Source organism: Lepidochelys kempii, chromosome 5 (genome assembly GCF_965140265.1).
Source record: "Lepidochelys kempii isolate rLepKem1 chromosome 5, rLepKem1.hap2, whole genome shotgun sequence".
In the NCBI taxonomy this organism is placed as follows: Eukaryota; Metazoa; Chordata; order Testudines; family Cheloniidae; genus Lepidochelys; species Lepidochelys kempii.
In genome coordinates, this window is record NC_133260.1 from 98,988,878 (window position 1) to 100,071,360 (window position 1,082,483).

The 1,082,483-nt window shown below is 41.1% G+C and overlaps 5 protein-coding genes across 18 annotated transcripts; 2 read left to right on the forward strand and 3 right to left on the reverse strand.

Annotated features, from left to right (window-relative positions):
- The first annotated feature begins 56,017 nt into the window (after positions 1 to 56,017).
- TRPM3 (transient receptor potential cation channel subfamily M member 3) lies at positions 56,018 to 692,054 on the forward strand. 5 transcript variants are annotated; one of them, XM_073345156.1, is made up of 26 exons: positions 56,018 to 56,194; positions 491,791 to 491,870; positions 492,627 to 492,831; positions 505,938 to 506,151; positions 509,782 to 509,906; positions 522,241 to 522,412; positions 546,456 to 546,630; positions 563,923 to 564,046; positions 586,655 to 586,727; positions 606,422 to 606,522; positions 607,914 to 608,048; positions 610,357 to 610,407; positions 622,444 to 622,479; positions 622,629 to 622,769; positions 624,987 to 625,016; positions 627,311 to 627,600; positions 628,415 to 628,643; positions 631,289 to 631,456; positions 649,559 to 649,699; positions 654,664 to 654,792; positions 656,956 to 657,207; positions 662,437 to 662,611; positions 674,238 to 674,388; positions 675,662 to 675,861; positions 676,625 to 676,757; positions 684,740 to 692,054. In XM_073345156.1, exons 1-26 carry the CDS (start codon positions 56,018 to 56,020, stop codon positions 686,184 to 686,186), a joined length of 5,154 nt encoding a protein of 1,717 aa, XP_073201257.1. In that variant the 3' UTR covers positions 686,187 to 692,054. The 5 variants fall into 5 exon arrangements, with proteins under 5 accessions (XP_073201257.1, XP_073201261.1, XP_073201258.1 ...); XM_073345158.1 differs by lacking the exon at positions 56,018 to 56,194 and adding an exon at positions 252,693 to 252,941; XM_073345160.1 differs by lacking the exon at positions 654,664 to 654,792.
- A 54,453-nt stretch (positions 692,055 to 746,507) lies between these two features.
- KLF9 (KLF transcription factor 9) lies at positions 746,508 to 777,759 on the forward strand. 4 transcript variants are annotated; one of them, XR_012159076.1, is made up of 3 exons: positions 746,508 to 747,708; positions 774,105 to 774,872; positions 777,377 to 777,727. XR_012159076.1 is itself a non-coding variant. In XM_073345161.1 (2 exons), exons 1-2 carry the CDS (start codon positions 747,207 to 747,209, stop codon positions 774,332 to 774,334), a joined length of 732 nt encoding a protein of 243 aa, XP_073201262.1. In that variant the 5' UTR covers positions 746,508 to 747,206; the 3' UTR covers positions 774,335 to 777,759. The 4 variants fall into 4 exon arrangements, 2 of the variants coding, with proteins under 2 accessions (XP_073201262.1, XP_073201263.1); XM_073345161.1 differs by having other exon boundaries at positions 774,105 to 777,759; XM_073345162.1 differs by lacking the exons at positions 774,105 to 774,872; positions 777,377 to 777,727 and adding an exon at positions 759,389 to 760,012.
- A 13,057-nt stretch (positions 777,760 to 790,816) lies between these two features.
- On the reverse strand, positions 790,817 to 865,712 carry SMC5 (structural maintenance of chromosomes 5). 6 transcript variants are annotated; one of them, XM_073345165.1, is made up of 24 exons: positions 865,638 to 865,712; positions 863,109 to 863,250; positions 860,967 to 861,019; positions 850,651 to 850,813; positions 849,335 to 849,469; positions 847,699 to 847,839; positions 842,556 to 842,717; positions 830,641 to 830,712; positions 829,234 to 829,489; positions 827,396 to 827,550; positions 825,765 to 825,878; positions 824,662 to 824,756; positions 824,298 to 824,430; positions 821,045 to 821,218; positions 820,720 to 820,889; positions 817,646 to 817,769; positions 814,826 to 814,948; positions 809,233 to 809,358; positions 806,383 to 806,478; positions 805,882 to 805,986; positions 803,221 to 803,340; positions 794,970 to 795,149; positions 794,778 to 794,873; positions 790,817 to 792,848 (listed from the first exon to the last, which is right to left on the reverse strand). In XM_073345165.1, exons 1-24 carry the CDS (start codon positions 865,655 to 865,657, stop codon positions 792,711 to 792,713), a joined length of 3,093 nt encoding a protein of 1,030 aa, XP_073201266.1. In that variant the 5' UTR covers positions 865,658 to 865,712; the 3' UTR covers positions 790,817 to 792,710. The 6 variants fall into 6 exon arrangements, 5 of the variants coding, with proteins under 5 accessions (XP_073201266.1, XP_073201265.1, XP_073201267.1 ...); XM_073345164.1 differs by lacking the exon at positions 865,638 to 865,712 and adding an exon at positions 865,358 to 865,614; XM_073345166.1 differs by lacking the exon at positions 865,638 to 865,712 and adding an exon at positions 864,685 to 864,701.
- Positions 865,713 to 869,950: 4,238 nt separating this feature from the next.
- Positions 869,951 to 970,782, reverse strand: MAMDC2 (MAM domain containing 2). Of its 2 annotated transcripts, XM_073345169.1 has the most exons (14): positions 970,559 to 970,782; positions 970,046 to 970,159; positions 925,541 to 925,812; positions 922,531 to 922,615; positions 921,113 to 921,250; positions 915,886 to 916,142; positions 914,171 to 914,264; positions 910,027 to 910,173; positions 907,587 to 907,852; positions 884,095 to 884,188; positions 882,564 to 882,716; positions 874,038 to 874,297; positions 871,232 to 871,316; positions 869,951 to 870,902 (listed from the first exon to the last, which is right to left on the reverse strand). In XM_073345169.1, the coding sequence occupies exons 1-14, from the start codon at positions 970,587 to 970,589 to the stop codon at positions 870,838 to 870,840; spliced, it is 2,061 nt and encodes a 686-aa protein (XP_073201270.1). In that variant the 5' UTR covers positions 970,590 to 970,782; the 3' UTR covers positions 869,951 to 870,837. The 2 variants fall into 2 exon arrangements, with proteins under 2 accessions (XP_073201270.1, XP_073201271.1); XM_073345170.1 differs by lacking the exons at positions 869,951 to 870,902; positions 871,232 to 871,316 and having other exon boundaries at positions 874,195 to 874,297; positions 882,568 to 882,716.
- A 51,108-nt stretch (positions 970,783 to 1,021,890) lies between these two features.
- Positions 1,021,891 to 1,075,971, reverse strand: CFAP95 (cilia and flagella associated protein 95). The gene is made up of 6 exons (XM_073346245.1): positions 1,075,798 to 1,075,971; positions 1,060,124 to 1,060,232; positions 1,052,368 to 1,052,489; positions 1,051,268 to 1,051,336; positions 1,040,928 to 1,040,985; positions 1,021,891 to 1,022,089 (listed from the first exon to the last, which is right to left on the reverse strand). The coding sequence occupies exons 1-6, from the start codon at positions 1,075,893 to 1,075,895 to the stop codon at positions 1,021,892 to 1,021,894; spliced, it is 654 nt and encodes a 217-aa protein (XP_073202346.1). The 5' UTR covers positions 1,075,896 to 1,075,971; the 3' UTR covers position 1,021,891.
- Between the last annotated feature and the right edge of the window lie 6,512 nt (positions 1,075,972 to 1,082,483).

Below are 1,082,483 nucleotides of genomic sequence, written 5' to 3' on the forward strand. Positions count from 1 at the left end.
TTGTTAAAAATTTGGATCAAACATCAAATAATAGCCACCCAATTTATTATCATCACAGTCTGAGTTAGACCCTATCTCTTGAAAAGCAACGTTTCCAGTACAGCGTGAATTTCTGAGCTGGCATTGCCTTGTTAGGTGTATGTTCTGAGAAGTAAAAGTTAACAGAACAGTCACATGAAATGGAGATTGGATCGTTTAAGCGTTACCCAAGAGACTGTGAAATAAGCATTTTTCTTGCCTAAATAAATGAAATGTTCAGAAGTGCTGTTTTTTTTCTTCTTATAGGGAAAAAAATATGTAAAGCTATAGTTAACAGCAGACAGGAACTATTCAAAATGACCAATGTTTGTTGCTTCTTGAGTATTTTGGTGTGAAAGAGTAAAATTCCTATGAACATTCAAATATGTTATTCATCTTTTCTGCCAGCAAACTTAGTGAAATTTTGATATGGGCAAGTGCAAAATTGGCTTTGAAATGAAATTAGGCCATTTGTACCAAGAACTTGGTGTTTCATCATGTACAAAATAATAGTTTTACTTTGGGGAAAAATTGTTCCTGGTTATTCATGGAAACCTATGGAAAAGGAAAATCTACAGGTGAATGGGCAAAATGTTTAATATTTTTGGAAAAGTGTGATTTCTCTCCCAAGCTCCCTCCAGTGCTCTGGTTTTGCTACTAGTGAGAATATTTTTGCATGCATGCCTCTACAACAGCCCACAGGAGGGGGATGGAGGGTGTGCAGGGGGTTGGTATGATAGTAACACAGTGGAAAGATCAGTTGGTCAGGGAAAAGCAACCTTCCTAAATGATGGACTCTTTTCAGCTATTATTTGTCAGAACATAGAACTACTTGCTGAATTGCTAGTTGACTTACACTTCAGTTTTAGGAAATATAAAGCAAAAAAGATCAGTACATTTCAGAACGGTATGTTGTCAGGGTTTTGGATTTTTTTAAACCATGAAAATCCTGGTGTTATAGATACTTATGAACATGCTTAATTTGAATATCAACGTAATCTTCTCATTGAAGTAATTTGGGACCTAAAGTTTACCACACACACACACGCTAGTGTTTGCAGGATAGGGGTCTAATATTGCTTTACTGCTATATAATTAATAGTGATGTGTAAGAGTGATCAACTTAAACTTTCAAAAGCCTTTTGAAATTCAAATCCATTGGGTAAGAGGCTTTTTCTTGATGAAACATGGCTAAAACAAGAAACAAAGAAAGAATAAATGATCAATTTTCTCCCCAGCCCATGCCCCATTCCATGCTTGTTACCATGGTACCTCAGAACCTAAGCACTTCCCCAAGTCTCCATCATTTCAACATCCCTGCATAATTGCTATCTCTCTGCACCCACGTTCAAGCACCCTTGCCACGCTGCATCCCTTCTGCAGCCCAACAACACTCTTTCCCCTACTTTCCCCACCTCCCTCCGCCATGCCCTGTGTCCTTGGATTAGGAACAATTAAGGTGACCTGGTTTCTGCTTCTCTATCTCTAAACATCCTATTCTCCCCTAGGATGTTGCCTGCTTTGATGATGGCAGGGCCAATTTTCAATCAAGGAAGGACTAGATGACACAGAACTCCCAACTGGTCAATTGGGAAGTGCCTCAGAAATTGAATCAGCCATCCTACCCCCTCTCTGCACCCCATCTTCAATTCCACCTCTGCACCTCAGCCACCCACTGAGTCCAACAAACAAATCCTCATTGGCAGCTTTAGGCATAGGGGCAGCAATGGCTCTTCCTGAAGTGTAGTACCCTAGGTAGCTACTTGGCTTGTGAGTAAAGCTGCCAATGGCCAGAAATACTTTGCTTTAAAGGAAATATTAATGGGTGTGATCTACTGCCATTGGAAGACACCAATTCATTGATGTGATGTCACTTCTAGGTGTTGAAAGTGCATCCAAAAATGATGACAAAAGTTCTATTTAGAATAATTACTACAAACAAACACAGCATTATTCTTGTATGATAAATTATTGTATTATAAAACATATTTATTAAATGCAAAATAATTTTTATTAATTTAGATTAAAAATGCCAGAAGATGAGAAATTACTTTTAAAAAATTGACAAATGAGTGTCTATGAAATATAGCAAAGAAAGGCAACTGAGCGTCATCAAAACTCAGAAATACATCCATTTCCTGTCCCTATCATTTATTAATATGATACTATATATTTCATACTATGCAAACTTGCATTCCTGAGATTTGTACTGAAGGAGTTTTTGCTTCCAGGGGCATACATATTTATTCAGGGAATAGTGCATGTGTCCAATGAAAATAATGCTGGCATAAGTGAAGCTAACGAGGACTAACCCTGAGGCAGTTTCTGTCTATTTCTATTGCATTAAAAGGATGCCTACACTCAAAATAGTGAAGGTCAAGTCAGTTATAATCCAGTTTTGGGGTGTAATTTAGGAGTTTGCTCAAGAGTTGTCCCACTTGCCACAGTGTTTCTGAAGGAGCAGGGAGGATGAAGAAAGCACACTGGCTGATGAAGAGAGAAACTCAGTCTAATTTAATTAATAAGAAATGGGCAGGATCATGCATTCCACCCCCAAAGCCCTGCAGTAATGATGAGGAGAGGCAGGATGGGTAGGACAGACACGAGCAATATCAATGAAACATGAGCCACCATTGGGGTCACGAGAGCTGCAATTAGATCTCAGGACTAGTAACATTTCTGACAGAGACAATGAAGCGTACAGAGATGTAAATTACCCTCTGTTAATTTAGTGAATATTTCTCAAGATTAAATAATGATTAAAGTTTTAAAATAAAAATCTGTTCCAAAGTCTTGCTAAATTCACTATACATTTCTATTCCAAAGGCCAAAATCGGTTTGTCTGTAGTGGATAAAGAGACTTAAAATATATCTACTAAAACATTAATGTGCATATCTATAATAAAATGTATTATAAATACCTAAATGAACACATAGAGGAGTTATTACCAAGAAAATCTATTATATGACTTATGGTTAGTTTTCAGTCCATGTAAAAATCACTTATTGTTTGAGTAATATTCCTGAATACATAAAGAATAGACACCTTGTGCCCACCCAGTTTCCCAGGAGTGCTTGCTGAAGTAAAAGCATTAGTATATTTCCACATATGGTATTTTTGTAGGGCTTGAATCTATAGTCCTTTCATCATCCCTATTGGAATCAATGATCTATACTAGAACTGGTGGAAATTTTTTCATCAAAAAATGGCTTTTTGACTCAAATGAAAATTTTCAAATTTTTTTTCCATTTTGGTTGAAATTTTCCAATGTACTTAAAAAAAGAAAGAAAAAAGGTTTTGGTTGTTGAAAAATTGATTTTTTTCCCAAGTTTTTGTTTTATTTTGTTTCTGTCTTACTCTCCCAGTATTATTCCCCTCCCCCAGGCAAAAAATGGAAGAAAGAAGGGAAAAAACTCTAAATTTTTTTTTTCATTTTTCTGAAAGCAAAATAAGTTTTTTGCTTTGTCAAAATTTTGCAACGAGTTTAAAACAATACATCATTTTTTTAGTTTGAAAATTTTCATTGAAAATGTACAGTATTTTTTACCCAGCTCTAACTTAGATGTTACTAGATAAAATTGTTTTTCTTAATACTGATACTTAGCAAACTTTTGCTGGTTCAACACAGTGTTGTACTTATTTTAAACAGATGTTGTCATGTTAAAAAGGGATAGGATATTTGTTTGATATAGAAATGTATGTATTTATCTTTCAGCTATCACATTTGCTAAAGGTGAATTTAGGTATAAATGCTTTAGATTCTCTCCCCTTTCCCCCAACCAAATAAAAATGCTTTCAGTAACTTGTTTGAGCATAATGTCATATTTTAAGCAGGAGTAGGCAGCACAGGTGGTATGTGGCAGGAGATGAGGTTTATAGTTCAGTCTCAAGAATGGGTTCAGATTCAGAGGTGCCCAAGTCTCAAACCATTCTTCCAAGATAATGGATGAAATCCCAGCCCCATTCCAATTAAAGACAAAACTCCCACTGGCTTAAATGGGATCAGAATGTCTCCTTTTTTGGCTGTATGAGAAATGGAAAACAGGCTATTTCCAGTCTTAGATCTAAGCTGAAACCAATACCATATGGTTGGTGTTGGATCCAGGTATTCAAATGTGAACCTTCCCTCATTCCCCAACAAAATTCCAAGAGAGATTTGTGTATCAGTTTGGCCCCCTCCAGTTTATAAAGCACCTAAATCTATTCTGCTAATTTGGTAACAACTCACAAGAGCACTCTGCTATTAAAACAAGCCAGGCATGAATGTGATTATGAATTTATTGATGGTAGCATCCACAATGTGTTAAGTACATTCCAAACAGGAAAGAAGTCTTGGCTCCTGCCCTAAGGAACTCACAATTTTCAGACAGGGTAAGTGGAAGGGATAATATGAAACAGCAGTCTGTATGAGATGGTGATTGGCCAGGTCATACCAATGTAAGGTTAAGTTAACATCTTTTTCAAATATAAATTACCTATGGAAATGATTCCTAACTACTTTTTAAACTACTCCACATCAGATAGTTTTCCCCCTAGACCATATAGCAGAATTGTCTTTAATTGGGGTGTGGCTCTGGAGAGGGTAGTGGCCTTATGGAATGAGAAAGAAGGGTTTTCTATGTATTAGAAGGCAGTGTGGAAAGAGGTGTTAAAACGTTTGTGCAAGAAGCTGGTAAGTGGGTGGATGAGGCTTGCATCACTGGTGGAACAGAGGAGGCATGGGCTGACATGAAACAAAACAAGGAGGGAAAGTAAGGAGGGACAGAGTAGTGCAGTGTGCTCAAAATGGTGACAAGAAGCTTGTCTTTATATAGTGGAGCCATTGGAGAGATTCAAAACTGCAGGGGTGGGATGGGCAGGAAGATTTTGGTGGATTTAGTAGAGGCTAATGTGGATGTGGGGTGGCTGGTAGGGAGGAATGATCAAGACTGGGGATAGTGACGGCCTTATCAAGAATTTTAGTTGTAGGGATAGAGGGAAAAGGACACATCTTAGAGATGTGGAAGGGGAAGATGCAGCAGAATTCTGGACAGGGGTTGGTGTCCATGCCATTTAGATTAATCTAACAATGACTGGTACAAGCAGAATCAGCGGATAAAGAGTGTGTGATGGCATTGGAGAGATGCAGATATATATGCAAGCATTGGGGTAGACAGGGAGAAAGGAGGAGATTCTGGGAGTAAGAGGATTTCCTCCCAAATACATATTACTGTTTCTTTAAGGTCCTGGGGCAAGGATCCCCTCTCCCTCAACCAAATAGGGATTAGCTTGGAGAAGATGAACAGCATAAATACCACCTCTTCTCTCAGAGCACAGCAGACACCAGAAGATACCGGCAGGGAAAGGCTAACCTTCTGAACACCTTGCAGGCTAATTAAGGAAGGGGACTCTGGCTAAATAGGGAAGCTGCAGACACAGCCGATTTGGTCAATTTAATGTATCCTCTCTACAAACATGCATATCCTACATCATTTGAAAGCTTATTATGTCTACTCTAACATGAGGTATGATGTGGAGCTGTCAAGTGGTGCTGTTTCAATAATACCATCAGCATGTTAAAATGGCTACTTTGAAATATTTGCATTCATTTCTGTTAGTTTAATGACAATGTAATATTTCAAGACACAAAATTGGGTTTCTTGATGCTTTGAGGTCATAATAACAAACTAAAGGGCAAAACAAAATCTAATAATACATTTTTAATAGCACTGGTGACATTTCTAGTCAACATCATTATCATTATCTTGCTCATCACTATGATCTCTGTCAAGTGTGTGTGGGTTACCACAGTCTTCACTGCCTTGGCACATACACAGTTCTATGCAGGGAAGATTGTTCTGACTACAGACACAGTTGATTGTGCAGTGTCCCTCACTAGTAAAGGCACAAATAAGGTCTTGAAGAAGCTCAGATGCCACTGGGCCCATGAAGAATATAGAAAGTAGTTCGTCGTGCACATTTTTCCATCAATGTTGCAATGGTGATCCAATACCTGGTTTACCTGTGGGTGAAGACATCCAAATCTTTGTTTCCTAAAATGTTCTTTTAGCATACTCTTCAAAACTGTCCTCACGTGGTGGGAGTACAGTAGCTTGTTCTGTTTGCACTTCTATCTAGCTGTCAAAAAGTTCAGGTCCCTATGGGTCTCCTTTTCTTTCTCACTCTGGTGAGACAGCACTGCTATCAACTTCCTTGCAGCATAAATGACAGCTTGTCTATCATTCTTTCCCAATTTGGTAAGATTTTGGAAGAAGTAAGGTCCCTTTGTTCTGACAACATTAAACAGCAGAAAGTATGTTGCTGAAATCAGGAGTGACTGCATCACAAATTGCATGCACAGGTATGAAGTGGCACTTGTGAGTTGTGCTGATAACGGTACCTGTTTCAATCCACATGTTATCAACATTTTCCATTTTTGGAAAGTAGTGAACAGCAAGAATCAAAAAATCTGTATCCAGTGACCTAATTACTGATTCCTTTGACACCAAGAGAACCAAAAGCCATATTGACACATACAGCATGGAGAAGCATCCTTGTGTCTATTTTCTCTTGTACAAGTCTTGAGATTCTTCAAGATCTCTACTGGTGATAGATCTTGCTGGAGGCTTTTCCAATGGTGAAGTAGCAAAGAGGAGTGTTTGTGCTGGATATGCTCCTACAGTCTCAGGTGCATTTTGAACCATATATTCACAGAGGAACTTTACAAGTTACTGCTTGTTTGGTATCACATTTAGAAACTTTTTCCATGGAGGGACAGGGCATCCACCAATCATCTGGTATTTCCTGCATCCCAGCTTCGTTTCTGTCTGTCACTTCTGCAGTTTTCACAGCATTACTGTTGTCCCGCCTGTCAGGTACTTTGATTACAGAATTAGCTTTGAGTTAAATCCTTTCAGGACTTGCTAAATACTCAGAGCCAATGTTTCTAATGCATAGAATTTATCTCCTGCCATCATTTGTATGACAGCCATGGCATCTCTGATGTATCCTGTGGTTTCTTTGTTGCATGATCCTAGATCATGGATTCTTTCAGCCTGAGCATCCAGTTGATGCCCTAATTCAGCTTTGTCTGTTCTTCTCATAGTTCCATCAGCATGGAAGAGGGACATAGGCACAGGTCCTATTCGGTGACTAAGAACACTTGCCACTGAAACATCATCTCTGCATGTTGTGAAGGATAGTTTCCAGACTGACACCTGCTGGGATTGTCCCTCCCTTGCCAGACCTAAATTTTGTCATCTTGGCCGTGTCAGCAAATATTTTGATTCCAGATTTCTTGATTGGGCCGGAGAAGCTATGTGTCCCATCAGAATCAAGTACATGTCTCACAAATCTCTCCATTTGTTCTTCACTAACAGCTGCTATATTCAGTAGAGACTCCTGTACATCTGAGGTTTTGTGCAGTACAGTAGATATGTTGATAAGCATCTCTGGATGTGATTCAGGGTCAAATGGGTTTGTCATATGGTTGATGACTTGGCTGGTAAGAGCTTAACATGCTTTTCATCCCTCTTCAGTTCAGAGGCAAGGACTTTTTTGTGGACTCTGTCTTCACGGCTTCTCGTTAGGCCACTTCTTTCTCTCATAGCTTTTTCATATACATAATATGGATCAATGTATTGTCATCTCTGACACTAATTTGACCTGTGCATACTTGTCACTGAATTAAGAAGCTGGTTTCTAGAATATTTAAAAGGCTAGTGGTGCATGCAAAGGCAATTACAAATTAAAAGCTTCAGCCAGGCAGACTAGATGCTACATTGCATGTGCAAAGTCTTACAGATGGAGAAGCACTATGTTAGGAATTTGTGTACATTTCTGTCTATCCACTATGTAGTACAAACTGTGGGCACACTACTGCAACTTGTGCACAATCTCCAGTGTGAGACAGATCAGGTCTGCAAATTTAAATTGAAAATATGAAAAACTGCTTTGAAAGATACTTTGAAATTTAAGAATATGAGATGTGAAAACATTTCATATTAACATATTACAAAATATTGATATTCATCATTTTGGTCACATGCTAAACAGTTTCATCATTTCTGGGGGAAAAAAAAACCCTTGCCCATGTAATATCAATAGAAATTTTTTAATACATTATCATTTGGTAGCTTTGACCAATAACTTCAATACCTTATCATGGTTAATTTAAACAGTAAAAACTGTAGTCGTGTTGCAGTGTTTGTAGAAATGTGCGAAAAATGACACACTCATTTTTGGTACCATTGTTTCAACTCACTTGCAGGCCTACATCACTGCTTGACAGCTCCACATCATACCTTATCTAAATGTACATAAAATAAGCTTTCAAATGATATATGATATTGGTGTCAGGTTTACATTCAATTTAAAAAAATGGCCTTTTTTGGAGAATTGCCACATGTCTTTAAGGAGGGACTGAAAGGAATAACCTAGAGAAGGACCTATGAAGAGTTCCAGAAACAGAGGCTGTTTGCAGATTCAGGAAGGAGAAGTCTCCTGAAAGAAGGCATCAGAGACCACTGGTTGGACTAAGCCCAAACAAATGAAAGTCCCCAGGTGTATGTGGGTAAATTCTTACTCATGCTTATGGCTCTTGCTAATAAATGAGACCCTTGGAAAAGGGTGTGCTTTTGGGGGGAAACTTTAGGGGGAAACTTTGAGAGTTTGTTTATAACCTGGGTGAAGGGAAGTGAGGCAGGGCTCAGCAGTGACACCATGCCTGACTGAAATGGGTTACACAAGCATGACCTCCACACCAGCAGGTGCCCTCCTTTTTTCCCCTCTACTGTTTGTTCCATGTTTTACTTGCTGCTGTACAAATCCAGCACCCAGCGTTCTGAGCACCCTGCAGACTAATTAAGGATAATTATTGCAGCTATGCATTTATTATTTTTAGCAATTTACATGGCAGTGTTCATTATAATCTTTCCACAGCAACTGACTTTAAAAACATTTGAGATCTAAGTACTTGCAATAAAAATGCATTTGCAGAAAACCTGTGTGCAACATTTTCTGAGTCAGGTGTTCAATTATATTTGTGTTTAATTAAGGATTGGAGTTTATTTAGCTTGCAATAATGATCTACCAAACCCTTATCAGAGAAACATGATTTCAAGTGTCTCCCTTAGCATTACAGACACACTTTCAAATCTTTTTGCCTTGAAAGTGTTTTTAATTTTTGCTCATTTTTGTGTTTTACATTTCAACTGAAAAGCTTTTAATACACCACATTGAAATAATACACCACATTGAAAACTCCAAGAGGGGATTTTAAATTCAAATATAAAGGGCTCTACTTGCATTGCCCAATGCATGCTATCTTTAGTAATACTGGTTGCAGAGTTTAATTAAAGTATTATAGTCAGGCAAAAAGCAATCAAATGAGTAATTTACAAAATTACTTACTTAATTTTGTCTGAGCTAACTATGCTGCCACTACAAGGTAACCAGAATATTAGCTGCATTGTGATCACAATGGCCTTGATCCTGCAAGGTTTTGGTTTTGGAGAACCAGGTATTGTTCAAATCCAGCTTCAGTTGAAGTTCAAGGGAGAAACAGTTTACATAAAAAGCTTTTGCTTCAGCCTCTCTTCAGTTAAAATTAAATATAGAACAAATTTTCTTGAGTTCCAATAAGTTTTTATATGCAACTGACATGTTGACTTAAAAGGTTCCATGTGAATAAGATGGACTTAAATGAAAATAAATGCAAAGTTTTCAAGTTGAAACTTAACAGTGATAAAACTTGAGTGTCATTTTAGTATTGAGCCTCTCTCTGCACTTACTTTTTGATCCCGAAAGATCCCATTCATGCTCTATTAATAATTTCAAATACTTCTATATTCAGCATATTTACTAGTTTTTTGCATAATATTTCCATGTTATATTCTAGTTGCAACTGTTCTGAAAATAGGGTTTGATATTGTCAGTCTTCCAGCAAAATTTAGTAAAGCTGAACAAATCGGTCTTTCAGGCATGTGCACAATATGATTTGTCTGATTTACAATAAAACAGCTTAAAAAAACCCAAAGCTGTCTTGTAACTTCAGAGGGTCTCTGGCATACATTTTGAATTGGCACTTACTAACAGATTTTAGAGAATTAAATCTTTTGTGACTCATTCACCTTCTACACAAATCTTTGATACAATAAGGTAACTTTAAACAAATGTAAACCATTTTTCTTTAGGTGAAATCTATGTGAAGAACTGAATTTGAAATTTGAAAAATGTGAAAAACTGAAAAAATAAGTCTCTGGCAAAATAGAACTTCTTTAATTAAAAAAGTCAGATGGACAGAAGAGGTCAAGGACTTAAATATTGAGGAAGCTTGGAATTTCTTCAACACAGCTATACAAAAACTATCTGAAAACTTGTCAGGTTTTGAAGCGCAATCCAGACCAGTAAGGGGTTGTATCACCTCCTGCTTTGTAACTTTGGGTGTTTTAAAATGCTCTGCTGCTGTAGCTCCCTGTCTTTATGCTCCCAAGTCCTGGTTCAGCAACTCTGACTCCAGCAGCTCGCTTGTTATACCACACCCACAGTCTGGTCTCCTCCAGCCTTGGATACTACTAGCCAAGTGACCCCAACACACCTCAAGACCCGAGTTTCCTCAAAACAGTGTGCCCAGAATTGTCCATCCCCCTCCTGGACCACTCAGAGAAATAATAATGTTAGTTTGTCCCTTTAAAGACACAATACCCAGTAGCTTGCCATATTAACTAGAGTTAACAATTACTTTTTCAATGAGATATTACATGACACCTTTTAGATATAGATTATGACAACAGTGTGTTAAGTGTTGTGAGTATGTCAGGCCTGATAAGAATTGCTGACACAGAGTAGTGAACCACCAGTGGGCCTCTGTGTCACAAAGTTGCAGCCCACAAAGGGAAAGAAACTTGTAGGGAAAGGCTCCCGATGAAAAACTACCTCAAAAAAATTATTGGGAATAAGCAGAAAGCCTACAGGGAATGAAAAAAGGGGGTTGATCAGCTTTGTGGAGGTTAGAAAATGTAGGAATAAAGTGAGAAAGCAAAAAGTCAAGTGGAGTTAGCTCTTGCCAAGGAAAATAAAATAAAAAAAGGGTTTTTTAGTTAAATAAATAAAAAGAGAATAAGGAAGGATGAGGCTGGGCCACTATGCAGTGTGGATGAGAAGGAGATTAAAGATAATCCATGTATGGCCAAAAAACTAAATGAATACTTTGCTTCAGTTTTCAGTTATGATGATGATATGAAGGCAGTTGATAGAACTCAATGTGCTCAAATTGGGGGGACCGGATAACTTCTACTGAGGAATATTGAAAAAACTGGCACGTGAGATTGCTCGTCAAGGAGCAAGGATTTTTAGTAAATCTGTCTATTTGGGAGTAGTACCATATGACTGGAGAATAGCTAACATTGTACCTAGATTTAAGAAGAGGGGGAAAAAACTGATCCAGGCTATTACAGACCTGCTAGTCTGATGTCAGTGGTATGCAAGGTTTTAGAACAAATCGTGAAGGAAAGGATAATTATATTCATAGGGTTAAATGGTAAAGGGGATGCAATGCAACATGCATTTACCAAAGATAGTTCGTGCCAGACTAACCTGATTTCCTTCTTTGAGAAAATAACTGATTGTCTAGCTAAGGGAAATGCAGTAGATCTAATATACTTGGACTTCAGGAAAGCATTTGACATTGCTCCACATGGGAAAATATTACCGTATTTAAATTAGGTTTATGGGGATCAGTACAAGCATTGTCAGGTTGATAAGGAATTGCTAAAGAGGAGAATGCAACAGGTTGTGCTGAAATGTGAATTGTAGGACTGGAGGGAGGTTACTAGTGCAGTCCCTCAAGGATCAGACTTGGGACAAATTTTATTCAATATTTTTATTGATGACCTTGGCACAAAAAGTAGGAATGTGCTGATGAGAGGCATCATCAAGAGGAGGTTCGGAACATTATACAGAAATATCTGGATGACTTGAAGACTGCAGTGATAGAAATGGGATGAAATTCAATAGTACAACGTGCAAAATCATGCACCTAGGGTCTAATAATAATTTCTGCTACAAGCTGGGGGCTCATCAGTTGGAAGTGACAGCAGGGGGAAAATGTGGTTATGTGGATTGCTCAGAGGATGACTCTGAGCCACTAATGTGATGTGGCTTTGAAAAGGCAAATGTAATCTTAGAATGTATTAGCTGTGGCATTTCCAGTAAATACAGAGAAGCATTAATGTGATTATACGAGGCACTGGTAAGCCCTTACTTGGAAAACTGTGTGCAATTCTGTTCACCCATGTTCAAGAAAGATCAATTTAAGCTGGAAAAGGCTCAGAGAAGAGTTACTAGGGTGAGCAGGGGAATGAAGGGCCTGTCTTATGAGAGGAAGTGGCAGAGCTTGGGTTCTTTAGTCTAGCAAAACAAAGGCTGAGAGGCTCTATGATCGTTCTTTATAAATACATTGGAGGTGGAGGATCAACACCAGGGAGGGTGAAGAGCTATTTAAGCTAAAGGACAATGTTGGCACAAGAACAAATGGATATAAACTGGCCAAGAACAAATTCAGGCTGGAAATTAGAAGGTTTCTAACCGTCAGAGGGTTGAGGTTCTGGAATAGCCTCTACATCGGAGTTGTGAGGAGAAATAACTTAATTAGTTTTAAGAGACAGCTAGACAAATTTACAAGAGCATTTGTATGATGGGGTTGTTTGTGATAGTAGGGGGGCAGGGCTCAAGAGCCCTGCGGCTCACTTCTGGTTTATGTCTTATGTTCCTAAAGCTCATGCTTCAGGGTTTCAGCTGGACATCGGTGGGTCAGGAAGGGATTCATCTCTATCTCCCCCATGCCCCCGCAGTGTATTCTGGGAGATTTTTAATCTCCTCCTCTGAAGCATTAGGGATGGCTAAGGCTTGAGATGGGACACTGAGCTGGGTGGGCCAGAGCTCTGAAGTGGCACAGAGCATTCTCTCTCTCAAGTACTTGGTTGGCTGGTTCTTGCTTACTTGTGCAGGGTCTAACTGATCGCCATATGTGGGGTTGGGAAGGAATTTCCCCCCAGGTCAGATTGGCAGTGACATTGGATTTTTTTTGTTTTGTTTTGTTTTGCCTTGGTTTTTGCCTTCCTCTGCAGCACATGAATGTGGATCACTTGCTAGGATTTCCTGTGTATACCTCACTTAATCATTTCCCTGGCGTTACAGGGGTCTCAAGTGTCTCAGTCTCTCCTGTTCTTTGCCTCTGGCACATAATAGTCTAGTCTCCTGTGGGTTGTAGTATTTTGGTCTCATTTCAATTGTTGGGTTAGTCAGTGTGTGGGTGCTAGCTGACGTTGGTGGCCTGTGATACACCCAAGGTCAGAGTAGATGATGTAGTGGTCCCTTCTGGCTTTAAACTCTATGTATGCTGTTAATGATACACGTTCATACTGCAAATTGGTAAGTGTCTGCTTAGCTGCTGTATATTTATAAAATATCTAAAAGTATCCAGATGACTGGATTACAGATTAGTCCTTCTTTTGAAGTGCACTGACATCTAGTCATTAAAACTCAAATGGAAGAGGAATGGCTATATGATGTAAATCCATATTACAGAAGCTACATGTGCTGTATGCACTAATTAGTGTTAATTATTCCAATCAAAAGTTTTAGCTGAGGTGTCATGAAGTTACATAATAATAATAACCTTGCAAATGAGGTTTCAGTATCTCCATGGCAACAAATTTTGAGTTTAAAGTTGTAAGCTTTCCATGACTTGGGTAGAGAGGAGACCTAAAATAAAATGCATTGGAACCCTGATAAAGAGAAACTTTTTCAAAATTACCTGTTGATTGGGATAGCCACTTCCCTCCACTTATATACCTGTACTTCTACAGAGATTGCCATTGTAAATCATAATGGAAACATGTTTTTATTTAACCCTTAGGATAGGGTGATTTTTAAGAGAGCGAGACTGAGTCCTTCAAAGCATTTGCTTGTAGGTACATTTCCAGATTCTCTTAATTCTAATGAAAGGTATTCAGTCTGTTTACAACAAGTCCCAGTTTATCAGCAGGTGACTTTCCAGATTATTTTACAGAAAAATATTCATTCCAAAACTTTTGGAGCTATATTTTATTCAGGACTCTGAACTGTCCCGGCACTAACAAAAGCTCATGTCAACTCTGTCTGGACTATCCAATTCAGGTGACACTTGGACAGTTTTCCAAAATATGGAAGTGTTGATACATTTTTACTGAGCCTATGATAATGACAATGTACGTGAAAATGCTTTAGGCACTCACTGTGTGATATATAGTCTGAGTATTTCTCTGTTTTCATTTCTCTGTTTTAATCCTCATTGCCTAATTTAATTACAGAGCAGGTAATGTGGAACTGGATAGTATTTAATATGATTTTAATTTAGAATCCATATAGAGTACTCGTATACAGGCTATGAGCACCCTGCTGATTATTTAAAATTAGAACAAAATGCAATACAAAGAGCTCAACCTTTCCACTCATGGCATAATACCAACAACCCACACGCATCAGCATATACTGTAATATCCTTACCTCTCATCAAAAGTCAGATGAAACTACCGTGCCCTGAAGGTCAGCAAAACCAAGCTATTTTGGGCCAGAGTAGGAGGGCATTCTGGAACCTCAGGACTCTTACACAGAATGCCCTGCCAGCCACCCCCTCTCTTATACCCCAAAGGTATATGCCCACATTGCAGCAATGTATCACAAAGAGAGAGGTAGGTCTGTCCTAGACCATTTAGGGCTTTATAGGTCAAAACCAATGCCTTCAAAACCAGCAATTATTAAGTGTAACAGTTAGTTAGGATTCAAAGTAGCAGCCGTGTTAGTCTGTATCCGCAAAAAGAAAAGGAGGACTTGTGGCACCTTAGAGACTAACAAATTTATTTGAGCATAAGCTTTCGTGAGCTACAGCTCACTTCATCGAATGCATCTGATGAAGTGAGCTGTAGCTCATAAAAGCTTATGCTCAAATAAATTTGTTAGTCTCTAAGGTGCCACAAGTCCTCCTTTTCTTTTTTTAGTTAGTTAGGATGTAATTTCCAGTTCAGGTAGAAGCCATAACCACACTAGCTCTGATCAAGCTAGCATGCTAAAAATAGATGTTTAGATGTGGTAGCACGAGCAGTGGGATGGGCTAGATAACATGAGCACAAGCTCCTCTGAAAACCTAGGTATATACTCAGGCAGCTAGTCCATCTCACTGCTCATGCCACTGTGGCTACATATTGTTTTTAGCACACTACCTTGATCAAAGCTAGCATAGATATGGCTATTTGAGCTGGAAATTCCGTCTCCAGCTGCAATGTAAACATATCCTTAGAGTATATGTATACTGACCCCAAGTCACATTACAGGGCTCTGATCTTTGAAGTCTTGACTCTGGCCATGTGATTGATGCCAGGGTAATAATTGTGCTTGCCAGCACTCCTGTGGGTCAGACCCTGATTTCACCAGTCACTTCAGAATTTCCAATTTCTAGTCTCCCCACGCTCTTCCTCATAGGTGAGCCTCTGTGCTGGGCCCTTGTATACTGCTGCAGTCCACCACTTACTAGGCCATTTGTAATGGAGTTTGAACTGTTCCAACCACTAGTCTTTTGAGTTCCTCTGTGGGTCAGGGCATGCAAGAATGAGTAAGAGATTACAGGTATTGTCTGGTATAATAGCATGGAAAATGAGAGTACAGGTCACTGCACCAGGTGCACTGAGGTAGATGTTGAGAAAGGGTACTTGCAATCTCCTTCTCCAGCACTTGTATACCCATGAAAGGCAGGGCAAAATCTGTCTCTTACCTTTTCTATGCCACCACCAGGAATAATAATTACATACCTCATAGTTAGGTATAGAGCTAAATTCATTGTTTGTTAGAATGCTTTGGGACCCTCAGCTAGAAGGCACCATAGAAGCACAATATTATTACTATTACACTCTGTAAAGGTAGGACCCATTGATGGAGTTCTTTTTTCTCTCCCACCCTAACTTTTTATGTGTGACCACCTGCATTAGCCAAGTTGCTGAGGGAGGATTGGTTATCAGAACCCAAACAAGTTCAGTGGGACTCCTCAGGGTAATGGATGAAACACTAAACTCCTTTATGTATTTGGACACATGTGCCTCAGCTCCTCACTTGTACCTCATGTCACCTGAAGAGAGACTCACTGGGAGATAAAAGCGTGAGCAGAGTTGAGGAAAAAATGCAGTGAGGGAGTCCTTATGGCCACTGAGATAAACTGGGTTCAAAACACCCAATTGTTGATGCTGGGGGGAATCAGAACATAAGCACGGCCATCCTGGGGCAGACCAAAGGTCCATCTAGCCCAGGATCCTGTCTTCCAACAGTGGCCAATGTCAGGTGCCCCAGAGGGAATGAACAGAACAGGGAATCAACAAGTGTTCCATTCCCTGTCTCCCAGTCCCAGCTTCTGGTAACTGAGGCTAGGGACACCATCCCTGCCCATCCAGTCTAATAGCCATTGACAGACCCATCCTCCATGAATTTATCTCGTTCTCTTTTGAACCCTGTTATAGTCTTGGCCTTCAATCCTCTGGCAAAGAATTCCACAGATTGACTGTACATTGTGTGAATAAACACTTCCTTTTGTTTGTTTTAAATCTTCTGCCTATTAATTTCATATGGCGCCCCTAGTTCTTGTGTTATGAGAAGGAGTAAATAACACTTCCTTATTTACTTTCTCCACACCAGACATGATTTTATAGACTGCTATCATATCTCTCTCTCCCCACCCACTTAGTCGTCTCTTTTCCAAGCTAAAAAGTCCCAGTATTATTAATCTCTCCACATTTGGCAGCTGTTCCATATCCCTAATAATTTTTGTTGCCCTTTTCTAGAACCATTTCCAATTCCAATATATCTTTTTTGAGATGGGATGACCACATCTGCATGCAGTCTTCAAGCTGTGGGCGTACCATGGATTTATATAGAGGCAATATGATATTTTCTGTCTTATTATCTATCCATTTCTTAATGATTCCCAAGATTCTGTTCGCTTTTTTGACTGCTGCTGCATATTGAGTGGGTGTTTTCAAAGAACTATACACAACGACACCAAGATCTCTTTCTTGAGTGGTAACAGTTAATTTAGACCCCATCATTTTATATGTATAGTTGGGATTATGTTTTCCAATGTGCATTGCCTTGCATTTATCAACATTGAATTTCATGTGCCATTTTGTTGCTCAGTTCTGAGAGATCCTTTTGTAGCTCTTCGCAGTCTGCCTGGGACTTAACTATGCTGAGTAGCTTTGTATCATCTGCAAACTTTGCCACCTCACTGTTTACCCCTTTTTCCAGATCATTTATGAATATGTTGAATAGCACTGGGCCCAGGACAGACCCACTATTTACCTTTTTCCATTCTGATATAGCTGTTAGTACCACCCAGGAAGGAGTGGAAGTAGAATCCATGGGAAAGAGAACAACCTTCAGTGGGCTGAGATTTGCTTGTGGGTAGGTACAGGCTGAGTATGAGCCTTCTTCAAGGTCCTTTTATCAAGAGAAAGATATTTCAGTCACTTATGCCAGCAAGGCCAGATCTATGGAGGGAGCTGAACTACAAGGAGGATCACCCACACTCCCCATCTGCTATGTCTAGAAAAGGTGTTTCTGTCAGCAGAAGAAGTCTCTGTATGGGAAGAGGTTAAAGGTCTGTCAGGATAACTAGCTAAAAGGATAGCTGAATATTTGTCTGCTACCAGCCAAGAAAAGAACCAAGAGCTGCAGCTGATGAAGAGAGAGAGAGATGGGCAGACTCAAGCAGGGCATCCAGGATCGGGATCAGGATCAGAGCCAGAAAAGATCCCGCCTGTTTTCTGGTCTAGAACATACAAAGACAGGAGATGTTAAACGGAAGCTGTCGGTGCCAGACAAAGAGAGGGTGATTGAATATAAGAAGTATATATTTGAAGAAAAATGTGTCTGTTTAACAGATAATTTTTAGTAACATGATGTTTGTTTTTATTTCTCTCCTCGTTGACTGGTTCAATGAATTCCAGGGTTGGAAGCAGAGTGGGTGTCAGAGAAAGAACAATTACTTGGTGTAGGGGAAGGTTAGGGCACCCATACTGACTCACCTGCTATAACTAGATGTTTATAGAGGAGGAAAGCATCTGTTTTATTAATCTTTGCTATAATCATCAGCTTTCTAATATTACATGGGCTCCAGCTTATTTTGGAATAACTGAAGGAATACTAAATTGCCATTTTGCCAGTATCTTGAAGTCTATAAAACTTGTGCTTTACTATGAAATTAATACAATAGGTATGAATGCTCCATAAAGATGGTAAAATCAGAACATATCATGTTCAGGGGATGCACAGGATGACTTCATTCTTACCCTTCAATTACTTTCTGTAATGGAGTTCAAGTTCCAAACATGGATTTTCCCCAGCCACTGTCTCCTCTCTCCCCACCTTCCAATACCTAAGTACTGTAGCAACCTGTTATCCTGCTGTTACACTACTGAGATAAGGGCACAGGACTGGGGGTCAGCCAACCTAATTTCTGTCCTTTGTTGTGTCACTGAATTTCGGTGACACCTTCGACAAGTCACATATGACATCTCTCAGCTCCATTTATTATACCACTGAGATTGGCAAAATTTCCTTTTTCTAAACTAATGTGTATTAACGCTGGTGCTGCTTTGGGACACACAGTCAAGGGTTCTGTGATTTTTTGCAGGGACCCCCAACAGGTGTAGACGTCCTGGATAGAGCTGCACTGGGTTGACACCACTGTGAATTTTTTTCAGATCAATAGTTTTTCAACTCTCTTACAGCCTCCAGGTGTAGGGAGCGTGAGAATCTATATAGAACAGCACAGAGGGACATGCACACATGCAGCTCAGTTGTCGGCAGGCAGCACTGCACAACATGGAGCCCAACTCAGACAGCAGGGCTCCCAGGTAGTCTGAAAGCTGTCAACCGGTAGGTCTAATTTAACCCCACCTCTCCACAGAGGAGTGCAACTCTGGCTCACAGGACTATGACCAGATGCCTGTTGCCCACTGCAGTTCCTCACAACACTGGGGAACTGGAATGCAGCAGAGCAGACTGGTGGAAGACTAAATTCCCCATTCACACAAACCCTTGAGAGCCCAGCCCTGGGAAGCAGGAGGAGTCAATGGCCTAAATCCTGCCCCTACCTATGTTTCTGGGAGTCCAATTTTGGGGAATGAGGATGCAGCAGGAGTCTGGCAGTAGCCCAGGTTACAGATCAACATTCCCCCCTCCATGCTGGTCCTCTGCAGCTCTTTCCTATGGTCTTGCATCCCATTGCACCTCACTAAGATTGGTAGCTCCAAAATGATCTCCTCTTTATGGAATATTCCCATATTCAATGTCTGCAATACTGTCCCATCAGTCTCAGATTAAAGAAACTTGTTTGGCACCAGCATTGGGTCTTTTGTGATGCACACAAATATAAATTGAGTTCACTTCTAATCAGAGATTCATACAGACACATTAGAGGCTTTTTTTCAAGATAGCCAGCAATGCATTCTCTTGAGCCTCTGTTTAGAACCAAGCTCAATCTAAAAAATTAACATGTACTGCAGCTAAAGACCATCTTGTCAAATGCAACTGTCACTCATTATACTGTAGGTGCCAGAACTACTCAGCTTTGCAGGCTTCACAAATAAAATGCTTCCACAGTACAATACTTTTGTAAGACTTGCAACTATGGCACATAGTAATTAGCATTTTGCCTTTTTTCAGTTTCCTTTCCCTTACCTGTTTGTTTGTTTTTTAACAATTTTCAAAATCTTTCCCTTGCCAATTCGCAGCAAAGAAAAAAATTACCTAAATACATATGTTCTGGATCATTAGTCTTTTTATTAATACAGTTCTATTTCTAATTTTTAATGAGCTGACTCACTGTTTACGTGCCAGGGACTCCTGCTAAAGAAGAAACTGTTTTTCTCATGTGCTGTAGCCTTCCTTAAAGCCATTATATCTATTAATTTCTGCATTAGCACAGAAGTTAAACTGCTCACCAAAACAGCCAATAATCCGGAGCCCTGTTCCTTTCCACGGAAGAACACTCCTCCACTTCCACCAACAGGTTTAACTAAGAAGGTTATCTCCTGGATGTGACACAGTCACATAGACTGGTGTGTGGTAAAGGTTATATTTGCCATATCATGTTCTGTGTCAGCAAGAAAAAGAGCAAGGGAAGCAGAGCTTGATGGTAAAGGTCCCACTTCATTCAGCGCAGAAGGATGCTAGTATTGATATCCATTCTTTAAAATCTAAAGAACTAAAAATGCCTTGAGCAAATGCCATCTCCCTGTAACAGGGTACTGGGCCTTGGGGTGTATGTGTGCATCTGTTACAGCCCTTGAGCCTTTAAAACTGGGAGCTGTAGATCAGGGTGTAGCTGTGTGAGTGAGCCAATGACTTCATGGGGAGTGAGGGGGTAATGCTGCAGGGAGGTAGGGAAGGCTCTAGTGATTAGTATGAATGGATCTCCATGGCTAGAACTAGATTTGCCAAGGGCTATACTGGCCACCCTCTTTGCCTTCTCTCTATAGTAAACATTTCCTTTGAAGAGCGAATCTGTTGGATTCTTTATATGGTTGATACACTGAACTCTTGGCATTTTTTCCCCTCCTCCCAAGTTTTTTTCTATGGGGAAGCAGATATAGGCTAGCATGTGAATTTTTGAATGTGCAGACTGAATTTTTCCATCTCTTCTCCAAATGTGAACAGTATTTTTGTTGCAGGAAACATGGGAGAAAGCAAAACTTCTACTTAAAAAATGAAATAAAAATCCATGCTCCTGCAAAGATTAAAAATATACTATAAAGAAATGTCTGTGCAGCTGCAAGTGGCTGGAAGTCAGTTCATCCATAAACAACTACCTAACATGGGATGGCTACCCAAGACATCTTAGCCCTGGTCTACACTAGGACTTTAGGTCGAATTTAGCAGCGTTAAATCGATGTAAAGCTGCACCCGTCCACACAATGAAGCCCTTTATTTCGACTTAAAGGGCTCTTAAAATCGATTTCCTTACTCCACCCCTGACAAGTGGATTAGCGCTTAAATCGACGTTGCCGGCTTGAATTTGGGGTACTGTGGACACAATTCGATGGTATTGGCCTCCGGGAGCTATCCCAGAGTGCTCCATTATGACTGCTCAGCACTCTCAACTCAGATGCACTGGCCAGGTAGACAGGAAAAGAACGGCGAACTTTTGAATCTCATTTCCTGTTTGGCCAGCGTGGAAAGCTGCAGGTGACCATGCAGAGCTCATCAGCACAGGTGACCATGATGGAGTCCCAGAATCGCAAAAGAGCTCCAGCATGGACCGAACGGGAGGTACGGGATCTGATCGCTGTTTGGGGAGAGGAATCCGCGCTATCAGAACTCCGTTCCAGTTTTCGAAATGCCAAAACCTTTGTGAAAATCTCCCAGGGCATGAAGGACAGAGGCCATAACAGGGACCCGAAGCAGTGCCGCGTGAAAATGAAGGAGCTGAGGCAAGCCTACCAGAAAACCAGAGAGGCGAACAGCCACTCCGGGTCAGACCCCCAAACATGCTGCTTCTATGATGAGCTGCATGCCATTTTAGGGGGTTCAGCCACCACTACCCCAGCCGTGTTGTTTGACTCCTTCAATGGAGATGGAGGCAATATGGAAGCGGGTTTTGGGGATGAAGAAGATGATGATGAGGAGGAGGTTGTAGATAGCTCACAGCAAGCAAGTGGAGAAACCGGTTTTCCCGACAGCCAGGAACTGTTTCTCACCCTAGACCTGGAGCCAGTACCCCCTGAACCCACCCAAGGCTGCCTCCTGGACCCAGCAGGCGGAGAAGGGACCTCTGGTGAGTGTACCTTTTAAAATACTATACATGGTTTAAAAGCAAGCATGTGAAAGGATTACTTTGCCCTGGCATTTGCGGTTCTCCTAGATGTAGTCCTAAAGCCTTTGCAAAAGGTTTCTGGGGAGGGCAGCCTTATTGCGTCCTTCATGGTAGGACACTTTACCACTCCAGGCCAGTAACACGTACTCGGGAATCATTGTAGAACAAAGCATTGCAGTGTATGTTTGCTGGCATTCAAACAACATCCGTTCTTTATCTCTCTGTGTTATCCTCAGGAGAGTGAGATATAATTCATGGTCGCCTGGTTGAAATAGAGTGCTTTTCTTCAGGGGACACTCAGAGGAGCCCATTCCTGCTGGGCTGTTTGCCTGTGGCTAAACAGAAATGTTCCCCGCTGTTAGCCACAGGGAGGGGGGAAGGTTGAGGGGGTAGTCACGCGGTGGGAGGAGGCAAAATGCGACCTTGTAACGAAAGCACATGTGCTATGTATGTAATGTTAACAGCAAGGTTTACCCTGAAAGAGTGTAGCCACTGTTTTATAAAATGTGTCTTTTTAAATACCGCTGTCCCTTTTTTTTTCTCCACCAGCTGCATGTGTTTCAATGATCACAGGATCTTCTCCTTCCCAGAGGCTAGTGAAGCTTAGAAAGAAAAAAAAATGCACTCGCGATGAAATGTTCTCCGAGCTCATGCTGTCCTCCCACACTGACAGAGCACAGACGAATGCGTGGAGGCAAATAATGTCAGAGTGCAGGAAAGCACAAAATGACCGGGAGGAGAGGTGGCGGGCTGAAGAGAGTAAGTGGCGGGCTGAAGACAGGGCTGAAGCTCAAATGTGGCGGCAGCGTGATGAGAGGAGGCAGGATTCAATGCTGAGGCTGCTGGAGGACCAAACCAGTATGCTCCAGCGTATGGTTGAGCTGCAGCAAAGGCAGCTGGAGCACAGACTGCCACTGCAGCCCCTCTGTAACCAACTGCCCTCCTCCCCAAGTTCCATAGCCTCCACACCCAGACGCCCAAGAACGCGGTGGGGGGGGGGGGCTCCGGCCAACCAGCCACTCCACCACAGAGGATTGCCCCAAAAAAAGAAGGCTGTCATTCAATAAATTTTAAAGTTGTAAACTTTTAAAGTGCTGTGTGGCATTTTCCTTCCCTCCTCCACCACCCCTCCTGGGCTACCTTGGTAGTCATCCCCCTATATGTGTGATGAATGAATAAAGAATGCACGAATGTGAAGCAACAATGACTTTATTGCCTCTGCAAGCGGTGATTGAAGGGAGGAGGGGCGGGTGGTTAGCTTACAGGGAAGTAGAGTGAACCAAGGGGCAGGGGGTTTCATCAAGGAGAAACAAACAGAACTTTCACACCGTAGCCTGGCCAGTCATGAAACTGGTTTTCAAAGCTTCTCTGATGCGTACCGCGCCCTCCTGTGCTCTTCTAACCACCCTGGTGTCTGGCTGCGCGTAACCAGCAGCCAGGCGATTTGCCTCAACCTCCCACCCCGCCATAAACGTCTCCCCCTTACTCTCACAGATATTGTGGAGCACACAGCAAGCAGTAATAACAGTGGGAATATTGGTTTCGCTGAGGTCTAAGCGAGTCAGTAAACTGCGCCAGCGCGCCTTTAAACGTCCAAATGCACATTCTACCACCATTCTGCACTTGCTCAGCCTGTAGTTGAACAGCTCCTGACTACTGTCCAGGCTGCCTGTGTACGGCTTCATGAGCCATGGCATTAAGGGGTAGGCTGGGTCCCCAAGGATAACCATAGGCATTTCAACATCCCTAACCGTTATTTTCTGGTCTGGGAATAAAGTCCCTTCCTGCAGCTTTTGAAACAGACCAGAGTTCCTGAAGATGCGAGCATCATGCACCTTTCCCGGCCATCCCACGTTGATGTTGGTGAAACGTCCCTTGTGATCCACCAGAGCTTGCAGCACTATCGAAAAGTACCCTTTGCTGTTTATGTATTCGGCGGCTTGGTGCTCCGGTGCCAAGATAGGGATATGGGTTCCGTCTATAGCCCCACCACAGTTAGGGAATCCCATTGCAGCAAAGCCATCCACTATGACCTGCACATTTCCCAGGGTCACTACCCTTGATATCAGCAGATCTTTGATTGCGTGGGCTACTTGCATCACAGCAGCCCCCACAGTAGATTTGCCCACTCCAAATTGATTCCCAACTGACCGGTAGCTGTCTGGCGTTGCAAGCTTCCACAGGGCTATCGCCACTCGCTTCTCAACTGTGAGGGCTGCTCTCATCTTGGTATTCATGCGCCTCAGGGCAGGGGAAAGCAAGTCACAAAGTTCCATGAAAGTGCCCTTACGCATGCGAAAGTTTCGCAGCCACTGGGAATCGTCCCAGACCTGCAACACTATGCGGTCCCACCAGTCTGTGCTTGTTTCCCGAGCCCAGAATCGGCGTTCCACAGCATGAACCTGCCCCATTAGCACCATGATGCATGCATTGGCAGGGCCCATGCTTTCAGAGAAATCTGTGTCCATGTCCTGATCACTCACGTGACCGCGCTGACGTCGCCTCCTCACCCGGTATCGCTTTGCCAGGTTCTGGTGCTGCATATACTGCTGGATAATGCGTGTGGTGTTTAATGTGCTCCTAATTGCCAAAGTGAGCTGAGCGGCCTCCATGCTTGCCTTGGTATGGCGTCCGCACAGAAAAAAGGCGCGGAACAATTGTCTGCCGTTGCTCTGATGGAGGGAGGGGTGACTGACGACACGGCTTACAGGGTTGGCTTCAGGGAGCTAAAATCAACAAAGGGGGTGGCTTTACATCAAGAAGTATTTCAGGCAGGACTTCACGGAGGGTTCCAATAAGAAATGGTGCACCTAAGTTATCGTTCTTATTGGAACAAGGAGGTTAGCCTGGCCTCTGATACATGGCTAGATTTACCTCGCTGCACCTTCTCTGTGAGTGACTGCAGTGTGACCTAGAGGAATGAGTCCCCTAGACAGGGGAGGAGGCAAATGAGTACAAAACAAATCTGGTCTATTTCTTGTTTTGACCCACTCCATCTATCTTTTACATCTTTGGCTGGCAGCAGACGGTGCAGAAGGACTGCATGCCATCCACATCTCATGGCTGCTCGGCAGAAGATGGTACAGTACGACTGCTAGCAGTCCGTATCGCCTGCCCGCTCACCATAAGACGGTTCAATAGGACTGACTGCAGGACTAAAGAGAATGACCTGGTCAAGTCACTCCAAATTTAGTCCCTGCGCCCATGTCTGCCCAGGCGCTCCCAGCCGACATGGCCAGGAGCACCTCGGACATGACGATGACGGCTACCAGTCGTACTGTACCGTCTGCTGCCAGAAGGCAAGGGGTTGCTGCTACTGTGTAGCAATGCCGTACCGCGTCTGACAGCACCCAGGAGACATAGGGTGACGGTTACCTGAGCGGGCTCCATGCTTGCAGTGGTATGGCGTCTGCACAGGTAACTCAGGAAAAAAGGCACGAAACGATTGTCTGCCCTTGCTTTCACAGAGGGAGGGAGGGAACGGGGGCCTGACGATATGTACCCAGAACCACCCGCGACAATATTTTAGCCCCATCAGGCATTGGGATCTCAACCCAGAATTCCAATGGGCAGCGGAGACTGCGGGAACTGTGGGATAGCTACCCACAGTGCAATGCTCCGGAAGTCGACTCTAGCCTCGGTACTGTGGAAGCACTCCGCCGAGTTAATGCACTTAATGCACTTAGAGCATTTTCTGTGGGGACACACACACTCGAATATATAAAACCGATTTCTAAAAAACCGACTTCTATAAATTCGACCTTATTCCGTAGTGTAGACATACCCTTAGTATGAATGGCAAGGAGTGATTTGGATAAAATTGTGCAATGTATCAATAGTATTATGGTGCAGCCTACACTGTAACAACATAAAAAGACCCCATAGCATTTAATCAAATCACACTTAAGAAATGTTGGCATTTTTTGCTGGATTTTAAACAAAGGAATGTTTTGCTTATCAAATATTCTTGCATAATGTTGTCAGTTTCCACTAGATGCATAGACTTTTCTTCATTCTTACAAAAAGAAAAGGAGTACTCGTGGCACCTTAGAGACTAACCAATTTATTTGAGCATGAGCTTTCATGAGCTACAGCTCACTTCATTGGATGCATTCAGTGGAAAGTAGCTCACGAAAGCTTATGCTCAAATAAATTGGTTAGTCTCTAAGGTGACACTAGTACTCCTTTTCTTTCATTCTTACAGATGCTAAATTTGCATAAGTAGGAAATATTTATTGGACTTCCCTGTTCTCTGGGCTAATTAAATTCACAGACCTCAAGGATTTTCAGGGTCTGTAGAAAAGAAATGCATAATCCATTTCATTCTGTATTGGGCATGGTAAGGGTATTTTGGTTCACATTGTTGAGACTGCAATGATGTTATGTGATCTCTATTGTTTGTGTACCGTTTTATTTCTCATCAGTATTTGTTGAATCTAAACGTTCAAACCCACATGTTTTATAAAGATTGTCATTCTCTTACCATTAATTTGATGCTGCTTTACTCTTTCTTTAAGAAATACATATTTGAAGTTAAGGTACAGTGGAGACCTATAATAATATGTGATCTAATTCCAGACATATCTAGCTTAATTAAACTTTTTAATGTCTACCCCATCTCCATCTAATTTTCTTTGTTAATATGATTCTGATGAAGAATATATAACCCAACTCAGGACCTTCCAAGCCACTTTGAATATATTTTAAACTAGAGTGGTGGTACCCAATATTATTCATTACCTCTGATGGGCATTTCTAGGCAGCTTTCTGTCTTGCATTTTGAGAAGTTGCCAGCTAAAATTAAAAATTCCCTTAGTTTAGTATCAGAGAATTTCCCTCAGTTTGAGTATTAAGAGCTGGCTGAATCTGGCAGGTAGGGAAATTTAAGAAGCAAACTCTTCCAATTTACATCTACATTTTTTTCCACCAGAGAAATGTTGGACATTCATTTTTGCCTTCTGTGCTGTTAAAATGTACGGTCTGATCCTGTTCCTGTTGAATTTAAGAGACAATGCCTACTGATTTCAATAGAAACAGAATTAAACCCCTTATTTTGAACTACTGTTTAAAGGAAAAAATATGTCTGTGCACTATAAGGACAGAAAACTACATCCTATTTAGTTCTGTTTGTTATGGCAGTTGTCTCACAGATCTGACTGTGGGCAAAGTGTCCATGTCTGTGCTTCTGCTAAATATTGACAGAATCCAATCTATCTATCCAATCCACTCTATCTTTGCTTATGAGTGTCTATATGTGTACAATTTAAGAGAAATCTTGGCCCCTTTGAAGTCAATGGTGGAACTCCTGTAGACTGTCTATTTGTCTCCTATGGCAGTAGCTCTAGTCAGGATTACCTTCTGAGTTCCAAGCCTTTTCTTTACCAGAAAAACATTTACACAGCAGAAAGGCTTGTCCCAGTCACTATGTGAGAAGTACAAAACTTCAGCTATAGTAGGTGTCCGTGGATGTTCTGGATTGTGTCATTCCTTTTATTACAGTAAGGTGTGCCATGTATGTCTAAAGGATGCAATCTCTTTGCCCATTTTTATAAGCATTTTCTGTTAATCTTTGTCCCCACATATTTTCTGTTCTGAAATAAACAAAATGAATAGCCAATTTTCAGTAAATTGTACTTTGACGTATTAAGTGAAGACTATTCATAATCTGAGCTATTTTTTTCCCAGGAAAGATTTCAAACAGATTAATTCAAATATTTTTATGGGAAAATCTGGAAAAAAAATTTCTTTTGTTTAGGTTTAAATCTGGCAGCACAGGGGAGCAAGCACCCTTCACAAAACCAGAGGAGGAGCAGCAGCAGTAGCAAGTAGTGGTATAATTATTTGTATAAAAGGGAATAGCTTCAACATGAAAGAGAGCCCCCACACAGAATATAACCCACATTGCCTGCAATGTGGCAGACCCAAGTCAAAATGTGGCAGACCCTGTTTCAAATCCAGCAGAGAGGGATCTTGAACCCAGGATCCCACATCTTGATCAAGTCTTTAATAATTGGGCTAGCAGGGGAAATCTCCACTTCCTCCTACTGCACTCTTGTGAATAATGCCTAAGTCTCCTTATGGATCTAGCCATTTTTTTTGGATGAAACTATCTGGTGATTTTGTATTGTATTCATAAATAGTTCAGTCAACCTGAAACTGCATTTTTCAGCAAATACACTTGGTCTGAAAAATTTCACCCAGATGTACTGCCAACATCTACAATTCAGTATATCCAAAACTGAATTTCTTATCTCTCCTCCCAAACTTGTTCTCATCCTCGCCTTGAAGGCTCGGCCTTCTACTGAATTCTCTGCTCTCATCTTTGCTCTTGTCCTGCTATTCTCTGCTTCACCCCTTCCATTCTACTCTCAACACTTGGAACAGGCTTCCAGTCCGAGTATGCCAAGCACTTTCCCACTCCAGGAAATTCCTACACCAAGTCTGCTATTCTCATAAAGCTTTCTAATGTTAATCTCTTCTCAGATGAGACATATGCGCACACACGATTGTTCTATCTTAGGTGTTTCTAAGGTAACTATCCCCATCGTATCTAAGCACCAATATGTGCATTGCATAAGTTGGCTTGAAAGCTTCTCTGTCATTCCAAGGTGCTGTTTATTCTGTAGTACTCTATAAATAACACACCCTTTCCAAAACAGCTCTACTGTTAATACACTGAAAATTTGCAAAAGAAGCTGAATATAGTTTGACGTCTTTGAAAAACATGCCATTTAGTATCTTATATAATGATTAAAAGGACATTTGTCAAACATAAGCAAATTAGGGTATATGGGTATTTGTAGCATTATAGTACTGTATTGTGATAGTATGGGTAGGTATACATGAGTTGTTTGTTCAGTAAATAACATAAGTGATTAGCATCTTTCTAGATTAGTGTAGTGTTGAGGTTGGTTTTCATTGTCTAAAGCACAACTCTTCAGGTCTTGGAACTGTCTCATCCAAGCTATTGTCTGCTTTTCTCTGAATAAATATTTTTCTCTATTCTGTAGAAAAGGGAGCATGTCTCCCAGAACATAATACATCTAGGCTTTTATCAAAGGTGGATGTGGAACAATTATTTAGTTCTCTAATATGTCCTCATAGTATTTATAATATATTTTATGAAGGGTAAGTAAAAAGTATTTTACTCACACTCTTTGAACATCTGCATATTTTTGGCTATTACATGTGAGCTTAACCTGTGCAACTGATCTCTGGAAAAAAATACGTTGGGTTTACTTTATTTTTTTTAATGAACACACAAAGTAAAACTTGATCAAAAAAAAGAGGCCCTGGTTTTCTTTGAGAATTTCAGAAACGTCTGGGAGTACGTTAATGATTTGTTACGTGTGACTGCTTGGGATCAAAAAAGGCCAAACCAAGCCATTTGCTTGTCACATGGTAATCACTCCCTACAGTAATTCTGAATAATTGTTTATCTGCAAAAGGTAGATTAAAAGCAAAACAGAACTATATATCTATGTGCAACCCATCAGCAGTGTGTGTGAAGTACTAGTGGGTATTGAAATCTTGTAAGATATTAGCAATGTGTGAAGATAAATAACTTTAAAATATGTACTATAGTTTTGGTGTATAATTTATGTATACAAATTATATACAACTTTATTAATTTCTGTAATTAAGAAAAGAGTATGCGGATCTGGCACATGAAGAGGAAGCTGCTTTAAATTATGCCAGCTGTCAACACCCGAGGAGCAGCAGGGTGTAGGGAAGTCCCAGCCAGAACTCTTTCTTTATGGCAGCAGGGAGAGATAACAGTGTAGAAGTCAGTGTCAGTCCCATACCACCAAAGGAGCCCCCTATATGTGCGCACCTACTTGGGATATAGGACTATACTCTACCAGTGGTGTGGCATAAAGCAACTTACAGGATCTGGGCCCCATACTCTAAATATTTTCCATTAGTAAAGTGAATCTTCCATATCCTGCTTGATATTCAGGCCTTTTCTTCAGAAATGTTGTCTGCAGTGTCAAAAATTCCTTTCTTAAAGGGGGCAACTTCCTTTCTCCTTGTCTGTGTGATGAAAACATAATGGAAATAGAAAATCTCGGATTCTCCAAAATGAATCCTCTGCAAATTTTTTGCTGGAACTGCTTTTGCATAACACTCATTCTCCCTATCATATACACATTTTTCTCATCCCCAAATGATTTTCAGGAGGCTGTTCTAAAATACCACTCTATATACAGTAGGGTCTTATTGAATATTAACAGCTAGTAGATCAGACATAATATTAGATCTACGGTCAGCTGGACTGAAACATTCAGACCCTTAAGCTAACCCTTACAAAATCTTTATTTTTACTTCTCATTTTTTTCTTTTAAGATGTGTACCTTTTTTTTCAAAGACTCCACAACTTGTAAACATCATAATTAATGTCCTATTCTCCATATGCCCCATTTTTCACTTTGTGATACACTCCCGCACCAACTTAAAACCAAAAAACACAGGCATGAAACTATTGTGTACAATGTGAAAATAAGTAATTTTATGAGAACCTCTGCCACATTCCTGTTCTTCCGTAGCTCATCTGAAACCTCTCTCCCTGTCATATTGTACCTCACCTAGGGCCAGCTCCTGCCACCATTACTTATGATGAGTAGTACTTTACTCCATGAACAGTTCCACTGAAGTTCCATGGCAGAGTAAGGTACTCCTCAATGTGAGTAAGAAAGGCAGACTCCAACCCCTGCATTGGAAGATCATGGAGCTGGTTCTGTGTCTTATTTACCTGGCACTGAATCCAAAACCTTCTACTAATTTCATTGGGCTAGGATCATGACCCCATGAAGCACTCCGTGCACTTGTTTATATTCTGAATAGCCATCAACATGTAAAATGCTTTCCAAATAAAACATATCTAAAATGTCACCACATTCCCTTTTCCATTTGGGTATTTTAGTCCTAAATAATACGTAAATAAAAACATTGATCTTTCACCTATTATTTTTTTTTAATGTATTCCAATGATAAGGCAGGGTGTCACTTTGACGGAGAGGGGAATTGTAGGCATAAGCCAGCATTCTTTATCAGTCATTTTAAAGAAGCGATCACATTAGACGACAACAGTAATGGCCCTGAGAAAGTATTAGCCTTCTAAAAGAACTTAGGGCACCATGGTAACTATTATTTCCAGCATTCACAAGATATGAGTTAATAAGATGTCTATCACTATTTATGGAAAATATCTTACACAGATAAAGGAACTAGAAATCTATTGCTTTATTCTCAGGCTCAATCTTGGGCAAATCCTTTTCTTTAAAGGTGTTTGAATTTAAAAATATAAAATGAAAGAGGCTTTTCTTTCTGTAATCTTATCCAAAGAAAAGGCTAAGCAACTTGTGATTGCAGGATAATGTTTGATAGTGTAACTCTATGAAACACGGCTGTTACTCTAAATTGGTTAGTCGCTAAGGTGCCACAAGTACGCCTTTTCTTCTATGAAACAGGAAATGAATTATAAAACACCCCATGGAGCTTCTTTTGTCCTCTGAAAAACTGATACAATAAAATATTTATCATTGTCACTGATATCCATCAGGTAAATTCCTAGCGAAGTGAATTGAATTTAATAGTTAAGATTATAGACTTATATTTGTATAATAATAAATTTAGCTGTTAAAGGTCCTGATCTTGGAAAGACTTAAGCATATGCTTAAGTTTATATATGAGTTGTGCCATAAGTGGGACTAATCATATTCACATAAATCTTTGTTGGGCAGGGCTACTTTATTAATGTTATGTTTAATGCACAAACAATTTGTTTCAGTGCACTTAGCACCATATTTAAAATAAACAAAGAGTGCAATATTTAGGCCTGAATTCTCAGTTCCATTGAGGCCTCTTTAAACTGGTAGGATGGTGTAAAGGGGCCTCAGTGGAACTGAGAATAAGGTCCTTACTGTTTTAGGCAATAATCTAGCAACGCACTCAAGCATGTATTTAATTTCAAAACCATGGGTAGTCCCACTGAAGTCATCCTTAAAGAGAAATATGTGCTTAAGTGCTTTCCTGGACTGAGGTCTAAATTTACACAAGATGAAATTTCATGATATCAGCCAGGGGTAGCACCAGCCTCTTCCCTGTGGGATGGGGCTGAGATGGAGTAGGCAGAAAACTGTGGGGGCTGTGCCTCTCTCTGGCCCTGCCCACTGCCCAGACTTGCTGCTGGTGGCAGCACTGCCTTCAGAGCTGGGCGCCCGGCCAGTAGCTAGCGCTCTCTCTGCTCTGCCTTCAGAGCTGGGCAACGAGAGAGTGGTGGCTGCTACAGAGTGCCTACAAGGACGCTAAGGCAAATTTTGCCGTGGCTATAGCCCCCGTAAGCCTCCCCAGCACTGCCCCTGATTATTAGCATAATTAAAGCATGAACTTTAATCTAAAATAACATGAATTCCTTAGATCCCTTTGTATGTCTAATCCTTCTGCCAGGTGCAGTCATCTGCAACCAGGACCACATTCAAATAACTAAGGGTCCCTCTTAAAATGAACATTACCAGCTCTAGCCACCACTCTGCATTTCTGGCATTACTAAATACCTTTCCTGGGCATCTTTAATAGGCAATACTTCCCCACCCCCAAGCACTGAGGGTGTATGAAAAGTGTTATTAGAGGAGGGAAAGTGTTGTTAGAGGAAAAAGAACAGTGCATCATCTTGGGGGAACAGAGCAATACTATAGCTATATGAATAAGTAAAATACTCCCCCATGGTACCATAAGCAGTAATCTGTTACTTGGTGTCCAGTAGGCAAGTGTCCCTTTACCACATCATGTCTCCCTCCCCCATCCACTAGACCCAACTCACAGTTTGGTATCATTGGGTAGCATAGTCCCAGAGTCCCGACATGTCACGCCTTTTAAACTCTTTTATTCAGAAAGGTATTAATTAAAGTTTAGGGACTTGCATTGAAAAGCAAGCTAGAAATTTGTTCCTGTCAGAATCAGAAGCTGTTTTATTTCATTGTTCACTTGTTGAATGATACTGGGCAGATGGTGGGGTTTAGCCCTCATGTTTTTACCAAACCATGGATAGTTACCTCACTTATCTGTGCTTTGAAGACTTACCTTTTATCAGATACAAAAATGTTAAGTGAACACATATCTTACTGAAAGTACATAATGTATTAAAACATGCTGTTATTGTCACTCACCTGAAGCTATATGATGATATAGAGATTGTCATTTTGTATTTTCTGTCAGCTGAATATAGTTATTTTCAAGTACTAAATAATAATAATAATGTGAACTCATAGCACAGAACTTTTATATGGCTGAAGGAGAATTATAAAAAAAATTAATTCTATCATTGACAGTGATGCCCAATAACATGGGCTGATTACCCCAGACATGAATGTAATAGATTTCCCTGTGCTCATAGATCAGACACAGTCAATATTATATAGTTCTTCTGGTTAAACATACCACAGTTCTATAGTGCAGTAAGAAAATGATGCAGTCATGGAAAAAGAGTTTCTAAACTACCTGTGATCTTTCAACCATACTTAAAAAGACAGCATAGATATTAATTAAAAAAAAAAGTAGTGACAAGAAAATTTGTTTAAGTAGATTGGTCCACCATCAAAAATGTCAGCAAAATAATATTCAACTGTCTGTATTTATAGGCAGAATTCATTAAAAATATTGCCTAACAGAGGCAATGATGGGGCTGTCCCAACATTTTTGGAGGACAATACCTAATTTGACATTTTGAGGATGCCCCTCTCAAAAGGAGACAAGTTGTTTTTTTTGTTTGTTTTTAATTTAAAATAGAATTTTAGTATTTCTCTTTCTTGAGGGTGGGATAGGAAGGCCTCTTCTTCCAACAGGGTGACTCCACAGCAAGTCGATACTCCACGCTTCTTATGAAAACGCCCGGGAAGACATTTGGAAAGCATGATTTGCTTCTGATCAAGGCCTGCAAGATTAGGTCACGAATAATGAAAAATCATTAAATGATTGAATTAAACTAAGCCTACCTAAAAGCAAGTCCTACCTGTTGTTTGTCTGTTGTCAGAAAATGCTTTAAAAAAATGTCTACGTGTTAAGTCTTTATTACGAGCGAGTTGAGTGTATTATAGGAAGCACAGGTCGTGACACCGTTAGTGGAGGTTGTCTAATACTTCACAATATAAGATCATGTTTTTAGTTGCTTGTAACCTTACCAAACTTCAGCTGTTCAGGTTTACATTTTCTATGATGAGTGTCTGCATTGGGATTAATTTAAAAAAAAAAATCAAATAAAAATTGTTCAGCTGTTTTTGAAAAAATATGATGGTCAAAAGCTGGGGAGTAGATAGGAGTCATGGAAGATAGTGACAGGCTGCAGACACAGAATCTATAATCACTAGAGAAAATGCTCCTCCAGAATTGAACCCAGGAGTCCTGAGTCTCGCTCTTCCTGTGCTGTTAGTGAATATCTGTGAAACCTTCTGGCAAAGTGCACGTTTCAGCCCCTCTTTAGTGGCTGGTTTACTCAGAGGATAACAACCAGCTACTTCTATCAGGTACTGTACTAACTCAAGTGATAGAGGTCTAACCTGTGGATTTAAAGATCCATATCCTGCTGATGATGCAAGCTGCGATGAGTATGTTTCCACATGGTAGAATTTCTGTTTTTTATTTAAATTAGGAAACTAAATCCTAAAAGCTGGTTAAAATAACATTAACCTTTCAAAATCAAACACACAAGCACAAAGCTTGTTTGGGGAAGAAAGAGCATGTGAACTTGTAATTAAATAATTTTTAAAAATTAGATTACCATAATACATACACAGAAGAGGGGAAAACTGAGGTTTCACAGGCAGTCTTAATTCTGCCACTTCCTAGCTTTTGAATGTTTGACTTCTCAATCTTTATGTTCTTTTAACTTAGTTTTTTGGATATTATATATATATATATATATATATATATATATAGCATGTGTAAATGTGTATGTGTGAAAGAGAAAACGTGCAAATTTTTCATCTATCCTGAAGTCTGCTCTATGTGGACTAAGGTGACATTCACTCCATTTTGCTAAAGCCAGAGTAGTTGGGCTCCATGTGGATGGAATGGAAAGAGGTGACATTTATTCCCCCATCCAGGCCTGCCATAAAGCTTCTTCACACCCTACAGCTCTAACTCCAATCTCTGAGCTGGAATAGTGACCTCTACCCATCTGGCCTGCTTGCACAGAGTCCTGGATCTGCATAAATGGGTATCAGCAGTGCCTCATCCATTCCCAAAGTGACCATGCGTTGGTTTAGAGACCAGGTCTCTAAGGGCTGCCTGTACTCTTCCATGCAATTTCATTTACAGCTTCTATGTGGTGTTTAAATAGTGCTCGTGCTAGTCCTCCATATCATGGGTGAATTTCATCTTTGGAGCACGTTGTGTATTGTTCAAACATCCTCTGAATACTGTCTTAGCAAGAATGGAATCTGAGAAATGTTCTTACTATAATTAATGAAGCTTATTAAATATGCTGGAAATGGATTCTAGTTCAAGCTATTTAGTTTTGTAGTTCTGTTGTAAATTTGCTGCCTGTTCTTATACCAGATAAAATACAAGAGCCTTAATAAACTATCCTGTACAACTTGTTCATGCTTACTAGCTACACTCCTGAGAGACCTTGCAAGTATTCCTGACAATGTCACAGTGGAGGATTATGACCCTTGACTATGAAAAGAAGGAAGAAGAGAAAATTAGATATAATTAAGATGTAAATATTCAGAGCTTGATCCTGCAGTCTGTACTCAATTCTCATAGACTTCAGTGAATAAACACTATATGCTAGGGCGTCTAGGAAGTAGAATAAACATATTTCATAATCTGATTTTTTCTAGAGTTGCGTTTACTTTGTTTTAGAGCTGAGCATACTTTTAAAAATGTGTAATACAATTAATTATAAATGTTTATTATTCTGTATATTTCCAGTAATTGAGTGATGGTATAACCTACCTATTCATGGTTTACCTGCATTGTGCTAGTGGTGAGGAAGAACGGTCTAATGGATTGGGTACTAGTGTGGGACAAAAAAAATCTGCATTCAATCCCTCGCTCAGTTGTAGACATCCTGTGTGACCTTGTGCAGGTCACTTGATTTATTCTGTGTCTCAGTTCCCCATCAGTAAAATAGGAACAGCTCTTTCCTACCTCACAGAGGTGTTGTGAGAATAAATTCCACTTACGGTTGTAAAGTGCTCAGATACTGTTGTAATAATGACAGTAGGGATTTTAAAAAGGAGATAAAAGATGAGGTAGTGGAATTTGATATAGTGCATCTTTAGACAAAGGTGATTACTTTAAAATGTGGAGCCTGCATCTGCACCCATTGAAGTCAATGGCAAAACCCGATTGACTTCTGTGAGAGTAGGACTGGGCCTTCAGCATTCTGAACAGTATTTAGGACAAGCAGCAGACACCACTGATTTGGTCAACTTAATGTACCCCCTTTCTACACATGCACATCATACATCATTTGAAAGCTTATTATGTCTTCTTTAAGATGAGGCATAATGTGGAGCTATCAAGTGGTGCTGTTACCATAGAAATGGGGATAAACAAGACACTGTCAACACATTAAAATGCCCACTTTGAAATATTTGCATTTACCTGCTAGTTTAATGACTGTGTATTATTTCAAGACACACAATTGGATTTTTTTGTGACCTCAAAGCATCACAACAACAAACTAAAGGGCAAAACAAAACCTAGAAATAAATTTGTACAGGTATCATTGAAATGTAATAATGATGTGTGGTCTGAGGCCGTTTTGCAGTAAGGAACAGGAGCCGCAGCCATTAGCTAAAAGTGGGGAGTCGCATCCCATCTAAACTGTATAAAACAATAGAATATCTGGTTGTTAAGAAAGCTTTCCTGCCCTAAGGAAGTATAAGAACCAAGACTGACCAGATCAGCAGACAGACCTTAAGATGAGAAAAGAAAACTTTGCAAGATAATACTGTCTGGCAAAATCCATTTTGGTTGAGAAGATCTATACTTCCCTTTTTGTTTCTTTGGTTGCTTCTGTTTGTTCTTTAATTGCTTAATCGGTCAATTGTGCAAGTGATTTCTCAAAATTTAAATTAATTCTTGTATGTAAAAGGTGGTGGGCTAGGATTGGTGAAAAATACTGTTTTGTAATATTTTAGTTTAAAATTATTGGTTAAGGTATAGCTAAGTAGGAACCGAGTTTTAACTATATAAACTGAGCTCCAAGAAGGAATTCTTTGGAACCTAACTCCAGAACACAGCCCAGGATCAGAGCTGCCAGACCTCAACACCCTGCCGAGATACTGTGCAGAAACCAGAGTCCCAGACGATCTAAATCTTGATTTGGCCATCAAGAAAAGTTTGTCTGCTTTATTGGGAGAGCTGAGCATTGTATACTTAGTGTGTGTATTCTGTTGATTAACTGTTAATAAATATTGGTTAAGGATATTACTGTGTAAGGCTCTTTCACTGGGAAGAGGTCCCGCAGACCCATAGAGCCCTGAGTTCACTGGAAAGGGGTGTTAGCCCTAAGCCCAGGAAGAGGTAAAGTTGGGTCCCTTACTTCCTGAGTACCCAAAAGAGAAGGTAGGAGGCTGAGAATCCTAAATTATGCAGGTAACAGATGGTGACATTTCTAGTCACCATCATTATCATCATCTTGTTCATAATTATGATCTCTGTTGAGAATGTGTGGGTTACGACAGTCTTCATTGCCTTGGCAGGTACACTGTTCTTTGCAGGGAAGACTAATCTGACTACAGACATAATTGTTACCCCTATTGGTATAGGCACAGATAAGGTCTTGTAGAAGTTGAGATGCCATTGGGCCCTTGAAGAATACAGGAAGTAGTTTATCATCCACATTTTTCCATCTATGTTGTAGTCGTGATCCAGTATCTGGTTTACCTATGAACAATAATATCCAAATCTTTGTTTGCCAAGCTGCTCTTTTGACATTCTCTTAAAAACTGTCCTCACATTGTGGGACCTTGACCAGTGACTTGTTCTTTTTGATGGCTAGATTAAGGTGAAAGCAATTCAGGTCTCTGTGGGTCTCTTTTTCTTCTTTGCTCTGCAACTTTTCTGTCACTCTCTCCCAATTTGGCAAGATCTCTCAAGCAATAAGCCCCCTTTGTTTTGACATTAAACACAGATCTCTTTCCCCCTCCCCCCCATACCAAGTAGGGATGACATATAGTCACATCCTGTTAAATCATATACAGCAGGAAGTATGTTGCAGAAGGCAGGAGTGACAGCTTCACAAATTGCATGCACAGGTATGAAGTGACACTTGTCAGTTGTGCTGCAAATGGTGCCTGTTTCAATCCACATGTTATTGACGTGTTCCATTTTTGGAAAGTATTGAACAGCAAGATCCAAAATGTCTGTATCCGCTGACCTGATTCCTCTGACACCAAGAGACCCAAAAGCCATACTGGCACATACAGCATGCAGAAGCATCCTAGTGTCTAATTACTCTTGAGTACTGTTCAAGTCTTAGACTTCTTCACCATCTATATTGGTGATAGACGTTGCTATTTCACCATTGGAAAAGCCTCCAGCAAAGAGGAGTGTTTGTGCTGGATATGCTCCTACACTCTCAGGTGCATTTTGAACCGTATATTCACAGAGGAATTTCACAAATGACTAAATGTTGGATGTCACATTTAGAAACTTTTTCCATGGAGGGACAGGGCAGCCACCAATCACCTGGTATTTCCTGCATCCCACCTTTGTTCCTATCCGTCACTTCTGCAGTTTTCACAGCATTACTGTTGCCCTGTCTGTCAAATACTTTGATTACAGAATTAGCTTTGGCAAGTCCTGAAAGGATTGGACTGAAATACTCAGCAGCCATTTTTTCAAATGCATGGAATTTATCTCAGCCATCATTTGTATGACAGCCATGGCATCTCTGATGTATCCTGTGGTTTCTTTGTTGCATGATCTTAGATCATGGATTCTTTCAGCCTGAGCATCCAGCTGATGCCCTAATTCAGCTTTGTCTGTTCTTCTCATAGTTCCATCAGCATGGAAGAGGGACATAGGCACAGGTCCTATTCGGTGACTAAGAACACTTGCCACTGAAACATCATCTCTGCATGTTGTGAAGGACAATTTCCAGACTGATACCTGCTGGGATTGTCCCTCCCTTGCTAGACCTAAATTTTGTCATCTTGGCCGTGTCAGCAAATATTTTGATTCCAGATTTCTTGATTGGGCTGGAGAAGCTATGTGTCCCATCAGAATCAAGTGCATGTCTCACAAAACACTCCATTTGTTCTTCACTAACAGCTGCTATATTAAGTAGAGACTCGTGACATTAAGACTGTGCAATGTGAAAACATTTCATGATGCTATATTGCAAAATGCTGTTTGCCATTTTTGCCAGATGCTCAATATTTCTTTAAAAAAAAATCATGTCCACACAAAACCAATAAACATCTTTTAATGCATTTTTGGTCAGAGCTACCAGATGACAATTTCAGCCCCTTAATGTGGTGTTAACTTAAAAGGTTAAAACTGTAGTCGTCATCATGTTGCAGTGTTTCTGGAACTGTGCAAAGAAAATGACATTTTCTGATTTTGGGTACTCTTGTTATACCTCACCTACAGCACCACTTGCCAGCTCCACATTGTACCTCATCTAAACATAGATCCAAACAAGATTTCAAATGATATATGAGGTGGGTGTATGTAAAACAGCTACATTAAACTCCACATATGTGGTCCTTTTTGGAGATTTGCCATACACCTAATTTAATATAAAGCTTAATCCATAACATTTTGATCGCAAAACCTGCTACAGCTTCATGTTGACTACTATCAAGATTTTCTTAGTGTATGGTTTCTTTTGTAAAGTAAAATTTACTGTTGTTACTTTCAGGGATTTTTTTAATTGATTACGTTTTGGCAATTGCCTGAATTCTGATATTCTAGAGACTTTTAAATGAGCCAGTTCAGGGTGTTTTTTGGTTCTGTTTTGTTTAGTTTTTCCAAATTGTTTAATTTACTGAAAAGTGAATGATCATCCTCTGTAAAAACAACTCAAGATTATTCACTTTTATTTTTCAAAATTAAGGCAGTCTTGATATTTTTGATGCTCAGTATCAGTAGCAGATACTGTGTTTTGAAGTAAAAAAAAACATTCTGCATATAGCAGATACCAATATATAGTGTTTGGACATGATTTAATTAAATTAAACTGTTTAATGGGATAATTTATTTTTATAGATGTACAACAAAATGTCTTTATTGCATTAGGAAATCTGGAAAGTTCTCTCTTAAGTATTTCTGATTCTGATCCTGATCATGTGAGAGAGTTTAACTTCCATAATTAAACCCCAGTGAAAAAGAGGATGAAGGAGGGTCCCTTATGATACTAATATTAGATTCATACAAACATGTTTTCCTCCTATTTCAACAAGATTTTTATGCAGGAAGGAAAGTGTATAATGTTAGTAATTTTCTCATTAGGCATGTTCTGATCTTAATAGCAACAGTGAAAATTCACAACAGCTCTCAAAGGATTTCTTTTTAAAGAATAAAATTTTTGAGAGATATTGAGCTTTTTTTAAAAAGAAAAACATTTCTATGTTGGAATTAATAAGAAAAATGGATAGGAAAATTTGCCTGAGAAAACTTGTCTTTTCACAGTGTGCCTTGCAACGTCAAGTAATTCTCTCTTCACCTCTCCCCCCATTTGCAGTTGTGTAATATCCCTGTAGCAATTGCATTCATGAAAAACTAATATAGGTAAAATATTTAATCTATGTTTGTATGTCATTCATGTGAGTTAGCAGCTGGAAAATAAGAGGAGAACCAGTACCTACTACGTCTCAAGCCACCGCTCACAAGTAGCAAGTATTCTCCAGACTACAGTTTGAGAACCACTGACTTATAAGATATGTAAGAAGGAAGGAATATAAATATTTCAGAGTGAGTTTTACCAAAATGCACCATAGGATATTGATGTGGACACAGGGGCAAAATGAGGACAGGCACATGCATGGAATTATATGGCAGGCCATAACTTTTATTAAACTTTAACAAAGGAGAAGGGCACTATCTGCCCATCACCCTATTCCCCTCTACCAAACATTTAATTCGTTCCAGTGCAGGGGTTACAGAGCTTCTTACCATATAACCCATAACGCAGGGTAAGCTCTCCTCAGCCTACCCACCAGGACTCAGCTTTCTCTTGGTCCTAGCACCTCCCCCCCGAGAGGGTGCAGCCAGGTGGGGAGCTTCGTCCCCGAGAGTCACAAGGTCTGAGGTTATCAGTGAGCCCAAGGCCCAACACCAAAATCCCAGGTCTTTTCCTCTGGGAACCATTCATTTTAGTCTCGTAACCACATTGGAAACTGGCTGTAAATTGCGAGGAATAAACAATTCCTTCCCAGTACTTGAGTTAGATACTAAGCCCCTTTCTTCTCAACCCACTGTGGTCTGAAGGTGCTGTGAGGAAGGCAAAAGACTACCTACTCCTCTGCTAATTGTCCTATGGGAGAAAAAAATTCCTCCTGACCCTCTAAACAGGTGATCGGCTAGACATGCAGCATCTGTCAAACTGGGTTCCCATTGCTAGATTGGTGAGTAGGGTGGGCTGCTGGAACAGAGCTGAAAGAGGCTCCACATGGCCCCTGTACTGGCTAAATCCTGGGAGCTAGAAACTGCTGGCCAATCAGCTTCTCTCTCCCTCAGCTGTCTAATGGGTGCCAGAGAATCCCAGGTGAGGAGCTACTCTATTGTCCCTTGGTGAGTGTCTCCCTCCCTTGCCATTGGGACTGTCCCCCTTTCACTGCTAGCCCCATCAAATTCCCCCACCTGTAAATGTGGGTGGGTAGCATATGTCTTCATGTGGTGCAAATTTTCAAAGCTCCCTCACTGAGAGAAGTTCCACACAATGCATGTGAAGTCATAACTTATATTTTTATTTTCCTGCACACAGAATTGCTTTTGTGTATGCAGCCTGGATAATTGTATATTCCAACAGTCTTGGCAACCTCAGCATCCATGTGGACAATGATTCTTCTGAGTTCAGGATTTCAAGGTCACCATAATGGCCATGGGCCTATCCCAAGTGGCTCTTGGCCCAGCTGATCACATTCTTGATCCAGTATTTGGGCTGGGATCGGACATAGGAAAGGGGGTATAGGCCCCAGTCTTACAAACACTTAGTCACATATTTAAAATTAAGCATGTAAGCATTTGTAAACCAGCACTAAACATGCGCAGATTCAACTCTACTATTACACTCTGGGCACATGCCTGCCTGCTGCTCCTGAATTTGTTTTGCTGCAGTTGTTACTAGTGGGAGGAGGGAAAGTGCATAGTGAATTATCCCAGAGAACTACATGAGTGTGGCATCATTATGCTAGTAGTAGGAAACACGTGGAGTAATGCACTACTGATAAAACGATGTAATGGGCTAGACACAAAGTGCTGTCAAATGCTCAGTGACAACCTGATAAATAAACATTTTTCCATCTAATCTATTTGTTATAGTAACTTCAAGGGTTAATTATAACAATAGTAGGTGTAGAATTTGCACCTGGAAATATGATTTTTCAGGTTGACTATTCCTTTTATGTAGCGTATTTCACTGGCAGCATGTGACATCAGCAATCAGTGATCTGTGCTGGCTCTTATTGGTTTCTGTGTAGGGTTTAAGGTGTTGGTATTACTTATAAAAAACCCTAAATGGGTTGGACAGTCTCTCTTCCTGCCCAAGGACACTCAAGCTGGAGTCACTTCAAATTTAAAAGAGTGGGCCTGTCATTAGGGTATCTTTCAACCAGGGCCTTTAACTTTAGAATGTACTCTTCCTCACACATGTTTTGAAATACCCAAAGTTGTTGACCTTCAAAGTGCCTTAGAAAGTCATCTAGCTTTTGGGGCAGGGAGGCTTATGATGGAGGCTATGCAGTGTTTGAATATGCATATTTTTTTTGCATATTGTGGGTAAGGAGAAGCTGCTTGGTATAATCTTGTTCACACAATTATATTTATAAAATACATAAAAAATCATAGAGTCTTTGCTAGATGATATTGTTAGAAAACCAAAATCAATCATGCAATAAAATCCATTACCCAAAGTACTTCTGCAGTGATGTTTTGTGCAAACGAGTATATGTACATTTTGAGCAGCTCTCTCATTGTACAAAGCTCTGAAAATTTTCCCAGAAAGAACTAGTGTCATGATAGTTCTGGCTTAATGTCCAGACCAAGGAATCCACTAAGCACCTGAATATTAAAATATTTATCTGAAATTCCAAATGGTTTAAGAGTCATGCCTCATCAATATTTAAACATATTTTGTAGACTTCATCTCAGTTTTTCATTTTATTTGTAAGCAACAACAGATGATGGTCTTAGCAGAGATTATGAAATATTTGCATTACTTTGTGTATATAATGAAGCCTGAAGCAGAAGTTTACCGTAACAGATGCCATAGTTTGAGTACAAGCTTAGATGAAGCTCTTGATATTAGTAAAGTGACTGAAGGTTTTAAGACCTCAGCATTTTAGAAAATGTATTAATTTGAATACTCTACAAGACATTCTATAATGCAGCAAAACTAAGAATGCATAAATAAAACATTACCAAACACAGTAGTAAGGAAAATAGTATAGCCTACTGTTATTTACCCAAGTAAAATGTATTATATCCAGACTTCTGTGTTCCTCTCCTAGTAATAGTGTATGGACATGGGAAAATCAGTGCAGTGCCACGTAAATGTGGTGTACATATTGTGCAGAGGGGAAAGATGGCTATACAGTTATATTCTCTCTTGGGAGTATTTCCTTTAGACTCTTAAGGGTCCCAGAGTTTGGGGTCCAGCTCATGCCTGAAGGTCTACATCACAATTAAATAGCCCTTAAAACCAAGCCTTGCGAGCCCCAGGCAGCTGATATGGGCCAGCCGCAGGTGTTTAATTGCAGTGTAGACACCCTCTGTGGCTGCAATGTGTGCCCAAAAGCAACAGTGTTCATGGTGGAGGAACTGAGGAACAGTCACTCAGCACAGCATGTTCCTATCTAAAAGTGGCATAACATTCCTTTCCTGGCTCGGACCCTATGAACAGAGAGAGAAACATGCTGCTGTTGGGGGCCCAGTCAATGGCAGGATGGCATGTGCTTGTTAGCCAAGTCTGGAGGAAGGGACAGGAGGAGCATGGAGCACGTCAACTGGAGTGAAGATGGCCTGAGAACTATCAGGTTTTTCACAGCTAACTGCATGAGAATAGTTGGCTTCTTTGAGAATTAATGTCCAGGGCCTTCAAGCAGAGAATTGCACAGAGGCTGGTTTGACTGCAAGAGGGAAGGAGACAGTGAAGTGGAACTAGCCCAGCAGGTCCTCCCCTTTTCTTTTGTTCTGTGGAGTATATGGGTCTGTTAAGAAACTCGCTCAAAATCAGACTGATTCAGTCACATCAACAGTCTTCAGAAATGCTGGAGTTTGAACAGTCTGTGAATGTTTTTATATTTAATATAAACACTATTACTGCAAAGGAAATATTTACCCATGTTATGAGTAATTAATCATATAATATATTTATAGTAAGAAATAACTATGAGGTGTGTATTATTTTACTATAAACACAATATCTAGACAAAGTACCTATTTTTAATAATAGCAGGACCCAATTCAGGACAACATTTAAGAACATGCTTAAGTCCAGGTATAGTCAATAAAGCATTACTGAATGTGTAGGACTTATGTATATATTTAAACACCCTGTTTTAATGGGGATACCTTCCTGAATTAGGATAATAGAAATTGCACCATGAATAGAAAAACAAAATGTGCTATCTTTTTGCATATGTATATATTTTTCAGCATATTATGAATGTATCTAATAGAATATTTGTATTTTTATTATTGTATCAATTGTGACCCACATACTCATAGAAAGGGAAAAGGGGAGAACCATGGTCACCATGACCATGGCCAGTGTAGTGACAGATCGAAATCATCCTAAATCTCAGCTACTCTTTTAGGAAAGCAAAACCATAAAGATGTCAAAAAAAAATGGCTTAAATGTGCAAATTATAACCTTTTGTAAAGAGAAAATGTAGTGTTTTTCTAAAGCCTTGCTTATACGTTACTTCCTATTAGATGTAAGCATTGAATCATTGATACACTTTAGCCCCTTCATTAAATGTATATCTTCCACATACAAATGCTAAGGGAGATCCACAAAGGGATTTAGGTGCCTAACTGCCACTTCAGGTGCACATATCCAAAACTTAGATCCTCAAAACCACCACTCAGCTGCCACCTAAATCTGTAGGTACCTAAATTTCTATTGATAAAGTCCCCTAGGTGCCTAAAAATGTGCTAATGAGCATGCACACAACTGCCTCAGTCTAGGCACCTAATTCACATCTAAGTCCCAGCAGCATCCTCAAACTAGACATTCCCCACCTATCTTCCCTGCAGGGCCCAATTTGGTAGGTGGCTTCTGTTACCTCAGTGCCCCCAAAAACCAACCCAGGGTCACACTTGTATTAGTTTTATTACGATGCCACTGTTGGGTCAGATAGAAAAGAGATGGCACTTATCCACACATGCACACACTCACCACATTCATACCCTCATGCACCCACACACTTACACAGGCAGAGAGTTACCGGAGACAGCATGGAAGCCAAGAAGCCGAAGCATGGTAGATCTGGTGTGTCCACCTACGGTCATGAATCCAGGCTGGTGAGCAGGTCAAGGAGCAGCAGCTTGTGTGCATGCCTTCTTCCTTTTTCTGGAACGGAGTGGCTCCTGTCACGTACACTGAGTTTTCCTTCTGTGTCCGTCACTGAGAAGCATCCCCAGACCAGTTTTTTTCATGCATACCAGGTTCTTCTTTTCTTTACAGCACCCCATGATTGCCTTCTCGGGGCAGATTACATCATACACACCTGGCTCCTGTGGGTTCCGGGCTCTATTCTCCTTGCAGTTCCTCTCCACCCAGGCCCATATACACTCCCTTGTTCACACTCCCTCGTTCACACTCTCTCTGCTTATGTGATGGGATATTACAAAGCTTGGAAGTTCATACAAGTGATAACTTTAAAAGGTTACAGAGCTTGCAAAGGTTACAAAACTTAAAAGGCGATGTTAACAATAACTGAAGTTACAAAGTCTGCAAAAAGGTTGCATAACTTAATGATACAAGTCACAGATCTTACAACTGCATTTGAGCAGAGGCTTTACATAACAGCTGCTGTGGCTGCCTACTTGATTGTGTCCCACACAAAACAATGGGGAAGGAGATGGTGGGGCCTCCCTCCTGTCTTATAACTTTTAGCCCAGTGGTTAGAGCACTCACCCAGAATGTAGCAGACTCAGGTTTAATTCCCCCCTCCACCAGATCTGTGGCAGGGATTTGAATTTAGATTTCCCCCATGCTAGGAGTAGGTCCTAAACCACTAGGTTACAGGAAATTCTGGGGCATTAATTTCTCAATCTCTCCAGTTGAAACTGTGCCACTGTGTACAAATAATTAAATAGTAATTGGGCCAGAGAGTAAGTGAGAATGACTCTATGGCCCAGTGGTTAGCACACTCCCCACTCTGATGTGAACAACCCAAGGTCAAGTCCCCCGGCTCAAATGCATATTTAAATTTTTAGATACAGTGGAACAGCTCCAACAGGAGAAACTGAGAAAACCCTTCTCCAGAATATCCCATAGCCCAGCGGTTTGGACACCTGCTAGGAGATGGTGGAGTCAAGTCCTTTCTCCACATTAAGCAGAGGAGGGAATTGAATCCAGGTCTCCCATGTCTTAATGAGTGCTCTAACCATTGTGTTAAAAGTTATAAGAAGGTGTATTTTCCTCCTCAGCTTTCTGTGAGAAAAGGCAAAGGCACCTAACTGGGCAACAAAATGGCAGATGAAATTCAGTGTTGATAAATGCAAACTAATGCACATTAAAAAAACATAATCCAAACAATACACATAAAATGATGGGGTCTAAATTAGCTGTTACCACTCAAGAAAGAGATCTTGGAGTCATTGTGGATAGTCCCCTGAAAACATCCACTCAATATGAAGTGGCAGTCAAAAAAGCGAACAGAATGTTGGGAGTCATTAAGAAAGGAATAGATAAGACAAAAAATATCATATTGCCTCTATATAAATCCATGATATGCCCACATCTTGAATACTGCATGCAGATCTGGCCACCTCATCTCAAAAAAGTTATATTGGAATTGGAAAAGGTTCAGAAGAGGGCAACAAAAATGATTAGAGGTATGGAACAGTTTCTGTATGAGGAGAGATTAATAAGATTGGGACTTTTCAGCTTGGAAAAGAGATGACTAAGGGGGGATATGATAGAGGTCTATAAAGTCATGACTGGTGTGGAGAAAGTAAGTATGGAAGTGTTATTTACTCCTTCTCATAACATAAGAACTAGGGATCACCAAATGAAATTAATAGGCAGCAGGTTTAAAACAAACAAAAGGAAGTATTTCTTCACACAATGCACAGTCAATCTGTGGAATTCTTTGCCGGAGGATGTTGTGAAGGCCAAGACTATAACAGGGTTCAAAAAAGAACTAGATAAGTTCATGGAGGATAGGTCCATCAATGGCTATTAGCTAGGATGTGCAGGGATGGTGTCCCTAGCCTCTGTTTGCCAGAAGCTGGGAATGGGCGACAGGGAATGGATCACTTGATGATTACCTGTTTTGTTCATTCCCTCTGGGGCACCTGGCATTGGCCACTATTGGAAGACAGGATCCTGGGCTAGATGGACCTTTGGTCTGACCCAGTATGGCCATTCTTATGTTCTTACTACAGGAGAGGGTGCACAACTGTGAATTCCAAGTAGAGGATGGTGCCTCCCTCCACTCCCGATTTAGGCACTGAAGTCCCTTTGAGAGGCATGGCATAGGACCCACCCTTCTCCTCAGAATTTCATATTAGTTAGTTTAGGCAGCTCCCTGATCAGCTTGCTGGCTTTTGTGGATTACATTCTTAGGTGTCCCAACTCTTCCCATGCATTGTATAGGGAGCCTAGCTTGGGGCTTTGGATTCACTAGGCAGCAGGATACCTAAAAATTAGGCATTGAAAATGCTATGTATATGTCCCTCTTGTGAATTTAACCTTTTGTGCTTTCATATAAAGGTACAGTAAATACCTTTCACTTCACTGTTCAATTACCATGAAAAATGTGATGTTTTAGTAACAGTGACATGTAAGCAATTTTCAGTGCATGCAAAGACTTCCACATAATAAGAGTCACAGGTGTAGCACTGATGCCTTTGACATTAGTATAGGAGCATTTTTGATAGATGGTGACAAAGTTTTATATAGGGCCAAATTTATCTCTCATGTAGTTTCATTTATGTTAATGGTTACACCTAAGATTAATGTGGTGGTCCGTTATCTTTCATCTACCTAGTGTTGTATTTTAAAAAAAACCAAAACATAATTATATATATGTATACATATTATGAAAGCAATCAAGGAAAGATAGACATTAACTTAAAAACTTTTAGTACTATCATAGAAGAGTCCTTTCTCCACTTGGAGTAATATTACAAGAAAAGATGTTATATTTCTTGTCACTGTTTAAAAAAGTCAATATTTACCACCCGGTGTCATTAGAAATACTGTAGTACTGTGCTTAGCATAGGAGGTAGTTGCTGTAACTTAGATACCATAATTTTGATAAATTCTCACTTCTTCACAATGACCAGTGTATCTAATTCAAAGTGCACAATTTTCTGGACAATTTTTTATTGTATTGTCTATTAACTGGTCTTGTTCTGTGTCCTCTGACTGAGCTAACCGTTGTGATGGTTTTCAAGACAATGAAAAATCTAAGGCTACCCTAATAGCTTAGTGACAGACTTGACTTTGATTTCCAGTTCCTTGCTTCTCAGGCAAGAAGTGATTGGAAGTGTTGGGAAGAGATTGCATTCAGTCTTTTGGATCAGTGAACAGTGGAACATCTGGCAAGAAAAGCTCTCATATGCTTAGGGAATAGCAGCTAATCTTCCTCAAATGGAAAAATGATGGCAGTGAGATTAAGGTCTTGAAAGAGGAGGTTTAAGATAAAACTATGGAAAAACTTCAGCACCCTTATGGCAACCTTTCATCAATGAACGGGAAAAATAAAAAAATCAGTTGTTTCTCTTTTAGTTTTCTCTTTTAACAGAGTAATATTTTCTGCAGTACACTTGAGTGTGCATATTACATCTGTCCACCATTTCTGGCAACACTGCAAAAATCAATTCATTTTTAAAGCTTCTTGGAGGAAAAAGAGAAGAGATTTACAGGCAGTACAGTCAATGGGAGTATCAGTTCTGAGCCTCAAAGTAGGTTTTGTATTGAGCCAGAAACTCAAAAATACATACCAATTTAAGCTAAAATTCACCAGCTTCCAGACTCTGTTAGCGAATTATACACTTTTAGTAATGGTGACATTTCCAGCTTTCTAGCCCCTTGCTATTTGTTTATGTGGCAGTGTGTGTCAGACAGAATGTGCTCGTTTCTCCACTGCCTTGGATCTTGTGTAGTCATTTACACCTGATAGACAGTGGAGAAACATAACCTACAAAGAAAGAGATGTGTAGGGTAAGTCAGAAGTGCTATAAAACTCCACCATGCTTTGCTATAGATTCTATTTTATAATGAAAAGTAAAAAATTCCCATAAGATGAAGCAAATGAAATCTGTAATATGCATTAAATATGAAAGGCACTAGCTAAACTGTTGTTTCCTATCTAATTACTTCCATTTCATTTAACATAGTAGTTTTGGGGTGGGGGGGAAAGCATAATTAAACTTAGACAGCTTCCTTCTCTTCAATGTGGTTTGTTTATATCTACATAGGAATGATTTTTACAGGGATTCTGTATAATGAAGGGAAAAGGTCAGCTGTATGAAGTTGTTCTTTGCAACTTGAATATGGGAATAATAGATTCCTTGAACAATATAGTTAATTCCTGGTTACGTTAAAATTGCACGAGACGTTCTAGTCTTGCAGTTTAGTTTTATATAGTGCCTTCCATATTCTGGGCACTACTAACCACTTTGCTCCTGGCAAAGGATTAAAAGAGTTGTAAAACTTACAGTGCTTGGCATAATCAAGTATTATTAGGACGATGAAGTGGGAATTGGATTGGTATTTGATGTATACCTGAACTACAAGAGTTTAGGTATTTGTGTACTGTCCTGGCAAGGAAAAGTGAAACAGAGGATAATTTGTGATAGAGGGAGTAGTGGTTGTGGCAGATTAGGAGAAACACAGGCAGGTATGGAAACAAAAGTGTAGTGAGTCTTGAATTGTAATTGACTGTTGTAATATAACATGGTCAAAACAAACCTTCTGACAGTTGGAGATTTAAATTAAGAGTTCCAAAGTCTTCCTAACTAACATGGAGTAAAAGTATATGTAACTTATGTGAATATAATGTAAGTGGCATATGAATATGCTACCACTGCTGTTCCCCAGGGGAAGTAGGCCCAACCACTACTTGATGCCTAGTTGGTGTCCTCTTCACCACTCATTTTTTCTTTCTCCTCCTGACATTCTCCATAGTGGCAGGATGAAAGTGAGTACAGGAGAGGAGACAATAATGAATAAAGTGAGTATGGAATGAAGAAATAGATGGAATGAGAGAGGAGACTGAGTAAAGAGTTTAGATTAGTGGTAGAGAAGAATCAGATCAACAATGTGCTGAGGTAATTATCTAACTTGCTGCAGCCCAGTTTAACCATATCTCTTTCATGGACAGATTTCTTGACAATTCCTGCACTTAGGGCACGCAGATGTGGTCTTTCCTCTGCTCAGGAAAAGAGTGTTGACCCTCTTACTACAACACATATTCTATATATTCTGTCACAGCGATGCCTATAAAAATAATAAATTGAGTATATTAATCTAGAATGTATATGTGGTTCACATTGCAAATGTTGAAAATGAATTGTATGTAGAGGTTATTATTTAACACTTGTATCTTAAGACCACAACCAAGTTGGCCCCTATTATACAATGCATTGTACAAAACATATAATAAATGATGGTCTATCTATGCTCCAAAGAGCTTACAATTTAAAGACTGATTTTGGAGGATATGGGGAAGAATATAAGAGCAAAGGTGAGGTTGTCCATTGTACTTTGAGGCTGCTTTAATATACACTGAGATTTTTTAAAGTGTAATCTTAACTTTCAATGTCCTGCCACTCAATTATTTTTGAAATAAAATAAACAAACTACTGCATTATATTACACTTTTCCTTTGTTAATGATACATATTTACAACCTTAACTCCAACCTTCATGATTTTGTTTGGGAATAAAAGGTTCTATTCTGATTGAATGCAACAGAGGCCATACAGTTGATTTTTGACAGGGAAGTTATTACATAATTATATAACATAGTTATAACAATTACATAGTTATATAACATAATTTAGTAGCTTTATCTAAAAGGTATATGCAGGGGTAGAAAAAGACAAGATAATATCAATTAAATAAAAGATCCCAAATATGATGGTTGTCTAACAATTCCCATTATAACCTGTTATCTTCTGTTGCTTATATTTTTGTTAATTTTAATTGTTTGAGCTGAAATTATCTAGATATGGTCTTGCCCTGTTTTAATGTTTATTTTTTAAGTTTTAGCAAAAAATTATGCAGCACTTTCTGACAATGAGTGAAGTGAAAACTAGGTAGTTTTAACAATCTTAACCAATCTTTCCAGTTTTTTTAAGAGTTCTAGCTCATTAAGGGTTTTCAGGGAAACTTGAAATGTGTCAGACAGTTCAGTGGCGAGAGAGGTGGTTTTTGTTGTCCCTGTGAAAATTCAACCAGATTTTGCTAAATTATAAGCTTCAGAAAACCACTGTTTGTGCATGTGTAATAGAGCTTGTTAAATTCTCTTAACATTCTGTCTGCACTGCACAGCCTTCTCAGTCCTAATGAGTCTCTTACATCACTCTGAAGCAGCCATGTAGACAAAAATGCTTCTGATCTAGGGGAAGATGAACTGGGCTGGGACCCAGCAAGACAGTAGGTTTTCGACTCTGCTTTCCTGCTGACTGATGTTAATAATTCTATATCCTTAGTACTAAGCCAAGCCTCAGCCCCCTGATTAAAGAAGGAACCTGACTCAGCCCTTCTTACTCTCCATTTCACCGTAAACACTATTCCATACACTGAATGAAGCAGGGGTCCTGTGGAAAAAATAGAATGTGATTATATAATTAAAGGCAGTACCATAATGCATATACACAAGGGAGCTGAATTATGGTCACAAAGGCAATTTTAGTATTTTCTTTTTAGTGCTTGACTTTGCATCCTTAATAAGAGCTGAAGAGAAATCAACACCAGTTTAAGTATTTGTATGTATATATAAATTAGACTTTGGCCATTCACAAAATCGTACCTTCTGATGCCATTATCCTTTTGACTCACTCCACATATTACGTGCACAATGAAACATATATTCTACTTGGCTTATGGTAAAGGCTACAGTTTTAGTTATGGGTATTTTTAGTACAACTCATGGACAGGTCACCAGCACTAAACAAAACTTCATGGCCTGTGACCTGTCCATTATTTGTATTATAAATACCCCTGACTAAATCTTGGGGGGTGGGGAAGGAGAGTGAGGGGGTGTCCTGGCTGCTTGTGGGGGGTGGTTTGGGGATGCCACAGGTGCTGAGGGTGGGGGAAGCCTGGGGGGCACTGTGGGTGCTTGGGGGGGGGAATCAGCCCAGGAACCCTGCTGGTGCTTTGGGGGTGGGGGGCAGTAGGCAACCATGTGTGCCCTGGGACCCCCGCTGGGGATGGGGATGGGGGTGTTAACAGGGTTAGGAAGCTCCCTATTTGACTCCTTGTGGCTCCCCAGAAGCGACGACATGTCCCTCCCTCAGCTCCTAGCTCCTGGATCCGCAGCTCCCATTGGCTGGGAACCACGACCAATGGGAGCTGGGGGGTGGGGGAGAAGGCGCGGTGCCTGCGGGTGGAGGCAGCACGTGGAGTTAGGAGCTGGGGGAGGGGGATGTTGCCACTTCCAGGGAGCCACCCAGAGCCCTCACTCCCTCTCCATGCACCCAAATTCTTGCTGCTGGTGGTGGGAGGGCCGTGGTGGCCCAAGACTGCCCCAGCAACGGCCAGTGTGGCTGGCCCAGTGGCTGCCTGAGCAAAAGTCACAGAAAGTCATGTAGTCCATGACTTCTGTGACAAATTTGCAGCTTTACTTATGGTTCAGTTCTTTTATAGCTTGGAGTTTTGATTTTAATCTTTATGCCAAAGACCACAAAATCTGTCGCCATCTTGTAAGTCAGCCTGTCAATGCCACTACTCCAAGTCAGAACATTCACCCTCTCTTAAACCAAGCTACACTACACTAAATAAACGTCTCTGTCTGTCTGGGTAACAAAACTGGTGAAAGAACCTAATTTGCTCTTTCAAGCTCTGAAGGACTGTCTTCTCAACTGCCTATAGTTTAGAGTTCTGGTTATTGAAGTACTTCTGTATCCAGAAATCCTGTCATAGACTCTTATTCCACCTCCTCCTCCGCACAAGAGAGAGAGAGAGGATGCCAACTTCCTTCAGTCCGATCTTGTGCAGTAGTTTTCTGTCTTGCTTAACCCTGTGACCAGAGACAGTCCCACATTTCTTTGTGGGTTCTAAGATGGTTAGGATAGAATGGACAAATTCACTTGTGAATTAATGTGAATAAAAACCATCCCCAACATATAAGAAGGTTTTAGATCTTCCAGTGGCCAACTATATTCCCTGATTTTGGTAATTTGCTTTCTAATAGCTATGGCCAAAGGTTCAGAAGCCAGAGGAAATATCACAGAAGATTAAATGTAGACCTGTCTTGAAAAAGATAAAATATTAATTTAACTTTTTACAATATTATGTATGGTTATTGCAAGCATATAAGATTATGTATTTGCTTATTATGACATCTCTAAATTGGCCAACCCTACTGACTTGAGTGCTGATGCATTTCACTAGAGGGTCACTGAAGCTACTCAAGAAGAAATATAATTCAGAGGAATTGAACCCAATTTCTAGGTAACTAAATCTTGGAATATTTGCCGCTCTTGGGAAGAGAAATGGCCCCTCAAATTATCTACTTATATCTTTCACTTTTTGAAACCAACTTCATCAGATTGTATAACAGGGCATTAGGCTTCCTAAGCCCATAAAAAGTATTTAGCCTTTAGCTCCCAATCTACATTTAATAGAGATATTAGCATTATTTTGCATTTGCTGACCTAGCCTTCCTAATATTATCATGGCATTAAATATGCTGTGCAGCAACTTTCCACTTTCATGAATGGCATTAAATAACCTGGACATAAATGGGAATAATGTTGCATCAGGCTATACAGAATGGATCTGATTTGGTTTAGATATTTTATTTAGATGAGGAATATGCACGAGTATAATAAACTACTTTCCATTCAAACATTTCCTCAGGAATTTCTGTAAGGAAGGTTAACTGATAAGTGCAAATCAAAGGTTTTAATGGTCTCCTACGTACTCCTTTCAGAGTAACAGCTGTGTTAGTCTGTATTTTTTCATGCTTTGTGTGTATATAAAAAGATCTTCTACACTTTCCACAGTATGCATCCGATGAAGTGAGCTGTAGCTCACGAAAGCTTATGCTCAGATAAATTGGTCAAGTACTCCTTGACATGCTTGTTATACCTTGTCACCCTAGACTTGAAAAAGTGGGTCATCAAGGGATTCTTTTTAAACGTTCCCTTTTTATCCATGGAACAGTACTACATGAATGTGTGCTCAAAGTCACGGATTTATTATGCTGCTCCTTGAGACATCTATGAAGCACCTTAGTCAGTATTCTACATTTTGATGCAGAGACAAGAGCATTACAGTGCACTAATCGTTCCCGAAGTGCTTTGAGACTTTAGGATGTGAGCCACTTTATTATTGCAAAATACTGTTTTGTAAACCGAAGGATACAAGAACTCTCCAGCTCCATTAATAACTCCACTCGCAGTGGCTGTATCCCAAACCGTGGATGATTTTATGTTGTATATGGCGCCTGCTGCCTAAACACAATGGACATGTTCCAACAGGGAAAGACAATTTACCTCCCCCTAATTCCCCCAAATATATTTCCTTGCTTGCAGAGGTTCAGGTAAGAACTGTATGCTTAATTCCCTGGTTCCTAGATTGCAACTTTAATACACTTGGTTGTAAAATATCTAACAGCTTAATTGTCTCCTCTCCGCTCTTGCTTATGTAGAATGAAACTTGCCCTTTAATATCACAGTGGCTTCAGATCAAATTTAGCAGGTTAATCTACGGCAGCTTCTTCATTGGTCTTCGCCCCCGGGGGGATCAAGACTATTAAACCAAATAAACTCACTAGCTCCTGGGGGGGTGAAGAGAAGAATCTCGCATGTGTCTTAACAGATGCTGCTGCAACAATCAACCTGCAATTCATCTGATGAGTTTCACCTGCTGCCGCCACCTCTCACCAAACCCTTGTCGGTGGGGGTTGTTTTTTGCCCACGGGGGTGCATCCCGGTAGATTAGTGCCAGGAAAAGTGAGGAAAACACTGGCAGGTTCCCCTGCGGTTGGCACCACCTACCATCTTGGGCAAGACCAAGGCAAGGTGAAGCTTTTCTCTTTTCGAGACAGGGGAAAGTGCTAGGAGAGTGTCAAGTTGTGTGTCCCTGGGCTGGTCCCTATTAGCTGTCAACTGCACGTTCCTCCTTCGCCAGGTAGGACAACGTGACTAGAGACTAGCAGGTGAGGGGGGCAGGGCTGCGTTATCTTCCCCCCCCGCCACAAGCTGGGGAAGAAGTGGGCAAGGGGAGCAGAGAAGGAGGGAAGAGCGGCTTGTTCTGAGCCAGCTGCTACCCCTGGTCTCTTGGCAACGTAATTACCAGCGCAACCTGTGCTGCTGTGGTAGCCGTCGTGCTGCCGGAAGGCCGAGCGGGGAACGGCCTCCAGCAGACCCCGCCGCCGCGGAGCCTGGGAGCTGCAGCTCCGCGCCTCCAGGGGAGCGTCCCGGGAAAGGCGGGCGCGGAGAGAGCGCGCACACGCGCGCGAGCAGCCGAGCCGCAAGTGAGAGGACCGCGCCCCAGCCCAGCCGCGCCGGGAGAGCAAACTTGGCTGGAAGATGGGGAAGAAGTGGAGGAGCCCGAGCGAGGTGGAGAAAGGCTGCTCAGAGCAGGCGGAAGCGAGCAGGAGACGGAGCAGGAGCGCCAGCCGGGGGAGGTTTGCGGATTCCTGGAAAAGGTTAAGCTCGAGGCAGGGTTCCACCAAGCGGGCTGGGCTCGCCTCCCAGCAGGCGCCGGTAAGTGCGCAAGGCTCCTTCCCTGTTCGCCTCAAAGCGCCTGAACTTGTTGGGGCCCCGAGCCGGGAATTCTCCCCCGCTCGCGGGCCTGCCCTCGGCATAGTTCGCAGCCTCTCTGGGGGGTGGGAGCGGCTTTTCGTTGGGGGAGCGGAGTCGGACTAAGGCAAAGCGGCTGAGGTGTGGCACCCGTCTAGTTACCCGGCCTCGTTGGAGAGCTGCTCACACGAGTGCTGGGTCCTGGCTCTTCGCAGCCCTGGCTGGGAAAGCAGGCAAGGGAGCGCGTCTCACTCTCACTGGGGCGGGGAGGAAAACTCCCGAGTGTCTTACAGGGAACGTTGTGGTTTGACTCTTGTAATGGCTAAACCCAGTGGCTTGTGAACCTTCCTTCCCCTGTGCATCCGCGGGAACATTGCGGCTGCCTGGCGGGCGGTGCTCCTAGCCACACTGTGAAACCCCATCTCGTGTGTGTGTACGAACTCCTCTCCCTCCTCTCACTTGTTGCAACAGAAGCTTTCTGAATATTATTATCGGCCCTGCGTAGGGCAGTGTCTCAGTCGTTGCCTTGTTGAAATGACCAGATACCCCTACCAATTGATGAGGAAGAAAACTGTTGCATCTTAGAGAAAAAATGTCCTGAATCTGACTAGAGATTGGGACAAGAAAATCTCCTGCTGCTTGTACCAGCCTGAATAACTGAAAAAAAAAATAAGGTTTGTCATTTACTAAAAGTCAAAATGCTTGCCCTGGTTATATTGGTGATGGAACGGATTTATAGACGTCTGAATAATCAAGTAGAACCACCATCAACTATGTATCTCTTACCTACTGGCATTTTCACATTACACTTAGACTTTCAATTTCATAATGTTCTGTAACTGCTGTAAGGACCATCACAGCATCCCTCCTTTTGTGATGATGTTTCTTCTGACAGCCCATTAACATGCTTCTGAAAGTTTGTTCTTTAAAATAATTTTAAATCCTCTTTAGAAGCAATGCATTGTGAATGTATGAACTGTTGAACCATAAGAAGGAAAACTGCATTTAACCAGTGTTTTAAATATTAACTTTTATTTTTCCCAAATATGAGACTTTAATACAGATATAGTGTTTTTTTAAAAAAGCTTTTATTTCTTGTTTAATAACACTGGGAGGTTGCATTAGGAATTTGTAAGTGTTGACAGACCTATTTATGAATATACACGTTGTATTTGAAAGTATATATAAGATGTTAATTTTGCTGACAAAATACATAAGAAAATTGAGGGGACAGTATAAATCTCTCATTTTACTTTGCATATTACTGTCATCTTCATTTGCTTAGGAAAAACACCATATGTTCTTAGCAAAAAACCTGTTGCTTCAGTTCTCAGGTTGTATATTTGATGGATTGAGTGATTTATTTCAAATGTATATGCAGACTTGTTAGCTGTCAAGTTGGAAGGAAAATATCCACAGGTTGAATACCTATGGGGGAAGAACATAAGGGTGAAAAGACCTATGATAGGAGGAGTGCTATGACAACCTGAAGACATATGGAGAAGCAATATTATTCTGATCTATGGAGAAAAGAGATGCAGTCATTTGTGCCACTTGTAGATAACCTGTTGTTCATTTTTTGTGTTTTGTTTTTTTTAAAATGAAATTGTGGTACTGCCTTAAGCTATTTTTTTTTCACAGCAGATTTTCAACTGAGAATTCTATCATCAATATTTCAGAAAAAAATTATTTTGGAGTCTTGTTTTAATTGTCTGTCTTATACATATTTTACAAAATATTTTGTGTGGCTTATAACTAAGATTGATTCTTTGAATTAGATTCAAGTTACAAACAAAATGTCATAACACAGGTTGAAACCATAGTAGAGTGTTAGCTAATTTATGCACAATAACAAGGGGGCAGGGGAAGGGAAGGAAACTTTTTTTTTTTTCCTTTACAGTCTTTATAAACAGATTATCAATTTCCCCTTCCTCTTCTCTTCCTTAAAATGGCATTAAGGTGGCTTTACTTCCTACTTCCAAGGTAATACAAGCACACCATAGTTTCAGCTCCAGAATCTCTGGGGAGGGAAATGAGTGAATGTGAGACTGATTCTATAAATCTTTGTTGCTACCCACAAAATGAACAGGGCACGTTAGTGGCTGTTTTTACAACACATCTCCCTATTATGTGATGCTCTATCTGAATATTAGCATATAATCTCAGAAAATCTATTTGAGAATGTTAACCTTCTACAGACTGTGTTTAGAGCAAGCAAGAATAGGGTATATTCTCCACTGTTTTGGGAACATATTATTCAACACATTTGTTCTTTTTCTGAAATTATAGATCAATGGAATTTGGGTTTTTGTGTTTGTTTCTTTAAACAGGGGCACAAACCAAAATCCTGTATTTTTCTTAAAGTTCGGATCCCTTATCAGACTGGAACTTTGACTTGGGCTCATCTATATTTCAAAACTTCTCTCATCTCTGGCTTTGTTCTCAACTGCCTTGGCTTTTGCATAGTCATTATATTTGTTCAACAGGAGTGTAATTCTAATTTGGTGTAAAAAGACTAGGTGCAAAGCAGTGGAGATTAAACTCTAAAACTTTATCAGTAATCTGCTACCTACTAAGGATTTTTATGGTCCTTCATTATGATACTATTCGTATGTATAGTTACAGTGCAGGAAGAACAAATAATGGAGAGCATATTTTATGTAGATTTTTAAAGGGTTAAATGGTTGAGGTAATTTGGAAGGGAAATCTACTATACGTTCTGATGCAAACATGGGAAGCCTCAATCCTGGCAATATTTAATGTAAAGGAAAAGCTTTAACTCAGACTGCTGCCTTATGCTAAAAATTAGTCTTCTACACTAAATCTGCTGTTCAGCACAAACACCTTTAGATATGTGGTATTTGCCCTGGCCTCCTCACTTGCACAATATAAATCAACTCATGATGATTGTGGAAGTCAATCTCATATCTTTAAGGTGGTCATTTCAAATATTTAGTAAATAGTATAGGTAAGGAGTACAGCTTTGGCATCCCATTTTACATCAAGAAATATTGGCAAAAGGAGGGATGCTTCCATTAACCACTTGTACCTTACATTGCTTGAAGTGTTTGTCATGGGTACACCAGTAAGAATAAATAGCTCTTTATATGAATTTGTTTTTATTCTAATGGAAGGGGTCTTGGCTTTTTGCCCAGAAACGTCAGAACATGCCACTAACTCTCTCTCAAGAAGAGAGACGGTTCCGTTGGGTATCAGTGTTAAGGGAGCAAGATGACATCTGCCACACCCATCAGGCGCCTGCCTACTTACTGAGTAAAAACTTTCTGTTCTGAAATTCCGAGTTCACTGTTTGAGTAGCACTCATAGAAAATGCTCCCAATGATGGCAAGCTTTTTTGTTTTTGTTTTACTTCTCTTTACCTACAGGTACAGCCAAAGCTTAAAAGACCCAATCTTTGACTTTCTAATTGTTACAGGAAAAGCCAATTATAGCCAAGTTTTAGACATTGTACAAGGTATATTTCTAGTTCCTTTATTGGATGCTCTAAGGTTGAAACATGGAGGAAAACCACCCATTAAATTTGTGCTGAAGCTTCTGAGATGATAGGTCTATAGTACAGTATCTTTCAAGGTCTTTAATATTTTTCTGCTGGAAATAGCTGAGAGAAAATAACTCAGCAGCATAATACGCAGTTACTGTCTGAGTCCATTAACTTCACTTCCCACCTTCCAGCAACAATAGACTCTATCATGACTACCCCTACTAGAAAAATTGTTTTTTAATAAATCAACAAAAAACACCTTTACCATCATACTGGGGACATAAGTGCTTATACCAGTTTGCTCTTTTTAGATCATGCATGTTACTTGCAGCTGCAGTTTCATATAGCTCCAGAATACTTTATGTAGAAGAATATTTGCCTAAAATAAAAGTTGTCATTCATTCTTGAGGAGGGGGCTATTTTCTTTAGAAGCTTATCTGAAAGATAATGTCTTCTTCAGTATATACGTGAGATCTGTGTTTTAAATCTTATTTATAATGTAGGCAGTTGCCTGACTTGGGTTTATTTGGGTTTCAGTATCACATTGAAACTGTCTTAAATAAAATTACAGATGAGGATGCAATGATAGCCAATTCTATTATCTTAATTTTAGAAATTGATTACTTTCAGTAATGCTGTATAGTACATGGGCTAACATTCTCACTTAGATGGGTTAGACCTGCAGGCTTGAGTTCAACTAGTACCTTTTGACAACAAACCCTCTCTCAGAACTATTTTTTTCCCTTTTTTTTTAAAGCCTCTGTTTCTTAAGCATTAGAACCCCCAGACCTGACTCCATCCCCACCATCCCCGTATCATGTTTTTCTCTCAACAACCTCCATCTCTCTTGTACAACTTACTTTAAAATAACCATACTTCTCAGAATATGCAGCCTCATGGTACAGATGACTTGTATAGTTTTGCTTAGGTCAGTAGTGTAGAAGATACTTTTATGTGGATTTCTTTGCTCTTGTATCTATTGTCAAGTATGCATTCTTTACTGAGCTGGCCTTGCCTGTCCCTCTCATTCTTTGTTCTGGAACAACTGTGGTACCCTTTAAGGTCCGCCGCCTTTTTCATCATTTCAGTATAACCCTTTGTCGTCCACACCTCAGCCAACTCCATCTCCTCCTTTTGTCTTTAAGCTTCTTCCCTGTGTTAGCTTGTTACAAGCTTCTTGCAATATACCTTAATGGGAGAGGACACTGCTGTCCGTGCCCCTTTTACCTAAGACTTTAAGTAGGGTGGTGGTTAGGCTCCAGAAATACCTTATGTCTTGGCAACCTTCCTCAGAAGTTGAAGAATTCATATCTATGTAGGGCCATCTAAGTGAAGGTACCCACATCAGAGTAATCTTAAAAATAAGATTTATTTAAAATAGAGAAAATAAAAGTTGGTGGGGGGTTTTTTGTGAATATTTTTTGGGTGTGTTTTGCATAATATCCTATCTGAATATTTTAGAAAGCCCAGTTAAATAGGCTTCCTTATGTTGGTTACAGAGGGGAGTGAGGGAAAAATTGTGCATCTCTACAAATCAGGGCTGTTCAGAGGGAACTACCACCCACCTGACCTGTTTATGTGGTCCCAGGTGTTATACTGCCTGATCATATCAGGGTGCAGTTGCATCAACAGATCCACCAGGTGTTTGGTCAGGAGCATTGCCTGGAGAAAATAACAAAAATCTGTGTTGCCCATTGAAGGGTTCATGTAGCGTTCATGCACCTGGAAACATTCAGGGCATACCCTGACTGTTGTGTAGGAGTGATGCACACACTGCTCCGTCAAAGGACATGAACAGTGGGAAGCTTCCTTGGACTGGGCTCAAGGCCTGAGAACAAGGATTATAGTAGATAAAGGCTAGTAAATAAGAATATTAATCAAAGTCATATTATTTCCTTTGTTGATGCTTTCTGCGGTCGGAGTATGTAATGCGCAGGGGGGAGAGAAATAAGAGAGGTGGAAAAGCTGACGGGGCAATCCCATCAGCAGACCAGCCTGCTTGCTTGCCTAAAGCTGTGTCCTGTCTTGTATTGAACCGCCACAACTGGCACCCAAACGTGGGGCCCTCAGCACTCACCTCACCCGGCAGGGGTTTCAGATGTGTCACTCATCCGCTTCGCGGATCCCGGTGAGTATTTTTTATTGTGGTAAGTATGGGAAGCTCCCTCTCTGCTTTGCAAGTGCAACACCGCAGTGAGCTACAATATTTGCTGCATAAGGGTCAGCATGACTGCCCCACTGGAGAACTCACTCTCCTGCTACAGGAGGTGAGTGCCCAATGCCCGTGGTACCCTGAAGCTGGAACCCGTAAGCTAGCGGACTGGGAGCGGTTGGGCCAGACATTGCACAAGGAGCCTCAGGTGCCTGTGCAGGCTTTACGTGCCTGGCACCTCTGCCGCGACGGGATACAGCGTGTCGCCTCAGAAAGACCCTCTTCCACACCCACAGAGGGGCTGCCGATCTCGCCACCCCCGTCTGCTCCTGCAATGATTCCTCCCCCTGCTTCGCCCGCAGTGCCTCTATTACCACCGCCTCCCTGGCCTTCCCCACCGGAGCCGGTGTGTGATCACCCTCCCCCCGTGGGGCCCCATGCTAACCCTAACCCATGCTCCGGGGCCCCCCGGAGGGTCGTCCGCGTCTGCTCAGGGTCTTTCGCTGGTGCAACAAATGGTTCACGCAGCGAAGACTTGCTCAGATCTTACAGCAGAGGAGCTGGCTGAGCTGGTCTCAGTCTGTCCGGTGACCTGGCAGGATGATGGCCAGGGCAACCAGGTTGCAAACTGGGTCAGTTTGCCTTACTCGGTGATCAGAGAGGTAAAGAAAGCGATTCGCGAGTTCGACCTGACTAGCACGTATGTGCGTGGTCTCATTGAAGGGCTAGGTTCTGGGTATTCCCTGGTCCCTGAAGACTGGAAGGCGCTGTTGCGCATGATGCTGACGCCCAGTCAGTATGTTATTTGGCTTAGTGAGTATCGGCAGATGGCAGAATGCCAAGCCCAGGTATATAGAGAGCAAGGTATCATTTATGAGCACTTGGCAGGGGAGAGGCCAGTTTGCTACTGTCCAGCTGCAGTCTCAAATCCCTCAGGCCGTCTTCCCCATTATTTCCACCTGCGCCCAGCATGCTTTCTGGAAGGTCCCAGATTTGGGCAAGCCTACCAAAAGCTTTGCCAGTATCCGTCGGTGCATCAGAGTCCTTTATGGATTTTACCAACAGATTGCAGGAGGCTATCCTCCGAGAGGTGGATAGCCCTGCAGCAGCTCAGGAGATCCTGTTAAAAATGGCAGTTGAAAATGCGAATGAGGATTGCCGCCGTACTCTCCAGGCGGCACAAGCCTCTGGAATTCTAGAGCTGTTGGACATGCTGCGGGCGTGCCAAAACATCGGCACTCAAGCCCATAAAGCTGGAGTTCTGGCTGCCGCCCTGAGAAAAAGCGGAAAGGAGGGGAAGCGTTGTTACCGCTGTGGTAAGTAGGGTCATTTTCAGCGGGAGCGCCGCTCATCAACGGTGCCCGCTCACCCCTCAAAGAAGTGCCCCAAGTATCGGAAGGGCTATCACTGGGCTAATCAGTGTCATAGCGGGTCGGGAAACCGCATGACGGGTCCCCCCCGAACCCAGGGCCAAACGGGGGTGTTTCCCACTCAGACAACTGTTCCTCTGCTTTAAAACCCATAGACTCCATGAAGGCGGCGACTGCCGGAAGTGCAGGGCTTGATTTGATTATGCAGGAGGACGCTGACTTTCGGTTGCCGGGGGAGGTTTGCGCCATACCGACCCAGGTGACGGGACCTCTCCCTGCCGGATTTGTGGGTCTGGTTCTCCCTCGCTCACACGCTGGGAAACAGGAGGGTTTTTTTGTCATCCCAGGGGTCATTGATGCCGACTACACCGGCGTTATTAAGGTTCAGGTATGGACCCATCTTCCACAGTCGCTCCCGTGTGGACGGTCAATTGCGCAATTGATTTTAGTCCCCTATCAGGTGTCAGCTGCAGAGGATCGAGCCCGGGGCGGAGGCGGCTTTGGATCGACGCTGGCTCAGTCGCCATCTCACAACACGTCCTCTCCACTTGTTGCTCTAACAATGTCGGTCCGCCCCTCGAAACCTCAGTTAACACTTGTCTTAAATAATGTTCCTTTTACAGGGCTGGTGGACACTGGAGCTGACGTTACGGTGATTTGTGATCCGGAGTGGCCGGTCAGTTGGCCTACAGTTCCTTGTAAAGAGTTGTGGGGGATTGGGGGTAGTAAACCCGGGCGCCAAAGTTTGTCTTGGGTCACGGTCTCTAAACCAGGAGGCCGTGCCCTTGCTACAATCCGCCCTTTTGTGCTCCCTGTCCACCTCAATATTTGGGGCCGTGATTTACTTACAAAGCTGGACACCACCCTCGATATTAATATCTAATGGCCCAAAACCCTCCCGCACCCACCTTGCCCTCCGCATTACCCTTGGTGTGGCAATCCTTAGAGCCCGTATGGATTGACCAGTGGCCTCTCCCTCTGGAGAAGTTGAAAGCACTTCATTTGCTTGTGCAACAACATTTGCATGCACAGTGCTTGGAACGCTCCACTAGTCCCTGGAACACCCCGGTGTTCGTTATTAAGAAAAATCGGGTGCTTGGCGGCTGTTACATGATTTAAGGGAAATAAACGCATGCAACCCATGGGCCCCTTACAATTTGGCTTACCGAACCCAAATTTAATTCCTCAAACCGATCAGCTTTGTGTGTTAGATTTAAAAGATTGTTTCTTCACCATCCCCCTTTGCCCCCAAGATCATGAAAAATTCGTGTTTACGGTGCCACAATATAATAATCAGCAACCCTCTCATAGGTATCAGTAGAAGGTCTTGCCCCAGGGAATGCAAAATAGTCCAACCTTATGTCAACTTTTTGTGGATCGGGCCCTCGCCCCTTTTCATGCCCAATACCCCCACACTAAAGGTTTACCATTATATGGATGACATTTTGCTTAGTGGTCCCCAAGTCACAGCAGAACAGCTTGAATCTCTCTGTCCCAGATTCTCGGCCAAAATGGCCTATTGGTGGCACCAGAAAAAATCCAACGCTCTTATCCCTACCACTACCTCGGGCATAAGGTTTTACAAACCTATGCCACCCCTGTTCACCCGGAATTGGTTCTACCTCAACCCCTAACCGTTGTTAAATTACAACAGGTTTTGGGCCATTTAAATTGGATTCGACCCTACTTCCGTCTCCCCACATCAATGCTGCAGCCGTTGTTCGAGCTCCTATGTGGAGCTCGGGCACCGGGCGCAGTTATTGCCATCACTGAGGAGCACATTGCCTGCATTCGACAGATCAATGCAGTGTTGAGGTCAGCAGTTTGTGGATAGACTCACTGAGGTCCATCCCCTGCGGTTGGTTCTCTTGCCACCCCTCATACGCCCACTGCGGCTCTGTTTGTACCTCGTACGGACACAGCCGTCTTTATCATAGAGTGGATATATTTGTCATCCACTTCTCCTCGGAACATTTATCCTTATTTAGATGCCCTGTCCGATCTTGTTCGTAAAGCCCGCCACCGTGCAGTACAACTCACAGGCACTGATTTAATTGCTATTGTGTTCCCCTTGTCCCGTAGTGAATTTGATTCCTTGTACCACACCTCCTTGGCCTGGCAGGTTGCTCTTTGTGATTATGTGGGAGAGATCTCTTATAATCCCCCAAAAGATCCCCGATTGGTGATTACCGAAAAGGTACCCCTCATCGTACATCGTCTTAGCCGCTCTCAACCCATTGTTTCAGCTGTCACTCTTTTTACTGATGGCTCACCACGTCGAGGTGTTGTCACCTGTCAATTTGGTGACCCCCCTCGTTGGCATTCTCGTTTTACGCTGCCTCAAGGTTCCGCGCAGCGCTCAGAACTGGCTGCTGTTGTTTCGGCCTTTCAACTTTTTGCTGATTGTCCCTTTTAATTTGATTGTGGACACCCATTATGTTTATCAGGTAATTGATCATTTACCCCTAGCCCTCATTACCCCTCAGGTCGATGCAGACCTCCTTCGCCTGTTTTTGTCTTTACAGTATCTCATCACCACTCGTAATTTCCCTTATTTTGTTGCTCATATTCGCAGTCATACCCCTCTGCCTGGGCTACTCACTTAGGGCAATGCGCGCACTGATCGCGCGTTACGTGGTCAGGTAAATTCCCTTTTTTCTGACCCCATTGAAAGCCATTCCTTTTTTCATCAGTCTGCCTCTGTTTTGGCCCGGCAGTTTCACATTCCTGCTGATCACGCACGTTCTATTGTTCGTTCCTGCCCCCACTGTGCCGCTGCTGCCCCTACCTTTTCTTGTGCCGTTAACCCCAGAGGTATCGCAGCGAATCAGCTCTGGCAAATGGATGTCACTCACGTGCCACAATTCCGCTCCTATTCGTTTTTACATGTTTCCATTGATACCTATTCGGTATTCCTCTGGGCGACCCCACAGCGTGGAGAAGCCGCTCCCAAAGTTATTCACCATTTGCTAGCCTGTTTTGCTGTTATGGGTCGCCCGAGCCAGATAAAAACGGATAATGCCCCAGCCTATTGCTCCACAGCCCTCTCCACTTTTTGTGCCTGATGGGACTCCGTCTAAACCACGGGATCCCTTATAATTCCACAGGCCAAGCTATTGTTGAACGTGCAAATCGCACGCTGAAAACCTTGCTTGATAAACAATTAAAACAAGGGGAGGAGCGTCTCCGAACCTTAGGAGACATTCAGCAACAATTGCTTATCCTTTTGTTTACTTTAAATAATTTAACGCTGAACGCAGATCAGCAGACCCCCGTGGATCGGCATTTTCATAAATCCAAGGTACTAGAAAGACCACGTGTCTATTACCATCAGCTGCCCGACCTACAATGGCTGGGCCCAGTACCTCTAATCACTTGGGGTCAGGGATATGCTGCTGTGTCTCTCCCTGCAGGACTGTTGTGGGTTCCGGCCCGGTGTGTACGACCGGCACTGAAGCAGCATGGTGTGGCGCCAGGGACTATCAAACCCCATATCGGAGTTTCAGCTGACCCTGGAGGAGAGTGCGGTGCCTCCCGGGTCGACATCGACGGGACGGAAATGGAGGAGGAGTAGCGTCCCAAGTCAGCCCGTGACATGGGGAGCGGTAAAAGCATTGGTCGCCGCGGCTCAACAAAGACTGGCGGCAAACCAACAGCCTGAGACTCCTGAGACCTTGTTTGTGGCAATTCTCGCCCAAATTATACTGCTAATTCTGTATTGATTGTATGCCTTTTGTGCTTGATATTTCCTGTAGGGGTTGGCTCGGAAGCGCTTCCTCTGTTACGGGCCCGAATGATACATAACCTATGGGAAAGATTGGCTTCAATAGCAAATGTTACCCACTTTTGTTTATCTGATTCTGTAGCAGCCGGAGAACTGTTAGGTACATGCCTTATTGCAGTATGTCATGACCCTGAGGAAATAGGGAATGAGGCGATGCTCGCTGCTTACGCGAATCTCTCTTCCCAGTACTCTGGCATGGCTAATTGGGGCCCAGCCAACTATACTTTGCCTCACACGGCCATATCCCTCCACACACCGTATCCGGCCGGGGCCAACAATGTCACCTGTGCGCGTGTGGTCAACTGCACTAGTACGAAGGTGCCCTTAGGCTGTCGGCAAATTTCTCAACCCTTTTTAAATTGTTCCCACGCCGTGAATGTTTCGTACAATTATGGCCATATCATCCTACCATCCGGGTGGTTTTTTACCTGCGGCTCATGCACCTTTAGTTATATTCCCGCAAATTTAAGTGATGGCACCCTTTGTTGCCTCAGTAGAATGACACTCCTTTTGCTTTTTGCCGGCCAAAAGCGCAGTAAAAGAAGTATACCCCTTTCAGAAGATTGTGTTGCAGATGTCGATCTTTTCAGCTGCTCTGAGTATACCACCTTAGCAGCCTCTATTGTTGGGGTCCCCGGGCTTGTCACTTATACAGCCAGAACTTTGAATGCCCTGGCGTGTTTTACGGCAAAGGCAATTAATACAACATCCCAAGCAATTGCCCTACTTAACACAGAGCAACACGAATTAAGGGTTGCAATTTTGGATAACAGAGCAGCCATTGATTTTCTGCTCTTGAAACATCATCTAGGCTGTTCCACGTTTCGGCATATGTGTTGTTTTAATTTAACTGATAATAGTTGCTCCATAGAAACTAGACTGGCCGAATTGGCCAATCTTACAGCACACATACGCCAAGATCTGGGGTTTGAGGGCTTTTGGAATTGGCTTACAGGTTGGCTGCCCTCTCTAGGATGGCTGCAACAACTTTTCGGTTATGCTGTGTTTGTGATTGTTGGGCTTATTTTTTGCTGCTGCTGTATACAATGTATTCCCTCTTTGCTAAGGCTTTGTAGAGACCCGCCCTGGCAGGCTCCCCGAGTTATGTCCTTGTCTGTCTGGGAGTTAAATCGCTTGCAAAAGCAAATTGATGGCTACCGTGAGATGGCCGAGCACAAATAAACAAAAAAAGGGGGGATGAAGGGTTCATGTAGTGTTCATGCACCTGAAAACATTCAGGGCACACCCTGACTGTTGTGTAGGAGCGATGCACACACTGCTCCGTCAAAGGGCATGAACCGTGGGAAGCTTCCTTGGCCTGGGCTCAAGGCCTGAGAACAAGGATTGTAGTAGATAAAGGCTGGTAAATAAGTATATTAATCAGTCATATTATTTCCTTTGTTGACGCTTTTTGCGGTCGGAGTATGTAATGCGCAGGGGGGAGAGAAATAAGAGAGGTGGAAAAGCTGACGGGCAATCCTGTCAGCAGACCAGCCTGCTTGCTTGCCTAAAGCCGTGTCCTGTCTTGTATTGAACCGCCACAGCCCATACAAGGTTATTGTCCCCTTAATGAGAGATTTCAAAGTCCAGCATATTAAAGTCAACTTTCCATCATGCTACTGTAGAGTCTCTTCACCAGTCAGTCAAGGTGACTTGCATGACTGTGATTCTTGGTTCTAGGTGTTAAATCATGCTGTGTATTTTTCTATCTTTGCTGATCACAGGGAGCCTGGATTTTTTTTCTCTCATGACAAAGATGACAAGCAAAGCATTGATGGGTATTATGGATAGTATAACTCCCAGTTTTCTTCATACAAGTATTGCATAATGCCTAAATAGAACTGCAGCTCTCCAGTGTCTGCCTAAACTTAGATTCTGACATCTCGTTAGTTAAAATGCAGCAGGCTGTATCTTTAGTCTCTAACTATTCTCTTCGTTGCATGGCTGTAGAGTTCACTGACTAAGTATGAAACTTCAAATCATGAAGTAAAAAGTAACAATTAATTCTGTACCTGAGCTTTAATTTTGTTAGTCCTTTCTCTTTGGATAGCAGCCTGTAATCTTTTTGCTTTGTGTAGGTGGAGTTTTGTCAGGGTTTTGATGGTTTTTGGTTTGGCCTATATTTATTTTGGTGTTTAGATTGTGAGGAAGAGTGAATGGGCCAGTGTTGATTTAGGGGGAGTGGGGTGTTGAGGTGGGGAAAACTTTCCTAATATTGGCAGCTTATAATAGTAAACAGTGCATAGACCACAGAAAGACACAAGCAGCATGATCTAAACAAAACTCAATATTGTAATCAAAACTGACAGCTGTAGTAAAGATGAGAAAATGCTGTCAATGTTGGTATAAAATTTATGGGTGGGATTTGAAGAATGTAATGGAAAGGCCACAGCTTAAGTGTAGGAAAGTTTGACTATCTTTTTCCTCTCTCCATCCTCCTTTAATTAGCTGTGGATGAAATCCTGACCCTACTGAAATCAATGGGAGCCTTGTCATTTTGCTATTAACTTAGTGGGGCTACGATTTCATCCTATATTGTTAAACTCTAGCTATAAGTGGTGCAGCTGGCCTCCTATCACCAAAGTCAGTCTCTGTAATAGGTGTTTCCTTTGTCTTGTGTAGTTATTTTAACCCATTGTGGTTTTCCGAGTGGGTTAGTTTTACAATAGAGAAGCTAAATAACTGTACAACCACTCACTTTTGATGTAATACTTTTCTTTAAAAATGATTTCTTTTGAACTGAAACTAAAGTAATATGAAAGATATGTCTTCCCCCTGGTTATATACAGCATCACTGAGTTGAAAAGAAAATATTGGTGAGAAATATATAAGCACATAAAGTATTTCTATTTGGGTGGGGAACAAATCCTTTTAAATTCTGAGCAGTGTCTTTGGTCCTCCATTGGAATCTTCTGACACAATCTCTCACTTGCACTCTGTCACTCGCAGGTATTGAATGTATCTGTTAGCTAGCTCATGGCATAGCTAAATTGTGGGCATATAGTCTGTGGTTAGGGGATGAATAGGGTAGTTGAAGCAGTCATGCAGTGGATAGTACATTGAACTAAAACTTGGGAATAGAACACTCACTTGGCTGACTTTCAATAAGTCACTTCTACTCTTAGTAGCCTTAGGATCCTCACATGTAAAACAGGGATAACAATACTTGCTGCCTGTGTAAAGTGTTTTTGAGATCTATGGATGAGAAATGCTAAATAAGACAAAGGTATTGTAATCTTTTCTATACTACGTAAATGTGAGGAATTAACAATGGTCATTTAAAGATGGCAATTTTTTTTTTAATGCAAGAATAGCAGTGCTAGCCTAGGTGTCAATCTGGCAGAAAGGATTGAACTATTTTAATCAAAAATAGGTTTTCATCAAACTTTGCAGAAAGTGTTCATTTTTACTTCATTTTCCAAAGGGGTCTCCCCCCATCTTAAAAAAAATTGTGCCTGAAAATAACATTTTTGCTCTTTAAAGTCTGTCTTTCAACATGTAAGTGTGAAGTGTGGGGGAGGGAGAAGAACTTTCCTATATTTTTGACGAGTTCCCTGTGAAACTAGAATTTCTAGAGGGGGAAAACTTTGAAAGGGAATTCTTGTGGGGAAATTGTTTTCCAGCCAGCTCTATCTAGGTATCTTATTCAGGTTGGAATTTGGACAATTATGTTCCGCTTGCCTAATTTTTCTCTTTAGAGCTTCAAATGTATGTAGTATGCTTCACTTCAGTTCATATCCTAAACAGTTACTTGTAAGCAAGTGTTTGTTTGTATTCCACTGCGGAGTTGGTTGACTTGAGTGATGGGTGGAGTAACTTCTGCATACTCATAATGTGCTTTAGAATCCTTTTGGATGAAATGTTCTGTAAAATATGTAGGACTTTATCAGTTTCAGGTTATGAGCAGGTGTTTGCAGTCAGTAGAATGTTACTTAATGTAACAGAAATATATAGGGAAAAAGCAGTAGTGCATATATTCAATACTTGTGTCAAATACCCCTCCTCCATAACTATGGAGGACCCAGACCCAGCAGAACAGGGGCGCTGGTGTTGCAGAATGGAGTGGGAGATGGATACACCTGTTTCGTGTGGTGAAAGCTCTTTCTGTACTGTTTTTTTTGTGCTCAAGCAGTTTGGGGGAGTTGTGGAGGGACCCACTCCACAAACTGTGGTGGAGGAGGGGAGAGATTCCTGTTCCTTCCTTCAGTCTCAAATTCCTGCAAGAGAGCCCCTTGACTGCAGCCTGGACACTTGTCCTATATGGTGGATTACAGTATTTGGCCCAAACAGGGTAGTACAAAGCTTTTTTTGTTTGTTTGGATTGGTGTTTTTCCCCCATTTTTATTCAGGATATTAGTTATTCAGGACACAATCTTCACTTTCTGCATATTGAAGTAATCAGAAATGCAGTACAGCCTCTGCCAGCAAGACAGTTGGTTTTGACTAGGGAGGAAAGGTGAGAGCTAATGCGTGTAATATAGAAGACTTGTGAGAATCGGACATCTGGTGGATCAGACACTGACACACAGTTCCCACTTAGTAAGATTAACTTTGGTTTTGAAATGCTTAGCCTTGCTGTCCAGAATATTTATTGCTTTGTCATCATACCCTAATAATAGTTTTTACTGGTGGTGACTCTCTTGCTGAAAGTGGAAGCAATCCCTTGCAGAGGGAGCCGACGGTATTAACAAGCAGGTTGAACTTTGTTGACTACTACTCTTGTCATTCATTGGTTTCAGAGTAACAGCCGTGTTAGTCTGTATTCGCAAAAAGAAAAGGAGGACTTGTGGCACCTTAGAGACTAACCAATTTATTTGAGCATTCATTGTCTGTCTTTATCTAGATTTTACACACTTTTTTAAATAACCAATATTCTGTTTCTTAAAACTGTACATTTCATCATGTTACCAAATGATTAAAATAACATAAAGCATTTAGAAAATTGTTGACTTGGGTTTTTTAAAAAAATCCTGTTTCACTAAAACCTATTTTTTGTTAATCTAACATTTTTAGTTTTGTATGTATCCTGTTTGAACTCCATTCAATAGCAATTATCTAAAGTTCTGAAAGGTTTTAAACACATTTTTTTGTGTGGATAAGGAGGAATGGGATTTGGTGGGTAGTACATACTTCACAATTTAGGCACTCTTGCCTAAATTTCTTATAACCTACAGTGTTGAATGTTGCAATATATAAATTTCTGCTTTGAAATAGATGGAGAAAAATTTTCCCTTAATCTCTTATTTGTATGGATTGGTAATGAAGCCAAAGGCGATGCTTGTCGGTATTTAAGCATAAATATTGACCTACTGTTTCTTAACATAGGAGCACTAAAATTTTGTTCAACATATTTCACTTGGAGGAGAGGAAGGTGATCAGGAGCAGTCAACATGAATTCACCAAGGGCAATTCATGCCTGACCAACCTGATTGCCTTCTATGGTGAGATAACTGGCTCTGTGGATATGGGGAAAGCAATGGATGTGATATATCTTGACTTTAGCAAAGCTTTTGATACAGTCTCCCACAGTATTCTTGCCAGCAAGTTACAGTAGTATGGATTGGATGAACGCACTATAAGGTAGACAAAAGCTGGTTAGATGATCGGGCTCAACCGGTCGTGATCAACAGCTCAATGTCTAGTTGACAGCCAGTATCAAGTGGAGTGCCCCAGGGACCGGTCCTGGGGCCAGTGTTGTTCAACATCTTCATTAATGATCTGGATGATGGATTGGATTGCACTCTCAGCAAGTTCACAAATGACACTAAGATGGGGGGAGAGGTAGATATGCTGAACGGTAGGGATAGGGTCCAGAGTGACCTAGACAAATTGGAGGATTGGGCCAAAATAAATCTGAGGTTCAACAAGGACAAGTGCAGAGTCTTGCACTTAGGATGGAAGAATCCCATGCACTGCTACAGGCTGGGGACCGACTGGTTAAGCGGTAGTTCTGCAGAAAAGGACCTAGAGATTACAGTGGACGAGAAGCTGGATATGAGTCAACAGTGTGCCCTTGTTGCCAAGAAGGCTAACGGCATATTGGGTTGAATAAGTAGAAGCATTGCCAGCAGATCAAGGGAAGTGATTATTCCCCTCTATTCAGCACTGGTGAGCCCACATGTGGAGTACTGTGTCCAGTTTTGGGCCCCCACAACAAAAAGGATGTGGACAAATTTGGAGAGAGTCCAGCGGAGCGCAACTAAAATGATTAGGGGGCTGAGACACATGATTTATGAGGAGAAGCTGAGGGAACTGGTCATCTTTAGTCTGCAGAAGAGAAGAGTGAGGGGGGTTTTGATGGCAGCCTTCAACTACCTGAAGGAGGGGTTCCAAAGAGGATGGAGCTTAGCTCCTCTTAGTGGTGTTGGATGACAGAACAAGGAACAGTGATCTCAAATTGCAGTGGGGGAGGTCTAGGTTGGATATTAGGAAAAACTATTTCACTAGGAGTGTGGTGAAGCACTGGAAGGGTAAGGCCCGATTTGACAAAGCCCTGGCTGGAATGATTTATTTGGGATTGGTCCCGCTTTGAGCAGGCGGTTAGACTAGATGACCTCCCGAGGTCTCTTCCAACCCCAATCTTCTGTGATTACCTATTCAGCATTTAGTACGTTCATCACTAAACCTCATTTCTAAGTAAACAAGTCATATTGGTGTGTATTGGCTTCCAGTAAACAAACCTGTATATGAACTAATCCATGACAGAGTTTCCTATAATCGGTCTGTGTGCAAGTCACAGCATTGGGTCAAACTTTTGTTTTAATATTAGTATAAGCATAAATGAAGCTGCAGATGAATTTTAAATATTGCTGCTTTGCAGTGTCAAAATAAGTCTTTTTTAGGTGGCTGTTCTGACAGTGTTCCCTATTTTTTAAAAATGACTTTCACAGTGAAACTTGAAGCAGAAGAATTTATACATGCACACTTAGCCATTTTTAGTCTCTTTACAGTTGTTGTAAAGATGTGTATAAATGCCTTCTCTCTCCCATGCTGTCTTTACTTCAGTTTGATTCTAGAATAGTCATCCTGTGCTACTGATGAACTAATCTGAAATGACTCTGAAGTTACAGTTTCAGATTATTCCACACAATTCTATGCTGATATGTTCACTCACCAACCCTTTTGAAGTTAATGGGTTAGATACTGAACTGAATAACTCTGAAGTTTATTCATTTATTTCAATTGAGAGTGCCACTGAGAGCAGAATTTTAAAGACCTCAGTGGGTTATATGGGATGTAAGTCATTACAGAATCCAGCCTTATGGCTTCTATGCAGGATCAAAAGACAAGGAGAGAGGGAGGACAACTTTGTTTTAACACATAGCTTTAGTAACTTAACCAACATGGTAAGAAAGATAATGAAGTTTTAATTCCAGCATTTTTGAAAATTTTCCCCAGTGTGTCAGTACCTCTTGACTAGGTCTTCAGGATTTTTTGTTTTTTTGAACAGTGAGACTTAGTTTAGTTGTCTAAGAGAAATGACTCCACATTTTGTTAATTCTGCAATAAGTTGGGCAAATACTGAAGTGTCCCATTTTGTTTGCTGAGATGGGGTGTGTGTGTGTGTGTGTGTGTGTGTAGTCTCTTCTCAAGTTCTCAAATTAAAGCTGAAATTAAAGCAAGTGCCTTATATTAGATGTATTGCATCAAAAGGAGATGGAATTTTCTTTTAAGTGGGATAATCGTGTTTAATGCAATGGACAAGACTTCAAAAAGTGATTAGAGATATTTGGATGGCTTAGGTTTTAAGCAGGTGACATTTTAAGGGGGTGCATTTTTTTTGGAGGATGGATGAATGTGTGCTCTTTTATAAAGGTCTTAGTCTGAGAATTCAAAATCAATAGATGCTCTTGAAATCTTGGCCCTTCATTTGGTTGAGTCCCTATGTCTGTATATAGTGGGGAGACAGAGGCTTTGGGTTAATGCCCACAGAACTAGTGCATTAGTTGGACTGGAAGTCTCCCTTACATAATAATTGTGTATTCAGACCTATTATCTGTTCTGTAATCCATTCATCATAATTTCCTTGAAGGTGTATGTTAGGTGACACTTTAAAAACAAAAACACTTCTTGTTTCTGTTACTTTAGAAACTTCAGGAATTTGAAGGGACAGAGAAGAGCACCAAGGAGGAATAGATTTAAAAAAAACCCCTGATTTGCCAAGCTACAAAAGCCAAGTCATTTTTCTACATTTGGATGCATTCTTCCACTTTCCCTCCCACCTGTCTGTCCCATCCCCTCTGGAACCTTATTCTCAAACAAGGACTGTGTGATTAAAATGCAAAAAAAAAGTCCTGTCTTGAATGTTGGAACTGCAGTAAAAGACGTTTCCCCCCTCTTAAGTTTAAAGAAAACTATTTTAACTTTCTTCAGCAGTCTAGGCAACAAGTTGAGACACATTTCTCACCCTGCAAGATGTAAATTGCACGTAAGGTCTCATTTTTAATTACAGCTGGTTTTTTTCAGTCTAATACTGGAAGGAGATACCTTGCTTGAAAGTGATATAACTTTTGTGTTACTGGAAACATGGGAGCCCAATCCCAGTAATTGTAACTGGAAGTGACTCATTGGAGCCGTAATAGAGATTCAGATTACTTGGACCAAGAGGAAATGGTGTCTTAACCAAAACAGTGTTCTAAAAGACTTCATTGTATGATGGGACTGCTGGAGTTTATTAATTGTAACTATAGAACATAGGAGTAACAAATATTGAAACAGTTTTGTTTGATTCACATTATTAAGACATAAACTCGCTAACAGAATAGGAATTAAGACGAGCAGCAGGAACGAAGCCCTATATCAGGGGTCAGCAACCTTTCAGAAGTGGTGTGCCGAGTCTTCATTTATTCACTCTAATTTAAGGTTTTGTGTGCCAGTAATACATTTTAACGTTTTTAGAAGGTCTCTTTCTAGAAGTCTATAATATATAACTATTGTTGTATGTAAAGTAAATAAGGTTTTTAAAATGTTTACGAAGCTTCATTTAAAATTAAATTAAAATGTAGAGCCCCCCAGACTGGTGGCCAGGACCCAGGCAGTGTGAATGCCACTGAAAATCGGCACGCTTGCTGTAGGTTGCCTACCCCTGCCCTATATCCTATTCACTACTGTCTACAACAGTGTTTCCCAAAACTTTGGACGCTGCTTGTTCAGAGAAAGCCCTTGGCAGGCCTGGCCAGTTGTTTACCTGCCGCGTCTGCAGGTTCGGATGATCGCAGTTCCCACTGGCCGCGGTTTGCTGTGCCCGGTCAATGGGGGCTGCGGGAAGCGGCGGCCAGTACGTCCCTCGGCCTGCGCCACTTCTCGCAGCCCCCATTGGCCAGGCACAGCGAACTGCAGCCAGTGGGAGCCTCAGTAGGCCGAACCTGCAGACGCGGCAGGTAAACAAACTGGCCGGGCCTGCCAGGGGCTTTCCCTGAACAAGCAGCGTCCCAAGTTTTGGGAAACACTGGTCTACAACAAAACAATATGACAATATGGTCCAGTGACAGTAGTGTATAAAACACATGAGATTATTCAATCCACTAGTATTTGTGTTTCTTCTTTCTCCTCTCCCCCTGCCCAGAGCCATGAAATTCACTCCTACAAGAATTTAGATGATTCCCTCTCCCCCCGCCCCGCAAAAACAAACAAACGTGTTTTATTTACTAGTCTCTGTATAGACATGTCTGGGGAAAGAATTTCAAAGGTCATCGGTAAATAAACAAGCAAAGGAAACCACAGTGCCAATGACTGACAGTGATGCAAGTGTGTTTGAGTGCTTGTTTGTGGGAAATAATGTGTAATGAGGAAGAATACCATGTAGTAACTTAGTAATGTGGTAACTTATTATGGATGTTTACTTCACGTTACTTCCACTGAATGATAATGACATGGTATTTACTGTGATTATTTTTTCTGCATTTTTATATGATTGTTTAATCTTATTATGATTGCACATGTATGTGTAGTTTTATTTTTAGTAGCTGATTGGGTTGAAAACTATGGGACAAATTTAAACTTGTGCAAACTGTGAAACTGAACTGAAATCAGTGTAGTTAGACCAGCGCTGAATTTGGCTCAGAATGTCTATTTCCTTTTAAGCCAATGTACTTCTAAAACTAAATCAGACAAACTCCAAGATATGTGCTTTTTCCTTTTCAAGGGAAAATTTAATAAGTAAATATATTCCACATAAGACAGCAATTTAGACCTGGAACTGACTCTCTCATTGCAAATTTCTCATTTGGAAAAAATTACGCAAAGCATCGTATCAAAAAATGTACTGCACCATTCTGCACACTGAAGTATTAACTAGAAAGTCCAAAGAAGGGTTGAGTGTGTGTGTGTCTGTGTGACACACAAGAAATGGCTTAAATTCACCTACAGGACCAAATTCTTTATTGACTGACTTAAACTGGAGGTGTATGGGTGTATGCGCATTAAAAAGCAGAGGGATGGTGATGCTGCTTAAGTGGCTATGCATAGATGCTTAAAAGCTAGTTGTGTAGTTGGGTGACATTATCTCACACAGTCAGGAATTCCTGGAAGACCGTATTGCTTGAGTTCTTAATTAGAGGTGGGCCTAGCTGAGGCACATCACAGTAAGGTGCATGTGGCATATTCAGCAGAGCACCCTGGAAACGTGTAGAAGAAGCCACATGCCGGAGAAGGTGAGTGTGAATGCATGTTTTGAGACATTGTGGGACTGGAAAGAAGTTACCATTTGGGTCTAGAAGAGCCAACAGCGAGAGAAATGATCTGGAGACAATGAGAAAATTGATAAGGGTACTCTGGGAGAAAAGCCAAGAGCTGCTGGAGATGGCAAGGTAGGCAAGAAAGGTAGCCTTGTTGAAGAGGGATGAAAATGATGGTGTATATAGGAATATATGTATAATCATAGAAATGTAGGGCTGGAATGGACCTTGAAAGGTCATCTACTGCAGTCCATTTCCCCCTGCTCTGAGGCAGGATTTAGAGATATCTAGACTATCTCTGACAGGTGTATATCTAACCTGTTCTTAAAAACTTTCAAGGACTGGAATTCCATAACCTTCCTAGTTAACCTGTACCAACGCTTAACTATCCTTAGAGTTAGTTTTCTCTAATATCTAACCTAAATTTCCTTTGCTGCAAGCTAAGCCAATGAAGAATTACTACCCACGTAGGTAAGAATACTTGGTCTTCCATTGTGGTAGAACTATTTCAATAACAATAGGACTGAACTTTGTTTTAAGGACAGGAGAAAAAGCTTGTGCCTTCAGCTGCAAAGTTTGAATCAAGGTTGAAACTTTTTCTAACAGAGGTCTTAAGTTTTGGTTCAAACCCATTTCTAGTTTAAAACTTCTTGTGGCAGTGAAGTTATTAGGATAAATGTTGCACGGATCTGTGGCCCAAATAACTAACTGGAATGGGCTGAAGAAAAGCCTTTCCTATTTGAAAGTACAATTCTAGTAGTTTTGAGCTATCATTGTTAACTAACAGAATAGTAGGATGAGGAGTCAATCTCCTCACAATAGGCTAAACTAATTTCTGATCTAACTCAGTTGAAGTTAGAGTTACAATTTGTTCTAGTGTCCTCAGGTGTTGCAGAACAACCAGGCTATATAAGAACTTTGGAGAATGTGAAAGGGTATAATTCAAAATTTAGGGATACTAGCAGGGTTAAAAGGGGATTAATTTAAAATCAATTAAAATACAGTCCATGACAAACTTTAATCACCACATCCCACTGTCAACAAGCTTTTTATAAATGCTGTTAACCTTATTCCCCCTTTTCAAAATGTCCCAGAAGGTACTTGGAATCCTGAGTTGTATGGATTTCATACCAACACATTTATATTGCCACATTTATGAGACTATCTTGTAAGGATTCAGATACAGTGATAACAATTCACCTCAATATACATTTGTTTCAGAAGATCAATTACACATGTCTAATTAGATTCACAGTAGGGTTACTGTATGTAGATCTTACTACTTAATGGGAGAAGTGTCAAGTACTGGAGTCAGTTCAGTGTGGGGCAACAGTGGAATTGAAATATATATATCCAGTATTTTGGTTAAAGGCTTTTAGCTGGTATCTATTTGCCATTTTATGTACCACACATGCTTCTGATGGTATATCTGTATTGTCTTAATTTAAGCAGAGTACACTGATATGACCCTCTATTTAAATAAAGATGCCAAAGCCCATGAAGATATTTATTTTATTTTTTGATTTAGTGTCAATACTATGTAATGAGCATGATATGGAATACAAATTTGCAGTCAACCCACCTAACTACAGGCCACACACTCTTATTGCACGATCAGCAATTTGCTACAGTATATTAGGCAGGGGAACACACATCTGTTGCTCAGCAAGAATGTGTTGGTTTAAAGCAATGTGTTTGGCTTTCAAGAAATTAATGCAGTGGTTAATGGTTGGAGGAATCTTTAATAGAAAAGTTTTAAAATACTGCAGTGGTCATACGATGACTTCTCTGGCTTGAGAATATAATTAAAGTGGCATATTCTTCTTGATGCATGCAGAACGGACAATGTGTGCATCTTGTGTGCATCCAGACTTGATTTATTCTCTAAATACTTGATATAAAACAAACAATTTCATGCTGCAAATACAAGCTGCAGGAGTTCAATACAACATAAAGGAGTCTGCTTCTAGGCCACTTCCCTCTCTGCCCCCTCTACTGGGTGCCTAGTGAGCAATTTGAGCATTGTAATAGAGGATGGATAAGCCATTTTGACACCTGAGCTTCAGATTCGCATAGTGTTGGTCTCTCAGCTCACACTGTAACTATAACGTCAATGTTTTCATTGTCAGCTTAATATTAAACTTGATCATCTTCTCCAGAGATACAATCACAGAGGAACAATCTGTTGCAAATGTGGATTTGTGTAGGTATACACCACTTACACAACCGTAACATTTTTTTACTTTCCTGGAGGCAGTATTTCTTACAGTATACAGTTGAATGATTTTCAAATTATGCAGTTTATTAATACAAGATTAGAAAGCTAAAGCTAATTGCACATGCTATAGTAACTATCATACTGTGCGTAGGTGTCATAGCCACCGAGGGAGATCATAGCATACTGCTAGTAGCATATATGTACACTTCCAGTTGCCAGCTACATGTCACACTTCAGAATATGTTCTTCTGCATGAGATGCCTCTAGTCAAATTCAGAAAGTTCAGACTATTTAACCGTTCAAGTTATCTGGATGAACATCCTATTGAGCTTTATGATCAGATTTAGTAGGTTAGGAATGTTCACTGTCTGAATATCCCGAAGTGCTTCCTAATTTAATTCATGTCAGAATTTCAACTACTGTAAATGCCAGGTCTCTGTGTCTTGATGTTGAAGGTAGGAAGCTATTGCTGTTCTGCTATAGATATGGGGGAGAGAGTATCTGTCTCAAAAGATGCCGTTTATCTGTGGGAAGATGACATAAAGTGAGATGTACAACTAATCTTGTCTGTTAGTTACTTAACCTGCCAAAGTAGTAATTGGTTCCAACTAGTTAGGCTACTGGTGCTGCAGCTGTGTATAACAAAAATAAATTGCTTATATTTATTGCTTAAGAATTAGCTTATTAGTAATCACTTTTTTTGCATAATAGTAGAATAAATTTAATGGAGATTAATTTCTTGTGCTGTTAGGCCATAAATTCAAATTGGCTTAATGGATTCCCTGTGCATTTGTTACGGCTTTCAAGATCAAATGAGGGATCCTGATACTCCAACATTGTTACGGTGTTCAGACAAGCCCTTACATCAATGAGTAGCATTGGTAGAACTCTATTGTTTAACTTCTTAGCGCTAATCTTTTTATTAATACATGTTGCCAAAAGTAACATTGCAAAATGTTTAGAACAAGAGAATGTAACTCGTTTTGAGATGTGCTGTTCATGTCCAATGTACAAAAGAGATTTTTCTAAAATTTAATTTTAATTTGTCAGATTTTGGATATTAAATTCTGCAGAGCTCAGGTAATCTTTGAGGTAAAATATATATTTTTCTCAAAGTAAAGTTTCCTTAGATGCAGCAAAATATCTGATGGAGATCAAAGCCTATTTGAATGAGAGAAAAGAAAAAAGTCATCTGGAATCTAAAAAAGATTATAATTCAACCCTGATTAACTGCCCTTTTTTCTCCTTTCACATTTATCCCTCATTTCAAAATCAAAATGTTGTCAACTTTATTTGTACACCAGAGGGGAGAATATGGGAGAGGCATGGGACTAAGAAATATATGAAATTGTTTTCACACTGAAACAGAATGCTATTGCTAAAGAAGGAAGGAGGGCAATGCCATTTTCCAAGGGTACCTTTAAATATCGATTTACTGCCATTAGCCTACTTCAAATGATTACAATGGTACATATGCTAAATCCCACTCTAATTACAGGAAATAATCAAAATACCATATTTGCCCTGGAGCACCCACAGAGTTCACTCTCAGTCATAGGCGCCAAGTTCCCTTTAAGCTGCGCAGCCGCACAGCAGCCTACTTAGCACCACGCAGGCGCTCGGGGAACCCATCCAGGGACCAGCTGGCGGAAGGGCACCCCTCTCCTAGCCCCCAACCAATCCCGGCACCCAACTTGCCAGGGCAGTCCAGACCTGCTGTGGCTGAGGCACCCTTCTGCGGGCCCAACTCTGCTGCAGCCCAGACCTGCTGGGGAAGGGGCGCCTATCTTGCAACCCCAGCCCTGGAGCTGCTGTGGTGGGGAGAGGCTCCTCTTCTCTCCCGCAACGCCCTCAAGCCCAGGTGCTGCTGCAGGGAGAGAGGTGAGGGGAGTCCTATCTCCCCACCATAGCCCTGGAGCACTCTCCCGCGCCCTGAGCCCCCTCCCACACTCCAAACCCCTCGGCCTCACCCCACCACATGCATTTTGTTCTGTGCACCTATATGGAGGTGATGTGTCAATTCAAGATTTAAGGTTTGAATATCTTTCAGTTACCAAAAAATGGTAGAAAAGCGTGTTTATATAGCCATCCTGTCTCTTTGAATAATGACATTTTAAATCCCCTAATGTAGCACTATGAGAGGTCAGAGATTATGACCTCCTAGTTTTCTTTGTTTCAACACTGCAGAGACCAGGAATGTAAAATCAGTCAGTCAAAGGGAGGACATATGATATAACTGTGCTGAATAAAAGCAATGCTTAATATATAGCTTAACAGTTATGCAAATTAAATTCAAAACCGTTTCCTCCATTGGAATATTGAACTAATACATAATGGAAGGCAATGGAATGAAATGGTGGATGGTAAGAGAGTCAAGGTGAGGTAATATCTTTTACTGGACCAATTTCTCTTGTTGAGGGAGACAGAAGCTGTCAAGTTTACACAGTGCTCTTCTTCACGTCATGAATGGAAAATGAATCAAAGCTAATCACTGCAAAAGGAGAACAATATTGGAGTGGATTTTTGCAAATGAGGTTAACTTGCTGCTATGAAAATACATTTTAAAGTTGAAAATTTGACATAAAATACATTTAAATATGGAATAAAACGAGTGATCTATTTTCTCCTATGTTGCAGTTTTAACACTTTACTCAAATAGCATTTTAAAAAGTTTATTATAGAATTCTTAAAAAAAAAAACCTGTTAACAAATGCCAACAACACACCACCCCAATAAATCAGCTCTCAATAAATAAATAATTTTTAAAAGGGCAGATTCAGCTATACCTTTTGGAAAGAAAGGGAACATTAAAAATTTATCTATTTGAAGGGCACATCTATGTACCATGACCTGCTTCTTGTAAGCAGACAACAACTTGTATTTTTTTAAATATAGTCATCCATGTGATAGTTAAACCAGAAGGCATCTTTTTTGGAAAATCTTAAGGAAAAATCAAAGGTTTATAATTATGGAAAAATGCAATCAAGATTTTTGAAAAAAATCTGTTCAAATGTTTTTATGTACCACTGGGGTTTCTCCACACAATTAGTATAATATGTTTTTTCCCTCACTGAATATTGTGTAAGCTCCAGAATTCTCTAACTTTTCTACTCTGGGGCATGAATAATGTATACTCTGCAAGGTATAATTATATGTGGCCAGTCCCAAAGGGTAAAGGCAAATCTAAATGATGGTTTTACATAATAGTGTCAAAAATACAATAGTTCTGTTCAAGTATAATTAGTGTAGTGGTATGGCCAAGCAGATGGACCGATAAATATACAAACACAAATAACGTGATTTAGAGCCTCTGGCTATTAATGTACAATAACGAATCTGAAATGAAATGGTAATTGTTGCTTTGCAAATAAGTTGTGATTGAGTGGGAGCGGGGAGACCCAGTTGGTTGGATGGTGTAAGGCTAAATAGGTAACTGGCATTCATTTTTCTGTATATTCTAAGGGAAACAAGAAGGTGGGAGCCAACTGCATGGTGTGCTCTGAAGGGTTGGATTCTCCTTCTGCGTGCGCCCCCCATTTCGCCCCTGGTGTTAATAAATTTACCTTTTGGGAGAACTGTACTGGTGGTGAAGTTAACCTGGAATTAAGTGTCTTTTGCTAGCTGGGATACTCTACTCTGAGTCTGATGGTGAAGGATGATAGGGTGTGCAGTAAAGCCTGCTTCAGTCTTGAAAGATTAACTTAGTTTAGGCTAAAAGAAAAGGAGTACTTGTGGCACCTTAGAGCCTAACAAATTTATTTGAGCATAAGCTTTTGTGTAGCTCATGAAAGCTTATGCTCAAATAAATTTGTTAGTCTCTAAGGTGCTACAAGTACTCCTTTTCTTTTTGCGAATACAGATTAACACGGCTGCTACTCTGAAACCTGTCCTTAGTTTAGGCACAGGCCTGTTCTAGCTGTGGAAGGCTGAGATTTAAGCTTGGCAGCCCCAGAAAAGCTGCATGCTGCTCCTTTTTTGAAAAAGCCTAGCCAAAGGTTTCTTCTAGCTGGAAACTCTATTGTTAGTTGCTAGAGAAATTTTGTAACTTAATTTCATTTCCTTCGGGACCTGACACTTTCTTAAAAAGTAGATTTTTTTTTTCTCTATATTTGCAACACTCCTGAATCTGTTTGCTTTTTTCCCTTCTGTGTTTTCCAAATCTGACCGACAGTTGACACGTCAGAACCAGGGGCAGCTCTACCAATTTTGCCACCCCAAGCAGTCGCTGCTGAATTGTCGCCGCCATGGCGGGAAGAACGGCAGAGCTGCTACCGAATTGCCTCCGTGGGACGCAGACTGCCGCCCCATTCTGAATGCTGCCCCAAGCACTTGCTTGGAAAGCTGGTGCGTGGAGCCAGCCCTGGTCAGATCACTGTATGTCAGTCTTTCCAGTCCACCATGAAAGCTGAAGGCCCTCATGTCTTGCGCACAGCAATCCCTCCTGAAACTGAGCATCCCCGAACTGAATGAATGTTCTTTCAGTCCATTCCTTGTGGAGGGAATCTGGCACTCTGAAGGTGATGCTCAACACTTGTGCCCCACCACACATGCGCACACCAGTTCCTGTATCACAACTGATAACCCCCAGCCTGTTGTCATTCTGAGCTCTGAGTCTGTGGCCATGGAGCTGAAAGCTCCCAACAGTAATGTGATTATTCAGCCTACAACAAATCATGAAACGACTCTGACCTGAAGCCTTAATACTGGTAATAAATATGGCTGCCCTTATTCTGCTCCATTATCACTGTTGGCACTATTAGCCTGTTACATGCTGTCCAAATGCCTCAAACTCTTTCATCAAGAGATTGCAAAATGTTTGCAGTCTGCCTGCTCATCCTTCCCTACAGCTAGCAATTGGGGAGGTGCATGTGGTACACTTCTAAACCTGAACTAGGAAGACTTTTAACCACACCATGTTGGCACGGGGGTGGTTCTGCCTCAGCTGCCAAACATTCCATTTAACTTTGACCTTCAAATCATCTGTTGCAGAGTGAACTCGTTCTTTACAAGAGTTAAGTGCTCAACTGCACCTTTGCCAGATCTGGCCCACCTCCCTTGTTGGAGGCAATAAGTGACGTCATTTGACAAGGGGTCAGCTGGCTAGGGACTGGGTCTTCTGGGAGACAACCAAGAAGACCGGGGAGAGACTCCAGAAGGTGGAGGGGGAGAGAGAGGGAGAGTGTGAGTGTAAAATAGGTGCTTTATAAAAGAGCAGAAGGTCAGCCAGGAAGGGATTGGTCATGCGGAGGAGAAGCAGGGCACTCTGTGCTTGCAGGGGGTAGACAGACCTGTTTAGGATTCCCAGGGCCAACACCCTGCACATAATGGGAAGGAAGACTGATTAGAATCTAGGGCAGCTGAGTCCAGTGAGAATCAGGTGAAGATGAGGGAAGAGAAGACAAATCCTCAAGAAGGAAGGGCTATGCCCTGAGAGAGATTTGTGTGTTTATCTTTGGACTTCGATACCCCAGAAGGGGTGGACTTTTGTGACTTAGCTGAATGGCTAAGTTACCTCTGCAACCAGACCATGCTGAATGATCAAGAGAACCAATCTGTGTGAAGGGAAACTGAAGGAGATGATGGGCCTGGAGCCAAATTGGACTTCATTGTCAGACATCAGATCATTCTTGCAGATCCCCGTTGTCCAACCACAGCATGCTGCTTAGCTAACGTTTCCATATCTGCCCAATCAAATTTGGGAGGCATGACTTCCTGCTGTAACTCTTGAGCCTGGCTCCTTCTGCACTTTGGAGCCCGATGGAAACCTATGCCAGCAAATCCACATTCTCAAAGAGAAGGTGAGGCGATGGAGTGATTATAAGCCTTAACATGAGAAGAAAAATAGGTTACTAAGTTCCCGAGAGAGCTTAAAATCCTGGTGGTATCCTGTGACATTATTGACTTGAACTGGGACCATATAGAACATCGTTGCAACCAAGGTCTTGTAGTGACACCAAATCTTGTATAAAGGGGGTCAAATAAGGTGTCTAAGATGAGGTTATGGTTTGCTGGTTATGATTATGCTATCCGTTTGGATGTATCATTTTTGTATCTAAAGATATAAGTATTGGCTCTATTGTCTGTATTTCAAACTTATGCTATGCTATGCTTCTGGGTGACACCCCAGACAAGTTGGTGTCAGCTCTGGTTAGCCTGCTTGATGGCCCATTAAGGACCATCAGCTATACAATTGACCCATTGAGAGAAGGCAAACACGTCTTGGGACTCAGCAAGGTATGCGGGGACCTGCCTGTGGACAGAACTCTGAGGTTTTTCCAGGCCATGTGATGGACAGCTTGTTCTTTGGAACAAAGAAAGAAAGACCACATGGCAAGAGAATATAAAAAGCTGCTGCAGCTCCTCCATCTTACCTCTGGAGGAACTTTGCTACACTGAAGCTTTGAACAAAGGACTGATGTCCCATTCCAGCTGTGGATGTACTCCAGAGTCTTGATTTGAACCTGCAGTTTATTCTATCACTGCTTCAAGCCTGAACCAAGAACTTTGCCATTACTGTATGTAATTGATTCCATTTAACCAATTCTAGCTCTCATTTATATTTCTTTCCTTCTATGAATAAACCTTTAGATTTTTAGATTCTAAAGGATTGGCAACAGCGTGTCTTTTGGGTAAGATCTGATTTGTATATTGACCTGGGTCTGGGGCTTGGCCCTTTGGGATCAGGAGAACCTTTTTTCTTTTACTAGGGTATTGGTTTTCATAACCACTTATCCCCATAACGAGTGACACTGGTAGTGGTTCTGAGAAACTGGAGGGTCTAAGGGAATTGCTTGTGTGACTTGTGATTAGCAAGTGGGGTAAAACCAAAGTCTTCTCTGTTTGGCTGGTTTGGTTTGCCTTGGTGTGCATAGAAACCCCAGCCTTGGGCTGTAACTGCCCTGCTTTAAGCAATTTGTCCTGAATTGGCACTCTCAGTTGGGTCCCACCAGAACCAGCCTCGTTACATATCCAAACACAGGATTGGAAGAGTAATGAGTGCTACATTTAAATTTCCAAGCACTTGTGGTTGAGTTGGCCTCAGTGATACCACAAACCTGGTGTGTGCACATGTCCACCTTGATTCCTGTATAGGGAATGGATGTCATTCTAGGCAAAAGGAGATGGTCTTGCAAGGTGGATAAGTGCACAAGCTATCATTCAGCTATCTGGTCCATTTATAAAAAGTACTTTACCACTTTCCAGGAGAACATAATAACATTTCCCAGAGAAGTGACCAGTGACAAGCAATTGTGCTGTCTGCTTTTTTTGTGGGGCCCACAGGTCAGACTATTTTGATCAGTTCCAAATGCAAGAAAACAAGGAAACCAATTGAATTATCAAATCTCTCAATCAGTCTGGGCTAGATCTACTGAGCATCCCTCAAAGATCCTTAGAGACAAATTATTGCTGGTTCTGAACTGCTTTGTGAAAAATAGGGGATGGAGGGAGAGTAACAAGAGAAGCAAAGGCTAATTACCTATTTGTACTCTAATAATAATGAAGTGCCAATCAAAGCGCTAACAGAAGAAAGTTAAGAGCCTGTCCTGCACCGTGAAATCAGCATTTCTTATTTCAGTGAGCTGTATCTCACGAAAACTTATGCTCAAATAAATTTGTTAGGCTCTTAGGTGCCACAAGTCCTCCTTTTCTTTTTTGCTGATACAGACTAACATGGCTGCTACTCTGAAACCGAGATTCTAATGTATTTTGTTGATTGCCATTTGTATTAAAGTGCCTTCATGCTTCTACATGCTATGTTATATTAACTTCTTTCCTGACTGGATGAAAGAAAATTAGATTTCTAAACATATTCTTGAAGCCAGAATTATTTTGGTGTCTGTAAAAGCAGCATCTTTTTAAATGCCAGCTTCTAGGTATATGCAGACTAATTCTTGTTTCTGGTAAGCAGCCTGTGACATCTTGTTTGAACCTTCCTTGCTGTCTCATGCAGCCAAACTGAAACTAAGATCAATAGTAACAATTTCTGTTAGTGAGACCATTAATATGCTTGGCACCCACAAACATAGAGCCCATCCTGTATTTTGGGGCAGATTCAGTTTTCCCCCTCACCTCTCTGCTCAGAACCCAATGACACCACCACTAATTTGATTCTGCGATGAGTGTGTAGAGTGAGGGGGGCAGACTGTAGGGGCAGACCTGAATTTTTTTTTTTTCCCTGAGGTGACATGGTGATTTTAAACTTCAGGATTTTGACCTATTAAAGCCTTAAATGCTTTGGGATCTTGTCTACTTGAAAGATGGCCCCTATCCTCCTTTGAAATACAGCCTCTGTTGTAACAGGATGGGAGCTGACAGACATTCTTTATGAGTGGCTATTTTCTCTGGAATTTCCTAACCTGGCTGCTACTCTGAAACCTGTCTTCTTGCCTTGGTTCACAAGAGCCTGGTTTGGGTTACCTTCAAGACGTGATTCAGGACTCTATCTTTGCCCAAGCTTATCCTGGAAAAGAATCTGGGAAATTATAATGGCAGTATTGAAGCAAGAAACCTTTTTTTTATTTTTATTTTTTTAAAAGGAGTATTTAAAACTCAGTGCATATACTTTAATTTGAAGTATGAGGAGGTTTTTCAGTGAAGCAGAAATGGGATGGGGGAATAAAATTTAACACCCCAACTTACGTATTGACTATTCATATATTTTTTTAAATTCAATAAAGGAATAATGGTGTCCTACAATTCTGGTGTTCAGAGAGAGAAGATAAACTTAGAAATCATGGTTAGGACATGACATGACTAATACGATCCACAGCTTTTTTTTCACTCTGCCAATAATTCACAGACCAGAAAAAAGACTAGGTTAATTGAATAAATTATTCACTGTTATTTACTTAGCTCTGATAGTCATACTGGAAGCTAAATCTTTGTATAGCATTCTGTGCAGGAGATGGCCAGAAGGAATATTGCTTGCATGCTTATAATTATTGGTACTGTAACCCGGTTCCTTAGGGCAGAAAGTCCCCGTGGAGCCCCATAGATAGGAAGAACTCTCTTGTCAATGAGTGCTGCAGTTTCATCTAGCAAACTATCTGTATTACCTTGGCATTGCATATAATATTCAGCAAACTGTGGTAGATGTCAAGAAGTACAGCTGTTAAGATGAAGTACTTAAAATAATCAAAGGAAGACAAACTATTCTTTTGTGTAAAGAATGAAAAGCAAAGATTGAGGAAGCCAGTTTTATTTAAAGGCAGTTTTGCAAGAAAGTGTTCCAGTATTGCAAACGATATTAGAAAGCTATTCAGGTGGATCTCCTGTAACTATATCCTACCATCCTTTTGAAAATATCCTCTGAAAAGGCTGTTACAAAGGTCTGGGGCACACGCTCAGGCACACGGTACAGGAGTTGCAGTTAGAAAAATGGCAGTGTAAAACAGACACTATTTTTTTTATTATGCCAGCTGGAATTTTTTGCAAGCATTTAGTGTAAATGCATCATAACAATGCTGTAATAATGCTGCAGTTCCTTAATATACATTTTTTTAAACATCAAATCCAGCTATTGGAAATAAAATCAATTTTGCTTTTCAACACATATGAAACTTTTTTCTTTCTTTCCATAACAAATTGAGCAAAGATCAGGCAAACATTTAAACATTGGCACTGCACCAGGAGCAATTAGTATCTTGATCTGGAGCAGATGCTTTGATTAATTTGTTCCTACATAATTGCAGACTTCTTTGTTTTGTCTTATTTTTTAAAGTATGTTATACACTCTGATGCTCATAGTGATTTGGCATATGCCTTGCAGGCAAGTTTTCTCCTTTTAAAAAAAATTTTTTTTTTTAGCGTTTGATATTTATATCCAAAAAAGTAAAAAGGAGTTGGATGTACACAAATATAACAATATGCATGGGACCAATATTTTAGGAGAGTTTTGTGCATCTGGATTTTGGCCCTGAATATGGGTTAAATTGTCAAATGTGACTAGTGTTTTGCTTTTTCTTTTGTTTTCCCAACTTAAACTACTCTCTCTGCTCTAATCCTCTGGCCTGGTTGACCTGTGTTCCGTGCATGACTTAAGCAAGGTGGCAGAATACATCCGATGAAGTGAGCTGTAGCTCACGAAAGCTTATGCTCAAATAAATTTGTTAGTCTTTAAGGTGCCACAAGTATTCCTTTTCTTTTTGCGGATACAAACTAACATGGCTGCTACTCTGAAACCTGTCAGTATGCCTTAAGACACTTCTGAAGGTCTTTTGCTTACTAGCACAGATACATAAGTTTAGACTGTCCTGTGCTATCTGTCATTCGTTCATGGTGTATCTGCGCAAATAGAGTGGCTTGCATCGCAATAGATAGCGGGATGAATTGCAGACCATGTTTCGATGGATGTAACTCCATTCTGAAGATGTGCAGGCATGTAATTGAGTAGGTTAGGTACACATCCTAACTGATGGTCTGAATTGCACCTCTCTGCATCAAGGAACGGGCCTGCACCGAGAAGCTTTATCTGCTGATAAATCAGTGGGCTCTCCTAAGAGGCTGCAGCTGGTATCTAGATTGATTGATGTGCTTTCCCTGTGGCATAATCATGATTGGTGTAAATCAGTGGCTCTCAATCTCTTCTATGCTGGGATATCCCTGAATGTGAATGCCGCTTAACAATATGGAAAGGGCAGGGTGGTTACAAACCACAGGCTGAGAGTCCTTGGGGTGAGATTCTGTGCTGTCTGTAAGAGGTGCTGTGGCTCTGCCCCAACATGCTCTCTCTGCCCCCAGAATGTCCCCCTAAAGCAGGGCTTGCAAGGAGGTACTGAGAGGCAGTTTTAGAGCTGTCTTCTGCAGTGCTTGTGTAACCCACACACCACCTGGGTGTGGTGTTCTGTCCCATTTAGTGGCACTGAGACCACTTAGCTAAGACTGTAGAGCAGACTCATTTAACTCTAAGAGCCAGTTGGCTTTTAGCTCATGCTATAGAACAGGGGTCAGCAGCCTATGGCATGCGTGCCAAAGACGACACACGAGCCAATTTTTAATGGCATGCTGCTGCCTGCCGGGTCCCAGGCGCCGGCCCTGCTCAGCCCGCTGCCGAACCCAGGCCGGGACCCCAGCAGGCAGCAGTGTGCCACTAAAAATCCTGTCCGCCCCCCATGGGGGCAGGGTGAAGAAGCCTGGTCCTGCCTCTGCAGAGCATGCAAGGTCCTCTCCCCCGCTGTGCAGTAGTATTGCCACACGTATTTACCAGGACCATAATCAGCAAATTGAGTTTTAAATGAGTTTTAAACATCTTACAAGATAGTTTGTACAAAATTTATCATAGTCTTGACAAAGTGGTGAACGTAGGGTTACAGACTGTCACAAGGGGATTTTGCCTCCTGTTAGTTTGTGTGCGCGCGCATATATATATATAGGGGGTGTGTGTGTATAATATACATTTTTTTGATGGTTTGGTTAACTCCAGTGGTGGTGCTTTACAGGAGAGGGTTTTAAATGTCCACAAAGAGGAATGAAAGGTTTTATGGCTTCTCCATAAAACTGGGAATTGGTCCTGCTTCGAGCAGGGGGTTGGACTAGATGACCTTCAGGGGTCCCTTCCAACCCTGATATTCTATGATTCTATTCCATTTTTAAAGATCTGTATTGTAGTGTCTGCTAATCCAGCTCTCTGACAACTGCCACTACATTTGCCCAAAGTTTTTTATATTAACCCCCAGATCTAGGTCTGGGGTGATTCTAAACTGATCCCTTATCTACCTGAATTAATTGAAAGCTCTGTGAATGTCAAAGCGTGGTCAAATGGCAGCTGAAAGTACCAATGGTATCCAGAGGAGCAGTGATGTTGAAAACCTATAGGTTACCCCAATAAATACACTGGAGATTGGTCTCCATGACAGACCTGTTTTGTGTCTGGGGGATAGAGTAATGCTTACAAGGCCTCCTTTTAAAAATCAATTGGATCATTTCAGCTGAATGGCTCTGTCAGATCACGTTTCTCCCCCCCCCCACCTCCCACCCCCCAAATTCCTCATTGCCATTCAATACGATGTCTTACTACTAAAAATCCATAGTCTATTTCCATAGACGTATTCTAAAAGCACCTCTCTTGGAAAGCTCTGTGGAATGAAGAATTTCTCTGGGAAGATGGTGATGTCTACTTCTTTAACTAAACACCAAAATGCCCCCTGACTAGCTGTAAAATGCACAATAAATGGTGAGGCAAAAGAGGAAACTTTCTGGATATGGTAGACCCAATAATGTGTCCAGATAAAATTTACAGTCTGTCTGGAAACATTGATTTACAGGAAGCTTTTTACACGCTTGCAAAGAAACAAGTGTCTGAAAATTTATTCTAGCTGCCAGAGGCAAGAAGTGGCCAAATCTTCAAATTGAGCTGAAGCATTGTTTTAAATATATTTTATTAAAACACTTTTTTTCTTCAATAGTATTTTAGTGACCTCTTGTTTTCTGTTCATTCCATATGTTACATGCAGAGTTTAGAATTCAAAATCCATGTCTCTGCTACTAATGGGACATTCAATCAAAAGACTGACTTATGCAACTAAAAATACAGTAAAAATACTTATCAGCATCACATGAATTTATGATACTGGGAAGGTTGAGGTTGCACCTTTGTTCCCATAAGATTATAACTATTTCATTTAATCGTGAGTTTTCTTGTATATTAAAAATTTGAGGGAGCATAGTATTTCTGGAGAGGAGGAGGAGAAGAAAGCTTTATGATGGGATTTTTAGTAAGTGGAGTTCATGAGCAGTTATGGATAACTGTTAAGTAATAAAATTTCCCTTGGTTGGCTATTAAAATTTGGGAAGTTTAGAGAAAGCATGTATATTACATTATATACATCAGAGATTGGTTTCTAGGATAGCTCTGTGGATCTCCCCCTTGCTTATGCATTGTGAATAGTCCAAAGTATAAATATGTATTGTACAAATGGATGATGTCCTTTTGTACGATTCTGCTTCGAGAGGATTTACAGAACTCTGATCTCTCATTTTCTACTCGTCTCACATTTTGCTTCAGCTCATTGGTCTAGAATAGCAAGATTACAAGATAAACTGCTCTTTTCCCCAGCTGTCCTTGAATGTTTTCTTTAACACTGACCCCAAACCTTGCATGAACCTATAGGAAAAAAATGGAATTTTTACCTGGTCAGTGCATGGGTGGTTCATGGAATACCGCTCAAACATGGTTTATCCGGAGAGAATGAGAAATTTAAGAACAAGTTTAGCATTGTTAGTAAACAACCTGACCTCAACCTACATCAGAAATTAGCATAAAAAACTCACATAAACACAGGTTTAACACCAGCCTGTTTCCCAATCCTCCTCAATAGTTCCCAGGCATAAATCCACTTTCTAAGCCCTGGTCTACACTGGGGCAGGGGGGATCGATCTAAGTTACACAACTTCAGGTACATGACTAACGTAGCTGAAGTCGACGTACTTAGACCTACTCACTGTGGTATCTGCACTACAGTGAGTCAACTGCTGCCACTCCCCCATCAACTCTGCCTGCGCCTCTTGTGGCGGTGGAGTACAGGAGTCAACGGATCAATTTATCACGTCTAGACTAGACGCGATAAATTGACCCCCACTGGATCGATCGCTGCCTATCAATCCTTAGTCTTTGAAAATTCAATTCAAAAGCAAACTCCAAGTGGCTGTTTAAGACCTTTTTGAGAGCTCTTTAAGCATGCTGCAACACATTTTCTCTGGTACCTAAACAGAGCAGTTGAGTGCATCTCAGAAAGGTGGTATGAAAGCGACTCTTCACATCGGAACTTTTGATGAGAAATGTTCTTATCTCTGAACAAAGGCACAAAAGCCTCAAGCTGATTTAGAACAAACACAATCCAGTATCCAATCTGCAAATCCAGTAAGATTTAAAACTCCTGAGTGAGGAAAACATTTCTCCCTTACTAAAAAAGCATGTGCAGCACTTTTATCCAGACACTATTTTAACCAGTAAAGCTGAATGAACAATAAGAAAAATCATTTGTGACCATTTTTGCAACATATATCTTTTATTAAAACTTTGTATATCACGCTCTATATTTTGGGCAGTGATAGTTTCCTTTTGTTTTTAACTTTCTCTGTGTTTATACAGCATTTAGCGCAAGGGTGTCGTGGTCAATATGGGGGAGGGATAGCTCAGTGGTTTGAACATTGGCCTGCTAAACCCAGGGTTGTGAGTTCAATCCTTGAGGGGCCCATTTAGGGATCTGGGGCAAAAATTGGGGATTGGCCCTGCTTTGAGCAGGGGGTTGGACTAGATGACCTCCTGAGGTCCCTTCCAACCCTGATATTCTGTGACTGGAGCTCCTAAATGCTATCACAATACAAGTAATAAATAGTCCTTTGTGTGAAAATCCATAGGAGGGAAGTTATGTTCATATGACTCTTCAGAGAAAACTAATTTTGAGTCTCTGTAGCCAAAATTTCATTTGTCTTCGGTAAAGTAGAAGTGGTTTATAAAGGTTGGGTCATCCAATCAGAAAGTAGAAACAATACCCAGTGACTAATCTCACAGTCAGAGTAAAGAAAAATCTCTAAAACACAATGAACAGTTCACTCACAATCAATAGGCTAAAGTTGGTTCCTATTTAATGTCTATTAAACACACTGGCGAAAAAACAAACAATAAGAATAATCTGTTTACAGAATATTGTCAGAGAAGGGTGGGGGTGGAGAATAAATTCACTATGAATAATTCAACTGGTTCTTAATCATTTTCTTCAGGCTCCACAGCCAGCCTTTTTGTTTACAGGTCCCCCTGGAGCATTGTACAACACATGAATTTTTTATAGATAAACAAATCCCAAATAGTTTGAGGATTTAAATATTTTTTGACAGAGTTAAATATTTGTCATAACAGAAAAGCTGCTTCAGACTGCACAACTACTGTTACCTATTTGATTGTAAGTTGCTAAAATGTGTTTGTACTTGCAAGTAGTTCAAGTCTATATTTGGCAAAATTGCCACTTCAGATTTTAATCCTCCTCCTTTTAATTAACTTTAGATTGATCTAATGTCTTATGTAATCCAGATGCAGAGGGTTGCTGAATGCCTTGTAATAATCTAGAACTCTCCATTAAAGTCACTGTGAGTTGTAGATGGTCTGACCCTTTTCAGGATGGGGATCTATATATGTGTATAGTAGTATCAAGAGAAGGCCTCAATTTCGGGGATTGAGAGCTCCTTCCACTCTAACTTCCATCTGCTCAACAAAGACATTGAAATCTGAACGACCTTGCCAAAAGGCTCCTGGTTATGGAAAACCACCAGATGGATCAATTCTACGTGTGTTTCCAAAACCAACAGTGTGCCATTTTAAAATACATGCATAAGAACTCTGTGAAATCACTGGGGAAGAGGGCCATCCTCGAATGTTGTGGTGCTGCTGCTGTTTGTCAAATGTTCAGAGATCATGTTAAATCTCTGCCTGAGGCAAAGGTGCACAGACTTTTATTCTGTGGTTAAGGGAAAATTACATTTCACCTAGGGCCTATGCGTGTACTTGCCTTGTACTCAGTACAATGTTTGATGCTTTGCTTTGTTTCTTTTTGACTTGGGAGGCTATAGGAACTTTTTTCCAACAGGTCCAGAAGACTATTGTCTTTATGTTCTGCTGTGTCTTCCTTTTTGTGCATCCTCTGTCTAGCTCCTCTCCTTTTTCATCATCACACTCTCTACTGTTCTGTTGTGTACTCTGCCCAGTCATGCCATTTCACACTGAAGTCCTCTGTTAATACAGCTTCTTGATTCACTGCATTTTGAAGGATCAGAATGTTGGTCGGCCCACAACCATTTGACAGCCTCTGGCTGGAGCTTCTGAGAGAAACTGTTTTTTCCTAAAGTCCACTTGTCTTATTTTCTAGTGTTGGACCAGGGTATGTTCGTTCTTTCTCTCTCTCTCTTGCAGGGTAGCATTGTTGCCTCAGGAAGACGTGTTCTCAGCTCTACTGATGACAGCAGCTTGTGCAGCTTTCCTCAAGACTTAATATTTTACCAATAAAAGACATGAGTTTGATTCTACCTTAGCCAGACAAATTGTCACATCCCTAGACATAATGTATCAAGTTTGTGTTTGTCCCTAGATATTTCTAGAAAAGGTGAATGTGGTGTCTGTTCATCAGTGGCTGCTAGAGTTCTGCAGGTATCAACCAAGCGATTCACAAAGCTTTGAGAACTGTAAACATTACATATTCTTGTCATAATTTAATCCATGTTTCTCCCAAGCAGAATGAATCTTCTGAAATAGAATATCTCAACATTTCTCAATTTAACATAAATAACACTGGAATTAACTTATAATTGAGGACAATGACTAAGATTTGACAGAGCAGAGTTTTCTGAAGCTCATTGCCCATCTACAGTATGAGTGTGATCATGGATTGAATAAGCAATTCTAAATTGATTTAATATTTATAAGAACAGTAGACAATTACTGGATCTACGTTATGCCTGGCTCTTAGGTTTTCCTGTTAAAATGGAATGCTCCACAGAGGAAAAAAATCAATTGGCCATGCTGTTAGCCAGAGGCCTCCTAGAGCTATTGCAGTCAAGGTTACCAGACTAGATGCATTAAGTCTAATTGAGTTAATTTTATTGCAGATACTTTACTTAACAGAGACAGAAGGAGAATCTTACCCATAGGGGAGTTTGAAGATTGAGCTAATATGTCTAATACATACAGGAACACAGCCATGGGCAATATCCAGTACCTGACAATAGTCACCTATCTGAAAGATTTGGCTGGAGGACTGAATATTTCTCTAAAGCTCTCCTTTGAGATGATTTATCTAAGACACCCTCAAACAGGCTAAAGACTCCAGAAAAATGCTAATTTGTTTGCTTTAATCATAGTTCCTACAATTTATATAGGACTGAGCGGATAACTGTTTTGATTTATCTTAGTCTGTAATCTAGAAGAAATTTCATAACACTGAACAATTTCAATATTCCAGTATCATAAGAAAACAAAAGGTTTTCCTAGATCTGTCAGGAGAAATAAATAAGCAGTGGATTGGTCTGTTTGTTAACAATCTCCTGTGTATCAGAAATAGTGCTGTATACCTGGATTTAAAACCAATATCCTTGTTTTTGTGAACAAATGGAAGTATTATTGGCTGATCTCTGCTGAAAACAAGGCTGAAGATTCCTGTTATGTTGGTAATGAGTTAGAAGATGCCAGTTCTTAAATGTAGGTATTTGAATAAAGGAATATGTGGAGTAGGCTGGGTGAATGGGGTCAGGAGTAGACACTGTAGTGAATGTTTCCTTATGAGATTGCCGCATATCAGTTATTGGAGTATAGGTGAGTCAGAAGAGGGGCTAGTAGATGTGTAACTTGATGGATCCATGGGCCTTTCTCCTACTGGTCCCTGGGGCTACTGTAACCTTGAAGAGATAGTAGCAGCCAGAGTGGCTTTGCTGTTTGTGGGCAGAAGGATTTATTGGTAAAAATACTCAGGACTGAAGGAAGCCTGAAAGAAGGAGGAAAATAATACTGCAGAGAACTCAGTACTGCTGGTTATGCAGTGTGTTATGTCCATACACAGTTAAAATGAAAACTTGCTTTGCAAGGAGTTGTACGATTGTGCTTAGACAGTACTTAGGTTGCCTACCCCTGATGTAGCCTATGGCACGCGAGCTGATTTTCAGTAGCACTCATACTGCCCGGGTTCTGGCCACCGGTCCAGGGGGCTCTGCAATTTAATTTTAAATGAAGCTTCTTAAACATTTTAAAAACCTTTATTTACTTTACATACAGCAATAGTTTAGTTATATATTATGGACTTATAGAAAGATACCTTCTAAAAATGTTAAAATATATTACTGGCATGCAAAACCTTAGAGTGAATAAATGAAGACTCGGCACACTATTTCTGAAAGTTGCTGACCCCTGGGCTATATTACACTCAGAGAAATATCTCCTTTCCTTCAAAAAAGCATGCATCTCTCTTGCTCTGACACCTGGCAGCGTGAATGTTGGTGTTTATAATTTGAGCCTATTTCATTTAAAGGTTATGCCTGGAGCCTCATGTCCAATAACACAGTGGGTATGAATCATAATACCATAGTTCACATCATGTCATATCTTATTACTCAATTAAGTAAAAGCAGAAATCAGTTAGCATAAACACATGTGCATATTAACTGAAGCACAGAAAGCTTTGTCGAAGAGCCTTGAAACATGTTCTTCTATAACATAGTTATGGCTGCTGGTGCCATCTTCTGAAGGCAGTAATGTTGTTGAATGTTCTTTGGTTTTTATATTTAAATCAGAGTTGGCTGTATGAAAAAAGTCTAATCTCTGATTCTCAGCATTATTAGTTATAAAATATAGAGGAGATAATGAAAATATTTTGCACTTCTACAGCACATTTCATCTGAGGATCTCAAAGTGCTTTACAAGCTTTAGCTGATTATTCCTCAACTCCCATATAAAGTAGGTAGGGGATTTAATATTCTGTTATACAGATGGGAAAACTTTGTGGCATAGAGTGGCTAAATGGCTTGCATGGGTTCATGTAATGAGCCAGTAGCAGGAGAATGGAATTCTTTAATCTCTCTAAATGTTGTGGATGAAAAAGCAATGTGATCTGGACATCATCTCCAACTCCTCCTCATATAGATTATTTCCAGGTTATGGGCTTCTGACACCATGGGAGAGGGAATGAAAAAGATCCATATGCAGTCCTGATTAAACTCTCCTATTCACAGAAAGGGCTGTTGACTTGCTCTTCACCAATCGCTGTCCAGGTGTGCATGCGCTCTCTGTAGCTGAGTTCCCCTTCTGACTATCTGCTGATTTCTCAACATCTCTCCTCAGTGCCTTGTCATTCAGCCTTTCCATAATTTCCAATCCATAGGCATCAATGACTTCTCATCTGTTTTCAGCCCTCTTTCCCCTGACCTCCTCTTTCTTCCATCAGTATGGTTGAGTCTCTCCATTCCTCACTCACCTAACCCCTTGACTCTTGTACCTCTTTCTCCCATTGCAAGGTCTGCCCTGCCACCCTCAGTCCTGGCTCATCCCCAGCAACTGCATTCTCTGCTCTTGCACTGTGGAGCACTTCTGACAGAAATCCCCATCACCAGGCTAACTTCCTCTGCTACACATTTGTTCTTTCCTCTTTCAGTTTTGTCTTCCTAGCTAAACAACTCTACTTCTCCAACTCAATTGAATCTCACACTTGCAATTCTATCCACCTTTTTGTCACCTTTGACTCATTCCTCAAATAATTCACCTCCATTATGCTCTCTGCATGGGATCTTGCTGATTTTTGTTCAACAGAAGATTGTAAAAATACATTGTGCCCTTCCCTTCCTCCCACTACAACTCTTTCCTCCTCCTTCCTGGTCATAGACAAAGAAGTTTGTCATCTGCTCTTCTCCTTTGGCCCCTTAGTGACTCATCTCCTGATCACCTTCATGCACATTCTCATTCCCTTCCTTAACTTCTCACTCTCCTCTGGCTCTTCCACTCTCAATACATACGTGCTTTAGTTTCTCCTATTGACCCTACTTGCCTCTCAAACTACCACCACTATCTTTCATTTCCAAACTCATTAAATGTGATGCTTATCATTGCTGTGTAGAGTTATTCTCCAATTTCATCCTAGAATCTCCAGTCAGGCTTCCACTCCTTGCATTCAACTGAAACCACTCTCACTAAAGTCTGGAATGACCTCTTCTTATCCTAATCTCCGAGCCAGTACTCCATCCTCTTCCTCCTTGACTTGTCAGCTGCCTTCAGCACAGTTGACCATGATCCTTTTCTTGAAATCTGGTCTTCCCCGAGCTTCCATGACTGTCCTCTAATTGCTCCTTCAGATGATCCTCATTTTCCCCACCTCTCCCCATTTCCAGCTTTCTGTGCTGTTTCCACAGGGCTCTATTCTTGGTTCCCTTCTATTCTTCTCTGGGTAATCTCATCCACAAACTTAACTACTATTTCTATGCAGACAGCACATAGATCTACCTGTTCTCCCCACAACTGAAGTTCTCCCCGCTACCTCCTTTTTCAATCGTTGTGGACAACACCACTGTCCTTTACGTCACTCAGGCCCATAAACTGGGTGTCGTCTTTGACTCAGACCTCTCTTTCCCCGAGCACTTAAAACAAAGCCACACTGTTTTAGGTAAAATATAAAATTTATTAACTACAAAAAAATTAAGTAATTATAAGTAGCAGGCCTAGAGATCAAAGTTAGTCTAAATTGTAACTTTTACAAACTAAATAAGATTTGAATCAAATAGACTCTCACCCCTCAGGAAGTTAGACATCTTGCAGTTCTCAATACTCGGAACGAATTCTCTTCCAGCCTGGGACCAATCTCCTAAATTCAAAGTCTTTGTCTTCCAGACAGTCTTCCAGGTGTTCAGATGTGGGGTAGGGAGGATATGAAATTTAACTATGTGAACACAGTCAATTTGGCTAAAGGTGTCATCTAGGTGTTCCCCTAAAAGTATACTTGGCTTAATTCTGAGATGGTTGGTGGTAATCTTGGAAAAAGTAAAATACTCTACTAAGGAATCCTGTTTCTTCTGACTCCTCTATAAGCAGTGGGTGACAATGTACCTTAGTTGAAATGAGAGGAATAGGTGACTGCGCATTTTCACCAAGGGAAATAATATCTGGTATTTTGCCTCTCTCACTTTCATCATGAATCTGTTAAGTGAGGCATCTAGAATGATGACTTTATATGTATATATCGAGCCTTGGTTTGGCTGGGTTATTGAGGTAATAAGTACAGCTCCTGTTCATTACCTTTTACTTTTGGGTGTTTTAGAACATTTCAAAATAGAAAATTGATGTTTGTTTTAATAAAAGAAAACTGTCGACCCCACTTTTTTGAAAATATAATCTAAATCCCTTTGGTTAAAATAACAGGCTATTGTTGCTGTTACAACAATTCATGACACAGTTCAAAGTCCTGGTATAATGCTGCTAACTTTTTTCTCTCTCAGGTTTATAACTTGAGGAGGTCATCTTTGAGTTCTCATTCTCTTGTCCCACATGCTCAAACCATATCCAAATTTTGCTGCTTATTCCTCTAAAATATTTGTACAATCCATAATTTTCTTTCTATTTTAACAGCTTAAATGCTCATTCAGCTGCTCATCTCCTGTCTCAGATTACTTTAACTACCACCTCTCTGCCCTCCTTAACATCCGCATCACTTCAGTCCATGCAAAACAGCCGCTAAAATAATCTTACCTCTCAATCTGACTACATCAGCTCCTTCTTTAAATATCTCCCACTGGCTCTCCCTCCTTCACCTCATTAAATTCAAGCTTTATGTTCTTGCTTTCAGGCTAGGGCCCTGCATGCTTTTCTCTTTCCTATTTATCTGATCTTCTTTTACATCACCCATGTCCACATCTCACTGCACCATCAATAATGCTTTGACATATTGTCTGCTTCTCCCAGAAATATCATCTTGTTCTCTTCCATGCCGGAGTCTCTCCACAAGGCTATCCTTCCTGCTTTCAAATCCCCCTCAGTGAACCTTCTCTTTTAAGACTAGAGCTGTGTGACTGACTTTTTTTCAGTTTGGAGGGGTGAATCTAATAATAATCATTTCAGGTCAACCGGAAACTAAATATTTTTGAATTTTTGGTGAAATAAAGTTGAGAAATTCATTTTGGGTTGAACAAAAATTTAAGTTTTGTTTAAAGTTTTTTTTAACTGTTTTTAAAAATGAAATGGAAGTAAAATTTTAAACAAAGTTGAATCAAAATCAAATGTTTAGTTTCAACTTTTAAAAGGGAACATTCAGATTTTTTCCAGATTATTTTTGTATTTTTTAATTGAAGCAATTTAGCAAATTTAACGTGACTTACTACAATATTTGATCCAAATCTGCATTTTTCAGGGAAGAGAAAAAGTTTTGTCCAAAATACTTTTCCCAGCTCTAAGTATGATGTTGCTCAGTGAGTACTAATAAGGTATCCCTGAGTACCCTACAATCTTGCCATAATTATCTTTTTAAAACAAACCACCAAATTCCCCTTTACTCCCTGTGAGTGTGTGGTTTTTTAAATATAAGATCTTGGGGGCAGAAAACATGTCTTTGGGCATTTCAGGACACAAGCAGATACATTTGATAAATGCTGAGTATTGTGCATCTTCCTACATGTGGACATAGTGCCCTGAGAGCTCACAGTTTAATTAGGTCCTTTGCACATTTAATATCATACTTGTAAGGAGCACAGAGATTCAGCAAAGTAGTTAAATAGAAATGGCATAGCTGGGATATAACAGTGGCAGTTACTGAGCTTATAAAGAAGTACTATTAAACAATGTGTTGCAATGTAAGAAAAACTTACTTAGGCGGCATGCTTCACTGCACCTGTATAGTCTGTGAGCCAGATTCTGATCTCAGTTACACTGTTGTAAAATCTAGATTTCACTAAAGTTGCTCTGGATTTACAGCTATGTCTGAAAGGACAATTTGGCCCTGTGACTCAGAAATTCTGAAAAGTTTTTTAAGGGTTTAAAAGCTTCAAAATTCACTATTTGAAGGAAAAAAATACTCCATTGAGCTCCAGCTTTGGAAGCTTCTAGAGCCTGAGAAAAGCAGGCAAAAATACAGGCTTAACAACTGGATTCTCTAAACAGCTTCTGCCCCCTTTGGACTACACAGGAGACGAAAAGAGGCTAGAAACTGACTGCAGCCTGCCAGCAGAGAATTTCCTGCTAGGAGAGAGATCCCTACTGGCACAGATGTGTGAGCTCCAGGTTTTGCACCTTTCCTCTCTGCATAGGGTCGTGGGGAGGGAAAGGAGGAGGGATGGGCAGGGGGCATGGCTGAACTGCAATCCTGGGCAGGCACAGGGTTCCTTAAGAACTGTGGCAGTAGCGATAGGTGATTGGTTTAATCCTGGGATGGCCCTGAGAATTGTCAAGTTTAGCTTGGCAGAGAAGAGAATCTAGCCTTAATTCTTCATGAACTGCATTTGGGACCCTTTGAAAATGCCTGCTTCTGTATGATCTTGTCAAATGCTATTTGTGACTAAAAGTCAGTGAAACCTCTGTTGAGCAGGGTTTTGGTTAATTTCATCAAAGAAAAGATCAATATTGAGCCATTCAATTTGTGTAATATTAGTTTGAATAATATAATATTGAACACTGCTCAGCAGTTTTTAGATAAATGCAGAATATTTTGGCTAATTTCAGCAGGAAAAAAGTGGTGTTTGATTTTGACCTTTGCTGCTAAAATAGGAAGTTAGGAAAGTTAGGAATAATAATGAAACCTGCTGTGAATGCTTGTGCTATGTATTACCTTATAGTTATCAAAAATATAGACTTCAAAATTAATGACTATATCCAGGTGCATTAATCAATGTGTTCCTACCTTAATGCACTTTTCCAATAGTGGAAAGTGCATTAAGGTAGGAACACATTTTGATTAATGCACCTGGATATAGTCATTTCCATATGTTTTTAGAAACCTAATAGAAACACTGAAGGATGAATGAAGGAGACCTGAGAATCCTTTTCCATGAAATCCCTTTTAGCCCTGAATTTTAGGAGATGTACTGGGGAGTCTCTCTATTCATTGATGTGAATTTTTAACCTACTGTTTAAATGTCACTGATGGATTGAAGTTGCATGCAGCCATAAAGGCAGGAGCAATGTCTATTTTCAGCTCTTCAGGAGCAATAATTAATGGTATGATGACTCAGAATACTCTGCTGTTTGAAATCAGTCAGGCGTAGCAATTTAAATGGCAGAAGAATTGCGTTCAAACTGAGTATTTTGTAAAGTAAGAAAACACTAGTCTAATAAAAATGTAGTGCAGGGGCTCTCAGCTTTTCCGTAATGTGGATTTTGGAGTGTTTCCTGTGAACCTTTCCTACCCTTTCATGGTTTTGCAAACCACCTCTTTCTCCCTTTCATGATGACTTAACATCCCTGTGACAACTACAGCAATTATTTACATGGAAACAAATAACTAAGTATTTACCTGAGTTTAATACTCCTCAGAAATTGGAAACAAGGAGAAGAAGCCAGCACCACTTAACCAGTAATGTAGGAGTTCAGTCTAGGTGACTGTAAAAATCTGTTCTGGTCTTCTATCTGGAATCTATGAATAATCAGTCAGCTCAACATGGCCCACAAGCAAGTGTTCTGTGGACCACGACAGTTTGGAAGTTTCTGGGGTAATGCATTTACTCTGATTAACCATTTCATGTGACTCGTAAATTGGTTTGGAAGGTGGGATGTTGGTATGAAGAATGGTATCTTGGGTGAACCACAGGCCCCTGAGTCAGGATCCCTGGGGTCTATTCTTAGCTCTCCAACAGACTTCCTTTCTGCCTTTTGGGGGTGATATTTCCTTACCCACGAGACTCTTGAGAAGCTTAATTTCTGATGTTTGTCAGAGTACTTTAGAGTCATGGATGGGAAATGTTATGTAAGTATAGATGATGATGGACCCTTTATAGCAGCAAATTCAATGTCTTCAGTAGGCAAGACCATTCAAGATAAACTGACATATTTAACCCTTCTGCCCGTCAGAGTTGGCAGCAACAAGGGCCAGGTTCAGCATCTAGGGGTCCCATTCCATTAATACAATGCAAAACCGGCTCGAGCCCCCACCCAGTGATCTGGGACAAATATACACCACGCCCGCTGGGCACCTCCAAGAGGCAATACTTCCCCTCTTGCAAGCACAGGGTCTGAGTGTAGCAAAAAGCCTTTTAATAACAGAGAGAAACAATGTGGCATTATGTTGGGGAAACACCACCAACCAGATTCATAACACAACCCATGAGCAAAAAACCCACCCCAAGCAAATTGGTCTTTCCCTTTGGTCCTTGAGTCCAGCAACCCAAAGTCCCAAAAGTCTCTATCCCTGGTCAGGGAAGTCCCAGAATTCAAAAGTTTATCTGCAGAGTTTTACCTCCCAACCTGGGTGGAGATGGGGGTCCAAAGCTGATTGCTTCACCTCTCCATGGGGCTCCGCTTTGCCAGCCGCCCCCATGAGCTGCTCCAGGCATCCAACAAACTGCTCTGCCAGCCATCCCACAAACTGCTTCGCAATATATCTTCAGGCTCCCCCACTATTTAACACAACACTCAGTGATTTCAGCTCTTAGTAAGTTTAGCTTTTTTGTGATTTCAGCTTGTAATAGGGGAGCCTCAGTGCTGGTGCACCATTAGCCCAAAGTGAATTCAGCTCAGCAGCCTGTAACTAGACTCCTAATAGAATCAAAATTAGCTCTGATATTCCACAGTGGAGAGAGGAGGAAGTGCAATTAGCATAGGGCCCATACCACCAAGTATTAATACCTGTCCCCAGGTATTCATTGGGTTTTGGAACCCATGACCCTTGCCTAGTGAGTGCTGCTTAGTTGATGGTGAGTCCCTCCATCATAACAAAAGGCCAAGTACAGTTCCACTGTCCTTGATTCACATAATTAGGATAATAACAGTTTATTCCTCTCCCAATAACAGAGAAACTGGGGCTCCTGCAGCAGCCAAAGTGACCACCTAGGCAGAGTGGGTGTGCCTATGCAAATGAGATTAGCCCCTGAAGAAGTTTTCCACAACCCACCATGACTCGCCACCAGATGTCAGGGTAGAGCTCATCCTGACTCTGCTTACACATATAAATATCCTACAGGTAATGTTTGCCTTCCCGGATATCAGAGTGTTTAAAATAAACAAACCAGTGTGTTTTCTTAATCCTGTGATTTAGTTGTCTCTTAGTTTAACTCCAATTTAAATTTGAGAGTTCATTTTATACTTTTAAGATTAGAATAGATCCCTATTGATTATTTGTGTGTGCTGTGAAAATGAGGCCAGCCTGGAACATTTTTCAGAGATAACATGACTAAAAAAGAGTCCATGGGTTTATTGAGGAAACAGGTATAGAAACTTTCACTTGAAAGAGTATTATTTGAACAGTTGTTACTGCTTGAATAGATATTAAAATGTGATTAAAGTTAGTTTAGCCAATTTATAAAAATAAGACATTTAGAGTCAAGATCCTATCCAGCTGCAGGAAGAGACTAGATATATAAATCTGTACATAAAATGTGCATCAGATATGTATGGTGTCTTTTGCTTAAGGAAGTCATTTATAGTAGGCTTTATTGTGTATCTCTGGAAGCTAATTCACAATGAGCCTAGAAAGTTGAGAAGTTCTGATAAAAAAAGAAACACAACTATCCTAGACATACTCTGGTTATCCCTTTGATTTAACACTTGAGACCTTTTATTGAAAGGGATGCATGGTCCTTTCTATGACAAATCAGTGTGGTAGTTAATATGTCATACCTAGAAGCTAACAGACATTAAATATAATAGAAAGTGTACAGTTACTTTAAATATTCATACTATCTTGACTTTTTTAACCATGATGATTTTAATTTACATATCTGATTTTTATAAATGACTTTCTACAGGCAAATGGAATGTATATTCTGTACTGTATGGACAATACCTAGTACTATACAGTATTTTATTTGGATCTAATTACAGGTAGAACAGGATACACACAAATTATTAAGCAGAGAAATATTAAATCTAGTATTTCACTGTTAACTTTTCTTTCCCTTCATTTTATTTTTCCTGATGAGAATATTCCAATACAGCTATCTTAGACGCAAGGGATGGTTTCTGGCCCTGACTCTTGGACAGGCAGAAGAGCTAATGATAGAACTTCAAAGTTTTACTATCTTCTTCCCACCTCACATTTAGAGTGCCTGCTCCCAGTGTTGATTCTCCATCTGCTGACCACATAAAAACATGTTCTGGGAAATATCAAAGAAATTCCCCTTCCAGTTACAGCCACAGTAGATCAAAGATATTCTCTGGATTACCCAGGAGCAAGCAAGTGCTCACCTCTTGCATGGGTGCTTTTGTGTTCTTGAGGTTAATAGAGATCCTGGGAAGATCCTAGTGGTGGTGTTGGATAAGTGGAAATCTTCGGTCTACCCATCTGCAGCTGCTCTCTATTAATAGGAAGAATGGCAGTTGGTGGGAGTCCATCTGTGTATGTACTACATTACTTTGTTAGGGTACCTTGGTAGCTTCCAGGTACTACAACTGCCTAAACCATGCAGTAGGCATAGCGGAAAAGAGCAAATGGCACTTGCTGCTCTAAGGAAAGCATTAAACACTGAAGTTGGAGCCAGGAACATTACATAACAAAATGCAGTGACAATGTAATAGACTAAAACATAGTACTTATTGTAATGATTTATGACCAGTCGTTATAGGGCATTTCATCAGTTCAGCTAATGGTGGCAACTTATAGATACGGATACAATTTTTGTCATGGTAAAATTAAGAAAAGTTCACAGAACAGTCACGGTAAAAATGTACAAAATCAGGATATGGCCCTGGGGAGGGGATGCTGACAGCTGCAGCCGAAGAATTCACTGACGTCTGAAATCACAGAATCTGTGACCAAATCATATCTTTATAGACATTAAAATAAACATAACTACTACTTACTACAACAAAGGCTTATGTTTAAAAAACACTTACATTTACATAAGAACGTTCACCCATTAACATTATTATATTAACAAACTCAACCCCTTCCAAAATCTGCACACTACTATAGTTTTAAAATCCCAGATACTTTCTTGCGATGGCAAAGTTGTTAAATGGGAGTTCAAGGGCAGCGCTAGGTATCTCTGAATTAGCAGAGGCAGCCTAAGAAATAGAAGTGAGATACTGTTTGCACAGAGCAGATTAAAATAGATACAGTGGTAGTTGGTAATGATCATGGTTATAAAACAGCCACCAATTCAAACTTCAAAAACAGACTCCAACAAGAGACTGCTGAATTGGAATTAATTTGCAAACTGGATACAATTAATTTAGGCTTGAATAAAGACTGGGAGTGGATGGGTCATTGCACAAAGTAAAACTACTTCCCCATGCTTATTTCCCCCCACCCCCTTCCTCACACGTTCTTGTCAACTGCTGGAAATGGCCCAACTTGATTATCCCTACAAAAGGTTCCCCCCGTCCCCATCCACTCTCCTGCTGGTAATAGCTCACCTTACCTGATCACTCTCGTTAGTGTGTATGGTAACACCCATTGTTTCATGTTCTCTATGTATATAAAATCTCCACACTGTATTTTCCACTACATGCATCCGATACCGTGAGCTGTAGCTCATGAAAACTTATGCTCAAATAAATTTGTTAGTCTCTAAGGTGCCATACGTCCTCCTTTTCTTTTTGCGGATACAGACTAACGTGGCTGCTACTCTGAAAGAACTCTAAACAGGTAATCTCTTTTCTTACATGCTCCCTGGTCTTCACCTCCACTAGCATGAGATGAGACACTGTCCCTAGCATAAGGAATTTCATGCCAGACCCCCATGAGGATCAACAGGGTGTCCTCAAAGAAGCAGGATAGTCTTTGTGCTTGTGAGCACAGCTCAGCATCTGCCAGTACAACCTGTGCTTTCTGGCCGTGGCTTTCAGTGGCTGGCTGCTGAGGAGGAGTAAATATGCTGGAAGCTGGTGTTAGCAGGTGTGGCACAGCCTTAATATTAGTCCACATAGTCTCAGCAGGGATAGCTTGACAGTGGAGTCTCCCAAATCTCTCGATCTAAGCACAGGCAACTGCTACCAGCTCCTATCTCACTGGTCACCTAAACCTGGTAATGTAGCACTAAAGTGTGCTCAAAGAATCATGGGGATATTTGAATGTAAATGACCCTTAATTACTGATGTCCACTCATAGGCATCAACCTGTATCTGAAGTTCAGTACAGAGGATAGAAAAATTCTTTTAAAAAAATTGTTAGCTAATATAATATTTAACACTCTGTAACACCTATGCCCTGTCTACACAAATAGAAAATGTGCTTTTTAAAAATCAAATCAACTCAATTGAGTTGTCTTAACATGATTGCAAAGCCCCTTCACCCCCTTAACACTCACATAGACAGTCTAATATCTTTACAATAATGTTTGCTAGTGATGTTGTCACCTAGGGAACATTCCGAAATGGTTGTAAAGGTTTTTAATGCATCAACAATAGGTATTAAGGGGTGTTGAGAATCATGTTCGCTAACTGATTGTTTTTCTTCAGATCCTGTGACAGGCCAGACGTTTGAAAGATAATTTCTGCAGTTTCTTATGATTGAGATTTGACCTGAGTAGGAGTAAACTTTCTAAGACTGAATACAGGCATGAAGGAGGTGATGCTAGTGAGCCAGGAATGGAGGAGAAGAGTGGAGGGAGAGGAATGGAGAAGAAATTGTTTTTCATGTGCTGTGCTGTGCCACCCTTTCACAATACGTTTGCAGTGTCACTCTCCACTGCTTTGGATATAGCAGCTATGACTAGAGTTGTACAAATAGTTTTTTCACTTGATTGACAATTCTGAAAAAAAAATTAGAATATTTGAGGCTCATAACCAATTTTTTTAAACATTTTGCCACATTGAACCCCCCCGCCTCTCCAAAATGGATTATGGGTGAACCAATGTTTCATTTCAATTCTGAACGCTATTGTTAATGTTATTCCTTAATATAAGGAAGTCAGTCTGTGTATGCATGGCTAGAAAGCATGCTGCAGTGTCTCTGTAAATAGTTCTCCTTACTAAGAGAAGGTTAATTTTAGAAACATGGAGTCATCTTGTGTTATTACCCGGCACTCAGTACATGAAACAAATCCCTCTCGCAGTTTCAACTGTATGCAGTAATCCTCTTCATTTCTTTCCTAAGCCTTTGTGTATAACTGGCACAGATTTTAATACCAGGAGGTGGCTGAATTTCAGTGTTGAATGGAGTGATTCGTATTCTTGTCAGAGGTGATGAGGCTTAATTAGTGAGTGTTTGTGAAAAGTGCTTTGAAAGTCTCAGATGGAAGTAGAACACATTAATTAATAAGAACAATATTGTGAATTTTCCACATCTGAGACATAGTGGAGTTTTATACTGCATACACTTGTGTGCATGTTTAAGTGTTACATTAAATGAAACACCTGTGCCCTCAAAAACCCAAACGATTTATTGCCATTAAAACTAAGCAGCTTGGGAGGAGTATCTTTGGTTTACCAATTAACCACACTTACTGTCACCTTGTGAGCTAAGTTTTCCAGGAAATGAACAAGTAGCTGATCTCCATTTCTTGTTCATTTACAAGTTATATATGTCTGTCTGTTCTGTAGAAGAAGGCTTTAATGTCCACACGTGTGTGGTTTTTGTTGTTGTTTTTTAAGACTCATTTGGTTTCTTTTTAACTATTTGGATCTTTGCCCTTGCAGTTTTTGTCTCTTGCAGTTCATTGTCCTGATAAATGGGTTTTAAAATTGAAAATGCAAATTAAGTACTTATAATTCATATAGTTTATGGACTAATTGGTACTGAAATTATTGGCTGTATTTTTAGGTAGGTTGACTAACTAAGAGAATAAGATGGAGAATATCTTATTGCCCTTATATAAATCCATGGTACGCCCACATCTTGAATACTGAGTATAGATGTGGTCCCCTCATCTCAAAAAAAGATATACTGGCATTAGAAAAGGTTCAGAAAAGGGCAACTAAAATGATTAAGAATGGGTCCCATATGAGGAGAAATTAGAGGCTAGGACTTTTCGGCTTGAAAAAGAGGAGACTAAAGTGGGATATGATAGAGGTATATAAAATCATGAGTGGTGTGGAGAAAGTGAATAAGGAAAAGTTATTTACTTGTTCCCATAATATAAGAACTAGGGGCCACCAAATGAAATTAATGGGTAGCAGGTTTAAAACAAATAAAAGGAAGAAGTTCTTCACTCAGCGCACAGTCAACCTGTGGAACTCCTTGCCTGAGGAAGTTGTGAAGGCTAGGACTATAATAGGGTTTAGAAGAGAACTGGATAAATTCATGGAGGTTAAGTCCATTAATGGCTATTGGCCAGGATGGGTAAGGAATGGTGTCCCTAGCCTCTGTTTGTCAGAGGGTGGAGATGGATGGCAGGAGAGAGATCACTTGATCATTACCTGTTCGGTTCACGCCCTGTGGGGCACCTGGCATTGGCTACTGTCGGTAGACAGGATATTGGGCTGGATGGACCTTTGTTCTGACCCAGTATAGCCATTCTTATGTTCTAACTTAATGCTTAAAACTCAAGCTATTTTTAAAGAAAAGGAAAAGGTATTTTGTTTCAAGACTGAGTTGCCACTTCTTGTCTAGAGAAACAGTCTGTATTTTGAGGCTTATATCACTGGGTTTTGTAAATATGTTTGATCTTTCAGTCAGCAATATTTTTTTAAATCATGGGAGAAGCTCTTGTTCAGAAAATAAAAGGATTAAACAGATAGTTAAATGATCCATCTGCCTACACCAAGCAGTAGTTTGTAGAGAAACTAAATAGCGTGTTATCTACCTAGTTTTCTTATTTTTCATGGCAGCTAGTCTACAATTCATCAGACATACATATATTGCAATCTTCTGGTCAGTGGTACTGAGTTACTAATGTCCTAAAAATGAATTTTGGTAATTGGATACCAGTGAAGAGGTTTTTTTTCAGTTATGAGTGTACTGGAAAGCACTGTCCATGTTCCACCTAGCAAGAGGGAGCCCTAATTCTAACTGGCTGTCTTGGAGCCACTGTTATATAAATGATCAATTCAGACAAAAGCCAAATATTTTTTACCACTCAAGTTTGTTTCTTTCGTGAAGTTATGTTTCAATATTGTCCCAAATGAGGATGAAGTGAACATCGTGGGAACAAATTTCTTTCCCCAACCTTTTCTGCACCAAAAACCACAGAGCATGTACATAAAAAAAAATGCATGGGGTTTGTGTATATTAACAATAACAAAATTCAGCTCAATCCTTCTTCCCCAGGCGTGACTGCTGGTAGGCTTCCTGGGTCTGAATTGCCTACCTCAAACTCTCTCAAATTTTTGGGTCCAGAGATCTGTTAGGACACCTATCTGCCACTCCATCAGGCCTACTCTCTATTTTTCTCTTCCTTGAGCAAACACTATTGTGATTGCCTGAAGACCTGCTGTTAATGACCTCTCCTGTCCCACAGTCACAAATTAGTTTCACATGACCCACTGAGTGAGCCTGGAAATGTATTCAGTCTTATCCCACAATAACAGGCCAAGGCAACAAGCAACAGCAAATGAATAGTCCCAACAAGATACCAAAGGATGCCTGCCACCTCCAGTAGTGTGCACCTTTTTAGTGGAAGGAGCAGAAGAAACAAGGGAGAGGAACAAAAAACATGAAAAAATGCGCGCGCGCACACACACACAAAGTTGAAATGGATTGAAAGCAAAATGAGAAGCAAAAAGAGAGAGGTCAGAAAATAGTTGAGATGTGTTTACTGTACTAGAGAGTGGTGGTGGTATGAGATGGGGAAGTACAAATCTTCAGTCAACCTGTTGCAAGGAAAGCAGCAACAACAGCATGGAAGCCACAGAAGTATTGCATGCAAAGTCAGACTGTATCCTTAATCAAATAATACATAGCTGACTTTGACCACCTTCCACTGAATAATCTAAACCAAAGAGCAGAATCCCAGTCCCTTGTGCAATTGAAAAATATTTTAAGTAGAGATCAATGGAATTGAAATTAGCATCTCAGCCTTGGGCTGTGCCTCACTCCCAAACTCCATAAAAGCAGGGAAAGAATCACACAAGATTAGGGTTGAAGAGACCTCAGGAAGTCATCTACTCCAACCCCCTGCTCAAAGCAGGACCAACCCCAACTAAATCATCCCAGCCAGGGCTTTGTCAAGCTGGCCTTAAAAACCTCTCAGGATGGAGATTTTGCCACCTCCGTAGACAACCCATTCCAGTGCTTCACCACCCTCCTAATGAAACAGTTTTTCCTAATATCCAAGCGAGACCTCCCACACTGAATCTTGAGGACATTGCTCCTTGTTCTGTCATCTGCCACCACTGACAACAGCCTAGCTCCATCCTCTTTGGAACCCCCTTTCAGGTAGTTGAAGGCTGATATCAAATCCCCCCTCACTCTTCTCTTCTGCAGACTAAATAACCCCAGTTCTGTTTGAGACTAAGCCTCAGTAAAAGCTACACAGATGGCTGAAGTTAGCTCCAGTCCTCCGGATGCATTATTGTTTCGGATCTGCTGCTTTCATTGTCCTACTGTAAATGATAGGTGAATGGGTTATGGTGATATTGGAGGAGCTACACTGTCTGTGTAATCTGCCAAGGACAGCAGGGATTACAATAAATCTGGGCATACTTCACTTATGGTAGACAGCCAAATACATCATCATACATTTAGCATGAGATTATCCTGATTTCAGGTTAGAGTTCCTTACTGGTTTATATTCTTATAACTAATTACAAGGAAATAGTGAAGATGGAAAGTCATGACAGTGAGAATTCCCTAAGGAAAGTCAGTGTGCTCTGAGCTTTTCCAATGGAAAGGGCTATATAAATATTGGGCTTTTAATTTAAAAAAAAAGTCTTGATAAAGTTCAGGCTTCAGTTACATAAATCTACCATACACCCTTAAGTTATGATTATACGTATCTATTTGTTGCTAGATATTAAAATTTACTTGTACAAGTTACTTTTGCCAAGCAAGACTTCACTAGTGTAATTTTTCTTCCTACGCCAGTTTCACAGATATAGCCTGTCTATTTACTGGGAAGAACTTTAAAGTGGAAACCCTACACAAGTGTAAAAGAAATACATGTTTAAAAATTGGATTTAAGAGCATAGAGTTTGTGATGAAACTGAGGAGCTCCTAACCCATCCCCAACAGGAGAAGGTAAGGTTGATTTGTGAAAGAAAGCCACTGAGGGCATTTTGAGTCTGGACTACAAAGCTGTTAATTTCTTCCCTAAACTCCACTGCATCCTAAACTGGGATGGGAAGCAAATTTATTCTTTATTGCTGTATGAAGTATTTGAGTTCAGTTGAATCAGGAATAACTGTCCATAGGGAAAGAGGAGCTCATTAGCACAAACTCTTCACTTTGTCAGGTCCTTCTGCTGCCTGGAGCCATGAAAATAAAACAACTAGAAAATAACCGTTTTTTCAGTTGGCCAGGTGTGGAGGCGTTGAGAGCTGCAGCAGTCTACACCAAACAAGCTGACAGAAGTCTGTAAAAGATCTAATCTTATTGAACCCACATGAGTCATTCTGTACATGTAATTATTTCTCAAAATCCATTGGTCTTAGAGAAGAGTAAAATACTCATCGCTGCTTGGTATCTGAATTTTGAGGAAAAACAATTTTCTTTGCAGAGGAGTCATGGCAGAGCTCCAGCAGAAGAGAGATTGCTTTAATGCAGTAAACCACTGTTGTGTAACACCACACCAAAAAGAAATATTAAAAATTAGAGGTGAATTTAAAGACATTTTTTCCCCCATTGTGAATATGATGGGATACAATTTTTTTACTTCAGTGAAGGCCAAAATACTATATCTTTTAAATGCTAGCTATTTAGGCAGTGTGCTGTCTTGAAATATTTTCACATAGTAATGTCCATTACTAGGAAATCATAGAAGTTTTATGTGCATCAAACAGAACACTTCAACACTAAATCTGTAAAATCGGTGGGCCTTTTTGTAATTTTTCAATTATGTCTGTCTTGTTTAATCTTTCCAAAAATTCTGAAATCTATGACATCATTGACTGATTATAGAATCTGCAGTGCTCATTCACAATGCTTTTCCGTAATAGGCAGAGAATTTTTAAAAAAATATTGAAACCTAAAATGATTCATGTGTTAAGTCTTTTAATGTCAAGATCTAGTGCCTGTCAACTATGTACAGCAGGTGATGAATAGTCATAAACACTGGAAGGGATATGTCAGAATTATTAATTTCAGAAAACATAAATCATACTAAGAAAGAGAGGAATAAGAGTGATAGATTCTTATCCAAAGTTGTCTAAGACCGCAAACCTATTTTTGAATCGTGATCAGAAAGCAGAAGTCACTGAATGTTGTATAAAGAAAAAGGAGTACTTGTGGCACCTGAGAGACTAACAAATTTATTTGAGTATAAGCTTTCGTGAGCTACAGCTCAGCTCATGAAAGCTTATGCTCAAATAAATTGGTTAGTCTCTAAGGTGCCACAAGTACTCCTTTTCTTTTTGCGAATACAGACTAACATGGCTGCTACTCTGAAACCTGAATGTTGTGTATATATATTGAGGACACTGTTCAACAGCTAATCAGAATTTTTTTTCTTCTTGGGGTAAATGTCTTTTTTTAAAAAAAAAATGTGTGGGGGGGCGGGGAATTTTGTTTAGTGCTTCTACTTACCATCCTGCAGGGGGACAAAAAACATATGGACAAAAAATATCCAGGTCTCCCTCAAATCTATTTATTTAGTTATTTATGTATTTGGAGGGGGGGGGGGTGGAATGGAAGTTCACAGAACCTTGGGCTGATAAATCAGGAGACTTAAGGAACAGCATTCTGACTGGAATCGATCTGGAACAGTAGTATACGCAGTTTCCATGCCAAGGCTTGCTAACATACCTCCATCTAGAGCAGGCCAAAACTTGCATTTTTTGGTTAGTGAGAAGTTTTTGATTTACAAAATTTGATTTGTTCCTCATCAGAATGAAACCAAATTTTCCAGTGTTTCTCAGCAAATCAAACATTTTGATTCTGAAATATGGTGTTTCCAACATAGTATGTGAAACTGACATTCAGTTTCACCACTGCTATTTGCTGTTTTACCCTTTTCACACTTTTCCAGTGGGAGTAAAGGGGGGGTGGAATTTAAGTGAAAGAGAGAGTGGGTTTCTGATTTATTTTGCTACTTTCCCCTGAAAAGGTGCATAATTTTTATTAAAGAAGTGAATGTTACTTTTTTATATTAAATAATTGTTTCCTAGAGGAGTGGGAAAGGAGGCAGAAAAGTGAATGGTCTTCATTTTATTTTTGTTTACTTCCTCTAATTTTTGTACCATTTTCCCTCATTTCTCCCTTGGGGGAATAAAGGGATGGAAGTAAACAAAAAAACAATTGTGTTATCCTAATGTCTTGAAAAAGAAATAAGATATCCTTTTACTAAAAAGTTTAGTTTTCAATCACTGTCTCCCCCCCCCCCATTTTTTTAATTGAGATGACGTTTTGCATTAATTATCACTTAAAACCAAACCAGAATAATAAAGCCTGTTTGATTCCAGTTCAGATTAACCACGTTCCTCGCTAACCCCAACCTGCTTATGTATGATGACTTTATTGCAGTGGGAGAAAGATACTTAATGAGAGAGATTTTATAAGGGAAGAATGGTTCACTGGTTATGGTACCACTTTGGGAGACAGAAGCAGTGTTTTCCCCAGGATTTGAAATTAGAGGGGGTTAATGGGGATTGGGGGTGGGGAAGAGTTGAAAATAACTAAATTGGCAACACTGTGTAACTAGTTGACCACTGAGAAGATGGGTGAATTCAGTGGGGGGAGAGGGTGTACACCCAAGAGGTGGGTGTAGGGGAAATCCCTGCTCGGCAGACCTGTGTTCAGCTCCCTGATCTGCTACAGACCTCCTGGGTGACCTTGGGCAAGTCAGTTTCTCTTAGCCTTTGTTGCCCATCTTAAAATGGGAATAAGAATACTTTCCTACCTTTTATGGGGATATTCTGAGGGTAAATAAATTAAGATGGAGACTATGGTAATAGAGTTCATACAATAAAGGTAGGTCTGGCCTTAGGAGTTCTCAAGCAAACAGTGAGCTAAAGACCTTGATTTTGTGCGCCCCCTTATAGTAAAACAGCTCTTTCTCTGGAAGCCATACACACATGAGATTCCATGCACAAAGAATACAGGACAGGCTGTTTATATGATGAATTTTACAACTGTCTCACTCAAAGAACTGAACAACTCATCCTTGCTAATGTAAAGAGCAGGAGCTTGATCTTTTATGATACATTGAAAATTGGTGCCTATATTCATCGAAAGAAAAGAGGGCAAGTGATAGCACAATCCAAACAACCATTGTTTTAGGGATGCAAAAGAATGTTTGCAATGGAAGACGGTTTTATAGAAGAGAAACTGCCAGGTTTTTCTTCAGACATTAGCTACAAGAAATAATGCCTTGAGTGCACTCAGTACAAGAGCATAATATATGCAAACAGTACCTTTTATTTTACTACCAACCTGTAGTTTTGCCTGCATTGTATCATAGCTAGTCTAGAAAGAGCAGCAAGCCCTGTTTTGAGTTAGCGACTTGCAGTGTTAACCTTTTATCAAAGTGTGCAACATGTGTTTAGAACCAGACCCCCCCCCCATAGGCTTGAGTATCTAGCAGTATTAAAATGAATATCTAAATTTTGAGGAATATGGAGATAGAATCTAGATATTCCCTTGAATACTTGCAGATAGATATATAAAGCTTCTCTTTTTGCATAAGGTTGCAGGCAGAGCACTTCTGTTTTCCATAATAATCTTTGATTACATATCTGAAAGGTTTTTATATACAGTTCAAAAGGCTTGTCCCCACGGATGGTGGTAGAGAGTGAACTGGCCATTCTACAAGGACAGACACTTAGGCAATGTAAAATGAAGGGGTATTTGGTTTTTGTTTTGTTTTGAAAGATTAAGATGTAGAACGGAGGGCTCACTGAGTGGTGAGTAAGTGCAAAATGACTGCAAAAACTGTTTGGGTTTGGCTGGTCTGATGGCGCAAGAGGTCCTATAACTGCATGTTTTAATGTGACTGCATTATATATGGCAATCCTTAAAGTCCTGTAGGCATTTGTTATAGTCTGCACAAACTACACAGTAGAATTTTGGCAGTTCAACATTTGCTAATTTGTGGATGATAATGGTAGTGTCTGTCTTCTCTGTAAAGATGTAATAGCAGATACTGTAATGTCTATTGTTTGTAAGACTGTTTTACAAAAAGACTACGGTAAGTTTACTAGCTGCACAATAAGTGCAGTTTATAAAAGAGGTAAACCTAACTATAAATGACCATGTCTGTATATCTCTGGTTTCAGAGTAGCAGCTGTGTTAGTCTGTATCCACAAAAAGAAAAGGAGGACTTGTGGCACCTTAGAGACTAACAAATTTATTTGAGCATAAGCTTTCGTGAGCTACAGCTCACTTCATCGGATGCATGCAGTGGAACCTATCTTTACAACAAAGCCCGTTACCAACTCGGTCCACATATCTGTTCAGGGGACACCATTGCATTAGCAACATTATCAGAGGCTCGTTCCCCTGCGCATCTTCCAATGTGATATATGCCATCATGCGCCAGCAATGCCCCTCTGCCATGTACATTGGTCAAACTCGACAGTCTCTATGTCAAAGAACAAATGGACACAAATCAGACGTCAAGAATTATAACATTCAAAAACCAGTCGGAGAACACTTCAGGCTCTTTGGTCACTCGATTACAGACCTAAAAGTGGCAGGTCAACAAAAAACTTCAAAAACAGACTCCCACGAGAGACTGCTGAATTGGAATTAATTTACAAACTGGATACAATTAACTTAGGCTTGAATAAAGACTGGGAGTGGATTGGTCATTGCACAAAGTAAAACTATTTCCCCATGTTTATTCCCCCCCCTCCGTTCTCACACGTTCTTGTCAACTGCTGGAAATGGCCCACCTTGATTACTACTACAAATGGTTCCCACCCACCCCCCGCTCTCCTGCTGGGAATAGCTCACCTTACCTGATCACTCTCGTTACAGTGTATATGGTAACACCCATTATTTCATGTTACCTGTGTGTATAAATCTCCCCACTGTATTTTCCACTGAATGCATCCGATGAAGTGAGCTGTAGCTCACGAAAGCTTATGCTCAAATAAATTTGTTAGTCTCTAAGGTGCCACAAGTCCTCCCTTTCTTTTTTCTGTATATATCTGTATTCTTAACAGATGAAAGACTGTTTTATAAGAAAAATGATACAAAGCCATAATCCTAATCCTCTTTAAGGAATATTTTAAAATTTGCCCATGTTTTATGATCAAAAACTCAGAGGAAACAAAGAAAAAGGAAAAAAGAAATAAGCCACAGGTGACAAAGGAAAGAGGGCCTCAGAACATAACACATCAGAGGGAAAAAATTCCATGCCAAGACCAAAAATTGTCCTTCGTACAGCCATGTCATCAATTTAAACGGTTTCTAGTATGCTTTCACTACTCTCATTATCAATGCTTCCTGAATAAATCCCCATATCATAATTGTCAACCAATTAACCTGAAAATAAAAAGTGGCATATTTTACATGATTATGGCTACTTTTAGTTCATTTATTACTTGCTAATTCACAAATTTTAGCAATTTTGCAATAGTCTCATAACCGTTAGCGTAAATTACTGAGGTTCTACTATGTTTTTTCTTTTAAATGGAACTTTTTACAAAATGTTTCATTTAGTTTTCTACTGTATAAATTGCTTAGACATTTTTCAGTTCACTGTGAAATGAACTGAGTCCCTGCTGTAGGTTTTAAAGAGCTGTCAGTTTTGTGTACACTGTCCAAAACTTTGGTTTGTTCACAATGACAAACTCTCACAGTAACAAGTGTTCAGGATCAAATTATATAGTGAATGACCAAGGCTAAAGGGAGATGACAGCCATAGTCTCAAACAATCATCGGTTGTAACTAAACTATCAAGGATTATTAAAATGTATGGCTTTTAGTAGGGGTAGGTCAATTGAAACTAAATTTGTCCAATAGCAATATGAATACTATTCAGAGAACCAACTAATGTCTAACAGCCCACAGATATCTGCCCACTGTGATCTGCTTCACACAGAAGCACACATGCAAGGCTCTAAACTTCCCCCTCCTGCACAGATCTGTAGCCTGTCCCTCTTTCTTCTGTTCTCAATGGATGGGGGATGAACACCCCCTCCCCAAGTGCCCTTCTTCCCTAGACTCAGCTTTGCCTACTGGCTCAGTTTACGCTGCCCCACTATAGTAAATTAGCCCATGAAGTTACATCTTAACCAGAACTTAAATTCTCACTGAATATTCTCTGGGGTCTCGGGGCTTCAGATATTTACTGGAGCTTTGCTCTGGGTGGCTCTGGTTGAATTTAAGACCTAATCTTAACACTTCTTTAAGTGCTAACAAATGTTAGTTGCTCACCAGGCCATGAAAACAGAGGTACATGCCTGTCAAATCTGAGACTTAAACTGGGTTTGTCACTCAGCTATTGCTGACTCAGATGCTCTCAAATGCATCTTCTCATGGACTTTCAGTCTCTTATTATTGCTTGTCAGTCTGTTTAAAACCATGCCAACAGTTTTCTTCACTGATTGAGGGGTATGAGTGCTAAGAACTGATATACCACTCTTAGACTAAATAATGCAGTTTTTGGGTCATGGAGAGTTGCCTTATGAGCTGGGATCATTGTCTTTTGGCATGTGTCCACAGTCTGGATGGAGCGAATATTGTCTGAGGAATTGACTTGATCCATGAAATTTGTCCCCTAAGAGCGGAGAGGCTGAACCTGCATCTTCAAAAGAGCCTTGAAGTTTTCCTTTTATATAATCTTGCCTTCATTGTCTGGATACGACTTCATGTCAGAACAACTTTCCTATGACTGAGAACATTATAATCTGAGCATTTATTACAGTTCACTTAATGCTGTTTGTGATTACTCAGCAGGAGTTAAGGTCTTGAAGTGTCCATTCTCTCGTTGTCCAGCACTTATAATGCTGTTTCTTCCTTTGGAGGAGGTAGAAAAATGCTGTTTATAACTTTGTATCTGCTCTGCCATTATTAAGTGGCAAATTCAGGCCATTTCAAATCAGGAAGTGCTATGCTTACTTGGAAGGATAGGGCTATATAAGAGTCCAACATGATGCTGCCTGACCAACAAATGGAAGTACTGCCAAACGTAGAAGACAAACCAAATTGAACGCATTTGTCAGGGTTCCCTCTCCACTCTGAACTCTAGGATATAGACATGGGGATCTGCATGAAAGACCCCCCTAAGCTTATTTCTACCAGTTTAGGTTAAAAACTCCCCAAGGCTCAAATTCTCCCTTGTACCTTGGACTAGGTTATGCTGCCACCACCAAGTGATTTAGACAAACTCAGGGAAAGGACCACTTGGAGTTCCTGCCCCCCCTAATATCCCCCCAAGCCCCCACATCCTCTTTCCTGGGGAGGCTTGAGGCTAAACAAGATGAGCACAGACCAACCTTGGGGTTTTTTAGGACACTTAAAATCAGTTTCTAAAAGAAACAGAACATTATTAGAAAGGAAAAAAGGTAAAAGAAGCACCTCTGTAAAATTAGAATGGAAGATAATCTTACAGGGCAATCAGATAAAAAACAGAGGATTTCCCTCTGGGCCAAACTTTCAAGTTACAAAAAGAAAACCAGGAATACACCGCCTCAGCACAGAGAAAACCACAAGCCAAAACAAAAATAAACTAACGCATTCCCTTGCTAGTACTTACTAATTCTAATGGAGTTGGATTGCTTGCTTCCTTGATCTGTGTCCAGCAGGCACACAGACCAGACAGACCAAAAACCTCGCCGCTTCCCCTCCGCCCCACCAAATTTGAAAGTATCTTGTCCCCTTATTGGTCCTTTTGGTCAGGTGCCATCCAGGTTACCTGAGCTTCTTAACCCTTTACAGGTAAAAGGATGTTGTGCTTCTGGCCAGGAGGGATTTTATAGTACTGTATACAGGAAGGTTGTTACCCTTCCCTTTATATTTATGACAGCATGGGATTAGGATTGCCAATCCCAAGAATTCAAAAACCATAAATCAGGCCCACTAAAACTCAGGAGATTCACTTTCATATACTGACATTAGCTACATGATAAATTATTTGCCTTCTAGTTTATGAACTTTTAGGCTTCAGTCAGACAATTTTCAAATTTTCTACCCAACCGTTAGGGATAGAAACTTTTCACAAGACTCATGATTAAAAATCAAGAGTTGCCATAATTGTGAGATTCACTGCTAACCTGAAATGTTCACACAACTCATAGCTAGGGGAACTGTCCACTAATGTTTACATACTTTTATGAAACCATGACATCACTATTAGTATTGACCTGAAAACATGTAGGATGACATCCTGGCCTCACTGAAGTCAATAGCAAAACTCTCATTGACTTCAACAGAAAGCTCCAGGATTTCACCCCTACTGTCTACATATGAACCAGACTGTTAAGACTTGTCAATCACAAGCATAGCTGTTAATGACAGAAATCTCACATTTTCAGGGCTCGGGGTGCTGCCTTTATAGGACATCCAGCCTCTCTTTGCTTGGGGAGCAAAACACTGATTCTGAAAGTCAGATATGAAGTTCAGTTTGTTAGCCTATTGTACTAATCCTTGTCCTGTATCAGCCATTTAGAAAGGGCTTCATTCTTGTGAACAAACTTTTCAGAGATCTATTGTATATTGCACTCTTTTTTTATAAAAAAAAAAAAAAAAAGTGGGGGGGAGGGTTTGACTACAGCAGGCTTCTTTCTGCAATGTGACCCACTACATGGTTGTCTCCAAAGTTGCTTCAGGGCTGATTTTTGCTTTATCAGCTCCTCCTGTTGACACTGTTTTTAAAAAAAAAAAATTAAATTCTTATGTGTGAATTGTACTGTTCTTCTACATCAGGTCTAATAGAATCAACTTGATATTAAATCCTGTTATATTAAAGGGTGATGTCTATATTAAAGTCTAATAATGTAATCCATCTGAATTAGAATTAAATATTTTTCACAAAGCATAGGGTATAATTCCCTTGTGTAAAATTACTGCTTATGTATAGAGGAGACCTGCAAATCGTTTCACAAACTTGCATCAAGCATATGAAATATGTGTTTAGTCCCATAGGAATCCATATCTTTCAAATGCCCCTCATTCTGAGGGATGTCATTCACTTTATTCTGAGTTAACTGGGTTTTATTGTTGACTAAAAAATAATTGATGAAACTGAGGCTGTAGGAATAGCTGTTTTTTAAAAAAGCAACATTTTTGCCAAAAAATAAAATCCATCCCAATTTTTTCACTGAAATTTCAAGCAGTCCTGTTAACACTAAATGAAGGATTCCCACAGAATTTTAAATTTCTTGTATGAATAATTTTTTTTGATGGGCCTTGGCTTGGGTGGTTGTCACATTTTATAGCCCATTGTCTGCCTCCTGTGGCCACTATTTTGGCCAGTTTGGAGGATGCCAATTTTGGTATTGTGCTTGATATTGTATTGAGGCCTGCAAATCATTTCAAAAAATGCACCAAGTCAATGAAATATTTGCTTAGTACCATAATAGGCAGATGAGCATCCGTATTCAAATGCCCTTCATTTTGAGTGATGTCTTTCACTTTAGTCCAAAAGTTAAAGCCTGCCATCATCAGTGCCCAGAACTCTGCCCTGCCCCCAGCCCCCCCTTATATTTTGTTGTAGTTGCTGTGACTGGGTTTTCAGATTAGTAAGGAATTTTTCCCTTCAGGCACAATTGCTTATTTGTCTTTTTCCTTTCCTCACAGTATCCTAAAGACCTGGTTGATTAGGATAAAAAGGAGGCTATAAACTAGGAATAGAATTATTTCTCTCCCCCCCTCCCAAAAAAAAAAAAGACTAGAGGGAGGGAGATATGACTGAAGTATGTGGCTGGTATCCAGTGCAGGCAAGAGAAGTTGAAGAGCTTGTCTTCTCTGGCAAGTTAACTTAAGTTATAACTCATGTTACCCTTCGCTTAAGTCCCTGTTGAGTGCAAAGAGAAGCAACAATCATTACCTCAGTTTTAAATGAAGCTAACGCTTACCCACCTGATTAAAAAAGAAATAAAGTTTCAAATATTTTTTTCCTTGTGTTTGAGCTGCAAATCAACAAGTGTGCTAAAGACCAAAAAAGGGAACAAATTGTTATAGGAGATTTATTCACAGTATGCAGGCAGACAACTCTCCTATTCCAGCTTTTCCAGCCAAAAGACCTCGAGTAAAGGTAAAGGCTTCTTGACCAGAATACTGGAAAGAAGAATTATTTGGCTGTATATTTTGAATAAATATATCAAGTCTCCAAGTAACAATGATTGATGGTTAAATGCTCCTGGGTTTTTCCATAGCATGCAAGTATTTGAATACATGCAATGTTAGGTGGCACCAGTTATTTTACTGCCCCCTCACCCATCCCAGGGTTGCTTCTGCTGCTCTAGGCCGGGGAGCCTCCTCATGTATCTGCAAAAAGTGGGAAGTCCTACAAGAACTTTCCCATTGTCCATCTTTTGTAGTCCTTATAGTGCAGATCAGAGGGAATCAAATGCTTCTATTTGCCACCGGGCCCCTTTGGGGTGGTGGTGTGGCAGGTGCGGGGTGAGGAAGGGGGTGAAGTGTGTCCAAACATGTACACATTATCCCCTATTTAAATTCATACAAAATGCAGCCACTTGCCTTCTTCCCGACCTGTCACTTTATATCATGTTTCCCCCTACTTTGTATCCCTCTACTGGTATCCCATCCATGATTAAATCAAATTTAAGCTCTTGACATCACTTTAAAAATTCCATATAACTCTGCCCCTCACTACTTTCCTTGCTTGTCTAGCTCCACAGGGTCCCCGTCCTCTCTGCTCCACCCGTGTTTCCAGTCTTCTCTCTGTCTGTCTCTGTCACCTTCCAATACAATCACTTCTGTGTGTTCTTTCACATTGCCTCCTACATGTGGTACAACCCCTCAGATCTAGGGACAAAGCTATTATCCTGCCTATATTTAAGTACCTCTTCAAGATCCATATCTGCCATGCTGCTTACGGGCAACTGAATTGGCTTGTATGCAGATTGGCTTATTGATCCCCTTCTCTCTAACATCTGTCTGTTCTAAAGATAAGCACCCAAGGTCATCCTTCTTGAGCAGGAGTAGTCAATAGATGGATCATGGGCCAAATCCGGACCACCAGATGCTTTTGAATGGACCCCGAAATCTTTTTATCGTTGTTGTGGGTTTTTTAATTTATTTTCTCTGGAGTCTGGACCTTGAATATACCTTGACCAAGACATGTGATCCCTGACGAAAAAATAGACTACTTCTGTTCTGGAGTCTTTTGAAAGCATATAACACATAGGTGGCCCTACTATAAATTTATTAACAACTTCGTAGTCTATCTTACAGGGAGGGAGGAGGCTGTTCCTGAAGGCTAATGTGAAGCTAAATCCTAGAGGGGCATGAAGTTAAACTGGAAGTTCAATTAGTAGAGGTTAAATGTTCCACCCGAGCTTCTACTTGGCAGCACCCACCTGTTGGTAAGGGTGGGATGGGGGGTGGGGGGGGTCTTGACTGACTTGATTTTTCCTGTTCAAGCAGGTTTCCACTCCCTCCCAATGCCATTGGTCATCACTTGCACCAAAGCCAGTTCCTCCCTAAAGCTATCTGAGCAGCAGCAAATCTTCATTCTCCCAGCATCAACATCAACCCATTTTGCTTTCCTTCCTCATTGGCCATTTCCCCTATCCTTCCCTGCCCCCCAGTGCAGCTCTGAATCCATCCCAACTTGTGTGTTTGTCAAACATTCTGCTTAGATCTGTGTAAAGAGTGTAATACAAAGCCTAGGTATGACTCATTGTTAGCTCTGTAAATGATAATGTGTGAAGTCTCTGTGGGCAATTCAGATGACATCAAGTTCTCATTATATTCAAATATAAAATCTGCTGACCTATATCTGATGAAAACTTCTATAGATGTTAGTATATAAAATCCCCTTTAAGTTGCCACTGCTTGGGAAATTAAGTAGGAGGATTTGAAACATAATTAAAAAAAATATTTCTGTGCTAACATTTCATTCCATTCTTTATGTTTATGTGTGTGTGTATGTGTATATATATATATATATAGAGAGAGAGAGAGAGAGAGAGAGAGAGACAACAAAGACAGTTTTTACATTAAGTAAACTTATGGCATAACCCTGAAATAAGACACTAACATGCTAATTTCTCATGTTGCCAAGCCTGAAATTTGAACTTTAAATGCTAGCAGACCTTTCTTGCTCTAGTTGAAGTCAATGGGAATTTTGCTATTGACTTCAGTGCAAATAGGATGAATCTATGGGAAAGAAACAAACAAAATTAACTGGTTTTACTACAACAGAGGAATAGATTATCTTGCTGAGAACTGAGCTACCACAGCAAAGAAAACCTTTACACAGACATCTGCCTAGGAGGAAAATCAATTGTATCATCTGTCCACAGTAAAATCTTTCCTATCAGCTTGTTCTAGTACAGCCTGGATGATTCATCTTTGAAAGAATTACTTCATAAGAAAAAAGAAAAGGAGTACTAGTGTCACCTTAGAGACTAACCAATTTGAGCATAAGCTTTCGTGAGCTACAGCTCACTTCATCGGATGCTTATGCTCAAATAAATTGGTTAGTGACTAGGTACCACTAGTACTCCTTTTCTTTTTGCGAATACAGACTAACATGGCTGCTACTCTGAAACCTGTCACTTAAGGTGAGCTATTACCAGCAGGAGAGCAGGGGGAGGGAACCTTTTGTAATGATGCTCAAGGTGGGCCATTTCCAGCAGTTGACCAGAATGTCTCTGAGGAACAGTGGGGGTACTCCTTTTCTTTTTGTGAATACAGACTAACACGGCTGCTACTCTGAAACCGTTCATAAGAAAAGGTCATTTTATTAGAGCCTGCCTTACTTGGAACTTTTAGTTCATGGATGATCAGCAGGAAGAGAACAGAAAAAGTTTCTTATTTCAGTGCAATGTAACACAAGCAGGCCATGATTCTCTATGGGCTGAGTGGAGGTCACAATCAAGTGTGGCTTCAAATATCTTATTTTGTTTTTGAATAAATGTTTTCATCCCAGCAGTACTGGGAAGGGGTAGAAGTAACATTTGAATACAGTGAATGGGAATTTTGCCTGAAATCACAGCTTCAGATTTTTGCCCATAAAACCCATGATCCAGCAAGATATTAAGCAATGCACAACTTAAATATATGAATTTGATTATAAGTTCCAAGTTTGATGGGACTACTCTCATGCTTGAAGTTCTACATATGCTTAAATGTTTGTTCCAATGTTGTTAGACATTTTGGTCCTGCAAAATGGGCTCTTCATTTTTGAATATATTATATTTTTCTGCCATTTGTTCATCACTTTGAGTCAAAATGTTTTGACTTCTGAGAGGATAGTAGTTTCTATAGCAACCAGTTGTGGTATCCCAAACAGAACAATTTATACCAGATTGTCCAGATACTTGTATACACCTATTTGTTTGCACCTGGATGTGTGAAAATACCTGATGGGTGCATGTCAATTAATTGGTTAATCAGTTTTGTACACCCTGAACTGCTTCACTTTAAAGTTTTATGTGCTTTGGATTTCAAGTGAAGAACAAACAATTGCAACAAAAGGAACCTTTAAAAAAAAAAAAAGAGGCAGAATCCTGTTTTAATGCCGTATCTGTAGAAATAAAACAGAGGAGAATAAATGCATGTAAGCCTCGGTAAACAGAAATGTCTCTAAATAGAAGATAAGATGGAATTTGCTCTGAATTTTCTAAGCTGTGAGCTGGTCTTCTAAACTACTGGTAAATCCTATTTCATAGATTAGAGTGGCAGCCACTTTATATTTAAGACTGCAATTGACTTTCTATCATAAAGTGGTTGTTGCCTGCTCCTCCCCCCTTTAAAACTAAAAAGAAAGCAAAGTCAGATTCCAGACTTGTAGGTTAGGTCTGAGAAGGAAGTACAATTTTTCTGTCAAATTGTGATGTGAACCAAAGATTTCTGAATTGGCACACCCTAACAACACGTACTAGGGTTCTAAAAGTGTTTTTTCTTTTCTTTTTCCACTCTGTAACAAAAAGAGAGAGAACATAAAACTTGATTTACTGGGCCTTGAGCTGTAGCTCATGAAAGCTTATGTTCAAATAAATTGGTTAGTCTCTAAGGTGCCACAAGTACTCCTTTTCTTTTTGCGAATACAGACTAACATGGCTGCTACTCTGAAATAGGCCTACCTAGTTGATCTCCAGTGCTCTGGTCCTGGCATAAATGTTAGGGACAGTCTCCTGTCCCTAAACGTTCCTGAGTATCTGATAAATTTAAATGTCTCCTCTTCTTCTCACCCACTTATGGAAACCCTGATGTTCCTTTTTGTGTAGCTGGCTGTATGAAACTGAAAGCATTTCAAAGCAACCTCTCATAGGCTCAGGTTTCTAGCAATCTAAATTTTGCTACACCTATGTCACTGTACCAGTTTGTAACACACATGCAGGCTCCTTCCAATCACTCATTAGAAGTACAGTGAATTCAGGAACTCCTGGGTAAAAATCTTTAGACATATCGTAGTTACTCAAATTAAAAAAATTGGCAATACAGATAAAATTTACAAGCAGCCTAAACATTTGAAAATGTATAAATACACAACTAAGGTACCCTAATAAACTTAATTCTGGCAACATAAAGATGTATTAGTCGGAATCTCTGACTACAGTATTCTATTCATCTGTGAAACAATTCTATTGTAACATTGATCTTAAACCAGGGGTAGTCAATAGGTGGACCATGGGCCAAATCTAGACCACCAGATGATTTTGAATGGACCCCAAAATCTCTTTATTTTTATTATTCATTTTTAATTTTTTTTCTTTGGAGTGTGGACCTTGACTGTATGTACCTTGACCAAGAAATTTGGACCTTGACAAAAAACAATTGACTACCCAGCCTTAAAACTTTAATCATAACATGACTAGGCTGAATCCAGCCTCTTTACCATCATACATACACCACAGGGGATACGTGCTCTTCGAATGGTTGATTACACAAATTGCAGACTAAAAGAAATCATTCACAATTTCTTAAGGCCCAGAACTACAAGCACTTGAAGGCACTCTTCCTTTTGTAGGATCAGGACCTATGATTCTATGTGCCAATCAATGATCAAAGTGTTGTTATACCCAGAGCCAATGTGTCTACGATGAAATAATGAAATCAATTATACACCAATTGCTCTAGAGTGTATTTATGGTACTTCATCTGTCAGCTTTACAAGTACAATGGTTGTTCAAAATTTAGTCAATAAAGAAATGTGTTAAACCAGGGGGAAAAACCTCTTACAAAGGAACCCTCTTGTAAAAAGGAACCAAAAACGTAGGATGGGAGGTTGGGAATCACTGAGGGACAGAGCTAGGATTATTTGGTACCACCTTAAATGTGTATGTTCATTCCTACAAATGTTTGCTTTTCTTGCAAGTTTAGTCTTAGGTCTGCATTATCTGACTCTCTTTATGGTTGTTCTTTTGCTAACTATGTTCATGTAAGGACTTTTCTGGTATATATTCTCAAACTTAACTTCACCACTGTGAAATTTGTCCCTAGTGAAAGAGTGTATGCCTATTTCATCGGCTAATATATTTTTCAGGACATTGCTTGATGATCGTTAATACTACAGTACGAAAAGAGTAAACAATTCTAACTGGGTATTAAGACCTCTCAGCTGATTATTTGATTTTTTTCCAGTTTCAAAACTTTGTTAATAAGTGTTCTGATCCTTCTTGAAAGATATCACTTCATCAGTGTGATTACACATGCAAATAATTTCAAGCTAATAGCAGCTGGAAATTTCCTCTTTTATAAATTTCCTCTTCTATAAATGCTTGATACTGTACTATAGATGGGGCATTTGCTGTCTTATAAACAAGTGTTAGTGTAATCCTTGTTTCATGATAAGTTTCACAAGGAGTTTTGATCTAACACCCAATATATTTGCAGTGACCTGGCTAGGCTATACTCTCTTTCAGGAGAGACAGAGGCAAACTAAGGTAAGAGATAATTTTACATCTTTAGAAGTTTATAAGGGAAAACCCGCAAAATTTTACGAGGAGCATAAATAATATAGAACATTATCAAGTATTTACTACTTATAATAATAAACTATAGGTTACCAACACATTGACCTTTGCAAGCTTGTACACACTACTCTTTCTTATTCTGTACAGTTAATACCAAATGCATTATTACCAAAAAAAATTACTCAATAATATACTGTCACTTCAGAGAAGAACCAACTTTTCCTCTCCTTGGCTGTAAGTCCAGCTCTGCCCTTGCTGTCCTGTTTGCTTGTTTTTGGCTTGAAGCAATCCTTTGATTTGATGTTCCTGTGGCTGTACCTCTTTGCATCGAATTTATTCACAAGCGGGATCTCTTCACCTAATGGCCCACGCTTGTCACTTAAGCACCTGTGAACTCTATTCCATCAATAGATGTTCTCACAGTCATTCTCTCTGTTCATAAACCTTAGTGGGTGGGCTTCTTGTTTACTGCTTTCAGGATCTATTTTAATTTAACACACTTTTTTGATCAATTTCCTTTTTCACCAGTTCTATTTCCTTTCAGTTTTTTCCCATGATACTCTCTCTGGAATGTCTGTAGATTTTTATTTCCCTCTACTTCCCTTCTCTAATACCCAGGTCTAGTGTTTTCTGTTTCTACTGACCTGAAACCTTTCCTAACTTCCTTCTTTCCTCTTCAGTTCCAAGTCCTCTACTTTTATTGTACTCTTATTTTATCCCCAGCTCCAGATCATCCAGCTCATTATCTAGCGAACCCCTGCCATTTTGCTTCTGGACACTTTCTGATTTGTTGATCCTCCACTTCTGGCTAAACAGGATCCACTTCTAGGTCATGGTCTTCAGCCAGAAGTGGCAACACCTCATGAGGAAAAGAAGGAAATGAAGTCAAGCTTATGTAATAAGCTTCCTTTCACCTACTACTCCAGCCTACCTTAGCACTGTTTTCCCCAAGTCTCAAATAAAGTTTCCATTATTAAATTTCTCCCCAGGAGACCTCTTGATCTTAAAATGGAGAAAGAGTGTATCAACACTTTACATCACCACTCTCAAGGCTACTGTTGATCCTCACAAACTTGAACTGCAACAACTCACTCTAATTGATGCCCCTAGGCTGTAAATGTGTTTAGGACACCTGTTCTGTATGGCCTTCCACAAATTCAATGGTAAGCCAGGAACTGTGCAATAGCTGGAGAAAACCTGGTTTAGCTGGGCTGAAAGGTACATAGTTATTGTCACCCCACAGTTAGTGTGATGCATTCTCAGATACCACATTGAAGTAGGGCTGAATGAAACACTGGCTTCTGCACCACTACTGCTACACATTGGTCCTGGCCCGAGATTCCTGAAAGAAAGGATTGCTCTGCATGCTGTTTCACCATTTCATTTCAGGACTGGTGTACATGTGCAAATAAATCAAGTTAAACTTTAAATGTGCCCAGACTACACATCACTAACTTCTCCTCCTCTCGGAAGCTGACGTGAAAGATATCCTAGATATCTTCTACCACTTAGCAGGTGAATGACACTGTTGTCAGACTGGGACACTGATGCTGGAAGAAAGGGCAACGATATTTCCATGTGTAAAATGAGGATGTAAGGGAAGTTATGAATGGTATACATTACTTCCATATTGTAGAAATGTTTGCTTTTGGGAAACTATTGATCCAAGTGTTCTTGTTCAATGAAATCTGAAGCTTTTATTCAAATAACTAATTTTTATTGGATTTTTAGGGAATTTACTATTCCAATGAAAAACGACATGTATCTTAATATTTTATCACCTTTAAGCCATATATTCATATAGGTGCATATTAGTTCATTGACACATAAGACAACAAAAATCCCTGTCCAAAAAGGCTTACAATCTAAACTGTAAATTTTAAACACTAATGAGCAGTCATATGTGCATTGGGGAGAGTGGTTTTATGTTGATTCTGATTGCATTGTATAACATGCCTGATGTGTTTAGCATGCATCTATGCTAAATTGTTACGTATTCTGGATTAGATTATGCTTGGATTTTCTACTAGAATAACTGAGGCACAGCTACAATGACATTTTTGGAGTTGCAATGAATTTATATTGGGTAACTTAAGTATAGTTTGGCTCTGGATCATCAACAGCTAGTGACTGTTATTGAATGGAGGCTAATTTTTATATTCACTCTCAAGGCTATTTTAGTTGGTAGGATGATGGTCCTCACAAACTGGAACTGCAACCGCTCACTCTAATTGATGCTCCTACACTGTAAACCTGTTCAGGACACCTGTTATTCTGTATGGCTTTCTATTTTTATGTTCTATTTTTATTAGAACTCAGGAAATTTTTAAAATGAAAATAGGGACAATTTTTTTGTGAATATTTTCCCCATTTCTCTACCAGCTCAACTCTTGATTATTTTTAGCATAGCAGGAGTAATCTTTCTTCAGTATTATTTTTTTTTCATTAGAGCTGGTCAAAAATGCCTTTTCACAAAATTTTGAAATAGTTTTCATTTTGAAGTATTGGAAATGCAAACTTTTTTTAAAACTTTTATTTAAAAGAACTGAAAATGATTTTGGAAAAGTTATCAAATTTTTTTTACCAAAAATATGTATTTGGTAAGTAATTTTTCCTTTACCAAAAATCTGTTTTTGGCAAACTAAAAATTGATAAGTTTCAAAAACATATATCTCCATAAAAATTTTGGGGGTGGGATGGATACTGAAAGGCACTGAAATTTTCTATTTTTTGTCAAATATATTGATTTTTTTTTGTTAAATCATTTTTTGAAAAAAGAATCCTTCGATATTGTTTTGAAAATTTTTTGTCCATCTCTATATTTTATGCGATGGTATCTGTTCTATTCCGTTGTAAAGTGCTTTGACCCATGCGCATGTGTGTTTGGAAAGGAATAAAAACCCTCATGATCTCTTAAACCAGACTTTAACTGACAGAATTAGGAAGAAACTTTCTCTATAGTCAAGTTATTCCATTACTGATTATTTCTTGTTCTGAAGCATTTGGTAGTAGCCACTGTTGGAAACAGGACATTGGAGTAGATGGATCATTCATCTGATCTGATATCGCAACTTTTAAGTTTCTATGTAAATAATTTTAATGTTGAATTGACTGAGACTTCAAAAGATTTGACCGTTTGTCCCTATGCATATTAATTCAGAGTTAAAACTTGAACTTGTAGGGTATGTAAGAGAAGTATAATCTCACTTGAGTTGGGAGCTCCTGAAATGCTTAAGGGCCCGATCCTCAGAAATATTTGCTTTCTTAGTGATTCAATCCTAATAATAATTGTTTAGGAAAGCAGATGTGATAAAATATATTTTAAGCAATTTAATTTGGCATAGTTTATACAATGGGTTAATACTAACTTCGTCTATTTTTCTTGAAAGGGTGACAGTGACATGGCTACACTTAACTGCAACATTTACTTGTCATGGAATTGATCAAATTTGAAAGTCTTTCCTTTCTTTCACAAGCTAGTGGGTTTAGACGATCAAGTATTTAATAAGCATGATCAACACTGTAGCAGCTAAAATTTTCTGAGTGTTTTGCGTAATAAAGTGTTTTTTTCTGGTCCAAGTCCCCCAAACAACTTAATGAGTGTTCTGCAGCCTTTCAAAATTAAATAAGCATAATTAGTGACTTAGAAACTACTGTATAATTTCTTTATAATTTTTCCCCCTATTGAAACCACGTAGGTTGCTGAACTATCTGAGTAACCTCCCCATACAATATATGGACACTGCTAATCAAGACTGAAAAGGCAATTTGTTAAATAGTATAAGTAGTCCTACTTCCTTTCAAGTCCTGCTTATTTCATAAGCTTTTAGTCTGAGAACCCTCATACCTATCACAATATAAATGTAATGTGACAGCTATGAATTGATTTTTGGTTGGAACTGTTCATCCCTGACATCTTTGAAAAATAAATGACAAGATCTCCAAAGAATCAAAGGGAATTTAGGTTACATGTAGAATCTAAGTTTCATACTTACAAAATATAAATTTTCTTGAATAATTTTGCTAAGGAAATTAGTATTGTGTTTCTAAGTAATTGTATTTTCTCTCTTGTGGGGAGGATGGGGATGGGGGGGAAGACCAGACCAATCTTCCTTTGTAGCTCATGTAGAAAGTCAGGAAATACTCAGTCTCTTTTACCCAGGCAATATTTTTCACGCATCACAAGTGGTTTTACTTATGACTTAAAGCCATACATTTCTGTGCAGCAGTGGACAGATGTAGAAAATGTCAAAACATTTAAGTGTGATTTTGATGCAAGTGTAACGCAACACCCTGCTTAAAACTTTTGAGCTAATAGGCAAACTTCTTAGTTCAGGCAATAAAGATCTAAACCATTAGCCTCAAGGTCTCCGATTCAACCCCTGCTGACTAGGCAACTAGGGCAAGAGTCGCACATTTTCTATCTAACAACCGTTTTAACAGTAAATTACCAAATAAACTTAAGTTTTCATTAAATGTCTGCCTTTCGATATTTTTCATCAAAAATTCAAATGCCCCCAAACTGAAATATTTTGTTTACGTCAGCACAGTGCCTCCTGTGCTGTAGCTCAGTTGTCTTGTATCCCCACTGTCCTCTTTGGACTACGTTCCCCAGCTGGATTTAATCTCCCATGATGCATTGTTTCTGGACCCCAAGAGGGGAGATCATGGTGCATGATGACTGATGTAGTCTGTCCAGGGAACCCATTGCATCAAGGAAAATGGGATCATAAGGCATCTAAACTACAACTTCCATGAGGCACTATGGTGGCATTTTTGAATAAAAATATGTTGATATTTTGGAAAAGCTGAAATGTTCTGCTGGGGAAAACAAAATTCAGACCAGCTCTATTGACAACTCATCCAGGGGTGTTGCATTACAAGTGGTGACCTCTGCATGGACTTGAACTGCGGTGGAATTCAGTAGCTTCACTGACCAGGAGGAATTACAGTGACCAGACAGCGAGTGTGAAAAATCGGGGAAGGGGGTGGGGGTAGTAGGCGCCTATATAAGATAAAGTCCCAAATATCGGGACTGTCCCTATAAAATCAGGACATCTGGTCACCCTAGGAGGAATGGAGTTATTCAGACCCTACATGAGTCTTTCAGCCATTTTCTCTTTATGTCCAATGACACATACAAAACAGCTGTGTTGTCTTGATCTCTTTTGGCCATGCCTATGGATACCATTTTGTCATGGTAAAATTAAGCAAACGTTATGAGGAGAAATGTAAAAATCATGGTATGGTCACAGTGGGGCTGAAGCTGAAGCCGGAGCCCTGCCACCTGGGGCTGACAGTCATAGCCAAAGAAGTAAAAGAGATCTGTTAGTCACAGAATCCGTGACCTCCATGACCATCATATGTTTAGCAAAGCCCCAACCTTGGCTTAGTCCCTATCTACAAAATTCAAAGACAATATAGGTGGGGGATGATTATGAAAGAGGATTACATGAGCATTCAGTGAAAAGTTAAAAAGAGAGGGCTAACATTCTCATCAAGGTGTAATAGAAGGACAACTAGCACAGGATGCACTGAATTTTACTTAGTTGTATTTTCGTAGAATTTCTCTCTCCAGAATTGTAGCAGCTTACTTTTAAAAAAGAAAAGTGGTCCATGAGCTTGCAGTCTGTGGCCAGATCCCTGCAGTGGATGCAAGTACAAGATGTAGGTCCTATGCTTCAGATTCATATAGTTGAAAACACTTTATGTTGAATATAAAAAAAAGATGCCATCATAAAAAAAGTTTTCCAGCTATTGTATTCATTTAGGAACTGTAGGAAATTAACCCAAAATTTCACTATAAATGTTAATACTATGAATGGAAGCATGTATTGAAATTTTCCATAAACACTTTACATTTTTAGATATCCAATACTTTCAGATGGGAATGATAGTTTTCTTTCAGTCCTACTCTGCATCATCAAATTGGAACCTTGCTTTCTAATGGCAAAATAGCTAAGATACTGATCTAGATAGTTATATTGCATGTGTCCTCTCTTTTGGGTGGTGTATGTGCACGTGTGTGTGTGCGCACACTAATAATTGTGTTTAAATTTGGGATTATTTTAGTAAAAGCATGAGCCTCTACATTTTTGCTGAAAGCCAGCTGATAGCTGCAGCAGGCTCATTAATTTCTAAGGGGTTAGCCATTTGAGGGGAGGAAAGAGACACCCCCTCGCCTGGTGTGGTTTGCATATTCCCCATTGCTATGAAACAAATGAATATAGACTGTATCTATTTGCATGTGCAACCATTGTACCTGAATGTATATACATATGTGCACTAGGAGTCTCTGACTGAAAATATGACCCTTTAATAGCTACCAACTTTTGTGAAGCTCTTTGTCTAATATTTTATGCAAATTATTTTAAAATATGTAAATTGGCTCATTGAATTTTTATAGTTGCACATTTATGTAGGACATTAAACTTCAGATTAAGTTTAATGCACTCTCCTCTGACCAGTGATGAAAGGGCAGAAGATGAAACTACATAAAACTTGGCAGCTGGGTGGAGGCTAAAGGGTGTCTGGGGAGTAGGTGGTCGAGTGGGAGATATCAGGAGAGGGGAAATGAAGCAGCTGGGTTTGTGGAGGTTTCTGGTTGGAAGATAGCCCCCATCATCCTAATAGGCTGAGTGGATGGAAGGGACTAAGGGAAGTCCAACAGTAACTAAGAGAAATTGGGTTTGTGAGGGTACCTATGTGGAAGATAGGGATAGTTATGAGATACTGGGGAAGGGGGCTGGAGAAAGCTGAGGGAAGCTGGATTTGCAAGGGTGTCCAGAGATGTAGCTATGGGGAGAAACTGGGTTTGTGAGATGTCTGGAAGGGTTCATTGGGGGACCTGGGGTTGTGTGGGGCAAAATGGTGGCTGACGGCTGGGTGGAAGCTGGGACCCATTGTTGTGGGAACTGAGAGAGGATTGAGCTGGCTGGTCATTGGGGTAGGGGGCAGCCTAGAACTAATACTATTCCTGCTTATGCTTGCCTGTTTCTTCTAGTTTGTTCCTTCCCTGCTCAGGTCTAGGAGGGAGACTGAGACAGAGACTGCCTGAATGTATGCTCAGCATACTGTACAGAGGCCTCTGCCAGTTGGGAGCAGCAGCTGAAAATCATTCCTGTGGCGCAGCTGCTTGTGTGACATTCATTCTGGGCAGTGGGAATGAGTGATGATTAGCAGATCAGTAGAAGTCCAAATCCAACATAATTTACTGTACCTTTGCTATATTATCACTATAAATATATAGTCAAAATGTTTGTGTGAAGTTTTACTGGGAAGATAGCATTAAATGCTATAGAGAAGATAGACGTGGTCGGAGCACTGATCTTGGAGCTAGAAACTCCTGGATTCTAATCCTAGCTCAGTGATTTTACTAAGAACAGCGAGGAGTCCGTGTGGCACCTTAAAGACTAACACATTTATTTGGGCATAAGCTTTCATGGGCTACAACCCACTTCATCAGATGCATGGAGTGGAAAATACAGGAGCAGGTATAAATAAATGAAAAGATGGGGGTTGCTTTACCAAGTGGGAGGTCAGTCTAAGGAGGCAATTCAATTGACAGCAGGATACCAAGAAAGGAAAAATAACTTTTGAAGTGGTAATGAGAGTGGCCCACTTCAGACAGTTGACAAGAAGGTGTGAGTAACAGTAGGGGGAAATTAGGTTTTATAATGACCTAACCACTCCCAGTCTTTATTCAGGCCTAATCTGATGGTGTCCAGTTTGCAAATTAATTCCAGTTCTGCAGTTTCACGTTGGAGTCCGTTTTTGAAGTTTTTGTTGTTGTTGAAGAATTGCCACTTTTAGGTCTGTTATTGAGTGACCAGGGAGTTTGAAGTGGTGTTCTACTGGTTTTTGAATGTTATGATTCCTGATGTCAGATTTGTGTCCATTTATTCTTTTGCATAGAGACTGCCTGGTTTGGCCAATGTACATGGCAGAGGGGCATTGCTGGCACATGGCATATATCACATTGGTAGATGTGCAGGTGAACGAGACCCTGATGGTGTGGCTGATTGGTTAGGTCCTATGATGGTGTCCCTTGAATAGATATGTGGACAGGGTTGGCACCAAGGCTTGTTGCAGGGTTTGGTTCCTGGGTTGGTGTTTTTGTTGTGTGGTGTGTAGCTGCTGGTGAGTATTTGCTTCAGGTTGGGGGGCTGTCTGTAAGCAAGGGCTGGCCTGTCCCTCAAGGTCTGTGAGAGTGTTTCATCTATAAAATGGAGATAACAGGTATCTAGTTTGAGGATAGTATGTGTAGTATGCTTTGAAGATTAAAAGATCTATGTAAGTACATGGAATATTTCTCATGTTTCAGAGTAGCAGCCGTGTTAGTCTGTATCCGCAGAAAGAAAAGAAGGACTTGTGGCACCTTAGAGACTAACACATTTATTTGAGCATAAGCTTTCGTGAGCTACAGCTCACTTCATCGGATGCATTCAGTGGAAAATACAGTGGGGAGATTTATACACACAGAGAACATGAAACAATGGGTGTTACCATACACACTGTAATGAGAGTGATCAGGTAAGGTGAGCTATTACCAGCAGGAGAGCGGGGGGAAGGAGGAGAACCTTTTGTAGTGATGATCAAGGTGGGCCTGTAAGGTGCCACAAGTCCTCCTTTTCTTATTTCTCATGTGTCTTTTTACATAAGCCCTGCCCTGTACTTCTGTCTACCCATCTACCATATGTGTTCAGCGCCCAGTGTATTTCACAATGAGCAGAATTTGCTGCAGAATGCACTCCTTGCCATGGAATTATGCTTCAGAACCAAAATATGATTTTAAAAAAAATTGTTTCTAGCTTGTAAGGTTGTGGGAGGAAGGGGGCAAATAAACACTTAAAATCATGAACAGAACCAATGCATTGTTACCTTGCCAAGTCTGCTGCCAGTCTGACACAATAGCTCTGAGAGGTGTGAGCTGTTTTGTTCAGATCTTGAAACCTACAGATGACTATTTAAATGTCAGCTTTTTCCCAAAGCTGATTAATTTTATATCCAGCTAATGTTTATCCAACAATCCCAAAGCACATTTTGAGCTTCCCCAGCTGCAAAAAGTCCTCAGCTGCCAAAACCTCTTGTTCTCTTACCACTATTATAATTAGTTAGGAGTTTATTAATTTAAAAATCTTTGCAGTAAAAACATAAAATGTGGAGAAAGCATAAAAAATGTAATGTCAAAATAAACAAAGCATTCATATTGTTCATTTTCATATTTAACCAAAAACCTCCATTGCTTAACTTGAATAAGGCTGCCACAGAATTTCTAGCCTTCTGCACCAGAGTACCACAGAATGCAAGACTCTTGCTGCTGAATTTAAGTCTAACTTGCTACAGAGCAGGGGTTCTCAAGTTGTGGTCCACGAGCTCCATTCAGGTGGTCCGCGGATAGTTCCCGCTACAGTGTGCACCTGGGCAGCTGCGCAAGAGAGAATGAAGGGCCACCCACCTAATTACTGGAGCCACGCAGGACTGGCTCCACTAATTAGGTGCCTGGACCCTGGAGAAGACTCACATGTAAGGTGAGGTGGTGGTCTTGGGGGGGGAAACGGGGTAGGTGGGAGAGGGGGGTGGGGGAAATTGGGGATGTGCAAGGCTGCGGCGGCCAGAGAAAGAGGAGACTTCCCCCAGCTCCAGGGCTGCAGCTGCCAGGGAGAGATGGCCTTCCTTCCCAGCTCCAGCTCGGGTGGGGGAGACCCCCCTCCTTCCCAGCCCCAGCTCGGCAGCTGCCGTGGTGGGGGAGGGGAGAGCACATCTGTCGCGTTAGAAAGGTAAGACTACTGATATTAAAATATGAGTTGTGTGCTTTTATTTGTAGAACAAAACTTTTTTTTATATAGCGCTTTTATCCAAATTTTTTACAATAGTTGGCTAACAGTACAAACAACATTTGGAAAGATCATTAAGTGGTCCGCTGAGACCCTCTGCAATTTTTGAGTGGTCCACGGGAGAAGAAAAAAGTTTGAGAACCACTGCTGTAGAGTACACAAAGCCTTGAACACCTTTCTAAGATGTCCATTATTACTACCATCATTATTATTTCAGTTATAAGGCACCAGTGTATTAGGTACTGTACAAATAGGTATGAGGACAAGGTACCAGAAGTCTTTAATTGGTAAAACAGTCCATTCTTCAAATGTCATTAAGAACAAGAAGCTGTAGATTAAACAACTTAGTTGTTTAAGCCCCTAACAATATTTTCCTGGCATCATTCTTTTATGACTTTGTTGAATTCTAGGATGTATACCATTTTATCTGAGGATTTTTGCAGACTTAATAAATTCATTTGTTAAGCAATTATTTTAAGTCAATAAACTGAACAAAGTACAACAGGCTTTAAGTGTGGCTATATTTGATGGAGTTTAATTCTAATCATAGTTTGAGAGCTACAGCTGCTGCATATTTGTATAATTAATAGAGATGAGTAGCTAATTAATGAAAATATGTCACAGGTGGAATGCCGCGTATTAGCAGAAAAATCTGCTTCCTCCCTCTCCTGTTCTCCCCTCCAACCCCCTCAGTCTAATAGAACCCCACAACATTCTGACCTAATCGGATACACAGAATTTTATTTTGTCTGGAAAATGGATTTATGCACATTATTCCTTGGTCATAGGGTGCATTTTGGTGGGGAATGTATTGTGGGGAGTGTCTTAACTTCAAAGAAAAACCCATAGTGCAGATTCTCAGAGCCTGGGTCAAGTGGCTTGGGCTTGTGGGACTTGGGCTAAAAACAGTGTTGATGTTCCTTCTTGGGCCAGAGCCTGAGCTCTGAAACCTGGGGAGGGTCTCAGGCTCCATCTTAAGCAGAAATGCCTACGCTGCTAGTTTTAGCCCCACAGCACAAGCCCTAGTCAATTGACCTGGGCTCTGAGATTGGTGGAGAGAATTTTTTTTGCAGTGTAGACATAGTTCCTGCCTCAACGCATAGAGGATATCTCTTTGTTAATATGTTGGCATAGTGCCTAGTGCAGTCTGGCTGGGGTCTCTACTTACTACCGCAATACAAATAATAAGGTTTTGAAAAGTAGCCTCTGGGCCAATTTGCAAGTAGACAATGAAAATAAACAAGAATCTTGTGTAGAGGAGTTATAATCTACCTCTCAATATGGCACTGGTGCAACCGTTACTGGAATTCTGTGCCTACTTCTTGTCCATAATTCAAGAAGGATGCTGATAATTTGGAGAGCATTCAGAGAACAAGAATGATTAAAGGATTGGAAAACATGTCTTATAGTGGTACACTAAACAGATTAAGCACCTTTAGCTTAACAAAGGAGAAGGCTTAAGGGTGACTTAATCATAATCTATAAGTACTATTTGGAGAACAGAAATTTCATAACAGGGTTCTTCAGTCTTGCAAACCAAGATATAACCAGATCCAATGGCTGAAGTTGAAGTTAGAGAAATAAATTGTTTTTTAACAGTAAGGTCAATTACCTATTGGGACAATTTAGCAAGGGTTGCGGTGGAAGGGTTCATCATCATTGGAAATTTTTAAATCAAGATTGGATATTTATCGAAGAGTTATTTGAATGTTAACGTGCTGCTGTCACTCATTTTGTGAATCTTTTCAAAGATAGTCAAACTGATAAATTGGGGAAAATATTAATCAAACTGTAACAAGCATCTCATTAAAATATATTGAAACCGTTTCTAACGGAACCCAGAAGATGTTTTGAAAATTAACTTGGCAAAAAACAAACTAGCTAACAAAAACAAAACATGATCTTGAAATCAGATCATGGTTCCCAAACAGAAAAGTGACTATAGACATATTCTAAATACCGGAAACCTTCTGGGCTTATACCTGGCAGCTAAAATGGGTGCTCAAGCCAAACTATTACATGTATGTTACAGAGCAACAATTTTCAAATTAATGATTGTTTTAAAATGGTCTTGGCCCTTTGGAGTTTGTTGTGTTGTAGCAGGTAAGGGGTGCTTTATAACTGACTAGTACACATTTTGAGTGGATTGATGTACATTGACTGTAGATTGGTCATTGTTTACATCCCAGCCCAAATAAGACTTGAAATTTCATCATGTCTTTAGTGCAAAGATTGTATCTTCACCCTTTCTTTGTAGACTTATTGTAATAGAAATGAGGAAAAACTCTTTCTTGTAGTTATCCTAAAATAAACATATTCCTGGTGAATTAGGAGCAGTTGCCTGGACCTTGTTAAATCCCAAGGAATCAATTATCTCATCACAACCATAAATTATGTTGCTCCTCTATGTTCAATCTCTGGGGAATTTTTTAAATTGAACTTTGCTACATTGTTTTCAGCTCCTGCCTCACATGTCATTTTGTTAGTTTCATTTACAAAGCACAGCAATACTATTCGTGTCAAAGCACTCCATTATTTTGGTTGCTGAAGTGTAAAGTAATTTACAATCGGAGTAAGAGCACAACACATAGCCCTAGTTGGGACAAGAAAAGAAAATTGTTTTATGTTTTCAATTAAATGTTACAGTCAATATAAGCACCTTAATTTTAAGTTAATGAATAAGGAATTGTCTGTTTAATGACATGACACATCAAGACTTATGGCTACTGTCTATAATAGATGCATGCTGGTTAAATGCTTATTACACCTTAAATGTTTTCACCATCAATTGGAATTTAAATAATACGCCATAATGATTCTATTAATTTTCATTTTTTTGTGCCACCTGTGTTCATGCTAAGTATATATTTACTTTCTGGTGCAAACACACTTACATGTATGTTACATACCCTTGCTTTATCCTCTCTGTGGTTACTGTATGACAAATGGTAAATTGATTATTAAATTTCAATAATTTAATAATCTGAACCTCAGGAAGCAAATGCATTTCTTTAGGATTGGAGGGGGAAAATAAACAATTGCTCAGGTACTTGCAATTTCTTAAGGTAGAAATAGAATTAGGTGCTTGACCTTTAGTAATGCTTCCACTGAGTTTAATAGATACCTGAATCTGGAGTTGGGGAAAGAATTTCTCATCAGGACACACATTATCAGGTACCAGATGTTTTTATCTTCCTCTACAAAATTAGGCAGAGATAATTTGTTTGCATCAGGAGGTCATATCTCATAGGAGCACTTTTCTGCATGAACAAGGATTGACAGGCATTGGAGCTCCTTTCAAGTCTCTTTTATTAAACATTTTGAATACACTAATGCATTGCAGCAGTTATTTTCCTGTTAAGTAGCTTTTATTCCTCGGGATTGTTTTAATTCTTGAAATAGGCAGTGTTTCGGTCAGGGTGGAAAGATATTGCATAATTACGGACGTCTAACTGTATTTTCCCTCAGATGTAAGTTCCCTGCACTCTTATTATAGGTGACAGATTTGCGTAATCAATAATAACCTATATGAGTTTCTGTATTATGACTGCTAGTAGCTGTCAGCCAATCAGATACCAGGAATTTACATAATTGCCCTGTTAGAATCCCTCTGTTTTAGTGCTTGCCCTCAGAATTTGTTTTATATAAATGCCTATGTCAGAATTTACTCAGGCCGGAGACAGTGTTCTGGTCAATTATCTTCAACTTTTCATAGTAGCAACTTTTTCTTTTAGCATATAAAACATTTAAATCTTTAATGAATGCTTGAACACTCAAGATCTCATTTTTCAGTGTCACCTCAAAATCCTTTATTTCTATTTTCTCATTTATGTTAGAACTGGGAATTAATTAAACTCAATTTCCATAAAAAATTAAGGCCAGATCCACAAAGGCATCTAAAGCCCAGACTTCAGTGCATGAGTCCCCATTGTACGCATCACTGTGATCCACAAAAGTCCTGTTTTGACTGTCACCTAACTCTGTAGGTGCCGACACTTGGTGCCTAAATTTTCAGTGTAAAAGTTCTCTGAGCACCTACATTTCTTCTTTTGGCTGTGCACAGTGCTGCCTCCTCTAGGCATTCAGATGCTGTCTCCCACCTAAGCTCTGGTGCAATCCACAAACTGGATAAAGATAGTGGAGGAGCACCTATATCACTTATGACCTGATCTAATAGGCATGCTCAAAAGTCGCCTGCCAAATTAGGTCCCATTCAAAATGTGGGTCATCGTTAGCACCAGATACATTTTGAATGGGACCCAATTCGGTAGTTGGTCTCTGAGCATGCCTATTAGATCAGGCCACACAGATGAGATTCCTCCTCTGCCTTCCGGCAGATAGAATGTGATCAGGGGATACGCACTTCTCCGGAGAGTTCTCTAATCACTGAACTACGGGATAGTCTGATGTTCAGATCCCTCAGTCCCTGTGGGTGTGTGTTTTTTTTGCAGTGTAGACATAACCTTTGCGGATCCAGAGCTTAGTGAACACTGTGTACCTGCTGCTGAAGCCAAATATCAACAAAGAAGGAAGAGTTGAATCAGCATTCCCTGGGATGAACATGAAATAATGAATTCCTTTTATGCTACCAACTTTACTGAGGACTTAAACTATGGCTTGGAAAAAAAACTAACATATCTGTTTATGTTGCAGCAGTAGATTTTAAACTCCCATATATTCCTTTCTGAAGAGAATTGGAACTCTATTGGATCTCAATTGGAACGAATGACCTTACTTATTGTTTTTAAATCCCTCTTAGGGTATGTCTACACTACGGAATAAGGTCGAATTTATAGAAGTCGGTTTTTTAGAAATCGGTTTTATATATTGGAGTGTGTGTGTCCCCACAGAAAATGCTCTAAGTGCATTAAGTTCATTAACTCGGCGGAGTGCTTCCACAGTACCGAGGCTAAAGTCGACTTCCGGAGCATTGCACTGTGGATAGCTATCCCACAGTTCCCACAGTCTCCGCTGCCCATTGGAATTCTGGGTTGAGATCCCAATGTCTGATGGGGCTAAAACATTGTCGCGGGTGGTTCTGGGTACATATCGTCAGGCCCCCGTTCCCTCCCTCCCTCCGTGAAAGCAAGGGCAGACAATCGTTTCGCGCCTTTTTTCCTGAGTTACCTGTGCAGATGCCATACCACGGCAAGCATGGAGCCCGCTCAGGTAACCGTCACCGTATCTCTCCTGGGTGCTGGCAGATGCGGTACGGCATTGCTACACAGTAGCAGCAACCCATTGCCTTCTGGCAGCAGACGGGGCAGTACGACTGGTAGCCGTCCTCGTCATGTCCGAGGTGCTCCTGGCCACGTCGGCTGGGAGCACCTGGGCAGACATGGGTGCAGGGACAAAATTTGGAGTGACTTGACCAGGTCATTCTCTTTAGTCGTGCAGTCAGTCCTATTGAACCGTCTTATGGTGAGCAGGCAGGCGATACGGATTGCTAGCAGTTGTACTGTACCATCTTCTGCTGGGCAGGCAAGAGATGAGGATGGCTAGCAGTCATACTGTACCATCTTCTGCCGAGCAGCCATGAGATATGGATGGCATGCAGTCCTTCTGCACTGTCTGCTGCCAGCCAAAGATGTAAAAGATAGATGGAGTGGATCAAAACAAGAAATAGACCAGATTTGTTTTGTACTCATTTGCCTCCTCCCCTGTCTAGGGGACTCATTCCTCTAGGTCACACTGCAGTCACTCACAGAGAAGGTGCAGCAAGGTAAATCTAGCCATGTATCAATCAGAGGCCAGGCTAACCTCCTTGTTCCAATAAGAACAATAACTTAGGTGCACCATTTCTTATTGGAACCCTCCGTGAAGTCCTGTCTGAAATACTCCTTGATGTAAAGCCACCCCCTTTGTTGATTCTAGCTCCCTGAAGCCAACCCTGTAAGCCGTGTCTTCAGTCGCCCCTCCCTCCGTCAGAGCAACGGCAGACAATCCTTCCGCGTCTTTCTTCTGTGCGGACGCCATACCAAGGCAAGCATGGAGGCCGCTCAGCTCACTTTGGCAATTAGGAGCACATTAAACACCACACACATTATCCAGCAGTATATGCAGCACCAGAACCTGGCAAAGCGATACCGGGTGAGGAGGCGACGTCAGCGCGGTCACGTGAGTGATCAGGACATGGACACAGATTTCTCTGAAAGCATGGGCCCTGCCAATGCATACATCATGGTGCTAATGGGGCAGGTTCATGCTGTGGAACGCCCATTCTGGGCTCGGGAAACAAGCACAGACTGGTGGGACTGCATAGTGTTGCAGGTCTGGGACGATTCCCAGTGGCTGCGAAACTTTCGCATGCATAAGGGCACTTTCATGGAACTTTGTGACTTGCTTTCCCCTGCCCTGAGGCGCATGAATACCAAGATGAGAGCAGCCCTCACAGTTGAGAAGCGAGTGGCGATAGCCCTGTGGAAGCTTGCAATGCCAGACAGCTACCGGTCAGTTGGGAATCAATTTGGAGTGGGCAAATCTCCTGTTGGGGCTGCTGTGATGCAAGTAGCCCACGCAATCAAAGATCTGCTGATATCAAGGGTAGTGACCCTGGGAAATGTGCAGGTCATAGTGGATGGCTTTGCTGCAATGGGATTCCCTAACTGTGGTGGGGCCATAGACGGAACCCATATCCCTATCTTGGCACCGGAGCACCAAGCCGCCAAGTACATAAACCGCAAGGGGTACTTTTCAATAGTGCTGCAAGCTCTGGTGGATCACAAGGGACGTTTCACCAACATCAACGTGGGATGGCCGGGAAAGGTGCATGACGCTCGCATCTTCAGGAACTCTGATCTGTTTCAAAAGCTGCAGGAAGGGACTTTATTCCCAGACCAGAAAATAACTGTTGGGGATGTTGAAGTGCCTATATGTATCCTTGGGGACCCAGCCTACCCCTTAATTACGGCTCATGAAGCCGTACACAGGCAGCCTGGACAGTAGTCAGGGGCTGTTCAATTACAGGCTGAGCAAGTGCAGAATGGTGGTAGAATGTGCATTTGGACATTTAAAGGCGCGCTGGCGCAGTTTACTGACTCACTTAGACCTCAGCGAAACCAATATTCCCACTGTTATTACTGCTTGCTGTGTGCTCCAGAATATCTGTGAGAGTAAGGGGGAGACGTTTATGGTGGGGTGGGAGGTTGAGGCAAATTGCCTGGCTGCTGGTTACATGCAGCCAGACACCAGGGCGGTTAGAAGAGCACAGGAGGGCACAGTACGCATCAGAGAAGCTTTGAAAACCAGTTTCATGACTGGCCAGGCTACGGTGTGAAAGTTCTGTTTGTTTCTCCTTGATGAAACTCCCCGCCCCTTGGTTCACTCTACTTCCCTGTAAGCTAACCACCCTTCCCTCCTCCCTTCAATCACCGCTTGCAGAGGCAATAAAGTCATTGTTGCTTCACATTCATGCATTCTTCATTCATTCATCACACAAATAGGGGGATGACTACCAAGGTAGCCCAGGAGGGGTGGTGGAGGAGAGAAGGAAAATGCCACACAGCACTTTAAAAGTTTACAACTTTAAAATTTATTGAATGCCAGCCCTCTGTTTTTTCGACAATCCTCTGTGGCGGAGTGGGCTTGGGCGTCTGAGTGTGGAGGCTATGGAACTTGGGGAGGAGGGCGGTTGGTTACACAGGGGCTGTAGTGGCAGTCTGTGCTCCAGCTGCCTTTGCTGCAGCTCAGCCATACACTGGAGCATACTGGTTTGGTCCTCCAGCAGCCTCAGCATTGAATCCTGCCTCCTCTCATCACGCTGCCACCACCTTTCAGCTTCAGCCCTCTCTTCAGGCCGCCACCTCTCCTCCCGGTCATTTTGTGCTTCCTGCACTCTGACATTATTTGCCTCCACGCATTCGTCTGTGCTCTGTCAGTGTGGGAGGACAGCATGAGCTCAGAGAACATTTCATCTCGAGTGCGTTTTTTTTTCTTTCTAAGCTTCACTAGCCTCTGGGAAGGAGAAGATCCTGTGATCATTGAAACACATGCAGCTGGTGGAGAAAAAAAAAGGGACAGCGGTATTTAAAAAGGCACATTTTATAAAACAGTGGCTACACTCTTTCAGGGTAAACCTTGCTGTTAACATTACATACATAGCACATGTGCTTTCGTTACAAGGTCGCATTTTGCCTCCCCCCACCGCGTGGCTACCCCCTCAACCTTCCCCCCTCCCTGTGGCTAACAGCGGGGAACATTTCTGTTTAGCCACAGGCAAACAGCCCAGCAGGAATGGGCTCCTCTGCCTCCTGGACCCAGCAGGTGGAGAAGGGACCTCCGGTGAGTGTACCTTTTAAAATACTATGCATGGTTTAAAAGCAAGCATGTGAAAGGATTACTTTGCCCTGGCATTCGTGGCTCTCCTGGATGTACTCCCAAAGCCTTTGCAAAATGTTTCTGGGGAGGGCAGCCTTATTGCGTCCTTCATGGTAGGACACTTTACCACTCCAGGCCAGTAACACGTACTCGGGAATCATTGTACAACAAAGCATTGCAGTGTATGTTTGCTGGCGTTCAAACAACATCTGTTCTTTATCTCTCTGTGTTATCCTCAGGAGAGTGAGATATCATTCATGGTCACCTGGTTGAAATAGAGTGCTTTTCTTCAGGGGACACTCAGCCTTGGGTGGGTTCGGGGGGTACTGGCTCCAGGTCCAGGGTGAGAAACAGTTCCTGGCTGTCGGGAAAACCGGTTTCTCCGCTTGCTTGCTGCGAGCTATCTACAACCTCATCATCATCTTCTTCGTCCCCAAAACCTGCTTCCGTATTGCCTCCATCTCCATGGAAGGAGTCAAACAACACGGCTGGGGTAGTGGTGGCTGAACCCCCTAAAATGGCATGCAGCTCATCATAGAAGCAGCATGTTTGGGGCTCTGACCCGGAGCGGCTGTTCGCCTCTCTGGTTTTCTGGTAGGCTTGCCTCAGCTCCTTCAGTTTCACGCGGCACTGCTTCGGGTCCCTGTTATGGCCTCTGTCCTTCATGCCCTGGGAGATTTTGACAAAGGTTTTGGCATTTCGAAAACTGGAACGGAGTTCTGATAGCACGGATTCCTCTCCCCATACAGCGATCAGATCCCGTACCTCCTGTTCAGTCCATGCTGGAGCTCTGTTGCGATTCTGGGACTCCATCATGGTCACCTCTGCTGATGAGCTCTGCATGGTCGCCTGCAACTTGCCACGCTGGCCAAACAGGAAATGAGATTCAAAAGTTCGCCGTTCTTTTCCTGTCTACCTGGCCAGTGCATCTGAGTTGAGAGTGCTGTCCAGAATGGTCACAATGGAGCACTCTGGGATAGCTCCCAGAGGCCAATACCATCGAATTGTGTCCACAGTACCCCAAATTCGAGCCGGCAAGGCCGATTTAAGCGCTAATCCACTTGTCAGGGGTGGAGTAAGGAAATCGATTTTAAGAGCCCTTTAAGTCGAAATAAAGGGCTTCATCGTGTGGACGGGTGCAGGTTTACTTTGATTTAATGCTGCTAAATTCGACCTAAAGTCCTAGAGTAGACCAGGGTTTAGATATCTAAATATTTTAAATTTCACTTTTTCCAGATCTTTGTGGTGGTCTTCCAGAAAGGGTTAGATTTAAAAAAATCAGTGTCACTTCTCAGTCCTTGTTTCGTAACAATGATACTCATCCTGCCTGTTCTATGTGCTTTAAAGTGCCTGTATGTGCCTGATATGCCCTGCTACAGGTTGGCTGTAATGTAAGCTTTTACAGATGTGCTGGAGGTGTGCTGCCAGGAGCCAGCGGATTAGAGATTAATTCCCTGCCTTTGATACTATTGCCCTCTGTCTGCATACTGCTAACTCATCCATGCCAAAGATGAATTATCACTGGGGCTCCTGAATTTAGTGAGAACAATTTTTTGCTTTTTGGAAACATTTCCAATAATTTTTTCAAAAGGAAGACAACACTGTGATGCCCTCAAAATTCTTAAATCTATTCCTACATTTGAAATTGAGTGTTACCTCTATCTTTGGCTGTGGTTATTTGATGGTGTTTTTGCTTAATAGGAAACCAGATTTCCTCATTCCCTCTGTACATCTGCAACCCTGACAAAACAAGGGACCTGTCACAAGCAAAGGGGGGAGTTTTTTCAGAGCAGCATATCCTAATATAATCTGTACTTGACTGTAAAGCTTACTAGGAAATTTGTAACTGCACTGTTGAATATTATATGCATATATGGAACTGCCAGCGGCTTCAATAGTATTAACAATTGTGTGGAACTTGGAACTTTATACATAAGTTCATTAGGCAAATATGCATGGATATTTGCAAAGTTTACTGTAAATGTTAGATTTTTTTTTAATCACCTTTCATCCAATGATCAAGGCACTATACAGATCTTAGCTATCAGAATATCCGTGAGAGACAGGTAGAAATAATCTAATTCTACAGATGGGGAAACTGAAATCAGAAGAAATTATTTAAAAAGTGGTATTCTTTGTATTACAGTAACAATTTATTTTCCCTTTGTTTAGTAATCCACTCTAAATCAGATCAGCAACTGTGCTCAAGTATTTTACTAGAGAGACCTTCATATCCTTCAGTAAAAATTATGCTAAGATTATTGGGCCAGAATCTGTTGTCAATTACACAATGCAGACCTATTGCACAAGTGTAACCGTGAGCAGAATTTGAACCCTTTCCATTATCACTACAGCTCTTGTTTGTCACTAGAATGCTTTTATTGTTACATGTTTCAGAGTAACAGCCATGTTAGTCTGTTTTCGCAAAAAGAAAAGGAGTACTTTGTGGCACCTTAGAGACTAACCAATTTATTTGAGCATAAGCTTTCATGAGCTACAGCTCACTTCATTGGATGCATACTGTGGAAAGTACGGAAGATCTTTTTATACACACAAACCATGAAAAAATGGGTGTTTACCACTACAAAAGGTTTTCTCTCCCTCCACCCCACTCTCCTGCTGGTAATAGCTTATCTAAAGTGATCATTGGTCAAACTGGACAGTCTCTACGTAAAAGAATAAATGGACACAAATCAGATGTCAAGAATTATAACATTCATAAACCAGTTGGGGAACACTTCAATCTCTCTGGTCACGCGATTACAGACATGAAAGTTGCGATATTACTAAAAAAACTTCAAAACCAGACTCCAGCGAGAGACTGTTGAATTGAAATTCATTTGCAAATTGGATACAATTAACTTAGGCTTGAATAGAGACTGGGAGTGGCTAAGTCATTATGCAAGGTAACCTATTTCCCCTTGTTTTTTCCTACCCCCCCCCCCCCAGACGTTCTTGTTAAACCCTGGATTTGTGCTGGAAATGGCCCACCTTGATTATCATACACATTGTAAGGAGAGTGATCACTTTAGATAAGCTATTACCAGCAGGAGAGTGGGGTGGGGGGAGAGAAACCTTTTGTAGTGGTAAACACCCATTTTTCATGGTTTGTGTGTATAAAAAGATCTTCTGTACTTTCCACAGTATGCATCCGATGAAGTGAGCTGTAGCTCACGAAAGCTTATGCTCAAATAAATTGGTTAGTCTCTAAGGTGCCACAAGTACTCCTTTTCTTTTATTGTTACATGTATATCAATATGTGTCCTGCAGAAAGGAAAGGTTATACCCAAGATAGATGAGGATAATAATAGCCAATAATGGATAATGAGTTTGAACAATAAGGACTACTAACCCTTAAATGTTGTTGAAGTCTCATGGGCTAATTGGCATGTAAGACTCAAAAAAAAATATAGAATAGCAAGCCAGAAGGCTTACAAAGGCCTACACCTTTAAACAGCAACTTCCATTTGGAACTGAGAAATCAAAATTTGCTTAAGTGAAACGTGAGCAATAATTATTAACAGTGAACAAATACAGAACAAGATACAAGCAAGCTGACATTCTGAATTTGTTAGACAATTCTTTTCAGACACAAATATCTGATAGTGATCACAGTCAGAGGTTTGGTAAGCAAGGATAGAACCTGGGGCCTTCAAACTCAAAAGAATAAGCTCATTTTCTCTTGAGAGAAAGGATCAACTCCCTTAGCTTTGAGCAAGTAGCAGACTTTTATCTTCTAGATCAGATGGCCCTTATGGGGAGATATGACCACACAAGGACCAGTGTGTTAAACATGCGCTGTTAGTAAATTAAATTTTTTTTTTACACTATGGTGCAATATATTCTGGTGAGAATTTTTTCATTGGTAAAATGGACACCACAAACTCAGATTTCATGAAGAAATTGTGAATATGTTGCCCACACGCCTTTTGCCCCTGACACAATTGTGGCATCTTTAATTTTTAGCTGACTTTCATGTGTGATTGTTTTCCTAGTGTCCAACAATATAATTTTTAGTGGTGCTTATAGATATGTACTGGTACTTCAACAATGCTGCTTGAAATATTCAGTATATGGTTGTTTTTATTAATTACATTTATGGTGTTCAGACAAAAGTTTTCAAAACCTAAACTTCTGCTCTTCCCAGAGAGTTAATATGTAGCTGAGTGGATCTGGAAAATTTTCACTTGGATTTTATTAGTACTGTCACTGCTTCTAGAATTCAAGGGATTGGAAGGACCCTTTTTATTTCTTTTTCATCACTTTGTCACAAAGCGGCACCTAAAAATGATGAAAGGTTGACTGAAGAGAGAAAAGGCACTGCTACATTGTTGCAGCTCAGCTATGATGTTTGTTTCTGCTGGATGCCTGAAGGCAGTTGATAGAAACAATCCGATCCTTAAGAAGCTTAGAGCGACAAATAGTCTGAAATGAGAATGGGAAAATAAGTTCAAAAATATCTGAATGGAAAAGCTCATTTGAGATTTAAATGATTGTGTTGCAGTGAGCAATTTGTATAGCAATAATTAATTTAAAAGAATGCATTCAAAATACTGGACCTCTAGAATACTTCTGTTAGTAGGTGTTCATGTTAACAACTGAACTTAAAAAACAATTTAAAGAATGAAGAATGAACTCTGCACCATCTTGTAATTACAGTTTGGCTGATTCTGTATTTATTTTGCTTCAAAAGCCAACATTTTTTGCAACAGGATCAAGGTTTTTTCAAAGTTAATCCTCCTCCTCTGAAACAATTTTTTTTCGAAACAGCACAGGTTTTTTTGGTTCTATCCTGATGGCAGTAAAATAAGACAACCTGACAATATGTAGTTTTCCCTAAAAAGCAAACTGAAAAGCATCCTGCAGGGCTTCTTTGAAGTGTACATTGAAAGAAGCCTTCATTTTCTTAAATATTAAAAATTCTATTAAGTAGATAAGTAACAATGTTGTGTGAGTGCAGAGTAAATATTTCAGATGTTTACTGTACAACTGAAATGTCCCAAAAGGCAGAACTCTCAAGTGTACCAGGATTGTGGAACCATTCTTCAGGTCTGCCAAATCCAGCTGGATGTTCCACTCTACCACCATGTCCGACAATGCTCTGTAGATGATAGACAGGTCCACAATACCCTGAGACTTGAGAGCAGGTGCACTGAGGTGGGAGCACAGGAGTTCTGGTTTTATCCCTGCTGACTGGTGTTTATATTTCTGTGCATTTGAAACCCTATGTTACTGAGCAAAGCACCATGTCATACTCTACAAGGTAGTCAAGTATGATTCCTCTATTTTACAAGTTTCTTAACTGAGAAGTTGTATGAAGTCACTTCTAGCAGCTCTGGGAATAGACCCCAGGTCTGTAGTATGACAAACTCTTCTTATTGCACTCATCTACTTTGCCTCTCATAATATTGTGACAAAGCTCTGTCCTTGCCTCTGTGGGTCCCATGTTTCCTGGCGGATTTCGCTAGCCTCAGAGGCTCACTGTGACCCTCCACGTAACCCTTCTCTCTCTAGGAACAAGGGTCACAGTCTACTGAGCCATTTTCATCATAAGCCAGCAAGGGGGGTGAGGAGAGGTTATCCTTCCTTGCACAGTCTCTGTTGTCTCCCAGTCTCGGTGATTAATCAGGGGGCAAAGATTGGGGGGGAAGCCTGGGCCCACCCTCTACTCCGGGCTCCAGCCCAGGGACCCTAATAGTATCAGCTATGGTAGCTGACCTTTTAGAAACATGATATATAATTCCCTGGGCTACTTCCCCCACAGCAGCCCTCACTTCCTCAAGCTCCACTTCACCCTTACCTCAGGGCCTCCTTCCTTGTGCCTGATCTGGTGTGTACTACTCAGTCTCTCCAACAGCACAACTTCCTCCCACAGCTCCTGACATGCACATCCACCTGACTGACTGGGAGGCTTTTAACTAGTTTCAGCCAGCCCCTGATTGGCTTCAGGTGTCCCAATCAACCTAGCCTTCTCCCTGCCTTCTGGAAAGTTCTTAATTGGCCCCAGACCTGGAGCAGCTGCCATTTCACTTATCCTGGTACCAGGGATTTGTTTAGCCTGGAGCTAATATATCTATCTCCCACTACTTTTCTATAGCCATCTGGCCTTGCCCTGTCACAATATATATACCTCATCTATGGATATTATGTGTCTAGCCATGAAAGACTTCTCTCTCAGATTCAAGAACAGACCCCAGAATTCCTGATCTGTGACATTCTACTATTGTTTAGCAAATAGTTGTGTAACCCACTGCAGGATTAAATGTCAAGTCCCCTTCTTCTAGCTGCTTCATATAGAGAATGGTACTCTTTCAGTTAAAATGGTAAAGATCTGGCCTGGGGACCTGATGGCCCAGGGTTCAAATTCTGCAGATGACCTATGCAGATGGGCCTTATGGCTGCATGTGCTGGAATTTTTTTTCCAGTTTTCTCATTTTAAAAAAAAATTAATTCACAACTTTAAAAAACATTACAATCGGTCAATTATGGCACGATATATATCCGCTTAAAACATAGGTGTTCCACACTGAATCAGTTTGTGTCACACTTTGCTTGTGTGCAGACTGACAGTTCAGTGGTATGCTAAAGTGAAAATAGCAATAATTGAGGATAATTACCAGTGGGCTTACAGGGACACCATCATAGGGCCTAATCACATCAGCCACTCTATCAGAGGCTCATTCACCCGCACATCTTCCAATATGATATATGCCATCATGTGCCAGCAATGCCCCTCTGCCATGTACATTGGCCAAAATGAACAGTCTCTACATAAAAGAATAAATGGACATAAATCAGACGTCAAGAATCATAACATTCAAAAACCAGTTGGAGAACACTTCAGTCTCTTTGGTCACTTGATTACAGACCTAAAAGTGGCAATTCTTCAGCAAAAAAACTTCAAAAACAGACTCCAACGAGAGACTGCTGAATTGGAATTAATTTGCAAACTGGATACAATTAACTTAGGCTTGAATAAAGACTGGGAGTGGATTGGTCATTGCACAAAGTAAAACTATTTCCCCATATTTATTCCCCCCCTCCCCCGCTATTCCTCAGACATTCTTGTCAACTGCTAGAAATGGCCCACCTTGATTATCACTACATAAGGTTCCCCCCCACTCCGCTCTCCTGCTGGTAATAGCTCACCTTACCTGATCACTCTCATTACAGTGTGTATGGTAACACCCATTGTTTCATGTTCTCTGTGTGTATACATCTCCCCACTGTATTTTCCACTGAATGCATCCGATGAAGTGAGCTGTAGCTCACGAAAGCTTATGCTCAGATAAATTTGTTAGTCTCTAAGGTGCCACAAGTCCTCCTTTTCTTTTTGAGTACTATGGTGCTCTTGCCAGAATACCTGAGTGTTTCACACACATTGAGTTTATCTCCACAGTTCTCATGTGTGAATGTGTGGTGGTATTTCCATTTTACGCTAGGAAAACCGAAGCACAGAAATATTAAGGCAATAGTTGTCAAGTGTCTCTGAATTGTGGGTGCCAAATTGAAACACCAAGAGCCTGTTTTTTCCCAGAGTATTTAGCATTTTGATAACATTTTATATTTATAGCTCAGATTCTTAGTTAAAAGCTCAGTCTTTCTGGAAATCTGGTCCCAGGTGTCTCATGCTGGGCACACAGAAAATAAGAAACACACACAGTTCCCAATTATGAACATTTTGTCTTATTTCCTTGACCATGAGACCATCCTTTCTCTTTCTGCAATCCCCTGCCTCATTCACTACACAACTTCCAACTTTTGCAACAAATGAGGCTGGGTCCTACAGACAACAGCCTCCTTCACTCCAACACCGTGATTCATTCCCAAGAGCAAATTCATCTGGTGCATGGAATGAGGCAGGAGTACTATGGAAAAAATAGTATGTGATCATGAGCGTAAAAATTATATTATAATGCATACAAATAGGGAAACAGGGATGAATTTAGCTTGCACAGGGAACCTTAATACTGGCATTTCCTAACTTTTGAGTGCTTGGTTTTGCAATCTTAATGTTTTTTTTTTAAAGTAGTGTTTTTTTAATTTAATTTCCTAACTTTTTAAAAATAGCAAACTGGAAAAGCAGAAATTCTATCCTGTGGCACCACAAAGTTCAGATCTTTAGATCCACCACACAGACCTCTTCCACTTGAGAATAATTGGTAGCAGTAATAGGCTTTATCCTCCATATGGACTTGTCACGAGAGGGAGATGTGACACTAGTAGGTTTCACAGTTATAACTGATAGCAGAGGAATGTGGAGATTACGGACTCCAGAGTTAAATTCCAGGTTCTAGAGCAGGGCGTGCTCTAGTGGTCATAGACCCTTCTTTCTCTGTGCCATCAGCCTGTCTGTCCCCCTCTGTTCTTATCAGTTCCACCCTGGCTCCAGTTCTTCTCCTCCCCCTTTCACCTCCCCACCACATTGCTCTAGTACCCCTCCCTCCCGCCAACACCTATCCACCCTGACCTCTCCCCACCCAAACAAGCTCAAATGAGAGACAGAATTGTTTGAGTGAGAATATTTTATGGAGAACAACAAAGATCAAAGACAACATTTCACAGAGCCCATAGCACACACCTTTTTCATCTGAAATTGCTGGGTGCTGCCTGACAATAGAATAAAGGAATATAAGTTAAGACCAAATTTACCTGAAAGTACAAAATATCAGCAGGCAATACACAATTGTTTTATTCTTCCCCTTATTTATTGTGTTTTACAGGTTATCAGAAACATGGCAAAGTCCATGTTGTTAAGCTTAACTTTTTTGTTAGCTTTTAGAACAAGATGACTTTAAATTATTCTTGAAACTAGTCTGTCTTCAAGAAGTTTTAATATACACAAGAGCTTTCCTTTAACCCTGGCTTTTTTTTTCTTGCTCTATTCTTGCAAGTGCTCAATGTATTGCTTTTCCCCGCCCCCGAAGTTCTGTAAAGGGAAGAAAAATCTTCTCTCATTATTCATGTCTTCCCCAAAACCAAACGTTAACCCCTAATTAACTCATACCACATTCCCCCACACAGAAGATACTTTCTGTAATGTTGAATCTCAGTTAATTTGAATCCAAGGGTCAAATCTCTATTATTGTTAGGAGATAGTATATTTTCATAGTGCTGCTGCTGAGTGAAGTCTGTGTTGATAAACTAAGTTCCTATGCATTTCTTTTTGTTTTATAAAAGCAACTTCATGCTGGAGATGCGCTGAATGTAAAGTTTGGATTTGGGATTTGCTCCCCATAGAAAAACTGCTCCTAAACTTAATCCCCCATGTCTGTATTTACTTTTCATTATACGTTTTGCTGGGCTGGAGAGGGGACAATATGCAGGTGTGTTGTCCTGGCCATCCCTCTCCTGCCCCATCTCCAAAGGGTATGGTGAGAATATGAATCAATAGATTCATATTGTCCCCAAATCACTATCACTATTGGTCCCTTCCAGTGCCTCCCACAAAACTGATTTAAACCTGAAAAAAAATGGATGCATGTTGCTTAGGTGCCCACATTTGTGAATGCAGATTAGGTAACTGTATACCCAAGTGCCCATTTTTCATAGTCAACTTCCTGTTTGCATGCTTAAATGTAGGTTTTGAGAATGCAAAACTTGTATGTGCTGATATGAATACCAGTGTAGCTCAAAGGTACATTACATACTTTCTAAGTTCTCATTTTTTATTTTTTTTTGTAATTTTGAATAACAGGGAAAAAAGCAGTGTATTGCCTTGTACAAACTAGGATAGGATAAACCAGTTTGGATGTGGACTTGCTTATACTTTTATCTGTTTCTGAATTATTACTAGAGCTTGTTGGAAATTTTCCAACAAAACATTTTTCTGTCAGAAAATGCCAATTCACTTAAAGCTAAACATTTAATCAAAAATCTATTCTGAGTAACTTTTGTTTTTAAAAAAACTCAGAATGGAGTATTCTGATAAAGTCAAAATGGAACATTTGTTATGATTTTCTGTTTTGAAAAATGTTATATAATATAAAATGAAAAATCAAAATTGGAATTAAATATTTCAATTTCCTCACAAATTAAAATTTGTTTCATCGGAAATTTCAATTTTTTTGGCTTTTGTTCTGTTGTGGAATGAGAAAAGTTTTGAAATAGTAAAATTTCCTGCAAAATGAAAGTTCTAGTTCCAGCCCAACTCTAATCATTACCTTGTAATATTCAAGGTAAAATATATTCAAGGAAAAATTCTCCCCTTCTTTTTACAGGCTGACAACATACATATGTACTGACACAAATTCTTAAGCAATGGAACTCTGGATAGCAAATATGTAAACAGTGTAAGAAAGACTTTTCCCACGCTGTCTCCAGCAAATTGCGCTGCGCTAGACATGAATGAATTACTGTCAAATAACCTCATCAGTGCTAAAACAATGATGGAGCATAGAGTTCAACAGCCAGATTTGTGTGTGTACATTTGGGGAAGGAGGGGTGTTGGCATCTACTAGTAAATATGCCAGTGTAAATGTAATGAGCCATATGCTGTGCTGTGATTTAAGCTATGCAGTTAAATGACTGTTCATTTTTTCAGTTGAATAGCTAATGTGTATCACACTGACTATTTAGGCAAAATATCCTTTTTTTAATTCAAATTATACATAAAGGATTTATTTATAAAACAGTATTTCTGATAATACCATCATCACTACATAATTTATGTTGGAATAATGTACACTGAGTAAGAAATTACTGATGGAACTGTGCTAATTTCTCACACACTGCCCAGTTTAGCATCCTCTTAACAAAGTTATTTAGAATGGAATCACTAGCCATACTGGTGCATGAAATAACCTTAATTTGGTAATAAAGTTAAATAGCCTAATTCTGGCCATATATCATTCTCAGATCTGATGGAGAAGAGCATATTATATACAACCTTCAGGACTGAGATGGCAGATAGTCATATTACCTTAGGTATCTGGAGGACATGTGATAGATGAAGAGAGATGCATCCCAGGATGCAAGCTGTCTGAAGCGAAGTTGTCTTAAAGACAATCTACAGGTGTGCATGAATAATGATGCTACCTGACAAGGCCTCGTTATCACTTCTGGTTAATTCATGGAGCAGTAAGTGTTAGTACATAGACATTTTTGTCCAAAGTACTGCCTAGATGTCAGCATTAAATAGACATTTCTTGTTATCTTTAAGTTTTTCTTTGTTTGCTCCTAAATATTTCTTGCATGCATGCAGAAATTAGGGGCTTTAATGATTGAGGTCTTCATTTCTGATCCTTTTCAAAGGGAGATCAACATGAGGTAAGGAGATTTCCTGTTCACAGAGAAGAGCACTTAAGCTATGTCTGCACTACTAGTTAGGTGTGTGACTCCCAGCTTGAATAGACACGCTCATTTTAGCTCTGATCTGAAGTAGCACGCTAAAAATAGTAGTGTAGCTGGGGTAACAGTGGCAGCAGCAGCATGGACTAAAGGTGCCAAGCATGGACCCACAGGTTTCAGGCTGGTTTGTACTGACAAGGCTAGTCCCATGCCACCACTGCCCATGCTACTCCAGCTACGCTATTTTCAGTATGCTGGCTCAGATGAGAGCCAGCACGAGTAGCTCTGTGCAAGATGGGAATCGCACCCCTAGCTCATAGTGTGGACATAGCCTAAATGTGGAATATTCATTCCCCTTCCCTCCAGGGAAGAGGAGCAGCACCTGGAGCGTAACACCCTCTGACACCCACTGTGGGAGAAGGGGAGGAGCTGAGTGAGACTGCCAGTTGAAGAGGCACTGATGATTTGTGCTTCTTCTCCTCTGTACATGCCTGGGGTTGGTTGGTTTGTTGTCCTGAGGAGCTTCATCTTGAAGCATAACTTTTATGCCTTAAGAATATGGGTTTATAATGGCAGTGTTAAAGAAGCCTCAAATGCAGCACAGCATTGCGTGAGCACAATGGAATTAGTTGTAGCAAGCAAACCACACTTTCTTAATGAGGATATACAATGTGTGTTAGACAACCGAATTTCATCAGGATTACTTACATAGACACACACAGAGATGGAATTGTGTGAACTAGGAAAGCAGTGTTGGTGCTCACGTATTGTATGTTTCAAAATTTCTACAGGGTTCTGCCTTTCAGTCATGGCCTTGACAGAGGATTAACAATGATCTGCTTATTTATCTTATTCACATTTGATCTGATTTTTCCTCCAAAGGGCATTTTCTAGTTATTATTGCCCAATTACTCAGTGCTGTTGATGGTTACATTATGCCATAGCAGCAAGATACTATATACCACTGCTGTTCTGAAGGAGGATTTTTTAAACTTTGTTTTTGTTTATATGTAATATAAACACATAATGAAACAAAACATATATAAATACGTGCGCAAGATGAAAATACCATATAAATAACAAAATTCACTGTTCATTATTTGTAAAACCGGAAAAAACAAAATAAACAACCAGAAAACTTGAATCTGTAGAGGTCATGCAGGACATCAATTATTGAAGTGACTAAAAATAGATAAATAAGTGAGAACTTAACCCATGAGTATTGAGGACTAATATAGACTAAACCTCAAAAGCATGAAATAGTCTCATGTGAATGAGGATATTTGAGATGCTTTATATGGTTACCACATGACATTGGTTAAAAAGGGTCTACTAATAAAATAAGAGAGGGGAGGCAGCACCTTATATTAGCAAAATCTGTTTTGCATAATTTGTCACAATTTAATGCAATTAAGTAGTCTCTGCTTAAGTGATATTGGGGTAGACTGGAGAGAGACCTGCAATTGCACATTCTCTTTAAGCTCCACTGGCTAAAAAAAAAAAAAAAAAAAGGGATGAAAATTTAGAAATGGGAAACTGTCCATCCCTGATATACCTTCAATTTTAAAATTTACCTTCATCCAATTTTCCTGATTTTTTTCACCATAACCCTATCAGCAAATCTGAGTGGCCCTCTGGAACGCACTTGTTGTATCTGCTTCAATAACCTTCCCTGAAAATTGATTCAGATTTTCATTTTACTTTGCATGAAATGGTTCTACAATTCTCCCACATCATTCTGCAGCTGTTTGGGTCAGCTATTTCATTATATACTTGATAAATTTCCAAACAGATTGTGGCAAAAGTTTGGTGCTGAGGCCTCTTCTTCCTTTTTATAGCCCAATTCTTGCTCTTCCTTGCTTTGGAGTGAGTTGCGAGAGCAGCTTCTGCTTCTTCATGCCTGAAAGAAATGACAAAAGATTTACACACCATCAGTCACAAGACTTCTAAACCAAGGAAGTGGGAAGAGAGCAAGATTCAGACTCTTACTTTTCATTATTTGCAGTGTCTTCATGTTTCAAGTGAGTGTCAAGGAAAGTTTCTGACTTCTGTGTTTTGTAAAGAACTTCCCTGTATTGTAGGACCAAGCAGTTTTAAATTAAGCTTTCCATTTAGCCTGTTAACTCATGGAAAATCTCCATTATTGCTGAAGAAAAGAGAGAGTGACTACCAAATCCAGCAGTGGTTGCTATATGAAGGGAGACGGAGCGCCTGGACTGCTGGTGTATTGGATGAGTTCTTTCTCCTATTTACGATAGCAAAGAAACAGGTCTGCTGTCAGGGCCAGCCACTAGATAGTGGAATCTAATTACTGAATGGATGGCTAATAAATTTGTTAGTCTCTAAGGTGCCACAAGTACTCCTTTTCTTTTAACTTGTAGTGCAATTCCCACTGTGAAATGGAGCCTCCTATCCTCAGTGTTCCAAACCTGGGGCCTACATTGGGTCACCCTTATTTAGATCTCTTTGCGTTCTCTTTGAATGCTACACTGCCCAAGTAGTGTAATTTGAAAAAGAGATGCTGGAGAGCCCTAGGTGTCAACATATTTATAATTTCTTTGAATTATTTAGTACTCCTGATTTCTTCATCTTTACAATGGATAGAATTTATTTCTATCCACTTTAGCAGTCCCAGTCATAACTTTGAGTTGTCTATTCCATGACTCAATTTCCTTCATCTCAATGAGAATAAAACATAACACTTCTTTGTACCTTTAGATTTTTGAGATCTGGCATTGTCTTATACTAGCAATTATATTCTTTCTGTGACATGACAACTGGTTCTGAACACAGTATTCCAAATCTGAATACCAGTGATGCTAGTATCACCTCTTCCTTTCATGGAAGTTACTTTAGAATTATAGGATAGGGCATTTCATTTTTATTTTAAATTATGTAGCAAGACAATTATGCTACATTACTTCCTAATATTTACAGACAAGTAATTTTTCATAGTAATAGAATGTAATTCATTTTATATGTTAAATTGTACATATGTCTTTATAATGAATGCAGCCAGGGACATCTAGTGGCTTAAAGGGAACAATGTAGCTAATTTTATACATATTCTGAAGCCTACAGGAGTATAGTCAGTGGTGAGCTGGAGCCGGTTTGCACCGGTTCACTAGAACCGGTTGTTAAATTTAGAAGCCCTTTTAGAGCCAGTTATTCCGCGAGGGACAACCGGTTTTAAAAGGGCTTCTAAATTTAATCACACAAAAGTGGTGCCTTAGGTGCCGACTCCATGGGTGCTCCAGCCCTGGAGCACCCAAGGGGAAAATTTGGTGGGTGCAGAGCACCCACCGGCAGCTCCCGGCCCCAGCTCACCTCTGCTCCGCCTCTGCCTCCTCCCCTGAATGTCCTGCTCTCCCTCTCTCCCCCTCCCCCCCCCCCCGGCTTCCCATGAATCAGCTGTTCGCGTGGGAAGCTGGGGCGGGCTGAGAAGCAGGTGGTGGCTTTGCACTCAGGCCCAGGGAGGCGGAGGTGAGCTGGGGTGGGGGGGGGCGCGAGGAGGGCCACCCACGCCACAGCAGGTAACCTAGGGTGGGGCGCAGGGGAACCGCTCCCCGCCCCAGCTCACCTCCACCACCCTTGGCCTGAGCAGAAAGCCGCTGCCTGCTTCTCAGTCCTCCCAGGCTTCCTGCTGAACAGCCAGCCCCGGAGCACCCAGGGAGTCGGCGCCTAAGGCGCCACTTTTGATGTGATCAGTGGGGGAGCGGCTGCTCCCTCTGCTCCCCCCCCAGCTATGCTCCCCTGCCCCTAGGAGCCAGAGGGACCTGCCAGATGCTTCCTGGGAGCTGCTCCAGGTAAGCACTGCTAGGACTTCCCACCTCACCCCCCGGCAGGTCCCTCTGGCTCTTAGGGGTGGGGTGGACACCCACTATGGTGGCCCACGAGACCCTCCTTCCTGGTTCTGGGGGCAGTCAGGGGACAGGGGAGGGGGGTGGAGGGGGCAGAGGTCTTGGGGGGGCATCAAGGAACGTGGGGGGTTGGATGGGGTGGGAGTCCCAGGGTGCGGGGGTGGGCAACAACCTCGTGGGGTGAGGAGGGAAGCGGTTGTTAAGATTTTGGCAGCTTATCACTGAGTATAGTTTATAAAGCCTTAATAGTCAGAACTACATTTTATTCTTCAAGCACCTCTAATCGCAAATATTGATTCTGTGGATAATTCAAAAGATTATGTTGATCCTGAATATAATGGTGTCTTGATCTTTTGAGCTGGAAATGTGGAAGAATTGGAAGAAATGCCAGAGGAAGAACCTGAAATTATCAAAAGCATCTCTTATCAGGCACCTGGTTAAATAGCACACAAAGTCTGAACTCAGACCTTTGCTCCTACTGCTAGACATAAGGACATATGACTTGTCATAGTGGATCAGACAAGTGGTTCATCTAGCCCACTTTCCTATCTCTGACAGTGGTGAAAAATAGATACTTCAGAGGATGGCATAAGAGCCCTGTAAGGTGTATGGGTAGTTTAAATTTTCCCTTATAATATACATTACTTCGCATTTATTGACACAGAATTCCATTTGCCATCGTGTTGCCCATTAGCTTAGCTTGTTTAGGTTAGTCAAGACCAGAGAAGACTGAGGAACTTCAGAGAAACCTAAATAATGTTGTCATCTTCAAATTTTGCTAACTTACTACTTGCCCTTATTCTAAATCATTAATGAATACATTAACATGGGACCTGGTACAGAACACAAAGGCACCATGCTGCTAACCTTTTGCCCTGTGGTGACTGATGTTTTAATTTTACTCTTACCTTTCTCTCTCCTGACAGAACTTTGCCTCTAACCCCATGACTACTTCGCTTTTCTTGTAGCCTCTTCTGCAGGACCTTGTCAAAGGCTTTTTGGAAGGCTAACTACATTGTCATTTGGTTCTCCTTTATTCACTACTTCGTTGACATGTTGGAGGGAGACCAGATTACATGGTCTGTGACTCATTTTTCATGGCTGTGAATTTGTCAGGGCCCTAATCATGATCTTCCAGAGGTTTTGTCATTATATTTAATTATTAATGTTACTAATTTTCCCAATACAAATGTATGGCTTACAGGTCTATAATTCTACAGATCACCCATAGGGTCTCAGGCTCTCTCTCTGAAGCAGAGAAGCTCCACTAACCCCACCTTGCTCTAGGCTGGCTTTTTGTAGACTGACTTTTGAGGAGCCAGATGGTCCACTTTCTTAGAGCCCTCTAGACTGCAAGCAGGAATAGAAAACCCTTTAGAATTTAATGACAGCCTGTAATTTTAACAGTTTTCAATACACCACAATTAGTAGCTTAACCACTTCATACCTGAGCTTGTTCAGGACTCTTTGTATCCATCTGGGCCTGGTGACTTACTACTTTTAAATGTATTAGTTTACTCCATCATCACTTCTTCTGTCCCCTCATTCTCTGAGAGTACCTTGTTACCAGGAATGACAAGGTCCAGGGTAGGAATAGCCCCAATATTCTTGTTTGTGAAGGCTAATGCAAAGAAATAATCATTTCGTTTATCAGCAATGTCTTTATCTTCCTGATTTGTTCTCTTTAATTGATGGTGGTTCAGTGGACCCTCCAATATTTGCACACGCTCCCTGCCTCTGATATACTTAAAGAATCTTTTTTGTTTTTACATCGTTAGCTATTTGCTCTTTGACCTCATTTTGGTGCTTCTAATTTTTATCTTAATGTCTGCTGTATCTACTTGAGCCCTGTATTTCTGAGCCTTATGACGCTTTAAAATCTTTCTGATATTACCAGACTTTTCATAAGGAAGCTTTGTCATACACATCCACAGGGACAGTCCAGACCTAAGGCTTACTTCTATAACCAAATTGATTTGTGGTATGCCTTGTGTGCTTTATTACTTATTGTTGTTTATTTAATTGTGGTAGTGGCCAAACTGTGCTTCCCCAACACAAAGCAAAAAATCATTGCTACCCCAGAGAGCATACAATATAAAAAGATGGTGCCATACAGAAAATTATTACTTATGGATAGTTTCTGGACTACATTTGGCTACACTTTGGCTTCTCCAACATTTTTCCTGTTTCTTCTGCTGTCTGCATCCCCTGGGAAAAATCAGTCTTCTGGCTTTGCAATTATCTCTGTACGTTCTGTTCCCTGGAAAAACTCTGCTTTACGAAAAACCCACTGAACACTTAAAATAGACCTTGGGGTGAAAATAAAAAACACAGTATTCATGGATTTTTAAGGCTAGAAGGGACCATTATGATGATCTAGTCTGACCTCTTGCACAACAGTCCATAGAATTTCACTTTATTCCTGTATGGAATCCTTAATGTCTGGTTCAAGTGATGGAGAATCTATTGTGTCCCTTGATAAATTGTTCTAGTGGTTCATTACCCTAACTTTAAAAACTTTTATGCTTTATTCCTAGTCTGAATTTGTTTTGCTTTTGCTTCCAGCCATTGGATCTCATATCTTTGCTAAATTAAAGAGCCCTTCTACTGTCAGAATGTTTCTCCCATGTATCTATATACACTGTGATCATCAAGTCACCTCTTGACCTTTGCATTAAAGCTTGCTGTTGACAATGGAGTTTAAACCATATTTTTTCCTATTATTATAGTAATGTAGTGGTATTTAAGATGCTGGTGATACTGCAACAGCAACCCCCAAAATATGGATTTATTTGTAATATTTAATTCCAGCACAGATGGTGCAACAGATGTCTCTTGCCAACAAACTTCTACAATCCTAACTCCACTTTGAAGTTTTGTACATATGTATATAAATCAGCAAATAGCTTTGTAATTATTTGGAGCAACTTGCATTGGGGAGAGACACTGATCTGTACAGTAAAGATGGAAGTTACTTTTTCATGGTAAATCTAATTTTGCCATTCCTTTGCACCTCACATCTAATTTGTCAAAAATTCAGTCAATCTGTCTGAAATTTCACTTGAATTGTTCAATGCCAGGGCAGAATTTTTCAGGGAAGTTTCAAGGCAAGTCAGGCAAAATATTTGTGAGAGGTGAGACTAGAGGGGAAAATGGTGGCTTTTTGTCTAGTGTTCAAGCATAAAAAGAAAGCGAGACAAGACAGTGCAACATTCAAGCTGCATTCCTACTTCCATATATGCTGTTCTCGCTCATCAAGCACTTCTGAAAGTACAGTTATGTATGTTCCTATACATAATCATACAGTAGTGCATACTGTATACAGTATTCCCCTATTGGATAGCAATTTCTCATAACACTTTCACTTTTGGGAAAGTTTCCTTAATACAGTATATTTTTCCTTAGAAAATCTCTTGATCAGATTAGTCTAGAAACTCCAAATATATTTTAATCTGATGCTTCATGAGACTACTGAAATGCTTAAAGTTAAGCACCTGCATAACTCTTTTCAGGATCAGGACCTTAACTGACTAATCCTCATTAGCTAATTTAATTTTTTTTGTTGCAATACCTCTTAGTAGCCTCAGTCATAAACCAAGACTCCATTGTTCTAGGCACTGTATAAACATAGAACAAAAAGACAATCCATGCCCTTGAAGTATTTACAGTCTGAGGATGTGTCAACACTGCATTCAAAGGTGTGACTGCAGCACATGTAGACACACTCAAGCTAGCTTAGATCTAGCTAGCTTGAATAACAGTAGCCGTGAACCCACAGAAGTACAGGCTAGCAGCTTGAGTATAAACCCAGGTTCACAGATGGGCTTGGAGAGGCCATACTTCCATGTGTTCACTGCTATTTTTATTTGAGATAGCTAGATCAAAGCTAGTTCAGGAATGCCGACATGTACTGCAGTCACAACTCTAAGTGTAAGATAAGAGACAACAGGTGGATGCAGACAGTTGAGGGAGTGTAAAGAAACAATTAAACAATACTGGTCATCATAATGTGTGGAAATCACTGCCTACCAGCTGTAGAACTGTTGTCACGTTTTTGGTAGGATATCATGTTTTCTAGACATTTTATAATTTTTGTTGCTGTCCTCCGGACTTTCTCCAATTTGTCTACATTTTCCCCAAAGTGTGGTGCTCTGAAGTGGACACAGTACTTCAGTTGAGCCGTTATCAGTGCTGAGTAGAGTGGCAGAAATACTACTTGTCTTTCTTACAACGTTGCTGCTATGTCCCAGAATGATATTTAATTTTTTTGCAACAGTATTATATTGTTGGGCCATATTTAGTTTGTGATCCATATAACCCAGATCCTTTTTTGTGGTACTCCTTCCTAGGCAGTCATTTCCCATTTTGTATTTGTGCAGTTGATTATTTCTTCCCTAACATGGTAGTTTGCATTTATCCTTATTGAATTTCATCTTATTTATTTCAGCCCATTTCTCCAGTTTGTGAAGATCATTTTGAATTCTGATTCTGTCCTCCAAAGCGGTTGTAACCCCTCCCGGCTTGGTATGGGCAAATTTTATAAGTGTACTCTCTATGCCATTATCCAAATCATTTATAAAGACATTGAATTGAACCAGATCCAGGACAGATCCCTGTGGGACCCCACTTAATATACCCTTCCAGCTTGATTGTGAATAATTGATAACTATTCTCTGAGTGTGATTTTCCAATCAGTTGTGCTCCAACCTTATAGTAGGTTTGTCTAGGCTATATTTTTCTAGTTTATGAGAAGGTCATGTGAGATGGTATCAAAAGCCTTACTAATGTTGAGATAGATCACATCTACTAAAAAAGCCAAGGAGTCCTTGTGTCACCTTAGAGACTAACAAATTTATTTGGGCATAAGCTTTCATGGACTATAACCCACTTCATCAGATGCATGGAGTGAAAAATACAGTAGACAAGTATAAATATACAGCACATGAAAAGACGGGAGTTGTCTTACCAAGTCAGTGCTAACAAAGCCAATTCAATTATGGTGGATGTGGCCCATTCCCAACAGTTGGGAAGAAGGGGTGAATATCATCAACTCCCATCTTTTCATGTGCTGTTTACTAATACCTGCCTCTTGTATTTTTCACTCCATGCATCTGATGAAGTGGGTTAAAACCCTCAAAAGCTTAGAGACTAACAAATTTATTTGGGCATAAGCTTTTGAGGGTTATAACCCACTTCATCAGATGCATGGAGTGAAAAATACAAGAGGCAGGTATTAGTAAACAGCACATGAAAAGATGGGAGTTGATGATATTCACCCCTTCTTCCCAACTGTTGGGAATGGGCCACATCCACCATAATTGAATTGGCTTTGTTAGCACTGACTTGGTAAGACAACTCCCGTCTTTTCATGTGCTGTATATTTATACTTGTCTACTGTATTTTTCACTCCATGCATCTGATGAAGTGGGTTATAGTCCATGAAAGCTTATGCCCAAATAAATTTGTTAGTCTCTAAGGTGACACAAGGACTCCTCGTTGTTTTTGCTGATACCAACTAACATGGCTACCCCCTCTGAAACCTATAACATCTACTGCTCACTCCACCTTCCCCATCCACAAGGCTTGTTACCCTGTCAAGAGGATATTAGATTAGTTTGACAAAACAAAGAATGATTTGTTCTTGACAAATGATTGTTCTCTCAACAGTTGTCTGGGTAGTTGAAGTCCCCCATAATCATAGATTCTTGTGTTTTGGATGATTTTGTAGTTGCTTTTTTTAAAAAAAAGCCTCATCCACTTTTTCTTCCTGTTTTGTGATATATATTAGACCCCATGGTTTTTACTTTTTATCCTTATCCAGAGACTTTCAACAAGTCTGCCTCCCTCTTCTATCTCAACCTCAATGCAAGTGTGTACATCTTTGATATACAAGGCAACACCTGTCTGCCCTTCCTGATCAAGTTGTTCCTTTCTATACCGGTATTCCACTCATGAATTATCCCCCAAATGTCTGTGATGCAATTATGTTGTCATTATTATTCATTAGTATTTATAGGTCTTCCTATTTATTCCCCATATATCTTGCATTAATATACAGACCTCTAAGATGTTCATTAGGTTTCCCCTCTATATTCCCTCTTGTCTCTCCTTTGTTCCTGTTATGATTGCCCAGATTCTGACCGATCACCTAGGTCTCCATGTTTTAGACTTACCTGTGGGTTTTTGTCTCCTGCTCCCATTGAACTTAGTTTTAAAACCAACCTCACTTGGTTAGCCAATCTGTATCAAAAGATAGTCTTCTCCTTCCTTGATAGGTGGACCCTATCTCTGCTCAGCAGTCCTTCTTGGCACAGCATTCCATTGATAAAGATGCCAAAGCTGTCCTGATGACACCATCACCTCAGCCATCCATTCTCCTCCAGGATGTGCCTGTCTCTGCCCAGGCCTCTACCCTTGACTGGAGGGATTGATGAGAACACTACCTGCCCTCAACTGCATCACCTACACTGTGAGAGCGCTATAGATGCTTCTGATCTGGGCAGGGTCATACCTCACAGTATCATTATTAATACATCAGTATACTACTCAGAAATGACCTACTCTTACAATATTATACAGGCCTGAATTATAATTATTCAGGCCTGAATTAGAGGGGAGTGGTTCTGTGCCAGTAAGATCTGTTCTAACACAGGTAGTATGGCCATAGTTACTGTGCAGTGTAACTCACAGGGTCATAACTTTTGATGTTAAGGCAGCTGACAGAAATGGAATTAACATATGTCTCATGAAGGCAGATTACATCTTAGAATATCAGGTTTGGAAGGGACCTCAGGAGGTCATCTTGTCCAATCCCCTACTCAAAGCAGGGCCAATCCCCAATTTTTGCCCCAGATCCCTAAATGGCCCCCTCAAGGATTGAACTCACAACCCTGGGTTTAGCAGGCCAATGCTCAAACCACTGAGCTATCCCTCTTTGTCAGGTTTAGAGGCAAGAGGTTGGAGCATTTGGTAGCTGAGACACCTTCAGCATTTAGCTGAAAGATTGAAAGGGTTGGACAAATATACAAGGTTTCTTGACCATAGTTAAGATCACTGAGATTGCTTGAAAGTCTGTGCTGGCCAGGATCCGAAGGATTTGGCCTGCTAGTTCCATCTTTGGTTTTCCCTGCTGAAGCAAGGTACTTATGGGGTTTACATTGGGATCACAGTTGGATTAAACCTCATGTGAACATCAATAAGCAATACTAATGCAATGTGGGTCAAGAACCAATTTTTCTAATATTCATCAAATGTAGTAAAGAATAAACTTGATTGTATGCTACAATACAATAATCAATAATTATGTTAATTTGATAAATAGTATTCAGCATGATATGAATATAAAATACATTTTCCATGGAATATTGCAAAATTATTTAATTATGTATTTGATTATAAGTATTTGGCCTATTACAAAAAAATAGGCAGCAGAACCTGGACCTTGATGTATTCAATGATTGTCCTCAGTGTGTATATAGGTCCCAATCCTGCAAAGATGTAAGCATGTGTTTAAAAAACTGTCATCCCATTGAAGTTGTGTACATAATGTACATAATTTATATAGTGCAGTAGCAAGTTAAGCCATTAAAATACATGAACCAATAAATAAAAGTATGTACAAAATATGTAGCCCTGTGCAACTTGACATTCAAATATAAAATTTCATATACTTGCCCTAAACATGCTTGGATAATCCTGCCTTCCCAACCTCTGTAGTAATTCTTATGAGATAATCACAGATTGTAAAAGGAAGGATTGTTTTCCTCCGGTTAAAATGACAGTAATAGTCCTGGCAACAACAAAGAAACAAATACCTAAAAACTAGGTCTGAGGCAGGTAATATTTTTTATGGATAGATAAACATTAAATGTAAGAGCCTTGGAGAATAATATTTCCTCCTAACTCCATTTGTTTCCTTGCTGCAGTGGGAAACTTTCTACTACCAGAAGTGAAGGAACTTGAAATGCAGCCTTGCATAGCATTAGCCATGCACAGAAGAAAAAGGGCATTACTATGCAGTATCCAGTAAAAAAATTCAATAAGACCACTGTTATGGATTCTTATTTTCTTGATTTGAATCATGCTTCTGCATAAGCACTTTGAGTAAGACAAAGGTGAGCAGAAAAAGGCACGCAAGCCTCACTGACCTGTTCAGATGAATACACGTGATGCAAACCTACAGTAAAATATGGCCAGATTAAAAATAAGCCAGTTGGCAGGAATGATTTTTTTCTCCCAGAATAAAAACAAACACTTTTTCATTAGCAATAAAAAAGATGCCATATTAACAGAAGTGTTCTGTCTAGGACATGTGTTTAGTTGTTGGTAACTATTTTGAGCAACTTGGCATTTAATTTTTTTTGCTACAGACTGTTTCTCATTTCTGACATGTATGAAAGAAACTAAATTATAAAATTATTTTGCAAGTACATTATTTTAACTTTACAATCATATTCATTTTTTTCTGTCTATTCATAATAGTGTCACACAGTACTTTAAATTATTTAGGTAGTTTTTTCATTGTGGTGATGATGGTGGGCAAAATAATCATACTGTGGATTTGGGTAAACAGATATTCTGGAAATATTTGAATATTGGGCCACAGACAAAAACATCAAAATTTTTAGAGCTCTGATTAGAAAAATATTACAACAGGTAACTCTAATTTAAAACCATATCCACACATAGATAGTTCTTGACTTGAAGCAAGATCCAGTTTATCATGAAAGTTGCTATCAGTTTGCACAAGAAAAGTCCAACCTCTGAAATTTCTGAGGGCACGGTGAAGTTCACTGACTAATTCAAAGAACAGGGAGAAAATAATGAAAGCATCTTGAAATGACATAATATAACTGGAAGATATGACATGCTGATTTTTTCATAACTCAGGTGCAGCATCTCAACAGCACAGAAGAGAACTGATTAGTATTTAAAATTAACTTACTTGGGTGGGCATCAATCAATTCTATACCTCTCAAAACTGAATGAATAAATTCCAGTTCCTCTATTTATTCTCTATTATTTCCTCTGTTATTCATCTTTCAAAGGTATTGAACAACTTTGTCTTTTATTTTAACTTTGTGATTAATAATCTATAATGTGAGTATTTGAACTGTGTTAGTTTAGTTTGTGTTTGGTCAGGTAAACGTTGTATGGGTTCCGTTCCCTACATGGATGATCATATAAGCACTTCCGATTCAAATGTAAAAGTTAGTTTCCATGGAAAAGAAAACCCTTTCTGTATGTCACTGAAATGTCCTTCTATTGACATTTGTGCCAGTAAAACTTTTTAATCAATACGTTCGTATTAAGTTTGTGAACATGGCCATGGCAAATTAATTGAAAAAAACTCAAATATTTGTGGAAAGTATTTTTGGCAGTGTTTGAGCAACTCCAATAGTCAGTGTCTTTGTGTATTGCTCAAGAATGAAACTGTCTTCTGTTGTACTAACTCTTTCAAACACTTCTTGAAAGAGGTTGAAGATGGGGTTGGGGGAACAGTGAAGTGGCCCCTAACTGACCCAGATCTCATAAGGTGCCCTAGTGTTGTTTGTGAATGCTAATTCCTTTTTATACTTTGTGTCATGCCTCTTCCTCCCTTGCTGCTGGTTTGAGACAAATTGAGACTATTGGTCCTTACTGGATGGAAGATATAATGCCCAGAGAAATGGGTTCCCTGGGAAAAGAAAAGTGAAGAAAAGTCAATAATATTAGTGTGTTCAATTTTTGACCTCGCTGACTTAGTGATGCCAATCAAGCTGATTGGCACATGTCAAAACCAGTAGTAGGACCCAGAAGTGTTCATTCAAAACAACGTGATAATTTTGACTTAGTATCCAACATGCACTAGGGGATTCTTGTAAATGACAGGAAATTATTCTTGAACTAACTACCGTAAATAATTCCATGTGTGTGCGGGGGGAGGGGGGAATGTCGCCTCTGATTGCATGTTTGAATGTGGTCTTATAAAATTTTTAATAATAATAATTTGAACTTCCATAGCACCTTTCATCTGAGGATCTCAAAGTACTTAAATATCTTCCAAGTGTACAGGTCTCATATTCCCTGTGAGATAGGTAAAGATTATATAGGGATCATTTGCGGGGGAGGGATAGCTCAGTGGTTTGAGCACTGGCCTGCTAAAGCCAGGGTTGCAAGTTCAATCTTGAGGGGGCCATTTAGGGATCTGGGGCAAAAATTGGGGATTGGTTCTGCTTTGAGCAGGGGGTTGGGCTAGATGACCTCCTGAGGTCCCTTCCAACCCTGATATTCTATGATCCACCACTGCAATGCTACCACCTGTTCAGTGGAAAGCAGTGGCTATTTAGCATCACTGTACAATAGTTTAAGAAATAGATTTTTTTAACACATAACTGGCTAGTCAGAATGCATTTCCTTAGATAATTCTTACTCTTATAAAAAGTGCAGCTAATTGATTATGCTGAAGATCAGGCCTTTCTGTATTATATTAAATGTGAGGCCATTCTGCTTTCACAAAGAATGAGTTAGGTGAGTCCACTGGAAATGGAATCAGTGTAGCTGTCATAAGGCAAAACCAGTCAAGTGTAAGATTTGAATGTTCTTGTCTGTGTCAATATTATCCTGAGCAGTCTATGTCTAAATACTATAATTGTACGTTGAACGTTCCCTAAACTGAAAATTTCATTGTATCCTGAGAACTATTTACACATGAAACAACTTAAATCAGGGGGTTTTTTTGTTTTGTTTTTTTTATGTTAAGATAGTTTTAACTTAGTGTTTGCTTTGAATCACTCTCTGATAATACAGTGCTACAATAATATTAATCTTCCTAAAGGTATTATTCCATGCAAATAATTGCTGTTTCATTCGGAGCCTGCACCTAAGAGTTAAGCACTATTTGATGGTATGTATTTCAGCTTATTATTAAAACTGCAGTTTTTAATTAAAAGGTAACATAGGGCAATGATTATTTTCCCAGAGTACATACTAATGGGATTTTAGTTTTTAGTTTACCGTCTTTTACTCTTACTACTTTACCACAACATCTTGGTAGGGTGACCATATTTCCCAAAGGGAAAATGGGAAATCCCCAGACCCCCTTCTGCCTATGGCTGTCGCTGGAACCCTGCCTCCCCCCGTGCGAGGCTGTCGTCTCCGCTTGCTGTCCTCCGCCCCCTGCACATTCCTCTGCACCCCACTTTTTGATAAAAGTGGGCATTTGTCCCATTTGCTCTTTGCCAACTGAGCAAGTTGGAAAGAGTAAATGGGACAAGTGCCCATTTTTGCGCACCAAAAAAAATAATGGTCAGAATGGTTGGGACAGAGCTTAAAAAAGAGACTGTCCTGGCCAAAATGGGACGTGTGGTCACCCTACATTTTGGAAACATTTTTACTGATTCCTTTTAGTATGCAGGAAAGAGTGTTCAAAAAAATCACACGGTAGAAAAATTAATGTATATTACATTTTATTTTAAAAGTTACAGTAATATAGAAACAAAAAATTATTGAAATTAGAGATATAATCTTTTCTATTTTCTATATGAAGAAAATTCAAAGTCACCTTTTCCCTAATTCATACTGCAGTAATATCAGCTTTACATTTTCATCTGAGAGATTTAAGTGGGTGTTTCACATTAGCCAGAGGGAACAACTTGTTTGTTATCAGGCAGATTGAATTTTGCTCTTCATCAAAATGCTTCACAACCAGATTTTATCTGTCTATTCTAGGCATGGGTAAGAAAAGTGACACCCACACTCTGCTAAAATTCTTGAGAGAATTTTATGATATTTAATCTTTTTTTTTAACCTAAAGGTTATTCTGTGTTACACCGTGAGACAAAAATATCTTTGTTTGGTAATGAAATCCAGGTAGTTAGTTAGTAACACACTGAAGACTAGAGGATTTTAAGGTGCACCTAATATTTAATTACAGAAAATTATATAAGTATTATGACTGAGGGATAGTTTATTAATAGGTCTAAATGGTGTGGGAGCATTACTGTACTTTTAAAATTATTTTTTTTACCTGCAAAATACACTGCTGTGACTCTCTGGGAGTCCCTCATTGCCAATTGGGAGAAACCCCTGCCCCCCCCCCCCCCAATAACTCACACCAGACTTGATACTCATTGCCCCAACATATTGTTGTCCTAATGTGTTTCAAAGGGGTTATATAAGCTATCGTATGTAAACTGCTGACATGCTAGTCCCAAAAGTCATTGTGTGATGTGTGAACAGGTTGTGTACAAAGTTATACATGTGCTCTGGAAATATGTTATTAAAATGTGTTTTCAGATGCAGTGTGTGAACCCAGCCTGCCTTAGAAAAAGGAATGTGCATTTCCCTGTCTGACTGGCTTGGCTAGGGATGGAGGACAATTCAAGTGCAATTACATATAAGGGAAACATAGCCATCAAGCTAAACTAACTGGGGAGATAATTTAACAGTCACACCAGAGGACAGAATCTGCACCCCTCCCTGGCTCTTGAGGCAGAGATAATAGACTGGATAATATGAGAGTAAAAAAGACCTTTTAGTTGTTTATCACTGAGGGGACATAGGATAAAGCACCCTTCGAAGCTGTGAAAGTTAGATCCCCTAGTCTGGAGGGCGAGGGATGCTGGTAATTTGATGCAAGTATGAAAAGTAAGTAGGCTAAGATTGTAACGTGCTAAAATTAAGTTTGTCGCTAGAAAGTGTTTTGTTTTGTTTGTAACCATCCTTATGTCTGCTCTTGCTTAGTTTCACCTGAATCTCTCTTCTTCTTCTTCTTCTTCTTCTTGCTTTATAACAAAGCCATCCCAGTGCTGTGTATTGAAGTGAAGCGTGGGTCTTCAGCTAACTTAACACATGGATGTGTGCTCTGTCTCTTTGGACGCAAAGAACATAATTTCTGTGTATGTCCAGTGAGAGGGACTAGATACTGCAGGGAGATGATTCTGGGGAACTCAGGAACTGGGGTTTACTAATTTGTTACTTGCAAAGCAAGGTTTAGACTGGCAGAGTCTTGAAGAGTTTGCTGGCCAGGCAGATATGCTGGTGTGTCAGAAAACTGACACAAAATTTAGCAGAAGCAAAGCTCTTGCTCTTTTTAAGGCAGAGTAGTAACTCAATAGCTCACAGTTCTGGGTATCCTGGGCACAACACCATAACTGCTGCTACACTATAAGCTTATTGTATTTATCAGATGGAACATTATTTCAGATCTAATGTAGTCTGACTCCCAGCTGAACTGGACCTACTGTGTCTGATCCTGTGAAGTGTTCGGTATCCTCAACTCTCTTTGGTTTCAGGAGTTGAACCACACAAGTAAATAAAGCTGATCAGAAAAACTTTGGCACTATTTTCCATAGGAAAGAGGTTGAAAATATGGTTGAAATCAAAACACTTTGTGAAATCTTCAAGAAAATTTTGTTTTAGAGAAAAGTCAGAAAAAAATTGACAATGTTGAAACATCCCATTTCAACATTTTCTGAATAATTTTTTTCATTTGAAAAGACATTTCATTTTGAAACTTTGTTTTGGATTATAATATAAATTTCTAAGAAATATCAAAGCAAAACATTTCAGTTGGTCTGAAATGAATATTTTTCTGAATTTTCTTTTGTAAAGGATTTAGCAATTTTCTGATTTTATTCTAAACTGGAATTAACACATTTTGAAGTCTCTAAATCCCTTGTGAAATGGAGTGTCCGTCCTCCATTCAGTCCTACTTAGCAACACTCAAGGAGGACTGGGTCTTTGTACCAGGGTGGTTTGCCCTTTTAAGAGCCATCACTGTTCAATTATAAGACTCAGCTGTGAAGGGACAGGCGATTCCTATAAAGTGCAGAGAGAGCTCAATTGAAGAGGAGAGTTATAGAAAGAAAAGGTTGGTATGGGGGAAGAGATCCAGAGGAAAGGTTTCTAGGCGCCTACAGCCTGATTTGGTCAGGGGAGTAACTTTATTGTTTTATGAATTTTATATTTGAAGCATAAAACTGTTTCCTGAAGGAAAGACTTGAACAGACTTTTGGATATGGTGTTAGTCTTTCCTGGGCTGGGGAGACAGGCCAGAAGCCTACATATGGTGGATAATGTAGACAGGTGATTGATCTCTGAAACTGAGGAGAAATTGAAGCAACAACAGAAAAGACCAGACAAAAGTGCTTACTGGTTGGGTTTCTTCTCTCTTACTTTTTAGGGAAAAGACAAAGGGAAGGGATGGAGGTCACTTCCATCTGCTGGTCAAACTGCAGCAGCAGACATGGGTGCTTCTCCTACAGAGTCAACAGGAGCAGCAGGAGGCAGAGTGTGCTAATCAATAGCAGTGACACAAGGCCCAACACCAGCAACAGGAGAGTTTTCTGAAAAACCTAATGGTGAAGTGGGCTCTTGGGAGTCTTAGTGAACCTGGAGAGGGTAGCTCAGGCCTAGTCCAGGGTTGTCAAATTTGGGACCAGAAGATGATGCTGAGGTCTTTCTCCACCTCTTTGAGTGAGTGACCAGTGCTGCCAGCTTGACTTGGGTGGAACTATTTTTGATGGGAGTGGCTCAGGCAGCACACCGATCCTTGAGCAGCAAGCAGTGTGGCTCTATGCTGAGGTAAAAGCTGTCATTTTAGACACAACTGGGACTGATTCCAGAGGCACATCACCACCAGTTCTGGGTAGAACCATTTCCATGGCGAGCATACCAATATCTAGTAGCCCAGCAGGATCTCACTATGCATTCGTTATGCCCAGCTCTGTGGAGAGAGTGGTAGTTCTGGAACAATTCTTGCTGGTCCTACATGTGGGAGCCCAAAACCTAGGAAAGGCATTTTTTGGCCATCTGTTGGTGAGAGCGTGGAGGCCTACTTGGAAGCTGAGGAAGCTAAGCAGTGTGCCAGACCAAGACTGTATTACTGCAAAAGGCAAGAAAAAGAAGAAAAGCCCTGTCTGTGGAGACTGTGGGGAGGCTGTCAAGAAGAGTCAGTCCTGGGTAGCCCCAGACATAGGGTTTCATAAGAGTTACCCCCAATCACTCCTGCAACCTAGGGATGTTTCCCTGGGCATTGCCAGGAAATCATGGTGGTACGTTTCCAATGCATCAAACCTGGGCACACTGAGAGAGTGCCCATTAATGGAATGCAACTACGTGGCATTCTATTTTAGTCAAATGGGGAGGCTGGGGTCCCCTCCTAAGAGACTATCCGCTTAAAAACTGCATGTAAGGCATGTCAGCCTGTGACAGAAAGACACTTCAGAGGGGTGCTGCAGATGTGGGATGGTGAGACGTATATTAAAGGCAAACCCTTTTGATGACTGGGACCTTGGAAGTAAGTGAGTGGCGCTGTGAATGAATAGGAATGGTCTCCAGGATAGAATCAAAGTGGAGAAGAAGCATGTATACTCCATTAACACTAGTGTGTGAGTCCCAGGCACCTGAAGTGCAGCAGGAGGGGAAAGGGAATCAGTCCCAGCTCAGGGATATTGAGGAAGGGTTTGACCCCTTGAGCAATATACCCACAGAGGTGGAGTGCAGGGCAGATATTGCAGTAGTAGCAGCAGCTGCTACAGCTACCCCACAGACTGCTGCAGGAGTGAATAAGAGAGAGCTGCAGGAGAAGGTTTGTGTGGCTGATGAGAATAGGGTGGAGGTTTTTGCCCAACCTAGCAGCCCTCAGACTCATATGGCAAAATGCTTGTGGGAACAGGAGTTGGATGCATCCCAGGCTGAGTTGTGTGTCACATAACAGAACCTTGAATTTGAGACTGAATGGTGTATGGTGGGAACTCAGACATTGCCCCACAGGGAAACGCAGAGTGTGTTGGCAACTTCAGCCCTCCCCTCATCATTATACATGAGAGCAACTGGCAGAAGAATATTGGGGAACTCTGATGGGGGAAGAGCCATCTACTCTTGATTGTCAATAAGCTTGAAGAGGAACTGGGGCATCTGGATGCACAGACCCCAAGGCAGAAAACATGTGTCTTTGTCCACTGACCTGTTCGGTATAAAAATGTTTAAAATCTTTTCTGATTTAGTGTTACAGCGACTGATTATACCAGTATATATTTCACAATATATACTTTATATTTAAAAAGATTTTTGCGTTAGCCTTTCCATTATTCTTTTCTAGATTACATTCTGCGTGCTACACATTCTCTGAGGTACCCTGGGATAGGATTACAGAATTGTAAAAGAACTCACCAAAACACAGTTTCAGGAGTAAATTTAAGAGCAGATAATATCCCTCCATACCCTTCATACTGGAATTTTAGCAACTGGATCTACCTAAACACTCCATCTTGGCCTGCTAGCAACTGGTTTACTGGTGCCAAGACTCCTCAATTGTACACAGGGATATGGAAGCTTTCTCAATACGACTCCTTCTACTTGTCTGCTCTTTTTCAGTGATGTTTTAGCTCCATTTGTATTGCACTCCCATACTATTGCTCTCACTGAGGTTAGAAGAGATAAAAATAGGGATCATGAATCGCCAATTTTTCCTTGAGTCAAAATGGTGCAACTAGTTACTAAATGATCAATTTAGTGAGGAATAGGAAAATAACTTCTAAATTTCAGCAGGTGCATTGAGTGGTATTAATAATCCTTTGCTAATGTGAACAATTACGTTTGATTGCCTTTTGTATCTCCAGTTGCCTACTTCAGATTAATAAACCATATTGTGGTTTTTTTCCATTAAGCAACATGGGTATATAATACATTTTAAATCATCCTCCTTTGAGCTAATTAAGCAGCAAGACGTACCAATTGGTGTAATATTGAAATGCCCTTAGCTTTATCAAGAGTTAAGGAAAAATTCTGCTACCAGTTTTCAGCTCTGATATTCTGCTCTCTTTTGGATGTTGTTCAGTCAGTTCTGAATGGGCTACTCAAAGCCCTCCACCCCACAAAGTGATAGAGACTATATTTTGTCATCAAAAGGTTTTTTTTCTTTAGTAACATACATAAAAAAGTATGATTTATTAATCCAAAATAGTCATCTGCAGATACATTAAAAGACAATCAATGTAAGTGTTCAGCTCAGAAAAGGTTTATCAGCTTTTGCTAATAATACTGAGTGCCCAAGATGAAACTCAGAAATTATTTTCCTCTTCACTGGATTTAATAATTTTTAAACCTCTCTCCTAATTGTTACTCAAATAATATTTCCTGACTCACAAGCCTTATCATTCTTTATCTATCACGGTACTTGATTTTATTTTAGAATCTTGTATAGTTTGCTTAATGTTGGTGGCATTTAATACGAAGTAATATAGATTATCCTAGATCTGTTTGCTAGATAATTTCTCTCTATCATTTAGTCTCCCCACAACTCTCCCTGTTGTTTTTTTTTCAGATCATTTCTTCTTTCTGTATTTTTCTTCTCAAAGAGATTTCTGAATATGATTTGCCTGAAACCTGCAGTAGCTACGTTGTATTGAGCCTTTTTTAATTTACTTTCAAGTAAAGGCTTTTTTTCAGAGGACAAAGGATATGTCAGTGAAAAGCACCCACTGTTTAGAGTGTAATCCATAAAGAGTAGTCCCAAGCAATAATAAGAAAGTGCTACAGTCAAAATTGCATGTGATCTGAGTTCATGGCATCTGAATACAGTCCATTGCAAGTAGCATGTAGTAGATATCTCTTTCATATTTTATTTTTATTTTATATTATTAGCACACTACAGAAAGTCTGATGCCAAAATCCTGGGGAAATAATTTTTTTCCCTTCCGTTGAATTGTACTCTTTGGGCCTGCCTTAACAAAAAATATCCTGCAGAATTCAATAGGAAGTAAACCAATAGAGTTAAATAAAAATGTAATGGGTTTCTATAGAAATACCTCTGAAATCTAAATATTTTAATAGAGAATGGTATCTTTTCTTTAAAGATTTTTGAAGCCCTCTATGGCAAGAATTCAGTTTTTTCTACTGAAGTCTATAGAACTTCATTAATCTTGTAATTAGCTTTAAATTACATATGTATAGGATGTGTAAGAAACGTGATGTTAACCAGAATATTGGTACTATGCGGTAACAAAATCAGCACAGTATTTTAAAATTGCTATTTTGTTTAAAGTATAATATAGTAAAGTTTCATTTTAAAACCGATAATATATCAGATATGCACAGTTAAGACAACAGTGGTAATTTGTGAATAATATTGGAGTTCTTTTGAATTACGACTGATGTCTTCTCTGCCTCTTAATTTAAAAACATGGTATAAGAGGGAACTGAATTATTTAAATGTATCTATGAAAGAATACAGGGGATTAATTTCGACAGGAGTCTAAAAATTAAAATTCATAATGTCCAATTATAACATAAATATTATTTGGAACACCCTCTTGGACTAGTTTTACAAGCTTTTTCTAAAGGTTTGCTGATTTTCACCACTAGATGGTATTGTAGTTAATATAAAATTGGGGAGATGATTCAGCTCTCTACTATCTTCAGCCACTTGATGGCATCTTTCTATTGTTTTCAAGAGGAGGTTTTTCTAAAAAGAAGCTGACCTATACAACATATTCCTTTAATGCTTCATTGCCTTCAGTGTATCTTCTGCTAAAAGCCTTTTTTCTAAATGCAGGCAAATACTAATGTGTTACATGGATGGCTCTGTGTTAGTTTTTTAATGAAGGCTGAAAACTAAGATGACTTATAGAGGACAAACACTTCAGTTACATAACTGCCTTATTTAAATTGAGGCTTCTTTCAATGTGATAGAAGGTTAGAGGAAATGTAACCTACAGGATCCTTTAAATCTGTGGTAGATCAGAGAAACATCAAAGAAGAAAATGTCATTTTTAAGGTTATAAAAGGAAATGTTTGCATGGTTTATTGTGGTGATATTTGTGCTCAGTATGACATTAAAAAGCAGCTGCGTACACGGTAGCTGTGTATTTACCCAACATGTTTAGTAGAATAAAATCCCTTTGAATATCCCAGTACCTATATAATTAAACGTGTATAGATTATTTTCAGAGACGGTATCACCTCACAATACATAATATAACATTAAGGATTTGGAGTGTCATCACATCAGAAACAGGCATCATATGTGCTTGTTTAAAAAAACAAATTCAGATGTTTTGAATTTGAATGGTCCCCCTCTTTTTATAATCTGCTTTCAGATTGTTACCCAAATCTTCAGTAAAAGGATTTATTTGAATGTATGATTATATTGTTAGAATTTTCTGCTAGAGGTAAACTGGTGTGGGTGCCAAGAGGGGGAGATCAAGTGTTGCTAGTACCCTGTCATACTCCTCACAAGCCATTGGTGGAGTCCTGTATTAACCCTTCATCCTACCACTCACAGCTACTCTGGTGTAGGGGAGGCAGGAGTCTATTCCTTGCATTCCTCATTTGGGGGAATGAATCTGGAAGGATTGTCAGGAGGGAGGTGGGGAGAGATCCTGGCAGACATGGTTGTTGGAAGCATTGAGGGCCTGGGGTGCTTGGTGTGGGGGAACCTAGGATAGCCTTTCTTCTCCTCCTTTCCCTATAACCTTCGCAGAACTGTCCACTTGTCTTGTCCTCTTCTGTCCTCTGCCCCACAAACTTCTCTGTCTGCATTCTGTCTCTGCCAGTTGCTCACTTCATTTTATCAGCTGCTGTCCATGCCAGCTCAGCCTCCTGCCTGGGAGTTTTCACTCTAGCTTGGCACCAGCAAAGGGAACACAGGGGTGAGGTAAAGAGGTTGATTGACTGCCTGTAACCTGCCCCATACTGGCCCCTGACAGTCTAGGGATGGGCTGTCTCTTCCTGCCTGAAGCCCAGCTGAACGCATGAAATCTCAGCTGGGCTGTGGGCAGGCATGACAGCGCTGCCAACTGTGTGTCAGGTGAGATGAATGGCAGTTGGCAGCCCTGACAGTCACAAGCAAAGCCCATCTGTGCTGGGGTGGGAGGGGGGGAGGAGGGTTGGGGTTTAATCACATTTCCTCATTACTCCACAATGAGGAACATGTTACATTCGTGTGCTGTGATTCCACACCTCACTAAGCTGTTCTGTGTTCAGCTGCAGATTTTTATGTTCTTAGAGCCAAATCCTTACTGCTGTTCATGGCCTGTCATAAATATAAAGGGAAGGGTAAACCCCTTTGAAATCCCTCCTGGCCAGGGGAAAGCTCCTCTCACCTGTAAAGGGTTAAGAAGCTAAAGGTAACCTCGCTGGCACCTGACCAAAATGACCAATGAGGAGACAAGATACTTTCAAAAGCTGGGAGGAGGGAGAGAAACAAAGGGTTTGTGTGTCTGTCTGTAGTCGTCTTGGCCAGGGACAGAACAGGAATGGAGCCTTAGAACTTTTAGTAAGTAATCTAGCTAGGTATGTGTTAGATTATGATTTCTTTAAATGGCTGAGAAAAGAATTGTGCTGAATAGAATAACTATTTCTGTCTGTGTATCTTTTTTGTAACTTAAGGTTTTGCCTAGAGGGGTTCTCTATGTTTTTGAATCTAATTACCCTGTAAGATATCTACCATCCTGATTTTACAGGGGGGATTTCTTTATTTCTATTTACTTCTATTTTTTATTAAAAGTCTTCTTGTAAAACACTGAATGCTTTTTCTTTGTTCTCAGATCCAAGGGTTTGGGTCTGTGGTCACCTATGCAAATTGGTGAGGCTTTTTATCCAACATTTCCCAGGAAAGGGGGAGTGCAAGTGTTGGGAGGATTGTTCATTGTTCTTAAGATCCAAGGGTCTGGGTCTGTAGTCACCTAGGCGAATTGGTGAGGCTTTTTACCAAACCTTGTCCAGGAAGTAGGGTGCAAGGTTTTGGGAAGTATTTTGGGGGGAAGGACGCGTCCAAACAGCTCTTCCCCAGTAACCAGTATTAGTTTGGTGGTGGTAGCGGCCATTCCAAGGATAACGGGGGTAATATTTTGTACCTTGGGGAAGTTTTGACCTAAGCTGGTAAAGATAAGCTTAGGAGGTTTTTCATGCAGGTCCCCACATCTGTACCCTAGAGTTCAGAGTGGGGGAGGAACCTTGACATGGTGGCACAGTGGTGGGATTAACCTGAAATCATTTTGAGATCCAGTTGAGATTTTTTTGAACTAGAAATACAGATTTTAAAAAGGAATTTTTAGGAAGTCCAGAAGGCAGCTTTGAAACTGAAAGCAGCTTGGTTTCTCTCTGCTTTGTGGCCAAGCAGAGACAAAAGGGGATTATCTTGTGAATTGCAGGTTTCATTTGCCTGGAGGCAGGGTACTTAACTCCTGCAGGGAAATTCACAGTCTTCCAACCCAGAGGTTTGTGTTTTTTTTTTTCTTTTCTTCCTAAAAGTAAATAGGGGGTGTGTGCTCTACCCATTTGCCTGGAGACAAAAGTGGCAGGGTTTTTTTTTAGGATTTTGATTTTTTTTTTTTTTTTGTTTTACAAGGAGCACAGGTTTGAAAAGAAATTTTTTTTTTTCTTCGTTGGGCTGGGTAAGCAGGTTTCCAAGTAGTTGGAGGTTTTTTGCTTTAATTTGGGCCCAGAGCAGAGACAAGGGAATTGTCTTTTTCTGTAGGCTGACAATCACTATCAGAGAATAGGTATTCTATTCCAGCACAGCAAAATTTTACAGCCAAGTTTTGTTTGTTTATTTCTAAACCTCAGGTGTAAAGTTAGTTAAAAACAGAGAGGTTAGAATGACCAAATCCTCAGCTCGACTACAGCTGGAATTAGCCAAATTTCAGGCTGAGGAAAAACAAAGGGAACATGAAAGACAGATAGAACTCATGCGGCTGGAGAAGGAGGTACAGGAGGCTGCCCACAAGAGGGAAATGGAGGCAAGGAAGCATGTGGAGGAGATGGAGAGGATAAAGGCCCAGCAGAATATACCAACAAACCCTAGCAATCCTTCTCCAGGTACCACTTCCCATCCCAGAAAGTTCCCCACCTACAAGGCAGGTGATGATACTGAGGCCTTCTTAGAAAACTTCGAAAGGGCCTGCCTTGGGTACAACATCTCTACTGACCAATACATGGTAGAGCTGAGGCCGCAGCTCAGTGGACCCTTAGCTGAGGTGGCAGCTGAAATGCCTAAAGAACATATGAACAAGTATGAACTGTTTAAATCCAAGGCGAGAGTCAGAATGGGGATAACACCCGAGCAGTCTCGTCGGAGGTTCCGAGCCCTAAGGTGGAAACCAGACATGTCATTTACCCGACATGCCTACCACATTGTGAAACATTGGGATGCCTGGATATCAGGAGCAAGTGTTGAATCTCCAGTAAATTTGCCCTTCCTAATGCAAATGGAACAATTCTTAGAGGGTGTTCCTGAGGAAATAGAAAGATACATCCTAGATGGGAAACCCAAAACTGTAATCGAGGCAGGAGAGATTGGAGCCAGATGGGTGGAGGTGGCAGAGAAGAAGAAAACTGGTCGCAGTTGGAGCGGAGACCAGAAGGGACCACCCCAGACCACACCCTATTACCGGGGGCCGCCCAAAGCCCCACCTACCTCCCAAAGAACCCTCCAGACCCCTTATCGTCCCACCACCCCATTCTCCAGCAACCCTCCTCGTCCCAGTGACCCGTCAGCTGGACGATGTTTTAAGTGTAACGAGCTGGGGCATGTAAAGGCCAACTGCCCCAAGAACCCCAACAGATTACAGTTCATTGCACCGGAATCACACCAGAGGTCCACAGGCCCAGATACCTCCCAGATACCCTTGGAGCGGAGGGAAACTGTGAGTGTGGGCGGGAAGAAGGTCACCGCGTGGAGGGACACCGGAGCACAAGTGTCAGCTATCCATGCTTCCTTAGTGGACCCCAATTTAATCAACCCAGAGATCCAAGTGACGATTCAACCCTTCAAGTCCAACTCTTTCAATTTGCCTACAGCCAAGTTGCCTGTCCAGTACAAGGGCTGGTCAGGAATGTGGACTTTTGCAGTCTATGATGATTATCCCATCCCCATGCTGTTGGGGGAAGACTTGGCCAATCATGTGAAGCAGGCCAAGAGGGTGGGAATGGTCACCCGCAACCAGGCTAAACAAGCCGTGAGGCCTAGCTCTGTTCCGGAAACTTCTATCAGGACCCAGTCAGAGGTGATGGACCTGGACCCCAGGCCAATGTCTGCAACAGCAGTAGTGGATCCAGTCCCAGAGACCCAGACGGAACCAGTCCCAGAACCGGAACCAGCCGAACAACCAACACCAGACCCCGTGTCAGCACTGAATCCAGTACTTGCAACCTCAACACCAGAGGGCCCCACCGAACCTGAACTGGCAGCAGCCGATAACCCTACACAAGAGGCTCAGCCGGAGCCTGAATCCCAACATAGTGCACCAGCGGAGAGCAGTTCACAGTCAACAGAAACAGCTCCATCCCCTATATCGCTTCCAGAGGGACCAAGCCTAGGTCCACAATCCCATGAGGAACTGATGTCTCCAGCATCAAGGGAACAGTTCCAGACCGAACAGGAAGCAGATGAAAGCCTCCAGAGAGCTTGGACGGCGGCACGGAGCAACCCACCGCCTCTCAGCTCTTCTAATCGATCCAGGTTTGTTGTAGAAAGAGGACTTTTATACCAGGAAACTCTTTCTGGGGGACACCAGGAAGACTGGCATCCTCAGAGACAGTTGGTAGTTCCAACTAAATACCGGGCCAAGCTCTTGAGCTTAGCCCATGATCACCCTAGTGGCCATGCTGGGGTGAACAGGACCAAAGACCGTTTGGGGGGGTCATTCCACTGGGAGGGAATGGGCAAGGATGTTTCTACCTATGTCCAGTCTTGTGAGGTGTGCCAAAGAGTGGGAAAACCCCAAGACCAGGTCAAAGCTCCTCTCCAGCCACTCCCCATCATTGAAGTTCCATTTCAGCGAGTAGCTGTGGATATTCTGGGTCCTTTTCCGAAAAAGACACCCAGAGGAAAGCAGTACATACTGACTTTCATGGATTTTGCCACCCGATGGCCGGAAGCAGTAGCTCTAAGCAACACCAGGGCTAAAAGTGTGTGCCAGGCACTAGCAGACATTTTTGCCAGGGTAGGTTGGCCCTCCGACATCCTCACAGATGCAGGGACTAATTTCCTGGCAGGAACTATGAAAAACCTTTGGGAAGCTCATGGGGTAAATCACTTGGTTGCCACTCCTTACCATCATCAAACAAATGGCATGGTGGAGAAGTTTAATGGAACTTTGGGGGCCATGATACGTAAATTCGTAAATGAGCACTCCAATGATTGGGACCTAGTATTGCAGCAGTTGCTCTTTGCCTACAGAGCTGTACCACATCCCAGTTTAGGGTTTTCCCCATTTGAACTTGTATATGGCCGTGAGGTTAAGGGGCCATTGCAGTTGGTGAAGCAGCAATGGGAGGGATTTACACCTTCTCCAGGAACTAACATTCTGGACTTTGTAACCAACCTACAAAACACCCTCCGAACCTCTTTAGCCCTTGCTAGAGAAAACTTACAGGATGCTCAAAAAGAGCAAAAAGCCTGGTATGATAAACATGCCAGAGAGCGTTCCTTCAAAGTAGGAGACCAGGTCATGGTCTTAAAGGCGCTCCAGGCCCATAAAATGGAAGCATCGTGGGAAGGGCCATTCGTGGTCCAGGAGCGCCTGGGAGCTGTTAATTATCTCATAGCATTCCCCACCTCCAACCGAAAGCCTAAGGTGTACCATATTAATTCTCTAAAGCCCTTTTATTCCAGAGAATTAAAGGTTTGTCAGTTTACAGCCCAGGGAGGAGACGACGCTGAGTGGCCTGAAGGTGTTTACTACGAAGGGAAATGTGCTGGTGGTGTGGAAGAGGTGAACCTCTCCATGACCCTTGGGCGTATGCAGCGACAGCAGATCCAGGAGCTGTGCACTAGCTACGCGCCAACGTTCTCAGCCACCCCAGGACTGACTGAACGGGCATACCACTCCATTGACACAGGTAATGCTCACCCAATTAGGGTCCACCCTTACCGGGTGTCTCCTCAAGCTAAAACTGCTATAGAACGGGAGATCCAGGATATGTTACAGATGGGTGTAATCCGCCCCTCTGAAAGTGCATGGGCATCTCCAGTGGTTCTAGTTCCCAAACCAGATGGGGAAATACGTTTTTGCGTGGACTACCGTAAGCTAAATGCTGTAACTCGCCCAGACAACTATCCCATGCCACGCACAGATGAACTATTAGAGAAACTGGGAAGGGCCCAGTTCATCTCTACCTTGGACTTAACCAAGGGGTACTGGCAGGTACCGCTAGATGAATCTGCCAAGGAAAGGTCAGCCTTCATCACACATCTCGGGCTGTATGAATTTAATGTACTCCCTTTCGGGCTGCGAAATGCACCCGCCACTTTCCAAAGACTTGTAGATGGTCTCCTAGCGGGATTAGGAGAATATGCAGTCGCCTACCTTGACGATGTGGCCATATTTTCGGATTCCTGGGCAGACCACCTGGAACATCTACAAAAAGTCCTTGAGCGCATAAGGGAGGCAGGACTAACTGTTAAGGCTAAGAAGTGTCAAATAGGCCTAAACAGAGTGACTTACCTTGGACACCAGGTGGGTCAAGGAACTATCAGCCCCCTACAGGCCAAAGTGGATGCTATCCAAAAGTGGCCTGTCCCAAAGTCAAAGAAACAGGTTCAATCCTTCTTAGGCTTGGCCGGTTATTACAGACGATTTGTACCGCACTACAGCCAAATCGCTGCCCCACTGACAGACCTAACCAAAAAGAAACAGCCAAATGCTGTTCAGTGGACCGGAAGGTGTCAGAAGGCCTTTAACAAGCTTAAAGCGACACTCATGTCTGACCCTGTACTAAGGGCCCCAGACTTTGACAAACCGTTCCTAGTAACCACAGATGCATCCGAGCGTGGTGTGGGAGCAGTTTTAATGCAGAAAGGACCTGATCAAGAATTCCACCCTGTAGTGTTTCTCAGCAAAAAACTGTCTGAGAGGGAAAGCAACTGGTCAGTCACTGAAAAAGAATGTTATGCCATTGTCTACGCTCTGGAAAAGCTACGCCCATATGTTTGGGGACGGCGTTTCCACCTGCAAACCGACCATGCTGCACTAAAGTGGCTTCACACCGTCAAAGAAACTAACAGAAAACTTCTTCGGTGGAGTTTAGCTCTCCAAGATTTTGATTTCGACATCCAACACATCTCAGGAGCTTCTAACAAAGTGGCTGATGCACTCTCCCGTGAAAGTTTCCCAGAATCAACTGGTTAAAATCGTCCTTGAGATGTGGAAAATATTGTTAGTCTTTATGTACTTGGTAGTATATTTAGAGATGCATGTGTCTTATTAACTCTGTTTTCCTAGAGCTCCAGGAAGAAATCCCAGCCAGTGTTTCACCCTAGCTGAGATTTGGGGGGCGTGTCATAAATATAAAGGGAAGGGTAAACCCCTTTGAAATCCCTCCTGGCCAGGGGAAAGCTCCTCTCACCTGTAAAGGGTTAAGAAGCTAAAGGTAACCTCGCTGGCACCTGACCAAAATGACCAATGAGGAGACAAGATACTTTCAAAAGCTGGGAGGAGGGAGAGAAACAAAGGGTTTGTGTGTCTGTCTGTAGTCGTCTTGGCCAGGGACAGAACAGGAATGGAGCCTTAGAACTTTTAGTAAGTAATCTAGCTAGGTATGTGTTAGATTATGATTTCTTTAAATGGCTGAGAAAAGAATTGTGCTGAATAGAATAACTATTTCTGTCTGTGTATCTTTTTTGTAACTTAAGGTTTTGCCTAGAGGGGTTCTCTATGTTTTTGAATCTAATTACCCTGTAAGATATCTACCATCCTGATTTTACAGGGGGGATTTCTTTATTTCTATTTACTTCTATTTTTTATTAAAAGTCTTCTTGTAAAACACTGAATGCTTTTTCTTTGTTCTCAGATCCAAGGGTTTGGGTCTGTGGTCACCTATGCAAATTGGTGAGGCTTTTTATCCAACATTTCCCAGGAAAGGGGGAGTGCAAGTGTTGGGAGGATTGTTCATTGTTCTTAAGATCCAAGGGTCTGGGTCTGTAGTCACCTAGGCGAATTGGTGAGGCTTTTTACCAAACCTTGTCCAGGAAGTAGGGTGCAAGGTTTTGGGAAGTATTTTGGGGGGAAGGACGCGTCCAAACAGCTCTTCCCCAGTAACCAGTATTAGTTTGGTGGTGGTAGCGGCCATTCCAAGGATAACGGGGGTAATATTTTGTACCTTGGGGAAGTTTTGACCTAAGCTGGTAAAGATAAGCTTAGGAGGTTTTTCATGCAGGTCCCCACATCTGTACCCTAGAGTTCAGAGTGGGGGAGGAACCTTGACATGGCCCAAGCAGCCAAGCTGGGTGGAAGGGAGGTGTGCTAGGACCCTTGCAGAAGGGATCCTTTCCTTCTCCTGGCTGTGCTGTTGATCAGCAGCATTTCCTTTCTGTCCCCTACAGAGGAGGGAATTGGACAGTGTATCCAGCTCAATCCCATCTCCTATTGTATGGTGCACAGCAAGTCCCCATCCATCTGTATTTCATGGTGTACAAGAGGGGTTGTATCCTCTACATGGGTATCTCCAGACTTGGCTCTTTCATTGAATCTTCACTTGTTCTGCTTCACACTGTGCCCTCCATTCCTCCTGAGGGGATTGCTAGCAGGATCAATTCCTTAATATTGATTTACAGGTGTGTGATTTACGGAAATGTCAATGAGCCAATTTCTACTGTATTTGATCTGTTGTTCAATTATCCAAAGTGCAAATGAAACCAGTGAGCATTATAGACTCCTTTTATCCAGGTACATGTATTAAACATTAATTACTGCATGATAAATCATAGCCACTCCGGAAGCCCCTGGAGGGACAAAAAACCTTTTATGTCTTGGTCTATGTGCATATCTGTTTTTATAAATAACAAAACCTCCTACACATTGCAGAGGTGCAGAATTCCATGCAACTCCAAAAAATGCAGTACTTTCTGTTTAGAGGCTTCAATTTATCTGTGGTTATTGTTATGCTTTTTGGGGGGTACCCAGGGCTGTGAGCCACTTGTGAGATCACTTGTTCTTACTATGAGGAAGCCTTGACTGTGCCTGGGCTCACTGACTGCGCCAGCCCCAGGCACCAGAAGCGCTCTGCTCTCCCTCTGCAGGCAAGCAGTAAGTACCCTACACCCCCGAGCCCTTAGAGTCTCCAGCCCCTGATCCACTGGGCTCTTACAGAATTCGCCCATCTGCTATTCCCAAAGGAACACTATACACCAGCTTACCAGTTTCACCTCCATATCGTCGCTCCACTCAACTCACAGCAGTTAGATTTGTTGAGTGAAAACACGTAGAAGTAGAATTAATGGAAACAAATGGTTACACAAAAACGATTATAAAATGATTTCTAGAGCCTAAACACAATTAACACAACATTCTCCTGTCTCGTAACGGGTAGCTCACCCAAAATTTCTTTCCCAGCATTAAATAGCTAGGCAGTCTGTGATCCTCTCTTCATAAAACAAGCCAGTTGGAAGATTTCCCCCTAGGTGAAGGATACCTTGGTTTACCTCTAAACCCCCATATGTAGTTACAACCATTAATTGTCTTAATTTGTAAGCAGGTTATCCCTTGCTTCTTGTTTTTTTATTTTTTTTTCTTATACGGTTTCTCCCCAGGAGACTTTGCAATCACTTAATAAGCGTTTTGCTCAGACTGTACATGGGTGCCAATTGTGCAACATATAATAGGTTACATTTAGTCAGACAAGTAGATAAGCGTCTCCTGCCTGAAACAAACTGTCACCTTTGGTAACCAGCCCCAAATCACAGACTTTAAGAACATAATTTTCAGTATATGTACATAACTCTTTACATATTATCCATACATATGTTTCACAATGATGATGATCAGTGTGACACAAGCTTTCAGAAGAGACCTTACATGACATCCGTTGAAGTATTGTGGAGAGCCCAGACCTAGGGGATCCCTATAACCCTTATGCCCTCTGATAGTTGGCACCAAGAAGTCCTGGGATCACAGTTATACATGAGGGTTCTTCATGTTATGTCATTTAGTTCAGTATGCTTTAGAAGTAAAATATAAAATCTGATTCAGTGGTGGGATTCACATATGTATTTCTTTTATTATGCACATTAAAATCATCCTGCTCTATTTATTCATGAATAGGGCTCTACCAATTTCATGGCCGTGAAAAACATGTCACAGACCATGAAATAAGCCCTTCCCTGTGAAATCTGATCTCCTCGAAATCAGCTGGGCTGGGGAGGGACAGGATTTGTCTTTCCCCTGCACGGCTGTTATGTGGGAAGTTCAGATCCACCTCCACAGGCAGTGCAGAAGTGAGGGTGGGAAGCTCCCAGCAGCACTGAAGAGCTAGGACCTACCTCTACCTCTGGGACACTCCTCCAGCTGCACGAAATTCCGCAGCTGCTGCCTTCAGAACGCAGCTCTGAAGGCAGCACAGAAATGAGTATGACAATCCTGCAACCCCCTACAACAGCTTTGGGACACCCCCTCCCCTGCCCAACGATCCCCTTTTGGATCAGGACCCCCACAATTACAACACCACAAAATTTTAGAAGTAAATATCTGAAATCATGAAATTGACCAATTTTAAGACCCTGTGGCCTTCAAATTGACCAAAGTGAACCGTGAATTTGGTAGGGCCTTACTCATGAATCAATATAAGCTGAGCGAAAGAAAAAAAAATAACTTCAAACCCTTAAAAGAGAGGTGGGTTTGAAGTGAAGGACATCCAGAAACTGAGTGGCAGCTATAAGCTGTCTGTGAAACACTGGATCCCTTCTGTGCTGGCTACTGGTGTAAATGTTCTAAACCATACCAGCATAGCATTAAGGCACCCGACATTATAAGGAAGGCGGTGAGAGCCCCTGTCTGCTCTGGGTGATTTCCTGCCCCCCACCCAGGCCCCGAAAAAAATCACAGTTCACTACCTATAAAATACAAATGAAATGTATCCCTACACTTAATATGAGGGGTACGAAAGAAGCACATCTTTGGATGTGTTTGGATAGTTTAAATATCTTGTACTCTGAGGAATAACATTAAGTTTTAATTGAATATGTTTCTGAAGAAAGTGTTTCAATAGGTTTACTCTGTATTAATTAACAGATCAAGTACTATAGCAGATTAAACCAACAGGGTAAGAAGTCATTCATCCTTATGGTGACAATGTCAGGTTTGGACTGTACCAAGTTGATCCATTTTAATAATTGTAATAATGCTTAACACACCCAGTGCTTTAGATCTTCAAATAGCTGGACAAACAGTAATCAGTCTAATCTAATATTGCAGCTATTTGGGGTTGGGTTTTTTTTTTTTATTTGAAGCTTGACTGGTTTTTATTATGCAGTGTTTCATGCTGAGTCCTCTTAGGTTTCTCCTGTGGGGTGGGAGGAGGCTTTCTCCACATGCCCACCAGGAACCCCATGCAGCTGCAGCTTTTGGGGGGCAGGCGGGGGCTGTAACTGGACAGATATATGCAGAGGCCAAGTTGGATGCCCCTGGCTGTTGAATCACAGTGCTTTTGTTCTCCTCATTACTTCTTCCTTGTTTGACCATCACCTCTTTATTATCTGTATTGTAGAAGCATGTAGAGATCCTAGCCCCACTATGCTAGGTGCTCTGCAAACACATGAACAAAAAGACAATCATTGCCCCAAAGAGCTTACAAAATATGCTTCACTCAACCTCAACTAAAATATGCTTCACTCAACCTCCACGAATGGTTGCAGTTGCAAGATCTCACAGTTCAGGTACATTTTTCAATAGCTGCCACAACCTTCTTGTTTCCTACCACACTGATTCCTCTTAAGTACCAATAATTCCAAACCCCTAATTTTTATTCAAAAATTAAAAATATCAAGACCAAAAGGGTTAATTGGGTACAAATAGGCTAATCCACACTAACAATATGTTGAATAGATCTCGTCATTTTAAAAAAATTCCTATGAAACACTTTTTCATCAGAATTTGCTGATTAGTTGAAATGAAAACATTTTGTGGAGACAGTTTGATTCTGATGAAGTTCTGATGGAACCCAGGCCAGAGTGAAACAGGTCATTGCCTCCATAAAGGATTCCATTGGAAACCTGCTAGGTTTCCTGACATCTCACATGCTCAGCTCTTTGGCAGCTTACCTGGCAGACTGCTGGGAACACCAGAGCATCCAGAATCCACAGTTTTGGTACAATCCTCCAGGCAGACTGTCTCAAAGCTGCGGTCCCATTCCCTTTTGCGGAGCATTTCAAAATATTTGCTTTTTAATTTTGTTCTGATTCAAAATTAATTTCAAAATATCAAAATCCTCCATGAAACAGAATGCGTTTCTCCAACCAGCTTGAATGTTGTTTTTTTGTTTTTGTTTTTTGAACAAAGTACAGCAGTAATAGCAACTCAGACATTCAGGGTAAAATACTGGCCCCACTGAATTCAATGGCAACATTCTAATTGACTTCAATGGGCCAAAATTTCACCCTTGATATTTTATATCTACCAGATAGTGAATAAACTGTTCAGCACAGTAGAAAACCATGAGTTTGGGCCTCAAACCTACTCTGGATTTGGCCCTCGTGTAAGCGGGGGAATAGTCCCACTATTGTGGGGAACTTTCCTGGCTTCTGCACTACCCCGGTGAAGTGGGCTAGCGAAAGGATCTAAGTCCTCACTCCCACTTCCTTTACTCAGTGGCCTCCCTGCCCTTGACGACTCCCCTTCCACTCTCCTGTCTGGCAGAGTCCTCGTAACCCCAACAAGGCTGGGCCCAGGATTCCTGGGGGGCTCGACCCCCCCCAACCCTGCTGTGGTCACCAAGACAGGGGCTACGGTGTCCCCACTCCGAGATACTCTCTCTGCACTGGGCACTTCTCTGACTCATTGATCATTACATAAATTTGAAGCAAATGCAAGTTGTTTAATCAACAATCAATTTTAAAAAGAATAAGGAAAAATGGGAAAGGTTAAAGGAAACACATCAACCGGCTCTGTGGCAGGGAACATCACAAACAGTGTCTCTGGAATGTCAGGGCAGTTCACAGTCTGTTCCTTGTAAGTCCCAGGCCGCCTTCTCAGGCCCTGGCTGTGCTGCAGGGATGCTGTGGGTTGGACACTTGCTCTGGTGGTGGCCACACACTCTCACGCTCTAAGTGGTAGGACTCGTCTTCCCAGTGTCGCCCCTGCCCTGTCGGGGTTATGATCCAAGCCTGGCCTGCAGAGCCTCCTGGCTGAGGCGTCTCCCTGTGCTGGGCCTGCTGCCCAGGGTCCCCCTCGCTCTCGTCAGCTGCTCACTGCACCCAGCTCTCTGCTCCAGCCCTAGCTGCACCACTCTGTCTCTGCGCTGCTGCTGCTCTGCCTCCAGCTGTCTAGGCTGCTTCTTTGGCCTCTCTGCCTCTGGTTGCTACAGCTCTGTTCTCAGGACAGGTCTGCTCTGCAGGCTGCTTCTGTGACTCTGCTCCCAGTACTGACCTGCTTCCAGGGCTGCTTTTCTGGCCCCTCTGGCTCTGGTTGCTGCAACTCTCCTCCCAGGGCAAATCTACTCTCTCTGGGCTGTGCCTCTGGCTTTGGGGTTGCAGCTCTGCTCCCAGGACAGGGTCTGCTCTCTCTGGGCTGCTTTTCTATTCCCTCTGGATCTGGCACAACTCTGCTCCCCAGCTCGGCCCCACTCTGTCTGACCCAGGCAAATGCAGCTCACACAAAGGACGGTACCTCCCTGGCCTCCTGACTCCCTGATTAGCGTGGCTGACCTGGAGTATTGGCCTCTCCCCATTGTTCCTGGGGACTATCAGTCTCAGGGTCCTGGTCTCCCATAGACCCTTCCCCTTTTAGTACTGGGAGCTAGCCAACCAAAACACCCACATTGAATGTTCGTAAGGGAGCAACAGTCCCCTTACACTCGGTTACTTCCCATTTGTCAATGAACAAGATTCTTTGCTGTCCAAAATTTCTTTGCAACTAGTTTCTGGTCTGGTCTGGAGAGTAATTCAAAGTTACAAAATAATAAAAAATATATACAAAACTCTTAATAAAAGAAAAGCAGCATTTTTAAAAATGGATTTTTTTTTCAGACCCTAAATCTCTATATAGCAAACTTGTATATTAAAAACACACCCTTATTTGTATTGCATCAAAAAACTCTAGGTAAATTGAATCTGGTTCCACTGCAATGCAGGGCCAGTAAGCATAAGAAACATTAACGCAATCTGACTAGTGAAAGGATGAATAATAAGAAATGTATAAAGAAAAAAACTGAACATTTAACTTTGATTTAGACCAGTGAATTTACATTTTTTAAAGGAAATCTAGGTCAATAATTACATTTTGTTTTACACACATATATCAACCTTTTGTTCAAGAAATCACTTTATTCTAGCAGGGTTGTTTTCTGTAACTAGTATTGTCAATTATTACAGTGATGTTTGGCAAGTCTCCCATATGACTGCACCAAACCAACATCACGCTGAACATACTGTATTGCCCTACTGCAGTAAACTGCTGCATACTGCAGAGATAAGGAGCTTTCAAGTCACATTTACTGTTCTGCCATATTCTTGTGCACTAATGCTTAACAAAGCACTCAGAATATGTCACATTTGATCTGATAGTATTTAAGTTTTTTAGCCCTGAAAGCATTAAACTTTCCTCCTGTCAGCTATAAAACCTACTTCCGGGTTGTAAGCGACAGGGTTGCTGCCTTCTCACTGTCACCCAAAAGGGGTTTTTTGGCATGCACACAGATCAGAATGCAGATGTATTGGCAGTTAGTGTTTGGTGACGGTATTTATATTTTTAAAAAAATTCTTAGAAACACTTTTTCATTGGAATTTGCTGATTAGTCGAAATGAAAACATTTTGTGGAAACAATTTGGTTCTGGTGGAATCTAGGCCGGAGTCCAACAGATTCATAATGTAAAAATGGTTCTTATATGAGACCATATCAAGGTGTTTGTGGCCTGGTATATTGTGGTATATTCAAAAATGAAATTTCATATTTGCTAAGCCCTATCCAATGATAGAATCAAAGGGTTTTTAAAAAATTTGCATGGGAGGATACTTTTTTTTAATTTCCGCTCCTGTTTTAGGATACAATCAAACTTATAAATGAATACCCAATGGAGTTAAAAAAAAAAGTTTAAAGATAGTTTGTTTCCACTATTTATTCACGCATGGCATGTTATGTGTTTGTGTACACCTTTTCAATAAATACCAGACAACAGAACAACACCTTTCAAATGAATGACTCTTGAAACTTCTATGTAGTGGGTATTATGACTAAATCTGCAAGGTGTCCCCAGCTAATGTCAGTTACTCAGTTATAAATACAATGAAATCAATTTTTAAGCGAAGATCTATGGAAGACTTAAATATACTAGTCACTGATCCATCTAACATGTACATGTGTTTATGCATGTGAATAGTCCTATTGAAGTCAAAGGGATTATGCAGATTCATAAAGTTATTCACATGCATAAGTATTTGCAGGATTAGGGCCTAAGACTGGCAGTTCTCAGGGTACCCTGGGCGTGTCACCCTTGTTACCTTCCTTCCCCTAGCAAGATGGAGACTTGTTTGTGCTTAACTGAGTGTCAGCTCCCTGACACCATCAACCTATAAGTCGCACAAACAATCTCCTCTGGGCTATGGCAGCCCTTATTTTTGCCTTGTAGGTCAACAATAGTTGTACCCTAGCCTGTAAGTCCCTTTGTGTTTCCCTGTAGCATACAGCCCCTTATCCGCCGAATGCTCACAGAAATACCAAGTCTGCTGTCCCCAAGGGAACAGTGTACATACCAACTTGCATGATTGAACTCAGGATCAGCACCTAGCTTAATATCACTTAGCTATATTTATAGTGAAATCAAAGATAAGTTACCAAAAAAATCGAGAAAGAGTGAGTAAGGATAATGGAAACAAAAGGTTACATATAAAACAAAATCATCACTTTTCTAGAAATTATACTTTAACTGGTTAACATTCTGTCTAAAGAAGTTTTATCTCACCCAAAGTCTTCTGCATCATTTTCAGCCAAGGCTGGTTGTGATCCTGTTTTTTCATGAATGTAAACAAACTGCCTATTTACTTCTTAGGTCCAGGATGATGAATGTATCTTCTTTGTTTTCCAGATATAGTCCAGCAAACCTTTGAAGTTTATATCCAGATAAGGTTCTATACCTGTTAGTTCCTTTCTGAAATTCTTACAGTCCTTCATCTGCCTCAGCTTAGATGGCCGATGGGAGACCCATTGTGACTGTGACAATGCTTAATTTACATTTCAAAAGAGAGACCAGTGAATAAACTTCCCATGTTCGACAAAACTTGATTATCACCTCTGCCTTTATATAGAATTTAAAACATTTTCAGTATGTGTATATAACTCCTTACATAGTATCTGAACATACATTGCCCAACAATATTAAGGACCAGCGTGACTCAAGTTTTTCATTTAGGACCTCATATGACATTCTTTGGTGAACTAGATTGTACATACCAGAAGCAGGACATTCACATGCGGAAGTATTTGCAAGATAAGGATCTAAAACTGTGAATGTCCTCAACAGATGAAATGATTGGTGTTACTATTTGATGATGATGCTTTATTAATTGTATTTGTGTAGTAGTGCCCGAAGTTCCAAAGTCAGAATTAGGGCCTCAATATGCTAGGCTCTGTACAATTACATAGAAAGACATAATCCCTGTCCAGAAGAATTTATACTCTAACTTTGGAGACCTTGTTGTAGTGAACTGTACAGTCTATGCAAAACCACAGATGCCTTGAACAGCTGATTTTTAGAAAATTATGGAATCTATATTGACTCTTAATATATTATCCTTTATAGTTTTTTCTCTTTTTTTTTTTTAGTAATGACATTATCAATCGCATATATTTCTACTATATCTAAAGTAATCACTGTATTATGCATTGTGGTACAGTATTGGAAAGGTGGAGTTTGATGCTTCTAGGATATGCATTGAAGTTTTCATTTCAGTATTGGTAACTGTCAGTAAAAGCTTTCAAAGCCAATGTCGGGATTATTTCACATACGCTGTTTTGAATAGTAGCTCTCATGAGACTGGGTAAACGTCTGTTTCAATTGAGCATTTAGCTTGCTGATTCCTTAATTTAACTGCAGTGCAGGTTTTATGCATTTATAATGTAGTTAAAAATAGAGGCACGAAGAGTAATGTTTTAAGGATGATATATACATACATACATACAAACACATCTCAACTATAGAATGTCAGAAATAGATATTGTTGATAGAGGGTTGGTTGTTTTTTTGTTTTGTTTTTTGTTTTTTAAATACCACTAGAAAAATCTCAGATTTTGAAATTAAAGCAAAAGAATGAATTGAAACTAAAGGTATACTGTCAAAATACATTATCCTGTCTTATCTATTTATAAAAATATACTGACGTTAGAAATAATGCATTTCCACCTAAAACAAATGCTACAAGTGCTCTTTTTAAAAATATCAAAATAAAAATATCTGTGCCCATAGACTAGCTATCATGAGCAATGCAATAACAAGACAATGTGGGCACATATGGTGAAATTCACGCACAGGCATAGGGCTCACAGAAGCCCTATGCTGTGGACTTAACTAGTATTGGGGGACGCCGGGATGCAGAAATGGTAGAATTGTCAATAATAATTGAAGAGATAAAATAGTTAGATAAATATTTCTGTTCTGTATTTGGGGAAAAAGCCAGCTGATGTAGTTATACCATATGATGATATACTTTCCATTCCATAAATATGATTGATAGAGAGCAGTGTGCATGTAATAAACTTAAACTTAAATCTGACATGTTGATTCTGAAACTGGAATGATACAAAATCATCATGGCACACATTAAATGGTTTAAAAACAGGTTAAATTGGAGGTCTCAAAGTATAATAATTGGACAGGTGTGTTTCTAGTGAAGTCCTGCAGGGGCAGGTTCTTGACCTTACACTATTTAATATTTTTTATTAAAGGAAGGAATCAAAAATATTACTGATAAATTTATAGATGACACAAGCATTGGTGGTGTGGTAAATAGTGGGGAGGACAGGTCACTGAGAACAGAGATCTGGATTGATTGGTAAGATGGGTGCAGGCAAAACAATACAGCTAAATGTGAAGTCATACACCTAGCAACAAAGATTGCAGGCTGTATTTACAGGATGGGGGATTTATCCTTGGGAAACAGTGAAAATGAAAGAGACTTAGGGCTTTTGATGGATAATCAAATGAACATGACGGCCTGCTGTGATCCTTGGATATATCAATGTGGGAATATCAAGTAGGAGTAGAGAGGTTATATCACCACTGTATTTGGCATTAGTGCAACTCCTTCTGGAATATTGTATCCAGTTCTGGTGTCCACATTTCAAGAAGGATGTTGAAAAATTGGAGAGCGTTCAGAGAAGAGCCGCAAGGATGATTAAAAGATTGGAAAACGTGCCTCAAAGAGCTTATTCTATGAAAAAAAGAGGTTAAGGGGTGACATGATTAATAGATGGGGAACAGAAATGTGATGATAAAAGGCTCTTCAAACTAGCAGACAATGGTATGACAAGATCCAATGGCTGGAAGTTGAAGTTTAGAGAAATTCAGACTAGAATTAAGGCACACAATTTAACAGTGAGTTCATTAATTGGAGCAACTGATTACAGGTTGTGTTGGATTCTCCTTCACTAGAAACTTTTAAATTATGACTGGCTGTTTTTCTAAAGAGAGATGCTCTAGTTCAAATAGGAATTAATTAAGTGAAGGCCTATGACCTGTGTTATGCAGAGGTCATATTAGATGATCATGATGATTCATTCTGGCCTTAAAACCTATGAGTCCTAAGGTAGTTCTGCAATGCCAGTCTCTGTAGCCTGGCTACATTTAAACTCACTATGTCACTACTTGCTTCCCCCTCTGTAGCTGAGGTTACAGCCTTGCCACTGTTGCTGCTTATTCCCCAAAACCTTGGGTTGTGTCATCTCCTCTCTTCTCTGTGTGTGGGTGTGGAGAACGGGATTTGACTAATCATATAGAGGGAAATCAGAGGTATCTTCAGGAGGCCCACTGCACAATTAAACCAGTTCCAGCTCTTAGCGAGCGGTGCTGAGCATTCTCCATTACAATTCAAGTCAAATTCAGCACTAGGTAAGCTGTACTCAGCACAGTGCTAGCTAAGGCCCTGTGGGCATAGGCACATTTTCATGTGCAAGACAGACAATTGCACTTATATGCACAATTACCCACTTTGCATGTACAAATACCCTATTTGCATACGTGCAAAAATGTCAATGCCACAAGAGCACGCTGCTCTTTTGCAGGTGCAATTTAGGTACACACATTTGAAAACGGGATGCATTTGGCTATGAATTCCCATTGATTTCAGCTGCACTTTTTCTGAGGGCAGAATAGAGTCCTTAAGCATCTGTAATACAATTTTTTTCACGCAAATGAAAATGTAAGGCAAGAGTTTCTTCATATATTGAATTACCCCTCTCAAAAATATACACCATTAATTACAGGGAATCTCTATAATAAGGTTTGCCATACAAGATACAGTATATATTTTGCATATAGAATACATCCACTTTATTGTTTGCGTAGCTCCATTTTCAGACTGTTGTCATAAAGGCTGTTGGTAAAAGCTTGGAACATTGATCCAATAATACAAATGTTTCTGTTCTGACTCATTTATGCTGACTGTCAGGAGGTCAAATGCTGTAAGAAGATAATGAAAGAAGTGGACTTCTATCTTATAGATTCATAGATTCATAGAAGGTTAGGATTGGAAGGGACCTTAGGAGGTCATCTAGTCCAACCCCCTGCTTGAAGCAGGACCAATCCCCAATTTTTGCCCCAGATCCCTAAATGGCCCCCTCAAGGATTGAACTCACAAATGGCCCCCTCAAGGATTGAACTCACAACCCTGGGTTTAGCAGGCCCATGGTCAAACCACTGAGCTATGCTGAACAGTCTTTGAATTTGACCTTCTCCTGTTGAACTAAGGCAAGAAGCAGATTTTCAGTTTAGGTTTTTGTTTTTTGAGGGGTAAGGAAACTTTATCAAGGCCCAGGAGAGAGAATCAAAGCTGATCAGAGTGTACAAAGGATTTTCTTAAAAAGGTTGGCACAGATACTTACAAATGTATATTACTACCTGTTCAGCATTGTAGATTGGTCTCTGTGAGTCTCACAACTAAGAAAACAAACAGTTTTTACTGGCAGTTTCCAGTGATTTAAAGTAATTTACTGAAATTATTTATTTATACACAAAACTGACAGAATTGTCCTATTAGCGATAAGGAACTCCACGAAAGCATTTATGTGAAATAATCTGATATTTGTGCCTGAAGTCTCAAATGCTTGAGGAATGTGGTTATTTCATGGAATTAACGGTACCTGTTTTGCCTCATTACCTTGTTTTGTGAGCATTTGCTCTGTTTTGGCGCGATAACAACTAAGGCCATTAGTCCTGACAAGGGAGAAATAAGCCTTTCAGCTATGGAATGCAGATGAAAGTCATGTTATAGGAATGCAATTCTGTCTACCCTAGTGTTGCCAGTTTTGGTTGGACATATTCCTGGAGGTTTCATCATATGACAATCTTTAATTAAAGACTAATCTTTAATTACTGGAGACTCCAGGACTATCCTGAAGGGTTGGCAACCATAAAGCATCCCACAGAGTTTGGTCACTAGGCCACAAACCCATCCAGCTTCATAACTTACCCTTACTGGACTGCTACAAACAGTGCTGTATTAAAGAATTTTGGTGCTCTGTGCACTATGAAAATTGGGGATCCCCACACATACTCAAATTTGTCCCAGTTGCCTCGTGTCATGACAGAGGGGCACCTGGGCCACATCTGAGTGGTGTTGTAACCCTGTTCTAGCTCTTCCAGCTGCTGCCTGCATGATATGAACAGGCCACTCAGAACTATGTCTCCACCCCACACACACACCCCCAAATTCTCCTCCAACCGCACAACCACCTACCAGCTCCCACTTATCCTGGCAATCCCCTCACACCCAGCAGCCCTAACCTACATCCCACTGGCCACAGCCCCCAAGACCACAGCCCACACAACTCACCCCATTCCTCCCCACCACTCTCTTTTCACCCCATAGCCACCAACAACTTACTCCCAGCCCCTCACCCACTGCTCCAAGACCTTCCCAGTCTCTGGTGCACTTCCTGTATTCTGCCCACTGTTCCACCAGGCTAAAATGACTTCTTCCTGTCCCAGCCACACAGTGGCTCGACTCACTCCCATCAGCCACCCCATGCTCAGCGGCATGAGTCAAATTTGAGTGAGTGGCATGGCAACCTGGTGTCCTAGATCATAGTACCACTCAGGTTTGTCTTATTGCAACACCGCTCATCCAAATCCGGTGTTCAGGGGACATCTCAGATGGGGACTCTGTGCAAGACCACCAAGTGCACATTGGTTAACGCTGGCTGCAAAGGTGGGTTGGCATTACTCAAGTCTGTCAAGTTCCAACCCTTTGCTCTATAGTACTGCTATGAGACCAAGATTTGGCCTTTAAGAAGTCAGTGGCAAAACTCCCACTGACTTCAAGTTGAACCACAATTTGGCCCTTTCTTCTCAAAGTCTGATTTTTCAGAAGTGTTCAGTACCTTGAAGTCCAGCTGAATGCAGTAGGAGCTTCTGATTAGTCAGCACGTCTGAAAATAGTCTTTAATAACACAAGAAACTAGTGAGAGAATCAAGAATATTTATTTTCCCTCTGGTCAGGTGCTTGTTGATACCTGATACATCTTCAGTTTGATCCTGAATACTCTCACTAGTAAGGGGCTTGTTCAGAGGTTGAGCTAGGCCATCCCTGATTCTGGGATCCGAGGGGGACTCCCCTGTCACAAAATCAGTCCTCAGAGGCTACTAAGTTGGTTTTCCAGCTGCTTTGCACTGCTGATTGCTGCAAAATGGTAACAGTGAATCCAAGGATCTGGCCCCATTCCTTGCATATCTTCATTGGAATCAAACTCATTTTAGCAGTAACCACATTTAAACATAGTTATAGCGATAGCAAGAAGGGTATTTCAGTGTCCCTGACAAGTGTAGAACGTCCCCCCTCTCCTGAACCATGTTACCCAAACTGTGCTATAGATATATATAATATATAGAACAAAGTCATATATTACAGTTTTCAGGGGGGGAAAGCTGTGCACAAACTATGATCAAACTCTGCTCGTGACAACCAGGCTTAAATTTGTTTGTCTAGCAAGCCTCCCAGTATGGACAAGGTCTTTCATTCTCCCTGATTCCATGAGCAGATGTATGAGCTCTAGCATAAGATTTGTTATTACTAGTTTCTCCTATATGTTGATAATGATGCAACATGTTGAAAGCCCAATAAACATGTAATTTTAGAGGACTCTCTTGCACCTAACACTGAAAATAATTTTTAAAGAACACTGTACCTACTGCTGACATAGTGTTTTACTGCAGTGTGCCCTCCCCCCCACCCCACCCCACTGGATGTTTGCCTAGTTCTTGTTAGGACTACATGCTCTAGGAAGGAAATGAAACCATTTTCTAGTGTACTGCCTACCAAATGTATTGGGTAATTATAAGTTTCATTCACCAGTACAATGGCCCAGTGTAATTGCTCTGTGATCTAGAGGATCATGCTCTGTCGTGCATGGCGACTGAGTTATCTGTAAACTATACTGTATCTTTTTCAAATAAAAATTGGAAAACGAGATCATGTATACATGCCTTGTAGTCTCAAAAAGCATTTTGAACGTGAACTGGTCCCGTACTAGATATTGTCTAGGTCTGAGGCTAATTTAAAACAAAATCAAAGAAGAAATGACTACTAAAGTTTCATGAGCAAATAAACTCTATTTACCACTTCAGTACCCTGGTATGTCAGATTCACTGGTTTTTACCACTGTACAGCTATAGAAATTGGTTATGGCCATCCCAGCTGCCATTCATTTTTTATTTTCAGAATGAAAACACATTTCTGCTCCAAAAATTTGTCACATCATAAATTGTGCAATTTTACACATTCACACAAAATACTTCAATGATAAAATGTCAGCTAACTGCTTAGGTACATGCATTATAGACCTAAACCTATTTTCAATTTGAAATACTGCATTTCTGACCTAGGATTTGAGGTTGGTGTCTTTGAAATTCTGAAAAGCATGCAGATTTCAAGCATTCAGATTTCGTATTAATATGGAGAATGAAATATTTTAGAAGCTGGTCTGTGGCAATGGTTCTTGTGTAAAATACAGAATGCAAATGTTTTAAAATCAGTATAATTTCTAGCAACTCTTACAGCCTGGCAAGATGATTTGCAATATTAGTTTCTAGCTGCTATAAAGCACATTGTTAAGGAACAGGCATACAATTTTAATCAAATCATTTTCCTTGAGAAATGGACACACATTACTGGGGGTTGTTTGAGTAGGGAAGATATCTTATGATGTTAAAGGTTCTTCATAGCTATGTCTAATAGTGGATGCTGATTTGTCTTTTTGATTTTCCTTTTTGAACAGCATATTTGATGGCTGCTTGCATCCAGCACAAGAGTTAGATGATGCTGAGTATAAAAAGTCTTAAGATCCCTCAACTGTCATAGTTTTATGAACAATGTGACGGATGAACCCATGGATGTTATAAATAAGGAATTGGTTATAAAACTGCAGAACAATTCTCCATAATGTGTACAAATCAGATGAATCTTACTCAGTCTGCTAAACAGTTGAGAGTGAATGCTTAGCTGTATATGATTATACCATCGAGGCAAAATTAAAAATATTTTTAGTGAGAAATTGAGACACTATAAGTCATGCAAAGTACAAGTTCTCTTTTAAAAAAAACTAAAATTGTTTTCTATGGTTTTTATGTGACTTGGTGCTTACTGATCTTGACATTTTTAATAATAAGTAATACCTGATTTTACCTTGTGAATATATGTCTTATATCCAGAGATTTTTGTTGCAAATAGTTCAAATTTAAATAAAATACAAATAGAGTACAATTCCAAAAACTAAGGTGTCGTCTTTTATTCAAATAAACTTTAGTAGATGAATGCCACTTCTATTATATGTTTAGCACTTTTATTGTTAGTGGAACATTAAAAATAGGGAAGAGTGAGACTATGAAATGTCTTGGTAACTTTTTTATTAGCGTGGTGGGGGGAGGGATTTCTACCATTGTTTCATCTCTCAATAAGTATGGGCATAAGATATGTAGTAGTAGCAGGTTTGTGGCATGCTCTCCCTTTTTCTTGGTTTTTGGGAGAACCTTTCCAAGGGTCCACCAGGCTTGGCCAGATGGGTCAAGAAAGGACACTCTCCACAACATTTCTCCCTTTCAAATCATGTGGAACACCCCTCCACACTCCAAGATAATGCTAAGCCAGTGTTACACAGTAACCCAGTGCACTGAAGCAAACACCTCTAGAGGGATGGTGTTGAGGAGCCTCTGTTCCAGGGCCTGTACAGGAGGACTAAAAGGGAAATAATGTGTTGAAATATTTATTATCAGTGTGCTCTTGCCATATTGATCATTGTTGTATCTCTCTCACATAATAAAGGGCAACGTGTAGCAATAGGGAGGGTTGACAGCTAGGATACTGTTAGTGTAAACTGCTTGGAAACCCAAGATTTTGTTTTCTAATATTTGTCACTTAGCCAAAACCACATCACCTTTAAGTTGCTGCCATGATTTTGTTGCAAATTTTCAATTTTCTGAGTTTATTACCAAGTGAAATAGGTGTGGGAATGGATGGCAGGAATGGTTAATATGATATGGATATTTTTTTTAACTTCTAGGTCACTAGTACAAATCCAGCCTAGGTTGGTCGTAGCAGAAGGTCATTTGCTTGACTCTATGGTAGTCTGTGGCATGAGTTTGTGGTCCTAATCCACATTATTCATTCTTTCCAAGAATATTAGGCCTAATGGAAAGTACATAGGACAACAGAACAAATATTTTTAACAGAAATAGATCCCTGAAGATTTATATGCAAAGATATTTAATTATGCTCTTTTATTAGCAATAGGAGCTAGTGGTAGAATAAGAAGAGAAGAATCTGCTACTGACAGTGAAATGTGAAGTACCCAAAGTGTTTGAGTTTAAACCTGAATGAAAAAAACAAACACAAAACCCCATAGATTGGCAGAGTCTTGGAAGAAGGAAAAGATGTTCCATAATTTACAGGGCTTTCTCCCTTCCACCACCACCACCATCACCTCCAAACCTCAATTCTAGTACCTGAAGTCAGAACTGGACTATGCTTTTGTTCAAACAAACTTTCCAGTAAATGAGTTTTGAACTAGCTAAGTTACGTGGCTAGAGAGTAGAGTGACTCTGATCTTGGGTTTGGACATATATGCAGGCAACTGAGGATTTCTTAGAGCTGACCAAGAAAGTACAATAGATGAGGATTTAGATTCTGGCTCACATAAGTGTAATATGTCATGCTTAGTTGTAAACAGTAAGCAGATTGATGTGGTGTTTGTAGCCTATAATAATCTTGTTTTTCTAATTGTTTAAGTGGATAGAGAGCTTGATATTTCAAGATTGACAGCCTACGCTCTCTGACCTAGATGATGCATTTCACACACTATCCTATAAGGTCAAGCATCAGAGGGGTAGCTGTGTTAGTCTGGATCTGTAAAAGCGGCAGAGAGTCCTGTGGCACCTTATAGACTAATAGACTATGAGGGATAGTGCAGAGCCGCTCCTGGGAATGCTTAATGATGTACGTGGAGTAGTTCCAGTGCGGAGATGGGAGGAGCTGTTGCCCAATTCCTCTTTGCCCTTCTCTGCCTCGTTTTGGGCGATATGCTTAGCAGGCAGGAGTCAGGAGGCATCAGACAGACCCAAGTCACAGTCTCTTCTACAGTGATTGGCCCTTTTGAAGGCTCAGAGGCATCTTGTATGCACCCACTTCTGACCCCCACTATCACGCCAGTGTGCCTTTGCCAGGAATGCTCACAATCTCTCTCTGTTAATGTGGAACATGCTATGTAGAAACACATATATGGCTTTTCAGTTAGAGCTCCCTTTACTCATTCTGCAGTCTGGAATGAAGTGATAGAAATGATCCATTCTTGACCCTTAGATTTAAAGGCCACAGCTATCTCTATCTTATCACTGAGACTCAAGTCTCCTTTCCCCAGTCTAATTTCTCTGCGGATGTGCTTTTCATAGCTCTGGGATTGTGTACTATCTAATTATGAATTGGTTTTGCCAATGATCTAAGAGTTATTTGGATTGCAGATGCCTTCTTAATTGGCCCTATCCATCTCTGCTGAATTGCTTCTCTCCTTAGTTCCAGTGAAGAACGTTATAAAGCAAGAAACTTGTGATTTATGCAGTGCTCAGATTAGAAAAATAAAATGGCCGGTGTGTGCCTCCTTTCCCCACAGAGTCATGCAGCATAAAAATTAACACTCCCTATCCCCCTGGAACATATTTAGACTCTTCCCTTGCTTTCAACTCCTTTTTTCTGCCAGAGATTTTAAATCAAATGTAGAAATACAGAAAAGTAAAGTTGCATATGCTTTTCCTTGCTTTTGTCCTCTCCTTTCCTATTTCTTCATTACCTTCTCTCTTTCTCATCCATTTCTTGGTTTCATCTTTTCCCTCTATTTCCATGATGCTTTTCCTTCTTTTTGCTTGGCATTTTCAATCAGCTCTTCTGTTCCTCTCTCACTGAAATTGGTATTGAGGTAGTGTCTAGAGGCCTCAGTCATGTATTTCAAGGCCTCAGCTAGGCACTATACTAAACAAATAATAAAAACAGCTTGTATGGAATAAGAGACAACAGATGGCACAACAAACAGACAAAGGGAAGTTTAAAGTAACAATGGTCGGCATAACAAGAACACTGGTCATAGCAGACATCATGGCAGAGGTGTATTTTAAAGGGGGGATTTGATGGAGGACAATGAGGTGTTTTTTGTGAATGTTATTAGGTAGCTTCTCCCATGCCTGACGGGCAGCATCGGAGAAAGCAGGCAGATCCTTGTTTGAAAATTTAACAAATGGGCAATGAAGGCTGGTGTAATTGGCTGAGGCAAGGGCTGAGATTTCAATAATTTGTGAGAGGTAACTTGGGAAACGGTAGGCCATAAAGGCCTTAAAAGCGATGGCAACTACTTTGTGTTTGATGTGGAGGAGATATTCTAGATGTACTTTACACCTTGGAAAAATAACTCTCCCTTTCTCCTTCCTCTCTGCACCCATAAAAGTCGTGCTGGGTTATTTTACTGTTTTTGTTAGCACTGAGAGTTCCTTTACTTTTGAAAGTATAGTTCGACATACTAGCAGCAAACATTGTTTATTGGGCAGCTGTGGTACAAAACCTGATTGCAAGGTTTTTCATCATTTCCTATTGAGCTGAAAGTTTCTGTGTAGATTTCAGAAAGAAAAAAGGTTCATATTTATTGTTATTCCCAAAAGCCCATTTTAATTAGTTGGGAGGCAAGTAGAACACATTTCTTCAAGTGTCACCCGATAGTGAGTGAAATTTCAATTTAGATCAAAACTATAGTCAATTTTTATTGTAGGAAAAAGCCTTTTCTGTTTGGGGGAAAAAAAGGAGCAGGTATCTGAAACAGCAGCAGTAGACGTATGAAAATGCCCATGTAGTAGAAATACAACATAATCTGTTAAAATGGACAGATTGTGTGACCAATTAACAAGCCATACAAAAATCACTTTCCCAAACCGACCACCTTGTCATATAACCTAGGTTGCTGTTCTTGTGGATGTTTTCGGTATCCTTTGTAGCTTCCTTCCCTTTGTTGCCATCAACTACCCTCCACAACCATGGAAAATTTGAGTTCTCCCTTAAAATGGATAATTTAGGATTTGCACAATGAGACCATCTGTATTAGCTTGTACTGTAAAATCATTGATATGAGAGAGAAACATACCCTGTAGAGTTGCATAAATGTGGTTAATTTATGTAGAAAGATATTGGAGAGTATCCCAATTACTGGATTTCCCTTTGTTCTGGCCCTGGTTCTAGTTGGTGATCTATTCAAGCTATCTGATACTTATTTTTTAAATGTATTGTCTTGTATTATTTCATTGTACAACACTTAGGTGCTTTACAAATGTAATCAAATAAATCTTGTGAGATTACCACAGCAATCTAACCAGAGAGGTGATTCTTATGCATGATATAGCCCTCTAACTACAAAGCAAAAGAAATAAAATACAAACATTGAACTTAAAATATGGTCTGAAGTCTGGATTCAGTTTACAACAATAAAGAGGCTCAGGATTAAACCTCAGGTGCTGCAAAGAGCATTGGTTTCAAGAGGAGTTCAGTGTCACACAGTAGTGAATCCCTTTGCAAGATTTGGGCCTAAGATCCAAACCATTTTCTAGCAGAATTAATAAAAGTAGGGTTACCATATTTGAACATTCAAAAAAGAGAACACTCCACAGGGGAGGGGGGTATTTGATTGCATCCCCCAGCCCCACCCCAACTCCCCCCCCCCAATTCTGCCCTCTCCCCACCCCATTGGACCCCTTCCCCAAATCCCCGCCTTGGCCCCACCTCCTCCCCTGAGAGCGCTGCATTCCCCCTCCTCCCCTCTCCCTCCCAGCCTAACGAAACAGCTGTTTTGCGGCACAAGCACTGGGAGCTAGGGGGGAAAAAGCGGGCACTCTCTCAAGTGATCAGCATTCACTTTCTTTCTCGAATGATCAGCATTCACTCTCTTTATTGAATGATCAGTTCTTCTTTGGGGAAAAATAATAATGGCAAAATCCCGGACGTTTTTAGATATTTAAAAATTCCTCCCTCACGGTGATTTAAGAAAAAGATGGACATGTCAGGGAAAATACGGACGTATGGTAACTCTACATAAAAGTCTTGCAAATGACACTTTAAAATTACCAGAATTTAAACCAAAAAAAAAAAAAAGAGGGCAGAAGAAAATGACAAGGAATTCTGCTGGAAAGTGTAAAAGCAACCTCATTTTTGCCTGGTTATTCAAAATTTTGAAGACATTTTGAGGTTTTTCTTTATTCTGGAATGAATCTGATTCAAAACACTCCTACAGTAATAACATTGTAGTTGGCAATAATTATGAGGGTGCCTACTGTCCACTAATATGAGGTGTCAAATTCTCTGCAGACAACTAAATGCTGTGTATTTTTAGGGTACCTATTTTTTGTGTGGTGGTGGTGGTTTCTCTTTCGCTTTTCGAAATCATGTCCTTGATTAAAAATGGGGAAAGCAAAAACTGTAAAAGAAATTAATTGTTCTTTCCACATTACTGTGAAGTAAACTCCTTTATGACCAAAGTACTGAGGCATATAGGCATATGTGCTCATCTTTTTAATTCAGCTGCTTATTCCATTGCTTTTAGCAGTGAACCACTTATTCAGAGTTCTCAATAGCTAATCAAGTCAGCGTTCAGGCGCTAAGGAAGGCGTTTTGTGGAAGAACTGTCTGATACAGCTTCAGGTCAATCAGTTCTCCTTTTTGTAGGAAACAGATAATGTGGGAAGGTACCCCAACATTGTTACTGTCTTGCAAAGTATTTACATATCTAAAGCTTCTTTTTTTTACTGATGAAACCTCTCTTTATGCAATCTTTAGTCTCTCCTCCTTTTCTGATCCCTGAGTAATTTTCTTTACATGATAGCAAAACTTTGCTTCACATTTACTCTTCTCTTGAGATGGCATTAGAGTGCTCTTTCTTGAATGTTCACAAAAAAAGTAGTGTCTGAGTAACTGCATTTTATATATAACTTATGAAAGAGTTATAGCAGACAGTTGTGTTGCACATTCAAATTGCAATTTAACATCTGGGATTTATGCTGATCCTTGTGATCTAATCAGATACTTATTACTGTTAGAGTGGAAGCCTTAGAACTGCTAGCTAGTTATCAATAGTATTTCAATACTTATCTATATGTTAGTGGTATTCATATAGCACCACTGATCATGGTCCCTAGGCACTGAAATATAGCATTAGTGGATTTATAATTTAAAATAATTACAATTAGAGGATTTATAATGCTGAGTTTTCACAATGTGGATTAATATATGCAAAATATAAACCCCATAATTATTGCTCCTACATCAATTCATTAAAATTTTTTTTTGTCCCCCAGTGATTTGCAGTGGCCCCGTGGTACAGTCTGCAGAAGCTGTAGTGTGCTATGCAAATACAAAGTATTATGTGCTGATAGTACATGTTAATCCTTGACTCCTTTAAAAGAGCAGCAATAGCAAACGGCTCTTCAAGAGACAGTTCCACACATTTGCTTAATTTTGGTCTCGGTAATCTCTTGAGAGAGAAGGCTTAGAAGTAAGCATTAGCCAATGTACTGCCCCAAAACCCAGTTGTAAATTTTAAATTACAAAAAGTGTAGATAAAATTACAATACTATATACATGCAATTGTATCTGACAGCAAGAATTTCTTCCACGGAGTGTGCCCATTTTCTTCACCCTTCCAAAAATAAGATGTGATTTTGTTTAATATATGAACAGATGGGCAAAATCAGGGTTGGTTTTGCAAAAACTTAGGTTTTAGTTTTAAATTTCCCATTTCACCATAATTCTTCCCTTAGCCAAAGTTTGGGAACAGATTGTGCAGCTAAATATGTCCATTTTTTTCCCCTCATTTCTCCTTCAGATAGAGATGGGACTAAAGAGGTGTGTATTCTGTGTCTGTGAAACCTAGTTGATCAGAGTTTTGCTTTTTAAAACCACAACCAAGGGTGGTTCAGATCCAGTCTTATTTTATTTGAACTGTGAAAGATCAGAAGTTCAGATATATGACATTTCTGGTTCATCTCCACCCTGAAGAGCTTTTAGGGAGAAGTTTGAACATGTAAAATGTTTAATAATGTACATTTAAAATGTTTGTTCTGATATTATTCCCAACCAAATTAAAAGTCTGAGGAGTCCAGAGAAAGAAGCAAGCTCTTTAGACCTTTGAGAGAACCCTTCAGGGCAGGGGCGGGCAAACTTTTTGGCCCGAGGGCCACATCTGGGTGTGGAAATTGTGTGACAGGCCATGAATGCTCACAAAATTGGGGTGTGTGAGGGGGTGAAGGCTCTGGCTGGGGGTGCGGACTCTGGGGTGGGGCCAGAAATTAGGAGTTCAGGGTGCGGGATGGGGCTCCAGGCTGGGACAGGGGGATGGGGTGTTGGTGGGGGCGAGGGCTCCGGCTGGCGGTGCGGGCTCTCAGCTGGAGGAGGGAAGGACTGAGGGATTAGAAGGCAGGAGGGGGATCAGGTCTGGGGCAGGGGGTTGGGGTGCTGGAGGGGGTCAGGGGTGCAGGCCTGGGGAGGCGCTTACCTCAAGCAGCTCCAGGAAGCAGTAGCATGTCCCCCCTCCAGCTCCTACATGGAGGCGTGGCCAGGCGCTTCTGCGTGCTGCCCCATCCGCAGGTGCCACCCCTGCAGCTCCCATTGGCCGCAGTTTGCCTACCAGCCACTGGGGAAGTAGCACTATCAGAGCAGGGCCAGAGAAGAATGCCTGAGACTATTTGTGTGGAAGGACTTTGGATAGCCCTTGGAAGGGGAAACCATATAGTGACTAGAGGGCCGAGTCACAAAGTCACGAGGCTGCGGTTCCTGGAGCAAGAAGGGTCTGCAAGTGAAAGGACAATGGGTAGGGACCATAGGAGGGCAGCACCTGGCAGAGCTAATCCTGGCCAGGAGGAGGCACCACTAGCAGTGAGTGGACCCCGTGACCCCTGTTAAAACAAAGAAAAAATTGAACTCCGTACAAAATTTCAGATAATATCCTGAATTACTGATTTGCAGGAAACAAAGATGTGAATGAAAAATAGTTCTTGGAGTTTGGCACTAAACTGCACTTATGGAAGACAAACAAGACCAACAGTAGTCCTGGATTTCAGATCCCATAACCCAGAGAGAGAATGAGAGCGCCAGCCACTGATGTCCTTATTTTCAGAGGAGCAAGCACCTGCAGTTCCTCCAATGATTTAAGTTGTAGATGTGGGTGTACAGCATAGCGGGAAAACAGACTATAAATGAACTGCAGAAACCAAAGGGGGAATAATGTTCATAAGCAAGGTTTGTTAGTGTTAGTGGACGTTTATATTGTGCCACTAATATTTTAACGCCTACGGCTTTTATTAGCATCATTTCCTAAGGCCTCCTGTTCAAATATGTATTTTTATTACATTTACGTAAAGGCAGAAAATAATGGTTTTTTCTCAATCAGAAGTTGAAAAAGCTACTATGTGATCCGATGAAGTGAACTGTAGCTCACGAAAGCTTATGCTCTAATAAATTGGTTAGTCTCTAAGGTGCCACAAGTCCTCCTTTTCTTTTTGCGAATACAGACTAACACGGCTGCTACTCTGAAACCTGTCACTATGTGAGAGTAGCAAATGTCTTTTGAAAGCTGAAAAAAAACTTTAGTATAAGTGTTAGGGATGTGTGATAGATGTTTCTATTAAATGGTCTAAATTCGGTGAATGGCACTAGCTCACTGGTAATCCAGGGCAGTGAAGAAAGATGTGCTTTTTGTATGTGTTAATATTACATGAACTAAGCTGGAAGCTTTGTGTTTGTAAATGACATTTCAGGAACAGCAGGTGTTGGGAATGTATGCGAATGAACATAGACTTTTTAAAATTAAAATAATTATTTGTCTAACAATATTCATCTTATAAATATTTTTCAGCATCTACAATAGCACACATCAAATGCAAATATTTTCAAAATATCTTTGTTAATGGAATCACACCACACAGAGGCAACTCTTGTTTAATTGGTGCTTTCAACAAAGGCAATGGCTGACAATAACCGTATGAAAGATAAATAGAGCATTCCCTTACTTTTATATGGATTGCATCTTCTCTTTGACATAAAGAACCACGAGGAAGTGTTAACCCCCTGAAACATTCAGAAAATGAAAAACTATTTGAAGATATGGACAGACGTAAGGTAAATGGTCTACCATTTTGCCTGCTGATCTAGCTCCTTGTGTTAATCCAGGTAGTATCTCCTAAAGAAGAAACCTGAGAATGAGTACAGAATTTTTAGCTTTGGGAATCTTTGCCTGGGTTTCTCTGAGAGTACAAATGATGAGGCATTAGGAGTATATTATAATGATTTCAAAATGGAGGAACATCTTTAAAATGAACACATTTATATTTAAGGAGATGGGAGGGGGAGAGAGAGAAAGAGAGAGCATGAATGGAACAGTATTGTGAGCTAGCCCATGACAGAGAAGTCCTTGATGCAATGGAATTTCATGCCATAAAGGGACTGCTGAAAACAGATGACTTTGTAATAATGCCAGGTTAATTTGTGCTTGCAAAAGTGTTGCTAAAGCAGTCATGGGACCTTCATAAATATATGTGCAGTGTAATGAAGCTTGCATAGTGCTGCTGACATGCTGCATGAAAATGTCATGGAATTGATAGAGTGCTGCTGGGATTTATTTAATCCAAAGTAGTGCTGAAAAGGAAAATCTGACATCTGTGTGACTCAAACTTGACAAGTTGCTTGGCAGCTGACTGCAATAATTTTTGTGTCTTACATTAGGGGCCTACTAATGTGATACCATTGCAGATAGCCAGTGATTTTTCTTCTGCAGTTATAGTGGTAGAACTAGTATGTTCTAGATAAAAGCAGTTTTGCATCATATTACAATAGCAGCAGATTCTTAACAGATTGAAAATCCATTTATTAGATTAAATTGATTGATTTAATTTCACGGCTAAATTACAAGGGGGATTCAAGACATGCTCAAAAGGGGAATGCTTGTTAGCTGTTAAGGAAGTTATAAGGAGATGCTGCATGCAGTGTTGTTGTAGTGCTGAACAATTTTGGGACTTCTAGGTTTTCAGTATTTTGCATCTTCAGTGACATAGCTGGAAATCTCATGTTACTCTTCTTGATTTCATAGGGACTGATTATAAGAACATAAGAATGGCCCTACTGGCTCAGACCAAAGGTCCATCTAGCCCAGTATCCTGTCTTCTGACAGTGGCCAGAGCCAGGTGCCCCAGAGGGAATGAACAGAACAGGTAATCATCAAATGATCCATCCCCTGTCGCTCATTCCCAGCTTCTGGCAAATAGAAGCTAGGGACACCATTCCTATCCATCCCTGCTAATAGCCATTGATGGACCTATCCTCCATGAATTTATCTAGGTTTTTTTTAATCCTGTTATACTCTTGGCCTTCACAGCATCCTCTGGCAAGGAGTTCCACAGGTTGACTGTGTGTTGTGTGAAGAAATACTTCCTTTTATTTGTTTCAACCCTGCTGCCTATTAATTTTGTTTGGTGACCCCTAGTTCTTGTGTTATGAGAAGTAATAAACAACACTTCCTTATCTACTTTCTCTACACCAGTCATGATCTTATAGACCTCAATCATATCTCCCCTTAGCCATCTGTTTTCCAAGCTGGAAAGTCCCAGTCTTATTAATCTCTCCTCATATGGCAGCCATTCCATACCCCTAATCATTTTTGCTGCCCTTTTCTGAACCTTTTCCAATTCCAATGTAATAGGGTATTATTTTCAGTGACTGAAAATGTGGCCCTCTCTACAGTCCCTCTTGGAGTAGCATTGTAATCTTGGGCTTCGGTGACTAACCTGAATTGTGGCTGTAGCCAATATATGACTGCAAAAATGATACATTCTTAGGGATGGTCTACCAAATTGTAAATTGATCTAATGGTGATCAAATGGTAAATTGATCTAACTTATTCAACTTCAATTATGTGAATAATGTAACTGAAGTCGACGTAGTTAGAGCCACCTACCACCGTGGCTACGCTGCGCTGTGTCGATGGGAGAGCGCTTCCCGTCAACTTCCCTTATGCTTTTGGGGGAGGTGGAGTACACAAATCGATGGGAGAGTGCTCTCCCATCAATTTAGTTTGTCTTCACCAGACCTGCTAAATTGACTCTCACGGCATCGATTGCAGCAGTGCCGATCTACTGGCAAGTGTAGACATGCCCTTAGACAACACACCTAAGTGTTTTGCTACTGTGAGCACTGCAGAGCCAATATCATGACGGGAAAATGGCCCGGATTTAGTCTGCCTCATGCATCCTCAACAAAATTTGTCAGTTAATTCTGACTGAGGAATTCTCATTACTAGTGCATGTGAGGGGTGGGGAAGCCTGAATTTGTTACTGCTCTGGCTGTCAGAAAAATAATCTTTTTACTCACAAAATGAGCAAATTAGATATGGGAGTTGTTGAGAGACCATACATTTCTTACAATAGCTTCTCATACTATAACAGCATTTTGAAAAGCACTGCAACTGTGCCATTGAGAGAATTCCTGAGGGGAAGCAAACCATGTACTATTTAACCATTTTAGACTGTTTGCATGATGTGATGAAGAACTTCCTACTCTATTACCTCCCCCCCCCCCACCCTGAAGAGACATTAGACTTTGAATATAGTAGCAATGTACAGATAAATTAACATTTGGAAAAAATCTATAAATATCAAGCATTAATAGAAGAGGCTAGGGAAGCCCCAATACTCTGGGGTAGTGTGGATTACTGCTAGATTATTGTATTGGGCAAAAAGAAAAGGAGTACCTGTGGCACCTTAGAGACTAACCAATTGATTTTAGCATAAGCTTTCATGAGCTACAGCTCACTTCATCGGATGCACACTGTGGAAAGTACAGAAGATCTTTTTATACACACAAACTATGAAAAAATGGGTGTTTACCACTACAAAAGGTTTTTTCTCCCCCCACCCCACTCTCCTGCTGGTAATAGCAGTGATCACTCTCCTTACAGTGTGTCTGATAATCAAGGTGGGCCATTTCCAGCACAAATCCAGGGTTTAACAAGAAGGTCGGGGGGAGGGGTGGGTAGGAAAAAACAAGGGGAAATAGGTTACCTTGCATAATGACTTAGCCACTCCCAGTCTCTATTCAAGCCTAAGTTAACTGTATCCAATTTGCAAATGAATTCCAATTCAACAGTCTCTCGCTGGAGTCTGGATTGGAAGTTTTTCTGTTGTAATATCGCAACTTTCATGTCTGTAATCGCGTGACCAGAGAGATTGAAGTGTTTTCCGACTGGTTTATGAATGTTGTTATTCTTGACATCTGATTTGTGTCCATTTATTCTTTTACTTAGAGACTGTCCAGTTTGACCAATGTACATGGCATAGGGGCATTGCTGGCACATGATGGCATATATCATATTGGTAGATGTGCAGGTGAACGAGCCTCTGATAGTGTGGCTGATGTTATTAGGCCCTGTGCTGGTATCCCCTCAATAGATACTTGGGCACAGTTGGCAACGGGCTTTGTTGCAAGGATAGGTTCCTGGGTTAGTGGTTCTGTTGTGTGGTATGTGGTTGCTGGTGAATATTTGCTTCAGGTTGGGGGGCTATCTATAGGCAAGGACTGGCCTGTCTCCCAAAATTTGAGAGAGTATTGGGTCATCCTTCAGGATAGGTTGTAGATCCTTAATAATGCGTTGGAGGGGTTTTAGTTGGGGGCTGAAGGTGACGGCTAGTGGCGTTCTGTTATTTTCTTTGTTAGGCCTGTCCTGTAGTAGGTGACTTCTGGGAACTCTTCTGGCTCTATCAATCTGTTTCTTCACTTCTGCAGGTGGGTATTGTAGTTGTAAGAATGCTTGATAGAGATCTTGTAGGTGTTTGTCTCTGTCTGAGGGGTTGGAGCAAATGCGGTTGTATCACAGAGCTTGGCTGTAGACAATGGATCGTGTGGTGTGGTCAGGGTGAAAGCTAGAGGCACGTAGGTAGGAATAGCAGTCAGTAGTAGTAGTCAACCTATCCTGAAGGATGACCCAACACTCTCACAAATCTTGGGAGACAGGCCAGTCCTTGCCTACAGACAGCCTACAGACAGCCCCCCAACCTGAAGCAAATACTCACCAGCAACCACATACCACACAACAGAACCACTAACCCAGGAACCTATCCTTGCAACAAAGCCCGTTGCCAACTGTGCCCACATATCTATTCAGGGGACACCAGCACAGGGCCTAATAACATCAGCCACACTTTCAGAGGCTCGTTCACCTGCACATCTACCAATGTGATATATGCCATCATGTGCCAGCAATGCCCCTATGCCATGTACATTGGTCAAACTGGACAGTCTCTAAGTAAAAGAATAAATGGACACAAATCAGATGTCAAGAATAACAACATTCATAAACCAGTCGGAGAACACTTCAATCTCTCTGGTCACGCGATTACAGACATGAAAGTTGCGATATTACAACAGAAAAACTTCCAATCCAGACTCCAGCGAGAGACTGTTGAATTGGAATTCGTTTGCAAATTGGATACAATTAACTTAGGCTTGAATACAGACTGGGAGTGGCTAAGTCATTATGCAAGGTAACCTATTTCCCCTTGTTTCCCCCCCCCCCCCGCCAGACGTTCTTGTTAAACCCTGGATTTGTGCTGGAAATGGCCCACCTTGATTATCAGACACACTGTAAGGAGAGTGATCACTGCTATTACCAGCAGGAAAGTGGGGTGGGGGGAGAGAAAACCTTTTGTAGTGGTAAACACCCATTTTTTCATGGTTTGTGTGTATAAAAAGATCTTCTGTACTTTCCACAGTATGCATCCAATGAAGTGAGCTGTAGCTCACGAAAGCTTATGCTCAAATAAATTGGTTAGTCTCTAAGGTGCCACAAGTACTCCTTTTCTTTTTGTGAATACAGACTAATACGGCTGTTACTCTAAAACCTGTATTGGGCAAGACTGTCTGAATACCACAGACATGAAAGCACTAAAGCAAGTTCAAACAGGGAATTTTTAGCTAAATTTTCATTCTTTCTCTGTCATGTGCCAATAATTTTTAATGTTGTAATCTCTGAAATTCTGTAGAATCAAGGAATGCAAAGTTATTGTTGCAGCAATGGTAATTAATAAAGAGGAACTTGTTGACTACAGAAACCCCCAAACCAGAACTTATTTCTAATATATATAAAGAGAGAAGTTGTATCCATATTCACTTGCTGATATTTCACATGCAAAAACTGCCATTCTGTAGTAGCAATTATTTGGGTGTGGAGGCAATGTCCAGAGATTTTTAAGAGCAGTTCAGGATTCATTTTTAGAATCATCTGTGTCAGTATTGTGGTTCAATCAAATAACACTTCAGGGAGGTAGTTGGGTCATTAAAAAAAATACTGTTTGGATTTGTATATACTTTCAATATTAAGGCCAGGTCTAAACTACCACTTACTTCAGTATAATTTATGTTGCTTAGGGGTGTGAATAAGCCACTCCCCAAGCGGACATAAGTTACATCGACCTAAGAACTGGTGTGTACAGCACTATGTCAGCAGGGGAGCTTCTCCCACCGACATAGATACCACCTCTCGCAGAGGTGGATTTATTATGCCAACCAGAGAGAACTCTCTCATCGATGTAGAGCGTCTTCACCAGATGCGCAGCTGCCTTGGTACAGCCACGCCAATGTAGCACTTCTAGTGTAGACTAGTCCTAAGTTGTCCAGGCTAGCATCCCATGAAAGTATAAGATTGTTTCCCGTAAAACACTTCCTAACTCTCCTCCCACCCAGTTGAGTTTAAATGTTCCAAATGATGTTGCTCCTGCCACTTACTTAGGAAGTAGTAATCCAACAAATCACTGGTACAAATCACTGTCAGGAAGTTTTCCATGAACCCCATTGGGGCAGGGACTTTCTTTTTATTCAGTGTATACAGTGCCTAGCGTAGTGGAGTTCTGGTCTCTGAGTAGGGCCCTTCGGTATCTTGGATATACAAGTAATAATAATAAAATTAGGCTGATTATTTTCTTTTTCTTAACTTCATCCCATTACTAGCGTGAACCACCCAAAATAATTGTTTTTCTTCTTGGTATTTATACACATTTGAAATATTTTTATGTTATTGACGTCTTTCCGTCCCCACGAAAAACAAGATGTGGGGACATTGAATTGAAATTAAATTGATCCTCAAATCATACAACTGCAGAATTACCCCCAGATTCTATCCACTATGGCCCCAGTCCAGCAAACACACAAGAGTGACTTTATATATGCAGTGTTATTGTTACTGAGTGAAATGCACTCTGTCACAGCAACAGACTGTGACACTGAGTGTTTTTCCCAGACCTGAAGAGGAGTCCTGTGTAAACTCCATAGCTTGTCTGTCTCACCAACAGAAGTTGGTGCAATAAAAGATATTCCCTCATCCACCTTAAGTTTCTAACATATGTAAGGAGTCCCACTGAATTTATTGGGACTATTTATATGACTAAAACTACTCAGATACATAAAGTGTTTGCAAGATGGGGGCCTACATATGCTCCTTGACGTAAACAATCATTCAAACAGCTATTATTTCAGTTTAATGAAAGCTTATGCTTCCCTTTAAATGGTTAAAAGAGAGAAGTTTGAAGATAAAAACTCATTTCTGCTACCCACACATAACTGCTTCAGGCAACTCATTGGGGGAATAAAATAGATGAATTACCTTGACTTTACAGCAGGAAATCCTCTGAAGTAACTGAACAGTCTGATTGTAAGTAGAATTTCTCGGGGAAAGAGAGGAATTTTTAACAGCAGTTTCAGTTAGTAGGAATATATTGTGTGATCATTTGGGTATTTTAGTTACACATTCTAGTAGTATTCATTATCTATATCAATGTTGAAAATTGGTCTTTGAAATGTAAAAAAAATTAGCAATACTACAAAGTTGTTAAAAATATGTGGACATTTTTTTACATGCCACTTCTGTCTGGCAGGGATAGCTGAAGTCATCTTTGCATGTCAGTCAACAAATTTTCAAATAGGAGTTTTACTAATTATATCTATAAATTTCAATTTTTCATCCCAAGTCAGGATAGGAAAAATATTGAACTCTTTAAAATATTATTTTTTCCAACCCAGCGCAGCTCTACATGTTATGCACTATAATACCTGACATCATGCAATAATGTAAAAATAATTTAAAGTGGGGAAAAAAAGTTTTAAATGAAAATTTCATTTTGAAACCAAATTTGAAATGTTTCTGAAATATAATTCTTGAAAATGAAATTTTTTCATTTAAAAACATATTTTGCAGGGAAACTTTGTTGTTTGAAAGCCCTGTTGTACTACAAAGTGAGGAAGGAGAGAATTTAAAGGTCTGTTTAACTGGTATGATATCTCACCTGGCTTGCTCACAGAAGATGTTTGGTATAGAAAGGTTTAGAGTATATCAGGAGGATCTGTTGCTGCACAGAGAAAACCTAAAAGGACTTGTGGAGATTACCCTTTACCAGCTACTGCGCACCTATCCATTTGTCTGCTTGTTGCTCATTCCTCTCCCTTCCACCCACTCATTCGCCAACCGATGATGGGAACAATACCGTGTAGGGAGATAGCCACCTGCCCACATGGGAGAATAGCAGGTAATACTAGGCACTCTTTCCAACTGCAAGTGGATGTGGTTAGTCATCAGAAATTTGGAAGGAAGGAAGAAAGAGGCAGAACATCCAGAAACTTGAAAGAAGTAAAGAGAATGGAAGACCCAGAGTAAGGAGAAATAATGTGTGGTTTGGGATGGACATACTGGGTGGGTGGATGGCAGATGTGGCAGGGCATGGAAAGGGAGAGTACTTCTAAGTTTCTAGGGGGGTAACGTTGAATTTGTCTTTGTGGAAGGGCATCTGAATATTATTATACCTTGAAGTGAAGTATTTTTGTCATCTTGTTGGGTTTTCCTCTTGTGTTGTGTTTGAGCAAAATTTATTTCCCAGAGGGCACATTTAGCCAACATTCATTCTCTGTGTGTGTCTCTCTCTCTCTTGCTGAACCTTAAGGGTCTGGCTTGAGAGAATGTTGATCATTAGAATTTTCCAGGAGGTTCGGAAATGCAGAGCTCTGATTGGCCGCTGAGGAGTTAATGCTTTCAAAATTCTCTAAAGAACCTTGTAGTGTTAAGGGGACATCTGCTTCCAACAACCAGTTAGTATTTGAGCAGGGGGGCAGGGTAGAAGTCTCCACGGAAGGTGCATTATGGAGATTTCCTCTGAAGATTTGTACCATTGACTGGATGCCAGTTGAAGGTTTACTTTCAAGTCACTGAAGGATTTCCCCCCTTCAAATAAAATCCCATTTTCAGAATTTATTTTGCTATTTAGTTAAATTGGCTCAATACTCTAAGACGTATTAAAACAAAATTAAATCAGATTTAGCCAACAGGAAGAAAACAAGTTTTTTTTTTAAGAAATCTATTCCAGAGAGAATGAAATTTTCAGCAATATCAAAAGGGTATTCTAATTAATATTTTAAAAAGCCTGAACTGTTCAGGTCTCATGGTCTTTGCCAGATATATAGCCTCTGAACATATTTTTTTCTGTTGCATAGAAACAAAGTATTTTAAAGATTTGTATATTGTTAGTAGCTGTTCTTGCAAAATAAAACCACCTTGAAAAGTTAACTGACATTAAGGGCTTCACTACTAATTGTACTCCAGATAAGCAGGGCTCTTGCTGACCTGATGGTACAGTAGCAATAGTTTATATTCTAGCAGGCAGGCTACCAAAGATGAGTTTGTGGGTAATCCTGTTTATCAGGGACTGCACAATTTTCCCCAAATGGGCCAAACTCAATGTTAGAGTAAGCAGATGCAATTCAGTTCATTTTAATGGACATGCGTCTCCTCAAACAAGGGCTGAATTTGACCCAGTTCTTTTGGTTTCCATAGGGAAAGTGCATCTCAGTCCATTCCATCAGCAGCCAGAAGAAAACTATGGAAGAATGAAGGGGAGGGGAAGTTTCAAATTAAGGAGAAAGGAAGTAATATACCGTATGCATTATTGCGAAAGCCAATATAAAGGAAATGAAAGGGGGAAAAACTAATTATAGCTCATATTGTATATAAATAATAATCCTTGGGGAAATCATCTGTTTGCTCTTATTGTCACCATTTTTCAAGTAACAATTCTTTGGAGGACCCTTAATTACCTTAACTGAGATTAGGCATATCTATTTTATTCTGATCAATTGATTGAACAATATAGTGTATCTAACGAATGTTTACTTTCACTTCTCTATAGCCAGTTTTTTACTAAGCAGTCCGTGCCACTGGTGTAGTATTAGTCATGGGAATTTACTAGCAGACTAGATCATGCAGTCATTGCATTAACTGTAATCTGCCTTACTTTCAGTGTTCAGAGGGAAAATATCAGTATATTAGACCTGTTAGCAACTCTGGAGAATAATAAAATTGTATCTAATTATGCAGTTGCAAATTAAAATACCTGACACATTTATATTTGACATTACAAGAAGTGTGGTGTAATCGCTAAAATAAAGGGTAAGAGATAATGTTTAAATTCCTAAATCCAATATTTACTGCTGTTCATAATGAGATTTCAGCACAGAATTCAAATCAAAATTGCATTCACCACAGAAGTTAAATTGAAGGAATTTGGGAAATGTTAAAAAGCATATGGGTTATGACTTAGTCCTCCAATAATACACAAAGCTTCTTATTTCTTACGTTAGACTTGGAAATATTTTCCTGCGTGAGGACCCAATCCTACCTTCTTGATTTTTCCATTTACTTCAGTGATACTAAGATGAGGATCTAAATTGAGAAAAATTCACTGAAGATGATTTTTTTCTTTTTTTGAGTATACACAATGTCAAAAACTATTTTAGCTCTTCAAACTGAAACCTAAAACCTAATCAACTGATTAGCTGCAGTACACAGAAACGAATGCTTGCATTGCTCTTTAGTAAGTCCTGCAATGGGAGTGAGGAATGGAATTAACAGCTTTCTAATACAAGTGCTTCCAAGAAATAAATTGTACAGAGGCACTACCTAGAGCAAATGTTTGTTTAAGTAGCAAACATGAAACCATCCCTGAAAAGGCCATGTGATAGTTTTCAGGCTTAATTTTGGATGTCTGTTGTAAAAAATTTTCTTCTCATCTGAGACTGACAATAACAGTCCTAAATAAATAAATTAAAATGTGAACGTGCATTTATTTTCAGCTCCAGCAAAAGAAATCTCTGCAGACAGTTGGCATTACATTTCTCATCATGATGTTGCCCTCCCTGTTACAGTATATGTATTTATCTTTAACATTTCATTTTGTATAGCTTCTTCCCCCCTCAGAGAAGAAACTAGTATCTTATTGGATTTTATCTTTTCAAAATGAATGTATCACTCTGTTTATAATGCCAACAAGTAGTCCAGTGGCACCTTTAAGACTTTAAGATTTATTTGGTCATAAGCTTTTGTGGATAAAAACCCTACTTCCTCAGATCCAAGAAATGTTTATAATGCCAACAAGTAGTCCAGTGGCACCTTTAAGACTTTAAGATTTATTTGGTCATAAGCTTTTGTGGATAAAAACCCTACTTCCTCAGATCCAAGAAATGTTTTTTTTACCCACAAAAGCTTATGCCCAAATAAATGTTAGTCTTTAAGGTGCCAACAGACTCCTTGTTGTTTTTCTGGGTACAGACTAACACAGCTACCCCCTGATACTTGTTTATAATGCTGCATTGATAAGTCTGTCAGAATTATTCTTATTAGTCCTGTTTTCAGAGTTGGTAACTTGGCTACAAAAACCTGCTTGAAAACTAAAACTCGTTGTGCCATGCTTCAAGTGGTTGCTTCAACTGTTTTTCAGAATATGGAGAGAAAAAATGACTAAATGTTCACCCTAATTCCTAAGCTTATTTTTAAGGTGGCATGCAGAAGACATACAGTGCATTAGCAAAAAAAAAAAAAAAAAAAAGTGCTAATTTTAATGTTATGACCTGTCTACTTCCAGACATTGTAAAAAGGGGTGGGAAGTGACAAGCTCTAACTCTGATGCACAAATAGTCTTCCAAAATGTTTGTACATGCAACGTCAATTCCGGCACAATAATTTAAATCTTTGAAATCCACACTATTCAAATTTCTTTCTTCTGATAGTAGGAGGAATTGCTACATGTCCTATAAGCCGTACTGTCATAAATATAAAGAGAAAGGTAAACACCTTTAAATCCCTCCTGGCCAGAGGAAAAACCCTTTCACCTGTAAAGGGTTAAGAAGCTAAGACAACCTTGCTGGCACCTGACCAAAATGACCAATGAGGAGACAAGATACTTTCAAAGGGGAAAGGGGGGAAAACAAAGGGTTCTCTCTGTCTGTGTGTTGTTTTTGCCTGGACCAGAGCAGGAAATCAGGTCAGAACTCCTGTAAAAAGTCAGTAAGCAATCTAGTTAGATATGTGTTAGATTCTGTTTTGTTTAAATGTGCTGAATGGAATGTATATTCCTGTTTTTGTGTCTTTTTGTAACTTAAGGTTTTGCCTAGAGGATTTTCTATGTTTTGAATCTGATTACCCTGTAAGGTATTTACCACCCTGATTTTACAGAGGTGATTCTTACACTTTTTCTTTAATTAAAATTCTTCTTTTAAGAACCTGATTGCTTTTTCATTGTTCTTAAGATCCAAGGGTTTGGGTCTGTGTTCACCTGTGCAAATTGGTGAGGATTTTTATCAAGCCTTCCCCAGGAAAGGGGGTGTAGGGCTTGGGGGGATTTGGGGGATAAAGATGTTTCCAAGTGGGCTCTTTCCCTGTTATATTTGTTAGACGCTTGGTGGTGGCAGCAAAAAAGTCCAGGGACAAAAGGTAAAATAGTTTATACCTTGGGGAAGTTTTAACCTAAGCTGGTAAAAATAAGTTTAAGGGGTTTTTCATGCAGGTCCCCACATCTGTACCCTAGAGTTCAGAGTGGGGAAGGAACCTTGACACGTACACAGACAGAAATAGTCGTGAAGCTAAAAATAATTCATACACTTGAGAAATTCCTGCAGAATCTAATTCATGTCTGACCTGTAACCATAGTGTTTATAGCTCAGAAATGACTTGCTAGCCATGCAAAGTAGTACTTGCTTCAGTGTCTGCTGCTAGTACAGTTTGAGTATAGCAGGGAAGAAGCCTTCCTCTGAGTTATGGATTAGATTACCAGAACAGTACAAGGCTGTTCACTCTTTAATGTAAGAATACCCAACAGTCGCACACTGTTCTATATTGATCCTCTTTCCCCACGCACACTGTTGTACAATAAACCTCTTCATTTTGAGGCTGCATTTTTTAATTCTGCGTGGCTCATTCATCTTCCTTCTTTGTGTAACCTTGATCCACTCAGGCTGCTGCAAGTGTTGTTCAGTTAGTGAGTAGTTACTGAAGCCTTGTTGGCATGGGAAAGTTGTAACGATATAACTTAAGGTGTGAATTTAAACTAAAAATAGTTGAATTCATGCAAAATTTTGTGTGGACATTTTTTATTTTGGTATGAGTGACTTAATTTTGTTTAGGTTAAGCTAATTAGGAAAAGATTTAACTAAACTGAAGTAAACCACTATTATGCATATGAATAATCTCCCAGCCTTTTGCACAGGTTTCACTATAACAATTGAAAACTATTTTAAGTTATGCTGGTACAACTTTCTCCCACAGAGAGGCCCTGAATGCTCAGTGAATGAATGGAGCTGCTCGAATTGCATCTGCAGTTCATCTGATAGCCATGGAGCAAGATATGGAACTCACTAAATGAATGTCCCTGCAAGGTGTTTCTGTTGAACAGTTGGAGATTTTATTTAAGACTTAATTTTAATGCCTTGAAAAATATTATTGTAACATTTTGCTGTATCACTGGAGTGCACAGAACACGTATGGTTAAACTGCCATTTAGGTCTTCATGAGGAAATAATGGATGCCTATGTTTCACTCCGTTGCCTAGTATCAAAGCACCACTGTCTCTGCTTATACTCTAACTATTCTGGCAATTCTGACTGTATTCAGTGTACCATTAAAAAGGTAAAGAAGATACCTTAAAAATCTAATTACCACTATAATGTCTATTGTAGAGAGGATAACAAGATTGTCAAGTTTTATGTGAATGAAATATTCAAGTACAAGCTGCTTATTACATAAGTAATCATATCACATAATGAAAAAAATTAAGAACTAAGATTTATATTCTCAAAAAATAAAAGAATTTATGAAGTATCTTTTTCCCCTCTGTTAAAAAATTAATCCACCTTCCCAATCTACGTTGTTATCTAGCTACGATTTTTGGCTTTCATGTTTTCATTTGGTATCACTCTTTGATAATACCAAAATGAATAAATGGACATCCATCCAAAAGGCCAAATTAAGGTGGCTAGATGTAGAGGCATGCTGGGATGGATGGGATGTGGTGTAACAGCTGTGGTGTCTGTGTAGGTGGGCATTATACCTTTGTGGCATGGGAGTGTAATGCTTCAGGTGCACTGAAGGGAGTGCATTCCTGTGCAGGCTTTGCTACTGCTTGGAAAAATCCTGTGCTTTCTACCCCAGCACAGCCAATTGTTATTTGAAGTGCAAGGGGTGGAGTAATGCCCACATCCCACACCACACTAACATATCCTCCATCTGGGCCATTGGACAATGATGGCAGTACTAGACCCACTATCTGAAACAAGGATGTGTAGTTTTCCTAACGATCTGTATAGTAAAGTTGCCATTCATTCTGCTGTATGATTATATCTGCTAAGTAGAGTTGATGATGGAGTATAGCTGCGCAAATAACTAATTTTTTGGTTTGGTAGCTGAACCAAAAAGTAAAATAATTTTTGTTTATGATCAAACAAAATGTTTCATTTGATCTGAAATGAAATGTTTGGGATTTTCTGAACTGTTTTAAATGAAGTAAATTTCTAAAAATAAGTAGTTTCAAATAGAAAAAAGTAAATCTTGTATTTCAAAATGTCAATAAAAATGTTTCAATATTTTCAGAATTTATTTTGACTGACACAATTCACCAAACATTTCAGTTGAACTAAATGTGCATTTTTCAGCAAAAAAGTTTCAGCTGAAAAATGTTGTCTAGCTATAGACTGAGAGTCATTAAACCCAGGAACAAGGTGCATAAAAGTAATTTGATAAAGTCTTTGGTAGGGTGAAATTGTACTGCTGGTAATATTGATGATTAATTAGTTCACCATTGTTATAGTTATAGGGCTGCATTAGTAGGAGCTTGATGGCGTATTGGACTGCATTAGTAGGAGCATTGCCAGCAGATTAAAGGAAGATAAGAACAATGGGCCATGATTACTGCAATCATACCCTGAATCCCGATTATGCGGGAGATTCTGTTTCTCTCCAACATTAGTGAAGGATTTGGAGATGGCCCAGAGCTCTGCCTTTAATTTTATCCCAACAATCTGTCATATATTCTGAACAGCACAAATAGAATTTTACTTCTGCTATCAGATTCTGCATTCTCCATGAAGAACTGCCTAAAGTTCATTATTTCTTTAGAGATTTTATTTCTTACAGATGTTATTCAAAAAGTTCAGCTTTGAATAGATTTCATGCCATGGATCCACTGTGTTCCATCCATCCTTTTTGTTTCCCATCAATCATATGAACAACTTGTATAATCAGGGAAATGAAATCAAAGTTGCAAAGGCTCAGTATTTGAAAAGCCTTATTAAATATAATACACTGCCATATGCTGAAATCCAAAAGATGCTCTTACTGATGGGCAGTTCTAAATAGTTTTCAATTAAATGTCCATTATTTAATTGTGGCACCTTAGAGACTAACCAATTTATTTGAGGAAGTGAGCTGTAGCTCATGAAAGCTTATATTCAGATAAATTGGTTAGTCTCTAAGGTGCCACAAGTACTCCTTTTCTTTTTGCAAATACAGACTAACACAGCTGTTACTCTGAAACCTGTCATTTAATGTAATCCCATGTACTCTGTGAGCCACAAAAGTGCCGTGTTTTATAGAGTCCTTCCAAATATGATATTGCAGTTTTTCCAAAGAAAGGGAGGTTAAACATATGAATTATTAAATACTTTCAGATGTACATTTCATAAAAAATTAAAAGATTGAGTAAAATAAAAACCAACATGAACTTTCACCCAAAATGCAAACTGAATTTAAAGAAATTTTCGCTCATGGATATTTGTGTCATGTTAAAGAAAATAAGTCATGTTTATGCACACCCCATTTCTCAGAACCAGTCCAGAACAGTTGTGCTGTTTATAATAGTTGGCATCTATTGGTTATGGGCCCATGAAAGGAGCACCCAAATGATCTGTAGATTTATTGAAATGAAGACCTTCCCATAAGCAATCATTTCTTAAAGGGAATACGCGATCAAGCCAGACATTTCTTAAATTCCTCTTACCCCTATGTATGAAAATTTTCAGAAAGTCAAAGTTGTAAAATTATCTACAGAGAATCTCCCCTTTGTTTTGATTTCCTCAAAATTAGGGCAGTTCTCCTTTGTTATAATTAGCTGTTGTCCATGTGGGCCAAGTCCTGGGGCACAATATGCAGAGGTCAGAAGAAAGAGGGACAAGGGATACAGTAATATTTCAGATAAATTTTGTTAGTGTTTTAAATTGAAAAGAATAGTTATTTTAGAAGGAGAATGATTCAGAGCATGCTAAACTCACTTTCTGTCATGCTAGTTCAAGTAGTTATTGCAATGAAATTTGATTGGAAATGGATTCATTTTCTGTTACAAAGCACAGAAGAAACCAGAACAAGAGGTGAACTTATCATTCATTTGTTCTTAATTTATGTGTATGTTGCCAAAAGTGGGCTAGGGATTTAGGAAGCAAGGAAGGAGTGACCGTCTGTATTTTATCTTCAAGACAAAGGAAGAGGGAGGGTCCAGTAAAAGCAAGTAATTGAGAGGTGCTATTTAGATAGGCCTTGATACTTCCACTTTTATTTAATTTTCTTCTATCCACTTATTTTGACAACTCTTTCTGGAGGGAAATCTGAGGATTGTAGGCCTGTGAAAGAAATGTGTTTTAATGGAGGAGTCCGGAGTAGAATCATAGAGACTGCATCTGGGAACGGGTGATAAGTGCAGAGGGTTTCTTAGTAGCAAACAAGAAGGCACGTGTAGGAGGACACAAAGGAGATGTTAGTCATCCAGTTTGAATTGAAATGTGAAGCGGATAGAAAGTTAACAGGATTAAAGACAAAATAATGTGAATGCTTGATAATGCAGCTCTCAATTAATACAATTTCTTTGACATAATCTGTTATGCAAGTTTTCATTATATTGGTTGTATACTATACAAACATGTTTTAGCCATTAATTTATTACATGTCTAAATATGATTCAGCTAATGGGGAAAACTGGTTGATCCAGTATTCCACTCTCCATCTTGCATATGCATGACATTCCAGACTACAATCCAGATGAGTGAGAGACTGTGTCATCACCTGTCCTGGGTATCTTACAATGGTTCGCTGCTGCAAGTCCAAACCTAGGCCCCTCTCAAACAGCAGGCAAGTCACACCCTAAGTGTCTGTGTATAGCTGCAGCCTGCCAGTTACATGCCAGCTTCCACCAGCCTGGGTTGTTATTTGCAGAGTGACCCCAACATACTCCCAGTCCCAGATTTTCCTCCAAAAAGGTGTGTTCTGCACTGTCCAGCTCTCTCCTGGACAGTCCATATATTGGAGGTCCATTGCCCATGTAAAGGGTCAATGTACAACAGTTTGCTACTTTAAATGGAGTTACCCCCACAGTTCAGTTTAAAGACAACACTGAATTAGTTTACTTAACTACAAGGGGATAGGTTTTAAGCAAGTACAAGTATAAGGCAGTAAAGTCAGAAATGATTATAAGAGAAATGAAGATAAAATGATTTCTAGTAACTAAACTTAACAAACTAGACTTGGCTCAAAGGTAAAATTCTCATCACAGGTTCCCAGTAACATTGCGGCCCAAATTTTCAAGTCAGGATCTGCCCTCAAAGTCCAAAGGGCTTGTTTCTTCTCTCTTCTTTGATGAAAGAGAGAGATGGATAGGGAGAGAGACCTTGGGGTGTTCCCTTTCAAATGCACTTTCCTGAGGGTTACCCTTAGACAAAGTTCATTCCCGCTGTGAGGATGGAGACAAGGAGTCTTTCATGCTGTTGTTTGCTAAAATGCAGATCAGTCTGTTCCAGCCCCTTTGCTGTCTGAAAGACCTTGTTTACTACTTACATGTAAATTGAAGTAAGCACATGTTCCTTTGTTTGATAGACCTGCTTAACCACTCCTGCCTAATTGGCGCTCTGTGGGTTTGAACATATACTACCAACATCATTCAGAGGGAATTCATAACTTTACATATAATGTTGCTACATAAAGTATACCATGATATTATTGACCAATGAGGTATTACAGGGGTGCATTCAGTCGCAATATGTAGTTGCTAATAAATATTACAAATGGATATGTGATAAACTTCAATGTTGACAGCTTCAGTGGTTAGGAAAAAGTTGTCACTTTTTACTTTGGGAGATTTCTGCCAAAATTTTTTATTTAAAAGTTAAATTAGAATTAGTGAACTCACATAGTCTGGGATTTACAAAGGAGCCCAAGAGAGTTAAGCACCCAATCATACAGTGGGATTTGGGTGCCTAGCTTCCATAGTCTCCTTTGAAAATCCCAGCCAATGGGAATATTGTTTTGATCATTTTTCAAGAACCTGTTAGTATATGCTGTACAGTTTTCCATTTTTCATTAACCTTATTGACGTACACAGTTGTAACACTGGCTAGATAGAAAATTGGACCTTTCTCTGAACACTCTGCTGGTGTTGTAATTACATGGCTGTCTCAATCTCCTGTGAATATTAAGAACTATCTACACTGTTGGAAGTATTATTTATCAGTTATTGAAATGTTGAAAGCAGATTTAACTGCATCAGTTTCTGGCCTTGTCCAGAATGTTAATTAGCATAAGCCCAATAAAATTATTTTTCTGCTGAAGCCTCCTGTTTGGCGCAAACATATCTATCAGAAAGTCAAATAACCTTTTTCACTCCAGAAGGAATTCTGAATAGTTTTACAGAACATATTGAGGGATCTGCCTGGAACAGTTCTGAATTGAAGTTCCCCTTATGCACTTGATTGTGTAAGCATGTATGGAATGAATTTACTCCATTGTCAGATACTATATTTATAGATTCAGGACTAATTTTATGTCCGTGCAACTTCAGTAAAATCATTGGAGAGAGTTGCAGTAGTCTAACACAATGAAGAATCAATCCTACAGTAATAAACTTGTAATTTATAAAGCAAATATAGTTTGTATTTGACAAATTGAATATGAGTCAACAAGATGATGCAGTTGCAAAACAGGCTAATATCATTCTGGGAAGTATTAACCTGAGTGTTATATGTCCGACATGGGAGGTAATTATCCTGCTATACTTGGCACTTAAGAGACCTCAACTGGAGTAGTGTGTCCAGTTTTGGGTGCCATGCTTTAGGAAATGTGTGGGCAAATTGGAGAGTCCACAGGAGAGGAACAAAAATGATAAAAGTTTTGGAAAGCGTGACCTATGAAGAAATGTTAAAAAAATAAAATTGGGCATGTTATTATTCTTGAGAAAAGACGACCCGGGGGGACCTGATAACAGTCTTCAAATCTGGAAACAGCTGTTCTAAAGAGGATTGTGATGAGTTGCTCTCCATGTCCATTGAAGGTAGGAAAAACATATAATGGGCTTTTAATCTGCAGCATAGGAGATTTGGAAAGTTTGGAATAACTTTCTAACTATAATGGCAGTTAAGATTTGGAACAGGTTTCTAGGGAGGTTGTGGAATCCCTATCATCTGAGGTTTTTAAGAACAGATTGGACAAACATCTGTCAGGAAGTGTCTAGGTTTACTTGGTCCTGCCTTAGCACAGTGGGCTGGACTTGATTCCCTTCCAGGCCTGCATTTCTATGATTTTATAAGATGCCTTTGGGCCTGACCCTGCAGTCCTTACTCAGCGAGGAATTTTTTGTTTGGATTTCAGTCTTATAGAAACTGCACACCAAAGGCTACCCTCCAAACCTATAGGAGCAGTTCATGAATATTTAAAAACAAGAGAACATACGTGATAAAAGTAAAAATGAACTAAAGGAGCAGCACTTCTTCCTACCACATCATTTTCATTAGGCATGTGACTAACACAGCTTAAAACTCCCTGAAAAAATTCCTACACCCAGTTGCTTCAGCCAACATCCACTCACAGTGTTACACTTTGCCATGTGCCCCAAAGGTCAACAAATTCAGGTTATTTTGGATCCTAGGGAAGCAGAGTATTTCAAAAGAAGGAACCCTTCACAGAGACCACTCAGCTAGCAGTTTCCTTTATAATGATGGGGAATCATACACAAGGACTGATATGACTATGACAGAATGTCATGGAGAGAGAGAAGCAGTCTCTTAAATCTCAAACTATCCAAGGCCTTATAGGTCAAAAAAAGCCCTTTTAAACTCTAGAAACCAGTGGGCAGCCAGTGAAGATCACAGAGCAGAGATAATATGTGCTGTCATTGAGAGTCACCATTTAGCACAAGGGCTGCCATATTCTGCATCAACCAAAGCATCAGTAGATTTAATTTATTGCCCCATGTAGAGCACTCTGCAGTAATCCAGTCTCAAGGTGGCAAAGGCATGGATCATGGTACTAAGAACAGCATCTGGAAGAATCAGTCACAATGTTCTGGCTAGGGACTGATGGTTATAAAAAAAAGCATTCATGGACCCTGACATACAACACATTTTATTTTATCTGCGGTACATTTTCACTAAATAATCTGAGTTTTTTAAAGTGATCACGTTCATTTTAATAATGCAATACTATGACAGTTGTCTGGGAGTTTAACCTGAAAAAGGACTTCAGGAGTGAGATATGAAAAAGTATGCAGTGTTGTGTTTGTGCAATGACAATTGCATTGTTGATGTAATAATCTCCATAAACTCTAATGCCCCAGCGGACTAAAAACAATACTCACTGAAATATTAGTGGCTTAGATGCCATGCTGATGGGTGTGGTATAAAAACATAAATAAATTACACAATGAGAATGAAATATGAGGTGCTTAGCTGGAATAGAACAAATTCAAAATGTGCTCTCCTTTCCGTATGTAAATGGTTATGAAAATATAACCAAGTACTTTCTGGATTGTGCTACTCCTTTGAACTCTGATTTAATTCCCATTTAAATTGGTGGAAGTACTCCCACTGATTTCAATTAGTTTTGGATTTGGCCTGTGGTTATCTTCTTTTCTATTGTATTTTGAAAGCATATATGCAGTGGTGGGATGTAGGATGAGCTACTATAAATTTTCACTTATTGCATTTTTTGAAAGAAAATAGTCCCTTTGCAGAGCTTCCAGTTCACTATGTCTCTCATTAGTTGCTGCAAATGTTTTGTGCACTTCATGTGTCTTTTTAGATACCACTATTGGTTAGAGTTACTCATCAGTAACCCTGATTCTGTGCTGAAAATTCAAAAAACACCATTTGCATTGTGTGCCACTTAGTATTAAGATATATCTTCCAAAACTGCTTATGCTTGTTTTGTTTTGTTTTTTCTTCAAAGGTATTCAGTTTTTGTGATACAAAGTTTGTGTCATTCGAAGGTGACTAAACTACACAGCTAGAGTGCATAGGCAGCTACATAAACAGCCCCTATAATATTGAGATATCCTTGGAGATCTGCATAGATATATAAATATATTGTAACATCTGTGTGATTTGATAAGTGATACTTAAATGATAATTCACAATTCAGGGCTAATGAAAAGATTCATCCTTTCTATTGACCAGAAAATAAATTTCTTTAAGGTTAATGTATTCTATGTCACAATGATCCCAAAAATGTTTTGAAGTTTGTGGACTGAACATTCTTATTACCATTAATTACAGATACATTTTCAAAATATAGCATAGGAAGAAAATAATGCCTAGTCTTATATAGATGGATGCCATTTATTCTGCATATTAAGTTTTGTGTACTTCACCCTTTCACATTATTTTGACAATTTATCTTCTGATGGTCTCTGTCAGTAACTTTACAAAATTAATTAACTGGACTCTTTGCCTTTATTAGACAACAATACAATGTGTTATCACAGAAAGGGGGAAACAAATGTTATACATGCAAGTATGTGTAGAAGTAGAGCTTATTATCAGTGCACTGAATTTTGAGATGTGTTTTGAAAGCTACAACACTACATCCTCTGGAGATAAGCAGAAGGCAAAATAAAGATTAAATTCTTTATTACCGAGCCTGTTGAATTTTCACAAAAGTTGCAGGTGTTAGCTCTGGTTTCCTACACACATTCTTATGAATTTGGCAATCACATTCAGCTTATTTCAGTTGATTGGTAATTTCTTGTCTCCCCTATTGTTCTCTTCCTGGCAGAAACTGTTTTTCTGTATTGTTGTGCACTGTTAGCTACGTTGTTTTGCACCAAGACGTCGCTGCATTTCAGTTTTGGGTTAAGTGATCCTTTTATAGTCTGTAGATTAAAGGCTGCTATCCTTTCATTTGCATTTGTGCAACCCTCAATAATTTATGTGGGAGGTGCATACACACAACTGACATGATCAGCAGGCCCCAGTTTTAGGCCTTGATCCTTATCAGTATGTACTAACACAACTCTCTAGTTGCTTGGAGCCCCATTAACATCAATCTCATTGTTGCTATTCTGTATGATCAGTTCTACATTTCAGACTAGATGGATATTATCCATAATGCTTTGTAATGAGAAAATTACTTAGATTTTAAATGGGCTATTGACTCCAGATTGAGTTTTACATTTATCACACAGTCTCATTTCTGACTGTCTCAGACTGGTGGTGAAAGTGGGATTTTCACATATATGTAGCCACTTTCCCAAGTTGTGGCTTAATCCTCCTCCCATTTCTCTCTCTGGTGCTTACTACCACTAGAATCTGGAGCAGCTTCTCCCCGTCCATGTGTGGGTCTGGTCCTGAGTTCTTTTTCTTAGCACCTACATGCCTCCACTCAAAGTGACTCCTCATTGTGCATGATACACAGGGGAGCTGTCCCTTGAGAAATCACTTACAATACTACTAGCTGGCAAGGAGTGTAAACCCTGTACACACATGACAATAAGGTAAACAAAACAAACATCATCAAATGCATGGCACAACAATAATAACAGCACAACAGAGGACAGACTTGATTGGGCACAGGGAAGGAAAGGGTAAAGGTTAACCAGTAATTAACAAACATCAGTAAATAAACCAGTTCCCTGACTCCTAAAACTCTCAAACTCCTCCAACTGCTCCACCCTCCCTGGCATGTTGTGCCACCTGAGCCCCTCAAAATCTCAGAACAATGCAAAAAACTCCCTTTGCGGGAAAGGAGAATTCAGCAGAGACTCTGAGCCATGCTTGCTCTCTCAGCTTCCAAACTTACCCAAAGAAAAGGAGAGGGGGGTAAAGCCAGACTGTCTCTTCCCCAGTTAACTTGCTGGAGTCTGTGCAGCCAGGTCTGTTGTTGGTCCAGTGCACTGCTTGTCCAGATCACCACATGCTGGTGCTCATCATGTGGCTACTCCACAGTCTTGTATGTCTTTTTCTCTTAAATATTGGTACTAATATGTTCTTTTTCTAGGCATCATCTTCAGTCCTCCTGATGAAAGTAAACAATTATTTCAATATGTACATGTTTGTTTGCCCCAGGTTTTCCATATTTCTGCTGGTATGCCATTGGGACCAAGAGCTTTCTTTCTTTTCATGTTGCTCAAGGCTTCTCTAACTTCTAGGACTGGTACCACCAGACCCGTGTTTGGTTTTTATCATACATCATGGTTTCCTGGGATTCTTTTCATTCATAATGACAGGTTTCAGAGTAACAGCCGTGTTAATCTGTATTCGCAAAAAGAAAAGGAGTACTTGTGGCACCTTAGAGACTAACCAATTTATTTGAGCATGAGCTTTCGTGAGCTACAGCTCACTTCATCGGATGCATACTGTGGAAACTGCAGAAGATATTATATATACAGAGACCATGAAACAATACCTCCTCCCACCCCACTCTCCTGCTGGTAATAGCTTATCTAAAGTGATCATCAAGTTGGGCCATTTCCAGCACAAATCCAGGTTTTCTCACCCTCCCCCCCCACACACACACACAAACTCACTCTCCTGCTGGTAATAGCCCATCCAAAGTGACCACTCTCTTTAAAATGTGTATGATAATCAAGGTGGACCATTTCCAGCACAAATCCAGGTTTTCTCACCCCCCCACCCCCACCCCTTTTTTTTTTCCCCAAAAAAACACACACACAAAAACTCACTCTCCTGCTGGTAATAGCTTATCCAAAGCGACCACTCTCCCTACAATGTGCATGATAATCAAGGTGGGCCATTTCCAGCACAAATCCAGGTTTTCTCACCCCCCCACCCCCATACACACTTTCAGAGTAACTTCTCCACTGTTTCGTAATCTGGTTCTCATGATTAACATGCTTCCACTTTCACCTTTAATTACTTTGATTTCATCAGTGTCTTTAGTTCTCTGGTCATGGGTGTTTGCCAGTCCATATATTTTTTTTTCCTCACCCTTCTTCATTTCAAGATTGGAATATAAATCTGGGAAAATACATACGTGATTCAGCATATACACTAAAATGCTTGAAGAGCTCTCCTGCTCTGATCATAAAAAGCTTGCAGAAAGGGCTCTCCAAAAGTTCGGAGTGGAGTTGGTAGAGCAGAAAAACAGCACCCAACTCTCCTCCTCAACTCATAGTTTATCTGACATGTCCCCAGAAGCATCATCTAGGCGAAATTGGGTCCGACAAGTGTACACACGTACTAGTGAAACTCATTTGCTTTGTAGATTTCCTCAGCCTTCGTGGCAGATCATGTGATGTTATCTATTCCTGCTTGATAAGGATTAATAGAGATTAGTAATAATTTATGGTGCATTTTTGGAGACTATAATTTTCAAAAGAAATTGGATGGTTTTTCTTCTTTTGAGAAAATATTAGCAGAAAGCGGTTTCTAGTTTTTCATCTGGTAAACCCAGACACCTCATGCTGGCACAAAAAACAAAAACAAACTTTATCAGTATCTTAATGTTGATGCAAAACACAGGGTCTCCCCTCCCCCCAATTCATCCACTAGTATTGTTTTTCCCACACCACCTCTTTTATTTAATCCACATCACAGAAATACTCAAACAAGCAAGCTTTAAGTGTTTAAGTTCTTAAATTTACATTTTATACCAAATATTACTCAGCATCACACTGCTGAGATATAGCATCTGGTTTAAATATCAACTCATATTAACTCAACAAATACTAACTCATGGTGACTGGCTGAATATCAAACAGTTATTATCTATACCTAAAGTATGTAAGTAATGTCATGTTGTCATGTGGGTCTGAACCATATTGGGAATTGCATAATGAGGTGACGCATCAATTTCTGCTTGAAAGTACATGGTACAAATGCACATCCGTGGAATCATTTGTTCAGACTGCTAAATTAACCCTATCATCTAGAATAGTGAGCAAAATATTCTATACTCTTAAAATAAAAAGTTAGTTATTGATTGTGAATCTCCCCTCTACCATGATGCCTATAAAGCACTTGATAATGGCGAGGCAGCTGGCATGGTGTGATTCCTTATTACACTTATTTTTCAGCACTGTTACCATATTCTTTTATTGTAAGATGTTGGAGGAGGTACTGTCTTTCTGTTATATGTGTATAGTGCCAAGCCCAATGTGGGTTAGGGCCTCTGTGTTACTGCAGTAGAAATATTTAATAATATTCAGACCAGTTATTTTAATTAGGGTTACATTTTATCCTCATATGAGAGTTGCAGTCATCCATTCACTCAGGGGCCTTCAGTTATATTTCAGGTAGGCCATTATGCTATTTCCTTGTGAGACTCCACATAGGAGTTAAGGATCTGGACTGGGGCCTAAAACAGTCAATGCAGTTCAGAACAGTTTCCGTAGTTGTTAGCAACCTATGTGTTACTAGCTTGAGGATGCTCCCTCCTCCCTGCACTCAATAAATAAATAAAAATAGATGGCAGGCTGTTCCAGGAATAGACAATGATGGGAGAACTGTGCTTCTGTCCTATCACTTCTATGGTGTTGTCCCTCTCTCTTTCTAAGAAAGGGGATAACTTTATTCCATAATAAAGGTCAAGGGAAAGCTTTATTTTGACATTTCAGTTTGAAACTTGCATGAGGTATGCTCATTCGCTCAGTTTTATAGTTCCAGTAGTTTATATAGTTTATAGTTTATATTCCATGGTTCAGTATGTTATTGACAACACATTGTGCTTTTTTAATTTCATTGTAGAGAGCAGTTATGCATAACAGAGACTGGAATTTTAGTGGTACCCAGCCTGGTGAAACCAGGCCCCTCTCTCTAAGGGATTTAAAGATGAGTTGGCTGTGCACAAAGCACTCCAGATGGAATCCCATTAGGAAAAACAGTAGCATAAATGATAGGAACCTTATTTATTTCATGCAATGGATGTTTCTAATTTCTATCAGTGCTTTTGTTACAGTCACAACTGTGACTTACTGATACTGAATGACTGAATCATTTGGAAAAATAAAAGGAGGACTTGTGGCACCTTAGAGACTAACCAATTTATTTGAGCATAAGCTTTCGTGGGCTACAGCCCCCTTCATCGGAGTTCAGTCCCCACTGTACTTTAACAGAGTTAAAATCCTGTACATTATCTTATTGAAGAAAATGTTTTCCTTCTGATAGGATTAGTTTCAAACCATTACACACACTTTTTCCCTGTATTTTGAATATTGTAGAAATATTACATATTATGCCAAATAAAACACCTGGGATAGCAAACCATCTTATTTTGTTACTTCCTTTACAGTAATTTATGTAAAATGTAGTGAAACTACTATATGGAGCTCAAAATATAAATTTGGGTTGTCATGGATACACACATGAGGAGGCTTTTTTTTATAAATTTATTATGAGTCTGACAATTTATTTTTAGTACATAACAGTAGTTTCTCCCAAAGAGAGAGATGATGTAACGAGTTTCATTATTGTTACTCTTATTAAAGCTAATTACGTTGCCCTTTTCTTTTTTCTGCTCACAATCCAAAGATATTTTATAGCCTACAGGCGCACTGTATTGTTTGATGTCAAAATGGCTGATCAGGGCTCAAGGGTTTTCTTTCACTCACTTGACTCCTTGTGTGCCAATAAGCCAAAGATGCTTAAAGTGTAAATTGTATATTGTTTACAAACAGTTACAGGTTAAACTGCTACTGTAAAATAATCAAACAGGAAAAGGCTCGCTTTTGGATTTGCAAATGTTCCAACTGCTGTTTGCTGCCTTAGTAATTAAATTAGATGAGGTATACAACATAAAGCTGCATGAGCTAAATGATTTATGGAACTTTCTCCTGTTAGTAAATAACTTCTCGTGCTGTGTGTTGTACTTGGTTATAGTGTCTACTTTGCATATTCAATGAAGTACAACATGCACTTTGTTCAATATGCTGTTCTTTTATTTCTGAAAAATATTGGTTAATCAAATAACAGGAATCTTGAGGAGGGATTATTATATCAGAGAGAAAATGGGAGAATAAAAAGAGGAATTCAATAAGGATAATTCATGATAATAAAAAGAAAAGTAAATTAAGCAAAAACATGACTTCTTTAAAATTTACCTCTTTCAAAACACAAAATGGAATTACAGCTTACTTAGTAAGTGGCCTCTTTTGTGGGTATTTAAGTGTCAGAATAAAACAAAATTCTTAAAAAAGAAAGGAAGGAATTGAGCAACATTGTTTAGAAATCAGTGAGCAGCTACACAAGTAGCAGAAAGACAAATACACACCCAAAAATCAGACTGGTTATTTGGGTTTCGTTTTAAATACAGAAGTAATTTTTAAAACAAATATTAAATGTTTTTATGCAACTACATTGCATCAGGATTTATTCACTGTCATTTTCCTGATTTTCCCCTCTTTCCTCCTGCCCTTTCCTACCCCAGTATTCTAAGTCATTCTCAAAAACAAATAAAATAAAAATTGATAATTAACTTACATGCTATGGCATAATGGCGCACACAGAAGAATGACCCTCTGTTCCATTAAAAAATCACTAGAGCTATTTTCTCTAATTCTAAAAAGTAAAGTATGTGTTCTATTGATAACAGGAACTTTAAGCATAACAGGATAGGGGGTGTAAAGCATGGTGTCAACAAAACCAGCAGAATCAGTTCATTTTCCTGGAAGTGGGCACATAAATCACAAAGGAGAGAGATTCTGTCCTAGGGTATTAAGTAGCGCTAAAAGCATTTAAGTAGGGAACCAAACCTCACACTCATGGGGGAATCTGTCCTGGTAGGCATAATGCACTGTTTACTTTATATAGCCGTTTGTTAACAGAATATAAAATGGGATTCACAGAAATAAGAATTCATTTGTCCCTAAAAATTCAGAGTCATGGTGATAATAGAGGAAGGGTTTGAATTTACAGGCTAGTTAGAAGAGGATTCTTTGCTCAGAGAGCAGCCCCAATGACTACACTGTAAATACTCAATAAGGACTACTCTCATGAATAGGAGTTTCAAGGTCAAGCCCATAGGATTGTCACGGCATGAAACCTTCAAAACCTGCAACAAATGTTCTCATTTTTCTCCATGAGATAGAAAGCATTAGTAGTTTTTAATACTCTAATTATGGAGGCATCTGTTGTGGATCCAAAGTTAAGATTTAATTGAGTTTTGCACTTAAAGCAGGGATTCAGCATCTTACGTATGGAAAAATAGACTCTTCATCTCAAAATTAGAGCACTTAATCTTAGAGTGTAGAATGAATTTTCCGAAACTTTTCAAGTAAATTATGTATTAGTTTAGTAGTTAATATTAATTATAAAATAGATCATTTAAGAAATGTATTGGAGAGAGTCAGAGAGAGGTTTTATAACAGCGGTAAGACTTAGGCATAGTGATATAGTAGAAATCATATTTTTAGGATGTTTGCAAAAAGCAATAGAGTAAGTGAAATTACATTTTTCCCCCCAACTGATCTACACCAATTTCCTTTTCTTTTGCCCTGTTTTCTTTCCTTTATTTTTTTTTTTCAGTTTGGTTGCTACAGCTAAACAGTCTGTCCTCTCATTAGAGAAGCAAACAAGCACTGTGTGGACTAATATGCATCAAGGTTGGTGGCATGTCTGTTTTAAATCAGTGAATTTATTTAGTCAATGAGAAACAGCATTATAGCACTATTGTTGTTCCATAAGCTAAATTAGAAAGGTAATTTGAGAGTTTATTTTGCAAAGAAATGTTACACCACATTTTGTTTGATTTCTGATTTAAAAAATTAAAACCTTATTAACATGGAATTATTACTACCCTCCACACATTGCAGAGGATCACATGCAGAAGCACTTAGTAAATAGGCCCCATAAGTAATACATTTCAAAAGAAGGCTTTGGGAATATGACTAATAGCTCTTAAAACAGACTAGTTTTATTAAAGTTTTAAAATATGAAATTTACATGTTATAGTATAAAAGATCATTTCTGAGTTTAATTGCTGATCCCTTGACTTCCATGGCTTGGCTCCTGCAAACAACTAAACTATACTAGCTACAGATAGATTTTTAGAAGAAAAATTGTTCAAATCCTTAAAAAGCAAATTTCTCATAGAAAACCACCATTAATGGGGCCTCTTTTGCCTTTACTAATAGGAAATGCTGCTGTTACTGGAAAATTAGACATGCTATTGATCCACTGTTCAATTCCAAATAGGGTGTTACTGTCTCAGTGGGAATTACACAGACACAAGCAAGCATGGATCTTTCAAGGATCTTGTTGTGTGTTGTACCAACTGTTATGTAAACAGCACACAAACAGATAAATTGCAAGGTCACAGTCTTTTACTTCTTAAAATCCAGAACCACAGCCCACATGAACCAAAAACAGAGAGTGAGTAAGCTAGCTGTTCTATAAGACAGAGAGGCACAACTCACCACACTATGCTTTAGGCTGACTCTTTGCAGATTGATTCCTGAAAGACCCAGATCACATGCTTCCATACAGGGCCCCTTGCCTGCAAGCGAGACTAGGAATCCTCCCTGACCCCTGAAATGGAAAGTGATATTTTATCATTTTAACTCAGTTTTCAATACGCTATACAAAATGGAATTAGAAATAGTTTGTGGTGTAAGGCAGTGTGGTTGATTTCTGTGTTTCCAGTTCTCTATGTGACTAATATGTTTTGTGTAGGGTTGGGAAGACTTCTGGTAATTCAATGCACACAGCTTGTCTCATCTTGTACCTCCATCTCCCATCATGCCTACAGCACCCTGTCATCTGACAATGGTTAAGCACGTGGCAAGCTGAGACTACTGCTTATTATGCAAAAACATGCTTGCTTTACTGTTGTTTCATCCCATTCCCATCCACCTAGTTCTTCTGTTTCATGTGCCTGTTGTGTCTTGGTGTAAACATAGATAATTAGTTTTCTGGTGCAGGGACTGTGTTTTTACTACTATGGTGTTAGGCCTAAAGGGGTGCTGATCCTTGATTTGGGTCCCCTAGCTGCTACTGTAATACACAGAAATAATGATTGAAAAAGTAATTGCAGAAACATTTTCCAAGGTAGAAAAGGGACTTTCTTGTTATGGTTTTCTGTGATATCCAGAATTTGTGTCACTATCCAAGTGTTTATAGTTTTTTTTAATGAAAAGACATATATTTCTCAAGTGTGCACAAGTGGAGGATGTAGGGAAACATATATTAGTGTTGGATGTGCCTAACAAATTGTAAAATTTTGAATATGGAATTGGTTACATATGTAAAGTTGAAGTCCATAGGACTCAATAAGGCTTCATAATAGTTCAAAAAGAGAAAAAGTATCTTTTTAAATTACAATGGTCTTATTTCATAATTTAGTTAACTCTCTTTTTTTTTTTTTTGTATTTTCCTTTTGTTTATTTTATGGAGCTTTCTGATCTGAATCTCACTTTTAGTTCTTTGATGTTTTGCAAAGAAAAAATATCAACTGCTACAGCTGGGCCACTTCTTGCTGAGGAGAATCAACTATTTCACAGGCCAAGCTTCTTTGTACTAGTTGACAACAGTCACTAGTGCTCAAAATGCCCACGGAGTGTAATGATGGAATGTTAGTAACAGTAACTCTTGAGTGGATTTTATTTTTCAGTCATTGACATCTGTGAAAACTGACGTCTGTCTGAAACATCCATAAAAAGGGTTTTAGTGGTGCTTCCAAATACATAGTATTCCAGGACATCTTTGTAATTAATATTAACATCTTTCTGAAGACTACTTGTTGCTATATTGGTTGTTAGCAATATAACTTTGGGTGAAAGACTGATATTGACAAACTCTCTTCACCTACTCCTAAGTTACATTTGCTTATTATGTGCAATCCATCACTGTAGACATTTCCTCTTAAGCACAGAGTTGTTCCTTTTTGTTTCTTCTCTTTGGTGATGGTTTTATTTACTGGAACAGACCCTTAGGTATATGTATTCTCTGGCAGTATTAATTAATGGAGCACACACAAACGCTGTTACACAGCTAACTGAATAACTGCAGAACAAACTAGAGGCACTCCTGGGTCAGCTGCCTGCCCTGCTGAATATTGGAGACAGCAAGATGTTAACAGAGATGTGTATCCTCAGGTAGATGAATATTGTGACAGTCAAGGGGAGCAGCAGGGTTCTCCCACCTCCCAGCCAAATGAGTCTGGGCTGAGTGATAACAGGAGAACAGTCAGCTGAGATAACCACTCTGGTATAAGACACCTTATGTTGGCCTTGTAATGTCGATAGCATGGTGTGTGCGCAGTTATGGACAAAGAGCAGGTGCCAAATGACCTTCTGGACAGGTACTGCTAGATATAGTATAAAGGGAGACTGTGAGGATATGTGTACTGTTTAAATCTCAAACAAGAAGTCAGGTAGCACAGAGCTTGGTAAATTTCTAGGCAGAAGCTCTACAAGGAAGTAGAGAGACAGAACAAGCTTTAGAGATGGATATTACTGTTTTCCTTATTCTACTAAAGTTCCTTGTTTAGTGTTAAAAGAAAATGTAACATTAGTGTTTGTAATTCTTTGCCATTGTCATGTGGCACAGGACTCCATTAGAACTAAATGTGACTGTATACATTTAAATTACTGAAAGGAGTGAGGTATATGTTGCAGAAAGTTGTCACTCTGTATCTGTCCACTGTCCTTTAAATGCAGAGGAGCTCCTTGCCTAGTGCAAGGCTGTTGCCATTTTTTTTCTCACCTCATATGCATAACAGCACAGGGCAAATCACTGTTTCTCTCTCTCTCTCTCTCTCTCGTATGCAAACTTTATATTTGTTTTGCTTTCTTTATTATGACCTAAGTCATCTAGACTAAAAAAGTTCACTCTTTTTTGACTGGGAAACATGGTAACCTGATGGTTAGAATAAGGAACTGGAAATTAAGTTTACTAGGCTCCATTCCGTGCTTTGCTTATTAATTTTCTGTGTCAATATAGACAATTCACTTTGATACTCTCTTGCTCTCTCTATCTTTCAATTTACTCATCTTGGAAATTAGGTACTAGATGATCTAACATAAATGATTCACTGGGGAACTTTGTGACTTAGTTAAGTGATAAAGAACATTTCAATAGTTAGATGAAATGGGACAAGTAAGTACAAAGTACTAAATAATAAAAATGAGAGTATATAATTGCATGAGAATACAAAATGTAACAGACAAGAAATATAAAAATATCACATGACTGTATGCAACAAAAGTCAGAAAAATACTGTAGTACTCGGGTAAGGACTTAGACTTATGGCTCATTATTATCAATAATGGAAAGGAAATCTAGTTGAGAGGGAAGGGCAAAAACACAACTTTCTGGGGATGCAAAAACATTAGAAAAAGTTAGAACACAACTTTCTGGGGATGCAAAAACATGCAAAACAAAGTGGGAAAATATGATTAGCACTGAACTTTGTGAATTTAAATTTAAAGGTAGTGAACAAAGATGGTTATTATACCATATTTGTGAACAATAGCTACTACTTATATACTGCAGGGGTGACCACCCTGTAATGCTGGAGGACAATGTTGTCAATAAGAGAACTTGTATTTGATTATGAATTGAAAATGTTTCCTAAACCTAAACCCTGTGACTTTTAAACTCAAGCTTCTGAGTCAATCCCATGACTAAAGGGAGGTGGGCGGGGGGGGCCTCAGGAGTTACTCTCTTGCGAGCAGCAAGCTTTGAGCAGCTGCTGTCTCTTCTCTTTGGGCATAAGCATTCGTGGGCTAAAATTTGTTAGCCTCTAAGGTGTCACAAGTACTCGTTGATTTTGTTGATGCAGACTAACACGGCTACCACTCTGAAACCTGTATCTTCTGTGTATCTGCTGCTCAGCAGCTCCCCTGCTGACCATGTGCTGCATTACAGGGGAGGGAGAAGTGAGTTGCTTGGATTGTCTGCTTGGCTGTTGGACTATGAGAGCCCCAGGGAGAGCAGGATAGGATAGGAGCTTGAATGGCTCTGCCTGAGCTTACGGGAGTGCCTATTAGCAAAAGATACTGCAGGAATATCCAGGAGAAGGGGGAAAGAGGTGAAGCACAGAAACAACAGCCAGTTACACTTCCTTGATTAAGCAGGCAGAGTGCTCTGTCTTGTGCTAGCTGGAAACCTTTCCCTAGGGACCATACGTCAACTGGGGATAGATAGCCAGAGTACAATGCACATCCTTCTCACTCCTGATAGACACCTCTCTCTATGCAGCTCCTGGTGCACGGCGTAAGAGCCAGTTATGCTAACTTGATGTCTGCTGGAAATTTTCCCATGCTTAGAGAGAACTTGATAATAGTGAGGCAGCTGGTGTGCAGAGACTGCTGCCTGTCATGCTGACCAGTACTGTCATGTTTCCTTTTGCTCTCCTGTCTGTCTGCATCCACCTGTTGTCTCTCATCTTGTACTTGGATTGTAAACTCTTTAGGGTAGAGACAGTCTTTGTTCTGTTTGTACAGAGCCTAGCACAGTGGGGTCCAGATCTGTGACAGTACCGACTAGACACTCCCTAAGTGCAAAAAAATAATAGGGGAATCTTGAGCAGGGGGCATGCTACTGGCTTCCATTCCCTTTGTGCTGACTGAGTGATGCCAAGAGAACAAGAAACAGGACAGTTTGCTCTTAAATATTTGTTAGCAGCAGCCCTTTGATCTTGTTGTTATATATTTGCCCCCAGGCTAAAATGGTTGGGCACAACCAATATACTGTAACTAGTTTGGATTTTATGGAATGTCAACCATTCTTTCATTTTTTTAGTATTCTTATATGTGCTGCTTTCATGTATTGTACGTAGGGATATGGGCTATGGTAGATGTTTATGAACACAGGATTGTTATGTGAGATTATGGAAATTGGCAAGAAGAGCTTTTAAAAATACTTTCTTTAGGTACCATGGCAATCTTTCTTGTCAGCTGGCAGCAACGGAACTTGCCTTAAATTGTTATGATTTTTGTTTGGCACTTGACAAAGTAATAGGTCTCACTGTAATGGTAGTGCAGTAACTGTGTCGGAAAGGGGGAACACTTTAATATGAACAATGGCAACGCTAACATTTAGTGCTGCTATGTTATAACAGCATTTAATAGGAGGATAAAGTCTGACGTGATTCTTGCACCTCCATAATCTTCTGACGTAGAGACAAGGAGCCTGGTTTTCAAAAGAGCTGATCACCGACCATTGCAACAGAATTCAATGACAGCTGCAGGTGCGCAGCAGTACCGCTGGTTGAAAATCTTCAATTTGACAATTTTTCATTACAGTTTTGACCAAAAAATGGATTAAAATTCATGAGTACTTACATGAAAATGGTGTCCCATTTTTCGACCAGCTCTTCTCAACACCTCTGAAAATCATGCCTTTGGAGCTTGAATCTTCACTGCCACTCCCTTAGATTACTTACAGCTATTCAATGTGTGAGTTAGTTACTATTCTGATTGGTAGCAACTATCGGTCTATTTGTATGCCCCTCATCACTGTTATATCTGGGTGCCTTACAGTCACTAATCTATTTATCTTCATGTGTGAGATAGGGGAAGTCCTATCCCCATGTTGCAGTTGGGGAACTGAGCCATAGAGCAGATTTAAGTGATTTGCTCAAGGTGACACAGAACCGGGAGCTGACTCTAGATCTTTTGAGTTCTATTCCCATGCTCTATTCACTACACCATCCTTTCTACCCTATCTGGAAGTTAGTAGGTAGTATTTTTTACACACACACACTCTTTCTACAGGTCTAAATGACTAGTCAAGAGGCCAGGCAGTGAAGAAGCAGGCCCATGAAAACAAATGGATGCATACTAAACACTGCACTATATAAAAGCGATGGCTTCTAAGCCACTGTGTGTAGCAGAGGGGCATTTACAGAGCTCTATCTCAAGCATTTAAAATGCAGTGGAAGCTAAGATGCATTGGACTTACTATTTTTAGTTTATTAAAACAATCTGTTATATTTTTATAGTGTCTTCTGCTCCCTAACCTTTTTAGAGGTTTGTTATCCTACTTTCTTACACAGTGACAAGAAAGGCAGAGTTCTACCATTTTCCAGTTTCCCTATCTCTAGTGCAATCTGTCCACTTTCTTTTTCAGCAGGTGCCCAATGAATAAGCAGATGTTGGGAGGGTTTACGGTGGTGATGGGGTATGTGTCTTACCAATGAGCCTTCCTGCAGCCTTTTGGAGAAAAAGGTGGGTTATTCAAGGCTGCAGTTTTTCTGCTTTCTTTCCATGGCAAACTCCTCGTCCCTCAGTTTAACCATTTGACAGCACTCATCTACTCCTACTTTCCTAACCCAGCCAAAATGATCATGCTGTGCTCCTTTTAAGTACTATGGTATTTAATGTCAAGATTTAGATATGTTCTATCTGCCTGGTTTCTCCTTTGCCTCTTTTAATGAGCCCTGTCAAGGTTCCTTCCCCACTCTGAACTCTAGGGTACAGATGTGGGGACCTGCATGAAAACCCCCCTAAGCTTATTTTTACCAGCTTAGGTTAAAACTTCCCCAAGGTACAAACTATTTTACCTTTTGTCCCTGGACCTTATTGCTGCCACCACCAAGCGTCTAACAAAAATAACAGGGAAAGAGCCCACTTGGAAAGTCTTTCCCCCAAGCCCTACACCCCCTTTCCTGGGGAAGGCTTGATAAAAATCCTCACCAATTTGCACAGGTGAACACAGACCCAAATCCTTGGATCTTAAGAACAATGAAAAAGCAATCAGATTCTTAAAAGAAGAATTTTAATTGAAGAAAAAAGTAAAAGAATCACCTCTGTAAAATCAGGATGGTAAATACCTAACAGGGTAATCAGATTCAAAACAAAGAGAATCCCTCTAGGCAAAACCTTAAGTTACAAAAAGACACACAAACAGGAATATACATTCCATTCAGCATAGCTTATTTTATCAGCCATTTAAACAAAACAGAATCTAACGCACATCTAACTAGATTGCTTACTGACTTTTTACAGGAGTTCTGACCTGCATTCCTGCTCTGGTCCCAGCAAAAACAACACACACAGACAGAGAGAACCCTTTGTTCCCCCCCCCCCCAGCTTTGAAAGTATCTTGTCTCCTCATTGGTCATTTTGGTCAGGTGCCAGCAGGGTTGTCTTAGCTTCTTAACCCTTTGCAGGTGAAAGGGTTTTTCCTCTGGCCAGGAGGGATTTAAAGGTGTTTACCCTTCCCTTTATATTTATGACAAGCCCTTATAAGAGTGTCAGGAAATGTTATTGGAGTCACACTGTAACTCATCAATGGTAGATGTTTACTACTTTTATATGTTATGTTTATAGTTCAACTGAAAAAGTAAAGTGTGTGACATTGAAACCTGTGCAACATGGGCAAAGGGGGCTTGATCACACCCCTTTTCCTTTTCCCTCTGTGGAGGGGGTAAAAAAAAGCAAATGTCAGATACTTTGGGCCAAATTTAGTTAGGAGGAAGGACGTTTGAGCTTCAGGTCCTTTATCTTGATAACTCCTCAATCTCTGCATGTTTAGAACTCTGCAGTTTTAGGATTACAGGTGAGATTTGGGCAGAGCTGTTCTGCTGAATAATTCTTCCACAAGCCTTGTCTTATTTCAGAATCTGCTCTCAACTTCCCCCTGAATGTGAGTTTTTGGTTGGTAAACAGTTAGAAAACCAACCGGGGTTCAGTTCCTCAGGGAGCCCAACCAATATGAAGGGTTGGGGAGGGGGTCAGGAAGGAGCACAGAGGTACTTGGCTTCTGCATCAGGCCACCAGTTTTCTACAGATGTCCCCAGATTTGTAGGCTTTACTGAGGGATCTTGAGACATACACAGGAACGAGGGCCATCCATGCCCCACAAAAGCGGGAGGGTGGGGTAAACTCTATCCTTGCATCATGTCTTAGAGAGGATAATTCAGAGGATGCTCATTGGGAGTCTGATTCAAATACCATGGAACTCAGTGAAAAGAGTCCCATTGTCTTCAACTGGCTTTGGATCAGGTCCTGAGTTTTCAACTCGCTCAAAGGCTTATCCATTTAAGACTGATTTGCGACCACAAATATTGGTTTGCTCTTATTAGTGTGACTCTCAGGAACCCATTGTAAACCATTATAGACATATAGATATGTACAAAATAGAGAGCTATAAAAGGTGACTATTAGCATAGCCTCACAAAAACAATGTTAATTGAACTGTGCCAAATCCTTAAGGGGTCATTGCAATATTTGTGTTCCTTTTGCTTGTTTCTCTCTTTTGGAGACTGTCAGCTTAACTGTGGAATATGGGAATGATAGTTTTAGATAATTATGAATAGAGAAACAGTGTCTTTAATAAGGAGAGCTACCTGTGTAAAATGGAACATGAAAATGCCTTGTTTGTCACATGTCCCCAAATTGAATAAATATGATCTACTGTGAGCCTTAGGAGAGAAGAGAGTGAAGATGTTGCTGTTAAAAAAGGAGTTGATTATCCCCTTCCGTATTCTGATTAAAAGTAACTGGTTATTCCTGTCACACTGGAAAATTCCAACTACCAGAGCCCAAATTGCTGTAAACCTTTATCATTTTAACTAGTCACCAGTGTAACCTTTGTTAAAATAAAATAAAATCAAGGGTACTTCACCTTCTGTATTGCAAAAGCTAAAGCACATTTTAAGTGTTATTAACTGGGCAAGCCATTAATTATCTCAAATGGGATTCTATCTTACTATAAGCGTTCCAGCATTATACATCTCTTGTATCTGTAAATTATAAAGTAAAAGCAAAATACCCTTCTGGGTAATCAATTATTTTTTGTCAAGATCCAAATTTATTGGTCAAGGTATACTCAAAGTACAGACTCCAGAAGAAATAATAAAAAATGATGATAATAGGTAAAACAATTTTGGGGGTCTGTTCAAAAGTGTCTGGTGGTCTGGATTTGGCCTGTAGTCTGCCTACCTGTGCCCTTAAGTATTTTCCTCAGAGGAGTTATCTCTCAACAGACCCTTAATTTTTAAAAAGTGCATTATATCAGGACATAACCCCGCTCATTTGCTGATGATTTTCTGCAATATGACAGAGCAATAAAATTGATCCGTTTCACAATCTCTCTCAATTCATTATGCCAGATAAATCAAGGAAGATATAGTTTTTGTCTTATCAGGCAGAGCCATCTCTCTTCTATCTGAATGTCGGCCCCTCCCCTCATGCTGGTTTATCTCTCCTCAAAATGCTTTGTGAAAGAAAGTGGAAGTACCCTGTCGCTTGCTTTATTTATATTCTTTCATTCCATTCTGCCTTCTCTCCCACAAAAAAAAAAGGAAAGAAAGAAAAAAAATCTGAGGAAAAGCAAATGGCTCGGATTCCCTTAATGTCTAGCCTGCCTATACTCTGAACAGTGTGAGAAAGCGAGCAAGCAGCTCTTACTGCAGGGTTTTATTCATGCAGGCTTTCCCTTTCCTTTAAAACCGTGCAGCCCTCCTCTGAGCAGCAGGCTGATTGCTTCCATTCAGCCACATTTGGTATGCATGAGCACTACTGCTCCAAGACAGGAGGTTGCTTTCTTAAGGAGGATCAGTGGCTAAGGCAAATCCACTTTGCCAGCCTTCCAACCAAGTTCCAGGAAGCATCTGTCCTACGGAATTGCAGGTGTGGAAATGATGAACGTGGGATGTCAAAACTGTGGAGGACCATTTGTTTTGTAGGCATTATAAGGTTTGCAGTTCACTTTCAAGTGGAATTTTTAGAGGGTCATGAGTCAAACTGATGCTCCCCGACCACTAAACTGGACCATTCGGAAGCTATGCCATGCTGCTTTTCTCCCATCTGTCAGACTTCTTAAGGTATTGTAAAATGGTCATTTTAATATAAAACACTTATTTTCATCCTTTATTCAGAATGTTTCAGATTTTGTTACTGGAGTGAATCCAGAAACTTTGCTTTGAATTATTTTTCCTGTTATCTTAGTGCATAAAGATAGCAAAACTCTGTCTTTACGTATATGGTATGTTTAGCAGAAGTAGAGAGGTCCGAGAGACATCTAACAATGTGAGGTTGGAATAAGAGATGATTGATTCAGTTTCTGCTCCAATTCACCATTTGTTAGGAAAAAATAACTATATGAACTTCTAGGGAAGGAAAAAATCAATTTAAGGGTGTATGTGTGTGTATACTGTGAGAAGTCTTCGAAGCAGATATTAATTATATGATGTTGGTTAGTCCCCAGGGACACCTATGGGTAGAGTACCACAGAGAACGAACTGTTACATTGATCCTGTGTGAGTGAACAAATATTATCATGGCTTTTTAAAGCTGTACATAATGGTCAGTGGTCAGCCTATGGCTAATTGATAATGCAGATTTCCTGACTGTAATTTTCTGCTAATCCTTTGTTCTTAAACCAAGTGTTACGCTTTGTTTTCATAAGGAGTTTTAAAGATACTTACCTAAATAATAATTATACTATATAGTACATGATGGATGGGTATGAAACTCAGATATTTGCTTCCGTACCTGAAGTACCACTACTACAGTACATCCCAATTTAGCCTTCTAGAGACATATATCAAAACCAAAAGTCAAACGCTTCAGAAGAAAATAAAGTTTGTATTGAGCTGAAAAGTGTCGTTTGTTCTTGGGAAAGCTGATCACTTGATTTGTTTGAATGTGCTGTGCACATTTTAAACCCCATAATAATCAGGAATCTGAAACTATTCTCTTTGGCTTTTACACCTGTAATATCTCTTTTGATCAAGTGCATCTGTAACCTTAATGTTTTATAGGCTGGCCCTGAAGTGAACATTTAATCAGCTGTCATATGAGTATTCTAGTTTAATGTCTTTGAATATAAAATGTGATGTACCCATTGATTTCATATGGCTAATTGGCATTGTGAAAATGAAGTCATTTATTAGAAAGAGAATCTTTAAATGTACTATTGAGTATATAATAGCTTACTTTTTATTAGTTTTCCAGTTAAGTACTGTATGTATAATAATTGCAGTGTATGCATTGAACAAACTACTACAGTAGCATCATGGCAGGCATTTGATGGATCTTAATTTGACAGAAAGGGGCTATCCTAGGAACAATTGCTTTTCTCAGCCTAGGTGGTATGTGCTGAAGAAAACACAGTGAGCAGTACAGTTGAGTAGATACAGAATATGAATTTATATGTATGAGTAAATGAAAATGCAACAGAAGTAGATCCTACAACAAATGTGGTATATGTGTTTATTTTAATGAGAAAAGCAATTACATGAAGAGCACAAGCTAGAATAAGCAACACATTACTATCAAAATTCACTTAGGAGACTATAATTTCCCAGAGAGGTGGGGGGAGAGACCTCGATGTGGTGGTTTATTAGCACTCCCATTATCATGAAAATTATTTTGTTATCTTTTTGACAGATAAACATTGTGTAGTTTTTCATCACTGCACATGTTTTAAGGGTAAATGTCACTGATTATTTATTAAACAGCACAAGCTAACTATAATCTTTTTCTTGCTACAACAACAATCCTTTAGGGCTAGATGATGGCTAGTCCCTACACAGGTGAACAAGCATTGGAAGAATTCACATACAGGAGCTAGGGACAACACAGTCCTTGTGCACAGGGGTATGCAAGCATTGTGGAAGGCTTTGCACTGGTAGGAACCCTAATCATACCAGAGACGATGGATAGGAGGTGGGGCCTTGGCACTATCCCAGTCCTTCTGCACTGGCGGCTGGCTATGGAAGAAAGCACATGTAGTACCATCTTAAAGGGACACTATCAACTCAAAAATCACACCTTCTAAAACCTTCACCGATTTTTACCATTAGTTTTGAATATTTACAGAGCAGTATCCCCCAAAGGATCCAGACAGGAGCAGGGCCCCAGAGGGCTAGCTACTGTACTGACACATACAAAGACACAATGCCTGCCCCCCAAAGAACTCACTTGTTATAATTAGGTTCTATGCTTGGATTAGAACACCTAAGATTACTCGAACTAGGAGAGAGAAGATTGAGAAAATTTTCCTTCATTTTTTCCTGTGCATTTGACAGTAATTTGTTTATAAACAAATTCACTTTCCCCCCTAGGTACTCAGTTTCCTTATTCTGTGTCTTTCTCACAGCAATAAAGGAGAGAGAATCTTTTTTTCTTTTTTCCCCTAAAGAGAAGAATCTGACTATAAATCCACAAACTTTGACAAGGGGATTCAGGGACAGGTGTAGTACCTGAAACTAATTTGAACTCATTTTAAAAAATTGCCTAAATTTTAAGTTGATAGCATCCGTTTAAAAGGTAATGCAGTGGCTGTGTCATGATAAATAAATGGCGCAATAGTTTCCTTTATTCTTGTATTTGCTTATATAGCTTTATTTTTGTTATGTTGTACTGATTTCTCTTAAGTTAATACCATTTGTGAAAATGCTGGACACAGAACAAGTATATTCTTATCACCTGTTATATTTATAGAGTTGGATCCCAAAGTCCTTACTCAGTTTCTTCTATCGAAGTTGACGGGAATTTGCCTGTATAATGATGTCAGCCAGCCCTTTCTGTTTAATTTCTCTTTTGCCTAATATACTGTATTACTAAATGGGATTAGCTTCTTGCACAATGAGTGTGCTCAGTAAAAGGATTATCTTTGCTACAACTGATGTTTCTATCCATGTAGCATCCATTTTATCATCATTATGTACTTTATCTGATGTTGCCAAACTCTATTTCAATATATTTCATACAGCTGTACTGGTGGGCAACCTGCAGCCCATGGGCTGCGCACAGCCCATCAGGGTAATCCGCTGGCAAGCCGTGAGACAGTTTGTTTACACTGACTGTCCACAGGCACAGCTGCCTGCAGCTCCCAGTGGCCACGGCTCACCGATCCCGGCCAATCGGAGCTGTGGGAAGCAGCAGCCTGCACGTCCTGCGGGGGCTGTGCCTGTGGACGGTCAATGTAAACAAACGGTCTCGCAGCCCGGCAGCACATTACCCTGATGGGCTGTGGGCCACAGGTTGCTCACCACTGATGGTATAGTCTTTTATTTAGTCTTCAAAGAATAAAAATTTACAATGACACTAAATCATTCTCATCTCTGTACTTTATTTTATACAATCAGAACAAAATAACAAAACATTTTAAAATTGAAAGCTGACATATATGCTCAAACTGTAAGAGTAGTAACAAACTCTAGGGACTTAGAATAATTTTCCATAGTGACCTCTGATGTAGTACTCAGTATTAAACAATGTAACCCCCATCTTCATCTGTCTATACTGTATGTTAAACTAGTCTCTTTAACAAGGAGCTGTCTTCTCCCTTCACTCTGTCAGTTCAATTTTAGTTGTAGTGATCTATTAATTTTAAGATACAACAGTAGCAGCCAGGACTGGCTAATAGCTTCCCTTTACACTATTCTGTGCTGATAAGCCTGTGGGATGCACTTGAAATGACTGATTTTAAATTACTAACATAATTCTGCTTTTCAACAGGTAACCCAGATTCATTATCCTAGTGTTGTGTTGAATTGGCATGGCCTTCTCTGTTACATGGATTGACAGTAGATGTAGTGTGGGACATAGTGGCCTGATTTGATTTAGCTAAACTAGGATCATTCACAGATGCTGACAGGCTGGACACCATCCAACTCTATTTCTTATGCTTGTCTTCCAGGCATGCATATCTGTTTTAACCTATTTTAGTAATACCCTCATGTTTAGAAATGGTTTTATAATCCTATTTTCTTAGTTTTTCATTTTCTAACAGAGAAACAGAATATTAAAGAACTAGGAAGCTATTACATTTGAAGCATGAATTAAACCAAATTACTGTTTGGCATTTTTACAATTGGTGCTTCATTGGATTGGGTTTCTTTATTTTTCTTTTTTCCCTATAACATATAGAGCATTCTTGCAGCAAATACTATGTGGCTTTTTTACATGCTACACAAGCACTCAGTATCACTGCTTCAAATATAAAATAAGAATACTAAGATGAACATAGCTTGGAAATCCTTGTGCAGACAGAGCAATTTTGTGTTGTAGAGAAAAATTGTCATTTCCCCCCCAGATGGTCATCGAAAAGAGAAGAGCTATCTTCCAAAGAGGGCTTTCCATCTGTGACAGCTTAGCTTCAATTTCTCTGCTTTAGCTCTGTTTGCTTGTTTGCATGTTGAGACAGGACCTTGTTATATTGATTTTTCTTTGAATCTTTAAATTAGGAGAGTTGATTTTAATGGCATAATATTAATTGTGCAAGGAATTTCATATGATATGTATACAGTCTCAATTCATCCAAGTATTATGCATTTAAAAGCTGTTCTATTTTGAGAAGATATGGGGAAATAAACTCCATTTAGCTCAATGATATTGGCTGAAGAGGAGATGCTTGGGAGTGAATGCAGCAGCAGAGAAAATAAAGATGGGAGGATTTAGAGTAAATATACATTTCTGAGCAGGTCTGTGTGTTGATGAAAAATTGATCAATAACATCACTAGCAAGGCTTCACTTTAAAGACCGTATGCCTCTAGGAGTGTCTGCAGATGTTAAACCTCTGGTTAAGGCAGATATGAGGATGACACATACCATGGAGGTAGGAGATGGAATAATGCATAGAAAATCCAGGGCAGGGCTTGGATAGTAAGGGGGTACAAAGGAAAATTCGTTTGATGTTCAGTAAGGTCAGTTTTACCGATTTAGAGGCATGCTCATATGGAAATACTGTATATCAACCTTTGCATAACTTGTAAGCAATGATTTTACTTCACCTACTTCTGCACAATAGGGCTACTGGGATGATTTTACAATGAGTCTGGAATTTACTTTCTATAAACATACAGCTCTAGGTTTGCCCAAGTCATAAGAAAAGGAAAAAGTCAGAAGAAACAATGGAAAAAATAAATTAGCTATTTCTTAACCACATGGTTCAGTGGGAAGTGTCCATTTGACTATATCAATTAACTACAGAAGAAACCTACTCAGTTCGGGGACAATCTGATTCATCTTAGTGATTGCCATGTGCTGTCCATCAAATGCTTTTTGGTGATTTAAAGGCATCAGATGCTAATTTCTGATCAAAATAGAAACCAGTTAAAATCTTTTAAAGTTGCATTACACAGGAAAGTGTATGTAAGGAAATTGAGAGGGCAAGCACTTAAGGGGCTGAAAAAAAGAGGGTGTTGGAATATGGCATGGTGTCTTTTAAAGTACAAAAAATATATGCATTGGGTGAAATCCTGAACTCATTAAAATGACTGGAAAGTTGTGCCAAATGTCTAGAGATGTGCCAGGATAGCTAAGTGTGAAGATTAACATTTCTTAATACTGTACCATCTTTTGTAACCTGATTTGACACTCTCATTTCAGCATAATTATTCTCTTTTAAATTCATCCGTAGAAAACTGGTCACACTTCAGGGATTTGTGTGCAGTTGTGTACACTACATAGGTGGCGAGTTGTATGGGCCCGTGGTGTCCATGCTCCACCAATGTTCAGGATCGTCAGCCCGACTTCACCAATGTTTGGGGCTCCGTGGTCAGCCCTGAGACCAGGGTCCTGGCTGCCACCTGGGGCTCTGCTGCCGGCCCCGTGCCCAGGGACACCAAATTTGTGTGGAACATGGTAGGGGAGGGTTTGGGGATTTAAATGAGAGAAGCTAAGAGGTAGACACAGAACAAATAGGAACCTGAAGACATAGATCTTGCTGAGGAGCCTGACCTTGCTCCCATTGTAGTTAGTGGGAGTTTTCCCATTGTGCTCAAAGGGAGAGGAACTGAGCCCAAACTGTGATTTAAACTGTGTTTTAAAACCTGATGAAAGTCACTTTGCACAACAGTTAACAGATTTCCAGCTGCACATTGGAAATTAGAAGGCACTGCTAAACAGGACAGCTATACGGGAAATAACAGAGTGTCAAACGTAATAGCAGAAGCATACAAAAAATAAAATGGAAACGTTTGTTAAAACAACCACCTTTCCTGTATATTAAACAGATAAGACCTCTTCCCTATGGTCTAGTGGGGATTTAAGAAACAGATGTTCCTTGGGGGGAAAATTCTTCAGGGCAGGTTAGAGAATGGAAACATTGGAGCAATGAAGTAACAAAACCAAGAAACAGCTTAATGTGCTGTACCAGAGACACACAAACATCTAGACACATTAATTCAGACATTTGAAGAGTTCAGCTAAATTAATCAATAAACGGATTGGAATAATGAACTAGATCCTAAACAGGTGTAAATTGGCATAGCATCATTAACTTTGATGGAGCACCATTGATTTATATCAGCTGAGGATCTGACCCAATAAGCAGAATGTAACATTTTAAAATTGATATGTTAGGGTGAAAGTTTATATATATATAAAATCGGCTTACAAGGCACGGGTGGGGGCAGGACTTGGACCTGTTCTGGGCACCACCAAAAATTATACAAACTTGGTGCCCATAGTACACTATGAAATATAGATGATTGCATAAGAGTATGTATGATCCCTATGTAGAGCAACCTGGTATAATGAATCGATAAAGTTCTGTTTTCTCATCTGAATTGTCAGTTAAGTAAGTTTACAATAGACTTTAAACATTTTGTCTCTGAGTTTCAGCTGTGTTGGGGGCACTTTGCATTGCATTCCCAGCACATAATGGCTCTAAATCCAGCTTAGCTGGCCACTGTTCAAGAACCACATTGTAGAGAGACAGGTATAGTGGCTCCTGTACCACCCCTCATCTGACATGAGGCATAGGGTTGAAGCTAGGAGAGAGATAATATGGCCAGGATATTCTTGGGCCATGACATTCCCTTGCTGTTTTAACAGGGGACAGGTCTAAAGCCCAGTAAACCACCTTTGCATTTCCCTAAGCTTGGGGCTACTAGGCACTGAGGTGATCCCCCTTATATGGCAGCTGGGGATACTCATATTTGGTGAGCTTTGAGCTGATTCAGTTGAATCAGTTCTCCTGAAGGAGCAAAATCCAGTGTTTTATATTGATAAGTCATTTTAAGTGTGGGTAATTATACTGCAAAGGTATAGGTGTTCATTTTTTAACTATATAAATATCAATGAGAAATATATTAGCAAATTGAGCCTACATTATGGATTTCAGAGTAGCAGCCATGTTAGTCTGTATCAGCAAAAAGAAAAGGAGTACTTGTGGCACCTTAGAGGCTAACAAATTTATTAGAGCATAAGCTTTCATGAGCTACATGCATCCGATGAAGTGAGCTGTAGCTCATGAAAGCTTATGCTCTAATAAATTTGTTAGTCTCTAAGGTGCCACAAGTACTCCTTTTCTTTTATTACATTATAGATGTAATTCTTAGCAGCAGTGACCATTTGCTTGAAAATGATGCAGAAGCAAATCTATTTTGGCAAATAGAAAAATAAAGTTAAAGGCCGGGGGAGTCTGGATCAGTTTCCTGTACGGTACATAATAACAGGTTTCAGAGTAGCAGCCGTGTTAGTCTGTATTCGCAAAAAGAAAAGGAGTACTTGTGACACCTTAGAGACTGACCAATTTATCTGAGCATAAGCTTTCGTGAGCTACAGCTCACTTCATCGGATGCAACCGATGAAGTTTGCTGTAGCTCACGAAAGCTTATGCTCAAATAAATTGGTTAGTCTCTAAGGTGCCACAAGTACTCCTATTCTTGGTACATAATAAGACACTCACATATGATGCTTTTTCAAGAATAATATCTACATTAGTAGATTCATGGGAACCAAAAATGCATCAGATTTTCAGGTGCAGTTGCAAGTGATGTAAGTTTATTGTGTATACATGGAGCTATTTTTTTTAACGACCTCTAACTTTTCAGCTGCACTTTTGCACATGCAACCAGCTGTAACTTTAATGACAGAATTTTGCCATCTACATATCTAATTGCACTCAACTATCAGATAGTTTTGATGTCTGAATGCTATCATTGATGCTTACAATTGATTTTGCTTTCAATTTTCCTGGGATTGTGAATGTAAGGTAAGAGTCTAGATTAAAGCCCTTTAAAACTATGTGATAACTTCTTATTAGGATAATATATTATTAGCCAATAGGAGCTGAGGACGCACAGCACCTTGCAATATTCTTTGTATATTGCACAACACACTAGCATTGTACGATACATATACAAACATTGCAAATGTAATAAAATTGCAGCTCTCCTCTTTGCTGACTCTCCATGAAGTGTCTTATTTGCATTTGTCTTTGTAAGAGAAGTTTAGACGTAAAAATAAGAAAGATAAAATAGCAGTTACTACTTCCATCAAAAAAAAAAGTCTAATATAAAACAGTGACTATATTTTGGAGCAAGAATTGTAAAATGTTGCTCTTAACAGAAACACTTGAAACAGAAGGGTACAGATGCAATACCATTTAATATGTTAATGATTTTGGTTAATAGCATAAGATTTAATATTGTTCGGTGGGGTTATTTCTTTGTTTGAGAGGGTGCCATGTGAGCAGTTCAGGCCATTGGACTATGAACTAAAGCTGTGCAGTTTTATTCCACCTGAGCTGCTAAGAAAACTATGTATGCTACAGTGCAAAAAGAGAAACCCTTGAGGCTTTGTGGAAATTTATGTCAAAGCCAGTAATAAACCATGAAATAAAATAATTTAATCAAAAATATCTCTCATCCTTTAAATACAACGGTGACATGAAATAATCTGACAAATGGCTTTTTGAAAGGCCAGGTAACCTACAGAATAAAAACAGGCTTCAGATTATTTAATTAAAATGATAACCAGGTTTTTGTCCTTCAGTGATAGCGTGATGCCGGAAAACATTCCATAACCTCTACCTTGAGAGAGTTCTGCAGAATCCTCCTCCTTCCTCTGACCCTTGGCTTCATAGCTGCAGTGGGGAAACATAATTTATAAGCCATTACATTTAAGAATTCTTTTGTCCTTCTTGAGGATGCACCACATTAGGTACTCTGCATTGGAGGGATGTCTTTCTCAGCTGGGTACAAAATTGTTGCATGATAACTTTGTGGCATTATTTTGTCAGTTGCAATGCAACCTCATGCCGCAGGGTCACAATGTGATGACTTACTTATTTTGGACTATTTAAATATTCTTTTATAATACTGGACAGATAGATCAAAACTGGGACAGCCCTAAGCTTTTATAGCACCTTTAGTCCAAGGATTTTAATATGCTGTACAAATAATTGGACCTCACTTTTGAGGGAAGTATTGTTGTCTTCATTTTACAGATAGAGAAGCTCAGGCCCAGAGAGGTTAAGTGCCTTGTCCAAGCTCAGACAGCAAATAAGTAGTATAAGCAGGAATGAAAAACTGTACTGTCTGGCTCCCCATTCTGTACTTTAATCACTAGTACATGTTTACACTAGCACAATGTTCACAGCTCTACAATGCCCTCAGTTCCCAAAACTAGTACAATGCCCTCAATCTTCATAGAGTCCATAGGTCTATCTGCCTCTCTCATATGACAAACAGGAGACTGCGAATGGCATCACAGGGACTCCACTGAGTTATCTTAATGTGTGTCTACTCCGCAATTAAAAACCTGTCGCAGGCCCATGCCAGATGACTCTGGCTCAGGCTAAAGGGCTGTTTAATTGCATTGCAGACGCTCGGGCTGGAGCCAGGGGTCTAGGATCCTGCAAGGTGGGAAGATCCCAGATCTTGGGCTGCAGCCTGAGTCCAAACATCTACACCACAATTAAACAGCACCTGGAGCCAGAGCCAGAGTCGGCTGGCACGAGCCAGCACCTGGAGTCTAACTGCAGTTTATACATACCCTCAGAGACCAAGGTATTCTATGTTTTTTAATTTACTTTCAGTACTCAGACAAATCAGTTTGAAAACTGAACATATGGGGATAATCAAAAGGGGAACTGCTATTATTAAAACATTTGACTTTAAATAGATGTGCTGCTCAAATTGCTTAAAAATAATATGAATGAAGGAATTTATTTATTGAATGTGTATCTCTAATATAAAGTATACTTTAACAACCCATGTAACATTTGAAACCAAAAATTTCATTTTTCATAAGTATTTTGGTGGAGAATTGAATGCACACTCCTTATTTCACTCTAGGATAAATAACATTTTCAAAATAAACTTGTTTTAAAGATAAATGTCTCTAATCTATTACATCCAAATTTCCTGTGCAGCTGCTGGTCAGTGGAGACTTTGGGAGTTGTAACCTATTCTGAGGTAGAAGTAATGAACTATTCTGCAGGTTGCTTCCTTAGAAGCAGCTGTGTAATGCCAGTTTTAATCTCACATAGCTAACATCCCAAGATGGGTTTTCTTTTTTCTTCTTCGTTTACTCCTGTTTCAAAACTAGTCAAAGGAACATTTTTCCAGTTTGCTGTTTGCGCAATTTTTTAGAATTGCTAAAAAGTCATTTGATGGGATGTAAGTCTAGTAAAGTTGGAACAAATAATAGGAAATGCTTATTCACAATGTGTTGCAGTCTGTGGAAAGTCTATCACAGAACATCATTAAGTTAAATACTTGAGCTGAGTGAATTATTTGTATCAGATTAAAATTAAAAAACATTTTTCTGGTCATACAATGTTCTTGAGCAGATAGTTTTTATTAATTTATTCATTTAAGGCTCACCCACAGCCCACTGACGTCAATGGAAAGACTTTTTCATTGACTTATGGGCATGATCCAGATTTGTCAGGTAAGATTTTGCTGCAGATTCTGTTAATAGTTCTGGATAGTTACAAGTGGCATGATGCTATATTTGCTCCATTCTCGGCTAGGTGAGCAGACCCTTCTTCTGCAAGTACTCACTCACATGACTAATGATAGAGTTCTGCAAACTCTTGGACATACAGCCTTGAAAGTCACTGTCCTCAAAAAGTACACTCGGACGGACATGCACATTTTCACAGAAATCAAATTCAAAAGGGGAGGGAGCAAGCTGGAAGTAAAAGAATTAAATCAAATATTTGAGTGAATAGTTGCTGGAAACATTTTTCTGCATTCGTCCATTTTTAAGAAATAGTATGGCTTTTAATTGTTTTTAGAAAAACTAAATAAATTTTACAATATTTATAAATTACTCTTACCTTAGCACACTGAATCAAATGTCATGCTATACGTCATAAGCTGGTTATTACAGGAGTCAGGAAGGATTTCTCCACCATATATAACATTGCAGATTTGGCTTAGATGTGTAGGAAAGGGTTCCCTCTTCTGAAGAATCAAGTACTAACCACTGCCAGAGGCTGAATACCACATATACAGCCTAGTCCAATATGGTAAATCCTGTGGCCTAAATATTTGAGTGACTACTGATCTTGGTTTGTATGCAGTGTAGTTGTAGCTGTGTCGGTCCCAGAATATTAGACACACAAGGTAGGTGAGGTAATATATTTTATTGGTTAAGCCTGGGAGCTTAAATTCATTACTCTGCTAGACACAAAAAATCATGGACTGAACAGAGACACTGGATTTATGGCTAATTAAAACAGTGCTATTTTAATAATTACACTAACCCCCTCTTTTTGTCCTTTGACTGCAGAAGCGTAAACAGGCCTTGAATTCTCCGTTACAATTGGTGCCATCTACTTACGCTAAACAGTCTGTTTCACCTTGTACTTTGCTGTGATGCTCCTCTCACAGACCTGAAGAAGAAGAGCACTATGTAGCTCGAAAGGTTCTCTCTCTCACCAACAGAAGTTCTTCCAATAAAAGATATTACCTCACCCGCCTTGTTTCTCTGTCTATCTTGGGTGTTTTTTACTTTGGGGTGCCCAACTTTAGAGCCTTTAAAGGAGTCCAATTTTCAGAAAGTTCTGAGCACCTATTCTCTGAAAATCAGGCTCCTTTAAGGCCTCTCATGTTGTGCACCCCAAAATTGAAGTACTCAGAACCAACAGTCATTTTTGAAAAATTAGGTTTGTTTCTTAATTCAAGCTGAAAAAGAATACGTGTGCTCCCTTGAATTTTTAGCTCTCCCATGATTTTCTCTTAAGTGTTTCCATGATGCAATAGTATATGACAGGTTTCAGAGTAACAGCCGTGTTAGTCTGTATTCGCAAAAAGAAAAGGAGTACTTGTGGCACCTTAGAGACTAACCAATTTATTTGAGCATGAGCTTTCGTGAGCTACAGCTCACTTCATCGGATGCATACCATTGAAACTGCAGCAGACTTTATATATACACAGAGAATATGAAACAATACCTCCTCCCACCCCACTGTCCTGCTGGTAATAGTGCATTTCAGATTTAAGTGTTTCATCTGAAAATTCGAGTGAGCTGTCATTAAAAAAACATTGCTTCCCGCTGTGAAGGATTTTCAGGCTCACAGGGAGGCCACAAACAATATAACATAATGCATTAGTTTTAGCTCAATGAAGAAACATTAATTAAGGGATGAAATACCCACAATTAATGCAGGTAGCTGCTGTGTGATCTGACTATACTGGGAATACATAAATGCTATATCACATGTTTATGCTCACAAGTGATTATTATTCCCCAATTTTTTGAATTACTTTCCGATAAGGAGTTTAAAGGCAGAAAATACTGACAAGTGGGGATTACAAAATCAGGTTTATACAAAAATAAAACACACAAAAATATATTGAAGATTTAGCTTGTTACTGTGAATCAGTACAGTTTCAAAGAATGTCACATACAGGATAAAGTGACATGTTTTAGAATGTCAAATTGCTAACATTGATCAGTTTATTTTCTGAATGTTAATCTTTTTCTTGTAGCTAGGAGACTCAGACCTTGACCAAAATAGTCGTAGTTCAGGTTTTCCTCACAAAAACTACTGTAGGCTATCTTCATTCATGGAGCTTATGTCAGAGGTTACAGATCTGTATCAAGACTGCTTATTGTATTCAAGAGGAAAGCTGAACGGTCTGAAAAACGCTTCTTGGCATTTAAAAAGAGGTAGGCTAGAATGATGCATAGGGAAAGGAAAGTATGTGGTAGAAAGAACTCCATTTGGGATTTTGCTTCTGTTTATAGCATACCTTCTGTTTGAGGAAAATAAATGTATTTTTATATAGAAAGTATTTCAACAAAAAGCTGGGGCTGTTGGACAATTGGGTTTGTATGGTCTTTGTTGACTAATGACTCCACAACATCCTGAAGGGAGGGTGGAAGAAAGTAGAAGAGGGTTAATTTTCTATGTAAACATCCTTGGTTTTACAATGGCCTCTTTTGGTTTGACTGTGGGCAGTGATCCATCTTTTACAACACATTGAATCTTCCTAATCCATGCAGGAGCATTCTAGCTGCAAGTCACTCATGGTAGGTATTCCTTGAATTAACGTCATCAGGGGAGTTCCCTAATGTTATATCTAAATGCTGTATGAAGACTGGAGATACAGGAAGATCCAAAATATCAAGAGACAAAAGTATACAATGAGTAAACCCTGTGAGGCATTTTGTGGATGGAGGCCACAATGTTTTCTGGGACATACATTAGATTGCAATTAAATTCTGAGATTGTTTTGCTGTAGAGGCTCTATAATTCAGTTCCCACATACATTTGATTTTTGTTTGTATGTTTTTGGCTGGATAGGACATGACAATTTCAGCCACCCTGACAATTTCCCCTTCTGCTTCTCTGTGACCCTGTAATAGTCCATAGATGTGCTACTAATTATGTATGCTACTTGCAGCCTAGCACTGGGTTATCTGTGGTCTCTGATTCACTTCAGGTTGAAGATTGGGCAGCAATACATACATCAGGTGGTGGGCAACAAGTCTGGCATCATCGTTGCAGAAGATTTCTTTATGCCTCTTTGGTGTGTGAGGGGAGAGAAGCAACAATATCTGCAGCAACAGCAAATATTCTTTAGGGAAACACTCCGGATTTCCTCAGTTAGTTTGTTTGAACATGTTCAGCCAATCTCTCTCTCTGAATGTGCTACTGGCCACTCAACATCTAAAAGGCAAAGAACCATACATGGGTGGCTCAGCATAAACATTCACTCTCCTCTTGGTGTGAGGCAGATATTTAGACTTGCCATGACCCTTGTACAGCAGGGTAGGAGAGAGATGTTTAGGAGTGGGAAGAGAAGTGACCCATTGAGGAGAGAGTCAGAGGAAGAGACATGAAAGAAAAACGGAGGAAAACAGAGAAAAGAGAATTGAGAAGGAGAATGAATAAGGGGAAGAGAACTGTGGAGAGATAAAAGGGAAGAGAAAGAGGAGTAGGCTTATTGGAAAGACTTGCATTCAGATACCGTGGTGATGATGGATATCTTTTTTTTCTTTTTTTTTTTTTGGCCTGGGGTTCGAGGATAGTGGTAACAGGTGCAGGCTACCAGTGGCATTTTCCTGCCACTAATATAATCTCCCTTCCCAAAAACACATTGTTACATAATATTTAAAAAATAATAAATTGCTAGGAAAGAATGCTCTTAGATTTCTCTGCTAGCAGTTTATTCTCTCTCTCTCTCATTTAGTTCATAAACTGCAGTGGATGAAGGGTAGAGAGGTGATAAAACTTGCTGACTACAAATTTGGCCACAGCCATACCACAAGTCTGGAATATAACATCCAGGCAAAGATTCATAAGTACCTCTGCTATCCTGGGCTTCATGCCTGTATCTCTATCCAGCTTCCAATTTCTGCCCTACACAACAGACTTCCCCACCTTTTAGTAATTTGGTTGATGTGTCACTCTGCTCTTAAATGATACAGCCAGGAGCCTCCACAGTCTCTTCTCAGGACAGATCTTCAAGGAAGTAATCCCCTTGTGGATCTCTCTTAGGATCTTTAGGAGGCAAGAGGGATTATCATAGGGGCTTGGGTGAGCTTTTTCCCTCTTCATCATACATAAAAGATAAGTGGAAGACTTGTGCAGCCCACTTGCTTTCTCCACCTCACTCTCATAAGGCACATCTGGGACAGAGTGTGGCAAAGAACTAGATGGTCCTCTTGAAAATCTGGCCACTTATTTTGGTACCCAAGTGGGATCTGAACTCTTTGGAAAATCTGGCCTTTAATGTTTAATGTCCTCTGCTTTTGTTTTTGTGTTGTCAATAACCCCAACCAATGACATATTTTAACCAAATATTATAATCTTAAAGGAGAACACCTGTTCAATCTCATTGAAGTCAATGCTGTTGCACAGGCAAAGCTAAGGAATGACATCTTAAGTTCTATATAAGACATTACAGTAGAAATACTCAGAAATGATCCTTGTTTCCTCAAGACTGAAGCTTGATTAGGATTCTTTCTCAGTAGGAAGTGGGGAGAAGAGCATGCTGCAATTAATTGAAAGTTATTTCCCTCCTCCATCTTTCAAGTCAATAACAAATAGTCATTTGATGCAAACCAGGGGAGGGAAAGGTTTGGCTTTTGGTTTTCGTTTATGGTAAGCCATAATTACGTGATCAATTACACTGCAATAGACTGCATTTCTAATATAGTTCCTGTCAGGTGGGGGAAAATGTGACTGCGTACTTTTACTTTAGATGCTATTTATATTAGTCAGTATGTTTCAAATATTTTACGTTCTGTTCTATCGTAAGTTATCTCAGAACTGGATCCAAATTAATGTTCACTCTTAAGTTCAAGAAAAATAATATGCAGTTGTCTGGAAGACTTTAAGAACATGTTGTTCATTTTGCTTGGAGTTTGTCATCAGCAAATAGAAAAGGACGCTGCAGCCATACCATCTCAGGTTGTGATCTTCTCAGATTTCATAAGTCAAGCAGGGTGAACCTAATTATTGGTTGACTGGGAAAGGAAAATTTAGGATGCTTCTGAAATTGCAATTGTTGTTTCTGAGTTAGTGTACTGAACAAATACTCAAGTGTAATATTAGATGGTACTGTGCTGTTGGAGGTGCTGCCATTCAGATGAGATGTAAAATTAAGGTCCTGATTGGTCATAATTATTAAAGAACCACACTTTGTCCTTGCAAGGTGTCCTGGGTACATCTCAACTTTTACATAAATTTTCCCTATAGTTTCAACTGGATCATTATTTGATGTGATCAGACAATCATGTACTCCAATATTACAGTGCCCTTTGTCATATTCCAGCCCAACAGTAATAGTATTTTCAAGGGACAGATGACATAACTATTGCATAGATACTGGTATTGTGTGTAAAGTGCTTTGGGATCCTTCAAGATGAAAGACAGTAAATGTAAGTTCTTTCCATGAGTTTGCAGAATTAATATATAAATACTAGATTCAAGAAATGTAATTCTCTCCAAGGAACTGAGGAATTTTTTTAATAATGTCACCTTACAAAATTAGATCTCACAAAAATATGAAAATTAGTCACACACTTCTACATCCTACATTAAATTAAAATTGCCACCAGAATGTAAGAACAGCAGGGATAAGAATTTATTTTTAATCTTTGTAATAGTCACACGAAAATACATATAATTAAACTGACTGAAAAAAGATCTCTTGTTTCCTATGCTTCATATATGAATCTAGGTACACAAACTGAAGGAAATACATAAGATATTGAATCACTCCCAGAATCAGGATAATGCAAGCTCCAGTCTTTAACAGATGGTTACCTACCCAACGATCATCTGCATAAGAAAGAATGGAAAAAGACACAATGACCTACCACTAAGACAAAAATGAAATTGTCCATGTCAAGGTTCCTTCCCCACTCTGAATTCTAGGGTACAGATGTGGGGACCTACATGAAAACCCCCTAAGCTTATTTTACCAGCTTAGGTTAAAACTTCCCCAAGGTACAAACTATTTTACCTTTTGCCCTTGGACTTTATTGCTGCCACCACCAAGGGTCTAACAAATATATAACAGGGAAAGAGCCCGCTTGGAAACGTCTTTCCCCCCAAAATCCTCCCCAAACTCTAAACCCCCTTCCCTGGGGAAGACTTAATAAAAATCCTCACCAATTTGCATAGGTGAACACAGACCCAAACCCTTGGATCTTAAGAACAATGAAAAAGCAATCAGGTCCTTAAAAGAAGAATTTTAATTGAAGAAAAAAGTAAAAGAATCACCTCTGTAAAATTAGGATGGTAAATACCGTACAGGGTAATCAGATTCAAAACATAGAGAATCCCTCTAGGCAAAACCTTAAGTTACAAAAAGACACACAAACAGGAATATCCATTCCATTCAGCACAGCTTATTTTATCAGCCATTTAAACAAAACAGAATCTAACGCATATCTAGCTAGATTACTTACTAAGTTTAAGACTCCATTCCTTTTCTGTTCACGGCAAAAGCATCACACAGCCAGAGAGAGCCTTTGTTTCTCCCCCCCTCCAGCTCTGAAAGTATCTTGTCTCCTCATTGGTCATTTTGGTCAGGTGCCAGAGAGGTTATCCTAGCTTCTTAACCCTTTACAGGTAAAAGGGATTTTCCTCTGGCCAGGAGGGATTTTAAAGGTGTTTACCCTTCCCTTTATATTTATGACAGTCCTACAGACTGTTAACTAAAACTTGACAAGAACAAATTATATGGCAGTCAAACAAATGACACCAAATAAGTATCCAAGTATCGAAAAAGTGCCTACAGACACATTTACCTGTATGTCCTCAGTGTACCAAACTAGCAATAATATATACCTGTGAGCACATCATAGGTATGTCCAAGCTGCAGAGGTCAGACCTTGAGCCTAACTTTCCTCACATTAGGGGACATCTAGATCTAGAATTTTGGTTTAGTCAATAAGAGATTCGATTAGCTGTGAAGTTCAGTTCAGATGTGGATGCAAATTTCCTTAAAGTTTGGGGGAATTCTTTTTATCACGATTGTTCATGCTTGTGTATTATATATGTAAACATAAATAGTTTAAAGTGTGTGGGGAAAGCTAAAATGAATGATATTATTCATTAAGGTTTTATAACAAAATTTTCCACTGGGGTCATTTTTTTTAAGTGTCAATGCTCTTACGAACATAGTTATCATACCACTAATTTTATATAGACTATTGTAGCATATAAGAAATTATATATTATATAATATCTCTCCTTGTGCATATATTTGGTTGTTTTTGTTTTATTTTTATTTGATTTTTGCTACAGCAGCTCTCTTTAGGATTTTTTTAAAGCTTCTGCACTTTCCAGACATTCCAGGAAACTATCAAATGTTTCATTATGTTCTTGATGTGGTGTTGTTGCAAACACAAGAATGTCATCACTGTAGTTCCGCGCATTCTTCACAGGACTGATTTGTCTGATGTCTTCAAACACTGCTGACTCTGAGGAAATTCCAAATCACAATCACTGCATTGTGGGATGGGATCAATGGAAAAAGTGATTGTATCTAATCTATGTTAAGACAGATTTTGAATTGATATTAAAGTTTTGGCCCCTTTATTTTTGAGATGTATGCAGTCAGGTGTGGTATACTCCCTGGAGTTTGTGAATGAAATGTTTTAATTTATTATTTTACATTGGATAACATGCCCACACAGTTTCATATCACACATTTGGCTTTTTGAGTAATGCTACAGGTCCATGGACTTGCTCAAAGATGATTTGTCCTGTTAGTTTGCATTTTTCTATTAGTTCTCTTGGCCTACTGATATAAATGCCTCAACTATGAACCTGGCAGACCTCTATTTTACCAGTAAATATGGCAGCATATTCTGCTAGTAGTTTCTTAATGCTGTTATTCACTTTGGGGGCAGGAGGGGTAATTGTAAATTGTGGTATGCCAAGTAATTTTATTTTAAACAGTATTAAAAATATTTAGTCCAGAGAAACAAGAAAAGTTAGGTCAGGTCTTACTAATTCTTTTTTAATTAATAATAACCAGACAGTTTGTAATTGGGCAAAGTAATCAATCTTAACTAAATCCTATGAAATTGAAGAAAATATTTAAATCAGTTACTTAGAAGAAGCCATTTAAGGAAGTGTCTTAAAACAGGTCAATTACAAATATTAAGAATCTTAAATCCCACTTTTTATTTGTTTACCAGTGATTAGCCTCAGTGTCTTCTCCAAGAATACATGGTCTAACCATTTGGTAATTAACAGAACTGTTAATATAAATTACAACAGCATTTCTGTAATCCAACAAAATTATTACAAGAATTTTTACACCTCATCTCTTGGCAACGTCTTGGTTAACTTTCTCTTACCAATCCATGTTGAAGTTCTGGGGAGGTTCTCCTTGGGTTGATTTCTTTTTTGTGCATTCTCTGTTCTTAGCTGTTATCATAGCTTGCTTGTAGAGATGATGGACAGGATAAATTGTAGAGTGCTGGAGTATTCACTTCTAAGGATTTTTTAATACTCCCTTCCTTTCTATTTCTATGAAATTAAGCAAACCCCTTCTGCTTCTGAATATGCTATTTAATTAATATGAAACCATTCTAATTGCCTTTGTTACTTGTGGCAGGAAAAGTCTCTGATAACCTTTTGAAGTTAGCTTACCTCTTATTTTTCGTTTTATTCAGATCATTTTCTGAGATATTCCTTCAATTTTAATAAAGTTCAACTTGAACTTAAATTCTGTTTTAAAAAGTCCAAACACTCCTACCCTTTATTTAAAAGGTTTTAGTTTTTAAAATCTTTTAATATCAAATAATTATGCGAGTGTCTTTAGTTTAAATAGTTATTAAAGTTGTTGATTCTACATGACAATTTTTAGAAAGTTGATTCTTCTTGCGTTTCTGAGTTGGTTCAGCACTGCTAATAATTAATTTCCCATTAATATAAATATTCTATACTTAGATGGCTTCTTGTATTAGTCATCAGTTTACCAAGGTCAGCCTTACTTATTTTTGGAAATTCAGTCTACTACTTTATCAGCAACTGATGTGTCTTAATCAGACTCGGTCAGTCTCTGTTCAGTGAACCTTTTTTGAAAAAAAATTTTTTTTTCCCACTGTGTCTAATATAAAACCATAGATTTTGAAGATTTGTGATGATGTGAAGTGTCACATGGTTTCCTACTTTGACACACCAAGGCAGATTAATCTCTCCACAAATGCCACAGGTTTTCCTTTTTGTGGGACATTCTCTTTTCTGAGGATATGGTTGACTAAACTTACAGCAAGTCTTTTCTGACTGAATGACTTGTCTTTTCTAGTTATGTGCACTTTGTTGCACACTTGCAGCTTCATTTATTTATTTATTTATTTATTTATAGGCCTGTAGAGGAGACATTTCCAGTCCTCCGCCATGTAGAGAGAGATCCATGAAAGGGATTTCAGTCCTTGGCACGTCTTCATATTTTATGTGTGCTGGAAATTTATTTATTGCTTCAGATCATCATTTTTGTTCAGGGGATTTGTATATTTGGCTAGTGTCCCCAGGTGTTTAATGTTCATCTGTTGATTGAGCATTGTGTTGCTTTGTGGACATATGTTGGGTATCATGAGTGGCATTGTGGTGTAAAATCCTTGGCGAGCACTTCTCCACATTGAGCATATGTGCCATATGTGTCTTCTGGCATTTATTGATTTTGACTTATTCCTATCATATATACTTCATATCGCTATAGTCCTATGTTTAATATCAGCAAACTCTGATTTTTTACTGTCCAAGATGTGTTTTGTGGTGTCAGTAGCTTCTAAGTATTGGCCATATTTTCTGTACCATTTGCATCATGATTAATCTGTTTGGTGCATCCACATGAGTAAATGGTGGTATTAATTACATTTGGGGATTGTAATGTCTGGTTTCTGGTTTTTCTCATTTTCAGTGTTTATTTCTGGCTGATTTAGTGTCTTGTAACTTTTCAAACAAATCAATTATTTTTGTGGTACTTCGTAAGCTCTACAGTTCAGGGGCCGTCTTTTTGATATGTATTTGTACAGTGCCTAGCACAGTGGGGCCATAATCCATGATTAGGGGCCTTAGGTGCTACCCCAATACTTATAAGCTATTGTTATATTGGAATTGTATCTGCATAAAGATGAGCAGAAATCAGTTGTTTGTTAGAAATAAAATAACACAAGTGTTTTTAAACAAATACTCTTTGGAGCTTTTTAAAACAGCATTTTTTGTTTGCATTCTTCATTTCCACATTGTTTGTGGAATAAACTTCCACTTAACTTACTGCTGTTGGTTGCATCCTAAAACTGGAACACACAGCATGGACAGAAGTAATATAAATTTTAATTGACAGAAGACAGTGTGATCCGAAATTGAATTTCATTGAAAGTCCCATTTCAGGAACCTTGCCATTTTCTGTTTGTTTCCCTCCCAAGTCTATACTTTTTAAAAGCAATTTAAAAAAAAATAATAGCAGCTGTTTTATTGATTATTTTTAGTTTAATCAAAGGAATCCCTAGTTGTGATATGTTAATATTTTTTGCTTTCAAATCCTGTTTTCATTCATGTTTTTGCGTGTGAAAGGAAAAAAAAATTACATTTACAACAACTGAATGCCATGTTTTGATCTGATGTGTTGTCAGTAAATGTTCAGTGTACTTGCAGTATTAACTTATCACCTCTTGTCAAGACCACGAGGTGGCACAGTCACAATTTATTTTTTTTCTAGGAGTACCTCTGGGAAATAGTATAGAAATATATATAACACGGCTGCTACTCTGAAACCTGTTATTTTGTGCTCTCCCTCTCTGTTTTGTAGCTACCTATTGTCTTTTTATCCCCCCTCACAGAACCTCTGCCTCACAGTCCATCATGGGCACTGAATCCCTAGTAATGAATAAAGGTAGTGTAGGGAATGAGGCTATTCTGTGTGGACCCCTGCTTCTTTATTGCAGAAGTTGGAAGCTTTGTGGTGAATGTGGCAGGAGAGTGCTGTAAAAGAAAGAATGGTCTTATGGTTAAGATTGTTGAGTACTACCCTGGAGATCTGGCTTTTATCTCTGTCTCTGCCACAAAGTTTTATGTGATGCTGGGCAAGTCATTTAAATGAAACTTTTCATAGGTGGCCACTACGTTTTTCATTTTCTGGATGCCAAATTTAAGGTGTCTGGGGCCAGATTTGCACATATGCTCACAAATTGCCCATCTTTAAAAAAGGGAAGGAGGAGGATCTGGAGAACTACAGGCCAGTCAGCCTCACCTCAGTCCCTGGAAAAATCATGGAGCAGGTCCTCAAGGAATCAATTCTGAAGCACTTAGAGGAGAGGAAAGTGTTCAGGAACAGTCAGCATGGATTCACCAAGGGCAAGTCATGCCTGACTAACCTAATTGCCTTCTATGAAAAGATAACTGGCTCTGTGGATGAGGGGAAAGCAGTGGACGTGTTATTCCTTGACTTTCGCAAAGCTTTTGATATGATCTCCCACCGTATTCCTGCCAGCAAGTTAAAGAAGTATGGGCTGGATGAATGGACTATAAGGTGGATAGAAAGCTGGCTAGATCATCAGGCTCAATGGGTAGTGATCAATGGCTCCACGTCAAGTTGGCAGCCAGTATCAAGCAGAGTGCCCCAGGGTTGGTCCTGGGGCTGGTTTTGTTCAATATCTTCATTAATGATCTGGAGGATGGTGTGGATTGCACTCTCAGCAAGTTTGCTGATGACACTAAACTGGGAGGAGTGGTAGATATGATGGAAGGTAGGGATAGGATACAGAGGGACCTAGACAAATTAGAGGATTGGGCTAAAAGAAATCTGATGAGGTTCAAGAAGGACAAGTGCAGAGTCCTGCACTTAGGATGGAAGAATCCCATGTACTGCTACAGACTAGGGACCGAATGGCTCGGCAGCAGTTCTGCAGAAAAGGACCTAGGGGTTACAGTGGACGAGAAGCTGGATGAGAGTCAACAGTGTGCCCTTGTTGCTAAGAAGGCTAACAGCATTTTGGGCTGTATAAGTAGAAGCATTGCCAGCAGATCAAGGGATGTGATCATTCCCCTCTATTCAGCATTGGGGAGGCCTCATCTGGAGTACTGTGTCCAGTTTTGGGCCCCACACTACAAGAAGGATGTGGCAAAATTGGAAAGAGTCCAGCAAAGGGCAACAAAAATGATTAGGGGGCTGGAGCACATGATTTATGAGGAGAGGCTGAGGGAACTGGGATTGTTTAGTCTGCACAAGAGGAGAATGAGGGGGGATTTGATAGCTGCTTTCAACTACCTGAAAGGGGGTTCCAAAGGCCAGAGGTGGGCAAACTGTGGCCCACGGGCCACATCTGGCCCACAGGACCGTCCTGCCTGGCTCCTGAGCTCCCAGCAGGGGAGGCTTGCCCTTAGCCCCTCCCCCGCTGTCCCTCCTCCCCCACAACCACAGAAGCAGCGCAGCTTGCGACCACCCACCTCCCAGGCTTTCCAACAAGCCTGTCCTGGTGCTCTGAGCAGCATGGTAAGGCGGGGGCAGAAGGTCCTGAGGAAAGTGGGCGGTCAGATGGGGCGGAGGTTCGGGGAGGGAGGGTGGGCAGGAGACAGGCAGCAGGGGGGGTTGGATAGGGGGTGGGATCTTGGGGGGGGCAGTTAGGGATGGGGTCCCAGGAGGAGGCAGTCAGGGGACAAGAAGTGGGGGGACGGGTCAGGGGTCCCTGGGGGGTCTGTTAGGAGGCAGGGGTGTGCATAGGGGTCGGGGCGGTCAGGGGACAAGGAGCAGGGGGCTTAGATAGAGGGTGGGGTCCCGGGAGGGGGTGGTCAGGGGACAAGGAACAGGGGGGTTGGATGAGTGGGGGGTTCTGAGAGGGGCAGTCAGGGGGCAGGAAGTGGGAGGGGGCAGATAGGGGGCGGGGGCCAGGCTGTTTGGGGAAGCACAGCCTTCCCTACCTGGCCCTCCATACCATTTCGCAACCCCGATGTGGTCCTCTAGCCAAAAAGTTTGCCCACCCCTGATCTAGGCTTTTCTCAGTGGTACCAGATGATAGAATGAGGAGTAATGGTCTCAAGTTGCAGTGAGGGGGGGGGTTAGGTTGGATATTAGGAAAATCTTTTCCCCTAGGAGGGTGGTGAAGCACTGGAATGGGTTACCTAGGAAATGGTGGTTTCTCCTTCCTCAGAGGTTTTTAAGGTCAGGCTTGACAAAGCCCTGGCTGGGATGATTTAGTTGGGGATTGGTCCTACTTTGAGCAGGGGGTTGGACTAGATGACTTCCTGAGGTCCCTTCCAACCCCGATATTCTATGATTCTATGAAATGCAACTGAGGAATTCAATGGGTGCTTTGCTCTGATCATATGAAGTGCTATAAAATTCTAAATTACTCTGAAAAATCAGGCCTGAAGCTTCTCATCTTGGGCACTCAATATTAGCAAGTGCTTTTGACACTTTAATCTTTGTGTCTCAGTTCCCCATTTGTGGAATAGGAAAAACTAATACAACCTGACTTCTGAGTGTTGTGATGATAAACTCATTCAGGTTTATAAAAAGCTAATATACTATGTTGAGAGCACCATAGAAAATTTCACAAGGAAATTGAAATTTCTGTATTCAGTGCAGGGGTTTAAACCGTGTACAGTAAATGAAGCATGGAGCCACATATTGAATGATGAATACAAAAATAAATGTTGAATACCACCCATTCAAAAATCACAGTCCATTCTGCGCACTAAATGAGGCAAGGGTCCTTTGGAAAGGAAAGCGTGTGATCATGTAATCAATGACTCTCTCATAATTCATATGCAGAAAACAGCTGAACTAAAATTATACAAGCAACCTTAATTCTGGCATTGATGTATAGTACAGTGTGTATGTATGTGTACGTAACTGTTTTATACCGTATATATTTTAACAGCATTGAAAATGTTATTACCAGTGAGACTGGATGAATGATGGAAAAGCAGATGCTTTTCTCTGTCTCTCAGATCATCTTAAGGTGTCACATACAGGACAGTCAATGGTAGTGCCATTAAAAATAGTAAGCATGAGACCGATGTTGCCATGTTTTCATTCAAATAGATAATACTAAGACATCAAACTCTTAAAAGATCCCAAATACTAATAGTGATCATTTCAGAGGGGGAGAGAGAGAGAGTAAAACATGTTTGAAATAAGGATCTTATTTCCATATGTTCCACATTTTCTTTTTTAATAGGAATCCTTGTATTTCTTTAAGATACTAAGCAACTACCGTTATAACAAATCTCTCTCAAATCTATGTGAATATGCTGTACAAAATGTACACATACAGACAGCATTTATCCACTGGTCTGTAGTAATACATGTAATTTTCTTTACATGTGCTGTTGCCAAAAGAGCATATTCCAAGGAGCACGGAGGGCCCAGACTCCCACAGAGGGAAGACCTGGGGTGGCTTGGCCAAGCCTCATGATAATCAGGCAGTTGTTGTATGTTGTCATATTCATGGGGTGAAGACAGTCTCTATGTAAAAGAATAAATGGACACACAATCCATTGTCTACAGCCAAGCTCTACAATGCAACCGCATTTGCTCCAACACCTCAGACGGAGACAAACACCTACAAGATCTCTATCAAGCGTTATTACAACTACAATACCCACCTGCTGAAGTGAAGAAACAGATGGACAGAGCCCGGAGAGTACCCAGAAGTCACCTACTACAGGACAGGACCAACAAAGAAAATAACAGAACGCCACTAGCCATCACCTTCAGCCCCCAACTAAAACCTCTCCAACTCATCATCAAGGATCTACAACCTATCCTGAAGGACGACCCATCACTCTCACAGATCTTGGGAGACAGGCCAGTCCTTGCTTACAGACAGCCCCCCAACCTGAAGCAAATACTCACCAGCAACCACACACCGCACAACAAAACCACTAACCCAGGAACCTATCCTTGCAACAAAGCCCGTTGCAAACTGTGTCCACATATCTATTCAGGGGACACCAACATAGGACCCAACCACATCAGCCACATCTTCAAGGGCTTATTCCCCTGCACATCTACCAATGTGAGATATGCCATCATGTGCCAGCAATGCCGCTCTGCCATGTACATTGGCCAAACTGGACAGTCTCTACATAAAAGAATAAATGGACACAAATCAGACATCAAGAATTATAACATTCAAAAACCAGTCAGAGAACACTTCAGTCTCTCTGGTCACTTGATTACAGACCTAAAAGTTGCAATATTACACCAAAAAAGCTTCAAAAACAGACTCCAATGAGAGACTGCTGAATTGGAATTAATTTGCAAACTGGACACCATTAATTTAGGCTTGAATAAAGATTGGGAGTGGATGTGTCATTATACAAAGTAAAACTATTTCCCCATGTTTATTTCCCCACCACCACCACCTACCGTTCCTCAGACGTTCTTGTCAACTGCTGGAAATGGCCCACCTTGATTATCACTACAAAAGGTGGGGGTTTTTTTGTTTGTTTTTTTCTCTTTTTCTCTCCTGCTGTTAATAGCTTATCTTACCTGATCATTCTCATTACAGTGTGTGTGGTAACACCCATTGTTTCATGTTCTCTATGTATATAAATCTCCCCACTGTATTTTCCACTGAATGCATCCGATGAAGTGAGCTGTAGCTCACGAAAGCTTATGCTCAAATAAATTTGTTAGTCTCTAAGGTGCCACAAGTCCTCTTTTTCTTTTTACTGTATCTTGTGTGCTGGAATATGTCATAGGGAAGAGAATAGGGACAAAGGAATAAATTATATCTGAAAGGAGTCCATGTGCCCAGGCAGACCTAAATCTTCTGGGGGGAAAATGTGCGTGCATGAGTGTGTGTGCGCGTACTGCTTACTGTGAAGCACTAAGAGGGGAGAGGGAATTGACAAGGCAGTTCTGTTTCCCCTGGATTTTGGCTAGAAGGAAAGCCAATGACGGCATCTCCCTTTTGCCCTGGAAGAAACAGAGTTGGAGACAGGAAACTCTTTCATTTGTGTTCCCCTGGAGAAGTGGGGGAACCAGCAGGGGAAAGATCTTCCTGTAAAAGAAAGGAGGTCCTGTGGAAAATACAGCATGAGGTCATGCCATTAAGTATGGTATCATAATACATATCTACAAGGGGACAGAATTAAGGTTTCACAGGCAATCCTAATTGTGCCATTTACTGCCTTTTAAGGGCTTGACTTTGCAAACTTAATGTTCTTTTAATGTAGTTTTTTTGTGTATAATTTAACAAATATAGTGCAGTAGCTCATGAAGGCTATAGCCAGATTGGGTTCTGTTATGCCAGGCACTGTACAAACATAAAATAGAGGCCCTTACAGAGAGCTTACAGTTAAAAAGACAAAACACAACAGGGGGATGAGACAGACAAGTGGGTTGGGGGAATCAGTGTAACACATAGTAAGCTCTGCACAATTTGTAGCCATTCAGTAGACTTGGTGATAACTCACCACCTGCTTCTCCTGGCTAATGAGTCGTCATTTACAGACTCTGCCACTGAGGGAAAGGGTCGGGCTGTGTGGCTTCTGAGAAGAGAGATGTGCCTTGTCTCCTTTCCTCAACAACCTACTAGTGCTTGCAAACACCAGAGCCTGGCTGAGGAGCAGAGCTGTGTCCATGTACCTTGCCCTTAAAGTGCTTATACTAAGGATTAGGTCCAAGGTGAAGAAATTTCACACTGCTCTTAATATGTTAAGACTTTAATTTTATTTTAAACCTCACAATAGAAAAGTCATTGCAGCTTTTACTATAGCATGTCACCTACAAGTATTACTGTCCTGATGTGAAAATTCCCTTCTTATATGTATATATAAAAATGTGTGGTAGTGTCTACTTTGTAAAGCTTGGTGACATTTTTTGGGCAAAACTTTTTCACTAAAAATATATATATATTTGGATTGATCAAAACATTTTTTCAGATTCATGTCAAATTTGCTGAATTGTTTTGGCCAACTCTCCAAAAGAAAATTCCACATAAGTCACAATATTTCATTTCAACATTTTCAAAAGGAAAAGTTTACTGATTCAAAATCACAGTAGATTCTGAATTTTGCTTTAATTTTTTTTTAAGGGAAAAAACCCTGAAATGAAATAAACAGTTTCTAATTTTTCACTTCAGCCACTGAGCCAAAAAATCAGTTCTTCACATAGCTCTGCAACTATGTCTAGACACTTTCAAGACAGTAAAGGACAGTCCCTGCTCTGAAGAGTTCAGTGAAGAAGTACAGTCATAATCTTGCTCTCCCTTATGTGCAATTACCTTGAGGACCCTCTAATGCAACTCCTCCTCCACAGGGCAATAATAACTTTAGGGGACACTGTATTATTTGACTATTCTCAAATGTTTTTAGTCTAGTTTCTTTTTTAAATAAATTTTGCTGCCTCTTTGGTGCTTCTCTGGCCAATGAAACAAAGGCAATAGCTCGCAGAACTGCTTGATATGCTATACCTTGGTGGATTTTTTGTTTGTGGTGGTGTTTTGCTTGCTTGTTCTGATAATAGCAATCTGTGTTTTATTGAAACTCTGTACAATGGAACTGAAACTCTTCTTCATGAGTCTGATTCTCTTTGGTTATGCAGTTTGTCTTTGTTGTAGGACCTTGTTTTTTCAATATGAATAGAAAATCTTGTAAACTGAAACAAAGGATGCTGAGGGAGTTGCTAAACAGACCGGCTTTTTTATTTTTATTTCATGGGCAGCTACTCATTACCGCAGTTGTAATATGGATTTCCAATTGGCCTGCATTTTATAGTAAACATCAAAACTTAAATTTATGGAACTATAATGCATACCAGTTTCCTCCCCATTAAACATGCATATATCCTTCCCTAAGGATCATGTTAGACTTACTTTTACACAATGCATCCCCTTTCTGCTTTTCTAGTTTGATGATTAATGAAAACCTATATTTGCCTCTATATAGCATTCCTGGCCAAATATAGAGGAGAAAAGAATGAACAATACATTTTACTAATAAAACATAATGTCCTTTTTTGTGATTATCTACACAGGGGTGTTAATCCGCATTGAGTTAAAAGAATACTGAGTAATAGCATGGGCACAGGACAGCTGTGCCATCTTTCAGTTCACAACATTGTATACACATGGCAGGGACTTGCTTAGTACTAAGCACGTGACATTCTCAAAGGGTGTATCCCAGGGTTTTTTGCTTCTCTGCTGAGCATTGTGCATTCTGGGATTTTTCTCGCTGTGTATTTGAACCAGGCAGGTTCAAATTTTAAAAATCCCATGATTCCTCCCTCTCTATTCCAGGCTTCCTTTTTGGGTGGGCTAGTGCCATTTTCAGATTGCTGACAGGCACCAAAGACCCAACAATGCTTCATGCCCCTGTGGTGGAAGAGGCTACTTGGGCTGTATTTCCGCTCTTGAAGCCAGGTGGCTTCAGTTTTGGACTTCTCCCACTGCACCACTGAGTGAATGATGTGGTTGTAGCAGTAGCTGCTTCAGCAGTGGTGGAGGAAGCAGGATGAGGAAGAAGAGGGCAACACCGAGCAACTGCTACTACAGAAGCTGTTCCTGAAGCAGCTTCACATGGTGCAAAGCCATTTCTAGGGTCGGGAACCCAGCATGGATTGGTAGGAAAGGATTGTTCTGTCGACCTGGGGTGACCGAGTAATGGTGAGAGAATTTCAGGATGGTGAAGGCAACCTTTTTTTAAATATGTGCTGAACTAGCCCTGGAGCTTCAGTGGCATAACATCAACATACAGTGCCCCTTACTTGGGAAGAGTTGGTCACCATTACCATCTTGAAGCTGGCCACCCCTGAATGTGACTGGTCTGTAGCCGCCCAATTCAGCATAAAGAGAGTGTTGGGGTCATTGTCATGCAGGTATGTGATGCAATGCATAAGGTACTGTTGCACTGGGTCATAAAGCTCAGTAATGCACAAGAGATTATTGGTGGCTTTGCATGCTTTGGGTTCCCAAACTGATGGGACCCATGTGCCAGTTATTTCCTCACCGCCATCAAGGCTTAGAATTTATAAATGGCAGGGAGGATATATGGTACTCATGAAGACGATGGCTGCCTAGGACTTCCTCACTCCCCATATATCAATTCTTCTCCAACAATTACTTTCCTAGAAAATTGGCAATATGTTTCTGTCATAAAAGTTCAAATTAATCCCCTGGATAACTTCAAACTGTTGAATATGGATTCCAATGGGAAAATGAGAGGCAACAAAAGACTTAAGCCTGAATCACCTAAGCAGCTGAAGTGGGAGAGCACAAGGCCACAGGAGAAACTAGCCCATATTCAACAGGATATCGTGGCACTGAAAGAATTCCTCATAGACCAACTGGATTCAACCTCAAAAGGTACTTATGACCTCTCTAAACGTGTATGTGATGTAAAATCTCAAACGCCTCACTTGGAAAATGAGCTACAAAAGAGTGCCATTGAAACCAGTGAAATTAAAGAAAAAACTGCCTCCCTAAAGCTTAGACTAGACAAATTGGAAGAAAAACAGGATGACTTAGAAAACATCTCAAAGAAACACCCTTCACCCCTTGGGCATTGCTGAGGGTCTAGAGCAGGGGTCTCAAACTCAAATGACCATGAGGGCCGCATGAGAACTAGTGCATTGGCCTGAGGTCCGCATCACTGACATCCACACCTTGCTGCCCCCAGCCCCACCCCCACTCCACCCCTTCCATGAGGTGCTGCCCCTGCCCTGCCTCTTCCCGCCGCTTTCCTGCCCCCATTCCAACCCCTTCCCTGAAGTCCTCACCCCAACTCTGCCCCTCCCTGCTCCCAGGGGATGCAGGAGGGATGCAGGATGTGGCAGGGGCTCAGAGAAGGGAGTTGAGGTGCAGGAGGTGTGCAGGGTACGGAAGGTGGCTCAGGGCAGGGAATTGTGGTGTGGGGTGGAGGACGGCTGAGGGGTGCGGCAGGGGGCTCAGGGCAGGGAGTGCAGGAGGTGTGCAGGGTATGGCAGGGGGCTCAGGGCAGAGAGTTGGGGTGTGGGGTGTAGGAGGGGTGAGGGGTGCAGCAGGGGGTTTTGGTGCAGGATGTGGCAGGGGGCTCAGGGCAGGGAGTTGGGATGCGGGAGGGGTGCGGGATGTGGCAGGGGGCTCTGGACAAGGGGTTGGGGTGCAGGAGGGGTGCGGGCTCCGGCCCAGCGCTGCTTATCTAGAGAATCTCCGGGGTGGCAGCACTCCGCTCTGCTCCGCTCCACTCCAGGAAGCAGCCGGAGTCCCGGGGGGGGGAATGGTGCCATGTGCTGCTCTTGCTGCTCCCCCAAAGCTCCCATTGGCCGCGGTTCCCCGTTCCTGGCCAATGGGAGCTGCGGGGGGGGAGGTGCCTAGAAGCGAGAGCACAGAGCCCTCTACTCCCCCTCCCCTGCCCCCCCCCACTGCCCAGGGTTGTAGGGACATAGTTCCAGCCGCTTCAGGGAACGGGGCTCGCGGTGCCATGGGGTAGGCATAGGGGCACGGGGAGCTTGGTGGACCTCACGAAAGAACCCCACGGGCCGCATGCAGCCTGCTGGCTGCGTGTTTCAGACCCCTGTGCTAAACAATCTGTTCCATCTTGTATTTAGCTGTGACACTCTGAGGCTATGGCTACACTAGAGAATGTAGCATAGCCACTCTAAACCAATGGGAGAGAACTATCCTGTCGATTTAATTAATCCATGCCCAATGAGTGGTGGTAGCTATGTTGGCGGGAGATGCTCTCCCACCAACGTATCATTGTCCACACCGGCGCTTAGGTAGGTGTAACTTAAGTTGCTAGGGAGAGTGGCTTATTCGTACCCCTGAGCGACATAAGTTATATGGTCCTAAGTGGTAGTGTAGACATAGCCTGAGTAAGTTTCCCAGACATGAAGAACAGCTCTGTGTACCTCGAAAGCTTGTCTCTCTCACCAACAGAAGTAGGTCCAATAAAGATATTGCCTCACTCGCCTTGTCTCTCTAATATCCTGGGACTGACAGAGCTACAACAACACTGTACACATCTGATCATGTTATGGTACCCACAATTCCCTTGGCACAGTCAATACTCCTGACGTGGAGTAGACTATAAACCTTAAATAGTACTAGTTATTCAATTTGTGCAGGGTGAATATGAATTTTTATATTGTATTTTTCATATTTAGATTTTGTACTAATTTATATTTGATTTACCAAATCATTTGTAAATTTACATGTATACTCTGTATATATGCATATACATATGTGTGGGTATGTATACATAAAGACTTTTGTAGGTAGGAATATATTATACAAATTCTGTAATACCCAATGGTATTTACAGGGTAATACCTGATTTAAAATATATTTGCATTTAGAGATTTTTTAGACTATTATTCGATAGTACAGGCAGGGAGGAATGGATGGAACTGAAACCCTCAAGGATCTCATCATGCCCATGCTGGCTTTTACATCTGTTAGTTTTGTTTTGTTTTGTTTTCTGTTACAAGTATACTTTGAAGGTGCACAGCATTTAACTATGCATCTTTTTGTATACCTGACATCCTTAAAGCCTCTATTGAAGGCATAAATTCTTTCAGAACTAACCAGTATCTAATATGTATAAATACAGACCATATCCTAGAGATGTGGTTTTACAATATCAACAGGGAAATATGTATCTTTAGAATAAGGTTAAGTTCTTAATATATCTTTTAAAATTTTGCCATGAATTTTCTTAGTGTACTCCTGGAATGTGAGGAGATTTAATCAACCTTCCAAAAGAATTAAAATCCTGAGACACCTCAGATCTAAAAAGTGGCTCTGCATTGCCTCCAGGAGTTGCCCCTGCAGCTCCCTGTCTTTCTTCAGTGTGTTTTGCCATGGCAACGCTGTTTCTGGCCACTGTGACGCTGTCTGTGGATACTTCAACGATGTCTCCGGATAGCCCATTTCTTTTTCCCCCTCCAACCACAAGTACAACTGCCAACCCTCCTTTGTTTTTGGGTTTTGGGGAGAGATTCCAATGAGGGCTGTGAATGTCATCCCAATTTTTTGTCCCTCCTCTACACTCAGCCAGCCCCTGTACTTGAGCATCCAGCTGCTGTTTTGAGGCTGTGGAAGAAGGAAACAAAACCACAAATGGTTATTCTTCATAGTCCAGAGAAGCTGTGATAGCATTTTTTAAAAGTATGCATTTCTGATTTCCCCTCCTGAGATTCTTCCCAGTCATGGCAGAACCTCAGAGATGGTAAGTGGTATGGATGAGGAGAGCTATACTGGGATTTTTGACTATGCAGTATATGATGGCTCAGGATGCGAAGAGGGAATTGGAATTACATTCCTGGTTTGGCTTTTGCAGTTTTGCTGCGCCTTGGAGGTGCTTATATGGTATTGAAAGGAGTTAGCGGGGGCATCTGAGACTGAGCTAGAAGGTATCCCTTCTGCATCCCCATTAGGTTTTCCTCATTCTCGGTGCCAATACATTGAGATGGAAGATTAAGAAACAGAAAATGGCCTTATTTGAAAAGGCAAAGGACAGACCACAGAGATACATCGTAATGTTTTTCACCAAGATGGTGCCCCCAGAAGAGCTGCAGGAATGAAAGGGAGTTGCAAGCTATACCAAGGCAATAACCGTGCAGCTATCACACAATGTCCAAACAAAAACTGAGCAATTTCTGTTTTAGATTCTGCTTTATCTCCCCTGAAGACATAGTGAACGTGCAGAGAAAAATAGATAGGGTTCTGTACTGATTGTCTGAAGCACTCACAGTTCCCAGCCTTTCTGAATGTAAACCTGTGAAGAGACATTAAGAGCTTTGCTATCCCTGAGGGAAAGCACTTTTCCTGTAAGAATGAGTGTTAGAGCATTTATTCCTCAGCGGGGAGCTGTAGTCTTTGTACCTTTACAGGAATGCAATGCCTGTGTCTATCTCATGAAAATAGAGAATACTAACCACTGTCTCAATAAACTGTGGAATTTTGCATAATTCAATATTTTCATTATTTTAATATGTCATGGGAGGGGATATGGCACAATGGTTGTAGTTGCACCATGCTGCAGCTGTCATTTTGGCTTTGGGGGCATTCACCAGGCAGGACAGATGTAGGATGAAGAAAGTAAAAACCCATGGCTTGGGTTTAAAAACAGTTGATAGTGGGGGTTTTAGCATGAGACAGAAGCTGATTGCCCAGCTGGAGCAGCTGACATTTTGAAAACATGTATCACAGGGCTGAGCAGACACTGTGGGCCAAGGAGAAGGAGGCAGAGGCTGGAGACTCAAAAAGGCTCCTAGCTCACATCTGATGAAAATGGCTGTAGCCCTGGGGCACCCAGAGCAGAAGCTACCACAGCAATATATCATAATAATAAATTGCAAAGATAGATACTTATGTGCCAAAGTTCCCGCAATGGCCTATGCCTCCTCAGTCCTAGTTTGGGTTTCTGGTTAGGAAACTGGCTTGGTTCCTGAACAGCAGGAGTACAGCTTGGTTCCTACATAGTCAGCATAAGAATCCTGTGTCCTGAAGAGATCCTGGTTTTCCAGGGACAGCTCTTCATTTGCTTCCAGGTGAATTCGTCCTCCAATGACTCTTGCTGTTCGTCCAGGGGGAAGCAGGATCTGGAACCTTCTTGGGTTCAGTAGTGGAGTAATTTCTCAAAATCTTGCCCTAATTGTTCAACATCTGTGTCTAGCATATGGAATACAGACAGGATGGTGTTAGATTCTTCTGGAGACTCTAATTCTGGAGACTTAGATGTAGATCGAAAACATTGTAAGGAACACCATGGAAACTATCCCTCCTTGATCCATATACAGTACAAAATATGTTTTGCTTTTCTGACATAAGGTTTTGAGAATGGTTCATTGTGTACATATATCTATCTCCTCTTATTTCTTTAAACTGATGGAATGAATAAAATATACTATTTTTGATACAGCACTGTTGAATAACACATCAATGTTTCTTTCACAATTATCAGTGATGACCCATTAATCCTTTGACAGTGCTTGTGATCAGATATGTCAAAGATTTCAGGCACAGTATCTGCAAATACAGGGATACCTTTTAATCTAGGAGTCAAGGAGATATTTTGTTACCCATCCTCTTACAACTTCACAAATGAATGATACTGTAGTCTATGTTTCAGAGTAGCAGCTGTGTTACTCTGTGTCTGCAAAAAAGAAAAGGAGGACTTGTGGCACCTTAGAGACTAACAAATTTATTTCAGCATAAGCTTTCGTGAGCTAACTGTAGCTCACGAAAGCTTATGCTGAAATAAATTTGTTAGTCTCTAAGGTGCCACAAGTCCTCCTTTTCTTTTTACTGTAATCTGTGCTGTTCAGACTCATTTTGAGCAATACAGGGTTCCCATTGCTACTTAACATTTTATAGTTGTTTTTAAGATGATACTTCTGCATATTCTTTAGCATGAAAGCAGAGTGCAAAGGGTGTTTCTGTGAGTAAAGGGCATATTGCCTGCATATCAGTATTTGTGACACTCTGATACTGAAACTACCAGGAAGCACATTTTAGTGTTCAGGAGTGGGAGGGGGATGTATGCTGCTAGTACCAATGGGCTTATTTTGACAAAAAGGGAGCAAAGTGGATTTGAAAGAAAGATCTCCGTTTATAAAAATGCATCTCTACCAAATTCCCTCTTTGTGGAAATGAAAAGTCATAGATTCAAGGTGAACTAATTACTATTTAGACAATGTACTACAGAAGAACAGTTTTCATTTTAGAGTGCAGGAGGAATGGAATTACCACACTGGAATTTTCGGCCAGGAGTCAAGGATTCACACCCCTATTCTTACAGAAACTGCTACAGAGTCTTTGATGACCAAATATAGTCAACGCATTGGGTTTTCCATCTTTTCTGCAAGATGGCATCTCCACTAGTACAGTGTCCCCTAGCACAGCAGCACTCTGGGCATTGATTCATTTTGAACAAAAGAAGTGCTGCCTACTAAGGGCGTAATACAAATCTCATTTAAGTGAATGGACCGTCTCCCATTGTCAGCAGTGTGCTTTGAATCCGACACTAAATCACCAACACGACTCTCTGAAGTGTTTTTTTCTTACTTAACTATTTTCTGTTGGATTCTGTATATGCTACCCGGTGAAAACTCAGCACCACAAAAAGCTACATTATTCAAGAATGTATAAGTTCTGTATTAGCTTACCTACAGAATACAATAAACTGGTTTTGTTTATATTTGTTTCATTATGTGAGTCACATAATAGAATTTAGAGTTCAGCTTCATACAGTAGCTAAGCTTCAGCTCTAAAGTATGAGAGTAGAGTAGTCAATTGAATCTGATGAAGTTATGCTCGGTAAGATGTTCTTTTCAGTCTGTTCAACCTAAGGTATTCTTTTAAAGTGAAAGAGAGAAACCCTTGCTGCTCCTTGCCTATGTCTTCACACACCAGGGACCAAATTTCTAAATTTATGTACATAAGAAGATCCAAAGGTGCTGTTACTGAGCAGGAACTGAAAGCTTAACAACTCAGGTTTGTAACAGTTGTACTCTGATCCTTGTTCTGCTAAGCCCCTAGACTCAGCGGAGTTAGTGATGCTACTCATAGCAGGGAGCACTACCCATATTGCAGGACCACACCCATATTGAGTTCACATCATGCATGCTGCAGAACAGTCATTGAATACAGCAGGCTCTTTGGATAAAACATTGTGGATAAAACAGTGATTATTTTTACAATACATTGTAATAAATGGCAAACCCTTCCTCCCTGATATGATATTAGGTGGAATAACACCAAGTGTTGAATTATGGTGGTTATTAATGATGACTGTAATTCAGCATGGCATGCATGTGGACTTACAGCACACAAGTCAAAAAAAGGAATATAGTTTTTCTCAACTGATGGAAACAAAAACTTTGTGCAGGAAATAGATGTAGACGACAATGAGCAGAGCTTTCCTGTATTGTACAGTAAATAGTTTGTCTCCCATCAGTCAGTGTTTCTGAGGTTATGCTGGGACTGGTGTATGTAGGGTGGGAGGTAATGCCAGACTAGTCTGGAAGAAAGCGTTTTGGGCACAGGTGAGGCCCAATGTGGGTGGAGTGACACTCAATCCAATCTGTCCTCATAAATGTCGTGCAAATGTGATGTCTTTTTGTAAAGATTAAGGAGTAAGTAACTCCTTGAATGCTGCCTAGTACCTTCCACTTTGCTTCTACAGTATCTGCTGATGCAGCCAACCATGGTAGCAGCTCACTTGTACAGGGCTGTAGACTCACACAGCAGCCCACAGGCACAAGCATCTCTTGCTAATTTCAGTGGGAGTTACTTGTGCTTCTTGGGAGACAATTAGGCCCCTGGTGAGTAGATAAAATCAGGAAAGGGATCCAACAGAAGAAGGGGAAGTGATCAAACAATGGGAAAAAATAGAAGAGAATATTTGAGAGAGAGAGAAAAAAGGAAAAACAAGAAAGAAAAAAATGGGGGGCGAGTGAGTGACACTGTGTGTGCATGTCTCGCTGCATAGTGTGGGTACAGAAAAAGGTAGAGGTGGCAGTCTGTGCCAAGGAATTCCATGAAAGGACAGGAGGAGTGAAGGGCCCTATCTTCCTGTTTATTATAAGGAGGTTTCAACATCAACAAAAGGTTGGAAATCACTTTTAGATACCATGCTTTTTTTCCAGGTTTTCCTGAATCCTTTTATCAAAATTCAAAGAAAATCCTAATTATTTATGATTTTCATTAAACACTGTGTTAGTTGCAGGGCTGATGATCAAACCACTGAACTTTGATACCAAACTGATATCTTTATGCCAGAGGTGGTTCTTGATCCCAAAGACACAGAACTAGTTAGACCAATTCTTCAGATAAGGAATATTTTTCCCTAAAGAGTAATTTACAGATGTTACTGAACTGGGAGATGTTGTGAACATCAGTTAATGTTAGTTAGAGCTTGATACAAAACCCACTAAGTCAATAGAAACAGTACTATTGGACTCAGGATAAGGCCCTTAATGAGCCTAACTGTGTGCTTGCTTTATTACCTGCACAAACTTATTGAATTGAATAAGATTGCATGGGTATAACTGGAAGCAAAATTTGACCCACAGTTTTTAAAATCCTTTGTAAAGCACTAGATGATGTTGTATTTGTTATTTCTAAAGGATCTAACAAATAGAAATATGGTCAGGAAGAAACAATGAGATTAACCTCAACGGTGCAAATAATATACAAGTTAATTATCCAGCAGACACACATCAAGTTAGAGGGAGAAATTTGGCAATGCCAAGACATGGCTCTAGACAACTGGAGATTTGAGGGAGCTGTAGAGATTGCATTAATAAATAAGGGAAACACTGAGTTTGAAACCAAAGATTGCTTATTACACTTTATTAAGTGTCCAAATTTAGTCATAGTACAAAACCACTAATTGAAGCATTACTTTTAAAAACATGATAAAAAAAAAAGATAACAAATCTGAAAAAGTTCCCATGATCTTCACCCTGGGTTTCCTGTAATGAGTTATTGTGCAACATTTGTAAGCTTTAAGTTGTCAGTTTGGTCCTTGTATACACGTGAAATCATACACTAGCTCAACTGTGACTGTCTCATTCTGAATCAAAACCATAGTTTAATACAACATAGAACACTGAAACTACACTCACTTGTGGCACTGGTTGCCAGTCCCACCAACATAATTTTTATCAACCTTCCCCCTTTGGAAAACAGCTGATGTTTAATTGGCTAAGCAAACTGAGATTTCTGAACTGACTTCCGTGATTTTACTGTAAACTGACATTTGGCTTGCAGTAGAAGAAGCTCATTAATCAGCTGAGCATGGTTGAAATCAGAACCAATCACCATCACAACTTGTGTTTCTGTTTGAAATTCTTATGAGAGTTTCAGGATTTTTGAATAATTTTGTATTGTCTGCAAATCTTGATTTAGTATTGGACATTGTAAAATCAATTACTTCAGAGTAAATGTCCTTATAAAATTCCTTTACTGAATTTAGGTAGCTGGATTCACTTTCCCTATTTGCATTTTCTTGGCAACTTTTCTTTTTCTTGGAAGCTTAGGCATACAGACATTTTCCAACTTTAAACTTTTCTAGTGGATTTGTTCCCACAATAAGTTTTTTTTCATCTGACTGGATGAGATTAAGAGGATTAAGTGCCATTTTCATAAAAGAATAGACTTCTGTTGCTAAAATATCTGACCCTTGCAGAGTTTTGGACAGAGTGTTTACCTTGTTTATGACTTTTTGACCTTGTTCAGTGAAAAAGAGGAAGTTAAACTTTTCCATTTGAGCTGCTATGCCACCAATTTGAGCTATCATTTCAGGATCTTTCATTGCATCCTTTGTAACCTCCTAAATTGCATACAATCCAAGGTAGTTCTCAGAAATTGAAAATAAAGTGTCTGCACAGTCTATGTAGTAGGACAGAGGACAGAATGCCTGGTGTTGTATTTAATACTTTGTATTTTATGTCCACATAAGGGCATATTTTTAGCTTGTTCAGTATAATGGATTTGCAGTGTCAGTCCTCATTTGACAAGATAATGTATACTACTAAGTATTTTCATTAGGATCTTCCTGTTTTCTTCTTTCTTTCTGACAGTACAGAAACTGTAGCATATCACCCACATTTTTGTGGCTTTTTGAGAAATAACAACGCGTCATCATAACAACAACAAGAAAATTGGTGCAGCTTAAATTTTTCTCAAGCTTTTTTCCGGTTAGAGAATACAGAACATGTGAAAACTTCATCTAGTTAAAAGTAGTTTGTGCTTAAAAGCTAAACAGTAAAAAATAAGGTATGGCTGTCACTTTGTTTTTGTACTTCACTCAGTCACTACTCGTTTTGGGGGAATAGTATAGGATTGTTACATTAAAAAAACCACACAATACTCTGGTAGAATGAAACATGTACCTGGTCTCTTGGTTTTATGCAGTCATAGTGTTCTTTGTGGAACAGTCTAGAATGTGCCAAAATGAAAAAAGGGAACAGTCTGCACCCGATCTGTTGATTACACTGGCAAACAGCTGCTCTTATATTTTGCTTATGTACCCACCCTGAGTTCCTATCCCACCAAGACACTCTGACAAGGAACAGACTACAAGTAACATGACAGCTGTAGGTCCTTTGCCTCCAGGAATGATGGGACTGCAGTTAAAGAATGCCAAAGGACAGCAAAAGAACCATCGGCTCCCTCCCTCCCTTAGTGAAAAGAGAACGCAGAACCCATGTAGAGAATGGGAGGGAAGAAAAGAAGAGAAGAGCCAATCAGGAGGCTCTGGTAGTCTGCCCCAAAGGAATGGCAGCTCACTGGACCAGGTCTCCGTAGGGACAGGGGATCAGAAGTCCTCTTGCACACAGAGTGAGAAAGCAAGCATCAATAGTAGCCTTCGCTGAGAGAAGGAGGGAAACAGCCTGCCTGCCTGCTGAAAGAGTGAGAGAAGCACAGCTGGGAGCCTTATCCAGGCAAAAGGAGTTCCCCTTCACAAGAAGTGAAGCGTCTCAAAGATGTTTGGAAATAGGCAGTACATTAAACATGCTTGTTCCATCAGTGCAAAATAAATGCAGAAAAAACGTAAAAATAAAATCCATCTAGAAAGGAAGAATTCATTGCCAGTAACTGAATAATGCAAAAAGTGACCACCTTGTAGGTCTGTGTGTCTTCCATGATCCATTGTAATGTGCAAAGGGTGAAGGAACCAACACTACATAAACAAGTCCACAAGTCAATTTACTTTATTTCTGCTGATCTCAATTATTGTTCTTTTCTTGCTGAAGAAACAAATGTCTTGTGTAAATGCTGCATCTACATGTTTTTTCTAGCACTTGGAAAGCTGTTACACAAAGATTTTGTGGACTCTGGCAAAACAAAAACCAGAAATCCCCCCCTCCCCCTTTTTTCCCCAGACAAGGGGAAGACCCTTTGTATCATTTATCATTTTGGACTCCAAACAGCCAAATTCTATTTCTGTATGAGTGAATGCAATGGATTCAGAGCCATGTGTCCCTCTTTGTGTACAGAATTTTCCCCACACTTACTTGCTAACAACCTACAGTCGGAGAGCCATGCAACAGTTGCAGCTTTTGTTTAATGTGTAGTCTTGATATTTCAAATAAAATAGTCAATAAAATAGAGGTAACACTCAACATGTAAAGACTAGTGGCCACAGCTCATTGTGTGTGTGTGAATGCGTGTCTGTATTTATGTAGAAGAGGGCTGTTGGTGAGACAACTATTATTTCATACTGCAGAGGGAGCTCATGGAGGATTTCTGGTTGAACCAGGCACAACTCCTCCTGTCAGTCCAGGGGAGCACATGCTGGAGTAGGATCTCCATCACTCCTTTGAAGTTACATAGGAGGGGAAGGCATTGACCCCATTTTCACCCTTCCCTTTTGGAGAGCCTAGCACCAGATGCAATACAAGCCTTATATAAGGTCCACGTTCTACACCGACATTGTGGCTGGCCCCTGCACAGGCATCCTAAGGGACAAGGAGGCTGTTTGTGTCTTCTCCCTCTTGCATAGCCACAAGGGCCAGCCTCAAATGAAATCAGGGGAATGTACTTGATAATTAATTGTCTGTGAACACAATGACATAGGAGATTGGCATATAAACAAATATTCTCAGGCCAAAAAAATCTTCTACTGAGTTCTTAAGGAATCTCTCTTTTCTGTGTATTGTGAAGGGAATTTAAACAGGTAACTGCCATTGTTGGTAATAGGAGGTAAATTACACATTCTTGAATGCATCAGTGGGAAAGATGACCCCTCAGTGTGCAAATAATTTTTCTTCTGAGGAGGATTGTTTTACATATTCCATGTTTTGACTTTTTACTCCTGTTCATCAAGAATTTTATCCAATGGGAGTGCCATCTGGTTAACTGCACACCATGGCAATTGGAGAAATGGATGTGGAAGTGTAGCAGGAATAGCAGAGTATTTATGCCCTCAGCTGAAGTGGTTTGTACAGTGTCAAGCTTCTGAGAGCTCTTGCATTAGTGCTGTTAGGTCTAAAATTTTCAGCAGAGCTAATGCATGACTTCTTTTTTTATGGTCGCAGCTTGTACCTGTAAAATTTGTACCCAAAATTCAGCATGAATTGAAGATGTAAATAACAGTACCTGCATTTGTCACTCTTTGTTTTGCACATGTAATTGGATAGATTAAGATAGCAATGTAATTTGATAGCAAGATACAATAGATATTGCTGTATAGAATCAAACCAGTGGTCCATCTAGTTCATAATCAATCTTTGACAGCGGCTAGCACCAGAGGCTTCAGAGAAAGGTTAAAAGAACCCTGTATTGGACATTTATGGAATAATCTGTCCATAGGAGTAGTTCACACATGGAAACATGAGGCTGTATATACTATATTAAAATATTTATCCTATCTAATGTACCGTAGATGTTCTCCATATTCATAAAATTGTTTAATGCTATTTTGAATCCTAGCTTCTGTCATAGACTCAAACAAATGTAGGGTTGGAAGAGACCATGAGAGATCATCTAGTCCAGCCCTCTCTGCTGAGGCAGGACCAAATATACCTATTGCAGATTAAACTCATCCCAGAGATCATTATAGCAGAGATTATGGGGTCAATTCACTAAGGGTCTAAACCTCTGTGGTACTTGTGAATTTCCTGCAAAGTGCTGACACTCTCTCAGTTTCCTGATATGTCCTCTTCCTTGCTTGTCTTACAGGATGCATTGTGAGGATTAGTTAATAGTGCTGATTTACTGCCATGGGGACAAGGGGTGTGTGCACATTTCACCACCCATCCATCACCCCATGCCCTGAAGTAGGGCTGTGTTGTCACTATGGCAGCACTCCCCTAGTTTCCTCCTGGGGAGAACAGCTCTAACTCTTCATGGAGCTCCAGAGGAGCCCCACAGTGGAGGCTGCTCAGGAGAGGATTCCCTAGTTAGGCTGTCCTCATCTGGGTCTGAATGCTTTTGCAGCTATGCTGTCTGGCTCCGTGCCCCCTGGCAGAGCAAAGTATGGCTTGTGAGAGGCCTTGTGCAGCTGCATCCCTGCCCCCAGCAGAGTTTCTGCTGCTGGGGGTCCAGTGCTGAGCTTCTGCCAATCGAGTTAATCAGGACTAATATCTATATATTGGGTTGTTTTTTTGTTTAGAGGTAATGTGTGAATGTAGAATCTTATGAGTATTGTTGTTCGCTTGTACTGCTCAAGTAACCTCTGCCCATATAGTCGTTGTTTATCTCCATAAAAAGGAGACCATGAGGACATTATCACAGGCTGTATTGGCGATACAACTCTTGAATCGGTCACTTTTTGTGCCAGGGAAAGCTACATTAAAGAGGCAGGTCAGAGGAGAGCTAGCTCTACGAATTAGTTTGTAACACTTGGTTGCCTCATAAAAGGGGAATTTTCTTCACTGCAAGATCTCACCTTATCAATATTATATTGCCTTCATTCTCTCTGGATAGGCAGAGTAAGCATTGTACATCTCTACCCGTCTGCTCAAGGAAACAGACTTCACTACAGCGCATCAGAGATTGTTAATGTCATCATATTGGCTACAGTGGTACTGGCACTGAAAAGGTTTTAGAAGTGGTTTCTCCTGTAGCTTTTTTTAATATGCGTGCAGTGGCAAGAACAATTGCAATTAGCAACAGATAATATAAAGTGGAAAGGAAAGACTGCTTTGCTTCATTTCCTTGTAATAACTGAAAGGTTGTTTTTTTTAAAATAAGACAAAACATATGCAACTGAACAGCATTATAAAAGGCTACAAAACTTAAGTACTTCAGGATCACATTTTTATAGTTCTAATTCTAGTATGTTGTTCTAGACAGATGGATTCAAATATATAGTATTGTCTATTTTTCTTTAAATCATTGCATGAGATAAAGAATACACCACTGCTGCTAACCAAGTAATACCAGAGACTGCATGGGTTTGTTTTATACTCATGTGTATTCATATGAAGCCAGTGTACATATTTAAAATTTTGCTTCATTTGGTCTTCACTACAGTTTTTAAGACCCAGATAGATAGCAGATAGTATGTCTCATTGGATTCCTTGTTTCTTTGACAGCAGAAATGAGTACAATGACATTGAAGAGCCAGGTTACTCATACAAATACTGTAATCAGCTTTGCTGTTATAGTCCTTTCAAAAATTGGTTTTGCTTCCTATCTCGGGAGCAGGGGATGGAGCGAAACTGATATTTTATCTGAGAAATTGTTCAGAATCAAAATATCTCACTATCCAAACCAAAATATAAGCTGTAGATATTGCCATTTAGCTGCAAATATTTCAGTCTGTGTTCGGCTCCTAAATGATTTTACCTGGGTTGCAGCCTTCTAGGGTTGGAGCAGATATTGGTTTGATAGCATTCCTTAACCCTGCCACAGGATGAAAAAGAACTAAAAACAAAAACCAACAGGAAATCAAGAGTGGCTTTAGCAGGGGTTCCTGGGTTTGATTGCACCTGCTGAAATCATGAAACAAAGGATGCAAAACACACCCTGCAGAGGGGACAAGGATCCATGTTTGCTCCTTTGCACAAGAAGCCATGCCCAGCACCACAGCTCGGCCCCACATCATGCTGGCACTGTTCCCAGCCACATCATTGTGCGATGATGTCAGAGTCATGCACTGCTGTGTAGGCCCAAAGGGCAAAATCTGCCAGATGGAGTGCTGGGGAGGAGGCAGGGGGAAGCAATGTCCCCATGTGTCCCATTCTCTAGGCAGTAGGATTTCAGGGGCAGGACAGGGCTCATAGCTGAGCCTCTTCATGAGTGGAGCTGCCTCCCCTGAAACATCTCAGACAGGGTCTCTCTCTCACACTACACTGAGGCCAGTGTATTTTGTGTTTTGTCTCATGTTGTGATTACTCTAGAATTTAGTATAGTTCACCCATTGAATCAGGAGGCTACATCTGCTACTGCAGGAAATTTTGCCTAAAGGAACAATCCTTAAATGTGTGTCTGGTATGGGGGCGAGGGGTAGGAACTTTGCTGTTATGGGACCCCTCGGTGGTATGCTAGTGGATTCAGCTAGCATTTTTTCTGCGGTTCCTTGGGAACACTCTGCCACTGTTTAAATGGGCCCGGCGTGAACTTGTGCTTGGCCAGCTCCTGCCCCTTCAGAAAGCCCAGTGGTGGTGCTAAGGTAGCCAGTCTAACCCTTAGTGTATAGAATACAAAGGCCATAGGGTTTACTTGGTAAATACAATGTAACTGTTTAAGACTACAGCTTTTTAGTGACAAGTTTTTCATGGATAATCAAATAATTTAGTGGTTAAGGAGTTATGTAGCTCTCAATATATCTGTATGAGGCTAGCCCCTGCAGGAGACTCCTTCCCCTCATAAGAATGTGCTGTTCCAGGGAGTGGCAGTTCTCTGCCGGGAAGGAGAACTCATGCAATACTGCTCCACAATTTCCTCAGCTCAGCTAATCTGTATTCTCGGCCTGTTCCTCTACCCACCGTTGGCATCATGTAGCCCAGAGGTAACAGCACAGTCCTCTGTGCGTTGATGATACAGATTTACTAGAACCTAAGGCTATTTATTGACTTTTCATTTTCTTTTAATCAGTCTGCAGTGCATGTGTAGGGAGGGAACGGGGGTCCCTACCAGATGAGTTGGGGTTGGTGTGGGAGGATTTCTGCCCATTTTGCCAGTATGATAATAGCAGTTGATCCCCCTCCAGCTGAGAGAAGTTTGGACTCCCCACAGATGGGAATTTCTTTGAGGGCAGAGGGGATCAAAGTGACTATTGAACACAATGGATCACTTGCAGCTACTACATTATCTGACAAGTAAACCTTACCTTTAAAAATGTTCTTTATCTGATTATCAATAACTTGGTTGAGAAAGAACCAACCCCTTCACTTCCTCTCCTCCTCCATATGCCCTGCTTTATACAGCCCTCATCATTATTCCCATGAGTAGAATTGTCATATATGGCAACCCAGGTGGTTGAAGTCTCTTAGTGTGCTCCTAGGAATTGTACAATCATTGGTTTCTGTGCAGTATCTACTAGTCCGGGGTGGCCAAACTGCAGCTTGTGAGTTGCATGCAGCTCTTTTACAATTAAAGTGCGGCTCTCAGTGCCCTGCACACCCCACCATTTTCTGCCTACCTGACTGGGGGGCAGGGAAGTGCAGGGCTTCTGCCCTGTGACAGGATGGTGGGGCTAGGGACTTCTGCTAGAGATGACTGCTGCCTGCTAAGAGCGGGGGAGCAAAATTTAAAGGTTCAGCTCTCCCAAGAGCTTGAGTCACACATCCCCAGACACGCTCCCCCTCTTTCCCTCAGCGGCCCCTCCCTTCAGCTCCTAGGTGTTAGTTCTGCATGGAGAGGCAGTGGAAATAGCTGGGAGCTACAGGGAGGGGCCTCTGCTTTAGCTCCTTAGGGAGAGGTAGCAGCAAAAGCAGCTGAAGCCCCGAGCCGGGCACGCTCCTCCTGCAGGGCTAAAGCCCCAAGCCCCAGGATATGTGTCTCAGCTCTTGAACTTCTGAATATTGTCATATACGGCTCGGAGGCTCAGGAAGTTTGGCCTCCCCTTTACTAGTCCCTCAGAAACAGGCTCTATGGCTGCCTAAGCTAAGAAACTTGCATCACGTCTGTGGGCCAGCATCTGTAAAGGCTGTTTTGCTTCCATGTAGAGATTGGTAAAAACATAGTCTTCCTGATTGATTAATCGGTATTGGTAATTTAAAACTGGTAGGTTCCCAATGATACATAAATACCTAGCAATCTGTGCAATACTTCCAGGGACAACTGTCCAGTAATGGCAGCTTAGCTGGCTCACATGTATAGTACCATTGGCCTACCCATGAAATGGTGTAAGAAAGTGTCTTCTATGATTAAATGGACACTGTCACATAATACGAAGATGACCAGATAGTGCTCCATCAAATTTGTTTCAATCACAGATAACTCCATTTACTTCCACAAAGATACTTTGGATTTGCATAATACATATGAGTGCAGAAGTGGCCCATTGCTCTTCATAATCATAGAATCATAGAAGATTAGGGTTGGAGAGACCTCAGGAGGTCATCTAGTCCAACCCCCTGGTCAAAGCAGGGCCAATCCCCACTAAATCATCCCAGCCAGGGCTTTGTCAAGCCAACCTTAAAAACCCCTAAGGATGGAGATTCCACCACCTCCCTAGGTAACCCATTCCAGTGCTTCACCACTCTCCTAGTGAAATAGTGTTTCCTAATATCCAACCTATACTGCCCCCACTACAACTTGAGACCATTACTCCTTGTTCTGTCATCTGCCACCATTGAGAACAGCCAAGCTCCATCGTCTTTGGAACCCCCCTTCAGGTAGTTGAAGGCTGCTATCAAATCCCCCCTTCTGCAGACTAAATAAGCCCAGTTCCCTCAGCCTCTCTGAATAAGTCATGTGCCCCAACTCCCTGACCATTTTCGTTGCCCTCTGCTGGACTCTCTCCAATTTGTCCACATCCTTTCTGTAGTGTGGGGCCCAAAACTGGATGCAGTACTCCAGACGTGGCCTCAACAGTGCTGAATTGAGGGGAATAATCACTTCCCTCAATCTGCTGGCAAAGCTCCTATTAATTCAGCCCAATATGCCATTAGCCTTCTTGGCAACAAGGGCACACTGCTGACTCATATCCAGCTTCTCATCCACTGTAATCCCCAGGTCCTTTTCTACAGAACTGCTGCTTAGCCAGTCAGTCCCCAGCCTGTAGCGGTGCATGGGATTCTTTCATCCTAAGTGCAGGACTCTGCACTTGTCCTTGTTGAACCTCATCACATTTCTTTTGGCCCAATCCTCCAGTTTGTCTAGGTCACTCTGGACTCTACCCTCCAGCATATCTACCTCTCCCCACAGCTTAGTGTCATCTATGAACTTGCCGAGGGTGCAATCCATCCCATCATCCAGATCATTAATAAACATGTTGAACAAAACCAGCCCCAGAACCAACCCCTGGGGTACTCCGCTTGATACTGGCTGCTAACTAGACTTCAAGCCATTGATGCCATTGAGCCCGACAATCTAGCCAGCTTTCTATCCACGTTACAGTCCATTCATCCAGCCCATACTTCTTTAACTTGCTGGCAGGAATACTGTGGGAGATCATATCAAAAGCTTTGCGAAAGTCAAGGAATAACACGTCCACTGCTTTCCCCTCATCCACAGAGCCAGTTATCTTGTCATAGAAGGCAATTATGTTAGTCAGGCATGACTTGCCCTTGGTGAATCCATGTTAACTGTTCCTGATCAACTTCCTCTTCTCCAAGTGCTTCAAAATGGTTTCCCTGAGGATCTACTCCATGGTTTTTCCAGGGACTGATGAGAGGCTGACCAGTCTGTAGTTCCCCGGGTTCTCCTTCCCCTTTTTAAAGGTGGGCACTATATTTTCCTTTTTCCAATTGTCCGGGACCTCCCCCAATCACCAAGAGTTTTCAAAGATAATGGCCAATGGCTCTGCAATCACATCAGCCAATTCCTCAGCACCCTCGGATGCATTAGATCTGGACCCATGGACTTGTGCATGTCGAGCTTTTATAAATAGTCCTTAACCTGTTCTTTCACCACTGAGGGCTGCTCACCTCCTCCCCATGCTGTGCTGCCCAGGACAGCAGTGTGGGAGCTGACCTTGTCTGTGAAGACTGAGGCAAAAAAAGCATTGAGTACTTCAGCTTTTTCCACAACATCTGTCACTAGTTGCCGCCCCCATTCAGTAAGGGTCCCACTCTTTCCCTGACCTTTTTCTTGTTGCTAACATACCTGTAGAAACCCTTCTTGTTATCCTTCACACCCCTTGCTAGCTGCAACTCCAGTTGTGTTTGGCCTTCTGGATTACACTAATTATAATACTGTGCCTTAGCTTGTAGTTATAATACTAGATTTTAGTCTTGCAACAATTTCTATCACATAATACAAGGAAGGAAGAGGTAATTCTTTTGTGTTTTTCATACGATCCTCATCATTTTTCCAGGCCCAGGGACACATATCACGCCATTAATAAAGAGACAAATGGTCGTTAGAGTGAAGCTGGTAGCAGTGCAAGAACAGAAGTAGAAATAACAGGAAAAACAGCCTGGACCTCTGATACAGCTTTGGTGGGTGTTATAGAACTTTCCTAAATTGAGAGACAGAATTTATAATAGCTGTTATGGCCAACTTTCTCCTTTTTTTTCCTCTTTTTCATTACATTTGCAACTCAGCTTGGAACCAGAGCCTTTAGTAGTGATCTGGACAAATGAGTAGCCTTTAGCAGTGATCTGGACAAATGAGATTTCAGTGCAACATAGAACAAAATGGAGATATACCTATCTCATAGGACTGGAAGGTACATTGAAAGGTCATTGAGTCAAGTCCAGTCCCCTGCCTTCACAGCAGGACCAAGTACTGTCCCTTATTTTTTCCCCAGATCCCTAAAAGGCCCCCTCAAGGATTGAACTCACAACCCTGGGTTTAGCAGGCCAATGCTCAAACCACTGAGCCATCCCTCTCCCCCCAAAAATTATAAAAATAAATATAAATTAAATTAAATATAAAAATAAAACTAGCATAAACATTGCAATGAATAGATTGTGGTAATGACTTGGGATATAAGTAAAATGGCAGTGACAAAATGAATATTTTTGCCTCCCTTATCTACATTAGCTAAGGTTGACAGGTGAATGGATGGACTTGTAGCTACAGAAAATGAATGAAAGTCATGAATTCTTGGTTCTGTTGCTGGTCTTTTCAGACTTCATCTGTGTTCTTGGGAAAACGATTTAACCACTCTGTGTCATCTTGGGAATAATATGTTCATTTAGAGATTGCTGTAAGGCATAATTCATTAAAGTTCATAATTAATGTAGGTTGTGAAATATACATGTAGAAACCATTCTAGAATAGAATGCAAAATATTATTGGTTGGGGTACTGCAACTTCCGCATACAACACTTTATCCATCCCTTCTCTCCTTACCCTTCACAAAAAATCCTTAAAAGGTGACCTGCAAATTGTGTTTCAAAAAGTCTCTCATCTTTAGCAATGCATGACGAATGCCCAAAATAGCCTGATTGAAAGGGGGAGCTCAGTTCACAATTTACTTCCCTCCCCACCCCCTAATTTTTAAACAAACAGTGAACAGACTGTCCTGTTTAGCCTGACTGTTGTACCACATATTGCTACTGCTGAAGGAATTTGTGATCACAAATCTTAGGTCACTTTTAATCATAAATTACAGTCCTACGTGGGTTAGTTGGTGGACTGTTTAATACAATAGTGCAGACTGGAAGAAAATAAGCTTTGTGAGGTTGGAAGTCTCCCACATTGGGCTCAGTTCTCCAAGGGTAATGTTTCGTATTTGATTCACACCGGTGTAAAAGTACAAGATACTGAGACAATGTACTCAGTGCTGTACAAGACCTAAAAACATAGTCTTTTCCCCAAAAAGTTTATACTCTAACAAGACATGTAGAATAGACAGGATGTACAGACAGCCCAGAGCAGTAGATAACTAGGATTTTAACTTCACAGTTAATATCACTGATTCACTACTTGTGGGTTAAGTTGAAATGATCTTGACTGTAGCTTCTATGGGGTAAGAATCCACTTTCTGAACTGTGGCACTTAACGTAGGACACTGATTTTATTGTGGCATTCATCAGAAACTCATGTAGTACATTATCATCTTCTGTTTGTTTTATTTAGGTAAGCTTTTCAGCAGTGCAAAATGAAAAAAGAGGTGGGCTAATGTATTGGGATTGTTAGGAACTTGATCATTTGTTATATGATGCAACTCTATGGTACCTTCTGGTTGCTTGATTCCCTATCACACTTATCTTGTGTTTTACATGTTCCATGAATGGGACAGTCAATTAGCTCTGTTTGTGCATTTTCCCCCAGGCTCTCAGTATATAGCAGTTCCTGCAGCTCTAGTTCTGTTGAAAGCAACAGAATGAAATTGTCCAGTCTTTCTAATAAATTGAGTATTTGTAGTCCAGTTCATCTGGGAATGAAGTGCTCACCGGCATGGCAGTGGCTTTATCTAGGTTTTGTTTAAATAAGTATAGCTACTTCAATGTAATATTTTGTTGGCTTGTGTGGGTATAACTAGAGTTGGTCACAAAACTTTTGATGAAAAGGTTTTTTTGTCAGAAAATGCTGATTCATTGAAACCCAGACTTTTTACAGGAATGTACCCTTTTCAATGAAACTGTCATTGGGAAATGTTTCTCAGGTCTAGGATGGAATTTCTGGAGGGAGGGAGAGACCGTAGAATAACCAATAGCCCAGTAGTTATAGCATTCACTTGGGTTGTGCTATTTATGACTAAGATCAAAGGATTAGTCTGGTATATCAGGTACTGTAAATAAACATGCAGCATCTCCTACTGAGGAGGCAAGTTGACAGCTTGACTTGTCTCATGATCAGATCACAGCCAACCTGGCTGTAAATCACTGTAAGAACTTTGGGTAAACATTGCTCTATAAGACATAAAAGTATCTAGTTAAATAAGTATAGGTTCTAGAATGTGTGTTGTGATTTTATTTTATATATAACCTTTCATTTCCAATACATCTGCTTGCTCTTATTAGAAACATTATCCTTAAATAAACTTATACTTGTTTTCACTATAAACATATCTAAGTGCTGTATGTTACAGGGAGCAGTGATCTAAGCTTTAACTGGTGAGCTGGGGGGGGTACTGTCCCTTTGGGAGCAGAAAATCTGTGAATTTGGTGAGTGTCAAGTGGAACAGGGATTGGACACTCCAAGGAGACTCGGAGGGCTCGGGGGTTGCAGTGTGCTTATCGCTAATCTGTGAAGAGACAGCAAGGTCTGTGTAGTCCAGGAAGGGAGTGCTTGCGTTGCCTGTGGCTGGTGAAGTTGGGGAGTTGACTCTCAGCAGACATAGACAAGGCATCCTCATACAAAGGGAAGGTGTCTCACAGCCCTGTGTACCCCAGGACCATGTCACAACAGGCTATTGGCTATTCTGCGGTGGGTGTGTCTTTTTTTTCCCCCTGAAAAACTTCCAAAGGTCTTGGTTTTATCCCTGTACAAACCAGGAAAAATTTTGAAATCTCAAAATTTTGCTGGACAGGAAAACCACTTCCCACCCAGTTCTAGATATAACCTATGGGAAGTGCCTACACTTACGAAAATTATTCTGAGTCAAACATTCAGGTAGAAAACATGGCATTGATGATGTGCTCACGTTCTAAAAATAACTGCATCACAACTGTGAACATGCATTTCTCCGAGAGCTAAACTGCTTATACATTCAGATAAATAGCACTTGTATTTGGATAATAATACCATTCCAATAGTATTCTACCTATGGACTGTGATAATTTAACTGGTAACCAAAGAGAGATTCTAAATTATGTATTGTGAGTGACATTATACATTGTATAGATCTGTGAGAATGAATGAACCCTGCTAGGCTATTCTTATTATTTTTAAATGGCATTTTTTCCTCCCTCTCACTGCTTTTTATTCATCACGCTGTGCATTAGGGCAACCACAGGCACCAAATAGCTTGATTTTGTATCATCTAGAATTCCCATAGTTCAGCCAGACAGTTGTTGTCCATTTAGAACAGGTTCTCCCAACAGGTTCAGTGTGATAGATGGCAGAATATTCAGCTAGTTTAGTATTGACTGGTTCCCCAGAATTATCATGTGCTCTTCAATGACTGCTCTTGTTCTCCAGTCTTCATATCTAGCCTCCTTTGAGGCCTGATCCAACTTCCATTGAAATCAATGAGAGACTAGTATTAATTTTAACAGGAGATGTATCAGGCCCTTCAATATCCCTATGTAACCTTCAAACTCAGGCAGAATTCCCATTGACGTCAGATTTAATTTTGTGTCTGTGCTACACCCCTACAGCGGCACAGCTATGATGCTGCAGCTGGGACACTGTAGTGAAAATGCTTCCTACACTGACAGAAAGGGTTTTTCTATCAATGTAGGTAATCTGGTAGCTTGTTCAGTGGTATCTTCCATTGACTTAGCTGCATCTACAGTGGTGGTGAAGTCAACTTAACTATGTTGCCTGGGGTGAAGAATTGTTCATAGCCCTCAGTGATGTAGCCAGCTCAACTTAAGTTTTAGGGTTAGGCCAGGCCTTTCCTGAGATACAAGTCTTGAATAGGTGCAGTAAGTAAGCATTTTTCTTGAGCAGTAGGTAGCTGTTCACTTCTCACCCCTCTCTCTCTGTCTCAGTATCTGGTGGCAGAATTTGATCTGTATTTCATGTTTAGTAATTTAATCAGAAAGTACCTTACACATTTTAAGTTAGTACTAATCACTAAGTGAGATGTTTTCACTCTTAAGCAGAGGGAACGCCAGCCCCATCCTCCACAATTCAGCAACTCCCAAACAATAGACCTGGGGCTTGATCCTGCACCCATTCAAGTCAATGACAAAGCTCCCATTGATTCAGAGGTGCAGGTTCAGGCCATTAGGGTAGCTTTGCAGAACAAGAAGGAGTGGAGGAAGCCAAGGACTCATGAAGGGGAGTGCACATACCCCTCGCATGGCTCAGACCCTCGGCCCACGTAAACTTTCTGCACAGCTGCAGAAGGCAGAGGTGGGTGGGAACTAGGAAGTCTAATTCTGCCATTGGGCTGGAGTGGCCTTCATAGAGCAGCTCAATTGCCAAGGCTGAAAGATTCCATCCCTTTTTTCTGTGCATCTATCCAGCGCCTGGCCTAGTTGCTTTGTTCGGGCCCTACAGGGATACAGTAGGACATGTTAACATGCATTCATTTAATTTGTTCTAGTGTTATGATCTCCTTTTTATATGCTTTCTGATTCTTCTGTATATCCCTACTGGAATAATCATACAGTGTTTGCAGTACAAACAATATTACTGGAATAACTATCTGAAATCAGTCTGATATACATACACAATAGCTGTTGAAAATAAGACCTAGCTCTTCTATAGTGTTCATTGTGGTTCTTATTTGTGTATTTCCAGCTTCAAGACATTTCATTTCAACAGGGTTTTCTTTGGAACTAGATATGCGGGTTTAGTCAGATAAACATGGGACTGCTTTTAGCACGTAACTTCTTCAAGGGCCATTACATCTGCTTCTGTTACATAGCTATCGGTACTGCTATATGGTTGGAACCTTACATGTGATACACCAGAGAGAGATTATGGCCACTGAGGTATGACTGAATTGCCCAAGCTCTGGCAGAATCAAAGCATGCTGCTTGCTACTGAATAATAAAGTTGAGTAGGACAAGTGACGATACCTGTAGTTTGTAAAGTACTTTGGAATTGCCATACAAATCAAATCAGTGGTCCAGCTAATCTGTTATCTTATCTTTGACAGTGATCAGCACCAGATGCTTGAGAAGAAGGTGCATGAAACATGCAGAAGACAAGTTGTAAAATAACTTGGACATAAAGGAAGTTTTTTCCTATCCCCCATCACCTGCTGGTTGGCTTCTATCCTGAAACTTGAGGGTTTATATCCCTTCCAAAATATAGAATTGTTTTAGTAGAGAAACAGTTTGTGATTATGTAATTAGACTATCAAATGCATATGCAAAATAAGGCAAAGTTAAGTGTGTGTATAGAACCATAATGCTGGCTGTCACAGTTTCAGGGTAACTGCAATTGTATTTCACCCTCAGGAATGCACTCCAGAAGTACCCAGGTCAGGTCTCGTGCTGTGACCTGTCTCTTGGTATGGACCCAGTCCCACTCCCTTCTGACTGAGGGTTTTAAGGCTGCACAGCTCCCTGCCTTATACTAGAATATCTGCAGTAAACTAGTTTGTCTAAAGCCCAGTGCCTGTGCTTTGCTTTCTCTTTGAGGCTTTTGAACAGCGTATTGCCAGAAGTTACAAGTTACCACACAGTGCTTTCTAAGTAAGCACGTTTATTCTTAAAGTAAAAGCATTATAGAGAAAACATTTAAAAAAAACAATAAATATATTAAAATACACATGAAATATATCAGGATTCACCCATCAGTCTTATGGGCAGGACCCTCCCAAATTCACAGCCGTGAAAAACTCGTCACAGACCATGAAATCTGGTCTCCACCGTGAAATCTAGTCTTTTGTGTACTTTAACCCTAGACTGTACAGTTTTCACAGGGGAGACCAGCATTTCTCAAACAGGGGGTTGCAAGGTTATTGTAGATGGGACATGGTATTGCCACCCTTACTCCTGCGCTGCCTTCAGAGCCGGCTGGAAAGCAGTGGCTGCTGGCTAAACGCCCAGCTAGGAAGGTAGCACTGCCAGCGGCAGCATAGAAGTAATGGTGCAATGGTCGGCTGGAGAGTGGTGGCTTCTGTCTGAGGGCCCAGCTCTGAAGGCAGCAGGACAGAAGTAAGGGTAGCAGTACAATGCCAGGCCATCCTTAGTTCTGTGCTGCAGCTGTCAGTGGCGCTGCCTCCAGCAGCTGCCACTGTCAGGCCGCCCAGCTCTGAAGGCAGCGCTGCCGCCAGCAGCAGCAGCGCAGAAATAAGGGTGGAATACCACAACCCTTCTACAATAACCTTGAGACCCGCCCCCTTTACCTCCTTTTGGGTCAGGACCCCTACAGTTACCCCTACCATTGAATTTCAGATTTAAATATCTGAAATCATGAAATTTGAGATTTTAAAAATCCTATGACCATGTAATTAACCAAAATGGACCATGAATTTGGTAGGGCCCTACTTACGGGGCTGTAGCAGGCCAAAGTCTTTCTAACCCTCAAGGATTAAGGCCTTGCTTGGAGGGAAGGTCCTATCTGTTTGCTGGATCAAAAAGAAGGCCCCAAAGTCCATTCAAAGCCAACTTTCTTACGTCAAAAGCCCTTTCTTTGATTGATGATTTATAGGGTGGGGAGAACAGTTTGAAGCAGTATATGCAAGCCTTTCCAAGCCTATTTGGAGATGTATATAACCTAAGAGGTTCGATTTAATCACCCTCAACTGTTTTTTAATGGTTGGCAGAGCCTCCATCCTTGGAGTTGTATACAATCCCTAGCCACAGTGTTACATAAACTATTCAACACAACACAAATATTGCATACATTGCTATATCTGTAATGCTGGCATTTCCTGAATTTTTAGTGCTTAATTGTGCAAACTGAAATTTCTTTTAAGATAGGCCCTGATCCTGTGGAGACCTTCACCTGAGAGTTGTCATCATTTGGACTATTCTCACGCATAAAGTTAAGCAAACACAAACGTTTGTGTAGGGCCCATACTTATTTTTATCATATAATATGAGATGTATTCTCCCGGTAGAGGAAAATATTTGATTTATTTTGTACAAAATGATTTTATAAGGAAAAAAATACTAAGATTCACTTTTGTCATGATGCCTACAAAACCCTGGATTTTGATTATAGCTAGATGAATGAGGCCAGGTTTCTGTGGGGAAAAATGTAATCATGTACTTGTATCATAATGGATACATACAAGAGGGACAAATTAAGGTTGCACAAGCAATGCTGATTCTGCAATTTCCTAGCTTTTCAGTGCTTGACTTTGCAACCTTAATGTACCTTTAATAGATTCTTATTCGAGTGCTTGCTCATATCAATTCCAGTTAGGTGTGTGCGGCACTGCGTGCATGGATGTTGGACACTTTTCCCTCGCAGCTACCTGTCGGGCTGGCTGTGGAGCCCCCTGGAGTGGTGCCGATATGGCCCTTTATATACGACCCTGCCGGCCCAACCCCCCTTCAGTTCCTTCTTACCACCAGTCATGGTTGTTGGAACAGTGGTCTCTTGTTCACAAGTGCTTCACTACTCCCTAGCTACTCTACTTACCTTTATTGCTAGTCAAATGTCTGTTATCTGTTATCTTTAGTGTTAAGTGTTGTCATTAACACTTGAGGGGTTTCCCCTCAATGAGTGCCCTTCAGAGCCCCGGGGCATGCCGTCCCAGGGCTTCAAACTTTGTGGCTCCTGCTGCAAGTCCATGCCCACGGGTGATCCCCACGACTCCTGCCTCCGGTGTCTGGGAGAATCCCATCAGGCGGATAAGTGCAAGATTTGCAAAGCCTTTAAACCTCGCACTAGAAAGGAGAGGGACATTAGACTTAGACAACTCCTCATGGAGTCTGCTCTCCATCTGCCTCAATGCTCGACCCCAAGTGCCTCGGTGCGGAGCGCACCTCCAGCGGTGCTGTCTTCACTGCCAAAGAAGGACTCGGCATGCCTCTCTAGGGCCCAGCGGTCCCCTGGGTCCCAAAAGCGCCCCTTCTCCCCACCGCATGGTTCTCACTCCTTGGCCACTCGCAAGAAGTAGGCCACAGAGAAGTTAGCGCAAAGGCCCAAGGCTGTAATCGCACTCCCGTCAGAACATGGTGTGGACCAGAGGAATAAGGCATACAGCCCTCCCAGTAGGCCTCGTCCTCCATGGACCCCTGCCTCCCTGGGAAGCCCTGTACTGCCAGACTCCCTGCAGCTGCAGGTTGAGGAGGTCACGCTGCCTTCCACACCCGACACCACTGAGGCCACCAGAGGCCTCATTGATATGGCGGCGCCTAAGTCTCTGGTCTCGAGGCCCACATTATCTCGAGCCCTGGCACCGTCAAGGGGCAAACCGGCAATCTTTGGGCCGCCTGCCCCCAGACCAGCTCCACTGCGCCGCTCTGAGTCCCGGCACCGCCATACTCTGCGCCAGTCTGACTTGCGGCTCTGGTCTCGCAGCCCCATCCTCGGACCTGCTCCAGCTCGAGGTGGTCATCAGCTGACAGGTTGTGGTCCCACTCGAGGTCTAAGTCAAGGTCTGAGGCCTCGTGGCACCGCTCATAGAGACACGTTCCGCGCAGTGGCACCGCTCCCCATTGCGGTACCGCACTTTTCTGCGCCACCACTCTCCATCGCGGCACCGGTCCCCGGCACAGCACCGCGCTCCATCATAGCACCATTCTCCATCGTTGCACCGCTCTCCGGCATGGCACTGTTCCCCGGCACGGCATCGGTCGCGGTCACACTCCCGTGGTCACTCCCCATGGAGAAGTTCAACATCTCTGCACCAGTCGACCTCTCGGTACCACTCCCCACAATGGCACCGTCGATCACTGTCTGGGTCCCTCAACTCTGCAGGGTACCCATCCTGCCCGTCAGGGGATGCAGAACCCGCCCCCTTGCGCAGCGTACCACTCCTCCTTGGCCATCCTGCTCCCAGTCACCCTGTCCCAGGTTGGGCAGGGCATCGGGAGCATCAGCGGCACCCCAATCAGGTCCAGGAAGTCTCGGATGGGACGTTTCGGCACCCCACTGGCAAACCCAGTGGCAGTTCTGTACTCCCTGGGTGTACCACCAAGCCCAGGGTGCCCCTACAGGTGTCCATCTGGCATCACATTCTGGGTTGCATGTTCCCAAGGCAACCATCAGTCACCATCCTCCGGACCCCGCAAAAACCCTGGATCCAGCCCCATCCCCGGTGGAGGCTACACCCGGTGCCCAGGAAGAACTGGAATCAGTGGACCAAGGAGCTGTCTCGGACCCAATCCTGCCGGTTGCCGCCTCCTCGTCTTCACCTGATGCAGCGGTGGCGGGCACCTCCACATCTGGCCGAACACCCATGGACTATCGGGCCCTACAGGAACTTCTATGGAGAGTGGCCGTAAACATGAATCTCCAGGTGGAGGAGGTCATAGAGGAAGAAGACTCCATGGTGGACATTCTGACACCAAAAGGGCCCTCTAGGGTGGCACTGCCCCTTATGAAGACTATTCAGTCTAATGCCAAAACAATCTGGGAAACTCCGGCCTCCATTCCCTCCACAGCCAAAGGGGCCGAAAGAAAGTACTTTGTCCCCACTAAGGGGTACGAATGCCTGTTTACCATCCCCCCCATGGTCCCTGGTGGTGGATGTGTTAAATGAAAAAGAAAGACAGGGTCAGTAGGGGCCCGCCCCAGAGTCAAAAGATGCAAAATGCCTGGACCTCTTTGGGAGGAAGGGTTTAATTCTACCAGTGGCCTCTCCCTGCAGATCGCTAATCAGCTCGTAATCCTTAGCAGATACAGCTACAACTCCTGGTCTGCTATTCAAAAGTTCAAGGAGCTCCTCCCATCTGAGTCTTGGCAGGAGCTGGGTGTCATTGCTGAGGAGGGCAGACTAGTGGCCCGAACTGCTCTTCAGGGCTCCCTGTATGCTGCTGATGTGGCAGCACGTACACTGGCATCTGGTGTCGCCATGCGGCGTAACGCCTGACTTCAGCCCTCGGGTCTCCCGCCAGAAGTACAGCAAACCATCCAAGACCTTCCGTTTGATGGTCAGGGGCTCTTCGCTGAACAGACCAACTCTAGGTTGCATAGCCTGAAAGATTCAAGGAACACAATTAAGTCTCTAGGCATGCATACCCCGGCGACTCAAAGAAAGCCATTTAAGCCCCAGCCCACCCAGCAGCGGTCTTTCCCGCTAGACCCAGGCAGGACTTCTCCCGCAGGAGAAGTAGATACACCAGGCACAGACCATCATGCTCTCCATCTGGACAGGGCCAGGGGCAGTCCAAGCCCACCCCAGGCTCTAAGTGCCCATTTTAAAGATGAGCACGAGAACGGACTACCAGTCCATATCTCGGCCAGTTATCCTCCCTTCCTGAACCATCTATCCCGCTTCTACCATGCATGGTTCTTTATTACATCGGACCAGTGGGTCCTCCACATGGTAGAGGTGGGCTATTCTATCCTCTTCTGCTCATTCCCACCTTCCCACCCCCCTTGCCGGTCCCTCTTCAGGGACCCCTCTCACGAGCAACTCCTTATCCAGGAGGTATAATCCCTCCTTGCCCTAGGGGCTGTGGAGGAGGTGCCTCAGGAGCTCAGGGGCAAGGGTTTTTACTCACGTTACTTCCTTGTTCCCAAGACAAAAGGAGGTCTACGGCCCATTTTGGACCTCAGGGAGCTCAACTGGAAGTTCCACACGGTCTCCTTGGGCATGATAATTCCCTCACTGGATCTGGGAGAATGGTATACTGCCCTCGATATGAAGGACGCTTATTTTCACATCACATTTCGTGGTGAACAAGATGCATTATCAGTTCACAGCCCTCCTGATCGGCCTGTGCACGGCTCCCCGCGTCTTCACCAAATGCATAGTGGTTGTTGCAGCCTTCCTTCGCCACCACCACATGCACATCTACCCGTACCTAGACGACTGGCTCATACGAGGCCGGTGCCACCAGCATGTGGAATCACAGGTGCAATTGGTCAGGGACACTTTCGACTGCTTGGGCATCATTCTCAATGTCAACAAGTCAGTTCTCGCCCCGACCCAAACAACAGAATTCTCGGAGTGGTTCTGGATGCAAATCAAGCGAGAGCTTTTCTCCCAGAGGCTAGATGCCTAGCCATTGCACATATAATCGCCAGTCTTCGCAACTTCCCCACTACCACAGCGAGGCAGTGCCTCAGGTTGTTGGGCCACATGGCGTCCTGCACTTACATGATGCAGCATGTCAGATTGTGGCTCAGACCCCTACAGGCGTGGCTGGCGTCCATATATCTCCCGGGTCGTGACGGGTGCTCACCGTCCCAGGACACATCCTCAATTCCCTGCATTGGTGGCTGGACCCCCTCATGGTGGGCGCCGGGGTCCCATTTCGCCCTCCCCAGCCCACTCTGACCCTGGTAACGGGTGCATCCATGCTGGGCTGGAGAGCACATCTCGGAAGCCTGACAACTCAAGGTCTATGGCAAGTAAAGGAACTGGCCCCACGTATCAATATCAAAGAACTCAGAGCTATCCGTCTCGCATGCCAAGCGTTTCTGTCCCGCTTGTGGGGCCATTGTGTAGTGATGCTGACTGACAACACCACGGCCATGTTTTATTTAAACAAACAAGGTGGAGCCCGGTCACCTCCTCTATGTCAGGAAGCCTCCTACTATGGGAATTCTGTCTAGCCCATTCCATCTTTCTCCAGGCTTCATACCTGCTGGGCGTTCAGAACATACTGGCAGACAGCTTGAGCAGACGCTTCCTTACTCATGAGTGGTCGATCTGCCCAGATGTTATCTACTCTGTCTTCTGCAGCTGGGGGTTTCCCCAAATTGATCTGTTCACCACACAGGTCAACAGATAGTGCCCAACTTTCTGCTCCTTTTGGGGTCAAAGTCCGGGATTGATCGCAGATGCCTTTCTGATCCCTTGGTCCGGCCAGTTACTATACGCCTTCCCGCCATTCCCCCTGGTCCACAAGGTCCTTCTCAAGGTCCGCAGGGACAAGGCGGACATCATACTGGTGGCCCCAGCTTGGCCTCACCAGTGCTGGCACCCCACTCTCTTGGATCTGTTGATCCGGGCCCCGCTGCGTCTACCTCTCACTCCCGACCTCATCTCACAGAATCACGGTTGTTTCCTCCATCCGGACCTACAGTCTCTCCACCTCATTGCCTGGAGGATCCGTGGTTGAACCAGGCTGAGCTCACCTGTTCAGACTTGGTGAGACAGGTGCTCCTGGAGAGCCAAAAGCCTTCTACCAGGATGATGTACAAAGCAAAGTACAAAAGGTTTTCCATTTGGTGTGCCCAATGGCAGGTGCTTCCACTTCAGACCTGAATTCCATGCATCCTAGATTACCTAGTGCACTTGAAAGACCAAATCTGGCCTTCAGTTCTCTTAAGGTCCACCTCATGGCTATCTCAGCATTCCACCCAGGAGCTGCTGGGCATTCCCTGTTTGCACACCCCATCGTGGGACGTTTCCTAAAAGGGCTGGAAAAGATCCATCCTCCGATGAAGCCCCCTGTGCCGGCCTGGGACCTTAACTTAGTCCTATCCTGCCTCACGGGTCCCCCTTTCAAGCCGCTAGCTTCCTGTTCACTCCTTTACCTCTCCTGGAAGGTTGCCTTCCTAGTGGCCATCACCTCAGCATGATGTGTTTCTGAGCTACGGGCCCTCACGTGTGAGCCACTGTATACTATCTTCCATAAAGACAAAGTTCAGCTTATGCTTCATCCAGCTTTCCTGCTGAAAGTTGTATCCTGTTTCCATGTCAGCCAGGATATTTTCCTGCCAGTTTTCTATCCAAAGCCGCATGCCAATCTTTGAGAGCAGCAGCTGCATTCACTAGATGTCAGGAGGGTGCTTGCCTTCTACGTAGATTGGACAAAGACCTTTCACAAGACGACCCAGTTGTTCATTGCTATAGCGGAACAAATGAAAGGTTCTCCTGTTTCTTCCCAGCGGATATCTTCATGGATCACCACGTGTATTTGCACCTATTATAACCTGGCAAACCTTCCTCCGCCTGTTGTTATGGCTCATTCCACAAGAGCTCAAGCGTCCTCTGCAGCCTTCCTGGCGCACGTATCTCTTCAGGAAATCTGCAGGGCTGCCACTTGGCCTTCGGTGCACACCTTAACGTTGCACTACGCCAGGGGTCGGTGACCTTTTAGAAGTGGTGTGCCGAGTCTTCATTTATTCACTTTAATTTAAGGTTTTGCATGCCAATAATAAATTTTAACGTTTTTTAAGAAGGTCTTTCTCTATTAGTCTATATATTATATAACTAAACTATTGTCATATGTAAACAAGGTTTTCAAAATGTTTAAGAAGCTTCATTTAAAATTAAATTAAATTAAAATGCTGATCTTACACCACCGGCCCATTCAGACCGCTGCCGGCCTGGGATTCCGTTCACCTAGGCCAGCAATGGGCTGAGTGGAGCCTGCGGCCGACAGCCAGAACTCCAGACTGGCAGTGGGCTGAGCGGGGCCGGTGGCTGGGACCCCAGACCAGCAGTGGGCTAAGCAGCTCAGCCTGCTGCCAGTCTGGGGTTCCATCCGCCGGCTCCTGCCAGCCAGAGTCCCGGCTGCTGGCCCCGCTCAGCCCGCTGCCTGTCTGGGGTCCCAGCCCTGTCCACATAGAGTAGCTACCTACCTTCTCCCTGGTTCTAGCCATTCTCTTCCTCTCTCTGCACTGAAATGAGGGTGGGAGTGCGCTGAGAACAGGGCTGGGGTGAAGGAGCAGGCTGGGGGTTGGGGTGCAGGGTCTGGCTAGGAGCTAGAATGAGGGAGGGGGCTCAAGGTTGGGGCAGGAGGTTTGGGTGTGGAGCACTTACCTGGGCAGCTCCCATTTGGTGCGAGGGGTGCAGGTGGGAATGTGACAGGGGGTGTGCAGGAGCTCCCGTTTGCTGCTCAGGGTGGGGGTGGGGATGTGGGGGGTGCAAGAGTCAGGACATGGGGTGTGGGGCGTGCCGGAGTCAGGGCTGGGGTTGTGGGGGGATGCAGGGGTCAGGGCATGGGGCTGGGGTGTGTGGGGGGAGGTGCAGGGGTGAGGGCAGAGGGCTGGAGGGTATGCGGGGTTCAGGGGTCAGGGCAGAGGGCTGGAGGTGTGGGCTGGGGTTGTGGGGGTGCTCCCAGCCCTCTGCCCTGAGCGGCTCATGGGAGGGCGCTGGAGGGGATATGCCGATTCCTTCCCCAAGGTCCCCGGAGCAGAGAGCGCGCTGCGGTTCCGCTTTTCCCTCTACCGCTCCGTAGCAATGGCCGTCAGCTGATCGGCCGCAGGGAGGGAGAGGAGGAGGGGCAGGAACCCTGCACACGGGGGGAAGAGGTGTGGGGAGGGGGAAGCTTGCCAGCCCTGCAAGGAGAGAGCGGTGGGCGGAGAAGAGCGGGCCGGGCCGGGCAGGATTTTTAATGGCATGCTGCTGTCTGCCGGGCTCCCCGGCAGACAGCAGTGTGCCATAAAAAATTGGCTTGCGTGCCGTCTTTGGCACGCGTGCCATAGGTTGCCAACCCCTGCACTACGCCATCGTCCATCAATCTCGCGATGATGCAGCCTTCGGCAGGGCGATTCTTCAGTCTGCAATACCTTGACTCTTTCCCCACCTCCAAGGTAAGGCTTGGGAGTTACCTAACTGGAATTGATATGAGCAAGCACTCGAAGAAGAAAAAACAGTTACTCACCTTTTTTGTAACTGTTGTTCTTCGAGATGTGTTGCTCATATCTATTCCATTCCCCACCCCCCACCTTCCCCTCTGTTGGAGTTGCCAGCAAGAAGGAACCGAAGCGGGGTCGGGCCGGCAGGGTCGTATAGAGAGCGACGGGTAGCTGCTAGGGAAAAGTTTCCGACATCCGTGCACGCGGTGCACGCACACACCTAACTGGAATAGATATGAGCAACATATCTCGAAGAACAACAGTTACAAAAAAGGTGAGTAACCATTTTTGTGTGTGTTTGACATAGATTTGTGTGTGAAATTATTTGTAGCTATAGAATGTCACACAGCTCTTTACAAAAAAAAAAGATACAAAAGTGCACAATCTAAATCAGACATTGAATAACTATTTTCCATTTTAACTCTTTTTGAGGGATACACAGTGTATTAATGCCTTTTACACTAGAGGGATGTGAAATCAGTTTAGACAATAAACCACTATATATATTTCTTTTCCATCAACTTTTAAATCAACATAATGTTTCCTTTCACAAAGGTAGCCGTTTAACTAATCTGTATTATGCAAGTCTAAAGGTACCTACTTACATCTGATTGTGAATCACTAATTCAGCCCATAAGTAAAAACAAAATAGTCATGTAGTAACAGGGCTCAAACTGACAGGGTCTTGGGAGAAGGGCAATACAGTGTTCCTGTTAAAGTAATACACTGAATGTACACGTAGAGAGGGTAGAAAGGAATACAAATTCCTCTTGATAAATGCTTATTATTCAAACCCTGTGGAGAAAGTTTGATTCAATATTTCTACTAAAAAGAATTTATATCTGTTACCTAGTCAAGATGTGTTCAAGTACCTTAAGGGTGAACTTCAAAAACATTTAAAATTCAAATCACATTAAATGTATATGCTGAACATCACTAAAGAAGCAGGATTAGAGAGGCTTTCATCATATTGTTAATGTTAAACTTCTTTTTATTCCTGATGGATCAAGGCCTGATCAAAAGCTCATTGAAGTCAATGGAGTCTTTCCACTGACTTCAATACGCGTTGGATCAGGTGCTTACTGAAGATTGGATTGTTTGTTTTTGTTCTGTGAGGTGCAACAGCAAAGGGATATAAAATATTTTTAAAAAAATCTGCAGAAGTGTGAAATATTGTTAAAATCCACCATGGTGTTCCTTACCCCATAGACTGGATCCAGTCTGCAGTGGAGTTCTTCTGTGGGTGTGGCGTCATCAGTGTAAGCACATTACAATGAACAGGCACTGACTTTCTGCAGCTGAGCCTACATGTTGACCTAGAAATGTGAATTTTAAATTAGTAATGTGCTGAGCGACTCAGTTCCTTGGGTTACTGAGAAACATTCAGCACATATTGAAATGTTGCATGGAACCCTTGTTAAAGTAGGTCACTTTCAAAACTTGGTTGATCAGGCTCAGATCCAGTCAGCTAAGAAACTTAGAAACAATGTTTCCTTTTCTTGCATGATTTGTTTTCTGTTTGGCAAACATGGGCCCTGATCCTGCAAACTTTTACACATATGAGTAACTTTATGCACATGAATGTTATGAAATCTGAAAATACCTCCACTCAATGTGCAGCAGCAGTCAAAAAAGCAAACAGAATGTTGGGAATCATTAAGGAAAGGATAGATGATAAAACAGAAAATATCATATTGCCTCTATATAAATCCTAAAATACTGTGTGCAGATGTGGTCGCCCCATCTCAAAGAAGATGTATTAGAATTGGAAAAGGTTCAGAAAAGGGCGACAAAAATTATTCGAGGTATGGAACAGCTTCCATTTGAGGAGAGATTAATAAGACTGGGAATTTTCAGCTTGGAAAAGAGATGACTAAAATGAGGGATATGACAGAGGTCTATAAAATCACGACTGGTGTGGAGAAAGTGAATAAGGAAGTGATATTTATTCCTTCTCATAACACAAGAACTAGGGGTCACCAAATGAAATTAATAGGCAGCAGATTTAAAACAAACAAAAGGAAGTACTTCTTCATACAACGCCCAGCCAACCTGTGGAACTCCTTGCCAGAAGATGTTGTGAAGACCAAAACTATAACAGGGTTCAAAAAAGAACTAAATAAGTTCATGGAGGATAGGTCCATCAATGGCTATTAGCCAGGATGGACGGGTAGGGTGTCTCTAGCCTCTGTTTGCCAGAAGCTGGGAATGGGCGATGAGATGGATTACTTGATGATTACCTCTTCTGTTCATTCCCTCTGGGGCACCTGGCATAGGCTATTGTTGGAAGATAGGACACTGGGTTAGATGGACCTTTGGTTTGACTCAGTATGGTCATTCTTATGTTGTTCCCAGTGAACTCAGTGAGACTACTCATGTGAATCAAATTATTCACATGCGTAAGTATCATACAGGATCTAGGCTTTAGATTTTATTTTCCTCAGTGTTTTCATGGAGCTTCCACCATCCTACCAGTCAAACAGAACTCATCAGAACTCTCTTCTCATCACTTCAAGGTTCTTATCAGCCTGCAGCTTGCTGTTATATGGTATTCTCAGCATCTGAAAAATTCTGGTTTTTGGATGCCATTTTCCATGTATGATCTAAGCCCAAAGATGAATTTGTTTGAAAAGGTTGAGTAAAATCCGTTAATCAATATTATGTTATGAAAGAGAGGAGAACGTAAATATACACAGAGTGCTGTAAACAGTATTTGTGCACACCACTCAAAAATGGTAGTATGTTAGAAGCTGAAACTTCCCAAGAGGCTATTGCTTGCTGCAGGTTAGTCACCAAGCTACTTCACAATATTACAAAAAATAAAATATGAATTTATTTTCGGAGTGAGGTACTGGAAGGGGACCACAGTATCTCCTCAGAAAAGTATCTTTTGTTCTCCTCACTTACTGCTCTGTTTTGGGGCTTTAGCTGCACAATTGTGAAACTGATGTAACCTCTCTGGAACAGCTGCTACCCTCGCCCATGGCAGAACTACCTTCTCTGGCTTCCCTGGTACCATGTAAAAGCAGCAAAGAGCTTTGGAGCCTCTCTGCCCCTGCAGCCTCATGTGGGGCTGTAGGCAGTTGACTTGAAAGAGGCTGCTACCCACCAGGGTCCATAGGAGAGTGCACTCATGGGAGTGCACACCCTTCAGCCTCAGAGCCATCAGAAATCTACAGAAGCAGGGATTTCTTTCTTCAAGACCTCTTCTAAATAAAGGCATGGGGTGGGAAGCATAGGGAGGCAGTTTCCAAAGGGAGATGGGAAAGTAAGTGGTAAGGAGAGACAAGAAGGGAGCAACTGACAAGTGATTAGAGAGGTTCAGGCCAGATAGACTCACCCAGTGCAGAACTCAACTTCGGGGAGTCTCAGAATTGGAATGGAGAGGTTATTAGGCATGGAGGGCTAGATTGGGTAGCATAGATTGTGTCAAGGTTAAAGGAAAATTCTTACGGTGTCAACAACAATCTTTTAAGCGGGAGTTGCACAGAGAAGTATCTGAGAAGCTTATAGGGCAAATTTTGCTCCACAGTGACATCTGTGTGGCCTTCATTAGCACTTTGGAAATCCCATTTAATTCACATGGCAGTGTTTAGCTCCCTGTCTGGAGCAAAACTTAGCCTTGGAGCCCACATATTCTACTTGTCCTGCAGAGGGGCGGGAGAGGCGTGTTGTATGTGCGTGTTTTTTCACGAAAACCCAGTGTGTTATCCTTTGGCATTCACCCTGTGGTACAGGAAATCCCCTGCAGGAAAGTTGTTTCAGTGCTCCAGAAAACTAAATGCAGTGTGCCCAAACTAAGGTGACTGGCATCCTTATCTTTTCTACTCTGACATATAGGTGTTGTATCCCTAGCATTATACTAATATAGATTTTGTTTTAATATTATCCTTTTTTAATGTTTAACATGGAGCTGACTGCCATAATCACCTTTTCCTTAGAGCAATAGTTAGCTATCATCAGGCATGTATATTTTAATAGTTAATATTCTTAAGGACAAATGAAACCACCAACAAATGAGGTGAGAAATTAATGGAGCACTAAGGAAAACAATGAATGATCTTTTCTCTATAAACAACATTACAAATTACCTTTCAAAATTAAAATTACAAAAACACAGATTGAAAAAGATGACATTATCAACCCATTCACTGTTCACATGAAATAATCTACAACTATTATACACAGTACATGGCCATTCTCCATTAAATATGATTAATGTTGCTTATACCTTATAATGCCATAATCTAATTAATTTATTTTTATGAGCTGAACTAACAGGATATGGTTGTCTATTTTGTTCCCTGGAAAGTCAATGTTCATGAGCTAGGTATTATGCTCTATGAGCTTGCCACTTTTTTATATTTTTTCATGCTCATGATTTAAAAAATGTTAAGCACAAATGTAAAATCAATATATTCCATTTACAAAGTAGCAAGGAAAAGCATGTGATTTGCCAAATACCATCATGCATGTATAGTACCAGAAGGTGTAACTTAAATCATCTCCTATAGCCAATATAGTCATTTTGAAAGCTAGTTCAGTAGTTTTGTTCATGTAACTTCTCCCTATTGCTTCTAATTTAACATCTTATGGGGCTTTCTGATGATCTGTTCATGATTTTTCATTTTTCCCAATTGTTAAGTGCATAATATCTTTTTAAATAAACTTTTGTGATGCCAACCACAACCATTAGGCTTATAGGGCTCAATTTATCACAAATTACAGCTCCTCTTCAGTCAGGTAGAGATTAGGAATATAAAATCATAGAGCCCTGGAAATGTAGGGATGGAAGGGACCTCATGAGTTCCAAGAGTCCAGCCTCCCTAGACCATGAGAAATGTTTGTCTAACCAGCTCTTAAAAACCTCCAAGGATGAGGGTTCCCCAGCCTCCTTTGGAAGCCTGTTCCAGTATGCAACTATCCATATAGACAGTTTTGCTAATACCTAACCTAAATCTCCCTTGCTGTAGATTAAGCCAATTACTTCTTTTCCTACCTTCTGTGGACATAGAGAACAATTGATGACCATCTGTTTTAAAACAACCCTTAACATATTTGAAGATTTACATATTATCAAGTTCCCTCTTCAGTCTTTTTGTCTCAAAACTAAACATGCCCAGTTTTTTTAAACTTTCCTCATAGATCAGGTTTTCTAAACCTTTTATCATTTTTGTAGCTGTCCTATGGACACTCTTCAGTTTGTCCACAACTTTCTTAAAGTGTTGCACCCAGAACTAGAGACACAACTCCAGCTCAGGTGTCACCAGTGCTGAGTATAGTGGGACAGTTGACCTCTCCCCCCACCCCTCCGGCGTTTTGTACATTACATTCCGGTTAATAAAACCCAGAATATTAGGCTTTTTCACAAATGAATCACATTGTTGATTCATATACAATTTGTGATCCACTATAACTCTCAAATGCTTTTCAGTAGTACTACCCCATTATTTCCCATTTTGTGGTTGTGCATTTGATTTTTCCTTTCTAAACACAGTACTTTGCACTTGTCTTTATTGAATTTCATTGATTTCAGACCAATCATCCAATTTGTCAAGGTTGTTTTGAATTCTAATCCTGTCCTCCAAAGTGCTTGCAACCATTCCCAGCTTGATGTCCTCCACAAATTTTATATGCATACCATCCACTCCATTATCCAAGTCACTAATGAATATATTGAATAGTATCAGAACCAGGATGCACCCCTGTGGGAGCCCACTACATATGTTCTTCCAGTTTGACAGCAAACCATAGATAACTACTCTTTAAGTATGGTTTTTCAACAAGTTTTTCACCCATTTTATGGTAATTTCATCTAGATCACATTTCCCTAGTTTGCTTATGAGAATGTTATGTGGGGCTGTGTCAAAAGCCTTATTAAAATAAAGATATATCCCATCTATTGCTTTCCTCTGATCTACTGAGCTATTAACCCTGTCAAAGAAGGATATTAGGTTTATTTGGCATAACTTGTTCTTGACTGTTACTTATTATCCTATTATTTTCTAGGTGCTTACAAATTGATTGTTTAATAATTTGTAGGATTATTGGTCTATAATTCTCCAGGTCTTTTTTGTTCCCCTTTTTAAAGCTAGGTACTATGTTAGCCCTTCTCTAGGCCTCTATGACCTCACCCATCCTCCATGATTTCTCAAAGATAATCATTAATGGTTCTGAGGTAGCTTTAGCTTGTTCCTTACATACTCTAGGATGAATTTCAGCAGCCCTGCCAACTTGGATACATTAACTTTTCTAAATATTCAAGAACCTGTTCTTTCCCTATTCTGGACTGCGTTCCTTCCCCCTTGTTGTTAATATTAATTATATTAAGTATCTGGTCACTATTAACCTTTTCAGTGAGGACCAAAGCAAAATAAGCATTAAACACCTCAGCCTTCTTCATGTCATCTGTTAGTAGCTTTCCTGCCCCACTAAATAGTGGACGTACACTTTCCTTCATCTTTCTCATGGCCTGAATTGTGGCCATCCCTAGCCATTTGAGTGCCCTATGCAGCCCCCAGGCCTCTCTTCCCCCCACCAGGGTCTGGGAGGAAGGAGCTGTGGTGGGGCACAGAGTGGCCTGGGGGATTAGCTGGGGGCCAGGAGCAGCCCGCTCCGCTTCCCTCACCCCAGCCCCAGCTGTGTCGCTCGGGGAGGGGACTTGGGGGAGGGTCCCAGCCAGTTCTACTCCACCAGCTCCCAGCTGCAGCGCTCTGCTTCCCGTCGCCGGCGAGAGCAAGGGGCGGTCCTTTCCCCAACCCGAGCAACATGGCTGGGGCTGGGGCTGGGGCAAGGGTAGCGGAGTGGACTGGGGCCGCGGCGCTCCTCTTCCCGCCACCGGTGAGTGTGGGGAGGTTGGGAAAGGATGCCCCCCACACTCACCGGCGGTGGGAAGCGGAGCGACGTGGCTGGGAGCTGGCGGAGTGGCTTCCCGCTGCTGCCGGTGAGTGCGGGGTCACTGGAGGAAGAGGTGGAATGGGGCGGGCTGGGGGCAGAGCAGGGGGGAAGGGTAAGAGGTGGGGCGGAGGGAGTTGTCCGGGGCCCTACACCCCCCTAGGGACGGCCCTGCCCCTTGCAGTGGGCACAGCCCGCAGGGGGGCCGGCTGAGGGATAGGGCTGGTCCTGCCATGTATGCAAATTTGGTCCCCCACGCAGCTGCATATGCTGTGTATGCCTAAGGACAGCCCTAGTCTGAATGTATTTATAGAATCTCTTCTTACTGTTTTTATGTCACTTGCTAGGTGTAACTCATTTTTCACCCTAGGCTTTCTGATTTTGTCCCAACATCCTTGCATTAATCATTTGTACTCATCTTTAGTAATCTATCCAACTTTCCACTTTTTGTAGGATTCCTTTTTTATTTTCAGGCCATTAAAGAGCTCCTGATGGAACCATATTGGCCTCTTACTATTCTTCCCATCTTTCCTTCACATTGGGGTAGTTTGTAGGAATATGGCTAATAAATATAAAATGGCACAGCGTGGTATTTGGATATTTGTGTTTTTGGGAGACATTTTGGTGAAATATATATTTTTTTACTTTCGGTGGAAATGGGGAGGATATTTAGTACTTATACAGAATATCACTTTACATTTTCACAACTCTGTATAGCATTAATTAATTACCTCACAGCCATTTGTGTGAGGTAGTAAACTATTCCCTGAAAAAATGGAGATGGAGGGCTAGATGTACAAAGGATTTAGGCACCTAACTGCCACTTAAAGTGCCTAATTCCAAAATTCAGATCCCTAAAACTGCTGCTTAGCTGTTGCCTAACCCTGTAGGCACCTGTATGATTCTGTGCCTTCTTCGATGGCAAGGGCTCTGGCCCTCTGACTCATGTACCACAAGTGCATCCTTTTAGTCAGGCAGATGGCAACCACTAGAAGCCAAAGATTTTCCTACTATCTAGCTGACATCACTTCTTCCCTCTGTCCTCAATGCGGGTTTGTTTCCTGCCCATGTGAGAAACTGTCAGATGGAGGCAGGTCCCTCTTCTGTGTTCATTGCTCTACTTGCTGCTGAGACCTTATTCCACTGGTTTGCACCTGGTTTGGCAATGTGGTCCTCTGTCTCCAATTATTAGCATCTCAAAGGAGACAGAAAACAAAAAGAAGAGGAAAGGAGTACTTGTGGCACCTTAGAGACTAACCAATTTATTTGAGCATGAGCTCAATTGGTTAGTCTCTAAGGTGCCACAAGTACTCCTTTTCTTTTTGCGAATACAGACTAACACGGCTGTTACTCTGAAACCTGTCAAAAAGAAGAGGCTGTATCCACACTGTGTGGCAGTACTCTGAAGGACTTTATTCTTATCTCCTTTAATGCTAATATGAAATGTATACTGTTTTTGAAACCCTGGTGCTACCAAATATGAATAGTATTCCCCAAGGAATAAATATGTGACTGCCAGGATCTATGCACATCTGTAGTGGACACACATGCATTTATGTGCAATCTATACTGTGCAATGGGGAGGAAAAGCTGTCTTTCCTCTGGCTAACTTCAGGAAAACCAATTGCTTGAGTTATGTCCCTGACTAGTGCCTAGAAAGCTATGTTGTCAGCAAACAATTTATTCAACAATTTTTGCCCTGTTTTTCTGTGTGTGTATTTTTCACAAACAAGACTCCTTCTTGTAAATAAAGTTCAACAAATGCATTATACAAAACCTATTTCAGTTTGTGGCTTGCTCGCCATACAGTCTCCACCGTGTGTTCTCTATACGATGTCTCTCTATGACTGTTCACTTCAGGGTATTGTTTCTGCTGTCTGACTATGAGTGTGTCAGTGTAATCAAGAGTGGAAAGGGAGGTTCAGATCACTGGGCCTTTGATTCAGGGAGGGAGCGGGATCAGTTTGGGTAGGACATTTTGTACCTTTTTCTTTAAGGTCTACTTCCCCTGAGGAGTTCTTGCTACAAAAATAAGGCTATTTTATATTACAAATTGGAGACTGATTTAAACTGATTTTTCCCTTGGCATGTTCACACAAAGTAACTATGCGGTGTGCACATTTGTATGTCAATTCAGTCATGAAGGGTGTAGCCAGTTCTACATGCCTTAACTGCAGCTGTATTATGCTTCTAACTAGTGTTTGCATGGTCCCAGTGGTTATGGCTGTGGTCACATACCCTTATCTATCTTGGGGTACATCTACATTGCAAAAAAAAAAAAAGACCCGCAGCAGCGAGTCTCTGAGCCCAGGTCAACTGACTCAGACTCTCAGGGCTCATGCTACAGGACTAAAAATAGCAGTGTAGACATTCAGGCTCAGGCTGGAGCTTGGGCTCTGAAACCGACTTAAAGGAGGTGGGTCTCAGAGTCGGGTTCCAGCCTGAGCCCAAACATCTACACTGCTATTTTTATTCCCACAGCGGGAGCCCAGTACAGTTGACTCAGGCTCTGGGACTTGCTGCTGTGGGTCTTTTTCAATGTAGAATACCCTTTTTAACTACATCAATATTGCTAGGGCTCTGGCCTCAGGCAGTGATTGAGCCAGGTTTTGCAACTGAGGTAGGGGTGAAGTTGGAGGGAATGATGGACCATTGATAATACCTCTCTATTCAATGGACCCACTCCTTCTCCACCAGCCCCCGGGGAGGTGGCTGAAGAGCAAGTCCACCCTGCACTCAACTGGCAGCAGTGAACCCTGTCCTGTAAGACTGGGCCTAGCTTCCCATTCCAACCATTGTGACCTGGTGCACAGGGTTGCAGCACCATTTGGATTTGTCCTGGCTAGCCAGGCCAAAAGTTTCATAGATCTAAGACCAGAAGGGATCATTGTGATCATCTAGTCTGACCTCCTGTGTAACACAGGCCATAGAACTTCCCCAAAATACTTCCTAGAGCAGACCTTTTAGAAAAACCTCCAACCTGGACCTAAAAATTGTCAGTGATGAAGAATCAGCACAACCCTTGGGAAATTGTTCCAGTAGTTAATAACCCTCACTGTTCAAAATGTATGCCATATTTCCAGTCTCAATTTGTCTAATTTCAATGTCCAGCCATTGGATTGTGTAATATCTTTCCCTGTTAGAATGAAGATCCCATTATTAAATACTTGCTCCCCATACAGATACTTATTACATCTGAGTGAGCAGCATTGCGACATGATGCATAGGGTTGCAGCACTACACAACCCTGTGTGCCATACCGCAACACTGGAAGCAGCGAGCTGGTCCCAGCCCAGACGGGCAAGACAGGAGCTGCCACTGCTGGGTGAGTGTGGGGTGGGCTTGCTCTCCAGAATCTCATACATTGGCTTTAGTCAGTGGCGTAATATCCTTGCAGAGGCACTATACATATGCCTAGAGGCTGTTGGAGGGTAATTGTCCCCCTCGACAGTCTATTAGCTCTGCCATTGGCCCAGGTTTCTGGGAGTGCCGTCAGTCACTGGGGGGAGGGGGATAACTACCGTACAGCAATAAGTGAAGAAGTAGGTCTGCCAAAAAAGACACTGACACCATGCAAATGCCAGGGGATGGTACTAGCTACTAGAAGTCTCGCTAGCACCAATATTACAGCCTCATCTCTGCAGCCTGGCACTTCTGTTAGTGTTAGATAATGGCCGTCTGTACTTTTTTGCGGAGATCACACATAGGAAGCCACAACTTGTGTTTTTCAGTAGTTCTAGACTTCTCCATTTGTTCATTGATGGTATTGCTAGGTACAGGCTTTTCCCGGGTCTTGGGCAACCCTTTTAATAGATTTTGATGCTTTAAGGACAGATATTGTGCGCAACTCCTGAAATGCATTCAAAAACTCTTTACATTTATTATTTTGCCACTGGTATACATGAAAGAGAGTCAGAGAATTTGTGTTCTCCTCAACCTGTTTTTCCAGAACCAGGAGCTAAATTGGGTCTCTTTGAGTTTTAATTTTCTTTTAAAAACAAAGGTCCAAACTCACGATGGACATAAATGGATACAATTCTGGACAAATCAATCAAATTGCTTGTGTTTATGCCAGCAGTGACTTTGGACTAAAATCTCTTCACACTGCCCTAACTACTGCTGGCACTAGTTCCCTTAGTCTGTTGCTACACTGTACTGAAATGGAACTGGCAGAAATATAATAGGAATATTTAAACAAATTAGAACAAGAAAGTCAAAACAAAGTACTCCATTTCAAATTTGAATCATTTCAGAAATTTCATTGAAATAGGCATATTTCAATTAAATATTTCCATTTTGATGGAACAGCATTTTCTGACGGAAAATGTTCCATTGAAAGTTTTTTGACCAGTTCTAATTTTTATGGGTATTGCTCTTACCTGAGGAATTTCAAATATACCTGTCATTAGGGTACGCAGTAATGATGCCCAGAACTTCATAGTACTTTACATCTTAAGTCTTATGTAGTTACTAACTGAATGACTAATCTTCACAACCTCCTTTTGAGGGAGCTTTGGTATTCTTGCCATTTTGCAGATGGGGAAACTGAGACAGAGAGCAGAAATGACTTGCCCTAGACTATAGAGCAAATCAGTGGCAGAACCAATGTTAGAATTTGGTACGTCATGACTTCTGACACTTTACTAATTTATCTCCAGACCATTCCATTCTTCCTCCTGAATATAGTATGGAGAGAGTTTTAACTCTCCTGCCCACCCTCCTCCCCCCTAAAAAAAAACTACCCCTTTCCTTCTGCCAGAAACACATTTTTGATATAACCGAATATAAATCAAGACTGACATTCAGCAGACAGACCTGTTTTATTTCCAAAGACTGTCTTTCCTCTCTGTGACTCAATATAGGTGAAGTAGTTGCAACTAAATACATATTTGATTAATTTAGCCCCTTTTCAGTTTGTGAATTATCTATGAACAGACTTTGATTTTCAAAAAATAATTTGTTTGACGTTATTTAATGGGTTTATGTTCATGACTGCATTTCAGCCTCTGGATTGTTTCCAAATTATTTGCCACAATTATTGTTTTAAGTGTTCACTATTGAAAATTGACTGATTATAGTCTGTGATTGGGCGTGTAGGCCTCATGATATTTTCTCAGTTCCTTTATTGGATGACTCTCAGACCCATCAAAAGCTTTAAAGACAGCTGTGTGAACACTCCACACACTACTCATACCAATCCATATTTGAAACACTTTCTTTTTCCTGGACCATTTTTATGAACAAAAATTCACTTGAATCTGGTATGAATATGATCAGAAAGTTAATATGAATACCATTGAAGCAAATTTGTGGCTTTTATTCCACCAACTGTTTAGTGAATACTCTTCTTCGCTATTAATAGTCAATGAAGAATCCCTTATCAGAATGACAATTTCTGCATAGATCACACAGTGGACTGTAGCTGCTTAGAAAATATGATTTGGGAAAAAACATCTGATTGATGTGGCTTTACACCATAGTAATATTCTCTTATTTGTGGCCTACAAATTGACTACTGAAAACAAGTGTGGAAACTCAGCAATGGACTGGGTAGGGTTGCTTGCAGGAAATAAAATTCAGATAATTTTTATAGTGAGTGGAGTTGACATGAAATTTACTCTAAAGAATTTGGAAATGGAACATATCAGAGTCAATATGTCATCTGATCTCTTTGAGTCTTAATCTATCCAGCTGTATAAAAATGAGGAAAAGAAGAACTTTAGTGAAAAACAAATCCAGTATCAGAACAGTGATCGCAGACAGAAACAATGGTATTGAGGAATGTAAATTAACAAAGATTAATTAACACTCCCTCACTATTCAGCCATCCTCTCCATCCATGTCCATTCCTAGTCTGTCATCTTGCAAACCTCCTTTGGACAAACACCCAGCTAGCTGAAAATCAGTTCTTCCCCCCCTCATCACTCCTGAGAGCCATAAAGGCTGCTCCTGTTCCTCACCCTCACTCCCTCCATCCAGGTTGCCTGAATGAACAGCCAGCTGACAATGTCTTGTACTACTGGAAACAACTTTCTCTGTCCTAGTTCATCTCTGAAACAAGGGTTTTGTTTTAGCTGGTTAAGACCATATCATGAGGCACATGATTACAGATATCCTTGCTTTGGGCTTTCTGTTATTAAGCTGCTTTGAAAAAGATTGTCAACAATTCTGGCTTCCAGTTTCACTAAAGTTAATTCGACTATAATTTCATCTCTTATAACCCTTCAATAAAATTCAAATCTCTCTCTCCTCCTCCAAAAAAAAAGTGACTTCTGAAAATAGCCGTGTTGAGAAGTTGCGCTGATATTTTTTTTTCTTTGCAGAATGCCAGGAAATGTTTTGGGGTTTATATGTGAGAAGAACCAGCCTTGCTAACAGTGGATTTCTAGTTTCCTAACTCTCAGTGGAATCATCAATTTACATAAATGGGGGGGGGGAGTGACAAGAGTATTAGAGTCAACCTGTATTATGCAACTAGGAGACTGCTGCATAAATTACTAGAACTGTTACGATGAGTGTCAGTGAAAGCATTCTGTGTAGTGATAGGACTCTACGCTGAATGCAAACTGCACTATGAGTTTACATTTTCATGATCAGGCATCTTCTAAATTTGAGACTAGAAGAAATGAAAGGGGAGCACAGTTAGTTGTTAAGAGGTTAGTGACATGCTTTTATATTTTAGCAAACAAGAAAAATATTGCTTTGGGCCCTGACTTTGGTAAAATATTGCTCAAAGGCTTGGGTGGATGCCTATGATTTTCCCAGGCAAAAATTTATTCTTTTGAAGTCTGATCTAGTTTATATAACCTATGTGATTTAACCAAATATTTGCACCAGCTAATTAATTCCTCCACACAAAACAGGAAAATCTGATGTAAACAGTTGCATGAATAGTTAAGTTCACCATTCAAACCAGTTACATGCAAGCTGATTTCAATAAACTGATTCTAAATAATGGGAGACAAGGATGGGGGGGAGAATTAGCTCTCAAAAAGTCCTGCGTGGGTATGGTCTTGGCAGCTGAGAAAAAGCGCTAGGTAGCGTTTATCTCTGACATAAAGATTAATGGGTTGCCATGTCCATTTCCCTGTAGTTGTTTTATATGGACACACAAGCAATGAGAAGATAGAACATGCAAAATATCATAAAGAGAATGTTCTCATTCCATGGTGATATTGCATGCAGATTTGACACGTTACATTTAATTTATAAATGTGTGTCACCAAACAAAGGTCCTGTATCATTTTCTACATAGTCCATTCAGCTCTACCTAAATGGCTATGTTTGAAGCAAATGGCTAGGCTGGTGAATCTCTGGATACTATATTGTCAATGCTTTATTCTCATTCTCCTCACTGTTCTTGTTTACAAGTGTAACTATTTCTATGGATGGCATTCAGCCTTACAACAGGAGGAATCAAGTATTAGTGTGAAAGACTACTTCTCATTACGCAATGTACGGATAAGACTAGATCCTCAGCAGGTGTAAATTGTGTAGCTTTGTTGAAGCCAATGTAACGATGCCAATTTACACCAGTTGAGGATTTGACTCATAATGTTTATTAAGCAACCAGTAATCTGGTTTGGCAAGGAAATGCACAAACATTCATTTCAGTCTGACTCCGCCTATGTTTTTTTGAACTTGTTTATCCTGGGCATTCTCAGAGGTTTAGCACAGAGGATAAGCAAAGTCTTTATCATTCTTGTAACCTGATGGAATCCATTGTTATCTTAACATCAAAGAACTGCTGTATGTATTTCCATCATCAGTTTCTTTACTAATCACTTGCCCTTCTTTTCTTTGAAAGTAAACCCATTCTCCTTTTTTCATGTGACTGCATGGTGTTTTCCGGCATCTGTTCCAGAGACTTCCTTAAGGTGTGTTGTGACCTGTCTGTGCATGTAAAGGAACTGTCGAGCTACCACAGCCAGGTTCAAATGAGTGTCGGGTTACTCATTAGAGAGGGAATGAAAATCCAATATTGAGGACAAAAGTAGGAAACTTTTCATGAAATTAAATAGAGCAATTAAGGGACAAAGAAGGAAGTATGGAACATTGATGCTGAAAAGTAAATGGCAAATACTGGGCTATCTTCCATATTTAGCAAAACTAGTTGAAATTTCTTGAACTTCAATATAAAAAGCAATCAAAGTTTCAATTTTAAAACATGAAAAATATTTCAACTAAATGTTCTGAATATTTTAAGCTTTCCCAAAGTCATTCTCAGAACCAGTCTGACGAAGTAGAGATAACAGCTTGGAAAGAGTTAACAGTTCTCTGCTTTATCACATGGTTGGACATGGTATATAAGGAAGAGGAACATAAAGGTTTAGTCTTCATCCACATATAATATATGATTTGGGATTGAAAAATATGTATGTAGATACAATATTGTATTTGGTCTGCATTGTATATGTCTATTTTAGATTTGATCCTTGGAGCAGGAACTAAATCTTATGTATTTTGTTTTGCACTGAAAACACAGTGGACATTCATTAATAATTATATTGATATACTAACTTAGAAGAGCAAGATAGGAAACTAAAATAATTGATCTGAAGCATCTGTTATCAAGAATCTGATTCTACAAGAGGAAAATAACTGAAAACTTTTAGAAACCTCGAAACACTATTGAAAATAACATTTCTTCAGATCAAAGGTTGTAATTTCAAGGTCCAATATCTTGAAACTTGCTAAGGCTATAACAAGTGCAGTATTCCACTGGGAAGAATATATTAATTCCTACTACTTCAATAGGACACAGGACTGTTTTTTAAACCTGGTGGTTCACATGCTACTGAACCTTAAACCTATCAGGAGTGAGTATTTTCTCAATCTGCACCTTTAGCTAGTGTAATTTAGAAAAGGTCTGGGATATTTCACATTTGGAAGAGGAAAGGAAATTTCTATAGTAGGTTGGGTTTTTTAAAAATAAATACACAAACACTCTGTCTCACTCTCATTCTCACCCTGACTCTCTCACCAACCAACCAACGAAAAGGCAGATGTCTTACTGCTTGCTTAGGGGTGGGAGTGTTTCAGTAACAGTCTTACCAGAGATGGATTAATACTTGACTAGACTTGGATAAAAAGTGTATTTTAAAAACACATTACCTTCTTGTTCTGTAGGCATGACAAGTTGTATTTTAACACATTTTAGCAGGGGGAGGTGAACCCTAGTGGGGAGCTTGGGGTTCACCTCTTCCTGCTACTGTGTTAAAAATCAACTTGCCCGGTCTATTGTGGGGTTTAAAATATGCTAGTATTAGCCAGCACATTTTAAATAAACACCTTTACTCTAGTCTAGACATACAAGGTCAAACGTGAAAGATAAATGCCATTTATTGCATGGGTCTGAAATTTGTTTCTACATGTTTTGGTGGTGATACACATGTATTAGAGTGTGAATGTGTGTCTGTATATTCCTCAGATAAAACACACACTCATGCACTCATCCTTTTAAATAATTCTTCAAATTGCTTACATAAAAGAAATAGCAAAAATAACTTAAAACATGACCCTGAAAAACATAATATTTTGTCTAAATTCAGGATTTTTTTTTACTGCAGATAAACCTACTTTCCACCATTACTGCCTATACTTTGTGATATAACTAATTCATTAATTAACAGGTGATTTCACTTGTCACCTCATACAAATTAATCATCTACCCGCATTTCAAAATGAATAACCCCATCTAGCTAAAAATAATGCATTCTGCTCTTGTCATGTCATTAATTTTATTAGTTAATTAAAAGTTATGCTGCATAGTTCAGGAAATTTGACATTTTAACAGTGAATACCATGCCACTGCTCAATCTGTATGGAAATATTAATTTACTGAGAGATGCTAGTCACGGAGTTGAAATTTTGTAATTGTGCCACTACATGTGTAGGAATTTAATATTCTAGTAATAGGTTAAAATTATCAGCACACTTGTTCATCTTATTTTAATACTATAGTCAGCAGTAGATAAGAACTAAGTCTCTGGATCTGATTCCCCCAAACTATGAGCAAATTTGGGTCCATGCTTTGAGGCTCAGACCCATCTCCAATTGTAAAAAATATTTAACAGTTTAAATAGAAAGTAGTGAAACCCCCCACCCCCCTAGTTTGGATACAACACCTGCAGGGTGCTGTAGGGGTAATGTTGCTAAAGACTCAAGCCCTGATTCAGCAAAGGACTTAAGCACATGCCTAATTTTAAGCATGTATTTGTGTTCATCCCTGTTCAGCAAGGCACTTGCTTAAGCATTTTGCTGAATTGGAACCTAAGTGATAATCGTTCCACTGAGTCAATATTAAAACAGTGTGTTCAGTGTAATGTTAGAGGCTGCTGTGCTATTGAAGGTGTCTCTCTCAAATCCAAAATGCTTTTTCTATTATTAGGATTTTCAAATTATTTGTGCTGTTTTATCTTTACATACTTTACACACTTATTTTATCAAAACTCATAAGAAACAGAATATGAGAAATTCAATGTTGTGTGTTTCTAAAGTCTTCTACACACACAACACTTTTGCATTATGGGTGCAGTGACAGCTGCCATTAACCCCTTCATTCATGAATTGAAATATACAAATAATCCTAGGGGTTTCAGTGGTGGTGGGGATTAGTGAATTAAATGGAAATATTCCATTCAATTTAATGGGAGCAAAATCTGGCCCTTGAGTGAGAAGGTAGATATACAATTATTCTCAGGTTAAAAACTCTCTGAATCACATGCATTTGGTATCAGTAAATTCCTCAAGTCATTGCTCCTTCATCCCAAAGGAGAAACTTTTCTGAGCCACTGCACCTCAGCCCTTTCACACAGTTTAATTCTCCTAATGGTTGTTCCGGAGGTTTTGAGGTCATTTCAACATCTACTTCTGCACTTTACTGTAAGAGAGAAGCAATTTATCTACAGTGGCCTCAAAGCCAGTAAGCAGTTCTTGACACATTATTAGCCTTTTTATTTTTTCAAACACTTCATCAGTGAGAAGGTGTATGAACTATGAAAAAAGTAATCAATTGACCTAGATGACTTTTCTGTTTGGTAATGCATCTTACATTACCTGAGGGGCATTATATTCATGCTAGGTGTAAATGGATTGCCCACTTCTTAGAGGATGACAAGAGAAAAACAGGGTTGTCTATGCAGTGGCTCCTGGTGGTCCTGCATGACAAATGAGCAGTACAGACATATGTAGGGAACTAGATGAATAAATTCAGCTGGAGAGAACCATCTTTTCTCCACTCCCTTTTCCCCTCCACAACATTCTAGATTACAGAAATATTCATGTATCTTGCTGTTGCCTGGAATTGTGCCATTGAAGAATGCAATATTTTACTGACCTTTTAAAAATCCTATAGTTTCTCTTTTTTCTGAATAGTAAGTATTTTGTCAGGCTTAAATGGGACATGTTTTCCTCACTGGTATCAAAATAAGTTATACGGATGCAAGATACTTTTTTCTAGTCTGTCTTGCTTACTGTGACCCTAAGTACCCCTCAAAATAATTGGCAAAGGGTCTGTAACAGCATCTCCTTTCAGGCCTGAAAAACTCACTACACCTAGCATACTGATTTTATAGTATTTGTATATAAAGAATGTTGTGTGAGGTTTCAAATGAAAGCTCATATCATGCTGGCTGTCATAAGCACTGAGAGATATATGTAGAATCAGTGTCTGTGAAGTTATGTGTACCTTACCAAAAATATGTTCAAACTGTATAAACAGGCAGAGTTGACAAACAGGATTTTTCCAGGCAGGAGATAAGATGTATATCTCTCTGTCATGAGTAAATTAAACATGGTAAAGCCAACACACTGGAAGCCCCATTTGCAAGTGAAGTCAAAGGGGAAAACAGGTTGATGCGGGGGATGTGAAATCAACATGAGGGTGCACACCGGAGAACAAGCAACAGGGAAGAAGAGTCTTATCTGGGGGGGGGGGGGGGGGAACTTCAAAATGGGCATTTTAAAGATTTATTAGAGTAGAAGAGGAAGGAAAAAAAGATACCTTTCTTATCCATTTACTGAGAAGCCCCTTGTAGTGCTCAGGGATGAAAACTTGGATCCTGGTTGTGACTAAAAAACAGCAGCTCCATCAAACTCTGAATCCTTGAGAGAAAATCTACTTTATTAAAGAGAAAATGTAACCATTAATAAGTGTAGAGCTAGGACTGTGTTTGTTTTGTATTATTTGTAACCTGTTGTTCCTTGCTCACTATCTCTTAAATCCTTGCTCTTTGCCAATAAACGTATTAGTGTTCACTATAAATAAGTCACAGTGCTACGCTGTTATAAAGGATCTGATCCTGAATTGTTCCACTCAAGCTGTGTGTCCACAGAAAGATTTTATTCTTTTACCTAGGGCCCCAAGTAGTTGTGCTGTTTTTAAATTTCTCCATCTCAACATCTCATTGTTTGTAGTTTTGGTTATCCAGCTAATTTTTAACTTTCTTCTATAACACCAAAACTTAAATGTTCTGAGTCATCTCTCAGCATTCTTTTAAGTGTCCAGCTCTCACATCTATAGAGAAGGGTTGACCATATGTATTATTTCAGCAGTTTAGTGTGGATATGCAGTTTTAATTTGTGACAGTTCAGAAGTCTTTGGAAGTTGTTGAATACATTTTTGAAAGCTGTATCCTTCTCTTCATTTTTTAGTCAATCTTCCATCTGATACTAATAGATGGCTTAGGTAGGGAAAACTGTTGACTTGTTCCACCACTTGACCTTCAAGGTATAGGTGTTGCCTACCTTATGTGTTACTGTGTTTACGTATTCTAGGGATCACTTTGCCTTGGCATACACACTTGTCCACACTTTAGTCCATACCAGTTTTTTGGAGGTTGTCCTACTAAGAATGAAGAAAACTATTGTGAGTTCAAAAAACTATTAGAGTTCAGTGACCCTATTACACAAAGTTCCAGACCTACCTCTGCAGTTGTCATCTATTTGTTGCCTAACTGCCTTTAATGTCTAAACTATGAATCAATGGAAGGATCTCTGGAATGATTTCCATATTCAAAACCTCTGCTGGCAGGTCCATAACAAATAATCCTCTCTGACTTGATAAATGCATTTCATTACTCCATTCTCCATAACAATATAATAATAAGAGACACTTATATAATTTCTTCTATCTGAGGATCTCCTAGTTCTGCTTAAACATTAAAAACGAGATTCTGCTGTGACAGATTTTCATTACCAATCTTCCTGGGGCCATAGTTGATCAGGCTGGGGCCACAGGATCTTTTTGGGGAGGAGATGATGAGGCACACCAAGTGTTTAAGTTTTAAAGCTTTATTAATGAAATAATAAAATAACAGCAGAGAGTGTTGGGAACGCTCCCACATCACTCAGAGGAAGAAAGAAAGTGTTAATGTCCCAAGCCCTAACCCACTTTCATACTCACACACGCACGACCCAGACTGGCCAAGTCTGGGTGTAACGTAAGAAGAAGGGGGGAGCGGGGTGGAAGGGAGTGCTGTCCTGGGCCCAGGCCATCCAAGGATCTGCTATACTCTCTGAGTTGCTCCAGCTCACAGGAGGGTTTTAGGTGCTGGGCTCCTTGGGGGGCGGTATTCCACTCAGGGACCTCTGCTTCTGGTGCTCTTTGTGCCAGTCCAAACAGGCTTGCTGTGGCCTCCTCGGTTTCCCAAAACATCCTGGCTCTGGAGACTTTGTTTTTCCTTCTATTGGCCTTCGCTGCCGCCGTCTCATTTGCTCTCACTGTTTTCGCTGCTATCTCTGCAGCTCTACTCAGCTTAGTTCTTCTCTTCTCACGGCTGGGCAGCTGCTGATTCTGGCCAAGCCCATGACCTTGGGCCAGGGCCAGTGTCTTATCTTCACACGGAGCTAGCTGAAGTGTTGCGTTAACCCATTCTCTGCTCTTCTTCTTTCTCTCCCCCTGGCCTCTCGTATTCTGCAAAGAAAACTTCCACTCTCCACTCACACATCTTTGACCCTCCCCAAAATGCTTTGCAATGCTTGCAACAGTGTTAGCCACATACAACGCTGATCTGCCTTCCCAGGGGAACTCCTGAGGTTGTGATACTGCCACCCTCATCCACACCAAGTAGTAGCCTCCTCCTTAGTCCAGTCGAAATCAGTCGTCCCTTGAGGAACAAGGTAGTATTCAAGGGCGTAACCTGGCCCTAACTGTGATTAGTAGCACTAACAAACAATATAATCCCCATTTTTTGGGTACAGAGATAGAGGAACAGATGTAATGTGACTTGTTGAAAAAGAAAGTCAATGTCAGAGCTGGAATTAGAACCCAGGTCTCTTGATTTCTCTTTCTGTGCTATAACTACTAGACCAAGCTACAGTAAGGGGAAGGGAGTTAATTTGAGGGCCAGAGATAAGCCAGAGTTCTACATATTTTGAATCAAATAAAAATACTGGGTGAAATCTTGAGTCCATTGAAGACAATGAGGCTAGAATTTCACCCATTTATCATGTTAGAGAGACAGGTGATACCTACTGATAACATTTCAGAAATAAATGCAGAAGTGATGTGTGAGATGCTTGGTACAGAAGATTAATGCTTGATAATGTATTTCCTGTGGCGCTCTGTTGTCAGCTTCATCTCATGTTTTATTATTTCACCACATACCATTATAGCCAAGAAATCCCAGGCAGCACCTGCTCATCAATCTGACACATGAATGTTTGATATAAAACAAAATGTAACAAGAACAAAGTAGAATTAGAATATCTGTTCATATTTAGTATTAATAATATTTTACACTGAAATATTTAGCTCATCAACTGACAGGGGATGACAGAAAGGTAGGAGTGTTTCCAAAAGGTTAGAATGTAACTTTTAATGAAGAGAGCAGCAATGTAAAATTTAGGCAGGTCTCTCTTTAAATGTCATCACAACAAACCAGTTTTCAGAGGTTTTACAGAGATTCATTTAATCTCCCTTATAAAGCTTTGAAGTTCTAGGTGTTTGCTAGTACACCTCATAACAGCACCGCCTGCTTCCTGTAAATGCACAACCAATTTCTGAGCGGCAGCTTTTGTATATACTCAAGAAAATTCTTTAGTACATTTGTTCATATTTATAAATAATGCATTTTATTTTTATGGTGCTAATCTACCCTAGCATACTTAAGGTGCCTTGCAAGAGGAAAAAGAGGGCCTGCTCCTGCTCCTATTCCCATTGATTTTAATGGGAGTAGCGGGCCCACCGACAGGGGGAGGGGAAAAGGGGCAATCGCCAGGCAGGCCACAGGGCTCCTAGGCTTACGCAGGGTGATACCGGTGGCAGCAATCCCTTTCTAGGGGTCCCATTGACTATTCTGCCTTGGGGTCTGGAATTGCTGTCAGCGGGCCTGGGGAGCAGATGGTGCCCATAACAGGGCCAGATTATGGCACAGACCCTTTAAGCACATGCTTAGAGCCCCAGCAGCTGGAGTCACATGATGGGAATCAGAATATCAGCTTTCATTATTTACAATTGTTTCTACCACTCATAGTTGTAAAGAAAAGCCTGAAAAATCCACAAGTGTAACTGATGAAGGGGTTTGTGCCTATACCTGGAGTTAGCTCTGAAAAGGGCAAACTACCTCATTTATCTTCATGGGTTAGTAACTCTGAAACGTATCACTTCAGGCATCAACATTAACCCATCAGACTGTGGCCCTTGCTGTCATCACTCCATCTTGACTGTGAGGATGGTGTCAGAAGAGGATTTCCCCTCTGCTCCCCAAGAGTCCTCTGGTTGTTGGATGGGGGATGAGTTCTCCCCTTTCCAGAGCAGACCACAATTCACCTGAAGACAGGAAACAGCAAAGAGGAGTGGTGGCAGCACTCATCAACCCAACAGATGGCTCTTCAGTGTGTTGTCCCTACCACTTTCACCCCAAATAGCATTTTTCAGGGCAGAGCCATACTTTAAAGTAACTCCTCTGACAATTTCTTGGTGCTTAAAACTATAAACACTGCCAACCAGAAGTCAGTCATTTTATGCAAAGTGTTTCTTCTCCACTCACTCCACATGAGAAACTCACATTCCTTGAAAAATTTAGTAGGATTAGCAAATTATACGTTATCTAGGATGGTAGCACCCTTCACATGTTTCTATTTCAATTCAGTTTACAGCAGAACAAGTGCTGGACTTTTCCATTGGTGGACATACTATGATAACAACCTTCCCCAAAAGTTCTAAGTATTTAAAGCGGTCCACTTTGAAATAATGATCGAGCTCTTTTTGGTTGTGTTTTGTTCAAGCATTTTATTGAACATTTTTACAAAGAAAAAGAAACAGACAATTAAAATCATCGTCAGAAGAAAATACATTAATATGAAACTACAAATGAGAAAGAGTACATCATTGTGAAATAGAGCCTAAGCAAATACACATTATAGTCAATAAATGGGACAGAACACTTGTACTCCTCAATAATGAATTCAAGGGGTAAGATTATATGACTTTGAGTTGAGATTTTCCCCTTACTGTGAAACATTACATGTCAGAGCTGAAATAATGGGTAATTATTAATCTGTTTTGTGTGTCTGATTTTAGTGTAACACTTACCCATTCAAAAACTGAAACAACTGAGTTTGATGGTGCTTTGAAGTGTAAAAATAAATAAAAATCCACAAACATAAGATTGATTTTAGAACTGTATAAACTAAAATATCAGTTCACCTTTTCGTATTATTTCCATAGTTGTCTGATAGACCTGATGATTTCATCACTATAATACTGTGGTTTGTTTAAATAAGTATTTGTCCCTTTTAAGAAGGCCAGGGTCATGATCTCTCATTTGTGCTTTATGTGTGGTTTTTGGTTTAGATGCTGACTTCTCTTCCACTCTTCAAGCTGTTGTCACCTCAAGAGTAGAGTCCAGGTGTACACATTTACATGGGACTACACTTTAAGTCAATCAGAAATTTAAGCTGGTGAAGAAAGCAACTGCTCACTCATTAATGGTGCTTCATGCATATACACCACTATGCTGGTGCTCTCCGGGTTCTGCACTGGTCTCTGACTACTTTTTGGATGGAATGTAAGGTATTGGTTTTGATCTGTAAATCACTAAATGGTTTGAGTCCTGGGTACTTGAGACTGCCTCTTTCCTCATATGATTTTTCTGCAGTTGCAATCAGCAGAGATGTTAAGCCGTTTGTCCGCCGTTTGAAAGAGAAGGGACTGTGGCAGGTCATTGAGAACACCTTTGACTCTGGAACTTGATCTCCACCGCACTCCTTAGTTCACCAGAACCCCAAATTTAATATCAAGGCACTTAGCAAAGCTCATCCATTTTCTATGTTTTTATAGGAGGGATTTGAGGTGGTTGCTTGTGGGTAGTTGTTATTCATGGTGACTTCCTAATTGGTCCTGTATGTGGATTGATTGTGCTATTAAGTGGGCTTGCTGAAAAGTGCCCTGAGCAGCAGAGTCCTTTGTACAATCAGTATTTAACTTTTGTTGTCTTTCTAATACTCATATAGGCGCCTAGAGCTTGGACAGGAATTTTTTAATACATTTAAATGTGCTGCTGGGAAGCTGGAAGGGCAGCAGGTGTCACAGAGCCAATGTAGAAACACATGGATAATCCTGTAATGTAGCGGATTCTTAGCTATCTGTGGGATTGTCTGTATTTTGTGGGTGGAACTGGTACTGCCACATGGAGTGAGGGTTGGCTGATGTTTTCCATTATAATATCCTGTTTTCAGTTGCTTACAACTTTCCCAAACTTTACCCATTTGGGCTGACGTTTTCCATGCCAAGGTGTCTGCTCAGTTATATATTTTTGGGAAGTTTCCACTAAAATGCTTTAGTGAGAACAAGATCAGGGCAAAATCTGGTGTTTTGCTCAGGTTACAAATATTCTTACAACCATTTACCTTCCAAAGGTTATCCATGCAAAATAGTATGCGATCATGTAATTAAAGACACCATCATAATGCATATGCACCAGGAGGCCAAATTAAGGTTTCACAGGAAGGCCTAGTTTCCAGCAGTCCACCAGGTGAGCTGGCAGGAAACCAGGCAGAAGTTTGTCAAAACCAAATAGTTTCTGCAAAACATTTTTGTTCTAACAAATCAGCATTTTCCAGTGAAAACCATGCTGTCCAAAAATTTCCAACCAACTCTACTCCAAAGTTTTCTTTCTTAGTGGGGGAATAGTGGTCATTCATAGGCTTCTTCGCCTCCTCCCCACCTCCAAGGGTTCTTTCTCATCTGGGCCCAGGATGGTGTAAAACCACTTGTTCTAATCTGTTGTCTCCGGTGCTGTTCAGGTGCATGAAAGCCAGGTGGGAGACATGGTGAGCCCAGAGGAGCAGCAGGAACCTTTTTTAAGTCACCTCTCTTACTTACACACAGACACACACACATACACACACACTCTCTCTCTCAGATGCTGTTGAGATCCTGCCCACTTTCATTCCTGGTTAAGTGGGACTGGAAGGGGTGAGATGCTCTATTTCTTCTGAGAGAGGAAGGTGAGAGTGACCACACCCATTCAGCAGAAAAATGTGAGGGAAATTCTGTAAATGGAACCCCATTTAAGATTATCACCATCCCACCCTACATTTATAAACACTTTAAATCATCAGGGGCTGGCATCTACTGTGAGTTTGTGCACCAAACACAGCGGGGTTTCTGATCCTGATCTGGGGTTGCTGTTGTAGAAATAGTTTATTAAACTTTTCCAGCGAGCACAGTTCCCTTTAGTTTGGATTCAGGCTGCTGCAGAGCCTTTAACCTTTGTAGCTTGCAGAGGCCAGAACTATAATGTGTTTTCCTGTGCTCTCAGTCAAACCAGTTGAAATCAGGAGTAACTCCATCAAAATTAGTGAAATTGTAAGTGAGATCAGAAACAGGCCCTTAGAATTACATCTTCCTCTTGACTTGACAGTAAGGAAGATGCTTGGCTTTCAGTCAAGCATTTTTTAAAGGATCAAGTAGGTCCAAAGAACTTAAGAGATGGAAAAGAAGATCAAGGTTTAGAAGGTTTCTCAGTGTATGTGGAGATATTCCCTTTACCTGGAAGGCAGGAATTTTTAAAGTATTATTTTTGTATTCTGTGCTCAAGCTTGAGTCTCAATTTGCAGCTATGCAGGGGAAATATTCCAAACCTGTTGTAGAACAGCTATGCTTGCTGAAAAATTCAGGGCATGTCCATGATGTGAGTTGAGTATCTCTCAAGTTTATCAGCTATTGGAGTCTGCAACATGAACAAGAAAAACATATTTTAAAAGCTCTCCAGCAAGCTAGCCAGGAACAACTTTAAGATTTTGGGAGGGCCAGCAATACAATTCTTAGGGTCCCCAAAGTTTTTGAATTTGATGGATTGTAGGTTATTTTTTTTAGGCCAAAATTTTAAAATTAGGCTTCTAGATCCACATTTGAGCTCCTAAACAAAAGTGGCCTAATATCACTTTGGACACCCAGGTTTTAAAATTTTGGCCTCAGTCTTTCTCTCTCCAATAATTGAACTATAAAATCCAAAATAGTTAATAAACGTCAATGCCCCAGGTAGATATCTCACCCCATCCCCAACATGTTCTGAGATAATGAATGTCTGCCAGGTAATAGCAAAACAATGAACATAAATAAAAATGTGCCATCCTAAAAGTTGTCTTGCTTTCCTCCTTTTTAAATTTCTTCATTCCTTTCTTTTTCTCATTGTTAAAACTTTCTGTTCATCCCATACTTTTTTCTCTCGCAATTTCTGTCATTGTTCTGTCTCCTTTCTCCCTTCTTATCTTCTTTTTCCTTTCCTTGTACAGAAAAAAATCCATCTTTCCTTTCTTTTTAGAGACATCTGGGGGTCCCCTTCTCTTCCCTTGTGGTGGCTCCTCTGTTAACCTTTCTTCCCCTTTGATCAAACTTCATATGGGTAGCTCGGGGGAGTAGCTACCCCATGCGCAGACAGCCAACTAGGATGGAGCTTGTGGCAACTCAAGTTACTGAAAGGCCCATGTAAGCATGAAAGGGGGTCAATTTAAGAATTTGCCAGGATGCTAGTTAGATTGTAAAGCTGAAATTTAAGAAACTAGGTTTGCCAATATATTAAAATCCAATAGGATCACCCCTTTTATTGAGTCCAGAGAGCATTAGCTTTCTATTTCAGTGCCAAGTTCTTTTCAGGTCAGCTCTTAATTTGAACAGTATTTCTCAAATCAGGACACTTGCTTATTTTTAACCAACCAACAATTTATTAATTCACCCAGAACCACATTAATATATAATTAACAGTTCACCGCTCAAATGTGGACACAACCAATTCTGTGTGCTACACACACAATACAGTCCTGCAGACTATCACAGACTAGAGTTGAGGTTCAGTAGTTATATCAAAGCACAATGCAAATTACCAAGATTTCCTATTGAATTTATTTATGATCAACAATTTTCAGTTCTTTAGTACCTTATCACACTTCCAAGTGTGCACTTGTCTTTAAGGCACATTGAAGAGTGTGGTTACTTCTCTTTGACTAGATTGGTCCAAAGGAGACAAATTTAGAATATTAAAGGCAATTGCTCAAAACAATTCTTTTCAATATCCCTTAGGCCAATTTGCTTGGACTTATAAAGGAGTTAAAATATAAAATATGGTTACTTAAAATCTTGCTACAGAGTGTGGACTCAACAAGATAACCCATAGTTATTTGTATTAAAGAATAGAAGGGGAAATACAATCTTTTAAATAGAAAAGGAGTACTTGTGGCACCTTAGAGACTAACCAATTTATTTGAGCATGAGCTTTCGTGAGCTACAGCTCACTTCATCAGATGTTTACCGTGGAAACTGCAGCAGACTTTATATACATATACATATAAAGTCTGCTGCAGTTTCCACGGTAAACATCTGATGAAGTGAGCTGTAGCTCACGAAAGCTCATGCTCAAATAAATTGGTTAGTCTCTAAGGTGCCACAAGTACTCCTTTTCTTTTTGCGAATACAGACTAACACGGCTGTTCCTCTGAAATCTTTTAAATGAAATTTCACCACTTCTTATCCTCTTAACCCTGGAAGGGGTGGAACTACTTTCCACACAGCTGGTCCAGGCGTAGGTCACCTTAGTTTCTTGTGTTGGGTTCAGGGAACTTTTCTGAGCACATGGTGACCTCTGGTTTACATACCCTAGTTTCAGGACTTGTTGAAGGGGACAACCCTCTGATTCCTATTGGACACATGCCAAGTGAAGCCTCAGATTTCAGCTCTTAGTTTCTCTGATACTTCCATTGGTATCCAGGGGACGGCATTAGTGTATATCAAATTTCCTTAATCCTTTTCTTATCGGAGGTGTTTTAAGTTTAATTCATCTCAAGGACAGTATTTCATTATTTGCCCCCACAATCAACTGTGATCCCCCCTGCTTTAAGCAATTTCTGTTAATATCCCACAATTATATCCTGGTTTCTATTTTTTAAAATTTCTCCTTTCTTGTGCCAGACTATTTCTGTTACTTCTAGAGTGCAACAATTATTTACAATGAAAATCAACAAAATCCTTATAGTCTTCTAAATATAGAAGACATATGCTGTACATGCTTTGGTTATACTAAGAATTTCACATTATTTGGGACTTACAATAGAAGAAGAGACATTTTCCACATATAGCGGATATAGATCTGACTCACAGGGAAACAAATATGCACGTTACAATTTGGAGTAAAGAGAGATTATTCATGGTATATGTGATTTACAAGGAAACGATGCATAGTTTATAATTTGGGGTTTTATGAAGAGCAGGATGGTGTGCATGTAATTACAACCAGAGCTCAAAAACACATGCACACCATCCTGCTCTTCATAAAACCTTTGCTGGCCTAATATATCCAACTGTCCAAACTAAAAATATTTTCTAGATGGAACTAATAACTATTGGTTTGCTTTAGAGAATAAATTTTTAATAAGAACACAGTTCAAATATGTGAACAAAGTGCCACAGTAAGTTAGTTAATCTATGAATTGTGAGTTGGGAGCCTGATTCTGCTTCCATTGAGGTCAATGGTGAAGGCCATTAAATGGATGTCTAAAGTTAGGCTGTTTAGTCTATATTTGAGCACTTAAATTACCAGTTTTGTACAAGTGCCAAGGATACAGTAGCTCCCACTGACTTCACCAAAACGCCCAGTCCTGCACCACTGATCTTCCAGTTCCCATATATGTTGTACCAATAAAATAAAAACCAGCAGGATCTTATTAAAGGGAAAAAGGCAAAATACCACATTTATTGTGAATACAGAAAGAATCCTAGTAAGCAGTTCGTTATAGCTATAACATTCCATTCAATCTCATATTTATTCACACATTCATTCATACAAACACACACACACACATACACACCCACTCACACAGGTTCTGCAAGGTTGTTATCATAGTTACCAGCCTTAGAGTTGCTCATGCCAAGCCACTGGCCAGGTGGCCTGGACATGAGGAGGGAGCAGGGCCTTGTCAGATGCTCATCTGATGTTCCTGGAAGTTGGTTTGCAGAATCAGACCCCCAAAGTTCTCACTTTTTAGAGTCTATTTTTATAGGAATTTCTTCCTATGCCAGTCTATGGGAATTGCTTCATCATGCTGTTGCTGAATCAATCAGCAGATAGCACATTCCTGACGGCTCCAAGATGTTATCTTGTTCTTTGGTTCTCCCATTCTTGAGGCTGTTGGGTGGATTCCAGTCTGCCCTCCGGGTGGGGTCCTCTGGTTATTTCCACTTGACACCTTCTTCAGCCGATGGACACTGGATTCTTAGGCTGGCACCTCCCTGATCATTCAGTTATTATCCACACCAAGCATCCATCCACATACATCCTCTATCTCTATTTTAATCACAATGGTTAATACAACAAAAGGGTGGGGAGTCTCTGGGTGCTGTTTCTGTTGTTAGAGTATTGCTTTGAGTCTCTCTCTCTTGTGAATTGCTTTGAGAACAGACTCTGTCTTAGAATGTACTAACACAGTTAGCAGCTTGCAAGTTTCACACATAGAGGGAGAGAAACAGTACCAAAAACCAAGAGACCTCTTAATTAGTAATACCCTGGAATTTAAACTCTGGGGAATCAAACTCATTTGTGATTTTAATACAGAACTTCTTTAATATGATCCAACATAATCCCCCTTTTGACACTAAGATTTATAATCGTCAGTGTCACTTTCTATGTAGCCTATTCAAGAGAAAGTACTGTGAGGCAATTTGAGTTTGTGATTCCAATTCATGCCACATACATGATCCTGGTGATGTATCTTTACTACAAGGTTCTGGGGCAACAGGCAAGGTGAGGCACACCCACTTTTGAGGAGTCCATTCGGTACAACCTCTAGTGTCCAATAGCTTCCCTCCCTCCCCAGCCCACTGGCTCAAGGTCCAGGGTAGCCAAAAGGATCCCATGTGTAATATGGGGAGTGGGTTAACCTTCAATACCTTTGCCTCCAGGGACTGTTGGTGTGCAATTTTGACAACAATTTCTCCCATTAACAAGTCTGGTTTACAATAGTGGAAACATATTGCATCCATTCATATTGATAAGTGTCAAACAATGATCTCTTTCTTTTTTAACAAATGCATCAAACCCTTAATATTTCCCAATATGACCCAGAACATTTTGTGTTCCAAAGTAGCTAGTGCAAGTATCTGCATTTCAGTGCATCCCATAGTTATGGCTGTGTAGTTTCCTATTTCTAATATTTTTTTTTTCTTATGGATAAGCCATGTGGTAGTATTAAGCCATTACTAAAGATTCCATTGGCCTTTTAGGTTACCCAGACCAATTTGGACCAAGTCTACATTGGCATGTACTTGTCTTTGTATCAGGCTGTCCTGTAGCTGGGACAGAAAGCTTAATTTATTTTTAAGTTCCTGCAGGTCTTCAGTATTTTTTTTTTAAACACACAACAGTGCGAGCAACAACACAAAACACAAGACAAAACATAGAACACAGAACACAATTTCTATTGTGACAGTAGATTCATGGTATTGGGTTGCTTTTCAGCTGGCAGCTTTTCCTGATTTTCTGAAAGACAAAAAGAACATGTTTCTACCCCTTTTGGGGTGGCAGATTATTGCTTAAAATATTTCTTTTACAAATACCCGTGCTGATTGCAGGCAAAACAGAGAAATTGCCCCCATATTTTCCTGTTTTTGTTCTATAGGCAGGCCAGGTTTCAAAGGCTTTTATCTTTTAAGGGTTATGGGGAAATTATCCCACTGTTTAGTCATTAAATCCCTGAGTTTTCCTTCTTATACAGCAGACCAAGTTTATAATGTTTTTCCTGCTGTGTTAAGCTTTAAGTTTTATTTACAGGTAATAACTGAGAAGCATCATTACCACACGACCTTAAAGGATTTTTCCAAAAATCATACACACTATACGTTGTTACAGGGATACTTATTATCATTAAATTTATTAAAATTATCTTGTTATCCCATGCCTTTTATTTAGATAATTTGTTTGCTGACCAGGTATGTCCTTTATCTGCAGCTCCTTTGTGCTGCTAGTTCTTTCCTTCCTTTATCATTTAGGTAATTTGCATTTTCACAGAAACTTCCTGCTTTTGGATTTAAAGCCATCAGCAGCTCAGAGACTCTGTCTTAGGGACACAATCAACTTTCACCAGAGTTTTGATTACTTTTAACTTCTGCTTCCAAAACACACAGCAATCTGAAAAAGAAAACCCAACCTATTGTGGCTCCCTTTGGAGCCCTAATAGCATTTTAATTAAGTAGCATGGTATGTTTGCATTTCTTTTGCCCCTTCTACAATATACCCTGCACATGTTCTGGGGCAAATGCACATTTCTTCCATAGTTTAACTTCTATAACATTATCCAGATCCATTTTTACATAAGGTGTCACTATTTCTTTTTTTGCTTACAGAGTTTTCATGTACCTTTATCAAAGTGACAGTCTGATTACTCAGAGCCATTTTAAGACTCAGTGTTTCTAACATTGCTTCTTTTTGTTTTGTGCACCTCACCCCTGCTGTTGCTTCAGAGAGGCACTGTCTTTTTTTAATTTTTTTTTTTTACTACAACTCTCATCTGCTATTTTGTTACAAAAACAAACAAACAAAAAACAAACAAAAAGAATCCAAAACAATTTTTTTTATATTCTCCTGATTTTGACTGCCCTGCTGCAGCCACAACTTAAAAACATTTTAAATTTTGTAAAGCATTGAGTTACCTTTTAAGGGTTAAATGCCAAATCCCAAAGCCAAACAACACTAATTACCTGTGTCTAGCAAAAAGGTCTGTCAGTTTTGCAACTTTGAATTAAAGAGTCAAATGGATTTTTAGTGGCATTATTTAAAACAAAAACAAAACTAACTGGTCCTTAGAACTTTACATATTTACACACACACAGACAGATACATACACATTTTCTTTTCCTTAACATCCCTTCCACACTGCTCTGTTTTTTACATCTTACATTCCCTTTATACATTTGAGGCAGTTAAGTTCCAATAGAACCCTCTTATGTTCTTTTAGCAAATTTGACTAAATTGTCCAGTCAAATGATTTTAATCAGATAGTTTATTTTTGCCTGGCTAATTTACGGACATTCCTTTGGAAAAGGGCCCATTTTTCTTTCAGAATGGCTGCAAAGAAACCAAGAATGCTCTAACACTTTTCCTTTTTAACATTTTCGGTTAAAAGTTGTTTGGGTGAAATACAAAGTTTAACTGCTTAATTCCCTCCAGCCTCTGCAGAGTTAACTTTTTTTTTTTTTTTTACTCTCTTTTCTCTTTGTAATTATGCCTGGGGGTGCCGTACATAGGACCTTCTCCCCCTTTACCTGCCTCCCTCCAGCCTCTGCAGAGTTAACTTTTTCACTCTTTTTGTATTCCTGGAGTGCCTCTTTCACTATTTTCAGCTGGCTTTGGGTATTTGTAGCCAGCACCTTCCAATTGTCTGCTCCCTTTTCCATTTGTGCCTTTTCCTCTTTACATGAAGACAAGCGGAGGGAAGAATCCTTACATGCCTCCCACAACAACCAAATTGCTGCTGCATCTCTTTTGGCAGCACTAGAAGGTTTGTATATGAGGATATACTGAGCCAATCTATCCTCTAGGTCCGAAATAGTGCAGACATCAGCTAGGGCTTGTTTAGTCCAAGGACTGTGCCCAAATTTTTGAAGGATTTGTTTAAAAGGTGTAATTTCTTTAACAAAAGGTGAGGTTGGAGTTCCTTCTGACTCCATTCCTCCCTCTAGTACTGGCTTACCCTGTTTTCTTTTAAACATCTTAACATGGATATTTCAATCTCTTTGTCACTGCTGGTATTACTTAGCAAGTGACACAGCCTAGATTCTGAAATCATAGCTTAATCTATGCGTTTTTCCCCTGCTACCTTCCCGGAGGCCAGCAGGTCCCCTGCTACCCTCCCAGAGGCCAGCAGGTCCAGTTAACCTATTTCTCCCTGCTACCTTCTCGGAGGCCAGCAGGTCTGGTTAACCTGTTTCTCCCTGCTACCTTCTCGGAGGCCAGCAGGTCCGGTTAACCTGTTCTTCCCTGCTACCTTCTCGGAGGCCAGCAGGTCCGGTTAGCCTGTTCTTCCCTGCTACCTTCTCGGAGGCCAGCAGGTCCCCTGCTACCTTCTCGGAGGCCAGCAGGTCTGGTTTAATCTGTTTTCCCTACTACCTTCTCGGAGGCCAGCAGGTCCCCTGCTACCTTCTCAGAGGCCAGCAGGTCTGGTTTAATCTGTTTTTCCTGCTACCTTCTCGGAGGCCAGCAGGTCCCCTGCTACCTTCTCGGAGGCCAGCAGGTCTGGTTTAATCTGTTTTCCCTGCTACCTTCTCGGAGGCCAGCAGGTCCCCTGCTACCTTCTCGGAGGCCAGCAGGTCTGGTTAACCTAATAGAAATGCCTAGCTCACTAGAGCTGGCGGTGTGCACACCAATATTTACAATAACTGAGGTTTTTTACCAATATTCCCCCTTTCGCAATTCTCCACCAAAATCTCATATTTATTCACACATGCATTCATACAAACACACACACACAGGTTCTGCAAGGTTGTTATCATAGTTACCAGCCTTAGAGTTGCTCATGCCAAGCCACTGGCCAGGTGGCCTGGACATGAGGAGGGAGCAGGGCCTTGTCAGATGCTCATCTGATGCTCCTGGAAGTTGGTTTGCAGAATCAGACCCCAAAGTTCTCACTTTTTAGAGTCTATTTTTATAGGAATTTCTTCCTATGCCAGTCTATGGGAATTGCTTCATCATGCTGTTGCTGAATCAATCAGCAGATAGCACATTCCTGACGGCTCCAAGATGTTATCTTGTTCTTTGGTTCTCCCATTCTTGAGGCTGTTGGGTGGATTCCAGTCTGCCCTCCGGGTGGGGTCCTCTGGTTATTTCCACTTGACACCTTCTTCAGCCGATGGACACTGGATTCTTAGGCTGGCACCTCCCTGATCATTCAGTTATTATCCACACCAAGCATCCATCCACATACATCCTCTATCTCTATTTTAATCACAATGGTTAATACAACAAAAGGGTGGGGAGTCTCTGGGTGCTGTTTCTGTTGTTAGAGTATTGCTTTGAGTCTCTCTCTCTTGTGAATTGCTTTGAGAACAGACTCTGTCTTAGAATGTACTAACACAGTTAGCAGCTTGCAAGTTTCACACATAGAGGGAGAGAAACAGTACCAAAAACCAAGAGACCTCTTAATTAGTAATACCCTGGAATTTAAACTCTGGGGAATCAAACTCATTTGTGATTTTAATACAGAACTTCTTTAATATGATCCAACATATATTCATATCACAAAACCATTACAGAGTATTGAAGAAATCAGCAGACTCAGCAGTATTTGCTGAGGAGAAGCCCCATAACTAGAACTGGCGGTCCCAACTAGTGACTTGGCAGAGCTATGCAGGAACTTGCATAGCATCTGCTTGTACAATGCTTGGTTATAGTCACAGTTATTAGTTCTCCCCTTTCATGAGCACTGAATTCACTCTCAGATTTTAATATTTTTATTTTTCTAAAATGTCAGAGCAGCCAGATGTTGTATCACAAATTTGACAATGTATTGCAGTCAATAATTTCATTTATTTTAAAAAGAAATACTACATTTCATTAGATCATGCAAATCATTTCATACCTGAATAACATTCTGTATTTGAGTAGTCCCACTGCATTCACTCTAATTGGACCTTCCACTTGTAAGTTTTTTGCATTATCAAAGCCATAACTTGCATTATCTTAAAAAAATAAAAATACTGTGATCCATTGTGAGTGATGGCCCATATTATCATATATCTTCCTTTTTCAAAAAATTAAGAGGCAAAATGTGAAGCAGCTTGCAAATTTTATAGGTAGCATTATCTCTTATCAAAAGTCAGAAAATCTTTACTACTTGGCCTTAGTTTTTTATTTTAGTTTGATTTTTTATTTTTTTCCTTCCAACCCCCTCTGTTTCTCTTGAACTCAATATCCGATTACAGAATTTGTAATCAGCATATTGTTTTAATCTCCCTGACTTTAGTGTCTGGCCTGAAACACAATTCGCACACAAAGGAGTAAGATTACTTTTTCTTTCTGTTGATAGAGGATTATGTAACTTAACCAATATGGTCAATTTACTTTAAAGATGGGTAAATTCCATTGTTTGGTCACTAACTCTAACAGACAAGCTCAATGACTTTTTAAACACAAACGCAAAACTCAAAGCTTCATTCAAGCTTGAACAGAACTATTGAACATTTCTCTATCATTAATAATTTCCTTTTATTTTTATTTTTGTTTATTGATGGCATTGTGTTAAACAAACTGACTTTGTCTGTGACCTGACTGGTCTCCTGCAAGTAGAACTGCAGTGTTTTATTTGATACACTAACAAATCTCTTACTGGGTGACACATTTAAAGGAATTAAAAGAAATTAAAAAAAAATAAAATAGGGGAGGACTTCCAAAGCCCCAGCTATAGCATTGAAACCAAGTATCATCTCTGCAGTTCTGTCAGACAAGATCCTCGGGCTTTGAACTATAAAAGAGTTACGTCTATCTTGATCTTTGATACAGGAGATCAGCCAAGACAAACATGTAGATGTTGCATTCACTGACCTGAGTTGAAAGTAAAATGCTTAATAACTCCTAATGGACAGAAACTGGATTTGGAGCAGTTCCCCCGGTATCCTCTTTCTTTTGCTGTTTCTCATGATTTCCCTGTCAGAAGGGAGGCAGTCACTTCACTAAAATCCCTTTGTAGGAAACTCATACAATCTATATAAGTGAGATCAGAAAATGGTGAGGGAAATTACCATATCTGATGCTGAAATGCTCTGTGAAATACTAAATTTAAAAGCAATACAGTATTTAAAGAAAATGACTTTACTAAAGCCAAAACTAAATAATCTCTTCTAGATATGCAGAACAATAGCTACTGTTTGTTTCTTTTGGAAACCGTGGAAATGCTATCCTACCTTTTAGGCCTCTTCTGCAGAGAAAAAATATCTGGAATTAAAGGATTATATAGAACTATAGCTACCTCACTGAAATGTTTTCATTAGATCATAATGTAGGATAAAAATAAACCAAGATCAACATGGAAGTCAAATGTATTTTATATAAGGAGAAAGGAACAAAGACTTACAATAGCAGCCTACCAGAAATAGTGTGTAATTAACAAAAAGAAAAGGAGTACTTGTGGCACCTTAGAGACTAACCAATTTATTTGAGCATAAGCTTTCATGAGCTACAGCTCACTTCATCGGATGCATACTGTGGAAAATACAGAAGATTTTTTATACACACAAACCATGAAAAAATGGGTGTTTATCACTACAAAAGGTTTTCTCCCCCCACACACACACACACAAACCCACTCTCCTGTTGGTAATAGCTTATCTAAAGTGATCACTCTCCTTACAATGTGTATGATAATCAAGGTGGGCTATTTCCAGCACAAATCCAGGGTCTAACAAGAACGTCTGAGGAACAGTGGGGGCGGAGGGGGAGGAATAAACAAGGGGAAATAGGTTACTTTTTATAATGACTCAACCATTCCCAGTCTCTATTCAAGCCTAAGTTAATTGTATCCAATTTGCAAATGAATTCCAATTCAACAGTCTCTCACTGGAGTCTGGATTGGAAGTTTTTTTGTTGAAGGATAGTCACTTTGAGATCAGAAATCGAGTGACCAGAGAGATTGAAGTGTTCTCCGACTGGTTTATGAATGTTATAATTCTTGACATCTGATTTGTGTCAATTTATCCTTTTACGTAGAGACCGTCCAGTTTGACCAATGTACATGGCCCAGGGGCATTGCTGGCACATGATGGCATATATCTCATTGATGGATGTGCAGGTGAACAAGCCTTTGATAGTGTGGCTGATGTTATTAGGCCCTGTGATGGTGTCCCCTGAATAGAGATATGGGCACAGTTGGCAATGGGCTTTGTTGCAAGGTTAGGTTCCTGGGTTAGTGGTTCTGTTGTGTGGTATGTGGTTGCTGGTGAGTATTCGCTTCAGGTTGGGGGGCTGTCTGTAGGCAAGGACTGGCCTGTCTCCCAAGATTTGTGAGAGTGTTGGGTCATCCTTCAGGATAGGTTGTAGATCCTTGATAATGCGTTGGAGGGGTTTTAGTTGTGGGGGCTGAAGGTGACGGCTAGTGGCGTTCTGTTATTTTCTTTGTTAGGCCCGTCCTTTAGTAGGTGTCTTCTGGGAACTCTTCTGGCTCTATCAATCTGTTTCTTCACTTCCGCAGGTGGGTATTGTAATTGTAAGAATGCTTGATAGAGATCTTGTAGGTGTTTGTCTCTGTCTGAGAGGTTGGAGCAAATGCGGTTGTATCGCAGAGCTTGGCTTTAGACAATGGATCGTGTGGTGTGGTCAGGGTGAAAGCTGGAGGCATGTAGGTAGGAATAGTGGTCAGTAGGTTTCCGGTATAGGGTGGTGTTTATGTGACCATCGTTTATTAGCACTGTAGTGTCCAGGAAGTGGATCTCTTGTGTGGACTGGACCAGGCTGAGGTTGATGGTGGGATGGAAATTGTTGAAATCATGGTGGAATTCCTCAAGGACTTCTTTTCCATGTCAGATGAAGATGTCATCAATATAGCGCAAGTAGAGTAGGGGCGTTAGGGGACGAGAGCTGAGGAAGCGTTGTTCTAAGTCAGCCATAAAAATGTTGGCATACTGTGGGGCCATGCGGGTACCCATAGCAGTGCCGCTGATTTGAAGGTATACATTGTCCCCAAATGTAAAATAGTTATGGGTAAGGACAAAGTCACAAAGTTCAGCCACCAGGTTATCCGTGACATTATCGGGGATAGTGTTCTTGACGGCTTGTAGTCCATCTTTGTGTGGAATGTTGGTGTAGAGGGCTTCTACATCCATAGTGGCCAGGATGGTGTCATCAGGAAGATCACCGATGGATTGTAGTTTCCTCAGGAAGTCAGTGGTGTCTCGAAGGTAGCTGGGAGTGCTGATAGCGTAGGGCCTGAGGAGGGAGTCTACATAGCCAGACAATCCTGCTGTCAGGGTGCCAATGCCTGAGATGATGGGGCGCTCAGGATTTCCAGGTTTATGGATCTTGGGTAGTAGATAGAAAATCCCAGGTTGGGGTTCCAGGGGTGTGTCTGTGCGGATTTGATCTTGTGCTTTTTCAGGGAGTATCTTGAGCAAATGCTGTAGTTTCTTTTGGTAACCCTCAGTGGGATCAGAGGGTAATGGTTTGTAGAAAGTGGTGTTGGAGAGCTGCCAAGCAGCCTCTTGTTCATATTCCTACCTATTCATGATGACAACAGCACCTTCTTTGTCAGCCTTTTTGATTGTGATGTCAGAGTTGTTTCTGAGGCTGTGGATGGCATTGTGTTCTGCACGGCTGAGGTTGTAGGGCAAGTGATGCTGCTTTTCCACAATTTCAGCCTGTGCACGTCGGCGGAAGCACTCTGTAGAAGTCCAGTCTGTAAGGAGAGTGATCACTTTAGATAAGCTATTACCAACAGGAGAGTGGGTTTGTTTGTTTTTTTGAGACGGGGGGGGGGGGAAGAAAACCTGGATTTGTGCTGGAAATGGCCCACCTTGATTATCATACACATTGTAAGGAGAGTGATCACTTTAGATAAGCTATTACCAACAGGAGAGTGGGTTTGGGGGGGGGGAGAAAACCTTTTGTAGTGATAAACACCCATTTTTTCATGGTTTGTATATATAAAAAATCTTCTGTATTTTCCACAGTATGCATCCGATGAAGAAAGCTGTAGCTCACGAAAGCTTATGCTCAAATAAATTGGTTAGTCTCTGAGGTGCCACAAGTCCTCCTTTTCTTTTTGCGAATACAGACTAACACAGCTGTTACTCTGAAGTGTGTAATTAAGACATTTTAATTTTTGACACTCTCCTTGGGATCCACACATTTTAAATAACGAAGAAGTTTTGTTGTACAAGGAGTTGTTATAATAGTTTCATGCCATTAAGAGCTAAAGGATAGGAGGATTATATGGGCAGAGTGTTTATTTATTTATTTATATATATATAAACTTCTTCTAAAGAGGGTGAGATGTGTTGGAAAATATTCTGTAGAAGAAATTATCTCGGTACGGATAGCGAATTTTATGGGTGAAGTGGAGAACTCTGCTCTGATTGCCTTAATCTTCTTAGAAATTTTCTATATATAGTCCAGTATTGCAAGAAGGACAATTCAACCAGAAAGGAAAATCTTTTCCAACTGGTAAAAAAGAGTGTAATCCTGAGTCCTTACACTAACAGTCCCATTGAAGTGAGTGGGCCTACTGCTATGAATATAGACTATAAAATTGGGCCCTAAAATGGCATTATATGTGGGAATTTAGTAATAACCATTATTATTTTTCAACATCTTTATTTGAGGCATGTGTCCGTGAATCATATTATATTTAGATGAGACAGAATATTTAAATATCTATTTTTTGTTAAGATCCAAACAGATACACAATGTGAGGGTAAGCATCAGTTATTTTAAACTTATAGAATCATAGAACTGGAAGGGACCTTGAGAGGTCCTCTTGTCCAGTTCCCTGCACTCAAGGCAGGACTAAGTATTATCCATACCCATCCTGACAGGTGTTTGTCCAACCTACTCTTAAAAATCCCCAGTGATGGAGATTCCACAACCTCCCTAGGCAATTTATTCCAGTGCTTAACCGCTCTGTCAGTTAGGAAGTTTTCCCTAATGTCCCACTGTAGCGGGGTGGTCACCCACTCCGGGCCTGAAAGGGTTGCAGCCAGCCCTGGGAGAGGGCTGGGGCTGGAGCCAAAAGCTAGGCTGAGGGGGAAGGCAGCCACAGCTGGGGCCACACCCCAATCAGGCCACAGCTGGTTTTATAAAAGGCTGTGAACCAGGAGCTTAGTCAGTCTCTCTCTAGTTGTGGAGAGAGATGGGCCTTGCCTCTTGGGAAGCTTATTAGGCTACCCAGAGTGAAGCAGGGCTGCGGAAAGGCCAGAGGAGCTGGGGCACTCCAGGCTGGAAAACTCCCAGCCTGCAGGCTTTGCTGAAGGCCTAAAGCAGGTACTGGGGTTGCAGAGGGGTAGCCCAAGGTTAGGCAAAGGCAGCAGGTCCAAACTTTCCTTGCCGATGACGAGTGGTACAGACTGCAGTCTGCCGTAGGGTGCGGGGGCTAGAGGAGGGCTGGCAGTAGCCGCTGAGGCAAGGTGGGGATAGAGGTGGGGATTCCCTGGGGCAGGGAGACCCAGAGACTGTGGGTGGACTGCAGAGGGCAGAACCCCGAGGGAAGGAGCACCGGGGTCCAGGAGGGACATGAGGTCCTGCGGCAAGCAGGACACTGGCCTTCAGAGGGCGCTCCAGAGGCTGGAGAGCTAATTCCTAGGATGATCAGCGGAAGGTGCCACACTGGGGAGTCGGGTCTTGCTACACCCACCTAAACCACCCTTGCTGCAATTTAAGCCCATTGCTCCTTGTCCTATTCTCTGAGGATAAGAAGAACAATTTTTCTCCCTCCTCCTTGTAACAACCTTTTACGTACTTGAAAACTGTTATCATGTCCCCGCTCAGTCTTCTCTTCTCCAGACTAAACAAACCCTTTTTTTTTTTCAATCTTCCCTCATAGGGCATGTTTTCTAGACCTTTAATCATTTTTGTTGCTCTTCTCTGGACTTTTTCCAATTTGTCCATATCGTTCCTGAAATGTGGTGCCCAGAATTGGACCCAATACTCCAGCTGAGGCCTAATCACTGTGGAGTAGAGCGCAAAAATTACTTCTCGTGTCTTGCTTACAATACTCCTACAGGAGTATAATACTCCTCTAAAACTTAGATAACAATAAACATGCCCAAATAAGTTATAGAGCTTATTGAAGTCTGGAATCTTTCTGGATAAAAGATGTGCTGTGTGAGGATGCTGGTAGTAGTGCATTATATTTTAAACCTAGAAACACTTTTTAAAGAATACAAATTTACTATTGGTCAAATCCTACTGTCTTTCTTACTGTTCTCAAAACTACTGCTTCTCAATATTTCTGTTGATTTCTGCAGGACTTCTGTCTGTGTTAAAGACTGTCGGATTTGGCACTCTACTAGCTGTAATTCACGATTGCTGCTTCTTTGGAATATTATTTCCCTGCTGTTAAAATTAAGCTAAAGACCAAAGAAAGCAAAAGTAAACCAAAATTATTGGAATGCTTTTTGCTGTTATAATTTATTTTGCTTTTGTTCTTTTGGGTTTATTTTGAAGTCAGCATTATGAAGTCATTATAAAACATTTATTTAGATCTTCAGGTTTCGCTGACAGGTTTGAATATTTTAGACAATTGATAGTTAATTAAACTGATTTTATTTTTTGCTTTTTATATATTGCTGGTTTATTCCCATAGCTATGCTTTAATGGGGTCTGCTGCAATAATGTGAAATGTCAGAATGCCCAACAAATATCTTTCCCAATTGTCACCAGGATGCTGTCTGCCCAGTATGACAAATGTCAACACTTCAGTCAGATGAATAAATGGCTGTGGCCTGCTAGACACAGCCATTGAACTAATGAGGTGGGTTTCTGTGTGTGTGTTTTGTTTTGTTTTTTTTTTAAACAATTCTGCTGGCAAGGCTCCTTGAATAACCAATGTTTAAAATAGCAAGTGGATCTTGCTAATTGCTTTAACAGTGTTAATCTGAAGATATCTAGACGACTAAATTACTTTTAAAAGTTGGCAGGATAGCATTTTAAGTTTATACACACATTTGGCGCGATTAAAAACCTTTCCTGAAACAACACTGAGGTGCCAAACCTGCTGTGAGCTCTGTGTGGGTACACCCTTGTTCATCCAGACCTCTTTGCAGGAGTGGGGATTAAAGGCTCTGTAGTGGGGTGGTCACCTGCTCTGGCCCTGAAGGGGTTAAAACAGCCCTGGGAAAGGGCTGCCTGTGGGAGCCAATAGGCTAGGCTGATTGGGGAAGCAGCTGCAGCTGGGGCAATGCCCCAATCAGGCCACAGCTGGCCCTATAAAAGGGCTGTGAGCCAGGAGCTCAAAAAGAACTCTCTCTCTCTCCAGCTGTAGAGAGAAGGGCCAGGGAGCTGAGCAGGGTATTTAGAGTGGAGCAGGGCTGGGGGAAGGCTAGAGGAGCTTGGTAGCTCCAGCCTGAAAAACCCCCAGGCTGCAGGCCTTGCTAAAGGCTAGGAAAGGTACTTGAGCTACAGAGGGGTAGCCTGGGAATAGGCAGAGGCAGCTGGTCCAACTACCCCACCTGCCCCGGCCGATGATGACTGATTTACAGACTGCAGTCTGCCCCAGTGAGCGGGGACTAGATGGTGACTGGCAGTAGCCATTGAGGCAAGGTGGGGATAGAGGGTTGGGGGTTCCCTGGGAAGGGGAGACCCAGAGACTGCAGGGGTACTTCAGGGGCAGCACCCCAAGGTAAAGGGGCACCAGGGTCTGGGAGGGACACGGGGGGCCAGCAGCAGGTGAGACACTGGTCTGCAGAGGGCGCTTCTTAGGATGGAGAGCTAATTCCTGAGATGACCAGCAGGAGGCGCCGAGCTGGTGAGTCATCGCCTCAGTACAGGCCCTATCATGGAAGGTTCTCAGTGTCCTCAAATCTTATTAGACTTTAACACTGTACAGGAAGTTGAGGGACTGAGAATCTTCATACAACTGGGCCCCTAGTTTGTCATTTTGGAGAGTCTCTCATAATAGTAATGATTTTATATATAGCATCACAGCTCATCTCAGTGCTGTACAGTGTATTCACAAGACAGGGGTCCTGCCCCAAATAGCTTACTGTCTAATTTAGGCTGATATGCTCCAGGATGACAGTTCATTTAGTAGCAGGTGCAGAGACAATGCTGCTGAGGATATCGATGCAGGAAGGTTTTTATGACAGTGTATTGTTAAGGGGGGATTTGGACTTTGTTCTGATCCCATACTTCATTTATTTCCCTAAAAACTCGTCATGAGTTATAGTTTGTATACTTTAATGTTTGTAGTGTTTGAATTGTATGTGTAGTCATTGAAATAAATGACTTTCAAGACCAATTATATGAAATCGTTATGAGCTACCTCAAGCAGAGGCTGGAAAATGTACCAAACTTTTCATAAATATTATTAATGAAAATCCTTCAGATAAGGCCATTGGATCTCACTGCTCACTCATTACTTCCAGTATGCAGTGTAGTTGTAGCTGTGCTGGTCCCAGAACATCAGAAAGACAAGGTGGGTAAGGTAGTAATTTTTTATGGAACCAACTTCTGTTGGTGAGAGACAAGCTTTCCAGCCACACAGTGCTCTTCTTCAGGTCTGGGAAAGGTATTCCTGGCATCACATAAAAATGCAAGGTGGAACAGATTGTTTAGCATCAGCAGTTAGCACTTACTGTAAGGGATCATTCAAGGTAGAGTAGTCTGTTAACACCCCTGCAGCTATAGGACAAAAAGAAGGGGTTAGTGGGTTACAGTGTTGTGATAGATTTAGTGTCTCTGCTCAATCCAGGATTTTGTTAGTGTCTAGCAGAGTAATTAAGAGCTCCCAGGCTCATCTTTGGAAAGTGTTGTGCAAGTTTCCTTTTGAGGATATGGACTGATAAGTCAGATATAAAGTGATTGCTTTGTGAAAAGTGTTCACCTGCAGGCAATAGGGTGTTCTTGTTGTACCATTTTCCTGTGAGTTCATTGGGCAGTTATTTCTGGTGTCACTTTCAGCCACTTAAGACAGAATGGGACAATGAATTGACTTCAATTATAAACACTGGGAAAACTATTAGAGCCTGATTCTATAGCTTCTAGCTCTTGTGTTTAGTCCTATTAAAATAGAGACCGATAACAGGAAAACTGCTCTCTCTAATGCTCCCAAAAGTCTCATCAATCTTTGTGCTTTATCCCAGAATTAAATGTCTTTTCTTTCTTTTCTCGTCCTAGTCTCTTAAGGTTCAATCTTTTGCCTATTCAGGCTAAAAATCAGGCTCTCTTCTCTTCCATACTTTACAACCACCATAAAATAATATTAGAAACTGGACTGGAACCATTAAACTCATTTCAGATGTTGTAGGTATAGCTGGTCATAAATTATCCAACAAAACACTTTTCTGACAGAAAATGTGTTCGTCAAAAACAAAATGAAATTAACACTTTTTAAAAACAATAATTTATTGAAAAGAAAGGGGAATCTAAATGGAACACATCAGCCTCTTCAGAATGGAATGTTGCAATTTTTCATTTTGAAATTATTTTTTCTTTCAGCTTTTTATATTTTCTATTATGATAAAAATAGTCAATATTGGAACCATGTGCCAATTTGGAAACAAATTTTTATGGAATCTTGTTTTATGGGAAACTTCCAAAATTTTTTGTTTTGAGTCCACTGCAGAACAGAACAAAATTTAAAATCCTCAAATTTCCTGGAAAATGTCCCCACTGTATCTTAGGCAGCGGGTCCATTGTCCAGTTGGATGGAAGAGAAGGGGTTTTCCCCTTTAACTGCCTGTGTTCAGGACCTTGTCCAGCAGGCTGGAATGAAAGGGGTCATTGCCCCTTCGAGGGCCCACTCTCCAGCTCGCAGCACAGGGGGCAAAAGTGGAAGAACAGTTTACCTGTCCTGAGCTGGAAGGAGGAAGCTGCGCAGAAAAGGTGTGTGGGGGGGGACCTCTCTCTTCTCCCCCCCCCCCCAGCTGACTGGAAGAGAGTGGGGGGGTACTTATACCCCATGCAGTTCCTGTAAAGCTCTTTTCTGCTTTGACTGAAAGCAGTTAAAGGGCAAGATTTTGTCATAATTCACTATGGTCGTTTCACTTAATCACCCCTTTTCTTGGGGGCCTGGAAGGATTTTTTTTCTTTTTTTTTGGCCAACCTGGTGGAGAGCAATGTGGGATTTATTTTTTTTCACCTTTCCCGCAACAGGATTTGGACCTGATGAGGTGGGGCAAGCTCCCATGGGCCGGGAATGGAGAACCGCAGGCAGCTATGCCTGCGGATGGTCAATATAAACAAACTGTCTTGTGGCCTGCCAGCAGATTACCATGATGGGCTGCAGGTTGCCCACCACTGGGCAAGATGGTTAAGCAATCAGTCACAACTTATGACATAAAACATGTGTCAGGTGTCCAGTGCCGGTACTTGTTGTGGAATGGACATGGTGATCAGATAAGATTGATTTGTAAAAGATATAAAGGAGTGTCCTTTAAAAGTAGCCAAAGAAGGGGGTTTGGGGCTCTTACATCTGTTATGGCAGGGAGTCAGCCCACCTCCTTTCTAGCCCCTTTACCCTCATGTGAAGGGAGGATGGAGGGGTCAACAGTGAGATGGCTGGGCCAGGGTGCAAGGCAGGAGGGTTGATGGCAGCATCCCAAGTACATGGAAAGCATTATGGAAATGATGGTGACCTGCACTGTTCAATTTATTTACTGGGTACTCCCAGATATTTAAGAGAATAAAGTTGTGGCGTAATCAAGCCACATCCACTGCATGCTGTCATCCTCCTGGCATATCTGGACAGTCAGATTCCTGCCCAGGTCTAATTTAGGTCACCAAACAGCCGCTAAGGGCTTGGCTGCACTTACGTTTTGTAGTGCTCTAACTTGCTGGCTCAGGGGTGGGAAAATCCCCCCCCGAGCGCAGCAAGTTCAGAGCGCTTTAGAATGCTAGAGTAAACAGGCGCCGAGCACTAGGAACTCATCCCCTCATGGAGGTGGATTACCAGGCGCGCTGGGAGAGCTCTCTCCCAGCGCTCGAGTGCAACCACACTTGCACTTCAAAGCACAGCTGCGGGAGCACTCCCACAACAACACTTTGAAGTTTCCAGTGTAGCCATGCCCTTAGGGATAACAACTTTTGGTGACTCTTTTAAATTGGATGGGATTTGCAGTGGTGACATGTAGAGGTGGAAGGGCTCTATATATCTTTGGTACTTATATGTACAATTTCCTGAACAAACTGCTAATATGAAGTTTTTCCTGGATGTTCAAATCAGTTAATGTATTAACATGGCTTTACAATTTCTCATGTGTATCTGATGGTTGTGCATATTTGATATACTTACATACACATTGGATAGCTTTGGGGATTAGTAATGGTATGTGGCAAACCTTTAAATGAAGCACTTCCCCAGGAATAAGTCCCATAAATAAGATATGAAGCAAAGAAATACACTCAGCCTGTATTCTGAGGGAATGCAGATAGAAAAGATAATAATTTTAAATCTCAATTAAGATATCGAGCTCAATTAAGAATATTTAAACAACATACACAATAGATGGAGCTATCTTGACAAACTTGATTTTTTTTATTTTCTTTTTTTTAAAAAAACCTGACTTGTATAACTTGCAGATCAGGAGGTGGATTGCAATGGTGTTCTCTCTTCATAGAGTAGGACTGGTAATTGAAAAGTCAGATTTCTTACAATATTTATAACTCTCTGCAGAGCAACATCAAGAAAGGCCGGCCCTTTGCAGATGCAATTTCTCAGTGTGATTATCTCAGAGTTAAGTGTTGACTATAATATAGTCAAACAGAGTTTGCACTAAGGATGAATTTCCTGAATGCCTACTTTTTTTTTTTTTTTTGCTCAGTTTTGTCTCCTTATGACTAGTCATAGCTCCTTGATCTACCATAAACAATTCTCCCTTCCTAGTGTTTGCTCCAAAATATATTTTGGTGCAAGTGTGTATATTCTGACACATTTGTAACTGTTTTGACAATTTATCACTTGCTTAAGCTTTTCAAAAATACAGTTAGTCATGTGAATGTAAATTTTGTGGTAATAAAAAACTGAGCTGTTGTGCTTCCATACACAAAGCAAGGTATGTACTTCATTATTGATTACTTGTTCTAAATTAAACAAAACTAAAAACAAGAAGGAGCAAAAGTAAAGCTTGCACTTGAGTACTGTCTCATTCTGACGGGCTAAAAACAAGTCTGAGAACAAAATGGCTGCTGTACTGTACACATACAGAGAAATTTAAAGTCACGGTAATTAAAAAATGAAAAGCACTCTAGTTCCATAGCTACATACATTTCATGAATAACTTTCATATTGATAACAAACATGTATTCTGAGGACAACCCAGTGATTTAGAAAGAATCATAGAATATCAGGGTTGGAAGGGACCTCAGGAGGTCATCTAGTCCAACCCCCTGTTCAAAAGCAGGACCCATCCCCAATTAAATCATCCCAGCCAGGGCTTTGTCAAGCCTGACTTTAAAAACTTCTAAGGAAGGAGATTCCACCACCTCCCTAGGCAACGCATTCCAGTGTTTCACCACCCTCCTAGTGAAAAAGTTTTTCCTAATATCCAACCTAAACCTCCCCCACTGCAACTTGAGACCATTACTCCTTGTCCTGTCCTCTTCCACCACTGAGAATAGTCTAGAACCATCCTCTCTGGAACTACCTCTCAGGTAGTTGAAAGCAGCTATCAAATCCCCCCTCATTCTTCTCTTCTGCAGACTAAACAATCCCAGTTCCCTCAGCCTCTCCTCATAAGTCATGTGTTCCAGACCCCTAATCATTTTTGTTGCCCTTCGCTGGACTCTCTCCAATTTATCCACATCCTTCTTGTAGTGTGGGGCCCAAAATCCCCACACTACAAGAAGGGGGGCATCTTCTCATAGCACAAGCATCCTCATATAAAAAGAGCCCTGACCAGTTAATCTTCTGAAATCTCCATAGGTTTCAGGAAGCCACTATGAAATTTTTAATACACAGATCATCAAAAGTGTAATGGAGCGTACAGGTCCTGTGGGTCAAAGACATCCTGTGTCTCTTTAGTAAATGCATTCCCTAAGGTGGGGAAAGGAAGCAACCAGGTGGTGTTAGTAAATGCATTCCCTAAGGGGGGGGGGAAGGAAGCAACCAGGTGGTGGTAATTACTTCCTTCCCTCTGCTCTGTGAATGGGACAATGGGGAGGGCAGCTGTTGTTGGCCCAGGACTCAGTCAGGGAAAACAGGTGGGTCTTACACTCATAATGAAAGACTTTTCTCAGAAGGAAGAGAGACTCAGAGGAAATACTTACCTGGCTGGTGACTTCAAGATTTAGGGCAAGTACTCTATTATGTATATCTAGTCTGGATTATTGTCTGGGGTGGGAGGGGAAATGCAAATCTTCTTTAGAAAACAGAAATATCCTCCCCTACCACCCACAGGCTCAAAATAGGCTGTTTTCTTTGTGACCAAAAAAGACTGGTGTGGTTGTCTCAAAGTTTGAGGCCAGCCCAAATCTTAGGCCTCCTATAAAACTTATTTACTGGGAGTATTAAAAAAAAAAAAAGCTTCTTTGGTGAATATTTTTTCCCTCATGCTGCAAAACTTTTGTGGCCTAAGGAAAATCATAAATACTCCTCATGCATGCAGATGCTCAAGCAAAGTTGCTTAGATTGGGACTCTTGTGTAATTTTGTACATTTGGAGCCTCTGTGAATCATAGAATTTCAGGATTGGAACAGACCTCAGGAGGTCATCTAGTCCAACCACCTGTTCAAAGCAGGACCAATTTTTGCCCCAGATCCCTAAATGGCCCCCTCAAGGATTGAACTCACAACCCTGGGTTTAGCAGGCCAATCGCTCAAACCACTGAGCTCTCTTTTCTTCTCTCCCCCCCTCCCCCCCCAATGTTTTCAGAATCTCAATCCAGACCATTTGTGATACCTGGGTTTCTTTTGGTATTGAATTGTAAATTTGTGGCACATTGATTCTCCTTTTTCATTTCTCATTCAGGTGCTCTCCTCTCTTGGTCTGAAACTGTCTAAGTCTTTGAGTTTGTCTTCCAAATCAGACTTGAAACTACTTCTCTGCTACTAGATACATTTTCTGCATGAGCCTTTACCCTCTCTCCTTCCTCCCACAACCCCCTTGCAAAATATTTGACCTCACAAGTACTTTGACCATGCTGTTGTGGGTTGGTTGATTATTTCCTTCACCACTGCTCAGTTATACTATCTGTGCTCTGTTTGGCCCCATCTAACTTACAGAGTGTGGTGTGTTTGTAATATCAATTCTTCAAAATTTGTTTCTAATGGCTCCAGTTAACATGTTTCTGATGGTAGGGTGGATGGAGTCTGAGGCCATGATCCTGCAATAATTGTGTGGATGGATCCTTCTGCCTAAGCAGAGCTGCACTGAAGTCAATGGGCTTTGCACAAACAGGTCTGCCAGTGCACAATGCATGACAGGATGGGAGTCTTAGACTGTCTTTTTTGGAAGTCTGTAGAGAGCAGGAAAAAAAATCAAATTTATATGTATGGTTATAGTAGACAAATGAAACATGTTTAAATTATTTACAGTTGTAGACCTATATAATCACCTACATAAGATTTTGATTGTTTCACCATCTAATTTCAATCAGGTTACTACAGTATTAAGAATGCTTTCAGGCTTACATCACAAATTCAAATCCAGCCCAGGTAAATTGTGACTCATTAACATCTGATATTGCTGGCTATTGTGTATTGAATAAGTAGTTTCTTCATCTTTCTAATGGCTAAGCCTCTGTCTTTGATGCCTCTGAAAAATCACACAATTCCCCTTGAGAGTAGTTGGAACTGTGTATGTTCAGTATTTCTGAAAATCAGACCCCGAGTCTGTCAGGAAACAACTAAAAGTGGCCATGTTTGGCAGAGGCCAAGGACTGAATGCCTATTGATGCCAAGCTACCCTCTGAACACCTGAGGTCTCCCACCAGGACAGGCTTCTGCACCTTTACAGGGCAGTGTGGAGAAGTTTGCACTACTCCTGTGTGTTCTGCACCTTTTCTGTAGTGAGAGGTCTGTCTCTACTGCTGTTCAACCCCTACTTTTCCACATGAACTAAATTCACTTAATCTCCCCCACTACACACACATATTTATTCTGTATGTTGTCTCATCTTACTCTGAGCATTACTCACTTAGTTCTCAGGGTGGTAGCCGTGTTAGTCTGTATCAGCAATAATAAGAGTCCTTGTAGCACCTTAGAGACAAATTGGTTAGTCTCTAAGATGCCACAAGGACTCCATTTTTTTTTTCACTTTAGTTCTGGTGTTTGAGACATCAGAATGAAGGAGAGTGACAACATGAGCATTGTTCATGATGATAAAAGTAAACGCATCAATCCTCAGAGGATTTTTCAAACCTCTAACACAGGAATGGCCAAACTGCTTGACCCTCTGAGCCGCATACGATAATCTTAAGAAGCCCAAGAGTCAGGGCATGCCTACCAGGGATCAGGTCTTCAGCCCCGCAGCTGGGCAGAAGCCAGAGGGCCCAGCTCAGTCACATGGTGCTGCCAGGGCAGCTGCTGGAGCTGGCAAGCTGGGAGCTGCAGGGAGAGCTGGTGCTTTTGCTGCTACCCCCTCCCCAAGGAGCAAAAGCAGTGGTCCCTCCCTGCAGTTCCCAGCTGTTCGCTGCTGCCTCTCCATAAGGCACTAACACCTGGGAGCTGAAGGGAAGAGCTGCTGGGGGTGGGGGAGGATGTGACCAGGGCTGTCCTTACCCATATGCAAAGTACACAGTTGCATAGGGCACGAGGAAATTTGGGCTGCATGCTGCTCCAGTGGCCAGCCCAATCAGTCAGCTGGCTGAGCTGCCCAGGAAAGCTGCTCCCATCTCTGCTCTACCTCTTCCCCATGGCTCCTGCCCCAGCCCCGCCTCTTCTCTTTTGGGTGGTCTTATACCTTTATTTCCCTAATTTTTTCCTCCTGTTTTCTCCATGGATGTTAGTTCAGTTGTGATTTGGAACATGAGCTTTTAAATTAAGGAGAGTGTTTGCTGACCGAGCAGATTTTACCTAAGCTTCGTGGGCAGTTTTGGCAGAAAGTCCATTATAAATCTCAGCTTGGCCCTGAACTTGACCTCACGGCAGAGTTACAATTGTGTAACTACATTACAGATATCCCACATCTTATTTACACCAAGGTAAGCAAGATCATAAACAATTCCCTAAAATTTGGGTTAGTTCAGATTTGCATCCACAGCTGTCCCTGAGAAGGGAGTGCAGGAAGGGGAGCCAGGGCTAAAGGTGGAAGGGAAATAGACCAAGGAAGGAGATGAAAGAAAATAGTACTCATGATATACCATAGAGAGATGCTAAAGAAGTGAGTGATACAAAACTGTGAAGAATTTTTTTTTCATTTACTTTTGATTGATGTATGAATTGAGAAGCTTGGACAAGATATAAGGGAACAATTAAAAAACATTGGGGGGGCAGGGAGAGGGTTGGCAGGAAAATGCTTCCAGATTGAGTTTACTTAGTGAAGAGCCCAGAGCAACCCCCACCTTCCATTTGGAATTCATAACCTCCAGCATACTCAGCTTTCTTTGGCATCTGTCTCTTTCGCCCTCCCATTTGAATGAGAGATTAGATATCGAGTACAGAGAGGGAAACACCAGCTTCCTTCCTAGCCCCCAGAGTGGCAGCTGGCTGTGTTGCACTGAATCAAGGTTGGAATCTGTATATGCCTCTCTAGCAAACATTTTGGGTGCACCCTTGAAGTTTCGTCATGCAAATCTCTTGGAGAAGCCTAGACTAGAGCTTTTGATTCTTCTTACACCCTTATGGAAGAAATGGCTTTAACATTAATCAAGTGACATTTTAGTAAAATTGAATCCCTGTCTAGTAATTTTAGGAGAGTTCATTGTCATTACACTTCAAGGGTAATGCAGAGACATACTGGACCTGATTTTGATCACGCACTGTTTTAAATCCAGTGTAATTCTATTAAAGTCAATGGAGTTAGGATGAAGTAAAACCAGTGTCACTGAGATAAGAATCAGGTCCATTTTGCTTGGATAATTCTGCATATACTGCAAAGTATGTTATTATATGTGTACTACCTCTAAAAGGAGAAATTTTTACCTTTCAAATTGTTTTTTAAAAAGATCTTTAATTTAAACTTCTAGTAAAATTGCCACTGCATGTGGGCAGTAGAGGGGGATAGTAAAAGGCATTTTTTTCTCCTAAGAGGCATAATTCAGGCTGCTGTTGCAGAGTTATCTCTCAGAATTAACTTCAATTTTAAGGGATTTATAACTGCTATAAAAATGTGCTCTAGGCTGAAGTTAGACCAAAGCAATATTGTTGCTGCTGATGTTGCACTGAAAGAACTACTTAGTGCCTTAAAGTTTGAAGGCAAAGCTGTGGTGAACAGTACAGACTTAATGGATTGCCAACAATGCTTACCTGCTACTGTGCAGCCATGACTTCCCCAGTGACTTCCTGGACTTCAGGAAAGCAGACTTCGACTCCCTCAGGGAATGGATGGCCAGGATCCCCTGGGAGACTAACTTGAAGGGGAAAGGAGTCCAGGAGAGCTGGCTGTATTTCAAGGAATCCCTGTTGAGGTTACAGGGACAAACCATCCCGATGAGTCGAAAGAATAGTAAATATGGCAGGCGACCAGCTTGGCTTAATGGTGAAATCCTAGCGGATCTTAAACATAAAAAAGAAGTTTACAAGAAGTGGAAGGTTGGACATATGACCAGGGAAGAGTATAAAAATATTGCTCGGGCATGTAGGAATGTTATCAGGAGGGCCAAATCGCACCTGGAGCTGCAGCTAGCCAGAGATGTCAAGAGTAACAAGAAGGGTTTCTTCAGGTATGTTGGCAACAAGAAGAAAGCCAAGGAATGTGTGGGCCCCTTACTGAATGAGGGAGGCAACCTAGTGACAGAGGATGTGGAAAAAGCTAATGTACTCAATGCTTTTTTTGCCTCTGTTTTCACTAACAAGGTCAGCTCCCAGACTGCTGCGCTGGGCATCACAAAATGCGGAAGAGATGGCCAGCCCTTTGTGGAGATAGAGGTGGTTAGGGACTATTTAGAAAAGCTGGACGTGCACAAGTCCATGGGGCCGGACGAGTTGCATCCGAGAGTGCTGAAGGAATTGGCGGCTGTGATTGCAGAGCCACTGGCCATTATCTTTGAAAACTCGTGGCGAACCGGGGAAGTCCCGGATGACTGGAAAAAGGGTAATGTAGTGCCAATCTTTAAAAAAGGGAAGAAGGAAGATCCTGGGAACTACAGGCCAGTCAGCCTCACCTCAGTCCCTGGAAAAATCATGGAGCAGGTCCTCAAAGAATCAATCCTGAAGCACTTGCATGAGAGGAAAGTGATCAGGAACAGCCAGCATGGATTCACCAAGGGAAGGTCATGCCTGACTAATCTAATCGCCTTTTATGATGAGATTACTGGTTCTGTGGATGAAGGGAAAGCAGTGGATGTATTGTTTCTTGACTTTAGCAAAGCTTTTGACATGGTCTCCCATAGTATTCTTGTCAGCAAGTTAAGGAAGTATGGGCTGGATGAATGCACTATAAGGTGGGTAGAAAGCTGGCTAGATTGTCGGGCTCAACGGGTAGTGATCAATGGCTCCATGTCTAGTTGGCAGCCGGTATCAAGTGGAGTGCCCCAAGGGTCAGTCCTGGGGCCGGTTTTATTCAATATCTTCATAAATGATCTGGAGGATGGTGTGGATTGCACTCTCAGCAAATTTGCGGATGATACTAAACTGGGAGGAGTGGTAGATACGCTGGAGGGGAGGGATAGGATACAGAAGGACCTAGACCAATTGGAAGATTGGGCCAAAAGGAATCTGATGAGGTTCAATAAGGATAAGTGCAGGGTCCTGCCCTTAGGACGGAAGAACCCAATGCACAGCTACAGACTAGGGACCGAATGGCTAGGCAGCAGTTCTGCGGAAAAGGACCTAGGGGTGACAGTGGACGAGAAGCTGGATATGAGTCAGCAGTGTGCCCTTGTTGCCAAGAAGGCCAATGGCATTTTGGGATGTATAAGTAGGGGCATAGCCAGCAGATCGAGGGATGTGATCGTTCCCCTCTATTCGACATTGGTGAGGCCTCATCTGGAGTACTGTGTCCAGTTTTGGGCCCCACACTTCAAGAAGGATGTGGATAAATTGGAGAGTCCAGCGAAGGGCAACAAAAATGATTAGGGGACTGGAACACATGACTTATGAGGAGAGGCTGAGGGAGCTGGGATTGTTTAGCCTGCAGAAGAGAAGAATGAGGGGGGATTTGATAGCTGCTTTCAACTACCTGAAAGGGGGTTCCAAAGAGGATGGCTCTAGACTGTTCTCAATGGTAGCAGATGACAGAACGAGGAGTAATGGTCTCAAGTTGCAGTGGGGGAGGTTTAGATTGGATATTAGGAAAAACTTTTTCACTAGGAGGGTGGTGAAGCACTGGAATGCGTTGCCTAGGGAGGTGGTGGAATCTCCTTCCTTAGAGGTTTTTAAGGTCAGGCTTGACAAAGCCCTGGCTGGGATGATTTAACTGGGAATTGGTCCTGCTTTGAGCAGGGGGTTGGACTAGATGACCTTCTGGGGTCCCTTCCAACCCTGATATTCTATGATTCTATGATCTCAGACCCTTTTCTCTGCAGGGGTGGTGCTCAAGCCACTTGTACAAGTGTCTCCTGATGCCTGATTCAGAGAGCACCTTTGGAAGAAAACTGCTCATCTGCACCCTTCTTCTCGGAGAAGTTGGTTTACCATCTATTTGTTAATTTAGAATAATGGCAAAACTATTAAAACAGACTCAAGCAGTGGTTCTCAAACTTTTTTTTTGTGGACCACTTGAAAATTGCTGAGGGTCTTGGCAGAGCACTTAATGATCTTTCCAAATGTTGTTTGTACCATTAGCTACCTATTGTAAAGCGCTTTGATAAAAGCGCTATATTACAAAAAACTTAATAATAATTAGTTTTTTGTTCTATAAATAAAAGTGCACAACTCCTATTTTAATATCAGTAGTCTTACCTTTCTAATGCGATGGATGTGCCCTCTCTCCCTCACAGCAGCCCCCAAGCTGGGGCTGGGAAGGAAGGCTGTTTCTCTGTGGCAGCCGCAACCCTGGAGCTGGGGAAAGTTGCCTCTTTTTGCATGTCTCCCCAAATTCCCCCTCCCACCTACCTTCTGTTCCTGGCCCTCCTCCTCCTCCCCCCCCCCCCGGCTAGCACCTCACCTTACATGTGCATCTTCTCCAGGGTCCAGGCACCTAATTAGTGGAGCCATGCCTGTGTGGCTCCACTAATTAGGTGGGTGGCCCTTCATTCTCTTGTGTGCGGCCGCTGAAGTCCACACCTTAGAGGGAACTATCCGTAGATCACCTGAATGGAGCTCGCAGACCACTGGTGGCCTACGGACCACAGTTTGAGAATCTCTGGACTAGACTGTTTGTGCTACTGGTGAATGGCGCTTCTACAGAAAAAGGGATTTTTTTTTTTTTTTTGTGGAGGGACAAAAGTCATGTTTAAATGGTATTTTTAGTGCACTCATGAGTCATTTTCCTTTCACTAATTGTCCTTTCACTGTCACTAGTGTAACTCTATTGAAATCCATTGATTTCACAGGTCTGAAACAGGAGTGAGAGCAGAATCAATTAAAACTATTACTTATTAAAGCTTGTATCTGGGAGATAATTAGAGCTAGTAAAAAAAAAAGTGGTGACTATAGTATAGCTCATGAACATTTTTGGAAAAACTTAAAATGTTGATGTAAAAAAAACCAAGTGATTCTTTTCTTCCCCCTCCCCCCCCCTTTTTTTTTTCTATTTTGCCACTGAAATGGGGGTGGAGGGCAGGGAAGGAAAACAGGAAGAGAAAGAGGAAGACAAGTGAAAATCCAGTGAACAATTTTTAGTTTTGAAACTTGAAAATGAAGTTTTCATTTTTCCCCAGTCTTTTTCATTAAAGAATCTACAACTTTCTGTGGAAATTTTTATCTTTTAAAAGGCTACTTTTTTGAACAAATTCTTTTTCAATGTACATCTTAACCAGTTCCAGAAGTAATTTAACCACAAACTAACTTTACTGGACCACATTGTTGCAAGAAATATTATGAGGAGCTAATAAAAACAATTTTTCTTCTGCACTAGTTCTAAAATTGCTCCTTTTCTTTCCATTTCTATTGCTAAAGCCTTTGCCCACACTATAGGTATTCTCACCTGGACTCCTTAACACCTTGAGTGAACTTGCTTAATTTAGTCCATGGTTTCTACCTTTGTACCTTTCTCCTACTCACATTGTCACCTTCCCCTTGTCTGTCCTCTGCCCTACACCTACTTCTCACCTCCCTCCCCGGACCAATTATATCCCTCCATAAAACACATTATAATCAATGTTTGGTTGTGTATTACACTGTTCTGACTGTGGCAACGTTAGGTTATCTGCAAAGAAAAATATATAGCAATGTACATCTTAAAACTTTAGAAAAGATACAAAAAAAATATTACCTTTAGTACATATGTACCATCTGTTCAGTACAGAGAACGGTGTACATTTTTGTCCATCTAATGCCCCTTGTAATAGTACTCAGAGGGCATGCTCCAGAAGTCATGGTATTGTGAGCTGTATGCAGGCATTTTAAGAAGTAAAAATATATTTCAGAGAAATATCCCTCTCTTTATCTAGATAAAGAGATGTTTCTTTGTGGTTGGGAAATGGAACAAGAGCTTGGGTTGCTTTGGATTTTCTTGGGTAACCTTCATGCTGTAGGTTAGAGAAACATAAATCCACTGGTTCTTTTTCAAGCTCTTGAAGAGTAAAATATGAAAAACCCCAAATGACTGTTTCACTGGAAATGTAAATTAAGAGCACTATGTTTGTTCAACTTGAAAAAAATGTTTACACAGGTTGTCAGGGTTCCCTCCCCACTCTGAACTCTAGGGTACAGATGTGGGAACCCACATGAAAGACCCCCCCCTAAACTTATTTCTACCAGCTTAGAGTAAAACTTCCCCAAGGCACAAACTCTTTGCCCTTGGAGGGTCTGCTGCCACCACCACCAAGTGATTTAATGAAGAATCAGGGAAAGGACCACTTGGCATTCCTATTCCCCCAAGCCCTTACACCCCATTTCCTGGGGAGGCTTGAGAATAATTTCCTAACCAATTGGTTACAAAATGATCACAGATCCAAACCCCTGGGTCTTAGGACAATAGAGAAATCAGTCAGGCTCTTAAAAGAAACACCTCTTATTAGAAGAAAAAAGGTAAAAGAAGCACCTCTCTAAAATTAGAAGGGAAGCTAATCTCACAGGGCAGTCAGATTTAAAACACAGAGGATTTCCCTCTGTGCAAAAACTTTCAAGTTACAAAAAAGAAAACCAGGAATACACCTTCCTCTCGGCACAGAGAAAATCAAAAGCCAAAACAAAAGTAAACTAATGCATTTCCTTGCTAGTACTTACTAATTCTAATGGAGTTGGATTGCTTGCTTTCTTGATCTCTCTCTCCGGCAAGCACACAGAACAGACAGATAAAAGCCTTTCCCCCGCCACTCCACCACCTAGATTTGAAAGTATCTTGTCCCCTTATTGGTCCTTTTGGTAAGGTGCCAGCCAGGTTACCTGAGCTTCTTAACCTTTTACAGGTAAAAGGATATTGTGCCTCTGGCCAGAAGGGATTTTATAGTACTGTATACAGGAAGGTTGTTACTCTTCCCTTTATATTTATGACACAGGTTGTGGAGCATTATTTAGTAGTAAATTACATTTCTGCTGTGCCTACATATTCTTATTTGTCAGCTTTTCTCTCTAGATCTCTGCATTTCATTAAAAGTTCAAAGGTCCAGATTCTTCAAAGGAATAGCCTAGGCTTTGCATACTGGACAAACAATAATACAAGGAATAAAGGATGAAAAAGGAAAACCCTTGTAATGATGCTGGCTTTTGTGGGACCCAACTGAGAGTACCAATTCAGGACAAATTGCTTGAAGTTACAGCCCAAAGCTAGGGTTCCTTTGCACACTAAGGCAAACCAAACCAGCCAAACAGAGAAGACTTCGGGTTTTACCCCACTGGCTAGCTAGAAGTCACACAAGCAATTTCCTTAGACACTCCAGTTTTCCAGTATCACCACCAGTGCCACTAGTTATGGGGACAAATGGTTATGAAAACCAATACCTCAGTAAAAGAAAAAAGGTTCTCCTGATCCCAAAGGACCAAGCCCCAGACCCAAATCAATGTACAAATCAGATCTTACCCTCAAATCACGCTGTTGCCAATCCTTTCAGAATCTAAAACTACAGGCTTATTTATAAAAAGGAAGAAATATAGATGAGAGCTAGAACTGGTTAAATGGAATCATTTATGTACAGTAATGGCAAAGTTCTTGGTTCAGGCTTGTAGCAGTGATAGAATAAACTGCAGGTTTAAATGAAGTCTCTGGAGTACATCCACAGCTGGGATGGTTCAGAGCTTCAGTTTGTAGCAAAGTCCCTCCAGAGGCAAGAAGCAGGATTGAAGACAAAATGGAGGAGATGCAGTTGCCCTTTATAGTCTCTTCCAGGTGGAAGGACACCCTTTTTGTTCTTTCTGTGGGAAAATTACAGCAGCAAGATGGAGCTTGCATCTCCTCCATTTTTGTCTTCAATCCTGCTTCTTGCCTCTGGAGGGACTTCATTTAAACCTGCAGTTTGAATGTTCCCAGGAAAGCTCAGATGTGGATTGGCATCTCCCAAAGTCCATTGTCAGCTAAGTGTTCCTTGATTGAGCACTTATTGAGAATAGTCCCTTTTCAAGAAGCTGACCAAATGCTTCACTGAGGCTACTTAGAATCAAAACACATTGATATACAAGTACATAGCTGATATTCATAACTTCAACTACAAAAATGATACACACATACAGATAGCATAATCATAATCCGCAAATCATAACCTCTCCATAGACACCTTTTGTACAGTATTTGCTGCAAATATATAGTGGTTTCAACAATGATCAATACGGCCACAGGTTATGTCAATAACATCACAACCCTCTAGGATTTTTTTTTTTAATTTGGGTTCTTGTGCTTCAAAATGCCATTCTAGTCTTGCTTACACCAGTCTAGGTCCATTGACTTCAATAGAGTTAGTCCTGATTTACATTGGCGTAAGTGAGAGCAGAATCAGGCCATATTTCATTCATCAGTAGCTCTCTCAGTTAAATTCATAACATTTAAACAGATTAAACTCTTATTTCATAGAAACATCTAGGAATCATGTAACTATAAACAGACTCTTTTGTCATCCAAAAGAAGGTAGGCCTTTGTTTAGCTTTGCATGAATTGATGTGTAAGGCAGTGAGACTACGATTTGGCACTTTGAGTTACCAATGAAACTGTTGCTTTCCCTCAGTTTAGACAAATTTGGGATGGAGGAATTTCCAACTGCTATTTAGGAGTTCTGGTCTCAGGGGTCATTAAGATCTGCATCAAGGTTCATTTAAATAACACTAATAGCAGTAGTTGGCTTTCTAATCCTGAGGTTGTTTACAAAGCCAGTCAGGTATTGTTGAGATCCAATAGGATGCTTCTGATTGAGTGATGCTCACATACCTAATTATGATAGGCTATCATAGTTGGCTAATGACATTGGTATCTATTTTGATAGACTCTAGTGTATGAGATAGACCTGTAGGTATTTGAAAACATTTTCACAAGACACAAGGATATATAATCTAGAAATCTGTATAAATAGATGTGGGTAAAATCCAACTAGGAGACCCAACATAAAACTGGTTTTAACTGTTGGGGTGAAGAAGCCAGTTAATATGCAATGTTTTTTGTTTGCATTGTAAGGTTTGAATTACACTTTCTTTCTCATCTGCTTTGTTGTTTTTTATCCTTATGATGATCTCCATGGCAGCAAATGCTTCATAGCATTTATCTTGTTTAAGGGTTTTGTTGAGATTTTTTTTTCTGGTGTGTTCAGTTTTTTTGCTGTTTATGCACTATTTTCCTCTTGCTTAAAATCATTGAAATCATTGTGAATTTTGTGCCTGCTAAAGAGGGGGCAGGGACAATGCTGTGGAATGGCCAAAATTGTGCCTTTGGTCAGGAGTATTCAGTACACTCGCAGCCTTTTAAAAATGGCCAAACTCATTTATTTGCAAATTTAAAAATCCATTAAAAAGTGTTTGTATGTGTGACATTGCACCCCATAAGGCTTTATGGAAATATGCTTATGAATGTATATATGACATAACTGGAATATGTTTTATGCTACATATGCCATGTAACGTATCTCTGTAAAGGTTATGATCTACTGAATCTATTCCTCCTATTTGTATGCATGTATCATTTTTGTGTTTGAAGTTATCGATATGGGCTGTATACTTGCTTGATTTCTAAGTAGTCTTAGTTAAGCGTTTGGTCAGCTTCTTGAGAAAGGAATGTGCAAGTTAAGTGCCCAATCAAACACTTAATGGACAATGGCTCTTGGAAGGCTCCAATCCACATAAGAAGTCTACTTGAGGACGTTCAAAGTAGCATGTGAACCATGGCTGCTACCTGTAAGTTCTGAGTCATGCATGGACATCTCACTTGTCCATGTGACTCCAAAACTCCATCTTGGAGCTGGACTTTGCATAGGAGAGAGGAGGGGGTCTCCACCCACAAGAGTCTATTTAAACCCCTAGGAAACCCCTCTATTTTGTCTTCGGCTGGCTGAAGAGAGAGCCTCTCCACCCCCAAAGGATACCTGAAAGAAACTGGAACAAACGACAGTAGCCACAGGAGGTGTGAGTGATTGCTGGACCCAGACTAGAAGGAGACTAGTCTGTAAAAGGAAGCTTATTGGAACACCTCTGAGGGTGAGGTTTTATCTGTATTCGGTTTTCTTACTGTATTAGGCATAGACTTGCATGTTCTATTTTATTTTGCTTGGTAATTCACTTTGTTCTGTCTGTTACTACTTGGAACCACTTAAATCCTACTTTCTGTATTAAATAATAGGTAAAAAGTGACTTTATTAAACCCAGAGAATGTATTAATACCTGGTCGGGGGGGGGGAGGGAAAACAGCTGTGCATATCTATCAGTGTTATAGAGAGCAAACTATTTGAGTTTACCCTGTATAAGCTTTATACAGGTAAAACAGATTTATTTGGGGTTTGGACCCCATTGGGGTTGGGCATCTGAGTGTTAAAGACAGGAATACTTCTTAAGCTGCTTTCAGTTAAGTTTGCTGTTTGTGAGATATGGTTCAGACCTGGGTCTGTGTTTGTGGCCAGAAAGTGTGTCTGGCACAACTAGGCAGGGCTCTGGAGTCCCAAGCTGGCAGGGAAAGCAGAGGTAATCTTGGCACATCAGTTGGCAGCCCCAAGGGGATTTCTGTGATCCAACCTGTCACACTATGATCCACATTTGTAAGCAAAGTTTCAGTTCAGAGTGCATTTTAAGATTCAATTATATAACCCTCTCAAAAAGAGAGTTTTGGGGTAAAAATGCTCACAGACCTTTAACCCAAGAAGCAGGAACAGTACCACTATAATAATGTACAACATTACAAACAATCAAAAAGCAGTGGGAGAGGGTAATCTTGAAGATAAGGAGCCTGATCTTCCTAGGTGCTGAACACTTCATTGAAGCTGTTTAGGACTTCTGTATGAAGTGAGCACATCCCAGGATAGAATCCAAAGCATTGTGAGAATTCAGCAATAACTGACCTTGCATCTGGCTTACACAAATGATGTTTTTGGAGTTAGCAATCAGGATTGTATGTAGGATCACAAAGTGGGAAAAACTGAAAAAAGTTTCCTGAGGTTAGATTGAAAATTGAATACAAAACAAAGCATATCCATCTGATTCTGGTCTTTTTAGTACAGCAATGTCAGATACTCTACAGTACAATGCCACACTACTATAATATTATCCCTCGTGCCAAAGTATCCCAGGGAGCCTGATGGATGGGTGGGGGGAGAGGCAAGGGAAGCTTCTTTCTTGAGGTTCAATGGTTAATGGAATATGCAGAGTGTAGGAATCTGTTTAAGCAATGGCTGTTCTGAGTCGGGGGAAATTGGGGTGGGTGGGTGTGTGTGTGTGTGAGAGAGAAAGAGAGAGGTTTCAAGTGGGTGTAGAAGCATTTGGAGATGCTGTCAGGGAGTTACAGGTGGGAAGACAGGCTGGAATTGGCTGAGACAATATAAAGAACTTTATCTGTTGGAAACTATTTTCTGCATGTGGCTGAAGTAACGTTAAATTTGTTTTTAAAAAATTGGACTTTTCTCTACATTGCCCAGAGCATTGCGTTTCAGTGCATTCCACTATTAAGCTATCCCAAGAAGTGCATACAAATTTTATATATATACGTCTTGTGATAGCTTAATAGTGGGATATAATAAAAATGTTAACAGTGCTTTGTGGTACCATGTGAGAGAGACCAGTTTAATTTCTGAGCCCAATATCCCTTCTGGGGCATCAGAGCACTGAGAAAAGAGATCAGTCACCACCAGGAAGAAGGACTTGCTCTCCAGCAATCCTTTAGGCTGAGTAAGGAGCAGAATGGGTAGGGTCTGAAAATCCCTATCTAGTCTTGCTCAGTTTATTGGGCTCTTGGGAGAACTGGGAAGGGTAACATTTCCAGTGAGGACCAGGTGAAGAAGAGGTCTCTGTTGGGGAGAGGGTGGTAACAATCAATGCCTATCCTGATATTTTTGGAAATCTTCACTTGATTTCTTGACTTTCTGTGGCTTGTGTCACCAGAATCTGTTGCAATCCAATCTTTTAAGTGGATTAGAAGCACACATTGGGTCTCTTTCACTGTTGTCTCACATCATGTGTAGCCATTTTTATCAGTGCAAAGTGGACATAAAACACTACTAAATCAGAAAAGTCTCATTTGACATGCAATTTGCACCAGTGAAATAATTACACAAGGTGCAGGGCAATGGTGAAATAGGCCCATTCCCTTTGCACAGTTTTAATGTTTTATCTTTCCTTGGGGAAACTGCCAGCAGATTCCACTTCCTACATTTACTGCTGAGAGACAGTGCTTTGGCTATGAAGAGAAAGTTTTGTAGGATGTCTCTGGCCTCTCACCCAGGACTACTGTTATCATGGAAAGCACATCCGGCAAGTAATGTAGTTTTTCTTATCTCTACAGCAGATTTTCTTGCTCTTTTGACAGTGTATTTGATGGTGGTTCTGGGAGAGGAGACTGAGGAAAGAAGACTTACAGTACTTCCACTGGCAATGTTCAGGAGTGTGGTGTGTTTTGTCAAGTTTGGCAGCTGGCATTGTGATGTTTATTGTGCCTTTTATACTCAGAGGCAACAATATTCTGTATTTTTGTGAGCACTTATTTCTGATTACAAAAACTGGCAATTGGGGAAAAATGCAATTTCTTAAGAGGAAAAGTGCAGTCTGGCTCTCCCTCTTGCACATCCATTTTTAACTCATGTCAACTCCACAGGGAGCTCTCTCTTAACAGGCACTGCCGTTGCAGACTTACCGGGAGGACTATTTCACATTTAAGGCTGATGTGCCTAGACAAGAGAAGCACAGCATCTCTGTAAGCTTGCCTACACATAAGTATTTGTTGGATGAATAGAAACCAGAGAAGGCAGTCAGCAAAGGTGACAGCATGAACAAAAGCAGAGGTGGTAACAGATTCTTCAAATTTGGCTTGGGTTGATGAACTAGAAGAATCTCCAGAAGTTATCAGAGTTGCATCCAGATTAGGAGTTCTAGTAATTAACTTCCCTGTAGTGATTTTTCCCCCCTTTTTGAGTTTGTTTGAGATTCAGAATCAAATTTGTTACACACAATTATCTCTACAGCCTACTTCAGTAGATTCAAACTACACTGAGATACATAACAGAGAGGAAAAATGGGAGGGAAAGTGGTGAAATGCAAGTCTTTTCACTTTAAATATATTGGTATATATCAAAGCATAGTATCTGAAGTATAGTACAGATTAACACATCCACAATGATTTTTATTTATTTTCTTGTTTACTATATTCAAGACCTTTAATCTCAGTGCAGTTAAAATGAAATTGGAAGCTATATCCAGCATGCCAAGCAAACCTGCACAGACATCTCAGAATTTCTAAGTATTTAAAAATAAAAAAGGAAACACTTAAGTCATCCAGTCCATCTCTATAGGGCTACAGCAACTTTTCCATACAAAACATTTTTAGTATTTTGTCCATTCTAGTTTTAAAACTCCCAGGAGAATGGGACCTTATCCCATGACTGCTTACTTTGCTGAAGAGCCTTTGGTGAAGGACTTTGTCAAAGGCTTTCTGAAAGCCCAAGTATGTTATATCCACTGGATCACCCTTGTCCACCTGTGTTTTGATCCCCTCGAAGAATTCTAATATATTGGTGATGCATGATTTCTCTTTACAAAAGCTGTGTTGACTCATCTCTAACATATTGTGTTCATCCATGTGTCTGATAAATCTATTCTTTACTATAGTTTCAACCAATTTTCCTGGAACTGAAATTAGGCTTACTGGCCTATAATTACCAGGATCACCTCTGCATCCTTTTAAAAAAAAAAACCAGCATCACATTAGCTTTCTGTCAGTTATCTGGTACAGAGTCTGATTTAAGTGATGGGCTCCTGGGTCAGTAAGAACATAAGCAGCTAGATACAATGTTGGTCACCACAGTGTGCAATCAAACCATAGGCAAATTACTGTAGTTAGAAAATAGGAAGACCTTTTGTTTCATAAATTTTAGCAATAATTCACAAAGAAATGACATGTATAGAATCTTTCATTTACACACACATACACACACACACACCCCAGTAGAAAATAAATAAGAAATTCAAAGAAATTGAGGCTCTAAGGCTAAGAAAGATTAGAAGATGTAAATATGTATAGTTTCACTGAGCATAAACTTCTAAGAGGCTGAATAGGGGGAGTCTGGGCAAGCTGCTGCCTTGAGGAGGAGAGACCCTAGTCCCAGCCAAGGAAGCGAAGGTCCTCTCATGGATCAATAACTGGCTAAAAGATAGGAAACAAAGGGTAGTAATAAATGGTCAGTTTTCACAGTGGAGAAAAGTAAATAGTGGAGTCCCCCAATAATCTGTATTGGAACCAGTGCTTTTCAGCATATTCATATGATCTGGAAAAAGGCGTAAGGAGTGAAGTGGCAAAGTTTGCAGCTGATGCTAAATTACTCAAAATAGTTAAGTCCAAAGCTGACTACAAAATGGTATAAAGGGATCTCACAAAACTGGGTGCCTGGGCAAGAAAATGACAGATGAGATTGGGTGTCGATAAATGCAGAAGTAGTGCACATTGGAAACAAAATGATGGGGTCTAAATTAGCAGTTCCCACTCAAGAAAGAGATCTTGCAGTCATCGTGGATAGTTCTCTGGAGCCATCAGTTAGCTGTGCAATGACAGCCAAAAAAGCTAACAATGTCAAGAACCACTAGGAAATGGATAGATAAAACAGAAAATATCATAATGCCACTATATAAATCCACAATACACCCACACCTTGAATACTGTGTGCAGTTCTGGTTGCTCATCTCAAAAAAGATACATTAGAATTGGAAAAATACAGAGAAGGGCAACAAAAATGTTTAGGTGTATGGAATAGTTCCCATGTGATGAGAGATTAAAAAGACTGAGACTGTTCAGCTTTGAAAAGAGAAGACTGAGGTGAGACATGATAGAGGTCTGTAAAAATTAGGAATGGTGTGGAGAAAGTAAGGAAGGAAGTGTTATTTTACCTCTTCACATAACACACAAACTAGGGGTCACACAATGAAATTAATAGGCAGTAGGTTTAAAACAAACACAAGGAAGTAATTCTTCACAGAACACACAGTCAACCTGTGGAACTCATTGCCAGGGGATGTTGTAAAGTCCAAAAGTGTAAATGGGTTAAAAAAGAATTAGATAAATTCAAAAAGAATACATTCATCAGTGGCTGCAAGGAACTTTGGGCCTAGGTGGTCTGGCTGGGGTCTGCAAACTAGGGTTGGTAGTCACCCAGTAGGAGTTGGAGGAATCACAAGAGCCAGGGTCTGTAAGCAAGAGGCAGGGTCAGAGGCAGGTTGGACTCAGAGACTAAAGATCAAGAGATCAAGCAAAGTCTATGTGGTTGCCAAGACAACTTCCTAGGGCAACCCCTAGGGTTAAATATGGTGCTTGGCCAATCGGAGGGCTTCAGGGTACCGGCACTATGGATCTCTTGCTTGGTACTTCCTGCATTGCCCTATTGTTCATAGCACTTCCTGGCTGTTCCTCTTGGTGGCACTCTGGGAATGTCAGCTGTCCAAGGCTCTGCAAATTCAGGTTCTAGTCCTTGGGTCCTTATATCTGCTGTTAGCCGAGATGGTGTCCCTAAATCTCTGATTGCCGGAAGCTGGAACTAGATGACAGGATGGATCACTCAATAAATTGCTAGATGACAGGATGGATCACTCAATAAATTGTCCTGTTCTGTTCATTCCCTCTGAAGCATCTGGCACTGGTCATGGTCTGAAGATGGGATACTGGGCTAGATGGAAGTATCTATTTGAAATTCTATAAACCATTGAAAATCCATAGCATGAGTTGCAAGCCTCAGATGTGTGCCTCTTGAATATTAATACATTGTGCTATGGATACACCTGTAGTTAGCTCAGTTGATTTTTTTGTAAAAACATGTAATGTGCTTTATTAAAGAAGACAATGAATAAATTTGAAATAAATTTGGAAGAAATACTACATTTTATTAAGCTAAATGTGATTCTTGGAAATCTGTTCTCTTTCAAGTTCTTTATATTGAGAGCAGAGAGATTTCTGTATTTTTAGAAGACAACTTGAGGTTCGTTAGTCACTTACTCTTTTCACAAATATTGACTCTTGCGCTGTTTGGCGAAGAGCTCTTTTGCAAATCCAGTTGGAAAGCATTTACTTTCAAAATATGACATTGCATTGTTTTAAACGAAGATTTTTACATATAAAGAAAATATTTTGAAATCTTTTCCTGAAGTGAGGCTATCTGTGTCAGTTGTGATGTTAGTGTACAGTATGTAAATGTGGAATTTGATCTAATGCCTCTTTTTACATGAAAAAATTTAATCTCATTTTATTTTGCCTCAGACTCTGTGTGTGTGTGGTGGGGGAGGAGGTTATTGTTTTGTGAAAAATTATCTATTCAATCCCAAATGTATGCAATATATTCTGGATAACATTTACATTTCTGTTGTTCACTTACACAGGGTAAACACATTTAAATAGTGTGAAAAATATCCGACAGCTCTGGAAAGAGAACTGCACATTTTAAACCACATAACAGGTACAAAACAGAATGGTCAGTGATAACACAGTGATAACCCATTCCACTTCAGCAATGTGCCCCAACTAATTTAAGATAGTTCATTCTCCATGGCCATTCAGCCTTTGTTTCTAATGTAAAGGTTGCCAATAAGGATGCCAGTTAGTACCAATCATACTTATAGCTTTCTGTGCTGTGACTATCCATCGGTTAGGAACTGGACTAAGCACACCCACTCATTTCAAATTAGTGTTGTTTTTGGCATCAATAATACAAATATTGTAAAAGCTGATATATAAAACAGCATATTTGTATTTTTTAGAATTCATGTACGGAAATATAACCAATGAACGGCACATGAATTAAGAGGTATAGTGAGCTAGCTGTTGCTAAATCTGTCTGATTTTATGACATTCTACATTTCACATAGGTACCAAACAGCCACAGATGTGGTCATGCTGACCTTAGGCTTCATGATATAGTGCATGGATACATTTTGCATTTTCAGGGGGCGTACAGAGTGAGCTGGATTTTGAACCACACTAGGTATTGATTTGGTAGGAAATTCATTAAACCAGTCTACAGAGCTTCATACTGAGTTTGATAGGCAGATCTGACACCAGAGGTTCCTATAATTAAAAGAGTCTCAGTAAAGCACTCTTTGAACCACAGTTAATACCCTGACCTGTATTTTTTTTTCTTTGAGGAAAGTTATATAGTTCTTGCTATTCGACCTGTTTAATAAGAGGGCCAATGTAGCAGTAGAGATTTTCTTATAATTTAAATAGTACAGGGAGCACCACAATTTAGCGTAACTCAGTTTAGGAGACAGGTCATGGCTGCTTAGGAAATGTTTACAAATACACAAATAATTTTAACTAGTTAGCAAACAGGTCATCAGCCATTCTGAAGCAAGTTGCATTAGTATAGTTCCAGGGGACAATGTCATAGCTCCTGAGATTTACAATTTGCAAAGGTATTGTAGAATATGTAGGCATAGTAGAGAACTAGATTCTTTTTAGTCTAGGCAGAAACTCCAGTGAGGTATTTACCCATGACTGTCACAAGTGAGCAGTGTTTGTTCACAAAGTCAGCACAAATATCAGGCAGATATTCCAGATGACTCCCTCCATTTTTTTGTTCCTTTGTGATCATTCATTAAAGAATACCTGTCACCTGTGACAGTCACAGGTATCCCAGATAGGATTTTCTCCATTTTTTCATTCCTAGGGAGTGAGGTTGAGCTAGTCAAAGCAGGAGGCTTGGTGACAGGGGAGACAGAAGAGAATCAGAAGAGAGCAAGTCTGTCAAACTCACTTTCTCATGGATTTTACTGGTGCATTTTCCTTCCAGATTTTTTATAAAGTTGAACAGAGCTTCTGTGACCTGCCAGGCATATAGGCTGAGGGGTTTACTTTTCACCTTTGAATCAATCACCCTTCTCTCTATCTCTCTCTCCTATCTCATCTAGCTTGACTATTGTGGCATTTATATGGCACTTATCACAGCTAAATTTCAATTTCCAGCTCAGTATGGAATATAAAGACATGGGAAATGAGATGGAAAGCGGACCTTTGGGCTGTACCTGAATTCCAAAGCATCTCAGACAGAAAGAGTGCCTTTATCTGCTCCTTCCCAGTGTCTTCATCTTGAGCCAGTGTCATTTTCATCAAGATAACAGTGCTGTGAAATATGCAAATTGCTCTCTCTAAGCAAAAAAAATCTTGATTTGTGTGACAGCCTAGTCTCTTGTCAGCCCATTTAAATAAACACACACTCATAAAATCTAGGGAAGAATGACCAGAATCAGAGGAGTTCAAGGTGGAGTTTTGGAAACTGTTTAGGTTCAAGGGTTGGTGACATGAGTTCCTGGTCCTGAAGAATAGATGGGTATCATCAGATCAAGAAATTTGCCTTTTAGACTTTTACTGATGGTGGGTTTCGGCCATTTGATCTTTTTTTCAGGAACTGAATCTTGCATGGAGTTGGGTTGTAAGGCTGCCCAGAAGAGCCATTAATACTGGAATAGTCTACGATTGATTTCTCCCCCCTGCCCCTCCCCCCACACACACACATTCCTGTGGGAAAGCAGACCATGATGCTGGTAGGTTCTTACAAAATCTTTGCAGGCAATTCCAGGGAGCAATTGGGACTTACAAGTTTCATGCACAAGTGTGAAGCTGAATACAGCTTAAGTTGAACAAGTGAAACGTCACTGAATCCTGTAGACTGCTCTGCCCATGTGTCTGAGAGGCTTCAACCCTAACCCCCACATGGTCCCTCTTCCACTCATGTCCCTCCAGGGAACACTGGCCCTCATGACCAATGGAATTGGAATAGATACATCTTCCCTATTTTATAAAGATTTTAATATAAATATTAAAAACAATTGATGCCTAGTCTCCCACCCCATATCCTTTTGGCTAGAGGCTGCTAACACATAGAACATTGGAGTCTCATCTTTACAACAGACTCAGCTGATTACAAAGCCTTTTGAGATATTTTGGTCTTCTCGATAGGAAACCATACCAGTAATGACCTCTCTGTCTCCGTGTCCCCTGTCTCTGAGTCTAGCAAAAACTCTCTCTGTGTAAAGTCTCCCTCCCTCCCTGTGGGACTGGCCTCCAGATGGTTCTTTCTATCTGTGTTCTGTTATGCTCTCTGTAGGCTCCCTCTGAGTGTTGAGTCTGCTGGCTTGTAAGTGCCTCGTGTCTCTTCAGTTCATTTGACCCTCTTATGTAGTCGTCACATATGACCTGGATGCCACTGCACCCCTCACAACTCCTTTAGTCCACTCCTCTTGTGTGTGTAATGGCTGGATCCTCTCAGGAGTGCCTCTCTCCAGAGCCAGTAGGTCCTTGATTGACCTGTCATACTCCAGTGTCTTCTTTTTTTGATTGCTGGGCATCTACTGTCAGTAGTAAAAGGTCTCCCCTCATTGGTAGCAGGGTTTTGACCCCATCAGTGCCCACATCTGATTTTTGGCACCCCTGTGATAGGGTATTCCTGTGTGACAAAAATGCTAACAAGGGGTCTGAACCAGAAGAAATAGCCTTGCATAACAGTCTCTTATCTGTGTTCACAGCTAATTCCACATTACCATTACTCTGTGGGTATGCCGGAGAGGAAGTATGGGGTCAAACTCCCATTTGTATACACATTCCTTGAATTTTTCTGTGGCAAATGGGGGTCCATTGGTGGTGAATCTGGAGTCTGGAATGCCATATCTCACAAAGTGGACATATAGCTTGCCAATCACTGACCTGCTTCTGGTATCAGGCAGGGCATCAACCACCCAAAAAATTGAATAGTAGTCCATTGCAATGAAAAACAGTACTTGATTAAAGGTAAATAGGCCCACTCCCACCTTTTCCCATCGTCAGTGGGCAGCTCATGTTGTAAGTGTCTCCTTCTGCTGGCAATTATAACATGAGCAGCAGGTGTCATACCTTTCTATCAAGGAGTGGAGTTGTGTATTCATTTCCAGCCAGTAAACAGGTGAGCCCATCTAAGACCGCTCTCAATGCCCAGATGTAAAGCATGTGTTTTTTGCATGTCGTCCTTAGGTAATGATAGGGTGACCAGACCACAAATGTGAAAAATCGGGATGGGGGTGGGGAGGTAATAGGAGCCTATATAAGAAAAAGACCCTAAAATCGGGACATCTGGTCACCTATATAATGAGATGGGGACAATATGAAAATATGGTTCTACTCCTACTGGTAGTTGACTTTTGTGTTCTTGACACCCTGCTAGTATCAGTGTCTTGACTTCCTGTAGTTGGATGTCCTTTACCATAGCCTCTGCTTCACTGTTGAAACTGGGAGATAGTGCAGCATGTTAATGGATTCGGTGTCCTGATCCCATTCCTACAACTCACTGATGTAGCAACCAAATGGTGTTGCAAAGGTTGTCAGCATGCTGCACACTTCATCCTGGCCTTTATACCAAAACCCATTCCTCACAGCACAGGCTATAAAGATTCTGGCTTTGGAAAGTTTGGGCAAGATGTCATCAACTGTGGGTAGTGGATAGTGGTATCTTCTCAGTGCCTGGTTCAGTGGCTTTGGGTCCATGAAAATGCAATTTGCTTCATAGTTTATCTATCACCACCATGCTGATTACCCAGCCTGGATTGGCATCTATAGGTGCTATGATACCTCACAACTCTGCAGACTTTTGAGCTCCTAGCATACTGGATTGTGTAGAACCACTGGAATTTTCCGTTGTTGTAAGCACACAGGTACAACTGTGGGGTCTACTTCCAGTCTCAACTTTCTTCATGGTATCTGTCCCCTTTGCAAACATCCCCATATGCTTTTGAAATTGTATCCGCTGTTCATAGGACTCTCCTTTTTCCTTATTGCATTGCAGTTATAAAATTCTGAAGCTGTACCCTGATCAGATCCATGGCTTGTATGGCTGTATATCCCAAGAGGGGTCAGTGGTGCAAGTGGAATCCATTTCTTACCAGTATGGTGGTGGAGGGATCGTGACCTCCTCACATGACTCTCCAAGTGACTCCTCCTCACCCCACCCCCAACCTATGGCCCCTATGCTCTCCCCATCGGCTCTGTCCTCCTCCTGCTGCGCTGGAGACTTCGGAACTGCAACAGCGAAAGGAGCAGAACATGCGGCCGCTGGGTGGCCCCATGCCCACAGCTCCTCTGGTGCTGCTGTACCATCCCAACCCTTCCATGCAGGGTCTCCTCCATGAGGCTGAGCTATTCGAAGCTACAACCGCAGCATGGAAAGGAGCAGAACGCCAGCAGCTCCTCTGGGGTTGCCGTACTGCCCCAGCCCCACCCCTCCAGCCCTGTCCTCCAGTGGGGCTGCTGCTCTACAGACGGAGCCAGAGGAGAGAAAGCTCCGTGGAAGGGCAGGGGACAGGGCTGGGGGTTCTGCTTCTTTCCTTGCTGCGGTTCCCAGGAGAGTCCTGAATCGCAGGGTTCTCCCGGGAACTTCAGCAGGGAAAGGAACAGATCATGGGACCACCAGGCGGCCCCGCACCAGCAGCTCCTCCAGGCGGCTGTACCACCTCCAGCCGTCTCCTCCAGCAGGGCTGCTGTCAGATGGAGGAGACCCTGTGTGGAAGGGCGGGGGGCGGTACAGCTGCGCTGGAGGTGTTGCTGGTGTGGGGCCGCCCAGTGGCCTCAAGTTCTGTTCTTCCTGTGTCTTTCCAGTACACCATACCAGCTATAAATAACTTGCTGGTATGACAAATTGGACTGTCGTAAACATAAAGAGAAGGGTAAACACCTTTAAAATCCCTCCTGGCCAGAGGAAAAACCCTTTTACCTATAAAGGGTTAAGAAGCTAGGATAACCTCGCTGGCACCTGACCAAAATAACCAATGAGGAGACGAGATACTTTCAAAGCTGGAGGGGGGGAGAAACAAAGGCTCTCTGTCTGTGTGATGCTTTTGCCGGGAACGGAAAAGAAATGGAGTCTTAGAACTTAGTAAGTTATCTAGCTAGATATACGTTAGATTCTGTTTTGTTTAAATGGCTGATAAAATAAGCTGTGCTGAATGGAATGTATATTCCTGTTTTTGTGTCTTTTTGTAACTTAAGGTGTTGCCTAGAGGGATTCTCTATGTTTTGAATCTGATTACGCTGTAAGGTATTTACCATCCTGATTTTACAGAGGTGATTCTTTTACTTTTTTTCTTCAATTAAAATTTTTCTTTTAAGAACCTGATTGCTTTTTTATTGTTCTTAAGATCCAAGGTTTGCGTCTGTGTTCACTTATGCAAATGGTGAGGATTTTTATCAAGTCTTCGCCAGGAAAGGGGGTGTAGGTTTGGGGAGGATTTTGGGGGGAAAGACGTTTCCAAGCGGATTCTTTCCCTGTTATTTTTGTTAGCCGCTTGGTGGTGGCAGCAATAAAGTCCAAGAGCGAAAGGTAAAATAGTTTGTACCTTGGGGAAGTTTTAACCTAAGCTGGTAAAAATAAGCTTCAGGGGTTTTCATGCAGGTCCCCACATCTGTACCCTAGAGTTCAGAGTGAGGAAGGAACCTTAACACGGACTGTACCATCCCACTTGCACTGCTGGTTGTCTCTCTGCCTGCACTTCTGGAGGTATTATGTCTCCTAGGCTTTTCACTCTCTCTTGAGACTTCTCCTGCATACCCAATGTCTAAACATGTGTCTAATGTAGTAAGATTGCATTCCCAAAGCAACCACTAGGTGGTGATCCCAAGTGCTGCAGACCATCCTGTCCCAAATCAGTGTGTCTGTCAAGTCCCCAACATTGCATGTAGCAGGCAGCGTGCATAAGGCTGTATCACCTATTAATACACTATTTCATCTTTAAGTGTAAGAATAATTGCACTATTAAGGGATAATTGCATGCCTGTTTGCTTAACTAATCATTTTCTGTCAAATAAAAGTTTGATTTGATCATTTAAAGTGTTGCCTACAGGTCCTCTACTAAATAAGTTTTCTGTAACTGACCTAAAGGCTCAAACGTAAAAAAAACTAGGTTGGGTTTTATTGCACCATTATTTTTAACAACCTCACATTAATTAAAAACGTTTCAACTTAAAGGTTAGAAAAGCTTACACAGCTGCTGCACTGCAGAGAACTGACCTCTCAGACACTGCCAGCATTTTTCATTCACAAAGTGTGAAGTGGAATGCAATTTAAAATGAGAAATTTTATTAAACCCTGTGGACTGCGCTGTCCATGTTGTTGAGTTGCTTCCGGCCTAACTGCCTGCATTCCCTGTTCCACTGGAGTTCTATCAATAACAGTCCCTTCAGGGAACTTTGACACCGGTTCCACTGATCATGATACATGGAATGCCTACCTAAAAGATCCTTTCAGGTAGCTCTGATAGGGTAGTGGGCCGTTGACTGGTCCTTTTCTGCTTGTCCCTCTCCAGAACATGACTATGTTTTCAAGTCCCTGTAATGCTCAGTCCACTATGCTGCTGCCTTTTCTAGTTCCTTTTAGGAGGTAACTTGAGAGAATCATCCTTCATCCCATCCGTCTCACCCCAAGGTAATAAGACATAAATTGGATGCTGGATTCCCTGCTATATCCCCCTACATCTGCATTCTGGGTGCAAAGTAGGAATAGATTCTGGAGGAAAGAGGCTGTTATCTGTGAAACCTATCCAAGCATTGCTGTGATTCACACATCATAAAACATTTTGAATGTTTACCTCCGTCCAACTTCTTATTTTTTATGGACCAAATTCTTGCTCCTATGAGGTGAGTGGCCAAAGACTGCCTCTGTTATGTGTCTGCTTGTCCAACTACCCCAGGAGGAATAATGTCAAAGGACAATAACTTCAAACTTTAAGTGTTTTAAGAGTAAGGTTTCCTGTAATTACCTGTTGATTTGGGGACAGTACGGGGGACTCTTACAGCAAACATAGGGAAAAGCTTTTTCCTCCCTAGGAAGCAGCATGTACTGATCCAGCTGTCTTTCTCTGTGCTGCTGCTAGTGCCTTGTCATTTTTGTCTTGCTTCATGTCCCAAGAAGAAATACTAACCCCTTCCACAAAATCAGTGGAACAAAATAAGCTTATGTGGCATTACTTCCTTCAAGCATTCCCCACAGCCTCTCTCTCTGCTGGTATTATCTTGCCTTTCTGCAGTCTCAGTAACTGTTCAGTGCGAGTAGAATCACCATGGAGCCCAAAGGGTTCATGTTCTGAAGTATCTCAGAATAATCCTATTGTACTTTTTCTTAGTGTCACTTTAACCTGCTGATGGAGCTCTGAATTGTTTCAAGTTCACTTTTTTAAAAAAGGGGGGAGAGCAGTGGGGAGAGAAACTCTTATTGAGCTGCATGCCCGCCAGGAGCATGTAACAGAGTTCTTCATGAATTAGGAAAATGCTTTTTTTTTTTTTTGGAGGAAGTGAGCACCAAATCAAACTGAAGTGAATGTTTTGTTTTAGGATCATTCTGTGTTTCTGCTTCTGAGTGGTGAAGATTTCAGTGTGAAAGGTCAGACTGTCCAGAAGTACAAATCTCTGATATGAGTCTAAGCAATATTTTACTGAGGATGCTGTAGAAAAATCAGTCTGTTTGCTCTGGCTATGCTCTAAAATTTGCAGAAAGACCTTATGAATACATATTCTATTTTCCTCTAGACAAAATATGTAGTACTGTAGGGCAGTGGTTTTCAAACTTTTTTTCTGGCAACCCAGTTGAAGAAAATTGTTGATGCCCGCAACCCAGCGGAGCCAGGGATGAAGGATTTGGAGTGTGGGAGGGGCTAAGAGGTGGGGCGGGGGATTGTTGTGCAGGGGTTAGGGCTGCAGGGTGGGGCCAGGAATGAGGGGTTCTGGGTGTGGGAGGGGGCTCAGGGCTGTGGCAGGGGGTTGGGGTGGGTGAGGGGATCAGGGCCCTGGGCTGGGGATGAAGGGTTTGGGGTACAGGAAGGGGCTTCAGGTTTGGGGGGGGGCTTAGGGCTGGGGCGCGGGCTTACCTCAGGCAGCTCCCAGGCAGTGGCACAGCGGGGGTGCAGAGGCAGGCTTCCTGCCTTTCCTGGCACCATGGACCGTGCTGTGCCCCAGAAGCAGCCAGCAGCAGGTACCCCCTAGGCAGAGGCATGCAAGCGGCTCTGCGTGGCTCTCGCCCACAGGCACCGCCCCCCCCATCAAGCTCTCATTAGCCGGGAACCGGCCAATGGGAGTGTGGAGCCAGTGCTCGGGGCACAGGCAGTGTGTGGAACCCCCCGTCCCCTCCCCACCTAGGAGCCGGACCTGCTGGCCACTTCCGGGGCGCAGCACGGTGTCAGGTAGTGACGAGCCTGCCTTAGCTCTGCAGCACCGCCGATGGGACTTTTAACGGCCCAGTGGTGCTGACCAGAGGTGCCGCGACCCAGTGCCTACCATTCTGCAACCTAGTTCTGGGTCGCAACCCATGGTTTGAAAAACAGTGTAGTAGGGGATTACAGAGGGAGGAAGGGGGCAAAACTCCAGCATGTGATACCTGTGCCTATTTGAAGTGAAATGTTATCTCATGAATTAATAATTTGAGGGAGCTGTCAACCTCTTTGAGCCCTGTACTGTTTTTAGCCATATATTGTCTTCTGTCTCAAAGTGAAACTTTCACTGATGTTAGCTGAAGTTCTGTGTCTGGACTGAGCACAATAATAAAGCTCATGAGATTCCATATCTGCTAATACAAATGCAAAAACTTTGCTAAAAGATGCCACACAGAACCCATAGCCTGAAGGGAGGAAAGGGGAAGTTAAGGTAGTTTTAAACCACCTTTAACAATTTAACAAGTGCCAACTTGTTGGTGAAGAAGTTTCTGTTTTAGGTACACCAAGCTTGGAAACACAAGTTACCCCAGAGCTGGCGTACAGAGAACATTTTTTGCTGGTTTATCCCAGATTGACCAGCAATGAAAGGCCTTTTTTTAGGTTCCACAGTCCCAAAATACAGAAGAATTATACTATCTGGTTTGCCCAAGGCTGGCATCTCCTGTGCTTTGTGTTTACCACACCTTGTTGTCAGTGAAAATGGATGCTCGCCGGCTGTGTTTTAAAGGGGCAGTCCTAATTGGAATGCATCTCTTTTTATAGCCAGCAGGTCTGCAAAACCAGCCAGCATCCTCTAAAATTGCAGTCTTCTGAGACTGTCAGAAAATTGTTCTACTGCCCCTGATAAGTGTTTGTGTGTGAGAACTAATAAGTAATTTTAAGTGGATTTGTTTGGGTGATTTTAGAGCAGTGTTCCAAAATTCTCTGAGAACAGTTTCATTTAATTGGGTTGCAGATGATGCTGAGTGTGTGCAAATTTTCTTTCTTGGTTTAGTAGAGAGAGACTTTGCTAGCCAATTAGCTGCTTTTATATTAATTTCATGTTAATTCCACTTTTTCCACTGGTGTTTTTATTTGTTTTTAAAGAGTTTCTAATGTGTTCCATCCACATGGAACAACATGCAGTTCTGGGGGCTTAAAATCTAATCATGTATGTGTGCTAATATGTTTAAAAGGTGAACTATTTTGTGCTTATTTATATAAATCAACATTTTAGTTACACAAACTGACATAATTGGAGCAATCAAATCTCTGTCTTTAAGGCATAAATTGATCATCTGCACTGTCAGGAAAGAATTTTGCCTCCATACCACACATGTGAAAGTGTCTCCCTTTTGTGGTTATATCTGAATGAACTCAAGAGGACATACCAGTCATCTGGGCCTTAAAAGTCCATTTTTAAGACAAGTGAAGTAAAGTAGCAGAATAAAATACTTGCATCTGTCAGTAGTTTAGTCTACCCTAAATCCAGCAGGTTTTTCTCTTTACAACATACAGTATCTGCAAAGAAGGGTCATTTTTGAGCTATTAGTGGGAATGCTGCTGTTTGTTGTGGTCTGGGGACGACTTTGTTCCCCTTCCCCCCACATTTAACATCTAATAAAATATTGTTGATAGGCAGTCTTCAAGTATTGGAGATTAGGGCTGTGTCAAAAAATACATCATTTTACCTGATCTTTTAACCAAGCACATTTTATTCTTAAAGTAAAAGCGTTTAATAGAAAACATATTAAATCAATAAAAGAAACCTACACAGATGCTAAAACAGTTAACAGAGGTCACATCCAATTCCAACCTAGGGCTCTGGTAGGTTTTAGTCCTTCAAAATCCATGACTGGTTTATCCCAGTGATTACAAGTTTATCCGTCTCAGATCCAGAACAGAGACTGGGCAGCTCGGGTCTTTGATCTTCGCCTTTTGTAATAGGTAAACAAGAGCAGACAATGACCCTCTCCTCAGAACATAGCTTCAAAAGGCAATGAAGCTGTGCATTTGTAGCTTGGCCTCAGGAGAAAGGGTGCACTGAGGCACTCTGTCCTGTTGTATTTGACCTATTTAAATATCTTCTGCTAGTTTACCTTGAAACTGTCCCTCTCACCTCAGTTATAAACTGTCCAGCATGGAGGAGATCATCATTCACAATCTACACTGTTTTAGTTGTAGGCCTGTCTAGTCTCCCCATTTTATTGCTTTATGTAGACTGATGTGCAGTTAAAGCCAGCTGAATAATTTACATACAATAATACCAAAGAGTAAGCATTGCAGCCATCTGAGGAAAGCCCTGGGGCCCATATGCAATCAGCATTAGTTACATTTGGAATCTTTGATCATGTGGAATATACTTATGAAATGTCAAGAGAGAGTCAATATATAAAGCAAATGTAGTTCTTCAGACCAGAATTTCAAATGGACATAGCCACAGGGGGGATATGCACCCCGTACAGCATATTAATGATTTAATTAATACTTATGGTCTTGTACTTGGTGTTAGCTGCCCTACACTTATGGCCATGTTCTGGCTTTTGGGTATAAATAGAAACCATGCACACGTATACAAAACCAGAATGTGGCCTTTGGAAAGTGCAGTGGTATTTTATACATGCTTCACTTTGTTGATAGTTCACTCCAATAAATTTAAGAAATAGAAGTAAAGTAATGGAAGGTAATGTCCCATCTTAATAGAGTGTGATTGTATTCCTTGTACAAATTTGAAAAGCTGGCCATTTTGTTATGTATTATTAGAATAAAAGATGTTATATGCTGGTGAGGGGAATATTCAGAAAGCACCTTTTGCTTCTAGATAGGGACATATTCCTATCCTGCCTTGAATCTAATACCAAGAGGTGCTTTGGTTGAATGAATTTGCACAAGGTGCATTAGGTAATCAGAGTAGTTGAAATAGCATTATATGGATATATGCACTGAATTGTCGCACTGTCTGTTAATCATCAAAACCACTTTTAACTAGAACTGGTTGAACTTTGGAACTGATTGAAAAACGAATGGATGACTTTTCACAAAAAGTTTCTTTTCCACTTTTCCAGCTGCTATAGAGCTGGTAAAAACAAGATTTTGAATTTTGACCTAAACCCTCTAAATTTTTCATGAAAAACTTTGTGAAAAAGTGTTCCCATTATTCAAATTTTTACAAAATATACTGGTGTAAATTCTTTATGTAGAAGTGCAACATACAGAAGGGAAATGCTATTATGAGATACAGTGATTGCCTTTAAAAATTCAACATTTACCAATAATTGTCAGCCGTAAAGACATTACAGCTATTCTAAGTGTAAAGAAATGCTCTGGTATTTTATATACCTGTGTGGGATAGCTGTTGACTTTTTAAATGGACACCACTCTGCCATCATACATCTGTGCACACCTGAGGCCATGTCTTTTAAAACTACCTTGTGAAAAATCTGTGGCTATATACATGCCAATTTATTTATCATCTGAACTGCACACAGGCAGCATGGAGCAGAGACATCAGGATGAAATCCTTCCACATTGAAGTCAATGGCAAACCTTCCATTGACTTCAGTGAAGCCAGGATTTCACCCCAGGTCTCTATCATCTGAGCTTGCAGAAGATTTCCATTAGCAGTGCAGTAGTAGAATGCTTATGTTTTTATAAGCCACCTACTTAACACAAAATCATTATGATGGGTAGATTGTGTTTGGCCTTTACATGCATTCACAGGAAGGATGCTTTAAGTGTATGTGCATACATACACCTCACAGTGCCCATTACCCTTTCTGAACAAGAGTAGTACAGCCTGCATGCCACACCCTCCTCTCTCCCACCTCCTGCAGGCCCAGTTCCTCTCAGTGCTCCCTCTGGGCTGATACTGTTCCACATCACCATTTACACAGGGTTGGGTGTTAAAACACATAGTCTAGCCTAACAAAATGTTGCCCCATCTGTAAGGGGCTGAATATCCTCAACTAGGAAAAGGCCCAGTGTGTGTCAAATAATAAAAGACAAAATCTATTGAAAAGTTGTTTTTTAATCTTCCTAACCCTATGTAGGAAGATTCTGGAGTACCGAATAACTGTTATAAGGGTTCCTAGCCCAAACACACACTTCTGGCTGGTGCAGGGGCATGTGATTGAGGGCAAAGGATATTGCCAGGGCATCCCTGGATTCAAGCAGTCTCTGGGGCTATTGCTGGTTGGTGTGAGTTTGGGTAGCTTTCAGGAAACAGTTCCACAAAATGCAGCCCTATGACTGGGGAATGCAAATATGGCTTAAATCCACCATTGTCCTCTACCCCACCCCCACCTGCAGTGAGTAATATTCCTCATTCACAGCTGAGGATCTGTCCCTGTGTGTTTTATCAGTAATGTTGATTTAATATTAAAGATTAGAAATCTCTGTATGCAAGGCCAGGCACATATCTGGTAAATACTCCCAAACGTATTTCATCATGAATCATCTCATTTAAAGTTTTTTTTAACTACAGGTTTTCTTATTAATCTTCAGCAGGTAGTGCTACTTGATTGAAACTAAAATAAAATGTTGACGAATCTTTTTTTCCAGCTACACTCATCTACTTAGGATATGTTCCTTTTTTGGCTTGCAGCAATTTTTGTCTAAAACATACCCTATAATTTATAAACCACATTAGCTTCTGTTCTGAAGTGTTTAATACTTATTGAAAGCAAGAGATAAAATGCTGAACTGAAAATGGATGGTTGAACTTCTTCTCCGTTATCTGGGGCACTTGGGATTCCAAGTGATTTTGACAGAATATGTCCTGTTGGTATCCAGTGGCTTTGCCCGCCCACTACTAAAGGACCTCCCCCAGCCTAAGGGAAGGATCCACAGGTCCGGGATTCCAAATAATTGCAGGGGACAACTAATGAGATAACAGGAACGGGAGTGAGGTCATAGGGCTAAATGAAGGGAACCAGATGGGGACACTGAGCAGAGAACCCCAGACAGCGCCCACTGCTCCTTGAAGGTGTTAAGGAAGCCAGCGAGAGGAACTCTGCCCGGATACGTGAATGGACTGAGGAGCAGAAATAGGCCCCACAGTTGCAGGAAACCCCATCGGCCAATGTCCTCTCCCTGGTTTTGTAGATGACCATTTTGGCCAGGGCCAGAAGGTTGACAAGGAGGTCCCACGACTTTGTGGGGCCACGAATGGGGAGTGCGTAGATGCACAGGTGAGGGGAAAAGTGCAACCAAAAACATAATAGTATAGCCAAGAGGAGCCAGAATAGGGGCTGCAACCTGGCACACTCCAGGTACATGTGTGCCAGGGTCTCTCTCATGCCGCAAAAGGGACAGGTGTCTGGGAGGGGAATGAACCGCTCCAAGTAAATGCCCTTGCTCACAGCTCCATGAAGGATCCGCCAGCTGACATCCCCGGTGGGCCTCGGGACCAGGGTAGAATATAGACTGGTCCACCGGGGCTCCTCACCCTCCAGAGGTGGCAAGAAGTCCCACCACTTCATGTTGGGGCAGGACGCGAGGGTGAGGACGTAAAGAGTGTGGAGTACGAGCATGCACAGATGTTTTCTTGGCACGGTCCAGAACCGAACCAGCTGCAAGTCGTGCAGCTGGCTTGCGGTAAAGGGGTGGGATGGCCTGGCAGGTCCACGGGGCAGGGGTCCGACAAAAAGGTCCGGAGGGCCTGGGGTGGAGGGTGGGCATGGCGTGCCCTCTCGCAGGACCCGATGTTAGGGTAGTGAACTGTTCTTTGATGGTTGTTTTTGTTTGTTTTGAGACGTTGAACCTGGAAGTTAGCTGAAATCCTCAGAACACACTGGCCAATTAATCTAACCAAACCAGATTTCATCAGGCTTTCCCCCAAATTGTGAAGTCTGATCGGTAACATGAGGCAGAAAATGAACAGAAGGAAAGATTCAGGGATTATGAAAAAAATGTGGAAAAGCAGGGTTTCCTCTTTAGGTTCATAACCTCTAACGACACATTACCCAACAGACTCTTCCATACCCTCAATAAAATATGTTGATACAGTTTTAAAAGTTATATAATGTGAGCAATGCAATCAGCCAGAAAGTTTCTCCACATGTGCATCCATGTGGCCTCAGCACATTGCAAATGGCAAAACTGGAAAAACAGGCATGGAGGCAGATAACAATAGAAAACAGCAACTTTTCCCCTTAGCAGAAATTGTGATCTTCTCTCCAATACTAAGGGAACCCTAAAAAACCTATTAGGTTGGAACTTCTGGTGCCTTATTACAAGTTATGTACAAGGGCACCATATATGGGCAGCTCTCCAACTCCTTGTTTCACATAGCCCAATGTATTGTGAAGTTTTTTCCCCCCTGAGCCACCATATCCTTCATAAATAAATAAGCAAACATACTATACAGTGCCTGTTACCTTACTCTTGTTTTACCTTTCTTTTTACAGCCAACCTACTGTACCATACAGTGGCATTAAGTACAATATCTAGCCTCCAGTGCTAGCCAGTATTGTTGCCACAGAGGAAGATAACAATAATGCCCCCTCTCTCCCCAGCCAACTGGGTAGACCTCCTCACAGAAGAAAATATTCCTACCTAACACCTGCAGGTGATCAGTTTGCATCTTGATGCATGAAATCTGATTACCTTTAATTTTAGCTACCAATGTTTTAAAAGTTCGTAAAATTAAACAGCCTTTTTAAAAAAATCCAGTCAGTTCTCTGATGACTGACAGAAAATTCTGCAAGTTGGCTATATATTGTGTAGAGTAACAGTTCCTCGTGATTGTGCTGAATTGATCAGTTTTTAAATTTGAGTCTTGTATTATGGGATAGGGCAAAAGGCAGAGAGACTATATTTTTATTCTATTATACATTTTTAATTATTTTGAATACTTCAAACATATCTCCTCTAACACAGCTCTTAGCTTGGCTAAATAGTCTTAATTCTTGTGCTTTCTTGTCATATATAACTCAGTATCCCTAAACTATTGTCCCTTTCTGGACCTTTTCAATCTCAACTGCATTTTTCCTAACTGAAACAATGAAAATAAGATGGTTCCACTGAAGAGTCCTAGGTGTAGAACCCACTTCTGCCACCTCTTATCCTGTGCTTTAATCGCAAGACTCTCCTTCCTCCCTGTATTTATGAAGACGTTCTCCATAACTTTTTTCACGTATACTATAAAATAAACCTTCTGGTCTTACATTTCTATGATTTTGTGAGTATGACCCAATGGTACTGTAGAGCAGTTGCTATTATCCGGTACACAGAATATGGCTAACAGTATATTTATTTATTACTGCTATAACAATCCTCGGATCAGTTTCATAGGCACCAACTCTGTCAGTGCTCCAGTCCTGGAGCACCCACAGGAAAAAAAGAGTGGTACCCAGCACCTACCGGCAGCCCCCTTGGATCAGCGCCTCACCCCCACCCCCGTGACTCCCACCCGCCACAATCAGCTGTTCAGCAGCATGCAGGAGGTGCTGTAGGGAGGAGCAGAGGAGGAAGAAGTGGCAGAGGGGTGGGAAGAACCAGGGTGAGGGTGGGGACTTGGAGGAGGGAGTGGAGTGGGGACGGGGCCTGGGGCGGAGTGGAGGTCGAGCACCCCCTGGGATCTGAGCAAGTCAGCGCCTATGATCAGTTCTGTACCCTTGGTACAAAGGGAACTATCTTTTCAGATATAGAGTACTTGTGGCACCTTAGAGACTAACCAATTTATTTGAGCATAAGCTTTCGTGAGCTACAGCTCACTTCATCGGATGCATACTGTGGAAACTGCAGCAGACTTTATATATACACAGAGAATATGAAACAATACCTCCTCCCACCCCACTGTCCTGCTGGTAATAGCAGCTGTAGCTCACGAAAGCTTATGCTCAAATAAATTGGTTAGTCTCTAAGGTGCCACAAGTACTCCTTTTCTTTTTGCGAATACAGACTAACACGGCTGTTACTCTGAAACTTTTCAGATATGTCATCCTTTGGGAGGGAGCTGAGAGGGCAGATATACCCTTTGGAGTTAATTTCCTAAAAAGGTTCTAATGTTTGTAAAGCCTCAGGCAGCTCATAGGGAAAACGTCTGCCTTGTAAAAGACAAGGGGCACTGGTGAATTGTGCACCTTTGTCTCAATGCCTGCAGTTTTGTATACTCCTGAGATTTTGGCCTCTTTGCATAAAGACTGATAGGGGCTCTACTACTGCTAATTTTTTAGTAGTGGCAATAGCACTAGTACCTAATCTCTAGTATTGTACCAGGATTTAGAGGAAACTTTCTGGTATATTTTGGTTACTTCTAAATTTTGCTCTGGGGTATAAGGCATAAAAGTTTAATCTAGCCAGCTTGGTGATGGGTGGGGGTCCCTAAATCCTAGTTTACTTGTTAAATGTTTACTGATTCTTGGAAATGTGGTCAAACCAGACTGCGGTAATAAAGAGAGGATCTTTTCCTTTTCCTGTTCCCTTCCTCCTTATCTTTCACCTCAGATACCTTAAAAGCAACCGCTAACAACAGCCATTTACCCTAACGTAGCTGTGCCAATTTTTCACTATATTAATTTGCTTGTCTGTTGTATCCATATCCTTTGTCTTTAGACTGTAGGTCCTCCGGGTAGGGATTGTCTCTTTTCTGTGTTTATATGTTCCCTGACCCCAGTTGGGGCCGTTGGATACTACTATTACATAAATATTCATTATTGATAAGACACTAAAACCTGGGGATTCCCTTGGTATAGTGAGAATACTCAGGGGACAGTGTAGCATATTTATTCTGATCTCTCACTATTCTGCCACTCCAGTGCAGATGATATTCCCAGGAAAAGGGGGTTTGCTTTATCACTTTTTCATCTTTTACAAAATATTGTGTCTTAATAGTCGTGAGATCAATTCCCTGTACAGCTTTTTCTGAAGGTAACTTTTTGAAAATGTAATGATTTATGTCTGCCTTGAGATGTTGTTTTATTATCTGTTCTAAGAATTTTATGAGGTTACAGAGGTGTGATTTTCCCGTGTAGAACCCATGCTGGTTTTTGAACTTTCTTGTCCAGCCGTAGTATTATTTCATCCTTAATTAGCTTCCCTTGATCTATACTTACTGCTTCTCTCTTCTGTAGGAGCCTATCAATAAGAGAGCAATCACCACAACAGATTTTTGTAACTCCTATGGCCCTCTCTTTGTGATTCATTGATCATCTCTGATATCCATAAAAAATAGAAATCAGGCTCAGAGCCAAAAAATATTTTTGTAGCTTGTTCACAACTTTTAGATGCTCCTTCATTCAGAAAGGATAGAGCTACACACACAGCAGACTTGTACATATGGGAGAATGGCTGCCATATTTGGTAAATGGCCACCTTCTTTGTAAGTAGATAGGGCAACAAGTCCAGGACACACTGCATCTGTTTTTGACAGCGTCGGTGCAGTGCGGTGAATGACTAGCTGCTTGGTAATCTTAGTATCACTGAGCAGGTATTCTAAGGGGCTGCATTTTAAGTAAGTGTCATGCAAATCTTGGTTAAGTGATTTTTTTTTCTTTCTCTCTGTGCATGCATGGGGAGCTATTTTTGTACTTTGGTAAATGTTAAAGCGAGAAGGGACTGTTATGACAATCTAATCTGATGTCCTGCATAACACAAGCCATGGTACTTTACCAAGTAAAGTCCCCAAGTCCAGTTAGTTAAGCTGTTGTATCTTTTTTCTCACGCACAGTGTCTTTAGTGCAGTTATACTACTATGGAGTACAATTTAATTGGCTATAATAAAATGCAGACAAATATGGGGGGAGGAATAGCTCAGTGATTTGAGCATTAGCCTGCTAAACCCAGGGTTGTGAGTTCAATCCTTGAGGGGGCCATTTAGGGATCTGGGGCAAAAAATGGGGATTGGTCCTGCTTTGAGCAGGGGGTTGGACTAGATGACCTCCTGAAGTCCCTTCGAACCCTGATATTCTATGATTCTATGTTGCACAGTGCTTAACAGTGTTTAAATGGTATAATTTACAAAATAGTATACATGTAACATCTGTAGATAATTACAAAGGCTTTGCACTTAGACATTGTGCCTAGATAGTGGTTTTCATCCAGAGCACCTTACAGAAGCTAGGGGCAAATGTAAATAGCTGCAATGTCAAGTTTCAGAGAGAGGTAATCTTTTTAAATAGCATAGAAATGAAAGGTTTCAGAGTAACAGCCGTGTTAGTCTGTATTCGCAAAAAGAAAAGGAGTACTTGTGGCACCTTAGAGACTAACCAATTTATTTGAGCATAAGCTTTCGTGAGCTACAGCTCACTTCATCGGATGCATACCGTGGAAACTGCAGCAGACTTTATATATACACAGAGAATATGAAACAATACCTCCTCCCACCCCACTGTCCTGCTGGTAATAGCTTATCTAAAGTGATCATCAGGTGGGCCATTTCCAGCACAAATCCAGGTTTTCTCACCCTCCACCCCCCCCCACAAATTCAGCAGGAGAGTGAATTTGTGGATGGGCTATCACCAGCAGGAGAGTGAATTTGTGTGGGGGGCTGGAGGGTGAGAAAACCTGGATTTGTGCTGGAAATGGCCCACCTGATGATCACTTTAGATAAGCTATTACCAGCAGGACAGTGGGGTGGGAGGAGGTATTGTTTCATATTCTCTGTGTATATATAAAGTCTGCTGCAGTTTCCACGGTATGCATCAGATGAAGTGAGCTGTAGCTCACGAAAGCTTATGCTCAAATAAATTGGTTAGTCTCTAAGGTGCCACAAGTACTCCTTTTCTTTTATAGAAATGAAAGGAATCTTTTATTTCTTTTAAAAAATAATTTGGTTTAATGTATATCTGTATCTTCAGTTGTGCTAAAATGCAAGGCAAAGCTGCTGCGCATTTTGAATCTGGGGCTGATACCAAAGGCAAGTAGATCTGAATCTAGGCACAAAGGAAGAATAGGGGGGCTATTTTGTGGTGGAGCAAGGAGACTTGAAGGAGAAAGGCACTTGTAATTGGGGGGAAAGGCACCCCATAGTCTATATTTTTAACCCTGTCTTTCAAGTTTCAGTTTGGAGATTGTAACAATGGCTGAGTGAGCAATAAACTTCTGGAGATTAATAGTGAAAATTCTGTCAGGTGCCTAAATGAATTGGCACAAACAGAACCACCTGAACAATTACTGTAGCTCAACTAATTTAGTATATATGGTGTTTTTTAATTAATACACTTATATTTATACCCTTAATTCAGAAAGTTGGCATCAGAGATATTTATACTGTATGCAAGAGATTTAAGTAAGATGCACTTGCATTGACTTCTCCTTACTGAAGACATTATATAATGCTGGTCTTTTATAACATAACTCCTACGCTCCAACTACTATTACAGCAGCTATTCATTTAGCACTACTAACAATGGGTCATTTTTTAACCTAAGTCTCAACAAAAAGCCTTTGCCTGCAGTAACTAAACACATTTCAGGGACTCTCTAAGTGCATTACTAATGATTTGTTTTGAAATACTTCTGTGTATTAGCGAAGAGTGAACATCAAAAGGATTTAGAGGTTTCATTCAGCTAGGGAAAAATTTGAAGGATCCTCCTTGGCCTCAGCAAAATTTAAACCACCACTGAGGGGGAAGAGATGGGAAAGACTCATATTTAAGGCTATGATTTAGTCATGGGTATTTTTAGTAAAAGTCAGGGACAGGTCATGGGCAATAAACAAAATTGCATGGCCCCTGACCTGTCCATGACTTTACCCCTGACTAAATCTTCACTGCTCCTGGGATGTTGCTGCTCTGGAGGGCCTCAGGGGGCTGCTACTCTGCGGGGAGGGGGAGCGGTGTTCCGGCAATGGGGGTTGACTGCCCCCAGCTGCTTGCTGCTCCAGCCATCTCTGGGACCATTGCTGCTGGGCAGTTCCTGGGCCGCGGACCTCTGCGTGGTCAGTCCCTGGAGCCAGCCACACCAGCAGCTGCTCGGGCGGTCCCCAGGATCAGGCGCCCGGGGCTGCCTGAGCAGCTGCTAGTGTGACTGGTCCTGAGGACTGCCTGAACGACTGGACACTGCCACTGCAGAAGTCATGGAGGTCTCGGAAAATCATGGAATCCTCCGTGACAGACTCGCAGCCTTACTCATATTTAGTGCATCAAACCTAGTCAATACAAATTTTAAATAGGGAAACATTTAAATAGATTGACAGCAGGGTGATGGAAAGAAAGGGTGGTCTTGTCATAAATGATCATCTCAATAGAATCGGTGTTTTCTCTAAGATTCCTAAGCAATTATACCTATCAGTCTGGCTAGGGTTTTTTTTTTTTCTTCAACACACGAGTTCTCTCATTATTTTTCACATATCATGAAATCTGTCCATCACAGAATAGACAATGCACACACAAATAATCATAATAATGTAGAGATGTGATTAGTGACAGGCTACTTTGGCCAGAGTCTTATTTCTAACACCCAGTCTAAATAACAGTTGAGTACTAGTGTGATGAGGTGGCCACTTCACACAGGTTTGGAAGGGGTTAAGATGGCTAGGCAGGCCAATTAACTCCACAGGCTGCACCTGGAGGAGGAGCCAGGGAGCAGGGAACTACTTGAAAGCAGGCTCAGCTGTGCAGGAACAAGCAGGGCCTATATAAAATGAGGTAGTAAGCAACAGATAGGGTCTGCTGGGAAAGGCTGCAGGCAGCAAGCAGTCACTCCCTAGAAAGAGGGAGGAAGGTTTTGGAGCTGGTACACCCAGAGGGAGAAGGGGAACCAAGTATAGTAGGAAGCAGTCAAGGGACCAGTGGTGGCTGGGAGAGGAAAGCCCAGAACTGCTGAGCTGAGGGTCCCTGGACTGGAACCTGGAGCAGAGGGCCAGCCCAGGTTCCCCTACCAGACACTGGGGGAGTAGCACCAGAGGCAGTGAGTGGGAAGACTGCCTGGACTGCAAGGGAAAAGTGACTTTGATACCCAGGAAGGGGGGGGGGGGGGAACACTGAGTGACCTGGCTGGAGGGCTAAGTCACAAAGAGGACGCTGCGATTCCTGGAGTGAGAGAGGGGCTGCAGACAGCGAGAAAGACGAAGCGACAGCGTGCAAACAACAGAAGAGGGCACTGAACTCAAGAGCTAATCCCCAGAGTGACCAGAAGGAGGCGTCAGACCAGTGGTGAGTGGTGCACCTTGTGACAGCTAGTCAGGACCCTATATGGAAAGAAGGAAAAAATCCTCCCTCACTGGCTGACACTCCTCCCAAGTAGTGTTTGCAGATCTAGTGCCCTTTCCCTCTCCTACCTCTTCTGTAGAGTGGGCAAAGACTAGAGGATTTGCCTAGTGGTGGATCCTGTGGCCCTATCCACAACAGTGCACAAAGGTATACCCTCAGCACTGTGTGGACTCACCAAATCCTGTCTTCCCTGTATAATAGACTACCATGAATTCCATGCCTTCAGGAGAGCAATTTTTTCCTCTTATGTCTTCCAATACTACTGAAACATTCAATCAACATACAAAGGTTATCAGTCACATCTTTACAGTTTTCCCTTTTATATAATTAACATATTATATAAATAATACTGCATGTTACATGGTAACATTAATTTTTAGCAGTCAACCATGGTAAAGAGTCTAATGGCAACTACTGCACTCCTCTCAATCCTACAGTGTGTAAAAGCTTGCAATGATCTCTAAAAGCCTGGTGACCCTTACAATGTCTATAGCAATTTACTGGAATGTTTTTATTTTTACCTTGTATTCCATGTTTGTTTTGAGTCAAAGCAAGAGTCTATCGAAAATATATATAAAATGGTTATTTGAAAGCACTTATTCTGTCACTACCTGTACCATGCACGAATTCTGTATGCTATCTGTACTAGTGAGATATTGCTGCAGACACTACATGGTCCATGTAACAGGACGGGCTGGACAGCCTGGGGCTAAGCCAGCCTGATTGCAGAATGAGCCCTATCTGAGGGAAATCCAGGAGCAAATTTTGGCCGTAGTGAATGAGTCAGGCTTAAATGATAAAGCCCAGCTGGAGAGAGAGAGCCAGGTAAAAAGCTCAGAGTAAGGAAAACTCTCCAGCTGGGACTCTGACCAAACAGGGAAGAGACTGGGAAAAGCTCTCCAGGCAGGGAGGCCTGGGAGAGATTCTGACAAAGCAGGGAAGAGACAGACCCCCTCAGAGGAAAACTTAAGAGGCTGATAGGGAGTAGCCCAGGGAAAACTGCAGCACCAGTAAAGGAGCAGACCTAGCTGGTCAGTACAGGCCCCCAGACTGGAACCCAAAGTAGTGGGTGGGACTGAGTTCCCCTACCAGTCCCAGAGAAGGGCTCACACAAGCCCACTACAAAGGTTATTGAGCCCAGCAAGGAGGCTTACTGGCTGAACTGAAGACAGGCTGAGGAAAATCCCTAGGGAGGAAGAATGATTTTTGTTTGTGTTAGACTTCTGGAGGATTTTCAATTCAGACGATAGTGGCCCCAGAAGGGGTGGACTTAACATAGTGACACCAATCACTGGAAGAGGAACTACCATAGCAACCATTAGTACAGGATGCTAGCCCAGCGAGGGAACAGCTATGCCGTGCCTAGCCATGAGGTGGAACGTAGCAGAGAGTGGATTCTGTTAAAGTCCAATACATTCAAAGCTCTGTGTATAAATATTCTGCTTCCCTATTGCAGAGAGTTCAAATTAAATTGAAAAATATATCATTATTTTCTTCTTTGCTGCTGGTGGAAGTTCAGGTAATGGTTAAAGAAGTTAGTCTAACATCTTGGTCTGAAGTGATGAAGTCTATGGTCATTTTTACCTTCCCCAGAAGGGAGCTCCATAGTCTCATGCCCATTGCTGAGACTGCTATCACTTGTTTGACCTTTGAGCTTGATAGTTTCATAATACCTGTGAAACACAACCATCTAGGGAGGTCATAGTCCCTTAGTGAGAGTCACACTTTTTGTTGGTCCAGTGTCATGGAGGGACATTTTGGGGACCACCCATGCTGGTAAGGGGTTCTTTCACCACCTACCCTGTAACTTTGGGGGCCTTAATGCTGTGTAGCTGTGGTTCAGATCCCTGACACTAGTAGCCAGCCCACAAGCATAAGGTGTGACTCTGGCTTTCACCAGCCCAGTTACACTTTGCAGGGGATACCAATAGGCCATCCAGTCCTGAGTCTCCCCAAATTCATTATCAGTGAGTTCTTAAATACCAGACACTCAGACCATTCCCCTCTAGTTTGTCACCCCCAAAGGCATGAAATCAGACCCCCAGTTATCAGCTCCCTTCGGCATATGCACTCCACACAGTTTGCACGCCAGAGACCTGCTTGGAATAAAAATAAACGAAGTTTATTTAATAGAAAAACCACCAATTCAAAGATTAAATAATAAGGGAAAGCAGAAAAAAAGCAGAAAATCAAAATGAAGACACAACCTCCAGCTTTACACTTTCATATTATATAACATTCCTTTCCTAATGAATTGCCTGTTGCCTTAAAACCGTGCCCCACCATACCCCCTAAATATGCGAGGGAGCCAGTGTTCATGGACAACCTCCTGTCTTGAGACTGTCCCCCGTGTTCTGGATTAAAAAAATCTCAGTCCCAAACTTGCTTTTAAAAGCCTTCTCTCTCTTTCTGTCTCTCTCTGTCTCCACCATGACTCCTGATTTGAAGTTTGGGAACCGAGATGTTCTTCTCTATTTTGAGTTGTCAATGTTTTTCCATTAACTCTAATGGTCCAACAATGTCCTTTCCTGGGCTGTGGACAATGGAAGCCAGTTTTATGTAAACAACTGGTTTTGGAGATGCCCCTGCCTGACTGACTTCTCACACCCTACTGTGAGGTGGAGTTGAAGATGCAGCACAGATTATGAGCACTGTTTTCTATATACTCAAATTGACAGCCACAGGCTGTATACATAACTCATAATGATTGCGTTTAGAACACTATAAGTTTCCATAAAAGACCTTACTAGAGAGGACGCATGCTTGGAATTACTATACTGGCTGCTCATAAAAGATTGTGTTGTGTGTAGCAGTGGGATGAGCAGTGTTGTTCAGGAGGAAAGTTAATACACTTTAGATCAGTTGGGGCTTTTCTTAAGGGGTTGGCACAGCATCCCAAAGTATGCAAGTTGCCATAATGGAGCCTAGAAAAGGCATGGATCACTGTGGCAAGAATCATCCAACAGTGTGGGGCACAACCTTCTTTCCAGGGGCAGATTAAAGAAAATGTTACGGACAGCTGTAGCTATGCTGCCAAGTCCTGTGACCCCTTAGAACCACACTGTGTGTTTTGCCTTGCTGTTCACGTTAACTTCCTTCAGCACTCTATATATCTGGCACATTGCATTATTTTTTATTTTCACCATTTCATGTTTTCCTCCTCTTTTGCATTCTTTTCAAATCTGAATTTTTGAGGGGATAAAAATAGAGCTTTAAAAATGTATTAAGTGCTCATCTTCCATTGAATATATATGATGTTTTACAGAAGAACTCAAAACAAAATGAATACCAAAACTGGCCCAGAAACAGCCAGCCACCATAGTAAAAGCATCCCAATGAAGAGCTGGCAAAAAAGGGGAGGCAAAAACAGTCATTGATGCACTTGAACTAAGCTCTGTGGAGAGCCACTGAAAGGTTCCAAGGGACATTCTGTGGGAGACAGTTCCAGAGAAGGGTGGTCACTAAACTGAGAATGCCCTGCTCCCAGCCCTATTCTGGTGAAATCTCAGGCTGGAGAACAAAGATACTCAGGCTGATTTCAGTTGCCTTGGTGGAACATAAAGTTGCTCAAGCACCATCTGGTCTGCAGTATTAAAGAGTTTGTACAGTTACATTCATATCTGGAATTGAATCTGTTGATATACTGGCAAATAGTACCCATTGTGAAGGGCTGAAGCTGTAGATTCCGTTGTCCTTGTGCTTTACAAAGGAGCAAAAGGGCATCTATGTTCTGCAATATATGTCGTATCTGGATGAATTTGAAGGTGGGGATTAGTTAAGCACAAATAAATGTCCAGCTTGGAAGTGCTGAAGCTTTGTTTAAGCCTACTACTATCCAAATCAGAAAGAAAAGGGTTAACTTTCCAGGAACTGAAAGATGGTTATAGCCAATACATTGAACTATTGCTCTGAGCGCTTTCATGCTGAGAACACTCCTGAGTGACATTCATTCATTCTCTCTCTCTCTCCTCCCCCTCTTCCCACCGGTACTTACTTTCTTCTCCTGCCATTAAAATCCCTTCCCCCTCCCCCCCATCATTATGTGCACACCAAGAGATGCCAACATAGTAATCATGTTATGGCCCGTTTTATGTTCTTGGGCCTTTAAAGTATATGTTAATACAGAAAACAAATATTTCTCTTGGAATATTCACAAGATTACCATGGGGAAACGCAGAGATTTAAAAAACCCTACTTCTTCATTACTTAATGTAATTAAAAAAAGATAATGTTTTAGTACATGCTGTTGTAGCCCTAAGTTATGCAAGCGATTAACTAAGTCATTAATTAGTGATTAACGATCATTAAAAAATTACAGATAACCAGAGGATCAGTACAGAATAGTGCTATGTCACTTGTCTTTAGTCATGTTATGCTTCTCCTTATGTTAAGTGAATTAATAGACTTGAGTGATGTATTCTGTATCACTAGAATTGTCTGAATTATTCATCAGCCACTTCTAGAAAATTCCAAACTGAAGCTTTTATGACCCTTGAAATAATCTACCTAGCTTGAATCTTTTTCAAGTTAATACAGAAATATATGGAACCATATTCTGCCATCAGCTAACTGCAGTGCAAGAGTTGTGGAAAGAGTTGTCACTTTGGATGGGCTATCACCAGCAGGAGAGTGAATTTGTGTGGGGGGGTGGAGGGTGAGAAAACCTGGATTTGTGCTGGAAATGGCCCACCTGATGATCACTTTAGATAAGCTATTACCAGCAGGACAGTGGGGTGGGAGGAGGTATTGTTTCATATTCTCTGTGTATATATAAAGTCTGCTGCAGTTTCCACGATATGCATCTGATGAAGTGAGCTGTAGCTCACGAAAGCTTATGCTCTAATAAATTGGTTAGTCTCTAAGGTGCCACAAGTACTCCTTTTCTTTTTGCAGTGCAACTGATTTCCATGAGAGGCAGCGTAATAGCATGGCAGATTCTAACAGACCCCGAATGTAATGACTCAAGGCTCCTCCATAAAGTCATTGTGATGTCAGGCATATGAACTTTGTAGGAAGACGCAGGATAATTACAGCGGAGTCATAGGAACATCTTGTTCCCTTCAATAAGGAATATAGGAGGGGATGATGTGTGTCTTTGAGAAGCGAAGGGAGCTGGGATAGAGAAAGTCCTACAGGCAAATTCTAGGAAGTCAATTTTGGAGGGGAAAGCATCTCCTCAGGGGTTTATGTTCTTACATAGTTATATGAATTAGCCGCTGAGAAAAACTCCAGGAAAGGGGAATGTTTGAACTATCTAGAATGTGTATGGCTTTGTTCAGAGATAGGTGTGAACTCAGCCTGCTTACAGGAAATGACAATGTAGCTGATTGATTTGAATTTTCTGACTGAAGCATGTGTTGAGGTTTGAGTAATGTTAGCAACACTTGGTTGATTTAAATTCTAGTTACCTAGTATCTGGCCAGGGCCGTGTGTATATTATGGTTAGGTGGCTATGCAAATTGGTACATAATTGTCATTTCATATTTGCAGCATCGTTCTGCTCTAGGGGGTCATGTGACGTTGAGGAAGAAAGCTGTCTGATTCTGAGCACGCTGTGGTCATCCATTCTCTCCTCTTCCTCTGAGTTTAAGTCTAATGAGCTCAGACAGGGCCTTGTATGTGGCAGGCTTTTACTTGGTGGGGGAAGACTTAAAGCCATGCCATTATAATATTAATACAAAGTGCCACTTACCCAAGTTCCTTTGGGTTGATTCCATGCTTCTGCAGAATTTACAGCAGCTAAGCTAACCCAATAAGGTGTTGTAAATGGAGCTGGTGTGGGTGTGAAAGGGTGTGTGTGTGTGTGTGTGTATATATGTGTATATATAAAAAATAGAATGTTGAGTGCCAAGTCACTTTGTCCCCAAAGTAGTAAATTATAGTCTGGAAAAACAAACGCCTTGTGAGGTAAATTAATGGTTTTTCATGATTTAACATCGGGGTATAATTCCACTATCTGTCGCAAAGGTTTTTTTAAATACTTTATGGGACTTCATGACTCTCACAGGCAAAAGCACTCAATTATGAATGATGTAGAATGTATTCCACAAAGAAGATAGTAATCAGAAGGGCAATCAGTGAAAAAGGTGTTCATTCACTTGCAACCTGCTTTCTAATGCATCTCACGTGGAGATTACATCTCCTAGAAGAACAAGACTGATTTCCTATAGTGGGCACTGTTCTCGGAGCAAGCTGAAACAGAAGTTAGGTGAATCTTGTCCAAAGGTGGTTTTGGTTCTAAAAGTAAGTGATTTTACGCTTGTATTATTACCAACTTCTTCTTGGGGAAATTCAGTAATTGGAGGATTGCTTTAATTCATTTATTTCAAGAAGCAGCTCAACAAGTATTTGTTTTAGATTTCCATGTTTCTTTAAACCCACCTGCTCACTGAAAGAGCAGTCTGAAATAAGCAGCTGAGCAAAACCAGCATCCATCCAGAATTTAGCTCAAGAAATTATTAATAAAAGTGGGCTCTCAATAACATTTCAGTAGCCTCAGTTAAACTACATTTTTGCAATAAAGTCCTCCAAACCCTGGGCAATGCTTATGCAGCTCTTCAGTCTTGCCAACTGAAGTTTACTGCTAGTGAGATACTGACTGAAAGATTCTTCAGAAATTAGCTTCATTTCTTGTGTCTTGTGCTTTTTTAGTTGCTGAGGAGCTGCTGTATAATAGTCTGTGACTCTGTCAGAAGGACAGTAAGCTTCTTTCTCCCTGGCTCAAGCTTCATGAATTTCAGGAGGCTTTCACACACCAGATGTGCCTATACCAGCATTTTTCTGCATCATTGCAGCTCCATCAGAAGTAGCAATAATGACAGCTGTAGTGTAGCTGGAGCCCAGGAGTTTTTACAACCCTATAACTCTGCTTGACTCAGTGGCTTAAAAAATGCTGGTGAATTTTCCTAGTGTAAAAAAAGCCATTGAATTCCTTGAAATCTAAACACGTCTCTGGGGATTGTTTTGATTCAGGTCTGAGTACCTGTTATATCCTCAGTTAGCTCATTTACATGTGGGCTGGTCTTGGTTGCTGCTTCAGCTGATGCACATGGAGGTAGAATAATAAGTCTTAAATTCCTATTTATTTATTAAATCCTCTTTATCACCTTCTGTCCTGACAGAGATGATTCTTTGTTGTTCCCTTTAAACCTCTTTCTCACTTCATTTTGTGGAATCATTCCAGTTCCACAAATACTTAAATACTTGAGCCCTTTTTAATTAAAAAGTCTGCATCAAAGTGGTATAGTATGCCACACAATTAATTAGTTCCCCAATTAAAATATTATGTATATGTAGTCATGCAGGTTCTCAAGATTACACAAACATTAATCTCTAACAAAGTATTTGGTTCCGTGTTTGTACTTAATATACCTCATGGTTCATATTAAAACTGAATTAAGAAAAATCATGATTAAACATAACAATTTCTTTAGATGTTTTTATACTATAACCATTTTATGTCTTGGTTGCCTCGAAAGTAAATTATATATCAGTCTAACTCAATCAGTGTATGAGAGATCAGAATCAGCATGTATAATTCTATCATTCTTAGCACTCATTAAAGACAGACTTCAATCTTCAGATTGCATCAGTCACCCAAAGAATAAATGCAGCAACTGAGTCAATTTTGAAGGTTTCAGTCTGACACAGGAATAAGTCTGACTTTGAGACCTAATTTTATTTTAAAAGTATGTTTAGCATTATGTTTTTGTTGTTGTTGTCTTTCTGAATACCCCTCTGCCCTTTGGTTTTTGAGCTATATATCATGTAACTTTACAATTAGATTTTTTTAAAAAATATTTTGAAGGTCATTCATAGTTTCTCCCTATAAGAGAACCTTATAAACAACAACTAATAAACCTTCAGTCAGTTAAGTACATCATAGCAGATAACAGAGCAGTGGCTTCTGAACAGAGGAATTAGGAAACAGTAGGTAAAAGTAGCTATTTTTAGCATTTTAAGGGTATAGGATTTGAAAGGAAAAGGTTTTCAGGTGCTAGAGGGAAAATGCAGAACACAGAGAATTCTCTTTTTAAGAGGAAAGTATCAGACTGGATACTGAAACATAGGGCAAAACAACAAGAGCTCTTAGACATGAAAACAAAAAGGAAAATGTCCTGAAATTTGGAAAAAGAAAGAGGTAGAACCTTAGAAATAGACAGCAAGACAGTTGTGAAGATAGAATTTCAAGCAAAAGAACATAATAAAATAAGAACATAAGAATGGCCATGCTGGGTCAGACCAAAGGTCTGTCCAGCCCAGTATCCTGTCTTCTGACAGTGGCCAATGCCAGGTGCCCCAGAGGGAGTGAACATAACAGGTAATGATCTAGTGATCTCTCTCCTGCCATCCATCTCCACCCTCTGACAAACAGAGGCTAGGGACACCATTCCTTACCCATCCTGGCTAATAGCCATTAATGGACTTAACCTCCATGAATTTATCCAGTTCTCTTTTAAACCCTGTTATAGTCCTAGCCTTCTCAACCTCCTCAGGCAAGGAGTTCCACAGATTGACTGTACGCTGAGTGAAGAACTTGCTACCCATTAATTTCATTTGGTGGCCCCTACTTCTTATATTATGGTAACAAGTAAATAACTTTTCCTTATTCACTTTCTCCACACCACTCATGATTTTATATAAGTCTATCATATCCCTCCTTAGTTTCCTCTTTTCCAAGCTGAAAAGTCCTAGCCTCTTTAATCTCTCCTCATATGGGACCAGTTCCAAATCCCTAATCATTTTAGTTGCCCTTTTCTGAACCTTTGGTTCTGGAGTGCCAAAGAGTCTTAAGGTTATCTGGTCTTTTTGGCCCAAACACTACATCTTTATAGCAAAAAGAAAAGGAGTACTTGTGGCACCTTGGAGACTAACCAATTTATTTGAGCATAAGCTTTCGTGAGCTACAGCTCACTTCATCGGATGCATACTGTGGAAAGCTGTAGCTCATGAAAGCTTATGCTCAAATAAATTGGTTAGTCTCCAAGGTGCCACAAGTACTCCTTTTCTTTTTGCGAATACAGACTAACACGGCTGTTACTCTGAAACCTATCTTTATAGCAGTGACATGACCATATTTAGAGACACTACTGTAGATAAGTCATTTTTTTTAAAATTTATTTAGTAAAGCGTACTTTATTGTTTTTGGAGGACTTCTCCTTCAAAATGTATGGTAATAACTCATTAAGCACTAAAGGACTTCAAATGTCCATATTTCCTCCTCTTCTGTTTCTACATAATACTGCAGCTCTGAAGCAGTCATGTACACTGGAAAATCTACACTGTGTTTATATATGTGTTTTGTGCTGCTAATCATAAAAATGTGAAATTACATTACTAAGCCAATATTATAATATGTACAGATCATTAGGTCTTAATTTAATTGCAAATAGTGTTTAAAATATATAATTACATTAGGAAATGTGTGTTTAATGATTAACACATGTTCCCACTTCCTGATTTCCTTATTAGTTTATTATCTTAATTTTCACTCTTGTTTTAATTGGCACTCTCTCCTTTCTTTTTCCCTTTTCCCCTCAGTTATTTATATATAATATTTTTGGTCCCCCAATCTCTCCTTCTTAGCACTGGGTTTCCTTTATCCAACAAAAACACTGACTAATTATACCCTTAGTAGTACTTGAAACCTCCTCACATACTAAGAGGATCTTCAGGCCTAGTTGTTTAGGGTATAAAATCTGAGACAAGAAGGGAACTGGGCTGAAAGTGACATGTCATTAAAAGCTAGTTTTTATGTACTTGTGTTTACAGTCCTTTTCACTGTATGTTTGCCTCATTTAATTATAATTACAAGTTTAATTATAAAAAGAAAAGGAGTACTTGTGGCACCTTAGAGACTAACCAATTTATTTGAGCATAAGCATCCTATGAAGTGAGCTGTAGCTCACGAAAGCTTATGCTCAAATAAATTTGTTAGTCTGTATCCACAAAAAGAAAAGGAGTATTTGTGGCACCTTAGAGACTAACACGGCTGCTACTCTGAAGTTTAATTATGATATTTTTGCAACATGTTCATGACACGTTCATCTGGCCAGGTTGCTATAAACAAGGGTGAGTTGTGGCCACATAGAAACTTATTCCACATCACAGCCAAGTGTCAACTGTGAGTGTCATAGCTAACATATCACCTAACCATGTTTGTATCCATGCATTCTGGGAAAATCTGGGCCATCGTCTCTACAGAAAGAGAGAGATCTCTACAGAAAGAGAGAGTGCATGAAGACGTGTAATGAGTTGCACCAGCACTTTAGGGGTGTGTTGTCACACACAGCTGGGAGAAAGGAGGCTTGGTCAAAGCAGGTTTTGCAGGCATGGTTAGAAGGTCCCATATACATGTTCCATGTGCTGAACAAGTTACAGGAAGACACTTGTGCGCCAGCCAAGGTCTCTAGGAAGGGCGGATCATGGTAACTGCAATGGGTTGGAGTATTGTGTGTGTTTGGTTAAAAGCACATTTGGAACCAAGGTCAACTACTGGTTATAAACTCTGCTTAAAGCTGTATTTTAGATAGGGCTGCCAACTTTATAATTGCACAAAATTGAATACCCTTGCCCTACCCTTCCCCAAGGCCCCACCCCTGCCCTACCCCCTCTCCAAAGCCCCTCCCTCACTCACTCCATCCCTCCTTCCCCTCTGTTGCTTGCACTCCCCTCACCCTCACTCACTGGGCTAGGACAGGGTGTTGGGATGCAGGAGTTCTCCAGCTGGGAGTGTGGCTCCAGGATGGGGCCAGAAATAAGGGGTTCAGGGTGTGGGAGAGGGATCCAGCCTGGGGTAGGGGGTTGGGGTGTGGGAGAGGTGAGGGCTCTGGCTGGGGGTGCGGGCTCTGGGGTGGGGCTTTGGATGAGGGGTTTGGGATGCAGGAGGGGGCTCTGAGGTGGAGCCGAGGGGTTTGGAGTGTGGGAGCAAGCTCAGGGCTGGGGCACAGGGTTGGAGTGCTGGAGGGGATGCAAAGTGCAGGCTCTGGGGGGGAGTTTCGGTGCAGAAGGGGGCTCAGGGCTGGGGCGTGGGAGGGGGCGAGGGGTGCAGGCTCTGGGAGCGTGCTCAGGGCTGGGGCAGGGGGTTGGAGTGAGGGCTCTGGGAGGGAGTTAGGGTGCAGGAGGGGGTTCCAACCTGGGGCAGAGGGTTGGGGCCTGGGAGAGGGTTTGGGTTCCAGATGGGTGGTGCTTATCTCAGGGGGTTCCCAGTCAGCGGTGCCGTGGGGTTAAAGCAGGCTCCCTGTGGCTCCAGGAAGTGGCCGGCATGTCCAGCTTCTAGGCACAGGGGCGCCAGGTGGCTCTGGGCCACAGGCACTCACTCCCTCCCCCCCCCCCCCGTGGTTCCCGTTGGCTGTGGTTTCTGGCCAGTGGGAGCTGTGGAGCCAGCGCTTGGGGCAGGGGCAGCGCACAGAGCCTCCCTCACTGCCCCTGCACTTAGGGGCCACAGGGACATGCTGGCCACTTCTGGGAGCTGCACAGAGCCAGGGCAGGTAGCCTGCCTTAGCCCTGCTAGACCACTAACCAGACTTCTAATGGCCTGGTCAGCGATGCTGTCCGGAGCCATCAGGGTCCCTTTTCACCTGGGCGTTCCGGTCAAAATCTGGATATCTGGCAACCCGAATTTTAGAGTCTACACCTTTTGCAGCATATGTACTGTAGCAGTATCGGCACGACTCTCTAGGCTAACAGGGCTAAACCGTAGATCTGAACCCATTTGCAGCTGTTGCTCAATGTTTACAGATATAAACATATTGTTTTTAAAACAAATTTTAATTACGTGTATGAATAACAGTATATTCTGGAATGGAAGCATAGCTAATTTCTAAAATAGCCAATAGAAATATTGGATGCATTAAATTTTGTAAATTAGTAGCTTTTAAAAAGTGTGACTATACATGACAAAACATAAATGTATTTTAATGTTTATCATGCTGTTTCATGGTTTACTGGTTATAAATCTGGAGTATATGTTGAAAAAAAATATTAGTCCTAATGAGATTTCATTGCTGTTGAATATTTACTGGAAAAAATGGAGATGACCCTTTTCTTTTGGGTGCAAATTATGGAGTGTGTGGATTTCCTAAGTGATATAATTTTGAAGACTTCAGCTAATGGCGTGTTTGCACAGGGAGGTAGTGCACAGCAAGCACAGTGTTAATCTACAGCACATTAACTGCCCATGTAGACAAGTCAAGTATTTGTTGTGTGGCTATTGTAATAGCAGCAACTACTGGAAAGCTAATACCGTCAAACAATGATCATTCATCTGCCTGGGCACTATAACAGGGTAAAAGTATCTGGGTTTTGGCCAAACACGCTTAGTGGTACACTTAGTCAAATCTATTTGTTAATATCTTCACTTTGAGTATAAATTTAGACATCTCTCTCAAATGATCCAGGTAACAGGATCCATAGATGTCTGTGTCCTACCTATGTTATGTCTGAGTATCTGCTTATTGTGGTGCTAACAGGTCATAATTCAGTCAGTCTGTACTACTGCACCTTCTAGTATTATAGAAATAATATTTAATTTTAACCACACTTTTGGTTTTGAGGGCAGATGCCATAAGAAGTCAAAAGCACAACTCTCTTTTTAACTTAAACATGGGCAGGCCTTTGGTGCAAATGTATGAGAATTTGCCCTGGCAGAAACACAGGAAATACAGTATATCACATTTATTACAGTAGTGCCTAAGGCCAAGTAAGATTAGCTGACAGTTACTGCCCCAAAGAGTGTATAATCTACATAGATCAGGCAGACAGAGGTGGGGAAAAGGGTGCAATACACAAGCAGAGCGAACAATGTCATGGTGGCAAATATCAGCAATTTTTGCAGGACAGGGGTTAATTAGGAGGGGATCAGCTAAATTGGAATAACGGGTAAGCAAAGAGGGTGGGAGGGCAGGGGAGAAGAGCGTAAAAGTGACAGGTGCAAAGTAAAGCTGAGGTGAAGAGACTGAGGAAGAGTGGGAGGGTTGGAGCAATCAGTGCAGGGCTGAGAAAGTCCGACACCATTCTACAGTTTTGACTGGAATGTGTATAGGTGCAAAAGGTCTCTGGCTTTGGCTGCTTCTGTTCCTACAGGCTAGAGTCTCTGGCTGGCTCCTTAGTTCTCCCCCAAGGCCACGTGGTTGGAGGGAGAGGAAATACCCCTGGGATCCTAGTGCCCTGGAGTTAGGAGATCTCCCTAGCACAATTCTGAGTCTAGGGGTTGCTGGGGAAAATTGTTCAGGAAATTGACAGTATGGGTACTGCCCATCTTAGGTAACACAGAAGACTGTATTTTTATATACCCATCAGGGTTGCATAGTTGCTTGAAAATTCATTTAGTGGTAGCCTTACAGATGTCAACTGCCCCTTTCTACTAGTAAGTTTGGAACTGCATCTTTATGCCAAATGCTTTTTCTTTTTTAGCGTCTGAACATGGTCCATGATGTTTTATAAGTCTTACAAATGGGTGGCTAATAAATTTTCTTAAGGAAAATAAAGGAAAGGTGGACTTCCTTTACATCAGATATCACTTAAAAATGGCATATGCTTATTTGAAGGACCCTACTGCAAATTTACCAAGTATCCTTAATATCCCTAATAGTGCAGCTGAAAAATTACTGATTTGGGCCCATAATCTTCCAATGTGCTGTGTGAGAGACTGACATGAGAACTGAGTGTACTCTGTAGTTTGTGGAATTGGACCCTTTCACTACTTAATGTATTGTATATGTAATAATTGAGATACTAAAGAATTAACAATGTGTTCTTAGCCCAAATGTGCCCTCATCCCATCTCAGAAGCAGAAATGCAATCCTCCTAAATCAATGGGTGGGGGAATTAAATGGGGGCCAGCAATGAAAGGGGGACAGGGACCCCTAACAAGGGAAGGAGACACTTGCCAAGGGACAATAGGTAACTCCTCCCCCTGGGAGTCTGACACCCATTGCCCAGCTGGGGAGGAGAGATGCTAACTGGCTGGCATGCCTCAACTCCCAGGATTTAGCCCAGTGCAGGCATCATGTGGAGCTTCTTTCAGCTCTGCTCCAGCAACCCACAGTACCCACCTGAGCTAAGAATAAGAACCTGGCCTCAGGGGATCAGGAAGGATTTTTTTTTTCTCCCATGGGCCAGTTGGCAGAGGACCATAGAGTTTTGTCTTCCTCACAGCCCCTTCAAGCCACAGAGGGTTGAGTAGGAACATCCTTAGTACCTAACTGAGGTACTGGGGTGGAGTTGTTTGTTTGTCTCAACTTGTGGCCAGTTTCCAGTGCGGTTAAGAGAATAAAATGAACAGTTCCCTGAGGAAAAAACTTGGGATTTTGGTGTTGGGCCTTGGGCTCATATCATAGGGTGCGAACCTCGTGGCCCTCACAGGCCAAGATCTCTACCCTGCTGCTCCCTCTATCCCCCTTGTGGGGCGGCCAGGGTGCTAGGACTCAGAGATAGCTGAGACCTGGGGAGTCAAGTGAGGAAAGCCTACCCTGCGTTAGGGGTTATATGGTAAGAAGACCTGTAACTCTGGCATCAGTTACATATTATATGGGGGGAATTATTAGTTAAATTGGATAAGATGGGGATCAATAGGAAAATTGAAAGGTGGATAAGGAATTGTTAAAGGGGAGACTACAACGGGTCCTACTGAAAGGTGAACTGTCAGGCTGGAGGGAGGTTACCAGTGGAGTTCCTCAAGGATCGGTTTTGGGACCAACCTTATTTAATCTTTTTATTACTGACCTTGGCACAAAAAGTGGGAGTGTGCTAATAAAGTTTGCAGATGATACAAGGCTGGGAGGTATTGCCAATTTAGAGAAGGACAGGGATATCCTACAGGAGGATCTGGATGACCTTGTAAACTGGAGTAATAGTAATAGGATGAAATTTAATAGTGAGAAGTGTAAGGTCATGCATTTAGGGATTAATAACAAGAATTTTAGTTATAAGCTAGGGACGCATCAATTAGAAGTAGTGGAGGAGGAAAAGGACCTTGGAGTATTGGTTGATCATAGGATGACTATGAACCACCAATGTGATATGGCTGTGAAAAAAGCTAATGCGGTCTTGGGATGCATCAGGAGAGGTATTTCCAGTAGGGATAAGGAGGTTTTAGTACCATTATACAAGGCACTGGTGAGACCTCACCTGGAATACTGTGTGCAGTTCTGGTCTCCCATGTTTAAGAAGGATGAATTCACACTGGAACACGTACAGAGAAGGGCTACTAGGATGATCCGAGGAATGGAAAACTTGTCTTATGAAAGGAGACTCAAGGAGCTTGGCTCGTTTAGCCTAACTAGAAGAAGGTTGAGGGGAGATATGATTGCTCTCTATAAATATATCAGAGGGATAAATACCAGAGAGAGAGAGAGGAATTATTTAAGCTCAGTACCAAAGTGGACAACAAGAACAAATGGATATAAACTGGCCACCAGGAAATTTAGACTAGAAATTAGACGAAGGTTTCTAACCATCAGAGGAGTGAAGTTTTGGAATAGTCTTCCAAGGGAAGCAGTGGGGGCAAAGATCTATCTGGCTTTAAGATTAAACTCAATAAGTTTATGGAGGAGATAGTATGATGGGATAACATGGTTTTGGTAATTAAATATTCATGGTAAATAGGTCCAATGGCCTGTGATGGGATATTAGATGGGGTGGGATCCAAGTTACCCAGGAAAGAATTTTCTGTAGTATCTGGCTGATGAATCTTGCCCATATGCTCAGGGTTTAGCTGATCGCCATATTTGGGGTCGGGAAGGAATTTTCCTCCAGGGCAGATTAGAAGAGGCCCTGGAGGTTTTTCGCCTTCCTCTGTAGCATGGGGCATGGGTCACTTGCTGGAGGATTCTCTGCTCCTTGAAGTCTTTAAACTGTGATTTGAGGACTTCAATAGCACAGATATAGGTGTGAGGTTTTTCGTAGGAGTGGTGGGTGAAATTCTGTGGCCTGCGTTGTGCAGGAGGTCAGAGTAGATGATCATAATGGTCCCTTCTGACCTAAATATCTATGAATCTATAAACCCCTGCACTGGAACCAATTAAATGCTGGTATAGGAGAGTGTGGGTGATGGATTGATAGCGCTCCTCCTCTTTGCTAAAATTTAATAAGTTATAGCCTGATGTTTATTCCATGCTTGTCTGTCCTCATTTTGCCGTTGTGTCCACATCAATATCTGTCTGCTCGGTAGTGTGAGCGGACATTAAACAAACTGTGCTCTGTTACTTTGTGAGGAGCAGAGGAGATGTTTCACACAGTGACAGAAAAGCAGAGAACACATTAAAAATTAAAATCCAGCAAAACATTGAGTGAGAGTGGATGGGATGTGACTTTGATAGCTAAGGAGAACTGCATATTTACAGACTAACAGCTCACTCTGAAAATTATAAAATGAAATGTGACTCAGTTTTGCTTCAAACCAGTGAATAGGATTACCAACGTTATATAGATATGGCTGTGGATATTGTGTATCAGTGTGTAACAATAGTCTGAAAAGAGTGACAAGACATCTGGTGTCAAAGCATACACTTTCATAGTCTAAACTGATTCCTTTGTCAGAGCATTTAAGCAAAAGAACTTTTTTAAAAAAATACATTACTCCTTTGGTAATTTGGTGTGTTTCTGATCTCTGTATTCTACCTTACAATTCATTCTCCTACTCTAACATTTTAAATTATTTTTCCTGGGGCTCTCCCTGGAAGGGAATCCAGGATGTTTTGGGGTCACAGTGGGGAGTGGATGGACAGAGTAAGGGACTGGCTGTCTCCACTGCACTGTCCATTTCAGAGCCATACGATTTCTGTGCAGAAACTATTCAATATTTTATACATATTGGAGCTGTATTCATTCTCTTTGAGTACCGTATGACTCTGCTTCTGCAAAGCCACAGAAAGCTGCAACCAATAGCAGCATAACTCCTGCAGGAGCCTTGTTGCCATCAATGGGGCACACAAGTGAAGCCATGTGAAGAAACAAACTACCCCCTCCCAACAGATGCTACCTCTGTGGATCTAGGGGTTCCCTTCCCTGTGAATTCCAGGAAGTTTTTGGAAAGCATAGGGGACAATTTCCTGGTGCAAGTGCCAGAGGAGCCAACTAGGGGGGGGAGCTTTTCTTGACCTGCTGCTCACAAACAGGGAAGAATTAGTGGGGGAAGCAAAAGTGGACGGGAATCTGGGAGGCAGTGACCATGAGTTGGTTGAGTTCAGGATCCTGACACAGGGAAGAAAGGTAAGCAGCAGGATACGGACCCTGGACTTCAGGAAAGCAGACTTCGACTCCCTCAGGGAATGGATGGGTAGGATCCCCTGGGGGCTAACATGAAGGGGAAAGGAGTCCAGGAGAGCTGGCTGTATTTCAAGGAATTCCTGTTGAGGTTACAGGGACAAACCATCCCGATGAGTCGAAAGAATAGTAAATATGGCAGGCGACCAGCTTGGCTTAACGGTGAAATCCTAGCAGATCTTAAACATAAAAAAGAAGCTCACAAGAAGTGGAAGGTTGGACATATGACCAGGGAAGAGTATAAAAATATTGCTCGGGCATGTAGGAATGAAATCAGGAGGGCCAAATAGCACCTGGAGCTGCAGCTAGCAAGAGATGTCAAGAGTAACAAGAAGGGTTTCTTTAGGTATGTTGGCAACAAGAAGAAAGCCAAGGGAAGTGTGGGCCCCTTACTGAATGAGGGAGGCAACCTAGTGACAGAGGATGTGGAAAAAGCTAATGTACTCAACGCTTTTTTTGCCTCTGTCTTCACTAACAAGGACAGCTCCCAGACTGCTGCGCTGGGCATCACAACATGGGGAGTAGATGGCCAGCCCTCTGTGGAGAAAGAGGTGGTTAGGGACTATTTAGAAAAGCTGGACGTGCACAAATCCATGGGGCCGAACGAGTTGCATCCGAGAGTGCTAAAGGAATTGGCGGCTGTGATTGCAGAGCCATTGGCCATTATCTTTGAAAACTCGTGGTGAACGGGGGAAGTCCCAGATGACTGGAAAAAGGGTAATGTACTGCCAATCTTTAAAAAAGGGAAGAAGGAGGATCCTGGGAACTACAGGCCAGTCAGCCTCACCTCAGTCCCCGGAAAAATCATGGAGCAGGTCCTCAAAGAATCAATCCTGAAGCACTTACATGAGAGGAAAGTGATCAGGAACAGTCAGCATGGATTCACCAAGGGAAGGTCATGCCTGACTAATCTAATCGCCTTCTATGATAAGATTACTGGTTCTGTGGATGAAGGGAAAGCAATGGATGTATTGTTTCTTGACTTTAGCAAAGCTTTTGACATGGTCTCCCACAGTATTCTTGTCAGCAAGTTAAAGTAGTACGGGCTGGATGAATGCACTAAAAGGTGGGTAGAAAGTTGGCTAGATTGTCGGGCTCAATGGGTAGTGATCAATGGCTCCATGTCTAGTTGGCAGCCGGTGTCAAGTGGAGTGCCCCAGGGGTCAGTCCTGGGGCCGGTTTTGTTCAATATCTTCATAAATGATCTGGAGGATGGTGTGGATTGCACTCTCAGCAAATTTGCGGATGATACTAAACTGGGAGGAGTGGTGGATACGCTGGAGGGCAGGGATAGGATACAGAGGGACCTAGACAAATTGGAGGATTGGGCCAAAAGAAATCTGATGAGGTTCAATAAGGATAAGTGCAGGGTCCTGCACTTAGGATGGAAGAACCCAATGCACAGCTACAGACTAGGGACCGAATGGCTAGGCAGCAGTTCTGCGGAAAAGGACCTAGGGGTGACAGTGGACGAGAAGCTGGATATGAGTCAGCAGTGTGCCCTTGTTGCCAAGAAGGCCAATGGCATTTTGGGATGTATAAGTAGGGGCATAGCCAGCAGATCGAGGGACGTGATCGTCCCCCTCTATTCGACATTGGTGAGGCCTCATCTGGAGTACTGTGTCCAGTTTTGGGCCCCACACTACAAGAAGGATGTGGATAAATGGAGAGAGTCCAGCGAAGGGCAACAAAAATGATTAGGGATCTGGAACACATGACTTATGAGGAGAGGCTGAGGGAACTGGGATTGTTTAGTCTGCAGAAGAGAAGAATGAGAGGGGATTTGATAGCTGCTTTCAACTACCTGAGAGGTGGTTCCAGAGAGGATGGTTCTAGACTATTCTCAGTGGTAGAAGAGGACAGGACAAGGAGTAATGGTCTCAAGTTGCAGTGGGGGAGGTTTAGGTTGGATATTAGGAAAAACTTTTTCACTAGGAGGATGGTGAAACACTGGAATGCATTACCTAGGGAGGTGGTAGAATCTCCTTCCTTAGAAGTTTTTAAGGTCAGGCTTGACAAAGCCCTGGCTGGGTTGATTTAATTGGGGATTGGTCCTGCTTTGAGCAGGGGGTTGGAGTAGATGACCTCCTGAGGTCCCTTCCAACCCTGATATTCTATAATTCTAATTCCTATGATCTGCTGGGTTAGAGGCCTTCATCTTCAGTAAACTCTGGGAACCTCAAAAACCATCTCTTTGGTGAAGAGCTTTACTGTAAATTCAGCAAGGATTACCTTGCTGTGTAGTTCCTGCCTATCTGCCTCATCGTTTAAAGTTTCAGTTCTTTCATAGGAACATACGATTTACCATGCCATATAAGATCCATCTAATCTGATACACTGCCCATGGCAGTGGACAATACCTAATGCTACTGCGAAAGGCAAAACCGCTTTCCATATAATGCATGATAATACCACATTAAAAATAAAACAATAACAGAAGAACACAAGAATTTATTTGTGTATTTAATTAGAAAGGGGCAAGTCACCATGTGGAGGTGAACTCTCCACACGGACACCCCTGCTTCTACATGAAAAAAATTCATCTGCCTCCACAGCATCATCCCCTTTTTCCAGGCCCCACGGAGAGCTCTATGCTTAACAAAGCAGGGGAGCTGAGTTCCAAAGAGGAAAAATAAACACTCTGCTAGAACCCTACCACAGAGGTAATTGAACAAGCAGAATTAAGGTTTTGACTGCCTTCTTCACATCTCCCTTTTCTGAGGAGGATAAGTGTCCCTGAGAGATTCAGAGCCCTTCAAGTCACCTTTCTATCTATCAGTTAACGCCTCTATTCAGGGAACAGACACAATATCATGTGATTTATGCAACAAATCACAGCTAACTGACAGAGATCAAGTATCTAATACTCACAGAGAACTGTTTCTGACTAATCCTTCTATTAAAAATTGAGTAAATTTGAATTTTGAGTGAATTAGACAAAAATCACAATCTGTTCTCGGCCACACTGGGAACACAGTCTACATTAATTATGTAAATTATTCATGATGAATTATTTGCTCATTTATGAGAAGTTAGTACCATCAGTAAAACCATAAGCAACAAAACCAATAGCATTTGTGCTGTGTGAGAGTCTTGTAATGAATACTGGAATGACAGCGAAAAGCTGTAATCACTGGAGGGTAAATTTAAAATGTAATAAGCATAAATGTGACTTACTGTATATGTACTAAGATTACAACTTTTAACAAAGCTAGAAACCATTCTTCATGGCTGAGAGAGTTCATAAGCTGTACCTTGATAATATGAAAATTAGTCAAATAGTTTGCAAAGCATTCAAACAGAGGGATTTGCTGTAATTTCCAGAAAAAGCACAGACAAACTGGTACAGAGGACCTGAGATGAAAGTATTCCACAGTCAAGTCTGAAACCTGACTAAACTAATGATCATACCAGAAGGAAGCAAAGATGCTATTCTGCAGTAGCCAAGATAAGATGGCCAAATATGGGGGAGAGGAGGATCCTGTTATCTGCTTTCTGTCCTTTGCCACATAATGTCAGTGAACACAGACAAAGATGTCCAAACTGCAGCATATGAAACATGAAGTGCTGTAAATATTTTCTGTGATACAAGTCATGACTATTCATGAGTAAAATAAAGGGTAAATTCTTAGGAAAGATTTCTGAGAACTCAAACCTTGTTCCTCATTTAGGATATGTCTACACTACCACTTATGTTGCTTGGGGTAAGCCACCCTGCTGAGCAACATAAGTTACACCAACCTTGCCACAGGAGTTTTTTGTTGTTGGCATAGCTACCGCTGCTTGTTGGAATGGATTGAGTCGATGGGAGCATAGGCACTGACTCCAGTGGGTGCTCTGGGGCTCAAGAACCCATGGAAAATTAGGGGTTTCTCAGCACCCACCAGCCACAGTAGTTCCGCCCCAGGGCTGGCCGCCTGATCAGTTGTTTGGTGGGCCCCCAGGGCTGGCAGGCGAAGCAGGGGTGGGAAGAGGCAGAGCAAAGGTGGGGCCTGCGGGGACAAGACCAAGAGGGGCCTCAGGGCAGAGCAGCTGGAGCACCTCCCAGTAAAAATAAGTCAGCGCCTGTGGATGGGAGAGCGCTCTCCTGTTGGCTTAGAGCGACTCCACTAGAGAGCTTACAGCAGCACCTCTGTAGCATTAGGGTTTGGTCCAAAGCCCATGGAAACCATGGAGACACGCCCACTGACTGCAATGGTTTTAGTTCATGCCTCCCTCTGAGAAGGGCAAGCCCATGTCTGAAATCATCAGCCCCATGTTTGATGAAAATATTGTACAACCTCTCCAATACCGTCTACAGGCCTGAGTCTCCAGTGCCTTGCACGTTGAGTAGTTAGTTTGGACAGGTATGAATGTGGAAAATCAGGTTACACAGATTTACCCACAAAACTATAATTGACCTTCATGGCAACTGGATGGCTAAAATCCACAGAACACTTTCAAAATGTGTGGTATTATGTTTAAAGGAAAATTGAATAATATCTATACAGAAATTAAATGAGTCAAACTGGAAAGAAGGGAAGTCGTGGGGGCAAAACATCTAAATGGCTTCAAGACTAAGCTTGATACGTTTATGGAGGGGATGGTCTGCTGAGACTGCCTACAATGGCATGTAGCCAATTTGCAACTGCCAGCAAATATCTTCAATGGCCAGTGATGGGACACTAGATGGGGAGGGCTCTGATTTATATAGAGAATTATTTCTCAGGTGTCTAGCTGGTGGGTCTTGCCTAGATGCTCAGGGTCTAACTGATCACCATATTTGGAGTCGGGAAGGAATTTTCCTTCTGGTCAGATTGGTAGAGACCCTAGGGTTTTTTGGGTTTTTTTTTTTTTTTTTTTTTACCTTCCTCTGCAGCATGGGTCATGGGTCACTTGCAAGTTTAAAGTAATAGGTGATTCTCTGTAACATGGAAGTCCCCATGATTTAAAGACTTCCAAACTCAGAAGGAGGTTATCATGTGTTACAAGAGTGACTGGGCAAGGTTCTGTGGCTTGCAATGTGCAGGAGGTCAGATTAGATTATCATGATGGTCTTTTCTGGATTTAAGTCTATGCATTCATGAGTCTGAGAAATTACATGAGTCAAATGGGAAAACTTTCTTGTACTGAGTACTGGATAGCACAAACATAAAAATCAATTTCTTCTAGTTGAATGTGGATCCAGATAAATATGATGATGTAAAGCAATTGGGGGAATTATGTTCTTGACAGAAGTGACATTTGTTCATGAATCTATTATATTGCAAAATAAATTAAACCTTTGAGAGCTTGGATCTATATATCTTTGGAAGCCTTCCATGAAGATAAAGGAAAAAGGAACAACAAAGCTGGATCTAGACCTTTGGAAAATATTACAATATTTTGAAAACTAAGCTTCTTCTGAACTAAAAAGAATTTTAATCGGTGTATTCCATGTATTGATGATCAAGATTTAGACAAGATGTAAATAGATTTTTAAAACAGGACACCATGCATGAGTTTGTCCATATTTAAAGATGGAGCAAACAGATAAAAAACAAAATAATATTTATAACTGATACTTATTAAATGAAAAACACTGTTAAAATTAAGATCAAAATTATGCCTCCTAAGAAATAAATTAGATTCCATTGCCGCCCCATATATAAAAAGGGGGAAATGAGCATTATTAAACAAGACGTATGAATTTGTTTGTAATTTCTTTAGACTTTCTTGGTCATCATCATAGATGGAGAGCGAGAAATCTCCATAGAAACGGAAGTCTTCAAAGCTTATTGTCTGTCTTCACTGTTTTAAAATTATGTTGTGAGCTACAGTGAGGCTTTACAATGGATTTGAACATTTTTCCACAACCAATTAGTAAAAAGTTATTTGTTTTAGAAAAGAAAAATTAATTAATGTATCAGAGTTCTGCTATCCTCTTCTATTCCCCAGTCTCCAATGGCTGTTTTGCTTTTGAGACATCTGTTCAATTTCTTAATGATGGTGTTGATAAGGTCAGTGCCTAATTTAATGTAGTCACACTAACATTTATGCTTTTGAAGCTACAAAGGTGTCACAGAAGTTGTGATATATGTATTTCTAACTCAGCCCTTGACCTACTTTCCTTTGATCAGGAGACATCCTATTCACTATATTTTTTTTTTTCTTGAGTGGCATATAACTTAAAATTTTTAGCTTCTCTTCCATTTCATCCAAGGAGACTGCTATGCCTGATTTGGAAATAAGAAAGTGAACAAGTTTGCAAACTATCAGCATGTTTCTAATTTTCTTTCTTTTAATGAAGTTTTTTGATGAAGATCATAGCAATTCAGCTGCCACCATAACGTTGATTTGAGTCAGCTCTCAAAAAACTTTGTGACTCAGTCTTGTTACAACAGTAAGGCCTCCTTCATCTGAATTTGCAACAGTATGCTGAGAGCTGTAGAACAGTAGTTCTCAAACTTTTGTACTGGTGACCCCTTTCACAGGTGACCCCTTTCACATAGCAAGCCTCTGAGTGCAATCCCCCCCCCCTTCTAAATTAAAAACACTTTTGTATATATTTAACACCATTATAAATGCTGGATGCAAAGTGGGGTTTGGGGTGGAGGCTGACAGCTTGTGACCCCCGCCCCCCACGTCCCGACTCCCAGTTTGAGAACCCCTGCTGTAGATTTAGAGTGATATTCTTTGCTGCTGCTGTTAGAGCTTTCAATGGTTTTGACACTGGAGATTACAGTATAGTTTTGGTGAATCATTTACAGAAACTTGGCATATCTCTTGGAGCTTCCCTAAAATGGTTTTTCATGGGTCTTTCCCTGTGCTTTAGTTTATAACCCATGGCAAATTGCTATTCCAACATTTGTTAAGAGAGCTGTTTGAAAATTGGAATTTCCATTCCATTGGAAATTAAAGGTACTTTAACATTTGGTTTTGGCCTGAATTGCGGGTGGGGAGAATCATTTTGTTTCTGCTTACTTCAACATTGAACTGCGTTTCTCTGAGCTGTCACAGCACCTCATGAGAGTTGTGGCTTGGATGCCTCAAGCCCCTGTTCTTTGGGGTCCCCAGCCAGACTACATCTCCTATGATGAACCACAAACATGGCACTTCCCATACTGCACTGTAAAGGTTCAATAAAAGGGCATCACAACGCATCTTGGGAGATGTAGTCCAGGTGCCTCATTCTCTCCACATCCTGCTCTATGTGCTGGGCTGCATGGCTGGACTACAACTCCCATGAGACATTGCAGCAACTCAGGAAGACATAGTTCAACTGACTCAAAATGAATCATTTCAGGAAGGTTCAACAAACCAAAAGTGTTTAAATTTGGGTTGACCAAAATACTTCACTTTGATATTCCTTCCTCACAGACAATAGGAAAAAATTGAGCAAAATGAAAATCTTCCGCAGAAAAATTTATGTATATAAATACTTTTGTTTTACTTACATCAATAAATCTGAGATCTTTAGATGGCACTTACTATAGAAATGTAAACTTGCAACACCATGGAGACAGGTATATCCTCATCCCCATTTTTCTGGTGGAAAAACTGAGCCATAGAGATTTTTGTGAACCACTTTGACAACAGTGTCCCTGATATCCTCAATTAAGAGAATGATTTTAGGCTTTGGCAGTCTCCAGAATGCTTCCCAAAACCAATCAGCATTTTGTCTCTTATCCAAATTGGCCTTCAGCCAGCATATCTAGGAATAAAAAATACTTTGTTTTCTGAACTCTTGTCCACCTTTTAATGATTGGGAATCCTACAAGACTGCATAACATTCTCTACCAGATGGATGAGGAATTATTCACACGACAGCAGCTGAAAACTGTGGTGAACTTTTACCAAATTTTTAATTTAACAAAGCAGGTCCCATTTTCAAACAAGTTCCTAAGATCTCCTATTCCTTCCACATTTGGGCACTAAAATCAGGTCTTAGGCATACAAATATTCATTTTAGGTCCTCCAGTGCCAATTTTGTGCACTCATGTAGAATTGGGTGCCAGAATTTAGGCACTTCTTAAAACTGAGTTGAAACGTCTTAAAACTTCTTAAACTGAGTTGATTCATGCACTCTACTAAAAGTTGGAGCAGTAACTGGAGAAGAAGTGCCGCTGCCACTTTGAATGATCATGTACCTGCTTTTTACTTTATTTTTTTGCATGTATGCCAAGGGCACTGGAACACTCGTTCAGGACTCTGGGGTGCAGCTCTCAATTTAAATTAATAAAATAAGTGGTACTTTGGGCTATCCAAACCCACTAGAATGGTTTGAACTTTAGGGTCTCCATCAAACATTTTTGAAATACACAACAGTTATCCTTAATTTAAATCGTTGCTTTTCAAGATAAATATAATTATTGTATTTTTAATTAAATGGAAGCCTGTGCCATACAAATATTTGATTCTTGCCAGAAAATGTTTCATGACCTTGTCCTACAAATTTCTGAAACATGCCTAGCCATCAGTTCAAGCTCAACTTGTCTAAAACAGAGCTTTTAATCTTCTTCCCCCAGCTCCCCTTGCTATCTCCTTTCTCTTTCACTGGACCTGTCACTCAGGCATACAGGTGTCACCTTCAATTCTGACCTCTCTCTATGTCCTCAAATCCAGGCTACATCAAAGTCTTGCAGATACTTTTTGCTTAACATCTCTAAGAAACATCATTTTCTATCCACCCACACAGGCAAAACCCTCATAGTCTTCTGTCTAGATTATTGCAACATCCTTTTTTCTGGCCTTGACAAATGCAACCTTTCTCTGCTCCTATCCATTCAGAATACTTGCTGCAAAGATCATTTTCCTAGCCCTTTCCCTCTGGGGCAGGCCCATGCTGCACCACACAGCCCCCAAGCTTTGACCATGTATCACTCTTGTTGTCTCCCTCCACTGATTCCTTCTGCTTTATTGCATCAAACATAAGCTACGCAGGTGAAAACTTCAAAACTAATTATCCTCCTTCAAATCCTTCCTTAAAACTCTCCTCAGCTGCATTGCCTACAAAAAAACCTTGACAATGGTTAGGCTGCTGGTGTTCTGAGATGCTATCACGCTAACCAATGCTATCCCATTGTTTCCTTGTACTCCCCTTTCAGTGTGTCTGGATCCATCTGTTGTCTCTTGCCTTATTAGTAGATTGTAAGCCCTTTGGGGCAATAGGGACCAGAGTGTAGGCAGCCATGCCCAATGGTTAGTCAGGAGCCTGTAACCAGAGCCAGGGTCAATGTCAGGTGCCAAGCAGGTCAGAGCTGGAGAGAGAGCCAGGTGTCAAGCTAAGGGTCGAAGCCAAAATCAGTGTTGGGGTCAAGTGTAGGAGCAGGGACCTGGAGTGAGGCAAGAAAGCCAGAACCGGGAGCAGACAGAGATCGGGGATAAAAAGGACAGGCACAGGGTGGGAGGCAAGGCTCAGAAATCAGACAAATAGGCTCAGGGTCCATAGTAGCTGCCAGACAGGGATTCCTCTTTAGTTACTCCAACTTCCTGTGACTCTCTTTGGTTTAAGTAGAGTTTCCCAGCTAGTCAGTCAGGCTGGTTATCTCTCCCAATCAGGATCTTTTTGTGCATGGCCCTTTGAAAGCTTCACTAGTCCCCTTCTCCAGGGCTGGATTAACCTTTTGTGGGCCCGGCACCAAACATATTTGTGGGCCCCCCTGGAGGCAATGGAGCATGGCGCCAGCCAGGGGCAATGGGGCATGGCATGGCAGAGGTGGTCCCACTCCACTCATCCCAGTGAGAGGGCACTATTTACAAAGCAGCAGTTGCTAGACGGACAGTGGCATGGCCTGCCCGGCCCTGTGCTGCCAGCATGCCCCTTTCCCTCTGGGGCGGGCCCATGCTGCACGACACAGCCCCCAAGCCCAACACCCTCTGACTCCCTATGCCCAGAGTCCCTCCCGGACCCCCACACACACAAATGCACAGTGCCCTGCACACCACTCATGCCCAGTGCCCCCCTGCCCACAGCCCCACCACAACTACCCAGCACTCCCCAAAGAACCCCCACTTGCTAGTACCCCAACACACACACCCCAGAGACCCACTCCCCCAAGCCCTGTCTCCTGGCTGCACTCACCAGCACTGCTGGGAGGCGACTGTGTCTGCCAGGCTGAGCTGGCTGTGCAGCCAGAGCCGGGAATCACTCCGTCCCTTCAGGAATGGCGCGATCAGCCAGGCCAGGGCCTGCCCCGGCTAGGTTCCCTCAAGACGCCTTGCCTGGAGGGGCCCAGCCAGGTCCCCCACACTGTCTCGTCCCCCCGACCTGGCTGAGACTGGCCAGGCTTCTGCACCGGTCCCAGGTGCTTCAGCTCTGGGAGACAGGTGGGGCCCCACAGGTGCTGGGAAGCAGAGACTGCCTGGAGCTAGAGGCGCACTGCGGTCCGGCCAGGGGGCAGAGAGGAGCCGGAAGGTGAAGCCGGCTGGCGGAGAGGAGCCCTCGGTTAACGGGTAGGCAGGCCGAGAGGAGCAAGTGGTGGGCAGGGGGAGCCTGCCAGCAGAGTAGGCCGTGGCCCCTTTTGAGCATGGGCCCAGCTCCATGGAGCCACTGGCACTATTTTAAACCCAGCACTGCCTTTCTCCAGTTGTTCACGTGAGGTGCTGGGTGGCAGCCCTGGTCTGAGCACTGCCTGGGGACACGTGCCTGGCTCTGAGGCCCATCTTTCCTCACAAGGGCAAGGACTGTCTTTGTTCTGTGTTTGCATAGGGCCTAGCACATGACTATCTCCTGGTTACACTGAGGTGAGAGAAGAGTCAGGTTCTATACAATGCCCTATTGTGAAATCAATGAACTAAGTTCCTGGTCCTACAAGGTGCTGAATGCTTTGAATTCCCATTGACCTCAGTGGGTGTTAGTGCCCTTTGCACCTTTCTTATATTCCATGGAGCTTCCTGGCTGATCAGGACCTAAGATTGGTCAAATCAGAAACAATTTATGCTATTTTCATCTACTTTTTCTCTTAATTCCAGGTATATGCTAAAATAGATTTGTTCAGTACTTCTTTGTTGGCGTGTAACAAAAGTTATTCCACTGTTATCAGTGTTCTGGTAAATACCTACCAGTATTCAGAACATGGGAGTTATGGTGTTCTTGCTATGTATTTTTCAGTAGGTTTATATAGTACAGCATATTCACTCTGAGTTGTCAGTCTGGTGTGACTTGTTTATGAATATTAATGTCTGCTGCCTTTTACAATTCAAAAGCTACCAATGTCTACAACAGAAACTTTGTTTAGTAACCTTGAGTGAGTGAGTCATCCTTGCTCAAACAACATTATGAAGTTGAAATCAGTTATGAAACTATACAGAAATGGGGAGAAACTTTCTATTCTTCCTCATTCTCCTAGGAGTTCTACTCATTGTGAACTGTTGTCTAACAAATTAAAATACTGGTACTACAGTAAAAAGAAAAGGAGTACTTGTGGCACCTTCACTGAATGCATCCGATGAAGTGAGCTGTAGCTCACAAAAGCTTGTGCTCAAATAAATTTGTTCGTCTCTAAGGTGCCACAAGTACTCCTTTTCTTTTTGCGAATACAGACTAACACGGCTGCTACTCTGAAACCTGGTACTACAGTGCCATCTGCTGAAAAGTAGCCGGGACCCACCAGAATGTTGTCAGGCACTCCCATGCAACCCCTTCAGTTTCAGTGGGTAAATTGCTCGTTCCCACAACTTTTCAGTGATGATTACCTGTTAGATTTTAGTGGATTATACAATTTCCCTTTGTCAGTTCTAAGAAACATCCAGTATTTCCATGACACTATTCACAGAATTTAAACAGACACAAAGCTATGTATGTAACTTCAGCCATTAATTTGAGGGCCCTCCGAGAATGCCTTGGAAACAAAAAGGGAAGTTAGGGACAATGGTGTCCTCTGGTTTTTCAGCACCCTTGCTTTTGTTGTTTTTGTATCACTAATGTTGTATATGAATTCACTTTCAAAATCCATGTTAACTTTTGTCTCCTAAGCTAGTCAAAGACATCAGCTAGCCCACATGAGGGGCCTAGTTGCTTCCAGGGGCCCAGATTATGGCTGACCCATTCACCCCTGCAATCTGTTGAGCTGCAAAGGAGAGGGCACAAAGAGATTCACCCATGTCCTTCACAGAGGGTGGCCAGAACTGCAGTTCCTTTGCTAAAGGAATCTAAGTGCAAGAACTGCATCCTGCTTGCACCACCTCACCACACAAACCACTCTAAAAGAGGAGATGATGGGTAGCAGAGACATGGCCCCAGATCAACCCTCCTACTGGCTAATGCACCTAGTCAGTCACAGAGGTGAGCACACACTGTGCTACAAGTACTGGCATAGTAGGCAGGCTTTCTATATGCCAGGAAGCTCCAGGAGGCAGACCTATTAGAAACAATAACTCTCAAATTTCCTCCTTGGGCATGCTCTAGTTCCTAACCCCTCTTACCGAGGGGGGGATGTTTTGAGGGCGCAGTCTGGCACAGAACTCCAGTTCTAAAACTAAAGCAGCTTTTAAGCTGTGAGAAAAAAGTCTGAAATTGCTAACTTTTGGGTACTTCTATAACTGAAGACTAGTCAAAACATTCTCCCTCCCCCTAAATTTCATACAGAGTTGCTCTCTGAGCAAGATTATTTTAAGCAAAGTTTGTTTTTTTTCCCATGAAACAACTTGGAGAAGTAACATGCTAAGTGCTGAAATGTTATGGGCATAGAAAAGAAAAACTGACTATGCCTTAACATTATAGCAGTGCAAATGTAGCCAGTGTAACAAAACAGCTGTAAAGGTTTGGGCCAAGATTTTAAAGCGTGCCCAAAGTTTGAAGCCAATATGAGCTTTAGCACCTTTGAAAATCAGGCCATTTATTTAGGTGACTAAATATGGTTTAGAAGACTCATTTTATGCACTTTTTCCCCTCTAAAATCTTTACCATAGTGAATGACCTATTCTATATTGGCAGTTTTTGTCCATTACTAGATAGACCTCTCTTAGCCCTAGTCTGCACTACGAGTTTAGGTCGAATTTAGCAGTGTTAGATCGACTTAACCCTGCACCCGTCCACAAGACGAATCCATTTGTGTCAACTTAATGGGCTCTTAAAATCGATTTCTGTACTCCTCCCCGACGAGGGGATTAGTGCTCAAATCGACATCGCTGGGTCGAATTTGGGTTAGCGTGGACACAAATTGACGGTATTGGCCTCCAGGAGCTATCCCACAGTGCTCAATTATGACCACTCTGGACAGTACTCTCAACTTGAATGCACTGGCCGGGTAAACAGGAAAAGCCCCGCGAACTTATGAATTTCATTTTCTGTTTGGCCAGCGTGGCAAGCTGATCAGCACAGGTGACTGTGCAGATCTCATCAGCAGAAGTGACCATGGAGTCCTAGAATCACAAAAGAGCTCCAGCATGGACTGAATGGGAGGTACTGGATCTGATCGCTGTATGGGAAGATGAATCTATGTTATCAGAACTCCGTTCCAAAAGACGAAATGCCAAAATAACTGAAAAAATCTCCAAGGGCATGAAGGACAGAGGCTATCACAGGGACCCGCAGCAGTACCATGTGAAACTTAAGGAGCTCGGGGTCAGAGCCCCAGACATGCCGCTTCTATGATGAGCTGCATGCAATTCTTGGGGGTGCCCCTACCACTGCCCCACCCCTGTATGTGGACTCCTGCAAGGGAGGGGGGGGGACACACATCAGGGATGAGGATTTTGAGGATGAGGAAGATGACAGCGCACACCAGGCAAGCGGAGAAACCTTTCTCCCCAACAGCCGGAAACTGTTTTTATCACCATGTATCCAATACCCTCCCAACCTGGGCTCCTGGACCTTGAAGGCAGAGAAGGCAGCTCTGGTGAGTGTACCTTTGTAAATATAATACACTGTTTAAAAGCGAGCGTGTTTAAGGATTACTTTGCCTTGAAGTTTTGGGTACAGCTACTGGAAAAGTGTGTTAACATATCTGGGGTTGGGGTGGAAATCCTCCAGGGACAGCTCAATGAAGCCTTGAAGTCCTGGAGGTACTCCCAAACCCTTTGCAAGAGGTTTCTGGGGAGGGCAGCCTTATTGCTTCCTCCATGGTAGGACACTTTACCACAGCAGGCCAGTAGCACATAGTCTGGAATTATTGCATAAGAAAGCATGGCAGCGTGTGGTCCTGGTGTTTGTTGACATTCAAGCAACATCCGTTCTTTATCTCTCCGTGTTATGCTCAGGAGAGTGATATCATTCATGGTCACCTGGTTGAAACAGGGGAATTTTATTCAGGGGACATTCAGAGGTGGACATTCCTGCAGGGTTGTTTGCCTACGGCTGAAAAGAAATCATCCCCGCTGTTAGCCACGCGGTGGCAGGAGGGGTGAAGCAATCATCTCAGAGAATTGGGTATGTGCATGGTGGGAGGGGGGGTTAGTTGGGTTTGTGGTGCGCATTAACCCAAAAACATCAGCCCCTCCTTTTAAATGGTCAATGTGTATTTTTCAATTTTAATCTCCCTTTTTTCCTCCCACAGCTGCAAATGTTTTAACTCTGCGACTAGCATCTCCGTTTCAGAGGCTAGCACAGATAAGAAGGCAAAAAAAACGCACTCCGATGAAATGTTCTCTGAGCTCATGCAGTCCGCCCAAACTGAAAGAGCCCAGCAGAATGCATGGAGGCAGCCAATGACAGAGTCCAGGAAAGCACAAAATGAATGCGAGGAGAGGTGGCGGGGTCAGGAGGAAAGGTGGCGGCAGCATGATGAGAGGAGGCAGGATACAATGCTGAGGCTACTAGAGGATCAAACTGATATGCTCCGGTGTATGGTTGAGGTGCGGGAAAGGCACAGACTGCCACTGCAGCCCCTGTGTAATCAACCACCCTTCTCCCCAAGTTCCATAGCCTCCTCACCCAGATGCCCAAGAACACAGGGGGTGAGGGGCTCCAGGCACCCAACCACTCCACCCCAGAGGACTGCCCAAGCAACAGAAGGCCGGCATTCAATAAGTTTTGAAGTGCCGTGTGGCCTTGTCCTTCCCTCCTGGGCTACATTGGCAGTTATTCCCCTATTTGTGTGATGAATTAATAAAGAATGCATGACTTTGAAACAACAGTGACTTTATTGCCTCTGCGAGCAATGATCGAAGGGGGAAGGGGAGGGCCGTTGGCTTATAGGGAAGTAGAGTGAACCAAGGGGATGGGTTTTCATCAAAGAGAAACAAACAAAACTGTCACACCGTAGCCTGCTCAGCCATGAAACTGGTTTTCAAAGCTTCTTTGATGCGCAGCATGCCCTGCTGTGTTCTTCTAACCACCCTGGTGTCTGGCTGCATGTAATCAGTGGCCAGGCGATTTGCCTCAATTTTCCACCCCACCATAAACATGTCCCCCTTACTCTCACAGATAGTGTGGAGCACACAGCAAGCAGTAATAACAATGGGAATATTGGTTTCGCTGAGATCTAACCGAGTCAGTAAACTGCACCACCGTGCTTTTAAACATCTGAATGCACATTCTATCATCATTCTGCACTTGCTCAGCCTATAGTTGAACAGCTCCTGACTACTGTCCAGGCTGCCTGTGTACGGCTTCATGAGCCATGGCATTAAAGGGGTAGGCTGGTCACCAAGGATAACTATAGGCATTTCAACGTCCCCAATGGTTATTTTCTGGTCTGGGAATAAAGTCCCTTCCTGCAGCTTTTGAAACAGATCAGAGTTCCTGAAGATGCGAGCGTCATGTACCTTTCCTGACCATCCCACATTGATGTTGGTGAAAAGTCCCTTGTGATCCACCAGTGCTTGCAGCACTATTGAAAAGTACCCCTTGCAGTTTATGTACTCACCGGCTTGGTGCTCCGATGCCAAGATAGGGATATGTGTTCCGTCTATGGCCCCACCACAGTTAGGGAATCCCATTGCAGCAAAGCCATCCACTATAACGTGCACATTTCCCAGAGTCACTACCCTTGATAGCAGCAGCTCAGTGATTGCGTTGGCTACTTGGATCACAGCAACCCCCACAGTAGATTTGCCCACTCCAAATTGATTCCCGACTGACCGGTAGCTGTCTGGCATTGCAAGCTTCCAGGGGGCTATCACCACTCGCTTGTGAACTGTGAGGGCTGCTCACATCTTGGTATTCTTGTGCTTCAGGGCAGGGGAAAGCAAGTCTCAAAGTTCCATGAAAATGCCCTTACGGATGCGAAAGTTTCGCAGCCACTGGGAATCATCCCAGACCCGCAACACTATGCGGTCCTACCAGTCTGTGTTTGTTTCACGGGCATAGAATTGGAGTTCCAAAGCCTGCCCCATTGCCACCAGGATGGCCAAATTGCCAGGGCCCATGCTTTGAGAGAAGTCTGTGTCCATGTCCTCATCACCGCACTGCCATCGCCTTCTCACCTGCTTTTGCAGGTTCTGGTTCCGCATATACTGCATGATAATGCACGAGGTGTTTACAATGCTCATAACTGCCGTGGTGGTCTGAGTGAGCTCCATGCTTGCTGTGGTAATGGCATCTGCAGGAGAGCAGAGTGGCAGCGGAAGCATCATTCAATGACAGTGGTTTGCAGACCTACTGCACCGTCTGCTGCCAGGACACAATAGCTGAGTGGGTCGCACGCTTGCCGTGTTACGGCGAGACAAGAGCAGCCGAGCAGAGTTGCAGCAGAAGCGGCCTTGTGAGACCACCGGGAGAGCAGAGTGGCAGCGGAAGCGGTGGCTGCCGACTTGCGAGGTGGATTCAGGAGAGCAGAGTTGCAGCGGAAGCAGGAGCCCATGAGAGACAACATGGAGAAATTTGCAATCGAGATGAGAGCAGAGGTAGCGTAAGTGGTGGTTCAATGACAATGGTAAGCAGTCCTACTGCACCGTCTGCTGAAAACAGTATGACGCCTGCACAGAAAAAAAGCGTGAAATGATTGTGTGCCGTTGCTTTCACAGAGGGAGGGGCGACTGACGACATGTACCCAAAACCACCCACAACAATGTTTTTGCCCCATCAGGCATTGGGAGCTTAACCCAGAATTCCAATGGGTGGCGGAGACTGTGTGAACTGTGGGATAGCTACTCACAGTGCAATGCTCCGAAAGTTGACGCTAGCCGCGGTACTGTGGACGCACTCCGCCGACTTAATGCGCTTAGTGGGGACACACCCAATCGACTGTATAAAATCGCTTTCTAAAAATTGACTTCTATAAATTCGACCTAATTTCGTAGTGTAGACACGCACTTCTTGGTGTTCATTGTGTAATACAGCAAACTCAATGGTTAGTCCCTAAAAACAAGATTATAGAGTCCAATATGCACCTATAACGTAGTGCTGAAAGGTAGGTTTGAGTCATCATGAGTTCAAAAATTAATGTTCCTCAAAAAAAAATAAAAATTCAGACTCTTGCCATTCACTCTTCGTGTGGCTCTATCCTTTGATTTGTCCTAATGGCTTCATTTCTGTTTGCATAAGTTCAAGCAAATACATGTTTGATTTAGTTTTAAGAGAAGTAGTTTTCTTGAGCTGCTCTTGATGGAGAACATAAAGCCATGTCATTTTCATTTTACTGGGAAAAATAAATTTGCAGGTTTTTTATGTTAAGCAAACAAACCCACACATCTTCTAAAATGAAGTATGCAAATTCTCTCTGAATAAAAAGAACACTGCCATAGCCATGTATAAATCTTAACTAAAAATATTGATATGGAATATAGTGTCAGTTTAAAAAAAAAAAACACGTTCAGTAGGTATTCCAACCACATCCCATTATTTCTATTCCAAGATACAAAAAAGAAATTAGTTTATGAAAATTCTGTTTCACAGAGTAATACTGTTCATGAGAGAGGTAAATATTTTGTTGGACTTCTTCTCTGGTGTAGAGGGCATGAGCAAGGTCCTCTGTAGACATTATACCTTTCCTAGCGTCTGAATGCAGACCACAGGTAGAGTGGCTTTAGAGGGCTCTTCGTTCACCACCTTCATGTAGCAGAAAGTGTCTCCTTATCAGGCCTGTTGAAAGCTGGAGTTAGGTTAGGGTGGGGCTGCCCGTCTCCCTTTATGCAGCTCCCCTGGTCCCAATATTTCACAGAACTGTTATGGAAGGACTGCCGCCACTGTTTAGCCAATAGCCCCAGGCTGTGGGGGCATAGATTTCACCTCTCCAGCTTCTCTGTACTCCCCCTGCGTAGAGCCCACACATGCCATATCTCTGTGAGTGGAATTAGTTTCACCTTTAGGTGTTATAAAAAGCTGTTTTAGTATTGAAGATTATTATAATGTCAGCTGAGGGACACTGTCAACTTCAATGCTTTTACTATCTATTATTCATAGCCATCTCTTAAAGCTTAAAATAATGTCTTGCCCTGCTGTTCATCTGTTTGCACCTGGAAAATACTGCATTTTTATGTGTGCTATAAGAATGTCTCTGTGGGCAGTTGTAGCGGGGTAGACTCCCGCTCCTGCCCTGAGGGGCTTAGAACAGCCGAGGGAAGGGCTGGGGCTGGGGCAAGCAGCCCAGGCTGAGGAGGGAAGTAGTCTCAGCTGGCCTTATAAGTAGGCCATGAGCCAGGAGCTGACACGCACTCTCTCTCTAGCCTTTGGAGAGGGAGGGACCTGGCGGCAGGGAGCAGAGAGTACCTAGATTGGAGCAGGGCTGGGGAAAGGCCAAGGGAGCTGGGCTCCAGCCTGGAAAATCCCAGGCTCTGACCTAGTAGAAGGGGTTGCAAAGGGGGCAGCCCATGGGTAGGCTGAGGCAGCAGGTCCAAACCCCTCCTTGCCAGTGATGAGTGGCTTTTACACTGCAGTCTGCCCCCGATACAAGGGGCTAGTTGGTGACTGGCACTAGCCTTACACTGAGGGAAGGTGGGGATAGTGGGTGGGGAGTGTGGTCTTCTGGGATTGGCTCCCCTTTGCTTTCTTCTCTGTGCACCGCAATCATTCCTGGTATACATTAGGGCTGTTGATGGATTGCTGTTAACTCATGCGATTAAAAAAAATTAATCATGATTAATTGCAGTTTTAATTGCACTGTTAAACAATAGAATACCAATTGAAATTTATTAAATATTTTGGATGTTTTTCTACATTTTCATATATATTGTATTGTGTTGTAACTGAAATCCAAAGTGTATATATTTTTATTATAAATATTTGCACTGTAAAAATGATAAAAGAAATAGTGTTTTTCAGTTTACAAGTACTGTAGTGCAATCTTTATCATGAAGTGCAACTTACAAATGTAGATTTTTATTTTGTTACATAACTGCACTCAAAAACAAAACAGTGTAAAACTTCAGAGCCTACAAGCCCACTCAGTCTTACTTCTTGTTCAGCCAATCGCTAAGACAAACAAGTTTGTTTACATTTACAGGAGAAAATGCTGCCCTCTTCTTATTTATAGTGTCACCAGAAAGTGAGAACAGGCATTTGCATGGCACTTTTATAGCCAGCATTGCAAGGTATTTACATGCCAGATATACTAAACATTTGTATGCCCCTTCATGCTTCGGCCACCGTTTCAGAAGACGCTCATTTAAAAAAAACTAATGCGTTAATTAAATTTGTGACTGAACTCCTTGGGGGAGAACTGTATGTCACCTGCTCTGTTTTACCCATATTCTGCCATATATTTCATGTTCTAGCAGTCTCAGATGATGACCCAGTATGTTCTTTGTTTTAAGAACACTTTCACTGCAGATTTGACAAAACGCAAAGAAGGTACCAATGTGAGATTTCTAAAGATAGCTACAGCACTCGACCCAGAGCTTAAAAATCTGAAGTGCCTTCCAAAATCTGAGAGGGACGAGGTGTGAAGCATGCTTTCAGAAGTTTTAAAAGAGCAACACTCTGATGCAGAAACTACAGAACCCAAACCACCAAAATCAACCTTCTGCTGGTGGCATCTGACTCAGATAATGAAAATGAACATGCATTGGTCTGCACTGCTTTCAATTTGTCATTGAGCAGAACCCGTAATCAGCATGGACGTATGTCCTCTGGAACGGTGGTTGAAGCATGAAGGGACACGTGAATCTTAAGTGCATCTGGCATGTAAATGTCTTGTAATGCCAACTACAACCGTGTCATGCGAACACCTGTTCTCGCTTTCAGGTGACATTGTAAACAAGAAGTGGGCAGTATTATCTCCTGCAAATGTAAACAAATTTGTTTGAGCGATTGGCTGAACAAGAAATAGGACTGAGTGGACTTGCAGGCTCTAAAATTTTACATTGTTTTATTTTTGAATGCAGTTATTTTCTGTACATAATTCTCCATTTGTAAGTTCAATTTTCATGATAGAGATTGCACTACAGTACTTGTATTAGGTGAATTGAAAAATCCTTTTTTTGCAGTGCAAATACTTGTAATCAAAAATAAATATAACATATATTTGAAAATATAGAAAACATCCAAAATATTTAAATAAATGGGTTTATTATTGTTTAACAGTGCGATTAATTGCAATTTTTTTAATTGCTTGACAGCCCTAAATAAATATGAAAGGACACATCTCTGGCAATAGCATTACTTTGAAGATGATGTAATACATATTGCTCTGACGCATCTGAATGATTGATTACTGCTGGGATTTTTACTATTTATTTCTAAAACAGGATTTGGGATTTTAAAAAGGCTAGATTCTGGATGATTTTGCTCGCAACTATATTAGGTATTCTAGGTCCCGTTTGAGACACTTGGACTTAATTGAAGGTTTGAATTTCCTTCTAAAAATTCTGTCTTCCGATACACGTACACTGCTCTCAGTGAAGTCAGTGGGAGCTTTTCCTGTGCATCCAAGAGGATAATATGATTCTCAGTAGTGGTAAATTGAATTAAAAGGGTGCCTATATTCTCTAATTTGAGATGCCAGCTTTGAAAGAATCTCTGTTTTAGCTGTTTGTTTCTGACAGGTAATCTCAGTTGAACTAGAAACAAACCTGATGTGCTGTCCATTTCAAATCTAATACATGAAAGCCAAGCCAATCATTATCTTGGGAGAGCTGGAAATCCCGATTGAATAAGAATAGCAGCAATTGAGTGACAATGAATGGATCGTTAATTTTTGTGCCAGGTTTTTTATTCAATTATTAATTTATTGAATGTTGCTGTACAACTAGCAGTAAATCCCAATAATTTCACCAATGTTAGAATGCTGTAGTCAAAAATAATACCAGAACCAGCTCTGGTACTTTAAGGTGAGGATTCCATATGCAGTTTTACGTACGCTGTCTCTTTCTCACTCGCTCCATGATTACAACACGATGCACAGAAAGGGACTAGTGATGTTGAGGATAGATCTTCAAAATTATCTTTGGTATCTTCCCAAATGTTTGGATAGTCCTTAGTCCATACCACCACATTGAGGTAGGCAGATAAGTATTAAGGGGAGATTAAGTCAAAGAGATTAAGGTGAAAATTCACATAATTGCTTGTTTAAAAGCTGGGAACTTATTAAATGGCTTGATTTAAGAAAAAGCTGAGAATTAGCAGCTTCCATTGACCTCATTGGAAGCTGCAGGGCACAGTGCCTTTGAAAATCAGACTATTAGGTGCCTCTCTCTGAACACCCACATATGAAAAGTTTTTGGTCTGTGTGATTTGGCCGACGCCCAGTACAGAGCCGCTGTCCAAGCTGGGATTAGAGTTCACAAGTTCCTTGCTTCCAGACCCAGGCTTAATCCATCAACTGCTTCTCACGCTACCTCTTGCACTACCTCCTTTTTTTGTCAGAAGACATATTGACTGCTCAGCGGAAGAGTTATCTGGCAGCAGGCAGGTGGCTGGCAGCCAGAAGGGAACTTGTGGTGGTTCTGATGCTAGGCAGGCAGCTCAGATAGCCCTTGCACCCTGTAACAGGATGTCACGCTTTCAGAACCCTGCTATCCTGCTAGCTATACTGGCAAGTAAACCAGGTAGGGCTCATTCGCTCCCATCCAGGCTATCAACGTATTTATGTGCCTCTCTGAGGCAGAAGAGGGAACTAAGAGCAGGGAGAAATTCTGGGAACAAATCAAGCTTGGGAGAAAACTTAAGAGTGAGGTTCATGTTGTGTTATTTAAGTTAACAATAAAGGCAAACCACAGGCAGGGGTAAGTTTTAGACACTAAGCCACGGTGGTGCTGGAACAGTTGTATAGTAGGGGTGCTGAAAGCCTTTGAATCAAACTGGAAACCCAGTATGTGACGGAAACTACTTAAAGCGGCAGCACCTATGCTAACCCTGGGCAGGCGTGTTCTGCATTGAATAGGGTATAAGTACTCTACCCATTCACACTTTAACCAAAACTCCAAAATGGTCTGTCACTGCCTTTCCTCTTCCCAAATGGAGGAAACTGCAGCTATAGGTTTTCACGAGACACAGAGGCCAGCCTTGAGTAATGTGAAGAAGAATACATGAATTTCTAGAATAATCAGAATAATAAATTATCGACTCTAAAAGTCCACTTATGTTTTCCAGTCTTCCCCCACACTGAAAAAGGCTGGCAGTTTACTATTTTCCAATGAAACCTAAAATTAGTCTTTGACATTGATAGGCTGTCAGAAGTATTGATGAGGGGCCTTCAGCCACAGGCATTATGGGGCCCTAAAGACTGGCTCAGCAGCTACAGCAGTATATATCTGTTTAAATGTAAGTACAGAAAGGGAGAAAAAGATTTTCTCTCTGTGTAATGTACAGTTTGAGGGGTTTTTTATTATAAACTAAAACAAGACCCACATTTTTTGTCAGTATTCAGTGAACTGAAATAATAATTTATGACACTTATAACTTCCATAGTGCTTTTCGTCTTCACAGGTGGGCTGCTACAGAGTCAAGGGGAAGAGGAGAACAAAGCTATGGCTTGCGTTCCCTCCCACCTATCCATTTGGGACCTGCTGGGTTTTATTTCCTTAGACATTGGAGGTGGAGGGGGATAACTTTGCCCTGAACTGTCTCATATTTAGAACATAAAACTCTTTGGGGCAGAAACTGTGTGCGCGCATGCATACAGTGCCAAGCACAGGCAGTCCCTGATCCTTGATTGGAGCCTCTAGATGCTAACACAATGTAAGTGAATAATAATAATCTATTACTTAGGGGTGTAAAAGAGGCTTGGTAAAGTACATAGAAATGGAAATAGAAATCAAAATATTGCCATAGTTTTTTTTTTTCATTTTACTGTAGAGTGAGAAAATTGTGTAACTAGTATTGAATTGAATTATCTCAAAAACTGAATGTAGTTTAACAATCAAAGGTGGAGGGGGGAATGTGCTTATAATTATTTATAACATCAGCACTTAAATTGAGTTCCTGAATGCTTCTAGCGCCACAGAAATGCCGTCTGGCTTTTATTTTGGTCTGGTGCCATCTCTAAATTGCTACTAATATAGTAGATTAACATTTTTAAAATGTGGTTTCTGACAGTAATCCTATCAATGGTTCTTGTTAACAATCCTTTTAAATGTTCACAACTATTAATTATTTAGATAATGTAAGGGTAAGATAAGATACTATTGTCTGAAAAAGGAAGAGACTAGCACATGTTAGTGACCTGAACTGATCAGAGTCCGGCTCTTTCAGACTTTTGAATGGCCTCCTGGTTGTACTTTTGTTTTTGTAATGGTGCTGATTTGTCACGTACGTACAATGGCTGTAATCCCCACAACCAAACTTGTCTGTCATTTTCTGCTGAATAATACACTGAGAATTAAAAAAGTCTGATGATGAGTAGGATCTCATTTAAACCACAAAGAAAACTCAGATAATTGTTTCAAGTGCAAAGCCCTGCTGCAGAGCAGACTGCATCCAGGCCCTCCACATTGTCCAGGCTCAGTGACCTGGAAATCAGAACTACAGTACCAGCCCAGGGACTCAAAGCATTAGGATTTTCAATACAGGAAATGGAACGGAATAGCAGCAAAGGATCTCTGGATGTCTAGGATGAGACTTCTGATCGGTTTCTTGCAAAAGATTCTAACCAAAAGTTATTTTCCTCAGATTGTTAAGGAGCACAGCCTGCTGGGTAACCATTTTATTTTGTTAGATTAAACAGTTATTAAATTAACTGGGTGGAACATAGATAAATTCCTTGCCCTGATGACAATTGCCACATTTTCCCTGTAGTCAGAGATGAAAGTGCCAAGAGAGAAGGTTCAAGGAGTTTAAGTACTTAGTGATCTGAACTTATATGGGTTCTGCAACATACTCATTGCAGTATAGATTTTTTCAGAGGAGTAGAGTACTGCCTATCAAGGGGCAATGGATAGTCGGTGAAAAACCAGGTCACTTCCTTCCAGTGATATGGAAAGTAAATAGATGCATAACAAACAATTCTGGCACTTGTCCCAGTCCCCATATGTTGCTGTGACAGCATATTGGAACCATTTAGGGGGGGAAATTCCCCTGCTGCAGGAGCTGCACATGCATTCCTGTGTTGACTCCCCGGAGTCCCCAGCATAGAGGTTGGAGGGGTCATGGCTATAGTGAATAGTATTATGCGTTTTCTGGACTGCAGGATAACTCTAGGAAGGCTGCTATACAGCCACTGGTGCATGCAGAGGCTGGCCCGGGTGGTGCAATTGTGGCTTACAGCCCCCTCCAACCTCAACTCCCCACCCCTAACCTGTACCTTTATAAACTGCATCTTCCAGGAGTCACAGCAGACTAGCCCCCTACTATGTGGTCAGCTGATTGGCTCACAAATAGTCTCCTCAAGGATCTCTTTCACCTCACACACTTCTCACATCTTCATGGATACTCAGAAAATATGTATTTATTTTAACAGTTCTGGGTCTCTTAGTGTAAAATTAAGTTTTCCACATTATTTTCTATTTTCACCTGACAACCCACAGCTTCCATCATCCGAATGTACGCGACTCCATTAAACCACTTTGACATTGATCAAATTTAGACTTACAAACCGCAGGCCAAAGTGTGCCCTGATCTATACATAGGGCAACCAGCCCAGTAAACTGTTTCTGCTGCATTTTTTATATCCCTTGTGGTTTTGATTTTTTCTTCTAGCTTCTGATGGGCAATGTGCCTGCAATTCGTGCCAGTTTACCTATCACAGCGCTTTTCCTAACACAGCATGTGAGTAGATTTCCCATCTGATGGAACTGTGCACTATTGAAGAAACAATTAAAAGGCCACCAAAAGATGTCACATGCCATACTTACTAGCACAGGTGCTCGCTGATTTTCTTTTAGTAAAGCCTATAAATTCACTTCCAGGATATGGCTATGGCTCTTATTGGCTTTTGCATCCATACAGAGTCGTACTAACCTAGGAGGAATAAGACAGGTAAATAGTAATAACTGACAATATTTTACATTTAGATAATTAAACTGCTTTTTAGGATTGCGTTTCCTTAGAGAGAAGACTCTTTGAGCTCTGCCTCTGTTTCATTTTCTTTTAAGCATTGAAATGTACAATCTAAATATTCCTAAGAATGTAAAGCATTTATAACAAAATGTGCAATCCTCAAAAATAGAGTGGATGTCCCAAATTCATCTCTAGTGTAACGCTATTTAAGTCACACTTGTATTTAAGTCAATGGAGTTATATAGGGATGGATTTGTCCAAAGATATTTTTGATGGTTACTTAATGTGCTAGAACTGTTCTGAAATACAGCATTTCTGTAATTAATTCCAAGGTACTTCTACATTACTGTGCATGTCACTATCCAAAATATATCCATAAATATTGGAATAAATCTTTACAACACATTAGCTGACACATTTAAAATACAGCTTTACTATGGGGAATGATAGAGAAAAATGTCTAAAACTAAATAAGACAACACCATTAATGCCTGAAGTTGTGTGTTCCTCGATATAAGAAAAATGTGAAGAAATTGCAGATCAGATAGGAATTAAAATGATTAATAGTCAGAAGTATAAACATGAGGTAGGGGACCATACAGTGTCCTCAATCTACATGTGCAACATCTATTGATAGCAATGGGCATTCCTTTGCAGACTCAAGGATAGCATTTGGTCCTTGCTATGTATAGCCTTGATTAACTCCACAGATGGGAGGAGATATGATAATCACATATTTGTTCTCTCTCCTCAATGCCCATGCTCTTGAAGCACTATCATTTTGGTGGTCCATATTGTATGACAACAGGTGTAGATATTTGACAATATTCTTAAATTTGTTAATTTTCCTTGAACATTTATATGAATGGCTTTTGTTTGCAACAATGTCTCATCAGTGGAAGACTCATGAATACTTGTACAAATAAGTGCTTGCATGGCCATCTTCAAATCTCTTTTATTTTATTTTCTCTTGCTTATGAAAATTTGTCAGTCAATATATGAGTAGAATCAGTACCATGTAGTGCAGATGACCCATAATGCTCCACAAATATTTACCAAGTAGTCAGTCTTTGTTGAACCAAATTATTGGCAGCTGAAGCAAACAGTTTGCGAGCAACCCAACTGAGACAGAAAATCCATAATGTTTAATGAACAATATCAGAACAAACATGTAAAAATCAGTTTGTAACTAATTCATGAGCAGAAAAATTAGTTAAGTTCATTGATTCAATTATTCACTCTAAATTGTTTGACTAGTTTTAACCCAGAATAAAGGTACAAAATGTAGAAAAAAGGAAACTAAAGTTAGACACTAAGAAAAAAATTCTCAACATATTGTAATAGACTATGGAATATTCTGAAGAGAAGACGACAACCCACGATGTGATTAATTCAAAATGCAAATAAACAAAACACCGAGGAATATACCACAGGAAATGTTTCTTATTTGGAATCACATTGAACTGATAACAGAACTTTTCCTTGCCTACTCCTTTAAATCTCTGATAATTAGGTGGCAGATCATTATAATTTCCTGTTAGTGGAATCAATGTGGTCCAGTGGTAGGACACTAGTTTGGGATTCAGGAGACCTAGGTTTATTTCTGGCTCTGCTCTTGTCCTGTTGCGTGACATTGGGCCAATCATTTCCACATTCTGTGCCTTTTTCTCCTCCCTTCCTTTTTCTGTCTTGTCTATTTAGACTGTAAGTTCTTTGAAGCTGGGACGGTCTCTTATTGTTCTTTATGAAGAATAATGTAGTCAATATTAAAAAAAAAAATTTCTTAGCATTAGAATTTTCCATTGGGGAAAATATTGTTCAGACAGTTTCCATAGTTCCCTCCAATTACAGCCAACAGAAAATATCATTTAACCAAATGTCTCATTTTATCTCCCTCAAATTTCAGGGTTGTCCTCGTATGCTGTTATTTCCATTGGATTCTTTCAATTTTAGGGAACTTACAAACAAGATACTGGATAGTTTCACTCCATCAGGTTTGCTTGTACGCTTCCTTAAAGCACATGCCCTCTATTGACATATAGTCATTCCAGTACCTGTAGAGCCTATGTACAGAGACAGTTAGGGGCAAAACTGAAGCCTTCTCAGGTCTGCTTGAGTGCACCGCAGGGAAGGAAGAAAAGGCATGTGTATATTAAGTTCCCATGTTCTGAGCTTGTGAGTACATACTTACCTGTTTTCCTAGTGCTTTTTAATATATATTACAAACTAGAAAATGGAAGTAAGAGAAATGAGAAACTATTTATATACAGTGAGTCAGAGTAACATTTTAATTCTTCCCAGTTTCATGGTCCAAGTCAAATGTAATCAGTCATCAGAAAATAAAAGCTTCAGAATTCTACTGAGAGGTGCTGTGGGTTGGACACTCTGCACTGCATTGATTTTTTTACAAAAACCTCACAATTTTGAGATGCAAAGGAAATAAATGGAATCGGGAAACTACCGGTATGTATTTCTATTAACAAGGAGGAGGCAATGGAGGACATTCCAGTTCTGCTAAGAATTGATGATAAACTTTCTGGTACAAGCAGAACTTGTTCAGGTAGGGATTTCAAGTGAAGAACAGCAAACGCAAGGGACATCCGAAAGGGGTAGAATCTATGCAGGAGACAAAGGAAGGAAATTCTTCCAGTATGTCTTTGTGTTAAGCAAGCTCTGCTCTCTGCCACTCCACACTGTGACTATAGTAGAAGACTCACAGAAATGTAAGGCCTGTGTATGTCAAAGTCCTGGTGGTGATTTGCCCCACCTCCAGTTGAAATGTGGGCTCCCATAATTTATTTTTTGCTATCAATCACAAATAAATAAAAGTTCTTCCTGGTTGAGATTCCAGGCTCTGTACTAAAATAGTTACAATCAGCAATGGAACATGGGGACCAGGAGAGGGAAATCTCTCTCTCCTCATTTTCAGATTTTTCTTTTTCTTTTACATACCTCTCACTCATTCAACCCCTTCCGTTCCTGCTACCTTCAAAGCTTAGTCTCTGAATTGGAGTTGGCTGAATCAGAGAGCTTCCTAAGGGAAGAATGGGAGGACACCATTTTGAGCAGGATAAGTTAAGTGTAAGAATGAAAGCAACTGGAGCTGAGAGTGGGCCTGGCAACATGCAGAGGAAGAATACTTTGCAGAAGAGAAAGCAAGCTTGGTATTTGAGTGTATAATTTATGAATGAAAATGTCTGAAAACAGAGGATGAAATTGTCGCTAAACAGATAAGACCATTCTAGTAACAAGTGTGCTGGATTATTTTTTTAGTTGTATTTGATATAGCAAATCAGAAGATGCAAACTAAACTATTCAGTCTGAGAGACTGCCTACGTGCTACAGTGGATTAAGATGTTAGTCTTTCAAACCTGGAAATTTGAGCTAAATTTTAGAATATTTTCACAAGTACAGTAACTTTTGGTGGTCTAAACATAGCTAAATATGTTTTGGTTCGGCATGGTTTGTAATCTCTATTCAACCAAAATCTCAGGCTGGAATTGCAAGTGATGGTAGGTCAGCACTGAGGTGCTCAAAAATTGTAAAAAGCTATATGGAAAAACTAGGACTTGTCTAGCCTGAAATAAGCTTGCCTTTTGCTCATTTTAACATTCTCCAAATATTGTTGTTAAGAGAAACTCATTTATGTAAATTGTTTCTCAAGTTTCCTAGAGCATAACATATTTAGTGTGTGCTACAGTGATGGCATGCTGAAGCAGCATTTTCCCCTGTAGGGACTTCAACTCCCTGATCGTTTTTGACTCTCTTCAGTGTATAATTGCCATCTTATGGGAATTTTTTTCCCAGTGTGCCTTCCTGGGGTCTATCTAACCCTTCTGGGCTGCAGCAATCTGCAGCAAGAACTTGCTTCTGCCAGTTCTAAAGTGGCCATTTTATAACTAACCACGTCGTCTTTCTCTCTTCCAGCAGGTTAGTATTCTTAAATTTTTATTGTGTCTTCCTTTTCTAATTCCTGAGGAGATGGCACAATACCGTTTTCAAGAAAACCTCACAAATTTTCTTAGCTCTGGCTCCCATATCCTACATAAATAAATTACCTAACAGTGTGTGTAAGGTACACAAACTGAGTTTTATTCTTTTTTAAAAAATATTTATCCCAGTATTTAATTTCCCCTTTTCAATCCTTTTTGCATTTTTCCTATTCTCTCTCTCCTCTCCTCTCTCCTCTCCCCCACCCCCTTGTGAAGTCTTCCTTTTCAAGATTTTAAACTTCTGTCAGTTTGGATTTGTGGCGGGGGTTTCTTCGTATTAGTTTTCTCCTCTGAGAGAATATTACTTTGTATAACTGCTATTTAAGTCCATTACATGTCTTTGGATATTTTCTATTGATTTTCTATAAGTTTAATTGCTCTGTTCAACTGAATGTGCTGGTAATGCATGTATCCGTATTTTAAAAGAATTTTTCACTTTTCCTATCTATATATTCATATAAGAATTATAATGTTTTCACATTTGAGTAATCCTCATTGTAGTGTGACCAATTCCACATTGCGACCCCCATCCCCTCCAAAATTACATAAAATACATATAATGGAACAGAAACCAAAATATATCAACACAAAAATTCAGTTATCTGATATCATGGACAATATTTATTACATATACTAAAAAAGCAGTGAATGAAAATGTTTGATTATACACAGTAAAAAAAGTAAAGGTCACTATTCACGAGAGAGCCAATATTTGTCAACAGTTACCATAATTATTTCCCATTACAAGTACCGGGGGAAAGTATGATATCTCAAATACCTCTGAAATTGATGCTGACCTTTTCCATTACAACTGCTGTACCTTTGCATGACTTAAAATAAATGAAAAATGTATTTTAAATAAATCAGCTGTAGATTTTGTTACTTCAGAAAACATTTGGACATAGAGGTGTGCTTTATGACTTATACATAGTTACCTACTAACTATACCAATATTGGCTACAGTTTCATCACCTGAATACCTACTAATTTCCTACATTATCATTTTATTTCTAGACGTTCCCCCTCTGAAGGTAGAAAAGTGTCACAATACCAGAGTTCACATTTTCAATACTTCTTAACTGTACCACAATTTAAGAACATAGCACTTTTATGAACCACACAAGAAATGCAATATTTTCCTTTTACACAAGAATAAAAACTGGGTGTGGGGGATCTGTATATAGTCCCTTTGCTTCTCTATTCTTCTAGCCCAATCATGCTTTGACATAGCATCGCCTCTGTTTAAAGGCCCAGGGATGTAGACACTTACACACTTGAGTAGCTGAACACACATGCATAGTCCCATGGATTTATTGACTTCAGTGGGATTATTCACCTGAATACAGAATGACATGTCGAGGTGTTTTCAAACTCTGGCTTTAATACTGTAAAATGACAACGTTTTTTTTCTAGGTAAGTTAAGTGATCATTCAAATTAAGTATACAAATGAAAAATAATTTTAATGAAATAAAAGCAAATTTGTAGTTGAAGTGTGTGTGATAAACTTTTAATAGCCAATTAAAATTATAAAGTTTAGTCAAACAGTTACATTGAAACTACCCAACAATTACCTCCTTTTAATGTTTCTCCACAAAATGACAGAAATTCTTATCGCTCTTCCTTAGCCTATTTTACGATTTCATTTTTATGACACCCTTCACAGTGGTATCAGAGTATAAATTTTCTCTTATCCTCATCAGCCCTTTGACTTTTCATTCAGACTGTGCTCCAGGTTTTATTCTTGTTCGTTTTTTTTCCAATTACTCATACTTGAATCTGTCCCTATAGTTTAATCCTTTGTTCTTCTCGTGTAGATATGACCCTCTCCATCTAATTTATCTTAACTAATTTTCTCAGCTACTCCTCTGAGTGATTGTATTCTAAAAGAAAAACATGGAGGGAGTCAGACCTGTCTTTAATAGAAAATATAAGTACAAAACTTCTTTCACTCAGTACTTTTTTTCATTTTTATATACCCTAACAGTGTTTCTAGGGACATGTTAGTAGGAAATGCTTCTAAGAATTTTCCATCTCTATAATATTCCTCACTATCAAGGACATCTGCTCTTAAATTAAATTAGTCTGCAGGCTTGGGGTCCTTTGGACTCCACAGTGCTATTGGATGTCCAAACAGCCATGGCAGCAGAAAGCATCCACTTCCATCTGCAACTATGCAGAAGTTTTGCATGCCATCCTATCAGATAAGGATTTAGCAACCTATTCATGACCTCCAGGCTTGACTATTACAACTCATATATAGGAATAAAGTCTGAAAAAGCTCCGACTGGTGCAAAATGCATAAGCCTGCCTACCTACTTCTCAACACGGGTCAGCCCCAAGCATAAGAAATCCATCACTTTCATCACCGGTTTCGAGCTCCAGATGGATAGGATCATTTAGTTTGCTTCAGTACCTCAGTGGATGCTTCCATTTGATGTAAATTAACTAGTTCCAGTGGAGAAGGCTGCCTCACTTACAAATCTAAGTGGACAAATGCATATATCTGTTCCTTAAAAGGGTGTTGAGGCATCTGTCACAGCCCTTTGCCTTATTCTGTTATCGCTGCTGCTTCTGCTGGCAATGCTAAGCATATTCTCTAGACAGTAATTCAGAGTCCGTATCGTGGGCCTTTCTGATCCAGGCTTTATTTGAGGGTACTGAACTATTTGGGGAAATCATGGACGGAATCATGAAAACCCATGGATCATTCCTACTAATTCTGAAGCACAGTTAAGGACGATCAGCCCACCTTATCCCAGCATCTGAGCAGCCTGGTATTGTGGTGATTGGGGGGTTTTTCTGACAATATTGCCCAGTTTCACCATGAAAAATGGGCGCTGAAAATCATGAAACACGATAAATCGACCTCTTGAGCAGCATTGATCTCCCTGTAGTGAAGACGAGCCCTGTGTATGGATGGTTGGCTACTACAGGGTCAAATTCTTTTCTGTATGACTACCATTGTTCTCAGTGGGAGAGATGTATACTTTGGAGGGCAGAGTTTAGTTCACCATAACTGCTTTGAACGGTGCTGGTTCATTCAAGCTTGTTTTGGTGTTTTAGCCAAGACACTTGTGTTATAGAGTACCAAAGATTTTCAGTTATCTTTTTGGGGGGAGGGAACTTTTTAAATTATGCTTTTTACAGAATACTGTCGAAATTTTTATTAATTTTTGAATTAATGTTGAAAAAGCCAATAGTATTGCTCTTGTGCCAGTTAATTTTTTTCATGAAAATAGAATGCCCAGTCTCCTTCTGCACATTAGAAGAGAGAAGAACAAATAATGCAGATGGAAAGGATCACCTTGGCAGAAAAAAAAAACCAAGACAACCCTCCCACGTACACCGCGTGCAGATTACCAGATTAAAAGTCTGTAATTAAAGAATGAGAGCAGGTGAATAGATGATTATTTTTAAAGGATTGCTTTAAAGGAAAGCTTTGTCTCAAAGGACTTTTATTCTCAAATAACTCGGGGTGCCAAAACAAGTAATGTAAAGCATTCAAAGCATCCCAGAGTTATTAAAACCCAGCTAAATTATGGTAATACAAAACATGGCTGTGAATATACATTCGAAAATAGAAGTTCTAATTTACAGTTTCTCATTCTTTAGTTATAAATTTTAATGTGTTAAACAATACGTTATATCCTGTGAATTTTAATCTCTGATATAAAACTATAAAATAGAATACAGGAAAAAGATGGGAGAGATTCTACATGAAGTTCTGATGTAGGAAAAATAAACTGAGTATAAGGTATATAGAATCATAGAATATCAGGGTTGGAAGGGACCTCAGGAGGTCATCTAGTCCAACCCCCTGCTCAAAGCAGGATCAGTCCCCAATTTTTGCCCCAGATCCCTAAATGGTCCCCTCAAGGATTGAGCTCACAGCCCTGGGTTTAGCAGGCGAATGCTCAAACCACTGAGCTATCCCTGCCCCCTAAAAAATAAAAAATATATATATATAATCGCTATAAACAAATTATAGAAAATAATCCATCAGAAACAATTGAAACTTTGTTCACAGTAAGCTGTGATCAGATTTTCCAGGTGGAAAATATTTAACCCAAGGAGACATTCCTATCTCAGTACTGCAGTCAGAATGTCCTAGCAAGAATCTCAAGCGGAAATCATTCATGAGTTTTGGGTTCTGACTTGAGAATATTGTACACTTAGCCGTACACATTAACCCACTCCAGCCAAATAATTTAAAATTCACTTGACATCTAACTACTCTACCAGCAGAACATAAAAGTGAAGCAATGCAAGCATGGGCATAAGCTGTTTTCAATGCTATAACAAAGTTTTCTTTGCTGAGGAAATCAGATTCTTGACATGCTATTTGCAGGTTTTAACTTATTTATATAGCTTTTTGAACTCTGCAAAAAAAAGTGTGGCAAAGGAAGGTTAAGAAAGACAATTTGATTATTGTAGATTAAAACAGATGATTCAGCAACTGATAAAATAAATATGTTGCAGTGGGATATTAACTTTCCTTTTCTCTTACCAGACTAGATTCCAGCAAATGTCTCTCAATTGTCCTGCACAAGAGAAAGAAAACAGTAATTAAAGTTAATCTTTGTGCTAATCTTAAAATTAGTTTGTAATAAGGAATCTCTCTGTTTTAAGGGATTTTGCTCTTGCGCTCTGTGTGTGTGTGTGTGTGTGTTTGTTTTCATGAGCATGGGGGGGTTTAGAACCAGGATCAGAACTGGACTTTGGAGAAGTTTGAATATTGCTGTCTGTTCACTCCTGTAACTGGCTAAGACAAAATCCTTAATGTGAAACTCTACTCTCCATCTTTGAATTATTGGCCTATTTGGGTCTGAATTTGTTCCTTTAGCCCTCTCTCTGGTTTTTACCAATTCTCACCCTCCCTTCCTGTCCCGTACAAACTAACTTGTTTCTTTATAGTCTCATGTATTCTACTTTTGCCCCTAATAAGAGTTCTGGGAATATCAAGTGTCTGTGAAACTTTCCTTAACCATATAGAAAGCTCTTCTGTAGATGGCTGAAGTTAATGGACTTGTAGAGGAAGAGAAAAATCTACTGAATTTCTCTCACTCATGTGTGTCTTTGACTTCTCTTGCTTCAGTAAGTAAATTTGTATAGACTTGATCCTGCAGTCCTGATTCTTGTGTAACTCCTGATGAAGTTGACGTGACTCTTGCCTGTATGAGGACTTCAGTTTAAGGCCATAAATAAGTAAAGGTCAGAATAATTAGGGGCTATAAGAAGAAAGGCATGGTCTTCTGCCAAGTAAGAAATGGTAATTATTAGTGTAACGTTGCCTTAACTACAAAAGTCTGGCTTATTTCTTTGGGTGAAAGGGGTAGATGAGAAAGAGAATGGGAAATATGAATGTGGTTGGATTGGCCCAACTTCTGTGAAACGTTTTCCAGAGCAATAACTCCATTGCCTATGGACATTAATGTGGCAGTACTTGCTGGTTTGGGGTTTAGGCAGTGCTATCTTGTTGCTGCACATCACCTACTTTGGGATTTGATTTTATTCACCCTTCATAAACATGATCCCCAACATTGCTCTGAGTAGCTACACCAGCTATACCATTTCCTATGATGCCAACTGGATGCTGCTGATAATGGGTTTGATGATACAGTTCCCTCAGATGATGTTCCTCTTTTATACTCCTCCACCAGGCGGGCAGAGTGGGGTAAAAGAGCACCCATTTTTCTGGGCCCCCCAATTGGCCAGGCCCTTGGCACAAGCCTAGTTGGCCCAGTGACTAATCGGCCACCGACTGTGATCATCCCCCCCCAAATAACCTTGAGACCCCCCTGCAACTCCATTTTGGTTCAGGACCCCCATTTTCAGAAACAGCGGTCTTCCCCCGTGAACTCTGAATAGTATAAAGTAAAAGCACAGAAAAGACCAGCTTTCATGGTCCAGGACACGTTTTTCATGGCTGTGAATTTGATAGGGCCCTAATTATATTCCTTAGTAAAATATTGCCTTAAAGGGGCTAATCAATCTGCTGTGTTGTGGATCATTTAATCATTTCTACACCTTCCTTTTATAGTGGTGCAGAAAGCTGGATCTTCATCCCCCCTGGATGAATTTCTGTTACCATGATAACAACTTGCAATTTTATACTTGAAATGGAATGCTTTGTGTTTGGTTTTGCATGAAAAGCAATATACTGGGGAGCAGTTATATTAAGTGTGTGGTGGAATCTGCCTTTTTGTTCTCTTGAGTGAATTTAATGCTTGTATAAGCATTCAAATCAGCAACTCTGGAATTGAAGTTACCTATTTATCCATAGAACTGAAACAGCATGGGCAGCAGCAAGCTTCTGCAAACCATCCCACGCTCTGCCTTTTTCTTCCAACCCTGGAACCGCATCTAGGGAAGATGGGGTATATGAATTTCTATGCTAAGTCCATCCTTGGTCTCCTGGCTGAGTGTCAGTTGTGATGGTGGTTTTTGAGGATGATGTGGATACTTTTCCTTTGAGAACTGGTGATGACTTTCAGTCATTGTCCCCCAGAACTATGTTTGAGCTGGAGACCAAAAGATGAACATGTTGTTATCCGATTACCAGTTCCCTGAGACATCCAGGGTTTGAGTTTCACCTCTCCATTTTAACCACCTGATTAAATTGATGGATTGTACTGAACCGTGTCTCTTCAAGTTCCCAGGCTGGACATTTGACAGAAATGATGCCTTTTATCTTATGACACCAGCAAATTTATCTTTAAAGCCCCAATCCAACTCCAGGCTCTGTCAGCATAGACCAGTGTAAGCACCAAGGGTGCTAAGCTGACTGCAGTCCTTGTCCGTTTTCACTGCTCCTATGCAGAACACTGACCTGATTTTTGTCAGTTTCACAATCTTCCCACAGTTTCATTCTGTTGACGCTCAAGAAAGCTCTTATCCTGTCTGCGTCCACTGCAGCTAGCTGCTCACAGGAGAGGACCATGTGAAAATAGAGGCTGTGAAAGTGCTAGATGAGCTAAGAACATAAGAACGGCCATACTGGACCAAAGGTCCATCTAGACAGTATCCTGTCTTCTGACAGTGGCCAATGCCAGGGGCTTTGGAGGGAATGAACTGAACTGGTAATCGTCAGTTGATCCATCTCCTGTCTGTCTAGCAGAAATATATCATGGCCTTCGCAGGAGCCAGAAAGCTAATGAAAGGGGTAGAGTAGAAGGGGGTGGAAGGCAGGGAAAGAGGTAGAGAATTTTTTTCACCTTCCAGCAGCTGGTGGAGGAGGCTTCATGTGTATCAGAGGCTGTTAAGCAGGGCTCAGAGAGAGCACTCTTCTTGTTCTTACACCCACCCCACACATCAACCCTCTGAACTATGGGGGCAGGGAAGGTTTGGCTTTTCACCTGGGCATTGCCCCTGGCCAGTAACTCCTTCCCTCCTCCCTTTCCTCCTTTGTTTCAGTTGTTAGCTAGTAGTTTATTTTAGAGGATGTTAAGTGTCTGATAAAATTTCCAAACTAAGCTACTACCTTAAGACCAAAAGGATGAAGGGACATCAGTATCTAGGGGGAAATGCCCAGATAAGTGTGAGTGAGTGTGTGGACTGATGTTGGGTGAGAGAGATTGATGTGATACGCTAGAAAAGAGAAGTACTGTTTTGAGAGAGAGCGGGCTTTTGTGGGAAAAGATAGGAATGAAAATATTTAGAAGAGCCAGTAGAGAACACAAAACAAAAGAGAGAGCCTAGGGAGTGGAGTAAAAGAGAAAACAGTGAAAATCATTCAGGAAAATATGCATTATAATCTATTATAGGGAAATAGAGGAAAAAGTCACTAAAGCCAGGATGGGAAAGAAGTTATAATGCAAGAAAGAGAAAAATCGTAAGTTACATTTCTTGAAATGTATTAAAGAGAACGTTGACTGACCGTATGTTACATTTAAATAGAGTATATAAAAAGTATGCAACTCACTCCTTTCCATTTTAAGGACATGGTCTTTTGGGGAGCATAGCAGCATTGGTAATTTTCACCTGGCTGCAAGGCTAGTAGGTGTTGTGACACCGTGGGAAAACCTGTAACCCACCGCACCCTCCAGATATTGGTTCCTTATGTTTATGGTCATTATTTTCATAATAGCCAATTAAACCTTAATTGCTTAATATATAGAAATGATTGTTTTCCATTCCTGTTAAATGATGTTAACATATTTAGGATTCTACTGTATGGGAAAAACACATACTACTTTCTCTCTGTAGGTGATACTTTTCCTCTCCTAGGATAATTAGCTGCTTCCAGGTCAGCAGGTAAAAGACTGAAATAAATTGTAGAATCCAGGATTCTGTTTGTTTTTTTAACTACTCTGTCTTTGGCAAACTGAGGCCTCAATTTAGAAAAACATCTCTATTCAGGGAAGCACTTATGTGTTTAAATCCCATTGAGGCAATGAGACTTAAGCATCTGCTTAACTGCTGTTCTGAACAGAGATGAGCTTAAGAGCATATTTAAATGCTTTCCTGAATTGGAGCCTGAAAGAAAAAACTTTGAGAATTCTATTTGATTCATTATAAAAGGTTAAGGGAGGCCCCCCACCACCACGGTAACCACGCCTTAAAAGGCAAATTGTATTTGCAGATTGTAAGCCATGTTTTTTACCAAAGATAAAATTGTATGGTATGTGTGGAATTGTATTGTATGTGTCCCTCACATCACCACTAAGCATATATGCAAGTAAACATCAAATTCTGCCTTCCGATATTCCAACACAACTCCTATACACTTTAATGGAGTTACAAATGTTTGTCTGATGGGAGAATTTGATCCAGTGTTTTCATGCTTACCTCTCTGTTGGACAATAAAAGTCACCGTTAAAGGGCCTTATCCTGTGAGGTGCTGACTGCCTGCACCTTCCATTGACATCAACAGGAGTTGAGGAGGCTCAGCATTTTCAAGATCAGGAGATGCTGAGACAGAAAAACAGTGACCTTCCAATGAATCTGCAGTATTACTTAGTTCTTGCTGTGCATTAAATGCTCCGTAAAAGTAACCCAAATATTTGTGAAACATCATAATTACTACTATTTTGTTATAGCAAAATACAATTAATATTCTTGGTTTTGGCTTAATGGAGCTTGCTGAAGTCTGTGCCAGAGGTAATTAATGAATGGTTCAAATGGCAGTCTGCAAGGCTTTGAAGATATCGGTGGGAAATAGGCTGTTCCGTTGTTCTTTACTACCATTATGTATTAGAAGTGACATTACTAAAAACAAGCTCGTTTCTCTGGTCCAGTAGACCAATTAAGGCATTCACATTTGTCATCCCATGACTGCACAACTGTTAGCACTACTTTTATTCTTATAATGGCTTCAGGGAAAGATCCATAATTTTATGTGAAATCTTTTGATATCTGTTCTTCGGGGGGGGGGGGGAGGAATCTATAAGAAAGAGAATAAAATCCTGTTGGGGGGGAGTGAAGAGTAAAAACAGATTTTTTTTTAAATGTTTGACAGGCAAAAAGGACAAATGTAATTTTCATGTGCTGCTTAGTCTGAGTAAGTTAAACTACGGGCTGGTCTACATTGACATTTTACGTCGGCATAGCTACATCCCTCGGGGTGTGAAAAATCCTGAGACATATAGCTATGCCAGCCTAACCTGGGTGTAGACATTGGTAGGTCAACAGAAGAATTCTTCCCTTGACCTAGCTACTGCCTTTCCGGGAGGTAGATTAACTACAGCAATGGAAGAACCCCCTCCCACCTCTGTAGAGTGTGTCTATGCTGAAGCGCTACAGAGGTGCAGCTGCCATTATGTCACGGTAGCAGTTTAAGTGTAGACATACCCTGAGGCTATGTCTACATGGCTGTGCAGGCTTTGGGGTGTCTGAATTGCAGGGCATACCAAAATGGTACACTCTAACTGCCCAGTGTGGACACTGCTTGAGCAAACTGAAAAGTAGCCAGTTCATGTTAACAGACTACATTGTCACAAGTAAGTACTTCTTAGTTCATGCCAACAGAGTCTACATGGGTAGTTAGAGCGGAACATTTTGGTGCACTCTGCAGTTCACAGCCCCATAGACTGCACTATGGCTTAGTATAGACAAGCCCTAAATAAAGAGGATTAGATGTGGTCAAAAAATGCCTGCAGTAGTAACAAAATAGTTGATTTTTGCAGTTCTTCTTGATTTCTGTTAAACGTAAAGGGTCAAATTCTGAAGTCTTTACTCAGTCTTTTGACTGACTAAGGGCTTAAGGACTTAGCTCATGCATAGTCGTAGATGTGAAGGCCTTTACTTAATCACAGATCCCATAAACAAAAGAATTTTTCCACTGCAAATCTCATCTAGCCATTATACGTTCATATTTAATCATGAATCAGACAGAAAAAGCAAGATGTTTAGTAATTGCTTTAAATTATTTTGCTTTAATATTTACAAAAAATACTTCTATAACAAATCAGTTTTAGGATAAATTATTCAAAAGTGCCAAAGTCCCATTTTCAAAAGCGAGAGGCTCCTAGGTGGCTGTCACATTTGAAAATAGGACTTAGGCTGCTAGGTCACTTGGGGTATGCCTATACTGCAATTACAGGGTGTGACTGCAGCTCAAGTAGACTTACCTGAGAGAGCTTTAATCTAGCTCGCTCAGGTACCAGAGCAGTGAAGCCATGGCAGTGTGGGCTGGACAAACCTGCCAGGAACTCTGGGTAAATATTCATAAGACTAGACCCACACTGAAGCATGAATTGCTACTACTCCATTACTCAAGCTAGATAGATGAAAGTTAGCTTGGATATATCTACTTGAGCTGCAATCATTCCCACCATGTGATTGCAATATAGATATACCCTTAGGCACTTTTGAAATGTTATCTATAGATGCATTTTGTTCTGTCCCTGTTTAATTAGGCACTGCTGTCACATGCATCAGACCCTAAGACTGTAATGTAACTAACAGTCTGAGGACCCCTAATGAATGCAATGGGAGCTGGACTGGGAATACATAAGAATGGTATTGTAAAGTCATTTGGGGTGTATATAGCACTTGCTCCATGCTATTTGTGGTAAGCAGTGCAACCAGAACCATAATTAGACTAGAAGCAGCATAAACAAAATAATCTGAATGTTACAGAAGAATCTTTTACAAGCTTCAAGATATGATTATACACAGTACAGAAACTGTCCTGCAATATGGCATTGCCATTTCTTTTTGCGAAAATATTAGTATAATTATTTGACAGCTAAAGAGAACACAGGTTTTATTTTAACCTGTTTCCGTTTTCAGAAGGCCAGCACTCCTGATAGGTACAGTAAATTGTTACTCTTTGTGATGAAAATGTCAGCTGTCAATGTATGAGCCAAAAGGAGCTACGCCATGGCGTGTTTTGTTGTTTTTGGTTTTCAGGCATGTAGCTGAGATTGTTAGGTTAAGGTAAATAGTTGGCCTGTGTTGTATAACATGTAGCTGAGGGCATAAGGCAATGATGGTAAAATGGAAACAAGCTAATTGCAGTAAATTATGGAAATTGTTAAGCACATAACACTTTAATTGCTAAAAGTGGGCTGCTTCTGTAGAGTTGCCTCTAAGGTTTCAGTAGGGATCTTAAAGAAACAGGTTCTGTCACTGCAATTTAATTACTGTTTTTAGAAAATCATGTGAGGTATTATTCATTTTTATTAAAGGAAAGGCAATAAAATTAATGTTACCTAGTGGGCTTGGGGGAGGTTGTTCGTTTTTTGTTCTGAGGGTTTGCTTATATTAAAATTTTGTTAGAAACAAAAACAGTAAACAAAACAAAAAAGCAAGGAGCATGTCTTTAGCTATCATCAGAAGATACGCTTTTAGTTAAAGTTAATGCCTTAGCTGGTAGGTGGATGTTTGTTTCCTCGCTTATTCTCTGTACCCAGGTGTGTCAAGAATCTTAGTAATACTCAGTAGTGTAATGACAGCTGAGTGTGGTCTGTCTAAATTTATACTTGCAAATTTCAAGTGTGGGAAAAGTTGAACACTTTTGTTTAATTTGTTAAATAACTGTAAGACTTACATGGACAGACAGTGTTGCATGGTTGTTATAACCTAGCCCATTACCACTCTGAACAGTCACCAGTTGGTTAATGCTCTCTTGTGCAGTTTTTCTCCCTATTCCCTTTAGGGACTTGAGCACCCTTTCACTGTGTTGTGGCCAATTGTTCTATTGACTAATGTGGAACCTGTGTCAGGTAATGACTGTCACTGGGAAATAGGATCAGTCTTTAATTGAATGGTGTGACTAGTGAGCCAGAAATGTACCCCAAACTTAAATAAGTAATTAGGGATAAAAAAAATTACATTTAACTCCTGTTTCCTCTTAGTCTCCTCTGCCTCAAATATCAAGGAACTCTGTTCAGGCCTCTGATGCTAGCCATGTTTAGAACTTTCTCAGAATAAACACACTGCACAATTCTCCAGACAGAATACCTGAAAACCCTGTGTAAAGGCCATATAAATCATTCATGCTGTAACTAGGGCCTGAAAGATTTAATGTGGCAAGAACACTGTAGATTTGATTGCATTGAAAATTAATTTTGCAGGCTATTAAGTCTGCCTGGGCAAACAGTTATTCTCTTGTCATCTTTGGGCCAAAGTCCATAGAGTTTAAGGCTGAATTCAATCCTGTTTCAATTTAGATATTAATCTTTTATAAGATAAATCAGAAAGAAAATTCTATTACTGCTGAAGGCTAAGGATACATTTTTCTGTCTTTTGACTGGCTTTTATTTCAAAGGTGATTTTTTAAGCAGTTGGAATATATAAAAGAAGGGGAATAAAAACTGAGTCCAGTCCTATGTGTGCTCTGCATAGAGGATTCTAACTGAAGAGCTGGGTGCTCAGTCTTCAAATTTTCAGTGGATCAGGATCTGTGATAATTTTATAAGATTGTTTATCTTTTTCACAGTGCTGAGTATGCTTCAGTCATTGCTTTAAATGTTTTAAGAATGTATTGGAATGGATCATTCTTAAAGCCTAACTGCTACAGAACACACACTGTTATGAATCATAGAATATTAGGGTTGGAAGAGACCTCGGGAAGTCATCTAGTCCAATCCCCTGCTCAAAGCAGGACCAGCACCAACTAAATCATCCCAGCCAGGGCTTTGTCAAGCCAGGCCTTAAAAACCTCTAAGGATGGAGATTCCACCACCTCCATAGGTAACCCATTCCAGTGCTTCACCACCCTTCTAGTGAAATAGTGTTTCCTAATATCCAACCGAGATCTACCACACTGCAACTTGAGACCATTGCAATTATACATTGTCTGGAGACTGGGGCTTTCCCTATTAAACTAAACATACAGTATTTATTTAGTAGTTAAACATATTCTGGGTCAGGCATACTGAAACTAGTAAAACTAAACTGATGGACTGACCACAAAATATACTGCTTATCTATCAGTGCAGTCCTCATGGTCTATCTCGCGTGTGCGCTCATGCTCTCTCTCACCCCACTCCCACCCCCCCGCACTGTGTGGCCTCACCAAATCTTTCTTTTTAATATGTGCTCAATAGGTGTTTTCACGTATTTACCTGTTTTACGACTTAGCCCTGCCTTCCTTGTGCATTTGGTTCAGTGCAATTTAGGAGCATGCAAGAAATTCAGGAATGAGGCCTCAGTGGCAAACTATGAGGGAAATTTAAAAATAAATATATCCAAGGTATCCAGGTGGTTAGACAAAATTTCAACTGCTTGTGTGGCTGTGCAGTTAGTATGCTGACAGACAGGTAAAATTTGATTATTAGCTGTGTTGCTGTTTGTTCCTGCTCCATTTCCCATTCAGACTCGCTCTTAGGGCTTAATTCTGCAGTTGTTGAGTGCTCCTGTGAGGAAGAGCATAGTTTATCACCCTCTTTGAAGTCACTGAGAGCTAAGAACACTCAACAGCTTGCAGACTGAGCTCCTATTGATAAACCATTTGTCATCTTCACCTTGGAATTCCCATTCACCCTCCCTGACCTGTTTGTAACTTGACACAATCCTTCAGAAAATGTAGGGAATTTAGAAAGTAACAAAAAAAATACCCCTAACATGCTCAAATATTTATTCATAAAAATGTATAGGGCCTCATTCTAATCTCTCTGACATTGACGTAATTCCGTTGACTTCCATATAGTTACTCCTGATGTAGGAAGATCAAGATCAGGACTACAGAGCTTGATTTAACATCGAGTGTGCCAATTCCATCAGGTATTGCAGCAGATCTATGGCAGGATATCAGCAGTCATCCAGTAAATAACTGTTGGGAGCTATTGTGTGACAAATTATTATGGCTCAGATCCAGGACTCATTTTGGTCCCAATCTGTTTGGTAAATGCAGATGTTATTTTTAAGTTTTACTTCGACTTTAAATTCAGAATTGGTTTCTTTGATATTCATTCTGCTAAATCCTTCCTAATTCTTTGCATCAAAGTCAATGGGAGTCTGCCTGAGTTAGAGCTTAGTACAAACTCAGGACTGAGGGCCAGGTGTTTAATAGATATTTAGGCACTTAAGGATGGAGATAGGTGCCTCGTGGGATTTTTAAGTGTCTTCAAAAATCTGACCTTGAGTCCTGAACCTACTGAAGTCAGTAACAAAAATACTATTAGGAGCAACATCAAATCCTGAGCCTTAATCCCCCCTTAAATAGCAGGAGTCTTCATCAGAGCTGTACAAAATGACTCCTTTTATTTTTGTGAGTGTTCAGGGTGAAGACGACATTGCTATTTCTGCCAGCAAACTTCATGGTGGATGTTTATAAGGTCCCAGACTCTTTGCTTTTGCAAAGTAAACAAGTTTTTCTGGAAGAATACATCTCTTCTGCCACACAATATCCAGGGAAAACTCCAATTTGTTTTTGCCAAAATAAATGAAACTCTGTGGAATGATTTTTTTTTAATAACAAATCCATGAAATTGAATTTTTTCTGTTTTTGGCTCTTCTCTAATCAGCAGAAACAGGTGAATATTTTTGTCTAATTTTAGCCGACTCAAACATTATGGATTCAGAAGCTTGACTCAGACATTGAGTTTATATTCACAGAGAATGTGAAATAAGGATAAACTGTGACTACTTCATAAAATTCCAGTGAATTATTGACTGCAAGTACAACTGCACTACAGCTAGGACTTCAAAGTGATGAATATCAAATGTATGAAGGCAGATTTTCCACTTATTACAGAGTGCTGATATGTATATGTAATCATACCAGTACTCCATCTTGCCTTTGTTTTGAAAGGATTGTCCGGAAGCTAGGAGCACCTTGAACAAACCCTCCCTGCACTGCTGTGCCAATGATTCTTGTTTCCACTGCTAGAGATAGAAAAACAATTTAACTTTATAGGAAACTAAGGGAGAAATGTACATAACGCTTACTTAAAGTGAGCCATAGGGGACAATTATTATTATGAAAACTCATAGCTCACAATAGAGGAAACTGGCTAAACTTGTTTTCATAACAAATATATGAAGTCCAGCACTTTATATAAAAAAAATTGAGTGCATTTCTAAATAATTGTGATGGGTGTACAAAAGTCCTCATTGGCTTAAGGTGGGAAGAGATTAATGGTCTGCTTAGGAGACAGATTTAAATCTTCCTGTTTCCACAACATTGGCCAGAAGTGTCAAGCCTATGGTATTGTAGTTCAGGAAGAAGAGGACATAAGGGTGAGGAGGGAAGTTTACACCAAGGCTTGAGGCTTAGGGTATGTATACACTTTGAATTGAAGGTGTAAATCCAGCTCAAGGAGACATTGCCTGCTCTAGTTCTGATTGAGCCGGCATGCTAAAAATAGAAATGTAGCCATGGGGCCCTGAGTAGTGGGAGGGGTTTGGTGCTCCAAATGTGTACTTATGGTCTCAGAGAGGATTGTACTGGGGTGGTTACTCCCTCTTGCTGCTCATGCTACTACTAGCTCAATCAGAGCTAGCACAGGTATGTCTCCTTCAACTGGAATTTACACCTTCCAACTCTAGTGTAGATATACCCTTCATGACGCAAGAATCTTCCCTGAGGAAGAGAGTGACTATGCAGTGGGTGACACCAACTGACCCATCACTCTCTAAGAAAAGAGAAGACTTGGATAAAAAGTAGATATAAGTTGGGAAATAGATAGTTTTCCCTCTGGAACTGACCCCATCCCATCCCTGACTGAGGTGAACATACTTTTTTGTGGAACATTGTGCTTGCTTTGCTTAAACAGGATTTTTCCCCCAAAACCACCCAAAGGCATGTTTAGTGACCTGACTCTTGCACAGTAACCAAAGTGGATATTTTTTAGATTGTGAAAGAACAACACCCTTAAAAGGGGGTGTGTGTGTGGAGAAAGACTGACTTATGCACATGCACAAACATATCTATACGTATGCATGTATTACATCACTGTTTGTGTTATTCAAAAACTCTAATAACCAGTGGATGGAACATATATTGCTAGTTCCTTCTCAGAAGCCACTGTCACATGGGAAGTTTCAATTCAGTTTTTGTGGTGATGAGCTTTAAAAATGTCAAAGCTGGTCTGATGGCTGCTGTGGCTGCTTTTTCTTATTTTTAAGTCTTCATCTCAGCTAGCTGGAATTTTAATATTACTGTGTGGTTCATGGCCAAAGCTTTAGGATTTCATTAAAAATATAAATTGAATGCAAATTGTTCTCATTACCAGTGAGTACCAGAATAACAAGTTTCCTCGGTACAATTCTTTATGTAAAATACCTTTTTCCCTCCCCAGACTTTATACTTTCCTACAGCACTTGAAAGGCTATTCAAGTTGAAGTCTCTGAGCCACTAACAAGAAAGCTTTGGAGGGAATTGCAGTAACAACAATCTGAATCAGATGTTCAAAAATATGTTTAGATATTTTTTTTAAAATTTTCTCCTTCCTGTAATCTTACCTCATTTTTATTCCACCCTAAGGGTAGATCACTCTTTTTTTTTTTTAAAGAAAATGGTTTGCATTTTATAGCCAAACATTCTGCATTCTGAACATAGTGTAATATACACAGTGTAATGTCCCTCTCTAGGGATAGGTCCACATAGAGGATAAGATTCTACTTTTACCAGCTGACGATGAGAAACTGGGGACATCTTCTATGTTTACTGCAGTTAATAGGTACCAAGTCTATCAAGTGTTGGTCAGATCCCCAAACAGCTGGGGAATTCCCCCAGTATAGGAAAATCCCCAGGTAACACAGCCAGCCCTGCGAGCGGTATGGTTGGGAGAGAAGAGATGTGTTTAGAGGGCTGCTGTGCTCCCATCAGCCTCAGTCATTGCAATATCCTATTCATTGAGGATTCCCAGTGCACACTCCCAGCCCACTATGTATCCACCCCACTGCATTGCCGCAGATACGGTAATGCAGACTACATCTTCACAGTATACAGCTGCACAGCAGAACCACAATTCCATTGCCTGCAGGGAGAGAATTGCCCTTTAATAAACTTTTAGTGGTATAACTAATGCTTTATGTAAAAAAGGAATCTGTCTGTGAGAGAGAGAGAGAGATGCCTGTGGTTTCTCGGTACTACACTTTTTTGAGTTTGGTAGGAGTTCTTCCTGTGTGCAGACACAGCTTCTGTTTTGTTACCGAACTACTGCAGCCTGTATAGAAAAGATAGTGGTTTCTCTTGGACGCTTAAATTCATTTTTATTGGTATTTCCCTTTTGTCTAACATAAGCCTGATAAAGAATATGATTGCTCTTTTTATGTGGGGGGAAAAATAGAAGAATCCTCAAAGTTTATAGCAGTTGTCAGTCACAGCGAAAGGGCCGGGGATGGGGGCAGATGATGTGATAGTTTCCCTGTACTATTTTTTTTAGATTGAATCTTAAATTCTTTCCCTTAAGAATATTAGTAGACTTTATGCAGCAATGAGGCAGAACATTTTGTTTTCTTGCACATGACCTTTAGGTAATCTAAAGGTATGACTATTATAGTAGGGTTTAATGAGTGAGAAATGAAATCTTGGCCTAGGCTTCTGTAACATAAGTAATATAGCATCCTACCTACAGCAGAATTACCATTTTTAAACTTATTTTTAGATTATGTACAGACAACTTTAAAAATTGTTAAAAATACTTTCTGATGAGAGTGAACAATACCTTGAGCACAATTATTAATCATATAATTAGCAAGGTATTCCTGGTAGTGAACTTCAAGTGTTCTATTTAAAAGCTAAACCTGTTGGGGATGCCATTAGCGACAGCTTAGTATCAAAGTTTATTGAAACATATGAACAACTGTAAAATAGAAAATTGCTGGAAATATTGAAGCCATGAGCACTATAGTAATGTCACCCCTTAGTAACCCATTGGGGAAAAGTAATTACTTTGTTCAACCTTTATTTTCTGTGAGAGAGCAACAAATTAAACCAACTAATCCACTTCACTGAACAGTACTTAACGAAGCTCAGACACTTCAATTAACCACAGTTTATTAAAAGTATTAATCTGTATTAAATGAAATCCTTCAAGAAGTCATATTGAAACAATGCGTAAGTAATAATCAGCAAGTCCTGATACAGGAGCCTGCTGTGGCAGGTAACTGGAATGCACCGTATAATCAAATTCCACAAGATTTAAACCAAACAAAAATCAGAAAAGGCCCAAGCCTTTTAAGTACCAACTTTGTTTTCCATAGCTAAATTCTTACACCTAGCATATTCAAAATTACATATTTTTAAAAATGCAATTAAAATCAGTATTAGAAACTCAAGTCAAAACAAGAAAGTAAATTAAAACTGCTTAAATACCCCTACTATGAATGACCTCCATCATACCGCTTTGATCTCTTGGGTTGCTTTTCATGTTTCTATCGCATTTATATTCACTTTATCCAGAAGTTGTAATAAGCAGTGTATGGTTAATTCCTTTTCATAACCATCTGTCACATGGGAAACGTCAATTTACTTAGAGTGCAAAGATCTCCAAAGACTTTGTTTAAAGTCTAGTGCAAGAAAGATAGGGTATAAAATGAAACTTAGTTAAGCAACTGCATAACTGATTACCCATACCAACTTTTTAGGGTTCTTTTAATTTTGGTTGCTTAACTAAAGTAAAAGGACTCAAGATGAATTTGGTTTTATAGAGCTTTATTCAATATCCTTAACACAAGCTAATGATATAGGATATAAGAAGGCAAAAATGGTATTGGACTAAGATTTGGCTAAAACTAACTAGAAAATTGGTCAATACAACCATTCAGGTTTTCAGAATCTTATCCCATAACCACAATAGTAATTGAGTATAAGTATTATTTTCTATCTTGGGAAGGTATCTTTGATTAGATTTTTGACTGAGTCCCTCAGAATACGGCCTCACTTGTGCCAATTAGTTATTAGCTCCTGCAGTCCTGTATTGTTAACACACCAGAGGAAAAACAATCGCAAACTGGTTCACAAGAAAATTTGATCTATTCTTCCTGATAGATCTATAGTAGTCAACCCTTACTATTATCTGTTTCCCATTGAATGATACTAGCCCCAGGATTTGGCTAACACTTCTAATGTCTAACAAACTCCTACATTTATGACAGATTGTACAGACTAGGTGCAGTTCAAAAAGCTGGCACACTTTTCTCTGTCTACACCTAGAATGATCTGTAATCTTTAACCACAGTGATTTGTTCTGTGTTAAGACTACTTGGCAGCAGTCTCGTTTGAGACCTGTTAGAAAACAAAGATCCACCGTAATTCTGTGACAGTCTTTAAAACACATTCACAAGCATATACACTTCCTTACTAAATAGGTACACCGTTTCAGAAAGTGGTCAACTGACTGATTTGGGTCAGTGGGTTGCCATCCAAGTGAAAGTTTGTGTGTTATTTATCTACAGATCTTTGCAAAGCCATCAGCTTTCAGCTCAGTTATCATGACGCTGCAAACGCAGGTGGAGCGAAGGACAGACATGACTGTATGCAGTGTTGTTGCAGCCTTGTCAGTTCCAGGATATTAGAGAGAGGTAGAGTGAGTGAGTTAGTATCTTCTATTGGACCAGTTTATACCACTGCAGGCCTCTACATGGTAAAAAGGCCACCCACCGCAGCACATGGCACCCCCAACCCTTACCCTCTCAAAGTGCCAAGAGCCAGCCAGCAGATTCCTATAAGTGAGCAGATTGGCTGGCGACAAGGTACCACTCAGAACAGAGCTCGGGACCTGCCATCCTTGGGTGGAACCCTTACCACTTGACGCTTGCCCTTCCCTGGGTTTGAATTCTCCTTTAGTCCTTTCTCCTATAAACTCCAAGTTTATAGTGGTCTTGCAAATCACCCAGTGAGTATGTTGCCACTGTGTGACAAACTATTGTTGTCTAAGGCAGTCTCAATTTGCAATATTTTTATTGATGTATTTTAGACCTCTCTAGAGTTTCCTCTAATTCACTCAAGTTTCCAGTTTACACCTTCTAATCTGGTTCTCTCCATCACCCCGTATCATAGATGTTTTGAATTATTTCATTTCAGGAGTTTACACTGATATGAAGCTATACCACAGAGGTATTATTCTCTTCCACAGTGCTACCATGGTTACACTGCTATTTACACTCTCACTAGCTTGATGAGAGCTAGCACAAATATGTGCCCTCTGACACGGAATCATACCCCTAACTTGTGTAGATATAGCCTTAGTGAAACAGGGCAGTTCAGTAGAGCTGGGTGGGAAATGGTTATTCACATCCCCTGTAAATTTTTGAGATTTAAAAAATATTTCCCATCCCAAACAGGGACAGAAAGTCTATCTTGAAAATATTAATGAACCAAAAGTCTGGAAAAAAATTCAGAACTGTTTTCCTTTTTTGTTTTTAAGTTTAAAAAAAATGTTAATTACTCTTTCCTGTGAGAAATTTTGGTTTCAGCGACTGCCATTTTCAACCAAAAAACATGTCATTCAAGGATTCTTGACCACTTCAGATGATTACAGCATCCTATCTTACTAATTCTCTTCTCATACTACTATGGCATACCTGTATCTCAGGATCAAGGCCAACTCCATGTTTAAGACCATTTGGATAGAAAAAAGATTAACAAAAATTAAAGATATAATGCAAGATCATAAACTGACCTGCTTCGATTACATGTGTAACAAATATCAGCTACCGCTGTCTTCACAGTTCCTTCTTTCAGCAGTCATGCTCAAGGATTCATGCAAGGATAGCGGATACTTGGTCTGTTTCGACTCTGTCACCTTTAGACCAACATGCTAAGGAAACAAAAGGTCACTTTGTAGGAATTACTTATAGGGGGCTTAATGCTTTCCCATTATCCTTAAAATCTGAATCTCAAAAGAAAATGGGAAGAACTCAGCCCTCACTGTCACAACAGAAACCTGGGAAGATATCTGGCTTAATGTGAAAGATACTTCAAGTTCTTTATCCTTGCGATTTCTTCCAGAACAAGATATTGAACAGGTATTACTGGACTCCAGAACATTTGGTTTTGAGGCTAGATTGGAAACACACACTGAATGTTGGAGATCCAAACAGCCACATGCCAATCTTTCACACATCTTCCATATCTGTCCAAAAAGGCATGTGTTCTGGAACACTGTATTCCATGCTCTCTCAAATTTTAAGTGTTGCTATCTTTCCTTCTGCAAGCTTGTGTTTTAGGGGTGCTGGATTAGTTAGTATTCTCAGTTAACATTAAGAAGTGGCCAAAGTTGAGAAAATAGAAATCTGCAGTTCCTGTCTCATACACAGACTGGCTTAGTGAGCTGTCTTAGAACTGCATTAATGGAAAAATCTGCTCTAATAGAAACACTTGGGGAAAATATGAGGATGTCTGGTCACACATGCAACTATTGCATGCTTTTGCAGTTTAGTATCTATTAGTCCCTGATGCTCAGAGGTTATATTTACACATCACTTTAATAATTGATGCCCTACATGATCTCTATGGGTTAAGGGTTTGTTCTGTTCTGATCCAGGTTTTACAAATAATGACACTGGATTTTGTTATTTATATAATATTTACATCTTGTGCATGTATTTATATATATTTTGCTTTGTTATGTTTATATTTTATATAAAAACAATAAAAATACAGTTAAAAAAATCTTGGCCAGCTCTAGCTTCAGTCTTTTGTCCTGTATTGACTCATAAAACATAGGAGCATATAGCTCTAAGACATGAAAGCATATGTGACTATTCTGCCACAGATGTTTCCAGTGTTAGGCCTCAATCCTGCAAGCTGCTCCAGTCAGGCAGACCCTCTGAAGTCAGTGGCCTCCAAAAGGGGCAGAGGGTCACCCAAGCAGACCAGCTTGCAGGGTCTGAGCCTTATTGATAGCTACCTGTGTACATTGATGGTAGCGTAGATTCTGTTAAGTTGTAAATCTAGTATTAATTCAAAAAGTAAAAATAAGCAAAGTCTACCATGTGAGCTGAAAGAGGGACTTCCCTAGGTTAGTCAACACAGATCTTACTCATATAGCTATTACTGTGTAAAGCTGAATCCTTAAAATAAAAATATACAAGAGAAGCCAAAAAATTAAATAGATTCTCTTTTTTCAGTATATATAGCTGAGAGTCTGGCTGATTTTTTTTAAATGTTAATACATAAAATTGCATATAAATTTGAAATTTCAGAATGGTACTGCTAACACAAGATAGTAACATTAACATTTTACATTAGTTTTATTTCATACCATTTTATTGTTTGAGTGTCAACAGTTTTCCATGTTCATATAACTGAACATATCATTGGTTTAAAGTTCTCATGGTCAATATAATCATCAATTTTTCATTCAGTACCTGTGCATTGAAACTTTCATTCTGGATCAAATGAGGACAAGTGAGAATGGCTATTTATTTTTCAAGTGGCTTTATTTTTATTTCTCTTGCTATATGCTTTAATGAGTTTGTTGTCTCCAAATTTCCCCTTCTGCTTTGACGCTACTGTAAAGTTATAATCTTTTATTTATGAACTCATAATTTGTCTATTTTTATATTAAAAGTTATTTCACTCCAGAATAAGGCCCTAATTCAAGAAAGCAGGTTCAACTTTAAACATATGCTTAGGTCACATTAACTTCAATTGGAATTAAGCATGTGCTTAAGTGCTTTCCTGAATTGGGACCTAGCATAGAGGAGCAAATGGGGAATAGAGTAATGAAATCTTGTTTGCAAATATTAGCAAAATTATTAAAATTATATTAAATAAAAACATGTGTGATGAGAGTCACACTTCTGTCACAACTTTTTCCCTAAAAGGGAAAGGATGCAAAAAGGCTGACTGGTTTAAGGATACATGCACTCTTCTAAAATGTAAAAGATATGGTATATGTAGGTGTAAATTTAAGTAAGCTACAGTACTGTGGTTTTCCCGATGGAAAATTCCTCTCTTTAAGGGAACACTGTTAAGCTTTTTGGATTTCAAATTTTGACCCTTTTCTTTCTGACATTTATGAAGGACTTTTTGTCAAAGTCAATGTAATTTTTAAAATGTATGTGAAATAGATGGATAAATGAAGATTTTTGAAAGACAGAATTAATACATTAATGTATCATTGCCAGGAGGAACAAAGTAATAGTAAACAACCATACATAATAAATAACTCAACACATACACTGGATGGAAAATATTCAGTAAGAAAACAGATTTCAATTTCAGGCTCCCAGGATGTGATTATGATTCTAACCAAGAGTCAGTCAATGAAATATTTTATAACTGTATATTCCCTGGCAGTAGGAACACCCCTCCTCCCCGTTGTATATCTCTCTTTTGCATCTTATCCTGACAGACATAAGCATGAAATAGAATTCAAATCAAACAGGAAAAAATACTAATTTATAAATACGCTACTAATATTCAAAAGATGAATTTATGTAGTGATGGTTAAGCGGGGGGAGGAGAGAAGGTGCTTGCAGAAATATGTTTTTATCGGACCAATTCCAAGAACATCTGAATTACATAATGCCCTAATTATTAATTTGAAAAAAAAGGATCTAAAAATAGAAAGGCACAGATTCAGTGTAAGTTCTAATTAAGACATTGTGTACACCATTTACAAACACAGAATTGCTGAACCATAACAGTATTAAATGTGGCACTTGGATCACTACACAATTAGACATGCTTCCCACATGACAATACTGTACCTGCAAAGCATAAGGAAAGTGTAATAAAAGCAGTTTGTATTATTCTCAAAATCCAAATCAAGTTTAATCTGAACAGTTGGAAATTACTCATCCATTCTAATTAATGTTCATATTCTCTATACAGTTCTTCATCTATTTTGTTCGCAGCTAGGCAAAAATACTGTAGACACTAGCAAGAGATTATTTTTTAGAGGTTGATTTTAAAAACCTGTAATATCCAGAGGAATTCAGTAGTCATGCTGTTAGTTGTGGTTGTCACCACAGTTTTACTCTAAATCTCACTTGTTTTGCATTTACTACAACACCTTTAAAAAAGTGCACCAGGCAGAAACTTGGTCTGCAGATTCTCGCCCAAAAGTGATATTTTTTCTTTTGCAAATTATATATTAAAAAAATTAGATGTTATTAAAATGTATGTATTCCATTACAGCCTAATCTGTTCATTGTAAGAGAAAAGTAGTATCACTAACCATTCCTCTTAAATCTAGTTAGTCTTCCATCTCTTCCTACTGTAGCATGATTAGCCTATTGTCTGTATAAAGCCTCTTCTGGTTTCTAAAGATCTCCTTCAACTTTGTTTGCTTTCGTGCACTTTGATTCAGAAAGCACTTGTGATTGTGCTTAACTTTAATCGCCTGCATAAATCCATCCCTGTTCAGCAAAGTGTTTAAACCCCACTGAAGTCAACAGGAATTAAACACATGATGGTGTTTTTTTGTGAATAAGAATAGATTTAAGCATATGCTTAGAATTAAGAATATGCTAAAGTGCTTTCCTGTATTGCTGCCAGAGTTAGGGTTTGTTCTTTCCAGGATACATCTTAAGTCCACCATCTTAGTGAATTTGTATGGTTCTGCTTCATATATCATGGCTCACTTTGACAATATATGTGATGCTTCTTTAGTTTTCTGCCAACATTTACAAGATATGTTTGTGCTCACAAGAACATTTGTTGAAATCTGGCTTGAGCAATCACTGGAGCATTATGTTCATTTATGTTAGCACAAGATAGAACATATTTTGGGTAAATATATTAAATTTTAAACATGGCTTACTTCATTCACACTAACTCTTCAAGAAATGTCATAATGATTTTTCCTTATCATGCTTTTGTTGTATGCACCATATAATAAAGGTGTCAAAACCCTGTGTATTTGCAAAACAGAATAAGGGCAGTCTTTGATATACTTAGGAAAGGCAGTAGTGGTGATATTTCAAATTGTCCACAGCTCTGTGACCTCTGGACTAATAATCAAAATGTGGAGGGATAAAATGGAGGTTTATCAGCCTTAATTCTACTTTGTTTGAATTTAGGGTGTTAAAATAGACCTTTCACATGAATTTTGAGTTTGCTTTTTGTTTGTGTGAATTGCATTGAAAATATTTAAAGTGATGATAAAAACCTTTGATATTCCTTTACTCTTAACACAAAGGGGAACAAAAATAATGAATGGCCCCAGCGTGAATATTAGGCTGATGATTTGCTAATGCCAAAAAAACGGTAGATAGCTGCTAGAGCTATTTATAAATGGCTTCGGCATTTGAGAGTGAATTAAACCTACAGTAGATCTTCCCTCCAAAACCATATGTTCTGTTTTATAACATTACGTTTTATTTTTCTTTGAAGTTTAAAGATCTGTAATTTTTGTATTATAATATGTCAGTTGGGTATGAACCCTGGTAATAGACAATTAATTGAATCTGTATGAAATCTATTGAATAACAATGGCTAGGCAGGTGGCAAACTAAGACTATTGCTTTATGATGCAAAGCATGCTTGTCTTACTGTTACCTCATTCTTCATCCCCCTTTCTCCACATTTGTCTGTTTCGTGCATCTCCTCATATGTCTACATTGTGAGCTCTGTGAGATAGAAGACTGTCGTTTCTTTTGTTTGTGTATCATTTAGCACAATGCTGCTTTGATCCTGATTTGGGTTCTTAGGCTTTACTCTTAATACAAGGGACAGATTTTCAAAAGAGCTCAGCTCCCATTTAGGCACCTAAAATTAAGTGGCCAGATTTTTTTAGTTTCTACTGAGAACAGTGAAGAATGTTGGGTTCTGACCACTTCAGAAATCTGATTACTTCACATATGTCTATGTGGGAGCTGATCACTTCTGAAAATCCAGTCTTAATTGTGGCCACCACGTACTTTTGAAAATCTGGCCCCAAATAAATCATAATAGTAACTACAGATTACTCTTCAAATCAGTGGCATGATCGAATATGTATACAAATGGGCAATCAATAGCAAATATGCCTTTTACCATAGTACTAAATTGTTTCTAATTACATAAAAATGATTATTGATAACGTCATAGTTATTAGGGAGGAGGAGAGATTCTAAACTTTGTTTAATAAATCTAGCTGATGTTCTTCTCTAAAAATCTGTTTCTAAGAGCTTGTTTTTAGGAATACATTTTTAGATCTGCATGCTGGGTATTATATGACAGTATTCCTTCTAAAGCAGTGGTTTTCAACCTTTTTTCATTTGCAGACCCTAAAAAATTTCAACTGGAGGTGCAGACCCCTTTTGAAATCTTAGATATAGTCTGCGGACCCCAAGGAGTCCTTGGGCCACAGGTTGAAAACCACTATTCTAAAGGATAGTTTTGAAGGGTAACTCTGCCACAGGCACTTTTGGAGGAAAAGTGAAAAATAGATTGGTCTGCCAAAAATATAAGAATTTGCTGGGGATAGGTCTGTCAGAGCTTCAGATTTTTCTCATGGTGGACGTTTTCTATCACTTCATATCATACAAGCAGTAACTGGGGATGGGTATAGGAGAAGAATGTAGGAATTGGTGCATTTATTATTTATTTTATTTTATTTGTATAGTGTCATAAATGTGCAATGGAGATAAGAGTTCAAGTATCTCAATTCATTCCCAAGCCTACCCAAAATAGACAATGATCGACATTGCAGAAGAAAAGGTGTCCGTTATGGCTGTCAGAGCCATTGACTTGGCGGGAGTGGCTGTGGAGTAGCACCATTCCACTGGAGGCATTCTGACTGTGGAGCACGAGTGCCAGCAGATTGTCTTCTGCTGCAGTGCCGGGGGTGCACTGAAGAGTGGTGCTTACAATTTCTTTTTGAATATGCAACTTCTCCCTATGTCAATGGCAGTCCGGGGAAGGTGCAAACATGAAGGGGTTGAGGGTTAAGGTCATGGCCCTCCTCCCTCTTTTGGAGCATATTGCCCCCCTGACCTTGCACAAGGACAGCACAAGCGCTGGGTTAATGGCTGCCCCCTGCATGGGTGCTCAACATGCTGAAAGCCTGTCCCGCCCAGCCAATTTGCACACCTGCTCAGAGGCAGCCATAGTCTGTGTCAAAATGTCCATTTCTGACCCTGTTTGTTGAGACACTTCCTAGTTATACCCATGTGATTTTAGCACTGTGTTCCTAATTTTCTCTAACGTAATACAGCATTTAATAGTACTGTATGCCCTTAGTAGTGTCCTATATACTATTTCCTTTATACTTTGCCTAACCTGTCTACCATTAATATTTTTGCTAATATAATACATTTGGCTCACTGTACACATGATTTTTGTTGCAAGTGCCACTCGGATAAAAGGTCATTTCATTTGTGCTGTCCTGGGAGCCTAGACTCTCAGAGCCTTGGCTCGTGCTGGGGCTTTCAGGTTCCCAACTCTGCAGTAGGGAGCCTGGAAACATTGGAAGCTGTTGCATCGTAGGTCTGCCGTGGGACCACAGACCCTGGAAATCCAGGATCCCTGACCCCTTGACGGTCCACGTGGTGGGGCTGCTGTGGGCCTGGACAGTACCCTGAACTGCAGACTGTGGAAACCCAGAGTCCCCAGCAGCCTGCCAGGTGAGCTGGCAGGGAACCAAGAAGGTTTCCACTGGAAACCTTCCTGTGGTTGGACAAAATTTCATCAAACCCAAACTGTTTTTAAGAGATACTTTGGGTTTGTTGCAAAATATCCAGCCAGATCTTCTGACCTCAGTCTGTACTACCTACTGTTCTCAAAATTGTGGAGCTGTCTACTGACCAGCTGTTGCAGTGGGAGTAATACGTTGTCCAGGAATCAGATGGCAGATTTACCTGCAGAAAGAGGACATGTTCATGAATTTTGTGGGTGGAATTTTAAGAGTGCTGAAAATTTGGCCCTCATATTTTTTTTTTTTAAATTTTTGCATCAAAGCTAAAGTTATTTTGTGACATAAGTGTCTCCTGGTCAACCTCAGGTTTCCATTGTAAGCCTGAGCTTCAGTGCCTTACAAATTCCCTTTTGCAATCACACCCCATTTCTGTAGTAATCACCCCCAAAAGCAATGGACCCTTAACGCCTGGACATAGCTGTAAATCTTATACCCTGGATTAAGAAAATTTCAATAAATAGTAATTCTGATTTAAGATGGGTAACAAAAGGCCTTTAAAAAATAAATGTATGGGTCTTTTTTAATAAATAAAAGGAAAATGGGGGGAAGAAATGTCTCATTTCTGGGATTATCAACTTTGAGAGCTGTTCTAAGCTTTTAGTTTCTAGTGTAATTTGATTTCTCATGAATTTGTTAGTCATAGCCTAGTCTGTAAAATCTTGGAGCATTTGATCTAGAAACTCTTTTCTGCAATATCTTTCTGTAATTTCCTTCTCTTGTAGAAATCTCTCTACTGCTGTTTCTGCAGTGAAGGCCCATTAATGTGCCAAGTCACACATTAAGGCAAAAATGAGTGACTTTGGCAAGCAGTTCAAATCTGTGTCTAATAACCTGCAATACCCCAAGTAATGTCAAATTAGTCCTGCATATCTCACAGAAAACTTATGGTGATGGCTTTGTTTTCTCGTTAGCAATCAGGCCACATCATTAAGGTTCTCTTTGAAAACGAAGAAAAATGAATATGAAACTAAAATATTTCCATAATGTTTAATCTTAATACTTTATTCCTTCATTGTACTAGATGGTTATGTAGATATTTTTACTTTTATGCTGCTTGAAATATGTGCTTGCAACTTGCCCCCATTAGTAAAATGAATTTGAATTATTCTCTTAGTACCGTAACACTACCCATATATCAGATCATGCTACATACAAATAGAAGATAGTCTTACATTTTTCCTATTGCTGGAATGTTCTTAATTTACTGTATGTGGACAAAGAGGTCCGACCATAAACTCTTCTCTCCAAATCTCTCAGTTGCGGGCACTATACTATATCTCAAGATGGATGATAGGTTTAGCAAGAAGTAGAAATCCTTTCTATGCTATTTAAAACCAATGGTGTTTTCAATATCAATAGACAAAAATTTGAACCATGCCTATGTACTTGGTGATATGCAAAGTAATAAATAATAATAAATCATAGAACACATTTCATCCCAAAAACTTGGAACATATTTTATAAGATAAACAAACTGGTAGAATACACTTGTACATTGTTAGTCTTTTCTTCTGTGAAATGCAGCCACCTGTAGGATGGAATGCAGCAGTTGCATGTCAACATAATTCCTTAGGTTGTGAAGAAGAATATTGTATGTTTGAAGCATCTGTTGTTGTTATGTATTGTATTGCACGTGGCCAGAGAATTCAGAGGGTCATCCTTTGCATTTGAAACTGCAAGCACAAGTTGGGCAAACAGAATGTGATTATTGGAGGTATAAAATCCACTAGTTTTGAGTTCACTTGGTGTCAGCATGGTGACGCTTTTGAGTTTGAGTGGCACTAGAAGCCTGCCACTAGAAGCCATTACCGAAAATACTTTGCAACAGCATGGCTATCTGCTCTTTCTGCCTGCAACTGGCTACTCCTTTCCTCACTCTGTCTACAGCCTGTCTCCATGCACAGTGAAGAGTCAGCAGCAACAGCTGCAGAGAATGTTGGGAGAGGCAGTATCAGACAACCTCTAGTTTTGGTGGGGTTTGAGGTGCTTTCAAGTGAGATACACTCCGGGGCTGGGAGCAGACCCTAGGTGCATGGGAGAGAATGGAAGGAAGAAAACCTCAGGTGAGAGAGAGGCTGGAGCTTACCACATGTGTTTTGCCACATGGATGGAACCCCAGGAAGGAGTTAAGGGAAAGAAATATTATGAGGATTTCTTTGCATTTCCTCCACATCATCCCATCAGTTGATCGCCACAGGGACTGAACTGCTTGTTTGCCCCCAAATCCTATAGATCCTGGTGGAGGGAGGGTGTCCATGGAACACCAGGCCTCTGCACCAATTCTAGGACCTTGGTACATGTCTGCCTGTGCGCTCCCCACCCCACATCTCTCTCTCTCTGTCTCACACACACACACACTTGGGGCAGGTCTCATAGGGTATGTCTACACTGTAATTCAACATCTGCGGCTGGCACGTGTCAGCTGACTCTGGCTCATGGGGCTTGGGCCAAGGAGCTGTTTAATTGTGGTGTAGATGTTTGGGCCCCGGGCTCTGGGACCTCTCCCCCACCCCCCTTTGGATGCCAGGCTCCAGCCCAAGCCCAAACATCTACACCACAATTAAACAGCTCCTTTGCCCGAGCCCTGCGAGTTCAAGTCAGCTGACAGATGCCAGCACACGTTTTTAATTGCAGCGTAGACATGCCCTTAATCACTCTGCCTCCATTTACTCTTCTGTAAAATGGGGCTAATAATACTAAGTCACAGGGATGCTGAGGACTAATTAGTTCATATTTGTATAATACTTCAAAAATACAATGGACAATAAAAATACTAAGTAGTATTACATGGCACCAATAATTAAAACTGTAATATTTTTCCATTACTTTGTGACAAGAACTCTGTGGGATATGGTGGTGTTTACAACTGCAAACTGTTGAAGAAAATATATTTTTTCAGATTCTTCTTACATTGCATTTGGAAGAAATGTAGTAATGTAAAAGTTACTTTGGGAAACTTGTGATGATAAATGGCCACATTTTTGCCCTCCTCCTGTGTGCTGAATACAGCTTGATTTTCATGACAATTGAAGATTGTTCTTGGAACAACTGCGATGATAAAGTTTTCATGGTTTCACATAGAAAAGGAACAGAGTACAGAAAGTAAGCTACAGTAAGTGCAGGTTTAATGTCTTGGCCTCTACAGTACTGCCAGTGTCAAGGTTCCTCCCCCACTCTGAACTCTAGGGTACAGATGTGGGGACCTGCATGAAAAACCTCCTAAGCTTATCTTTACCAGCTTAGGTCAAAACTTCCCCAAGGTACAAAATATTCCACCCGTTGTCCTTGGACTGGCCGCTACCACCACCAAACTAATACTGGTTACTGGGGAAGAGCTGTTTGGACGCGTCCTTCCCCCCAAAATACTTCCCAAAACCTTGCACCCCACTTCCTGGACAAGGTTTGGTAAAAAGCCTCACCAATTTGCCTAGGTGACTACAGACCCAGACCCTTGGATCTTAAGAACAATGAACAATCCTCCCAACACTTGCACCCCCCCTTTCCTGGGAAATGTTGGAATAAAAGCCTCACCAATTTGCATAGGTGACCACAGACCCAAACCCTTGGATCTGAGAACAATGAAAAAGCATTCAGTTTTCTTACAAGAAGACTTTTAATAAAAATAGAAGTAAATAGAAATAAAGAAATCCCCCCCTGTAAAATCAGGATGGTAGATATCTTACAGGGTAATTAGATTCAAAAACATAGAGAACCCCTCTAGGCAAAACCTTAAGTTACAAAAAAGATACACAGACAGAAATAGTTATTCTATTCAGCACAATTCTTTTCTCAGCCATTTAAAGAAATCATAATCTAACACATACCTAGCTAGATTACTTACTAAAAGTTCTAAGACTCCATTCCTGGTCTATCCCCGGTAAAGACCAGCATATAGACAGACACAGACCCTTTGTTTCTCTCCCTCCTCCCAGCTTTTGAAAGTATCTTGTCTCCTCATTGGTCATTTTGGTCAGGTGCCAGTGAGGTTACCTTTAGCTTCTTAACCCTTTACGGGTGAGAGGAGCTTTCCCCTGGCCAGGAGGGATTTCAAAGGGGTTTACCCTTCCCTTTATATTTATGACAGCCAGTAACAAGTGTCCCGTAAAAGTCAGAGGAATATTGCAATAGTCATTTTGGGGCAGACTAATGTTCCAGTTAGTGAAATATCCTGTTTCCAACAGTAGCCAATGCCCAGTGTTTCAGGGAAGACACAAACACATCATAATGCACTTAATTGTGCAATGGGGAAAGAGAAATTTAACCTGACTACAACTAGTGATAAACTTATTCCCTGAAACATCTGAATTGCTATAGTTGGTAATTTTACCTGAGCTAACCTAACTGCAAATACTGTTCTTATTCATGCTGAGTGGGGTTTTCAAAAGCATCTAAGGATATGTCTATACTACCAAGGTTTGAACTCTCACTCAAGCCTAATCCCCCTCCCATCTACACACAGATTGTATTAACCCAGGGTTTGGACTCTGGGTCATAGGACCCCACGGGGTCAAGGTTCTGAGTCAAGATGGGATCTAGAGTTCAAGCCTAGTGCTTTGGAGTGTATACACGCCCCACTGGACCTGTGCTGTAGGAGTCCATCAAAAGTATTCCAGAATCCCACAGGCTCTCTTTGCCCTCTGGACAGTCAAATTTTTCCACACTGTACCAAGAATGAAAGGCTCTAGGAAGTCTGAGAGATTGGTCCAGTCCAATGACTCAGGCCTGTGTAATGCAGTGCAGATGTTGGATCCCCAAGTTGGGACCCAGGCTTCAACAATTCATAACCTGGGGTTACAAATGAATGTAGACACTCAAGCTGTATATTAACAAACCTGGGGTCTGCTAACTCAGATTCTACTGCTTGCATTGCAGTGTAGACATATGCTTAGTGACTTCGGATCACCAATCTCATTGGCTTTCGATGAGACTGGTGTTCCCAAGTCACTTAGTTGCTTTTGAAAATCTCACTTGTAAATATCTGACCCATTTTTTTAAACATGCAAAGTTATTTACTTTAGAAATATTCTGGTGTTTGTCCAGCTGCATTAGCCCATTGTAGAGCAGATGACACTTCTTTTTCAGCACTGCTTCTGCCCTGCTGAAGGTTTTTGTTACCATTGTCCAGGGGAGATTAGTGAGGTTGTGACACTTTGAGCTAAGGCTGTCTCCCCGTTGGTTTTACCAGCAAAGCTGAATTTACCAGAAATAATCCTCTTTAATAGTGCTGCTTATTGGTTCCATGTTAATTATTTGAGCTAGTCTGAACTTCCAATTCTTAGATCAGCAGTTAAACATCATTGGTACCTAGTAGGTTACCTTCTAATGGAACTTATTGTCCTGAAAGATTTCTGCTGCTGACTGTTTTTAATAATCATTGTCATCTCCCTTGAGAGATTGATATTCAGCTCATTACTGTTCCTGATTTTAGGAGTACCAATTTCACTTCATTAACGGTGAGCTGGGTTTTAAATTCTAATAGCATTTATGTTGTAGGTTTCTAAATGAGCAGTGTCAGCCTTTTAAAAAGCATTGATCAAGAGAATAGAGTGCTATTCCATTGTGTAATTTACACAATATAAAACAAAGAACATAGGTCTCTCTGCTGTGAATTTATGGACTATTCTCTTTATTACTACTCATAGGAACAGCAACAGTATTGGTAGTTTATGACCTCATGATGTGATAATGTTAAAGCATCTCCATAAGAGCTCCCACAGATAGAGCTGCTGTTCTCTGTTGAATCAGTGGCATTTGCAGAAACTTTCCAATGCAACATCTTGTGAAAAATTCCCCACAATGTCACAGGTTGACACCAGGAGTAGTTAATGCATATTGTAGTTTATACTGATGGTTTATTATTTCTGTCACTACCCAAAGGTGTGATATGCACCTCTCAAAATATGACTTCTGCCCCAAGACGTTTACAAAGGCCTAGATCCAGCAACGTTTAAAATATGAATAGCCCTATGAAATCAACAGGACTACATGTGCTTACAGTGCCTGGCTGGAACCTGGGCCTAAATTAGAAAACAATGCAGAGCGGATGGGGGAGTGAAGACAGGGCACGTCTGTGGTAAATGCAGCCTGGGCACTGAAGTCAAAAGGACCCCAATGAAAGTTTGGAGCTTGGTCTTTCAACGTCTTGATGAGCATTCTGACTCTGATCCAGCAAAGTATTTAAGCACGTGTTCCATTTCAAAGTGAAGTTTGGATGCTTATGCAGTCATCCAAATCTTCTGATGCCTGTCTTGTCCCTCTCACTTCTTTGTTCCAGTCTTTTTTCCCTTTCTCCTCTTTGCCAAATCAAATCCCTCTCTTTAAATCCCCAAATCATCTTTCTCCTTTTCCGATTCTTAAACCTCACTCTTTAACCCCCAACAGGCTCTCATTTGACAGCTGTTTTCCTGACACTGGCCACCTATTCTCCATAGGCCCTCACCTGTGTTGGTATCACACTGAAAAGATCTCTCCATGTTCCACACAGTCTATTTCACTCTGGCTAAGTCCTCTGGTCAAATCTTACATGCAATAGAGATTCCCCTGGTAACAGTAACCCCAGAATGTAGTGCTCATTTTGTCCATCGGAGGCCTCTGGATACTATAACACTTTGTGAGAAATTTCAGGTGTCACCCAACCTTCCAGAGATTACCAGACCCTAGTAGAGTTTAGTAAGTTTGGAAGGTCTATCTGGGACAAGAATAGTGTGTGTGTCTGTGTGTGGAGGGAGAGAAACTCATCCAAACTTTAAAAAATCTAAATAAAAAGTTTAAATTTGGGTTGAGGTTTGGGCTCATTCTTATTTATTTCTCAAAACTAGTCACCCATTCTAAATGTATAATTGCTTTCTTTCTGAAATATTCAAATGTAAAATGATGGTTTATAAAGTTCTCCTTCTGCCTTAATGCCAGATCATTGGAATCATGTTTTGATCCTCAAATTTGTAGTCACCCAAGTCAAATATAAATCACTGACTTTTAACTAACACAAGCATATTCAGCTGTCCCTGTGTTTGAAATTCAAACATTCAGGTTTATGGAATGATAAATTTGTGACAGTTGAGCAAGAAACTGTTGCAAAACCTAGGTTCCTTGGATAAATGCCATTGTTGATTAATTTTAATATATTTACATTTTATGTAGATTCTTAGCTGTTGGCTAATATATATTCTAGTTTCATTCTTTAGAGATTAACAATATCTCTTGTGTGGTCAGTTTCCAGTTTAGTGCACTGTTTCTTTTGAAGGATTTGTTTTCCTGAGTTCAACTTTCAGAATCACACTTTCACAAGCCGCCTTTCTGAAAATAAAATACAATTTAAAAAAGAGCCTGTCAGGGCTTGTGCCAGTTAAATCCAAGCTCTCAGAGGATTTGTTTTTCTTTTGGCGTCAGATTAGATGTTCAAATCAAGCAGTGTTTCTGGGCTGCGGATGAATGTCTATAGAACTCTTAATGAGGCTAATCCCACAGCAGCACATTCCAAGTAGCTAATGGGCGCAAGTTCATTGCTTACTTTAACATCTCTTGGGTCAGAATGGAGTGAATGCCTTGCTTAGTGGGCAGTCATGAGTGCATTATTAGCAGAATGACCAGCAGCAGTGAAACGTGGACAACATAATATGCTCTGGTACTGCCTTAGACACCACCCAAGTTTGATGTTCAGGTAAAAAAATATATATACTATATATATTAATATATATACACACTAGCCTTGATCTGTTTTGTTGTTGTTAGTTTTGGGGTTTTTTTTATTTTTTATAGGAGAGTAATATTGACTCCAAGGAACTAAACTAAAAACAAACTAAGTCTGAGGATAAAAGATGAAAGGTAATTTATTAATTGAACCCATTGAATTAATTTTTGGTTTGCTAATTAGCATCAAGAGACCGTGTTTGTGGTATAATGAAAAGCAAAGACAAGCTGTATCGTTTGCTATTTTATTAATTCATATAGCACATCATAATTCATGTAAAGTTTATAAACTGTTCATATCTGACTTGCATAACAATATTAAAGTTCATCTAGTCACTTATCTCTGCCTTTGACTCTAAGGTGAACACCATGTTGCAAGTAATTTTATTATCCTTTTTCATTTCTGAGAATGAATGAATATAGATATACTATTTTTATTGCAAATTATCTATCTCAGGAAGTTGTTGGTTCAGTGCAATACAACTGGATGCTGTCTTTTTGGGATGGAAGGTGACAGTGAATTATGAAAAGATAAACCATAATATTTGGCAGGCAGGGTAATAGATCTTTTAAGATCTAAAAGGTAGAAATCTTTCTTCTGATGGAGTGAAAACAAGCTTTTATTTTAATTTGCTTTTTTAACAATTTTCCAAACATTCTTTGTTTTTTAATGTAAAACAGAGAAACTCAAGGGCATATTATTATATTTAACACATCTCATTTTTCTTTTGTCTTCAAAATCTCAATTGGAGTTACGAATTGGCAAATAAATACTGTAATTTCTAATACATAAAATTTTGCCTACTATTTAAACCTTTTTTAAATATGTGCCTCCCCACTTATTAAAAAAATAACGAAGTATTGTTCTATGAAGTCTCTTTTGTTCATTTTCTATTTGATTTTTTGTTTAGATCAATTCAGTTCCTGAACTATCTTTAAAGAAGGTACTTTGGGCATATTTTTAATGAGTGAATTCTCCGAAGTCTACTGTAAATTGTTTTTGTGGATTTCCATAAAATTTCAGAAGTATATGAAAAAGGCAAAGTTCTAGGGAGCCCTGCCATGTTACTGAGGTAGAACTTTGTGGAGGTGTTTTGTACTAGGAAATTACTTAGGAAGTCATCCAGAAATGTGGCATGTAACAGCTATTTTATGCTTTCCAGAAAGACGATAGATGTGCCAGGCACTTACTTTAATGTTAAAATAAATAAGTAAACTTAGCATAACTGAATTTCCCTTACTTTGAGAAATGTTAACATGTATAACAAAAAAGTGATTCATAAATCCGCTTCTACTTATATTGACAAATACTTTTCTAAGGCAATAGTACAAAGTGATATCTGAATAATAAGTGTGGCTTTGTAATTGTAATGTTTTAGTAAAACAAAACAATGTCCTGCCCCAAAATTTTGAAGTTCCTTTCTCATTGTCCCAAGTTGTATATTCTTTGGATTTCAATGGCTACAAGTATTCACTGTAGGTAAATATTCAATTGAAGTTTTTTTTAAAAAAAAAGTTCACTTTAAAATGCATTAAAACCCTAGTTGGCTAATAAGGAAATGGCTCATTACGTGTGAAAAGTCCATTAAATTACTAAACTGAAAATTGGCCAATTTAATATTGACTAACAGGATAATACGGCATGCAAAAATATGGTTCCTATGCATTTTCGTACTTATTTTGATTGTGTTTCAGAGCCTTTCAAGTAGCTACCAGAATTCATAACAGAGAGAGAGAGAGAGAGAATAAAGTCTATTAAAAATTGTACACTTTTCTTAGACTTCCAGGATCTCTATTATACTTTTTCTCTGTATATTAAATATGCACACCTTGCCCCAGGGCTCCATATCCTAGCAGCCCTCGTTCCACCCAGGGGGAAAAGAGTGTCTACCATGGCTCCATCTAGAGTTCCTTAAAGCCTCTCTGAATCCTGGCTAGTGGTAGTCACTTGGAATGCCTTCTACTCTTTATGATGCCTCCTTCTGTAATGTAAAAATCCTGACTTTTGTAAAAGTGTAATCTGGTAGATTGGTTTCAGACTAAAAATAACAAGAGTAAAATGTGTAACTCCCTCAGCTAAATAGTCAATGATTAAGAACAAGGAATCAGTTCCGAGTGGAAAAATGCAGAGAACAGTTTTTATTTAAAAGCTTAGCTGAGGTGATTTTACACTATTGCAGAGATGTAACATTGTTTTTAAAGTCTGCACATGTGAAAATTCATGTAGTCTGAAGGATTTTCTCTGATTTGCACACATCCAAGAAACGTGGGCCTCAGGGATCAAAAATAAGTTGCAGAAATTTTGTGTTGCAATAAGGTTGACAGTAAGTGGAATATCAAGCAATGATGAGGTCTCTCATCCTATCTATGTCACACTTAATTTCCTAAAGGCAGATTTTCTTTTTTTTTCCCACTCTTTTATATAGGCATTATCACATTGCTTAAATTTGTCTGAAACTCACTTCATGTTCCTTAAACTTCACCCACTTTGGTATAGTATGTTTCATAATTCATTGCTCTCTTTCACCTGTTTGTGATTAGTATTAACAATATCCCTGTTTCTGTTGTGTGACTGTAAAAATACTATTTTATTCTTTGCATATACTTTATAAGATGTACCTGTTTGTGCTGAATATTTTGAGATTTTCCTTCAATCACCTGAATATTAAATGGAAATAATTACGTTCTATCTGCAGGAATCCACTGGGTAATTTACCAGGACACTCACTCACTTGATTCATCAAGAACTACCCAGATAATTAAAAGGAGTTCAGAAACTCTGAAGATAGGTTTCTCTTTTGTTCAAAAAACAAACCACCACACCTCTTCATTCTTGTCTGGAAATAAGATCATACTGAGAGAAAATCTTTTGCATTACTGAGTACATTTTTGGCTATAGGCTCAGATAGTATAAAGCAGCATAGCTTAATTTAATTTGATGGAGCTACATTAATTTATACCATATAAAGATCTGTCCCTTTATATTTCAAGTTTCAAAGTAGCAGGCATGTTAGTCTGTATCCGCAAAAAGAACAGGAGTACTTGTGGCACCTTAGAGACTAACAAATTTATTTCTACAGCTCACTTCATCGGATGCATAGAATGGAACATATAGTAAGATACACACACACACACACACACACACACACACACACACTTATTTATTTTTATATATATATATATATATACACACACACAGAGAGATAAGTTGGAAGTTACCATACAAACTGAGAGTTTTTTTCTCCTGCTGATAATAGCTCATCTTAACTAATTAGCCTCCTACAGTTTGTATGGTAACTTCCAACTTATCTGTATATATATGCTCTAATAAATTTGTTAGTCTCTAAGGTGCCACAAGTACTCATGTTCTTTTTATGTTTCAAAGCTTCCCTTGTTTCACATGTATCATTTCCTGCTTTGTATGTGCTCTTTCCTCCAAGACACTTTAAGTGACATTGCGATATGCTGTTTAACTGCAGTTTCTACAAAATGTTGCAGAGGATTAATAGTGGATTGCCATTAATTTATATTTTAGTGGGGGGAGGGGTTAATGTCTAAAAATTTTACTATACATCCAACATAGCCACATTAGTTAACGTAACAGAGTACTTTAAAAAATTGTTTCTAAATTGAGGACATGTTGTTTTCTTACCACTTAGAAAACTTTGATCAATTATTTGTTTTAATTTGTTTTGCTTTCATGGTTTCTGTCATGTGAATGTAGGCACAAGTATTAAATTTATCTGGCCAATAAACATGAACATATTATAAATTTAAGTATATTGAACTTTTTATTGCTATGCTCTTGAAATGCACCCAAATTCTGATGGAAAATGTTTACTGATACAGCATGTTTGCAAGGTCAATAATTAAAGATTCTCTCCATGTTTGAGTTATCTTTTCATTTATGCTTGAAATCTTGAAATTGTATTTAATGAACAAATACAGTTTATGGGATTTTTTTACACTCTCTCTTTCAGGCTCAGAAATCATGGATAGAGAGAGCATTTTACAAGAGAGAATGTGTTCATATCATACCCAGCACCAAAGACCCCCATAGGTAATTGTATTGCTATATGCTACAGATTGTATAGTATTGTATTGCTACATACTATGAAAATGAAACTATATAGTTACAAGAAAACAACTGCGTAGATGATAATTTTTTCCAAATCTCTGAGTATTCTATACAAAGACTGGCTTGTATTTTGGAACCATTCGAGATGGATTTCCGTGAGGCATGGCACCAATACTTTATACACCCCAGAAAGTGTCAATTGAAAAACAAAACCTGAATTTATATCAGTGTTTCATTTGTAACTTAGTCATCTTCTTGGTGATGTATTCCAGTCCCCTGAATATTTGTACTCTATATTAGAGACACAGCAGCTAGTATTGTAAGGGACTGATAGACATGAGCTTCATGTGTGACTAAAATATGTTGATGTCCATGTGAAAAAGTTTTATTTAGCTTAATGTAGTCTGTGGGAACGTATAGAATGTATTGGGGGGGGAGTGGGAATCTTTGCTTTTTTTTATATTTAGAACAAAGCACTTTTTTATTTAGTTTTACACAAAAATGACATCACAAAGGAGAATCACAAGTCAAAAAAAGTCATATCTATATTGTAACGGTCTGTTTCCTAGGCATGTCAATGTATTTGCTACAAGACAGGACTTCTGACAACTCTGTAAAATCACTTCAGCCTGAAAGTGACTTTCTAAGACTTTGCAGTGCATGCAAGAAGTTTCTTTAAACATAGCCTGATGCATTTTTAGGCCAATAAATGCAACTAATTTTTCCTTACTGCCATAGGTGTTGCTGTGGGCGTCTAATAGGTCAACATGTTGGACTGACTCCAAGTATCTCCATTATTCAGAATGAGAAAAATGAAAGCAGACTAACTCGAAATGACAATCAGTCAGAGAAGTGGTCCATCAGCAAGCATACTCAGCTCAGCCCAACTGATGCCTTTGGAACCATTGAGTTTCAAGGAGGGGGTCACTCCAATAAAGCCATGGTAATCAAAACCCTTTCTTAGTATACTAACTAATGCTACTAACCACAAAAGGCATTCACGCAGTATCTTCCTTCTTACTTAATTCATTTAACAGTTTTACCTGCTGTAAAGCCATATGTTTTCTAAGTTTCATGGGTCATGGAAGGAAGAAGATAGTTGGACTATAACTTAAAATCAACTACAAAAGATACAATGCTCCAGGAAAGGGCCTACTGGTTATGATGATAGAGGCACTATCATTGAGTTGTTAGAGTAAGGGACAGGATGTCTGGACTATCTGGATTAGGTTCCTGACACTGACCTACTGAGTGATTAAGGGCAAGTCCATTAATATTTCAGGGAAAGTTATATTATATGCTATATGGTTTCTTCCAATTCACACCTAAAGTTCTATGGATATTTTTCATGGGGAGGTGAATAGTGAAGTAGACCAGTGTCCCGGGGTAACAAAGCTGTTTTTTCTACAGTGTTACCCAGATTGGGAGTGGGGCTACATCTAATTCTTTATCCTGTGCTTGGCTGTATCTTCCAGAAATTATGTGCATATCCTCTGGCAGTACCTATTCTGCCAGTGCAACACCAGTTGTTCAGGTGTGTTTACAGGTGCATTAGTAAATGTCTTGAATTCCTAGTTCCCTTTGTCGCGGTTAACTCACACGATTAAATCAAAAAACTTAATCACGATTGATCGCAGTTTTAATTGTACTGTTAAACAATAGAATACCAATTGAAATGTATTAAATATTTTGGATGTTTTTCTACATTTTCATATATATTGTATTCTGTGTTGTAATTGAAATCAAAGTGTATATTATTTTCTATTATACATATTTGCACTATAAAAATGATAAAAGAAATAGTATTTTTCAATTTACCTCATACGAATACTGTAGTGCAATCTCTTTGTTGTGAAAGTGCAACTTACAAATGTACATTTTTTTTGTTACCTAACTGCACTCAAAAACAAAACAATGTAAAACTTCAGCGCCTACAAGTCCCCTCAGTCCTACTTGTTCAGCCAATGGCTAAGACAAACAAGTTTGTTTACATTTACAGGAGAGAATGCTGCCTCCTTCTTATTTACAGTGTCACCAGAAAGTGAGAACAGGCATTTGCATGGCACTTTTGTAGCCAGCATTGTAAGGTATTTACATGCCAGATATGCTAAACGTTCATATGCTCCTTCATGCTTCAGCCACCATTCCAGAGGACATGCTTCCATGCTGATGATGCTCTTTAAAAAAAAAAAAAAAAAAAAAAAGATTAATTAAATTTGTGACTGAACTCCTTGGGGGAGAATTGTATGTCCCCTGCTCTGTTTTACCTGCATTCTTCCATATATTTCATGTTATAGCTGTCTTGGATGATGACCCAACACATGTTGGTCGTTTTAAAAACACTTTCACTGCAGATTTGACAAAACGCAAAGAAGGTACCAATGTGAGATTTCTAAAGATAGCTACAGTATTCGACCCAAGGTTTAAGAATCTGAAATGCCTTCCAAAATCTGAGAGGGATGAGGTGTGGAGCATGCTTTCAGTAGTCTTAAAAGAGCAACACTCCAATGCAGAAACTACAGAACCCTAACCACCAAAAAAGAAAATCAATCTTCTGCTGGTGGCATCTGACTCAGATAATGAAAATGAACATGCGTCGGTCCGCATTGCTTTTGATTGTCATTGAGGAGAACCCGTAATCAGCATGGACGTATGTCCTCTGGAAGGGTGGTTGAAGCATGAAGGGACATGTGAATCTTAAGTGCATCTGGCATGTAAATGTCTTGCAATGCCGGCTACAACCATGCCATGCGAATGCCTGTTCTCACTTTCAGGTGACATTGTAAACAAGAAGCGGGCAGTATTATCTCCTGCAAATGTAAACAAATTTGATTGGCTGAACAAGAAGTAGGACTGAGTAGACTTGTAGGCTCTAATAAAGTTTTACATTGTTTTATTTTTGAATGCAGTTATTTTCTGTACATAATTCTCCATTTGTAAGTTCAACTTTCATGATAAGGAGATTGCACTACAGTACTTGTGTTAGGTGAATTGAAAAATACTATTTCTTTTATTTTTTTACAGTGCAAATATTTGTAAATCAAAAATAAATATAGTGATCACTGTATACTTTGTATTCTGTGTTCTAATTGAAATCAATATATTTGAAAATGTGGAAAACATCCAAAAATATTTAAATATTAACAGATATTATTGTGATTAATTTTTTTAATTGCTTGACAGCTCTAACTATAACTTCTTTATTCTCAATTAATTCTTGCTTCCTCCTCTTTTTCCCTCTCTTTGACAGCCATCTCCCACAGTTCCTGGCTAATTCATAACATTGTTAGAATCCTGGTAAATTGCAGTCTGTCACTGTCTGGCATGTTTGGTAAACTTTAAATATATTTTATTTCTCTCACATATTGGACAGCATGCCTGTCAGAGTCAGTAAATCAACATGTGGGAGGATTACAAAGGATTTGAAGGTTTGAAAGTCAGTGGGAGTTAGGCATATAACTGTGATTTGTGCCTTTGAAAATCTCCACCTGTATCTGTTTCTGAAGTAGTAATTCTGTGAAGTATCAGAACACAGTGTCACCCATGATGAGTAGATATAGAAGCAGCTAGAAAATTAGTGTTTCCCTGAGGGTCTAACGATCCCCTAATGCCTATTCAGTGGCACCTGAAAATTGATAAAGCGAATCAACTCTCATTCACTCTAACAGAAAAGAGTGTACAAATATGTCTAGTTTAGTAAAATGAAATAGGATTTATCTAAAGGGAATAAATCAAGCCACCCATTTCACAGTGCTGTATATCACATTCAGTGGAAGCAAGACGCTTCTCACCAAACCTGTGCAATTCAAGGACAGCACTGTAAAATATGGCAAGGAACAAAAAATTGTACTCATCAGTTGTAAAGTAGAAAGATTATTTCCAAGGAAATGAAATGTAATGGGAAGCAGGAAGTTACATCCACTTCTTCTATTCTCCAATCATGATTAGTGAGGGGCTAACATTAACCGTTCGTAAGGTGCTTGTTTACATTTTACATAAACTTCTGAACCTTTTGAGAGCTTCTTCCCTCAGAATCCCCAAATAGCAACCGACTCTCTTTATCTTGGTCATTCTCTGTAACTATTTGGCAGGCATCAGTGTTTCTCTGCTTTTAAATTTGGGGCCACCCTGTTTTACCATAGAATAAATGAACTAGAATAAATAAAGTGCTTTTGGAACCTCACTCCTTTCTATGTGAGATATTAAGCCTGAGGGAGAGGGAAAGCGTTTTATGTAATCAGAAGTTCCTAGGGGGACACCATTCACTATGGGATAGAACTCAAGGGAAGCTTGAAAGCAATGCTAAATTTGAAACAATCGGTATTGGAGCCCAGCAATCCTGCCACCACATCCCAAAGCAATAGAAGGATAGTTTGGATGAACTATGGAGGGGTCACTAAAAGAAAGGAAATCTAATCTGTTAGTCAAAGTTAGTGTTCATTTCAAAGGATGGGTGAAAATTCAGGCTGATTTTTATATTGATTTAATCTCCTCTACGTATAACTGCTGCTCCATCAAGAGAAATCTTACAGTACTGGACTGGAATACTAAAAAAAGAGAATACAGAGATGATTTTCATATATAGAATTCTAAGGGTTACAGTCCAAAGTATGTGGGCCAAATTCTGCTCTGAGGTATAGATGTGCAATTCCCACTGAAGTCTGTTATCACATTTTAACAAACACTAGAGCACCAATACTATAGCATCTAATGGTAACTTTTGACTTAGTATATGTGTGGAAAATGAGTGCATATTATTATGGATAATAGTATCTGTGACATGCTGGTGTTCTATTATAAAACTGCTGTTGGAGGAACTCTGGACTTATTTTAACAGTACCAGAGAATAGGAAGAACCAGGAAGACATTTGCATCCTGCCAACCATTCAAAGTCATTAAATCACATCAGAAGGGAAAGAGAACAAACAAGTTCTGAATGGATGAAAAGCTTCCATAAAGCCGCCAGACATTCAGAAAGTCTATTGATGGGGAAAATGCCTTCAAATCATAGCTTCTCTGAATAGCTGAGCTTCTTTCACGCTATTGTACATAAAAGGATACAAAGCTCAACATGCATATGACCACAGTAAGGTGACAACCATGAAAGCAGGTCTGCAGAACTGTAACGGTGACTGGTTTTTTTTTTTTATGATAAACTAAAGAGCTAATGAGATAAGTGTCTCCCTTAAAGGCCACCCTTACGGTGCCTGACAGCCATAGCACTGTGGGCAGGAGAGTGTAGTGTGAGAGCTGGGTAAGTACATAAGCTTAGTTGTTGTGGTTCTAATTATGAAAAGAATTAAACCTATACAGTACCCGAATATGCATCTGAATTTACCTTCCGCAAGGCTCTCATTTTGCAAGACAAACCAGATGGCCATTTTTGCCAGTGATTAAGTGAGAAAAATGAACAGCCTCCAGAACCTTGAGAAATAAGACCTAGATAAAGAGACTAATGTATATCAAGCCTTGGGGCCTTGCATATTTTCAGGAGACTTAACACTTACTCTCACATCAAATGCAATATATAAGTGTAGCATAAAGTTACTCCAGTTAATTTCCTAAGTACAGATAAAATCTGTTGTGTCTCATTTACCACTGTATGGTAATTCTTTGCATATGCTGAGTGTTAGTGGCAACCATTATAGATAAATATTATACCCACTTTAAAAATGGATAAAACTGCAAAACAGCAAGGTTAAGTGATTTGTTGAAGATCACCCCAATAGTCAATGGAAGAATTTGGAATAAAAATCAGAAGATTTGAGCCATTGTACCTTGTAGAACATGCTCTGAGGCCTAAAGATTGATGGTATTCAGCAAGATAAAACAAAATCGAGTAACATCATCCAGATCCATGGTAATCACAAAACTATAAAATCTTGAGGGACGAAGAGCAGTGAGGATGTCAGGTATTTAATTAACAGAAAGACAAATGAAAATTTCCACCATGCGCAGGTTATCCATGGAGAAAATTTGATCTCTGTTTATATTTAAATAAAAGGGTTTCAAGCATCTGATAAATAAGGTAACTGTTTCCCCTTTTCAGGTTTCAGAGTAACAGCCGTGTTAGTCTGTATTCGCAAAAAGAAAAGGAGTACTTGTGGCACCTTAGAGACTAACCATTTTCTGCTGCAGTTTCCACGGTATGCATCCGATGAAGTGAGCTGTAGCTCACGAAAGCTCATGCTCAAATAAATTGGTTAGTCTCTAAGGTGCCACAAGTACTCCTTTTCTTTTTGTTTCCCCTTTTGTAAGTATATTATTTTCAGTTGAAATACAGTTAAGTTACCATTAATACAGAGTGACAGGGAACGTACAAGTACTTTGTAAATGAGTTTACTAGTGAGCATCATTATATCCCTTTTTAAATTGTAGCGAAAATCAAGAACAAAGCTACAATAAGGCCGTAATAACCAAAAAAAAAAATCAATACAGAACAGTAACAGAGGAGAACATAATAGACTGAACATCCTCAACAAAATTGGGCCATACCATTCCTTTTAATGGTTCAAACTTCATTTTTTCCTCCAGAAATGTAAAACAAAAATTCCCAAAAGACATTAATTTTGCTAATATCCTATTTGTGAAAAACTGAACTCTATGGGGCTGCTAAATGGACTTCACTGGGTATGTCCTGACATAACTGAGGACATTATTTGGCCTCATGCTCATTGTAAGAATTTCTGCCATATTTGTACAAATAATTAAGTGTGATGCCAACACTGTTCTCAGTTTTCTTTTTAAAAAGTTGTTTTTCTTAGGGTAGACATAATGAATCACCTTCTAAGAATTTGTCAATGTTGTTGTAGCCATGCTGGTCCCAGTATATTAGAGAGGCAAGGTGAGTGAGGTAATATCTTTTATTGGACCAACTTCTGTTGGTGAGAGAGACAAGCTTACACAGTCCTGAAGAGCTTTGTGTAAGCTCAAAAATTTCTTTCACTAATGGAAGTTGGTCCAATAAACATTGTACCTTACCCACCTTGTCCTTCTGAGAATTTGAGAGACATACCATATGAAATCATCAGCGAAAGCCTGTGTAGTGGTATTCTATCCCATATTTCATCAATGTTATGTATTTGCCTACAGCATTACTAATTCAGAGTATCTACTTTCTATCCACATCTCCAGCATATGTGCAATGGTGATACATTTTTAGTAACATTTAAATTAGTTTTCCTGTGCCTATTGTGGAATTAAATTTACCATACTCTTTTCCACTTATCCTTTTAATGTTTTAGGTGAATCATGTGGATAAATTAACTCTCTTATGGCAGAGTATATTTGAGATTAGATTATAGTGGTTGTTAAGATCAGTTAATAAAGTGGTGTTTCCTCATTTCTTGTAACAGTTGAGTGTCCTATAATAACTACACCCACGTTTCTAGATCTGCAATTAGTAAAAATTTTCTTTGGTTTTATAAAATGGTTAATCCTGTTAATACTCAGCAAATGCATTACAAAATTTCTCCCTTCAAGGGTATATACAATATTTGTGGTGCGGCCGGTATTAGCACAGCTAGACAGAAAATAACAGGTTTTTCAAATTTAAGCAAAATCTTCTTTATAAACATTTTCTTGAACTCAATATTTAAGTTAAGGAAAATCTTTAGAGTTTCAGGTTTAATTTCCATGTGTTTTTCCCCCTCTTGCAATCAAAATAAAACACACATGCACACACACAAAAGAAGGGACTCTATTAATGTTAATTATTTTTATTGTAATTAAGCACTTGTGCTCAGCACAGTACCAGACATAAAAATACAGACAATTTTACCCACAAAGAGCTCACTGTCTAGCCATAACAGAGACACAATAAACAAGATATACTGGAAAGCCCAGAAGAGGAAATAAGTAGGATTTTGTTTTAATAAAATAAAATTGTATATAAACCTACAACAAAAAATCAAAACTCGGGATTTGCAGGACAGAGCTTGTAGCACAGCTCATTAGGATATAGTTACCCAGCCTCTATGTATTAATCTCTCATCTATTTGTTGGCACCAACCTTCTGCTGTTTCATCAAATTCTTTATATATCTTTTAAATTGTTTTATTACCAAAGGCTTTTGGGCACTAAATACAAATCTTCCCCCACCCAAAAACTAGCAACATGGCTGAATCAATAAATTCTCCAAAATGTTCGGGGGTTTTATTTGCCAAGGACCACCACTTTGCCACATTGCTATGGTCCTCTGCACACGTTCTGCTCCTTAAAAAGACCTCCATCACACAAAGGAGCAGTAAAGAGCTGGGAAAGAGGCTGAGAACTGCTAATTCCATGATCTTTTGAAAGAGGTCAAGGGCTAGCGGAAGAATGGAGACAGGAAAATTAAGTCAATGTCATCAACAGATCTCCTCCTGGGTGGAGAGATACCATCCAACAGATCTGTCAGCGAGATTTGAGAGATGCAGTAAAATGTTTTAAGGCACCTGTTTGAAAAGCTTGAGAATCCCTCTTTAATGAATAAGAGTTACCTGGTTTACTAAAAAAGAAAAGGAGTACTTGTGGCACCTTAGAGACTAACCAATTTATTTGAGCATGAGCTTTCGTGAGCTGTAGCTCACGAAAGCTCATGCTCAAATAAATTGGTTAGTCTCTAAGGTGCCACAAGTACTCCTTTTCTTTTTGCGAATACAGACTAACACGGCTGTTCCTCTGAAACCTGGTTTACTAAGTAAGTCATTATTGGATTTAGGTGGGCTTCTAGTGAATTATAAAACAGTACATGATATGCCATCAGGTTTTATATCAACCCCAACCCCAAGAATACATGCATGCAAAATATAGCTTGACTGTCAACTTCTAATTAAACCAAAATATGAAAAATTAATTGACTGAACAGAGATTTGGGGGGTCTGGACCTTGGTAGACCAGGTGGGAACAATCATGCATTGTTGCACTGTGCATTGAATTTAAAGGACCAAATTAAACTGCTGTGTTGAATTTATCCTCCTCTTTTTAACACACAAATAATTCTGGAACCCCTTTCATTAATTGGGACATTTGAATCCTATACAGATTTCTAATTAACTCTGCTTTGCTGAACTAAAGTTGCTTTGATCATGGTTATACAAGGTTGGATGGCTGATGGCTGCTTGAAAGGTTCACAGTGAATTAAATACATTTAGTTCTGTTTTTAATAATTTCCTGCTAATCCAAAGCGTTCAAATGATACTTTTAACATGCTCATTGAGTGGCTGGCATATGTTTGCAACTTCAGAAGACAGAAAGTATATTACTGTGGAAAAGGCTTAGTGTCCCTTACATTGTTCTTTCATGTTGAAATGCATCATTGTGGCTATGAGGCAGGTAAATAGATTTGCCAGATATAGTTTCTCATATATAGCTTCAATGTGTTGTATTTTATTAAAGTGTCTTGGAAATCAGCCACACCTAAAAATGCATTTGCGGTTTTAAAAAGTACAGATTTGACAAAACTGCACAGGAAAGATTTTAAAAAGCCATTAGTGCAAGGAGAGAGAAACAAGGGGGGATAATCTATAATCCTTTGACATTAAACCATGAAAAAGACAATGGGTTTTATTTTTTGACATAGCAAATTATTAATATTCAAAATAAATTTACAGCATTTGAAATAATAAGGGTTCTGGAGAAAAAAGTGAATGAAATACACAAAGGACTAGATCAAGGGTAGACAAACTACAGGCCGCATCCAGCCCATCAGACCTTTTAATCTGGTCCTCGAGCTCCCGACAGGGAGCGGGGTTGGGAGCTTGCCTTGCTCTGCTCCACAGGTGCAACAGCTCCACATGGTTCCTAGAAGCCGGAGCAGCCAGGGGGCTCTGCACTCTGCCCCCACCCCAAGCGCCAGCTCTGCAGATCCCATTGGCCGGAACCGTGGCCAATGGGGGAGTGGGGGCAGTGCATGCGGACAGGGCAGCGCGCAGAGCAGCATGGCCCTGCTCCCAAACGGGGGACGGGCCACTGTTTCCAGGAGCTGCTTCAGGTAAGCGCCGCCCAGATCCTGCATCCAAGCGCGCTTCCCCCCCCCCCACGCCCCAACCCCAGCCCTGATCACCCTCCAAACCCTTTGATCTCAGCCCAGAGCACCCTCCTGCACCCCAAATCCTCATCCCCAACCCCACACACACACACCCGTGCCCCAATCCCCTGCCCAGCCAAGAGCCCCCTCCCGCCCTCCAAACCCCTCCATCCCAGCCCGGAGCACTCTCCTGCACCCCAAACCCATCATCCCCAGCCCCACCCCAGAATCTGCACCCCCCAGCCAGAGCCCTCATCCTCCCCCGGCCATGTGCCCCAATCCCCTATCCCAGCCAGCCCTATATACAATTTCCATACTGAGATGTGACCCTCAGGCCAAAAAGTTTGGCCACCCCTGACCTAGATCCAAAGCCCATTGAAATCAATGAGTGCTTCCATTAACTTTCTTTGGATTTGAATAAGGCCCTAAAATATTAAAAGAATATTAATAAAGATCCTATTCTGCTTCTGTTAGCTAATGAGAGTTTTGCTCTTGTTTATAATGGGAGCCGGATCAGGCCTTTTGCTGTGAGGCACAAACAGCAAAAGATTCAGAGATTCAGCTTAGTTTAGAAAAGCATCTGAAACTTTGGACAGTTAATTGAGGTAGGTAAAATGGTCATGTCATCATCCAGTTGCCACTAGTGAGAAAATACAGGGATTTTCCAGTTGCCACTAGTGAGAAAATACAGATTGCGTTGCAGAAGGCAAAGTATTAGGCAGTATGTTAATCGAGGGAAAATTCAGAAATACTTAAGTGTCATGTCTGTCAACAGCAGAATGAGTCTGTGCAGTGAGTTTGTAAGTGTCTCCCTCAAATTATCATTATCAGCAATCAGCCAGGTACAATGCACACTGCAGTTTAATTATATGTACTCTAATAGAGGCATTGTGGTTGGAGAACTGTATGGCTCAGGATATGAAAAATTTTACAACTAGATTACCACTGTAGTTCAATTCTAACCTAGGTTGGGCTATTTTGCAGCCATCTGGCTGTTTATTGGTCAATGAGAAATGAGTCTGAGTTTCTGGCTAATCCCTTGATATGAAAATAAAGCATCATAATCACAGCTAGTATTAAGTGACATTTTTGTTGAGTCTAATCGTCAAGCTATAGATTAAATGGACATGGGAACTTGAACTAATCTTTCATCCTATGGTGTGGCCCATCTAAACTAGTTCAGTGGTGAGCCAAAGCACTTTGGCAGGTTGCTGTGGTGAAGCTTCTCCTTCTGCTTCCTATATTGTACCTGTTCTGTTGATAAATAGCAATGCTGTCAGTTTGGCTTCTTTCACAAGTGTCAAATTCTCCTCTATAAAAATATAATCACTTATGGAGCTGAAAGGTAGATATCAGCCAAAGAGATATGGGGAGACTGATGGAACTGAGCAGCGATTTGGCTCAAGTTCATAGTTACATTTAAAAATCTTTCCGAGCAAGTGGCGTTGAAGGAAGCCAGTAATGGCAGCAGAATCTAAACAGAAAAGGGAAAAGGTCAAATGTTCTACTACAAAATAGAGAGAGATAAATTATTAATATGATCAAAAATGGTTTTAAAAGCACTTATTCATAATTTAGTGGGTGCCTTGGAAGTGATGACAAAAGAATGATCCTATACACATTAAATTACATCTGAAGTGATTACAAAAGAATTATCCAAGGCACACCAAACTGAAAATGCCCCCCACAAGAGCTAAAAGGAATAAGATAATCACAAAATTGAAGTCTAGACATTTCTTCTCACGAAAAGAAAATCCAATATTTTAGCCCCTTGACCTTTTCTCAGAGGAGTTTCTAAGATTTAAATTTCCTTTGCATTGCTGGTTCTTGTAGTTGAGAAGACCCACTCAGATTTGTTTACTCACATTTCTTCATATGATAAAATTTCATTTCACATTAAGAGTATAGTCCTTTTTCTCGCCTAAATAAGAACAAATGGTGATTTGAAATTAGTGATAATTTTCAGATAAATAAAAGAAAATATTTCTTCAATATCTTGTAGTCAGCTTATGGAATTTGTTACTGCTGGAAGTTATAGAAGTGGCTGAATAAGGAGTTAATATTTTTACCAGTTGGTAGTTATGCAAGCTAAACTGGGGTTAATGAAATCATGTGTTTTATGGAATAAACCGATTGCTACAAGGGTCAGAAGGAAACCTCCTCACCCCCAGTCACGCTTTTGCAAGATGGTTGATGTGCATCCTACGCAATTTTTGTCTTCATTTTAAACATTTGGTGTCTGTCATGAGTGGTGGCAGGATACAGGATTTGATCTGAGCAGGAGTGGCACATGGGATGGTCCTACAACCTCTGCTTGTAACAAATATATATGAACATCATCAGTTAAAATGCATATATTCATCATGGGAGACTGAACACATCAACTCTCATTGCCAACAAAACCGAAATATAATACTCAGACCAACAGAAAATCTTCCCTTTTTTAACTATTCAGAGGGTTCAGCATTTTAAGATGTTGAGTACCCTCAATAATAGTTACAATATGTGGCTGCTAACCCCTGCCATGTAATAGTGGTATAACCTTTTGTAACCCCAACTTCTGTCTGTGACAGGGAGAAAGAAATAAAGATTAGTGTCTTACCAACATTCCTGTTGTCACAAGTCCATGATATCCTCAATTCTTAGTGAAGCCCAGAAGTTATGGGCTTCATGCAGGAATTACTGGATGGAATTCTTAGTGAAATCTATTATCTTCAGCATTCAGCCAGTGCACTCAAATGCCTAGCAGAGTTTGCCTTTCAATTTCAGCAATCCAGCCATTAAAGCCATTACACACATACTTGATAGTACAGTACATGCTCACCAGATATACACTACATATGGCCTTTTGCCTCCTAATAGTAAAAAGACTTAGCAGATGTTGGGAGGATTATTATAACTGTAGAGTGAATCAATATTTTTTAACTCTGGTGTGCTTTTCAGTTGGACCAAGTTCTTATTCGTTTGTTTTCTCATGATCATTTGTGCAAATGGGGCTCTGCTTGCAGGAATGTTGAGAAAGGCCATTTGTCATTGAATACCCATATTTGCATGCAACCACAGATATTAGCATTCATGCCAGAAATACTCCATCTGAAGTTTCACATCCACTCAGGAAGCAGAAACAGTACCATGAGACTTACTGTAGGTGACCAATCACAGACCACAAAAAAGGAATAGACATAGTAAAAATGAACAAAATGTTCATGAAATATGTCAGCATAATATGTTCTTTGAAATGTACTACTGTTCTAAAACCAGATATGCTTATTCTGAAGTCTGTGCTGTGGATCTGAAGGTTATGCTGATAAACCAAGAGGGGTGGGGGAAAGAAATATATTAGTGGAAGGTTCCAGAATAATTGTATGTACTCTAGTTCAACCTGAAGTTATGGTCTTGATGCAGGAACTACTGGGTGAAATTCTATGGTTTGTCTTCTGCAAAAGTTTAGTGTAAATGAACCTAATGGTCCCTTCTGGCCTTTAAAACATATTCTCAGTCGGGGTAATAATTTATTCTTTATTAAATCCACACAAGTGAAGCAAGTTGAAAGGGGAACCTTAATTCAGCCATTTCCTAACTTCTGAGTGCTCGACTTTGCAACCTTAACCTTAAATGCAGGCATGTCCACTATTACATATTTTGTAGATGTTTTTCAATACATTTGTCTAGAATAAAGAGAGTTCTAAATGGAGGTATGATACCAACTGCCCCTATGGCCTTGGGCAAATCACTTAACCTCTCTGCCTTAATTTCCTCATCTGTAAATTGAGGATAATGTTTATCTATTAGCTCCTGACAGGTGTTGTGAGGATTGATTGATTAATTATTGCAAAGAGCTTTGGAGAGAGTAAACTCTGTGAAATGGCTACCTATAATTGTCATAGTCTGTAGTTTCATAAATTGCTTTTTAAACCATCAAAGTTACAATTAATTAGTTTTTTGTTGCAAAAGTTGTATGTTTTAAAAATATTTTCTTGGTGTTACACATCATGAGTCATAACCAACCTTTTTCTTTATCAATGCCCTTAATTCTGCAGTATGTACGTGTGTCTTTTGACACAAAGCCTGATCTTCTTCTACACCTAATGACAAAAGAATGGCAGCTTGAGCTTCCCAAGCTTCTCATCTCTGTGCATGGAGGCCTTCAGAATTTTGAACTTCAGCCAAAACTCAAGCAAGTCTTTGGGAAAGGTCTGATTAAAGCTGCCATGACAACTGGAGCATGGATATTCACTGGAGGAGTAAACACAGGTAACAAGCAACATTAAAATAAGAGCTTTGTGGCATCAGGGAGGCTTTCATCATTTTAACATCATGATTTAGAATCAGTCCAGATTCTAAAGAGAGGCTGAGCCATTTTATGGTAACTTTTTCTTTTTATTGTACATTAGCAAGAAAATGCCAGAATAATATGTATTGAACAGCTCTCCAAGAATAAAAGGTTTATTAAAGCATGAAAGACAGATTGTAAAGTGCAAAAAATAAATCCTGCTGTGAGACCATCTGAAGTGTTTTGTCAGAGGGGACTTCATGAGACTAACATCAATGGGTCCAGGTACCGTTTATGGAATGGAGTGATCTGCAGCTAGCAGCCTGAAAGGGTAGCTAGTTTGTAGGTATTACAAACAAGAAACTTTCCACTTCATTAAAGGAAAATATTTTCATCCAAAAAAAAGGCAACTTTTATCTTTCACTTATAAGAACAAGTTAGATGTGACAGAGAAAAGAGTTTTTCTATTTTATGTGCCTGAAAAAATAAAAGCCTTTAATCTGAATAAAAGTCATTTTTCCCCCCTCTCTGTGGATTAGGAGTCATTCTCTCCCCCCCCCCCTCCCGGTTTTTTTTCCCAATTGTCCTTGCAGAAACAGAGGTAACATGTTTCAATTTGTATGCAAAGTTGAACACATCCAAATTTTAGAACCCTGACATGGAAGTTATTTTCTACCTGTCCACATGCGTTTTATAGTCATGGAGAGACTGAAATGATGGGGAGGCGGGGAAATGAGGCAAGGCAAAGCATTCTACATATGGGGAATGATAATATGTAAAATTAAAGTATGCACACGTGAATTTTTGTGGCACATTATCTCTACCTGAGTCAGCACAGCTACATTACATCAATATTTCAGCATTATTTAATCCTTTCAGTGCCTATGGAGAGTAGCATATTCGTTCTACCATATTGATAATACAGGCCTGATACAAAGCTCATTGAATCTTTGCATTAATTTAAGTGGGATTTGGATTAGGCATCACATATTTTGAAGCTCAGTTCAGAACATGCCTAATGAGATTGTTTGTTTGTTTGTTTGTTTTTTGTTTTTGTTTTTGTTTTTGTTTTTTTAATATATATTGAATTAAAGATGACTACAGTAATTGTTAGCCCAGTTTCCTTTGTTTCTTAGCTGTCTGGGAAGTTTGTCATCTTCTCAGCTTTCCCATACCTACAACAGAAACAGGAGCAGGTGGAATCTCTTGGTATTTTTTTAAACATCCCCAATGCCGCAGTTGGAGGAGGAAGGAAACTAGAACAAGGGTTGGCCTGTAAATTGGGGTGGTGATAATTTTGTTAGATGTTCAGATCGTGTGGCGTTGAGTGTGGCAGATATAGATAGAAAATCCTAATTAAAAATGCATCCATCTGTGGACCTTTTAACCATACTGCAATAGGCTCGCCAACTCAGCATTTCAAACCAAGCTGCGAAGATGTCTTCAGAGGACTGAATATGAAGTTGTGCTTTGTAGAATAAGACTGGAGTTAAGAGAAAAAGCTCTATGTCCATTATAGTAGTTTGCAAAGTGTCATAATTGTAGCTGACAAAAAAAAATCCCAAATTGATATGAACAGGTATTTTTTTCTGTGCCAAAAAATTATTCATAGTCAAATAAGACTGTGAGAACAACCATTGTTGTGTATGATCCTAAAATCAATCCTGAATATTCAATTACTTCTATTTACAACATAAAGTATACAGAGTAAAGCAGAAGAGAGCTCTGGGGTCAGATTTTTAAACAAGTTGGGTACACAGTTGTGAACCTAATCTCTTCTTGCAGTTTCCATAGTTGCATGCACAACTCAAAAATTCTGCACATAAACCACTCATTTGCACGTACAACTATAAAATTTGTTTTGCATAATTGTGATAACTGTGCACTTAAATTGGGTGTCCAATTGTACATGTAAATTTGGTACCTAATTTGTTTGTAAATCTCACCCATTGTTTTGGATAAAAATTCTTTCCAGCATTTCCTTTCTGAAGAATATTAATAATATTAGATGCAAGGTGTGACTATTGACCTGAAGTGTGTATATACATTAGCTGCTGTCACTCACAATGCACCCATAATATGGTAATATACACACATTACGTGGAATGCAACTAATGTAGTAGTTAGACAGGGAGCTAGCTGTATGTTGTTAAAAGGCATAATAGAAAACCCCCTAAAATGTTGCCCTCTGAGTAGTCATATTCACGACATAACATAAATAGCATATGCCTGACTCACCCCATATCTTCTTATAAACAAATTGCTTCAATATCCATCTGGAATCAGAAGCTGTATTTCCTAGAAAGCAATAGCTTTCGTAGACAGAGAAGACCTGCTATGCACCATCAGGATGTGGGATCACAGATTCATTTGGCTGAGATGTGTGCATTTTGCCCTCATCTGCCAGACAATGTGGTGGCAGCCAGGAAGATTAGAAGATTAGATGTCAGGTTTTTTCACTGTTGATTTTAAATGGGTATAAGAGGGTAGTAGCTATGGGGAAACTTGTGGTTATTGTCTGACTGTTGTAATCTGTCAATGTCACTTTAGGATTCATGGAACCAGAGCAGGGAAACAGTAAAGAAAACTGGTTTAAAAAAAAATCAATCTAAGAATGTAATTTGGAACCAATTATCCCCTCAGTGAGCACAAGTAGATTTTAAATGCATTTTATGCAAAGCTGTCAGCAAAGAAGAGCAAGTGACATTAAATTCCACGTGCTGCTGTGCTACTGTTAGCTGCAGTCAGGTGATGAAAGTAGCTCTTGATACAAGCTGTGTCAAAACTGTTAGGAAAGTGAGCCTGGAAAGCAGAAAAGAAAGCCTGAGTCCAAAAGCAACTGTCCAGCCTGGCACAGTAACCTGTACATGTGCACTGTACAGACGTTAGCATAGGAATGTAATTAAAGTAACCAGAAGTTGCTTTAGACAGTGCAAGCAGTAATCAGAGTATGGCAAGCCATGGGGCAGTCATTTTGTGTGCACCAGTCTCTACTTTCTTGCACTTCCTGCCGGCTTTTCCCTGGTGACTGGGTTTGTGATTTGATGGGATGGTGCCACTGCTGTCTACAGCTGTGTGTAATGGTGCTTTCACAACATTTCCATCAGTATTTCAACCGCCTTATTTGTGGGTTATATGCCTGAGAGGTTTCAAAATTTGAGGGGACAATCATACATGCTACACATTTTCCCCCCTTTTCTGTGCATTTCTGCGTACTTGGAGAGGATTGAAGATATACACACTACACATATTAGAGTGTGTATGTATCTGGATACAGATGAGAAAAAGCAAAGTTATGATGATCAGTGTCTTCATTTTCATTGTTAGAGTTGTGGAATTTGTTGTTTACATTAATTTATTCAGTAAGGTTGTATGTAAAATACACTGAACTAGTAAGGCACTGTATATATCAATCTAAATTATTTTATTATGGCCCCAGTTCTGCAAAACACTTAAGGAAATACTTAACTTTAAGCGCATGCTTAAGCACTGTGCTGAATAGGGATGTGATTAGGAAAGCATACACTTAAGTGGTTGGCTGATTCCAGACCAACGTGACCAAAAATGCTGTGCTTTGAATTTTTGATTATGAGCCTGTTTCTTTTTTTCAGGAGTCATTCGGCATGTTGGAGATGCATTAAAGGATCATGCCTCAAAATCCCGAGGGAAGATCTGTACCATTGGTATAGCCCCCTGGGGAATTGTAGAGAACCAAGAGGACCTGATTGGCAAAGATGTAAGTCTTAGGGGATCTGTGTCATCTACAACATACCTGTATATTCTGGGTTATTTTGTCCTTTACTTTTTCTCAGTGCTTCTCAGATAGAAGTGGTATTTGTAGTCAAGCTGCTTGGTAAAAGGCAAATACTCAGGCATTTTCAGGCATGTTCTTAAATTTATATTTTGTGGGAGCATAGCAAGATTAGAACAGGAAATCCATCCTGTAGATTATCTAAGGCTCATGAAATAAGGCATTCCAGTTTTTTCTAATATATTTTGTATGCTTTCTTCTTTTTTAAAATAAGACAAGGAATTTCCATTGAAAATCTACATTAAAAGCTTGTTAAAGTTTCACAGTAAATCACTAAATGTCAGAGAATGCCAAAGCTAAGGTTTCATGCACAACTTGAACTCTGCCCTCTTTTTTGCAAATGTACTGTGTTGCGGTCTTGAATTCCATAATTACATACTGTTTCCCAATTAATATATAATTATTCCACAACCTTGGAAAGCTCATATTATATGAATTCTTCATTCATGAGCCAGGACTCCACAGAAACCCTGCCCCACATATCTTCTAAGGGGTGCGGGTAACATTTACCATGCATCTTTCTTCATGTCATCCTCTTTACGGCTAGATCTCTCTCTATCCCTCCCACCTCAGGATCTCCCTCTCTCATTGTACATAATGTAATAACTTTATAATCTGCCTGCTTTCTTGATTTTGCCTTGTTTGAAATTTTCCTACCCCTTTTTCCTGAGAATTTTGAATGAGAACTTGTGTTTGACATTTTGGGTAGATGTTGGAAATCCCAGTCTATATTCTACTAGAATTGGTTTATATATTTATAACAAAGGTAATATAGAATACAGTTTTTATCTGAATTACTTTAAATCTGTGTCCTCCCACCTGGATTTATTCATTTGCACTCAGTATAGAATGGGGAAAGGCATTCACTTATGAGTTAAGTTGAAAGGAATTACAATAAGAGTAAAAAGGAGTGGATCCAACTGGAATTTATCGTAATTCACTGAACATGTAACCACAAGAGGGGGAGAGAATTGTGGGGTACAACTTTGTACTGTCTATTCAGTCTCTGGCCTTTACATGATACAATACTAAGGCTCAATCCGCCAAGATATTGAGGGTGCTCAGAACCTGGATGGAGATGGTCACCAAGGAGAGGGCTCTGTGGAAATAATTTAGAATCCTATTGTGACATAATTGGGGATTCACTTAAAAACTAAGCCAAAAACCATAACAACCACAGGAATAAAATATTCCTGGTGATTTTAAGTGCAAGGCTGACATAAATGCTGGACTTCAAACAGTCTTGACTTAAATTGTGTGAAATGAGTGGCAAAGTATTGCTTTGGAATTTAGGGATGAGCCAAGAGAGTAGTAATACTTCAAAAATCAAAAATGTCAAAATGTTTGAGAATTGTAGGCTGGCGCAGTTATTCTAAGCTATTTGGAAAATTTTAAAAGGATACCATTGTCTGAATGACAAACAAGAGGGTTTTTTGCTGAACTCTGCCAAAAGTTACAACCATGCAACTCCACTGAAGTCAGTAGGGTTGAGACAAGATAGGTGAGGTAATATCTTTTATCGGACCAATTTCTGTTGGCATGTGCAAGCTTTCGAGCCTCACAGAGCTAAAATATTTGACCTTTGAAGTGTATGTATAACAGACAAATTGTAACTGAACCCTTCTGTCTCCAAACTTTGATAGTTTAGAGAAAATGGAAACTGGATTGACCAAGGAGAGAGTGCAAAATTAGATCATTTCTGTTTCTACCCATCCCTAAAGTATAATATTATCTGTATTGAAAGGTTCGTAGAAGTTCTTGCTCTTTACATTTTTCTGAGTGTGTCTCACACACACACACAAAATGTAGATTTAAGGAAACAAAGATTCAGGCAAGGAGAATGACCTATAATACATAAACCATTATCTGTATATTTAAAAAATATGGTGAATGCCATAAAACTTACTGAAAAGGAAAAATATCATGAAGAAAAAACAAGAGAAGAATAATGTACACCTTGGTCCATGATTATGTAAAATAAATCCTAGTAAAGCAAGTAAAAAATGAAAAATGAGTATCACAAATATATACATAAAACAATCTCAGAACAAATCAACCAACAGTAGAAGACTTATTAAATTCCAGTATATATTGTGGCTCTGTGTATGTGCATTATGTCTAGTTAAATTAGTATCAAAACTGAAAAAATTGTCAAAACATCCCTTCATTGGGTGGAGCAGGAGATACCATCATAGAATCATAGAATATCAGGGTTGGAAGGGACCTCAGGAGGTCATCAAGTCCAACCCCCTGCTCAAAGCAGGACTAATCCCCAATTAAATCATCCCAGCCAGGGCTTTGTCAAGACTTACCTTAAAAACTTCTAAGGAAGGAGATTCTACCACCTCCCTAGGTAACGCATTCCAGTGTTTCACCACCCTCCTAGTGAAAAAGTTTTTCCTAATATCCAACCTAAACCTCCCCCATCAGCAGCATTGGAGACAGAAAATTTGCTTCTGCATGTGATATTTACAAGGGTGAGAATCTCAATCTCTCTCTCTCACGCTACATTTGACTTGCTCAGCAAGTGTTTTCAAAATTGTGTAACACGCCTGCCAACACTCCCAGCCATTGTTTGGGCTGGAGGTTTGTCATGATGGATTTATGGAGAGTCAGACTCATTACTGCAACTATGTCAGAAGTCTCATACTGTAAATTTTTTTTTGAAATTTTACACATTAGCCTAGGCCCCTATGAATTCATTTGTCTTTTCTCCTTTTGATGCCTACAGTAGGCTCTGCTCCTTTCAGCCTTAAATAAATTAATGTCATAGGAAGAGTCATTGTTTAAAAAAACTGTCACAAAAGCTATGAGCCACAAGCTACTCAGCTAAAAAGCCCCATTGATTTCAATGGGAGTTTTGTGTGAGTTCAGACTTAAGTAACCTCTTGCTTTAGGGGGCAGACTCCACCTTTTGGTCTGCCCTCCAGCTTCCCCTGCTGTTTCTCCTGCTTTCTTAACAGGTTGCCAGGATGGGCAGGGTCAGGGTCTGAGATGACTTCCTTCCTCCTTTTCCCTGCCCACTCCTCACTAGCCTCCCTACTCCTTTCCTCTACTCCAGTTAGAGAGACAGCAGAAGCTGAGGCAGGAGCCCAGAGCAGGAAGTGCTAAACAGATGTCAGGGAAGGAAAGAGTCCCAGTAGCAATAGGAGTGCAGCCTGAGTGTGACATGCTAGGAGAATGAAGAGGACTCGTGGGGGGGATGGAGAGAACTGGCGGGAAATGTTTTGGAAAGTTCAGTGTAGGTTTGGAAAGTTTTACACTAGATCAGCCATTTTTAATTGTCTGAATGTTAAAAGGTGTTCTTCATTGAATATGGGGTTTTAAACACGCAAGTAATTAAAATGAATTTTATTAAAGTACAAATGTGGTATATATGTAATACTGAAGGAGAAATACGTGCTTTGCCTTGTGCAAAGAAATATGATTTGGAAATAATAAAGCTCTGGGTGTTTAAAAGAACATTCTGAACTTTCACAGCACATCAATTGCCTTAACTTTGGGGACTCACTGTATGGGATGGTGCACAGATTCTTCACACTGGAGGGAGGGAGAGGAGCTCTTCTTACTTCTTTTAAACCACATGTATATAGCCAAAACCCCACATATTCTGCAGCGATGGGCCTAATTCAGCTGTTAGGTTTCCAGATTCTTTGACACAGTCGTGCACCAGACTAAAAATTCTCTGGCAGTTTCATTTAAATGTAAAGAAGTTTTTAATTAATATTAAAATGAACAATACAGTCAGTACAGTGGCACCCATGTTCTGTTAATATTAAATCCCACTTATCATACACTGCCCCCATATTTTCAGTTTTTGGTACGTATCAGAATTTTGCCTTAAAGCACAACTCAATCATTGAGGTTGTCAGAGGGGAGGCTGGAGCTTTTGCCAGTGGGCAGGAGGAAGCTGGTGCTTTGTTCTCCTGTGAAGCTTTAGGAGGCAGTTTGGGATTGCAGGATAAGCACATAAAATGAATGTTTCTGCTAAAATGGGCAGCAGTTAAATAATTAAATAGTGTTGACATTTAAATTACATGTCCTGAGGTTTCAGACTTAACAACCTTCTGAGATGAAAGTACCTGTTCACACCCCCAAAACCATTTTTCAGCCTGTCAGCAGACTCTGTAAGGCGGCAAAGCATCAGTTTACACTTGAAAACATGAAGTTAGGACTAGAAACACATTTTTAAAAATGAAAGCTGATATTCTGGAGCACAATTCTGTGGCAAGTTCTGCAGTCATGATATACACAGCTCTGTATACTCTCAGGAATAATGTTGGGCTACCAGGCAACCTATCAACTTGTGTGAGGCTAGTGACAATCTTGTTCAAAATGTAATGGCGGATTCTCCTCTGGTGTGATTCTTGGTATTATTATTATTTATTAATTCAGGTGTAATTCCTATTGATTTCAATGGGAGTTCTGGGTGATTAAGGAATGAATAATGACTTAAGGATTTTCCCCTTTGGCCTTGGAAGTCCATTAAAATACACATTTTAGACCAAGGAAAGTTAGTATTAAATTTGTGTATTTTAATTCAAAATTTTTATTGTATAGCTCTGGGCTTACCTATACAGGGATACTCAGGAAAATTATATGATTAACTAAAGGTCTGGATTTAAAGTGCATCAGTTGAACCGCCTTAAGCCTCTGTGTGGACACTCTCTTATTCAGAAGTAAAGTGGCCTTCATTTGAATTAGCTTAATTTACTGTTACTGAATAAGTGTCAACACAGGGATTTAATGTGGTTTAAACAGCGTTAACAATTAATTTGGATTTAAATTTCCCAAATATCCCTGTGTAGACAACCCCTGAATAAATTGATATCTCCAACATCCTATGGTGTGGCAAAAGGAGTATCAGGAGTACATGGACTGGAATATTTTGTGGAAATTTTAATTTCACAAAACTTACTCTTTGAAGCAATTAAACTCAGAATTCAAGTTGAGCTCCGGTCCTGTTGTGCTAAATCACTGAAGTCTGGTTATAGGTTTGTAATCCCATACTGTTCCATGACTGCACTGAAACACTGCTAGATGTAGGCACAGCAGGGAGGAAGGGTTCCAGCGTTCTCTCTGCATTTTCTTGCTTGTATTGGTTTCATCCAGAACCTTAATATAGTCTTTTTCTAAAAGTTTTTTTCACCCCCATATTTAATTAATCTCTGATTTGCACTCAGCAACTGTTCTGTGGTCAGAAAAGAAGCACAGCAGAAATTCTAGAGAACACAGAGCAATTATTATTTTAGACAAGGGATGTTACCCAGTAAAGAGGAGACAATAGTGGTTGGATTTATTATTTAGTACTAACACCAGAACAGGCAAGTCCACAGTATAAACCTTAACTGAATCTAGGGCCATTCACACATGTAAGAATCATCACATGAAATAAGAAATATAACCACAAAGCTACAGTTCAAAATTCTTCACGAACAACTATAAGAATTTTTTTCTTACCAAGTATTTTATGTTCACAAACTAACCATGTTCTGAATTCTGAAACCCCAGGTGCTGAAAACAGGATGGCTGCAGCTTGCAAGCATTTTCAGTAGTATATGCTCTGCATGGGCCTGACAGTGCCAGAAATCTACTGTTTTATATTGTTCATGGCATTTAAAACAGACAGTGGCTGAACAAAACTAAAGGCTCTAAACAGATGACTGCACTGTACTTGAAGTTGAATTGCACCATAAATATTCTGTGTGATGATGCTAGAGATGAGCTGAAACTGGAACCTTTTATCCAGCCCGTAAATTTAGGTAGGTTGGATTAAATGGAAAATGAATCCAAACCATCCCTAGTTTTCATTTTACAAAAATAAATCCTGGCTCATATCTAGCTAATATCCCTGGGTTTAAGGGTTTTTAAAGACTACAATGTCACGTGAACTATTATTTTTATTTGGGTTGCTTCAGTGATGGATTCTGTTACCTCACTTCCAGTGCTTCTTTGAGAACTAGTTGGGAATCCTGCCTATGTGTGCAAGGGGAGGGAAGAGGTACCTTGCGGCTCCTTCTTGAACTGCCAGCATATTCATGCATCTCAGGGTTATACGCGGAGCCATTGGGTCAAATTCTAATCTCAGCTATGTATGTGCAACTTCAGTGGGAGTTGTGTTAGATCTCTGAGGAAGACAATGGCGCGTTCGAGTTTGTAATCCCCAATCAGAATTTCTGTCTTCACTTGTACTTTGTGGACTATTTTCTTAATTCAAGGAGAATCATATGTTTGATAAGATTAGGAGACAGACCAAATTGCCTCTAATTTTTAATGTATTTATTTGTTTTTATTTTTATTTATTTGTAAGCTAAGGCAGCTTTAACATTCAGGAAGAGTAAATGAGATTTTGCAGTTTGTATACTAGGAACCAAAGTCAGAACATAAAAAGAGAAGAAAAATCTCATCTGTTTGCAAATTACAAACCATGTTTTTTCCCTTTCTCTGCCTTTTTGTCTCTATTTAGAAATCAAGAATATACACTTCTAAAGTAAATTATTGCAGCAGTTTTCATAACAAGAGAAAAAGGAAATAGATATTGATCAGCACGTCATTCAGAATATATTACTTTGCAATACTGTATAGTATCCATTGCCATCAAATTGTCACCTATTATCCTTTTGTTTAAGATTTTCTGGTATATTTTGTTAATATAAAAGCAAATGTCCACCAGGAATATGTTGCACCTAAGCTTGAACTTCAGTCATTGGAAAATAGATGAAAATAAGCATAGTTAAAGTCTCACTGAGACCTTGTTCAATATATTGGGTGAGATTTGAGCTGTAGCTCACGAAAGCTCATGCTCAAATAAATTGGTTAGTCTCTAAGGTGCCACAAGTACTCCTTTTCTTTTTGCGAATACAGACTAACACGGCTGTTCCTCTGAAACATCCCCACTTTGGCTCTCCTACCGAGGATAAAGGGCTGGAGCAATGTAAAGGGGGCTTTAAATTCCCGCTTTTAGCCAAGGGGAATTCCCCTAGTGCAAGACCTGAGGGAGGCTGCCTTTAGAGGACCCCCTAACAAGCCCTGGCCTGACAGGCATGAGCATGAGGTAGGAGGGGCATATTAGCAGTGAGGTTACAGCAATGAAGCACTGCAGAGATTTGGGGCACTAACACACCCAGGGCTATCTAAATTACACCAGGAACTGCTCCAGCCCCCAGAGTAGCCCAGGATCAGGAGGGCGGAAAGGTGGCTTAAAGCTACCTTTCCATGCCTCCCACCCCATGCTTCACTTAGAGCTGTGCCATTAATTGTAAACTATTGAATCTCACTCATTTTATCTTGGAATGCAACAAGTTTGGGCTAGATGATGTACCCTCCCCTGGTATGTGTAGATACATAATGTGCAGTGTTGTAGCCATGTCGGTTCCAGAATATTAGAGAGACAAAGTGGATGAGGGAATATCTTTTATTGGACCAACTTCTGTTTGTGAGAGAGACGAGCTTTCAAGCTACACATCATTTTCCCATGTGAGTTCATTCAAGACAAAAACACTGTATGACCTGTGGGTGAACACTTTTCACAAAGCGATCACTCTATATCTGATCTATCAGCCCTCATTCTCAAAGGAAACCTGCACAACACTTTCAAGAGATGAGCTTGGGAGTTTAAATTCATAGCTTTGCTAGACACTAAAAGTCATGGTCTTAATAAAGACACTGGATGTATAACTCGTTACTACAATCTGTAACCCACTACCCCCACTTTTTGTCCTATGACTACAGAGGTGTTAATGGGACACTTCACCTGGAATGGTCCCTTAGAATGTGTGCTAACTACTTATGCTAAACTATCTGTTTGATCTTGTATTTAGCTGTGACACCCTCAATACCTTTTCCCCACCTAAAGAAGAGCTCTGTGTAACTCAGTGGTTCTCAAACTTTTGTACTGGTGACCCCTTTCATATAGCAAGCCTCTGTGTGAGACCCCCCTTATATATTAAAAACACTTTTTTACATATTTAACACCATTATAAATGCTGGCAGCAAAGCGGGGTTTGGGGTAGAGGCTGACAGCTTGTGACCCCCAATGTAATAACCTCATGACCCCCTGAGGGGTCCTAACCCCCAGTTTGAGAACCTCTGGTGTAACTCAAAAAGTATGTCTCTCACCAAGAGAAGTTGGTCCAAAAACTCAACTTAACTCTGCCATAAAGACAAAGCCTATCAAAAGGTTTTATTTCATTTTCGTAATACTATCTTTTAACTTGCCCAGGAAGCATGAAGGATTGGAAAGAACAAAAGAAATGGAAATCAGTAAGGATGATAAATTGAAACCTTGTGGTCTTGATGCAGAGCTGTGCTTCCCCAAGGAATATTCACAGAGCATGGAGTTTTGCTGTCTTCATGTAGAATTTTTCTTAACCTTCAAAGAGGATTGGAGTATCACTGTGTAGTCTCTGATCTTTATTGTAACAAGAAGCATCACAGATAGTGAACAGGTTTCAGTGGGTAGCCGTGTTAGTCTGTATCAGCAAAAACAACAAGGAGTCCTTGTGGCACCTTAGAGACAAACAAATTTATTTGGGCATAAGCTTTCATGGGCTATAATCCACTTCATCAGATGCATGGAATGAAAAATACAGTAGGCATGTACAAATATACAGCACATGAAAAGTTGGGAGTTGCCTTACCAAGTGGGGGGGTCAGTGCTAATGAGTCCAATTCAATCAGGATAGATGTGGCCCATTCCCAACAGTTGACAAAAAGGGGTGAGTATCAACAGAGGGAAAATAACTTTTTGTAGTGACCCAGCCACTCCCAGTCTTTATTCAGGCCTAATTTGATGGTGTCAAATTAATTTCAGTTCTGCAGTTTCTCGTTGAAGTCTGTTTTTGAAGGTTTTTTTTGTTGAAGAATGACCATTTTTAAGTCTGTTATTGAGTGTCCAGGGAGACTGAAATGCTTTTCTACTGGTTTTTTGAATGTTACAATTCTTGATGTCTGATTTGTGTCCATTTATTCTTTTGCATAGAGACTGTCTGGTTTGGCCAATGTACATGACGGAGGGGCATTGCTAGCACATGATGGCATATATCACATTGGTAGATATGCAGGTGAATGAGCACGTGATGGTGTGGCTGATGTGGTTAGGTCCTATGATGGTGTCCCTTGAATAGATATGTGGACAGAGTTGGCAACGGGGTTTGTTGCAAGGATTGGTTCCTGGGTTAGTGTTTCTGTTGTGTGGTGTGTAGTTGCTGGTGAGTATTTGCTTCAGGTTTGGGGGCTGTCTGTAAGCGAGGACTGGCCTGTCTCCAAAGGTCTGTGAGAGTGAGGGATCATCCTCCAGGACAGGTTGTAGATCCTTGATGATGCGCTGGAGAGGTTTTAGATGGGGGCTGAATGTGATGGCTAGTGGCGTTCTGTTACTTTCTTTGTTGTGCCTGTCCTGTAGTAGGTGACTTCTGGGTACCCTTCTGGCTGTCAATTTGTTTCTTCAGTTCCCCAGGTGGGCATTGTAGTTTTCAGAATGCTTGTTAGAGATCCTGTAGGTGTTTGTCTCTGTCTGAGGGATTGGAGCAAATGCGGTTGTATCCTAGGGCTCGGCAGTAGACAGTGGATCGTGTGATGTGGTCTGGATGAAAGCTGGAGGTATGTAGGTAAGTATAGCCAACAGTCGGTTTCCAGTATAAGGTGGTGTTTGTGACCATTGCTTATTTGCACTGTAGTATCCAGGAAGTGGATCTCTTGTGTGGACTGGTCCAGGCTGAGGTTGACGGTGAGGTGGAAATTGTTGAAATCCCCGTGGAATTCCTCAAGGGCCTCCTTCCCATGGAGCCAGATGATGAAGATGTTATCAATGTAGCGCAAGTAGAGTAGGGGCGCTAGGGGACGAGAGCTGAGGAAGTGTTGTTCTAAGTCAGCCATAAAAATGTTGGCATACTGTGGGGCCATGCGGGTACCCATAGCAGTGCTGTTGACTTGAAGGTATAAAATTGTCCCCAAATCTGACATAGTTGTGGGTGAGGACAAAGTCACAAAGCTCAGCCACCAGGTCTGCCATGATATTATCGGGGATACTGTTCCTGACGGCTTGTAGTCCATCTTTGGGTGTAGAGAACTTCTACATCCATAGTGGCTAAGGTGGTGTTTTCTGGAACATCACCAATGGATTGTAGTTTCCTCAGGAAGTCAGTGGTGTCTCGATGATAGCTGGGAGTGCTGATAGCATAGGGCCTGAGGAGAGAGTCCGCATAGCCAGATAGTGAACTAACTGCTCATGCTTTGTGCAATCTCACTGTCAGGGATCTCCTTATTTACTCTTTTCTTATTTTGATTAATATTATGATTCAAGTTCTTGTATATCCAGATCTTTTGGTTTAACAGCAGACATGAAACCAGAACATTTCCTTCTCATCTGCATCTAAGCATCTTTACTGAATCTGTACAGTACTATACCCAGACCACCTTTTGAACTGCAACTCATTATCCCTCTATGTCAGACCATTACTATCTGAAGATGCTTAACAGTTGCAGAAATCATTGTATCTTATTTTGAGGTGCAAAGTACAGGTCTGAGCAGCAAAATTTCATTTGCCAGTGGGCTGAATTTTTCCCTTCTTTATAATCATGCAGTAGGTAGGCAAACTTCTTGCCCATCTTCTCAGAATTACTGTACTTTCTTTGCCCTAATTTTCTGTTATATAGCTCATGAGATGCTGCTGCAAGACAGCAGATAATAGTAACCAAACTCTGTGAGGTTTCTTTGGTTTGCGGCAAAGGATGCATGATCACTTTACTAATATAAGAAAAACTAGCTGATGAGTCTATTTTAACAAAGCATTAATATTTATTAACATTTACTCCTCTGTGGAATAATTTCTATATGACTGAGGGGATTAAAAGGAAAAAATATAAAGAAACTACAGCCAAAATCAATCTCCTATTCCAGTACAGGGAGGAACTGCACGACATTGGCAAGCCACCCTCGTGGTCTTTTCTCTCTCCCTGGCAAATGCCTAACTGAATACTGCTCTGTGTGATACTTTATAACAATTACAGCAGTTTGCAGGCTTTCATTTGTCTTCAGAGGACTAACAAAAGTACTGTAAGCACTGACATTTTAAGAACATAAAAAGAGCCCTTTGGCCAGGGACTTTCAATCAAGTACTATTCTTTATAAACCTCTACTTTTCCATCATAAATCTTTTTCAATAACAAGAGAAAGGGGGACTTCAGATTCTTTCTTAACGCTTGTCTACATGGAGAAGCTATTGCAAAATAAACTAGGGTGTGAATTTAAAATACAAATAGCTATTCTGCACGAGGTCCCCATGTGGACAGTTCTTCTACACTGAGTGCCTTTTTGTGGATTAGCTTAATCCACTTCCAAAATGGAAATTTAACTGCAAAAAGGCACTCTTTGTGAGGAATAAGCATGCCCACTTCAGAAGCTAGTGTGGAGTAACTATTGCCTGGCTATTTCCCCAGGTAGACAAGCCCTTCGTTAATAGCAGACTTTTGCTGCCCGTAGTTGTCCTAGATGCAGCACAGAAAACACACTGAAGACAAGCCTAATCCCAAGAGCTCACCAGCTATTGTTATCCACCATGTCTTACACTATTATTTGATTGTCCCTCCTACTGCACTGTATCATGTCATGTTAATAAAGCAATAAGTCATGCCTGACAGCATTATCTTTTAAAATGATAAATAATCTACCATCAAAGTTGTATGTTATCCATTAAATTGAATTTTTTCCAAATATTTTCCTTTTTCTATACAGCTGAGTAATTGTACACATGTTTAAAGTACAGCACTAGTGGAATAACCACGTTACTTGTGGTATAATTTGCAAGATTGTATATATTAAGTATTATCTTTAAGTATTATCTTTGCTGATTGACCTGGGATGACATAGATTACAAGTATTATTCTTCTGAGGGTGAAATTCACCAATGTGCAGAGGCTCTAAAATTCTTTAAGGTGCCTGAAAAGTAACTGTATTCAGACTACCAGTCCCATTGAAAGAGAATATCCTAGAGTTCTTTTTAACAGTGGTAGGCTTAGTAAGTCAATATTTACCAAAAGATACCACACCATTATAAGTGCCACGTTATTTCCTATGTGATGTATACATGGAAACTGCAATATCTAAAATACTATAAAGTAGTAACTATTGGCAAACAATTACTTTTTAATTGTGACCTATCTACAACTCAGCATAAATATTTTGTACCTCATGATTTACTTTAATCAGAGGGTGTTTGCTGTCTTGTCGTATTGAGCACTTTCTGTCTCTATAATGCAGGTGGTCCGACCATACCAGACAATGTCCAATCCTATGAGTAAACTGACAGTACTCAATAGTATGCACTCCCATTTTATTCTGGCTGACAATGGGACTACCGGCAAATATGGGGCAGAAGTGAAACTTCGTAGACAGCTGGAAAAGCACATCTCACTTCAGAAGATAAACACAAGTGAGTAACATCTTTTCTCTATTATTGTATAAATTACAATTATAGGAAGGACACTGAGAATCTAAGTAGTTCATCTACAAAGGGCATGGGATTTTTTAGTAACATAGTAAACATGAGTTACTGTATGTTAAAGTAAACAAAAATCACATTTTAGGTGCACAAATGTACAAGTAGTCAAATAACATAGGTTGAATTAGTTTCTGGAAGTTTATGACCATAGTGGCCAAAGCTATTAGGGTTCATTCCATGGCAAAGTTAGAATGAATCCAAAAATTTTCTGTCATGGTACTTGTATTTCTATATCCTTTAGACAACAATGCAATTCTTCCAAAGACAAAATCAAAACTAAGAAAATGTAGGAAAATGTTCCATTTAGCAAGCAGGGAAGAAAACCAGTTGAACAGCAATTGAATCCACAGCCTCTTTGCTGAGAACTTTCAACAAAGGTGCATTTTAGAGCCAACTGTGGTGGCAGCTTTTATGATATGGATACCTGAAATTGGAATGACACCACAAAACTCATTTAACCAAACAGCCATTACATTGTAATAGAGTGTGTTGAAAATTTTTTGAGGCATTGTATTTTCATTAAAAAATGGCCCATTTGTCAAAACTGAAACTGTTTGCAAAACAGAATTGGGTTCAACAAATTTCCCAACTCAAAAAAATGCCAAGAAAAAATTTCAAAATTGTCAAAATGTTTTATTTTGGAATTTTCTAAACAAAAAATTATGAAATTTAAACTGATTAGACTGAAAAAAAAGTTTCAATTTCTATCTGTTTTAAAATAAGCATTTTTGGTTGACGCCCCAAAAATTTAAAAATCTTTTTCATTTCATTAATATTTTTGCAATTTTGACGTTTCATGGGACAGGATAACCATTTCCTGCCCAACTCTAAATAGTAGTGACTTTCATACATTATCAATTGGTGCTGAATTCAAACCAGCCACTTTGGGGTGAAGGTCTCTATATCAAGAGGACCTTCCATGTTAAAGTTGAAATTCTTGTACATTTATAGGGACATTACAAACTAGATAACAAATGTTATTTAGCAGTTCAATATAGCAACTTATGGAGAATGAAGTATGCCTCGAAGCTTCCAACTTCACTGCAAGATCCAACTGTTTTCATGCCAAAAAAGCCAAAATGGGAAGCATTTTCTAGATTATTGTTGTTTCCAGGCTTACAATTTTCATCCATCAGTGGGCATCTCTCTCCTTCTGAGGGGGCAGTATGTACATATCCTCAGCAAATAGGCACAACATGATCTAAACTTAAGTTAACCAGCAGCAAAGCATCATGTTCAACAATGGTACAAACAATGTAATCTGACTATATCAAGCTGTGGCATAAATAATTACTTTGAGGACTTTTGAGGAGATTCAATCTATAGTACAACAATCACATGTTAGGGAATCTTCGTGTAAAAATGACTTTATTGGAATTGTTGATCTCTTTTCACTTAGATATTTACCTTAGCTTGTTTTAGGCAAAAGAATAAATTTACTGAAAGGCATTATTAGTATAGATGAATTAACCTTAAAAGCTTCGGCCGTTCAAGTCAGATACTTACCTGACTGTTACTAGAATCTCCTAAACTATGGAGGACCTCTCTCCTTGACCCCCCTGCTGGAGCCAGCCCATCCAAAACTGTAACCCTTCCTCCCTCCTCTTCCATTCTTGTCCACACGTTGGCTGACCTTCCATTGTGCCCTCAACTCATCTCTCCCTATGACTATTGCCCCTCAGTTGATCTTCCATTCTACCACTACTTCATATATACACCTTCATATTCCGCTGTCTTCATATACACACACCTTTAAAGATAAAATATAAAGATGACTTGGCCCTGGAATGTCTACTTGAACTTTCAGCTCTGACTCATAATGCAATTCGGAGCACACTAAACTCTGCTGCCAGCCAGATTTTGCAAGGTTTCAAAGTGGAAGCGTCAGAGCCTCAAATAAAAACATTTTGGCCTCACAATATATCTTCAGTGGTAGGGGGAGGAGGTGTTGTTAAGAAGACAGAAAATTGGGAAGAACTGGTGGATGGGAAGGCTGCTTAGTGGAAGTTCACAGGTCATGGTGCAATGAAGTCTGGAAAGTTGGTGGCTTTAAAAGAGGAGATGTAGGACTTGGAAATAACCTTCAGCCAAACAAAACAAAACATAATGTACTTGAGTTTGTTTCAAAAAGAATTCTGAGGTTTGCCAAGCTTAATTATTAAGGTTACCATATGGATGAGATAAAATAAAGAACACCTGCACAATTGGGTCAGTCAAACAGATGGCTGCTCTCTGATGCCTTTCCCTTATACTTCTAGTGGAAAAAGCAGAATAGTGGACATCCTTGCTGCTTGCCCCAGAATCCATAGTGGCACTGCTATGAAGGGACTTAAATCTGAACCAGTGTGTGCGCAATTGTGCACGTATGCCCATATTTACAGTTTTAAATAATCAGCAGCCTGAAGTGGAAAATGCTCCTTGACAGTATCAAGCTCCAATCCTCAGAGACAGAAAAGTCAGAAAAAGGCATGTTTTTGACCTAATCTCAAATCCAAAGAGCAAAGGGCGAGGCAACAGCACAGATTCAGGAACTAATGAACAGTTGGCAAGCCGTCTCATCCACAGACAGCAGGATTGTCGTTTTATTCAAAACGTGTTATAAAAACTCTTGATCTTTCCCATCCCATACGAGATCTACATTCTGCTTTTTTTAAAATCATTTTTACCTTGATTCTAGGTCATTTTTCAATGTATTGAACAGTATTTTAGAGGCTCAGTATTGTAGACCCCATCCAAACAAAGGCTTTTAGGTGGCATGACCTCTGAAATTAGCTGAAAACTAGATCATAAACAAATATATTAGCCAAGTCAAAGGGGAGTAGAAATGAGTCATCTTATTCAAATGTAAGAATAGAGAAGGCCTCTAAGGGTGCCAGATAATTCTGAAAATATAAACTAGTTCTCTCATTAAAGTAACATTATTCTTGATCACTCATCAGTGGCTAATATGCCTGAATTGAATGTAAAGCACTGTGCTTCGTTTAGGTTCTGCATAAATGTATGAAGCACAATTAAGGAAATATCCTCAAGGAATATTTTCTTTGGAAATCAGTAATTAGTACTGTTCCTGAGATTTAGAAAGCCTTGTCCACCATCCCAACCTTTCCCTCACCCCACTTCTTACCTCTCTCATTGCCTCAATTCTGGATTTCAGTATTTGGCTCCATTAATGGTTTAAAAATTAGAATAATATTTTCAGACATGGGGAAAGTTATCCAAAGTTGGTGTCAGTTGTTCTGCAGCTTATGGCCCAGCACTCAGGATCATATACTAGCTATGTCAAAGTGAATTATGCATGGAGTCAGAGATCAATATATGAGCCTGAAAATGTGCTTAGAGCAAATCTTCCCCCTCCTCCCTCCCCTTCCCCCCCCCCATGGTGAAAAAATAATTTAAACATAGCCAAGTTACCTGGTTCTGCACTGAGCAGATCCCTGAGGACAGTTGTCACTGGAGTCAATCAAAGTGGAGGCTACTGATCACCACTCCATACCTGAGAGCTGTGGAGCTCTTTCAGGAAGGAGACAAAGGGAATAGAACTGTGCCTTTATTGTTTTGGGGGAAAAGTTGGCGGGATCGGTTGGACAGAAGGTGAGGAGGGGAGCTGTCTTCCTTCCCTTTGTCCATGCATTCCCCAGTTACTGGGAATAGGTTATTTTCATTCCTGCGGGGTCCCATCTTCTCACAGACACATCCATTTTTTAAGCTTCCATCTAGGAACTCTCTCTCTTGGGACATGCTGAGGTACTGCATCTCCCCAGCTTCCAGTCAGTTGGAGAAGACCGACCCCACTTCCATCTCTGTGCAGAGTTGGGAGGATATTGTGTATATTCATGGTTTCCTTGACCTCATCCTTGATTGTATATAGGTTGGTGATCACTCCACTCCTTAACCAGAGGAAAAGGGTTAAGACTGAGTTTGACCACTGCATGGCGGCCTCTGTGCAGAATTCTCTCCTCAGATTGAGTAGGTCTCTCTGAGCCCCCTGCTAAACTTATAACCTATTCATACAGCATTACAAAGACAATTTGTCACAAAATAGAAGAGATGACTTATACCCAATTTAAATGCAGAATAGAAACAGTATTTTTCCATTATATTTTAAGAACATTTTATAAATGGATTGTAAAATTATATTAATAGCTTCCATGAGAAATGTTTAGAGACCAAAGTTTCCCTACTCAAAGGGTAAAAGGCTTCATGGACCTATAACTAGTTATCTTCGAGTTAACGTATCTTCGAGCTGTGATGCTATGAGTAGACTATTTCTATAATAGAGCAGGCATTTAGGTTCCTTAACAGCCAGAACTAACACAGGCAAGTCAGAAAATTTCTGATTCAGTGTTGTTATCCCTCACCACTACTACTTAACTGATTTCTGGTTCAGTGCTTCTAAAAATGCACTTAATGCTGAAATATCTCCCATTACAGTATATGCATCACAGATATTATCTGACTAAATCAAAATACTGCAAGTTTTGACTCTGAACATTAGGATAACCTATAGCGTGGGGGTTATTGCCAAGAGATAACATGGTACCGCTGCAGTTAAATTATGGCAAGCTAAATAGAAATGCTTGAGTTCCACTCCTTTGAAAATCAAGCCAGTGACTCAGGTGTGAAAATAAGGATTTAGGTGCTTAAAATATGCTGAGAAATATGGCTAACTCCACTATTCAACAGGTTGGAATTACACAGGCACTGGTACCTGAAATATATATCACTACAGTGTGGAAGCTATCTTGATTACTACTCTTCTGAAATTCTCATGCATGCCTCCGTCTCCTCTTGGCTACTGTAATTCCATTTTTAAAATCCATCTAAATCTAAACTTTCAGTGCTTCCTTTTGTTCATATGGAGGGTCACATCAGCTCCATCTTCCAAAATTTTAATAATTTCTTAACCATTTCAGAATCCATTACAAAATCTTCCCTCTAGTCTTCAATATCCTTTGTGGATTTTCTTTCCTTGTCTCTCCCTCACTTTTTCTCTCTCCAGCCCATCCCTCTCCAAATACCAGACCCACTCTTCTTTCACATTTTCCTGTAGACGATACAGCCTTATAGCAAACAGACCTTCACCTTTGGAAATTGTCTCGCTGTGTCTTGACGTAGGTTCCGTTCCTGGTTCTGTCAGACTTCATGTGTGGCCATTGGCAAGTCACTTAACCTCTCCATTCTTTAATTTCCCTATATGTAAAATTTGAATAATAATACTAATCCAAAGGAGTGTTTTGAGGCTTAATATGTCAATGTTTACAAAATACTTTGAGGTATTTGGATAGAAGACAAAGAAGTGCCAGATATTAACTTCTTATTATACATCAAGATCCACATCTTCCCTGGTATATGATTCAACTTCCTCTTTGCTTAAGACAATAAAATCTCAGTAACTGAGCCCATTCTGCTTTTCCCATGCTTAGTTATTCTCCCCAACACTTGAGCATTTTACCTCTCCTCATCTTTGTCTTTCAACTCGTGTAGAAGCTACTGTACCTCTGTGATATGTTATAATCTGCTGTGAATAGTTGGCTTGTTTATATGTATTTGGCTGCGGAATGTTGTGTGACATTTTAATGATGCTATCCAGAATAGTTTGTGTTGCATGAGAGAACATGGATCATGTCTGAATGGTGGAGAGAAGTAAGTTTCAAAGGTGCCAGTTTAAAAAAACAAATCAGTTGAAACAGATGGGTTAATTCTCTTTTCCTTCCCCCCCCCCCCCGCCATGTGATTTTGTTAACAAGCATCAGAGTAGAGATTGGTAAAAATTACATGATCCTGCAGAAGTAAGAGCACAGCCAGGCCTTTGTTCCTGTGCTGGGAAAATATTAAGGGACAGCATGGAAGGAGAGCTCAGTCCATCATCTGACTCAAATGAACAGACAGTGGAGTGCAGTGAAGCATCTAATTACTTAAAACAGCCTATTGCAAATTATCCAATTATAACATTCCCAGACATTAATGAAGCATTTCTATTAAATACTGGTGTGTCAGATATTACTGATGGTGCATTACTACCTCAAGTTTCAAAATGGCATTGGAAATCTAGCTGCATTTATCAGTCATGCCTGAAAATTACTAAGTAGTGGTTGTAGACCTAAAAAAAAAGTTGTCACCCACAGTGCATTAAAAATGTCAGGCACTAAATTATTCACATTTGCTATCGTCACAAATAATAAGTTTTCTATTGGTTTGCGATTACTACAAGTCTAACACAATGCAACTGGTAGGTGTTGTCCATAGACTGTTCAAGCTTTGTTGGGGAAAAAATCATCCCAATTGGTTGTCACTCTTTAGTGTACACATGTTGTTACAGAAAGAAGTTCTCTGGCTAAGTAAAAGAACGCTTCAGTAATACTCCATATTTTAAATAAATGTTACCCAATATTTACAAAGTCTCGTGCCAGATATTCCTAGCTCTTTTTCCACCTCATATCTTTCTTGGCATATTTATTATTTGTAATCACTATTGTTGTGATCTTATTGGTTACTTAAGTCATGAGGTATTGCTATTGCTCCCTAGTTGGGTGGCTCTCAAACCCATCAAGAGTTTTCAAGATGGCTGTCGATCACCTCAAAATTGTATACAGTACTTTTCCTGTCCTTGAATGTTCTTGTGGGAAGGAAAGGGGAAAATTCACTTGTACAAGGGCCTGATCCTCAGACAGTGTAAATATGGGGCAGAACTCCAGAAAATCTGTCCTACAGATATTTATGGGAAATGAATAAAAGGTGTTGTGACTACAGTAGGAGCAAAATTTCAGTTTTTATTTGAATGGATGTGCTTAAATACTTTGTCACCAGCTCTAGTTAATATTCTTATTAACTGATACCCTCCCCTGGGTTTCAGAACCTGGAAACATAGCACAGAAAAATGTATGTTTAATTATAGAATATCCTCACATACACAAGTATTCCAGCAAGCAGACAATTATTGTCCATGCTTTGAACATGTTCACATATATTTGCTTCTGGTAAGAAACTCAATATGGCAAGTATGGTGACAAGCCCATATAAATACCATTCTTACCAGCTATATTTCTTTTTACAGTTAATATTTTTAAAATCTAAAAGGAACCCTTAGAAGCAGAAAGGGCGTACAGATTTATGGAGCATGTCTTCATTTTGTATCCGTACCTATGAGAACTGAATAGTCACTTCATCCTATCTTTTGTTTCCTGTGAGTGTAGTGTCTTATTTGGAAGCAAGAAAAAACTCCACATGAGCAGAGCATACATGGCAGCTACAGCCAGATAGTGTGTGTTAAAGATCAAATCATTCAGGCATTTTGAGATGCAGTTTGCTATCCAATTCCACAGGTTGTGCTCAACAAAAGGGAAATGAGCATTTTCAATACCAAGTAATTGGGTTTTTATAATTGGAAAAGGCAAGTAAATATAACAAATACTCCAGCGCTGCATGAAAGCACCAACTCTGCCAATTTTGTGCTCTGTTCTATCACCAAATGTTTGGACTTAATTCCCAGGGAACATTTTTTATTTAGTTTTGCATTCAGTGTGCTTTATCAGAGGGATAATTGACCCTCATGGTTGCGATAAGTGCAGAAAAAGGGGCTTGTAAGACATTTGTAAACCTGATTTGTGGCCCTAAAGACTCTCCATTAGCTTTGGAAATAGATTTAAAAATCTTTGCTTACATTTACTTCATTTCCCTTTTCAGTATAAAGTGTAACTTTGGAGTGGGGGGGCTTCACCTTCAAAAGAGATGAAGGATATATAAATAAGTATAAAGCCTGGGCCCTAATCTGGTCATAATAGATAAAACAAACAAAGAAAGCCACACATGCAGTTTTCTTTTATTAAAGTTCTTTTCTTTCAGTAAGAGTAGCTATTCTGTTTCTCTTCAGGAAAAGCTGATGGAGCATTTTATATCTGCTGGGAAAATAGATTTTTTTTAAAAAACCAAAAAGTTGAGCTCTGTTTAAAGTTTTTTTATTTCTCTAGAAGTCTGTGAAATACAATAAAAATAAAGAACCAAAGAAGCCAGTTAATACACTGGAAGATGTATTTGAAACATTTGCATTAAGGTAGTGGAAATAAAATCAAAGCATGCTATATTCTGTGTGGGTTTTCCTAAAATCAGTTAAAATGTTTTAGTTAATACATTTGTATAGCAACTTTCACAAACCTAAATGTGCTTTGTGGAATTGGACAAAATGTTTCTGTTTTCAAAACCAGAATAGAGCAGTAGAATGGAAGAAGTCTAATTGTGTGTGGTAGGTCCTTTAGCCATTTTCCCCAAGCAGGCAGGCCAACTCAGGAGACTTTGGAGAACATGGTCTGCAGTGCACTTAATTGTTGCACCAATTTCAGTATATGTGCAAAGGAGGCTGGGTCACACTCCTGAGCCAGCAGACCAGATCCTGTAAAGGAAGTAGGGCCCCAGCGAGTACGCTCGATGTTCTCCCAGCTTGGTGTTCAATGTAAAAGATAGGACAGGTTCCTAGCCAAGTGTTGCACTGTGGAGTTGCTAGGCATCATTGCCCCCATTTTTACAGAGGGTGAAAATGAAACAGAGAGATTAAATGACTTGTCCAAGTTCACGTGACAAATCATTGTCAGAATGAATGGAACCCCCAGGTCTCTTGAGTTCCAGTCTTGTGGTATTGCTACTGCACCATGGTGGCTCCTTTTAAAACTTGGCTGTTTTCAGATATTGTTGCTTTTGTAACACAGGCATAAGCATCTCTTCAGGCTAGAGATGGCAACAAAATACAATCCAAATCTGAACTTTTCCTGAGAATAGGGTTGTTCTGATCCAGCTTTTATTTTGTTGCCTTATAAGATAGGGGTCAGACACAACATTCAGCTCCAATTCACAGTTTGAAGGTGTTCAGCTCCAAAGTTTTGATCTGTATCTTTACTTCATACTATCAATGAGCTAAGTAACAAGGACTGTGTTAGAGTGTTAAGCAAGGGCATCAGTCTTTCTTGTTTAATAATTTATTCTGTATGTAGTAGGGTAGATTATTCCTCAACAGGCAGACTGACGGAACTAAACAGCAAGGCTGGGGTGGTTCTGGTTGTGTGGAGAAGGGAATTCCGACAATGTAACATGTCTACAGTATCTATTCATGTGACCCGTGGACTTCCCTTTGTCATCCTATGCCTGAGAATATATGAAGGGGGCTGGGAAGGCAAAGGGACGTTCAACTGTCATCACTGGCATCTTTTTTGACCATTGTACCATCATCAAATGCATTGGAATGCTCATTTACGTCAGATTTTCCTTTCACATTCTGTGCAGCTCTTGATGCATTTCCATATGTGTGTAGTTAGAGGTACACACAGATTTATTTTTAACAGATGGACCAACTGTAAATTGGAGCTGTCTGAAATGTTCCCAACAAAACTCAGAACCATCTGAAATTGCCTGGTTTCAGGTTTCATTACAGCCTGGAAGCTCGAGCCATGGTCATCAGAGAATTCACCATGGTTTGTGAATCCGGCAGTGGGAGCTGATGACATATGAGAGAGGGTAGAGAAAATGGATTTGGAAAGGTGTATTCACTTAGTGAATACAGGTAAAGATCATAGTGTATGCCAGTCAAAAGAGGGCAGGCATTGTCTACCATAACTACCTAGAGAAGCCTTCATCAGAACGTGGGTTCAACTTTGAGCAGAGACAGCCTGATTTATAGTTTTGACAGAGTGTACAAAATGTGTAGTTGTGCATAATTTGGTTATGAAACAGGAGGAACTAAGTAATTTCAACTCTGTTGCTTTGAAATTTCAGGTTTGCTCAAAGTAACCTAATTAGTGGGCTACATTCTGTGACGGGGTTCGGTGTTAGAAGGAGGTTTTAGTACCGTTATATAAGGCACTGGTGAGACCTCACCTGGAATACTGTGTGCAGTTCTGGTCTCCCATGTTTAAGAAGGATGAATTCAAACTGGAACAGGTACAGAGAAGGGCTACTAGGATGATCCGAGGAATGGAAAACTTGTCTTATGAAAGGAGACTCAGGGAGCTTGGCTTGTTTAGCCTAACTAAAAGAAGGTTGAGGGGAGATATGATTACTCTCTATAAATATATCAGAGGGATAAATACCAGAGAGGGAGAGGAATTATTTAAACTCAGTACCAATGTGGACACAAGAACAAATGGATATAAACTGGCCACTAGGAAATTTAGATTAGAAATTAGACGAAGGTTTCTAACCATCAGAGGAGTGAAGTTTTGGAATAGCCTTCCGAGGGAAGTAGTGGGGGCAAAAGATCTATCTTGCTTTAAGATTAAACTCGATAAGTTTATGGAGGAGATGGTATGATGGGATAACATGGTTTTGGTAATTAAATATTCATGGTAAATAGGCCCAACGGCCTGTGATGGGTTTTTAGATGGGGTAAGATCCAAGTTACCCGGGAAAGAATTTTCTGTAGTATCTGGCTGATGAATCTTGCCCATATGCTCAGGGTTTAGCTGATCGCCATATTTGGGGTCGGGAAGGAATTTTCCTCCAGGGCAGATTGGAAGGCCCTGGAGGTTTTTCGCCTTCCTCTGTAGCATGGGGCACGGGTCACTTGCTGGAGGATTCTCTGCTCCTTGAGGTCTTCAAACTACAATTTGAGGACTTCAGTAGCACAGATATAGGTGTGAGGTCTTTTTTAGGAGTGGTGGGTGAAATTCTGTGGCCTGCATTGTGCAGGAGGTCAGACTAGATGATCATAATGGTCCCTTCTGACCTAAATATCTATGAATCTATGAATCTAAACTATTGAGGGAAAACTAACTTGAATTTTGCTCTGAAGTGGGAGTGAACATTCTTATGTTAATGAAAGGTGTAGTCTTTGTCAAGCTCCTGTCAAAGTTCTGTCTCCTGAGCTCACAAATCTTCCCCTTTTGGTCAATAATTTAATTGTTCTGGTGGAAGGTGATGGTAGCAGAAGGAGAGGCAATCTCTCAGGCTACTAGAGCCTATCCCATGGAGGGCTTTAAATATTGAGGGAGATCTTGAAACTGGGCTCTGTATTCATTGGACAGCCAGTGCAGAAAGCAGAGCACTGGGCTGGAGCACTCACAGTGACCTTTGTTACTAAGCAGATTGACTATGTTTTATGTGTTTTTTCAGGATGTGAGACTTCATTCTTGAAAGACATAATGAGCTGTAGTATTCAAGCCTGGAAGTCACGGACGGTTGATCATTGTGGCCAGATCTGTGTCTCATAGGAGGGAATACAATCTCCCTACTATTTGTAGATGAAAGTGGACTTCCTTTGTTGCCATAGGTATTTGGACTTCAAGTAGCCGTGAAGTGTCCTAAAGGAATTTAAGGTTACAGACCAACTTGACAATCTGAAGGGCAAATGCCCTCATTATGGAAGCTGTTATGGAGGGATTTGTTCAACAACTTGGTTCCTTCTTCCCACCAGCGTTACCACTGACTTTCCTGGGTTCAGCTCTAGGCAGTTGCTCTGCGTCTAGGTCATAATCTGAATTGAGCATTGAGAAAGCTTGGGAAATGCTGTTTAACGTTGACATAAAGGTGTGTGTTATCTGTATGCTTCTGGCACCACGACCCATGTGGTCCAAAACAGCTTCATATAGCCATTGCATAGTATCAGGCAGAGGATTGAGACTTGGGGGTTTCTAGAGGGCTCCAAAGATGGAAAAATGGTTTCCTATAATAACCTTTTAGATTTAATGAAGGACCTAAGCCATTTCAGGGTTTTCTCCTTGCAGCCTCTTTGAGGTGGTACAGGAATATCTGGTGGTAAGTGGATCAAACAGCACTGTGGCCCAACAGGATGAGTGTGGATGCATTTGCTTTTTCTGTGGACTGGTTTCTGTCTAAATCTGTTGCTCTGTTTAAGGGTACTGTGAGAATATCTTTTTGCCATAGTCTCTCTCTAGAGAAAGAGGGAAAGGAGTTCATAATGTGTTGCTGCAGGGCAAAGGAGTTCAGAAAGTGAAAATTCCTGTCTCAGGCTTTTTGATTTCATGTTAGGTGTGGACTTTTGTTTCATATGATATAAATGCTGCCCCAAGGCACACAAGAACATTTTTACCTGTTTATTGTTTCTGTTAAAGTACCTCTCACTGTGGTATATGAGTACTGCACAAAATTAAAGAGCACAAATGCCCAGAACAAAAGCAGTGGTTTCAAAAGTCACAAAACACATTTATGCAGTCTGTTTGTGTCAGCCTATTGAAGCATGCTGCTGAATATTGTACTAGTGTAACACTGACAGACCCTGGTTGTCAGCGGGTGAACCAGGGATCTCTGGAGCTTAGTGCATGAGCCACTACAGCATGAGCTAAAAGCCATATGCTGTTAGCTAAGGCTGTAGAGCAGACTCATTATTCTCTCTCTCTGTGGTCTCAGCTCCACTAGATGGGACAGGACACCACACCCAGAAGGTGTGTGGGTTACACTAGCTCCAGTGCTTTTACAGTGGTTGCATCCAATCCCCACTAATAAAGTAATTCAGGCCTAGTGGTTGGCCTACACTGGGAAAACATTATTACATCTGCTAACTAGAGCTGTACAAATATCTGCTGTTACAATTCACAGGGATTAACTAGAGCATTCAGATCGTATAAATCTTTCGCCTTTTACCAAACATTTCAGTTTGGGTTCCCATGGGTCCCATAGCCCCAAAGTTCTACCTTGAGTTTCAGGCTAGAAAAATCCCAAAATCCTAGTGTGACCAAGTTATGTTTGAGCTCAGACCAGGTTTGATCAAAAGCCAGTCCATACTTGTAAAAGCTTTGAAAAATGGGTGAATTTTTTGATGAACCTTGATTGATCTTTCCTAATGACAGCTAAGGGGGATTCTCCTTTAGTGCAAATGGGAAGGGGCCACTGGAGCAAAAGGTCCTGAATTCTAACCTTCTGTATTGGATAAATGCTTTGACTGACAAACATAATGGCTATATGAATGCAGAAATAGATTTGTTATTCTAACACATATGAAATCACCGCTAAGATAAAGACCCAGATATGTTTTTAAAAGAAGTCATTCTGGCATTTGCACATGCAAATTGCAACTGCCATGCACATTTTTATGATATTATATTTATTTATTTCACTTTTAAAGAAAATATGTACCCGCCTTATAATCTGGGTACTTTTAAATACATTACAGACTTACAAAAAATTAACCTAAAACAACCAACCTAAAAACCTAATACTTACTCTCCACAGTCCGCCAAATCAAATGTGGATATCCAAAGATGCATTTGTAATGCAGTTACTACAACTGCATGAACCCAATTTGTTTATTTATGGAGGGAGAGATTAAAATAAATTTCTCCTCCTAAACGTCACCTAATCTAGCATCAAATTTACTATGTTATATTGCTGTATTTATGTCATTTCCCCTTCTGAGCCTCAGTAAACATTTATAACAGTGGTTTATTGATGACTCATGTAGTTATGTAGAACTGCCATTTTCAGAGGGTAGTATTCTGTTTTATAAGAAAAAAATAGTATATGTTAAAAACAAACTCAGTTCTGCTTGTTGTCCGTCTCTGCTTATTGCCTGGGGACTATACAAACCTGTTAACTGCAGACTAAGCTGCAGACAACATTGCAATTAGCTTGCTCTACAGAGCAATATAGGTACTTGCTGCATACCTGAGAATTTGGGTATGTTAAGAAGGCAGGAAGCAGCAGTACTAAGATTGGTCTGAAATGACTCTCTGGTGGCACAGGAGAGTACATTCTCCCTGAGCTATGGGTATCAAAGTTCTGGAACAGTGTGTGCAAAGGCAACTTCTGCATAGATTAACAGATAGACATTTAAGTGAAATCAGCAATCTAGTGAATAGGTGATGCATCTGAAGAAGTGGGTTTTTTACCCATGAAAGCTTGTGCCCAAATAACTCTGTTAGTCTTTAAGGTGCCACCGGATTCCCTGTTGTTTTTCCAGTGAACAGGAGCAGCTAACAGGAGTTTTGCAAGGGAATTTACAGGGGAAGAGTGGGGGGTGGGGCTACATACACTTAACATTCCTTAAACTTCTTTAACGTTAAACCAAAAAACACCCCCTGATAAAAACAAAACAACAACAAGGAACGAGCTGCAGGAGTAAAAAGAGAATGCAGGCAGAAGTCCTGCAACAGAGTGGGGGCTACTCAGTTTATTGCACCCAATGCAGTATGTATGGTTACCTGCCCTTTGGGCAGGTGGCATATGTGTGCATTTGATGCAAGGAGCTCCTGGCCCTCAAAGACTGTGTATGGGCTTTGGAGACCGGGTGGCTGAGCTGGAGGAGCTAAGGGAGACACAGAGATACAGAGATGAGACTTTCAGGGCACAGTAGAACAGTCCCACCCCTGGACTGACAGCCTCTGTGCTGTTAAAAAGGATGAAAGTTTCAGGGAAGGAGAACATCCAACTGGAGCAGAGAGAAACAATCCCATAGTTGGACCCTCATTCCAGATGATGATGTGGTATCTTCTCGCACTGAGGATACCTCTCCGTGGGAGGGAACTCCAGTTATTAGGAAGAAACAGGTATCAGTGATTGGTGATTTGAGCATTAGAAACATAGATAGCTGGGTATGCAATGACCGGAAGATCCTCATGGTCACATGCCTGCCTGGTGCAATGGCTGCGGATCTCTCGAGACATCTAGATAGACTTATGTGTAGTGCTGGGGAGGAGCCGGTGGTGATGGTACATGTAGGTACCTTTAATGTTGCATAATGAAAGCAAAGAAAGCCTATTCAAAAATTCGTAAAGCAAGTGGATTAGATATTTAGTGCCAGATTTAGAGGCCTCAGGCTCCACTTGTGCATGCTCTTTAAAAAGTCTAAAACCTGGGAGCATATTAGCTTTTCTACTTGTAAAAATCATTAGGGTCAATGGATTTTGCAGGTAGAAATGCTACTACTTACTTACATGGTCCCAAGTGTTAGACTGTTAAAGGGTTAATTTAAATGTTAGTGTGCATACAACTGTTCGTACCTGGACAGTGCAGGCAAAAGTATGTGTGTGCACCATTTTGTGCATACACAGGGAGAGACTGGGTAGAGAGTCCCGACTGAAAAGGTACCCTTAATATCCTTTAAAGTACATTTGTAGAGTGAGTTTTCTTAAAATCAAAGATTGGTTTAACTGAAATATTTTCCTTTTACATAAAGTTTTATACAATGAGGTTCTTTGTTTAATGAACTCATTTATTCCAGAATTTCCTACCTTCCTATGCTACTTTTACAGAGAATATTTAAGGTTGTTCCATCTAATAGTGAAATGTAACTCACCAGGATTTTTCAATAATATTAAGGAAACTTATTTTGGGACTTTAAGAACATAACAGCCATACTGGGTCAGACCAAAGGTCTATCTAGCCCAGTATCCTGTCTTCCAACAGTGGCCAATGACAGGTGCCCCAGAGGGAATGAACAGAACAGGTAATCATCAAGAGATCCATCCCCTGTCACCCATTCCCAGCTTCTGACAGAGGCGAGGGACACCATCCCTGCCCAACCTGGCGAATAGCCATTGATGGACCTATCCTCCATGAATGTATCTGGTTGTTGTTTTTTTAATCCTGTTATAGTCTTGTCTTTCACAACATCCTCTGGCAAGGAGTTCCACAGGTTGACTGCCTTGTGTGAAAAATACTTCCTTTTGTTTGTTTTAAACCTGCTGCCTATTAATTTCATTTGGTGAGCCCTAGATCTTGTGTTATGAGAAGGAGTAAATAAGACTTCCTTATTTACTTTCTCCACACCAGTCATGATTTTATAGACCTCCATTGTATCCCCCCTTAGTCGTCTCTTTTCCAAGCAGAAAAATCCCAGTCTTATTAGTCTCTCCTTATATGGAAGCCGTTTCATACCTCCAGTCATTTTTGTTGCTCTTTTCTGAACTTTTTCCAATTCCAATATAACTTTTTTTTTTTAGATGGGGCTACCACATCTGCATGCAGTATTCAAGATGTAGTCGTACCATGGATTTATATAGAGGCAATATGATATTTTCTGTATATGGAAGCCATTCCATACCGCCAATCATTTTTGTTGCCCTCTTCTGAACTTTTCCCAATTCCAATATATCTTTTTTTGAGATGGGGCGACCACATCTGCATGCAGTATTCAAGATGTGGTCATGCCATGGATTTATATAGAGGAAATATATTTTCTGTCTTATTCTCTATCTCTTTCTTAATGATTCCCAACATTCTGTTCACTTTTTTGACTGCTGCTGCACATTGAGTGGATGTTTTCAGAGAACTGTCCACAATGACTCAAAGATCTCTTTCTTGAGTAGTAACAGCTAATTTAGAGCTCCTCATTTTATACGTGTAGTTGGAATTATGTTTTCCAATATGCATTACTTGCATTTATCAACAAGGAATTTCATCTGCCATTTTGTTGCCCAGTCACCCAGTTTTGAGCGATCCTTTTGTAGTTCTTCAGTCTGCCTGGGACTTAACTATCTTGAGTAGTTTTGTATTGTCTGCAAATTTTGCCACCTCACTATTTACCCCTTTTTTCATTAAATATTAGATACCACCTCCTTTCTCCTGCCTTTTGTTGTCTGAATATAAGAAGATAAGAATGGCCATTTCAGATCAGACCAATGGTCCATCTGGCCCAGTATCCTGTCATCTGACAATGACCAATGCCAGATGCTTCAGAGGTAGTGAAAAGAACGGCAATTATTGAGTGAGCCACCTCCTGTCATGCAGTCCCTGGTTCTAGCAGTCAGAGGTTTAGAGACACCCAGAGCATGGGGTTGCATTAGGATTGCCAGATGTCCAGTTTTCAGTGTTAACCAGGCCTCTAAAAGTCCAGTTGGCTGCAGCAGCTGGCTCCTCATGGCTCCCAGAAGCAGCGGCATGTCCCTCTGGCTCCTTGGCGCAAATGTGGCCAGTACATGGAGACCCCTGGCCACCCCTGCGGCTAGGAGCTAGCAGGACAAGCCGGCCACTTCTGGGAACTGCATGAGGTAAGCACTGCCCAGAGCCTGCGCCCCTCACCCGCTCCTGCACCCCAACCCTTTGCCCCAGCCATAAGCCCCCTCCCGCACCCAAACTCCCCCCCCAGCCCACACCCCCTCCTACACCCCAACCCCCTGTCCCAACCCTGAGCCTCCTTCCGTACTCTGAACCCCTTGGCCCCAGCCCAGAGTCCCCTCCTGCACCCCAAACCCCTCATCCCTGACCCTACCCCAAAGCTCACACCCCCAGCCAGAGCCCTTACCCCCTCCAGCAGCCCAACCCCCAGCCCAGTGAAAATGAGCAAGTGAGCGAGGGTGGGGGACAGTGAGCAACAGAGGGAGGGGGATGGAGTGAGTAGGGGCGGGGCCTCAGAGAAGGAGTGGGGCAGAGGTGGACCTCAGGGAAGGGGCAGGGCAGGGGTATTAAGTTTTTTGCAGTCAGAAAGTTGGCAACCCTAGGTTGCGTCCCTGATCATCTTGGCTAATAGCCGTTGATAGACCTCTCCATGAACTAATTCTTTTTTTATTCCAGTTTTAGTTTTGGGTTTCACAATATCCCCTGGTAATGAGTTCTGCAGTTTGACTAGATGTTGTGAGAAGAAGTACTTCATTATGTTTGTTCTAAATCTGCTGCCTATTAATTTCATTGGGGGACCCCTGGTTCTTGTGTTATGTGACGGGGTAAATAACACTTTCTCCACACCATTCATGATTTTACAGACATCTATCATATCTCCCTTCAGTCATCTTTTTACCAAGCTTAGCAGTCTGAGTCTTTTTAATCTCTCTCTTCATATGGAAGCTGTTCCATTCCCCTAATTATTTTTGTTGCCCTTCTCTGTACTTTCTCAGATTCTAATGTATCAATTTTTAAGATGGGACAATCAGAACTGCATGCAGTATTCAAGGTGTGGGTGTAGAATGGATTTACATGTATATAGTTGCGTTATAATACTTTCTATCTCATTACCAATCCCTTTCCTAATGGTTCCTAACATTCTATTAGTTTTTTTACTGAATTGGAAGCATAATTAGACCTGCCAGTAATCCCCATTGTGATGAACTCAATGATTGTTCAGAATATTGACTATTTAGGCTATGAACATAAGAACATAAGAATGGCCATGCTGGGTAAGACCAAAGGTCAATCCAGCCCAGTATCCTGTCTACCGACAGTGGCCAATGCCAGATGCCCCAGAGGGAGTGAACTTAACAGGTAATGATCTAGTGATCTCTCTCCTGCCATCCATCTCCACCCTCTGACAAACACAAGCTAGGGACACCATTCCTTACCCATCCCGGCTAATAGCCATTAATGGATTTAACCTCCATGAATTTAACCAGTTCTCTGCAGATACTGCTAGATGAGAAAGTAACTATGACATCTCTTTCTTCAAAGAAGAGTCTTTAAGAATTCAGAGGCACACAAGAAGAGAAGAATTTGTTGAAAAGAGTGCTTGTTGGAAAATGGTGAAAAAATATATTTTGTTGAAATTTTGAATCATCCAGAAAGTTTCAACCAGCTCTGAGGTGGCTGCAAAGCACCAAAATGAGTTTAAAAAAAATATTTTGCTGAAAATTCAAAATGCATTTACCAACTCTATCTGAAACCAAGGGAAGACAGGATATTCATGACACAGGAGATAACTGAAGGAAAAATACCTGGTTTACTGCAGCCAAAATAATTCACGAACACCAAAACAAACAAAAAAATACTGATCTTTGGAAGTGAAAGGCTCTCTTTACATCATGATCTCTAGTGTTTCCTCTAAAAGCTCTGTGCCAGTATTGGAGGATCAAGTAATAGGGTGCCCACCCACAAAGGGCTTGTTTGCAGCTTGAGGATTGTGTTAAATAGTTCAATGTTCAACATGTCTTTTCAATAAACCCACGACCATCTGACACAAAGCTGAACACAATGTGTCCCTGCAAAGTCATATTTAAATCGTTCTATTAGTTAACACAACTTGTCAAGATCATGTTCTGATATTTCCCAATTTGCCTGGGTCTTGGAATCTTGACCTTGAAATGCATTGTTCATAAGGAAAGAATGACAGCCATGTAAAGGATAGCTAGCAATCTCTGGTATACAAGGTGGTTATGAAATGGTGCATTGATCTCTTTAGGAAATTATTGTTCCTAAACAAACTCTCTCCTACACTATGACATTTTTCACTATAGTCTCTCTATTTGTTAGCAATTCCCAAATAGTTAAAGGCTAAAATGAATCCAAGGTTTCCTTGGATTATATAATCTAATGAAATCAGCCTGTGGCTTGTCAACCTGTACTTGAAAGGAAAATCTCCTTCATAAGGGCAGCTAAATTATTATGTTAATGAACAAGTGAAATGGAATACAGTAAAACAAATAACTAAAGTGCTGTAGAGGGCATCATGGAGGAAATGAGAATGCACTGCTTTCCACTGATAATACAGTCTTGTCTACTGAATTTCTTAGACTGTAAAATGTTCAGGGCAGGAATAGACTTTCTGTATATGTGGAAAGTCCCTACCACATTATGGGTGGTACTCTAATGCAGATAATTATTAATAATAATGAGAAACCCATAGAGCTAGGTTTCAGAGAAATGGAGCTCAGAAATCTAACTCAGCTCAGTAATCCTTTCCAAAGATTGCTATGCTATTGGATCCGAAGAAATGTCAATTGGAGTTTTTTAGAATAAATTGGTTTTAAAATGAGATTCTTCCCCCAAAGGATTACATTATTTTATCCCTGCAGCAAGTGCCAAATGTATTGCTCCCCAAACTCAAGAAGTCTGTGTCACTTTTCAAACTATTTGCAGTTTATGGAGAATGAAGAAACCTACCAAGAAAAGTAATTCCTCTCTTTGATAAAGCAAAAGCAGAATTTATAAAACATCCATAATAAAGCCCACAAAAAACAGGTTTGTGTTTAAATCTTTTCCTAGATGCAGGATGTTGCACAAAGGAACCTGCAGGGTCAATTGTGAAAGTTAGGTTTTAATCTCTCATTCATTCATATTTGGTATAGGACAGAATTAAAGTTAAACAGGAAAGTCTAAAATGTATGAGTCTCATCTCTTTAAATGCCAAAGGAAAGGAAACAATAATATCACCTAGATTACTACTTTAATTAGGAATGTTGGGTTTTTTAACCTAAAGTTGTTTAATCGTATATTCTTGCTGGAGGTGTTTTCACAATCAGGGGAAAGTAAACCATGCCATCTGACTAATCACAGTGAAACCCAGCTTGGACACTTGCAGAAAACTGTTGTACATCAGTCAATAGAGATTTAAAGAAATACACATTTGCTGAATACTTTTGAATAACAAACTCATGAGCCAAAAAGAGATTAAGTTCTTCAGATAAACTATTTGTTGAAAATTATTTGCTCAACTGTAAATAATAATCATCATAATTCAAAAGGTTAAAATTAGCAGATTGATGGATATCCAGAATAACCCACCAAAACTGATCAATCCTTCCTGCAGGGTGAAGGAAGATGCACAAATCTGTTTGAAGGCTTTATTGTCTAGTGTTCCTCCTAACCAAATTGTGAACTTTTGCTTTCTTTCACATTTGAGAAAATACGTTTTCCTCCTGTGGAATCCAACCTCAGAGTGAAAGCAGTGTTGTTCCAATGTTACTGCATTCTAATTGGATACAGGAGGAATGAATAGCTCAGTGGTTTGAGCATTGGCCTGCTAAACCCAGGGTTGTGAGTTCAATCCTTGAGGGGGCCATTTAGGGATCTGGGGCAAAAATTGGGGATTGGTCCCGCTTTGAGCAGGGGCTTGGACTAGATGACCTCCTGAGGTCCCTTCCAACCCTGAAATTCTATGATTCTATGATACAATAAGCATTTGATTCAAAAGGCTGGTATATGTTTGAGTATTGTTACACAGCCACTATAAGAAATGTCTCCTAGTTCACATTATGCACTCCTTAAAATGCATCATATTGACCCCATTCAGTGAAAGAGATCAGTTAAATATTCTCCTCATGCATACTCTGCTGTTCAGAATGATATGTTTCCATTTATATGCAACTGTCCTGAGCCACATGAAATGTTCCTTTGCAGTGTACATAATTACCACAAATAATAATTACCACAAATGTTGTTCCTTTGCAGTGTTCATAGTTGTAGTAACTCTGATTTCTCTGGAATTATCCATCCTTTAAGGTACTACTCAACATTAGTAAGTAAGAGGTCTTTAGATATCTACTGTACCTTTTCTCCATGACTGGAAGGTCATTTTCCAGCTGGAGAGGTCTATGCTCCAGAAAAAGAATGTTGGTGCAAGATTCCAATAAATTATTTACACGTTGATCATGATTTTTTTATATCTGCCTTGTCATTCACATCTAGAGCAAAAAGGAATGAGGAAAAGGCAGCTGAGGTGGATTCTTGCTCAAGAATCAAGGAATTAATTTCTTGAGGAAGTAATTGTAGAGGAAGGAATACATAAAACATTAACCCATATACTGTACTATAAGAAGAAAATGATGTAAATAAGCAGAAGAGAACACTGATCCTTTCGACTTTCAGAAAGCTTGACATTGCTCTATTAATTGGAAGTCTAGAAGTTGAATCCAAAAACAGTAGCATTAACAACCTTCCTTTTAATTTGGTGAGAGAATTTTAACAAGGTTCTCTAATAGCACCTGTGAAGATGTCCAGTGATTAAGTGGGGATGCTGTTCAGTGGGAAATATACTGTGCAGTGTGCCTTCTTATTGGTGCTGTTTTGTTGGCAGTCAATTGCTGTAGTACATGAACAATTTTCTTGAATTAGAAATCACTTGTAAATAATATGTCTGTTGTCATCTAGTAGCAATAAAGAATTAGGAATGCTTAGTTAGCCCGTCTTCTGATGTCAGATGTATACTATTAAATGTATCAAGGTTCCACCAATTCCTCAGCAAGAAAAAATTTCTTCTTTTAGCAGTTTATATTAAAAATGTGTTTTATTCTTAATTTTTAAATTTACTTTTAAGTGGTTTAATATTATGCATGATAAAAATAATTGTATTTTTCCAACCATGTGAAAGGCTGTCAAAAATATATTCATTCGTGAATGGATGTACACTAGGCATAATTTAGTCCATCATACTTGTCTTTTTTTTATTCAAGGTTCTTAATCATCCTCTGACATTCAAATATCATTCTGTTGACTTGCCTCTATAGCCTTACTTACAAGAAATTAACCAACTAATAATGATTATGGTAGAGAAGCAATTGGGGATAGTTTATAACGTACAAAGCAGATGTGGAGCTATTTAGCTGTGTGCTAATCATACTGTTAATCACTTTGCTTGTATATTATACCTTTTCACCCATGCTTCATCATTTGGCCTGTTTGTCATTTTAGACTCTAAGTGTTTCAAGGGAGGGACTGGGTCTTCCTGTATGGCAGGCACAGCACCTACTGTGTTTTGGGTGCTGCTGTAATATAAATAAAACAGTAATAATAATTTCAAGCAAGTTTTTATTTATAACTATATTATATCTACTTAAATAGTTATAAAGCATAATAAGCATGACATCTCCTTTAAATGATAAATGTTAGTAATAATAAGGCGCATGGATTGACAGTGGATTATGGCTTTAGTTAAGTACACTGAAGATGTCCTCAGGGATGGTAGGACAGCATTTGTGTTTGCTGAAATAGATAAAGGTAAAGTCAGATAAAGTTTTAGTCTGCATTTATGCATGTAAAGTGGCTGGGCTCCGTGGTCAGACTACTTCTCCCATGATTCACCATGGTCTCTACTCTAGGAGGTGGGACGTGATGCATCATGGGGTTCCCTGGCCATCATGGGAGTCCCTGGCCTTGGTGCATCATAGGAAAGGTAATCTGGCAAGGGAGCCTGGCCAGTCGAAGAAAAAGGGGTCATGAGTCAACTGAACTACAACTCTCCTGGTGCTCTGTGGAAGTATTTCCCGATCGAAATATTTCAGTTTGTGGGCATTTGGTTTTTTGATTAAAAATCCAAATTTTCCACAGAAAGAGAACACTTTTCAAAAAAAAAATCTCCCTGGTTTTTCATCAAAAAGCAGTTTTGACAGGAAATTTTCAACCCTCTATTATATACCCCATTTCAGATATCACCAGCCTCCACTGGTTAAGAAGGCACAAGCAGTACAAGTTGTACAAATAAAGAACCCTTTGTTAATGATATAACACACACAACTATTTTTTCACTCAGGTGAGTCTGGTCAAACCACATCAGTCTCCTGACTGATTATAAATGTTGCCTCTTTTGCAGAGGAATCCTATCTAATTGCATTACAAATGTTGAGAATGAGGTCATATTACTTCTGTATTTGGTTGACTGCTACTGGAGTATTGTTTCCAGGTATGGTGTCCACACTTCAAGAAGGACATTGAAAAATGGCAGGGGGCTCAAAGAAGAGACAGGAGAATGATTAAAGGATCGGAAAGCATGCTTGGCAGTGAGAGACTCAAGTTGCTCAATCTGTTTAGTTTAGCAAAGAGAAGGTTGTGGGGTGACTTGATCATAGTCTGTAAGTACCTACATGGGAAACAGGAATTTGATAAAAGAGGGTTCATCAGTCTAGCAGACAAAGGTATCAGAAGATCCTTTAAGCTGGAAGTTGAAACTAGAAAAATTCTGACTAGAAATAAGGTACCTTCTTTTTTTTCTTCTTTTTTTTTTTTTTTAACAGTGAGAGTCATTAACCATTGGAACAACTTGTGGTAGATTCTCCATCAGTGGGAATATTTAATCAAAGATTAGATGATTTTCGAAAACATCTGTTCTAGTTCAAACTGGAATTAACTCAGGGAAATCCTATGGCACATATTATACAGCCCGTCAGAGTAGATGATCACAGTGGTCCCTCCTGGCCTTAAAATCTAATGAACCTATGAATCTCTTAACACCATTTCTTGTAAGAGACCAATATATAGTTAGTATGCAGTAATTTCAGCTTGTTTTTTTCTTTCTTTTGTTGTTGTTTTTATTTGGTTTGCTGGCTTTGCGGTTTTGTTTGTTTTTGGTTTTGGGGGTTTTTTCTTTTCTTTTTTTCCCCTTTTCTTTCTTTTACTCCAGGAATTGGGCAAGGGGTTCCAGTGGTGGCACTTATTGTGGAAGGAGGGCCCAATGTTATCTCTATTGTCTTGGAGTACCTACGAGACACTCCGCCTGTTCCTGTTGTGGTATGTGATGGCAGCGGCAGGGCGTCTGACATCCTTGCATTTGGTCACAAATATTCAGAAGAAGGAGGGTGAGTCATTTGCTAGGAAACATTCATGAAACAAAATAATTCTTAATGTGCATGGCAATTTTTTTTGGTGCTAATATGGAGGCTGGGAAACTATTAGCAACATAACAGTACCGAATACTTCCTCAAGTCACACTTTCTAGCACTGATTAGAGTACTGCTTAAAGATATTGAGATATTCAGTGCAAAAGCTGTCTGGCTCCTAGATGGGGAAAACTGATGCAAGATGGTAGAAACCCTGAAGAATTAATTGTATTGGCAGGTCTACCACTGGGATAAATCCTAGTTATATAACATGAGCAGCTGTATATAGGCATACACACTATAATGAAAGTCTGGCATCAGCAACATCTTACCATTGCAGGTCAGGATGTCAAACAAGGGACTGGCTCAGTGGGCACCATGAAATATATGCTCACTGCAATCAGAGCTGTCTTATGCATACTATAAATGGTGGTATGCTGTCTACTAACTCTAGCTTTTGGCACAGCCCTGCCCTTTAAATAATCATAATTGTTCACATTGGCCAAGTGTATCTGCTTCTTTCTGTACTCTGTAAAGGAATTCCATCTGTCCACCTGTATTCATGCACTGCTGCTTTTGCAATGGTTTTAGCATGTCTTCCACCTTTTCTTGCGCTAACTTGAGGCGAGGCAAGAACAGTATTTAGATCATGGTGTAGATATTGTAAACATATTTTTGGCTGAATTGGGATCTACGTGTGCTTTTATTAATCCCAAGTGTGTCTAATGATTAAGTGCATACATTTTTAATGTGTTCTTTTCCTCTAATGGTGACTAATCTGTATGAAATCATATTGGCAAAATTAAGTCTGAGGACTTAATGCCTAGCAATAAAAACACCCTCTCATTGTAAAACTTAAAGGGCTAATTCATGGTTTTCCTCTACAGTTCCTTTATACTGTTTTAAGGTGGTTCAGATCCGGGGTTCTTCTTGGGCTGGTGTGTGTGTATATGTATGTGTGAAAAATGCACATCAGTAACAGATTTATAAAATGAGAGAATATGTATAAATAATACACACTGTAGACTTTAAACACATGTAAAATGTGCTTTAATAGTAAATATAATTATCAGGAACTTTTTTTTTTACGTTTAAAAATGTTCTAATGGGGAATGAAGGATCAAAGAATGAGTGACATTTTTATTAGTCTATTTTCATTACAAATGTTGAACAATTTCTATCACGGTCATTTAAATTCAGACTTAATTTGATGTGGTCATGTCCTAGTACCAAAAAGTGTCCCTTCTGCACCAGTTTAAAGCAACAATATTCAGTGATCAGTTCTGTTTTGTTTTATTTTGAGGGGGGGTTAATCTTCAAATTGTGATAATTCTACTGTATGTTCAAAATAATATGGATATGCAAGATTTTAAATTGGCTAGAATTATTTGTTTAATTTTTCTTTTGGTTGTGTTTCATAATGAGGCGCACCCTAAGAATACAGGTGCTAGAGAAAGTAGATCAGGCAGGTATTTTCAAAAGCATTCAGAGTTGGCCTATCTCTGTTCCCTCAAAGCCATGTTAAAACTTCCACTGGAGCTCAATGGAAGCAAATTCAGTCCAGTGCAGAGGACTTTTGAAAATCCCACCTAAGTCATTATTATTAATGATTATGATGCCCTTTTTTAAAGGCTGGTGAAATTCCCTGTGCCACATTTAAAAGCTATTGATCACAGAAACATGTGTTAGCAAAGTTCTAGAAATTACAGATGGAAAAGACCAATCAGACCATCTACTCCAGGGGCAGGCAACCTATGGCACGCTTGCTGAAGGCGGCATGCAAGCCGATTTTCAGTGGCACTCACATTGCCTGGGTCCTGGCCACTGGTCCGGTGGGGGGGCTCTGCATTTTAATTTAATTTTTTAAATGAAGCTTCTTAAACATTTTAAAAACCTTATTTACTTTACATAGAACAAGAGTTTAGTTATATATTATAGACTTATAGAAAGAGATCTTTAAAAACGTTAAAATGTATTACTGGCATGTGAAACCTTAAATTAGAGTGTTTATTGCAGCCTCGCATGGTGCACAGTTGAAAGACTGTGACATGATTTACTGTAGAGTATATTATCCTGTCTGACATTTGGGCATGGTTCAAAAGAGATTGTCATGTGAGGCAGAAGTAAGCCAAAGCCTCTCATCTGTCTCCATTGGGTCAGCCAGAGCAAAGAAAGGAGCTGTTCTTTGAGAATTATTTTCCAGGGTATTATAGGAATAATTAAAATGCAGATTGCTAAAGGCAATTAAAGTTAAGCATTTTAATTGTTTCAGGTGCCTTGTCTAGATGGATCCAATACATCTTATGATCATCATCTTTCCTGGGGGAATATATACATAAAGCTCAGGCTCCTGCTTGCTACTGATGCCTATTTCATGTCTACTAGGGTTGCCAATCCTCCAGGAGTGTCCTGGAGTATCCAGGAATTAAAGATTAAGCTAATTAAAGATTGTCATGTGATGAAACCTCCAGGAATATATCCAACCAGAACTGGCAACCCTATATCTGACAAATTTAGGTGGGAATGGTATTAGGCTTAATGTCCTTTAGGAATCATGCAGACAAAAGATTAATGTATGTTTCATCCTAAACTTGGGTGAAGGTTTACTTCATGCTGGAACTATATATGGATGTGCACCATGGGAGTTAGGCACCTAAATATCTTTGAGAATCTGGGTCTCGTTGCCTTATCCTGAAGTCAAATGGGGTGGAGAATAAAATGGAATGGAAAACCGGACCCTTGATCTATGCTGGAATATGGTTTGAATGAAACACTTTGTTTAGCTAGAATCAATCAGAACACTTTGTTTAGCCATATGCAATACTTTGTGAATAAAAAATATTTTTCTTATGCAGATCATTGCCATGATGAATAAGATATATGTAATTCACATTATGTCTTACACTTTTGGGATGAAATTTCCCCTCATGTGGAGGATCAGCACAAGACCAATGTACTATACAAGTCCCACTTAAGCACTCCAACTAGGACTTACATTTTGCATATATCTTGTGTTGGCCCTCTGCATAGGAGTGAATCTGATCCTTTATTGATACCAAAATATTGTCTATTGTCAAACTTGACAGAGACTTTTAATGAAATCATTTCTTCCAGTCTCTCATTTTTACTACTAGCTCTATTATTACTATTTTTAAAAATTAGTTGAAGAGTTCAGTTGTTTAGCAGGGAGTGCATTGAACCTCACAGAAGTCTTGAACACAGGAGTAAGATCAGGTTTCATTTCCATGAGATGATGCATTTAGCAGCATTCTGGGTATGATACTTATAATCTGTATATGGAATATCAGTAAATGCTATATGAGGTTTTCCTGGTAATAGCAATAGAGAATCATAACTACAACAATTGTGACTCACCTTCACCTTTTTTATACTGCTATTAGATCAAAATTGTCCCTAAGGCAGAGTCCACCCCACATCCACAAAATAGGAAAAAATAAGTGGTACCAGGTAGAACTTTGTGTAATGTGATGTTCTAGGACACGATATCATGTACTGAACACATTAATTTCCTACAGTGAAATCCTAGCCCCACTGAAGATAATGGGGAAACTCCCATTCACTTCAGTAGGGCATGATTTCACTCTAAGTGAAAGTTCCAAAACCTGATGACAGTTATTTGATGACCTGGTGAAGATGAAATATCTTCTATTGATATATTTATGAAAGTATCAGTATTAACCTTGCTCCAAGAAAGGTCTGTTTAGGAACATTGAGGCAACTTGCATCTTGTTTTAAAATTGATATTGTAATACAGTACTTTGTTATATAGTTATTATGTGAACTAGTCCCTTCTAGTTAAGTCAAATAAATTAGGCTTGGAAGGATTTGATTTTTTTTTTTAAATCTGTAAATGTTGGTAAACTTCCATTTCACCATACACGTTAAAAACCAATGAGAAAATATTTCTATTGATCAAAATTGACAGGCAAAGTCAGAAGAATGCTGCTTGAGAACTTAGTTTGATTTTAGGATATTTACTTTCTATATTTTGACAAGTGATGTCGACAGTTTGTGTTTTAATGGTTATATAGTTTTAATTTTTTTGAATTTCAACATCTACTGTCACTAATTAATTATTGTCTGACATGCACCCCCATTATATCCCAAAACAGTGATAGTTTAAATTTAAAAATGCTGAACACCTGTAATTTTTCACAACTCTGAAAATTTAAAGCAATAAAAAAATTTAAGAGTTTAAAAGTAAACATTGATATTATTCATCAAAAATATAAATAAGTAAAATTAGAATTCTTCCAGACCGGTATATAATTTCCAAAGACATGAAGCAATAACCAGTAAGCTCTGGATAAAAATACATTAATTTAAGCTGCTGTAGAGAATTATTTTTCTTATTTTTTAAATCTTACTACTGTATAATATTACCAGTGCTTTCCAGGTCAATAGCATTTTACATCTTACTCTCTGCTGTAGTAGTAGCTGGGTGAAATTTTTCATCTAAAACTGGTTTTCACCAAACAATGCAAATTTGGGGTGACGGAAATATTCATGGATAGTTTCAATTAAAAAAATCAAAAATCTTTGATTTTTTTATTCAAAATGATTTATTGCCAAATTTACTTCACTTTTATTTTGTGTAAAAAATTAACATAAAATACTCAAACATCATGAAATATTTTATTTCAGTTAGAACAAAACATTTTGGTTGACCTCAAATGATTTTTTTATTTCAATTTTTTTATATTACCAGTAATCAAAAAATGAATTATTTGCACATCTCTCAATTGCCATGGCCATGTGATATGTTAGAAAATTAACCGTTTTCATAATAATCAGTATGTATTTGAAAGTACTAACTGATATCTTGGAAAAAAGTCATATAATGCTCAGCAAATGATACCTTGCTACTTTTATATTTGGTTATCTGTTGGCATTCACAGGGGAAAGAAAATGTAACGGTGTTGGAGAGAAAATTAGGCTACCTTACAAAAAAGAAGCGCCACAAAATGTTGGGTTTATTTTACCTTGGCTCTTATTCTTCTCCCATTAGCATGATTTCTCAGCACTTGGTTCCTATATTTTTTTTAAAATGTACAGAAGTGAACTTTGTCAGTCATATAATGTAAACTCTTTAAGAAATATCACACATATTAGACATTTCCTTCCAATGAAGGAGATAGATATGTATAATTGCTGGGATGGAGGATTTCAGTGTTATCCTAGATTCATTGGAAGGTAATGTTTAATGTGTGTGGTGTTTCTTAGAGTTTACATTATATATTACATCTATTAAAATCTGTCATTTTGAACACATTTGTTCTTAGAGTTTGGAAAGAGAACGAGTGTTATTGCATGATTGCTCTCTTCATCAAATGACTAGATCTCGGTTGTAAAGAACTATAGAATGGCAACATCTGTGTGCCTTATAACCACCATGCCACACAGAAGGAAATTGTGCAACTTGAACAAAGCTAACATTGAAAGGAGACTGGGCTTTCAATCTAAATTAATCTAATGCATCTTGACAGGGTTCCCATTTGTAAATTCTTGCCATGAAGAACCATCATTTCTGATTTGTTAAGTGTTTAAAATACTAACATGGACTTGTTAAGGTACTATAAAAATGTTAAAATAGGAACATTGATGAATTTTAGCCCTATTAACCTTAAGATTCCAGTGCATTATAGAATTAAATATAGGGATGGCACATACCTATTTGGATCATCTAGCTTAACCCACCAAACAAGAAGGAACCTATACTACTTTTTCTCTGTAATCTAACATTCCCTTAAAGATACTTAGTGATCATGCCATAATTACTGAACATCACAAGACAAACAGGTCCCTTATCTGGTTGACCTGACCATCAAAATAGTTTTCCTAATACTGAAATTAAATGTATCTTTTTTTTTAATGTGATCCTCCTAGCTGTTATAACACTAGTGTCCAGTGAGAATAATTCTTTTCACTGTCCTTTATATCCTTCATTTATACTTATCATATCGCCTCTAAGACCTTGAACTTTTAAAAAACGACACTTACATTTTTCAGTCTCTCTTTGTGAGCAGTGGAGTCATTTGCAGCAAGGAATGGACAGGGGGATGGATAAACAGGCATTGCCTCCTGCCTCAGGTTTGGACTTGTCCTTGCTTCCCAGAAAGCAATCTTTCAAAAGCATTCTGCTAATTTAAGGTGGAACTAGAAGACCTTAAATATCAAATGATACAACAAATTGAATTTTCCAGATCTGACAGTATTGCAGTAACTTTGAAAACCAACTTCAGCTTGTTTACAGCTACATGATAATCATTCCACTTTCAGCATTTGTCCCTAGAACTGTTTTCCAGTCAGAGATGCCAGATCCCAGGCTTCTTGAATCTATTTATTTCATGAGGGGTGATATCTACCTTTCTATCTGTCAGTCTGAGGTTTTTCCATAGCTCCATGGTATCTAAGCAATATTTACTTTTGCAGTTGAAAAGAGTGCTTAAAATGAAACTGTTCAGAAACCCAACAATACCACAGGAAACCAGGTCTTGCTATTACCTTCCTCTTTCCCCAGTTTTTCTGAAATGGCACAGCTGAATTTTTTGGTGGCTTGCTTGTTTTAGTGCAGTATTGGCGGTGGGAAGGCAAGAAAAGTAAATACAAAAAATACATTAAAATAATATTAATGGTTTGAGTTAAGGCAGTCACTTTTATCTTTCACTTGTGATGCAACACATTGCACTTTAAAGAACTAAAGTATATATGAATGGGAAGTTCACCTACTGTGGTAATGTCTAGGTAAGCCTAACATAATCGGAGGACAGTCTTAACTCAGTTTCTATGCTTTTGTTGCTTAGTCAAACCTTTAAATTTGTTTAAATGTTGCTTTTTTTATTTGATTGCCTAACAGTAATAAGATTATTTCAAATGGGGTGTTAGAGAGCTTATTCCTTCACTCTCCCACTTCCCTGGTCCTTCTTGCATGAACAGAGAGCAACAATACCCGATGTCCAAAGGTGCAAACAATTCGATGTTTATTGGGGTGAACTTCCAGCAAGCTTAAATACAAGTTCCTTTTTCCTTATTTTCGAATCCCAATTTACTTCCTGTTTGCCCCTAATTTATATAGTAATATTCTTAGCTATACCTTAACCAATCATTCTACTGAAATTTAACTAACCAATCCTAACATATTGTAACATGATTAGCTAACCAATTATATCCCACCACCTTAATTAGTTTACACCCAGCAAAATTAATTGTACAGCAGACAGAAACAATCACAGAACCAGACAGAGACCATGCCAATAAACAATAGCAAAGTGGGAACTATAATGACAAAACAATACAGAAGTGAGGATTTCACATCCCAGCTATTGATAAGTGAGTTCTTGCCAGACAGGATGCTATCAAACTAAGTTTCCTTTTACATTTTCTAGGCACTTCCCTTTCTCTGGAGGTGATAGGAATACAATCCTGTCCTGATAGTGCCTGACAGCCCAATAGCACCTTATTTCAATGTGACTAGTTTGGAATGTGAGGATGTGACTGTTCGCTTCCTAGCTTATGGCTGCTTCTGCTGCTTAGCCAAAGGCCTTAGCCTAAGAACAGGGCCTCAAACTGTCACAGTAAGAGAAGGCCCTTACACCAGCAGACAGTGATTTTGATTCTTTCTTTTATACCTCTAGAACTAGCCAAGTGATAAGAATACCCCTAAATTCTTAAAGTACAGGCCTTTGCAGACAGGCCTGAATATCTATATCCTAACATGGGTTTTTTTCATATATTGATTATTGAATTATTTGTGCACATAGAATTAAAATTAACCAGAAATAAATGAAATAACAGAATCCTCAATGATCAATAAAAACAAAACAAAAGACAGACTTTTCCTTAGCAAGGACAGAATAGATAATGAGGTATCTACTAATAATGCTTTGCTCCCAGTTGATTGATTATACATTAATAGAATCTGGGAATTCATCTGTTTAACACATAAAACCCCCCAAAACACCACTCTCAGGTAGAGTAAATGATCAAACCAAAAGAGAGAGGGTAGGAATCCTAAAGAAAATTAGACACAGAAAAGAGTAAAAGGTCAACAAAGCTGTTCTATGCCTTGTCCCTGAGGCATCATGCAACAACATGACAGATTCTTCAGGGTTCAAACAGGTTGTGAGGAGGCAGTAGGAATATCCATCGAAGATAAGAATCCAGATGATTTAGGGTAAAGACTCAGGTTTGTCCTGCAAGTTATGGGCTGGATTCCCCAATAAGCAGTGCAAAGTGGCATTACACCACTCCTCTAGCCTAGCGTATAAGAAAGACAGGCTTGTCAGGGAAGGGCAGGGGGAGGGCCATGACAGAGCTGTCCTCCAGGCACATAAGATCCCAGCCCTAACATGTGCCAGGATCAGGCAGCCCTGAATCAGAGAAACTCAGACAGAGTAGATAATCAAGGCCTAAATATCAACCATACAAGACCAACCATGGTTCCTTAACCATATTTTGCAGGGATAGTGGTGGCAGCAGGTCCTCCTTTTGGCAAGTTTTTAGATATTTGGTCCATAGGAGATAATCTATTAGAGACCCAAAACTCCCATAGGACAACAAAGTATGAACAATTGGGAACAGAGTCAGAGAATATTAACCCATGACAGCACAGAGAGGCTTAAATTAAATTAATGCCTCTTAAGCTTCCACATGGAGGGCTGTATTTTTAGAAGAGGATGCTAATTTGAATATGTGAAACATGCAGTTGTTTGCACTAAGCCCGTAATTCTGCATGCATAATTTCCTGTGATTTTGTTGCAGATGCCAGTATAATTACCTGTTTTGTACATGCTATTTTTAGCATGTGCATCATAGGTATATATTTTTTTTTAAAAATTAACTGATTGTTAATTGTGCAATTCAGTTGTGTCCAGTACAATCAAGGATCCTTGATTTGGGCAGCTGCTAGCACTTCTAGGGTCATAAGAAGGAAATAAGGTTTAGACTTGAACCAAATTATTTCACATTTAACACAAAGCTTATCTGACATTGCTATGTATGCTTTATTAGAAAGAGACAGTTACTAACCCTGCTATTTGATTCTATTTCTGATATAATTATTTCCAGTTTGCTGCATCACCAAGGCACTGAATAGAAAAATATTGAGACTGACCTTAGGCCTACAAACCTCTCTGATATAAATAGTACATTTATAAGCATGGAAAATTAAGTGACAGATCACATGATAAATGATACAACCAAGCAGTTTGCAAACTGTCATGCTGCAGGAAGACTTGCCTCTCGGTAATTAGACAGCCATCTCATGCCACTGATTTTTAAAAAGAACTCCCATTAGTTTAATTCAGAAGTTTGCTTTTAAAAAAAAAATTATGGCATGATATGTTCTGGATAACTTTAATATAGGAAAGACAAATGAAGGCTACTTTGAAAAATTATGGACCCTACCCTGAGAGCCTTATCCTGTTTTCACTCAATGCTTACTGAGGCAAATTCCTATTGACTTCAAGGAGTTTGCCTGACAGAAAGTGGTCTACATTCTGAGTAAAAACTTCAGGATTTGTATTTAATTATTTTTGGAAATTGATCATGGTTGGAGTAGAGACTAAAAGAGTTTTAGAAAGGTATGCTATATAAGTCCATAGGCCACAGCATCTTATTACAGCTTCTAAATTGTTTCACATACTTCACATCTTTCCCAGTAGGGGTGCCAGATTTTTTAAATCTCTTTAAGGGGTGTTTTGAGCAATATCCACTACACTTTACTACACATTTTTCTCATTATAGGATGGAATAACATGTTTACTAACCCAGCTGAGTTCTGAAATACATTATTAGAATATTAGCCCCTTTCCACACCATTTTAGAGCATAAGACCCTTGTTTTTATTCAGTTTTTACAAAGGCAAAATTCCCTTTGATTTTTGAAAATAGTTTTGCCTGAATAGGGGCTTCAGGGTTTGGGCCTGTATATTTAAGCCACATACTAACTTGCAACAAAAGAACTATGTTCGGCTGTGAACAAAAAGATGTGCTTCAGTGTACTGGAGATTAGCTGGTTTCAGTGGGTACGTAATGAAATGACAGCTGTGCGCTAACAGCAGTGATGCATTGGTTGCAACTCAGACCACCAGGAATGCAGAAAAGTTGCCTCACATTTCCATATGTGGTGGCACTTTACCTCAGATGCTTCCATGCAATGGCCCAGATTGTGCCTCCAAGATCCTCATGTATACGGAACCCTCAGTGTAACGTGCAGCTTTCACTTTTCCCATGTGGAAGGAGGTTCACCTGCCTCCCCAGCATTATCTCCATCCCCCTTCTTGTGCGGCACCCTTCAGATGGTGCTCCATGGGATTTGGATCTGCATAGAGGGACTAGGCAGGCTGGTATCAGGAATGAGTGGCCACAGAGTGGGTGCAATATAGGTTCACTATATGTAGAGAACAGTTGATATTCCAGTGGTTTGGGCACTTGATCCTGGGTCTCCCACATCCCTGCTAAGTACTTGATTCAGACCAGAGATTTGACCGTGGGTCACCCATGTCCTAGGTGAGTGCCCTAAGCTTTGGGCTATTGGCTGTTCTGGGGTGACACTTTCTTTCTCTCTGGCTTTGATGAGAAATTCCATCTGAGACCTCAGAAACCTTCCTGATGCGAGTTTTGGTTTTGACAAATCAACATTTTGCACATAAAAAACACTTTATGGAAAAATTTCCAACCAGCTCTAATGATGAGATGATTCAAACTCCATTTTGCAGTGATTATTTGCAGCTCCTATTCATTTCTGCACCTCTTTACTCCAGGGGGGAGAATGTGATGCTACAACTTTGCATGACGCTCACAAGCCACATGAAATGGGTTTCAGTGTTTGTATATCCCAAACCAATTACCTTAAGCCAGCTTTGACTATTATATACTCTGCTACCTGACTACAATTGCTGCACGGGTTTAAAATCATAAAGCTTTGGTTTTATCTAATATAATATGGGAGCTGTGAAGATTTTCTGGTTCAGTACTCTGTATTTGATTAACATTGACTTTTACTGAAAATATTCTGACTCATCTAATAAGCTAAAAAAAAACCTAACATTTTAAATGAGCAAACTCCTTTTAGTATAGAGTCTTTCAGATTTCAAAAGATACATTTTTCTAAATTACTGAACCCACTAATTTGTAAGGTATTTAAGAATAACTATGTTGCATCCAGAACAAATAATTAATGGTTTCAATTATCAGGCTCTCTGCTGTCAAGAACCTTGGTTGATGTGGCATGCAATATTATTTCATTTTGATGTTAAGGCATTATTTAAGTATTAACATTTGCACTAAGTTAAAAATGGTTCCTTTAAATTTCTAAAAGCTTCAACTTGCCAAAAGCAAATCTTGTATATGGCTTCTTGGTTAGATTCAGTCAATGCGGAGTGTTCTTTGAATCTTCCCTTCCTTATTCAGTGACTGTCTACTTCTGGAAAGAATCTGCAAGCAGAGTGTGGGATATAAACAGTTAAACACAATATAAAATGTATTTGAGCATAAGCTTTCATGAGCTACCGCTCACTTCATCGGATACTGCATGCATCCAATGAAGTGAGCTGTAGCTCACAAAAGCTTTTGCTCAAATAAATTTGTTAATCTCTAAGGTGCCACAAGTCCTCCTGTTCTTTTTGCAGATACAGACTAACACGGCTACTACTCTGAAACCTGGAATTAAGACATTTGGTATTTGTTTATTTTTAATCTACGAAAGTTCCCAGATGTTATGGTTCTGATTTCTTTTGGAATAAACAAATACCTCTAAATGTAAATTTGTTAACATTTATTAATAATTACTGATACGATGGCATTTACTTTCGCACCATCAGCATAAGCATGTGCAACAATGATGAGGTCACTGATTGTTAATGTGGTACTACTGAATCCTCTCAATAAAGATTCGTAGGGCCAAATCCCACAGTCCTTATTTACTTCTGATTTCAGTAGGACTTTTGTATAAGTAAAGACTAAGTTTTCCAGATATAGTCCATAGGCAATATACTGTGATACAATTAATCATCAGTTGAAACTGTTAGTTAGTTATGACATTTTAGTAATGAATGAATTATATTATTCCAATTTGTAAAAGCAGCCTATAGTACTGAGGTAAGTGGAAGACTTGCTGAAGTCAGGACTGCTGTAATAGACTATATTTTTCAGGTGCCAGCTGAGAAATTAACAAATTCAGAAGATGTCAAGATATTCTGTGGTAGTCATCATATCTGAAACCACAGCTTTGATGGCCTAGATAAAATAAGCATGATTATCCGATAACGTAATAGAAGGTACCAAGTAATTCTAGATAATACAAATTTTACATAATTGCATGAACTTTGAATGTATTGGTAATATATTCATATTGGAAGAAATGGATCTTCAGATAGTAGTTGTCCTCCTCATGGAGATTAAATTTTGGAGAACAATAGGGGCAACACATTAGGCCACTTTGGTTATTTAGAAAAACAGTCTTATGAACACATTTTACATCAACAGGTTTCAGAGTAGCAGCCATGTTAGTCTGTATCTGCAAAAAAAAAGGAGTACTTGTGGCACCTTAGAGACTAACAAATTTATTTGAGCATAAGCTTTCGTGACCTACAGCTCACTTCATCGGATGCATGCAGTGGAAAATACAGTAGGACGATTTTATATACACGAAGAACATGAAACAATGGGTGTTACCATGCACACTATAATGAGAGTGATCAGTTAAGGTGAGCTGTTACCAGCAGGAGAGAAAAAAAACCTTTTGCAGTGATAATCAAGATGGACCATTTCCAGCAGTTGATAAGAACAGTGTGAGGAACAGTAGGGGGAACAAATAAACATGGGGAAATAGTTTTACTTTGTGTAATGACACATCCACTCCCAGGCTTTAGTCAAGTCTAAGTTAATGGTATCCAGTTTGCAAATTAATTCCAATTCAGCAGTCTCTCGTTGGAGTCTGTTTTTTGAAGTTCTTTTGTTGTCATATTGCGACTTTTAAGTCTGTAATCGCAGAATCATAGAATATCAGGGTTGGAAGGGACCTCAGGAGGTCATCTAGTCCAACCCCCTGCTCAGAGCAGGACCAATCCCCAACTAAATCATCCCAGCCAGGGCTTTATCAAGCCTGACCTTACAAATATCTAAGGAAGGATATTCCACCACCTCCCTAGGTAACGCATTCCAGTGTTTCACCACCCTCCTAGTGAAAGTTTTTCCTAATATCCAACCTAAACCTCCCCCACTGCAACTTGAGACCATTACTCCTTGTTCTGTCATCAGCTACCACTGAGAACAATCTAGATTCATCCTCTTTGCTGCTTTCAACTACCCTTTCAGGTAGTTGAAAGCAGCTATCAAATCCCCCCTCATTCTTCTCTTCTGCAGACTAAACAATCCCAGTTCCCTCAGCCTCTCCTCATAAGTCATGTGTTCAAGTCCGCTAATCATTTTTGTTGCCCTCCGCTGGACTCTTTCCAATTTTTCCACATCCTTTTTGTAGTGTGGGGCCCAAAACTGGACACAGTACTCCAGATGAGGCCTCACCAATGTCGAATAGAGGAGAATAATCACGTCCCTCAACCTGCTGGCATATACATATACATCCCAAAATGCCATTGGCCTTCTTGGCAACAAGGGCACACTGTTGACTCCTATCCAGCTTCTGATCCACTGTAACCCCAAGGTCCTTTTCTGCAGAACTGCTGCTGAGCCATTCGGTCCCTAGTCTGTAGCGGTGTATGGGATACTTCCTTCCTAAGTGCAAGGCTCTGCACTTGTCCTTGTTGAACCTCATCAGATTTCTTTTGGCCCAATCCTCTAATTTCTCTAGGGGCCTCTGTATCCTATCCCTACCCTCCAGCATATCTACCTCTCCTCCCAAATTTAGTGTCATCTGCAAACTTGTTGAGGGTGCAATCCACACCATCCTCCAGATCATTTGTGAAGATATTGAACAAAACCGGCCAGAGGACCGACCCTTGGGGCACTCCACTTAACACCAGCTGCCACTAGACATGGAGCCATTGATCACTACCCGTTGAGCCCGACTATCTAGCCAACTTTCTATCCACCTTATAGTCCATTCATCCAGCCCACGCTTCTTTAACTTGCTGGCAAGAATACTGTGGGAGACCGTATCAAAAGCTTTGCTAAAGTCAAGGAACAACACGTCCACCGCTTTCCCCTCATCCACAGAGCCAGTTATCTCGTCATAGAAGGCAATTAGATTAGTCAGGCATGACTTGCCCTTGGTGAATCCATGCTGACTGTTCCTGATCACTTTCCTCTTCTCTAAGTGCTTCAGAATTGATTCCTTGAGGACCTGCTCCATGATTTTTCCAGGGACTGAGGTGAGGCTGACTGGCCTGTAGTTCTCCAGATCCTCCTCCTTCCCTTTTTTAAAGATGGGCACTACATTAGCCTTTTTCCAGTCTCCTGGGACTTCCCCAGATAGCTGAGTTTTCAAAGATAATGGCCAATGGCTCTGCAATCACATCTGCCATCTCCTTTAGCACTCTCAGATGCAGCGCATCTGGCCCCATGGACTTGTGCTCGTCCAGTTTTTCTAAATAGTCCCGAACCACTTCTTTCTCCACAGGGGGCTGGTCACCTCCTCCCCATGCTGTGCTGCCCAGTGCAGTAGTCTGGGAGCTGACCATGTTTGTGAAGACAGAGGCAAAAAAAGCATTGAGTACATTATCTTTTTCCACATCCTCTGTCACTAGGTTGCCTCCCTCATTCAGTAAGGGTCCCACACTTTCCTTGACTTTCTTCTTGTTGCCAACATACCTGAAGAAACCCTTCTTGTTACTCTTAACATCTCTTGCTAGCTGCAACTCCAGGTGTGATTTGGCCTTCCTGATTCCACTCCTGCATGCCTGAGCAATATTTTTATACTCTTCCCTGGTCATTTGTCCAATCTTCCACTTGTTGATCAGCAAGGATTTCACTGTTAAGCCAAGCTGGTCGCCTGCCATATTTACTATTCTTTCTACAATCGAGTGACCAGAGAGATTGAAGTGTTCTCCAACTGGTTTTTAAATGTTAAATTCTTGACATCTGAATTGTGTCCATTTATTCTTTTACGTAGAGACTGTCCTGTTTGGCCAATGTACATGGCAGAGGGGCATTGCTGGCACATGATGGCATATATCACATTGGTAGATGTGCAGGTGAACGAGCCTCTGATAGTGTGGCTGATGTGACTAGGCCCTATGATGGTGTCCCCTGAATAGATATGTGGACACAGTTGGCAACGGCCTTTGTTGCAAGGATAGGTTCCTGGGTTAGTGTTTTTGTTGGGTGGTGTGTGGTTGCTGGTGAGTATTTGCTTCAGGTTGGGGGGCTGTCTGTAAGCAAGGACTGGCCTGTCTCCCAAGATCTGTGAGAGTGATGGGTCGTCCTTCAGGATAGTTTGTAGATCCTTGATGATGCACTGGAGAGGTTTGAGTTGGGGGCTGAAGGTGATGGCTAGTGGCATTCTGTTACTTTCTTTGTTGGGCCTGTCCTGTAGTAGGTAACTTCTGGGTACTCTTCTGGCTCTGTCAATCTGTTTCTTCACTTCAGCAGGTGGGTATTGTAGTTGTAAGAACACTTGATAGAGATCTTGTAGGTGTTTGTCTCCATCTGAGGGGTTGGAGCAAATGCGGTTGTATCGTAGAGCTTGGCTGTAGACAATGGATCGTGTGGTGTGGTCTGGTCTGGATGAAAGCTGGAGGCATGTAGATAACTAGAGCGGTCAGTAGGTTTCCAGTGTAGGGTGGTGTTTTAAGTCTTCCATACAGATGATTTACCGTGCCTTTATCTGCCATACAGCAAGTCCTCACTGTGGCTTGATGGTAATTCATTAAAATCCCAGTTAAATGGGTAAATTTTACACTGCACCTTTAAGCCACTCTATCTCAGAGGATTCCAAAGCACTTTGTAAACCTTACACACAGGATACACATGAATTACTCCCTCAGCTACTGAAATGTAAACACCTCCAGTGTAGAATGTGGCTTCTCTTTTAACAGTGAAAGATCCATGCTCTACAAAACACAGTTTAAGACAGGAAGAGAAAAGGAATGCAATTGAATTTGCAAATGGAATGGAGGTAGACATTAGAACTTGGTAAACAGTGGAATCAACACCTTTACTCTGGCAAAAAATGCCAGGAGGATATCCAGTGAAAACAAGTAGTCAATTCAGTTTTAAATTTCATCTGAAAGGTGGAGCCTTCAGCAGGAGAATTGACAAATGGTGTTTAAGGATAAACATTTCAGAAGTGTCCCACTGGGACTCCTAAGTCACTTAAGGTTATGTCTATATAGCAATAAAAAAAACCTATGGCACTGTATCTCCAAGCCCACATGTGTTGGCTCAGGCTGCAGGGTTAAGAACAGCAGTGTAAACGTTCAGGCTCAGACTGGAGCTCTAAGACCCTCCCCCCTTGTATCTCACAGCCGGGGCACCAGCCAAAGCCCAAACATCTACACTGCAATTTTATAGCCCTAAACCAGCTGACCAGGGCCACCCATGAGCCATGCTATGGGTCTTTTATTGTAGCATAGATATACCCTTAGGCACTTTGAAAATTTTACCCTTATCCTTCGCTTATTGTGACTACTTACTTGTCTCATTACCATGCTCATTTTGGTTTCATAGATGACAGACTTAACCAGAGCAAAAAAATGGCATTCAATATAATAACCTATAAAAACTTACCTTTTAAAATACTGGTTGTAAAATATTAATATTGGGAATTATGGTAGCTGTTTTGGTGTAATTGTATATGGTATGGTATGATTCATTAAATACAACAAAAATATTCACTAAAAACAAAAAATTGGCAAAAAAGAAAGTCCCCAAAGCGCCACCAGCTGAACCCTTCATTGAACTCTGCGAGCCCATTGGTAGAACTGTGTGTTCAGCTCATCCTGACATCCCAGTCTGCATCAAAGCCAGGCTGTCATCTTGCTTTCATTAAGAAATCCCCCACAGCTGGTAGCCTTGAGTGACTTTCTGTTCAGGCGATATCTGGGAATTGAAATCAAATCTCAGAAGTGAGGGACCACTTCACTGTGTTCAGGGCAGCATGTTTTCTCAGCATAACATTGTATGACTCTTTAATAAATCTTTGTCTTTCAGTTCTGTGCAAAAAGATCAAACTTTTAACGCACTTTTGTTTTCTCACTCTTACCTCTTTTGCCATTCATTTGACATTGCAATCCTTTTCAATGCAAGTTTTAATGACACGCTTCTGCATTTTCTCTGCTCTTCTGAATTTCAGACTTATCAATGAGTCTCTGAGGGACCAGTTACTAGTTACTATCCAGAAGACTTTTACCTACACTCGAACCCAGGCACAGCACCTCTTCATAATCCTCATGGAGTGCATGAAGAAGAAGGAGCTGGTATGTGAATGGTTTTCTAGATCTGAAATCAGGGACCTGAATGCAGTTCCTCATCATGACTGACATTTTCAAATGTCGCTCAGGGAACTGGGTGTGCAAATCCCCAAGCAGCTTTGAAAAATCTCTCCCCGTGCATTCATTACCCTTTGATTCCTAGAATACTTTCTATTGCTCTCTAGTCTTATTTACTCATCAACTTAGGTGCTGTATTTACATCATGCATTTTATCCGTTGTATGGGCGCTGAAGTGGCTTCTCTGTTTTTGCTTTGTGAATGGTGTTATGCATATTATCTGATGTCCATAATGTGACTGAAAAAAACGACAAGATGAGCCTGCCAATGTCTTTAATAGATCTTAATCAGAAGAGCACTTGTTGGTGCTGTCTTGCCATCCACACCATCTGTACACATTCATGCTGATGAGAGCTCTGTTCCCATTAAGGCAGCAAGCTTGAGCTTTTAGCATTTATTCTTGTTGCAAGTCATAACCAAGCAGCAAAGAATTCATACATTCCGTGCCATATATTTCACGCCATGTGGACGGTAATGGGTAAGAGTAACCTGCAGCAAACAACAAATGGTGCTGGTATTTGGAATCAGTAGCAATGTAGGGCCAATTCCTGCCTTCATTTACACCTGTACAATCCCAATGAAGTCAGTGTCTTTACAGAATGGGCCAAATTATACCCCAACCTTAAACAGTTCACAAAAATGTGTAATGGAAGTGTTGGGTAATCATAAATACAATCACAATAATATTGTGGATGATTTGGTTTGAACGTTACTGATTTAAAGAAGTGACTGTGTTTAAAAATGCACATTCCTAACCCAGCAAATTTGTGTATATTCTACCCCTGGCGGAGCCTAACACAGCTAAAAAGATACCAATGTTACCCCATTTCATGTATCATCAGCCATATAGTTTATTAAATTCCTACCAGTTACACCTGTGCAAACCCACTGAAGAGAAGCACTGCCCAACTGTCAATAAGAGCACAATTTGAAGACATGGGATTGCACAAGGGCCACTACAGGCTTAATTCAGCCTGTAGAACCTTTATTACAGGTGGTGATGTGTGAGAAGGAGAGAACAGAGCTTGATTCTGAGACCCCAGCTTGAGTGTATAGGGCTGTCCCTTAGAAAAATATTTTTACTTATAAACTGAGCACATTTCATATGGAAATCATTGAGAGACCATAAACATTGGACCCCGTAAGACCACTTTTACAAAGTAACTTTTCAGAGTAGAACCACGCTTTAAATACTGGGTAAGTTACTAGCCTAAAAACTGCTAAAAACTTGGACGCAGTGTGGTCTAGTAGATTGAGCACTGGACAGGGACTCAGAGGTCTTGAGCTCTGTTCCCAGCTCTGCCCCAGACCTGTTGGGAAAGTCAGTTTATTGCTCTCTGTCTTGGTTTCTCCATCGTAAAATGGAGCTAAAGATGCTTATCTCCTTTGTAAAGTGCTTTCAGATCTACGGATGGAAAGTGAAATATTAGAACTAGGTATTATTATTAGGCATTTAAATGGACTGCATGTACTAAACTCTATTAGCCTTGATTTTTGACAGGCTGGCTGAACTGAGACTTTCATTTTATAACTCAATCCTTCCTCTAAAATCCATTATAGATTCACATCAGTCCGAATGTATAAATTCCTGCAATTTCAGGTTGCAGACAGTTTGCAATACTTTGCTCAAATCAGCACTTTTGAAAAAGACGGGTACAGTTTGATTTTAAAAAAAAAAAATTATTTTTCTGTAGTTACTAGCAGCTTCATACCCTGCTGAGCCTGCTTATTTCCATTTGAAAGTCCAAGCAGGAGTGCTGCCTATGAATACCCATGTAGCAGTGGTTTGCAATTGTGCTGTATGACGTTTGTGCTTGTCATCTCATCATTACATTATTGTAGATACTGTACATAAGCTACAACCTTGATGATTAAAGTGTCAGTATTCCACAAATACTTGCCCCCCATTCCCTCCTATATATGGTTGCCAAGCATTTACCTGCATGCCAAGCAGAGTTGTCCCATTCCTACAGCAAAACTACAGAGATGCCAACTATAATACACGTAAGTGGAATTGCCAGATCTATCACTGCCTTATTCTGCTGCCCTTTTACTACTGCATCTCCACTTCTGCGAGTAGCACCACTTGCCAATCACTGGCAGAAACAGCTTCCTTAGGAAGACCCAGATCAACTTTGCAGAGCACAAAACCTACAGGCAAGCAGATAATGAAGCTTCTCTGGCAGAAATACTTTAACTCTAACTCGGTGAGGACCAGTTTTTCCCTGTTGGATCAAAACAGAGCTCTCACTGAAAACATCTATTTTTTAGAGGGAACCATTTGACCTAAAAAACAAGCAATACTGCACTCTCACACACACACACACACACACACACCAAAAAGGAGAAAGATCACAAAATGAAACAGAATATCAGTGAAGGAGGAAAAAAAAATAGGTCAGAAGGAAAAGGGAAAGGCAAGGTCAAAGAGAAGAGAAAGAAGAGACAGGAAAGCCCAAGAAAAGGCAGCATAGATGGTATGAGAGAAGCCTGCCATAGAAAGAATGGATATAATGTACAGACAGAGAGTAAAAGAGGAGATTTAACACACACACATTCTGAAGAATGATGTACATTTTATGGTATTTCAATTCCTCCTGTATTTTACAGCAGAAGCAAATTTTTGAGTATCCTTTAACAAGTTTATTTTGTGCATTTTACTATGCCTGTGAGAAATGCAGAGATTAAAAGAATCTTCAAACATGAATTAATATAAGGGAATTAGAATTTTTAAAAAATCCCTTAATCCCGGTCACATTGTTTGATGTTAAGTCGCACAGTTTTTATACTGTTTTCTTTCTCATCAACCTAGCAGGCATGGCTTTTCTTTATCAGTATGGGATAATTCCAGAGGCCAAAAGAGGCTGCTGCGCATAAAGGCTGCCCCATAGAGCCCTGCTGTAGCTAAGGGCTGTCCTAGACCACACGATGGAGAATTAGGCAACGATGTGTTAGGAAAATATCCATCTTTGCATGCCCATGAATACTGGGATACTTCTTTACATCTCTGGGGCCATTTGTAGCACATAACTGCTTAAATCCTGTCTGCAAGCACTATAAAGGTCATCACACACCTCACAACAGTAGAGACATCCCTGGAATTCTTTGGTGCCTAGCCTTCACGCTGTATTCCCCTCAACTCCTGGTTACCCAAATAGCATGAGGGGACAGATAATCAGGAGTTCGGATTATCAAGAGGGCAGGAGCCATTCAGCAGCAGAGTGGCCTACCCTGCAACTGTGGGCTTGTCGTCATAATCCTTGCAGTCCTGGCTGAGGGTCTCTGCTTTGCTCCACTCAAACACTTCCGTGATAACAGGGCTGCAGAGGGCTCCCTCTGCTGCTGCAGGGCTGGTGACACCCGATCCTTGTAGGCACAGAGGGCAGGCTGCAGTCCTGGTGGGGCAGAGCAGAGACCCCCTCTCCTCCAGCCAGGGCTCTGTTCTGCCCTGCTGGGACCATAGGGCTAGGGTCTCGCTGGCCCTGCATCATAGAGCTCTCTGCAGCACTGCTGTCATGGCCCCACTTGCTCACTCCTGTGACAGTGCAGCTGCAGAGGGCTCCCTGCCATGCTGCAGGATGGCCTCCCCTGCGGTTGGAGGCTAGTCCTCCACCGCCTCCTCGTCTCTGCTCTATTATCTGAACCTCTGCATTAGCCAAATCCGCTGCAGTGGGCATGTATCTCATGCTGAGAGACAAGGAAGGGATTCAGTAATGAGGAGGTTCAGATAATAGGGTTTCAGGTAAATGGGAATATACTGTACTCAGTATTAATACATAGATAAATGAGATTAGCAGGAACCCTGAGAACAGCCAGATAGAAAATATGCATAACACATACATAGAAGGAATAAGAAAAGGGGCTACTCCATTACTGTGATACTCAGTGTACCCTTCAGACACTTGTATGTGGCGTTTGTTGGTATGCTAAGAACTTCTCTAGCTCTGCCTAGCCTCATGCAAGTCTAGAGTCTCTCAACACTCCTATTGAGGCATCTGTCATAATAGAGAGCAGCCTACTGAGTTTTTGAAATCCTCCTAACTAATGTACATACATCACCAAATTCTCACTCCCCACCCCTTGCTTATATTATAATAATACTTTTATTACAGTTTATATTATAATAATACTAGTGTGCATTTACAGAAGAGTGGGCATGAACCAGCGTTCTGGATCCAAATTCACAATTCAATCTTAATTCTAGTAAAAATGATGGAATCTAAATACTCAGGACTTTGGGAAGGTTCAGATTCAGATCTGGATTTCATACCCTCAAGTATTCAGATCCTGGGTTTTGATAAGACCAAACAGACCATTACAGAGCTAACTATGAAGTTTGGATTCAGGCACTAAATCTGGGATTTTTGCTCAGATCCAATTCTGATTCCCATCACAGATTTCCTTACAGCTATATATACCTATGCCACCTCTGAAATGCTGCAACTGCCTCTCTGGCATGGGAGACAGTTGGAGGCAGGGAGACAGTTGGCACACAGAGAGATGTTATGATCTTGATTTCAAAACATTGCCATAGTCACTATAAAACTATACATAACATGCAGTCAAATGCAGTGTAAACAAACTGGAGAAAAATAGATTAACTTTTGTGTCTAATCTTTCAGTTATAGTAATCTAGGGTGTTGCTTTTAACAACGATAGGTTTAAAAAATCTTCAGACAAAATTTTGATTTTTAAGTTAATGACTTCCTTTTAAGACTCTCAGTGTGTCGCACTTTTGCAGAATAATATTGACAGAGGTGTTGAATGACTTCAACAATATAGTCCCTTGAGTGGGTGGAGACCTCACCAACCTTGCACAGCCAGCTTTCTCCCCTGCTGCTCCCCATTTCCACATATGCTTAAGACAAAACATTGCCTGATAAACTGATTTTAGGTTGGTACTCAAATATTTGTCCAGAACAAACAGCAGGAAGCTATAAGGGCTTGTCCCTTTCAGTGGAGCTCACAAGTAGCATAAACAGATCAGTTCCTTTTTTTCACCATTTTTCACTAGGCTAGATGATGTGATGCTTTCTCAGGATGTCCAGGACTAAGAGTCCTCTTGTTACTCCCATGCCTCCAGCCAGAGAGAGACTTGCTAGTGCTTAACTAGGTGCTAGCTCCCCAACACTGCCAGTCTGTTAGCTACCCAAGAGATCTCATCTGGGCAAGGATAGCCCTCACTTTGTGTTGCAGGTTAACAGCAGGTTCACCTCAGTCTCAGACCCCTTTTGGAGTTTCCCTCTGATATCCAGCCCCTGTTACTGGCTACTGAGAGAAGTACCATGTTTGCCATCCCAAATGGCACAGTGTACATAGCAACTTGTTTGATTTAACTGAGGATCAGCTCTTGTATAACATCGCAGCTCTGAGATATATTTACAGTGAAATCAGTCATGAGTGTATTATCAAAGGGTAAGATTTAAGAGAGAATGTGTAAGGACAATAATGGAAATAGAAAGGTTATGTATAAAACAAAAACATAACACACTTTCTAGAAACCAAACTTAACATTAACAGGCTAAGCAACAATCTAGAAGCTGTCCGTTCTCACCCAAAGCCTTCCTGCAGCATTTCCAGCCAAGGCTCGTTGGGATCGCATTTTCAAGAATGTAATCACACTGCCTGATTATGTCCCCAAGTGCCAGATAAAGAAGTGTCCTTTTGCCTTCTCCTTACATATCCCCAAATCCACTTTGTGTCCCTGGAGTCAGGATGACTCTCGATTTATGCTCTGGTGTGGTAACTTCATATGGAAATATGGGGCTTCTATTGTGTTGGCTTATGATGCTTAATTTACATTTGAACTGAGGCAGACTGACAAAAATACATCCTTTGTCTGTCAGCAACCTGTTTGTCAACCCTGCCTGGAGTCACACTTCAGGAACATATTTTCTTTATAGGTTTTTACATGATATCTGTACATACATTTCACAACAATATTTATAATCATTGTGATGCTGGCTTTCATTTAACAGCTTACATGATATTCTTTATGGATAAACACTATGAAAGCAGTGGACTAGGCAGTGAGATTCTCAGGCCTGTCAGACGTTACTATTACAGACCAGGGAACTCCCTTGCCACTGGGCATTGAGAGGTTCTTAAGGTCATAGATGCACTTTGTGTTTGCTGAATTCATAAGGAGCAAACGGTAGGGCTCTGAAGAGGCTCATTTCAGTATAGTGAGCATGCAAGCAAACAGACACACAAATGGGCACAGGCAGGAATATATGCTGTAGCACTGAGAAAGTCACAGACACAGCTGAAGTACAGATGGAGAGAGACAATAGAAAAAAAGAAAAACAAACAAGCTTCTGCCATTTAAACCCACCAAAAACAAAAAAAAAATGTTTCACTTTCAAAAGCCTGTCTTTTCCAATGCATATGCTCTTAAAAAAAACAAAACTGTATTAACAGGAGAATAGTTCAGTCTCAGCAAAAGTTTCCTAACCCCACAGGGAATGAGACTTTCACTTTGGCTGTTTTGCACTACACTTCTAACCAGACGCCTCTGCTGCCTTATGCACTCAGAATGTGCCATTACAAAATGAGTGATTACATGTGCAATTACATGTTCATTTGGTAATAAGTAATTTCATTTACCGAGGACATGCTTGGGAGCAGAGTGATCTATTTAAATGTGTACATGCACTTTCAAAGTGGAGAACAAATTTTACTTTTCTGATCTGCAGGTTTTGTTGAACTGGAAGCTTAGGTGAGCGTGACTCCATGTACCAGAGCATTTTCAGAAGTGCGATTAAATTGCACTAGTGTAGAATAAAAGTATAATAAAGTGGCTGGAAATATTTTCTAGAAATTCAGCAACTACACACTTAGCATGAAATCTGAAAAATCCAGCTCTGGGGTTCCCAAAGCATTGCAATAAGGAGAGTTGACCAGAGCAGGGTCTGAAAATAGTGATACAGTCTGAGTGCCAAAAAGCACCATTAGCCAGTAATCTTCTAACTTTTTATGACTCTATGTCAAGTAGATAAGGTCAGACACTTTTCTTAATGACTGTTAGTCAACTCCTTCGCAAGGTTTTTCTAGGATAGATTTTGTCACAAAACTATTTAGTTAAGTTTGTAAAGCAGTTTGAGGATTTACCTAATCCTATTCTGTTGAAGTCAGGGGGAGTTTTTCCATTGATTTAAATGGCAACAGGCTTTGGCCCATAGAGCACAATTGGCCTGGTCCCGTGCCTATTGAAACCAACACAAAAAGAGTCCCACTGACTTCAGTGGGCCTTGGATTGGGCCCTCTATGCTGAAATATAGGCATACAGGGTAGGTCTCCACTGCAATATAAACCCGGCTTTTGAATTCAGGCTCAAGCCTAATCTCCCTTCATCTACACACAAATGCCACTAACCCAGAGCTCAGACCCAGGATCCCAAGGGGTGGAGGGTTTGAGCCTGAGTCAAACTGGGACCCAAAGTTCAAGTCCTATTGCTTTGCAGTATAGACGCTGCCCCACTGGACTCGTGCTCCGGGAGTCCACAATTCCACAGTCTGACTTTCTTTGTCCTCTGGACAGTCAAGTTTTCCTACCCTGCACCATGAACAAAGGGCTAGAACAGCCATATTATGGAAGGGGGCTAGGAAACTTAGGATATGGGTGGTTGGACTCAAGCCCCCATAATGCAGTGCAGATGCTGGAGCCCAGGCTGGGACCCAGGGTTCAACAATTCTTAATGTAGAGCTACAAATAAGCATAGATGCTCAAACCCTAGGTTAACAAATCCAGGGTCTGCAAACTCAAATTCTACTAGCTCTAAGCTTACATTGCAGTGTAGACATACCCACAGATCCTGTGGCGACAAGTAACATAGAAATGCACGCACATGAATGCTGGTAAAGGTTAAATGTTATTACTACTACCAAGGACATTTTATGGCTGACGTAAAACCCCTGAGTATTTCAAGTGGCATTTTTTAAAATGCTGACAGTGCCTTAGCTGAGTGAATGGCACCACTGTAATATTACTCCATTATAAAAAGAGTTCATGTAAGGAAGAAATTATAGATAGTGGATGCAAGCCAGTGCCTACTAAGAAGAAACTGACTTGTGAATCGCAGGAGTGCGTTTCCAAGTTAAGGAGCCACAGGATAAGATTTAATTAGTCTCTTGCCAAAGGGAAACAAGAGAATCCCATCTCTATTTGACATCCATGAATAATGAAATTTTTTTTCTCCTCTTGCCTGTCATGTTTTCATTTACTTTAGTGGTAACCGCTGTGCTACTATAATAAAGACTGGAGCTAGGTTGCCATTATAATCCCCCTTATTTTCATTGTGTATAATCTGACAATAAAAGTTCATTCCAAACTGACACTTGGCACACAAGGTGGTTGTGCCATTTGTTCTTCTAACATTAACAAATCAGTGCATCATGCTGGAAATACCCAGGCACAATGAGCTGAGTTCAGAACAGAGGTTCACTCTGTACTGTGATTTTACTGGCTGTTTGTTGGCTTTTCTCTCAACCGGAGATGGATCCAAACTTTTCCAAAACTCAGAAATGTAAAGATTTAGAGTACTGGTCTCTTGTTGTAAAATTCACATTCATACCCAGATCCAAATTTTTCTACAGATCCAGGATTTAGGTGCAGCCCATCTGTTATTTACATAACTCAGATGCCAGTGAGTGATGTAGCTCATTCTTTTCTATTCAGACCATGGAAAAGATCTAATTTATTTCCTTCATAATTGTTGCATGAATGGAGACCTTTGGGGATCTTTGGAGATTTCCATTTTGTCAGACCAAGAAGGAAATCTTTCTTGGTAGGATAGATTACGCAATGAAACAGTACAAGCTATGATGCAGGTAGCCACCATCATGGAAAAGCTGAGGGAGTATCGAATGAGATAGTTGAGTCATTTGAGACAATGAAATGTGGGATCTGTTTCAGATAAAACAAGAGCTAATAGTGATGGGACAAGAAGACCCAGAAAGACGATAGATGGAAATAAAGAAGGCTGTTGTCATCTTGGAAAACATACTTAAGAAAGAACATTTGGAGATGAAGTGCCTCCCTCTGGCACTTTCCCCAAAGGTTGAAATATATATTTAGTTACAGTTGTTTTAAAAAAAAATCAGATTTCAAAAACAAGTTAATGAATAAATTATCTCAGCTAAAATTCTTGATAGCTGATGGCATTTTTTTGTACTGGAGCAGAAAGAGGAGGTACCATATTTATGAACTGTAAAATCTGATTTTCGGGAGGATTATGGCGGCTCCATTGAGCATATAATTTGGCAATGAAGATCTGAAGAAGGAAAGCAGCTATTCTAGGCAGCTAGTAGTTTACTGGTTGCTAGAACAACTGGCCTTTAGTCCATCAAAACATTCTGTGAGATTTCTAACATGAAATTAATTGATTCTGAATTAATTTTCTGCGTCTAATGTGAGGGAACTAATCTGTGAGGTGATGAGCACTGCAACTCCCATTAACTTTAATGCAAGTTGAGGATGCTCAGCACTTTGCAGAAATTAGATCTTAGGTACAGGCATGTAGCTAAATCTATCCCCATTCAAGGAAACACTGAAGCATGTGCCCAAGTCCCACTGATTTCAATGAGATTTATTGCCTGTTCCTGCTGCCTGTACTCACATAAGCAGGTTTTCTTTACACCAGTTGCCATACTGATTTCACTATTCTAATAAGTAAGGACTACCTGTGTAAATAAGGGGTGCAGGATCTGACTAATAGTGGTTTTCAATATGTTTTATTTCCTGCCAGTCTTATTTGGTTCTTTTTTCTCCTGGAGACATACTTATTTTACTTGTTCAAAATTGTAGGCTAGTTGTAGGTCTGGGCCTGTTTTCATTAAAATCAATTTGGCTGTGCCATAGACGTCAATGAGGGCAGAATTAGAATACTAGGTCTTTAAGAAACAGTTTGTTGCAATTTTAGTTATTTTCATTTAATAAATTCCGATAAGTTTTGTGAGTGAAACTATGTGCATTGAAAAAAGAAAAAAGCAGCCATTCAATTTGCAAGGTAATCACTGTATTTTTATTACAGCAGTTGCTTGGCAACTTGAAAAAAGGGAGAGGGGAGAGAGATTCCTATGTGCAAAAGGTACAAGAATGTCAACCTGCAGTATATGTTAGGGTATGAAATTATGATGGTCTCATGAACCTCTGTTACCCCATCCCATTACTGCTGCCCCACTATTAATATTTAAAGACCAATAACAGATACTCCTTGTTAACTCAAGAAATTTTGAAGTGCTAAGTAAAATCTCTGACCCATTAATTACATTCAGTATGTCCCTTTCGTTTTATCTGATATGCATTGCTCATACATTTAGTTCAAATGATGTTAGCTCATAAGTGGTTTTGATCTAGTAGAAACCATGTTCTTTTTTCCCCCACATACTCTGTGACAAAAATTACAATTGAGAAAATTAAACTAAACAGTTTCTGTTGCCACTTAAAGTACAGATTTGCTAATACACCCTATTTCTCTTGAGCATTAGCAAACATTTCAGGAGAGACCATTTTCTATTATTTATCTTGTTTATCTGAACTTCAATAATGAAAACTTAGGAAAACTGCTACTGTGTGTGGGTAGGGGGGAATGTTTTACATGAGGTGATGCAGAAACTGGCCAGTTATTGAAATTATAGATCTGGGAGAGTTTGGGACATTGTTGAGTTAATATAATGTGTGTTCATTGTTTATATATGTGCCCAGGCCTTTTATGGGTGCATCTTAAATAAATAATTATTCCAGACACCTTCTCTTTACCTCTTCCAGCTCCCTCATAAAAACCCAACACTTCAAGCAATCCCTTCTTCTCCTTTCCTCTACTTATCAGTAATCCTCTCATCCTCACCATTTCTGTCCTGATCTGTTTTCCTCTGTTTGTCTTTCGTATGTAGACTATAAGATCTTTAGGGCAGGTAATATCTCTTATCTATAGCCCAGAGAGACTGCTGCACCTGCACAAAGCCCTATTGTTTACTACTTTTTATTTGTATTGCAATAGCATCTAGGAGACCTAATCATGGACCAGCTCCTGTTAAACTAGGCATTGTGCAAGCACTTTAGGCAGGGCTGTGCATGGACATAGCAGTCTATTCCCATGCTGTGTGCTGCAGGAGTGAGTCCAGTGCTTGTAAAGTGCAATATAAATTTCAACACCATAAATGTATTATAATAATTATTAACTAGTCTCTTCCAATTGCTAACTGATTAGTAGTTCAAAGGACTGCTAAGCAGCTTGGAAGGTAATAATTGATAGCTATTTTGGGGGTAATGTTCCTTCCTCGGCCAGTCTGATTTCATTATCAGTCAAAATATGGAGTATATACAGTCACATTTTGTGATGCAAAATAATCTGCATACCCATGGAATACAAGGGTTTATTGGTGATATTTTAAAAAGCAAGAGCAGAGTCTGAAGTCTGTGGCAGAGCAAGGGAATAGATTCTGGATCTTCTGAATGTCAGGATAATGCCCTAACACCTGAACCCTCCATCCTCTCCTGCTTCTGAAGCTAGTGTTTTCAGTTTCAGTTAAAAGCAGAGACATAGCTGCTGACTGGGTCAATTTCAAAGCAGTGCATGGGAGGAATGCAGACAAAATTCTTTAAAATAATGACATTCAAACAATATATCTCCAGTACCTACAGCTATGGGCATTTACTTCGCAGAGTCTTACTCCCTTAAAGCACCAGAACTTCAATTCTAGATCTCTTTGACTAACCCTTAATCCTGCTCATGGCTTCCATATTTAAAGCCTGCTCCAAAACCAGTCCAATTTTACAGTTCTTTAACAGGTGTGTGAAAGACATTATGGGCCAAGACTCTTCCAATGAAAGCCCAGTGTGGAGCTAACTTGCTTGACTTGTTTTTACAGATACATATAAAGATTTTTTCTTGCTCAAGATTGATCAGCAAATGTACCACAGACTCAAAGTGAGGTAAAAACAGGAGTATATTTATTCAGGTATAACCCTCAGAGAAATAAACTACTCAAGAATATGCTGCCAGAGGGTGGCATACAAGAAGATCACAGAGCGCTCAGGTTCTAAAAGATACAGATATCTCAAACAGTACACAAATGGGCCATCACTACAATAAAGTCTTAGCAGCTGAACCTAAATATCTCCATCCATGGAAGAGAGGCCTGTTGCTTCATTGTCCTCTGAACCTTTCCAAAGAATGCACCAACCTAACAGGACAATTTCTGTGCACACTTTCTCCTGTAAATAAGTTCTATAGAAGGCTTCTTCCAAACATGTCCTGGAAGCAATGCCTGACTTTTCTAGAATAAGTGGGACAGTGTGTGAGAATAGTAACCTTCTAGTTTCCATTGGGGTTAGTAATCTGCAATATGTCTGTTCTAAACCCATCAAAATGTCTGTTATTTAGAATTCAGACTAGCTTCCAAGAGTTAAAGCTTCAATATTTTATTCACTATGCCACTCAATTCCCATTTTACCATTAACCTATTTAAGTCACTTTTTGTTTGTAGAAAAATATGTGAAGGAAGCTTGATTTGGTATATAGTCAGGGCATCTAAAGAACGCTCCTTCTCTCTAAAGCATAAGAAATAATGGATGTTCCTTTAGCATTTTAAAAATTAAACAAGATCATATTTGTTTGACATTCTGTCCCTGAGTCAATGTGATGAAAGAGGTCAGGAATTACTGTGCAGTTTTAAATGAATATTAGTGTCTCTTCACCTTACTTCCCCGGCCCTCCACATACAATTTCTGAAATTCTCAGCTCTCTGTGGAAGCGCATTCCTTGTGTTTGTATTCATAAACTGTTGATTTAAAAACATGGCTTAAAGAATAGGAGATGGAGTCAGGATGTCCTAGATTCTATTCCTCTGCTCTGCCACTCCCTTGTTATGTGTTCACCTTTCCTGATCTATTTAAAAAAAAAAAAAGAAAGGAGACAACACTATGTACAACCTCACAAAGAAATTATGAGACCTAATTCATTAAGGTTGGTAAAATGCTCTGAGAGCCTCGTATGGAAGGTGCTATAGAACTGTAAAGGATTGCTGTAGGTGTTATTTTCACCACTGGTTTGTCCATATGTTCAGGTCAAAAGGGTGTGTGACAGACCCAGACCAGTGGGGTACAGGAGTCTGGTAGAAGGCAAATATACTGGCCACGGGATAAACAGTTTTCTGTTCCCTGAGTGAACAGAGCAGGGGCTGCCCTGGAGCAATCAGGAACCTGCTAGAACTAATTAAGACAGGCGAGCTAATCAAGACTCCTGGAGCCAATTAAGAACTTTCTAGGATCAGTTATAGCAGGCAGGCTAATCTGGGCACCTGGTTTAAAAAGGACCTCCCATCAGTTAGTAGGGAAGTGTGCAAGGAGCAGGGAGTGAGAAGGTGTGCTGCTGGAGGACTGAAGAGTTCAAGTGTGAAGATAAAGAAGGTGCTGGGGGAAGGCCATGGGGAAGTAGCCCAGGGAGTTGTAGCTGTCACACAGCTGATACAGGGAATATTGTAGACAGCTGCTATCCACAGGACGCTGGGCTGGAACCCGGTGTAGAGGGTGGGCTCAGGTTCCATCCATCCCCCAACTCCTGATCGGACACAGGAGGAGTTGACCTGGTCTGTGAGAAACACCAGAAGGGAAGGACTAAATAGGAAAGGGATCTGGCCTGTCCCTGACCCACTAGGTGGGACACAGAGACTGCAGGGATTGTTCTCTGTTTCCCCCATGCTGGCCAGTGACGAGGTTAGCTGAGCGGACGGCAGGTTTGAGCCACTAGCAAAAGTGGCCAACCTGAAGGCTGCCGTGAATCTCTGAGGCAAGCAAATCTGCTAATAAGTGCTGGACCCCCCAAGGCAGAGGAGGAACTTTGTCACAGGTGGTAGCACTGGAGGGGTTAAAATGAGAAATACAAAGTTTGGTGATCTAAATTTGGACACAAATGTGTTGGGTTGAAGCGCTTGATGGCAGAAGTATAAGTTCCAGACACAGAGATGTAGCTGTAGGAGTGTTTCACACACACCCAGTCATAGGGTTGTTGATGTATCTGTGACTGTGCTGATCCACAGAGAAAACCCTCTGATTACAGAGAGAACAAAGCAAACATTCATACTTCTGTATGTTTCAGAATTTTGACTAGATCTGTATGTGTTGTGCTTTGAAGAACCATTGCCCTACATACATGAATTAGGACTTTGTTGCTGTTGTTTGTGCTCCTGCTTTTCTCCACATCAGTCTGATGACACACACAAACTTTCAGATCAAGGAAGAAAATGCAAAGAGTTCTCATGCTGTCAGGTAGAGGAAGGAATTGTAAATTTAGAACTTTTACAACTAACGTTCCAACATACTCCCCTTGCTCCTCAGCCTCTTGTCCTCCCCTCCTCTTTTGACCTGCAACCCTGCATCATTTCACTCACCAAAAATGGCTGTTGACTTGATATGATTTTCTCTAAACACTTTACTCTCTTTCCATTGGTGAATTCTCCATTGCTGAATTCTTGTCTCCTGCAGCATCACCCACCTGCTCACCCACTCACAGCATGTTGATCTTAGCTGTACCTCTGTCCCAGACAGTTTTATGCCCCCATTACATAGGATTATTAATTGCCACAATTCTCAGACTTTGCATAGCTGATCACCTTAAATGGCTTGTTTAATTAAACTCTGATTCTGCTCTAACTGTCAGGGGAATAATCAGGCAGAATTAGCTGAATTATAAATGCTAAAATGTACTGGAGTGATTTGACTATTTTATAGCACCTCTTCTAGCATGAGAAACATCAGAGTTTCAGAATACATTAATAACCCTGCCTGCTCCGCTACAAACAGTGCTGACTTTTCTTTCAGATGTATGTAACGATATGACACTGACATACAGTTCGTGTGTTGACGAGAGGTGAGAGAAGGCACTGGCAATATATTCAAAGACAGAGGGAACAGGAACATCGTTTTAAATTAATGTTGGCTCACTATATGTTCTCTCCCCCTCACTAGCCATACTAAAATGATGGTGGAAAAATCTGAGCTCTGTCCAAAAAGATGAATAACCTGTCGTGCCTTAATATGTTGTAATATGATTACAGCCTATGGAAGGAGTACTACGGGCTTCTCTCCCTGTGCTTGTCGCTGCTACTGCAGCTTAGCCTGTATCCTCAACTGTCCCTAGGTCTGACAGCAGGCACCATAAATCCAAGACGTAAAGAATACATTTTCTCCTGTGCTTCCGGGCTCTCGAGAGAAACAGAGTACAATGTGTTTCATTTGCTCTGCTCATACGTTATCATTTCCTCTCTTTTCAAATTGACATCAGCTAGAAATCTGAGTTGATTTCAGTCCTTCCCTCTCCTCATTGGGTAGCTGCGATTTACCACATCAGCGAAAAAAGAGTTAAAATATATATTGTGAAAATTGGGCTGCACTGCCACGCCAGGGACACCCATTCATTCCCAAGCTCCTCGTGCTGGCAGGTGCTGCAGGCATAGCAGAAGTGTGCACTCAGGTCCTGGGGGGAAGCAGCCCTTTGCTTTGTTCTTGAGCCACTCCTAGGGTTGCCAGCAGCCTAAGTTGTCCCAGGATCATCCCTTTTTGGAGGTAGCTGTCCCAGGAAATCTGTAAGGGTGCTCAGTCAGCACTGCCAGCTGTCCAGTTTTATGGCGTCAGGATCATCCCAGATGTCCCATTTGTGTGTTTTGTATCTCAGAGGCGGCAACCCTAGCCACCCCTGTGACAGATGTTTGGAATAGTTACAACAGGTTCCAGAAGTCCTGTGATGAGAAGGAGGGTCACTGTGATGTGGTTAGGGAAGGGATTAAATGAGTCGTGGCCCAAAGAACCTTTGCTTCTTAACATTTTACTAAAAACAAATCTATTCACGTTCCATGCTCCTGAGATGCAGAAGTTGGTAGAGGGCTATGGCTGCTACACCTAACTACTGCCGCTTCTGCTCCCTCTAGAGGTGAAATACACTCCACCCACATAAACCACATAAACTCTCAGGTTCTGGAACAGCTGGGGAAGGGGGATTAGGCTGGAATAGTGGCTGCACTCCCTCTGTGCCAATTGTACATGGGTACTGGGGCTAGTGGACCCACATAAACATGGCTCTACAGTCCATGCCCTTGCCTATCCCCACTATGGGCTTCTGCTCCCTGCTATGCAGAGTCTGTCCAGACACCTTTATGCAGCTCTTACTGCGCCTTTTTGTGGCTGCTCAGTCAACAGACACCTGCACAGCTCCTTAGCATTGGCCTTCTACATCCAGAAAAATGTTACTCTGTACAAATGGAAGTCAGTGCGGGCAGAGGGGTCTGCTCCATCCATCACGTTGCAAGGTTGGGGCCTAGTGGCATGTGAAATCTTTGCAACAAAACTGGAACCCAGAGGGGTGGGTTTTGTTTTGGTTTTTTTGAGGTGTGGTGTTTTTTTTTGTGCATTTTGTCATGAACTCAGAAATAGATCCTTCTTTCACAAAATGAAATCACTAAGACAGAGATACTTACATCGAGGCTCACATGCCTTGGGTGGCTCTTTAATGTATCTCCTGCAGCTGTTCGCAGCACATGATATTCAAGCACTGGGTGATTTAATTTTTAATCTATATAAGTTATTAATCAATCGGGATGCATCTACTTTGTCATTAGTCAATTGTAGTTGGTAAAATAATAATACTTGGTCAGTCATTTTGGCTGGGGGAATAATATTTTATAAATATTTCCCCTGTCATACTGTTTAAATATGAAAATATAGCACTATAGTAAATGAAACAATGAATTCACACTACTGTGGCTCTTTTGGGTAATGCTGATTGCTAATTTAGCTCCTGAATAACTGAGGTCTGAGTACCACAGCACTAAGGTATAGCATTTCTTAGGAAGTGCTGTAGGAAGGATGTGCCTATATTGAGCAACAAAATGTTTGCATCAAAAACATGAGAAATTTTTCTGTATGTATCTGCAAGTTTTCCTTGAAAAAATACCCATTTTATTGACCTTTCACTTAAAGTAAAATTGTGTGAATGAAACATTCCTTTCCTACAACATACATTTGTTGTGTATATATGTAACAAAAATTATCAGTTTGGAGTGCTTTTTGTTATGTAATATGCCTGTGTTCTATAGTAAAAATCCAGAATATTCCAGCAACACTGTTGTAAACTGAAATGTTTTAGATACTTAACCCAAATTGTTAAAAGTCCCCATACTATGCAAGTCTGGTCTGTGTGCCTTGCACACAGGCACTGCAAAACAGCAAGTATGTGTTGTACGCACACACATAATCTGGGAACTGCTGTATATTTAACTCCTGATGTAGCACGCATTCTTTTGGGGATGTAAGTCATTTTTTGAATGTTTCCTATTTGCTAGGATGCCCTCAGCTGAAACAAAACAACCTACTGTATTTTGCAGAATTGCAATGCAGCATCACAGTGAAGGCTGCTAACCAATGGGGCACATCATATTAGATAATACCTACCATGATGAGGCAGAACCACACAGAGAAGGGGAAGAAAAAGGGAATCAGTCAAGGAAGAAAGGGGTTCTCACTAGGGAGAAAACAGTGCTGATTTAAAATGAGTGCTTTGGCTAAGAATTCTGGAGTCAGGGCAGTTTTTGTTCTTAACTGCTTTCTATCCTGCCCTTTCCTCTGTCCCCTTTTTACTTGGTTTCTGCCTGCCTTGCCTGAAAATGAGTTTACTATCCTGCTGGACTATAATTACAGCTGGCAAGTATCACAGTGTGCTGCGATCATTGTGCTTGTAGTGACAGTCTGGTTTGGCTCAGTGACTTCCCAGCACTCTTTCCTCAGAAGGATTAGAACACAGCTAGCTGTCTCTAGAGGTTAATCCTGGTCACATTAACGTGCATTCAGTAAAATCCACGTTAGGGGGGAAAGGGACCTTCGCAGGACTTTTCTTTTCCTAATATTTCTAGGGGTGAATCCTGGTCCATGTACATGGTAGGTTTTGTGGGAGCAAAGAGGGGAGAATCCTGTCTGGCACTGCATTTATTCTCTGGCTGCTATTGTGTCCTTCCCCATCAAGCTCATATAGGAATTTGGCTAGTGGATCCACACTGTATGACGTCCCATTGTTCGCCCCTTCCCTTGCCCCATGGCAGCATGAAAGGATCCCTGCAAAACTGGGTTCCGTGCTGCACATGGGACCTTCCTGCACCTTCCTCCTGCTTCCTCACCTAAAGAACATCACTGTTGATCCTACACAATGAGAGGTACTCTGCTTTCTCTCTTATAGAGATTGGATGTTTATTCCTTCACTAAAGAATACATGTTTTGCTCTTTATGTAGAGAAAAACAAGGATGCAGCAAGGGGACTATGCATAGAGCTAGACTCAGCAATCATCCAGGTGCACATTACTACTGTACTATTTTGCAGCACTATTTTGCAGCATGTTAGTGCCACCCATTGTAGGAAATGGGGAGGCTTTGCTCCTGTTTCCAGGTGTCAGATAGGATTTGGTCCAGAAACTCTTAACTGCATTATTGGGCAGCCCTCCTCTTAAGGTGTTTTTCTCAAATAGGCTATTTGCTTTTGTGAAGACAAGAAAAAATTATTTAAAAAGAGAAAACAAACCCTCATTCACTTAACAAAGGCTTGTGCTGTGATTGTAACTTGCACTTGTTCTCTAGCCTCAACCTAGTTCCCGGAAGAGTCATGGCATGTTAATAAACAGTATCAGCATTTCCAGAAGATGGAAACAGCCAGCAGCAACAACAAAAGACAGCAAAAATCATTTTTTCTTAAAAAGAACTCAGGTTAACAGAGACTCAAACAGCCACCTACAAATGAAAATAATGTGGCTCAATCTAGAGGGAAAATGGAGATTTTTTTTTCTCTTTCTACCAGAAAAATAACATGATTTTTCAGGGCCAAAAGAAACAATTGAGTAGATAAAACAGAAGTTCTCTCTAATACAGTTTCAGCCATGCTTGGAAGAATGGAAAACTGTTTAAAGATGAGGTTCAAGCCAGGTCAGCATAATGTGAAATCCTGAGTCTAGACTAGTAATTTGCTTTTTCCAGTTAGCAGATGAATGGCAATACCAGACTGTATAATACTATAAATCTTTCCCTTTTTTCCTCTTAACAAATTAAAAATAATGCAGTCTCAAGTACAGGCACATAGTACTTTCTTGAAATATAATTTAATATATATTTATTTCATTTAGCTCTGTAAGTAAATGCTTTAGAACAGTGGTTCCCAAACTAGGGGCGCTGCTTGTTCAGGGAAAGCCCCTGGAGGGCCGGGCCAGTTTGTTTACCTGCCACATCTGCAGGTTCGGCCGATCGCAGCTCACTGGCCGCGGTTCACTGCTCCAGGCCAATGGGGGCTGCGGGAAGGGCGGCCAGCACGTCCCTCGGCCTGCACCACTTCCCGCAGCCCCCATTGACCGAGAATGGCAAACCACAGCCACTGGAAGCTGCAATCGGCCGAACCTGTGGGCATGGCAGGCAAACTGGCCTGGCCCTCCAGGAGCTTTCCCTGAACAAGCAGCGCCCCTAGTTTGGGAACCACTGCTTTAGAATGTATGTTTCTTGTTTTTAGGGATGTTCGATTGCTCTCTCTTCATTCTGGTAGGACAGAATTCAAGGCTATTTGTTTTCTGTAGTAGGCTTTAAAAAAGAAAAGGCAAAGGGTAAAATCATCATAAGCCTAAGCGCCATTGAAAGGGAAAGATACGAAGACTCTTAAATCACTTTAAGCCCTTTTGATAATTTTACCCTAAAACTTTGCTAGCACCATTTCTGAGGAACTAGTAAACATTTTGGTAAGAGTTTTGGTCAGCACCAGGAAAGTTGTCAGATGGTAACTCTTAACAGGTTAATTGACAGGTCTCCATTAGACTGGTCATGCAAAACAAGCAAAAGCCACAACAGTATCATGGGGAAGTGTGTGCTCCTCAAATGACCTTTACATGCGGTTGCTCTTTAATAACATTTGACAGGTCTTTTAAAGACGATTCCTAGTCAATGGCCTGTTTCAGAAAGGTGCTCAACAAGAGTAACTCAGATTTATTTCAGTCTGTGTTATAGGGGCTTTGCACCTCTCAGGCTCAGTGAGAGTTTTGCCTGAGTAAGGATTTCAGGATTTGGCCCTACATGCTCATCCCTGTGAGTGTGGGAATTGATGTACATCTAAACAATCCATAGCCCTGCAAAGCATATGTAAAAATCCCTAATTTATGACTACTCTCTCTTCACAGCCACTCTAAACAAATATAAACCTGGAAACAACAGTGCAGTTCATCTTTGACAACCTCATCCTTTATCTCTGAGAAGGTGAAAACAGCCCTTAGTCATGGGTATTAGGGCAACTCCTGATTCCCACCCAGGCATGCCTCCCTTACCTCTCGCCTCCCTGTCTTTTCCAGGAATTATTTTGTGTGGCTTCGTTATCCTTTTTGTTGTATCTCTGAGAGAGGTGATAAAAAACAAAGGAGTGACAGGTGCAGATGTATTCCAAATAAAAGCTGACAGGAACATGCAGCCCTGTTCTTTAATTAACAGCCTAAGAATTACAGCAGCTCAACAGAAATCACACTACAGCAGGGTACAAAAGTCATCTGTGCTACTGACAGTTTTTCACATATTGCTGGTCTATTTTTCAATATAGATGTATAAAATATTGCTCCAAACCAAAAGCTTTTTTCTTCAAACCTATAATTATTACCTCAGGAAAAATTTAATCTGAAGCCACCTGGTTTGATGACGACAAACCGCTGACATTGGTTTAAAAAAAGTCGTCTTGGTTCTGTAATGACTCTACACATAGTAGCCCAGCTTTCTGACATTTAATTCCGTCAGAGTCACAACTATTCAAACGTTATCCTTTGGCCACTTTAAAACAAATGGTCAGCAAGGACAGACCTGAGTTTAAACACTTCTTAAGACACCCATCAAAGGACATAATTGTTGTCAATTTGGCAAAAGTAGTTGGGAATTCAGGACTGGAATAACAGAAGTGAGATGCATAGACAGAACTGCTTGAGGAAGCTTTCACAGTGTCTGCCCACAATACAGCCCTATTTTAACTCCTCTCTTTATATGAGAGCAATAGTCACTCTCAAGAATTAAGAGGCAAATTTATACCACTAGCTTTCATATTGTAGGCACTGAACCTAGAGCTACACAGATGCATAAGAGATTTCAGGATCAATTATCGCAGTTAGCAAGAGCCCACAGTTAAATTTGGACTGTTTATTAGGGACCCTTAACAGGGGGTGAGCTATCAGGAACTGTCATGGGAGTTGTCAGTGAGCTGTAACAGGGAGACAAGGTGACACTGAGGCTATGTCTACACTACACAGCTTTTAGCAACATGGCTGTGTCATTACAGCTGTGCCGCTAAAAGTCATGCAGTGTAGCCGCTGTTTATTTGCTCTCCTGCCGACAAAAAACTTCCACCCCCTACAAACGCATTTGCAGCGCTTTCCTGCTGACAACGCAGCAAAACTTTTTGTCTTTTGCGGGGAAGGGGTTTTAACACCTCTGACAGACAAAAGTTTTGTTGTTCAGTGTAGATAGGGAAGAGAGGGAGAGGTTGAGAGATTTAGTTTGGATCAGTGTCGCAACACAATATGGACCCTTCAAGGGAACTGAGTGATGACAAATGAACAGCTTTTTGGAGGAGGTACCCAATGTCAGTTGCTACAGGGGATTGGAAAAAGTTGACATAAAACTGATGCTATGACATCTAATGTGTTAGTAGATAAATGGCACACAAGATGAAGTGCTTGTTGCTGCTCTTACCACAACTGGCGGAGGGGGGAGCGTTTTACTTTTCCTAGCAAGGAGAGAGCAAGAGAGTTTACATTTGTAAATGTTTAACCCAAGTCTTAACTAGGACTTAATTGGCCTAAAAGAAGGGTCCAGCTCTATCACTATTCAGTGATGGAATTGCATTAGTTCATTACAAGATATTAATGCCTCGTCACCAGCAGCCACTCAGTCTCATATCCACTTGAGAAGTTTCCATATTTTATGGCTGGGATAGTGAAAGCACATGACCAAGCCTACCTCAGAACTCATTCTAAATCTTATTTGTGCTTTATAATGTGTAATCTGGAGTATATGTAACTAATTTGCTGCAGTCTGAAATCATGGTGCTGAGTAGGATTGTGGTTTGAATGGTAAACATCAAGGGTCATTCTCCATCAATTCTGTCCTCTGCTGATAAGCCTACTGGACCAAATTCATCCCTGATTAACTCCAGTTCAGTAATAAATTTGACAAATTAAATCTAATTTGAATTTAACAGAAGGATATAATTTCCTCCTTAATTTTGGCCCTGTAGTTCTTGCTCAAAAGATTCTGGCTAGGTTCTGCTGTATGGTCATTAATGCCATTTACTGTGGTGAATTATATGGCACAGAAATCCTATTCGTGTTAATGCCATCTAATATACTTACTGCTGTATGACTATGGTTAGATAATCACTTTGCAGCCATAGTGGTCTTTTGAGATCAAATGTTGCTGCACTGATTTAATTTCTATGTGAGCAAAAACTGAACAAGTTTCTGACAGTGGCATTGTCTTCTAAAATTACAGATTACAGTATTTCGAATGGGATCAGAAGGACACCAGGACATTGATTTAGCTATCCTGACAGCATTACTAAAAGGTAATAGAGTTTCACTGCACAGTGAGTCCATGAAAAATCCAAATGGTTTAACTCTGTCTCTGATGTACTGCAACCCTGCATTTATTGACAGCGTATAAAGTATCTAAATGGTAAATTACAGGAGGAAACAATAAGTACTTGATGCTTCAACTATTTCTCAGACTGCACAATCCAATGCATGCATTAACATTTAAAAACATCCCATTTCTTCTCCTTGATTCCTTAATTTTAACCAACAGTACTGTGTCAGAAGAAACATCAGTGTGCAAGGAAACAGAGACCTAAAGAAACTTAGGGTATGTCTACACTTCGAAATTAGGTTGAATTTATAGAAGTCGGTTTCGTAGAAAGCGTTTTTATACAGTCGATTGTGTGTGTCCCCACACAAATGCTCTAAGTGCATGTAGTCGGCGGAGTGTGTCCACAGTACCGAGGCAACCATTGACTTCCGGAGCGTTGCACTGTGGGTAGCTATCCCGCAGTCTCTGATGCCCATTTGAATTCTGGGTAGAAATCCCAGTGCCTGATGGGGCTAAAACATTGTCGCGGGTGGTTCTGGGTACATATCGTCAGGCCCCCCTTCCCTCCCTCCTTCCGTGAAAGCAAGGGCAGACAATCATTTTGCGCCCTTTTTCTTGAGTTACCTGTGCAGACGCCATACCACGGCAAGCATGGAGCCTGCTCAGCTAACCGTCACCGTATGTCTCCTGGGTGCTGGCAGATGCGGCACTGTATTGCTACACAGCAGCAGTTTATTGCCTTTTGGCAGCAGACAGTGCAGTATGACTGATAGCCGTTGTCAACATAGTCCAAGGTGCTCTTTTAACCGACCTCGATGAGGTCAGGGGCACCTGGGCAAACATGGGAGTGACTCAGCCAGGTCATTTCCCCTTTAAGTTTCATCTCATGGCGATTGAGTCCTACTGCCAGTGCACTGTCTTTTAATCAGCAGCCAGCAGAAGACGGTGGCCAGCAGTCATACTGCACCATCTTCTGCCGAGCACCCAGGAGATGATGATGGCTAGCGGTCATACTGCACAGTCTGCTGCCAGCAAGATGTATAAAGATAGATGAAGTGGCTCAAAACAAGAAATAGACCAGATTTGTTTTGTATTCATTTTCTCCTCCCTCCCTCCGTGAAATCAATGGCCTGCTAAACCCAGTTTTGAGTTCTATCCTTGAGGGAGCCATTCTGTTTCTCGCAAAGCTACCCCCTTTGTTGATTTTAATTCCCTGTAAGCCAACCCGTAAGCCATGTCATCAGTTGCTCCTCCCTCCATCAGGGCAACTGCAGACAATCGTTCCGTGCCTTTTTTCTGTGCAGACGCCATGCCACGGCAAGCATGGAGCCCGCTCAGATCACTTTGGCAATTAGGAGCACATTAAACGCCACACGCATTATCCAGCAGTATATGCAGCACCAGAACCTGGCAAAGCGAAACCGGGCAAGTAGGCAACGTCAGCACAATGATGAGAGTGATGAGGACATGGACACAGACTTCTCATAAAGCATGGGCCCTGGCAATGCGGGCATCATGGTGCTAATGGGGCAGGTTCATGTGGTGGAATGCTGATTCTGGGCTTGGGAAGCAAGCACAGACTGGTGGGACCGCATAGTGTTGCAGGTCTGGGACGATTCCCAGTGGCTGCAAAACTTTCGCATGCGTAAGGGCACTTTCATGGAACCTTGTGACTTGCTTTCCCCTGCCCTAAGGCACATGAATACCAAGATGAGAGCAGCCCTCGCAGTTGAGAAGCGAGTGGCAATAGCCCTGTGGAAGCTTGCAATGCCAGACAGCTACCGGTCAGTCGGGAGTCAATTTGGAGTGGGCAAATCTACTGTGGGGGCTGCTGTGATGCAAGTAGCCAACGCAATCAAAGATCTGCTGATATCAAGGGTAGTGACCCTGGGAAATGTGCAGGTCATAGTGGATGGCTTTGCTGCAATGGAATTCCCTAACTGTGGTGGGGCCATAGACAGAACCCATATCCCTATCTCAGCACCGGAGCACCAAGCTGGCGAGTACATAAATGCAAGGGGTACTTTTCAATAGTGCTGCAAGCACTGGTGGATCACAAGGGACATTTCACCAACATCAACGTGGGATGGCCGGGAAAGGTACATGACGCTCGCATCTTCAGGAACTCTGGTCTGTTTCAAAAGCTGCAGGAAGGGACTTTATTCCCAGACCAGAAAATAACCGCTGGGGATGTTGAAATGCCTATATGTATCCTTGGGGACCCAGCCTACCCCTTAATGCCATGGCTCATGAAGCCGTACACAGGCAGCCTGGACAGTAGTCAGGAGCTGTTCAACGACAGGCTGAGCAAGTGCAGAATGGTGGTAGAATGTGCATTTGGACGTTTAAAGGCGCGCTGGTGCAGTTTACTGACTCACTTAGACCTCAGCGAAACCAATATTCCCACTGTTATTACTGCTTGCTGTGTGCTCCACAATATCTGTGAGAGTAAGGGGGAGACGTTTATGGCGGGGTGGGAGGTTGAGGCAAATCGCCTGGCTGCTGGTTACGCGCAGTCAGACACCAGGGCAGTTAGAAGAGCACAGGAGGGCACGGTGCGCATCAGAGAAGCTTTGAAAACCAGTTTCATGACTGGCCAGGCTACAGTGTGAAAGTTCTGTTTGTTTCTCCTTGATGAAACCCCCCGCCCCTGGGTTCACTCTACTTCCCTGTAAGCTAACCACCCTCTCCTCCTCCCTTCGATCACCGCTTGCAGAGGCAATAAAGTCATTGTTGCTTCACATTCATGCATTCTTTATTAATTCATCACACAAATAGGGGGATAACTGCCAAGGTAGCGCAGGAGGGGTGGGGGAGAAGGGAAGGACAAGGCCACACAGCACTTTAAAACTTTAAAACTTATTGAATGCCAGCCTTCTATTGCTTGGGCAATCCTCTGGGGTGGAGTGGCTGGGTGGCCGGATGCCCCCCCACCGCGTTCTTGGGTGTCTGGGTGAGGAGGCTATGGAACTTGGGGAGGAGGGCGGTTGGTTACACAGGGGCTGTAGCGGCGGTCTGTGCTCCTGCTGCCTTTCCTGCAGCTCAACCATACGCTGGAGCATATTAGTTTGATCCTCCAGCAGCCTCAGCATTGAATCCTGCCTCCTCTCATCACGCTGCCACCACCTTTCAGCTTCAGCCCTGTCTTCAGCCCGCCACTTACTCTCTTCAGCCCACCACCTCTCCTTCTGGTCACTTTGTGCTTTCCTGCACTCTGACATTGTCCGCCTCCACGCATTCGTCTGTGCTCTGTCAGTGTGGGAGGACAGCATGAGCTCAGAGAACATTTCATTGCGAGTGCGGTTTTTTTGCCTTCTAATCTTCGCTAGCCTCTGGGAAGGAGAAGATCCTGTGATCCTTGAAACACATGCAGCTGGTAGAGGAAAAAAAAGGGACAGTGGTATTTAAAAAGACACATTTTATAGAACAATGGGTACACTCTTTCAGGGTAAACCTTGCTGTTAACATTACATACATAGCACATGTGCTTTCATTACAAAGTCGCATTTTGCCTCCCCCAGCGCGTGGCTAGCCCCTCCCCCCTCCCCATGGCTAACAGCAGGGAACATTTCTGTTCAGCCACAGGCAAACAGCCCAGCAGGAATGGGCACCTCTGAATGTCCCCTTAAGAAAAGCACCCTATTTCAACCAGGTGACCATGAATGATATCACTCTCCTGAGGATAACACAGAGAGATAAAGAACGGATGTTGTTTGAACGCCAGCAAACATACACTGCAATGCTTTGTTCTACAGTGATTCCCAAGTACGTGCTACTGGCCTGGAGTGGTAAAGTGTCCTACCAGGGTGGATGGAATAAGGCTGCCCTCCCCAGAAACCTTTTGCAAAGGCTTTGGGAGTACATCCAAGAGAGCCGCAAATGCCAGAGCAAATTAATCATTAAACATGCTTGCTTTTAAACCATGTATAGTATTTAAAAGGGTACATCACCAGAGGTCCCTTCTCTGCCTGTCAGGTCCAGGAGGCAGCCTTGGATGGGTTCGGGGGGTACTGGGTCCAGGGTGAGAAACCGTTCCAGGCTGTCGGGAAAACCGGTTTCTCCGCTTGCTTGCTGTGAGCTATCTACAACCTCATCATCATCATCTTCCTCATCCCCAAAACCTGCTTCCGTGTTGCCTCCGTCTCCATTGAAGGAGTCAAACAATATAGCTGCGGTAGTGGTGGCTGAACCCCCTAAAATGGCATGCACCTCATCATAGAAGCGGCATGTTTTGGGTTCTGACCCGGAGTGGCCGTTCGCCTCTCTGGTTTTCTGGTAGACTTGCCTCAGCTCCTTAAGTTTCACGCGGCACTGCTTTGGGTCCCTGTTATGGCCTCTGTCCTTCATGCCCTGGGAAATTTTGACAAATGTTTTGGCATTTCGAAAACTGGAACGTAGTTCTGATATCACGGATTCCTCTCCCCATACAGCGATCAGATCCCGTACCTCCCGTTTGGTCCATGCTGGAGCTCTTTTGCGATTCTGGGACTCCATCATGGTCACCTCTGCTGATGAGCTCTGCATGGTCACCTGCAGCTTGCCACGCTGGCCAAACAGGAAATTGAAATTCAAAAGTTCGCGGGCCTTTTCTGTCTACCTGGCCAGTGCATCTGAGTTGAGAGTGCTGTCCAGAGCGGTCACAATGGAGCACTCTGGGATAGCTCCTGGAGGCCAATACCGTCTAATTGCATCCACAGTACCCCAAATTCGACCCGGCAAGGCTGATTTCAGTGCTAATCCCCTTGTCGGGGGTGGAGTAAGGAAATCGATTTTAAGAGTCCTTTAAGTTGAAAAAAAGGGCTTCGTCGTGTGGATGGGTGCAGGGTTAAATCGATCTAACACTGCTAAATTCAACCTAAACTCGTAGTGTAGACCAGGACTTAAAGAGAGACTATTTAAGGTCACTTACAATGCAGGCATTTCCATGCTCTGTAAAACATACTTGATAATTTGTCTCAATTTATAATGGTCTGTTGTAAATTAGTGTTTGTAATTCATTCTTAAACAATAGCTGATTGGCCCAAAAAAAAGTAGACCCAAACAATTTTAACAAAAAAGAATTTGTGGTGCATTGTTATACAATTATAGGTGAGATGTACTGTATGGTTGTGTATGCTTCTTTATTATATTATGATGAATCACCAAGTAATTCATCAAATGACATAGTCATAGAATCATAGAATATCAGAGTTGGAAGGGACCCCAGAAGGTCATCTAGTCCAACCCCCTGCTCAAAGCAGGACCAATTCCCAGTTAAATCATCCCAGCCAGGGCTTTGTCAAGCCTGACCTTAAAAACCTCTAAGGAAGGAGATTCTACCACCTCCCTAGGTAACGCATTCCAGTGTTTCACCACCCTCTTAGTGAAAAAGTTTTTCCTAATATCCAATCTAAACCTCCCCCACTGCAACTTGAGACCATTACTCCTCGTTCTGTCATCTGCTACCATTGAGAACAGTCTAGAGCCATCCTCTTTGGAACCCCCTTTCAGGTAGTTGAAAGCAGCTATCAAATCCCCCCTCATTCTTCTCTTCTGCAGGCTAAACAATCCCAGCTCCCTCAGCCTCTCCTCATAAGTCATGTGTTCCAGTCCCCTAATCATTTTTGTTGCCCTTCGCTGGACTCTCTCCAATTTATCCACATCCTTCTTGAAGTGTGGGGCCCAAAACTGGACACAGTACTCCAGATGAGGCCTCACCAATGTCGAATAGAGGGGAACGATCACGTCCCTCGATCTGCTCGCTATGCCCCTACTTATACATCCCAAAATGCCATTGGCCTTCTTGGCAACAAGGGCACACTGCTGACTCATATCCAGCTTCTCGTCCACTGTCACCCCTAGGTCCTTTTCCGCAGAACTGCTGCCTAGCCATTCGGTCCCTAGTCTGTAGCTGTGCATTGGGTTCTTCCGTCCTAAGGGCAGGACCCTGCACTTATCCTTATTGAACCTCATCAGATTTCTTTTGGCCCAATCCTCCAATTTGTCTAGGTCTTTCTGTATCCTATCCCTCCCCTCCAGCGTATCTACCACTCCTCCCAGTTTAGTATCATCCGCAAATTTGCTGAGAGTGCAATCCACACCATCCTCCAGATCATTTATGAAGATATTGAACAAAATCGGCCCCAGGACCGACCCTTGGGGTACTCCACTTGATACCGGCTGCCAACTAGATATGGAGCCATTGATCACTACCCGTTGAGCCCGACAATCTAGCCAGCTTTCTACCCACCTTGTAGTGCATTCATCCAGCCCATACTTCCTTAACTTGCTGACAAGAATACTGTGGGAGACCGTGTCAAAAGCTTTGCTAAAGTCAAGAAACAATACATCCACTGCTTTCCCTTCATCCACAGAACCAGTAATCTCATCATAAAAGGCGATTAGATTAGTCAGGCATGACCTTCCCTTGGTGAATCCATGCTGGCTGTTCCTGATCACTTTCCTCTCATGCAAGTGCTTCAGGATTGATTCTTTGAGGACCTGCTCCATGATTTTTCCAGGGACTGAAGTGAGGTTGACTGGCCTGTAGTTCCCAGGATCCTCCTTCTTCCCTTTTTTAAAGATTGGCACTACATTAGTCTCTCTATCAAAAGTTCTCAAAGATCAGTCTGCAAGCAGCCATCTGTCTTTTGTGTGTGTTATTCATGCACTCTGGGGAACCAGCAGAATGATGGACTGGATGACATGCTATAATACAGTGGTGACCCTTAAAATCTTACCGGTTACTTTTGATAACAGTCAGTGTTAAGGGTACATAGCCATAGTATTTGCAGTATTCAGAGTCTTCCTTATAATTAAGGCTAAGATTTTGTCAAGGTTATTTTTAGCAAAAGTCACAGACAGATCACAGGCAATAAACAAATACTCATGGAAGCCGTGACTTGTGTGTGTCTTTTGCTGCTGCGGCTCCATGGTTTACCCCACCACCGTGGTGGCTGGGAGCTGCAGGGTTCTCTTCCCCCTCTCCCCCCTGCAAGGCTGTCTCCAGTCGCTGGAACCCTGAGTAGGGCCCCCTGAGGAGCCTGTCTGTCCCTGGACCCCCACCCCTGCAGGGGGACCCCTGTTGCTGAAACAAAAACCCTGCTGGGGCCCTGCTGACTGCCAGCTCTGGTCCCGCAGCGCCAGGGGCTAAAGCAGAAAATGTCAGGGAGGTCTCTGGAAGTTACGGATTCAGTGACCTCTGTGACATAACCGTAGCCTTACTTATAATTTAGTAGCAAGGAGTACAAGTGGATACTACAAATAAAGGTAACCTCATATGCTTATCTTAGGTAAAATTGGGAATATTTTAAGAAGAAACTACTCTACATCTTTATCTCTAACTTTGGTGATCTTCTGAAGGGAAATAAGATACAGCAGGGAGATACTGGGCTAGATTCTTAGTGGAATTACTCCCAACTGAGACAAGTGTAAGTGAGATCTGGGCTACTTATATAGGTAAAGATCATGTACTTGGAAAACTCCACAATTTGCTTAATCTGTCTGTAGCCCCATAATAATCTAAGTCTGTTCTTCTATTCAGTAATCTTAAAAGATTGCATTATGACAAATCAGCTTTTTATTTGCTTTTAAAATCTTTTCACATTTTGATTTACTTTGGATCCATTCTTACAGACTGTCATAAATATAAAGGGAAGGGTAACCACCTTTCTGTATACAGTGCTATAAAATCCCTCCTGGCCGGAGGCAAAACCCTTTCACCTGTAAAGGGTTAAGAAGCTAAGGTAACCTTGCTGACACCTGATCCAAAATGACCGATAAGGGGACAAGATACTTTCAAATCTGGAGTGGGGGGGAGGGGACGAAGGGTTTTGTCTGTCTGTGTGATGCTTTTGCTGGGAACAGATCAGGAATGAAAGCTTTACAACTCCTGTAAAGTTAGTAAGTAAACTAGCTAGAAAATGCGTTAGATTTTCTTTTGTTTAATGGCTTGTAAAATAAGCTGTGCTGGAGGGAATGTGTATTCCTGTTTTTGTGTCTTTTTGTAACTTAAGGTTTTACCGAGAGGGATTCTCTATGTTTTGAATCTGATTACCCTGGAAGGTATTTACCATCCAGATTTTATAGAGGTGTTTTTTTACCTTTTCTTTAATTAAAATTCTTATTTTAAGAACCTGATTGCTTTTTCATTGTTCTTAAGATCCAAGGGTTTGGGTCTGTGTTCACCTGTACCAATTGGTGAGGATTATTATCAAGCCTTCCCCAGGAAAGAGGATGTAGGGCTTGGGGGGGGTATTTTGGGGGAAGATGTCTCCAAGTGGTCTCTTTCCCTATTCTTTGTTTAAAACGCTTGGTGGTGGCAGCATACTGTTCAAGGACAAGGCAAAGTTTGTACTTTGGGGAAGTTTTTAACCTAAGCTTGTAAGAATAAGCTTGGGGGTCTTTCATGCAGATCCCCACATCTGTACCCTAGAGTTCAGAGTGGGGAAGGAACCTTGACACAGACACTCATACAATTAGTCCTAACTCACATGAGTCATTCTACAGATTTCAAGGTATGATGCATCCAAAAGGTACAGGTAGATTGCTACTGAGTAAGATCTGCTTGCAGACACAAAACTAATTTAACCAAACTGGAATTCTGTGGCAAAATAGAATTACTTGCATGATTAAGTGTTATTCACCTGAACTTGTGTTTGCGGAATTCAGCTCTCTGTTTACAAATATCCCATTTTTTGTAAAAAATAGGGAGTACAAATAAGTATCTACAACTGTTGTCACTCAATTCTTTATTACAAACTGTATTGGCTGAAAAATGGAATAATATTTTTAAACATCAAGCAGTTATTTTAAGAATAGTCCTAGAAATATTTATGGCATGAACTGTGACTGCCATATATAAACAGCACACAGGGTATTACCGTGTTCCCCAGTACCAGCATTTCATAGAATCATAGAATATCAGGGTTGGAAGGGATGTCAGGAGGTCATCTAGTCCTGCTCAAAGCAGGACCAATCCCCAACTAAATCATCCCAGCCAGGGGTTTGTCAAGCCTGACCTTAAAAACCTCAAAGGAAGGAGATTCCACCACCTCCCTAGGTAATGCATTCCAGTGCTTCACCACCCTCCTAGTGAAAAAGTTCTTCCTAATATCCAACCTAAACCTCCCGCACTGCAACTTGAGACCATTACTCCTTGTTCTGTCATCTGCTACCACTGAGAACAGTCTAGATCCATCCATTTCTGCCATCTCACTTGCTACAAACTTCAAATATACAAGTCAACTTCTGAGTCCGTTGTGAAGAGGGTCCATGTTTCTCTCTCTCTCACACACCATATGAGCTGTCATTTATATAGCATTAAAATTCAAGGAGCCTAATAAAAGATGTATGTGCATATGGTGTGCAGGATGGGGTGCATATGTTATACAGCCCTAGTGTGTTATACAGTCCTAGTACGCAGATAATAATGAACCTTTCCCAATGTTTTTCTGTTCCTATCAGAAATGGTTTGAAAAAACAATGAAATGTGATAACATCTTTTTTATGGTCTTATGTTTGCTTGGAGTCCTAGCAATGTGTTCCCCCTTAACAGATAACGAGGCCAGTTAAATCACTGTGCTGAATTAAGGACCGGAAGGTTAGATGGTATTTTGGCAGTGCCATTCTGCTGCCTAGGAAAGTTTTCTACAATTGTCAGCAAGCTGCTCCCACCCCTATTTTCTGGATTTGGCAGAGTGCACTGCCATGTGGGAGACTTGGATGTGTTGGACTAACAAAGTGCAGCTTTCATTTAAGTTAATGGGAATTGTGTCTGCTTATTCCAGGGCTGAGTTTCCCCCGGTCTCTTGCCCTGCAGGCTGAAAGAATATGGGCTTGTGGGGAAAGAAGAACACTCAGCCCCACCAGGGAGATGAATGCCTTATATGATCAATAGCTCCTCCTTTGGTTGATGGACTGGCATATTGTGAGAATCAAAAGATGAAGAATAGTGACTGTGACATAGGTTATAAAGCAGAGAGAAGTATGGGGAGATCCTCCCCCTCAATGCCAGTACCAGCCTCCCCCTCAATGCCAGTACCAGCCTCAGCATAGGCATGAGCCTTACTGTAGGCGAGGCAGGTCTAGGCCCAAGACCTGCGCAGGCTCAACAAATTCCTGGTCAAGGACCAGTTCCACATGGTTTCTCTGGGCACCATCATCCCTTCTCTGAATCCAGGGGATTGGTACGCCACCCTAGACATGAAGGATGCGTACTTTCATATCGTCATTTTCCCAGCACATCGGTGGTTCCTATGCTTCACTGTGGGCCGAGAACATTATCAGTTTGCAGTTATCCCGTTTGGTCTAGCCGTGGCCCCAAGGGTGTTCATGAAGTGCATGGTGTTGGTGGCGGCCTTCTTACAGAGGCAGAGAATCCGGGTGTACCCGTACCTCAGCGACTGGCTCCTGGTGGATCCGATCCGAGGCAGAGGTGCGGGGCCATGTGGAGGTGGCCCTGAGATTGTTCCACAAGCTGGGGCTCCTGGTCAACATCCCCAAGTCCATGCTCGTCCGCACGCGGAGAGTGGAATTCATTGGGGCGGTCCTGGACACGGTGTAGACCAGGGCAAGCCTTCCGGTATCCCGATTCCGGGCTATCCAACAAGCAGTGGCCTCCCTGTGCCAGTTTCCAATAACAATGGCCAGGTGCTGCCTGCGGTTGCTGGGCCACATGGCAGCATGCACGCACGTGGTCAGGCATGCCAGACTGAGACTCAGGACTCTGCAGGCGTGGCTCACTCGTGTGTACCGCCCAGGCAGGGACCTCCTGGACTTGGTAGTGACAGCCCCAAGGGATGTGCTGGACTCCCTGCTGTGGTGGCAGTCCCAGCCTGTGGTTTGCGAAGGCATCCCCTTTGCCGCCCTACTTCCGGACCTGACGCTGGTGACGGACGCGTCAGACCACGGATGGAGAGCTCACCTGGGGGACCTCATGATGCAGGGGTTGTGGTCCAAGGCAGAGTGGTCGCTCCATATCAACGTGAAGGAGCTCAGGGCGGTTCGTCTCGCCTACCAGACCTTTCACGCCACTCTGAGCGTGACAGTTCTGACAGACAACACTACTGCCATGTTTTATATAAACAAGCAGGGCGGGGTTCGTTCCTTGCCACTCTGTCGCGAGGCTCTCCTCCTCTGGGACCTTTGCATAGGATGCCTCGAGGTGAATCACATGAGCTATCTCCTGGGGGTGCGGAACGAGCTGGCGGACTCCCTCAGTAGATCGTACCGTATGCATGAGTGGACGCTCAGGGCAGACGTCGTGCTTTCGCTCTTCCACAGGTGGGGGTTTCCATGGGTAGATCTGTTTGCCACCAGTGCCAACGCCCAGTGCCCGCGGTTCTGTTCATTCCAGAGCCGCAGCCCGGGCTCACTCGCGGAAACGTTTGCAATCCCATGGAGAGGGGGCTTGATGTATGCCTACCCCCCACTCACCTTGGTGCACAAGGTCCTGCTCAAGGTGCGCAGGGACAGGGCAGCAGTGATCCTCATCGCCCCAGCCTGGGCCCGCCAACACTGGTACACATCGCTCCCCCCGTTTGAACTTAGTGTCAAGTGGAAAAGGTTCTTGTGTTGGTGTGAACCCCTACAGGTGCAGCCGGGCCAGGCCCCGGTGCAGGCCATTCTGGAGTACCTCCTGCTCAAGCAGCAAGGGCTAGCCCCATCCTCACTCAGAGTGCACCTGGCGGCCATCTCCGCCTTCCATCCGGGGTTCTCGGGGGGCTCGGTGTTTTCCCATCCAATGGTGGGGCAGTTCCTTAAAGGGTTGGACGCCCCCCAGTCCCTCCATGGAACCTTAACCTGGTCCTTTCTAAACTCATGGGACCCCCATTCAAGCCCCTCGCTACCTATTCTCTCCTCCACCTTTCCTGGAAGGTGGCATTTCTGGTTGCCATTACCTCGGCCAGAAGGGTATCCAAACTGAGGGCCCTCACCTCTGAGCCACCATACACAGTATTTCACAAGGACAAGGTGCAGCTCCGGCCACACCCCAAGTTCCTCCCTAAGGTGGTGTCCCAATTCCATCTGGGCCAGGACATTTATCTGCCGGTGTTCTTCCCGAAACCCCATACGGACCCGAGTCACCGCAGCTTTGCACGCCTTGGATGTGCGTCGAGCGCTAGCGTTCTATTTGGAGCTCACCAAGCCCTTTTGCAAATCCACGCAGCTGTTTGTGGCTGTGGCCGAGAGGTTAAAAGGCCTCCCAGTGTCGGCGCAGCAGATTTTGTCTTGGATTACAAGCTGCATCCGGGAGTGCTATGAGCTCGCAGGCATTCCGGCCCCCGCGGTCACGGCCCACTCAACCAGGGCGCAAGCGACTTCCGCGGCGTTCCTGGCACAGGTCCCGATCCAGAAGATCTGCAAAGCAGCCACCTGGTCCTCGGTGCACACCTTCACGACCTACTATGAGGTCAACCAGCAGGCCAGAGAGGACGCGGCAGTTGGCAGAGCAGTCCTCCGAGCAGTTGTTCTGTGACTCTTACCCTCCACCAGAGGTAAGCTTGTAAATCACCTAATGTGGAATGGACGTGAACAAGCACTCAAAGAAGAAAAAATGGTTACTTGCTTTCTCATAACTGTTGTTCTTCGAGATGTGTTGTTCACGTCCATTCCACCACCCACCCTCCTACCCCTCTGTCAGAGTCGCAGGCAAGAAGGAACTGGAGGGGGTCAGGCCGGCAGGGGTATATATGTGGGGCGCAGGGGTGCCACTCGGGGGGCCCGCCGGCCCACCGGGAGCTGCTAAGGGAAAAAGTTTCCGACACTCGAGCACGCGGCGTGCGCACACCTAATGTGGAATGGACGTTCACAACATATCTCGAAGAACAACAGTTACGAGAAAGTAAGTAACCGTTTTTTCCTTCCAAACGTGTAAGAAAAGTCTGCACAGAACAGTAAACTAGCAATGTTCTGTTTAAATAATTTTACTATTTAAACACCAGAGCACTGAGCACGTGCAAATGTGTGACTGTAAAATACTACTCTGGGTTGGTGACTGCCGACCAAGAAAATGAGCAGACATTTTCTTATGACAGTGGTAGATTTTTCTTTTATGTTTAAAAAAAAAAAAATAGAAGCCACCAACCAAAAGCTTTTCTAATAACATTTCTGTATCTCTCTTTATTTTTAACACAGATGCCATTTGGTTTGTGGTTAACATGAATGTTTTGCTGCTACTCCATAGTAATAAGTGTAGTTAAAACCTCAAGGCATTATGGACATTTTCACACAGAATTAAGGAAAAGAAGTTGGTCCAAAGAAACCAAAAATCATCCCTTGCTTAAATAAATAAAAATCCCAAACCCAGGAAATACATGATTTCAAAATTTTATTCTGTTCTTAATGATTTTAACAGGATCCTTCCACTATACTCTGCCTAAAGTGTGAAAACTTGACATTTGCTATTAAGGCAATCACAGAAACTGCAGTTCTTCATCCCTGTTTGTTAGTAGGTCACAAATCAGCTCCTTAAACTTGACATTCTGCTTTTTTCAGGTATTTTTCCAAGGTTTGAATCCCAACATGTATTCCCCAAAGACTTCAACCTCCTACAATGTAATTCTCTATGCAGCCAAAGAGGATGATTTATTAGCCAGGGAAGGGTCATTCTCTATTTTAAAAGTTATTTGCAGTACCAGCTCCTGCTGTAATACTAAGTTTGTGATCAGGATGTATACCCTGCAGGGGTCCTGTCTGGTCCAGAATATCATTTTTGCAAGTATCATCTATTCATATCTTCTCCTTTCTCAGTAAATGTAAAGGTGTTGCCTCTTTGTCCATATTGGTAGTATAAGACAGCATTTTCCTCGAAGTGATTTTCTGTTATCTCAAAAGGAGGTTGATCCTCTGAGGATAATTTATTTTCATAGAATCATAGGACAGAAGAACCCAATGTACAGCTACAGACTAGGGACCGAATGGCTAGGCAGCAGTTCTGCGGAAAAGGACCTAGGGGTGACAGTGGACAAGAAGCTGGATATGAGTCAGCAGTGTGCCCTTGTTGCCAAGAAGGCCAATGGCATTTTGGGATGTATAAGTAGGGGCATAGCGAGCAGATCGAGGGACGTGATCGTCCCCCTCTATTCGACATTGGTGAGGCCTCATCTGGAGTACTGTGTCCAGTTTTGGGGACCACACTACAAAAAGGATGTGGATAAATTGGAGAGAGTCCAGCAAAGGGCAACAAAAATGATTAGGGGTCTGGAACCACATGACTTATGAGGAGAGGCTGAGGGAACTGGGATTGTTTAGTCTGCAGAAGAGAAGAATGAGGGGGGATTTGATAGCTGCTTTCAACTACCTGAGAGGTGGTTCCAGAGAGGATGGTTCTAGACTATTCTCAGTGGTAGAAGAGGACAGGACAAGGAGTAATGGTCTCAAGTTGCAGTGGGGGAGGTTTAGGTTGGATATTAGGAAAAACTTTTTCACTAGGAGGGTGGTGAAACACTGGAATGCGTTACCTAGGGAGGTGGTAGAATCTCCTTCCTTAGAAGGTTTTAAGGTCAGGCTTGCCAAAGCCCTGGCTGGGGTGATTTAATTGGGGATTGGTCCTGCTTTGAGCAGGGGGTTGGACTAGATGACCTCCTGAGGTCCCTTCCAACCCTGATATTCTATGATTCTATGAAGAGTATGAAAGAAGAGACATTTTCTGGATTCTACTTTATATCACATATCTTCTTGTTAACATCAAGTTTTTTTGATCGTAAAGGAGAACTGGAAAATGTAGGGAATGTGTGACTTTTTTAAAATCAATGTGTTCAGCTAAGTAAAATCTCCAAGTCTAAAATAATTTTCAATTGTCTAAGATTGGACCTGAATTATCCTGAAATTCAAGGATGTTTGGATACAGAGTTGTAGTTGTGGCCCATCTTTACAGCTATGTCAAGAAAGCAAAAAAAGGAAGGGAGAGCGATTACTGGCTGATTTGTCACAGTATCATTGAGAAGGATTTTGTAACCCTTGCCCACCACTGGTTCAGTGCTATATAAATGCTAATTAATAGTCCCACCACGCACAATGAGGAGTTCATAGGGAATGGTAGAAGGTAGGAGGGTTGGAGGCAGAGCAGCATCAATTCTTGCCTATAGTGAGTCTTGCTACCAGCTCATTGCCTTTTAAGACGGAGTCAGATACATTTCCTTATAGTGCAGAAACTCTCTTGCCTCAAACATTTCACATAGTAAAAGCTTGTACAGTGTTTGAGAGATTGTTTCCTTGTTTGTTCTAAAGAGCCATGAAAGACCTGCACTTTGCTTAATCATGTCTTCAGCCTCACCTTGCTTTAAGGTGATCTCCTATAAGGCAGAGAACGGTATCCAGACCAGTTTTCAGGTTATATTGCCCAGGCGCTACAACAACACATTGTTCCAAGAGCCACTTGAACATGTGGGAAGTAGATTTGCAGTTGTATGATTTTTTGGTAAGTAATTTTCTTGCTACAGGTCATGCAGTCTACATTTGCCTACCTTTAACAACAGTGGCAATTGATTTTGTGCTCTTAGAGCTGCTTTTTCCAGGAAGAAAGTATGACAGGAAAGTTAAAGGCAACATCCTGTGATTAGTACTACAAATGCCTGGTTTTTGTGTGTATCAAATATCCTCAGTTCATAATACACTATAAGGGAAAGGCTGGGTCCTGCAGGATCACAAGGCTGTTGCAACGCCTGAAGAACGTTGACAACACAGTCATGTTTCCATCCAATGGACACATAGGGCTGCCCAAGTCCTTTCAACGCCTGAACTGTTAATATTTTGAAAGAGGCACACTGTATGGTATATGCTTATTATGACATTACTGCCACATAATTCACTGATATGTTCACTGAACCATTTGCTAGGCTAATGCAAACCTGGAGCCTGTGCACTCCTTCCAGCTTGTGAATAAGTCATGATTCCTGCTTACAGAGCATCCATAGTGTAGCATATGATTGTCCTGGAAGGCACAGTGTGATGGGTCTGTCAGCCATGAAATCACTGCACAGTTGACACAAAAGGACATGGCATTAGCTCAGTACATTATGTTTCAAAGATAGGCGGGAGTCTGTTAACTGCTCCCCTACTTATTAATATAATTGTTATTGTTAATTTTTTTTAAGTGTCAGTAATTTTCTTTGAGCTGTGCAAAATACAAATGCACTAGAAGATACGGAGGAGTTAATGTGGATTGTTTTTCTAATCTAACACCCTTCAATTCTAATGAAATGATGGAACAGAGAGAATGTTTTACATGAAGTTGTGCTGAAAAGCATGAGGGAAGAAGTGAGGATTCTTTTTCTTTTTCCAATTCTTTTTGGATTCTCCTTCAGACATGGTTATCTGGACAATGCAATGTCTCGGGGGCACCCCCTCTAGATTCTTGATGATGAACATAAAAAAAAAAAGAGAGAGAGACTATCCCAGAGAATCCATCACAGGTTTTACACTGAGCACTGTGTCTCTAGGAAATTCCAGCTAGTACAGGATGCTGCAGTGTGTCTCCTCAGCAACACAAGCTACCATAAGCACATCAAAGGAGTCCTCTGCTTTCTCTACTGACTTCTCATAGATCATCAAGTCAAGTTCAAGGTCTCAGTCCTTATTTTCAAGGTACTCAGTTGCCCACACCCAGGATATCTAAAAGATAACCTAAAGCTCCGGGATGAGGACTGTGGTTTACAACTCTACTCCCTGGGCACAATGGAATTTTCTACCATAAAGGTAAAGCTCATCTGTGCTGGAGACAGAGCTTTCCAAGGGGCCAGTCTAGGACTGTGGAATTAACTCCCATGGAAATTAAGGACCATCATAGACCTCACCACCTTCCACTTCTTCCCCTCTTCTACTATAAACCCACAGCAGTGTGTACATTAAAAAACAAAAACCCTTCCGAAACAGAACATCACACTGCAAAGATAATTTTCCCTGTGAGCAGAGGATGAGAGGGAGAATGAACCACACATGATAGATGTTAGTCATGTGTCACTACTGGGAGCCCTGGGCCCTTTTAAATCACCTGTGAGGGCCTCAGGGCTCCTAGGCGTGTGCGGGGTGGTACCAGCAGCAGCGAAGGCAGCCAAGCAGGCATGGGGGGAGACCCTGGCCATGCCGGAAGAGCGCTCTGGGCAGCACAGCTGTCCTGGGGCCCGGAATTGCTCTCAGAGGGTCTGTTTGGGAATATAGGGTCTTGTCCTGCAAACTCTTCCATGTGTGGAGCTTGGCTTCAATAAAACTATTCTCAGTAGTGTTTGTTGTAACAGGTCCTTGGTGAGTACTTTGCAGAGATACCCATACAATGTGGTTTGCACCAGGAAGTTCACAGATAAACTTGTTACTGAGAAATGTAAGTACTCTGATTTAAGGAGAATGCTAATAATCCAGGACACAATATTCACCAGTCAGGCAAATTACTACCAAGTAATAGCCACAAATGTTGCTATTCTCTGGATTACCATTGTATGCATGGGTCTGTGTTTTCCTTTACGTGCTGCTGACACTCTTGATTCTGAGCTCCAAGGAGTGGCCCCCTTTTCTAGAGTGGGCTGAATTCAAAGTTTTGCCTTCCTTTGGGGTCTGTCAGTGGCACTGCATAAAAGCAGAAGCAGCAGGGAATAGAAATGCTAGTACCTCACCACAGATAGCATCAAAACGAGTGATACCTTTAGTGTCCAGACTAGCAGATGAATGAGAGGTGTGGATACTGTGTTTACTGTGCCCTATTTTTGCATTTCCAATTTATTCTTTGACATTGATTTCTTTATGCTGCAGCAACACATGAGAATGAGGGAATCCTACCTATAGAATCAGTCTTGGGAGTAGGCAAACTGGTTAATTTTTAAATTTTTCACACAGCGCACAGTCTGTGGAACTCCTTGCCAGAGGATGTTGTGAAGGCCAAGACTATAACAGGGTTCAAAAAAGAACTAGATAAGTTCATGGAGAATAGTTCCATAAATGACTATTAGCCAGGATGGGTAGGGATGGTGTCCCTAGCCTCTGTTTGCCAGAAGATGGGAATGGGTGACAGGGCCTGGATCACTTGATGATTACCTGTTCTGTTCATTCCCTCTTGGGCACCTGGCATTGACCACTGGTGGAAGACAGGATATTGGGCGAGATGGACCTTTAGTCTGACCCAGTATGGCCGTTCTTAGTTTTCTAGAGTACCAAAACCAGATGGCATCTATTGGAGTTATAGGTGAATCTGTATCCACAATTGCAGTGGCTTTTCTAAAATATTTGCTTGGTTTTGCCCATTTCATACATGTTGGAAAGGATGTTTCTTACTCCAGTGGACATTTTTGTTTCTTGTTCTTAGTGCTGTTTGGAATTTAATCTTAAATTGTTTGAATTTTCTTTATCTATTAAAAGTAATCAGTGCATCATGGAAAAATATGGACTAAACTGCATCCATAGCCCATATGCTATTTTGTATAAATGTTCTACACCTTTGATTTTGTTTTCCTTTGATCTATTAGCAGCATAATCTAAACAATCACACACTGAAGAAGGCAGCCCTCTGATGTGGACAGACAAATGAAGGGGTTTCCTAGCAACAAGAACCATATGATGGCTCTCAGAGCAACTCCTCTGCCTGGGTCAGGTTTCCTTCCACATTCATGGCTCTCATGAAAGACAGGGAATCAAGATGCCTGTGCCCAGTTGGTTTACTAACTGACGGACTGATTTTGATGTAAAGTAAGAACACCCTGGAGAGACCATCTGTTTCATTCAAGTATCACATCCTGGTGTTCAGCACATTTGCCAGATAATAAAATGAACCAATACAGTAATTAACCCATATAGAAAAATGCTGCCTCATCGAGGCCCTGCCTACCAGCAAAATCAAAGGGCTCTTATTTATTTTGCTGATCAGTTCATTAATACTAATTCTCATTGTGACTACTGAAGTTCAGATATTGTTTTTGGTTGCAAATCCGCTCAATAACCCTGAAATCCTTAGCAGAACATTGTTTTTAAAAAAAAAAAAGGGGGGGGGCAGATCAGGAGTGTCCCACAAAATCAGTTAAAACTGAAGTGAAGAACTCTGCCTTTCCAAAAACAACAACCCTCTCATAAGCCTTAGCTGCATACTCTCTTACTTAAAGAAAGTAATATTACACTTCATTATCAGCTATATGTCATGCTTGCTCATATGAATTTCTCTGCTATGGGACTTGCTGTTCATCCATACTGGTAAAAGAAGGCATAATGCCAGTGTTTTCTTTGTGGGTAATACAAATCCTTCTTATAATACAGAACCCTCAGGTATCCAGCACTATTATGCATAGAAAGTGGAGGCTTCTTCATACGTAATCAGTCAAGGCAGGTACAAGATTGACATGTTTGTAGATTGGGCACATGCCCCTGCGTATATGATCTTGCAATTGGAGCAGGAGACAGTCAGGACAACTGGGTTCTATTTCTGGTCCCTATTTGAGTGGATATTGTACTTGTATTTCACAAGGGTGCTGAGGCATAATTTATTAATCTTTGCAAAGGTGAAAAGTGCTATATAAGTATTTTATTGCAGGAGCACAGGGGAAGGGTTGTATCTGATAATATAGGGCCCAGTTCTGAAGCTCTTACTCAGGAACAATTGCCGTTGACATTGGTGGGAGTTCTGACTAAGTGAAGAGACTTCATATTCTAGTGTTGGGCCATTGACCGGGTCTAAAATGTGCCTTTTTTTTTTTCTCCCTGTCTGTTTATATATAGGAGCTAATGCGTCTGCTCCAGACCAACTGAGCCTAGCTTTGGCCTGGAACAGAGTAGACATCGCTCGCAGTCAGATCTTTATTTATGGGCAACAGTGGCCGGTACAGTATATACCATCGTCTGCAGAAAACGCTTAAAATCTGATATGAAAGGGAATGCATTTTTTTTTAAAAACAGACTAATATGGGGTTTACAACATACTGAGACATGTTCAAGTCCATCTCAAGTTTCCCTGGTCAGAGCTACTGAAGGCAGGATAGATCACAAAAGTGCCCTGCTCTTCTTAAAGGAAATGATGCCATTTAGTGATGCATCTAGATCATCGCATCCACTGGCCACACCTTCCATGAGATAAACAACAAAAACTAAGCTATATTAAAATTTGTTCTACAAACTACCAGTGAGTGTCTGCTGCATACCTTTTGTATGCCAAAAAAAAAAAACATTAAAATGTAGTTATGGGGAAAGTGAGATTTTTTTTTAAACTTTTCTAAACATCCACATGACATTGTATGCTAATACTTATGATAATCTGTCATGTTGTAGTACATGATGTAGTAAATTTAAGTTAGATACCTATCAGGTGTCATCAGACACAAACTATCACAATGTGAGACCCCCCAGAGCAATTGTATCAAAGAAAATTGCCTATGTTTAAATACATTTGTTGAATTTTTATTTTAAATGTATTCTCCAGTTCTTGCTACTCACAAAGTTGGGATTTGCAAAGGAGCCTTGTTAGTCAGTTTTTCAGTTAACCAGAATATTTCTCTTGCATTCTCTATTGGAAATGAGCATGCAAAACACATGCAGCAGAGATTTAAGAGGGAAACCTGGATTAGGTGATTCCAAACAGCTACTGATGTCTCTCTCCATCACAAAATCACAGTGGCAATCTGTGTAAAATCTATTGTGTAAATTCAGTTCACAAGCTAAAAGCTGTAGGTACAAAGTACCTCCACAGAACAGAAGAAAGCCTGGACTGTGTGTAAAATGGATGTGATCTATCTGTTGCATTTGGCCCTTGTTGGAAATGCTGTTTAAATATTTCTGCTTCCCTGGTTTCAAACTCTTTTTGGCTGCTTGTGCGACAATATTCACTTAGTAGGAGGTAGGACTGAATGAGTACAAAGTGCAAAATCAAAAGAAACAAAATGTTTGTCAAGAGAGTGAAACTAATAATGAAAAGCTGACGAGGGTAGTGACTTGGTCACTGGCTACCTGAGAACTGAACCTTTCAGCTTATAGGTCTTGATCCAAATTTATCAGACTGTATTGATCTTAGCATACTGATCTTTTCATTTTTAGCATACTGATACTTTGAAACAGGGAAACCAAAATAGTTTTGAAAATGTGATGATCCCCTTCTAAGCTTAGCAAGCTAAGGGAATTCTGTCAAAACACCAAACCCTCCCCATGCTAGAGTGACAGTAGCATCTAAAGGCTGTCCTTTAAACCCAGGAACAAGCTGAATGAATCCTTTCCTTTGTAGGTGGGATCCCTTGAGCAGGCAATGCTGGATGCCCTGGTGTTGGACAGAGTGGATTTTGTGAAATTGCTCATTGAGAATGGAGTAAGCATGCATCGGTTTCTCACCCTCTCCCGACTAGAGGAACTGTACAATACGGTAGGGCCAAGCTAAGGCAAATTTTCTATCTGTTTGTTCTTGTGTTTCACCATCTGCCTATCCTAGAATGACCCAGTGGTGCACAGCACAGTCTACGCCTTCTCCACAAATGAGTTGTCATTTCCTTACATCACAAGCCAACATTGTTTTCTTGGGTTTGACTCTTATCATGAGAATTCACTATTGCTTCCTGCTTACTCTGTCTAAACACACATTATGAAGTGTGGTTAAATAAAGGTCACTGAAGTTGCAGACGGCACTAGGTGGTTGCTGGGAGTTGTAGTTCAGTATGATAGACCTTGGGCTTAGACAGGCCATTGGCAGGGGAGTCATGGGCAAGGTAGGACCTGAAGGATAGTGCCACATGACTCCAGCACATGCCAGATTCCTGGAGAAGATAGAATGTTTTAAAAAACCAATGTTTGAGTTTTCCAGTGTTGCCAGCTCTTGTAATTTTTAGCAAGGTTAGCAATATTTGGTGTTTTTCTTAATCTGTTCAGCAGTTGCAGCTTTATTATCTGAGAATGAGAGCTTTTATTAGAAAAACAAAGTTTCCAGCCCTTATGGTTGCAGAGAAAAGCTTTGAAATATGTACTCTTAAATATTCCAACACCAGAAAGCTTATAAAAAGAACCCTACGTATATTGTTTTGTAAATCTTCTGATTTTTAAGAAAAATCTCATGGGGTAGAGGCTGGCTCATGGTTTTTGAAAGCTTGGAGTTGGTAATATCATCATGCAAAATTTCACCATTTTTGCAATCCCAAAATTAAGAGTTTTTACTTAGAAATTTTGGAAATAAAATGTGTAATTCTCCAAAAAGCAAAAGTCCTTAAAGCAAATGTGTGAGTATTGCACTGCTCTAGTTGCTTACAGCACTTCCTACACCAACGCTCACCTCTGTCACCCTCATCATAACAGCATGCCAAAAATATATTTGGGTGCTGTTGGGGAAAACTCCCAATTCACATCAGTGCCTGGTTCTGATAATTTCTGTTTCAGCCCAACTGAAAGGAGCTGTGATATGATACATGGATACAAGGCTTTGTTCTGCCTGTACATTTTAAATCCATGCCCTCATTGGGTATGTCACAGGGTTCAGCCATCACCGCCAGACTGGCACCTGTTCCTGGTCGTGTTGGGGATTAGCTCGAGGCTGACACCCAGGTCTGTGGTCTCCACACTGGCACTCTGTTTCTGCTCCCACCTACAGCTCCTCTCTCAGCTCCTAGAACCACAGCATCCTCTTTGCAACTCAGCCCTATGGCTAGGTCATCATCTGTGTTTCCCTCTTCCGGGGGGGCATATCTCCGTCCAACTGTCCAGCCTCTTCTCCAGTAGCAAGTTGGGGGGGACACGGTCCCACCCACTACTCCAGACCCAAACCCAGGGACTCTGTAAATAACAGCCTCCTGCTTCTCCCCTGTAACCTCCATCAATGCTACTCTATTTCCCTGGGCCACTTCCCCATGGCCACACACCTTCTTTGCCCTCACATCCGGGCACTCTGCAGCTCAGTCCTAGCAGCAAGCCAGGAGCTCCCTCTCACTCCCCCGTCCCTAGCAGCTGTTCTGTCCAAGGTACTTAGAGTTCTCTCAGCCCTTCAGGGACACTGGCTTTATTCCATGGGCTCCCAGCAGCCACTGACCCTACTCTGTCTTGCTGGTCTCTTTTATTTGAGCCAGTTGGGCCTGGATTGGTTGCTCCCTGCAACTCCTCCCTGATTGGCTGTGCTTCATGCAGCCTCTCTGGGCTGCTCAGAGGACTCACCTCCATTGCTCCTTCTGGGGCAGGGCATGATTAACCCCTTGTATGCCTGTGTGGATTAGGTACCCCATCACAGGCTGTCACATTATGGGCCTCAGGGGCATATATTACAAAATTTACTTGTGGCCAGAAGTTAAAGTGTCTCCAAATATCAAACCCTAAAAGATTTGACTCAGCTCATACACGTAATAGAAAAACTAGTATCTATTGCTGCCCTTAAGCCAAAGGTACAGACCTGCTCTTTGACTGGCTTGTTCTTTGACTGTCTAACCTGGGACATGTCTATTAACTGAGAAGAGAGAGCCTGAGAATTTTCTGAAGGATGTTGGACAAAGCTATGCTGTTGTAGTTTATTTGAAAAGAATGGATAAATTTGTGTGACTGAAGTGCTACTGATTATTCGAGGAGTGCATATGTATGTTTGGTTGACTGGTTAACCAGGAAAACTACATGAATGGAGCATATTCCAGATTTTACATTTGATCTCCTACGTGGCTTCCGTATAAGGAAAAAATATTTGCTTCTTTATCTGTCATTTACAGAGACATGGACCATCCAACACTTTGTATCATCTAGTGAGGGATGTCAAAAAGGTAAGAGTCCAATAGACGGTAGGTTGGAGGTAATGTCATGATTGCTTCTCGTAATTAGAAACAGTCTCTGTTTTGCATGAGCTTTCAGAGCATTCTCTTGTTCCTTCCCCTCTCCCCATCTGTCCACCATGCCATTTCAGACTGCATTGTTTGTTTGTATTGAATCTGAAACTCTTGCACACAATGCACAATTAACAAGTTACTGGGCTTGCTGTCTCAGTGGTTTTAGATGCTTTGGATACAGCGCTTTTGCTAGTGGAATTATAGGCTTTTTCATGCCATGTGGATTTATGCTGTTATCTGTATTTTTCCAGACCCACGACTATTTTGGAAGCTAATGTCCATGTTGTCAGTCAATCCCTGAGACTGTAATAGATCTATATATATTTTTTCTGCTCAATCCTAGTCCACTGCAACATTTCCAGTTTCATCTTCTATGATATACTATAAAAGCTGTAAAGTCCTCCATCACAAACAGCATAGAAAAAGGAATAGTGCAATAAAGCAAGAAGACAGCTTGTCTCTCCCCCATTATCAGAATTTCAAGTGAGTTTCAGGCATCTTGAAATATAAAGGTCCCAATGGGGTGAAACCAATCCACTTTCTTTAGCAGTATCTTTGGGGGGGAAATTGTTATGCACCAGAAATAAATGAAAAACCAGTATCTTCTATGCAGATGATTCAAGCAGGGCATTGTGACCCTGTGCTGACCCCATCACCTTTAATTTTCTTTCAAAGGGTGTGTGAACTGCAGACATTCTCAGTGTACACTGGGGTGTCTACATTTCTTGTGCCTCCAGAAGGTATATGCTTTCAAGGGGACTTTCTGTGTACAGATTAACTAGTTAAATAATAGAGGGAAGAAGGAGGGAGAATTTTTGTCAGAGCACAAATCAAATTTGTGGTGTTCCTTTCATCAGTGAAAGCTAGACGGGGTTAATAGGGTTCTGGTACAACAGACATTTAGGGACTTCTAAACATCACAGTGTAACTAACGGCTGATGTTTGATGCAATGCTACTATATTAAATAATGTTATTTAATAATTATATTAAAAATATTTTGGGTGGGCAGGCCACAGCCCCATTGGTTCTACCACACCCAGATAAAAGCAGCTAATGGGTCTGTATGCAATTGTATTAAAGGATCAAAGCAGTGAAACCATCCCACCCCAGAATCTGATCTTACTTACCCCATTTTAGCCCCATTCATTTCAGTGGTGTTACATAGGAATTACAGTGGTGTAATGGAAAGCAATCAGAGACCTTCCAACCCTTCCCCCCCTTTATTTAAATTATTCATGATGCCCCTTCTCCACCTCTTTCCTCCCACCCCTTGGTCTTTGGCTATAAATGTAATGGTAAAAGGGTCATTTGTATATGAGGCAGAAGAAGGGCTAGTTGCAGTGTCCTGCATTGCTTTCTGAAGGAGCTGAATAAAAGTGGACCTTAGGGGCTATTGCCTTTCATGGAGGTACGATGCTTCGTTTCTGGAGGGAACCTCTTTTCAGTCACCCAATGGAGCTGTGATAGCAATAGCAGCAGCCTGGGAAAAAGCCTCACAGGTCATCTCTTCTGCTTCATACAGGTGTAACAATGTCTGGCACTGAGTGGGAAGGCAGAATTAGGATTGAAATAACAGACAGGCATGGACAGTACATAATAAACAAGTTGGCAAGAGTCTATTACTGGGGTTTCCCAACATAGAAACAAAAGAAAGCAAAAGCTTGAAAATTGATTAGAAATATTTGAAGAGGTTTGGGTCATTTTAGTTTTGTTGAGAAGGGGTCTACAGTATCATCTGTAGAATAGACAGCATTAACTAATATACAAGTGTCAATGAGAAAATAGGAAATGCCTGCAACATAATTGGAATTGTTCGCATGCATAAATCCCTTGGATGGAGCACCGTACTCCGGTAAAGCCTGAGTGCAACGAGGCTGCCTGCTTCTCTGTACTTTCTCTGTGGGGCACAAGCCAGTGGTACATTTTTGTTAGTAGACATGTGATCCTTTTTGTGTCTTTAAATGTTTGGCATGATTATCATCTGTCTTTTAGATTAAACAGATTCCATTTCAAGTTCCTGGGTCTCCTCTTTCTAACATCCTTCTTCAGAAGGAAAGCATTTCAAGTGTCAAAAGGTTGCGTTATAATAAGGGTAATTAGAACATTGTTTACCATGGTTTCCCAGGGCCTCCAGTCCGAGAGGCGTTTTTAAAGGAGTCTTATAGTGAAAAATTAAGTGTTTCGTAAGCACTTTATATAAACGGAAGACTTTTTCATAAAGCAGTAAGAAACTAAAAGATTTTTAATATATTTTAACAATATGTATCCCTGGTGATTAACAAAATTTGCAAGGTATTGGAATTTTTCCTAAAATGTATCCTGTTGAGGTTTATGTTGTTTTGTTTTTCCTCGTGTAGAATCTTTCTTTCTTTCTTTAACACCTGTCTTTACGTTGAGAAAATGTATGCTCTAACTGGAATACAGCTAATGGCTTAGAATACAAACAGTCCATCAGCAACCATCCGCTAGTGCTCATCAGAAATATGCCCCATTATGGCCTATTCTTTTCATTTTGTCAATGATGAAAAATACCTATGCCATGCTGACTGATATCTGACATTGTACCACAGTCCTGCACCTGAGCAATCAAATCCCTTACTAGTCAATCGATCAGTCAGGAGATTTGACACGAATTTCAGTGCAAACACATTCTTGAAAAAAGCCTCTCAGTGGAACATAGCATTATTTGATAGTGAAATGGTTCACTATGCATGACAGAGGCAGATTGGTGTGTTGAAGCTAGTCTTTTAGTTGAGATAAATTTTGAAGCCAGATAGTTAAACTTTCCATCGTAATGGCAGTCTCTAAAAATATAAACACCAAAGAGATTTAAAATCGGTCACCTCATCCTGGTACTTCCAGGACTAGCACAAAATATATGCATTTTATTTCATAGATAGAATAATTTGTAAATGTTCTACTGTAAAATGTGAATTGTTTACCATCTTCTGTATCTTGGCAAATTACAGAATAAAAATAACTGCTTGAAAAAGGAAACATGAAAACAATGCTGAAATTGCCATAGTATATTAAAATGTATCGCCCTAAATCTCTAAGGTTTTTCCTTTGATTTAAGAGATATTCATGGTTTACAGGAGTTCTCATAGTACTATTGGGATTCCCTTTAGAGCAAACTATTATGCACTGGGAAGTTACATTGCCACAGTCTTATTTATGGAAGCTTGTATTTGTTTTGTGCATTCTGATTCACATTCTCCTGAGAGTTTCCAAATATTGTTGTGGAGATTGTTACCTCAATATAGCTGTTTACAGTGTAGCCCTAAGAAAAAAAGCTAAACGAATTACAGCCGCACTCAGGGTTTGAATTCTAAATGTATCAATTAACAAAGAGAATACTCTCTCCTTTCTAATTACTGTGGGTTATGGAGAACTGTGTCCCACTCCCACTTTTGATCCCCTTAGTTCAGCCACTACGAGTAAAGCTAATTCTGTTTGCCTTATTCACATACACAGCCTCACTGATGTCAAAGAGACCTCTGTAAAGGCGAACAGAATTTGTCCCACAGTGGTTACTTTCATCACACTGTTCAGATGATACTCTTAAAATAAACAGCCGGAAAAAATGGAGTTGAATGTGTCTTGACATTATTTTTGTGGGCAGAGATTGCCCTCTACTGGTCACTTTTTAAAAAAAATAAATAAGATTCTGCCCTACCTTTGGACCCTATTCGTGCAAAGTCCTGCAGATCAGCAGGTCCGTATTTTTCATTTGTTTATTCTTAATTAATAGATGTTCATCCTGCTCATTAGTTATATATACATTCAAATTTCACTGCTCTTAGTTCTAGAGACAGTTTCTGGATTCCTGTGTTACAGGGAACTGTGAAGCATAGTTTTTTCACCAGTCAGTATTTGTGAAATACTATTGAACTCTTAGTATAGAAAATGAGAACTGGTCATTATTTGTTACAAATAAAAACAGTTCTGAAATAGTGAAAGGAATGCCACTGATACGTTAGAATTTGAGAGGGGAAGAATAGTGCATTCGTGTCATAAAACTTACTTCAGGATCATTGCAGACTATTCGTACCATTGGCTCAAACTGTCCTCTCTCATACCTGTGCTGTGTAGGTAGGTTCCATGCTGTCTGAGGATCAAGGGTTGTGGGCAGCTTGCATCATTCTGCTGCCACTACAGCCAGACTTGGGGTATGAACTGAGCCTTATTATTAATCAGTTTATTTGCTGCAGCTTCTGCTACAATAGTCACGAGCACTGACTTAAGCATAATGTGTAGTTGACAATGTAAATAATTATAATACATCCTAGAATATTTACAATAGCTTAATGAAACCTAATATTGCCCATTACAGTTAAAAACAGGGAGCTGTTTCATATCTACTACAGAATGGACATATTTGCTATGTGGGCCTGATCCTACAAACACTCTGGCACATGGGTAACTTTTCTTTCCCATTGACTTCAATGAGACTATTCGCTACATAAAATTATTCCCATGCTTTACAGGATTGAGCCCTGTGTATGTATTATAGAATGTGTGCTTTTGCTATTGTTTTACAAGGTTTCTTCAGCAAAGTGTCCATTGATAATTAAATTGACTGAAATTTTCAAAACTGTCTAAGGGGATTTAGGCACATCTTCCATTAAAGTACAGGTAAATGTATTGGAAGATGTCTAAATCCTGTAGGTTGCTTTGAAAATCTGTATTATATGATAAAGTATTTAGTTCAACATTGTAATATAAATATTTATATATTATATAAATATATGCTATTGGATATTATATATTGTGTTTATTTAAATTGCATCGAGATAACTAATATTTACCACTTAACATGTTTCTATGGCAGAACATTCATTTATTGAGGTGTCCAAAACTGCTCCCATTGAAGTCAATGGGAGATGGGTAAAGAGATGCAATTCTCATTAACTTCAATAATAGTTGCTCCCATTTCTGCAAGGGAATGAATTTGAACCTTTCCCTTTAGAACGGTCATAAAGCGGCTCTACATAAGTCTCCTATATGGCACTTTGTCATTGGTTCCTGCTCACATGTGATCACAAAGAGAAGGCTAGAGCCTGCAGTCCTTACTCAGGTAAAACTCACATTGGCTCAAACATTCTGGACCGAGAGAACCATTTTTAAAAAGCCAATAATTTTAATTTTTCTTCTTTTAATGAGACAATGTTCATTTTCATTAGAATACTCAGAACACAAACATGTTACCGGTTATGATCACATGGATAGATCATGCCTTTCGTAAGGAGCAGTGCAGAGCCACTGTGTAGTTTCTGTTATCAGTGCTGACCCCTTAAGACTTCCTTCTGGTGTAAACACACCGTTTCCCAGACCTCCAGCCATGCTGGACATTCTGGTCACAATTTAACTTTCAGAGCAAATGGTAGGTGTAGCACAGAACACAGACAGACATTGCACCAAATTCTAACACATTATTGATCTTTCTTTAACAGCATGAGAAATACACAGATCTATACAAAAATAATAAACCCTACATGCATTTCCCTACCTCAGTTTTCTCATCACCTCAGAGCATTCTTTGGCCTGAGGTCAGGGCTGTCTGGAGCCATCCAGGATCTTTCATAATCACAGTGCATGGCTTAGATTATGAAACATGGAGCCTTCTCTCCGACACTTGCCTCCTCAGATCTTGGATGATCCATTTACTTCCCCTCTCCTGCCCAAACTTCCTGCAACTGTCTTTCTGAGGGTTTTTCCCCCCTGTGAACCGTTTTACAACCTTCCAGTCCTTCTGTCAGGTGACTCCTGGATCAGCCTCCTTAGGTGACCCCAGACTCCTACCAGGTGACCTCGTTGCCAGGCAGCCTCTCCCCTGAGCCTCTCCTCCTCTTCTGTGTGGGAGCCTGCCTATTATCTACGATGTTTATATTTGAATGGAGGCTCATCTTAAGTTAATGACCCTCTATTGTCCGTCCTGTATCACTACACCTTGGAATTTCAGTCCAACATGGAGGCAGAGAGACCATGGAGAAGGCAACTAGTCCTCATTTTTAAAATAGAGTTGGTAGTTTGGCAAAGATACATAGAGTTCAGAATCTCACAAGAATTTATAAATTGTACACAAAGATTCTTAAAATCATCACAATCTGTCCCGCGGAGTGTTTTATAATGTATGCTTTATTAATCTAAATCAAATAAATACATCTGCACAGAAGTCAGGCAGATGTACAGAACCTCTACAGACCTGTCTGCAGAAAATTCCCAAAGCAAAAAAGGAGGAGTATTCATAAAATTAATTATTTTGAATTAATAACCCAGGTGTAATAGTACTAAGAAAAGTACAGATTAACTACAGTCCATGCTGTGTATCATTATAGCAAACATGATGGTTTTACTTGACAGGTTTCAGAGTAACAGCCGTGTTAGTCTGTATTCGCAAAAAGAAAAGGAGTACTTGTTGCACCTTAGAGACTAACCAATTTATTTGGGCATAAGCTTTCGTGAGCTACAGCTCACTTCATCGGATGCATACTGTGGAAAGTGTAGAAGATCTTTTTATACACACAAAGCATGAAAAAATACCTCCCCCCCACCCCACTCTCCTGCTGGTAATAGCTTATCTAAAGTGATCACTCTCCTTACAATGTGTATGATAATCAAGTTGGGCCATTTCCAGCACAAATCTAGGTTTTCTGCTCCCCCCCCCCCACACACACACACACAAACCCACTTTCCTGTTGGTAATAGCTTATCTAAAGTGATCACTCTCCTTACAATGTGTATGATAATCAAGGTGGGCCATTTCCAGCACAAATCCAGGGTTTAACAAGAACGTCTGGGGGGGATGGGGGAGGTGTAAGGAAAAAACAAGGAGAAATAGGTTACCTTGCATAATGACTTAGCCACTCCCAGTCTCTATTCAAGCCTAAGTTAATTGTATCCAATTTGCAAATGAATTCCAATTCAACAGTCTCTCGCTGGAGTCTGGTTCTGAAGTTTTTTTGTTGTGATATCGCAACTTTCACGTCTGTAATCGCGTAACCAGAGAGATTGAAGTGTTCTCTGACTGGTTTATGAATGTTCTAATTCTTGACATCTGATTTGTGTCCATTTATTCTTTTATGTAGAGACTGTCCAGTTTGACCAATGTACATGGCAGAGGGGCATTGCTGGCACATGATGGCATATATCACATTGGTGGATGTGCAGGTGAACAAGCCTCTGACTCGTTGTGGCTCGATAGTGTGGCTGACGTTATTAGGCCCTGTGATGGTGTCCCCTGAATAGATATGTGGGCACGGTTGGCAACGGGCTTTGTTGCAAAGATAGGTTCCCGGGTTAGTGATTCTTTTGTTGTGTGGTATGTGGTTGCTGGTGAGTATTTGCTTCAGGTTGGGGGGCTGTCTGTAGGCAAGGACTGGCCTGTCTCCCAAGATTTGTGAGATTGTTGAGTCATCCTTCAGGATAGGTTGTAGATCCTTAATAATGCGTTGGAGGGGTTTTAGTTGGGGGCTGAAGGTGACGGCTAGTGGCGTTCTGTTATTTTCTTTGTTAGGCCCGTCCTGTAGTAGGTGACTTCTGGGAACTCTTCTGGCTCTATCAATCTGTTTCTTCACTTCCGCAGGTGGGTATTGTAGTTGTAAGAATGCTTGATAGAGATCTTGTAGGTGTTTGTCTCTGTCTGAGGGGTTGGAGCAAATGCGGTTGTATCGCAGAGCTTGGCTGTAGACAATGGATCGTGTGGTGTGGTCAGGGTGAAAGCTGGAGGCATGTAGGTAGGAATAGCGGTCAGTAGGTTTCCGGTATAGGGTGGTGTTTATGTGACCATCGTTTATTAGCACTGTAGTGTCCAGGAAGTGGATCTCTTGTGTGGACTGGACCAGGCTGAGGTTGATGGTGGGATGGAAATAGTTGAAATCATGGTGGAATTCCTCAAGGGCTCCTTTTCCATGGGTCCAGATGATGATGTCATCCATATAGCACAAGTAGAGTAGGGGCGTTAGGGGACGAGAGCTGAGGAAGCGTTGTTCTAAGTCAGCCATAAAAATGTTGGCATACTGTGGGGCCATGCGGGTACCCATAGCAGTGCCGCTGATTTGAAGGTATACATTGTCCCCAAATGTAAAATAGTTATGGGTAAGGACAAAGTCACAAAGTTCAGCCACCAGGTTATCCGTGATATTATTGGGGATAGTGTTCTTGATGGCTTGTAGTCCATCTTTGTGTGGAATGTTGGTGTAGAGGGCTTCTACATCTATAGTGGCCAGGATGGTGTTATCAGGAAGATCACCAATGGATTGTAGTTTCCTCAGGAAGTCAGTGGTGTCTCGAAGGTAGCTGGGAGGGCTGGTAGCGTAGGGCCTGAGGAGGGAGTCTACATAGCCAGACAATCCTGCAGTCAGGGTGCCAATGCCTGAGATGATGGGGTGCCCAGGATTTCCAGGTTTATGGATCTTGGGTAGTAGACAGAATATCCAAGGTCGGGGTTCCAGGGGTGTGTGTGTGCGGATTTGATCTTGTGCTTTTTCAGGGAGTTTCTTGAGCAAATGCTGTAGTTTCTTTTGGTAACTCTCAGTGGGATCAGAGGGTAATGGCTTGTAGAAAGTGGTGTTGGAGAGCTGCCGAGCAGCCTCTTGTTCATATTCTGACCTATTCATGATGGCAACAGCACCTCCTTTGTCAGCCTTTTTGATTATGATGTCAGAGTTGTTTCTGAGGCTGTGGATGGCATTGTGTTCTGCACGGCTGACGTTGTGGGGCAAGTGATGCTGCTTTTCCACAATTTCAGCCCGTGCATGTCGGCGGAAGCACTCTATGTAGAAGTCCAGTCTGCTGTCTCGACCTTCAGGAGGAGTCCACCTAGAATCCTTCTTTTTGTAGTGTTGGTAGGGAAGTCTCTGTGGGTTAGGTCCTGGACACCACAGTGCTAATAAACAATGGTCACATAAACACCACCCTATACCGGAAACCTACTGACCGTTATTCCTACCTACATGCCTCCAGCTTTCACCCTGACCACACCACACGATCCATTGTCTACAGCCAAGCTCTGCGATACAACCGCATTTGCTCCAACCCCTCAGACAGAGACAAACACCTACAAGATCTCTATCAAGCATTCTTACAACTACAGTACCCACCTGCGGAAGTGAAGAAACAGAATGATAGAGCCAGAAGAGTTCCCAGAAGTCACCTACGGACAGGCCTAACAAAGAAAATAACAGAACGCCACTAGCCGTCACCTTCAGCCCCCAACTAAAACCCCTCCAACGCATTATTAAGGATCTACAACCTATCCTGAAGGATGACCCAACACTCTCACAAATCTTGGGAGACAGGCCAGTCCTTGCCTACAGACAACCCCCCAACCTGAAGCAAATACTCACCAGCAACCACATACCACACAACAGAACCACTAACCCAGGAACCTATCTTTGCAACAAAACCCATTGCCAACTGTGCCCATATATTCAGGGGACACCATCACAGGACCTAATAACATCAGCCACACTATCAGAGGCTAGTTCACCTGCACATCCACCAATGTGATATATGCCATCATGTGCCAGCAATGCCCCTCTGCCATGTACGTTGGTCAAACTGGACAGTCTCTAAGTAAAAGAATAAATGGACACAAATCAGATGTCAAGAATTATAACATTCATAAACCAGTCGGAGAACACTTCAATCTCTCTGACCACACGATTAGAGACATGAAAGTTGCAATATTACAAAAAAAAACTTCAAAACCAGACTCCAGCGAGAGACTGTTGAATTGGAATTCATTTGCAAATTGGATACAATTAACTTAGGCTTGAATAGAGACTGGGAGTGGCTAAGTCATTATGCAAGGTAAACTATTTCCCCTTGTTTTTTCCTACCCCGCCCCCCAGACGTTCTTGTTAAACCCTGGATTTGTGCTGGAAATGGCCCACCTTGATTATCATACACATTGTAAGGAGAGTGATCACTTTAGATAAGCTATTACCAGCAGGAGAGTGAGGTGAGGAGAGGTATTTTTTCATGCTTTGTGTGTATAAAAAGATCTTCTACACTTTCCACAGTATGCATCCGATGAAGTGAGCTGTAGCTCACGAAAGCTTATGCTCAAATAAATTGGTTAGTCTCTAAGGTGCCACAAGTACTCCTTTTGGTTTTACTTGAGTACATTAAATAGTAGTATTAAGGTAACAATTGCAATTTTGCTGCCTGATTTTAGTTTTACTATAAAAGCTCTCATTGTATTATAGCATATTTTTTCTCCTGGGATACCGTGCTATTTTTATGGATTGGCTAATTGATCTCTTAGGCTTAATTCCATGTCCAATTAACCCAGAATTGTCATGTTTCCTATGAGATACAGACAGACTGTAGCTAATCTGGAGTTTTCTTAATATTATCATCAGAGTTGGGCAAATTATTCATAATGACAAATTTTATGAATTATGCCCCTTTTCTGTTTGTGAATTGTTCACAGGAAGAGGTCTGTATAAAAAAGCCAAATATTTTTGCGTGGAGGTATCCCTTACTTAGTCCCTGACTGCCCCTCTACTCTGTGAGTGCACCAAAGCTTTGTCTTCAGAGTTCCCCTATGGAGACAGAGAAAGGCCAAATGCCAGCTTTGTGGGACTGTCCTTCCATCTCTGGAATTTTCCAAGAACTCTTGCATGGGAGAACTGTGAGGGCACTGATCTGTGGGATTTTGATGGTGGGGTCTAGTGAACAAAGGTGTGGAAGAGAGGACCTGTCGTTCTCCATGCCATTGTTCTGTTCTGTTCTAATCTATGTATACTCTTATACCATGCTCATCACAGTAGTATCTGAGTGGAGCTCACTTTACATGCAGAGCAGAGAGAACTGTTTTAAGGTCTGATTTCACAGCTTCACATGCAGTAAGCTGCATGGAACTCATGACCTTCAGGTCATTATTAGCAGCATTGATAATAGGGAGTAGAAGGGAATGGACCAGGGAGCACACAAAGTTGGAGCCATAAATATTCTGTATATTTGTTGTCGCCCTTTTCCATTTAAACTTAAAGGTGCTTGATGATGGCATGGGAAATTAATATGAATTTATTCCAGTACCAGGAAGGGTAAGAAACAGTGGAGCAATGGGTCAGAACTGGTTTTTCAGCTCAACAGCACCCAGAGTCCCAGAGGTTATCTAGGACATCAAGGGGTCATTTTTCAAAGCAGTGTATGACAAAGGAGCTGAGTCGCCCATATTGGCATTAATGAGAGTTGTGTAGCAATAACCCTGTGCTGAAAACTTACACTTTAAACTATCTTAAAATAAAATGCATCAAGTCCACAAGAGGGCAGTGTGTTAAAATCATTGGGCTTATATATTTGCTCCTAAAACTCAAGATAAAACAGAACTAGATAAGGATCAGAATTACTTGATGCTCACCACATTCCTGGCCTATGTATGTAAAGCAAAGAAAATAGGCACTTTATGAGCCAGTTTAATGTTTTCTACAAAGCAGATGATGACATACCTCCTTGGCTCCAAAAAGTTTTTTAAAAGACTCTTTTCAAGCAAAAGAGATTTAAGTCGACATTTAAGTGGACACACCTTGCTAATGAAACTTTTTTCCCCTTCCTTTTATTTGATGAGTACTATCTATTAAATAATGCAATGTAGGGAAGAAACATGCTTCTAGGAAATAGAGATCACAACTGAGGAGCTGCAAAACCTCTGTTTGCAAATGATATAGAGCTGCCTTCAAAATGGACTGACAGAGAAGGCAGCCCAAATGGTGCCAGTGCAAACATATTCAGCCAAAGATGTTGTGAGCAGATTGTGTGGAAAACATGCCTCACAGAGGGACTAGAGTTCAGCAAGTGTGCTTGACTTTAGGAAAATGATTGGGCCTCACACTTTTTGTTCTGCAGTGGTGTTTCTTGTTTCCCCCAGCAGAAGAAATTGAGTACTGTTTTCTGACATTATTATCTTCTGTTACTACCAAGGATTACTGCACATTCTTATTTACTTATGTCTTCTTTCCAAGCGAGAATATCCAGGTTTCGGTTGGATCTATTTTAAGGTGAATTAATTAACCAGCATAATACATTCCTATGTTTCTTAACTAATTGTGTTTGTTTTACTCTAATATAGTTAGAGGAAACATTGAATGGTATCTGTACTAATCAGCTTTGTCTCTTTGTTTCTTTTCCTTTTTCTTTAATTGGATAGGGTAACCTACCTCCGGATTACAGGATAAGTCTGATTGATATTGGCCTGGTGATTGAGTATCTGATGGGAGGAGCTTATCGCTGCAACTACACCCGAAAACGGTTCAGAACCCTCTACCACAACTTGTTTGGACCCAAGAGGGTAAGGACTTGGTATTTTTTTACCAGGAGTACTGCGATTCTGACGTCAGGCCCACCAAGAGCGATTCCGGGCCCCAGGGTAGAACAGTCAATGGGCCCCCATGGACATGGTCCGCTTGACATTTTTGCGGTGCTGTGCCTGTGCTGGCTGATGCCCAGCGAGCTGCCAGCTGCACTGGTGGTGCCTAGCAAGCTGGTGGGAGTGCTCTTCCGGCATGGCCAGGGCTTCCACATGCCCGCCAAGTAGGGTTGCCAACTGTCTAATCACACAACCCCAAAGACCCATGCCCCGCTCCACTCCTTACCTGAGACCACGCCCCTGTCCTGCCCCTTCTCTGAGGCCCCGCCCCCTGCTCACTCCATTCTCCTCCCTCCCCCACCCTCACTCACTTTCACCAGACTGGGGCAAGTGGTTGCAGTGTGGGAGGGGGTGCAGGGTGCGGGCTCTGGGAGGGAGTTTGGGTGCAGGAGAGGGTGTGGGGTGCGGGAGGGGGTCAGGGGGTCAGTGCTTACCTCTGGCGGCTCCCAAAACCAACCAGCACACCCCTCTGGCTGTGGCTTCTAGGTGGGGGACCCAGGGGGTCTCTGCATGCCACAGCCCGCAGGTACCTTCCCCGCAGCTCCCATTGGCCGCAGTTGCTGGCCAATGGGACATGCGGAGTCCGCACTCGGGACGGGGGCAGCGTGTGGAGACCCTCTTCCGAGGGGTCGCAGGGACGTGCCAGCTGCTTCTGGGAGTGGCACAGAGCAAGGCCAGGTAGGAAGCCTGCCTTAGTCCAACTGCACTGCTGGCAGCAGCCAGGGGCCCTGGGCCCCTTTAAATTGCCCGGGCCCCTAGGCAATTGCCCCTTTTGGTTCCCCCTGTCAACGGGCCTGTCTGATGTGGTAACAACAAAAAGGTGCTGGGAGTCAATTCAGTGAGGTGCTGAATTTTGGTAGTTTTCTTCACATCGTAGAAGCTATCAGAAGAATCAATACATGGCATGTCATTTGCTGCTAAGATCCAGCTGGTGTTGGCCTGAGTTTAGGATAAAGATTGTTACTGGGTTCTAGTTTTTTAAAAAGCAACAAATCTCTCTACTGATCAGCAGTTCATTATGATCAGGGTTTTGTGCATAGCAGAGCAGCTTCCTCACTGCGACCTAGTGAAAGTCAGCTCTTGACACAAGCTATTTTATGGGCTGGATGCAGAAATTATTAGGTGAGGTTCTTTGGCCTGTGTTTTGCAGTAGGGCAGACTAGATGATCATCATGGTCCCTTCTGACCCTAAAATCTATGAATATGAATCTGGGAATGGTTCTGATACAAAGCCTTATGAAGGCAATGAGTGTCTTTCCATTGACTTTCATGGGCTTTGGATCAGCCCCTGTAATAGGTAGTATGCTGGAGTTAGACTGAAAAAAAAATTGAATTGAGAGAGAGAGAGAGAAATTTCCCTGGTATGTGCTGAACCCTTTGTAAGTGGCATGGAGATTTTAGAGCAGGAAAAATCATAACTCGAAATGGGCTTTCATGGGCTTAATCCTGTACCCCTTGAGGCAAGGAGTGCAGGTTCAAGGCACAATTTTGTATTTTTTGATGTTATACTGCTGTGAATCTGGAGTAATTCTTCAGTCTTTATAAACAAAATGTTGTTTATTCTTGTATGTATTTTTTGTATTTTTTTTTTTTTTTGGCCAATTCCACCCTGGGTATGGCTGTTCTGTCATTTTATTTTATTTATTTATTTTTAAAGTAGCAAAATGCACTCTTTTGTCTGCAGAGAAATGCTCCCTTCTCTCAGCCACTCAGTAGAAGAACTGTATAAATTAAGGTCTTTTAAACCTTGGGCTAGATCCTTGGTCCCTTTGAATTGCTGAAGCAGTGCAAAAAAGGGCCGTATATCGCTCTATGAGGAGATGGGAGAATCCCTGAGAGATATGCAGGGCCAGCAGTATGCCCTCTCTTTTGCAACTTCTTGTTAGGGGGGTTGTCAGGTGAAAGGTACATGTCCAGAATGCTAATGAACTCCAAAGATCGTCAACGGATGGAATGGCCTCTTAGTGTCTGTTGCCATCCAGCACAAATTAGAGCTGCTGTAACTTATGGTAGGGGCCAAACTTATGCCAGGAATCTTGGGGGAGGGGGGATAACTAGGATTATATAATTTTGTTTAAAATGTTATTGGTATGGATAGGTTATATAATGGTTTTTTTTTTAAACTCTTTTTTTGTACAGCCAAAAGCCCTGAAACTTCTGGGAATGGAGGTAGGTGACATGTGATAAATCTTAATGTTAAATTCTCTTCCCTTTCTCACCAAACAAGTTCATCAGCATTATACTATGTGAGACTTGTAATTAATATATTTTAAAAGTTCCACAGATTTAGAATGAGAAGTTAATCACACACAAGGCTGTACGTTCTACCAAGGTAAATTGTTTATATAAACGCAAATAGAAAATCAGTTTCTCAGTATGCTTCCCCATAGACAAACTAAAAAAAAAAAAAGTGTCGGGGGGGAGTAAATCCTGCTATACTCCAGGTCTCTGTTGGTGAAATCAGTACATATAGTTTGAAATAGTACAGTCTATTTGAAACCAGTATCCCAATCCAGCAACTATAAAAATAAAAAGCTGTCAGAGAGGGCAAACAAATATAGTATATGATGCCCAATTCCCATTGACGTGGCTGAGGCTTTTGACTTTTTCTTTTCCCTTTGTAGAAAAGGTTAGGGGCAATTGTTTGGGGTGCAGGGAAGCACAAAATCCTACTTTGCCACTCCAGAATCTATAAATAGCAACTATATGCCTCGCTGTCCTCAGCCAAATACCTGCTACCACATCCGACGGCAATGGACAGATTATCACATTACATGAATGTTTCTGCTAAAATAGGGTCAGATGCACATACTGTTACTCATACTGAGTAGTGCCTTGCTCCACAAATAGTCCTGTTTACTTCAGTGGAACTAAATGGGGGAGAAGGTACTACTTAATGTGAGTGAGGGTATCAGAATCCGGCCCATGCCCATCAGGGAATTTGTTAACAATTAGATTGTTGTTTTAAAGTTTCAGAGTGTGCACAATACTTAGTTGAATGTGAGTGGTTTGCACTTCTCAGAGCAGTTGTTTCAGGCTGTCTGCAGACTCAGAAAACCATCACTGCACTGTTTCATGTTTTTCTCATATATTGAAGGTTTTCTTTGCAACTATATGGGATAGAAGCCTCTCTCTTTTTTTTTTTAATTAAAACTTCAATTCTGGGGCATAATTCTGTGTCAAGTAGTTGATTTCTGTAGCAATTTCTGTGGCAACCTAATCATGGAAAATATGGAGCACTGAGTATAGTTTTAAAAAATTATTTTACATGCTATTTAGTCTGTGATTTTCAAAAACCCTCCACTTTGTCCTGTCCGCACTCCCAATGACATCCATGGGAGCACTTTCACAAATCCCAGCCTTAATTATTTTGTAAATATCATTGGTTTATAATTGTCACTGTTATGATCACTTTTTAACTATATTTAATTGTAAACAATATTAAAATAAAGATTTTTCAGAAGTAAAATATCTTTACTTCGGAACCTGAGCTGAGATAAAATGGAGGGCATTAGTGTAGCAAAATGTCAGTGTTTTATCCAGTCTTCAATAACCCTCTAATGCTGTGCACTGGAACTTCAGAGAGCTGAGATTTTGTATAAGTTTCACTTTGCTGCTCATACAAGGATCAAAGTTCAGCGCATGCAGTCTGGGAACAGAAGAACAAAGGAAAGTTATAGGACAAGATGAGAGGAAGGAAATAAACAGGAGAGACAAGCAAGAAGGAATAACATGGAATTGGAGGGGAAAAGGGGAGAAGAAAGGACACAGAATTGAGGGAGTGGGATAGTATGTGAGGAGAGATAGGTTAACCCACTGGTAAGATCAGGATGGAAGATCACTAAGAATGAGACAGAAGTGGGGAAAGGACAAAACAATACCATGCTACCATCTTTTGATGAAGCATCCTCCAGCCTCTCTCTTGTCGTCCTCTCTAATGTAGTTAGAATGGAAAGAGGTGAATGTATCCACCCCAATGAGATTTAAAAAACTCAGAGGTAAATGAACAAACCAAACGCTTTAATGTAAGGGTGGCTTTCCCAGGAGTGACCTGGGCATGTTCTGATAGTGCTTTGCAGTGCCACAGGGAGAGGGCCAGGTTAGATTGACATTCCCAGACTCCCATTTCCCACCAGGCAGGAGCTGGGAGTGTTGAATCATTGTTTCATATGCATCACATTTATTCTGTGAATTATTTTTTTCAGTGAATGTGAAATTAGTTATGTAAGTTTGCGTAAGGAGGAGGAGTGGGAAGCAGCAGAAATTCTCCTCCTAGAAACTCAGAACGTGGGCTGGTCACAGTGAATAATTGGTCAGTCTAATTAGCAATTAAAAGAAAGTAAGTTACATGAACATGTGTGTGGCTTTGGTGAGGGAGTCAGCTTTCTCGTGTCGTGTCTCCTGTATTCAGTGTAAACGATTCACATTATTCCCTAGAACCACACTTTCTCCTTGTTTGGCAGGATGATGTCCCTTTGCGAAGAGGAAGGAAGACCACAAAGAAACGAGAAGAAGAAGTGGACATTGATTTGGACGATCCTGAGATTAACCATTTCCCTTTCCCCTTCCATGAGCTGATGGTGTGGGCTGTGCTGATGAAGCGTCAGAAGATGGCCCTCTTCTTCTGGCAGCATGGGGAGGAGGCTATGGCTAAGGCTCTGGTGGCCTGTAAACTCTGCAAAGCCATGGCCCACGAGGCATCAGAAAATGACATGGTGGATGACATATCCCAGGAGCTGAACCACAACTCCAGGTTGATTGCCTTTCATGCATACTTTCTGGAGAGTAGCAAAGAGAGGCTGCTGAAACTGCCAGTAATCAGCTTAGGAGTGGCTTGCTTTAACTGCTAAAGATGTAGGGAAAATGCTGTCCCCTCAAAGCCAAAGGAGTGGCTTTTGGGGCGCACCTGTGCTAACAGAGCCCTTCTAAAAACTGTGCTAACAGTGCAACTTCTGAAATGGATAGAACAGGAGCCAAAAAGGTGAATGAAGCCTCTATACTGACTCTATGCTTTCCTCCATCTTGAGGCCACCAAAGCCTGAATGTGATTCTTCTGAGTCACTTTTCCCATCCCAATGAAATACAGTTCAAAATCTACTGAAGTAGTATCCAGGTGCAGGAAGTAACTAATCAGGAGATCAGACTAGATCATCATCATAATCCCTTCTGGTCTTAATCAAAGACCAACAGGAATTTGAACAATTTTTGGACACTGGTTAATAAAGTCTCCCCTTCAAGGGTACTTGACCATGAGTTCATGAACAAGCAATGGGGGCCTGGACTGCCTAACAGCAGATAGACAATGGGCTTCAAAGAGACAACAGCAAGCAGGCAGGCAGGTGGGAGCAGATGTCTGGGAGTGGAGGGTACTCAGTACTTCTAAATCAGGATATTTATTTAAGTGCCTAAGTTTAGGCGCTCAGGTTTGAAAACGTGGGCCTCCATGTTCAGCCAGCATTGCAACTGCATTTCATGGAGTGTGATGCAGCTCTTGCAGGAGCTGTCATTAACAGTGTACTTTCCGCAAAGCAGACACTGCTGGCTAATGAGAGTGCCCTCTGTTGCAGGGATTTCGGCCAGCTAGCGGTGGAGCTGTTGGACCAATCATATAAGCAGGATGAGCAGCTGGCAATGAAACTGCTGACCTATGAGCTGAAGAACTGGAGTAACGCCACGTGCCTGCAGCTCGCGGTGGCAGCCAAGCACCGAGATTTCATTGCTCACACTTGCAGCCAAATGCTGCTCACAGACATGTGGATGGGCCGGCTCCGGATGCGCAAAAATTCAGGTCTAAAGGTCAGCACTGCCTTCGTATCAATTAAGAGCAAGAGCTCTGAGGGATGGCGATGGGGCTGACACCAACTCAGCAACAGCTAGATGTACTAATAAACTAATTGCATGGTCCTGTGTTATTTATAGCGACATGACACAGTGTTCATCCCTGCTGGCCCAAATCCTGAGCACCTTACTCAGCCCTTTGTCAAAACTCTCTCCAAGATCAGCAGGACAGTTACTGGCATAGAGACTGAGCAAGGACTTCAGGATGTCTCTCTAACTGCAGGCTTCGGGATTTGGCCGTATTTTAAAAAAAAATCAATTAATAAATTAAAAGGGGGCGTGAGTGAATTTATTACTAATGAAAGGTGCTGAACTGACAACCCTGGAGAATGATCCTCAGAACAAGCAAATGGAGCAGCAGTGCAAATACCCCTGCAGTCCCGTGTCAAGCTGCCTCCTACCTGACCTGGACAGACCACCCCTAGGGGATGTGGGGGATAATTCAGTCAAGCCCATTTCACATTTAATTTCTCTAGTAAGACAGCCAGGGAGAGTGGGGTTTTCTGACAGGCATTTCTGTCCAAGAGGAACTGAGCTATAGTGCATTCACCTTCACCACAGTATTCACTAGTCAGACCAAGAATTGCCATTTTTAATTGTGTTTTGTGGTGATATTCCCTGACAGGGGCATTCCCTTGCCTGTATCAGGTTTACATGTGAAAATCGACACTTGTTCTGGCTGTTCTATTATGCTGCAAAAGCATGTGTCTGAGAAAATAATTATGAACAGCACAGATATAAATATATCATTATCCCACTGGAGCTAATGCACTATCAGTAAGAAATGAGTGTCAGTGGCTAATAAGATTCTTATCTCACTTGTGTCAGCTCTGCATGAGTACCTTTCTTTTTAAAACTAGGACTGTTCTTACATTTTGGAAACTCCTTTCTCTTAGCCATATGTTTTCTGAATCTATCTGTGCCCTGATCCCCTTGCTCTCCCTGGGGGGCCTGACCCTCTTGCAAACCTGACTTCTGAGATGTTCCAGTTGTTCATTACTCAGTAGATCTTGCTTACTGTAGTGTAGTGGATCTATCCATTTTCCCCCTCTATGCCTTGTCCTTTACAGCACGTATCTCTTCAGTCACACAGCAGACTCCTGGCCGTATCCTTTGCATGATAAGTACCTCAAGGTGATAAATTCCATTTTCCTTTCAGTTTGTCCCAACAGCAGCTCCTCCCAACTGTCCACACTCAGTTTATTGTTCACTCTATTCTGCTTTATTCCATAAACCTTTATCCTTTAACTCTCCCTCCCTGAAGCAACTCTCTTTAGGCAAAAGAGAGAACAGCATAGACTTTTTATGCACCTTAATGGATTATATGGCAGTGGGGGGGGGGGGGGGGTTGTACTTTAAAAGCAGGGCAGCTCCAGTCCAGAGACCTGGAATGACCTCTGCAATGCACTAGTAGGCACCAGTAGACAAAGCAGGAATGTTCTCCCTCATGGGATGGAAATATACACTCCCCACATATGCCAACAGGCCTACTGAATAATGTCATTGGCATTACTGAAGTTAAATTCATTGGAGATATGTATACAATGATTTTTCCATGAAATGCTGGCAAAAATCAAGCTTTGGTGTGTGTGTGTATGTGGTTACAAATGGGCCTAAACCATGGTGGGCTTGATTCCACACAACCCAGGTATAGAGTGATGCATGTATAAGCAGAAGGTAAAATTGATGTGAATCACAAGACAGCGAATACAGGAGAATATGACCTCACATTGACAGGAGCAGTGCTGCAGGGCTGCTAAGTTACAGGAGTGAATACCTAAGCACATAAGTTGCTTACTTTTAAGTCTGTCTCCTCAGACTCACTCATGCCATTGTCCTGACCTATTCTACCCTATTCTACTTGCAAGTAAGGGAGCACAGGGAACTTACTAAACCCTGATCTACATAACTACATTTCGTTGACCTAGCTGTGTCAAAAATATCACACCCCTTCCCCACATAGCTAAGTCAACAACCTCCCTAGTGTAGATGTAACTATGCCAACAGAAGAATGCTTTCGTTGGCATAGCTAATGTCTTTTGGGGAGGCAGAATTACCATCCTGGCTAAACTCCTTCTGTTGGTTTATGCTGTGTCTCCACTAGTGGGCTCTGCCAGCACAGGCTCTGTACTGTAGACACTGCCTAACACTTACTGCAGGGGACTATGTCTATTGCCTAATGTTTCTTGTGTGTCACATGAACACTGGAACACTCTACTGTGCAATGTGCAAGACTTTTCAGGTTCAAGGTTCAATGCTTTTGTGGGTCCGCCTACTACGTAGTATGGTAATATTTTGTAGTGTTCTAGCTTGTAACAATATGTATGAGATGAGCAGTTTAGGGATAAATAAATTATTCAGTACAATGAGTTAGCCATATAACTTCTATTAACATTGCAAGTCATGCTATGCTTAGTTTCCCCACAGTCCTCTGAAAACATAATTTCAAATGACAGATTTCCAGGTGCCATTGAAACTTACACACTGGAATGTTTGATTTCCAGATTCCCCAAGGGGCTTGTTCCATTTGATACTAAGATACCACCATAATCATAACCTGTTAATTGAGATTATTATTATTATTATCATTATTATTGCTTTAGGTAATTCTAGGAATTCTACTTCCTCCTTCAATTCTCAGCTTGGAGTTCAAGAACAAAGACGACATGCCTTACATGTCTCAGGCCCATGAGATCCATCTACAAGAGAAGGAGCCAGAGGAACCAGAAAAACCAGTAAAGGAAAAGGAAGAGGAGGACATGGAACTCACAGTAAGAGCAAACAATACAAAAGCCAGCCTAAATGCTGTCAATTTACTATTCCCACCTCTACAGGGACTGCAGACTAGAATGTCCAAGTTTAGTGAATAAACGCTTCCAAAAATCCTCTTTCCTCAGCGGGACTCAGTACTTATGTTACAATGCTGAATCACCAAATTTGCCTCTTTGAGTTCTGGTGTTGCCTCAGTGCATGACAATACTGCATCATCACGTTGTGATGTGACGTCATGTATTGACCAACGGCAACGTGGCATTGTCTGAAATAAATGTAACAGACTTGCAGGATTCAGAACACACCCAAGAATGTCAGGATGAGTGGCCTGGATGAGACTGAGCACTTGTCTTTCGTGTGTTCAGAAGGCAGGGAGAATGGAAGTTCCCAAAGCTTGGATGGAGACTGGAGGTTTTTTCCTTTTTATCTGTTCTCATTCAGCAGAAATTAGTGTGCTGGTATGTCTACTGCTATGATATGGAAATCTGTCTAATCAGAATTTCACCTCTTTGAATCCCTCACTCAACCCTTTCTCACATTGGTAATTACTTACTAGTATACATGTGGAAGTACTTAGAAAGGATTGCACATTCTAGCCCTGAGTAATAACAGGAGTTCGGTGGGGAGGTTACATTTGATTGTGTTCTTCTGTTTTTTTTATAATGAATATTTTATTTGCTTCATTTAAAATGTTAGAATTGCACAATGTAACCCTGAATGAATAATTTATACCACAAAAGGACCCAAACAGTTGAAATTCCGATGATTAGACAAATCTCCACAGTTTCTTGTTTGTATCAAGCTTCATGAGCATTTTTTATTTGGCCAAGGTAGGGGGAAAATTGCAAATCCCATCATCAGAGAGCTTTGAAGGGCTTTAAACCCACCCTAGTCCTCCAGGGCCAAGATGCAACTGAGACACATCAGTAAAAAAAGAAAAGGGTTCTTTCTGGTTAATTTTTTTAAAAAACAGCCTATTTCCCACAGGCAAACAGCAGGCGCTGCCCCCAGGACCCAGTCTGCAGGCAGGCAGAAGGACCTGCCTACAGGACCCAATATGCAGGCAAGCGGAAGAACCGGTCCACAAGACCTGCCTACAGGACCTATTTGCAGGCAAGAACCTGGCCATTGGAAAAGACCAGATGCCAGCATAGCATTTGATGGGCTGTTTTCCACTCATTAGCTATTAATTACAATTAATTATTGCTGGCTTCTGCTCAATTCATGAAGTGCTTATTCAAATCCAATAAGCGCTTCACACAGTGCCATGTTGATGGCATTGGGTAAAAATATGGCGATGAGGTAAATACCATGATCTCTCTGTGAACATCCCGGCTCTCTGTTTCTTGTCTCCAATACTACATTTCCCTTTAAAAACCTTCTGATTCCCACTACAAAAGCACTATATGCTGAATGATATATTCTTGTTTCCAGGCCTTAGGATTTAAGCTTTCCTTCCTCTCTCCTCTCAGCCTTCTGATAGTCCTATGGCTCTCTCCTTTGACTGACCCCGCCCCCCTACTCCCTGATATGCAGCACACACACCACTGATAACCCAGTTCAGGGAGAATGACTACAGCCTTCTCTACAAAAAGCAGGAGCAGGGGGACCTAGCTGATCGCATGGAGTCCAGCAGCTCTTGTAATATGGTCTTGGGCCCTCTGCTGCGGAATTCAAATGTTTTTTATATGTCCTTGAGTTGTGAGCTATAGAACACCCAACTAATTAATTTTGCATCAGTCAACAGCAGGGAAGCTGCTGGGCCCCACAGTGGAGATGTAGGAGATTTGCAGAGAATGGGACCTTTCTGGATAATAGTTTCAGAAGAAAGACGACATCCGTGTCATGAGGCTGTTATAGTTAGTCCTTTCCCAGGCTTGACAAGAAGTGACATTTTTTAATTATAAAAAATAGTTTGGTTTCAATTTTGGGTGAAAGTTATGCATTGGTTCTTATTTTATCTGAACTGCTTAACCCCTGGGACAGGAGGACCCCAGAAAGATTACTCAAAAAGCTCTTTCATGAAGACCTTTTTTTGATCACACTTGATATTTAGGGTACATTTTAAACAGTCTGAGAGTTAATAAATTATTAATAGATGTTTTCATAAACCGGTTAATTGTTATAGAGACCAACAATTTGCTTGTAACCATAATTTGTAACCATCTACAGTCTTATCACTGTCCATAACACACACTACTCAGGTTTGTAGAGTGCTTATAATGTCTATTAATTCTTTATAAGTGTATCTTGAATATAAAGTTGCCCTCCTTTTTTTAAATGGCTAGTAGTCCAACTCTGTGAATTGATTATTATAGAATAGGGTGTGTTCTATGTTTTCTGTGCTGCCCCAGAAGACGGGGGGGACTTTACCACCACCCTGTGGTGCACGAAAAGGATTGTGTTACAGCCTTGGCTTACACTTATGCAAAATGGGTGTAAATCGCTACCATTCTGATCTGATAGCATTTTCCACCCAATTTGCACTCGTTCTGCACAAGAGTAAATGACCACACAAAGTGCAAAAGCAGGGAAATAAAGCCAATGTGTGTGACTCGGCATGTGTTTACACTGCTTTTTAACAGCTTTTTGTTTGGTAGTACCCAGAGGGACAGTTATATCAGGAGAGGGGAATTGAGGGCTTGTCCACATGGTGCAGCAGTGCACAATACAGGAGTGTTATTTCTAAAGTACACTAATGTGTTGCACCCTGCTGGTGTGCACTAAAGGTTCCCTACTGTGCTTTAATGTAGTGTCATTTGAAATAGTATTTCATTAGGGAACCTTTAGTATGCATCTGCAGGGTCCACACAGATCAATTAATGTGCCTAAGAAATCACACCCTCATAGTGTCCATTACCCTAGCCAATAGACAAGCCCTAAGTTATCACCCATAGTATGCTGAATTTATACATTGTAAATTACTTGTTACTCACTTTTGCTTTTTAAATTTCTAACAGGTGCATGGGAGTGCCAGGCACAAACCCCATTAACACTTTGGTGATAGGCAACAGGATTTCCTGATATAACATGCCCACAAGAACACATTTGCTAGAGCTCCTCTTTCATCATTGCAACCCCAGCACCAAAAGGGTTAACAAGTTGTCACGGTTCCTCCCCCACTCTGAACTCTAGGGTACAGATGTGGGGACCTGCATGAAAAACCTCCTAAGCTTATCTTTACCAGCTTAGGTCAAAACTTCCCCAAGGTACAAAATATTACCCCCGTTATCCTTGGACTGGCCGCTACCACCACCAAACTAATACTGGTTACTGGGGAAGAGCTGTTTGGACGCGTCCTTCCCCCCAAAATACTTCCCAAAACCTTGCACCCCACTTCCTGGACAAGGTTTGGTAAAAAGCCTCACCAATTTGCCTAGGTGACTACAGACCCAGACCCTTGGATCTTAAGAACAATGAACAATCCTCCCAACACTTGCACCCCCCCTTTCCTGGGAAATGTTGGATAAAAAGCCTCACCAATTTGCATAGGTGACCACAGACCCAAACCCTTGGATCTGAGAACAATGAAAAAGCATTCAGTGTTTTACAAGAAGACTTTTAATAAAAAATAGAAGTAAATAGAAATAAAGAAATCCCCCCTGTAAAATCAGGATGGTAGATATCTTACAGGGTAATTAGATTCAAAAACATAGAGAACCCCTCTAGGCAAAACCTTAAGTTACAAAAAAGATACACAGACAGAAATAGTTATTCTATTCAGCACAATTCTTTTCTCAGCCATTTAAAGAAATCATAATCTAACACATACCTAGCTAGATTACTTACTAAAAGTTCTAAGACTCCATTCCTGTTCTGTCCCCGGCCAAGACGACTACAGACAGACACACAAACCCCTTTGTTTCTCTCCCTCCTCCCAGCTTTTGAAAGTATCTTGTCTCCTCATTGGTCATTTTGGTCAGGTGCCAGCGAGGTTACCTTTAGCTTCTTAACCCTTTACAGGTGAGAGGAGCTTTCCCCTGGCCAGGAGGGATTTCAAAGGGGTTTACCCTTCCCTTTATATTTATGACACGCCCCCCAAATCTCAGCTAGGGTGAAACACTGGCTGGGATTTCTTCCTGGAGCTCTAGGAAAACAGAGTTAATAAGACACATGCATCTCTAAATATACTACCAAGTACATAAAGACTAACAATATTTTCCACATCTCAAGGACGATTTTAACCAGTTGATTCTGGGAAACTTTCACGGGAGAGTGCATCAGCCACTTTGTTAGAAGCTCCTGAGATGTGTTGGATGTCGAAATCAAAATCTTGGAGAGCTAAACTCCACCGAAGAAGTTTTCTGTTAGTTTCTTTGACGGTGTGAAGCCACTTTAGTGCAGCATGGTCGGTTTGCAGGTGGAAACGCCGTCCCCAAACATATGGGCGTAGCTTTTCCAGAGCGTAGACAATGGCATAACATTCTTTTTCAGTGACTGACCAGTTGCTTTCCCTCTCAGACAGTTTTTTGCTGAGAAACACTACAGGGTGGAATTCTTGATCAGGTCCTTTCTGCATTAAAACTGCTCCCACACCACACTCGGATGCATCTGTGGTTACTAGGAACGGTTTGTCAAAGTCTGGGGCCCTTAGTACAGGGTGAGACATGAGTGTCGCTTTAAGCTTGTTAAAGGCCTTCTGACACTTTCCGGTCCACTGAACAGCATTTGGCTGTTTCTTTTTGGTTAGGTCTGTCAGTGGGGCAGCGATTTGGCTGTAGTGCGGTACAAATCGTCTGTAATAACCGGCCAAGCCTAAGAAGGATTGAACCTGTTTCTTTGACTTTGGGACAGGCCACTTTTGGATAGCATCCACTTTGGCCTGTAGGGGGCTGATAGTTCCTTGACCCACCTGGTGTCCAAGGTAAGTCACTCTGTTTAGGCCTATTTGACACTTCTTAGCCTTAACAGTTAGTCCTGCCTCCCTTATGCGCTCAAGGACTTTTTGTAGATGTTCCAGGTGGTCTGCCCAGGAATCCGAAAATATGGCCACATCGTCAAGGTAGGCGACTGCATATTCTCCTAATCCCGCTAGGAGACCATCTACAAGTCTTTGGAAAGTGGCGGGTGCATTTCGCAGCCCGAAAGGGAGTACATTAAATTCATACAGCCCGAGATGTGTGATGAAGGCTGACCTTTCCTTGGCAGATTCATCTAGCGGTACCTGCCAGTACCCCTTGGTTAAGTCCAAGGTAGAGATGAACTGGGCCCTTCCCAGTTTCTCTAATAGTTCATCTGTGCGTGGCATGGGATAGTTGTCTGGGCGAGTTACAGCATTTAGCTTATGGTAGTCCACGCAAAAACGTATTTCCCCATCTGGTTTGGGAACTAGAACCACTGGAGATGCCCATGCACTTTCAGAGGGGCGGATTACACCCATCTGTAACATATCCTGGATCTCCCGTTCTATAGCAGTTTTAGCTTGAGGAGACACCCGGTAAGGTTGGACCCTAATTGGGTGAGCATTACCTGTGTCAATGGAGTGGTATGCCCGTTCAGTCAGTCCTGGGGTGGCTGAGAACGTTGGCGCGTAGCTAGTGCACAGCTCCTGGATCTGCTGTCGCTGCATACGCCCAAGGGTCATGGAGAGGTTCACCTCTTCCACACCACCAGCACATTTCCCTTCGTAGTAGACACCTTCAGGCCACTCAGCGTCGTCTCCTCCCTGGGCTGTAAACTGACAAACCTTTAATTCTCTGGAATAAAAGGGCTTTAGAGAATTAATATGATACACCTTAGGCTTTCGGTTGGAGGTGGGGAATGCTATGAGATAATTAACAGCTCCCAGGCGCTCCTGGACCACGAATGGCCCTTCCCACGATGCTTCCATTTTATGGGCCTGGAGCGCCTTTAAGACCATGACCTGGTCTCCTACTTTGAAGGAACGCTCTCTGGCATGTTTATCATACCAGGCTTTTTGCTCTTTTTGAGCATCCTGTAAGTTTTCTCTAGCAAGGGCTAAAGAGGTTCGGAGGGTGGTTTGTAGGTTGGTTACAAAGTCCAGAATGTTAGTTCCTGGAGAAGGTGTAAATCCCCCCCATTGCTGCTTCACCAACTGCAATGGCCCCTTAACCTCACGGCCATATACAAGTTCAAATGGGGAAAACCCTAAACTGGGATGTGGTACAGCTCTGTAGGCAAAGAGCAACTGCTGCAATACTAGGTCCCAATCATTGGAGTGCTCATTTACGAATTTACGTATCATGGCCCCCAAAGTTCCATTAAACTTCTCCACCATGCCATTTGTTTGATGATGATAAGGAGTGGCAACCAAGTGATTTACCCCATGAGCTTCCCAAAGGTTTTTCATAGTTCCTGCCAGGAAATTAGTCCCTGCATCTGTGAGGATGTCGGAGGGCCAACCTACCCTGGCAAAAATGTCTGCTAGTGCCTGGCACACACTTTTAGCCCTGGTGTTGCTTAGAGCTACTGCTTCCGGCCATCGGGTGGCAAAATCCATGAAAGTCAGTATGTACTGCTTTCCTCTGGGTGTCTTTTTCGGAAAAGGACCCAGAATATCCACAGCTACTCGCTGAAATGGAACTTCAATGATGGGGAGTGGCTGGAGAGGAGCTTTGACCTGGTCTTGGGGTTTTCCCACTCTTTGGCACACCTCACAAGACTGGACATAGGTAGAAACATCCTTGCCCATTCCCTCCCAGTGGAATGACCCCCCCAAACGGTCTTTGGTCCTGTTCACCCCAGCATGGCCACTAGGGTGATCATGGGCTAAGCTCAAGAGCTTGGCCCGGTATTTAGTTGGAACTACCAACTGTCTCTGAGGATGCCAGTCTTCCTGGTGTCCCCCAGAAAGAGTTTCCTTGTATAAAAGTCCTCTTTCTACAACAAACCTGGATCGATTAGAAGAGCTGAGAGGCGGTGGGTTGCTCCGTGCCGCCGTCCACGCTCTCTGGAGGCTTTCATCTGCTTCCTGTTCGGTCTGGAACTGTTCCCTTGATGCTGGAGACATCAGTTCCTCATTGGATTGGGGACATAGGCTTGGTCCCTCTGGAAGCGATATAGGGGATGGAGCTGTTTCTGTTGACTGTGAACCGCTCTCCGCTGGTGCACTATGTTGGGATTCAGGCTCCGGCTGAGCCTCTTGCGTAGGGTTATCGGCTGCTGCCAGTTCAGGTTCGGTGGGGCCCTCTGGTGTTGAGGTTGCAAGTACTGGATTCAGTGCTGACACGGGGTCTGGTGTTGGTTGTTCGGCTGGTTCCGGTTCTGGGACTGGTTCCGTCTGGGTCTCTGGGACTGGATCCACTACTGCTGTTGCAGACATTGGCCTGGGGTCCAGGTCCATCACCTCTGACTGGGTCCTGATAGAAGTTTCCGGAACAGAGCTAGGCCTCACGGCTTGTTTAGCCTGGTTGCGGGTGACCATTCCCACCCTCTTGGCCTGCTTCACATGATTGGCCAAGTCTTCCCCCAACAGCATGGGGATGGGATAATTATCATAGACTGCAAAAGTCCACATTCCTGACCAGCCCTTGTACTGGACAGGCAACTTGGCTGTAGGCAAATTGAAAGAGTTGGACTTGAAGGGTTGAATCGTCACTTGGATCTCTGGGTTGATTAAATTGGGGTCCACTAAGGAAGCATGGATAGCTGACACTTGTGCTCCGGTGTCCCTCCACGCGGTGACCTTCTTCCCACCCACACTCACAGTTTCCCTCCGCTCCAAGGGTATCTGGGAGGTATCTGGGCCTGTGGACCTCTGGTGTGATTCCGGTGCAATGAACTGTAATCTGTTGGGGTTCTTGGGGCAGTTGGCCTTTACATGCCCCAGCTCGTTACATTTAAAACATCGTCCAGCTGACGGGTCACCGGGGCGAGGTGGGTTGCTGGAGAACGGGGTGGTGGGACGATAAGGGGTCTGGAGGGTTCTTTGGGAGGTAGGTGGGGCTTTGGGCGGCCCCCGGTAATAGGGTGTGGTCTGGGGTGGTCCCTTCTGGTCTCCGCTCCAACTGCGACCAGTTTTCTTCTTCTCTGCCACCTCCACCCATCTGGCTCCAATCTCTCCTGCCTCGATTACAGTTTTGGGTTTCCCATCTAGGATGTATCTTTCTATTTCCTCAGGAACACCCTCTAAGAATTGTTCCATTTGCATTAGGAAGGGCAAATTTACTGGAGATTCAACACTTGCTCCTGATATCCAGGCATCCCAATGTTTCACAATGTGGTAGGCATGTCGGGTAAATGACATGTCTGGTTTCCACCTTAGGGCTCGGAACCTCCGACGAGACTGCTCGGGTGTTATCCCCATTCTGACTCTCGCCTTGGATTTAAACAGTTCATACTTGTTCATATGTTCTTTAGGCATTTCAGCTGCCACCTCAGCTAAGGGTCCACTGAGCTGCGGCCTCAGCTCTACCATGTATTGGTCAGTAGAGATGTTGTACCCAAGGCAGGCCCTTTCGAAGTTTTCTAAGAAGGCCTCAGTATCATCACCTGCCTGGTAGGTGGGGAACTTTCTGGGATGGGAAGTGGTACCTGGAGAAGGATTGCTAGGGTTTGTTGGTATATTCTGCTGGGCCTTTATCCTCTCCATCTCCTCCACATGCTTCCTTGCCTCCATTTCCCTCTTGTGGGCAGCCTCCTGTACCTCCTTCTCCAGCCGCATGAGTTCTATCTGTCTTTCATGTTCCCTTTGTTTTTCCTCAGCCTGAAATTTGGCTAATTCCAGCTGTAGTCGAGCTGAGGATTTGGCCATTCTAACCTCTCTGTTTTTAACTAACTTTACACCCGAGGTTTAGAAATAAACAAACAAAACTTGGCTGTAAAATTTTGCTGTGCTGGAATAGAATACCTATTCTCTGATAGTGATTGTCAGCCTACAGAAAAAGACAATTCCCTTGTCTCTGCTCTGGGCCCAAATTAAAGCAAAAACCCTCCAACTACTTGGAAACCTGCTTACCCAGCCCAAAGAAGAAGAAAAAATTTCTTTTCAAACCTGTGCTCCTTGTAAAACAAAAAAAAAAAATCAAAATCCTAAAAAAAAACCTGCCACTTTTGTCTCCAGGCAAATGGGTAGAGCACACACCCCCTATTTACTTTTAGGAAGAAAAGAAAAAAAAAAAACCTCTGGGTTGGAAGACTGTGAATTTCCCTGCAGGAGTTAAGTACCCTGCCTCCAGGCAAAGAAAACCTGCAATTCACAAGATAATCCCCTTTTGTCTCTGCTTGGCCACAAAGCAGAGAGAAACCAAGCTGCTTTCAGTTTCAAAGCTGCCTTCTGGACTTCCTAAAAATTCCTTTTTAAAATCTGTATTTCTAGTTCAAAAAATCTCAACTGGATCTCAAAATGATTTCAGGTTAATCCCACCACTGTGCCACCATGTCACGGTTCCTCCCCCACTCTGAACTCTAGGGTACAGATGTGGGGACCTGCATGAAAAACCTCCTAAGCTTATCTTTACCAGCTTAGGTCAAAACTTCCCCAAGGTACAAAATATTACCCCCGTTATCCTTGGACTGGCCGCTACCACCACCAAACTAATACTGGTTACTGGGGAAGAGCTGTTTGGACGCGTCCTTCCCCCCAAAATACTTCCCAAAACCTTGCACCCCACTTCCTGGACAAGGTTTGGTAAAAAGCCTCACCAATTTGCCTAGGTGACTACAGACCCAGACCCTTGGATCTTAAGAACAATGAACAATCCTCCCAACACTTGCACCCCCCCTTTCCTGGGAAATGTTGGATAAAAAGCCTCACCAATTTGCATAGGTGACCACAGACCCAAACCCTTGGATCTGAGAACAATGAAAAAGCATTCAGTGTTTTACAAGAAGACTTTTAATAAAAAATAGAAGTAAATAGAAATAAAGAAATCCCCCCTGTAAAATCAGGATGGTAGATATCTTACAGGGTAATTAGATTCAAAAACATAGAGAACCCCTCTAGGCAAAACCTTAAGTTACAAAAAAGATACACAGACAGAAATAGTTATTCTATTCAGCACAATTCTTTTCTCAGCCATTTAAAGAAATCATAATCTAACACATACCTAGCTAGATTACTTACTAAAAGTTCTAAGACTCCATTCCTGTTCTGTCCCCGGCCAAGACGACTACAGACAGACACACAAACCCCTTTGTTTCTCTCCCTCCTCCCAGCTTTTGAAAGTATCTTGTCTCCTCATTGGTCATTTTGGTCAGGTGCCAGCGAGGTTACCTTTAGCTTCTTAACCCTTTACAGGTGAGAGGAGCTTTCCCCTGGCCAGGAGGGATTTCAAAGGGGTTTACCCTTCCCTTTATATTTATGACACAAGTCATAGGATTTGTGCATGGAACTTTCACTCACTAATCCTTAATACTTAAATTTGAAGAATTACGGGATGGGGGGAGGAGTGGCAGGAAACTAAAATCTACAGGAGTCTAACTCTTCCACGGACAATCTTATTTCTGGAACCAGATCACAGTCATTTATTCAGTATTTTCTTTGTTTAGTTCTAATTTTCCCCATCAAATAAAGAGGCTGCCCTTCTACAAGTAGTAAGAGTGCAAATAAAAGAAACACATTTGGGCTTAGGACATTCCCCACTTCAAAAAATCTCAAGTAGGTTAATTTTTTGGATATGAAATGATTCCGGCTCTTTCTGGAATTAAAAAAAAATACAATAAAACCAATACAGACTGAAACCCTAAAGCTACAAAAATTAGCTTTGAAAATTAGCTTCTCCGTGGGGTCAGCGCTGCAGTGGTACAGATGAGAGCTGTGAGATAGCAGGGCTGTTTGCCTGGTTTTTTTTTTTCTTATTCATGATAAAGACCAAGTGAACTGGGGGAAAAGAGCACAGTTGTCGAGGAAAGGTTGGCCAAAAAATGGTTCCCTCTTCATGCCAGGAAACACTGAATGGCTGTCTGTGAGGGAGATTGTTTTCCCACAACCCCTGGTCATGTTTCTGTGTCAGTGTCTGTCCTCCCTGCTGTCAGCAACTCTTAATCTGACTTGAGTAAGCTGCTGGTACTGGCCAGCAATAGGAGCAGCTGAAAATGCTAAAGGGGGCCACTGAGCTGAACTTAACACCTTTGTCTTGGCTGTGCCTTAACTCACCCCCACTCACACACTTCTGCTCACTCCCCATGACTCAGTTCAGGGTGAATATATAGGCTTGCTCACATTGCTAAACACTATGGGTGAAATTTGGCCTGGTGCAGAGAACCAGCACAAGGGATATGCATCACTTATGTCTCATGTAAAAGCCATAATTTGGGGACTTAAGTAGTGCATTAGCCGTGCTGGTCCCTTGCACAGAGCTGAATTTCACCCTAACTGCTGTACATTTCTGCACAGTGGGTGGAAACCTCTCCGTACAACTGCTGAGCAGACACTAAGGGTAAATCTTACGCAGCATTTTGGAGCGAACCTCGTAGGCCAAGTCAAAAGATGGGCTGGCGGGGATCACACTAGTGTGCCAAGAATAGCTGTGTAGGCAGAGCTTTGGAGTTTCGGCTTGGGCTTTGAAGCCCACCCCTCCCAATAAGCTCCTGCCCAAGCCACAGCTTCAAAGTGCTGTCTGCACAGTTCTTTTTAGAGTGCTAATGCAAGCCCGACTAGCCCATCACTCACCATTTTTTACATCACGCTCGCATGTTTTTCTAGAAGATCTGTTCTAGGAAGAGCTTTCCCCAAATGATATGTATGGTCTATGTTATACAAAGGTCAGACTACATAATCAGAATGGTCCCTTCAGGCCTTAAAATCTATACCTCGGTTGACTTAGGCTGGGGGGCTTGCTCCAGAATGCTGTGTAGACATATGCCCAGCACTAGTGCTTTGGCTCTGCTTATTTCTTTCAACAGTGTTCAGCAGATGCTCCAGAATTGAGCACGTAGAGCTGCAGTTAATATATATCAGTGTCTAGAAAACTGTTCTAAGTGTTCAGAAAAAGGAACTCTTGGGCACATGCAAAAGCTGGTTTTTACATGCTTACATCTCTGGGGTTTTTAGCTATTTTTGTCCTAGAAACAATGGAAGTATCCATTCCTTAGCAAGGAATAGCCACCCAATACCGTTATCACATGGCCATCATTTCCCTCTGTATTGTGGGGATGGTTGTGTATTGTGTGTGTGCACGCACACGCATGCGTGTAGGTGGATATTCAGCAAGCTATGTTCCATTTTTCCTCACTAGTTTGTAGGTACTAAAGTTTGTAAGTAGCGTGTGCGTTTCACTAAAGATGAGTTCTGAAAAGCCGAAGCTCATATTCAGTGGGATCAAAATTCTTGTTATAAAACAAATATACAGTATATACTGCTACTACTAAAAAACATATTTTAATTTGTAAGTGCACAACCCAAATGTATCTTGTTGCCGGAACAACCCTAAACATAATTACAAGGAAATAAAGCCACATGCCTAAAAATATCCCCGAACCCTGCTCACAAAATCCCCATGTCGCACTCAATAATGTACATGTAGCACACAACATAAAACTGCAAGCCAAAGGGAAAGCAAGTAATGAGGATGCTGCAGATACACTGCACTGTGCATGTTGCCCTGAAGTCAGGATTACCCTGACTGACTCATGGCAAATCACAGGCAAAGTTTTACATTAGAAAATGAGATGCCAGTTACACCAAACAGTCTCAGTGTAGTCTCACTGCTTCTCCTAGCTTCTACTTTCCCTTAGAAATAGACACACATGTTTGTTCACATTCACTGCTTGCAACAACACCGTGCATACTGTCCATTGACTCAGGCTTTTTTTATAATATTTTTAATGGGAAGGCTTTTCAGATTTGTTAATAACATCATGAAATTAACATCCTGGGACATTAGATTAAGCTTAATCCTGAGCAGTTTTAAAGCTGTTCGCCATCTGCAAGGTCGGGGAGGGTGGCTCTGTGGTCGATGGTTATTTTGAAATGACTGTAACATGTTTAACCTCAACATCACTATCCACAAGAATAACTAGGCAATAAAGCAGCAATAGTGAAAGAAGAAATGAACCTAAAGCAAGGTACTGAACAGGACCTTATCACATTGACTGCTGTGGGAGTACAGGAGCATTTACAGTCACATGTTTATGAAACTGTGAAGGGTTTAGAATCTGTTAAACAGTCACCCGCCCTGAAACACTGCCCGGTGCCTTAGTTAAATCTGCCAACGCCCATTTTCACCTCTCCCTCAGAACTCTTGAGCACAAGCAGGCAACAGAGCTAAAAGCCCCAGGATAGGCACTGCAGATTTGTGTAGTATCAGATATCAGTTTTCCCCTTAAGCACTCAGGAGGCAGAGGGAAGTAAGCAGACAAATGATTTTCTCAGGCAGGAAGAGCAGAAATTGTTCAGAATATCTCAAATCACATGCAAAAAGCCATCCTCTCTCGTGACCTGGGAAATAACTCTGTCCCTCAGGCAAGTTGCCTTTGGTAATGGGAAGGGTTAACAGTTTCTATTAATATTATTACATTCACTGAGTGTTTGTTGGAGATAGAGTCTGCAAGGAGTGAGTCAGTCTGCTTAGCTAAAGTGAATCCTGCTACCATTTCCCTTTGGGCACTATCCACTTCCTCCTTTTATTCTGATACTGTGTCTCACCCAAACTTCTTGTGACTTATTTTTTGGGTCTAAGTTGGGTGCCCTGTGTTAATATTTAATACCAGTTGTTTTAAACACATTTGGTAATGCCCCTAGTGTCTGGGATAGACACAATGAGCTAATGGATAAATAACTCTTCTAAGATGAGGAGGACTTGTGGCACCTTAGAGACTAACCAATTTATTTGAGCATAAGCTTTCGTGAGCTACAGCTCACTTCATCGGATGGACTGCAGTTTTAGGAGGGGGAGAAAAGACTCAGCTTCTCTCTATCCTTGAGTCCTAGATCTTTGTTCTTTTTCTATAGAGACTTACAGTTAGCAGGTATTCAGTCAAATACAAGAAACTGAGCAACCACATGGCAAATAGCAATAACTTTGAGAAAACTAACATGAATCAAATAAAGTGTAAACACTAGAAATGGCAGCAAAAACGTAGATACCTTAACAATAAGTACCCTATAAATATCTAGACAGACAGAAATAAATACATAGGTTCATGCCTTGATTGAATTGTTATTTATTCTTTAATGAGGCCAAAACATGCAGGAAAGGCTTCCCAGAAGATGTAGCCAGGTACAGTTCCTGCCCTTAAGAACTTGCATTCTAAATTATAGATATGACACCATAATGTGGGGTGTCAAACAGTCTGAAGAGTATGGGAAGAGAAAGGGTTAGGGCTGTCAATTAATTGCAGTTAATTCATGCAATTACTCAAAAAAAATTAATGGCAATTGAAAAAATTTATCGCATTTAATCACAGGTTTAATCGCACTGTTAAACAGTAGAATGCCAATTGAAATTTATTAAATATTTTGGATGTTTTTCCACATTTTCAAATATATTGATTTCAATTACAACACAGATTACAAAGTATACAGTCCTCTATATTATTTTTATTGCAAATATTTGCACTGTAAAAATGATAAAAGAAATAGTATTTTTGAATTCATCTCATACAAGTACCGAGGTGCAATCTCTTTATCGTGAAAGTGCAATTTACAAATGTAGATTTTTTTTGTTACATGACTTCACTCAAAAACAAAACAATGTCAAACTTTAGAGCCTACAAGTCCACTCAGTCCTACTTCTTGTTCAGCTAATCGCTAAAATATAAACAAACTTGTTTTGTCTATATTTATGGGAGATACTGCTGCCTGCTTCTTATTTGCAATGTTACCTGAAAGTGAGAACAGACGTTCGCATTGCACTTTTGTAGTCATCATTGTAAGGTATTTATGTGCCAGATATGCTAAACGTTTGTATGCCCCTTCATGCTTTGGCCACCATTCCAGAGGACATGCTTCCATGCTGATGACGCTCGTTTAAAAAAAACTAATGCGTTAATTAAATTTGTGACTGAACTCCTTGTGACTGAACTCCTGCTCTGTGTTTAACCTGCATTCTGCCATATATTTCATGTTATAGCTGTCTCGGATGATAACCCAGCATGTTCGTTTTAAGAACACTTTTTCACTGCAGATTTGACAAAACACAAAGAAGGTACCAATGTGAGATTTCTAAAGAAAGCTACAGCACTCGACCCAAAATTTAAGAATCTGAAGTGCCTTCCAAGTCTGATCGGGAGCATGCTTTCAGAAGTCTTAAAAGAGCAACACTCTGATGCGGAAACTACAGAACCCGAACCACCAAAAAAGAAAATCAACTTTCTGCTGGTGGCATCTGACTCAGATGATGAAAATTAACATGCATTAGTCTGCACTGCTTTGGATCATTATCAAGCAGAACCCATCATCAGCATGGATGCATGTCCTCTGGAATGGTGGTTGAAGCATGAAGAGACATATGAATCTTTAGGACATCTGGCATGTAAATATCTTGCTACACTGGCTACAACAGTGCCATGCGAATGCCTGTTCTCACTTTCAGGTGACGTAAACAAGAAGCGGGCAGCATTATTTCCTTCAAATGTAAACAAACTTTTTGTCTGAGCAACTGGTTGAACAAGAAATAGGACTGAGTGGACTGGTAGGCTCTAAAGTTTTACATTGTTTTATTTCTGTATGCAGTTATTTTTGTACATAATTCTACATTTGTAAGTTCAACTTTCATAAGAGATTGCACTACAGTACTTGTATTAAGTGTATTGAAAAATACTATTCTTTTATTTTTACAGTGCAAATATTTATAATAAAAAATAAATATAAAGTGAGCACTGTATACTTCATGTTGTGTTGTAATTGAAATCAATATGTTTGAAAATGCAAAAAACATCCAAAAATATTTATATAAATAGTATTCTATTGTTAACAGTGCGATTCATCGCGATTAATTTTTTTACTTGCTTGACAGCCCTAGAAAGGACAAAGGTGTTACAGCAATATAATGGTTATTCAGGGAGACAGAATGTAAGAACATGAATGTTATGAATTAATATTATTATAGATTAAGGAAAGTCATCAAGAGGTTATTTAATATAGTACTGCCCCAGCAAACATCAGATATGATATATCATAAAGTTTAGGGGATTCATCCTTAGTTTACCTGCATCTTCCCAAAAGTACCTTCAAAATTTTCAGCACCAGGAAGAATGGCACAGAACTGTAATGTCATTATCCTCAGAAATACAACCTCCCATTGCAGAAAGTAAAATTCATTTTTTGACTTGACCTTCCTCGATTAGTCTACGTACACCACAAATAAACAAGAGATTGTAATGTTTGTTTTTAAATATTTAGGAATCGCTTAGCTATTATGGTGATGGGCCATATCACATTTCCAGCAAGGCACTTTAAGCACATAAATAATCCCACTAAGTCAACTAATTACGTACACGATTAAATGCCTTGATGAATCAGGATGCATGAATGAAGGAAGGACAGTGTCGTTAAAGTACAAATGCCGGGTTTGGAGAAATCATCTCTGCCATGACATCCTGTGTGACTTTAGACAAGTCACTTGACCTCTCTCTGTCTTAGTTTCCTCCTTTGTAAAATGGGGATAATAGCAATACTTGCAAGGGTGTTATAAGGCTGCATTAATTATTGTGTAAATAGTAAAATGCTTTGAAATCTTCAGAAGGAAAGTGTTATAGAAACATTAACTAAAAGCAGCAGGGCAGCACCAGCACACTTAAGTAAGGCAATAGGTATTAAAATACTTGACTTGTAGATGTCACTACATGGAGAAGTACCAAAATCTGTGCCTGTCACAACAAATTTAGGAGTGGGAACTTGCTCGCAGCATGAAAACTCTCATAAAATTCCATCTACCCTGAGCCTTTTATTCAGAGAGGAGTGAAAACAACAGAGCAGTTCTACAGTCAGTATTACAAATACAGCAGGACAGTTCTCTTTGGGTTTTTTTGGCGTTATTTCTTTAAGGAAAACAATGCCATTCTTCAGAGGTTATAAAATCATTTAAGATTCAGTGAATAGTATTTATTGTAATTATTTTCTCTCTCTAAGGTTGAGCGTGAATTTCAGACTAGCTCTGCATGTAGACAACATCTGTTGTTGTTTAGTCACCATTAGTATTGTATTTATTTCTACTGGCAGATCCTCAGCTAGTGGAAATTGTAATAGTGCCAAAGAAATCAAGTCATTGAAGTCAATGGAGCTATGGCAATTTACACTATGTGGTAGATCCTCAGCTAAAGTGTGTTCAGCATTCTGGAAAATAACCATGGAAGAAGATGCAATCCCTATAGCAAGGAGCTTACAGTCTAAAGCTGTAGAGGGGGAGGGATAGCTCAGTGGTTTGAGCATTGGCCTGCTAAACCCAGGATTGTGAGTTCAATCCTTGAGGGAGCCATTTAGGGATCTGGAACAAAAGTAAGGGACAGTACTTGGTCCTCCTGTGAAGGCAGGGGACTGGACCTTTCAAGTCCCTTCCAGTTCTATGAGGATAGGTATATCTCCATATTATAAAGCCTCATTCCTGCAATGGACTCCAATGGGCAGGCCTCTGAATCCATATTGAGATCACTGCAGGATTGTGGCCTAAGTGGGATACAGTGAACAACAGCCAGCTTCATTATTTCTAATCCAGTAACCTTCAACATCTGCTTTCCTCCTTCCTGCGTTTCCCTTCCAGTATCAACTCTCTGATCGTTTTCCTATAACAACTTATTTTCTAACCTTCTCTGCTTTGCACATAGCTACATAATAGGAAGTGACTGTCAGGAGAAGAGACGAGAAATCAATGTAGCAAAAAGCAGAAATGTCTCTCACATCTTATTCTTGTCCCAGAACCAACATATGAATGGAGCTCAGTAGTCACATTGCTATTGACAGTTCTGCTGAAGCGTGTGGCTCCTTCAGCTTATAAGGAAACAATTGGTATGATCTGAACTGGAGCTTCCCGTCCAAAAGCAGTTGTTTGCAAACAAAGTAGTTCGAATCCTGCAGCTACATGGGCCCAACAGGGATGGGTCATCTGATCCGGTCCTCATGTTCAGATGAAGATATCAGTGAATCAGTTAATGTGGCTCCTTTTGACACTTTCAAAAATAACAGTCCCCCTTGTGGGATCCAATTAAGGTGTAGTTCATAGTTCACAAGGAAATAACTACAATAGTGGCCTTTCTTGTTACAGGCAATGTTGGGCCGAGGGAATGGAGAATCATCAAGAAAGAAGGAGGAGGAAGAAGTTCACAGCGGACACAGACTGATCCCTCTCGGAAGAAAGATATACGAGTTCTACAATGCACCCATAGTTAAGTTTTGGTTCTACACGGTAAGCTATCTTTCTCATAATACAGACACTTGTAAAGAAGTCAGTGTCACTCTGTTCCGTGTATCTGTTTGTACTGGCACAAATTTTCAGAGGACCTCCATTAATACATTCACAAATGCCATTTGGGGAAGCAGACTGACATTTGCAAGTCCAACCACAGTATTTGCATACACAAATGCTGATTTACATGGACAAATGGGTGAGCCTGTAAATGTTGTAGACATATTTTTGGAAATATCTGTCTCTGAGTACTACAATAATAGAGCCAAATTCTGAAATCCACCATCAGGCGGTACTCCTATTGAATTTGTTGTTGGACTCAGTGGGAGCTTTGCCTGAGTAAGGACTCCATAACTGGCTCACAATTAATTAAAGTAGGTATCACCTACTACAGCAATGTACTTTCTTAGCTCATTTTTGTTTTGTTCGGCTAATTTTCATGATCTACCTTCTGCTGAACCCAACCCCAATTTCAGCAAATCACAAAAAAGAACTCCCTGTTTCTGGAGATGACTTTAAAAAAAAATCATGCTTTCCTGCTGAGACCTTAATGATACATATATAAGCAACACAAACAGCTCCCTGTCAACAGAGATCAAGCCATGGTGGGTAGCATATGCTAGTAACTTACTCCAACCTGGCAAGTGTCATCCGAACAAGATACTACCGAACCGTAGCTAATAGATGTTAATCAAGCTGATGAATCTAAAAACTGCTCATCAGCAGTCCAGTATCATTATGAGTATCAATGTGCATTATGCCTACCAAGAAAATTCTTTCCACTGCAAGCAAAATGAGTGTCCTGGCTTGCACTACTGTTTCAATCCTGAAATGGAAGAGGGAGATCAATACTGCATTTTCATTTAGACCTGTTTCTACTATTTTAAGTCCTGAGGGAGGTCAGGGTCACTTATTAATGGGTCTTGGCTAGATTCATCTTCCAGAGCAAAGTAAGGCTGTGAGGCCTGGCTGATTGGACTTGAATGAGAAATGCTTCAAAATGAAAAAGTGAGGGTTAGACTCACTCTGAAATTAGTCTGGCTCATTTTTTAAAAAAGTATAGCCTAAAAACTATTCAAAAGAAATCCCCAAAATCTTTGTATCCAAGGTTCAACAGGCGAGGAAAGTGTCCATGTAAACTACAATTGTCAATATGAATGGCATATAAAACTATTCCATTATTCTGTGCCCTCCTCTAATACCGTCATTCTTAATGTATATTGGAGTGGGCTAAATTCAGCATGTTGTGATTGTTACTATTGAAATGGATCTTGTATTTTTACAACACTAATGTCCACTCATTCAGTAAAGGGTCCCAATTCAACTTGGATTGGTGGGATTAGTTGCCAAGAACAGGCAAAAATCTATCTAATTGGTACATTTTAACTGAAAAAGGACATCAAGAGGATTTCAAAGGTACTGTCCCTATGTTATTTTGCGTGGAGAATAGGCCCATCCTATTTTGGAGCTGTTCTTTCAATTAGGTAGCAACATTTTCAGTCCAGCCAGTCCCACTCATCTTAGTCTTCTGTTGACTCAAAAGGACTAGACCCCAGAATAAGTCAACCTGGCTCTCCCTTTCCTTCAAACATGCTGAGAAGATCAGGTTAACTCTCGAGAAACAATCCAATCACCAAATACAGATCTGAAAGAAGGGATGAGTCCATTTCCTCCTCCTGTTTTAAGTAGAAGGGGTAGATCTTAACTGTAGTCATAATTCTGGTCAATTTAAAGAATTTATCTAGGTGGTTTCCAAGCCAGTAACTGAAAATAAAGCCAGCACTAAGTGCTGCAAGCTTTATGCTTTCACACACTTCAACAAATTGTTTGTGTGAACTAATTGAACCGAGCAGAACTATGGACTCAATTCTCTGAGGTGCTTATCACTGGCTACCACCACTGAAGTCACCCTGTCCAAAATCCATAGCCCCACTACGTTGCTTCCTTTTGACCTTGTTACAGCATAGGCAATAGACCTAGAGTAATACACAAGAAAAAGAAACCTACTTCTTAAAGTACAAACACTTGTAATAAAATGTCAGCGTTAACAGAACACATGCCTAAATCTCTACGCCTGGCACTGAAGATTTTCTCTGAAGAGTTTGACTTAAAATATTCTATATCATAGAGCTGTTGCTTGAAAAGTGAGGTACTCACAGGAAAAAGAGAAGGGAACTGAGCACTCCAAAGTCTGACCAGAGTCAAATATCCCTGCCACAGAATTATTCCACAGTGACTCCATGTCACTCGCCAAAGTTCCCTCACCAAAGGCTCTTAAGCAAAGCAAGCATTCATGGGATAAGAGGGAAGGTCTTCTCATGGATCATAATTGTTCAAAGACAGGAAACAAAGGGTAGGAATAAATGTTCAGTTTTCACATTGAAGAGCAGTATATAGCAGGTCCCCCAAGAGTCTCTACTGGGACCAGTGCTATTCAACATATTCATAAATGGTCAGGAAAAAGCAGTAAACAGTGAGGTGACAAGGCTTGCAGATGATACAAAATTATTCAAGAAGGTTAAGTCCAAAGCAGACTGAAGAGTTACAAAACTTGGCAGCTGGGCAACAAATTGGAGATGAAATTCAAAGTTGATAAATGCAAAATGACTGACATTGGAAAACCTAATCCCAATGATACACACAAAATGATAGCATCTAAATTAGCTATTACCATTCTAGAAAGAGATTGTGGAGTCATTGTGGATAGTTCTCTGAAAACATCTGTTCAATGTGCAACAGCAGCCAAAAAAGCTAACAATGTTAGGAACCATTAGGAAAGGGATAGATAATAAGACAGAAAAATATCATAATTAAACTATATAAATCCATGATATGCCCACACCTTGAATACTTCATGTAGTTCTGGTTGTCCCATCTCTAAAAGACATATGAGAAATAGAAAAAGTACAGAGAAGGGCAACAAAAATGAATAGGTGTATGGAGCAGCCTCCATGAGAAAAGACTAAAAAGACTGGGACTGGTCAATTTAGAAAAGAGATGCTGAAGGGGTGATATAAGATAGAGGTCTATAAAATCATGACTGGTGTGGAGAAAGGGAATAGGGAAGTGTTCTTTACCCCCTTCACATAATGCAAGAACCAGGGGTCACCCAATGAAATTAATAGGCAGCAGGTTTAAAAATAACATAGGGAAGTACTTCTTCCCACAATACATAGTCAACTTGTGGAAAGTGTTGCCATGGGGTGTTGGGAAGGCCAAAAGTATAACTGGGTTCAAAAAATAATTGGATACGTTCATGGAGGATAGGTCCACTAATGGCTGTTAGCCATGATGGTCAGGGGCGCAACCCCATGCTCTGGATGTCCTTAATCCTCTGGCTGCCAGAAGCTGGGACTGATCTACAGGGATCGATCAGTCGATAATTGCCCTGTTCTGTTCATTCCTTCTGAAGCATCTGGCACCAGCCACTGTTGGAAGACAGGATACTGGGTTAGATGGACTATTGGCTTAACGCAGTAGAGCCATTCTTATGTTCATGGCTTCTCCTAATTGGCTGATCAGAAGTGCTTCATTTATTTTATTTCTTTGTTTTTTATAAACGGCCTATGTCCCAAAGTACTAAAAGAAAACCCACCATCTTTTTCAACCCCTACAGGTGTTAGGGCAGATGGCAGGAATATGAAGGGAGAGGACCAGAGCAGTTGTGCTGTGAAGCTTGGAAGGAAGTGAGGGGAGGTGGGTGAGCAACAGCAGCAGTGGGGCCAGAGAAGTAAGGAGATAGATGGTCAAGGTGGTAGAAATAGTATGCATCATGACCAGGCTAGATGGAGTATTACTCTGAGTCAGGGCAGGTAGTAGTGGTCACAGTTCAGGGTAACTTCACCTGTATTCCCCATTGTGGTCCACCAAGAGCACCCACTCTAGGCTTCCGACTCCTCAGCTGTCACCTCTTTTGGGCACAGATGCACATCTCTTCCCCCTCCTCAAGGATTTTTCCAGGTTGCACAGTTCCTTGCCTATACTATGATATCCCCGGACTACCTAAGAAACCAGTGTTTGTGCTTTCCTTTCTCCCCAGAGGCTATGCTCAGTGTATTGCCCACAGTTATAAGTTACCACACAGCTCTTTATAAGCAAGCACATTTATTCCTAAGGTGAAAGCACTACAGAGAAGACATTAAAAAATTAAAATAACCTATGCACATGCTAAAAAAGCTTACTAGAGGTTGCACCAACTCCAATCTTAGTCTCCGATAGGTGTCACTCCTCCAAAACACACAACTGGGTTTTCCCTTTGATTATAAGCACTTAACTGTCTCGGATTCAGAACCAGAACACCAGCTGGATAGATCAGCCTGTTTCTTTAAACAGTTCAAGTCTTTGATCTCTAAATCCTGGAAACAGGTAACCAGCAGACAGTCACCCTCTCCTGGAGAATGTAGCTTCAAAAGGCTGGGTTTTTGCATAACTGGAGGTGAGGAATTTGCATTAGCCTCTCCCTAGGCATTTTCCAGGAAATCTACTTCACATTTATTGCCCCAAAAAGTCCATTCTTGTCTGGCACAATTTCATTATATTCCTTTAAACTCAACACTTCACGTTACATCTTTCCCCTAAAGAGGTTGCATACAACTCCAGCCCATACTAGGTGATTTAGGAAGTCTAGGTTTGATAGTGGCCTCATGGAGGATATAGAACCATGACTGATCCCATCTGGCATAGTGAAGATCCAAGTGGGTTGTGTTAACAATGATGGGAGTGATTATACTTCTGAAGCAGCAGTAGCAAGGGAGAGGAGACCCCCAAGCATTTATTTTAGAGCTTCCACTTGGTATGCAGATTCAATTTGCATAGTTGCTGCTGCTGTTCTCCTCTCTGTTTACAGATAGAAGATCTTTGCAAACTGAAATTAGGGTTCTAAAGCCACTTCAGAGGATCTGACTATGCTGTACAAACATTAGTTAATGGTTACTGATGTCGAGAAATTCTTTGTTTCCTTACAGTTGGCATACATCGGGTACCTGATGCTGTTCAACTACATTGTGCTAGTGAAGATGGATCGTTGGCCTTCTACACAGGAATGGATAGTTATCTCCTATATTTTCACATTGGGAATAGAGAAGATGAGAGAGGTAACACTATCCTGGAAGAGCCAGAAACAGAAAAGAAACACAAATACTTTTCACATTTTTTTTGTTTTAATTATTTTTCTCTGAGTATTTTGTTAGGTAGACTTACCACAAAGTTTCTTTTTTTCCAGGAAAGCAGAAGGGATGTTGAAAGTTCTATTGCTACATTTATCCATTTTACTGCTTTTAAAAGCAACACACTCGTACAACCCCTTGGAACTTCCAAGTTCAGATTTCTACACAAAGTCTAATGAAATTGTCAGAGGCTGAGTTTTCTTCAAACATAGTCCCACTTTCCATGGGATTTCTTAGGGCTCTTCACAATGTTCCTCATAGGCATGGCCACTGAAGTATAATTGTGGGGCTTGTTTACTTTTAGGTGTGTGTGTGGAGGGGGTTAGAGAGAGGATTCCAACCAGAGCCCCACATCTAAATACCCCCAAACTGTCCGAAACCTTGGCTCTGCATTCAATATTTGCAACTGTCCTATGTCTCCATAATGTGCTGAACCAAGACTCTGGATCCAAACGTCCTGAGCTCTGGGACCATTCAGACTCATAACCAAACACTGTGACCCATTTCGGGGGGGTGAGGGGGGAGGGTTCTCCTTCTTTATGTAAATGTTTGTTCACTAATTACATTAACTGATGACAGGCGTCTCCCAAAAGATTTGAAAGCACTTAGAGAAAAAAGATGAACATCATTCATGAGTGCATTCAAAATTCTATAGTTATATGAGAAGCAGAATTGTTTTTTCCTCTTCTGTCCCCTGTCCCCCTGCAGCTACAGCTGTGCCCTTTTCACGTGGCCGAATAAGGGTTTATTTCTGCAGTGAGAGCACAGGCCAAATTCAGCCCTGATGGGAGCAGGTATATCTCCCATTGACTGCATTTGTGCCCCCGGGCTGAATTTGATCTTGTCCTCAGATTCTGCCATCCATGTTTGCATTTTCTACCAACAAACCTATTTAAGTGCCTTTGAGGACTAGTGAAAAATTCATCCTAAAACAGTTACTTAAAAGCACAATGCAGGTTCCAAAAATTTGGGCTTTAGTTTTAAATCAAATGAATAGAGTTACAACATGGTGGAATAGGACAGTGATTTTGTGGGCATGCACCCCATCAATCAACCACAAGGGGGCTCTGCAGCACAGATAAAAAGTTGCAGAGAATTCAGTGGATGAAAACAAATGCTGTTAAATATTTTCTGTGAATATTTGTTCCATTTTTATAATCATTCACTTCAACTGTGTGTGTACTTTCCACAAACATTTTAGAATGTTTATGGAAAAAGAGTTCTAAGTGGAGGTTGGAGATTATTCACAGAAAACTAGACTACAATTTGTCTAAGAATTGTGTTCACCAGGTCAGGGAACAAAAACAGACCATATGACTGTGCTCAAACATACTCAAATTCCAAATGTAGAATACTCAAAACAAACTACTTGCAAACAAGCTAAAGGCAAGTAATTATTAATGGAAATTGTTTGTTGAATAGTTTCAAATGACAAACAAATTCAGAGAAATTGTAAACTCCTCACAGATGATTTTGCAAACAGAAAAGAAGCTAAATTCACAGAATAAGTTATTTTTAGGCATTATTTTCCCAACTGTGGAACTCAGTCTCCCAAAGCTATGTTCAAGTAGTAACATCAGTGTTTTGGATGAAATATACAACCACAGCCCTTATGGTCATTAAAGACCCCTGGCTCTTTTATGTGTAGTTTGGGAACACTTTTCTGTAGTTTCTTTAAATGAGAATTTTGTTATTAAACACCTTTCTACCTCTCTTCCTTTGCCCTTTAGTTCAAAATTGGATCATTCAGTTTGGGAAATAGAAAGTGAACAGTGAATTTTTTTTTTGACACTTATAGGGGATTTTAGAAAGATGTGTTTGATTTTGTTTTACAAATGAATAACTCTTGATTATTTTTTTTTAAAATAGCACATTGTGAATATATCTCAGATGGAGTTTGATTGGCTAGACCACAGGGTATCTAAAGATGGGTCAGAAGCATGTGCGGTATTCATGAAGGATGTCGTAGCAGGGACTTCATCAGATTTGCTTTTGGTCTTTATAAAATATGAATGTTTGCCATGTGTTTTCTGTAGGGCCTAAAGTAAAGATAACATAGATCCCCTTCTATCCCTCTTTCATGCCCTTCAGATATTGATGTCAGAGCCTGGGAAGCTGTTACAGAAGGTAAAAGTGTGGCTCCAAGAGTACTGGAATGTTACAGACCTCATAGCCATTCTCCTGTTCTCTGTCGGAATGATACTTCGTCTGCAGGATCAGCCATTCAGGAGTGATGGGCGAGTCATATACTGTGTTAACATAATTTACTGGTATATACGTTTGTTAGACATCTTCGGCGTGAACAAGTATTTGGGACCATATGTTATGATGATTGGGAAAATGGTAAGAGAAGTTTCCTCATTCTTTCCATACTTTCTTAGCATTTGCTTGATTTTATTTGTTTGGGTTGGCAGAATTAAATCACTACAAATCACTAGTATTTTCCTGTAATCCTAGCAATCAGTGCCTTTATCTAATGTCAGCATCATGGCAAACCCACATCCTCCAGATTGGCCTCCTATATAAGAGATGAGCATCAAGCTCTTCTCCAGGCTTCTACAGATTTTTATATGGGAGTCTTATATTTTGCTTGGCAACCTCAGAAACACCTTTTCAACAGCAAAGTTCTCTCACTAGTTTCTGTGCCTCAGTTTACCCATGTATAAAGTGAGGGATAATAATTCTCACCTACCTTGAAGACATGCTTTGAGGTCTATTTAATTAACTAATATTTTTTGGAAATGCTTTCAGATCCTTACAAGAAGGATGCTATAATAAGGGTGGTGTGTTCATATATTGTTAATATTTATTATAATAGTGGTCTTGCTATAGCTTGCTGCCCCATAGCTTCATTTCCTTTTGTCTCCCATCCCATGGGCATCCTGCTGACTAAAGGCCTCCTTAGTTCTTGCCCAACTGCACCTCTGCCATACTACCTCTCACTTTCTTCTACTAGGATCACTTCCTATCTTCCCCATCTTAGGCCTCACATTTGTGTTGCCTTGATTTTCTTCTGTTCCTTCCGAGAGATGTCCCCAGTTGCTGCTGAAGAGCTTTGTCAGGGTCATGTCACGTTTTATCTCTGGGGAAGCACCAAAAGGAACCCTCTCTGTGAGAGCTGAAAATCCATTCATGTGACCACAGGAGTAGGGTTGCCAACTTTCTGACCGAACAAAACCGAACACCCTTGCCCTGCCCCTTCTGCAAGGCCCGACCCCACTCCCTCCCTCCATCACTCGCTCACTCCCACCCTCACTCACTCGCTCATTTTCACCGGGCTGGGGAGGGTCCCTTTTTGACCAGGTGTTTGGTTGAAAACTGGACACCTGGCAACCCGAGCATCTGTAATGCAGTCACATTGCATGTACATATTAATGTTAACAAGTTATATCTAATACAACACATAGTCAAGTGTACTGAGTTAGAAATGCTGTGAGATCCACAGCTTTGAATTTCCTCCTTTTTCTTGGTTTAAAGTTTCAGCTGTAACATTGCATTAATGTTGGATTTTTTGCATCTAAAGCCAGATTCTCAAAAGATAGAAGAAGGTCAAGTCCACATACTAAAAGGCACCTTCAGTAGGTGTCCAAGTAAAATAACTGCACGTAAATGCCCATTCGTACTGTATGAGTATGTATGTGACTAACTAGCCTCTTAAGTGCACATATATCTGATTTACATGCTCATGTTTTGTGTAGACCTCTGGTTTCCATTTTTCAAAATTAGGCCCCATTATGTGTTTCAAATGTTTAGACTATATGTTTAAAAATCAATATTAAAATATCACTTACACATAGCAGAGATGGGTCAATTGAATATTAAATTTACCAAATAACACAAATATTAATATTGCCTGATTAATATGAGGGCAATACTCAGTAACCCTAATAACATCCACATTATGGTTCAGAAGTAGTCTTTTGCCTATTGAATCTGCCATGGAGAACACTTTATACTTTCAGCAGCAGACCCCGTCTGTAAACTACAGTATAACGTCCATCTCTCCTTGTACCGACGGGGACAATACCTGCCCTCTCCTCTGTGCAGCTAAGAGTGAGACTCACTCCTGGGCCTTAGATTAGGGGAAGCACGTAGAACCCTGTACTTCAAGGCAATGAGTGCCAGAGACCCCTAGACTTAGGATACACCAGTGCAAAATACTGGCGCTCTTCCTCCCAGAGTCACCAAAATAACCAATTCACCCTCTCGTTAGTGTGTTAGCTTGTTAGGGTCTGAACTGATAGCAAAGAATCAAAGGGAAAGGCCCATTTTAAGGAAAAAAGAGAGACCATAACAGAAACTGTTGAAAAGTAGTTTTTCCTGCAGAAAGGCCTTAGCGAGTCTATGGAATCCTTCAAGGGAGCCAAGGGAACCGTGATTACAGGACAGTGAATGGAGAGACCTCCCAGAACTGCAAAGTCGAAATAGAAAACGCTCAAGATATCAGCAACTGCTGCTGCAGATTACTGAAAGGAGAAAACAGGCTTCCAGACAGAGAGGAGAGAGGAAAAGATCAGACAGAAACCATTGCAATAGCTCCTGCCCACCTCAGTCTAGTTTGTCCCAGACTGTAATCCCTCCTTGTGATGATCTATACTGGCATTGCAGCTCAAACTGCCTGTCTCATATGAAACTACAAAAGAATGTCAAAACAGCCATGTATTCCTCTGGTTGTCACTGGTACCATACACAGCCACATTTTTTTACCCATCTGCTGAGCAAAGGCAGCTTGGAGACCAATTTGCTACTGGACAAATTGCCAGACCCCTACTAGCTGAGGCAGTGGCAGTCAGCATTATGATGAATTGACATTAAGGTCACTGAGTCCAATTCAGCAGTGACATGAATGGTGACGTATGTTGCACCTTGGGGGTAGCAGGGCCTGCAAATGGGTGTATGTAGCAAAATAATGTAATTTGCACCTCTGTGATATCCCTGCATGTGCACAAGGAGTGTAACCTCCCACTGCTTTGGTATTCTGTGAGGCCAAATTCATCCCTGCCATAAATGGATTCGACACCCATTGCAGGCATTGGGAGTTGTGCCCACTTAGCCCTTGGAGCACTGGGGAAGGCATTAAGTTAAAGTCGGGGGACTGGTTTATCTTATGCCCTTCTGCTATTTGATTTTTATACTTTATCCCTGTTTCCATGCACTCAGCATTTTTGACCATTTTGCCCATACAATGAACGCCCAATTGGTGTGAGTTGCACAAATTTGCCACTCTCACCCATTTTCTGGCCACCTTATACCCAGTGTGTAACTGACAGCCCCATTTATATCACGCATATACTTACGTGCAGTTGCTTGCTCCAGGCTGTATTTGGTTCACTGACTACATTTTTATTTAAATCACATTTCATTTTCGTTCTCTAGGTTCTATCTAATCTCCTCTTTCATTTCATGTGCTTGGGAAGTACAGCAAAGCATGTGAAGGATCTACATGATTAAACATGTCTCTACCAAGCAAGCCTAATCACAGCTACTGTATTTTCCAAAAGGCCTATACGTCGTATAAGCTGTACCATCATCCTATTAATATTTATGTGGAATTTTAAATCATAAGCAAGGTTTTAGACTCTTCAGACAAGGGGCAAGTCTTTGACCTTACTCCCTCAAGTATTTCATTAATTTCAATGCATCAGAGTAAGGCACCGATCGCCACTGGGGCCTTTAGGTGCTGCCATAGGATAAATGGTGATGTGTTGCCACTAGATTCATTAAAAACAGTGCATAAATCTGTGCATGCTGAAATTAAATCAGGAATGGAAGGGGGCACTAGAGGTATTAAAACAAAGAGGATGGTGCCTTTGAAATGTCTGGATTTGCCATTACCTTCTTATTTCAGTGACTGAATGTGCACATTAAAATCTAGCTCTTTGATTTTTATATTATGATATAATTATGTACTTTTCATTTGCAGGTAGGATGAAATGTCTCTAACATGGTGTCACGAGATTAAGAAGTGTATCAGACACTTTTCCATACACACACTAACATCCAAACTGTATTTCATTTTTCAGCAAGTTAGAAATTGCTGTGGGGCTAAACTTTTATATATTTATAAATCTATTAAATAAATATATTGATACAGGAACAATTCACGTTTTGTCAGCTAACTAAGCTTTTTCAGCTAGACAATTAAACCGTTACTATGAGTGAACAATCAAGTTAAACTAGCAATTGTAATTTGGCACATCAGGCAAACACACCCTAATCCAATCCCCAGTAAAAGAAAGACTCCTATCAACTTCTTTGAGTTTTAGATCACGCAGATTGAGAGGGCTGAGCCTACAGATGAGATATCATCTTGCTTGTGGATGAGACAAAAACAATTGAACTCTTATTTCTAGCAACAAGAGCCCCAAACATCATGATTGCTGGTAAACAATATATCAGAAGGTTAAAAGGTTCTCTTATGGTAACATCAAAGATAATTGTCAACGTTATTTGGTTACTTCCCTGACATTTTGGTACATCTGCCTGAAATCAGTGCTTGAGTTGGAGGGGACAAGGGATGGCATGCTCCAGCTTGGTCTCCATGTGTTTTCTCTCTGCAGCAGTTTCCCCGTATTTTTCATACCACAATATGTTGTTAGTTAATTTATTATATTTATTTATTTTTTCAGTTTACATAACACCTTAGTCTAGGCATTCGCAAGGGTTACTCTTCCTTTAATATCCTTTCTTGGGGTTCTCATCCCTACTGCTAGTGCAACATCTGTCCCCAACCTCATGCCTAAGATCCTATCCAGTATCTCCTGGGCCTGATGTGTGGGTTTTGGGGCACTGAGGATATCCCTTTTTCCTAAGCATTTCCCTGAATGCACAGATATTATAATCATGTAGTATTGAGCGATTTGCGTATGCTAATGAGACACTGCAGAGGGGAGATGTATAGGGCTGAGCCCCCTAGGATATTTGCCTGTTATCTTTTGAAAATTCACCCTCCCCTGAGTCCTCTGACCTCGGCTGGTCACCTCCAAACATGCTGCTCTAGTCCTTCCAGTGTCACAGACTTCCTATCTCATTGGTCACCACTGTGCCTGTCCATTATGTTGCAATAATGAGCTGTTCTGCCGCTCACTACTCCTGTGTGACCAAGAGAGGTTGAATCCTTACGGTAGCTGCAGCCTCACTTCCTTTCCCCTGGGACAATGCCTGCTGCTAGCTAAATAGATGACTGTGCCCATGGCTGCCCCTCGTTTTTGTAGATGCCACCTGTAGCATAAGAGTGGTGCTTCATCTTGCAAGTGTGGCCCAAACTGGGCTGAGCAGACATCAGTGAACTTGTAGTAGTTGCAGGCAGCCCATGTAGCCAGACAGTAGCTTGTAATTTCAAACCTGCAAACACACTCATAACAAGCTTTGAAAATCCCACTGAAAATGAACTCGGCCAAACCAAGCACGCAACGTCCCCACTCACCACCTTTGAAAACTCCAGCCCATATGTGCAAAATTGCATCCTTAAACTTTACAGTTTTTTCATATATCAAGGTTGAAACATAATACCCAAATAATTTTCTCTAATTTGTTTCCTTTATCTCTGTTTCTTCCTCCTGCGCCCTTTAGATGATAGACATGATGTATTTTGTCATCATAATGTTGGTGGTTCTGATGAGCTTTGGCGTTGCAAGGCAGGCAATTCTTTTCCCCAATGAAGAGCCTTCATGGAAGCTGGCAAAGAACATTTTTTACATGCCCTATTGGATGATCTATGGGGAAGTGTTTGCAGACCAGATAGACCGTAAGCGTGTTTATGATTCTCATACTCCAAAGTCAGGTATCCAGTTTTGATCAGATGATGTCTTACAAGATCATTTGTATGTTCTCAATAAATGGCTTGAGACAGGGGACTCGTTCATTGAAGAAGATATTCACAGACAAGCTATTACTAGTAGCTGCTAATACCAATTTTGGGGTACCAATTTCTGTACTGCTAAATTTTATCTTTTATTTATATATATATATATATATATATATATATATACACACACACACACACAACTTTTATAAGTGATTGATTCTTTTTAAATGCTTAAGGGTGTTGGGGTGAAGAAAATCTAGGTATCCATGAAGAGTTCATTGGTATATGTAGGTCACAGCACTCCACTCCTTTTCCATCCATTGGTTTGATTTTGGAATGAATGCACCAGTTTTGCTCAACTTGGTATTGAGAATCCAGTCTGAAAATACTGAGAGAGCTCTTCAGCTGGTAAAAGTCAGCATAGCTGTACTGAACTGAATGGAGTTACACTGACTTACACTAGCTGAGGATTTGATCCATTGAGTTTTGCTTTCAATGGGACCTGTTCACCGCTATCACCCTTACGTTAAATCATGTGATGTGACCATTTGTGGATGGTGGATATATTACTAAAATTTTATTTATTGAGAGGTGAGTATGTTCTCAGTTCAGTGCAAATAGAATGGAAGCCACCATTTCTGATACTTTCTCCTAAGGATTTTTTTGGCTGGCAATCTGGAAAATGCCAGTTTTCTATTTAAATTAAACCTCCTGGTGCCACCAGGCTTAGTATGGCAAAGGAGATAAGTGATCATGTGAAATGATGCAGTGTGAGGAATGGAAAAAGCTAAGAACCATCTTTTTAACAAACACTGACATGCTAGAGACGCTCAACCCCTTCTTTTCTGCTTAAATGTGCATAGGTCTTGGAAGCACTTACAAATTAATACAGTATGTCTACTAATAGTAGAGAGAGCCTATTGAATCTATATAAATATATCAATTTAAATACTAGGTACAGCCTTAAGGAAGGAGTGTGCTTCCATGATATATCTTGTGCTCATTCAACATTGAAGAATTTACAATGGTGTTTTGACTTTCCCTAGATTGTTTAGATCCGGAAATAATAAACATATCTGCATCACCATTCATCCCCTTTAATGCCCTTTAGATGTAGACTGTGTGCTCCATGAAAGATGACTCAGAGAGCCCTATTTACATTCCTTCTCCATCATGTCCATGGAACTCTATGCCAAATGTAAATAGTCTCCTTTTATGACTACCCCTCCATTATGTTCTCAAAGGCAACATGGCATTCAAGCAAATAAATAGCCTGAAACCCAGAGAATTTCTCCCTGTATTTACCTTTCCACTTGGTTCCATCTTTTTTTTCCTCCAGAAATCCATTTTAGTTCCAACTGTATAATAATTGGGGGCTGATATTATCCCTTTTAAACTGTGGCTCACCTTTACAAATGGAATTCTATCTGTCCCACTACAAGTGGCCATTTATTGATGTTGTACTAAGAAACTAGAATAGTGCAACAAGTGCGGCAATCTGGCTGGATAAAAGGATTTTTTTTAATGAAGTGCTGATTGTAGTTTAGAACCTGCAATCGGAGAGAGATTATTTTAACATGAGTGGAGTATGGCTGTTGGGTATCTGTAACAGGCTGGCAGACTCTTTGTCCTTGCATAGGGATCCAGGGCTAATCTAATGAATCATCCTGATGTCCAGTGCTTAAACCTTGCATAAAAGTGCAGGGTAATTACTGAGTCATGAAGGCAGGTGCATTATCTTAATTCCAACCAGGTATAAAAGGAGTTGTTTTGTCCCTCTGCTGAGGAAATTAGGGGTTTTGACAGATGAGGTCCTTCTTAGAAACTCTAAGAGCAGCCCCTACTTCTTTCTCTGAGAGAGAGACTGAGACTGTGCAGGGTATTAGAGTCTGCCACACTCTTTCAGTGTTTTTCAGTACATCACAAAATATATACATGGAATAGAGTGAAGAATGCACTGATTAACTGACACACAATTGTGGTGTTTTTTTTTTATACTGTTCTTTTTTCACTGTTTGGAAATTTACTGCTATATATTCTCCACACTGTTCTAAGCTAAATCAGCCACTGTATTCTATTTAGAGTGACTGTACTTTCTCAAATGTGATTCGAAGCTTGTCCTAAAAGCTGTTGTGCCACCTCTAAAATGTAATCAGATTTCACAACCTGTGGTTTTACTTTCCTCTTCATATTACATTGAAAGGCTTGCTCAGATTATTTTTATATTTTTTTAATATTTGTATTTTGGCCATGAATTCCAGATTCTGCCAGAGTGCTGATCTCTGACATGTTACACAATGGAGCTGCATTCTCAAGATTACTCGTGTCTATTTGAGAAATGTACAAAAAGTGTATGTTACTCTAAAAAAAAAATTTTCTTTTATCTCTTTCTGTGGATTTGTGAAGCATGTTGTAAGGCTGGCCAGATCCACCTCATCAACTGGCAGCCTGTCCATCCAGTAGATCTCTTATTTTTAATTTTATCTCAAAATACTACACACTTAAAACACTAAGTAGTCATATTTTTCCAATTTACTGCATGGACTGTATGTGTTTATATATATATCAATAAATGCCTGCATTCATTTCATGTGAAAAAAAATTCTCTGAGTTGAAATGTTTATAGATGCTCAACAATGCACTGTGGACACTGAATCTCACTAGCTACTCAAAAGTGGGGACAGTTATATCCTCACTTCTGGGAGTTAATATATAACCCAGTGGTAATCGCTATTACATATGCAGTATATAAATACTACACTCATATAGATTATTGGCTAGCAATCAATCATAAATAGGGGCCCTACTAAATTTACAGTCCATTTTGGTCAATTTCATGGTCATAGAAGTTTTTAAATCATAAATTTCATAATTTCCGCTATTTAAATCTGAAATTTCATGGTGTTGTAATGGTAGGGTCCTGACCCAAAAAGAAGTTAGGGGGTGGGGTTGCAACATTATTGTAAGGGGCGTGGCGGTGCTGCTACCCTTACTTCTCTGCTGCTGCTGGCGGCGGCACTGCCTTCAGAGCTGAGCAGCTAGAGAGCAGCAGCTGGTGGCCGGGAGCCCAGCTTTGAAGGCAGAGCCACCGCCAGCAGCAGCAGAGAAGTAAGGGTGGCCTGGTATGGTACTGCTACCCTTATTTCTGCGCTGCTGCTGGCAGGGCACCACCTTCTGAGCTGGGTGCCGGCCCAATAGCTGCTGCTCTCCAGCTACCCAGTTCTGAAGGCAGTGTAGCAGTAAGGGTGGCAAAACTGCGACCCCCCCACCCCCAACAATAGCCTTGTGACCCCTCCCGCAACTTCCTTTTGGGTCAGGAGCCCCAGTCTGAGAAACTCTGGTCTCCCCCATGAAATCTGTATAATCTAGGGTAAAAGCACATAAAAGACCGGATTTCATGGTCCGTGACGCATTTTTCATGGCCGTGAATTTGGTAGGGCCCTAATCATAAAGGAAAAGAAATAGAGCAAAACTTCTAAGATTATATTTAAAACATATTCAAATTTTAAAACAAGTTAAATAAAAAGATAAGCTAAAATTGAAACTAAAAAGCAGTTTCTCTCAGATAGACACAATCTTGTTTATTGCAGAAGGACAGGCTGGATGAGACAGGGAATTGGTAATAGAATTTCACTTTTAGGTTGCCATTTCTAATCCAGCTCAGACTGGCATTGATTGATAGTGACTCCCAATCAACTGCTGATTAGTCAGTGCATTTCAGTGCATTTCAAGTGTCCTCATCATAAAATCTACCACGGCAATTTGCACTAATTGGTACCCTTATTGGAAATCTGAGCAGAGAACCCACAGACTGAATTGCCACAAAGAATGAATAGTCTTCTCACCCCTAGAGCCCATCCCTCCAGAAAAAAAACAAGTGGGGGGGGGGGTGTAGAGACAACATCAAAGGAAAGCTTGTGATGCTGTTGTCTATAGTGTGCCTGTTCTATAAAGAGGAAAGGGTGAGTTTGGTAGGTACTCTTATATGTGGTCAGATAGTAACTGTAAAATGACATCTTGATGGACAGCAGTCACCATTAAAATCCAACACAACATTCTTCCTGGACTTAGAATATGGAATCACTGTGATTGCTGTTGACAGATATTGACTTGTTAATGGCAACCCCTGTATGTTGGCTCATTGTCTTCTATGTAAAATTTGCTTAGTGTATAGATCAAAACAAGATTTTCTTTCCAACTGACAGCATTTCAAAAGCAAGCTGAGAACTAAAAATCAATCTGGATTCTTTCTGCTCCCTACATCCCCTTATGGAAAAATCCCATAGAATTGTAATAGACAGTGATGGAACCTGATTCTCCTCTCATTAACACTTGAGTAATGCCAGTAATTAGAGTGGGGTTACTTCAGTGTATGGTCAGTATATGCACGAGGAGAGTCATACCTAACAAGTCTTTACAGGTTTTTGAATCACCTTAGAGAATGTAACAAAAAATTATATCCTTTATATAGAATTCTCTAGTGGAGAGGGAGAATTCTGAGCTCAAATTCCCAACCAGGGGTTAAAGGAAGTCTGGTATTGGGCATTGGTATTGGATGGTGGTCTGCCACGGCTATGGCAACAAGGTGGGAAGAGAGTGTGAGCAAGGACTTAGTCTAATTGGGGAAAGGCATTCTCACTGTTCAGGAATGTCAGCTGCTACACTATTGTTCTTATGGGAGCAAGATGACTAGAAGAATATAGAATTCTATAGGATGGTTAAAACAAATTATAGAAAGGGTATATTTTTCTGTTAAATTCTATGGACCCAGTTCACACTGACACTTTACACCATTCTGGTTGCCAAGCGGGGCCTTAAAGTGAGTAAAAATTGCATCTACATCCACTTGAAAGCCATTTAACACTGCCAGAGCAGAATAAAGGTGCCCAATATGAATGAGAATTCAAGGCCTGTAGATTTTTATAATTATTTGCATTGAGCCTTATTATATTTCTGTAGAACCTTTTAAGTTTCAGCCTTCGTACATTTCTATGGAACTTTCTCATACGGGGCCATCACCCTTATTCCAGAATTAGAACTAACAGCAATTTTGTACAAGATGGAATGAAATGCACCTTTGCTCTTCTGTGACTATACTGTACATTAACTCTGCATCACTGACAGATTTTGTTAATATGCTAGACAGACCTACTGAGTGATATTCCTACAAGGCCTATGTACCCTTCTGTGGGGTTTTTGCTTCTCTTGTTGCAAATATGTTTATTGTTTTTAATATATGGAGAAGGAAGGAACTAGAATAAGAGGGAGCAAGTGTAGAATAAATAGACTTTTCGTATAAAATGTGACTAGAGCACCAACATTGCAAGGCACAACAGATATTTGGAGGAAATGTTTTAGCACAACCCAGGACAAAAAGTAAAATACAAGAACATGGTTTACTTGGTCCTGCCATATCTCAGGGTGCTGGACAATGTCCCTTCCAGCCCTACATTTCTATGATTCTGTATCAGAACAATACTATCTATTAATGCTAAAACAATCATTTAAAATAATGAGGTATTGTTGCAGTTCCCTGACAGGTTTTTTTCCCTAGTGACTAAAGCAAAGATGTGATAATCAGGACTCACAGATTTTAGTGCTTTCTCTGCCTCTGAATCACTGTGCAGCCTTATCCTCTCTATGCTTCAGTTTCTCCATTTGGTGAATGAGGATAATAAATACCTAGCTGACAAAGTTGTTTAGTGTTTAATTAATTAATTAATTAATGGTTATAAAGTGCTTGAAGATCCTTGATGGAAAGCTCTGTGGAATTTGAAGTATTATTAAGATGGGAAAAGCACCTAGTTATTCATAAGGATGAGGATATAAGTACATTTCAGATTTCTGGAGATTCACAAAAAATATTATTCATTACTTAATATTCATATTTTTGTCTTCATCTTGAGAAACATGACTATAGGTGCCCATTAAGAAGATCTTTCTAACATACCTTGAATTGTAGAGACTTTATCCATTTTTAAAAGAAAAGCTTTTATACAGAAATTGTTGTTGCTACTAAGTAGTACCCTTCCCTCTCTCTTTTGGGATGGCAGATGGGGGAGGAGATTTGCAACTGTCCCTTCACAAGCCCTCAGCCGAATGCACATTAAAAATTAGTAATGCCCATGTCATGTCTGGTGTAATTATATTAGAGAAATGGACCTTGGAGTAAACATAGCCCTAGGCCTAAATTCTGCAGATGCTTTAGGCCTGAAACACTCAGAGATGTGGGTTACAGCTGTTTGCTCTCATGTGATGAGCTGGCCAGGAAAGAGGAAGGGCTGGGGAGCTAAGAGGAAAGGCTTGTACAGGAAGCTGCAAAAGTGAACATGGAAAGGGAAAATAAGCATAGGAGGGGATTATGAAAGAAGAAACAAAGGATGCAAAAAATAACTGTTTCTACTGATGTCAGGATCCAGTGTCCTAAAATTTAGTGAAGTTGCACATGTGTAACTGAAATTAGAGCTGGGCCCTGAAGAGCCAAAATGTTAGGACATTGAGCATAGATCTCAGAGCTATGATTTTATCTTCATTTAATTTGTACTTAGGTATCTAACTAGTCATGTGTATGTGCAGTCACCTAGTATACACATGCAGTTGTAGTAAAAGGCCTTGAATCAGCAAAACACTTAACATGCTTAAGTACTATGCTGAATCAGGGCCATAGCATGCACAAACATAAGCACACAATCTTAAACAAACATTGCAACTCTGTTTTGAAAATGTTTGTCGTCATGATCTAATTCTGCCTTAAATTATACAACATAAATGCATTTATCAAACTCTATTTTTAAATGGCTGAATAGAACTTTGATGTTTTCTTATGCCCGTATGAGCATGTATATTTATTCTCTAAAGAGAATGCTAATTGTGTTAATTTTATTTTAATATAATCTCTTTTAAACACAGTCATGCAGTGTAGCGCACCTAGTCACAGATTACTGTGTTTCACAGCATGAGAGACTTCTGTGGTACTGGAATCATTCCACCTGTGCCTCGATGCTTCTCACTATCCCTAGGGTGTGTTTCTGTAGCATATGCTCACACTGGACCTGCACATCTCATTGTATTGCTGTAGACACCTGTGTCACATAGATTGGACATTTCAGATTGAAGCACAGGGTGTTTTGCTTGCTATTTGTAAGTATATGATCACAGACTTCTCAAGGAGCGCAGATTTTGTGGTGCATTTCAAGCGAAACACCCTCTTCCATAGCAACACCAAAGCAGGTGATGGTCCATACATCAGAGACAGGAAAAATGACCTTTGGCTTAGGGGAGGCTGCCCTGGACTGGGAGCTAGGAGACCATGAGTTCTAAGGTTACCTCTTGCACTGCCTGCTGTTCATATTGCTATGCACTTCATAGCCATTATTATTGAGCATGTCCTCAGATCTCTCCCTTAGCCTACCTAGAGGGAGACAAGTATTATTCTCCCCATCTCACGAATAAGTTAACTGAGATTTGGACAAGATCACACCCAGTAGAACTAGGAATAAAACTCAGGTATATACGACAATCGACCCAAGGCTAAGCTGTGTTGCCTTTCAGAATGAACATACCAAATCTATGTACTTGGCTAACCTATCTTCAACCACTAAACCATGCTTCTCTCCCAGGGGCAAGAACAGAATCAATTAATTCTGATTCCCCACCATCCTACTGTTGACTTGCAAATAGTTGTGTGTCACTTTGCCCCCAAAGCTGGCCCACATGGACGGTGACGCATCTTGTTCAAGTGGTAGAGGGCTACGCTGGTGATCTGCATGGTTCTTATGGTTGTATATAGGAAGCAAACAAGAAAAACAGAAATTCTACTAAATAAAATCCATTTTAATCCATTTGTTTAAAAAGAAACGAAAATAATCCTATTGTATAGTTTAAACCATCGTAAACAGTCAGTACTGGTGTGATGTGCAACAAAACACAGGTGTTCCATATTTGGGTCATTCGTCACACAATTTAATTGTTTCAGGCAGATCTGAAGGTTGAGAGGTATGGTTGATTATAGCAGGTTAGCTGCCCATGGAGTGCCACACAAAATTAATATTGAGTTGTCACGTAAAGGCAGCTGACTCCAACACAACAGGCATAGGCACGAAGCCTTTGGAAACCTGTACGGGGAAAACCAAACACCCATGTGTATGTAATTCCTGTGGCATGAAAGGGGTTGGAGAGCTGTTGTCATACTAAGTCTAATAGTCCATCATACTCTACGGCATAAACTGACAGGGCTGTATTAATGGCATTCTAAATCCTCAGAGAGGCAGTCTATATTAAAGGAGGCTGGAGAAATCCTCTTTGTTCAGATAATTAAAGCTGGATTTTTTTTTTTTTTTTTTTTTGTAATTAGAAAAACAGGATAAATTTAGCCAGAGTTTGGGCTAAGCTTTCGATTTCCCTGATGTATGGTACAAAATACGCTTTTGAGACATTTCTGTCAGTGTGATAGAGCAAGATTATTCTTCCTGCGCAGCTGTTCCTCAGCATCCTTCATGTGCTATAGCAACTGATTATAGGTGTTTATTTTGTTACTGATCTGGAGTCTTTATAGGGCCAAGTTATGAATTAGGCTTTGTATCCTGCCGGACTATCGTAGCTTGAAATCAATGCATGCACATAAATCAATTCATGGCCTCGCCCAACAGAATTTTAAAAGCACTTTGTTTATTTCCTGATCCTGATAAGTGCTGAGTGCCCTCAACCGCTGTTGAATGGAGGCTGAGATCAATCAGCACTTCACAGAAAATCCTCCACAAGTCTCAAGGCAGAGCCCTTGATGCCTACATGAAACTACAGTTTGACAAGCTAAAGGAAACATTCAATAAGCAGCTAATTGAAAAGATCTGTAACTAGCATGTTGTTTGAAGAATTATTCTCTTTGAATTCATCCCAGAGAGAGAGGTTTTTTCCCCTCTCTATGGGGGGGAAGACTAATAATGATTATTAGCATATGCACATGCCCCCAAGCACAGCACAGCCTTTACAGAAGGGTGTTATTGGTGTATGAGGTATTGCTTGTTCTGGCAATGTAATGCCTTTTCTGTGGGTGGTGGTTGTATATTTTGCCCTGGGATAGTACGTCAAACATTGACCTTTCCCATACAACTGCATCAAGTACAGATTTAATAGTATAAAATCTTCACATACTGCCCCAAAAAAACAATGCCTCAGTGCTACTTGATACACATGACTAACACCCCAATATCATCCACAATTGACTCCAGTGGGCTTTGGGTCAGGCCCAGAGTAAACATTTTGAAAAGAAATCAAACTAGATTTGTATGTCACAGATTTGTTGATTTAGGGGGGGATTTTCAGAAGCACTCAATGTTTGCCTAACTCTGCTCCCACTGAAGTCAGTGCTAAAACTCCATTGACTTCACTAGGAGCAATGTTAGGCCAATGCTGAGTACTTTTAAGAACATAAGAACGGCCACACTGGGTCAGACCAAAGGTCCATCCAGCCCAGTATCCTGTCTACCGACAGTGACCAATGCCAGGTGCCCCAGAGGGAGTGAACCTAACAGGTAATGATCAAGTGATCTCTCTCCTGCCATCCATCTCCACCCTCTGACAAACAGGCTGGGGACACCATTCCTTACCCATCCCAGCTAATAGCCGTTAATGGACTTAACCTCCATGAATTTATCCAGTTCTCTTTTAAACCCTGTTATAGTCTTAGTCTTCACAGCCTCCTCAGGCAAGGAGTTCCACAGGTTGACTGTGCACTGAGTGAAGAACTTCCTTTTATTTGTTTTAAACCTGCTACCCATTAATTTCATTTGGTGGTCCCTAGTTCTTATATTATGGGAACAAGTAAAAAACTTTTCCTTATTCACTTTCTCCACACCACTCATGATTTTATATACTTCTGTCATATCCCCCCTTAGTCTCCTCTTTTCCAAGCTGAAAAGTCCTAGCCTCTTTAATCTCTCCTCATATGGGACCCGTTCCAAACCCCTAATAATTTTAGTTGCCCTTTTCTAATGCCAGTATATCTTTTTTGAGATGAAGGGACCACATATGTATGCAGTATTCAAGATGTGGGCATACCATGGATTTATATAAGGGCAATACGATATTCTCTGTCTTATTCTCTCTCTTTTTTTTAATGATTCCTAACATCCTGTTTGCTTCTGGGGAGGTGGGATTTTGAAAAATCCCACCTTAATGGAGGGAATGATGGAAGGCTATCGATAATGTCCATTGTATCTTTGAAGGGGTATATGTAAGTCACTTCTTCAGTGGTTTCCTTGAAGAACCCAAAAAGATGCTTACTCAGGATGAATCTTAAGGTATAGGAAAGTTACATGCCAGCATGAAACGGGTCAGGCAACAGGAACCACCACGTGTTACAAGGCTCACCACTTTAAGTTGCTCAAGGAACCAAAAACAAAGAAAGAGCTCTGACATTACATGCCTTTTCCCTGACAGCTAAGGCACCTTTAAAAACCTGGCTGCCAAAGCCAACCTTGGTAGGTAGACAGCCGGCATGTCATGAAAATAAGGAACCTGATCTTCACAAAAGGCTACTCAGCACTTCATTTCTCTTGCTGCTGATCTTCAAACTGCACCCTTACCAAATACTACAGTATTAAATGGATCAAAATAATGTGGCTGCTATCATATGTTAGACACTTATTTTGGGACACTGTCATCATTAAAAGCTGATCTGAATAAGTCAGGGTGCTGCAATGGGTTAGAAAGAGTACATAGATCGCTTGAGACCAAAATGCCAACCGGAGTTATGAACTGAACTCACATTTATAAATGGGAGTCTGACCAAAACATTATCAGAGAACTTAAAAAGTAATATTTTATCCCTCCTCCCCCTACTTCCAAAAAACTAGTACAGAGTGTATTTGAATCTAAATCATTCAGAAAATAAATTGGGGGCAGCTCCACTGCCTCCATGTTCCTATACCTGGTACAATAAATACTTGATTGTTTCATGCATTATTCTAGGCAGGCAGTCAAAAGTCCTTTATAGCAGAGGGTCATTACAAACACTACCATGGTGGTTCTTAGATTCTTGTGTATAGCAATGGCCAAATAATTTCATATATTACTTTGTGGTATTGATTTGCAGTCCCTTCTATCAATTAGCAAAACCCTAATTATTTATTCCAAATAAAAAATATATGTTAGCTCGTAGGAATAAGCATTTGAGTCAGTTCACATGCAAACCTCTAATTACCACCAGTACATAGCACTATTTCAGAAGCAGTTTGAAAGGTCAATGAGGGACAGGCAGCTGCAACTAAAATCACTCAAACCACATAGACTTCCTGAAATTTCTCAGGGAAAATCTTGATGCTGCTAACAGAAGAGCATTCAATATCAAGAGCAGTAGCTTGTATAATCTGTAGTGAATTTGACAGGTGTTGGATCACAGCATGAGGCAAGTATATAATCAAACCTCTTGGGGAAGCATCATCCCACTGTGCTTTGGAAGATTTTTTGGGGGGAAAAAACCTTCTTCATAAATATTTAAATGCTTTTGTAGGGAGTGCTGAAAATTAGGTTTCGTTCTCATTCGTTTGTTTATACTGTTTCTTCCCAGCTCCCTGCGGCCAAAATGAAACCAGAGAGGATGGCAAAATAATCCAGCTGCCCCCCTGCAAGACAGGAGCATGGATCGTTCCTGCCATCATGGCATGCTACCTCTTGGTTGCAAATATTCTTCTGGTGAACCTCCTCATTGCTGTTTTTAAGTGAGTGGAACACTGATACATGTGGATTCAGGGAGTTATGATTGTGACGTTTCCCTGGGGCCCCCTAGGTTGTGAGGCACTCACTACCACCTGAAAGAAAACCTGCTTATCACCTTTCTGGTGACCAGTCCTTAATCACAGACCTTAAGAACATAATTTTAAGTATATACACACAACTCCTTATACAACATCCATACATACATTTTGCAATGGTTATGCTGACCAGTGTGATCCAGGCCTTATATGACATGCTTTTGATGAACCCATGGGATCCCTGTACTCCATCCAGAGGTCCTTGGGTCACAGTGATGATTTGGCCAGCATGGCAGCCTTTGCAGACTGCTGTACTGTAAACTGGGGTTTGGAATCCGTTTCAGGGGAGCTTTATTATAGGTGGGAGTGACAGAGTAGATTGTCTCCAGGCAAGGCCGGATTTAGGGGCAGGTGACTGCCTTGGGGTGTTGGGCTTGGGGGGGGGGGCTGTTTTTGTTGTTAGCGACAAAAGAGAAAATAGAATGTTTGAAGTAAAATGTTTCATGTGTTGATGTTAGTACATTTCAGTTATTCTTAAAATTAAAAAGTTTCTACAAGCTTAGAGGAAATGAATTTTTTTAATTGGTTTATAGATGACATGAAATAAAATACAGATTTATAGATCCTAGCATGCAAATTTATCCTCTTATATGACAGGGATAAATCATGCATGCAAATCATGCATCAAAATCATGAAATGGGTTACAAATGCAATAAAAATAAGATATTCAAAAGTGTAACAAATGGAGTTACAAAAGACACTCCTCACCTTGGGCGCCATTTGGTGTAGGTCCAGCCCTGTCCCCAGGGTATGTGGTGGCTGTATAGTTCTTTAGAATTTGTGGTATCCAACCTACAGAGATCCACTGGGACAGAGAGCAAGGAATTTCTGCATTCTAATCTCAACTATGGCACATGTTCACTTAATCCTTCATTGCCTCATTTTACCCATACATAAAATGTGGATAATAACACTTACTCACCTCATGAGCCTAACTACATGAGCCCAACTGTGAAGTATTAATATTCTGTCATTCATAACCAGCATATCTTTGAAACTGCTGGTACAGTCATGCTTTCTTGAGGTGAAAACAGTGAATCTTGTTCTGTTTTTTATGATGGGCTTTGACACTATGTGAAATCTGTCTAACTAGGTACTGTATTATCATGTGGGGGAATACCCAAAGATGGTTTCAATCTCACTTTATTGTCCTTTTTTCCCCTCTCTCTCTTCTTTTAGCAACACATTTTTTGAAGTCAAATCTATATCCAACCAAGTGTGGAAATTTCAGAGGTATCAATTAATCATGACATTTCATGAAAGGCCAGTCCTGCCACCACCTCTGATTGTTTTCAGCCACATGACTATGATTTTCCAACACCTCTGCTGCAGATGGCGGAAACATGAAAGTGACCAAGATGAGAGAGACTATGGACTAAGTAAGGTTCAACCAGCTTACACCTGTAGATAAAAAGCGTGACTTTCAAATTCATTTGGTGGTCCTTATAGTTTGGAGGGCATGTAAACTGAATTCAGCTCTACAATAACCTTTTCAGTGAGAAACGACTACATATGCACACAAATACTAACAAATTAATTATTTAATTTTATCAGTGCATCTCCCACCCTTAGAGAAAGCCAGCAGAATGTATTAAATTTTCCCCTCTCCCTTACCACTGCTCGATATACAAACATGCCCTTCTTCCCTCCACTTGACAACAGGGAACCCTGAGACCTGAAAGTTTTGAAAACAGCACCTGGCCCAGAAGAGATGCTAAGAATTTAAGTACAATTAAGGATCTTTGTTTGGGAGATATTAGAAATAGGAGAACTTACCCAAACTTTTCCCAAGTAAAAAATGGTTCAAATTTGGCTAAGGTCCAGGCCTTATTTCTTTGTTTTAACTAGTTCATTAAACCCTAATAATGATTTTGTAAAAAGACAGGACTACATTTTCAAAGTGATATTCATCCAACTGCTAAAATTTACAGCAATAGTTTTGTGTGCACAATATTTATCTGCCTGATTGATGGCTGGTGCGCTAATTCAGTTGCTGATTCTCATACAAGTGTATGATGTAGATACAGCCTTGGAGACTGCTTTTGAAAGTTTCGCCAACGGTCTACAATAATAAAAATCAGGATTTTGTTTCTTATAAATTTCTGCTTTGTCAGTGTCACATTCCTCCTGTAATTCCCACAGAACTGTTCATAACCGAAGACGAACTAAAAAAAGTGCATGACTTTGAGGAGCAGTGCATAGAAGAATATTTTAGAGAAAAGGATGATAGATTTAATTCTTCCAATGATGAAAGAATCCGCGTCACTTCTGAAAGGTGATTTTTGGTTTGGTTTGGTTCATTCTATATCAGGGGTGGGCAAACTACAGTCCACGGGCCACATCCGTCCTGCCAGCAAATTTAATCCGGCCCTTGAGCTCCCACTGGGCAGCGGGGTCGGGGACCGCTCCACAGGCTCATACCGCAGCTCCACGCAATTCCTGGAAGCAGCAGTATGTCCCTCTCTGGCTCCTACAGGGACATACAGCATACATACTGTCCTACAGGGACATACCTCCTACAGGGACATACTGGCTGCCCCTATAGGGGCAGCCAGGGGGCTCTGCATTCTGCCCCTGCCCCAAGTGCCACCCCCGCAGCTCCCATTGGCCAGGAACTGTGGCCAATGGGAGCTTCAGGGGCAGTGCCAGTGGAGGGGGTAGCACACAGAGCTGGAGGCAAGACATGCTGCTGCTTCCAGGATCTGCTTGAGGTAAGAAGGGGAAGCCAGAGCCTGAACCCCTGACCTCCTCCTGGGCCCCAGCCCTCTGTGCCCCTGCCCTGATCCTTCTCCCGCCCTCCGAACCCCTCAGTCCCAGCCCAGAGCACCCTCCTGCACCCCAAAGTCCTCATCCCCAGCCCCATCACAGAGCCTGCACCCACAGCAGGAGCCCTCACTTCCCCACCATGCCCAAATTCCCTGCCCCAGGCCAGAGCCCCCTCTGAACCCTGCAGTCCCAGCCTAGAGCACCCTCCTACACTCCAAACCCCTCACCACCTCCTGCACCCCAACACCAATTTCGTGAGCATTCATGGCCTGCCATACAATTTCCATACCCAGATGTGGCCCTCAGGACAAAAAGTTTGCCCACAACTGTTCTATATAGTATGTATCTTTAAATGTGTTCCTGTTACCATTGCTACTTTCTTCCTCTCCTTGGTGAGGGAACTGCTTGAGGCTACTTTTTAAATTATTCTTCACAGCCTACAAACTGCAGCGGGCTGGAAAATGTTCAAATTTTTTTACTACAAATTTTCATCCAGATTTTGAAACTATAAAACATTTAACCAGCTCAGCTAGAAAATAACAAATCCATGCGTTCTTCTTGTATCTGAGTTTTTCAAATCATAGCCCTAGAACACAGGTGGTCAAAATATAACCTGGAGGCCCAATGTGGCTATTAGTTCTTTAAGGCAACCTGTAACTTTAGCACTGAGGTGTAGCCCACTTAAGAGCGGTCAAGAGCACTGGATGTCTGGACCTGTGAATTGGAATGGGAGTTTTGCCATTTACTTCAATGGGACCAGAATTTCACCCATAGAATTTACAGACTCACTCTCTCTGTATTAAAGATGAAGGTAACTGCAATCAACTCCATTTTATGTAAATTCTATGCAGCCTCAGGTTCCTGGCAAATTCCCAACATAGTTCTCAGATCTCTCTCCTCTCTCTGTTTAAATGAGTGTTTATGTAGCCCTCATAACCACTGTATCTGAGCAATTTAGTTAAGTTCGAGTTCGCCATCACAGATCATGTCTATTGACTTAAGGCATTGGTCTCAGTAAATATTTCAGGCCAACATCCAGTCAATCTATTAATAACTAATTCATATGAGCCAATGAAAACTCTTTAATTCTTTCTGGTTAAGTTTTTCTTAGAGAGACAATGAGAGTGATGGTTGTGAATTCATTTCAAGAAACAACTCTCTTCCACCTATGCTGCATCCTCACAGCACCACATCTGATGCAACCAGGTTTAAAATGTGCTTTATACTGGCATAGAAATATATTTTAGTTTTATTTCAGCTTTGAAAGTAAATCCAGCTAAGAACAGGACTAGCATACCGTATATCCCCTTAACCATCCGCATTCCTGACTGAGAACTGTATTCTCAAACAACACACTTTTATGAAAGTACATTAAAGAGGAAGGATAGTCCAGTGGTTAGGGACTAACACAGAACCTGGAAGACCCAGGTTCCATGTCAGCTCTGCCACAGACTTTCTTTTGTGACTTTACATGAGTCACTTAGCTTTTCTGTGCCTCAGTTCCCCTCTGTAAAATGGACGTGACAGTAATTTTCTTCCTCACAGGGGATAAATACATTAAAGATTTGAGGTGCTTAGAATCTTATATAGCCCCAGTTATTGTAGTATCTTAGATAAAAGACACTTTATGAACCAGAACCACAGATCTGTCCCAGTCCATTCCCAGCTATCTTGAACACGGGAAAAGTTTGGATCTGGACCCAGACTCTATCCAATTGTTCTGACCCAGAAACATAAATCTAACCCCTCTACTCTTTCCCCAAACTGAGGAATGTTCAAAACTCGCTCCAGATCCAAGCTACATAACTCAGGGCCATCTCAATAGAAATTGTTAATAAGTTGCAGGACACAGAAGCTTACACACCCTCTCGCTTTTCTATCACAATACCTGGTCATTATCCTGTAGCAGAATACATAGAGCATTACATCCATTAAAAACTTAAATTATAAGCAAGGTCCACAAAATAATAGGTCGAGTCCACTAAATCTACTTTGTGTGACATAAAGTGGATGTGAAATAGCTAGAGAGGCCTGTGAAGAATTCCCCCTGAGTTGGGGAACTCTCTCCCAGCAAGAAGCCGAAAGAAGGCAGCTCTACCACCTCCAGAATAAGCCACTCCTCCCTCTCCAACCCCTAGCGTAAGGAAGGGGGGGGACATATGAGTGGCACAGCAGAACTCTGCTATGCCCAGTCTTACAGTAGCGTCAAATCCCTACAGGACTGTATGCTAGTAGTGTAAGTCAGAGCTGCTGTCTTGCCTTGCACGTAGGCCAGACGGCTCAGAAGCAGGCTCCCCAGTCAGACTCTGTTGAGCATCATTGCTTCGTGTGCTGCACACCTCATTCAGGATTGATGCCTTTGCTTTTTAAACATCCTATTGAGCGTTTTGGGTTTACACAGTCTGTTCTGTGGCTTAGCTTGAGAAAGGACCATAGGTGCAGGCAGGCTAGTTATGGGGAATGAATGAATGAACTTCCTCAACAATACTACAAGAGGAGATGCACTGGGAGGAGTTGGTGGGGTAATGTGAGAGCAGGACTGAGTCTTGACTCAGGGGAAACAATCTCTAGGAAGAGAGAAGAAATTGAGAAAAGAATTGGGGTGGGAGTTCCTATACTGTGGTGGAAGTCAACCATACTTAGGCCCCAATCCTACAAAGCTTGCTTATATGCTTAACTTTAATCATGTGAGTATTCCCGTTGATTTTACAGTTATACATGTGCTTAAGTGTTTGCTGGACCAGGGCCTTGCTCTTTTGCTTCAGGCTTCTCTGAATCAAGTGACAACTTACACCTTTACCGTAGGTTGTGGCTGAAGGGAAAGCCCTCTGGCATTTGTGTTTGAGCGGACATGCTTTATATTTAGTATTTGGATTTACAATAAAACACCGCACAAAGGAGTTCAAACTTGGTCTGTGTGTAGAATCTTTCCTACTCTGACCATCCTATAGCGTCCTATAATGAAAAACTGAACCTGGAAAAAAACAAAACAATATTTTAGTAATCCCAAATGTTCATGGGGCACACCAGTCAAATAACTTAGAAAAGTATCTATCTACCTACTTAGTAGGTTCTCTCAAAGGCATTAATCACAATAATATCTATGTGTTAATAATACACACTTCAGGAGATGAGAATGAAAAGTAACAAGCTGTAAGGTGGTTCTTCCAATTATATTAACTAGAAAGGAAAGCCTTGTTCAATCTCCTGGAGACCAAGAGCAAGGAGGGATTGATATGTTTTTACATGGACTTTCTATTGTAGAAGAGTTACAACACATTCTCTTTGGAATCCTTCTTTCATAAACAATATACTACTGTCAGCAGTTCATTTCAATCAGCATAGCATTATATATTTACATGAAGTTAAATTATTTTGCTTAAAATATATGCAGCCATCATATCAGTCCACCCTGCAAATGTTCCTTCCTAATTAACAGACAAGTCCTGTCTTAAAGCCAATGGAAAAACCTGCCATTGACTCCAAAAAGATGAGGATCAGACCTTAATAGTGCTTAAGATATTAGGTTTAGCTTCACCTAACTCCCAAAGATTATTTTTAAAAATCTATCCTTAAACTATTTGCCCAAGGTCCCACAGAAAGCATAGGCACTTGACCCATGGTGTCCCACATCCCAAGCTGGATCCTTAACTACTGGGCTATCTTTCCTCTCAAAATATTTAAAATTATTACTGTAACCAGAGGCCCCACATGACTGTTGATGGGGAGGGCACAATTTAAAGGTACCAGGGCAATATGTGACCACCCCACCTTGCCTCTGGATCTAAAATAGATGTTTTAAACCTGTGGTGTGTGCCACCCCATAGGGGGAGCAGAGGAACGTTTGGGGAGGTAAGCAGCAATGCCAGGTGCCTTGAGCCCGTGACTCCAGGCAGTTAGCTAAATAGAAAGCAGAAATCTGCGGGCGGAGGGCATGTGCTCCCCTCCACACGCATTGTCTCTGACTGTAGCATCCAAAGACTCCAATCAAGATTGGAACCAGAATGTATTAACTGGTGCACAAATACGTATTCAGACATGGTCCCTACTGTTATGCAACAGCATGCACACAGAGAATTAGATAAAAACATAAATAGTCTTGCTGGAAGGCTGCAATGTAACACTACTTTATTTCCTAGAATTCAGAACAATAACACACAAGAATCTAAACAGAGAGAAAAAAACCAGGCTGCTCCCTAAAACAAAGAGGCACAAATCACCCTGCCTTACTATACACTGGCTGTCTACAAACTGACTCTAATTGCATGCTTCATTCCAGAGCCCACCATTAAAATCAATGGCAAAATTCCCCATGAGCTCAATGGGATCAGAATTTATACTTGTTCAGTATCTTCTATATCCCTAAATTTTAAAGTTAGATATGTCATCAGAGAAGAGTTATTTTACAGGTTGAATGTGTGCCAGTGCATTCAGTCATTGGCTAAGAAGTATATAAAATTTGCATTTTAAAACCAGAACTTTTTGTTAAATTGTTAAATTATATGGCAAAATTGATTCCAGTAGGAATTGGTAGCTTGAATATTCTCTATTATGGGATTATATCTTGTGCTTGAAGTGGGAAAGGCCTTTTGCCCCAAACATTTTTGTTTCCTTTGACTAGAAGGGGTGGTTTAGTGGTCAAAAAACAACTTGGGAAGAGTGACGTTTCTCCAGACCACAGCTTCAAATCTCAGCAGTGTTTATTTAGCCATTCGTCTTTCCAAGTCCGATACATATACACCTCTACCCCGATAGAACGTGACCCAATATAACACAAATTCGGATATAACGTGGTAAAGCAGTGCTCTGGGGGGCAGGGCTGCACACTCCGGTGGATCAGCGTGTCTGGCTCCGACACGCTGCTCTGAGCGGCGTGTTAAGGGTGCCAGGCTGGGGCCGAGGGGTTGGATAAGGGGCAGAGGGTCTCGGGGGGGGGGGGGTGGTCAGGGGACAGGGAGCAGGGCAGGTTGGATGGTTCAGAGGTTCTGGGGGCAGGGCGGTTGGGACGAGAAACGGGGGCGTTGGATAGGGCGTGAGCGTCCCGGGGGGCCTGTCAGGGGGCAGGGGTGTGGATAGGGGTCGGGGCAGTCAGGGGACAGGGGGTTGGCTAGGGGGTGGGGTCCTGGGGATGATTAGGGATGGGGGGGTCCTCTGGAGGGGGTGGTCAGGGGACAAGGAGCGGGGTGGGTTGGAAGGGTCGGGGATTCTGAGGGGTCAGTCAGGGGGCGGGAAGTGACTATTAATAACGGAAGATCCTGGGAACTACAGGCCAGTCAGCCTCACCTCAGTCCCTGGAAAAATCATGGAGCAGGTCCTCAAAGAATCAATCCTGAAGCACTTGCATGAGAGGAAAGTGATCAGGAACAGCCAGCATGGATTCACCAAGGGAAGGTCATGCCTGACTAATCTAATCGCCTTTTATGATGAGATTACTGGTTCTGTGGATGAAGGGAAAGCAGTGGATGTATTGTTTCTTGACTTTAGCAAAGCTTTTGACACGGTCTCCCATAGTATTCTTGTCAGCAAGTTAAGGAAGTATGGGCTGGATGAATGCACCATAAGGTGGGTAGAAAGCTGGCTAAATTGTCGGGCTCAACGGGTAGTGATCAATGGCTCCATGTCTAGTTGGCAGCCGGTATCAAGTGGAGTGCCCCAGGGGTCGGTCCTGGGGCCGGTTTTATTCAATATCTTCATAAATGATCTGGAGGATGGTGTGGATTGCACTCTCAGCAAATTTGCGGATGATACTAAACTGGGAGGAGTGGTAGATACGCTGGAGGGGAGGGATAGGATACAGAAGGACCTAGACCAATTGGAAGATTGGGCCAAAAGGAATCTGATGAGGTTCAATAAGGATAAGTGCAGGGTCCTGCACTTAGGACGGAAGAACCCAATGCACAGCTACAGACTAGGGACCGAATGGCTAGGCAGCAGTTCTGCAGAAAAGGACCTAGGGGTGACAGTGGACGAGAAGCTGGATACGAGTCAGCAGTGTGCCCTTGTTGCCAAGAAGGCCAATGGCATTTTGGGATGTATAAGTAGGGGCATAGCGAGCAGATCGAGAGACGTGATCGTTCCCCTCTATTCGACATTGGTGAGGCCTCATCTGGAGTACTGTGTCCAGTTTTGGGCCCCACACTTCAAGAAGGATGTGGATAAATTGGAGAGAGTCCAGCGAAGGGCAACAAAAATGATTAGGGGACTGGAACACATGAGTTATGAGGAGAGGCTGAGGGAGCTGGGATTGTTTAGCCTGCAGAAGAGAAGAATGAGGGGGGATTTGATAGCTGCTTTCAACTACCTGAAAGGGGGTTCCAAAGAGGATGGCTCTAGACTGTTCTCAATGGTAGCAGATGACAGAACGAGGAGTAATGGTCTCAAGTTGCAGTGGGGGAGGTTTAGATTGGATATTAGGAAAAACTTTTTCACTAAGAGGGTGGTGAAACACTGGAATGCGTTACCTAGGGAGGTGGTAGAATCTCCTTCCTTAGAGCTTTTTAAGGTCAGGCTTGACAAAGCCCTGGCTGGGATGATTTAACTGGGAATTGGTCCTGCTTTGAGCAGGGGGTTGGACTAGATGACCTTCTGGGGTCCCTTCCAACCCTGAGATTCTATGATTCTATGATTCTATGAAATGCTCGAGGCCAAAGCAAGTTCGATATAACGCGGTTTCACCTATAATGCGGTAAGATTTTTTGGCTCCTGAGGACTGCGTTATATAGGGGTAGAGGTGTAGTACTAAACAGTTTGCTGTGTGTTGTTCTTTCAGATAAGACTTCTGAAACTAAAATTTTGTCCACTCTGCATGACCATTAAACTGGGGTGCAATCCAGACCCCATTTATGCAGTATTTTCCACCTCTAATTTCTATGGGTCTATTGTATTGAATCTACTAAAGTATTTAAAGGTAACTGATAAAACAATTGTTTTATCAATCAACTAAAAATAAACTGCAAAGCAATTAGACTAGATCCTTAGATCTGTATAAGCTCTACTTAGAGAAAACCCAAGGAGGGACAGGGGCAAAAGTGGTTGTATTCCACTTTCACACACACCCCCTTAATCCTGGAGCCAGCCATATCCCGCTTTGCCCTGTGGCACAATTTATAGCAACCTCATCGCTGCCCTAACTTTTACCCATCTGCAACAGCACCCAAAGCAGCAGTTCTGGCAGCTGGGGATTGCCAGAGCAGACCACCCCCTTCCTCCTGCCAACATACCCTACATCAAGGCCTACAAGTGGGTAGCATAGAACTGGTTATTCTGGTTCTACACCGCTACTGCAGTTTCCTAGAAAAGGGGAATCATTTTGGCCACTTAATCCATCCTTAACTGTTTTGCAGCAGATGGGGTGATATAAAAATTAGAATAAAACAGAGGATTTGGCCTGGACTTTTTAAGCCCTATTTGTTCCCATACCCTTTGGCAGGTTAATAAATGAACACCAGTAATCACTCCCCTGCATATAACCCATGCATTCTTCTTTTGAAGGGTAGAGAACATGGCCATGCGCCTAGAGGAAGTGAATGAACGAGAACATTGTATGAAGGCTTCGCTTCAGACTGTAGACGTCAGGCTTGCTCAGCTGGAGGACATGATAGGACGAATGGCTGCAGCCTTAGACAAGCTGACTGGTATAGATAGAGGGGAAACGACTAAGATACGATCTAGAACCTCCTCAGACTGCACAGATGCAGCCTACATTGTGAGACAGAGCAGCTTCAATAGCCAGGAAGGGAACACTTACAAGCTTCAAGAGAGTATAGATCCTGCAGGAGAGGAGTCAATGTCCCCAACCTCTCCTACCATCATGCCCCGCCTGCGAAGCCACTCTTTCTATGCAGTGAATATGAAAGACAAATGTGGGTTAGAAAGGTTGGAAAATATTTTTAAAGAAAAGTCTGTGAGCCTGCATCGAGCAAGTAGCTCACACTCTGTATCAAAAGAAGCAAAAGTACCATTAGCCCCTACAAGCACTTTGTCAATTGCCCCAGACTCCAGAAGGCCTTCGTCTTGCATAGATATTTATGTTTCTGCCATGGATGAGTTGCATTCTGGTATAGAACCTCTCGACGGTTCAATTAATATACTTGGTACCGGAGACCCATCTCTGCAGGCTCAAATAGCCTCTTCTGTTCTAGCAAACAGTGCGTATATTAGCAGTACTCCCAGTGACAGAATTTCCGGCAGGAGTATTGATTGTGAGGAAACCTCTACAATGGAAGCAAGAGTGTTTTCTTCAGATTATTCACATATCATAGATAGCCAAAACCTCTGGGAGTCAGACCCTCCTTTGTATCAGACCTTAGAGCGATCTAAAAGCAGTCGCTATCTGGCTACTACCCCATTTATTCTGGAGGAAACCCCAATTGTGAAGTCTCACAGTTTTATGTTCTCTCCTTCTCGGAGCTATTTCAGCAGCCTTGGGGTGCCAGTCAAAACAGCGGAGTACACAAGTATTACAGACTGCATAGACACCAGGTGTGTCAGCGCTCCCCAGAATATTGCAGAAAGATCCAGTTTTCCTGGAAATCATGGAGACAAAGTGGAGGACTTGGGATGCTGCCACCCAGAGAGAGAAGCAGAGCTAAGTCACCCAAGCTCTGATAATGAGGATATTGAGGTCAAAGACAAAAAGGGGGCTTCCTTATCTCCGCAAGAAAGCAGCACAGCAAGAACACTGTCCAACAACATACCACTTCCAAAAATAGAGAGAGCCAACAGTTACTCAGCAGATGAGTCCAGCATGTTGTATGCACACACAAGGAAAAGCTATTCTATCAGTGATAAACTTGATAGACAGCGTAACACAACGGGCCCACGAAATCCATTCCAGAGGAGTAAGTCATCCAGGCCGGAGAGTAGAGGAGACAACTTGTCTATGAGAAGACTGTCTAGAACAGGTGCCTTCCCTAGCTTTGAAAGCAAGCACAGCTAGACATGCATAACAGGAGGTCTAAGAGTCATCCTCTTAGATGAGGAATTTAGTCATCCTCTCCAGTCCATTTTCCTTAACAGAATAAAATATGATATGTCAACTAAAGTCAGAGTCTGTCACTGGTCAGGTTAGCACTTTGTTAATCTCATTTTCGCACACTGAGTTACTGGATCCTGACCGAGTTGACATTTGCACTTAAGGAAAGAGGGAGGGAGGAAAGCTTTATAAAGGCTTTAATTTAAAAAAAAAAGAAAAGAAAAAAACACCCTCACAAAGACTTGAGTAGGTTCAGAGATCTGCCTTTTACTAGAAGATATCCTAGGATTTCTCGTAATTATTCATGAGTTTCTAAGACACAGGGCTAAATTGGCAAAAAGAAAAGCATACAAATGAGATACTCTAAACTGATTTCTATTTACATCAGTTCCATCATTGCAATGACTGAGGAAGAGCATCATTGTAGTCTATAGAAACGAGCTGTAAGCAAATCCTAAAGCTCCCCCATTTCTGCAACTGATCATTGTAAAGATAAACAAGGCAACAATCATATAGTTCACCTGTCTCTTTTTGTATTGAATTCTAGTGCCACAAAATGTTTATATTTTCAAGATGGGAAAGGAAAAAGAACTGCTTTTTGTATTGCAATGTAAATGAAGGAAGAATTTATGTAAAAAAAAATAAAATTGTCAGGTGGTTTCCTGTACTAAACAGGCATTGTTATTGTGGTACAGTTGAGCCAAGCTCAGGATGAATGTAATTAAGTGGAATAGTATATATTTATTTTTTTACCACATTTGTCATCAATATATTGTCTCACTAAATTAAATGATGTCATGGAACAGTAAGAATAATGGGCTGAGATGCTCAAAGCAGAGCAGGAGGGATATTATATTTTCACTGTTCTCTGCAAGATTTCCATTATTTCCATTAATTGTTATCCCCCTCCCAAATTGCTACCATGTTCTTCTTACTGTTCTTGCTGCTGATTTTTCATATCATTCACCCAACACAAGCATTAACATTTTACTTATTGAGACAGTTGTATCTGAACACTCAAACATACAAAGTTTATCAAGCAGTCTGATTTCAGATTACTGTTGTTTAATGGAAAATGCTCTTGGCAGAGTATCTCAAAACAATAAAATAAGATTTTAGAGGTAAGCTAAAGCACCAAAGTGAAAACCGATATGTGTTAACAGCAAAAGTCGTCAGTTGCAAGTATGCTTCCATTTAACAACAAGATAGAACAAACCACAACATGCATTTTAATAAAAATTCTGCCCTCAATTGTGTGTATGGGACCCCAAATGAAGTCAGCAGTAATACGTCCTATGCATCTGAGTGCAAAACCTTGTTCATGATGTTAATAAGGTGTTTCATGCCCTTATGATAGCATCTCTTGGTCATATAATAGAGCCTTAAAAGTAGTAATTTGATCACAATTTCACACCATTTTAGAGGGGGAAAGCTTAATCTTGAGAAGTTTGGAAGCGAATGCTATGACCATTAGTTTAAAAATAAAACAGCCTCTAAAAAAAAACTACTATACATGTGGATCCAGGTCCTTTATTATTAATGTTAACGTGGCTGGGATTTTCAAAGTTACCTATGGGGTTTTGAGGCATTCCATGCCTATTAATTTTAGTGGGAGTTGCCACGCAAATCTAAGAGACATCTTTGAAAGTCTCAACCTAATTTATCTCTAGGAATTCATCCCAGGGGCATCTGAGTGATAGGCAACAAAGCCCTATCTCAAAATTAAATATCTGACCCCCGAGAAGAGGCAAAGAGAGTGGAAAAAATTGTGAGCAGTGACTCACTTTGTGGAAAGTTGGTGAAATAAACAAATGCAACATGTTGACTTTTAAACACAAAATGTGTTATTTGTTAGTGCACCAATTATTTCCATTTCGTACTTTGTTAAATCAGTCCTTCTGTGATCTAGGCTCAGCTTGATCCACATACTGTGTTTACTTGATTGCCTTGAGGTCCATGTACTGGTTTTCTGTCACATGTCACTGATCAAGGGTACAATTTCTGACCTGTCACTCAGTGAATTACAAAGTGTGCTTGTGATGGGCTGATTGTTAAACAATAGCTTTCCCAGGGACAATGCCATTTTTGTTTAACAGTCTGCTTCAAATGTGCCAACTTTTGTATCAGTCTGTTCCTAAGGTTTCTCTAAATCAGCCGTTTTATTTATTGCTTTTTTAATTTAAGGATGTTTTCTGAAACTATTCATAGACTTTTCCACCTTCATCAATAAAATTAGCATGTACAAGAAGAATGAATTTGAGACATCCCCATCACTTTATTAGTTCAAGGTGCAGAGATCCCCTCTGGGTGATTCATTGTTAGTTTATTGGGGTAAAAGGGTTTCCCAATCCAGGAGCTGTAAAATAATTAGAATACAGCACTTTATTGACCTGGAGCATAAACTCCAGGCATGGTGAACCAGGACACTTTAGTTATGTCTTTTAACTGCCATTATATATAAATTCCACTATAAAAAAGTATAATTCCAAAATGTCAAAACTTTTCCTGAATGTTTCCCATTTACCTAAAATAAGGTTTCTATAGCATGTATTATGATGGATGGTAGAGTATTTTGTTTATCTTCACTTGTTAATGTCAGTGGGATGGGGATTTTGCCCCCCCTCTCAACACTGAATGGTACAGGTTGTTAAAACTTCTTTAGTGGAGATAAAAAATAACTCAGCCTTCATCATCTTATAACTATAGCTTGTGCCATATGATATATTATGTATTGAATGATATCTTATATAGCCCATGTATAATCCAGTATGGTTTTGACATGTGATCATATAGTGAATGTTACAGGGCAGCTTTAACATTACATTATGAAGTCATACTTTTAAATCTGTAACATTCAGTAAAATAGCACATGTTGCATTGAACATTAAATCCCACTATCCAAGTTAGCATACATATGGATTATGCATTTTTGGTCACAATCTGTAACTGCTGTATGTTTCACACGTCCTTCTGTACAGCACCACTGTAAATGTTTGTATGAGCTGATGTATAAGTCTCTAATGAGCCACTGTGAGCTGTGATTGGTGAGTTGTGATAGTGTGAACGATGAACTGGCATGTTATGCAAAAGATAAGATAAATGAACTTTAAATAATATTTTGAAACTCAGTTGACTTAGCTGTTTGTTTACATATGCTGGCCAATGAAGGAAGCAGTGTACAGTATTTTATAAATATTTTCATATAGTAATCTGTTCTGTTGTTTCCAGTTTAAGTGATGCTATTCTATAGTTGGGTGTACACTTGTCCTAGATATTGGAGTATAGCATATTATTCTTTCACAACAACGTGATATGACTGAACTAGTTTCTCTTCCTTAAAGTCCAGTCTTTTTTTGTGTCAATGAAAATGCATGCATTGTTCCATGAATTTCTTTGGACTACTATGAGGCTTAACATTTTATTATTGCCTGCCTGTAATAATGAATCCAGTTAGGAATTTAAAAAATCAAGTTTTTGGACTTTTACATTATGTTCAATCTTTAAGCAAACTAAATTGATTTTTATTTTTTTGTAATCTACACTTCAAGATGTCATGAAATTGAAGTACTAAACACAAAGGTGTGAACCTACAGCAGTGCTGAGACATTTAGCTCTCTACTTTGGAAAAGATAAGGTGTTTCATTACTGTTCTCGGCACACCTGTCTGGTAACTAATGGCCGTGAGGTACAAATTGCTAAAACATAACAAACAGTGAGAAAAGGCTCATTAATCCACATGGCAAAAATCGCTCTCGACTCCAGATAATTAATGTTGATTTAAAGACTTCTAGTGAAAATGAATCAGTGTATATGGATGGGATGGATGATTTTGTTAGGGTGGGGGTGACTTGAACTGTAATATTTGTAAGAGAAGTAGAATATTTGTTTCTTAGAAACTATCTGGCACCTGGGAAATGCAAAGGTAAAGCATGTCTACCAAGTTTGAACAACTGCTTATACCGTAAAAATAAGTGCCATTCACAGGACAGGGCCTCAGTCCAATTCAGCGGTTTTCAACTGGCAGCCTGTGGGCCGCATGCAGCCCAATTAGTGCACAGCTGTGGCCCGATCCAGCTCAGCGCTAAAGACCATGTGCTAAAGGGTCTGGGCTGCCCTGCTGCCTAACGTGGCGGGGACAGGAGCTCCTGGCCAACCCCATGAGCTCTGGGGCGCTGGGCAGCCAGCCCACCCCACATGGCAGGGCTCTGGGGTCAGGGCAGCCCACACAAACAGCCCACAATGTGTAATAACTTGAGAACCACTGGTCTAATTCCTGCAGTTGGAGAGACCAGGCCTGTTCTCTCAAAAGCAAAAGTTATCAATTTACAAATGTGGACTGAGCTCACTGAAATGATCAAAAATCTCTCTCTAAACTGTTTGTTTAAAACAAGAAAAAAAGTCTTCTTGTATTTGCTCAGGTTATCACTTTAAGGGGATTCAACAACCAAGAATAAGGAAAATATGAGGTGGTCATTCTTGGATTTCCAAAGTGGGAGTTGTGATTTAGGTGGTTGTGATGATTATGAATTTCTCCCCTCACCCACCACCACCTAACAAAGAGAAAAAGGAAAACAACATTTGCATTTTTGCACACATCAGCCCATTTGAGACAGCAAAACCAGATTAACGTAAATTTATTATGACAGCTAAGTTAATACTTTTTCTAAGAAAGGAGCCTAAGGGTATTGTAGGATGAGTTCTCCCTCACCAATCTCACATAACCAAGAGCACATTCCAAATAAGGAAGGAGGGCAAAAGTAAAGGACTTGGCAGGGGGGTTGCATTTAGCTGATGAATTCCTTCATTACTGTACATTAGAATTTACCCTCCTGTCCTCTCTGGCATAAACGAATACATCACAGCACTACCCCTGCACATGAAAGGAGTGACTGTCTCCACTCCCATGACTGTTATGTTGCTTTATAGCCAACTGTAGTTGCATTTTGGAGAGCAATATAGCAAGTTCCATCCTTCCCCTTTCCAAGGTAGATTATTGGCTAGATTATGATCTTTGTTACACTGGTGTAAATCTGCAGGAAGTCTACATAAGTGGAGTTACTGTGTATTCACTGCAGAATAACGAGCAGAACTGGACCCTGAATTTCCAACTTTACATCACTTCTAGCCATTATATACATTGTCCTTAACCAGGTTTCCAGCGGGCAGTCTACTGAATGAGCCACTGGGCCTGCCTAACTTCAATTCAGATAGGCTGTGAAACCTAGTTATCTGCTGCACTTTCATTCTGAACAAGGTTCCACTGAAGTTCTTATTTCAAAAGGCTCTCGAGGAAAATGGTTGGTTATGATATTGCTGTTGCTGGTGGAAAATGGTAACTTTTGTTTATATGACAGTAGGGGGGGAAATGGCTCTGAAATATAACAAGGTGCGTGCACAACAGTAACCTGTATTAAAGGTATGTCCTCCTTTCACACCTGAAGCTGTCTTATGTGAGGAGAGCCTATATGCTGCTAGTGCTGTCTGGAACAGTGGTTGCAATATTACTGTACTAATAGCTATGTAATGATATAATGTAAGGGTTATCGTTTGTAACTGTTATATCAAACATTTATAAAAGGAGGGGGAAACCATTCAAATGTCACTTTTAAATAAATTCCTATAAATATGAAGGTTTTGAATTTTGATTTATTCAAATATATATATTACTAGGGAAAACAGTCCTTTTTAAAAGGTCTGCTGGATTCACAGTGCACTTTTAGACGGTGTGGTTAGATACAGAATGAAAAAGCGGAAGTTGGCAGTTACTGCAGTAGAACTTTCTGAAATTTCTGTAACAAAATGTTTTGCAATAAAACAGGATGTAGTTCAAAACATTTCTACAGCCTTCCAGTGCATTTATTTGACGTCATCTCTTTTCAACACCACAATGGACAATGACGCAAGTGGCAGCTGCCTTTCTCCAAATAAAATCTGATTGTTTTACTTCAGTTCTCGCTAAGGCTAATTTAAAAACAGAGGTACCCTCCCTCGCAGCATTTTACAGGTGTAATAAAAAAAATCAGACTAGCTTAATAGTTCTCCCAAACACTTCTGGGTCCTGGTCATCTAGATTTTTTAAAAGTAGGCACCAGTTCCAGCTGTTCTGTATTAGTTCAAACCCTTTGTTAGGTGCCCTGACACAGGTAGTCCTAGATTTACATATACCCCACATATCATAGACACAGTAAATGAAGAGAAGTGAGGTAATCTCTCCTATTGGACTAACTTCTATTAGTGAAAGAGGTGAGCTTTCAAGCTTACACAGAGCTCAGGCCAATACATTAGTCACCAATGTATGCAAACTGGAAAGGATCCGGAGGCAAGCAACAAAGATGATCAAAGGGATGGAATGCAAAGGCTGAAGGAACTGAGTAGGTTTAGTCTGGAAATGAGATTAAGGGGGAGCGGGGACAGAATATGATAGCGGTCTTCAGATACTTGAAAGGCTGCCATAAAAAAGTTGTTCTCTTTTGCCACTGAGGGCAGGACAAGAGGCAATGGATTCAAACTACAGCATAGCAGATTTAGATACAGTTAGGAAGTTTTTCCTGACATTTTAAGAACAATAGGACAGAGTGTGTGGGGAGGTTGTGAAAGCGTCTTCACTGGAGGCCTTCAAAAGGAGGCTGGGTAGCCATCTGTCTTGGGGGGGGGGGGGTTTAGACACACCCTGCATCTTGGCAGGGGGTTAGACTAGATGACCTTTGCAGTCCCTTTTAAATCCATGCTTCTAAACAATATTACCTCATGTCTCTAATATCCTGGGACCAACACAGCAAATCATAAGATTACAGAGATTGTCAGGCGGTATGATGCCCATTTTAGGTTATAACAGAATGCAGGAAGCCAGGTCACACAGCGTCTAATCCTGGCTTTGCTACTAACTTGCTATTGCATTTTAGGTAATTTACTTAATTTCTGTGTCTCTGTTTCCTCACCTGTAAAAATAACACACCCACCTTTGTAATGTGTTCTTGGATTTTCAGATGAAAAGCTCTATATAAGTAAGTGCAAAAGGTCATTTAGTGTTGACAATCTGAAATAGTATCATTTACAATTATTGTATTATATAATGCTACCAGAAATAGCCAATACTTGCTTCTAATCATGAAACATAAGACCATGGGGTAATAAACGAAGATAATTGGCTCCATGCTGCACCATTCATCTTTGTTTTGTAACCCTATACTGTAGCTTTGTATTGCCAGTGTGTGCCGAGGAACACGTATGTAGTAGGTTTGCCTAAATGTGTGTGTGTGCGGGGGAGAGGCTGCCGATAATACCAAGCTGTATCTCTATACCCCGCGTATCCTGAATGGTGTGTATACCTGAGGCTTTCCAGCTCAGGTACCAGAGAGCGCAAATGACATAAAAATAGGAATGAAGTGAAGAGTGTTTTATCCCTTGGTTTATAACAGTAAATGGTATCAACCATCCATGAGAATGAAGCAGTTTAAGAGCCGTTAGGTGCCTTTGCAGCAGAATTATAAGGTTAGGACAGAGGAGGGCAAACTATGGCCCACAGGACCCTTCCCTCTAGCCCCCCCCCCCCCCCCGAGCTCCTGCCCAGGAAGTGGGGTCAGGATTTAAACCACCAACATAGAATATTAGGGTTGGAAGGGACCTCAGGAGATCATCTAGTCCAACCCCCTGCTCAAAGCAGAACCAATCCCCAATTTTTGCCCCAAATGGCCCCCTCAAGGATTGAACTCACAACCTTGTGTTTAGCAGGCCAATGCTCAAACCACTGAACTATCCCTCCCACAGGCTTGCAGAGGCGCCAGCCCAATGCCCTGGCAGCTCGGAGGCTAACCCCTGGCCCCACCCTTTCTGCTCCCCACCCTCCCTCGCAGTCACAGTTTCCCCAGCACCTGGGCAGCATGGCTGCTGCTGCAGCCGGGCGGCACGGCTATAGCGCAGCCAGACCTGGTGCTCCAGGGCGGCGCGGTCAGGGGGAGCTCCGGGGAGGCAAGGAGCAGGGCGGGTTGCAGGGGGCTGGTCAAGGGGCCTGGGCTCTGCTGCCGGGAACAGGGGCAAAGGAAACTAGGGCCCCCCTCCGTCTCCAGCATGCTTGGCCCCTGTCCCGAGCAGCCAAGCCCAGAGAGGGAGCGAGCCCTGCCCTACTGCCAGGGGGAGCCGGCAAACGAGCAGGGGAAACGCACAGGGAAAGGACTGAGCCTCCCCCCTTTTCCCCACCCCACAGATAACATAGAGCGGGGGGGGGAGCAGGGGAGATTGGGGGGATGGTCAGGGCAGCAGGGGTGTTTGGCTAGGCTGCAGGAGTCCTGGCGGACAGTCAGTGGTGGGGAGTGAGGGGATGGGGTTGGGATTTCCAGGGGGCTGGAATGGGGGTGGGGGCCAGGCCATGCCTGTTGGGGGAGGCATAGCTTTCCCCCAGCCTTCCCTACCTGGCCCTCCATACAATTTCTGTACCCGATGTGGCCCTAGGGCCAAAAAGTTTGCCTGCCCCTGGGTTAGGAGCATGCTGTGTCAGTCCCAAGCTATTAGAGAAACAAGGTAGGTGAGGCAAATCTGTCGCTCTGACCCTCAGAAGTTGGTCCAATAAAAGATATTACCTCACCCACCTTCTTTCTCTAAAGTTAAGCATGGTCAGCACTATGGCTGGCAAGCCGTAAGCACTTTTTAATTAAACACATATTGGGCTATTTCCACCAGGGTTTTAATATCGGTTTCTGTTGGCACAAACCCTCGCAGAGACCCTCAGGAAGAGGGTTTCAGCAACACAAGATACCATAGCAACCCCTTTGCTGGAGCCCTGTGGCTGGCACAATCCCAAAAGTTGCATGAGAAGGGTCACATGAACAATGTGCTGATTCAGAGAATCCCAGCTGCCACCTCCACAAAAAAGGCTAAAAAAGCAGTGCTCAGACTAGGTTAAGGAACTAAAACTGCCTTCCCCTGCCAGAACTCCTGAGAAGAGCAGAGGGCGAAAATACAACCTGCCCAACCACACTAAATGCCGCCTTTTAGGTTCAGAAGATTTTAATGGTGCAAGGATTTAAATTTGAACAGTGAAGGTGACTCTGGCTCACTCATGTTTGAATGGAGAGTTACTTATTTGAGTGGGAACTATCAATATAGACAGAGCTTTTTTTCCTTGAGGAATAATAAATGCTGGTGTTTGCTAGTCAAAGAACTGCAAAAGCTATTCTGATATCCATTCTGAATGGCTTTGTTGAAGCCTCTGTGTTGTCATGTGTGTAACAGGTTTCAGAGTAACAGCCGTGTTAGTCTGTATTCGCAAAAAGAAAAGGAGTACTTGTGGCACCTTAGAGACTAACCAATTTGTTTGAGCATAAGCTTTCGTGAGCTACAGCTCACTTCATCGGATGCATACTGTGGAAACTGCAGAAGACATTATATACACACAGAGACCATGAAACAACACCTCCTCCCATCCCACTCTAGATAAGCTATTACCAGCAGGAGAGTGGGATGGGAGGAGGTGTTGTTTCATGGTCTCTGTGTGTATATAATGTCTTCTGCAGTTTCCACAGTATGCATCCGATGAAGTGAGCTGTAGCTCACGAAAGCTTATGCTCAAACAAATTGGTTAGTCTCTAAGGTGCCACAAGTACTCCTTTTCTTTATGTGTGTAACAATTTTCCTTTGAAAACAACATTTGAAGAAGGGAGGCACTTAGAGGTTTAAAAAAAAAACCCCAACATCATTCACCCCTTAGGAGATTTATGGAACTTGCTGCATCCATTCTGGATGTAACTATTTGCATATGTGCACTGATTGGCTGATACTGTCCTATATTTTCAGTTTTGTCTTCTGAGAAACTAAACAATAGACATTTTTCTCTCTTTCCTCTCTGCTCCTTTTCTCCAGTCTCTCTCACAAAAAGAGCACAATAATGGCTGACTTTGGCTCAAACTTTCAACCTCACAATGTTTGAGTGAGAGTTTGAAATTAGACAAAAGAAGCTCCTCTAGTTTATGGGGGAAACCTCAACACACACTTTTCTAGGCATTTTAAAACTTTGAAAGTAATTTGGTCAAAACTCAGGACTAGAACTTTGGTGAGGGTGTGACTGGATCCATACTGGCATGCTTAACAAGCAGCCATCACCCGTTCCCCCACCTTCCTTAGAATGGCAGCCATTTTCTCTCTTTCCACCCCAGTAAAGGTTTACAGAATAAAAAACAAGTACCTTTCTATTTTTAGTTTTCTAATTTACACAATCCTCATCTGGCCCAGTGCTGTGAGGTGCCATAAGTGGCAGCTGAAGGAGTGCAGTATATTGCAGCAGCAGTTTACATTACAAGGCCTCCCAGATGCAGCTGAGCAGTGCACAGTGTATCTCTGGAGGAGAGAGAGTATGCAAAAATGGCTTGAAGCCTCCTTTGTAGTCCCTCAATGATCAGTTGGCAAAGTGGCAAAGGATCTGGGTTCAGACCTTTATCCCTAAGGAACTATTATCTGCCCAAGCAATTATTCATTTAAATAGGGAGACTAACTTCCCAGATGTAGACTGGAGAACAAATGCTACTAATAATGGTAGCCTGAATGTGATAGGATTTCTTCAACCAATACTCACTGAACCAACAAGAGGTGATCCTATTTTACAAGTGGATTGAGTTTTAATTAAATGGAAGGGTAATCAAACAGCTCAGTAACTAAGCATTTAGATTTCTAAAGCGCTGGCTTTGAAAATTAAAGTAACTGGTTAGTGAAGTCAACTGGATTGATACACTGAAGGACTTATATGTGAAAAAGGGGTTGTAATTCCTTTAAATCAGAGGTGTGAAACTATCTGGAATTTGAAGCACAAGCCAGGGAAATAAACTTATAAAGAAGGGCTCCAGATCTAACAGGATGGGGGCAAAAAAACCCAAACCTAATCTCAAAAAAGAATATTCAGATTAACCTGAGTGACCATGAGGAATGGGAAAAAGATTGCTCAGCAAAGAAAGCTACATTCTAGAGCTCAAAAAGTGTACGGATAAAGTGAGGATTGCCACTTTAACAGGTTTTTTAAGTTAGCCATTGCACAAGAAATTCAAACAAATAGTAAAAAGTCTTATAAATAAATAAATAATAAAAGCCTAACAACAGGCTCATTAGCCTTATAAATAAGAGAACAAGAAAACCAGAAGTGGAGCCTCTATGCAGCAAGGATGGGCTAGAGATTAAGGCTACCAAGGTAAGGCCCAAAAACTAAACGAACACTTTGCCTCAGTTTCCAATAAGGATGATAATGTACACTATAGAGGAAAGGCTAATGAGAATAAATATATAGAAATGGATATTACTACATTGGAGGTAGAAGCCAAATCAATGAGCTTAATGCCCTCAGATTGGAGGAAACAGATCATCTCTGCCCCAGAATACTGAAAGAACTGGTATGTGGAAATTGCAAGGATGTTTAATAAATCCGTCAAGGAGGGGATGACTGGAGAACAGCAAATGTAGTAACTACATTTAAAAAGGGACAGGGGGAAGTGAAGTGGGCAATTCAAGACCATGAATACATTTAGGATGGAAATTAGAAGAAGGTTTCTAACAATCAGAGGAGGGAGGGTCAATCAGCCCAACTAATTTGAAGATGGAGCTTGTTAAGTGTATTAAATGAATATAACAGGGCTGCTTGCAATAGCAGGGGAATGGACTTAATGACCCAGGAGGTCCCTTCCACTCCTATGTTCCTTAATACAAAAAAAAAAAACCCACCAGCAAGAAATTAGCATCTCATAAAGGTGAAATCAGCTATTCTTCTGCAGCGATCACTCATACACAAGCAAAGGGTTGGGTTAGGTGATCTAACAGGCTCTCTCCCTCTCTACCTTCTGGGGAACAAATTAGCACATTCCAGAGTGCAATCCAGGCCAGTGAGGAATTGTGTCACTGCTCGCTCTGCAACCCTGGGTGCCTCACAATGCTTTGCTGTGTAGCTCCCACTTGGGTTGCTCACAAACAGGGCGCAACCTACACAATGTTAGTCTGAGTGTCTGTGTATAGCTGCAGCTCTGGTCCAGCAACTCTGATCCCAACTGCTTGTCAGCAGCTCTCCAGTCACACTCCGACTTCCACCAGCCTCGGTTACTACTTGCAGGGTGACTCCACCAAACTCCCTGTCCCAAATTTTCCCAAAGTAGTATCTCCCTCTTCTGGACGCTTCAGATATTGTAGGTCCATTGCCCCTATGAGTGGACAATATACAACAGTTTACTACTTTAATTGGTGTTACCAAACAATTCAGTTTAAACACAACACTGGATTGGTTTTGATTACAGAATAAAACAAGTTTGTTTAACTACAGAGAGATAGGTTTTAAGTGAGTACAAGTATAAGGCATTAAAGTCCAAAATGGTTACAAGAGAAATAAAGATTTCTAGTAACTAAAATTTAAGCTAGATTTGGTTCAAGGTAAAATCCTTACCACATTTTTCCAGCAATAGGACTGACCAAATTTTTAGGTCAGAACCCCTCCCAAAGTTCAAAAGCCAGTTCCTTCATCTTCTCAGGTGAGAGAGAGAGAGAGAGAGAACCTGGGGTATTTTCACCCCTCACTTTTATAGTCCAGTCATCTTTTGAAATGCATTTTCCTGACAGTTACCCCTAGATAAAGTTCCTTCCCACTGTGAGGACAGAGAGAGAGTCCCGTAGTGAAAGAGTTGTTTGAAAAATGCTGACAGTATTTCTTCTCCTCCCCACAAAAAACTTTAAAAAAAGATCAGTTCTCAGTGAAAAACCTTTGATTTGTTTAAAAAAAATTAACAGATCTAAGCAGAAGCATGAATCATAACCCACTCATTACTAATTTACAAAAGTTGTGTACATATAAGACATAATTTAGGAACATAAGGCAGTGGGATTTTTGGGTGCTCAAGGACTGAAGGCAGAAGACATCTCTGAAATAAATTCAGGGTCACTTGACCATTACATGTATTTTACATTTCTCAGTTTGCCATACAATTTAGAGCAATGTTATGCATTAAATTAGTGATAAATCTATTTATTATTAAAAACAAAGTTTATGCATCTCAGGAAGCTGTCCAGAAGTTCTTGGTGAAGGTCTAAAAGCATAACACTCTACTGTGTCTTTGCTGGATGTCCTAAATAAGGGACAGTAGATAGCTTGGTCCTGGGGCAGCATAACTAAGGACTCAGAGTCACAATCTAGTCCTTGATTACCAGTTTGCTTTGGGGGGGAAGTAATTTGTGTCAGCCCTGTAACCAGTACAGATTGCTCCTATGACAGCACAGCTATGCTAGCAGGGGAGTAGCAGGCCTATGGAGTAAAAGAGGGGTAGCCGTGTTAGTCTAGATCTGTAAAAGCGGCAAAGAGTCCTGTGGCACCTTACAGACTAACAGACGTATTGGAGCATAAGCTTTCGTGGGTGAATACCCACTTCTTCAGATGCTACTGTGGAGGCCACTCACTTTCATGCACTTCTGATGGCAATATGGGAAACACATGCATAGGAACAAAGCGGCAGGGTCTTAGCCAGGGTCTCAATTATGACCTCAGAGACTAAGTTCGTTGGGTGTTATCTGGACTGAAAATCAGACTGCAAAGCTTTACAAAAAAAAACAGGCTCACTCATGAAATGTCTAGTCATTTACAGCTGGTTATACACGGATAACATTTTTGTGCAAATAATCATTTCATGAAACACTGCTGAGCTTCTCAACAAATTTGTAACATGTTGTTCAACCAGTTCCATCTTGAGTCAGACTGAGTAGGAACCAGTGCCTCCCGGTATTTCAGTGTCTCCAGTTCAAGTCCTGGCCAAGCACTGTAACAATACTGTGCCAGATCCTGAGCTGGTGTAAGGCAACCTAACTCCATTGACGTCAGTGACACAATGCTGACTTACACCAGCTAAGGCTCTGGTCCATTGTTTTTAATTAACCTTTTAATTAACCTTTTTCAAATGTCCAAACAGGTTTCTGTTTTGGTTTGGTTTGCATTTTAACCATAAGCCTGTATCAGTTTTTATGGCTCCTGAACCAATCTGTGCAGTCTGCTTTCCAGTCATAGGAGAAGGCCTGGTTACAGCCCAACTGCTGCTGCCCTGCCTGCACACACCCTCCCTGAAAGTAAATGAGAGTGGAAGTGCTCTGGAGCCAGATCAGAGGGTGCTTTGGAGCCAGATCAGCTACAAAATCAGGGCCTTAAACAATGGAAGGCAGAAAGTTCACATACCACCTCACCAAATTCGCGTCTCTGAGATTGGATTTGTTTAAAACACCCAGGTTCAAAAGTTACAACTTTTAACTGCCCCCACAGAAAGTTCTGTAATATCATATTAATCTTTAAGTCTTTGGAATATTAATAGGCAGTGACAATCTTATGTAGTATATTTGGTGATATAAGCTCCAATTCAGTAAGGTATTCAAGCTCATGTCTAACTTCTTAAGCACAAGCAGTATCTTTGAAATCAGTTATCCCTGCCATGGAGGTTAGTGACACTAATATGCTTAAGTCCAAATGCTGAAGTGGAGCTGTATTCACTGCTGTTTTCTCAACCTTACTCTGCATTAAGGGCCTGATCTCTATACTTACCCATGTCAATATTTTACTCATGCAAGTAGGCCAACTGATTTCAACTTCATTGTTTATATTAATTATCTTGTCTTAGGATCCAAGATGTAACTGCATCTTTTTGCTGTAATAAATGAGTATAGTCTAAGCCAAAGCCAAATAATACATAGTGTGACAAGCAAAAGATTAAGCATGGGATTTTCAAAAGCCCCTAAGTAATTTAGGTGTACATGTCCCATTGAAAAATCAAGCCCAAATCCTAAGGCACTTAGGGCAAGATTTTCAAATGTGTCTAAGTCACACAGGCAAAACTAAGAACATTTTAAAAGTTTACATCCAAAAAGGGAAATAGAACTGAGTGATCTTAAATAATAAAACTTAAGTAAGGAGAAAAAATTGATAAAGTGGACAACTTTATAATCCAATTTCTTTTTACAGTACCCTGTTCCAGAAGGGCAGCCAACCTTGTGTGTCATTTTTTAAGCTAGCTCTTTTTTCCATGGCTAAAATTCTATCCAAGGTTTTTTCTGCCTTTAGGGAGAAGTCTACTAATCGATCATTTCTGCTTTGTTTGATAGGAGTTAGCTCAATAAGTAAATGCTATTGTTTTTAGCCTATTTTAATAGAAATTGTGGCCTAGAACATTGGAACAAACCCTTACTCTTTACAACATAGAGGGGATAGAACCGAGGAGAACTTTGCTGTCATGGAGAAGGCAGGGTCAGTACAATGTCTTCTCCTTTTGAAAGACAAATTTTGGTGCATGATGATCAAACCTGAAGGAATGGATGAATCCTCATATATATAATTCCACTGTAACTTTTCCTCTGGCATTTTCTGTTCCCTCCTTGATAGATCCTTGAGTCCTAATCACATTTTTGAGCACTGCTGTGTATGGAGTATACCGGTCCATGAATCAGGACTGCTAGATCTTTTCTCTCAACTAATTGTATGTGTCATTCATTTCAGAGCTTTATTTATGTCTTTTCAACACAAACCTAACTGTATAATAATGAGGATTACTGGCATCAAAAATGCTGAACTATTAAACAGACATTATGCGAAAATATTGTACTGTACATGTTAGAGAAATGAATGTCAGTATTTCAAACTTCCTTCACCGGTTAATTTCTGCCCCAGCCCTTATTCTGGGTCTTCATCCCACAGTTTAAAGGCCAGGCTCACAGAGCTAGAATTTGGCAAGTTAAGAACTAATCATCCGAGTGGTACTCATGTAGGAGATTTCACACCTTACTTTGCATTTCTCTGCACTGAATTTCATCTGCCATCAAGTTGCCCAATAACCTATTTTTGTCAGATCCTTCTTGAGTTCCTCAATCCTTGACAGTTTTCACTACATACTAGAGAGGCAATGTGGGTGAGTAATATCTTCAGGAAGAAGAGCTCTGTGTGGCTCAAAAGTTTGTCTTTTTTACTAACAGAAATTTGTCCAATAAAAGATATTACCTCACTCATCTGGTCTCTCTCATATCCTGGGACCAACACAGCTACAACTACACTGCATTCACAACATACTGTCTTTTTGTCTGAGTCGCCACTGGATGTCACTCTTTCGCCTCTGAAATACAGCTGCACATTTATCTGGCTCCAAATAATGAAGTGTTTAAAGACAGGGCTGAATGAACCAAAAGGCCCAGGCCTAGCACACAATTTTGCAGCTTCCTCTACACTGTTACAGAAAGAACAGCCTCTACAATGACTGTAATCACTAGGGTTGCCAACTTTCTAATCGCACAAAACCGAACACCCTTGCCCTGCCCCACCCTGCTCTGAGGCCCCACCCCTGCTCACTCCATCCCCCTCCCTCTTTTGCTTGCTCTCCCTCACCTTCACCAGGCTGGGTCAGAGGGTTAGGGTGTGGGAGGGGGTGAGGGCTCTGGCTGGGGGTGGAGGCTCCAGGGTGGGGCCATAAATGAGAGGTTCAGGGTACAGGAGGGGGCTCAGGGCTAGGGCAGAGGGTTGGGGTGCGGGCTCTGGTCAGGCAGCGCTTACTTCAGGCAGCTCCCAGAAGCAGCTGGTATATCTGGCTTCTAGGCGGAGGAGCCAGGGGACTCTGTGCGCTGCCCATGCCCCCAGGCGCCAATCCCGCAGCTCCCATTGGCCACAGTTCCTTGGCCAATGCGAGTTGCGGAAATGGCGCGGCGGGGGGGGGGGGTGCATGGAGCCCCTGTGGATGCCCCTGCATGTAGGAACCAGACATGCCGGTCACTTCAGTTAGCTGGGCGGAGCCAGGGTAGGTAGGGAGCCTGCCTTAGCCCCACTGCACCGCCGATCAGACTTTTAGCGGCCCAGTCAGCAGAGCCACCACGGTCCCTTTTCTACTGGGTGTTCCAGTCGAAAACCAGACACCTGGCAGCCCTAGTAATCACCCCATTTGAGAGGCAGGTGGGGAAGCAGAAACAACGTGGCTTGACTAGTAATCAGGAAGGCCCTGAGGAGCAGCATATGGTCAGCTGGCACACAGTTAGCAGCAACTCTAACAGTGCTGGATAATGCACAAGAAAAGATGCAGCAGAATACTGACAGTGCATAGCAGAGAAGTTGTTTGCCAGCTTGTGGGTGTGTGGGGGCGTGGAGAAATGGGATGAAGAAGCAATACTCATGAAGACGAGAGGGGAGTGGATAGGAAGTGTAGAATGAGCTGAGATGTTTCTGTGAAAAGAAAGTGTTGCAATAAAGTGGGAGTGGTGTAACCCTAACATTTCTGAGCTGCTCCAAGTGAACCTTGTTAGTAGTGTGCTGTAATTAGAATTACAAATGCTGCGGGGTGGAAGTGGAAGTCCTGGTGCAAAAAAAAAAAAAAGTCAGAGGTCTGCGAGCACAGATTGAGGTGATGTAGCCTTGTGAAAGCCAGAGCTTTAAAAGGAAAGTATTGGATGTTTGATCTATTTCCATTTTCCACATTCATCACAATTTTCATCTCTCACGCTATAATCACGTGTACTTGCAACAGCATCACTGCCCAAGTGTCTTTTATTACCAATTTTAGCTATAATTTATAGGCAGAGTTGATAGCATCACCTACTATTAAGGTTTCCCACCACTTCCATTTATAAGACCCCATTTGTATTACTTATAACTTTAAATGTTTGGTCTGAATTTTCCACACCGTCTGCCTCATGCTGAAGTTTTTTGGAAAATTTCAGCCAAAATGTATCAGCTGTTTCCAAGAATGAGGCAAAAGAAAAATACAGGGTCTCTGTAATCCTAATTTGGCCCCTTTGCAGGTATGCATTATGATTAGAGCTGGTTGGCAATTTTCCAGTGGAACAGTTTTCGCCTTCCTCTGCCACATGGGGCCTGTGTAGGTTTAAACTAGTGTAAAGGGTGAATACTGTATAAATTGAAGTCTTTAAACCAGGATTTGAGGACTTCAGTAATTCAGCCAGAGTTACGGGTTTATTTCAAGAGGGGGTGGGTGAGGTTCTGTGGCCTGCAATGGGCAGGTCAGACTAGATGGGACCATCGTGATCTTCTGGCCTTCCAGTCTATGGGTCCATTGGAAAATGCTGATTCAGCAGAATTGAGACGTTCTACAGGAATGTGTGTTATTTCCATCAAAACTATGAATGGAAACCAGGAAGATTTCCAGTGGAAGCCTGTCTCATCCGCTTGCTCACTTCCAAGGGCTTCTAGGCCCCATGCCAGCCCACCTGGAGGGCTGCCTCAGAGCTGTTCTAGTATTTGTAAGGTCCCCTATTCCTCAAGGAGTATAGCTTGAATGCAAGGAAGCCCTGGCAATCCCCAGCCAGCAGGACAGGACAGCACACCTTGAACCTTTGGCATCCAGGTGTACATTCAGGGTACTCCAACTTATACCAGGGATCAGCCCAGCACAACAATCAAGGGAACCTTTGTCCCTCACTTTTTGATCTTGGCTCAGAAGCAACTCAGCCAGACCAGAGAATCAGGGCCCAAGGGTTTTTTGTATTTTTTTTTTATTAAATTTCCCCTCCTCCCCCTGCTTTTGTTCCTTTCTGATGCATTCAGGATAATAAAAACAAAAAATACATAAAATGCATAAACCCATTAAACAAGCAACACTTTTAACATTCCTATACAGCCTGTTCCTGTTCTCACTGCAGTCAATGGGAGATTAGTCATAGATTTAACTGGGAGCAGGAACAGAACCAGCACTTCTGGGGCTGGGTATCCAAGCACTACCCCAGTGCAAATAATAAAGCAATAAAGTGTCATCCTGATGAAGTTTAGCATCTGATACAAATGTGGTGAGAGGGAGCAATATTTTATTTCTTAAGGTTTTACTAAATACGTGATGAACTTATGGTAAACAATTATCATGATGCAGAGAACAAGACATTGATGTTCCCACCCTCTGAACAGACCAGAGACAAGAATACAGAAGTGAAGAAAACAATTTTAAGGGCTAAATGCTCTTCTTAAACTGGTATCAACTTGGAGTAATTCTATTGAAGCCACCTGAATTACTCGAAGTGGATGCCCCTGTAACTGGGAGCAAAATTTGGTCCTATAAATAAACCCACAGTTCCATATCTCATCAAGTTAGCAGTGCAGTGTGCTATCTGCAAAGCCGTTTTACTCATCTAGTCTGGCATTCTGAAATTCCCATCCAGCTCCAAATAAGATCTAAGGTCAAATTCATATCCTTCCTGGGATTTGTTCTTTCGGGTACCTCAGATAAGAGCAAAAGGATGTAAACATCAAGCTAAAATTAACCCCTAAGCCTAGCTTTTCTTAGGTTTTCCTGCACACCCTCCTGATCTTTGCTCACTAGTCTTATATGCTAGGGGTTTACAAGCTGCACCTGTCCCAGTGAGTCAGCAGGAGTTACTCCACAGCTTTATTCAAGGTTATAACTCAGACCAACAGCATGGGTCAACATAAGAGCACTCAATCTCTATGCAAGGTCAGAGATCCTGCCAGCCTGCCAAATGTTAGAGACATTTAGGGACAAATACCTATGCAACTCCAGTAAACTTGACGGTGTAACCAGAATTTGGCACTGAAATAGGAGTTACAATTACTTCTTATTTCCAATCCCGGCTCTTTTTTCACTGCATCAAGGTGCTATGACGACATAAAATAAATATTGTATTACTGAGGCCAAAATTTTCAAACCTAAAGTCAAGCACCTAAATAATAGCGACCTGTAGTCAATGTAAAACTAAAGCAACTACCTGTTGACATACACCGCAACATCATTGTTCACAAATATAAAACACACATGCATGACATCTCTATTATACAATGACCAAAGCATGGTATAAAGTGCTACCTATGTTAAACTGAGACTTAAGTAGGCTGCTAAGGGATCCAACTGGGTGAGTACTCAGAAAAGTTCAAATTCCATTTGTCATATATACACCCACATGGGCATTGCCGCCTCAAGAAGCTGGTACGTCAAGAAAAATACACCACAACTACTGTCCCATGTAGCCAATATGTGTCCCTTGATATGTCAGCATTTCAGAGGAGAAGCATAGCCTCCAAGAGCAGAGGCGGAAATGGAGGACAGTAGTGAAAGGGCTAAGATTTGGATAAAGAGGAAATTTTAGTAAGTCCTGGCTTGGGGATACATCCTGAAAGCAACATATTAGCCTCTGACCCAAACATACTGGAGTTATGGGAATCTAATTGCAAAGAAAAGCTGTCTTTGAAGTCAGCTTCCTACCACACTGTTGATTAAGATATATTTATTTCGCAAGGTCTCTAATATGAAACACCTCTATAAATATGGTATTACAGGGCATCTTTAAACAGATTGCTGAATGTCTTTCTTAGCTTAGATTTGCCTGGATTTAGATGCACAGAAAGAGTATGGTTGTGTTCAGCATTTCATAGGCCACAAAGCTGGCTAACTGTGTTCTGAAAGTCATCATCCACATGGGGTATCAGATATGTTTATCGTCATGTGGTTTTATGAGGTTTGTAGCGTTTTCTGTACGGATACCACCTGAAAAGGTCATATCATGCTCAGATGTGGCAACTCTTCCCTGAGGGTTATTGTTTACATGTTAGAAAAATTATTTCGAAATGCCTTCAACTCCACCTCCTCCCACCAATGATATCTAAGCGTTGCAATACCAAGTATTTACTAACTTTTTTTTTTCTACGCTGACTTTGCAGACAATGTGACAACACAGTTTATTATAGTCTGAATGGTAAAACACCGCCACCATTGGAAAGCATGGAAATAATCAAGAGAGAGTAGGATCACTTGCCTTCAGTAACATCTGCATGGGATCTCAGATTTTAAGAACTCCCAAACTCTTTATATAGTTGTCACTCCTTATTAGTAGTGGCAAATAATTTGTAATGACAACATCCATCAAATAAATTACTGTACCCAAATTGTGCATGAACAGATTGTGATTTACTCCAATTTCATTGTTTGAAATTATTTGTCACATAATTTCAGCAAATACTTGTATTTCTTTACATTGTTTGCAAGGCAGCTGTATTTACAATTCACGCTACACACAGAGGTCATGTGGTATGTTTATGTTTCCTTGACTGGACTGGACTAACTCAGATTCAAGTTTCTGGTGTGAATAATTGCAAATACAAATTTTAAACTAATATTCTGTGAATACTCCGCAATTGTCACCTAAGACTGTTTCAAATAATATCTAAAATAACCTCATGTGCTTGTATATTCATGGAAATCAAATATAAGGTACATTAAGAAAGTCATTCCCCTTCTGGTGTCCTGGCCATATAAAAGGTTTATGAGTCTGCCCTCACTGGAAGCAGTAGGAGTTGGGCAGAGATTTTTAAAGGCCATTATGCCCTAAAGATGTAAACAGGCATCCCTGGGAGTTAACCACTTAGGAGCTTTTGAAAATCCCAGTATGTTCCTATCTTTGACTTTAGGGGGCCTAAAGATCTTTAAAGATCTGGCCCTTAGTCCTTTAGCTCAAGTGATAAAGGCTTTTAGCAATGAAAGTCCCCAAGCAGGCTCAGTTACAAAAAAAAACACAAAATGATCACAAGCAGTTAAAGCAAATTATTTGAAAAATGTAAACAAATTTGTGGAATTTTCTATTATTTGTTTAACTCTACAAAAGGGTCAGCACAACAACCCTGTTTCAGTATGAACAGTCCACTGTTTTCTAGACAGCTGTAAAATCTTTTAAGAAACGAAGCAGTAAAATGAACAGCAACAAAGAGGCTGCTTGATCTCCTGTCCCTGAACACCCCAGATACAATTGCAATACTTGGTTTCTTGGTATCCTGCTTTCAGCAGTTCAAAACAATTTGGGATAATGAGTTGTGCCGGTGCTATTTCATATTACACACACACTAAAGCACTCAAAAATCAGGAAATACCAAAATTAAGGCTGCCTGTGCAATTTTAATTGGGCCCCCTTGTGCATATCCATTATGAAACAGTGTTTAATTACATGATATAAACTATTTATTTCCACAGGACCCTTGCCTCATTCCATGCACAAAATGGACAGTGTTCACTTAATGAAGAGCTATTCCGTATTTTGTTTGAATAACAAGGAAAAATGTATGACCCTATGCCTTATTTACTACACATTTCTCCAACCCTGCTCTGAAGATAGAATTATTAATATCCTCATGGTCTTTTCTATGGCACTCATCACAATGGTATCCAAAAGCTTCACAAACATTCGTGAATTTATTTTCACAAAAACCCTGTGTAAGGAGGAAACATATTATCTACATTTTAAAAATGGGGAACTAAGACACAGAGACATCCACTGATTTTGGTGCTCATTTTGATATGCCTAGGATCTGATTTAGTATTACGTAGCATTTTATATGTTCAAAGCACCGCTCCCGTTGACTTCAGTTGCGCCTTTGAGTGCTCAGCACTTCTGTAAATGAGACCATGTGTCTCATGTTGGGTGCCCAGAAAATAATGAACATGCAATTAGTGACCCTCCCGCATAGTGAAAAGTTTGGTGTAAGTGACTAGCCCAACACACACAGGAACTCTGTGGCAGAGGTAGGGGTAGAATCCAATTCTCCAGGGCAGCCCTCTCTTTCAGCAAGCCTCTGACTCATTCATAGGCACTGACTCCGTGGGTGCTTTGGGGCTGGAGCACCCACGGGGAAAAATGGTGAGCACTGAGCACCCACCAGCAGCCCCCCATCAGCTCCCCACGACCACCCTCAGTGCCTCCTGCCCACTGGTGGGCCCAACGGATCAGCACCTCCTCCTCCCTCCCAACACCTCCTGCCTGCCGTAAACAGCTGTTTCAGGAGGCTGGGAGGGATGGGGGAGGAGTGAGGACTTGGCACACTCGGGGGAGGGGAGGAACTGGGCGGGAAGAGGCTGGACAGGGATGGAGCTTGGTCGGGAAGTGGCAAGACAGGGGTGGGGCCTGAGCACCCCCTGACATTTTGAAAAGTCGGCGCCTGTGGCCTAATTCACTACATGCCTTCCAATTTCTGCAACAAATGGGATGGGGACCACAGACAACAGTTTCCTTCACTATCCAACCCTGATTCATACCCAGAGCAAGCCCATCATCATCTGCACTGAATGAGGCAGGGGTCTTGTGGGAAAAATAGTATGTTATCATGTGATTAAAGACAGTTTATAATGCATGCACACATCAGGGCCAGATTAAAGTTACACAATACATAGGCAATCTTAATACTGACATTTCCTAACTTCTGAGGGCTTGCATCTAGTGACTCTCAGCCCTCCTCTGTGGCTCCCAGCCCCAGTCTCCTTGCTCAGCCAATTGCACTCTTCCTCCCAGTCCCAGTTCTCTTTTCCCCAGCCTCCAGTCCCAGTTTCCACCACCACCCACCCCAGGCACCTTGTCCCAATCTCCTCCCACTCCATAGCTCATTCAACTCTGGTCCCCTCTGCATTTGAATCAGGCAGCTTCCTCCTCCACATTGCCTGGCCCAGCAGGGGGTCATTGGGAGCCCAGGAGACCATCTCCCTGGAGCCCATAGCCTGCAGCAGCTCAGAGCTACAACTGCAAAGAAAGTTCTGCTCGGCCCTAAACGGGGAGCATGCCCAGTGCACATGGAATCTTAGGGAAATTAGCTGCTAAAATCAAAGCCTGTACTGAGCATTTGCAAACAAAGGCCCTGCACCAAATTTCAAGTCTCTGATCCAAAGCATAGGGGTGCTAGAGATTTTCAACAAAAGGATCACCAGAATCTTTTAATGTTGGCAAAACATATTTTTCCTTAGCCTTTCTGAAAAATGGCTGAACCATTTTGGATGAAATTTTCCAGACAAATGCAGCCTTGGGCAAATATGCAGCAGGGAATATTTGGGAAGCAGTTAAAGTTTGGCAAATCTATAAGAAGCTGAAAACATGGTCTTATAATAGGAAGTGCTAGGCAACCTTAATAATAGGCAATGCTACCAACCCTACCAATAATAAACCTAGATTTTTTTTCACTCCACCTCCAGGTTTATTTAATTGAGGCATTTCAAGGTAAGGCCAAAGGTGAGGGCAATATCAGGCTGTCTGACAATGCACCAAGACTAGCCAGTCTGATAACTGGTTGTATTTTCTGTTAAGAATCTTTTTTTACTATAATCTGATAATCCTTTGGAAATGGTTATCTTCAAGTCAGTTAAATATTAAATGATCACCTTCTGGCACACTTGTATCAATGAAATGGTGACACAGCATTCAGATAAGCCTCTGATAAGGATATGTAAATTTTGACAGTGTGTTTATCAACTGAGTGATTGTTCACATAGAGATAGTTCACACAGAGAGCAAAATGCTCAGATGTCATCTGAAACAAAAAGAAAAGGAGGACTTGTGGCACCTTAGAGACTAACAAATTTATTTGAGCATAAGGTTTCGTGCGCTTATGCTCAAATAAATTTGTTAGTCTCTAAGGTGCCACAAGTCCTCCTTTTCTTTTTGCGGATACAGACTAACACGGCTGCTACTCTGAAATCTGAAACAAAAACACTGGTAACAGAAACATAGAAAGGGAGATAAAGAATAGCTATGGTGGATTTAGCACATTACCAGAAATGTGAAAGGCAACAGACCCAATTCGCCTCTCACTCACACTTTCTGCACAACATATAACTCATTTAATTGCTGTGGAGTTATCCTAATTTAAGTGAGATTCACCAGAATCAGACCCAATGTATTTCTTTATGTAGGTAACTAGGTACACCAATTTTAAAGAGAGACACTGTCAACTTGAAATGTATCAGTTTTTTAAAATTATTTTAAATTAGTTTTGAAGACCCTAATTGCTCCAGACTTCCCCCTGACCATTTTTGCAATTTTACGTCTCTTTTTTTCAATAAAAAATGTCCTTCCCTGTTGCATGAAAGACCCTCAAAAAGGAAAACTGAGTAACAGACTATACAAAGAAACCAGTCAAACTGACTATAATCTAGGTGATACACACAGTAAGCAAACTGGAAAACAAAAACAAAAAAACCCACCAAAACCTTTTTCCTAATATCTTCTATTTGTAGTAAATGTAGCTGTTCCCTGTAACAAACTGTAGGAAAAATGTTTTCAGACAGAAGTGCGACTTCTAAATTGAAAGGGCCCCTTTAAATTACCACATGTTTTTAAAGTGATTATCTGTTCTCAAAGCCCCTGGTCTTATCTGGAAAAGTCACAGGAAGCTACAGACGCTTCTGAGTTATACCAATGTATAACCATAAGCTTCGGTGAGGTTGCACCAGCCAGGGTAACTTAGAGAAGAATTTAAATCTGGGCCTTTCAACTAGGCACTGGGACATCAGTGCCTAGTTAGAAGGCCCTGATTTAAAGGAGAGGAACGTGTACTGAAGTTCTGAACTGCTGGTAAAAGGCTGGCTTTTCCCTGCAATTTAGGATTTTATTTGCAATTACAAGTCATGGCACTTTTAGTACTAGACTTTCATGATTCTGTCTTTTCACTGTCCCATCTAGCAACAGGATAAAAAAGAGACTCAGATACCAGCATAGATGCTGCTCTTTTTCAGGCCCCAAGAGTGTTTGCAAGAGTGTTCTGGAAGCAGCTTGTGCCCACATCATACATTGTTTATTATCCACACTTTGCGTGAATGACCTGGTATCTTGTTTTTGTCTTTGTGTGGTATTTTAAGTGAGCAGGGCTTTCCATTCTCCCTGTTTCTCAGCACATATGTATTTAGCACAGTTTGTCCCGTTTGTGTAGAATTGGAGAAACCTATGAGGTTTAAAGAGAGATTTTGGCAGGGAGGGCAAAAAAACGTATCAGAGTTAAACATAAATCCATTGAACATCCTGTACTTTTCCAAGCTTACCTTGTCACTTGTTCTATTTGTTAAAGATATTTGGCTCATATAGGAATTTTTGGCACAATTGCTTAAAAGGCTTTAATTTAGCCTCCCTTTGCAAATTATCAAAGGGTAGAACTATTTGCAAGGGCAAATGAGGGTTTTAAGCTGTCTACTTTATTTCTGGGTGTAATCAAAGAGACCTCTACATGTAATTATTTGCAGTTGTAAATGAAGAATCATGCAAAATTGTGCCTATAATTATTGGAGAGTACAAATATTGCAGAAGCAAAAAGGGAGATTTGTATTAAGTCTGATGATGATGATTAACAACAGGCCTTCAGAAACTGTTCTTCCTACTACTTCAAACTTCATCCCAAAAGTATCCATAAAACTAATGCCATCCAAAGTCATTAACAAGGCATGGTAAGAACTCCATAGTTGTAACTTGCTACCCATTTTAACGTTTGTTTTAACCAGCTTAGTGGAGGGGGGTGGAGGGGGGTGGAATCATGCCTGCCTCAAACTTCTTCTATGTGATCTCTGGTCAGAAGAGAATTTTTATTTTTTTATTTTAAAGTTTCAGGTTAATTGGAAGAAGCATTTTTCAGCCATCGGATTTTGATAGACAAATCAGAGTTTATAAATGCCATTGGCCAAATAGCTTTAGTTCAGAGCAGTGGTGTAGTGGTTAAAAAAAAAAAAAAAAAAAAAGAGGAAGGAGTGGATAAATTAGCCTAAACTCCATATTCCTCAAAGGAGAAGTGGGAAAACTCTGTTTACCCACATTTACCCTTGACTACACTACTGGTTCAAAAGTCTTAGAATCCCACAGACAACAGTGCTTGTAAATTCCATAGGCCACATAGCTCAGTGCCAAGATTTACAAAGTTAGGACTCTAAAATGAGGTTCCTAAATCCATTAGGCACCTGAAGAAGTACCTTGATTTTTCAGAAGTGCTGAGCACTCAGCAGTTCCTGTTGGCCTTTGCTGGTTCTGGGAATAGTGCACAATCTGGCTCAACAAAATTCCAAATTATGCTGGTTTTGCCAACATTGCCTGCCACCACTTCTGGATCCGTAGGTCTATTTCAAGAAATATATAGGCTATGCCAACAACACTGGCAAATTTCCCTATATCCAGATCCAGACATCCTAAGAAGACCCACTGATAACAGAGTACAGATGACAATTTATATGTCAAAGTCAAGAGAGAAAATGTTAGGAATTAGAGAGCCTGTAGAAAAGAATTTTAACTTCCTGCTCAGGTGATGCATTACTAATTAGAATATGAAACAAACCTATTCATATGGTTTAATCAAAGAAATATTTAAGAAATGCAGCCGTCATTATAATTTATGGTGACAACTATAATTTATTAACATTTGAATAAAAACAAAGGCTTTTTGAAAATCGGAAATATTTGTTAATAATTGTTAATATAGTATAATATAAAATAATAAAGGAGAACTTCATTAGACTACTGTAGTTTGAAAAACTAAATATAGAAAAAATATCAAGAAATTCAAAATTAAGGTTCCACAGACAATCTTTATATTGTCAAACACTTTTGGTATCCTTGACCTGTCTACACATGTATTCCTGAGACACTCTTATAAATCTCAGATCATAATTCTACAATTCTCAGTATGAGCCATATAAGGGCCACATATGAGAAAGCCACCCAACCACAGACCCACCTCCAATTCAGTCTACTTTTCAGCCTGCAGTACCAAGATCTCCTTTGCTGAGAGTGGGATCCAATTCTGAGAGGTACTGAGTGCTCTCAGCTTCCATTGCTTTCCACATACAGATGAAAAACTTGCCAGTTCCCCGACCCACCTGCCTGCAGTATCAAGGAACAGCAACACTTTCACTTCTTTCTCTCACCTTTACTTACCACTCACAAACAACCACAACCACCTTCCTCCAGCCACCATCACAATTTATGCCATGACTCCCATCAAAGTTATTCACCCTCTCTCTTCTGAGAAGACATATCTATCTGCTTATCTCATTTGCCATTTTCATGTGGATCTGAGACCCTACCACCCCCAGGCACCCAAGCAGACACTCCTTTAATCCAAACCTGTTAGAATTTGGGAAAGGGGTCAAATTCAAGCCCCAGATTCAAACCTATCCTTCAGTGTTTGTTCTGGATTGGATGCAAAACTGGAAGGGGCCTATTTTCCATATGTACATTAGCTGTTGGCAAAAAAAAATGCACAAGAGCAGCTATTCTTACAAGATTTAAATGCAAAATAGTAGACAAAAATTTCACAAGATTCACCTTTGGTCAAAAATATCATGGGCTTGTGATGCAGTTAGTCCTGTTTCAGCCTGTAACCCTGAGCTCAACCTGTTGGGATCAGAAGTTAGAACCTGAAAATACTTTCTTCACCCAACTCTAATTATAGCCTGGTTCCAGATGCACTTGAGCTTCATTCTAGCCTAGAGTTAACTGCCATAATGCTGCTCATTGTACAGAAGCCAGCTTGTTACTTATCCAAGTTAGAGCTCATAACTGTGGCACGTCTGTCTTTGGAGAAGGAGAGGAGACTTCACCCAGATGCAGATGCTGTCAGTAAGGCTAAGGATCCTAAACTAACACTAAGGCCTAATGATGGCTGTAGGGTATGGATGTGAGCACCAGAAAGGTTCTGAATAAGACTTAATAAGGACCAATAAGAGTTTCTGACAGGTTCTAATTAAATCAGAAGCTTTCATAAAGCTGTCAATCATATGACCCAAATACAGAAAAAAGAAGTCACATTTACTTCCCAATATGCTTTTTTTCAGGGTCATACTTATATTCCCTGTCATAGAAATGGACTTTTATACAATTAGGGCTAGACAGTGCTTAAGGCTCGATTCTCCACTAACTCCAAGCACAGCTCAGTCAGGCAGTGTGGAGAGGGGGACCCCGCCTCAGCTTGCTGGCTGTGGCTCCCTGGTTCCAGGCCACATGGCCCTAGAGGAAATAAAGCTGCACAGGATCCTCCCTAACTTAGGCCACTGGCATAAGGTCCCTTGTACCTTACATTAGTGTTGGATCACACCTAGCACAGCTCCACTAAACTCTCTTCCACACCTTGTCCTGCCCATGCTCTGCCCCAGCACACCCCCATTCCTCCTCTTACATGGAGGATGAGGGTCAGCTGATGCAGGAGGCAGCAGAATTGCCCCAACAGCTTTAAAGCAGCAAAGTGTATTCTTCACAAGGTGGGATTCTTCGCTGGCTGTCTCCAGCCACTCCAAAACCATTTTGCACCACACAAGGGCTTTAGCAGACCAGAAAAATCTGTCTGTCTCAGTCACAGCACCCCTGTTCAGGAGCTTGCTGCTGGTACACAGCCACTTCCTCTCCAGCCATGGCAGCACAAGCCATAACTTAAAATCCTTACAACCTTTCCCTTATTTTACATTAGTGGATTTAAATGAAAGCTAAAACAGGAGGCAGGGGGGTGAGGCAAGAGGCAGAAGCTGTTTAGGTTTTAAAGTACTGTTTTTAGGGCTTACCCATCAGGCACTACTTTAAAAAAGGCCTTTTTGTTTACATTGCAATAAACATGAGACAGTACCCCATCCATCATTACAGTTCCTCTGGGTGGCATCAGTTTGTCATCACCATAGCGACCATCTAGCTGCAAATATAGTGTCAAAAATTTATTTTGTGATTGGGAATCTGCCCCCAACAAAGCAGGCAGAGAGACAGTCACTAAACAACTGCTCAGCTCAACAGCCACTCTTGGTGACATCAGGCTGACATTAGGCAAAGCAACTGTGACAGCCAGCAGTGTGTCAACAATGACACTATCCCAGTGCAACACTACTGCTGGACTCAGTGGATCCTGACCCTTACCAGGTGACACCAATATTAACCCTTCGTAGCCCAAACCCATTTTATGTGACCAGAGCTAAACTGGAAATAAAGGCCATTCTCTTTCCAGCTCTCATGTGTGCTCCCAGGGACTGTGGAGCACCATTTAAAGTGGGGAGGCATGGGTGGGAGGAGGTCTAGTTCTGCCCCCGGGGATGGGAGGAGTCAGGGGAGGGCTGGAGAGCAAGCCTGCATTGCGTTCACACTGCAGCGACGCCTGTCTTGCGGGGCTGGGCCCACTTTCCTCTTGGGCCCATAGGCTCTTGCCTCAGCATGCAAGTGGGACCCTCCCTACCCCACTAGTGCCCTGCCCTCTTTCTGGCCCTGGCACCAGCAGATTGCATGCCCTGAGCTGGGCTGTGGCAGACCAAAAAGTAGCCAGGTCATGATCCGGGGGACCGCATCCCCCCCACCCCAGCTCCATGGCCTGTGTGTGTCTCACATTGTCAAGCTACGGTGTCAGAAGAAAAAAATCTTTGGCAAAAATGGAGCAAATAAAGCCACCTGAATCTCCCGATTAAGAAAGGAACCTGGCTGAGAACCACTGAAGTTACTTGCAGCTAGAACTAGGTGATGTTTTTTTAGCTGAAACTTTTCTCAGTGAAATATGCAACTCAGTGACACAAACATTTCATGAATGTTTATGGGGAGCTCCTCTCAAACATGTGGGGCAGCACAGGAGAAAGAAGGAAGGTGCTTATCCAAAAACTTAACAAGTGGGCAGTGAAGGCTGACATCAGGAGTCTACTGGAGGTGCGTCAACACCTCATTTATAAGTGAAAAATGGTAGGTGGAGTACAGATAGACCCTGAAGGGCCTTGCAAGTGAATACAAGCAGCTTATTGTTGACACGATAGAGAAGGGAGAGCCAGTGGAGGGATGCAAAGAAAGAGGTGACATGGTCAAAGCAATGGGTGAGGAAAATGATCTTTGCTGCAGCATTCTAAATGGATATAAGTGTGGCAAGGTTGCATTTGTCCCAGCCAGAGAGAAGGATGATGCAGTAATCGAGATGTGAGATTATTTGAGCCTGGAGGAGAGAGTTTTAGTAATGGATAAGAAAGATCGTATTTTAAAGATATCATGCAGAAAGACTCAACAAAAGATTTAGGGTATGCCTATGCTTCAAGCTGGAGGTGTAATTTCCTGCTCGAGAAGACATAGCCACGCTAGCTCTGATCAAGCAATCATACTAAAAATAGAGTGTACCACTGGCAGCATGAGTGGCAGAGGAGGCCAGCCGCCCCAAATACACATCTTGGACAGGTGCATGCTCAGGGCAGCTAGCACCTCGTGCCATTGTAGCTACATACTATCTTTAGCACATTAGGTTGATAAGAGCTAGCACAGGTATATATCTTCCAGCTAGAAATTATACCTCTATCTTGAAGTGTAGGCATACCCTTCGACACAGCCTGACTCTGAGGACCTAGAGAGATGTTCAAGTCAAAGAAGACACGTTCATCATGGGTCTGAGTGACAGGCAGGATGATGGTGTTGTCAGTGCTTAATTTGTGCCAAGACTTGCTAGGGCTAAGCCCCAGCACTCCTAGGCTTGGCAGTTCATAGCCCTGGCATCTCTGGGCTTGCTGCATCAGTTTTGAATGTAAAAAAATTGCTTGAGCCCCAGCACCTAATTGCTTGAGTCCCGGCGCCTCTTTCATTACAAATTAAGCACTGGACGTTGCCCACAGTGATCAAGAAAGAAGGTAGTGAAGAAAGCTTGGGGGGGGGGAGGGAGGGAGAACTGGGGAGATTGGGAGTTCTCTTTTAGCTATGATGAGATGTAAGAGAGGCAGGCAGAGATTTTAGTAAAAAGAAAAGGAGGATTTGTGGCACCTTAGAGACTAACAAATTTTAGTGAGTCCAAGGTTGATGCAGATCTATTTGAATTAAACATTAAAAAATTACTTCTATGTAGTTCAGTGGTTCCCAAACTTTAATAATCTGTGAACCTCTTTCACTAAAATGTCAAGTCTCGTGAACCCCCTCCTAAAAATAATATTTCCAGGGATTTTCTCCTTTACCTGAGTATAAATTATAAAAGCAGTGATCTTAGAAATATAACATTTGTTTTTATGACATGCTTATTACGCACTGTTTATTATTAATTTTTATTATTTATCATTACAGTATTTTTATTACATTATGAAACTGGCAACACTCTTCCAAGATCTCACTTTCGTAGCTTGTATCACTTTAAATAAGCCTGTTATAAGACACAGCTCCTATGTTTCACCAAGGAGTATCAGATGTGAAACAGCATGAAGGTATTTAAGAAGCCAACTCAAAGTTCTTCCCTATACAAGCATTCAGATCTTGAGCAGTCCAGGCAAACAACACACATTACAACAAACCTTAAACTTGTTCTTCATAATAATTTTAAACACAATACTAGCTGCCTATTTAATTTTAAAAACAGCAAAAAATATCCACCTCTTTTTCCATTTCTTATAAGGAGTCTTGAAGGTTAAATCTCCTCAGTGTGACAGATATGCTTGCTTTGATCTGCTTAGATTCTTGGAAGTCCAGGGGCTCCAGGCTGCTGTCCCTGTGCTGCCCGGGGTTCCTAGAAACAGCTCTGTTTGGAATTAGGGAATTTTCTCCCGAGAACCCCCTGTAACATTTCGCAAACCCCAGTTTGGGAACCACTCATTTAGTGGATTACTTCTCACATTACTTTGAAATTAACCTCTTACAAGCACATCGAGTAGCTATACCACATGCTGGTCCATAGACCTGTCCTTACGAATGTCCCAGTGTTCCAATGGAATGCTGACAACAGCAGGCCTTCACTTCCAGTTCAGCAGCGGCTGCAGCAGGTTAAAACTACTATTCCAGCTTTTCTGATGCTTGTGCACCTTCCATGTAGTGCTTCAACACTGATAACCCAATAAAGGGCAAACCTAGCCCTGGGGATCCCTCCTTAAAGTTACACCATAGGATGAATACTCAAAAAGCAGCTGAATTGCTGCCATCAAACCTCCTCACAAAATGTGGCTGTGAGGAAGCTATGTTCTGCAAAGCCCTTCTCTATCACTGGGGGAGTGAGGCTCATTTTCATTTTCTTCAGAAAAGAAACAGAAGTGTTATGTGGAGAAATGTGGTAAAGTAAAACAAAACCCAGATGCTTAGCAGTAACAAATACAATTAAAGAAAAACACCTATTCATCCATCTCTGTGAAACTAGGTTGCATTTTGTTCTTTAAAACATTTTATAGTTTAGCTTTTTTTGGTAAATTTACACAGAGACAAAACTGAATACTTCTGATGAAATCAGACCTTTTGGGGGTTGGGCTTGGGGGTGGGGGAGGGGGGGGAGAGGTGTTGTTCTCTCTCTCTCTCTTTCCATATATTTATGTGGTTCCTGAACCAAAGTGGGCTGGAGAAGTTCAACCTCAGTTCACAGAAGAGAACATTCTGTACTCTGCACAACAGGCAGGACTGCTGTAAAACAAGATCAACAACATGATCTCAGCAGCAGCACTACAATAGAGACACTTTCAATACTCAAACTGTCCAAAGGATTTCACCACTTATTTAAAAAAAAAAAAAAAAAAAAGTCACAAGGATGTGTGATCAAGGTCAGTGAATTAACTGACTTTCTGCCCTAGAACTAAGTCGTTACATTTCCTCACCTCCTTCCCCCACAAATTTGGGAAGATTTTTTCCCTCCCCAGAGTTGAATCATAGCTGAAGCATTTCCAAGGAAACAACCCCTCCTCCCTCCAAATTCCCTCACGGGTGCACTGCTCAGGGTTTGATTAAAGTAGTTCAATATTTTCTGCCAGTGGCACCTGAATGCTAGGTTTTTCATCCAGATCCTTTGCTGATATAATCCCAACAATTTCAGTGGCAATGCACAGAGTAAATCTGCACAGATTCCACCCAGCGTGTGCTTTATACTGAAGCCAAAGTGTTGCCACTTTAATGGGGAAAGGGCTCCATTTGCTGTTCTTTCTAAGCCTCCTCTAGGTGATAAACAGTATGACTTCATCCCTCAACCTGTTTACTGTTTAAGATGGTCAATAACAGAATCACTCACAAATTTGGCAAGCTTTGCTAAGAGGCTACTGAAACAGGGGAGGAGTAAAGGGAGACATAGATCTGAGGGGATGTTTTTGTCTGTGTACTAAGATCTGACCTGTATCTGTAAATCAGTGATTCATTATTTCACAAGTCACTGGATCTAGCTGAGTTTTAAACATGGAAATATGCAAATTTGAAATATAATCATCTGATCCATCTTTGCCTCTTTGCATTGGATCTGAAAGAGGAAGAGGAGAATTTAAAGTCTGCAAACATTCCACACTGATAAGAACCTTAAGATATAATATTCCTGTGTAGTAACCCATCTCAAAACTATCTCAACACTGGACAAGGGGTCAGTAAAGCAGTCACTGTGGATTCCCACTGCCAGAGCTGTGAACGAAATCACTCTACTGGTGAAGAGGTGTCTGTTAGAGTAAGAGATAGATGGCAAAGGTCCTGCAGTAGTAGTTCCAAAAAAAATGTGGAGCAGACTGTAACTGAAGTTGTCCAATAAGGAAACAGCTTTGAGCACGGAGTTGTTGTCCGTGCAAGGCATGAATCCATGGCTTACTCTTGTGGTTTATGATGTCATCAGAATCCCCCTAGGCAATTACAGCCCCATTACTCATCATCAGGGCTAGTTCAGACAATACTGCCAAGCTTGTGGGTGATGGGGGACCCAGGTCACAGGGATCCCCAGCCCAGCAGATGCAGGTTGAAAGGCTTATGTGATGTTTATTGTTCATGCACCAATGCTGTCCTGGGGAGCATGAGCTCTTTCATTCTGATTAAAAGTTGTCAGGCAATAAATTGAGCCATTTGTGGCATCAGGATATCTCCATCTTTGTCCCTGTCATGGCTGAGATACATTGAAGGTTCCCCCTTCCTCCTGTTTAACAGGAAATCATTACTTCCCTAACACATACTCCTGTCCTGGACACATTATTTCTTCTACTCCCTGCCCATGGGACTGAAACCCCTATCAATTTGGCATAGGAGTTTGAGGCAGGTTGGAGAGTAAAAATTATACAATGAATCATGGGCCTCAGAGCCAATGGGTCCAACTGAATAACTTAACAGATGAATCTTTGATTTAACTGAACTGGCCCTGACCTGTTACCTGTTTGTTCTCTGTGCCTTACTTATTGTGCTATTTTTATAGCTATAGTGCTGTAAGCTGAAAACAAGCTGTATCATCACAGGATAAGATAGAAAGAACATAAGGAGCATTGAAAGTTTGCTATAGCATGGTACAGAGCCCTGGATGCAAATTCCTGCCGCTTCCTTATGTTCATCACGTGCTGTACCTGACATCACTGTCCACTTGAAATTGTCACCCTCTTTGCTCTGATCATCATCATCTCTATCACTTTATGCAAATCCACAGAAAGACTCTGATCATTTTAAGAAGGAAAAAAATCCTTCCCCTACTCATCCCCTTTCCTTTCCTCATTTGGATGGATTAAAGTTCATATGCATGTTGCCAATGCATGAGTAACCAGTTATTCATAATTAATCTCTGGGTGTAACCATGTTTTTATCTGAGCTTCAAAGGAATGGATTGCACAAGGTTTTTTCCTTCATCTTTATTGTACACTGATAATATGCTGCCCCATTTCTACAGACACTTGTAAAATAGAGGATTTTCTTCATATTTACATGTTGGCAAAAAAAAACACCACCACCACCACACTGAATACGTTTTCCCTTAGACTGCTCTGAATTGTCTTCTTCACATAAAGTACATTTAAAAGGCAAATATTTACCCTGCCTAAACAAAAGGTTCTTTCTACACTGCTTGTGTGCGTGTGCAGCAAAGGGAATTTGCCAGGCAGCTGCCAATATTCAGGACCTGTACACAGGCTGGTTTAGCATTTGTATAGCTACGCACATAAGAAACTTGTAGTCTTCAGAAACTCACCTCACCCTCCTGAGCTATGTGTGTGCCAGCTGGGAAAATCATTATCCAAATTGATAATGGATTTCTCAGAAGAAAACTTCTCAGTTTTCCAATGGGCATCTGTGTTTCAGCATTTCTAACAATATCGTTACTTACATTCAGCCTTCCATTCCCAAAGCTCCCAAGGCATTTTATATGCTATACTCCAGAACTGTTTCACTCCTTAAATCCTAATATTAGGTATATTAAAGGGATGTGAGATAAGATGCAAAAGCAAGAGTTGATTAATGATGCAAGGTTTGCTGAAAAAAAATTGAGATTTTTGGAAGAACTTGAAGGAAAAGTGTGAGAACCTGATGCACAAAAGGAGAAAGGTTGCTACAGATGTAGGGATAGCATGCAGCCATGAAGGGGTTAATGGACAGGCCAGTTATTTTCCCAGCTGTGATTCAGTGCTGACTAGCAGCTGGGTTAAAAGGCTGCCACTCAGGCAGAAAGGGATGGTTGACAGAGAGGCTGGGGCTATCCCAAAGAGGTTCCCCAGCAGTAGCCTGGCAAGGAAACACCCAAGGAAGAGATGCAGAGGCCTGCCACAGGGAGATGGGGGTGAGGCTCCTGGGAAATAGTAAAAAGGACATTTCTTTCGCTTCTACCATCTAAGGGAGGGAGGGAAGGAGGGAGAAGGCCAGACTTCTGGAGGCCCACATCCGACCTTAGAGAGTTTATATAGGGACACGGACTAGCTAGCAGAGGCCCGGAAAGCTAGGAGACTATACTTTTAATGGTCCAGGGTATCAGAACAATCTCTTAGGAACAAGTCCCTTCACAGATAGCCATTAATATAGGCACAGAGTTACAAGTGGGAGAAGAAGACAAAGTAGGCAGAGCTTAGCACATGAGCAGCAGTGTAGCAGTGGGCAAGGGAAGCACTATGCAAAGGCCTGAAAGTGAGGATGGGACATTTGGACTTGAGGTGAATTGAAACAGGAAGTTAGCAGATGGACTCTGGGATGGGGTGACCTATTTAGAATGGCAAGCAAGGAACATTACTTGAGCTGCAATATGTGGTGTGGACTGAAGCAGGAAGAGATTGGGATACTTGCGAAGAGAAGGTCACAGTTGCCCACCGGAGCAATATGGAGTGTGAGGGCCAAAGTATTACCAGTAAAAAAAGAAAGAAAGTGGCAGACTTGGAAATTTCAAGTACTTTTTAAAAAGAGGGGAGGCCAAACCTTTGACATCAGCCATTCAACAATAGTTAGGCTGTGAGCAGCAAGAATCCTCCCCCTTTTCCTCCTCAGTGCTATTTTAGCTCCTATCCCAGGATTAAATGTTTTATTCTATGAGACTCTTTTTATTGGCCTGGGTTCCCAAATGAGAGATCTCTTCTTTTAGCTCTGCTTTACTATCTTGTCAGCTTTGATGGTATGTCCCCACCACCATGTGCACAATACACTCTCCTCACCTCCCTTTGTCTTTACTGTTACAAATATATAGACTTTATCCCCACCCCAGCATTAAATATAAGGTACTCATAATGAGAAAGTTCTCCACATATCCCCTTTCTCCCCTTATTTCCATAAAAAAGGAAAAGACCAATTGCAAGAACGCCTTCCCCTTTGTTGTCCTCTTCTAAAAGCATCCTCCTCCCCTATATCTAGAACCATACCATATAAGAAAGTAAATACAGTGCGGAATTTTAAGTAAGATTACAATTCAAACACTATTATTCACCAAATGGATGGTAAACAAATGTCACAAAGGGTTCCTAAAATGTACTGTGTGTTCCAATTATGTATCCCCTCTTGTACTATAAGGCTCTACCAATATCCAAGTCTAGGAGCCATATCACAGAGGGGGAGTCACTAGATCTTGGAGTGCTATGGCCCAAGATTGCTCTAATCCCACCCTGAGACTCAGAGGAACTCAAAGAGAAATTGGCATAATCTCCTGACTAAATGGTTGATTATTAAAACAGTACAAAGTCATCAGGTCCCTTATCCCTAATAAGGGAAGGGTTTTGTCCCGTCCCCCCCCAAAAAAAAAACAAAAACCAAACTTATGGAGTAGAAGGTATCAATACAAAAGAAAAAATCAGGACATTTCCATCTAATTCTCAAATCGTAAAAAAACAAACAACAACAAAAGGAAATTCTCCTCCCTGACTAGTTACCCATATAAATTTATACACACTACAATTCTCATTTCTAATGGCCAAGGTATGAAAGATGAAATGACCCACTATGCCAAATTAAAGCAGAGAGAGATTACATATGAGGCCCTGAGGGGAGAGTATATCTTCTTCCATGCTGAGAGCATGGCAGATATTAGAAGCCATGGATTACCTTCTCTACATTTCTGCTTTTCCACTCCAAAGTCTTTGTCTTAGCACATAATTTTGATCTGAGGATGAAGAAGAGAGTGGTTGTGTGGACCCTCAAAAGCATAGAACCTCATTCAGCCACACAGACTGAATAAATGCCTCTGTAAATTACAGGTTCCCCCATCCCCATCCCTCCTCCTTTGTCCTGGGCCCTCCTCTTATCTCATTAGCCCTTAACTTGTGCCAACAACAAGAGCAAAAGAATGATTGCAACCTTAGCAGTTTAATTCTAGCCTAGCTGTTATGCAATGGGCTAGACCTGAAATCCTTTAAGGCAGAGCATTAGGGATGACAGAGAAGGGACTCAGGGACTGTGCTTGACTTTTCTCTGCTACAGTGGTGCCCTACTCTTTCCAAGCTACTGCGTCAGTTTCTACCATTAAATCTTACCTAGAAACCTTTGTCCTTATCATATAAAGCAGTTTATAGGTGTATTTCTAATACACATTTTCCCATTACACTGTACCCTCTTCTTCTAGATGTCTTTGCATATGGAGAAGGGAGATTTAACTGATAACCCCACACTTAGGACCACTGCACAACAAAGTGGAGAAGCACACATGAATTTCCACTCATCTTCCATAGGACTCATCCAGTAGCTGTTACTTGTGACTTTTAACTAAGATCCCATCAATTTGGGTTTCTTCACACCCCTCCGGCAGAGAAGGCTCTTATGAATGAGGTGGCTTAGGTGCACTGTGACTGTGGTGCAATGGATGTAGTTCAGACACCAGCTGGAATGAAGAACGATTGTCATCAGTCATTTCATAAATTGTGACGAAGCTGAAAACTTTAACGGGGGATGGAATAGACTGGTCATATAAGAGAAAAGAAGTCATTTAGATGAGTACTATCAGATAATATAAATTATATTGATTGTGAGGAATGTTGTAAGACTTTTGTTGGGGCATACTATCTTTAGTTTGTTCAGGGAGCTAAGAAGCTTAACAGCTCCCCTGTCTGTAGATCTGTAGACCATTGTCATCAAGAGGACTGTGGTTAAAAAGAGGGAAGATTTTCTCTCATCTCTTTGTAATGTGCATGCCAGCCCCAACACCTGTGGTACACAGCAAATCACTTGTAAGAACAGTTTCAATATATATCAAATCTGTAAACTGTTGCATATTGAAATTCTGCATGTATTCAGTTGCTACATATACGTATGTCAGTGATCAGGGGCTTAGGTCAACAAAAACAAATACTTTATCCCTCTTCTCCCTTACACATACAAGCCAGTTGTAAACTGCTTTATAATGCAAAACTGTATGAGCAAGCAGTAATACAGAATAGAGTCTCTGTTCATCAGGCAATGCCCACACAATTTAGATGTGAATAAAACAATCAAACTATTATCTTTTTAATACAAATCATTTCACTAGAGAAGAGCAGCACTATTCTAAGTAATTGGAACAAACAACAATTTCTTTGTAGCCGGCTCCACAAAGCTGAATAAATGTCAAAGACACTCTGGCTCGCTCCAGTAATAGTGAAAATTCATTGTTATTAGTACTGGTTTCACAGTCTCATGAAGTCTTGATTAGTGGGCTGCTGGCTAAGTCAAGTGGAATGAAGCAGGATAAATGCAGGTGTGCAAAGGAGAAAGGGGGAAAGACTGGGAATAGGACAGCCACAGAAGAAAGTTTCTGGCTAGCAAGCAAGCTCTCAGACCTACAAAAAGATACCCGTAGTACAGCAGCAGCAGCTTGGACAAATAAGAAAAGGTATTTAACATTTTAAAATATTGCCATTATTTTAATTAAATAAAAATCTTGCAACCAGATCACTTCCTACTTTTGTCCAGTCAGGTCTTACAAGACAAGTCATTATGAGCTGAGTCAATATTTGGCTGGGAGACTTCCCAGGAATACTTAACTGCTACCGAAAGTTGAGCTGGTCATTCAAGAGGCAACATTCCTCCACCTGAGTCAGAATTGAAAATGAGCAAGCATGGGACAAGGGGGGTGCCGTGAAGCTGGAGTTGCCATTTTTTGGATGAAATGGCAAATTAAGGTCCTGTTCATATGTAGTAACTGAAAGTTACCATTGCATTCCTTATACAAGAAAGGCTGCTAACCCCCATTTCCTGTCCAAATTCCAACTTGAACGATTACACTCTACCTACCTAAATTGCTCACAGAGTTGCAGCCGAATAGAAGCATTCTTCAGTTCCTGTCCTAAACTGTTGCTGTGCTGTTTCAGAATTCCACGTTTCACTTTTGTAGAGAGCGGTGCGGGCCGAGGGACGTGCTGACAGCCACTTCCCGCAGCCCCCATTGGCCTGGAACGGCGAACCACGGCCAGTGAGAGCTGCAATCAGTTGAACCTGAGGATGCTGCAGGTAAACAAACTCTCCCGGCCCACCAATGGATTTCCCTGACAGGCCACGTGTCAAAGATTGCCGATCCCTGGTCTATGGCCTTGATCATGCTCCCATTGACTACAATAGGAACAGGCTTGGGACTTAACAGAGCATCCCATGGGGAATAATCTTTGAAACTATGCATTAAATTCCCATTTATCCTGAAGAGAGTGAGGTGGATTTTTCCACTGGAGGCTGTATCTTAGGAACCAAGGAGCATTTTTATTAGTGTATTTTATTGTTTGTATCACCTAAAAATAAACTGTACTGCATAACCATAGCACACCATTGAAATAAGGGTTGATAACATCAAGATTCCTGGCATGTTAAACTATTCTAAGTAGTGCTATTTTAAAAAGCTATAAATCTTTATACATAGCACTGAAACTATCAACCATACAAAACCAGAAGAACAGACAACACAAACAGATAGAAACATCAAGTGATCAGACTTCTGGCTGCAAAACAAATTGCTCGGGAATGTAAATGGCATGCTAACCTTTTAAGAGAACTCTTGACAGGGTTGTTCCTAACCTGAGGACACTAGCTAAATTCTGGGTTTGTACATTCCAGTGTATCAAAAGGAGGCTAAAGGGCATGTTTCCAGTATTGTGCATCTATGTTAAAAACTGATTCAATATAAATAAACCAAGATATTTTACTAGTTAACCCAATCATGATGATCCACAGAAGATCTGTTGATAAAAGGATTATGTTTGTGATTATCACTGTATTCACAGGTCAGAGAGGAAAAAGTATGACAAAACTAACATTTTTCATTGTTTATGCATAATATCCCCCCTCGTTTTAAATTTCTCTAATCTGAGGTTCCACAATAATGAAATAAGATAATATGCAGAGATTGCTACAAAATTGGCTGATATGAAACCTTTCTGTTGCCCACAAGGACTGCAATAATTAATCAAATTATTTAATAGTAAATTAGTGTTTTTGAAGGGTGCTGGACTGGCACCCCTAAAACTGAAGTCCTGTAGGTCCACAACACAGGTAAAAAGGTATAGAGAATCTACAGTAGAACCTCAGAGTTACCAACACCTTGGGAATGGAAGTTATTCTTAACTCCGAAATGTTTGTAACTCTGAACAAAACGTTATGGTTGTTCTTTCAAAAGTTTACAACTGAACATTGACTTAATACAGCTTTGAAACTTTACTATGCTGAAGAAAAATGCTGCTCTCTCTTTATTATTTAGTAGTTTACATTTAACACAGTACTGTACTTGCTTTTTCGGGGAGGGGAGTCTCTGGTGGTGTCTGAATGTTTACTTCTGATTCTAAATGAGGGTTGGGGTTGACTGGTCAGTTTGTAACTCTGGTATTGGTAACTCTGAGGTTCTACTGTAGCTTCTTACTAACAGGTTTGCTTGTTATCAACATTTCTAACCATTTCACGTGATAAAGCAAAACTCGCACTATTGGGAGTGGCTGTGAATGAACCCTGGCTGACTCTGAGCACTTCTTTACACCACCCGTATAGGACCAGCAACAATTTAGCCCTTCATGCAGAAAGACTACATTATTCAGCAGTGCAAGTCCCCCTTCTGGGGATCAGGACACCGGGCTTAGGATGGAAGGGTCCAAGAATTTTAAAGGTCCATTTATACAGTCAAGATTGGTATGTCCAAGACAGGAAGTATGTCCAAGACAGGCTAAGCATTTAGGCCAGTTATTGAAAATGTTTGACTCCATCTACATTACAAATTGTAATTATATTATAATTAGTTTAGGAAACCACCGTGTTATAACTGAACCCTCTGACTCAGTTGCATTTCTGGTATGGATGGTCTCCTGAAGAGACACTAACCCTAATTTAAAGTTGGTAGAATCTAATGAGATGTTTTCTAGATTCTAAATGCTGAAGGAGGAAAATTTGAATTCTACTATTTCACTGTGGTGGATTAAAAGAACAAAAAAATAGTCACTATTTTTGCAAGTTACACACACATATGCGTGTGCATGCACACACAATGTATTTTGTGTTGGTTCTGTAGCAACAACAGTTTAGCATTCTCAGAGCTGTATTGAGATTAATAACTTTATGCACAAAATTTTTTAGAAGGATCAAATGCCACAGGGTCACGCTAAAAGTAGCGTACCCACAAGGTGCCACAAAATTCCATTGCACCAGCTTGCAGCTGCTGTGTTGAATTTGCTTCACCTGAGGAGCAAGTCTCCACAGCTGCCTACACAGCTTTTAGAAGTTGGGTTTTGTTTTTTTATTATTATTATATCATACTTGAACAATGCAAAGCAATCAAATGCTCGAGAACTGTATTTTCTGTCTTAGTCATCTTATGTTTTGTTTTCTGTACAGTATTTTGAAATAGGGATAGCCAAACTGGTTCAAAATAAATTAGAATTGTTTAGTCTGGGTGTATCTCTCAGAGACAGCACTGTCTCTGAAAGGACTCAATGCACTGTTGGGGATCTGGAAGTCTTATGCTCTAATTCTGGCTGTTAATGACTCCAGAACCTTGGGCAATATATTTCTCTGTCTCAGTTTCCCTATTATAACATGGAATTAATACCTACCTACCTTACAGGTGTAGTATGAAGATTCATTAACGTTTGTGCAGGATTTTGAACATATGAAGTGATATGTTAAGTGCTATGTGGCAACATTAAAAAGGAGCATCTTTTCAAACTAAGATACTCCAAGTTAGTTTCAAACAGGCCAAGAGACATTAACATGCAAGAAGCACCTGCAGAAGTACATATCATGGACATTTCCTGGTTCCTTATAAAAATTAGAGACAAAAAGGACCTACTAGATATAATAATCCATCTCCTTGTGGTAATACAGGATTGTTAAACCACCTTTGTTCTGCTGTCCCTCAAACTAATTAATTTCACTGTAATTTCATGGATTTGGGGTGTTTTTCCCAGCCCCTTTACACAACTTTTTCGAGATATAGAACAGGACAAATATAAGACTGGAAATTAAATAAAATCTGACACACTATGGTCACTTATAAGTTACAGGTATTTGGAAATTGGATAGGTAAAAATTAATTGGTAATCATGGCAAACAAAAGTCTATCTAGCTCTGCAACCACTAGGATTTCATTTTCTGTGTCCTGAACCTAAATTTCCAAGAATCTGCTGTCTGTTGCAATTTTGTAAAGCAAAGTTGATGCAGCATGTTATGCAGGTGACTCATCCTGTGCACCTTCATAGACACTTTCCTTTTGCTCTTTAATATGTTCTTATTTCTTTTTATCTAAAATAAGGGCTGGCCTGCACACAAAACTTGCACCAAACATAACGTATGAATGAAACAAAATTTTGGTGCAAGACTGTGTGGGTACATTCTTATTTTGGAATAAAATGACTAAACCTGATTTAGCTGAAGTTAGTTTGTTGCTGTCTTTAGCTCAAAAAAAAAAAAAAAAAAGAAAGAAAGAAAGAAAGAAAGAAAGAAAAAGAAAGAAAGAAAGAAAGAAAAGAGTCTGGTCACTTATTTTGAAGCCAATTTAAGTGACTGACTGAACTAAACTAAACTGATATAAGCCTGTTGCAAACCAGTTTAAGTGTCCCATTTAAATTGGTTTGAAAACAGATTTTAGTTATATGATATAACTTGTGGGTAGGAAAGGCCCCAGAATGAAAGAACATGGTTGCTCTCTGTGTAAAGAAAAAATATACCAGATTTAAACAAAGCTAATACTTTAGCATTTTGCCAAGATCAGAACTATCCAAAGGAATGTTTACTTCTTTTTTTTTTAAGCAAATGTAGCTATTAAGAAGCTTATTGTGATCTTACAGCTGCACAAGCCATAGTATGATACAAAGGTGATTATACTAAAAATAGGCTTAGGACTAGTGCTACAATTAAAGCATGAAGTAGGGTCTCTTTGCAGTCTTTCAGGAAGATATGTATTCTAAATCTACATAAGCTTCCTTGAAAGGGACATCATTTTTAAAAACTGGAGTGGATAAGAGGAGAGCAGATTAATATGTGGAATAATTAACGCTTTGTTTGTTCTCATGCACAATCCAAATCCTAAGAATTTACTCCCCTTAACACCTGCTGACCCGCTCAACTATCAAATCCCCATCCCTTCAAAGAGAATTGCCTCTCATGCACATTTCCCTGTGGCCTTGTCTACACTAGTCTATGTGATGTATTGGAAACTTAAAATTACAAGCTCTCTCTTCAATAAGTTGTTTCCTGATCCTGCTCGCAGGCTAGGGGACTCTGTAGAGAAAAGTGCGCCAATTCAGAGTCAGTCTCCAGAGTGGCAGCTTATAGTAAGGCAGGTGGGGTTGTGCTTGTTCTAGGGTTCTTGTCAGTTATTCCGAATTCTAGGAAATAAAGTAGCATTTTGTTGAAGCCTTTCATCAAGTTACAGAAAAATTAGATAAAAATGTGTTTTTGCCACAAATGCAAGTATTCTGGGGGGAAATCTCCCACTGTTGCACTGTCATAATGTAGCTCCACCTCTGATAGCAATCGTAGGAGCAGTACTTCGGCACAGGCATTTCTACCACCGTAGCATCGAGATCTGCTCTCAGCAGGCTTAGATGACACAGTGGTAAAAAATGCCATAGGCCAGCCTTCCTTAGTACTCCAGCACGCCCCCTGGAGGAATTGCACTGGTGGTAGTTCACTATAGTACAATGGTGATAGATTTACCAACAAAAAAGTGGGGGAGGAAGGAGAGCTAGTGTAAACACAGTTAAGTAGAAGTGATTGGAAAATAGTCTTTTTCTGTGGAAAATTTTGACTTTTCCTCTAAAACCAACTTTTTTTTTTTAAAGGAAAGCTGACAGCCCATGCAGTTTTGTTTAGTTAAAAAAAATTCCATCCAAAAAGGTCTCAACAGAAATTTTTTCACCAGTCACACTTCCAAGCCTCACTCTCCTATTTACACCCAAGCCTTGTCATTTTCCTTACCTACTGGACTGCAATGGTTCTGATACTGTGCAGAAAGTCTTGGATGCTTCTCCTGATATAACTTACAGGAGCAAAGCCTTCTGGGGCATATTAGAACAGCTCCAAGTTGGTAGACCTACTGGGTAGAAAATAAATGGTTTCAGAGACTCTGAATACACTAGAAGTGCTGCAGGCAAGGATTGTGATGAAGTATTATAGCAATATAGTACCACTACTGCTTTTTGCCATGGAAGACAGAAAGTGACTTCTTACCTCATAACTTCCCTTTCAGTCTGACCACCCTGTGCTCATCTGAGATTAAGGCTAACTGTGACCTAGATCAATGAAAAAGTCAGGCCCACAGAACCATTATGTGAAGAAGGGCCAGTTGTTACAAAATAAAAGATCCATCGTACTAGGGAGAAAAGGAGTACTTGTGGCACCTTAGAGACTAACAAATTTATTTGAGCATAAGCTTTCGTGAGCTACAGCATCCGATGAAGTGCGCTGTAGCTCACAAAAGCTTGTGCTCAAATAAATTTGTTAGTCTCTAAGGTGCCACAACTACTGCTTTTCTTTTTTCAGGTAAGGTGAGCTATTACCAGCAGGAGAGAAAAAAAACCTTTTGTAGTGACAATCAAGGTGGACCATTTCCAGCAGTTGACAAGAACGTGTGAGGAACAGTAGGGAGGCAAAAAGCTATAGGTGTCTTAAGAGCACAGGGCCTAGACAGGCTGATCTACAGGGTGGACCTTTTCAGCACCTGTCCTGCTGACTTAGAGATAGGAAGTATTCTCCTGGTTGGTGACAAATGGGTCTGAAAACAAAGGGCCTAATTCAAGGAGTATCCTTGAGATAAATTACTACAACAAAATAAAATTACTAACTCCAACAGCCAACAATATTCCTGGACACCCCACCCTCCCCCAGTAATACCATGCACACTACACAGACCTCGACGCCCACCAGACCCTTCCTCAGCAAAAGCCCACATAAATAGATGCAACGTAAGAATGGCCATACTGGGTATGATGCAGTGGGGGATTTTCTTAATGGTTTGGATGAATACTGTGTATGTCTCAGTTTTCCCTATGTGCTGTATGTTTAATGATGTGGTGGGAGAGGGTGCTTGTTGTTGCAGAGGACCAGGTGTGACCTCACCTAGCTGCCTGGACCATGGTCTGGACATAGTCTCTAAGGTGCCACAAGTCCTCCCTTTTCTCTTTGCGGTCTGGACACTGTGAAACTTACCAGCTGGTGACCAGGAGGCCCATCTTGGAAGCCTGCCAGTTTCAGCTAGTGGGAGAACAAAGAGCTGAAGAGAGAGGGCCCAGATGATCTGTCTGTCTGGGAAAGAAGACAAAGGATGGAGGAGAGGCTTTGGGGAAGATGATATATGGTGGTCAGCTGGAAGGATGCTGCTTCTGGACTGGGAACAAAGAGAGGTGAGGGCCCACTCGGATGGTGGGCAGACCCAGATCTACTATGCTGACACTTTCTAGGCTCAAGGCCTCCGAGAACTTCCTGTGCTGTGGTCCAGATAAGAAATAAACCCTTCTGTTTTTACACTGCCTGAAAGTCATTGCAGTCTAGAGATCAGGGTTGCATTATTCTGTCTGGGTGTGGAGGCTCTGGGGCAGTGGTTAGCAACCTGTGGCCTGCGGGCTGCACACAGCCCATCAGGGTACTCCACTGGTGGGCTGCAAGACAGTGTTTACAGTGACCGTCCGCAGCTCCCAGTGGCTGCATTCGCTGTTCCTGGGCAATGGGAAGCGGCATGGGCTGCAGGGACGTGCTGGCTGCCACTGCCCACAGCTCCCATTGACTAGGAACGGCGAACCACAGCCACTGGGAGCTGCAGGCGACCGTGCCTGCGGACAGTCAATGTAAACACTGTTTCGTAGCCAACCAGCAGATTACCTGATGGGCTGCATGCGTCCTGCCCACCACTGCCCTGTAGAGAGTGAGTGGACCCATGGAGGGGTTCATGGAGTGAGACAGGCATGCTGAAGGCTCAGAGGTGTGGTTCCAGGAGGCTGTGGGGCCAGAGGCCCTAACCCTAGAGAGAGCGTGCAATCCTCAGGGAGGGCTGTCACACTGAAGGGGGTTACTCCCAGGGACTGTACAGAGCCAGTAGAGCACTGGTCCTGAGAGTCCGACACTGAGTCACACCAATGGTCCACCTACCCCTGTATCCCACCTTCTAACAGTGGCTAGCACCAGATGCGTTAGAGGGAATAAACAGAACAGGGCAATTTATCAAGTGATCCATCCCCTGTCATCCAGTCCCAGGTTCTGGCAGTCAGAGGTTTAGGAAAACCCAGAGCATGGGGTTGCATCCCTGACCACCTTGTGTTATAGCCATTGATGAACCTATCCTCCATGAACTTCTCATTCTTTTTTGAACCTAGTTATATTTTGGCTTTCCCCTGACAAATTCCACGGGTTGACTGTGCGTTGGGCAAAGAAGTACTTCCTATTGCTTGTTTTGAACTTGCTGCCTATTAATTTCATTGCGTGACCCCTGGTTTGTATGTTAGGTAAAAAGGTAAATAACATTTCCTAATTCATTTTCTCCACACCATTCATGATTTTATAGACCTCTATCATATACCCTTAGTCATTTCTTTTCCAAGCTGAAAAAGTCCTACTCTTTTTATTCTCTCAGCTGGAAGCTGTTCCATATCCCTAATCATTTTTGTTGCCTTTCTCTGTACCCTTTCCCATTCTAATATATCTTTTTGAAATGGGATGACCAGAACTGTACACAGTATTCAAAGTGCAGGCATACCATGGATTTATATAGAGGCATTATGACATTTAGTCTCATTTTCTAGCCCTTTCCTAATGATTCGTAAGCTTTTTTGACTGCTGCTGCACATTGAGTAGATGTTTTCAGAGAACTAGCCACGATGACTCTAAGATCTCTTTCTTGAGTGGTAACAGATAATTTAGAGCTCATAATTTTGTAGTTATAGTTGGGATTATTTTTTCCAATGTGCATTACCTTGCATTTATAAATATTAAATTTCATCTGCCATTTTGTTGGCCAGTCACCCATAATTGTAAGATCCCCTTGTAACTCTTCACACTCTGCTTCAGCTTAACTATGTTGAGTTATTTTGCATCATCTGCAAATTTTGCCATCTCACTATTTACCCCTCTTCCAGATCACTTATGAATATGGTGAACAGCACTGGTTCTAGTGCACATCCACTGTGAAAACTGGCCATTTATTCATACCCTTTGTTTCCTATCTTTTAACCAGTTACTGATCCATGCCAGGACCTTCTCTGTTATCCCATGACTGCTTACTTTGCTTAAGAGTTTTTGGCGAGTGACTTTGTCAAAGGCTTTCTGAAAGTCAAAGTACATTATATCCACTGAATCACTCTTGTCCACAACTTTACTGACCCCCTTAAAGAATTCTAATAGATTAGTGAGTCATGATTTCCCTTTACAACAGCTGTGTTGACTCTTCCCCCAACATATTTTATTCATCTATGTGGCTGATAATTCTGTTCTTTACTATAGTTTCAACCAATTTACCTGGAACTGAAGTCTTACAGCACAAGATCATAGCAAATGCCCTGCCAGCAGTCCCATCTCTTTTAAAGTGAAGGGGTACCATCCTGATTGCCTCTGGCGATCATACCTGTAGCAGTATGGGGAAGGAAGCGGACTAGGGGCAGGAAGATCACAGGGCTTTATAGTGTAGTGCTGGGGGTTGGGTGAAATCTTGTTGAAGCTGGCTGGTGTAATAGCCACCCGTCATTCAGGACAAGTGTAAGAAAGAGTTAGGTTTCTTTTGGAGTAAGATACCTGAAACAATAAGACCCACTGCCTAAGACGTAGGCAGGGGTGAAAGTAAGTCAAGTGACTTACCGGTACTCTGGCCCCCAGAAGGGCCGGGGCCTAGAGTGGAAGGGGCGGCGTTGAGGGGGTCAGAGCCAGCCCCAGCCCCTCCTGTAAGGTAAGTGCCCCCCCACCCCACCAGGGTAGCAGCAGCAGCCCAGGGCTCCGGGGGCTATTTAAAGGGCCCGGGGCTCCCCGCTTCTACCGCCCTGGCCCTTTAAATAGCCGCTGGAGGCCTGGGGAAGCAGCGGTGGGGCTCCAGTGGCTATTTAAAGGGCCCGGGCGGTAGAAGCAGGGGAGCCCCAGGCCCTTTAAATAACTGCTGGAGCCCTGCAGCCGCAACCCCAGGGCTCCAGCAGCAGGGCTCTGGAGGCAATTCAAAGGGCCTGGGGCTCCAGCCACTGCCGGGAGCCCCAGGCCCTTTAAATTGCCCCCTGGGGAAGCCGGGCTGCCCCAGTACGGTGCACCGGCTCTTGCCAGTATGCCGTACCGGGGCGTACCGGCTTACTTTCACCTCTGGACGTAGGCCACACACAAGGATGGTCAGGCACTGAGCTATAGGAGTGGTTGGTGAGGGGAAACTGAATGCTAATGCAGCAGGCTGGATATTGTTTTTGATGGAAGCATGTGTGAGAGTAGATGAAGTCAGAAACACCACAGAAGTAGACATAGAAGGGAGGATAAAGCTAAGGAGATCCCAAGAAGCACTTGTCATGTAACCCTTGAGAGAAATGTAATAGCTTTTTGGGTAGAGTACTGGCTGGAAAAAAGAGGCTTGGAATATTAAGCAAGGAAACTGTCTCCTGTGTGATTCCTACTATGTTCAGGGAACCAGAGCTGTGTGTACACTCCTCGTGAATAAACATCATTTCATCAAAGAAATACTTAGCTCCACCACCAATTTCTCCTCCTAACGAAAACAACCCACAAGACCCCAAATACTGGTTAACCACTCAGGTCAAAAGGGCTACTAATAGATTTGAACTTGAGTCTCTAGAGATGATCTGCAGCATTTTTGCACCGAATTAACTAGAGACCGTAAGAACTGATTTAGTTAAATCGGTGCAACCCCTTCTGAGGATGCAGTTATAGCAGCATAAAAGCATTGATAGCAGTATAGCTATGCTAAATTGTTCAGGTAAGCTAGGCTATACTGGTATATCACCATGAAGGGGTTTAACTGCATTTCTCCACACCCCCAGGGAATTGCACCAGTTTAACTAAATCGGTTTTTCTACTGCTTTACAGAAATGGTTCAAAACTCTGTTGAGTCAGGAAAGGGAATATGAAGCCACATACCCTGGGGTTAAAAATTAGAGGGCTTCCTCACAGGAGTTTCCGTGTCCTGTGTTCGCACAGCTGGACTTCAAACCTTCGCACGTCACCCCTCCCCATCCCCGAAGACGCAGTGTAAACACCACCTCCAAGCAAGTCTCATGACTGCAAGTGTGTGTCGGCGGGGCTGCCCCCGCTGCGCTTGGCCAGGGGATGGACGGGAGGACACACGCAGCGGGCTTTCATGCCCATTGCAAACCGCAGCAGTAAACAGCCCCCGGCCGGCTCGGCTCCCGCCCCGGCTCCGGGCTGCGCCTCCCCCACCCCGCGTGTGCTGAGGGCGCATGTGGCTGGGGTGGGGGGGGGGCCGGCGGCGGCTCCAGCTCCGCACCGGCCCCTCCTCGCCTCTGTCCCCAGGGGCTGGGCTGGGCTGAGGCGCCCCCAGGGGTGCCGAGGACACGCTGATGAGCCTGGGGGGGCGGCAGCGCGGGCTCCCCGTCACCAGCAGAGGGGCGCGGCGGGCTGCGGCGGGGGCTGAGCCGGAGGAGAGGCCGCGAGGGGGCGGGAGCTGAGCGGAGAGGGGAGGGGGGACGAGGAGTTGAGGGTATCTGAGGTGAAACGGGGCGGAGCCGGCGCGAGGAAGGGGTGGGCGGGAGCGGAGGCGGCGAAGCGCGCGGGGGAGGGGGCGAGGGTTTGCGGCCCGTGCGGGGAGGCGGGCGGGTGTGTGTGTGTATGGGGGCGGGGGTGTGCAGTGGGAAGAGGCTGAGCGGGGGAGGGGGGACCCTGGTGGCCGCTAGTAGCCGGCCAGGGGAGGGGAGGGGCGGGAGCCCCGGCTGTTTACGAGGCGGTGGGGACTGGACCAGGGGGCGGGGGGACTGGAACACGGTGTGCAGCAAAACAGGGCCCGGAAAGGCTGCGGGCAGCCCGCACAGCGCCCGCCGCTGACAGAGAGGGGTGGGGAAGCTCCCTGGGGGGGGGAGGGGCCGGGGCGCCCCCAGCATCCATGGTAAGGGCTGATCTCGCCCTCTTCGGGCACATGGGCCAGCCTGGCCCCCTGATTGCGCTGGGGCTTGACAGCCGTCCAAGGAGGGTGTTATACCCCCACCCCAGTAGGTGCCTGTCAATCACTAGCCTCCTCCACGTTTGCTCCGTTACTGTCCAGCCGGGCCACACGCCATCGCCCTCATCCGGCGCAAAAACAGGGTACCGGCCAAACCGCTCAGGAGAGGGTTAAAGCGGATTCCGCTGCGGCTCCGCAAGGCGCGCCCCACAACAAGCCGAGGGGACAAAGGGAGAGAACATTTACACGGAATGACATTAACAGGGATGGTGGCCCGGGGCCAGAAGTCAGCCTGCAACCTTAGCTGTAAGAAAACCCAGCAGTTGGTTCCCCTCCCCCGCCCTTCTCGGTCTGTCTCTCTCTGAGGTGTAGGTGCTAATTTCAGTGCGGCTCACGTGGGCTTAGGCGCCCTGAGCTCCGTGCACGAGCTGGGGGCGGTCTCACCAGCCCCCGATCTAGGGCAGTTTGTTCAACTGCAGTAAAGAGGGAGCTCGATGTTCCAGCAGCGAAGGGATTTCTGAGAACTGGGACTGTGTCCTCAGCTGAACTCCACTCCTCCACCTCCCCCTCCCTTCTGCTGCCTGCAGAACAGCTTTAAAAGGGCAATGCCTGAGCAGCCTGGCTGCGATACACGTACATCTGCAGCCTGCAGTGCAGTTTATTAGCGCTGTCCCCACCGAGCTTCACTCTGCAGTGAAGGGAGCTGGTTTGGATTTATGCAAGCTATGGGGGTGGGTTAGGAAATAAGCTCTGCTAAGATTGCTATGACTGTAAGTGCAGACTTTTCTCTATATAAATAGTGCAGTTTTTGCACCACCTGAATTGTGCTGCATGCAGGAGCTATGGCCTTTCATCTCCTTCATCCTACATCTACATTGTATTTTATTGTTTCTGCAGTTCTGCTATATAGTATATTTTTGTTAAAGCTCCCTACTGTAACAGCAGCCCCACTGGACACAAACGGGTCAGACCATTCCACTCTGAATTACATTCATGGTTTAGTCTGCATATCAGATCTTTTCTCCTTTGCGTCCCCTCTTGCCCCACCAGTGATACCAACCTCACTGCCCTCTTTGTTTCCATCTCCTGTCCCCCTGCTTTCTTCCTTGCTGCCCTCTATGCTTGGAATGTTCTCCCAATCCTTCTGCAGCAGGCTTCACCCTCTACTTATTCATATCCCTCTTGATGAGGTATTCCTTTCTCCCCACAAGGAAGCCCAGACAGGAAAAAAACAAAAACAAAAAAAACAAAAAACCTATACTAGCCCCTTCCCCAGCCTCCTAGGGTATGTCTACCCTGGGGAAATGTATGGCGTTAGAAAAAAATATATGAGCTAACATGATTTAGCAACTAGCGTAGACAAAGAAAAGTCATGTTTAAAAAGGTGTTAACTCATCATAGTTAACCCTGGTGGGAGGGACGGGGTGTCCATATAGGGTTTACCACAACCAGCTTTTTTTTTTTTTTTGGAGTGTTAAACTTTGTCTACATCAGCATTTTGAAAAAAATGTTAGCTATAACTGGAGGGATTCTCCCAACCACAATGGCTCCAGTACACCGTACAGTATCTGTCACAAGCCCTGGTACCGGGGACATGAAGTACAGGCCCACAGCATATAGTACCACAGGCTTCTTGATATCTGTAGAACAGCCCAAGGAAGCTGCTACAACTTAGTAATTTAAAGCCACCTATGCCCTCCCTTCCTCAGGTAGATGTAGCACAGAATCTAAGTTCATATTTTTAATCATGAGCTATTTTCCTAGTCTAGGCATGACCACAGTATAGACAAGGCACTACTGTGGTTTATCTTATGTGGCTTTCAGGCCATACCTACATTAAGAAATATTTTCCAGAAAAATGTCATCCATGGGAAACCTAGCATAGGCATACCTCCAGTAGCTTCTCATTTTCTCCAATGGCCTCCAGCATTCTTACCATGATGTCTGTTTAACTGATATAGTGGTAAAAACTGGTCTGGCTGTGGCAGTTGTGTCCACAGTAGGATTCCCACTAATGTGGACACAGCCTTTCAGCGTAAGCTTCTCAAGGCAGGGAACATTTTTGTTGATTGTACAGTGGTGAGCACGTTAGGTCTTTATTTTTTTAATTCAGACTCAGAAATATAGTAAACCACTCTATAGAGATCAGTCATCTCATTCACATGATTTGCCAAGTTACAGTAGCTTAATCCATTTCATGCCAGCCCTCTTCATACCCGTTTTTAAAAAGACTTGAAACATTCCAAAACCTTTGCATGGTTCCTACATAGATTGCCATTCATAAGTTTGTCTGAGGGGATAAACTTGTACATCAAATGGTCATTTCTTCACTCATACTCTAAAGCCATGAAGGCAAAATTGCTCACTCCTGCTTTACATTGATCTGAATCCTGCATCTTACTGTGAAGTGTTTGCTGCTTCCCCTTTGCCCCATCCCCACAGTGGTCTCCCTGATAAGGCATAGGAGTATGGATCACTTGTCCTGACCTGAATCATTATCCATTTCTTCCTTTATCCATCATGAGGTCATCGTTCTCCTCTTATATACTTCTCCACAGCAGACAGCTACTATTACTGTGCACTTCCTCTTGGTCAGAAGAACAAGCAGCATCCTCAAACAGTGCACTGCTAATGACCTCAACCCTAACATGAGTAGGCTTAGCTTCTCATGAAGAAGTAATTTAGCACAGCTGGTGGCCTGTGTTGCAGGTTTACAATGTGAACACCTGTCCATTACACACTGATCCAAGGCCATCAACATCAATTAGGATTTGAACCTTGATCCTTAACAAGCAAATGCCATTTGCCCATTAAAGCACTCAGGTTTACAGAAGTTTTGTTAGAGGGGTATTAAGTTGTATCCCTGCAAACTAAGATAGTCAACCTTGGTAACTAAAATATTAATGCATTTTAAATATTGTAACAAAATAAGTCAGGCACTTTCTAAATTCAATATTGAGTTACAGGTCAAATGGCATGGATTTTTGTAACTCGCATCTAAGGTTTCTGTGCCTGGATGAAAACTGCTATATTGATAAGATATGAATACAGCTACATTCAAGCCATGGTCTATATCCTTGATTTCCTGGGAAGACCGGGTTACAAACAGTACTAGTGTGCCACAAGTAAATCCTACCATTTAGAAAGACATGGCAGTAATGAGTACTCAGTTCCAGAAAGTATCAATATCTACTTACAGCAATTAGTAAGCCTTTTGAGCTTGGACTCATATTTTTTCCTTCATGAAGAGAACGTGCATTTTGGAGGCATATTGGAAGTTATTAGACAGCTCTATAGCCACTGACTTTGCCACAGAATCTTCCTTTGCCTTCAAACAATAAGGCAATAGTTCAGCTTAAAAAAAAATATATAGTTGTAAGAAGGGTGGACTCACCAGTAGAGCTCCCCTCTTGCAGCTGCCTCTCCTCCACCTATGGCCCCTAGCAACAGTCACTATGGTCTTTCAGTGGTCTGCTTCTTCTTGTGATTCTGCCCTTCAGCCATTTTAGTCCCACTCTTTCCAGGTGGGCAAGCATCCAAACAAATACTAGTCCCCATCCTTACATCCGGTCCTTGGTCCTCAGTTCTGGACCCCGCACTCTTTAGACCCCATCTCTCAGGCATTTTAACTGTCCTTATCCCTTTATGTCAGGGGAGCTTTACACCACTTTCCCAGTGGCTGGTAGGGGAACCAAGGCCCATCCTCTATACTGGGTTCCAGTCCAGGGACCCTCAAACAAGCAAGCAAGGTCTGCTCTGTCAGACGCCTTGCAGCTGCCTCTCTGAACTCCTTCCTACCATTAGCCTCTCTTCAGGCCTTTTCCCCAGCCATTTCCTGGGCTCTTTGTAACAACCCTTCCCTAGACTTCTCCCTGGAAGTGCAGTTCTTATCAACATGTCAGGGTCAGTCACAGAAGCTTGTTCCAACCCTGAGGTATTTTCTCTTTATAGGCTTCCTCTGCACCTACAGGACCCTTCCTGTTACCCACAGCATGCATGCTCTTGCCCCTTCTCTCTCCCCTACTGCCACCACCATGACTGCAAAGTTCCTCCTTCTCTCATACAGCCCCCTTCTCCTGCAGACTTTCTGCTGTTATAGCAGCCTCCCAACTGAAACTCATCATTAAGTGGGGCTGGTCCACTCTCCAGGTGCAGCCAGGGGGGCTTGAGGCCAATTAAACCACATTAACCCTTGCTGAGCTAGAATGGGGTATATATCCCCATTTGCACTAGTCCTTATGCTTGTGAAGACTCCTTCCATCTGTGAGCAGAATATAAATTAATGCAGTCATCTTCCCAAGTCTGCAGAATGCCTGAAACAATAGCTCTAAGAGCCCCTTCCTTTAAATAAGATTTAATGCTGAAGACTCATTTCAGCAATGTAAATGTTAACATTAACTATTTCACTTCTCACCAACTGTAGAGACAGCAGGCTCTGCTTTGCAAGGGCTCTGGCTGAATTACATTTTGGGAATGTGGGTGTGTGCGTCTAGTAAACACTAGAGATTGACTGAAGTAAGACTAGCTGGCTTGGAGAAAAACATCCTGATTACATGGTAAAATTGATATTCACCCCATTGATAGGAAAATTTCACTATCCAGGTAACTCCTTTGATCCTCATCTGCCTTTCAATGATCCAACAACAGCTGTAGCAACCAGTGTTTTTTTCCAGTTATGTTTGGCTAGAAGAATGCAGCCCTCATGAGAGTTAGCCATACCTTTATTGAGGGCCACACCTGAAGATTTATTCAGCTAGTATAGAACATGGCTTCTGTTTACTTAGTGGTGTTTCTTGCAGAGAGATAGCAGCAATGTTTCTTACTCTGTGCTAACTTCCCAATTATTTCCAGGCTCAGTTAAAGGGATTGCTTTTAATCTATAAAGCCCTTTATGGTTTAGGTTCTGTCATTTTAAGGAAGAATGGTTTATAGTTGAGGCACTGGACTAGGATTTAGGAAACTGAGGTTCAAGCCCAGATTCTCAAGAAATTATTTAGATGCATAACTTGTCTTGATTTCACTGGAAGTTGGTCACAGACTTTTTGTTTAACTACAGGCACATAACTCAATGCCTCAGTTTCCTGTTGATAAAATGAGGCTAAAAGTTCCCTGTCTCAGATGGTTATCTTCAGAAATAAAGATCTTGAAGACAATCAGATACCACACTGAAGGGGTTTGTGGAAAAGCCTACTCACCACAGGCACACCCCCTCATGTCTGGACGCAGCAGCAGCTTCCCTTCTTTGGTGCCCTCTGCCAACAGCCACTCTGAACTTGCAGTGATGTGCCTCTTCCTATGACTTGGCCCTCCAGCCCCAGTCACTTAGTCCTGCCCCTTCCAGGGAAATCTGAGTCCAACATGCCAGTGACCTGGCACCATCACACCAGAGGTTCAACCCAACTTCAGGCTTTTGGGCCTGCCAGCCCTTGGCACCAGGGTTTTCACATCCCCACCCTAGATGGGCCAGTAGAGGAACCCAGAGCCATCCTGTTCTCTAGGTTCCAGCCCAGGGATACTGTATGAAGCGGATGAGGTCTGTTTGTCCATACCCTCTGCCGGATCCCCAGGCTACTTCTGCCCATGTCCTGGAGCTAAGCATTTCTCACAGCCTCTTCCCTAACTTACTCATCTGCAATTCCAAAAGAGAGTGGATCCAAATTAGTTCAGGAACAGAAGTAATATTCTATACTGGGCCTACTTGCCCCAAGGCAGCTCTGACACTTAAGAGTGTCTAATTAGGCTCTAGCCCCCACTGGTCCTTCCTTCCAGGCAGTCACTAGTTAGGCTTTGGCCCCAGCCAGACTTTCCTTAACCAGGCTTACTCAAGAGTTCTACTCCCTCTTGCATTCAGCCATTACTAAGTTGGGGTTTTCCTCTTTTACCTGCTCCCTCCCGGTTTTACACCTTTCTTAGGTGTAACAGGGTGGGGCTGATTGGGCCCACAGACTCTCATTAACTCTTTTAGTCATTGAGGGGTCTGTGTACTTGGTCACATGGAAGCTATATAAGTACCTTGAGACTGATATTTTAGAGACTGCTTCTTTCTCCTTATGTTTTCCCTGATATTTAACTCAAGATGGGGTACACAAGCTATCTTACCACAAATTTAAATGTTAGGAGCTGGTGATGGGTTGTTCTCTCTCAATGGTGCTTGCTCAGGAAATCATACCTTCTAGTCTGAGACAGCCCAAGTTGGCTAACCTTCAGGGTATGCTGAAAGAACTATCTATTTGCTCAGGCTTTTGCCTGATAGGGTGAGTTAGAGAAGAAGGATATGTGCATTGGAAAGGGGTACACAGGATTTTCTTTCATTTAAATTAGTTTTTTTGGGGGGTGGGCCTCTAACAGACATTGGCTCTGGTTGCTAATTGTGCTTTGTATTCACAACAAAGTATATTTTACATATGCTTAGAAGCAAATGATAAACACACTTTATAAATTAAAAAGTAAACATTCTCAATGATAAAAGGTACTTGTGGCACCTTAGAGACTAACCAATTTATTTGAGCATAAGCTTTCATGAGCTACAGCTCACTTCATCGGATGCATTCAGTGGAAAATATGAATGCATCCGATGAAGTGAGCTGTAGCTCACGAAAGCTTATGCTCAAATAAATTGGTTAGTCTCTAAGGTGCCACAAGTACTTCTTTTCTTTTTGCAAATACAGACTAACACGGCTGCTACTCTGAAACCTCTCATTCTCAATAATAGTAGTAAAAGCAGGTGATATATCAAACATTAACTGTATGGCAACAAGTATCACAATCATATGGAAAAGACCAGTATTAACTCTTTGCTTTATCCCATATTATGCAGATGGCCCTGGGTTTGTTCAGTCACCAATGGTTTATCAAGTTGTTCAGATACCAAAAAGACAGTCAAACATTATGATGAGGTGTGTAGTGTAAAATCGTAGATGGAGAGATGGATGGATAGCTAGAGACTAGATAATGATTGGATAGGTTCTCAATGTCAATTAAAGGATTCCTGGTAATATTTTAGCTGTGTTATCAGATTTGCACCATCACCTCCATGAAGAGGACATTGTTAATAAATCCCAAGGGAATATTAGCTCACCATTGACTTTCACAAGCCCTAATGGGCATTGATCTCTGCAACAAGTTGAACTCCCCACCACCTTGATAAACCCTCTTTACATCAAAAGGTGATATGTGGTCAAACCCAACTATGGTAGCAGATTAATTCACATGTCTTGTTTTGATACTATCTGCCCAGGGTGAAAAAGACTGGCTCCAGCATGGCTGATTTTCCAGGCAAAGATGGAAAATTGCTCAAAGCACTCAGTCAAGGAGACTCCTCAGGCTACAGTTTGGATGAACCAGTCTCAAAAATATGTATATAAATATGTACAGTAGCTACTTGTCAAATAACTTTGTTATTCTTTAGTTGGGAGGAGATATGATCTATTTATTTGGTCAGGTTATATTTCACTTGTTTAATTAAAAATACATAAGTCTTTGAAGGGAATTAAAAGATGTTGAAAAAGGAACAGCTGAAATAAGTAGCTTTAATACTAAACTTTTATTAGGCTTGTCAGTGAAGGGAGACCATATAATATCTCTAATAGCAGCAAATAACCTCTAAGCATTTTAAATGGATTAAAATAGATTTTTCAACATCCATAAGAGATTTCATCACTGACACCATTTACCCACAAAAGCATTCCTTGGATACAGTGGGCACCCTTAGAAACTTTTTAGGTGCCTTTGTTAGATAACTTTATCCCCTTATTTGCTGTATTTTAGGTACTCCCTATAGTACGTAGAGAGAACTTTACATATATACAGTGAACATTGAAGTAAGTTCCCTAAGACAAAATTAGCATATTTTTAAGTGTGACCCCTCTAGTTATGTTATTTTAAAAAAGGAGGCCAAAGAACTATTTCTGAAGTCTCATTTCTTCCTGAGTCCAGAAGAAGCTAGCCAACCTTTCATTCACTGGATCATGCCCTGTTTTTCCTTCCTTGAGTAATTGTGTACATTATTGACCTTTGCCCTGTCCTTCCTCCAGCACCCCTTCCCATTAACTTGTGGCCTCCTTCTTTGTTTCCTACCTGAAATTAGTTTTTACGTTCCTCCGGGCAGGAATCATGTAATTTTCTGTATATGCGTATTAGACTCTTGGGCTCTGTAACATCAAATGATACTAATATTTAGGGTTGCTGCTTCTGGACGTTTTTAAGCATATCAGAAATCCAGCAGACTCCTGCCCTAGTTTAAAAAAAAAACAGCCCTCCCTGGAATGGAACTTATGGATTTTTAACTGGGGTGGAGAGGTGGCTGCAGGTCAGTGACTTTACATTTATTTTCGCCCCTTTACGTCTGCAGTCTAAACTCCTACGACAAGCACACTCCCGGTCGGGTCTCCCACTCCGGCTCTCTAGGTTTACAAGTGCTGAGCCCTGTTTGGAATTCCTTTCTGATTGGCTAAGCCAATGTTAGTGACATCAGCCAACTTACTTTCGATTGGCCAGCTGGTTGCTGGGACTGTAGGACTTCCAGCTAGGCAGTTAACCCGGTAAGTGCTGGAAAACCAAACTTGGAAACCTGCTTGGCAGAGGGGGCTATAGCTAAACCACAAGGGAAGAGATTTAGTCCAACCGGCAAGCAGCAGTGTACGGCACCCTGCGAGATTAAGCTGCAGTCAGAAGGAGCTTGCTAAAGAGAGTTTTATTCAGGCTGGAGCTCAGTAACAAGTGATTATGATTATATATTTATTTCAGATTCCTCCCCCATCGCCCTTTTAAATCGCAGCTCTCAGACTCCAGGAGTAGCACGAGGCATTGGGAGGAAATATTAGGATTGGCCGGACCCCTCATTTACAGACACGCCTCTCATGCAAAAAGGCTCTTCTGACTGGAAGGGGGAGAAGGTAAACAGAGTTGAATCACCCTCCCCGCTGACCAATTGGTGGGGGGCTTGGAACCTTACGTGATGGGATTCTGCGAAATTGTTACTGAGCAAGAGCATGCCGGAACAGTGAGGAGCGGCAGGCGAGGGGGGAGTGAATCAGGCAGTGGGCAGAGGGGAGGCAAGAGTCTTGTAGACCTGGAGCTTTGTCTGCTATTTCAACAGAGCGTCTTGATGAGTGGGTGAATGTACAGGGAATTCTAACGAAGGCAAAGCGGCTGGGTGCATCTCCTGAGCTCCTCCTGCGATTTTTTTTTTTGGGGGGGACACACCTTGGGTCCTTTTAAAACGCTGGATTACTTGAAATCACCACTAGTGACAGTATTTCCAAGAGAGCCTTATTATAGCCTGTCAATGTGCTTGTCATTGGGAGTGAATTGAAATCTAGAGTTTCTGGTGATCACGGGTAAGGGGTCTAGGAGTGCAAGAAGTCCCAGTGTAGCACCAGATTGTGGATGCTGCCTTTGGAGTCATGGATTGTTATATAAAGATCAGTGGCTGAATTCTACTCCTTGCTTGGATACTAACGCACACCGCCCCACCCCCTCGCTACTGATCTTGGAGGCTGAAGGCACCAGTGTGCTGATTAAAAACCCCGGGGGGTACGACAGAGAAGTTTCGGTGCCTGGATTTTGGTTCTCTTTCTTGGTGGTTACTCATCTGCAGAATGTCAGCAGTTGCCTACATGGATTTTGTTGCTGCTCAGTGTCTGGTTTCCATTTCCAATCGCTCTGTGGTACAGGAACAGGGGGCTCAGGATGCAGAGCTACTGAAAATGTCTGATGAAGAAGTGACCAAGGACCTGAATGACCCCAGGGATGCCTGGAAGGATTATTGCACATTGGTCACAATTGCTAAAAGCTTGTTGGACCTGAACAAGTACAGACCCCTCCCAACCCCTTCGATCTGCAGTGACAGCGTAGAAAGTCCAGATGAGGATGTAGGATCAGACAGCGACGTGACCACTGAATCTGGGTCGAGTCCTTCCCACAGCCCAGTGGAAAGACAGGATTCTGGCAGTGTGCCCAGCTCTCTCTCTCTCCTCCACAGTGGAGTGCCTGCAAAGGGGAAACTAGCCACTGAAAAGAGACACAAGTGTCCATACAGTGGATGTGGCAAAGTCTATGGAAAATCCTCCCATCTTAAAGCCCATTACAGAGTGCATACAGGTTAGCTGTGGTCTCTCAATTGCAGAGGGGGCTGTTGGGGTTAACTCAGTGTTACAGAGCAGCATTGGCTATGCAACACTGATTTTAAGTCATGAACATTATCCTTGTTCTTAAATGCTGCAAATACAGACAAATATTAACGTTAAGGAAGTTGGTTGTCCTGGTTTGAACTCCTTAGAGATTATTTTACTATTTAACCTGTTTTCCTCCCATCCTCCATTTTTGTCTCTCATCCTTGTTATTATCAGTGATGAATGCAATGGCTTTCTGGCTACATTCAGTCTATGAAAGCACGGTATGTTACTGAAATTATATGGAATGTTTAGGGTAGAGAGCAAAGGGTGTTCTACGGGTTTGTCGTGTTGTTGAGATTTTTTTTCTCTTCTCTGCATCTGTAACAGAGGTTTACATGGAGAAGATCAGGCCAGTAGAGGAGCTGTTCAGTCTAAAAATGGTATAATCTGCTTCTATGAGAGTAGCAAGAATTAACCAAAAATTGCATGGAAGCTGCACACCCTGAATGCAGTAGAGCCTTCTAGGGATTGCTCAGTATTCTTTTAGCCTTATGCTTGTTGTTTTTTGTGCTTGCCAAGCTGGCTTTACATTTGACCAGGAGTCTTCAGAGAGTTTTAAAATAACACTGATTAGTACAGCATAGAATTTTGACAAGATAGCGAGTCGGAAGCTAACTCATCATCCCCTACTTACAAAGTCAGATTTCAGAGATTCATTTTATTCATCCTGTGTGTTAGGACTTGTCCCCATGAGCTCTGCTGTGAGATTAAGGGCGTGGTCAGTTTCTGAGGTCGTGGATTGATGACGAATTTTACAAATTCTCATAAGGAAACCTGTAAAGTTTAACCCCTACATAAATCAGAATGTGAAAGGTCTAGTAATTAATGAACTAAGATCTGAAAAACAGAGGAGGAGAAAGGCAGTGTAAATTCCACCTTTAGAAATGTAACCATCCTTGACAAGGCAAATATATTTTGATTAATCAGCACACTGAAGGAAAGTTGTGAGGTGGTTAATATTCTAATTTACAAAGATTATGAACTGGTATACCTCTTAATTCAGACTTGCTGGTATAAGGTTACAGCACACTGGGTCCTAAATTATATGACAGCCACCTTCATTATAACCATTTATATTATAACACTGCTTTTAGCAGACTCTTTTTGTGAAGGTATTGAGCAAATTTTTAATGAGCAAATGTTTTTAAGGAAATGCTTCCCCCTCTTGCCCCCCCCATAAGCAAAGCAAGAATAGAGGGGCAAATTCTCTGCTGATGTAAATGGGCACACTTCCATTGACTTCAATGGAATGTGGCCCATATTTTTAAAATACAAGCACATGAGTATGATACACACAAACTAGAAGGGCAACTGCTTTTAAAGATCAGATGTTGGGTAATTCTCAACCACTGTTCTTAACTTTCAAAGCTAAGTGCATTCCAAAGCTTTACAATTTGTGTTTTGATAGCACCTGTTCACCATCATTTTAATCTGCTCCCATGAGGGGACTGGATGGCTCAAAATACTAGTAATAGAGGGTTACAGAGCTATTCATTTTTACATCAGTGTTCTGAATGCAATATAGGTCAGTAGTGGCCAAAGGTAAATTACCATTATATTATGGCTGTTTGGTGGCCTATGTGAAATGAACTGGTAGTCTGAGTCTAGTTTCTAATGACATCACTCTCCCTTTTTATCTCTCTCACACACAACATAAACTCCATCATGACAAACTTGCAACGTTGTTGGCAAAATCAGCAAAGAGACCAAGAACTGAATGGACCTTGGGGGAAATTTCAAAAGCATGTAAATGACATAGGGCCCAAATCCTTAAAGGTACCTAGGTGCCTAAGTCCACCATTTAGGCACCACTGACACTTTCAAAGTTGCCAGTGAGCTGCCACCTAACCCCATAGGTGCCTAAGTATCCTAGCTGCCTTAGTTTCTGCTAGTCAGCATTTGCAAAGCTACCCCACAGTTAATGAGCTGCTCCAGCTCAAGCCAAAGCCCCAGAGTGAGATTACATGGGGGGATGCCTATCTCATCAGTGGGGCCTGATCTGGTAGGCATGCTCTGAACATGTCTTAAGACCTGATACTTGTCAGACCCCACAGCTGAAGGCAGGTCACCAATAGGTGGAAGGACAAAAGAGTACCCATACCAAAGAGACATGGGGGCATAGGGAAATGTATAATGAGTGTGAGAAAGATATCAAGTGAGAACAGGGGAAAGAGACTGTTTTGGTTGCTAAGATATGGCCTACCTAAGTGGCTGATCTGGCTTAGGTGCCTAACTCCAGGAAAGGATCCTCAGCCATGAGCCCTGAGTGGTGGGAGGCACCTATCTCTAGGCCACATGCACCAGTTCAGCTACTTAGATGCCTAAGCCCCATCCCTCTCCTTAGCATTTCACTCCTGGCTAGCCTAGACAACTCCCTGGTCAGCTGACTGGCTTCTGAAAATCTCTTCCTTAAGTGCTTAACTCTCCCCATGCATTGTACAGGGAGCCTGAGTGGCTGGCTGCTTCAGGTTTCAGTGTTCAGATGCTGAGTGGAGCAATACCTAAATACCTTTAAGGATCTGGGCCTAAGTCCAATGACTTCTAATGGGACATATGCTCCTAAGTCATTTGGGCACTTTTGAAAATGTTACCCTTAACCTAACTTTTGACCCCCTCCAGGTAGCCTAGTTAGCCTGGGGGGATGGGTCACATTGACAGGGCAACAAAGATTATTTCATTATCCATGCTCTTCCTGTTCCATAGAGGACATAAGTCTCCAGTAGTGTCACAATGGGGTTTTTCACCAGGACTAAATTCGTAAGACTGGATTTGCTAATATACACAAGCGGTTTAGCGGGTGAGGTAGTATGGTAAAATGTTAACCTAGCAGTAAAAAAAAAACAACCCCCAAAACTGCTATAGTAATTGAGATGTCCACAGGCTCTCCTCAAAAACTGTAAACATGGTAATTGTAGCCTTTTTTTTAATTTAAATTGTCATACAAGTCCTTTTAATTCAAGTGTCTAAATAAAACCATTACCATACATGCAATAGGAGACACAATACTGGTGCATGGGGCTGTTTAAAAGTTGCTATAAATAAGAGTTGTGCATAAGTGTAAAAGTAGAGAGTCAGAGGAAATCAATAGCACCAGAAGTTGGAAGTTTACCTTCCAATCATAGCATCTCTGTTGTAGGTTACTTTGTTCTTTTCTGAACTTTCTCTAATAGTGGTGGTGGTAAAAGAGGAGATTTTTATCACAGGAAGATATACCACAGGGCACTGCTGCAATAGTTATGCACTAAGAGCAGATTCATGAAAGAAAATGGCTAAATCTGAGTTACAGTTAAACTCCCATTGAACAGGCTCTCCTTTTGGCCTAGCAATACTGTACTACTTTGCATTGCAATGAGGAAGACCTGGTTTTGATTACCTCTCTTGCGCTCTCCATGCTGAAGGGCTAATAAAGCAGCATGCTTAGCTCAGGGAGGACAGGTGACCAAGAAGAATGGTTGTGTGTTATTCAACAGCAATCCCTATGGTTAATTAAGGAACCTCTCTGATTGCCTGTGGGAGCAAGGAAAGGAATACAGTCGTGCTCATCTTGTTGGGTTGGTAGTCATTCCATAGAACCTTATGGAGAAGGGAAAGTCCACCTGAACTTCTATTTATATCTTCCTAGTAAAGAACTTTGTGGATAGAATGTAGTCCTGATTTTTAAGCCTCAACAAGTGAAGTTTGTGGGAGAAAAATCATTCCATTTGCCCACTTCCAGCCCATAGCTACAGACAGAAACTTGAGAAGGGAAAGACATGTCACAAAACTAGGTTTTTTATTTAAACTCTGTCTTTTAACCTACCCTAGGGCCTGTGTGGTATCTGCCCAACCATTTCAGGTCCAATACTTACTCAGAACTATGGTAGCTAAATGTAGGTGAAGATTTGCAAATTTCTGGCTTGCAAAAGACAGAGGAAATGACAGTATCATTTCCAGTTTGTTCCCAGAGCTCAGGTATCCATCCTATTCTGAAGTAGACATCAACTGGAATAGCATTTTGCATGTTGACATGCAAATTAACATGACACTTTAGAACCTATCCCCCGCATAAGATGTGACTCCACTGTACTAGGTTTCCATGGGTATCCACTTCATATGTGGCCTAGGTAAACCCTATTCCACTTTGCTTCCAATTTCCTATCACCAGTGTTGTTAGATCAAGTAGGTTTTAAAGTCCGCCCATGAGGCAAAAATCGCATATAGTCAAAAAGAGAGAGATGGAAGAATGACAGAATAAAAAAGGGAGAAAGAAGACTTCAACGTCGTTATGTGCAAACCGGATGGCCAGGAGCATTGTCTATGATCAGCAACACTTTAAAGTCAAGTCCTTTCTCTTTGAGGTACCGCTTGACCTCCAGAATGAAACACTTGTGGAACCAATCCAGAAATAATGCTGCCGTCACCCAAGCCTTTTTATTTGATTGCCAGAATGCAGGCAGGAGATTTTTGTTCTTGCCTTTTAGGGCACGGGGATTTGCAGCCCTGTAGAGCAAGCCCAGCTTTATTAAATGCCCAGCTGCATTGCCACAAAACACAGTCATATGGTCTTTAGCTGCTTTGAAGCCAGCAGCTTGTCCTTCTGATTTTGAAGTGTAAGTGCAGTTGGGCATTTTTTTTCCAGGAGAGCCCAGTCTCGTCAGTATTAAAAACTTGTTTCAGAAGATAGCCCTTTTCTTCTATGATTTTCTTTAATTGTTCAGGGCAGGCTTTTGCTGCCTCTTCATTGGCAGATGCAGCTTCACCAGTAGTCTGCACGTTTTTGAGGTTGAATCGGTTTCTAAAACTGTTAAGCCAATCCTTGGCTGGCTTTGAATTCCTTCTCATCAGAAGGCTGTCCCTCTTCGGCGGGAGATTTGAACAGTGCGTAGAGGCTAAGAGTTTACTGTTCATGTCTTCCAGCCATAAGTTTAATGCCTTTTCAGTGTTCACTAAAGTCTTATCATGCACCTGGCTCATCACCTTAGCAGTTATTGGTGCACTTGATGCCACGGCTTGACGAATTTCTCTCTCAAATCTTGATGGCACGGATGCTAGATTCATTGTGGCCGTATTTACGCGCCACGTTGGAGACCGACATAGCGTCTCTCAATAAGTCCAACACAGCCAATTTTTCCTCCAGTGTTGGAACAGATTGCTGTTTCTTCAGTTGAGCATCAGATGAAGTAGTTGGCTTGCGTTTAGGGCCACGTTGTATGAAAAATACATATCTTTAAACACTAGAATCAGAGCGTGGCGAGATGGGGACCAGCAGGCAGCAATCAATCCGGTGGGGGTCAATTTATCACGTCTAGTCTAGATGCGATAAATCGACCCCCCCCCCCCCCGAGCGCTCTCCTGTCGACTCCTGTACAGTACTCCACCGCCGCGAGGAGTTGTTGTTTTTTGCCGAGTGCGTATAGTTGAATTTGCATAAGTTAAATGTGCGTATGATGCGACTCCACTGTAAAAGTTAATGTTAACAGTGTACTGCAGTTTTCAGTGATTAAATAACACCACAAATATTCAGCTATATTCTTGAGTAATAAACTTTCAGCACTTTCCAGTGTGAACTGAGTTAACTTTAGCTGATGGAATAGTAAATGATACTCCTCATCAAGAGAATTACTTCATGAATGGGAGAACAGAAAAAGCTGGGTGTAGCCTCCACAGTTCACCCAAAATCTGTACCTATAAATCACAGATTACTCCAGTGCCATCTTTGGAAGGGAAACAAAACAGGTAAGTCACTAAGGGAGATCAAGACAGTACCATGGGCATGTAGGATTCTTGAATTCGGCACATGAATGTAAAATACACATGCCGGATTTAAAGTCATTCCAAGAGTGATACATTTCATAGCCACAGTGAGGTATTTCTTGATTGGATTGGCCAGGGACATATATGACTACACATTGTAGCGTTAACTATCTTAAGTGATTGCTTCCTTCATTCATTTAAAAAAACTAAACAAAACCCATTCATCTACACGGTTTCATGAACCCTTAAGATCAACCTGGCATTTTTTAATGTGAACTTGCTTTCCAGGGCAGAGATTTGATTTCTCACTACGTTTGCAGCCTTTAGCACTCTTAAAGTAGATGCTCATCAATAGTTACTGCCATCTTACATTTCTAATATTTATCTTATTCTCCATCTTGAAAAATAGTTTCATAATGTCTACTCATTGTACCCATGGTCTGTCTTTTATTAATATTCCGTTTCACCCATACATAGCAACTAAACAAGTTCAAAATGTTTAGTGACCACTCATGGATGTTGTATTGCTGTGAAACTAAAAACACACTGGCACATCTTGTTCAGGCTTACAGAAGATGAGGGATGAAGTACCAAACTAAGTTACAAGAAGAGGGGGACTGCATTATCAGATTTCTTTTATCTCCTTAACTGCTCGTTCAAAACCAGCCCCTCTTGCAGAGACCAAAAGTAACCATCTGATGATTGGTTGCCTATGGCCTGCCTCATGACTCCTGCTCAAAGCTAGCTTGAAAATTAATATTTAATTTTAGTGATGTCTTGAGTTTTGGACTGAAACATTAGTAAGAGCAAGATTACTATTATAAATTTATTTCTGGTAGCACCTATGAAGTGCTTGGAACTTTACAAATAGAAGAGGAGGCCTGGCCATGTTCCTCAAGGAACTCACAATTTAAAGACTGTTTCTCTCTCTCTGTCCTGAGGATAGGAGAAGGATTCAATACATATGCAGTTATGTTTAGAATGTGTATACAAATATAATAAAAATAGGACATGTAAAATTATACCCAAACTACTTCTCAGAGTTGTTGTTGTCAGTGGCAGCTTTCCCATGAGCATCATGATAAAGGTGGGTCTTCAGGAGAAACTTGAATGTGGCAAGGATATGGGTCTTCCAAATGAACTCTATAAGGCTATTCCATGCATAGGGAATAGCACAGAAGGTATAGAACCATAGGCGATGCAGTTGCAGACAGAGGGGCAGGACTATATTCCCCAGGAATATCAAGACTGAAGTCACTGGTGCAGTGAAGAGGCCAGGTGGAAGTGGGTGGATGGTTGATTTAGAGCAGTACAGCGCATTAGCTTGGAAATACAGTCTCTTTGTTACCAAGTTCTATTTTGAATGAGGGTAGGGCTGGGGTTCATAGCTTTTTAAAGTTTTTAATAAAAAAAATGGAAGGTGAAAGGAGGGTGTAAATAAGGAGGATGAAAGAAAGCCAGTAATTGGACAAATGGCAATTGGTGGTGATGGTCTCCCCCATGTGGCAAGAGAGGATATGGGCAGCAGCATAGGTACCAGGAGGCTAATTCTGTGGGCTGTCTGTTACAGGATTAGTAGAACTCTACTCAGTTAGGGAACCCAGGCAGACCAGAGGTCCTGAGTGCTCCATGTAGCAGATGCACTTGCTCCTAAGATTTGGCTGTAAATGCTTGTGCATATTAAATATTCATAATGAACAAGGATTTCCTTGTATTATAAGTGCTTGGAAGATACAGATCCCCTTGACTGTGCTATAAAGTGCATGAGGTATATACATTATCTGCCTCCTCAATAGGGCCTTAGAGGAACCCATGTCAATATGTGAGTCAGAGCCAATCCAACAGTGCAAGAGTTTTGTAACAATACAACAGAAGCTATGCCCTTGAACTCCTCCTTTTGACGTTTTGCCTTTGGTGATATTCAGCAATAGGTTAAGGGCAGAGACATGGAGTCACAGATCTGAATTCTACTGTCCAGAGGGAAGGCAGGGAGCAGCATTTCTGTCACAACAGATTTCAGAGGAACAGCCGTGTTAGTCTGTATTCGCAAAAAGAAAAGGAGTACTTGTGGCACCTTAGAGACTAACTGATGGATGCTGCAACACAAACTGCATCGTGAATCCAGGCCCCTTATTAGTTTAGGCTGCTCCTGACTGCATTACTTTCCCATTTATTTAATGAACTATCCCTAGTTTCAGACAGTACACATGTGTATATTAATGGGCAAAGCTTGGAGCATTTTCTTGGTGCTTTTAAGTTTCAAATGGAAACAATCTGAAATCTAACATTTTAAGCTCCTTATTAGTACACGTTACACAGGTAGTGCATTTATAATATGGCTAAAGATCAGATAGCAGAGCTCAAAGGGTATCTTGATAAAAATGTGTGAAACCATTCTTCTCAGGGATTTATAAAAATGTGAAAACTTGTATTGTTACTTAATGGACATGTTCTCTATCCAGGAGAAAATTGTAATATTTGATAAAATTTGATTACATTGCTTGAAAGGCTAGGAGGGTGAGCAAGTTAGGCAAAAATCACTCTCATTTTCAATATGCTTTTTTTTAAAAAAAAAGAGAATTAAGTATTTGTTAAATTTCACATTTGGAAAACTACCAAAAAGCGTTAGTGGTCACAGCACCTCATCAAAGCAAGGAAAAGCACATTTAGAAGGGAATCAGAGAACAACAAAGTGGCCTTATCTCAACTGCTTTACTTTATCCTTTCACACCAAGAATGTAACTCCTGTTGCCAGCAGAGGACATATTGGAAGAACTGACTCTAATGAGTTATCGCACCCTGTTGTGCCTTGGTACTGGAGAACACTTGGTATATTTCTTCCTAACCTGATTTTGTCCATTTGTGCGTGTAACCATTAGGATCACTGTGGGTGAGCACATTCACCTTCAGTTCACTGCACTGCAATACTGCACCATCCTCACATTCATAAACTGACAGAGCTGCCAAACCTGAAAGAGGGGAAAGAGTTGGGGAAAACCAAGTTAAGTTTAAATTGCCAAATCCTAGGATACCAAGAACAGAGCCCATTTCAAATAATCCTATGATTGTCTTAATCCTGTGTTTAGATGCCAGCCAAGCACTCTTGTGCAGGAATGTTCTGGAATGCCATGCTGGCACTTTTTTGGGGGAGCCAGAATGGCATTCCAGTACCGCTGATAACTGTAAAGTAAACCCATGATAGTGGTTATTGCTTTCATTCTTCACCTTGCACTATACATGGTCAGTGCGTATGCAGCAAAATGGTGCATTCTGGCTTTTTTCTGTTTTTTTTAAATGGCTTGAGAACTGATGCTAATTACAGTGACTGGCACCCTATAAATACCTAAGCAAGAGTGTGTCTCAGGTTGTCCTGTTGAATAGTCTAGCACACTTTACATGATGAATAATTAATTAATCAATGGGGGAATTCATAGATAAAATGAAAACACCTTTTTTCGCTCCTGAACATAGGGGCAACAGATGTAAATTGGTGCAGTCAAAGATGTATTGTAGGAATCCTGCAGCAATACTGAGCTTAAGTTTGGTGGGTATGTGTACGTTGTGGCTTTGGATCTTACCCATACTTGAGCAATTTGGCAAGCTAACTGCCATTTAAACCTCCCAGCACACCTGTCATGTGTCTGCCCACAAAATTACTATCTACGGGGCAGATAGTAGATAGTAATCTATCTTGCTCCAAGCAAGGTTAGCTACTGTGTTGCCCACATCACTGTGAGGCTCCATTGGTACAGTGCCACTGTAGATACAAAGAGGTGGTGCAATCAGAAACTTCTATGCCTAAACTCTGTACCGTTTTCTTTTTACTTCAACATTATCTTAATAAAATTATTAAATCTCTATGGTGCAAATTGTCCTCCCATCACTGTCCCACAGAGCACTAGTCACCACTTAGGGGGTCTGTTTAGCCTAGTTCTTCTACCTTGCTTGTTCAGGATCAAGTTTTCTGGAAGTCCATTGCCTGTATAAATAGTACTGCATACCTTCAATCTCATTGTGTGCTGGTTTTTGTCAGTCACCTTAGCTTTGTGTGTTTCAGCAAGTCAATTTTGGAACAATTTCAGAAGGAAAAAGCTATTGTAAAGGAATGCTGTGAGCTGGCCAGAGGCAGATACCCAGATGCCTGTGAGATTCAATTGCAGTTGAACTCTAATTAGGAAAACTTTGGATTATGACTGAGTGACGCAAATATAGTGCGTGGCAGGGAATCACCCACTTGGGGGAAAGACAACACCAGGAGAAAAGTAAAAGGGCCACAAAAGGGCCTGAGATAACTGCAGCCAGTCTGGGGTAAGGAGGAAAACCTGCCTTTTTTCTCCCCCAATGAAGTGGACAGTATTTTTGGCACTCATCCATCTACAAAGCATGAGATACTTTGGATGGCACTGTGACACCTAGCACCTGGGCCATCAGGAGAAGAGGAAGGAGAAATATTCATCATAGCCCAGTCCATGACAAGGGATGTGGGCCAGAACCAGGAGATGCCTGAGACCTTACCAGGATTCCAAGACCTCTTTGGAGAAGCTCAAGATCTGGCTACAGCAGCCAAACAGGTTGGGGTGGACGTAGGAGACAAAGGAGCACACAAGGTACATTGGATTTTATTATTTGCAGCACTCAGGATTGGTTTTGCATGCTTGGGGGCTGTGGGAACATGTTCTTTGGTTCTTTCAAACACCATACTCTTACTGTGGGTGGTTATAAGATCACATGATGCTAGAAGACCCCATTCTCCCTAGCTCTACACTACAGCATAAGGGGAAGCTTTCTTTACCCTCCCTCCCAGGTTCAGCTCCCCCAGATTCTGTCAGGATGGACAAGCCCCACCATAATTCTCCACATTTGGCTACATAGCCAGGTGTCCCAAGTAGGGGCAGAATTTTCAGGCATGCAGTGAACTTGTCACAGGGCCAGGCTCAAAATGGAGGTCAACCAAGGAAAACCTGTTCCAAGAGTCAATCAAACCCTGAAATATCCTAAATGTAAAAGCAGAAGAGTATTATTACTAGAAACCACATACTGTGCAGCATGATCCCACTATGTCCATGACCTTGTCTCAGTCAGCCCATATATCAGCCAAAGGCATCTGTTTAGCTATCCACTCTTATCAAGCTGTTGTTATAGTTCATTCTGCCTTTCTGTTTAACATATGAGACACACAGGCATAAGCATTACTCGATAACAAGCTGCTCTATACTAACCACCAGTGAGGGTGTGGAATAAGGACTGTGTTGAACTTCCCTGCGGTCAGCCAACAACGCAGGGCAGAAATCTAGAAGAGATCATGTATTTTAGCCATATTTTTCCCCAGTCCTCCAGGAGTGATCACTGAAAGTCTTTTGTAAAAATCAGTGCTCAATCTGAGCAATCAAATTAGGGGTAATGCTAATTTCCCTATACACCCACAGAAGTTCACTATACCTCTTCAGTCCCAGAACAAGTCCTATATTCAGCCATGAGAACAACTCAAGTGTAGGATTATCAACTTTGCTCCTAACTTGTTCAAACCGAGCTGTCGTTTCCTGTTCTGGAATCCTCAGCACAAAAAGAGTCTCTCTGTCTCCTGTTTGCCTGGATTAAGCAACTTTTTAGTCCCTTTGAACTACAGCCATCAAGCCCCACCCCTGCACACATTGTTTTCATTCCCACTGCCTAAGAATTGATTTTAAATTACAGAGAGAATGTTAGTTTATGTCCTTACCATCTTAAATAGTAAGAACAGAGCATCTTGCTGTAAGAAAGCATTGGAGTGAGAAAGGAACCAAAAGCAGTTACTTTTATTGCATTCCTTGGTACAGACAATCCTGGAATGTCATTAATTAGCCTATTAACATTCTTCTTCTATCTCATTTCAGAGGGCCCGACTGCACCCAGGCCCAGTGTGGAAATGCTGGCACATCACAGAATGGGACAGCAAAGGCATCAGGAATCACAAATTATTGAACAGTTGACCATTTCACTGGAAGGAAATGGAAATGACTCAGAGGGGCATGTAAAGGGACTCCGATACAATGTTTAGATTCAAGAAGGAAAAAGCTGGTCGTTTTTTGGAAAGACAAGACCAATTTAGGCAAGAGGACAGAAAGCCAATGACAGAATGTATATGGCATGATGATGAAATGACGCTGCTGGATCAAGAGGTCCACAGAAAACTTCAAAGAGAATACATGGAGAAGCAAAGGCAGCTAGCACTATTCTGCTAGCACCTGTTTACATTGTACAACCACCTCAGCATGATGCTATGGTACAGAACTGCATCCCATACTGAACTGGCTCATCCCTGTCTGCTCCCTCTGCTGTGTTCTCCTAGCACTCTGGTGGTGAACAGGACAAAGAACTGGAGTATGCCAGACATGCATTTTATGGCCCTATAGCCCTGTAAACCAAATTTGTGTGTGCTTGGTTTATTTTTCTCTGGTTACTTATTGGAGCTGTCCTGAATGTTTGTGGTTTTAAATAAAGTAAAATTGCATAATTTATTTCAGTGTTAAGAATCCATTAAACATACTTTTAATTTACCCTCATTATACCACCACTCCATTATGCCATAATTTTCTTTACCCAGACTCAAACCGATAAGTGCATACATAAGGTGAAACCCACCATCAACAAAGGAAACAAGGATATTTAAGGACAGCGCATGCTAACCCTTCAGGCTTGAACAGGCAGAATGAACATCATCACCACCCCCTCTCTACACTACCCTGGCAAAATGTGAACAAAGCATCTCTGATTCATTTGGTTCACATGCCTGGTACAGCCAGCATTAACAAGTGTTACAGATTCTGGTAGTGCTGCTTGTCTGCCTGTGCATAAATTGTTGCAAGTTCCTCATTCCACAGACTCTTAAACACGTCGCTATTGCTTTCACAAATGTGCAGAATGCAACAGGCAGATACGATGTCCACCGCTGCCAAGTGCGCTGTTGCTGCACGTCAGCAGGCACCTCCACCTTGTTTAAAGCCTTCTAAATGCACACTCCACTACCACACTGTCTCTGTCAAATCAGCTATTTAATCACCATTTCTCTGGGCTTTGAGAATGGCTTCCTGGCCAAGGGGAGCAGTGGATTTGCAGGCTCACAGAAAACTGAAAGCCTGGAAAAGAGGATGGTCCTCTTTCTCCTACCTCTATCTGCTCTCCAAGAGTTCAGAGTTTTAACATTTTCTTGTATCATGCACTAAGCTTATGCTAACTTCTACATGAGACCTGCGTGGAAATGAATTTTCTGGCCCACAAAATTTTTTGAAACTTCAAAAATGTTCCCATTCTGCATCAGAATATACCTGAAATTTGAAAATTTCTTCCCCTGGATAGGGAAGAGACACTGACTAGAGGCTGGTGGTTAGGGCATTTTCGGTATACACAGGTAATGCAGGGACACCACATATTGCCTCTCCGGCAATACGTTGTGATTTTATTTTAGGAGCTCCAGCAGAAACATTTCTGGCTGAGCGAAGCGTGAGCTCTGACATTTCAGCCTGACTTCCATTTTAAGTTCATGTCCTGGTTATTGCTGAGCTTCCCAAAGAGTGATGGGATTTTGACCTCTTCTCCCACAATTCTCTTGGAATCCCAGAATACATTGCCAAATGTCCTGCAAGCCAATGCTTCAGGACTTTGTGCCAGAAGGTGAGAGTTAGACATGGAGAAGGCAGTACAACCGAAACCCTTGAGTAGAGTGCTGTACAAGGATCTGGGGTAGACCTAAACCCCAAACAGGATGGCTAACATGTACACTCTACACCAGTGGTTCTCAGCCGGGGTCTGGAGCCCCCCTGGGGGGCCTCAAACAGGTTTCAGGGGGTCCACCAAGCAGGGCCAGTGTTAGACTCACTAGGGCCCTGAGCAGAAAGCTGAAGCCTTGCTGCATGGGGCTGAAGCCAAAGCCGGAGCAACTCAGCTTCGTGGGTGCCCCTGTGGTATGGGGCCCCAGGCAATTGCACTGCTTGCGACCCCCTAATGCTGGCCCTGGCTTTTATAAGCAGAAAACCAGTTGTTGTGGCACAGGTGGGCCGTGGAGCTTTTATAGCATGTTTGGGGGGGGAGCACCTCAAAAAGAAAAAAGGTTGAGAGCCCCTGCTCTACACGATGAACTCCCAACAACCCCATTCTGTAGGATAGATGCAACCATGGCCTGTGTGTGCATACACAGCACACCTATAAAATTAAATTGTCTCCTTTCTGGGCAGTGGTTATTTAAAAAGGCTTTCAACTGCACTTGGAAAGGTAGAGCGGGAAACAGAGAAACCTTGAAAACCAGCGTCAGAGCTCCGAAGGTTAGAATTATTCAAACACGTGTCTTCTCCCCCTCTCTACTAGTGCTCTGGAGTGACTCACTACTTTGCTACTCCTTTCATCCTTCTTCCTTGACCAAGAGCCAATCTTTTTCTGGGCTAATTCTAAATCAAGATAGTTTCAGAGTCATGTCCCCACTTCATGGGCAACATAAGAGTTCTAGTTTAACAACATACAGAGTCCTAGCATATCCTTTTCAGTCTGGGGCAGAAAAGTCTGACAGGTCACAAGGCATGCCATGTAGCTAGAAGACTGAACTTCATAATGTATTATATGAGCGACTGTTTTCATCCATTAGACTCAGCTTTTACCACTTTCACTGAAGTCATGCATTCCAGTCACAAAGCCTAGCAGACTAGTAAGAGACCGAACAGAGATTCTAATCTGGCCTGGCCCTGTCACAGCAGACACAGCAAACTCCATCACATCCCAGCTGGTGGCAAATGGCAAGATTTCTAATTGAGGAAGAGCATTCTGTGCGGTTAAAATGGTGGTTAGAAGGCTCTGAATGTGGACATGAACCTGATGGCTCTTTCTACCAATCAAGAGCTTGACCTGGTTATATATCAACTGCAGCGTGACAAGGCTCCTGGTCTAGATTACATCCACAAGTTTCTTTCTCACTTTGGGCCAATTTCCAAAAGCTGGCTACTTTGATTTTTGAATCATTGTACCCAGGTGCAGAGCAAAGGCTGTAGCTGTAACCAAGCCAGGGGAGCCATTGACAGACCCAGAGAGTGGCTGACTGAATTCTCTGCTGTGTGTTATTTACAAGCTGTTAGAGAGACTAATGCTGATGTGAATTAGTGAGGTAGTCAAGGTACCCTCAGTTGCCTCACATTCAGGATGGAGTCAAGATGCACCCAAGAGTAGATATACTGAAAACACATTTGAGTCAGGAAAGTTGGTATAGTCCTTATGAATCTGACAGCAGGCTATGACACCATGTGGCACATTGGGCCGACTGCCAAGCTGCTGCGAATTATTCCTTGTAGGCCGATGGTGCAGTTCATCAAAGAAATGATCAATAACCAAAGCTTCAGCCTGCAAGTTGGGAAGAAAATCATTCACCCTACATGTCTACACAATGGCCTCCCAAACAGGGTCAGTTTTGGCTCCTCTTTTGTTCAATATATACACATATGACCTTCCTGAAACACAGGCCGAGAAGTACGTGTATGCTGATTACATCTGTATTGCGGGCCCCAGAAATGACTTCCACAGGGTTGAAGAGAAGCTCAGCCAACACATTCCTATTTTGACCACATATTCCAGCAGGGGAGATGAATTCTCAATGAAACCAGGACAACGGCAACCACTTTCCATTTAAACAGTTGTCTTGTCAATCACTTCCTCTCAATCTGTGTCCCAGGATGGCTACTGAAATTCCAGCCAGTTATCAAATACTTGGGAGTAAAACTCAACCGTAGCTGGACATGCTGGCCTCACCTGAGACTCCTGAAAATGAAGATCTCTTCCCATACTGCCTTGATACGAAAACTGTTGGGAGCCTCCTGGGGAGCCCACTCTTCAGTCCTTTCTACATCTGTATTGGCCCTGCTGTTTGGTGTAGCTGAATAGTGCTCCATGGTCTGGGCGAGCAGTTGCCACATTCAGTTTGTTGACATGAAGAATACTGGTCATTCGTATTAGTGACTGCTTGAATTACACACCAACCTCCAGTCTGTATGTGCTAGCGCACATAGCTCCTTCAATGAGAGGCTATTACTAGTAAGTCTGACAAAACTAGCCTGTTACATCTCTGGCTGGCTGATGCCCCATTCTCAGACTGGAAACAACACACAGTGCCAACTCAAAGGTCTGCTCATCTTCAGAGGAGTTGTCCCACTCCTGTGGACAGGGGGTGTTACACCCCTGCTAATCTCTCAACACCCCTTTGCAATGGCAACTCACACACTTTTGGACAAGAGCGCTACAGATGATCAGCATCACTAGGGTGCTGAAAACTACATCATAGATTGGAAGCATTGGTAGGAAAGAGAACCCAACACACTCAGTAAATTCAGGAGTCCACCACTGCATCTTCCTCCTTGTCTATATGATAGTACATCTTGGACCAACCTCAACAGGCTACTCTCTGGTTCGTTCAGAGTTGCTACAATTATGCGAGAGCTTGGCCTGGTTTCTTCCCTACACTCAGACTGTGGGACAGCATTGCAGACGATAACTCACATTGTGGAAGAGTGCCCAACCTGACATCAGAATGGCAGTTTACAATGCCTAGCTTCCATTGACACAGAGCCTGGACATCAAGCTCTGACATCTATATATGACAGAGAGAGACTAAGGTTGAAAGCAGCGGTTCTCAAACTGTGGGTTGGGACCCCAAAGTGGATCACAACCCCATTTTAATGGGGTCGCCAGGGCTGGCTTAGACTTGCTGAGGCCCAGGGATGAAGCCTGAGCCCCACCCCAGGCCAAAGCCCAAGGGCTTCCGCTGTAGGTGCTGGGGCTCAAATTACAGGTCTCCCTGCCTGGGGCTGAAGCCCTTGGGCTTTGGCCCCTCCTCCCAGGCCAGTGGCTTTGACCCCCCCCCCCACCAGGGCAGCAGAGCTTGGGTGGGCTCAGGCTTCGGTCCCCCCTCCTGGGGTCATGTAGTAATTTTTGTTGTCAGAAGGAGGTTGCAGTACAATGACGTTTGAGAACCCCTGGTCTAAAGCCACCATTTTCTGGCCAAATCTCAGAGAATCTACTCCCATCATTCTCCCTGAATTCTTTGCTTTTGACTCTGTCAGTAATCCTCTCCTTGACATCTTATCCTCAGTGGACCTTTGTGATAGTTTCCTCTCCTGGTTCTCTTTCTTCGTCTAGCTAGTCCTTCAGCTCTAACTCCTTTCTTCTCATGCCATCTTCATGGATTAATTTTAGGGATTTTGATATCTGTGAATGCAACCTATGGGTGCCTAGGACACATCTAATGGTTATTGCCCATTCTTGAAATCTTTGTTTCTGAAAGTGTTCAGCAACACATTTTGGGTTAAGATAATGGGTTTTGCTCCCCACACCCAGAAGCACATCAGTCCATGTTGCTGGATCTGACAATAAAGGGACAGTAACTTTTTAGCCTAGTGTTGTACCAATAAAATAAAAACCAGCAGGATCTTATTAAAGGGAAAAAAGGCAAAATACCACATTTATTGTGAATACAGAAAGAATCATAGTAAGCAGTTAGTTATAGCTATAACATTCCATTCAATCTCATATTTATTCACACATTCATTCATACAAACACACACACACACACATACACACCCACACACACAGGTTCTGCAAGGTTGTTATCATAGTTACCAGCCTTAGAGTTGCTCATGCCAAGCCACTGGCCAGGTGGCCTGGACATGAGGAGGGAGCAGGGCCTTGTCAGATGCTCATCTGATGCTCCTGGAAGTTGGTTTGCAGAATCAGACCCCCAAAGTTCTCACTTTTTAGAGTCTATTTTTATAGGAATTTCTTCCTATGCCAGTCTATGGGAATTGCTTCATCATGCTGTTGCTGAATCAATCAGCAGATAGCACATTCCTGACGGCTCCAAGATGTTATCTTGTTCTTTGGTTCTCCCATTCTTGAGGCTGTTGGGTGGATTCCAGTCTGCCCTCCGGGTGGGGTCCTCTGGTTATTTCCACTTGACGCCTTCTTCAGCCGATGGACACTGGATTCTTAGGCTGGCACCTCCCTGATCATTCAGTTATTATCCACACCAAGCATCCATCCACATACATCCTCTATCTCTATTTTAATGACAATTGTTAATACAACAAAAGGGTGGGGAGTCTCTGGGTGCTGTTTCTGTTGTTAGAGTATTGCTTTGAGTCTCTCTCTCTGTGAATTGCTTTGAGAACAGACTCTGTCTTAGAATGTACTAACACAGTTAGCAGCTTGCAAGTTTCACACATAGAGGGAGAGAAACAGTACCAAAAACCAAGAGACCTCTTAATTAGTAATACCCTGGAATTTGAACTATGGGGAATCAAACTCATTTGTGATTTTAATACAGAACTTCTTTAATATGATCCAACATAATCCCCCTTTTGACACTAAGATTTATAATCGTCAGTGTCACTTTCTATGTAGCCTATTCAAGAGAAAGTACTGTGAGGCAATTTGAGTTTGTGATTCCAATTCTTGCCACATACATGATCCTAGTGATGTATCTTTACTACAAGGTTCTGGGGCAACAGGCAAGGTGAGGCACACCCACTTTTGAGGAGTCCATTCGGTACACCCTCTAGTGTCCAATAGCTTCCCTCCCTCCCCAGCCCACTGGCTCAAGGTCCAGGGTAGCCAAAAGGATCATCCCATGTGTAATATGGGGAGTGGGTTAACCTTCAATACCTTTGCCTCCAGGGACTGTTGGTGTGCAATTTTGACAACAATTTCTCCCATTAACAAGTCTGGTTTACAATAGTGGAAACATATTGCATCCATTCATATTGATAAGTGTCAAACAATGATCTCTTTCTTTTTTAACAAATGCATCAAACCCTTAATATTTCCCAATATGACCCAGAACATTTTGTGTTCCAAAGTAGCTAGTGCAAGTATCTGCATTTCAGTGCATCCCATAGCTATGGCTGTGTAGTTTCCTATTTCTAATATATTTTTTTCCTTATGGATAAGCCATGTGCTGGTATTAAGCCATTACTAAAGATTCCATTGGCCTTTTAGGTTACCTAGACCAATTTGGACCAAGTCTACATTGGCATGTACTTGTTTTTGTATCAGGCTGTCCTGTAGCTGGGACAGAAAGCTTAATTTATTTTTAAGTTCCTGCAGGTCTTCAGTATTTTTTTTTTTTTTAAACACACAACAGTGCTAGCAACAACACAAAACACAAGACAAAACATAGAACACAGAACACAATTTCTATTGTGACAGTAGATTCATGGTATTGGGTTGCTTTTCAGCTGGCAGCTTTTCCTGATTTTCTGAAAGACAAAAAAACATGTTTCTACCCCTTTTGGGGTGGCAGATTATTGCTTAAAATATTTCTTTTACAAATACCCTTGCTGATTGCAGGCAAAACAGAGAAATTGCCCCCATATTTTCCTGTTTTTGTTCTATAGGCAGGCCAGGTTTCAAAGGCTTTTATCTTTTAAGGGTTATGGGGAAATTATCCCACTGTTTAGTCATTAAATCCCTGAGTTTTCCTTCTTATACAGCAGACCAAGTTTATAATGTTTTTCCTGCTGTGTTAAGCTTTAAGTTTTATTTACAGGTAATAACTGAGAAGCATCATTACCATACGACCTTAAAGGATTTTTCCAAAAATCATACACACTATATGTTGTTACAGGGATACTTATTATCATTATTATCCCATGCCTTTTATTTAGACAATTTGTTTGCTGACCAGGTATGTCCTTTATCTGCAGCTCCTTTGTGCTGCTAGTTCTTTCCTTCCTTTATCATTTAGGTCATTTGCATTTTCACAGAAACTTCCTGCTTTTGGATTTAAAGCCATCAGCAGCTCAGAGACTCTATCTTAAAAGGGACACAATCAACTTTCACCAGAGTTTTGATTACTTTTAACTTCTGCTTCCAAAACACACAGCAATCTGAAAAAGAAAACCCAACCTATTGTGGCTCCCTTTGGAGCCCTAATAGCATTTTAATTAAGTAGCATGGTATGTTTGCATTTCTTTTGCCCCTTTCTACAATATATCCTGCACATGTTCTGGGGCAAATGCACATTCCTTCCATAGTTTAACTTCTATAACATTATCCAGATCCATTTTTACATAAGGTGTCACTATTTCTTTTTTTTTGCTTACAGAGTTTTCATGTACCTTTATCAAAGTGACAGTCTGATTACTCAGAGCCATTTTAAGACTCAGTGTTTCTAACATTGCTCCTTTTTGTTTTGTGCACCTCACCCCTGCTGTTGCTTCAGAGAGGCACTGTCTTTTTTAATTTTTTTTTTTTACTACAACTCTCATCTGCTATTTTGTTACAAAAACAAACAAACAAAAAACAAACAAAAAGAATCCAAAAATTTTTTTTTATATTCTCCTGATTTTGACTGCCCTGCTGCAGCCACAACTTAAAAACATTTTAAATTTTGTAAAGCATTGAGTTACCTTTTAAGGGTTAAATGCCAAATCCCAAAGCCAAACAACACTAATTACCTGTGTCTAGCAAAAAGGTCTGTCAGTTTTGCAACTTTGAATTAAAGAGTCAAATGGATTTTTAGTGGCATTATTTAAAAAAAAACAAAACTAACTGGTCCTTAGAACTTTACATATTTACACACACACAGATACATACACATTTTCTTTTCCTTAACATCCCTTCCACACTGCTCTGTTTTTTACATCTTACATTCCCTTTATACATTTGAGGCAGTTAAGTTCCAATAGAACCCTCTTATGTTCTTTTAGCAAATTTGACTAAATTGTCCAGTCAAATGATTTTAATCAGATAGTTTATTTTTGCCTGGCTAATTTACAGACATTCCTTTGGAAAAGGGCCCATTTTTCTTTCAGAATGGCTGCAAAGAAACCAAGAATGCTCTAACACTTTTCCTTTTTAACATTTTCGGTTAAAAGTTGTTTGGGTGAAATACAAAGTTTAACTGCTTAATTCCCTCCAGCCTCTGCAGAGTTAACTTTTTTTTTTTTTTTTTTTTTTACTCTTTTCTCTTTGTAATTATGCCTGGGGGTGCCGTACATAGGACCTTCTCCCCCTTTACCTGCCTCCCTCCAGCCTCTGCAGAGTTAACTTTTTCACTCTTTTTGTATTCCTGGAGTGCCTCTTTCACTATTTTCAGCTGGCTTTGGATATTTGTAGCCAGCACCTTCCAATTGTCTGCTCCCTTTTCCATTTGTGCCTTTTCCTCTTTACATGAAGACAAGCAGAGGGAAGAATCCTTACATGCCTCCCACAACAACCAAATTGCTGCTGCATCTCTTTTGGCAGCACTAGAAGGTTTGTATATGAGGATATACTGAGCCAATCTATCCTCTAGGTCCGAAATAGTGCAGACATCAGCTAGGCCTTGTTTAGTCCAAGGACTGTGCCCAAATTTTTGAAGGATTTGTTTAAAAGGTGTAATTTCTTTAACAAAAGGTGAGGTTGGAGTTCCTTCTGACTCCATTTCTCCCTCTAGTACTGGCTTACCCTGTTTTCTTTTAAACATCTTAACATGGATATTTCAATCTCTTTGTCACTGCTGGTATTACTTAGCAAGTGACACAGCCTAGATTCTGAAATCATAGCTTAATCTATGCGTTTTTCCCCTGCTACCTTCCCGGAGGCCAGCAGGTCCCCTGCTACCTTCCCAGAGGCCAGCAGGTCCAGTTAACCTATTTCTCCCTGCTACCTTCTCGGAGGCCAGCAGGTCTGGTTAACCTGTTTCTCCCTGCTACCTTCTCGGAGGCCAGCAGGTCCGGTTAACCTGTTCTTCCCTGCTACCTTCTCGGAGGCCAGCAGGTCCCCTGCTACCTTCTCGGAGGCCAGCAGGTCCCCTGCTACCTTCTCGGAGGCCAGCAGGTCTGGTTTAATCTGTTTTCCCTACTACCTTCTCGGAGGCCAGCAGGTCCCCTGCTACCTTCTCGGAGGCCAGCAGCTCTGGTTTAATCTGTTTTTCCTGCTACCTTCTCAGAGGCCAGCAGGTCCCCTGCTACCTTCTCGGAGGCCAGCAGGTCTGGTTTAATCTGTTTTTCCTGCTACCTTCTCGGAGGCCAGCAGGTCCCCTGCTACCTTCTCGGAGGCCAGCAGGTCTGGTTTAATCTGTTTTTCCTGCTACCTTCTCGGAGGCCAGCAGGTCCCCTGCTACCTTCTCGGAGGCCAGCAGGTCTGGTTTAATCTGTTTTCCCTACTACCTTCTCGGAGGCCAGCAGGTCCCCTGCTACCTTCTCGGAGGCCAGCAGGTCTGGTTTAATCTGTTTTTCCTGCTACCTTCTCGGAGGCCAGCAGGTCCCCTGCTACCTTCTCGGAGGCCAGCAGGTCTGGTTTAATCTGTTTTCCCTACTACCTTCTCGGAGGCCAGCAGGTCCCCTGCTACCTTCTCGGAGGCCAGCAGGTCTGGTTTAATCTGTTTTTCCTGCTACCTTCTCGGAGGCCAGCAGGTCCCCTGCTACCTTCTCGGAGGCCAGCAGGTCTGGTTTAATCTGTTTTCCCTACTACCTTCTCGGAGGCCAGCAGGTCTCCTGCTACCTTCTCGGAGGCCAGCAGGTCTGGTTTAATCTAATAGAAATGCCTAGCTCACTAGAGCTGGCGGTGTGCACACCAATATTTACAATAACTGAGGTTTTTTACCAATATTCCCCCTTTCGCAATTCTCCACCAAAATGTTGTACCAATAAAATAAAAACCAGCAGGATCTTATTAAAGGGAAAAAAGGCAAAATACCACATTTATTGTGAATACAGAAAGAATCATAGTAAGCAGTTAGTTATAGCTATAACATTCCATTCAATCTCATATTTATTCACACATTCATTCATACAAACACACACACACACCCACACACACAGGTTCTGCAAGGTTGTTATCATAGTTACCAGCCTTAGAGTTGCTCATGCCAAGCCACTGGCCAGGTGGCCTGGACATGAGGAGGGAGCAGGGCCTTGTCAGATGCTCATCTGATGCTCCTGGAAGTTGGTTTGCAGAATCAGACCCCCAAAGTTCTCACTTTTTAGAGTCTATTTTTATAGGAATTTCTTCCTATGCCAGTCTATGGGAATTGCTTCATCATGCTGTTGCTGAATCAATCAGCAGATAGCACATTCCTGACGGCTCCAAGATGTTATCTTGTTCTTTGGTTCTCCCATTCTTGAGGCTGTTGGGTGGATTCCAGTCTGCCCTCCGGGTGGGGTCCTCTGGTTATTTCCACTTGACGCCTTCTTCAGCCGATGGACACTGGATTCTTAGGCTGGCACCTCCCTGATCATTCAGTTATTATCCACACCAAGCATCCATCCACATACATCCTCTATCTCTATTTTAATGACAATTGTTAATACAACAAAAGGGTGGGGAGTCTCTGGGTGCTGTTTCTGTTGTTAGAGTATTGCTTTGAGTCTCTCTCTCTGTGAATTGCTTTGAGAACAGACTCTGTCTTAGAATGTACTAACACAGTTAGCAGCTTGCAAGTTTCACACATAGAGGGAGAGAAACAGTACCAAAAACCAAGAGACCTCTTAATTAGTAATACCCTGGAATTTGAACTATGGGGAATCAAACTCATTTGTGATTTTAATACAGAACTTCTTTAATATGATCCAACACTAGGAAGTTGAACTGAATTGACTTGAAGCAGCCAACCAGGAGATTGAGCAGCTTTGTTTTTCTCTATTTGGAACTGTTGGTGGTGGCCTGGGTCCCCCTTTTTGTTTCTTTTCTCACAACTCCAGATGACTTTACTTAGTGAAACAGGAATACTAGAAGAGTCTGTGTATTCAAAAATAATCATCCCAATTTTGAGGAGTGCTTCAGAAAAGAAATAGAAAGTGCAAGTTTGTGGATACAGCTCATAAAAACCAAGTTCTAGTCATTTTGTTCTATATAGCTCTTTATATTGCACTCATTACCACAGGATCTGAGTGCCTATAAGTTATGCTATACAAATACACTGGCTGATACCCCACTGGCAGCTGTCTTGGTGAAAATTAAAGATCCCATAACACTAGTGTTCTAATCAGGACTCTCCATCTCAATTTAGAAAACCAGCAAGTAACTGATTTTAGGTCCTAATTCAGAAAAGCAACCCTGTTCAGGACAGCACTTAAGCATTATATGAATAAAGTTAAGCATATGCCTAAATGCTTTCCTGAACAGCTGTTTATGAACTAGTGGTGGAAACAAATTGGCACTTTGTTTGCTTACATAGTTACTGTGCATCTAAGGTGAAATCCTGACCTCACTGTAGTAATGGCAAAACTCTCATTGACTTTACTAGGATTTCACCTCAAGTATTTAGCATCATTGTAAAGTGCTTTACATAAGCCAGAGTATGAAAGGTAATATTATGGAGTTGCTGATCTGGACTCCATAGTTTAAAAATGAGTCATAAGTTTTCAGTTTAAGTTTAAAACCATTGTTTTGTATAAATCCCATTAAGATGGCAAAAGTCCAAAACATAGACTATAAAGATTAATACTATTTATCTTTTTAATGGCAATTTGATTAAAATTGGGTTATTACAGAGAGTAATCAGCTTCAAATTGTCCCCTTTTTTGAAGTTTTACACTGGATTGTCTCACCTGTTTTCCAAAAACCTTTGAAAGAACACTAAAGTGCCCTGGGATCTGTGCTTTGCACCACACGTCGCTCATCATGCAATGATTAATACAGTATCAGTTATACATAAGTGTCCTTCATTGGCATCATAATTTTAAACTTTTCTCCGTAACCGAAAAGAAATTTATTATACTAAACCTGCTGTAATGAGCAGTGATGCTGTAACATGGTCACTGGCAGGGGAGAGAGAGAGAGATAGAAAGAATGCGAGCCATCCCTACCCAATACTCCTCTAAGCTAGGGGGAAGCTCCCTAAGATGGGAAAGAGGATATCAAATTCACATTTCACCTCTATTGAACGTGGTTTATATTTCCATGATTCTCACCACCTTGATTATCAATCCAGTCCTTGAACCCCAATTCTAGAAGGCAAGTATGAGCTGGCACCTCATTTTACAAAATTAGATTAACAGAGACATTGCACAAGTTCACTGCAGGTACAGTCAGAAGTAGAAGCCAGGATTAAAAATGGCAGACTCAGTTAGCATCCCTTAGCCACACAGCCTTTCTGATTGAATGTGCTTTGGTTAGCCTAACTCCTAAACTCTCTTTTCAAGACCCAACAATAGACCCTGGGATTCCTGATCTGCAATATGCTAATGTTGTCTGGTAAACAGTTTAGTAACCCCTTGTGAAAGTGTGTGTCAGGTCCTCTTGTGACTGACCTGAGGGTAGCAAATACTCTTGTAGCTCTAACAATAAAGATCTGCTTTGAGGGTTAAGGGTTCAAACCTTGCTGTTGACCTGTGTGAGGGGATATTCTGGTTGCACGTGACAGTTTGTCTTTCAGGTTTTCTTTTTAAATGCAACTGGTTTATTTAATTTACACAAAGAGAAGATATCCCATAACACATTAATAATTTACTATAATCTGTATTTTGGAATATGTAAATTATAGCATGACATCAAAATACAGGTATTTTGCATTTCAACCATTGGCATCTCTCCCTTGGGGACCAATTCACTGAAGTACATCAAACCAGTATAAAACACTAGGAAAGTAACACACAAAGGCTTTATTTGGTGACAGCGAAGGTTGCTTCAGGAAACACCCCACCAACTGACAACATGAAAAGCGTAGAAACAACTAGGTAAGGGAAAAGTCTCCTGCATTTCTTGCCACTTTCGTATTGCCCGCAGCGCTGTCAATAACACACTGCAATGCTCCACAAGGTTTCATTTCCCCCTCCACCAGATACCCAAAAGCAATATGTACCCCCAATTTCATCAAACTTCTACTCTAATGCAAAGCCTTAATAGTCACCTCAGCAGTGTTAGGGCAGAAGAACTTCTCAGCTGTATGGAACGTATGGCAGTCAGACGTGCTCATTTGCTCATACAACAGCTTCAGAGGCCTGTTAAGATTTTGCACTGGAGTTTGATGAAATCAGGGTATATACTGGCTTTTGGTATCTGTTGAAGGGAGACATGAAACCGTACTGGTTGTTATTGACAGCCGTGAATAACCGTAGGGTGTTATTGACAGCACTATAGGCTATGTGAAAGTGGTAAGAAATGCAGAAGACTTTCCCCCTTAGCTTGTTATTCCCTTCATAGGTGCCGACTTTGTGATTTCCCAGGGGGTCCCCCACCTCTTCCTGCCCCTGCTCCACCCCCTCTCTTGAGCATGCCCTGCCCCACTCCTCCTTCCCTGCGCCTCTTGCACACCGCTGAACAGCTGATCACCAGCAGGGGGGAGGCCCTGGGAAGGGGGAGGGGAGGAGCTGATCGGCAGGGCTGACAGTGGGTGCTAAACACCCACTATTTTTTTCCCGTGGGTGCTCCAGCCCTGGAGTACCCACAGAGTCAGCACCTCTGATTCCCCTGCTTTTCACGTTGTGAATTGGTGGCATATCCCATAATGCAGCCTTAACGGTGATTAAGCAACACGTGTATAAATTTATTGATTTGTGTAAGCTCTGTGGTATTATTTGGTATTGCTCTGCTGTCATCTTCTAGATTCCTGTTTTTCCTTCTAAACTTTCTGTTTTTATCATCATTACCTTCCTACAGGTGAGCGACCATTCCCGTGCACATGGCCCGATTGCCTTAAAAAGTTCTCTCGGTCAGATGAGCTGACTCGACACTACAGAACCCACACTGGTGAAAAGCAGTTCAGGTGTCCTCTCTGTGAGAAGCGGTTCATGAGGAGCGATCACCTGACAAAGCATGCCCGTCGCCACACTGAGTTTCATCCAAGCATGATTAAGAGATCAAAAAAGTCAAGCTCCACCTCATTTTGAATGATGGACTACACTGGGGGAAAAAAGACATTGGTAAAGGCATAACTGATCAGCACAAGAAGTCTGCCACTGTACAGTTAATATTCCCTACTTGCATTTTTAAAGCACATGTAGCTGAAATTTAAAATAAATATTTTGTCCCCCGTGCTGATAACAGTCTTAAATGAGTGACTGCTGAGTGAGGTTGGGGGCAGAGATGGGGATCAGAGTAGATGATTAATTTCTTTTGTAACTTAAAGAATCAACACGGGTGTATATATGTCTGACTGGGTGGTCTGACCTGTGACTCCACAATAGTGATTCCAAGGTCTTTGTGATTGCTGTCATAAACATGTTTTGTTGAACAATGTAATGCTGCTTGTATTTAAAATTTGTTTAGTAAAACCACTTTCCAAATCATTTAAATAATTCTCAAGTAAAACTCCATAGCACACATCTTAGAAGTGGGTTCACTTCTATCTCAGAATGATCCATCATTTAAAGACTGTTAAGAAATACATCACATGTGTTACTAATACCACCTGATTGATGTACAAAAGTAAGTTGAATTTAGACTAAAGAAAACTGCGTCTAATTTTTCTTCGTATGAACTATACTTTTGAATTTTTTTCCAATAAATCTGTGTATAACGTAAGCGGATACTTTAAGAAAAAAAAGTAACAAAAAGCAAAACTCAGACTTTCTGACATCATGTGTATTTAGCTCTATTATTCAAAGTTACCAGAAAAAAATATCAGTCAGCCTAAATAATGTGGCAGGAGTATGAAAGGAGAAATATACTTCTCTGAATTGTTCCTATAATTTCATTTGACAATATATGTACTGTACTATATGAATGCCACTAACAGTGCTTTATTCTGCTGTTTTATTTGAATGGATGCATAATAGCAGCTACCATCTTTAGAAGCTGCTGCTTTTTAAAAGGTTTTTTCTCTTCATACACTTGCCTTAAAGGTTTATTCTCATCATACACTTGTCCAACTCCCATAAATTCCAGTGGGAGCTGTGTGTGCTATGGAGAGACTAGACCTTTCCTTAAGAGCAGTCTATGCTAATGGAAACAGCTAAGGCTCCTTTATCTTTTCATAGCTGTTGTATAGAGTTGAGGGGAAAATCATGAGATAATTAGAACTACAATAAAGAAGGCATGTCATAATATTCCGTATGACATGAGCCTCACCACTAGGTACCTTGTATAGTACTTGTGTGTCATATACAACATATTTTATTATAATGGCAATATTACATTTATTTAAAAGCTATGATTTGCTCTTTAAGAGGAGTTAAGACATCACTGACGGAAAACTTAAGATCATTTACATTATCTGAGTTTTCGTCTTGTTAAGTTAAAAGCATGAATTTAAAAAAAAATATTATGGATTTTTCCCTCTTCATCCACTTGTATGGTGGAGAATTATGTTTACACACTTTTCTTTCCAGAAACTTTCTTCTGGTCTTTTGTTTTTACCCCCCCGTCAAAAGACATAAGGTGAGGTGAAGCCCTATTACAGACATCTAGGGCCAAATTCATCTCTGAATTAACCACATTGAAGTCAGTGGTGTTACACTGGGGATGTTATTTGGGTCCTCTTGTAAAACTTTGTATATATAATCTTGTTAGTACACCTGCAGCGACAGTTATCTTCTTATTGTTTCACCTGATAAAAAAGCTTGCTTCCTAGAAATAAAATTCTACTCAGAAGTAGAATATTTTCTTCTACAATTATACCTGGCTTCCAGCTTTAGAGATCAGTTTGTCTATAGCATTTTTACTTATGTAGTTCATTAGAAATTCTGTCTATGTGAAGAGAACTGCTTTTAAGGCATTAAGGATATTGAGCAGTCTGTGGAATAAAAAGGGAGGCGTTTTCTTCAGTGAAGACATCAGGAAACCAAGCACACTTTCTACCTCCGTTTCAGCTTTTTGAAACAGTTATTTTAAGAAACAAGCATTAATTTCTGGTGTCCAAAATAACTTGTAGGGACATTTGTTCTTCCTAATAAATAGGTAGCCTGGCTATTTCTATTGACCCAATGTAAAAAATGTATTCTGCTTACCAGTACTGTAACTGCTGCCTTGGGGTCAGGACCATGTGGTAGCCCAGCAACTCACAAAGTAATATTTTTACACTCGTCCTCCCCTTCTCTAACAAAAAAAAAACAAAAAAAAAAAGACACTTAACAGAGTTTAGAGTCAGTTCTACAATCCAGCAGCTGTTCTATGTGTACTGTTGCCATTATGTGGGACAAGTGCAGTACTTAGCAAATTAGGGACGGATCATGTGAGATGCCGAGTGTCCTTACCTCCTATTGACTACACTGGGAGCTGTGGGTAATCAGTACCTCTTGAAAAAACAAAAAAAATCAGACCATTTAACTACCCGTAGTAGCCTAAATATGGATATAGGTGTCGAGCTATAAGCAACCAAGCTTGAACATTTGGGGCAGAATGTACATTTAAACAAAGGTCACTAAATTGTTTTTCATGTTATAAAAAAATGTAAGGTACTCTCACAGGTACAAAAAATGGAATGTATAAACTCATGTCTATGTTTGTGAGAAGACCCTGTCTATAAAAATTTCCAAGCAGAAACCAACATTCTGATTTGCTTTAATACATGCTGTATCTCAGCCCCATCCAGATGGGATTAACATGGTTCATTAACCACGAACAAAATACATTGAGAAAGTTTTGGGGTTTTGGTTTGTTTGTTCGTTTGTTCGTTTTGAGTGAAAGCCGACAATGGATTGAACATACAAAACAAATTGCAGGATAGTCATTTGTATTTTAAACTGAATTTCTGTAAGAGACTGTTGCAGGTGTTGGAAAAGAAAGAAAAATCAGGTTCTCTAATACTATATGTACTTGTCATACTATTCGGGAAATACTTAATAGTGCTGAAGTTAGGACAGCTCCTCTCCTCAGTTAAGAAAGCCCTTCACTATTGCATAAAGAAGCCAAGGCTTTACAGGTATAGCTATACAGCATGCTACTTTTGTGAACAATTTTTTGATAACTTCCATAAACAATTCTATTTTCAGTTTGCAGATGGACTTCATTCAGTACACACCAGACTGGACTCGTTCTTCAGAATGCTGTTTTACTACAGACTAATGATCTGTAAACTATAAAATACCAACCTTTACAATGATTTAATCAGTTTTATTTTTGTACAGTATTCGTATCCTTTATAAGTTATTTTGCTGTCCTGTTTTGTAAATCACATGAACTTGTAAAAAAAAAAAAAAAAAAAGGAAGAAGTAGGCATAGGTGTTTTTTGTACATATGTATATAAATTGTCCAAATAAAGAAAGGAATAAAAAAAAATCTTGTTATGGATGATTTTAATCAGACTGTGACTGCAGAAAGGTCAATTTGGGTGACAGAAAAAACTTCCACTACCGTAGATGAAAAACATCTATGTATGTAGCTCTCTGAAGACGCTGAGTTTTCAAAGCTGACACAGACATTTCATCACACATCTCCCAGTTAAATTAATAAGAGCGGTGTGGCTAAATCCCTGCATCAGTTTTAAAAATCTCAACCTTTGGTAGTGACTAAAGAGATTGGGTCTTGTTTCTCTACTTTTTCAGGGCCATATTCTCCCTTCTACTAATAAAAGCAGATGGGAGCTTAATTACGGTATAACCTGCTGAGGAGAAAGAATACCAACTCTTCAGTGTGCTCCCCCTTCCCTGGAACCTGAGAAGCTTCTCTGCTATAGCTCTATGGTGTGAGGGCTCCACAGATGTTTAGAGGATAGGTGCTGGAAGAAATGCAGCTGGGGAGCAGCCACTATTCATGGCATTCTCTCCTCCTCACCAGGCAGATGCCCAAGGCACTGGGCCTTTACTGATATCCTGAGATCTGTGTGGTTCTTGAGACATTCTCTAGTTTAAGTAGTAAAAGCCTCTGTTCATTCCATACAGGGAGGGAAGGATGGTGGATGCCTGCTCCTAGATGCACGTTGAAACTCAGTCAGTGTTGGCAATTCTTATGATTTTATAGTGATTTTCAAAGACTTTACTCAAAGAGTAGCTGTCAATGGTTTGCTGCCAAACTGGGAGGATGTATGTAATAGGATGCTGCCTGGGTCTGGTACTATTCAATATTTTCATTATTGACTTGGATGGAGTGGAGAGTATACTTATTAAATATGTGGACGACACCAAGTTGGGAGGGGTTGCTAGCACTTTGGAGGACAAAATAAGGGTTCGAAATGATTGACAATTTCGAGAACTGGTCTGAAGATCAACAAGATGACATTCAGTAAAGACGTGCAAAGTGCTACAATCAAAGAAAAAAATCAAATGCACAATTACAAAATGGGGAATAACTGGCTAGGCAGTAATACTGCTGTAAATAATCTGGGAGATTTGGTGGATCACAAATTGCATATTAGTCAACAATGTGATGCGGTTGCTGAAAAAGCTAATATTCTGGAGTGCATTAACAGAAACATCATATATAAGACACACAAGGTAACTGTCCCGCTGTACTCAGCACTGGTGAGGTCTGGGCTGGAATATTGTGTTCAGTTCTGAGTGTACCACTTTAAAAAAGACATGGACAAATTGGAGAGAGTCCAGAGGACAGCAACAAAAATGATAAAAGGTTTAGACAACCTGACCAATGAGGATAGGTTAAAAACCTGAGCATGTTTAGTCTTGAGAAAAGATGACAGAGGGGGGGACCTGATAACAGTCTTCAAATATGTTAAGGGCCATTATAAAGAGGATGGTGATCATTTGGTTTTCCATGTCCATTTAAGATAGGACAAGAAGTAATGGGCAAGGGAGATTTAGGTTAGATATTAGGAAAAACTTATAAAAGGATAGTTAAGTACTAGAATAGGTTTCCAAAGGAGGTTGTGGAATCCCCTCACCGGAGGTTTTTAAGTACAGGTTGGACAAACACCAGTCAGTGATGGTCCAGGTTTGCTTGGTCCTGTCTCAGTGCACGGAGCTGGACCAGATGACCTCTCAAGGTCCATTCCAGCCCTACATTTCTGTAATTATGATATTATTTGGTGGTTTCTTAAAGGCCCAGCTTCTAGAGTCATGTGATTATCAGAAAAACTCATTTCATTTGGGAGGAAAAACCTAAAAAGTAAGTCTTCTAGCTCTCAAGGTTGCAGAGAGAAGCTTGAAAATGAACACCAAAGGCTTAACAAACCAAAGACAAACAAAAAGAACTCAGTAGTTATTATGTAAGATTGATTTTTAAGCCAACGTCATGATTTGGGAGGCCGGATTCATTATTTTTTAAACTGTTCAGGGCTGCAGTTCCTTGCTCTTTCTGTAGGTTTCACCCCCAGAGGGGAGAATTTGGCCCTAAATTAAGGGGTTCCCAAGCAATGCACTTTACTAATTGTTTCTAGAGGCACCAACCAGGCTTTGAACTGTTCCCAAAGAGAAGTGAATTGGATCATCATAATCTGGGTGTAAATTGATTAATTTTTGAAAAGTGATTGCTTCATTGTTTGTGTAACATGATACCCTGGGGCGGTCATCTGCAACAGGGATCAAACTTGCATCTAAAAACATGACCCTTTACTGCCCAAATTATAGGACCCAGCTCTGTTAGTTCAAAGACTATGCAGAGTAAGAAAACTATATATCGTTCAGCCACTAGGGTAGGACAGAGAGCCAGAGTGAGTCAGCATGGGTTACAGCTGCATAGCAGGACTTCTGTGAACAGTAAGACTATGGGCAGAGGGGGCCAAATGATTTTTGTTTAAAAAAGACTTATTGTCCCTGACTCCATTATATAAAAAGAACAAAAGGAGGGGTTTGGTTTGGTTTGAAATAATACAGAATAAAAGAGTAACAAAGCAGAGCTTTTTTAACTTAATTTTTGGAGAGAGCAGACCCCTTCTAACAATTTGGGACTCTCTCTTTAACAATAAGGAGGGGGGCATTGTAACAAGCAAATAACCTTGCTTGCCACAAACCCTGAAGGATAACTTGGCATTTATATTTTCCTCTGTGTGGTATCTTTAAAAAGTATCCTGAAAAACCTTCTAAAATAGACACATTGAACAGATAAAGGGCCACACTTGGCTGTGATTTATACCCACTGTGACCATACCAAGTGTAAAGTCAAGGCAGGATATTGCTCTTCATTTGCAAATTTAAAATTACAAAATAAAATTTAGAAATGATTATTTTATCCTTTGCTTACCCACCAAGACCTGAGCTCAGGGGTCGGTTTCCACATTTCCATTGTGACAGTAGATGACATCACTTAATCTTTCCCTTGATAAGATAAACACATTGAAAAATGGAAAGGAATTCAGAAAGGAATAGCTTATGTGACCAGCAAGCTGGAGGGATTGCTATAAGGGGAAATAAAAGATTTTAAAATACATAGACTAAGTAAAGGATGTTATCATTACTTATTAATATTTGTCAACACAAGAAAGAAGGAAGATTATTTAGGTGTGTCAAGGTTCCTCCCCCACTCTGAACTCTAGGGTACCAATGTGGGGACCTGCATGAAAACCTCCTAAACTTACTTTTACCAGCTTAGGTTAAAGCTTCCCCAAGGTGCAAATTAATTTTATCCTTTGTCCTTGGAATATCCACTGCCACCACCAAACTCTAACTGGGTTTACTGGGAAACGTAGTTTGGACACGTCTTTCCCCCCAAAATCCTCCCAAACCTTGCACCCCACTTCCTGGGAAAGGTTTGGTAAAAATCCTCACCAATTTGCATAGGTGACCACAGACCCAAACCCTTGGATCTGAGAACAATGAAAAAGCATTCAGTTTTCTTACCAGAAGACTTTTAATAGAAATAGAAGTAAATAGAAGTAAAGGAATCACCCCTGTAAAATCAGGATGGTAGATACCTTACAGGGTAATTAGATTCAAAACATAGAGAATCCCTCTAAGCAAAACCTTAAGTTACAAAAAAGACACACAGACAGAAATAGTTATTCTATTCAGCACAGTTCTTTTCTCAGCCATTTAAAGAAATCATAATCTAACACATACCTAGCTAGATTACTTACTAAAAGTTCTAAGACACCATTCCTTTTCTATCCCCGGCAAAAGCAGCATACCGACAGACACAGACCCTTTGTTTCTCTCCCTCCTCCCAGCTTTTGAAAGTATCTTGTCTCCTCATTGGTCATTTTGGTCAGGTGCCAGCGAGGTTACCTTTAGCTTCTTAACCCTTTACAGGTGAGAGGATTTCTCCTTTGGCCAGGAGGGATTTTAAAGGGGTTTACCCTTCCCTTTACATTTATGACAAGGTGGTACAAGGAGTCAAGAGATGAAGTTCAGGCCTGATCTACACTTAAAAGTTTTACTGGCATAGTTATATTGGTTAGGGGGGGTGTTTTCTCCAACATAGATATGGTGCTAAAAGCCCTTGGGTAAATGCCGTTACACCAATATTACTGTGCTTACACTACAACATTGTTATACTGAGGTCTGATCTACACTTAAAATTTAGGTTGACATAGCTAGGTCAGTGAGGGGTGCGAAAAAATCAAGCTATGCTGTCTTAACCTCAAGTGTAGATGCAGCTGGGAGAGGAGGTGATCCTACAGTGACAGAACAACCCCTTCCATTGCTGTAGTCTGCCTCTACACTGTGGGGTTATGATGGCATAGCTACAGTGCCGTAACTATGCCGCTATAGTCCCCATAGTGTAGACACACCCTGATACTGCATCCACACTAACAGGCTTTGACGGTGTAACTATATAGGCAAAACCATCCTAGTGTAGACAAGGCCTTAATTTCAGGAAAAATCTTCCCGACAATGAGTTCTACTAGACTGTGGAATATTTTCTCCAAAAGAAGAGTAATGGAAGCCTCATTTCATGAACCATTTAAACACAGACTGGACTAGCCACTAGATAAGAAGAATGGTAAGTCTCCATGGGAGCACTAGCCAGAACACTTTGTTTAGTCTGCAAAGTACTCAGATCTGTGGACTCTGAATACAGACCAGTTGAGTAAGAAAGTTAAATTTTTCCATGGAGAAAAAAAAAATCTTTTGTTTCTTTCATTTATTTTTATTTATGCTGAAAGAAAAAAATAGGAATCACAAAATACGCTAATGGAAGGATCTTGGTTAAATATCTGCAGTTGTTCAACAAGACCCAAGAGTAATTTCTTACCTGCTAAGAAGATTTCTCATAATGCCATAACATGCCAGCCCAGACAGTGGGTATTAAATCCTTCCTGCAGTAAACACATAGGAAAACAAACAAACAAACTGAAGGAGTGTCATCGTTCTCCTTCAATGGGATGCTGCAACCAAATACTGCAATACACAGAACTTTTGGCTCAGATTTTTAAAGGTATTTCAGTATTGTTGCACTCAGCATTGCAAGGACTAACTGATTTAGGAGCCTAAGACTCATTTTAAAAAGTGATTAAGGCATTTAGGAGCATAAATCCCATTGACAGTCAGTGGGATTTTGGCTCCTAAGTGCCTAAATACCCTTGAAATGAAATGTAGGCCTTGCAATGCTAAGTGCAGCAGTTACCTAAATACCTTTAAAAATATAAGCCCTCCTGAACAATGAAACAAGGTGAGCAACCTAACTAGCAGATAAGAAGTTACTCTTCTCCTTCATCCCTATGATGTCAGCCCAGACAATGGCAGCTGCAAAAATATCCTCCTCCAAAAGCGACATTGGGAGGGCACCGAGGGAGAAACTAGAAACCACTGACTAACTCAAGCACATCAAAAACCTATGCTGACATATAAAGTTTTGAGAAGCCCTAGTTTCCAAAGGACGACTTGTTTCTTTTCGTGCCTGTGGGTGGGGACCTGCAGCCTCAGGGTGGGTGAGGGACAGGATGGAGTAGTACTTTTAGCCAAGCAGTTTGACAAGCTAATACATTTATGGGCGTCTGGTCTGTTTTTATGTACTAGCCATTGCCTTGGTAGCCTTTAATTGTTTCCAGACTGGAAGCCTATGTCAGTGTGACTTGAAAGGCTATGAATAATGACTCTGCTGAGAAAACAAAGACAGGGAGAAAACCATAACAGCATCAGTCATAGATGCCATGGTAGGTGTGAAGATTGCTGTGCTTGTTTTACTGGACCCTATCAGAGTGCCTTAGGCTCTGCTTAAGGGCTGGTCTACACACAATTCTTGTACCCATTCAACTATTTTGCTTAGGGATGCTTTTTTTTTAACCAAAATAGTTGAAGTGGTACAACCCCGAGTGTGGACGCTCTTACAGTGGTATAAAGGTGACTACACTGGTATAGCTTACCCCTACAAACTTTATGGGAATAAACTATTCCAGGATAAAGAACCTTTATACAAGTATAACTGCATCACATTAGGGATTGTACCACTTTAGCTATGCCAGTTTCAAATCAGCAAAGTTAAAGCAGTACCAAAACTGTGAGTAGACAAGCCCATAGTGAGGAGGACTAGTGGGGTTGGAAGCAGGAAGGGAAGTTCCAGCAGGTGGGTCCAGATTCCCACACACTTGAAGCCCATTAAAATACTTCTGCGACACTGGTGGGATGGCCTGAGGCCTAAACAAACCTCTAAGGTGGGGCCATCGGATACTGCTTGTGTTGGTGATGAAGACGTCCCCAATTCTTCTCTTTCCTAGACACCTTCCTTGGACTTTCCCCATGCCCCAGCTATCCACTGCCAGCATCCCTATAAAGTACAGGACTTTCCCTATGCTCAAGCTTTGGACAGTGTTCCAGGTGGGTCCCTCTGTCCCCACTCAGACTTATCTCAGTTTGTATTCCTCCTTGCTGGGAATGACTCACAGCACTTATCTCCAGTGGGAAGTCGGCAAGTCCCCTTATCTTCGACAGCTTACAACATCTATTTCATTGGAAGATATGTGCTCCAGTGGTAGTGGGGACTTCTTTGCTCTGAGCACTCCAGAGCTCAGTAGGCCATGGAGGTTTTAGCCTTCGTCTCAGCTCAGCTGTAGAGGACAAATGGATTACACCATCTCACATAATCTAGGGGCCTTTCAGTTAGATATACAAGGCCCATCCAGAATATGCACACTCTGCTCCTTCAGGGTTTGCGGGGAGAAACATGAGGAGGAAGAAGAGACATCCTTGGCCATAAGATAAGGAGAGGGATTTATCGAAGAAAAATGAGGTATCATCTTGATCACTACTTTGTTTTGCTGAAAGACTAGGTAGTGGTTTCTGATGTCCAGGAATTCCTCCAGCCTTCTAGCCAGGAAAATTGTTATGCGGGCAGGCTGCTCTCAAAAAGCCTCTCTTTAAAAGCTCAAAGAGAGGGCTATGAGAGCAATAAGGGCCAGGCTGAAGGGCCACAAAAAGCAACGTTGGTTTTAGCTTGGTTGCTACCTTCAAAGCATCCATCTCTCTCTATAAGAGTCTCTACCCTATGGACAATTTATCTATATTATCTTGGAGCCCTGACCACAGAGGCCTGGTCCTCAAGGTAGCACAATCCTGGTCTCTATGTAGACCCTCCAAAATTCAAGCTAGAAGGTTTCTGTTATCTAAGTGCCAACACTGAAGAAACAGTTAATGGGCAGTGATGGATTTCCAGACATTCACGCACCCTTGTGGTTAGCACCTGTTCTGGTATGACTTTTTCAAGCACGGTCATTTGAACAGGCCAAAAGATGGGGGCAGCTAGGATCCTTGTGCAGGAGATGTTGAGAGGAGGGTTTGCTGAGGGGATAATCAAGGGTAACACTTAAAAGTTGGCAGGGTTTTCTTTGCACTTAGTCCATAGCCTACTTGGTCTGAACAAGGACAAAGCCCAGAGTTAGAAGTTTCAAAGCACGCCTGGTTTTCTGGGCTAACCCAGAACCAGTAATATGATAATCATCCTATCCCTTGCTACTGCTGGTTTGTTTTTTAATTTTCAAGAGCACCTCGGGCAGAAAATGCATAGGCTTAACTCTAACAATGGGAAAGTATTTGTTCTGAGAACAAGGTAGTCCATGGTTAAAGTGAGCAACTGAGGATTTTGATGTCTACTTGGGTGGTCATTAGGTCTTTTTAGGGCATCCTCATACTTCTACATTATGATTGCAGTTCCCTTTTCCCTCATGGCTGTGGATAAGCTGATCTACTATTGCTCAGAGTATCTTTAAAGATACTATGCAAAATGAAAAAAGTTACTTACGTTTATAAAGAAAATATGACATTCCAATTGTCTTCAGTCTTCACAAACACCAGAGACATAAGAGCCCAAGAGTTCACAGTTATTGACAAAATAAGTTGGTGAGTGTCTGTTGATTTTCTCACATACATCATCTATTCATGGCAGTGGACTGAGAGCCGTCATCAGCCTGCAATTTTCTTACAATTCCCTTTACCTCCTGTTACTGTTATATTTCATTATTTGTTCAGTGTAACAACTACCCATCTGCAGCAAAACAAAACATCTCTGCCATTTTTAAATGTCTCAGTATTGAAGTATCTAGGTGTTTGAGTTGGAGGAAATCACTATTTCAGAAGCCCTAAAGTAGCAGATTTCATACTAAAAGCAAACAAATGCTTAAATCTCACGGAACTGAAAAACCTTTGTGGAGAACAAAATAGAACTAAATGAAAGCAAAATGTTAAAGACTTTGAGTGGGTTTTAATTATTTTGCTAAAAAGATATGGTCAGGTTGGTATGATCTACTATACTATACTATATCTACTATACCCTTTTCCACCCGTTTCTGAATTACAAGATAGTATAATGTGCCATCTAAGAAAGACAGTGGATTTTGTGTAACAAACAAAAAACCTACTGTCACCAAACAACTCTATTTTTGCACACCTCAGAATTAACAAATGAGTATCCATGAATGATGGAGAAGGGAAACTATAGTTTCTTTTGTCTGAAAAGCAAACAAAACATACTTAGCCTGTAAACTGACTGACTTCTCTCCAGAATGGACCCAAATTCCAAAGTTCAGAGCAGGATCCAAACTTTTCAAAACTCAGGATGCTTGGAGATGGAGATTTGGTTTGACACCTTTCTTGTTATGAACTGAAACAGAAGGGTATGTACAGTACTAACATTTAAAAGGTAATTTGCCAGATCCTCAGATGATGTAGGTTATCTTAAATGGAACTATGCTAATTTATACCAGTTGAAGATTTGGCCCAAAATTTAGCTTCTTCATATTTATTTCTAATTATACTTTTCCTCTGGGGTATTTAATGTAATGGACGTGGTAAGAAAAATTAACTTTCTTTGCAAAGTGGGAGCTAACATTAGGAAACGGGAGAGAAAATGGGCCAAAGAACCCTATCCACCTGCATCTGTTACTCTTTCTATCCTTTTAAAAAACTGTTAGGAAAATCTAAAAAATTTACTGCATATTAGATTAGTCTGTTCAAAGAAAACTCCACCACATTGTCTCAATCCTGTCAAATCACTGTTCATAAGCCCGGAAGGAATCACTTTTTGCGAGTACCCTGTGCAATGGAGCCTATCATTTTAGTTACAAATACATTTGGCATTGCTCAGTCTTCCTGCCTCTCACAGCCATCTTGTCTGTGATAGAGACTGTGTGATACCCAAGGTTAAGGTAAACCAGTGCTGATGGAGACTGAAACAAGCACAAAAACTCTAATATTAGTTTCAGAGTAACAGCCGTGTTAGTCTGTATTCGCAAAAAGAAAAGGAGGACTTGTGGCACCTTAGAGACTAACCAATTTATTAGAGCATAAGCTTTCGTGAGCTACAGCTCACTTCCTCAGATGCATATCGTGGAAACTGCAGCAGGCTTTATATATACACAGAGAATATGAAACAATACCTATTCCCACCCCACTGTCCTGCTGGTAATAGCTTATCTAAAGTGATTTCCAGCACAAATCCAGGTTTTCTCACCCTCCACCCCCCCACACAAATTCACTCTCCTGCTGGTGATAGCCCATCCAAAGTGACAACTCTTTACACAATGTGCATGACAATCAAGCTGGGCTATTTCCTGCATAAATCCAGGTTCTCACATCCCCCCCACCCCCATACACACACAAACTCACTCTCCTGCTGGTAATAGCTCATCCAAACTGACCACTCTTCAAGTTAAAATCCAAAACATCTGGGGGGGGGGGGTAGGAAAAAACAAGAGGAAACAGGCTACCTTGCATAATGACTTAGCCACTCCAAGTCTCTATTTAAGCCTAAATTAATAGTATCCAATTTGCAAATGAATTCCAATTCAGCAGTTTCTCGCTGGAGTCTGGATTTGAAGTTTTTTTGTTTTAAGATAGCGACCTTCATGTCTGTGATCGCGTGACCAGAGAGATTGAAGTGTTCTCCGACTGGTTTATGAATGTTATAATTCTTGACATCTGATTTGTGTCCATTTATTCTTTTACGTAGAGACTGTCCAGTTTGACCAATGTACATGGCAGAGGGGCATTGCTGGCACATGATGGCATATATCACATTGGTGGATGTGCAGGTGAACGAGCCTCTGATAGTGTGGCTGATGTTATTAGGCCCTGTGATGGTGTCCCCTGAATAGATATGTGGGCACAGTTGGCAACGGGCTTTGTTGCAAGGATAAGTTCCTGGGTTAGTGGTTCTGTTGTGTGGTATGTGGTTGTTGGTGAGTATTTGCTTCAGGTTGCGGGGCTGTCTGTAGGCAAGGACTGGCCTGTCTCCCAAGATTTGTGAGAGTGTTGGGTCATCCTTTAGGATAGGTTGTAGATCCTTAATAATGCGTTGGAGGGGTTTTAGTTGGGGGCTGAAGGTGACGGCTAGTGGCGTTCTGTTATTTTCTTTGTTAGGCCTGTCCTGTAGTAGGTAACTTCTGGGAACTCTTCTGGCTCTATCAATCTATCAATTCTAATATTAGTGTTCACAATCCAAAGCTTTTTAAATAAAACTGTTAAATTGTTAGAGGAGGATGGAGGGTATTTTCTTACCTACTAATCAGTTTGCTCTTAGACCCTCTAGCTGGTTTCTGGGATTGCTATAATGTTTTCTCCTTCCAGAAGACGGAGGTGGGGAAATGGAAAATTTCTCCATATACTTTTCCTGTTGGGAACACTAGACTCTCATGCCCACCTCTCACACACGATCAGGTCTCCCAAAGTCCCTTTGACCCTCACCCCATGATGTGATAGAATATTTTGCCACAAATGTTTGTTAAATAATTGAAAGAAACATCATAGTGTTTCTCGTTTTTTGTTCTTCCCATTTCTCTCTCTTTCCCTCATTATCTAATTTCCCAGACTGCTTTTCCCTACAGACAGCCCGTTTTCTTTTCCATGCTCCCTCCCCAATTTTCTGACCTTCTTTCTCTTCCCCTTTTAATTTCACTCATTCCGGTCTCTAACCCCATCCTGGCTCCCTTTCCTTAACGCTTCTATGTTACATCATCTATTCCTTGGGGCTTCCTTTGTGCTCACTGTGTCCCTGTTACCTCAACCTCATCCTGTTCTTTCCCAAGACCCCTTTCCATCTTCTGTGACCACCCTCATGTTCACCTCCAGATAAACCAATCCTATGCTTTTTACACCCCCAGCAAAACTTCTCATGTCTCCCTCCAATTTTCTCCAGGCCCCATAGGAGAGTCTTAGGTTTGGCAGATCTCCCTCCTCTCACAAATGAGCAATATGCCATAGCTGCCAAGTATTGTGCAGCTACATGGATAACAATTTATGGAAATGATTTGCAAGTATGAAAAACCCTATTATGTAATATGTATAAGACCATAAACTTCAGTTTAAGGTGAATACAACCTGCCCCATGCAATGGTGGGCGTAAGTCATCATGCTGCAGAAACTTGGCATTTAGGTGGATGCTGAAGAGTGTATGGGGAATAGGTGGGTGGAAGATGGAGTGGCTGGGGATTGTTGAAGGGGCTGAGTGGGTGGAGGTTGTGGGGGGCGGGGTGGAAGGTGGCAGTAGTTAAGAGAAGTGGAATGTACAGGCCGTGTCAGAGAGGACAGAAGCTGGGAACTGCTGAGTTTGTGAGGTGTGGAAAGATGGGGTGGCTCTGGGGAACATCTGAGAGTAGATGCTGGCTAAGGGCTGATGGAAAGCTGGGACTTGATGCGGGTGGGATTGGAAGGTTGCTGTGGAGGGAAGCCTGGGCCAGGATTGTCCCCATCTTACCTTCTGTCCCTACTGTTGCCACTTCCTGCTGCCACCACTGCCGGCCTACTCCTCTTGGCTGCTCCTTGCTTGGCTCAGGTCCAAAAGGCACCATAGAAGCTTCTGGAGGTCTTGAACTGAAGTTGCATGACATTTAGCGCTTGTCTACATTTGAAAGTTAATTCATATTAAAGTAAGGTGTGTATTTAAAGTGCACTGGCTATTCCTGAATAACTCCATACACAGACAAGCCCTTAGCCTGGACTGTGGGAATGTGTATGTGTGAGTGTCACGTGAGGTGCATGGCAGTTAATGCAAGTCCCCTTGCAGCATACCAGGCAGAGCTTTTTGAAAGTCAGAATTTTGCAGAAAATTCCAATATTTTGAAATTTGTTTTTGTTCCAAATCTGAAACGTCAAATTCTTTTGTGGATAGAAAATTCTGAGTTTTCAAACTGAAGTTGCGTTTAGACATTCCCAAACTGACAGATTTCATTTTGGCTCAGTCCAGCATTAATCTACGTCCCCATGAGCTGCCACAGTGCTCCGTGTTCCCATTTTTCTCTATGGCTCGGCTCCCTTGCCATACATTTCACGTGATGCACTATGACCCTACGACTCCCATGATACAGTGTGTCAGTTCAACCTATGGAGAGTCCATGATGCATCATCGGAGATGGGCCGTGCTCCCTGCCTAGCCTATGCAGAAGAATGGGAGCCTGAGGCACCCACACTACAATGCCCATGAGGCACTGCACCAGCTGATGCAGACAGATGAATATGGAACTGACCCAAAACTAATTATTTCAATTTGGATTCAGCTGACTGACCCAAATGGAGAAATACTGCATTTTGATTTTTCATCAGGGAAACAAGCATCTAGCCAAAAATCTTTGATTTTGCAGAAATGTGCATTTTCCATTGAAAAAATATTTTGATGGAAAATTCCCGACCAGCTTTAGTACCTGACACACAGCCAGCCAGCAAGCCCACTGCTGAGCTGATGAAGCATGGGAGAGGCAAGAGCTGCTGCAACTCTGAATGCTACCCTTTTACACAGAAGGTGCCAGGCCCAGCATTTTGGGGCTGCAGAGGTGGTGCTGGGAACACAGCATCCCATTTTACCTCCCCAAAACAGGGACAGGTTGTTTCTCCCCCTCAGCCCATTCCCAGAAGCCTAGTTGCCCTCTCAGGAGCAGTTTCTCAGCCAGCAGTATTTTTATTTAATTTTTTAAAATGTAAAATAACAATTAAATAGAGAATCCAAAACAGCTCCCAGTTGAGCTTTTACACTAAAAAATGAATTCCAAATGGTGTAAAGGTGTGACACTGCAGCCTGAGTACTTTGTAGGGAGAACGGCAGTACTCTCTCCCCTTCCTCAGTTAGGTGTTTCACCTTGATCTCCAAGGGATGTCTTACTATCTTTTACAAATTAAGAGTTGGGAGAATTTTGAGTATTTTATTTCATTAGTGTTGTCCATGCCTATGCCATGAGTTTAGAGGACAATTACCCAGCTAACAACAATCTATGAGAGAGTTTTATTCTTTTTCTGTTTCTCCAATGTTGTTTCCTCACCCTGTAAGACAGTGATTCTCAAACTTTTGTACTGGTGACCCCTTTCACATAGCAAGCCTCTGACTGTGACCCTCCTTATAAATTAAAAATACTTTTAAATATATTTAATACCATTATAAATGCTGGAGACAAAGCATGGTTTGTGATGGAGGCTGACATATTGTGACCCCTGAAGGGTCCTGATTCCCAGTTTGAGAACCCCTGCTGTGAGATAAAGATCTATGGAATACTGTTTCCAGTCCCCTAGTGACAAAACATGGAATGACCCTCCCAAAACCTGAAGGTGGAAGGGGTCCTCACGCACCACTTCTGTTTGAAACAAATGGGAGAAAATAAGCAGCACTCTTTTTAACACAAAACCTACATCTGGGGCTAAATTTGACCTGACAGTGGCCTGTTAAATAAGGCTTTAATTTCTAAAATGTTACTTTTGTCACACAGCAAATTAAGTGGATGCCAGTCAAACTAATACCGTCCTTCAAATGGCTCCTTCAGTAGTGAAAATAAAGATATTACATATTGCTGTAGATTTTCAGAGAGCATCTGGGACTGGCTCATTTTCCTAAAGATTAGTTGGAAAATGTAACTGACAGCAGTCGTCCAATTTTATACAAATCTGTACCTTTTACAATTTTGTATCACAGATTAGTTAGGCAGATAAGAATTTCAACCAGCTGACACATTCTATTTCAAGAGTTCACAATTACTATTGACAGCAGTAACTGTTACCATTTATACTTAAACAGATATGGCCAAAACCCCACCAGGAAGCCAGCAAATTTAAACAGCTACGTCATCAGAGATCTATCCTTCACTAGGAGTACAAAACCACTCCAAAGAAACTAGAGTTGTTAAGAATAGCCGAGTTCAAATGTAAAAACCTACAGGAATAATTTCCATACCCACCACCAAAAACAATCAACATTTAGATTGATGTTACTTCTACAAGCTATCTTGTTTATAGCTCTCCAGAATAGAGACAAATACAAACAAGGCTACTGGCCCAAGTAAAATTTTTGTTTAAAAAGCTAAAATTTATATTTGTCCATGGGGCAGAGAGGAGGGTAGTGGTGTGGTGTGTGTGAGTGAAGGGTTTGGGCTTAGGAATCCACTTCACCCTACTGAAATAGAGTTTAAGGGGAAATGTTAATATACATAATACTATAACGTCTAGTTACATAATGTATGCTATTTTATATTTAATAACCACCACAAGAAAAAACTGTGATGCAAAGCTACACACACAAACACACCACACTAGTTGAGAATCTGGTGACATCACATCCCTTCTGCCTCACTCACATAGTTATCATTTCAACAGAACCACTTCAAAGCTATCCACTGTAACTTTATCTTTGAGTTAACTGTGCAATGTATTAACCTAATATACATATCACAACTTTTGGAACAACAAAAGTGGATTTGACCAGATGTAACTCATTTGGAAGGAAATAAACTGACAGCTAAAATTTCCTGATCTGGTATGTTGGATATAGCAAAGTGCAAAAGATCCAGATTTCTAGGGGTCCTCCCATTCAGACAGCCAGTCGTAGATAAAAATGAGTTTTTCTTTGAAGGAACAGATGGCTAGAACAGATCTAAGCAAATATTACATATATTTGAAGGTAAGTTTCTAAAAACAGAAGCCCAGCTCTTCATTGTCAGTTCTCTGCAGATTTCCCTCTCAGATTCAACCACTTTGTTTTCATAAATACAGTCTCACAGACCAGTAGTTCCAAAAGGCTCCATGGAATTCACTACTGATCCATTTGCTCAACTTGTCGCCGCCGCCTACGGAATGCCTTTAAGTTCCATTTGGTTGGTTCTAGCATAAAAGGTCCATTGTAGACAAACAACACTGTCATTTTTTCAGCATAGGTGAGATTTTGCAGGAGCTGTGAAAAATGGGAAAAAAAGAAAAAAAGTCACACTAAGCAACACCTCTTATGCCAAGCATCACTTCTGTATTAGTTAAAATAGATTGTTTCCCCCAAAAGAGCTTTTACATGGTGGTTTTACCACTGTTTGCCATTGACCACATATGCACGTCTCCCACTACCTGGACAATCTGGGATAAGGAAATGAAAGAGTAGAAATAACAACAAACACCACCATCATTTTTCCACTCTAAGGCCACGTCTACACCACAGAGACTTCAGTGGCAAAGCTAAAGCACCATAGCTACTCCAGTATAACCCTGTAGCGTAGATGCAGCCTATAGCAACAGAAGGGGTTTTCCATTGCTGTGAGAATATCATCTCCCCGAGTGATGGTAGCCAGGTCAACAGAAGCATTATTCCGTCAACACAGCTGCATCTACACCAGGGGTTTGGCCATCAAAGCTACCAGTGCTCAGAGGTGTGGATTTTTCACATCCCTGAGCATCGTAGTTAAGTCATTCAAAGTTTTAAGTGTAGACCAATCTTAAATTATGCCAGACACTGAAGTTTAGGTGACCAATGAAAAAAAGTTGTTTTTGGTAGATCCCTTGACTGCCATATAATCAGATAATTGGTTCACATCTGCTAACATCTAAATAAATTAAGTTTTGGGATGTAGGGGAATGTTAACTTAATACCTTAACTGGCGATCAAGCAATTTACCCCTATAATCTCTCCTAATTTCCTGTAGTAAACAGTGTAGGGTACTTGCTGAGATTGCATTAGAGCAGGCAACCCCATTGGTCCTTTCAAACCAAACAATTCTGCCAAAGTACTACAGATAAACAAAACTTGTAAATAACATTCCTTCTTGGGGCTGTTGTTTGGGTCATAACAAATATAAATCATTCAGCTGGCTGCCTCAGGCACAGACAGTATCTCCCCTGGTCAATTAGTTCTCCGCAGCCCTCCTTCCAGAGAGTACAGCACAATCCCCTTTCAGGCTCAGTAAGCCTTCAGCCTGGTGCTCAGGCTCGAATAGTCTTTCCTCCCTAGGTGTATGGTTCTCTGCAGCCCTCCTTCCTAGGACTGCAACACTGGTCTTCCTAAGCTCTCCCTAAGCCCTCAGCCTGACTGTTAAGGAAAGCTGTCTCACCTTTATCTTTCTCCTTTGTTTAGGCTACAGGTGTGCCTTTTATTCCATATCCCTGTTTCTTGAGGGTCCCCTGGTTCCCAGCAGTGTGTACTTCAGCTTGTTTGTACAATCAATCGTTCCAGGGAACCACAAGTCCCAGAATGCCTGTTCTTAAAGAGACTAAGCCTTGGAACAGAGTTGGTTGAGCCCAGGCCACAACTATCCTTAAAGGGGACAAACTGCTGTTATAGTATTTTTATTTCATCCCTGTCAGTCTCAAATGAACAAACCAGAAGACATTTATATAGCACCTATATCAATGCTATTTATTATTTTATCAAAGAAGTTGAAAGAAAGAGTCTGACACACATGAAGAAAAGGAGTACTTGTGGCACCTTAGAGACTAACCAATTTATTAGAGCATAAGCTTTCGTGAGCTACAGCTCACTTCATCAGATGCATATCGTGGAAACTGCTGCAGACTTTATATATACACAGAGAATATGAACCAATACCTCCTCCCACCCTCAGGTGATGATCACTTTAGATAAGCTATTACCAGCAGGACAGTGGGGTGGGAGGAGGTATTGGTTCATATTCTCTGTGTATATATAAAGTCTGCAGCAGTTTCCACGATATGCATCTGATGAAGTGAGCTGTAGCTCACGAAAGCTTATGCTCTAATAAATTGGTTAGTCTCTAAGGTGCCACAAGTACTCCTTTTCTTTTTGCGAATACAGACTAACACGGCTGTTACTCTGAAACCTGACACACATGAGAATCTTTTTGTTTAGTTTTCAGTTACCCACCTTCGGCGTAATAAAGAAATACTGAGAAGTGCTCTCTTTACAAGCAGTCTTCACAACCATTTCAAAAACTCTCCTCTCATTGACTGGGTCCATTCCCTTTAAAAAAAAAGAAATATATATTTTTACAATTCCTCTGGTCACTCTATAAACCCCTGTGGAATAAAGTCTTGTTTCACACACTAGCAACCTTACCTGATTTATTTCATCTACAACCCTGAAAGGACATCTGTTGAGTTCCTGCAGAGCCATCAAGTACAGCATAGTTGAAACACTTCTCTCACCTCCACTCTGATGGTGGGGAGTCAGTTCATGCAGCTGGGTATTACTACGGAATTTAACTCTAATTCGAATCCCATATTTGTCATATTCCTCCTGTGAAAGTAGACAGGAAACGTTAGACATCTACAGCTTCCTACAGTGCACCCTATTTGACAATGCAGCAAAAGTGAAAGGAAACCATTTTATGTATGTCTTACATTAGGAGAATGATGTGTTCGGGATCAGTAATATATATAAACTCTTTCATTCTGTTTTAAACTATGGTTTATCTCTTAGCATTGATCTATTCTTCTTACACATAGAACTTTTCTCTAACCCATTCCCCAGCTAACCAATTTGATGTCTAATTTTAAAAAGGGTAAGTTATTAGAAATTTTGTTCTTATAAATACTTTTTTTCCCCCACACACTGGTTAGTAAATTATTGTATAGCAAACAAAACATTGGCAGCAAGGTGCTTTATAAATAAAATCATAATTGAATACAAAAGTTAGTGTTTCATGAGACAATAATTGGTCCTAGAAATTTACCCTAATTGTGAGCTCAACTGGAAAAAGTGAGTGAAAGTTTATAAAATGTCACAAAAACCTGTAAGAATAAATGTTGATAGGAAAAGGTGCAAAGAAGACAGCAGAACTGAATTAGTTTAAACAAAAAGGCCTCCTGATTTAACTCAAGGACTGTGTTAATATTATACCTGGTAAACATTCAAGCATGGAACTGAAAATCAATTGACCAAAATTGTTTTGTTGGAAATTAGGCCTAACAGGTAAACAAAATAGTGACAGCATGAGCTATTTGCCCACCACTTCTTTTCTGGGGTTCTTGAAAAGAAAAAAGAGATTGGGGGAAAAATTAGCTGAAGAAGCTGTCTGTTAACAACTGCTTCAGCGAGCCTTACCATCATGGCTGCCACCCTCACCATTTCTTGGGATCCACTGTAACATCACTAAGCTTTTATCACCCTAATCCCAAGAGATGTCCTGACTAGACTGGGCCAGAGAGAGGGACCCACATGAAATCACCACCTTCACCGGCTTTGGCTAAATCCCAACCACCACCTGTGATGTGACACTTTGTTGCCCCTCCCCATGTGTCCCTTTCCCTTCCCCATCTTATTTCATTTCTTCTCTACCCCTTTTATTTTGCAAATGTGTTTTTCCAGCAGTGATAGTCAACACCAGAAAAGAAGCTGCGTTTTCGGTCTTTGCTGATCTTTTCTTTCCCCTTTGAGGTATGTGTGTCTTGTTATCTTCTACGAAACAGCAGCTTTAGCAACAGCAACACCACCACCAGCTACAGACCATCTCAATTTTTTCTCTTTTCCCCCCAAAAGGAGTTACCACCATCTAAGAGACTGTCCAACAAGGGAGGTTTTTTCTCTACAGCTACGGTACCAAGCATTTGTGAAGTTGCTGTATTTACAAAACCTTGTTTCAAACTGTTCAATGTTGAGCAGTTTCAGGGTCATGTCAACATCTTTGACTTTTTGGGCCCATGTATTCCATTGGAATTAATACAACAGTTCCCAATTTACCCACAGAGAAGACCCTATTTATTGTACCTATGATCACACCAAGCCACAATCATTAGTCAATGGTTTTGATATACTGCACTGATACACTGTGATCTGCAAATCTGGGCTGGTGATTTCTGTTCATCTAAATGGATTTTAGGATAAGATGGACTTGAAGCTGTCCATTAAGGTACTATTAAAAAATAATTCTACTTCATAAGTCTTTTTTTTAAAATGTCTGCTTGTCCAAGAGTCAGTATACTCAATTAACACAATTCTTTGTTTCTCATTCTTCATTTCTCTGTCAAGAGCCATGATCTTTTTTCAGAAGATTCTATTAATATCATAATTGGTTTTAAGTGATTGTAAGTTTAAAAGCAAATTTTAAAAGTCATTATGCCTCCTCCTCTTTTTTTGAGCCTTTTTTAGAATGGTACCAGCTGAATGTAAACATGGTTTTCATATTTGTGCACACTCATTTCTGTTCCTCAGCTTTTTTATTGTTGTTGCAGACAAAAGATAACTGTTAATCATGTATTATACCATGCTGACCTTTGCACAATAAGTTCTATAAAAAATTTTAAATGAATGGAAAACTTCTTAAGGCTAATTTCCTTTCTGTTAGCAGTGTCTCCCACAGACCTGGGATCAGGGCTGCTCTCTTCTCGGTGCAGCTCACAGAGGCAGATCAAGAGTTCTGGCGTTGCAGTTTGGCCACACCCTTTCTGCTCCTGCTTGCTTCCAGGTGAGTTATTCCTAAACTGCAGAACTTGCATATCATTAACAAATATTCCAGAGATAATGAAATCACTATGTACATTAGACCAAGAGGAGGATCATATGGTAATGATTCTACTTAATAGCTGACCCTTGACTCATGAGTAAGGCTGCGAGTTTGTCACGCAGGTCACGGATTCTGACTTTCCGTGACCTCTGCAGCAGCCGGTATGCCTGGCTCGGGGGCCGCCTGAGCAGCTCAGGCAGCCCCTGGACCAGTCACACCTGTCACTGCTGGGGCAGTCTGGGGCCACAATGTCCCCCCACCCCAGCAGCAGGAGTTTGGCTGTGGGAAGGAGTAGGGGCATGAGACGGGGTGAGGTGGGCTCTGGGCGGCGCTTACCTCAGGGGGCTCCCTGGGAGCGGCGACATCCCACCTCCCTCAGCTCCTAGGGGGAGACGTGGCCAGGCAGCTCTGCGTGCTGCCTCTACCTGCATGCACCACCCTCACAGCTCCCATTGGCTACAGTTCCTGGAACTGAGGGAGGGAGAATGTCGCCATTTCCAGGGAGATGTGAAGCCACGTAGGGAGCCTGCCAGCCTCCCACCCCTCGGTGTCCCTGGACCCCTTCCCCTCCCCGAGCACCCATGGCATCCCCCAGCACCCACAGCACTCCCGGGCTGTCCCCGCTCCCAGCACCCATGGCACTCCCGGGCGCCCCCCCCCCCCACAAGATTTAGTCAGGGTTATATAGAAGTCATAGATATGTCACATGCCGTGAATTTTTGTTTAGTGCCCATGACCTATCCATGACTTTTACTAAAAATACCTGTGACTAAAAACACAGCCTTACTCATGAGCCATCAAGGGTGGGTAGAATTGTGGAAGATGCTGCTATCAGAAAGGAAATTATTGGTAAGAAATTTTCAATTCTGCAGCCCTCATTCCACCCAGGAGGTTGCTACCAATTTTGTGGAGTGTGCCTTGATCCATTCTGGGACAGAAATCTCTAATGATTTGTAGGTTTCCACAATATGGTCTAATGTACACCTAGTAATGGAGGACTTGGAAGTTCTAAGTCCCCTGCATGTCAAGTAGAAAGACACAAATAGGGAGCCCCATCTCCTCATGGATTCTCCACACCTGAGATAGATTTTTCAGTGCTCTTCTGACATCGAAGGTGTGCCACGCTGTTTCAATTGGATGTTAAAGTTTTGGACAGAATGAAGGAAGCACAACCTTTTGGGAGGCATGAAAGGAGGAATTTACTTTGGGAAGAAAGGATTCAGGTATCCAGACCACCACCTTGTTCTCATAGAACAGGCAGTAAGGCTCCTTGTCTGGAAGACATGACAGCTACTAAGAAACAAGTCTTAATGGATAAATAAAAAGCTGAAACTGAAGTCAGAGACTCAAAAGGATGACTTGTCAGGGCCCTCAAAACTTCCCATTTTGGGAAGAGTGGCCTGACCACTGTGGTCTGTCTAATCGGACTGCTTAAGGGAATTTGGCTGTCTGTGAATTGTCTGCTAGGGATCCCAAGGATCCTGTGAACAGCATGCTACTAAAGGCAGAGACCTGATGCTCAATGGTACTGGGCTGAAAGCCTCTGTCTATGCCTTCTTGGAGAAAGTCCAGTATCGCTGGAATTCTTTGATTTCTGGAATCTGTATGGTGCTCTTGGCACCAGTTTTTGAATCTGGATCAGACAAAGTAGTACGCTTTTAGTGCTGATATTCTCCTAGATGAAAGTAATACTTAATGACTCTGGTGGACATACCTAAATGTTCTAGTGCTTTCCTCTCAGTAGCCAAGTTTGTGAGAGTACATCCAGTCTTCACAGAAGCTGGAGCAGGGGCTTCAATTTCTGCTCTATCAGGTCTGAGAACCAAGGTCTCCTCAGCCAGTGAGGAGTTATCAGTATTACCACTGCCTGTTCTTGTTTCATTTTCTGAAGCACCTTCCCCAGTAGTGGAAAGTGTGGAAATGCATAAAGAAAGGCCTGTGGCCAACTATGCGATAAGGCATCTGTCCATGGATCTGGGGTCTGCTTCCCTTGTGAAGTATTCTGGCCTCATTGTGTTCATACGATTCATGAACAGTTTGGTTGAAGGGAGGCCGAATGTCTGTTGACCCTGCGCCTGCTAAGTTAGTCTGCCTTTTGGTTCAGGTGCCCTTTAATGTGGTTCACTCAGAGAGAAAAGAAGAAATGTTCCACGTATCTCATTATATCCATTACGTGCACATGTAGTACCAGAATCCTTGTTCCCCCTTGTTTTTTTAAATGTATGACCGTAGTTGTATTGTCCTATTAAAACATAACGTGATTCCCCATTAGGGTGAGCTGGAACCTTCACAAAACTAGCTGGACCACTCTCAGCTCTAGGAAGTTTAGGCTGCGAGTCTTTTCCTCTTAACTCCAGAGGCCCCAGTCTGTTTAGGTCTCCAAGTGAGATCCCCAGCCCTCCAAGCTGGCCTGGTTGCAAGGACTAAAGGATCTGGAAGGCAGATGAGCATGCCTTTGTGGACATTGTTGTGGGCTGCTGACCACTGTAAGGAGCAGAATACCTATGTTGGAACCTTAATCTTTCATGTGTTCTGGAGCATGGTCCCATACTTGTAGTATGAAGGCTTGAAGACTTCTGATGCATGCTTGTGCCCATGAAGTGATCCCTATGCATGACACCAGGAGTCCTAGCAGTTGGAGGCACAGTGCTACGATAAACCTCCTGCAGCTCCTAAGCAAGAAAATCAACTCCTGGATTTTCTGAAACCTTTCTAATGATTGGTAGATCTTCAATACCAAGGTGTCTATTTCTGCCCCCAGGTGGGTTATTCTGGTAGATGAACCAGAGAACTCTTCTTGGTATTGATGATGAAGCTGTGCACCTGAAGGAGAGTCAACATCCAAAACGTGGCCCTGTGCACTGATGACTGCAATAGAGCTCTGATCAGGAGGTCATCCAGAAAGGCGTACAGGAGAGTTCCCCGAGACCTGAATCTGGCTATTCTCACCATCATCATCTTAATAAAAACCTTGGGACCGAGGAAATGACAAATGGGTGTAGTCAGTATTGATGTTTCCTGCTGCAGAAGTCTGCAGTGGCATGGTCTGATGGGGATATGGAAATATGTGTTCACTAGATCTACTTAAGTGAAGAAGCCACTCTGGGACATGGATAACACCATAGAGGCCACATTCTCCATCTGAAGCCCTATTTTCTTCACCCACTTGATGAGCCTTTTGAGGTTGAGAACAGTTCTGATACTCTCCCATGCACTTCTGTACAATGAAGATGATGATTTGCTAGGTTCTACTCCTTTCTTTTGAGGGAACACTCTTTCACTGCCATATGCAGATGAGATATTTTGCGCTGGATCAGATTGCGTTTTATGTGGTTGTTGGAACTGGATAACTGGATGAAAAACGGATGGGGTGGAGCCCGCAGCTCTCGGGAGTATCCTTGACTCACTATTTCCCTGACTGACTTGTCTGTGGTCAGTGAAAACTATTCTTCTAGGAAATGGGAAATCCTGTCCCCTTGCTTCAGTTCCTGATCGAGGCCTATGCAATTTTTGCCATAAAGTAAATCTGGCAGGAGGGAGGCTGAAGTCTCTCTAGACTTTCTGTTCAGACTTCGATTACACTGTTTCCCTTAGGGAATCTATTTTTCCTTTGCTGATGCCTCTGAGAATGAGGAGCAGACAGAGGTGCTCCTTTTGAAGACCGATCTATATTCTCTCCTGAGGACATTTAGTGGGAAAGGGAGGGACTATTAGGATTTTGCTGCATTGTCAGCCACCACCTTATCCAGCTTTTATCAAAAAAGAAGGAAGCCTAGAAACTTAGCCAAGCACTGGATCTGCTTAGAGTCAGGATCCACCTTTCATGGTCAAAGCCACTGGTGGTGCCTGACTATTAAGCTGGAAGCCATAGCTTGGACTGAGAACCTCACTGCATCCATTAAAGCATCAGTTACAAATGATGTTGCTAGGGCGACTTTCTTAAAAGTGGAGCAAAGTCAGGGTGAACTCTGTCCTTAAGAGCTTTGGAGATCTTCCAGCCAGGAAAGAGATGTTCTTGCAAAGTGCCAGCAACGCTTGGAGGGTGGCACAAAAGGATTGGAACAAGCCGAATAAGACTTGTTCCAATCATCCCTAATCACTGGTTGAAGAAGAAATGAAGGGGTATTGCAGCCTGAGGGGAGGATTTTGAGGGGAGAAACTTATTCTGAGGTACTCACAGGAGCCTTAGCAGGTTTCATAGCCATGCAGCTTGTCTTCCTCAGTTCAGGAGGAGGAGGAGGAAGAGAAGTCAGAGGACTCATATCTTCTGGATTTTTTGTCTTTTTTCTTTTTAGCTTCTTTAGAATTTTTTTAAACCTTTTTTAGCATGGTTTGGGAAAGTGAAAGCTCTGCTGCTGCTTTATTGAGGCCTTTTGCAATTTGCCTTCCTTAGGGCCTACTGCCCTCTCGAGAGGTCTGTCTCAGAATCCTCCCACACTGGGTCCCATTCCAAGTGGGAGGGGGGAACTTGCTATCGAAAACCCTCCTGGTTGGCATAGCAGAAAGGGAGGCTGATCAGAAGTCCTGTTTCTTTCCCCTCTGCACTGAGTGCCCACTTTAAAACTTGCAGCGTTGCAAGTCCTGCCCAAGCCTCCCCTATTTGTTCTGTCAGAGGTCCCGTGTGATGTACTCCTTAAGCTGAGTGGCCAGGGAGGGTCCTCCCTGCTTTTGGAATCTCTCCCTGTTCTGCACTGGAGTTCATTTTTCCCCTGTTGGAGTTCTGGCTTCCTTGGTGGGAAGGAGACCCCACCTGCTGTTCAACTCTTAGTCCTGGGACCTAATGGAAATAGGTATGGAAGGCTGGGTGCAGGTTGGGCACATCTTGCTGTCTGCCGAGCCTGGGAAGGCTGCTTCACATACAGAACACTGCTTAGATTTGACCTGGTGCTTTCTTGGCTGCTCTGTTATGCCTATAAGGGGCAAAAGAGCTGGCCAAAGGACACTGCTCTGAAGGCTCAGGGAGGGTTAAGCTGCCAAAAGGTTAACTGACCCTGGGGGGAGGAGAAAAACTCAGGAAGGAGAACACTTCTGCCCAGTTTTTTGGGCAGTGGGGAGCAGAGTTAGCATAGAAGGCAAAAGGGCAGGTGCAAATGAAACCGCCACTGTCTGCTGTCACAAAGGCGGAGAATCTGGCAACAAGCGATTGCAGAGAAGGCACAGCCAGACCATGTGGTGTCAAAATGGTACAATCAGCTCTTGACTGGCAATTAAGCTGCAGCATCACCCTGAAATACAGAATAACTACGTCAATACAATTTTTTAATGCTAAACAGCAAACAACCATGAGCTGTTAACTAACGAACTAGAAGAGGACCAGGAAGATTGGGCGAGGAAGAGCTAAGGTTTCCGTTTCCATCTACTGCAGTGATCAAAAAGGAACTTGGGGTAAGATCAGGACTGTGGTTCCTGGCATCCCCTTGGTTCTTGTGATGAAGGATTTGGATGGCTCCAACAGTCATTGCTTTTTCCGCAAGGTTCTGCTTTGACAGAGAGGGGACATGCACAACCAGAAAGTTGGGATCTAGAAAGGTTTAGACCTCCTTAAGAAGGATGTGATAGACAAACTAGTCTTTGGAATAAGTAGATTACTCAGCTCCATCTAGCTTTGGAAACTTCTGATAAGACTGACTGTTATACAGCTGGTGATGATTCTGCTTTCATTTGGTTGAGACACAAATTAATTGGTTCTGATAGTTAAAGAGAAGTTAGATTTTCATGTAAAAGGATCAAGAGAATTTAAGATTAATGCCTGTATGTGACCCCCATTCCCCCATAACCCAGAACAAAATTACACATCATTTTGAGACATTTAAGCACAAAAAATTAAAATGTAGAAGCTATTATTCATAGATATGGTAATCATACCTCATTTTCTGTATGAAGATCAACTTCACCAGCACACTGCATAGAACTAAAGAAATTACTGAACTTTTCATTAATTTGTTCAACCAGCTGTTTCAAAGGTGTTAGCCACCTTTCTTTAACCTAAAAATAAAGAGACTAATGTAAAACAGCCTCTGAAAGAATTTACAGTTGAAGCAATAATTAACAAAATATCAAATTTAACTATTACAGTAAAATTTAAATTAAAAATTGCCCACAGATCACCATACCTTACTTCATAGATCAAGTAACCACCCAAACTATTATATATAGCCAGGCACTCAGATACCACAGAATATACTCTGAAGAGCAAGTCTGGTATATACACCTTAACACATTCAAAACTACTTTCACCAAACAAAGACACTCCACCAGAGAAGTAGATCACTTCACTTGGGCCACCCAAATAATCCAAGAGATCTTGCTTCAATACAGAAATAAAACCCAACTCCAAATGCACACCTCTAGTTGTTACCTACCATCCCACATTGGAACCCAGACAAGGTATCATCACACAACTACAACTCGTACTCTGTGGCATGGGCAGCATGGAGCCCCATTTCAGAGAGGCTAGCCCCTGGCTCCACCCCTCAAAACTGCCTCCCACCCTGCAGCAGGAGACTCCCTCTCTCCCTCCTGTGGCCGGAGCACCCCGAGACTCCCTCCCACCGCGGCCAGAGCGCCCTGAGACTCCCTTACCCCGCCACCTGCGGCCCGAGCCCCAAGACTCCCTTACAAACACCCCAGCGGCCCGAGCCTCCCTTACGCTATCCCCCGAGCCTCCGTGGCCTGAGCCCAAGCCTCCCTTAACCCCCGCTAATTGAACCTCTCTTACCACCCTACCTTCCCTGTGGCCCAAGCCCTGAGACTCCCTTATCCCACCTCCCCCCGAAACCTACTCCCCCCTCTGCGGCCAGAGGAGCCCCGGGCCAACCAGGGCCCTGAGCACCCCCCCAACCCCAACCTACTCGGAAGAGTCCCGGGGCAGCCAGAGCCTCCCGCACCCATGCCTCCCCTCTGCGGACCCTAATCCGCCCCTCAAAAATTCAAAAACTCTTTTCTTCTCTCTTCCGGAAAGAAGAAGAGCTTTTGCTATGCCCCATGCAGGTTCCAGGGCGGCTGAGGAGACGGTATGTGTTACTCAGACAGCATCCAGGGTTCGTCAATAATCTCCCTAGAGTTCAGGGAGATTACTAATAAATGCAGGAAGTTGAATAGCATGTACGGCATCCTCAGTCGTCCCAGAACCTGCATGGGGCATAATAAAACGCAAAAATTTCGCCCGCTAAACCTGCAACCGGAGTCCTGCAGCAGCGGCTGCGCTAGGCTCCCCTGGCCTATTATATCCACCACCCGATGGGGACCCCATCCTGAAAGAAATCTTTCCTGAACCCCCTCTTCTGGCCTTCAAACAACCCCCACAATCTCTCCAAGCTCACCATCAAAAGCAAACTCCCCACAGATCAGGCCACACCAACTCAAAACAGCACCAGACCTTGCCAGAACAACAGATGCAAAACCTGCACACACATCTGCACTGCTACAATGATCAACACCCCCTGCAAAACACCTTTCAAGAACCATGGGTCCTAGACACACCTTTCAAGAACTATGGGTCCTAGACATGCCTATCACATGTGGAAAACCTCACCAGTGCACTAAATGCCCCAATAGCAACTATTTGGGTGAAACCAGAAAACCAGTATGCTCTGTAATGAGCTCTCACAGGCAAATGATAAAAAGATAAAAACACCCTATCATCTGTGGGTGAACACTTTTCACAAAGCAGTCACTCTGTATCTCACCTATCAGTCCTCATCAACAAAGGAAACCTGCACAACACTTTGAAGAGATGAGCCTGGGACTTTAAATTCATAAAACTTTGCTAGATACTAAAAATCATGGAATGAACTGAGACACTTGATTTATGGCTCATTATAACAATCTGTAACCCGCTAACACCCGCCACCCCCAGCTACTTCCCCCACTTCCTTTCCTCCCTATGACTGGAGGGGTGTTAACAGGCCACTTTACCTTGAATGGTCCCTTAAAATGTGTGTTAACTGCTTATGCTAAATTAACAAACTGTTCCGCCTTGATTTAACAGCACCAGTCTACACTGGCACCATTAAAGCGCTGCTGCAGAGTGCTGGGAGAGAGCTCTCCTGGTGCTCTAAAAAACCCACCTCCACGAGGGACGTAGCTCTCAGCGGTGGGAGTGCGGCTCCCAGCGCTGGTGCACTGTCTACACTGGTGCTTTACAGCACTGAAACTTGCTGCGCTTAGGGGGATGTTTTTTCACACCCGAGCGAGAAAGCTGCAGTGCTGTAAAGCACCAGTGTAGACAAGCCCTTAGTTTCCCAGACCTGAAGAAGAGCTTTGTGTAAGCTTGAAAGCTTGTCTCTTTCACCAACAGAAGTTGGTCCAATAAAAGATATTACCTTATCCACCTTGTCCCTCCAACATCCTGGGACCAACATGGCTACAACACTACTGCATACAGCAATTGCCAACATTTCATTTTTCTTAGCATCAAAACTTGAAATATCTTTTAAAATGAATATGGTGCATTTTAATGGAAGTATATACCCATTTATGTTTCTCCTACATTAATTATACTACAGTAATGATTTCATATATTACCTGTGAAATGTTTTGCCTATAGCTCTCCAATTCGTTTTTCTTTTCCTCTAGTTCCTCCGTTACTTGCTGTATTTCTTGTGCCCTTCTATTATATTCTTCAACAACCTGTCAGGAAAAAGCATCATCCTTCAAAAATACAGTATTTCAAATTGACAAAATAGATATTTGTCAATTCAAATCTTAACAGTAAAATACACATATGTAAACACTGCCCTTGTTTACATATAACTAAGTAGTGTATGCACTGTTTATACATTGAACAGGACACACTTGTCTCTTTAAAGCAAAGAGCAACTAAGCCATTGTTGTATTTCAGGTTAACCCAACTATTTTTCTCTAAACAAAAGGCAGAGAACATGCTGTTCCTTTGGAAGAACCTACTTAAAATTCTAACAGAGTCAGATCTGGCATTTATAGCACATTGATCCTGCTGTCTAGCTAATTATTATCAAGAGTTCTAGTACAGAGTGGGAAGCAAGTACAGTACTGCAGGAAACATACTGAAGCATTTAGGCCTGTGAAGCAGGAGGCTCTTGATTTCTCTTCATTCAGTAAAGCATCGATTTCATCCAATGTGCTTGGAAGGTCTTGGAATGCCTACAAGAAGAAAAACAATTTATTCATTAGATAGTTTAATGTTGAGAGAGGCTTGAAATATGACTAAAAAGTTGCAAGAAATTGGACAACCAAGAACACTGCTAGTCGCTAGATCACTTTATTAAGACACAATCCATTTAAATTTAAGTGGCTAAATTCTCCCCTGAGAAGTGCTTGGTGTGGGGGGGGGACGGGGGAGGGCCGTTGGGAAGCTAACTATGGCTCCCTAATTCTCTGCCTGTGCAGGTATAGCCCCAACCCTGGTGCAGCGGCTCTAACTTATCTCACCTGGCAATGGTCCACAAGAGCCCCACTAGTTGAGAACTGGTGGAGTGCAGTGGCACTCTGGTCATGCATCTAGAAACTGGACAGTAGCATAGGAGGTGGCTATGCCAGATGAGAGCTTCCCTACACAGCCCTACTCGGCTGGCCAGATACATCCAGGCTCTGGGCCTTTCATGTTGCCTAAACTGGAAAAGGAAGGAGAATCTGACCCAAATTTCTTTCCTTTAAAGTGGGAGTTTTGATTAATTAACCAGACAAATTCTCCCCCTCCCCTATTGTGTATATAGAATAAACAACAAGGAAAAACCTTTTTGTGATCATGGGATATACCAGTTTTCATAACAGTGTAAAAAATTAACTAAACTTAAAACACTACTTAATTCCTGAGGGGAGAGAGTTCGGTGTGGGTGGAGCGGTAGTTAAGTTTATATAGCACCTGCTTTACAGACATGGTCCCTATTCTTGAGAAGATGACAATTTAAGGGCACAATGATCATGCAAATCCTTACATGAACAGTTCTTTATATTGAAGTAAATGTACTCATACAAGTAAGGTTTTGCAAGACCAAGTCTTACTTTAGAGAAGCATAAGCAAACGACAGATAAAGGAGTTAGGTGGAGGATAGAAGAAAAAAATAAAGAAAAAGGGAAACTTCTTTGGAGAGAGGTACTTCCCAGACAAACATACACTTCCGGCCCAGAAGAAATCATAATGAATACTTGACGTAACGAGGGAAGACAAAACAGAAAGGCCTAGGTAGCATGCAGGGTGGAGAGGTCAGAGACAAGAAGAACATTCAAGAAAACTTACTAGCACGTATTTTTTAAAGCATTTATATCAGGATGATTTTAAAGTGAAGGAAAAGGTAGAGGTGGCATTAAGGGGGAACTGGAGGAAGGAGAAGAGAGTTAATAAGAAGAAAGAATGGAGGAAAGGACAGACAAAAAGAGGCAATAGGCCGATAGAGAGGAGATAGGGAAGGTAAAAACAAAGGGAGGGAAGGCTGTAGCAGAGCACTGTGGGCAGGAAAAGTAAGGCCAGCAGCAGATGGGGGGACTACAGCAGGGGTGGGCAAACTTTTTGGCCCAGGGGCCACATCTGGGTGGGGAAATTGTATGCAAGGCCATGAATGGAGGGCTGGGGTAGGAGGTTGGAGCGTGGGAGGGGGTGTAGGGTGAGGTGCGGGGTGTGGCAGGGGGCTCAGGGCAAGGGGTTGGGGTGCAGGAGGGGTGCGGCAGGGGGTTGGTATGCAGCAGGGGGCTCAGGGCAGGGGGTTGGGCTTACCTGGAGTGGCTCCCAGGTGGCAGCGGCATGCAGCGGGGCTAAGGAAGGCTCCGTGCCTGCCCTGGTCCTGCGCCGCTCCTGGGAACCGCAGCCAAAGGGAGCTTCGGGGGAGGTACCACAGGCGAGGGTAGCGCATAGTGCCCTGTGCCTCCCTCTTCCCCCAAGGGCCACAGGGACGTGGTGCCGGCTGCTTCCAGGAGCAGCATGGAATCAGGGCAGGCAGGGGGCCTGCCTTTGCCCTGCTGCACCATGGGGGTGGCAATCCCGTGGGCTGGATCCAAAGCCCTGATGGGACGGATCTGGCCCGGGGACCATTGTTTGCCCACCCCTGGACTACAGCAACTGGAACAGGTGGAAGATAGTGCAAACAATCAATCAATAGAACGTCCAAAGTTCAGGTTATAGAAGGGTTCTAACTCTGTTCTGTGTCCAAAACTTTAACTGGAGCTTTTGGATGTTCAACATTTTTGAAAATTGGGCCACTTATCTGAGTACTCTTTTTGATTTTCAAACCTATTACTCCCAATATCCCCCTTGGAAAACTCATATTACGCACACAATTCATCCCAGGATAGAATCTCTCTTAAAATTTTTCCTACTTTTAATAAATTTTCAAGTTATGGTGTTTAAAATATTTTCTGGTCACCAAATGACATTTTTCCCAACATATTTTGTCTCAACATACTTCCAAATGAACATGTCTTACAAACTCCAGATTTATTTTACTGAGAAGTGGGCTTTGTTTGTTTGGGCAGAATTACAAAGATATATAACAAGGATTTTGAAAACGGGGGTGCACTTGCCCCTTAAAGTCGTCAGGGAAGAAATTAACCTGAGGATCAGAACAGGGATCGAGTGGCCTGATTCAAAGCCCACTGACATCAACTGAAAGATCTACTTGACTTCAATGGGCTTTGGATCAGGCCAATAAGCAGAAGGCATAGAAAGGCAGGGTAGAGCCCGTAAGGGGAAGAGGAAGTGCTTGCTCTGTCTTGTACTCCACAACTGTAAGAACCTGGGGCAGGAAGCAAGGAGAAATTGGAAACTCACCATCTAGCTTTCACAAACGGACTACCTTGCTTTAGGTGCAGGTGCACTAAAACGGTCTTAGCTAGTGAAAGTATCTCCTCATGTTATGCCATTACATCCTTATAAAAATGTGGCCTTTTGTTTTTAATACTTACAGTCTGAAAATCTTTTGGAATTTCTTGATCAGGGCTGAGATTACACGCCTGTCTAGCTTTCCTCATCAGTCCCTTGCACTTCTCCAAAAGAACACGTTTTTTTTCACCCAGGTCAGAAACTTGTTGCTAGTATAGAAGAAATTAAAATAAAAAGTTGTTTTATTTTAAAGAAAACTCCACTGCCTTCAGTTACAGTCAATCAATCTGTGACCCTGCATGAAGTCCTAGAGAGAGGGAACTACAGAAGAAAGTTTAATGACAAAAGTGATCAATTTCACACACTCCAACTTCACCATCACCCTTAGAACCAGCATACTGGATGTAATCATGTCAGATTCAGAGAGAAGGTTTGTGAAATCATAGCAGATTGTTTACAGAGGTTGAAAATAATCCCTCCTTTCAAAAAACAATCTTCTTCTGGCTTTTTAAATTTTTTTTTTTTTTTAAACAAAAGGGATGGCAGATCTGAGTGAATGGATCAAACTGAGTGCACAATTGTAAAATATATGAATGTGTTTTTCACAAAGAGAGCCACGGTTTTGATCTCTGCCTAGGTCCAGATGTAGATCTCTGCTTTAAAATTTGGTGGTGGAAAAGATGGACTATCGCAGGGTTTCTTTATTTTGTATCATGCCTCCCAACTAGCACTAGTTTTTCTACTAGATATAACAGAGCCATCTAGTAAATAGGATTTGCATTACGAGGAATATTTCAGTTGAAACTATACAAACAGATTAGCTGTATGTTAAATAGGAAATAATGTACTTCTCTTCATCTCTGATATGCTACCTTTACTATTACAGGCAAAAGATACAAAGTAACAGTTTCACAGTAATGACTAAGAGCAAATTTAGAAAAACAGTGCTACATGTATCTATCAATCAAATCTAGAACATCTTTAGACTGTAAACTCCTTGGGGCAGGGACTAAGATCTTGTTTTCACTTTTGTTGAAAGCACAAATGGTCAGTTACATCCAATTTTCACACATTTACGCCCCTACATAAACCAGGAATCACATGGACAAAAATGGGACCAAAAATGTTTTAAAATGTATACAGTTAAGTAAAGACTCAATACTTGTATATTCTACTGGATGAAGTGTGTGTTCATATTTTAAAAATATACTGCCCACCCTATAGGTACTGACAATAAAACTTGTTTAAGTAACTCTGTCAATGTAATTAGATTAATTCATATCACTGTTCTAAATAATACAACAGTAGTAGTAGTAATAGCTATAAATTAAGACAAACGCATCCTCAGTTCTTACAGACGTTCGAGAGTTTGGCATAAATATTTTTTGACTGAAATTTTCTACGCTAGGTTATCAGTCCAAAGGAGTAGATTTTCTTCCCAAAGCATGTGTAATATATGTTCAAACATTTAGGCTCTGCACTTGGAGGTGTGTGTGTTGGAGGGGCCGGGAGGGACGGGACCACAGGATGGGATGGGATGGACGGATGACAAAAACATATCCCATAAGGCCTGAGCAGAAGCGTTCACCTGCATAACGTGCAAACTTGGCTGCTTTACGGACAAAAGTGGTTCAGTATTTCTGAAGTTAGACAAAGTTGGGAAAGTTAACCTCATTGTGCCTGTTTCACCTTCTGTAAAATGGAAATCATACTTCTCTATCATCCTTAAAGAGGTGTTGTGAGATTTAATACATTTTTCTAAAGTGCTTTGGTATCTTCAGAAAAAGGTGCAATAAAACCACAAAATATAAAAATACCCACAGAGTTAGAGACCTTCCATTTAAGGACAAAATAAATTTTAATAACATTAGTTTAACAGTTCTAAAGTTATGAAAGTTTAAATCAGCATCTTAAAACATTCATACTAGGCTTTTTAAATTAATTCAGTGCTAGTTTGGTTTGAGACTCTGGATCATATCAAGCTCTGTCGTTTGTATACCTGAGGACCATATAAAAGTTACCCTGAATGTTAGTCCATTCAGCTTTTAATAGTCAGAATTTTAAAGTTTCTGTACTAAATTTCTGAAAACTAGGCTTGTTTTGTAGATCTCATTGCAACTTAAAAATCAAACAAGGCCTGACTACTATTTTAAAGTCTTGTGACTGAAAAAAATCAAGACAGACATTAAAGGCTGCATATATAAAGTTGTAAAGAACTACCCAGTTTGAACAGGTATTTTATAATGATATAAAAACAACCCATTTTAAAGCAGCAGCACAGGAGAAAAGATGGAATTTTCAACCCCCTATGTAGGTATTTTTAAAGCACAAATAACTGGAACATCTTGTCATTAATTCTACCCTTTTTCAGTTTTGAACATTTGATTTCTCTAATGTGTTAAATTTTCTTTTTTTTTTTAAATATTAACAGTGTGTGCATATAGACAGAAAGAAAGAATTCATGATGGTGTGGTTTAGCATAAAACTTATTGTCACAAGTTTGGGATGGCTCAATTACTCACAAGCCAAAAATGAGTTACACAGGTCACTCTAAATAAGTGTCAATAAAACCTACATACCTCACCACACCTGCTCCACTATTTGTTTATTCATGCTATTTATTACAGAAAAATATTTAGGAACATTTTAACGAGTTTTCAAAATGTAACTGGGACTATTTTTTGTATCCCAATACTTTAAAAGCCAATTGCCTTCATTACCATGAGTCCAAACATACAGGGTTCAAAAGAAGCCAAAAGAACCTGTGAAAATGACATATCACTTTTCTGTACATAAAAATGTCAATTTTATAGTCTGTCATCTCTGATAATGAAAGGCTAGAAGCTCCCATTTATAACCCCACAGGGCTGCATGAAAAAGACCTTAATGTGATGTTTTTAGACACAGGGCTGAATTTTGCCTGTTCTAGCCATTGGGCAGCTGCAGTTTTGGGGGAACACATGTATCTGGGAAGAGGAGGAAACATATTGGGGCAGGCTGATTTTTTTAAAAAGAAAAAAAGCAGGTGTTTGAAGCTGTTCTGGGCTATAACTGTTAGAATAAATACCAGGATAAACGGATGAGTAGGTAGGTGAGGCACTCAAATGTATGTAATGAATTCATTTATCACATGACTGATATTTATTACATGGCTATCATATCCACATGAGATGGATATTTTCCTCACACACCCTTATGTATGTATATAAGTACGTACATGTGGAACCTTCTATAGGCCCATCCAGTTATTATGTGTTCAAATACTTCATGGAAATGCTAACATTTGGCAAGTACAGTTAATCCCATCCTGGATATAAGGGATGTGCCCCTTTGGGCACGCCCCTCTGGGCACAGGGAATTACTGTCTAGAATAGATAGGTCCTAGAGGGAAATTCTAGTTTAAGGGAGAAGGCTTAGAGTGACCTATGTGTTACTGTTATTTCAGCTGACAATATAAGAACTAATTCAGGAAGAGAGAGAGTTTAGTCTGGGCAGTGGGTTAGTCTATGCTAGAGTGGAGCTAAGACATAGCTAATGAAAGGCACGCTACTGGATACTAGAACCCTCTCACATTCTACATTCGTAAGGAGTGCAATTGGTTTTGTGGGAAATGAGAAACTAGTCAAAGAAAATATAGTAGCCAGTAGCCAATATTTTCTCATGAATGTGTGTTTGAATGCATTCTTAGTGACAGTATTTAAATAATTAAAGATGGGCAATTCATACAGAAGGAAAACAGAATTTGCATTTTCTTCAAACTTGGCCTAAAAGAAAAAACAACAACATACATACAGAGTTTAATAGCAATCATTTAAAAAAATTACACCAAATGAACCTAAAAATTAACAAGCTATCAAAGCAAGACAATTAGCAAATCTCTTACAATCATCATAAACACAAAGGCGACTGTGCCAATTATGTAATGAGCAGATGGGGCTAACAATCCTCCCTACTGTTCAATATGGGTCATAAACACACATTTGCTTCTCATGCTCATTAGACAAATTAATTACAAAAAGTTGTTAAAATAATACTAAGGTTCTGACTTGAGCTGCCATGACAAACAAAAAACCCCACAAATCTGTTGCTACTAACGTGACACATTCTGAAGCACACACGTTGGGAAGGAAAATGCCTTTCAATCCAAGTGTCTAAAATACACCCAATGTGCTGCTATTCCCACGGAATCCCAGTGCTGACAACTCACACATGAACATATGCAGCCCTCTTTCCTCAGGAAGAGGGAGTGAATTGGGTTTTGTGGGCCATTCAAGTCTTATAACCATATTTTAAAGACTAACAACTTTTAATAAGAGAAACATTATTAATAAATGCAATGTTAGCAAGAGTTCAGTTTCTCCCAGGGGTACCACCAGAAATTTTTCACATGGTATGCAGAATTGAACCACTCTCACTTTAACTCAGCACAGCACCACTCAAGTTTGGCCCATCCACCCCTCCATCATGACAGAGTCAAATTTCAGAGTGGCATTGTGAGCCACTGTGCAGTGTTCCAGTGTCACTCAGGTTGGGGTGCCTGGCACCAGAGCAGCTCTACCCCACCAATGGTACGCACCATGTGTAACGTGCATATGGCTGCAGGCGCCACTGGTTTGGTTTTTTTTTTTTTTTTTTTAATTGTCCCCTGCTCTGATCTTCACTAATGGTAGCAAGAGTAACGTGATCTGTGGCTGTCTTTGTTGATTGTTTGACAATTAATTTTATGTTTAATCATAATGTGTAGGTTTTAATTTAGTTTCACTACATAATTTCTGTAACACCTCATACTAATTACTTCTTCTGTGCACCAGTCTCTGTACCTTTGCCTGTAGTTTCTTGAAAGCTTTATTTTATTATTTCAACTTTTCTGCTATATGAAGTTGTCCAACAAGTGATGCTGATTCAGGTCACAGGTGAACTGAAAATATAGACCCCTCTTGCACACCCAAATTCTCACTGCCAGGAAATGGAGTTTTTTACTTGCAGAATCAAACCAGAAATTATGAAACTTCTCATGTCTACCATATATGCTAAATTCCTCCATAAAATTAGTTTATGTGGAACATTTAGTACACTACTTCCTAACATTTAAAAGTCACAGTGTAAGAGAAATGGCAATGGGGAAGAAACTTGTTCCTACTCATTCCACTAGGCCTCCCCAAAGGCAGGAGTTTAATAAAAGGGATAAGGAAAACAGCTATGGAGAACTAGGGTCTCAGCCCTATCCTACTTGAATGTGCTTTCCTCCAGATCTTCATCAGGACCCTGACATGTCCCATTTGGGTCAGTCCACTACCAAGTGTCAGTTCTGGGAGATTGGTCCCAACTGGAGCTACTCACTGGAGGAAAATGACATTTCTAAATGACAGATTGGGCTATGCAGGATATTATGCCAGCTTCACACTGTTTAAAATGCTTAGGGCACATCTTCACAGAAGAGATAGCCATCTTGGTTATCATGGGGAAGCAAAGCTCCTTTTCACCTGGAAGGAAAAGGGACTAGAGAACTGATGCAAGCTTCGGAAAGCACAAAAACCTTAGCATCAGGAGTAGAGATACCTTTTATTAAGAAAGGGAACAGAAGCAGCCCATTCCTGAGTGGGGAGGCTTCCGGGCAAAAAGTGTGTTTTCAAAGTTGATTTACCAATACACTGAGAAATAAAAAACAAAGCTTACCTCTAAAGCTCTTAGTTGTACAGTTGCTGCTTTATAATCAGATTCTAGTCTATTCTTCTTGGAATTCACTGTAGTGCTCTGAAGAACCAAATCCACTTTGAGGATGTTCAATGTTATGCAATTCTGCAGAGCAAAACACAAAAAATCATCTCTCTTTTGTCATGAAACACTCAAAACTGATATTGTCAGCAGCATCAGGCTTTACAAACCAGATTACAAGATATCAATTTTTAAACGAAGTTCTGGACTCCAGATTCAGCTCTCCAGCCCAGTTCTGTTTTCAGTCTGTTTCTTGAAGCAGCAAGGTGTTTGCTAAACGTCTGATTTGTTTTGTAGAAAAAGCAGAGCTTTGCTGGTGTGTGGGATGTGCAACTAAACATACAGATTTGTTTTTTTAACATTACTTACAGCTGTGAAGGTTATGTAAACAACATCTAGGAAAATCCTCTGCTTTAAAGTTACAAAAATTGTGAAGTAACTTATTAAAAAACCTAAGAAAGATTATATTATTTGAAAAAAGTGTACAATTTTTAAAGGTTACAGCTATTTAAGGGGAAAACAAGAGCTAAAGTTCTGCAACAAAAAGAGGGAAAAACCAATTACTTACTGTGTCACACTTTGGGGTTCACCCAGGTCAGCAAGGAGTTCACACTCACCACCTGCTTTGCAACTCTGGTTGCCTAGAATACTATGCTGCGGTAGCTCACAGCCCTGACACCAACAGCCAGCATACAAGCATGCAGGCTTTCACTATTCAGTTACTCTTTTCAGGAGGACCTCAACAACCCTTCCAGCACCAAGTTCTCCCCCCAAAACTTCTTTCTGCAGTATCTAGTCCTTCTCACTTGAACACTCACTACTCCTTTAAAGAGACAGTACATAGCAGTAGCCTGTTAATTTGGCTCAGAATTTTACTGTTCATTTGAAACACGGTACTGAGATGGTTGTGTAGCCTAAACTGTTGTATAATCCATATACATTTCTGTGACCCGTAATTAACAACTATCATTCTTCCAGGTTTCAGAGTAGCAGCTGTGTTAGTCTGTATTTGCAAAAAGAAAAGGAGTACTTGTGGTACTCTAAAGTGCCACAAGTACTCCTTTTCTTTTTATTCTTCCATGCAGCTGGGCAATCAAACACCCTCCAATCTGTATTGCTAAGGAATAGAAAGTATATTAGAAAGCCAGTTTGCTATGGGGTAGTGGGAGGAGAAGAATAAAATACTCTTCCACACAGGGTGTTCACTGGTCTATAACTGTACATGCCACTTTAGTTGTGCTGTGTATGAGAAGCAGAGGAACGCTAACTGCACCCAAGAAGCATGTATGTTGACTGATAAACACAGTCATCCTAGAGTGCGATGCTGTTCTTATAAATTGATATTTTAAAATTTTAATTTAGAAAAATTTTTATGAAAATAATACTGCTTTTGAAAAAGTATTTGCTTAATAACAGCATATTACCTATACAAAATTACTTTTTAAAAGTAATTTGCGAACCCTGGGGGCCCACCGTGCCTTAAAATTGGTTATCTTCTGCAATTCTCTGTGGTTTTCGAAGCTGCTTCAGCCAGATGACCCTACATGATCCGTGAAAGACTCCAACCTCTGCCATTCAGGGCTTACCAATATACTCCAAAACAACTCATCTGTTTGACATGGTAAGCAGAAGCTTCTTTTAACGCTGGTTACTCAGTGCAATAGAACCAGCATTATTTCACAGGCAACACCCAAAAAAAGAATTAGAGGGGTAGCTGTGTTAGTCTGTATCCACAAAAACACTCACCCCCAAAGGTGGTAGGAAACAACTGAAGGCTTTCACAGGAGACCATTTAGCATAAGCAGTCCCCCAAAAAGTCCTGGGAATTGAAGAAGATGATTAAGGAGCAGGAAGAATATCTACTTTGATTATTAAAACTTAAGGATTTTATTTTATGGTTCTCTACCTTTCCCAAACAAGTGGCCATTACCATTTATACAACAACAAAGGTGTTCACAGTATTTTAAAATATGTATGACTGATTCATTATTCCAAGGAGTTTAAAATTATTGAAGGGCTACAGACAAATTGAAAACGAGTCCATTCTTTAAAAACCTGAGTTCAAAGTAATTTCAGCTACTGCACCTGACCCCTTCTTGATTTTTGTGATTTTACAATTGCAGTTTACAGTTTGTAAAGAAGGGCGGGGTAGTCTCAGGTGCTGTGTGAAAAACCCACCTGAAGTAGACAAATTAACTATGCAGAGGAAACACAAATGAAACATGCACAAGTGCTGTCAAAAAGACAAAATAAACAAACTAGAAAAAAAATACTGAAAAGATTCTTTTTTAATTATCATAAACTAGGGTATTTTTTGTAGGACCAAGAAAATATGTTCATATAGAAGTAACGGTAAGAAAGAGATCTAAGGAAAATAAAATTAATTTAAAAATGTATATGGTAATAGAAGAAATTTGGTGAAAAGGTTATATACTGCACATATGTTTGCTAGGCAATTTCATGGGCTGGAAGCCTCTTAAGCCAGCAAGATGGCAGCTTTTATCCAAGTCAGTTTATAATATTTAAAGTACACATGTAGTAAACTCTGCATGCCAACAACAGAAAGTGGAAAGAGTTTATATGGGCTATGTTCAAACCGAAGCACATCTTCATGTAGCAGAAGTAAACTTAGCTCTTTTAAAAATAAAAACCTACATTTCAAAACACCTCCCACTATTAAGGCAGGCTCTACTCCCTCCCCCTTTTTTATTTTTATTTTTTAACTATACTAGGCCCCTCACAACAAGGAAAAATGTGTATAAAGCTAAGAAGGAGCCATACCTTTATGAGTTGCATTAATTCTGTAACAAGCTTTGCTTTTTGGATATTAATTTCTTTGATCCTGGCATTTGTTTGTTGAGACTCCTCTTCTAGATTGATGGCATCTTGCTCCATCTGTTTCAAACTATGAAAGAAAACAATTTATTATTAATACTGATTAAATCATGCTGAGATACCTAGGTTCTTAATCCTAAAGGGTCCATCATAAATGAATACATTGAAAATTAGAAGAGGTCCAACTGCCCTTACTAAATAAAGAAAAAGGGGAAATCTATTTTTCTGCCTCTTGACTTCCTGCTCCTCCCATCCTAAAGGATTCTGTAAAAAAATTCAGCAGAAAATGTTATCTGTAAAAGGGATCTCATTCTTAATTATAAAAAGAAAAGCAGTACTTGTGGCACCTTAGAGACTAACCAATTTATTTGAGCATAAGCTTTCGTGAGCTACAGCTCACTTCATTGGATGCATACTGTGGAAAGTGTAGAAGATCTTTTTATACACACAAAGCTATTACCAGCAGGAGAGTGGGGTGGGGAGAGGTATTTTTTCATGCTTTGTGTGTATAAAAAGATCTTCTACACTTTCCACAGTATGCATCCGATGAAGTGAGCTGTAGCTCGCGAAAGCTTATGCTCAAATAAATTGGTTAGTCTCTAAGGTGCCACAAGTACTCCTTTTCTTTTTGCGAATACAGACTAACACGGCTGTTACTCTGAAACCACTCTTAATTATGGTTCTAAAACAAATCTTACATTCTTCCTCCATTTCCTTTTTCTATTGTCTGTAAGCAGACTAAATGCAGGTCAGCTTTCCAAAAAAGGTGATAATGTTGCTCTATGGATTAGAACACCATTTCAAACCCAAAACTGAATTTATCCTATTCCAGAACTTAGATTCTTCTACATGATAACTATACAGCTATCAGATACTGTAATAAAGAGCCTTTTGACTGTTGAGGTTGAGAGTATGTATCACTAAGGGTATGTTTGCACTACAGACGCTACAGCCACACAACTATGGTGCTGCAGATGTGCTGCCGGAGCATGGTAGTGTAGACGCTTCCTACATTGACAGAAGGGGTTTTTCTGTCGATGTAGGTAATCCACCTCTCTGAGAGGCGGTAGCTAGATTGATGTAAGAATTCTTCTGTCAACCTAGCTGTGTCTACAGTGGGGGTTAGGTCAACCTAACTATATCACACAGGGCTGCAAAAACTTTCACAGGCCTGAGTGATGAAGCTAGGTTGACCTAAGTTTTAAGTGTAGACTAGGCTTAATTTTAGAGTAAAGAATATGACAAGGATGTTGTAAGTATCCCCAAACCAAGCATTTTCAACCCAAGAAATTCAGAATTACGATTACACCTGTAAGAAATCTGAACACGTTAAGGCAAGTAATGCACAATTAAGACACTCAAACAACCCTAACTCTACCCTGTAATGATATCATTCAATGAGGATATAATTACAATTAAGGCGTTTTAAAAGTGTGTGTTCCCAACAAGATGAAACCAATTTTCCCCCCGTTCATTGCATCATTTTAAGTAAGAGTTAAGGCTGTTTTCTTTAATTTCTGTTCTATGTATTAATTTATGAAAAACAGCTACTTATCTTCTATTATTGCTCTCACTGCAGAGGAGAGTTTGGAAATTTTGGCCTATGTTTTTAAGCCTTGTTTCCCAAAGTTAGGCTCTTAAATAACAGTGGCTTGATTTTCAGAGATGCTGAATATCTGCAGCTCCCACTGAATTCAGAAAATTTGGCCACTTTTTCGGGAGTCCAGGTTTCAAAATTTTGGTCAAATATTTTAAGAGTGGTTATACATTAGCACAAAACTTCAAAAATTATTTGCCTCCTCTTTTTATTGAGGAAAAATATTTTCTCCACTATATAATAAACCTTAAGAAAAAGAATGACAGTTTTCTGGTACTGAAGTAGTGCAACATACAACTGATTAGGAGATCTGAATTAAAGAGAAACTTCAGAATTTTGTCTTCACTGGACTAATAGAGATTAATGGACAGGATTAGTTTCTGGGAGGAAGGTTTAATATGCTATAACCCATTCTGACTGGACAACAAAGCAGAACTGAATCTGAATTTAGAAACCGCTGTCTGTACTTTATCCTCTAATGATGTCCTAAGAAAATGAAGCAACATTGTAACACTAAGATGCAAGGACGCTACATAACCACATTTAGGTCAGTCCATTTATCTTTGTGGCACTTGCTATAATGTACTTTATTTCCCATCTCATCAGCAAAAAAATAATATAATGATGTTTCATGCGAGTACTAAGAGAATATTTGAAGATGAACCCTTTTAAGGTTGAGGCTTCAGTTTGTTTTTTCAAGTGTTTATGAAACAAAGATCAGGTAACATCTTTGCTGATCATGTAAAATTGTGTGATCATCTTGTAACAGACCAAAACACCCATGGGAAACTAGATTAAGGGTTTGTCTATACACAAAGGTTGTACTGCTTTAACTATATTGGTAGTTAAAGTGTATAACCAACTAGTGCAGATGCATGTATACCAGTATAAAAGGTGCTTATATCGGTATCCTTATTCCTATAAGGGAAAAATAAATAAAAACTATTAGAGAACAAAGGTACCTTTAACCTGGCATAACATCCAGTATAATTTTTTTTTTTTAAAATCATCCCCCTCCTCATTTGTATCAGAAAGAGTTTCACCGGTATACAAAACTGTGTAGATCAGGCTTAAGAGAATAAATATATTCTCACTGGTGACCTCAATCACAGATGAACCTATATTTCACAAGTGAAAGGTAGGAGAATCAAGCCTCTGCATCACCTATACCACCCCATTTCTGAAGCCCAGCTGCCAACCAGTTCTTAAGAATAAATTATATCTTGTCAGAATCAATGGGCTAGAGGTAGCCAAGACACATTTTAGAGATTGCTTGTTATTTCCATTTTGTTACTGAAATAGCCCTAGTCACCGATATACAAAATCATAACTGATGTTAATACTTCAGACTTATTTCTGCATCTTAATGTCGTCTCAGTAAGAGAAAATATTTGCAATCAAACAGGCTCATCAGAAGTCGTACCTATCGTGTTTCATACTAATTTTTGATTCCAGTTGTTTCCTTTTGTTTTTTCTCTCCAAATGCTCCTTCTTTTGCTGTCTCAGCTCATTATCTTTGCGTTCCAGATACTTCTGCCTCTCATATAACGTATGCAATTGAGAATCCCGTAACTGGAAACGTCTATTAATATCCTATAGTAAATAGTGGCACAAAAAATCTTTAATATTCTCATTACAATCATACCAGATTCAGGCCAAATAATAGTTTTATTGAACAAAAAATTGGCAGTATTTCAATCTACGTAATTTAGAATTTTTTTTCTAAACACTAAAATAAAACAACCTACCTTTAGTTGGTTTTCCAACTGCCTTCTTTCATCTGCATCTACTGTGACAGTGAGAAACTGCGCTGGTCTCAGGGATGTGTTACTAGAAATAGTTTGGTTTGTATAAGCAGACACTTTCACTGAATATCTTTCTTCTGCTGTGTAGATTTGCTTAAATTTGGTTTCTTGTATGACCTAAACATGAAAACCAAAGCCATTTGACAAAAATCTTATGTAAGGCTCACCTGTTCTGAACAAGGAAGATTATTTTCAGGCTAGAAAATAAAAAACTAACTATGATTTGGAGTGGGAATACTAAAATTAGTCAAGTTTCTGGTTTATGAACATGCCATTGCATAAAGGAGATTAAACAAGTTTGTTGCATCATTGAATTTGAAGTTTTTGCCGACTGAATTAAAATAGCAATTAAAAAAAACCATATCACACTCATTCTGTGTTATCATACACAGTAAAACAACTGCTGTGCTTCTGTGACGAGTGAATGACTCCTGTATAGACACAAAATTATATAGGTAGTTCTTTCAGATTTTTGGAGAAGAAAGATGCTATGTAAATGTCTATTATGGTGTTCTAAAGAGTTGGCGTTTAAGGTGAATCCCAAAGCAAAACTGAGACTTAGATTAAGAACAGACACCTGAAAGGAGGTGTGGAATTTATCATTTATCATTATTCTTTTAAAATCTCATACCTTCCCTGATATCTCGTACTTCATGATTCACTGAAGACGCTCAAGGTGGAGACATCAGAAATAAGGGAAGCCTCAATACAACCCATGGTACTGCAATATTCAGAAGGATTATGTGACATCCTCAATCAACCATGATGAATCAAGAAGTTTCCAGAATGGAAAATAATTTGAAAATTATTTATTAAAAATCTCTGTACAGAATTCTCCCCACAACCTGGATACTGTGAAGTTACTGAGTACTGAAATCTGTGCTTAACTAAGTCTTCATTTTGCTTTGCAGTTCACCTTAAGGTTGAGAGGGCAATTCCATTCTAACTATTTTTTCTCCTTCAGTCTATGAGTAAAGCTTCCCATGCTTGGGCTGAGCCCCAAAATTAATTTATTTGCAATGTTTCAGCAAAATTGATTTAAATATTAGAGTTATTATGAGAGCATGAGGAATACCACACATTTCACTGAAAAAAAAAACCCCCAAAAAAAAACAAAAAAAAAAAAACCCACACAGTTGTGGTGCCCAAATAACTCAAAACAGCCAATATAAAATACACATAACACCTCACATAACTGTGGTCCACACAGCAGAGGAAAGAAAAATCAGGAGAAGTTTAAGTGAAGGAAAAGATTTCAAATTATTAATGTTTGAAATTTCATGTTTGTGCAACCACAGTAGAAAAGTTATTAGCTCCTGTTCTGGGCTACAGAAAGTATCATTTAGGATTTCAAACGGTATCAAATATTAGGTAAGTGCTGCAAGAGGAGCTTTTGTTTCAGAATAAATAGCCTATCATATGATCAGTAGGCAAATTGGAACTGGTGGGATTCTCTCACCTGCCACCCTGAGTAATGAATTGGGAGTGTGATTAGTTCCCTGTCGAGGGCATGGGGGGACCCACTTAATACTTGAAAGCATTCCCTTCACAGATATTTTAAAACTGCTGTTCTACCCCAGACACATCATGAACACACTGGGTTGGTGAACTGGGGGCTCCTCTTCATCTGTGCTCATAAGATGAGTTGCCAGAAAAGGAGAAAAAAGTTTTTTGGACTTCTTTCACCTTCCAGTAAGTGCAAGCAGCCTGCTGTCTTCCCTTCCCATTGCCTGTGGTGATGGGGGAGAGATCAAATAACCTTGCCCGAAAGAGGATATGTGGAGAAGTGTCATTTCTCACATGGGAAGCATGATTCCCATCAGAGTTGAGGAGCAGCTGCCAGCTCTCCTCAGTTAATGCACCCAAGACACATTTTGGACATAGGCATGAACTCCAGCAAATCTTGATCACATAACAAGTGACTCCTCTTTCCTCCCCATCAAAAGAATAGGCTTCAAGACCAGTAGATAGGTCCTTCAAAATAGGGAGATGAAGAGGAATTTCTTATCTTCTGCCATCTCATCTACCCTGCTGTTCTCTCCCTACCATATGAGGATGGAGAGAGAGACAGAGAGAGATAACCCCTCTCCCACAAAGAAGGGGCAAGCTTCCCTGCTTGTAGACCTTATTCCTTGAATGAGCATTAATTTTCCCTTTCTCCCTATTGAGGGCAACAGGCTCCCTTAGAAAATGTGAATTTCCAACCATACCCCAGAAGAAAAAGCAATTTTTCACATTGGGATCCCATTCTCTGTGCAAGGTGAAAAGCAACTGTTCACCACAAACAGAACTACTGGTCCTGAAAGGCGTATTTCTTATTACAGTTACAAGTGCAAATCTTGAATGCATAATTCAGCACTGACTGAGGTATGGGGTGAGGAGAGCGAGCGAGCACGCACACAGGCTTCCCAGGAAGGTGACTCTTTCTGTAAGCCCATTTAAAACAAGTCTAAATTTTCTGACAGGTTTCAGAGTAGCAGCCGTGTTAGTCTGTATCCACAAAAAGAAAAGGAGGACTTGTGGCACTTTCGTCAGCTACAGCTCACTTCATCAGATGCTCACGAAAGCTTATGCTCAAATAAGTTTGTTAGTCTCTAGGGTGCCACAAGTCCTCCTGTTCTTTTTTCTAAATTTTCTGTATTTCCTTTATCAAAACAAATAATACAGTGAGGAGGTTACAATACTATATTAGATACAAGACATTTCAAGCAGAAAGTACCTTTCAATTACTGCTCTCAATAGTTCACTGTTTTAAGTAGGGGTCATGAGATTTCCTAGCTCCAAAATGAAAACATTTATTTTAAAATTTGGAAAGCTAGTAACTGTTTGTAAGTTATTTTACTTTAAAAGTACCCAGAAACTCTCAGGCCTGACCCCCCAAAAAGCTTACTTGGTTACTATAAAACAGATTAATAGTTTTGACTTTTTACCATAATAAACCTCTGAGTTTTAGAGATTTGATTAGTGCATTACTAGGGTAAGATGAACATTTAACTTCCTGTGAAGCACTGCAACCAATAGTTTGCTCCAATGTGTTAAAATCTACTCATAATGTAAGCTACTATTCTTGGTTTTCTATTTGTACCCAAAATAACACCCATTACAACAACTTTTTTCATGTCGACTTTGCAGCAACTTTCCTAAATATGGTCTTAAGAAAATCATAGTCCTACTCATGTTATTTAGCACCTCTCACCCTTTCAATCATGCTTCTGGTCTTCTCAGTTCCCACAGGGACATCATGAACACGATACTGGGAACAAAGGTAACTCATCACAGGATGAGGAGCATCAAATAACTCTCGTAAATAAGAGAAAACACCATATTGGCTAAGGAAGAGAAAAGGTGAAAATCACAAATAGATCTTTAACCATTTTTGTTTATGACAAGTTAACACAAATATTCAGAAAGAAAAAAAAACATTAGATCTTAAGGTAAGAGTTTGATTTGCCAAAAAAAAAAAAAAAAAAAGAGCATCATGCACAGCTACATCATTTTGCACTGAGACCAAAACATTCAATGTTGACAATAGTTTTAAGGTTAAGTATTTTATTGCTTACTGCAACTCTTCAACTGATCTTGAAGGTCTATTTTCAGCACATGACTCAGCGGGTGCACATACAGTATTAACTTTTAATTTCTGATGGTCACGCACCTAAATGTTACACCAAACAAGATAGTAAGTTAAAATGATACTAATGTATGAAAAAGATGTATTTCATAGAAGCAAACATTTCCTTTAAATTGATTTAATCTCCCAACCATGCATTTGAAATTATTCTGATTCCCACATGATAACCAAAGCTATTTACATCCATTAAGGCTTTTTCCTTTTCTCTACATTCAGTTAGCAGAAAACTGTGGTCAGTTAGCCGGTAAACGAAGAGAAGAAAGAAGTCCTCCCTATGTTTTTTCCCCCATTAATGATCAATCTCCTTAGCAATGTTTCCTTGGTGATCTTCAAAATCCTGAACAGAAATGAGTTACTGTAGAAAGAAGATCCTTTCTGCATCAGCATCTGGTAAATATGTAATATAGATGTGAACTAACCCCTCCAGATGTTTAACTGATCTTTTTACCAATTCCTTAAATATATACATTTTCAATTTCAATTTACTAGACAAGCTGAAATATCCAGTAAAAAAGGAGTCTCAAGACAAACATGAAAGGAACACAAACCACTAAAACATATGCAAGTATCCACAAAAGCCCACAACTGTGGTGCCCCAACCAGCTGAGTTCTCCATATACTACCTAACTACCACCATGCAGAAAATGGTGAAAATACATTTTTCAGAAAATACATTAGTCAAATCAGCAGCAGTCACTGACAGTCAAATGCAGAGCCCACTGTCCCACCCAAATAGCTGAGCCAGGTATGAGTCAGATGCACAGGGATGCAAGAGCAAAAAATCCTCCTCTCTGGATTTTGAAAAATCTTGCTCTTATTTAAATTATGCAAGAGAAAAATCAGGTGGGAGTCTGTATATCTGTGGTCTCAGTACAGTTTACAAAAAAATTGATCTTACCTAGCAAATGTATTATTACATAGTGCATAAATTACTTAGTGATCATAATAAGTAGGCTCTAAACTGGAGGGTTCCTGCATCAATATTATTTATTTTAAGCTACATTTTTACATGTTATATGACTGAGTACTTGCCTCCCGAAGAAATATTTCCATGTCTTCTTGACTTTCAAAAACAAAGGCCCTCATATCATTTGCTGAAATGTGATTTTCAACATATTTAGCATGTCTATTGTCTTTCATGTTTATCTGCTCAGATAAAAAGACAAAGGAGGATCATGAAAAGAGTGATGTAATATAATTATAAAAATAAAACACATTAAAAACAATAAATAACTTAAGACAGGTAATATCCAAGCCAATAGTTAGTAAAACAACGGCAATACTTTGCCCTAAGGAAAGGTGGAAATATCAGAAAACTCCAGATTCATCTTTAGGATATTCACATGCAGTTCTCATTGATTTCACTAGTAGCCAGTGAGCCCATCCAAACATAAATATAGAAACCCAAGGCCCTGTGAGGAGACAGAGGATTTGGAATTACTAGAAATTAATCTGGTTTTCTCAAAAGAATTCTCAGACAAAACAAATCCATTGTTTAAGATGAAGGAAGGTTTTTGTACCCTGATAAAATATGGTAACACTAGGAACATATCAATACACTAAAATTATATTAGCTGTAAAAGGATCAAGATATGTTTGAGAAAATGAACACACACGACTATACAACTCTATTTAATAGAGTGGCAGTTGACCAGAGTTGGATTGATTCCACCAGAATTTCAGAACAGGTGAGCCAGTTTTAATTCATCTAAAAGTTTCAGATGTTCCTAAAACCCTCAAAGAAACAGGGTTATATTGTACAGTACAGATTAGGGAAAAAAGATTCAGATGTTCATGGACATTGTGAAGATTAACTAGCCTTGAAGGAGAAAGGTAACGGCCCTTAGATCAAGATATGTTTTTGATTAACTTGACCTGACAATGCTATATCCAGCAGGACCGAATGATCTGGAAAGGGCAAAAATAATATTTGATTCTGATAATACAAAACCATTTCTGGCATTTCCAAAACCAGCATGAAGCAGCAAGTTTAGAAGGATTAGTTAAACTTAGTTACTGACTCCTGAGTACCTTAAACTATATAAAATGAACATTACTGACAACTACTGGTAATAATAGGAAAGTATGGCCAAGAAACAAACCAGGACTGAGCACAGACTGAACGCCTCTATGCCTGCCACTAGATGTGGAAAAGAAGTAACTGAAGCAGGTGAGGGAGCAAAAGTCCTCTTACAACTTCTGCTCTGAATATTCAGAACTATGAGAAGGCTCGCATGTAATCCCAACCACCACTTTCTTAGAAGATTCCCAAATTTCAGAGGAATACAAGAGGGATGCATCTCACTAGTTGGAATGTGTAGAGGCCACCTTGAAGTAGGGCAGTTCCATTGGAAACCTATATGTTGGATGGCTGAAAGCACTCTGTGTTCATCCATGTAACAACATACCGAAGGTACAAAGGAGTCTAGTAAAACTTTCACATTTGTCACATTACTTGAATGAGATAAATTACACATCTTAACCAGCTGTAGACACTGATTTACATGTACTCCAGTTTGCTAACTCATTGTAAAACAGTAGATAAGGTAGGGAGCCTCCAGATTTTAGGTTTATAATAGAAATAACAACCAATCTAGAATTTAATTTTTTTAAGACACACTATTAGCCACTAATTAGTATTGTACTCAAGCGAATTTTCTTACTGCAAGCATCATGGGTTCACAGACACTTCTTTTAAATCGGTCTTTGTTCTCCCTTAGCCACAGAAGAGCATTGTATGTGTCTCGATATCTCCCTCTGAGCTTATCTTCCTTCAGATTCATCATATTGTTAAACTGTACAATGCGATCAGTTACTCCTGTAATTTTGTTTAAGAAAGTTATATTAAATCATGCCTACACATCACAACTAAAGATTTCTAATATTTAATAACTATAGTGCTACAGTATTATGGTTAGGAAAGACCGTTCCTTATTTTCATACATTTATTAACAGTATCCCATCTATTCTAAAGGATGTACTCCATTAAAATTTTAAATCCAAGAACTATGTGAAATAAACAGAAATGTTAATCTCTGTTTTGAAGTACAATGTCCAGGTATAAATATTAATATTCAAACTAATTTTTGCAATGGGCCTATTCTAGGTGCAGAGATATTCAAGTCAACAATTGCCAAATAATATAGCCAAAAATTCTGGACTGCCACTATCTTTAAAAAAAACCAAAAAAAAACCCCAAAACCTTCTCCACCACTACTCGAAAAAGGGAGGAGGAAATTTTATACTTGTGGGGCATTGGGGGATAAGAAATTTCTATTTCAGAGTATTTTTCTATTTGTTATTTATTTGGTGACAACAGAAGAATGTTGCTGTAATGCAAGAATGGTGCGGGAGGGTTCTTGCCACCCAAGAGAAAGGGAGAACTCATTCTCCCTCTGAAGACACACCAAAGTAGCATTCTTCATGTCATCCCCTTTTGGGAGGGACCTTGAAGTTCCCACATGATACTAAGAAAAAAATACTACAAAATCTTTCGGGAACAGAATGTTTCCAATCTACATTACTCCAACAGTGGGGAAGGAGAATAGTCTTGTACTTAAGACACTGGACTGGGATTCAGGAGACAGGGTTCAATTTCCTGTTTTTCTATATCTCACTAAGCAGGACAATCAGTCTCTCTGTGCCTCATTTCTCCATTGGGGTATTTATGGATTTATCCTTGCAGTACATGGGAGGTGTTCAGATACTACAGTGTTGGGGCCATACAGACAAAAAAAATGTGTGGAAGCAAGTTAATCAAAAAGAGCTCTAAAAAGATAAATTTTAATTCTAGCTCTCAAGTTACATCAAGACAGAACTAACACAAAAGGCCAGGCTGATATAAAAAAGTGCAGTGTAATTCATTAAGGATAAAAAAGACTGGTCTCCAAGTTCATCTAACAAAGGCAGAAGGAGAAACAGTCACTAAGATAGTGCCATTCTACACATAGCATCTTGGCACCATGCCACATTTAATTCTTCTAGTTTAAATGAATACCATCAATTTAAAAAAATGACCATTTCTGTCTGAAGTTTTTTTTACTTAAAGTTACAAGTAACATCTAAAAATTACTGTAATAAAGAAAAACCCTTCTGTATTTTGTTTACTTTATGCATTTGACAAGACTGTTTCAGCATTTCTCCTATACAGTCTATCAGTTTTCCTTTTGTTTGTATGGGGTTTTCACAAAGTAAGAGAAAAAATAATTTAAATAGAAAAATTCAATTGGAAAAACATACGAACTGGCAGCATCTGTGAGGAGCCGGTTTACTGAAACTACATGCAATCATTTTTTGAAAGACTAGTTTTCAAGTTGATGGTATCCCCATAACAACAAGCTATCCCTGTCACTTTTACAGGCCTTGAAAGGATGAAAGCAATACAGAGATGTACAAAAATACAGTTACTGAGGTTTGAAGCAATTTAATCTCAGTTAAGTCACTTAAACACAAAAGAATTGCATGTAGTAACCATAGTAGGGAAAGAATCAAGCAATCTCACTTTTCTTTTCCCTCTCTAGGTTCTCTCTCTCTCTTCGCAGATCACTCATTTCACCATCAATATTTGCCTTTTCTTCTTGCAACTGTCTCAGCTCATTGTTAATAGAATCAATTTGTGGTTGAAGATTCTCAGAGTTTCCTGTACTGTTGAGCTCATTCTGCCAGTCCTCTATCATCTTACGAGCGTTGTGTATTCTCTTCTGTCGATCCATTTCTTCATCTCTTTTCATTCTCAAAACTTGCTGAATTTCTTCAATCTAAGAGAAATGCAAATATTTTCCCAGAATGGCATTTACAAATGAAATTTTTGCATATACAACAAAAGGCAGACAATTACAAAAGACTGTTGTAACAGATATTGAAATGTTGATGTAGTCAAGCAGGTTTAAAAATATAAGATCTCATCCTTGCTCAGAAACCCACCGAACAACTCAAATTGATGCCTTTTTGTAAAATGACTAGAATCTGTGCCAGAATTTTAAAGAATGAATGTGTTACAATCCCAATCTTTAAACACATTATTACAGATTCTTAGATATATGTTTATCTAAAATTATAGTAAAAGTTGCATGCTACTGGATAGTTTGAGAATTAGTACAGGATTGAATAAGTTCAACGTAACAAAAAGGACTATGCAAGTTGAACTCTCCCCCTTATGTTTAATTTTCATATTTATTGACTGAGTGCTTAGCTATGGAGCCTTAATGTGGCATTAACAGTTTTTTGCATTTAATTTTTTATAAATTGTGTACATATAGAAGCCCTCTGATTAGCTAACACAAGCAACTATTCTGTTTCTTCATCTGGTTAGACTTAAGGCACCAAGGTACAGTGGATAAGAGTAAGAGAGCACTAGAAAACATTCTAATGTAGCAAAAGTATTCAACAATAGCAAAAACTTGTAATATCATATTGTATACAAAAAGTAAATTCCTTATAAAAGAACATTACATCTAACTGGAGAAGACAGTTGTTCCATGATAGTGCTCTGTTCTACTGATAAACTTCATTTTCCTCGAGGATAGCAACTTTAAGGAACTCAGCAAGTCTGAGTGCAGAGGGTGCTGGGAGATACAGTGATTCATTGCATCTCCTGGGTACATTGTTCCTGTTGCCTCCAAATTTGCCTCTATACACTTTGGAGCGGGCTGTACCAACCAGCCGTGGGTCCCCGGAGGAGTGGAGGTTGCAGACAGCTTGCAATACTACATTTCATCTCCAGTTCAACTTTCCATCATGAGCAGCTGAAATATGGGTGTCACTGATGGAATCCAAACAGTGACTCAGCCACGACAATTCCACAATATTTCCCTGAACACTTCATGTGATGCATTTAGTATTACATCAGTGCTCCACAGCACCAACAAACAAGCATAAAAAAACCCCACACACATTAAGGTTCTCTTACTTGTTTGTCTTTCTTCTCCACTGCATCTTGTTTTTGTTTACATCTTTGAGAAGTGTCTTTGATTTCAGCAGCCTGAATACAATGACATTAAATGAAAAAAGCAAGAAATTAGCCATAATTATTTTGTATATAACTATTTTTTAAAATGATAGCAAATATGCAAAAATCAGACTTTGGAAGGACATTCAGTTTGGAGCATCAAATATTCACCTATCATAGAATTTATTTTTGACAAAAGCTGCACATTCATCAGAAGAAAATTGTTTCTAGACACCAACAGCTGTTTTATTTCATTGTAATTAGTCTAGCGATGTTTACTACATTTATATTGTCTATAATTTGTACAGAACTTATAATTACAAGTGGTTTAGGAGCTACAGTGTAAAATCATCAGCTATAGAGCTGCGCATTTGGATTTACTTGCCAATAAAGAAAGGCTCAACATAATTCTGAAATTAAAATCACAATGCTCTTTAAGGATTGTAAATAAAAGAATTACGTTTAGAGTTTTATATTTTAAAAGGTAGCCTCCTTCTCCAAAACAACTTTCCCAAGGAAGATCTAAATGACTTAGTGCTCAACTGTGACTTTACAACAATTCCAGAGTAAGTGGCAGTGTATTGTTGCATTGTCTCAAGAGCAACCCAGGAGAGAGTCTGGGACTCGAGACATAAGTCTCTCTCCCAGGTCCTCTGCAGCTCAAGGAAGAGATTAAACTGTACTGCATCTATATCCTGCACATCTGTGCAAGCTGACATGCTTGAGAGAGAGATGGGGTGTTGAGCCAATGTCCCTCCCCCTCCTCCACTTGATTCTCTCTCCTTCCATCCACCTGTGAAAAGAAAGGGTGTGTGGCATGGCAGCTCTGTAACCTGTTCCCTGACTGAGATGCTATCTGTCATGTGGGTAACTAGTGAGGGGCCATAAGGAGGCAACTTGCATCCTCTTAAACCCCTCCAGTGCCAGGCTAGCCAGGCCACATTTTGGCTTAGTAAATCTTTCTTTTTCAAGAGGCATTTAAAAGGGACCCCACCAATCTGAGATTTAGTGAGGGTTTTTAAAAAAAAATATATTAAAGTAATTTCAGGTACTGTATCTGAATATCTGAGTCCTTCTGGCAAATTTTGTTATTTTAAATCACATTTTCCTACTTATTAATTTAAAAAAAAAGTGTCCAACACTCCCCTCCAACTGTATTCAAGACCCATGCAGGCAAGAGAGGGAAGTGATTGACTATACAGGGGAAACAGTGAAAATGACTACACTCAAAGAGCATAAACTCCATTGATCTCAATGAGCGTCTTGAATTCAATGAGTCTTTCCAGTGACTTCAAGGCTTTGGATCAGACTCAAAGTACTTTCAAACTCACAGAGTAAACAGGGAAAAAAAAACCTAGAAAAATATCTCCTCTACTTTTTAACAGTCAGTAATGGCACTTAGTAAATGACAATAATCTTAGGAGTTACTTGCACAACAGTTGCTAAAAAGTTTTCGGATGCAACAGTGGATTTTTTTTATATTATGGTGCCCCTTTAAAAGAGCGTGTTAAGTAAAACAACTACAGAAAGATATATTTTGCATACCTGAACTTGTGAATTAATAACAGCACCACTGTCTACTGTAAGTATATTGCACTGACACATAAGGATTCATCTGTAATCCCTACCTCCCTGAGCCACCAGAGCTGGGGGGGGGAGGGGAGGGGGGAAAAAAATCACACTGGCGTGTAGGGGAAGTGATGAAAAACTCCTGTGGCAACTGTTTGGTGAAACTCAAACCAATACAAAGAGGGAAGAACAATTCAGCATTCTTTTGCCAGAAGGAAGACCTGACAAATTCAGGATGGTAGTGAGCATCAGCATACTGGGATCAGAAAGAACCTGGAGGGTCGGCAATGGATCCAGAATTTAGAAAAATCGGGAAACACAATCAGAAGGTGTGTCCAGTTTTGAAAGGAGGAGGGAATCAGGACGGAGAGAAGTACCTAAGGTATTGTATTTTTGGTTGTAGTTAGGGAAAGATGCACAAAAAGTAGGAGGAGAATGAGATGGGTTGTGTCTTGTTTTAATGCATTTTATATATGGTCACACAAAACAAGTTTCTCACCCCTCTGTGATCTACTGGACTCTAAATTCTGACAGAGGTATCAAAAAACATTAAGGATAATTCATCAATATTTTACAGACAAGCGCAATTTCACTAAAGAACCAGAGGAATACAATATCTGCTTGCTATTATCATGAATGAACTGAAAGTACTGTATGGCTGCATATGGATGGAGTTTAAAAATACTGTATTGGAGGCACAGAGCCAAATCACAACAGGGAGATACACTTCTACTTGGCTCCCTCAGCAAGTGGTATCTAGCAAACTTAGAGTTAAATCTTACCAATAACTTATTTATTTTTAAGACAATATTTAATACTTCAGCCAATCCTACAATGCCAAAGATTACGAAGAAAGCCAGCTATTAAGATTTCATGTGAAATTGCCCACTGCTGAGATGAAGGATCTACCATCTTACTGTGAAGCAATTACTGTTTCTGCTCCCACTGAAAAGCAGACTAAATCAAAGAAAACCTGCCAAAATGTAATGCCTGTTTCCAAAACGTGTGTGTGGCAATAGCCATTATGGATGGGGAAAATGGATTCCATCAACTTCAGAATAGTGCAACTGGAAACCGTACAGACAACAGTACTGAAATTAGACCCTTCAGTGCAGAAGCCACAAAAAGATAAATGACCAGAAAAATGACTTTTGGGGCTAAATTTTTAAACAGATCTCTCTACCTGGCTGTCACATGGAAATATTAAAAACCTATGGCCCTCAACTCATTACGAACAGGACAGATAGCATGTCAGTCAGGGAACAGGTTACCGTCCTGCCATGCCACACCCTCTTTCTTCTCACAGGTGGATGGAGAGAGAATGGAGAGGAGGTAGGGGAGGGACATTGGCGCCACACCCCATCTCACTCTCAGGCTTGCAGCTTGCATAGATGTGCAGGATATAGATGCAGTACAGTACAGGGAGTACTACAGATGATAGAATCTTTATTGAAAAACCATAGTCCACTGCAATAAGAGAAATACCAAAGAACCCCAACCTATCAACTACAAAAGCTACTATTTTTAAAGCAGGGATAAGGACAGAATCTTATGTGGAGTTAGATATGCAAGAAAGTGTCTTAAAAAGTCATATTGTGTTTTTCCCTAGACCTAAATCCCGGTATTCAGACAAAGAGAAGATTATTAGTACTAATTTAAGACCCCAACCCTGCAGCTGACTGTACACATGTGGACCAAAGCACCTACACACAGTCATTTGCAGAATCAGAGCTTATTACAATATTGAAAATATTGACGCTGTAATCTTCTTTCTCCCCACCCCAAAAAAAACCTCAGGTAGGCATTCTAGAGAGAAATCTCTCTCTTCGGAAACAGTCAGCTGCAAGACTTTAAAAAAAAAAAATCCAAAACCCGCAACATTTTAAATGTCAGCACAGGGACACTTGATATCAACTGGAAAATTAATTCTAACTAGATTATGACAGGTTTCAGAGTAACAGCCGTGTTAGTCTGTATTCGCAAAAAGAAAAGGAGTACTTGTGGCACCTTAGAGACTAACCAATTTATTTGAGCATGAGCTTTCGTGAGCTACAGCTCACTTCATCGGATGCATACCGTGGAAACTGCAGACTTTATATACACACAGAGAATATGAAACAATACCTCCTCTAAGGTGCCACAAGTACTCCTTTTCTTTTTAGATTATGACAGACATTGTTAAATCATATGTACATTTGATTTACATTCATATTTAATATATGTGAATAACCAACTTTTTTTATCTGCCTTTCATTTTTTATGACTGAGAAGAAATATATTTTTGTATGAAACTGAAAATTGTTTTTTAAAATAGGGCCAAACAGCCTCCTCCTGTGTAAACCCCTTTGAAGCTCCCCAAGGAAGGGAAGACTCAGCAAGGTTCCCCTCAGGGAATTTTCCCAAACTGTTCAAGGGGGAAAGCCTTCTCCTAACTTGAAAAATGAACAGGATTTTATTCCTTCAGATCCTGCGATTCCACCTAAGGTACAGGGTCATCCCATGCATAGACCATCTGCTTTCATTCCAGCTCTCCAGTCCCTGATCCTTCCCCTAACTTCACCTTCCTTATCACCCCCTTAGAATGGGGTTCTTAGCCAGAGAAGAACCACAGAAAAGTTCATGTAATATCAGATGCATTAATTTTCCTACAGATTTGCTTTCAGACTTGCCTCCTTCCAACCAGTGATGCCCAATACTACAGAGAGCTTTTTGCAAGCCTGGGTGGAGCAGTGGGGACACACACATGGGCATGCACATCGAGATCTCAGGGAAACAGTCAGGCTTGTAGATGTTTAATTCTGATGTCTGGCACAAATGGCCTGAAGAAAATCCTATTACACAACTGGTCATAACATGCCCAAAACTGAAACAGAACTTTAAAGTTGGACTGCTTCCACCCATTGCCAAACTGAGGATAAATGGAAGATCACACAGTTCTTGGGGGGTATGGATTTATTATTGCTTTCCATAACAAAAAAAGTGTCAATCTTTTTATTCCAATTATGAAACAATGTTTTCTACATGTAGATTGTTCATCTGAAGTTTGTAATTAAAAGGAAATTCAAAAAAGTTAGATACGCTATACTGATATAGTGAAGTGTTTTTAATCTTTAAGAATGTGTGCAGTTTCTCTGACTTATTTTAGGAGATGACAGCCATGTGAAGTAGCCTGTGTTAGCATGTACTATTAAACTGGTTGATTCTTTAACATAAAGCAAAAAAGAATGTGAGCACAGTCTTCCCATGATCGTACAACCACTTTAGTTGCTGCCCCCACATCTTTTGCTATTGATGCCAGTGAACATTCTCTGGCAACAAATCAAGGAGCACGCGCCGTTTTCACATGCCAAGAAAAGGCAGGGTGGGGGTAGAGAAGAAATCAATTACCAATCCCCAAAAGAGAACTACTGACACAAACAATGAGTAAAACAATATCAGTAGCTCTATGGCAATACTTACTCACAAAATACTAATCCTGCAACGATGTTATGATAATGAGAATTTAATTTGATTATCAGGAATTATTCAATTTATGTGGTCCTCATTAATGTAATATATAACCCCTCCACACACACACACTTTTCCTCACAACATAGCAATAAAATAGGAAAACATTAATACCACCTCCCCCTTACAAATGGAGCACTGAAACAGAGATAATGAGAGTAAATTCCTGGCACCATTAAAGTCAATGGAATCTTTACCATTGACTTTCGTGGAACCAGGATTTCATCCTAAGTGACTTGCCCAAGATCATACAGAAAGCAGAAGGCACAATCAGGCACACAACTCATATTTCCTAGGTTCCAATCCGTTGCCTTAACCACCAAAACATCCTTTCTTCCCCAGAATAGAACAGTGCACCTCAATCTTGAAAAGCACTGTCATCAAAACAAGTCTTAGACACACCAAATAATATCAGCACAAAATCTTGTTTTAAGGCAATATTACATCACAACACATTAACTGTAAATTAAATCAATCCAACCATAACAGAATTCTAAATTAAAATCAACTGTAAAACAATGTTAGAATATCACAGTGAATATTCTATTACTCTCCCATTTGGAATAAATGATTTATTTCCTCTACCACTTCCTTGCTTTTTTGCTGGTAGGAACACAGACGGAGTACTGCTGAACTACAGGCACAATTTAGACCTATCTAATTTACACACACAGGCCCTGATCCCACAATGGAACTACTCACTCGCATAAAGACAAAAGAAGGTTTATAGGATCAGGGATTTGTTAATCTGACTTCAGAAAACAGACGTACTAATTCAAGTATGTTGCTGTCACCTGGTTTGACCCTTTTCCATCACTTTTATCATTTCTATCACCTCCTCAGCTTTGGCTCCCACTTTTACATAGCACATAACCCATAATGAAGAATTTCTTTTCTGTACAAGTTAAAACAAAGATGCTTAATATGTTTTCCTGTGTTTTTCATACAGAGCATAACTTTTTCATTAATATAGCCCTATATTTCTAAGAATTATGGCAACGGTGATTCAGAGCAGAATTCCTTCCTGCTTTTAGAAATCAGTAAAACATTAATTAAAAATGAGAAAATGATTAAAACTTAGCAGGATAATACCAAGCTGTGCAAATGCAGCTTTGCATTTAACAAGCATGGAGGACTGTACAGCATTATGAAAATTTAACAGCTGGAAGCCTGAGATTAATTCCCTCTAAGGGGAAACATACTTTTACAATAAAACTGAAAATAGTGCAATTTGTTTAAAAAAAAAAAAGTTAAGACATTTTGAACCACAATAGCAAAAAAAAAAAAAAAAAATCAACCTCCTCCCTCGCAAAACACCACCACCACCACACAAAAACTTTGAGCAGTATTGTGGAGCATGAAATCAAAACATGCTTGCATTTATTTACTTGTAATGGACTAGTTTAGCAAAAACGTTTTAGCTGTCTTTGAAGTAATTTAACAGTAGACTCAGTCTAACAGAAAATGGTTGCATGCACTTATCTGCTAAAAACAAGATAAAAAGAGAGTATACACCCAGAATCACATCGGTAATACCTCATCAAATTTTGGCATAAACCTTTGCTACTGAAAAGTGACACTGCACAGTGCAATCCATTTCATCTGCCAGAGCAGAACAAATAATGATCTGAGCCAGGTACTGCTCTCATTGAAATCATAGAATCATAGAATCATAGAATATCAGGGTTGGAAGGGACCCCAGAAGGTCATCTAGTCCAACCCCCTGCTCAAAGCAGGACCAATTCCCAGTTAAATCATCCCAGCCAGGGCTTTGTCAAGCCTGACCTTAAAAATCAATGGTCAAACTTACATTATCTTTAGTGAAAGCAAAACTGAGTCCTAACTGATAAAACATTAAACAATATTATTTATACAATCTCCAATTTCAAATGATATAAAAGGTTCCTGATTAAAATGCAGTGTTAAATTCCATGTTAATATAAATTATCATCCACTAACTGAATACTACTGAGTTTCTTTTTAAGAAAGCATATGATGAAAGAGTACAGCTAATTAAACTTCGTTACAAATAATAGTTACTAAAAACTTAGGTCCCAATTCTGCAAGTTCCCCCATGTGGGCAGTCATCTTCAGTTGTGTGTTCGTTCAGGCAGGAGTGATAAGATCGTTGTTCAACCTGATGCTGATTTTCTTCAAATGTATTTATCAGCAATCAAATAATTTGGACAAATATTTTTCATTTTCTCAGTTATTGATTAACAGTTTGATTTGCCTATTTGTTATTCATAGACTCAGACCGTAAGGCCAGAAGGGACCACCATGATCATCTATTCTGACCTTGTGCACATTGCAGACCACTGAACCTCACCCACCCACTCCAGTAATAGATCTATAAACCTCTGGTTGAGTTACTGATGTCCTCAAATAATGATTTAATTTAAAGACTTCAAGTTACAGAAAATCCACAATTTAATCTAGTTTAAACCAGCAAGTGACCCGTGCCCCAATGTGCAGAAGAAGGTAAAAAAAAAAAAAGCCCAGGGTCTCTGCCATTCTGACCTGGAGAAAAATTCCTTTGTGACCCCAAATATGGTGATCAGTTGGACCCTGAGCATGTCAACAAGACCCACCAGCCAGACACTTGGGAAAGAATACACTGTAGTAACTCAGTTCTTCCTCTCTAGTGTCTGAGCTCCTGCCATTGGGGATATTGGCAACTAGTAGTTGCAGATGGGCCACAAGTATTGTAGACCAGGGGTCGGCAACCTTTGGCATGCAGCCCATCAGAGTAATCTGCTGGCAGGCCACGAGGCGTTTTGTTTACATTGACTGTCTGCAGGCATGGCCCCTCGCAGAACCGCAGCCACTAGGAGCTGTGGGGAGCGTGAGGAGGGTGTGCCTGCGGACGGTCAATGTAAACAAAACGCCTTGCGGTCTGCAAGCAGATTACCCTGATGGGCCACATGCCAAAGGTTGCCTACCCCTGTTGTAGACACTCTGATTGTGGCATCCACGCCATAAACTTATCAAGCTCAGTCTTGAAACCAGTTGGGTATTTTGCCCTCGCTGGTCCTCTTGGAAGGCTGTCCCAGAACTTCACTCCTCTTACGGTTAGAAATCTTTGTCTAAATTCAAGTCCGAACTCTATGGCCAATTTATATCCATTTGTTCTTGTGCCAACGTTGGCGTCTAACTTAAATAACTCCTCTCCATCCCTGGTCAGTTGTGTGATTGGTGAACTAAACCATTAGTATTGTTTCTACACCTTGATTGGATGACACGCCTTCAGGGTGGATAAAAAAAAAATCGATCTTTTTTTTTTAAAACAGAATTTAAATTGCATTTTTGAAATTTAAATTAACTACGTTTTGTTTTTAAAATAAACCTATTTAAAATTAAAGTTGAAACTGACAGCTTATGTTAAAGCCTAAACTTACTATAATCTATTAAAATCATTTACATTAAATACAAAAAATATTAAGCAGTATATTGTTGCAGGGCTGTGACTTAATCGCAATTAACTCATGCGAATAACTCAAAAAAAATTAATTGCGATTTAAAAAATTGCGATTAATCGCAGTCTTAATCATACTGTTAAATAATAGAATACCAAGTGAAATTTATTAAATATTTTTGATGTTTTTCTATATTTTAATATATATTGTATTCTGTGTTGTAACTGAAACCAAAGTGTATATTACTTTTGATTACAAATAAAATGATTGCACCGTAAAAATGATAAAAGAAATAGTATTTTTCAATTAACCTCATACAAGTACTGTAGTGCAATCGTTTTGTCGTGAAAGTGCAACTTACAAATGTAGATTTTTTTTTTACATAAACTGCACTCAAAAATAAAACAATATAAAACTTTAGAGCCTACAAGTCCACCCAGACCTACTTCTTATTCACCCAATCGCTAAGACAAACAAGTCTGTTTCCATTTACAGGAGATAATGCTGCCCTCTTATTTACAATGTCACCAGAAAGTGAGAACAGGCATTTGCATAGCACTTTTGTAGCTGGCATTGCTAGGTATTTACATGCCAGATATACTAACATCTGTGTGTCCCTTCATGCTTCGGCCACCATTCCAGAGGACATGCTTCCATGCTGATGAGTCTCATTTAAAAAAAAAAAGTTAATTCAATTTGTGACTGAATTCCTCTGAGGAGAATTGTATGCCCCCTGCTGTTTTATTCACATTCTGCCATATATTTCATGTTCATAGCAGTCTTGGATGATGACCCAGCACATGTTGTTCCTTTTAAGAACACTTTCACTGCAGATTTCACAAAACGCAAAGAAAGTACCAATGTGAGATTTCTAAAGATAGCTACAGCACTCAACACAAGGTTTAAGAATCTGAAGTGCCTTCCAAAATCTGAGAGGGACGAGGTGTGGAGCTCTTTTAAGACTTCTGAAAGCATGCAACACTCCAACGCGGAAACTACAGAACACAAACCACCAAAAGAGAAAATCAACCTTCTGATGGTGGCATCTGACTCAGATAACGAAAATGAACATGCATCGTTCCGTACTGCTTTGGATTGCTATTGAGCAGATCCTGTCATCAGCATGGACGCATGTCCCCTGGCACGGCTGCAGCATGAAGTGACATGAGTCTTTAGCGCATCTGGCATGTAAATATCTTCCGATGCTGGATACAACTGTGCCATGAGAATGCCTGTTCTCACTTTCAGGTGACCTTGAAAACAAGAAGCGGGCAGCATTATCTTTTGCAAACGTAAACAAACTTGTTTGTCTGAGCGACTGGCTGAACAAGATGTAGGACTGAGTGGACTTGCAGACTCTAAAATCTTAGTGTTTTATTTTTAATGCAGTTTTTTTTTAAACATAATTCTACATTTGTAAGTTCAACTTTCATGATAATGAGATTTCACTACAGTACTTGTATTAGGTGAATTGAAAAGTACTATTTCTTTTGTTTTATTACAGTGCAAATACTTGTAATCAAAAATAAATATCAAGTGAGTACTGTATTCTGTGTTGTAATTGAAATCAATATATTTGAAAATGTAGAAAACATCAAAAATTTTTAAATAAATGGTATTCTATTATTGTTTAACAGTGCAATTAATCACATGCGATTAATTTTTTTAATTGCTTGACAGCCCTAATAAGTTGCCAAGTTTTAAAGAAAGGGATACCACAGAACTCGTGAAAATCACTGGTTAATCAAGCATCTGGAAACAGAGTTTGTTGAAGTGATAAACCATCTTTTGACAGTAGCAGCCCATTCTGCAGGTGCAAAGAGAATATCTTCTTCATTTCAGTATATTCAACTAGTTCAGTTCGATTACTAATTCATTCAAAGTTAAGAAACCATTTGGGAGTTAAAAAGTTGGAAAGCTTGTTTTCCTCTTCCAAGCTATGGACAAAAATTAGGTGTGAGAGGGTGAGATCTACTAGCTCTATCATCTTGAAGGACATGGTGACCAGAAACCAATCAGTTCAATTCACTAACTATAGATAGCACTGCCTTTGTTTAATAAATTAGTTGTTTTTCATTTAAAACTATGTTTTGATAAATTTTCTGATAAGAAAAAAAGTTAATGTATCCTGCACTTGGGTAATTTTATTTAATAAAAAAATTAAAATGCTGTTTTTAAGCATTTTTAATTTAAATTTGAATTTCCATCCAAATAGAGTTTGATACAAATCACAAGTAAAATATTAATCACCTTGTAAATAAGAAATGCATTACTCCATTTTCAAACATCATAAAAATGTAAAAAGTAAGCATCTGAATAAATGCAAGTTAAACACCAATTTTAGTGCAAAGGCAATATTTAGTTGCATATCAATATATTTCAATAGTTACCAACTAATGAGAATCAATCTTTCTTTAGGAAAATAACTAAAAAGTACAAATTTAAATGATTAAAACTGATGATATGAATCAAGGTTTCCTGCTTGCTGATTTAAATCGTGATTAAAATTCGTGATTTAGATTGCTTTGATTTAAGTCAATCCACTCTGCTCACCATTTTTTAAAAGAACAAACAGCAAATAATGAATACAGTACATCTGATACTCGGGCTAAAATATTCATAGAAATCTTTCAGGATTCACTAACATTTTTCAATAGTATGAATACATTGCAGCTATCCAAAAACTCTCAAACAACATATTATACCACAAAACATACCTAAATTAACTGTTTTTATTCATAAATATTATTATGAATCATGGAGGAAGACCGGTTACTATTTGACAAACTCTATCATATAGGTATTTAGAATCGGGTTAAATGTAGATGGAGTAGCAGCTCAGGAAATCAGTAGGCCAAAATATTCAAAATTGGATGCATGAAGCTAGCTACCTAAACTAAACTGGCCTGATTTTCAGGAGGTGCTCATCACTCACAGTTCCCAAATTAAGTAAATGAAAATGCTGCAGGTGCTTGGCACCTCTGGAAAAAAAAAAAGAAAATCAGGCCAAATTAATTAGCTGCCTAACTTTATGGAACTAAGTCTGTATATGTTGGCCTAAAGATTTTTAATATAAGAAAACCATATGGCTGTATCTATTCCTATGGTGCTTTTGCAGTGGTGCACCAAATGGGATCACGGAAAGTGAACTAAGTAGTACATAACTCCACATAGCCATATTTAATTTCCTTTTAGGGAGGAGAGGCACAAAGAACAGAGCAGGGAAAATGAGGGGCAAAAATACTTTCATTAAAATCCCTTCTAAAAACATGCTATTTCTACTATACAAAAATGAACATATTCTGATTGCTTCATGTTCCATTTTCACCTTTATTAAACATATGGAATGTCTAAATATTTTAACCGAGAATCCAAAATACATACCTTCTCTTTGATTTTTATATCCAAATTTCTCCATTGCTTTTCAACTTCTTGGATTTGCTGTGTCATGGGAGACTTTGTTTGTTGTAGTTTTTTTAATTCTTCCTTTGCATGGTCACGGTTTTGTTTCACCTCCTCATGCATTTGGCGAACATTTTCATATTCCTTGCAAGAATTTCAAGCAAAACAATGAAAGCCTTTTACCTTCTGCGTTTAGCTGGATACACATATTATGCCTCTGCAGTGCTCATGTTTAATTCAACAAGAATCGTGCAAAAAGTCTGTTCTACAGTGATCGAGTTCCAGTAATGGTTCAATTAACTCGTTAGGTTTGGATCAGCTTGACCCTGAGATACAATGACCCACCTATTTCCTGCTGATCAAAAACATGCAATGGCATTTGAATAATTTTGGTATAAAAGTATGAGTGTAAGCATCCAATTATTCTGTGAATATCCTGACTTGTGTTTGTGTCCTGGATAATACTGAACCTGGGGAGTTTGTCCTGGTTTCGGCATAGCCCACCAGTTGACATCAACCCATCATTCCACTGCCACTCCCAACACCAGGATGAACCTGGAAACTCTACTGGTATCCACAGGAACCTGAAATGTGAGTTCAAGAGCACAAGAGTCTGAGGTACTCCAAATTCTGGGGCATGCGAAAAGCAGAAATGCTCATATTAGAATTTCAGACTATTATCTATTCTTTTTGCTTTATGTGTTGTTGCCTTTTCCCACCTGGATATTAATTTTCTACTTGTAAACAAAGAACATTTTTGTATTGCTGCCCAAGTTACTTTGAAACATTCTTTGTCAAACCCTTCCAAAATGGTGAGTCTCAGAAGAGCAACTTAATCCCCTGGTGACACTGACAGATAAACAGTTTGCTCTCCAGTTACTGTAGTTCAAGATTATTGCAGGGACTGATTCACAGACTTGGGATGCACCTCACAATGCCACATACTTGCTGGAAACATCTAGAAAGCCTTGGCCTATGGACAATGCAGCATCAAATGTTGAGACCCAAAGGGTATATAAAGGAGCTATGGGCCTGCCCTGCCCCTCAGTTTCTTTCTCTATTTCAAAGTCCACTAGGAAGGCTCAGAAATAGTTGGGAAGGAGGATTGATCATGTCAATTAACCTACACAAGCTAGCACCTCCAAGTTATTCGTTATAGGTGAATAACTATTGCTTTTTTCAAATATTTTCTTAAGAGATCTATTCTCTGTGAATCTGATTAGCAAAGATTTTTGTAAAGGTGGTAGGAGGACCTAACTAAACAAACATTATTCTACCAAGTTGAGTGTCAGATCTTAAGATAAATCTAGAATGACATGTACACGTATGAACAAAGATCCAAGTCACAGCTCTACAGATGCCAAGTATGGGGATGTTTCTAAGAGAAACTGTGGGTATTACAAATAAAGCAATGGAATGTACCTTAAGACTTTTGGGAATCATAACCCTCACAAGATCATAACACTTTGTATCTATATATATTCTCTACGTAGGTAATTTTAAACCATAAAGAATCTGTAGGACTACTTGAAGGGTTTATTTCCACTAAAGATAGTAGCTAAATGCTCTATTTACACCTAGGCTATGTAGTAAAGCTTTCCCCAGTAATTAATGTAGTTCTGGGGGAAAGGAGGAGAAAAGTCAAACAGGTGGTTAATAAAGGGATATCAGAGTAGATCCATAGATTTCCAGACCAGGAGGGGCCATTATGATCATCTAGTCTGATCTCCTGCATAACAAAGGTCATAGTAATAACCTGTACTGCACCCAATAATTTGTGGTTGACCTAAACCATGTCTTTTCTAAAAGACATCCAAGCTTTTCCCCCCCTCCACAGCATTGCAGTGAGAACTTTTGTTCAGATAGTTATGAATAATGACCACCAGGTCATTTTCAAAGTCATTGACTTCCAACATAGTCCAGCAACCTGTAAGTATCTAAACTTCCTTAGATAATAATTTGGACTATGTACAAAATCACCAGTGGATCTTCATAGAGAAACTTGATAAAGTGAAGTAGTAGTCAAACTGAGCTCAGTCTGATACTTGAGAGGGTTTTTTGTGTCAAAAGATAATCAAATATCATCAGAATAGTAGCAGATGTTGGGTTACTCTGGTTTTGGGCTGCCCAAAAAGGGAATCTCTTACATTTTGCAGCACGTTTGTCTAGTAGAGTGCTTACAAATCTGCATCAGTATCAGCTCCAAAACACACTAATAATTCTGTCCTGTTAAGATTTCAAAATCCAAAGAGGTAGTTGCAAGGATTTTAATCTAACTGTAGCACGCTGTCATTTTCTGTGAAAAAAAGAGTGGGAATTAGTGAAGACGAGGATGGAAGCTGCAGGTTAGCCCCCAATTGGACTTATTGGTACTGAATATATCAGAAGCACTTTTTCTCCATCCTCTCTAATTTTCCGTTATTCTCAGGATCAGCGGTATTGGAGTTAAGGCATAAAGAAAAGAAAACATGAGAGGGGAAATAAGGTCTTCCTCTTTCAAAGACAGAGGGTGGCATCCTCTTTCATTGCCAATAGATCTATTTGCAGGATTTTCCCATGTCAGAAACAAGGAACAAAGCACTTTTTACTTTCAAGACCATGGTATACCTACATCTTGAATACCGTGTGCTGATGTGGTCGCCCCATCTCAAAAAAGGTATATTGGAATTGGAAAAGGTTCAGAAAAGGGCAACAAAAATTATTGGAATGGTATGGAATGGCTTCCGTATGAGGAGAGATTTATAAAACTGGGACTTTTCAGCTTGGAAAAGAGACGGCTAAGGGGAGATATGATTGAGGTCTATAAAGTCATGACTGGTATAGAGAAAGTAGATAAGAAAGTGTTGTTATTTCTCATAACACAAGAACTAGGGGTCACCAAATGAAATTAATAGGCAGCAGGCTTAAAACAAATAAAAGGAAGTATTTCTTCACACAACGCACAGTCAACCTGTGGAACTCTTTGCCAGAAGATGTTGTGAAGGCCAAGACCATAACAGGGTTCAAAAAAGAACTAGATAAATTCAAGGAGGATAGGTCCTTCAATGGCTATTAGCCAGGATGGGCAGGAATGGTGTCCCTAGCCTCTGTTTGCCAGAAGCTGGGAATGAGCAACAGGGGATGGATCACTTGATGATTACCTGTTCTGTTCATTCCCTCTGGGGCACCTAGCACTGGCCACTGTCGCAAGACAGGATACTGGGCTAGATGGACCCTTGGTCTGACCCAGTGGGGCCATTCTTATGTTCTTATGTGCTAGAAGGTGAAATTTCTGCTGAGATTGTGGACTAATGTACTCTATATGCCTCACAGGCCAACAGTGCTGAGGACAAGATTTTTGAATGCACTGCCTCCTCAAGGAATAGCTTTATTACAAAGAGCAGATCTGGCTCGACCCTGGTAGATCATATAGTTCATCTTCATGCTACTGCCGGCTAAATATTTGTATTACCTGATTCTGTACTTGATGGATAATAGACTTGAGAAGCCAACTAAACCACTTGTCTCAGTACAATGGTACGTAACCTGGCATCTGCCAAGTTACAGAACGTTAATTGTGACTTAACTAAGTGAGCACTCCAACCCGTGGTAGAGACACCTGTTGCCATTACTATACTGGGATTCAATGGATGGAAAGGTACATGTCTTCTCTGTTCAAATCCACTATGTAAGTGAATTCAGTGTTCTGAGGGATAGCCACAAGCAGGTAGGGGTCAGGCTGACTGCTTCTTGTCCACCTTTAGACCCAAATGTTCAGGATGGCAAAAGTGTGATCAATGATTTCTACAGAGTTCTTGGGAAAATTTAAGTGTGCAGGTGTGTCTCAGCTGTGTGAATCTACAAAGGCATTACTCAAAGAACCATTTGTTTCCAAATATAAGAGTCAATTCAGAAATATTTGTGTTATGACAAACATTAATTAGTTTTCCCCTTAGTCACTACTGATTAGCCTTCAAAGTACTGCCCCAATGACAGTGATGTCAATGATCTTTCCTGATTAACTGTGCACCGCCTGTAGCTGTCCTGTTTAGATAACTCAGTTAAGGAGTAAGAAGTATCCCCTACCACTAGAGGAGAAATTCACTTCACCCACATAAAAGAAAAGGGCAAAGTCCATCCTCCGCTGCCAGGTTGGAAGGCTATAGCCCTTGTCCCCCAGTAGCGGTCCCTTCATACCATTTGTACTGTGGGTTAGGGGCACCTGAGTCACATAATTATGAATTCTGTTGCCCCTCCTCAAGTCTACCGATCAATGGCTGGCATGGAGGCCTCTTCCTTAATGTACAGGGAGCTTCTGTGTGGTTGCTACACCTCCAACTCCCCACATGCAGTGCCACTACATGGCTAACCTACTATAGAGTGCCAGGCTTTCTGCACCCTCTGTGAATTTCAGTCAGTGTGAATGAGATCCAAAAACTTGCCACATATACTTCATTAAGCAAGCCCATGAAGGAAACTTTAATCGATGGCATGAAAGCAGAGTAAATATAATAATGACAAATGCCTCAAAATACTAAACAACCCCAGCTTAAATGATCCTTTGATTCTCCAAATCTGAGTCCGTTTTGAAATATTACATTTCGTAATTCAAAATAATTCAGACTCTTGTGGACCTAAGAGGATGGTTATTAAGTAAGCCAAAATGATTTACCTTTAACCCAGCAAGTCTCTTATTTATTTTGATTTCTTTAAAGCACTTATCTCCAGTGCTAGGTGCTTGTATGACAAAACTATTTGTGAAACTCACTGCAAGGCTTACTTCTGAAGCAACAAAAAGACCGATCATTCATTATGCTGTAGGGCACAAGGTGATCAGCTGCTTGGAAATACCACCACCCAATAATACAATACTGAATGATTGGTCTAGCAGAGGGAGTCACTAGTACTTCATGCTTTAAAAGGAAGGCAAAGCCATTGCTTGAAGCAATAGGTGCAACTAGGCAAAAGCTAAGTTATGCCAGGGGTAGAACACAATGTTTCAGGACAATTATACACTTTCTATAATGTTGGTAGTGCTCAGGCTATTCTGGGTTGGAAAAAATTATTTCACTGCATAGTAACTCTCTCTTTTTAAAAATATGGCAGATTTATAACAGTTTTTCAGAAAAACTGGGGGAAAACTTACCACCCATGGTCTTTTTCTCTCAAGCATCTCTATTAAATCTAGATGACGCTTGCGTTCATAGTATCTCTCCACATCTTGCTTATACCGTTCATTTCTTTGCTTCATTTTCTCCAAGAAATTAGTTTTCTCTTGCAATGAATTCTGTCAGAAAATATATTTTACATTTACTTTACTCTATTAAAATAAGTAAATACAAAGTGGTATGCAGAAATTATGAAAAGTATGTCAACTGAGCAGAAATTAAGGATTAGACAGACTTTTAGAACAGTTTAGTTGTGTTCTAATTGCAACTAAATTTCATTCTTCAAAAAAGGAAGAGTCAAACCTAGTTATAGCCAACAGCACTGGAAGGCGCAGGACAACTTTTCCCACATAATTGTGCCATGGAAACTCAAGTTTGATACAGGTAATGAGATGCAAGATGGATGAACCAATATCTTTTATTGAACCAAGTTCTGTTGAAAGAAACATGCTTTTGAGACTACAAACTCGAAAGCGTCTCTCTTTCACCACCAAAATCTGGTCCAATAGAAGATATTACCTCACCCACCTTGTTTCTCTAATATCCTGGGATCAACATGGCTACAACAACAAGTAACAAGAGTAATTCAAACACAACTAATCTTTAAAAAAAAAAAAAAAACCAAAAAACATTTTCTGATCAAACAAATTATTCTCTAGTGGTCAACAGGAGAGGGCGAGGAACTATTTTTCATTACTACATTACACAGTTTGCTCTTTCTTGAATGAATTCTAATTAGTAGTGAAAGTAGAGATATTTAGTTCAGTTAAGAAGAGATTTTATAACTGTTAGTTTTGCACCTCTTTATAATTCCTTTATCTATCTTGTTTAATTAGATTAACAGATACTATATGGCAAACAAAGTGAAATTTTATTATTAGCTTGGTATCGCCATAGTGCCTAGTCAATGTCACTGTTTGTCATATAATATTCTACCCCTTAAGTTAGGAACTGTGTGCATGCCCCCATTCAGCCCCATTCCTCTCACCATTATTATTCTTTATAACTGGAAGATAAATGTCAACGTACTAAACTTTATTTGGAGGATAGGCAGAGATGAGATAGGGTATTGTTATGCTGTTAAGCATTAATGGGTGTCATTAATTAGTTGTTTGATCTACAGACAATGGCATAAAAGTGATTGAAGCTGTGGCTGTACTAATGAGATGGGAGAGGCTTCATGTGCGCCCAATTTTCCCCTTGGAGTTTTCAGATTTCCCCCCATATCAATAATGTTCTGGACACTTATGCCTAGAACATTCCCTGAAATTTTGGAAATAATTGGATGTGGCATTCAAACATTATTGTATTACATACAGAAGACAAATGCCACTGAACTGAGTTTAAGGCCTTCGCAAGCTTGGCCAGTTAACTCAATATTGACACAATCTTCCCTGGCCAGAAGCCCAACTTTTAAATATGAATACCTCCTTATTATGCCATTGTACAAGTGAGCATAATGTCAGAAACAAACAATTACTCTTGTAAAAGCATCATATTGTACAAAAATTACCTGACATCTACCTATTATTGATCATAGTTAAAAACAAAAATAAACTGGAAGGTCTATGAAAATCCCTCCTACCACTGTCCCTCTACTATGTAGGTACTTACCTCAAGTTCTCTCTCTCGCTCTCTGAAGTTTTTTAGTTCACAGTGGAATTGGTACATTTCTGGCGGGCCAACTGATTTCTCTGTGGCTTCAAGAAGCTCTGTCTTGGACAGTTTTGCAAATTCCCCAACTTTGTCCTGCAAAGCAGAAACCAAAAACCAACGATGCTGCAGGTCTGTTATGTTATAGCAACAAAGTATTATTTTATTGCAATATATTGGCCTATCTCAAGCTAATATGCACATACAACATACAGTTACATGTCAGACAGCTTTGGAAGTTAGTGCATAAAATTATTATTAAATGTGCACCTCAGTTATATATTACAGCCAGCCCTGTAACTCTGTTATCCAAAATCCTTCAAAATGCCCACAGTATCCTGACAAGTAGTTAACATATGATATAGTCATAGTTCTCCTGGCTGAACAATCTAATTGCTATCAAATATTGTCCAGGGCTTTCTGGTGATCACTGAACACTTCTCCAAACAAAAACAAACACCCTGGAAAACCTAAGTGCTCAAAATTTCACTCTGCCACATTCCCAGAATTTGTTTTAACGTCATTTTCCCGCTAAGGTCGAGTAGTGAAAAACTGATTTAAAAAAAAAAAATTGCGACCTCATTAATAAACGTAGTTTAACCACCACCTGATTAAAATATGTCGGCCAACATGTTTTAAAATGACACTTTTTACCCCTAGTCTAGAGAGTGTCTAATTAAATGCGTCTGTTCTCAAGTTCAGACATACTAGGAAGCCAACTACCTACATGATGGAGCTCTCTGCTACTTTTCTTTTCCCAAACATACCCAGGTTCCTCCTGGCTTTGTTCGGAGAATGTATCTTCTATATTTAAAGATACTTAATAGTTTCGATTATTTTTCATCCATAGACGCAAGGCACTTTCCAAACTACGGCAAATACCATGATCCCCAATTCAATAAGGTACAGGGGAAAAAAGTAATTTGCCCAAGATCACATAACAAGCCTAGTGCAGGCCTCCAGCCTCCTAAACTTGATCCCTATCCATTGGACCATGCCATCTCCAACACATGCTTCCTTTTTTATGGAAGATTACCTAATTTGACAAAATTAGCTAGCCTTAAAACATTATGCATGCCATTCACACCCGCACACACAAAAATGGTTAAAATTGGGGTTTGGTTTTTTTTAAACCCTTTTTGGCCTTCCAAAGAGCTACCTCTAGTCGCCCTACTAAAAGGCCGAATTTTAAAAGTCACAATCCCCTTCTCCTTCCTTCCCTCTCCCCCACCAAAAAAAAGCAGTACTCAATTTTTATCTGTTATTGTCTCTCCTACCTGAGGAAGAAACTGGCACAGATTGGCCACTTGGATATTTAAGGCTGCAATTTGCTCCTCTACTATTTTCAGGGTTGAGGGCTTTTTATTGACAAACCACACAGATGCATTGTTTGCTACATGAATCTCACGTGTGATAATGAGATTGTCAGGAGTCTTAAACCTGATTAATAGAAAAAAAGATGTTAAGCGTTTACACTTTTAGCAACTTTGGAAATATACACACAGACTGCACTGGTAACACATCTTGTTGCTTTAAATAAAAAAGCCCCACAATTTCTGATGATAATGACTAATCACTAGCAAGTGAATAACAGGTTTAAAGTGTTAAAAATTACTAGCTATTAGATTGGTAACGAGTTAATCATACAAGCCATTACTCACAAAAATACTCCTTGCTCATATGACTAGACCCATTAGTTCCTGAAAAATCTTCACTCAACTGACGCCAATGAGATTATTCATGTAAATATAGTACTCATGTGAATGTATCCATGTAACTGTTTCAAAAACTGTTACAAGTGTGAACAGTAGCAACATTTAACAAGTTTTCAAGTAATTGTGCAAATAAATTTTTAAAACACACACATAGCTATAGTTTAAAACATCTGAAATGTCTGTTACCGCACAGTACAGATTTAGATGCCTATATTCCATTTGTATTGTACTCATTCCTGAGGAAAACAAAAACATTATACCACTAAACTAACAAATATTTCTTTATTTTCTGTTTATAACACTAAAAATACAGTATACCAGATACCTTACGAATAAATATGCAAACAAAATCCCTGTACTGAAATGCTTACCATCTAATTAGCAAAACATGGGGGATGAGATGTATCAGCAAGCAAATAAGCAGTGAAGTCAGCATGTGGTCTTGAAATTGCCATTAGTTTGGTTTAGTTTATTTTTCTAGTATCTTTTCAGTTAACACTTCTTTAAAAGGTGATAATTGGGCTTATAAGGCCTTTTGGAAAAACTGTATTTTAAGCAGGGACTTAAAAGGAGCAGATCTTGAAAGAGAAGATGGGGTTCCAAGCATGAAGGGCTGCATGGAAAGCAGCACTAACATGTAAGTGGGATACGGATGTGAATACCTTTTTTGTGAACCCTATGCCTTTCCTTATAAATTCCTACCATGTCATTAATGATATTCCATTAGTCCCAGTCAAGAATACTTCACCACTGTATACATCATAATCTTGATTTTAGTTATGATCCTAGAGTCAAATTCACCCAAGCTGGCACAGAGGGGTACACATTTGAAATTCTAAGAGGTATTAGGCGTCCCATCAGTAAATAGTCCCATATTTGATCACTTCCTCTCTAATCTTTCATCTGAAAACTTCCCTATTAAACAAAGTACTGAATTAAATTTGGACTTCTGCAACTAAAGGTCTCTACAGACCATAAGACCCTCTCCATACTTCAAGTGAGATATGATTGGGTTACTTAATTTATCTCCTTTGACCTGCCTTACTACTTCCCAGAGAAAAGCGTGACCTGGAGACGCATTGCAGCACCAAACGCCCCAGACTGTCTCACTTTGACCCTCCAAAGATATAGCTTTGTATTTGGGAGCCAAATCCCATCTTATCTTGATCACTGTATTGACAGGGCTCATGCAAGGTCTGTCCTCTGTCCCGCTTCTTATCGAAACAACGTCTTTAAATACTATGCTGAGATTCATGAAAGGTTATATGCTGCAATATAGTTAATTTGTAAGACAGGTAGTATCTTTATTAGGTTGATCTTTTCTATGAGAAAGTGGAAAATTCAAAAGATTTCGAGCTAGATTTTTAGATGTGCTCAGCACCCACAACTGGGATCAGGATTTCAAAAGAGTGAGACTCCCATTTAGGCATCTAAATGAACTGGTCAGGTTTCCTAACAGGCTTAGCCCTGAGTGTTGTCATATTTTCAGAAATGTTCCTCCATGGGTGGTGAGCATTTGAGAACTCTATCAGCCACTTCATTTAGGTGCTAAATGGGAACTAAACAAGTTTTGAAAAATTGAGCCTGGAAAAGCATTAAGGGGATCTCTTTATGGCTTGCAGGCATCCTTTGACTTTGGCAGTATAGTCAGTGTGTGTCCAAGACTACCCCTTCATTATATGTTTTGAAAATCTTCTCCCCTCCATGAAGCAAAAGGTTATCCTTGGCCACAGAGGTGGTCTAAGTATCCCATTTCTGCAGAATTTAAGTTATTTTGAAGGATTTAGCCATTAAAGCTGATCATTTCCCTAGTTAACATTCAGAAAGTTGTCTTCACAAGTCCACAAACATTAGTATTCTGCTGCTGCTCACAACTTTGCTAAACAGAATGACCAAATTTGTCAATGATTCAGAAATTACTATTAAGATCCCTGGAGGAGAGTAAGAAATTGTCAAGAATCACGGTCACTCTGCTACTTGGGAACATTAGGAGCAAGCATAATAGCTATTTGGGATCAGGGTACGGTGGAAGAGAGGATTCAAAGAAACTGAAGAGCTAGTCTTCACTCCCTCCACTATGCCCTCACAACAGCCAAGAAGCTCTGGGTGAAGGAAGGTAAGAAATGTAGCATGGAGAAAGTGAGGGAATTCCAATTGATCAGAAACTCCTAGCCACAGACAGATGTGAAAGATGGAGTTCCACCATCAATTTCTGGGAACAGCACCCTCTCCATTTACAGAAGAGGGGAAGGAGGGAAAGAGACAGATTCTCACTAGTTCTTTGCTGGTTCATCCCCATATCTATATTTTATATTAGCCATTGGCTATTGGATAATCCTCTGAATAGTAGGTGTCTGAAATGTCTCAAACCCCGTTTGCACCATTTAACCTGGTGCCTGGTTCTCTACATTTGATCTTAGCTAGATGTTTTCCTACACTTCTGTTAAAATCAAAAAAATTACAGAAATGTACGACTTTCACAGAGTAAACTGGATATCTACATAAGATACTATTCCAGACTCCAGTGATCCTATTCATCCTCTCTCTCATTTCACTTTGTGCTGTAATTGTGGTATGCCATTAGCCTGTCCCTTTCTCTCCTCATTCATAAAATAGCACTTTACTCAGGGTGGATTTGATTTAAATCACTAGTCAGAAAGACTCGATTTAATCATGGATTTCTACATAAAAGTGCATTCTTGTTGGTTGTTATAACCTTAATACATGTTCTTCACAACTCAGATAGAGGTAGGTTTCATTTTTAGAAGGTATACACTATGCATTTTTAAACAGCGATTTACTTTGAAAACTTTTCAAATTAGTTTTACAACTATATCAGAAAATGAATGATTGTTTGGTTATTTCATTTACCAAAGGTAATTGAAACAGATATTTATGAAATCATTAGGAGGAGATCACCAACAGACGGACATTTAAATTGTTATATTTAACTAAAACAACAACATTAAGTATTCTGGATTTTTTAGTTCAACAGCAAACATATAATATTTTAACAAAACAAGGGTACGTTCCTCGCGTCTCACATTTATCTTCAGACTTCTTCTCCTTGTCCAGATCTATTCCACCCCCAACAATCTTCTATTCATTGAACTTTTTGAAACTTCGCACTTTAGAGAGAGGTAAGGGATTGTCTCTGTGTACACAAATTTGCAGAGGGATAATAGAGTTGAGGTCTGTTATTTCTCACCTCTATATAGTATTTATTTATTTGAAAACATTTTTGCTGTTAACAAGCATGTTACCTCTGGAGACACAAATCCACAGTTTGAGAACTGCAAAACTAAGCATCTCTGATGGTATCTTCTAGACTGAGCACTGAGTCCCACTGGATAAATAGAAAGATTAACCTAAATAATCTACACGGAAGCCCCTTGAACCCCATAAGTTTGGGTCCCTAATCCATGAACTATTGGAACTCGTTTACGAAACTTTTTAAACATTACATGAATATACTGTCTCATACTATAGAATTAATAATTCCTATTCCATGATGAGATATCTCTGAGCTCTAATGTATCTTAAGATAGTTTTAATTTAGATAAAATGATTGAGGAAAATTATGAAAAAAATCCGATTTAAATAAATCTGATTTTTTTTTAAATAATTGATTTATAGGTAAGTAGCAATTCTACAAAAAAGGCCATATTTTTTGGAGTTAAATGCACCCACCCTACACATACCTATATCATTTGGAAGCTTATTTTACATACGTTTAGATGAGGTATAATGTGGAGCTGCCAAGTAGTGCTGTAGGTCTACAGGTGAGATGAAACAGTGGTTCCCAGAATTACGAAAAAGTGTTAATTTTTTTTTGCACAGTTCCAGAAACACTGCAACATGACTAGGACGACAGTTTTAGTTCAAATGCGACACCTTAATGTGGTGTTTATTGATCAAAGATACTAAAGAAAAGTGTACAGAGATTTTTACTGGTTTTGCATGGGCCGATGAAGTTGCCCTCCAATGAAGCTGTTTAAATATGGCAAAAAATCAACATTCTGCAATATAACATGAAATGTTTTCACATTGCATATTCTTAATTGTCAAAATATATATCACAAGTAATAATATTTTCTATACTTTCAATTAAAATTTGCTGACCATATCAATCTCACGCTGATGATTGCATGCCCATAGTTTGTACCAGATAGCGGGCAGATATAAACCTAAATGAATTTCTAATTTAATGCTTCTCCATTGTAAGTTTTAGTACATACAATGTAGCACCTAGTCTGCCCGATGGGAGGTTTTAATTTGTAATCGCCTTTGCATGTACCATTAGCCTTTGAAATTCTATAAACTAGCTTTTTAATTCAGTGACACTTATACACAGGTCAGTATTACTGTTACAGATGACAATACACAATTTCATACAAGGCTTCAGTCAAAGTGACCACTAAATAAAAATGGTAATTTTGATACTAACATTTAGCATTAATTCCTATCTAATTTAGCACAAGTCTATACTTGTACAAAATGAAAAATGGTGGTAGTGGTAATGTTAACAATATATTTTGGGAATTTTATCTCTCTAGGAAAGTTACAGTATATGAAGACATGGCAGTATAAGCCCCTTTAAGCTTCCATCAAAGAGAAAGAGACTTCACAAACTTTGAAAAATGTCTTATTTGTCAAGAAAAACAAAAGAACGCAAAAAACTGTCAGGAGGTACCAGTGCTGGACAGAATTCTGTGATTTTGGCAGCAGAATCCAGGAAAGATTAACTGTAGTGGTGGCTACCGGATGAGTTTTCTAATTTGGATGACGTGCCACGAATGCTGTCACAGGGGCTGTTTTCAGAAATATGCAAGCAAGTTGAATTTGGCATGTCAGAGTTATGTTGAACCAATGGAAGAAAAAAAGACTGAATCTGATCAGAGAGCATCATGTTCACCTGCTTCTATTGCCACCACAGCAAGCACGTCCTGCAGCGATTGGTCCTGTTGCATTGTTTGCTTGAGAAAACACACACAAGACAGACAAGAGAGCAACAAATCTAATGGAGGCAGCATTTCAAGGAGGAGATGACGACACATTGTGCAGAACATCTGTGGAAGACTTAATTGCTAACGATGCAGTTTAGCACTCAACATGCCTTGCTTCCTATCTGAAGGAAACGAATCAAAGCAAAACCATCCAGTTACACTGCAACAATATTCACCTTCCGACACTGCATTTCTTCACCTGATTGAAGAGATAGACAATGATCTTATGTACCAGAAGGCTCTTCTCTTGTCCAAGCTGCTAAAAAGATATGAAGCTCTGCTTCATTCAGATGTAGAAACTGCAACCATTCCAGTAGCAAATGACAGGGAAAAAAATCAGAAAAACACTATGGTTCTGCAATTTCATTCCATGCATAGTATGGACAAGGCAAGTCTACCATTGCTCTGTGGAGCACAGTAACATTAGCTGATACTATTCAAGCTGCTAGTAATCTGAAGCAGGAACTCAAGTCTTCCAAAGATTTTAGGGATGTTCTTTTGGAGAGTAAGCCTGATGAACTGCTTTCAAACGTACAAGTGATTTTGCATAATGGTGCTTCAATCCTTTGGTCTGAAATAGCTGAAATGAAAGCCTCAGAATATTATCCAAAGCCAGGTGATTGTCATTTACCGAGGTCAGCTACTTTTGTGCCCCAATTGATACAGGAGTTTGTCCTTTGGTTGATGGAGATATATAATTCAGCCAGCAATGAATATCTTCTTTCAGAAGACATTCAAAGAAGATGCTTCTCAATTGCAGAGTGCATATATTTAACAGTTCCAAAATTATCTCACCATGAATTTGGGTCTTCCAATTTATTGACATACTACAGCTTCATAACTGATGCAGAGTCCATGATGAGCTGAGGTGGTCCATCACTAGTGCTCCAAAAACTGAAGTAGAAAAACTCCAGGAGGTGTGTTCTTTCCAAATGGAGTTGTACCACTTGATGCTGCTGGAATTCTCATCCATTAAGGAGATAATAATATAGGGTATGTCTACACTGCAAAAAAAACACCCTTGGCTGGCCCAGGTCAGTTGATTTGGACTCACAGGGCTCAGGCTGCAGTGTTATAAAATTGCAGTGTAGACATTTGGGCTTGGGCTGGAGTCTGGGCTCTCAGACCCTATGACAGGGGACGGTCTCAGAGTCTGGGCTCCAGCCCAAGCATCCATAAAGTTGCAGTATAATCCTCCAACCTGAGCCCAAGCCCCACAAGCCCAAGTCAGCTGACCCAGGCCAGCTGCAAGTGTTTTATTGCAATGTAGATATACCCAGGACCAGCTCTAGGCACCAACAAAGCAAGCATGTGCTGGGGGCGGCACAATTCCAGGGGAGGCATTCCAGTGACTTTTTTTTTGCGCGCACGCTTGGGCAGTTGCGCTCTCGGAGCCGGGGGTGGAAAATTTTTTGCTTGGGGCAACAAAAAAACCTAGAGCCAGCCCTGGATATACCCATAGACAAAAATGTACAGACCACTGATGGAAAAAAGGCCTTCTACTCCAATATGAAGCAAGTGTCTTTTCTTTCCCATGGCTCCATGGTATTTCAAGAACAGTCTGCAGACAGTCCAGCATCACAAGAAATACCAGTGAACCATGGGAAAGAAAAGACACTTGCTTCATATTGCATAAGAAATTCTGATTGCCCAGAGAAAGTATTTGAAAAACCTAGAACACCTCCAGAACAGACTACCCATGAAAAAGTATTTGAGAAAAACTTATTACCTACAAATGAACACTAGCTGATCTCTCCTGGGGTTTTTTAAGACTACCACCTCCTGATGTCCTACCAATACCAAATGACAATGATATTGTTAGAGACACAAGGTGGGTGAGGTAATATATTTTATTGGAGCAACTTCTGTTGGTGATGGAGACAAACTTTTGAGCTTACACATAGCTCTTCTTCAGGTCTGGGAAACTAAACCAACTAACTAATGGTCCCTTGAAATATGCGTTAACTACTTATGTTTAACAATCTGTTCAAATCTTGCATTTAGCAGTGACACTTGGAGTTAGTTTCCCAGGCCTGAAGAAGATCTCTGTGAAAGCTCAAAAGTTTGTCTCTCTCACCAACAGAAGTTGGTCCAATAAAAGTTATTACCTCACCTACTTTGTCTCTCTAATATCCTGGGACAAACATGGCTACAACAACACCGCATATAGCAATGGGTGATACTGTTCACATTCAGGTGATTGTATTTTGGACTGGTTTCAACCACAAGCTTGCACCAAAGAAAAGCAACTACATGGCAGGTACCCATGCACTAATTCTACCTCCAAAGAGCAAAATATGCCACATTTATAGGCAAGCAGCAGACATGATTGATGTGGTTGACTTAACGTACTACTGTGGATGCCAAACCCACTGCCATGGCCACAGTCTATACTACAATGCTGAAATGTAAAGAAATGTCAGCAGGTCTAGGACAACAGCATGCTGTTCAGAAATGGATTCAGACTATCTATGTTGTTCCTCAGCAAGTGAAATGGACCTTCCCAAATGAACTTGGTACCAATGTGATTCACCTGGGTGGTTTTCACACCCTGTACCGCTTTATTGCATGTATTGGGAAATTCTGAGGAGACTCACGATTGCTAGACCTTGTTGATTCTGATTTACATGTAGCTTGCAATGAAGATCAAATACTTGCTGGCAAGAAATTCAGCCATGCTTTATATGGCTTGACTCTAGCATCTGAGGCCAGGAGCATGCTGTACAAATTTTTTATTAGACTTTTTTACCCTTTAAATGGTTGTTGTAAGGCTGTGAAGTCAAAGAAATCCAATTTTATGTCCTGAAATACACAGAGTCATTAAACTAACAGAAAAGAATACAAATATTTCACAGTGGTAATTTTAACATGTTGATGGTGTCACTGTTTACCCCATTTCTATGGTAACAGCACTACTTGACAGCTCCACATCATACCTTAAAGTAGACATAAGCTTTTAGATAATGTATGACTTCAAGTAAAGCACGTAAACAAGTGTTTGCAGCAGAAGTTAACATTTTTATTACAAACTATTTCTTAGTAACAAAAATCTTACTTCCAAAATAAAACGTGTAAGTATAGTTTCATTTTTAAGTGATTAAAAATAAATATATACTGGCCAAGTTTTTCAAAAAGAGGACGTTAAGTTAGGCTGCTAAATGTTTAGGCACCATATTTAGGGTAGTATTTTCAAAAGCATGAAAAGTAACTTTGCAGCACAATTCCCAATGACTTCAAACCCTGATGGAGGAGTATAGCCTACTCAAAGCTCTTCAGCTTTTTTAACTTGTGAAAGTTCAATGTATGGGATGGCAGAGTTGGTTTCAATTATCATACAAGGGCTATTTGCTCATCAAATTTTGCATTTGATTGAATTGTTCTCACAGTAAGGATGTTACTGAGACTCTAAACTTGTCATTTTCAGCACAAATTTTTGTAATATGAGATTTCTCAGTAAAAGAAGTCTATGTAAAAAACTTGCTTTAGGAAGGGCAGTACTATCTGTCCCTGAGATTTTATTACAGTTAAGCCATTTGACAGGCTATTTTTATCACATATAGCATCTACATACCTTGTTCAAACAAACATAACTATGCTGAGAATAGACTAAGTGAGGTTTATTCTTCCAAGATCTATTAATTTATCCCATCAGTAATGCAGTGTTTGCAGTCTACTTTGTGACTAACCACAAAATTTCTTGAGTCCGCTTTCACTGTATATATGCATGTCCCGATTGTACCACTTTCCTCTGCCTTTCTTTACCTTCTTGTACTAGGATCTACCTTGATTAGTTTTGATATGGTGCTATTATTCCTTGTTCTTTCCTTACCACTTTCTGCCTCTGTTTACAATATTTTGTATTATCAGAAGCTGGAGAGCTATCATATTCAGTTTCTTTCTCTCTCTCGTCTATGTATTCCTTGAATATTCTCCAACTCTGCAACCAGATGCCCACCCATCACCAAGATATGCAGATGTTGGCAGGTCAGTTACTCCTGGTCCTAGAACCAATTTGTCTACCAAGGTTCACTGTTTCCTCAAGATCCAGGATAACCTCCTTCAGTTTTTTCCCCCTCCTCACTGGTAATCAGCTATCACCATGGCATCTCTTTCCTACCCAAGCAACAAGTTTACTAGTTAATCAGCTTCTAATATCACCTCCTGTGCTTGGTTTCAAAGAAGTCTCTTCTGAATGGGTCAGTCTTTGTTCAACCGCCCCATACAGGTTTGAGGCCAACTGTTTGGTTCCTTTTAGTCTACAGGAAATGTTATGCTACCTTTTATTATTTTACGCTGCCTCTCCTTCCTCCCTATTCTTCTGCCTGTTGTCTTTTCTGTTTGTTTGATGCAGTCTAAGTTCTTTGGGGCAAGAACCCAACAAGTACTATGCAAAGTTACGTTGCAATGCAAGATTGGAAAAAGGTTCCTGAAGAGTTTTAATTTTATTTTTATTAAATATAGAACAATTTGGATATAATTACATGTTATATTAATGGTTATAAGTGTTTACATAAAACAGTATTTGCATCACTTAACATTAAATACACCAAAATCTAACACGATTAAGTCAAAACACTTGCTTTCTATATACGACTTTTCTTTCTTTTTCTGCATGCCGGGAGCCTCCCTTAAAGATTAGGCAAGCTGCAGCAGAAAATGACAAATTGTTAGCTAGCTAATGGATCATTTCTTACAAACCAGTTACCTGACACTTTAAAATTTATTATAGTAAGCTTGTGCTTCAATAAAGTACTCTTTACACACCACAAATCACCAGTGCCTCAATAGATGCTGTCTACAAAACTTTTTACAAATCTGTTTATTAAAACAGGAACACAAGATAAACTCAGCAAAAATGGTTTTAGTACTTACAGTTCAATTTCAACCAAGCCTTTAGAGCACCCTCGCTTTACATATAGACCAACCTGCAGAGCAAAAGTTACAGGAACCAGTATTTTAGATTATTAAACACAAAAGGTATCTATTAAAAATATATTTAAAAATCAGACTTAAGACAATTTAGATTTAATGTATAGGTATGTGAATAACTAGTACCAATTTACAATGCTGCCATGCATACAATTCCCTCACATGTAGTTACAATAAAGACTATGCCTGGGCAATAACTAAAGAAATCCTGTTACGAGGAAATTAGAATTTTATACAAAACTTCTCCCTCCCTCCTTCCCTCCCCAAAGCTTCAATTTCTTCTACGGGGGAAAGGGAGAGTATGGCTCTTTTTTGTCCTTCATGATCTGCTCCAAGACTGATGCCCTATATTAGACTGGTCCTTGAATCAAGTTACACAGAAGAAGGAATTTCAGACAAAGTCATATTGCCTACTGCTAGAAAATACAAATGAATGTGATTAAAAGATGAGTATGCTGATTTGGCCCAAAGCCCATCTATTTTTACAAAAAATTGAACCCCTTGGGCATGGGGAGGAAAAAGTCATTTAGAAGTTATGAGTTATGAGGAGAGGCTGAGGGAGCTGGGAGCTGGGATTGTTTAGCCTGCAGAAGAGAAGAATGAGGGGGGATTTGATAGCTGCTTTCAACTACCTGAAAGGGGGTTCCAAAGAGGATGGCTCTAGACTGTTCTCAATGGTAGCAGATGACAGAACGAGGAGTAATGGTCTCAAGTTGCAGTGGGGGAGGTTTAGATTGGATATTAGGAAAAACTTTTTCACTAAGAGGGTGGTGAAACACTGGAATGCGTTACCTAGGGAGGTGGTAGAATCTCCTTCCTTAGAGGTTTTTAAGGTCAGGCTTGACAAAGCCCTGGCTGGGATGATTTAACTGGGAATTGGTCCTGCTTTGAGCAGGGGGTTGGACTAGATGACCTTCTGGGGTCCCTTCCAACCCTGATATTCTATGATTCTATGAAGTCTGGAACAATTAAAGGGATTCAGCCTGACAGCTGTATAATCCATCGGCACTAAACCAACTTTAAATATATATACCCTCTTAATTTGCAAAAACACATATAAAAAAGTCAAACCAACAAATAAGTAGACTAGAAAATCCTACTGCCTATGCAAAAGGTCCACTTTCAACATACCATAAACACACTTCTCCTTTATAAAAGTGTAGTGTATTAAAGAAAAAAAATGAAATTTTATTCACCTGTAAACAGAGTTTTTAAAGATGGACTCTACATATTCATGGAATACGCTGATCGTGCAGCGCTGATGGTGGAACCTTCTTGTAGCAGTAAAATGCTCCAACAAGCACTATCAGGGCTGCAATGTCACTGCAACATATGAACAGGATGTGCAGAGCCTACCCAAAGAACTACATTTAAGGATTCTCTGCACTTGGGCGTTGTTCCCAATTAACCCCTTATGTTGACATTCTTACTCAGGAATAAGAGTGATTTGTTCCTGCTTACATACATCTAAAATGTATTAAGATAACAGGAACGAGGCACTCTTATTCTGGAGTAAGAGTGTACACATTGCTAATAATGCTGTCAATAACACACTTCAACCCTCTATAAGGCTCTTACCCAAAAGCATTATGTGCCCCAAAATCATCTAACTTGCTCTCTAACACAAAGCCCTTTGATATCAATTATCAACAGATAAGCACCTCAGACTTTCACAGATTCCATGCATTTTGGAAGTTCTGATGAAAAAAGATTTAAAAGTGAAACACTACAAAGTTAGAAAATATAAGAATTACCACTATTCCTACATGCTTCAATTTATCCAATTAGGTTGTGTTAGCTACAAAATTTTAAGAGGTCCCAACATGAATCAAGTGCTTCCAGACTGAACACAAGAGCTCAGTTAGGTTGATAAGCAGAAGACCAACATTACAGCTGCAGATCTCTTTGTAGATTTACAGCAGAGCTGGACAATTCAGAGAGATTTTGTTTCTGCAGCAGATTGACCTGCTGAGATGTTATTATCCACCTGCCGTTTACAAAGCACCAGGATTATGGTTATTCCTGTTGGACTGGGCCCTAAATTATTAAATGAAATGAAATGAAATCTCAAAAATTTGCACTCACCTTGTCTGCACGCCCTATGAAAGAAGGTTTTCCTGCCAATCCCAGACAGATGGCGCACACAATGCTTGACTTTCCTGTTCCATTGGCTCCTACTATCATGTTCAAATGGGGTCCTGGAGACACTTCACAATTATCGTATGTTCTAAAAGAAACCATCATTTGAGGCTAATAGACAGTGATATGGACCAGAAAAATCAATCACAATTTCATGCAAAACAAGCATATTTGCCTCAGCGCCATTCTGACATTATTTTGAAAAGACTTCAATCTTATCTGCGGTATTGTTAGAAGTATTGGTTTATCATATTTAAAACACTGTTTTCTAGAAAAACTCAACACATGCCAAAAAAACCCTAATCCCATATCATTTAACACAGTGTAATGAAAATATACCAGCTGCAGCACATATCTATCCTTTACCACGATGACTGCAGAGAATGAAAAGCTTAGGGTAAAATCCTGGCTCCACTGAATCAACTGCATAGCCCCTCTTGACATCAATGGAGCCAAGATTTCATCCTTAATATTTTTACCCCCAAAAAGTTAGTCTTTTAGAGAAAATGGATAAGTTGAATTTTGCAAGGCTGATTTAAACACTTTTTGTTCAGTTGATTGTTTCTAAGTCTGTCAGATTTGACTCATGTAGGCAGAGGGCTGTCTCCTGTAGTTGCAGATCTTAGAAGGCATAACCAGCACCAACGGCCTGTGTGATATCACAGCAAGCCAGATCTAAGATCTGCAGCATAGTTCCTGACTGTCAGTAGACTGAAATTTCCAGTCCAATCTGAAATTTCTATGATAAATTAATATAGTTACAAAATCTGAGAATTTTAATTAAAACTAATATTAAAGAGCTCTTTGGGGTAGGGGCAATGGTTTTGTTATATGTTTGAACAGTGCCTAGCATAGTGAAGTAATGATCTATTACTGGAGTTCCTAAGCGCTAATGCACTACAAATAATTAATAAAATTAGTACAGTCAGTAATGTACCTCCTGTGTCATTTATTTTTACATTAAATTCAGTATCTTCTATTGTCCATTCGTTTTCAATTTTCCAAATGCAAAAGAGATTTTACTGACAACACATAGCCGCACTTAGAAGAGCTCAGGGATATAAGTAACAGCTTGTCTTCATGTATAGCAGTACAGCTGCGCCACTGTTGCACTTCACTGAAGACACTACTATGTCTTCGAAGACCATCTCCTGTTGGTGCAGTTTGTCCACCTCCTGGAGAGGCAGCAGCTATGTTGGTGAGAGAAGCCCTCCCGTCAACACAGCACTGTCTACACAGGGGGTTAGATCGGTATAAGTTCATCACTCAGGGGTGTGAAAAATCTACACCACTAAGCAACAGTTATACTGATAGTGGTCTGTAAAGCAGACCTTGCCTAAAGATTTGGTTGCTGGGGCTTTTGGCACCCGAAGATGAGTGGGAGACAGGCTGTGCAGCAGACACATAACCTAAATGTTTCTTCTTTAAATGATCAAGCAGTTGACTACTTCATGCTGAGGCTTAAACTGCCATACTTTAGGTGTCAGTGTTAACCTATTGTGATCCATAGGGCAGTTCACACCTCCAAAAGCAGTTGTTTCCCAATCAGGAAGACGACAGCGCTGTCCTTACATTTACCGTTTTAAGGTTTCTGTCCCCAGCCATAAAGCTAGAGCAGTTTTTTTTCTGGAGATGTGGAACACGAAGCGCGTGGGAAGCTAGCCAGTACCCGGCGCCTAGCCCAAGCCGTCTGTGAATGCCGGCCAGGCGCTGTCCAACACTGAAGGTATAACCAGGGACACACGCTGCCCGTTTTACAAGGCGGCCGACACAGGGCCACTCTAGTCTCCTGAAGCCGCTAGTGCGCAGAACTAGGCCGGCCGCAGCAGCCCGAGCACCCGGGTCAGCACAAGCCGCACCGGCCAGCGAGCTCCGCCCACACGGCTGGGGGGGGGGGGGGGGGAAGAGGCCCCCGCGTTCCCACACCGCAGCCGGGCTCCCTCCCACTACGCACGTGACAGCAGGGGCAGGACGGCGCCTCCACCGCCCATGGTCACGTTTGCGACCCAGGCCGGGCCGAGCGGTGCCCGGCGTGATCTCCTGACTCCCGGAGCTGGGCCCTTGGCCGAGTGCCAAACGCCCGCCTCCCCGCGGCCCAGCCGGCGGCCCCCCAGCACGAGCCTCAGCCCCCACCAGCCAGGTCGCTCTCGCCCGGCGCCTCCCCTCGCCCCAGCAGCAGGGGGCGCCGCACTCACAGGAAATTCTCCATAGTGACCCTGACTATGGAGCCCTCCACGAAGGGCGACTGCAGCTGCCCACGGCCGCTTCCCTCCGGCCCGGCAGCCCCCGAGCCTCGCTTCCGCCACCCGGCGCCGCTGCCGGCAGTGGCGGCCCCGAGTTTCCGTTTGCCCGGGGCCGCCATCTTTGCGCCCAGCTGAAGCACCGCCCACCACCTGAAACTCTTGTCGCGCGCCGTTAAGATGAAAACGAGCCCGACACCGCGCGCCCTAGTCCCATTGGTAGACTGGGACGGACCGGGGAGAGGCAGAGTCCATTGGCTAATGGAACACCGGGCCTCACGCGAAATCTCACTGGTTGAGAGATGGAGGGGTGGGGTCAATTCGTTACTTTCAGTTTAGTACGCAGGGTCCGTTCGCGCGACAGGGAGAGGAGGAGCCGTCCCACAAGCCGGCCAGCCTGCTCGGTCACGTGGTACATTTCTGTCCGGGGGGGGGGGGGGGGGTGACGTTGGATGTGGCGGGCATTCTGATAGGGTTTTATATGGCGATCGGAGGAGGGCGGTATAATAGCGTCCGGGCTTGAACCCCTGTCTCCGCGTAGAAGCCGCGCCTCATTTGCATACGCCGGAATGATGGAGGGTTGTCCCCCACCTGACGAGGAAACTGCCTGCAGCTCGCCGCCTGCTGTGCAGCCATCAAAGACTACATTGCCCAGCGTGCAGCGCGGCAAGCGGGCGCCCCCCTTCCCCGTGACTGGCTGAGCATGGCGCGGTGGGAGGGGGAGTTCTCTTGAGCCCCTCCCCCCATTTTGCGGGCTGCTGCTCTCTGGTTCGGGGTGGGCGGAGGTCTCTGTTTTCCCTGGCTGGGCTGATTGCCCCATGCGCGAAGCAGGGCTCAGCCTTTGGGGCAGGGGCAGGGCGGGAATTGTTCACCCCACCAGCTGCCTGCAGGCAGGGGCATGCCTGAAACGGCCCAGACCAGGCCCCGCCCCTGGGTTTCTGTTTCAAAGTGGTTTCAGAGTAGCAGCCATGTTTGTCTGTATCCACAAAAAGAAAAGGAGGAGTTGTGGCTCCTTAGAGACTAACAATGGCAGCAGCCTTCACTGCTGTGCAACGTGCCAGGACAGGCACCAGGAGGCTGCTGCACCACTTCTCCAACGCTGCTTTGGTGGAGGTGGCCAGGTACAGGCACGGCCCTGACACCTGTGGACAATTTTATAAGTGTTGTATAAAAATGCTAGACTTCTAAATACTATGATGGGTGAACTGGACTGTCTGGTACTATTAAGTGAGACTATTGATATAAATGAAATCACAGCAATTTAGTGAACTTCTGATAATCTATGGGGTACAGTAATACCACAGTATAGAATCACAGGGTTGGAAGGGACCTCAGGAGGTCATCTAGTCCAACCCCCTCTCAAAGCAGGACCAAGCTCCCATTTTTGTCCCAGATCCCTAAATGGCCCCCTTAGGGATTGAACTCCCAACCCTGGGTTTAGCAGGCTAATACTCAAGCCACTGAGTTATCCCTCCCCTGATAGAACGATACAGTAGGTTGCACCAGTGGGGAAGTGGCACTATATATGAAAGAGAGTCAAATATAGTAAAAATCTAAAATCTCTATGGATATAAATTCCATTCTTGAATAATGAGTATAGCAGTAGGAACATATTACCGACCATCTGACCAAGATAGTGATTATAACATGCTCTGGGAGATTAGAGTCTATAAGAAAACAGTAATAATGGGAGATTTTTAACTATCCCCATATTGACTGGGTACATGTCACCTCAGGACAGGATGTTGAAATAAAGTTTCTAGACACCATAAATGACTGCTTCTTGAAGCAGCTAGTCCTGGACCCACAAGGGGAGAGGTAATACTTGATTCAGTCCTATTAATTTCATTAAAACAGTCCTATCATACCATGTGCCAGTAAGAGGCCCTTCAGGAGGGAAGGTGATTTTATATTCTGAGAAGCAAGGGGTAGGAGAGAAGCTAGGAGCAGGGCTCAGATGGTTTACGGTTAGTCAGATGAAGAGTTCCTGGCATGGAGACAAGCTAGCTGCTGGTATCTTAGTATTGTTTGACACCAGATGCATTTACATTTTTAATATGTCTCAAAGTGCCATTTTCAATTCACTCCTCTATCCCCTCCCTGATATTTGAAATTGGGAAGCATAAAAACTATTGCTGTTACAAAAAAACATACTAAGGTGATTTCAAACTGAGGGTGGTGTTATTGTCTTTTCCACAAGATGGCAGCATAATCAAGTAGTTCTTCCATAGAGAAAGAATTTTAAAGGCATATGTGATATACAATAATTAACAAACAAGTCCTTCAGGAATATGCTTGTTTTAGTTATTTGCAATCAACTAGGGAGCAGGGGCAGAGATAGCCTTCAAAATGGAAGCTGCTGGATTGTATGGAACATTAGTCACAGGGATTGTTCCTAAAAGTCATTGGTTATTCAACATCCTTTTCCTTCTTTTTGAGGAGGGCCCTCAACAGATTCATTTTAGGGATGGGTGGGTATTCCACCATCACTGTTGGAACTGGCAGGACTTCCACCAATGGCATTAGGGTTTCTGCAACTCCCTTTCCTTACAGCTGAGCTGACACTCTCAGTTGTCAATATAGCTCCAGCCATAAAGAGTGGGGCAACTAGATTAAGAAGTTACATGAAAGTAAAACTGAAGTAACAGAGTGGTGAGCCTTTATGTTAAACAAAGATTAATCTAATACTGGGCCAGAATCTTGTCTCATTTACACTAGTGTAAACCCAAAATAACTGTATTAAATTTGATATCAACTGGATTTACACCAGTGTAACTGATAAGAATTTGTCCCTCTTAAGTAATAAAAATATGCAAAAAGAGGAGCTGATAGAACATATACATACAAAATAAAGAGGACAATATTACAAACAACAAAGGGACAATGGAAAGGTCTGTCGTGCTCTCAGGACAATGCCAGTTTTACTGCAATATAATTTGTTTCCAGAACAACCAAATATAAACCACTGAGTGTTTGGGATCCTGTAGTTGCTTTTGAAGGCTCTGTTTACATACCTATACTGGAATAGTCCACAGAACTGGGCTCATAGCAGTTGCATGAGGATTTATTTTTAAAGACATCTGAAGAGATTTTTAGATGGCTGATTTATATGACATGTCATATAGCTTAGGTATCAGCTTCAATTCTTTGCTTTGCTGTGATCCACTTATGCTCCAGTGATGCAAGGGGCCATATAATAGATGAAACTGGTCTCCAGGTCCAGGATATTCCCCTGATGCAGAGGGTTTCCTACTTAGCATAGTCATTCCATCAGTCTGTGCAGTCTCCCTCCCCTATCTCAGCATAGAGACTTGCCAGTTGGGGGAGCACTGTGCATGCTACCTCTATTCTTAATTGACCATGGGCATCAAGGGGTCATGTGCTGCCCTGAGGCTGTGAATTCAGGAGGCACAAAGTGTCTTAAAGCCACCTTTTCTCTTCTCCCTTTCATTCCGCTGTCTAGTGGCGGTGTCTTTTTTGGACCCCTAAACAATTTTAAATGGAGCTGTGGACCCCTTTGGAAATCTTAAGACAGTCTGCAGACCACCCCCTGTTCTATGGTAAAAACAACATTTTGTGGACCCCTTAGACATAGTCTGTGGACTCCAGGTTGAAAACCACAGGAAGTATTGGTTAATTAATATATCTTAAGATAGTTGTTTAATGTATATACTGAACAAAATCAAATCCTTTGATTGTGCCTCCAATGTTAAAAAAAAGAAAAACACACCAAAAACTCAGCTGATTGGAGGCATAAGGTAAATCTACACAGCAAAAATAAAAACCCTGCAGCAGCGAGTCTAACAGCCTGAGTAAACTGACTCAGTCTTGCACTATAGGGTAAAAATAGCAGCACAGATGACTTTTGGGGTCGGGCTGGAGCCCAGGCTCTGAGACCCACCCCTATCACCAGGTTTCAGGGTCCAGGCACCACCCCAAGCCCAAACATCTATACTGCAATTTTTAGCCTCATAGTGTGAGCCCCATGAGCCTGAGACAGATGACCCAGGCTATGAGACTCACTGCCGCAAGTCTTTTTTGCAGTGTAGACTTACTGATAGAGGTCCAGATCTTCAGCTGTGGCCAAGGAATGTTCAGTGCAGCTTGTGGAGGTAGGGGCAGTGGATTGGACTCTAGATGCAAATTAGAGCAGCCTGAAGTCTGCTCCAGTATGCACCAGGTACCAGCAGTCCCAAGGGATCATTATAGCAGCTGGGGATCACGGGTGTACAAGGGAGCATTGGCCACTCCTGTTTCCTGGGCCACATACCCTGTTTCAGCAGCCAGAATGGGGACTGGCATAGGAACTGTTACAGTGTCTACATACAGAATCCTCCTGTAGCTGGTTACGTTGGCTTTTGGGCTGCTCTGGGCTCCTGCAGTGCAAATGTACTGGAGGATCCAGCTCATAATTTTTTCTGAAAATTCTAACCTTGTTTGCATATCATGGCAATAACTGGAGAACATGGTGTTTGAAGTGGAGCAATAAAATAAGACATTCAAAATTACATTTTATTAGATAGTTTGGTAATTTTAAAACAACCATCTTGTAATACAAACACACATATTATGTCTTAAGAGTTAACAGATTATGTGAATTTAGTTTCTTTTTAAGATAAATGCAAAACATTTCTTGGGTAAAGTCTATAAAAAGTGTGAGTGTAGAAACTAACATTTAAAAAAGGAGGCCTGCAGTCCAAACAAAGTGTTCTTCTTCTATTGCATACAAATCAATAGCAGTGTATTTTAATATAGTATTAACTTGCACTGAATCACACTGGAACATTGATGGAAGTCCTTTTGTTATGCACATTGATGGCAAATAGATTCATTATAGTAATTAATCTGGCAAAGAATAGTGAAAAATCCATTCATATGGAACATTAGAAGTATAACCATTAAAAGACTACATTTTCCCAGAGAGATTTGTCATCATGAATAATTGCATTCAATGTGCAGGATATTATTAATATGCAATATTATTTACGTATTTCAAAATATTTATAAGTCTTGAAATAAAAACAAAACCCAATTTCTACCCAACACAAAACATTCATTGAATGCAGATTTAAGATAACACAATATCAAATTTTAATTGTGCCCTTTTTACCTTCTTCTCTTTACCTATGTGACAAAAAAGATTTACCAAAAAGCATTAGTATTTTATTGCTTGATCTGTGCAAAATGGGAAGCCTTTATATAATATCTAATATCACATGCAAAAGAGAAAAAATACAATAAGAACAGTCTAAGAAGCCCTGAGTCAGTAACTTTGTTACAAAGGCCAAAGACAAGAGTGCGCTGAGTTCTTCCTATACATCGGTGACATATTCAAAATACTCCAGTATTTATCGTTTTATACAAAAAAGGGAGGGAATTGTGCAGTTTCTCACATATAACTTACATAGTGCTTCATTCATTTCAACAGAACTTATTTAATACTCAATTTCATTTAAGTCATCATAATCCCCGGATGAATGCTGAGTAATTTCTCCCATTTCTAGAACAGAAAAGAGGGAAGACTATTAACTGTTTTCATATTTCTTTATCATTTTTACGTACACAGAATTGAATTACCATGTTGGACTTTGACCAAGAGACTGGGCTTACATCCATGTGCCATGGGATCTTTACTTACCACAAGCTATCAGGACTCTGGTTTTACATCTCTTCCAAAAAATGGCCCATCCAGCAGTACGGTGGTCCTTAATACCACACTACTGTGGGATTGATTCAATGCTGTCTCAGGAAAAATAGCACTGACTCACTAAAATCACTACCTATAGTACCTAGGTGTCTTAGAAAATTATAAGCAAGTATAAAATTTACCTATACAGGGTCCAGCCTGGAACAGAATATCATCTATAGCAATGTCACTTCTTATTGACACTCCACGAACTGCTTCAACAATAATCTGTAAAAACAACCCATATGGTTTTCATAAATATCACATCTAGAAAAAAGTACACCTTTTTAAAAATGCAAAACCCTGATGCAGGCTATTTTAAGATATAATGCAACCCCAATGCTATTCTAAGAAAAAATATATATACTCAGTAATTAGCATATTTTAATAGACTTCATTCTAATTAGTCCGAGAACTGGGATGCATGGGACACCCAGAAAAGGCCAATCAAATCTCAGAATTTGGTATGGAACTGTTTTGTCCTAAGGATGACTGACAAATAATCAAAAAGAAAAGGAGTACTTGTGGCACCTTAGAGACTAACCAATTTATTTGAGCATGAGCTGAAGTGAGCTGTAGCTCACGAAAGCTCATGCTCAAATAAATTGGTTAGTCTCTAAGGTGCCACAAGTACTCCTTTTCTTTTTGCAAATACAGACTAACACGGCTGTTACTCTGAAACCTGACAAATAATCAGTTAGTTTTCGTGATGTAATGTTTCTGTTGTTTTTTCATTGCCTGAGTGTCGTCCTTATCACCCGGGTAAGTTATGAGGGCATAATTTTGTGATAAATCAGCAAGTTGTTCCTCTTACTCCTGCAGTTGAATTTAGCTCTTAATAAAAAGCAATTTTTTTCTAATTAATCTCTAGACATTTAAGACAAAATGAACCTATCAGTATATGTTTTCTATTAATGGTTAATGCATTTTGGGGCCACTCTTGTGCCAATAGATATTAGAAATTTTACCACTGACTTTAATAGGACCAGACACAGGTTCTTATTGTACACACCAGAGTTAAAATCCTGGCCTCGTTGAGGTCAATTGCAAAGCTCCCATTGACTTCAACAGGGCCAAGATTTCACTGCAGAATCACTGAGGCACAGCCACAAGAGGAAACACAGCAAAAGGATGCATTTGTGCATTGTTACAAATGTTTTTGATAACAAATAAAAAATTATTTGATGATTAAATTCTAAGTGTATGAGGAACTTTTTTAATAAACCAAATATAAGCTCTGATACCCTTCGGTAGCCAAATTCTTCTAAGCAGCCTATCAACAGAGAATTCTTGTCAGCAGAAGTATGCATTCTCCCTGATAAAAAGCAATTGTCTCTATTCTGGATAGTTTACAAATTGAATTAAACATTGTGAAGGAATACAAGATGGGCATATTTTGTTTGGTTGTGTGTGTGCATCTGTTTGTTTCATTTACACAAGGGCCAAGATGCAGCAATTCTGGTGAAAGCCAGGAGGTCCTGAATAGTTAGAGAGAGTGATAGGATGGTCTATTTTTCACCCAAGTTACATAATTTTAGAGGTCCCTCTAATAAGGCCGTTGGTTAAGGAGTATGGAATAACTGAATCTTAAGATGCATTGCCAGGTGAGGTCACAAAATAGATGACCAATGGTCGGACAGATGAAATTGGCAACTATGGGATGTGCTCTGAGACCAGTAGAATGTGCATCTTAACCAAGAGAGATGCATCATTAATGATTCCAAATTTCAATGAATTGAGAGTTTATTGATCTATAGTGACATTGAAAGAGAAATGTAAAACCAGTTGTGGAGAAGAAATACAAGCAAAGATGTACAGATATATTAAAAAGGGACTGAAAGACTTTCCTCCCGTAAGATTTTTATGTGCGTATCTATGCAATCAAAGTATTTGGGTCAATAAGGGTCTAAGTCATTTTTGTTATCGTCTTTTGTAAGCCAACATACAATTAGATTTAATAGTAATTCATAGTAAAATATTCCAAGTATCACAACCTTGGGTATTACATCATCTTCCACCTGGTTCATTTCCTGTTATAACTTGCATCAGTGCATTTCTAACCTTCATATCTGGATATTCAGAATTGGGGTTTGGTTCAAATACATCTCTAAATTTAATGTCAGTGGGGCCCAGACTTTCATAATTATGCACACACTTGCATGGCTCACTTGCATATGCAATGTAACTGCATAAGCAAATGACCAGTTAGACTTGCACAATCAATTAATGTAATTACATTGGCAATCGTGGTAATCTTGGCTTCAAAAAAGGCATGCAAATATGCCTGCAATGGAAAACGTGCAGTTCAGAAAATCTAGATCTATCAAGAATGAACATTATTAGGGTCCAGTCCCGTGAGGTGCTGAGGGTCCTCAAATTCCACTGAAATTAACCTGGAGTTTAGGGCAGATGGAACCTCTCAGGACTTGGCCCCTCATTGGCAGTTACAACCTCAGCTCAAACATTTATGAGCTTGAGATAAAAATGAGATCTAGAAGACAGAGCTAAGACCACTAGCAAGAAAGGGTGGAACAATATCATTTAAATTAATATATACAAAAATGGACATGATCAGTAATATAAATTGAGATGTTCACATTTGCAACCCACTTATGACTGTATCTGGTATATTCCCTCCCTCTTATAAATTGGGAGAAGTTTTCCAGTATTTCATCTTGCTCAAATGAAATGCCACACGCAGCACCAGTCAGTGATCCTGAACAAGAAGCATCTCAACACTTTCTCTGTCATGAACAGAAGAGGACACAAGCTCTGAATAGCATCATGGATTTGATTTCCTCCTTCCTATAAAATGTCCAGGTCTCATTGAAACCCCACCTATGGCAGTTTTTAATTCTGACTTCAAATGGAGCTCATTCTCTGAGCTAAAAAATAAATCCCAGAAAACAGTGCAATTTAATCTTCCATGTGGCTCAGTCTTTTGCTTACCTGATGGTATTTATCACATTCATATTCTATCAGTCCCCTTAGCCATGTGATGCTCTGTTCACCTCTCCTTCTCCATAAGAGGGTTTCTTCACTATCACCTTCCTTTTTCACATAAACATTTAACAATCCAGTTCCAGCTCCGTGCATGTGATAGAAAAATGTCAAGCACTGCTTTCCGGAGATCCCTCTTAGTGACCTTGAAGTCAGACGCGCTTTCTGTCCATAGATCATATTGGATGCCTCTATGTACATGTAGTATCCTTAAAAAGATACAAGACCAAATATTAGTAAAATAAAATGGTTCTTTCCCTCAGTATGTTCAATAATAAGCCTGTGTGTGAAACCTGTTTGATAAATGCTTGCTCTTGCTCACAATACAGTTCAGAAATGGATGACTCTGTGTTAGTTATATAGTAAAGCAGAGTATATGAATGATTAATGAAAAATATTTTAAATTAATATATACTAAATGAAAAAAAATGTGTACAAAGAAATAAGATACCATGAATGGTGATAAAGGGGTAACGTTGGAAATAATAAAGGCCTGAAGTAGGTGAATAAATGTTATGGAAAGGTTGCATATTTTTAAAATATACACTGTTTTAAATTTTTGCTTATGCAGTGGAGTCGTACCGGTGGAACTGAGTGGAGATTTTTTACCCCAGTGTATAGTACTTGAGTATAGTAAAGAATACTGATTTAGATCAAAGGTGCAACCTCTAATAATTCAAATAAAGCCATGAATTTAACATAAATAGAGATTTAATTATGTTAATATATGGACCAAATTCTGCCTTCAGAATGAACAGGAATGTCTCTGACTGCAACTGTTCTTAACGCAGGGGTATGGCATGAGAGAGGCAGAATTTCACTGATCTGAGAGTTTATTGATCTCCTGGAGTACAATGGGAGTTGTGTACATGCATCAGAGGTCAAAATTTGGCCCTATATTTAGAATTGGTGCTTTTGATAAATCAAAGGAATAAAAATAAGTCTTTGCCACGGAAGACATCAATCATGTGTCTGTTTCAATTAACAAGATGTGAAGATACAAGTCAAGAGAACTGATTAGCCAGAGTGCATAAAGGGTTATGCTCTGAAGTCTGAATTGTGGGAAAATTGGTTATTAATCGGCAAAAGACAAATAATTTTTCCTCTGAGGGTCATCACACAGCTATTTCAAGCTGGAGCATACTGATATATCAGAATACTGGGAAGCATCCCAATGTCCCATCTGTTATACATGGCAACTGTTTTGCATGTTGCGGCACATACTCCACCAGTAACTGGTAAGTTAAAATTTTGCAGCAGCTGTTCCTGCGGTCCCACTGCTCCCTTCTTGTCATGTTGGCGAGGAAAAGCTGCCCTTCCACCCCTCTGAATAACAGAGTTTACAACACTCTTGGGGCAACAGGGAATTCTTAAGGATCAGTGAGACAAGAGGAGAGCAGAGAATGGCAGGAACAGCTGGTAGATGCTCTGAATGTCTTTGATGATATTCAGAGTCATTATCTAAAATCATTCTGAAGAGGTCCTCTGTGGCCAAGGTTATTTTTTTGGTGGTGAGTAGCAGCAGGAGAGTGAAGGAGAGAAGATGTGCAGGGGGTGGAAGCATAGAAGAATATCTACAGCTGCAGATCTTCAAACAAAAGCGCACTCCCTGTAATCTGTCAGAGGAAATTCCCAGGGCTATTGTGGCTATTATACAGAACTGAATGCATGCTGGTTATAGAGATTTTAACTACTGTTTTGCTTAAAAATTATTCTTGAAGTAAAAATCCAAACTCAGAACTATGTCATTAGCGTAAGCTAATAACACAATTGTTTTGAGAGCCAAATCAAGTTATAAACTAGCTGGAATGACTAGATCAGATCTAGATTTCATTATCCCATGTTTGTAAAGTTCCCAGTATACTTGGGTGAGCTAAATAAGTGAAATAATTATCATCATTTTGAAAAATATTTTTGTGTGACAGCATTAAGACTGAAAGACCAAAATTACTCTTTTTCAGCACCTTTGAAAATCAGGACACCATCCTCTTGGCTGTCTCAATGGTTAGTGGTCTGTACAATCAGACAATAGATTTCTGCTCTGAAGAGAGCACACTAATTTCCTAGGGTGGGGAATCTCTCTACAATGTCTCCTTCAGCAAGCAGATGGGCTTCAGTCTTGAGAAATATGGGGCCTGGAATATCTACTAGAAAGGGGATAACAGAGGATACTATGTAGAAAATCCTGCTGGGGGAGAAACAGTAAACAAACCTGTGCCCTGCATTTCTTTATGACAGTGGTTTTCAACCTGCGATCTGCGGACCCTTGGGGAGTCCACAGACTATGTCTAAGATTTCCAAAATGTCCACACCTCCACTCAAAATTTGTAGGGGTCCACAAATGAAAAAAAGGTTGAAAACCACTGCTTTATGATAGTACAGCCTGGTTATGAACCAAAACAAAGCTGGCAAAGCTGATTTAGCAGAGTCCTTTTAGATTACTGTATATAGAAAAGGAAGGCTGTGCCAGACAGTACAGGGATCGTCTACACATGCCTATTCAGGTATCAAAACCACATTTTAAAAAATATTCAGTCAAATGGATTTAAAAAACACTTGGAAAAATATTTATCCTGACTTTCTGGCTGGATTCAAGCAAATCTAGTTTATGCAAAAGAAGTGGGTGTTAAAGATGGCAAAGACCTACTGGTATTAGGTCATCTAGTTCATAGCCTGCCAGAGTAGGATTGTTTCCTATGCTACATTTTCTAGCATTTTTCCCAATTTTAAATGGACCAAGCAATAAGGCTTCCATCATTTCCTTTTGGAGACTATTTCACAGTATCGAAGACGTAATCATTAAGACAGTTTTTCCGGTTATTCAGCCAAAATGTTTCCTTTGCATAATTTAACCATAACAACTGCATCAAATATGCTCAAATTTGTAACTGATTTGTTTGCTTCCATTTTTCATTTCTAATATCATAGCAGGAGTTTGATCAGAGCTTTGGCATTCCTGAAATGTATTAATACTTCTGCCTACATGTAGCACTGGCTAGCATTGGCTGTGGGAGAACATAATTGCTTTGAAGACTGAAAACTACAAGTGAGGTTAAAACTCTTCCATGTATATTCTCAGTTCAATGCCCAGGGCTTTGGCCATGTAGTCCACATTGACATGAAGGGAAATTGTGTAGCTGAAGCTCTGTAAACAGTCAAGAATATTCTCCTCCTCCATTAGCATCTCTTTCCTTTCCTGCATTAATACAGAATTTTTCAATCCTGCCCAGGATGTAGCTACTGGAGGGGCTTTATTAAGAAGTGTAAACGTGATGTTCTGCGGAGTATACATCTCTTCTATGCACAAATATCCCTCTCGATAGAGTGTGATTAGAGACAAGGCAAGGCTCTTATTATTTTGTTAACTAGAAACAAAATAGTTTTGCAGGTGCTCTTGAATGCAGCTGCGTAAGACTCCACATACTCAATTGAAACAACTATGTTTAAAAATGTTAGCATGGTTTAAATTCAGCTGTACACAGACTGAGTTAAAACACTATTTGGCAAGACACTTTGGACAAGGCCAAGCTGTGTTATAATCAGGCTTAAAATATGTTCATCACAGCTATCAGAATTGTTATAATTCAGCTCACCTACTGAGTTTAAGCTTTATTGCGTGAATTTCAGCCCTGTGCAAGAGGCCCAACAGAAGGCACCACTTAAATCCTTTTACGTCTGCTAAAGTATTCTGAGAGTTTAAGCAGTTATGAGCTGGGTGAAACCTTGTATAAGGGTTGAACTCATCCTTCAATTGATATATCTGTAAGCAAAAGCCCCACCAAAGACAAAAGATATGCGTGAACCTGCCCAGGAGTTTTTGGCTGAGGCAGGGGTGAGAAAAGTTTTTGGCCCAAGGGCCACATCTGGGTGGGGAAACTGTATGCAGGGCCATGAATGTAGGGCTGGGGCAGGGTGCAGGAGGAAGTGTGAGGTGTGGGAGGGGGTGCGGTGTGCAGGAAGGGGCTCAGGGCAAGGGGTTGGGGTGCGGCAGGGGGCTCAAGGCTCCGACCTGGCACTGTTTACCTCGAGTGGCTCCAGGTGGCAGCAGCGTGCAGTGGGGCTAAGGCAGGCTCCCTGCCTGCCCTGACCCCACGCCACTCCCAACAGCATGTCTGGCAGTGGCTTCTGGGGGTGAGGTGGGGCAGCCCTTGCCTGTGGGTACCATCCCCGAAGCACCCATGGCCGGGAATGGGGAACCGCGGTCAAGTGGGAGCTGCACGGGGCGGTGCCTACAGGTGAGGGCAGCGCACAGAGCCCTCTGCCCCCCTGCAGCCCCCCAGGGGCCACAGGGATGTGGTGCCAGCCACTGCTGGGAGCGGCGCGGGGCCAGGATAGGTAGGGAGCCTGCCTTAGCCCCGCTCTTGCCATGGGCCTGGCAGTCCCATGGGCTAGATTGAAAGCCCTGACGGGCTGGATCCGGCCCACAGGCCATAGTTTGCCCTCCCCTGGGCTGAGGGAAGTGTGTGTGTGCACACATGTATAGAAATTATATAGAAACTGAGGTCAGACAAGAACAGAGCTGCTGGAAGGAGCAACTGAAAGCACAAGGCTGACCCTGGAATAAACCTCAGAAGAGGATTTGGGATCAGGGGTGCAAGCTAAAGAGCCCTCTTAATGCTGTGAGTGAAAGAAGCTGTGTCCTGCTATTTGGTTCCCTCTGTGGTTCAGGGACACAGAACTTTTCACTTTCTTTGTGAATAAACAAAGCTGCATCAAACAAATACCTATCATCAATTTCCACTCCCAACTAGAACGCCCACAGGGCCCAAACTTTGATGAGTTGCTTAGCTCAAAAAGGGGCCACACAGTACATAGGCCTTAGGCTGGCCTTCTGCACAGTGATGAATTTAATCCATTATGCTGCAGTCAGTAGAATTACTTCGAAAGACTTACACTGGTATAAAGTGAGCCATAACCCATACTATATTAAAGCAGCCGGGTGACAGCACGCACATGAAATGTCCTGCTAATTAGGTTGCTCCTTGGTGAATTGATGTAAGAGGCAATGTGAGGTGGAATTCTCTTCTTCAGGACAAGCAAGCTTTAGCTTAGACACAAGGTGAACTGTTTTATAATTTAGGTCTGGTCCCATAATCTTTTTCATGTTTTTGTGAATCCTTGAATATTTTAAAAACTAAACAGGACACCATGAGTCCACTCTCTCTTCTTTGAACTTACTTCTGTTTAATTAACAAGCTAGTTAAGGGCAAAAATTCTAGTGCCTGCATCTTTGTTCTCTGAGGTAAACAGCTATTCTGTGTATTTTGTAAACACCTGAAAGGCATCCTTCAGACCAAGGGAGAGACAATATATTGGAAAGTTTTATACTACAAATTTTCTGTGACTCATGGAAAATACTAATATGCATCCTGTTTAATACAGCCAATTAGTTATCTCATTGTTTTGGGTGGAGAACATGCAGTAACCATTTAGGTTGGTCCTTTTAGTCTCTTGTTTTAGTCTTCTGAAATCTAGGAGGGTAGAATCCTTCAAATTTTGGAAGTATAAAGAAGGAAACAAAAACATTTCAGATGAAAACAGAGTTGCCAGCCATGGAGGATGGGCTTGTTGGGGCTGAAATTTCCCCTCTCCCAGGGCAATTGGGGGTCAAGAGATACAGAACAGCCCCCTTGATTCCCCAGGCCCAACTATCTATAGCGTATCTTTTTGTTCCTCATCTCTTCTCTCTTCCTTGAAGCAAGGAGTTCATCCAAAAGGGCTGAGCGCCCACCCCTTTATCTTGCCTCTTTCTCCCCTGTGGAGGCCTCACAGAATCTACTGCAGATCTGTAGTGACTGTGGACTTGGGTCAGAGTCTGGGCTTAGTGTGAAGTATAGACATACCCTGTAACTCCTACGTAGCTGCTATATCTTCAGAATCTGTGAAACTAGTGCTAAGCCTGCTGTGTAGGGATAAGGGGCTCCTTTCTCTACATAAGACAGGGCCAGGATTTGGCATTTACAGTGAAATTCTTCCTTTGTCTGCACATATGACACATATCACTGAAATCAGCATAGCCCTGGCATACACAGACAAATTCTAAATTTGTCACTTAGCTTTTACAGCTTTCAGTCAAACCCTAGATCAAATAGTCAGCTTGCCTAAGGCGGCATAGCTCTACTGAAGTAATATAAAATAGCTGTTTTGAAATCAATAGAGATATGCTGATTTACAGCAGCTGAGATTTTCCACCTTCTATGTATATCCAAAGCCTGTTGCTGAAAGAAGAAAATAAATTAATAGAAAAAAATGAAAAGTAAAACCTACTTTATTTGCAGTTTGAAACCACTAGGTTTTGTCTTTCATTTGTGTTTCTATATGTGAACATTTATTATCGTAACTAGAAAGTATGTGTAATACTGACAGACCGGAAAGCCGAGCTCTGTTTAGCCACAGAGAATTTAGAGCACAGACAGCGATAGTTTACACTGCCCCATCCATGTGCCCAAACACTGTTCTGAAGGACTACCGCAAGACGGGGAGGGTCCGTTTCTGCATTTCCATTCAATCACTGATCTCTCTATTATGAACTCCAACCAACAAAGGTGGGAACTCTTATGCTATTTGTGATGTGAACACCTTTTGCCTCTGACGGCCAACTCATTTCACACAATCCAAATAAAGATGAGAAAGAGAATAGGAAACAGAGCCTATCATCTGATCCTTCAGTCCCATGGTTGACACTGTCAAAGTTGCATCAGTCTCTATATTATAAAATCTTATGTTGAGAGATTTGAAAATACTTTGTATCATTCGCTTAAAATTAATTTCCTTTTAAGCTAAAGTCTGCAGTAACATCCCACCCCAGCACAGAGAACAGGCAAATCAAAAAGGTAATCTCTCAATGAGCACGCATTAGCTATCATTAATGGAATATATGCAAGAACATCCAGAGAAAGATAGACACCTGAGTTCAAAAATGAAGGGAAACACTATGCTCATCACATGATGTTAGAAGCACCCTTGACTAAGCTGTGTTAAAAGTGGCAATGACGGCTGCCCTAAAGCAGGCTGTATGTTCAAGAATGAGGAAAGATGCTATCTAGCCCCATGTAATTCAGAGTAAAAGAGGAAAACCAACAAGTAAAGAAGCGGCTCAGAAAGAAGAGGCTGATACTGCATTACTCTGCACTAAATTCCAAGGGGTCACTTACCAGCAATATCTCAGATGCTGTAAGTGCACCCATATGCTATCCATGTCTCCCACTTTCACTATTATAGGGTTTCATTTGACTTTACCTTCAAATTTGAAATGCAATTAAGCTGCAGCAATCATCATCACACATATTTATAAAGGGATGAGGGCTGTTAGCAAAAGGTACTTGATTTGTAAGAATAAGTCAGATGATGAGTGAAATTAAAAATAATTTGCCTACCACTGAGAAGTCTCTATGTGTATTTTTCACTACTACATTATAGGGTTGGAAGTACCATTTATATTTTCTGAATAGTTGGTAAATTCTCTATTCCCTATGTAATTATTCCCACTAAAATAAAATGTAACCACTGTTATACTAACACACAACCCCAAATTCTGTAGAGATAAAAAGAAATAAATCTCTACAGTACGTTTCCTTTATGGAAAACAGTGAATCTCTTTTTAAGAACAGCTACAATTACCCAGACACACTTGGTGAAAACATTTCATCTACCAGTTGAATGCTATAGGCAGGCACATGACACAGATTAAAACACTATCTTCCCAGACATATATTCATAGTAGCATCTTTCAGATAAGCTAACAGATTTCTTGCTTGTTTGTTTTTTCAGATTTTTGTTTTCAATAACTATTTTGGATATGAAAAGGAGGATTTGTGGCACCTTAGAGACCAACAAATTTATTTGAGCATAAGCTTTCGTGAGCTACAGTTGACAAGAACGTGTGAGGAACAGTGCGGGGGGGGGGGGGGGGAAACATGGGGAAATGGAATTAATTTGCAAACTGGATACAATTAACTTAGGCTTGAATAAAGACTGGGAGTGGATGTGTCATTACACAAAGTAAAACTGTTTCCCCATGTTTATTCCCCCCCACCATTCCTCATACTTTCTTGTCAACTGCTGGAAATGGCCCACCTTGATTATCACTACAAAAGGTTCCCACCCCCACCCCCGGCTCTCCTGCTGGTAATAGCTCACCTTACCTGATCACTCTCGTTACAGTGTGTATGGTAACATCCATTGTTTCATGTTCTCTGTGTATATAAATCTCCCCACTGTATTTTCCACTGCATGCATCCGATGAAGTGAGCTGTAGCTCACGAAAGCTTATGCGCAAATAAATTCGTTAGTCTCTAAGGTGCCACAAGTACTCCTTTTCTTTTTCGGATACAGACTAACACTGTTGCTACTCTGAAACCTGTTATTTGGATATGAAGGGTAAAAACCTTTTTACTTTGCTCTAGAATATCACTTCAAAGGACATTCATTTAACTGTCACTCTGCTCTGAAAATTCAATGTGACCCTTAACTCACCTACCCCAGTAGTGTGGTCTCCTTTTGGTCCAGTGTATGAAGTGGGAGTTTGACCCCTTCTCCTATGCCAACTGCTTCGGTTTCTTCTCTCCTGGGTAAATGCACACTCATCCTTTTCAAAAGTACATTCTCCAGGAAAAGATGACCACATCTCTGCAGTGAAAGAACAGAGTTACGTCTAAAAACGTATGGTTGGATACATTACTTATATAATCTATTTTATCCATCCATTTACAATGTCTCTTTATGCATAGAGATATTTATGACAGGTTATACACACAGTGTAGGAGAGATGGGTCCAAATTGGAACACTAGATAAAGCCCCCATTTTCACAACTTTAGATCCCATTCTGGATCTGAATTTCACAATTTGGACCCTTCTCATATTCTTTTAAACAACCCTGCTGTTCACCTGATAGGTCATCCGCTTGCTGTGACCCTGATCCTGCAATGGGATCTGCTAGTGTAGGCCCTTCTACCAGTGTGACAACCCAATGAGCTTAATGGGCTCTGGGCATACATAAGGGACTGCACTAATAGATCCTACCATAGGATCAGGGCCTATGTTAACTGAAGTCAAATGGAGAAGATTTAGCCTGCTCAGCCCACAGTACAGGATTCTGTGTTTCCTTTATTTCAGCTGATAATATCACAACAACATGCATTCCCTGAACTACTTTAGCTGTTTGGAATATCATTACATGATGCAGAAGAAATAGACAACCCAGAATTCAGATCCTGGCAGGAATGTAAAGGAGGAACTGCATTTCAGCTATTCTGTTTTAATTTTTTAATTCATGAATATTTTAAACTTGCTTTTACCCTAGACTCTCCCTTTATTCTTCAACCGCTCTGGCCTGTTGGGACATTGTAGACCTTTTTGCTTGTATCACCCATGAGTCCCAACATGTGAGGTAAGTAATCCATATAGGAATATCAGTTTAAGTATGTAAAGAGCATGGTAGTGTCTGTGAAAATTCTGTTTAAACTACAGTATAAGAAACATGTATTTAGTCATATACTGATTGAATTTTACTGCTCCTTCTCCAAGCCACTTTTCCCCTTTTTATTCAGCCTGCAGTGGTGGGAAATGGGAGTATTGCATATCCACTCCTAGCCTCTCCAAACTGCCCCTTATATCCTAATCAAAATAGCTCAGGATTAAAGGAAAATCATCATAAATACTAGTACAAAGGTTGATTCTGATTTTTATTATAAAGCAGACTTTTAGGACCAAATTTAGCTCTGTATTAAGCACATACACCACCCACTGGAGACAATGGAGTTAATCAGGATTTACTCTGATGCCAAAATTTGGCCCTCACAGTAGATCACTGAAGCAATGCTGCTTTCACTGCTTGACTGACACCCACGAACACCAGTGTTACAGCTAGCTATGGAATGAGAATTTGATATAATTCTGTTAGGAAAATGGACACATAAGAAGGCTTTTTATAGCAAGGGCTGAGATTGGACAGTGGTTGTAGCAGAACAAAAACCTAGCAGAGATTTCAAATGCACATTGTCTTACCAGTGGTTTGGCAGCTTCCCAAGCTCACGGATATGTCATCAAGTGCCACCAGCCCACAGTCCCAAAAGCTTTTGCACCAGCTCAAAAACACCACCTGCAATTTATGAAGAACATGGGTCTCAGGTGTTTTTAGTGAAACCTGGCGTTGTAAGCAGTCCTGAAATTTTATACTTTTCTTGGTGTATTAATAATTTTAAATTTTTTAAGTGTTGAAGGGATTGATTAAAAATTTTTCTCCAATAATTTTTGTCATGTCAGTTTAAATTAACTGGTTTTTAGACATTAAAAATATGTCAGTTCCAATAGAATAACCTTTCTCCATTTAATTTTTTTAAAGCTAATGATATCTATCTAAAAAATAGATTCCATTAATATAAGTTCTCTCCACGTACAGTTATTTTATTAGGGCACACATCTTTATCAATATAGGAGAAAGAAAATCTCTAAACTTAGATCTCACTTCATTAAATTTCCTCTGGAAAAAAAATAGCACAATTTTAGATTGTTTTCTATTAAACTAAAAGAAATTTTTCACCCCAAGAATGGTTAGAGTTGAATCAAAATATGGCAAACAGGCATATTATAGGTTTGGCAAGATCTGTGTTATGCTACAATTTCTGAAAATGAGAAAATATAATATAGCCAAGAACAGAAGGTTCCCATGATTACATTCAACTCTGAAACTGAAAAATTACATACTGTATTCTGGTTTTACAGTCTAATAAACTCTAGCATGTAGTTTGGTTTCATGCAAACCACAATATTATAGTGACTGTACATATCACTCTAGAGCACTGGGATTTTGAGTTTTCCGGATAGTGTACACAATGCTCTGGTGCATTTAGCCAGCAATGCAAGGGCAGAAGCAGGCCTCAATGCAGGGAAACTGGTGTTTCCAGAAGGTTGCTGTAGAGCAGGCGCAGAAGGGGACTTCACGTCCCTCTGAATGGACTCTCCACTTACTTCTCATAGGCTAGTGCAGAGGTGCGGGTTAGATGGGGAAAGAGGTATGACTAGTTGGTCTATAATTACATAAATCCAATGATCACAAACCATCAACTAAGAGGGGTTGCAGCTCTTATTACAATAACTCAGGGACCATAATAGCAGCCGTGGAGGTACTGACTGGCAGCTTCACACCATGCCTGTGCATTGCGAGGATGGATACAATCCTTCCCAATTCCTGCATATCAGTAGATCCCATGCACAGTGCCTGTTTAGTTGTGTAACAAGTTTCAAACATTAAAGCGACATTTTCTCCTAAAGAGAAACAGGATTCTGGGGGAATATCCTGAATGCTGCTGCAATACATTAACATTCCATTACTGTAATGGATGTACTTGGTACAGTCAACAACTTAGAAACTGCCTTTGTATTGTATTACGCCAGAGGGACTCCTCAGATGAAAATGTTTTAGTGCACACTCTTTCATACTACGAATCATCCTAGACTATCAGGGCTGGAAGGGACCGCAGGAGGCCATCTAGTCCAACCCCCTGCTCAAAGCAGGGCCAATCCCCCATTTTTGCCCTGATCCCTAAATGGCCCCCTCAAGGATTGAACTCACAACCCTGGGTTTAGCAGGCCAATGCTCAAACCACTAAGCTATCCCTCCCCCCGACAGTCCACATTGCTAGGGTCTAAAACTCTTCTCTTACTTTTTTATTTATAGTCTTGAAAATATAAACTGCTGCATGGGATTTTCTGTTAGTCTTTGCAGCTTGTTCCAGGGCCAACTAAAGTCGCTCTCACACACCCATCACAGCAGCAAGCACAGAGCCACTAACTTCTCCTGACCACCAGGGGCTGCTGTGGTGTCAGCACTGAGGCAGGGAGATTTCTCCTCCACTCTCAAATCTGCAGGTGCGTGGCTAGAATGCTGCCAGTGTGTGGGGAGGAGATGGCAGCTGCTGGGATGGAGTGAAGAGAATGGAATGGGCGACAAAATGGGCGAAGCAGGCTGGGAGGGACAGTGTACTGCTATGTCTTTGCTCTCTGCACAACATGGATCAAAAGGGAAAAGCTTGGGGGGGGGCAGAATAAGAGAATGGGGGATCGGGACAACAGGCATGGGGAACCAGGGTTCCTTTTGAGACCTTTAGCCCCATTCTACACCTCCTCCCCTCCTCTCTCACAGAGTTGCGCCTTGCACCCATGCGGAGCGTTCCAGTGAGAATGTTGCTTGAGGACAGTACAAAATGGCACTGGCATGATTGGCAAGAATAAAGCCATTGGGAATTTAAAAAAAAAAAAAAGTTATGGATGCACTAGGGATGTAAAATGTTAACAGATTAACCGATAAGCATGAGTCTTATAGGTAAGGTAGTCTGGTTAACGTTTCAACTCCACTGCAGGATCCTGGCTGCCGCGCTCCCTCCCACCCCCGCCCAGGGTCCCAGCTGCTGGCCCCAGGTCCCAGCTGCCGGCCCCAGGTCCCAGCTGCCAGCCACGCCCCCAAGATCCTGTCTGCTGCCCCGTGCCCAAGATCCTGGCTGCCGACCCCAGGCTCAGGGCCGGCAGCAGAGTCCCCGGTGTGGGGCTGGCAGCGAGCAGAGTTCCCAGGCGCGGGGTGGGAGGAGAGCCCTGGGCACTCAGGGTGGCAGCCGGGACCCCAGGTGCACAGGGCAGCAGTGGAGCCTAATGGTTAAACTTTTAATGAGTACCATTTTAATAGTTTAAACATTTACTTTTTTTAAAACGCTATGGGATGGCCACCAGAAAAGGCCCAGGTATGCTTCAAAAATAAAGACATACCGTCCTGAGTTTATAGAAGTGAAACTGCTCCATAAAATGGGATTCTCTACAAACGAGATCATATTACTATGCAGCCTGAGGTTGAAAATGCTAAGCATACTCCATAGTGTCCATCTGGGTACCGAGAAGTATAAGAGGAGTCCAAGACATCCTATTTTGGCCAGGCATGAATTCTGCCATGAAAAATAAGGTATTCAAGTATGTAATCTGCAATCAATACAGCAAACAGAACGCAAAGAACCACTGAAACCATGTGAGATTCCTGATTGCCCTCGGATCAAGGTTGGTGCAGATCCGTTTGAATTAATCAAGAAAATACAAAGCTTATTTCCTGTGCGTATTGCTGCAAAGCAGTAGATGGGCAAATAATAAAAATTGTGTATCTGACTAACAAAAGTAATTTGCTGCCATCATTTTTGGGAAAATTTTCAAAGCTATTTCATTGTGATCAGGCATGACTTAGTGGCTGCAGCCAGGTATGTTTCTCATGGCTGATTCACATTCCAGTACAAATTGTTAATCCCTCAGCTTCACATTTGAGGTTCTCTGCTCACTTACAATTTTTGGCTTATGCTGAAAATTCGTTATCATAGAAAACCATGTATATACTTTTAATCACTTTTCACTGTCTTTAACAGGACCTGTGGTGCCTGCAAATATAGTTGTTGAACAGGGTAGTGCCAAGTTGCTTAACTATGTAATATTTACTAAAACCTGCAAATGCATAATGAACAGTCAGATAACCACACTTAAATCTTTAAAGAATACATGAATACATGAATTCAATTTCCAGTCTCCTTCTAATCATGGTTCTGAAACCTTTTGCTATGGAGATATAAAGTTTTCATCCTCATATGATTAAACAAATTGTAAGACAATTCTCAAGAAACAAACTATTCAGTAAAAATTCAGTGCCTTGGGAATAATTGACACAATGACATATAACCACTATGGCATATGTTAAACATCTATCTCTATAAAATAAAAAGTTCAGTGTGGATGACTTTTGGCTACAGAGATGATATTTTCATAAAACCCCCAAGCTTCAACTTCAAGAAAGTGGCACGTGAATGGATGAGTCACAATTTTACAACTCTTAATAGTGAAATAATGTTTAAGCACTTTGGGCCTAAAGCTGCTCCCTATTAAATTTTTCCATTGACTTCAATCAGAGAAGGATCAAGCTTTTTGTTCAATTGCAATAATCTACACCAGGGGTGGGCAAACTTTTTGGGCCAAGGCCCACATTTGGGTGGGGAAATTGTATGCAGGGCTGGGGCAGAGGGTTGAGGTGCGGGAGGGAGTGCGGGGTGTGGGAGGAGGAGCGGTGTGGAGTGTATGAGGGGGCTCAGGGAAGGGGGTTGGGGTGCAGAAGAGGTGCGGACTGCAGGAGGGAGTTCAGGGAAAGGGATTGGGGTGCAGGAGGGGTGCGAGGGGCAGGCAGGGGGCTTAGGGCAGGGAGTTGGGGGCAGGATGCTGGAGGGGTTCAGGCTCCGGCCCAGCGCCGCTTACCTAAAGCGGCTCTGGGGTGACAGCAGCGTGCACCAGGGCCAGGGCAGGCCCTGGTGCACGCTGAGCGCTGCCCTTGCCATGCCTCCAGGTACCTCCCCCAAAGCTCCCATTGGCCATGGTTCCCCGTTCCCAGCCAATGGGAGCAGCAGGGGGCGATGCCTGGAGGCAAGGGCAATGCACAAAGCCCTCTGCCCCCACTGCCACCCCCGGCCCCAGGGACATGGTGCTGGCCGCTTCTGAGAGCAGCGCGGGGCCTGCGGCACCACGGGGGGCAATCCCACAGGCCAGATCCAAAGCCCTGACAGGCTAGATCTGGCCCGTGGGCCGTAGTTTGCCCACCCCTGATCTACACCATATAAAAGATTTCATATTTTCAAAGAATCCAAGGCTAGAAAGGACCATTAGACCACCTACTCTGAATACCCTGTATTAAGTCCAAAATCTTTAGTTAGACCAAAGCATTTCAGGAGACTAACCTGTGTGCCATAGTTAGAGAACAGCAGTGATTAAGGTGTCACCAATGCAATGGCAGGGAATTGATTAGCTGAGAAATGCCCAAATGATACTAGCAGGTGAACCATGCCACATGCTGCAGAGGAAGGTGAGAAACCTCCAAGTCCCTGCCAGTCCGACCCTGGGGAAAATTCCTTGCTGACCCCAAATCTGATGAGTAGGACACCGAGCATGTCAGCAAGACAAACCAGCCAGGCATCTAGGAAGAGGATTTTCTGTACCACCTCAGAACACTTGTCCTATGATCCATCTCTCGGTGTGGCCACACTCTACTGCTTCAGAGGAAGGCAAAGCCTACCCCTATTCCCTCCTCAGAATACAGCTGGCCAATTATGCATTGGGGGGAGAAATTCCTTCCTGACTCCTGCAGGCAACAGGCTAATGGCCTGAAGCATGAGATTTGATTATAATCATCGTCTTAATACAGAGCTGCAAGTGTTTTGCGAACGTTGAGGGCAATGCAAGCAATCCTGTTCTCCCCATGGCCCATAAAACAGGGGGATGAACAGAGGAACTCAGATTCAGACTCAAGGCCAGAAGGGACCATCCAGCGTACTCCACACCACACAGTCCATACAGTTTCTCCTAGAAAATGAATTAAGGTGTATCTTTTTTTAAAAAAACAATCTTGTTTTAAAGATTCCAAGCAATGGTGAGTCCACTACCTTGCCTGGTAAGCTGTTTCAAAGTTTAATTCCCTTCCAAAAGATGCTACAAAATTGCATCTTATTTCAAGGCTACATTTATTAAACTTCAACTTCCAGCTATCAGATCTCATTATGCTTTAGTCATCAAGGTTGAAATTCCCACCCCACTCTTATGCTCAGATCTCTTTTCTGTGTGTAAGCATCTATACACAGCAATCAAGTCCCCACTCAACCTCTTCTTTGATAAGATGAATAAGGGGAGCTTCTTAAGCCTCACTTCATCAGGCTTGTTTTCCAGGATCTGGCTCACTTTTGTGGGCCTCCTTTAAACAGACTAGTATTTCCATATCCCGCTTCAACTGCGGACACAATAACTGGACACAGTATTCTAGCAGTGGTCTTACCAATGCTAACTAGAGAGGCAAGATCACTTCCCTTGATAGTCCCCTTTTTTACATCCACATTAACCCTTTTTGCCACAGCATTGCATTGAGAGCTCATATTAAGATGCTTTTCTTTGATGATCCCTAAGTCCTTCCCTGAGTCACTGTTTTCCAAGATAGAGTCTCACATCCTACAGGTATAACTTGCATTCTTGATTCCCAGATATATCACTTTGCATTTGGTTCCATTAAGAGGCATTTTGTTGGATTGTGACCATTTAAGCAAATCAAATTACCCTATAAGAGTAACCCCTTTTCCTCATTATTTACTATCCCACCCATCTTTTTGTTCTCTTCAAACTTTACCAGCAAAGATTTTCTATCATGATCTATGTCATTAATAAAAATATTAAATAGCTTTGGACCAAGATTTAATCCTCGGGAAACTCACTAGAAACAGCCCTGCTCGTTGATATCTTTCAGTAACAACTACATTTTAATATCTAATGTGTGCCCTGTTAATTCCATATAATGCAAATTTTTAATCAAAATGTCATGTGGTACTAACTCTAATGCCTTGGAGAAATCTAATTATACTGTATCAAAACAGTTGCCTTTATCAACCAAACCTGTAATGCTGTCAAAAAGGGACAATAGGTTTGTTTGACAAGACCTACCTTCCAGGAAACCATGCTGACTGGCATGAATTATATTTTTCGATATACAGTTACCCATTGGATCTCACAGAAAGCAGTAGTGATGTAGTGCTTTTACAATAGGTATTGGCCAGTCAAGGATTTAACTGAGTAAGTACTCAACTTTCCCCCCAAAATTTTAGTTCAGCCTTTTAGCTTTACCAAGCAACAAAGACTATCCAATGTGTAATTCTGTCCCAGTGTCTGTATATGTACCTTTAACCTTGCTAAATTCTACCCTTGTTTTTTGAGGTAGTAAGTGACATGCTACTGCCACGTGGCTAATGTTTCCATGGCTACTTTGTTGGCTTATGCTCAGGAAAAATGGATTTTCCAGCACGGAAGTAACATAATGCACTGTGAAGTTGTCTAGTGTTCTCTTGACCAATTCAGTGTTTCTGAAACTTTCCTTTAGTAACATTCCTGGTGCCATTATGAGGAATGGAGTAGAAGACATTTTTCTTTACCAGATCAAAATGTATATTTATTTGACCCCTTATTTGTCCCTAACATCTTTCATTATAATTTTGGCCCATTTAAGTATGCTTGCTGCTCACCTGTAAGTTTGGATGGTATCAGTATGTCTTTCAGTCTTTTGTTTATTTTCATTTCAGGTTTGGCCTCTGAATCGGTCCTTCACACTGCACCTAGATTAGCGGTCACCAATAGGCCCATCGTGATAGACTAGTCGATCCTAGAGGATCTCCCAGTCAATCGCGATCTCTGGCGGTGCAGTGTGGCTGCCACTAAGGTGCAGTGTGGCTCCCTCTGCTCGTTGCTCCTGCCTGTAAGCACCGCTCCCCGCAGCTTCCATTGGCCAGGAGAGCTGCAGGGACGGTGCTTGCAGAGAGGCACATTGGCCCCTTCTGGGAGCGGTGAGGGGCTGGGGTAGGCAGGGATCCTGCCTTAGCCTCGCTGCACCCATTGCTGACCAGAAGCTGCCAGAGGTAAGTGCTGCCTGGCAGGAGGCCGCACCCCAACCCTCATCCCTGAGCCCCCTCCCAGAGCCAGCACCCCATACCCCTTTCTGCACCCTGAACCCTCCCCAAGCCCCAGCCCTGACACCCCCTCCCAGAGCCAGCACCCCAAACCCCCTCCTGAACCCCAACCCCCATCCCTGAGCCCTCTCCCAGAGCCAGCAACCTGTACCCCCTCCTGCACCCCAAATCCCCTCCCAGAGCCAGCACCCTGTACCCCAACACTCTGCCCCAGCCTGGAGCCCCTTCCCAGAGCCAGCACCCCTTACCCCCCCCCCCCCCGTATCCCAACACTCTGCCCCAGCCCAGAGCCCCCTCCTGCACCCAAACTCCCTCCTAGAGTTTGCACCCCTCACCCCCTCCTGCACCCCAATCCCCTGTCCCAGGCTCAGCCCAGAGCCCCCTCCCACACTGCAAACCCCTCAGCCCCAGCCCAGAGCCTGCATCCCCTCTGGAACGCCAACCCCCTGCCCCAGCCTGGTGAAAATGAGTGAGGGTGGGGGGAGAGCAAGCGACGGAGAGGGGTGGGGGATGGAGTGAGCGAGGCGGGGCTTTGGGGAAGGGGCAGGGTAGATCCTGGGTTGCCCTTAGATTCCAAAAGTGATCTTGGGCATAAAAAGGTTGGAGACCACTGACCTAGATGATGACTGATTGTGATCTAATTTGAGCCTTGCAATATTTACGTTTATATTAATTTTGACAATTTCTTTTCCCAGGGTAAGTCTTCCATAAGTGAATTAATGCATGCCATAGAGGAGGGGATGAGAGGGCAGAGGATCATCTGAGTGTTCAGCTCATGTTTTCTTTATTTAACATGACAGATGATGAAGAATACATTTATTGTTTCAGTCTAGAATTATTAAAATACCTCTTGGGTTTGTGTGATATCCTGGAGGTTAAATTAGGAAATATTAGTGGATGCAGTCAGCTGTTGCCAATATTATTGAAGTTAAAAAGTGCTTTCCTCCTTTACCTCTGATTTTTGCAGTGAGTAAAGGGAGATGCCCAGGACATTATTCACGCATCTGTTTACAAATCTTTACATCAGTTTCTCAAAACATGTTTGATTTATGTTCCAGTGCTTACTTAATCTCCTTGGTCTACAGCATCAACAAAAATCAGTGATCGAGTCTTGTAATTTATCAGCCACGTATCAGTAATTGGTACAGAAGAAGGCAACATTCATACTAAATAGAAACGCAAGCATGCAAGTAATTTGCAATGATGATTCAAAACTCATCTCTTCCAGGATACAAAGTTGGGTTTTGGCTCGCAGGTTATATTGAGTTGGGTTGAATGATTCCCCATTCTCTTTTTCTGTACCTGGACCAGGAGGACTGAGGTTGAAATCTGTATATATGTAGTCTACCTGCTCCTAGAGGGGGAGGGGAAATGGGAGGACCTGCTGTAAGTCTCTGCCAAGGAGGAAACAGGCAGTAATTCTGATCTTGCCAAGGAGAAAGCACCTGACATAGAAGCCTGTAAAAAAAGCCCTAAGACTAATAGAAGCTAGGCAAAGGACCAATCGGGAGCCCTGCATGAAAAGGGCAAAGCTCTGAGAAAAAGGAAGAAGACCCAGCCAGACCCTGACGTAGCGTAGGAAGCTGGGTTTTTCCTTTTGCACTGTTTACCCCAGAAATGAGAGTTTTGGTTCAGGTAGAGACCTAGACTACCCAATCAGACAGAAAACTGAGGCACTGGCCCAATCTGATGATGGGAAGTGTGACAGGGTCAGGCCAAATAGCTACAGGAGTGTTTTTTTGAAGCAGAAGCCAGATTAAGCAGGTCCATTTCCCCGGGTAAGGTAACAGGGGCAGTTCCAGAACAAGAAGGAATTTGCTGGAACAAATTCAGGCAGGCAGGCTAATTAGGACACCTGGAGACAATTAAGAAGCTGCTAGAATCATTTAAAAAATAGCTCACTTCAGTTTGTGGTGTGTGTGTGTGTGAGAAGCTAGAAGCAAGAGGCACTAAGAGTAGAGACGGTGTACTGCTGGAGGACTGAGGAGTACAAGCATTATCAGACAGCAGGAGGAAGATCCTGTGGTGAGGATAAAGAAGGCGTTGGAAGGAGGCCAGGGGGAAGTAGCCCAGGGAGTTGTTGCTGTTGCACAGCTGTTCCAGGAGGCACTCTAGACTGCTGCAGTCCACAGGGCCCTGGGCTGGAACCCGGAGTAGAGGGCGGGTCTGGGTTCCTCCCAACTCCTGATCAGACATAGGAGGAATTGACCTGGACTGTGGGTTCCATCAGAGGGGAAAGTCTCTGGGCTGTTCCCCGACCCACATGGTGGATCAACAGAGACTGCAGGGATTGTTCTCCTTCCTTTTTCCCATGCTGGCCAGTGAGGAGGTTAGCTGAATGAATGGCAGGTTTGAGCCACTAGCAAAAGTAGCCAAACTGAGGGCTGCCATGAATCTCTGAGGCAAGCAAACCGCCAATAAGTGCAGGACCCACCAAGTCAGAGGAGGAACTCTGTCACAGAAGGTAAACTGTGCCCCAGCAGTAGGTTATGTTGCCTGAGACCGTCATGCAGTTTAACCTACAGTATTGCTGACTATTTGGTCTGAGCCTAACAAAAACAGAGATTAAGGCAGTAAAGTGCAATTATACTATAAACATGACTGTACACTTTTGTGAATTTGAAAATAACTTTCAGGTACTGTTTTCAATTATGCTGCTACTGAGCACTCCCTCTCACTACCCAGCAATAAGCTTCCCTAGTATCAGTGGCCGTGCCCCGAGCTGATGACTTTGTCACTGACCACTGCTTAGACTTTAGAAAACCTACTGCTGCGCAATGTACTCTGGGAAAATAATGGCGTGTGAATGGCTGGTAAACTCATATCCATCGAAGAAATCTGAACCAATGACTTCAAAAATTATCCAGGATTTAAAAAAAAAATTGTAAATCTCTATGAGCAGGAAAAACACAGTTTAGTTTTAAAACTTAAACTAAGTGTGAAGAATTAAATTTAGCATTTAGTCTCAATTTTTAAAACAGAACCTTCAAGTGCTGAAAAAATGTTAACAAATTAGCAAAGAAGGTATGAACTATTTCATTCTGATGAAGTACTGAGCACATTCTGGATGGTCCAGAATGCCCTTAATTCCCACTGAAGTCTAGATGAGGCAGTTCAGCCCCTCACAGCACACACTCAACATCTTGCATGCTTAGGCCCCTTAAGCCCAGTTCCACCAAAGTCAATGGAAAGCCTGCAATTGACTATGAGTGGAGTTGGGATCGGCCTTACATTAGTAGGAATAGTTATAAAACTTTATATAGCACAAAGATATTGATGATCTTGCCAAATCCACAAATATTGCATTCCAATACAAATAAAAATGTGCTAAAGTGTAATTGGCCAGTTCATAACATTTCACAAAACAAAACATTGGGCCTGATTCTTCACTCGGTTACACTGGTTTTACGCAAGTGTAACTACGTTAAGATAATGTCACTAGCATAAAACTGGTATAGCAAAGGGAAGAATCAGGCTGATCGACTCAAGGCTTGTCTACATTGGGAAAGTTGTACCAGTTTAACTTTAATCAGTTTTTAATCAAACTGGTGCAAACAGCTGTATGGACATTCTTATTTCAGTTTAACCAGGTTTATTTTGGTTAGCTAAATTGATAGAAATTGATATACACTTAACTGAAATAAGTCACTCAAACCAAAATAAGAATGTCCACACATCCGTCTAACCAAGTTGGCTTTAAAATCACGCTAAATTAAACCAGTGTAACTTTCTCATGTTACAGATTACTCAGATAAACTGCCTATGCAAATGCTGTGGATTGTAAAGAGCAAAAGAAATTGATCTGAAAATCTGGTGCATATTGAATTGGAAAAGCCTGGTAACATCTGCTCGTAACATTTGGACAAATTTCTGAAATGCACATTTGTCTAAGGAGAAATAGACTGAAGAAGGGAAATGAGAAGCTCACAGAACAAGTTAAAGCCACAGACTCTGCCACATCTATATCAATGGATTATTTTATCTAGCAGAGAATGCTGTCTGTACAGAAAAGTAAATAGACTAGTGATATGTTTAGCAGTCCCACAGAGCCCTGCTAAATTTCCCATATCCTAATATTATGAGTTTGTTCCCTCCTTAATGACGCTGTTTGGTTCTTAAATTTTGGGGCGGTGGGGAGGGACAGCGCAGCGGGAGATTTTGCCCTTGGACAGAAGAGTACTGTCATATCTTTGGCCACATCATTGACCTGATAATCTCACAAGCTCTGTTAGACATACACACCTCTTGGAAAACAATATTCAGTGCAGAGAACCAAGCAAGTAAATAAATGTCAGTTAAATAGTGCAGAACAACTAAGTAGTCATAATGGGGATATAGTATTCACTCCTCATCTAGCTGCTGTGATGAGTGTAGGAGGATTTATATTTCCTAAGTTTTTAAATTATTTTCTTTAACAGTTTTTCTAGGATGTTATTTTTAAAAGTGTATATCAAATGTCACAGACAAATGGGTATCCAATACTGATCACCATATTTTGAGAAATCTTACATTATTTGAGATTTTAACCATGAAGACTCAGAATGGGATTTTCAGCAGCTGACATTTTAGGGCCATTTCTTTGTTTTTGGGGCAAGGTTCGTTTCCCTGTTGCTTTAAGTTGCACACCCACAAGTTCTTATGACACAGCCATCACCCTTCCAATTCAGAAACTGCATGGGAGTCCCTTTGAAACTTGACAAAAAATGCTTTAACTGAACGTAGAAGTTGCATATTAAGGAGTCATAAGGCTTTATGCCCTCTTTCACTTGATATTGCCTAGGGAACTTCCCTTTATAAATGGCGAATTGTCTGTGGTTGCCCAGGCTTTCGTGACTTCAAAGATTGGATTATTTCAACTCTCCAACTCTCCAGGAAATACAAAGACCTTGACAAATTTTTGTTAACCCAGAATGCAACAGCCCAGCCCCTCAGCAACACCACTCACCAAGTGAGCTTCAGCCTGAATACTGTGTGTTCTACACTGGCTCCCCACAGCGTACTGGGTCAGGTTTAAAATCTCAGTTCCAGTCTTCAAAGACATCTGTGGAACTGGTCCAAGGTGTGTAAGAGAGCATCTCCCTCTCTTTTTCCATGTTAATGATCTCCCCTGGTGATTGTGTTTCTAAGGAACTAAGAATGAATCTATGTCCTGTCAACTTCAAGGCTGAAGCTCATGAGAGCGGGAGACAGGGATTTCTCAGTGTAACAGTGGGGCTTGCCCCTTAAGGGCTAGAGGTCTGGGGCCAACCAACCATAGTTACCAAGGGGGCACACCTGAGCAGGGATCTGCTGATTCACCTGTAAAGGGGTAGCAAAAAGGGGCAGAGAAAGTTCTCTGGGGGAACAGAATGAAGTACAGAGGCTGGTGGAAGTGACTAGGCTCCAGTAGAGCAGGGGTTCTCAAACTGGGGGTCTGGACTCCTCAGAGGGTCACAAGGTTATTACATGTGAGGGTTACAAGCTGTCAGCCTCCACCCCAAACCCCACTTTGCCTCCAGCATCTATAATGATAAATTAAAAACACTTGTTTATCTATTTATGGGGGGGGGGTTGCACTCAGAGGCTTGCTATGTTAAAGGGGTCACCAGTACAATAGTTTGAGAATCACTGCAATAGAGAAACCTGGAACTTGGGGAGTGAGACTACCAGCAGGAAAGACCTGGAACTGACCTGATAAGGAGGTAAATGGATGGAGTTGAGAATTTTGTTTTTTGCGTGTTTGTTGATTTAATAAAGCAGAATCTGAGAAGGGCTGTGACTGGACAAAAGGAAATGCAGTGGATCTAATTTACCTAGATTTCAGTAAGGCATTTGATACGGTGCCACATGGGGAATTGTTAATTAAATTGGAAAAGATGGGGATCAATATGAAAATTGAAAGGTGGATAAGGAATTGGTTAAAAGGGAGACTACAGCGGATCATACTGAAAGGTGAACTGTCAGACTGGAGGGAGGTTACCAGTGGAGTTCCTCAGGGATCGGTTTTGGGACCAATCTTTTTATTACTGACCTCGGCACAAAAAGTGGGAGCATACTAATAAAGTTTGCGGATGATACAAAGCTGGGAGGTATTGCCAATTTAGAGGAGGACAGGGATATCATACAGGAGGATCTGGATGACCTTGTAAACTGGAGTAATAGTAATAGGATGAAATTTAATAGTGAGAAGTGCAAGGTCATGCATTTAAGGATTAACAACAAGAATTTTAGTTATGAGCTGGGGACACATCGATTAGAAGTAACGAAGGAGGAGAAGGACCTTGGAGTATTGGTTGACCAAAGGATGACTATGAGCCGTCTATGTGATATGGCCGTGAAAAAAGCTAATGCGGTCTTGGGATGCATCAGGCGAGGTACTTCCAGTAGAGATAAGGAGGTGTTCGCACCGTTATACAAGGCACTGGTGAGACCTCATCTAGAATACTGTGTGCAGTTCTGATCTCCTATGTGTAAGAAGGATGAATTCAAACTGGAACAGGTACAGAGAAGGGCTACTAGGATGATCCGAGGAATGGAAAACCTGTCTTATGAAGAGAGACTCAAGGATCTTGGCTTGTTTAGCCTAACCAAAAGAAGGTTGAGGGGAGATACGACTTCCCTCTATAAATATATCAGAGGGATAAATACCGGAGGGGAATTATGTAAGCTCAGTACCAATGTGGACACAAGAACAAATGGATATAAACTGTCCGTCGGGAAGTTTAGACTTGAAATTGGACGAAAGTTTCTAACCATCAGAGGAGTGAATAGAATAGCCTTCCAAGGGAAGCAGTGGGGCCAAAAGACCTAACTGGCTTCAAGATTAAATTCAATAAGTTTATGGAGGAGATAGTATGATGGGATAACATGATTTTGGCAGTTAATTGATCTTTAACTATTCATGGTAAATAGGCCCAATGGCCTGTGATGGGATGTTCGATGGGCTGGGATCTGAGTTACTACAGAATTCTTTCCTGGGTATCTGGCTGGTGAATCTTGCCCACATGCTCAGGGTTTAGCTGATCACCATATTTGGGGTCGGGAAGGAATTTTCCTCCAGGGCAGATCAGAAGAGGCCCTGGGAGTTTTTCGCCTTCCTCTGTAGCATGGGGCACGGGTCACTTGCTGGAGGATTCTCTGCACCTTGAAGTCTTTAAACCGTGATTTGAGGACTTCAGTAGCTCAGGCATAGGTGAGAGGTTTATTGCAGGAGTCGGTGGATGAGATTGTGGCCTGCATTGTGCAGGAAGTCAGACTAGATGATCATAATGGTCCCTTCTGACCTTAATATCTATGAAACACCTTGAAGGAGAAAACCTGAGGTGGATTGAACTTACAACCCTGGGTGCTAGAGAAAGGCAAGAGGAGCTGGGGTACTCCAACCTAGCAACTCCCCAGGCTGCAGGCCTTGTGCAAGGCCTGAAGAGAGGTATGGGGCTGCAGGGAAAGGCAGCAGGTCCAAACCCCCCCTTGCCAGTGATGAGTGGTTTACATACTGCAGTCTGCCCCAGTGAACAGGGGCTAGATGATGACTGGCAGTAGCCACGGAGGCAAGGTAAGGATAGAAGGTTGGGGGTTCCCCTGGGAGGGGAGACCCAGAGTGTGGGGGCACTGCCCGGGGGCAGCATCCCAAGGTGGAGGGACATGAGGGCCAGTGGCAGGCGTGACTCCAGCCAGGAGGAGGCGCTCCATACACTGGAGAGTTAATTCCTGAGATGACCAGTAGGAGGTGCTGTGCTGGTGAGTTGTCGCCACACACACATTCAAGCTGTGTAGTGCATGTGTGTGCATGTTTGGAACTCACTTGTTAAGTGGATTCCCCCCCACCTCATATAGTCTGAATCCACCCCTTCACTCTAGTGAAATTGACTCCAAATCTGTTCTCAATATTAAACTGAAATGTGTTTCAAACAATCTAAAAAGCTGTCATTTTTCATGCTACCATAAACAAAACCTTAATAGATCATGGGTCTGATCCATGCCCATAAATGCCAGGATCTTCCCTCTGACCTCCTCATCCTCATGCTTGTTCATAAAGTACCATTTTCAAATTCTGCAATGCTTATGTACAGAATCATATGCACTTACTCTGTCCTTAGCTCATGCTGTAAGAAAGGATAACTTTGAATTTCCTGCCTTTTCTGAGATTAAGTTCATCTGCTAACATTATTCAATGTAACTTTTGTGTTCTATTTGCAGTATGTATATTAGAATTTATAACTTGCTTGGGTGATTCATATCCATCTAACATTTTGACATGGTACTTACAAATGCTACATTAATGCCTTCTGGACAGCTGCAAGTTTCCTGCGCTCAGAATTCAAGCCAGTAAACTGCTCCCAGACTCCAATTTACTTATTCAAAAAGAACCTATACAAACCAGGATCCTCAAAAGTAGAGAGCCTTTTATTAGTCTGAGACACACAAGTGCTAGCTTCAACAGACAAATGCCACTTTGTCCCCAAAATTCATCAGAAAAATCTCAAAACGTACCTGAAAAGATTTTGGGAGTAATGTTTGTACCATACATCATTCCCTAGACTGAGGAGAAAGATGAAGGAAATATGCAATCAGAAGCTCTGGAACTACCACTTTCTGACAATAGGAGTCTTACAATTTTCAAAAGATTCTCTGGCCAAAGAAAGGAACAGCATAAAGATCTGAGTCGCTGGCTTTATTTGCCATTAAGTGGCATCCAAGACATTACATCACCAGAGGCTGTTTGCTATTTCCACAGACACTTACTTAGCCAACCTACCAAGTAACATCTGTCAACCAAAAGTTTGATCAAGCAAATTACCATGCACATTTAAGTTTACTTTTCAGTTTAGACTTGTTCTGTCTCAAACATATGCATGCATCAACTATGATACTTTATAAACAAAATATGCAGAGCTAGTCACAGTGCCTATTAAGATGTCTTATGGGAGATGGGCAAAGACCCTGTTTTCAGTTGCTTATAATTTGCCAAACTAACCATTTGGGCTGAAATTTTCCCTGCCAGGTTTTGGGGACTGGCTGGGCAAAGAGACTAGTTCCGGGAGAGAAGGAAAGATTGGGAAGGGGAGTCTGGAGGGGTGAGGGTGGGACTTGCTGTGAAAGGAGACTGGAACTAGAATGAAAAGCCCGAGGAACGGAGGCTGGGACGAGGACCCATGGATGAGAAAGAGACCAGACTGAGATGTGGACAGGCTAGAGGGGATGAGACCGAAGGGATCGCATATGGGGCCGGGGGTGGGGGGGAGGGGAAGGGGGGAAAGAGCCAAAAAATAAAGTCTATACCCCACAGAGCACCCTGGATTGGAACCCAAGATTCCTATGTCTCACCATTCCTCTGCTGTCAGCAAATATCTGAATCTACTGGCAAAGTGTGCATCTAATCCCCCTCTAGAGCTGGTCGACACAGAGGACAACAACCTACTGTTATCAGTTAATCTGTTAGTTCAAATGGCAGAGGTCTGCGTGGTGGGTCTAAAAGTTCCATCCCTGCTGATGACCCATGTGTCCATATGATGCCACATAATGGAGTTTTTCTTCAGTTTGCTTTTTTTAAAAACTAGGAAATTACACACACAAATTATATAAAAAGAGCAGTAAAAGATTTCAAAGCCTACCACTCAAAAGTTAGGAAATCCCAGAATTAAGGTTGCCTATACCACCTTAATTTAGCCGCCTTGTGTGTCTGCATTATGGTACACTCTTTAATTATGTGATGACACACATGAGGACCCCTGCATCATTCAATGCATAGAATTGAGTTTCTGTGGGGATGAATCAGGATTGTGTAGTAAAGGAAAATGTTAAAGACGTTAAAGACATATGTTAAAGCAAGTTAAAGACGTATGGGCTGGATGAATGCACTATAAGGTGGGTAGAAAGTTGGCTAGATTGTCGGGCTCAACGGGTAGTGATCAATGGCTCCATGTCTAGTTGGCAGCCGGTGTCAAGTGGAGTGCCCCAGGGGTCGGTCCTGGGGCCGGTTTTGTTCAATATCTTCATCAATGATTTGGAGGATGGTGTGGATTGCACTCTCAGCAAATTTGCGGATGATACTAAACTGGGAGGAGTGGTAGATACGCTGGAAGGCAGGGATAGGATACAGAGGGACCTAGACAAATTGGAGGATTGGGCCAAAAGAAATCTGATGAGGTTCAATAAGGATAAGTGCAGGGTCCTGCACTTAGGACAGAAGAACCCAATGCACAGCTACAGACTAGGGACCGAATGGCTAGGCAGCAGTTCTGCGGAAAAGGACTTAGAGGTGACAGTGGACGAGAAGCTGGATATGAGTCAGCAGTGTGCCCTTGTTGCCAAGAAGGCCAATGGCATTTTGGGATGTATAAGTAGGGGCATAGCGAGCAGATCGAGGGACGTGATCGTCCCCCTCTATTCGACATTGGTGAGGCCTCATCTGGAGTACTGTGTCCAGTTTTGGGCCCCACACTACAAGAAGGATGTGGATAAACTGGAGAGAGTCCAGCAAAGGGCAACAAAAATGATTAGGGGTCTGGAACACATGACTCATGAGGAGAGGCTGAGGGAACTGGGATTGTTTAGTCTGCAGAAGAGAAGAATAAGGAGGGATTTGATAGCTGCTTTCAACTACCTGAGAGGTGGTTCCAGAGAGGATGGTTCTAGACTATTCTCAGTGGTAGAAGAGGACAGGACAAGGAGTAATGGTCTCAAGTTGCAGTGGGGGAGGTTTAGGTTGGATATTAGGAAAAACTTTTTCACTAGGAGGGTGGTGAAACACTGGAATGCGTTACCTAGGGAGGTGGTAGAATCTCCTTCCTTAGAAGTTTTTAAGGTCAGGCTTGACAAAGCCCTGGCTGGGATGATTTAATTGGGGATTGGTCCTGCTTTGAGCAGGGGGTTGGACTAGATGACCTCCTGAGGTCCTTCCAACCCTGATATTCTATGATTCTATGATTTGACCTTAATCTCTCAGTGCCTTAGTTTACCATCTATGAAATGGGGATAATATCCCCTCATCTCACAAGGGTGTTATGAAAATAAAGTCATTAATGTTTGTGAAGCACTCAGATGCTATAGTGATAAGCACCATAGAAAAGCTCATGAGGAAAATAATAATTCTGTCTTTATAGCAGGCTTTGAATAGTTTCCAGTAAATGAGGCCTGAGGCAATCCAGTATTTTGTTCTTTGTTGTTCAGTGAATAGCTGCTCAGTAAATGAGCACCATCCATCATGTGACCTGAGTCAGACAGGGGCCCTGTCAAAAGAAATAGTATGTGATTGTGTAATTAAAGACTCTAATACATATGCATAAAGAGGCCAAATTAAGCCAGCACAGGCAACCTTAATTCTGACATTTTCTAACTTTTGAGTATTTGACTTTACAACCTTATTAACGTTCTTTTAACGTAGTTTGTGTGTGTAATATTTATATATACACACACGTGCGCCTCTGAAGGCATTAGAGATATGGTCTTCAATATGACAGGTTTCAGAGTAACAGCCGTGTTAGTCTGTATTCGCAAAAAGAAAAGGAGTACTTGTGGCACCTTAGAGACTAACCAATTTATTTGAGCATGAGCTTTCGTGAGCTACAGTTCACTTCATCGGATGCTGTAGCTCACGAAAGCTCATGCTCAAATAAATTGGTTAGTCTCTAAGGTGCCACAAGTACGCCTTTTCTTTTTGGTCTTCAATATGTTATTTGTCTAATCAACAATTTGTAAAACTATTTTATGTAAACTATATATGGCCATAGAGAGAGCTGTAAAGCAATGGATTCATTACAGAATTAAGACATTCTGTTGTTGGTCATTACTTATGTAGCAATGGCAGCTACTGCATCATCAAGATTGCAACACGGTTTCCACTATAAGCCCAATTTTGCCTTCCAAACAACAAAAAAAGTCGTATCAGCCTTAAAATGAGTAGGCTGAGTCTACGCTGAGGTAGGGTTTTTTCACAATTTTAAGTAAAATTGGATAAAGAGTTCCTAAATTATGACACCCTCAAAGTAGGTATTCTCCACAGCTCAAAAAGTCTCTGTGTGTGTGAGTAAAATAAACCTTAAATTTACAGGACTAACATTACTGAGACCTACTGCACAATATAAAAATTTAGCTGATTACAGGTCTAGTTTCAGAAGTCATTAACTTCTGGACATGTAATACCACTATAGAACATCTGCTCTACTGAGCTGAATATAGAACATCAAAGAACTGCTGGAGACCCAAGGTTTAATTTAAAAAAAAAAAAAAAAAGCAAGCCTCTAGTCTTTTCCCTTGCAGAGATGTGTGTCCCTGTGTAAGTATATCAAGGGGAAAAGAAATACTTTTGCACATAAAAACCTCTCCGGGGAGTGACTGAGTGAGACTCTTAAGACTTGCCAGGAGGCCAAGGAGCCTGAGCCTTCAATTGCACATTGGGTTTCTCCCACCCCCTGCAGGTTTCAGGAGGCCCAAGGGAAGATAGGAATACTCCCTTGATCTCCTCTTTCTCCAGGTCCAGTTCTCAACCAGTCTGCCCCTGCCTACAGCCATCCTGGAAATTATACACACAAACTGTATTTTGTTTAGTTATTTGCTAATTAAGTTTTTAAAAGGTTTTTAAATACATTAATTACTAAACCTTTCAAACAATTTAAAAAAAATCAAATGAGTTTCTAAAGATTTTCCAGATAAATCAGATATTAAAAGAAATCAAACTGGGAGTATATATTTCTTCCATTGTCCTAGGAAGATTTTTATCAGCACCATTTTCCCACCACACATTTGCTATATATCTAATAGAAGTTTTGCATTGTTTTCCATATTAATCTGAAATTGCATACAAGAATCTCATTACTATTTATTGTGACTTTGCAACTATAGCAGCTACCTGACAGAGCCTGCTACTTTGTAGCTAAGGTAGAGACTTTCAGTGCAAAACCCCCTTTTCACATGTTCATAAGGTTTTTTGTTTGTTTTTTAAATTCTTCTTTTGGGGTGTACTTGGTCTCCACCCAAGGAGAAGTTATTCCTAGAAAGTTTGAACAAAATAAATACCTTTAGCAATTTTTAACTATATGAAGGTAGGAGGAAAAAAAAACACACACACACACCCCACATTCTCCCAGTGTAGGAATGTTTTAAGATGCTAGTTAGCTTATACATAACTCAGAAATGGCTGAGCTTTAAAATCTGTCCATTTTATGTTTTTCTTGAGGTTTCACACATGCAAGGTAGTCATTTTTAGCTCTCATTTGAAGCAATGGTACTAAATACAGCACTAAATCAAATCTGTACTCTTTTACTCACACAAGTAGTCAAACACACAAGTAGTCAAAGTAAGCCCATGTGAGTGGTTAATGGGACTGTTTGCAGAGGAAGGAACTACTCGGGTAAAGATTTACTGGACTGAAAATTTTTTATTTTTATTTAGTATCATAGCTAGACACCGATGTAGAAAGTTTCACCATAGGCAGATTTCAGTGCAGAAGATTCCTTTATGCTTTTGTAGAGCTTGTGATCTCTCCAGGAAGGAAGAGATTCTACTCTGGATCTGGTAACATGGACAGTGCATTGCAGTACTCAACTGTCAGGGGAGCAAAGACAGAAATGATTGTAACAAGATCTACATCTGAAAGACATGGGCATACCCCTAATCATCTAGTGCAGATTGAAAAAACCATGCTGGCCTCACCTGCCACAAGACTCTTGCACTGCAAACCTGCATAACAAATGGCAGCTTGCTCCCTCAATTAAGAACATTAATATAACTCACCAAATCTTATAGTTTCTTCCCATCATCTAATGTCACCTTAGTCTTGTCTGCTTGAAGCCTCAGCCAGTTAGCCTTAATCCAGGCCCCAGTTACATACATACCATTCTATCACATTAGCCTGGTCAGATAAATCAAAGACAAAGCTGAGTGTCATCAACATATTGACAGAACTATAACCCATGTCTCCTCACAGACACGTTTTGCAGCCTAGTACGTACCTTGAACAGAGTAGTAGCAAAACACATCCTCATAGTACTAGGCACTTGTGCTGTGAGGGCTCTCTTATGCAGTTACACAAAGCTATCCCCAGTATCACTCAAAGGGGCAGAGCTAATCACAAACAATTCTATCTGCTACTTGTCAGGAGAATGGACATATTAGCACACTGATAGATCTACTGATGCCAATCAGCAGGGTACTGTTCTCATCTACTGCATGGGGAGTGGTGTCCTAAACCTATATCACCACTGTGGTTTCTGTAAAGTTCCCCGACCTAAAATTAGATTAGCTGGAGTCAAGGAAATGTGAGGCCTCCAAATATCAGCAAAGTTAGCCCACGAAATCCTGCATTTGGTCACTCAAATAGATATTTCATAGGTGCATGAAGCAGATGTCTGTCTGGGACTGGAACCCACATTTGAAATTGGGCATACAGTCATTGTGTGTGTACCACACATACCAATGGTCCTCCACCTACACCTCTTTCTCCCTCTCCCTCTCTCTCATTGAATTAAAATTGACTGTTTGCTCAAAAGAATGGCAATACCATGTGGCAGACTTGTGAAGACAGGACCATCTTAGGGTTCAAACAGCAGCATCTCATCTTGTCAAAATTTTCAAGTCTGTACCACAACCTCTTAAAAAGTTTTAAGGAGCTCTGTAAAAGTATTTATGTAGGACAGGATCTATGACTGCCTGTCTCAGTTTCCTTCTGCATTATCATATTGTTCCTGAAGTTCAATTCCCTTCTACTACTGGTCACTTGTAGAAACATCAAAAAGGCATTAACATTGATAGTAAAATTAAACAAACTCTCCAAAATCGTGAGTGTCATCCATCTTTTTATGTGATCCAACATTCAGCCACTCGCAACTGGTCCCCCAAAATCTTTTGCACCATTTGCAATGGTGCTCCAAGGGTATGTCTACACTCTATCTGGGAGATGTGATTCAGAGCTTGGGCAGACACATCATGCTAGCTCTGTTTGAGCTAGCTCTCTAAATATAGCAGGACAGTTGTGGTGCCATAGGCATTGACTTGAGCTAGTCACCCGAATAGAATCCCACCTGATCCCCTGTGTACACACTCAGGTGACTATCCCAAGCTGTGACCATGGCCACATTGCTAGTTAACATGCTAGCTTGAGCAAAGCTAGTGTGTGTATGCCTTCCAGTGCTGGAAATCACACCCTCCTGCTGTCATGTAGATGAACCCCAAAAGAGGAACTGTGATAACTGATACAATGACTTCTAGACTGATTTTGATACCTGGGGATTATCTAAGTCAAATTAACTTTGGGGGGAAAAGAGAAAGGTAGTAGAAGTGTGATGACTGCTTGAGGGTTGGTGTGGATGGTTCTGAGAAAAACTTTGTTAATTCACCTATTTTTGGTACAAACTCTGACCAGATTCCACAAAACCTTCACCCATGTCTGTGAACTTGGACTGACTTCTGGGTTCAGGTTGAGACTTAGTTTTAGTCAAAACTACCAAGACAAATTCAGCAGTTTGAGCAGAAATTTTTGCTTTTGAGGTTTTGGGTTTGTTAAAACTGAAAATGAGAATGGCACCTGCAAACCCCCTGTGAAGCAAAACTAAAATTATACGTATATGGAGCCCATGAGAATCAAATCCACCGAGTTGCACACAGCTATAGCTGTAACTCACAGACTAAGGTCCTCCGGAATAACATGAGCACCAGGATTACTCAGATTGCAAACTTCTTGGGGTAGGGATTCGTTCTTCATTATCCATATGTAACGTGCCTAACATAATGCGGCACTGATTTTTGACTGATGGCCTGGAGGCACAACCTCAATAAACAAACAAACAAACTAATAGTAGAATAAACCTGCTAACAAGTGCCCTAAGATTCTGACCATCGCTGCAAGCTGATTGCCCTCCACTCCATCATTAACTTCACTGGAAGCTGAAGACTCTCAGCACCTTGCAGTGTTGGGCCAAAGATGATTAACATTCCCCCTAGAAGGGAAGTGAATGAAAAATCTCCGTCTACACCTTTGAGAAAAACAAAACACAAGCAATGCTGGTTGTTACCTTGCAAGGCATAGGCTTTTTGAAGGTGATTTCAGCTTGAGTCCAGACTCCCTTTGGGGATTCCAAGACAGACCAGATTTTCTCTTGAACCACGTGATTCTCCTCAAAGATATAAACAGCCAGGGTGTCGCTCATTTTGAAAAATCCATATACGGCATAATAAAACCGCAGACAATACTGCAAGTTTCCTGGCAGCGAGGGGCCATACAGACGTCCAATGTACCCAGGCTGTGAGGTAAACTGTGTGTTCGCCAGCAAGTAATAACCTGCAAAACAGTGCAATTATTGAGTCTTTCTAATAAACAATTCACAAAGCCTATTCACAGGTAAAAGAAGCTTTAGTCATTTCAGCAGATTTTGGTGCTAATGAGAGTTTCCCCTAGCAGGTTAACAAATTATATAAAAACCCTGTTTGTAGTGGTCAAATCAAAATCCTAAATAAACTCCCTGCCATTACAAATTTAAGACTGCACATGGCCAGATTCCAGTTTTCACTGGAGATCAACACTTTGCAGAATTACCTTTAATACAAAACAAAAAAACCTCAATTTTATAGCATCCTGCTGACTCCATTGGCAGCCTGACTCAATTTCAAGACTACCACTCCCTTATCGGAAGAGGTAATGCTAGGGCACTCAGCACTTTATTCACGGTCAGATTTTCACTGGATAGTTCATACAGAGGATGCAAGCCTCTCTGGCACATATGGTTGAATGGTGGTGAATGCTACACAAAAGGGTCTCTATGAGCAGTGTCAGAAACCACAATGTAAAGGATATTCCCAAAACAACCAAATATCCTGAGGCTCTGCTTTGGAGAGGTAAGAGCACCACTGACATGCAATTCTTGCTTTTTTAATCAGCAGGATGCTTGAATAGAGTTTATATTCATGTGCCTAACACCTCTCCTTATTAAAAAAGTTACGCAAAACTCCTGACTATTACAAATTCCTACAAGTAGTTCATTGCATGCTTTGAAAAACATTATGAGACAGATCCTCAATGGGCATAAATTGGTGTTGACTAGTGACTTGAATGTAGCTGCATTGATTTATATCATCTGAGGATCTGGCCCTATATTTCCATAGAGAAAGGGCAAGGGTTTTCCTGGCACTTGTGAGAGTGTAGTGATAGAAGTGCACAAGAATCCTCCCCTCTTGAAATGCAAAGGCCAGGCACAATTGTAGTCCATTTTAGGACCTTCACAGGGATGGTGCAGTGTACATGCTCCTTCTATATGACTGGGAGCTTGGGATGGTTCTCAGGGTGCCCACGACTTACCACCACCCTGCCTCAAGCAAGAGGGACACTTGTTTGTGCTTAATTAGGTGCCAGCTCCCTGATACCTCAGTCTGTTAGTTATCCTCTGGGTTATGGAATCTCTTACTTTGCCTTGCAGATTAACAGTACGTGCACCCCAGTCCCCAAGCCCCTTCAAAGTGTTCCCCTGCAGGGGTCAGCACCCTGTACACTCCAAGGAACATCAGGTTTGCTCTCCCCAAGAGGAGAGGGTACATACCAGCTTGTTCAAGTCAACTCAGGATCAGTTCTTGTATAATACCACAACACAGATATATTTATAGTGAAAATGATCATCAGTTGATTATCAACGATCAAGGTTTAAGAGATAATGTGTGAGAATAATGGAAACAGAAGGGTTACATATAAAACGAATCATAACACGATCCCTATAGACTAAGCTTACTTTAAGAGACTACTTTCTGTCTAAATAAATTTCTTACCCCAAATGTCCTTTGCATCATCATTTTCCACCAAGTCTCATCAAAATCCCATTTTTATGAATGTAATCATACTGCCTGGTTACTTCCTAGATGCAGGATAAAGGGGTGTCTTCCTCGCCTCCTGTACATACCCCCACCCCAAGTCCATTTTCTTTGCACACAGCTAGGCTAACCCCGATAGCTTGTTTTCCTTTCCTGTGTGCTCCTTTTCTGTTGACGCTCTATGTAAATAGCGCTTCTATTGTGTTGGCTTGCAATGCTTAATTTACATTTTGACAGATATGCATCTTACCTCCTCTCTGGAAGGAAACCTGTTTTCCTCTTTGATTGTGACAGATGTTAAAATATATTTTTAGTACATATACACAACTCTATAATCCGTACAGACATCTTGCAACAATTATGAGGATCAGTATGACATAACCTTTCATTAAAGGATGCACATGACCCTCTCTGGTGAAACAGAATGTACATGCCAGACTCAAGAGACACCTGTACTCTCTATGCACCCACTCTGTGCCCCCTTGCCAGCTGGCATTAACAGGTTCTTGGGTTACAGAGCTCCCTCTGGGGCAGTATCTCTCTGCCGTACCCCCAGTGCAGAGCAGTATGTCAATTGCATAGTCTGTTCTGGAATAAAGAGTAATTTAACCTTCATATCCAGTTGGACTTTTCCACTTAAAAGAACTTTCGATTTACCTAATCCAGTAGTGTGATCTCCAGTCCTATATGCATTAGGCTTTACTTTCACTCTGCTCCAGCCAGGGCCATCCTTGTGATCCTGATAAAAATGACACAGATCTTCCTCAAAATTGCAGCTTGCCTCAGCAGGATTGAAAGAAAATCCTGCAAAAAGATAAACATGCTCTGCTAGGAGGGGTACACTGTAATATGCATAAGTATTTTAAGAACAAGAATGCCAAAATGTATTCTGTTTTATCTCGGTTTGTTCATGACTAGTAATTGTGTGTATTGCAGAAGAGAAGCAGATACATATACACACACACTTTATACATATGGAACACAGTTTGAGGTCAGCCTGACTATCATTTTTGTATGACAAATAGATCCTATTTTCTTATATTTTGCCAAGGGGGGAAATACCTCTTTCACAGTCCCTATAAAAAAAATAAATAGGCAACAGACATCAAAAGAAAATAAAATTTCTCCTTCAGGGTGTAATGCATAAAGACACCCAGACATTTTTTTCTGTCTTACTCCATTCAAAAGATATCCAGACAAAAAGTGTGTGTATAATAATAATATTTAGATTTCCAGTGTGATAACCTTCTAAGACAAATATTTAAATTTTATTTATTCATTTAAACAAACCCTCCTTTCCTGAAAGGTAGGTAGGGGTAGTATTTTTTATTTATGGCTGACATCTGGAGCTTTGCTCAATTCACATTAGTATTGCATGTTTCACTGCACAAAGGAAAACATTACTATAAATGGTGTAATTTATTAAAGAGTTGAGCTAATCTCTTCATTCATGCTGAAGGCTTTTTGGTTTTCCTGCTGTGTGGAATTCAAAGGCCAGAGTTTTAATCTAAAAATATCTCCACCCGGCAGACTGCTTCTAATAAAAAAGGCTTCTCTCTAAGATATTCACAGATCATTTGTACAAGTTATTGGGGAAAATCAACATATGGCAATCAGGGGATGTTCCTACAGGTTGTAGGTCAGGTCTATAGGAGCTCCATGATGGCCTGGCTCAGTCCTCCCTAGCATTACAGTACAGTAGCTAATACAAGGATTGAAAAGTCTGCTTGCTACTGCCAAGTAGGAGCTTTCCCAGAGTGAGCGTAATAAAAAAAAAAAAAAAGTGGGGGGGGGGGTTCAGCCCTTGTAGAAGACTGAAAACAGATCAGCCCTAATGGCAACCAACCCTATTGCAGCAGCTAGAAGGGCAAGGGAGGGTTAATGTTTTGAAGATGCTACCCCTTACAACAGCTGGAAGACCCTGAGTAGAAAGGAAAAGCAGAAAGTAAGTGCTTCTCTTCCTTTCCAGTGGACAAATAGGGTTGTGGTGGCTTTAAATTTAACAGACACCTACGAGCCAGCTGTGAAAGATAGAGGTGCCAAGCAAGGTCCAAGAACAGCACTTGGAAAAAATCCCTGCACCCTGACTCTGGGTGCTGATTGAATTCAGCTTTTCATTAGGGCATTGGCCAGAAGAGCCAGGCCCCATCTTTTGAATCAGCCTGTGACTAGTAAGTTTAGTCCTCTGACTAATGGGTGGCTGATAGATTTTTTGAAGATCTGAGCTAATATTTGTGCACTTTTGAATCAGAACTCCTAGAAAAAAAATCAAAACTTAATGTCACTATTATACAGCAAAGGATTTCAGATAGAGCTGACACAGTCTCCTGGACAGCTGGAGGCAGAGAACCACTAAAGCCAAGCAGAAAGAGAATGCAATTTCAGAAGTACTCAAAGCAACTAGAGATGGAAATAGGGGAATTGGTGACAAGACTGAAAGGTTAAAAAGTAACTGAACATATTTCAACAAAACACCAAGAAAATTACTGGCATGAATTTCTCACACAGAAAAACTTAATGGGCCAAAATCAGACCTGGTGTAACTGAATGTAGCTCCACTGACAACCTAGAGTTCCACGCACTTACAGTGGATAAGAATTTGAGTCAGGATATTTAGAATAAACTGTATTGTGTTCTAAAGAGGTAACAGACTGTATTTAGCCCATCAAATAAACAACATCTAAAAGTTAAAATAGAAGAGGAAAATATATTATCAGTATAAGTAATAAATGGATCAAAGCGCAACATTATTGCAAACATAATCAAGAACTCAAAAAAATACATAAATCCCAAGCACAGACTGTTACATAAATGAGTAAAACCAGAACAGGAGGAGAGAAGATAGTTATACAAAAACTACATTCAATCAACCAAGACTGGTAGATTAGCAACACACATGGGGTCTCAGTCTTATGCCCTCCAGAGAATGCATCTTTAAGCTGTGCAGATAAAGTTTGCAGAGACCATGTAGAGATAGATGTAAAAAAGGAAGAAATTGCTTTCTACTAGATCAGTACAAAATGTTTTTTTCTTCCCATTTCAAAAGAATTCATAATTGTGACCAAAAAGAATGAATAGGTTTGATAGCAAATCATTAATCATTTTGTTAGAATGTTACTTAGCAACGAAAAGCAACATTCAAACTAAACAGTATCTGGCTAGTCCAGGGACAGACACTGTATCTGCCAAGGGCTGAATCCTGGCCCTAACTGCCCCGCAACAACAATCACATGGATCCATCTTGGTTCTGTTGTTGTGGAAACCTAATAAAATCCTGACAACACTCTCCTCTCAGAGGCAGCTCCATCAACTGAGGGAAGTGAGTAGGTCACATGACCCCAAAAGGTATCTTCTGACTTAACTCTGAAAGGGCATACCAGGCATGTGGGAAGATATTAACACTGGGACATGTCCTCACTGTGGGAAGGATACAGCCCTTGCCAGTCACCTGTGGTTTCTTGCCACCATGGCACCTTGTTTATTTAATTTTGGGCACTTGTCCCTGTCCCATGCTCCCTCAGAGGCATGCTGTACCAGCTTCAGTCTCTGTGGAAATTTGTTTAACCTCAGGGGAGATAGAATCACAGCATTCCAACTAGCTTTCCAGTTGCAGCATGGAGCATGCAACTTGTCTGAGAGGAAGGGTAGACCATTCTGTTTTGGATCAATTGCCCAAATGAATGACATTCTCTACATACTTCATAAAAACTTCCATGATTCCAAGGCCAGAAGTCTGACCTTCTGTATAACACAAGCCATAGAAATTCCTCTAAATAATTCCTGCTGAACTAGATCATATCTTTTAGAAAAACATCCAATCTTGATTTTAAAATAGTCAGTAATGGAGAATCCACCACAACCCTTAGTAAACTGTTCCAACAGTTAATTACCCTCACTGATAAATTATTTCCAGTCTGAATTTGTCTAGCGTCAGCTTTCAGTCATTATCTTGTTATACTTTTGTCTGCTAGATAGAAGAGCCCATCATCAAATATTTGGTCCTCTTGAAGGCACTTACAGACGGTGGTCAAGTTACCTGTTAACCTTCTCTTTTTTAAGCTAAATAGACTGAGCTCATTGAGTCTATCACTACAAGGCATGTTTTCCAATCATTTAATCATTCTTGTGGCTCTTCCCTGAACCCTCTCCAGATTTATCAACATCCTGCTTGAAGTGTGGACACAGTGTTCCAGCTGTGGTTGCACCAGTGCCAAATACAGAGCTAAAATCTTCTTTATTCCTACTCAAAATTTAAAATGCTGTGCTTTAGTTTTGAAGCTCTGGCAATCTACAGATTAAGGTCAGAAGGGACTATTATGATAATCTAGTCTGACTTCCTGCATAACTCAGGTCATAAAACCCAACCTAGTAATTTCTTCATCAAGCCCATCACTTCTGTTTGAGTTATAACACACCTTTTAGAATGATATCCAGTCCTGAATTCAAGACGTCATATGATGGACAATCCACCATGTCCCTAAGTATGTTGTTTCAATGACTAATAATAATAATAATTAATAATAAATAAATACCTAGTTCATATATAGTGCTTTTCCATCATCAGATCTCAAAGAGCTTTACACAAAGGGTAAATTACCCTCACTTCTGATCTGCATGTATCATTTATTCTACAATCCCATTTCATTTCTTAAGAGGAGGAACCCAGTGGCATTGCTAAATTGAGCAGGCTAGTATTTGAATGTCACTATAGTATATTCCAAGCAGTGAAATCTACAGACTGATAAAAGGAGGCAGAGGAAGGGAGAAACTATGGAAAGTAAATACCCAAAAGAATTCATACCTGTCTGATTGCTGCAATAATTTGGAGAGAAAGAAATGTCATCTAGAGCAACATAGCCTCCTTTGGCACTATTGAAAGCAACTTCAAAAATAACCTGAAAAAATAAATGGCAATTTATTACTTATCTATTGTGTATGTCACTACAATGTAGTAACACAACTTCATCATCTGGAATTCAGATTACTTAGGAAAAACTACAAAACCTCTTTGAGAGGATAGTGCAGGTATTGGCATTCCAAGGCCGGGATGGGGACAGAGGGAGGGTGTCAGGAATGGAATCTTCTTCCCATTCTGTGAAGCATCAAGAGTCAGCAAAGAATAAACACTTTCTACTTCCTATTTCTTTTGGATAGCTCTGAGATTTAGAATAAAATAATAATAAATAAGAATAATAATAAAATATAGAGCTCAATTTTAGCTTTGAGAAATCGAGCTGTGTTAAGGGGGGTTGTGGAGGAGTAAGATCTAAGCTGTGGTTGCTGGAGGCACCCTATCTGAACAGGGAAAAGGAATAATACAGCCCAGAGAGTACACTCGGGTGCATTAGCTACCACAACTTTTAAAAGTGCATTTATTTTCAAATGAGATTGCAATGGGGTAGGCCAGGATAGAGGGCAGTAGTGCCTACTGGTCAGCCCTACCACTTGGCCCTTTAAAATGTTCAGAGGAGTTCAAAAGATACATGTAGAGACCTAAGAGTCCTGGGAATGAATGGTGCTCAGGGAAGGAATCAGAAGACCGTACCTTTAAAGGCCCAAATCTTTCAGAGAGGGCAGGGCAAGGAAGGGGTTAGGAGAAGGGGAGCAGTATAAAGGCTTCCTCCTCCATCAGAGCAGGGAGATGCTGACAGCAGAAGTCCAGCCTGACAAACCCTCCAGACTGGAAGGCTTACTAGGAAGGGTGTTCAGCTGAGGGAAGCTGGCACAAGGCCTTGCAACTGACTAATCTAAGGCAAGAGGCATGAGGCACACTCCCAGCTCCAAGGAGAGGGCTGAGGGGAACTCCTGTTCATAAGAGAGAGCTACTGACTGCCTTGAAGAAAGGGGCAAAGAATTGCTAGAATTGTACAGTCCATCTGCTGCAGAGAGGAACGAAACTGGCTTGTAGGAGATGCCTCCTGAGCTAGTCCCAGGAGAAACTGTGAGGAATCACAGAGTCAGTGCAGGGACAACAGAGCCTGCTGATCTTATGAGGATGCTGATAAGTGAAGCAAAGGGGAAATGGTGGCGGGATTAAAGGAACAGTCCTTAACTGCCTAAATAAGGTCCCCAGACTGGAACCCAGAGGAGAGGGCAGACAGGGTTCCCCTACCTCTTCCCTAGACCAAGAGGGGATGCTCAGGCAACAAAGATAAAAGAAGCCAAGAATATCAAGCACCAGATAGAGGCCAGGAGATGGATTAGAGTTTACTATTTTGGGGACTGTTCTGTTAGCCCCGGAAGGGGAATGAACTGAACAGCGACCTGGCAGGAGGACTAGGCCATACATAACAAACCAACAAAAGGGGGTGCTAGACTGAAACAATCCCTGCAATGCCATACCTGGACACTAGTAGGCCCTCTGAAGGTAAGAGAAATGATGACAGAGATACACATGTTCTATTTGATTTTATGATATAGTAGAGAAGAAGCGGTACGTCAGCAGCACTGACATATGGAGCTGCAATGCAAACTGTGGAAGATATAGCTATACTGCACAGGTTTTGATTTTCTTACCTCCATTGGATATGGTGCATCAAAATCAACCTTTGCTAAACTCCAGTCTGTATTCATTGTACGGTCTATCTTCCAGATCTCTTCATAAAAGCCATTTATATCTCTCATATAGAGAGTAAAAACAATGCCGCTCTCCTGCTGAAGTTGGTAATAAAAGGATAAGCAGCCGGACATGGGAGTGGTTGTCTTAGGTGAGACCAGCTGGGCCACTTCTTGGAAATGCTTGACATAGATAGAGTCCACATACATGTAATGACCTAAAAAATATAAATATATATATAAAAACCCCTTAAATATATATAATGGTGAAAATGACAATTAAATAGATGTATCAATAGATGTGCAGAAATTTGATATGCTGCTTATCCACAACATATACATTGGATAACTACTGTGAGGGCCTCCTTAGAAATGCTAATAGCAGTAATACTCTCTTCACTTGACAAATTACAGATGCTGCCTCCCTTTTTCTTTTCTCCTCTTCTTCTTTTGGCACAATCCTATGAATAGCATATTGGTGAGTTGTGATTTTGAGAGACTGGGATTCCAGAGGTAAATAAGCCAATCGCAACCCTTACCTGTTGCTGTCTCAAGTCATTTAAGTCTTCAATTTTACCTTAAATTGAAAAAATCTGCTCTCCAAACTCACAACTGAAAAAATTCAAAGGACAAAAACTTACCATATCCCAGTCAGATTAGAATAAAAGAAGTAGGTTACTTCCTGCACACACGAGGTAGATTCTCAGTTGTTGAAAATTGACATAGCTACATTGACTTCAGTGGATTTATGCTGATTTACAGCAGTTGAGAATTTGACCCTTTATATGTATTTCTGTTTATCTAAACAGCATATGCATATCTGTATATTTACATTCTCTCTTTCTAGGTCTCTGATGCACACCCAGAGCTGCCACAGTTAAAGGACATAAAATAATATATATTGATCAGAGATGAGGTTTATCATGGAAAAATATTGCTCAGCATGGTGAAAATATATATAACAGTAGAGTGAAATGCCACAACCACAGGCTATTTCAGAGCTAACATTTTAAGGTTTGTATGTTGGTTTGTATATACTTGTTGCTGGGGAGGTTCCTCATCTCTGTAGCCCAAATAATTAGTTGATATTTTATGAACTTAGAAGCTTTAGCTGTTGACCACTTCATCTTGGACTTTGAGAAGGGCTAATTTGGCTGTCTCTGCCTCTTTTACTAGTCTGGCAAGTTCCTGCCTCGCCACCAACCTCCCAACCTAGGTTTCATTTCTACTGTAGTTGGCTGAGGGCATTTTTGGTGCTTCATTGTTTCCATGCAGTGTTACCACTTGTCGCAACTTAATTTTCACTGTTTGTGGCAAGCTCATTCACAAATGGTGAAAGGTTCTCAACAATGAGTCACCAAGTGTGGGCTAGTGAAAGTGTAACATATTAAACTCAAGTTAAATTGGTTACCAATTGTTTAGCTGACTGGGGGCCAAGCAGTGTTAGACTGATACTCTGTACTCAACTCATACAATTGTGGTGGTAAAAGGCACAGCGGCATCAGTTAAGGAGGTGTTAACCATCACTTTTCATTTCCTGGTTTCTTGTTTTGTCACACACTTCACATTGTTTAAGATCTGAATTATAAGTCTTGCCTATTGCTGCCCTTAGAATGCCCTCAACTTCTTTTCTGTAAGATCAACAAGGAACTAAAAAGTCTGCCCTGTCTTTGCTAGTATAGTGTAAAAGAGGCACTTCAAGCAAAGTAGTGAAGAAAAGGCATCTACTACATAAGTTTTATGTACAAGGAGAGATCCGAAAGATCCTCTAAGCCTTTAAGTGCTTTGTGTTCTATGACCTAAAGAACAGAACCCTAGTTAAGTTAAAGAAATAAAAGTCTTCTAACTCCAGCTAAGTCAATGTCATATAAATGAGTTGTGTTTCATTCCCTATACTTTCTGCTCACTGAATTCCTCCATCCAATATCAATGATAAGCAAACGCTTGGAATATGTACGGCTCGGCATTACAAGGATGAAAAGGTTTCTGTAATTGGCAGCACGTTGTCATGTACCATAATTTTAAAATCCAGACAATGAGTTATTTCAGTATTTATAAATGTGGAACAGTTTTGTCCTAGATATAGTTGTGGGTGGTTTCTTTTTTCTTAAACAGACTACAGACCATAACAATCATGTTATAAAGATTTCAGAAAATTTTTCTTAACTTTTTCAAGTTATCTGGATCACTGATGGGTTTTAATCTCTTCTTTCATGTCTGTTTTTCCCCCTACAAATGATGACAGTCAGAACAGGGTCCCAATAGAAGATTTTTAATGCGTAAGTTTTACAGAGATTGTAAAACTGCATCATAGTCACTGCTCTAAACATAACAGCATTACGGTCTTTTGTTGTACTATCAAAATCAGTAGATCACATGAAAATCAATAAAGTCTGTTAAAAGGGCAAAAGAAACAGACAGCACTACGATTTGAATAGGACACCCACTCTATTTTTAGAGCACAAGTTAGGGTTTAACTAGCTTTTGCATTCACGTTCCTTCATTCAAGTTACACAGGTACTTTTTAATTTTCAGAATCTACAGCCAAAATTTGTAGAAGAGTTTGCTAATTTTGTGTGCCTCTGTTTTTCAATGCTCAACTCAAGATACCTTTTGCCTGATTTTCAGAAGTGCTAAAGACCTGCAAATCTCATTGGGGTTACATCTTGAATTCACCCAGAGACTAAAGCCGTTGCAAAATGCAGCAGTCTTCTCTAGTCTAATGTTACAACCAATAAAGGTGGTGAGAACAGATAGCGTGGTCTTGTTCCCTTGTAAGGGGCATATATTTAGAGCAGGAACCATTTATCAGGATACTAGTTCTCGGATCTATGTATAAGACATTCACTTGCTTTCTGAATTTTGGGCCAAATCCACATGGAAAATACATATTTATATGTTCAGCACAGCCCACTTAGAAATGGCCACTCAGCCTGGTATAATTTCTAATACCTGCTGAACAGAGCTTTTGGTAATACATATGGTTTTAAGGAGAATTCTATCTTTTAGCCTTTCTTACCACTGAGGGAGGAAAGTGAACTTTTTTCCCATGCCAAGTTCCTTGTATGTTTAAAAGAGAAAACACATCTTTTATATGTCTGAAGCAACTGATTCACAAACTAGATGTCTAATATTTACAAAGCAGTGTCCAAGAAGAAGTTTTTTCATATCAAAAGCAACTCAAAACTTCTACTTTTTCATTTGCTACAATTTTTTTTTTTTTTTTAATTTGCTGTTCTTTCAGTGAGCTATAAGGCCCTTACATCTGCTCAAGTCTGGACTGGGTGAAGAGTGGAATGTAAAAGATGACAGGAACATGAGACTAGAGTAAAGGAGCACAATACAAAATGAGGAAAAGTTGCCATGAGAGCGATACTTAAGGCCTGATGTTTCAAAGACTTATGCACGTGCTCAGCTCTACACACTGTGAGCAGACTGCTCTTAAACCAGTGGCAGACTTAGAGTTAGTGGGGCCCTGTGCACAGCTTCATTTTTGGGGTCCCCCATTGGGGACCCAGCCATGAAAAAGAACATTATCCTCTTACCTCCCCCACCCTGTTTTTCATTCTTTTTTTCTTCATCCTCCTCCTATATTATAAGTAATGAGAAGTAAATGAAAATAAAGTGCGGTACCTTGATTGGGGCAGGGGGTTGCGTTCGAGCGGGGGGGTGAGTGGGCTCTGGGAGGAGGTTTGGGTGAGGGGTGCAGGCTCTGGATGGGGGGCAGGGGAGCAGTGCTTACCTCGGGCAGCACGGCTCCCAAAGTGACCGGGACACACACCCCTCTGGCAGTAGCTCTTAGCCAGGGGCAGGGGGTCTCTGTTGGCTGCAGTTCCTGGCCAATGGGAGGAGTGGAGTCAGCGCTCAGGGTGAGGGCAGAGTTCGGAGACACACACACGCCGAGGGGCTGAAGGGACATGCCGGCCGCTTCCAGGAGGAAAGCAGCATGGGAGGGAGGGAGGCAGAGCAGGCAGGGAGCCACCTTAGTCCTGCTGCTGGCATGTCTCTGCGCACCCCTTGAGGGCAGGGGAGCTGCCTCCTCCCCTTTCCCTCCTAGGGGCATGCAGAGATGTGCCAGCAGTCGGCCGCTTCCGGGAGTGGCGTGGGACCATCGGCCACGGCATGCAGGCAGCCGGGTCTCGGGGCAGGTTGTCAGATATTTATCCTGCATTTGGGGGGCCCCCTGTCTTTGGGGGCCTGGTGCCACCACATGGTGTGTTTCATGGTAAATCTGCTCCTGCTCTTAAAGCAGGCTGCTCACAGTGCACAAAGTTAAGTATGTGCATAAAATCTTTGTAGGATCAGGGCCTAAATTATTCAACAGACAAAAGGGCTTAGTCTCCTATTAATGCTGCAGATGCAATTGATTCCTATCATCATTGGTGTGTTACTGTACTTACATATGAAAGTTACCTGACCACTGAAAGTAAAACGGACCCAAAAGAGTGATGGGAATGAGAGAAAATGATGAAGACAAGAACTTAATGACAAAGAAGAAACAGGATCAAAGCCTTTAGAATCATAATAAGTATTTTCCATCACTAACATCTAAGTCATCTAGCCCATTCTCCATCTGCCAATGCAGGATTGTTTCTTACAGTATTTTTTCCAATACTTTGTCTATTCTTGTTTTAAATATCTCAAGCCACGTGACTCCCACATTCCAATGTGAGAAACTTAGAACAGGCAAGTATTGGAATGAAAAATAAATGGACTTTTTTTTTCCAGTCACATACAATATTAAGTAGTAGATGAGGGGAAATATAAAGAGAGCAAGTTTGAGAAAGAATTCGTTTCACCTACTCTGAGGTATTTACACTAGCTAGGAAAGGAATGGAGAATAGCTGGCCTTTACACCACCTTTGATCCCCTCAGCCTAGATCTGAAGGAAGTCGCCTCAGGAGAAGCAGCAAAAAGAGGAATTATGAGTAGCAAGGACCTGGCCTCCTAACTTTTTCTTAAAACGCAGCCCTTCCTTTGCACCATTATAAATGTCACAATATTATTCGCCAACCATTTATTTTATTTTTCATTGACAACAGGGTAAGCAAAAGTAAAGTCTTAGTTTATCTTTCGATCATGTGACCTGGTTAGGTCGGTTAGTTGCTACCACAATACAAAAGTTAAAAGTTAGATGCTTTTGTGGGCACAGATTATTATTAGCTTAGATAATCTACTTGTTGCTTACCCAATTCACTGTTAAATGTATGGTCTCTGGGGAAGATGGATTGTGAATTTCGAACGTTGCCTCCACCAACAAACCAGTTTACATTGGGGTTCCATTGGTTCATGAAGCCACAAAGATGATTTTCTTCAAAGTCACATTCTGCAATTGCAGATAACATCATGAAGATCACATATGTTCATTACAGAAGCACCAAGAAAGGCTATTGCTAAGCATCTACTTTATTGTCTTAGTAGAGACCACATGTTAGCCTTCTGCAATCTAAGAAAAAACACCTACAGGGCTTACTAGCTAGCCATCAAAGGAAGCAATGTAAACTGCCACACTACCATAGCCAATGACCCTTGATGTGTGCTATGAACTATTGTGTCACATCCTGTTCAATCCCACTTGTTCTTTTGACATTTGCTAAAGTATCTCACTAATTGCTGGAACTTAGCACCAATTAAAATATTGCAAATGCCAAAACAGGGTCTCAGTGTACTACTTTCTGACCCTTATCAGGTCTGTCAGACCAGAGCTCCCACTGGTGAACCACAGTGGGTCCAAGAGAGGCTGGAATGGGGCTCAGTGAAATGGGGTGTATGTGCAGGGAGCTATGGTGATGGGCTGGCTGGGCCCTGTAGTCACAGGCAGGTAGACAGGCTGGGGAGCATAGCTGGATAGCTGAGATTTATAGCAATGACTATTGTAATTGGAGCAGGGCTGGTAAAACAGAAAGGCCCCCTGTCTATTGAATGTCCATTGCAGAGCCAAACAGATGCAATGATTATTTTTAAACTTCATGTTTAAAAAGTAGCCTGCCCAAAGAAGAGTAAAGTATGCGTGAATTATCAAGCATGTGATGCTTGTGGTAAGTAAGTTATTCAGAGCACAATAAAACGTTACTTTGAAATGTTATCTTTTAGTGTGTAACATATACACACAAGAATGGAAAAATGCGGATTCATCCACCACTAAATTTACCTAAAAATTTAAATATTTCCTGCTCATTGCAATTTTATTACTTTGGTAGGGATCTCTGGGAAATATCATGGGGAATTAAGGGACTTAAAATTCCTCCTTTACGTACAATCATCAACACAACTGTAACTATGGAGCTGCTCGGACATCTGCATAATGAAGCATGAATGGACAGTTAGTCATAGGGTTGCAGCTGTTACGTCCAGTACTTGCAGCAGTCTAGTTTTCTGAGTCCTACAGTAGATCTTGAATGTGCAATAAATAGCCCAGAAATATATACATTTAAGTGAAGCTCTCTCTCTGTCATAGAGACCTATATATGTGTGTGTATACGCACACACACACACACACAGAGTTTAAATATAGTGAACTTTTTACATGGACTATGCTAGACTATTCTCTAATAAAAAATATTTTTTGTTTTCATCTATGCACATGGGGAGAGGGATGGTACTTACCAATACAATATCCATTAGTTATTTTAATTTCAAAAACTGCTATACTGGCAGAATTATCTTGTCCCAGTACACCTTCCAGTACAATCTGGAAAATATAAACACAATAGTATAATTGAGTGCTAGTATTTCTGTTACTGTATATAATATCGAAACTTTAAAATTGTGATATTAGAGTAGCTAAATAAATGTAGCAGTCTTGTCCTGTGTTTAATCACTAGAGGTGCCCTTGCTGGGCAACAGAGAGGCCAAGGATGGAATGGGCATGGAGACTGTACTGCTCTCTTTCCTCTAAGTCAGCGCTAAAGCACATTGATGGATAGTGAGAGGAAGCCTGCATTTTACCCACTGTGTTATACCTGTTTTGCAGATAACAGACTTCAGACCCCTCTGTTGTTCATATGGCACCTTCAGATGCACATTAATTTACTATAAAGAGATAAAACACCCACAGATCCTCTCTCTCAAAACTTCACCATTATGGCTACCCTTAAGTAGCTGCCTGGACCTACTCAGCCCATCCTGACTCCAGCTTCCCCTGCGCTAATACTCCTGCATGGGAGGCAGCCAGTGGTGAGCTGGAGCCGGTTCAAACCAGGTTGCATGAACCGATCGTTACATTCTGAAGCCAGTTTAGAACCGGTTGTTAAACGGGTGGGCAAACTCTGGCCCGCGGGCCTCATCTGGCCCACGGGACCATCCTGTCCGGCCTGCCTGAGCTCTTGGCTGGGGAGGCTCCCCTGAGAATCTCTTTTTAATTTTTACTCACCCGGCGGCGCTCCGGGTCTTCGGCGGCAGGCCCTTCACTCGCTCCAGGTCTTTGGCGGCGGGTCCTTCAGTGCCACCGAAGACCCGGAGTGAGTGAAAGACCTGCCGCCAAAGACCTGGAGCGAGTGAAGGAACCGGTTCTTCAGCTTTTGGCAGCTCATCACTGGAGGCAGCTATGGCTGCAAGTGCTCCAGAAGCACATATCCAAAAGAGACATGTCTGAGCAGAATGGGAATAAGGCCATGACTCCGGCCCCTGGGCCCCAGCTAATGCTGGCAATGCAAACACTTAGGAGTTCTGCATAGTACTGCTGCTATATAGATGTATCAATGTGCCTCCCATTCCTCCTGAAGGCTATTGGGAAAAATTCATCTCTTAGGTATCTCCAGTGACTTGAACAGCATTACATCACAGATTAATTTAACCTAACATGTTTTACACAAGCATGGAACCTGCTCCTGCTCCCACTAAAATCAATAGAACATTTCTCATTTTCTTTCCTGGGGATAGGCTCAGATATAGAATTACCCCAGCTGCAGTACCACAGCTGGGGCAGAGCACATCCCTTCCACCTCAGCTCAGGCTCTTATGCTTGTGTGTATGCACAGTTTGGGGACATTAAGGGGGGAATGACCATCCTTATCATTCCATCACCAGGTATTCTTTATTGTCCCCATGAGCCCTGTGACAAAGACAAGAACAAAAGCATGGGCCTAGTGTAGCTATTGCCACCATTCAAGACAATGACTTTTTTTCATGGGTACTTGCTGAAGTTTTCTAAGTGTGTATGTCAACATAAATGGAACCTGGGGATGGTACTAATGCAGTCACTCAGTGAGGCGGTGATGTCACAGGGACATGGAGAAAAAGGCTTCTAGAGGGTTCAGTGAGAGTTAGAGACAGCTAGTGAGGTAGTACAAGAGCTAGCAATGAGCTGGGAGCTTTGAGACCAGACTGTGAAGTGAAGAAAGCTACTGCCAGATACTCTATGGAAAAGAGCTTGGGTATCAATACTGCCCTGTAAGCCTCGAACCCTCTTCTCCTTTGAGGGCAGGCGAGCAGAAGCAAGAACCAGTGAGGGTGGGAATAACAAAAGCTAAGCAGCTCTCTAAAGAAGAGTGGTGACTGGAAAGTAATTACTGATCTGGGGGCATAGCTGATTAATCCAAGTGGGGGTAAGAGTTGATTAATTTGGGGAGGTTATTAACCTATTTTTTTGGTGGGGGGCAGCATTAATTTGGATTTTAGGGACTGAAGATATATGGAGGTCAGCATTAACTACTTGATTTTAGGGATAGAATTAATAGATTGCTATCCCGAATCAATCTCCAAATCAATCAGTTTTAAAATGCCTAGATGCCCTGGAACCAGCAGCTAACAGGTTACAGGAAGGATTAATTCTTTCCTCCCTGGCAGTTACCTAAACTGAGTATCATGCACTCTATAGGAGTTTTCTGAAAGACCTTAAAAAGTGAGGTTCTATTTGCACCAAAAAACCACCTTTAGTGAAGTAGAGATCTGTTTATGTACGTGCAGTTCTATGCCTACTCTTTCAGTCCAGTTACCATGCATGCTCAGATTGGACCACTCTGGCAGCCCCAGCTTGATGCCAGGCTTATTTGGAGAATTGTCCCTGACAACATTTCGGCAACTATGTATTAAATGTGAAATCCTTTGTGCACCTAACTTCCACTGAATTCAATGTGAGTTTTGCATACATTAAGCCTGCATGTTCAGGTCCTTGAACACGTAGCAGAGGAAAGTGTGTGAAAACCAGAGAGAGTCTGGGTTCCAGTGAAAAAGCTTTCATTTTCCACTGAGTTCTCTTTCTGTGTTCTCACTACTCAAAGATCCACCTACTGAAAACAACAATGAAAGCCAAGAAGAATGTCAATGTTGTCTGTAGTGTTGTTGTAGCTGTGTTGGTCCCAGGACATTAGAAAGACAAGGTAAGTGAGGTAATATTAATCTTTTAGTGGACCGACTTCTGTTCATGAAAGAGACAAATTTGTGAGCTACTCAGAACTCTTCTTCAGATCTATGACAGTTTGTTGAATACGGATTACTTTTTCCAGACCTGAAGAAGAGCTCTGCACTACAAATAAAGCTTGTCTCTTCCACCAACAGAAGTTGGTCTGTTAAAAAGATATTATCTCACCCACCTCATCTCTCCTGTTCAACAAGAGCCAGTACATTCCAGCATGTACACAGTAAATCCAGTACTATCTTCTACAATTGTACTTACTTTGTACTTTTTTGTGGTGTTTCTTAAATCAAGACTGGCTATGAGCCAGCTATCTGAAGGCTCCTTGGCTGACCATAGTAAATGATCAAAGCTTTCTCCTTGTAACCTCAGATACAGGTTTAGCCTGGTAGGATCAAATGACGTCTCTGAAGCTGTTGCAATCTGATATATAAGCCTGATGCAGCTCCACTCTTCAGAATGTAGTTCAGGACTGGTAAGTACTGCTTTCTCATCGTGAGTTCCCCAGGAAGTATCCACAGAAATGTAATGGCCTAGGAACACAAACATACACAAAAATAGGACAATAAATGTCAGGCACTTTACTTGTGCATCACTATATAAAAGTATTCATTTTAGGGAGGAAATGTTGTGTAGAGGTTAGAACAGGACATTGAGCCAGGACTCCTACATTTTGTTTTCTGCTCCTCCACTGACATACTGTGCAAGACATTTAATCTCTCTGACCAATTTACTCATCTGTAGACAAGATATAATCTACCTTACAGGTACTGAGAATCTTAATTAAAGTTTGTAAAATGCTCTGAGATCCTAAAGTGAAAGATGCTATAAGTGCGAAGAATTAATTTTTTTAACAAATTTCAGTTATTTTACTCAAGTATTATCCTTTAAAACTATACTTTTATGGAGTGATTGTTTATATAGATAATAAATGGATATCCTACAGGAATATTCCATTATTTTCTGGACAGAAACATCTCTAGCTTCATTTTATAATTCAACTTTTTTAAAAATAAAAATATATTTTAACTGACACTTAGTAAAATCTAAGCACTTCTCATAGTTTTGCAGTAGAACTTGAAATAAGCTGTTGGCAGTTCTTTCTAAGGTTACTACTGAAAATATACACTAATATGTACAAATGCCCTGATTCATCATAGCACTAAAGCACATGCTTAACTTTAAACACATGAGTAATCCCCAAAGAGGCAATGGAACTAGACTTATACTTAAAACTAACTACATGCTTAAGTGTTGTTGTTGTTTGTTTGGAATATTATCTGGCCAAAACTAGTAGATAGCACAAGACCCCACAAAACTACCCTGTGGCCAGTCTGATGCCATCTTCTATATTTGCATATCACCTAGACCTCCTGTAAAATGATCTTAGGCAATCTACTGGGAACACATAAGGGACAAATCATAGAATATCAGGGTTGGAAAGGACCTCATCTAGTCCAACCCCCTGCTCAAAGCAGGACCAATCCCCAATTTTCACCCCAGATCCCTACATAGCTCCCTCAAGGATTGAACTCACAACCCTGGGTTTAGCAGGCCAATGCTCAAACCACTGAGCTATCCCTCTCCTCCAAATGTTATTCCCATTGCCCACTCTAAATGCTTAGGCTAGGAGCCAGGACTCTCTGGGGGCAGGGCTGGGAAAAATTCTGTCAGAGTGAGTGGATCTTCAGAGCTGCAGTAGTATCACATGCCCCGTCACTCCCTTCTGTCTGGTTTTTTGCTCAGTGGCTCCATATGGCTACAAATTCAGGGCCCCATTCAGCAAGGTATGTAAGGGAGTGCTTAACTTCAAGCACATGAGTAGTGTTGAAGTTAAGCACATGTCTAAGTACTTTGCTAAACTGGGACCTGAGTGAGCACAGCCTAATTCCCAAGATCGCGACTGCAATGACAGTGGAAAAGTTAATCCATCTCACATTCAGAAGGCTTTGGCCCTCTGTATAGCAAATAACCCAGAAACATAGAGCTTGATTCACTGTCCCTCCACATTCTTTGTTCCACTCCTGTAGCCCAAAGGGAAGGAAACGTGGTGGTCCTGTGACCCCAGCAGGTGTAGAGCTGACATACACAGCTCCCAACTTACCCATTCCTAAACCCCTGGCACAGGCTACACACTGGGGCAGAGGTTGGGGAGTAAGTGTGGCTGAAGTATGGTGTGCTCCAGCTATCCTCTGCCAGCAAATAATCCACTGATCGCTTTTGCCACTGGTGCACATTACAGCATCCCCCAGACAGCTCTCTGACACCCTCTGCAGCTCTGAGTGGCAACTCTGGACAAGAGAAATTCTGGCCCATAATGTATATGCTTGCACTGTAAGCTCTTTGAGAGTTGCTTACAAATATTGGCTGTTTGCCTCCTTCAAATAGCTCCTCGGTACTGCCATTTATTTTGATCAAATATGTGACTGCTGCTCACACATCCAAAGCACAACCTATTAAAAATCTTTGTTGTTTTTTTAGGAATGGATTTTCACATCTTGCCATGATCTCTCCTTTCAAGATAGACATCTACAGTACACTCTTTTAGTCCCTAGGCCTTGGAATACGTGCATTATGGCATGTTAATCATGGGTGACTTGCTAATGCAGCAATATGTAAAAGAAAAACAAATCAAGGGCCAAAAATTTAAAAATAGGCACCAAATGTGCTTGCCATATATGAGAGCGTGCAGCTAAACAGGTAACTGCGTATATAAAAGATGCAGTTGCATGTGCAAGTCAAGTAACGCACAGTATGTTTGTGAGGGTTTATTTTTCTCTCTTCGTACCAAGATCTAGTATGGTATTATGAAATGTTTATCTAAATGATATTTTAAAAAGACAGGAATTCTATAACAATTAATATACCCTCTGAAAAATATTATCTTCTTATCTCCAACAGGTTTGTCCTTCCTCTAATCCGTTCTATGACAGATATTCTTGCTTATACACAAGCAAGTGATTAAATATACTCCTGCTTGTGAAATGTGAATGGTTTTAATCACAGTTTTCCTTTAGTATACAGTTTTCCCAGTCACTCAAATTGCAGGAAGAAATTGGTACAGAAATGTATTTATGGATTTTTACCTAGTTTGAATGATCAGCTTGCATGTATTTAAAAACCTGTTTTTACATGCACAAAGAGAGAAAACTTTAGGTCTGATTCTGATCTCACACTAGATTTACATCATTGTAATTCCACATATTTCAGTGGAGTGACTCCTGATTTACAGTGGTAGTTGACATCAGTAGGCTCCACTTTCAGAAAATGCATGCAATTTTTCTAAAAATTCTAAACAGAATGATGCGGAAACATTGTTAGGGGGTTTGTTTTGTATTGAGTTAACCAGCAATATCCAGCTCAGGCAAGGAATTGGATTTTCAAGATGGTCCTACTTTTGCCCCGTTTTAACACATGGATACGAAGAAACATATAATTCAGAGTCCAGACATTGCAATTGCTGTTTAGATTTCAGTCCTATTTTAGTCTAGAATTTATGAGAAACCCCAAAGGAAACACAACCTCCTTATGGCTGCAAACCATAATACTCACCATTTTGTGTTTTTCAAAAATAGATTAGTATAAAGACAGGGAAAAATACATTCAGATAGAGACCTCAAATTACCAGCTATGGGACTCAACTGCCTTTCTAACTTGAAAACTTAATTATAAGTAGACTAGGGTCTACTTTTCTCTCATAAATGGTAATTTGTTTTAAAATGTCCTCTAGTGACTCCAGTCTAGATGTTTATGCCACATAAATTTGATGCTGCTCCTTAAATACATGATACACTTGTTCTCATTTGCTCTAGACTCCCCGGGAAAGTGAACAGCATATTTGATCGCAAAGCTGGAAAGCCTGTCTCTTGAGTCGTCTCTTTCAGATTAATTTGACCAGTTCATTGTTATATGCTAAAGCCCTTTGCAGCAGAGGTGAGGAGACTAAGAGAAGCTCGGTTCTATAAGATGCTGAGCACCCTGACTTCAGTCCAGCAAAGCACTTCAGTACATACCTAATTTTAAGCATTTTAAACATTGCAGGATCAAGCTCCGATGGAGACAAAATTCTAAACCTCTTACAAATGAATAGTGGCACTGACTAATATGCTGCTATTGCAGCACAAGGACACTGTCCAGCAGAAAGGACTACAAGGACTTGGTCCAGAGCGATGGTGGGAGAGAAGTTAAGGGGCGTTTATGAGGGGAGTAAGCTCCCCAAAGTAGAGAGGTGTGCATATGCAGAGTTGTCCTTCCTCCAGCCAGAAAAGAAGAAAAATGTTGCCTCCAGAAGTTCTCTCCTGTTTGGGGAAACCTTTGGAAGTGGCTGAACTTGGTAGATCTCTTGTTAAAGGCTTTTTGTGGAGATAACTTTTAAGGCAGAGTTCTCATTGAACCTAATTTTAATTTTCTAGCATTTCATATATACAAATATTCCTCAAAATCCCATTCCCTTCCACAGTATAGAACATTTCATTTACTAGTGATCACAGAGAGTTGTCAGCATGGACCAGACTGCAACAACCATATGCCCTAAGTAGCTGCTTCATCCTAGGCACAGACCAGAGAACAATGACCCAGTCACAATTCCTCCCCTGCTCGCCCCTTGCTCTGGGTGGGGAGTATGGTACTTCAACCATTTTCTTGGAGCAGTTTACTCCCAACTGTGCCACCCAGCCAGCTACTGTGGCTGGAAAGTTGGTGGGAGGTACCAGAGCCAGGGCTCCTCCAACTCTCCATCCTCTCCCCACCCACTTGCTTGCAGGAGGGAATATGAGGCAAATAATTCCCCTTTTTCACTTGTGGCTGGAAGACAGTCTAAGCAGGGTCAAACAGGGGAGTAAGTTCGTCTTACCCTCTGCACGTCCAAGCAAGGGCAGTGACAATCTAGACCTGCGGCTGAAGGAATAAATCCTGCAAACCCAACGGATGTCAGTGGGACTGCTCACGTCAGTAAAGTTTGAAAGACGAGGCCTTTAAACTCCCATGGGTGAGTATGTCTCTGACTTTGCTTCTCTAGTAATCAGTTTCTTAAAGACCGACATCAGTTTAAATTGATTAGGCTATAACCTTGCCATTTTTTCCCCACACAAACACTGCACTTCTAGATCACAATGATTTTATCTTTACTTAGCAAATTTCAGTGTTTCAGTGCTATTATAGTAAAATCTGAAGGGCATCAATATATCACTAAGCACTGATTATATCAGTGGTTTTTTTGCAGCATTTGTTCCTCAAAACAGTAAGAAAATTATGCTGATTGCACATTCTATGAGTAACATGAAAGACAGGAAGCCAGATACTGTGGCTAACAAACTAAACTACAAGCCATTTAAAAAAAAAAAGATTACAAAGCATTTGTAAGAACTAAAAATTACCAATTCTGCAGATGTAACAGGGTGTAAACATTTGGAAGTGTAACCACAAATATGTTCCACCCTTCAAAGGAGTTTATGTCCGGTACAGCTGTTCATTCAACCTAGCAACAGTACAGTTTTAAGGGGGAGGGGAAAAGGGAAAACATGTTTATAAACGCAAGTTCCTGAGGAAACATTATTTAATAATGTGAACTGGAGAAATCTGAGTGAAAATTTTATTAAGCATTAATTTATGCCCCCAAATCCATAGATTTGCAAGAAATGCCTTGAAGTTACAAGTCATGTGACTGTTTCCTCTGTACCCACCATACAAAAAATTAGGAGAGGATCATCAAGGTTTCTAGGAGCAACAACTTGCTCTATGGAGATCTCCTTTGGGACAGCAATATCCAGTTTTATTTTTTAACATACCATTCTATTGCCAAGAATAAAAGAACAAAGTAGACACCATTTTTGTAGATGTCCACACCGTATTACATAATATGTGTTAAGCTTTGCTCTTCCTGCAACAATGGTTAGCTAACAAACGCTATTTCCCAAAGCCATGCAGAAATCATTTTGCACAATTAAGTTTGCACTGTGAAGGCAGTGTTTTGATCTGGTTTAGGTTCAGGTTCAGGTTCGATTTAACAGCACTGAAATCTTACTTGCTGTTCTCATGCGATTTTGGCTGAAAATAGCAGAAGTTTCAGGAGAATAAACTTGAGGTGTTCAGCTTCAGGATTCCCTATTTGGTCCAACCTTTTTTGCCAGGAAAAAAACTGTTTAATTTGCCGAAGTTCTCTGCCTGCCTCAAATATTTTCAGTTTTTCCACCAGAAAACTGAACACCTGAAAACCAAATACTTTTGGCTGAAAATTGAAAGTGTTTTGGTTTTCAACTTTCCAACAAAAAGTAGAACAAAACAAAAAGTTTCTGCAGAACAAAAACAAAGCAAAAAAAAAAAAAAACAACCCACCAACACCTTATTTTCCAAACAGCGTTAGTTATTTTAAGACACTTTACCTATAGTTTTACATTTTATAAAATGAAAGGACTCAGCATATTAGCACAAAAGTAGAGCCCAATAGTTAAACAAAAGGACTATCCTGGGAGAAGAAAAAATATCTGTGTGCACATTGCATTAATATTGACCTTCTCTGAGAAGGAATTACTTTATACCATACAAATCCAGTTTAAAAAAAAAGGGGGGGAAGGGTGGAGAGAGAATCATCCAGCAGATTCAAAGGCAAACCATCTATTCATTATTTTCATATGGGCACAGACTTTCATGCCAAGGTTAGAGAATCAAATTTAAATTGTAACTATAGCAATCTCAGCATGCCCATTCAAGGTTTGGCACAGCTATGCACTGCCCTTTATATACAGAAGCATGCCTTTTGGCAAACTCTAGCCCTAACTTAATGAAGGTGAAGCCTACATTCCAAATAGTCCACAAATTATAGCGTTACTGTTCCTACAGCAATGCAATCTGACTGCATTGCACATATGTAGTATTTTCTATTCTTGTTAAATTGTGACTGAGTTTAGGTTGTTCCATTTATACCATAAAATGTACATGATGTGCACAGTGGTCAAATTAACACTGTGGCAGGAACCTTAATTTTCACTCGTACTGACTTAGTCTCTTAAACAGTTTATCCTTAAAAGTGACTATGGAAAGAACTTTTTAGGGTTCCATGTTTATTGTCTTTCAGTGACTGAAACATTTTGGGTGAAGCGCCTACTGCACCATTCCGACTGCAGTGTACGTGAGTTCCTGCCCACAATGGTAAGTCACTGTCCTGGGTGCAGTGGTGCAGGCAGAAATGGTTTAAAGGCCTTCCTCTGAAGAGATGTGCCCCTACTACTACTAAGCAATATATTTACTGCTTTTTGCGTGTGGGCACAAGGTACTTTTGAAGCATTGCTACTACCAGCGGTGGTAATGCCTTTTTGCCTTGATCTATCAGCCCAACTGTAACAATCTGGCAAGTTCAGTATATGCTGCTGTTTTCGGATTTAAAACATCTGCTCCACTACAATGATCTCATTGGTGATACTTAATTGTAGACTTTTTGGCAACAATTGTGACCTTTCTTTGCTCTCCCTCTAGATGTCCCAAGATTCTTACATCATGTACAGATTATACCAGATTCTCTGTTTGTTCCAAATGCAAGCATATGGGTTTGTTTTCTTTTATAACAGCCTCATATACTTTTATTCTCTTCTCAAGTTTTCCTTTGTTGTTGTTTTTTTTTCCAACTGCTGCATCAGCTTCAGGGGCCTGGTGTAAAAAGCATTCAGAAGTCCTTTTAAGTTGCTCATATGTGTATTTTGTTTGTCAAATCGGTTAGCTACTGCAGTAAAAGCCTCCAGATATGCTGAATTTTCCCATTTATTGTTTCCAATAGCTCTTTCAAGAAGCCATCCCTGTGATTTTTGTTAGTACATTTGAGCAGGATGGGGGTCAGATTCCGAGACCCCTCTGTGATAGCGGTTTTTGAATTGGAAGGGAAATCATTTAATAAAGTATTTCCTTTATTCTTTGGCATCTTAGAAAAGTTTCCATGATCTTATATGCTTTAAAAATATTTAAAAATAAAAAAGCAGCTAAAAAGGAAACATCCATGCATTCATTTGTTCACAGTCCAGTTCTCTTGGGTTCTGAACTCCACCTCTTCTTTGAATTGTGTTTTTGACAAGAATCAACATTCTGGAGAAGGAGACCTGGGCGTTCTTACTAAACAATTGTTTGTTCTGCCATATACCAGTACAGAATAGCCCTAACACCTCCGGGAGAAATGTTAATTTTTTCTCTTTAATCTATTGAACTTCTATCGATTGTTTCCCTCTTTTATTTACACAGATGCACAACATGACAGAGTGGATATATCTGTATGAAATTATGAACTCCATCTTGTATTATGTGTTGAACACATCTAAACTTGCCCAAGGTACTCCTACTCAACTGCACTCCAGACAGCGTCGCTGCCTAGGAAGGGTACATAATACCTCACTGAAGGACTATCTCCATGAAGCCATCAAAGCTGCAATCTGGGGCCATTAAATTTGATAGTCTGTCAGCTGTTGCCCCCCACCCCCCCGAACAATGAGCTCCTGTGTAGAAAAAAAATGTAGGGTGCAGGTGGGGGGAGCATGATTGTGGGATCTGTGGTTTCTCAGTTGGAGCACCTGGATCAGAGACAAGGCCACCCTACTTAAGGGCAGGGGCGAGATCAGATACAAAGGATGGTATACCTCAGCATTTTGTTGTTTTCCAAAAATCTAACTCGAGTGCTTTGAGAGTAAAGGGACTATGGTTAAGAAATTCCTTTGCTAAGCTTGGGTTCCTTGCTTTCTGGCCACACCGTCCTCAAAAGGGTTAAACTAGAACTAGAGTACAGAGGTGTCATAAATATAAAGGGAAGGGTAAACCCCTTTGAAATCCCTCCTGGCCAGGGGAAAGCTCCTCTCACCTGTAAAGGGTTAAGAAGCTAAAGGTAACCTCGCTGGCACCTGACCAAAATGACCAATGAGGAGACAAGATACTTTCAAAAGCTGGGAGGAGGGAGAGAAACAAAGGGTCTGTGTCTGTCTGTAGTCGTCTTGGCCAGGGACAGAACAGGAATGGAGTCTTAGAACTTTTAGTAAGTAATCTAGCTAGGTATGTGTTAGATTATGATTTCTTTAAATGGCTGAGAAAAGAATTGTGCTGAATAGAATAACTATTTCTGTCTGTGTATCTTTTTTGTAACTTAAGGTTTTGCCTAGAGGGGTTCTCTATGTTTTTGAATCTAATTACCCTGTAAGGTATCTACCATCCTGATTTTACAGGGGGGATTTCTTTATTTCTATTTACTTCTATTTTTTATTAAAAGTCTTCTTGTAAAACACTGAATGCTTTTTCATTGTTCTCAGATCCAAGGGTTTGGGTCTGTGGTCACCTATGCAAATTGGTGAGGCTTTTTATCCAACATTTCCCAGGAAAGGGGGGGTGCAAGTGTTGGGAGGATTGTTCATTGTTCTTAAGATCCAAGGGCCTGGGTCTGTAGTCACCTAGGCAAATTGGTGAGGCTTTTTACCAAACCTTGTCCAGGAAGTGGGGTGCAAGGTTTTGGGAAGTATTTTGGGGGGAAGGACGCGTCCAAACAGCTCTTCCCCAGTAACCAGTATTAGTTTGGTGGTGGTAGCGGCCAGTCCAAGGATAACGGGAGTAATATTTTGTACCTTGGGGAAGTTTTGACCTAAGCTGGTAAAGATAAGCTTAGGAGGTTTTTCATGCAGGTCCCCACATCTGTACCCTAGAGTTCAGAGTGGGGGAGGAACCGTGACAATAGGCTAGGTGGAATTTTGAGGGCACATGTGTAAGCAACTGGGGGAGGGGGACTCATGAAGTCTTAGGCACCGATTTCCAATGTTTAGGGCAGATAGGTGGAGCCATTCCACTTCATAAAAAAGAGTAGCAGCAAGAGATCTGAGCGTAGGAATGTGCCCTAGACTCCCAGAGATAGGAACAATGACAAGACCCTACCCAGACCCAGGTGGCTTGGAAACATATGGGATCCAGTGATTGGTGGGCAGCAGATTAGTGACTGTATAGTGGGGTACTAGCCCAGATTATAAAATGTGCTGTTTGTCTCTTTGATCCCCCCCCACCCCATCACCACTCATAGTACTCTTAATTTTAGCTACAAAGAGTTAAAAAAAAAAAAAAAGAGAGACACACTAAAAATTAGGCTTTGTTACAACACATATATGCTCTACCTGCATCTTCCAAGGCACATGCGTAGTTAGGACCTGTTGTGTCGTGTGAGGCTGTCACTGTTGTATGTAACTGCTTCTGATGTACCAGAGACAGAGTTCATACAATTATGTAATTCTTCCCTTCAAGTTCAACTATGTAAGGAATGATAGTTACCTATAAAAGCTTACTTGCTTTGCATGAATAAAATTGTCCTTATATCTACACATAAACAACTCACTTCAGCCCCAGTTCAGCAAAGTGCTTAAAGCAGGTAGCTAACATTAAACAAGCGAGTTGTCCCATTGACTTCAATGGAACTACTCATGTACTTAGAGTTAAGAATGCTGAAAGGCAGCGAGGCTGCATATAAACACTGAAACCCAAAACTGATTTTAGGAGGAAAAGACTTTTTACTCTGACCCAGTTAAAGTGTAATCTTACCCAGAATGTGTCTCAAAAATATGCTGTTCAAAATTGACCTTCTGCGTATCAAAATAAAAAGGGGGAGTTATAAGCATCTGTCTATAAAACAGGAACCAACCCTTCTTGTGCATGTCTGAGTGAATGTATGATTCATGTATTCTCATGATTTCAGTTCCAAAATTTTACTAGCTTTGTTTCTTTTTTTTAATTGTTTTTTGAGCTAAGACTTTTTAGGATGGTTGAGATAATGCCTGTGGACTGACCCATGACCTCAAATGTCTCAAAATACCTATGAATTTGCTGACTGATTGGGTATATTTTTGGATCCATGGATATCCAAGCCTGAAGTTACTGGAATGGGGAAGTTCTTCATTTGCAGAAGGTTGACCTAATCAAACCACATTCGGTGATGCCAGTGACTTCAGAAGGTGTGCCCCATTCTGATTCACCAAGAAGTTCCTGAGAGTAGTTCCAAGAGGAATGAATCAGCCAAGCCACCATCTTCAAAAACTGAATAAAAAGAAACAGCCTGATTGCTGTGACTACTGGCTTACCTGTTTCTGGCACTGGTTGCTAGCCTTTGGCCATGCAATGCCACCAGGCCTGACAAAGAGGCCTGTGCTTGCTCCATTGTCCCAGCCAGCCATGGGTAGGAGTCCAGTATCATTTAAATATAATGGATCCAGCTCCTTACCTGTTTCCTCCAAGAAGAAGATATTCTTTAAACAGCTCACACTCATGCTTTAGCTCAGTGGTAGATTAGACCTAGGGGAAACTGAGCAGCAGGGTTTTGGTCCTGATCCCACTCCTGTCAGTGATTTACAGTTCTTTCTAAAGGAGAGGAGTAAAGACTGCTGGCTGAGTATGGTTAAGCAGAAAATGATAAAACTAGCAAACCTAGAGCCAGAGCTGGCCTCTGGAGCCTGGGAAACCTATGGCTGCAGGGCCCCTTGATTTCAGGATATCAAAGCTTATCCTACTCTTCTTTCTTTCAAGTTAACTCCACTCTGTTTTGGTAAGGAGATGGCTTGCAAAATATAAAAATGGAATTCAATAGCTAGGATGGCAAGTTTGTCACTATGATTTTTTTATTCCAGAAACTCACATGATCCCCCAGACAGTTTTCCAAAATTGGCTTTAGGACCCATTCAAATAAGCCCTTAGATTTTTCAGGAACTCCAGCCACATTTGCAGCTGTGGGATTACTAGGGGTCACCCAGAAACCTGGAGGATCCTTAGCATTCCACTGGAGTGTAGAACCATCTATGAAGAGGCTCTGTGCCCCAGTGCCTTCCCCACATCCGCAATAGCGGCTGTCCCTGGTATACCCCATGAAGGGGGATCCCAACTGCCAAGGTGCGCTCTGTGGAACAGGTAATACAGATTTTGAGAAGACAAAGTTGCCCAGGATTTATATTCATGGGGCTCTATCAATTAATTCTGAGGTCCTTACTTGGGCAAATTCGCATGGAAGAGCAGGGGGAAGAAAAAGAAACAGGTATTAATGCAATCTTACAAAGCAGGTGGAATGTGAATTCTGTCCATTACACATGAATCTGTAATCATGGATGGCCATAACATTGTTAAACTTTTGTTTTCTTCTTCTTGACACAGCCAGGCTGATCCTCCTTTAGCGACCAAACATAAATTTAGTGAATTAACTTACTAATATGCTAGCCCTTAAATGTAAACAAAAATTTAACTGATGCTGAAGATGCTTTTATAGTTTCACATGCATGTCAAGATTATACCTTAAGAAACAGCTTTGCTGTATATGTCAAGCTTTGTGTGGTCTTTCAATAAAAACACTGCATTAAGTTCTATTCTGAAATCACTCCTTAGGGCAAGAGTTATATTTGTCTATGAAACCATTGCAATAATGCGTGCTTCAAGAGTTATTCAGGATAAGGCCAATAGTTAAGATAATATCACTTTTAGAATCAAAGTATTTCTTTACAGCACAGGTATTAAACTAAGTCCTCACATATCCTATGTATTCTTGCAACTTTCACAAACACAGTGGACTCAGTACTGAAAAACTTTGGCCTATAATGTGCAGATTGGTTTAAATAACCTTATGATAGAAAATGGAATTGTCAAGGTTCCTCCCCCACACTGAACTCTAGGGTACAGATGTGGGGACCTGCATGAAAAACCTCCTAAGCTTATCTTTACCAGCTTAGGTCAAAACTTCCCCAAGGTACAAAATATTCCACCCTTTGTCCTTGGATTGGCCGCTACCACCACCAAACTAATACTGGTTACTGGGGAAGAGGATGGAGTGGAGGTCAAGGATAATCTAGGCATGGCCCAATATCTAAACAAATACTTTGCCTCAGTCTTTAATAAGACTAAAGAGGATCTTAGGGATAATGGTAGCATGATAAATGGGAATGAGGATATGGAGGTAGACATCACCATATCTGAGGTAGAAGCGAAACTCAAACAGCTTAATGGGGCTAAATCGGGGGGCCCAGATAATCTTCATCCAAGAATATTAAAAGAATTGGCACAAGAAATTGCAAGCCCATTAGCAAGAATTTTTAATGAATCTGTAAATTCAGGGGTTGTACCATATGATTGGAGAATTGCTAACATAGTTCCTATTTTTAAGAAAGGGAAAAAAAGTGATCCAAGTAATTATAGGCCTGTTAGTTTGACATCTGTAGTATGCAAGGTCTTGGAAAAAATTTTGAAGGAGAAGGTAGTTAAGGACATTGAAGTCAATGGTAAATGGGACAAAATACAACATGGTTTTACAAAAGGTAGATCGTGCCAAACCAACCTGATTTCCTTCTTTGAGAGAGTAACAGATTTTTTAGATAAAGGAAACGCAGTGGATCTAATTTATTTAGATTTTAGTAAGGCGTTTGATACTGTGCCACATGGGGAATTATTAGTTAAATTGGATAAGATGGGCATCAATAGGAAAATTGAAAGGTGGATAGGGAATTGGTTAAAGGGGAGACTACAACGGGTCCTACTGAAAGGTGAACTGTCAAGTTGGAGGGAGGTTACCAGTGGAGTTCCTCAAGGATCAGTTTTGGGACCAATCTTATTTAATCTTTTTATTACTGACCTGGGCACAAAAAGTGGGAGTGTGCTAATAAAGTTTGCAGATGATACAAAGCTGGGAGGTATTGCTAATTTAGAGAAGGACAGGGATACCCTACAGGAGGATCTGGATGACCTTGTAAACTGGAGTAATAGGAATAGGATGAAATTTAATAGTGAGAAGTGTAAGGTCATGCATTTAGGGATTAATAACAAGAATTTTAGTTATAAGCTAGGGACGCATCAACTAGAAGTAACGGAGGAGGAAAAGGACCTTGGAGTATTGGTTGATCATAGGTTGACTATGAGCTGCCAATGTGATATGGCTGTGAAAAAAGCTAATGTCGTCTTGGGATGCATCAGGAGAGGTATTTCCAGTAGGGATAAGGAGGTTTTAGTACCGTTATATAAGGCACTGGTGAGACCTCACCTGGAATACTGTGTGCAGTTCTGGTCTCCCATGTTTAAGAAGGATGAATTCAAACTGGAACAGGTACAGAGAAGGGCTACTAGGATGATCCGAGGAATGGAAAACTTGTCTTATGAAAGGAGACTCAGGGAGCTTGGCTTGTTTAGCCTAACTAAAAGAAGGTTGAGGGGAGATATGATTGCTCTCTATAAATATATCAGAGGGATAAATACCAGAGAGGGAGAGGAATTATTTAAACTCAGTACCAATGTGGACACAAGAACAAATGGATATAAACTGGCCACTAGGAAATTTAGATTAGAAATTAGACGAAGGTTTCTAACCATCAGAGGAGTGAAGTTTTGGAATAGCCTTCCGAGGGAAGTAGTGGGGGCAAAAGATCTATCTTGCTTTAAGATTAAACTCGATAAGTTTATGGAGGAGATGGTATGATGGGATAACATGGTTTTGGTAATTAAATATTCATGGTAAATAGGCCCAATGGCCTGTGATGGGTTTTTAGATGGGGTAAGATCCAAGTTACCCGGGAAAGAATTTTCTGTAGTATCTGGCTGATGAATCTTGCCCATATGCTCAGGGTTTAGCTGATCGCCATATTTGGGGTCGGGAAGGAATTTTCCTCCAGGGCAGATTGGAAGGCCCTGGAGGTTTTTCGCCTTCCTCTGTAGCATGGGGCATGGGTCACTTGCTGGAGGATTCTCTGCTCCTTGAGGTCTTCAAACTACAATTTGAGGACTTCAATAGTACAGATATAGGTGTGAGGTCTTTTTTAGGAGTGGTGGGTGAAGTTCTGTGGCCTGCATTGTGCAGGAGGTCAGACTAGATGATCATAATGGTCCCTTCTGACCTAAATATCTATGAATCTATGAATCTATGAATCTAAGAGCTGTTTGGACGCGTCTTTCCCCCCAAAATACTTCCCAAAACCTTGCACCCCACTTCCTGAACAAGGTTTGGTAAAAAGCCTCACCAATTTGCCTAGGTGACTACAGACCCAGACCCTTGGATCTTAAGAACAATGAACAATCCTCCCAACACTTGCACCCCCCCTTTCCTGGGAAATGTTGGATAAAAAGCCTCACCAATTTGCATAGGTGACCACAGACCCAAACCCTTGGATCTGAGAACAATGAAAAAGCATTCAGTTTTCTTACAAGAAGACTTTTAATAAAAATAGAAGTAAATAGAAACAAAGAAATCCCCCCTGTAAAATCAGGATGGTAGATACCTTACAGGGTAATTAGATTCAAAAACATAGAGAACCCCTCTAGGCAAAACCTTAAGTTACAAAAAGGATACACAGACAGAAATAGTTATTCTATTCAGCACAGTTCTTTTCTCAGCCATTTAAAGAAATCATAATCTAACACGTACCTAGCTAGATTACTTACTAAAAGTTCTAAGACTCCGTTCCTGGTCTATCCCCGGCCAAGACAGAATATAGACAGACACACAGACCCTTTGTTTCTCTCCCTCCTCCCAGCTTTTGAAAGCATCTTGTCTCCTCATTGGTCATTTTGGTCAGGTGCCAGCGAGGTTACCTTTAGCTTCTTAACCCTTTACAGGTGAGAGGAGCTTTCCCCTGGCCAGGAGGGATTTCAAAGGGGTTTACCCTTCCCTTTATATTTATGACAGGAATATACCAGAATGTTGACTTGCAGGTTTATGATCTTCTGCACTTGACAACTCTGGCTGGAGTCCTGGCATGTCTGACTGGATCACTGACAATGACTCATTCCTTTCTTTCTTGTGTCAAGAAACAGATTTTCAGTTTTCTAACGATGCTGTCAACTCATCTTGATAGGCAAAGAAAACCTGCCTGCAGCTTCCCATTGGCCTGATATGTCAGAAATTTCTAGTGTATTAACAGCATTCTTTTTCAAAGAAACTTGCTGTTTCGTGTGCCTGGGGTGATATGGAGATAATCTGAACACACGCACACACATGGGTGGAATGAGCTGAATACCAAACATCCATGTGTGTTCAGATTATCTCCATAATCTACAGTTAAAATGCAATTTACACACACACACCCCTGCACGTAGTCTACCCCTCAACCTGTAAATTAGGGTGCAGAGCTGTAATGCAGCTCCTCCACAATCTCTATTCCAGCCTACAGACTGAAAGAGCAAGCAGCCCATCTGTGCCCTGATGCAGGGGATTCCTGCCACTAGATCCATGTAAGCACAGATCTCATTGCCCTTTCCCCCAATTTGTGTGCAATGCCCCCTTCCTACAGTGGCCTATTTGGGGATGGAGCAGAAACCACAGCATCCAGTGGCCATTTCACCCGTCACAGAGCTCAAACAGCATGAATGATTCTGTACAGGCCCACCATAAATGGTTATCAACTGAGAATAGAGCAACAATCTGGCAGCTAGCTGTTTAACTGGAAAAAGAGAAAGGGGTGCAAAGCCAATCAGAGGATCCCGAGAGCATTAGAATGGAATGTCAGACTGGACACAGAGTATTCTGTTTTTTGTCAGTTTGCATTCTAGCCCTAACACTGATTCAGTGTTCTTGCCCTTTTACATTGAGGGAGGAGGGGGAAGTGGGAAACAACAAAGCCATAAGTAAATCAGATCATGGGCTAGTTGCCTGCCAAATTTCATCTTTGAAAAAAATCAAAGCAAGTTTTCATGACTGTTGGAAGCCCCCAAAAAACATGTTTTCAGTGTGTAATATGGACATAACCTTAACTACTGAAGCACATAATCATCAACCATTATAATCTAAAGGGGGGAAAAGGCAGTGACCTATACACCAGTCTTAAAAGCCTCCAGAGCATAACATTACCAAGATGCTGACTCAAGCTGACAATATGTACTGCAGTATTCCAGACCTAGTGCCTTTCACCACCATAGCTAAACTCATATTCTCACTGAATTGTCCTCCTTATAATACAGATTTTTTTAAAAAATAAGCCTTTTTTGTGAAGGAAGGAATAAGAGACACTATCAAATACTTAAAGGCCACAACTTGGCTGATTAGTTATTTATGTAGTGCCAATAGCATGCTAGGCTTTCAGAGAAAAATAGATAGCATATAGATCACAGATGCAACACAAAGCAAGTGATTAAACTGGGATACTTAGCATATCTTGTTAGATTTTTTAAAAAATCACTTCTTTAAAAAAGAGGACTAGAGTTCATAGGCCTCTTACAAACTTTAAAAAAAAAAAAAAAAAAAAAAAGGCCCAGTCCTCTCTTACATTCTGGCAGCCCTAAGGGGGATTGAATTGGCACCAGATCCCGAAACAGCATAAAGCTGGTGGAATGTTTCTATGCTGGCTGCACTTGCAATCTCCAGCATAGGCAAGATGTGCTCTAGCTATTTTAACCCACAAGGACACCCATGTATGCCATCACAGAACAAGTTGAGAATAAGTTGACCCCTGGCAGAACAAGCAGAAAAGTGACTGTGGCAAACTTGCTGTCTGTCACTCTACATCCCAGTGCTGTATATGGCATTGCAACAGATATGCCTCAGTTTCCCCCCAGGCCTTTTCTGGCCTATTTCAGCTGTTGGTATGACCTGGCCCTCCAGCCATGCCAAGTAACATGGGTCCAAAGATCTTCAGGATCTCAAATTCTTTCACTTAAGTCTAACAGAAAATAGCAAAACAACTGAATCTTCAATACAGCTGGGCTCAGCTAGTAGCCTTCTTTGCAGGCTAGTCCTGCTTCAAACCATCCCAGCACTGATCCATATTCCTGTCTTCCACTCCTAATGCCCGATGGAGGGCAGGACAAGTGGAACCCATCCTTCCCTCAGCCTAAGGGAGGAAAACTCCCAACTACCTCTCACCTGGGTCTTGTCCCTAACCCTTCCTCTAGCAACAATTTGATCCTTCCTTTATGAAGGCCCAGCCCCTCCCTAACTGGGTTTGATCACCAGTTATGCCTAATGCCCCTCCAGCCCAGTCGGTTAATTGGTCTCTCAGGCCACTTTAATCCTTTCATCCCATGTGTGTATGTGTGTGGAGGGGGAGGTATATACGCCATCACAGTGACTTTAGGTCTACATCATGTGGGTCAGGCTACCGGTTTGTTTAATTGTGGTACAGACTTTCGGGCTTGGGCTGGAACCCTCGCTCTGCGACCCTCCCCCATCCTGGGGTCCCAGAGCCCAGGCTCTAGCCCGAGTCCAAATGTCTACACAGTGATTAAACAGCCCAAGCCCAAGGCAGCTGACATGGGCTAGCTATGAGTGTGTAAGTGTAGACCTACCCACAGAAAATTTTGTCCTCCCCTCATCTATGTGCCAAGCACAGCTCAATAAGAGAGAAACCAACCCCAAATGTCTATCAGTTTTATCTTCTATTTGATAAATGTAGTTTCACCCATATGAGCACGTGTTTGTATTTACTCCTTTGTGTCCTAATATTACCCAAATATCAGCAATATGCTGGGGACAATGTATATTAAATCCTACATTACAGCCAGTCGTGGGAGGATAAGGGTATAAAAACAAATTAATGGCTTTTTTGCTTAATTTTTTTGCGATGGAATGCTGCATGAAAACTCTCTCATATGACACAAAGGTTGTGTCTAGCTCTTTGACAGTTCCATAGTAAACAGTTCTCCAGACATGCCCCCACCTGTGACAAGCTGAAAATATGACATTGGCTATATGCTTATCTTGCTGTTTTACTGACAAGGCATCTACCGGAATCTGTATGCATTGTAGTGCATGTCTTCTGGTGTTCAGCTTTTTGTTACTTGGTAGGGAAGAAGTGTTTTTGTTCGGAGCTGTGTCTGAATATATCAGATGTTAGTCAGGGAGATGATTTCTGTTCTAGTTGCTATGTTGGCATCACAGACTGGATATAACTACATTGCCTAGAAACTACTGTGTTTATAACAATATGTACAACAGTGAGAACACCATTTCAGACAACTTTGGAGAAATACAGCAGAATTGATATACGGGGTGAGAGACGCGTCCGCCGACTGCCCCCTTTACATTCAGTAAAAAGGCCAAAGTTGCATAAATGGAACTTAAAAGCCCCACTTCTGGGCCAGGTAAGAATTCCTCCAGTGCAGGAATTGAAGCAGACAGCCACAGTCCCTATGGATTAATCTCTAATTGTTTAGGTTATGCTCACTACTGGGATTTCTGACTGCATTCCCCATTATTCACACACCTGCTCCTACGCTGTGTAAAAGCTTGCTTCTGTTGATGTAACATGCTGACATACACTAACTACCCTTTCTGCACTGCAGAAATGTGATCTCTCACATTAGAGCTGATTAGTTCCATAATTTGTCTGTTGGGCCTCCAGGAGTCATAAATGAGCATGCTTTTACATCAGTAAAGTAACCACTACTTTTTCTTCTATGGCATATCTGCTCTCACTGAAGGCTGTACTTATCTTTACATTAAAATTTTATGTGAATTTGATGGGGCAATAGGGTATAAATTATGCTTCCTTATTTAGAAGCTGTCAAGGTTCCCTCCCCACTATGAACTCTAGGGAACAGATGTGGGGACCTGCATGAAAGACCCCCTAAGTTTATTTCTACCAGCTTAGGTTAAAAACTTCCCCAAGGTACAAATCCTTCCTTGTTCTTGGATGGGTACTGCCGCCACCACCAAGTGAGTTAGACAAAGATTCAGAAAAAGGACCACTTGGCGTTCCTGTTTCCCTAAAATATCCCCCCAAGCTCCTTCACCCCCTTTGCTGGGGAGGCTTGAGAATAATCTACCAACCAAATAGGTAAACCAGGTGAGCACAGACCAGACCCTGGTTTTTAGGACACTAAAAACCAATCAGATTCTTTAAAAAACAGAACTTTATTATAAAGAAAAAAAAGGTAGAAGAAACACCTCTGTAAAATCAGGATGGAAGGTAATTTTACAGGGTAATAAGATTCAAAACACAGAGGATTCCCCTCTAGGCAAAACTTTAAAGTTACAAAAAACGGGGATAAACTTCCCTCTCAGCACAGGGAAGATTCACACGCTAAAACAAAAGATACTCTAATGCATTTCCTTGCTATTACTTACTATTTCTGTAAGTTAGATGTATCATTCAGTAGGAGCTAGATTACTTGCATGACCTTTCTCCTTGTGTCCGAGAGAACACACACAAAAAAACAAAGCAAAAAACCTTCCCCAAACAGATTTGAAAGTATCTTCTCCCCTTGTTGGTCCTTTTTGTCAGGTGCCAACCAGGTTATCTGAGCTTCTTAACCCTTTACAAGTAAAGTCTGCTTGGCGGGGGGGGGGGGGGGATTTTATGCTACCCTTAGCTGTATGTTTATGACTGAAGCAATCTTTGGAGTATGCCTCTTGCCGCCCGTCCCCGTCCCCCCACCCAACACACACACACACTCTCCCCTGCTTCTTTTTAAATCCCACACACTCTAAAGAAGACAAGATGGCTAATGCACACACAGTACTTTCCCAATTAAATTATAACTAACCTGAAATGCATCACATTGTGCATGCAAGAGTTTTGACAGCATCAATTCAAATAGTCATTTTTCCTGCCGAAACCAAACTGTAGGAGTATCTTATCATCAACCTGCCTTGAAAGTTTTTCCAGAAAGATCAGAATTTTACTTTTAGGATTGCCCTTTTATAATTACTTCAATAGCACTGGGAGTTAGAATACAATGACTTTATACCAAGGGTGGCCTTTTAATAAAGATTCACCATGAAGGAGAAATATACTTTCTACTCCAGGATATTTAAAAGCTTTTCTTTTAGTTTGTATTTGGTCATCTTATGTGTTAATACAAGCTCTGCCAGCTAATTACTAAGGCTCTATCTATACTATAGCCGATGTTAGTAAAACTTTGGTCACCCATATGCCCCCCCCTCCATCCCCCAAGCAACATACCTTATACCAAGATACATGTTCAGGTGCACAGGGCTATGTCAGGTTTCAGAGTAGCAGCCGTGTTAGTCTGTATTCGCAAAAAGAAAAGGAGGACTTGTAGCACCTTAGAGACTAACCAATTTGAGCATAAGCTTTCGTGAGCTACAGCTCACTTCATCGGATGCATTGAGCTGTAGCTCACGAAAGCTTATGCTCAAATAAATTTGTTAGTCTCTAAGGTGCCACAAGTACTCCTTTTCTTAGTGCAATGTCAGTGGGAGAGCTTCTCCTGTCAACATAGCTTCTGCTGCTCTCAGAGGTGGGAGTTTTTATACCAGCCAGAGAGTTCTCTCCCATTGGCATTGAGCTTCTTCACCAGACGCACTCAGGTGCACAGCAGCATCGGTACAGCTGTGTTGCTGCAGGGCTGTACGAATAGACATACCCTTATTGGTAATGGAACATAGAAGCCCAGGTGACAGACAACCCAGACAATAATCCTAATAATGAAACATGTAAAACAGAAAACAATTTGCACTGGAACCAAACAGCATCCACCATTCTTGCTATACAATTTTTTTTTGGGGGGGTGAGGGGAGTAAAATAAACATAGCTGAATAATTCTATATATCATATAAAAAAGTCTAATGTTACAATAATATTAAGAACCTGATGATGAAAAAAATCTCCATTGTGAAATTCAGGTTTAAGACTAATAATTGATTTAAAAACCAGGTGAAAATAATATTAGATGGTGACTACATGTAATTGTGTAATAAGCCTTTTTATTGGGGAGGAAATGAGGAGTCTTAGTCAATTGTTCTAACACCCAGCAGTCGCAGCCCACTGAGCTGAGATACGAATGATTGACTGGCTTTTCTTAGACTATTCGGATGTGTCAAAGAAAAAAAAATTCCATGTTTATACAGCATTTCAGAACACCATAATTTTAGTCCAGAAGCAACAGAGTTTACATTTATAAATCAACGAACAAATCTATTGTAGGTACCAGTAGAAATGTATTTGCAATGGCTGTAGGCAACATCAGAATCAATTAGTTTTTACATATGGGTAATCACCTTGTCTTGATTAGGGTCAAGTGGGCAGTGCTAAATTCTTCACTTTTTAAAACAACAATTTGTGGGTCCAATAGAAACAACTTATTTTATCCCTCTTCTCTATGCTTACTGGAGTGGCCACATAGTGGATGCAGCCTCCTGCTCTTTGTCTCCCACTGCCTCCAGCCATCTTTCCGCTATTAGACTGAATTCTCGGCTGCAGATGAGCTGCGGCTGGGGAAGCTGGGATGAGATGGAGGTTAGGTTTCTTCACCCTTATGCGCCTCCCCCCAGTCCTGCAGCCAACTGTAAGTTTCACTGGTTGACTATTTGCTGGCATTATTTTGAGAGGCTCAAATGAGGAGCCAGGATCTATGTGAACGAACAGAGGTTTGATGTTGGATTCTGTTTTGTATTCGACCGCGACTGCTCTTCTGGACATCTCTCTGACAGCAGGTCAGCTGTGGATGAGCTAACTAAAGCCTTGTAGGTTTGGACTCTCTACTGCTCTGGACTTCTGACTGAGCACTCCAATAGGGCTGTGTCTACGCTGAGAATTGTGGGTCAGTCTCCCACCATTGGTCTAGCATCAGGGCAACTCCAGGAGTGCTAGCAATGGTGCAAGCACCAATGGAGAGTCCACAGACACATTTACCACCATGCCATTCAACACTGCACTGGGCAGGTCTGGACTCCATGACTGGAAAAATGCCTGTTGCCTTCCTCCACTGCTGTTTATACCATTGCTAGCACAAGTGAAACTGCACTGGTGCTAGAGCAATGGTGGAAAAATTGTCTAGGAGTCTATGTACAACATGGCTTAGGAAACTTTCACCTGCAAGCAGCAGTGGGTACTGCATTACTATGGGCACTCTGCAGACTGCCACGTTCCCTTTCAGGAAGACAAGTATCAGGGGGTAGCCGTGTTAGTCTGTATTCACAAAAACAACAAGGAGTCTGGTGGCACCTTAAAGACTACTCCTTCTTGCCTTTCAGGAAGAGTTTTTCATGGTTCGGTGACGGGCTGTTTTGTGCCCACACTGCAGCCTGTGGTGGCAGAGCCCCCAAGTTAGAAGGGGCCCCACAAGGGAGATATAGTTATTAGAGCTGTCTGGAGGACAATTCCCTTTCATGGCAACTTTCAAAGTTTCAAGTTTTGGTTTTGCTCTTCACTGGAACAAAAAACAAAACCTTTTGAATGTTTTACCAAAACAGAATTGCGTCAAGACATCTGGTTTTGGATGGAAAAGCTTATGTTTTCAGTTTGAGTCTCTCTCATGTTAGAAGTGACCAGAGAGCCCTGGTCCTCAGAAATCTTTCAGATGAAAAATTAATCAAATCTGATACATCTCAGCTTCAAGGAAACAGCATATTTCCATGAAATTTCATTTCATGAGAAACATCCTGACCAGCTCTAATAATTATATATAGGATTCTCACTCCTCCTCCAGGCCATGAAAGGAATGGTCAAGAAAACCACGCTACACATTTCCTTGGGTTGACTGGAGAGATTCCACCCCAGATCCAATCAGTCAGGACTTTTTGCGGCCACTCAAAAATGGCATTTAAGGTGTGATAGAGCGACTAACTGGGGGACTACTTCATCAGCCCCTCCCCACTACCTTCCCCTTTCTCCTGGACAGGTAAGAGGAAAGATCCTGAGCCAGGAAGTGGCTGGGCTCTGTTGGGAAGCAGCAGCTGCATGGCTAACCAGGAACTGTAGAGAAGCTAGATGCAGAGGAATCCCCAGGATATGTATGCATAGCTGCACATAGAAAAGGCTGTGACTGCTGGATTTTATAGCCAGGTGCAAGTCTGCATCGGACTTATAGGAGAGCAGCAGCAACTGGGCAGGGACACAGTGCAGAAGGGCCCCAAAGCAAAACACTAACTGAGCCTGGCTTGGAATCATGCAAACCATCTATTTGCTTGACTGGAGAGGGCACCCCATACTCTAAAGAGCTCAGACTCTCAGTTGGACTATGCCAGGGACCTAAACAAGAACCACTATTGCTCACTTAGAACTCTGTTTAAGCCTCTGTACCTAGGGTACTTGCAACTGTTCCCTTTTCTGCCAGTCCTAGTAAAATACCCTTGCCCTTATCCATGTGTCTGAGTGGTTATCGGGACCAACCAGGGCTAGCACCTACATGGCCTAGCTGCTGAAGCACCTCCAGCGCTTGTCTCCCAGTTGCAGAACACCTAGCATGCTACTGCCACCCTAGGGATCTGTTAGGCCAGTGATTCTCAAACTTGTTTTTTTTCGCGGACCACTTGAAAATTGCTGAGGGTCTCGGCGGACGACTTAATGATCTTTCCAAATGTTGTTTGTACCGTTAGCTAACTATCGTAAAGCACTTTGGATAAAAGCATCATATTAAAAAAATGTAATTAACTTTTCTTTTGGTTATACAAATAAAAGCACACAACTTGTATTTTAGTATCACTTATCTTACCTTTCTAATGTGATGGATGTGACTTCTCTCTCCCGCCACTGCAGCCCCCCGAGCTGGGGCTGGGCAGGACTGAGGTATCTCCCTCTTTCCCCCCGCGACAGCAGCCACAGAGCTGAGGCTGGGAAGGAGGGCTGTCTCTCCCTGGGAGCTGCAACCCTCGAGCTGGGGAAAGTCGCCTCTTTCTCTGGCCGCCACAGCCTTGCACATCCCAAATTCCCCCCCCCCCCACCTCTCCTCTTCTCACCCCACTGCCCCCTCCGACCTGCCCCCTATTCCTTCAAAGGCCACCACCCCACCTTAAATGTGCGTCTTCTCCAGGGTCCAGGCACCTAATTAGTGGAGCCAGACCTGATACTTGATATTTAGATTGGGAGTCAAGACCCTCTGCCCTCTTACCTTACCTGCTTCTCCCACCATTGGTAGCTCCTCTAGGGCCTTCTTGCTGAAGCAGCCTGGGTACTACCTAATACCCCAGGCCCGAATTTGTTCTAGGAACCCTAGAACTGCTGCCTGAGGCCCAGGTGCTCCCCATTCCCCTCAACTGGGAGCTGCTCTTGGGCCTTTCTCCAGACACTGCTCACTGTGTCTGCCTCTCCATTGCGCTCCCCTCTATTGCCCTACTCTGCCTGTGCACCATTCTCCCTCATAAGGAGGGGTCTCCATTTTTCATCCCAACAGGGATTTCCCCACACACACCCCCCAATTTCCCCAACACCACCACCTCCCAGTTTTGTGAACTAGTTACATGCAGTGTTGCCAATTTAGTGATTGTTTGGACATTTGAATTGAAATTGAAACATTAATACACACTTTAAAAGCATATAAAGTGATGATGCACATATTTTATCTGAAAAAGTATAATAGATTTGAAAAGTATGAACATAAAAGCTGTATAAGGAAGCCAGTCTGTTTTTATGAAAATGTCAGTGCATTCATTTCAGTGATGTTGGCCAACCTAATAATGTCAAAATGATGATTTGTAAGTAAAGTCTAAATGAGCTCTCCCTGACAGCTAGTGATGAGCTGCTGACTGGGGGGGGAAAGGCTTCAGGACCAGATTGTATTTACATTCACACCTAATCTACCTAGGTATCCAGCAAACAGAGCTGTGTTGCCCAAGGGATAGATTTTGGCCGGGGTTGGGTTACAAATCACTTGAATGCGGGGGGGGAGGGATGGCGGAATGTTGTTATTCTTATTGTAGGAGTAAAGGGCAGTAGAACTATACTTAGCCTGTACTGATGGAGGGCATGAAGAGAGGGTGGGGACATAGAACTCACAACACTGGGTTTGGCAGGCCAATGCTCAAACCAGGTGTTTTGCTTGATGACCTGCCCCTCTCCACCGTTTAAAGACACAGCTGATTAGGCTCCATAGACAGTCTTTTGTTTCGTTAAGTGACCACTACAGCTGAAATCACTGATAATCAGGCCTAAGTGCTTAGACCGGCTGTGGGACAGTGTGTCTGTGGAAGAGACGGCCCAGCCTGCCCTAGCAGCGAGGTTCCCCCCACGGAGAGCGCAGCTGAAATCTCCGAGAGCTGGTGGAAACTCAAGAGACCAACTCGCAGAGGTCACAGCGGCAGGTGGCAGCAGAAGGGGACGGCGCAGGGCCATTGGCCACAGAGCGATGGAGTGAACGGTGGCACAATGAACAGCAGTGGCCAGAGTGAACAGTGAGCAACTGGAGGAACGAACAAGGTGCCTTCTTGCTCCCCACCTGGGAGGTGAACTCACGTGAAAGCACGTCTGAACTCCGAGTCTCCACTGACCAAGGACAACATCCGTGAGTGTTCATGAGGCTGTTAAGAATGCTGGAGACATAACACAGTTCATGCGAACAAACGTGGCTGTGGCATCATACTTTCTATTTAAGCAAGAGATAACATTGGCCTCCAGTTTGTAGTATGTAGTAAGTGCATTGTCACTTGCTCATCCTGAAGTTGAACACTGGTTCCGAACAAGACCAGCAAATGCTCACTATCTTTCCTCAAGAAACTCAACTGTCTGGCTAGAAGCATATGGTGCAACAGTGAAAGACTCAACAGTTGAAAAAAATGAAGAACTCTCTCATCACATTCAAAACATTTGCATGCGTGGCTGATGAATGCACCGATGCAGATGGGCATCAAGTCACTATGTACATTATCTTGATGTCAGTGGTAGGCCAGTAGATGCATTTCTAGATGTTCAAGTTATAGAAGACACATCGGCTGCATCTGTGACAACCCACATCTTAGAGTTAAATGCTTGTCAACTGGACCCCAAACAGAGGGCTGCTTGTGCATTTGATGGAGCTGCGAACTTCTCTGGAAGACATGGTGGAGTACAAGCTTTGCTCAGAGAAAAGTGTAACCCTAATCTCTCCTATACACACTGCAGAGGCCATCTACTCCAACTAGCACAAGTACAAGCTGCAGACTGTTCAAAAGACATTTAAAAAGCTATAAATTTAATGTCTTCATTATATTCTTTTTTCAGCAAGAGTCCAAAAAGACTGAATATCTTGGAAAATATAGAAGATACACTGGGACTAAAGTTCATATTAGTCCAACCTGGGAAAACCCTCTGGCTTTCTCATGAGCAATCCTTGGCTGTGGTCTTAAAATTACTCCAGCCATTATTACTGACTTTGGAAAGTATCTACGAAGATGGGATGCATCTAAGTAGCGAGGCTGGTGGATTACTTTTGCTACTATGTTCAGAGAAGGCTATTGCCATTGTCTCCCTTGTAAGTCTACTGTTGAAACCACTTGGGTCATTAAACAAGGCCATCCAGGCATCTGCTACAACATTAGTAAGTCTTTGTCTAGCAACAGAAGCTACATTTAGATCAGAGAGCTATCCACTGAAAAAGTACTGGAAGAAGAAAAGACTTCAGTCCAGAAGTTGTCTAATGAAGGCATTTATATTGAATGCTTAAGTGAAGAGGACAAGAAGTGTTTGTTGTCAAGACAACTGAAAAAGTACACAGACTTGATTCTTAAAAAAAATCTACAACAGCAACTTCCAGATTCTACTCAACCTCTAGGTAGCTTTTACAGATCCCTGTCCTATAAAACACTGACTGTTGAGTGGAGTGAGGCACTACCAGCAATGGGGCTTCCATGTGCTCAGGATAGAATAGAGAATTTGAACACAGAGTGGAATATCATACAACAAATGAATGAAGATTTTACTTCAACTTCTTTTTTATCATCACTAGTGGCTCAACCCAACCTTTATGCTATGTTTCCTGCAAAGAAAGAAGTTGGAAGTAGCAAGAGATGAATTCCTGTCACAACAGCTACAGTTGAGTGTTCTTTTTCATCATTGAATAGAATTTTGTGTTCTGAAAAGTCACCTTTTGCCTGATCATGTGAATAAACTAATGAGCATATCAATTGAAGGAATGGAAGTACCAGACACAGGAGAAGCCACCAAAGATGAACACGCTGCATTCAAGAAGTTCATTAAGAAACCAAGAAGGATGTAGTGCTCCACAGAAGGCTTGAGTATCTAACTTTAATTTGTGTGATGATTTTAAAACATGAGTTAAATCTAATATAATGGTCACGAAACATTTTTCAGTTTTTACTATGGTGCCATACAATCTATTTTCACCCCTCATCGGCCCTGATCCTCCCCCCATCCGTAAATTCAACCTCCTCCCGCCCCCATTTCAATTCCTGGGGAAAACACACTCCAACAAAATGAGTCCACATTGAGGACTTGGAGGTGTCTGAACTAGCCATGGTACAAGGAACTCCACATCACAGCCCTTCACTCTTCTGCTTAGAGAGCATGACCTTGCCATTTTCAACCCTCCCCACCCCCCATTCATGAAGTGAGTGCCCACCCTCCCCAGGTCTTTTCAAAACTCTCAAATCTTACAAAACTAAAGAATGAGTGAGCCAAACTGGAGGAGTATGCACTGAGAGCAGTCTGGTTGAAAGTGAAGGATTGTGGAGGACCTCTTCTTCTAAGAATGCTGGATTATTTTCAGATTGGCCAAAGTGGAATTTCCCCTGGAAGTGGAATTTCCTGGCAGAGAGACAGCTAAAAGGAAGGATTCTCACTTACATGTACGGAGCAAAAGCATCTGTCCTAATGCAAGGCAGCTATGCCATTACTTCACATTATGGACTTATACAAAAACTATGCCCTTCAGCTTTCAGAGGTAGACAAAACCCTCTGAAAACCACTGGAGTTCCCCAATTTGGACTTCATCAGCCAGTCTTATGTCAGGAAGATCAAACGACAATCTCCCCCCCGGCCCCAAATCTATGGTGGGAGTGATCGTCCCCAATCTCATCAGACAGGATCTTGGAAAGCCTTGATCCTAGGCTCAGAATTGATTATTCATTTACAGGATGAAGTGAGGCTGGTACTGGTATCAGGACTCTTCCACTTCCTCCCCATTGATCCAGTAGAGGCAAGCAATTACCTTTTAATCCCCTCTCCAAAAGGCACAAATTCTCTCTGCCCTTTTGAACAAGCCACTCGAGAATTCTTAACAGGCGGCTTCAGCCTGCCTATCCCCGACAACCACAGGCACATTCATGCAATACACAATGATATGGTCTGGATAAATCTGAACCCTTACCCCCTGAAGGGAGTTTCAGAAAAGCTGAAGTTCTGCTGTCCCTTTGATACAAATCCAGGGCAAAACGGCCTCCTTTTAAACCTGTTCTACCTCCTAAGCAGTAGGGGAAAACAGACAATGCCTTCATTCTTGGGCCTATAGAAGAGGTACCACCAACAACATTCTGGGAGGCGTGGCAAACTCCATATTTGCAGTTCCTGAGTGGAATAGGGGTTGCCATCAATCAAATTTGAAACCCCTTAATCGGTTCATAACCACACAGCCGTTTTGGATAGATGGTTTAAGAACCTGAGGGTCACATAACACAAAGGGAGTTAACTAACAAAACAGATCTGGCCAAGCCCAAATTATGAGAGATATCTTAGTTTCTTTTGGAAATGAGTCTTCTACTAAAGGAGGGTGATTGTTTTCCTAGTGTAATCTTATCACCCTCTTTTGGCTTGTACAGCTCTGCAACTGTGTAGCCTATTCCCAATTAATCAGCCCTCTGTCAACATTTTTTCTCTTACTAAAAACACTTACATTTGACTTTTACTTACCCACATTTGTGTGGAGATCCAAGCTACACCTCCCTCTAACATCACTGCCATATATGACAGCCTCACAGTGAAAAGTTCCCTGTTGTTTTTCAAGGAAAGTGCAATTATTTCTATAATAACTCCCTAGCTTGACACTTAGTTTAAAATAAGCACTGAAGTGGCTATATTTAGAAAACTATTGATATAAAACCTCTCTTGTTTCCACTCAAGTGCATAAATGTACTCTTAGTTAGGAAAGAAATCCCTCTGCAAATCTCTCACACACTTGAAGATCAGAACAATGAACCTGAATAATACACCCTCAGTAATGTATCTGCAGATGAACAGGTTAAAATATATGTATTCAAACTAAGCCTGTTAATTCCAAAACTTCAAGTACCAAACAAAACAACAGCTTGGACTGGCACTTATGAATCTGCAAGCTCTATACAATAGATGTTGTTACAAGTCATCTGGACATGCTTTTAAAAGACATAAGTATATGAATATTTCATAAAATGAAATATGTAAGTTTCCAGAGTTATACATATGGGTGAAAATGAGGATGATAGTAGTTATATACATGAACAGCAAGTGTTTGCCAATTTAGGATTTGATGGCCCTAGAAACTTAAGTCCAATTTATTTACAGAACAGGTGCACCACAGAGAGCAATGCTACATCTGCTTCACCAATGTGCCTCCAATTTCTCTTGAAGCATTGAGAGGATAGTTCAGAGACTATCCTCATTTATTCCTCAGCCTCTCTACTATACTACCATGCCAATTATGGTCAAATATGACTGCGATGTTTGTCATGTGACTTGAGATGAAAACACCTCAGTTAAACAGCTATTAGATGATATCTCGGTCAGGGAGGCTCATTTATGGAATGAACCACCAGGTGAGATTAGACAGAGCAGACATATTTTCTAAAGGTTTCCCCATCATAACTGCAGTGTGTAAATCACCATACACAAAAAGACATCCCCAAGTAGAGGTTACTAGAATCTTGGAAGGGTTCATAGCAGAATCCTCTAAGTCCATTATGGAGAATTCCACATAGACTTACCTATGCCACACTTGGGGCATATCTACACTGCAATTAATTAATCCCAGTTATTTTACATGTGTCTATGAAAACCAAGAGGTCATAATCTCCTGAGGTTTGTGAAGCACAGAAGGAACACCAGAACCTGCCTAAAAGTGCCAACCAAAGCCTCCTGCTTGAGGTGCTGCCATATCAAATGAGGGCAAGAAGATGGTGCCACACAAGACCTGCAAACATCCAAAATGGGAGATGTGTCCCAGTGAAATATGGAAGGACTCAGGGAAACACCAAAGTGTTATTTATATTACCTAGCAAAATCAACATTTCTTATTACCGAACAAATACCCCAAAGGCCAAATTATCACCTGTGCAAAAACATACAGAAGGGGAAAATTAAGGCAAAAACACCACAAGATTTAATTTGCAAAGGTGCAGACACATTCTCCCCTCTTAGAGCAAGATTACTGGCTCCAAGGAAGCTGAATGGTATGGCCTCTTACCCACATGGATCCCTGAATAAATCTGCAGTTTCACTGAAACCTGGGCCATCTGTGTGGAGATCCAGCTTATCCACAGTGCTCCACAAGACACAACTCTCCCTCTCCTTGCAGCACAGAACCTGTGCTACCATTGGACCCCTGGTTGCACACTATCCCACTGAGGGGCAGTGATAATAGCTACAAATGGTAACTTCATGATGCTATTAGCTTTAAGTTCCATGGGAAGTTCCATATGAAAATCCCCAGGGACAGCAGGAGATATTACAGAACAGCTGCTCTCCATCTCTGCCCTTCTAGAAACTCCATCCAAAAGTATGTGAAGCTCCAGCTATGGAGATTTTGCATGGAAGGGTGTCAGTGGATTTATGAACATGGGCAAACTGTGCAGGCTCTAATCCCCCCGTTCATTATTTGTATTATAGTGGAGCCTAGAAACCTTATTGGAAGACTCAAGAGCCATCACAATGTGGGGCACCACACTGATTAGTAATACTGCCCCCTTATGACCCAAGCAGCTAGTCAAATTTCAGGGCCCCAGGGATGTTCTAGTTGGAAACAGAAATTGGTGGAATCTGGAATTCTCTTTGAAACATCTTGTTTATTTACAAGGATTTCACAAAGTTCTGCTTCTCTAAGTGTGGGAAGAACTAAGAACAAGAGGAGCGGTTTCAGCCCCCAAGCCTCTTTAGCCAACAGACCTTGGCCAAAAGCTCTCTCTAGCTTTTCCGACATTGTGCTCACAGACTACTGCCTGGCTTTCTTGCTTTTTGCCTCTGCCTCCTCCCTTCTTGCCTCTTCTCAGTTTCTATGTGTTCTGTTCTCTCACACCCCTGGCAACAGAACCAACCGTGGCAACCTCCCACCTCCAACCCCCACGTGGGGCTAGATTCTGCGCGGACTCTAATAGGCCTGTTTTAGAGGTAGTGCCTTAACCTTACAATTGCTTTAACTGAAGGGCATGAATGAGGTTTTAACTCATCCCATAACAAGGCTTCACTAGGCTCATAATCACAACCCCACCTCAGCTTCACTCATTCTCCTGATGAGGCCTTAAACAAACAGTGGCACAATTCCCTGGGAGAGAATCACAGAGCGGCTCTGCTTAGTGCAGCACAAAGAGCCGTGGGACACACATGACACAAAGGGGAATGCAGCAGCACCAGTGAGGGCACAGTAACTCGGGTAGGGCTTTGCAATGTGGCTGCTCACAGCCAGGCCAGGCTAACCTGGAGGTCTATCATCCAAGCTAAATGCACCGCAAACATACCCACGGACTGCAAGGGGTTCAAAAGAAAATAGGATCCAGACAGAGTAGCATCCTATCTGCTGAACTTGGTCCTTTACAGTGGGTTGGTTACTACAAATGTTTTAGCTCCTAAATGGCATGGTCCATGCTGAGAGACAGCATAGTTCAGCAAATGGAATACAGGTCTGAATCAGGAGACTTGGTTCTATTCCAGGCTTTACCAGTGGGGGTGTCGTTGGGCAAGTTTCTTAACCTGTCTGCACGTCCACTCTCCATCTGTAAAAACAGGGATAGTTATAGATCTCTGTAAAGTACTTTGAGATCTGTGGATGAAGAGTATTTATATGGTAACCTTAACTCTGCCCCATGTTCCAGCTTCAAAAAGAATGAGATAGCACTTCCCTGTGCACCACCTTCAGGCACAACCCTTGCTTCATTCCTTGTCCAGCCTGCACACTAAATGAGGAAGCAGTTCTGCATACAAAATAAGATGCAACAAAACCATTAAATAGCATATTGTAATATAAAAAAAGTGAAAATTTGAGACAATAATAAGAAAGGCCATTTGAAAGGCCAAAATAAAAAGGGCATATAGAATGAAAATGCTTGGGCAACCTTAAATATAGGTATCACTATGCAGTCACCTTTGCACAACCTGCTTTTGTAGATCTCTGCTCTTTCCACATATTTTGATGGAAAAGGATAGTCTATCGCCCTGAGAGTCTAAAGGAACTCATAAAGGCATTACACAGTGCCGTAATGTATGTTTAATTGTTCAATAATTGGGTATTTTACAGTCCAAATTCTCTGAAAGACTTTAGATTTCCATTTGAAACACCAGTTAAGCACTGTGATTCATGGATTTTTGGATATTAAAAGTTGCGAGTGTTCCAGTACTGAACAAAATGTTAGGAACATGTGTAGATTACACTTTATCTAGGAACACATCTATTTCAAACAAATGTTCAAAGTGAGCCAATGCAGTTACTCTACCTACCAGAGTAATACATCACTTCAGTCTTGATTTATGTTTGCCAAAATAACTATACACTGTATAAGAATTATGTTGTGAATGACAAAAATCACCTATAGGCGGTGCTGTAAAGTTACAGGATTCTTTAGTTTGATTCTTTGGTAGACATTACACTAATGTGAGTGATTGCAGCAACCAGACTGGAAAATGTTAGTATGCATAAAAACAGGAGAGTATTATGGTACAAAAAATACTGAGTCCTCTAAAAAGATAACAAACTATGCTCAAATTGCACCGATGTTGCCAAGCAACCAAAAATGACAGCATGCATTTAAAGGGTCACAGTCAATCACACTTCTGTCTAAAACATCTTTATGTACCATTATTACAATACTTAAGATACCTAAAATTGAAAATATACATTTATTTATATTTTCAATTTGTTTACTTGGAGCGTTTGACAGTACTTTGTGGTTGCTTTGATAAGTCAGCCAGTTAGTCAATTTTCAGTGTTGTTTATGTTGGTCTTCCACACAGCAATCAGGAGAGAAAAAACCATTTAAAATAATAGTGAAATGTGAAAGTAAAACCACAAACATTGGCAGGAGGCCTCCAGGGGAGGGAGCTGAACTACTTTTAACTTATTTTTTGAATGTCAAGATTTCAAGTTGACAGTGGCCCTTTACAATTAATAGGACACTTTCAGTTTAGTTCAGCTAAGCCTACAAATCATAGTCTCTATGATCTACAATGACAGCAAATAAATTCTGATTAAGTAACAGTGATAATAATGGTTATTACTTGTGTAACGTAACACGTTTCACACTTTCAGGATCTGGTATTACCAATAAGGGTGCAAACTGATTACTGTACTCTCAAAGCTGTAAGCACTTGTTTCTTCCCCACAGATCCTGGCCTAGATCAGCTCCAGGGTTACATGGTGGAGACCCAAAGCATTGGAAATGCCACCACAGGTATTACGCTGCAGCAATGCAACCTGCCCTAAGCTAACATGGCTTTTAGAGAGTATAAGCAAAACCCTGAAAGTGTGTGATGCTAGCTAGCAAGGCTGTGCAGCTAGAGCAGTCAGAAAGTGCACTAATTCAGCAACTCCTTTTTACCATTACAGCTATTGTACTTCCTGGCACTTGTTTTACTGAATCCCCTACATCCCAAAGTCCCTAAATATAAAGTCTAGCTATTCGATTAACTTATGTTCCTCATTTACTGGGAAAATTCAAAATATTTACTACTGTTTAAAACAGACATGTTTGCATGTTTATAAATTTTAAACCAAATATTTTTAGTGAGTTTCAACAATATTTTCAAGTTTAGCACAGTTTTATATATAATTAACTTATTTTTTTTTAAATCGAACCATAGCTATATCTCACAGAGTTGAATAGGTTCCATTATCAGAAAACAATTTTAATATCCACTGGAGTCAGTGGTGCAGTTAGAATTCAAAGTCCTATCTCAGTCCTGTGGTCCATCTATAACTCCTCAACCCTTTTTACTGCAAAAACACACACACACACACCTTTGTTTTCACCCATGTATGCAAAAATGTGCAAAAAAAAATATCACCAGGCCTCTATTATGTGGTAGAGAAATGTTAAACTAATACAAGTATTCTGTTTAATAAGAGGATATTTTGCAACATTGAGGCATTTTGCAAAGTAAAGTCAGAAGGCATTTGCATTAAGATTTATAGTGTCATGAGATAATGGTTAAAAAAAAAATCAGAGAAGCAGCTGCTTTGTTCTAATATAGAACAAGGAACTTCATTAGAATAAATAAAACCGTTTTATTTATCCATGAAACCTCTCTCTCCCCTTTACTGCAATACTTTGACCTCTAGTACCTTTCCCAACCCTCTTTTGCCCTGTTTCCTGCTACAGATTCAAAGACGCAATGCATACATCCTGACGTTATGCTATTAATTATAATCAATTATAATCTTTCCAGTTACTTGAATACTCCAAATCAATTTATACATATTAACCCATTTTAGTTGTTTTGTTACAAATAAAGCCACAAGAGAGGCAAGGTAAGTGAGGTAATCTCTCTAATTGGACCAACTTCTGTTGGTGAAAGATCAGCTTTTGAGCTTACACAGAGCTCTTCTTAAATAGAGTCAAGCATTCTGGCACATGCTTCAGGGATATTTAATAAACAAGAACTTTAAAAACAGCTGTCACACTTATCTTGCAGCCATCCTCCCTGTTTTAGTGTGAACAAGCTAAAATAGGTTGTTGATTCCTAAAAATACTTAATTTGTGACAACTATAAAAGAAAACATGATCCTGATAACTGTATTATATTGTGGACGAGAAGGAGTACTTTGAAACTGGTCTCTCATATTGTGATGTACTGATAGCAATCGAGGATTGGTTTATGTGTCCTAGAACAGATGGAAAGCCAGCGTTATCAAAGGTTTCACACATTGCCTGTTGTTGATGCTGAGAGTCTCTTGTGAATGTAAATAGTACTTTGTTTTTGTTGATGTTTTTTCTGGGAATTGTATCTGCAGCTGAGCTAAGAGTAAATTAACAATCGTAACTCAGAATCAGATTGAGAAAAATTCTATTGCACAGAAGCCTAAGTTAACAAGTGATATCTAGGCAAGTAAGTGTCAGATTTGTTGCACATGAGATAAGGACAACAGAAGAGGCTGCAAACATGACTGAGGGGCATCACACACAGGAGTACTGAAGGTATGTCTACTTTGCAGTTAGACAACCACAGCTGACCCATGTCAGCTGACTTGGGCTCCTGGGGCTTGGCCTCCAGGCTGCTGTTTAATTGCACTGTAGACTTTCAGGCACAGAGTGCAGCCTGAGCTCTGGCACCCCCCCCCATCTCACAGGGTTCTAGAGACTGGTGTGCAGCCAAGCCAGAATGTCTACACCACAATTAAATAGCCCCTTAGCCCAAATCAGCTGGAACGAGCCAGCCTTGGATTTTTAAATGCAATGTAGACATTCCCCTCTGACCGGAAGCTCAAGGTATGCGTGAGACTGAGTGAGAGAAGAGAAGTGAGCTGCCTCAGGGGGAGGAGGCAGCAGTGGTGGAGCAGAGCAGACCAAAGAACTGGACTGCTAGTCAGAGGGGAGTGCACAAAGAGAAGAAAGGTTGAGCAGAGCAATTTAGGCTAAAATGGCAATCAGAGGGGATGGGGATGGGCCTAGTTGAGATCAGACATGCAAAAAATATCTAGGAGAAGGAGCTGGGCTCAGGAAAGAGTTTACAGCTGTGCACACATGAGGATGGACCTCAGTTTGAATGTTATGTTTTTTTCTGCTGCTGTTCTGTTCATAGGTCTCTGGTGACTGGGAAAGGCAGAGATTGGGTCTGAGCTTTTCACTACAGACAGGTAGTCCAAATGCAATTATTTTTGCCAAAAAGGAAAGCAACAGTTTAATTTTCCAACCAAGCTAGAGGTGGCTGTGTTGCAACTCTTTGAGTTTTACAAACTTGGTTGCTTTACTCATAGAGCGAAAGCTTAATCCAAGATTAGTGTTATATATATATATATTTTTTTATAGAGACAGTTGCATAGTAGGGTAGGAAACTGTTCCAGAAATGTACTACAGACAGCTAAAATTACTACTGTACTAACAGATCTGCAACTCAGCAAGAGTATGCATATATCAGATTAGAACTGCCTTTGCTGACATATTTCAGAGTAGCAGCCATGTTAGTCTGTATCCTCAAAAAGAAAAGGAGTACTTGTGGCACCTTAGAGACTAACAAATTTATTTGAGCATAAGCTTTCGTGGGCTACAGCCCACTTCATTGGATGCATAGAATGGAACATATAGTAAGAAGATAGATATATTATATCTGTACACACACACACAGAGAGAACATGAAAAGGTGGAAGTAGCCATACCAGCTATAAGAGGCTAATTAATTAAGATGAGCTATTATCAGCAGGAGAAAAAAAACTTTTGTAGTGATAATCAAGATGGCCCATTTAGACAGTTGACAAGAAGGTGTGAGGATACTTAATATGGGGAAATAGATTCAATATGTGTAATGTCCCAGCCACTCCCAGTCTCTATTCAAACCCAAGTTAATGGTATCTAGTTTGCATATTAATTCAAGCTCAGCAGTTTCTCCTTGGAGTCTGTTTTTGAAGCTTTTCTGTTGCAAAATTGCCACCTCTAAGTCTCTTACTGAGTGACCAGAGAGGCTGAAGTGTTCTCCTACCAGTTTTTTAATGTTATGATTCCTAATGTCAGATAAGTGTCCATTTATTCTTTTGCATATCGACTGTCCGGTTTGGCCAACATACATGGCAGAGGGGCATTGCTGGCACATGATGGCATATATCACATTGGTAGATGTGCAGGTGAACGAGCCCCTGATGGTGTGGCTAATGTGATTGGGTCCCATGATGGTGTCACTTGAAAAAATACGTGGACAGAAGAATCCCATGCACTATTACAGACTAGGGATCAAGTGGCTAGGCAGAAAAGGACCTAGGGGTTACAGTGGACGAAAAGCTGGATATGAGTCAACAGTGTGCCCTTGTTGCCAAGAAAGCTAATGGCATTTTGGGCTGTGTAAGTAGGAGCATTGCCAGCAGATCGAGGGACGTGATCATTCCCCTCTATTCGGCATTGGTGAGGCCTCATCCGGAGTACTGTGTCCAGTTTTGGGCCCCACACTACAAGAAGAATGTGGAAAAATCAGAGTCCAGCGGAGGGCAACAAAAATGATTAGAGGGCTGGAGCACATGACTTATGAGGAGAGGCTGAGGGGACTGGGATTATTAAGTCTGCAGAAGAGAAGAAGAGGGGGAGGGGGGAGAGAGAGGATTTGATAGCTGCTTTCAACTACCTGAAAGGTGGTTCCAAAGAGGAAGGATATAGATTGTTCTCAGTGGTACCAGATGACAGAACAAGGAGTAATGGTCTCAAGTTGCAGTGCGGAGGTTTAGGTTGGATATTAGGAAAACCTTTTTCACTAGGAGGGTGGTGAAGCACTGGAATGCGTTACCTAGGGAGGTGGTGGAATCTCCTTAGAGGTTTTTAAGGTCAGGCTTGACAAGGCCCTGGCTGGGATAATTTAATTGGGGATTGGTCCTGCTTTGAGCAGGGGGTTGAACTAGATGATCTCCTGAGGTCCCTTCCAACCCTGATATTCTATGATTCTAAGGGGTAAATAACAGCTCCCTATTCACTTTCTTCACACCAGCCACGATTTTACAGACCTCTATCGTATCCCCTCTTAGGTAATCTCTTTTCCAAACTTAAAAGTCCCAGTATTTTTAATCTCCCCTCATACGGAAGCTGTTCCATACTGCTAATCATTGTTGTTGCCCTTCTCTGTACCTTTTCCAGTTCCTTTGTGAGATGGAGTGACCAGACCTGTACACAGTATTTAAGGCATCGGCACACCATGGACTTATATAGTTGCACTATGATATTTTCTGTCTTATTATCTATCCCCTTCCTAATGGTTCTTAACATTCTGTTGGCTTTTTTGACTGCCGCTGCACATTGAGCGCATGTTTTCAGAGAACTATCCACAATAACTTCAAGATCTCTTTTTTGATGGTAACAGCTAATTTAGAAACCAGCATTCTGTACGTATAGGTGGGATTATGTTTTCTAATGTGCATTACTTTGCATTTGTCACCACTGAATTTCATCTGCCACATTCTTCATGTTGGTGTGTACTATCTCGTCCCCCGCCTTGTGTTTGCTATTCTGGTTTTCAAAAAGTTTATCCTCATCTTAAAAAGTTTAACTTTATTTTGAAAAACATTTTCAACTGTTATTAAGTCCTACACGACAACAGCAATGTCAGTTCTCTGAGACAACTATGACCTATTTCAGATACATCTGCCGGGCATGCTGATTTACTAATCAAGCCAATGTTCAAATACGGTCATCAGACGGTCACCCATTTGGAATATACTACAGAAACCCGAGTCTTGGACTGAGGTAGCTCAAGTTGTAGCATTTGTAAGGGGATCAAGACAGAAAAATTTATGCACGTTTTGTAATTCAGTATGTACTTAATCTCCATTCTGACTGAATTTCAGAGGAACAGCCGTGTTAGTCTGTATTCGCAAAAAGAAAAGGAGTACTTGTGGCACCTTAGAGACTAACCAATTTATTTGAGCATGAGCTTTCGTGAGCTACAGCTCACTTCATCAGATGTTTACCGTGGAAACTGCAGCAGACTTTATATACACACAGAAATCATGAAACAATACCTCCTCCCACCCCACTGTCCTGCTGGTAATAGCTTATCTAAAGTGATCAACAGGTGGGCCATTTCCAGCACAAATCCAGGTTTTCTCACCCTCCACCCCCCCACACAAATTCACTCTCCTGCTGGTGCTAGCCCATTCTGACTGAAGTCTTTCTTTTCAAGGACCGAGCCTCTTGTGTGAATTTTAGCAACAACAACAAAAACTAGAAAGTTCCATTCAGGAACTCTCAGCAACTAAAAACAATCCTGCCTTTATGTCCAAAAACTTATCCTTAGAGATGATCAATTGGATGGGGTAAACATTTCTGGATCTGTAGAGGCAAAGCAGCAGAACAATCAAATCTATATGCTTGAAGCTGCCACTGACCATACAAATGCCAGATTCCCCAGACTACAGCAAGCACCATACACATAGCTCACCTTCACTCAATTCATTATGGAAAAGTACTAAAAAAGTCTACTAGCAAACATTACACAGGTAAGTGTAGAGGAGAGCCCTACATCAGTAGCTGCCTGTAAAATTGCTGCTAAATACCACTAAATCCACAACAAATGCCAGTGCATACGCACATTTAACAAAGCATTCAACCACCAAACTACTTGCCTTTCAGAATATATTGCTGTGAATGGAAACAATGTTCTCATAGTCTTGGAGCTCAGCAATAATAACACAATGGTGATCAAAACAAGCCTACACCAATACATGCAACAAAGCACAGTCCAGGACTTGGTGCAGATAGGAGTCAAAGGCCCAAGTGTGGATGCTTTCCAGCTCTATTAAGTTGTTTCCTGCTGACTTGAAGGAACAAAACATACTCCCGGCCACAGTCAAATTGAACACTCAACAGGAGTAACAGGTGGCACCTGTGGTGGATTAAACTAGGGCTATCCTTGACAAAAGTAACAACAAATGAAGTGGTTCACAGGCATAGAAAGGATGGACCCTGATTCTTGAGTCTAAGGAAACTATGATTTATAATTTTGCTATGAACATGCTGTTCTTAGGGCCAGATTACAGCTGGCTCTTGTGCAGGTTAGGTTGCGGGGAGGGAGGCAAAAGAAGGCCAGAAAGCTTACCCCATGGCACCATCTATGTAATGCAGTTACAACTGCAGTCCTTGCACTCTGACTGCAGAGACTGTTCTCTTCCTGCATTCCAGGTGGACCTATCTCCCTGTCTCTACTGTTCCAACCACAACTGCTGTCTGGCCATGGACAGGGGCACTCCCTGAACTTTCCTAAACCACAATGTCTCTTGGAGCTCCCACACAGTCAACACAACTGTGTTGTGTAACAAGATCCTGTGATGTTGAGTCACAGAGGATTCTGGGCAGGAAGGAGATAAAACTTTCTTCTACTTAACAAAAAAAAAAAATTATTTAAAAAAAAGCATTTTCTTTAATAAACTTCCTCTTCTGCCAAAGAGTTATTTGTAAGCCTAAACTATTTGTAAAATCCTACAACACTACCTTTAAGGATTTGTAATATAGGTAACAGTGTCCCTTATTGTAGGGGGGTCTGATTTCATAAATTCTGCTAACATTATAAACCGTAAGAGTAAAGCTCTAGTAGTTTGCTCATATTATCGGAGCCTCAGCATGGAATTACAGCCTAGATCAGAGCTGGCCTTCAGGGGTGTGCAAAGCCAATGTCCACAAGGTATCTGAATATAAACCTGGGCTGAATTTGACCCCAAAATGCAATTAGTGACAATTATTATTGCAACAGGTTTCAGAGTAACAGCCATGTTAGTCTGTATTCGCAAAAAGAAAAGGAGTAATTGGTTAGTCTCTAAGGTGCCACAAGTACTCCTTTTATTATTGCAACAGTGAATTCTAACTTTTTGACTAAATATTACTTGTATTGGTGAATATGGACTTGCCTTCTGTCTTTCTCATAAACTATGAGGTATTATCAAGGGAGAATGATATTTGTCTCATGCTCCTGAAAAGGAGTTTTATATGTAAATTCCTGTTCAGAGATACAGTGCATTCAAGGATATTTATGGTAAAATGGAAGTAGATCCCTTGCAGATGTTTCTAAAAAGTTACTGAAGGTCACTACTAGCAGGTTGGCTGATGCATACAATTGAACAACACTCACAGAGCTCATTACATCTTCAAAGCACTGTACAGACATTAGCTAATCTCTTGGTCACCAGTTTATGTTTGAAAACAATATATTGCATAAGGCAGCCACTTTGCCATGCAACAAATTCACAACCGTTTTCTTTTTCACATCGCTAATATAGAAACTTGCACACAGTGGAGTCCTCCATTATTCATACACATTACATTGCAAACTGAACTGGAACACTGGAAAATGCTGCTGGATTTTTAATGTTATATTTACTCAGCTGGGGTTCAGTTCTTTAGGGCTCACACATTACTGGACATTGTACACTCTCCTCTGTACTAGGTACACCTTTTTAAACATAGGGTTTGTAATATTCTGAGCCAATTTTAGTTCTTATATTATTCTTTACCCAGTGATTTTTAGCAATACATGAGAATAGTCTGTGGCATTTACATTTTGGAATGTAAAATTTTAGTAGTAAATGACCTCTATCTGTCTGATAGAACAGCTATCAGACAGAAAGGGCACCTTGTTGTTTATAATATTAGGCCCCAATCCTATATTTAGATCCATCTGTGCAGAATCTTAGTCCCACACAGGGTACCACTGAAGTCAATACAGGTTCATTTGGGCACAAGAATCCATCCCATTGATCCAACTGCAGAACTGGGGCCTTAAAGCCCAATCTTACAGTCCTTTATCAGACAACTCCTGTTGGCTAATACTGAATATTTCTGTTTGATTTTCCAGTGGGTCTTCTGCAAAAATTAGGACTGCAGCAGCTGTCAAGCTCACTTGACTCAAAAGATCAGGTAAAAAGTGATTTAGAATTATTTAAATGGTAAAATTGTATGGTACTCAACATCTTTTCCAACTATCTCAATGTGATCCTTATCTATTTGAATAAAACTGACCCACCTCAAAACTCTCAGATAGTTAAAGAGAAGCCATAAGCATTTCAAAGGGAAGTTGAACCCATGCATCCCCACTGATCTAATTGGGAATACACAGGTATATACCAGAGCAAAAATTGGCCCCTTATGTCCAACCTGGGTCTGGCCATTAAGTACACACTGGCTTCCCTGGCAGTTGGACAAAAGACTTTCAAGTATGGAGTGGAAATTTCTCAGCGGGATTTAACTATGCACACATCACCTAAACTGCTTGGCATTATTGAGAGATTTATAGGATGAAAGAGCTGAAAGATTTTAAACAGCAAGTCAAGTAGTCCCTATAAGGGTATATGCTCCAAATAGTAAATGCTACTTAAAAACAATAAAAGATTTTAAACAACCAAAAATAACTGAAACAAGTCACAGTTAAAGTTGCCACTCCCGTCCTTAACTTTCTTTGTCGTGCCAGTAAATGCACAACTTATGCACACGCTGATCAGAGACACCTGGGTTAGGCTGCAAATATCAGCTTCCAGAACTGTATTATGGAGCAAGACAGTATCTGAAACAAATTGGTTCTGCACACCTGGAAGCAAAAGTTGGATGAAACATTTTAAACTAGTTTTGGTTACAATACTGAATAAATTTCAGAGAGGCTAATACCCTGTATGCCAAATGTCAGCCTGGAATGTCTTACTACCACTAAGTTACGAACTCCTGGAAAAGGGGTTATAACAGAAATACTGACAGAGCCCTACCTATTACAAGTATTACTACACCAACTGTCCTCCCAGAGTGAACTTTACAATCCAGTTATACATTCCTTAATAAAAACAGTGATTTCCAGTGACAGAAACTTAGCTGTAACTGCAATGTTCAGATAAAATAAAGAGTGTTGCAAGCAGCCAAACCAGCGCTCTATGAGCCAGGACACTGTGGCTGTTAGTGCTCCAAGTTGGAGGTTGTTTTTTTCCCCCCTTCTTTCAAGCACCATAACAGTTACTCTACATCTCATACCGTTGCTCCTGCAGGTGTTGCTGCCAATGTCTCACTGCTACTCTGGACTGAATCAGCAACGCTTTACACAGGGCTTCCTGTCAATCAGTAAGAGGAAGTGCTGCTTCCAAAAGAGCCAATTCAATGAGGCGTGATGCTAACAGACAAAGTAGTGGTAACAGAGACTGTTAACACAGCTTCCAAAAATGGATGGGGATCCATTTGGCTCTTAGGAGCTGCATTGTTTTGTTATTTTAAATAGTTAGAGAGGGATTGGAAACAGAAAGAGAAAAATCTTTTAGTAGTTGGAAGGCTGAAAGGAGAGCAGACGAGAGGATTTATCTATAGGAATCTATACTCACCACTTTATTATACCGGGACGCTGTTTGGGGGATTTATGTGGCTGCCAAAACCACAGCTAATAGGGCTTCCTTTTATTATGTGAACCCAAATTTAATCCTATGTATGGTACCCACTGCCATACCCAAATATAAATATTTCCACTTCTCAGTTATATCCAAATTGTGTTAATTATATAAAGCACGACAAATTCTGCAATCATTACTCTGGCCACACTGCCTGTGAATCCATGGGAATACAATACTGTCACATACTTTCCCAAAATAGCCCAAAATAGCTCAGTAATACAATGTCAGAAATAGTGACTTACAATTTTTCCTATTCAATTCTAGATACCACACAATGGACCAAAAAGAATATTGAAACACCAACAATACCTAGCAATCATATATTACTTTTCGTTCAATGATCTCAAAATATTTAACAAACAACCCTATGAGGTACGCATAGAAATTATAACATATACAGACATCATTTCTCTTGCCATAGAAATGCAGCCACTTCTGGGATGGCAGAAAGCATATGTTTAATATAAACAGCAATATTACACAGACGTTTAAGACACAATGCTTCATATATAAAGGTAGAGAAAGAGTAGGCAGAGCCACCACCTCAAGGGGATGAATTAAATTAGGTCTGAAATACTGATTTTGTAAAAAGGAGTTTTTCCCCTCAATAGAAAGTTAAACCAATAGAAAGTTACCATGATATCTGTAAGATTCCCATGAAAACAGATATTTTTAAACAAATTAATATCTCTCTGTAGTGCCTGTAAACGAAATACTACAAGACTGAGAACCGATGAAACTGTAAACAAAAGTGAACAGACTTCAGTGGTATTCATATAAGAGTTAAACAGCATCAACCATGAAAAGTATATTGGAAATTTAAAGTTCTTAATACTTTTAGTTTATTGTAGCCTAGGTATAAAAATGTATTTGTTCATTTTTAAGCACAGCACGTCCCTGTAAATACCAAAAAGCCATCCTTACCTTCTTCATTTAAAATCCATGGCAAAAATGCATCGTCCGATTCATAGCCACAAGTGCTGTCTTCAAAGGCACAAGACCCAGCAGAGAGCTCAACAGCTCCAGCAAACAGCAAAACTGTAAGGACAAAGAAAGCTCTGTTCACACAGATAGCATTGCATTGCACTCAGAATGAAAAGAAATGTGAGGGAAGCCACATGCTTCTCTACAACTTGGGCAAGCAGACTCAGGCTCATTCACTCATGGAAGCATCAGGAATAAGGGCAGCAGATAGAACCTGTTGCATTCAAGACTCCTTTTTTGCCTTGATATCACAGGTTACATTATAGCCCCCAACAGAAAGATGCTGCCTCACTCACACCTTCCAAAATGAGGCTGCACACACGGGACTGTTACAGGCACTTCCCTGCCTTCACAAGCAAACAGCCCACAGAGGCAAGAAAGGGATTAACAGCAACAAGGACTAAGTTTGCTGGTCCCTCCACACAACCTCTCCCCATAGCTGGGCCCCCTTACCTTGCACAGTGAGGAGATACAGCAGGAGCATAGTCGCCCTTCCAGTGAGGAAAACAGTACAGCTCGTTGGGATTGAACTAATAGAGCGGAGAAAGGGGGGCCGGGGGGAGTAAATGAACCCTCCAGGGACTATGGCAAATAAAACTTCCAAAGCAGCAGACAAGTTCGTTCAGCGTATGTGTGTTTGCACCAAGCTTCCTTATGTGCTCAGGACAAGACACCAGAATGGAAGCAGCTGCAAAGATGAGCTGAGCTTGGAGAGGGAAACTTACCAGCTACACAGCTGGTCCTTGGCTCAAAGGAGGATAGGGAGGGGCTACTCCAGGGCTCTGTGTTCCTCAGGCACTGCAGCTTATAACAGAGTTCATCTCCACAGCCACTCCGTGCTGGAATAGAAAGGAAGAGTGAAGGAAAGGCTGAATATAACTCATGCAATTTAGGAAATTTGCAAAACAGAAAGGGGGACGAGAGGTTCTCCATGGGTGCTATGGTCATTTTACAAGTAGGTAAGCTGCACCATGCACAAAGACCAACTTCCCACAGCGGTATTTTGTTCTTCACGAACATTACTCTGATGTCCGCATATCTAGTTAAAATGGGACCTGTCATGTATGCTTTTTCTCCTCAACACTAACAGTACCGGAAGATGGAATTTCCTTATATTAGATTGCTTGAAACGCTGTAAATTTATAGCAGAAGGGAAAGTTTTTCCTATTCACGACTATTGAATGTTTCCATCTGTCTGCAATGCTTATATCACATATGCTGATATGCTAAGCAGTCCCATGCATACATTGATAGCATGTTTAGTTACTAATAAGACTTTTATGGTGTCACATTGAAGGTTTTGTTTTTAAATGATGTTTCCTATATAGAAATAATACAAGCCGTGCAGTTGAATAGATCATAAGCAAACATTATATCAGAAAGATATGAGCCATCAGCTATAATGGTTAATTGTGACTGTTTGTTACAGAATATTTTGGATGTATGTCAGATACAGGAGCATGCTGGGAACTGTAGTTCAATAACCAAGCCAGTATAACATGGCTTAAAATCATTTTATTTCTATTTTAATAATTTTTCCATTATACAATCTTCGTTGCATCAACAGTTTTTTTGAAACACAGGTTTTCTATTAAAAGGTTTGGGAAAACCTCAATTTTAAATTATCAATTGTAAGGATTTCTCAGGTTGTTGCTAGGAGATTTAACTTCAGTGGTGCATTTAATTACTTGTTTAATTAAGTGATTTGAATAATTTGAACAACATAAACAATCAGTACACTCTGAACCACAATTTGTGCTGACTTTAAGTACTGTGCAATTCCACTGAAGTCCATGGAGTGGCACACAATTTATGTCAGGTAACTTACAATGTTGATCTGTGTACATGGGAGAGGAGGTGTTAGTGAAACAAGAGGAAAATGCGGAGGTAATGGACAGGCGATGTGAAATGCACTGGCAAACCAAATTCTGCCAAGACTTAAGTAATGGTACAAGTTATATACAAAACTGGTTTTGGAAAATGACTTTTGCGTAGATCAGTGGTCTCCAACCTTTTTACTCACAAAATACATTTTTGAATTTAAGTGCAACCCAGGATCTAACCTGCCCCTTCCCAGGGGCCCCGACCTGCTCACTCCATCCCGGTTCGCTCTGTTGCTTGCTTTCCCTCACCCTCACTCACTTTCACGGGGCTAGGGCAGGGGGTTGGGGTGCGGGCTCTGGGCTGGGGCTGAGGGGTTCAGAGTGTGGGAGGGGGCTCCAGGCTGAGCCTGGGGTAAGGGGTTGGGATGCAGAAGGGGGTTTGGGGTGCAGGCTCTGGGAGCAAGCTCAGGGTTGGGGTATGCGAGGGGGCTCGGGGTATGGGGTTCCGGTGCGGGCTCCCACCGGATGGTGCTTTCCTCGGGCAGCTCCCAGGTGGCAGTACAGTGGGGCTAAGGCAGGCTCTCTGCCTGCCCCAGCCCCACGCCACTCCCGGAAGCAGTCAGCACATCCCTGCAGCCCCTGGGGTTGGGGGGCATGTGGTTCTGTGCACTGCCCCTTCCCTGCAGGCACTGCCCCTGCAGCCCCCATTAGCTGCAGTTTCCTGTTCCCAGCCAATGGGAGCTGCGCAGGTGGTGCCTGCAGGCAGGAGCAGCACGCGCACACCTCCTGCCGCTCCTCCCACCCTCCCCCCCGGGCCATAGGGACATGCTGGCTGCTTCCAGGAATGGCGTGGAGCCAGGGCAGGCAGGGAGCCTGCCTTAGCCCCGCTGTGCCACCAGACTTTTAGTGCCCGGAGATCGAGATCAATTGTCAGAGGCTCCAGGATCGTCCAGTAGATTGCCATCTACCGGGTGGTGACCACTGATGTAGATTAATCCTTTCAAGTGGAGTCTACATTGTTTCCAACTCTTACAAATTTGTCATGAGTATTGCAATATTTGATGCTTTTCTTAAAGCCCCAAGTCTGGGAGGCATGTAATTGGCTGAGAATCTCGGCTTACTTTTTTTTTCCAAAATGAAAGATTTTAGCCCTCCTAGTTGTGAAGAAAAGCTTGGAAATCTGAACTCCAAAGGTACAACACCAGAAGATAAACAAAAAGCCCCTCAGAATTGTTTCTAAAACTCTCAGGATTTTAAAGACCATCTCATTTTTAGCGCCTGATTCATGATTTTTGAGCATTTGGGCTTGGCAATCCTGAGTCTATTATATCAGATGTAAAGATAGACACACAGATGCACACATTTCTTCCTAAGTTTCTTAAAGGTGATATACAAGTATATGGGAAAAATATATAAAATAATGTTTATGTACTAAATACCAAGAGGTAAGGGGGGGCTTTCAGAACAAAATGCAAATCACAGCTCACCTGCTCCAGGTGGTGTCCTAAATTTTTCATAACCACCATGTAACCTTGATGGACCAGGCACCCAGCCTAAGAGATTATGATAAATGGTGATTAGTTTGTTTTTGCCATACGGGACTGTGCACAGAAATCATAATTCCATCCCTCCTGCTGAATGTATCAACTGCTTCTTTTTTATTTTTCAGTCTTTAACTTCTTAGAATATTTAAATTTGCAAAACTGAAAACCGACATCTGCCTAGAAATATCCTCAGTGGTGTAATATACTATATATTTTTAACTATAAAATGAACAAATGTGCAATTCTGCCATCTTTATGCTGGAAATTGGATATGACTTGTATGACAGACTGGCAATGTCCTGTAATATTAGGAGGACCAGATAGAAAGTGTGAAAAATCGGGACAATGGGTGGGGAGTAATAAGCGCCTATATAAGAAAAAGCCCCAAATATCAGGACTGTCCATATAAAATCAGGACATCTAGTCACCCTATATAATATCCTGAACAAATCTTATGAAATTAACAAACTTTACTGAATTAAATTAAACCTTATTGAATTAGGGTTAATGCCTTTTGGGTACATTGTATTAAAATGCAGGTTTGTATGTGCTACTGTGGCTTTGTATGTACCTTCTCTAGTGGGGGATGCTAGTGTACTTCTTCTGTGGTCAGCCCTTTGAAGCCACTCCCGCCTGAGAGGTTTGGATATACTCGTTCAAACTGGCTTCTCCAGGGACCAACAGACAAAGAAAGGGATTTTGGATAAACAGCCTGGTTTTAAACTCGCTCAGGGGGTTCTTCTTGATCCAGCAAATGGACAGGACTCCTGGTTCATGGAAGGCCTCAATCCTTAGGGTAGGGTTGGAAGGACTGGACATTTGTTCTGAGCTGAAGCTGTAGTGAACTTGTCACCGCAAGGAAACCCCTTGGGTGGGAAACTGAAGTACTGCTCCCACCAGAGTCCATGTTAGGGTGATCTCTGGTAAGCTTGTTAGCATGTAGGTTCTTTTATAGTTTTTAATAGGTCTTCTCTGTACCACTTTGTTTCCTCCAGAGGAAAGAAGGAAAAAATATAAATCAGATAAATCACTATGAAAACTTCTATAAGACGGGAGATTCCAAACTGAGAACAACCCAAATGAGGCAGTGGTTTAATTATTAGAATTCAGACTAGAGTGAAAGACCTAATTCCTGTTTACCTTACTTATATTCTAACTTGAAGTCAGCTAGACTTCATATATGAGTAAGGAAAGTTGGATTTTTCTCAAAGTCTTAGGGCTCATTCCAGTTCCCATGGAAACCTATTGATTTAACAAATGCTGGATTGTACCATAAGTCTTTGGAGGAGGAGGATGACCCTAAGCTAAAGCACAGGACTGGGACTAGGAGACCTGAGTATTATTTCTGTCTTTGGCACAAATTTCCTGTGTGACATTGAGTAAGTCACTTACAGGCCCTATGACTCAGTTTCTCTATCTGTAAAAAAGGGGATAGTAATATACCCCTACTCTCACTGGTGTTGTGAGGGTTTATTCATTATGTTAGCAAAGTATGTTGAGTTCCTCAGACAAAAGGTGCTATAAAAGTGCAAAATATCCTTGTGGTTACACAGTTTTAGTCTTTTGTGAATCTAATTCCTTCTCTGAAAACTAATGTAAAATAGAGATGGGCCTGAACCCACCAGATCTTGCATCCGAGCCACCAAACCACCCTCCCCAAAATTGTGGTGCAGAATCTGAACCCAGATCTGGATCTACCTTTTGCAGCTGGCCTGGTTCTCTATAATGGGGTGAACCTAAGCCCTACTCACAAAAATACACAAACTTAAGGGGGCAGGAGGAATAATAGTCTCGTTGAGAATTAATTTGCTTAATGTACAGGGCTATGTTATGTTTGCTTAGATCATCTCACAAATAAGGTGAATTTCAAACTGATTTATCAGAAAGAAAATGCTTCTCTCTTGACTAGAGTCCCATGCTCTTTATTCTTTGTAGTTAGGTACCTTTGTATTACATTTGCCAGTTGTATAGAAATTCATATTTATATTGGAGCTGAACAAAAAAAGATTCTGAAATTTGGTGGAAAAGAAACTTCTCTCTTACATTCAATTGCATTACTAAGTGCTGACAAATTCAAAACAACTGTTCTGAGTAATGCACAGGGAAACTCCAAAGTTAAGTGCAGTAATAGTATTGAAAGGAAAATACCCTGTTTTTTCCTAAAGGTTTTTGGATTCTTTCTCTTTAATTTTTTTTTAAGTGCTTTACACTCTTTTCTGCCAGGCTTATTTACTAACAGTTAAATAATAAAAAAGAATCCTTGCAGTTTTATACAAATATTTAGAGCCTCCATAACAGAAATGGTATCACAAAATATCTCTACAGGAGATTCTTTCAAGTCCTCCGGAATGGAGGGTGTGAGTTTACATAGAGGGTTTGGTACAAAAATGTAATGGAAACTGGTTACCCTGCTGGTTCTCAACTTAATTTACTTTGTTTCCATAACAATAACCTCTGAAGTGCTATCCATCCTTAAAAAGAACAGGAGTACTTGTGGCACCTTAGAGACTAACAAATTTATTTGAGCATAAACTTTCGTGGGCTACAGCCCACTTCATTGGATGCATAGAATGGAACATATATATATTTATACATACACACACACATACAGAGAACATGAAAAGGTGGAAGTAGCCATACCAACTATAAGAAGCTAATTAATTAAGATGAGCTATTATCAGCAGGAGAAAAAAAACTTTTGTAGTGATAATCAAGATGGCCCATTTAGACAGTTGACAAGAAGGTGTGAGGATACTTAATATGGGGAAATAGATTCAATATGTGTAATGTCCCAGCCACTCCCAGTCTCTGTTCAAACCCAAGTTAATGGTATCTACTTTGCATATTAATTCAAGCTCAGCAGTTTCTCCTATTACCTTTTCATGCTAATAAACTAATGAGGTTGTCTACTTCATGTCAGGGAGCAACATAGCCACACTTGAGTTATCTTAGCTCTTTTCACAGTGAAAGCAAATGTCGAAAGACTTATTATGCACTATATATGAGCTTCTCATGTGCACTAATGTGTTCTACTAATGGTAGAATTGACTCCAAAGCAGGTTTCCCATGGTTATTTCTTCATGGACTGTAAGTGGTTAGGCCTCACATATGTTTTCTTCCATTTAGGAGCAAGAACATGGGAAATCAAAATTAAACGCATAGGGATAAATTAATCTCTGTTAGAATTCCATTGATTTCAGAGGGCTTGCTCCAAAGAAAAATTTGGTCCACAGACCCTGATTTGCCTCCTGTTACCTTATATGAACTTCTTTCATTATTTCTGATTTAGTCCAGTAGAAGAGAATCAGGAGCATGATGGTTAAATCCTGAACTTCTCCATATTGATTCCTAGCTACAGATGTTTGATTTGAAGTGGAAAAAACATTTTAGAAAAGACCTTGCTGCATGCACAGGCCAGAACTTTCTGCTTGTTCCCAGAGCTTGGACATCTGTATTATTCTGAGCTGGAAACGCATGTTGGTATCTGTGTGCAAATTAGCATGGTTCATTATTTGTGTTTCAGCATCCCCATGTCTAATATTAACATTATAATTATGCATTATTTATTTTTACAATACCATGCGTGTGCATGGCACTTTAGAAGCAAAATTAGGCAGATGGCCAAGAGGGATTACTTGCATCTTTTTTTTTTGTTTAAGAGAAGTTCGAGTTAAGACCATCTCATTGTGCACATAGGAAGATTTGTTATAGTCTAGCTATCACCTCACTCGGAGCATTCCCACTGATTTTAATGGGGCCACTTGCCGAGTAAGGTACAACTCAATGTAAAGATGACAGAATCTGGCTTTAGGACGTGTATGGATTACAGTTACATGAGTTAAATATAATCACTATTAGTCAGCCTGATTGTTGCAACTGTCTCTTTACTATACAGCTCACAGCACAATGGGGCCTTGATCTTGAGTAGGGCCTTTGGGTGGTACTATTATACAAATTAAGGAATATCCAGAGTTGTGCATCACTATAAACACGATATAACTCTGTGGGAGTGCTCTAAGGAAAACAAGCACTTCTCTCTTGTTTCAGTAACCAATAGAGGTGAAACTTCCCTCCGAGAGTTCCTTATAAACGTGCCCCATTATATTTATTCACTGTTTACTTGTCACATGACCTTGGAGTTAAATTCATTCAGAGGAAACAAGAGAGAGGCTTAACAGCAGTCAGTGATAACCAGTGATTGTGCTGATTATATCTGTTGCCATTGCTCTATTTGCAGTTATTTTGGAAGGAGGTAAGATAGGCATATAGGCATAAGCAGTACTATGGAGAAAAGGTTTTGGCAATGTAGCTTTATTTTCTGTGATCACTATCATGTCATACTACTTGCAGCAAACTGTAGTCAGCTATTGCAGCATATTGAGAGCTGCTACTGCTGATGGTAGCATCTGGTGCAGGTGTTTGTCATTATTGTGGCAACATCTGGATGCTTTTTATCGCAGCTTTTTAAAGGAAATTTTATCCATTCTATTGGCCTGATTCTGAACTAGGTTTTAAAGGCACATCTACCCTGAACAGCCTGTTACTGTTTAGTACTAACAAAGTACATGTGTCTGGCATGTTGACTCAACATAGAGTATCCTGCTTCAGCACATTTGCATGTTTTCCCCTCTCTGGTGATTTGCGCTCATGACACTGTAGTGAGAACAGAGCTCTGTGCTATTGCTAATTTGCTAAGGGGTTGGTGGTGGGGGCAGGCTGCACAGCTAAAGAAGAGGAAAAGAGACCTTGAGCTCTCTGACAGAATTTGCAATGAGTCTGTTTCTGATTCACCAGCAAACATTGCCAGGCATCAGTCATGGGGAACCATGCAGCTGCTGTACTTGACAAGATTACTTGGCATCAAGGTTAGTCATACAAAGCACCAAAGCCTGTCATAAAACCGGAGTAAATCTGCCTTTTTAAACTTGAAGAGTATCTAAAAATACTGCTGTAAGCCTCAATAATGAATTTTTGTGGCATAAATGAACAATCTATACTCCAAGTTTTATTGTAGAAAAGGCCATGATGTACAAGCTCATGAGGGAGAAGCTCATAAATGGCGAAGTCACACAAGAAATCACAACCTATAAAGCTGGCTCTCATTTTGTCACTGACCTAGAAAAAGGTTCCTGGAACCCACATTTACATTAAAAACATCAGCCTTCCTTATTTAATAAATTATTGATGTTCTAAACAAGGTCTGGAAAAAAGAGTGCCAACAGCTTGCAGCCTGGAAGGAGCAGGCTTCTGCAGCATATCATCATGTCACTTCTTTAAACAGAAGTAAAGGAAACAACAAAAAAGATTTTCAGAAGAGGAATTATTTAAATAACTTGAAACCCAATGATCTGATTGCTTCTTTGTTTGTCACAACTCTACTGGCACCAAAACTGGCAAGTTAAACAAGAAATGACTGCTTCCTGAGTTGGAAAAACAAACTGACTCCAGAGAAATATTTAAGTTAAAAAGCTCCTGATTCAGTTTTAACACATATTAACATTTCCTAAAATCCACAATATTTGACTTTCATAGGTTGTTGTTTTTTAAATCAGATATGAAGTACCTCAGCATTGGCTAGGGGCCTTGATAACTCCCAGCTATTCAGATATTGGCCTGTATAAGAAACTTGAGCATTTAATGCTATTTTCTTAGGGGCAAGTTCTCCCTTTCCTCTGTGGTCACAGAGGGTCCCTGAGGCTGCAGGACCATTGCAGTTTCTCTGTGAAGGATGCAAGGGGCAGGAGTTGAGGAGTCTGTACCAGATATCCATGCCTTCTTCCTGCCACGGAATCCAACTCTGCAGGATGTTCCATACATTCACGTGCACTCTGGGGTTTGTAGACCAGAGGCACCAGGTGGATCTGCAGCCTATTGAGGCTCTGGGGGATGGGCAGGTGCACCTGCATCTAATGGCTCACCCTCCAGCCTAAGGGGAACAGCCACCAGTCCCAGGGATCAAATGATCACGGGGGGGACAACAAATGATAAAACAGGGACGGGAGTCAGGGTCAAAAGCAGGGAGCCAGACAGGGAGACCAAGCAAAGAATCCCAGACAGCACCCACTGCTCCTTGCAGGCATCCAGGGAGCCAGAGGACGCAGCCTAGAGGAACTTTGCCCAGAGAAATGACCTAAGGGAGGAGCGGAAATAGGCCCCATAGTCACAGAGCACCTCCACGTCCTGCATCCTCCTCCTGGTATGGTGGATGGCCACCTTGGCCAGTGCCAGGAGCAGGTTGACGAGGAGGTCTTGTGACTTCATGGGGCCATGGATGCGTGTGTAAATAGGAGGAGGTGTGTGGGAAAAGTGCAGCCAGAACCTGAGGAGAAGGTTCTGGAGGAGTCGAGAAAGGGACCACAACCTGGCACGCCTGAGATTGATGTGCTTCCAGGGTCTCCTTCATGCCACAGAAGGGGCAAGTGTCGGGAAGGGGAGTGAACCTTGCCAGGTACACGCCCATGATTCATAGATTCATAGATATTTAGGTCAGAAGGGACCATTATGATCATCTAGTCTGACCTCCTGCACAACGCAGGCCACAGAATTTCACCCACCACTGCTGCAAAAAACCTCTCACCTATGTCTGTGCTATTGAAGTCCTCAAATCGTGGTTTAAAGACTTCAAGGAGCAGAGAATCCTCCAGCAAGTGACCTGTGCCCCATGCTACAGAGGAAGGCGAAAAACCTCCAGGGCCTCTTCCAATCTGCCCTGGAGGAAAATTCCTTCCCGACCCCAAATATGGCGATCAGCTAAACCCTGAGCATATGGGCAAGATTCATTAGCCAGATACTACAGAAAATTCTTTCCTGGGTAACTCAAATCCCACCCCATCTAATATCCCATCACAGGCCATTGGGCCTATTTACTATGAATATTTAATTACCAAAACAATGTTATCCCATCATACCATCTCCTCCATACACTTATCGAGTTTAATCTTAAAGCCAGATAGATCTTTTGCCCCTACTGCTTCCCTTGGAAGGCTGTTTCAAAACTTCACTCCTCTGATGGTTAGAAACCTTCGTCTAATTTCTTCGTCTAATTTCACAGCCTCATGAAGGAGCCATCAACTAATATCCTCGGCAAGCTGGTACCAGTAGCTGCAGAAGCAGCCAAAGCTTTGGCCTTCAAAGAACTTTCTACAGTTTTGACTGGATTTTCTCTGTGGCTGATGGCTGTTTGCTCCAACCCTACCCCCTCCTTCACAATCTCATCTCCTCAGCTTCACTCCACATCTGCCCCCTTACCCTTTTCTCTCCTACCCTGTCCCTCTCAATGTTCAATGCTTCCCTTCCCACCACCTTTCTTTCCATTTAGCTAATCCCCTACTAACTAATCCCCCTCCCATCCCAAAAACTTAATGTGGAACCAACATGACAATTACTGCCATCACATTGTTCGCGCTGCTTGTGAGTTGTATCCCTTTCCCCCAGCCTGTGTCTGTCTGGTCTATTTATATTGTAAGGTCTTCAGGGCAGGGACTGTCTGTCCACTGTTTTTGTACAGCACCTAGCATCAGAGGGTATTTGCTCTTGGTTGGTTCATAGGTCCATGAGTAATGATTAATAACAACACCAGCATGAACACCCCCACAGAATGGGAGCACAGGAATGGCAGAGGTTACTGTAACCTCAAGGCTGTGGTAGCTGCTGCAAGGAGGATCCTCTACTGCCCATGATCCTCAAAGGAAGGATTCCTTTTCCCCCCTCAGTTCCCAAGGATTCTCCTTGCAGAAACCCCTGCTACTTGTACAGAAGAGGAGAAAGAAATTAACAATTAAAACCCCGGTTTGGTATTTTTGGCTCAGTTTCTAAACAGGTCTAGTTCCCACACCAAACCACAGAGCATGCTTTCATTTTTTTTAAACCAGTCACTGTACCAACTGCTCCATTCTTACAGAATCCCATACTTGATGAGCATTGATGAAAAGGATCAGGTGTTCCAGACCAAAGTATTCCCTTCAGCCCAGGGAATTAGTATCTACCTACTCTACATCTGGATTCTTCATAAGCACTTTGGAATTCAGAAATGTTAGCCCTGACCAGCCATTTTTGGTCATACAACCCAGTTACTCCACTTTATAGTTATTTGTTTATATGTACAATGACAAATCTACTATGTTAAATCTTCCATATAGTCTAAAGCAACTTCTCTGTCACTTAAGAAAAAAATGGGGAAAATGTTGAATCTTCCACACCATCACAGTTATTAACAACCTTGTAGTCTATCGTTATTTATATAGTGGTAGTGCCTAGGAACCCCAGCCATGTACCAAGACCCCGTTGTGCTAGGTGCTGTACAAATGCAAAACAAAAAGACCGCCACTGCCCCAAAGAGTGTACATGTCTAATGAAGGGATAGGCAATAATAAAAAATAGTATGGCATCTTCAAAGAGAACGTAGGGCTTTTGTGAAAGACAGAAGAATGAAGAAGAATCAAAATAAAGTATTGGTCCAACTCCTGAAGTCCTTATTCACGTCAGTGGAACTTATATTGGCCTCAACTAGAATTTTGTCTGAGCAAAAGTTTCACTTATAGACACATTATTATTAAGTAGTAGTGATGGGTAAACCTTTCAAATTTGAAGGGTTTGGTTCAGAGAAGCTTATCCAACCCTAACTTGGTCAAGAATTTAGGCTGAATATATTTTTGAGAACTGATTCTCTCAAAAGATTTCCAGTTCTTCCAGGTTTAGAATGGATCAGAAACAGTGCAAAATTGTTAGCTTTCTTCACATTATTTTTTGTATTTCTGCTTCTGACTCCAGCTGGAACGAAAGAATACAGTAGACAGACATGAAATTTCTATTAACTTTTTGGTTTATCAAACTTTTTCAAAACCCATAAAAATTTGTTTTGGTTTGATCTGAGGTGAATCTTCAGTTTTATTTTATCCAAATGTGTTCATCTATCTCTAATAAGATGACTTGTATTACCCTATGTTCAATTATATATTCAATTTATTCAAATAAAAATAACAATAAACACATTGATCACTGACCTGTTTTTAAGGGCTTGTTTAAATGTTTAAGGGGTTGCTTACATGGGACAGATATACTGGTATAACCTAATGTGAAATTAAACTGATATAGTTATACCAGTTAACCCTATCCCCTCCACCCCATTCATGTAGACATTCTTGTCCCAGGATGAGTGCCTTTTTTTCAGTTTAACTTATGTTGCCTGGAAGAGGTTTTGGTTTTTAAAAATTGTTTGTTTCACCACTATTGAGAGTCACCACCACCACTTGACATCAGAGTATGAGTCAAATGAGAAGATACGTGTTTTTTTTTTCTAATTGTCATAAATCTCAAGGGAAGGGTAAACACCTTTAAATCCCTCCTGGCCAGAGGAAAAACCCTTTCACCTGTAAAGGGTTAAGAAGCTAAGACAACCTCGCTGGCACCTGACCAAAATGACCAATGAGGAGACAAGATACTTTCAAAGCTGGAGGGGGGGAACAAAGGGTTCTCTCTGTCTGTGTGTTGTGTTTTTTGCCGGGACCAGAGCAGGAATGCAGGTCAGAACTCCTGTAAAAAGTCAGTAAGCAATCTAGTTAGATATGCGTTAGATTCTGTTTTGTTTAAATGGCTGATAAAATAAGTTGTGCTGAATGGAATGTATATTCCTGTTTTTGTGTCTTTTTGTAATTTAAGGTTTTGCCTAGAGGGATTCTCTGTTTTGAATCTGATTACCTGTAAGGTATTTACCATCCTGATTTTTACAGAGGGGATTCTTTTACTTTTTCTTTAATTAAAATTCTTCTTTTAAGAACCCGATTATTTTTCATTATTCTTAAGATCCAAGGGTTTGGGTCTGTATTCACCTATGCAAATTGGTGAGGATTTTTATCAAGCTTTCCCCAGGAAAGGGGGTGTAGGGCTTGGGGGAATTTTGAGGGGAAAGATGTTTCCAAGTGGGCTCTTTTCCTGTTGTTTTTATTAGACGCTTGGTGGTGGCAGCAATAAGGGACAAAAGGTAAAATAGTTTGTACCTTGGAGATGTTTTAACCTAAGCTGGTAAAAATAAGCTTAGGGGGGTTTTCATACAGGTCCCCACAGCTGTACCCTACAGTTCAGAGTGGGGAAGGAACCTTGACACTAATAATCCAAAAAGAACAAAATACACTGGGCCAAATTCTGTGCTGATTTACATCCCATGCAACTCTGATAAAGACATCTGTGGGATTGCAGGAGTATAAATCTGTACCTTGATAGCAAAAGAAAATCAAATATTTTACAAAATAACTAACTCCTGTTTCCAGGTGTGACCAAACTAGTAATCTGTACACCTGAAACACATCTTGTCCAAAGAACAGTTCACTTTTTCTCCCTTCTGGAGTCCATGTAACAACTTCTATTATGGAGGCTTTCATTGAGATACCAACAGCAGAAGAAACAGACTAGAGCCACTTTCTGGACAATAGCTTCACAGCTGAGAAAACTGTATAATGGAAAACAGGGGTTGCCATAGTGAACAAATGGGCACAAACACATAGCCTGTGGTTAGTTTTTTCCTTCAGATGACACTGCTTTGGAGATCTTGAAAGGAAACAACAGAAAAAAGCAAAGAAGAGGGCATACATGCAGAGATGAAAGACAGAGAGATCATGAAGATGGGGAAAAAGAGTAAAAAGAGGAAGGTATGGAGAAAGTGATGAGGAAAACGAAAAAGGGGTGAAAATAGAGACTGAGTATTGACCATTTTTCAGGTTTGTAGGAAGGTTTATGTAGAAATCCAGGGAGAGATCCTCAGTCCTGATTCCAGCCCCCTTGCTGGGTAAAAGTGACAGATGCCTAAAGTGTCTCTGTACTGGCTGCAGGAGGGTGAAGGCACTGTAAAAATAGCGTTAAGCCTTACTTCCAAGGACCCCTTCACAAGGCCTGGAGCAGGGGGCATGCTGTGGGTGGGGCCAGGCCAGGAGGGGTACATGTCAGATTCGGAGCTGCATCTGCAATGTTGTGGCACTGCTGTCACCCATAGAGCAGCCTTGTGAGGCTGCTCCCTGTAAATTAGACCGGGCCGGGGTTGGGAGCCACTACACGCACTCTGCCCAGGGGCTATGAATTCTGTGCAGCCCAGAATCTCACTCCCAGGATGTTGTCCATTTCTTTGTCAGTGCGCTCTCTCTCCTGTTTTTCATCTTCTTTATTTACCAGGGGTCTCAGTTTTTCCTCTTGAAATAATTATTTCTTTCCAAATAAATAGTTATTTCTGTCCAAAGAAAATGAGGAATATAATGGTTTCAGAGTAGCAGCCGTGTTATGAGGGCCTACATAAAAGTAGAGAATGTTTTATTGCAATAGCAGTTCTAGAAATTTGAAAATATACATCTCTGAAGTTGAGATGAGCCTGCAGCTGAGATCTTTTGCTTCTGCTTTATACTTGCTTATGCATAATCAGTGTTTATTTCAATCTATTTTAGGAGACCATTACTACTTGAGGCAATCTTCACTATGGAGTAGCATCCAAAAATGAATGAATCAGAAAATCCTAAAATACAGCAATATTGCTGAGATTTATATAATACTTCCATCCAGAGAAACTAAATATGAAACTACAAACTCACTGCAAAGCAAAGAATATCCCATCCAACTCATGCTATAAAGAGAAATTCATAGAGAAGCAGCTGAAGGCTAACCTCCCTACTCTTGCACATACCAGGAGATTTTTAATTACCACAAGCAGTCAGAACCTTATCTTTACATCTCATCCAGGCTACAACACTTCCAGTAGCTCTCTCCAGTAGCATGACGTACTAGTAAATGGACAGAATTTAAGGCAAATTTATATCAATAGATACTATTTAGGAAAGCCTTGCCACAAGGTTTTTACAGCCTGTTCATATTAAAAGCCAGCATTTAATAGACTTTGTAAAACACAGAAAACCTCTCTAATGCAGCATCTGCTTTAACTAAAGGCCTTAACCTGTTTATTGCCTAATATCCCAAATTCATCCTGTACGACAGGCCTACAATGTTGCTATGTATCAAACTGGTCTTGACAGTCCACTTATTTCAGTGGCTTTTTTTTTTTTTTGTCCTGACATTACACTTATTTTGTTTCCACTAGTGAAATGTTGCAGCACTCAAGAGGTATGAAGGATCATAAGTGAGGTGATTATTTCATGGTTAAAGGAAGGAGATTATCAAAGCAAGGAAGGATAAGGATGCCAAGGACGGTGGTTATAGGTATACATATGTTTTGTGCAGGAAAAACTATGTTGTATTGAAAGATGAAGGAGTCCGTATTTTATATTTTGTTTAATCATTTAAGGCCTGATTCTGCTGTCCTTTACCCCAATTTTACACTGGCGAAACTTCATTGATTTAAGTAGAATTAGTCCTAATTTGGTATAAGTATGAGGAGAATCAGCCCTGGTCTATGCTTACAAATTAGAGTGATCTACCTATGTCGCTCAGGACTGTGAAAAATTTCATGCTGTGTGCTATAGGTCGGTTGACCCAACCCCCACTACAGATGCAGCTAGGTTGACAGAAGAACTCTTCCATTTACTTAGCTACTGCCTCTTGGAGAGGTGAATCAACTACTTTGATGGAGAAACACCTTCGGTCAATGGAAGCTGCAGCTGTGCTGCTGTGGCACTTGTAGTGTAGATCTAGCCTCAGGTAGCTGACCTAGAAAAACTATATAGACAGAGGTGAGGGAGGCTGGGACCCAAAAGGAGGAGTTACAAATTTTACAAGCTTCAAATTTTAAGAGGCAAACAAATATTGACACCTACTCTGATTGCTGAGTGGCAAGTTAGGTCCATGAAACACACGTGTTCACAGAACGCTCTAGTTATCACAAATTAATTGTGTTTTTAAAAGTACTTCTTTATAAGTCAGTGATGACAGCAACATGTTCATGCAGGTTTAAGTGTTTAATCATCCAGAATTGCCTACTGTTAACTGTAGTCTCATGAACCGTATGGCACCTCTTCTTCCATCCATTTTCACCAAAGGCATAACTGAGGCATACAGAGCAGCTCTGTATAGACAGAGACTGCCAAGACAAACATAGAATCTGGAATTTCAGAAGCCCTCGTTCCTGCTTTTTAAGGCTAGTCACCAGACCAGACTGCCTCTTCTAATTATTTTTATTTAGACAAAAATCAAGAAATATATGTCTTGTGGTTTGCATTGTCAGCTGAATTGATCCATGTCTGAAAACAGTGACACTCCTATGTGTTGGGCAACTCACAGCAGGCCAAAAGTATCTAACATGCAAGTAACAATCATTGTACCAGACACAGTATTTCTGTTTTTGCTTTTGTGATTAGTAAACTAAATTAAAGTTAAAAAAAAAAAAGACAGGTCTGTGGTTTCTTTGACTAGCTTGAAAAAGAAAAAACAGCGACCAATGATGACAGCGGTTGATAAAGTAGAAGAAGTGATTAATTATTGATGGAAATTGCCACATCAGAAGATTTGTATGCCATGAAGCTTTTCTTATATGGTTGATTAATATGAGTAGCATACAAATGCAGGAATGCCAATATGAATTGTTCTTTGCTCTGTTTGGAATGTACTTTATTTTGAATTCTAGCATAATGTTCTCATTACAAGATGTACCCTGTAACCACAAGCTGTCAAATTCTGCACCAAGCGTCAGGTTCCAGACAGATTTCTATACATTGCTACATTATGATCTACTAGCAGCTAGGAATCCAGGCAGCCTCCTTGTCTGCATATGTGTCCTACAAATGACAGACAAACCCGTTTTTTAAGAGATGGCAATGTTACTTATAGCAGCTCTTCTGGTTGCTTCCCCCACCAACCAACATCAGAGTGCGAGTGAGCCATTTAACTCTCATCCATGGCCCCTGCTATCCCAAAACTAGGCTAAAAAATCCAGTATTGTAGTTGGATCATATAATCTGGAGATACAGAGCTGGGTGTCATCAGCATACTGAAAGCACAGCCACCCCCATCTCCTAACAAACATTTCCAGTGGCCTCGTCTACTCTAATATGAATCTGGCCCACATCTGTAGTAGCCGAAAGCCATTGCCATCTCATTGTTTATGCAGTATGAATGGGTGGTGCCAATCCATGTCATAGTGGACAGCAGACTACATCACACAAACTGCCATCATAATCCGAATGAACAGGCAGTGAATCCAAGGACTGAATGGACATTCAGAGACTGTACTGCTCCATCACTGTAGAAATGTTCCCATCAGGTCAGGACTGAGGCACATGGGAGAGGTCAGTAAGAGGGAGCTGGTGCTGGTGCAGCATGTACTGTTCCTGTTCTGTGGATAAAAGACAGAATGGAAACTCACCTACTCTATCAGGAGCATTAAATTCACTCCTCCCCTATCTGACCTTCTCTCCCCAATCCACGTCCCCTCTCTGCTCTTCTGCCTAATTCCTCTCTCACCTCTATTGCCAGGATTGTGAGAAGACCAAAGATCCCTTGATGACCGGGGGTAGGACTTACTGATGCTATACCTATAGCCAGTGCTTCGGATTAGGCAGCTCAGACTGCTACACCTGGATCTAAAAATACTTGGCAACCAAAATGGAAGATGATGTAACCTATAACAGTCAAATGCAAATAACTGGGACACTTTGGCTGCAGGTACTTTTCTCCCAGATTTAAAGGAACAACTACCAGACAAAATGCCAGGAAAGGCTCCGTAGGAGGTGGTCAACCTAAACTGGAGAAGTCAGTAGCGACAGAGAATTTACAAAGAATGTAGTTTGAAGGCCAGGGGCTCAGAGCCCAAACGTTGAGGAGCAGTGAGGTGGGGGGAAAGCATTCTGAGGTTTCCAGAACTAATCTCTGGTGTGCTTTATCACCGTGGTAGTTACGTTCTTCAATTATCTGACATATTTATACTGTTCAATATTAAACCAGGTGCTTGTGGGACATCAATTGTTTCCTGTGCTTACAGTTCACTACTACCTCATCACAAACACCGTTTACAACACTGCTGCGTTTGGTCCTTAAAATAAAGTATTTTACATTAGATTTAAGAATAAACTTGTTTTATTCTAACTTTTGTATCTGTCATAATTTTTTTTTTAAAGTTCTTGTAGGTAATCTAGGAAGATGAAAGTGACTGGAAATAAAGGCGGGGGAAAGTCCATGTCTTCCTCGATACAGTAAACTAATGATGTTAACATCTGAATTTCTTTTGGTGGGCATTAATACTTCCATATTGTTTATCACTAACTTATATATTATTGAAGAGACAAGTATATCTTTTTCTAATATCATGATGCTAGTAAAATATTGTTCTCAGAACAGCTTAAAAAAAGCTTAGGGTCCAAGAGATGATAATAGAAATGGTGCTAAGGAAGATATACTGTGGTGGTATATTTCTGGAATTTAAGTAATTAATTATGTCTTTTTATGGCTATGCTTAAACTTCCTTATGCATTACCATACATATTTATATGCCAACAGCATAAATTGTGATAGCTGGGTGTTTGCTTGTAAAACTAATTGGCCCTGAAAGCTGATCTGGGCAGAGCCCCACTTAAGTCAATGGGATTGCATGAGTGCAGGAGTCAATGTGTGTGGATCAAAACGTAATCCACCACATGTAGTATGTTCTTTTCCTTTGTACAGATAACTCCAAGTTTCTCTGTTATCTCCCTTGATGTGGGCAAAGGGTAAATCATAAAATACTCACAAAAACCTCTCCCTGGGGTAACTCAGAAATATTGCTAAGTGATTGTCCAGGAGATTAATAAATGTTTTTTCTTCTGTTAGAGAGAGGCAGTCATAAAATCGTTAAGAGAAACACCCCACTTGTCTTGCAAACCATCTGGATGGAGACTCCCCCCTCAAGTTAATGGGAGAAGGGTTTCGTGCATATAGCATTTGTTAGGAATTATGTGACTTGAATCTGCTTTTGCGCTCAGAAAGGCACTGGAGGCAATGCACAGGAGCGGTCTGCAGTGTCTTCAGAAGGAATTTTGACTGACTTCCCCCCCGCCCCAAAAAAAAAAAAAAAAGCACACAGTGAAGCAGGAAGCATCACCACTCTTGGAGCCTCACTCCTCCACACAGACTGCTAACATCCAGATGTCAGAGAGCAGGGCCTGCACTCTCCAAGCATCCTGGACAGCTGGATGGAGGCTTCTGCTGCCTCACGCTCCCTACACATCCTACTGTGTACCGACTCAGAATGAATGAATACAATATATATATATCTTATCTCTTCATTAAAACTTGGACTAATTACATCCCCTTCTTTCCCCAAACTACTTCCGGCTGTAACAATATTGCAGCTCCTGCATTTCCTAGAGCTTTAAGCACCGCATTACAATGGGCTGTTCTTCAGATAGCCATAATATACATATGCATCTTTCAGCTGCTGTTGCTAGAATTTTAAACATAACCTCCTTTAGAATTGCTTAATTCACCTAGGATGTCTCTCCGTAATGAAGAGTATTCTATTAAATAGCCTGTGAAGTGTGTTTTTATTTTTATCATGGAGTTGGTGCCAAAATAATTCATTTTTGACACCCCCAAAATACAAACACATAGGTGATTTTCAGTATGATGGTATATTCTCCAGAAGAGGTCTGAACAGTTAGAAAAATATCATCTAAAATTCCAGCCTTTTTGCAGAGCACAGAGGAAATCAACTCTCTCTCCTTTACCCACCCCTTAATATTTAAGGGGCGCAGTGGATAACTGAGTGGTAAAGCATGTTTGCAGCTCAAAAAAAGTTGTGTCTCCCATCCCCCTAAAAGGGAAAAAAAAATCTCAGTTTAACCTGTTTGTTGTCCTCCTTATTTTCAGTCCTTTGATGTAAATAACAGATAAGCACATAGCTATGGTTTTCTTTTCCAGCTTGATCCAAAGCGTTGGGGTTTATGAGGCAGATAATAAGAATGAATCATATTATTTGCTTAAATTAGTTTGATAACCCCTATTTGGTAAATCACCAAATCATGTTTTTCAAATTTAGCTTAAAAGTAAATGACATGCACATTATCCAAAGCATTAGGGGCTGGACTATGGTTGACCCTTACGGAGATGCATAGTGGGTGGCACGGAATAAAGAGCCTCTACCTCTCCCTGTGTGGTCAGTATGAAGGCCAGGAAGAACTGCAGTTTCTGCTCTCAGGGGAGCAGAGGGTCTACTTCCTAACCATTGCCCTGAGAGTTCATGGTGCCCAAAGGCATGATGGCATGGTGAGATGCGACAGAGAACAAGCTATGCCGTGGCTCTGTCCTCCTATGTGTTTGCCAGCAGAGGTGGCACCTGTGAGGGAATATGCTGCATACGTCTTAAGGGGTGTATCAATGTGTGTACACCCCAGCCCACCACCACCCCCCCCGTGCACCAGGGAGCTGCAAGAGGTATTTTGATTGGTTGATTTTTAATCCCAGGTTGATGACAGCGTTTTAACTGAGGTGGATTATCACAAGTTTGTGAGATTCACAGGAGCAGTGAGCTTTAAGGGAGGATCTGAGTGAAGAGAGGGCACCTGAAGCACTGGGAACTTTAAAAGGGAACAGTATGGAAGTAAGCATGAAGGTGAGAGCAGGAGGGAAAGATGGGGTTCAGGGGCTGGATTCGTTAGAGAAACGTGAGCAGATGTTACAGCAGCTATTTTTCATAAGTTATGAACATAAGTAACTTACTCATTTTCTCCTGCAGTCTTAACTGGTGCTTTATAATATTTGCAAAGTAACAATCTGGTTTTCAAAGAAATCTGAAAATTAAGATATTTCAACTCCAACATAAAGAGCTGCAGCTTACAAAAGAAACCTGCAACAGAACAGTAACAACTGTAAATTTGAAGGTGACCCTGATAGGCATGTTTTCCAGCCATCCCACAACAATTAAATGCTTTAGACAGCTCTGTAGAGTGCTTTGCCACCAGTTTTTTTTTTTTTTTTTTTTAAATCAACACTTACTGATTATTTCTGAAATGTGTTAATTTGGCGTGTTTACACACAGCTTCCATCCATCAAAAAACTTTTGGAGTAAAGCTCAATTCCTGATTAGGTATTTGTTGTTATACTGCAGACCCTTTCAGCTACCCTTTGTACATTTTTAATTCAGTGGTTCTGTTTTTCACTTGTGACATTAGGGCCATGTCTACACTACAGAGCTTACAGTGGCGCAGCTGTATGATCTCCTGTGTAGCTGCTCTATGCCAAGGGGAGAGCGTCCTCCCGTTGACATAATTAAATCTCCTTCAACCTGCAGTGGGAGCTATGTCAGCAGGAGAGGGTTTCCTGCTGACATAGTGCTGTCCACGCCGGCCCTTCTGTCAGTGTAACTTGTGTCCCCCGGGGGGGGTCATACGCCGAGCGACATAAGTTATACCGACAAAAGTGCTAGTGTAGACATAGCCTTAGTGACATTATGGAGGTACTATTATTTTAATATTATCACTTCAAATTTGTAAAATACAACTAACGGCGCAAATCACAACATTAACACTAGTAATAAGACACAGTGGCCATGTTCTAGCATACTCTAGAAAGTAAGTAAAATAAAGTAACCGCCGCAGGAACTAAATATATTTTGAGTAATACCTGTTCAAAAGAGCTCTGCATGTGTTTCTGATTCTAATCATTCTTAAGAGATCCTTGCTTACAGACGTGCAGTAGACAAAGAATTTTCCACCTTAGATAACTGAACAACTTTACCTCAGCACTTCCCAAAGGGACTAGGGACAGGCCTGCCCAAGTGCACCTCAGGACAGGGACTATTAACTACTGATGCTGAATCATGCATGGGGTTGAGTGGATAGGGGAAGGGGAAGTGATGTGATAAAGGGACACTTGCCTATTGGACTTTTACACCAGTCAGTGGGGAACCATGTTAACGGATTACCACTAAAATGACTGTGGGGAAGTGTTTTATTTATCACTCATATAGGTATATTGTTGCTGTTTTTTCCCCAAGTGGCTGCTGTTCCCTTCCCCCCAACAAAATTTTCCTTCTTTCTTACATAGACGCAGTGCTTGTGAGTGGGGAAGTATTGCCTATTAAGGGCTTGCAGAGAAGGTAGTGATCCAGAAATGCTGGGTGGGGATTTAAACCAATGGTGTTTTTTTAGTTTTAAGAGGGACCACTAGCTCTTTCTACCTGGACTTTGTTACTGCTGACAACACCTGATAGAAGGGTAAGCTAGATTCTTTTTTGATTTCTGCTTATTATAATAGGAAAGTTCAACCAGGAATTATTTCAGGGAAGTATGATGGCCTGTGCTATGCAGGAGATCAGATTAGATGATCACAGTGGCGTCTTCTGGTCTTAGATTCATAGGTTCATAGATTCTATTAAATCTGTTCATCAGTAGCACATGCTCCAGAAGAGAGAAGGACAATGGAGACTCATGGCTTGGTTCTGAATTCAGTTACACAAGTGTAAAATGAGTGTAGCTCCATTGGCTTCAATGAGGTTACTCCTGACTTACACCAGTGTAAATAGGGAAGAATCAGTCCCTCAGTATCCATAATGCACTTCAATGTGTTATTGGTAGACTAGCATCAGTATGAAGTCCAAGCAAAGCAGCCCTGCCAAGCCAGAAGTGATCATCAACCCAGAGAACTGGGTCACGATCAAAAGTGCAAGGGAAAAAAAAAGAAAAAAAAACAAAGAATAACAGAAGAAGCAGAATTTGCATGAAATAATCAGTCTATGTAATCATAAACCCAAAGGAATACTTTAATCCAAAATAAAATGCCTGATCATCCTCTCACTTACATCAGTGTAAAGCAGAAGTAACTCTATTGATATGAATGGAGTTGCACTGGTGTAAAACTAGTGCAATTGAGAGATTTTAGCTCATAGACTTTAGCAAAAGTTGTTGGTACTAAAGCATAAAGGTACTGTCTTCCTGGTAGATACGCTCAGGGTTGTGTGGTCAAACTAAATGAATAACTGTATGCACTCTAGTCATTACTTGAAGTACAGGAAAAGATATCATGTGGCCTCTGTGTTTATCAAACTCTGGGACTATTGCCCTTCCCTGAAACCATGTACCTTTAAAAAAAAAAAAAAAGTCATGGAGTGGATAGGTATTCTGCTACATTATTACATTTTTGTTAAGTGTATTAAAGGAGACACTCAGAAAATTATTAGTCATCAAGATTAAAATCCTGAAAGATTAATATAAGAACACATGGCATGCACCATACCAAAACTATGAATTCAGAGATAACATTTCCAGTAAGAAATAAAATAAGTTAAATTAGGTGTTGTTAGGAATAAGGAAATACAAAGATTTTGAAAGTTTGAATTGTAGTAAAGAGTTCAAAAGAATGATGACCAGTTCATAACTGCCACACTTACCCTCCTCACTAAACTAAAACTATTCTGAAAAGCCTTCTTAGACTCCTGCCAAAATAGACTGTCACTCTGAACAAGCCAGCCCTCCAATGGAAAAGACACGTGAAGACCTGTCTAGAAGCTATGCCACAATCAACAGTCTTCTTGCCCAAGGACCTGCATTTAACAGTGCCAGGCTAAGGAGTTACTTACTTTTTGCCCTGTTGTAGACAGCTTCTGTTTAGGAGTATAATCTTTTACAAGACATGGAATACAAGCAACATCCACTCTTTGCTAGACAAGATCAGGTACAGGACTTGTTGGCATACAGTATTATTGACTTTTGCAAGGAGTCTTTCATACAAAAGTATCCCAGAATACTTCACTGAAATTATGTGCCCACAGAAGCCACTTGCTGCATCTTTTATAAGTAGAAGAATTCTCCAAGTTACTGCCAAAAGGCAGGGGAGCTACATAGAGTGAAAGAGTGGTCCAAGAAGGAAGAGTTTAAAATTCTTTCAAGTTGAAAGAACAGAAAGGAGGTACAAAAAATAATGGAAAGATCAAATTTCACAAATGTACTAAAAATACAAACCACATGTGGACTCTGGTTCTGATTTCAGGTATACTGGTGCAAATCAGGAGGAGTAACTCAACTGAAGACAGTCAAATTACAATGTGTAAAACTGGTGGGAGGAGAATCAGGCCCAGTAAAGTTACATTGGTACAAAACAACTGTAAGTAAGATGAGAATCAGGCCCATTTGGTTTAGATTGCAAGTCCCTTGAAACAGGGTCTTTGTGTCTTGTACAGCTTAACAATGAATAATAATAATAATAATGTAACATGTTAAGGACACAGGATGAAACATAGAATCAGAGAGTGTGAAAACTTTTTAAATCAAAGCATCTCTTGCCTATGATATGCCCTAATTTAGAAGCCACAGACAGTGACATGGATTTAAATAAGAAACTCCATAGAGCACTGCCAACTTCCCGCCCCGCAAAGGGTGCCTAGCCCAGCACTTAGGTCAGCTGGGTGAAACATGAAGAAATCAATGTGATACTTTTAGGCAACCCCATGGAACCTGCAGCCAGCACCCTTGTGAGTCACAGATATCAGCTAGTACTTAAGAAAGGAAAGGAGGAATTAATAATAAACAAAGTTAAAGACTGAATTACACAATTCTATAAAACTTCAAAAAGGTCTGATAAGACTGCATGAGAAAAATGTAACCCGCTGCAGTATTCTGAGAATGTTGGCACAAGGCAGAAGTAAGTACCAAGCCTTTTCAAGTCTGTCTCATGGTAATGTATTTCTCCTATTTTGTTAACAGCCCAGCTCTGAATATTAACTAAGTTTTTCCACTGCTAGTTACAGAATGATGAAACAACAAATCCAGTGGAGTCAATGAAAAATCAAGGGAGTAAAAGACCTGGTAATAATAGAGAATTACTGTTATTCTTAAGTTTGGGGTGGAGGGGAAGAGGAAGCAAAACCAGAACCGGACCAGAAGACAGTTCCTTGCAGAAAATGTACTAATGAATGACCAAAAGCTTGCTCCCACTGAATTTGAGACTTTAACGGAAACAGAATAGGGCCTTTGGCTCCTTAGAAATACAGCTAACTTAAATGGAGCACATTCATAAAAACAAGGGGCAAAGTAACAGAAAATTCTATTTAATTTCACTCCCCTCTCCTTATTTTGGTGTTATCTGGGGCTAGACATGAGAAGGCAGTGTTAGAACACTAGAAAAAGTTCAGCAACCCATGAGAGCAGCCAATCACAATAATCAAAATGCTTAGCAATTTTTACTCTGATATCCAAGAGCCATTTCTCAAGAGATGGAAGCAAGGATCTCTGACTGGCTCAGTGAGTTGTTCACCACGGCTCTGATGGAAAAGCTTATTACCAGGATTCAGGAAGGAATAATTGCAGGAGGGTAAGTGGGGAGGAATACAAAATGTGGATATCCACAAAGAAACCACACTTCCTTTTCAGCTACATGAATCTAATTCTCAAATACACCCCATAGGCCAAATTCATTCTTTTTGTAACTCAAGGAATAACTTGCCTCTATCCTTTGGGCCAGCACTGTTGGGGCTGTTCTGAATCTGAGTTAATGGAATTAATGAATCATCTAGATGCTATTTATTTTGAAAACACTTGTTTCTGTACCTCTTATAATTTATGCTTGTTTCTTTACAGATCATGAACCAAATTCTGCTCTCAATCCCATCTGGGATAATTCAGTTAGCCCATATTTTCCTGTCTCATAGCAAAAGCCAGCTCCCTGGGATCATAGGACACTCTCTGGCAGCAGTGGCTCTTGGGGATCCCAAGGGAGTTTGGGAAAATTTGTGTAAAAGTTAATACAGTTTAGGATGTTCTTCATTTTTAATGGAAGTTTGCCAAAGTGTAGGGGTAAAAACTGCTTACCCTCATCCTCTGGACCATTGTAGCAGATCTTCATCACTTTTCCAGCATAAATCAGGAGTAATGGCACTGAAGTCAGTGAAGTTACATGATGAAAAATGAATATGAGATCAGAATAAGGCCCACTAGCTTCAATAGAATCACTCTCATTTGCACTAGTTTAACTAAGGGCAGGATATGAAGTCATTCAAAACAAAAACAAAACAACAAGGCAGGTGGCTCCTATTTAAACAAATTTCACACTCTGAACAGCATGTGAGGGAACTGCCTGCAAAGAAAACACATTCCTGGGTATGAGTTGGAAAGAAATCCATAATGGTTATTGAAAGCATTCTGCCTCACCACATCCTTAACACCACAAAGATAGATAAAGATTCCCACCCTGGTGGTGGATACTGTGACTTATAGCTGAAACAAACTGGGACTAATTAAATCTACTGTTCCATAAATAGGCCATTTTCATTACCTCAGGATAAGTTTTTACAGGCTCAAGCTCTAGATCTTCTAATGCATTTTAAAACCCCATGAAGCTAAAATAAAGCAGAGGATTTTTCTTTCTTCCTTCATCAGCCATGCATAAAGTTGTGCAAGATCAGAAAGGATACAGCAAGCTCACTCAGAATATCACCTCAGCTATAGATAAGGTGAATGTAACTTCACTGGAATGGAACCTTAAATAACTGCTAATGAATGTGCTGCATCTGCCCATTTCTCTTTGTGATCTGTTGGCTTTTATCAGAGACAATGGACCAAATTCTGCTCTGAGCTACTCTAATATAAATCCACAGTAATTCCACTGATTTAAAGGGAGGAGAATAAGCAGCAGAAGGAGCTGGTTTCTTTCGGCAGGTGCACTATTATGAAACTTGAAATTGTTTTCCTTTAGTTTTCATTCAATTTACATAAAACAATTGTGGTTAATCTTAGCAATCTTTTACTGTTTCTGCAACTGCTAATGAGGAGCTGCACAGTTTAGGGCTGCAAAGAACCAATTTCCTACACCTGCCAGGTGCTATTGTAGGGCCCAGTCCAACTCCCATTGAAGTCAATTCGAGTTGGATCAAGTCCTTGGAGAACAGTTCCTTTAAAAGTGTTTTTCCATAGGCTGATTTGCATTTGACAAAAGGTTTCTGTATTACAATAATTTCGAGGCTTCAATTAGCACACAGAAGAGTCCTATCAGGAGAGTATCGGCAATGTCAGCTTCAGACCAAGATTTAATATTGGGGGGTTTATGGGCCTTTGAAACTAACCGCAGAACAATTGTGCATGTTTACAGTAATGAGGTTTAACATGCCACTGGGGGTTGTTTCATAATCACAAAGAAAAGAAAAAACCCCACAAAAGTCAGACTTCTGCCAGAAAAATAAGTAGGTTAAATCAGGCAGATGGTTAATATTAGCCGAAAGAATGGCCAGATTCATGATTTTCTTTTTCCTTAACAGCAATATCAACAAACAAGTTTAACCACACTGGGAAAAAAAATCATCCTGTACCCACTTAACTATTCAAGTGCTGGATCTATTAATCTGTTCTGCTTCTGTGGTTATTAACTGCTTCAGTTCTGTCCCTCTTTATCATGTCAATAACAGTGAGACAAAGCACATCTCCCCTGATGCCCACTACACCTAGAGAATCCATATGGATGCATCTTTCTTACTGTAGCCTCTGCAGAACATGTACTTAAAGCCCTCTGCAAAGTCTTCCTTCTCCAGTAATAGTATATTCAGTATATGTGGTTGGGTTTCAAAGGTTTGGTAATTTTTAGATATTAATCTAGCATCAGAGGACATGCATGTATGCTTTATTCATTTTTATCCAGTTGTGTTTTTTAAAAGAAATGCAATGGGCCAAACACAATCTAAAATTACCACATTTGGTATAAAAATAGAAACAGTTATGTAAACACAGAGACAATAGGTAATGAGAGTAATGTGGCTATGTTTAATCATCTCAGCAAAGCAAAGAAAAGACAAAGGACACAAAATAAACTCTTTAGTTTAATAAATGGAAAAATTTATGTTCAGCACATAAAGAGTTCTTACTATAAAGCCTTATTTTTTTTCCTTGTTTTTCAGAAAAAAACAGAGCTTTGTTATGTCTCTATAATGAAGACCTGTTTCCCAGGTTATTTACTGTTTGGATTACTTAAAGGCTGATGATGCCACATAATACATTTTTAAAGACTGATGATACTTTCCTTAAATCTGTTTTGACTAGTAAAAGTTCCGCTTTTAATTGGAATCAAGGTTTGCAAGAGAAAATAGCCTGCTGTCTCTAGTATCTGATAGGGTAGATTTGGTACATTCCAGTGGGGCTTGTGTCACTGTTTGGGCAGACCAGCCTTGCTATCAGTGTATAATTAAATAACCCACAAAATGAAGCCTTTAAGACTGTTCTACTCTATTATTTATTTATATTGCAGTAGTGGCTGGGAGCACCAAACTAGCAAGGCCCCACTGAGTGAGGCACTGTACAGACTGCAATACAAAGACAGTTCCTGTGCCAGGGAACTCCCAGTCTAGCCAGACTCAAGAGCTGTACCTCACTTTGGTGCCCCAAATTTCCTGGTGCCCTATGCAGCTGCGTACTTTGGGTAAGGATGGCTCTGGTTTTTCTGCATATCTAGTAGCTTAAAAGCCAGGACTGGCATTAGAGGATAGCAAGCAGGGCAACTTCCCAGGGCCCCATGCCCATGAAGCTTTTTTGCTCAGGCTGCGTCTTCAGCCCACACAGTGGGGCTTGGGCTTCAGTTTTCTGCCCTAGGCCCCAGCAAGTCCAATGCCAGCCCTGCTCTCTAGTTTATTTTGGCAGACCCCCTGAAACCTGCTCGCGGACCCCAGGAGGCCCCAGATCCCTGGTTGAGACCCACTGCAGTACAGTACTGTGTTAAACGTAAACTACTAACAAAAAAAAAGGGGGAAAGCAGCATTTTTCTTCCACACAGTACAGTTTCAAAGCTGTATTAAGTCAATGTTCAGTTGTAAACTTGAAAGAACAACCATAACGTTTTGTTCAGAGTTACGAATATTTCAGAGTTACAAACAACCTCCATTCCCGTGGTGTTCGTAACTCTGAGGTTCTACTGTATTGTAGGAAAGATTACATGCTTTTGGAAACTTAAACCATGCACTTTTATCTAAATAAGAATTGGTATGAGTGTATGCATCCCCAGATGGCTTAATGCAAGGTTGGGTCCTTTCCTGATTGAGCTGGGGAAGAATTTTAGAGGTCCTTGATCAGAAACTGGGGTATCTGCAAGGCCAACCGTTCTGTTAAGGAGCACCATTTGGGAGAAAGCAGGACTACAAGGCCTTATCTTCCACTCATGAAACCTAGGTAAAGGGGGGAGAACTCCACTACAGGACTCCTGTTCGGGGTATCCCCTAATTATAGAACAATGAGGTGAACAGGATAGCAAGCTCCTTCACATTCTCTTCTTTGAAATGAATGGGTGTGGAGCTAATGTTTCCTGTCATACTCCCCACCTGAGGATTTGTGTGTATACCCAGTCCTTGAATTCATCTTATTTCCCCACTTAGGGACCTATATGTATTCTCAATTCACATAAGAAGCTAATGTATGCATTCTACTTCCCTCCACTCCAGGCTTTTCTGCAACTTGCTCCTGAAGAGTTGGTCCTTTCTCTTTTTGTTCGGCCCTCTGCAGCAAAGCCAGAATCCTTGGCCATCTGGGTGTTGCATGGCTCAGAACACTGCGGATATTTTCTTCTTGGATTGTGTTCTACAGTTGCATAGTCTTAGCAATAACAACCATGGATTTCTTTCCTATAAGGAACAGCTGGTTTTCATGATTTATTTCTGTCTCTCGGGCCAGTACACCAGAAGATTCAGACATCTTCATCCCCGACATGGATCTAATTCTTACAAACGAAACCAGGGAATGCTTCAGCAGACAGGATTTCTTGGAAACAATTCCTACTATATACTGTAAGCAGTAATGGGGGTAAAATGTGTCATTAGGAGGTCACTACAGGGTCAAGGGAAACTCACTGAAAATCTTAGGGTAATCTGCATGGGTGTCTTTTTAAAAACATATAGTAATGACATTTTAATAGTTTACAGGCAAAACAACAAATACTGTATACAGACTAGTTAAACACACATCTGGAGCCAGATACTGCATTTTTTGTGCAACGAGTTTGGGGTGTGTAAGGAAAGAGTTTCAGACCCATACAATCCAAACTAATGAATATTCCAGAAATTACAGCCTCATAGAATCGTATTTTGTTGGATTTACCCAATCCACTTTGCAAAACTACATAATGAAACTATCTGCTGCATAGGAGGTGCAGAAGGACCACAGTTCAGCCCAGAACTTGGAGTAGCAGCCACAAAGGGGATGTGCTGCATCCCATGACTTGTCTGGGGATCGTGGGGGATGAGTTCTAGACTACCAGATCCTGTTGCTTTCTCTTCACAAAATCTGAATAGCGGCACTCTGCATGGAAGGCTGGAGCTCTCCCTTAATATTGTCTCTACGTGCAGCACACACTGATAACCAAGCAGTGAAATTAAATAATTGGGGTGCACAGGTTTACCCCGTTTTTCTTATTGAATTCTAAATCCCATAACTCTTTTATTCATAGCATATTGGCTCTCCATATTTTCCTGTTTTGGACACTGGGGTTCAATAGTATGCGTACAACTGCCTTGGCCCTAGTATCACCATGCTAGCCTGGTTGTCCCTTATCCTATTGTGCTCCATTGGAGGGCTATTCCTAGGCAGTAGCTGCTCTAGCAATGGGGATTAGTAATTCAACCACATACTCACAGGTGGGAAAATCAATCCTCACATGCTTTAAAACTGACCTTCGTTTTTAATTGGTCAGCAGTGCAAACAGTTGCTGGTGAAAGTGGGAATGGGATAAAGTTTGGGGTAGGGCTTTCTCTCCCTAGAGGCAACCACAGGAGATAGTTCAATTAGAAGACTTACCTACTTATTACCATGCGTGCAGTGGGAGACGGTTGTATAGACTCCTGCCCTAGCAGCACTAGAGAGAGGTAACCTTTGGTGCACTGGAAGATGGTCCTGGCTGGTATCACCAGATTTGGAGACCTCCTGGACTATGATTATAGAGGGACTGGGTGGATGCCATGGCACTCAGCCAGCGCATGTGGCTCCCCACCCTCTCATGTGCTCCAGGAGTGAGGACATCCTTGCCTCCTGCTTCTCCCGCTTTCTTCAAGCAAGTCAAGCTCCCTGCCCATCCCTCTCCCCTGGGCCTCTGGAACTCATTATCAGGCCTCTGCCCCGCGAGCCTCCCCAGCCACCTCCGACATGCCATCTGAGTCGGCTGCATGTCATTCAGCCAATACACCTCCGAACTGCACCCAGAGAACATCTGTACACACGTTCATCCCACCATCCACTTCCTCATGTCCTGCCCCAACACCTGCTGCCACCTGAGGAGGCGAGGAAACCCAGTGGGCCAGCCTATAATCCACAATGGTCCCATGGCCTGCCGGAGATATTAGTTGGCGACTCCTCCATCAAGCCATGAGCATGGGCTCACAAACTCCCCTGGCATTGTCCCTTTTGTGGCAAGAGGGAGACCTTGGCACACATCTACATAGAGAGCATCAGACTGAAGCCCTTCTTATGGCTCCGCCAGAACCTCTTACTGAGGTTCTGGCTGCACTTCTCCCTGCATCTTCTAATTCTTGCTCCCCGCATCTGTAGTCCCACAAAGTCACAGGACCTCCTTGTCAACCTCCTCCTGCCACTAGCCAAGATGGCCATTCATTATAACAGGAGGAGGAAGATGGATGGGAAGGTACTCTGGGATTGTGGGGCCTATTTCTGGTCCCTCATGCAATCAGGCCTCTGGGCAGAGTTATTCTGGGCAGTATCCACTGACTCCCTAAATGCCTTTGAGGAGTGATGGGCACTGCCTGGGGTTCTCTGCTCAGTCTCCCCCTCTGGCTCCCTCATTTTTAACCTTTGACCTCATTCCTGTTCCTGTTTTCTCTTTCGTTGTCCCACATATTCACTTGCAGCCTGGACTTAGTGGTTCCTCCCCCTTAGCTGAGAGGGCAGGCCTTTAGTTCTGGGCAGGACTAGATCCACTTGATCCAGTCCTGCAAATAATACAAGAGAGATATAAAGACCGGGCAAGGTAAAACAATCTAGTTAGCTTTGAGAGAGAGTATCCCAATCCTTACCACACTAATTGATGCAGCCTTTAATAATACTATGTATTTACATTTTGAAATCATAATTCTTCATGAGTATTCTTTAAATGTCAAAGTAAATATTAGGTAAGATACTAGACACACTTAAGGAGGCGCCTGCAGTGCAATAATTCTCTATTAAGATTATGCTGACACCTATAAAATGTCTCAGGACACATTTGTGTAGTTTATGACATCAGCTGTGCCCTATTAACAGATAACTATTGCATTTGGTAACAGTTTTTGGTTTCTAATTATACCAGCAACTTTAGCAAAAGAATCCACAAAACCTTGACTTCTACCCTGACCTAAGAGAACAACAGAAATACACATATGCTTCTTTAAATTAAAGAAACATTTTGAGGATGAAAATGTTCAATTACATTTTAAAACTAAATGAGTACTTGTGGCACCTTAGAGACTAACAAGTGCCACAAGACTAACACGGCTGCTACTCTGAAACCTGTCATTTTAAAACTGCCTATTCAAAGTTGTCAATTTCTAGATTTGATTATTCCATCAGTAAAAAGGATTTCTATGTTGTTTGTTCTAAAAAAGCAATAATTCACCTAAATGACAGAATCCTAAACCTCAGGACCAACCCTAATACAATAAATTAAGGTGGGTTCACAAAGTAGAGGGGAAAAAAGCGTTAACCACTTCAGTGTTTCCTAATTTACCAGGTACAGTGTGCACAAGTGCTGCCCATTAGCCTTGGCATATCCACTTTGACAATGGAGCACTAGCTTTTAAAGTACAATTTCTAGTCTGAAGAGTGACTCTAATAATAGGATTGTGGGGTACAAGGCTGGTTGTCTCAATTATTTCCATATCAAATGCAGTCAATTTACGAGAAAAAGATGCTTTGCTAGCTTCTGGCCTTGCAAACTCAACAGGGGTGCTGTGAGTCAAGCTAGGTTCACTCTGTTGCATCATTACCAGCAATAAATGTTTGGCAGGCCAAATTAGTCCTTTGGCTTCACCTGCCAATCCAGTTATCTTTAAATTGTGCCGTTGCCCACACCTCCGCAAACTCTCTGAACAGATATAACTGACAGTAACTTAATGAACGATGATATTGGCACAGAAAGAAATGTGGCTTATCTGTGGCTCAAGAGTGTTGGCCACAAATTAAGAGAAGGAGAGAATGGATGCAAAGGTGACTTGGAATCCTAATCTCTGAATACACACAGGATCAGTTTTTAAATAGTACCATAGTCCTCTGGGACTGCTCATGGAGAAAGGTACTACTCAAAGTAGGGCTGACAGAACTGGAGCTATAGGTAGCAAATCTGTTGAGTAAACATTGGCTTTTTTTCTCTCTCCTCATTATCTCTTTTCAAAGTAGAACCATACTTTAAAAGATTACAAACACATCATACTGCGGCAGAGACAGCAATAACAGAAGTATGTAGAGACAAAATTAGAAAGACCAAGGCATAAAATGAGATTAAACTAACTAGAGACATAAAGGGTAACAAGAAAACATACTACAAATACATGAGAAGCAAGAGGAAGACCAAGGACAGAGTAGGTCTGTTACTCAATGAGGGGAAGGGGAAATAAACTGTGGAAATGGCAAAAGTGCAAAATGACTTTTGTTTCAGTTTTCACCAAAAAGTTTAGTAGCAATTGAACATATAACTTAATGAATGTCAGTGGAAATAAGGTAGGATCAGCGGCTAAAATAAGGAAAGAACAAGTTAAAAATCACTTAGACAAGTCAGAGTCTTCAAGTTACCAGGACCTGATGAAATGCTTCCTAGAATACTCAAGGAGCTGACTGAGGAGATACCTGAGCCATTAGTGATTATCTTCAAAAAGTCAAGGAAGACAGGTGAGATTCCAGAGGAGTGGAAAAGGACAAATATAGTGCCATTCTATAAAAATGGGACTGAGGACACCCCAGGGAATTACAGACCAGTCATCTTAACATCAGTACCTGGAAAAATAATGGAGCAAATAATTAAGCAATCAATTTGCAGACACCTAAAAGAAAATATGGTGATAAGTAACATGGATTTGTCAGGAACAAATCATGTCACACCAACCTAATAACTTTCTTTGACAGGGTAACAAGCCTTGTGGATAGGGGGAAAGCAGTAGATGTGGTATATCTTGACTTTAGTAAGGCTTTTGATGCTGTCTCACATGACCTTCTCATTAACAAACTAGGGAAATACAATCTAGATGGATTGTACTAAAAGGTGGGTGCATAACTGGTTGGAAAACCATTCCCAGAGAGTAGTTATCACTAGTTCACAGTCAAGCTAAAACAGCATATCAAGTGTGGTATGGCAGGGATCAGTTATGGGTCTGGTTCTGTTCAATATCTTCATCAATGATTTAGATAATATCATAAAGAGTACACTTATAAAGTTTGCAAATTATACCAAGCTGGGGGGCGGGGTGCAAGTGTTGTTGAGGATAGGATTAAAATTCAAAATGATCTGGACAAACCGGAAAAACGGTCTGAAGTAAGTAGGATGAAATTCAATAAGGACAAATGCAAAGTTCTTCACTTAGGAAGGAACAATCAGTTTCGCACATACAAAATGGGAAATGACTGCCCAGGAAGGAGTACTGCAGAAAGGGATCTGTGGGGGGGAGGGAGGGGAGGGTCATAGTGGATCACAAGCTAAATGAGAGTCATTTAGAGTCATTGTTGCAAAAAAAAGCAAACATCATTCTGAGATGTATTAGCAGGCACGTTGTGAGCAAGACACAAGAAGTAATTTTTCTGCTGTACTCTGCTCTGATTAGGCCTCAACTGGAGTATTGTGTTCAGTTCTGGGCACCACATTTCAGGAAAAATGTGGACAAATTGGAGAAAGTCTAGAGAAGAGCAACAAATATTACTAAAGGTCTAGAAAACATGACCAATGAAGGAAGATTGAAAAAATTGGGTTTGTTTAGCCTGGAGAAGAGAAGACTGAGAGGGGACATGATAACAGTTTTCAACTACATAAAAGGTTGTTACAAGGAGGAGGGAGAGAAATTATTCTCTTAACCTCTGAGGTTAGGACAAAAAGTAATGGGCTTAAATTGCAACAAGGGAGGTTTAGGTTGGAAATTAGGAAAATCTTCCGAACTGTCAGGGTGGTTAAGCCCTGGAATAAATTGCCTAGGGAGGTTGTGAAATATCCGTCATTGGAGATTTTTAAGAGCAGGTTAGACAAACACCTGTCAGGGATGGTCTAGATAATACTTAGTCCTGCCTTCAGTGCAGGGGACTGCACTAGAAGACCTCTCAAGGTCTCTTCCAGTCCTACAATTCTATTATTCTATGAATGGGTTAAGGAAACAGATTCAGTTTCAAGCTTTCAAGGAAATATGGAAAACATAAGGGGGGGGATTTTAAAATTATGAAAAATGTTTTTGTGCCTCCATAGCTGAATTTTGACTAGTTGAGCTGTCAATATTTATACTTCCCAGCTTAATAAGAGTCATTTCAGCTGTTCATTTTTCTTCAAGTGTTCATTTTGGATTGCAGAAATGAAGTATATGCAAAAGCAAATTATGGATGACATCTCCTACAGTTTAAACAAATAACTTGGTTTTTCTTCTGTGTTCATTTTCAGCTCCAGTGCTCTGGATAGGAGAAATATTTACTTATAAATTTTTTCCACTCTCCTCCTTCATAAGGATTAACAATAATAATAAATAATAACACAGTATAATAATAGTAACTGATGGAACTCAGACCAGGATTTGACTCCGCTTTGGCCATCTGTAGCACTCTTTTTCTGTATCTTTGTACAATGAAGTACCAACCTGTTAAGATAGTAATTCCTAGAGAAAAGAGTTAGATCAACATACGATTCTGGCATCATTACTTGGAAAGAACAAGTGATGGGGATCTATTTCTGGTAAAGAAAGCATATGTTCATCACAGCAATTAGAGCCTCTTGGAAAATAAGCATTTTTCCTGCACTGTAGCTATTATGGGATATAAGATGATCCCGAGGGGCAATTACAGCAAGGGTGTAAATTAGAGAAATCCTTGGGATTATTCTAGTTTTTTCTGAGGGGCCAAACCAGTCCCTGGCAGCCACAGAATTTATTGAAAGCCACGTTTGACCTTATGCTCTTGGGCTACATTGAGCTCAGCACAGCTGTAGCCCAGAATCAGAGCCAGCAGGTGGCATTTTATTGTATTTTCTATTTTCTACTGTGACAGAGTCAGGCCAGATGGCTACAGGAAAGTACTAGAAGGCAGATATATTAGCCCCTGGTTAAGTAGGTCCCTTTTCCCTGGGTAAGGTAACAGGGAAGGTTCCAGAACAATCAGGAACCTTCTGGAGACAGTTAAGACAGACAGGCTGATTAGAACACCTGCAGCCAATCAAGAAGCTGCTAGAATCAATTAACGCAGGCTAATCAGGGCATCTGGGTTTAAAAAGGAACTCACGTCAGTTTGTGGTGCGTGTGTAAGGAGCTGGGAGCAAGAGGCGCTAGGAGCTGAGAGTGAGAATGCATACTGCTGGAGGACTAAGGAGTACAAGCATTATCAGACACCAGGAGGAAGGTCCTGTGGTGAGGATAAAGAAGGTGTTTGGAGGAGGCCATGGGGAAGTAGCTCAGGGAGTTGTAGCTGTTGCACAGCTGTTCCAGGAGGCACTCTAAACAGCTGCATTCCACAGGGCCCGGGGCTGGAACCCGGAGTAGAGGGTGGGCCCGGGTTCCCCCCAAACCTCCCAACTCCTGGTCAGACACAGGAGGAGTTGACCTGGACTGTGGGCTCATGAAAACGGCCAAACTGAGGGCTGTTGTGAAGCTCCAAGGCAAGCAAATCCACCAAGAAGCGCAAGACCCACCAAGGTAGAGGAGGAACTTTGTCACACTACTTATTGGCTTATTATTCTACCTATTGGCCTATTTTCTACCTATTGGCTATGATTTCCTGGGTGTTGGCAGGTGACACTATCTATAATATTATTTATGCTCTCGAATTCTTACTTGACTGAAATAAATTACATAGTATCTGACTCTCTGTCTCAAACAGGTGGTAACAGTGACATTTTAATGAATATTAAAGCTAGGACAAAGCTAAATATAAGACCAAGTGAGAGTCAAATATATGAAAGAAGAGAATAAGGTTGAGAAACCCTGGCAAAATAACCCCCAAAAGAAAATTACCTGTAGATATTCATAGCAGAAACAATATTTCATTTTAATTTACTTGTGGATGAAACCATACCCCAAAATTTAAGAGACCAGTTGTCTTGTTAGACAACTAAGTGTGAAGTCTTGGTCTTCTGCTCAGTTGGAAAGCAGTGCTGATTATCTCTTCTGTCATTAAGGCTTGTTTCAATTACTGCTGCCAAATCTCCCTCATTTGGTTATTGTGTTCCACTGTAACAGGTAGTCATAGGGTTGCCAAGTCTGACTGAAGCTATTCCGGGAGATTTTCCCCCCAAATATGATGTAATGTCATTTTCTTAAAATATCCTATTAAAATCTCCCGGAGTGCTTTCAATTGTCACTGGAAGATTGACACTGATTCCAGGAGACTCGAGGCGAATCCTGGAGGGTTGGCAAACCTAGGCAGTCACCATCTTAGTGTCCCTTTATGGCTATGGGGGGGAAGGGGAGGAGGGCCGTGTTTCCTCTTTCAGGCCTTTTAAGACCTCCAAAAAGTCTTTGGCTATGTGTACACTGCACCATAGTGTGAACTATGGGGGTGTGAACTGCAGAGCGCACCAAAATGTGCTCAGTTGCCCTGTGTGAACACTGCTGGCACAAACTAAAAGGTACCTATTTCATTAGTATTAACGTAGTCCTCTTTCAAACACTACTATGTTAATGCGAACTGAAAATCTTTTAGTTCACGCCAGCAGTGCCCACATATGACAGCTAGATCATAACATTTTGGTGTGCTCTGCAGTTCACACCCCCATAGTTTGGAGTGAAACACAGTGAAGATAAGCCCTTTCTTTACATTCAGTAATATGTCTCCTTAGGGTCTGGTTTGACTGGATTAAAGTTCAAGAAAATCCAAAAATAGTCTTCTCCCTAGAAGCTGGGCACAGTCCCTTCTCCCCCTCCCTGGTACTGTCTCAAAACTCTCCTGATGTCTAAGGGTCTTTTCTGCAGGAGACTTTTCACTCTCTGCAGTCCCTCTATAGCTTTCTCCCTCTAGGGCCCAGGTGCCCTCTTTTAAGAGTAATGGGGGGGGGGTCACCTTCCCAATCACAGGTGCACTGGCCTCTGCCCTCTTAAAAGGCCAGTGTTACCCCATGACACTCACAATGGGGAAATCACCGCCCATATCTTTAGCCTTGTAAGGATTAAGTGTTCTCTTTGAAAGATCTGTACATGAACATTGCTGTCAACCAGAAACTTTTAGTGTGTTTGTCTCTCTGGGCAATGTTTCCTGTTTCTGTAATAACTATCCCTTCTTAAATGTAATCCAGCGGTGTTAACAAATGTTTATTTCATAGGGATGATGGGATCAGACTCTTTACTCATCGGTGTTTCTAGTGCTCTGATATTTTGTGAACAATCTTGGCTCTCAAGGAGCGCATCTCTCATAGGTTTGGTCACGTACTGACAAACTGTGTAACTTAAAAGGCACAAAAAGACTACAGCTCCTGAGCTAGCGTCAGCTGTGGAATCAACCCCTCTTGGATGTTTAGATAGCAGAAGCACAATTGTTAGGGTGACTATATTTCCCAAAGGGAAAACGGGACACTGTATGGGGCTAGCCCGATCCACCCCACCACCGCCCATGCAGGGCTGGCTTGAGCCACTCATCCGGGTCTCCCCACTCCACGTGGGGCTGGTGTTGCTGCTCGCCTGAGCCCTGCCTGCCCCCTTCATGGGACTGGCGTCACCGCTCACCCCCCTCCGCACATTCCTCTGCACCCCACTTCTTTGACAAAAATGGGCATTTGTCCCATTTGCTCTTACTAACTGATCAAGTTGGAAAGAGCAAATGGGACAAATGCCCACTTTTGCCAAAAAAGTCGGACGGCCAGGACAGGGCTTAAAAACTGTCCTGGCCAAAACAGGACATATGGTCACCCTAACAATTGTGGGATGGGGAATAGCAAACAAAAGGCTGCATGCTGCCATCCACAGAGAATCCCATGTAAGTCCAACCTTCCACAGGTCTCCCAGCCATCATCCTGGGTACATGTCATGCAGGATCTCTCCATAAGGACATGCCCCTTCACCAGGGCTAAATCCATGGCCGGGGAGTTACTGCTCCAATCAATAGTAACTTAAGATGTTTTATGCATTGTTACTTTTAAAGGATTTGAAGGGCAATACACCATGAACAGTGGGTCATTTCTAGACTTTGCCTTCCTATGGCACCAGTACCAGCCCCTCCATTGGCTGGGCACACCAGAAATCGATTACAGTAACTGCTAAGGGAAGGCAGATAGCTCTCAGTGGAGAAGAAAATACCATGAATCCTCATGTGAAGACTCTTCTCTGTGATACCTGGTCCTTTCTGTCCCCTCCAAGCTGCATGAGCAGGAGGAGCATATGGTCCATAGTTCAGAAGTAAGATTTAGTGCAGTTTTGGGGACATTTTTTGGCAACACAACACAGATTCAAATGGAACATGAGGATATCCCTAATGTATTCAGTAGCCCAGGAGGTGTTGGCCTGGCCATTATAATATGATTATCTAACAATAGGTGGATTAAGTTTAGAGGCAGCCACAGAGGTAGGATGCTCTCTTTTCCTATTCACAAATTACCCGTCTTAGTAAAATTCTCTTGCAGACTGTCAGTTTGTACACTGCTATAATGCGCCAGTTCTTTCTTACCACTAGGCCAGGGAGTACAGTCAAAGAATTTAGCACCCGTATGTTCAAATGCAGTTCCAAGCAGATATGTCTGATTTTTCTGCAGCTTTGCCTCTAGAGACCTGGAAATATTTATCCCTTCAGATTTGCCATCTCTAAAGATATGTTTTCAGACATAAGGGTTGGGATTGTCTTTCTAGCCATGAGTTCTAACATAGCACTTTCTAACTTTTACAAATGAGTGATCAACTCCTTGAAAAAAAGGATACTTCAGTCATCATAGCGATTAAGTCCATCACAAAATTGTGTGCCCCCAAAACTACTGAGCTTAATTGATTACCTTAAAAATGCCCCTAACTTGGCCTACATCAGCCCGACTCAGTTCTGCAATATGTTCCAAATGGGTGACAGCCAAATGATCATTTTAATCATGGCCTCCAGTACTCTGGCCTGACTAGTTCCTTCTAAATAGCTCACAATTGCCCTCTGAGGCATTAGCAAGAGTTACAGTTGCATTGTCTTTTGGGTTTTAAAAAATACAATTTTAGATTGGCTTTTCAAAATAAAACCAAACTTTTTAAGGTTGGGTGAAGATCAGAATAATCTTTGTTGAGATCCGGAATAGTAATCTCAGGATGGAGGTTGATGCAGTACACAGCAATACTATTGAGAGGATCTGTCTAGACTTGGCATCCAGCTCATTCAACAATATTCACTGTTACGTTATCTAAATCCTGACCATTCTGTTTTGGTATGAGATCTTCTGCCTCAAGTGCCATAGCTCCTCAAGTTATTCTAATTCCCTGTGTGTTGCCATCAGCTGTCCTAGATGCCAATCTACTATGTCAACAAAGAGTAAAATGCTTGCTCAGCTTCAGACCTGACAATGGGTCCATCAACATTCACCCTAGCTTTCCGGTTAATATTCATTCTAGCTTTCTGGTCAATATTCACTCTAGCTGTCTGGTACTTCTGAGACAATCCCCAGCACCCAAACCAGCCAACGCTTTTTGTCAGGGCCCCAACTCCACAGCTGGGTTGCAAGAAGAAACTGTGAGTAGTTTGTTTTTTGTTGGGGTCTGCATTGAAAAAGGTTGATAACTACTCTACTAGATAGCCCACAGTGGGTCACATCCAGCTCTAACAATTCTAAGGTTCTCTGATACACCCACTCAAAAGATCTTTCCTGTTGATTTTTTGATTGAAGACCTCAGTAAACAAAGAGAAGAAAACATGTGCTCCCACTGGAGCTGTAGAAAGAACACTCTGTGATATCGGATAACAAATATTCCTAAAATTGCTGTGCTTTGAAGCTGTGCTATATTGTGTCCGATTTCTTCGTTGGTATCAGGAAAATATCCTGATTTGGTGAATCAAACTATGATGGAAATCTGCTCATAATACTTGTGATTACAGTCAATAAATATAGTTAATCACTATGGTTGCAAACACAAATGCCATTTACAGAAATGTGGTTGACCAGAATAAAAGAATTGAGAAATAGAATAATTTACTGCCACTATTAGATTAAAATGTGAATTATTAGAGGAAAGGCAGGCCAATGAGAATGAACTGATTCAAACAAAATTATTAATGTAACTTTATAGCAACAATACCTGCTGTCACTCATCAGCTATACTGCCTCAACTCTGCTGCATTTCCTTCTTTTTATATCTGTCACCCTCTCACTTATGATCTATGCAAGAAAATAACTTGTACTGTCAACAACTTCTGTGTAGTCTAAAAAAATAGTAACTGGAAGAGTCAGTGTTAAACTAACAACAGAGTTTCTGCAGGAAGCATTTAGCCATGCTACTGTTGTCAAGCTATTAGTACAGGGAAATTATGGAGGCAGCTGAAAAAAACCTCTTGTCATTGTTATAAACCAATGACTGCTATTAAAGAAGCAGTAATTCCCTTTAATATGCTCTTCTCTGCAAACATGCCACTTTAATAGAAAGTTAACTGTTTCTTCTTCAGCTGTGAATTGTCAGATTGGACATTTAGGGTGGGATTTTCAAAAGTGCTTAGCGTTGACCTAGCTCTGCTCCCAATGAAATTGTTGGTGAAGCTCTCATTGACTTTAATGGAAGCTGAGTTAAGCCAACACTGAGTGCTTATGAATTTCTCTAACCCTCAGACCTGTTCCTGCATCACTGGAGTCCATGTGAAATTTGCAATTAACATACATGGGAGCAGGAGTGGCCATAACTAACCACATCAGCTCTTTATTTTTGTAGGGAATGCTGTGTAAAAATAAAACACCAGCTGATACTGTTATTGGGTCTGATTCTGCCCTGTGAAAGTCAATGGTAGTTTGCTGCTGGGGTGCTTCAATGGGATCAAGATTAGACCCACCTCTGTATTTGTGATCCAGGTTTGTGATAAATAAATTAAATAAATAAATAAAAGCAGCCATACTAATGCATATTGTCTTTTTCTGTCTATACAGAAGATACAGTGTAAGGTCACTCCCTACTCTGCCCCTTTCTATGCTACTTACAAAGCAGAGCACAGTGTAGCCAAACTGGACATATTAGGATACACCCTGGAATGCGCACAAATTCTTGGAGCAGGACAAGACAGTAAAAGTACAGTTGGCACCAGAATGTGAATTCTAATGTCAGTGTAACCCAACAGTATCATTTAATATAAGTAGGAGGGATTATTGTTTAGAGAAGGATCCAAAACAGGAATCAGAAAACCCCAAACTCTGGAAAAGTTTGGATTTGGAGACAGTTTCACTGCTAAAGCCTGTTTGAATTGTTTTATATTTTTCCAAAAAACATACAGAACATATACCAGTATCCTCCAGGTAAGGGCTTATTTCTCAAACATGCCCCTGGAAAATATGCTTCAATCAGGCCTGCTTTGTTTTCCTGATGTGGTAGTTTCCAGACAGAGAAGCACAATAGGGTGGTAAGCAGGCTACCCCCATGCCAACTTTGCAAGGGTCTGATGCCATGTTCCTCCCTGAAGCAGCTTACTCTGCACCTACATTTCTCCATTCTTTGTAGTTCTTAGTTTAGAATGCAGTTCATGCCAATCTTGAATGCTGAGAGAGAATCACCAGTGGTTGTTTACATTTCTCAATGTTGACCTCTAGTATATCCATTAAATATAAAGGATCATTCAAACACTAGCATTGTTTCCCAAACACACAAACTGCAAAAGCCATCAGAAAGAAAGAGAAAATGTTTTGTCTACATTAATTCACATTTTGTTTCTTTCCTTTCAGTAACAATTTATTTTAATGATACCTTTACACAGTTGATACCCATGGAAATACATATGTCATCCACACATTTACCAAATGAGTTCACTGTGATTAGTGCGACAGTAAGAAATCCCAACTTAATTAATAATGATGAGATGTTTAAAATGAAATGTTACTTTGCTTTTGCTAGGTTCATAATCAGTAGAAGGAAGTAGCTCATGCACAGGGCGTATTTGGTGGTAATTGGAAGGATGATACACAGCAACAAAAATTATTAAAAATCTTCAGCTCCAAGTGTTCTGCAGGCTTTGCAGAACCCAAAACCAATTAGTCTTTTATCTTTCAGGAACAGCCTGGGAAGTGTGATCTTAATTCAAGCTCAGCATGATTTCTGTGCCATTCAGAATAAGAGATGGTGGCAGTGATGGTAAAATGGGAAGCTGCTGATTAAATCTCATTTGAGTTTTAAAAGCTAAATGTTTGGAAAAGTTCCAGTAATTTGAGATAATAACAGTTACATCTTTCCAGATTTCACCGAGGCATATTACTGCACCTATGCTTGATATATAAAAGATATATAAAATATCATAATATAAAAGGGCACCATATTGACCTTCAAAGTAGTTTCATATCCCCAGATATATACAGTGATCAACTACTGTATGTTCTGATTGTTAATGGTAAGATTCTTCCTTTTTCTTATGTTACAATGGCAGAAAGAAGCCAAGCGATCAAAAAGAATTCTAAGATGTTTGTGTGAAAAGCCCTAAATGAAATATACAGCATATAACTCTGGGTGAGGGGAGAAAATACTTACATTTATTCCATTTACTTGTAGAATTTAGTCTAATCTGTCTGGATTTTTAAATCTACTGGGTTAATACCTTCCTGAGAAGCTCTGGATAAAAGAAATGTGGTAGAGGGGAGAAAAAGGGTGGTTTTATTGTTAGATTATGTTTGGAAATATCTGAAAATAAGTCCTAGCTGACATTTGTTAACTTGTTTTATATTATTTTAACATATAATTATGTCCAGTTGTGATGGGTGTGTTATGGTAGGGGTTGGGCAATTGCACCATCTCGTTGAAGCTGTTGGGTGTGATAGCCATCTTCCATTCAGGCTAAATGGGGGAACTAAATGCCCTATTGTTTAGTGATAGGTGAAACCATGGAAAACCATCAGCCAAGGACTAAACTGCATGCAAGCCTGAGCAGTGACTAAGCCATGAGGCCCAAGGAGTTTTCCAGGGGTCAGATAACAAACATAGGGGTGGGGGTTGATTTCCTTCTGGGGGAGGGGAATGTGCACGTGCACACATGTGTGCAAGAAAGAGAGAGCGAAGAAGCATAAACATCACAGAAGCATGCAAAGAAAGCAGCAAGAAAGCCTGACTGCCAGCCTGAGAGGCACTTGCAGCATGACCCTTAGAAAAGCTAAAAAAGAGCTTTTGGGCAGAGTGCTGGCTAGAAAGAGGCTTGGAATTCTGAGCAAAGAAACTGTCTTTTCATATTTGATTCCTGTGTTCAGGGAAACAGGAGTTTGTACGTTCTTTGTAAATAAACAGGATTGCATCAAAGAAACACCTCCCTGAAACAGCCTGCAAGTCCCTGAATGTTAGCTAACTGCTAGAGCCAAAAGGGATAGTCGGTACATATTGAAAGAAAATGAGAAAGAAAACACATTAAAGATCTCCTACAGAAATAACAGTCAGTACAATCGGATAAATAATAAAACTAATAACATTCAAATCAATGTTTACATTTTGCTTGTATGAATATTACCTGTGGTGGTTTTTTGTTTTGTTTTGTTGGTTGCTTTGCTAAAAGTCACAAGCATACAGTACCTTTAATACAAATCTGATTTCTGTGCTACTAGAAATTCACAAGTAGTATGGAATTATGAAACTGAGTCAAAAGTGAATATTGATGTGAGTACACTTCTGAGAATGGAAAACAAGATGGCAGTGAATCCCTCCCTACCTGTGTTTGTGTTGGCTCTGGAGATGTGGAGGAAGGTGAGAAATAGGATGGCATCCTGATGGAGAGTTTGCCAGACTCAGAATACAGTAGTATATTCAGAAATAAATGTTTAGACCTTGTAGAAAGAAGAGGGAAATGTACATTGAAAAGGAAAGGATCCTCAAATCCTACTAAGCAATTCATTTTAAGGGCTACTTTAATAACTAAAAAACAGAGTTTTCAATAATAAAAGCCTGCTTCTCTGACTACATTTAATATAGTAACCCAAATGACTCAGTTAGCTCCAAGAGTTTCATTTTAATTACTATGTAGAAATAGTACTTGTTATGATATTTGGGCTTCATTCCAGAGTTCATAACTGGGGTGATTATTATAACTTAAATGGCAATTGTATGTAGTTTATACATGGTTTATACTAAGTCAATGTATAATAAGACTACTCTTGGCCTAATCCTAAACTCAGATACATAAATGTGTATCACCCAAATGTGGAACAATCTGAGGCCCACACAGCAGCCAGTAGCTGTTAAACTCTAGCTCTCTGGGAATTTGGCATTCTCCAAAAAATGTATTTGAATAGCAATCTATGACTCTTACATTTGTGCTTGATGGTTCCCAAAATGAAGAAGGATTTAAAAACTGTATCCCAGCTTCTTTCTTTCTATGTGGCAGCACTTGCTGGCTTCAACAACAGTATCCTCCAGAGCAATGAAGGAAACAACCACACCCCAAAAATATTACTTACAAGGGCCAGATTGTAGCCAGCTTCTGCATAGGTGCAAAAGGAGCTTCCAACTCTTGTAAACCCTATGCAGCAACCAACCACAGTTATAATCCTTGTGTTCAGACAGTGTAATGACTGCTCCCCAGTAGTGCCCAAAAAGAGGCAGGGAGAAGCTGTGGCCATGATGCTGTGGCTCCTTCCTCACCAGCCAATGGAGTTGGCCAGCCATGAAGAGGAAGACACAATGCACCCGCTTATGGGTAGTAGTATAGGGACATACGCCTGTATGTCTGGGGCTTGTGAAGGCAAAATGCCTCCCAGAATTCTCACAGGAGTGGAGTGGCTCCATGCCGATCCCAATATGGAGCAGTACCTAAAGACATGACGGAATCCTACATCATTGGGGGGAAAAATCCCTAGGAGAACAATATATATATCATTGGGAACAACAAGTCTGCACTGAGCTAGACTACCACAGATCTCTAAACAGAAACTTCACTCTGACTGTCTTAACCCAGTAAAATAGGCAAAATACAGGTAGATTCAACAAATACGGGATCAGCTATCACAAAGAGGACACTAAAAGTGGGAAGTACAAAGCATAGAGTGGAAACATAAGGTGAAATCCTGGCCCCTTTGAAGTCAATGGAAGAATTCCTGTTGACTTCAGTGGGGTCATGATTTCATGACTAGAGCAGTATAAAATGTGTCAGAGTAAAATCAAGAGACATTTTCTGCTCCATTTGGCGATGATATTAAGGTGTGATACTTTCTCAAATTATAAGAAATGATAAAAGACTTTTCATCAAAAAACAAAGAAGCAAAACTGTATAGCTCTTGAAAACAGGAAAGAGATAGTAGAAATGGTCTTATGCTATCTGGCAGCCTGCCATAGTATAAGAACCTGATCCAACTCCACTCAAGTCAATGGAAATATGACCAGAGGTAATAAAACCCCAAACACAGGACAGATGCTTGAAGCAAAAGTAGTTCTGGCAGATACTGTACTCATAGTAGGGCTGGTTGAAAAAAATGTTATGAAATATGTGGTATTTTTTCACATAAATTAACTGAATTTCCCCCATTGTGTGCCCCAATTACAGACTGGGCAAGTAATATGTGGACACATTTCTCAACTATATTTCACAATTTTAAATAATAAAATAATTAATATTTGTTCAGGCTCTGTCTCTTTGATGCTCTGACAAAGCCAGTTATGCCAATCAGATATTATTTATGTGATATGGTTCCTTTCCTTGCAATTCAAACAGGAATTTCAAAATAAATTTCCTGAATGCAAGGTACTTCATGTACATAGTGAAATAAACATTGCATGTAGCCAATAAACGTTCACCAAACACAAACACATCTCACAAGTAATTTAGATTCAAATGCAAATCCAGCATTCAGCAGGTAGACCTGTGACTATCACTGCAGGACCGTGGAACCATAAACTAACCAATGGATTACATTTATCCAGGGATGTAGTTTTTCCATCTGTGATAATATCATGGGCAATAATTTTCATTTACTAATCTACATATAATCAAAACAAGCTAGTGTTGTAAGTAAAAATACCCTTTGGGTCAAATTCTGTCCTGTCATAATTCCATTGACTTCAGTGGGTGATGCCCACAGAATTTGGCCCATTTTATTTAACTATTTCTGAACACCCTGTGTGAGATGGAATGGATACAGACTGGAAATTACTTATACAGAATGTGACAGGGACTTGCATCATTTGGTGGCATGTAGCACAATCTGCAGGGAAATGACAGGCATGTCGCGTGATACCTTTTCAATGTGTCATGTCAATAGCAGTTGTGTGAGATGCCTATCACTTGGCTGATTTGCTTACTGACATGATACTTAATGCTGACCAGTGCTATTAGGCAATGGATGCAAACTAAACTATATTACTGCTGGTCAGTCAATCAACTGAGACAGGAAGTAAGACATAGCAGCCCTCTTCAAGGCAGAAATATCAATATTTCAGTAAGAGAGATAATTCCATTGAAGCTGATATTCAAGAGACTCCATGATTTATACCCCTGCTAATTTCCATGATAATTGCCATGACTGATACTTTGGTAACCAGTTAGATGTCTTGAGAATTCACAAGCAAAAATTATTGAGTGAAGCAATAACTGGGGAATTTTTTCAAATGCTCCATCTGTGCACTGCAGAAATGTCTTGTATACTTGTATTTGGGTTGCTTTACAAATACGTCATCTCTAAGACTCTGCAAGGAATTGGCAAATGGAACTTTGCCTTCTCCAGATTTGTGAAAATGGTGTCTTTTTATTATTAATTATTATTATTATTTTAGTGGAGCAAAACCTCCATAAGAAGTTATTGGAATGCTGGAACATTTCCTCTTTTGCCATTTTAATGAGCATTGAACATCAACAATGAGTGGATTACATGGAGACATCAATAAAATCAGTGTTGTTCTTCTCTAACATGTAAACATAGATGCTTAAGCTCTGACTCCAACATGTTCCAGCCAATGTCTCAACTTTGTCTGTTTTGCCTGCAGGGATCCTAGGGCCTTTATAAACATCTGCTCTACTGGTTCTTGAGGGAGCTTGCTGACATTTCTTTTCCATGTTCCATAGTAGCGCATGGTGGTCCATTCTAGATGTAGGCCCTTGTCCACATCACCTATCTTCACTTTACCCTGTGTATTTTTAAGTCATTTGCGTATTTCCAGTAATACAGTCATTAAAGTTCATATGGAGATGCTGTGAATTTATTAGATGGCCAGTATCCTAGAACTAGTCAGTGAAATTAGAAATACCATCATCTTTTTTTTCTGTGTTATTGCTTCAGGAAAGATATTTACACATTAGAATGGGCTTCAACCAATTTATCTGAGGGAGGCCCCCTTTTACTTCTAAGACTTCCTAGTGACTTCCGCTGATCTTAATGAAAAAAATCTTTCAAAAGCATTTTCAAATTTCTTATCTTCTTGATTGGTGTTGTGTTAAGAGTCGATATTGCCTCACTTAATAATAAACCACCAGTGCATAGAAATACAGCATACAGCTATTGCATATGGTTTTGATATCCAGAGCAGTGACGAATATTTGGCTGTGCTGCCCTTAGTTTCAACCTAATATCTACAAAGTAATTTCTAATCTAGATGTGGGTACTTTATCCGAAGCACAGTCATTTGGATACAATATATATTTTATGGGCAGAAAATGTTTGTATTAAATCACTGTATTGCAACAAAAGGACAGCTCTGAACCCCACAAAGATCTCTATTTATAAGTGATTCCTTTTGATCTGTGTGGACTTTCTGAACTGTTCTTAGCCTAATTTTACCTACATTTGCTTTTGTTTTTTCCTGTTCAGTTTATTTCTCTGACAGGCAGCTTTCCTCTGCCATGTGCCAGTTTGAACATCTGCAGTGCATGAATGGCTCCAGGACAAAGTCTGCTGGGATGCACAGTTTATTTTGGGTACTATTCAGGGCTGATTGTACGTGTGACCCTTTTAATTAATGTCAAATGTACTCCTTGGCTACTTGTGGTACTTGGTCAGTAACCTATGCTTACTGGTATTTGGAGCCATTGCACTAGAAGAATTAGTTTATTCAGTAGAATGCAGGCTGATATTCATGACTAATTTGAACAAACTTGAAATACACAGTATTGTTAACTGAGTATCATGTTCTATTAGAAACTTATGTTCTTTATCTCACGAATTCTGAGATGTCCTAAAGGCATCCTCTAACACCTCCCTGTCTGTCTAATGAAAAATGATACAAAAGGGGGAGAGAAAGAGTCCTTATGTTGCCAAAGGTTTCAAGTGCATATAGAATCACTAGTCACTCATCTACACCCACAAATAGGAAAACAATAGAATTACGTTCATTGGCTTGTTTCATTAAAATCAACATCAACAAAAGCCATTGTATTTACCAAGGCTGATTTTAATTTCTACCTCAGAGTCAGAGTTAATGAACTGTGTGGAAACAGATTGGCTGTGCAAGATTTACCACACAGAAGGAAAATCCAGTTAAAGTCCTATGGGATTGAAGGCCTTACCTCTCTCTCCACTTCCACAGCTGAACATTTTATTCATTATCTACTACTACTGAATCTGGAAACTATTCTATTGAACTGTTTTAGTATTAGGATTAATGTCCAATCTCAATCTAAGGACAAATATAGTAGCTAGTTGATGCCGTGATTAAAGTTGCCTTAGACTTTCCATATCAGTGGCACAGCAGGTGGCAATCAGGCTATACAGTCAGGTCAGACATCTCTGCAACATTACACTGAATTTGACATCTCTTTTTTATGATATTGTATTGCAGCATTACTCCTGGCCTTCCTTGGTTCCACCGCAAAAGAGAGAGCTTACATCATCTCATCACCAGCAAGTGCCTGGCCTCAGCAGTTTTCATTGCATGCATTCTGTATAACTATCCACTTTGTTTCTAGATTAGGGAACCAATTCTGAAAAGAGGACTGAGGGCCACACACAAAAAATTCTCACAAACCTGCAGAGTCACATTCATATTTGTCACTGTGCATACAGGTAACTCGTTAGTGCATAATAACCATCTGCACACACAGTCATAGTAATTATATGTATAAAGGTCAGTGTGCATTTGAGTGTACACACCTTGTTTTCTAACCCTTTCATCATTCTTGTGCCTCTTCTCTGAACTCTCTCCAATTTATCAACATCCTTCCTGAATTGTGACACCAGAATTCCAGTGCCAAATACAGAGGAAAATAGCCTCTCTGTTCCTACTCAAGATTCCCATTTATATGTCCAAGGAGTGCATTAGCCCATTAGGCCAGAGCATTGCACTGGGAGCTGTGATGAGGTGTCTGCCCACACAGGTGCAGAAAGGATTAATCTCAGCAGGGAGCAATGGAAGTGAAACCTCCGAGCAGCCCTGAGAGGCTGTCTGAGGCACAGCCAATCAGGGAGGAGTTGCAGGGAGCAAACCAAGCTGGGCCTGGCAGGCTCAGATAAGAGGAGCTTCAGGGTAGAGCAGGGTCAGTAGCTGTTTGGAGCTCATGGAGTGAAGGGCTGGGCTCCCAGCAGGTGGAAGAAGTACTAGCACCATGGACAGCTCAGTGCTTGAAGGTCCGGAGGTAAGGGCGGAGTAGGTGCAGAGGCATGGGGAAGAGGCTCTGGGAAAAGCAGTGAGCAGTTCCAAGGAGAGCAGCATGAGGTTACCATCAACAGAGTCCTTGGATTGGGACCCGGAGTAGTGGGTGGGCCTGGGTTCTCCCCACCACCACCAACACTGGGGAAGTGGCATGATTATTGGACTACAATACTAACCCCCAATAGGGGGAAAACATAGATGGTGACATGGCCAGAGGGCAGAGCCATGAAGAGGACACTGTGGTTCCTGAGGCAGCAAGAGGGGCTGCAGGCAGATGCAGAGACAGAGTGATGGTATGCAAACCGCGGTCCGGGAGGGTGTCTGCCTTGAGCTAATCCCCAGAGGGACCAGGAGAAGGCACCAGCCAGTAAGTGATGTGCCCCGTGACAGGAGCTCATATCCACCACAACCCCCAAAGCTTTTTCAGAGTCATTGCTTCCCATGATAAACTCTCCCATCAGAGCAACAGTGTTCAGCTAAGATCAGCGTATATATAATCTGTAAAAGCTCCATAAAATGCTTAATCATAAAAAATACTCCATATATAGGAAACCTTCATACAATGTAGGAATAGAGCAACCCAATATAAAGAGATCACTTGTAGAACAATGCATCTACTGTAGCAAGCATTTCAAAAATATTTATTGGAATATTTGGAAAATAGTTAATACATGACATACAATGTATCTACTTCAGATTCCATTATTACTGCTTAGAAATTATCTTCATGCACATTTGAGGGTATAGGATTAGTTACTGGGAAGACCTTTTGCTTTATATCAGCATTGGCATATATACCACTCTCATCTTGCCATGTGTTGATACCATGTCTTCTATAATCTGCTGTGTCAGTAAACTGAGAGTGACATTTTCTATGAACTATAGAATAACCATCTGGTTGGGCTCCAACCTGTGGATACAAGAGAGATTATAGTAGTTCATTCTTCAGCAAACACAAATGTTCCAAAACATGCTGCTTGATAACATCTTGCTCATATTATGGTCAAAATTTAACCTGCAAGAAATTAAACCACTTCACAGAATATAATTATATCTCCTAATTAAATGTCTGGCCACAATATCTGATGCACTGAATTGTGGACCACAGAATACGTATTGGTTTAGTGGCCAAGATTGGTGAACTTGGAAGACTGATTTATTTCCTGGCTTCTGGAGATTATTTTTTTTTTGTAATTAAATTAAAAAATATTTGTTCTTGAACAATTTTTTCTAAGAAAGGGAAGGTAACATACCTTACAATAACTGGAATTCTTTGAGATGTGTGGTCCCTATGGATATTCATTGTGGGTTCTAATGTGCTCCATGCACCTGAGCCTGGAAGATTCTTCACTAGCAGCATCTGTTGGTTCACCTGTGCCCTGTGCCTCCTTGTGCTCCGAACCAAGGGCACAAGTGGTGGCACAGACAAACTGTCTCTGCAGTTCCTACTCTACTGTAAATCAAGTAAATAACTGAGCAGAGGAGAAGGAGGACAGGTCGTGGAATACCAACAAAGACCACACATCTTGAAGAACTCCAGTTACCATAAAGGTAAGTAACCTCCCTTTCTTCTTCTAATGCTGGTACCTGTAGATATTCACTGTGGGTTACTCACAAGCAGTACTCCTCGAGGAGGATGGTGTGAAGACCCAGGGTAAACCACAGATTGCAGGACTGCCGTACCAAAGGATGCTGAAGAAGCCTGCACCAATATGTATTGTCTGGTAAACATGTGCAATGAGCTCCATGTCACTGCTCTACAGATTTCTACAAAAAGTATGCCTTGCAGAGACTAGTATATGCTCTAGTTGAGGTACAGAGGTAGTGTGTGCTCTAGTTGAGTGGGCCCTCACACCTTGAGGAGGAGCTATGATCATATAATAACACTGCAGGCTGTATTCTACTATCCAATTTGGGAACCTTTGAAATGAAATTTCCTCCCCTTTCATCCACTTGGCAAAGGAGAAGAATAATCTCAGGGATTTTCAAAAGGGCTTCATCCTTTGATGGTAAAAAAGCCAAAGCTCTACAAATAGCCAGGGAGTTGTCTCCTAGCCTCTCTAGTGTCAAGAGGTTTCAGGTAGAATACCGCTAGATGAAGAGTCCAATTCAGGTGGAATGTGGAGGGAACCTTTGCGATGAATTTGGCATGTAACCTTAGGGACACTTTGTTATGGAACACCATGTAGGGAGGGTCTGCCATAAAAGCCACAAGCTCCCCAACTCTCCTAGCTGAAGTGATTGCTGTTAGGAAGACTAATTTCATAAATACATGGAGAAGGGAACAGGAGGCCAAAGACTCCAATGGTGGATTCACAAGTGCCGACAGTAGGAGGTTAAGGTTCCAATTAGGAATTGGCACTGATACTGGAGGCTCTGACAAGACCCCTCAGAAATGTCATGGTCAAAGGGTGGGTATACATCACACAATTATCTGTTGGAGAATGGAAAGCATTGATTGCTCCCAGGTGCACACACATTGAGCTAATGGATAAACCCAAAGACTTCAGGGAAAGGAGATATTCCAACAGTAGAAATGCCAAAATCCAATGGATGTACGTGGCAATGCTGGCACCAGATGAAAAATCTCTTCCACTTGACAGCATAGTATTTTCTCATGGAAGCCTTTCTGTAGTGTCTGAGGATGGATTGGACTTCCTTGCAGCAAGACTTTTCTATGCTTGTCACCCATCCAAAAGCTAAGTTGTGCGGTGGAGGGAGATCAAGCTGGAATGGACAGTTTTGCCTTTGTTCTGAGTTGGAAGGTTCAGCGACACATGGACATCTGGTAGATACTGGTGAACCAAAACTGTCTAAGCCATCAAGAAACCACTAGGATCACTGTCAATTTGTCCTGCTTGATCTTGTTCAGGACATGATGTAAGAGGGGAATGAGTGGGAATGCATACACTAGTGACTATGACCACTGAACTGTGAATGAATCCCTTCTGGAATTGTGCCCTTGAGCAACACAGGAGCAATAGGCTGGACATGTCTTCTTACTGGGATGCAAAGAGGTCCCATGACAGGGAGCTCCACTGACAGAAGACGTTCTGCACCACCAAATTGTGAAGTACCCACTCACAGTCTCTGTGCAAGTGGTCTCTGCTGAGGCTGTCTGTTATAGTGTTCATTACTCTGGGAAGGTGCATTGCTGAAAGGGTGATCTGGTGTCAGATGCACTAATTCCAGAGCTTGTCTCTTGTTTATGTAGAATACTGCTGTTATGTTGTCTGACATGATGTGAACATATGAAAAGCAGAAACCTTTTGCAAGCCTCATGCACTGCCCAAAGATTGATATGTAACTGGGACTCCTGTTGGGTCCAAGAACCTTGCAACCTTTGGATGTCCAGATGTGCTCCCCAACTTAGGGGGAAGGGGGCGGTCTGTGCTTAGATTCTTTGTAGGTGGAGGGGACACATAGGTAACCTCTACAAACACAGATTTCTTTTTTTCCCCCACCAGATGAGAAGACAGAACACTCTGAGGGATCATAACTTGACTAAGGTATCTCTATTCAGCATCCACACCATACACAGCCATGCCTGAAGGCAATGAAGATGGAGCCTGGTGAAGAGTGTTTTGTATCTGCAGGCAGCCATGTGTATGAGAAGGACCAGACAGAAATGAGCTGTTTTCTATGGACTCAGTCAGAGTTAGGTGATTTTGGAGGTCCTTGATTGCAAGGCCCTGTCTTTAGGTAAGTAAGCTTTGGGTGAAGTCAAGTCCAGAGTTGCTCCAATCAATTCTATAATCTGCATGGTGATTAAACCGGACATTTCTAGGTTCATTTGAAGTCCTACAAATTGCAGGAAACTGAGTATACTGTCCCGTGAGCAGCTAGTCATAGAGGTTAGAGGAAAAACTGGACTGCCCTGGCGATGCAAGTGTGTTGCTACCACCACAAATTCCTTTGTGAAAACTCTTTGGGATGTCGAGAGGCCAAAAAGAACCCTGTACTTGTAATGTTCTAGTCCCACCAAAAAGCACAGAAAATTCCAGTGAGATGGGTGAATGTCTATATGAAAAGAGACATCCTTCAAACTGAGAACTGCAAACCAGTCACCTTTGTTGAGGAAAGGGATGTTGTGATAATTGGGCCTACAAATTTACCCTAATTGTGATCTCAACTGTAAAAAGTAAATGAAAGTTTATGTCACAATAACCTATAACAAACATTGATGGGGAAAGGAAGACAGACTGAATTAGTCCAAACACAAATGCCTACTGATCTAACTCTAGGACTGTGTGAAGATCATGCTTGGTACACAATAAAAGTGGGAACCAGAAGTCAGTGATGAAAATCAGTGTGTTGGAAACTATTTTGTCCATGAATTAGGCCTAATGAGGGTATGGACTATTCCACCCATCACTCCCTTTCGGGGTCCTTAAAGAAACAGACTTTAGGGAGAAAAACTGACTACTGGCATGATCTTCACCATCATGGCTGCCACCCCCATCATCTCCTAGGACCCCGGGTCCTACATCATGATCTTGAGAGATGTTCTGTCCTGACCAGGCCAGATAGAGGAACCCAGTACCACTTCTGGATCCCAAAACACCACCTGGGATGAAAAAGGATTGAACTTTGACAACAGCAGCAACAGCAACTCCAGCCCATCTCAACTAACTTCTTATTTTTCCCCAAAAGGATAGTTATTACAATCTTTAATATAATCTAACAGACTGTCAGACAAGGGATGTTAATATGAAAGTCTTATGTAATACTTTATATTTTCAAAGACTGTTTTCCCTTCTTGTTGTGTTTGATAAAAGTTTTAAAAGCTTTTCAATGGTGTGTTTGCCATGGTATTAATCAGGCTGAGGTCTCTGAATACCAAAACCCAAATCTTGCTTAACACTGTTTCACACTGGACAGTGACTGGACCATATATTCCTCCTTAATTAATACAACAGAGATTATGGAATCCAGAGTGGTCATCCTGAATCTCAAACAGAATATGAAGACATTCAGCTGTCTGGGATCTAGAATGGGTCTCCTTTTTGGAATGAGGAAGTATCTCAAATAGGAAACCCTTCCCCCTGTGTTGAGGAGGCATGGGTTCTATGGCTCCTAACTGAAGATGGGCGTTTACCTCCTGTCTGAGGAGCCTGTCATGAGAGGGATCCCTGAAGAGGGACAGGGAGTGGGCATTTGGTGTAGGAATGGAAAGGAATTTGATTGTGTAACCAGTGGGAGATAATCTCCAAGACCCATCTGTCTGAAGTAACATGTTGCCACACTGGAAAGAAATGGAACATGTGGCCACTGAAGGGGGTAGGGACTGTATGGATGCACCAAGACTGGTTTTTAGCTCTTGAAGGTCCCATCAGAATGACTTCTTGGCATGGGATAGCTGGTGAGGGGGGGAAGCAATGGTATGGGGTGCAGTCTGCCTGCAATGGTGTAACTTCTGGTTTCCTGGGTGGCTCATAAGCTTATTGATGGAAGAAGGAATGGGGAGTGAAACGCTGTTTATGACAGTGGCTTAGATTACTTCCTCCAAGGGTCTGGGATGTAAATCCCCAGCGAGCAGAGGGTAACCTGGGAGTCTTTGAGAGAGTGTAATGATTTGTCTTTTTTTTTGCTGAACATAAGGTTACCCTTGAAGAGGAGGTTTTCTACCATTGTTTGGACTTCAGTAGGAAACCTCAATGACTGAAGCCAAGAAACCCACCTTATAACTACTGAAGTCTCCATGGAGCGGGAAGTGGGGTCAGTAGCTTTGAAAGATGTTTGGAGGGACAACTAAGCTATCCACCATCCAGAACAGCCTGAAATTGTAGATTGAGCTCCTGGGAAGCTTGCTAGCAAATGGAGACACCTTATTATAATGAGTCATTTCAACATCCAGAGCCTGGTAATTTGCCATCCGGAATTGTAGGCTGGTAAAAGAGAAGCTCTTCCTCTCAAGGAAGGTCCAGTTTTCTCCCTATTGGATGGGGTAACCAAGGCTACTTCAATCTGTTGTGCTTGGTACTGGCTTGAACTACTAGCAAAGTTGGGACAGGATGGGGGAAAAACATACTGCCTCTTTAGATGAGACAAAAGTATCTCTTCTCAGTCTTTTTTGGGGTTAGGGCACAGTTAAATGCAGTATGCCAAACAGCTGGAGTGAATTCTAATAAGACTCTATTGATGGGAAGTGCTACCTTACCAGGGCCCATAGTTTGAAGGATGCCCAGAAGTTTGTGAGTAGGGTCCTGAACTTCTTCCAGAGGGATCTGTAAAGCCTTCACAATCATCCTCAAGAGGTCCTGAAGTTGTTTAAAATCATCAGGTGGCGAAGGTGAGACCAGCATCACTGCTTTGTCAGGAGCCAGGGAAGACAGAGCTGCAGATGGATCAGGCAGTTCCAGCTGGTTGGGGTGTTTCTCCTCTTCACAGTGCTTCTGGGTGGAAAGGGGGGGGCTGAGGCTTTTCCCGCTAAGAAGAGTTGTGTTCATATTCCTGCTCTGATCCCTTGGAGTCAGGAGGCCCAAAGTATGGGACCCACGAGTGCCAATAAAGCCCAGATATAGGGTTGTATGGGTATACAACCCCATAGTGGAGGGCACCACTGGTCCCAGGCCTGCTGGTATGTCTTGTGGCACTGAGAGGGCACCCATGCCACATCTTGGCCATTGGAGTGGTCTGTGCATCGGCCTTAATCTTGCTGGAGGAATAAGAGTCCTTGGCATATACAGGCAGAGCTGTCAGTACCTCATGTCTTAAGCCATGATTGGTAGATTGAATTGGTGAGTGGCACACTTTTGGTGCTCACAGGTCAACATCCCAGCTGGTGGAAAGGACCAGGGATTGGTGTACTGATGGTGTAAGTACCTCTCTGGAGATCACTGGAACAGAGAGTAGCAGTGACTCTGAGTTGGTGTAGACCCTAGTTCCTCAAGAATAGCATAGCTGGGTCCAGCAGAAGAGTGAGAAGGGGCTCATGTGTACGTGAATTGGACAGTGCAGGAGGTAGCTGTTAGTACCACTAAGTCCCTCTTCCTCATGAAGTGTGGAACCGCCAGTGCAGAAGGTAATCACACTCTCCTTTCCTTCTCTGATGATGGAACCAGACCCATCCCTGGTTGAGCTGTGGGTATCCCTGTCTCTCAGTATTGGCCCATGTTTGCTGGGAGCTGCAGATGCATACTGGGGCATAGAGTCTTGTCTGAGTTAGAAGGGGTAGAGGAGGCAGACATGTTAGAGAGTTTAAGTGCAGATTTCAACTGCTTCTTAAGAGTGTTTCCTTTTACCTTCTTCCTATACACACCTGGTAGAGTCTTTAAATCTGCACTCTTACTGTCCATGACTGCAAAATGCCATGTCCAAAAGGGTGATAATGGCAGATCCTGCTGATGTACATGGGGTGTCAGCAACCCCAGGGTTGTGCTGTGGCCTTAGAGTTCCATCAAATGCTTCCTAACCCAGAATTCTCAAGATTGCACATGAATGAAATGAGACACTCCCCAAGGCAGCACAAAAAGGAGGCTTAGGGATCACTAACTGGGAATACCTGGGGGCAGGCCAGGTGGGACATAAAGCTGAGGATTTGAGGCATAATAGGTGCTCTGAAGAGTGGGGGTGGCCTGGAAGATAACTCCTACCCCCAACACTACTCTAACTAGAATAAAATAAAACTATTTACAAAAAAAAAATAAACCTGAATAGAAGGCAGGAATGCTAGGAAAGCTGTGGATGCTCTTGGCCCATGAGCAGTAGAAAGGAACTGGAAAGCCAGTTGGTTCATGTCACCCATATGGCCTCAGTTTGGAGCACATGAAGGCACAGGAAAAGACCAATGGACACTACTAGTGAAGAATCTTTCAGTCTCAGGCGTATGTGTAGCCATAGTGAATAGCTATACCAGTGATTCCCAAACTTTAACAGCCCACGAACCCCTTTCACTAAATTGTGAAATCTCATGAACCCCGTCCTAAAAATGAATATTTCCAGGGATTTAAGTTTAAATTTCCTCCACACTCTGAGAGGCTCCTGCTGCTGGACCCCATTGACCGCCCTGGTCAACTGAGCTCAGGCTGCAGGTCCTGCTGACTGTCGGGGCTCGGGCTGCCAGCCCCAACTGCCCGGCCCCGCTCCCCCTGGGGCTCAGGCTGCCAGCCCCATGTGGAGTGCTGGGGTTCAGGCAGCCAGCTCCCGTGCTGATGGGGGCAGGGCTTAGGCTGCCTGGCCCTGCTCTCCCTGGGGCTCAGGCTTCCAGCCCCGCGTGGAGCGCTGGGGTTTGGGCTGCTGACTCCCCCACTGATGGGGGCAGGGCTCAGGCTGCCAGCCCCAACTGCCCTGCCCCACTCTCCCTGGGGCTCGGGCTGTCTGCCCTGCAACTGGCTCCCACCTGCTGCCTCCAGTGCCCAGGGTCCTCTGGCCGCCATTAGTGAAATTTTTCTGGCGAACCCCCTGTAACTTTCTGCAAACCCCCAGGGGTTCGCAAACCCCAGTTTGGGAACCACTGACCTATAGGAACCAGCACTCAAAGGACCTTCGTGTTTCAGAATTTACAATGTGTTAGAAAAAATAATTACCATGGTCTTCTTTTTAACTGTCTTTTTTTTATTAAAATAAATATCATCCATTCAAAGGAGTAATATCACTAACCATGTTTTCATTTCTTGGATTTGCTGCATAATGTATCAGGGCAATTGTTAGAAAGGAAAAAAATAAGAGCAATATTAATTCCTTCTGTGAATTTGCCTTAGCCCTGGTCTACACTAGGACTTTAGGTCGAATTTAGCAGCATTAAATCGATGTAAACCTGCACCCGTCCACACGATGAAGCCCTTTATTTCGACTTAAAGGACTCTTAAAATCGATTTCCTTACTCCACCCCTGACAAGTGGATTAGCGCTTAAATCGGCCTTGCTGGCTCGAATTTGGGGTACTGTGGACACAATTCGATGGTATTGGCCTCCGGGAGCTATCCCAGAGTGCTCCATTGTGACTGCTCTGGACAGCACTCTCAACTCAGATGCACTGGCCAGGTAGACAGGAAAAGAACCGCGAACTTTTGAATCTCATTTCCTGTTTGGCCAGCGTGGCAAGCTGCAGGTGACCATGCAGAGCTCATCAGCACAGGTGACCATGATGGAGTCCCAGAATCGCAAAAGAGCTCCAGCATGGACTGAACGTGAGGTATGGGATCTGATCGCTGTATAGGGAGAGGAATCCGTGCTATCAGAACTCCGTCCCAGTTTTCGAAATGCCAAAACCTTTGTCAAAATCTCCCAGGGCATGAAGGACAGAGGCCATAACAGGGACCCGAAGCAGTGCTGCGTGAAACTGAAGGAGCTGAGGCAAGCCTACCAGAAAACCAGAGAGGCGAACGGCCGCTCCGGGTCAGAGCCCCAAACATGCCACTTCTATGATGAGCTGCATGCCATTTTAGGGGGTTCAGCCACCACTACCCCAGCCATGTTGTTTGACTCCTTCAATGGAGATGGAGGCAATACGGAAGCAGGTTTTGGGGATGAAAAAGATGATGATGAGGAGGTTGTAGATAGTTCACAGCAAGCAAGCGGAGAAACCGGTTTTCCCGACAGCCAGGAACTGTTTCTCACACTGGACCTGGAGCCAGTACCCCCCGAACCCACCCAAGGCGGCCTCCTGGATCCAGCAGGCAGAGAAGGGACCTCCGGTGAGTGTACCTTTTAAAATACTATACATGGTTTAAAAGCAAGCATGTGAAAGGATTACTTTGCCCTGGCATTCGCGGCTCTCCTGGATGTACTCCCAAAGCCTTTGCAAAAGATTTCTGGGGAGGGCAGCCTTATTGCGTCCTTCATGGTAGGACACTTTACCACTCCAGGCCAGTAACACATACTCGGGAATCATTGTACAACAAAGCATTGCAGTGTATGTTTGCTGGCATTCAAATAACATCCATTCTTTATCTCTCTGTGTTATCCTCAGGAGAGTGAGATATAATTCATGGTCACCTGGTTAAAATAGAGTGCTTTTCTTCAAGGGACACTCAGAGGAGCCCATTCCTGCTGGGCTGTTTGCCTGTGGCTAAACAGAAATGTTCCCCGCTGCTAGCCACAGGGAGGGGGGAGGGTTGAGGGGGTAGCCACGCAGTGGGGGGAGGCAAAATGCGACCTTGTAACGAAAGCACATGTGCTATGTATGTAATGTTAACAGCAAGGTTTACCCTGAAAGAGTGTAGCCACTGTTTTATAAAATGTGTCTTTTTAAATACCGCTGTCCCTTTTTTTTTCTCCACCAGCTGCATGTGTTTCAATGATCACAGGATCTTCTCCTTCCCAGAGGCTAGTGAAGCTTAGAAAGAAAAAAACGCACTCAAGATTAAATGTTCTCCGAGCTCATGCTGTCCTCCCACACTGACAGAGCACAGACGAATACGTGGAGGCAAATAATGTCAGAGTGCAGGAAAGCACAAAATAACCGGGAGGAGAGGTGGCGGGCTGAAGAGAGTAAGTGGCGGGCTGAAGAGAGGGCTAAAGCTCAAATGTGGTGGCAGCGTGATGAGAGGAGGCAGGATTCAATGCTGAGGCTGCTGGAGGACCAAACCAGTACACTCCAGTGTATGGTTGAGCTGCAGCAAAGGCAGCTGGAGCACAGACTGCCACTACAGAACCCTGTGTAACCAACTGCCCTCCTCCCCAAGTTCCATAGCCTCCACACCCAGACGCCCAAGAACGCGGTGGGGGGGCCACCGGCCACTCCACCACAGAGGATTGCCCAAAAAAAAGAAGGCTGGCATTCAATAAATTTTAAAGTTGTAAACTTTTAAAGTGCTGTGTGGCATTTTCCTTCCCTCCTCCACCACCCCTCCTGGGCTACCTTGGTAGTCATCCCCCTATTTGTGTGATGAATGAATAAAGAATGCATGAATGTGAAGCAACAATGACTTTATTGCCTCTGCAAGCGGTGATCGAAGGGAGGAGGGGAGGGTGGTTAGCTTACAGGGAAGTAGAGTGAACCAAGGGGCGGGGGGTTTCATCAAGGAGAAACAAACAGAACTTTCACACCGTAGCCTGGCCAGTCATGAAACTGGTTTTCAAAGCTTCTCTGATGCGTACCGCGCCCTCCTGTGTTCTTCTAACCACCCTGGTGTCTGGCTGCGCATAACCAGCAGCCAGGCAATTTGCCTCAACCTCCCACCCGCCATAAACATCTCCCCCTTACTCTCACAGATATTGTGGAGCACACAGCAAGCAGTAATAACAGTGGGAATATTGGTTTCGCTGAGGTCTAAGCGAGTCAGTAAACTGCGCCAGCGCGCCTTTAAACGTCCAAATGCACATTCTACCACCATTTTGCACTTGCTCAGCCTGTAGTTGAACAGCTCCTGACTAATGTCCAGGCTGCCTGTGTACGGCTTCATGAGCCATGGCATTAAGGGGTAGGCTGGGTCCCCAAGGATACATATAGGCATTTCAACATCCCCAACAGTTATTTTCTGGTCTGGGAATAAATTCCCTTCCTGCAGCTTTTGAAACAGACCAGAGTTCCTGAAGATGCGAGCGTCATGTACCTTTCCCGGCCATCCCACATTGATGTTGGTGAAACGTCCCTTGTGATCCACCAGAGCTTGCAGCACTATTGAAAAGTACCCCTTGCGGTTTATGTAATCGGTGGCTTGGTGCTCTGGTGCCAAGATAGGGATATGGGTTCCGTCTATGGCCCCACCACAGTTAGGGAACCCCATTGCAGCAAAGCCATCCACTATGACCTGCACATTTCCCAGGGTCACTACCCTTGATATCAGCAGATCTCTGATTGCGTGGGCTACTTGCATCACAGCAGCCCCAACAGTAGATTTGTCCACTCCAAATTGATTCCCAACTGACCGGTAGCTGTCTGGCGTTGCAAGCTTCCACAGGGCTATCGCCACTCGCTTCTCAACTGTGAGGGCTGCTCTCATCTTGGTATTCACGTGCCTCAGGGTAGGGGAAAGCAAGTCACAAAGTTCCATGAAAGTGCACTTATGCATGCAAAAGTTTTGCAGCCACTGGGAATTGTCCCAGACCTGCAACACTGTGCGGTCCCACCAGTCTGTGCTTGTTTCCCGAGCCCAGAATGGGCATTCCACAGCATGAACCTGCCCCATTAGCACCATGATGCATGCATTGGTAGGGTCCATGCTTTCAGAGAAATCTGTGTCCATGTCCTGATCACTCACCTGACCGCGCTGACGTCGCCTCCTCGCCCGGTATCGCTTTGCCAGGTTCTGGTGCTGCATATACTGCTGGATAATGCGTGTGGTGTTTAATGTGCTCCTAATTGCCAAAGTGAGCTGAGCGGCCTCCATGCTTGCCTTGATATGGTGTCCGCACAGAAAAAAGGCGCGGGACAATTGTCTGCCGTTGCTCTGACGGAGGGAGGGGCGACTGATGACACGGCTTACAGGGTTGGCTTCAGGGAGCTAAAATCAATAAAGGGGGTGGCTTTACATCAAGGAGTATTTCAGGCAGGACTTCACGGAGGGTTCCAATAAGAAATGGTGCACCTAAGTTATTGTTCTTATTGGAACAAGGAGGTTAGCCTGGCCTCTGATTGATACATGGCTAGATTTACCTCGCTGCACCTTCTCTGTGAGTGACTGCAGTGTGACCTAGAGGAATGAGTCCCCTAGACGGGGGGGTGGGGGGGGGGAGCAAATGAGTACAAAACAAATCTGGTCTATTTCTTGTTTTGATCCACTCCATCTATCTTTTACATCTTTGGCTGGCAGCAGACGGTGCAGAAGGACTGCATGCCATCCACATCTCATGGCTGCTCGGCAGAAGATGGTACAGTACGACTGCTAGCCACCCTCATCTCTTGCCTGCCCGGCAGAAGATTGTACAATACGACTGCTAGCCATCCTCATCTCTTGCCTGCCCGGCAGAAGATGGTACAGTACGACTGCTAGCAATCCATATCGCCTGCCTGCTCACCATAAGACGGTTCAATAGGACTGACTGCAGGACTAAAGAGAATGACCTGGTCAAGTCACTCCAAATTTAGTCCCTGCGCCCATGTCTGCCCAGGTGCTCCCAGCCGACATGGCCAGGAGCACCTCGGACACGACGAGGACGGCTACCAGTCGTATTGCACCGTCTGCTGCCACAAGGCAATGGGTTGCTGCTACTGTGTAGCAATGCCGTACCGCGTCTGCCAGCACCCAGGAGACATACGGTGATGGTTACCTGAGCGGGCTCCATGCTTGCCGTGGTATGGCGTCTGCACAGGTAACTCAGGAAAAAAGGCGCGAAACGATTGTCTGCCCTTGCTTTCACGGAGGGAGGGAGGGAAGGGGGGCCTGACGATATGTACCCAGACTCACCCGCGACAATGTTTTAGCCCCATCAGGCATTGGGATCTCAACCCAGAATTCCAATGGGCAGCGGAGACTGCGGGAACTGTGGGATAGCTACCTACAGTGCAACGCTCCAGAAGTCGACTCTAGCCTCAGTACTGTGGAAGCACTCCGCCGAGTTAATGCACTTAATGCACTTAGAGCATTTTCTGTGGGGACACACACACTCGAATATATAAAACCGATTTCTAAAAAACCGACTTCTATAAATTCGACCTTATTCCATAGTGTAGACATACCCTTAGTAAAGGAGCACTATTTGGGATATTTATTTGCATTCTAGCTTACTTGGACATCTAGTTTAATAAACCAGGGCACCATATCATTATCCACATCCCAAAGGGAAGCTTACTTCTGTAGAAACAGGCCAGGGTTATATCTGACAGGGATATTGAGCACAAGATCCTACATTAATGAACCAATTTTTGTTTGGAATAGCTATTAATTTTACAGCAAGCCAAGGATGCTGAAAATTAGATGACCAGAGCTGCTGAACAAAACAAGGGGATTAAAAAAAATGTTTTGTTTGCTCACAGAATCAGAGTACTGAGCTTTATTAGAACTAGAAGGTTAGATGGTATATGTATGGGCAGTTATTGCCTAAGGGCTTGAGAGAAGGTATAAAACAATAAGTATAAAACTACAAGTCATAAAAAGAGACATCCTATTTGAGTGTCTCTCCTGCTGTATAAAATTACAAAACAGACATGAAATAATGAAGACTTCTTGAAAGTCTATCTTTTGCTCTATGGAGAATTCATCCCCCATTGTTTCTTTGTTTTGAACAGTACTGAAGAAGAGTTTACTTCCTTTGAATACTGTTAAACTAACATATGTCATATTTCTTGTTTGATGGATATTGCTATCCTGTATCATTAAAAATGTTTTGACTAACCACCTATATGGGTTTTTTAAGTGTATTTCATAGGCTATGGTCTGTATCAAATTTTTTTGTTTAAACCTGTTTCTTTATAAATGTAGAAAACATAGCAAATGATACAAATATATTTAATTATAATTAAGAAAGCTTTTCTGCTCCCTTTAATCAACAAAAAGCTTTCAAAAAGAGTGTAAATACTTGTCAAAGATCCTACCAAGTACCCTGTTCCAGCTGCCCACCAGGACTGCTGTAATGGGAATCCAAGCCTTTGCTACTCTGGATCCCTGGGGTGTTTCAAGCTCCAAATGCTTCAGCAGGCTCCAGTACTGATTCCTCTCTAGACTTCTCTGGCACATTTCCTGGGCACTGACTCGCAGTCTGTTAACCTTTCTAGGAAATGGGGCTTCTCAGCCCACTGCTCTGGGCCCCAGGAACAGCACTGAATGATCCCTGAGATATCCTGGTAACTCAAAACACCCCCTTTTCCCAGAATTCTACCCAAAGGAGTGAAGGTTCTGGTTTACAGTTTAATAACTCTCTCTCAGGGCATGACGTACGTGTGAAGCAGTCAATAAACAGACTGTACAGAGTATAACACCTTTATGCACAGGTGCCAGCTTCCTCATTTCCCCAGGGGCGCTTGACCCCTGCTCGGTCCCAGGTCCTGCCCCCACTCCACCCCTTCCAAGGCCCCACCCCTTATTATCACACCCATTCTGCTTCCACCCCAGTGGCTTCTGCACACCACTGAACAGCTGACAGCAGTAGGCGGGAGGCCCTGAGAGGGAGGGGGAGATGCTGATCGGCAGGGCCACCAGCAGGTGGGAGGCACTAGGGGGAAGGGAGAGGATCTGATCTGTGGGGCCGCCAGTGGCTGCTGAACACCCACAATTTTTTTTTCCATGGGTGCTCCAGCCCTGGAGCACTGACAGAGTCTGCGCCTATGGCTTTATGTTCTTTTATACTTAATTGTGTCATGCACTGGAGAGTATGAATCATACAAAAGAATGAACAGATGACACCACAAATAACCCTCACTTTCTAGTCCACTCTGGCTTTGTGAGTTCTTGGGAAACCAGATGGATCGAGGCAGGCAGAGTTCCCACCAAATGCAAGCTAGTGCATACTAGCTGGTCTCTCCCTCATGCTTCTGTGACATTGCTCATTCCTGCCCCATCCTTCCTCTTTCTGCCTCACTCCCCCTATTTCTGTGTATTTCTTTATTTAAAACTCCTTGTGGTCAGCTGGTCTCTTTTGTTCTACTCCTGGTAACTTTCCATTGCTCCTACCTTCCTGCCTCCGTTCTGGAGCCAGCTAAAACTGTTTTCTAAGGATGCAGCTCATCCACTGTCCCAGATGTTTGCACCTGAATCGGGTCTTTAAGTCCTAAGCACCTTTGTATTGTACCGGTCTGGTGCATACATGCTACAGGGCCTGTCAGCAATGGTGGACCAACACACATATAAGCACTCAAGACACAACAAATTTTCATAACACAACTTCACAATATCAATCAAAATTCATAAGCGGTACAGGTATTGCCTCACTATCACATACCATTCTACTGTAGGTTAATATGTTCTTGGCAAATACAGTAATGCAAACTGTCATATATCTAATGAAAGAAAAATGGCCAGTTAAGCATGGCCAACATCCTAGGGGTGATCTATCAAAACACTCAGTCAAATGACAATTGACCTTTGTGTGCAAACACTTTACAGAATAAGTTATGCCATTTAAAGAGTATATGGCCAGGATTCTCATCCTACCAAAGCACACAAAGTAAGGCATCCAGACCATAACATGAACCCTCTTTTCCTTCCCCAAGTTAAGTACTCCATTAAACTTTCCATTTTTGGTGCACAAAAACAGAAATTTTACCTTAATTTTTATTTATATCAGTATGTGATTTCTATCACTTATCCTTTTCCTATTGAACACATAAGATATTATTGAAATTGTTTTGTTGTGAATACTGTATATTCTTTCCTGATTTCAATTTTTCACATTGTTTGGACATGATGTGCTAAGCAAAATATCATAGAATTTCAACAAATTTGTCCCTTAGAACAGAACAAACAAGCAAAAACAGAAGTCTTTCACAAAAAGAAAAGGAGTACTTGTGGCACCTTAGAGACTAACCAATTTATTAGAGCATAAGCTTTCGTGAGCTGAGCTGTAGCTCACGAAAGCTTATGCTCTAATAAATTGGTTAGTCTCTAAGGTGCCACAAGTACTCCTTTTCTTTTTGCGAATACAGACTAACACGGCTGTTACTCTGAAAGAAGTCTTTCAGGATCTTATGCTTGGCCTGTGATAAAAAGAAACTTTTCCCGGTATTTATAGTAAATTTTTGTTCAAAGATGGGAAAGTTCTGCTGTAAATAGTCCCTGTTTATACTAGTTTCTTTCCTATAAAATTTCTCATTGCTGCTATCGCTGGTTGAGCTGCAATCTAGTGTAGACAGAACTTCAGGCAACCACTGGCATTTTAACCACTGGGTTGTCTGACCAGCTAAGCATACTGACAGACCAGGACTGGGAGGTACAGAGGATTTGCAAAATGTCTTAGTCAATGAGCGTTGCAGGTGCTCAGTGCTTCTGAAAAACTCAGAAAATTATTTAGGTGCTTAAATATGGATTCCAAAGACCCCCCCCTTTTTTTTTCCTTTTCTTTTTTTTCAAATCTGGGCCCTAAATAGCTGTGATATGCATTTCATTCAATTACTGTGGTTGCTGTGATGCATTGCAAAGTCATGCAATGATGTGGTATTGCATCATCTCATGGTGACAGGATGCAACAGGGGAAAGAGAATGGGGTTGAGAGGCGAGGAGGTGTCTAAAAGTTAATCAAGTCCCAAAGTAGGCCCCTAGCCACTCAAGCACAAGTATGTATGTATATAAACATGGACAATGTGTAGAGCTGTAGGGGAGGAGGATACCTCTCTGGTGCTACCCTCCCGCATTACTATGAATATCATCATTTAGGAGATGACTAGATCAAGACAGAGAATCTGTATTGATTTAAAAACAACAAATAAAAAGAGAGGGCTTAGGGTCCTTCCTTAGAAAATTTTTGAAACACTTGATGCAATTCCTTGCATTATAGAAGATTTTAAACTTGCCAGAGGAAAGTTGTGTTTTATTAAACTATCAACCAACATACATCAAAGCTGCCAAATCCAACACACCCCACCAGATAAAAGCAGAGCAATGTGACACTCTTGGTTCACGCAGGGCAGTAAGTGGGTAAGTTGACAGCTGTCTTGCACCTCTGAGTGCCTTAATGCAATGCTATGCTTCTGTGTCTGACAGCTCTGACACCAATAGCAAGCATACAAGCAGGCAGGTCACACCCTAGTTTCCACCATACAGTTACTCTTTGCAGTGTGACCTCAACAACCCTTCAGCCCCAAGTTCTCCCTCCACAATGTCTTTCTCCACAGTTGTCAGCACCTCTTACTGTAGCACCCACAAAATCTTATTTCACTGCTCCTTTAAAGACAGTACAGTGAAGCTTATTAACTAAACTTAGTTAACTTATTAACTTAATGCTCCACTTCAGTCAAAGCACTGAGCTGCATAATGGTAAAAGTAAAACAAGTTTATTTAAAAAGGGACATAGGTTTAAGTGATACCAAGAAAAGGAATAAGAATAGAAATGGCTACAAACAGTAAAAATATTTTTCTAAGACAAAAACTCAACAAACGAGTCCTTTGTTCAAAGAAGGTTTTCTCCCCACAGTCATTCTCCCAGCATGGCTGGCCCATTCTTTAGCCAGAACCCAACACACAGAGCTCAAAGTACTTCGTTTCTCTGACTCCTTTGGTGAAGGATAACTTAGATGGCTCTCTCCCCTTCTTTGATAGTAAAGTAAATCTTTCAAATGTATTCATTGAAAAATACGCCCAAAGTTTCTCTGTCCTCCTTGGCTGTAGATGTCATGCTGTCTTCCCCACTGCTTGTTACCTTTGTTTACCTTATATGTAAATGTACCTTCACTGTCTCTGCCTGATGACCAGGCTGGTCAAATAGAAAAACGTATTCCTTTGTCTAGGGCAGACTGGGTTTATGCATTGCTTGGCAAACAAACACAATTCTAGCACATATTTATAACTCTTTGTACATACCCCATTTGTACATCATGCAATGATATTGGTACCAGTTTGTATATGATTTTTCCATGACACCTTTTAGATACAGATTATGACAACAGTGTGTTAATGTAGAGAGTATGTCAGGCCTAACAAGAATTGCTGAAACTATGCTGAATCAAGCTTCCTCCTTATACCATGTCACCCAGGGGACCAGACAGAGCCATTTTGTTGCTCCTGGGCTTTTTTTCTCTGGGGTGAGGGGTGCTGAAATAGTATCTCTTCTTCTATCCCATTGAAGCTTTCAGTGAGATTCCTTATTCCTCCCCCTCTTTCCCTGAAGAGAAGGCAAAGCTGTTAAGAGGACTCATCTTCATGTAAAAGAGGCTATTAAGGGACACATCTTCTCTCCTCAGATGTTGTTCCACATATTGGGGGGAAGACTAGAAGCCCCAGAAACTCCACAGCCAGGTGTCAGGTCCTTCTGCTGCTCCTATTTTAGATTCCCATGGATGGCGAGTCCTCAATTCACCAGTCAGTGAGATGGAGCAATCAGCACTCCCTCATGTTCCCTCCTCATTTTAACCTCTATCTTTTATTTCTAGAAGTGGTCCCCTCTCAGTCAATGCTGAGGTACTTTGCTAGGCCAGTGTCCGAGAGCTTACACATATATATGCTGCACCTTTTATACAAACACCGGACTTCAGACTCCATGTCTGACAGGCAAGCATCTTTCATGAACAACGTATTTAGATTACAATAAAAATTTGTTTAAAAATATGGAGGAGTCTCTAAGAGGGTACAGTAATCAATTCCATGCTCAAAAAAAAAAAAAAAGCAGCTTTCCCAAAACCTTTGGTTTTCCCTCCAAAAAACTGTTATTCCTTTAAGTTTTTATTTTATTTTCATTATTATTTAATTCCAGTTTTGTATTTGTTACTATACACACAATAACACAATTCTTTCACTCCTTGTATCAAGAGAACACTGATACTCATGCATGTGGTGGTGAAAAAAGAAGATATACAGAAATGAATTCTTTAAGCTTTTATCATGCTGAAGCATCAATAAAGTTTAATCAAAGATGGAAAGAAAGTTATAAATATCTTATTTTCCACAAAACACTGAACTTGTGTGGTAGATAACCAAGAAAGGACAGAAAATAGCTGTGGAGGGAAATCTTAAATAAACAGTTTGCTAGCAAGTTATAAGCAAATGAAGAACTGTGTCCCTGTAGTATATAAACTTAAAAATAAATTATAGCTGTTATAACGGTCTCACTTAATTACTGACTCCCATAGTTATATTGCTAATGGCTCTATGCAAATATGAACAAATCAACATTTCAAAAGCAGCCTCTTCTTTTCCCAAGGTTAATTAAATACTCTCGATATGAAGCTACATGTAAAACATCACTGTAAAATAGCACTTTTCTTCTCCATATACTTACATATGGCGTATAATCATATGGAGGAACATAGTCTATACGGTATGTTGTATCCAGATACCTACGATGCACAAAACAAAAAAGTAAGGTATACGGTATCACAAATACCTTTTCATTAAGGTCAGTTTATTTTATAGATAATGGAAACATTAGGATAACCACCATTTTTAGAAGTGCAGTTAACTGTTTAAAGTCTTGTCAAATCTGGTCACAACAAATTAGTCCAAAAAGACTGTCCTTCACTTCGTGAATAAGGTTGACTGAGCAAATGTACGCTGCAATTTACTTCCCTCTTTCTACTTGGAAAAAAGGAAATTCCAGGTCAGAATCCAGAGGCAGACTATTTTTATATTAATTTAACTGGGAGCAGTCCTTATACTGAGCCATATAGTGCTACATTTTCAGATATGCGTGTGCAAAAATTCACCCACCTATTTGCATACCTCCGCCTATATAAGCAGGTACTGAGATGTGCACACAGAGTTAGAGCTTTGCATGCTCACACTGATGTGTATGCACAGCCCTCCATTTTCACTTTTAAGTACTTACACCTATAAGCTGGGCACATATATGTCTGAAAATATGGCCTGATATCTTCCTTTGTAAGATATTGTAACTGTAATACAAAATCTTTCTCTATTATAGCTTGAATTAAAAGAACATCCTTCGTTTCATAAGAGATATGTAAGTTAGGAAACAGTAGAGAGGTTAACCATAGGTATCATTCACAAGAGCAAAGTGGAGCAATTCCTACTACAACCTTCCAATTCAAAGTTTAAATCAGCATTTTTTCCTATAGTTGAACTATGTTTATGTGCTGTTGCCTGTAGGATTATCAGTGCTGTTAGAATAACTGAGCATTCTCCACCCACTGTCTGTCTGCCAGGTGCAGTGCTAATGCACCCCGGACTTTGTTCCTGTCAGTTCAAAGGAAGGAGCACTCACCTTAAAGTACAATGGGGGAAAAATTATCAGCAGACTTATAGGTAGATAAGCAGCAGAAAATAAATACGTTCAGGACATAGGACTTGTTCTGTAACATAGTAGATTCAGCTGCACAGAGTTTAGGCAGGTATTTAACTATTTAGGTACTATATCCAGCAAAGTGGAACCCTCCAGACCATGCTCAGAGGAGTCTTACAATGAGAAGAGAGGGGCTCTATATACAATTCTTGTAAGGTCTCTGGTGGTAATTGGAAAGTGGTTAGAGAGTACTAGATCAGTGTAAAAAAGCTGTAGGATCTTTTCAGGTGGCTGTCAATGCATTTTTCTAGGGCAGGAGTTCTCAAACTGGGGGTCGCAACCCCTTAAGGGGTCACAAGGTTATTACATCAGGGTCACGAGCACATGCATGAAACCGAGAACAACTGCTAAAATAAATATATAATTTAAATCTAGCGTTTCAGAAAATTACACACACCTTTCCATCACAATGCAGTGTACTTACTTCAAAAAGTATTGTAAATGTATAATGCAGAGATTCTTGCTCCTAAACAAAATATATATTTGGTATCATCACCACTTTAAGGAAATTGGACTCTGGGGATTGTAGTATGGTGCACACAGGTTTGTTATCTTGAGACTGAAAAGGTGGGACTGAGACAACATTAGAAGTCTTGATTGTTCAGCAGCTAAAGAGCTGTATTAGACTGCAGACAAATCAGAACACTGAGATTGGCAACAACAAAAAAAGCAAATCTATAATTTAACAGTCAGACATACTGGTGGGGTGGCACTGGGCCACCCCAAAATTTGCCTTAGCCCCCCTGTAGCCACCCCTCCCATTGCAAAGGTCAAGTGTTATACAGGGAGTAAGGGTGGCATGGTATAGCATTACCACCCTTATTTCTGCAGTTCTGCGCTGCTCCTGGTGGCAGCACCTCCTTCAGAGCTGGTCACCCAGCTCTGAAGGCAGTGCCACTGCCAGCAGCAGCACAGAAATAAGAGTAGCAATGGGACACTAAGTCTGCTATGAAAAGTAATACTGACAGAGTTTCTTCACACCCCTCCCCCAATATTAAAAAATAACTTTTCTGATTATAACAATCATTTGATAAAAATGTGTTTTAGATTTAATTTAAAAACAGTGAGAAACGGTAAATTCATTTTAAACAATAGGGTTATAAATTTAGCATTTAAAATAGTGTTAATATAAAAAAATGTGTTTTTAATTTATAAGGGGTTAGGGTCGCACTCAGGCTTGCTGTTTGAAACCAGGCTTCCCTGGTTCTTGTCATGCAGACAGAAAGCAGAAGACCGGAAGTCCGAAGTGCAGGCAATGCAACGTTTATTGGGGTTAGTTCCAAGCAAGCATATCCATTGCTCTACACGCTGACACAGTCTGTTTCCCAGTGTTCCATTCCAGCTCTGACACTGCACAGCCTTGCTTGTGTCCCTATCCCCCATTCCCACCTCCTCCTCCTTAGCAGGCCCAAATACTTGCAGTGCACGCCCTAGTCACACCCCTTACAACTTATGGTCATGTTCCATTTTGGAGGACAGGAAGTCTGGGGTCTTTATCCCACCTCTTTTGTATCCCACGGGAGGGGTAAGGAGTGAGGTTGTGTTCTGGACAAGGCCAGGCCTTTCTTTGGTTTTTAGGGTGTCTTATGCCTCCTCCCCAACCCCCTTAACCCTTCTAACTGGTTGCCTGACTTTGGCTTGAGAGAGGAGCCAGGCAGCCTTCCGGTGTATGCTCATATATTACACTCCCACCATACCCCGTAACACTTTAGCGCTATCCCTTATCTTTTCTCATTGTACTAAAAGCCCCATCTGCTTGTGGGAAATGCTACACACAGTGTCTTTGTTCATTGCTCTTCACACATATTAGTGTAAGATATAAGAGTATCAAAAAGTCAAACCCAATATTTTATCTCAGGCTGACAAACAAGCCTATATACTAACTGGGGTTGCCAATACAAAAAGTTTCAGAATCACTGGTCTGGGGATCCCAATGATTAATGTTGCCTTGTGTCCAGATTGAGGACTTGCCTCACAATTAGTCATCAGAGAGTTACCTGGGAATAGTAACCCAGATCTTTCCTCTGTCCGTCACCTATTTGTGCAGCTAAGAGCAGACAGCCAAGAGAGTGAAATAGAAGTTGCTGTCCAAATACTGTTGGTCAGTTTTTGGATGGCAGAGTGCAGGCTCATATATCTTTTAATTTAAATGAAGCGCCTCCAACAGCTTGGAGGAAGAAAGGCATGTCAGCTTTAATAATTTGGTGGCGTTACGGCAATAGGCGGAGCGGTCTCTACAGGTAGAATCCCTGAAGACAGGTCAGGGACCTTGCCTTCTACATACAGTCCTCAACCAGAGTCAGGTACAGTTCAGTCTAGCTATTGCATGAGGCAACTAGACAGAGATAAAGAAAAGGAGAAAGGTCCAGTTAACTAGCTAAGCTATATCACTAAACAGCATCTATGAAAGACTGACTCATAATATTTAAATGCATGTTGCTGGATAGGACAAAGGCAATGGGAAAAATGCTAGCCTTAAGTGATGTAGCAGAGAAGATTTTAACTCTGGTGGGATGGAAAATTCATAATGAGTGATTTATTCAGTTTGGACATTGTGATTTTCTCTAACAGAGTTGGATTAACTGGTTTAGTGATAATTTTGGTTCAATCTTTAGTAAACAGTGGTTTGTATTTCAGATTCCACAACAGGGTTCTTTGCTAAAAATGAGCAAGGCCTGAGCTCAAATCTCCAAAAGTATAAGTGCTAAATTGCACTTGTACATGTTTAATTTTGATACACAACTACTGCAATTTATACATATTTGCATATTTGTATAAAATGGCCTTATTCAAACGTAAAAGCACATTTTAGAATGAGCACTTTTGAAGATTTAGCACTGGATGATTTCTCTTCTTGATGGAAAATGGTCTTTTAAAATGATGCCTAAAAACTGGCAGGAAAATGTGATGGTTATGTGAAGTGGCCAAACAAATTACATTTAGCTCCTGTCCCTGGCCTTCAGTAACTATACATTTCAAAGATATAGTCCAAAGACTACTTTTCCATTTTCTCCGACTTACTTGAAGGACACTTTGGGCTCTATAAATAAAATAAAGACTGCAACATCCTTTGATCATCCTCACCAAACATTATGTGTTGGTCTTAAAGTATACCCTCTCTGAAGATCCTACTCCAAGGCAATGACTAACTTTTTGAAATGGGTTCAAAGCTATCATCAAAAGCAGATGATCCAGTTAAAATGAACCCCTTAGACTTCGTAGCTTTTAAGAAGGAATCTGTACGGTAAATATCAAGTTTGTGGATTTGGCTAGCTTACCCACCATTATATTCAACAGGGCTATCATTGCCTCAATTTTTTATTTCCTTTTCTTCTATTTAAAAATATATATACCGGCAGCTGCACAGCTACTCTTTTTGTTTTGCACTTAAAAGAAAATTGTGTCCATTTTGCTCAAACCAGCAATACACAAGTTTGTTGAGAGAGAATCACTTCTCATCATGAATAAACTGATATGTATTTGAATAACCCACAGGCAAGGCAAAGCAATGCAGGAAATTCAACAAGATGTAACTCACAAAGTTCCTGACTTATTTTTAACGGGGAGAGTCTTATGGGTCCACAGAGGGGACATAGCCCTGCAACCACGTGAGTTTACAGAGATCAGCAACGAAATCCTGGGTATCTCCAGGCCTCATGTGGAGTACGGGCCTCTGCACTATACCCTGTTCCCTCAACATGAAACCTGGAAACACAGATCCCTCAGATTATTGCTATTTGTATTGCAGTAGCATGTAGGAGCTCCAGTCATGGACCATAACCTATTATGCAGAGGTCATTATGTCAGGTACCATCTGTATATAGCTGAGCCATACCAATGTCCATACACAACGATCCAGACACCAGGCTCCCCTAACCTAAGATGCCACTCTCACAGGGCTCTCTCAAAAGAGCTTCTGAAAGGGTTGAAAAAAATGTTACACTGGCTCCCCTCACCTTCCTCTAACAGATTTAGGGTCAATGGAATAGATTTTTTTCTGCTTTCATCTCCACTACATTGCACACAACTTTCTTTAAAAGATTTTGTTAAGAGTGAGGGCCACCATTTAGAAATGTAGTTCTCTAAAGTTAGACAACTAAATCCATATTTCATACCTAAATAAAATACTTGATTTTCAGCAATGCCAAGAATCTACCGCCCACACTGAACTCAATAAGACCAGAGGATGTTTAGTATAACTGAAAAAATCAAGCCACCAATTTAGGTACCTAAACATGGATATAGGTTTCTAGCTTTGTGCATCCAAATTCCAAAATCTGGGCCTAGATGTTTTTCAAATGTGATTGGCAAGGAACAGCATAACAATTTAAAGTCACTTCACCATATACAGATTTACTGAAAAATTTGTACCCAGAATCCAGTTCAGGTTCTTCTTTTTCAATTAACTGACGCATAGGAAGAGGCCTTTGACTTCAACAAGGACTTCATTTCACTCTCTGTTTTAATCTAGTACAATAAATCAGGTAAAGTCTAATAATAGCCAATACAGAGAAAAATATACTTGAAAGCAATACTAATCAGGTTAGAAATCAAATTTTCTGAAAAATAAATTCTCTGTTTATGAAGTTAATCCATTACTTTCTAATTTGTTTATAACATTTGCAAATGTTATATATCTCACTATCCTAAATCACTTGAATTATTTTTCCCCCTTCAAATTGTTAGCTTCAACACCTCAGCAGATCTCAACTATCAGGACAGAATACAAACAGAAAAGTGGGCTCCAAAGTAGCCGGAAAGCAAACAATAAAAGGTATATAGGCCAAATCAGTACCTGTCGACACTAGCCATCAGTATATTGATGCATTGAGAAGAAAACAATATCATCCCTAGTGACTTGCCTACACAGTGAAGAAGGGTGACAGAACAGGACCTTGGCCCATCTCATGAGAGCACCATCGAGACAGAAGAGCAATCACAAAACGATACTTTCTCAGTCCTTTCAGACAGTAAGGAACACAGCCATTCAAGTACCATTCTGGAACACTCCCAGGGTCTATATCAATCTCTGTCAATCAAATGTCATGGTCAATGGTACAAAAGAGATGCCATGAGCAGATCATTAACAGAGATGATTGGTTTCAGAGTAGCAGCTGTGTTAGTCTGTATCTGCAAAAAGAACAGGAGTACTTGTGGCACAGTAGAGACTAAAATTGATTTGAGCATAAGCTTTTGTGGGCTACAGCCCACTTAATCAGATGCATGCAGTGGAAAATACAGTAGGAAGATTTTATATACACAGAGAACATGAAACAATGGGTGTTACCATACACACTATAATGAGAGTGATCAGTTAAGGTGAGCTATTACCAACATGAGAGAAAAAAAAACCACAACCTTTTATAGTGATAATCAAGATGGGCCATTTCCAGCAGTTGACAAGAATGTGTGAGAAACAGTAGGGGGGAAAATAAACATGGGGAAATAGTTTTTCTTTGTGTAATGACACATCCACTCACAGTCTTTATTCAAGCCTAATTTAGTGGTGTCCAGTTTACAAATTAATTCCAATTCAGCAGTCTCTTGTTGGAGTCTGTTTTTGAAGTTTTTTTGTTGAAGAATTGCCACTTTTAGGTCTGTAATCGAGTGACTAGAGAGATTGAAGTGTTCTCCAACTGGTTTTTGAATGTTATAATTCTTGACGTATTATTTGTGTCCATTTATTCTTTTATGCAGAGACTGTCCGGTTTGGCCAATGTACACAGCAGAGGGGCATTGCTGGCACATCATGGCATACATCAGATTGGTAGATGTGCAGGTGAACAAGCCTCTGATAGTGTGGCTGAAGTGATTAGGCCCTATGATGGTGTCCCCTGAATAGATATGTGGACACAGTTGGCAACGGTCTTTGTTGCAAGGATAGGTTCCTGGGTTAGTGTTTTTGTTGGGTGGTGTGTGGTTGCTGGTGAGTATTTGCTTCAGGTTGGGAGGCTGTCTGTAGGCAAGGACTGGCCTATCTCCCAAGATCTGTGAGAGTGATGGGTCGTCCTTCAGGACAGGTTGTCTATCCTTGATGATGCACTGGAGAGGTTTTAGTTGGGGGCTGAAGGTGACCGGCCCAACAAAGAAAGTAACAGAACACCACTAGCCGTCACCTTCAGCCCCCAACTAAAACCTCTCCAGCGCATCAATAGATGATTTCTTGACCAAGAACATAACAATTGCTTGTTTAAGAGATCCTGGCATGTTGCACTCCCTTGGATGCACAGACTATCTCTACCACTAATGGATCAGTGTCTACCCATTAGATTTAACAGCTGTACAGGGAATGTAACCAAATTATAGGTCATAGCCTGAAGTTCTTCAAACACTTCAAAAACTTCAGTAAGCAAAATTGACTGAAATGCAATACAGAAGAGGTCTCATCTACACTTTGCACTCACCTCCCTGACACAGAGCTGCTACCATGAAAGCAGTCTATCTGGTCTACGTGAACTTAGCTACATGTACATTCATCAAGCATTTGCACACCTATCTTGAGTATGGGTAACAGTAGATTGGAAAACTAAATTTAAATACTTAGCTCCTTTTTTAAAAAAATACCTTAAAATAATTAAAAGTTATTTATTATGAACCCTATCTATAATCTAATTTTTTGGATGGCTGAACACCAACAAGAAAAATGTGATGTGATTGACACTGCACTTGTCTGATTAAGATCAAACTTTAAGAGCACAAAGAAATGTACACAGACCAATCACTGAATATTAGTTAGTCATATAGAATGTTAGAGGTCACTTTGACATTGTCTGGAAATTTTCCAAAATATTCTTTTTTACAAGCAAGTGGAATACTTCAAGTATTACTATAAAAATATTATTTTTCCATAAGGGTTAATTTGATGTTGAAATGTATCTTATGATTACAGTCTTTCCCACATAACATGAAGCACTCCTTTTCAGTCCATTGAGCAAACTCATTCTTTTGCATTGTCTTTTTTAAGTTGGCATTTAATTTTAACAGCTACACAGCCAGTGAGAAGCAAAAAAAAAAAAAAAAAAATTTACATTCAAGAGAGCAGATTCTGAAACACTATGGAATTAAAGTGTTTTTACCATAATTAGCATTCTATCCGTATACATCTCTCTGTATGGTAAATGAGAGACATCTTAAAGTTATAAGAAAATTACATGGAGGATTGGAATCTGATATAATTAAAACCCAACTGTATCTCTGTTTCCTTATGACAGTTTGATTATTTTAATGTTATAACATATTGAAACCCCCAAAACTACTATGCCTTTCCCCTCCCAGACAGATCACCTTCTCCTGCATTGTCCTCATGTCCACCCTAACAGATCTTGTAATAAAATGCTTTGGCCCTACGGATATGATGAACTGCTCCACTGCCTTTACACTTGGGATCACTTGCCTTGTTCCTTTGGGTTTCAAAATCTCTATCCTATGCTTACATCAAACCTCATTTATAATGCTCAGACTTATATTGCCAGGCAGACAGTTTCCACAGTGCTTAACCCTGAGGCAGCAGAGGCTGATTTCACATTTTACTTTTAGTTTAACACTGTTAAATCAAGAATGACTTCCAATTATATCTTTTAAACAAAACTTAAGAGTTAAAGAGAATTCCATGTTTGATAAGCATGGTGTCTTTTCCACATCAGAAGCTATCCCGGGTAAAATCTTCATTAATCTGTAGTTATGTCACTGTATCACTCATTTCAGCATGAAAACCCTTAAGGAATATTTGTAATTTTTTAAAATCACAAACTGACATTCTAAGCTGAAGTTCTCCTTTACAATAACCCCCCCCAAAGGATGGTATGCAAATACATAACTTCAACTCTATCTCTGTATCCCCATCAGATTTTAATCCTTACTTCTGATTTTATATTTGGAGAAGACATTATACTTACACAGCTTGTACTTGTGAAGTACTGAAAAAGAGAACCACAGAGCATTGGTTTTATAACTGGTTTCATAAGCACATGACTCCAATCCTAAACCTGATGCTTTATTACCACATTAAGCTTTGCACTTGCTATGCAAGTGTCATAAATGCCATGTCCTTAGCCTAAATGAATACTTTGGCTCAGTTTCCAATAAGGATGATGGCCCCCATGTTCTAGGTTAAGGCAGAATGGCTAATGATCATGAGTTTATAGAAATGGAAAATTACCAGTCAAGGCAGAAGCTAAACTCACAGAGCTTAATGCAGTCAAATCATGGGTCGGGGGGATGGGGAGCAGATAATCCCCCTCCCAGAATACTGAAAGAACTGGTACATGAAATTGCACGTCTGATAGCAAGGATTTTTAATAAATATATCAAATCAGAGGTAGTACTCTATGACTGGAGAATAGCAAATATAACATCTATATTTAAGAAAGGGAAAAAATGCAATCTAAGCAACTACAGACCAGTTAGTCTGACCACAATATGCAAGAACAAATTTTGAAGGAAAGAATAATTAAAGACATGGAGGTAAATGAAAAATGGGATAAGATGCAACCCACAGACTGCCTAACCCTGTATGATTCAGAGTAAGGTATTGATGTTTTGTGATCATTAATTAGATGAATCTTTGTAATGGATGCATAAAATTGCATCAGAGATTCTGGTTATTCTCCTGGCACTACAGAAGCAGAATTACGATTGTTTAGATAACCCTAACTGTGCATCTGCATACAAGGGGTCATATTGGGACAGCACAGACCAGCAAAGTGAGATGATACTTTTTCCCCTACAGGCTACATTGTGTGCTCTAGGCCCAAATCATAAAAGGTAATTAGGTCCCACTGACATTTTTTAACACTGAAAAATGACATTTTTTCCTCTAACAACCTTTTCAGAAACAGTTGAATGGTTTTGGCTGAAATTTAAGGAAAAAAAAAAAAAACAGCCTGAAGCAGACAGCGAGCATGAAAACATTCTCTCACATTGTTAAAGTCTGGCAAACATATAGGTAACAAAAAACAGGGTCTTATAATAGAAAGTGTCCAGCAACATTAATAATAGGCAGTACTACAGCCCTGTGTATTGTATGTATTGCTCTTTTTCCTTAGATTAAAATTAGTGTAATTATTTTACCAATATACTATTACTAAATAATGTTACTTGAGTCACTAGCTATGCTGGAAGTGAAAACCATACATACTAAGCATAATATTATGGATGAACTAAATACAATAATTCAAGAAGTAATTCTCAATTAGCTAATGTAAAAACAAAGTTTTAGGGATCTTTCCAGACCCAGACACAATACAAGCCACAGAGAACAAATATAATTTATCCCTAAACAGCACATCACTATTTGCTGCTTTTTGGGGAGGATTACTAACATTTGAAAGTGATCTGAAGGGTGTCTTGGCAAAACAGCTCCAACTCCTGTTTTGGGCAGTCCAGTCTCCCTGCAAAAGAAAAGATGATTTTCAGAAAATTAGCATAATCATAAGCAGTTCAATTTTTCAAACTTATTCTATGCAACCTGGTAGCAAGGTTTGAATGATTAACATTTAAAAAGAACCATCTCAGAGCTGTTAAAAACTTTTGCATAGGTTATTAAACCAGCAAATAGCACATTTTCCCCAGATTCATGGGGCAGGGGAGATTAGCTTTGCACTATTTTTTTTATATATATATTTTTTTACCAATGATAAAATGCAATTCCTTTTGCAACAGCAGAAGCTGGTGCAAATGTTAGCATACAAATTATAGCTTGTATGTATGTTTACCATTGCCATCTATGGGTTAGAATGTATACAGCCATCTCAAGTATTTATTAGATTGTAAAGGTCCTACTTTGTTAGCTGGAGGTGGACACATGACAGTTGGAGCCCACTTCTGGAACCCAACCTCAAAAGAGGGGATCCACAGCATGGAGAAATTTCAACTCAAAAATTAATAAAAAACTTTAATTCTGGAGTGGATTCCCTGAGGTTTGGTAGGAGGATGTGTAACCCACACACCTTCTGTGATGGGACAGAACACCCCACTAGTGGCACTGAGACTACTTAGAGAGAGATTAATGAGTCTGCTCTGCAGCCTTAGCTAAAGGCCACGTGGCTTTTAGCTCATGCAGTAGAGATTCATACAATTAGCTCCAGAGGCCCCAGGTTCGATCCCGCCCGCCCGCCAACAACTGGGGTCTATTGGTGTTACAGACAGAGTACATTCCTTCAGGCTCCATCTCACTCTCCTCTTATCCACAGATTGCCAATCCCACAAAGGACACTCTACATGATCCTAGGACAGGGGTCTGGTGCTGGCATGGGGAAGGGAAGACCTGGACATGGAGAGTTCCCTTGGCATGTGGATGTGGGGGGACATTGGAAATGGTCCATGTGGAAATGGTCTCATTTTATCATTCTCTGTCATGCAATTCCTATATGAATGGTCCAACACAAAACTCTATAGTGTACACAATAAATATTAATTATACCTGTCAATAACACCATCTTCAAAATTATCTTCATTCAGCATGGATTTACGAATCTCTATTTCCATATATCCTTTATCTGTATACGGTTGAGACAAATGATCCTGGTATGTGGTGATCCATGTCTGGAAAATAGCATAAAAGGACAAATATACTGGGAAAGGGAAAAAAAACAGTTCTCAGTATACAGGCTATTTTCAGTCTGAAATACTGTACAATTGTTTGTTGCTTGCTAATTAATTATTATAATGGATGCTATACATCATAGCCCTATTTTGCTTTGCAAGTGTTGCACAATGTTTAGCTCTGGCTAGGAGGTCTAAAAATAGTGCTCTATACATAAGCAACAGCTAGGTTTGATCACCTGGCCAGGTCTCTTGCTGTAGAAAAAGTGGTATCTGTAAACTGTAAAAAGTGCCAATGCTGTAAACTCTCAAATTCATAAGATGCAAGTATAATTTAACTCTGTTCAGAGCAAGGTCACAGAGCTTATAGTAGTGCTGGAAAAGGGCTGCAAATTTTATTATTGAAATGCATTCTTTGTACAAGTATTCAAGAATATTCAAGACATAAATCTCATTTTATTTTACTTCATGGGACCAACATTTCAATAAGTTTGCAAAGATCTTTTTTTCCATTGTGTAAATAGGGGAGAAGAGAGTACAAGCTGGTCACAATTGCTCATGATTTTATTAAAATGATCAAAGAAGCCTTATTAAACAAAGACTTATTCAATAAGGGACAAATTGACAGTCAGTCTGCCCATTAACTTTTTTCATTCTTATTTTTTTTCCTTGGAATGGCATTGTTATTGTTTTATATACTTTAAAAAAGCCCGCTCTTACATTTTACCAAATGAGATTTCATTCAAATCAGCTACATGAATAGGTGACCTTATAACAAACATAAATAAAAAACACCATATTATTCATAAAAGTGCAGAAAAATGTCTAAAATCTCATCTTAATCAGCTCTCAGTAGTTCAATAAAAATACAGAGAAATTGTACTTGTATTCCTAGTTTCATTTGTAATTGGCTAAAACAGAGGGTAAATGTTCAGTGATAATGCATTCTTTACATAAGTGTTCAGCTGTGTTGATATTTCCATGAACATCTATTAAATAAAATGACAGCACCTTAATTGAAATTTCAAGTTTATTTCTTTAAAATTCGTTGTTTAATTCAATAGTTAGAAGTAATAATGCGCACCATACAATTCTGCTTGGTCATCGCTACAGTCAGTCAGCAAACCAATGCCTGTTCAGCATTTGGGTCTTTTTAACCTCATGTACCGTACTATTTTGAAGTATGGTACTGCAGTGAAATTGTTAATGGAAATGTATGCCTTGATAATGGCCTATCACATCTAAAATCAATACCTTGGCCAAGTCTCAGAGTCATTAGTGGGGAAACAAACAGATTCCATTAAGATTATCACAAGAATCTATACATCAGATATTGCATATCTACCATGAAAAATACAACTTAGTTGTGATATGAAAGCAAAAAGTAAAATATGTTCTAACACTTAATACAGAGTCTTAAAACGCTTACTATGTTGTGCTTTCACACAGCCTTAATCAAGGGAGTGTTCCTCTCAACTCACCTTTTATATAATGCTCTCTTAAGAGTCTCACATTATGAATTTAAGTGAAAACTTAGTACCTGTTAATTTTCTTTCTTCAAGTTCTTCTATACCACTGTGAACACTTCAGTTTCACTCCTCCCTGAATAGAAGCCTGCCTCCTCTCAGAGAAAGGAAAGGTGTGATTGTTTCTCTTTGATTTCCTTTTTCCATCTTCTATGTAGCTCTTTCTTTAAAAGCCAAGTGTGCTGCATCTAGAAATTCCATACAGCCATAGTCGTAGTTGTGTTTTCCTGCTGCAGCGGTAAGTGGTGCCTGTTTTTTCTGTCGGGGGTAAGATCCTTGCCTATGGCAAGTACCAGCCTCAGCTACTTAGGGACTGCTGTGCATAATGCTAGATGAAAGAGTGGGGTTGGACTTATATTTCTGCCTGGATATGGAATATGAGAGGGAAGGGCTAAGCCCACACTACTTTGGAGACTTTTTTGGAAGCTGCCATGGAAGGAGTATGTCATCAGGAGCTTGATGTAATGAGCATAGAAAGCAATGCTTGAGAATTAGGAGAGGAAGGATACATCCATATCCATGCTCTTCCAAATGCCAAGCCTATATGACCCCATTTCAGGGGAGAACTACAGTGGAGAAGGGGCACCTCGGTGCCCATCATGAAAAGGAAAAGGGAGTACCTGACCCTATGTTGTCAACTCATCCAGAGGGTCTTGACCATTTTCTGGATGGTGGTGCAAGAAACCTCCAGTATGAAACAGTAGAGACAGCAGTTGAAATCCTGAATCCAATGAAGTCTGTGGGAGTTTTGTCATTTGAAATCAGTGGGGCAAGGATTTGGCCTGGAATAACTGAAGAGGGGAGCTGGCTGCCTGAGGCCCAGGTATAATGATTCTTGCTAGCTGATTCTTGCTACGAAGTGGGTATTCACCCACGAAAGCTTATGCTCCAATACGTCTGTTAGTCTATAAGGTGCCACAGGACTCTTTGCCGCTTTTACAGATCCAGACTAACATGGCCACCCCTCTACTACTTGCTAGCTGAGGCACTCTTCTGACAGCCCAGGTGTCTCCTGGGAACTCCTCTATGCTGGGAGATTCTACAGCAAGTTACCCTGCGCCCCATTAGGCAGAAGGACTTCCTGATGCTGATCTGCATGTGGTCCCTGAATCCAAGCACCTCCTCCTGCCCCTAGACTTGGTCTCCAATTTCTCCACTATACTCTGTGTAGCCGTATCACCTGAATACACCAGGACTGCTGAGGAGAGCATCAGACCCACTGAGCCCAGGCTCTTAATAATCAATTAGAAGCTGAAGCAGCTGTTCCACCTGCTGGAGACGACAAGGGAGAATTCTGTAATGGCCAGCTCCTTCAATGTGCAATGAGAATGTCATCAAAATCTCAAATATTCTGTCTCCATCTATTGGCAAGGAACGCAATCTAGCAGCATTTGTGTAGACAAATGCAGACAGAAATAGGTGTTGTTAAACCATTGGTAATTATAGCATAGTTTTGTTTAGTTGGGATCATAAAGTTGGCTGCTTTTTAAACTACAAGGAAGTGTTTTAATGGAAACCCCCCCCCTCCCCCAGAAGGGTGAAATGTATTTTGGTTGTCATGGCACACACTTGGCACAGTTACCTCCACTGAGCTCTGTGCTCTCTCCAACTAAAATACCAACCTAATATATGTTAAAATAGATCTCTTAACCCACTGACAGAAAAGTATTTGTGCACCCCCTTGTGCTATAGAGAATTGCTCTACAACATTCACGTTTTTCTAATCTACATTTATATCAATTTAAGTTGTTCCCTTGTAGGAGGTACAGAAATTACCACCTCTTGAACTACAGTGGAATTCATAATGTCATATCAAGCCCTATACAATGCAAGCAATGCAATTCACCATAAGATACTTTCTAGTACAGCTGGCAGAAAGAGGTTTAAAATAGTTTTTTGCTCTCTTACTACAAAATCAAAACCTTGGATGGCTAGCAGTAAATCAAATTAAGTGTAAAAGAAAGATATGTCTCCCCAAGGCAAAACATCCTATAAAACAGTCAGGATTCATAACTAAAAAAAAGTCCAGTGCATATATGTATTGCACACAAGTCTACAATAAGTGTTGTACCACACTGTTAAGTCCATAACAATTTTCTACTGTTGTAGAAAAACTAGAAAAAGAATCTCTGGTCCTGGTGGAATGTAACAGCAGGGTTTTTTCTTTTTAAAATTACAGCACTTTTACTGGAATTTGAATAACAAGAAATGTGTGGTACATGGGAAGGCCTCCTCAAAATGAAAACTGCACCATTGCTATGAGTACTGTACTTCTGTAACTTTTCATACCTCTCCACTGCATGAAAATTTAAATAATTCCATTGAACATGAGGATTTTACTGATCCAATAGGATTGACAGGACCCCGTTCCAAAGAAATCTCAGTCAGGCTTCCACATAATTTTTCCAGAGACTGCACAGTTTTGAATAACGAAGAAGCTGGACACAAATAGGCTTGGTCATCACATTTTTACCAAATCTACTGTACTTACGAATATATTCTTTATTAATAGGCAGGAGTGATAAGATGTTTAATGATTCACGATGAAGGATAATAATACCATATTTAACTGACTTATATTTGAGAATGTCCAGGTTTAAATAGAATTCGTAGTAGGCATCCTTCAGTCTCAAGAGACCATGGGTATGCACCCCTGAGAAGTAAAGAATTTTCTCAGTTAGTTTTATGGCAACCGTGGCTGTGGCTGAAGAGATGCACTTAAGAGAGACAATCTCTGCCACATCTGTCACATTTAAAGGTGATGTTTTGACCCTTTCGCTCTGCCTTCTGCAAGCTCTTTTCTCCTTTACTAAGCTGGATGGCTTCCTCTTGTAACTCCAGAGATCTTGTTTCCAAAGGCTCTAGTCTTAAGTGTGATCTTCCAGTTGTCCACAACCATGTCCATTTCTTTAAGGTGTCGCTTGCACACTTCCTTGAAATGCAATTTTGGACATCCTTTGGGTCTTTTTCCATATGCCAATTCGCTGTAAAGGATGTCCTTTGGAATGCATCTGTCATTTAATTCGGCACACATGCCCAAGCTAGCAGAAGCATCTCTGTTTGAGGAGAGTTTGCATGCTGGGTATACTGGCCCGCTTAATCACCTCAGTGTTGGTAACTCTGTCCCTCCAGGAGATTCCAAAGATTCAGTGAAGGCAACGCCTATGAAAGCAGTTGAGCCTCTTTTCCTGATGAGAGAATAAGGTCCATGTCTTGCTCCCATACAAAAGTGTGCTGATAACACATGCACGATACACAGATCTTTGTGTGTTCTGTCAGTTTGTTTGTTCTTTTGCCATACCCTCTTGCTCAGTCTAAACATTGTTGTGGCGGTTTTTCCAGTGTCAATGTTGAGTTCCATTCCAAGTGAAAAGTTGACTGCGATAGTGGACCCCAAGTGTGTGAACTCATTCACCACTTCGAGTTCATAGTTGTTGATCTTGAAGGAGGGTGTTTCCTCAACTCCTTGGCACATTATGTTCATCTTTCTTAGGCTTATGGTAAGCCCAAAATCTTGGCAGGCTTTAGAAAAGCTGTCCATAAGGTTTTGGAGATGAGCTTCTTTGTGGGTTGTCACTGCTGTGACATCAGCAAAGAGGAGGTGTTGGATAAGTGCCTACCGAGTCTTGGTTTTAGATCTGAGTCATGAAAAATTGAATAGCTTTCCATCAGATCTTGTGTGCAAGTAGATTCCTTCAGTTGAGGAACCAAAACCTTGTTTCAGTAGCAAGGAGAAGATCACAAACAGAGTTGGGGCAAGTACACAGCCTTACTTAACTCTGCTACAAACCTGGAAAGCCTCAGAGACTGAATTGTTGTACTGAACTGTTCCGTACATGTTTTCATGGAAGGATTGAATCATGCTTAAGGACTTTGGGGGGTATCCAGTCTTTGTAAGATCAGTGAAGGCTATGTAAAGGGGCTTTTTTTGTTCTCTGCATTTCTCTTGTAGTTGTCACAGTATCACATGTCAATAGTAGATCTTTTAGCTCTGAAACTGCACTGTGATTTGGGATAGACTCTGTCTGCAAGCGTCTGACGTCTGTTCAGGACAACTCAGGCAAAGGTTTTTTCCATAATACTAAGAAGGGAAATGCTAGGATAGTTATTACAGTCACTCCTGTCTCCCTTGTTTTTATAGAGTGATGATGTTGGCGTCTCTCATTTCTTGTGGTACTTTGCCTTCTTTCCAGCACAGGTAGAGCAACTTGTGAAGATGTTGCAGTAGAATAGGTTTTCCGCATTTTATGACCTCTGACAGTATTCAGTCTTTTCCGGGGGCCTTTCCATTGGGGAGTCCATCTATGGCAAAGCTAAGCTCTTTGATAGTTGGTTCATTGTCGAGTTGGTTCATAACAGGCAGGCTTTCGATGGCATTGATGGGATAAGATGATAACATAATCCTGATACCTAAAAGAAAATTCTCAGTAAAAGGTAACTTCCATTGCAATACTTCAACAGCAAGTTACCCTGGGCCCAATTAACTGTTGCACGCACTTAGTGCACAGTGAGTGAAAAACAGTATCAATAGTTAGTATTTTGCACCCATTTTGCAGTGGTATAAATGACTGCCCCAGGTGCAGGACAACAAAGAATCTGGCTCCCTCTAACAGAGACTTTTAAACTTATTACAGGCTTATTGCTACTTTTGAGACACATTTCTATGCTAATTCTGCTCCTTTAGACATCATACCAATATTAAAAATTATATACAAATCTAAGTGAAGATGACTAAGTAAATTCAAACATGTTATTACAACATAAAGATTGAGAATTTAAGGTCTGTTCCTGCTCTCATTGAAGTCTATAGGAGTTTTGCCATTTTTTCAACATGAGCAGGATCGGATTCTTAAACACATAAAAGTCAGAAAAGAAAAATTATGGCTCCTTCCGTAACTGTAATTTGTTTCCCCTGGTTATATTCCAAAACATTTGCTTTTAAAAAAAATTAGAATACTGACAACAATATACATATCTACCATGCCGTCTGTAAAACCCAAGAACTGAAAACCAAAGACATTCTAAATTTCATTCGTCCCAAATAACACGGACATATTACCATCAAGTACAAATAAATTTCTGTTTCATAACACCACCACAGCTTATAGTTGATTGTTATCCAACATATGCAGTGATGCATATTCAGTACAAGAACTCCAGCATGAAGTGTGGAATGTGTAGCTAATCACATGACATCATAACAAAGTATACAGTTTCAAAACACATCTTTTAATTTTAGAGTTTGGTCTGTTAATGCAATCTGGATTCACCACTATGAGTGCGCAGATTGAGAGAAGGCAGATGCCAGGCTTGTGAGTTGAAAGCTGAGAGGAGGATCTAAACTTGGAAGACTAACTCATAATAAATAATAATAATAATTATAATAATAATAAAGATGTTCTGAAGAAGAGAGTACTAACTACACTAACTAGACTCCTGTCCTAGAAGTGATGGTATGGTTGATTAAAGGCTTCTGGAGCAGGAAGCTGTAATAAAGTTATATCTAAGTATAGGATTTCATTAAAGAAATTTTTTTTGTTTACTACTGAAAGAAATTGATTTTAGTTTTATTTTGTCTGTGCCAGATCCTTAGCTGGTGTAGATGGGCATAGCTCCATTCCTGATTATTTTAACCAAACTTAACCCCCTTTTAAGCCAACAGAAATTCTGGTCCATATATTTTAAAGCAGTATTTGCTGTATTATAGTGAAAACTTAGCTTCTTTTTATGCCTGCATGCATCCCATAATTTTGTCAGATTTGTAAATAAACATTTTTTCATTTTTCTTACTCTGTTTTTCTTATTTCTAATTTAACAATAAGTAATCAGGAAGGGTACAAAAGCTGAAGGGTGGGGAAGAAGTCTAACATAACTGACTTTGAAAAAACACAAAAAACATCTTAGAGGAAGTCAGGCTTTAGACAAGGAAAAGAAATGTTAATTTAGTGGCATGGAATTGAAATATTCTCTTATTATGTTTGTCCAAAAGGTCCATGCTGGAGGCCAATTCAACACATGCCTCCAAAACCAAAACCAGATGCAAGCCCTCATGATAAATACATAAACAATATTGAATCATTTGAGCTAAAACAAAGAAAAAATATTTACCCCATCCACAGTTCCAAATCTCGAGTAAGTAGATTGACATAAATTCTTTGAACCCAAAGGAACTTCATTGATATCATAATCTTTAGGTTCAGCCTCTCTGTTTTGGTGCCTTTAAAAAAAAGTTTATATTTGTGAGATGACAAATGTAATCATGATCTCTTGTTTTGAAATCAAAATTTCACTGGATATAGTGAAACTCTCCACATTTATGCGTATCATAGGCTTGGCACTACTGTACCACCCATTCTTTTATCCTACTATTATAATCGTAAGTGCAGTTGCTGGCTGCAATAGTATCCTGTTGCACCTAGAGGTGAAGAGTGAGATTTACCACTGAAAATAATATATTTAATAGTACTACTAAATATAATTAAATAGAAAAAAAATAAAGAAAAAATCTATAACAGAAAGAAACCAGGAAAGCAATAGACATGTTGATTGAAGTTTTACTGCAACAAAACTATGGCATATCAGCTAACCTATCACTACCCCTTTTCCCCTTTAAAAAACTGTTATAAGAATCCAAAATGACATGAAAAAAGGATAATGTAATTTTATGCCGAGTTATCTTTTGACAAAACAATTAACATTTAAACCAGAAAGTTTCTATATTTAGTGAAATAAACACTATGCAAACTATACAAATAATCCTGACTTACTTACTAGTCTGTTTACACCAGGCAAGGAACTCAAGCTGCCTGCTGGTGAAAAGCATTCACTAGCTAAGGCAAAACCAATGTCAGACAAATAGCCAACTCCCTCCTGCTCATGCCTTTGAAATAATTTATTAGCAAACAATTAAATCTGAGGCTGAATTTCCATCCCTAGTCTAAATGGGTTCTATTTGCTCTCCTGAGACTGGTGAGTGTGATACATTAGAAGAGATTTTCAGTCACAAAGATAGAATGTTATGTGCCAAGCACTGTTGTCAAAAATCCATTTTTATTTACATCTTGCAGAGCACCTATAAAGGTTCAGCCTATACAGCACTCTATAAAAAGAAATATTTAAGTTCTTCATGGTTACAAATGATGGAGAAGAATTTAATTCTTGTGTCAGGAACTAGTATTCAGAAGTATGAAATGTTCAATGGATACTTGGATTTAATATTAAATACATTATATATTCCTAGAAAACTCTTCTAGATGGGGGAGGAATATAATTGCTATTCTTCACCTCACTGTCATTTTAGTTACACAGAAAAGGATTATGCAGGGACACTACATTAATGAGACACCTTTTGGATACATATAATCAATAGAACTGCTAAGGGATAACTGTAGAATACAAAAAGGCAACTTTGAATAGCAGCAGCAAAGTGCAAGAATGGATGAAAACCCTAAACAAATCCTCTTCCTCTCCCCATCCCCCGTTTTCTTCCCTGATGAGAGAAATAATGGTGTGAGTGAAATCCTGATCCTATTGAAGTCAATGGGAGTTTTGCCATTGACTTAAACAAAGCCAGGATTTCACTGTGTGAATGTGTAAGAGAATTTAGTTGATGTAAAGGAGATTTAGATCTGGATGTCATCTGTATATTTATGACATTTTAAAATGTGTTCTCACAGTAGCTCTCTCACTAGCTTTATACAGATGTTGAATAATGTGATAGAGAGAACTGAGGCCTGTGAGACTCTAAGGGCTTTAATGAGGAGGAACTATTTATTCCAAACCATCCTGAGTCCATCCATGTCTACACGGAGCAGCAATGCTCACTACAGGGATGTAATTTCTAAAGTGCACTAACATGCAGTGCACTAATTTCTCTGTGTAGACGCTTCTGGTGCACACTAACCATTCTCTCCTACACTTAAACATAGTGCTGTTTGAAACAGTACTAAGTTAAAGTGCATTAGGAAACTTTTAGTGTGCACCAGCAGGATCTACATGGACTAATTAGTGTGCAAAATGTTAGTATGTTTTAGAAATCACACCCCTGTAGTACACATTGCTGCTCCATGTAGACAAACACTATGTGCTTTTATAGGGCCTACCATGATCCTGAACCTGATTGGGGCCTGCAGACACTGCCATAACATTAAGAACAATTATACAAATCAGGGCAAGATTTTTTTTGGGGGGGGGAGGAGGGGGAGGATTAATTTTGCTTACAGCTTTTAAAATAATCTCTCTATATGCAAAAGAACTTTAAAGACACGAGGAACGTATTCCTGTCCCACAAATGTTTATTTAATTGGAAAAATGTCACTCCCTACATTCTTATGGGAGAACAGTACACTATTCTATTTGAATGTTTGTCTTCCTTTTAATGGCTGTGGACTCACGAGTTGTTTTCAAGCTTTGGTACTAAAGGATTCTTTTACTAGAATGGATTCCTTCTTTTCAAAGAGACAAGACAGATGATCCACACATGCCTCTCACAAGCTCTTCAGCGGAAGTCCAAGCTGGAGGTCAAATTGTCATTTTAACTTTTTTTTTGTATTAAAAAAACCCCAACAATGTCAATGTTCAAGAGTCTGACTTTAACAAAACAAAAACAAAACAAACAACTTTCCCCCTTGTGGTATTGCATGGTGTTTACAGAATTGTGTGATGATCATTCTAAGTTCTTCAGGAAAGGGACCTTGCTTTCATACTTGTCTTTAAAGCATCTAGCACACTGATGGCTCTGTATAAATACATACAAAATAATAATCTGCATATATATTCAAGCCTAAGAACAATGAGATAAAGAGAGAGGCAGACCAAATTCTGAAATCCTTCCTTTTGTTACTTTAGATCAGACCCTTGATATTATTTTTTTAATGTTACGATTTTGATCCAACTCCCAATGGAGTCAATGGAAACAATCCCACACTCAATATAAGTTTGATCTGGTTCCATAGTTGTTGTTTCCGTGCACTGCTCCTGTCTGCAAGCACCACCCCCGCAGTTCCCATTGGCCGGGAACAGGGAACGGTGGCCAGTGGGAGCTGAGGGAGCAGTGCCTCCAGAGAGGGGCGGTGCACAGAGCCACGTGCCTCCGCAGGGGCCACAGGGGCATGTTGGCCCCTTCTGGGAGAGGCATAGGGCCGGGGCAGGCTGGCAGCCTGCCTTAGCCCCCCGATGTGCCGCCAACTAGGAGCCGCCTGAGGTAAGTGCTGCCCAGTGGGAGCCCACACCCTAAGCCCCCTCCCACAGCCAGCACCCCATACCCTCTCCTGCACCCCAACACTCTGCCCCATCCCAGAGCCCCCTCCTGCATGCAAACTCCCTCCCAGAACTTGCACCCCTCACCCTCTCCTGCAACCAAAGCCCCTGCCCCAGGCTCAGCCAGGAGCCCTCTCCCACACTGCGAACACCTCAGCCCCAGCCCAGAGCCCGCACCCCCTCCCGAAACCCAACCCTCTACCCCAGCCCAGTGAAAGTGAGTGAGGGGGGGAGAGCGAGCGACGGGGGGGGGGCAATGGAGTGAGCGGGGCGTGGCCTCAGGAAGGGACGGAGTAGGTCCTGGGTTGCTCTTACATTCAAAAAGTGATCTTGGGCATACAAAGGTTGGAGACCACTGATATACAACATGAGCTGAATTAACTGTTATTTCCATGATAAAAATATGGTAAAACATTAAGATTGGGGCTTTTAAGGGTTAAATCATGCAGAATGACAAAGCTAAGGCGACACATGCAAACTGGAACTCTGACCTCAATTTCTATGCACCTTACAGAGTTCCCAAATGACCCTGTCAATTTGCAGGAACATATTTGACTAGATTTTCCACTGCACAGGCAAATTACCCACCCAAAAGCCTTCCTTTTATATACCTTTGTTTTAAACAAGAAGTGCACTGCTAATTAACGAGGGCTATTCCTAAACCAAATTACACCCTTTAGTCCTCAGCATTTTCAGCTGAAGAGCATCTTAAAACAAGAAAATGCTGCACTAATTTTTGGATAACAGAGTTTCCCCACCACCCAGTTTTCAACTGGAACACCTGGTCGAAAAGGGAGCCTGGCAGCTCCGCTTACAGGGCCATTAAAAATCCAGTTGGCATGGGGCTGGCAGGCTTCCTACCTGGCTCCACATGGCTCCTAGGTGGAGGAAGGGCCACAGGAGCTCTGTTCACTGCCCCCGCCCCACTCTGAGCGCCAGCTCCGCAGCTTCCATTTGTCGGGAACTGCGACCAATGGGAATTGCAGGGGCGGCACCTGCGGGCAGAGGCAGCGTGCAGAGTCACCTGGCTGTGCCTCAATTTAGGAGCTAAGGGACATGTCGTTGCTTGCGGGTAGCCACCCAAAGTGAACGCCACCCGGATCTCACACCCCAAAAACCCCTCCCACAACCCTACTCCCTGTCCCAGTCCTAAGACCCCTCCCACACCCAAACCTCCACCCGGAACCCACACCCCGAAACCCCTCCCATGCCCCAACCCCCTGCCCCAGCCCAGAGCCCCCTTCCGTACTCCAAACCCCTCAGCCCCAGCCTGGAGTACCCTCCTGCAACCCAAACCCCTCATCTCCAGAGCTTGCACCTCCAGCCAACGCCCTCATCCAACCCCCTAACCGGTGAAAATGAGTGAGTGAGTGAGGGTTGGGGAGAGCAAGCGACAGAGGGATGGGGATGGAGTGAGTGGTGGCAGAGCCTCGGAGAAGGGGCAGGGAAGGGGCTGAGCCTTGGGGCAAAAGTGTTCAGTTTTGTGCAATTAGAAAGTTGGCAACCCTACCCCATGGTCAAAAATGTTGGAGCTGGTTTTCCCTCAAAATAAATAAATTATCTTTGGGCAAAGACCAAGTGAATATTTCAGAAATAAAATGCAGCTGAAAACAGCAGGACTCATATAGAAAGCTTTATGCAATCTTAACTCTAGTGATCATTGTTATCCTGATACTGTATAATACTTCGTCTACCAACACTGTAACTCATCAAAAGGAGAAAACAGGGACTTTCAAATGTACATGGCATTGTAGCCAAGTCTCCTGATATTTGGTGTTTCTTTAAAGCCCTAGTCCCTGGAGTCAAGTGATTATACAGGGGTCTCAGCTTTCATAGAAAAGAGTATTTCTAATCCTCATGGTTGCAAAGAAATGCCTGAAAGCATGAGCTGAGTGTACCCTAAGGCTCAGAAACCAGAAGACAAAGAAAAGGAACCCCAAATTGTTTATTTTTAAAAATTTTCGTGATTTTTAAGCCAATCTTATAATTTTCTAGGCTTGACTTGTGATTTTTAAACACAGGGTGTTGGCAGTACTACTAGCTAGCCACTGAGCTACCCAAGTTCACAATACTGTGTTAATTGCCAGTGACAGATGTCAGTTTTCCTGAAAATTAACTACTCTGAAAGACCAAAAGCTAGTAAAATAAAGATGAAAAGTTACAACGATTAAAAATCAATTTATATTATTAAAAATTCATCACTAAAGATTTGGTTCATACATGCCTGATCCACCCCTTACACTTGGTAACTTATTCCATGAGTAAAAAGAATGAGGAGTACTTGTAGCACCTTAGAGACTAACAAATTGATTTGGGCATAAGCTTTTGTGGGCTAAAACCCACTTCATCAGATGCATGCAGTGGAAAATACAGTAGGAAGATATATATGAAGATATATATACACACAGAGAACATGAAAAAATGGGCATTGCCATACCAACTAAACTAATCAATTAAGGTGAGCTATTATCAGCAGGAGAAAAAAAACCTTTTGTAATGATAATCAGGATGGCTCATTTCAAACAGTTGACAAGAAGGTGTGAGTAACAGTAGGGGAAAAATTAGCATGGGGAAATAGTTTTTAGTTTGTGTAATGACTCATCCACTCCGAGTCTTTATTGATGAAATGGGTTTTAGCCCACGAAAGCTTATGCCCAAATAAATTTAAGGTCTCTAAGATGCCACAAGTACTCCTTGTTCTTTTTGCTGATACAGACTAACATGGCTACCACTCTGAAACCTTATTCCATGAGTGATGTCATTGATTTCAGTAGGCCTATTCACAGAATAAGATTCTACTCAACATGTGTATGAGTGGCAGAAACTTTGAACCATTCAGGCTTTTATACAGTGCTATAAAAATACTCAAGAGCCTGCACAGTTTGAGAGGGCAGGAAGAAAGAGGTTAAGTTTGAATAATATTGGGATCTCTGTTACACAACTCTTCTATTGTAGCCAATAATGGAAAGAAGCATTATTCCTCCCCTGCATATTTATTTAATTTTGTTTGTTTATTTTTGTTTGCAAAAGGGTAAGGAGGGTAAGGAAACTAAAGCTCCTCTCAGGGAACAGAGGGACAGGACGGAAGGTATGATCTCCAAACCCACAGAACCTGGGGATCTTTGGGAAACTTTACTCCAAACAATCTGGATTCCAAATGTTCCACAAGGAAGCTTTCCCTCTGCAATGATCTGCAGGCCTGGCTCCTCATTCTTTGTGGCAAAGGAACCATACTGCCATGGGCCACCTCCCACCACAGCAGCAATACATCACTCTGCAAACCATGGACAAGACCCTGATGCTACCACATTATGAGCAGCATTAACTTCAGTGCTAATCATCATTCCACTATCATAAGGCTGAGAGGGGATAATACCATGATGTTTGGTGCTTTCTTCTTCTTCCCTGTCATACTCATGACTGCCAAGCTCTGAATTGTGGAGTGGGAGCAGAGGGATTCCAAAGTGACCAAAAATAGCAGATGCATGTTGGAAAGGTGCTGCTCCGCCTCTTCTATGTTCATCACGACTATATTTGGATTGCCAGAGAGGAGCATTTGTCTTATATTCTGGGGATATTTTTGAGATAAAATAACAGATTTAACCTGATATTCAGAGATAGTGATCATCTATAAACCCCACTTAAAGAACACCATATTGACTGGATGGCCACACTATTATATCCCTCCCTAGTGTTTTACAAACAGAGCAAGGACAAATAAACATAAGAGCTTTTAGGGGGACACAGGGTGGGAAATGGCAAACATATTGCTAAAACAATAAATAGAGACAGTTGACATGTATGTAATCTTTATCCCTCCTACAATTTTGACCTTTGAGATTCAAAGCAAAAGTTTGGTTGTGTGTTTTGTTTTAATGTTGCCCTTTTCACACACCTCTACACTTTCTAGTACCGATCAAACTACTGTGAGAAAAACCATTATCACAATTATTTTTACTGGACTGAAAGCACAAAATGCTAGAAATACTATGGTAAAATCTACACTTGCATGATTTCCAGTCCTTTCGTGTGTGGGGGTGATCACATTTTAGCAGGGCAAAATTCTGAAAACATTAATTGAGAAAAACTCCTTGAAGTCAATAGATTTTTCAACTAAGGAAAACGTGGCTGCTTCTTGGCAACAAGGCTTCCTAGGTAACTTTAAAAGCATTTGAATGTTACAGTTAGAAAAGAATAGAATATAAAAGTGCAAAGAGAAAGTATGTAGCAAATCAGGAGAGTTCTCTTACGTGCATTACCTCATCTTTCAGACACTCATTATTATTTGTAATATCATAGTGCCTAGTAACCCTAGTCATGAACCAGGACCAATTGTAAAGGAGATGTGTTGTAAAAGCAAGGCAACCTGGTCACTCATAATCATTAAAGATCCCATGACACTATTTTTGAGAGTAAAGATGTTAACACCACATTCTACAGGCCACTATCCTCCGATCCCACTGAGGAGTACCAAAAGAAAATATACCATCTGATCAAGAAACTCCCTGCTATAGCACAGGAACAAATCTACACAGACAGACCCCTAGAGCCCTGACCAGGGGTATTCTATCTGCTACCCAAGATCCATAAACCTGGAAATCCTGGACCCCCCATCATCTCAGATACTGGCACTTTTACAGCAGGATTATCTGGCTATTTGGACTCTCTCCTCAGACCTTACGCTACCAGCACTCCCAGCTATATTCGAGACACCACTGACTTCCTGAGGAAACTACAATGCATTGGTGATCTTTCTGAAAACACCATCTTGGCCACCATGGATGTAGAAGCTCTTTACACCAATATTCCACACAAGGATGGACTACAAGCTGTCAGGAACAGTAGCCCTGATAAGGCCATGGCACACCTGATGGCTGAGCTTTGTGACTTTGTCCTCAGTCACAACCATTTCAGATTTGGGGACAACTTATACCTTCAAGTCAGCAGCACTGCTATGGGTACTTGCATGGCCCCACAGTATGCTAACATTTTTATGGCTGACTTAGAACAACACTTCCTCAACTCTCGTCCTCTAGCACCCCTCCTCTACTTGCGCTATGTTGATGACCTCTACATCATATGGACCGATGAGAAAGAGGCCCTTGAAGAATTCCACCTGGATTTTAACAATTTCCATCCCACCATCAACCTCAACCTGGACCAGTCCACACAAGACATCCACTTCCTGGACACTACAGTGCAAATAAGTGATGGTTACATAAACACCACACTATACTGGAAACCTACTGACCGCTATACTTACCTACATGCCTCCAGCTTCCATCCAGGACACATCACATGTCTACAGCCAAACCATAAGATGCAACCGCATTTGCTCCAATCCCTCAGACAGAGACAAACACCTACAAGATCTTTATCAAGCATTCTTAAAACTACAATACCCACCTGGGGAAGTGAGAAAACAGACTGACAGAGCGAGATGGGTACCCAGAAGTCACCTACTACAGGACAGGCCCAACAAGGAAAACAACAGACCACCGGCCATCACGTACTGCCCCCAGCTAAAACCTCTCCAGTACATCATCAACAATCTACAACCTATCCTGGAAAATGATTCCTCATTATCACAGACTTTGGGAGGCAAGCCAGCAACTACACACCACACCACAGCAGGAGAGAGTGTGTACTAGAGTGGACAGTGGCAGATGAATGAGCGGTGTCATTCTCGTCTAGATGAAACCGAGAGTCTGTCTACACAGAAAAGAAAAACCTGCCACTGGCCAGGGCCAGCCGACTCTGGCTCAAGGGACTCAGGCTATGGGGCTGTTTCATTACTGCAGCCCGAGGCCAGACATCTACATAGTAAACTACATACTGCAGCCCCATAGCCTGAGCCCTTTGAGCCTAAGTCAGGTGACATGACATGACACCACAGAAACAGTAACCCAGGAATCAATCCCTGTAACAAACCCTGTTGCCTACTTTATCCCCATATCTACTCTAGCGACACCATCAGAGGATCCAACCATATCAGCCACACCATCAAGGGCTCATTCACCTGCACATCTACTAATGTGATATAAGCCATCACGTGCCAGCATTGCCCCTATGCCATGTACACTGCCCAACCGGACAGTCTCTACGCAAAAGAATAAATAGACACAAATCAGACATCCGGAATGGTAACATACAAAAGCCAGTAGGAGAACACTTCAATTTCCCTGGACATTCAATAACAGATTTAAAAGTAGCCATCCTTCAACAAAAAAAAACTTCAAAAGCAGACTTCAAAGAGAAACTGAAGACCTACAATTCATTTGCAAACTTAACACCATTAATTTTGTCTTGAATAGGGACTGGGAGTGGCTGGCTCACTACAAAAGCAATTTTCACTCTCTTGATATTGACACCTCCTCCTCAATTATTGGGAGAGGACTACATCCACCCTGACTGAATTGGCCTGATCAACACTGGTTCTCCATTTGTAAGGTAACTCCCTTCTCTTCATGTGCCAGTATATTTATGCCTGTATCTGTAATTTTCACTCCATGCATCTGAAGAAGTGGGGTTTTTTACCCACAAAAGCTTACGTCCAAATAAATCTGTTAGTCTTTAAGGTGCCACCAGACTCCTCGATGTTAAACCAGATTTCTTTGCTAAATTCTAACTCAGGTACTTGTATTCTGCCTGTTTGGAATTACCCTTGTCGTTGAAGTTGGATCAGTTATTCTTTGTTTCACCCTTTTAAAAACTGTAGTGTAATGTTGCTGCTCAGAATGGCCTCTGGGGTTTGTCTACACAGCAACTAGACACCTGCTTAGGCTCAACGGGCTCAGGCTATGGGGCTGCAGTATGTAGATTACAATGTAGATGTCTGGGCTCGGGCTGCAGTAGTGAAACAGCCCCATAGCCCGAGTCTCTTGAGCCAGAGTCGGCTGACCCTGGCCAGTGGCAGGTTTTTCTTTGCTGTGTAGACAGACCCTGGGTTTCAGCTAGACGAGAATGACACCACTCCACCAGGGTCATTCATCTGCCACTGTCCACTCTAGTACACACTCTCTCTGATATGATGGCACCCTCTCCTCTTCTCAATACTGTATTCATGACACAACTTTCTTTTTCTGTATGAAATACAATCAAGTCTTAAATTTTAAAAAAATAAAGTCAAGATAAATACAACCTACTCATATAGACTTTTGCTAGTAGAACAGATGCCTGCCAGCTGACAATACAGACTAATCAGGACATATTGCTCCTCTTGTAATCATACTATGAAAGATCATAACTCTCATGCCCAAATCCTACTATGATTATAAAAAATTAAACATTAAAAACCTTTTTACATCTCAGCTTATTAAATAGATCAAAACTAGAAAGTATTCTACATTCTAATCAGGAACATTCTAATTTAGCAACAGCTGAATACATTGTGTACAATTATATCTGGGAGGGCATAGCTCTTCATCCTGTGTAATGTAACCTGATGCCCTTTATGATTGCTACCAGATAAACACCTGGTATTTATGAAATACTATAGTCTTATAGGAATACAGGAGAGGAAGTGTAGGACATACAAGTAAGGCCACAGTAATGCATCATAAAATATTGAAAAAAGGATACGTAATAGGAATAATATTATATTACTCAGAGTGAAATACACACATTGTTTTGTGAAACTGCATAAATCCAAAACAACATCAAAGCAATTAAAGATATGTTGGATCATTCTGCTCTGAAACTGAATTTCAGTTATAAAAAATAATTGGATTACATTAAGTAGTTAACTAATTTGTTACTTTAATTTGCTTAGGCTAATATTACAACAATGTATTTAAAATGAAAGACTGATCTAACTATTACAGTTTCCTTATTTTATACTAAATAAATAAAATTGGACCCATATTAACAGAGCATATTTTTAATGTATTTTAGATTATAAAAAAATCACTTTATTGAAACTCAGTTTAATAATAGAAATGCCAGGGGATAGATAAATTGATGATTTATTTCTAAAAATAAAAGGATTTCTCATTATTTTCATTTTGAAGATCAAAATGCTTTTTCTTTATTTAACTTGAGAATCAGGATGGCTTTCTTATTAGCTCACCACTCACCAAAACAAATAGGTTTGTTATCATACTTCTGCACATCACATCCAAGGCTACTCCCATGTTTCTGTGACCTAGTTATTTTTTTTCATGTTTTGCATTACTTAAATAAGAATCTGCCTTAAAGTTTACATTATACATACATACAATTATTAAGTGGTAAGAGGTCCCCTTCCCTGATGTTTTTGTTATACTCCTTGCCAGAGCAACAAGAGATTATGGGCCAAATTTTCACATATGCAAATCCATATAGAGAAAATACAGACAAAGTGCATCGGTGATTGCATGAACAGTTACCATGTTTGCATGGAAAATCAGGTAAATGCATGCACAAACCATTTGATACCTAATTAGCCTTTGCATGTGCAATTCCTCTCTTTGCACAGACATCCGAAAGTGTATTTTTACAAACAAGTTTTTTGTACGTGAATCAGAACTCTAACTTTAAAAATGTTGTATATTTGCCTTTCACTCTGAAATCATTAGAGACTATGAGCTAAATTCTTGACCCCATCTACAGCAGAACCTCAGTTACAAACACCCCGGGAATGGAAGTTGTTTGTGACTCTGAATAAAACATTATGGTTGTTCTTCCAAAAGTTTACAACTAAACATTGACTTAATACAGCTCTGAAACTTTACTATGCAGAAGAAAAATGCTGCTCCTCCCCCCCCCGCCTTTTTTTTTTTTTTTTTTTAGTAATTTACATGTAACACAGTTCTGTACTGTATTTGCTTTTTTTTTTTTTTTTTTCTCTCATCTTTACTGCTGCCTGATTGTGTACTTCTGGTTCCAAATGAGGTGAGCTGACTGGTCAGTTTGTAACTCTGGTGTTTTTAACTTTGGGTTTCTACTGTACCTATGCAGAGTTCACAAGGAAATCAATGGGAGTTACATCTGAGTATCTGAAGGCAGAATTTGACCCATAATCTCTCTATAATTTCAATTAATGCTAAATAGGATTCCTACCTCCTGGAAAATTTTAAAGATAGGCAATTAAGGCCAATGGGAACTGTGGAGCCGCCCCCCCATGAGTCTAGAGGCTGCAGGGACCTGGCTGCCACTTCTGGAAGCTGTGTGGAACGAGGGCAGGCAGGGAGCCTGCCTTAGCCCTGGGCTCCTGTTGCACTGCCAGCCAGGGTACCTTTTCGACCAGGCATTCCGGTCAAAAACTGGATGCCTGGCAACCCTAATAACCTCAGGAGACAGTGCTTTCACAGGTACTGGCCCCAAGCTATGGAACTCACTGCCAGATGAAATGGACTATTAACCTCACTTCATTCAGAACTAAACACAACCCTCACCCCCTTTCCTCCCAATACTTTCCTGCATAATAATCTCTTTCTCATGTATTTTAAAAAACCCTAAACCTGCCTCTTCATGGCAAAGAAGAAAGACAGATATGACTGTGATTTTTACCTTTGTGAGGAAAAGAGATGCTAGATAGTGAAGGCCATAGACATATTTAGACAGACAGATGGGATAGATAGAAGCAGGGAGACTGAAGAGTGAATGGTCGGTTCATTAAACATTCCAGCAGGCAGAGGTGAAAGTAAGCCGGTACGCCTCGGCACGGCATACCGGTAAGAGCCGGTGTGCCATACCAGGACCGGCTTTCAGAGAGGGCAATTTAATGCCCTGGGGTAGCAGTGGCGGGCTGGGGCTGCAGCGGGGATTTAAAGGGTCCCGGAACTCCAGCCGCTGCTACCCCCTACCCCCAGGGCCCTTTAAATCCCAGCCTGAGCCCTGCTGCCCGAGCCCCCGGGTAGCTCGGGGCTTCAGCAGCTGCTACCACAGCGGAGCCCCAGGCCCTTTAAAGCTCTGCCAGAGCCCAGAGCCCTGGGGTAGCGGTGGCAGCCGGGAGCCCGCAGGGCTCCTCAGTGATTTAAAGGGCCCGGGACTCCGCTACGGTAGTGGCAGCTGGAGCCCTGGGCCCTTTAAATCACCCCCGAGCCTTGGGGCTCCCAGCTGCTTCTGCAGCTGGTAGCTCGGGGGTGATTTAAAGGGCCCTGGGCTCCCAGCCGCCACTACCACAGCTGGAGCCCTGGCCCTTTAAACCAAGATTTAAAGGGCCCAGGGATTTAAGGGCTTACCTCTTCCAGTTGAGGCCACGTGCCCCTGCTCAGGACTCCGGCGTACCAGTAAGTCCTCTAACTTACTTTCACCCCACCAGCAGGAGATGCTTTCAGTTTTGTTTTCATTTCTGTTTTTTTTTTTTTAAATGAGAGCCTCTATCACCATTCAGTCAGATTGGACACAAGCACTCATGAATTATGACATGTCCAGAGCAGTGGGTTCAATGTAGGAGAGAGGTTTGCTTGGCTGAGGACTCAATAGGGATGACTGAGAAGAAGGATGGCAAAACTTCTCCCATGCACATCTCAGCACCACCCACTGAAAACATCCTTGGGATCGTCTTTTCCCTTCATTAGCCACAATAGGCATCCTGTTTTTTCTCTTTGAAAATCTGGCCCTTATACGTGTATTGGATAGGGGGATTTTATATTGTTGCCTAACATGGCTTCCTGCTTCTGCTTTGTCTGCTTTCAAACATGAAGTGACCAAGAGTACAGCAGTTTTTGGTATTTGGTGATTTTACACACATGGATCTTTATAAATTTTCCATACCTTTAATTATTAGTTGGCTCATAAATCATAATGAAGTTAGCAGAACCACACTACCATAAAATGGGTGGAAAAAACTCTCTAATTCTAAAGTTTACCTTCCATTTAAAATTCCATCTTTAGTTATTCTTCTTACATACTGCTTCTGTTTATGATTTCAACATATTAGATTTACAATAAATTGCTTTACTTCAGATATGGAAAAAATGCCACGAAATAACACATTCTCTCCTCACAATACATTTCACATCTCAGATGCATGAATCTCTCACAAACAGTTTCAGTGCTTAACTTTGGCTATGCTAAGTAAACTGCCAGACAAATATCAAGGCAGGAACATAATTTACTATCCCAGTGATTTTCAGAAAAGCTTTCAATAACAGTGCTGTGCTCAAATCCACACAGTACAGAAAATATATATATGGAAAAGGATACTGGCATAAACACTCCTGAATTTACTCATGACGCAATTATGACTGCAAAAATGTATCAGATTTTTGCATAGTGAAGATAATTAGGCATGAATCAAAAATAATCTGACACCATACACTAAAAATAATCATAATACAAACATGGAGAGAGAGGGGGGGGGGGGCAGGCAGACCTGTAACGAGTGTGGATAATATAATAAAACCATCTGCAAAATAGCTGGCAGTAGTTAAAACTGGCAGATGTATATGTATTGGGGCTTTCAGTATAAATCAGCTGAGGGCTCTATGGTGTCTGGTAGGCAATGCCCAAGTTGGGGGTAGTATGGAGCCACACCACTTGAGGGGGAACATAGGGGAGAGTGCAAATTGCTACACCACTTTAAGGGCTAACCAGAATACAGCCCATAATTGTTAGCACTCTCTAGAGATCTATTTAGGTATTTATAACCCAATCATCATGGCCACATATCTAAGCACATTTCAAAAATACTAGTAATCTGAACACATTTGAAGTTTGATTCTTTCCCCATTTTAGGGGTCCCCATATTCCTCCCCTTCTTCTTCCTCACATCATCACTAGTGTATTAGTTACTCATTTTGGGGAGCTAAGCTAGTCATTATTGTGGGAAAGCCAGGATGAAGAGAGGAGTCTTATGCAAATTAGTTCTGAGGGATCCTGTGTGCATCTTGCTTCTATTTCTCCTCTGCTTAGGTGTTCACAGGGTTTATTCCACCCCCTCCATGAACCACTGAACCAGATCTACACCACCTTAGATTTCTATAGTTATTTAAATGTTGAGCCACTGGGTCCTAAATAGCCCCTATGCTTACTGAGAGTTTGGCCTTGACAGCACAGGATTTTGGAGATTGCAGTATTTATACTCTTTAAAATAGCTCTGTTCTAGAATACTATTTTAAAAAAAAGCCAATTGCTCCTAAAAAGATCCACTTTTTAAAACAAAAATCAGAAAACAAAAAATCATGAAAATTTACCAGCTTGGGCACAAAGGAACAACTGTCTGCATACAACAGTTGTACTGCTTTATCTTTAAGGCTCCTTTATACTGATATAACTCCTCCATGCTCAAGGCCTTACCGGTTATAACTATTTCAGCAAAAGGAACAAACAAACCACACCCCTAACCCAACCATAGTACGAAAACGGTGTGCAAACCAGGCCAAAATCTACCCACCCCTCCTTCGCCAAAGCTCACCATAATGTAAAAACCCAGGGGAGTGACTTTTTGCAAGGGTGTCCTATATATAGCAGAACATAACACACATCTCTAGGAGGTGTGGAGTACACAAGGGAGGAGCGGGTGTCTTTTCCCCCGGGCCTTTTGCTGAGTACCACGTATGTTCACAGACCCAGGGATACCAAAAGCGGTGCCCTCTTACCAGCGGTACGTTAGGGTGGGTCTCCCATACTGCACGCAGTGCGAGCGCAGAGTCAAAGCCCCCTTGCGCTCCAGCACGTCTGGGGGTCCTATGTCCATCCTCAGGTGGGTCCCTCTGGCGCGGCACTGCACTGTACTGACCCCCCGCCCCCAGACCTAAGCACTGAGCCTCCCCTCGCGGCCGTTCACACGCAGGGGCTAGCCCCCTCCAGCAGCTCCGCCCCACTTCCCCACAGAAGCCTCCTTGCTCCCAACCCCTTGGGGTAACGCTGCCCCCCGCTCTCCCTCTCAGCACAGCAATAGCCCCTACAAGATGTTACTTCTTGAGGCGCCAAGTCTCCCAGGTACAATAGAGACATTCCTACGCAGGCGCCGCCTAATCCCCTTGGTAACGAGAGACGCTACGAGGAAGGGGGTGGAGCGAAGAGAGCTTTCCGCGCTTCGGCCGGGACTATAAGCCTGTGGCCCCGGAGCGCGGAACGGCCGCCCCGAGGAGGACTACATTTTCCAGCATGCAACGCTCTGCTTTGACCGGAGCGAACAACGGACAATGCGACGCATTGCATGATGGGAAATGTAGTCCAGTAAAGAAGAACATATATTAAAGCGGTGATAAAAAACGTGACTTCGTTTTGAAAGGGACTGAGGGGAGTTGAACCCTCCTCCCCCATTTACCGCAGCACCTCACTGCCTAACCTCTCCCATCTGCCCAGCCTGGAGGGCACAAGAGGCAACAAAGAGATAAACAAACAGTGCTGTGATGACTTCCAGCTCCCTAGGGGGCCATGCAGGTATCTCATCATTACCTGTGTTGTCTGGAAGCTGCCAGCAGACCCAGTCATGGACTAGTCCCCCACTGTGCTGATTCCTGCACAAACAGTCCCTGCTAGGGTGACCAGACTTTATACAGACAGTCGCGATTTTGGGGTCTTTTTCTTATATAGGCTCCTATTATCCCCCACCCCAATTTTTCACACTTGCTGTCTGGTCACCCTAGTCCCTGCCCCAAAGAGTTTACAATCTAAGTTAACAGTATTCCTGCTCTGGAGACCAGACAGGCAGGGTGGATCAGAGACAATTTTGCATATTCAGTGCTGAATAAATAATTTTGGTTTTGCTCCTGCTATGGTCACAAGAGGTGCCATCCAGCTAATACAGATGGCCTTAGAAGCTACGGGTGAAATCCTGGTCCCATTAAGGTCAATGGCAGAACTCTCACCGACTTCAGTGGGATCAGGATTTCACCCTAAAGATTTGCAAGATTGGACATGACTCCCACAAGTAGTCTAAATAGTTTAGGACTTTTTTTTATTGATATTTTAAATCTTCACTCCATTTGGACAAGTAGGTGCATAAGTATTGTGATTATAATTGTAGCTCATCAGATGATTTAAAGTTACCTCTAGCAAATAAATCCAAAATAGTATATATAGTTCCACTTACTTTCTATGCCCTCAAATCGGACTTGTAATAAATCTGCATTATTCCAAGGAGAGTCTAAATATTCATTTACATAACAGGATTCAGATGGTAAAACGGTAACATTACCTAACAATATCATGTTATTTCTGTTTCTGCTATTACTGGTATTACTTCACTTTTTTGCAGTTTTTTTTTTTTTAAATATTGTCCAAGTCTTTGGAGATAAGATGTTTTGCTTTAATTTCCTTCTCTATATAAAGTATGGTTTTATTCTGAAAAGTGTTGGCAAAAAGTGTCATTAAGGGATTTCATACCTATTTTGTCTCCATTATTTCCACATTAAATATGTTCTGTTTACAAGCTTTAAAAAAAAGTGTTTTTCTAACTATTGACCCTGCAAATGAAAGTAACTCTGCCCCTTGTGCGTCAGCATCTGTAATGACAATTCTATCGGCCAAAATATGGCAAGGGCAACACCTGTGCAAACCCATTGATTTCACCAGTAAATTCACTACATTGTCACTAGTAGGGTAGCACTGGTGTAACAGACTAGAACTTGGCACAGAATTCTATTGTCAAGAAGGAAGAGAAACCTAGTTCAAACTTTTTTACCCTCTTAGCTATGTTAGCTCTGCTGGAATAATAGGAATAAAATGTAGTGGAAGCTTATTTTTTGTCATTAAAGTGGGCAAATAAAACCCTGAATAAATTCAGGGAGCAGATCTGTTAAGTAAGGTGCTTCCATTTTCATTCACTTTTCAGATTAGAACTGCACTTTAAATATTTATACATGTTGCAGACTGAGTTGATTAACTTTTAGTTTGCCCTATTGAACAACTGAAAAGTGTGTATTTAAACTGCCATTCACTTCTTCCTTTTCAGCACGTCTGTAAATGTTTATGGATGACTAAAGTCAGCTGCCCATTTACTTCTCTTTACAAATTACAATTAAGCCTTTAATTGATGTTGGTGTTCTCTAAGGCTATGTCTACACTACAAAGTTAAGTTGACTTAAGTTATATCAACATTCATCTAGCACTCTAGTTAAACCACTGTTGCACATCCACACAATGCTCCTAGGACAGTGGAGTGCATCCGCAGTAGGTGCGCTTGCGGACACAGAGCAGTGCACCGTGGGTAGCTATCCTACTGTGCAACTTGCCACCATCTGCCACTGGTGTTCTGGAAAGGGTTTGCAGTGCCTCATGGGAGAGTGCTCAGTATCCCATGATGCAGTTTTCTCCATCCCATCATTCCATTGGCTTCCTAGTACATTTTATACCACTTTTCAACAGACCCTGTAAACTACGTACCTGCCATCCCTGTCAGAAAGCATGGATCCTGAACTGCTCTCTAAAGTTGTGGTGACTGTTATGAACACAACACGGCTGATCCTGCACTATTTCATGAACTGTAAATCTGATGATGACACTGTGGTGTCTGGCCTGCTGTGTGCCATGGTCAGAAACAATTCAAGATTGCTGTTGGCATTTATGGAGCAGCTGCACATGGTGGACTGTTGGTTCTGGGTGAAAGAAACAAGCACTCAGTGGTGGGATTGTATCATTATGTGAGTATGGGATGATGATGCAAACATTTCTATCTTTTGGAAGGAACATGAAAATCAAGAGCACATTTGCCATTGAGGCTCTCACAGCTATGTGTAAGTCTAGCTGTCATTCTGAAACAACTCCATCCAGGTGTACTTGGGGGGGGGCAGCATGGGGAGGGTATGGAAGGCAGTTCTGTAAGGGCTGCAAGGGGAAATGAGCACAGAGGTGTTCTGCCTAAAGTTCAGTCAGGGATGTCAACATGTCTGTTTGCTCCCTGAGCAGCTTTATCTTCTGCTTCTGCCTGTTTCCTATCCTGACTGTCCAGTCACAGTTTTTCATTGCTAGTCGCTCTCCATTATCTCTGCTCACATTCTGAAGCATCCAAGCATTGTAGCAACTCCTGGAATATATCTTCCTTACTCCTCTTATTTCATCTCCTTATCAGATGGAGCCACTCAGTTGGTGTGCAGGAGGAAACCCTCAAGGGCACATCTGCATATGCTAACAAAACAATAGGCAGAGGCATTATTGTGAGTACACTCACACACTTGATCCAAACAAGTTAGAAATACAACTTTCTCACTATCCCTTGGCAGGCACACTGCACAGCAGGAGCCCCAGGAGTTTGGCTGGGGGCAGGGGGCAAGATGGGACAAAGGGTGTGTGTGGGGGGGGAGGGGTGGTGGTTCAGAGGGATATCACTACAAGTGCCTAGGATTATTATTCTGAATACTGGCAGCATTTTCCACAGGTGGGAGTGATAGCAGCTGATATCTTGCTCCTGAGGGTAATGGAGGATGCAAGGTGAAGCTCCTGAATGCATGAGGCTGCAGATCGGGTCCATATGCGGCTCACCTATGTGCTGCTATGGTGCCTGCAAAAGTAATTGCCGATTGGCACAGCAAAGTTTCCTACCACAGGGGGAAGAAACAAGGCAGCCCTCCAAAGAATCCTTTAGGAGAGGATTGCAGAATACCTCCAGGAAAGTTTTCTAGAGAGCTCTATGGAGGATTCCTGGGACATTCCAGTGTTCATAAACAAACTTTTATGCAGGGCCTCCTCTGCCAAGCTGAACCGGAGAATAAGAAGCCGATTCAAATTGTGTTGGTTATTTTAGTCCCTCTTCTACCCTGATTGAAAAAGCAAAGCATTACCTCATGCCTTTCTGCAGCATCGAAGCACAATGAGTAAGGCTAGGTTTTAGTCACAGGTATTTTTAGTAAAAGTCAGGGACAGGTCACCGGCAGTAAACAAAAATTCACAGCCCGTGACCTGTCCATGACTTTTACTAAAAATAGTAGTGACTAAAACTTGGGGCGAGGCTGCCAGGGGCCCCCACAGGTGCTGGGGGTGGGTGGGAAGCGGCCCAGGAGCCCCACTGGTGCAGGGGGGGAGCGGGCGGCAGTGCATGGCCTAGGTCCCCCAGCTAGCGTTGGGGTGTGTGTGACAGGGCCAGCAGGCCCCATACCTGGCTCCATGCCTTCCCCCCTCCCAACAGCAATGTTTGGGTGTGGGAGGGGGCAGGGCATTGGGGCATGGGATGTGGAGAGGCGGGCTCTGGGTGGCGCTTATCTGGAGGACTCCCCAGAAGCAGTGACATCCCCCTCACTCAGCTGCTAGGTGGAGGCATGGCCAGGCAGCTCTGCATGCTGCTTCTGCCTGCAGGCACTGCCTCCACAGCTCCCATTGGCCACTTCCCAACCAATGGGAGCTGCAGGGGCAGTGCCCTGGGTGGAGGCAGCATGCAGAGCTGCCTGGCCACACCTCCTCCTAGCAGCTGAGCAAGGGGGACATCACCACTTCCAGGGAGGCCCCCCAGGTAAGCACCGCCCAGCCTGCCTCACCCCCTCTCCTACCCCAAACCCCTCTCACATCCAAACTCTTCTGCTGGGGGGGCGCATGGTGGCCCAAGACTGCCCCAGCAGCAGCGGTGCACCTGGTGCAGAGGCTGCCTGAGCTGCCCCTGAGCCAGTCACAGAGGTCACGGAATCCGTGACAAACTTGCAGCCTTAACAATGAGTACTTACCAGAGCTTCCCTCTCCTGCATCAGTCATGCAAGAGCTGAAGTACTTGGACTGGTTAGACCTCCCCAGAGTTTAAAAGAGATCCTGGCTCACCACGCCACCGGATGTTACTGTCGCCTGTCTCCCATCCTCCTCCAACTCCACTTCCTTGTCCACTATGTCATCCTTGGGGTTCGTTCCAATAGCAACTGTCTCCAGCCCCCCTGAAGTATCAACAGGGCTCTTGGCAGTGGAAGTGAGGTCAGCGCTGAAGATGGCATGCAGATCCTGGTACAAGCGGCATGTCTTTGGCGATGTTCCAGCACAACCATAGGCCTCCCTTGCCTTCTGCTACGCGTGCCTCTGCTCCTTGATCTTTGCATGGCACTGCTACATGACCCTATCATACCCCTTCTCTATGCCACAAGCAATCTGACCATAGGTATCAAAGTTCGCACAGCTAGAGCAAAGCTGTGACGGCACAGCCTCCTCTCCCTGAAGACCCAGCAGATCCACCACCTCCGGTGTGCTCCAAGCAGGAGTGTGTTTGCGGCTGGGCAACAGCATGCTCAGCTGGGCAGATGCTATCTGAGCTGTCCACGCTGAGCAAACAGGAAGAGCAATTTCAAAAATTCCCAGGGCTTTAAAGGGAGAGAGGCGCATGCCTGTCTACTTGGCAGAAGGGCAGAGTTCAAACTGGTGACCAAAGGACTCACAACGGGCACTGTGGGACACCTCCTGGAAGCCGCTTTGGGCGACATAAGCAACATGGTGTCCACACTGACACTGCATTGCCCTAAGCACTGCGCCTCATGTCGAAGTGATTTTATTATGTTGCTGTAGCAGGAGAGAGAAATTGGCAGGAGGAACATTGCAGTGTGTACACCTCCACAGTTAGTTCAACATAAGCTGCCTTATGTCGCCTTAACTTTGTAGGGTAGACAAGCCCTAATACTCAGCACTTAGTATAATATGTATTAAATGTAACTAAAAGAGAAAATAACAGTACAGTAACTCCACTTAAAGTCATCCCGTAACGTTGTTTTGTTGTTACACTGCTGATCAATTAGGGAACATGCTCATTTAAAGTTGTGCAATACTCCCTGTGGTCTCAGCTTGCTGATTAAACAAGGCAGCTTACTTAAGAGTGGGTCAGTGTACTTAAAGGGGAAATGTGCATCTCCCTCTCTCTCACACACTCATACACAAACACGGTGTGTGTCTCTGTCTGCCATGCTGTCTCCTCTACGTCCATTCCTGCTGTCGTGTACAGTGTGAGGCTACATTAACGAGTTAACCCGTGAGACTTCAGCCAATTGCTAGTTCATCATTTAGCAGTAAGGCATTCCCTAGGAAATATCCCACCCTCCGAGTTCACCACCTCAACCAAGCTTCACAATCATCATTGCTGTGTACAGTATTAAATTGTTTAAAACTTATACTGTGTGTGTGTGTGTGTAAAATATAGTCTTTTGTCTGGCAAAAAAAAAAAAAAAAGTTTCCCTGGAACCTAACCCCCCCTATTTACATTAATTCTTATGGGGAAATTGGATTAGCTTAATATTGTTTCGCTTAAAGTCACATTTTTCAGGAACATAACGTTAAGTGAGGAGTTACCATACACAGCAATAATATAGTACAGCAAAAGTGTCTGGAGCAACTGTGTCACCTTTGTTACTAAATTTTTGTTGGACAGCAAATATAACCA

What these genes read in the sequence shown, in the direction of transcription:
- TRPM3 (XM_073345156.1), top strand. Translation starts at nt 56,018, where the DNA reads ATGGGGAAGAAGTGGAGGAGCCCGAGCGAGGTGGAGAAAGGCTGCTCA. An exon ending in CCTGACAGCATTACTAAAAG is followed by an intron (nt 586,728 to 606,421) that starts GTAATAGAGTTT and finishes GTTTATATATAG; the next exon opens with GAGCTAATGCGTCTGCTCCA. An exon ending in TCGGTTGGATCTATTTTAAG is followed by an intron (nt 622,480 to 622,628) that starts GTGAATTAATTA and finishes TTAATTGGATAG; the next exon opens with GGTAACCTACCTCCGGATTA.
- KLF9 (XM_073345161.1), top strand. Translation starts at nt 747,207, where the DNA reads ATGTCAGCAGTTGCCTACATGGATTTTGTTGCTGCTCAGTGTCTGGTT. An exon ending in CCATTACAGAGTGCATACAG is followed by an intron (nt 747,709 to 774,104) that starts GTTAGCTGTGGT and finishes ACCTTCCTACAG; the next exon opens with GTGAGCGACCATTCCCGTGC.
- SMC5 (XM_073345164.1), bottom strand. Translation starts at nt 865,524, where the DNA reads ATGGCGGCCCCGGGCAAACGGAAACTCGGGGCCGCCACTGCCGGCAGC. An exon ending in AGTTGGAAAACCAACTAAAG is followed by an intron (nt 820,890 to 821,044) that starts GTAGGTTGTTTT and finishes TATTTACTATAG; the next exon opens with GATATTAATAGACGTTTCCA. An exon ending in TTCCAAAAGATTTTCAGACT is followed by an intron (nt 806,479 to 809,232) that starts GTAAGTATTAAA and finishes TTCTTCTTGTAG; the next exon opens with GCATTCCAAGACCTTCCAAG.
- MAMDC2 (XM_073345169.1), bottom strand. Translation starts at nt 970,589, where the DNA reads ATGCTCCTGCTGTATCTCCTCACTGTGCAAG. An exon ending in AACTAATGGATATTGTATTG is followed by an intron (nt 921,251 to 922,530) that starts GTAAGTACCATC and finishes CTGCAATTGCAG; the next exon opens with AATGTGACTTTGAAGAAAAT. An exon ending in CCAGGCTGGACCCTGTATAG is followed by an intron (nt 870,903 to 871,231) that starts GTAAATTTTATA and finishes TTTCTGTTCTAG; the next exon opens with AAATGGGAGAAATTACTCAG.
- CFAP95 (XM_073346245.1), bottom strand. Translation starts at nt 1,075,895, where the DNA reads ATGGACATAGGACCCCCAGACGTGCTGGAGCGCAAGGGGGCTTTGACT. An exon ending in GATTTGGAACTGTGGATGGG is followed by an intron (nt 1,052,490 to 1,060,123) that starts GTAAATATTTTT and finishes GCTATTTTCCAG; the next exon opens with ACATGGATCACCACATACCA. An exon ending in CCTTCAGATCACTTTCAAAT is followed by an intron (nt 1,040,986 to 1,051,267) that starts GTTAGTAATCCT and finishes TGTGCATCGTAG; the next exon opens with GTATCTGGATACAACATACC.